A 1,033,205-nucleotide genomic window follows, 5' to 3' on the forward strand; every position below is an offset into this window, starting at 1 on the left:
TTATGAGGGGGGGGGGGGAGCTGTCTCAATAATAAATTTCATTTTCGTGGAGGCGCCTCTCTCTCTCTCCCCCTCGGAGCCGCGCGCGGCCGGGTGAGCCGCCAGAGAGGCCGGCAAGGAGCGCGAGGGAGAGGGAGAGGGAGAGGCGGCCGGCGGGCCAGGCGGCAGGGGGAGGCGGCGGGCGGGCTGGCGGGCGTCGGTGGGCGGCTTGGCCGGGCCAGGCCGGCGTGGCGGCTGCCTGCGGGGTGGGCGAGGCGAGAGCGCGGCTGCTTGGCCCGGGGCGGGAGGCGGGAGCGCTGCGGAGAGGGCTCGGGGCGGCTGCCCTGCGGGAGAGGCGGCTGCGCCCCTGAACTCGGCCGTGGGAAGAGAAGGCGGCTGGAACTGTAAGTGTGCCTCCTCTGACTTCGGGAGGGGGCGGGTGGGTGGGTCACCCCGCGGGGGGGGGGAGGGGAGGGGAGGGGAGGGGGGTTCCGCCAGGAGTCCCCTTCGGGAAGGCGGGCTTCCAACTTCCCACAAGTGCCTCCAAGGGACCTTTTCTCCGTGCCTGCTCTATCGATCGGGATGCGTGTATGGCGGGGGTGGGGGGGGGGTCTTTCTTGCTTTTTTTGATGGTTGGGTTTTTTGTTTTTAAGCCTGACTCTCCTGCCGCTTCACATAAACACACAGACACCCCCCACACCTAATCCCCCAGCGCAGCAGGACCGCCGAAGGGATGGGTGGCAGCGCAGAGTAGGAGGCGAGCTAGCTTTCCCAACTTGGGAGACCTTCCAAGTGAGAGTTGAACCCCGAGCCTCAACTACGGTTGTTTCATAGAGGGCAGAAAAACAGCAGAGGAGAACAACGTCGAATAAAGTGTCGCCTGCTTCCTGTTGACACCCGCTGCCTCCTCCTCCTCCGCCTCTGTCCCGGGTCATTTAAAAAAAAAAAGTTCACACGGGTCGACGCCGGCCTTTTTCGAGGGCAGGCTGATGAAGCCGAGAACATTCACACGTCCTTCCCGCGATTCATTTGGGGGAGGGGAGCGGGACAAGCGCGCTGCGATCCACTCTGAGGGATGCGCGAAAGGCGACGCGACCTCTTGGCCCGTGGAAATGATTTTTGACACACACAAACCCACCCCGCGAACTCCCAGGCCCCTGCGGTTGCAGTAGTCAAGGCAGGAGGAGGGCGCGCTTCTGAGCAAGGAGCCCGAGGGGCAGGGACTCCCCCTTTATCCGCTCGGCCAAAAGCTTCCCGAAGGCCCCAGCAGCGAAGGTTGCTCCCCGGGCCTCGGCAGGCGTGGCCCCTTCCGCTCCAACCGCCTCCTCTTCTTGGCCCAAGAAACCCTCGAAGGAGCTGGGGGAGGCGAGGAGGCTCTCGTGCGCCGGGGAGGTGGGTCGACAGGCATTGCCCAGAGCAAGGGAGCCGGGCACCTTTCCATCAGGAGAGAGGGAAGGGATCATCTGGCGCCTCGCAGAAACAGGTGTTTAAACGTGATAGCAGCTCCAGTCAATTAACCCATTATAAACCCGTTTGAGCGCATCGATTCCTGGGCAGGCTGCGCTGGAAAGGGGACGGGGGAGGGGCCCTCTTGAAAAGCCTCTTTGTTCAAAGGGCAAAGTGCTGTCCTGATACCTAAGCTAGGAAGGAGAGAGCGGAAGGAGGATAGGGAAGGAGAGGAAAGGAAAGAGGCAGGCACACAGGGCGGCTGCCTCCTCGGAAGCAAAGAGGAGGGGAAATGAAAGACCACTCGGATCAAAGGCCCTAACCAGAGTATGAGGACCAAGATTTTTTGCGCGGGAAGAGTCGCGAAGCTGCTTCTTTCTGGATAATTCCCACCCACCCAAATATCGCGAAATGCAGAATAAGTCAAGCGATACCGATGGTCCACCAATGGACGCGAGCTTTCTAGTTACACAGAGCTCTTGAAGGAGAAGAATTCGGGAAGAAGTGCTTTGCGTAGATGCCGGCTATTGATTTATAAATATTCCTTCCCATGACCCCCCTCCACGGTCATCCATTTTGCAGCTTCGAAGTCCCAGACAGGCAAATCGTAGCGAACCGATCGATGAAATCCTCACACGAAAGGTCGCATCTTGTGTTTCTTGCAGTTCAGGACCAGCGTTGCTAAGGCGCACTTCTTTGGGAGTCAGGCAGGTCCGTGGGAGGTGATGGGGCTTACCTGAGAGTACACCAGTACAGGGTCAAACTCTATACTTGATAAGCAAGCCTTCCCTTTGTCCTATGTACTGCGTCAGATGCTTCGGAAATTTACTCCATAATTTGCGAGATTAAAGGGGGGGGGCGGGTTTGAGAGCACATCATAGACTCTCACAAGCCATTCCCGCCCATTGCTAACTTCAGGTGTGAACGGTCTGTTAAACTGTGCCGCGGAGCCAACAAGCGCTCCGAAGCCACTCAGACTCTTTTAGAAACTGCACGTCTTCGGAAGTGAAGAATCCAAGAACACAAAACCAACACAAATCACTTGATCCACAGAGAGAGAGCCCAAGGGCTTCTCTGCATAGGGCAGCCTGCTCCGGAAAACGCGTCAGCCTTCGCAGAGCACGAGAAACTCGGCTTTAAAGACAGGCGTTTTTTAAAAAAATAAGTACAGCTGGGCATCTAAGTGCAACAGAGGGGGAACACTTTTTTGGGGGGGGGGAGGGAACTACAGAGCAGTATGGGCGCCTCCACTTTACCCCCCCTTCCCATCTGCTTCTTCCTAATCACTAGCACAGCCACCAGTGGTTTCGATTCTTATTGACAAGCATACCCGAGTTGGCCGCCCAACAAACCCCATATTCGATTTCTCGATTCACTCAGTTCAAGACTAGAAGAGAGTATCAGGCGAAAGTCTCATCGGAAACCACCGGGTCCTTGCTGGGGGCCATCTGCCGAATAAGCAGAAGGAAGACAAAACTGGAGAGGTTCTGAGCAGGGATTTTGGGGTGAAGGAGGGGGGGGGGCAGAGAGAGAGCTGGAAGTCACTGAAGTTTGATCTGGGGGTTTCCTCGGTGTGGAAAGGGTCTTTAGCAGGCCGTCCAGTCCCGTCCAGTCCCGGCTTCCCAACCCCCCCCCCCCCCCGTGTACCTTCTCCATAGACAAGGTGAAGACCCCCGGAGAGCAGAGAGACAGGCCGCACCGGAGCCAAAGGGGGTCCAGAGTTCTAGAAGGACCGCCACCTCTATAGAGGGCCGGCAGATCAGTTGTGCATAGCACGTGCCTCGTAGCCCAGTAAAACACACACACACACACACCACTCTGGGAAATATATTATCTGCCCGGAAGGAACTGGAGCAGAATAGAAGCTGGGGAGGGGGGCAAGTGGATGCCAAATGCCCGAATATGATCACCCTCCCAAATCGACAAATTTCAAAATGCTATGAGTGTTGTTATTATTAATATTATTAATAATAATTTCCAACAGTACTATTCAGCGTGCCCCACGTTTACTAGTAACATTTCAGCCTGAGTTAAAGAAAATCGCATTTGACTCTCTGAAACTGGTTTCCTTTTTGTCACTGGAGGGGTGAATGGCGTTAAACAGAGCAAATTGTATTATCCCTCGGCGAGCGTTATAAAACTTCCAGAAAACAGCATCTGGAAGATTAGTTAGATGTCTTGTTTGCTGTTTGCCCGAACTCAGCGCTGGATGCGGCTCGCAAAAAGGCTCGAAACCGTGTCAAAGTGATGTTTTCATCTCGTAGGGGGAGAAAGTGTATTAAAGGACAAGATGTAATTTATGGGCGATGCTTCGATGGAGAAGAGAGATTGGAGTGGCTGATGCTCCGCTCTCCCGTGAACCCCGTGTCAGGGCTATATTGAAGCCGGCGTGGTTAATCTCATTTGCAATAACAGGACCGGTCTGGAAGCGGGAGCGGCGGGTGCTGCGGCGGCGGGGCCGCGGAGGGGTGGGGGGTGGGCGCGGGAGACGTGGAGCAGCGCGCCCAGTTGGCTCCCCCGGCCCCTCATTTCCAGGCTTCTCTTATCAAGGCGTCCCGGCTAGTCTCCGGCTTTGACGGAGGGCTCTTCTGCTCTGCTCTGCGGGAGAAGAAACGCCTTTCAGGGCCTGCTAACGCCACGCGTCGCTTTGGCTTCCAAAAGACACCCTTTGAGATCTCAGCCTATTTTAAAATTAATAATAATAACAACGACGTCCTGATTTTATAATCACCGTTCCCTTCTCTCGGTACTTCTTCCTTGTCTTGGTTCCAGAGGCTGAATCTCACAAAAGAGGTCGCTGCAAATGGGATGGAGGGGAAGGGGCTCTATAAATCATAAGGCACATTATTCCACTGATTCATTTGGTCCTGAAGATGGGGTTTCTTTTTCTTGATCAACCAAGACTTGCGAAGACAGTATCTATCAAAAGGACAGGGGCGTGGGAGAGAGAGACAGTCAGAAAAGAGTTTCAGAGGGAAGCCGCGTTCCTCTGCATTAGAACAGGAAGATGCGAGTCTTCATGCATCTTCAAGACCAGCCAGGTTTCCGGGCGGGGGGAGGGGAGCTTTTGAGAGTCAAAAGATCCCCTTGGTCAGGATGCTACTACTGGACTCTAATCTAATCGGAAGACAGCCGCGCAAACCTCCTAGGCACGTCTGGGGATCTCCTATTATACGTGTCTCCCTTTCACAACACAAAGACTCAAAAATTACAACTCTTGAGAAATGGTTTTTTTTTTTAAAGGTGCATTCAGACTGTTAATTACAGGGGTTTGTGTCAATAGAACTTTATCAATGACCCGTTTAATTCTGCTGTAATTGCTGACAAAATAAGACAAGGATGGATCACAATAGAGAATATTTCTCTTTCAAAACAATATTGTGCTGAGGAGTCTAGTTAAGGCATAATATAAACAAACAGTTTAGAAAAGACTCTCGGTGACAAAGCGTGACTAACGGTTGTGCTCCAGCCTTCCTGGAGAAGCGGATTCCAGGACGCCCGTTGGAAGGTTCAAGCCCTAAATGCACGTGCTTGTGCATTTAGGGGCAACCCTCGAGGGTCTTTAAGGGGCAGGCCGACAGCCCGCATCTCTCTTTCCACAGGCGCCACTCCGGAAAGGGGGTTCCTAAGAACAGGGTCCGCGTTGGACCCTTGGAGATCCCTGCGCCGACGATCTCGCTGCAGGTTGCACACCTGGGGGTGGGCAGAATTTGCATCTGAAGAAAGAAGTTTAAGCGAGTCCACGAAAATTACGCTGGAATAAAAGGGATTTAAGTCTTGAGGGGTCCACAAGGCAAAATATATTATAGACTGTAAATTATAAATGCATATAATTCTAATGAGCAGAAACAACAAAAAATCGCACAATTGTTCACTCTTTCTCTCCCCGCCTCCCCCCCCCATTGAGAAATACCAATGGAGAACACTGAAAGCCAGAAGTTCTCTAAATCTGGCTAAAATGTTTGCCAAAAAAATCCTCTTTATCGATCAAATATATAATCTCACTGAAGAGCATCGAAACATCTGTGGTATTGGTTAGTGGAAAGAGGACAAAACCAGGGTCTAGAATGCATAAATCATGGTCGGAACCGTTAGCCAGCATCGCTTTCTCTAAACGGGTGGTGGCTTTTGTTTGTTTTGGGGTTTTTTTGCATAAACCCGTTTTATACTTAATTTGAAGTCAGTACAAGATTGTTTTAAGACCCATGCCAGGGAAGGCTGTATAGGGTAGAATCAGCGTTTCCTTGCCCCGTTTTTCTGCTGGAGGGGCGCAAGTATTTGGAGGGGGTGTTGAGTAGGTTTTGTTGGGGGGGGGGTAATCTGTTAACCGTTTACCTCGCATCTTGAAAATAAAGCTGGCAACGTTCAATCGAACGGATTCTCTCTTTTCTTTTCGAACTGCTCTGATCTTATGGGAGTGTGGCTTATTCGAACTCAGCCTTCCTGTTTCGTTTTTCCTTCCTTCTGATGCCCTTCAAGAATAAAACCGGAAACATTCTGCAAAGGCGGGGGGGGGGGATGATGAAGAAGAGAATTTCCGCCATGGGGGGGGCGGTGGGGGCAGGAATGCCAACTTCGCCTCAGCTGCGGCACGAAATCAACCCGTTTGTCTAGCCCTAATTGACAAAGCGCGGGGAGATTCTCTAAGAAGCCGCTCTCCGGAGCTCCTTGAAAGGCGCGTGGGATTTCGTTTCAGCCCCAATATGGGGAACAGATTCCCCCCCCCTCTAAAAAAATTAAATTTTACTAATTTCTTGATTCATGGAAAAAATGGATTGAGGGGGAGCTTAGAACAAATGTTACCTTTACGTGTCTCCATTTAGATTTAAGGAGCTTCAGGGGAGACTGTGGGAGGGGGGAAGATTGAAAGCGTTTCCTGTGCGGAGTTTTAGCCTTTCTCTCTCTCTCCCTCCCCCCCTCCATTCATAAACCTAGTGGTAGCTATAGACGCGGCTTGAATATTATTGACATCTCTTCCCTCAACTGCTCCCTCCGTTAACCCAATTACAGAATTCATCAAGAACTGTGTTGAATTATCTCTTTTCCATACAGTATCAGCATTAGCCTAATTAAAAGCTATAATGTCTGATATAATGATTAAATCGTTAGCTCTGCTGTAGGGAAGCAATATTTTGTTTTCCCTTCAATTAGAAGCTGATTGAGGTTTTTCAGAACAGGTCAGCTGTGAAATTTGAATTATATGTGTGAGCGCTGTTCACAGGGGTGAGTCCCTACTCGAAAGCTCCAGAGATTCTCCAAACGCTTTCACCCAGAGAGCGAGGAAGCTATAACAGTGACACACACACACACACACTCACAAAGTATAGTCGCTTTGCCAAGGGAGTAGGATCTCCAGAGAAACTGTCACAGAAAGAATGCTTTGTTAGGAGTGCAGAGAAAATAACTAATTCGGAGTTGTTGTTTTTAAAGGGGGGGGGGGGAGAAAAAAAAATCTCAAATCATAAGTTACTTCTCCCTACTTAGCATGAGGATCGCACTTCGCCTTTGGCCTGGTAGGCGGGCTCGCGGCCGCGCGCGCTCATGCACAGAAAAGAACTCTTTGAAGTATTCCAGAGGATGCTCCAGGCTGCAATTGAGGTGGGGGGGAGTCGCTTTGGATTCATTTGGAATGAGTTTGGGGAGTTTTGCCACTAGAAGAGGGAGGAGATGGCGCGCCCTTCTGGGAAGGACTGAAAAGGATGGTCGCTGTGGGAGCCCGGAGCCCTCCTTCCTTCCTACCTTCCTTCCTTCTCTCCTTCCCAGCCGACGTGGCAAGAGTAGCCACCAGACGGCGATCGCCGCTTGCTCTGAAGAGCCTACTAGCTCCCCTCCCCCTGCGCGCCCTGGCAGCAGCCCGGGGTTGGGCCGCCGCTCCTCTTCCAGAGGGGTCTCTCTTCCTTCCCCTTCCTGGGAGCTGAGGCAGGGCTCTCCGCCGAGCCTTGCCCAAAGTACGCAGCGCCGGCTTCTGGCTGGCCGAGAGAGGGCGGGCGGGAAGCATCCAGCCAGCCAGAGCCCTCCAGTTATCGCCCGAGAGGAGAGGATGTCTGGCAGAGGGAGGCCCCTCAGGCGCTGAGGAGGGACACCTGTAGCCTCGCTGCGCTGCTGGCAAAGCCACAACGCGCGGGCAGGCTGGAGGGAGTTGCCTTTCTGCATCCTCTTCCCGAGCTCTCAGGAGCCAAGAGTTCAAGATCTGGTTTCCCAAAGTATACCATCTCCCCCCCGCCCCCAGATCCTTTCTTTTTTCTGTCTTCCTCCCAGTCCTCCCCTGTGGTGAGTTCCTCCAGTGGTGCTCCGGCAGTTCCTAGCTCAGGCTTCTTCACTTTAGCTAATACTGACGCCTGTGATTGATTCACTCGTGCATGCTTAGTCCCTGGCCGGGCCAGAGCAACGTCCAGTGTTGACTTCACATGAGAATGAGTCAGGAGAGGTCAGATGACAGCAGAGACTGTACTTTCATATCATCTTCAGTGTGGATGATTTCCAGGTCATTTAGCCAACCGCCAAGTCACCCTTGAGAGAAGGGTCAAAACGCAGAGTGAACCAGACTGCTTTATAGAAATAATGTTAGCAACAGATCGTGCCCTTGACATTCACGGTCTTAGAAGAGTGCAACTCTGGTGAGGATGGCATTGGCAATCTTCCCACTCAAAGGCTGTGAGTCAAAACAGTTTCTAGAGCTCGCGGAGGGATTTCCAGAATTACACCACAAACCAATTTACCTCTTTGAACTCTACAATCCAAACCTCGTTTTTCCGAACTGAAATTCAAGGAACCAATAATATTTACTTCCGATTGAGCCCGTTTGTAAAAATTCCGAAATGCGTAGGAGCTACCCCAACAATAATCTCCAATTTGGTTCATGGCTAGGCCTGACTTGATCTGTGCCGGCCGAGGGACTATTGTTTTCCTCCAGGAATTTCAACAGATAGCTTCATACTCAATGTGTAACTCGCCCAATATACTCAGGAGTTAACAAGCGAAAAAACTCCCCATTGGCTACTCTGGGGATGCCTTCTGCTTGCTGGAACCACCGAGATTGTTTCGCGGGACTACTGAGGTAGGCCCCTCCGGCATGACATAGAGCACCTTGTTGTTTTTAATTATCCTGACCGCTGTTTAGTACTTCTGGTAGGACCGAGGAGAGCAAAATTACAATCCCCACCCCACCCCACCCCTGCTTCTAGCATGCTGGGCGAAGGCGACGGGAGAAAGAGGTTGCGAATCCAGTCTGGATTGGTGCCTTTCAGTTGTCCTGCCGCTCACCAGCGCCCTCTTGCAGGACATTTTAAGGGCCACGTAAATTCTTCTTAGGCGGAAGGGCATCTTTGTTTCTGTCAGTCCTTCCGCGGAACAAGGAGCTCCCCAGCTTCCTGGCATGGGTCTTGATCCTCTGAGCTTCCAAAGAACGGAGCAAGTCACTAGATTGTCTGGAACTGCAGTTCCACAGCCCTTTTCGTTCTAGGCTTGCTTTATTGTGTGTCCCACTGCTTATGAGAGCTTGTGCCCAGATAAGAGTACAGTGTGAGGATCGCAAAGCTGAAAGCAATAGGATTTGGGCATTAACCAGTGGATTGGGCGCCGTTTTTATTTTTATTTTTGTTAAGGAGTAGGTTCACGTGGCCCTCTTCGGCACGTAGTTCCCTCCAGTTTTACCAGCCTCCAATGTCCCCAAATCTCTTCGGGCTGGCCACCGCTGCTGTCTCTCTCCCAAGAAGCACTTTGTCCCTGGAGTATGGATAAATATGGTAGGTGACTCAGAGACCAGACTTTTCCTCCCCTTTTTGCCACTGTAGGCATCTTGGCGCTGGGTTGCTGCCTGAGTGACACACGAGTTGCAACAACTGTCAATTATCCGTCACTCGGCAACAAGAGTCACGCAGGAAGCTCAGACCTAGAGCCATCCACACCGAGCGCCACTGGCCTTGGCCCCAATTGAGGCGCATCCCCTCCCTCCAAGGTTTTTGCTGCCAGAATTTTAAAAAAAACAAACCTCGTTGCTCTGTGCGCGCTTTAACGCTAAAAGCTCCTCTTTAAATGGACTCAAAAGACAACCTGGTCTTTTCAAAGGGGGGGGGGGGTTAGAATATGCTGTCAAGGGGCTAAGTGCGGAACAAATGCTTGGAGATGAAAGACAGGACTAAGGTTCTACAACTTATGCACTTAAGCACTAGCTAAATAAGCTAGGGGCAGTGTTCCCTTTAAGCTGAGTTACTATGAGCTAGCTCACAGTTTTTTAGTTCCGGCTCACACATTTTCGTCTTAGCGCAGGAAAAATGGCCCCAGAGCAAACTTATTTATGCAGTAGCTCACAACTTTCATGCCAATAGCTCAGAGAGCGTATTGGCTAGGGGTCTGCGTGCGTGTGCGTGTCATTCAACCCAATGAAGGCGAGGAAAGACTGTGCTTGGAAGAGTGACCTGTATTCCAACCATCACACCGGACCGAAGCGCTTAGGAAAGGGAGGCAGCGATTTCGGCTGATCCTCTCCTCTCGGCGCAGAGTGGTGAGACCTCCGTTTTGTCCCTGACGCTGTTCCTTCGGGTGCGCTGAACAAAATGGGGGGGTGGGGGGAGTCAGATTCCTCTCCACAACGTCTGCAGATGGTCGATTGGATGCAGCCCTCTTTCACTGCACATCCGGACCCTCAGCCCACCTGCTCTGAATGTTGGCTCAGAAGAGGATTGAGACCCGTTTGGTCGCTGGGGCTTTTCCAAATACACGGGTCCAGGACGCTGGCCTTATTCGGAGCTGGGGGAGGGGGCAGAGAGAGAGAAAACGTGCTGGACTTGAACTGGGATTGTTTAATATTTATTTTAAAACATTTATGCCCTGCACGGCCTACCCCAAAAAAATCCATGCAGACTACAATTTTTTAAAAAATAATAACAGTCGTAAAAAAAAACCACTCTCGCTCAACCAAGAGCCCCTCACATTTCACCCCCCCCCCCTTGCCATGTGTAATTGAGGCCTGCCTCGCAGCCTTGATGTGAAGACAAAAAAGATTCCTCGCAAAAAAGAAAAAAACAACTCACAACACAACCCTCCCTTTGCTCGTTAAAGGCTATGCAAAAGTTTTATGAAAAGGAACAACAAAGTACGGTTGCCAAAGATAAAATATAAATGGAACGCATTCTTATTGTTCAGAATCTAACGGTCGGATTCTGTGCATGCTTACTGGGGAGTGAATCCAAGTATGCAGAATGCTGCCTTTCTAGTATATGATCCGGCACAGCTCTCTAGTGGCTGGCGCTCATGTAGTCGACTTTTATGTTATTGCACCAGAGGTCTGTAGAGCGGTGGGTAGATAAATCACCCCCTATCTGCGCCTGGACAGCATCTCTCTCTCTCTCTCTCTCTCTCTCTCTCTCTCTCTCTCTCTCTCTCTCTCTCTCACTCACTCACACACACACACAGTGTTCTAGAAGGGTTAAAAAGCAGTTTTGATTGCCCAGAGATAACAGTCTCCTACAGTGAATGCACTCCTAATTGACTCCCAAGTCAGCGGAAGTCAATGGGCTTAGAAGGAGGCAACTGGGTTTAGGATGGCGCCCATAGTGAGCAAAACGGCGGTGTCAGTCATTCAACAGGAGTTTTCTGCATTTAAGTGATATTATTACATAAGTTGAATCGAAACGCTTGCAACTTGCTGCGTAAACTCCAACATACATAAAATAATCTATCCTTTTTATTAACAAGTAAAACAGCTAAAACTTATAAAAGTGACACACACACACCCCGCTCAAGTCGGGCAGCAGCGGCATCGCAGGCCTGAGCACACCTACGTGAAGCCTTTCTCCTGACCCTTGTCCTGTATGATCAGGCTGAGAAGTGCCATTCTGGATAGTGGACCTTCATATGCGTATTTTGCAAGTTTGATAACCGAAAATCCTACCTTGAGGTCAGCAGAAACACCCCACTGCACTAAAAATGTCCTCGACTTGTGCGTAGAGCTTTTCAAATGTGTGTGAACGATCTGGGGACAAGTCTCCGGTTATCTGCTACACCTTCTCCTTGGTTCCCGCGCTTTGAGATCTAGAAGAAATTTAATTGTTATATTTAAAATAGTTCTCTATTGCTTTCGGAGTCGAAAGCACTCTTCCTTTGGACCGCCAAATACTTTAAAACGTCTCTACTAGATGATACTAGGCAATCTTTGAACCTACCAGCAGAGCCTTTTACGTGGTGGCATCCCAGATTCCCGAAGAAAGCTATGGATTTCCATCTCAAGTCTTGCCCTCCCGATCTTCTGCAAAGCTTTAATTCTTATATTTTTAAGTTTTCCTTAGTCCAATGCGCAGTTTGTGAGTCTATGTAAAGATATAATGCATGATTGAAAAGGTATTTGCGTCTTTGACTCTTGAATGTTGGCTGCTATTAATGGGATTTTCCTGTCTCACTGTTTTTTTCATATTTGTGTACAGTTTTGTTTTGATCTTGTTTTGATAGTTTTGAATTGTTGCTTTGTGTCGTGAACAGTCTTGATCAGTACAACAGGAAAGGTCTGCTGGGATACATATAGCAAAACCATTAGGAAAGCTAATGTTACTGAAAAGCAAACCAATATTGTGGAGTTGATTGGGGGGGGGCGCTTCGCATTTCCCCCACACTCACTGCAGAAGGTACTTTACTGTTGAGACAAATCCCTATGTACTACCGAGACAAGATTCCTATGACAGCAAGACAGAAAATATTGAGCTACCTGATAAGCATGGATGTCCAAGGGCGGAGACAAAGGGGAGCTTGCCCCACCTTGGGCTCCTAAATTTACTGATCAGGTGATCTGAAGTTACAGTGAATAGATCTATTATTTCTGCTGATCCCTTTCCTCTTGCATCTGGTAAGACAGATGTTTCCCGGGGAAAGCTAACCCAGCCAGGCTCCAGAAGCCATCCATAAGAACATAAGAGAAGCCATGTTAGATCAGGCCAATGGCCCATCCAGTCCAACACTCTGTGTCACACAGTGGCCAAATTATATATATACACACACACACACACACACACACACACATTGCGGCTAATAGCCACTGATGGACCTCTGCTCCATATTTTTATCTAATCCATGTTTGTGACAGGATTCACCAGTAAGAACTGGGAACCAACTTCAGCCTAGTCTTCGCCCTTACCAAGTTTATCTCTTTAGTGTTCAACGATTTGAAGTGCAGATGCCAGGAGAGGGAGCTTGAAGCTGTGGGCCAGCTGCTGCTCCCTGGTAGAATTGTTGCAGGAAGAGATGTAGCGGCGGGAGGTAATGCGCGGAGGTGGTAGGATCGCACCCTGTGTCTTGCGTCAACAGCGACTGGGATTAGGCTGTCTACGCAACAGTCTTTTTAGAAGGTGTCAGGGAGGCAGGTTACTCCATCACCTTGTTAGTGGCGATATGTTTATAAGTGGGTAAGAAGAACCAGGGTGCTGTACTTGGGGCTGCAATCCTATATACGGAAGCTTCTTTGACCACCTCGGGAATATCTTTGGGCTCCTGTATAAAGTCACTGTGATGTAGCTACGATTCTAAATAAACAATGATAAAGACATTGGATGTTATTGGGCATCTAATGTTATCCAGTGCTATCCGTGTCTATGAGTAAGTTTGACTGGTTGGAGCACCAGCCCATAAGTTCTCAAAAGTCACAGAAAGAAGAGCATAGTTTAAAACATCTGCGGGGTGTGGGTGTGTGGAGGAATAAATTCCCTAAATACATATACTTGAAGCTTTTGGGTGAGAATTTAAATATCCTTTATTGTAGAGCCTCAACAAGTAGCTGGATGGAGGAGAAGAACAAATTAATGTGGCAGAAATGTAGGCAGTTTTATTACTGATATCTTGTAATTCCATATTTCTGGCTGGGCAGTTGCATGCCGGATATTCCATGAAAGTCAGCCCCGCTATTTTAAACAGGATTTACGCCCACATTTAAGAAGAGCGGAGTTTTACTTTGAGGGACAATACGTACAACTAGTCATGGCTGGGCCTTCAAAGACTAGTGAAGTTTTGTGCAGTGCATTAGCTTCCCTGGGGACACACATTGACGCATAAATAAAGTCCTCTAAAAATCTAGGGGAAATACTTCCTTTCCAGATGATTTGTTTGGGTCCAGGTGACTGTCTTAACACTAACCTTTGAAGGATGGCCACAGCTGTGTAAGGGAAGTGGGGCAAGGTGATTCTGAAACTGCAACTCTAAGAGCACTTTCTTGGGAGTAAGCGCCGTTGAGAAGACTTGAGTGGGATTCTGAGTAAATCTGTTCTAAGTAAATCCCATACTTAAAAGGGTTAGAAATGAAACCTATTGATGGCACTAGCCTACGGTCAATAACTTAGGGTGAGGTCTTAGTCATCGTTACTGGGGGGTCAGGAGTGGAACAGTCAGGGTTTCCTCGGGATCGGGATCCAGCTATTAAAATCTAAAGTCCATAATTTCAGAGCTGCTTAAAACTGGAAAGAACCACTTCCAAATGCCAACATCAGATTTCAAAGAACGGTCGGGTAAGCGACTCCTAAAGCTATTACTTGGGAGTAATACGCCTTGACTTCAATAACAGTCTTCCCTTTACGATCAGTGGGGCATGATGATAATTATGGCCCAAAGGGGAGACATCCTTCTGAAGGCGCATTAAAATGTAGCCTCCCCGCAGCCTCCTTCCCAAAATATAAATGTGCTGCTGGCGCAGGCGCGCGCACCCACTGATGATACCCTTTGGCAGGAAGCCTGAAAAGGACGGGAAAGTTCCCGTCAGGAAGGAAGGGGAGAGAAACCAAGGGAAAAGTGCCAAAGTTTGGCTAACTCTGCAGCTTGGGAAACAACTGTTGTTGTTGTGTGGTCCCGGAGACCGTCCCGTCGCGTTCAGTTGCTGCCAGATCGTTCCTCGGCGCATAACAGAGTTGCCCACCCGCTCGCAGCGCCCAGGGCGCTTCCAGAAGGACGCGAAACCTCTGCGCGTGTTGCAGCCCTAAGCCCTCGATCGCGGACGGGGCTCCTGCTCTTTGTGCCGTTCGAGCTGGGAAAGGCGTCGCGGTCCGGGCATTAGATGGCGATTAACGCCTCGTTGGATGTTTTTGTTTAATGGTGGTCGTGACCCCTTCCCTAGCCCCTCCCCTCCGCACAGCGCGGCTCTCTCCCCCCCTCCCCTCCCCTCCCAGCCAGCTCCATCATAGTTTGTACTTCTCACCTCCGGACGTCACTCCTCAGTGCGCCATGCAAATCATCCCCCGCCGGCGCGCTCCCATTGGCCGAGGCGAACTCATTTAATCCCACTTCGGCGCGCGGCGTATGGCTGCTGCTGCTGCCGGGCTCTGCTTTCCCTCGCTGTGTCTCTCGGCTGCTCCTCCTTTCGCGAGTCCTCCCGGGCGAGAGGAGGGAAACCACCGAGAACAAATTACTGTGCAACTTCTGCTGCTGCCTGGCGGCGGGCTCTCGGCTGGCCCCCTCCCCTCCTCTCCTCTCCCCTCGCCGCTGCCCCCTCCTCCTCCTCCTCCTCGTCCTCGCTGCTTCCCCCCTCCCTCCTCCCTCACCCCCTCCCGCCCTCCGTGTTTTTTCCCCTCCGCTTGTCATTTAATTACTTTTTTTTTGGCGAGGGGTGGAGGTGGCCGAGGGGGAGGGGGATTTCCTGTCTCTTTTCCTCTGTTCACTTGGGACCAGCGGATGCGAGTCACACACGCTCACTCCCTCAACTCTCTCCCTGGCTGGCTCGCCGAGTGGAAGTTGGCCGAGGAGCTGGGCGGGGAGGGGGGCCGCGCATTAGATCGCTTCGGCCTCGGCGGGCAGGAGGGGAGCGCTCGCCTGCGGAGGAGAGGAGAGGAGAGGAGAGGAGAGGAGAGGAGAGGAGCCGGCCTCACGGAACTCGCTTTCCCGCCTCGGCGCCAAGGTGGAGCGGCGGCCCGAGACTTGCCCCCCGCCCGCCGTCCGCTTCGGCTTCGGCTTCGGCTGCTGCTGCTTCGCTCTCCGCCTCGCACCTGTTTGAGTGGCTCCGCCGAGGCAGCTCGCCGCCCGCCCGCCCGCCCGAGGGAGAAAGTTTTGCCGCCTGAGGAGGAGGTTTCCCGCGCGCGCGCGCCTCGGCTGTGCCCTGGCCGGCGAAGCCGCCTTCGGCCTTTGGCGCCCTTCAGCTGCTGCTTCCACGGCGGGGCCCCCTCGGCGGCGCCATCTCTCTCCCCGCCCGCCGCCCGGACTGGTCCCTGCCCGGCCCGCGGAGCTCCTCGTCGCCCGCTCTATGTTTTGACGCCGCGCAGCCTGCCGGCCCGCCGACACCTGCGCCCATGTACAGCATGATGATGGAGACGGACCTGCACTCCCCCGGGGGCGGCCCGGGGGCCCCCAGCCTGGCGGGCCAGACCGGCGCGGGGGGCGGCGGGGGCGGCGGCGGAGGAGGCGGCGGCGGCGGCGCCAAGGCCAACCAGGACCGGGTCAAGCGGCCCATGAACGCCTTCATGGTGTGGTCGCGCGGCCAGCGGCGGAAGATGGCCCAGGAGAACCCCAAGATGCACAACTCGGAGATCTCCAAGCGCCTGGGCGCCGAGTGGAAGGTCATGTCGGAGGCCGAGAAGCGGCCCTTCATCGACGAGGCCAAGCGGCTGCGGGCGCTGCACATGAAGGAGCACCCGGATTATAAGTACCGGCCCCGCCGCAAGACCAAGACGCTGCTCAAGAAGGACAAGTACTCGCTGGCCGGAGGGCTCCTGGGCGCCGGCGGCCCCGGGGGCGGCCCGCCCGTGCCCATGGGCGTCGGGGTCAGCCCGGGCGGCGTGGGCCAGCGCCTGGAGAGCCCCGGCGGGGGCGGCGGCGGCGGGGGCGGAGGAGGCGGCGGCGGCGGCGGGGGCTACCCGCACATGAACGGCTGGGCCAACGGCGCCTACCCGGGCTCGGTGGCGGCGGCGGCTGCGGCGGCGGCGATGATGCAGGAGGCGCAGCTCGCCTACAGCCAGCACCCGGGCGGCGGGGGGCACCCGCACGCCCACTCGCACCACCCGCACCCGCACAACCCGCAGCCCATGCACCGCTACGACATGGGCGCGCTCCAGTACAGCCCCATCTCCAACTCGCAGGGCTACATGAGCGCCTCGCCCTCGGCCTACGGCGGCATCTCCTACGGCGCCCAGCCCCACCAGAACTCGGCCGCGGCGGCGGCAGCGGCTGCGGCGGCGGCGGCGGCCGCCTCGTCCGGGGCGCTGGGCGCGCTCGGCTCCCTGGTCAAGTCCGAGCCCAGCGTCAGCCCGCCGGTCACCTCGGCCCACTCGCGGGCCCCCTGCCCCGGCGACCTGCGCGAGATGATCAGCATGTACTTGCCCGCCGGCGAGGGAGGGGACCCGGCGGCGGCGGCGGCAGCTGCTGCTGCGGCGGCCGCGGCTCAGAGCCGCCTGCACTCCTTGCCCCAGCACTACCAGGGCGCCAGCACGGCGGTCAACGGCACCGTGCCCTTGACGCACATCTGAGAGCGGACGCCCGACACCCCCCACCCCACGCCGGGCCCGCCAGCAGCCCTCCCTTTTCTACAGCACCGGGCCGCGGACAGACAGACCGAGGGAGGGAGGGAGGGAGGGAGAGGGGGAGGAGGGAGGACAGCCGGGCCGAAGAAGCCTCCTTCCGTAGGAACGAAAGCGCAGAAGGCGGGAGAGAAGGCGGCGGATGGCCCCGAAAGATACTCCTCGCTGCCCGCCCCACCCCCACCCCTGAGGACTAGTTTCTGATACTAGTGGGGGATTCTCTCCCCCCCCCTTCTGTTGATGTTGCGTTTTAGACGGACCGTCTGTGTTTTAACTAAAAAAAAATTTTTGTACAGTATTTATGGTTTACCCAGGAGGCACATAGCATTTTATTTGCTGGGGGGAGGGGGCTGGGAGGAGAGAGAAAGAACAAATGACTATAATTATTGAGAATACAAAGATCTAGGTGATGCCAACCTTTTTTCCCCCTTCCCCGCATAGAAGCATAACTTGGTCACGGCTTCTTGAGAAGACTTTCTATCAATTGCCTAAAAGAAACAAAGATAATGGGGGCAAGCTACTCGTTTGTTACACACCTACCAAGGATGCAAATCCAAAACCAAGCTTAAACTTTTTTTGTAGTTCTTATAACGAGGGGTTTGGTTTTTTTTGGGGGGGGGGATTTCTGTTTGTTTTATTTATAAAACTTTTTTTTGCGAGCAACCAGAATATTCTGAATTTTGTAAATGTCTGCATTTCTCTTTTGTTAACTTTTTTTGGTATTTTTTTTCTTGTAAATGCATTGTGGAATAATTTTAATTCAGTTTAGGCGCTGCAAGGGAATTCAAAAATGTGTATATAGTTTACTAAAAAAAAAGCATTTCAGCTAAAAAGGAAAGCAAATAAAAATCTAAAGATGAGTTCGATTCTGAATTAAATCAATTTCTAAGTGAAACTGGAACCAGTCAGTTCAAATGTACTAATTCATGGCATGCCTTAAAACTAGAGATTGGGAATTGATTATATGTATACATATAAGGTGGAACATTAATTATAATAAGGGAAAAATCCTTGGGTTTAGACATCTCACAGTTTCTATGAAGGAAAAATAAAAACCCGAAGGGAAGGAAGTTTTTTCCCCAAAAATATATATATATATATATGGTGTAGTTTTGGGATATTATTTTAATATCTGTTGAGTATTGTTAAGGAAGGCAACCTATTAAAATACTTTCCATAGCATTTATTGTATATTTTGTTTATTTACGGAACCCGAAGTGAGATTCTAGCTTACTATGTTTTCTGTCTTTAAGTAGCACGGGAGCTTTAAATAGGGCTGGATAATACCCTCTCCTCCTTCTCTCTTGAGCCAGATCAAATAACTTCACAATCACTAGGTTTGCCATGTGTAGGAGAGCTACAAGAATTTTGATGATGAATAATAACTGGAATTAAATATACCAGGGAATGGTTTTGGAACATTTCCCTCCCCAGTCTTTTGCCTGCACTGATCTTCCTTGTAACACCCGAAAATCTTGGCCGATCTTTTTCCTCTTTGATACACTGAAACCACGCATCTATTGTTGAGGATGTCCTAACCGTTCTGTAATGCTTTGAATTTTGATTTAAAGTGTCTCTTTACTTTGCCTAACTATAAAAGTAGAAACTGGTATGAAACTTCATTTGGGGGAGGGGGGAGAGTTAAGTTGAGTTTTAAAAATATGATTATTTAAAGGCTGAATGCATGGGAAGGAGAGGGGAGACGCCACACGAGAAACAGCAGATGGAGCAAATAACACTATTATTTTCTCCTCTATTAATTTCTTTATATAATCTGGCAGCAATTCCCGAAGTCATTTATCCTGAAGTAACCCTAAAGAGTCTATGGGAGGGCTTCAGTTTACTTCAGAGTAGAGCTACGTGGAGACACTCGTATATCTCTGTCTTTAAACCCATTGCTAAATCCCCTCGATTTCAAGAGATTTAATCCTATGGTAATGTGTTCAAGTCTGTACAACCGCGCAGATTCGGAAACTATTTTAGAAACTGTTTAATTGTTGTTTCTTAATCGAGCCACATTAAGCCTCTCACGACTTACTCTTGCAAGTGGTTGCAAACTTTAATTCTAAGAAATGTCTCTTGCTTTCTATCTAAGTAATAAAAATTCTTTCCCTTCCTCTCACCTCTGCTTTTTTTGAGCCCTTTGACTGCCTAGGCCCAGCAGCCGGTTTGGCCCCATTCTGTAGAAGAGTGCATGGCTTCCTGGATCTGGTCTCTGAATCCAATTCTATTGAGAGGAACCCGATTGATGTTAGGTTTATGTACATTATTTTTTTTTCGGTCATTGGTAGAGGGTTTTTTTTAACAGAGGGAGGGAAATCCAGCAGCTATACATTTTTTACTTCTTGTCCGATGCACTGTTGAATACATATTGCCTGCGCAAATGTGCATTATACCGATGATCAATCATAGATAAAGTCAAAATATCCTTTATGCTCTTTATTTAGTTTCCAGACAGTCAGCTGTGATTTTTTTTTTGGGGGGGGGGGGAGGAAGGATGTAAGAAACCTCTCAAATATGTGAGAGAGCCGCGAATTTTAATTTGCAGAGGAATAACGCAACTCACTTTACTGAGAAAGGAAAGTGTAGGGAGAAGGAAAAAGAAAAGGTGCGTTTCTACATATCCGCCTGCTGTTTGGGTAGAGATGTTCTTTGTGCTGTTTTTATTCCTGAGGTCCACCTGACAAGAATACCAGTTGGGGCACTTTCGACGTATAAAGGTTAACATCCGGCTCTCCGTCAACTGAAATGTATTTCAGCAACTTTTAAATTGCCTCAGCGTTTGTGATTTTTTTTTAAAGTAGAGATTCAGGCCAAGACGCATATTGAAGTCTCCGGGTTTCAGTGAGGGAAATTTCCGTCAAAATCAATGGGACAGAAAAGTGTTTCTTTTGGACAGGGTCCTGCCATGTCCTGCACCCTAGACTTGTCCTCTCATAAAGAAAAGAAGATTGTTACGTCATTTCGCTCTTATTGGCTATGCTCGCCTCGCAATGCTTTTATGAAGGAGCAGGTCAAATAACAACCTTCATAAAACCTTGAATAAACATAGTAAGATGTGTATGGTTTAAAAAAAAATAGAATTTTTTCTTCGACAAATATATAAGTAATTTCATCTGAAACAAATTAAATTACGTTTTAAATTATTACAGATGTTAAATACGTTGCAGCTTGAGATGAAGAATTGTTCATCTTGTAATGTGATTGACAAGGCAACACTCCGGGAACAAGCTGCGTGGAAGGAATATTTCCTTTCTTTTGTAAGAAGGCTGTTCCATCGGTGCTTGGCAAACTGTGGAGGATCGGGGTGGGAGTGGGGGTTTGGAGGTTAAGGGAAGTTTCTTGGTTGCCGCAGTTTGGGACTGCAGCTGAGAACTGCAGGGAAATATGCCTCAGTCGAGGACTTGAGGAAGGTCAAAAGACCAACCGAGGCCACAGCGCATAACCTGAGTCACTCAGAATGAAAATTGTCGTTGCTCTTTGATTCTCTGTGTTGTATAGGCAGTCTGTTATGAGAAATGGCAACATTTCTCCAAGGACAAGCCTTCTCTCTCTCTCTCTCTCTCTCTCTCTCTCTCTCTCTCTCTCTCTCTCTCTCTCTCTCTCTCAGCTGTCCTTTTCGCCATGGGGAGAAAGAGGAGGTCTGGAAGGACATGGGCCGCTGCCCATCCGAGGCACTCCCTGGCCCGCTAAGATCTTATCTTAGAAAAGTGGGAGGTGGGAACACTCTGAGATCTGCCTAGAGAACCGTGAAGAGCTAGCCCACGGCCTTGCGGGCCGCCACACTCGCACAATGGAGTCCCCAAGGCATGTCGCGGCAGTTGGGGAGCAGTGTTGTGGAGAGGGGCGGCCGGTGGATGTAGACCGATCTGTCCTTTCAGTCTTCTTTGTCAGCTACCAGTCAGGCCACGACAGACCCTCGAGATGGGGGCGGGGGGGGGGGAGGGAGCTGAAATCCGGGCGAAGTAAAAGTTGTATACTTCATTTCTCTGATCAGCAACTGCCAGGACCCGATCCTCCTTACTGTGGAGGAAAACTTTCGAGTACTGAAAGCGCCTCAGGGCATGGTGTGCTTTAGGCAGAGAGATGGTTTCCCATTCGATTATACCCCCAAAAGCGGGTTGCCACGTTGTTCCCACACCCAAATGAAGTAATACTTTCTAAAAATCGACCACCAACCCCCCCCCGCCGCCCCCCGCAAATAGCACAACACTCCTCCTGCCGTGTCCTTTTGGCCGGTGGTGGTAATCGATGGAATCGCCTGCTGTTTTGTCCTTCAGCGCTATTCCTTTGAGACGCCCCAAGCTTCGCTATTCCTCCCAACCGTGTCTCGCGCTCAGGACTCCCAGCGGCCATCTGTCGGCCCCGCACCACTCTTGCCTCTCAGCAGTTCTCCGGCCTCCCCGCTTCCCGCGCGTCCCCTCCCCTCCTCCTTGCTGCCTCCCACTCCGGAGTCTCTCCCTCTCTTTTCCTTCCGGCCCTCAGGATCCCTGCCACTCCACAGGCCTGCTTTTGCCCGGGAAAGAAAGAGAGAAAGAAAGAAAGAAAGAAAGAAAGAAAGAAAGAAAGAAAGAAAGAAAGAAAGAAAGAAAGAAAGAAAGAAAGAAAGAAAGAAAGAAAGAAAGAAAGAAAGAAAGAAAGAAAGAAAGAAAGAAAGAAAGAAAGAGGCACTCTGGGGCCCCTCAGAGGAGCCGGGTCTCCCGCTGCGCGTGCGTGTTAAAGCAGGCAAGCTCGACTGTGGAGGAAAAAGAGCCCTTGGCCACTCCGGTCTCTTTGGCATGGGCTCTTCTCTTGCCAGCTTCCCTTTGTCCCGCCAGAATCCTTCCTGCCCTCCTTCCTTCCATGCATCCATCGCTGCTCCTTCTCAAGGCCTGCCCCCTCCCCCACCCTTCCCTTTTTAAAACTGTCCAGCAACAGTGAGTCGTCAGCAGACCCCGTTTTAAGGAAGGGCGAAAAAATGGTCAACCTCCTTTTCGAACTGCTTTGCAGGGCGACTAACTTTGGACGGGATTCTGCCCAGTGTTGCGCGCGGAGCTTTCCACATAGGCGGCCAGCGTTTTCCCTTGTCTTTCGGGTTCTTCTCTGTCCGCAGATCCCTCTGTTCCCCACACCCCCTCCTCAGTGTTTTCGTTGGGGTCCCGCAGGGGCGGCCATGCTCATCGCCCTGGGGGAGGGGGGGCTCTCCTCCTCCCCCCCCCCACCCCAGTCCAGGGCTTCCCGCCTTTTCCAGAAGGGCGCCCCTCAGGGCCTCCAGGAACCCCTCGCTTCCCTTTCTCCACAGGAAAGCAGCGAACCAACTTTCCCTTTCGCTCGAACGGCGAAGCAGGCGCGCCCGGCCCGCGGCTCCCTGGAGCTCCCACCTGCTGGCTGGCGTGACCAGGCCGGGGCTGTTCCGGCTGCTGAGAGAGGGGAGCGCTTCCCTCCCATTGGGCGTCGCGGGAGCAGGGAGGAGGAGGAGGCGGGGAGGCTGTTTGGAGAGCGCGGGATTAAGCGTCCAGGAGAGCGCTGACCCGGGAGCAGCGCCTAGTCAAACCTGGTTACAATCAAGCCGCCACAGAAACGCCGCTGCCAGCGGCCTGCCGGGCAACAAGTGAAAGCGCGCGCGCCCAGGAGGACTGCACCAGCGCCGCCGGGAAGAGGCTTAGCCAAGCCGTGGGGTGGAGACAGCAATAATGATGACGAGGGAAACAACAACAACAACAACAACCACACGGTTTGGCTCTGGTGCAATCACAACAATCCACTTTCAATGCACTTTCCAACTGGATTTTACAGTGTGAACTGGCAAAATCCAGCTGGAAAGTGCATTGGAAGGCGTGCATTATTTAGTGTGTGTGATGGCAGCACATGTCTCTCGCTTTTCCCGGATCTCGTTGACATGTGCACGCTGGTCACAGGGTTTCAGCAGTCACCTTTTCTTTCAGATGCCAGGGCTGTCACCTCGGTTCACACGGGCTGTGATTCAGCTGGCCAAGGGAACTTCACCCTCTGGCCCCTAGGCGTTTCAGACGAGCGTCACAGACCCGAAAAAGCGGCCCCTGGTTCTAGACCCTTCGACGCGTGAGGGGCCCTCCTTAGGGACTGAGAGCGGAATAGTCTCTGGCAAGGAACAGGGTGCCTTTTGGTTCTGCGAGGCCCTCCCGGTCTGCCTTTAAGGCCGGTGCTTACACGAAAGACGGATGTGGGACAGCCCTGACAACAACCCCTTGCCCCCCCCCCCCCCGCCGAAGCTCTCCCCCTCAGTCGCCATTCTGTCGCCTCGGGATGGCCTCACTCTGCCTCATGTGAAGAGCCAGACGAAATAAGGCGAGAGGTGGAGAAGGAGAAGGGCATTTCCAGGAAGCGGCGGGCACTGTAGAGGGAAGTGGCGAAGACGACGACGAGGAGGACATCCATCTTTTGTCTCCCTTGTTTGGGGACAAGCGCCCACAAAGGAAAAGCTGTAGTCCAACTCTTGAATCCCCCAGTTTCGAAATGCCAAAAGAAAGAATGCGCTAAAATCAGGCAATGACCCCCCCCCCCCAAACTCTGTCACGCAGGGAAGCTTTCAGTGGCGCCAGAGGAAGATGTGTAGAGGCAAAAATCGGCTAGCCAAGAGGCCAAGGTCCCTTGGCTTGCTCTTCCCGCCATTTTCTGTCACCTGCCCTCAGCTGCCCTTCTCTTGCCTCAAACTCAGGCAACGCTGCTGGAAGTGCCATTTCCTTCAGCCCTTGCGGGTGTAGCAGAAAGGGTGGAGCAACTCCACTTTTTTCGTTTTAAACCCTGTGTGGCTAAGCGGTCCAAAACGATGTGATGTTCGCTTATTTGAGATGATTGAATAAAAATTAGGTCCGTTGGGCAAGGCTGACTTGTCCTCTCATTGATTCCACTTTTTGACACCTCCCACCGGCGTTTTAACTAGGTTGTCGATATAAACTGCAGGCAGCCCTCGCCCTAGGGCATGACTTTGATGGATGCGGGGAAAGGACCGCAAGCAACATCAGCTGAGCGCTGCTGGGGTGGGGTGGGGACAAGATGGGAATTCCCTTTGAAAAGGTGAAGGGATTCTCTGTTGTCTTCCAGCTGGGTGCTGTAGCGGGCACGGGGGACCAGGACACCAGGCTGTCTCCAGACTCCTGGATCTTCTGCCCATCCAAACAGATGGAGAAGAAGACGCAGCACGCTGAAGGGAAAACGGGAGCAGTCAAGATGATCTTCTAAGCAGACTTGGGGGGCAGTTAGGCTGTAGCCAGAAAGCTGCTTCTTAGTTCTAAGCATGTTCATCGAAGTGTTCTTGCTTAGAGAACCAGATGCTTTCAGAAAGAATGGAGATTCTAATCTAAACTCCTGGAAACGATCTCTGAGATCAAGAGAAGAGGACATGATTTGTCAACTAACTTGGTGTTGAATTCACACATTCGAGCTACTAGCCAATATCCCACATAGTTCATAGGTTGCAACGAACAAGGCACATTTAGAGGGGCTTCTATCTGTTGTTACAAAAGAGATAAGCTCTGAGTTCACTTTGTGAATGAAACCGGGGACCAGGACTTGGATAAACGTAGGCTTTGTATTGCACCTTCAGCTGTATATGCACTGCTGGTAACATCAGAAATTCAGAATTACTCGAGGCACATACAAAGAACAATCACTGTACATGGACTGTAGGTGCATTCACTGTAACAGAGCTACTTCCAGCACCCACCAAGAGATTATTGCCTATCCTCACCTATTTTCTCAGGGGGCATTTGCTGAAGACAAAAATCAGGTGGTAATTTCACACCTGCTTGTTTATCAAGATGTGACTGCAGGCATCTCAAGCAAACCTCCCCTGTGTGAACGAACCAAAACCTGCACAAAGTTTTCCTCTGGCTGGATGCGATCCCAGCAATTTTGTTGGTTTGTTGTGTTGAGACAATTCTTGTCTTTAGAGGAGAATCATGGACAACAAGCATGCACAGGTGAATTTCCCTTGAGTGTAAGCAGCCTCAGGAAATCCGGTCAGGAAACAGTAAGTGGCACTGACTGCGTGAATGACCTCCCATGAAAATCTAGGAAAAGAAAAGGCACAGAAGGGGCAAAGATAAAATGCTTTGGCTTCAGTATTTTGCTGCTCACCTTGGCAGCCTGCCACTCAAGATGATGGCTGACCAATGCAGTCATTTAAAAAGCTATAGGAGACATAAGGAGGGGGGGAGTCTTGTGAGAAAGGCATGGTGCCAATATTATAAGCAAACATCTTCCAGGCAGCAAGGGAAAGCATATTGGAAAAGCTATACATTTATCTGCTCTTATCCCAATCCTCACAGCCTCAGGATAATTCCCTCTTAGGGGGGGGGGGAGTCACACAGAGACCTTGAAGCCATAGAGAGGAAGAGTCCGTTTTGTCCCCAAAACATTTGGGAAGGGGCAGAGGTTGTTTGGTGTAATGCCAAAGCCACAGGTGAGTAATTATTGTGCTGTACTAGGGATATCTCATTAGCTTAGGTAAATATAAACTGGAGTATAAGAGATTTGGAAAGGATGTCTGTTGTGCGAGATACCAAAGAGCAATTTTGGAAGCTGTTGCTCCAACAAACCAGTGCCAATTTTTGGTAGTAAATATGTTCAACTTGGAAGTTCTGTGGGGGTGAGGAGAGACCCTCTGTGGAAGGAAAGCTGTACAGAGATGCCTTGCTGGAATCATCCCTTGGGTAGATTGCTACTGTCAATAGGTAATAGAAAACAGCTCCTTGTTTGGACTCAGCTGCTGCAAGCAAGGGAAAGGCTGGTAGGTAAAAATTGCTTCCCAGAATGTATGAGAAAACATTTAAGTTTGATGCTCTGAGACCAAAGTCTTCATTTGTGGTGCAAACTAACAAAGGTGCAGTTCTAAGAGGTGGGACAGAATGCGGTTTAGTCAGTTTAGTTAACTGAATGCCAATTCTCTGTATGTTTACTCTGAACATATGAACACATGAAGCTGCCTTAACTGGAGATGTCAGGGATCGAACCTGGAACCTTCCGCTTACCAAGCAGATACTCTACCATTGAGCCATGGCCTCTACATCTCCTGCTAGCCCAGCATCTGGCTACCACAGGGACAGTCTACTGTTTTGTGCACCCCTGAGGGAATATCCATTTGCCAACTGCTTGCCTTCTCCCCTCCTGGGGCTCTTTTTTAAAACAGTGTGTCCAAAACAGCAGGGAGTCTATGTGGTAAATCACACTAAGCTAGGTGGAGATTATTCCCAAATACATGAGCATCAAATTGCACTGTTTCAACTGAGTCCTAGGCCTGCCAGGCCAGCATATTGTTTATGTGTTTGCTTGTTATATTTATTTAGTGATTGAAAACCTTTTTCTCTCCAATGGGGATCCAAAGTGGTTTACAACATGGTTTCTCCTCCATTTTATTCTCACATACAGTGTGGGATAGGTTGGGCTGAGAGACAGTGACTGTCCCAAACTGAGTTGCCTCAACAGAGGGGTTTTCCCCATCACAAGCCTTCATCTCTAGTCTGACACTCTCATGCTCTATCCACTATGCCACTTTGGTTCATATACTGGTTATCAACACTGGCACAGTATGGGTTGTCCAGAAGAATCAGTCCAGAAGAAAAGATTCCAGCCCAAAAGAACTGAGGGCATGCCAACAAGACCAGAGCTCAAACCAATGCCATTGCTGGCCATCAATCATGGAGCAATGTGGCAACAATGACTATATGTTAGCCAAACATGGGAGGAGCCAGCCAACACACAGCAATGCCATTACACAATCATGGCATCACCGTATACTGCCCATAGAACAGAGCAAAGGAAGAAAGAAAAGTAATTAAATACCCTCAGCAGTATGGAGGACTGTGGTTTCCTCAGTAGGAGATGTGTGAATACTATGCTCTGGCATTCTCCCCAGATGAGGTTTTCTCTTCTATTCTGCAAACAATTGACAGGCAGAAACAAAAGGAATGGGCAGTCCAGAAATCTCACCCAGTCATTTTCACAGCTAACTTACGTGTGGATATCTGCTAGGAAAATTCATGGCTTCTTCTAGATGTCAAGGCTTCTGACCTTTGGAGGCGGGAGGAGAAATGCTCCTAAGTGAAGATTGAACTTTTTGAAAGGTAAAGGGAACAGGGACACAAGGCTCAGTGCACATAGAAAGACAGTTGCACATTCATTGAAGACAGCCTTGTCATTTCCCAGTTGCTCACCACTGTGGGAAATGGAAGCCAAGGATTCAAATCCACCCTCACCCCACTCTGAAGAAAGGCAGAAATAAAATAAAGCTCACTTTTCTGGCTATTAGCAAAACAGGTGGAAGAGGCAGGATTAGACTCCACATCTTATACACTACAGAGCACTCCTTTAAATTACACGGTAAACTAGGCACGGAGGTAAACAATACATTGTGGGGCACTGAAAATCCTCTGTTGGCCCCAATGATGGAATTAACCACATAGACCAAGTCTGGAAAAACTGTGGGGAAAGAACATGTCATATGAATTTCCATGTGTTTTAGCAGGCCTGAGGTCACCCATCAAAAACGCTATAAGGGGTCACACACACACAGTTATTTGTCAGACCCAAATATGAACATATGAAGCTGCCTTATACTGAAGCAGACCTTTGGTCCATCAAAGTCAGTATTGTCTTCTCAGACTGGCAGCAGCTCTCCAGGGTCTCAAGCTGAGGTTTTTCACACCTATTTGCCTGGACCCTTTTTTGGAGATGCCAGGGATTGAACCTGGGACCTCCTGCTTCCCAAGCAGATGCTCTACCACTGAGCCACCGTCCCTCCCCTAAATCACTGCAAATAGCCCAGCCTCCAGTAATTTTCCATAGCAGCTTCCCATCCAGACAGCCCTTTGGATGCATGAGGCTGATGACCACTGCCTCCTGCTCTCTTCCTGCGCCTCAGATCCATTTCACACAGGCTGTGCGGTTCATCACAGCAGCAGTAATCAGAGAGATCATTCCCCACCACCCACCACCACCTTGGTGGATTTTAACTGTCAGATGGTGGAGGACTCTCTGAACCTTCCCTCAGGGTGAATCCCATTCTGAAGAATGAACCCCATCAATACAAAGACACAGCTGTGAAACAATACAAATATTTATAAAACTACATCAGGAATAGAGTTCTGAATGTGGCTCCGAGAAATGGGGTGGTTCACTCCCTTGTTCCTGCTAGGCTCCTGTACTTTTCCAAAGCTGCACTGACAGCAGAATATCATGCAGAATTTTGCTGATCATTGCATGCCAGTTACAGTCAAAACATTTTTTCCTAGTCACTTCAACAGTGTACAGTGGTGGAGGAGCCCTGGTGAAACAAGAAAGCTTGCTTCCCCACAGCAGAGCTGTTAAGACGCACACTAGTCACTGCTACTGTTGGTTTTGCAGGTCTTGCTCATGGCTAGAACTGTGCTATGAGTCTTGTCTCTGCACCTTTTGGAAAACTGTCTGGAAAGAGCACAGAGAGACATCTGGGTCAGTAATAAGTAACATCCAGCAATTTTAACAATCTGGAGCACGCGGGTTCAGGCACTCTGTACTGGCGGCAAGTTGCAGATTAGGAGAGTAGCATCACCTAAGCTCTCTTCAAGATCCCATACTCCTCTCCTTGCCTTACTTTCAGGTTCACTGCCTGCCACTCTGCTTTTAGGTTTGTAGAATCCCTCCTCAGGAAGAAAACCAGTCTCTTCAGTGAACAGATGTAATAAGACGTTATAAGCAATGTAGTGCTTATAACAACAGTACAAGATCAAGCAAAAGTAAGGCTTATTATATTCTTCTTCTGAAGGCTGTGGAATCCCCGACAGTCCCCTTGAAATGTCACCCCACATGGCAAATGGCTGGTCATGCGTCTGTGCGGATTCAGACTCATGGCTTGCCTCGCTTTTTAAAAGTTGTGGAGGCCTAATTGCACACAAGTGCCAGCACCTGTTGGTGAGATGCTTTTCCCACAGACAAGCTGTTTACTGCCTTCAGCATTATCTTTAACTATGCACTAATTGGCTGGGAATTGGCAGGCCTGGAGCCTAGAATAGAGTGAAGGAGGGCACAGAGGGCACTCACAGGATTCTGTAAAGGTTCACTGTCTCCTCACCACACAATGGTCTTCTGCATGTAAATCCACCACACCCTTCCCTTCCTCCTTTGTGTGGAGGAGCTGGTGGCCATTTGCTGCTTCCTATGCTTCCTATGCCTGCACACAGAGTGTGATAACATGGCATCATCATCATGCTACAGTGGTACATCTTCAGATTCTACCCCCCACCCCCAATAATTTTTCTGTGCATTATGCATATATGCCCTGGCCTCCCTATGTGGGTGACTTTTCTATTAACAGTTGGTGGAGGAAGGGTTTTCCACCAATGTATTGTTAGAGATGACAGCTGATGGCTGACACCTGGTGGGAGATGGGGAGGCAGAGATGTGGGAGGTGCACCAACAGCATGCATGATGCGATGTTGCATCCAGGGAAACCTGGAAGTATTATCATGTCATTCTAGGAATCTAGGTTTCACCATAGAGTTCCTGGCCATTTCTAGAGCAATATGATGACACTTCTGGCTTTCTCCTAGAAGTGACATCAAGGGGTACACATTTCCGGCCATTTTTTCTTTAATGTTTCTTCTTCTGCCTGAAGGAGCAACCCTGTGTACTGTACATGTTGTGATGAGAGGAAAGGTTAGAAGGAGACAGGATAAATATTTGCAGAAAAACCAGTAGTATGGGTTCATAGTTAGGCAATACAAAAAGCAAAACTGTGATGTACAGGCTAACAGTGTTTAATAAAACTTATGAAAATATACTATATGCAAAGAGGTACAACTCTACAATATAGTCCATCTGGCTGAAAAGAAGTTTAGTGACTGGCTTGCCCTCATTATAAATATTAACACTTAAGTGGTGCTGAGAGGTAAGTTCTTGATAATATTTAAGAAATTTCCACTCCCATTCAGCTTTTTGTTGAATCTTATTATAATTACCATGGCTTAATTCCAGGACCAGAAGTTTTGAAGAAAGAATTGAAACAAGAAGCTGATAACCTTGGAGGAAATAGGAATACTCCAGATACTCCTGAGGAAGTCTTTGGACATGACTAAATGAGCTTATACCTGGGTGCTCATTGTGAATGGACTATGTTGTAGAGTTGTACCTCTTTGCATGTAGTATATTTACATGACTCTTAAAAGTTTTATTAAACACTGTTAGCTTGTACATCACAGGATAAATATTTGCAGCAATCTATCTTTGAGACCTGGAAACTTTCCTCTCCTGTCTTGCATTCTTCTTACATCTCAGATTAGAGGAGCGGAGCTGTCTATTTAGTGTTTGTGTCAGGATAGCATAACACTTGTGGGGGTCCTAAGAACATAAATGCCACAATATGTCATTAACATGGTGGTTATCAGCCCCAGCTGTTTGCACAAGTGACCCATTACCACTAGTCTTTACAGCTGTGTGTTCTAGATGTGCACAACATGAAGCCATAAGGCGCATTGCCAATGCACTGTAATTTATCATCTGATATATGGTTGTCCTGGCTGCAGGTCTGTTCCAAGGGCTTTCTACACTTTAGTCAAGCCAGGATGGCCCAGGCACTACCACCACCACAGATTGGTTCACTTGCCCACCAGTGCCACAGGAAACAGTGTGTATGTTTGGGAGAGGGAACTGCATCAAAACCCGTAAGTGATGCCACTTTTGCTGTAGGAATCTCAGAAACCTCTATGGTGAAGATCATAGAGATGGAGGATTCCTAGAGTGTCATCTAAAAGTAACATAATTTATAAGGTTTGATGCAATTCCCTCCCACTTTCTCTCCTTACATTGGTAGAGAAGTGAGACCTGAACTGCTGGCTGGGCAACCAGCTGTTTAGGGCAGATTGGGTATATCCTAAGCCACCAGTCAGGGCTGTGGCACTGGGGACAGGGCAACCCTTACACTCATTCTACCCTCTTGCATTCTAGGAGATATAGCCTAGGGCTGCCTAGTGAGCAGACCACCTTGCCTGCCTGGAGTTTTGCTTAGAATGATTGTGTAAATGTCACAGCTCCTTGACACCTCCCCTCCCCATTCTGAGCCCTATGCAGGTATCATTACACCAGTCTGAGGTGAAAATGGTGTACTATTGTACCACAGTCATGGTTGATGTTATGCTGGTGTACCACTATGCTAAGGCTTAGTTCCTGTCCTAAGCTTCTCTGATTTGCTCTTAGGACTGTACCCTTGCAGTACAAGCCTAAAGTAAGGAGGAAAAAAGGACTCTGGGGTGACATTGCTTTCACAATGTTTTCACAGCAGACTTTTTATGGGGTGGTATGCCATTGCCTTCCCCAGCCATCTACACTTTCCCCCCAGCAAGCTGGGTACTCACTTTACCAACCTCGGAAGGATGGAAGGCTGAGTCAACCTCGAGCTGGCTACCTGAAAACCCAGCTTCCACTGAGGATCGAACTCAGGTCGTGAGCAGAGCTTAGGAATGCAGTACTGCAGTAAGGAACACCTGTCTAATTCCACTGAAGTCAGTGGTCTTAGAGGGATACAACCCTTCTTACTCCTCTGAGCCTATAGATTAGTTAGGAACTAGTCCAATTAACTGATTCCTTTCTACAACAAATCATTAAAAATTAGGGTGGGCTGAGGGAGGTGAGAAGAATTTGGAAATCTTTCCCTTCATGATTCTCTAAACCCTGAAGGACTTGATTAGGCTGTTTTTCCCCAATCCCTTTTCTTTAGCTGAACTTAACATTACATGCTACTGGGCCCTATCCACTCCTAATCTAGCTGTTTTGGAGAGTTTTAAACCTCTTTTTGGTTAATTTACATATTTTTTTTCTTGCATACATGGGGAGTCTTCCAAATATATAGAGACTCCTACCTGGCTGTGTTGCTTTTGTGATGTGAATATTATTTAACCAACTATATATTTATTTAAACAACTATTACATATAGCAAGATGGCTGGTAAAAAGAGGTGTTATAAATTTGCTTAAGCATATATGTATGAATTCCATATAGCTACACGTGTGAATCTGCCATCATACATTAATCATTGCCGATAGCAATGCCTGCTCAAATAATATATTTCTTTTCAGTGGAGACAGTTTCACACATTTGGCTGAGACAGACTGCGTGTTGAACATGCATGTATAAAATAGCTTATTGTGACTGGCAGTATAATGTTTGAAGTAGCTCACTTTAAAAAAGAATTAAGGTGTTGTAAAGTGATGAATAGTATCTCATTCTCATAGGCAGGTACCAGAGTGGAATGGGATCATAACACATTCCAAGACCGAGCTGGTCTCAGGTTGTCTGCAATCTTCTTAACCTTTGCAAGTTGCCACTAACCAGGGGGCAGTGCTCCACATGAGCAAATGAAGCTTGGTCTATCAAGGTCAGTATCGTTTACTCTGATTGGCAGCAGCTTTTCAGGGTTCCAAGTAGAGGTCTTTCACATAACTTCTTGCCTGATCCTTTTAACTGGGGATTGAGAACCTGGGACCTTCTGCATGCAAAGCAGATGCTCTGCCACTGAGCTATAGCCACAACCCTGCTCCACCGTCAGTCTCACATAAAATATGTTGTCTGCAATCTCCCTTATTCTAGCAGGTGTTTATGGATATCTACTTCTTTACAAATACTGAATTCAGAGTGATAATTTCAGGTTGGTAGCCATGTGGATCTGAAGCAACAGAACAAAGTTTGAGTCCAGGGGGCACCACTAAGCCAACAATGTCTAATTCTGGCACACTTCCTCAGATACATTTAAACACTTTTCCTCAGATCTTACATATAGATAGAGGGGTGGGGTTAGTTGCCAGAAAAGATTGCCTCAACTTTGGCAATTTGAATAATTCATGAAGAGATATACATTATATATAATTATTCAACGTGACAACCAAGAACTGTATGTGAAAGTTTTGTATATGAAATTTGATCACTGCCACCCATTTACACAACCAAGTTGTGGTTCAGTTTGCAATTATCAATTAACTCAAAATTGGTCAGTGGACTTTTCAGTGAGGTAAAAAATGGAGGAATCTGTGGAAATACAAACGGCTTGGTCATACTTTGCCAAATCTAGCATGTGCTGCATCATGCAATTAAAAAAAAAAAAACAACCCTGACAAATTAATAACATTGTTTGGTCTGACAAATATATGAATTCCCTTCAATCATATGGAAAAATTGCTTCAAAAGCTGTTTTTTTTTCTATTAAAAGTATTTAATACCCTTCTCTTCCTAAGTGAGTTTCCCAATGCAGTTTAATTGAAATCAGCAATTTCATTTCCAAGACTGGCATTTTAGATCCATTTGCCAAACTGAGACAGAGAGGAAAACAATCCACCATAAAATTGTTCTACAGGAATCCAAGAGGAAATGTCCCCGCTCAGGCCATTCTGATGACCCCCATTTTTTGGTAATTGTAAATAACATTATGGTGGCTCTCTTGGATTTGAGGGTGTGACATCTATGGTAGTTCTCAAGAGTTCTGTTCTATTGATAGGAATATAATAGTTTCCTCACTTTACAGAAGTCTTCCTCAGGCTTCTTCATAATGTGCACCGACATCTATGTTCCATACAACCTGATCTTAAGCTATAGGCCCCACAATTCCATGGAGTTTGCTCTGAAATATGTATACGAATGCAGCTAAAAATGGTCTGTGGAAGGACTCCTGTTGTTGAGGAGGTAGTGTTTTGAAGACACATGGAGAGCACTAAATAATACATTTTTGATGCAACATTGGGTGCTTTCACATGGCAACTTCAAGTGGATTTTGCTATTCTTACACAGTAAGAATAGCAAAGTTGTGAAGCATGTTATTTAATGCATGTGAATGCACCCATTGTCCCTCCTTCCACTGAAAACATCTACCTTCACACTATGGAGGAAAATGGTCAGACTGCTAAAACAAGCAACCTATTTTCAAACAGAGGTGATGAAGGAAAAGGGATAAAGGCCAAAGAAGTAGATATTGAGTGGTTGTGACTTCATATTATTATTGTTCAAGCCCTTGGACCAACCAACATAGACCAGCCCATCCAAGACACAATTGTTCGAGAAAGTTAGTTCACCTGACCTTGTTCCTGTAATTGGCAACATGGGCCTGATTTATTTTGCTGCAAATCTTCCTCCAGGGAATGCAATGATTAGGTGATAAGACACCTTGGTCATTCAGCTTGTTCAGCCTCTTCATCAGCAAGAAAGTTCACATGTATTAAAATAACTATATACACACAAAATAACAAAATAAAATAACACAAAATAACTACACAAAATAACCACACACACACAAAATAACAATCATTGATGTATTGGTTGATTGGTCCTGTGAATCATATCTGTATGGCTTGAAGCTGGAGAAGGTTATTACAGAGAGTTATTAGAGAGAAGTCAAGTGGAGTTCAAGAGTGGCTGACAGTGAGTTAAATTTGTGATTGGATGTTTTCTTCTGAACTGGAATAAAAAATTGATCATTTGACCTGACACTTCCTAAAGCTTCTTCTTTTTAGGGAGAGACAGGTTATTCACACATGATCACCATCTTTCCTTCCTAATAAAATCAACTGGCTCTTTCCTGGCAGACAGGAACCAAAGTTATAAGCAAAATGTTTCTTCTTATGACCAGTGGCAGAGCCATCCTCTTTATGAACTACTGGACTCAATATTCCCTGATGAACAGGCATAGAATGGCAGTTGTAAAACTGGTCAGTCAGTTCAGTCAGACTCATCAAGCCCCCACCTCCCATCTCTTATTTCATTGACCTGTTATCACTTTCTTGTATTAACTTGTGGCAGAACAAAATAGGAGTCGATTGCACCTTTAAGACCAACTTAATTTTATTCAGAACGTACGCTTTCGTGTGCATGCACACTTTTTCAGATGAGGAATGAGGTACAGTAAGCAGAGCTACATATAACTGGTGGGGTTTGGAATGCCAAGTGGTACAAAGTTAAAAATCAATAGCAGAATAGTAAAATTAACAAATTCAGAAAACCTTTGATCTGGGTCGCCTTAGCATGGGAAACCATAAAACAGTATCATGTCAGAATGTGAGAATGCCTGTTAATTACTCTATTGCTAATAAACCTGGGTCACAAAGAAGGCATTTCTTTCCCAGAAGTTTTTCCTGTCCAACTAATTTACCTTTTAACATGTAACATAAATATATGCATCATTCTAGTTATTATTTTTGTATTAACTTCACAAATATACAATCCTGCTTCCTTGTAAAGCACAGGGGATGCTTGCTCTCGGGTAACATTTTGAGGCACCTGGTTTAAAACCACCTGACACCCTTAGTTAGCACTTAACTTCTTGTTTAGGCCAGCATTTGAATACTTCCTTAAAATCCAGCTGTGTAGATCATTCACATTACCAATGGTATTGAACGAAACCCATTCATGGCATGGGTATTTATTGCAAATTGACCGAGGTGAACTAAAACGGTTCATTTGGGTAGATTCACCCAACCTACTTTTATCAAGAGGAGATGGCCTTTTTAGAATGCAGTAGTAAATAAACCAGTATCCTGAACAGCCCTGAGTAGCCAGAGCAGGTCCTAGCTTGGCTGTTGGGATTGAGGGTTGGCCATGGGAGACCACCAAGGGAAACCAGGTTTTCTGTACAAAGAAAGGCAATGGCAAACCACCTCTACTCATCTCTTGTCTTGAAAATCCCATAAGAGGCCAATTTGACAGCACATAATTACTATTATTTATGAATGATCCCCCCCAGACCTTATGGAGAGGAAGCCAATGGATACACAAAGCTGAATTGTCTTTATGAATGGATTACTTTGATGTTTCCTGCCTGACAGAAGGGAGATATTTCATGCCAACAAATGCCATCCCCAGTCCCACTATGCCTGCGGCAGTGTTCTCTCTATGCTGAGTTAGTGTGAGCTAGCTCACAATTTTTTACTCTTCAACTCACACATTTTTGTCTTAGCTCAGCAAAAATGGCCCCAGAGCAAACTAATTTAGCTCACAACTTGAATGCTAGTAGCTCATGAAGTAGAAGTTTTGCTCACAAGACACCACAGATTAGAGGGAGTATTGGTCTGCAGCGAGGCACAATGCTTGACTCTCCCTCCATTGGCCAGAATTGCCTTAGAATGCCATCCTATAGAAGGTAGGTGGAGCTTAACATTAAGGGAGGAGCAACCTCAGCCTTAGACATCACGTTTCATTGCATGAGGAAAGGGGAACTGAGCACCAAGTAAGAACACAGTCCTTTCAAATGGCCAAGAATATCCCTAATCTGAAACTAACCCTTTGGTTGTCTGACCTCATTAACTGCACTTCTTCTGCACTTGTTTGTAGTGATGGAGAATGGCTACTAGAGACCACAGAAGTGCCCATCTGCCAAGCAGCTTGTGAAGGTTCCTTTGCTTCCTCAATTCACCATAGAGAGCAAAAGTTGACATGGCCCACATATCGTGTGATCATCAGAGAGACCCTAGAATGGATACTTGTTGGTTAATTAAAAATAAAGGGAGGCAACACCATGTGTATTTTAAACTTTATAATAACAACAAAACTTACTTTTGCTTATAAAACATGTTACTGGTATCTAACAGACTGCATGCTCTCAGTCAATTGGCAAAAGACATCAGTTAGAAATGGAATGTTAGAGGAATGCAAATGACTCACTTTAAAACAGCCAATAAAAACAGATTAAAGACTCCCTCATTATAATATCCCCACCAGCAGTCTCCTTGAGGCAGCTTGCATATCTTACCTACTTAGTTACAGCTTCTTAACATTTTACTTTGCTTTTACAAAACAATCCTTCAACTTTACAATTTCTACAGTATTGTTCACTTGTCATTTCTAACAATCCTCTCTCTTGTTCATGTGTACAATCAAAAATATTTTCTTCTCCTAAGGATTTCTTTCCAGCTGAATGCCAGGCATCCAAAACAACCAATCTTGTCAAGAAATGTGTGTATTTGCCATGACATGGAACCATGGTAGTGACCAACTAGAAGTCATGAAGACATCTCATTCTGCCAAAGATCTTGAATTTAGGCTAAGAACATAAAAGCTCCTCTGCTGAGCCAAACCAATGGTTCATATGGACGAGCTTCCTGTTTGCCACAGTGGCCAACGAGAGCAGGAGGAGGAGGAGCAGAGGTCCATCAGTGGCTATTAGCTACAGTGTGTATGTGTGTGTATGTATGTATATATATATATATATATATATATATATATATATATATATATATATATATATATATATATATATATATATATATATATATATATATATATATATATATATTTGGCCACTGTGTGACACAGAATGTTGGACTGGATGGGCCATTGGCCTGATCTAACATGGCTTCTCTTATGTTCTTATGAGGAGGAGGAAGAGATTGGATTTATATTCTGCCCTTCTCTCAGAGTCTCAGAGTGGCTTACAATCAACTTTCCTTCCTCTCCCCACAACAGTCACCCTGTGAGGCAGGTAGGGCTGAGAAAACTCTTGAGATAACAGCTCTGAGAGAACAGTGACTGACCCAAGGTCCCCCAGCAGCTGCATGTGGAGGAGTGGGGAATCAAACCCAATTCTCCAGATTACAGTTGCCAGCTCTTAAGCACCACACCAAACTCTCATACATGCTCTGCTGTTGACCTCCAGCAATATCTATTCAGAAGTACACCTCCTCTAAATGTGGATGTTTCATTTAGCCATTCTCTCTAGTACCCTTGGATTGAGCTATCTGCCATTAATTTGTTTAAGCCTCTCTTTTTTATATCTCTCCCTAATTTAATATCCATCATTATCTCCTGTGGCAGTAAGTTCCACAAGTTAATTGTGAGTTGTACCAGTTCTTTTGTGTGCCCTGAATCTCCTGCTTGGTTGGCTGCCTCTCCTCTCCAAGTGTTAGTATTTGGCGAGATCAGTGGGTCTGTCCACACAGATCCCGTTTGTTTAATCCTTGTGGAAAGTTTGGTGTTTCTTATCCTTTGGGGAGTTGTTTATACTTCATTTCAGATTCCACAGCAAACATGAATGGGGGTGGGGTGGCCTAGTCTCCAACTTCAAGGATGATCTGAAATTCCTTTCCTTCAAAACGATGGCAAAGCCTTCAACAACAACAACAACAACAACAACAACACAGCGACATTTAAAATAACATGGAGGTGAACGGGATTTGTTTTTAATTAAGGCCCGGGGGCCAAGCGCTTAAAACGCTCCTGTGAAATCAATGCCACTGGAAGAAAATCGTTTCGTCCTGCAGCCCTGGATAGAGGGGCCAAGCTGCCTGATGATGCCATGCAGTGAAATTTACCCCAGAGCTACCTCCCAAATCCCCTCGGTTTTAACCCATTCGCAACTTCTGTCCCTGAAGCTTAAATTCTCTCCAACCGTCCGCAAGATGGCAACTTCTGGGAGCTTTTCTAAACGTTAGGAGCAGAAATATTTCAAGAACTTAACCAGATTTGCAACTTATATCTAGGTTTTGTGGGTGGAAGAAAAGGTGTTTTGTTTTGTTTTAGAATTGGCATTGCTACTTAAAAGGAAAATGAAGGCTTGCCACACCTACATAAAAAAGAAAGGCAACCCCCCCCCCCCCTTTAAAATGCCCAGAGTGAATTTATAGCAAAGCAGAATACCGACGGCTGTTACTGAGGATGCAATCTACAGAACCAATAAAAAGGAGCGGGCCCCATTCATTGGCTGCCTTGGGATAGGCACGGGAGGAATTTCTTCTTGGTATCCAGTCGGTTTCTTTCAAATAGCAAAAAAGATTCACCTAAGCGATGCCAAATTAACCAAGATTTTTTTTTCTGTTTTATGAGCTTTGTCTTCGGGTATGGCGCAGAGGTGCTGGTATGTTATCCATTGGAAACAAACCGAAAAATATCAATAAAGCCTGAACATATCAATAGTGTTCAGGTCTTATTGTAAAAGCTCGATCCTACAGAGATAAACGCGCTTGTTAAAAAAAAGAAAAAAAAATGTAAAAGGAGCAGACGAAGGAAAGTAGGCAGCGCATTGCCTTTTCCAACCGTCGCCTTTCTCAAGTTGGGAAGTGTTTTGGAAAACGTACAACACAATTACTGCAAAGTACTAAGATCACTACTGCTAACCTCTCAACCATATAGCACAAATACTGCCAAACTGAATCCCAGTATTATTTCTCGCGGCCAAACTGACTTGTGGGAAAGGGGGGGGGGGGAGGATGGAGTTAATTCCCTAATTTAAATGTCCCCCTCCCTGAACTGGGGGTGGGGGAAGAGACACAGCTCCTTTTATTTCAAACGAAGAAAATGCCAGATCTCAGCCTGGAATTGGCTTCACAAACTCACCCAAATATTTATGGTTTCCTTAAAAAAAATAAATAATGGTAGCATTGCCACCCAGTAGCCAAGATTTGATATTTCCCCTCTTAAACTATCTGCTCTATCGTCGGCTTCACTCCGTCCCCCCCCCCCCATTAGATTATGATTACCTTACTGTCCTATATGCACAATTTAAAGGGAATTACCTATTACTTCAATTATTTGTTTCTTATCAACTGATGTTACACTACAAGGATTTGCATTGAAAGGACACAAAGAAAGAGCAAGTCATGGCGCATTGCCAAAGAAAAGAGTAATGTTCTGGTGAATTTAGCCTAAATAATTTACTGCTATATAAAAAGTGGGAAAGTGGAAGGTGAACCCTTTGACCAATAAATCTCTTCTGCATATGAAGCCCTTATCTTGTCCCCTCCAATATATTCCGCACTAGGAAGCCATCATCACTGGCTCTGGTTTGTTATTTGTAAACCGTGATCTTCTGCACTCGGTGTCCTAAATATGGATAATTAGCATCAGTTTATCACGCCTCTGCATATTTTCTCTTCTCTCCAAACATGCATGCTTCTATTGGCTGCCATTCTGTCACAGAAGATTATGGAGACAGATTGCAGAGAATGAATGTGCTAAACGAGATTAGGAAGGAATAGAAATAGCAACTTGGCCAATAAATTCCTCGTGAGAGCCTTATCATACAATTACACGTTGACTTGTTTCACACTCTCCCAGCCTCTTAATCCAACGCCCCCACCAAGAATAAAAATTTCACTAATTTCTGAATTACTGCATATCCTCCTGACTTGTCACTGAGAATGGTTGGAAGAAGCAACACGGTCGAAAATAGAACATCCCAACTTCCAAAAGAGGAGAGGAAAATAGAAACTTTGCTTGCAGGGAAATGAACGGTGGCTGGGAACGGTGAAGGGAACTGCAGATTTAGCTGTCGAGCATCCTCTCTCGCTCTCGTTCGCTGTTATTTCCAAACTTTAATACATGGTTTGTTTCAGTATTCTCAAAACCAGAACCAGAGAAGGTGTATGACTGTTGATGTCTTTTTTTAAAAAAAAATTGTAACCGACAGACAGGCACAAAAAACGAGATCCAAGAACAAGAGGCTGCCTCAGTGAAGCGCTCCTTGAATCCTGTCGATGCGAGGGGAGGGGGGAGGTATAAGCACGTGCTGGATGCACCATAGAAACTGATAAGACTGGTGTGGTCCGTTCAGGCGGATCTTCGACAGGTTTGCTCTGAAGTAAGTCTCATCAGGTTCAGTGGCGGTGTCTGTCGTGTAAGGATAACACAAAGCCGAAATGCTTTACTGTAGCTAGATCATGCCCTCCACCCGTCCTTCCGCATTTTTTACTGTTTTGAACAAACAGGATAGAAGTGAGTTTCGTGACGGTCCACTGGATTTTCTTCTCAGGAAGTGTGTTTAGGATTGGGCGTTAGACGGATTGTGGAGCAGGATGTCACCAGCAAGTTACCACTCTGACCAGTAACAATCACAATTTAGCGTGACTAATCTGCAACCCTCCTTACTCTCATATTAGTTTTAGTTTTTAGTCTTTTGGTTGGGCTCTTCACCATCTATGAAATCAATGTGCTGCTTAGGGAAACAAACTGCCAGACAAAACAAAGTTTGAGGCCAGTGGCACGAAGACCAACACAGTTTATACGCAGAATTCACTTTTGTTGGTCTTAAAGGTCCCCCCCCCCCCCCCCGGACTCAGATTTTGTTCTGTTCCTTCAGACCAACATGGCTACCCACCTGGCTCTAACCAAGAGACAATCCATCTGTTTATTTATTTACTTAATTAATCTCTCTCCACCCTCTCTCCTTCCCAATGGGGGCCCAAAGTGGCCTATGCTGTTCTCCTGCTCTCCATGTTGTCCTCACAACAAACTGGTAAAGTAGGTTAGGTTGAGAGTCCCTGACTGGGCCAAAGTCACCCCAACAATCTTTCAGAGCAGCGTGGGGATTTAAATCTGTGTTTCAAAGAGTCTACCCTAATGCTGTAACCACTGCACCACAGTGGCTAGACAGGCATCTCTCACCAGGCTTTGGGGCAAAAGAAGCAAGTTGATTTTAATGAAGAGTTATGAGAAACCCATGCGTTTTGAATTGCAGAATAGTGTGGAAGTGGATTGTAGAATGACGAATAAAACTTTGGGAAAATGTGGGAAATTAGCCATGAATACGCATGAAGCAGCCTTATCCTGAATAGACCCCGGGACTTTCTGCATGCAAAGCAGAGGCTCTTCCATTGAGCTATAGTCCCTCCACGCCCGACTGTGATGCCAAAATCAGCTATCCTACATTTGATGCCGATCAGTGGGTCTTGTTTACAAATCGCCATGAAGGAAGAACTCGTATTTCTACAACAGGAAGCTAGGGAATCCTGGAGCTAGCTAAGACCTGTCAGTCTGCTCCCTGCACCCATACTCATCTATTTCATTTTTTTCAGCCCTATACAGTTAAATCGAAACAAACGGATGCCGGTCCTATATAGACCAGTGTCTTGAACCGAATTGGTAAGCAGACTTTATGAGGCAGTAAATTCCATGGGATGAGATAGAAGGCCATAACCATTTGCTTGTGTGCTCCTCAAACATTTAATTACCCGTTATTGCTACAGGGCAGCAACCTACTTTTGAAACTAAAGAGTGTTTCAAAAGCAGTTTGAGAAGTAGCGCGAGGGCCAGCCATTCAAAGAAAATAAGTACAAAACAACCCCGGTAACGCTGAAGTAGTTCTTTGAATCGCCAGCGCGGAGTTCAACGGAAGGTTCTTCTAAGTAGGGATATAATTTCTATACATGTACTTAAGCACTGTTGGCCTAAGTGGAACTTGCGTCCCAATGAGCGTGCACTGAACCGGGCTAAAAGTGGGCATACAGCCCAATACAGCACTATGCTCACCCAAGAGCAAATACATTTTAATGCAATAGTAGGTCTATTCTGAACAAGAGCGTAGATGGCAGCCTCACAGTGGAACCCCATGGCGGGTTACTCGAGTCTTAGTCAATTTCAACCAACAGGTTTCGACTGGAGTGACGCGTAGGATTGCACAAATTAGCGTTGCCTTTTCAGGAGACCTCGGAGTCTTGAGTTTGTGGATTCTCATCTATCATTCATGGACAGCTCAGGCTGGAAGCTAAGCAGAGTCGGCCTTGGGGGGAAAACTTGGATGGGAAGTGACTAAGGAAGTCCAGGGTTGCTACGCAGAGGCCGCCAATAGCAGATCGCCTTTGTTCACCTCTTGCCTTGTAACAACCCTTAGCGGGGGTGTCGAATTCATTTGTTATGAGGGCCGGATCTGACATGAATGAGACCTTGTTGGGCCGGGCCATTTTGGTTTGGGCCATGTGCGTAACTATTTAAGATTAGGTAGCAGAGATATAAACTTTATAAAGGACACAGACAAACACAATTAAATATATATTAATATATATTTCTTTGTGTTTCTCACATGGGGTCTAGGGAAGTGGACACGGAAGCTCTGGCTCTTTCCTTCCTTCCCCAGGGGACTGGAGGGGAGCCTCAACCAATAGAAGGAAGAGAGACTTGGCTTAGTAGCTCTTCTGTGCTATTGAGAGAGCCTGGAAAAACAAGCTCTGCCTCCCCCATTCCTCCCCAAGGGAGCAGCCTCAACCAATGGAGAAAATTGAGGATTTGTTCTGTAGCTCTTGTGCAATTGATCAAGCCTTGCAATTGCAAAGCAAGCTGTTATGATATAGGGAGAAGGAAACAGATGACAGCCAGTTGCTCCAGGGCTTGATAGGAGCCCTCTGGGGATCTGATTGGGCTCCCGAACCACGTGTTTGACATCCCTGTCCTACAGGGTCGCTGTAAGCCGGTTGAGACTTGATGACACTTAACACTCACCTACACAGGTTTGTGGAAAGCAAAGTGGTCGTTTTAGGAATGGCTGAAGTTTTCTCTCTGCTATCAGCAGACAGCTAGGTCCAAACGCATCTAGGTCTCGAGATGGCTACTGGAGATGTGGGAGGGGGACGTTGTGGCAGTACTTGGGGTACACATGGAGACACCACCAGGAAAAGAGGCTACCACGTGCTCATTCTTAGTCATATGAGGAAATGGGTTGCCTTGATTCCGAAAAGTGCATAAACTTTGAATGAGGCCGGGCACGTATTTCAAGGAAGCTGGATTTCTCCCCCCCCCCCTTCCCAGGCCCCCACCCCACCCGAGATTTGCGCCTGCAACATTCCGCCCCCCCCCCCCAACCTGATAAGGAGAACTTTCCCGGGAGTCCCCTCTCTTCTTCCAGGTCGAGGAAGGCGGTCCTGCCCTGCCCTGCCATCAGATCCCGTCAGATCTCGGGAGCTAAGCAGGGCCTCAATCCGGGCTAGCATGTAGGTGGGAGACCTCCAAGGAATACCAGGTTCCTGGCACGGAGGCAGGCCATGGCGAAGCACCTCTGATGAACCTCTCTTGCCTCAACAACCCCACGAGCAGTGTTCCCTCTAAGCTGTGGAGTCTTGAGAGCAAAAATTCTCTTTTGTGAGCTGCTGGCATTATAGTTGTGAGCTACCGCATTAGTTTCCTGTGGGGCCATCCTTCCTGAGCTAAGACAAAAATGTGTGAGCCAGGGGCCAAAAAACTGCGAGCTAGCTCACACTAACTCAGCTTAGAGGAAACACTGTCTACAAGTGGTGCGCTGTAACTACTTGGGGGCACTTTCCACCGGCACGGCCTCCAGAGCAGGCAGGCCAGAGAGTCTCTGCGGGTCGCTCTCCCTAGGGGACCACCAGCCGCCCCGCTCTCAGCACCTCCTGCCCAGCCCTCCAAAGTCAGCCGCACCGGGCCACCCTGGCCCAAGGGAGAGCGCCCTCCCTCCCTTTTGCATCACCGTCCCAACCATCGGACTGAGCCGTCCTTTTGAGTGCTTCTGGGGGGTTCTGTGGTCGGTTCTTTCTTTGCCTCCCTGTGTTTGTTTGGATCTATTTCTCTTCTCCGGCTTCCCCTTCAGAGTCGAATCGGCCTCTCGCCCACCTGGGGGTCAGCCCCGCTGAAGAGAGCGGGGACTTACTTTCGAGGAGGCAGAGGTACCCAGAGCTGCCACCCACCCCGGCATTACCCGGGGAACTGGCGGTGGGTTTCATCTCTGCATTGGATACAGCTGTTTCCAAGGGGGCCCTCCTTGAGAGAGAGAGAGAGAGGGGTGGGGGTTCATCACAGTCAAACGGCAGAGTGGGAGATGAGCCCCCCGAGCGGCGTTGTCTCCGCTTCTCTCTAGAGCAGCGCCCCCCTCCCTCCCTCCCTCCCTCCCGCCTCCGATCTTTCCAAACAGCCCCCCGAGTTTCGCCATTAATCTGGGAACCAACCGCTCCCCTCGCTGGCTGGTATTTCTGGCTTTTCTTTTCTGCGGCCCCCCTCCCGCCGGGGGTGTGGGGAAAGCAGCAAAGCCTTGTGTGGAGCGATTGTGAGGGGCTCTGCTGGAATTTGGCAGCGCCAAAGCCTGGCCAGCAGCCCCACGCTGACTCCTATTCAGCGGGCCGGTCCTGGGCGAGCTTTGGAAGTTGCACTCAGCCGTGCAGCGCTCAATGGGCTCCACAAAGCTGATTACAGGCTTCAGCGCATTCCTGAAGGAGCCAAAAGCGACGCAGGTGCAAGCGAGCCGAGGGAGCCCCCTGATCCCGGCCACAGAATGGGGCGAGCTGGGAAAGGCGCGGACCACACAAATCCAAGGCTCACCAGGCAGCGGCCGGCCGGCCTTGGGAACGGGGGGTCATTAGCCGCTCCATTCAGCGGGGACCCCGCCGCCGCCCCACCGATCGGCCTGGGACGCAGCTCCCACTGCAGCAGGGGCGGTGGGGGGGGGGAGAGAAGCAAGGGGGCAGCTCTACAGCACCTGCAACACCTCACACCCCCCCCCCCCTTGGGCTCCGCAACTTCTCCGGGCCCTTGGCGGGACCCCGCATAGCTACTTCCACCCCCCACACCCACACACCCACACATTGCAGAGCTCGAAGAGCCCCACAGCAGAAGCGCGCGGGGAGTTGCGCATCCCGAGCTCCCTGCGATTTGGCCAGCAGCTGGCACAGGCAGGCGCACTTTCCTGGGCGCTCCAAGCAGGCATCTTCCCAGCGCGCATCCGCTTGCCAGCCTCGCACTGATCGGCCGCCTCCTGCCCTCTCTTCTCTGCAGACGGCCAAGAAACAGCCTCTCTCTCTCCTCTCCCCCCCCCCCCCCCCGCTTCTGGCCTCCGAGGCAACTTCTTCTCCAGGGACTCGAGACCTTCCTGCGCGAGATGCAATTCTGAGCTTGGTTTTGCGCTGAACTTCTTGGACTGCGATTGCGTTTAAAAGAGAAAATGGAGGAGGAGGGGAGGAGGAGAGGGGGACATTGGTGGCGAGAAACACTCTGCGCCTGAGTGAGTGAGTGTGTGTGTACGCGCCCCCCCCCCTTGCCCCCTCCTCCGCCTCCCACTCCCTTGAAGTCACACGAGCCGTCCAAGACTTCCCAGCGAACCGCGGCGGGGGGACTCAATGCCGGGGGATTGTTTGCTGACACAATGAGAGCGGCTCCCCCACAGGGCTTGCCCTTTCCCCTTCCCAGGGGGAGGGTGGGGGTGGACAGGAGCCCTGCAGGCATCCCAGAAAGAGGAGGAGAAGACGGTTCCTCGAAGGCTCCTCTCCTAGCTGGGCAAAACCGAGAAGTCAGGGACCGGAGAGGGCGGCGCTGGGAATCGTTTTTCTTCCCGAAACGCTCCTTTTTTCAAACCTCAGCTTGGCCCCCCCTCCCCTCCTCTGCAGGAGGGTCTCCTGAATGACGGCCTCCCCTCTCGTTATAGGATGGGGGGGGGGTCTCTCCTCTGGCTTCCCGGGGCGGCGCCTGTGCCCAAAGCAGCAGCAGGCCTCCTTCTGGCTCCTGCTGCCGCTCCCCCCGCCCCACTTCTTCCTTGGCCGAGTCCCTGGGGACAGAGCACCACACGATCTGCCTCTCGCCGCCTTCGAGGTTGCCAGTGGGCCACCGGCCACCTTTGGCCGCGCCTCTTTTTCCCTGCAGCGGCCCTGCGCCTCGCCCCGTGGGAACGGCCCGCTGCTGGCAGCAGAGCAGCAGCTCCCCCCCCCCCCAAGCCCTCCCCGCCAGTCCCCCCAGTCCTCCGAGGGCTTCCCCTTCCCTCCCGCGTCGCGCACCGCCACCAGCTCCCCCGGGCCTTGCTTCACGGTCGCCCTCCCGCGCGCGCTCCCGCCCGCCCGCCCCGCCCACCGTTGCCTTGGCAGAAAAGGTGCAGCTTTCTGATGTTCTTTTGTCTGATAACTAATTCAAGTTAATGCGATCTTTATGTAAAGCTAACAGCGGATAATTGTCTATTTTCTCGCCAACAATCTCCATCACAATCACTTATCTGGAAACCTGCGGTTGTATTAATCGTTATATATTCCCCGAGATAAGCGCCTCTCCAGCGCTCTGTAAACACTGGAGGGGAAATTAAACTCTAGAGCCACTTCGTTTCCCTCCCGCTCTCGAACCGCCGGCCCAGTCGGGAAGCCCCAGGAAGGAGCCCGGGGACTCTTGGGCCCGCACGGCAGCGGAGCCAAGGTGGTTCCAGCCGCTGGGAAGGCAGCCGCAGCACTGCGCAAAGCAGAAAGCCAAAGGATCGCTCGCAGCCTTCCAACGAGGGCCCCGCGGCGCGTTCCTAGTTCCACGCGGAGGGGGGTGGGTGTCTTGTGGCACCTGAAGCTCTATGCCGCCATCGCTTAGGCCGGAACCAGATGTGGCCAGGCTTCCAGATGTTCCAAGACAACAGGCCCTTGGCCTCTAGGGACACAGCATGGTCAGGTACCAGCGATGTTTGAACCCCAGTTCTCAGGCGTTCCGGAGAGGCTGAGATTTCCAAAAGGGATGGGAACCGAACTCGGGCCATAGAGTGAAATGTGGCCCGCCACGCAGCCAGACTCTGGGGGCCCTTGTTTTCCAGGATCTGGAACAGACAGTCCTTGTTTAAGCGGAGACATTTAAGATGGGAAACCTTGGCAGTTCCCCTGGCAGAGAGAGAGGGTGTTTGAACTTGCGTCTCCAAGGGGCGGTCCCCTGCCCTATCTCTCACACCACGCCACCTCTTCTTTGCACAGGCGGGACTGTGAAGCGGGATGCCCTCCCAAATGCGAAACACCTTTCCTTGAAAGGAAGCTCCACTTCTTGGCATGGGAAGAAGTAAACCTGGTCGGCTCCCCTCCTGGAGGTGTGAAGAAATGATGGCAAATTGTACGGGAGACGCCTCGGGGTGGGGTGGGAGGACGACCTCCCGGGATTGCGGGGAGTTTTGTCTGTTCTGCGTCAACATAAAAGTGTCAGGTAGAAGAACCCACCTGGAGAGGCTTGGGGCGGGGGGGGGGGCGGGGGCTGGACAGGGAGTGTTTCTCCGCGTGTCTGTCAGTCTAGAGAAGGTAAGGGCACCATTCAAAAACCCCGGGCAGAGATCGGGGGGAGCCGGCGCGCCAGGAGCTGGGTGCTTCCCGCCAGCTCAGCGAGCAAACCCACTCGGTAGCTCCCCAGAAATGAACCGGGAGAGGGGGCCAATTTTTCCCCAAAGAGCTGCCCTTGGGCCCAACGGCCGGGCAGAAGCGCTCGACGGCGGTCATGACTTAATCCGCGGCGTCCAGTTGCGGCGCAGGCGACAGGCAGCCAAATCGGTCCTTGCCTGACTACCCGAACTTGGCGCGTCCAGGGCGGCTCCGCAGAAGCGAAGAGCCGAGCGAGCGAGAGACCCTCGTCGCGGCCGAGGACGAACCCAACGCGAGGACGTGGTCGAGGCCGGGCCGGCCGCAGCCAAATGGCCTTCCCACCAAGGCCTTTGGGCCGTCGCCAAGCCCGCCAGACTCGCTGCTTTCCGAACAAGCCTTCCCTTGTCTGCCTCCCCTGACTGGGCGGAAACGACCGCCTTGAACTCGGTGGGCTCTCCGTTCGTTCGTGCCTGCCTACCTGCCTTCCGAGAAAACCTGGCTCGCATCGGCTAAAGGCGAAGCTCGGCTCTTGGAGGTGGGCAGAGCGCTCTGCTGAAAGCAGCGGCCTTTTCGTTCCGGGGGGCTTGTGGGGGGACCCTTCTGTCCGGTTCCTTTGGCCCTGAGTCCGCCCCGGCCAACGCTCCCTGGCTTGGTTTCCAAGGCAGAGGCATGATGAACCGCTTTCGGTTCAAGAGAGGATGCTGGCCTTTGAGTTTCAGATCTGCAAAACGAGATCCTAAGCATTTTATTTAGTAACTTAAAAAAAAAAATCTCACTGGAAGGAAAGATGGTGGGGGGGGGGGGTTGATCGGTCGCTTCCAACCTGCGGTGGCAAAGAAGGCCCCTCCAGTTCGAATGGCACCAGGTGGACTTAAGCAAGCCACTCTTTAGCTGGAAGAACAGTACTGTCCTACCTTGCCAGGATGTTGTAAGGGTCACTGCGATCCTGTATGCAAACTGTGTTTAGGCATTTTCAATGGCCAGATATTGGTGTTGTTGCACTTAACGCTGAGACACACATTGGTCCTTAGACGGAGCATAGACCGGGGCTAGGGATGGAGGGATGGGTTTATTTTCAGGGTACTTTTTTTGGGGGGGGGGGGGGTTCTTTTCGAAATGCTGATCCGCTCCGGGCTGCCGCCAGCCATTTCAGTCTCTCTCCTCCCCCCACTCCCCGGTCTCCCGGGCTTTGCCGGTGGCTTGGGCTTTGCGGGACTGGCGAATCCTCCCCACTTCATCTCTCACCTGAATCTTGTCATCTCTGCCATCGCGCAGTGATCTGGGAACAATGGTGGCTCCCTTGGCCGGCCCAAGCTGGTCAATCAGGCAGAACAGACTATGCAAATGGAATGGAAAAGCGAAGCGGGGGAGAACAGTGGCGCCCATTGTCTTGCGCATTTCAAAGCCAAGCCCAGCTGCAGCGGCGTTGTTGCCTCGGACCGGCGGTTGCTACACGAATGTCAGCACTGCAAAACATCATGGCCAGGAGAAAACACACCCAGACACCCGGAGAAAGAGCACCGGCCGCCAAGCTCAGTGCAGAGCTCCAGATCCCGATGGGTCAGAGGGGAAAAATCTCCTTGAAGGAGCAGTGCTCTGGGACTTAAACCAGCCAAAACTAACATTTGGTTCTATCTGTTTGGGATTCCAGCCAGGAGTTAGAAACTAAGATTAACCCCTAGAGTTCTCTGCAGTAATAGCCACAGATTACTCTTAGTAAGAAAGAATTTTGGATGGCTGGTTTGGCCTTGCCCCCCCCCCTCCCCCACCAGGTTACAGCCATTTTCAAAGTCAACAATCCCTTCCCCAGGGATTAGTGGAATATTCCTATAAATCCAGCATTGCCATCTATCTTAACCAACCTGTAGCCCTAAACCAGTTAATGGGTCTTGTTACAGGTGAGAGATCTGTTCAGTTCTATACTAAAATTAAAGAAGATACATTCTGTCTTCTGACTGGAGAATGACAAATGCTTTGTATTTTTAAAAGTCTGTGCTCTGCTGAAATTTGCTGACCTTGTTTCTCTCTCTCCCCCCCCCCCTTTCTTCTTTAGATGGGGCCTGGCTCTCCTCTTCTCCCGGCTTTGGATCTCAAGCAGCTGAGTTTGAAGGAGGCCTCTGGGCATAGAAGTGGCTCTTCTCTCCAAGATACCTCCCATTACAGATATTGAGGACTAATTTATAGGTTCTGGGGACATACCACTGTGCCATGCTGGTGACTTCTGAGAGGCATCTGGCTGAATACTGCAGGAGGCAGAATTCCTGACTGTTCTTTCAAGTAGGAAGGTCTTGAACCCCAGAAATTAGCTACTGGTTGATATTCACTGAACAGAACTTGCACTCCATTGCTTTTTACCAGATATAATCCTCTTCAGTGAAGATCTGGATTTGCATTGCCCTGCAAGAGTAAACAGGTTTTCAAAGAAGTCTCTTTCTTGCTGTTCCCCCCAAGTTAACTCTTTTCCTATTAAGGAGGTGGATGCTTTCCTTAATACAACAAATTAGGGAGAGAGGCTAAAGCCGATCATGTAGGATTAAATAAATCCTGTTAAAATTAATTAACCCTGTAATATTAAATTTGCTGATTTTCAGTATAAGGCATCTGCTCCTTAAGGAGGCAATAAATCAAGTCCGTAAACAAAACTACCAGACACAATTAAATGTGAATGAGCCACAGTTAATATTCAAGTATTTTGTTCTAAAATGAGAGCTGGCACAGTTTAAACTTGCCTAGAAGTCCATGCTTTTGGACCTGAGAACCCCACATACCAACCACAGTCCTGTGTGGCCTGGTTCTGTTTATTTATTTAGAAAATTTCTAGGCTGCCTCTTCAAAGAACCTGCCCAAGGTGGCTGTCAAAATACTCAGTTGTAAGAGTATTTGTCTCAAAAGCAAGATCCAAAGTTCTATGCTCGGAAACAGGGCTTTTTTTTTTTTTTTTTTTGAGCAGGAACGCACAGGAACGCAGCCCCAGCTGGCTTGGTGTCAGGGGGTGTGGCCTAATATTCAAATGACTTCATGCTGGGATTTTTCTACAAAAAAGGCCTGTGCAAAACAATTGTGATATCAGGGGTGTGGCCTAATATGCAAATGAGTTCCTGCTGGGCTTTTTGTACAAAAAGCCCTAATATCCAAAACTGTGTTTTAAAGATCATTCACTGTGATCATTTAATATCTGGCAGAGCACAACAGATATTACAGATACAGACAACAGATAACAGAGCCTGTTATCAGTACCTGAAAACAGGCATTTTAAAAATAAACCCAAAGCAATATGTGATTTTACCATGGAGACCAATACATACACCCATTTGATTTGTAACAACACAGAACCTGTCATTTGCACAGCAATGCGAGTTCTCCTCAGGAATAACCCCATTTGATGTGGGAGATGGACACCACTGTCTCTCCTGCCATTCCTGCCTGATCCTGCAGTTTGCACTTGCTGAGACAAAGACCTTTTTAAACAGCTCCATCTGAGTCCTGAAACATCTTCACCTTACTTTGGAGAGCCTTGCAGTCAGAAGATCCCCACTTTCTACTAAATCTTCCACCTCCCTGGTCTATTTTACCAGGATGGGCATGTGAATTTACATACACACCCATGCTGTTGAAACTTTTGCTCCATCCATGCATTTCTCCCAACCATGCCTCACATTGCAGGACCACTAGAGCATCTTTCTTTGGGAACTGACTCCCTTCCATATACTTCTTTCTCCAAGTATATGCTCATAGTCATGCCTCAAGATATGAAAATTAAACTTTGGGCAATGTAGTGGTATGACTCTTGCTTCTTGAACTCCAACATATAATTTGCCCCTATTGAAATGCAGTGTTTGTTTTCTGTATGCCCACCTGTCATTCTTGAACCTTAATCTTTTGGTCCCCTCTGTTTACACAACTGATAGGTTTTGTGTCCTTCACACCTTTTGCCATCTCCTGTCTGCAAACATCACCACTTCTCTCTCCTTTGACTCTACACAGTTCCTGTCCCTACACCCTTTCCAGGCTGAGGCAACAGAGCTCAAACAATCAAGGGATCATGAATCTCTCCCCCACTCCATTTCTACAATGCCTCTGAATTCAGGACACAGTCTTTCAAAATCTCTGAGCCAGGAATGTAATAGGACCATGTATTAGGACCATTGCTAATGATATTTCAAAAGCACACAAACTGGTGTCCTCTTAAAGGAAAAGAGCTTTATTTCTGCTTTGAAAGTTTTTTTAAAAAAACATGTAAATGAGTAGGTCTGCTGCATTTTCATTCTTCTGCAATTTGGCATAAGAATGCAATTTGCATTTGCTTTCAGTGCCATATCTGTTGGTAGACTGCAACTATAGGTTTAACTCCTTGAACACTCATTTTCAATATTTGGGGTTAGGGTTGTGTGCATCTGTTAAATGTTATTATGCAGGTTTACCTGATTAGAACTGCACATGTAAGGATGAGCTGAAATTAGCTATTTTATATGCAGAGAGATACAGTAGAATCAACTATGTTCTAAATAAAACCAACACATACCAGGAGGAGGAGTTGAACTGGCTGCACTAACTTTTTGTGTTCTGATTGTACTTGTACCTGACTACTGCATGTTTGTATTCCTTGAATAAACTCTGCATTACAGAAGTTATTAAATCACCTCTGCAGAAGTTCTTTGAGCATTTCAAATCGCTCCAACATTACAGACGTTTGTGTTCTTCAAAGGCAGTCCCTCAGAAGTTTTTAATTCCTCTGATATCAATGCGGGTTGCGCCAAGTTACAAGAATCTTTTATGTTGCTGTCATGCCATTGAGCCTTAAGTGTCATACCTGGCTATAGATTGTAGCTATAGCTTTTATCCATTTAATGCTTATTTTCAACATTTGGGCCTTGAAGTTTTATTGGGGTGTGTGTGTCTGCTACATGTCATTTACCATATTTATCTGATTGAAATTGTAACCATGTAAAGGGGAGATAAGCAGAAATCAGTTGTTTTATTTGCAGAAAATTACACAATTCAAACCATCACGTCTATTTATAGCTTGTGGCCTCTGCTCTCTTTTTACACAGAATTAATGCAAATAATATCCATATCTTGCCTTTCCTATAACGTCAAGAAGGACATGAAAACATAAGAGAAGTCATGTTGGAATAGGCCAGTGGCCCATCCATTCCAACACTGTGTCACACAGTTGCCAAAACCAGGTGCCATCAGGAGGTCTACCGGTGGGGATGGAACAGCCAAAACCCCTCCACTGTTGCCCCTCGAAGCACCAAGAATACAGAGCATCACTGTCCCAGATATAGGGTTCCATCTATAACTTGTAGCTAATAGCCAATGATAGACCTTTGTTCCATGTATTTACAGTTAGGATTTTTTGCTCCAATGTGCATCACTTTGTATGTGCTTATGTTGAACTGCATTTGCCATGTTGATGGCCACTAGTCCAGCCTCCACAGGTCCCTCCGGTTCTCACTGCCCTGAACAATTTAGTGTCATCTGCACACTTAGCCACTTCACTGCTTACTCCCAACTCCAAATCATTAGGGACGAGTTAAAAAGCATCGGACCTAGTACCGAGCCCTGCAGGCTAGAAACACCCCACTGCTTCCCACTTCCCACTGTAAAATGACATGAAGTAAAAGAGCCTGAAAGTAGGGAGGTTGGAAAAGCTATTTTCTCCTGGAAGTTGTCTTTAACATTTCAGTGCTCTTCAACCCTACAATATCCCGCAGACGTTTCCCTGGAAATAATCCCCAGTGGGTTCAGTGGAACTTAGCTGGGTACATATACATATGATTTCAGCCTATAGAAGGCATTAAAGGGAACAGCAAATTATAAGTTATAACTGCCTAGGTTCTTCCTCAGCATCTCTCTGCCAGTTTGCCATTTGTTTATCAATGGGTTTCCATTAAATCAGTCATCCCAGACACGGTGCCTGTGGTGAAGTGGTGCCCGGCCATCTTTTGTTTTTTCCACAAAGCATCCCTTCTCTCAAAGCACGAAGCCAGTCCTTGCTCTCCACATTATCGGAGCAGGAGGTAGCTTCAGAAGAGCACAGGAAGCACTACCTTGTTGTCTGCAAGGGCACCCTTGCAGAAACAGCTGCCTCTGTTGTCAGATGAAGCTGGGTTTCGAATCTCCCAACATTTAGTGGAATCATCCAACATTCTGTGATTGGCCCCCATGGGAGCTATTTTATGGGTGCACCCCACTATCCATTCTCAATCCATTACCCAATGCTCACAGGCCCAGCAAGGTGTTGAGATACAGCAGGATCTAAATTTCAGTCATTATAGGGTTAACACATTTGTTTTGATTGTAGCAGAGACCTGACCTAGAAGTAGCCCTGAGCCTGTCCTGTGGGAAGGGCAGGCTAGAAATAGAATAAAATAAATAAAAAAATAAAAAAAAATAAAATAAAATAAAGTACAACCTGGCTCAGAACCAATCCTGTGTGTTAATTGGTATGTTTGATAAACTGATAGGGTGATTTTAACTTATCTGTGTTTGGTTGGTGAATGAGTTAATTTCTTCCTGTCAAGGTTGTAGAAAAGAGGTGAATTGTCTATTAGCCTCATCTACCTGCCTGTTCTGTTGTGGTCACTGTCCTTGTTTTATGTAAGCCTACCTTCTAGAGTAAATATGTAGTTTTTAAGAGCTTTGTATTTTTTAGGGCTATTTTGTTTTTTTTCCTCTTCCTAATCGACTTTGATAAAGAGCTTCATTTTAAATAGCACTCCACTGCCTTTGTGCCTTATTTACCCAACCAAGGTTGGGAGACCCTTACATTAAATAAAAGCAAAGTACATATCTTCCAACCAATAACATCTGCCCAATAGATTTCAGTATACTTCAATGCTGACGAGTTACATCTAATGCATTTTAGATGAAATCACAGAGAAGGGTAGGTGATAATTGAATGAGTTATCTCTATAGATGTAAAATGGTCTTCATTCCTGGAGTTACCTTGACATTGACTATTTGAGCTAAGTATCCTTAAGTGAAGAGAGAGGACTCTAGTTCAGTGGTAGAGTATTTGGTTTGCATGCAGACAGTCCCCGGTTCAATCCCAGTATATCCAGTTGAAATTACCAGGGAATAGGTGGTGTGAAAGATCTCTGCTTGAGACCCCAGAGAGCTGCTGCTGGTGTGTGTAGACAATGCTAACCTTTATGGACCTATGGTCTGAGTCAGTATAAGGCAGTTTCATGTGTTCTGATCCCACACTTTGCATTGCAAAGGCAGATGGAGGTCACTGTCCTTCATGTTATAAGTTGTGTGTGAGGAACTGAATAAGATATCTTTGAAGGTAAAGATAGCTTGCTCCTCTGATTGTTGTCATTCAGGATCATGATCAGCTCTTTTTCAACCAGGAGAGTACAGATGATGATATACTAAAAATCACAACACAGTGTTTTATTGCATGGGGCACATTTAGAATGCTAGTTCACCAAACAAAAACTGTGCAGAAAAGTATACCAGGGTATGGGGCTGGTTAGGTTATATTTGTGGGCCACTTCAGATTTACATTTTTGAGTTTATCTATTTAAAATATTCCTTACCGCCTTACATCCAAAGTAGATAAGAAAGCCACAGCCAGCTGCAATTCAAACACAATGAAGCCAGCAGATCTTATCCACAAAGTATAAACTACACATCCAAATCTCCCAGGAACATTTTCCTCCTCTAGCAATTGGCCTTCGAAAGAAGACCATTTCACAACAAGCCTACCTGAATGCAGAAAGGGGAAGGCATGGCAACCTCGACGTCCACAGGTTAAACTCTTCCAAATGACTAGTCCTGGCACAGAAAAAGCCCACCACCTGACCATTGCCAAATGGACAGCCCTAAGAGAGGGCACCACAAGAAGAAGACCATCCAGCAAGCACATATAGTGAATGGGAACATACAGTGTGTACTGACTGTATGCCTAAATCCAACAAGTATATACCTAAGCTGCATTCCACTGAAACTGATCTCACCAATGTATTTTGTCACCCCATGCAAGGTACAATTTTGCCCCCTCCCCATGTTGCTTTCTAAAAAGCACAACAGGGGGTTTCTAGTAGTTTTAATTTCTTTAACAATGAATATATATTATTCCATTGCAAAGGATCGTTAACTCCAAAGCAGAATACATTTTAATGGGTGATATGACTGTTCTTCTTCTTTATAAATAAAAATATATGTTTTGTTGAACTTTAAAGATAACAGCATTATTTTTGAATTATAATGACAACAGCAGATCTAAAATCTAACTATATTAACTGGGGCTTAGACTGACAAAGCTGTGGTGAATGGTCATTCTTCTGACCTTTTACTTTTCAGTTTTGTGAAGAAATATCACAAAGTGTATTAATTATGTAATTTGCACAAGATATCACTAGTGCTCAGCCCCTGGGTTTGTTTACAGCACTGAATGATGGAACAAAAAGTACCTCTGTGCATGCACAGTGTGTCTTTCTATCACCCTGGAACAACTCCAGATTCCTGTCTCTTCACCCACTTAATAATTGAAGATTGTTTTAATCTTCAAAAGCATACCTAGGCATGATTTTCTAATATAAATGACCACATTGCTTTTTCCTTAGAAGAAAAAAAACTCATTGTGATTTTTCCTTCCCCACGCTATCTGCCATTTTCCATCCACTTAGATATATTCTAAACGACTTACTAGATCAGTGAAAATTATTTTTCAAATATTAGTTTTGATGCTTTCCCCATAAACATGTGTATAGATTTTTTTGAGAAAAACTTCTCCCCCAACTTTTTTTCTCCTCCATTTTCCATTCCCAGAAATATCTATTGTACCCCTTGATTGCCTTCTTCAATCTGTGCTGGGCTGCAGCTGAAAGTAGCTAATACGAAATGAAAGCAGCTAATATAAAATGCATCCATTTTGCATTTCACATAGAAGGAGGAAAGTTCAGAGAGGGGAAAGTCAGTCAATTCTGATAGAGGAATTTATTTTGTGTATGTTTTTTTTGTATGCCTTCATAACTAAAGGGACTGATAACTGTAAGGGGGGAGAGAGTTATAAGTATCAAAATTTCAGATGAAAAGGGTGATATACTGTTTCACTCGTTATTTGTGAGGCTCTTGACTGCAGCTTTAGCCATAACTAGGGATGGGCACGAATTGAACCACAAATTGCAATTTGTGCCTAAAATAGCCTAGTCATAGTTCATTACAAATTGGTTTGGGTACTCACACTATGCACAACTTGCAAAATGAAGTGGCTTTTTGGGGGGCAGTTTGTCTATGTCATTATCGGCAGGGGATCCTCCTCATGCACCACAATGTGCCGAGCATGATGACATCATCTGGAAGTGAAGTTATCATGCCAGGCATATTGCTGGGGGGATGCTCTATCACCTGGGGGAAACTCTGTGGTTATTATAGAGTTTTCCCAAAGTGATAGATCATCCCCCCCCGCCCCCAGTAATGTGCCCAGCACGATAACATCACCTCTGGATAGCATCATCATGCTGGGCATGTTGTGGCATGCAGGCGCTTTCCAGCCTTCTCGGGAAGTGTTCCACACCTTTCCGAACCAAATGAACCAACAACCTCAATTCATTAAAAAAAATGAATTGAAACGAACCACCAAATCAGGTAAACCAACGAACTACGAAATGAAATGAACCATTTTCAAATTCCATGCCCATCCCTAGCCATAAGCATAGAGGAGTCTTCCACTGCCTAGATGGGCTTAGATTGGCAGCTACCAGTTGGAAGGGAGCAGCTACAAAGACTGGGAGGACAGTTCTATCTGCTAGAGCAGCACTTCCATTGCCATGACATTCCGAGCAGGTGCTTGTGTCAACAGGGCAGTTAATCAGTCCTGCTTCCTTCCTAAATCAAATGATCTGCTTTGTCCCTATCCTCTGAACTTCTCTACTGGTTTTGACCACCCTCTTACATCCACATTTCCACATATCTGCTCTCAGCTATTTACTCATTCATTTAAGTGTTTCCACAGGGAAAAATTCTTCCTCTGCTTTCCCTGCACGGATCTGTCCCTGGCCGCCTTCCACTGTCTCTCTATGCACTGTTCTTTACAGACCTCATCCAATCACATGGGTGTCTAAATCACCAATTTGATGATTGTACCAAACTCTGCTTCTCTCCCCATAAACCTCTCCCATCCATTCATCCCCACTTCACTAATTGCCTGACGGATACAGAAAGACCTGGCACTAGGGTCTTGGGTGCCCCAGGCCAGCACCTCTCTCATGCCCCCACATCTGCATCTGCCTCGCTGCTGCACCCCCTCCCGTGGGGAGGGCAGGCACAGCAGTGTGGCAGGGGAGGGCTGGGTGGGCTCCAGGCAAGCTGTGCCTGTGCAGTGCACTCTCGGAAGCACTCCAAGACTGCCCTTCTTAGAAGGCCTCCAAGAGCACACCATCACAGCTCACTCAGCATCTCTGGCCTCCCATTGGCTGACTCCCCTGTCCCTGCCAACTGCAGGCCCAGAAATGTTAAAGAAACAACCAAAACAGTCTTATCTCAGAGACAACCATATCTCCAACTTTTCTCTGTGTCCTTTCTGACCCAGGTTTATTAGCAATAGAACAGGGGTCCTCAAACTTTTAAAATAGGGGGCCAGTTCACTGTCCCTCAGACTGTTGGAGGGCCGGACTGCCGTTACTGTACAAGGCCGCGGGCCATCAGTTCTCCGTCTTCTGCATCTCTCTCTCTCCCTTCCCCACACCACACACCCCAGCCTGGGAACTCACCTCACCTCGGTATCACCTCACACTCTGTCTCCGCCGCCTCAGCCCAGTGCCGGAAGTGTGCGTTGCTAACGCGAGTTTAGGTCAAACGTCACTTCCGGTCTGATTTTGCCATAACCCGGCGGGCCGCATAAACGTCCTCAGCGGGCCGCATCTGGCCCGCGGGCCGTAGTTTGAGGACCCCTGCAATTGAATAATTAACAGGCATTCTCACATTCTGACATGTTACTGTTTTATGGTTTCCCACGCTAATTCAACCCAGATCAAAGGTTTTCTGAATTTGTTAATTTTACTATTCTGCTATTGGTTTTTAACTTTGTACCACTTGACATTCCAAACCCCACCAGCTATATGTGGCTCTGCTTACTGTACTTCATTCCTCGTCTGAAGAAGTGTGCATGCACACGAAAGCTTACGTTCTGAATAAAACTAAGTTGGTCTTAAAGGTGAAATTGGCTCCTATTTTGTTCTACTACTTCAGACCGACATGGCTACCTATTTGGTTCTTTCTATTAACTGACCTCACAAAAAGTGTCGCTGGCAACAGACCTCTGCCACCCCATCAACAGCACACACAGATGGTCTCACAGCACATGCAGCTTCTTTCCTGTCACTTCCTCTTCCTCCTCCCCTCAGCCTTGCCCCTAGTCAGAGGCTGCTCCTAGCCTTCACTTGGGTGGGTGGGAAGACAGCAAGGGCACTCACCCAGAGCCTCTTACTAGAGCCCATTGTATTTTCCTCCACAATGGACCTTATTACTAGCCTTTAACAATTATACAGCCCTTATGCATTTCGTGTGCAGCTTTGTCAGGGAAAATCTAATGAAATGATAAAAAAATAAAATATATTTGATACATAATTTAAAAAAAAATGATAAAACACAGGACAATTTCACAGAGCATGTAAATATGCAGTATGTAATATATGTTACTGTTGGTTTGGTTATCTTAATATCAGCTAACTATGAATTGTGCTCTTGCTCTGTAAAATTGTCCTGTATTTTATCAATTTTTTAAAAAAAGTTTTGTATCTATTATGTCTTTTCCACCTGCCATCATGTACTGATACATTCCTGCCTGGGAGTTTCACTCTTCCACCTGTGCCATAGATTGAGAGTAAGCCTAAGCAGGAATCCTCAGAAGTAACCCCCACTTTATTCATTCATTGACTTCCAGGAAAGTGTTCTGACAATTGCAGGTTTAGCCATTCTAGTCTCCTGCTTCCTCAAATGACTCTTCCCTTTCTTCCTTTTAATTATATCAAGATGGGTAACCAGATTAGTCTGTCTATAGTAGAAAAGAGCAAGAGTTCAGTAGCACCTCCAAGACTAACAGATTTTGTAGCAGGGTGTGAGCTTCCAGGAGTCACTTGCTGACTTCTTCAGATACAGACCCTTTCTGCTTTTGTGTTTACTACAGCTCTCACCTCCCACCTCCATTGCTTTAAAAACCTGCTTCCATATTCACATGCACACTCACCTCACTCTCCATCAGATTTTTTAATTCCTTCTGCATCCTTTCCCCAGCATTCTGCTGTCATTCCTCTGTATCTCCGTAGTTTCCAAGAGTGGTTTTTCAGAGCAGTATTTCCCCACCCCCCTTTTAATTCGCTTCCAAGACTTTAAAAGTAGAAACATTTCCTTGGACTTTCCCCCTCCCCTGGCAGGCTAATTGGCCTGTTCTTATTGGTCAGTTTCACGCTATGCAAGTCTTTTGAAATAGGAGATTAGGAAAGTAATTTCTTAGATTAGATGCTGGGCTATTTTGTATTTTGTGGGGGGGGGGGAGTTTTCTTTTTAAAATTTACTCTGACCACAAACATTTTAAACGTGAGGATAATGCTGTAGAACTTACTTTGTGGTGGCAGCAGCCTTTTAAAAAAGTCTGTTCTATCTCAACATTTCCTTTTGTTAGCTCATTTCTAAATAACAGTGGGGGAACTCAGGCTGCAAAGCACTGATGTCTCTGCCTCATCTCCAGCCAAGTGGTCAGCATTGACTCTCACTACATTTTTAAAGTAGTGCCTGGCAGTGTTTTTTTTTTTTCCTCCAGCAAACTCCTTGACTGCTGATAAGGGGGGGGGGGGGGACACTAATAGCTACCCCACAGTAAATTCAGCTGGAAGAGAGGAGACTTTCAAAAGGCACACCCGGTGTGAAACGAACCAATCAGGAGAAACCAATCCCAGAACACTACCCAGCTTTTCTCATTGGTATGTAGAATATATACACCACAACTCTCAATAGAATTTGTAGAAAAAGAGAAAGATGTAGAATGCAGGCACAGCATTCGAAGTAAACCCAACTGACTCGACTTCAGTGAAAACCAGAAGTAAGCTGTCTATGCAGAATGGACCACAGTCTGAAGTAGTGAGCAGTGACTCACAAAAGCTCATACCATGCCACAAATTTTAAGCATTTAAGGTACTACTGATTAGAACAGCATCTCAGAACACTGGCACAATGCACTTCTTTAAAATCTCACCTAAAAACTCATCCTTCATGTTCAGTATTTGGCATAACCCCTCAGTTCTCATTCCATACTGAAACTAAGCATAAGTATGTCTGACTGAAATGGATGCATATTCTTCCCTTTTTCACCTGTACTTCCTCTGCCTCTCCCCATTTCTTTTGTCACTTAACTTATCTAGATTTTTAGACTGTGAGATCCCTGGGAGAGGGATCTTCTTGATAGTATTACATAAATGAATAAATTGGTGAGTGTGATCGTTCATGTGTCCTACAGGTTCCCTCGTTATAAAGCTATCATTAAATTGTAGCTCCTACGTGAGTCTGTAGTTGTTGTTCATTCGCAGTCGAGTCTGACTCTTTGCAACCCCATGGACAAAGTCACGCCAGGCCCTCCTGTCTTCCACTATCCTCCAAAGTCTGCTCAAATACATCAGTAACGCTGTCCAGTCATCTCATCTTTTGCTGTCCCCTTCTTCTTTTGCCTTCTGTCTTTCCTAGCATTAGAATCTTCTCCAAGAAGTGCTCCCTTCTCATTTGGTGGCAAAAGTATTTGCGCTTCAGCTTCAGCATCTGACCTTCCAGTGAACAGTCTGGGTTGATTTCCCTTAGGACTGAATGATTTGATCTTCTTGCAGTCCAAGGGACTTTCAAGAGTCTTCTCCAGCACCACATCTCAAAAGCATCTATTCTTCTGCGCTTGGCCTTCCTTATGGTCCAGCTCTCACAGCCATTCATTACTACTGGGAATATCATTGCTTTGACTATACGGACTTTTGTTGGCAGGGTGACGTCTCTACTTTTTATTATACTGCCCAGGTCCGCCATAGCTGTCCTCTCAAGGAGCAAATGTCTTTTAATTTCATGGCTACAGTCACCATCTGCAGTGAGACTTGGTGGCAAATCTGATTTGGTCTCTGTAGGTAGCATATGCCCTGGAACTTGTGGGGCAAATAGAAGGAAATGTATTACATCTAGTTTTGGTACAGATCTGAACATACCTCTATGTGTGAGATGACTCATGTACCCTCAGAAACAAGAGTTGTTCAGTTGACCCTACCGTATAGTTTGATCAAGCTGCTTCCACCTCATTAGTCAAATGAACCCTACTAAGAAAATTCACATTCCACCACCTACAATACCAGTAAATAAATTTAAAACTAGAATGGGAGTGGTGAAGTTACCTTAGAACCATTTAACAAATAGGCCAGTTCACCGAGGGGGGTGGGGAGGGCGGGGAGAGGACTAATTTCTGTGTAATTTATCCCTTCCCCGGGACAGCCATCAAGCTAAGGCATAAATAGGTTTAGGTTGTGGGAAGTTAACATGAGTCATGACTAATTAATCTACAGCATTGTTCTCACACGCACACAAAATTACCAACCTCCCCTAACATGTTTTAGCTGTTTTCTCTTTTCTGGGTATTTTTTTCTGTTTGATTGTGAAGAAAGTTTAACCAAAACAAAATAAGACTTCATAATAGTTGCAGATTTCGGAGACACAGTTGGTACTTTCACATAGCAACTATTTGCAAGTGGATTCTGCCATTCTTACACAGTAAAAATCCAGTTGCAAAGCATGTTATTTAGTGTGTGTGAACATACCCGGTGTGTCAGTCTGCCAATCTACTCTTCCTGGACTCCTTCAATGGCATGACCATGAGACATAAGTCCAGAAAGACGGGAGAGAAGGAAAGGTAACAGACTAAGTTTAAGGGATCAGTGATCTTTCACATGGAACACTGCCCTAGGAACAACAGTAAAGAAAAAGTTCAAAGGTTAAGTGATGTTGTGACACTAGTAGCCAGTGAACCAATCCTATGTCACCTTCACAGTTGCATATTTGAAAACTCCACTTTTGAGTAGAATAACTAAGTCATGCTCCAGATTCCATAACATTTGGTGGGTATCTCATTAATCACCCACTAATCATATCTACGTTCACCGATAAGAACCAGAGTTGAATGAATGCCTGCTCAAATCGTATGAGTTTTATTTAAGAAGGGACAAAACCTCTCTCCCCAGTTTCGGACAAAATGTAATCAGGCTTTAGGGGCCCTGGACTAATGTTAAGTTCTAAGGAATTAAGAGCTGCCACACTCTACTGAAAGATGAAATGGTCTTTAAACAACCTACAGCCTTGCTGTATGTCCTTCTCTGAGCAACAGTGGCTACAATCCACAGAACATTTTCCTAGGACTAAGCCTTGCTAAATAAAATGGAACTTATTTCCAAGTAGACCTGATTCGGTTTTCTTATGATGTCTCATACCCAGAACCTCATGTAAACATGGACATGTTAAAGATCATACTCCCAACACTTAAGTGTATTTATATGCCATGAACAGTGTAATGCACTATGAACATATTAAATACTAAACAACAACAATGATACAGTATAGGCAGCATTCTGCAAGTATTAATTCTATGATGCAGTCAGTATCTCCCTAATGGATTTTATAGCATGCCAATGAGACATGTACTAGAATATCCAGAATGAACCAGCCTTGTAGATTTCCTCCCACTGATTAGAATTTTTTCTTTCTGAGTTGCTCTGAGTTTCGTGGAAACAACACAAACTTGACTCTTAAAGAATGGAAATTCATCTTCATTAGAGCTTAAGGTTTCCTCTATCCCAGGCAACACTGTATTCTCTGCCATTGTTATCTCTGCTTATGCAGTGTCTCAATTTGTCATGTTTATTATCATTCAGTGCTGTATATGGCTATCACACACACAGGAAAGAAATCAGATCAGGAGAATGAAATGTGCAGAGTTGTTTCTTCCTTCTAGTGGATCAGTTTGGTGTTCTGTTTTAAATGAAGAAAAAAAATAACCTCATTAAAAAAAACTGGCCTCATGAAAAAATGATGGCCATCCATATAATCAAAAATTACAGTGAGATTCTGATAGCAGATAGATATCAGACATAAATTGCAGGTTCTCCTCAATTGCTGGGCATACAGTATCCAATTTTGATCAATTGTGGCTTCTGCCATCCCTCTGATGCAATTTTTTTTTACTTTGAAACAATAGTGATGGGTAGAAACCCATGAGTATCCCAGGAAACATTTCAGGTTGGGGTGATAGTCCAAAAAAGAAGGCTGAAGCTTCTTTTCCATGTGTGCACCTTAGTCTCAATCTAAATCAGATACTGCACATGCAGGATCTGAGGAGAACGTGCAACATACATGTGATTATGTTACTTCTGATGCAGGATTGGGACCCCAGACCTAACCTGTGTGCCCCATAATATGAGAAGAAGCATATTAGAACCTGACAATTAAGTACATTGCTCTGCTGATTCCAGGAGGAGAAACAAACACGTTCCCCATTGAAATCTATGCAACAAAAGTTGCTGATTTCGGTGGATGGTGCCCATTGGTAATAGACTCTTTTAAACATGCAGAGTTTTTCATAGCCTTGTCTCTGGTTCTTTCTTACATCTGTTTGTGAAAGAGGTCATGATTATTCCTGTTCTACATGAGTGACACAGATTGGGAAAGAAGCCAACCAGTAAGTCCTCAACCAACCGGGAATTGAAACAAATCTTCTAATGTCAGCTGTTTTCAGTCTTTAGCAGCCTGATAGCCACCATTTCAGTTAATGTTCTGGAAATATTTCCAAGCCTTCCTTTCATCCCTTACCAGCATGCACCACATGCCACACAGCCCCTTGTCAGTGCATGTCCTGTCACGTATGCCCTTTCATCCTCTTGCATTCTCTAAACAATATCAGAAGACCCTTATCAACCACACTTTAAAAGCAAGTTTAAGAAAAATGTTTTCATTGTCCATAAATGGCCTGCAAGGTCAGATCTCAAAGAGCGACCGATTCTATAGGACAACTCAGAAGGCTTTGACCCAGGTTCTGATCAATCTCACCCCTTGACTGAAAGGACTTTGTGCCAGAGACAGCAGGAAAATTCTTTATTGATCCAACCAGAAGTTATTAGAGACCTGTCAAATGGAATGGGAAAGGACCCGGAAAAAAATTTCAGAACTGCTCAAAGAAAGACAAAACCTGGACTTCTGGTATTCATCTGAAAACCATCATTGGCTCTTATTGTCTATGGATGTGGAGATGTCTCTCTTTCTCTATGTGCAGTCCTTTACACTGGAAAATGCAGAGTTCTTACAGTTAATTTATTAATTCCAAGTAAGCTACCACCATATTTTCTGCTACCTTGCTGTGCCTTCTGAGAGCCAAATTAGATGGTCACAGTTTTAAAGAGTTACGTCCACAAGGAAAAGCAAAAGCAGGGTCTCCCTCATATGTTGTTTTGGTGCTAAAAACGGTGGTGGTGGGGAGACAGAAACCCTTTCCCCCCCATCCCAGTATTCTGAGTCCAAACTAGCTCTGCTCTATTTTTAAATAGCCATTCCTTGCAGCTGCTGTGTGTCTGCAGCGAACCTAAGCAGTGTATGGGGAGCTTGGATTCAACTCTGTATAAAAGCAAACTTCTAGTTTGGCCCTGATGAACATGAAAATTGAGTCCTCTCCATTTTCTTTTGGTGGGTATTGTGTGTGTGCACGCACATGCATGCACACCTGGAAATCATGGTTGACTTCTGGTGACCCCTAGTGGGGCTTGGACATTTCAGAGAGGTGGCTTCCTATAGCCTGTCCCTGCATCCCAGCCCTGATATTCCTTGGAGATCTCCCTTCCAAGTACTTGCCAGGGTCAGCGCTGCTTAGCTTCTGGGATCTGATGAGATTGGGCTTGCCTGGGCTATCCAGGTCAGGGTGAGTCCTCTCCATTTTCATTTTAGTCAGATAGCATATCAAGGATTCACCCTCTGTCTTTCCAGAGGACTTGCAAACCCCCTGGAATACTGTTGAGGACCTTCCTGGGTCCCTGGATTTCAGTCTGAGCAATGCTGTCCTAGGCCTGAAGTCAGCACTCTAGCCAATGAGCCACTCCAGACATAATTCAATCCTCTTTCAGGCTTTGCAAGATCTGCAGCTCTTGATATACCAAAAGCAATAAGATTCTGCAATATGTTCAGTGCAAGCTGTAAACCAAAGCTAGCCAGCATAATTTCAAAGATAGGGTTACAACAGAAATATATAATCAAAGCGTCTTTCTTTAATGAGAATGCAGACTATATAACATTACCAGAAATGCTGAGAAAAAGAGGGGGGAAACCACAAAATGTATTGTATTGCTTGATTCATTTTCTTTCAATTTTTACCTTAATTCTGTCTAATTACTGTATTGTGATCTAAGTCAGCGATCTGAAATTAACTATCAACTAAACTTTTGAAGTACCCCTACAAATGCTAGATAATGATGAAATTTATATTACAGCAAGTTATTGTGTAATGTCTACACAGTGGAAAAGCAAACCTTCACATTTCTCAATGTACTTGTTCACATCTCATTAATGTTTTCTTCCTCCATTTAAACACTGGAAGAATCCAATCCCATAATATTATAACAGTGCAGCACAACCTGAGGGCCACCACATGCATCAATATGGCTAGATGGAAATCCACATGGATTTATAATCTGAGTACAAGCCTGGCCTGATCTCTCATCTCAGGATCAGCCTTAGTTGGTATTTGGATAGGAAACTTCCAAAGAATACCAGGCTCATGATGCGGAGCCAAGTAATGGCAAACTACCTTGTTAGTCTTTTACCTTGAAAACCCTACAGGGTTGCCATAAGTCAGCTGCAACTTGATGGTTTAAAAAAGAAAAAAAAGAGTAACTGGGAATGCTATTTCAGAGCAAGCACATTGCCAAAGTGCTGAGTCAATGCAGAAGCAACACTAGGGGATCAGTGAATGATTCTTCCACAGTTTTCTTAGGCTGAAGGAAGACACAAGAGAAGGAGAGAATCAGGGACAAGGCATCTGAGGAGGAGAATCTGACTCTTTCCTCTTGTGCCATTTTCACAAAGTAAATGTCCTCCAGAAATGCTTTTTGCCCCCAAAACATAGGCATAACATCTTTAGTGCCCAGCAATGTCCTATCCAATTTATGGGGCAGGCTAGTCAACAGATCAGGCAGAAATCACTGGGCTTCCCAAACCAAACTGGAAATCAAAGGTGTGTGTTACTCTAATATTTATCTCAGTTTGCTCATTTCCATAGTCTGCATCTTCAAAGCTGTCTTTCATTGGTGGTAGCCAAGACAGTAGATGTGTGAACACTACTACCACATCCTAAGGAAAGCCCTGTCCCCAGGAGCAGCATTTCTGTGGGCCTTTGGGGCCAGAGCAGACAAGGAAGGGAGACCGTCATGCTCCATGGAAATCCACCTGTGGAAACACACTGTTGGATCCAGTCCACTATATCCAGTTGTCAACCACTAACACAGCAGTCCTAAGAAGGTCTATTCAATTGAATTTATTTCCAAGGAAGTGTATATAGGAGTGCCCTACAAGGCAACAAATGCTAGAGGCCTTGAAGGATGATCTCCATAGTGAATTCCATCTCATTGTCACAATGGAGTGTGACTAGTAAAACAGAGCATAAAGTGCTTTGAAAATGAAGGATGCAGCTATACTGATTAGGGGGAAGCAAGCGCTGCCTTCAGTGGTTTCTATGTACTGAAATGTACAGATAACAATCTGGGACACTGCATACTGGACACTCACCAGTAGTTGAAACAAGTTATTTGAATCTCCAGTGAGGTCCAATTGCAGCCCATTTAATTTTCCCTATAAATGTCAATGTCATCCACTGGTTTATTTAGGGAAAAGTCAATGGGCTCTATAAGCAAGACCCATCTCTCACCCTGGCCTCTGGGATTGCTCAGAAGAAAGACAAAGGGAGGAACTTTAGGTCTCCTTTACTATCTCTGATATGAATGAATGGCTGCCATATACTCCACTATGAAAAAGTGGAATGTTGCTCTTGGTTACATATTTCAGTGATGGGGATGGTAGTAGGGAAACTAACTGGTCTCTTATTGCACCAAGTGTTCTGAAACCAAGAAATCTTCAGTGACAGGGAGTATAAGGGCCCCTGGTGATGCAAAGGGTCTCTTGGTGTGGCGTATATTGATTCATTGTGTGCCCCTGCAATTTGATACCCCTCCTCCCCAAAACTTACAGCATTTACCATTATGATAATGAATTTTCATAATCATACACACAAAAGCAAGCTCTTGGGATCCATTTCTAATACTCATAAATAATAGATTCCATGGTGATCTCAGTCTTCAGTGATTTCCATTGAGCTCTGTTTCATTGAGAGCCAGCGTGGTGTAGTGGTTAAGAGCAGTAGATTCTAATCTGGAGAACTAGGTCTGATTGCCCCACATGTCTGCACAAAACCTACTGGGTGACCTTGGGCCAGTCACAGTTCTCTCAGAACTCTCTCAGCCCACCTACCACACAAGGTGTCTGTTGTGGGAAGAAGGAGGAAAAAGGCAATTATAAATTGGTTTGAGATTCCTTAAGGTAGAAGAGAGAGAAGAGAAAGAAGAGAAAAAAGGGATTGGATTTATACCCTGCCCTCTACTTGGAGTCTCAGAGTGATTTACAATCTCTTTTCCCTTCCCCTCCCCCCTGTGAGGTAGGTGAGGCTGAGAAAGCTCTTCAAGAACTTGTGACGGACTCAAGGTCACTCCAGCAGCTTCATGTGGAGGAGTGGGGAATCAAACCCGGTTCTCCCAGATTAGAGTCTGTGCACTTAACTACTACACCAAACTGCCATAAACCTACTCTAAAAACCTACTCTTCTTCACAGTCAGAACAATCTTCCACCAGCTTTGCAGAACACCTGGAACCTTATTAATTTCAGCAAAAAAGGGAGATGGCTGAGAGAGAAAACAGAGGACTGAGGTACTAGCCAACAAAAGAACAAGCTAGGGCTGCAGAATGTCCTAATGAATGAATAATCTCCAGGTTGCAGCCGAACAATTCTAATTCCCACCCTCACTGTACACTCAGAGCGTAATGGCCTCAGATTTTGGAATCAGTTCTTCTCAACTCTCTCGCTGTAAAAGAGAATATTGTTAGTGCCCTACCTCACAGAGCTGTTGTAAAGGGTAAAAAACCCCTCAGATAAAGACTGCAGAACTCTTAGCATTCTGAAAGCATTATAGCTGTGACAAAATGAAAATAAATGCGTGACATAAAGTGGATTAGATATTCTATGGTCGCAGGGTTTGATTGCACCATTCTCCTTATGTTTCTGATTACGTGTGCTGCTTTTGCGGTACAAAGGATTTTATTTTGACTTGTGCATGTAATTACTTATTTCTGGCTAAAAAGCATTGCAATTTTCATTGGAATAACAAGGAATAAAAGGCGAAAGCCATTATAAAATCCAATGTATGACACTACTCTTTGGAAGAGGTAAAACAATTGAAATAATGGGCTGTTTAATAAATGCCAAAAAAAAAAAAAAGCAATCCTACACTTTTCCTTGATCAAGACCACTATGCAATGTGGGAGACAATGATGAAGGGAGGCATTTGATGCTGCAGTACAAAATGCCGGCAACCTCTGCTAAGCACATCATTAGGAATGCAGCAAGAAATTATCAAAGAGAGCCACAATTAAAACCTCAAGCCTCATTCATCTTTGTTTGATTATGTGTATGGAGAAGTGTTTATTTTTCATTGTGACTCATATTGGCTGTAATTAAACTTAATTTTAACTGTAGAACGAAAAAGGATATGCAGGAGGAACTTCGCTAATGACAGTCAGAAGAGAGGCATAACAAGGTTGTCGATTCAGCTCGCAAGATGAGCCAAGTTGCTGACCACAGAAGGACAGCTCTCTCCAGAACCAACTGCTTGACTTCATCTTCTTCTTCCCCACAATATTAGGCACCAAATGCATCAAGGAACACCTTAGGGCAGGGGTATCGAACTCATTTGTAATGAAGGCCAGATCTGACATAAGTGAGGCCTTGTTGGGCCGGACCATGTTGGGTTGGGCCGAGCCATGTCTTAAAGATGCTTTCTTTGTATTTTTCCCATGAGATCCAGGGAACTGGGCAAAGGAAGCTCTGGCTCTTTCCTTCCTTCCCCAGGGGACTGGGGGAGAGGAGCCTCAGCCAATAGAAGGAAGAGAGGCTTGGCTCAGTTGCTCTGTTGTGCAATTGAGAGAGCCTGGCAAAGCAAGCTATTCCTCCCCCCTTCCTTCCCAAGGGAGGAGCCTCAGCCAATGGAGAAAACAGAGGTTTTGCTCTGTAGCTTCTGTGCAATTGAGCAAGCCTTGCAACACAAGCCATTATACAGAAGGAAGCAAGATATAGCAAGCCATTATGAAGAAGAAAGAAGATGATGGCTAGTTGCTTGGGGGCCTGATAGGAGCCTTCCGAGGACCTGATTCGACCCCTGAACTGCATGTTTGACACCCCTGCCCTAGGGGGTAAGGTACAACTCTGTAGATTATTGTCATAAACAACCCCACCCCCCATGAATTATATCCCTTTGATTTCACTGGGATTTTTTGGGATCACAACATAGTTTAAAGTGTCATAATAGCTAACATCTGAGGTTGTGTCTGGGAGACCAATGGTGCATTCACACTACACTAAATAATGCATTTTACATCTGGATTTTTGCTATTCTTACAGCATAAAAATCCGAATGTAAAAGACATTATTAGTGTGAACACACCACAAGAGTCAAAGACACCTCTGCTACCAAGCTTGCCAGCTTCTCTCTCTCTCTCTCTCTCTCTCTCCTCCCTAGCCTACTGTATAGTTTTGCTGTGAGGGTAAAATGAAAAAGGGAGAATGATGTATGCTGCTCTGAGCTCCTTGGATGAAGGTCAGGATAAAAATGTGCTACATAGAGAAGTCCCCCTGAAGTTCGTTTTGAGTCTATGCAGAACAATGCTCCAGAGGCACCACCATAAATTTCAGTGGGGCACACGGAGCATAAAGTGGAGCAAAGAGAATTGGGGAGGGGTAGATGTTCAGAAAGGACCATTTGGTTTGTATTTAGGATTATATTTTAAGAGTATTTATGCAATTTTTTAAAAAGTCACATAATAAGCTGCAGCAACATTATTATTGTAAGTTTAACGGTTACCTTTCTCAAGAAAAGGGATTTTGTGCTTTTGAGGTGTCTTCCTAACATATCAGCCTATTTATAGGAAGAAGCACAGCTGATAAGAACAGGCAAAGTGTGTGGAAATTAGTTAGTTGGTCAGAGAAAAAAGTCCTTCTGAAGGATTATATTGAATAATGAATGGTGATCAAAACAATCAAGTATCACATATGATGAATTCAAGGCATAAGGGGGGAAATGAATAAGAGCAGAAGGCAAGGAGCACTCACAAGACACAGTTCTCAACATCCCATATTGGTATGAGAGATGCTTCTCTCATTCCCTCCATAATTGTTACATTCATTGACAGGGCTTTTTTTTTTAGCAGTTCTGGCTGGCTTGGCATCAGGGGGTGCGGCCTAATATGCAAATGAGTTCCTGCTGGGATTTTTCTACAAAAGAAGCTCTGCTTATTGACCAAAGTTGCAGTCTGACCCATCATTCTGTTATGACTAAGTGGATATCATCACATCATCATTCATTGCCTTCCTCACCTTCATCTTCTGCATTTTCCACCTGATCCTGTTTATTTCAGAGTCATTCTGGATGGTCTGAAGGCTCATGACACAGTTCCACTGCTGTGACTCTGCAGGTCTAGCGCTGTAAACTGCCAGGATGAGAAACTGTCTAGGAATCAAATGTGAGCTGTTTTCATAGAATCATGGAGTTGGAAGGGGCCATACAAGCCGTCTAGTCCAAGCCCCTGCTCAATGCAGGACCAGCCTAGAGCATCCCTGAAAAGTGTTCATCCAGATGCTGCTTAAAGACTGCGACCAATTTCCCACTAGCCTTATGCTGCCCTCACTCTTCTCAGCAGGGCTTCCATCAGATTTCACATCATCTGCCCCGGGGCTGCAATTCACTCCGCCTCTTTCACGCAGCAAACAAGATCCTCTAAAAACCAGTTTCTGTTTGCCGGGGGGGGGGGGGGAGCGAAGTTAGTTGCAGCTCCAGGGCAGATAGTGTGAAATTCAACAGAAGCCCCGCTGAGAAGAGGCACATGAGAGCGGCATAAGGCTAGTGGGAAATTGGTATGCCAGTTTTGAGCAATCAGAAGGAATAAGAACAAATAAGTAAGCTCTGTTAGCTTCCTTCCTGGTAAAAGAATACCTATGACTTGCCTCTGATGCATACTGTTTTTAACGAGCATCCACACATTGTTGGATATTGCACTATGCATTACAATAATCACTTGCACCTGGATTGTCTTGTCTACCCAGGCAAATGGTCTCATGGCACATGACTGCTATAGCTGCACGGGGGACCCCACTCTTGTTGCACTTTGGGCATTTTGGAAATTGTGAGTACAGCGTGTGGGCACTACAACAAGATGGCTACCATAGGACAGGGGAACCAGCCATGAAATAACTGCCATGGAGTCCTATCACAACATGTTGGAGGGGTTCTATAAAATGCTAGGACATTTCAAGCCAAACATCCTCCTATAATGAAGGAAGTTGCTTCAAAATGAATACTCCCGGCAGACCCAAAGATGCTGCTGGCTTGGCGTTTCTGAAGCGCCTCCAATGAAGTAGAAGAAAGGCAGGGTTCACACTCTGATTTGGGGAAGATGCACACAGGTACCAGGAAACACATCAGAAATTGGGCCCAGTGTTGGGACTCACTACTATGGCACAATGACAGTACCTTATCCAACAACGAACAGATGTAGCCCTAATTATGAAATCTCCTAGCAGCCCTGTGAGGTTGATTCTTATTTTCCTCATTTTGCAAATAAGGAGCTGACATTCAGGAAGGAAAAATTTGCCCAGGATGTGTAGAAATTCTGCAGCTGAGCACTGTATCCAGGTCCTACTGATCCAAATTGAAACATCCTGTCTATAAGGAATCAACATAAAACTCTGGATGGACAGCATTGATGGATGGATGTTGGAAGCCATTGTACTGCCTCACTGGTAAGAGCATATTCTAAATGTTGATTGATAGGAAAGGTTATGTTTTACAACCCACTATTTCATAGGGAAATCCCCCCTCCCTCAGTTGTAGACATATTTGAAAAAGAATGTAAGGCTTCTGCATTTTCAAATGTTTGGCCTTGAGTGAATCCAAGGTGTACTCCATTTGGCAAATGTTCTCGCAGAGCAAACATAATAGCTCTTTGTTACCTTCATTATGATGATTTGTCAGAGAAATTTTGTCTGCAACAAAATATTTTTTATTACTATATGCCTTTCATCAGTAGTTAATTTCTAAATGAGAGGTGATGAAGTTCAAGTCTTCAAGGTTGGTGGGAACTTGGTTCAAGGCTGTTGAGCCAGGATTGGGAAAACAGCACTCCACACATGCTCAAAGACTCTTTCCAATAGTACGTTTGATAGGCAGCCACAGCAAATCCTGGCTTCCAAAGGATGGTGTGTATGTGTACGAGCTCCGTGTTTTGCAAATACCAACTTTGTTCCCATTTGTTGTTCACACTTCATGTTTTCAAGTGGACACTTAACACATTCTTATACCTAAGCAAATATAATGTCATCAACTCCAATTAAGCGCCGCTTCTCAAGCAGATAAAACCAAAGGGAGGGGGAAAGGAAAGCCTTACCCCCAAATGAGTGACACACACACTTCATAGGAGGCAAGCTGAGTGCACATGTTTAGCCCACGGAAACAGTTCTGATGCCAAAGTGACACTCCTTTGAACATTTTCAAGGTTTCAAACAATAACAGATGTCACATTGCAACCAATTCTCCTATTTAATTTCTCAGAGTCTCTTGCTCACAAAGTGGCCGTCAGAACACATGATCCTGAATTAATCGCAAACTTTGTTTGCTGTTTTCCTACTGCTGTTCAGGCCATTGCAGGACAAAGGAGACGGCTGAAACTGATGAGTGAGCTTTCATTGTGCTAGGGCTGGTTTCTGGTTATCTATTTATTACTTTTTTCCCCTCGCTTCTTCTATTGTTTCTTTCTTTGCATAGGCTCCTGTGAGCTCTGATAAAATTCCCTATGACAATGTAAAAACATCTAAGGTTGTCTTCAAAAGGGCTGAGTTGAATGGCAACACAAAGAGGGGGGGTGGAGAATCCATCATAGCAGTCACCACCATTATACAGTTTATTTTCACAAGGAACTATTGAATTAGACACTTTACCAATGAGCAAATTATTCCATAACTTGATTGCTCAAGCCCTCCTTTCCTTCCACTGGCAAATGTGAACTTGAATCCACTCACCCTTGTAGGAATCCGATCATGATATTGGCTCACTTGGAGTTGCACGACAAAACAGGAATTTGAACCCAAGGGTGCTTCCACACACCCTAAATAATGCACTTTCAATCCACTTTGCAACTGGATTTTACTGTGCAAACTGGCAAAATCCAGTTGGAAAGTGCACTGAAAGTGGATTGAAAGTGCATTATTTAGCACATGCAAAAGTGCCCCAAGTCTCTCCATGACCACAAAATCCAGCACTTTGAATGCAGTACCAGACTGGCACTCAGTAAATGAGTCTATCCCCCACCTATTTTCATATCTTACTCAAGAATACATTAAAATATTAGCAGCAACATTCCATGGTTCCTGGAAGACAATGCTCTGTCCTTTTGGATCTTTTTTTGCATGTGAGGGAGTGGAAGTTCTTTTCTTTTTAATTTCTAAGTGGTGATTTGCTTTCATGTCTGTGGGTGCTCTTTTTTTGCAGTTTCACTCTCCTACTAACAAGAAATGATCCATCAAGGTAGCTCTGAGAAGGAGTGATATAAACATGCAAGCTCAGGTATTTGGAATGTCTTGATTTGAGCATGTGATCAGTCCCTAAAATGTGACATGAGATACTCAGAGAATAGAATCGTTGATTTTTTTTTCTGCTAAAAAGACCATGTTCTTGAAGTTGGTGGTACCTTTTATAGACCTTAATTCTGATTTACCAGCATCGACATAATTTTAGAATATTATTTACCTTTGCTGGCATCCTCCTTTCTTTCCTGACACATAGACTCCATCAGCAGAACTGAATATTACCCAATGAGTTTGCCCAAACGACTGTTACGTCTAGACTAATGGACATATCAGCCTCTGTTTTCAGTTTCAAAGACAGCTTGGACAATGGACTGGTACATACATGCATGTTCATCACCTGATGATTGCACTGATAATTTGTGCATGTGAATGAATGGTCACAGATCTAACACCACACACAGAAATTTTACATCAACTCATGACACTTTATTTTGGGACAGTCAAGGAAGCCAGCAGTCTCACACTTCATACCTTTAAACTCCATGTCATATAATCATCTGAATCACAGAATCACAGAGTTGGAAGGGACCTCCAGGGTCATCAACCGCCTGCACGATGCAGGCAATTCACAAATACCTCTCCCCCACACACACCCAGTGACCACTGCTCCATGCCCAGAAGATGGTGGGAAACCTCCAGGATCTCTGGCCAGGCTGCCTGATCCCAAAGCGGTGACCATCATTTCCCTGGACATGTAAGAAAGGGCCACAAAAACTAAGCACTGATGCAACCCTTTCTGTCCTCCTTTCTGTGATCTAAGTTCACAGAATCACCATTGCTGTCAGATGGCCATCTAGCCTATGTTTAAAAACCTCTAAAGAAGAAGATCCCAAGGAAGCCTGTTTCACTGAGGAACTGCTCTGTCAGGAAGTTATTCCTAATTTTTAGTCAAAAACTCTTTTGATTAAATTTCAATCCATTGGTTCTGGTCCAACCTTCTGGGGCAAAAGAAAACAATTTCACACCATCCTCTATATGACAGCCCTTCAAGTACTTGAAGATGATGATCATATCACCTCTCCAGGGGTCATTTTGCAGAAAAATAGGTGGTGGACTCATCCAGGGATTGTTATGCAGCTGCACCTACTATTCAATGGACAAAGAGGTGGAACTCTCAGGAGAAGGTGGAACATTCAGAAGGAGAAGGTGGAACTCTCATAAAGGTTCAGGAGCTGCACTCCTGAGAGGTCCCACTGAATCTGAGGCCTGCACCTCTCAATGGTTTCCTCTCCTGGCTAAAGAAACCCAGCTCCTTCAACCTTCAGGTCTCCAGACTTCTTGCCATCTTCGTTGCCCTCTTCTACTTTGAAAGTTCCCTCCATTTCAGATTGGGTTTGTCCTGTGCACATGTGATCTGAGAAATGCAAGCACATGGAAACAGTGTTGTTTTTTAAATCCTGGCTGCCTCTCTCACTGTGTGTGTGTGTGTGTGCGTGGTTGGGATCTGTCTTCCAACATCTCTCTTCTCCATCCTTTCCAATCCTTCCTGTATTTAGCCCCTGAAAATCGTGAAACTGCTGGAAGGCATAAGGATGAATGTCCTTCATGTTTTACGTTTATTTGCTATTTACATCGTTCATTGGGGTTTCAAGCCCTGGTACGGGAGGAAAGTGCCAGGGGAAGCAACACGAAAGGAGTGCAACTGGCAATCAAGTCAGAAGCAGCAGCAATTATGTGTGTGAAACAGCAGGTACCCCTCGGTGGCATTAATGCAGGCGAAGCAGCTATGACTTTACTCACTGCTAAGGGAAATGTGAGAATGCAACATAAACACATGAGGCTGCTGCAAGACCAGGGACACGAAGAATGGGCCTAAATAACTTTTGTAAGCAAACTTGCTATTTGCATTTGACTTCCGGAGGGGTGGGGGGAACTGTGAGTGCCCTTCGGTTTTTTGTTTCTTTAAAAATGCCTCTTGCATTTGGAATAAAGTTAGAGTTCAGTGGCACCTTTAAGACCAACAAAGTTTTATTCAAGACATGCGTTTTCGTGTGCACACGAAAGATATAATGAAGGAAAGCATTCAGATTTATAGACAGGGCTCGCATTTGGAGCGCTGGTAACGCTCTGTTATCAAGTGGTAGAAGCCCTTGCCTTGCAGCTTCCTTGTTTTGGTCGCCTCCCGAGTTGGTGGCATGTAAAATTCAACCGGGTCCCATTTGTAGTCAAGAGGATGGGGTGGGGGAGCTTCCCCCCTCCCCTTCCAAAACCCTCTTTCCATCTAATTGCAATCGCTGTGCACATGCATCGCTAGCACTGAAGCCTGAAAGAAGATTAGATTCCGCCCCGGCATGCTTTCTGCAGAAGCCCCACCTCGGAATTACATTACTCTCCGGACGGTTTGGCTGCCACCCAGGTCTTTCAGTCCCTTCCAATTAGCGCAGCCAGGCATTCTTTCCCAGCCCTGCAAACACCAAGACATATTTTTAACCTGACACTTTCCCTCCGTTGAGTTCTTGGAACCCCGCTGAGCCGATGGAGTCCCAATCAGCGGGCTGCTTCTGATGCGGCCCCTTCACCAGATTGCCTATGAAGGCAGAGCGGCGGCGGAGGGATCGCTAATGAGTGCCGTGAGACTCGAGACTGAAGCGAGTCCCTGCCTGAAAGGGAATCTCTTGATTAATCAATGGCTTATTGATTACTGGTTTTACATGCAAAACGAAGGCGCATTCGGCAGATTGACCACTGGGCGTTCGACAGTCCACTTTTAGTGTGCTTAGAGAATGGCTTTGTGGTCATTATTTGGGTTGGAGTTTTGGACGCGTTGTTTTTCTTCAGATACTTTTAAGACCTGCCATTCTTTGGAAAAGCAAATGCGGCAAAGGCATCTGGGCACCTAATAAGACACACACTCCCCTCCGAATTCAATTGAACAGAATCCCAAATTTAACATGCCGAAAATAGGTGGGTCATTTACCAAACAACACAAGCCCTTTCCCCCCACTTTAAATCACACTGCAAATCAGTTTGAAATGCGTTCTTATGATGAAAATCCAACCTGGTAAAATGGCAAATTGGAGAAATCAAGGGAATGTTTCGTGCAAAGATGGCCATGATAAAGGACAAAAATGGTAGGGACCTAACAGAAGCAGAAGAGATCAGGAAGAGGTGGCAAGAATACACAGAAGAATTATACAAGAAGCATCTCAATGTCCTGGACAACCATAACAGTGAAATCGATGACCTTGAGCCAGACATCCTGGAGTGTGAAGTCAAATGGGCTTTAGAAAGCATTACTAACAACAAAGCGAGTGGAGATGATGGTATCCCAGTTGAGCTATTCAAAGTCCTAAAAGATGATGTTACAGTGATGCACACATTATGTCAACAAATTTGGAAAATACAACAGTGGCCACAGGATTGGAAAAGATCAGTTTATATTCCAATTCCAAAGAAGGATAATGCCAAGGAATGTTCAAACTATCGCACCATTGCACTCATTTCACATGCCAACAAGGTCATGTTAAAGATCCTACAAGCTAGGCTTCAGCAGTATGTAGATCGGGAACTACCGGAAGTTCAAACTGGGTTTCGGAGAGGTAGAGGAAGTAGAGAACAAATTGCCAACATTTGCTAGATTATGAAGAAAGCATGGGAGTATCAGAAAAACGTCTATTTCTGCTTCATTGACTATGCTAAAGCCTTTGATTGTGTGGATCACAACAAACTGTGGCAAGTCCTTAAAGAGATGGGAGTACCAGACCACCTCACATGTCTCCTGAGAAACCTGTATAAGGGTCAAGAATCAACTGTTAGAACGGGATATAGAACAACTGATTGGTTTAGAATATGAAAAGTTCGACAAGGATGTATATTATCACCCTGCTTATTTAATTTATATGCAGAGTACATCATGCGGAATGCTGGCCTGGATGAAGCACAAGCCGGAATTAAGATTGCCGGGAAAAACATCAACAACCTCAGATATGCAGATGACATCACTCTAATGGCAGAAAGTGAAGAGGACCTAAAGAACTTCTTGTTGAGGGTGAAAAAGGCGAGCACAAAAGTAGGCTTGAAACTCAACATCAAAAAAACTAAGATCATGGCATCTGGCCCCATCACACCTTGGCAAATAGAAGGGAAAGACATGGAAGTAGTGACAGACTTCACATTTCTGGGATCCAAGATCACTGCAGATGGTGACTGTAGCCATGAAATTAAAATACGTTTTCTCCTTGGGAGGACAGCTATGGCAAACCTGGGCAGTATAATAAAAAGTAGAGACATCACCCTGCCAACAAAAGTCCGTATAGTCAAAGCAATGGTATTCCCAGTCAGTAGTAATGTATGGCTGTGAGAGCTGGACCATAAGGAAGGCCGAGCGCAGAAGAATAGATGCTTTTGAGATGTGGTGCTGGAGAAGACTCTTGAGAGTCCCTTGGACTGCAAGAAGATCCAATCAGTCAGTCCTAAGGGAAGTCAACCCAGACTGTTCACTGGACGGTCAGATGCTGAAGCTCAAATACTTTGGCCACCAAATGAGAAGGGAGCACTCCCTGGAGAAGATCCTGATGCTAGGAAAGACAGAAGGCAAAAGAAGAAGGGGACAGCAAAAGATGAGATGACTGGACAGTGTTACTGATGTAACAAACACGAATTTGAGCAGACTTCAGAGGATGGTGGAAGACAGGAGGGCCTGGCGTGACTTTGTCCATAGGGTTGCAAAGAGTCAAACTCGACTGTGTGAGTGAACAACAACAACAAAAATAGCATAAACTGTATCTAATCTCTGCTGTGGTCCTCCTTCACCAGCTCCCCAAGCATTTAATTGCACAACATTTGAGGCTTCTTAAACTTACTGTGCAATACCTTTGGAATTGTCTGCAGGCTCAGAAACAGCATCCCTTTTTATTTGACTTTGATTAAAACAAAAAAAGTCTTCCCTCTGATATTTACATAGATTTGTTGGTACCTTGCCTAGAACCAAGCAATCTGAAGTAAGGGAATGAAAAGGATCTGTTCTGGCTCAGAAAAAAGTGATTCTCTTTTACCCTATTGAAACTGGAATAGAATGCAGTGTAAAAACTATCATCAAATCTAGAATTCTATTCAGCAGATCTTAGTAAATAATCAGTTCATTCAATTGCATGCTGAATAAATGTGACATCAAATCATAATATATTACCACCTGATATTGTTATAATATGTTATCAGGCTTATCATCATGCCATTAAGTACCTCCACCCCCAAGAGACATCCATGTTCTTCACTGAATACCCAAAGGTGAAGTTGTGGGTTTAAAGGAGTTAACTGAAAGACAAATGCTCTGCCACTTTGGCTTCCTGTTCTTCAGCGTTTTCCTTCTTCATAACTTCAGTGTTTGAATGATATCCCCCCACACACACACCTGGTATGAGATAACCAATGGACGCCAACAGATTTTACAGAACCAGTGCCAGTTTGGTGTAGTGGTTAAGTGTGCGGACTCTTACCTGGGAGAACCGGGTTTGATTCCCCACTTACAGCTGCTGGAATGGCCTTGGGTTAGCCATAGCTCTCGCACAGCTGTCCTTGAAAGGGCAGCTGCTGTGAGAGCCCTCTCAGCCCCATCCACCTCACAGGGTGTCTGTTGTGGGGGGAGAAGATACAGGAGATTGTAAGCCACTCTGAGTCTCTGATTCAGAGAGAAGGGCAGGGTATAAATCTGCAGTCTTCTTCTATGTCTAAACAATAGCTAGATAAAAATACATGTGCAAACAAAATATGCAAACAGCAAGCAAATTAATAAATCTTGAAGCACAAAATATTGACATTTACAAGCCATTTTGTTAAAAGGCATCACATTTGAGTTACAATGCAGTCCAATGCATGTTTACTTGGAAGTAAACCCCCACTGAATTCAAGACAGGTAGCCATGTTAGTCTGTCTTTCGCAGCAGAAAAGAGTAAGAGTCCAGTAGCACCAGGGGATGAGCTTTCATGAGTCACTGCTCCAGGGGGTTTTTTTGTAGTAGGAACTCCTTTGCATATTAGGCCACACACCCCTGATGTAGCCAATCCTCCAAGAGCTTACAGGGCTCTTAATACAGGGCCTAGTGTAATCTCCAGAAGGATTGGCTACATCAGGAGTTTGTGGCCTAATATGCAAAGGAGTTCTTACTACAAAAAAAGCCCTGCACTGCTCAATTCTTCAGATAACTTGAAGTATCTGAAGAAGTGAGCAGTGACTCACAGAAGCTCATCCCCTGCCACGGATTTTGTTAGTCTTTAAGGTTTTACTGGCCTCTTACTGTTTTCCACCATTGAATTCAGTAGGGCTTACTCTGAAGGAAGTGTGCATATGACTGCAGTCTCAAAGGGCTTCAGAATGTAAGTCCAATATTTATTTTAGCGTTACATTTTTAAAACATCTCAAAAAATCCATTTACCTTATAACTAAATACTGTTGAGGGATTCTGTGGCATTTAGCACTCTAGCTCTGTGTGCACATAAAATTATCATCAGATATCCCACCATGAGGATCAAAACATCAGCAAGGAGAAGGCTGTGTGGTGTTGTGGTTAGTTTGTTGGACTAGGATCTGGGAGACCCAGGTTCAAATCCCCATTCTGCCAAGGAAACTCGCTGGGTGACCCTAGACCAGTTCCACGCTTAACTTACCTCACAAGGTTGCTGTCAAGTTAAAAAGGGAGGGGAGGAGAAAAATGTAAGCCACGTTGGGTCCTCATTGGGGGAAAAGGGTCCTCATTGGGGGGGTATAAATGAAATAAAGAAAGAAATAATGAATAATAATAGGTTCATTCTGAGTTTATTAATAAAATAGTCCATAAAACACAATAGCTTGTTGGTCTCACTCAGGGCACTAATGTTCAGTAACATGCAATGCACAGATGAATACAATTTAAAATCAAAATTTTTATATAATAGAAGGATACAACTAGTGTATTTTGAAATATTAGTGTAACATAAGCTAACTGTCAAGTTTGCAAAAAAAAAAATGTTAAACATGATTTTGATAAAAGAAAGCCCCTGACAAAACTAGAAATCCTGCTTAATCAGAGACATCAAGATAAAGGGCAACATCTTTGGTTTCCTCCGAGTTAGTCAAGGTGTCATGCAAAAATATGAAACAGAGACAAAAAGTTAGGTGACTGGCCTGATAATAGCAGAGGAATCTGGGCAACAAGGTGGATGGGCGAGCAAATGGGGGAAAGGGAGCACTGGGCAAAACAGGCAACTGGACAGCTGGACAAAGGAAGCGTAAAAGGCTTTTTGGGGTGGGTGGACAAGAAAGACATTTTGATGGGGGGTGGGGAAGAAGGGTAAACTGGAATCGCTGCAAGAGGGGTTGTAAACATTTGTTCCTTCCCTCACTAGTTCCTCGCTGGTTTCCCACTTGCTAGATTCTGTTCCTTGGAGTCCTGTTCTTCTCAACAGGGAAAACAAAGCTCAGCCATAATATCCCAAGTGCGGCTTCATCTGATTCAGATGGAAAGGAGAAAGGTGAGTCTCGTCAGTATATCAATGATACTTCAGGGCTCAGGTTAAAAGGAGACCAGGGGTGTGCAAACATCCTTCTTGTTGTGATGGACTCCCCCCTTGCTACTATTGTAGATGGGTGGGTGGGGTACAATTTGCCCCTTGTTCCTATTCAACTGACCCTCTGCATAGATCTCTCTACCATCTTTCTATGTGTCTGAGGAAGATAGTCTGGTTTCCAGCTCTGCATTTGCTTTGTTTACTCTATCCCATGTTATTACTCCAAGTAGGATCTCCTTTTAATCAGGTGACTGCCTACCTACTCTTCTCCTCCCTCCCCACGCACTGATTGGTGAGGTATTCTTGTCAATCAGAGTATCTTGCACCACTGCAAAAGACCCAGTTGCCTTAGAGCCTATTATGTATAAGGGCTGAATGACATTCCTCATGAATTGCTTTTAAAAATCCCCAAGTATCTGGAGCAATGTCAGGATGCAAAGAGTCACAAGATAAGCTGTGCACATATGTCTAACTGATCTCTGCTTTGGAAAGATCCAGAATGGGAAATGAAAACATTGAACAAACTTTACAAAATTCCTTTCCAGCATTAAGAGGACAGATATCTTCCAGCACAGAAAAAGACAAGGTTCCTATGAACATTATTTTGTGACACTGAAGTGGACTGTGGTAGAGATTTCACTGGCCAAGCAGAGTTCAGCCAGTGAAAGGAAAAATGCACAGTGCTTTCCAGTTAATACTCCCTCCTGGGGCAATTTCTGTTGAGTAAAACCAGCAGTGCGGGGGTGGAGGCGAGGGTGTCTCTTTCTGAAAATATAGTGAAAATAAAGAGGAAGTTGGTTATAGCTGCAGGTAAATGCCTCCCTGATTTTTCCATAGTAGCAGATATTCTCTATGAATAATGTGTAAGAACAGAGTTGTGGATGATTTATGTGGTAGGACTGAGGAAGGCAATAACAAACCACCTCATAAAAGGTCTGCTGTGAAAATGTTGTGGTGCAACGTCACCCCAGAGTTGGAAACGACTGGTGCTTGCACAGGGGACTACCTTTACTTTTTTTTACTGGGATTACAACTGAAGGGAGTCAGCGGATGTGGTTTGTAGATTTCATTAATGGCTCCCTGCCTTTCCCCTCACAATTCAAACACTGTGATACTTCTTAATAACTTCTAATGACCTCTCCTAAGGGTTTTATATAGACATTAAGCAGAATGGAGGAGAGAATTCAGCCCTCTGGAGCTCCATGACACAACTGCCACCAATACTCCCTCAGCCCTGCTTTTGGAAAATGTTTGACCAAATAGGATCAGGATTACAGAAGCACAGTGTCCTTGATACCAATCCCAGCCAGTTGATCTAGAAGGTTATCATGGTTGATGGTAGTGAAGGATGCTGAGGGGTCATGAAGAAGTAAAAATCCACTTCCTCTTGCCCCATTCTCATCAAAGCTCATCCATCATGGGAAACCATTGTGATTAAACATGTCTAAGTCTACTGTGGCAGACTATGCATTCTGCCTTTCCAGTACAGCAGTAGTCTTTGTACACAGAAATTGGTTTCAGCCCTGTCTTGTCCTGCTCAACTGAATCTCTGGTGCACTGAATGAATGAATGAATGAACAAACGAACGAACGAACGAACGAACGAACGAAATAAAACCTGCATGGCACATTTGGAAATGAAGTATGTTGCTCCTGTACCACGTATGAAGAAGAAGGTATCTGAAGAAGTGAGCAGTGGCTCAGATAAGCTCCTCCCCTGTCACAAATATTGTTAGTCTTTAAGGTTCTACTGGACTCTTCCATTTTTCTACTGCTACCGACAGACTAACACGGATATCCATGAAAATACTTGGTGGAGAGATTGCTTCCAGGCATCTTGCCCAAATAGTTTGCCATTGCTGTCAATGCTGACACACTGATCATCTGTTTGGTGGAGGAGTTCCTCTCAGAGTTCACAAAACCCCTGAATTAGGGCCTATGTGTTACAAGACTTAGCATCATGCAACATCTAAATAACAAAAGAATCTCGTTTCTGGGCCAGATCAATGTCCCCCTGATCTAATATCCTGTGTTGGATCCAACCAACTTTTCTGCTGGTGAAAATACATCCAAGGCTCTCCTTTCACCACCCAAAAATAATATGCCAGGGCTCATAGGACCTGCATGGTCAAAAGCAATGTAGGCTGGGAGCTGTAATAAGGAGAATTTGGTAAGCTTGAACTGAAGACTTGGATGGATCCAACGCTCTTAGGTCAGCCTGTGATGACTGACCCCTATAGTGGGCCCCCTCCACCTCTTCCAAATACTGCCCCCCAATGTTCTGTTTCGTTGTCATGACTAATATCTGAGGACAGGTTTAGGTGGGTAGTCACGTGTATCTGAAGCAGCAGAACATAAGAGAAGCCCTGTTGGATCAGGCCAATGGCCCATCCAGTCCAACACTCTGTGTCACACAGTGGCCAAAAAAACCAAACAAACCCAAGTGCCACCAGAAGGTTCACAAGTGGGTCTAGAAGCCCTTCTACCTTGCCTCCCCCCAAGCACCAAGAATACAGAGCATCACTGCCCCAGACAGTTCCAATAATATACTGTGGCTAATAGCCACTGATGGACCTCTGCTCCATATTTTTATCCAATCCCCTCTTGAAGCTGTCTATGCTTGTAGCCGCCACCACCTCCTGTGGCAGTGAATTCCATATGTTAATCACCCTTTGGGTGAAGAAGTACTTCCTTTTATCCGTTCTAAACCGACTGTTCAGCAAGTTCATTGAATGCCCACGAGTTCCTGTATTGTGAGAAAGGGAGAAAAATACTTCTTTCTCTACTTTCTCCATCCCATACATAATCTTATAACTGTCTACCGTGTCACCCCACAGTTGACATTTCTCCAACCTAAAGACTCCCAAGCGTTTTAACCTTTCTTCATAGGGAAAGTGTTCCAACCCTTTAATCATTCTAGTTGCCCTTTTCTGGACTTTTTCCACTGCTATAATATCCTTTTTGAGGTGTGGTAACCAAAATTGTACACAGTATTCCAAATGAGACTGCACCATCGATTTATACAGGGGCATTATGATACTGGCTGATTTGTTTTCAATTCCCTTCCTAATAATTCCCAGCATGGTGTTGGCCTTTTTTATTGCAACCACACACTGTCCTGACATTTTCAGTGAGTTACCTACCATGAACCCAAGATCTCTCTCTTGGTCAATCTCTGCCAGTTCACACCCCATCAACTTGTATTTGTAGCTGGGATTCTTGGCCCCAATGTGCATTACTTTGCACTTGGCCACATTGAATCTCATCTGCCATGTTGACGCCCACTCACCCAGCCTCAACAGATCCCTTTGGAGTGCCTCACAATGCTCTCTGGTTCTCACCACCCTGAACAATTTAGTGTCATCTGCAAACTTGGCCACTTCACTGCTTACTCCCAACTCCAAATCATTCATGAATAAGTTGAAGAGCATGGGACCCAGTACTGAGCCCTGCAGCACCCCACTGCTTACCGTCCTCTGCTGCGAAGATTGCCCATTTATACTCACTCTCTGCTTCCTATTAATTAGCCAGTTTTTGATCCACAAGAGGACCTGTCCTTTTATTCCATGACTCTCGAGCTTACTAAGGAGTCTTTGATGAGGAACTTTATCAAAAGCTTTCTGGAAGTCAAGGTAAACAACATCTATTGGGTCCCCTTTGTTCACATGTTTGTTCACCCCCTCAAAGAACTGTAACAGGTTAGTGAGGCAAGATCTTCCCTTACAGAACCCATGCTGAGTCTTCCTCAATAACCCGTGTTCATCAATGTGCCTACTCATTCTGTCCTTGATAATGCTTTCTACCAACTTTCCCGGTATTGAAGTCAGACTGACTGGCCTGTAGTTTCCCAGATCTCCTCTGGAACCCTTTTTAAAGATGGGGGTGACATTTGCTACCTTCCAGTCCTCAGGAACGGAGGCAGATTTCAATGAAAGATTACATATTTTTGTCAGGAGATCCAGAAGTTCACCTTTGAGTTCTTTCAGAACCCTTGGATGTATGCCATCTGGACTTGGTGACTTATTAGTTTTTAATTCATCTATCAGTTGTAGGACTTCCTCTCTTGTCACCTCAATCTGACTCAGGTCTTTAAGCACCCCTTCCAAAATTAGTGGTTCTGGAGCAGGCAAACATTTCTCATCTTCCACAGTGAAGACGGAGGCAAAAAATGCATTCAGCTTCTCAGTCATTTCCCTATCTTTCTTCAGTAATCCTTTTACCCCTTGGTCATCCAAGGGCCCCACTGCCTCCCTGGCTGGTTTCCTGCTTCTAATATATTTGAAGAAATTTTTATTGTTGGTCTTTATGTTTTTTGCAATATGCTCCTCATAGTCCCTTTTTGCCTGCCTGATCACAGTCTTGCATTTGATTTGCCACAGCCTGTGTTCTCTTTTATTAATCTCACTTGGACTAGCTTTCCACGCTTAAAGGAGTCCTTCTTACCTTTTTCAGCTTCCATTACTTTGATTGTTAACCATGCAGGCCTTTTCTTATACCTGTTTGTGCCTTTCCTAACTTGTGGTATATATTTTATCTGAGCTTCTAGGATTGTAGTTTTAAATAGCCTCCAAGCTTCCCCAAGGGTTTTGACTGTATTTACCTTTCCTTTCAGTTTCCTCTTCACATGCCTCCTCATCTCAGAGAATTTACCCCTTTTATAGTTAAACGTGGTTGTGCTGGTCTTTTGGGGCAACTCTCTATTTATACAAATGCTGAAATCGATAACGTTATGGTCACTGTTCCCAAGTGGTGCAATCACTTTTACATCTCTCACCAAGTCTTGGGAATTACAAATTACAAAGTTTGGTCCAGTGGCACCTTTCAGACCAGCATAGTTATACCTTGAATAAAAGTCTGTTGGTCTTACAGGTGCCACTGGACTCAAACTTTGTTCATCAGATCAGAGTTACCCTCCATGTTAAGACTTCCATATACATTCAGCTGTTTTTGTAATACTGGGCACAACCGTACAATTTTCCTTTTTCAATTATTCCTTTAAAAATCATTGTTGTTCTTTGTATCTTTATTGATAGCAAAACAGCAGATAGATTTTGAAGAAGCTAAATGTGGAGATGGAGGGATCAATTTAAGCTCAAGAAGCTTCCCCAGTCAACAAGTGTCAACACTCATGAAAACAAAGCGTGTCCTTGAGCCCAATTAATGGTCTGCTCTCAGGAGCACAGAATAATGTAATTTGTGAAGAAGAAGGTGGCACCAATGAGGCCATGAAATATAGTGTTCCAATTCCTCTGAGTTACAGATCACAATACCCTGTCGCCATGTAAGCAAGAAATGAGATGGCATACAATGACTTTTTAAAAGACAGGATTACAAAGTGGATTTTGTGCTGAAAACCAAAAATAGTACAAGTGAGGGCAATGACTACTCCTTTTGAAAAACAACCCTTTTCTCTCCCTTTGCTTTTGTGTTTTCCTTAAAGGCAAAGGAGAGTGGTTGGGAATCCAGATACATAAAATGATTCCAAATAGAGAGATGCCCTTAGAAATGCTTGGAGCTACCAGTTTAGAACCTGAGCTTGCATTTTATGAGAAGGCTAACTGCCAATAGTTGTTTTGCACCCAATAAAAATAATTAAATCAGTAAAAAAAAAGCTTCTAATTCTAAAATAGGAAATAATTCACATCTGATATCTTGAACAGAAGAATAAACTATAAGCTGGTCTATAATACCATCCTATGAAGGTTTATTCAGGTTGAACCCACTGTGTTCAGTGATTCTTGCTCTTAGGTTGGTTTCCATAGATTTGAATTGTTAATCTTGAAAATGTTTTATAATTTTTAACTAGTCAATTTTCAATGGATATTATGGGGCTCACGTGCTTGAGCCCCCAGACCCCACAAAGCCTGAAGACAGAAATGTGGGTGGATCACGCATTTGGCATATCAGCCTGAGCCGCCCACATTGTGTCTGAAAGGCTAAAAGGGCGCAGACATCTTACACTCATATTCTCGCTTCCTTTTGCTGACACATGTATTCTTGATAAATTGCTGGCTGTATCGAATCTTGGAGGCTATGAAGACATAACCTCATGCTTTTGAACAAATAGCTTCCTGTTTTCATTAACTGCCTGATTAGAGTCAGCTAGAGATGTGTAAATAAAACGAGGACTTGCAGAGAGCAAGCAAGCTTTCCTCACTTCCTCAATACACGTGTCGAGAGTCTTCAGTCCTACAGGAAATTACATGTGGAATCTAAACTTGTGCATGGGAAGGTTTTTTGTTTCTTTGCTTCATTTTCACTTTTAATTAGAAGAGAAACTGTTTTGCTATGGTTTTGTTTCCATAATTCTATTTCACTATTATTTCCCACTGGAAGAATTCCCCCACATTATTGGGTCTGTACATGATTTTCTATCCAGATTCAGAGGTACTGCAGCATTCCCATGGACATCCACACTGACAAATTTCAGACAAATAGAATAATGAGGTTTTGAAGCAAGCTAATATGCCTGTGTTTAACATTAAATTCTGTGAGAGAACTGATACAGGAATACAGGCAGCTGTTTGTGTTCCTGTTTGGAACAACCATTCTATTGATTCTTCCACAGACTTAATGTTAAACACAAGTCTATTAGATTGCTTGTGATGACATAATTTGTACTGTGGCCACTTAGCTTGAAGAACAGTAGCACAAGGAAGAGGCAGACTTTCAAGACAGAAGAATTTGCTGGCACAAGGAGGGCAAGTTATCTTGGCGGGCAGGCAGTAGAAGGAAGGTACATAATTTTTATTACTCAAGAGTGTGTGATTTATTTTTTATTTATTTTATGTTCTGTACTGAATTACAGTTGGAGCATTCGTACAACACAAGGCAGGCAACAATAACATTTTGGCAAAGAACACCAATTCAAATAAATCTCTACTTAATGTATTACCCTAAGAATTAAAACAGCTGTGGGAAGGCACTGTTAAGAAGAAAAAAAGGTTTTGTAGAAATAAAAGACAAGGACACACTGAGGCAATATGCAATCCACAGCAAGTCACACACTGAGACACTTCATAAAGAAGACTAACAAATAAAGTAAAAAAAATACTAAGGGGAATTAAACTTTAAAAGTTGCCATATCTCACAGACCATTTTATCAAACTTGATGAACACATTTTATATGCATGGAAATTGAGAATTTGGGAAATTACCAATGTATGGGATAGCCAATATGGTTTTGAAAATATGTATCCATATTTTAGAGTGTAATTTGAATGGATTGCTTTCATTTCAGAGATAGAAGTCAAGCTGCTGATATTATATGGCTTAAATATATGTAAACCACATCACCATCTATACTGTATGTATTGTACTTGTAGTAATATAGCTTTGGTCGTTTTCGCACTCACCTCCAGCCGGCGCGACCCCCTCTTCACCGCGCAGGATCTGTGCGGATTTCGCACTAAATGCTGCAGAGCAGCCTTTTGTGCCGGAAACTCCCGGCGCAAAAGCCGCTCAAACGTAAATCGCCAAAAAGCAGTTTGGCATTTGCACGGCTTTTGCGACGGGAGTTTCCGGCGCAAAAGGCTGCTCCGCGGCATTTAGTGCGAAATCCGCGCAGATCCTGCGCGGTGAAGAGCGGGGTCGCGCCGGCTGGAGGTGAGTGCGAAAACGACCTCTGTTTTTATGGTGGGGGGGGGGGTTAGAATTCTGTGATTCTTTTAAATCATTTAATTGTATTTTTACTTTGTGAGTAATTTTGAAGCCTCTGTAGATGTGGGATACATATTTTCCAACTAAATGGGTTGGATTTTATAACTCCATTCCTCTCAGTCTGCTCCTGGCTGTAGCCTTCTTAGGATGTCACTGCACAAAGTGCATTGAGTTGTCATATCCTCATATATATGTTGCAAAAGTACGTTGATAACCATTATTCAATTGCTGATGCCTAAATATTATTGTTAATTTATATAGAATTTCTAACATGTGAACTGCCTTGCAATCTTGCTGTGAGTTGGATCCAGCACTCTGCTCCTGCAGTGATCTCCCCTGCTTTGCTCCCTTCAACAATTCCTCCTCCCCTCCTAGAATGACAAATGGTGATGGGAGGGGGGCAGGACTTTTTTGAGCAGGTAACCACAGGAACACAGTTCTGGCTGGCAAGTCATCAGAGGGTGTGGCCTAATATGCAACTGAACTCCTGCTGGGCTTTTTCTACAAAAAAAGCCCTATTTGAAACAGTGGTGACATCATGGGGTGTGGCCTAGGATGCAAATGAGCTCTTGCTGGGCTTTTTCTACCAAAAAAGCCCAGGGGGGGAATCTCTTTTTTGTGTTAGCCTGCATCCCTGTTAATTTATTGCAGCAAAAATAAACAGCTGTCTTGTGGCACCTTATATGAATACGTTTTTTTTTAAAATGCATGCATGCAACAAACTTGGCTGCAGTCCACAGAAACATAAGCTAAAAACAAACACTTATTAATCTTTCAAGCGCAGAGAGACTCTTTTTTATTTTCACTGTACTGAAAAAAGCCATAGTTTTGTGCACTGTATAGATGTATCTCATGAATCCCCCCCCACACAAGTGTTAAAAATCCATTTTCTATGCATAGGGATTTTATAGCTTGGAAAATCCATCATAATTACAACAAAGCTTCATAAACTAAGATTCAGTATTAATGGTAGCAAATGGTTTGGGGTGTAGAAAGTAACCCCTGGATTTAGGTTATTAGTATAGTTCATTATTCTCTTTTTTCCCTTTGAATGAGTCACAACAATATTTATTATATATCAGCAGTCAAATTCTGTCAAAGGTATGGGAAAGCATTAGGATTACCTAAGATTTCTTTCTATCCAGATGACTTGGACAGTTTTCCTCCTCGTAAAAGAACAAAATAAAGCTTTGTTCTCTCTGGAGAGGAAAAAGGGGGGGGGGGAATGAATTTCTGCAACCCTCTATCTATTTGGTGATATTTTTAGAACACAGCCTAAAAGAACTGGGAAGGCTCAGCCCTGCTTTCCAGCACACATCAATTCATGCCCACATAGTGGATGGCAAGATTGAGCCCTAAGTGCAGACGATCATGACATGCTGCTGTGATAAAAGCTGTTTCTGTTTGCTTTAACATTCATGCTCAGAAGTGAATGCCACTGGTGACATAGCAAAGATAAGTATCACTTCCTTTGTGTCAGTCAAAGGCAACGTAGGATAAAAGTTATACTTAATTCTGAAACTCGTATCACTCCCTCTGATGAGATTGGTTAATTTACCCCCCGATATTAAGTAATGTTAAAGCAAAATAGTCTCCATTACAGAGATACAGGCATTTGACCACCACCACCGCCCCCCCCCCCCCCCGGCAAAAATGAATAAAGGAGATTGAATTTTATGGGTTTCAGGAAGTGGGGTCCATGCTATAATCATGCATAAGTTCTGATAGTATGGCAGTCTTTATTATTAATTACTTGTAAAGCTATTATTTTGACAAAGAACTAGTGAAATGCACATCATTAACATTTGGGGAATATAGGGAAGGAAGACATATATATTGCAATCACCCAGAGGAAGGGGGAGGCAGTGTGTCTTGGTGTACTCTGTAACTATAGTTCAGATATTTAATAAAGATGTATACTACACATTCTTTGCAACCACAGTGGCACACCAAAGCTATGTACAATGTACCCACAAAACTAATAGTAACAAAACAATTCAGTCCTTAAGCCATCACATACTTTAGCACTGTGCTTCTTAAACTGGGGCCCATAAATGTATTCGGGGGGGGGGGGGTTGTGAGTCCATTGTAAGAACAGAAGGTGAGCTTTTCTCATTCCATTTGGCTAATGTGAGAACAGAGCCCTTCCCATTTTCTAGGATTGGGAGTAGGGGCTCTCTTCTTCTTCTTCTTCTTCTTCTTCTTCTTCACATAAAAGAAGCCATGTTGGATCAGGCCAATGGCCCATCCCGTCCAACACTCCATCACACAATGACCAAAAAACCAGGAGCCATCAGGAGGTCCACCAGTGGGGCCAGGACACTAGAAGCCCTCCCACTGCCCCCCCATAAGAACCAAGAATACAGAGCATCACTGCCCCAGACAGAGAGTTCCATCAATATGCTGTGGCTAATAGCCACAGATGGACCTCTGTTCTGTATGTTTATCCAATCCCCTCTTGAAGCCATCTATGCCTATAGCTGCCACCACCTCCCATGGCAGTGAATTCCACTCTTTGGGTGAAAATGTACTTCCTTTTATCTGTTCTAACCCAACTGCTCAGCAATTTTATTGAGTGTCCATGAATTCTTGTATTGTGAGAAAGGGAGAAAAATACTTCTTTCTCTGTCTTCTCTATCCCATGCATAATCTTGTAAACCTCTATCATCCTCCTCCTCCCCCTCCTCCTCCTGCTTTGGAAGGGGACAGAATTGGCTTTCCCCTTTTTAGTCTAGAGCTGTTCAGCATGCCATGGAAAATCCAGAGAAGTAGAAAAAGAGATTTGTGGAAACCAGATAATGCGCTGATTGGTTGCTGAGAACCAGTACCTCAGCTATAGGAAACTCTAATTGGTTGGAGGGTACCACAGCTCATTATGGTTAGTTCTTGTATAAAATTGAATTGATTCTGTTTTTCATTACAGAAGATCAGCACACATACAGATATACACAGAGCACTGCATCCCTAGATAACAACAGCCAATAGTGGTTTGCAGTCGAACACCAGAAGGTCAAAGTTTATGGGATGCTGTTTTTTTGTATTTCTAAGATCAGGTCTGGAAGTTTTCCTTCCGACCCTTATTCATCTGTTCTCTTACTGACCAATAAGGAAGTTTCTTGCTATTTTCAGTGCAAAATCCTTCCAATCAAGAGATTGGTTAGAATGTGAGCCAAATCTTGTAAATTGTGGCCATGGGACCAACTACTCTCTGAGATCTGACTTTGCATGTCCTATAGACACAATAAAATATTCCTTGCAGATTTGGTTTTGAAGTGCAGCAGGTAAGGATCACACTATTTTTTTCAGGACAAAATAGGATGGATGCCACCTTGGCACATATGCAGCGTGCCGTGTGCACTTGAAAGGTGACTGTCATAAGAACATAAGAGAAGCCATGTTGGATCAGGCCAATGGCCCATCCAGTCCAACACTCTGTGTCACACAGTGGCCAAACACACACACACACACACACTGTGGCTAATAGCCACTGATGGACCTCTGCTCCATATTTTTATCCAATCTCCTCTTGAAGCTGGCTATGCTTATAGCCGCCGCCACCACCTCCTGTGGCAGTGAATTCCACATGTTAATCACCCTTTGGGTGAAGAAGTACTTCCTTTTATCCGTTTTAACCTGACTACTGTATGTACCTGTCCAGTATGTACCAGTGAGGGAGAGAGAACTGGAAGCCCATGAATGTTTAAAAATCAAATCCGAAGTTCTCCAGTTGCTGAAGTTTGAGAACACTGAATATATATAGGTGGTGTTCTATATATCTGTTGTTTCTTGGCCTAAAACCATGATCATCAACCCAATTCCAGTTCATGAATATCAAAGATGCCCAAGAGCAGTGTTTCCCAGCCAATGTGTCAGGATCCAGAATTGGTTTTGCAAAGCCTCTGAAAGTGAATTACAGGCCTGCTTTCCCTAATGGCAGCTCCCACTATTGGCATCTTCCTCATTCTCTCCTCTTGCTTGCCAGCTTCTCACATTCTTGCCTCCTTCCCACTTTTTGTGGCAATAGTGTGTGTGTGTGGGGGGGAACTGTCTGGCAACTAATAACTTTATGGTAGCAGCTAGAAGAAGAGGAAGAAGGTATAGGTGGGATCCGTTCAGCATGCCATGGAAAATCCAGAGAAGAAGAAAAAGAGATTTGTGGAAAGCAATTGTTGAATGCCATCTACCGTCTCATGCATGGTGGTTTTTACCCAGTGGTAAAAGAATGATGTCTTCTAAGGTTAGATGGAAACTAGAGGTCTTTCACAGCTTGTACCACGTTAAGTCCCTTGCTTTGTGCTGAGGTTGGAAATTGGGCCCTTTTTACATGATTTATCAGCATTGGTATTTCTGCTTTGTAAATAATATACGTATATGCTATCATAGAGCCCTGTGGTGCAGAGAGGTAAGCTGTAGTACTGCAGTTCAAGCTCTGTTCGTGACCTGAGTTTGATCCCGGTGAAAGCTGGTTTCAGGTAGCCAGCTCAAGGTTGACTCAGCCTTTCATCCTTCCAAGGTTGGTAAAATGAGTACCCAGCTTGCTGGAGGTAAAGTGTAGATGACTGGGGAAGGTAATGGCAAACCACCTTGTAAAAGTTTGCCAAGAAAATGTCCAGATGTGATGTCACCCCATGGGTTGGTAATGACCCAATGCTTGCACAGGGGAATGCAATCAGTTTTGCTATCTCAGATCATGACATTAGACTACAAATGGTACAGTATGTCTATACATACTTTCGTATAGCTTCTCGGTCTCTTGGTTAAGGTCAATTGTACATACCTTAACCTCTTGATTAAGGTCAAGTGTGTGTACATACTTTCCTATGTGGAATATTATCTCCGTGGGAAAATCATCATGTGTGAAGAACCAAATTCAGTGCTTACTTTGAGGCAAGTTGACCCAGGAAACAGTATCTTCCATAGTACATCAGCTGATATTTTTCCTCACTGTGTATGCATGTTGATCGATAAAGAATCAAGTAGTAAATCAAGTAAAATATGTTCTGATGGTTAGTAGAGTGAGTTTCTTAGAATCTTAGGGGGGATTAGAGGGAATCCTGTAGAACAAGTGTAATCAGATGTAACTTCTATATGCAATGTAATTGCTGAATTTAAAGGTTGTATACTTCAGAACACCTGTTGCTTCGGTGTCATAGTGGGGTCAGCTGTGTCCTTTCTATGATATTTGTTGGTTTATCAAAAACATCTGGTTGGCCACTATAGAAAATGGAATGTTAGATTAAACAAGGTCATAGTTTACCTAGGGTACCAAAAATACCTTTATAAGCCAATCCTGGATGAGTCAATGAAATAAATTTGGACTTGTGGGCCACCATACCCAAAAAAAAATTGGGATCCACTGCTCTAGAAAAGGTACTGGGATTCATTTGGTCTCTAATCTGAAGCAGGCCTCATGGTCAGGAGCCATGCAGCAATGGGGAAGATGATGCATAGAGAAACCAAAGCAGAATTTGGGGGGCGGGGAACAGGTATTTTGGGACAGTCTTACATCCTAGCAAATTTCAGATTTCTGAACTACTCTTTGGTAATGTAAGTTTCAGGCCCCATTACAGTTATTCATTCATACCATTCACTCTTGACCCTATGAGGGGAACTTTGTTCTCATAGACTGTAAGACAACCTATTTGGCATATCTGTACAGGTGTATTAACACCTGTAGCTCCACAAAATTACGATACCACAGATTTTTGAGATTGGGAAGATGGTTGAGTATTGAAACATCTTTTCTGAAATTTAAATTGATAAGATATTTAAGAGGTGAATAAAACCTAAAGGGCTTCTTGTACAAAAAGGAGCAGGGAGGGGTTTGATTTTTTTGTGCAGAGACATTTGAAAACTGAAAGCTGCTTGCAGTACAATTATCAGGTCTGTTGATTTGGCCTTTAGGAAAACAGGAGAACAGAAGGCAAACAACAGAATCTTAAGAATAGTCCTTTCCATTGGACAATAGTTATGCTCTAAGCAAGCTTGTGTTATGTGTATTTAATGTGGCAAGAATATCTATCTAGCTAACATTTATACAGACCTGTTTGCCAAACCAGAAGCAATTTGTGTAATTATACACATAATGTATTTTAACCAAGTACACAAAGAAGGTTTTAATAATGCCACTTATGATGTAGATTTAACTTACACTACTATTTAGTCTCTCTTCCTTAATAGGATACTAAAAAGGAATTTTATGACAACATTATCAGTAGCATTTTGTGATAATTAGAATAACAATAATAATACTGAGATATTTTTCAGTAATAATGGTGTTATTAATGAGATTTTTATGAAAGACAGACTTCTTTGGTATAATTATGAAAATTGATCTTTTGCATTTTAGTTATTCACTGAAATCAGATAAGTGGCTTAACTACATGTATTATTTCTAATAAATATTCAGAAGAATGCATTTAAACAAGGCTCCTCATTCTATTCTTGCTCATATTCCTTGCATTTAAATAAAAGTGTAATTGCTCTGCTTTTTTTAAACAGCTAGTTTGGATTAGCTGTCTAACCTGTACAGTGTAGCTGTTTGCTGTTTGCATGTTTAATAGCTTTATTACCATTTGGTGAAGCCTTAATTTCTGACTCCCTTGAAGAGTCCTGCCTTTAAGTCAGCACTACAATTTAACCAGCAATAATCTGTCAAGATAAGATAAAGACCTATACCAGATGAAATGCAGTATTTTTGTGTTGCATCCTGTCATTGTTAAAGGAAAGATCAAGAGCATGTCAAAATGAAGCACCTGAAAGTTTAATAAACTTTGCAGCATAATTTTACCATTTATAGTGGGGTTTTTTTTTTTAAAAAAAATGGGAGTGCCAGAACACAATCATTTTCTCAGAACTGAACATATGTATGTAAATATAAATATGTTTGGCTGGAAGGAGTGTTCAGTGCATTTAGAATATCAATAGGCCAGATTTAGAAAAAGTAACTGGATCCACTAGGTTCACCTTATGTCAGTTTCAGAGTCAGTTTGAGGCACTTGGCAATAGTAACTGGCAAAGCTGCCAGGGCCCACAGACTAGAAAGGGCATCACAGAATATGAGTCGTTAGCTTCTAAAATAACCACATTGTAAGTATATATCATGCATTTGTGTAAATACACATGCCACTTCAGCTATGTCAAAGGACTGAGAATGGCAACTACTGCACTACTATGACCTGTATAGTGTCACATATGGCTGGCAGGCAACTTCCTTGTCTGGGTTACTGGTTAGGTACACCTCAGGGTTTCTCATTCCATGCAGACTGCATCCCTAATCTACAGCCCAAATGGGCATTTCCTGCAGTGCGGCTCCTCTTTCTGGTAGGCAGGATTTTGAGAAAAGGGTATGAAGCAGTGCTCCCTCTAAGGTGAGTTAGTGTGAGCTGGCTCACAGGGGGTTTTTGTCTCCAGCACACACATTTTTGTCTTAGTTCAGGAAGGATAGCCCCAGAGAAAACTGATTTATGCAGTAGCTCACAACTTTAATCCCAGTAACTCATGAAGTAGAATTTTTGCTCACAAGACTTCAGTTTAGAGGGGGTTGTGTAAAGGTGTAAAGGGGGGGGGGGGAATCTATCACTGTCTTTTCAACCAGATATCTCCAAAACCTGGAAATGTCCTCAGGGATATGTGGTTGTGGGTTTTTTTGAGGTTTTCAAACTTTCTTTATTGAAATAACAATTAAGCTTACAAAAACCATATCCAATAGAGTGACATAAACTATTACAAATAAATGTAATTATACAATGATTAGCAACTGTTCATTCACATCAGTGTGCTTTCATGTATAAAGAAAGAGCATTTACATAGTAACAATAAATATTCTGTATCCTAAACTCTGATATAACTCTTACAATAACTATACATCAAATGAATTATTACCATTCCCACAAATGAGACCATTCATCTGATATAAATTTTTGATTTGCCAGATATTCTAGTACTGGATATCATTTTTCATCAAAATTTGAATTTTTAGGAAATTGCATTGCTCTGTTAACAAGATCTGTAATATTCTCCATAATGTATTGATCCCACAATCTACTGAATCAACAAGGATGGAACCTTTTGATTCTTCAACCTGGAAGCTATTGCTGTTCCAGCTGCTACTCTCTCTCTCTCTCTCTCGGCTTGACTTCACGAACAAAGATTTAAGAAGGGTGCAGTAGTCCACATCTGCTGCAGGCTCACTGGTGGCTGACAAGACCAATGCGGGACAGGCAGGTCCGGCCACAGTGGCTGCAGGGAAAAGTCTGATTTGGGGTTGCTGCTGTAGCAGTACGATTCTTCCTTAATCTCCTTTTGTCCTCAAGACCAGCTATGCGTGCGTTCTCAAAGGAAGAGACAGCCTGGTGGATGGTGTGCCTCCATGCTTTGCTATCTGAGGCTAGGTCAGACCACTGGTGATGGTTAATGCAACAGGTACCAAGAGATTTCTTCAAGGAGTCCTTGTACCTCTTCTTTGGTTCCCCTCTATTTCGATGGCCGGTGGAAAGTTCGCCATACAGGGCAATCTTGGGAAGGCGGTGGTTTTCCATCCTGGAGATATGCCCTGCCCAGTGCAGCTGTGTCTTCAACAGCAATGCCTCGATGCTTGTAACCTCCACCCACTTAATAGCTGCTACTATTAGCATGTTTATTAGCTCTTTATTTCTCAATGGACTTAAACCCAGTGGCCGCTAATTTAAGAGCAATGTTTCAGGACAAAAAGAACTTTACACCCTGTTATCTTTTTTTATGTGTGACAAGATTTTTTTCCAAAAAAATTATTATTTCACATGACCACCAACAGTGGGCACATGTTTCAGTTTCTAACATTGTGGACTATATTTTGAGGATATGTCCCCGGGAGATATTGGAGGATGCTTATTCATTTATATCTCCCAGGTAGATATCTGAGGATGTTCAAGCTTTCATTTATATCTCACCTTTCTCCCCAAATGCAGACCCAAAACAGTTCACAACAAACATTGAAATACAAAAACCTAACAGGAGAAGGAAAGGGGTAAGGCTTCTAAGTGCAGAACATCTCTCTCTCTCCCCCCCCCCCCGCCCCATTCTGTGATATGACCATAAGAGGCAAAGGTCAAGAACCCTTCTGGTCTCCCCCAGCAGCACAGGAAAGTATCTGCACAGGAAAGAGAAACACTCAAGCTAAATGTTTCCAGCCAGCAGCCATCTTCCCACAATTCCCCTTTCAGCTTCAGAGGAAGCAGAAGGAGTTTCAATAAGTGTGCCATAATTTCTTGGCACAAGGGGAAGCTGCTTACCCCTAAGTTGCTATTAAGTTCCTTGAAGTCAAAGCAAATTTGGAGAGCCTTGATGGAGCATAACATTGGAGGAATTCAGAAAGAAACAAAAAAATTCTCAGGGGGATTTGGCACTTTCCTGCTGTTCAGTTTTGTTTTATTAAATCTCTTATGTCTTCATAACACTTACTTGTAATATCAAGACAAATACGATGTTCAATCACTATGAAAGGCTAGGCACAACGTCAATATGGTGACACCTTTTACAGAAATGACAAGAGTTAGCTTTGAGGCTCACAGGATTCCTTTTAAGATAAAAGGTAATTTTCCCAACAGAGGCTGGTTCAACAAAAGATTTAAGTAGGCACTGCCGTTGCTGCGTAACTGCAATCCATTTCAATAGAGCTACTGTGGGAAAGTCAAAGTATCTCATCACATAAATTATTTGTGGGAATCGTTCCACGGTTTGGAAAATGCAGCTCTTTGAGAATCATCCCTCAAAAGACCTCAGCCACATCCTAATATGCTTTCTTGAATTCAGACCTCAAACTTTTGAAACTGGTAATTTTTTTAAAAAAAAATTCAAATTCTAGTCATATTTGTTTATAAGATTTTTGAATTTTTCATGAAAAAAGCAGTTTTACCCTGAGATTGGCTTTTCTGTTATACATCTTTTTGAGATTATGTGCTTCTCTTTTCCTTTGTAACCCATAAATATTCCACAATTTTTATGGGTCACCTTTCCCCACCCCTCAGCTAATGTATCACCAGAGCAAGTCAAGGGAACTTGCCTTAGGTGTACAAAGCTGAGGGGTGCAGAAGAAGTTTATCATGACTAAAATAACACTGGATTATTATCACTCTTATCATTTATTATATATTTACCTTTTAACCAAAATAACTACTATGAATGCATGGAGGGCCCAATTTTATATTCCTGCCTCAAGTGAAGAATGACCTTAGTTACAACCCTGTCTGCCTTCCTTGTGCCCCTAGTGGCTGCAGTGCAGAACTGCACCAGAAGTAAAATAAATCAAGATGCATCCGGAATGTAGTATGAAGCTGGCTTCAAGGCTATTCGGCTGGCTTGGATCCCAGGAATTTTGTTCCCCCCAAGTCTTTTGGTGGACCTGGCCCCAGTAATGGGGAATTTACTAGCTTACTCATTTCTACTACATGTATATCTCACCTAAAGAAAGTTCATACCTGTGCCACCACCCTCAGCAGTCACTAGGGATATGAAAACTGGCAAATGTCCAAATGTCACATAATAAATGCTTCTAAACATTATAGGCTAGGAGCAGATGCCTTTTAAGTGGTCTGTGGCAACCATACAGTGTCTGTTCTGCCCTTAATTCTTTTGATTTAGCTACACTGGCTCTTACAAGAGCATAATGTATGCAAATAATGAAGAATGGTGTGGGACTTTAAAGAAATTTTCACCTTTCAGGACATTCAGAACCTATTTAGGAGCAAATATTCTATCTAGATGTAATTTCTGTAAAATAATAGCCTCATCACTACCAAATCACATCTAGACATACTGAGAAGTAGATCCACAGTTTTCAATAGAATTTATTTCCAAGTAAGTATGTTTAAGAGCTGAGAATTAGCGCCTTGATAGGATTAGGTGTTTTAGTATGGAATACTGGATTTTTAAAAAACACATTTCCAGCCAAAGAACTACAACAGGGGTGGCCAAGGGTAGCTCTCCAGATGTTTTTTGCCTACAACTCCCATCAGCCCCAGCCATTGGCCATGCTGGCTGGGGCTGATGGGAGTTGTAGGCAAAAAAATCATCTGGAGAGCTACCCTTGGCCACCCCTGAACTACAAGATAACAGAACTGTTCATGGATCTATAACAAAATGATGAAGAATCTGTGACAAATGTAATGTAAAACATCTGTGATGACATATACTTATATAGCTATATTACTTGGCATTGGTTGGTAGCAGAAAAAAACATACATTGATGAGATTCTTCATGTTATTAACAATGGTACATTGGTCATAAGCCAAAACCTGACAAAAACCCAAGGTTGAAAAGTTTCTTTGAGTTTGTCTTCCTGGTATAATTATGGCAGGTTCAGAGAGGAACCAGATCTGGAGTGTTGTAAAACTGAACACAATGAACTTGACAGACAGCCAGATTTCTGTTTTCAGTCAGTTTAGGGTTACTATAATCTCATTATTATGCTTGAAAGACGACAAGTAATAGAATCTCAGGTAGCCGTTCTGTCTTTACTCAGCCGCATCTTCTCTTTTATGCCGATTTCCCTTGATTACCTGAACTAGTGGAGCTCAGTTTTCAACCACTTATCTTCCAGAAATAATCATCTGATCAGCCGTGCAAGGTTCTCACTGCACTCAGTGGTTTTAATGGGTCAAGCGTTAAATTAACCCTTTAACCATACCCCTGGAGAATACAAAACTTATTAAGAAGCAATTTACTTCTCAGTCATTGTGAACTCCACAAAAGAGAATGAGCTGGTTAGCCAGATCTGTTGTTCTCTTCTCTCTGAGAGTGTCCAGGCAGCATTTTTTACTGTGGAAAAAATTCTTTTAAAATGAGTTAATTTACAAATTTACCTCTTATGAAAGTTCTTGGCTGCTTTTCCAAAGCTAATTATTTTTTGGCACACCTTATATTCTTTCATATGTCTATAGTCTTGTACATATCTCTGTTCTTGTAGGTGTGCATATTTTACCACTCAGGAACGAGTTATTGATATTTATTTGAAAAAAAGGGGGGAAGGGTAGATGAGCAATTCCTGTCACATCTGTGTTTTGCACAGACATGCTGGAGGAAAGGGAGGTGGAGTAGGGAGGCAGCAGTGGCAGCAAGAAGCATAGAGGCAGAGCATGTGGATATTGTTCCTGCCTGTTCCCATGCCACTCACTGCTGCTGGCATGGCAGAGGAATGTTTTTGCAGTCCTGCCTTAGAGCAGCAAATCCTTACCCATCCTTTGTAGGGATATTATATAGCGGGTTCTATGCATTGATGAGTCGTAGTATAAGTGATAACAAGCTCTTTGTTTGGTACAGCATGGTATGGAGCTGCACGGTCAAGACTGGGAACTGGGCCAATGGGGCCAAACTTATATACATCTCTGGGTTCCCACGCAAGCACGTTATTGGGTCATTCAAACCGGCAGGGCTTGTGATTGGTCCAGGGCGGCAGAGATTTGGATCCTGCAGCCAATTGTTCCCAAGTCCCCAAGCTCAGTCCATATGGCTCCAATGAGCCAGGCAGGAACACCCAAAGTCTTCATTTGAGTCCACATACATAACAAGGGAATTGCATTGGATCTGCAGCTTCTGCTGGGGATACATTCCAGGGACATTCTAAGAGCGTGGCTAACAGTAGTGAGAACTGGAGTGAGTATTACGAATGTGTGTTCAAGTCACAATAGACTCATGGTGACCCCAACAAGGGACTTCCAATGCAGATGAGAAGCAGAGGTGGTTTGCCATTTCCTTCCTCTGCGGTCTCCATCAGTGGTTTGCCATCCTAGTAGCAGCCCTGCTTAGCTTCCAATATCTGAGAAGATTTATTTATTTATAGGCCACCTTTCTCTCTGGAACTCAAGGAGCTTTTCTGACCTCCTCAGGTGGGAACCACAATGGAGAGAACACATGTATAGGCAACTGGATTTAAACCATTTTCAGTCTGGCACCTGCAGAGTACTCTGTTCAGTTGAATGAAGCTGTCATGGGGGAGCACGGGGGAGGCAGTCATGCAGATACGAGGGACCAAGGTCATAAAGGGCTTTGTATGTAAGAGCCAGTACCTTAAACTGAGCCCAAGTACAGATGGGCAGCCAATGGAGTGTCTGCAGAATGAGAGTAATATGCATGTTCTTGTCTGTCTTTCACCACACCTACACAGTCGGGGTGCATCTAAAGATACCGATTAAGTATCAGGTTATATGATGCTGCCTTCACTCTGGAGTGGCTATTAGTCTCTGAGAAAAGTGGCCATCTTTCCTCTCCCCTCCTCTCACTTGCACATCAGGTTACAGTATTGTGACATTTTACCAATGTTTGTTTGTTTGTTTACATTATATTTATATCCCGCCCATTCTATGCAGACTCAAGGTGGGCTAACAGCATAAAATACACAATAAACAATAAGCAATATTAAAACAATCAAACAAACAATCAAAATAAATTGCAATGGTGCTACTTCATGTTGTGGTGTTGTCCAGTTAACATATCTAGGGGATATATCTAACATATATAGGGGAGGGACGGTGGCTCAGTGGTAGAGCATCTGCTTGGGAAGCAGAAGGTCCCAGGTTCAATCCCCGGCATCTCCAACTCAAAAGGGTCCAGGCAAATAGGTGTGAAAAACCTCAGCTTGAGACCCTAGAGAGCCGCTGCCAGTCTGAGTAGACAATACTGACTTTGATGGACCAAGGGGGGAGGGTCTGATTCAGTAGATGGCACCTTCATATGTTCATATCTCCAAGGGGTGGCCTTTCTGCACCATACATACATATCCTGTGCCCTGCCTGTGGAAAACACTGCTTGTGACTGTGGAGGGAGGAAAGGCTGTCAGTACATGCACAAGTTGCATGATGTAGGGTGGGTGGACAATTTGCAGCACTCTAAGCGTGAAGCAGGGGATCCCTCTCTGTTTTTTATCTGTATGAAGTGGCTTGCCCTGGCATCCCTGCTTGAGAGATGGAGGATCCTGTTTGTGTTCCAGGGCAGTAACAGCTGTGAGTGAGAGATACTTTGGTGTAGTGATTAAGTGCGTGGGCTCTAACCTGGGGGAACTGGGTTTGATTCTCCATTCCTGCACCTGCTGAGTGACCTTGGGTCAGCCACAGTTCTCTCAGAGCAGTTCTCTCTCCTCCTCCTCCTCTCTGTAACATTTGCTCTCTCTTTTGGCTGCTTTTGCAAAGCATTCCCTTTTTGTGCAAAGTGTCTCTTCTCTGGAGTTCTCAGTGCTTCCACATGTGTTCTGAATGTGTGATATGAGAGCAAAATGTATCCCTATGCCATATGCCCTACCTCTGAATTCACAAGTGTCCAGTTGGGGTTTATATAGTGCTTAGAAGAGCTGTGATTGGTTGCAGACTTAATCAGTATCTTCAGATGTACCCTGACTGTGTAGGCATGGGGGAAGACAGAGCATAGAGCATAAACTGCTGTTTATGCTTATGTCAGCATTTATTTATTTTTTATTTTACTAATGTAATATTATGCCAACCCTAAGGATGGGGCATAGATAGTGAGGACTTAGCATACCGACTCCCCCAACATACTGCAGACACTATCCATTTCTGGTTCCTTCATTGGCACAGTCAGGGCAGCACGGTTTGCACTGGCATAGCATTGGTCTTGTCAGCCACCAGCGAGCCTGCAGCAAACGTGGACTATTGCACCCTTCTTAAATCTTCATTCGCGAAGCCAAGCCGAGAGAGAGAGAGCATTGGCAAGCTCTATGCTGGGATCTCTCCACTTTGTGCTATGTGGGGTTTAGTCGGAAGGCCTTAGGCCTATGTCCCTCATTAACTAAGTTCATAAAGCATAATTTTCCTTTCCTGGGTGAGTGTTTAAACTGTATTTAGAAGTCTGTGGTTAATGAAGTCAGGGAAGGTAGCGATTCGATTCCATTTTGAAATGAAAATTATTGCTTGGTATGAGAGGAGTGCGGCCCGCCTGACGGTGATTGCCTGTCATTGTTGTTATTGTGATTGTTCACTAATAACTAGATGGACTCGCTGCTGTCAGTCTTTAGACACTAAGCAGAAAGAAGACTTGCTTTGTAAACGGTGCTTTTTTGTTTTTTAAAAGTGCTGGTATTCAGATATAAGGCTGCACCCATTTCTACCAATTCTTCCTTCAGGATTTGGGAGAGCCCCCCCTACCCCCAGTACTCAGCTCTGTGACTATTGTCACAAAAAAATCCTGTGCAGGGATGTGCCGTGGTGCTCATATAGCAGCTCCAGTTCTCAAAGCAGCTTTCTCTGGGCCTTGGAGTCCCTAATGCATGTTCACCCAGGTTTGTTTATTTACTACTTCATTTCTTGCCTGCCTTTCTTGTAGAGACACAGGATAGATTTTTTTAGGAACCACTGACAGCTTCACTTGTAAGAAAAGATGCAACCAGCCTCTGTGTGACTGTCCTAGAAATGTTGTTATACTGCTATTTTAGGTTCATTGTGAAAAGCCATACAACTACTGGCAATCTGCATCTTGAGGGGATTTTTCAGGGAAAAAATATTTGTTCTGAACAAAGCAATCCAAAGCAAAGATAGTGAGCTTAGAAGAGCAAAAATCTGTTTCAGGAGTGCACTGTCAGAGTGCTTTCACACATGCTGGATAATGCACTTCCAATGCACTTTAGCTATCATTTGCAACTGAATTTTCCTGAGTTAAACAGGAGAATCCACTTACAAATGATTGGAAGTGCACTGTCCAATATGTATGATACCGGCCTTATTCTCCTCAGCCAATGACTTCATGTCATTCATATGCATGTGTTCCATACCCCTGAGGAATTTATCTCTAAATAATCCAAATTTAACTATAAATCCCAATAATCCATGAAAGGACTGGGTCATTCACCTCAGGATTAGTCTGGACTACAGAGTGGCTCTGCAAATACAGAAGATGATCAAATACAGAAGATGGAATACTGTGTGCAATTCTGGTCACCACACCTCAAAAAGGATATTATAGCATTGGAAAAAGTCCAGAAAAGGGCAACTAGAATGATTAAAGGTTGGAACACTTTCCCTATGAAGAAAGGTTAAAACGCTTGGGGCTCTTTAGCTTGGAGAAACGTCGACTGCGGGGTGACACGATAGAGGTTTACAAGATTATGCATGGGATGGAGAAAGTAGAGAAAGAAGTTCTTTTCTCCCTTTCTCACAATACAAGAACTCGTGGGCATTCGATGAAATTGCTGAGCAGTCAGGTAAAAACAGATAAAAGGAAGTACTTCAACCAAAGGGTGATTAACATGTGGAATTCACTGCCACAGGAGGTGGTGGCAGCTACAAGCATAGACAGCTTCAAGAGGGGGTTAGATAAAAATATGGAGCAGAGGTCCATCAGTGGCTATTAGCCACAGTGTGTGTGTGTGTGTGTATTTTTGGCCACTGTGTGACACAGAGTGTTGGGCTGGGTGGGCCATTGGCCTGATCCAGCATGGCTTCTCTTATGTTCTTATGCCTTTTACCAAGGCTTTTTTGTAGCAGGAACTCCTTTGTCTATTAGGTCATACCCCCCTGATTTGCCAACCCTTCAAGAGCTTACAGGGCTCTTAGTACAGGGCCTACAATAAGCTCCAGGAGGATTGGCTTCATCAGGGTGTGTGGCCTAATATGCAAAGGAGTTCCTGCTAAAAATAAAAAGCCCTGCCTTTTACCCTAGTCTAGAAGAAATCGTAGCTAGTCCATGGTAAAGTCCAACTGACATGTTGACTGCATAGAGCTGTCTTATACTGTGTCAGACCCAGGTCACTGCCAGCAAAGAGGGGGGGGGGGGTGACAGGGGTGGTGCCCCCTATAGACCATTGGTCTAAATAGGTTCAGTATTGCCTATTTTGGTAGTAGCTGTCCAGGGTCTGAAGTGGAGATCTTTCACCTCAACTGATAAGTTTAAATTGGGTTTGTTGGGGATTAAACCAGGAACCTTTTGCATGCAAAACATATGTTCTTCCTCTGAGCTACAACCTCTCCTGGTAGTAAAATTAGAGGTGGGATTGCTAGTAGTTAAAAGGCCATTTTATGTTTCTTCTATATGCTTGCAATTGTTTTGACAAACAATTCTTGCTTGATCTTATTTGTTCTTACTGTTGCTCTCAGTGGTTCAAAGATGTAGCCAAAACTGATGGCATTGTCTCAATGCTCAAAACCATCTATGATAATACAAAAAGAGCAAGTAGTGGATTTGAAAGCCACCCGTAAACAGGTGCATACATGTTTCTATAAAGTCATATCTCCTTTCCAAACCTTCCTTCCTGCTGTGATGCGGGTTTCCCCAAAAAATTGTTTAGAGAACAATTCTGGAGCTTCAGACTCTGCAGAAGGATCTGTCAGATTAATTTTATTATCTCCACTTTGAAACCATTCCCGCCCCCCAACACCATGTGCATTTCAATGATACTGTGGCACAAATAATTAAGAACCATAGATTTTTAAACTTCACAATCAATACGTGGGATTATTTTAAAAAATTATCTATAAATTATCCTGGTTTTAAAAAAATTATTTATGAGAAAGTAAGCTGGCAATTGTCCCAGGTGCCTGTGACATTTGTTTGAAAGAACAAAAATAAACTAGACAACAGCAGAAGATGCAATGCTGATCCCTTGAGCTTAGCACATAAATTGTGGGTCTGTAATGAGGGCTCTTTCCGCAGCTGAATAACATAGTTGATATAAAATGTATCCCAGCATGAAGCATAGGCATCTTAAACACAGTTGTGAGGCAATGAAGAACAATGTTGGAATCATTACAAAATAATACTCCCAGCCAGGAGAAGGGCGAGCGGAAAGGATGGTGGTTGGCTGCAGGAATGCAATGCAAGTTCTCATCTTTCTATATTAATTTCGCATCATAACTACTGTATTTTGCAATCATTAATATTATGAACATAATATTCTATCAGAATAGACCATATAATTTCAAAAATCCTACAGTATGAACATTTTATCCTAGTGGTTTTTTACACACACTGCAGCATGCTCCCCCCTTTAAACTTTACATCAATAAAATAAATATTGATTATAAGAACAATGATAAGAAAACATCACAAATGTCATCATTTTTACTATATAATCTTTTAAATAAGTAGGAGAATGTCTCAGAAATAGAGCGTCTTGATGGCAGATCACTAAATAGCAAGTTTTTCAATAAGCTGGCATTGTCAGGCACCACTGGTGGTCTATAGCCCATTTTGCCACATATGGCAGGAGTAATCTTTTCCTTTGTATTCCCATTATTATCTGCCAAACCCTCTGGTATATGCTCAGCTGGACTTTTCAGACTTGGTAGAGGTTCCTCTTGAGCTGTGCCTGCAGGGGATTCACTGGTCACATCTCCCGGAATCCTAGACCGGAGAGTGACCCAGTTCCTCAACTGATGTTTACATCAACAACCAACCTCACATTCTGTTAAAGGAGCCCAGTGTGGTGTTGGGGCTAGAATGCTGAATGAAGACTAGATCAGACTGAGCTTAAATCACATATTTTCTGTGCCATTAAGTTCTCGGTGTTAGACATTCCATTAAGGCCAAAACACACATTATGTATGACACAATTCAGGTCATGGGAGCCCAGCCCAACTCTCAGTCACACATTCATACCTGCACTATTAGAAGCCCCTCCATCACTCCACAAGACTCCAGACACTGAGAGGGGAAAACTCAGGCTTCCCCTCTAAGCTGTTTGCTTCCACAGGCTCCATGTGCCTCCACATGGTGTTCAAGGAAGAAGTAAACAGGCCTCTCTCTCCCCCATTACCATTTTTGCAGGAAAAACAATGCAGGACAAAGCTTCTCTTTCCCCTTTTTAGTATTTGGACCCACAAAGAGTGATTGAGAAGTTTTTAAAGGTTAATTCCCATGTGAACATGCAACTGAGAGTCCCGTCAGGCACCCATGAGCCAACCTGTGTCACATATAACATATATTTTGGCCCTCAGCCTAATTGTTGTGAAGACAAAATCAAGGAAGCGAGAACTGTGAATTCCACCCTGAGCTTCTAGACAAAGAGTAAGTGAAAAATATGGCCTTGCTGTGAGATGACCGAGTGGCATACAGGTCTTATGACTTCCTGTTCAATAATAGGTAGCTGCTAGCCCTGTACACACTTTTTTCTTTAAAAAATAGCAAAAAAGTATGATTAAATCAATATTTATTATTGTTAAGAACATAAGCCATGCTGGATCAGATGGTGCATCTCGTTCAGAGACTGAAATCTTTTTTTTTTAAATGAGGGCTTACCCCTTCCCAATAGTAGAAGCAGCATCTGTAGCTTTAAGAAATCAAAGACCCCAGTAACTGTTGCTAGGCAACCAAAACAGTATTGCAGACTTCAAGGCTTAGTTTCTGTTAGTAAAAAACAGGGGCAAGGCCTTTTCCAGGATTCATTTGAACCAAGCCCAGCTGCAACCACCAGGTGATTTGCTACTGAGCAATTTTCATGAGTCACCAAGCCTAGCTCCTTGCTACTGTTCCTAACCACCCATGAAAGCCAGCATGTTGTAATAGTTATAGAGTTTCAAGTTAGATTTGAATCAGGGCTCTATGATAGAAGGCCACTTTGAGACAGTCACATATTTTCAACCTAACCTACCTCACCAGGTTATTATGAGAATAAAACAAAGAAGAGGATAATGATGTAAGCTGCCCCACTATGGAGAGCCAGTTTGGTGTAGTGGTTAAGTGTGCGGACTCTTATCTGGGAGAACCGGGTTTGATTCCCCACTCCTCCACTTGCACCTGCTGGAATGGCCTTGGGTCAGCCATAGCTCTGGCAGAGGTTGTCCTTGAACGGGCAGCTGCTGTGAGAGCCCTCTCCAGCCCCACCCACCTCACAGGGTGTCTGTTGTGGGGGAGGAAGGTAAAGGAGATTGTGAGCCGCACTCAGACTCTTCGGAGTGGAGGGCGGGATATAAATCCAATATCTTCATCATATATATATATATATAGCTGATGAGAGGGGAGCAGATAAAAGGCTGGTGGGTGGGTGAAAAGGAGACAAGGAAGCAGGGAAAGGTGAGGATATGGGAGTTGCCTGGAGGAAGGAGAGAGGAAATATTAGGGAAAGGAGATCCAGGGGGAAGTGAGATGCTTGCTGCAAGCCTTTTCAGGTTCCACAGTACACAACAGAAGAAGGAGAAGAAGAGACTGGATTTATATGCCATCCCTGTAAGACAAAATGCCCACAAAACGAGGATGGGGTATTGTCAGGTGGGCACCTGGCTTAATAAGGATCTTTTATCTGTGTATACAGGATCCACGTCCAGAAATTAATGCTTAAATTTATCAAGGACTCTAATTATTAAAACAATTAAAATTTATTCCAGAAAAATATAGGCATACATACAAGGCAATGTGCTCATGAAACATACATACAGTCCTAGGAAAAATAGAGAGAAAGATAGAGACAACACATGGATAGACAAACAGGGTGATAATTACCGATCATAGTCTTCAAGGAACGCTCCAATGGCAACGAAAGAGGATGGGGGAAATAGTACCCTCAACTGATCAGGAATCAGGGGTGGATCTATACAGCGGAGATAGGGTACTGCTAGATGCACACATGAGTGGAGTTGGGTCAGGGGTTAAATAGACTACCTTAAACCCTCACGGTATGGGGCGTACAGGGGTGGAAAAAGGGGAGGCTCTGCAGTGACCATTAGGGCTGGACTTCTGCAGTAGCCAATAGCAAGTTAATTGATGGCCCCCAATTGGGTACCCATAACTGACCAATGAACAAGCTTGGGTCCTGGTTACCTGATTGGATCTCCAGGTAACAATGGACCAAGGTGGGGATGCTCCAAGATGACCATTGGGGAGAAGAATGGGGGAAATTACTGGGTGGAGGGGTACTTAAGACGATTAAACTTATCTAAGAAGGTGACAATAAATGGCCAAATTAGTACCTAGGTAACACCCAGTTTATACAAAGAACTTGGCTCTGGTTGAAGATGGTCTTCCTTTTCTTCAGTGTTCTTCTTGACACTAGTCTTTGTCCTTAGTTCCGTTGGACAAAGGTTTAGGCGTTCCAGCAGGATCCATGCCTAAGCTTGATGGCCTCATGGATGGGTGACATCGGTTGAGTACATGAGCCTCCCGCTTCGCTGAAATGGAGTCTTGGCACTGCTGGAAGATAGCTGGTGTTGGCCTCCCAAAGTGGATTCTATGGTCAAGGCTGAAATAGTGGCGCACTTTCTTCCGCTCCAGTGATAGGAATGGTGTTCGCTCAGAGTGACTGGAAACCATCCTTTCTTTTTGCTAGCACTCCTCCAGAAACACGGAGTGCTGCTTTAGCGTTGTGGCTGTTAGTACTCATATATCCTTTCCAGTCTGGCAGCCAAACCCATGTTCTCCTAGCAGATGTGTGTGAGTTCAGTCTCCAGGCACCCTTGCAACCAGGCGAGTGACTACGATGTTCTGAATATTAGGGGTATTTTCTTACATCCCAGAGGAGTCTCAGAGTGGCTAACAACCTCATTTCCCTCCGCCTCCTCACAACAGACACCCTGTGAGGTAGGTGGAGCTGAGAAAGCTCTCCCAGAACTGCTCTTGAGACAATAGCTCTGAGAAAACTTGTGACTGACTCAAGGCCACATCAGCAGGTGTATGTGGAGAAGAAGGGAAACAAACCCAGTTCTCCCAGATAAGAGTCCACACAGCTAACCACTACACCACACTGGCTCTCTTAAACACTTAAAAACTGAAGAGCCAGTTTGGTGTAGTGGTGAAGTGTGTGGACTCTTATCTGGGAGAACCGGGTTTGATTCCCACTCCTCCACTTACACCTGTTAGCATGGCCTTGGGTCAGCCATAGCTCTGGCAGAGGTTGTCCTTGAAAGGGCAGCTGCTGTGAGAGCCCTCTCCAGCCCCGCCCACTTCACAGGGTGTCTGTTGTGGGGGAGGAAGGTAAAGGAGATTGTGAGCCGCTCTGAGACTCTTCGGAGTGGAGGGCGGGATATAAATCCAATATCTTCTTCATCTTCTTCTTCTATCTTCTTCTATCTTCTACATCACACAATTGCTACACCACATTGGGTGTGTCATAATTTTCCTCAGTAGAGGCTGCCAGGCAAAGGAAGGAGGGAGGGAAAGTTGAAGACAGAGTGGCAGATAAAGGTTGGTTGGCTGGTGGGTGGAAAAGAGAGAAGCAGGAAAGGGGAAGAAGTTACGGGCACTTTGGGGGAAGGAAAAGAGACAATAGTAGGGATGAGAAAATGAGATGCCCCCTGCCCTGAAAGTCCTTGCAGGTCCTCCTTTTGTCTATGTTATAATATTTGGGTTTACACCATATCCATCTTATGAAAGACTTGCTGCAAGTCAGCAGCAGGGAAGAAAGAAAGGTCCAGGTGAGGGGGGGGGAATGATCAACCTCAAGCACAGAATACTTCAATAGTTACAGGAACAAATGGTTCTGGCCATAGTGAGACAAAAAGTTTACCCTCTAAGACCTTCCTAAATTATTACAACTAAAGAACATTGACTGGGAAAGCCAAAAGACTAGAATGTATTTCCTTTCTTTTGAGACAGGAACATTGGGACTGTCCCCACAGGGGGATGGACTTCTTGAGGGAGATAGTAAATTCTCAGGACACAAGGGAGAAACCCTCTTATGCTGTGATCTCTTGGGCTCCTTGGTACACAAGACATGGATTAAGGGACACTGCTTAGGGAACTGACCACATGTTGTGGAACACAGAGAGAAATTCCAGCTTTGAGAACTAAGATAACCATGGACTTTTAAATACTGCAACCTCAAGAATTAATAGACTTAATTGAACATTGTTTAGGATAAGTATACCGTTTAAGATTTAGATGATTGCTTGTTCAGGATTAATAACATACTTAGAAGTCTGCCAGTTCTCCAGTATATATAGTATTTACTGTACAATTTGGAGTCTATATCCAACAAACTAATTGGGCAATAGCTTGGGGTGAGGTCTGTTTTACAGCCCTTTTAAAATACTACAACATTCTGTTTCTATCCTGAGGAGAAAATTCTGGTAGAATTAATCAGAGTGAATAACTTGGTCAAAATGGGCACCACTAGTCAGAAATGAACATCTCTGGGGGAATCAAATCTTCACTTGAGGACTTACCTGTAGGAAAGGAATTGATTAGACTACTAGACTAAGAGGCCATTGTGGTAAGGAGGACAAATTAAAGGATGGGATCTGCCCCAAAGATGTCCAAGACAAGAATGTTGAACACTTAGCTGTAATCTGCCAGCCAATCTCTTCCTGAAATCTGACTGTCCAAAATAGGAGGAAGCATACTTAAACTAAAGGATACAGGTTCCCAAAACTGAGATGCTTTCTTGTCATGGACAGCAAAGTCTAAGTCCTGCCATTGCAGTTTTGCATCAGAGCAATCGTTCAGTAATTCTTGGCAAAGTAACCAGATGCTTCCTTGAGCAAGACCACTATACAGCGATGAGGACCACTTAATTCCCTGTACACCCAGTTGAGACCCATCTGTAGATCATGTTCTGAAATGAGAAAAGCATTGTCATTGAAAACAAGTATTAGGCTTGAAGGGCAGTGGTCACTCTCAACAGAAAGTGATTAAAATGTGGAATTGGTTGCCAGAGAATATAGTAATCTCTCTCTCTCTCTCTCTCTCTCTCTCTCACACACACACACACACACACACATCAATTCTACCCAGAAAACTCTAAACTGGAGAACTGGGTTTGATTCCCCACTCCCCACATGTAGCTGCTGTTGTGACTTTGGGTCGGTGACAAGTTTTCTTAGAGCTGTTCTCTCAAGAACAGTTCTCTCAGAGCTCTTTCAGCCCCATCTACCACACAGGTTGTCTGTTGTGGGAAGAGGAAGGGAAGGAGATTGTAAACTGCTCTGAGACTCCAAGTGAAGGGGTAGGGTATAAATCTAACTCTCCTCCTCCTGCTACTGTTTACAACTTTACATAAGCCTTTTACCTTTTGCCCAAGGGTTCATGCCATTGGGCATGCTCAGAAGTAGAGGAAAATAGACTCAACGAGATCCTAATAAGCTGCTGCTAGCCCAGTAGCAGGCCAAGCTGAGCCCTTGAGGTGTTGGCAGCACAGTTAGAGCTCATCTTTCTTGCAACTGATAACACAGAAGAAATGTTTATACCCATTGTCCTCCCTACCCCTTACCATGACTAATCAGGATCAAAGCATGCCCCTGAGCTTCTGTCAGTTTGGTGTAGTGGTGAAGTGTGTGGACTCTTATCTGGGAGAACCGGGTTTGATTCCCCACTCCTCCACTTACACCTGCTGGATGGCCTTGGGTCAGCCATAGCTCTGGCAGAGGTTGTCCTTGAAAGGGCAGCTGCTGTGAGAGCCCTCTCCAGCCCCACCCACCTCACAGGGTGTCTGTTGTGGTGGAGGAAGGTAAAGGAGATTGTGATCCACTCTGAGACTCTTCGGAGTGGAGGGCGGGATATAAATCCAATATCTTCTTCTGTCAAAACTTGCACAGCTCAGTTTGCTCCCAGCCAGTGATGGGGCAGAAGGAGACTATGCGTGTGACTTGTAGCTGTCATTGCCTTTTGGGTCTTTCCACTAGCAATGAAGTCTAAGTAATTCCTGGCTGCATTGTGGTTTGATTTGCACTGCAGGAGGAGAAGATGATGGGGGCCTGCTTGGAGCCACAAAATAAGTTGAATTTACCTTACACTGCTCTCAGGTGTCATTGGTTCATTGGAGAGCTAAATAGGAGGCTTCACAATACTGCTTCTCAGTCTAGCCTCTTTTAAGCAGAATTTCAGATACTGAAGCCAATCTCCTTCATCTTCTGGGCAGATCTGAAATATTCTGTATTAATGGTATTGAGGACTAAATTCATAAAGGCTTCTACACAAATTGAAAATGTTGGGAGGTGACAGTATAGAGCAGGGGTGGCCAATGGTAGCTCTCCAGATTTTTTTTTGCCTACATCTCCCATCAGCCCCAGTCATTGGCCGTGCTGGCTGAGGTTGATGGGAGTTGTAGGCAAAAGACATCTGGAGAGCTACCATTGGCCACCCCTGGTATAGAGGGAAGTGCCCGGGGTAAAATATATAGATGATGATCAGAAAAATTCCACTGATTCCTAAAAGTTGCATGATGATATCGCAGCTTCACGTGACACTGTTTAAGCCAGATCCCCCTGACTCCTATTAGATGTCAGTGATTGGCTAGCAACCCAATGTGCCATAAGGAGTCAGGCAAAATTCACTTCATTAATAATAAGGTCTTTAGTTATGTGACTGCACAAGGGAAGTGCAGTCTCCAATGGCTGAAATGAAAACCAAAATGGCGCAGAATCATGCCACTTTCCCCATCCTTCACCCAGTTATTTGATACTATTTACCATAGTATTTTTAAAGAATGAATTGAGAGAGACACACACACACAAACACAGCAATCTCAAAATTCTAACAACACACCAACCATTTTCCTTAACCATAGTAGGGATTTTGCATTTTGCTGTATTTGACAAATTCTGGTATATTAACTACCTCCAAAGAGATTGTAAGGCTCTATGGCTGGGTCGGTGACCTTTCACCTTTAAAACTTAGGTTGCCATGGCAGCTAAAATCAGTCTCATTAACTGGATAAACTAAAGACAAATATAAGCTGTTGTTCTGCAGCTAATTAATCTTCTGAGTTGTAGGCCACAGTCCATTTTACAACCATGCAGAAATTTGTATGAAGCAATTTTTTATTTAAGCAAAAGGCTGATGTCAAAATCTGGGATGCTGAATATCAAATTCTGTTCTCATTTAAAAAAATTAAAATGCTGATTTGTGCTGCTCTGAATTCTATTAGGGAATGTGTTTTAGCAAAGCCTTCTTAGCGTGAGAATCTCACAAGCCTGCCTTGTATAACCTTGTATGCCTAATAATAACAACAATAAAATAATAACAATAATACTTTTATTTGGAGAATTTCACTCCCTTGATTGAAGAACAAAAATGAAAGATTTATGGATGCCTGTTTCTCATTGGGAAGAAGGAAAGTGATCTGTTTGCTGGAGATATATTTTCAGGCACTTTGCTGAGGCACCCCAACCCCCCTCGGTTCCTGACTGTAAAATAAGAAAACTATTACCCAGCTGGGGTAACAATAGGCTCCCACAGTGCTTTTCTGCTCAGACCGCAGCTGCCAGTGAAAGTGGAAACTACAGCAGCGGGATAACATTCTTTTCTTACAGCCTGTTTCTATGGCCAAGGGGCCCTCCCACTGACTCAGTGTATTTTCTATGCAAAACTGCAGAAGAAGTGACATTTTAAAAGTTTTGACCTTTGTTGTTTTTTTAAGGGGGTTTCTCTCTCTCTCTCTTTTTGCATGAACCAATATATACATTTTGAAATTTGACAGTGTGTCTGTTAAAAACAGCAATACCATTACAGCAAATAATAAACTGTTTCAAAATTTGAAAATTCTATATTGAGTCTAATGTTCAGATAACCTTTGTCTGGAAAGGGTAATTATGTGAAATTTGGAATTACCTCTGTTACTGTTGCAAGGGTGGAAAACAGGCTATAGGTGACAGACATCAGCCAACCCTGGAATCAGCATTATTACTAGTGTTTATTTGCTCCCATAGGATTTTTAAGTCAATAGTTTAAAATGCAGTTCTGAAGATGAAGTGCAGCATAATGTTCATCATGCTAGCAGTGAGCCTGTTGTGGAGGGTCACTCTCTGCATCTCCACTTGTACAGCCTTCTTTCAAAGATCAGACTAGGGAAGGAGGGAGCTATTTTAGTTTAGAAAAGAAATTGGATGTACCTAGCACTGATTAGTCAACTTATAACTCAGTCATAAACAGTGCCTCCCCTCACAGCTGGGCTTTCTGTAGTGTGAGTCATGAAGCTACCTTTCTTCTTGTATTAAAGCAGATCCCAAGGTTTATATAAGCAGTGAAAAGAATCTTTTGAAACATTAAGCGTCCTACAAAAACCAAGAGTGACCAAATAAACTGGGCACTTGGAGAGAACAAAATCCCAAGAGGGATTTTTCTAGTATGGACTCTGTTCCTCAATGCGTCTTCATCCATATGTGAAAAACTACAAATGTTTTGTGCATGCATTGCTGCACACAAAGCATCCATTGGTTCAACCTTTCAGTATTTATACTTCAGTTTCAAGAAGAGTTTAAAATGCTTCATCAACATAATCTGTATATCTAAATATAGTTTTTAGCAAGTTTTAAAATCTGATAATACGCAGATCATCAGCAACAATTTCAGTAATCCTTAATATGATTTGTTGTATTATGTTATTTTAGCTCTGTAATTAGTAATAGTCCCTCTATAAAAACATTCTGGAAGGAAAAGGGAAACTGTCCTTATTCCTCATCAGAATTGTCCTCTCATTGTCCTTATTCCTTGAATAAAACTTTGTTGGTCTTAAAGGTGTCACTGGACTCAAACTTTATTCTGCTGCTTCAGACCAACATGGCTGCCCACCTGTATCTATTGTCCAAACATTTTTATCATTGTTGACTACCTGTCCAGATTATAAAATATTCAACATAGATTATAACTGAAGCACAAAGTTGAGGGAAGAAACAATTCCATACTCTGATTAAATACATGTCATCATGGACTTTATATACATGAGGACAAACTCAGATATGTTTGTGTTTTGTGTGTATGCCTTTCTCTGTGTGTAATGGCCAAGAGCCCTTAAACTCTCATACCTCTGATGCTGCTCAGGCTAAGTACCTGTAAGGAGGGGAGAACAAACTCAGAATAGAATCATAGAGTTGGAAGGGTAATCTAGTCCAACCCCTTGCACAATGCAGGAAATTCATAAATATCTCCTCCTAAGTTATAGAATCATCAGCATTGGAAGGAACCTCCAGGGTCAAATAGAACTCATCTGCTCTTAGCTTGCTGCCACAAGTAACTGACTGCATCATGGATGGGTAACTGATGCACTATCACAATTCTCACAAGCTGGATAGCAAAGATTGCCACAGAGTTTCAGTGTCAATCAGTGGCATTGTGCTGATGTCACAAGGGTCAGTGTTGCCCTGCCAGTGACAGTCACCATCACCAGATGCTCCATGGCTTCCTTTCAAAAAGCAGCTGCATGCCACAGAAGCACTGTTGAGGAGAGAAGGCATGTGGCTGGAGTGTGACTGGAGGCGGCTCACCCACCTGTCAGCCCTGAAGTTATTTCAGGCACCATAGAGGCAGCTCTGCTCTCAGGAACCTATCTGCTTAATATTTGACAGCAATCTTTCAAAATGAGGCATCTCAGGCTCAAGCTGTGTGCTTGCACCAGCTGTTTAATGTGCCATCTGTTGAGGATAATCATGCAAGGAGTGGGGGGGCACATACTCTCCCTAGCATCCCATCTCTGGTCACTCTCTGCACTCTGCCTCTTGATTTCTTCTAGCGATACCATCTACCTCCCAAAACAGGTACAATCAAGGTCTTGCACCGACTGCGCTTAACTATTGTCTCATACCTTGTTTTTCACTATCAGAGACATTTTCTCCCCTCCATTTTTTGAATTTGCACCATTGTAGTATTGCTAAGAAGATGATTAAGGCAGTACTCCTAAGCAGGTCTTCTCAGAAGAAAACCCCACTGAGGTTAGTAGTATTCCCATGTCAGTGTGAATTGGACTGCAGCGTTTTTCTTATTCAGCACAGCATTTCTCAGCTTTCAGATAAAGTTTTTGGGCTGCAGCAAAAAGAAGAAGGTAAGAGTTATAATCTACTAGCACAGAAAAAGTGCCATGCTTCAGAATGTCAATTCTATTTACCTGGAGAGCCAGTTTGGTGTAATGGTTAAGTGTGCGGACTCTTATCTGGGAGAACCAGGTTTGATTCCCCACTCCTCCACTTGCACCTGCTAGCATGGCCTTGGGTCCGCCATAGCTCTGGCAGAGGTTGTCCTTGAAAGGGCAGCTGCTGTGAGAGCCCTCTCCAGCCCCACCCACCTCACAGAGTGTCTGTTGTGGGGGAGGAAGGTAAAGGAGATTGTGAGCCGCTCTGAGACTCTTCGGAGTGGAGGGCGGGATAGAAATCCAATATCTTCTTCATCTTCTTCTGTATGTCAACATTTGTTGTATGGTTGGGAGTAACCAGAGTCCACCACAGTTCTCTCGAATGCTGATTGATGTTCAGAATTTGACTCCATCTATGACTCTTCCCTAATAGAACAGGAAAGACCTTTATATGGGTGGGGATTTACTTTAATTCATACTTCTGATTTCCCCCCACCCCCGCAGTTCCTAGTGAATATTGGGAGGCTAAAAACTCTAAGCAGGGCAGAGCACTCAAGCCCTATATGGCCGAGGACCTGCCTACCTTAGGGACCACCTCTCTCCATATATCCCCCAGAGAGCACTTAGATCTAGTTCCCAAAATCTCTTAAAAATCCCTGGACCAAGGGAGGCCAAACTGAAAACAACGCGGGAGCAGGCCTTCTCAATAATGGCTCCCCATTGGTGGAACCAACTACCAGAGGAGTTGCGAGCCCTGCGGGACTATAATCAGTTCGGCAGGGCCTGTAAAACTGTCCTTTTTCAAATGGCCTATAAGATGGAATCCTGAAGTGACACCTAGCCATCTGATATATACATAAATACTGCGTTGTAATATAGCACATTTAACTGTTGTGGTTTTAATTAATTTATTTAAATGTATTTTATTGTATAATGTATTTATCATAATCATGGTACATTCCATGTCTTGTGAGCCGCTCTGAGCCTGCTTTGGCGGGGAGGGCGGGATATAAATAAAAGTTTATTATTATTATTATTATTATTATTATTAAGGACCAGTCGGGCCATGGTGTTACACTGGAGGGGTGTTTCTGGTCTCCTGCATTTTTTCTCAGGAGGATGTGACTCTACAGCAGGGGTGTCAAACATGCAGCCCGGGGGCTGAATCAGGCCCCCAGAGGGCTCCTATCAGGCCCCCAAGCAACTGGCTCTTGTCTGCTTCTTTCCCCCTCTCTCTTGCTTCCTTTTGCTTTTCAGCTTGCTTTACAAGGCTTGCTCAATCACACAGGAGCTGCAGAGAAAACCTCAATTTTCTCAATTGGTTGAGGCTTTTCTCCCTCCTGGTCCCCTGGGGAGGAAAAGAAAGAGCCAGAGCTTCCTTTGCCCAGTTTCCTGGATCCAATCGAAGAAATACAAAGAAAGCACCTTTAAGACGAACAAGTGCTAATGTTTTAAGCATGTTTTAATTGAAAAAAAGAGCTTTAGTCATGTTTGCCTGTGTCCTTTAAAAAGTTTATATCTCTGCTACCTAATCTTAAATAGGTACACACTTGGCCAAGCCCACCATAGCCTGGCCCGACAAGGTCTCATTTATGTCAGATCCGGCCCTCATAACAAATGAGTTTGACACCCCTGGGCTTTACAAGTTAACCATCACAGCAGACATGATGAGAATATCAAGCCCAATAGCACAAACCTAAATACACACAAACACAAAACCTGCATTTAAATAGCAAAAACAAAAGCCATATAATACATTTTATTAAGGCCAGTCAACACAACACAATATACAACCCTTAGGTTTCTCCAGAACTTTTCATCAGAATGTATGTTAAAAACAGAAGGGTGGTGGGGAGAAGGATCTTGCAAGTCATGCTCTTAAGGCCTTGTGTGCTTCCTGAATGGAATGCTCCACTGGCTTCAATGGATGCAGTGTTTGTCTAGAGTCAGCGTGAATCCTTGGCCTTCTGGGGAAATGTAGCCCAAGATGGAAGCCATCCAATCAAAAACATAAAAGCCAGATGCTGATAAAATATTTATCTAATGTCGAATGGAACACACATGTCCCTCTAAAGGCCAAGAGGAGAAGACAAATATGACAGCCCTTATGTGAACAATACTATAAATTAGTTTTAGTTGATGCATCAGCCTACATCCTTTGAGTAGTGATAAAGTATCAAGGTCAATTTAAGAAACATAAACAAATGTGTAGGAGTCACAACTTCCAAACAATTATTTAAATACATACATAATTGCATACAGTACTTAAACAATGTTTTCAGTAGCACATGGCATCTGGTGAAACAGCAGGAAAGTGTTGGGTCACTGTGAAAGAAACAGTGTCACAAATAGTACCCACAAACAACTGATGATACTTAAACAATCACAATCAGAATGATAAAGTGCATGGATGCATTTACCTGAATGATGCACTGCAATTTCCCAGGTGCGGCAGATAGCATCTTCATTAGAAAATTGACATCTCTACATTAAAAAAGCCCTGCCTAAGTAAGATACATGTGAATCTTAAGCTACAATTGGAAATAAATGCATATTGAGTTTACAATAAAATTATTACACAAGAAAGCCCAAAGAGACAGAAGTAGAAAGACTGGGGAAAATTGAAATTCATGTACTCTGGGAGAATAAATGAACTGTTCTTCAATATTGCATTAGGAGTAGGCAGAAGTCTAATTTTAACTTCGACCACCTACTCAGGTCTCGTAGCAACAACCCTGTGGCTTTCTTTCACAACACTTCAAAGGGACTGGTAAAATAGTTATCTTGCTTCCTTTGAGATGCACCTTTCCAAGCACAGGTTAAGTATATTCCAGGGAGGGGGGGGGCACACTTTTCCAAATCGGCACTTGGTTCATTTGGGCCACTATTTATTACAAGTAAATTTATATTATGGATTTGCCTATCAAGTGGGCAAGAGCTGAATTCTGGGTTTTGAGAGAAAAAATATTTTGCAAATAAGAGAAAGAAATAAAGAAAACATTTCGGTTGTGAAACTGAATTTGATGGGCTGAACTTTCAGAACATTTGATGTTTTATCTTTTCTTTTACCTGAAGTCTTCCAAAGCCAGCACTGTTAGTGATGAATGAAAGAAAAAAACAAGAAATAAGCATCCTGATTCAGTTAAATACTTGAGGAACAAAGCAAAAATATATCCTAGCAATTGTTAATGAAATCATCCTAGCTTGGAGGGACGGGGAGGGGAGGGGCAAAAAAGGTGGCCCAGTGCTTCAGGCGTACACTCCTAAATCTATAATTAAAACAAATATAAGTGCTTGATATAGCTGAGCCAGTTATATAAGAACTTATAAAACCTTCATGTTGTTTTCCAGTTTCAGCATTATGGCTGTTCTTTCTACATGAAGTTCATGCAAGGTCAGTTACAGTTGAGAGACATCAGGCTTTTTAGACTTCCAAAGAACAATCTGGTAGAAACATGCAGATGTGTACACTCATAGGAGAAAAAGAATTTGTGGCTCAGCTTGTAGGGCACAAGTCAACTCTGCAGTTTTAAGTTTCTCCCCAAATCCAGTCACAGCGAAAACCAGCTTGCAATGCCAGTCCTTCTATGTATTCCTGGGTGGGGGGGATGGTAGTGTGGATATATAGAAAACCAGCAGTCTGACAAGGTAGAGCAGGAATAAGTCAAACTGTTGTGAAACAATGGATATCATTATAAGAAAAGCTTAGCATCACACAGCATTTTCCTCTTAGACTGGGGTTTCCATGCATAGAATTCTGCCATTTACATTGCTGATTCCCAAATGCTCTCCTAGTTTGCAGAGTGAATGCTACAGTTTCCACATTTTTTTTTCTTTTACTGTCTGGCTACAGCTGACTTATGATGTAGGGTTTTCAAGGCAAGATACATTCAGTGGGAGTTTGCCACTGCCAGCCTCTGTGACACAACCCTGCTAGTTTGGTGTAGTGGTTAAGTGCATGTGCATGGGCTCTTATCTGGGAGAACTGGATTTGATTCCTCACTCCTCCACATGCACCTGTTGATGTGACCTTGAGTCAGTCACAAATTCTCACAGAGCTGTTCCTCTCAAAGCAGCTTCTGTCAGAGTTCTCTCAGCTCCCCCTACCTCACAGGGTGTCTGTTGTGGGGAGGGGAAGGGAAAGGAGATTACAAGCTGCTCTGAGACTCCTTTGGGTAGTGAAAGGTAGTAAAGTTTCTGTCAGTTTTCTCAGCTGCACCTCTAGCTTCTCAGTTCTCTCAGCTCCACCTACTTCACAGGGTGTCTGTTGTGGGGAGGGGAAGGGAAAGGAGATTGTAGGCTACTCTGAGACTCCTTTGGGTAGTGAAGGATGGGGTATAAATCCAATCTCTTCTTCTCTTCTTCTGTTCCTTGGAGGTCTCCCATCCAAATACTAGCCGGAGCCGACTCTGCTTAGTTTCCCAGATCTGACAAGATCAGGCTAACTGGGGTTTTGCAGGTCAGGATAAGGTTTCCACAATACCAGCTTGTAAAAGAAGAAGCACTTGCATAGGCTGGATCCAACAGAGCATTACTGCAGGGGCAGGGGCAGCAATTTTGGGTGATTCTCTCTTGCTGCACTCCCCTAGCAGCATGCATTTCAAGGGACATTTGGCTAGAAGGAAAGTGTGGAAGTCATGCTTCATGGAAGGAAACTCTTCTAGTGAACCCAAGCCACCCAGGGCATCATGTGAGAAGGAAATCCTTCTGTATCACAAAATAGCTCTGGGTATCCTACTATGCATGAGTTTCCCTGTCTGCCTGTAGAACAGGGGAGATCTATTTGTTTGTTTGTTTAAAATCCTCCATCCTGCCTTCTGCCTTACTTTGCTGTACTGGGCATTTGGCTAGTAGAATTTTTTTTTTATCCCAAAGAAAAAAAATTAGAATTCTTCCTCTTAGCTGCACAGAGAGATCATCTCCTTGGTCATCTCTCTGTGCAGATAGGAAAAATAATCCTAATTTTAGATATAATTAAAATTTTCATTGCCTTGACTTGGATGGCCCAGGCTAGACTGATCTTGTCAGATCCCAGAAGCTATGCAGGGTTGGCCTTTGTTAGTATTTGGCTGGGAGACCACCAAAGAAGTACAGGGTTCCAACACAGAAACAGGCAGTTTCAGACTTGGCACTTTCCGCTCCTACCACAATAACCCCTAAGAATATTATCTTAATTTGTTGAGGATTTTTTTTAAAAAAATTACAGACAAGAATGTGTGTTCCCATTTACACCAATGTAAACATCACCCAAATACAAGAAATAATCTGAACGCATGCCATAACAGTATCGCATGACATAACAGCATTAAAGAATCCCAACAAAACTGATAATGAACAAAATGAGCCCAGACCAAGCCTGAATAAACTTTCTATACACATACCTGCTTAGAAAAAAGTGCTGCAGTGGCTATTGATCCCTTTGAAATAACATTACAGCTCTGAGAGAAAAATAATACTTACATTGGGTAGAAAAGGTCATACTAAAATTAAATAGCCAATTCTGGGGCAAAATGATACTACTTAATAGTTAGCAATTATATAGTGATTTTTTAAAGTGCTCAGAGTGCTTCACGTACATTAAAACCCACATGGGCATCACTGGAATTTAAATGTACATGAGAGCAAAGTGTATTACAGTAATACATATTATGCTGCCCAGCTATGGAAATTATAGCATGAGTAGTTCCTCAAGAACTGTTCCTAATTGAAAGCTAGCCAGCTCACCTGTATTATTTAAATTCCTGAGATGGAATCTGAGCATCATTTTGCCCTAATTTCTGGGGGGAAATGTACCTGTGAACAGAGGTGGTCTTAGCCAATGAGCAACCTGGGTTGACTCAGGCCCCATGTTATAGGGGGCCCCAACCAGATGGGGGGCAGAGATTCTGGGTTTGCATTTTGGACTTTTTCCCAGGGCCCTTGACTCACTAAGACCACCCTTCCCCTTAAAGAAACTGATGTGCTAGTAAATGTGGAGGACAGGAGACAAAGATCTTACTTGGACAGAGATAATTGGAGCAAGACAGGCATCAGTGGTACTACTAGACTCTCAGGAATTCACCTTGGACTTGGCTGTTGGCAGTGCAGGTCTGGGAGGAAATAAACCATGCCTAGTGCTTTCTCTCACACCATTGGCCTGAGAAGTGGTGCTAAAGTGCTTTGGTTGCATGGGCAGAGATCTGGCTTTGGTGGCAAGAAAAATGGTCTGGTGTGCTGCAGTCAGCATGTTTACTGAGATTGCCTATCCCTGATTTGAACTGTCATCAGGCCACTGCTCTCAGCTTCTCTGCAAACCATAGCTTGATCCACCAAAACATTTATTGAAGATTGAGGATATTGGATTTATATCCTGCCCTATACTCTGAATCTCAGAGTCTCAGAGTGGTCACAATCTCCTTTAGAGAGCCAGTTTGGTGTAGTGGTTAAGTGTGTGGACTCTTATCTGGGAGAACCGGGTTTGATTCCCCACTCCTCCACTTGCACCTGCTGGAATGGCCTTGGGTTAGCCATAGCCCTGGCAGAAATTGTCCTTGAAAGGGCAGCTGCTGTAAGAGCTCTCTTAGCCCCACCCACCTCACAGGGTGTCTGTTGTGGGGGAGGAAGGTAAAGGAGATTGTGAGCCGCTCTGAGACTCTTCGGAGTGAAGGGCAGGATATAAATCCAAATCCAATCTTTACCTTCCCCCCACCCCCCACCACAACAGACACCCTATGAGGTAGGTGGAGCTGAGAGAGTTCTTACAGCAGCTGCCCTTTCAAGGATGACTCCTATGAGAGCTATGGCTGACCCAAGGCCATTCCAGCAGCTGCAAGTGGAGGAGTGGAGATTTAAACCTGGTTCTCTCAGATAAGAGTCCGCACGCTTAACCACTACACCAAACTGGAAGCATTTCCACCTGCAGAGCACAACTTTCTTGCCCTCCCACTGAAACACAAAATGAATTCCCTTAGGGTTAATGTTAATATTATGGTTATATTCAGTGTTAGACTAAGGGTTATGATTTGAGTTAGTATTAGGGTTAGGGTTATGTTCAATATTAGACAAGGGTAAGACTTAGGGTTATGGTTAGAGCTAGGGTTAGAGTTAGCAGTATCATAATAATAAGAATTGCAGATTTATACCCTGTCACTCTCTCTGAATCAGAGACTCAGAGCGGCTTACAATTTCCCATATCTTCTCCCCCCACAACAGACACCCTGTGAGACAGGTGGGGATGAGAGAGGTCTCTCACAGTGGCTTACAATTTCCCATATCTTCTCCCCCCACAACAGACACCCTGTGAGACAGGTGGGGATGAGAGAGGTCTCTCACAGCAAATGCCCTCTCAAGGATAAGCTCTGTGATAACTACGACCGACCCAAGGCTATTTCAGCAGGTGCAAGTGGAGGAATGGGGAATCAAACCCGGTTCTCCCAGATAAGAGCCCACACACTTAACCACTACACCAAACTGGCTCTAAGGGTTAGGGTTAGTGTTATATTCAGTGTTAGATCAAGGTTAGGATTCGGGTTAGGGTTAGGGTTAAAATTAGGGATAGTGCTAATGTTAGGGTTAGGGTAATGCTGGTTCTGGCAGTATTCCCACTATGGAAACAGCCCATTGGATGCAAGCTTATCCTTTACTTTGGAACTATATGTTAGTTCAACTGATAAGTTTACCTGTTAAGCTTTATGAGAGGATGAGAGCATTTTCACAGGAGAACTGGTGAGTAGAAGGAAGTGCTTCTCCCACCCACCAGTTCTGCCCTGCAACCTTTTGCTCCCCTACCGTGATGGATAGCTGCCAATTCAGCCATCCAGGTGTCACAGTAAATCCCTGTTCCCCCTGAATTTCCTCAAGTTTCCAGCCAATGAGAGTTTGTGGATCCTCAATGAGATAGAGGATTGCCAAGTTCCTCCATTGCTGCAGCAGGGGAAGGAAGACACAGGGGTTAAGTGGGTGCTCTGCCACCCCCAATAGACCCTTACCAGAGTGGTGGCAGCCAGTAGAAGACTCTTTCTGGTCCCCTGTAGTGTGACAGTAAGGATAGGACTAGGCAGGTTAATCTATTTTAGGGAGTGTGAGAAGGTGGGCTGGCACAAGTGGTACAAAGGGAAGGCTGTCCAACAATCCATGGCTGGTGAGTCATTGCATTGAAAATGCTGCAAGTCCACCCCCTTGGTAGGGTTGCCAAGCACCTCCAGCCATTGTCAGGAGATGGGGGGTAGGGTTGCCAAATCCAGGTTGGGAAACTCCTGGAGATTTGGAGATGGAACCTGGGGAGGACAGAGACTCAGTGGGGTACAATGCCATACAGTCCACCCTCCAAAGCATCCATTTTCTACAGGGAAACCAATCTCTCCAGTCTGGAGATAAGCTATATTTTGGGTGGAAGAATCACCAGGTCCCACCTGGAGGCTGGCATCCCTACTTCTCAGAGATGCCACCTAGTCCACCTCCAACCCCTGCAAAGTACTCAAATTGGGAGGGCAACTGTCAGGCCATTGAGGCATAACTTTGGTTTTTGGCCTGCCAGGGCTGGAAGCCCTCAGCACTGGCAGCTTTCCACCTACTTCTGCTGCCCTAAGGAAATATAAATACTCACTAAAGTAGAAATTACCCTCTTAACCCTCGCCTACCATCCATAAATCTACTATGAAATTTTAGCAAGATATCCAGCTTTGATTTAGCTTTTAACCACTCACCAATACCCTCTAGTAGTCAGTTACAGAGAGTTGTGATGGGTAGAAGTATTGAGACAGAATCCTAACCATCACACATACCTCTTCCCTTCTGGCTGGGTTATTATGAACATATCATGCTGCCTTATACTGAATCAGTCCACCACAGTCAATATTGTCTACTCAAACTGGCAGTTGCTCTCCAGATCCTCAGGCAGAGGTCTTTCACATCACCTCCTATGTGATCCTTTTAACTGGAGAAGCCAGAGATTGGACCTGGGACCTCCTGTATACCAAACAGATGCTCTATCACTGAGCCATAGCCACAGCCCCTCCCTCTTTGGGCCTTACTTCCTCTCCCCACTGCATTTGCTTTCACAGTTTCAGCACTGCTACTATCAAACAACTGTCCAATTAACTACCACAACCACCTACAATTTACCACAAATGTCACCAACGTGTTTCAGCCTATCATGGTCTATCTACTTCCCAGATTTCAGGGTTTGTGCTGTTTGTTCATGTGATTTCCATTGCATTCAGGATTCAATAATATAAAGTGCATTTTGTATCTAAAACTATATAGTTTCACACTGTTGCCACTGCAGCTAAAATGCCATTTCAGTCCTGGCAAGTAGAGCACAGCTTCAAGGCTATCTCAAAGAGGGGGCCATACAGACATCAAACAGTATAACGAGCCTGATGTTTTATTCATCTCAAGTGATATTGGGTCTAATCCTGTGAGCCCTTGCCCATGTGAACAATTCTAAGACTTTAGAAAGTCTATTATATCTTCAAGAGGTTTCATTCACAATAGAATCCAAAGTTTGGCAAGGATAAGCTGACTACATAGCACCAATGACCAATTAAGAAAACTTGAGATTTCTTCCTTTAAAATTCCAAGCATATTTGAAGAAGGTTAATAAGGATCAGAGGGTGCATCGCTATGGGACAAAAACTAGAAACTACTGGCTGAGAAGCACACATGAATTTATAATAGCTGATTGGGTATTTATTGACAAACTGAAGCCTTTAGTTCAACTATCCTGTTTGGTCTGCACATTCAAGCCTAGGTTCTGCATTTCAAAGCTAGATCCTTGCAGCAGTTCTCATGGCAGCCGTAAGAAAGAAAAGAAAACCAAATGCAAAAAAAGATTGTTAAAGTGGGATGAACATCAGGACAACATTCAGGACATCTTCCAGTACAACCCCAGCAACCTATTTTCACATAATCAAGGCAATGTTGAAAAGGTAACAACTGTGTTGAAAGCCAAGCACTGGAATCTTTGCATCTGTGTTTAAAGTGTGGTGTAGGGAAAATGAAAAAGGCAAATACAATGTGGTATTTTCCAGGAAGAGTAAAATGTCAGCAGACGAGCTGTTGTGAAACACCAGATTGACCCCAGCATTCATTTTTAAGGGGTCCAGAAAACATGTATCACATACTACGTGATATCTAGCCTTGAATACTGAGATAAAGTGATGGAACCTAATATTTGCATTTTCAGCCTAATCCATTGTCTAATTTCAGCGCTGGCAGGGCATGAAAAATGTGACACAACGGTATTAGATATATAACACTATGAACTGTTGCAAGTGTGTTTCCACCATTCTTCATTTGAACTCCAGCTTGATCCGCACAAAGCGAAAGAAAAGAAGGAAAATGCAAAATATTGTAATATAATATCTCCCTTCAAGACTGAGATACTGAAAAGAAAGTTAATGGACAACCTGTTTTCAAAAGAGCCATGAATGCCACGGATATTTCACTAGTGCAGTTGTATTCATTCATACTCTTAAAGTACAATCTTGTGGAGGTTTCCTCAGTAGTAAGTCCCAATGTATTCAGGGACATACTCCCAAATAAGTATGCACAGGATTGACCTGTTAGTCCAATAGTAACTCCTTGAATATATTGCAGTGATTGTACAGAAATGCTTTGTCGGGTTAAGAATGAAAAATGACTGTGCAGATAATTCACAAATATGTAGAGGAGAGCATTAGCCTTACGCTCTATGTCCATGCATTCAGTAGAATTCCTGCCACAAATCCTACATACATACAAGTGGTCTTCCACATGTCTGGGACCCTGGATTGTACTACATTCCTGATTGCATGGAAGAGCTTGTATGAGGCAGAACCAGCCCATGCTTTAGGCAAACCCAGGCAATTGCTTAGAGTACCAGAGACAGAGGGGCTCCAATGGGTGATCCAGCTAAGGGCTGCCGATGCACATGCAATGGCTAGCACCTACCTCACAAATCCTTCCTGCCCTCTTTGACGGAGGTGGGAGCTGCCAGCTTGCATGATAACAGTTGTCTCACAGCACTTCCTGTCTACCCTCCTTACAAGAGGCAGGGTCTTCCAGCTCACATGTGGTTGCAAAACAAAAATGAGCAATATGTGTAGATGCATAGCAATCAAAGGTACAACCCCTGTATAAAATCTCAGAAATAATACACAAATGAACACTGAAAATTTAACAAAATATTCAACCTATATTTACTAAACCTCAACAATCCTAATAATATAGTGTACAAAAAACAACAACAATGCAATCAGTCCATAAAGGCTCAAATGGAATGGAGTACCCAAAATTAATAGGTCCAAAATAAGATTTTCTTCAAAGGGAGTCTCAAGTGGGTCATATCTGATCCTGAAGAATGACCCAGGTTTGTGGTGATATGAAGCATGTAGCTTTTCCATTTCAAAATATAAATCCACTTGAAATTCTACCGCAGCAACTACCAGACCAATAATATAATTTTTCAATGATTAAGAGGTGTGATTTCAACAAAGTTCCAGCAAATTAATAAGTTGTAGTTCCAGCTGATACAGAGACCAGTGTAACACCACATTTCACTCCAGCTTTATCCAAGTTGGAACTAAATTCTGTTCAGATTTAGAATCATACTCTTACATTTCTTCATTACATTTTCATCTCTATGATTCCAAACACCAAGTTTACATTCAAAGACAATTCTCAGTGTAAAATCATCTTTGCAAATGTTCCATTTGAGCCTTTATGGACTGATTACATTGTTGGTTGTTCTTTGTATATTATAATATTAGAATAGTTAATTTCAGTAAACATAACTATTTTATTTAATTTTCAGTGTTCATTTGTGTATTATTTCTGAGATTTTATATGGGGGCTTACATGTGATGGCTAGTACCCCCTCTTGCAACAACTTGTGCATGCCCACCTAGCAGTGGGGGGCGGGGCTGCTGGTTTGGGACTATGGTGGCTTTATAATAGAATTATTTTAATATATAACCTATTTTGATAAAACATCCATCGGCTTTCTCCTCTCCCTGAAGGGAGATTCTTGTAAACAAAACATCTTGAAAATGTAGTCTTTCTGACCCTACCCCTAAGCCCTATATGGAGATGAAGAGAAGAGTTACTCCTTAATCCTTGCAGTTTTAAATCTGTTTTAAGGGAGAGAGGTAGGTTTTGTGTGCACACAAGAATCCTTCTAGTTTCTGGATGCCAGCAAGCATTCTACCAGGAATTTAAAAAGTAGAAATTATCTCATTTGAAGAACTAGAACAAGCTCCTGTGTGTGTGAATGTGACAGTGTGCAAGACACATTTTGTGTATTATTTTGCCTTTCACAAAAATAGAACAGCCACAAGACTTCATTACAATGTGTGTATAGGCCAATTTTGATTTATTTATTCAGGGCTATTATGTGCTGTAATGAAGCATCTTCTTTCTTTCCAGCCACACCTCCCTCTCTTGGTAATAGGATTAAAAGATGGTCGCTTCCTGTGTGAGAAGCCTTGGCCACAGCGCACTCTATTATAGCTCCTATAGGGTCAAAATGTAAACACTGTGATAAGAGAGGGAGGACTTCAAGACAGCCGTTTGTTAAGATGGCCCCCTCACAAATTTCAAATTCAGAGTGATAAACTTACAACTGTTGGCTGTTTTCATTCATTCTGGGGTGCTCTTTAATATAAGGGGAAAACCCCCCACAGAACTACATTTTCATCATAAAACACCATTATTTTTGATACAGCAAAGGCAAACAAATTTTAGGCCGATTGCACTTTTAATACCAGTAGAGTTTTATGGTGGGGAGGCTGCTGTCTCTTGGCCTTTCATTTACCCATTAAAGATTCTATTCCAGGAATCACACTGAATGACACAGTTTCTCCTTTCTGTGAAAGAAATTCCTCTCTTCTCTTTTGTCTGTCACCCTCCCTCTTGTCCTTCTCTCCCTTCCAGGCCCTCATCTTTACTACTTTATGCCCAATCGCTCCCATTCAGCACAGCCTCTTTTTTCTCCACCAACAGCCGCTCTCCCCATCCCCCTTCAGACCATGTTCAACTTACCACAAAACAGAACTTTCCAATATCTGAATCTTCCTCCAAGCACTTATTGAACTTCAAAGTAGGAAACTACAGAACAGTTCTTTCTCCTTTCAAAGGACTAAAAGCCTTTTCAGAAAGAAAATATGTTTTAACATTCACAGTTTTCAGCCTGATGCATCAGTTAGGAAACCTGTTTGATTTTTAGTACCGAGTAACTTATTTACTATGAGTTTCCCATGCCCCAAGAAAAAGAAAACACTTTGTTAGATCCCTCTGAGATCTTCTGAGACATCAACAGCTTTTTGAGGTCTTACAATTTTGTTTCTACCTATATGTCTAATTTTATTAACCATTATATCACAAGCAATTTCATATCACAGCCTTGAATACTTTTTAGATGTTTCACTTCTTCCTGAAGTAGCAGTGGTTGCTTAATCTTACACAGTGCCTCTCTCTACACTATCATGCATATTCAATGGGCCATATGTTTGATTTCAAATATCTGTAGGCATTATTGATCTCATTCAATCAGAAGTAGCTTATATATTCATGAACTTTTTTAAAAAAAAAGATGAACTTTTTTTAAAAAGATAAAAAGTAGAGAGGGCTGATTTTTTGTCAAAGGCTACTAAAGAGCTTTAGAGAAAGGAGTCCCAGAACTTACTAGCCCAAATCAGCCCGTACAGTGTTCCTTTTTACAACTGGTCCACATATTTCCATAGAGACACACACATGAATTAGGAAATTCTCACTATTCTTTAATTTAAAAACTTGTTTAGAGATCTCACAAGAGACTGAAGGAGAAACTTATTGACAAACAAAAAAGAGCCTCCCCACCAAGTATTTGGAGTGGGGGGCTCAAGTAACAAGATAGCTTATCATTAGGTCAAAGTGCATGACAAAGGCTGCCATCTATCCTAAAGATGGCACACCAACTGCTTCAAGGTGTAGCCAGATGCTGTGCTGGGAATTTCTACTTGACAGAGCAGCACATTGATTCTGCTTTGCAAAAGGGACTGGGAAAATCTGAAGCAAGCTGAAAAAACAGTGAGAGGACTACAGAAGGAACAGCTCATTTATGTCTCTTGCTAATACAGAGTGCACATATATCACTTACATGGACTATTCCAGAATTATTAAGAGAAGTGAATCTCTCTCTCTCTCTTTCACACACACACACACACACAAACAGGTGGCCCTGTTTATCTGCAGTAGAACAGCTAGATTCAACTCCAGTAGCATCTCAGAGACCAAAACATTTTCCAGCGTATGAGCTTTCAAGAGTCAAGCTTTCTTGGTAGAAGGAATGCCCATTCAATGGTGGTTATGTGGTCATTTTTTGCCTCTTTACTACCCTTCCCAATAGGCACAGGTGTAAAGCAAGGCTGTGTTCTCGCGCCAACTCTCTTTACGATCTTCTTTAGCATGATGCTTCAAAGAGCCGCAGTAGATCTAGATGATGACGATGGTGTCTACATCCGCTATCGCACCGATGGCAGCCTGTTCAACCTGAGGCGACTAAAGGCTCACTCCAAGACAATGGAAAAACTTATCCGAGAGCTACTGTTTGCTGATGATGCTGCACTCGTCTCCCACTCGGTATCAGCTCTGCAGCATATGATGTCCTGCTTTGCAGAGGCTGCCAAGCTATTCGGCCTAGAAGTTAGTCTGAAGAAGACAGAAGTTCTCCACCAGCCTGCACCCCAGGAAGATTATCACCCTCCCTGCATCACTGTGGGTGAATCAGTTCTGAAGACAGTCCAGCAGTTCAGCTACCTGGGGTGCATCATCTCCTCAGATGCCAAGATCGACAAGGAAATTGACAACAGGCTGGCAAAGGCAAACCGTGCATTTGGCCGACTGCACAAAAGAGTGTGGAGCAACAAGCATCTGAAAAAAGGCACAAAGATCAATGTTTACAAAGCGGTTGTGATGAAAACCCTCATCTACAGCTCCAAATCGTGGGTTTTATACCGTCATCACCTGTGACTCCTTGAGCGCTTTCATCAGCACTGCCTTCGCACCATCCTTAACATCCACTGGAGTGACTTTGTGACCAACACTGAAGTCCTCAAGAGGGCGGAGGTTACAAGCATCGAGGCACTGCTGTTGAAGACGCAGCTGTGCTGGGCAGGGCATATTTCTAGGATGGAAAACCACTGCCTTCCCAAGATTGCTCTGTATGGCGAACTTTCCACCAGCCATCGAAATAGAGTGGCACCAAAGAAGAGGTACAAGGACTCCTTGAAGAAATCCCTTGGCACCTGTCGCATCAACCATCACCAGTGGTCTGACCTAGCCTCAGATCGCAAAGCATGGAGGCACACCATCCACCAGGCTGTCTCTTCCTTTGAGAACGCACACATAGCTGATCTTGAGGACAAAAGGAGATTGAGGAAGAATCGCACTGCTACAGCACCAACCCCAAATCAGACTTTTCCCTGCAGCCACTGTGGCCGGATCTGCCTGTCCCGCATTGGTCTTGTCAGCCACCAGCGAGCCTGCAGCAGACGTGGACTACTGCACCCTTCTTAAATCTTTGTTCGCGAAGTCAAGCCGAGAGAGAGAGAGAGACTACTCTGACAGAATTTGCTCTTGCTCCCTTGGTAAAATAGATTAACTCTTTCATATTTTATTGGAATGTCCTCTATATTCTAATATAACATGTCATTTTATTCTACTGTGGATGGTGAATTTCAGTTGGTTTAATCCAAGCAGGGTGCTCTCCTTCCTACTCTTAGATCAAAATCCTAAAATAGCCTTGGATGTTGCAAATTTTTTTTATTTCTTTTGTCTTTTTGGGGGGAAAATAGTGATTATATATGAAATTCAGATTGTTATACTGCCTGAACATTGAGTTATAGAGTTATTGGGGAAAGAAAAGAAGGAAATAGAAAGGATAGCACAATTTCAAACAATGAAATAAAAAAAATAGTATTGTTGGGATTAACAACAAATAATGTCCCTGCTAAATAAAAAAACCATGATTTTAGTTTTAATTACAGCTGTCAAAATAATACTAATTAAAAGTAGGGGAAACAACAAGAAGAACTAAAGAATCCTAGCTTTTACAAATATGCAGGGCTTTTTTTGTAGCAGGAACTCCTTTGCCTATTAGGCCACACACCCATGACACAGCCAATCCTCCTGGAGCTTACAGTAGGCCCTGTAAACTCTTGGAAGATTGGCTATATCATGGGTGTGTGGCGTAATATGCAAAGAAGTTCCTGCTTCAAAAAAGTCCTGCAAGTATGGCAGATAGTTAGATTTTCTAAACTAATGGACACAATTCATCTGTAAAATGGGAGGTTATAGAATCCTGTTCCCCCCCCCCCCCCCAGTTACTTGAAACAATATATTTTAAAAAACTTCTGGACATGATGGTTATCTGTTGACTGGTATAATTGTGCAACCCTGTTATGAATTAAATAAATTAAAGATCATAAAGGGACTGGTGTGTTGTTATAAGCATCAATACATATGAAAATTGAGAACAGTATGGGTTATGCATTAGCATGGTGAATCTATTCAACATATGTTAAATGATATTAATTATAACATTATCTAGGTAATTCTACTAGATAGGGAAAAGTTATGCTAATATCAAAAATATTGTTATTGTTAGAAGCAATGTTTCCTCTAAGCTGCAGAGTCTTGTGAGCAAAACTTCTACTTTGTGAGCTACTGGTATTAAAGTTGTGAGCTACTGGCATTAAAGTTATGAACTACTGCATAAATTATTGTGCTCTGGGGCTATTTTTCCTGAGCTAAGGAAAAAATGTGCAAGCTGGAGGCTAAAAATCTGCGAGCTAGCTCACACTAACTCAGATTAGAGGGAACACTGGTTAGAAGTAAGCATTTTAAAAATATTTTATGACAAATTATATTTTTGTACATTATCCTCTTATCTTTAATAACAATCATGTTTATAAAAACTGTTACGATCTCATTTTTTATTTCATGATTCTGAAAAAGCTTTTGATAGAGTCGAATGGGGCTTTCCTTTTATTATACACCAAGGCTGCCCACCTTGATCTGAGATAATTGTTCCCCTGTCTCAACCCTGAGACCCTGGAAAAAGACATTCTGTTGATAACAACTGAGTTCACCCAGGGTTTGGACCAGTTAACTCACAGCAACAGACAGAGAAAGCTAAATAGGCTATTTTTATAAAGAAGGTTAAAAAAGGGTTTAAAATCAATATAGCTCCAGCGAAAGTTCAAGCACATAAAAACAGAAAAGCTGACTTCCTAGACATTCTTACTGAAGATTCTTACAGCATAGATCAGGGACGTCAAAATTATTTGCTAGGAGGGCCAGATCTGACATAAATGGGACTTTGTGGGGCCAAGTCATGCATGTCCTAAAATGTAAATGCCAGACAGCAGAAAAATAGACTTTATAGAGGATACAGGCCAACACAATTAAAGATATCATTTTTAACTTAAAATACAAACATGCTTAATACTCTTGCAACATTTTCTAAAAAACAGAAAGGAGTATAGTGGGGGACAGTAGGATTTTGCAATGCAATTTTAAAAATAAAACATCAAGAAAAAGCACAAGGATCACAGGAGAAACTTAAAAAAATGAAAAGCTCTCAGCCTTGGAAAACACTAATTGGCAAGGCATTGCAAGCTTCTCTTCCACCCCTCCTCCCCAAGTCTACTTAGATTAGTAATGGCTCTCCAGTGTGATATCCCTCTTTGGCTGTAGTTCCCGAGTTACAGTACTCACTAGGCATTCATTCTCACTCCATTGAGAATAGACAAAGCTGGCTCAAAGCATCAATGTTTGGTTTGCAACAACACAACTCCAGGAAGCATCAGCTGGCCATAGCAACGCTGGGAAGTTCCTCCCCAATGAAACACTTAGACAAAGTTGCAAGGAAAATGTGGAGTGGATTTTATGTTCACCTCTAATCTGCCCAGAAGCCTGAAAAGAAAATCCATTCTGCATTTTCTTTGCAATTTTACTTTCCATTTTAGCCTCTGCAAAGAGAAGGCAGAAGGTCATTGGCAGCCTCAGAGCTTCACAAGGTGAGGACAGGAGTGGGGGGGGGGGGAGAAGAGAGCCCTGTGGGCTTGATTGAAGCCTTGGGCAGGGCGGTTTGGCCCGTGGGCCACATGTTTGACACCCCTGACATAGATATTAAGTTCTTGGTGCAGTGGCAAATTCAATTCAAAGCAAGCAGTATAGTCAAAAATAGATGTAATGGCAAAATAATCCAGCAGAGAGAAATATGTCATGCAAATATGTCATGCAGAATAGTCTACTTTTATAGGAAATGATCTTCTGGCCTCCACAACCAATCAAGACACAGTTCTGGGACAGCTTTTAGGAAGATGAGTGAAGTTCCCCACCTCAACTCTCACAGCTGTGAACAGTGAGTTAATTAGTAGGACTCTGGAAACAACCTTGGGCTGGTAAGGGTTAGTGCAGGAAGGGCAGCTATCAACAACTGATGATACCTGATGCTCACTGAGCTGAGAGAGAAACATTCTAAACATGGAATTTTCCCCATGAAAACTCATTCCTTTGACTTTATTTGAGGGGGGGGGGGAGTTATGGAAATGAATTTATGATGCAGTTACAGGCAATATAAGTGAATCAAACAGCTAGATGGTTCAAAAACTTTAGAGGCAGGGGGCTTCTGGAGATAGAAGAGGATCTGAAGCTTCTTGATCTAGGGGCAGGTGCTACACCTCTGCCCCATCCCAGGAACAGAATCCCTATTTCAGACACAAAGTCCAGCTGGCCCATCACCACTGTTCCACTGCCAGTTTCAGGCAAATGTTGTAGGGTATGAGTAAGAAAGAGCTGGAAGAAGGCAAAGTAGGAGACATTTTGGGTGAGACACAGGAACAAGAAAAAGAAAAGCAGTTTTATAGATATATGCTATGCCATACATTACATTATATGCTATGCATTACATTTATGTTCTACATAAGGATACAATGAAGTGATTTGAGGAAGTATGCAGGAAGAAGTGAGAACTGAAATACACCTCAGAGACAGTAAAGAGGCTACAAATATGAAATAATTTCCAAATTCAATTACAGTATCCAAGATTACAGGCCCCATTTTATAACACAAGAGTCTAGTTAGGTCTGGAGTATAAAGGCAAGGGCCCAGTAGGTTTAAAGGCCTGGTGCATTCCTAATTAGTGACAAGCCTGCTGCCATTTTCTGTCTAACCATATGTTGGACCTCATGGAAGTGGTTCAGGAGGTGAAAGATGGTAGATGGTAATAGCAGGCTAGGAACCCTGCTGCATGCCTCAGGGCATGATACAAACTACAGAAGTCTCTGAGCCTCCATTTGTATACCATCTGTCATATATTCTAATTCTTCTCCCAACCTCTTCACTCTGTGGGGATAGTGAATGATGGGGAGAAATTGATCCATGCCAGTAATTGTCAGGACTAGAACTAGAAACCCACAGATCTCTGGAGCCACTAGAGCTATGAATTGTCTCTTTCCCTGTGCAAGTAAGGATTCCTAATCCAGCAGTCACTCTGCCACCCAGAGTCCCAGGCCCACTGAGAACACCCTGGGACATTGTTTGCATAACTGTATTCACTATGTCTCTTGCCTTCTGTCTTAAGGGTAAATGATTTTAACTGTTGATTGATATTTCTGATTTTCAGCCCAGCACTGACAGTGTGGCCCAGCCACACAGAATGAGTTCTGATCAGAAGCCAGACAGTTCTTTTCCTGTGATTCTGCAGATCCTAACTTGGTACAACTAATCCAGATGGTACAGTTGAAGACAGCCACACTGTTGAGCAGACACTGTAGGAACCCTGCTGCATGCCTCAGGGCATCTCAATACATCTCAATACATCTGCAATTCCAGTGATATTGGACCACTGGAAAATGGCAACTCTTACCTGCTTCTGATATTCTGCCCCAAAAGACTGATGGATACCATAAAAAGTTGTATAGGTCCCTTAACTAATATTAGTCACTACTTCAGTGTTTTCAAGCTTACTCAATGGGCTATAGTTGGATATGCCGCACAATTTGTCCATTTAGAGGCGATGCTGTGGCATGGGCACCCCATTGCCAGAAAGAAATAATTGACTGGGGGATTTGATGGAATTATGAAGAGCATTTTTAGGGTCCCAATCAGACACACTTGAAATGATTGTGCCTCTTGCTCTGTGGCTGCTTATATGATCCTGCATGGACAATCCATGTCAAAACCAACTTTGATATGTTTTGGTTTGCTTCTTTGTTTCCACACATTATTGTGAAAGTTTTCCCCTACCTATCTTCCTAGCTAGTTTTCTTATATTGCTTAGGGGGGTTTACTGCATATTTCCTGCATTTTATGCAATTGATATGCAAAATATACATATATTTTAATATTATTATTATCTGTTTATTTAAATTCTGACCATTCCCCATAGGGGCTCATGAATAATAAAATCACAATAAAATCAACATAACAATAAATAGAGTAACAGTAATGCAATTGATATGCAAAATATACATATATTTTAATATCAATTTTACTATTGAATTTTGGTTAAGAAGAAAACTGCAAGCACTCTGATCTTTTAATCCATCCAAGGTGGTTAAAATTTAGTTACATCGCAGCAACAAAAAGAGTATCGCTATATCTAATTCTCAACATGGCTCTATCTGTGGATACTTAAATCCAGAGAGTGATGTCATGAATGGACAAAACATACTTTATACAAATCTGAGAAAAGCCCTGTGTTTGCAGAAAAATCTGAAATCTAAAAAAACGTACATTTGGGGTTTAAAAAACCAACATAATAGATACACTACCCAAACCTTAAAAAACAAATGCCCTGTAAAGTTGCCATTGTGGGGGTTGCCAAGCAACCACAACAGTAGTGCAAGCCTTAAAGCCTTGCTTTCTGTCAGGAAAAGGCCTCTTTTGGCCTTTGAGGAAGAACACATTGGGAGCAACAACTGTCAGCAACCACTGGCAGGTGGAGGGAGATACAAGAGAAAGTGAGGTGCCCTCTCCAATTCTTTCAGGTCTAAGCTTGCGAGGTCCAGCTCAGGAAATACCTGGGGACTTTGGGGGTGAAGCCTGGAGACTTTGGGGACAGAACCTGGAGTCTTTCCCATTCCCCCAAAATGAATAAAAATACAGCAGTGCAGTTCCTTACATTCTTCAATTCCTCACTCTCTTTTTTGCTTTCAAAGTGTTCCTTAGCAGCTGCATTTCCACTAAATGAAAGTGAATTTTGCCATACCCCCACAAGTCCCTTGTCAAGCTTTGGTAGCATTTCTAAGCATGGCTTTATTAAGGGGCATACACATACTCTTGCAAAGCAGCCAAAATAAACAATCCTTTCCCAAACAGAGTTTGCAAGCCTATACTTTTGTAATGTCACTGGGGCAATGGTATAAATTGCTTTACTCACAGGAGTTGCTGAATGCAACAATCTGCTTCTTTTCAACCAACTTGTTCAGACTAACGCAGAAAATGAAAGTAAGAGAGCAGTCTAGAGGGTGGAGTTTTCTTCCATCCCATTATCAGGTTCTAGCTAACTCTTTACTATCCATTTTACTACATACACACAACTTCTGAAACAAATGCAAACAAACAGAGAGACTGTGCTCTCTTCCTCTTCCACACACTCACGAGGAAGAGCTATGTGGCTCATGCCTGCTCACTTCCCTCCCAAACAACTTTCTTCTGAGAGTTAAAGAAGTATGAAAAGGGAAGAGGCTATGGGGCTTTCAGGGAAGGAAAAGAGGAAACAGTGATGGAGGAGGAAACAAAAAGCCCTCCTCACAAGTCCTTGTGGGTCCCCCACTTGTAGCCATTAATTTTCAATGAATACTCAAGTGCCTTACCAGGGCATGTTGGAAATTTCAGCCTGAGCCAGGGGGCCAATCCATAATTAATCCAATTTTTCCAAGTTGAATTACATTAAGGAGTCAATCTATACATTACACTGAGGAGTCATTCCATTTCTATGCACACTGATCCTGTACATTTTCTGGTGTATCTTATAACTGTTTGGGCTATAAAAGTGAGATCAAACCAAACTGATATGATTTAACTTCCATGGCTTTTCCTTAGCAAATACAATTAACTTTTTTTTTAAAAAAAAATCAACTTTCTTACTTGAGAACTTTGAAAAGAAACTCTTGTATGATATTTACTCATTTCATTGCTTCTCATAGAGTTTAATTGAAGCCATTTGGTGCATTACAATGAAATCCCAAGCAATTGTAACCTTCTAAATCCATTGATCACAATGGGTTTAGAAGGGTGTTACTCTGTTTATGGTTTCACTGTTAAGCACTTATTCATTATCACTGGCTATTTGAAATTAGTCAGTTTCATTTCAGAAAGCATAGTCAGTAAATTAATAAGGCCCTGATCCTAAATGCTTGCTCAGGCAAGAACTGCTATACAACTGTTAGTGTCATAATTTCCAGGACCAAGTGTACTAGGCTTTATCTGTCTGTCTGTACGGTCGGAACAGGGAAATCAGTTCCACAAGTGCATGTTATTTGCTTTCTCCATGTCCAGTAATTCATAGTGAAATAGGTGCAATGTGTGCAGAGAAAATCATCATGTGTACCATTTTTTTTCTCTTCTGCAACTATCATTTCTTCTGCTTTTCAACATAATGAAATATCTATTGGCTCACTTGAAGCAGATGTACAAAAATCTTTGGTAAATACATATTTAAATACATACTTGAAGTGATTGCCCCATTAACAAAAATAATTGTTAGGTGGAATTATATTTGAAGACCCTGTCCATCAGCCACTATAAAGCAAACCTAATTATTTCTTAGAATGTATTTGGTATTTTCAAGGCAGACAAAAAATATTAAGTGCAATTGGAAGTAAAATGAAGAGTAAAAAAAGCTCTACATTATGAATATTTTTAAAATAAATAACCATATTGCTACATTTACTCTCTCACACGCACAATAATTGGTATAAAAGTGTGTTTATTGCCCTGCTTTTATTCATGTATTCTTAATTAGGCAACACTTGACGTGAATATTTTAAAGTTATTAGCTAACATTAATCCTGTCTCCCAATGGTGATCTAGCTTGGAACTGCAAACCTTCTAGACACAATGATGGGCAATTTGAATCTCTCTCTCTCTCTCATACTGAAATAATATGCCCCCTGCTTTCTCTTCTTTCTTCATTCCTTTAACTATATGCTTTCTCAAAATTTGGAGAATTTAACATTCATTTCCCTAAAACAATATACAATTGGCAAATAAGAAATCATAGCAACACAGGAGAAGTTTACTTTTAGCAGGTGGCTGCAATTAAACAAACTTTAAGGAACATTTCTCTTCCCCACCCCCCACCCACCCCTTTTTTTTGGTCCCTGGCCTGTGCTCCCTTCAATCTTGTCAGCTGTAAAATGGGTCTCTTTTTAACCCATAATGGATCAGCAAGATTAAAGGTGAAGTCATGAATTAGTCAAAGTGACAGCCCAGCACGATGGTCTGGCAGCAGGGGGTCTTCTTTTGTGTTCGTCCACTCTGACCTCCAATGCCACTCCACGTCTGTGGGAACCGGACAAGAAGAATGTTGGGGCGGAGTTTAAAGGCACATAAGTGGCAGATCCTGCTACTGGCCAGAGAGGAGTTGACATTCTTTTGCTGGAAATATTCTGACATCATCCCAGTCATACCTCCTCAACAGTCCATTCGTTAGTTCTTTCATGCTTGGCAAATGAAAAACAATAGATCCTGTTGCAAGGATGGAAAGGGAAATCTTTTACCCAGCTAGGTATTTTAGACAGTACTTACTAATTTATTGCAGTCTGCTTTTTAATAGTAGGAAATGGTAGGCAAAGCCTAAGTTTTCACGTCCTTAAAAAATACAGACATTTTGATAAACCCACTGCATATATTTTATTTGGTGCACTGCAATTATGGCTTGAATGGCTTTTTTAATTAAGGCCACTCTAGAAAATGTAGTCTGTATACAGTGTGGGGTTGACTGCATTACAACCAAAGTTCTTTATCAGTTTCCCAAGCACATTTCAAAATTCTTGCTTCTGGATCTGAAGTTGATAAGATCTTATTTACCTCAAAAAACAATCCTTTGGTTTGTTCAGTGATGATCTTTAGGGTGCCTGGAGAAACCCTCTCAATTTGATGGTGTTCTTCTAAGGTCAGATACAAAAATGAGGAGAACATTAAAATAGACTACCACCCTTGCTTTTAAATGATCTGTCTCTGACTGTCATCCAGGATTGGTTCTTTTCTTGAGGAAATGATCCAACCCATTGTACAGAAAGGAGATTCCTGAGGAAATGAACCCATTGTACAGAAAGGAGGTTTTATAACAGGGCTTTTCTGTTTTGAAACTACAAAATATGGGAATTAGATTCAAACAATGAAGGGCTATGACACAAAACATGTGGCTGAAAACTGAAACTATGTCCGTAGTCCCAAATCCCCCTCCAGAACATCTAGAAAAACTTGTCTCTTGTTATGATGTCATGGTATTCTATATTCTCTTGCTGCCAGCTGCTAGCCACTTCTCACTTCTCTCACCAGTGGAGGCCAATGTTGTGGAGCAACGACTGGAACATATAGAGATTTGTGAAACACTGATACAAGGTAAATTCTGCAAGATGCTACAGAAGGGAACAGACAGCTAGTCATATGGTTGATGTTCCCATTGTTCATTGTAACATCTAATGCGGTAACACACAATGCTCAGAAGAAGCATTGCTGCAGAGCAAATAGCCTACTCTATAAAGGCAGAACACCAAAAGCAGTGATATATGTTACCTTACTCCAGGGACAAATTACTTCTGTGTGGTGTATTGCCTTGCTTTGCTGTAACATCTATGGTGCTCTACAACTTTTGAACCAAAACCTTTCATTACAATGACAGGTTCCTTCCAGAGCAGCAGATGGGCAGCCAAAGATCAGGATGGAGGTTGGCACTTTGCCTATGTGGTGGCCAGTGATCTCATGCTGATGTAGCCAACAGCTGCAAAGAACATTGAGAAGAACATTGAGAAACCTGTGAATGTTCCAGGGGTTAAAATTCCCATGCAAATACCCAAGTCCTCAGAAAATAATGAGTGTTAGTTCTAATCAGCCTGCATTTTCTTATCTGGCTGTCCTTGACCAGACCCAGGGTTCAGACTCAGAGCCATTTAAACCCCTGCTTTCTGCTTCCTGCTGCTTAGCTGTTTTTCTTGAAAAGTAGAAAATGGGCTTAAATGGCTTAAAGCCATTTTAAACCCCTGCTTTCTGCTTTTCACAAGCCACCATTAACACAATGAATGGTGTTAAAATTCATGGAAGTTTGTGGCAGCTCTTCAGTTCTCAAACTTCAGTTTGTGGACCACAAGCTGGCCAAAATTCAACATGAACTTTCATTCAACTAGTTTGGTGTAGTAGTTAAGTTCATGGACTTTAATCTGGGAGAACTACATTTGATTCCCCACTCCTTCACATGCACCTGCTGAGGGACCCTGGGTCAGTCACAGTTCTTGAAAGAGCTGCTTTCTCAAGAGCAGTTCTGGAAAGAGCTCTCTCAGCCCCACCTACCTCACAGGGTGTCTGTTGTGGGGAAGGGAAAAGAAAGGCGATCATAAGCCATTCTGAGATCTGACTGAAAGGCGGGATATAAATCCAATCTCCCCCTCCTCTTCCTCCTCCCATGAGCCAGTTCATGCCCTTCACTAGTCAGACATTTATGACAAACAATTTCTACTTTCCACATAGATAATTACAACCTTAACCTAGCAGGTTCCCAAATAAGAGACCTTTAGGGAAGACAAAAATTACTCACTACAAATTCTTTAATCAAAGCTAGTGTCCCCTTTTAAAAATCTGATTGCGGGTGGTTGGGGCCTGAAGAATCAATAGGAGAGGCCTGAATGTTGCCTCAGAGCCCTCTGCCCTTCTTCCCTTATTGATGCCACAATGACAGTTCTTGTTTTCCTGACATCAGTGGCCTAGCTAGTTTTAGTCAGCTATTTGTTTTTAGTAGTATTAGCATTACACAATTAGTGCAGTTAACATATTAAGCAAAAGGCATACCTCTTGCTCCAATGAGCTTACATTTGTAACCCCTGGAATAACAGCCATTTAAAAGACATATATAACACGCTGGTATCCCCATTAAAAAGATACTTCTTGCCTCTAAATGAAATTGTCAAGGCTAAAGTCGGCATTAACATTTTGGTAAAAGAATGTCAGGCAAGAGAACATGACATGTGCCATGGTCAGCCTGCTATGCGATGCAATTTTGATTGGAACAGATCCCTCCCACCCCCTACACACTCAAAATATAAAATCTCGACACAAAAGTGTTTTCAACCAGTGCCTGTCATTTATATTCTGCAAGACTGATGCACATTTCCCAAGATTTGTCTCCAGCCAGGTCTGACACCTGTAAAGTCTCAAATGATAATGCTACATTGTGAAGACAAAAGGAAAGTGCATTGAAGATGCACCTGAATGGCAGGAGAAGAAGGATTCACATTACTAAGTGTCGCTTAGCAACATGATATGTGAGGAATATCTATGGGAACCTACCATGAGTCTGGACACTTCTGGGTTTTCATCTGAATATTGCACCATGATTCCTCCAATCTCAACTACAATTTACATTTTTAGAGAGGAGAGTGACTGCCAACATTCTGATTGTTTTGTTCTGGATGGATTAGTTTGGAGGGGAGGAGATGTTGTGATGGGATGAAAGAACCCTTTTCTTTTTCAAACAACATTTCAAAATTTCACTACTTGCAGGTGATTCCTGAGCCAATAAAATTGTTATAAATTTAAATTCATTTCTCTACCAACACATGTAAACTAGTTTCTCTATTGCATTTCTTCCTCCACATATTCCTTGGAGCTTGAACTTTGTGAAGGTATTTGTTATTCTGTATCTGAATTCTAATCCTATAGATATAAAATCATTTTGTCTTGGCAAAATGGAGCTCTCCCATTGGTTGGGGGTGCACTCCATCAAACTTTGGCCCGTCAAACCATCAATTAAGAATACTTGTGTGCCATTGGTTGAGTATGCTCCTCTCTTCTGCATGAGTGGCTGCTGCTAGCCAGCCAAGCTGCTTCTGTCAGTAAAAAGCAACCAACCTTGATTCTAGCAATTTCTGGATCTCCCTGCTCTCTCATTGCTTGAGCCACTTTTTGCCCTGCTTCACAGAGGAGAGAAAGAAAGCCTTCCCTCTCTGGCTGAGGGAAGGAGGCGGAGGTAAGAGTTATAGAGAAAGCCCTCCCTCAATTGGCTGAGGGAGGGAGGGCTTTCTCTATGGCCATTTTCCCACTTACCTTACCCCGGAGCGACGTCCCTCTTCACCGCGCTGCGTCTGTGCGGATTTTGCACAAACTGCTGCGCAGCACCAGGAAGAGACGCGTAGTCCCGGAGCTTTTGCGTCGCAAATGTAAACCGCCAAAAAGCAGGTTTACATTTGCGACGCAAAAGCCCCGGGACTACGCGGCTCTTCCTGGTGCTGCGCAGCAGTTTGTGCGAAATCCGCGCAGACGCAGCGCAGTGAAGAGGGACGTCGCTCCTGGGTAAGGTAAGTGGGGAAACGGCCTATAACTCTTACCTCCACCTCCCTCCCTCAGCCAGAGAGGGAAGGCTTTCTTTCTCAATTGGCTGAGGGAGGGAGGAGGAGGGAAAGAGTCAGAGAAAGCCTTTTCTTGATTGGCTGAGGGCTGCTCCCCCTCCTCCTCTGGAAGGGAAGTAGACAGAGAGACTTGAGAAATCATTGGGCCCAATCCTGACTAGGGCTGCAAGTTCCAGGTTGGTGAGAAATTCATGAAGCATTTCCTCACAGGCAATGGCACCTGCCTCTTCCCTATCATTCCTTCCCTCCCTCCTTCCCTCAGCCTGGGAAAGCTGCTAGCCTGAGGTTGTTGCTAGGTAACCAAAGTTGTTTCTGTCAGTAAAGTTGTTTCTGTCAGTTAGCTGAATAGAATGCTATTGAATTCACCCTCCAAAGCAGTTGTTTTCTCCAGGGAGAGAGAGATCTGTTGTCTGGAGTTTAGTTATGATCCCAGGAGATCTTCAGACTCCAACTGGAGGTTGGCTACCCTAAAACTGGCAGTACCCTCTTGGTGACTTGATGCCAGTCAATTGACATGACTTAACTAGACCTGACTGCTTGCTTCTGTTCAGCAGCAGCCCCCCATGACAACCAACGTGACTTACCAGTTGCCAACTCCAGGTTGGAAAATTCCTGGAGATTTAAAGGGTGGAGCCTGGAGAGAGTTTAAGGAGGGGTGAGACCTCAGACAGGTACAATGCCATAGACTCCACCCTCCAAATCAGCCATTTCCTCCTGGGGAACCACTGTTTCCAATCTCCAGGTGAGTGTTGGAGATCACTCAGAATGGTCATTCAGAAGTGTGTTCCAGATGGCAGAGATCAGCTCCCCTTGAGGTGGGGGTGAGTGAATGCCTTCACTTGGATGGGTGGGAAGACAGCAAGGGTTGGGGGCACTTTCCCAGAGTGTCTTTCTAGAGCCTATTGTATTTTTCTTCACAACAGGCCTTATTCCTAGTCTCTACATAAAACTAAAGCACTCAATAGAATTGGGGTGTGGGGAGCTATGATATCGGGCTTACAATCTAATCAAAGGCAAGCTACACTGTGAAGCAAAGGGGAGGTAAAGGAAAGCAGATCAGTTGGGAATGGTCAGAGTGAAAAGGTAATCCCAGGTGGTCAACAATTTTAGTCTATATGAAGCTGAAAAAAACAAAAGTCCAAGGATAAGCTTCTTCAGGTGCACTGAGGTATACATCCATCAGGCTACTTTATATATGCAATGGGGGGTATTACTAAGACATCAAAACAAAATGCAGTTCATAAAAGGTTCATTCAGAATAGGTGTGAGACACTCCCAACTGTTGTTAAACAGGGTAAAGCTAAGAAGGGTCAGGTGGTTAGTATTTAAGTCAGCTGCTTGATGGCACCTTCCACCATCACTAAGGGGTGGGATATACAAGATATCAGCACTTACGATGAGTTAGGAGTCCAAGGTTCTTGTCTTGAAGGACAGAAATTAGTTGTCAGCTGAAAAGCCGTTCCAGTGATAGAAAACTGAAAGGGAAAGGGGGGACAAAAGAATGTAATCTTAGGTGTAACTATGAGATAGGTACCCATAGAGTAAATGTTCCAAGAAGAAACATATCAAGATAGAAGAAGATATAGTTATAGAGTGAAATATTTGAAAATAAGTACAGAAACTTAAAAGTAAAGACCAGAAGACAAAGGAAGTCAATGAAGAGAGTGAACAGTAAACAAAATATCAGAGAGTTATCAGAATTTAAGACAGAGTAGGAAAATTTTAGAGGAGGAGGAGGAAAAAGGCATGAACATGGCTTTGGACATCCATTTCTAATTACCTTAGCCAACAAAACCAGTGCCAAAATTGTTTTAAATAGGACTTGAAATAGACCTTTGATGGTGATGAGGGTTACCTAGAAGACCAGTTTAGAAAGCACAACTACTATCAAATAGATAGCTACACATTTTTATCTTCTGAACAATTCTGAGTACCTGGAAAATATCCTACAAGTTCAGTCCAGTAACCAATATAAAGTATAAAGCATTTTAAAAAACGTCTGAATCACCAGTATTAAATGGAAAAAAAATCTTAAACTGATTTCAAAGGGGAAAAAATTTCAAGAGCTTTTTCTGCATTAAAAAAACCCTCAGCATGCACAAAGTGTGACACAATTGCTTTTGACCTGCAGGTGTATTAAAATGTAATTTGATAGACCATCAACTGATCCTTTCTTCCATTCAAGTTTACTTCAACAAATTTTAGAAACACCTTTGAACACACATGTATTGTAGTTATCCAGAACAATCAAGAACATCTGGAGTTAATCCCAATCCCATACTCAACTGCATTTGGAAATATTTGCAAGAACGCAAACTGAAAATAAGATCGACATGTATTGTATATCTAGTAACTACTCCATGCACAATTGATGTGTGAATCAGCCCTTAAATTAGACAAGTTTATAACTGAATATTCTTCCCACAATATACCATGCGAAATGTCATATATATAAATTTGTATTTACAAATCCTTTCTGAACTTCTCCTGCTTCTCATTGCTTGCTTGGTCACCTGCAACGTTGGATTCATTGGCTTATATCCTTCCTTACTCAGCCAGAGCTGAAGCCTTTCTCTATCCCAAAGAGACTTCCTCCGGTAAAAGGCTCTTCCATCAGAAGAAGGCTTTTCTGGTCAGAGGAAAGCTTTTAATTTCACTGAGAGAGGTGACAGGATTTATTTATTTATCAGATTTATATCCCACCCTCCCCTGACAGGCTCAGAGCGGCTAACAACAGTTTAAAAACATTAGCAATTTACAAACATATTAACATTAAGTATTAACATTAACATTTCCATACATATTAAAAATCCAAGATGGCAAGCTTCTGATTTCCATTATATTAGTTCAGTGAGATTGTCGGTGCTGAAGGTAATAGCCACCTCCCCCTCACCATTAAAGGCAAGCTTGAATAGTTCGGTCTTACAGGCCCTGCAGAACTGTGGCAGGTCCCTCAGGGCCCTGATGTTTTCAGGGAGGGCATTCCATAAAGTGGAGGCTATTACTGAGAACGCTCTGGCTCTAGTGCTGGTCAATCAAGCTTCTTTCAGTCCAGGGATCGTAAGGAGATTTTGAGACCCTGAACGTAGTGCTCTCTGGGGTGCGTATGGGGAAAGACGGTCCCGAAGGTAGACAGGTTCTAGGCCATATAGGGCTTTAAAGGTTATAACCAGCACCTTGAAATAAATCTGGAACGCCACAGGCAACCAGTGTAATGCTTTCAGCACAGGTTGAATGTGCTCCCCTACAGGTAGCTCCATTAACAACCTTGCTGCTGCGTTTTGCACCAGTTGCAGCCTCCGAAGTTGAGTCAAGGGCAGCCCCATGTAGAGGATGTTACTGTAGTCTATTCTTGAAGTGATTGTTGCATGGATCACTGTTGCCAAGTCGTCGTGCTCCAAGTATGGAACCATCTGCCTTATCCGCCTAAGATGGTAGAATGCGGATTTGGCAGTGGCTGCTACCTGGGCCTCCCAGTGAAGGCTCCAGGAGCACCCCCAAGTTCTTGACCCTCAATGCTGGTGCTAGTAGTGTCCCATCAAAGGCCAGCAAGGGGATTTCCCTACCCAGGCCGCTGCGACTCAGGCACAGGACCTCTGTCTTTGCTGGATTCAATTTCGATCGACTCTGCCTGAGCCATTTCACTATGGCTTGCAATGCCAGGTCCAGATCTTCCAGGGTGCAGCTGGACTGGCCTCCCAACAATAGATAGGATACAAGCCTTTGGTTTTGTGCTCTCACTGGGGACCAGTCTTGTCCCAATAAGTCTTACAACCAGGCCTTGAATTCAGCAGGAGCTCACAGGAGCACAGCTCCTGAACCTTTCTGACAGCCCCCCTCCTCTCCACCACCTACTTTGTCTATTGAATAGTAGGTGCAGCTACATAACAATCCCTGGACTGGGAGAGCGGGCAGCCAGCCAGCCACCAGGAGCTTTGCCACACCCCCAGCAGTCCTCATTAATCCCTGGAGAAGTCCACGCCATTACACATTCTGGTCAACTTCAGCTTTTCCTCCCTCTTATGCCCTCAGTGATGGCCTTACTACTAATAGCAAAGAACTGGAACCTATGTGCAGGGCTTTTTTTTTTTTTCCTGGAAAAAGAGGTGCCAGAACTCTCAAGAGGAAAATGAAGGATTTAATATTTTAACCAGTCGGGAAGCTGGTTGGATTCAGCTCAGTTTGTTGTGGGGAATGAGGATAATTTTGGAAAGTGGATAAGTGAAGAAGATATATGAATGAATACACAAGCACATGAAACTGCCTTGCACTGAACTCCCTTCAGTCCATTGAAGTAAGCATTGTCCACCAGCAACAGCTCTGGGGTCTTATACAGAGGTATTTTGCATCACCTACTGCCGGACACTTTATGCTATGGACTGAACACAGGCTTTCTGCAGATGCTTTACCACTGAGTCATACAGCCCCTCTTATTTGATGTCAAAGCAGCTGCAGAGGACTTAGACAGGGTTAGGAGCTAAGGTGGTTAGGCTGGCATATAAATGAATCTATTGAATTGAAATGAAAAGAAATGAATAAATTGAAATTTTGCTTTTATTGTTTTCAGGGCTTTTTTGAGCTGGAACACACCAGAACAGTGTTCTGGTTGGGTTTCTCTGCATTCCAGCTGAAGAAGACAGCCACAAGCTCACAGACCAGCAGTTCACGACCCACCCACCCCAAATCCTCGCATTTTGTACTTATGGAGGCATGACTGTGAGGTCAAGCAAACTTGCTTCTCAAGCCTAGGGGTTTTATAGGAAGCAGGGCTTGTTGCAGGGTGACATCAAGTGTAGCTATGTAAGGTCAGACAGTGCTACAGTTGCTGGTCTCACTGCACTTCCTGTCGCTCTGCAAGCACATGTGGTTGAAGCTCCCACCTCTCCCTGTGGAGTGCAGTCCTGGGGCCAGCTTCCTATTTTGCTGAGCTATCCGCTTGCAACCTCTGGCCAAGTGAGGTAAGAGCAGGGCTGGGAGAGGCTGTGTGGAGGTGTTGTTGTATAAAAAGCTCTGAGTCCTTACTGCTGTTCTGGTCACCAGCATTCCCCCTCCTCAGGCAGGGTAGCATGATTGCATGTCCCGAAGGGGAGTTGGGTGGGCAGACGAGAGAAATGAGCAGAACCTGTTTATCCAAGTGAAATGGCTTTGCTCCACCACCAGATCAGGGAAGGGTCAAGACCAGGGAAGCTCCCAGGTCAGGGAAGGGCCAAGCCCAACACGCGGCAGTCTCCTTTGTAGGGCTACCACTGGGCCCATCTGGGTCACTTGCCAGCAGGTGAGTTTGTGAGCTTGAGTGATGGGGAAAGGCCAAGCCTACTATGAGACTCTCACTTTGCATTGCACACCAGGCTAGCAATAGCATGAATCCAGAGTCGATCCATGCTGGCGGCCTCCCATCCAGAGCCAATCCATGCCAGCATCCTCCCATATCCTCTGATTTCTCTAGCCTCCTCCCCCCATGCCAGGGCTGGATCTAGGGGGGGGGCAGAGAAGGGTGCTTGCCCCAGGCGCCAATGGAGGGGGGGGTGCCAAATTGGGTATGGAGTTCATTGTATTCTATGGGACCATAAGATAGAATGCCCCATAAGGGGGCAACATTTTTGAATTTTGCCCCCCTTCAAAAAACATGTAGATCTGGTTCTGCCCCGTGCCCTCCTCCTCCTCCTCCTCCTCCTCCGTTTGGTTCAGGACCCAGGCAGTTTCTGCTAGGCGGGAGGGGTAGGAATTTGGTCCAAGTTGCCAAGAGGCATGGGGGGGTTGCATGAGAGAGTCTTTGCTGATCTTTGTTTGATTTTCTTGTGCCTGTGTCCTCTGTGTGCCTTTCTCAAGCCTTGGGACTGTGATTTTCTGGAAGTGCTTTAAAGGAACACATTGGATGTGTCCAGGTCCAGTGTGTGCAGGTTGTGCAGTGACCAAGTCTGGAAGGGGCAGCAGATTCTTTGTGAATTAGGGAAAGGAATATAGACTGCTTTGTTTGTGATAACATTTTATATATATATATATATATATATATATATATATATATATATATATATATATATATATATATATATATATATATATATTTATCTGCTGAATGTTGAGTAGTAAAGGAATTTACTACTCATGATATTGTCTTTGTGTGTCCCTGTATCTCTTCAGAGGCCCTTACCTTCATAGGCTCTTGCTGTACCTTTTTTTTTTTTTTTTTTTAAATACATGCTTGTAAAATACAGACCCAAAAATCTAGAATTTTTTTTGGTTTTCTCTCATTGCTCCATGTATATAGGTAAGAGAAGAAAAAATTTAATCTTTTGCCTTTGAATGTTAAACTTCTGACCTTGCTGTCGATGGCAGTTTTCCCTCCCCCCCACCATCTGTAGTGCTGTCAGTGCAGACATTCATATGCTGTCCTTGGTTGGATAACCACACTTCTGGTGATGTCAGAGGGTGTGGCCTAATATACTAATAAGTTTCTGACAACAGGGGTGTGGCCTGTTATGCTAATGAGTTCCTGCCGGGCTTCTTCTAAAAAATAAGCTGATTGTTTTTTAAAATGCAGACTGAAGGAACTGAAAGCACAGAAACAGCATGCCTGTCCCTGAAACAAATACTATGAAGACACACCTTCCACATCTCAAAGGTCCCACAGTAGTGGACCAAAGCAGCTACTCTTCTCGTAGTTAAGGAGAAAAGAGGCAAACAAAATTGCCCAAGTCACAAAGGAATGATATTTCCTAAGTGGTATAGTTCTTATTCCAGATCCAATGTCCTGTTGATGAATATGTCTGATTATCAGTGTGTTCTGCTGAAAGGTTCTAGAAATCCAGCCAATCTTGTGTCAGGTTTGAAAGGGGACAAACTCTTAGTAATCAACTATGTGATGAAGATAATGGTGGCAGTGATGGTTGGGATCCAATAAATCCAATCCACTAACAATGACACTTGCATCCCTCACAAGAAGATTCTCCCTGAAGATTCTCCCTTGCATCCCTCACAAGAAGAGGCTCTACACCAGGCGTGTCAGACTCATTTATTATGAGGTCCGGATCTGATATAAATGAGACCTTGTCAGGCTGGGCCATGTCAGGCCAGGCCATGTGTGTACCTATTTAAGATTAGGTAGCAGAAATATAAACTTTATAAAGGACATAGGCAAATGCAATTAAAGATTTTTTTAAAAAAAACCTTAGAATAAAACTTGCTTAAAACATTAGCACTCATTGGTCTTAAAGGTGCTTTCTTTGTATTTCTCCTATGGGATCCAAGGAACTGGGAAAAGGAAGCTTTCCTTCCTCCTCAGGTGACCAGGAGGGAAAGGAGTCTCAGCCAATAGAAGGAAGAGAGGCTTGGCTCAGTAGCTCTGTTGTGCAATTGAGAAAGCCTGGCAAAACAAACTCTGCCTCCCCCCTTCCTCTCCAAGGGATGTCTCAGCCAATGGAGAAAATAGAGGTTTTATTCTGTAGCTCCTGTGCGATTGAGCAAGCCTGGCAAACCAAACTGTGATGCAGAAGGAAGCAAGCAAGAGGGAGAAGGAAGCGGACAAAAGTCATTTGCTTGGGGGCCTGATAGGAGCCCTCCAGGAGCCTGATTCAGCCCCCAGGCTACATGTTTGACACCCCTGCTCTACACCTTTTGCATTAGAGGCAGGATCTCTGACTCGGAGGACAGTGCCTCCATTAGTGAGATAGATTTGCAGGATCCAGCTCACTGATAACTTTTTACTTAGCATCAATAATATACTTAATTATTTACAGGGGCATTTTATAAGCAATGTTCTCGCACCCATGAAGATCCCAGTCCAATATTACTTTCTCCACCAATCCAAGAGTTTGGTACATTGTCAATGGAAGTTTAAAATGGGTGTATTGATTGTTGTTCCAACACAATGGGTGTGATCACATGACAGATTTGATTTGCCATAGCCACCTCCCCCCACAGATTAAATGTGTGTGTTCACACATGCACATCTGCCCCCCACAGCCCACTCATCCTTACCTCATAATAGGATGGTCTGGGACCTGATTAAATCTATGAAGTGCATGAACAGTGTGTTTCCTGGCAATCTGAACAGCTGAAGTGTGGGATGCATGCACTGCACATACACAAGAGCAGTGTGAATGATTCTCTTGCATGTGTTCAGCCCGTGCCTCTCCCGGCAGCAGGTCAGGCTGGGGCTGTGTGATTGCTGCAACGCACCTCAAAGAGCATCAGCTTTTTCAAAGCCAGGAGACTGCCATGGCTCATTGATGCTCATCTGGCTCTGAATGTTCTTCCCAGGGCAATGTTCTCAAACAGCACAGCAGCAAAAGCTGCCACACTTGAAGATGTTCAGTGACTTTAAACTGGGTAGAAACAGGCCATGCCAGGGGAAACAGCTTGGGACAAGTAGTCTAAATAGAACCCTTTGGTCTATCCATTACCTTGACACAATCCTATATTTAGTTAAAAAAAAGAGAGTAAAGGTAGTCCCCTGTGCAAGCACCAGTCCTTTCCGACTCTGGGGTAACGTTGCTTTCACAACATTTTCATGGCAGACTTTTTACGAGGTGGTTAGCCATTACCTTCCCCAGTCGTCTACACTTTCCCCCCAGCAAGTTGGGTACTCATTTTACCAACCTCGGAAGGATGGAAGGCTGAGTCAACCTGGAGCCGGCTACCTGAACCCAGCTTCTGCCAAGATCAAACTCAGGTCGTGAGCAGAGCTTAGGACTGCAGCTTTACCACTCTGTGCCACGGGGCTCTTCATATTTGGTAGTAAAACATAATAATAGTAGATATTGCTATTGACATAAATATATTAAATGCGATTTGCTCCACTGATTTAGTACAGGATGCTGAGCAAACCACCCTATTCAGTGTTGTAAGTTTACACAGCCAATATTTTTTTATTTATCATGATGTAGGGATGGAAATGGCTTAATTCCTAGTCTTTCCCTAGATTAGATTGTGAGCTGGGCTATTTGTTAGTGCAGGCTATTGTTAAAACCTTTTCCAAACAATTAACATTTTGGGTAGTAGAACAAGGAAATGGAAATATTTGGTTAACTAGATTCATCCATGTTCATTTAAGAAGGCTGTCCATGCATAAGCAGCAAAGAGAAACATAGATGTTTAAATAGGTATATCAAACACAAGCAAGTGTTGATGCCAGAGACATTTTTCCAGGGCTCAAGTCAAAAATTTGAACAGTTTATCTCTCTCTGTCTCTCTCTCAAAAGAGTTTTACAGAGGGAACTTTCAGTGTCATCAGTAATAGCTGTTCATGCCAAGGACTACTTCCTTAAAGCTGCTTCTCAAATCTTGTGATTTGCAGCACACTTCTTATTACAGGATACATTATGCAGAAACTCTCTGCTCTGTGATGGGACACGGCAACCCTGCTGTGAGAATGCCGATCAGCACTTCTTTTAAGACCTTTTCTCAATTGTCAGCAAAGTATTTTTTAAGGTTAAAAGGTGTAAAATTATTCTGAAATGCTTTTCTGATCTGTCGCCTATCACGCTGCAAAGAGTAATCGTTCATTTCACACACACCCCAAATAGTTTTTAAATGGAAATATTATAAGAATAAATCTCATTAACAGAAATAAATTGAATTAGGAGCATAAATCCAGTTTCTGTGTTTTAGCTAGATAGATCTAACAGTAATTTTATGCACAGTGCATTACAACACTTTTAGCCCATTCTATTGATTTTCCAGGGTGCTAGTTTTGAAGTTTAATTAATAACAAAAACAACACTTTATAATCTCTCGTCGGTGTTTTGTTATGATATGATCCTATGACTACACAATACAGAAGTCAAATGGATCAGTCTTATGAAAAATAATGCCATTAATCAGAGGCTCAGTTTTCTTGGTATCTGTCATTCCACAAATGCTAGCTGTATTTTGATTGAAAGAAACCTGGATAGCAGCAGGAAAAGAAGCAGCCCTCTTCTGTTCCCAAGACTTGTGACTGGTCTTCACAGTTTCCCGATCTGCTTAGCTCTAGATTTCCCAGGCTACGTTAATCACTCAAGGTCAATGATCCTATAATTTTTAATCCTAAACCCTAGAGGTTACCATATCCCATTGTCTGTAGCTGAGGAATTTTAGTTGTAGCTCACTGTTTATACACTATCGTAATACTGAAAGATTCTGAAAATCACTTTAGATTAAGTTTCATTGAGCGTTCTATCACGTTGCATAATCAGCCCTATGTGAGACAACTCAGCCTTGTAGTAAAGATAGCTACCAGTGTATAACAAAAGTATCTGTCAGGCACCAAAGGCCTGATTGGCCCATTAAATGTATGGCATTTGCACAAAGAAGTTTGAGTAAAGCTCGAAAGAAACACACACAAAGAAATAAAGCTGGGGGTGGAAATAAGAGAAGATGGCAAAAGCAGAACTGGATACTTTCCTTGTGCATTGAAAAATGCAGCAGAGCTCGTCCACTGATAAAAGCTCACAGAAGAGGTGTCCTGGGAAGATGTGCCAAATTAAAAACAGAAGCTACTGTAAACATAGCAGTATGATGTAATTAAAGGGGGGGTGGGAATGAGCACAGAATTCTTTTTTGTGTGTCTTCTCTGCGATAGGGATAAATTAGAGATCTACAACTCTGTAATCCTGATACAAAACTCCAGGGGGTCACAAGTGGGGCTCCCAATCATATAAACATAAGGGAGAGTTTCATTTTATATATTTTAAATTGGCCTTTTATTGTTTTTACTGTTGATTGTTTTTATGATGTGACCTGCCCTGAGCCTGTCCTTCAGGAAGGGCAGGCTAAAATGGAATTAATTAATTAATTAATTAATTAATTAAATGCATACAGTAGAGATCTCTACAGGGAGGGGAGGCAGCATCCAATCCAATAAAAAAACTTAGATTCTTGACATCATCTCCTCTTAACCAAAAAGGATCTTATAATTTGTGGAAGAGGTTTGGTCACCAATACCAGCAAAATGGCTCTGTCCACAGCTTCCCCCCCAAGCATATTTTCAGATATTTCAAAAGATGCCATAATGTCCTCCATTAACCTGTAGTGTAAGCAAAACTTATTCAGTTCTTTCAGCTATTATTGAAGGCAGATACACAGGACAACCATACGAGGAGAGATTGTGTATTTGTGGGGACAAGAAACCGGAAGATAGGGAACGTGTATTATTCCAATGTAAATTATATCAGTGTATTAGGGCCGACTATATACTCCCGATCTGTTCCAGTGTCCCTGGGAGAAATATTAGATATCAGCTAGACAAATTATTGGCGGATAGGAATAAAAGAACCATTTTATGTGTGGCAAAATTTTCTTCACGAGCTATAGGTCTCCGGAAGCAATTCCTAAGGGAAATATCCAACTGAATGCCTTGGCTATGGAACCTAACTAGTGTTCTGGAGGGAAATTATATCATACTGTGTATGTTTTATTCTGATTATTGTTTTACCTGATTGTATTTTATTAAGTTATTTGTATTTAATTTGACTGGTCTATGACCGTATTAAACTTAACTTGACAGTTATTTCAGCATTTTTATTCATCCTTTTATTATCTTCATAGATCTCTACAGATTCATCTGCCTATGTGCTTCTATCCTACTGAAATGTAAGCAATATTGGACAATTTTTTTTTGTAAAATATCTAGGGGTGAGTTCAGATGCACCATTAGTGGCGACACAGCTCCATCTCACTGACAGATTAAATATGTTCATCCAGACATCCACATCTGGCAATCGAGCATCATCTGGGGTCATCCCGGCTAGCTCCTGATCAATGCCGCATTAATTTGATAGCACAGAAAATCCTACCCTTTTTCACAGAAGCAGCACACAATCAGTTTTTTCCTGTTTGGACAGCTCATTCGCGATACTGCCCCTTGGAATGTTTACCGCCCCTTTCACCTTTAAAAAAAAAAAGCCCCAGCAGACATGCGCATTGCCAGATCATCCAGGAATCTGAGGTGATGCTTCTGCTTCTCCAATCAACACAGGATTGGGCGGGGGGACGTTATCCCACTATTAAGAACAGGAAAAAAATCTTTTTTTCAATGTGGAGGATTTCCAGATATCATTGTCACTGCCAATTTCTAGGAAAGTAATTCATGGCAGTCCCCTGGTTTGAATCGGCAACATTAATTCTGGAAACTTCCCCCCTCCCCCCCCCCCCGCCTCTGAAGCAATGTTTGATTTCCCACCTCCAAACAGTTGGGCACATGTTCAATGGACCCCCCTTCCAGGAATCACCATCTGATCACACATGCTTCATGAAAAGAGCGTGATAGTATTTGATGTCTGATCGCTCAACAACAGGATGAGTCGCATTCTTGGATGCTCGTCTGATCGGCCCTGCATCGAATCAATATTCAGCAGTTCAAATTTGAGCACTACATGCCCACTTTTAATGTGATGTGTGACCGCACTCTAGGTGTCCTACACAGCCTCACCACTTCATGCATGAATCTCTTCCTTAATATTTCTAAGTAGGGAGATACTTCAATCCTAGCCTAAGATTTTCACCACAACAATCAGACATCAATACATGCAAATATCAACTGTGTGGTTTAGTATGCACTTGGTAAATTGATTATTTGCATTGTCCTCTGAAATTGTGAAAACGATTTTACCACTCTTTCTCTTTTCTTGAGATTTTTGAACAAATATGGAAATGTGGTAAAATTCTCCTTACAAAACAGGACAGAATCTATCACAAGACTTCTTGAGTAAATGCAAAATAAGCTTTTAATGAAGAATCAGGTAGCAAATACTTGTAGTATGTGCATGCAAGACTACTTGTCTTGCCAGACTGACAATAAGTAAGATGCAGTCCAGATATAGGTTACAGGCTCATCATTTCTCCTGCATAATTCTCTTCCACTCAAAAATCTTTGAATTAGTTCCCAGACCTTGGTGTTGCTTTTCTCCAGGGTCACATTCCAACTTTGCAGACATTTGAAATTGGTACCTATCTTCCACTTCCAGGGAGACAAGATTAGGCCCCTTCTTCCCACAATAAGTTGCCCTCAGTTATGATCTTATACGTTACCACTCCTAGTCTACATAAATTTAATGAATATGTTTAAAGATGAGTAAATATTGACACATTATAATACTGAAACAAATCCTTGTCAGGGACTTATACCTGAGACTTATAGCAGATAATGGTGTACAAAATGAGACACATGAAATATTGCTACACTTGGAAATATTATCCATCTAGGATGCTTATCTTATGTTACATAGTCCTTTCTATTAGATTGTGCTGGAGTTTCTGCCACATTGAGGTCTTATTTTGATACATATTTTCTGTTCAGCTAGCTAAGGTTACAACCAAGCTTCCATTAGCACTGAAAACAACTGTTGAAATGTGTTTACAGCCTTGTTTCAAAATGTTCAAGTGTTTCCTTCAAAGAGGATCTCATTTGGAATACTAAATGCCAGAAGTGTCAATAAATGTTAATTGGTGGTACAGAGTTCTGATCCCAGTCAACACAGATATATTTTTCCCATAATTCCATATGTTTTCTAATGCTCATAGACAGTTATAGAAATCTATGTGAAATTCTGAAAAATGACTGCATTTATAGTTTCTGGGCTGTGGATACAGTTTGCATATCAAATGCCACAAGTGAACCTGCTGTAAATATCAGCAACAGGGAAAGTATCTAATAATAATAATAATCCAACCTCTGCCTCTATACAGCAATAGCTACTATGCTTACCGCTCTTCTATTAAAATAAGGGTGTGAAGTGGCTTACCAATACTGCCTTATCACTGACCACCTCTTCTCTTCTTGACATAAGGGATTCCTGTGTAAAATTCTGGTGAATATCTTCCACAGAAGCCCCCTTCAAACAGCAAAAGGTATCTAGAAATCTACACATGTAGAAAAAGAGCACACTTGCACATGCTAGCCCTGCTCCCCTGCCTACCTGCAACCACCAGCTCCTGGTATCTGTGCTCACACAGCAGAGTGTACAGGTGCATGACTGGGGCCGCACTTCCTGGCAGGTTTTCCAGTCATTGGGAGGAATCTTATCCACACAGGTTACAGCTGCTAGCGCATTCATGGCCACTGCACCTCTACATGTGTTGGTTTCTTCATGTCTTGTGTCACTGGAAGAGGGCTAGATGGAAATAAAAACTGAGAAGTGATATGGCAGAGGATTCCCCTACCTAGAGACTGAAAATATAAAGTATAATGAATGAAAATTGTACATTTAATTTCCTTTTTTAAAAAATTGCTATTAAACCTAACATATTGAATACTTTTTCTTTTTATGAATAAGAACATAAGAGAAACCATGTTGGATCAGACCAATGGCCCATCCAGTCCAACACTCTGTCACACAGTGGCCAAAAAACTCCAGGTGCCATCAGGAGGTCCACTAGTGGGACCAGTGTGCCTGGGTGCCGAATGCTACAGCCAGAACACTAGAAGCCCTCCCACTGTTGCCCCCCACAGCACCAGAATACAGAGCATCACTGCCCCAGACAGAAAGTTCCATCTATACCCTGTGGCTAATAGCCACTGATGGACCTCTGCTTCATATGTGGATCCAGTCCCCTCATGAAGACATCTATGCTTATAGCTGCTACCACCTCCTGTGGCAGTGACTTCCATGTCTTAAAATCACTCTTTGGGTGAAGAAGTACTTCCTTTGATCCATTCTAACCTGACTGCTCAGCAATTTCATTGAGTGTCCATGAGTTCTTACGTTGTGAGAAAGAGAGAAAAGTACTTCTTTCTCTACCTTCTCTATCTCATGCATAATCTTGTAAACTTTTATCATGTCATCCCCTCAGTCAACATTTCTCCAAGCTAAAGAGCCCGAAGTGCTTTAACCTTTCTTCATAGGGAAAGTGTTCCAACTCTTTAATCCTTCTAGTTGCTCTTTTCTGGACTTTTTCCAGTGCTATAATATCTTTTTTGAGGTGTGGTGAACAAAATTGTATACAGTATCCAAATGAAACCACACCATCGATTTATACAGGGGCATTATGATACTGGATGATTTGTTTTTTTCACTTCCGTTCCTACTGCTTTGGCCACTAGTACTAAGTATCAGCCTATACCAGCTTACATTCACCCCTGCTTTAACCAATAAACTTCATCCAAGTATAAAAGCATGCTTATTTGCCTAATTTGAATAATATATTCCTACACAGAATTTGAATTTGGTAAGAGCTTAATCAGTCTGCGTGAATAGGGGAAGTTTTGAGAAATGCCTGTAACAATTTCCAACCTGTATATTTACAACAAACTAAACAAATACATTGCATATTTCCAATTGATGCTTACATATGATTTACTATTCCAGTCATCTCAAGATTCAGCTATTTTCTTGTCCTAATCTGTCACTGATAAAATAAAACTACTGAACTTGACTAACTTCTATGACCATAATAGCAGCAAACTCTGTTTAAGGGTGCCCATTTCTTGGTGTTCTTTTACCCTTGAAATATATTCTTAGCATAACTGCATTACTTTACCATTTCTAAAACATCCTATTAACAAACAAACAAACCTACTATCCATGCCAAAGGTAAACTATCTGATTTTGGTTTTTTCCTTTCTTTTTCTTTGCACTTTAAGTTGCCCATGATTCTTATGGGACCAAGCAAATAGCTGAACAAAACCAGAAGTACAGTATATGTCCAATGCAAAAGGACAGTGATTCAATAAAAATACTGGCGTGCAGGAAATGGGAAAAGATGAAAATTCAGTTCTGGTGGTTTTGGCAAGAGTGAATTTCTAAATCTGGCTGTGTTCTAGAATGCAATGCACTGGAAATTAAATGAGGTAACAGCACCCCCTTCTGAGAACAAACACTGAATCCTTGTGCTGCCCTAGCTTTCTAGAGCTCCTTTCTTTATGGCTATTTAACTCTCCAAATTCAGCTCATCATGTCCATTTAGCATCCTCATTATCCTCTTGCTCCTGTTCTGCTGAAAGGGCAGGCCATCTCTGCAGTACTTATTCATAGATGCACCCTGCTACCAGCATGTGCAGAATCGACATACGCTTGCTTGTTAACCATACATTGGAGGTGCAGGCTGAAGTTCTGACCACGCTTCCTAAGTAGTCCCATTGAGCTCAGTAGGAACTTTGTTCTGAGTAAACGGGTTTGGATTTGGAGTGACAGAGTCAAGATATGATCCATTACAATGAAGTTCATCCAAATCTAATATGCTGCACTATTGAAATAGCAGCTAGTGAAAGCCCCCTTGCTTTTGTGGATATGATCTGCTCAGGCCTGAACATTTTCTGCCACTGTTGTGCAACTAAGGAAAAGCTTCCCAGAAGGGTTAAGGGAGACACCTGTCTTTGGGACATGTCAGAAAGGCTGTCAGAGTTATTATAAAAAGTTCACAGGGCAGCTTGAAGGCTATAAAGTGCAATCCTAAACAGAATTATACCCTGCTAAGCCCATTAGGATTTAAGAGGGTGTAAATCTGCTTAGAACTGCATTGCCAATTAGTTGGGGTTTTTTGTTTGTTGGGGAGGTTGTCATCAAGTTACAGCTAACTTATAGCAACCCTGTGGGGTTTTAAAGGCAAGAGATGTTCAGAGGTGGCTTGGCATTGCCTGACTCTGCAGAGCAACACTGGTATTCCTTGGTCTCCCTTCCCCATACTAGCCTGCTTAGCTTCTGAGATCTGATGGGATCGGACTAGCCTGGGCTATCCAGGCCAGGGCTTTTAATTATCTTAGTAGATGGTTATTTTTGCATTGTATGCATCATTGCCCATTTTGCATACTGACTATCAAGAGAAAGGCGGGGTACATAAATTATCTGGATAACCCAAAATCTTCTGTATGGTTTTCCTCAAAATACTCAAGGCAATTCACAATAATAATAAAAACAAATAAAAATGAACAAATACATAACTTTTTTAAAAAGCCACATAACATAATACGAACAAAACAAATATAAAACCATAGTAACACAAGGAAAGAGCTAAGGTACTAAAAATGCAATGCATCTCAAAAGTTGCAGTGGAATGATTTTTTTTGTCTTAACATCAGGCTTATTAATCATTCCCAGGTATTCTTACATGAAAGAAAGACGAATTCAGTGGCTTATTTCTGGGTTGAAAGGTTAAGGTGTGGGTTTCCCTAAGAAGTGCACCCCACATTTGATGAACACTAAAACCAACCAAGGTCTCATCATATCCTTTGTGCGAGGAGCCCAGGAAGGCCACAAGCAACAAGAATATCTCTTCTGACCCTTACCAACCATCTAGTGCAGTGTGGGCGAACCTATGGCACGAGTGCCAGACAGGGCACTCAGAGCCCTCTCTGTGGGCATGTGCACCATCGCCCCAGCATGGACAGATCTTTTCCCCCCTTCAAGTAAGTTCAACCCCGCCCCGCATCAGACGAACCTCTGCCCAACCGCCCAGCCCGCAGAGTCTCCAGTGGCCACCAGGCGAGGGGTTGAAGCTGGCTGCTACTGTGCCTGCACCACCCTGAGCTCACACAAGGAGGACGCCTAGGGGTCGGGGCAGCCACATGCACACATAGGGTAGCAGCGACTGTGCAGTGAGAGAGCATGTGCTGCTTGCCTGTCTGCCTGCTGCCGTGCCTTCTGCCACCAGGATCACTGCTTCATTGGGCCCAGGTAAAGGGGAAGAGAGAAACCAGCAAGGAGGGAGGACTCAAGCCTGGCGCTAGGGGTAGCTGTGCCCCTAGGCTGAACCATTTGCATTGAGGGGTACTCTAGAGGAGCCCTCTGTGCAAACGCCCCTTCCCACTCTCAACCTAGTGCTGTGTTAGCACTTTGCAATAAATAAGTGGATTTGGGGTTGCAGTTTGGGCACTCAGTCTCTAAAAGGTTCACCATAACTGATATAGTGAAAAGATGTTTCCCCATGCTGCAAGAACCAGGAGAAGAAGAAGAGGAGGAGGAGAAAAAGAAAGAAGAAGAAGGAAAAAGAAAAGAAGAAAAGAAGAAAAAGAAACAGCAGCAGCTTATGAACAATCTTGGTAACTGACCTGGATGTCTGCTCTTCTGACTCTAACAGGAGCTTGATCTGCAAAGACCAGCCCATAGATCTCCCCTGCCCCCCCAGCACAGAGAATATCATCTAGTCATGTCTCCAGTTGAGATACTGACTATGATAAAGGTGAGATGAAAAGGAAGAGGTCAGCACCTGCGGAAGAACAGAACATACCCTTGTCTGACACTGCAGCCAAATTTTGACGATGCTTGCCAAGTGGGTGTAGCATAATGATCATCTCAAGTTACTTCTCAACCATACACATGATTCTGATCGAGGAGGAGTATTGAGAGAATTTAGAAATAACTCCATACTGATTCCTGTGGTTTTCAAGATTTTGAGTAAGTCAAAAATGGCTGAATGGCTTCTGTTAAGAACATAAGAGAAGCCATGTTGGATCAGGCCAATGGCCCATCCAGTCCAACACTCTGTGTCACACAGTGGCCACACACACTCATATACATACATACATATATACACATACACACACACACACACTCATATACATACACATATATATACTGTGGCTAATAGCCACTGATGGACCTCTGCTCCATAATTTTTTCCAATTCCCTCTTAAAGCCGGCTATGCTTGTAGCCACCACCACCTCCTGTGGCAGTGAATTCCACATGTTAATCACCCTTTGGGTGAAGAAGTACTTCCCTTTATCCGTTTTAACCTGACTGCTCAGCAATTTCATTGAATGCCCACGAGTTCTTGTATTGTGAGAAAGGGAGAAAAGTACTTCTTTCTCTCCCTTCCCAAGCTTACTAAGGAGCCTTTGATGAGGAACTTTATCAAAAGCTTTCTGGAAGTCATGAACAGCCATGATGAATCCTTGAACTTCAAATGAATATTATTCAGATGGATGGAACAATCACAGATGGCTCATGCCAATCTGCTGTCACACCCACAGTTAGTTGAGTTTGGCCCTCTTCACAACAGCATGAGTGACTGCAGAGCTTGGCCTAGCAAGGTCAGTTTTTGCTCTCACTTCATGAGCTGCCTTGTTGTTTGAACAGGCATCACAGCTCAGCATGGTGACACATCAGCAAGGCCAATAGAATGGATGTGAAGCAAAATGAGGTTACATGGATATAGGAAGAAAGGTAAAAATAGCCTTTGATTAAAATAAGAATAGTTTGAAATTAATCTGCTGTTATATTGTTACAATAAAATTATTACAGCATAGGCCTTTATCAAAAGGCATTTACTAAATGGTACAGATCAACAGTGTGCTTAAGTACCATGTTTTTCTTAACCAGGCAAAAGGATTTTACATCCTGAGCCAATGCACACGGCAGTCATGTTGAATTTGGTCACCTTCATTTTCCATCAATACACTCCAGTTGGCTACTGACATATGGGTGGATGGTGACGTATTGCATGATGGTTTGTTGGAACATTCAAGCAGAGTAATGAAGGCAGCCAGGGCTTTTTTTGAGCAGGAATGCACAGGAACGCAGTGACACCAGCTGGCTTGGTGTTGCGGGTGTGGCAAAAAAAACCCTGAAGGCAGCACATGTATTAGTTTAAGAAAAAAAAAATTACTATAAAAAAGGTTATATTTGGAAGTAAATTAATGAACATCCTGTCTAACTAGTTCTAAGTCTCACATTGACTGTTTGGTTGCTTGTGTGTGGGTGTGGGGGGGGGGGAGAGAGAATGAACAAAGGACAATACAGTTTTCCAAAAGTTCCCCCCACTTCCTGCAGATGGAACTAAGAGCAAATAACACCCCAATAAAACTGGTCAGCCGGTAGACATCTGGTGGGAGCTATGAGGAAAACCACTAAGCTAAGTAGCTGACATGACTGAAGAATGGACTTGCAAACTCCAACATTGTGCCTGTAATCCTCACTGCTTTCTACCTTATGGAATTCATTGATCACGCCAACTATACTTAGATAATTAAAGATTGGATTGACACTTGTACTGTATCACTTCTTTAATAGGCTCTAATCTCTGCAAGGTCATGAGAGAATTACAGTGCAATTGTAAACACAGTTATGTATTACTAATCCAATGGATTTGGTAGGATGTAACCGCTTTGGTGATGCTCTGTTTGTAGTTTCAAATGTTGTTTTTTTCCCCCAGAGGACAAGTTTGAAAATTAAGATTGTATTAAGACCCCCTTTATTTGTATGACGTCTGATTTAGTATTAATGGTCATACAGATAGGATAGAATACATTTTTTTCATATTTTACCAAAATCTCTTTGGCTTTCTTGAGTCACCTGTAACTTTGGCCCAGGCTGTCTTTTATCCATTACATATTCAGCCCATCCTTCCTAAAAGAGTTCAAATGGCTCCCTTCCCCCCACTTTAACTTTCATAACAACCATATAGGGTAGGGTAGGCTGAGAAAAAGTGGCCTAGATCATCCAGTAAGCTTCCTGGCCAAATGGGGATTTGAACACAGGCCATCCTAGTCTTAGTCTAACACTGTAGCCTGTACACTACCCTGACTCTCACACACTTCTTCCCTCTGCTTTTTTTTCCATTTAAGAACATAACAGAAACCACATTGGAACAGGCCAGGGGCCCATCTAGTCCAACACACTATGTCTCTCAGATGGCATCAGAAGGCCCACCAGAGGGGCCAGAACTCCAAAAGTTCTCTCACCGTTACCCCCCAAAGCACCAAGAATACAGAGTATCACTGCCCAAGACATAGTGTTCCATCTGTACTTTGTGGCTAATAGCCACTGATGGGCCTTCTGTATTTATATCCCACCTCTCCCACTTGGGGACCCAAAGAAGCTTACATCATTCTTCTCTGTGCCATTTTATCCTCACAACAACCCTGTGAGGTAGGTTAGGGTGACAGAATATGACTGCCCCAAGGTCACCCAGCCAGCTTCCATAGCATGAGTGGGTGTTCGAACCTGGGTCTTCCAGTTACTAGTCAGACATTCTTAATCACTACATCACGCTGGCTCTCTTTAGATGCCATAACTGGAAAGGGAAGAATTTTGAGTCGGGGGAGGGAGCTGCTTAAATCTTTTAATTCTTGCTATTTTCTACTCACAATCACTTCCCCAGCAGCTTTCCCATCTGGCGTGGTGATGCCCAGGGACATAGCAGCCCTCCTGCCTTTTCTTAACACAAGTGCAAGGGTTGCTGGGAGCAATTTTCAGCAGACAAACTTCAGAAAGGGTTAAATTATGAAGTTCTTACCCAAACACCCTTTTGCTCCCCTTTTGAACATTTCAATTTAATGGAATACCATCAGAGGAAATAAAGGCCACACTCCCTTCAGGCAGTCTCCCACAGAACATCATCACCCACAGTGACTAGTGTAGTCATCTTGGTCTCCCCAAACCCCCACCAGAAACTGAATTGAAATGTGTGAAATAATTGGTGTCCGAAGGAGACCTATTCTGCCTCAGTCTTCTTAACAACTTTGGCTAGAAAACAGTGCTGTTTCCTTTTTTAAAAAAGATGGGAAGGGGGATGGAGATCCATTCATGGATTTATGATGTCTTGCCTAATTTGGTCCTGATACAGTGACACAGGCAGCTAGAGTGAGGTTTCACCAATATGTAGTTCCTTGGAATTCATTTCTACATTTGCTTCCTGCGACATAGAAATGTAGAAACATTAGTACATACTATTCTCTTCATTTTTATAAATTTATCTGTAACATCAAGGTGCTAGATTCTATCTATCTATCTATCTATCTATCTATCTATCTATCTATCTATCTATCTATCTATCTATCAGGGAGGGAGGGGGAGAGAGAGAGTTTATAATGCACTGTCCATGCTTTTTTCTTCAGGGTAGATGAAAGAAAGAAAGAAAGAAAGAAAGAAAGAAAGAAAGAAAGAAAGAAAGAAAGAAAGAAAGAAAGAAAGAAAGAAAGAAAGAAAGAAAGAAAGAAAGAAAGAAAGAATTCAGCATCTGCAAGTTCTAGGAAAATATACTGGAATTACCCTTACAAAACAAATCAGAATTCAGAAACCTCATTATTTCATGCAGTGTGTAAAAGATTAGTATTTACTATGCTGATGCTGAGATTCCAGTGCCTTTTATTGAAGTTTTGTTAGTTTACTCCACATGGATGATCCGATGTATATTGTTAAAATCAAATTGCAAAGCTGTGGGGAGGAGATAAATGTGAACAACTTTGCTGCTAATGCTTAAATTCTCTCCAGTAGTTAAGATCAAGAAATAGAAAGCCCAGGTGTGCTTATTCTGAGCTCTTTAATGCTACAGGTAGCAAGAGTCTTCCAGCACCCCTCCTTCAATTTGTTTGGCTGGATCATGACAGCAGACTATTCAGCCAACATGCTTTTATTGATGAGTGAAGTTTCTGTTTGGTACTACTGCTTGATAAGATTCTTTTTTTAAAAAAAAATTAAGCAATCACTAATCTAACAAATATGTTAAATATTATAGGACAAAAAGACGGAACGCCCACTGTTTTATGCTCACATGTGCAGTGGACATAAATCTCAGGGGAAATTGCACAGATGAAATCTGTGTTGAACATTGAGAAGTGTCTGGCAGGTTGGAGCTCTGGAACCCTGAAGATAAGACTTGAAAAAAAGGACAGTCTGGCTGTCAATACCTCCAAAGAGCACACCCTTTTGAGCTTTAGAGATATATTACATCCCTTTTTCTCCCCCTACTTTTTTAGTGGCATCTCTAAACACACATGCACCTTCTTTACTTCTTGCTTATTTAGCAGGAACATCTTTTCAGGAAAGATTTTTTTAAAACCCAGCTCCTTTTTCTGAATTAATAGAGAAACGTTAACAACTGAAGGTGTTCTATGCAAACAGACTGATCAACTATCTCATCATGTATTTCTACTATAAATGTAGGGTGCCATCCATTTTGCTTTTTTTCTCTACCACCCCTGAGGTAGAGATGAACATGGGGACATCTCTCTTTTCCCTCCCACTGCCCAGTGATTCCTGACAGACTTGCCAGCCACTGTATTCATTGCATATTTCCCCTATTTACATGCAGCGTGTCTCCTCTCCTCCAAGGCACTGGTCCATAAGTTGTGCATCCCCCAAAGTAGGAGTAACACATGTGTGCAATGGGTCCTAGAAAGGAGATGGGCAGCTGAAAGCATATAGGAAAGGTGTGCATAGAAGCAGCTGGGAAGACAAAGAGGGTTCTATTGAGACCTCAGTGAGCACAAAGTGCTTCCTTCCTATGCATGCAGGTTTGCTGGTGAGTGAGAGATCATGCACAACGTTATATATTAGAAGTAGGAAACCAGCCAGGGAGGCAGTGGGGCCCTTGGATGACCATGGGGTAAAAGGATTACTGAAGGAGGATAGGGAAATGGCTGAGAAGCTGAATGAATTTTTTGCCTCTGTCTTCACTGTGGAAGATGAGAACTTTTTGCCCGCCCCAGAACCACTAATTTTGGAGGGGGTGTTGAAAGACCTGAGTCAGATTGAGGTGACAAAAGAGGAGGTCCTACAACTGATGGACGAATTAAAAACTAATAAGTCACCGGGTCCAGATGGCATACATCCGAGAATTCTGAAAGAACTTGTGGATCAACAAAAATCTGTAATCTTTCATTGAAATCTGCCTCCGTTCCTGAGGACTGGAAGGTAGCAAATGTCACCCCCATCTTTAAAAAGGGTTCCAGAGGAGATCCGGGAAATTACAGGCCAGTCAGTCTGACTTCAATACCGGGAAAGTTGGTAGAAACCATTATCAAGTACAGAATGAGTAGGCACATTGATGAACACGGGTTATTGAGGAAGACTCAGCATGGGTTCTGTAAGGGAAGATCTTGCCTCACTAACCTGTTACATTTCTTTGAGGGGGTGAATAAACATGTGGACAAAGGAGACCCAATAGATGTTGTTTACCTTGACTTCCAGAAAGCTTTTGATAAAGTTCCTCATCAAAGGCTCCTTAGAAAGCTTGAGAGTCATGGAGTAAAAGGACAGGTCCTCTTGTGGATCAAAAACTGGCTGAGTAATAGGAAGCAGAGAGTGAGTATAAATGGGCAGTCTTCGCAGTGGAGGACGGTAAGCAGTGGGGTGCCGCAGGGGTCGGTACTGGGTCCCATGCTCTTTAACTTGTTCATAAATGATTTAGAGTTGGGAGTGAGCAGTGAAGTGGCCAAGTTTGCGGATGACACTAAATTGTTCAGGGTGGTGAGAACCAGAGAGGATTGTGAGGAACTTCAAAGATTTATATATATATAAATTTTGCCACTGTGTGACACAGAGTGTTGGACTGGATGGGCCATTGGCCTGATCCAACATGGCTTCTCTTATGTTCTTAATGTTTATGATGATATAATTTCATTTTGATATTTATACTGAATGGATCCTGCAGTCCCAAATACCTCTGACTTCACGTCTTCCTATTAGCAGAGCTCCAGTTCCAGAGGAGCTATCTCTCACCCAACATTTTATCCTATCCCATCCTTTCTATATAGAGCCCAGAAACAAATTTATCACAATGCTTTTAATGGTCTTATTTTATTCTTCATACTTAGAGAAGCTGCTTATTCTTATTTCCACTGCTGATCCATGCTTCTCCTACAGAGTGTGTCACTCTTTGCTTTAGCAGCAAAGAAAATATGGGCTAGAGCTGTGTCTAAAGAGGGCAATGCTTTTATTTGATTTGTACTTTTGGGTTTAGATTGTTTTAATGCTGATGTTTGTATTATGCTATATGTTTCAGATTGTCACAGTCTTTGGCGATAGACAATAAACTTGGATCCTATCAGATTGGATCCTACCATAGACAATAAACTTTTATTAGATTGGATCCTGCAGTTCATCAGCAGAAGGCCATGTTGAGTAATAGCCATGTGGGTCAGGAGGATGCAGTGGGGAGGGGGAAGTAGGGTTGCCAACCTTGAGTTAGAAAATGGCTGAATCCTGAGGAGGGTGGGGTGTGGAGAAAGGAGGGCCTCAGTGAGAGTATAATGCTGTAGATTCCATTATCCAAAGCAGTCATTTCCTCTAGGGGAATTTGTCTCTGTAGTCTGAAGATCCCAGTTGTAATTCTGAGAGATTTCCAGCCCCACCAGGAGGTTGGTAACCAGGGGCAGAATTCTAGTAGGAGTCCCTTTGCATATTAGGCCACACCCCCTGATGTAGCCAATCCTCCAAGAACTAACAAGGCTCTTTTTTGTAAGCTCTTGGAGGATTGGCTACATCAAGGGGGCTCCTGCTAGAATTCCACCTCTGTTGGTAACCATAGCAGGAAAGGTGAAAAACCATTCTACCTCTTCCTTGAACATTGATTTAGCCCCCTCCCCATTGCAGCCTCTTGACCCATGTGACTATTATATATTATACCTTGTGGGTCCCGTGACCCTGGGGATGATATTTTCCAGGGTCAGAAATGGTTGCTGTTCAGCGGAGTTGGGAAGATTGGGGATCTCCACACATTCATTGCCCACCTACAGTAGGCAAGCTTCTACCCCTCACCTCCATCACCACACTCTTTATCATAGAGGGGACTCCTAGAGAGTCAGGGGCACTGTGACCCCTTCTGGGTATGGTTGCCAAACTCCGCACATGACCTGGAGATTTCCCAGAACTACATCTGATCTCCAGATTACAGAAGTTAGATTCCCTGGAGAAAATGGCTGCTTTGGAGGATGGACTTGATTTCATTATATCCACTGAAGTTCCTCCCCTCCCCCAAAACTGTACTTCCCATGCTCCACCCCAATCTCCAGGAATTTTCCAACCTGTAGCTGGCAAACCTATTTCCAAGGGATCACCCAGAAGTGACATCTGTGATACTTCCTGTTCTCAGGAGGGATGGTTTTCTGGGGAGGAATGGTGGCTCAGTGGTAGAGCATCTGCTTGGTAAGCAGAAGGTTCCAGGTTCAATCCCCAGTATCTTCAACTAAAAAAGGTCCAGGCAAATAGGCATGAAAAACCTTAGCTTGGGACCCTGGAGAGCCACTGCCAGTCTGAGTAGACAGTACTGACTTTGATGGACCAAAGAGGGTCTAATTCAGTATAAGACAGCTTCATATGTTCAGGCTCCACCCCCAAAAGCTGCCAGGACTGCCAGATGCAAGCATAGCAACCCTACTTCTTGTGTTTGATCCAGCCCACTGCTTCCTATGGCTTAATCACATATTTGTTTGTCAGGCTGCTCTAAAAGAGAGAGAGAGAGAGAGAGAGAGAGAGAGAGAGAGAGAGAGAGAGAGATACAAATGCCACACACACAAGTCTAAGGACCATTAACATTATAACAAAAATCTTTGCATTGAGCAAATACATTCATCAAGGCAAGGCTTCAAAGTCAATCTTAGCTTCCAGGTAAAGGTATGTGTTTACAAACAGGTTTTTTATTCTACACTCTATTTTGTATACACATAAAATATTTTATGGATTCTCTAGGAGAATATAATGTGCAAAGTGGCCTAACAACCCATCCTGTGAAAAGGATTCAAACCTTTTCCTCCACGTTTCACCCACCTCTGCTGTACACAGATCTCAAGACTCAAATCTCTCCACATCAGAGATACTTATTTTCAGCCATTTTCCAGTTGCTTTCTTGCATGGATGTTCAGAATGCAGATAAGAAAAAGGAATGCTGGAAGCAGCCCAAAGTAATTGAGCTTTGAAACAAAGTAGTTATGACAAGCCTTGTAGTAACCTGCACACCAGGAGGGACAACTCCTTGCATGCTTTCCCACTTATGTATCAGTGCAAGGGCATATCATAATCTGTCCCAAAAACTCTTATGGAGCATTTATCTCTCCTGAGTCTAATTACCCAACAAACCAATCGAGTAAACATCTCTCACAGCATGGGTCACTCTTTATGCAAAATTATAGGGTTCAGAATATTTACTAATTGAGCCAGCTGATTGGCTGCATATCTGTAAGTGTCTTCTAATATATTTAATTGCAATGTTTTTGAGTCTGTGTCGTCTAAGACCCTCTCAGAGTCAGCACTTAGTCCCTTTCACAATTATAAATGTCAGTAACAATATTGAGGCTTTCCTCATCTCCAAAGTGAAAGACATGAAAGATGAATATTGTCTAGAATGGGGAGAATAGAGCAATTAAGCTTTTTTTTAGTTCCATTATTTAAAATGATCAGATTGGGAGGGTAAGTATGTACATCAGCTCCTAGTTAAAGATCAAGAAGATGGTAGAGTTCAGAACTGTCTGGAATTACGGTAGCTCTGAAATGGTGGACCATGGAAGTCTGAGCAGATCTTGTGCCAGATTGTGATGATATTAGGTTGGTATGTTTTGAGATGAAATTAGCATTTGACTTCCTAGCAAAATTATGGGTGCGGACAGTGGTTTAGTTTTTCACAATAGTGTGATATCCTTATTTGAAGTGCTGGAGTGTGTGCATGGGGGGGGGGGAATCATATTTATTTTTCCTTGTCTAAAGAGAATCACAGTTGAAAGCTATTTTGGAAGCTGGGTGGGTTTCTCCAGGAGCAAGGAATGTGGGATGAAAGGGCAAAAATCAAAGGAGATCAGAAAGCAAGAAAGATTTGTTGAGATGTATTACCTCCATTTCACGCAGGTGCTCTGCACATCTGCAGGTTTGGCTGCTTACTTTGACTATGCAACATCTCATCAAAGCTGAAGAGACAAGAGCAAATGGAACCCTTTCATCACAGAAAGATCCATATGACACATCCATGAGATGGTGGTCTTTCAGAGATTAAACAGGGGCGCACTCATTGAATGCATATTTGAGTGGATAAATAAATATGTGCTTAAAATTCCATAAGCAATATAGTATCTTCTTAACCTGGGAGAAGGCATGGGAAGGACAGCTCCCTGGTCCACACTGTTCAGGAAGTACATTTTTCTCTGGTACCATGTTCTCTCCACAAGGCTGTTCACAAGGTTTCCTTTCCACATATCACTTCCTTCTGAGAAGGATCTGAGTGAAAGGGCAGAAGGGAAGACTGTACAAAGGGACAAAGTATGGAATTTTAGGTGAAATCCTAAACCGAGTTACATCTTTCTAAATTCTTTGACTTTAAGGGTGTTAGAGGGGCATAATTCTTCTGCAAATTTATAACTGAACCATGAACATTTGGCTGGATCCATACTCATGTTTGTGCCAATGGAAGGCATTCACCCTGAAGTAGCAGCTATCCAACTCATATCCTGTAATATTCTGGAGGTTTCCTGAACACTCAGAAATTACTTTTCTGGTGAGAGGAATCAATGCAACAGGAAGAGAGAATCACAGCAAACATACCTCCTCTTTTGGGTCTTTGGATCCTCCCCACTATTCCCACATTTTTCTGCATTTCAGACTCATGATAGTTAGATATGAACTGTTTGTCAAATGGTATTTGAACATTAATTACTTCAATTGACAAACTATTTCTAACTATTTTTTGTAGAAAAAGCCCAGCAGGAACTTATTTACATATTAGGTCACACACCCCTGATGTCACCATTGTTTCACACAGGGCTTTTCTTGTAGAAAAAGCTCAGCAGGAACTCGTTTGCATATTAGGCCACACACCCTGACACCAAGCCAGCTAGAACTGCGTTCCGGTACATTCTAGCTCAAAAAAAGTCCAGTTTGAACTTGATTTATACATGCATTCTCAGTAAAGTGGTTGTTTGTATTAGCCTGCCAAGAGGCAAGGAGAAGGCTACCATTTTTTATTAATGCTGGAATGTTGTAAAATTGCTGTCCATATTTTCACCATTTTTAAACATACATATGGCACATCTACATATGGAAAGTTCACACGATAATTAAATAAATGGAGAGTCAAGTGCCAGGGAAGACTCCAAATGCCATTTCCTTCTTAATCTCCCTGCACACACATTCCAGATTATTTTTTTATTAAAAAAAAAAAAGTATTAGTCCTAGAGCCTTTTAAAAATGCAAATCTCACACTGTATTTTTAAATGACACAAATAAAATGTGGTGTTTTTTGGGGGGGGAGTTTTAAGTTCTAGGAAACAGATTTATTTTCCCTGTTCCCAAATTAACTTGTCAGGAACATCCTCTGTGGCTGTATTAGTTCCTTCTTCTCTGCACTGCAGCATTTTCCCTTTCTTTCTTTCTTTTTCTTTTTTGGTAACGTGCCAAAGTCTGTCAATTAACAGTAAGCCTATCCCTTATGAACAGAAGCAGGGACTGTGATCATGTTCAACTAAGATCAAGGATTAGTAAATCAGCATGGCTCCAGATTGCAGACACTATTTAAATCCCACTGGCCTTACAAGCCAACACAGCATATTATGTTCTGGCTGGATGTGGAGAACAGAATCTCCTGGTTACAGGGGAGCTCCCTCCTTACCTTTCTAGGGCAGCCAATTACACAACAACTTAAAACGAGCACTGATTTTATCGCAACTGTGGCCTGATCAAATGCCGGCTAGCAGCCATCAGCATCCTTCCACTAATCATAGCTTATCAAGGACTCTCTATCAAATTAAACATATTTCATTACACCCCCAATAAATTATAGAAGAGTGCGTATATTTTAAAAAGCCTAAATATTGTGCTGGGATTAGCACCAAGGTTTCGATTCCACGTTTGATAAAAATGTAACAGTAGCTTTTTGCGCGGGTTGAAAGACTTTACCACTGTAGGAAATGCTACATCTGGTCCCATCTTTCAAAACATTTCCTTCTTTGCTTCCTGATGATATGCCTTATGAGGTGTATGTCCCCTATCATAGCCCTCAATATGTGCAGACTTTGCTCACACACTCATCGTTTGGAGGTCAGGTTACCTTTTACAACAGCCTGGACTGCTGAGAGACACCAGAGTCCCTGGGTCCCCTTCCCACACACAACTCAACTCAAACGTCTTCTGGAAGGAAATTACATGACTTGCCTCTTCCATGGACTCCCAGGGCCCCTGGAATCTTGTTCTCCTCCTGTCTTAGCAGCCCTGACAATAACACACAGGGCCAGGTGAAGCAGGAGTCATGGACAAAGAAAAGGACTCCCCTAAATCTCTTGAGCCAACCACAAAACGAAGCACACTGAGGAGTCTTTGTGCAGTTTTGGGTCTTCTTGGCTTGGAATACAGGTTCTGATCAGATGCTGGCTAGACTAATGGATGTATACATATTGTATATTTTAATACTTACCTCATTAAACTGTTTCCCACATCCATGTATTTGTAACTAGATCATGGTTGCTACCTAGGGAATGATTTATCAGCTCTTTACGTTACCACCCCACCTCCCAACAATGACCATTGCTTTGCCACAATATAATTAATACTTCTGGTATATGTGCAGACACTGCAGAGCTTGAGTCCAGCATTTAATTCAAAGCTGGGGGGGAAACAAACCTGGGTTCAGTCAGTTCCTAGCCCGCCTGCCTCATTAAAAATAGCTTCCACTGTCCTTCAATGTTACTTAGGAAAGTGCAGGTTTCTTTTCATCCCTGATCAAGTGACAATGCAGGGAGCCAAGATAGTTGCTGCCAGGTAGAATACAAAGTCAAACTGGTCTTGGGGGACTTCCCTCCATTGCCTGAGTGCCAGACCGAAAACAAATGATATTATCAGGAAACGATCACAGAAAGCAAAGCTCTCTGCTCAAACAGAATCAGCCTTTATTAACCTTTCTTTCAGACAACCTGAGAATGAAGTCAAACAACAAGGAGAGAGGTTGACCTGTGCCGCCATTTACCCTCTCTTGAATTCAATCAGGGATCAGGCGTCTTTGCTAGGACGTGTGTTGCTGTTCGCACAAGGAAATGTTGCAAATGTATCTCATCTTCTTTTTATAAAAAAAATAATAACAAGGGAAGTGATCCAGAGGAAGTTTAAGTACATGAAGGTCCCATTGATTTCAATTGGTAGAGTTAAGCGAGTACTTGAACCATTGAAATCAATGGGACTTAAAAGTGCTTAACTTTGACTAGAGGGTCCCTAAGCTTTTCCACGGTGACACAGAGTACCACTCAGCCTAAGGCAAGGATAAATAGAAGAATATCATTGCTGTTTTCTTGCATCTGCTCTTCACGCTATGTGACCTCTGATAAGCACTCCCCCTTTCAAAGAAAAGAAAGATGGAAACAAGTGCAGTGAATATTCAATGTTTCTGTGCATCAAGATCAGTGAGTGCAATTCAATATCTTTGGCAGAATCTGGCTTGTGATAATCTCAGCCTTTATATTTATGAAATTATGCATCTAGTCCTCATGACTTTAGATGCAGCTTCCAATGCAATGTGTCATCATACATGTTACCTACAGTTTCTTACCTCTCCCTATTATTTTTATTTCTCTGCTCATGTTGGACTGGCATACTACTGTCATTCCCCCCTGCCCCAACAATCATGTTCTTGCCATTTTTAGAAAAATCTAGGAAACTCCCAAGGATGATGAGAGGTTAAAACCTGTGATCAAGCTCATAGAATATAATCTATCCCATCATAACTTCTTTTGAATTTCTGTAACTGTTAGTTCCTAAAGTTAATGGTCCAAAATTCTATTGGTTTCCCCATGCACAGTCATGCAAGTGTGTGTGGGAGGCTTTTCCTATTCACCGGAATAGCAAGAAAGTAGCGCTTCTCGCACAGAGGTGTATTTAGAGGGTTGGATCCAGTACAGCATTTCTGGGCATGCAAGGATCTCCATGTGAAGAGTTCTCAGTCCCCCCCTTTTGTGGCAGCCCCAAATGCCCCCCAAAATCTAGTTCTTGACAGAAGGGGGATGTTGCATATGCATTAACACTCCCCCATGTTCTAAATTTGACAGTCATTTCTTTTATTATCTTTATTTTCTTTCTTCTTTGCTTTTGGCTTGGGACCGAACCACCCACTCATTTGTTACATGAAAATGAATATCAAAAAACTCAACGTTTCCTTCTCAGTAAAATTAAATTTGGGAAAGGATGATCTGGAACAGGGAAAGTTTTAGGGGGAGAAGCACATGAATTTGGAGCCCCACAGGGAGAAAAGCTCTTTGGGGAGGTGAAGCCGAAGGAGAAAAGCAGTGAGTGGAAGAAAGGGCTAAGCAGCCTCTACTGATCATCCCCAATATCTCTGCTTCAGCTCAAAGTGGTCTGGGCACAGTAAACCATATAGACTGAATATTAATTAGATTTACATCTGACTGTGACCTTCTCAAAGATCTCCATGCATACATATTTCTTATCTTAATAAATAAGATATCTTAATAAATAAGATCTTATCATAATAAATAAGATATCAAATAAGATATGACCGCCATCATAATAAAGAACAAATAGCAATAGCATTAGCACTTTTATAACTGTAATTAATTTTAAATCTATTAGAATTTTAATGTTGAATGTAACCTTGTTTTTATACAATGGAATGTTACTGTTACTGTTAGCCGCCCTGAGCCTGCCCCGGCGGGGAGGGCGGGATATAAATAAAATTATCTAATCTAATCTAATCTAATCTTGCAGTGCTATATATGTTTAGATGCATTTGTATTCCCTGGGACATAAACAGTGCAACTGATTTCAGTGCATGTAGAAGGGTGTAATTGTGTTCAGAATTGCACTGTAAAATGCATCAATGTGAACATGTTTACAGGTAAAAGTGGTATGTAACTCCCTTGAAATTCAAAACACACCCAAAACAAGTGTCCCCAAGTCTCCTTCAAACAGATTTCTTTGAAAGATTATTTCATTGTATGCCAGCATTCAACAAGAACTGTCTCTTCAAACCCTAATTCCTGTGATTCTGAGAAATAATGCATGGCCTTTTCAGGACGCAAAAGAAAAAATAATAAAGTCTGTAAAATAATTACCATATATCGTAGTAAGTGCATATTAAGTCCAAAGTTTTTATTTGTGTAATCAGCTAAATATGGTCTGACTGTAAAAGATAACATTTCAGCAAATGCAAGCAAGCATCTGTTTCTTCTACATTCTGTTTCTAATACTTATGGCACAACCATGTTCTCCCTCTCTCTGTGTATGTGTGTGTAACTGTAACTGTGCGGTTTAGCATACAGAATAATGTAATTACTCATTCTTGAATAGAAGGATAATTACTGTCACTGAAACCCACATAACATACAGATCTTTTTTGTTCTCTTTAAAAATGATAAATACAGCATTTTCCATCTTCGAGCAGGGAGCATCCTTTTCCTGGTATATTTCCTTCTTCTCCTCCCGATCTTGAATTACATACAATTTGGGAAGAATTACAAAGAATCACTAAGTCAATAGCAAGGGAAGCAACAAGACTATTTTGGATTTGCAAAAATTAAAGCTAGTTTAATGTATTTAGGTTATTACGATAAGTCACCGTTATTTAAAAAGAGTGACTTGGGGAGCAATCCTGAGCAAATCTGCTTCAAATTAAGCCCCATGTTTGTTTGTTTCATTTATACCCTGCCTTTTCTCCCCTAAGGGGAACCAAAGCGGTCTGTGCTCATGATAATCTTCACTACATCTACTGGCAATGAGTTCCGTGGTTCAAGTTAGGTACTTTCCTGTTGTCTGTCCTGAACCTGTTTCCCAACAACTTTATTAGATACCTGCAAGTTCTAGTATTGTGGAAGGGGGAGGGGGGAATTCTCTATTCACTTTCTTTACCCATACATAATTGTATAAACTTGTCGTTTCTCTCCTTAGACATCTTTTTTTAATAGACTCTCCAGCCTTTTCTCATAGGAAAGGTGCTCCAACCCTTCTTGATTGCCCTTTGTCATGGATCAGCTGGGACTCAGCAACAGTGAGAACTCCTTGAGGAGAAGGGACGCTGCATAGCGAGTCCAGAGTCAACAGAAGCCACCCACCAGGAAAATGAGAGGTAGGCTTGCCAGGACTTTACAGTCAAAAGCTGGTTCAGAATCACCTTCACCCTCAGGCTCTAATTCAGATGGTGAAGGTCAATTTGCTGCTCCCAGTCCACCAGAATCACCTGCACCTTTGGGATGCCGCAGAAGAAGGCTGAGAACAGAGTTACAGACTAGGAGGCAAAGTGCACATCTCTTGGCTTGGTGTCAGTTGCCTGTTTATAGTGAAGATGAGTTTTTATAGGACTGTTCCTGAGAAGCTGACTGTTTGCATGACATTTGGGCATGCAGCTATAAAATCTCCTGAAATATGCTTTTGGGTGTGTAACAATGAAACCTGATGCCAGAAACTGGCAGGCCAGTACCCCTTCCTTTGTACCTTCTCCAGTTTTTTTATATCCTCTTTGAAAACAGTGACCAACACGGCAAACAATATTCCAAATGAGGCAAAACATAGCTCTGAATGTATTGGCCTTATTGGCCTTCTTTTTTTTAAGTCCCTTTCTAATAATTCCTAGCATAGGGTTTTCGCTTTTCACTGCCACTGCACACACATTTTCATCAACACCAAGATCTCTTTTCAAACCCAAGATCTTATTCAGTCTCTGTTTCAGCCCATTCAGAACCTATCAGAATATAATTATAATTGGGACTTTTTGTTTCAGTATGCATCACTTTACATTTGCCCACTCATCTAATTTGCACACTCATCTAATTTCCACATTGAACTTCATTGCACACTCACTTAATTTGGAGATATACTCCTATAGTTCTTTAAAATTTGTCTTGGTTTTCACCATCCTATATAGCTTGTAACAAATCTGTTTAAAGCACCAAAGACTTTGGCAGAGAACCTGTCAGCTTGCAGTCAGAGGGAATCACTGACCCGATCTCTGTTTCATTGCCATGTCATCAATAACAAAAGTCAGATGGTGGTACTGCTGCTAACACTGTAGTGGAGATCAGGTGAACAATCAACCAAATCGGTATCACCAGGCCATACATACGTGCAGTCACATATCTGGCCTGGTAGCAACTTGTTCTTCAAGTATGGATGATGCCGTCACTAGTCCTGCCAATCTTAAAGAAAAGGCAGTTCCAGAGTTGCAAGGCCTTTGCTAAGAAACCTCTTATGTGTCCATGGCAACCAAATTTGAACTATTGAGAATACTGTTAAGAGGGCATACTGAATCAACTTGGGAATTGTAATGATACGCAAAGGAGGAGCAACCACTTAAATACGTTGGACTCAAGATGCTGAGTGTTTATTGTTCAAAACCTGCATCTTGAATTGTGCTGGGGGAAAGCAAAAAGTTGGGGTAGGCTAGAGACAGATATAATGTATTCCCTTGACACATGCCACCAGGAGCCAGGCTACATGCAACTAAAGCTTCCAAAAGGTTATCAAGGACAACCCCATGGAGATCATGTTATAGTGGTTTATCCCTGAGATTATGAGTACAGGAATCACAATTCTCATATCGTGGTTAGGTGCGCGGACTTTTATCTGGGAGAACCGGGTTTGGTTCCCCGCTCCTCCACATGCAACTGCTGCCATGACCTTGGGTCAGTCTTGGCAGAGCTAAGTAGGAGTCAAGTTGCACCTTTAAGACCAACGAAGTTTTGTTCAGAGTGTAAGCTTTCGTATGTATGTGTGCTTCTTCAGACGAGGTATGCCTGCATGCGAGGGCTTACATTCTGGGTGGAACTTTGTTGGTCTTAAAGGTGCAACTTCTACTTTGTTCTACTGCTTCAGACCAACACGGCTGCCCTCCTGGATAGAGCTGTTCTCTCAAGAGCAGTTCTCAACAGGCCCTCTCGGCCCCACCTACCTCACAGGGTGTCTGTTGTGGGGAGAAGAAGGGAAGGAGATTGGAAACCGCTCTTAGTGCAAGTAAAGAGCAGGGTATAGATCCAATCTTCTCCTCCCCCTCCTCCTCCTTCCATTGTACCCCCACACAAATTTTGAATGGCTGAGTGCATGCAAAAATGATGTTTCTCCAATTTTATGTATTTTTAGGTTTTTATGTATTTTATTGTATAATTATTAACGTATTTAAATTGATCTTTGTTAGCTTTTTTTCTGCTGTAAGCCGCCCTGAGCCCACCTCGGTGGGGAGGGCGGGATATAAATCGAATTAAATAAATAAATAAATAATATGAACCTTGTATGAAACTGCTTCTTGGTGGTAGTGTGTTCTACAGTTCCACTATGTAACTTATTTGATACACAAATATGTCATAGGTGAAGATACTACATTTTACAGCAGTAAAAACAGACAAGAACAACCATTCAAAAAGGAAAAAAATCGAAAATGACTATGTGGATTGAAAAATATGAGGAGAACAGCGAGTTACTTTTCTGTTGCAACAGTAATATAAGGCAAAATTAATACAAAGCTATCTTGACTGTTGATCTTTAAAGTGCCACTGAATTCAAAGTTTGTTCTACTACTTCAGACCAACACAGCTGCCCATCTGGATCAATAACTGATATGACGTTTCTGAGAGGAGAGCACAACTGAAAAAGAAACAGCATCTAGTACACATAAATTATCTTCCACTGTAATTCCATTCATTTATAAAGATGAATCAGTGAGCAAGCTGTGTGTTTTCATAGACCCAGGGCTTTTTTTGAGCAGGAACTCACAGGAACACAGTTCTGGCTGGCTTGGTGTCAGGAAGTGTGGCCTAATATGCAAATGTGGTCCTGTTGGTCTTTTTCTGCAAAAAAGCCCTGTGTGAAACAATGGTGATGCCAGGGGTTTTGGCCTAATATGCTGATGAGTTCCTGCTGAGCTTTTTCTACAAAAAAACCCCTGCATAGACCCCAGCAAACCAGACAGTCCTGGTGGTGGCAATGTCGGAAGTCTGATCCAGATTGAGGCCTCACAGCATTTTTTTAAAAGAACTGCTTCTACTATATTGTTTGTGGACTCGTGGCTGCTGTCACATTCTGCTTGGCTCAGAGCAGTAGCCAGACTAACTCCAGGCCTTCCTGGATTACTCACTTGTTCTAGACACCTTCAATCTGGCTTCAGGCTATTCTACGGGACAGAAGTTGGTTTGGTGGCTTTTGTTGATTTTCTCAGTCTGAATTTTTTATTTATTTTAGGCAATTTATAGTCCTTCCCCCCCGCCCCCCAACGCTTCCCTCTGATGTCACACAAGCCGCCAAGGATGGGCTCAGGGCGAATAACAACATTCTAAAAACAGTATAAAGTATGGATGATGCCATCACTAGTCCTGCCAATCTTAAAGAAAAGGCAGTTCCAGAGTTGCAGAGGATCTTGCTTGCCACGGGCAAAAGGTGGGCCAAGTTGCAGCCCCGCGGCAGCTTGTGTGAAATCAGAGGGAAGTGTTGGGGGGGGGGGAGGGAAGAGCTCTGACATTGGAACAAGCTTAGTGGGGAATCGGTCCAAGTTAATACAGCTGAAAAAAAAAGCATCCTTACAACTTCATTTGGCCCAGAGGATGGTCCGCTGTTTTCATTCAACTGATCTGGCCCTGATGGATCCATGTTATGGTCACCTCGAGGTTAGACTATTGTAAAGCACTCCATAAGGATCTGCCCTTTATGTCAACTTGGAAACTCCAAGTGACACAGAATGCTGCAGCCCAGCTACTATGAGGCATGAGACAGAACACACATCTCACAGCCATTCTGCAGTCACTCCACTGCTTACTGGCCTACAAAGCCCTTAATGATCTTGCATTGAAATGAAGTCAGCTCAGTATGCTTTTGGACACTTGCAAGTACTATGTGTCTCTTTGTAATGGAATCAGAATGTGTGGTTTTGTTAAATGTATTGTTGTTTTGCTGTTGTTAGCCGCCCTGAGCCTGCTTGGCGGGGGAGGGCGGGATATAAATAAAATTTTACTTACTTACTTACTTACTCTCCTTACTGAAGAGCTACACCTTTTGTTGTCTATGAGTACTCCAGCCTCTTCTTCTCTTCCTAATGTGTGTGAATCTCTCTGTACTTGTGGTGTTGAAAAAGCAAGATGCTCCCATGTTTTTCTCTTCTATAAGGGAATGGCCAGGCAAGCCCAGGTATGTCTGCCATCTCTCACTCACTCAACACACATAGCCACAGTCACTTGTGGAGAGGAAAAATATTCTTTACATTAGACATTTTTTTTAAGCAGGAAAGCACAGGAACGCAGTTTCGGCTGGCTTGGCATCATGCAGTGTGGCCTAATATGCAAATTAATTCATTCTGGGCTTTTTGTACAACCCCCCCCCCCCTGTGTGGAACAATGGTGCTTTCCAGGGTGGCCTAATATGCAAATGAGTTCCTGCTGTTTTTTTTCTACAAAAAAAGTCCTGACATTAGGTTTCGGTTTGCTTGTACTTTGATAGATGTGAACCTGCCTCAGTAAAGTTTTATTTTTTTTCCATTAACTTTGACTCATGTTTGTTGCACTTCCCACCAATGCTTCATTACCATACAATTTTGCTACATATAAATGATAATTCCAAAAACCTTGGACCCGCATATCTGCAGGACCATTTCTCTTGCTACGCTCTGCTATGCTCAGCTTCACTCACCTAAGTAAAACCTTCTGAAGGTACCACCCTATCTCTGGGTAAAATCAGCAATGGCTCTGCATTGTGCATTCCTTGTGGTGACTCACCTTGCGGAATGGCCTGCTTGAGTAGGTCAGGAAGTCTCCTGCGCTCCTGTCATTCCATAGGATCTGCTGAACAGAAATATTCAGGAGAGTAGTTTTTTTGAAGGGCTTAGAACTATAGCAGAATGGAACAGTCAAGGAAGGCACATTATAAGCCCCTAGCTGCAATGGAGCATGGTGGGGTAATGCCCCCTCACTCAAGAGCCTCAGTCCTGGATTATGCCAGACCCCCTCCCCCCACTTTTCCATATCTTCCTGCTGCTTTCTGCGTACTTTTAATTTTGGCAGGCACTTACAGAATCGTAATCTATGGCAATGATTATTGCAGATACTATCCTGCTATTAATGTATTGTAATTCCACTTACTATACTGTTATAGTATACCTTGTCTTAGGCAGTTTGTTGTTCATATTGTCATTTATTTCTATAGTATTGCATTGCTCATTGGATGTCATTGTTGTATGACTACAGGGCTAGCCCTAGACCAGGGTTTCCCAAACTTTTCTTTCCTGTGGCCCGGTTATTTTTACACTTCTCCTTCATGGCCCACTTAAAATTTGGGGGTGGAGCCAAGAGACTTTGGGGGTGGAGCCGGAAGACAGAAATTATGTCATTTCCTGTGGTGTCAAGGGTCAAGTGATGTCCGGGGCACACTAAACCAAAACTCCACCTTTTCCTGTGATAGCACTTCTAGGGCACTCCCCCAAACCTGCCTCTTCTTCTGAAGTAATTTCATTTTCAGAAAAATCTCTCTGAAACTCATGCTGAGCCAAAATGGGGGTGGAAAGTGGGCGGTCTTCTCTTTCCACTCCTGCATGCACCTTTCCACACCTGCATGCACCTATCTGTTTATGTGTTCTTCTCCAGCTTGCAAGTGCTCCTAATGCCCATGTTCAATTGCTTCCACCACCTACACACCCCTTCCACAACAGCACTGGTAAGTGTATGCAGTTGGGAGTGCTGTTGCCATTGCCATCAGGAATGACAGCACTCTGTATCACCCACACTGGGCCCTGGCAACTGCTCTACCTCAAAATATGCTGACACATTTAGTAGGCCCTTCCTTCAGCTGCTACTACTGGAACCCTGACTCAAGCTATAACCAAGCTTGCTTGGTTTCAAGAAAATCTTTCAACAGCTATTTTTCATACTTTTCTTTGGCTGAAACACTGGGACATTGCTGTGAAAGGTAGCAGAGAATTGTACTGCAATTAATGAATTAATTTCTAGTTATATAAAGTTCATACAAGCTTTTCTGTAGTTATCCCAAAAAGAATATTTATGAGGGGCCTGCAGCTTTTTACTGGCTGTGTTTCTTTTTAATATCTACAGGAGGAGTTTAATTTTGGTGTCAGACAGCTGTTAAAAGCAGGATCAGTAAAAAGTTCATAGTACCATCACTTCCAGTGCTGTTGAGATATACTGCAGTAATCTCCAATAATCTCTTTCTGCCCCACACCTCTCACTCTCACTCACTCACACAGAAATCTCATAGAAAGGCCATCTGGCTACAACTGGGGGTGCCAACTTTTCATTCATCCCATGTCTGCAACAATAGTATGATGAACAGAAAAGTTTCATCCAGTAAAAATGGAAGGAAAGAAAAAAAGGGAACGAACGAAATGGAAGGAGAGGAAAAGAAGACATGGAAAGAAAGAACATAAGAGGAGCTATGTTGGATCAGGCCAATGGACTATCCAGTCCAACATTCTCTCATATAATGCCCCAAAAGCACCAGAATGTCCACCAGTGGGGCCAGGGCACTAGAAGCCCTCCCACTGTTGCTTCCCCCCCTCCTAGCACCAAGAATACAGACAGAGCATCACTTGCAGGGAAAGAGAGAAAGAAGGGGGGAAGGGGAAAAAAGCCTTTCTCACCATCAGATGACCCCAGCCAGCAACAAATCTGCCCAGGGGTCGTTTGGTAGAAAAAAATAGCTACTGGAATGCCCACTCCCCGCCCCTCCCAGCTGAAAAAAAATACACACACCCTTCTTTGCCACCCAGGCCTCCTGGGGAAATCTCCCCAAAAGAACATACTGCAAGGCACATGAAAGAACACTTGAAGAACACTTCATGGGTCTAAAGTGCCAGCTTTTCTCTTAAACACTGGGAGTGGGGGAGAAGGAAGGAGAGGCAGCCCAGCTCCTCTCTGCACAACCTAGAGACGGGGGAAGGAAGGAAGCCGAACAGAGCTCAGGCTTTGCAGCCTGTGTCAATCTTCAAGGCTAGCTTTTTTCTGCACAACAGAAAGACAGGGGAAGGAAGGAAGCCAAATGGAGTGCAGGCTTTGCAGCCTGTGTCAGTCTTCAAGGCTAGCTTTTCTCTGCACAACAGAGAGACGGGGGAAGGAAGCAGAGCAGAGGTCATGCTTTGCTGGGGGCGGGGCTAGCTTTGCTAGGAATGGGGCTAGCTTTGGCTTTTCTTGTGACCTGGTAGTGAGGCTTCCATGGCCCGGTACCGGGTCACGACCCTGAAAATGGGAAACACTGACCTAGACTATAAGGCACCCTAGCCAAGGCTAATTTCTGGTGCCCCCCCCCCCACACTGATAATGTCACTGAGTCACATGGGGGGTCACCAATTTGGTGCCCCCGGCAATTGCCTAGTTTGCCTAGTGGCAGGGTCAGTCCTGTATGAGTCCATTGTTTTTATCCTGAAACTTGCCTTGAGACTCAGAGGGAAAGGGGGGGTACCAATTAAACAAACAAACAAATACAATGGCAGCAATCTAGCATATACTAAATGACTTGTTGCATTGCTTGCTCACTGGTTTCAAGAGGACTCCACGTGCTGGTGGCATTTATTGTGGGAAGCAGAACTCATAAAAGAGTAACTGCTAGACCATCTGCCTTGCCAAATCAAAGCAGTGAAAAGTGCTCCCAGTTACTGCCACAGCATGAAATGATTAGAAATAATTAATTTGCCTGTACCGAGTGTCTTACTTTAGAGGCAGAGCCAGCCATACTCTGCTTTTAGGTTTGCAGGATACCCAAGAAGAAAACAGATGGCTGATGTTATAAGCAAGGTGCTGGTTACATAGCAAAATCAAGTAAAGATAGGATTATTGTATCCCTCTTCTGAAAACTGGGGATCCCTGGCTGTCCTCTTGAGATCTTACTCCATGGTGCTAATTGGTGGTCACTGTGTCTGTGCAGTTTCCCATCAATCAGTGAGATCCAAAAACCTTGAGGCTTGCCTAGCTTTTTGAAAGTTGCTGCTGCCTAATTATATGCAAGCACATTGTCTCTAACTATGCACTAATGGGCTGAGAATTGGCAATGCAGGCCTGAAGACTGGGATAGAGTGGAAGAGGGTAAATAGAAGGAATTCATGGGGTTCTGGAAAGAACTATCTCTGCACCATGCAATGTTCTTCTTACACATGTAAATCTGCTATAGAGAGTGCTAGACACTTGGAGCAAACTCCTGATAAAGAAAAAGGGAATCATACCTTGGATAAAACAGAACAGAAAATGTGCAAACAAAAGCTCTTAACTGGTACTATATTTTTTTCATAGTAATCATCTGCTCTGAACTGCTGGTCAATGCAAGGAGATTGTCTGTAATACTGAATGAATCCAGATAGGGAGCTGCGCTGGGTTGTGACGTGATGGGGCAGGTTCTAATCTCTGAAGTTTAGCGCTGCCATTCCACAGGTGGGGGCAGGAGATCCCCAGTTTGGAAGCCCTCTCCCTACTTCAGGTTCAACAGAAATTGGGGTGGTGAGGGAAATGTCTGCTGGGCACTCCATTATTCTCTATGGAGACCAATTCCCATAGGGTATAATGGAAAATTGATCCATGGGTATCTGGGGCTCTGGGGGGGGCTGTTTTTTTAGGTAGAGACACACAATTTTCAGCATAGCATCCGGTGTCTCTCTTCAAAACACCCTCCAAGTTTCAAAAAGATTGGACCAGGAGGTCCAATTCTATGAGCCCCAAAATAAAGTGCCCCTATCCTTAATTATTTCCGATAGAGGGGAGGCATTTAAAAGGCGTGCGGTCCCTTTTAAATGTGATGGCTAGAACTCCCTTTGGAGTTCAATTATGCTTCTCACAACCTGGCTCCTGGCTCCACCCCAATGTGTGAGGAAAAGTCCCCTTTTTCCGAACATCGTAGTCACCAGTATGGTTGCCAGGGCGCCTGGAGAAGTGAGCTCACACACACGTCTGGCCAGAGAGTGTGGGCAAAACTATCCAGGAATATAAAGGGACTTATGTGTATAAGCAGCCACAAGTTATACAGGCATTCTAAACCGGTACAGAATGCTTGCTAACACAAATGGACGTTTCCCCGTCATCGCATGGGCCAGCCATGGAGCGGAAGGGACTGCGCCGCCACGGAGCTATCCAGGCAACCGGTTATGAAGCGCTGAACATGGAATCCACCGTGTAACGCTAACACCACTCGTAGCCATCTTCCCACCAGACTGGACTTCATTTCCTCATAGTGGAAGGCTCACGTACACACCCTATGTCACCTTTTAGCCCGCAAGCAACCCGTCTGCCCCATGAGTGGATTATCAACTCAAATGTCATCCCTGTTGTCTAGCAAAACCCTGGACAAAGACTCCTACCCAGGAGAAGATAGGAAAAGAGGAAGACCATCTCCTGCTACAGCCAAGTCTTTTGTCTAAACCAGGGGATACCTAGGTCAATATTTGATTCCCTATTATCACCTTCCCAGATAAGTCCGTCTAATCTTAAGTATTTCCACATCCAGTATCCACTTCCATTCTTATTCCCGACTGACACCCTGGAGCCGCCCCAGGGCCTGTTGCAATCTGGAAGATTCTTTCAGGTACACAGAGCCCAGGCAGAGTTCATTGGTCAAGAGCAGGTACCCAATTAGATGCCACCAAGGAACTCGCTATTGGCTCTGCAAGTATCCAGCCCTCATGGTCACTGCAGAGCCTCCCCTTTCTCCTCCCTCATACCTCCCATCCCCTGAGGGCTCAAGAGAGTCGTTATAACCTGTGGACTAGCTACCCACAGGTGTGCTTCTAGCAGTATCCCACTGCATAGATCCATCCCCGATTCCTGATCAGTTTCGGGTCCCTTACCCATTTCCTCTCTGTCGCCATTGGAGCCTTCCTCGAAGACTACGATAGGTAATATTACCCTGTGTGTCTACCCTTTTATGTTCCCCTATCGATCTATCTATTTTTTTCTAGCACTGTGTGTATGATTGTATGAATATTTTTATCTTGTATGGAAGACTATATTTTTCTCAATAAATTATAATTGGTTTTACTAAATTAGAGTTCCGTTATTTAAGCATCACTCTCTGGTTGGTTAATCTTGTATACATAGGTGAAAAGATCCCTAGTGAGCCAGGTGCCCATCTAACTAATTCCCCAACCTCGTTTTGAGGGCATTTTGGCTAACAAATGTCTCCCGGCTCCACCCCCCAAGTCCCCAGACATTTCTTGAATTGGACTTGGTAACCCTAAGCTGCTGTTTCCTCCAGGTGAATGGATCTCTGTGGTTAGGAGATCAGTCATAATTCCAGAAGAACCAAAGGCCCTTCCTGGAGATTGGCAACCTTGATACCAAATGATTAAAATATTTTCTGAGTCATGGAAGATTTGTCCCCCCACCCCACCCCAAAAAAATCCCAACCAGTTAGCCAACCTCTATTAAATCTTTTATTCTGACTAGACCATGGTTTTCCCACCCAGCGGATTGCTGATAGTTGTCCATAGAGAAACAGGGAAAAACAACAGCAGGAGGGAGAAACTTATTTTGCTCAGGATTTACATACTGATAAAATTGCTCTTGTTAAAGCATTTTTTTGGTGGTGCATATGGTGTGCATGCCTGCTGGAAGGAATGATATCATTTTCAGTAAAAGACACAGTGCTTTCTTCTGTCTGACAGATGTTCCATGTTGGGTGTGTTTTTTTCATTTTGTGACTCAACAACTGAAATGCATCATAAAAGCAGATGTGGGTTCAGATTCAAAGATGTATGCAGAAGATAATATCCTCTCACAGTTGGATTGTTTTTATACCTCACATAGGAAGGCTGAATAAAGCAAAACTAAATCCAAAGAGATTTTTCCCCTCCCCCCGCCCCCAAAGCAAGAGGTTACTTAAGGGGAAGCCTAAGAACCTGTCTGTTGTATGCTGGGCTATTTCTACCAAAAAAGCACTGGGAATACTTATACTTACTTACTTACTTATGCAAGAGTTGTGTTGCATTTTCATCCTGACTCTCCTTCAAAGCCCTTGTTCTCTTTCCTCATCCATTTTATCCTCACAAATGTATGAAATAGCCAAGGCTGAGCAACAATAACTGGTCCAAGATTTCAGTGGTTCAGTGGGAATTCAAATCCAAGTCTTCTCAGTCCCAGATTGCTATTTGCTTTATTGTATTTTATGGTTTTAGCTTGTAGTTTTTAGTTGTTTTATCTCTTGGTGTGATTCGCTCTGAGCCCACTTCTGAGAAAGGGTGGAATACAAATTAACAATAATGAATAAATAAATAAATAAACATTAGCTCTTAGAGTAGACTTTACAACATTGGCAACCATTAGTGAAACAGAACTAGCAGCACTCACTGTTCTTTACATTCAGGCTAATGTCTAAGATGTCGGTGGATCTTTAGGATTCAGAAATGGTTAGAAAATAAATCTATCCTTTCTCTTGTCCTCTTCACATGTTATGGTAAATACACATACAAGTCTGCATGTACCCCTGTTTGTAAGAAAGAGCCAGTGCACATTCACTTTATAAATGAAACTGGGAACCAGAATTTAGATAAATGTGGGGTTTCAACCACATGTTCAGTTGTACATATTCTGAAGTTAACATGAGAATTACTCAACACATTTACAAAGAAAAATCAACTGTACACTCTGTATGAATTGTACATGCATTCACATGCAAGAGCCAGTTTGATGTAGTGGTTAAGAGCAGTGTACTCTAATCTGCAGAATCAGGTTTGATCCCCTACTCCTTCATATGCAGCTAGCTGGGTGACTTTGAGTCAGTCACAGTTCTCTCAGAGCTCTCTTAGCCCCTCCTACCTCACATGATATCTATTGTGGGGAGAGGAAGGGAAGGCGATTGTAAGCAGCTCTGGGACTCAGAGTGAAGGGCGGCATACAAATCCAACTCGTAATCCCCCTCTTCTTCTTCTTCTGAACAGGATTTCTCCTCTGACCCCAAGTTGCTAACTCTTGGTTCAGAGGATCCTGAATATTTGGAGGCAAGGGAACTCAGCAGGGATGCGATGCAATAGATTTCTCCGTCTGAAGCTGCTGTTTGCTCTAGGAAACAAACAGTTCTGATCTTATGCTTCTCCCCCTGCCCAGAAAGTGGCCAGGCAGTCCAGAATCAGGATGAAATTTTTAGGGAAGTCATCCTGGACTTCTTTTTAACCTGGTCTTTTAAAACTTCTGATCTTGTTATATTGAATCTTTGCTGTGCCCCTAGGCCAAAGATCAGTTGTAATTCCAGGAAAATTCAAACACAAGTATTTTAATTTCTGTGTTCATCCCAGGTAATGGTGGTGTTTCATGGAAGAAATATCACTCTTCAGAACATGGAAACCTACCTGAATTTATTTCCTCCTGATCATCAAAATAAGCATACAAGATTGTCATGTTGTAAACATTTGTTTAAGGTGCAAAACGGAAATATTTTCTGAGCATAAAAATGTATTGGCATTTTTTTAATGTGCATTTCCTACATACATTTTAGAAGACAGTAAATTAAATACATTGTCTGCCTTTTATATATTTTGGATGATTGCTGGTCTATGACATTTTAACACTTCTTCAGAATAAATGCCTTTCACGAGAAGTTCATCTTACTGGTACAAATGGAAGATCATTGTCTGCGAGTTTTCATTTCGAAATTATTGCACTGCTTTTCTTTCTTTCTTTTTTTCATCATGCCACAAAATGTGCCATCCAAAATATTTATAGTTGTGATTGTCAATCTTGCCTTCGCAGAGATGTGTGTGTGAAGACAAAATAGACAACTCATTTTGTTGACTCAATAGAGGCATATTATCACAGCGAGATTATAATTCAGGTGTACAATACCTGCTTTTTCCAGAGTACAACAATGAAGATGCCTTGTGCTGCGTGTCACAGCAGGTAACTAATATCAACAAAGTACCAAAAAAAAAAAAAACCCTATGTGCAAATAACATAGTATTGGTCTAACTTCACACCACAAAAGCAAAGAAATTATAAAAGTAAAGCTTAACTTTGTATCCTTGCCCACTCAGCTGTGCTGATTCAACACATCAAAAATGACACTGCACTCTTAATCACAGCTGTGGAGATGGACATATTTTAATGTGATAAACTTAGCTAGGAACCAGGTGCAACTAACTTTCTTGCAAGTCCTGCACTATAATCATAGGCAGAGTTACACTCTTGAAACCCATTACCTTCAATGGATATAGAAGGGTGTAACTCTGTTTAGGACTGCACTATCAGTGGACAATGCTTTCCACATTATTACAGCATGGCATCTCTTTATGGTTCCGCTGAAAGTAAAACAGCAACAAAAATTGCCACTGATTGAAGTCACATGCCAACAAACTATGGGTTAAATTTAAAGATTTAAATTGTAATTTAGACTGGGCTCAGTGGACCCTAGTATTGCCAACTCCTACTTGGGAAATTCCTAGAGATTTGAGGATTGAACTGGGATAGTAGGGTTGCCAGCTCCATGTTGGGAAATAACTGGAGTTTGAGGGTGGAGCCTGAAGAGGGCATAGTTTGGAGCATAATGCCGGAGTCCAACTTCCAAAGCAGCCGTTTTCTCCAGGTAAACTGATCTCTGTCACCTGGAGATCTGTTGTAATAGTGGGAGCTCTCCAGCTACCACCTGGAGGCTGGCAACCCTAAACCAAGGGAGGTTGGGAACGAGGTATAAGGTCACTGAGTCTACCCTCCAAAGCCACCATTTTTTACTGGGGAGCTGATCTCAGTAGCCCAGAGATCAGTTGTAATTCCAGGGCCAACCTGGAGGTTAGCAACTTCAGGGCCAACCTGGAGGTTAGCAACTCTAATTAATTAGCATTAGTTCCTGGGTGGAGTGTTGCCTTTTAGGTCCCCTGATAGCCAGGAGCAGGCTAGTGCTGGCAGTGCCATGGGATGTGTGTTGCTTGGGCCTGGCTGATAGTTGTGCAGAATGAGGCAAGAGACCTGACTCTGTCTTTATTGTTACTCACCAGGTCAAAGACTCCTGTGAAATTTTCATGGCCCGATCTTCACCTGATCTAGGAACCATGTACGGATGAGTCACATACACACCTGCTGATTTCAGCATCTAAGTGAGTTAACTATATTGCTTTGTTAGGATATCTGGAATACAGTTTTAGATTAAATTCAAGGTTATTCAGAGCCAGTTTGGTGTTGTGGTTAAGTATGCAGACTCTTATTTCTCTCAAAATCCTTCTGCCTTGGTAAAATCCCACCTCAAAATCCTTGGAAAGAAGGACACACAACACAACTGCAATCAACAATCAACAGCTTCAAAAGTACCTCCTGCTATAAGAAGTAGTTCACCCATTAGGCTTCAAGGAACATGTGACCCATGCATTCAGCAGTGGTTTACAGAGTATAACAGTAGAACTGCTGGGTCCCCAACATGGTGTCCACGGGCAAGTGGGGCCTGCCAAACACTTTTTCTGGTGCCTGCCGAGCAGGGGTAGAATTCTAGCAGGAGCTCCTTTGCATATTAGGCCACTCACCCCTAATGTAGCCAATCCTTCAAGAGTTTACAGAAAAGAGCCTTGTAAGCTCTTGGAGGATTGGCTACATCAGGGGTGTGTGGCCTAATATGCAAAGGAGCTCCTGCTAGAATTCCATCCCTGCTGCCAAGTGTTTGTAAGAAGTAAGTGAGCACAAGTAGGGCTTTTGCCCAGCATGGCTTCTGATTACGGTAATTATTGGAGTTTAATGTATGACATATTTCAAAAAGCAAAAAAGAGAACAAATTTCCCAACTACTACTTCAAACAAGTGATCACTATGACAAATCTCATTTTAAATACCCCTACTATTTAAGATGAGATAATTGATACTAACTATCTAGTACTATTCCTAACCTTCTGTCCCAAAAAGAGGACATTTTAGTCAGTTTCGTTAAAGAGCCCAAAAGAGCCAGACACCCAAAAAAAAAAAAAAAAAAGGACATGTCTTCTAAAATGAGGCATCTGATAACTCTATGTGAGTGCAGCTTTGGTTGAGGTGTGCAACTATAGTTCATTTCACCACACTATCATGCCCAAATCTGCTCTGATCACCACGCATCACTGCTTTGCATGCATAGGCCCTAATCCTGATAGGAAAAAAACAGGCACTATTTTTTTAAAAAAATGAAAATGTAGAAATGAATAGCTATCACACCTCCTAGGAGTCTCTTTATATTCCCGAACGCAGAGCAACCACTCTTTAAAAAACCCCACTAGAGATAGCTTCAAAATTTACGACTCACATCCAAATTAGATTAGCTGCATTATCTTGTATCACAAGTTCTCCAAGCAGTACAATGAAAAGCCTACAAAAGCTGAATTTGCTACTTAGCGTGAAAAGAAATTGAGATTATATTTAAAATAAAATGTGGCCGTTTATTTCCTCAAGTATTATAGCTGCTGCTTCTGTTAAGAGAGATCACAGTCTTTTGTGCTTTTATTTTTGAACCCCTTTAGTGGCTGCTTAAGGAAAGAGATTAGTTCACTGCTAATTGTGTGGCTGCTTTTTTGTGATCCTATGAAAACCTCCTAAAAGTCTGCATGCAAAACCAATGAGGTAGAACATGTTTGACAAGCTTAGTTCCAACATGACCAATGTAGCAGGGGGGAAATTTAAAATCATTGCTCCTCTTTGGTAACAATAGTACATACAAGGGTTTACAAGAGGATTAAAAGCTACTTCCGTGAATTATGTTAAAGTTTTTTCCCCACCAAACAAGTTGTATTTTTAAAAAGAAATTAAGCAAGTCTTCTAAATCAATACTTTGATTTTTGGGAGATGCTAGTTATTTCATTTATTCTTATTGTGCTTCCCTGTTTAAAAGATGCAAGTTTGCTATAAAAATACTAACAGGGTTAACAATAAACGGTACCTATTAGCAACCTGCCCAATTATTTTTTTAAAACCCACAAACCCCTACACTCTACAAGCTACAAACCATAGCACCTGGTAATTAAAATTGCTAATCACCAGCAATTATCTGGCAGAGCTTTATAGCCAATTGAAACAGTTTGACCCTTTGCCCACTGAAAGAAGAATGTTTGCTGTCTATTGATAAGCGCTTAGGCAAAGCAGTGTTTGGCTCCTGCCCATTAAGTGGCTACTAATAGGAAGTAACAAAAGAAGCCTGACATCTGTGGTGAAGTGCTTCTACCAAGCCAGGTCTGAGAGCCCAGGTGCTTGGAGTGCTCCTTGCCAAAGGTCTACAGGAACAGGAAAAGTTTACTAAAAGCTGAAGTAGTTACCACCACACTTGGAGTAGCTCAACACTAATTGCAAATCAGATCCCAACTCATTGTTAATTCTGTCTAATCAAGATTACTATTTTTGGGAACAGTCGTTTGGATGGGAAGGCTCATTATATATATGTATGTTTTACAGAAATGTTTTACATATATATGTTTTACAGAAAACAGCAAGCCATGGAAGTAAATATTAAATGAAACTGTCAAGCATCTTTTCCACTCAAATAAATTTTCTGTCATTATTGCACACACAGAGATCTTTCAAATATTGCCTTGGTATTATCATATCATAGCAGTCAAAAAAGTAAAATAATAGAAGACTCTCCTCATGGGACACGATTAGATTTGTGGCCCATATTCCAAAGGAACAAGCTTGTCAAAGTGCCAAAAAAATGTTGACAGAAATTTGTCAAATTGCAGCGAACGAATCCAGTAAACCTCTGTAACTCCATTCTGAAGCAAATATGGCTCTTGTTCTTTTTTTTAAGTAAAACAGAAAATTGGCAAGTAAAGCTGCACCTCAATGTTAGGGAAACAGCATAAGTAGAACTCATTGGAGAAGGCAATCGAAAGAGCACTTTGGTTCAACATTGCAACATTTCAGCAAAGCCATTCAATGTCCAGGTCAGATGTTTGTTGTTGTTTGCTTGTTTCATAGTAATAGAAAATGATAGCCTGAAGAATGAAGTCACTCCTTTCCACAAACCTGAGCATTTGTTTTACAGTTTTACTTCTGTTTTGTGCTTTAGCTAATGTGCTGCTGTTGGCTCTAAATAATTCCAAATGCTCTTCCTGACTTCTAATGCCTCAAATGTCTGAGACAATGGGAACTCACAAACCATCTTATCCCATAAGAACTGGCCCATACATTGAGATCCAGGAAGTGCTCAGAGCTGGAAAGAAAAGGAAGAAGGAATGTTTCATTTCAGTTTAGCATACAGGTCCATTTGCCTTTCTTAGATATATAAACGGGACATAAGCAACCTTGAATTAGGTATTCATGTGCTGAAATCATTATAGCTATAGATCACCATCAAAAACGAAGTCACTTAGTCTCAAACAATCATGAATGTAACCTAACATTAGGCACTGCACACATTCCAAGGGTTTCCAGGTGTGTGTACCTCCATATTGTAAAGGCAGCGCAAGCTCAATAGACTGTAGCTTTGCTCAGTTTTCCTGGGGGCTTGTATCCCAGGTCTTGCATACAGTGCTTTCAAGGAAAGGAAAGGTCCCCTGTGCAAGCACCAGTCATTTCCGACTCTGGGATGACGTTGCTTTCACAATGTTTTCACGGCAGACTCTTTACGGGGTGGTTTGCCTTTGCCTTCCCCAGTCATCTATGCTTTCCCCCCAGTAAGCTGAGTACTCATTTTACCAGCCTTAGAAGGATGGAAGGCTGAGTCAATCTCGAGCCGGCTACCTGAAAACCCAGCTTCCACCGGGGATCGAACTCAGGTCGTGAGCAGAACTTAGGACTACAGTACTGCAGCTTTAACCCTCTGCACCATGGGGCTTTCAAACAGGTGTTTTTAACATGAGAGCTGAGCTTGGGAGTTTAGTGAGGGAGATTAAACGGGAGTAAGAGAGTACTCCTGAAATCAGAGTTTCCAAAACAAAAAAAGAACAAGACATACATGTTCTATATCATTAAGGTGAGCAGTGTACTGCATTATCCTTCCTACTGTGGAATTTGCCCAAATTAAGGTGAGTGCCCTATTTCAACCCCCAAAAAACATCTTTATACAACCAGATCAGTTTGGAAAGCAGAAAGTTAGCAGAGGAATGGGGGCTATCCAGTGTTTTGCAAAAGGTGCACATTTATGTGGGCTTCCCCTGGACTAAGAGAAAGCCTGCCAAAAATCAAAACTTTGGAACAGAACTTTCCTGAGAGAAGCACAGTGCAGGCGTAGTACCCAGTGTGTGGCCTGCACAGAGACCACAAAGATCAAATGTTCCCTTGAGGCTTTGGTTGCCAATGTGGAGAAGCTTTGTGGTTTTTGTGGACAAGACCTTCAGGGACCTCCTAGAAGAGTCCTTCTTGTGCTGACAGCTCCTTTGCTGTTGTAGAGGTTGATCTTGAGTTTGGAGAGCATCAGACTGAGGAGGAGGGACATAATGTGACCCCTTCTGCAGCTCAAGGACCAATATATTCTTGTATTGAGAACAGTTCTCTGCGATTGGAGGAGGTAGACTTTTGGTGCTGGGAGATTTGATTATTAGGAATATAGACAGCAGAGTTTGTGACAGAGTTTTTGACCACATGGTGATTTCCCTGCCTAGTGTGAAGGCTTCAGCCATCATGTGCTGCCTAGATCCCTTGATAGATAGTGCTAGGGAGGAGTCAGAAGTTGTGGTGCTTGTTGGCACCAATAACTTTAGGAAATGTAGTTGTGTAGTACTGAAGGAAAAAAAATAGATCACTAGGTGGAAAGTTAAAGGCCAGGACCTCAATGGTATCATTCTCAGAATGCCAGTTTGCTACCAGTTTCACGTGCAGGGCCAACTAGACAGGCACAAATTAGGGGTCTCAATGTGTGGATAAGAAAGTGGTGCTGGGAGGAAAGATTTAGATATTTTAGCACTGGGGGACTTTGGGGGAGAAGTCAAACCTGTACAAAAGAGACTGGTTTCACATGAACCAAAGACTGTGCACTGGAACAGTCAGTCACATAATCAGCCAGAGAAGCAGTAATCTTGTATTAGTTTCTGAAAGAGGTTTAAGACCTCGTGAGAGATGTATATATTGTTGCACCACTTGAGAACAGTAACCACAGTGCAATTAGGTTTGGCATTCATGTCAATGGAAAGTTATTCCTGAAGCCCAAAAGAATAACATTTTATTCGGAAAGAGGAAACATTACAAAAAATGTGGGAAATAGTTAGAAGGGAGACTGAAAGGGAGAATCAAGATAATCAAAAGAACTTGGATAAGAAACTTCTTGACCATATTTCAAAGTTTTCGAAGAGATAGGACATAGTGGTCATGGAAGACTCAGTTAACTAGATATCTGTTGGAAACCAAACTCCACTAAATGAAAGGTTTAATAAATTTCTGACTTATCTTGCTGACAACTTCATTTCCCAGAAAATGGAGAATAAATCAAGGGGGTCTGCTATCTTAGACCTCAACAGGGAAGAACCAGTTGATGAGGTGAAAGTAGTAGGCACCCTGAGTAGTATTGACCATGAAATTATGGAATTTAAGATCTTGGGAAAGGCAAAAACTATACATAGAGGTTGCACTTTGGAAAAGCTAATTTTAACAAACTTAAAGTTACATTGGATAGAATCCCATGGCCAGAAATATTTAAGGAGAAGGGAGTTCAGTAGATAGGGTTGCCAACTCCCCACTGGCTGCCAGCGGGGGACTTTTTTTGCATGCACACAGTGCTTGTAGTGTGATGATGTCGCCCAGAAGTGATGTATCACACTGGGAAAATTCTATGGTTTTGTGTGGGGCAGCTCTAGCAATTTTCGGGGAAACTATGGAAGTGATGTATCATGCCGGGGATGCTGGCGGGACGCTCTAGGAATTTGGGGGGGGGGGAATCAGGGGTGTGTGGCCTAATATGTAAAGGATTTCCTGCTACAAAAAAAAGCCCTGGGAGTAACTAATGTAATTTCAGAGCCTCTATCCATTATTTTTGAGAATTATTGGAAAGCAGGTGAGGTGCCAGAGAACTGAGGGGGAAATGAGGATCCAGGTAACTACTGACCCATGAGCTTGATGTCTATACCTGGGAAGGTTTTAAAATAAATCATCGAACAGTCAGTCCTTAAACATTTAGAAACAATGGCTGTGATTACTAAGAGCCAGGATGGGTTCCTCAAATAACAAGTTGTGTCAGGGTAACTTTATCTCCTTTTTTGAATGAGTTACTTATCTTGTTGGATCGGGGGATGCTGTGGACATAGTTTATCTTGATTTCAGTAAGGCTTTTAATAAGGTTCCACATTATATTCTTGTTAACAATTTGGTAAAATCTGTTCTGGATCCTATTACTCTTGGGTGGATGTGTAACTGATGGACAGATCATACTCAAAGAGTGCTTGTTAATGGTTCCTCATCCTCTTGAAGAGGAGTGGCAAGTGGAGTGTCTCAGGGATCTGTCCTAAGCCTTCTTCTGTTGTAAAGATGTTGTTATAACATCTTTATAAATGACTTGAATGAAGGAATAGAGGGGATGCTACAGTAGAAGACAGCATCAAGATACAGGATGATCATGACAGGCGGGAAAACTAGCAAAATGAATTTCAACAGAGTTAATGTAAAGTTCTTCATTTAGGTAGAAAAAAAATCAAATGCATAATTATAGGATGGGAAGATTTGTCTTGGCAGTAGCACTTCCAAAAAGGATCTAGGGGTTGTAATAGACCATACACTGGACATGAGTCAGCAGTGTGATGTGGTATTTAAAAAGGCAGATGCAATTTTAAGCCACATCAACAGAAGTATATTATCACTTTACTCTGCTCAGGTTACACCTCACTTGGAGTATTTGTGTTCCATTGGCATACCAAGAGTGTATGTTGGGTGGGGGTAGTCCGCCCCAGGAGCAGTTTGAAGAAGGTCCTTTAAGGAGGCCCTTGAAGCCAGCATCATGTTGTGTCCAAGCTGAACATCTTTTTCATGTTTAAAGTGCAGTTCTGGCTGCAGCCACAGGGGGAGTAAGGAAGTCTGAGCATAGCAAAAAGCTTAGGGAACAGCAGAACTTCCCTTTCTCCAAGACCAGGCCTTCTTTAAAAAGCAGGAACACACAGGAACGCAGTTCCAGCTGACTTGGCAGCAGGGGTGTGGCCTAATATGCAAATGAGTTCCTGCTGGGCTTTTTAAACAAAAAAGCCCTATGCAAAACAACAGTGATGTCAGGGGTGTGACCTAATATGCAAATGAGTTCCTGCTGGGCTTTTTCTACAAAAAAAGAAAGCCCTGTCCAAGACTGAAGTAAACATACTTAACAGATCTGCTGATAGCTGCTACAGTAATTGCTAGCCTGCAGGTCATTTTCTCCAATAATCTAGTCTTTCTTTCTTTCCTTGCACCCAGCTCAGGCAGATCTTGCAAAGCAGTAGTTAAGGTATAGCAGCAAAACACCCTTTCTCTCTCTTAATTTGTCTCCCCCTTTTCCACACATTTCTCATTTATTTCTGTCTCTCTTCACCTACTTTTTTTCTGTGCTCCCCTCTTATTTTCACTTCTTGTTCTCAAGACCTCATCCCTATGGTGACCAAATGTATTTAAGAGTAGTACAGTAGCAAACCGTTGTTAATATTATAAACAGAAGGCACTGGGTTTGCTGGGCACTGCACATTGCACTGGTTCTGCTGGGCTTCCAACTCCCCCCACCCCCGGCTTGGATTGTGATTCAGTGCTTGACATCAGCTGGCATTGCCAAAATGGCAGTGGGTTCTCCTCTGTGACTGCACTGGTATTTCTGGGTTCTCTGTACATTTCCCTGGTTCTGCTGGGCTTGCAAAAATGGCCCCCTCCTTCAGTTTCAATGCAGAGATTATCTGGTTCAACTTAAATCCTTTGGAAACAATGGAGAATGGGAGCATGTTCTTTGTGGGGAGGGGGATACTGTGCTTCATAACATCCAGTCTAGCGAAACTTGAGGCCACTGTTAGTGTTAGACAGTAAAAGTTAATACAAAGGCAGAGTCCTTGCTCTCAAAAATGCTTTGTAGATATTTGGGATGGTCAGCTCTTGGGCTTCAAAATGGAGAACAGAAGCCCTCCCAAGTGCCTGCTCAGAACACAAGTGTTAAATTTTTGCTGTCATGTCACAGCTGACTTTCAGTGACTCTGTCAGGTTTGCAAGGCAAGAGACGTTCAGAGGTGGTTTCCCTAGCCTGCCTCCACATCAGCCCTGCTTAGCTTCTGATATCAGATGATATCAGGCTATCCTAGGGCTATCGAGATCAGGGCTAGGCTGAGAGTAATGTGACTGGCCCAAGACCACTCAGCACCCTTCCATGGCACAAGTGGTGATTTGAACCTGGATTTTCCAGATCCAAGTTCAACACTTTAAACATTACATCATGTTGGAATTTGATTTTGATTTTTTTTTACTGGTGTGATTATATTTACAAAGTTAAAACAAATTTTTCACTGTCTGCATTTCTTTTCTAGCCATAAGTTTGGGTCCAGTGGCACCTTTAAGACCAAACTTTGTTCTGCTGCTTCAGACCAACATGGCTACCTACCTGAATTTATTTTCTGGCCATTATTAGTATTCATTTTATTTCATTATTATTACCAAGGCTTTTTTTGTAGAAAAAGCCCAACCGGAACTCATTTGCATATTAGGCCATACCCTCTGATGCCAAGCCAGCCAGAACTGTGTTTCTGTTAAAAGAAGAAGAAGAAGAAGCCCTGATTATATTATGTCATATAGAGGAAGGCCCTGACCAGAATAGCCTCAGCCTAGCCTGATCTTGTTAGATCCCAGAAGCCAAGCAGGGCTGATGTGAAGGCAGGCAATGGCAAACCACCTCTGAACATCTCTTGCCTTGAAAATCCTATGGACAGGGGTATTAAAAATAATAGAGGACAGGGGTATTAAAAATAATCCACCTTGGATGCCGAATAGGCCAGGTACACCACTGTTGTGTTCAGTTTGGAGCACCACAGTTTAAGAAGGTTATTGACAGGCTGGAATGTGCCCATAGGAGGGCAACAAAGATGGTGAAGAGTCTGAAGACCAAGTCATATGATGAAAGGTTGAAGGGGCTGGATAAGTTTAGCCTGGAGAGAAGACAACTAAGACATGATATGATAGTCACCTTCAAATATTTGCAGGGCTGTCATATAGAAGATGAAACAGAGTTGTTTTCTATTGCCCCAGAATTTCAGATCAAAACCAATTGATTGAAAGTAAATCAAAACAGCTTTTGGTTAGAAGAATGATCCTGACAGAGTGGTTTCTCAGTGGAAAAGACTTCCTCAGGAAGTGGTAGGCTTTCCTTCTTTGGAGGCTTTTAAGCAGAAACTAGGAAGTCATCTGACAGCAATGCTGATTGTTACATTAGGCAGTTCACAAGAGGAAGGACAGCAAGGCATAAGCCAGTGCTTGGCTCTCATGGCCTTTTCTTATTCCCAGGGTAATGCCAGTTGGCACTTTGGGGTCAGGAAGGAATTTTCCTCCAGGCCAGATTGGCCAGGGATCCCTGAAGTTTTCACCTCAAGGCGTTCTTACTCTGGGCTGCTTTTTAAAAAAAAAGCTTGGACATGACTTAGCTGTGACAGCTAAACTGAAACTTCCGCATTTAGCACTTTCCTCTCTTCTTGCAGGGCTCCTCATGGCGTTTCCCAGATTCTGCATTGGCATCTCTGGTGCCCTGCTTGGTCCCTGCTCCATGCAAACTTGAGAGCCGAGAACAAGACCAGGACAAAGGCTAATGCAGAACTGGTAGAGAAAGTAAGCTTTTGCATTTCAGATGCTCAGGAAAATTCTGAGGGAGGGCCTTTGTGTCTTTTCCACAAATGTCTTGGGCCATAGCTGAAAGCACAATGCTACATGTTTGTTCTGGTCCAGATGAGCTCTATTTATGCCCATATTATGCCACCATTGTATATCTTTGATACTATTTCTCTAGGAGGCATAAATTGGTTGCAGTTCTGAACTTCTGGAGCTCTTGTTAAGCCATAAAGAGAATATACAATGCAAGCAGCAATAAAGAATGTAAGAAATGGTGGGGGCGGGGAGTGAAAATTGTCTGAATAAGTGGAAAAGTACAGGGTTCCAAGAAAGAACCGTTGTCAAGAAAGAATAATGTTAATACAAATCTATTGGGCAAGAGCTCAGAATGTAAGTACCACGCAATGCAAGCAACCAGTAAATGTATATATAATAGAGGTAAGAATCTCAGAGGGTAGGTGAGTCTATCCTCTCTGAAGCATATAGAGCTGAACAAACAAAGTAACAAGCAATTTTATAGAATGCCAGCAATGAGGCAACAAATAGGTAAACTGTACTGTGCGACTGAACAACAACAAATTTTGGCCAGGCAGAGAGAAAGAGTCCAGTCACCTGCAAAAAAGGGAAGACAAAGATGATGTACAGTTACAGTCGTGCAATTCAGCTAAACTGATGCAAAAAGGCTCTATGTTGTGTTTTCAAGGATGCTTCCAGAATGGAATACTGGTAATGTCACAAAATCCAGTTAGCTAATAAAACTGACCCTGCAGATAGGTTTCCATCCAGTTCAAAAGGTAGGGAATCACTTTCTTTTGTTCAAGTACTTGCTAAAGCCATCGCTTTTATACTGGATAAATAATTACCAATCAGTTCATATCTGTTTATTATTTGCATGCACCTTGGTGACTCCACTGCATTCCAAAAATATTTAAAAATAAATCTGACTATGCAATTGGATATGGTGCAGCATCACAAATTCAAACACAAATTGCTTAAATCTGAATTGACTTGCTCAGGAGGAGAGTCCATCCCTTAAGTCCATGAACCAGAACACATATGGAAAGGTTTGAGTCTTTATATAATGAGCAGCTACCAAAGTGAACCCAGCCTGCTTAGTTTCACTTACAAACTCTTTCTGGAATAAATTTCTGAGATGTTCAGTCAGGATCAGATCAGACTACATCATCTCACTGCTCCTCTTGTAATTCAGAAATCTTGTTCTGAAGGGTGATAGGGATCAGCAAAGCAGCAGGGGTGGAAGGGGCTATCCGTTCACTCCACTGTTTCCCTATTCGATACACTAGCCTTCCTCAGGGGTTTTAATAGTTCGATATTTAAAAATAAATCTGATTATGTGATTGCCTATGTATTTCAGTAGCATAGGGAGTAACTGCACAGGATTGCACTGTAAATTTAGGAAAACATGCATTTAAATTTCCACAGGAAGGGAAGCTTTGGGGGGCGGAGGTGTAAGAGAAAATGTTAGGTGGGAAAAGAATTAAATGTCCTCTTCCCTGGTTCCTCTCTGTGATTTTTCAAGTTTCTAAAGGGAGAGGGAGGATATATTATTAATGTGTAATGCCAACTAACATTCTGACCAGAAAATGGCATTTATAGTACTTGTTTATATTACTTATTATGATCTGGTTCTCCAGATCCCTGATAGCTATGTGTTGCATTTCTCTGCTAAAGGCAATCATTTTATATTTATCCCCCTCTGCATACAGTTTTTTCTTGCTCTGTTTCTATCTGATTTCTGTTCCTAGCTGTTGTAGTTTGGACTACTAAACAGAGCTTAGATCTCTGTTTTTCATACACAGTAGCCTTCCATCTATGAATTGGGATCCTCATATAGTCACAGAGTGCCACTAGCTGGATTGCAAAAGCTTTTTGCTTTTTTGTTGTTGCTGTTGATCTGGAAGGACCTGCTGGTAATGCACTTGTGCAAAGAACAGGGCACCATGCTTCCTGCCACACTTTGCATGCACATCAAGTAGAACAGCAAGATGGAAAGGTGCATTCATTCAATGGCTTTGACCTTCAGGCTTTTCCTTATTATGGTACATCTCCTTGTGCTTCCCTTGTGTTTGCTCATCCCAGCTCTTTTGTACTGGCCTTGACACTAGGGAGACCATAAGTGCAGCTCCCCATCTTCTTCTTGTATGCATCTAATGACACACGATTGATGTTATGTGTTTGCAGGTCAATGGATTTCATGATTAGAGGGTTCCAGGTCTGGAAAATTTGAAGACCACTTCCTTGAGCCATTGCACCTATCCTTGTGATACATTTTTAATCTCATCCTTCATTCAAGGAGCTCAAGGCAGCACAAATTGTTCTGCCACCCTTCACTTTGATCTCACAACAACCCTGTGAGGTAGGTTGGATTGAGAGATAGGCTGTAACTGGCACAAGATTACCCAGTGAATTTTATTGCAGAGGAAGGATATCAATCCCAGGTTTCCTCCATCATATTCTGACACTATAACCACTGTTGCTCAATGGCTTATCCTGTTTTCATACTTCCTTATAGTTATGCTTGAATCACTTTTATACTACTAAGAGGTCATTTTAACCTTCAGACTTTACACCTTTTATGCATAAAGGGGGATATATTCCACCTCATTCTCTCAGAGAGACAAATGGACCCAGTTCTCCCACATCCAGCAGCACTAAAAGCAATATTTCTGGTATTATTTTCCAGGCATTCAAAGATCATCTGAACTTCTCTTAAAGAATGAGATGTTCAAAGCACATGCATTGTAGTAGAAGAAGGACAGGAGTTCCAGCACAGTTATATATCCTCCAGTCCCATGGAAACCAATGAGCCTTAAGTGCTGGTAACTGCTGAAATGTGGCTTTGGTCTATAAACATTTTCTTCTTTGCTGTTCCTTCGCAGTTAGACCTGTTTTGATGTTATGTAATCCTGTAGCTCATGTACTTGTTTATATACTTAATTATTTACCTGCACGCCTTTCTTGTTCTCTTGCATAAAGAAATTAACCTCTCTGAAGATCCTATGTCATAGATAAGTCAGACTGTTAGTGTAAAGTGAACCTTATTGTTATAGGTTATACATTCCTTTGCATTAATTATTCATACTTGCCGCACATTTGCATATGGCTCAAAGCCCCCCCCCCAAAAAAATAGTTTCAATAATTAGGTTTCATTTTGTGATAGTCTCACTGACTATATAATGTATATTCCTTGTGAATGCAAATATGAGCCTATGAAAGACATGGATCTAGACAGATACACATGCACACACATACTGTGTATTTTGTATCTTTATAACATAAGGGCATGCTAGATAATAAACAGATCTGTTCAAGCACCAGAGATGCCACAATTGTAAGAACTGTAAAAAGGGCTCAGTGACCTTGCTTAATTAGCCATGTAATGAAACAGAACTCTGAGAGCTTTTCCCACAAACCACTGCACAGCGTCACATCACCCCCTGCTTGTCAAAAATGACATGAGTAGGAAGTCAGGAGGTATGATTCAGAAAAGAACTCCTTATCCTTATAGGCTTTTTGAATGTATGCTGATGCTAATTTTACCTCTGTGCTAGCAAATAAAAGCTTGCCGGGGGGGGGGGGGGGAGAGCATGCTGACTGCTACATCAATGCAACATCATAAACTAGGAGTTTAATCCAGATCCTCTAAACTCTTAAGAGATTTTTCCTCTTTCAATGGAATGAGAAGGCTCTGGTCCATGATAATGCAGGTCTGGATGCAAAGCTGAGCAAACACTACAGGTAAATGCAAGCTGCACAAACACTGCAGGTCCAAACTAGGTTCTTTACAGCTTCATGAATTGCAGTGATTTCCATGATGGAGACATTCTAGAGGTGGTGGTGAAAACTTCTGATGCAGATATCCTAGAGGTGAGGGGAAAGGTGTAAAACTGAGTTCATAGCCCCATTTCTTTGCCAGTGATTCATAAAGAAAGTGCCTGCTTACGTTCCCACTGTCAAGTCCCACAGCAGGGCCATTCAAAGTCCTTATGAAATTGCCACTATTCCAAGAAGGACAAGGACAAGTAAGACCAGGGGTCCCCAACATGGTTCCTGCCAAGAGGTTTTTTTTAGAAAGCGAGTGGGGCAAGGTGGAACTTTTGCTCGGCAAGGCTTCCAGTGTCGGAGATCTCATTGACTGTGCAATTTTTTTAAAATAGCTTTTGGCAGCAGTTGTCATCACAGCACAAAGATCTTCACTACATGACTGAAGGTACATGCAAGAAAATATTTCTAAACAGTATGTTCATTCTCAAAGACAAACATAGCTTCTGTCTGAAATGTTGAAGAGTTACTTTTACCGTTATGCATGACCTCCTGCCTGACATTGCGTGGTTGAGAGCAGGGGCGTAGCTAGGGCTTTGTGGGCCTGGGGCCCAAGATTTATGTGGGCCCCCCTATGTGTGTGCACGCCGCCAGAAACAGGATATGATGTCACTTCTGGTGATGTCACTTCCGCAAGATGGCCACCACTTGTGGGGGGGGGGGACAGGAAGTGGTGTCACTTTGGGGGCGGCACGCCCCCCAAGATGGCACTGCTGGTGCAATCTAGGTCATGTGATTGATAACCTGATTACCCCACCACACCATGTGACAGGGAGAAATGCCACAAGAATGGGCCTCCTGCAACCTACACATGCCAAAAACACAGGGAACTTCATCCTGCTTCCAGCTCCTCTACAATCTCTCCAGATTGGGGACAGATTGCATTTCTCAATTAAAGACTCCCACCCCTCCTTCCCTCCTCCTTAGGCTCCACACAGAGGCAAAACAGTTCTTAGTGCTGCCCAGAGACACCAGCAGTTGCTACGCTTTGCAGAGGATTACTCTAACAGCAGTGATTCAGAGGGTGGGGAGGGGAAGCCCACAGTTGAAAACATTTCTGCATCCTCTCCAGTGACCTTTGTATGGCAGAGTGCCAAGTGTGCCACACTCATGTCCAGGGGGGTGCAAACCCCCAACACTTGTTCTCCCCCGTTCTTCACAGGCACTTTCAAAGGGTGCATCCAACTATATTGCCGCCAAAGGAAAGTGTGGCAGCCATCAAGAGGAAGAAAAGGTCTACTCCCTCTCAGCTAGAGAAAAAAGAAAGGCTCTCCACATTTGACCTACTGTGGGTGGGACATTAAGACCTCCAAGAGGTCAAAAGGGCTATATGGAGGGCCCAGGAAGAAGTCACTTTCTTTGTCAGCAAGATGACTGCTGTGGATGGCCAACCCTTCTCCCTTGTGGAGGGTGTAGCCTTTTGCCAGCTTGCAGTGGTGATGGGCAGGGCTCAGCTCTCTAGTGCAAGGCAGAACCGTGCAGTTCTTGTTAGACCTTTGGAGAAGCCAGCAGGACCGTCAGGGCACATCCAAGGCTCCAGGAGGGGACAGCCTGCCACTGGACTACAATTGGTTCTGCTCCATGTGCATGGGATGGATACAGACCACAAGGAGCAAAACATCATTGGCATGATACAGAGTAGCTTGAGGGAGTGGGTGGGCAGTGGCAACATCGTCCATGGCTATATGGTCACGGACACCAGCACCAACATGCTGGCCATGGTGAAGGCTATGTGCCTCAAGGGCATCATCTGCCTGGTCCACATGCTTCACCTGCTGGTGAAGGATGCTCTGGGGATAGGGAACACCATCAAGGTCACTTGGGATGCTGCCTCCCTCGGGATGTGGTTTCAAGAGGAGTAGAGCAGGGAAAGGCAGTTGCGCTTGTGAATGTTTTTGACGAGGAAGAAAATGTAGAAGAAAAATAGAACAAGCATAGGAGACAATGCAAGGGTTTTGCCCTACAGACTTAGAGTGATACTTTTCCTTTGAACATATGAACATATGAAGCTGCCTTATACTGAATCAGACCCTCGGTCCATCAAAGTCAGTATTGTCTTCTCAGACTGGCAGCGGCTCTCCAGGGTCTCAAGCTGAGGTTTTTCACACCTATTTGCCTGGACCCTTTTTTGGAGCTGAAAAGGCAATGTATGAAAATGCCAAATGACATGCATCATTTGTGTCCAGAGATTATTTTTTAAAAAGGCTGATTTAAGTGCCATGTGTGAAACTGACTCTAACACTCCTCATACTTGAGCACTAGGGTGCATTCCCGCTGAGAGCAAACAAGGGGAGGAGGGCGAGTGACTTTGCTTATTTGGTTACAGGTTATGCATAACAGCTAATACAAGTAGTGAACTGGGTTGCACACTCAAGTGAACGTATGTGGACTCTGAGCTATTTGCAGTGCTGTGACTGTCCCCAGAAGGTGTAATTTATTACCCACACCCTTGGGTCTAAGAAGATGACACGATTCAGGCTGAGCCCAATTCAACAAGTGTAAGGGACAGTTTTATCTAGAGTGAGCCCAGTTCGTTAGGCTGTGAAAAGACCGCCGCCTTTAGTGGAATCGGAGTAGGTGGGTTCTGGTGCAATGTTTGCCATCGACAGTTAAACAAAAAGAAAAGAAAAGGAAGTTAAAAACCTGGCAGGATCCCAGTTTGTTCTCCCGGGGGGTTGACATCCTCTCCCCCCCCCTGCACAAATGACTCCCTTGGGCGTCTCAGCTTTGCCTGCCTCAGATGGCTTCTTTTCCTTTATGCCCCCGTCTGGGCACCCATTCGATGCTTCAGCTCCCCACGAGGCTCTCCGGAGCTGGCTCCTCGGCGACAGCAGTTGTTGCTCTATTTCGGAACGAGGGTGGGAAGCAAGGGAAAGTGGGCGTGCGAACAGCTGAAGGGCTCGTTGCTCACAGGGGCCGCCGGCGCCTTTGGCACTGCAGCTCGACGAGCACAGCAGCTGCCCAAGTGCAACAGTCGGGCTGGGGGGGGGAGGGAAGAGGGGTGCGCGTGGAGGAGGGGTAGGCGGGGCTAAGGGCTGCAGATCACCGCACACATTAATCTCCCCCTTCTCTCTCTCACACACACGCGCGCGCGCCCCTCCTCTCTCTCCTGCCACCGCCTCCTAAGTCAAGCGTGCTCCTTCACGCCTCCCGCTAGCACGGAGAGGATTTTTCGTGTTATTTTTTTTTCGCCTTGGGAGCTTCGTTGTCGCTTGTCGGGACCCCCCTTGGCAATGCGGGAACCCCCTGGACCTGGGGCGACCCGCCCCCCACGCCCCCCCTCCCTACGCCACTGGTTGAGAGAGCCAGTTTGGTGCAGTGGTTAAGTGTGCAGACTCTTATCTGGGAGAACCGGTTTGATTCCCCACTCCTCCACTTGCACCTGCTGGAATGGCCTTGGGTCAGCCATAGCTCTGGCAGAGGTTGTCCTTGAAAGGACAGCTGCTGTGAGAATCCTCTCAGTCCCACCCACCTCACAGGGTGTCTGTTGTGGGAGAGGAAGATAAAGGAGATTGTGAGTCGCTCTGAGACTCTGAGATTTGCAGTGGAGGGTAGGATATAAATCCAATATCTTCTTCTTCTCTTGTGGCAGCCATTTTGTAGTTATGTCCATCACCCTGTTTCAGAATTCCAGTGGTGCTCACAAGGCTAAAAAGGTCAGCAAGGCCAGTGCCAGGGTTTCTGCGATGCAGCAGGGCCAGCAGCGACAAGGCCAGCTCCCTTCAGCTGACTGCCGCCATCTCCCCCTGCTCATCCCCCTGCACTGTGAGTCATGATGGGGGGGAGCCCAATTTGTTGCCCCAAGGACACCTTCCTAGGTGATGACCTAAGGTCATCTAGCAGGCACACCGGCCTGAAGATTGGGGACCCATGAATATGACCAAAGGGGTCTCTGCTATGGGTGCTAATCCACAACCAGATATAATTATTATTATATATTTATTTGTAATTTTGATTCATATACTGCCTTTCTCTGAATTCACAAAGCAGTTAACAAAATAAAGTATACAATTTAAAATCCAATTAAAATAGCTAAAAATGACATCAGAGTGGTGCCAAGGCAGTCATACAATATGTATTGCTGACTTGCTATATGTAGAAGAAAGGATAGGGGAGGAGAAGGGAGCACCAGTAAGATGGTACTCATTGCTGTCCTCAGGGTGCAGATGTTGCTTGGCAGAGTTCCACCAGGTAGGAGCCAAGGCTGAAAAAAACCTGGCTCTTCTCAAGGACAGCTGGACATCTTTAGGGCTAGGGCTCACAAGTAGGTTATCCTCAGCAGAGCATAAAGCTCTTCAGGGAACATAGAAGAGAGGCAGTCCCACAGATTAGTGGTTTCTAGGCTGCACATGGTAGGTGCAAGATAGGTGCAAGCTGAAATCCTTCGTCTACCCAATGCTAGGCGCTTCAAAATGACACAAGCGCTGACGAGCATTGGGCCCACTTTTGAACACAGGTGTTTTGTTTGAACGCTTTGCTGTCAGTGGTGAAAGACTGCGTCACATATAACTAAACTGCAAGATAGATCCAAACAGCTTTTCCTCTGGTGAAAATTATGAAGTCTCTCCCCCGCAAAAAAAAAAAAAAAAACGTTATGCAGGGATCATGGGATCTGCATGGACCAAATCTGTGTGTGATGGGGCTTGTCATAAGGAGGATAATTCAGTAAGATTGAGTAAAAAAGCCGGCTAGGTCCAACTCTAGAACCACATGATGCATCCCCAGCAGTCCTGGCAGCCTTTCCACTTTCTTACTTTCCTTCTCTTTCTCCTTCCTTCCTACCTTTTTCTGTTCCCCAATCTTCAGCTTTCCCTTCCATCTCTTCTCCAAAAAGCACCTCTCACCTAGAAAGGATTATGTAAGAAACATGTAGAACAACATGCAAAAATAATATACCAACAACTTGTCCGAGAGTCAACAGCTCTACTTTGTCTCTATTACAGTACCACAGGGAAAGAGAACTCTAAATAGATTCTTTTCTAGGTGATATAAACATTTAGTACCCTGTCTAGAATTCAGCAATATTATTTATAACATTTAACTTTATTAAGCCTGGGGGGTTTGACAACACATCTACATACCAATTTGTGGGATCAAAACCTTGTATTAGAGACCTTATAATATTGCATCCTTCGACACTCAACAAATTATTCTTTTAATGGCTTAATTTATTGCAGGACATATCCCTTCTACATAGACAGACACAAATATGAAAATATTTTTCCCCCTGCAAATCACATGGGACCAGAAGGAAAAAGGGAAAGTTTGGGAATGTCAGACACTTATTTATTTCCTCTTTTTTTTTTCTAGTCAGCTCTTCCAGTTTTTTTTTCCCCTCTGCTAAGGATGGAGGATGACGCCCTCCTCTGGCTAAGTATCCACTTTTCATCAATCATCAGACACAGTATAGAACTCCCTTTGAACACTGAGGCGGGGAGCTAGAGGCAATTACTTGTGATTGATAGCACTAAATATGAAACCACATGTACCTCATCCATGAAGCATGGAATCAGAGGCATATTGTTAGTGGGGGGAGATGAATGGAACTTGAGATAACCTTGGCAAATTAGGCATATGTTAGCATTAAGCTTTGTCAGTAAGCAGGCTATAAATTACAGACATATTGTAACTCCATAAACTCTTCTAATGAATTGAATGGCAGTAGTAATTTAATGGAGAATGTGATGGTTTAGCCTTTTTAGAGAAGTTAAAGCCTGAATTTCTATATTGTACAACAAGCCAAATTATATTAGAATGGTGAAAGTTGGGAGCGCAATATGCAGGAGGACACTATAGATTATAAATGCAAACAGATGACTTTGCACTTGCTTGTATATTTTAACAAGCAGTAGATACCTTAACTTGGAATTACAGTTCTGATGAGTTAATTAAAATTAATGGAAGAGTAGTAATGGGAAGTTCTTCTTGTGCATTCTCTTAGCTCCCCCCTCCCAACAGTATGATCAAGCTAAATATATTTAAGTAATAAGACACAGCATGTAGTGCATTTCTGGACTATTACTGAACACCTTGGGTGGCGATATGAGGCACAAGGCTAGAGGCTGTGTGACTTTAATCACAAGAGAAGTGCAGTAATCCCGTCAAAATGCATGGCCTGTGGTGTCTTATTGCTATTATGAAATGGAATTTATAAATAAAAATAAGAGGGGGAAAATCAGGCCTATGCATTTACTGTCTTGTTATTGACAGAATTATGACTCCTGTGACAGCTAAGCCAGATTTCGGGAGCTATTTTTTAATTTATTTTTTATTTCATTTGATTCCATTGGTGGGGGGGACCTGACAACTTCATGTGGTGTGAAGGGAGGACTTAAAATCTAAATAAGAAATTTAATATAAATATTTAAGTAATTAAAAATATTACTGAACATGTATTGATATAATGAAAAGTATTTCCATTTCATTTTTATCTTAGCATTTTAAATAAAAAGCAATTGGTCGAATTATTATTCTCTAGACAAACTTACTTGCATCAAATATTACAAAACTCTTTTTTTTTTTTAAAGTCACTTAATTTTAAGGTTGGTTTCCTTATGACAGGTGAGTTTTTAGTCATATGATGTATCATTATCTTTTTTATGAATGTACATGGCATCTGCTCAGTAATAAATGGTCAGCCAGATGTTGTAATTCTACAATGGCCCCCCAATGGTGGAATCAATTGCTGGAAGAGGTGCGGGCCCTACGGGATCTTAACCAGTTCCGTAGGGCCTGCAAAACTGCCCTTTTCCAGCTAGCTTTTTAAGACAGAACTCCTGATAAGATCAGTAATACCGAGCCATCTTATACGCCATTTGACTGTATTTTAATGTCATACTGTTTTATTGGTTTTATTCTTTAAATTATTAACTATATTATCTATTGTTTATCTGTATCATGGTTTTACCATGTCTTGTTAGCCGCCCTGAGCCTGCCTAGGTGGGGAGGGCAGGGTATAAATAAAAGTTTATTATTATTATTATTATCATTTCAATGTTCATTTAGAAGTATAATAGAAAATGTAGCACTTTCAGGACCTTCTAAAACAGCATTTGTTTCAGCTAAGCAAGATATCAAGCCCTGTGAGATACTCTCCCACCAGGAAGCCAAAGACTGGTGACAACAATGAATACAACCAAACAGGGAAGACATAATAGGAGATAATTGTTTCAACACTGTTCCTCTCCTGCCCTAATAGTCCTGTCAGCCTTTCCACTTTCTTACTTTCCGTCTCTTTCTCCTCCTTTCCACCTTTTTTCCCGCTTTCCAATTTTCAGCCTTCCCTTCCATCTCTCCTCCTGACAGCGCCTCTCATTCATCTGTTTTCCCCCATTCTTCTCTATGCCAGTCTTCAGCTTTACCTGCCATCTCTTTCTCTCCCCTTTCCTAGTTTTTTTCTCCCTTCTCTGCCTATCTCCCACCTTCACTCCTCTTTTACTTCTTAGGTCACTGCTCACACTCACCCATTGTCTGACACTAACCAAAGCAACCTTTGACAATGTTTTCTGGAGTTGCCAAGCAACCCCAAAATGGCTGCCAAGCTCTCATGATTACTATCATGACATTTCAGTTAACATTACTTTTTAAAGTTGCAAATTTGCAATGTCTACACTTGTATATATTTTGTTTCTACAATTTGGGCTTTTTAAAGTCTCACTTTTCTTCTTCTGGAAACCTGGACTTTCTACAGTTTTCAGACACACACACCCTTCTCTTTACTTGGTCGCATTGTCCAGATTTTTAGATTTGCACACTGTTTGTGGCAGGTTTTGAATCAGACAAGTGAGAGAAAGAGATAAATTTATGCTGGCAAAAGAGATTCTTTATTCAAATGAAATCTCCTTACATTGGCAGAAAACTTCTTCCAATAAAAGAGAGCTCCACTGTCAATGAAATGAAAGCTTGGATATAACCCATGTATTCCAAGCAAGTATTCTTAGAATTGTGATTTGTGCCACCCAGTTTAAATTCTATTAATTTCAGTGGGTTTAAGTTGCAATCAATATTTGATGTGTTGTTAGGGCTGCCAATCCCCAGGTGGGGGCAGGGGATCCCCCGGTTTGGAGACCCTCCCCCCACTTCAGGGTCATCAGAAAGCGGGGGGAGGGGAGGGAAATGTCTGCTGGGAACTCTATTCCCTATGGAGATTTATTCCCATAGAAAATCATGGAGAATTGATCCACGGGTATCTGGGGCTCTGGGGGGGGGCTATTTCTTGAGGTAGAGGCACCAAATTTTCAGTACAGCATCTAGTGCCTCTGCCCAAAATATCTGCCAAGTTTCAAAACAATTGGACCAGGGGGTCCAATTCTATAAGCCCCCAAAGAAGGTGCCCCTATCCTTCATGATTTCCTATGGAAGGAAGGCATTGAAAAGGTGTGCCGTCCCTGTAAATGTGATGGCCAGCGCTCCCTTTGGAGTTCAATTATGCTTGTCACAACCTTAAACTTGGCTCCACCCTAAAGTCTTCTGGCTCCACCCCCAACATCTCCTGGCTCCATCCCCAAAGTCCCCAGATATTTCTTAAATTGGACTTGGCAACCCTATGTGTTGTGTGCCCGGGGAGGCTGAAACTTCTCACTATATATGTAACTATTAATATTCCCATAGGCAACTACAGATATGTACCACAGCACACCTTAGGTAAGTTTTCAATGTACCACTTTTCTTACAAGTATACACATCCTGTATATTACAAACCCACTATCCAGTGTAGAAGAGATCATTTATCTACAGCTTTTTAAAATAGAAGCTCATTATTCCTAACTCGCTCAGCTAATTTGAAAATTACTTTAAAATAATAGAATGACATGTGAATTCCCAAAGCTTTGCATAAAAACATGACCTTTGAATAATATTCATTCCTGAGTTCTTATTTTCAAAAAAGATTATTATGACCTCTTCCTCTCCATTTTCTTAATGGCTTCTTCATGACAAAGGAAAAATTGAATGAGCATCACAGGCTACTGTAAGATTTGGAATTGTATTTTCCTAGAGAAAATCAATAAGAAATCAAAACTAAAAGCCTAGACTTTTTTTTCTTTTTGCAATAATCCATCTTCAGCTCCACTTTTATATTTAACCTTGGGAGTAAATGAATACATTATAACTAAGTAGGCTGATAAAGGCACACAGACATCTATATTTTGATGAGACAACACTGCTTTTATCAGCAATTGAAAGGAATGAGATATATTAAAACTTATATAAAGAAAGTACAGCAAATCAATCATAAATAGTAGACAAATCCCATTAGATAATATATAACAAACATAATTTACATGAAGACATGGCACATGGTCACTCAGATAATTTATTGCTGAAATTATGTACCAAAAAAAAAAGAGGTATTCTAAAATTTTCTGTGTGATGGATTTCCAGGGATCTAGGCACACACACGCTAGGATTTTTCTCTCTGTTTCCCACCCATCACACTGCACCAGAGTTCCCAGCAGGATTTTTTTTAAAGTACAAGATGATACAGACACAATCTGGGCATGAGTATAAATGCACTCGGCTTGATAACTTAAGTAAATTTACAGGCACAAGATTATTTACTTTTAAAACATTTATTTTAGGGGGGGCAAGCATGAACAACTATACAGGAGTTGTGTGATGTTAGGTTTTACACAATACATGCATCAAGAAAACTCTCACTCAGGCAGCTTTATAGCATGCCAGAACAGCTCTTTGCTGCAGCTGTGTTACACTGTGAGCCTGGCAAAACTTTCTGGCCTACTTTAACATTTCAGTGCGCTTTGTTCCCTCTACCAGAAACATAACCCAAAGATGTGGTATTTCTTCAGATCTGTAATTCACACTTCTGTTGGGTTAACCCTTCTTTCTCAACCCTCACAACCTAACTTCTAACAGCCTTTCTCTGTTGGATCTTAACTTTTCCAATATGCTACTCTTACTGGCTGATCCAAAACACAGCTTTTATTGGCTCCTGTGTCCCTGGACTACATTGCTCATATTTTGGATCATTCTGTCAAAGAGAGCAAATAATTTTCTTACATGTGCCAGATTTGAAAATGGGAAGCAATATTATGCCCATTTGAACATTATTACTGTAGAGGAAATAGATACATGTTTTGATTAAATAAATTCAGGTGGGTAGCCATGTTAGTCTGAAGCAGTAGAACAAAGTCTGAGTCCAATGGCACCCTTAGGACTAACAAAGATGTGAGCTTTTGCGTGCACACTTCTGCTTCTGAGGAAGTGTACATGCACATAAAAGCTCACACCTTGAATAAAACTTTGTCGGTCTTAAAGGTGCCACTGCACTCAAACTTTGTTTTAATAAACAATCTGCAGTGTGTTTACATAGGAATGAAACTCAGTTAAAAATACTATGGACATTACTTACCACCTGCAGTTCTATTTGTGTAGTCTGAAAACTAGATCTCAAAGCTTTGCTGACATTTTGATACTCTAATCCTTTTTAGGAAGGTGTGCTAATTTATTACATCCAACTAAGAAAAAGTATGGCTCTCAGGCTGCAGGGAAGTTTGTACAGTTTGAAGTTTATTATTTCATAACACCTTGGCAGAATATAATGGTTAGTCCATGGGAGCAGCATTTTTTATGATAAAACCTTTGTTTGTTTAAAACAAAACAAAACAAATCACCAGGGTCTAGGACCCAGACAAAGATTTAGGAAGTTCCTCTTCAGGAAAGGACCTTGAGGAGGCATCTCTTTCCTATTCCACTGAGAACAACCTTCACAGATTCTTGTATGCAAGGGGCACAGGAGTTTGTAATGGACAAGATGCTGTCCAGTCCCCAGCTGTGAAACAGGCAATCTCCTGAGAAGGTCTGAGCAGATTTGAAATCTGAATCTACATCCAGTTGGATTTCAGGCAGCTGATGGAATGATAAGGAGGAAGAAGAGGAGTGTCTATGAAGAGCAGATTAATTAGACAGAGATCAGTCATGAGGGTAGAATAGGTTGGATTAAAACTCCTGTATATAAGTGGGTCTAATCAGGTTTGTGTCTATTCTTCACAAAGAAGGAGGCTGGTTGTGACTGGTTTGTTAAGACTTTGGGGACTGAGAGAGATAAACTTCTTGTTGTTCAGTTGCACAGTCGAGTCCAACTCTTTGTGACCCATGGACAAAGTCACGCCATGCCCTCCTGTCTTCCACTATCCTTCGAAGTCTGTTCAAATTCGTGTTTGTTACATCAGTATATACATCAGATAAACTTACTCAGGGTGAAATTCAGGAATGACTCCAGACTGAAAAGTTACCATTCAGGGGCAAAATGATTTCTAAGTTATCTGAAAGCAATTGAGTCAATATGCTGTACCTGCAACCACTTAAAAATAATAACCATTTTTAGGAGAAAAACAATAAACCAAAAACTACTGTTCTTTTATAAATCTAGCTCCAGTGTTTAGTGCCCTTAAAAGAACTGTAAAAAGTTGTCTCACAATATTGAACTCACAGTTTAACAGCTATTGAAATAAAGCCCTAAGCACATCATTTTAGAATACCTCAGAGAGAGGGAGTGAAAGTGTATAGGGTCCATTACAGAGCAATCCCCAAGGATTCTACCTCACCCAACTCCTGAAATTGTCTCCTAGTATCCTCCAATGCCAGAGACTTCCTTTCAAACATTCCTTCCTTCCTCATACCCAGAGTCAGCAATGGACATGCAAAGATGATTTCAGATGTTTTTTGGGCTTCAGAAAATTCAGAAAAGAGAAAATTGCCATTTTTTGTGTGAAACCACAATTTAATAAATCTGACCATAGTTAACTGAACATGTGAAGTCTTATTCTGAAATCAAAACATTTGTCTGTTAAGGTCAATATTATCTATGCTGACTAGCAGTGGCTCCCTAGAGTCCCAGGCAGAGAGGTCTTTCATATCACCTTCTCCATGATCCTTTTAAATAGAGATGCCAAGGTGTAAGCCTGCATCCTTCTTCATGCTCTGTGACCTTTTGTGAATGATCATCTGAACTTACATCATTACAAGTATGGTAAGTTTGGGTCCCTCTGTAGCTGTTTTATTAACCACAGTCTGAGCCATGGTTTTACATTATGTACAAACATGGAACCCTAGCTTAATTCTGGCTAATCCCTGCCTTGCTTCCAACCAGTGCCCTGCCCTGCCTTGCCTTACAGAGTCACTTGGCAAGAGCTCCTCAAAAATGACCCTGCTTTCTACTAGTTCTCAGTAGCACTAAGCTTCTCTCTGCCCTCAGCTCTAAGTCAGTCTGGCAACCAATGTTCCCTCTAAGCTGCAGAGTCTTGTGAGCAAAAATTCTGCTTTGTGAGCTACTGGTATTAAAGTTGTGCACTACTGCATCAGTTTTTGTGCTCTGGGGTCCTCCTTCCTGAGCTAAGACAAAAAGGTGCAAGCTGGAGGCTAAAAATCTGTGCGCTAGCTCACACAAACAGCTTCGAGGGAACACTGCTGGCAACTCGCCTCTCTCCCTGCCTCCATCCTCTTAAAGGATCAGGCAATACGGCATACTTTTGCATGCATCCCAAGGGGGGGGGGACAACACTGATGGAGTACCTCATGGTATTTGCTTTATCTATTCAATATTTTTTTTAAAATATATACAACTCACCTATATGATTATTGACTGTGAGTGAGGACTTTGGCTGAGAATGTGAAACTGTGCTATAGAAATGTGGCTGTAGGGCATTTGCCATAGGGAGAGAGAATCCTGATCAGGCATATAAAGTAATGTCAGGGGTGCAGAGGAAGGAATATGATTTCTAATGCAAGGGTATTGCATTTTGGAGCAGAAACAGGATTCTTAGGAGGATGCTTGCTTTACTTGAAGGTGGAAAAACCAGAACTGGAAGAAGGTGGCATTTCCTCATGGTTTTGGGTATGGAAAGTGTTGACATGAGAGGCTGTAAGCTTCCTTTGCTAATTGGCAAGAGGGGCGCAGCAGCTTTTTAGGACTACAGCAACCCAAAATTGCAGAGCAGAACTACCTCTACCCTGCCATTGCCATCATGGAGAGGCAAGTGAATTTGTGCCATGGTAAGGCTTTGTGGTGAGCTGGGAATCATGGATTAACCTAGGAAGGATACCAGCCAGGTTGCTGGTGAGAAGGTGGGAGGAGCCTGATGGTGCTGAAATAGTTTTTACAATTTGCTTCAATTCTGTGAACTTTTTATGACGATTATTTAGGCTTCTAAGTAGTTCTGTTTGAGTGTTCAGGGGATTTAAAAAAATTATTCTTCAGCGCACACACAGTTCTTGATAAGATTTACAGTCATTCTGAGTCAACTTATCAAGGTTGCATGAGGTCATTCACACAACTGAGTCAGTAGCCCCTGCTGAGCAGGATCCATTTTGTTAATCAGAGCTGAACAACTGTGTATGTGTATATGAGGGCATTTTTTTGAGCAGGAACACACAGGAGCACAGTTCCGGCTGGCTTGGCATCAGGGGGTGTGGCCTAATATGCAAATGATTTCCTGATGGGTCTTTTCTACCAAAAAACCCTGTGTGGAACAATGGCAATGTCAGGGGTGTGGCCTAATGTGCAAATGAGTTGCTGCTGGGCTTTTTCTACAAAAAATCCCTGTGTATATGTGTGTATATCTTTGATAATAAAACCTGCTGCATGATTTATGTACTGTAAGTATTGTATACATCTCTGTCTTTCTCTTTGACAGATACAGCAAATTAAAGTGGAATGCCATACTACATTGTTATTACTACTTGTTCTGTTACAACTGACAGCTTAAAACCTGTGAGGGTATCAGTTGGGGACCCTTATTTAGTACACACAGAGTACTGACATGATCATTTTGATAGAAAGCAAAAAAAGAAAAATCACTGCATATGTACACAACGGTGATTTATTTATTTATTTAAAAAGCTCTTTTTAAAGGTGGAGAGGGATCTGGAGGACCATGCGCAAGAGCACCAAAAAGGATTTGAAAGACAGCTGTGCTCCGTAGGGGCTTCTGCACAGCTGTGGCATGGTGGAGGAAGGGTGAATAAAGGAGGCGGCAGGCTGACTGTCAACAGCCTGTTTTTGAAAAAATCAGCCTTTCTTTTCCTCTCTTGGAGGAGGAGGAGCCAGTAGAACAGAGGCAGTAAGCTAGGGTGGCTAAAGAACAATGAGGGGGAGAGCTCTTAGAAAGTGAGTGAGGAAAATGGAGGTCCAACTGTGTGTGTTACAGACTGAGGGCAGACAGAGTTGGCAGCTTGCAAGAGATTAAAACAGGAACTTTGGCTTAAAGGAAAGACAAACAGAGCTGTCTGGAGGAAAAATGGATTTTTCCCTTTATTCTACACAGAGACATGCTTTAAAATGTACATTTCTGTATGTCCTAGAAAGAATACATTCATGTACTATTATATTGCACAATGGAAGTAACTTCCCCCTTAGTGCTACCTCACCATGATAACCATAAACTATGGTGGTGGAATGAAGCCTTGTTGTAGGAAGAAGGGCAGCCTGCATGTGAGGAAGGCAGGAGAAATGTTTACTACTATCAGTAAAAGTTTCCTCTACCTTTACAGACAGGCTGCCTCCCCTCCCCCCGCCCATAGCAAGGCTTCAAGGTGGTGTACATCCCTTAAAATAAAAAAAAATACAGGAATGAGAACTTCACCCTGTTCTCCTGTTGGCAAGGTATGGCACTATTTATTTAACTGAAGGGCTGTTGGAATATGAACAAGAACCCTGACAATGCTTTTAAAACTTCTGAGGCAGTGAGACAGCATGCCAACACTGTGAGTTTTGCCTTGGGGTATTGTCCCCAAAAGAACAGAACTGGTAGCAACCCTTAACACTGAAAAAAAATATCCATGGAAGAAAATTTATCATATACCGTAACTGTGAGCAGGATTGAAGGTAGGAGTAATGTCAGTACCAGAGGCAGTGGATTGATGGGACTCCACCATCTTTAAGCTGCTTGGTTGGGGACATTATTTTGTTTATCAGCTTTTCACACAGTAAATGCTCTTCATAAATATGGATTGTTTGTGAAAAGTTGATTTCCAGTGTATTATGGCTGGATGTGAAAAGTCTGAGTCAGTGAAAAATGGATAACTGAAGATACTTAAAGCTGCAATGTAGAATATTTCCTAAACTAACATGAGCTGAGCTCCTCATTCAAACAAGTGTTCCACGAAAAATGTAAGAGGCTGCCATTTGTGCCAGGTAGGAGCTGAGCAGCTTCAAGTTCAGGAGAATGTTGTCAAAAGACACCAAGAAGAGCCATAAAAACTTGCTCCTGAGTATTCCTGTCACACATCTGGCATCAGGAAGACTAATTATATAGTATACAATGTACATATACAATGTACATGTAAGTAATCTATATGTCTCCTTTCTCACTCTTTTCTCCTGCTAAGAGCTATGATTTGCAGTCTACATCCATTTTGGAATGAAGTTAATCTTAGGCTACACAGCTATGTATAAAGCAAGTGACATCTTCAAATGGTGAGAAAAATGAGCCAAAAGACTCTGAGTCATTAAGCTCACATTAACTACATGTTGTCACATTAACTATAGGGTGTAGCACCAATTTTCTCTTCTTTGTCATGATCTAACACTATCCTCTTTTTGTGTACATGCTGCACACATCACACCATTCATGAGATAGGGTATCCTGCTCTCTGTTTTTACCCTTGCCCTTGATTCTCTCAGGATTTTTTTTGCCATGGCAATATTTTTTCTGACATAAGATTTGGAGTTCATGAAGAGAAATAATAATGCTTACAATTACACAGACATTTGCACTTGAATGTATTTCTGGTGGTAAAACAAATGCTCCAGCCTGCAAGTCTCTTGGGATTTTTCTTCAGTTGTTTAAGTAATAGTTTAGTGTTGATAAATAAGTTAGTTTAGTTGAGTGACTGCCTAAATCAGATGAAGAGGAGGAGGAGGAAGAGAAGGAGGAGTCTGAGAGTGGCTTACAATCTCCTTCCCTTCCTTTCCATACAACAGACACTCTGTGAGGTGGTGGGGCTGAGAGAGCTCTGAGACTACTGCCTTTGAGAGAACTGTTCTGAGAGAACCAAGGTCATGCAGCTGGCTGCATGTGGAAGAGTGGGGAAACAAACCCAGTTCTCCAAATTAGAGTCCACTGCTCTTAACAACTACACCAAACTGGGCCTCAGGGCTGCAGCTAAGAGCAATGGAATAAAAATAATTGTGTTCTGATGTAGCCACAAGTCCATGGCAATGGGAGATGAACTCAGGTCTTCAAGAGTCAAGTCTGCATATTTATCTACTACCCCAAAGATACTTTTTACTTTTTCTTCCAAAGGTACTTTTAACAAAAGTTTACCAGAATAATCACAAGATATGTAAATTACTGGTAGACATATAAATTGCTAGCACACAAACAGACTCATTTAGCTAGCCTGCTCAAATATAGTACAGTGTAGTACAGGAGAGGGCAAGCAAGATGATGAAGAGCTTGGAGCACCTTTACCATGAGAAAAGGCTAAAGAGTCCAGAACTTTTCAGTTTTGAAAAGATGAATAAAGGTGGAGGGGGGCATGATAGGGGTTTATAAAATTATTCATGAGGTAGAGAGATAAGATTTTCTCCCTCTTCCAAAATACTAGAATTTGGGGAGGGCACCCAATAAAGTTGATGGGAAACAGACTCTAGACAAAGAAATACTTCTTTATGCAATAAATGATTACACTGTAGAATTCTCTGCTGGTGTATATAATGAAGTGTGCCAATTAGACTTGTCATCTCAAGAGGTATGCTGTCTACCAGATACATGCATCCAGGACATGACAGAAAGGGTAGGAAGACTCATCAAGCCTATGTATTATTATCCTTTCTTACTGATCTATGATACTGCTCATCACAACAAGAATTCATAAAAAGAGACTATGTGGCTCTGGGTGAGAAGGTGAAGGACCTGGGAGCACAGATTATGTTTTTGGATGTAATTTCTCAGTCTCTGTGCATTGTTTTTGAGAATTCTTGGCGAACAGGTAAGGTGCTAAAAGACTGAAGGATCTTCAAGAAGGGGGAAAAGGAGGATCCAGATAAGTACCTGATCTCCTTTTATGAGAAAGTTATTACTTTGCTGTGTAAGCCAAAATGCATTCAAAACGAGGTTGGGGAATTGACAGGTGGGCACTTGACTTTAAAAGGGATAAGAGTCTGTGTATACAGGCTCCACGTCCAGAAACTATTGCTCAAATATGCCAGGGATACTAATCAAGTAAAAGCAATTTGAATTTATTTTAGAAAATATCTATATAAGATAAAATACTCATAAAATATCTATACAGGATAAAATACTCATAAAATCATACATACAGTCCTAAGAAAATTAGAGAGACATAGAGAAACACATGGGTAGATGAACAGGGTGATAATTACTGATCGTAGTCTTCAAGGAAGGCTCCAATGGCGACGAGCGAGGATGAGGGAAAGGGGACCCGAAACTTGGCCTTCGAATCGGGGATGGATCTAGACAGCGGAATTGGGATACTGCTAGAAGCACACCTGTAGATAGCTGATGGGAAATACATGTTAAATTCATAGGCTTGGAGTGGCAATAATTAGAGTCGAGGCTTAAGCTTATCAAAAGAAATAAAGTTTACTAGAAAACATCAGGATAGGGTACTTGGGATAAAACAGAAAAACAATTTAGCATATCAGCTACTCTAACTATGTCTGTCCTACATGGCTACAACCGCTTTGTCTAGCAGTTCTTCCCAAAGAGCATTTCGCCAGGAAGAAGAGCAATTCAGCTTTCATACAAGATCAAAGCATTTCACACCTAACATCCTTTCTGACCAATGTTGTGTTCACATCTTTCGCGGGTAAAGAAAGATTCAGCTTACAATTGAGTTTAGGTTACAATACATCACTTCCTCTCTCAGGTAAACAAACAGTTAACTCTATAATGGCTGGAATGTACATAGCTTGTATTCCAACAAACCCCTTCTCAAGTTATGCAACATTTCAGTCATTAGCAATTTCAATCAAGTTCATACTTTCACGTAGTCGTTCAAACTTGAGTCTGTCGAGCGGCTTCGTCATGATGTCAGCGATCATTTCTTCAGTAGGGCAGTATTGTAATTCAATCAGTCCTTTAATCATCTCTTGCACAAGTAAACACTCGATGACAATATGTTTGTTGTCTAGTTTTATGTTCTCAGCTTTGCATATGCTTATGCATGCTTGGTTATCTTCATACATGAGTACTGGTTTAGGTTCCTCTATTCCAAATTCCTTAAGAAGAAAAATAATCCATTCCAGTTCATCGAATGCCCTTTGAGCAGACACACATTCAACTTCAGCAGTAGATTGAGCTACAATCTTTTGTTTCTTAGTGTTCCAGTCAATCACACTATCTCCGTAGAAGAATACATTTCTACTTGTTGATTTTCCATCTCCTTCATTTCTCCCATAGTTGGCGTCCATGTAGACTACTAGTCTTGGGTTGTCACATGCTGAAATTCGTAATTTGAAATAAGCAGTTTTGGATAGGTATCTTGCCAGTCTCTTTATGGCATTCCAATCATGGTAATATAGTGAACTTGTCTTTCTACTCAAGATTCCAACAGCAGTAGAAGTATCTGGTCTCGAAATTCTGCTTAAGTACAGTAGTTTTCCAATTGCTTCTCTATATTCACGATTGTTTTCAAGAAATTTTCATTCTTTCAAAGTTAAGTATGCTGGATCAAGTGGTGTACTAATGTTTCCATGTTTCTTTATTCCCATGGATTCAATAAAGTCCATAATTTTGTGTTTTTGGTTCAGCACAAAACTTCCGTCTTCAGCTCTTTCAATTTGTATTCCAAGGTAATGTTTTATGTCTCCCAGTTGTTTGACTTCCACATCTTTATTTAGCTCATCAGCAATTTCTTTGATGCCCTCCTTGTTGTAGCAACATAAAATCAGATCGTCAACACGTCAATATGTGCTGCTTTTGTCCATTTTTTAGTCTTGTAAACAAACAGGGTTCTGATTTCCCTTGTTGAAATCCTTGCTTCTTTAGTAGTTCTGTCAGTTTATCTGACCAACCTCTTGCAGCTTGTTTTAATCCATAAATTCCCTTTTGAAGTTTACCCACAAGTTTTTCCTTTCCAACTTCTTCAAATCCTTCATGTTGTTCCATGTAGATTTCCTGTGTTAAGTCTCCATTGAGGAAAACTGTTTTAATGTCCACATGTTCAACTTGCATTCCTTTGGAGGCTGCAATTGTTAGAAGTATTCTGAACGCAACACAACTTATGACAGGTGCAAAAGTCTCTGTATAGTCAATTCCTTGTTCTTGCTTGTATCCTTTTGCTACTAAACATGCTCTGTATTGATCCACACTTCCATCAGGATTGTATTTTACTTTGAGTATCCATTTACAACCAATAGCTGTTCTCTCAGGAGGTAAGTTTGCAAGTGTCCAAGCTTGCTTGTCATGTAAAGACTTCATTTCATCATTCATTGCATCCATCCATTTCTTTCTTTCTGGATCGGGTAGTTGATTTATTTCTTTCCAAGTTGAGGGTTCTTTGACAGGTTGTACTGTTGCACAAATTCCAAGTCTTGGTGGTGGTACGCCTTTGTTGCTCCTTGCTGACTTTCTCACAATAACTGTGGTTGTCTCTGCTTCTCTTGGACTTCCTGCTTCCCCTTCTGATTTATTGCTTTCTTGTGAAGGTGGACCTGCCTGCTCACAGATGGTCTCTGCAGGTTGCCAAATAGCAAATTCACTGAAGGTAACATCCTCTATAGGATTCTGTACTGTGGATTCAGCTTGCATAGGAGCTTGCAAAACACTGTTGCCATCTATATATACCACATTACATTCTTTGACAGTAGGATCTAGGATTCTGTATCCTCTTCCACCATTAGCATAGCCTACAAGTATACCAAGTTCTGCTCTGGGGTCTAGTTTTCCCCTCTTCTCCTTAGGTACAAATGCGTATGCTTTGCAACCAAAAGTTCTTAAATGTTTCAAACCAGGTCATTTGCCATATCAAATCTCAAATGGCGATTTATTAGTCACTTTGGATGGAATTCTGTTATGCAAATAAACTGCAGTATTTACAACTTCACCCCACATATAATCTGGCAGTCCAGATTGCATTAGCATTGATCTGGCCATTTCCATAATTGTTCGGTTCAGTCTCTCAGCTGCACCATTCTGCTGTGGTGAATAGGGTGTAGTAGTTTTATGTTGAATGCCTTGTTGTTCCATAAACCTTTGGAGCTCACTGCTACTGTATTCAGTTCCATTGTCTGTGAACAATACTTCTGAAACTTTGCCAAATTTATTTCTCACAGCAGCAACATAGGATTTAAATTTGTCAAATACTTGATTTTTGCTTTTGATCAAGTAAACATAGACATATCTTGACTTAGCTTCTATAAATGTTAAAAAGTACCTTCTTGCACCAGCCGATTCTTTGATTGGCCCTCCAATATCTGAGAATACCATCTCTAGAAATTGTTCATTGTGTACAGTATTTTTGCCCATGTATCTTGGGGCGGTACCTTTTGCCTTTAAACATATATCACAACCAGATTGCATTTGATCACAATCAATAACATCAACATTACATTCTTTCAACAATTTTTGCACACTTTGCACACTGCGGTGCCCCATAGTTACCGTATGTGCCATTTAAGAAGACATGATTTATGCTTACATACAGATTGCATTGTATTATACACTGGCCCAACATTTGTTACATCAGAAATATTTTCAGCATCTTTTTCCACATCATCATCATCATCAACATTATCATCATCAAGTTTTAGATAATAAAGACCATCAACTACATCAAGCATAAGTTCAGTTCCAAATTCAGGATCAACAATATTTCCTTTTTCCTTTCTGAGTACAATCTCATGATTTCTTCTGATAATGCTCTTTGTTGAGACTAGGTTGCTGACTGCCTCAGGGGCATATGCACACTCTGTTAGTGTAACCTTTTTTAATTTCTTGACTTTCATCCATAACATTTAAGATTACAGTCCCACCTCCTTCAACTTTCAGTATTTGTCCATTGGCTTGCTCTAATTTAGGGCAGTTGTTCTCATTCAATTCCACAAATTATTTCTTATCTTTACAGACATGGAAATAAGTTCCAGAATCTATCATCCAATGATTCTCAAGATTTGCATTTGATTCAGTAATTGCATATATGGGATTCCTATCAGACACATTCTTAGCCTTGGTTGCTGGCTTTGCAGATTTAAAACCACGTTTTTGTTGGTTGCTATTCTCCACTTGCCCATTGGGTGTCGCTGCTCCAGTAGAAGCATTTGCATTTTGATTTTGTTTTAATTTCTTTCTACAAGAATATTGATAGTGTCCTCTCAAGCCACAAAAATGACATATAATTTCATTTTTCCCAGGATGCACTCTAAATACAGACATCTTATTCTCAGTTTCAAAAAGTTCCCTCCTTCTGGCCTCATCTTTCAAGTATTCCAGAATGTAGTCAAGTTCCTGTTTCTCTCTCATCCTCAACAAGGATGCAGTACTTTTATAGCTTTTAGGAAGAGATTTAAATAAAGCAGCTATTACTTCTTCATCTTCCACTGTGGCTCCCTTAATCTCTGAAACCACTTCCATTATCTGATTCAGATGGGTAGCCATTGAATCTGTATCATTCATCTTAAAACTGTACAGTTTTTCTCTGAGAAATATTTTCTAAGTCATAGACAGCTTAAATGATTGCTTTTCCAAGAATTTCCACATTTCAGCACTTGTGCCACAATCCAGGACTAGAATAGATTCCTGTTCTGATATGGCATTCAGAATTATTAATTTTGCATGATTATCTTTAATATCAAAATCTGGGATTTCATCCTTATTTTCATTGAAAACTGCTTCATAGCAATTTTTTTCACGAAGGAGCAGTTGCATTTTCATTGACCAGAATCTAAAATTGCTTGTATTTAAGCATGGAATTTTAACATTGATCACATCATTACTCACAACACGTGTCATTGCGTTTCCTTGGGCGCCGTTCCTTACAACAGCTGATGTTGAAGGATTTTCCTCTTGTGTGTCAGACATCCTTGAATTCAGGCTTCAGCAGATCAGCAGGAGAAAACGGCCCTTGAGGAATGCAGTGCTTCCAGCTTCTAATTGAAATGCAGATTCTCACTCAGCGGTGGCAATCAAGAGGATTAGGCTCCTGGTGGGTCCTTTGTTCCTCTCGATCTTTCCGATAGCGAAAAATACAGCCTTTTCAAACAGCTTCTGGTAACTTTAAAATACTTTTCACTGTCTGCCTGTTCTGACTTTAAAAAATCACTTTCCAATATGCCAAACTCCAATATAAACCATGCTCCATTGCTACCAAGTTGATGGGAAATATATGTTAAATTCAGAGGCTTGGAGTGGCAATAATTAGAGTCGAGGCTTAAGCTTATCAAAAGAAATAAAGTTTACTAGAAAACATCAGGATAGGGTACTTGGGATAAAACAGAAAAACAATTTAGCATACTAGCTAGTCTAACTATGTCTGTCCTACTGTAGCTAGTCCACAGGTTATAAGGACTACCTTGAGCTTTTAGGGGATGGGTGGTACGAGAGAAGAGGAAAGTGGTCAGATGGTGCATGACCTCAGAAAAAGGGGAGGCTCCGCAGTGACCATAAGGACTGGACTTGTGCGGTAACCAATGGCTGGCTTGGAGGGGACACTTAATTGGTTGCCTGCTCCTGGCCAATGAGGTCTTGGCACTAGTTACCTGATTGGACCTCCAGGTAACAATGGGCCAAGGTGGGATGCTCCAGGGTAGCTGTCAAGGGAAAGAAAAGGTGAAACTACTGGGGTGGAGGTACATGGGAGTGGTCAAACTCAACTGAGGTGGTGACAATAGATGGCCAAATTGCTGCCTAAGGTACCACCCAGTCTACACAAAGACACTTGGCTCAGGGTAGAGATGGTCTTTCTCTTCTTCAATCTTCTATTGGCACTAGTCTTTTGTCTAGAGTCTCACTGGACAAAGACAGTGGTGGTTGGACAGTTGTCCATGCCTGTGGTGAGCTGATTGCTATATGCAAAGGTGACATCTGGCGAGTACGTGAGCCGTTCGCTTGGCTGGAATGGAGTCTGGCATGGTAGGAAGATAGCTGTGTGTGGTGTTAGCCTCCCACGGTGGATTCCATGGTCAGTGCTGCAAACCGCTCGCCTGGATAGCTCCTGGCAGCGCAACTTCTTCCGCTCCACGGCTGAGATGGACGTCACACAGAAAGACGGGAAACCATCTGTTCTCCCGATTAACACTCTTTTACCGGTTTCGAGTGCTATAGTAGCATTATGGCTGCTAGTACTGTACAAGTCCCTTCCATGCCTGGTTAGGCAAACCCACACTCTCTGGCCAGACGTGTGTGAGTTACTTCTCCAGGCACTCTGGCAACCAAGCTGGTGACTACAATGTTCTGTAAGGGGGTTTTTCCTCACAGCTGGATCAGGGGAATGCTATAGAAATAGTTTATCGTGATTGCAGTAAGGCTTTTGATAAGATTCCACATACTATTCTTGTTGACAAGTTGGTACAATGTGGTTTGGATCTTCTTAGTGTTAGGTGGATCTGAGACTAGTTGAAAGATCTCACCCAAAGTGTATTTGTGAACGGTTCTTTATCCTCTTGGAGAGGAGTGACAACTGGAGGACCTCAAGGATCTGTCCTGGGACCTGTTTTGTTCAACATCTTTATAAATGATTAGGATGAAGGAATAGAGGGAATGCTTATGATACTAAATTGGAGGGGTAACAAGTACAGTAGAAGACAGAGACAGAAGATACAGGATGAACTTGACAGGCTGGAAAATTGGGCTAAAACAAAACAAAGTTTAACAGGAATAAATATAATGTTCTCCATGTAGGTAGGAAAAATCCAATGCATAATTAAAGGATGGGGGAGACTTGTCTTGGCAGTAGTATGTACAAAAAGAATCTAGGGGTCTTAATGGACCATACATTGAACGGTGTGATGTGGTGGCTAAAAAGGCAAATGCAATTTTGGGCTGTATCAACAGAAGTATAGTGTCCAGATCATGTGAAATGATGGTATTGCTTTACTCTGCTCTGGTTAGACCTCACCTGGTGTATTGTGTTCAGTTTTGGGTACCACAATTTAAGAAGGATATAGACAAGCCAGAAAATATCCAAAGGAGGGCAACAAAGATGGTGAGGGGTCTGGAGACCAAGTCCTATGAGGAAAGGTTGAAGGATACCTGGGTATGTTTAGCCTGGAGAGGAGACATCTGAGAGGTGAAATGATCACCATCTTCAAGTACTTAAAGGGCTGTCATATAGAGGATGGTGCGGAGTTGTTTTCTGTTGCACCAGGTGGCTGGACCAGAACCAACACATTGAAATTAAATCAGAGGAGTTTTTGACTAAACATGAGAAAGAACTCCCTGACAGTTAGAGTGGTTTCTCAGTGGAACAGGTTTCCTCAGGAGGTGGTGGGTTTTTCTTCTTTGGAAGTTTTTAAGCAGAGGCTAGATGGCCATCTGATAGTAATGCTGATTCTGTGAACTTAGGCTGATCACAGAAAGGAGGGCAGGCTTAGTTCTCGTGGCCTTTTCTTAGATGTCCAGGGAATGCTGATCATCACTTTGGGGTCAGGCAGCAATTTTTCTCGAGGCCAGATTGGATCAGGAACCCGGAGGTTTTTTGCCATATTCTGGGCATGAAGCAGGGGTCACTGGGGATGTATGTGAGTGGAGGGGGAGGGGAGATATTTGTGAATTTTCTGCATTGTGCATGGGGTTGGACTGGATGACCCTGGAGGTTCCTTCCAACTCTGATTCTATGATGGCCATAAGCACAGATGGCTTTTTAAAAGATTAGACAGATTTATGGAAGATAGGTTTATCAGTGGTGACTAAAGGGAACCCCCATAGTCAGAGGCTTGAGCAAACCTCTGAACACAAGTGGCTAGTTGGCAACATCTGTGGAAGGTTTTCACTTGGCTGTCTTGTTTGTTGGCCTCTAGTTGGCCACTGTGTGAAACAGAATGCTGGACAAAATGGGCCACTGGTCTTATTCAGCAAGTTTTTTCTTCTGTTCTTTTTTATGTCATGTTTTTATAGTAAAATGTCAGTGTGGTCCTATGTAGGTTTACTCCAGTCTATATTTCTCTCCATAGGATTGCCCTGTTTATAACTTTAGTTGTCACTGCTATTCTGGAAAAATCAAATTATACAGAAGAGAGCTTCATAGAGTCTCAGACTCTGAATAATATACAGATTAAATTATAGTGTTTACTGTGCTCTTTACATATAAATATTACTATAATCTAAAAAATATATACATTAATTCTAAGAATGTCTAGCCACAGTAAAAAATAAAAATAAAAATGGAAAACTGTTTCACCATTAGAAAAACTAACATTAAATAATTTCTGCTGGGGTGAGAAATATGATGGGGAAAATAGCTGGGAGCTAGGACCCCAAGGAAAAGGGAGTGTACTGGCTCAGTCTCCCAGGGAGCAAATGCTGGTATTCAGCAGGGCAGTCTAAAGGCAGAGATTACACAGAAAGAGCAACCAAAAATCAGTCAAAAATCAGGGATTCCAGAGAGTAGGTTAACAAAGATCAGGCTAGAGTCAAGCAGTCCAGGCAGCAAATTCAAGCCCAATCCAGGGTCAGGGGTTCCAGAAAAGCCAGTTGTCCATGTCCAGTTCAGGGTCCAAGGTTCCAGAGAACTGGTAACAGCAAGGTCAGTTGCAAAGTATGCTTGTTGCATCCACAAACTGCTGCTTCTCTTGCCTGCTTCTATAGTTAAGTCTTAATGAGCCACACTCACAGCCAATTACTTGGCAGTCATCCAACTACTCATCTGGTGGGAATGTGTTGAAATCCAAAATTTCTGGATTATGATACTAGGACAAATTAAAGAACATACAGGGTACAACATCCCAAAGTTACCAGGAGCAGTCCTTAATATCTCAGAAAACAGAATGATTCCAAAATCTCATATAGATCTCATCACGATGGTGCTGACTGCTGCCAAAGTGCTCAAAGCTTCATATTGGAAAAAGGATTCAATCCCTAGCAGACAACAATGGTGATCTGATTTGTTAGAATACTGTATGCTTGATAGGGTGTCCAGATCGTCCCGCCCAACCGGGAAAGACCCGCCCCTGCCCCCAAATTCCCACCTCACGGGTTGGCTAACCCGGGACCAATCAAATCCCGGGTTCGCCAAAATCCCGCTGGCTGGCTGGCTGGGGCCTGGGGTGGGAAGGGCGCGCTCGTTGGCGCTGAGGCCAGAGGGCAGGAGGGCGCTCCAGCGCAGGTAACCTCCCCTCTGTTGCGTGTCCTTGGCGCCCGGGGTCGCCCGCCTGCTCTGGGGGAGAGTGCTTGCAGCTGCCCCGCTGGGGGCCCTTGGCCGGATCGGGCCGGGGGGGCCGTGGGCTTGGCTTGAGGAGGCATACCAGCTCAGCCCTTCAGGTCGCGGGTTTCTTGAGAGCCAAACCCTTTGCACCCTCTGAGGGCCTCGGGGGCAGATTGCGCGCTGCTGCATAAAGGCGCCCGGGACAGCTGGCTGGCTGCCCCGCAAGGGAAGGGAGGGGGTCCATTTGCGCCCCTTACCCCTTTTCTTCCCGCAGATGTCACTTCCTGTTTCCGGCGGTGCGTGCTTCGCGCACGCACACACACATTCATTCCCCCCTCAAGGTGTCCCTGGCTGGCCTGCAGATATTATGGCCACCCTAATGCTTGACAAAATTACAAATACTATTCTTCAGCATGAGAACATCTCAATCCTAGCAGATCTAGTTAAGAAATGGCAACTAATATAAAAGATATGTTGTCAAAGGCTTTCACGACCAAGGTCCATTGGTTGTTGTAGATTTTCCAGGCTGTGTATGTAAGACCACAGCAACACAGCCTGGAAAATCTACAACAACCAATAATATCAAAGAAATTTTGGCCAGACTCATTGGAATTCATCTTGTTGATTTAAAGCAGGGGTGAAATTCTAGCAGGAGCTCCTTTGCATATTAGACAAATGCCCCTGATGTAGCCAATCTTCCAAGAGCTTACAAAAAAAGAGCCTTGTAAACTCTTGAAGGATTGGCTACATCAGGAGTGTGTGGCCTAATATTCAAAGGAGCTCCTACTAGAATTCCACCCCTGACATTGTTTCAGACATTGCAACCTTCTACTGTATCTCTGCTCAAAATAACATATCCTGTGACCATATCCTGTGGTTTATCTTCCTTCAACTATAACCTGTGTTTTTTAATTCTTATAAACAAAAATATATTTTTTTTAAATCTATCTAATCAGTTGACAGCTGACAACAGGCCAGGCACCATGCTCTCCTTGCCTGCAACTCCGCAAGCCACTAAGAGCACAGGTGCTGCGTGGGTGTGGGGGAGCCAGGTGAACTGAGAGTTACCTCTGAAGGCTTGTTTACTGATTTAGAGCTTGGCCACAGCTGTGGGCTGTGAGATGATCAGTTGGTAACTCAATCTCTTATTGTTCTTCTGCTGGCTCAGGACCAGCTACATGTGGCTCCTTGTCTGAGGAATCCTTGCTGTCACTGACCACAGGCTTACTTACAACAGGGAGAAATAAATCATAAGTACAGTAGCACCTTAGAGACCATCAAGATTTTCAGGGTATAAGCTTTTGCAAGTAAAAGTGCCCTTCGTATGAGACCCTGAAACTCTTGTACTTTTCTAAGGTGTTATTGGACTTGAATCTATTTGTACCACTGAAACTATGGCTGCCCCCTGAAACTATCATAATAGGAGGCAGAATGAGAAAGTACACCTTCTTCTGCCTCCCCCCCCCCCGCCCCCGGCAATGTGAATGGTGGTGCATTTTCAGCCCTCTGGTTCTAGGACGACAGAGTTTACAGCAGAGAAGTGGTAGAGGACAGCTACATCAGGGGTATTCAGGGGTGGAATTCTAGCAGGAGCTCCTTTGCATATTAGGCCACACCCTCCTGATGTAGCCAATCCTCCAAGAGCTTACAAGGCTATTTTTGTAAGCTCTTGGAGAATTGGTTACATCAGGGATGTGTGGCCCAATATGCAAAGGAGTTCCTGCTAGAATTCCTCCTCTGGATATGGATAACTCTTTCCTTACTTGCTCCTCCTACTCCAAATTGCCCCAAGTGGTCTCACCTTGGGATTGAAATTGTGTGTTTATGAGTTAAATGAAGATGAAAAAACAATTTGCTGCAGAGGAAAAAAATCTTTAATAATTGTACAACAATCCCTGCACATTTTGCATGCAGCTTCATCAGGGAGAATTTATGTACACATTCTTTTTAGTTCCATTCTCATACATACACTTAAACAGACTCTTTAAAAATTCTGAGTCATTGTTCTACAGTTACAACATCAATGTGTGATTGATTGGATGATTTCAAAAGAGTACTTACAAAAAGTATTTATTTTAGTTGCTTGCTTACAAAATTTGTATACTACTTTCTTCCCCAATCACGACCACCAAGATGGGTAACAATTAAAACATCATTAAAAGCAATTAAAACTGAAAGTATGTGTATATGTTATGATTGTCTCTCTCTCTCTCTGACTGATTCTGCACTAGCCTTTTCCTGGTCTCACACTCTTCTTCTCCGTGGGGCTTCCATCAGATTTCACACAAGCTGCCCCGGGGCTGCAACTTGCTCCACCTCTTTTGCACAGCAAGCAGTAACCGGTTTTTATTGCATATACGCACGCGCACGCACACAATCCCAACAACAAGAACACAGGGAGGAAGGAGAAGGGAATGCCAGACAAAACAAACAAAGTTGTTGACAACAGGTATACTATTTGAATATGTCAGCTGATCCAAGAGCCATAGCTTTGGAATTAATCATGCCCTTGTTTTTGCATTTACTGCCTGATCCTGTAAACTGCTATAACACCATAGCACAGGTTCAGATAAAAGATATACCACAAGATAGGAAAGGCACAAACAGGTATAAGAAAAGGCCTGCATGGTTAACAAACAAAGCAATGGAAGCTGTAAAAGGTAAGAAGGACTCCTTTAAGCAGTGGAAAACCAGTCCGAGTGAGATTAATAAAAGGGAACACAGGCTGTGGCAAATCAAATGCAAGACTGTGATCAGGCAGGCAAAAAGGGATTATGAGGAGCATATTGCAAAAGACATAAAGACCAACAATAAAAATTTCTTCAAATATATTAAAAGCAGGAAACTAGCCAGGGAGGCAGTGGGGCCTTTGGATGACCAAGGGTTAAAAGGATTACTGAAGGAGGATAGGGAAATGGCTGAGATGCTGAATGCATTTTTTGCCTCCGTCTTCACTGTGGAAGATGAGAAGTGTTCGCCCGCTCCAGAACCACTAATTTTGGAAGGGGTGTTGAAAGACCTGAGTCAGATTGAGGTGACAAAAGAGGAGGTCCTACAACTGATAGACGAATTAAAAACTAATAAGTCACCAGGTCTGGATGGCATACATCCAAGAGTTCTGAAAGAACTCCAAGTTGAACTTGTGAATCTTCTGACAAAAATATGTAATCTTTCATTGAAATCTGCCTCCGTTCCTGAGGTCTGGAAGGTAGCAAATGTCACCCCCATCTTTAAAAAGGGTTCCAGAGGAGATTCGGGAAATTACAGGCCAGTCAGTCTGACTTCAATACCGGGAAAGTTGGTAGAAACCATTATCAAGGACAGAATGAGTAGGCACATTGATGAACACGGGTTATTGAGGAAGACTCAGCATGGGTTCTGTAAGGGAAGATCTTGCCTCACTAACCTGTTACATTTCTTTGAGGGGGTGAATAAACATGTGGACAAAGGAGACCCAATAGATGTTGTTTACCTTGACTTCCAGAAAGCTTTTGATAAAGTTCTTCATCAAAGGCTCCTTAGAAAGCTCGAGAGTCATGCAGTAAAAGGACAGGTCCTCTTGTGGATTAAAAACTGGCTAATTAATAGGAAGCAGAGAGTGAGTATAAATGGGCAGTCTTCGCAGTGAAGGACAGTAAGCAGTGCAGTGCCACAGGGCTCAGTACTGGGTTCCATGCTCTTTAACTTGTTCATTAATGATCTGGAGTTGGGAGTAAGCAGTGAAGTGGCCAAGTTTGCAGATGACACTAAATTGTTCAGGGTGGTGAGAACCAGAGAGGATTGTGAGGCACTACAAAGGGATCTGTTGAGGCTGGGTAAGTGGGCGTCAACATGGCAGATGAGATTCAATGTGGCCAAGTGCAAAGTAATGCACATTGGGGCCAAGAATCCCAGCTACAAAAAGAAGTTGATGAGGTGTGAACTGGCAGAGACTGACCAAGGGAGAGATCTTGGGTTCGTGGTAGATAACTCACTAAAAATGTCAAGACAGTGTGCGATTGCAATAAAAAAGGCCAACGCCATGCTGGGAATTGATAACAAATCAGCCAGTATCATAATGCCCCTGTATAAATCGATGGTGCGGTCTCATTTGAAGTACTGTGTGCAGTTCTGGTCACTGCACCTCAAAAAGGATATTATAGCATTGGAGAAAGTCCAGAAAAGGGCAACTAGAATGATTAAAGGGTTGGAACACTTTCCCTGTGAAGAAAGGTTGAAATGCTTGGGGCTCTTTAGCTTGGAGAAACATCGCCTGCAGGGTGACATGATAGAGGTTTACAAGATAACGCATGGGATGGAGAAAGCAGAGAAAGAAGTACTTTTCTCCCTTTCTCACAATACAAGAACTTGTGGGCATTCGATGAAATTGCTGAGCAGTCAAGTTAAAACGGATAAAAGGAAGTACGTCTTCACCCAAAGGGTGATTAACATGTGGAATTAACTGCCACAGGAAGTGGTGGCGGCTACAAGCATAGCCAGCTTCAAGAGGGGCTTGGATAAAAATATGGAGCAGAGGTCCATCAATGGCTATTAGCCACAGTGCGTGTGTGTGTGTGTGTGTGTGTGTATAATTTGTTTTTAGCCACTGTGTGACACAGAGTGTTGCACTGGATGGGCCATTGGCCTGATCCAACATGACTTCTCTTATGTTCCTTTGGGTTTGACTCTTTTCCTTATTTTTTTAAAAATTAAATAAAATTAATTTGTCATCTGGAGGGAGAGAAATACACAACTTTTGGTATGGCTCATCTATCCTACTTCGCAGCAGTTTCTAAATGGAAAAAAAAGTTAAGGGGACAATTAAACGCAGACTATAGAGATTTTTTTTAAAGCCAACAACAATATATCACAAACAGCTCAGTAAATAATAGTGCAATTTTCTTAGCTAATAGAATGTTTTAACACCTGAATACATTCACATGCCTGATTAAACATTAACAACATAAACCCATAAAAGAAGATTATAAGTTACAATATCTCTTTTCAAGTAACACCATATTAACCACTGTTGTGTTCTTCTTCAAATACGTTCCTTTAATTTATTTATGTTGGGTAAAACGTAATATTTTAACACTATTTCTGTTTATAAAACAAACAATTATATGGCATATGTAGTTTATTTATTACCAAATGCAAGTCAGTATGTGTAGGTTCAAAATGATTCTCCATTCAAGGAAAATGGTAATGAATGCTTTCTTTAAAACTGTCCTACTTGTAAAATTATGTTTTTGCATATATTTATTAAAGAGTTCTTTCCACCATATGCTTATTTCCACACAACCTTTCCTGCTTCTTCCTCATCCCACTATCCAAGGCAAGGGTTGCCAATGATCAGGGTCATCATACAGCTCCCCTTGGTGTTGAGACTCAGTTGAAGTATTTCTTATTCCTTGAAACCTTCTCAAATATTTCTTATCTGATTCTTCTTCTTTTTTTGAGGCGGGGCATCCTAAAAATATCTGTTGCCTTTCTGGAATAAAACTGGAACTAAAAAGTGTACCCTAAATTGTTAAGTACTTTGATCCCCCCCCCCCAAAGAAACCTGGAATTTGGTTTATTCACTGATCACCAGAAATATCAGAAAAGAAAACTTTGATATATTTAGTCTTGTTGGTCCTACTATTTTCTCCCTAAAAATGACATTCCACTTTGTTGCCACGCTGAAGCTTGTTGTCCAGATCATCTTTCATTAGCATGATGAACGGAAACCTCTTATTAGCATAAGTTTACCTGGCTGGCTTTGCAGAAGCCTTTGCCTCTTGCCCTCATATTCAATATTGATTGGTCCATTTCTCCAGGAATAGGCAACCTTTGCTAATGCTGCATGGCTTAGAGAAGGGGCTCTTAGCCGTGTAGAATCTTTGAGCATTCTTGGAATTTTGAGAACAGACAGTGGATGCCACAACAAAATGGCTGCCATGGGGGATCAATTCAACCATAAAATACTAGTGACTCCTCAAATTATTAGACAGTTCCATACCAAGCATCGTCCTATCATTAAAGCAGCTATTTCCAAATGGTGTTCCACATAGACGCAAACATGATGCCTCCTGTGGTCTTCTGAAGCACCTCATACCCCAGTAAACTAAGGATTATTTCCTTGATAAGGAGATACTTGGGGAAGAATAAACTTTGGTGTTGTTAGTAAAATGAAAATGCTAATAAGAGACTGGAAGAAAGAATATGGTTAATGTTCCCTTTTTCAGTTTCCCAATTTATTTCCTATGACATTTTTCATTCTGGTCAAAATAAAAAAAAGTATGCAAAATGATGTTTCAGGAGAGGGTGCTCTTCTCTTGACAGAGAGGGAGAAGGAATGATTTGGCCCACTCCTCCCCATAATTGCAGCTTTTACCCTGCATAGCTGCTTGCCCAAGAGTCAACTTTCTAGCTGTTGTAAGGAACTGCTAGGAATCCATTCGTGTTTCTGAGTGAATTCCATGGAAATAATAAAATCTGCATCCTTGAAAAATTCAGAAGAGAATAAATTTTAGAAATCAACCACCGTCAAAGTCAACACAGAAATGTATTTTTGTTTTCAAGTATAGCACAACACACCATACGTTTTGAAACAGTCAGTGAAAAACACAGAGGGCACAATCTATTCTCCTTGGATAGCATTTGTGTTGCTTTCCTCATGCCCTTCATGAACATTAATACAGTAACCTTGCAACAGCTCTATAAGGTACACTAATTTTTGTTTGTTTGTTTAGTTTAAATCCTGCACCAAGGAATAGTAGGGACATGACATGGAGGCAGGCAATGGCAAACCACCTCTGAACATCTCTTGCCTTGAAAACCCTAAGGGGTTGCTAGAAGTCAGTTGTGACTTGATAGCAAAACACACACACACACCCTCTCTTCACAGGGAACACAGGGCACCCTACAACATTTAAAATACAACATTTAAAGGAATGATAAATACAAATAATATGATAAACAGAGTAAAACCAATTAAAATAATAAAATAATAAATCACTTGGAAAATTAAAACTACTGGCCATCTCCCCCATTCATAACATTAGCCAAAGGTTACACAAAACAAAGCAGCCTTACATGACTTATGGAATGTTAAAAGATCCCACAGGGCATTAATGTCCCTGGGGAGTTGATTCCAGAGAGAAGGGGCAACCACTGAAAATGCCCTTACCCTGGTGGTTGACAAGTGAGCAATTCACAGTCCAGGTACCTATAGAAGGCCATATGGTGATGATATAAGGAAACAAGGGGGGGTCATACTGGGAGAGGCAGTCTCACCAGTAGTATATACTGTAAATTGGAAAATGAGATTGATAGGCAAAGGCTCACCTAAGTCCACACTGACATTAATAGCACTCATAACCTGCTTTATTCAGAAGTAAGTTTTTCAATGGGGTTTGCTCCTAGGAACATGTTAGAATTTTGTCTTTTATTGCTGAGTTGAAATACAGTCCAGTGTCCTTCTGGATCACATCATGTTCTCTTAACCACTATGCTATATCAACACCCCTTAATTTTAAGAGCACAGTTTGTGGTAAAGACTTCCACAGGTATTTTCAGCTAAACAGAGGCTGATTCCACATTTGGCGTTTGCCTCCCTTTTCCTCCGAGGTTGTTCCATGCGAGTGTGATTTCCCAATTCCGCACTAAAGGATTTCTCCCAGATTCAATTCCCAATCTGTTCCGCATGTTCGGATTCCACATTATTGCTGCTCCCAGAGTTTCGCCCACAATCATAGCGATTTCCCCCTCCCTCATATGTTTCCCTTTTTTTTTAAACACACATGTGTGTTACAACGTAATTGTCTTTGTTTGCATTACAACGTAATGCCAAAGGCATAATACTGGCAAAGTCATGTGTTTTCCTTTCGCCCTGCCATTGGCAGGTTATCTAAGCCCCAGGAAATCTGAGTCGGCGATCCACCATTTTTATCCACACACACTGAATGTTAAGCACACAGTTTTCCATTAAAAGCTATAACAAATTACAAACAGATGCATGAAGGTTGGGGGGGGAGATTTATGCAGAGGGGTTAAGGGAGAAAGTTTCTCCAACCTATCAAAAATATAAACCTATAAACATAATCAAATTCCTGAACCCATTTGAGGCCATACCGGGGGGGATCGATAAAGGTGGCAATCACGCATCTTTAAAGTAGTTTGTGTAACATCGCTATTTATTTAGTTGCATTGTAATGATCTTAATTGAAAAAAAAATTATAATAGGAGTGATTTTTACTGGAAGGGGGAAGAAAGTAATCACAATGCAATGACACATTATCAAAATCATGTGGAATACCATAAAGAATGGGGGTGGGTGGAAGCAAGGGATGTATTCAGTAAAAGCAAATCGCATTACATCATTATATATTTTTCACATTGTAATGCGAAACATGAGTTGTTAAAAAAATTACTCTATTTCAGAAAAATATTGGATAATTTTCAAAGGGAGTAAAATTAAGGAAGTATGATGAAATAACTGGGCAGAATCATGGGTATGGAGTTATGTGGGTGTGTTCTACTGATGCGAGAAGTTTGACAGCGCATTGGCATGAGTTCCGCACATAAATTTCGAGCCCCGAAACCGCATCAAAAATAAATTTCTCGCATTTTGCCAATCTCCTAAATTCGGGGCGACACCGCTTTGGAGGTGGGTCAAATTGCTGCCTTGGGTCAAGATATGCGGAAACCAACATCTGCCCTGGGGGAAACACAGTGCCAGAGCAAAGGCTAATGCGGAATCAGCCAGAGTTAGAGCCCTAAGCTGATTAAGTGAATAAACTTAGAGGAATGTAACTCTGCTTAGGACTGTATTGCATAGCTTTTAATGGATTATATTCAACCAAGTATGTATATCATGTATATCAAATAAGTACATCCCTGAAACTATCTGGCACTAATTTAAAAATGATCTAGAAGAACCTGTTTTTAATATAATGGAGAGCTTGTTACAATCACACACATTTTAACTGGCATTTATTATGATTAACTTGCTGCATATAATTTTCTTTTCTTTGTAGCTAATTTAGAGTTGCCAGATGTTCATCCCTTATTTCAAAAGATTCATCCACTGCAACTCTACAAAGCACACCTGAGTTCCCCTGTTTTAATGATCTCATTCAATTATATCACAGGTCCGCTAGGCTTTTTTTTGAAATTTCATCCTGTGAACACTACATACATACATCATTGCCATATCTTGCTGTACTGCTTTCAAATGCAAGGTACACATTCAGCCCATTAATTTCATTGGGCAAATTAAGCTGAATTCTCCTACTGGGAAAAAAAAGTATTTAAAAATACTTAAATCTGGCTGGATCTCATTCCTCACATCACAAAATATTTAAATATAAACCCCACATAATACATTAGCTAAAACCAGCAAGTAAGAACTTGGTTAAAAGCAGTGCCAGCAGTAATAAAATACAATAAAAAGACCTCAGTGAAGCACAATAAAAGCACAGCAGTAATTTAAAATCTATATTGGCTTGGATCCTATGAGATAGTTTTTTGCACTGCCTCAGAGCAGTCTTCCTTTTCCACTAAAACACTTATTTGCATAACAAAAACTCCCAATCCTGCACATGTGAAAGTTTTAATGGAAGAAGAAGCAAGCTTTATTTACAGCAAAAACCACATACAACGCACTGAGCTCATTCATAGGATCCAGGCAATTACATTAACACCAAATATTAGTAACAACTATCTAGCAGAAAATCATCATTTCAAATGAATTCAGACAAACCAAAAGCCAACTGAAATTAAAATGCCTTGGCTTATCACAGGAATGACAACAGAGATTGTGCAGGTAGATGTCCCAGAGAATAGGGTTACATAATTTCATCAGCACTATTGAAAATGGTATTCTACCAGATCATCCAACACCTTTCAGTCAGTGGGGGCATCCAGAATAAGGGTTTGACGAATAGCCAAGGAAGAAGAAGGTTTGTATGGGGGCACATGATCCTTCTGATATCCTTGTCACAAATATTACGTCCTTTCAAGCAACTTGGGTTGCATCCACCAATAAACCAAAGAAGATCCTTCAGGATGGTTGTAATGTGCAGGATGTACCAGTGAATCCCCTAGCTGAAGCATTTTGAGCCAGCTGCAATTTCCAAGAGATTTTCAAGGACAGACAATAGGGTTGCCAAGTCCAATTAAAGAAAAATCTGGGGACTTTGGGGGCGGAGCCAGGAGACTTTGGGGGTGGAGCCAGGAACAAGGATGTGACAAGCATAATTGAACTCCAAGGGAGTTCTGGCCATCACATTTATAGGGACAGCACGCCTTTTTAAATGCCTTTCTTCCATAGGAAATAATTAAGGATGGGGCACCATCTTTTGGGGCTCATAGAATTGGACCCTCTGGTCCAATATTTTTGAAACTTGGGGAGTATTTTGGGGAGAGGCACTAGCTGCTATACTAAAAATCTGGTGCTTCTACCTCAAAAAATAGCCTCCCCAGAGCCCCCAATACCCATGGATCAATTCCCTATTATTCTCGATGGGAATCGTTCTCCATAGGGAATAATAGAGTGCCTAGTAGACAATTCCCTCCCTCCCCATGCTTTCTAAAGGGGGGAGGGCCTCCATACCAGGGAATCCCCCCTCCCTGCCCCCTCCCTCTCACACACACACACACACACAAATACCTACCATACTTGGTCTTCTTCCAGCAAAATTTGCTCGCTGTGAAAACGAAAGCAAGGCTGCACAGGAAAAGAAAGGGAGGGGCCGTTCCTGTTTCCTGTTTCCTGTGCAGCCTTAAAGGGACACATTTTAAAAATGGATCCCAAGCTGTAAAACAACATGATGCCTACAGGTATGTTCTCTCTCCCCCCGCCCCCAGATTTTTTAAGAGCGGGAGAGGAGGCTGACAATTCGGGGGTCCTCCGCCAGGGCGGGAGGGTTGGGAAGCCTAACAGACAACCCCACATAATGTATGTTGAAGGAATTAATAATTTTGTTGAAAGTACTTTTCCCTCAAGGGTTTCTATTCAACTATTCCTCTTTCTGCTGAGGGGTTTAACCTTATATAGTCCTCCCAATTTCTTTTCGCACCCATATGAAAGTTACATTGTTGTCTTCTATGTACAGTAAAACTCTATCTGGTATTCAGTCTGAAGTGAACAACACGGAGATGCATATATGAGAAATGGCCTTTCCTAAACACATTTTGTTTAGGCCTTCCCTAAAAACATTTTGTGTAATTCCTACAAAGAAGAGGTTTTAAAAATGGGCCAGCTAGATCATGTCTTGAGGATTTCTCTCTTCACTCTTTCAAGCAACATGTCCTTAAACCTGAAATAGTCAGTCTGTGACTGCTGCCTGCTAATTTTGGGCTCTGAGTCTGCCCAGCCAGTGGCACAGAGGGACGTTTCTCGGCCTTTTGGCTAAGATCAAGTGTGGTATTTGTTCTTATCAGTGGCACAGAGGGAGGCAGAAGACAACCACCCACCTTCCCTTCTTATTCATTCCTGGCCTTAACTGACAAACCGGCAAGTGAGTGAGGTCACAGAGGCAAGAGACTTTTTCCCTTCCCATCCCATGTGTTTTGGCAACAGAGTGACCAACCTGGGATAAAAGGACAGGTATCATCCAAGGAGCTTTCAGGTGCCAGCAGCTTTCCTTGGAGGTGCCAATACAGGAGATGGTGCTTGTCAACATGGCTACAGTATTCATTCTTCTCACTTTGGGATCTGGTCTAGGAGGCACTCAGACAGAGCCCCAGAGGGCACATAATCTTGGTAGCATAGGTTTGGGGTGAGCTCTGTGCAAACCAGTTTGGTGTAGTGGTTAAGTGTGCAGACTCTTATCTGGGAGAACCGGGTTTGATTCCCCACTCCTCCACTTGCACCTGCTGGAATGGCCTTGGGTCAGCCATAGCTCTGGCAGAGGTTGTCCTTGAAAGGGCAGCTGCTGTGAGAGTCCTCTCAGCTCCACCCACCTCTGGGTGTCTGTTGTGGGGGAGGAAGATAAAGGAGATTGTAAGCCGCTCTGAGACTCTGAAATTCGGAGTGGAGGGCAGGATATAAATCTAATATCATCATTATCATCATCATCATCATCATCATCATCATCATCATCAACTAGACACTCTGAAATAAGGATGTGATTTTTCTTGAACATTCCTGTCACCATTATTTTTATGTGATGCTTTTCATAATGTTTTTAAATATCATTTCTTATATTTGTATATAATATATACTGCACCCCAGGAAGATTATCACCCTCCCTGCATCACTGTGGGTGAATCAATTCTGAAGACAGTCCAGCAGTTCAGCTACCTGGGGTGCATCATCTCCTCAGATGCTAAGATCGACAAGGAGATTGACAACAGGCTGGCAAAGGCAAACCGTGCCTTTGGCCGACTGCACAAAAGAGTGTGGAGCAACAAGCATCTGAAAAAAGGCACAAAGATCAATGTTTACAAAGCGGTTGTGATGACAACCCTCATCTACGGCTCTGAATCGTGGGTTTTATACCGTCATCACCTGCGACTCCTTGAGCGCTTTCATCAGCTCTGCCTTCGCACCATCCTCAACATCCACTGGAGTGACTTTGTGACCAACACTGAAGTTCTCAAGCGGGCGGAGGTTACCAGCATCGAGGCACTGCTGTTGAAGACGCAGCTGCGCTGGGCAGGGCATATTTCTAGGATGGAAAACCACCGCCTTCCCAAGATTGCCCTGTATGGCGAACTCTCCACCGGCCATCGAAATAGAGGGGCACCAAAGAAGAGGTACAAGGACTCCTTGAAGAAATCCCTTGGCACCTGTCACCTCAACCATCACCAGTGGTCTGACCTAGCCTCAGATCGCAAAGCATGGAGGCACACCATCCACCAGGCTGTTTCTTCTTTTGAGAACGCACGCATAGCTGGTCTTGAGAACAAAAGGAGATTGAGGAAGAATCGCACTGCTACAGCACCAACCCTAAATCAGACTTTTCCCTGCAGCCACTGTGGCCGGACCTGCCTGTCCCGCATTGGTCTTGTCAGCCACCAGCGAGCCTGCAGCAGACGTGGACTATTGCACCCTTCTTAAATCTTCGTTCGCGAAGCCAAGCCGAGAGATATTTGTAGCCTGAATTTTGACTACAAATTCATTTTTCCCCCATTCTCTTTTACAACATATCTGTGAGGCAGGCTGATATTTGTCCAATTTTATAGATGGAAGGGAAGTCAGATTTTCTTAAGTAAACTGATTTAAGCTGTGGATCTGCTGGGATGAAGGTAACTTATAGTATATTCCTAAACAGCATTAAACCCTTTTCAGTATATTGAACTCAAAAGACTAAGAAGGGTGTATCTTTCCATTTGCTCCCACAAAAAGGTTTTGAATGCCACCCCCAAAGAATTGTTGATCATCCCATGAATCAGTGTTCTAATGTACATAAACTTCTTTAAGGGATGTTTGGAAGTTCTGTGGGGCAGTTTGGAGTCATTAAAGCTTTATTAGAAAATTTGTTGCTAAAGATAGCTCTGTCCAATATCCACAAATAGACACAAGTGACTCTACACTTCATGAAGCTTGCAAGGTGAGCATGGGCCAATCACTATTTCTCAGACAAAACTACCTCACAGAGCTGTTGTGGGGATAAAACGGAGGGGGGATAATGTACACTACCATAATCGAGGCTAGGTCAGAATGGCAGGTCACCCTGGTGGCTGGAAATTCCATTGTGGTGCCTAGCATTTTTGACAAATGCAAACGCCTTCATTTGTTATTGTTTCTTGGCAGCTGCTGCTGGTTCTGACAATCTTGTCCCCTTAGCCATGTGGTAGTAATGATTAAAAAATATAAAATTTTGTTAAAATACAAAACCTCAAAGGCTGAAAATGTGTCAAGGGCTACTGTAGATGTCCACTTTATGCAGACTTGCATAGTCCATAGAACTTTTGGCTGAATGTCCTCTACCAGCCATGTCTGGCAGCCTCAGCAGGGGCTTGGTGAACATACAAGTTTAGCTACTTGTCCAAGACTGCAAAAATGGACAAAAGCGGTGGGGGGAATCAGTATCAAACACATTGCTTCTTGTCTGATTTTTGCAAGGCCTATTCAGAAGAGACTGCCTAAACCATGGGAATCAGCCTTGAACTTCCATGACTTATCATTTCCATAGCAATTTTTAAATCTAGTTTTTATTCCCTTAGTGCTTTAAAAAAAAAACCTACAGGGAGGCAACCATCATTTTACCCAGAAAGGCAACCAACCATTTTTAAATTTTAGACTACTAATTTTAATCTTTTGTACAATCGATCGACAAGAAAAAATTGTACGCAATACAGGAAGGATGCAGACATTAGAAATTAAGTGAAATTTACTATAGTGGTGCAGTAGCGGCATATAATACTAATGACAGGTTCTGTGAATGAATAACAGCAGTTGGGAAAGTAATAAGTGAGCTGCATTTGACAATGTGTTGTTGAAAACCATATAGCTATTGCAAAAATATAAATATTTTACTTGCATTGGCTTCCTTGCTTCCTTCTACAGTGTTTTCTGTCATAATTATGGGACTGACACTGAATGTGAAAAGAATATTTTTAACCAAGTGTTCATATGATGCAGCTGTACTCATTCTTAATCACTCATTAATGTCTCGTCAAAAGAGTACTGTACTTTTTGTTTGTTTCATTTACCAAAGGTCAGCATACTTGGAAGCAATTGTCATGCACCATTACAGACCTCTTTACATATTTTTCTTGCATTGTTCTAAGCTATCATGTGCGCAAATGAGTCAATTGGTATGCAGATTGTCTGTCATTAAGACCATTTGAAAATCAGCTTTGTCATTGGTTTAGTGTTGGAACTTCAGATTCATATGTATACTTCTTGAATACGTTGTGGCATTCAGAGTGGGTCTGATGATGGGTGGTCATGCCAGAATCATAAGGGACACTTCTGCACCCAGTCAAACTAAAATGAACAGTGATATAATTCTTTACCACTTCCAAATGGAACTTTGGGCTGGAAACAGCCACTTGTTTCTAAGAGAATTAAATATGGAATGATAATGCAGTGAAAAAATGTCATGTTTATCATCATAGGTCCAAACAAAAAAAGGGTTCTTAAAACCCTAGAATGGCCTGCATACTGTCATTGTCTATCACATTACCTTTAAGGTTTCCAAAAGACTGTCCAAAAAAAATTATCAAACACCTGCTGGTTTATTTCACATCTTGTTTGCCAGTTACAAACAAAAACCTGATTTTTCAGTGATCATTTTGACAGCTGATCTGTTCATGGGTGTTTTACAAGTTGTTTTGCTGCGTTAATTACTAACCATGCAGTACAGCACAGTTTTTTCACAGGTATTCACAACCTTACACAACTTAATTGAGTTCTACCGCCCCGCCCATTCTTTGTCTGTAACTGCACCTCTCAGCAAGCAATTGTTTAAACGGGTCTCTTCAGGGCTTTTTTTGTAGAAAAAGCCCAGCAGGAACTAATTTGCATATTAGGCCACACCCCAGATATAAGCATTATTTCACATAGGGCTTTTTGTTGAAAAAGCCCAGCAGGAATTAATTTACATATTATGCCACACCCCCTGACACCAAGTCATCCAGAACCCTGGGTCACTTACAAATCACATAAGTCAGTCACCTTAACAAATGATGTTACAATAACACTGTGCCCTTTGGTCTTCATCTAAGTAGTCCTAAGTGATACTAATGACACTGATCAGTTTGAATAAGCAGCATCTTTATATGTATGCAGTTCTGAGAAGACACAATGCAAACCAGCTCACCAGGCATTCATAGCTTCTTGGCATGGACCAGACTGAGTGATTGACTCACATCTGATTGCCACCTTTGATCATGATAAGTTCACAGTAAAATTCACAACATTCCTAATGTGACACTATGGAAAGCAAGGCTGAAATTTGGAATAATGTTGGCTCTAAGGCCAGACTGAAAAGTTCCATAGGCAGCCATCCTGCGGATAAGCACCACTGGGGCAAGGTAGGACTTTCTTCAAAATACACAAGCAGAGAATTGGAACATTAATATAGCAATGGAATATGTGCTTATTCATTTGACCAAACTAATTTATGTCTAATATAAATGGACACTGGGTTAGATCCAACCATTTTTTTCTCAATTCCCTTTATTACTGGGCTCTTGGTTCCATGTGTTTTCCCCAAAACGTATCCCATGATACCCAGCATACCTTTTTGTGTGGTCAGAATGTACTTCTTCTCTCTCACCAGTAGAAAAACTAGTTGGATTGAATCTACAGCAATGGCTACTTGCTGAAATGGTGTGTCGCATTAACACTTTCAGTACTCAAGTCATATTTGCCATTGTTACTGGAAATGCTCAGAGTACCCATGAATACTCATTTCACAAGTGTTCTGTCAGACCTCCTAATCAAGGGATCTTTTGTCTATTCCTGAAACAAGCATAGGTCAGGCAATACTTTGTGGAGGGAGCTGAAATATGGAGACAGTGATGGCGACAGTACTGACATTCTACCAGTTAGTGAACATGTGAAAATAACAAAAGAAGACAGGAAAATGGAGACAGCAATATAAAATATCAAGTGTGGAGAATTACTGAACTGCTAGAAACTACATGGTATAAAAAAACACACCCATGTTTATGAAACAAGCAACAATGAGCAATTCCAATGATTCCTAGTTAAATCTCTCCCAGTTATACTAGATGTCTCCTCCCTTGTGCTAAAGTTGGAACCCACCCTTGTTGCTTATTATGACCAAGAAAAGGGTTCGGGAAATGTGAGCTTGAGGCTGAGTATTTAGACCATTTTTTCTCTTTGAGTAGCCTCCAGACTGGAGGAGGGGAAGAGAAAATTTCAGGGAGCAAGGAAGCTAGGACCTGGGCAGAAGGAGAGTAGATTAAAGAAGAAGAATAGAAAATTTCATATGTTGCTTGGTCCAGCAGTTCAACACAGGTGGAAAAGTCTCAAGAGATGAGAGGGAAGGTCCAAGTGAAGAAGAGGATCTCTGACCAGTGACTTCAGCAGTGGAGCAGCAGTTTTGGGGATCAGATGAGAACCTTTGCACCACTAAGCCTTGTCCTTTAGTAGCAGAAGAACAGTTTGCCCCAAGCCAGAATAACACCATTATTCTATTTATCCTAATTATTGAGGCCAAATCCTACTGGCGGCATTTGGGGATCCTTCCTGTCATTGGGGGAAAATCTCTGAATTCTACTGTGATTGTGTGTGGGGGGGGGGATATCAGGATCTTTGCTCTTATTGGGGAAGTCAAAATTCTAGATATAACTGTTGAATTTTAATATTGTAAAAGCAACAAAAGAAAAAAATGTCCAAAAAGATTGTAAGAAAGAAGAGGAGAATGTTAAGTACCAGTTGAGGCAATAAAGAGGTGAGATGAACCTGAGTGGGATGACTGAATTATCTGGATGGCAGACCAGATTAATGTCTGAACAAAAGCCCAGCAATGGCTTTGTTGTCTAACACATTATACTGGCGTTGCTTAGACTGGTGTTATACTTGGACAGGGTCCTCTCCACAGTAGCACCAAAATTTGTCTAACACATTATACTGGCGTTGCTTATGGTTCTGTTCCCAGAGAAGTCTGCATTGTAAGGCAGATTTTTATATGTCCCTAGAAGATAAAAGTCTTGCAAACCTTGATTATTAATCATGATCAGAATTTTGATAAGTCCTCAGAAAACCAAATAATAAGGCCATTGTCGGAGGAGAGTCTGGACCTACAGGAGAACCTGGCTACCTGGCCTTTGTAAACCAGTTCTTACCTGCAGCTTAATTTTAATTTTGCAATTTTAATATCAAACATGAAGTCACTTCCACAATTTCAGACACTGTAAAGTCTGAGAAGTCCTGGAGTGAGCTCAGAACATGTCTCCTGCCCCAGAACTTCTTTTGGGATAACACCATATTGTTACTGAATGCACTTTTTCAATGGCAATGTAAAATAAGTTTCAATTGTAGATCAGATAAGCACAAGAATAATTACAGCTACTGCATCATGAGCGGTATACTGCTTAGACTTTCATAACCCATTTCTACTGTAGTTGGTTCTTCCAGTGACTTCTGAAGTTGTGTTTCTCTAGGTTTAGGTTTTATTAAACTGAGCCTGCCCCGCAGGGAGGGCAGGGTATAAATTTAATAAAACCTAAAACCTTTATATATTATCAGTTAAGTCACTCTTAGTTGTAGCAATGTAACTGCTGGAAACTGGGGTAAGGGTCCAGTAGCACCTTAAAGACTAACAAAATCTGTGGTTGGATATGAGCTTTCGTGAATCACACTGCTTAACTTCTTCAGGTAAGCTACTGGACTGTTACTCTTTTCTACTCCTACAGACAGACTAACATGGTTACCCATCTTGATGAAGACTGGCAATTTTAAAAACAATTTAAATGTGTGGTTTTTCTTAGAATTTTCTATTTTTTTCAGATGTGTTTGTTTCTTCAGAACTTGTTTCTAAAAAACCTTAAGGAAATTATTGGATCACTAGGTAAGTAATACTTTCTTCAACATTATCTCCACTGTGCCTTATTCTAATTTGTCTAACACATTATACTTGAATGCTATCTTAAGAACTGCTAGTTCACATATGAGTTTGTCAGAATATTAAGATCCTCCCCATCTGATAATGATGGTTTCTTGGGACAGGGTCCTCTCCACAGTAGCACCAAAACTGTGGAACTTCTTCTGTGGGATTTCCACTCCTCAGCTCTATCATTAACAGGCCAAGCTAAATTGGCTTTATTTCAAAGAGTTTTTGGGATTTCTGGGGTATCTATGTTTCTATAGTTAGGGTTCTGACCTGACAGGCTATGCAGTTTTCTTTTGTTGTTTTATAAGATTTTAGCTCATATTTTGTATTTTAGTACACTTTTTGTAAACAGTCATGAAGATTTTAATCTGAAGGCAAAGCATAAGTATTTTAATAAATAAAAATGTTAGTTGTACAAGAGTAATGCACAACAATTTACATACCTCAGTGCAAACCTTTGCATTTCACAATAAGCTAGAATTCATCACAAAATAATAATCTGAAAAGCAACTTTAAAGTTTGAAAACCAGTCAAAATAATCTTTTAAAAGTTTGTGCATTTGAAGTGCTGTTAATAAGATGGTATCTATTCATCTGGAGGCGTATCTGTTGGGTGGGCAATTATTTACATGAGATATTCGTTTCTGCATGCTTGAGCATATAGCTGAGTTGTAAATGACAGTTCAATAATAAAATTCATTTGATCATAAATTTAGCTTTTGAAACTACCCTGTTTTAGAGAACACAGATCCATTTCATGATGAAAATAACTGATGTACAGGTATTTGGATTTACAATTTGATGGTGTTGAACACATGAAGCTGCTTTATACAGAGCCTTAGCCTTATACCCAGTCTTCTCTGTTCTAACTGGAAGCAGCTCTCCAGAATTTCAGGTAGAGGTATATCACTTGATCTTTTTAACTGGAGATGGCAGAGATATTTAACTGGGATGTTCTGCATGCAGAGCATATGCTCTGCTACTGAGCCATGGTGCCTCATGAATGCTGCAATTTATAAAATACAGTTCAATAATAACCATACTTAGAACTTTCTACATAATTCTGTTATCTCCATAATCCTTACAAGAAGTAAGGATGCCAGGCCCCTCTGGTGTTGGCAGGAGTCCTTCAGGTTCTGGCACTCCTCTCCTCCCCCCAGTTAGCCCCCAAAACAGTCAAGAAACCAGAAATAAATGGGATGTGCCTACATCACTCGATAGTTATGTAGGCAGCCCCAACGTTAGGAATTCTGCCGCTTGAGGCAGACCCCTGCTCCGTGCCCCCTGCAAGCTCCCTCTGTTGAAATCATTGTGTGCACACTTTGCACATGGGTGGCATGATAATGTCGTCATGCAGGCTGGGTGAGTGGGGGACGAGGCAGTGACAGGCGGCGCACAAAACTGCTGCCGTGCCACCACTTTCCCCTGCAGTGTGCTCTTCAAGGCTTGCTTGGATGTCTCTGAAGAGCACATTGTTTTAGCGGTGCCCAGCCACTTTGGGGTTGAAAGCGACTGAGCAGTGCCTTCCCATTGTACTGATGACTAATTTCAACCTGAAAGCAGCCAGTAACCACTAAAACAGTGCACTCTTTGGAGACTTTCAAGGAAGCCTCTGAAGAGCGTACTGCACTGTGTAGAGCTTCTCTGATCCTGTCTTCAAAGCTCTGCATGGGCAAGGGGGAGTAAGGGGTTGCCTGGGAGGGTAGTGCCCTAGGCAGCTGCTTATCCCACCTACTCCCATCCGCCAGCCCTGAGTGTAGGCACATTGGTAATGTCAGGGGCAACACTCTGTTTTTTGGGCAAAAGTATATGGTAGAAAAATTAGTTTCTACCATAGAGTTTTTGCACACAAACCAGAGTTTCACCTCCAGTGTCCCTGATATGCCTGCATCACTTCCAGGTGACATAGGTACATTGAGTTTATCTCCAGCTTCTTCCCTCCTGGCTCCCAATAAGTTCACCCCCATCTCCTACCAGCTGGTCCAATGGACCTGGCAACCCTTCCTGTAGGGTATGATTGTAAGGATGGGATGAGACACAGTGACTGGCATATAACCACTTGGTGAGTTTATTGTTCAAGTAAGACTTGAATAAGAATTTTCCTGGCTCAGACTTTTACCCATGCCTGTAACAATATATATATATATTTTTTTTTTGGGGGGGGGGGGGGAGGCGGCGGTTTGTGGTGGTATGTCTTAGCTATTGCCACATACATCCATACAGGTTATTTTATTTATATGTTATCAAAGCAAAGTTCTGCACACACAAAAGGGATTTGTCACATGACACAATTGCCAGAGAAACAAGAAAATTATTACCTGTCCATGTGAATGTACTAAAAGTAAAGTATTCCTTGCTGCTGGATATTGTGAGGACAAACTTTCCTATGGAGAAAAGTTGCATTTGTGCAATTGCTACAATGTAGTTGCTTAGAAACCTATCCCCTCCTCCTTCAGGACTGGACTGCCATTAGGTGCGTCTAGATAATTGCCTAGGGCAGGGGTGGCCAACGGTAGCTCTCCAGATGTTTTTTGCCTATAACTCCCATCAGTCCCAGCCAGCATGGCCAATGGCTGGGGCTGATGGGAGTTGTAGGCAAAAAACATCTGGAGAGCTACTGTTGGCCACCCCTGGCCTAGGGTGTTAGAAGTGGATGGGTGCTTAAACTAACCATGCTGCTACCCCACCTGACCATGGCATCAGGGTTTGCTGAAGCAACCCAGACCCAATGTTTAGCCTGCAGTGAGGCAGCTCCTTCGCTCCATCCATCAGAGGCAGGAATGGGCCCTCTTCCTCCTTCTCTCCCCCTCCTCCTCCATGAGGGAGGATCAGGCCCTTCTCCAAGGCCATTTTTGCCTCCTAATCGGATGCTCTTGGGAAGTGTGGCACCACAGCAAGCCGCAGCCCAAGTCACAGAGAGAAAGATGTACATGGTGGCTTCTTCCCTGTGCTTTGGGGGAGAGGAGGGAAGAGGCAGTAGGATCCCTGCCATGTGGGAAGGCAGCAAAGATATTTGCCAAGGGCACCAGATCCTTGAGCTTACCCTACCTCCCTTTTATGGGTCCAGCTTCCAAAGAAGTGGGCTTAAAATCAGTCTAAAGTAGATTCCCACCATGCACATTTTTGTACAATATATGCCATATACACAAACTTTTTGTTGTACTATTTTAGGAATTTTAAAAGGGGCTTGAAACTTGAAGGAGATGCCAAAACAGGTTCTTCTAGAAAAGCAACTTCTAGCAGCCCAATAACACAAGAAATCCCATGACCCACAAGCAATTAATTGCCAACTGGCAACAAAGTAAGCAAGTTTCCCCCAAATACGCAGGAGACCCACAAGGACTTGCAGGTGGCATCTCTTTTTCCATTCTCCCAGTATTCTCTCATTCCCTTCCCTGAAAGGCCCCATAGCCTTTTCCTGCTTCTGTCTCTCTGCTCCACCCGCAAGCCAACCTACATTTGCCCCCTGTCCTCAGATTTCCTTCCTTCCCACCCTCTGGCAGCCTCTATCCAGGTGCCAGTTACCAGGTGCCAGTTGCCAGGTCCAATTGCAAAGTGCCATCCAGGCCAGGCCCAGTTGTAGTGAGAACCTGGAAGGATTGGAAGGGGGGAATTCACTCTACCCTGCATCCCCCTCCACACACTATTTCTTTTTCCCATCCTTCTGGTACCCCTATATCCTCATCTTTCCCTACTTCCTTCTCTCCTTCTCATCCACCCACCAACAAACCAAACTTTCATCTTTTCCCAACTTCAGCTATATCGATTTTGTTTACTTCATTTAGCCCTGCCTTTCGCCTCAATGGAGAGACAAAGAAACTTACATCATAGCCAGGTATTTCTATTTTTAATTAGATTTTAATTGGTGGTTACCTTCTTTAAAAGGCAGGATCGGATCCTGGATCCAGACTCAATTTTCTACCAGCAGAAGAGAATTCTACACACACCCTCCCTCACCGTAGTCCATGGATCTCCATGAAATGCTGCTCCAGGGGATTAGGGGACCCTGACAAAATAAATGCAGGGTATCTACAACAGGAAGAGGGAATAATTAGAAACTGCCAGTTTAGTCTGGATCCAGCCCACTGTCTGGCAAGTACTAATATTAAGCACATATATAAATTCACAAATTCAGGGGCTCAAAGAACTTCATTTCTGTTATCTCAAGAATCCTTACAATAGGCTGGTAAGGCAAGCCAATAGTATTATCCTTAAGCTGCAGAACTAGGAGTGGGAAGTGCCATCAAATGCAAGTTCTCTAAGAGCTCCCTCAGCCCCACCTACCTCACAAGCAGTGTTCCCTCTAAGCTTAGTGTGAGCTAGCTCACAATTTTTTAGCCTCCAGCTCAGACGTTTTTGTCTTAGCTCAGGAAAATTGGCCCCAGAGCAAACTAATTTATGCAGTAGTGCACAACTTTAATGCCAGTAGGTCAAGTAGAATTTTTGCTAACAAGACTCCACAATTCAGAGAGAGTATTGCTCACAAGGTGCCTGTTATGGGGAAGGGAAGAGAAAAGAGCTTGTAAATTGCTCTGAGACGCTGAGTGAAGGGCGGGGTATAAATCCAATCCTCTTTTTCTCTCTTCTTCTAAAGCAACAAGTACTGCTTCTATCATTTTGGAGGGTTTTAACTCCTCAATGCATTTTTTTAAGATTTCAGATTTTTCTCAACCCTGGGGCTTTTCAAAGGTTTGTAGAAAGATATGTCTTCTCTGTCCATGGCTTCAATCTACACATTTAAGTATCCACAGAAGGGGCCATCTTAAAAATTGATTACTAATGTAGGAAATGAAAAGGGGAGAGACTGAATTGCCTGAAGCCATTCAGTCCATGGTCCAAATAAGGATTTGTTTCCTCTCTTTGAAATCCAAAGTCCAGTGTTCCATCTTCTCTAAAACCATCCTGTCTAGGGCTGCCAGCCTCTGGGTCAGGGGTGGCCAACGGTAACTCTCCAGATGTTTTTGCCTACAACTCCCATCAGCCCCAGTCATTGGCCATGCTGGCTGGGGCTGATGGGAGTTGTAGGTAAAAAACATCTGGAGAGCTACCGTTGGCCACCCCTGAATAAGCCATTGCAGGACTACCCCATGAATCCCCATGTTGGTGGTCAGTAGATATGTGGTCAACTGTGGTGAACACTGCTGTGAGATCTAGTAAGATCAGCAGCGCCAACCCACCTTGATCCAGCTGCTTGCAGAGATGATGATGATGATGATGATATTGGATTTATATCCCGCCCTCCACTCCGAAGAGTCTCAGAGCGGCTCACAATCTCCTTTACCTTCCTCCCCCACAACAGACACCCTGTGAGGTGGGTGGGGCTAAGAGAGCTCTTACAGCAGCTGCCCTTTCAAGGACAACCTCTGCCAGGGCTATGGCTAACCCAAGGCCATTCCAGCAGGTGCAAGTGGAGGAGTGGGGAATCAAACCCGGTTCTCCCAGATAAGAGTCCACACACTTAACCACTACACCAAACTGGCTCTCTGTGAGGGTGACTAGCATGGTCTGCATCCCATGACCAGGGCAGAAGCTGGATTGGAATGGGTCCAGCACTAATGTGTCATCCAGAAATTTCTGGAGCTGTTTGGCCACTGCTTGCCAAAAACAGAGCATATTCATACCTTTGGCAAAGTGTGTACATTGAATGCTTAATGAAGTGAGATTGCTGTCCCTGGGCTGCTTCATTACCACATGTACATAGTAAAGTGTCTTATCAGGTACTAATGCATACCCTCAATGTACACCTTATTCCCACCTTGTCCTGTGGATTCTGCAATTAAGGGTAGAAGAATTGCTCATATCAGTTCTATGGCAGTACTTGCTTATGTTTGATCTGCATGGTGGGGTGCCCAATCTCACTGTGTTCAGTATGCTCAATTATGAATAGGCTTCTGCAATCATGCAAAACATCACATACATAAACTCAAGCCTTGGTTCCATTTTTATTCCAGGAAGCGTTTGAGTTAATAGAACTAAAAAAATAAAATAAAATTCAGAACTGAAACACTATTGTGTTCCGAATGAAACATCCTGACTGTTAGTAACAAAGTATGCCTGACATATCACCACAGTTGATTCCACCTTTTCTGAAAGCTGCACTCTGTCAAGCTGATGGAGTTTATATTTTATTATGTAGTGTGTATTCCACCTCAGCATCTAGATGCTTGCCCAGGCCAAGTTACAGGTCCACAGGAGATATATTTCATCAGATCAAACCCTCAAGCCACACAGTGACACAGAAATACATGCTGGAGAGCTGGTAAAAATCTCTTTGTGTGCTGGTAAACTTTTTGAACTCATCTATACAGCTGGTGTCTCTCATTTGCCAAATCATTTTGCTCTCACAGAGAATGAATACACAGGAACCATAGAATGTCTTTGCTCAGAGCCACTCAGTGCAGCTTTTCATGTAGTGTTGGAAATAACCATAGCTGAATCCACAGGACAATTTTAGTCTGGTATTAGCTAGCAAAAGGACTCTGTACAGTAATAAGGCTCTGAATGAATTGTTAGAATTATAGGATGGTTTGTGTTTTATTTTAGATGTGCATGTCGATGCAATTCTAAGCAGGTCTGCTCAGAAGTAAGCCTCATTTTATTCCATAAGGCTTTCTCCCAGGAAAGTGTTCTTAGGATTACAACCTGAATTTCTGCATTCATTTGATCAAAGATACCTTAATGTGGCAGTTATGCCAGCACCAGCCATCCACCAGATCTTCAGTTCAACACAACCATCCCCACATGGAAAGATTTGGTGGAAATATCTGGTGTATGGATGTTACCACTAGGGGATCCTGACCTGCTGGCGAACAGGTGGGTTACACCTACTTCAGCCCCTGGAGTGATCTCCAGTGAATACATAACTTACTTTATGCTGACCTGAAAACTGCAGCTGGTCCAGAATGCAGCAGCACATGTCAACATCTGCTTGTGACCCCCAGTCCAAAGGATGTACACCTGGCCTCAACCAAAGCCAGAGCTTTTTCAACTCTGGCACCAGCTGAAATCTGGACCCCACAGGATTTAGTGCAGTTCTGCAGGTCCTGTAAAACTGAGATGTTTCACCAGGCCTATGGTTGAGGCAGTGTGTCATGAGCCCTGATGAGGGGGAACTGGAAGGGTTAACAGACCTGGAAGAGTTGCCAGCCAGTTCCTCAGCTGAACAAACAGCAGCTGGCCCATCAATCACTCTCCAGGCACCAGTGTCAGCTGTTGACGATTAATCTCCTCCAAGCTCTCCTCCTCCCATCTCAAGAGTTCGAAGCAGGCTCCGGAAAGAACTTTCAGAGCGAAGGCATGAGGCACGCTGATGCTTCAGATCTCTCAGCCCTGAGTTCTAGCAGAGTCACTGCCACCCAGGGAGCAGGCTGATTGAGACTCACATATAGCTCCCACCCAGGACCTGGTAACCTTGTGGAAGCAACAAGTCTATTCTCTGGCTTGCATCCATGTTCCTTCCTGATCGTGACCTGCTTGATTTCCTTGGCACCCTGACCTTTTGGACGTTGACTTCTGATTCCGGTTTGTGATTCTGCATTGATGACTTGGCTCCTGCTTGACATCCTGGACTTTGACCTTGGACTGGCTTTGGACTCCTGCCTGCCTGCACCCTGAGAACGTGACACAGTGGCAATTAATCTAAAATGGCCTCCCCTGCTCTGCCTTGTTCTGTTCCATCATGACTGACTTTCTCACCCACCCATATGCTTGGTACTGTTCCATCTATGGCTACCCACAATCAAAATCCCTTGAGACTTCAGTCACATAACAGACACCATCAATGTTGTGTAATGATTGATTAATTAATTTTATAGATTTTAAGGTTGCATAATATTCCAATTGTTATATGTTTTAACCATGTTGTAACCCACCCTTAGCCTCCTTACAGGAGGAGGGATAAAAACCAAATAAATTATAAATGCATATCCAGTAGTTAAATAAGTAAACTGGCCCGATCCATGCCAAGGTTAACAACAAACCAAGCTGAGAAACCATTGTTAAAACCAATATATATATAACTTAAATATAATCAAAAATTCATATATTTATTATTAAATAATTAAAAACTTTTAGGGGCCCAACATTAGCTTCATTATCAATTAAAATACATAAAACACAAGTGAAAACAATGTGACCCTATGTGTTTTGACACTCAAAGGGCCTTATTCAGAGGTCAGGCATATTGTATACATACAGGCAGATCAATTTGCATCTGCCTTTGATTATGACATAAGGCTGTACCACAAGAGCTCTCTCATCTTTCAGCCTTGTCCCATTCTATATTTTTTTTTTGGGGGGGGGACTCTTTTTTGGGACCAGTATTGATTTGTTAATAGTTGTATCATGGGCCTGTACATGTAAAATAAGCTTGACCTCTTTTGGGGCCAAAATGCATAGGGTTGCATTGTTTTCCATTTGTGCTTGATGTACTTTGATTTGTAGTCAAGTCAAGTTAGCCTTTATTGGCATAAAACTTTGATTTGTAATGAGGATAATGTTGGGCCCTGAAATGTTTTAAATTATTTTTGTATCCTAAGGCTGGCCTGCAATCCTGCCAAGGGTCTTATTTGGTCACTCAGGTTTTGGGCCACAGTGTCTATGCAGCGCATTGCAATTCTTGTGACTGCTGGCAGTTGCAGATAAACCACAAGGAAATAGTAGGAAGGCTACGTGAGTGCTCTTTGGCAGCCTAAGCCTCGTGTGCTAATAGATGGAAACCTACCCTGAATCTCAGAGGCTCCTGTCCCAGAACTCCCCAAGATGAACCTATACTTATCTTTGAACAGAGGACACAACTTCCCAAACACTTGCAGGCATCCCAGGGGTCCCCTCCCATTGGCCTGTCAGCACCTTGGCTGTACAATATCATTACCAACCTATTGGTGGCCTATTCCATCTGATGCTCCAATTTACAGAAGTATTGGGAGCAAGTTGCCAAGAAGACCACCAAGTTGATGCATCTTGGAATTACTTAAGCTTCTTGAAGTCCATGCTGGAAGTGCATTGACGGTACCAAACTCCAATGGCAGCAGCCATTTTTTGTAAACTACTGTTGTAACAGGTCACAATTGAGGGTCATTTTACCCATTTAAACTGAAATATTCTATGCATAAGACTGTTGAATCCCTTTCCCCGCATTAAATAAAACATGTAGTGTTGGGTTCAACCATGTCTTATCTGTCCGGTCAAATATTTAGTAAAAGGGGACTAAAACTTACCTCAAAAATGCATCCTATGTCATTTATAAAAATATCTAAAGAAGAGACCTGTGGGGACACACAGTTCACATGCTACCAACATTTCATCATAAACTTGTATCAACTGTTCTCATGAATGTGGGCATGATAATGGCTTGAGCCAAAGATACAGTTGCCTCAGAACTTCATCCTACTCAGTCTCCTCCCATAACCTATCAAGGCAACCTTTTAACATAAGGTAGGTTTACACAGTCAACAGTTGTTCTCCCTGCTCATCTCCCCACATCTTGAGCAAAAGCCAGTATTACCTAATACACCAGAGGTATAATTTCCGCTTTGTGGTCCTGTGTTTATTAACTTACAGTGGTGATAGCAGTAGTTTGCTATTTTTAAACACTTGATTTATGCCTTTCAGTTGGATCTGTTCTGTTAAGATGCATTTTGTGTGTATTCAGCTGAAAGAGAGCAAACATTTTTCTATGGCTGTGGCAATTTGCTTGCCTAGACCTCAATTACAAAATTAACAGGGCAGCTTTTTTGTTGTTGGGTTACTTAAGCCACAGTTTAAACCTCTAATAAAGTAAGACATGTAATTCAGAGCTGTAGACACCAACAAAAAGGTATAGCTTTGTTTATTCAGTTTTGTAAACCAGCTGCAGAGGTGTGGTTTCAAAATCCATCATGTGAGGCACAAGCAGACCATGTAAAGATATATAGTTTGAGCACTGAAATTCTGCTGTTTGCATCACTTTGTCAGTCAATGGAACTTGATTTCATAGATAAAAGAAACATTAAATGGAGCAATGTATTGATGTTCGAAAGGCTATTGAACAACACATGAGCAGCCCTGTCCACAACCCAGTTATGCCTCGAGTACGCAGATTAAGACGATTTAGTCTCAGCAGAAACATTTCATCTTTCTAGTCAGCCTCTAGTGAAAATAGAGATTTTTTAAATGGCATTAGTGGTTTTTATCATGAGGTAAAAGCTACAAACTCCCATGTAAATGCCAGCATTTGGAAGCCAGAGCACTACGGCTGCACCATTCAAAGGCTTAAGGGCTGCCAGGCTTAGAGCACTGCTCCTGCTTGCCAGCTCCAGTGGAATAGATGCCTAGCTATTGTGTGTGCTGATTTCTCTGGGCTTCTGTAGCTTGGGTCTGAAGCCAAATGAGTACTGGCAAGGTTTCCAGCTCCAAGATCAAGCTTGAGTCCCTTGGCTCTGCAGCAGTCAGGTCTGGAAGTGTGGTGGAGTCAGCACATGTAGTCTTTGGGGAAGAGCCACATAACTGTCTCAGTCCTAGAGACCCAAGAAGGATCCCAGGACTCTGGGAGAGGAAACATACTGTTTAAGCTTTTTTAAAAAATGAGATAAAAATGAATATAGTAAAAAGAAATTTCCTTTTTCTCTTTCATCCAGCCTGTTTTTTAAACACTGGAAGGCTAGTAGATGAGGAATTATTGTGAGGGAAAGAACACCTGGTTGGTTAGGGATAATACTGTTATCCAAATCAGTCCTCACTATGGGTCTGGCATATGTAGAACTTCCTTTACTGTTGTTATCTCTCTCTGTATGTATGTGTGTGTGTATATATATATATATATATATATATATATATATATATATATATATACACACACACACATATATACATAAACACACACACACTCCCCCTTTCCCCGTTTTTAAAATTAGTTACTGGATTTTGAGGTTTTCCCACGGTCTTATTCCCCCCCGTTTTTAAAAGAACATAATGTAAAACCATGTTCATGTTTCAGGACAAATACTTGAAACTCTTCAGACAATTGTACATACGGATCCCTATCTTGGCATGGAAAGAAGAGATAGAGAGAAACAAATAAAATGCTTGGTAACCTTTATTCTGCTATCAAGGTATAGACTGAAATACAAAACAGGAAGAAATGGCAAAGTATAAAATCCAAATATACCTTGTATATTTGAATAATCCTAATTATGTTCTTCTTCATGGTTTCTGCATCACACATATGAAATCTCAGGTATGCAGAGTCTATCTCAGAACCTATGAAAGCTATAATATTTTGAGCATTAGCTTCCTCAGCCACAACGGTTGCTCATTATGCATGCCTGGAGTGGGTGGAGCCATGCTCAGGCATCAGTTCTTCTTTAACTGCCACAGCTGCCTCTAGAGGAACCTTCTTGTTTTCAGTTTCTATTTAAATGCTATGAATGAAAGAGGCAAAGAAAACTTAACTCAGGTGTGGGTTGCACACAACATGGCACAGTGTTTGGCATTTAAGGATTGTTATATCTATAGGGGAAATATCCAATCCACAGATGGACATACACTTTATCTTATGTTTGGGTGAGGACAACTAATTGGACACTTCCCAGAATTGCATTATGTTTGCAAAACAAGTTATATACTTGTGATAAAAGACTGAAGATTCTGTACTGGGAGAAAGCTCTCGCCACAGAACAAATGGCTGCATCCTTGCCCACAGTCCTGAGGTTTCTAGCATTGACACCATCAGACTCCATGGAATTGAGCAATCTAAAACCACTTAATGATTCCCAATCTAATCAGCAGAATTAGAGCTCACATGCTGTGAACTTAAGGAACAGAAACAGAAGCTAAGCGCTACTAAATGTCATGTTTCATGAGAGAGCTGGCATGGCACAGTGGACAGAGTGCTGGACTAGGATCTTGAGACATCTGGGTTCAGATCCCCACTTCTATTATTTCTTTGTTTGTTTGTTTGGCTTAATGAATCACCTCATCCTGGCAAAGCCAGGCTCTGGGTGATGTACAACAACAGATAAAACAATAAATAAAACCCAAGTTTCAGATAAAAGCAATTTCAGTTTCAATGACATCTTATTCAATCACTGCAGGCCTAAATGTCAGATTTCAGAAGTTCAGTGGGTAACTTTGGGCCCATCACACAGTCTGGGCCTGGCCTGCCTCACAGGGGTTATGAGACAATAGAGGAGGGGTGAGCAATGTCCAAGGTTGCTTTGCATCCCAGCTAGGGAGAAAGGTGGGATATAAATAAATAAATGCTTCAGTGTAGTTAGGAAGTGACTATTAAAAAAGAAAAAGAAAAAGAAAGAACAATTGAAATATGGGGAGCCACCTGTACCTACCAGAGGAACCTCAAAAATCAGGGCCAATACAGAGAACACATTGTCACATCGGACTTGGAAGTTTAAAAAAAAAAGTCTTGGTAAGCAAGCAGTCATTAAGATCACATCAGCAATGTCCATTTCAGAGGGCCAGATTGAGGATACATCAGATGTGTCTGCAGACTGGGATGCAAAGCATCAGTCTCTGGAGCAGAAGAAAGCTGTGTCTCAGTACCAGGGAAAAAATTGATATCGTGGCATGCAATGAGGCAGCAGCTGCATCTCTTCTTAATATCAGGAGGACTCCCTAGTGAAGGACTTTACAGTCTGAAATCTGCAGTCATGGTTTTTATAAGCAGAGTTCCTGCAAAGAAATGTATGGAAGGTCTTATAGACCAAGGAGCCAGTGTCCCTATTATAATGAATATAAATTATATTGGATATAAATATATTGGAAGGATAGGGAGGGAAGAGTTGGTGGTGGAGTAGTTCTGTATGTCAGAGAGGGTATACAGTCCAGCAAAACTAAGAATCTAAGAGAAATAGATTTGCTTACAGAAATGCTATGGGTAAAAATAGTGGGCCCAAAAGGAAGCTTAACTCTGGGAGTTTGTTATCGCCCACCAGATCAAAGGTTAGAGGATGATTTAAAAACACCAAAGAACTAAGGAAAGTAGCTAGATGAAATAACTGTATTATAACAGGTGTTTTTGAAGAGAGAGATTGGGTTTCTAGATACTCTTAGTGACTATGCCATGGAGCAGATGGTCACAGAACTTACCAGAAAGGGGAGGAGGGGAGGCAATCCAGAACTTGGTCTTTAGTAATGCCCAAGACCTAGTGAGAAATGTAAGCATGATGGCACCAGTTGGGTGACCATAATGCTATTACGTTTAGCATTTATATAAACAGAGAGTTGCCCCAAAAGACCAACATAACCACATTTAACTGTAGAAGGGGTAATGTTCCTCAAATGAGGGGGCTTGTAAAGAAGAAAATGAAAGATCAAATTCCTTCAGGATCAAATTCCTTCTGGAAGCTTGGAGACTATTTAAAACTACAATACTGGAAGCTTAGATAAAATATATCGGGCACATTAGGAAAGGTACAAATGGATATTTTAAAAGGCCTGCATGGTTAACAAAAAAAGTAACAGAATCAGTAAAAGGTAAGAAGGACTCCTTTAAGTGTTGCAAGGCTAGTCCAAGTGAAGTAAATAAAAGAGAGCACAGGCTTTGACAAAAAAAAAACCCTTACTGAAGATGTCATTTCAGTTTGCGTCTGCAATTAAAAAAAAGGCAAATGCTATGGTAGGAAATATTAGGAAGAAGACTGAAAACAGAGTTGGGCCTCATGGTAAAAGCAGAGACATGCAAGTTAATAATGGGGTTAGGTTTGTAGAATCTTTCAGGCTCAAGTGCCGTGTTCTACTGGAGAAAGTTTTTCTTCCAGACGTTTCATTCTCGGCTGTGGAGAACATCCTCAGTGGCGTTGCAGCCGGAGCAGGCGCGCTGACCTTCTTGGCTGCTGTGCATTGAGTGAGGCCAGGGCTGCTGGAGAGCTGCTATTTCTAGGCTGGAGGGGGTGTGGTGAAAGGGCAATAGGTTTGTGGCTGTGCCCATTGTTTGGTGGGGCTTCCTGGAAGGGTAGTGATAAGGAAACTGGCTGTTGAATGTGACCATAGTTCTGTGTTAATTACTGGGAGGGTTGGAAGGGGTGTGAAGATAAGGAAGATGGTTGTTGACTGTGCTGATTGTTCAGTGGAATGTACTGGTTGTTCTGTGAATTTCTGCAATTTATAGTCTGCAGGGTGTTTTGCAGAGCTGGATATCAAGATTGGTGGATGGACATGCCTTCTTCCTTTCTGTTAAAGTTGTGCTGGTGTTTGTAAATCTCAATAGCTTCTCTGTTCAGGCGAGTATGATAATGTGAGGCCATAGAAAGGACTTCAGTTCTTTCAAAGTGGATGACGTGGTCTCCTTCTTGAAGTGCATGTTCAGCTACAGCTGATTTTTCTGGCTGAAACAAGCGACAGTGTCTCTTGTGTTCGGTGAGGCGGGTGTTGATACTGCGTTGGGTAGTGCCAATGTAGACTGCACCACAGGAGCAGGTTATTTTGTAGACTCCAGGGGTTGAAAGTAGTTCTCTCAAATCTTTGGCCAAGCGCAGCATGTGGCGGATCTGTTGTGTGGGTTTGAAGACTGTGTCAACATTGTGGCGTTTGAGAATTTTGCCAATGCGGTCGGTAACAGATTTTATGTAGGGCAGGAAGGCTGTACCTACATTTGTGTGTGGCTCCGGATTTGGTGTGGATGGTCTCTTGGGATGGAGGGCTCTTCTAATTTCTTATAGGGAGTATCCATTGGCCTGCAGTGACTGGTTGAGTGTCATGGGTGCTGGGGGCCCTGCAGAAGAAGCCGAGCCTGCAGAAAAAACTGTGCCCCTGCCACCTGCACCAGTGCCCCTGCCTCCTGCTGGAGAAGATCCAAGCCCCCCTGCCTCGCCCTCTCGGGTGGCTCGTGTGTGTGACCGCCTTCGTCAGGACCTCAGGGATCAGAGGAGGGCGGCACGCTCACGAGCAAGACGCTCCCTGAGCCCTGAGTTTTGAAAGGATTCTGGCCCTTCTAGGAGTGAGGGTGCTTGAGTCTCAGCAGGATCCTGGCTGCCCTCTGAGTCAGCAATTAGCCCAAATGGGCAACAGACAGCAGAGGGCTATATAGCTATGGGCTTTGAGAAAAGGCTTTGTGGAAGCAACTAGTCACTTACCTGACGTTCTAGCATCCACTTCGGCTTCTGGATCCCCTGACTCTGGCATTGACTTCTGGACCCCCTGACTTCGGCTTCTGAACCTCTGACCTATGATACCTGGACTGTGATTCGGTTTTGGCGCTTTGGACCCTCCTTGCTACCCAGCTACAGACCTTGGACTGCCCCTGGACTTCGCCTGACCTGGCCCCAGCCCGTGACAGATTGCTTCCACCACCACAAACACCCATTCCACAGGATGGATGCTGAAGCAAGTGGAACCGCAGAACTACTGGCTGCTCTCCAAGCCCAGGTACAGCAGCTGACACAGGCAGTAGTGCACTTGCCGCAACAACCTGCGGCCAGTGCTCCAGCCAAGTGCCCAGTTCCCCCACCTGACAGATTTGGGGGTGCTGTGGAAGAATTTCCTGCTTTCCTGGCGCAGTGTCGGCTGTACTTCGAGCTAAGAGCACGGGACTTTCCCAATGACAAAACAAAGGTGTGTTTCATCATTAGTCTGTTAAAGGGGCAGGCGGCCAAGTGGGCCACACCCCTACTGGTTGAGTCCTCTCCCCTGCTGACCGATTACCAGGGGTTTGAGGCCCACCTGTCTGCTGCCTTCTCAAACCCAGTCCAAGCAGCTACAGCCAACCGGAAAATCAGGGCCCTGAAACAAGGCAAATCCTCAGTGGCTCAGTACGCCACCGAATTCAAGCTCCTGGCCCAAGACTTGGCGTGGAATGAGGCTGCCCAGATAGACCAGTTTACCGAAGGGTTGGCGGAGGAAGTCCTGGATGAACTGGCCAGGGTGGAGCAGCCACCCACGCTCCAAGGACTTATCACCCTCTGCCTCCGCATCGATGGCCGCCTGGAAAGTCGCCGCCAAGCCAAGACCAGAGGGCGCCAGCTCCCTGCGCCGTGCCACTCGGCTCCTCTTCCATCCCCAGCTAGTACCAGAGACGAGGGTGAGCCTATGCAGCTTGGAGCTGCTCGACCCCGCCTGACTCCCAAAGAAAAGGCCACACGCAGAATCTGTGCCTCTACTGCGGCACGGCAGGCCACTATGCCTCTGGCTGCCCTGCTAAGCGTCGGATACCCGGACGTTCGTTGCCACCGCCGCCAAAAGGGCAGCCCCAGGCGTAAGTGGACCCTCCAGCCTGGGGCGACTAGCTGGGTCCTCCGAACAGCAGGCTGATACCCCGGGCCCGTTCCTGCATACAATTTGGTGCGCATACGGCCCGGAGATGAGTGGAAGACCACGTTTGGGACCCGATACGGGCAGTACGAGCACCTGGTGATGCCCTTCGGACTGACCAACGCCCCCGCTGTCTTCCAGAGGTTCATGAATGATGTATTCCGGGACCTGCTCGACCGCTTCGCAATCATATACCTAGATGACATCCTGATTTACTCCTGCAATCCTGCCCAGCACGCCGAGCACGTTCGCTAGGTCCTGCAGCGCCTAAGAGCCCACGGCCTCTACGCCAAGCTGGAAAAGTGCGAATTTGACCTGCGTTCCGTCGAGTTCCTTGGTCACATTGTGTCACCGCAGGGAATACTCATGGACCCCAGAAAAGTGGAAGCGGTCCTGACCTGGCAGGCTCCTCAGAATCGCAAGAACCTGCAGCGGTTCCTTGGTTTTGCCAACTACTATCGGCAATTCATTCCGGCCTATGCATCCCTGACCACGCCCCTGACTCAACTACTCCGCCCCAAAGAACCCTTCCACTGGTCCCCAGAGGCCGATAACGCCTTCTCCACCCTGAAGACCCGCTTCGCCACCGGGCCACTCCTGAGATACCCCGACCCCCAGCTTCCCTTTTCGGTGGAAGCTGATGCCTCCAACGTGGCCCTAGGAGCAGTGCTGTCCCAGCGCGAGGAGCCGTCCCAGCCACTCCAGCCCTGCGCCTATTACTCGCGCCAGCTCACTGCTGCAGAGAGGAACTATACCATCTGGGAGAGGGAGTTGCTCGTGATCAAGGCAGCTTTTGAGGTTTGGAGACATTACCTTGAAGGGGCTCGCCACCCTGTCCAAGTGCTCACCGACCACCGGAACTTGGAGCATCTCCAGACCACCCGCCGTCTCAACCAGCGCCAGATCTGGTGGTCCCTATTCTTCTCCCGCTTCGACTTCAGGATCACCTACATCCCCCATACCCAGAACCGGAAAGCCGATGCACTCTCGCGGAAACTGGAATACACCCCTGCTTCAACTGAGACCACGCCTGCTGCTCCCATCCTGCCGCCCTCAGTGTTTGCAGCCACCTCCACTTCACCAGCACTCGTGGAGGACATTCATGCTAGCCAGGCCAATGATCCCTGGGTCCAGCAACACCTCCAGACACTCCAAGATAGCTCAACAGGCGAGTTCACGACTCGAGGCAGCCTCTTGCTACACCGTGAACGCCTCTATGTGCCGCCCGGGCCCTTGTGGGCAGAAGTGCTACGCCTGACCCATGACGCGTTACCCGCTGGGCATTTTGGACAGCATAAGACCACCCACTTGCTGACACGGGAATTCTGGTGGCCACGAGTTCGCTCCGATGTTGCCCGTTATGTCAATTCCTGTGACGTCTGCCGACGGGCCAAAGACATCCCAGCCAAAGCTCCAGGATTGTTACAGCCCTTGCCCACACCCTCAGGACCCTGGGATACCATCTCGATGGACTTCATCACAGAACTCTTGCGATCCAAGGATCAGACTTGCATCTTAGTGGTCGTCGACCTGTTTAGAAAGATGGCCCACTTCATTCCGTGCCCGAAACTTCCCACAGCTCAGGAGACGGCCCAGCTCTACCTGCAACACATCTTTCGTCTGCACGGACTCCCAGCCCACCTAATCTCAGACCGGGGCCCCCAGTTCTCCTCTCGGTTCTGGCAAGCCCTCCATTCCAGCCTGGGTACTCGAGTGCACCTGTCCTCGGCCTACCACCCACAGACGGATGGTCAGATGGAGCACACCAATGCCACGCTAGAGCAATATCTCCGCTGTTACACCTGTCATCAGCAGGATGACTGGACCACCCTGTTGCCCCTAGCGGAGTTTGCGTACAACAACGCGGTCCATTCATCCACCCAAATGACCCCGTTTGCTGCAACCTACGGGTACCACCCTCGGTTCTTCCCAGCAATCCTGCCACCCACGAATGTCCCCGCCGTTGATGCCTACCTGCAAGAACTCTGTGCCAGCCAAGACTTGCTCCGAGAGCAGCTACAGCGGGCCAAGGAGGCATATAAACTGGCTGCGGACTGGAAGAGGGCCCTCCAGTGGCAAGAAGGCCCTCCAGAGGCAAGAGGGCCCTCCAGTGCAGCCGGGGGATCATGTGTGGCTCTCAACTCACTACCTGCGCCGGCCTGGTCGGTCCCACAAGCTGGATGCGCGGTTCATTGGACCCTACCCTGTCATGGAACAAGTAAACCCCGTCGCCTTCAGGCTCTAGTTGCCACCCCACCTCCGTATTCACCCTGTGTTCCATCGCTCCCTCCTTTTCCCGGCTGCACCCCCTGACCCAGCTCGGCCTCCTTCCCCACCGCCACCACCACCGGTGCTGGTGGATGATGAAGAAGAATATGAGGTGCGCCAAATCCTGGACTCCCGGTACCGTCGTGGAGGCCTCCAGTACCTTGTGGACTGGGAGGGATACGGCCTGGAAGACCGGTCTTGGGAGCCCGTGGACAACCTTCATGCCCCGGACTTGGTGCAGCAATTCCACACCGACCACCCCGACCTCGCAGGCCCTTCATCGGAGGGGGGCCCTGGGGGGGGATAGTGTCATGGGTGCTGAAGGCCCTGCAGAAGAAACTGTGCCCCTGCCACCTGCACCAGTGCCCCTGCCTCCTGCTGAAGATCCAAGCCCCCCTGCCTCGCCCTCTCGGGTGGCTCGTGTGCGTGACCGCCTTCGCCAGGACCTCAGGGATCGGAAGAGGGCGGCACGCTCACGAGCAAGACGCTCCCTGAGCCCTGAGTTTTGAAAGGATTCTGGCCCTTCTAGGAGTGAGGGTGCTTGAGTCTCAGCAGGATCCTGGCTGCCCTCTGAGTCAGCAATTAGCCCAAATGGGCAACAGACAGCAGAGGGCTATATAGCTGTGGGCTTTGAGGGAAGGCTTTGTGGAAGCAACTAGTCACTTACCTGACGTTCTAGCATCCACTTCAGCTTCTGACTTCGGCTTCTGGACCCCCTGACTCTGGCATTGACTTCTGGACCCCCTGACTTCGGCTTCTGAACCTCTGACCTACAATACCTGGACTGTGATTTGGTTTTGGCGCTTTGGACCCTCCTTGCTACCCAGCTACAGACCTTGGACTGCCCCTGGACTTCGCCTGACCACCGTGACATTGAGGTGGTGTAGTTCCTGCTGGAGTTGGCTTGGTTCACAGATGCGTGATGCTTGGTGGATGAGGGTTTTTACAACTGTACGTTTTTGGCAAGGATGATGATTGGAATTCTTATTTAGATAGCGGTCGGTGTGTGTGGTTTCCTGAATACAGTGTGGCTGAGTTTTCCGTCATCTTTCCTGGTAATGAGGACGTCAAGAAAGGCAAATTGACCATTGTTTTCTTTCTCCACGGTAAATTGGATATGAGGATGGACTGAATTCAGATGAAGGAGAAAGTTATTCAAAGCAGCCTCTCCATGACTCCAGATGGCAAAAACATCATCCACATACCAGAGCCAGCAACGCGGTTTTAGGAGGGCAGATCTTAGTGCTGTATCTTCGAAGGTTTCCATGTAAAAGTTAGCGATGACAGGGCTAAGGGGGCTTCCCATGGCAACTCCATCAATCTGTTCATAAAAGTTATTGTTCCATTGGAAGTAGGTAGTGCTGAGCACATGGTGGAATAGGGCAGTGATGTCATCAGGAAAGATGTGTTGTAGTTGAACAAGGGTTTCTTTGACGGGAACCATAGTGAACAACAAGACGACATCGAAGCTTACTAAAAGATCGCTGGGTTGGAGTTTTAGGGGTTTGATTTTTTCCAAAAAATGTGATGAGTCCCTGATGTAAGAGGTAGTGTTGCCCACAAGGGGTTGAATCACAAGGGGTTGAATCTTTAATAATGGGGTTGATAAATACATCTTTGCAGATAGTAATTCTGAAGTATTAGCAGGAACCACTGGACTCAGACACCATGCTTGACTAAGATGTCCAATGAGGTCAAAGCACATATTCAGGTCTTGCTTTTTCAAGTGGCAGGGTTAGTCAGTGAGAAAACTGATGATACACTGAAGAGAATTCAGAAGCTTCACTTCACAGCAAAGTAGATGGGCTTCTCTCAACCTTACACACAGTGCCCATGCAATAAGTTTAAGGGAAGTAATAATAATAATAATAATAAATTTTATTTATATCCCGCCCTCCCCACCTCGGCAGGCTCAGGGCAGCTAACAACATTTTATAAAAACATACAATAGTAGATAAAAACCTTTAGATTTAACAATATAAAACATTAAACTTAATAACATTAAAAAAGTATGTCAACTTCACCAATGGTAAGATCTTCAAGGAGAAGAATATACAGCTCATCTATGTAGAGGACCTTTTTGAAGGCTCAGGGTTCACAATGTACCAAGACCATGCCATTGTCTAAATGGGGTCTTTGACTCTGGAGCTGAGGAGAGATCTTGATCCCCACTCCTCAGGAAACATCTAAGTGGCTGGGAGCAAACTGCAAGTGATCACTGAGTGCTTAAAATAATCAAACTAGATTACGACATAGGATTTACAACTTGACCTGTCATCAGTGTTTTCAAAGTTAAAAGCCCATTGCCTGTTCTGCTTCAGAAGATAGAGGAGCTATTATTAAAAGACACGATATAATAGGTTTCACATTCTCAAGATACTTACTGGCCTGTATTCCAGGTATTCTGCCATTCCAAAAAGAATGAAGCATGGGACCTATCTTGGATCTGAGGGGGCCAAATGGTTTCATTGTAATAAAGAAATTCAGATTTTTTTCAATATATTCTGTCTTGCCTTTCCTAAATGCAGGGACGTTTTTCATCTCCATAGACTGAAGGATGTAGATTTTCATTTGTCATTTCATCCATAACACAGAAGGTATCTTTGTTTTGCCATAGGAAGCACAAAATACTAGTTTAAGGGTCTACCTTCTGACCTACTGACCGTCGCTCAGGTTTTTACCAAATGTATGGCAGTAGTGACAGTATATCTTCACAAGATATTCCTTATCTAGATGACTAGCTGCTAGTCTATGGCTTGGTCCAGACTGGCAGTTTAAGCAGACACAGGGACAAACGGATTAAAATATCAAGTCCAAATGCAAACAGATTAAAATATCAAGTTCAAATGTGCACATCTGCCTCCAATACTCACCCTATCCTCCAGCATCTCTGAGGCAGCTCAAGAAGCTACCATTTACAAAGTAATAGCAAATTATTTTGCTGCACACCATCCACTTTTCCTGGTGTCTAAATGCGGAAGCGCACAAATGAGACAGATTGCCCAGAGCGCATGAGCACGTGTGCTTGACCACTAAAATGTCTAGAAAAAAGAAACCCAAACTGCACCAAGGGGATGGTGTGCAACCACTCAAAAGCACCACCCGCGTGGGAAATGGGCTATTTGTGCGGGAGTGTCTGGTTGGGATTCAGCCACTCCATTTTGAACCGGCCTGATTTGAGACTGTTCTGGTATGCCCGAAGCTGCCAGTCTGGACCCAACCTATATGTCTGCGCTGATGCTGCTTCAGCATTGCAGTTGCCAGATTGGTTGGTGTTAATAGTGAATGCAAATAATTCACATTTCAACCCCTTGGAACATTTGCAATAGGAGCAGTGTTAGATTCAGCCATGGTGTGCATTCCTGCCATAGGACACAACAAATATTACCAGATCTCTCATGAGACTGGTTCTAGCTCAGCCAGAACAAAAGACAATTACAATTTAAAGTTTATTAGGACTTGTGGCAGCTTCCAGAGGTGTGATACTTCATGTGAGATTGAGACTGCTGTAAATTTAGTTTCAGAATGTGTTCAATTTGCAAACTGAGAATCTGTTAACTGTTCTGCATGTACCAAAGTTAGCACAATACTCCCTTGGCTTGGATTCTCAGGTTGTACATTTGTTGTGTTAAGCTTGCTACATTGTCCCATACTTCTGCTGGGATTTCATAGTTCTGTGTTGGTTTTTTGGGTTTGTTGATGCTGTCTCCTTTGAGAAGCTTTTGGTTGCTTTGCTTGTTCTTGCGTCTTTGACTACTCTTTGCCCTGGAGAAAGCATGGAATTTTCCCCACAGAGGAAACAATGGAGGATGGCTAGGAACACCTTGTTCAAGAATCCATAGATCTTGGTCCAATGCCCTTGAAACTTGAGGGATGGGCAGGAACCAGAAGTTCCATTGCAATTTGGGTTCCAACAGCCCCTTCAACCCTTTGGAAAGATTCCCCATAGAGAATGATGGAGCTGAAAATTATTGGAAACTCAGGGGTGGGGAATGGATCTGAATACCAAACCAGTATTTGGGACCAGAAAACTGGAAATACCAATATTTGTCATCTCCCTGATATCCAGATCAAAAAAATAGTGTTTTTTTCCCCCAAGATGCACATCCCTAATGGTCAAGCTACTCTTTGTGACCTGTGTTAAGTCCCTCTTCAATCTATGCAAACCAAAAGGAGCATATATGCAAGTCTTTACGCTAAGAATTCCCTTGAAACATTGGATTGCTGGTGGCAATACTTAGAAGCGGCAGGCTGGGCAGCAGACCTGACAAGGCTGAATAATTTCCTCACTTCCACATAGGCAGAAATGAGTGCTTAAGAGACCATTTCACCCCCTTAATCTCCTCCCAGGCTAAAAGATGTCATAAAGAGGAGGCAGCAATGGAGGGAAGTAGTGCGTATCTTCAAATGATCTCCAAGCCTGAAAGGGGTTCTGATTGAAAGGATTATTGCAACTTGGAGGAGTAGGATGACTCAGGAAAGGATTTTGGGGAAGATGGGTGATCAGAAGAGGATTGTGAACACCCTCAGGTTGGATTCTGTGCATCCCCTCAAAACATTTTGTGGTAGGTATGGTGGAAGATGATCTCCCCCAAGATTTTTTAGCTACATCCAAGCAGAATAGACTAGAAGAGCCAGTGGTGCATGAGAAGTCAACTGAATGGACCCAAATAACAGATATCTTCAGGTGGTGTTTGTTAAGTGACTTTAACAGCCAGTGCCAAAGTCATCCTGACTATCAGTTCTGAAAATAAACAACAATTCTTGGTGTGTTTATTGATGTTCAGACATTGCATCAGCAGAAGATGAGTCAGATGCTTGCTGCGTTGCTGCTGCCTCCACCACCAGGGTCTTAGGATGGGGCTCTTATTACCTAATTATGCCAGCCTCAGACCTGGGACTGGAGAGGCTCAGAGAGCAGAGTGTGTACCAGGTATGCCTCAACATACTGCGGCCATCTCCCACTGCTCTGCTGACATTCCAGTTACACCAGTGTGGTATCAGCACCATGCTTTGCAGGGCTGGACATCGGTATATCTCCAGGTGCACCACCTTTGGCAACTTACTCTATGAAGTAAGGGTGTGCATGCATTCTTCATCTGGGGTCAGCTTGCATTCTTCATCTGGGGTCTGAAAAACAAGACTGGAATCTAAATAATTTGAAATTACAGCAGCTAGAGGAAACAGACAAGAATGTTTGAAAGATAATCATGTTTATTCTCTACGCGTTTTACCTGTGAATATAACAAATGGTAATCGGCTATGACTTGATATATAGTGACTTCTTTACAAAAATGTTTCTCCTCAAAATCTGGACAGCAATATATAACTATGTACAATGGAAAAATAGGCAAGGAAAGAAAAATAAGTAGTCTTCATTATTTAAATTAATTTCTAATATACCAGATTTTGAACACAAAATACTTCATTCACATCTATTTATATTTACATGTTTCATTGCTTGAGTGTGCCAGAGCGCCAACTTCATTTTAAGGGTATGAGTTATGTTTCACTCCTGTTGTGTCTTTATTGTTTGTTTCTGTGTAGCAGTTTTTAAAATTTTTTGGAAAAATAAATTGTTTCGAAAATGTTAAATATTACTGAACATATTTTAAACTGACTTGTTTTAAGACACTGTCAAGTACATCACAACTCTGGAAAAAAAGGAATCAAATTTGCTTTACAAATATATTCACTGACCAGATCCTTTTCTGGTGGTTTTAAAACAAAAGTGGTTCCTGAATTGAAATGAGAAATTATAAACCTTTCTAAATGCTGCAAGTGAATATAAATTACCCGGAGACAAATATAAATTATGGCAGAATGTGCTTCAAAAGCACCACACAGAAAAATATAGTGATTTGTTAATGAGTTCATAAGCAAAACTGTAACGTTTTAAGCTCACTTAGTAATATCAAACATTACATAATATGAAACAAGCCTTTTTGCTTTCTGCACAATCACAAGACTGAAAAGTGAGTTGCTTGCAATAATGACAAGCGCCCCATTGCATGCCATTTGGTTTAAGTATGCTGATCCTGACTGCTACATCCAGCCAACAGGTAACCTTCAGCCATCCTGAGACATTCCTTGCAGAGAGGTTTATATGTGTGAAGTACGTCGCCCTCTAGTGCCTAAAGACATCCTAAGCCTGGGTTCCCTGGCTTTATAATGTTCATTGAAATCCAGCCTGAAGCTCAGGAACTGAAGACTTTCATCTGAACTGGTGGTCAGTAAGACCAAGAACTGCTGCACAATGCCCTGAAAGAAAAAACAAAAACAAGATTCACATAAATATGTACATGCTAATATTTTTTAATATAATGGAATCATTATGAGAGCTGACATGGCAGGTAGTGTGGTACCATGCTTACAGAGTCAGCCTAAGATCTGGAAGACCGGGGTTTGAATTGAATCCCCATTCTACCATGGAAACTTGCTGGGTGACTGTAACTGATGGGAAAATGGTCACCAATCCACTGTGTACCTGTTCAGCATGTACGTGCAGAGCAGCTAACAACCAATCCAGACCCACAGATGGCTGAGGAAGTCAGATGGAAGAGAAGAGAAAAAAACTGTTACACTGCCAGCTCAGATCAATCTGAACTGAGAACAAACAAGGTTTGCATCTCCAGTGTGCTAAAGTGGAGAGAACCTGTCTCAGGCGACTGTCTCAGAGTCTGACTTTTGCAGCAAAGAAGGCTAGCATAGTGAATGCTTGAGGGGAAAAATGAAGACTCAGAGTCCAGTTTCTGAGGGAAACTGGAAGATGATTTGTAGTTTCTGAGAAAAGCTCATATTTTTACTGTGAGAATTCTGAGGCTGAAGGAAAGACAATAATCACCTAAAAACTACAGGCTTGGCTGTTCTGTGCACATCTGTGCAACATCTGAAATATTGTAACTTAATGTGCCAACAAAAGCTGTGTATTATCTGTAAATAGTTTTAAGACTCATTACTGAGTCTCTTCATTTCTCCTACCTCGTAGTGAATTAAAGTTATTGATTTTTTAATCCAGTTTGCCTAATGGGTAAGAATTGCATTTAGAAGGCCACTTGGGTTCAGTCCCTTAGTGGAAGCCTGGATAAAGACCCCTCTGGTCGAACCACATGGAATGCTCACTACCTCTTCTTAAACAGCCTTCAGACCTCAACTGTCACAATGACCTTGTGTGTGGGGGGGCAGTTACTCTGAACCCAACTTGTTAGGAGAAAATAAGCTGTTTTGGGTCCCCATTGAGGAGAAAGGCAGAGTGTAAACCAAGAAAATGAAGAAATTTCAGCTGTGTTATTCTACAACAACTGTTACAAATCCCAAACAGAAACTAAGTACAGTGCTAGGGAGGCCACAGTGCCCCACCCACACACAAAAGCAGCTGGAAAGTTTACCTCAGATGGGAACCAGGATTTAAAGAAATGAAAGGACTTAAAAACCTACTCAAATTAGCAAAATGATGGTAATGAAATTTACTCCCACCAGAATGACTAATAGGGACAGACAGCATTCTAGCTTTTGCAGTCAAGCGGATCTCTTAAAAACACTGTAAAATCATTCCTTTTGTAGCTAAGTTTCTAACACCCTATTAATTTAAATGAGTGTTATGCTGTTTCCCAGAGGAAGCTGGGTTCAGGTAGCCAACTCAAGGTTGACTCAGCCCTCCATCCTTCCAAGGTCAGTAAAATGAGTATCCAGCTTGCTGGGGAAAAAGTGTAGATGACTGGGGAAGGCAATGGCAAACCACCCCATTAAAAAAAAGTCTGCAGTGAAAATGTCATGATGCGACGTCACCCCAGAATTGGAAATGACTGGTGCTTGACCAGGGGATTACCTTTTTTTATTCTGCTTTAGTATTTTGCTTTAGCAGGCTCATCTGTAAGCTATTCTATGACTGGGGAATATTATGTGGATTGATCGATCATTCCTCTATTAAGAAGGAATGTCACGCTTCCCAAAATATAACAATGGAACAGGTTACACTGTACCTTATTTGTACTGATCTTCTTCCAAGTCACATACTGTCCAAATAATGTTCCATTAAAAAAACATGTACTTTACAAAAAGGACAGCAAGCATATGCCATTCATAGATAATTTATATCAGTAAAAGTTTTTAAAATACCTGATAGAAATGGGTAAGAAGCCGCAGCTGCGAACACATTTTTGGAATTGAGTCTTGGAATTCTTTAATTCTCTTATTCTCTTCTTCCTCTTCTGAAGCTGTTACTCCCCATTCACCCTTCAGAATCGAAGTAAAAAATGATGTTTTGGGATTAGCAATCAAACGACACACATTCATGCAGCAGCATTTATTAACAAAGTGACATGTTGATTTTCTTAAAATACTAAGTATTATGAGGCTACAAGTGTCTTATTAGTTTGCAGATCTCTCGAGAAATTAATCAAAAGATATTCTTTGACAGTATCACAACTACAAATAGATGAATTTCTCTCATTTAAAGACTGGATGGCCACAAAATTATTTTAATAGAAAAAATAAGGTTTGACCTTCAAATTCATTTTCAATTATCAACTATTCAAAAACTAATATAGAAAGGGTTTCATTTGTTCCTACAAATACTTATTTACCCAACCTTTCTTGAGGGAAAGAGATTATATTAAGTACAGTGCTAGGATTAAAGGAGAGGAAGGGATATTAAGGAAGAATAAGGAAAACACATTCCCTCTGTCTCTTTCACAATGCCATTGAAGACAATCTGTACCTCAAGTTCTCGCTCTTTTTTTCTCTCTTCAAATTGCAATCGTAGCTGTAGTTCCTCCAAGGCAGATCTATACAGTGTATCTTGAGCATTTTGAAATTCAAGAATCTGATCAAAGACAGCTCGAAGCTGGTTGAGAAGCATCTACAAAAAGACAGTAATAAGATGAAACAACACAAGCAAGATACCTGAAAAAATGAGATGTTTAAGTAGAAACTAAGATTAGCAAACCTCTACAGACTTGCTGAAAAACTACTCTATTACTATATCCTTTTAAAGTTAACGAATACATAGAGAAGTTGATTACATGCACAGATATTCTGTAAGAATCACAAAATAGGACTAGATCACTAGGAAAGCCAGGTGAAAGAAAGCTGACGCGGAATGTTCTGATAAGAGATTTAAAATTATTACATAAAAGAAAGGGCTTACTCTTGAGTCAGTATCCAGCAAACAACGAGAAATAATTGTGTCCAAGAAAACTTCATGAGCAGCAATGATGTGATCCAAGTCCTGAGCTTGTTGAACTTTGTTCCACAGTTCATCCCAAGAACATTCAAGTACCTATGACACAAAGCCATCAGTGCTGAGATACATTTTCTTTTAGAGAGAATTTAAACAATTACTTTTCTGCTCCACACTTCTGTGACATAATTAGTATGATCTGTCAATAAAAACGTTCAACCTACTTAACAACAATAAAACAGATGGTTAAAGGGTACCTCAAATGTAATGTAATACTGCATTTGATGAATGAAATGGACCATTTCTGATGCCAGAACGTGACACTGATGCAGCACCCCAGAAAGCTCTGTAAGAAACCCAAAGAATTTGGATATTAAAATTAATACCAAAAAAAATCTAGCTAGATTGTTAGATATAGTTTTAAATTTTTCATTAACAAGTTGCAATATCAGCCTATTTCATTCATTAAGAGGAAGGACCTTAAGACAGGTCCTCATAAGAGGGTAGACATACACTACATTATGGTTTGATCCAGTCTTCCACAAATTGGAGAGAGTTCATGGAAACGGATCTTTCCCACTTTCTTGCAGCTCCCACTGCTTCCACCGTAAAGCCCCTGCTGACGATTAGGAGAACCTCCAGGACAACATACCATGTGGCACTGGGGGACACACCTCAAGATGGGAAGAAACTGGACAATGTCCAACCACACATAAACATGCTTGTGCAAGCTCTTCCACAAACCAAATCCATATGTTGGAATGAAGCTATCATTGTATTAATCCTACTGTATTACTACCACAATTGCTTATGCTCAGTACTGAATTAGGCTACAAATTTAAAATACACCACCCCCTACAAAAATTTAACTACGCTATCAAAGAAGATAGTAAGATCAAAGTTATATGTTACCAGCCCTGTGGAGCTTTTATATAATACAAAAGTACTTAAAAGATTGTGGAATACTTGTTTTACTACTAGGCAGACACAATCACTATACTGCATAGGTAAAAAAAATGGCTCCCCAGAATAATTCAAATTATCTATAGAATTACTATTGCTGCATAAAAATATCTCATTTCTCCTGAATTGTTTCAAAAACCAAGGGTCGGGCAATATGTCTCCCACTTTGGCACTGCTTAATTTTGTACTAGAAAGGACAACATCTAAGTGAAACAAGAAAATGAATAGGTTGAGATCTCCAAGAAACAAATGATGTGGAGTCAGAATAGCTAAGAGATCACACAGCTACCTATGAGAAATCCAAGATAATCCAATATATTTTAAGATTACACATTCTACCTATTATACAAAACTTCAATGTAGCAACATAACATTTTGGACTTAGAATTTCTTGTTCATAGACAGAACACTAATAAAAAAAATTATATGAGATCAATCCTCTTTGAACTCAGTGATTACTCACATGATGCATACTATTAACAGGTTGTATGATTCAGTCGACTGTGCAACTGAACAACAAATAGTTCAGTATTTTAAAGATATAGTTCCTGCACCAAACTTAAAAGAAAAGTGACTTTTGGGAAGAGGAGTAGCTGAATTTTAATGACTAATGTAATCTTTTGCTCTTTTCTGAGACACCTTATATACAACCTCACAGAAGCACCTCACTGGAGTGTTCTGATGTGTTATGCTGCCTCCTTGCCAACCTTAGAGTTTCCTACTTATTTTTGCTGCCAAAAAGCTCTGGCCTTAGAATTCAGGGATGTCAAACGTGCTGCCTGCGGGCCAGATCAGGCCCCCGAAGGGTTCCTATCAGACCTGCGAGCAAGTCTGCTTTCTTCTCCCTCTCACTTCCTTCCTTCTGTGTCACAGCTTGCTTTGCCAGGCTTGCTCAATTGCACAGGAGCTACAGAGCAATGCCTCTATTTTCTCCATTGGCTGAGGCTCCTCCCTTGGGGAGGAGGGAGAGCTTGCTTTGCCAGGCTCTCCCAATTGCACAGCAGAGCTACTGAGCCAAGCCTCTTTTCCTTCTATTGACTGAGGCTCTGCCTCCTCCTTATCCTTGGGGAGGGAGGAAAACAGCCAGAGTTGCCCAGTTCCTTCAGTCATACAGGAGAGATACAAAATCTTTGTTTGTCTGTGTCCTTTATAAAGTTTATATCTCTCCTACTTGGCATTACATTTTATGACATACATGGCCCATCCCGACAAGGTCTCATTTATGTCAGATCCGACCCTCATAACAAATGAGTTTGACACCCTTGGCTGAGTTATATCTGGTTAAATGACAGAATGGTTCGTGCGGAGGGGTGGCTGTGAGATAAAAGGGGATCTTTTCCTCTAAATAAAAACTATTGTCTCTTAAACGAAAATAGAGCTTGTTTAGAAGTATAGCACTGTAACAGTTTCAGTAAAGGCCATAAATGTAATGGTTTCAGATGGGTACAATTTTTCTTTCTCTGAAATTCCTTAAATAGATCTAGTCACAAAAGCTTATTTTCTCACTTGTGACTTAGGCTCATAGCTTCCACATAGAACACAGATTTTTCTCACACTTCACAGCATCTCACTCAACTCTCTTCCCACATACCCAGAACAATTTCTGAAATTTGCCTCCTACCAGCTACCAGCTCATCGTAACACACTTCAATCACCCATCCAGCTCCCCACTTTCTTACTCTAGAGGCCTCCCTTTTTAAACTAGAACAGCATACTTCTAAAAACCCACATTAAATCACAGAAATAGAGCACACACAATATTTACATATCAAAACGCCACAAGTGTGATTTTCTATATACAACAGCCTGTGGCTGACTATTTTGCAAATCATCTATGAAAGTGGAATGCCTTTCTGTGTGAAACCAACAACACTTTGAGTAGCTGTGATTGATTGGGGAACATAACCAGCTAAATGCTTTGCTACAGTTATACTCCATTTCTGGTTCCCTTCCAAAACAATATTTTGTTGTTGTTTGTTTTTAAGAAAAAGGCTTCCTGTTCCTGGTAACTGAGGCTATAATTGACTTCAAGTTCTGCAGTATAAGGTTAGCGACTTCTCCAAACTACCTTATGTCAATCTTTATCTATGCCTTATTCAGTACATTGTATCTCATCCTGCATCCTGTTTTTTCTGTTAAAACACACCATAAATTTTGAAAGCAATATTCCATGTCTTCAGAAAGAAAACCCTTTCGCTCAAGGCCACATAAATGGGTACAGTTGTTCAAGGAGTTTACATGTCCACATTCCATGTTCTACCCATTGACCAATTCTGTATTACATTAACAAAACAGAACTGTCATACTGGGTATCCTATCCAGAGATTTCTGAGTTCAACTTTGGGAGGCAGAGTCTCCCTTTCCAGAGCATGATCCCTCCAAGCTTTCAGTGCTCTTTTTGGTGAGCTTTGCTAAAATGCTTAGACTGAACTTTGTGGGGAAAGGAGATAAAGCATCGTCAGTCAAGCATACTCAAGTGTACAGCAAGCTTCAAGAGGAGATAAGGCCATGCCAAAGCTTCCCTGTTTGCGCTGCAGTTTTAAAAAACAACACCTGTATGCCACAGACTACTTATGAGAGAGAAAGGCCAAAGAACTGTTTGCTGTGTTTGATATTCCTGTACTCCCAGAGAAAAGCAGTGCAGACTTGAAAGGAACAAGTCAGAAAATAAGAGTATTAAAAACGATGTGGGATACAATATGCCAAACCAGGACAAGAGGAAAGAATCAGCAGTAGAACTATATTGTCAGTCTAAGAACAATCTGAGAACTGCTCAAGCACAGGCTTTTAGGCTTCATTTGAGTCTTGTTACCTTCTCCAACTAGTCTCATACTAAATATTTGAATTAAAGAGCAGTATTAAATCACAGAAAAACTTGGAAGCTTCTGACGAACAGAAGTTTTCTCATTAATACAGCTAGAAGCCTTGTTAAGCTCCTTGGGGGAGAGGTTCATGCAGCTACACCGCAAATTCGGTGCCTCTCTCTCAAACCCCCTCCTCCCGAGTGTCAACTTTCCCACCATGGGGAAATTGACACCTGCCGTAGGAAAATATGGGAAATGGGGGAACTCTCTTTGGGTGCCCCTAGAATTGGACCCCCTGGTCTAATCTTTTTGGATTTCGGGGATTCTATGGGAAAGAGGCTCCTGCAGCTGCCCTGCAACTTTGGTGCCTCTCCATTTTGGCAGCTATTCGGGACTGTTTTTTCTTTTAAAATACACCATAAATTTTGAAAGCAATATTCCATGTTTTCAGAAAGAAAACCCTTTTACTCAAGGCCACATAATGGGTACAGTTGTTTAAGGAGTTTACAAGTCCACAGTCAATGTTCTACCCATTGAGCCAGTCTGTATTACATTAGCAAAACCAAACAACTGTCATATTGGGTATCCTAGCTAGTGATTTCTGAATTCAACTTAGCTGTTCTTTGAATAAAAGTTTACATAGCATTGGCCAAAATTGGAAAATCAAGCCCCTGTGTTAGCAGCCAGACCCCCTCCTTAAGTTCAGAGCATCCTGGGGCAAGCATTACCAGGGCCTGGGCAGGCCAGGTCACTGTTCAAACATGGATGCCTGTTGCATAGCTCCATGGGAAAATGGGAGAAATATACTTTGACTAAATCAGAAGGTGGTCAGATGTCTTCCTCCCCTCCCTGCCCCCACCCTAAAGACATGCATAACTTAAGAAAATGGATTACTCAGGACTTATGAGAAACTTCTCCAGGGAAGACTTTGTTAGCAACTCAAGCAAGCAAATACTCTCAAAACTTCTTTTGCATACACAAAATCACTTTCCCCCCTTTGCTATCAAACTAAGTGAAGCTTAATCCCTTTATCTCAGTGTCACCTGCCCAGTCAAGCCTTCCAGGGTCATCAGTAGGGCCATCAAGCCATGCCCCAAACCTTTGTTTCACCAGTAAAGCAATCATCACAATTGTTCTCCAAAAGTTTCCCACTGGAAAGAATACACACCTTGCCTCAGGGCACAGTTGTCCTATAAGAGTAGCCTCCCAAAATCTGCTCAGTGTGTGTTGTGTGTTCTTGGTACCAACCACATCCACCCCATTCATGGGCTTCTCTTTCTCTCCTTCATGGAACAAAATGCTAGTAATTTCTCTACAGATCTGCTGCTTCTGTTGACCTCTCCATGGCTGATAAATATCACCTGATCCCTGAAACATTATTCCCCATTCCTCTCTGCATTTCCAGTAGCTCTTGAATGTTGTGTTTGTTTTGTCAAATGAACTTTTTTCTCATTTTCTTTGTTGATAAAAAGACTCTAATTTGAACAAATTGCCTATTTATTTCAGAGTTCTCAGAAGGACAATCACTGTAAACACTGATGTTTTGATTCAAGTTGCCCCCTCTCACACAGCCTCCTATGCTCATTCCCCACAACTAACTGGAGACTGCCTCTTCGGGTAACAGCTACACCTCCCAAACCACCAATGCCACAAATTCTTTCCTACCTTTTGACAGATATCAACTGAGAATATTATTATGTTGTAAATGAATAAACCAAGGGAGATGAAATGTGCGAGTGAATTCCCAGAGATAATTTGGACTCCCATACTTCTCCGATTAAAGCATTTGACCAGAAGCCACAACTTTATGCTTGAAAATGTGCCATAATAAATTTTGCAGATTTCCTTGAAAACTTTCCTCTCAGTGGTTATGTCATTTTTCTTGTTTACAATCCGTTTAAAAGCTATCCTTCAACAGGACCATATTTAGAACAGATTGAACTTCCTTCACTTGACTGAATCGGGCATCACCTATATGTCTGAAAAAGACTGTGCAGAAGAGGCATCTGCAACTCAAAAACTTCCTGACAGAGTTCATCTAATAAAAGATGGTATTTCAGTGTTCTGCCTTCCGTCTTCAGTGGTTAGATGTATAGGCAGAAATCCCATTCAAACAAGCAAGGAACGGTAAATAATTCTAGCTCTGTGAGCCTTTGTGCGCTAGAAATTCACTGGTCAGCAACCATCTGTAATGCTCTATTGCCCCCTCAAGGCAGTCTCAAAAATTTCACTATTTTTGTAGCTCCTCTGGGATTAAAGACTTCTCCAGGGAAACTCTTGTCATTTAAGAAAATACACTCCCTCTGTAACAGAACATTATTAGGAGGAATTCTCACACCTTTGGATGCAGCTCATCTACCCACACCACTCAGAACCATGCTTAAAAGCTGTCCTGTCATGAAATGAAGAAATAAAGAATTGTAATAAACCGACTGCATAAAAGGGAAGAGACTACAGCTGTTCTACCGGTCCAAAAAATGGGGACCAGCAATTATTGCGGAAACCTAACCATCGACTGCTGTTCTTCCTTCCAACATCTCACTTCCTATCCCCAGCTGCTGCTATCACCAAATAAATGGGCAACAAATTGTCCTTAAAAAGAGACTCTTGTCTCCCAAAAAAACACCAACATTCAACTGAAAGCCCTTCGAAAAAGGACTGTCACACAGACCAACAGAGACAGAGCCCAGCATGTGTCTCCTAGAAACTTCTTCCATTCCTGTGAGACAATGCTGAAGAGTGCATAGTTTCTAACAAAATTAGCCCTCTAATTCAGGCTAATATTGCTTGGGAGTTACTTGAGAGCAATACTCCATCTGTCCAAGAGCACACTGTGCTCAATCCATAATTAGCAAACCCCGACTTTTTATTTTATTTTTGATCTAGCATATTAAGTGGCTTGAACAAATTTTCCCTTGAAGTTACTCACCTACCTGGCATATTTTTTAGAAGTTTTGCATTGCACATGTGTCCCTTCCATATGTCTGTGAGAATATATTCCATCCGCTTTGCCCTCCACAGAAAGTTGAACACCCGTAGGTAGTGGCTCATGCACTCTCGTGTAAATACCTGCAAGTAAGATCAACATACAAACTTTCAATATGATCATCTTCTCTACTTGAGTTTGTCCATCTGTAATTGCTTCAAGTGTCTCTGTCAGCTGAAGCATCAATTCCAGTACATCAAGATGAACTGCAACAGAACTAACAGGCGTTTCCAACTGAGTTAAGAGATTTCAAACACAAAGGTTTAAGCGAGCACCAGGATAACAATATTAGAATTAATGATGAGTCACTGCATACACACAAGAATCTAGGCGAGGAAATGGAGCCTTTTCTCCAGACATATAACAAAAGAAGCATCACTAGTACAGAATATGCTTTGCATATATAAAGGCCAAATTCTCTAATATCCACCATTCAATTATTTCAGGAAGACAGAAAACCACTGCTAATGAGAATTGATGGGATTAGGCTAAAGGATCATTTATCTAACATTAGATAAAATAGCTTCTTACATACTTAGTGGGCAGAAGAGGGGGTATATTTTCAGAAAATAAAATAGAGATAGGTGGACATATTCCAAACAGATCCATTTAAGAAAAGGAAAAGGAAAGGTCCCCTGTGCAAGCACCAGTCATTTCCGACTCTGGGGTGACATTGCTTTCATAATGTTTTCACGGCAGACTTTTTACGGGGTGGTTTGTCATTGCCTTCCCCAGTCATCTACACTTTCCCCCCAGCAAGCTGGGTACTCATTTTACTGACCTCAGAAGGACAGAAGGCTGAGTCAACCTCAAGCCAGCTACCTGAAAACCCAGCTTCCACCAAGGATCGAACTCAGGTCGTGAGCAGCGCTTAGGACTGCAGTACTGCAGTTTTAACCCTCTGAGCCACTGGGCTCTTGATTTAAGAAAAAGGGCATGCCAAAATAAACTGGCTTATCACACTCAGGAACAAACAGGTCTAGAGCTCTCCCATTCTTTATCCAAATTTACCAAAGGGACAGCAAGGATCAGAGAGAGCTCCAGGCAGGATTAGTAGTTGTGGGGCTGCCCTGGCCTCAGAAATAGCTACCCATACTTACAAAATCTAAAGCCTACATATCCTGCTACTACAAACAGAAAAATCACTGAAATCCTCCACATGGACCCCCTCTTAGTAGTTGTCAGACAGGGAAGCTGGCAACAGGGAAAACTCCAAAAGGAAAGGACAGCCATAAGAAATCACTTAGGAGCAATCAGGCTCTTGAGGGCTCTGGATCCATTTCTAAACAGATAAGTGGAGGTAGAGACAAATCAATAGAATCTGGTGTTGGACACAGTTTTGGGTGCTAGACCATCACTTGTACGCAACTGCAGCTTTAGAACTAGAGAAGCCTTCAGATTATGGCAGCTGGCTTGAGATGTAACTGCCAGGATCAATCCCATTCTCAAGTACAGCAAGTACAGCAATGTCCCCCTTTCCCCTGATCATCACGACTCAAAACCCTACTGGAATGCAACTTTCCTCTTTATTAAATGTATTATTCAAATGACATCTACTCTCCTCTGAACAAATTTGTAAATTAAAGGCAAAACACTTGTTAGAATTAGCAGCACATTTGGGATTTGATCAGGCTCCATGCCAAATTCAATTGAGAGAAGGTTCTGAGTGTTACTGGATTTATTTTTCTTCCTTTCCCAAAAACCTAGTGATCAAGAATACCCAGGGCTTTCTTTGAGCAGGAACACACAGGAATGCAGTTCCAACTGGCTTGGCATCAGGGGATGTGGCCTACAAAAAAAGCCCTGTGCATACCTGTCTCCCATGACTTGCTTGTTAATTATTAGCACAGATTTCTCTTCCCAAAACCAACCATTCTGTATTTTCTTCATGACGAACCAAGCTCTTCCAGTAAATTTATTTAGATGTTTAAGCCCACTCTTCATTAAAACTCAAGAGAGTTTCCCACATCACATTTCCACAGGCCTGAAAGCTGTCCTTCCAGATGGGGAACTGAAGCAACATTCATACAACACAACCAGATGCATTTATATTCTAATCTATGACAAGCGTCATTTGTTGCTGTGCTTCAAACCCACCCACCTCCCCCTTGCTCTGCAACATGGAGTTGGATTGAGCATCTCCCAGGCACCACTTCACCACAATGTCTGAATGCAAGTGCTTCAGGGATGTGTTTATTCCACACAATGCCAATACACTAGAGCTTCTCCATCTGCGATGTCAGGACAACAAAATAGGGCTGGATCAAGCCACCCCCTGGAGGACAACAGAGGGGGCAGAAGCAAGGGCCACATGCAAACATGGCAACAAAGTGTGCTTGCACACAACAAAAAAATAATCACAGCTTTTTGTGACATCTGAATGATGCCTGAAGGAGCGACTTACCTCACACCACCCAATAAGTTTGTAACTATGCTGAAGATAGTGATCTGAATTTTGGGTAGGAATGACTAAAACTCACTAGTTCAATTTGTTTACTCTTTCACTACATTGAATTACTGCTACTCCTGTCATTAACTGGTTTTTGTTAAAAAGAGAGCAAGAGAGTTAATGTGTGTGCGTGCTTTAAATAACATGTTATTACATAAAACAACACTACTGTTTGAAACCACTTTCTTTACAGTTCCTTTCTATATCTTGTAACATGTAACCCATCCTGAACCCACCTGTGAAGAGGGCAGGATAAAAACAGAAGAAAATAAATAAATACCTCAAAAGCTTACTTTCAATATGAAACTATCAAATTGCTATTAATAATGCTACAAAGATGAAATATAAAGAAACTGGTTACCCAGCCCTGCAACTAGTTACAATTTACTGGAAGGAATGCAAAACATAAAAAATGGATTAACAAATTACCAACTGGAGATATTATCTTCCTTTCACCAAACTATACATAGCAATATCTTGCTGGTCAAAATCTCACTGCTGACATCTTGTTCAGAAAGCACTGCTATTCTTTACATATGGTAAAAGCATTTTGAACAATAGTGCTGCTATTTTCTCATCTGTTTTAATGAATACTACATATCAGATTTTATTTAAAGAATACAAATAGGTTCTCCTAAAATACATTCAACAGTTCTGGCAAATTATCCCAAATTAGTTGCTACAGTTGCAGAATAATGGAAGAAAATGAAAATCCATTTATTAAGTACTTTCTAAAATCTCTGACAGAACAAATGAATTATTTATTTCAAATAATGAAAGTCTTAAAATGTAGCATTTTAACACTCATTAATAATTTAGAAAATTAAGATTTTGGGCTGTGCTCTTAATACAAGGGGACCATCCAAGATGCCATACAGTCTCTTTAATCGCATACAAAAGTGCAAAGGCTATCTTAATAACAAAGTACTTAGTGAACTAAGCGACTGGTTGGGGGAAGGTTGAAATATATATATCCTTACCGTTGCAATTGGTCCATCAACATGATAGTCTAAGCTGAAAACATCCCAGCCTGTATCACCAGGAGACACCTTTTGGAGAAGGAAATAGGATTTATTCAGATCAACTGTATCCATGGTTATTTAGCTGTTTTCTAAAGTGAATCTATGATACCTCTATTAACTATGGCCCTTATTGAACACTACATAATTCAGTGTGAGTGGGAAATAGTCACATACTTTACTGGCATAAAATATGACCTTCAAAATATGAAATACCACTTTTGATAGCATGTAGTGTAAGAGAGAATCTGTGTATACTGGGTTTATCTCAACTATAGCATCACATCATTTATGAGGTAAACAGAGAGAACTGGGCTGAAGAGAGCAGTATCTGAACAAGCTTGTAAAAAGAACCTGTATATAAATACAGTTGAACTAAAATTTCAGGCCGTGTTCCAGAAAGTGAACCAGTGGCCTTAAATACACACAACTTAATTTCACTGTGGCTTTAACTTTTATTGTCACACATTAAGCTGAGTCAGAGCTAATTTTTCATGTGATGTAATCATTATATTATTATATGTACATAATTGTATTGAATTTATTAAAAATCTGGTTTTAAAAAATCTGGTTCTACATACAAAGGCAATATCATTTATGCTTAGAACTAATTCCATCCATTTTTACTTGAAATACTTAGATAAGCATTTTCCTAAGACATTGACATTGCTCAGAAGTACCTCCAGCAGTCTGACATCTAAGCGCTTGAGGATCTCAGGGTTATCAAACTGCGCATTAGTTGCTCTGACAGCCGTTTCAAGGATTCCTGTCAGATTATGCTGATACAAAGTCGTAGCTGGCCTGGCAAGCTCCGGCCTAAAATTAAAATCAAAACCAGACAGAGAGTATTAACGAATTAGAATTGCTATCAGGTGCTACTCCAGCAGAACAATACAATACACTTTCAGATCGCATGTTCGTGTGCTTTGAAAGTGACAAATGACCAACAATGTGTGTCTAATTAGAACTGGTAGCATCGAAGTCGTGGATTTCCACAAACAAAATTACCTAAGCGCCCAACAGTTCCATATCATGGCTCACAGCCAGGCTCAGCGTTTAAGCAACTTCCTACAACCACGTCATTTCCCATAGTCAGTGCTGTCTTACATAATACAACCAATCTGCTCAACTTTGTCACGCACACAAGATACAAGTTAATAGGTCTGGGAAGAACACTGAATCGTTGATGATTGTCTCCCTAGGTTTCCCAAATCATAATTCAGTGTGCTGGCAGCACCCCTGGTAATTTTCTGTTCCTGAAGTAAACTATGATTTTTCTTTCAGTAATACTCTTTTGGAAGGGGAATACATTCCTAGTTTAATTTTCTCTTGCACCCTAGTTTTTGGAGGATCTCAGATAATAAATGTGACTGTGGTTTGTGCAATTCTTTTACCCTCGCATGTGGGTGTGTGTATGGATGGTCTGATAACTATTGTAATGAGGGAGGAGGTGACTTCAAGCCCCGGACAGCTATACTTGCCTGTATATTTAAAAAACACTGTTTTAAGATCAAACACTGCAGTCAGATTTTCAAGATACTCTCAACAACCTCAAAGGTTAAAAACATCTTTTAAAAAAATTATAATAAAAGCAGAATCTCTTCTGGTAAGTGACCGGAGTGCCAGTTAAATTCCATCAACGAAGACTCGACAGACGTGCTTTTGCATTAGAAAAGCGATGGAAAGGTGTATAGGAATATTCTCAATAAACTTGAAACAGAAAATTAAAAATTCCATATCAAAAGGTATTTTATTCCACTAAAGCACGACTCTTCACTGTTTGATGCACCAAGTGTTGTGCCGATTCCATGGCTCCTCATTATTCTGTTGCACTTTAGTGCAGAGATGTTACATCCATTCAGTTCTTGGACAAGAAGAAGCTCCCTTTGATGTCTGGCAAGTAAGTGAAACCTTTTGTAATGAAAAATCTGCATTATGGAAGGGGAAGGCAAGAAACATGTGGGAAGCCTGCCCATTGTACTTTGGAAACTCCATCCTAAGGAAAAGCCCAAGATGCATTCAAAATCTGCTGGCCCCTAGGGAGGCAGATGAGGGCATGGAAGTTAAGCACAAGATCTGTGCATTTCAAAGCTGGAGATCTAAGTGCACATTTAAGATACAGATATTTTGATACATTCATCAAAGAGTAGTTTTCCCTTTCTATTGATCAAAATATTTTTCATGGCTACAGCTGCTCAATAGTTAACGCCAGAGCTTCTATGAATTTCTACATTCATCGTCTATATTAACCTAAATCCTAAACAAGAAAAAAAAATGAGATTTGAGGGCTAGTTTTGTACTGCAAAATGCATGGCGTCCATTTTAAATTTCAACTCTGCATTTCAATTATGTCAACCTTTATTCTCCCACTGACTCCAGAAGGGCACAATCTGCAATCCACCCCCACCCCCCACAGATAAGAGGAGTTTTAGGAGCCCCCTCCCTAAACAGATATTATTTGTTCTAAGCACACTGCAACACTTAGCTATTACTGTGAATGTTTGGCCTTTCCGTGCTAACTATGTGCAGATATTCTTGCCTATATGTAATAATATGGCAGGATGTCTGTCCGTTAGCCTGATCTCCACAATTCTAGTCTACAAGCATCAGTTCTAATTGAACAGTTGGGGACCACATCCGACCACCAGCCAACAAGTAGAGTTAACTTAGGCATGCAAAGGTGATAAGGTCTCTAGCCATAGTGACACATACACACACCCCTAATACAGTGCTGAAGATTCTTGGCCTACTGTGCTTCAGGACCCAAGTGCACATGCCACTTGGCATCCTGTATGTCCAGGTCCTAAAGAATAACAACATGCTATAGGAATTCTGGCAAACACCTGCTTGTCAGTTCACAATCTTGCACAGCAGCACACAAAATGGAAAACAAAGAGGAGAAAATCAATCAGGGAAAGGAGAAAGAAAGAGCAGCAGATTCTTTAAGATCAAAACCAAGGGTTCTAAAGAAGTGCGAAAAATGCTCAATTCAATCCACACCCATTTGTATACACACAAAATCGTGTTCTACAACGTATTTTAAATAATATCCAAGGTTTAAAATCAGGCAAATTGAATACTAAGAAATCAATATAACCAAGCAGTGTGAAAACAGTTTACATTGTCAACATCTGACAATTCCATTCCACTTAGTACATGAAATACCAGTTATTCATATTACTGTTTCTATAATAGGGCATCCAAAATAGCTCAATGTAAAACCTGAAAATTTAAAAATTCAGTGGCATCAAGCTGCAGCTGAATTATGGTGACCCCACAGGATTTCCAGACAAGCAATTAAGCAGAGATGGTCTGCCACTGCCTTCCTCTGCAAAGTCTTCCTTGGTGGTTCAAGTACTAACCACACTAAGCACCCAAGATCTGACAAGATCAGGCAATACATATTAATAGCAGCATTAAAGTACATTTGTATTGTAATAGCAAATGTTCCTGCTCGCCTGCACCAAAAGTCTATTTTAGATTGACATATTTCTCTCTTGTACAAACATTAGACATTGAATACAAATAAAGTTCAAGTCACTTACTTAAGCAGGTCCATTAAGTGCCTGATAAAATCTCCTTGACCAAGAAGTAAGTAGCGCCTCATTGCCTGCATGTGTTCCAGTAAATTGTACTTTTTATTAAGAACATCAAGCAAATATTTGCTGGTCTCAAAATATGCGGCATCTATTTTTCCCTGAAATGCATTTTCCAAATCTGTGAACATTTCAGCAGCTGTCAACAGAAAAATCACATGTCATCTAGACTGCCAACATGCATTTTTAAATATTTTCTCTTTTCAATAACTTTCACAACTCAAGACAAGACAAATTAGTGACTTAAATTCTATAAAACTAAATCACTACCTTCATCTTTGCTTGATGAGGAAAGGAAGGTGATCAATGTATTTAACTGGGGCTTCAATGAAGATTTTCAGAGCTAAATGTCTTACAAGGTCTTTAAATAAATACATTTTCCAATTATATAAGGGCTGTAATAACTAATTCGCATATTTGAACTGTCAGAATAAATATTTTTGTAATATTTATGAGGCTTTCACAAATATTCTCATGAAAAGCCTAAAAAAAAAAATAAAGCATATTTTTTAAAATCAGTGTAAGGGTCTGATTTAGTATAGACCAAAACCCACCCTGTACTAAAAGAATAAAATGTTGAACCTTAGTGTATTCTGCAGCATTACATACAAACAAACATCAGCAAAGGGGTGCTTATGCAATGCCCAATCCACTATTTTGGCACAACAGAGCAAGTAGAAAACAACCTTTATCAATACAGCCAGGATTCCTTTTTGATTGAATGCTGTGAAGAAAACTTTTCTATAAGCGAGGTGGTGGTTTTTTAAATGTAACTTTTCCCTGTAATGTGAGAGTGCCACAAAGTGATAGTCAAGAACACAACTACAGCAAAGTACCAACAACTTTTACCCATGGATTATAATAAGAGTAATTTTATTAACTTCCCTATTGTACCACCAAACTAATGCAGTTTAGGCAAGGCATTATTTTATTCTTCTTGATAGTAGGCTCTTAAAGCTTTGCTGACCAATTTCAGTGAATTATGTCACATTTTTTTAAATACATGGATCTGTGGCCCAGTCCAACAGATTTTATCAAGGTTTACAGCCAATGCTTATGAGTATGTTTGTTTTTCTATCAAGTACTGACAATATTCAGCAACTGAAAAGCAGAAATACTACACTACACAGTACTGAATTGTATGAAATTAGCACTGATTGTTTTATTTAATGTTTTCATTGCTCTTGTTTTATTATTACATGTTGTGAGATGCCCTGAGCCTGCTTGTCAGGGAGGGCGGGATATGTATTGGGGCGCATATTAGGAGGTTGAACTAGATGACCCTGGAGGTCCCTTCCAAGTCTATGATTCTATGGTTCAGTTCTCCAAAACTATTATGCAACCAAGCAGGACATCATAGAAAGTTCTTAACAAAGTGTGCTGAATGACAACCCAACACGAAGCTCCTATGGAGGGACCCAGAGACTTTATACCTCGTGGCAGCTCACACCCACCCCATGCAGAGCAAGGGCCACTCCACTTGGGGCTGAGGTGGATTTTTTCTGGTAGCCTTAATGGCCAATCTACCCATAACCACCATGCTCAGTGTTAAACCAAATAAAGCAGGTATTCTATTACAATGCATACTGTTATAGTAATCATATTCTATGTTCATACCATCTTTTGGTGATTCTGCAGATTTTGCCACAGCTATCGTCTTTGATGATGGAGTTTGGTCGTGACAAACCTGATGCAAGAAGTTTATGGATTTTCCTATCAGAAGAACCTAAACAGTATTTTAAAAAATTACCTTTTCAAGAAAATTAATTGGAGCAGCAGATTTTCAGCTATTTAAGAAAAGCCAAAATACAGCATACACCAGTTAGCCAACTTTCCCAATACCAAGCCAAAGCTAAAATACAACAGTCATATGTTATCCAAACCAATTGCTATACATTCCAAATATTTTTTTCAGACTTGCATCTTTGACGCATTCTGCCAGATGACTGACAGGTAAAAGGACATGCTCACAGATCAACAGTGTTGGTGCAGCCATGATAGGTATTCTCATCAGATACAGGAGCCACTCAAATTAATTGTTAGATTTCCCAAAAGAGAGAGAAAGAAGGCCACTCTCCTCTAAGCATGCATCTCAGATATGTTCACTTTTAAAAGAAAAGCTTCTTAGTCATACCTTTCTTGAGTGATCCATTGTAATAAAAGAAGGAATCATCGATTTTCTCAATGAGTATTTATCATGCCACAACCGATCTGTTTTTACGGTAGGATCTGAGGCTACAAAAAACTGCAGACAAAAGACTTAATATTTACCACTTTTTTAAAAAAAACATGTATATTCAAGCTATTATATACTTTACAAGACAAATAGACACAGTTATCTTGATAGCAATGTAAAATCACAAGGTAATTTCACTGCTGCTGTCTTTCAGCACAACATAACTGAAGGATAAAAGAAAGCAAATCAACTGCTTATGAACATTTTCAAACAAATAATATGTGAACTGGTTGCCCTTAGAACAGAAGGGTAGCAGGACTGTTCAAATATGACATTCAGGAGCCATTCACCCATATGTCCTCCTACATTCTCTTTGCTGCACACCAAACATTACATACAAACCAGAAGACACTATCCATGGATGTAAGCTCTCCCTGACCACACAAGCTACATGCTTAAATGAGTTAAGAAGATCCCACATCCACACAAGTGTTCAGGTGGTCTGCGTAATGAAGGCATATGCAAAATATGGACCTAGACTGTTTTCCATCATTGGAATGGGACTTTCCCACCTCTCCCCTGCAATTGCAGCTCATAGATCAGGGAACCCAGAGGAATGGCATGAGCGAGTTCTATAGCAGGATATGGGAATCAATGGAAATTGCCAATTAGGTCTGGCACCAACCACATATGCATAAGACCAGCTCCTGATCTCTGTGCCATGCAAAAATGCCTTGGAAGACAGGGTATTATCAGAGCAGATATAGTTTTCTAAAAGTATAGCAGCTGAACTGAATTGCAATATTAATTCATGAACAGGAGGAAAAAACTTACCCAGGAGAGTAGGTATAACATGGTTTTTTAAAAAAAATCAACAAAATCAGTCTCTGAAATTTATTACTGCAATTTCCCTTGGTAACTGGCATGGAGCCATAATTTGAGTATTAATGAGAAAAAATTAATTTTAAAATCCATCAGACAATTCAATCATCTTTGGGAGTTATAAAAGCCCTCATTTTATAACCAGGGCAAAGTAACATGCAATTAATGTATTTAGAAAACATCTAGTAAAAAAATACAAAGAGCGGGAAGAGCATTTTATAATTACTCCTGTTAAAAAAAGAGATCTTGGGAAGGGTGAAGCAAACCAAGGTCAGAACATAATTGCAATATAATTATTTTATCGATTCACTTTACCCATTCAAGGTTCTTTGGCTTTTATTATATCTAGTTAGAAAAGGCTGCCAGCGAGATGGGAAATCATGGCACAGTCTAAATGATGAACAAATGCCAAGGCCTTACGACCAACAGATAAAAAGGCAGATTTTCTCAAAATGAAATTTAAGAGGTTGTTTACAAAGCCAAGCAGTATCCCAAGGGATAACATGGGAAGAAAACCCACATATCCCACTGTATTAACCTCCCTTTTTGCCAAAGGTGCTATTTGTAGGGTTGCCAGGGCCAGTCAGTCAGCCAGTGGGAGACTTGGGGAGAGGGAGGAACATGGGGGAGCAGCCATCAGAGACATAACTACTGGGAAAACCCCAGAAATTACATCAGTCTTCTCCAGGAATTGCTAAAAACTCTATGGTTTTACTGCAGAGTTTCTAGTGATCTCTAGGGAGGATTTCCCCAGAAGTGATGACATACTACAGACCTGATGGCTGTTTCTTTAAATTTTGAGCAGTGGTGGGAAAGGTTGGAGGAAACTGTTAAATTTTGCTGCAGAGAATGTAGGATACAAACCTATATAGTTGCTGCTTCAGGCTATTGAAAGCTACTGGATCAGGCTACTGAAAGCTACTGGATCAGGCTATAGTTGCTGCTTTAGGCTATTGAAAGCTAGGATCAGGCTACTGAAAGCTACTGGGTTTTTCTGGATGGAAGAGGGTTTGAAATCCTGGGTTTCAGTTTGTTTCCCAGAGTGGCATAAGGGCCTGGTCTATGCCAAAACCCAGTACACCCAGATGCAGAACTAGTTACATTTGGTCTAAACAAAAGGGACACAAGAATTTCCATACACCCATCTACTTTCAATGTTAACGCCAATATTTCTTCTCATATCTCCTCTTAATTGTACAATTTTGAACAGTATAAAATGAACCCCACACTTTAAGATTTTCATTTGTCACTAAAATCAGAAATGGAGAGAGACCCTCAGATGAGAAAATATTTTATGCAACCTACTTCATGGTATGTGTCCTCCAGTTCCCCATCATAAATCCAGCGATAAAGGAAATTCAAGACAGGATGAGACACAAGGCCGAGAATGTGCTGCACCAGGGACCTCATGTATGGATCACCTGTTTTGCTGTAGGCATGCACAGCTGATGCTAGTTCACCCCCTTTTCTTCCTGCAGAAACAAGCATGACAAGAACCAGGATTTCAATCAAAATTAAATATACTTAGCTGAAGGCTAGCTAAGGTCATCTGCTGGTACAGTTATACAAAATTATATATACTGAGTGGAAGGCTAGCTATGGTCATTTTCTACATATAAAGGAAAATGTGTGTGTGTGCGCGCGCACAATGAAATTCTTCTTTGTTGTTTTTCGCGTGCACACACACACACACACATATATATGATGATGAACAAGGAAGCAGTTACCTGGTATTTTAAAACAAAACTCTTCATAAGGCACATGGCGATCTAACACTCTCTAATATTCTTTCAGTGTTCACTAAAATTGGCCTGGTACAGTAACTGTCACAAAACTGCCATTGCTATGAAGGACTTTACCAATAAAAACACATACAAGAAGCGGAGCAGCAGTAGCCATTTCACTGGATCATTCTTTGGTGTGGAAAAAGCTTGTTAATTATTCTGATCCACACCAATTTCTCAGGATTGCAGGGACTGGAAATCCAGTACTTCAGTGCATCATCCCTCCAGAGCTTCTGAATGCAGCAGCAGAAGAACTAACAATACAATCCTACAAAGAGATGTAGCTTTTCAAGCCCACTGATTTCAATAGCACACCCTTCTGGAGAGACATCCAGAAAAAACTGCTGGTTGCCTGAGGCCATGTTGCAAACACTGCTGTAAGGGTGACAGGAGAAGGGTGCTGCTGACCTTCTGGTGAGGCCTTAGAGTAGGTACTAACCTAGGATGCTGCTACCTGCTAATCTTTGAAAACAGAACAACTTTTTCAACTTTTTCATAAATGACCCAAACTTAGGGGTGTGTAGAGAAGTGGGCAAGTTTGCAGATGACACCAAATTAGTTTGGGTGGTTAAGACAAAAAAAAAAAAAAAGGATTGTGAAGTGCTCCAAAAGGATCTCTTCAAATTGGGGGAATAGGCATTAAAATGGCAAATGAGATTAAATGTGAGCAAGTCTAAAGTGATGCATATTGGGGCAAACAATCCCAAAAGTGATACATATTGGGGCAAACAATCTTCAAATATACACTGATGGAATCTGAGATGCAGCCAAGAAGAGGACCTTGGAGTAGGAGTTCTATGAAAATGCTGACAGTGAGAATAAAACTGTTGGTATCATATTGCCCTTATATAAATCTATGGTTAGACACACTTGGAATATTTTGTACAGATCTGCTCATTGAACCTGAAAAAAAGATCTCAAAAGGTGCAGAAAAGAGTAACCAAAATGATTAGGGCATTAGTCCTGTGAGGATCAATTATAATGCATAGGGCTGTTTATAGTAGAAAAAAGGTGACACAATAGAGGTTTAGAAAATTGTGTATGGCATGGAAAGAGCAGACAGGGAGAAACTTTTCTCCCCCTCCCCTACTACTGGAGCCCAGGGCTATCCACTGAAGCTGAAGCATGGGGGATTCAGACAGAGAAAAGGAAGTACGGTATTTCTTCACCTAGAGTTAATTTGTGGAACTCATTACCAATGGGTGCAGTCATAGCCACCAACCTGGAAGGCTTTAAAATGGGAGTGGACAAATTCATGGAGGGCTGGACTATCACTGACTACTAATCATGATGGATATCTACTCCCTACAGTACCAGAAGTAATATGCTTGTTTAAATCAGTTGCTGGGGAGCACAGGCAGAATGACACAGTTGCAGTCTTCCCCTTTGTGGGCTCCCTAGAGGTAGCTGGTTGGCCACTGTGTGAACCGAATGCTGGATCAGATGGGCCTTTGGTCTGAGCCAGCAGGGCTCTTTTTACATTCTTAGAAAGGTTAGCAAGGACTTCGACAGCAGCAACATTTTGACCTTGACAGGGACTACTGCAATGGACAAGTAAAACATTATCAATTTTTAAGTTCTTTATATCTACTCCATAAAATGGAATTTTAACTTATTTTCCAAGAAAAAAACCTATTTTGATCTATTAACACTATTAATATCACTAATTAATATCAACACTAATTTCAGGATTGGTACTATTGTACTATTGTACCAATCCTGAAATTAGAGCTGATGCAATATGGAACTCTGCAAATATAATCTAATATTTTTTCCATCAAGGACTAAAATTATACAATAACATTAAATTGTGGGAAAGTGTAATAACATTTTTTTCTTTTTGTCTCCTCATCTCTGCATTTATTTATTCAGACATGTGGCAATAGATTAACTTTTATAACATTTTTTTATATTAAGAGCTTTATCTGTAAAGTTTTCTTATGGAATATGTGGCAGTAGAATATTACACTTATCTTTTGTAATACTGGGAGTATTGCAATAGGGGGGTTTTTTCGTTGAACTTTAAAAAGGTGGAGAGAAGAATAGAAAAATGATAGAAAAATTAGATAACTGAAAAATAAAGATCACGGAAAGAGGAATTAAAAAATCAAGGTTAGAATATGAAGTACCAGAACTATTTTCATTTTCTTTAGCTAATGAGTAGCCTATTTCAGCAGATTTTAAATCACTTCAAGAGAAAATAGCACACAATTTTACAAATCGAAAGCAGAAATATATTAAACAATCAGGGGACCCACAAGGACTTGTAGGGCATCTTTTCCTCTCCCTTACTATCTCCTCTTTTCCTTTCCTGAAAGTTCACCTTTTCCTGTTCACTTCTGTCCTTTCTACCCACTTGCCAATCTACTTATATCTGTCCCCTTTCTTCAGCTTTTCCTCGATCCCACCCCTGGTGGCCTGTCCTTGGAAAACTCTGTGCATTACTAGCCAGGTCCAGGTACATAGAAGAGAACCCACAAGGAGTTGCAGGGGTAACCTCAATTTCCCCTATATTCTCTTCCCCGTAATATTTTTTCTTTCCCTCCTCCAAGCAGTCCCCATATCCCTCACTTTTTCTTAGTTCCTTCTTTCCTTCCCACCCACCAAAGAAGAGCCCTGCCAGCTCAGACCAAAGGCCCATCTCATCCAGCATTCAGTTCACACAGATCTTAAATGTTTCAGGAGACAGTGAAGCAAGATCATATTTCTAAAACAGTGGTTTAATGATGCTTTTATGAAATATCTATGCAAATAAAATGCAAGGAACTTTGAAAAATTATATCAATTATTAATACATTTTGAAGAGGGTGACATTGTGATAAGTGAGGATATGAACTCTGTGATGGATAATCAGAAACCAGTACAAGGATAAGGAAACATGACCAAAGTACACTGAAAAAGTTATTCAAAACATCCGGATGGCATTTTTAACTAGCTGATATTTGGATATCGTATTAAAACCAACACAATAAGAACAATATAAGGTAAAGGTAGTCCCCTGTGCAAGCAACGAGTCACTACTGACCTATGGGATGACGTCACATCACAACATTTTATTGGCAGACCTTTTGTTACGGGGTGGTTTGCCATTGTCTTCCCCAAAAACAACATAAAAACAAATATTAAATATTAAAATACGTGACAATCACTAAGCCACTATTAAAACAGGACAAAGATGTGATTACCCTCCAAAAGCCAACCTAAATAATTTATCTTTGCAGAAACTAAGCAAGTCTGGCAGGGCATGGATGTCATCCGAGAGAGCATTCCACAGGATAGGAGCCATAAGTGAGAAGGCCTATCCCCTGGTGACAGCTAACTGAGCTATCCTGTGGCCTCACACCTGCAAGAGACCCCTATGACTGAAGAGAGCGCAGGTGGTTATAACAGGAGAGGCGGTCCCGTAAGTAAGAGGGTCCCAGACCATTGAGGACATTAAAAGCTAACATCAGCACTTACATTAGACCTGGAGACTAATTGGTAGCTTAATATCCGGTGTGAGAAGACTGTCAGTCTGGAAGATAAGGATTTAGCAAATGGTTTGAAGTGCCACTGAAAGCCCCTAAACACGCCAAAAGCCCAGGTTATTGATCTTAAAGAGAAGATAATAATGATCCTGCCAGAGAAGAAGACTGCAGATTTATACCTTTTCTCTGCCCTTCTCTCTGAATCAGAGACTCAAAGCGGCTTACAATCTCCTATATCCTCCCCCCACAACAGACACCCTGTGAGGTGGGTGGGGCTGAGAGGGCTCTCACCGCACCTGCCATTTCAAGGACAACCTCTGCCAGAGCTATGGCTAACCCAAGGCCATTCCAGCAGCTGCAAGTGGAGGAGTGGGAAATCAAACCCGGTTCTCCCAGATAAGAGTCCACACACTTCACCACTACACCAAACTGGGTAGAAGAGGATCTAGTAGGAAAACTCTAGTCTTAAACAGAGGGTAAAGCTGAGTACATTCTCAAGACTGTATGATTAACCAGTGTGAAGTTCAGAAGGAAATGAGAATATCTGTTATGCTTTCAGAGACACAGCTTGAGAAAATACAAAACAAAAAAACCCTTAATAAGCTCATTTGAGAAGGCAAATATCCAAGAGTAAAAAATAAAGACATCACAGGAAATTGGCAGAACAGGGCATGTGGAATGCCAAATCTGGAGAAATATTTTACAATTGAGCAAAGAACATGATGACATAGAAGTGTTAGGAGCTGAGGCAAATTTTGTGCATAGCATACACATTTTGTGCATATACAAATTCCTTTTTGTGCATAGCATACAAAGTGAGAAAGAGAAAAGTATATAACAGAGATAATAGGATTATTAATTATTTTATAATGATATGGTCCAAAATCTATGCTAAATTAGCACCTTCTCCTTTAGCTCTGGCAATAAGAGACCACAACAAGAGATAGAGAAGCTACATGTCAGCCAACAAGTCAAAATTATATCTGGGAAATCAAGCCTGGTTCATTATAATGTGGTTTTTGGTTATGGTTTATGTTCTACTGCATGGCATGATAATTGAAGGGAACCCATTTCTAAGAGTATTTGCAAAAAAAGGAAAACTGTTTCAAGATGATGCATCAATAGTTATCTGTCACCATAAAGACTTTCAAAACTATATCAAAATTCATCTCAACAGTGTTGGTATTATCTTGATTTTTTAAAAAAGACTTTTTCATATGCGGAAGCTGGGGGAAAATACCCAGGCTTTTAAAAAGCCAAATTAAAAAAATGAATAAATTATATAGGGACAGTGCAAAATCTATGCCAGGAACCAGTGTTATATTTATTGAATGTTGCTAAAATGCTATAGGCTTGCTTTTGAAAATCTTGGTATGTTCCAAGGAAGAAAATGATTGGCTAATTATGTGGGAAATAACTCAAATGACAAAAATTACTTTATTTCAGCATACTAGAGAAATAAGAAATTGGGAAATGTTGGTGACCAGATGCTTCCACAGGAAAACTTGTGACAGGGAGCCAGGCAAGGCTGATAGGAAAATCTGAATTAGAATAAGGCTTATGCAAACCTGCATCTTGTTCCTAGTCTCTAGTGACTAAGAGCCGGAGTTTATGTACCCAATCACACATTAGGTATCTTTACAACTTTTGCCTATCACAAAACACTTGACTAACACACCTACCTTTTAGTCTAGAACAGGTGAATTGTCTTAACCCAATAATGTAAAGTGACATTTTAAATGCAATGAAACTCCAAATGTCAGTGGAACTCTATTTGCATTCTCAAAATAGTTAAACATCCTTGAAGATTATGCGAATAGTAACACAAAGTATGAAATGGTTTAAGCTAGAAAGATTTCTTTCAATTACAAGCTTTAAGAGCAGCTTGTTGAAACTCTGCATGCATAAGAACATAAAGAAGAGTTCTGCTGGATCAGACCATTCGCCTATACCTGAAGTTGTGATTTTTCATCCCCAATATGCATCACCATACGCTTACCAACATTGAACTACATTTGCCACACTGTCACACACTCACTCAGTTTGTGGAGGTCATCTTAAAGCTCTTCACAGTCAGCCTTGGTTTCACCATCCTGAATAATAACGTTTACACCAGCTAACAAAGCATGTGTATTCCAAGAACCATTTACACTGCTATCCCAAGAATGTTCCCCACTGAGTCAACTTCAGCAAGAATCTGAGAAGACCTGTTTAGCATTGTACTGTTAATTCTACTTTTTTCCCTCCACTGTTAATTCTACTTTTTTGCCTCCACAATCAACTTTTTAAATATAAGGAACTTTCTGTAATTTCCAAACTGTCTTGACACCCAGGTTTCACTTCATTCACAGCTGAAAAGGCAATTTAATTCACAGACCTTGACAGTGATCAACAAGTGCTGCAAGCGTTTTCAATCTTATCTTAGGATCATACGTCCAGACTAAGAGACGCCGAAGTGTTAAACTGCTCTCACTCCCCAGGTTTACACCTTGATCATCTTCCACCTGCAACTAGGAAGAAAGAGGAGTTTAAAAAATGGGCAAGATCTAGTAAAGAACTGGTATTCCTTTTAACCTCAAATATGCTCAATATATAGATATACACATACACACACACATATATTTTATATAAAATGCTTAGGTTGAACATTTTGCGAAGTCAGCAATCATGTAAATCAAAGGAAAAGCCATTAAAAGAGCCAAATTTTAAAAAGAAATTAGAAAGATTAAGAGACCATGAATGCATGGCATGAAACACTTCCAACACATTGCAACCTTAAATAAAGCTGCACCCTTCTAAGCCCACAGACTTCAATTTGGTGCAAAAGAACCATTATACCACTTGAAAGAATTCCGAATAAAATGTTTAACATCATAAGAACATAAGAGAAGCCATGTTAGACCAGACCAATGGCCCATCCAGTCCAACACTCTGTGTCACACAGTGGCAAAAATTTTATATATATATACACACACACTATGTGTCACAAAGTGACAAAAAAAATTACATACATATATATATATATATATATATATATATATATATATATATACACACACACATACACACACACACACACACACTGTGGCTAATAGCCACTGATGGACCTCTGCTCTTTCAGAGAAGCAATTTCTCTTATTGTACAGCTGGGTTGCAAGCAGCCTGCATAAGTTAATAATCCACCAACAGTTTTTGATATTTGCCCTTGCCCACATTTATCATAACACATTATTTGTGAAATCATCTACAACCTTAAGAGAACTTCCCTATAGATTCTTCCTTGAGTTCCATGACAGAAAAGGAGGATGTGACTGAAAAGCTTGACGTGGAAATCAATGTTCCCTCTGTGTTGTGAAGTCCTGTAAGCAAAAATTCTACCTCTTGAGCTACTGGCATTAAAGTTGTGAGCAAGCAATTTGGCTACTGCATAAAATAGTGTGCTCTGGGGCCATTCTTCCTGAGCTAAGATATGTGAGCCAGAGGCTAAGAAACTGTGAGCTAGCTCACACTAACTCAGCTTAGAGGGAACACTGGTGGGAATGGAAGTCAAATTAGCTATGAAAATATGCAGAGAATTTATAATGAAAACACAGGTCCTGGTCTCAAAGAGATTGAAATATTGTCTTCCCAGAAATCACCACACAGCCATATTTTTAAAATTTTGGAAGGTGAGGAAAAGGCAACTGGTGATGGGAGATCCACGATGACAAAGCCATCTGTGATGTTTGTTTGTTTATATCCTGCTATTCTCCCCAGGGGACACCCAAAGTGTTCTCACAGCAACAACTCTGTGAGGTAGGCGAGGCTGAGTGTGTGTTCCTGGCTCTTCCATAGCAGAGTGGAAGAGCCATGGCAGACTTGAGCCCTTGTTTCCCCAAATCCTAGCCTGACACTAAAGCCACCCCCTTCATCCAGTTTCTAAAAACTCTCTTGTCTGCAGGCAATTCTTGCCCATTACAGACCAATGCTTACTTGCAAGCCTATTATACAAGCTATTTGGCTAACTGGTAGAGATAACCAAGAAACAACCACATACTTGTTTATTTACCTGTGAGTGTAAAACAGATAGTAGTCTGTAATATTCTTTGAGTTCCTGGTTTAAAGCAGCACAAAAGCTCTGTAAAATTGAAGAAACAAAAAACAGAGACACAGTTTACACCTAAACACTCTCCACATGCCACTGATCTTGCAAATGCTTGTATGCATCCAACAGGACAAACGATTTTGCAGCGCCGAATACATTCACAGTAAGTCACTTTTTAAATTCAAGAGAACTTAAAAAAGCAGTCTGCTAAGCCATGAGCATGCCTCAGAGAAAGCTTCAAGACACAGCATACTAACTTGTCTCACAGAACTAACTCTGGATTATGACTATGAAGTAATTTTAAAATCTATATCTAAATAGGTATGCCAATGAAAGATTCTCAAGTTAATTCAGTTCAATTGTCTTCAAAAATGTATGTACAAATCACAGGTGACTTTACATAAAACAAAAATAGACAACAGATTGCAAAGTAATTCAGTTGAATCAACAGATCAACAATCAGAATATAATGAGAAAAAAATGGGTCACAAAAAGGACAGAAATTAATTTTTGAAATATTTTTAGACAACCTAATCTAAAATCTTATAAGGACCAGTCATTATAAACTGATAATTATTTCTGTTTTTCCTAGCATAGTTTTTTATCCTCACTTCTGCAGCTTTCCAACACAGCTAAAGGATTTTTACTCATTTCCCAATATTTTGAAATATCATTTAGAGACAATTCTTTGTCCTTCAGAAAAATAGATATAATAATAATAATAATAAAATTTTATTTATATCCCGCCCTCCCCGCCTAGGCAGGCTCAGGACGGCTAACAACATGTCCATACAATAATTATACAAAACTTTTAAAATCAGCATTAGTCTTAAAACCATTCTAATTTACAATTAACAACAAATTAAGATATATCTTCATATCACTCCAAAGTAATGGGAATTTTGAAAGAATGTCCTCATTTCTCTCCCAATATTCAACCACATCTTCCCAAAACTTGTCAGATACTCTTGAAGCCACTCACGTGCCTCCTCTTTCCTGAATCACCAATTTCAGGAATGATTAAAACCTCAGCAAGGCAAGGTCATCAACACAAAAGGATTTTGTACAGCTCTTACGGGCTTTTACGCCACACATATTTATTCGCAGAATCTTTTTCAGCAATGTCAAAATTAGTATGTAGGAATATAGAGATTGGTCTGTGTCAGTTACTTTGATCATGAGGAGGGTGGGGGGCGGTGTGGATAGCACACACTGCCTAAATTGGCCGGCAAGCCGTTTGGAAGAGAAGCCTGGGCCATGGTGCATGTTGGCACCAACCACATTGGGAACCACAGTTGTGTTATCCAAAATTAAACCCAAATGCTCCCTGTTCCACATACAAGGTCAGTTAGATAGAAAGAGACTAGGAAGTTCAACACATAGTAATAAAAGGGTTTAGGTTTCTTAGAGAATGAGTAATGTTTGGAGACAAGCTGATTTTATACAGAACAGATAGAGTACTCTTGAACTGAAAAGGAACAAGAATGGTGCTGCTTAATATATTAAAAAAGGTTATCGCGCCATTTTTAAACTAAACACTTGAGGAAAATCCAACAGGAACTAGGGGACATTAAGTTCAGGAGGATTAAGTTTAGATGAGGATAGTCTAGAACTCCAGTTCCACTGTGGGAAGCACCACAACTCTTTTCAAGGTTTTGTCCTTGGCTCCCAGCTAGCCTTTCTTCTTGAAGGATCTCGTTCAAAACCATGTTTTCTACAACTATCTATAGGGCAATGATACAGATATTACCCCTCAGTCCAGTTCTACATCTCTACCTGCCTGTCCAATATATCTACTTGAAAGGATCATTCACTTCCCTTTCAAACTCAACAGGTGCAAAACTAAACAATTTGTGTTTCCTCCCTAGCTGCCTTTCTCCACATTCACTCTCCATATCTAGCATAAATATCACCAGCTTTCCATCCTACTGACTAGATTTCAGCTTTAATTCTTCCTTCTTTGCTCTTCACAAGCAATGTTGCCAAGTCATGTCACTTTACTTGGTACCACCTTTAAAATCCTTCCTGAGAACCATCTTTTAAAGGAGTCCTTTATCCCCAACAGTACCTAAATTGAAGAAACTACCTTTAGGTACATGCATACCTTCCCACACTTACACCTCTCTGCCCACTATCTGCAACCTTCCCTGTTGTCTATTTTAGATCAAAGCTTCTTGGGGACAGCAACTTGTCTGCTATTTTGTTTTGTTTTTGCCCCATAGAACTGTGTGAGAATATTTGGCCTGGATGTGGCCAGACGCATGAGCTGAAATCAAATATGAGAAATGTGAGAATATTTGCCCTTGATTCTTGTGAGAAATGTGAGAATATTTGCCCTTGATTCTTAGCTCATGGGTCACAGTCTGAGATGTTGAATTGAGCTGGCCAATGGATCCAGGTCCCACCCAAGATTATTTATTTGTATGGCTCCATTTGTTTTTTTAAACTGCATTTTGTATGCTGCTTTGCGAAGCATTGGGAAGAAAAGTTAGCTAAAAGACTATAACAACAAAACAGATAAAGCACCACGCACAATGAAGGCCTGTATAAAAACAGTAAAAGTGTACCATATCAAAACCTATAAAAATTAACATTTTTGAGTTGGTAAATAGCCACTGATTAGCTCTATATATTAAAACAACAAATAATGTCCTCTCCTTTGAGTTTGGAGACCCCTCTGGCAGTAGGTCATGTGGCCCCAGATCTATATTCTTTGCAAATACCACAACAACACAGAGCTTTTCCCTTATATAGATTTAATTCCATGCTGCCTGTTTTATATGGCATATTTTAAAAAACAGCATACACAGCCAGACATTGTTCTTGTAACACCAGCTGTACTTGGACAATTTCACATGTTTTTCTCTATTGTTTTCACTATGTTTTAAATTTCTAAGCTCTATTCTAGCTAACACAATAGACCTCTCTGATTCCTACAAGGTTTACAGCCTTCTGGATGTTTTATCCTCTGATATAACTGAGAAGGTAGCAAAGTTATTGCAAGTTGCCATAAAGCTGCATCAGGAGAGGCTTCAGAAATAAATGATGACATTATCTAATTGTATTGTAACATATTCTTATTCCTTTTGTATCATTTTATCTTAATTCTTATATACCAGTGAAAGCTAACTGACTGACTGACTGACTGACAGAAATAATATCATCAAGATGAAAGCAAGTTCTCACCTTAACTTAAAGTTTCAGACAGCATAACATTTACAGTCTGCCTGAACACACCACAGTGCTATTTCTAAAATTTTATACCAGTAAAGCATTCCAAGTTAAGAAAAGGAGTGCTAGATATTGCCCATAAGTAACTACAACACCAATCTCTTAATTTCTATCAACAATTCTGAAATACCAGTAATAACTCAACAAATCTTTGACACCAAACACTTAGCTTTCACACAATTAGATACAGCAGATTTCTCTTCCTACTTTTTTAAAGGAAGGTGGGAATATGTCAAATTGTTTTGAAACCTACATACCTGGCCCACTAGTCCAAATGCACGATCCATGCTCCTCTGGTCTGTATATTTCCTTATTTTGTTATGCAACCACCCTAGTTCAGCAAGCCGACTTGTAGTATCTCTCAGTGACTTAGAAAGGCTCACCTAAATTATTAAACAAATGCTGATTAAAATATTTTTTATAAAAAAAAACTTAAGTTCATTGCAGTACATTAGTTCCCCCCAGACCTTCCTTTATCTGATAAACTCTTGATCATGCCCTGTACAGAATGTTCTTTAAAGCAGTTGTATCCAATGCAGAGCTAGCAGGGAAAGAAATCTGGTTTTTCAAAGATGGGTAAAATTAAGCATGGTACAAAAAAAACTGCATGGTGGAATTAAAACAGCGGGACAAAAACTGTTCTTCATCTTGATGGAGATGAAAAATGTTGCACTTCTCCATTAAGTATAGGTTGTGTTGGGTTTGCAAGAGTACCCCCCCCCCCCAAGCTTGATTTTGTTATGCTGAGATTCTCTGGTTTGACATTAGTTCTGTTGGGCTTGCCCCACTGGCCTTTGGTTCTGCATAGATTCCTGGGTTCTGCTTTAGTTCTTTTGGGCTTGTGTTTGTTCTTGGCATGGGAAGCATTGATCAGTGGTTGCTTCAGGTTTGTTTCTGCTTTTACCTAGAGTTGAGGGGAGGCTATTGATGGAAAAAATTGGGGGTTCTTCTGAGGAGAGGTACCAGTAGCTCCGCTGCAGGTGAGCTATGCAGGAACCCTCCAGCTGAGCAAGAATGAAGCACCTGAGGATGCTATCTGGCCATGCCAGCTGTCAGAAGCCCAGTAATGTCTGGTTGTCTGGCTGAAGAGACAGGAATGGGGCATACACAACTGAATGGATATGGTGGCTAAAGGGGAGACACGAGCTCTGGGTATGCTAATAAACTGAGATTTCTGAATAATTTAGTGTTGAATAAAAAAGTGTTTTACTATGTTTTCCCACCTAACCACCATTTCTCACCAGGCAATATCCTAACCACCATATCAGCCCAGCACATCAATGACAGGAATGAATTTTTACTCATCTCCTTTTCTATATGTTCACTCCAGTATTAGTAAACGTTTGGATCTTCTTTCTCTTTGTTATTTCCTGGAAGCATTATTGACTTCAGTGGGACAGGATTTGTGCTCTACTTTTGTTGTTGTTGCAATTTGGTGTAGTGGTTAGGAGCATGAACTCTAATCTGAGAGGACCAGGTTTGATTTCCCATTCCTCCCAAGCAGCTGTTGATGTGACCTTGAGTCAGTCACAAGTTCTTCCACAGCTGTTCTCTCAAGAGCAGTTCTCGAAAGAACTCTCTCAGCTCCACCTACCTCACAGGGTGTCTGTTGTGGGGAAGGGAAGGGAAAGGAGATTGTAAGCTGTTCTGAGACTCCAAGTGAAGGGTGGGGTATAAACCCAATCTCTTCTTCTTCTACCTATCTTAAAATGCCTATGCAGGTACATATCTGATTTAAAAATAATTACATGGAAGTGAATCTTCTGTTGCTTGTCTACATCTATGACTCCCAAAATCATTTCAGCTTTCTACCTTAGGCTGTTTGCAACTTACACACTGATATTGCTAGTGATGAATGATGCATGCTTATTTTAAAAGACATCCTGCATTTCTGGATAGCACAAATGCAGCATTCTGGAAGCAGTCTCTGCTGACTATCTATACAAAACAAGTATAAGATTACTGCCCAGTACCTTTGCATCTACTTTATAACAGTTTTCAGAGTTGACCATTTTTATGACTTTGCCATCTATTCCTTGGAAGACGTACAAAATGTCTCTCACAAGAAATGCTTCAGTTATTTCAACAGATCCTGAAAAGAGGAAAGGGAGTGTCACTTGCAGGTTTCTTTCAGAATCACACTTGTTATTTTAACACCTCACTAGTCAGTACTTTATAGTACTCCCACTTTGAGAAACACTCAAGGTATCTTACTGATCCAGAAAACACAAAGGGAATAATAATAATTACAATGAACATTCAAACACATCTAAAACAATACAACTCAAGTAAAAAATAAGTTAAAGCCAGGATAAGATCCTATCTTAGAAACAGCTTCTGAAACAATCTGTCAGCCCACCTGTAGCAAGGGAGTCACATATAATTCCTGGGCGGGGGGGGCAGGACAGTTCCAAGATTAAGTGCAGCTGCAAAGAAAAGCCACATACAGAGGGTCCCACCAAGTATCCCAGGATGCTTCAAGAGCCAGTTTGGTGTAGTGGTTAAGTGTGTGGACTCTTATCTGGGAGAACTGGGTTTGATTCCCCACTTCTCCACTTGCAGCTACTGGAATGGCCTTGAGTCAGCCATAGCTCTTGCAGAGCTGTCCTTGAAAGGGCAGCTGCTGTAAGTGCTCTCTCAGCCCCATACACCTCACAGGGTGTCTGTTGTGGGGGGAGAAGATATAGGAGATTGTGACCACTCTGAGATTCAGAGTATAGGGCGGGATATAAATCCAATATCTTCATCTCCAATATCTTCATGGGATGACCTCATATCCTCAGGAGGTATATGTAAGCCGCCCTGAGCCACTTGTGGGAAGGGCGGGGTATAAATCTTAAATAAATAAAAATAAATAAAATAAAAAAATAAGTGAAGGCAGTCCTTTAGGCATTTACAGATTTCAAAATTAAAAAGCAGTGTTTTCTTTGAGCCCGGAAACAAACTGGGAGCCAAAATAAATGCTTATTATGTTATATGCTTGTTACAGAAAGCCCATATGCATATTCTGCCTACCACATTTTGAGCCAGTTGTAGTTTGTGGGTAGTCTTCCACAACAGCCCCATGCAGGACATGTTAGAGCAATCTAGCCTTGATGTTACCAAGATACTATAACTGTGGTCAATTCATCTTCATGAAGAATGGCTGCAGCTTAAACAGACAAAAAGCATTTCCAGCTATCTCCATCATCCAGTTAGTAAGGAGTCTGGGATGGAACAACCCCAGATCTTGAGGTAGCTTTTTCAGAGGGAATACAACCTCATTTGCAGCAAACAGAACACCTATTCCTGGATTAGTTTTAACCACAATCCACAGTACCTGCATTTTGTCTGCATCATGTTTCAGTTTAATTTTTTCCTTTGAACAGCAGACCTCTGTGCCACATCATGGTCTGCTTTTGAAAATCCTGTCAGCTTCAAAAACTGTTCGGCAAGCCACAACTATTCAGAAAACTTGAGACCAAAGTCCCCTTGAGTGAAAAGTAGTGCTACCCGGATTGGATCCTGGCCAATGAGTTTTAAGGGGTGAGCCAAACAGAACACTTAACACTGAATTTGTCATATCACAACTGGCTTACACTCACTCTGAACAAAGTCCAGCTCACAGTATTAAAGCAATGCTGACACATAACTTCATGTTTTTTTCCCCCATTATTTTTGTTTTCAAAAAGAGCCTCAGAATGTGTAAGTTTAAGCCATGGAACAGAAGGCAGAAGGGACTTTTCATTGTCCCCTCCCTATCTATTCCACTCACTATTGCTCAATTTACCATGCAACATCCCAAGACTGCTTCTTATTTAATTTTTTAAAATGCCTATAAAGAATATTTCACTTATTTGGGGCCACAACGAATAGCTTTGGTATAAATTAGCTTGTTCTCATGCAAATGAGCAGATCTGTTTAAACAGAATGACTTCAGGTTTTCTAAGGAGAGGCAATGGGAGGGGAAGCTTCTAACCAGTGAAACATGTTTTGCTTACCACTTAGATCCCCTTCCCGCCTAGTCCGGGGCACATTACGGGAAGCCGCTGCTGAAGCACCTTTTGAAGAAGCGTTCTGTAAAGTGGGTTGGCCTGCAGTTAAGGTCCAAGCAAGCCGTGCCCCTAGCTGCTGGCGAAGACAATCGCCCACTCCACGTTGATAGGTTTGTCTGTGAAAAAAAAAATCACATAGTCCAACTACCGAGGTGCCTCTATGCACAAGGAATTAATTTATATTAACCTGAAAAGACCAAAGCATCAAGGGCAAACCACATTTCACCTCCATAAATACCAGAAATTCCAACAAGAACAACTATTTCTGAAAAAAAAATTAAACTGAACATTTTATAATTCTTGACAATTCTAGGGAAGAAACATGAATACTGGAATGCTGATACATCAAGAAAATACATGAAAACGTGTAAATCACTGATGCCCTAAATATTGCCTGAAATGCCTTCCATAATATAAACTATTCCATCTGATAGCAGTAGATAATTTAACTGCCACACCGATTCCCATTTTCCTTTTGCTATGATAAGCAACCGTCGTAACGGCAACTGAGATCTTGCCACATAGCATCACAGCATCTTGGGTTCTCCCCCAGCACACTGAGGTTTTGGGAATTGCTAGTAATCTCCTCATCTTTCCCCCTCATAGGCTCCCCTAGTTTGCAGAAAGATACCCCTCTTCTGTTCATTACCCCCATTGTGTTGATTTTTTTTATCCTCCTTCTAGAGCTATGTTCAGAAGTTGATACACAGATATAAAAAAAGCCACCTCTGGTGTACTAATGAGTTAACCAGGTCTGAAAGCTGAGAATCAACAGCCCTTTGTTTTAGGGAAGGCACATAAGCCTTGATTGGCTGACATCATTCCAAGTTCTAAAAACTTTTAGGTGGAAACCATAACCATCAGGAATACTACTACTACCACCACTAGTTTATTACGGTTTTCTGACCAGCATATAGTTCAAACAAACATAAAATACAATAGTAATACAATGATAAAACCATCAGGAATGATTTTTAGGTGTTGGCTCCTCTAATGGTATGTTGTAGCCACAACCTTAAACAGAGTTTACATCATAGAGGCAGTATGCCTTTTCAGGTCCCATGGAGAGATACAAGTGTGACTGTACAAAGAATGAACTGCCAATTTGCTATAAATGCACCCACGATCAGTTATTTGTTTATGTTCTGACCAAGAGTTTTGTCAGACTCTTGGCATAAACTTTTACCAACAGAATTTGTGACTTTAAAAGTCTTTCTGGTCTCTTACAGAGAACAGATTGGCACAGTGGATAAAGACACAGGATCATCTGGGAGCACCTTTCCCAGCACCTTCATGGAATCATTATGGGGTCTTAAAATGATTCAATAATAGTAACACCAACATCTCTTAGTAACAAATTTCTTAGCAACAAACATTCAACAAAGATCAGCAATTCTGATGGCAAGCACTCAGCTGACATGTATCCAACCACCCAGTTTCTCTGATGGAACACCATTTCCATTTGCCGACGAGAGAGCAGCGATGCCTGCCAATGCCTCCGTTCTACTGTAGACCCCCATTTTGTCCCCAGTGCTGCTCTTCAAAGTGTCCTAGCCGCCCAGGATCAACGTTTGGAGCTGGAGGAATGAGTGGACTGCAGCAAGAAAGAGAAGCGGAAGAATCTGGGGCCGCAGAGCCTCTGGATGGTTGGATACTATATTTATGGGAGCAGGACTTCTCCAAAGAATTATCTGCAAGATGATCAAGTCTCATTTACCCTGGAAGAAGTGATTGTGGAGTTGGAGTAGGCCCATTTGGGGCATACATGCCTATACTGCTGATTCCACTGCTCCCCATACTGCCAGAACTTTGGCCAGGCTGGACATTTCGGTCTTGATAATTCAACGGGAGGGTCTGAGGCCTGGCATAATAGTATGGAGTTGAATGAGCATCTCGTGGCAGTGCTTGAGCAAACAGTGTAGCAAAATTTGACACCTTGAAGGGAAAAAACAAGACACGTTTTAACATATTTCTTTCTCAGAGATTAAATAAGTCTGAATATCTTTCTTCCTACAACTAAGTTTAACAAAATACACATTTGACATTTCAAAACCATTCCTAATCTTTCTAAAGATATTTCAGATAGTATTACTAAGGTTTAGTATAGAGACAAACTCCTCACTTTCCAACTTTTCACTGGACCAATTCTGGGTTCTAGTAATCATTTAAGAGGCCAACAGAATGAATGACCTACCTTGCCTGATGGCTTACGTGGATCTTCACTGAGACTGAGCAGGAGGTAGAGGATTGACCATCTGTTTTTCAAGATGCCCTACCATAAGAAACTTGCATTAGAAAAGAGCAGTTAAGAGGCCAGCAGAACACATGATCAAAATCAATACACATTATCTTTAAAATAAATAGCAATTAGATAAGTTTAACACTTTTTTGCTGAGTGATATACTTCCTGCTAAAAGGAATTAAGCAAACTATATTCTTACAATGCTATTTTATTTTCATCCAATATACATTTACATATACAGTTCTGGAGAGTAGATATAATAAAGTAATAAAGGCAAATAGAACATGTAGATGTTCGTATGTCAAAGTAGAAACCATCGAGCATATGATTCTAAAGTGCCTTATATACAACAAGCTGAGAGTTAATTTAACCTTTACTTAAAAACACAGAAGTGCTCAATACGAGAGTCCAGGTCATGGAACTACTATTGGACAAAAACAATCTTGTCACCCTTTTGGTGGCAAAATTTATCCTTCCTGCTAAAAGTAATTAAGCAAACTATATTCTTATAACGCTATTTTATTTTTATCCAATATACATTTATATATAGTTTTAGAGGGTAGATATAATAAAGTAATAAAGGCAAACAGAACATGTAGATGTTCATATGACAAAGTAGAAACCATTGAACATTTGATTGTAGAGTGCTTTATATACAATGAGCTGACAGCTAATTTAATCTTTACGTAAAAACACAGAAGTGCTTAATACAAGAGCCCAGGTCATGTGGCTACTATTGGACAAAAACAATCTTGTCACCCTTTTGATGGCAAAATTTATAGGAGCAATAATTAAATACCAATTATTATTATTATTGGTAATAATTATAGGAGCAATAATTAAATACCAGGGAAATAACACAAAGTAATTTAATTTTTATTTTAATTTCTGCTTGAGGCAAAAACTGTATGAGCAGTGATAGATAGATAGTTTTTAATATTTTGCAAGTCAGCTGGGAACAAACCCAAAAACATTTCTAAAAAACTCATTCTAACAAAAATCACACTGCCCAATTCAGTTCATCCCAATTTAATCCTGTACCTGTGAGTAGAGTTTTCTATAAAGCTCTGAAAACAAAGCAGCACTTTCTTCCCTTCCTTGCCGCACAACTGTGAAGACAAAGGCACATTAGAACCACCATAAGCATATGGAATATTAAAATTGAAATCAAGTATTATGCTCAGTTTTGTCCTCTATCCTGCAGTGATGCGTTAGAATAGATGTAACAACTGTCTTCCATTTGACAAAAAAAAAACCCATCTCTTTGCTTAGAGGTTGGTTGGTCGCTAACTGGGCAGTTGTCATGGCGAGAGATTAGCTTATCAACATCTCCCCAAAGAGGAAGGAAAAGTTCTGCCACTTTAGGTGGTGGAAAGTATCCAATTGTTGCCTTAGCTTGGAGGAAACAGTAGTTGGTATTATCCTGTCAGTTAACTATTTCTACATCTCATTGCAGTAAGGTGAAATTTTCCAACACTCTTCGGCATCTTTTTTTTTTTTTTACATTGTGCAAAATGGAATTCAGCTAATGCCAAGGTCAGAGGCAAGTATGTACGATACTAGTGAATCAATGTTTCCAGCATCAGAATACAAAGGAAGCATGAGGGAAAAACTATTTCCAAAAGTGAAGAACTTTCAGTCACATTCCAAACTTCTGAGTAGAGAAAAACAGACAAAAATATAGCTTTGAATACACTAAAGAAAATGCTCTGAGTTCCTTAGTGATCAGCCCTCTCACACACACCCTATAATTGACAAAAAGCCAGAGTCCAGGAGGACTCCCCTTTCCACTGGCCCCTCAAAGCATCAACTGAATTTCCACAATGGCTTAACTGTAGCCCAGTTCACATTGAACTGTGAAATCATCTCTTAATAGCAAAATGCCCAAGTAAGGCTGAGAGCAATACAAGCAGAACTGAAATAAGGCAAGCCCCATTCAAAGCAGTTCACAGTGGTTTGCTCGATCTTGCCCAACAAGACTAGTTGGGGTACTGTCTACCATGCACCCTATCAACAGTCTTACCTGCTAAGCAGGCAGGACATTATTTGAAGTGGAAGGGAAAATATATATATATTTAATTCTGCCATCTCAGTTTTAAAGCCAGCCTGCCTCAGGATACACTCCCCCTCCCAAAACAACCAACAACTAATGCAAGTTTCCTTCAACTGTTTAACCAATCTCTGACCAACTTTCATTCCTGTTGCTCCAGTTTCTTTCCTCATTGTTTGCCACTGCTTGCAGTTATTTGCAGTGCAAACTGAAACAAAGTTACACCCATCTAAGTCCACTGTTTTCAATGGACTTAGAAGGGCATAACTCTGCTTATGTAATGTATGTAATGTAATGTAAAATTTTATTTATATCCCGCCCTCCCCCGCCGAAGCAGGCTCAGGGTTGTGTTCTACTGCTTAGCTCAACTAAACCTTCTTCTGTCACTCGGAACCCTCCTCTGGTTCAAGAGGGTCTTTATGCTGGAGAACATGCCCACATTTAGCCAAGCTAAGTGAAATACAACTCAGAAACTACAGCAGGGCTACTAGAACCTTGCTACAGGGTTTACCGTATTTCTTATATCCATACGCCCATGAGGACTAGAATCCTGGATCAGACAAAATATAATACCTACTTATTTGCTATTAAACTATTTCTTCTCCCCCTTTCCCTAAAAATTTTATCTGGTAAAGATAATGATGTTAGGAAAACATATAAAAGTGTGTGTATGTATGTGTGTGTATGGACGGATGTATATAAATTATACGTAATAATAAGAAACATAATATGTAGTAATTAGAATTATATTGTACCTGATCTATCCACAAGGGACCAAAAATTAGGTGACAAGGAACACAAAGAAAAAACTTACGCTCTTTTTTAATTTTTTCTGCTACTAGAAATTCATCTCTCTCAACAGTGGGGGCAAAGTTGCTTCCAATGACTCGCACTGCATACTGAAACTGTTGAGCTACATCAGCTGGAACAAAAACCACAATTAAATTTGACAATTAATAACAGACTATTTGTTTACAAGATTAATTTTTAACAAAGACAAATACACAGAATGTTGCATTTACAACAGGCCAGCATGAAAGTCGTAAGTGTATTCCTACACACAATAAAGATATTTTGCCCAATTCTTCCGTGTGGGTGTGTGCAATGGGTATACATTTGAGAAATATGTGCTGAATCACCTCAAAAGATAAACAAGAACTGCACAAGTTTCCATTCCCTCTATAGGTATTTGAATGATTGCTCCTACCTTAAATAAATGTGAAAGGAACGTACAGTTTGGGATATTTATCTGTCACTCGTAACTTAGCCAGTGAAATGAACCAGAACATACCAGATACCAGGTGGTAAATGCTAGTCCACAAGCACTGGTGGCAGCATAATCACTGGTATACCGTATGTACGCTATCAATCAGCACCATTAATAGCACAGATGATACAAGGGGGATGTCCCCATCTTCTGAGATTAGGCAGGTGGCAAAGCGAGAGAGGACCTACTCAGTCATGGCACCAAACTCTCTTTCCAGAGGATTCCTCTGTCCTCTTCTGTTGCCATCTTACGCCACTGGGTGAGGACTTTTTTTTGTTATATTTGGCATTCCCTCAATGATCCCTCTTTCCTTCTGCACCCCTCTGAGACACTTCTAAAACTCCCAGAGAATCCCTTCCAGCATCATTGCCCTGAAGCAGCCAAATCCAAGCCACAAAATCCTGACTCCAAACAACTGAAACCCATCCAAACAGTCACCTATACAAACAATGGTCCCCATTCTCAATACAGAAATAATGGAGGCTCCCGCCCCACACAGCCTTGCACTGGCTGGAACCAAGAACGAAATGGATCTGGAGGCAGCAGAAATGGGAAGGACTCAAATCAAAGTACTAGTTTCAGCAGCCCCCGCCAATCACCAGGGTGCTTCTGACAGTTTCCAGAACTCCAACACAGGGACTAATGTTCAAGCCAAACCATTCACTCATAGACAAGCACATGCCGACTTGGAACCAGGATTAGATGACTTTAGAAACAAGATTTGGTCTCAGCTTCTGAACACAGGGGCAGATATGTCTCAGTTTGATGAACAACCTACATCTGTGCTTGGAACAGCTCTTTTTGATGCACTTGACAATCAGAGGAATGCACCTAAGTCCAAGTCTGTTGCTTCCTTCAGAGAAACTCATTCCCTTCCCCCACATACCAAGGCAGTTGGTACAGTCTGATCATCAAAGTACAAGCGATACCAAAATCAGTTTTGTTGCCATTCTGCCCACCTGTGCATGATATTGGCTCTGCTTTGGCAACTGACAGCCAAGATTGTGGCACAACCAAGTGGGTGGCCTGCAGTGAACCTATTTCTTTCCTCCCTCTGCCTTTCTGCAGTTACAAGGGCCACCAAGGCAGCGAACAACTGAAAATGTACATAAGACTACATTTTAAAACCATTAAAATCAACCCCCAAGGTTATTAAAACAATTTTTAAAAACTGTTAAAAAACCAGAGTCAAAATACATACAAAACATTAAAACTAGAGACTGGAAATTTAAGCTAGGGGTGCCCAAGGTCCATGCTGCTTCCCCAAGGAATCATGGCCAAACTTATGCCTGACAACTGAAGAAGAATGATAGTAAAGCTAGGCGACGGGACTTCTGGGAATATAAAAGCCTGGATACATGGATACAATACTTCCACGTAGTATAGCAAAAAAAGGAGGTATACATCTCATTTCAGTTGGCCTTCCAGAAATCCACCTATTGCCCCAAACTGTGGACTGTTTTAGCAAAAAGAAAAAAGCTTTTATTTTAAATAATACTGCAATTATTGCTATAAATAGTAATCTGAATCTGAAGAAGTTTTGAAATAAGTTATCTAAATCTATTAATGCCACCCACTTGTGCTCTGGATTCCTGTCCTTCCTGATTGCTAAAATTGTGTAAGGACTTTGTCAAGAAGTCATTTATGACCATTGTAAATCAATCACTGACTTAGGGCACCTTCTCTTCAACACCCAAAGAAGCAGTTATCTGTATGTTACTTTAAAAAAAAATTCTCTACAGAATAGTAATGTGGCTGGTTATTACCCACTCCCTAATCTGCCTTTTCTGTGCAAGGTGATTGACAGAGAAGTGGCAGAATGGCTCCAGTCCTTCTTGGATAATTCATCTGTTGTAGATCTGTTGTTGGAACAGAGATGGCACTGGTGACTTTAGTTGATGATCTCCATCTAACAACAGCCATGCCTCTTTGCTGTTCCTTCTGGATAAATCTGCATTTGGTACAGTAAACCATGCTATTTTACTGAGAAATCTAGAGACATAGTAGGTACTCTACTCATTGTACTCTAGCTTGGTTTAAACAATTTTTTACAAACCAGACTCAAAGCATTGCCATTGAAGGCCAGTTATCTTCAACGTGGAATTATCCTGTGGGGTTCCAGAGTGCAATTTTAACCCCCATGGTTTTGACCTGTAAGTAAAGCCTTCAGGAGAAATAATTCATCATTCTGGAATTAGATGCCATCAGTATGCTGGCAACACCCAGCTCTGTAGCTCTCTATCCAAATCTACTAGTGATGTGGTAAAGATTTTGAGGTATTGTCTGTCCACTGTGGTAAATAGCTAAGAGCGAGCAAATTGATACTGATTGTTCACAAGATGGAGGTAATACTAATTAGAAAGACTGAGGTCATGAAGGACATGATGCTTCCTACTTTCAGTTAACTCTTACTGACTGGATTGAGAGCCTAGAGAGGAAAAGAGAAGGCTCATGGCAGGCCACCCACCACCTTGGCTGTCGCTTGCCACAGCAGACACAATACCATGTGCAGGTGAGTGAAACAGCAACAGAACTAGTTTTGGCACTGCCGGTACTTTGAAGTTTGATGATCAGACTGCACCCACTGCCTTGGTGTACCATGGGCAAGCCAACTCTGCTGTGACAGTATTCAGCTAAATGAAATAGAAGACCAGTGGCACCATAAATTCTAACAAAAAAATTAATGAGTATTAATAAGTCACAGCTCACTTCTTCAGATTTGTGGAGATCCTAATTAAGTAGAAAGTTTACAAGACAGGAAGAAGGAGTTAAGGCAGAGAGCAAATTTTGTCATGACTCTTTCAAGTGTAAATTTGTCTGAAATGGGACTAGAAATGTACATCCGAATCCAGCCATCAAACCTCAGAGCGTGAGCATTCTGTGAGTCTGAGACAGAATAGCAGCAGCTTATTGCAAATGGCCAAAGATTACTGCAATCTTAAATAAAACTGAGCATACCTAAAATGCAGGGGTTAGTAAGAAATAACAATAAAAACCAGTTTGATAAAAATGAAGAAAAACAAAGATGAAATTCCTTAGCTCCCAGAACAGAAACAACAGCTATAATAAACATTCAAACCAAGCTACAGCAAGCTGGGGCTTGAGCACAGCTCTAGGTTGAATTTTCATACCCATCAAAGCATACAATGAAACCATGCAGATAACACATGGATCTATACCAGAAAATAATTTTCTCCACCACTGAACTCATATCAAGGCTGTAAGAAATTTGGACTATGGCTCCATATAGAGAGCAGAACAAAACATAATGGAGGAGGTCTTCCAGTTCTAAGGCTCCACTGAGACATAGGTCTAAACATGGCTCTTGGCATACTCTGAAAATGAATAGAAGGAAAAGCAATTCTGAGTTTAAAGAAGGTGAAATTTAAAAGGCAGGGAGCTCCGTTATGGCTCCTTTTAACCAATCCAGACCACAGAACAAATTTGGAGCTGGATGAGACACTCCTGTTAAATGAGGCATCAAAGACTGAATGGTGATGGAAAGTGCTGTCAAGTTGCAGCCATCTTCTGACAATTCTTTAGGGTCTTCAAGACAAGAGATATTCAGAGGTGGTTTGCCATTGCCTGCCTCTGCTTAGCAACCCTGGCCTTCCTTCCCAGTACTAACCAGGGGCAACCTTGTTTTGCTTCTGCGATCTGAAGTGACTGGGCCATTCAGGCCAGGACTCTAAACTGAACACAAAGTCACAAGGTTTAGAGTTATGTGGAGGGAAACCCCAGGAATTAGCTGGTAAGGATGAAGCCCTGATAGTATGCAGCAGGGTAAGGCTTTGCCTTGAGAATTAGCTTGTTGAAGTATTCCTCTCCTTGTTCAAACCACTAATCAAAGCGACATGAATACAAGACCTGACAAAGGGGAGATCAAGCTCAGCCCTCCTCAGGGCCACTGCGGGATGAGACAGAAGTTGCAAATAATAGATAAGAGAGGTTCTTCACAAATGATAAGTTTAAGTGAAAATGTGCATATACAGGTATCCAGTTATAGTCTTGTAAAACGCATTAAGAACAACCAATCCAAATTTCTATAAAGCAGATCTTGTAGAACTATTAAAAATTGTAGTGTATACTATGACTGACTAGCATCTTATAATGGAATGACATTTGGTTCAATACCTGTCTATCAAAACTCTTCTGACCTCCTATGATTTAAACAGTATTATTACAACACTTATATTTTGGGTCAGAACAAAATGTAATCACTTTGTTTCAATCAAAAGCATGAGAAAAAACAGTATTTTTAAAAGCTATCTCCCTACAGGGAGGTAGCTGAGTAGCTGACCAGGCCTGTACTCACTATATACATAGAAACATGCAGTGTCTCCTTCCTTCCTGATCACAGATGTGGCACTTCTTCAGAAGTGTAATGGTACATGCTGTACCTGTTTATTTACATCATGTACAATTCCATTCAGTATGCAAGGCTGAGGTACCAGGACTTGCCCAACAAGGGTGGAGGGTTATCCTTTCAACCTGGAGTTTCCACACCCCCAGCTCCATAGTCAGATGAAGCTGCCTCTTAGTGAGACCAGACCTTGGGCCTATAAACAGTCTAGCAGACTGACAACTGCTGTGCAGGATCTCTGGGCAGTTATCTTTCACTACCTGCTCTTTTCAACTGGAGACTGCACCTAGATACCTTCGACATGCAACTGCTCCCCCACGGTTCCTCCCAACAGAGGATGACATTTGAGTGTTATTCTTTTGGGCACATCTTTTCACGAGGGCAGGAGAGAAGAGAACCCAACCCTACCTGCCCTCTCCCAATTTGTTCCCACTGCACAGGAACCAGGTAGGCAGGGTAGGTATGCCAGCCTCCAGGTGGGACCCGGAGATCCTCTGGAATTACAGACTATAGAAATCAGTTCCCCTGGAGAAAATGGATCCTTTGGAGGGTGGGTTCTAGGGCACTGTCCCTTACTGAGCTCCCTGTCCTTCCCAGGCCCATCCCCAAATCTCCAGCAGTTTCCCAACGCAGATCTGGCAACTCTACCCCCCACCCCACCCCCGCTCTTCCATCCTCTGCCGGTGGGGTGGGGCAAAGCCCGGCATGCCGAGCATGCATTGCTCCAAGAGGCGGAGAGTCTGACAGGAGTCGGTATCCCCTTTCCCTCGCCACCCCCGGAATGCAGAGAGAGGGAGAGAATGGGGGATCCGCCTGGCTGCCTTTCCCTCCCCACCTCCTTCCTCCCCGCGCTGGGTGACTTTGGGCAGGAGGAGCAGACACAAACAGGTTACCTTCGCCCTTGCCCAAGATGCGGCAGCACAGCGTCTGCAGCAGGACGTTGGGGGATTTCTGATCCGGACTCGCCATCGGCGCGAATGGGGCGGGGGGGGAGAAGGGAGAGCGAGGGAGGAATCCTCGCCGACGGCCACCCGGCCCTCCTGCGGGGTGGGCAGCGTCGCGCTTATTTCTCCGAGTCTTCCCGCCCGGCCCGTTAGTTAGGACACCATTTTTAACAGAACCCGCCGAAAAAGGGAGGAGGGTGGGAAAGAAGAAGGGGGGGGAGAGCGGCGGGTTTCAAACACGGCCCCCCATAATGCTCCGCAGCCCGGACAGCGCAACACTGAACACCTTCCCCGGAGCAACAACCGAAATGCAGTGAGACTGTTCCCGACTGCAGCAGAAGAGCCATGATTTTATTTGTCCTGTTTTGCGGACAAATGCATTTCGGAAAAGAACGAGGCTGCCTCGTGTCTTGTAGCAGTCGCTGGCTGCACATCTTTGAAACTGCTGCAGCATGTTTCTGACGGGCTTGGGTATTGATTTTCGGGAATTCAGATTTTTTTTGAGAGAGAGAGAGATGCTTCAGTTTGAGTTACATTTAGAAAGTGCCTTGCCTTGTGGATTTCAGGGAGGAAGTGGCCTGTAACGTTTGGAAGTGTGCAAAGATAATTTTCTGGTCGGAAACTCCCGGTTTTGCAGCCCTTGAAAGCAATACCGGATCTTCCTTCCAAGTTCTGATTGGCCTTCGAACTAACCTGGTATGGCCTAGTTTAGTTCTGATTTTAGTGTTATTCGAATTGTTGGCCGCGGAGTACTAATGCTTGAGCCGCCCAGTCTCCACTCCAGCTGGTGATGCTTAAGAAGAGAAGAAACTAGCCGAACTGAGTTGGTATAAAGAGATACACGTGCAACAAAATTAGATATGACGGACTATACCGTTTGAAACTGCTGGCAGTGGATTGCTCTCTTTTAAAAAAAATTTTGCAAATAATGAAGAGAGGTTCTAGCTCCTGTGTTTATTGTCCAAATTTTTCTAAAAGGTATTTCTGACTTCATGGCCCTCTGACACTGCATTGTATTTCTTGGTGATTATCATACACCCTCAGAAATAAGTACATTTAGAGAATACTGACTCTCCTGGGGAACCTGTCCAAGACTGCTTATAAAATAACACAAACATTAAAAAAACTACAAATTGAAACCCACCATTAAACTACCCTGGCCATAGAATCTTTTTAAAAATCATGGAGAGCCAGTTTGGTGTAGTGGTTAAGTGTGCGGACTCTTATCTGGGAGAACCGGGTTTGATTCCCCACTCCTCCACTTGCACCTGCTGGAATGGCCTTGGGTCAGCCATAGTTCTGGCAGAGGTTGTCCTTGAAAGGACAGCTGCTGTGAGAGCCCTCTCCAGCCCCACCCACCTCACAAGGTGTCTGTTGTGGGGGAGGAAGGTAAAGGAGATTGTGAGCTCTTCAGAGTGGAGGGCAGGATATAAATCCAATATCATCTTCTTCTTGAACAGCTTAAAATGAATTTAACAATTTTAATACTAAAAGCACACAGATCAGACTCAAAGAGTTGTTGTTAGTGATTGGCAACAATTTGGGAGTTGTCTTGTGAGGTTCCACAGGTTGCAGATTTATCCCCCCCCCCCCATGTTATTCAAGGTCATTAAAACCTTAATGAGAAACCATTTGCAGTTTTAGAACTGAATGTGATCTATATGCAGCAGACACCCAACTTTACACCTCTATCCAAATCACCTGGTGATGCAGTAGAGGTCTTATGCCGCTACATGACTGCTGGGTTGAATGGCTGAAAGCAAATAAACTGAGACTGAACCCAGGCAAAGCAGAAGTGATGCCAGATGGGAAGGTGAAAGTCTTGAAGGTCACAGAGCTTGCCACTTTGCTGAGGTTCAGCTGATCCTTTTTGACTCAGTTGAGAGCCTCAGTTGAGAGTTATACTGGACCCAACATTGTTACTGGAGGAACAAGCTGTTGCAGCTGCCAAAAAGAGCGCTTTCTTCCAACTGTGTTTAGCTCAGAAGATGGACCCCTACTTTGACTACATCAATCTGGAAATCTGGATCCATAACCATGGTAACCTCAAGACTAGACTATGCAATGCACTCTACATAGATTTCCCCTTGAAGTTAATTTGGAGACTCCAGTTGGTACAGAATGCTATGGCACAACTTTTATCAGAGCTAGGTGGCACACAGGCATCACTTCCATTCTGCAATCACTTCATTGGCTGCCCATAAGTTACCAGGTCCAATTCAAGGTTTAAGTCACATACAAAGCTGTAAGTCAGTTGAGATTAGATGGCACTTTCCACCACCATCTGGCATGGCTTGGTGATTTTGGTGATTGTCATGATTCACTCACTTTGAAATTAGATATATCTGGTATCAGATAAAGTGAGCTTTGGCTCAAGAAAGCATACATGTTGATCTTTAAAGTACTATGGACTTGAATTTTGTCTGCATTGTTAACACTAGGTGGCAGTGCAGAAACGATGGAAAAACAGCAAGTGAATTTTTAAGTACCTTAAACCAGGGGTGTCAAACATGCAGTTCGGGGGCCGAATCAGGCCCCCGGAGGGCTTCTATCAGGCCCCCAAGCATCTGGCTGTCACCAGCTTCCTTCTCCCTCTCTCTTGCTTCTGTATCAAAGCTTGGTTTGCAAGGCTTGCTCAATTGCACAGGAGCTACACAGCAAAACCTCTTATTTTTTTCTTTTGGTTGAGGCTCTTTCACCCCCACCCCCAGTCCCCTGGGGAAGGAAGGAAAGAGCCAGAGCTTCCTTTGCTCAGTTCTCTGGATCCCATGGGAAAAATATAAAGAAAGCATCCTTAAGACCGAGTGCTAACGTTTTAAGGGTTTGTTTTTTAAAAAAATACATTTCTGTTTGTCTCTGTTCTTTATCAAATTTATATCTCTGCTATCTAATCTTAAATAGGTACACACAAGGCCCAACCCAACATGCCCTGGCCTCTCAAAGTCTCATTTATGTCACATCCAGCCCTCTTTTAACAAATGAGTTCGACACCCCTGCCTTAAACTGAAAAATGTTCATATAACTTGTGCCTAGGTTACAACCTCTCCTCTTGTTTGAATCATACTGATATTGTGGGTTATTCATAATAAAATTGTTTATTCCAACACTCTGAGACTAGGGCAACTGAGCAATGTTAAATGCATTTGTCATATAGTGAAAAGTGGAATGATTTCAGATGCTGAATGACATTAGCAGGCAAATGATAACAGCAGGTGTGATTGGATTAGGTGTGATATGCAGAGGGATAGTAGGCAAGGAGAAAGCATGGAGATTGGTAATGAGACATGAAATCTAGGTCTCAAGTCCAGGTGGACAGTTGCAAGTCTCCAGCTGGCTCCCTATTTGTCTGTGTCAGAGCTTGCCATATTGATCCATGCAACGATTACCTCCAGACTGGACTATTGCAATTTGCTCTATGTAGGGCTACTCTTGAAAATGCTTCAAAAACTGCAGGTCATCCAGAATGCAGCTGCCAGGTTGCTGATCAGAACATCAGACTTCTTTTTAAAGCAAGAGATGGTTTGCCATTGCCTCCCTCTTGCCTAAAAAACAAATCTAGTTTGCCAACTAGTGGTGCATAATGGTAAAAAAACTAGGACTTCAGGCTACCAGACTATCTTAGAATCTCTTGACTATACTACACACAAGGCGATATTATTATTATTATTTATTATTATTCTGCAGCAGTTACACTGGCTACCAATTAGTCTGCAGATCCAATTCAAGGTGTTGGTGTTAACCTTTAAAGCCCCTAATGCAGGGGTGGGGAACCTTTTTTCTGCCAAGGGCCACTTAGAAACTTATAACTTCATTTGTGGGCCAGCAGGAACTAATTAGCATATTAGGCCACACCCCCTGATATTAGCATATCAGGCCCCGCCACCTGGGTTAATCAAGTGGATGTTGAATTGGTGGAAGCTGGCTGCCACCCCCCATCCCTGCCACCCCTCCTTTCCTCCCTTCATGCAGAAACTGCAGCTACTCCCACCAGACTCAAGGCACCCAAATATCCCACCAACCGTCCTTCACAACACCCACCACTCAGACTCCAGAGAGAGAGAGATAAAGGGAGATAAAGAAATGAGAGGGAAGAAATGGAAATAAAGGAAATAAAGAAAGGGGGGGTAAGAAATAGAAATAAAGGGGGAAAATTGCAGGGCGGGGGGAAGAAAAGAAAATAGCAGCCCGGCCCAGAGACCACCACCGGCTGGGTGGGGTGGCCGGCACACAGCCCACAGATAGCCACCGGCTGGGTCAGGAGGCAGGCGTGCAGCCCGGAAATCGCCACTGGATGGGCAGGGAGGCCGGCGCACAGCGATTTCCGGGCCGGGCTGCTATTTTCTTTTCTCCCCCCCCCCACAATTATTTCCCTTTATTTCCATTTCTTACCCCCCCCTTTCTTTATTTCCTTTAATTCCATTTCTTCCCTCTCATTTCTTTATCTCCCCTTTATCTCTCTCTCTCTCTCTGGAGTCTGAGTGGTGGGTGTTGTGAAGGATGGTTGGTGGGGTATTTTGGTGCCTTGAGTCTGGTGGGAGCAGCTGCAGTTTCTGCATGAAGGGAGGGAAGGAGGGGTGGCAGGGATGGGGGGTGGGAGCCAGCTTCCACCAATTCAACTTCCACTTGATTATCCCAGATGGCGGGGCCTGATATGCTAATATCAGGGGGTGTGGCCTAATATGCTAATTAGTTCCTGCTGGCTCACGAATGATAAGTACATTTATCCGGGTCAGGCTGCACGCCAGCGTCCCCACCTAGCCGGCAGCAATCTTCGGGCCAGGCCGTGCGCCAGCCTCCCTGTCCAGCCAGTGGCGATTTCCAGTCTGGTTCAAGACCCTCATACCTATGGGACGTTCAGGGCTGGAGTTCTAGCAGGAGCTCCTTTGCATATTAGGCCACAGCCCACAGATCACCACCGGCTGGGTGGGGAGGCAGGCATACAACCCGGAAATCACCACTGGCTGGCAGGGAGGCTGGCACGCAGCGATCTCCGGGCCGGGCTGCAAACCAGCCTCCCCACCGGCAGCGATCTCTGGGTCAGGCTGCACGCCAGTGTCCCCGCCCAGCCAGCGGCAATCTTCAGGCCGGGCTGCACGCCGGCCTCCCTGCCCAGCCAGTGGCAATTTCCGGTCTGGTTTGAGACCCTCATACCTATGGGACGTTCAGGGCTGGAGTTCTAGCAGGAGCTCCTTTGCATATTAGGCCACACACCCCTGATGTAGTCAGTCCTCCTGGAGCTTACAGTAGGCCCTGTAGTAAGAGCTCTTAGAGGATGGGCTACAGCAGGGGTGTGTGACCTAATATGCAAAGGAGCTCCTGCTAGAATACCACCCTGGGTATGTTGATAGTGACATATTTTAATAATTTAATATTTTAGTGTTAATATTTTATATTATTTTTTATGTTGTTTTACCTTATTGGTTTTAATGTTGTAAGTAGTTGCAAGACCCTTTGGGTGAACAGTGACTAAAAATCTAATAAATAATTAGCAGTTGGGAAAGTAACAAGTGAGCTGCATTTGACCATGTGTCACTGAAAACCATATCGTTCTTTTAAAACATGAGTATTTTACTGCATAGGTTTTTACAGTGTTTTCTATCATAATTATGGGAATGATACATAATCTGAAAATAATATTTTTAACCAAGTGTTCATGTGATGCATCTGTACTCATTCTTACATATTAAAGTTACGTGAAAAGAGCTCTGTAATTTCTGGTTCTGTTTGCCAAGTTTCTGCATCTATTTTGTTTGAATCAAAGCTTCATCAAACCAGATAACAAAAATTTGGCACTGATGCAGTTGTTTCAGTCGAAAATCAGAAAAGTGTCCTGCTAAGTCAAAAAGTATAACATGCATGGCTTTTCTTTTCCCAAGTTAAAGCTATTTGAATGAAAACAATTTATATTGTTGTAAGAGCTAAAGGACGTCTTCCTCACTAGTTTCAAACCCTACAGGCACTCTACTATTCTAACAGCAGGGCTTTTTTTGTAGCAGGAACTCCTTTGTATATTATGCCACACACCCCTGATGTAGCTAGTCCTCCAAGAGCTTACAGTAGGCTCTGTAATAAGAGCTCTGTAAACTCTTGGAGGATTGGCTACATGAGAGGGGTGTGGCCTAATATGCAGAGGAGTTTCTGCTACAAAAAAGCCCTAACAGTCTTTGATTACATCAGAAGCCATACTCCTTTGTGTGAACTCTGATAGGCTACTGTGTAATGGCAATAGAAACAAATTGCACCAAACCACAATGCAAAAAATATATTCTTAACAAAATAACAACAATATAAAACCAAAATTCAGAAATCACAATTACAATAGCCAAACTTCCAGGACTCTGTGTCAATGTCTCTTTAAATTTATGAGCTACAGAGCTCTTTCACAACTTTAATAAAGACGGTTCAAAGTCCACATCATGTTCTAGAGCTGTGCATTAAAAAAAAATTCACAGAAGCCCAAACTTGAGAGAGAAAGAGAACTCGTCCTTTCTGGAAATTCAAGACAGTTTTGATATTCTTCCTCTGCTCAATATCTGATTAGCAAACAGTCATTCCAGACGGAGCCACAGAGTACATATTTTCTTATATGGATCAACGTATATCCTTCAAAGTCTCTGGCAGCACATTCAACCATGCTAATATACCATGGCCTTCTATACCTTGGTATTGTCAACAGAAAACATCTTGGCATTTTAATCAGAGGAGGGATACCACTAGTAAGAGTATATGCAAAACGATACTTATAAGATGAAAAGACACAAGCAAGATACCTAAAAAATGAGATGTTTAAGTGTTACCCAACCTCCACAAAACTGCTGAAATATTGCTATATTACTGCCTCCTTTTAAAGCAAGAGGATGCATAGAAAAGTTGATTCTGTGCACAGATTATCTCTGACCCTCACAGAATAGAACTAGATCACTGAGAACACAGGTGAAAAAATGTTAGGAAATGTTATGTTAAGAGGATTATAAAAAAGAATATACAAATCATAATTACGTAAAAGAAAGGGCTTACTATTGAGTCAGTACCCAGCAAACAAAAACAATTGTGACCAAAAGAACTTTGTCAGCAGCAAGGATGTGATCAAGTCTTGAGCTTGTTGAACTTTGTTCCACAGTTCATCCCATGAAAATTCAAGTAACTATTTTATTTATTTATTTTTATTTACCTTATGTTTATATCCCGCCCTTTCTGCAAGCAGACTCAGGGCAGCTATGGGACAAAACCATCTGAAAACTTGGAGTTTTTCTCTGGTTGGAAGAAAGATCTGTTTTGTCTGTTCATGGCTTCAAAGTCTGGATTTATCCACCAGTGGGGCTTTGTTGAGAATTAAATATGCTATGATGACCTAGCCCATGTCTGCTCTGTCCAGAAGCCTGAAAAGAAAATCCATTCTGCATTTTCTTTGCAGCTTTTCTTTTTAGCCTCTGCAAAGAGAAGGCACAAGGAACTGGTTATGTCATCAGCAGCCTCGGAGCTTCACAAAATGAGGACAGGAGGAGGGAGGGGGAGAAGAATGCTCCACAGGCCTGCTTGAAGCTCTAGGTGGGCCAGTTTGGCCTGTGGACCACACATTTGACACCTCAGGCCTAGGCAATCATGTTAAAACACGATTTAAGTGATTTTTGACTTCCCAAAGAACTGTCTATACAGCACACTTTTAATTAAAACCTAAAGTCTGGTGAAAATCTTGATGCTCTCTATTTAGCTTAAATCCTAAGGCTTGATTCTCTGCTTGTACTGCAGCTTGTACTGTGTAAATAAAAAAAACCCTAAGAGAAACCATAAATTTTAAACAATGACAGTATAATGTAAAGGTCAGTGGTGTTCTGACAAAGCTTGCACATAGAACTTCAAATAGAAAACAGCATATAGCAAAAAAAAAAAAACATTAACAGAAGACAGCTCAAAAGCAGTCTTTCCAATCACAAAGGAGTGACAATATTCCAGTATTTAGTTCATGGAACTAAATGAAGCCCTTCCAAAGACATCTGTTCTAGATATCAAGACATTTCATCCATCTTTCTTCAGTTTGGAGGCTTATTTATCACTGGAACCAAATCTTTACAATACATTCACAGGAGACCAACAGGGTTCAAAACATGTCTGTAAGATTTCCAGGTTCTCCTGCCATGGATGCAATCCTCCACTGCAGAGCACATTCCTCTAGAGTCTTTCAATGAGCCGGAAAAGCACCTGGTGCCAGAAGAAAGTGGAGTGGAGAAATGCTTCCATTACAACCAAGAGGGCAAGCAAATGGAAGCAAGGTTTACAATCTAAGCTATTGTCACAACTTTAAAAGATGGCAAACATTGCATAATAAGGAATTAATCTTGCATACAGTCAGGTGGATCCAGCCACTCAGCAAAGTTTGAAGCCTTCCTGCAACTTAAGTGACTCCATCCCAGTAGAAATAGTCAGAATATGCATAAAGGCAGTCCTCAACAAACAACCACTAAATGAAGTCAACAAACACAAGCCAAACAATAAAGACATATACAAAGAAGGCACACTCATGATGAATAATAAAATGCTCTTTCCCAGCACTGAAACCTGAGCATTCTTATCTACTGCTTTTATTAGGTTTAATAAAGTGCAGCAACTGTAGCACAGGGTCTTCATCAAGAAATACAATACGAAAGGTGGTAGCTTTGGTTTACTTAATCCGTAGACTCAGTGCTCTGAAATCTGCCATAACAAATTTTGAGATTTTCTTTGAAAATTTTCATCTCAGTGGCTACTCCATTTTTCTGGTTTACACTCAGTTAAAAGCTTCCTTCAGCTAGATTGCATCAGTGTGTAGGCCTATATTCAGCATATTGTGCAGGCATATATTCCAAACTGCCATCTCTCTTCAAAGGTGAGGTATATGGACAAAAATACCCAAAAGGTAAACAATTCTAGCCACAGCAACACTGCAGCTGACCTAGTCTAAAGATTAATTCAGTTTTGTATCCCAAAAAGCAATTATGCAATTTGGTAAAACCAGACAACAAAACTAGGTTCTATTCCAAACACTGCTGTGAGCCTTTGAAAAATGCACTGGTCATCAACCATCTGTTAATGCTCTATTGCCCCCTCAAGGCTGTCTCAAAAATTTCACTATTCTTACATTCTTTTAACTCCTCTGGGGTTAAACAGACTTCCCAGTGAAATTTTTGTCATTTAAGAAAATACATTCCCTCTGTAACAGAACGTTATTAGGCGGAATTCTTACTTCTCGATGCAGCTCGCCTATCCACACCCCTCAGAACCACGCTTAAGAGCTGTCCTGCTGGAGAAAGAGGGAACAAAGAATTGTAATGAACCGACTGCCTAAAAGGGAAGAGACTGCAGCTGTTCTACCAGCCCTTGGCCCAGCAATTATTTGCAGAATCCTAGGCATGGACTGCCCTTCTTCCTCCCATCATCTCACTTCCTATCTCCAGCTGCTGCTATCAAAACATAAATTGTCCTCAATAACAGATTCTTATTTCCAACAAAGCTTCACCATTAACTGAAAGCCCTCTGAAACAGGACTGTCTTGCAAGCCAATAAAGACAGGGTCCGTCCAGCACATAACCCCTAGAAATTGAATTTGTTCTTATGGGACAATACTGAAGAGTGCCTAGTCCTAAAAGAGGAATGGAGGGAGGGGGAGATGTTGGGGGGGAATCACCTTCTAATTCAGGCAAGTATTATTCCCATAGTGCATAGGGTAGAGAAACTTTATTTATTCATTTAATACAGTTTTTATCCGAATAGTCCCCAAAAGCTCAGGTACCATACATGATTCTTCCCCCTCTCTGTTTTATCTTCACAGCAACCTGGAGAGGTAGGTTGGTTTGGAAAGAATAACTGCCCCAGTAAGTTTCATGACCAATTAGGATTTGAACCCAGTCCTAACACTCTAACCAGGGCTTTTTTTTTTTTTTTTAGCAGGAATGCACAGGAACACAGTTCCGGCTAGCTTGGCATCAGGGGGTTTGGCCTAATATGTAAATGAGTTACTGTTGGGCTTTTTCTACAAAAAAACCCTCCTGCCTCTAACCATTATGCCAGTTATATCAGGTAACAGCAGTTTTCTTAGCTCATAGCTGAGGACAGATTTGAACAGGATCATTGTAGTTCTTAGGCATAGTTTAGGCATATTGACAAATAATGGACCAACAAACCACAATGAGCTCCAGCTCCCTCTTCCATCACCCCTTGCACTCAGCTCAACACTTACTATATGACATAACAAACCCTAATAGTTGCTGCAAGAATGGACCTGGAGGAGATCCTCTGGTTCACCTGTTCCATCTCCCTTTCCTCTTCAACATATGGACACTGAAACTACAATTAACACTGAAACAACAATTTATAGTTTGCTTTCTTCCAACCTGATAAGGATACCAAACTCTGGTTTAATCCAGAGTTAAAGAAGAGAGCAAAACTTAATTTGCATTTAGATATAACTGCAAACTACAGTTTTCCATAAAAACAGATATTCTTAGTTCTCTACTCATGTGGAAAAGGAGAAAGAAAGGGAGAGGGAGCAAGTAAGCCCGTGGGTCTCCCAATTTCTTTCTTACTATGCTACAAGAACTCTATAGAACTGAAGTCAAACTGCCAGCCAAGATAGTATATGAAGGAAGACTTCCCATCCTCAACAACCAAGAAAATGTTCAAGGACTGCATCTTCTTCGTGGTCTCTGTGCATCACACTTGTGGGATTAGGCGCCTGCGCCGATCTCGATCGGTAAACTTCAAAGCTGTGGATTTTCGCGGGTCCGACCCAGCGCGCATGCCCAGGAGCCCCACTGCGCATGCCCACCGGGACGGCCGCGGACATCCCGCCAGTTCTCTTCTGACCGCCGCGCTGATCGGTTGATCTCTCTGCCACGGTCGGTGAACTTTGTCCTTTTCGGATTTGTATAGATAGCTGTATATAGTTAGTATAGTAGTTAGTTAGTTTAGATAGTGTAGGTTTTTTCCTTTGTTCTATCGAGAGAGCGGGCTTTCTTTCGTTTTCCCGCCCTTCGGGGTTGGGACACCCCCCCCTCTCTCTCTTCTTTTTCCCGCTGTCCTCCTTCGTATGGAAAGGAGGTGGGGATTTTTTCGCCGCTGCTCCAAGTGTGGGAGCAAGATTGCCCCACCAGACGGCCATTCGCTTTGTTTACTGTGCTTGGGGGAACGGCACAAGCCTGATTCCTGCCCCCATTGTGCAAAATTTTCGAAGCAGACGCGCAAGAACAGAGCGGCCCGTCTTGCAGCTGCCCTGATGGAGCGAGCGCTTTCCCCGCGAGCGGACCAGACTGAATCCGGGCCAGGCCAGACGGATCAGTCGTCATCGACCCCGGTCGATACCGAGCGGCCCGTCGTTACCGACCAACCTCGGAAGCGATCCGGTTCGGTAGCCGCTTCGGAGTCCTCGGTGCCGGCAAAGAGGCCCAAGGAGGACAAAGGGATGCCTTCGGAGAAAAAGAAACTTAAGAAGTCAAAGAAATCGGACTCTCAGTCCTCTCCAGCATCCCCGGTCGATCCGACCGCGCCGATTGTTCCACCGCTGAAGCTCTTCGCGTCACCAGTCAAGCGCCCGGGCTCTCAGCTGGCGTCGATGTCGACTCAACTGATCATCTCCGATTCGGAGTCGGAGATCGAATCGGCACAACGCATCGGTACCCGGCATAGTCCAGTTGAGGGATCGGTCTCGCAGCCCCGTGGTTCTCCTGCTCGACACCGATCTCCCCGTCGGGACCGCTCTCCGGTTCGACACCGATCTCCCCGTCGGGATAGCTCTCCTGCTCGGCACCGATCTCCTCGTCGGGACCGATCGTCCAGCAGCCGTTCGCCTCGCTGCAGAGATGACGATCGTTCACCACATCGTCTACTCACCAAGGTCCCCTGGGACCAGAGGCAGTGGCAGTACCTGTATGGGGCCTATTCCATGCAGCACCCATTTCCGTGGCTCCAACAACCACAGAGGGACTGGGACCAAGCCTCTGAGACCTCATATCGCTCTCGGATGTCTCATAGGACGCAACGCAACGAGCCATCGGCATCGACATCGAAGCCCCCCGATACCGACAGGCCAGGCCAGAGCGAACCCAAGCGTTCTCCACCAGCCAAGGAGTCGACACCGGTTCTCCAGGAGATTCCTTCCCGGCATCGATCGGAACCCTCAGACTCCCCCGACCCATCTTCCAGGTCAGTGGAGGACTCATCGGGAACCTCTGATGGTGAAGCCTCACCGCCTCCAAAGACTTCGGAGGAACAGCCGATATCTCCGTCTGAGGACCTCAAATCCTACGGTGATCTTATACGGAGAATGGCCCAGACCCTCTCCCTCACCACTGTTCAGCCTCAACCTACTGTGACCGACACGGTTTTTGATATTGTGCAGCAGGACACTTCGACGGCGATTGCCTTACCGCTCACGAATGTCATGTTGCAGAAGGCCAAGGCTTCTTGGGACAAACCCTCCTCTACACCTGTCTCCTCTCGCAGGTTGGATCATATGTATAGGATCCAGGAAGCGTCAGCGGAATTCCTTTATGTCCACCCTAGACCCAACTCGGTGGTAGTATCGTCGTCCTCCAAGGCGCGGAAGACGCACTCCACCCCGCCAGATAAAGAAGGCAGGAAATTGGACGCTATGGGGAGAAGATTATACTCTGCCGGCTCCCTGGGGGTTAAAATAGCCAACTACGCTGCATGCTATGGCCGTTACCAATATGCCCTCTGGGACCAAGTCTCCGCCATTATGGGATCCCTTCCTGAGCAGAGCCGCAACGCATTAAGGAAGTTGCAGAAGAAGGGTATGGCGCTGGCAAAGCAACAGCTTAACTCTGCCAGACACTCAGGTGACACGTGCGCAAAAGCCCTCACATCGGCTATCTCCCTGCGTAGGCATGCATGGCTGAGATCCACGGCTCTTCAACCTGATACACAGGCGTACGTCGAGGATCTCCCCTTTGATGGAGCAGGTTTGTTCAGCTCCACGACGGACTCGGTCCTCCAGGAGCTGGATAAAAGCATAAAAACATCCAGAAACCTGGGGGTGTCCGGGCAGCGCCCTCCATCCAAGCGTCAGTGGCCTAAGACTTGGCAAAAGAAGCCATATTCCAAATCACCCGACAGACAGTGGCGCTCAAAATCAGCCTCTTTCACTCGACCTTCCTTCCAGTCGAAACATAAGTACTCCCCATCCTCCACCCAACCGGCCCGCCAGAAGGCTGCCAAGCAGGGCAAGCAGGGCCTTTGACTTTCCTCCCGCGGTGGCTGGTCCACAGGACTTAGACTCTATCCGCCTTGCCAAATTTTTCCCTGCCTGGTCCCGTGTTACTTCGGACCGGTGGGTGTTGTCGATAATCAAACTGGGTTATTGCATAGAATTTTGCCACCACCCTTACACCCCGAGGTTTGTCTCCACGGCTCCTTCTCTGACCCTCTGCGAGGAAGTCAGGTCGCTCTGCCAGAAGCATGCCATCCAGAGGGTCCCCAGGGACCAGAAAGGTCAAGGGTTCTACTCCCGCTACTTTGCGATCCCCAAGCGGGATGGGGGCCTCCGACCAATCATGGACTTGCGGGCCCTGAATGCTTTTATAAGGTGCGACAAGTTCAGAATGACATCCCTGCCTTATATCCTCCCCCTCCTGAGCGAAGGAGACTGGATGGCGACTCTCGATCTGAAAGACGCATACTTCCACATCTCCATCCACCCTCGACATCGGAAGTATCTGCGCTTCACGGTCGGAGACGACCATTTCCAGTACAGAGCCCTACCATTCGGCCTTTGTACAGCTCCAAGGGTCTTCACCAAGACCATGGTGGTCATTGCTGCTCACCTACGGCTTCAAGGTGTGACACTTTTTCCATACATCGACGACTGGCTCCTGGTGGCGGTGTCGAGGGAGCAGTTGCTGCGGCACATTTCCATCACCTTGACCTTGGTGGACGAATTGGGGCTCCAAATAAATTTAAAGAAGTCTCGTCTAACGCCTTCTCAGAAAGTACAATTCATCGGGGCGATTCTGGACACGCGAGTATGCAGGGCGTTCCTCCCTTCAGACAGGGCGGACGCCATAGTGAAGCTTGTGTCCTCCCTCCATCTGAATCCGTCTGTTCCGGCCCGGACACTCCAAAGGCTTCTGGGACTTATGGCGGCGACAACCTCCGTCCTTGCGTACGCGAGGCTTCGGATGAGGCCCCTACAGCTCTGGTTTCTGAGGAGCTTCAGGTGCAACGTGGAGCACCCTTCCCGGTTGCTCACGGTTCCGCCGGAGATCCTGTCGTCCCTGTCCTGGTGGGGCTCGAAGAGTCGCCTGACGGAAGGGGCTCCCTTTCACAAGCCGGAGCCAACTTGCACGCTCACCACGGATGCCTCCCTGTGGGGTTGGGGTGCCCACATGGGGGGTATGTGTGTGGGGGACCGCTGGCCGGGCCACCATGCCAGTCAACACATAAACTTCCTCGAGTTGCTGGCCATATTTCACGCCCTTCGCTCCTTTCTACCGCTCCTGGAGGGCAGGTCAGTAGCAGTGATGACGGACAATACCACTGCCATGGCTTACATCAATCGGCAGGGGGGCACTGTGTCCAAGAGGCTTTGTCAGCTGGCTCTCCAGGTCTGGGAGCTCTGCATCTCTCGGGGAGTGTTTCTGCGGGCAACCCACCTCCCGGGAGATATGAACTCACAGGCGGACTTTCTGAGTCGGGGAGGAGCTCTACTGCACGAGTGGGAGCTCAATTGGGAGTTCCTACGCCCGGTCTTCCGCTGTTGGGGGACTCCGGAGGTGGACGTTTTTGCTACCAGGCAAAATGCAAAATGCGACCTGTTCTGCTGCAGGGGAGGGGCGGACCCCTTAGCACTGGGGGACGGGCTCCTGGTGCCATGGAGACATCACGTAATCTACCTGTTTCCTCCTATACCGCTCCTCACCAAGGTCGTTCAGAAGATCCTGAAGGAACGCCCGAGGGGGATTCTGGTGACTCCGTGGTGGCCCCGGCAGTCCTGGTTCCCGGTGGTCCTCCGTCTGTCGGGGGGGATGTACCATCGATTCCCTCAAGTGCGGGATCTCCTGCTCTCTCACCAAGGGCAGGTCCTGCATCACGATATTCCTCATCTGCGCCTCACGGCTTGGCGTCTGGACCCAGATTCTCAGACAGGGCCCAGTTTGTCATCATGAACTGCAGGAAATCTTCCACGAGACGATCTTATGCGGCCAAATGGGCTAGGTTTGCCGACTTTGCTGCAGACCGTTCCATGGTGCCTGATAGGGCGGACTTGTCATTGATACTGGACTTTCTAGTCTCGCTGTTGGACGGTGGCTTGGCGCCCTCCTCGGTAAGGGTCTACCTAGCCGCAATCTCCGCAAAGCATGGACCGATAGACGGCCATTCACCTTTCGCACACCCGGACACTAAATGGTTTCTGAAAGGCATGGCAAGACTGTACCCCACGGTTAGGGCCCCCGCGCCTGCCTGGGACCTTCCCCTGGTTCTTAAGGCTTTGACAGGGAAACCCTTCGAGCCGATGGCGACGTGCTCGTCCCATCTCCTGGCGTGGAAGACGGCCTTCCTTGTGGCAATCACTTCGGCGAGACGGGTTGGAGAACTGGCAGCACTTAGGTGCGACTCCCCCTACTTGGTGTTCTCGGCTGAAGGGGCCACGTTGCGTCCAGATGTCACCTTCCTCCCCAAGGTGGTGTCCTCATTTCATCTAAATTCTGATATTCACTTACCAGTCTACTTTCCCTCTCCAGCCAATGACTATGAGCGGGTGTTACACGCCTTTGACGTTAAGAGGGCGCTCTCCTTTTACTTGCATCGTACGGGCCCTTCTAGGAAAGACGTTCGGTTGTTCGTGTCATATGCGGAGCCCTCTCTGGGGCAACGCATTTCGTCTCAGCGTCTGTCCAAATGGATTACAGGGACAATTCGCTTGTGTTACCTTCTCCGGAAGCAGCCTCTTCCAGGTCCGCTCCGTGCGCACTCGACTAGAGCGGTTGCTACCTCTGAGGCTTTCATGAAGGGAGTTCCCCTGCAGGACATCTGTAGGGCAGCCACGTGGTCCTCGGCGCACACCTTCGTGACACACTACGCCCTGGATCTGCAACGCAGACAAGCTTCCTCGGTGGGCCGTGCAGTGTTGCAGTCTGTTTCAGTGTGATGGACCGGCTGGCCCTCCACCAGGTAGGCTTGAGCTTGCTAATCTCCCACAAGTGTGATGCACAGAGACCACGAAGAAGATAAACAGGTTTCCTACCTGTAACTGATGATCTTCGAGTGGTCATCTGTGCAGTCACACTACCCGCCCACCTTCCCCGCTGCAGCCGGTCCCGCCGTGGGGCTGATGCGGCGGTCAGAAGGAACTGGCGGGATGTCCGCGGCCGTCCCGGTGGGCATGCGCAGTGGGGCTCCTGGGCATGCGCGCTGGGTCGGACCCGCGGAAATCCACAGCTTTGAAGTTTACCGATCGAGATCGGCGCAGGCGCCTAATCCCACAAGTGTGACTGCACAGATGACCACTCGAAGATCATCAGTTACAGGTAGGAAACCTGTTTTTCATACACTATGCAATAGCAAGCACATGTTTAGCATCACACAATGGGAAATGATGCCATCATGCACATGCGTATGATGAATGTGAAAGGAAAAGTATTTGTTGAATGTACAATGACATTATGTTTTTATATTTGTAACTTAAAAAGACCATGCCGTAAATTCAATATAAGATGTGTCCCCACCAAGATTTGAGGTAGAAAAGACTTCTGTGTCCTACCCAGAATACAAAGACTGACACTGCAGCTTTCCAAAAGGATGGCATAGTGACACAGAAGTCCATTGCCATTTTACATTACAGTCACAAAAATATAACTTCCAAGATAGAGGGAGAAATACTTAGCATTAAGCAGATTATAACCAGTGTTCAAGAAAAAATATAGAAAAGCTGAAAACAATTCAGCAGAGAACTTCAAATAGTTATAAAAGGCAAAAGTATATAAATGAAAAATACAGAGAATTTGGTGCTCTTTAGCAAGGCAGAAGTTAGCATCCATTCCTTATATACAGATTATATCAGCACAGCACCATATGATAATAATAATATTACATGCTAGCCTTACTTAAGTTTCAATTTGCCTTAGTATGACAAACATTTGAACAGTAGCAGCTAAAATAGCTCATTGTGACATTTATGTACTGTTTTCCAGAAGACAATGCCTCCCAATACCTACATCTATCAAACATTAAAACAATTTTGATTTAATTGCCTTTCTCCCTGGCCAAGGTCAATCAATGGCAGTTCTGGCTGCCTCAGCCTCAGTACTGGAACCAGGACAAAGAGCAAGGACTTCCCTGAACCATGCAGACAGTCCGGGACAGATCAATATGGGAGTAGACCTGACATACACATTGTTCCATAGTTGGCTGGCCCGAAGGTAGTTAATGTGGGCAGAGAATCAGATGTAAGCCTCAAAGGAGGAGAGTGAACTGAACTATCCTCCTCCCTTGCCAATATCAATGATTGTCCTGGACTCAGTGGCGATCCTGGTGTGGCAAAAAGTAAGCCTTACCCTCAGTGTAAGGAAATGCCCCTAATTTCCAGAACATCGTAGTCACCTGTCTGGGTGCCAGAGTTCCTGGAGACAGAGCTCTCACACATCTGACAGAAGGACGTGGGTTTGCCTACCAGAATGGAAAGGACTTATGACTACTAACAGCCACAATGCTAAAGCAGCGTTCCGTGTTCCTGGAAGAGCGCCAGCAATGCCATCTCTATCGTGGAGCAGAAGAAAAGCGCACTGTTAGGAGCTATCCAGACCAAGCGGTTTTCAGCCTTGACCATAGACTCCACTTTGGGAGGCTAACACCAGCTATTTTCCAGCAGTACCAAGACTCCATTTTAGGACAGCGGGAGGCACACGTATGCAACAGATGTGAGCCACCCATGGAACCATCAAGCTTATCCAGGCATGGATCCTGCCAGACCACCCAAGCCTTTGTCCAACGAAACCCAGGACAAAGACTGGTAGCGAGGAGAAGACTGAAGAAGAGGAAGACCATTTTCAGCCAGAGCCAAGTTCCTTTGTGTAAACCGGGTGTTACCTAGGCAATAATTTGGATCTCTATTGTCACCCTTTTAGATAAGTTTAATAGTCTTAAGCATCTCCCCACCCAGTAATCTCCCCCATTCTTCTCCCCAACTGTCATTTTGGAGCCTCACCCTCGTCCATTGCAACCTGAAAGTCCAACCAGGTACCCCTGGACCAAGCTTGTTCATTGGTCAGTCATGGGCACCCAATTAGGTGCCACCAATTAACTTGCTATTGGCTACTGTAGAAGTCCAGCCCTTATGGTCACTGCAGAGCCTCCCCTTTCTCCTCCCTCGTACCTCCCATCCCCTAAGGGCTCAAGGTAGTCATAACCTGTGGACTAGCTACCCACAGGTGTGCATCTAGCAGTACCCTATCTCCGCTGTCTAGATCCATCCCCGATTCTAAGGCCAAGTTTCAGGTCCCCTCTCCCACTTCCTCGCTCATTGCCACTGGAGCCTTTCTTGAAGACTACGATTGGTAAATATCACCCTGTTCATCTACCCATGTGTTTCTCTCTCTCTCTCTCTCTATTTTTCTTAGGACTGTATGTATGATTTTATGAGTATTTTATCTTGTATGGAAGCCTATATTTTTCTGGAATAAATTTTAATTGTTTTACTTAATTAGAATCCCTAATATTTTTAAGCATTAATTTCCGGATATGGAATCCTGTATACACAGGTAAAAGATCCTGATTAAGCCAGGTGCCCACCTGACAATTCCCCATCCTCGTTTTGAGGGCATTTTGGCTTACATCAGCTTATAGTTCACAGATGTATTCCAAAAATCTTCAAAAGTAAGCCTTACTCTCAGTTTATATACTTCACAGCCAGGGCTTTTTTGAGCAGGAACGCAGTTCCAGCTGGCCTGGTGTCAGGGAGTGTGGTCTAATATGCAAATGAGTTCCTGCAGGCTTTTCCTACAAAAAAAGCCCTGTTCACAGCTATATACCAAAAATCTCTGGTGGTGTGCATAGACTCTAATCTGGGAGAACCAGGTTTGATGCCCCACTCTTCCACATGAACCTGCTGATGTGATCTTGAGTCAGTCACAAGTTCTCACAGAGCTGTTCCTCTTAAGTGCAGTTTCTGTTAGAGCTCCCTCAGCTCCACCTACCTCACAGGGTGTCTGTTGTGGGGAGAGGAAGGAGACTGTAAGCTGCTCTGATACGCCTTCGGGTAATGAAGGGCAAGGTATAAATCCAATCTCCTCCTCTGGTCAAAAACTTCCATATAACACATCCATTCAGAGAATTATAATCAGGATGCAGAAAGAAAAGGCAAGATTCTACAACACTATCCATAAAACATATTATAGTTCTTTCATTAAGTTATCTTCTCTTTCCTGAGTTACTAAAGGGTGACAGTTCATTTGCTGTAGAGCTATACCATGCTTAATGTTCAACTACCAAAACTTGATTTTTTTTTTGTCAAGCAAACAAGGGTCTGAACTAGGGTTGCCAAATCCAATTCAAGAAATATCTGGGGACTTTGGGGGTGGAGCCAGGAGACATTAGGGGTGGAGCCAAGATCAAGGCTGTGACAAAGCCAGACAACAGAGGCTTTGCCACACCCCCAGCAGCCCTCATTAACCCCTGGAGAAGCCCACACCACCCTTTCTCCACTTCTTATGTGATTTGGGGTGGTGGGTGGCTTACTGGCCTTTTGACTGGGGCGGGGCAGCCCAGGAGAGCCCAGGAGAGCGAGGCCTGCTTGGGCTAGCTCAATCGCTAGCCAGCCCAAGCAGGCCTTGCTTGCCCAGGGCTCTCCTTTCTTGCATCAGGTTGCTTCGGCTGGGGGTGGCGGCATATGCTAATGAGTTATGCTAATGAGCTCCACCACCTATTTTTCTACAAAACAATCCCTGGATAGTTGCATATGCTGACAGTATACAAAGCCTGTGTTCCCTGAGACTTTTCTTCAGGCCATGACTGGAATCTTAAACATGGCTTTCTCTCTTACCAGGTTTGAAAAAAGAAAAGGGGAGGAAAACTCCAGAATCAACCAGACTCTGGAGGGGTCTGGTTCCAATTCAAAACAGATGGATGAAGAGAGAAATCAACACAATTTGGTACAGGACACAGTTTTGGTACTAAAGGGGAGGGGCCATGGTTCAATGGCAGAGCATCTGCTTGACATGCAGACAGTCCCAGGTTCAGTCCCCGGAATATCCAGTGAAAAGGACTGGACAGATGGTGGTGTGAAAGATCCCCGCCTGAAGCCCAGGAGAGCTACTGCCATCTCAGTAGACAATACTGTCCTTGAAGGACCAAAAGTCTGATTCAGTATAAGGGAGCTTCATATGTTCACTATATCATCATTGCAAATAGCTTCATATGTTGATTCAGACACAGAATTCCTATATCTCAACAACCTTGATATAATTGTCACAGACTAGTTGTGTTGTAAAAATGAAACCTTTTTACCTCATGCCTACAGTAATAATGAAATTATCCCGACATGGAGCAGGTTTCACTTGAAATGGTACTCAGAAATGCCACAAATGGAATGCTGAAGAGCCACATACATGTGGCTTCCAAGCCACTTGGTATAACTGCTTTACATTATGGCAGATGCCCGAGATATAGCTTTTAAGATCATTCTCATTTACAAGTACAGTGATGTTCTCTTTTCCCTCAAAGTCATCAATGTTTTTGGATTATAACTTTCTCCATTATAGTACATTATTACTCTTCTTTGAATAACTGTAAATTAAAGACAAACACTTGTTAAAATTAGGTACATATTTGGGATGTAACCAATCTGAAGTGAGTGTTACTAAGTTGGTGAGTGCTACTAAAGTTTGTTTTCTTCTTTTCCTAAGAAGAATAGCTAGGAACAGAAAAATCCTATCCCATTACTTGCCTTTTTAATTGGTAGTTAAATCCTTCTTTCCAAAGCAATTATTATGTATTTTCTTAATGACTAACCAAGTTCAATCAGTAAATTATTTGGACATATGCCCATGCTTCACGCAATTTTTCACATCCCATTCATCCTTCCTACAGTCCTGACAAGTTTTTCCAGATAGGGAACTGAAGTGGCATTCAGTCAACACAACCAGATGAATTTATATTCTAATCTATGATAAACACCATTTGTTGCTCTGCTTCCAACACTCCCCCACCTCCCCCTTGTTCTACCACATGGAGTTGGACTGAGTATGTCCCAGACTCCACTTCTCCACAAGGTCCAAATGCAGGTGCTTCAGTGAAGTGGACCTTGTTTATTCCACACAATGCCAATACACGAGGTTCTCCATCTGAAATGTCAAAGGTGAGGAAGTGGAGCTGGATGGAGCCAGGAAGTGTTACGTCAAGTTCCACCTTCTGGAGAACCAGGAAGGGGGGCAGAAGCAAGGGCCACATGCAAGCATAGCAACAAAGTGTGCTCACACACCCAATCCACATTAAATCACAGCTTGTTGTGACATCTGAATGCTGCTTGAAGGTGTGACTTACCTAAGACAACCTTGTAAATCTGTAGCTATGCTGAAGACATTGACCTCTGGATAGGGAATGGCTGAGCCACACTAGTTCATTTTGTTTATCTTTTCACTTCAAGAACTACTGCTACTCCCTTCATTAATTGTGTTTTTATTCCAAAGATAGTGTAAGAGTGAACATATCTGTATGTATTAAAGAATACATTATTACATAAAACAGTTCCACTACTGTTGGAAATAACTTTCTCTATACTTCAAAAGTTTACTTTCAGTAGAAACTATTGAATCATTCTTAATAAAGAAACTGGTTACACAGCCCTGCAGCTAGTTACAATTTACTGGAAGGAATGCAAAACATGAAAAATAGATCAACAAATTAGCAAATGGAGATATTATCTCCCATTCGCCAAACTATATATAGCAATACCTTGCTGGTCAAAATCTCACTGTTGACATCTTGTTCAGAAAGCATTGCTATTCTTTATATAAGGTAAAAGCATTTTGAACAATAGTGCTGCTATTTTCTCATCTGTTTTAATGAATACTACATATCAGATTTTATTTAAAGAGTATAAATAGGTTCCCCTAAAATACATTTTACAGTTTCTGGCAGATTATCCCAAATTAGTTGCTACAGTTGCAGAATAATGGAAGAAAATGAAAATCCATTTATTAAGTACTTTCTAAAATTTCCGGCAGAACAAATGAATTATTTATTTCAAATAATGAAAGTCTTAAAATGTAGCATTTTAACACTCATTAATTATTTAGGGAAATTGAGATTTTGGCTGCACTCTTAATACAAAGGGGACCATCCAGGATGCCAGGCCGTCTCTTTAATCATGCACTCCCAAAAGTGCAAGGGCTATTTTAATAACAAAGTATTTAGTGAACAAGTGACTGACTGTGCACGGGGCTGGAAAATGACAACCTAAAATATATATCCTTGCCATTGCAATTGGTCCATCAACATCATAGCCTGGGCTTGAAACATCCCAGCCTGCATCATCAGGAGACACCTTTTTTGGTGGGGGGGGGGATAATTAATTCAGACCACTTGTATCCATTGTTATTTAGCTGTTTTCTGAAGTGAATCTGTGATCTATCCATTAGACATATCCCTTATAAAATGCTACTTAAATCTGTCATTCCCTATAATTCCTAATGAGAGTTAGTCATCCACATTTCTGACATAAAATGTGACCTTCCAGCTAGGAGACAGCACTTTTATCAGCATTCAATATACAGAAGATATTGCACATAGAATTCTGGATTTGCCTCCATTTCAATATTTAATTATTAGTGAGAGTAAAGAGGGAGAACAGATGAACCTCAAAAATCTTACTCTCTTTAAACACTGGCTGAAGAGAGCCGAACTATAATTTTAGACTGCTTTCCAACAATTGAACCAGTGGCCTTAAGCGCACATAACTAGTGATGGGCACAAACCGAAAAACCCAGTTCAGTTCAGGGCAGCCCCTGAACTGACTCCCAAACTGAGCAAAAGCCCCTCTCCCAAACTGAGCCAATCTGGTGAGTTCAGTTCCCCACGGCTTGCCATGCCCAGAAGAAAGGGAGGGATCACCCAGGAAGGGTTAATTACACTGGCAGCCAATTATTCTGACTGTTTTGCTTCCACCACTTTGAAGCCAGCGGAGGTGGGGGGGGAGTGAAACTGACTGGTTTAATGGCACACAGTGAGGCGGGTCTACCTATCAGCTCTTAGGTTGAAATGGCTGGCACCCATTGCACTGGTCCATGTCACTTCCCCTGTTTCCAAATGGCGGGAAGCAAAACTGACCAGTGAAATGGCTCACAACCAGCAAACCTAACATAGCTGATGGGTGGTCCCCGCACCTCCCAAGCTGTTAGGTTTAAATGTTCTGAAACAGACGGACAAAAGTTCACTAAATGTTCAGAGAAAGCACCTTCCTCGAACATCTGTTCAGGGGCTCGGAACCAGCCAAGTTCATGCCAAATTTTGGCTTGTGAGTCGTTTTGTGCTCATCTCTACACACAACTGAATTTCAGTATGGCTTTAAATTTTATCCTCACACAATAAACTATACATTGACTGAGTCAGAGCTCATTTTTATGTGATGTAATAATGATACTGAACTTTAAAAACTGGTTCTACATACAAAGACAAAATCATTTATACACAGAACTAATTTAATCCATTTTTGCTTGAAATACTCAGACAAGCGTTTTCCTAAGACATTGACATGGCTCAGAAGTATCTTCAACAGTCTGACATCAAAGCGCTTGAGGATCACAGGGTTTATCAAACTACGCATTAGTTGCTCTGACAGCCATTTCAAGGATTCCTGTCAGATTATGCTGCTACAAAGCGGTAGCTGGCCTGGCAAGCTCTAGCCTAAAATTAAGGTCAAAACTGGACAGATAGCATTAACCAGATACCATTGCCATCAGTAGAACAATGCAATATATTTTCAGATCACATATTAGAGTGCAAGTTATCCTTTGAAAATGATAAATTACCAGTCATGGTTATGTAATTAGAACTAGTATCAAAGATGAGTAATCCCACATACAAAAATGACCAAACAACAGTTCCATATCAGAACTCACAACCAGGGCTCAGCATTTAAGCAATTTCCTGTAGTAAGTGCCCTTTTCAATAATACAACCAATCTGCTCACCTTTGTCAGGCTCACAAAATACGGATTAACAGGTTTGTGAAAAACATCAAATCCTTGATGGGAGGGGGGACTTAATTGTCTCCCCCAATTTCCAAATCCTAATTCAGTGTGCCATCAACAAATACTTATTATTTTACATTCCTGAAGTACACCATGCTTCTTCATTCCATAATATCATTTTGGAGGGGAAATAAATTGATGGTATAATTTTTTTTCTTGCATCCCTGTTTTTGGAGGATCTCAGATTTAAAATGTGGCTGAGGTTTGTGAAATTCTTCTGTCCTAGTGTGTGTGTGTGCACATGCACACAGAGAATGTTGATAACTATTCTAATGAGAGAGGGAGTGGCTCCAAGTCCAGAACAGGCACACTTGCCTATATATGTAAAAAACCCTGTTTTAAGACCAAACACTGTAGTCACATTTTCAAGATACTCGTCTATCTTAAAGGTTAAATCATATATTTTTTAAATAAAATACAATTTCTTCTTGTAAGTTCCTGGAATGCTCCATCAACAAAGAGTAGGCAAACATGCTTTTACATTAAAAAAAAAGCAATGGACAGGTGTAAGATAATATTCTCAATAAACTTGGAATAAAAAAAATTAAAAATTCCACATCAAAAGGCATTTCATTCCATTCATCACTGTTTGATGAACCAAGTGCTGTACCGTTTCCATGCCTCTTCATTATTTTATTGCATTTTAATGCAGAGATGTTACATCTATTCAGTTCCTGGACAAGAAGAAGCTTCCTTTGATGTCTGGCAAGTAAATAGAATCTTTTGTAATGAAAAATCTGCATTATGGAAGGAGAAGGCAAGAAACATGTGGGAAGCCTGCCATTATACTTTGGAAACATCACCCTAAGGGTGAAAGCCCAAGATGCTTTCAAAATATGCTGGTACCTAAGAAGGCAGATGAGGATGTGGAAGTTAAGCACAGGATCTGTGCATTTCAAAGCTGGAGATATAAGTGCACATTTAAGATAAGGATATTTTGATTCATTCATTAAAGGGCAGTTTTCAATTGCTATAGATAAAAATATTATTAATTGAAGCAGCTGCTGAATAGTTAAAGCCAGAGTCTCGATGAATGTCTACAGATATCTTCTATAGAGCAAAGTTGGAGTCAAGTAGCACCTTTGAGACCAACAAAGTTTTATTCAGAATGTAAGCTTTCGTGTGCACGCACATTTTGTCAGACAATGCATGTACATGACAGCTTACATTCTGAATAAAACCTTGTTGGTCTTAAAGGTGCTACTGAACTTCAACTTTGTTCTATTGCTTCAAACCAACACAGCTGCCCACCTGGATCTATATATCTTCTGTGTAACTAACAGCCTAAAATAGGGGTGCCAAGTCCAATTCAAGAAATATCTAAGGACTTTGGGGGTGGAGCCAGGAGCAAGGTTGGGACAAGCATGACTAAACTCCAAAGGGAGTTCTGGCCATCACATTCAAAGGGGCTACACACCTTTTAAATGCCTTCCCTACATTGGAAATATTGAAGGGTAGGGGCACCTTCTTTTAGGGCTCATAGAATTGGACCCCTTGGTCCAATCTTTTGAAACTTGGAGGGTGTTTTGAGGAGAGGTACCAGATGCTATGCTGCAAATTTGGTGCCTCTGCCTCAAAAAACAGCCCCCTCCAGAGCCTCAGATACCAGCAAATCAATTATCCATTATACCCTGTAGGAATAGGTCTCCATAGGGAATAATGGAGCACCCAGCTGACATTTCCCTCCCCCCCCCCCCCAGCTTTCTGATGACCCTGAAGCAGGGGGAAGGCCTCCAAACTGGGGGATCCCCTGCCCCCACCTGCGGATTGGCAACCCTAGCCTAAAACCTAAATACAGGGAACAATTTGAGACTTGACCCTCCCCAACCACACAATTCCACAGATATCCAGCAGCCTGCTTTTCTTCAGGACCCAAGTGCACCAGCTCTAAAGAATAATAACAGCTATAGGAATTGCTTGCCAGTTTACAATCTCATGCAGGAAGAGAAGAAGAAAAATATAACTCAGAGAAAACATGACCAGTAGATTCTTAAAGGCTGAAACCAAGGGTTCTAATGATGGCTCCCAAAATTGTGCAAATTCAATCCATGGCCATTTGCATATATGCAAAACTTAGTCCTCTAGCATTCACAATGTATTTTAATAATGATCAAGAAGATTTATAAGCAGACCATATATTGAATACTAAGAGACCAATACAACCAAGGGGTGAGAGAACAGATTAGATTGTCAGCATCTGCCAATTCTGTTCTACTTAGTATGTGAAAGGCCCAACTATCCTCCATCCTAATACTTCTAAAATTGTGCATTTAAAATAGCTCAACAGAAACCTGAATGCATTAAATAGCTGCACTAAAGTACACTTGTGAAGAAGTGTGCATTTCTGAAGAAATATGCATGCACACTAAAGCTCATACCCAGAAATTTGTTGGTCTTAAAGGGGACAAACTTTGTACATTTGTATTGCAAGTTTTCCTGTTTGCTGGTTGTTTGGGGGGTTTTGCCTGGTTTTCAGTGCATCAAATTCTGACACTGATTTGAATATGTGCTTTATTTTATTTTTTAGACTTTTCATGAGAATATTTGCAATTTACGAATGCATCATAAGTGTTACAAAAGTACTTATTCTGAGAGTTGAATTGTGTGAATCAATTACTATTATACAGTTAGCAAATGTATCTACCTGAAGACTTGCAAACTAAATAAAAACACAACTAAGGAACACAAAATGCTCAATACTTGAAATTTTCCCACAAAGTCTCTCAACAGTCTTAAAAGAATAACAGCCTCTTCAAAGTAGACTTAGTGGAGACATGGGTGGAGTCTTTAATTACTTAGTGTTCCACTTGTGATGGTATGGAGAGAATAAGGAACTGCTTTTGAAAGGAGTCCTCGTGGTTTTGCAATGCTGCTAAACAACCAGCAGGACATTGTCAGAAGTGCACTGAATGAGACCCCACACTCAGGTACATATAGAAGGAAGCTTAGACTTAGCACTACACTGTATAGTTTCAGATTACTAAAATTAGTACCCAGAGGGTGCAATATTGTATTAAAAAGCAGGTATTCTATTACAATGTATACTGCTATAGCTATCTTACTCTAATTTCATAAAATAATTCTGGTGATTTGCAGATTTTTGCCACAGCTGTCATCTTTAATGCTAGACGTTGGTCATGACAAACACGATGCAAAGAAGTTTATGGATTTTCCTATCAAGAACCTAAACAGAGTATTTTTAGATACTATAGCCAAAGTCCCCAATACCAAGCCAAATACATATTAGGGTTTGTAGAATCTTTCGGGCTCAAGTGCCGTGTTCTACTGGAGAAAGTTTTCCTTCCAGACGTTTCGTGCAGAGAACATCCTCAGTGGCCTAATATACATAAATGTATGCTCTTCCCTGGCCGCATAATGTACATTCTTAAATAGGGTTGCCAGGTCCAACTCAAGAAATATCTGGGGACTTTCAGGGTGGAGCCAGGAGCAAAGTTGTGACAAGCACAACTTAACTCCAAAGGAAGTTCTGGCCTTCACATTTTAAGGGACCACACTCCTTTTAAATGCCTTCCCTTCATTGGAAATAATGGAGATGAGGCACCTTCTTTTGGGACTCATAAAATTGGACCTCCTGGTCCACTCTTTTTGAAAGATTGGGGCTGGCGGGGGGGGGGAGGTTGAGGAAAGGCACCAGCAGCTATGCTTGAAAATGCGGTGCCTCTACCTCAAAAAACACCACCACCTCCCGAGCCCCAGATACCCACAGTTAGAGTCTCTATTATACGCTATGGGGGACCAGTCTCCATCTATAGGCTATAATGGTGCATCCAGCATTCCAACCCCTCCCCCTGTGCTTTCTGATAACCCTAAAGCAGGAGGAGGGCCTCCAAACCATCCCCTGTCCCCAACTGGTATTGGCAAATTCAGGTGTGAAATTCTAGCAGGAGCTCCTTTGCATATTAGGCCACACACCCCTGATGTAGCCAATCCTCCGAGAGCTTTTTTGCAAGCTCTTGAAGGATTGGCTACATCAGGGGTGTGTGGCCTAATATGCAAAGGAGCTCCTGCTAGAATTCCACCCCTGGGCAAACCTATCTTAAATAGGAGATCTCACATTCAAAAAAAATGTTCAGGTGTGTCTGTAATGAAGGCATACATGCAAGACCTATCTAGACATTTTTTCTGTCAGTGAAATGGGACCTTCCTGCTTGTCTCCTCCAACTGCAGCTCACAGATTAGAGAATCCTGAGCAATGACATGAGGGAGACCTAAGCAGGATGGGGGCATCAATGGAAACCACCAACCCCATATGCTTAAAGCCATCTCTTGATCTCAATGCCAAGCAAAAATGCCCTGGAAGACAGGTTGTATAATTGGGACAGGCCCTAGACATGGTATTCTAAAAACATAGCAGCTGCAGTTTAATGCAATATTCATTCATTAATATAAAAGAAACTTATCCAGGAGAGTAGGTATACATGTTTCTTTTTAAATCAACAAATTCAGTTTCTGAAATGTATCAAAGCATTTCCCCTTGGTAACTGGCATGGAGCCATAACCTGAGTATTAATGAGAAAATTTTAATTTTAAAATCCATCATACAATTCAATCATCTTTGGGAGTTATAAAAGCCTTCATTTTATAACTGGGCTAAAGTAACATGCAATTAATGTACTTAGAAAACATTCAACAAAAATACAAAGCGCAGGAAGACCATTTTAAAATTACTCCTGCGAAGGGGGAGGGGAGGGAAGAGATCCAGGACAGAGTAAAACAAATCAAGGTCAAGCATAAACTGCAATATAATTATTTTATTGATTCACTTTACCCATTCAAGGTTCTTCAAATTTACTATTATATCTAGTTAGAAATAACTGTAGGAGAAATGGAAAATCGTGGTACATTCTAACAGATGAACAAATGCCAAGGTTTCCCAACAACAGATAAAGAAGGAGATTTTCTCAACAGTAATTAAGAGCTTATTTACAAAGCCAAGCAGTATCCTACAGGATAACTGCTAGAACATGGGGAGAAAACCCACATATTCATTTGTCCCACTGTAAATAAACCATCCTGTGGATGATTTTGTAGTCTCCAAGAACTGACTTAGTTTAGCTCTGTGTGGGTGTGCATACATGAGGTTGATTAGAGTTGTCAGCTCTGAGTTCAGAGATACCTGGAGATGTTGCGGGTGGAGCCTGAAGAGGGTGGGATTTGGGAAGGAGGGACTTAAATAGGATATGATTCCAGAGAAGCCACCTTCCCAAGTGGCCGTTTTCCCCAGGTGAGCTGACCTCTGTCACCTGAATAGCAGTTGTAATAGTGGGAGATCTCTAGCTACCACCTGGAGGCTACAACTAAGAGAGAATCATGGATGAGGTTGATTAGAGTTGTCAGCTCTGAGTTCAGAGATACCTGGAGATGTTGCGGGTGGAGCCTAAAGAGGGTGGGATTTGGGGAGGAGGGACTTAAATAGGATATGATGCCAGAGAAGCCACCTTCCCAAGTGGCCATTTTCCCCAGATGAGCTGACCTCTGTCACCTGAATAGCAGTTGTAATAGTGGGAGATCTCTAGCTACCACCTGGAGGCTACAACTAAGAGAGAATCATGGAAGTAGAACAAGTACAGAAAATAGCAGTAAATTGTAACTAAGTAGATATCAACAATGTATAATACTATGAGGTAATTAATAAGAATCACATCAAATTACAATTTAAAAAATTCATATCAGAAAATTGTGTTTTTAAAAAGTTCATAAAGTGCATCACTCTTTCCTCTTTCCAGGTACGTAGGAATTCCTCTTCGTTCCTGTGTTCTTCTCAAAAGTGCTTGTGCAGTCTCAAATCCTAAATAAGAAGAGCACTTCATAAAGAAGCTGGCCCAGAGGTGGCCAAACTTGCTTAACATAAGAGCCACATAGAATAAATGTCAGATGTTTCACAGCCACAAGACATAAATGTCTGATGTTTGAGAGCTGCAAAACAGGGAGGGCGGGAGGGAGGAAGGAAAACAGATGGGGATGGAGGAGAGAGAGGTGGACAGAAAGCAACTTTAACTTTGAATGCATTCCCCAATCTGCCAGCTGGCTTGGGTTAGAGAAGCGATTTAAAGAGAGAAATGCCTTCTCCAAGCCAACTGATGGGACAATGGGAGCTTCAAGAGCCACACAATATGTGTGAAAGAGCCACATGTGGCTCCCAAGCCACAGTTTGGCCACCCCTGAGCTGGTGGGCAGTCCTCCTTGGTATGTATGACTGTATATGAGACAGAAGAATAGATGATGTTTTTCGCCTCAAGCTCAGTTATATTGCTTTGGAATTAAGGCATTACTGGCTGGACATTCCACTTTTTAGGATAAAATCTTAAAAGGCACAGAGGGGCCAGAAGACATGAACAGCCCCTTGGGCTCATACCTCACAGAGCTTGAGCCTATTTTGCTCCTATCAAATATACTATCCAAGTGCCAGCAAGATTCCCGAGAGCCTGCATTCACTCAGCAGTGAACTCACTCCAAATCTCAGAGTGGCTCACAATCTCCTTTCACTTCCTTTCTCACAACAGACACTCTGTGAGGTGAGCAGGGTTGAGAGAGCTCTGACAGAAAATTCTCTTTCAAGGACAGGTCTGCAAGAGCTATGGCTGACCCAAGCCCATTCCAGGAGTTGCAAGTTCTCCCCATTCTCCCAGACAGAAGTCTGCACACTTAACCACCACACCAAAATAAAGTGCACAATTGCATCATCCCAAAACCATCTCACAAACACACCCTGCCGGTCCATGGAAAAATTGTCTTTCACAAAACCAGTCCCTGGTGCTCTAGTTCATGAAAAAGCAACTGAACTCACTCTAAATTATGCTTATTAAAGAAATACAAGAAAATCCAGATGACATTATTACAATCAGAGCATCATTAAAAACTTCCCAGGTTCATTCCATTCAAGTGTCTTCAGAAATGTACCATCACAAGTGGTTTAAGTAAAATAAAAAGGACAAACAATTATAAAGTTAAACCAAACAAAAAATAATCAACAGAACAATTATCATAGGTATAATGAGGAAAATGTAAAAGAACAGAAGTCAATTTCCTGAAATATTTTAAGAGGGCTAATCTAAAAGCTGAAGAACCAGTTATTACAAACGAATCATTTTTTGTTTTCCCTATCCTGCATTCTAGCAGAAAGTTTTGCCATCACAGCCATTTACCATCACTACTGCAGCTTTTCAATGGAGTGAAAGGCTAGGTTCAAGTGCAGTAGCAGCTTAGAGACCAAGGGCATCTTGGGGGTATAAACTTTCAAGAGTCAATGCTCCTTTCATCAGATGCAAGGCAGAATAGAGATCTTAGAGTCCCCAGTCAAAAGGTAGGACAGGAGCTGAAAAGTAGGAACTAAGTGAAAGGATTTTACTCATTTCCCCATTTTTTTGAAATTGCCATCTAAAGCAGTTCTTTGCCCTTCAAAGAAAGACAGAGCAGAAGACTGCACTCATTGCTCCTGATAGTCAAGAGCATCATCCCAAAATCTTTTGGGTGTTCTTACAGCCACACCACACAAGGCTTATCTTTCCTACCACATCCCTTCCATCCATTTTCAGAACCTCAATTATGGATTTGTTAAAGGCAAGGCAATGTCATCTATATATAATGGGATTTTACACATGGTTTTATTTATCATGAATATTGGAGTCACTGTGAAGGATGGGCAAAGGCCTTGCCCTTTCTGGGGGGACGTGAATCCCTCTTAGTCCTGTTTAGTGTGCAGACAGAGCAGCTAGCAGCCAATCAGGCTCCCTGGAAGGCCTGGGCCCAATGTGAGGGGTGGCGATGAGAGAAAGAAGAGATACTCTAAATTGTTAGTTAGATAGGTCTTGCTGCCCCTGAATGATAGGCTGCAGACTACATAACTACAAAAGTCTCAGAGCCTGTCTTTTGAGAGAGGACAGGGGAAAATAGTAAAGTGGTGAAGAAAGGATTTTACCTCTAGAGGAGAGGGCTGCAAGAAATCCTTTGCTAGGAGACCGTGGTGTCTTAAAGTGTAGTATCTGGGAAAACACAGCTGTTAACTGCTCCCATAAATTATTAATTGAAGCCTTATAAATGAATGGTCCCAGCAGGACTGTGGTATACCTATAAATAGTTCTACCCTCATTTCTGAACCCCCTTATTCCCATATCCTTAGGAGTAAATAAAACTAACTGAACTTTTCCTGTTTCCCTCATGAGTTCTGAACTGATTGCACTCAGAAGCCACTTGGGTTACATCTGTCAAGTCAAACGTTGGCATAGAGATCACACTGGTCAAGTTTCACAGCCTGTTAGTACTGTTTCAATGTCAATTAAAACCCCAGCCTCTAAACTGCATATTTTTATCTATAGTAGCAGACTCAGAACTTACAAATGTAGAGAGATAGATCTATGACTGTAATTTGACCCATGGAGTTTTATGGAGTAGGAGCCAGTGGTCATGGATCATGCTTATTTACTTCATTTATACCTCACCTTTCTCCTCAGAGGGGATTCAAAAAGGCTCACATCATTCTCCTCTCCTTCATTTTATCCTCACAACCGCATTAGTATGGCAGTTTTTAAAGTCAGTTACTGGGGGAAAGTCAACAGGAGCTAGACAACATCTGATACTGGATGATACATTGACAAGGGATGATGGGCTGACTAGTCTTGACAGCCTAGATGACAACAGCCTAGAACTTCAATGCCAGTATGTCAGCAAGTGATAGTCATCTAAGGAGACCCAAAAACCAAACGCTGAGGATGCTTGGCTAAGGAAGCAATGTATAGCTGTTTATAGCTTCAAATTTAAACTGGATGAGCTTAGTGCTAAACATGTGGCGAGGCTATTTTTGTAGGAAAAGCTCAGCAGGAACTCATTTGCATATTAGGCTACACCCTGACACCAAGCCAACCAGAACTGCATTCCTGTGTGTTCCTGCTCAAAAAAAGCCCTGCATAGTGGATATTTTAAAAAAAGAGAGAAGCTAGGATGTAAAAATTAGTGGGCTACAGGAAAGAGAGAGCCAGATGCTTTGGGGTGGGAGGGCTTGGGTGCCAGAGGTAGACAGCAATTAACTAGAAAACTGAAGACGCAGAATCTCTTTTATAGAAATGCTATGGCTGGAAATACCAGGCCTGAAAGGAAGTTTAATATTTGGTACCTGGCCTACATAACCAATGTCTGAAGATCAACCCAAAGTGGAGAAAAGTATGGAAAGCAACCAGATAATAATAGGCAACCAACTACCCTCATATTGACTGGATATTCAGGTCATAAGAGGTAAGATTTTTTTACCATATGTGTTGGTCACATGGAGCCATCCTTAAACTTGATTGATCTCTCTCTCACACACACACACACAGAACCCTGCCTGAAGGCAAAAATGCCACATAGCTGCAGGACTAGATGACTGTTCTCATGCTTATAACTTCTGTCAAATTATTTGTTCAATGTTTCCACTGTAGAAGGCTCCTTCTCAGCTTTCAACATTTTGTTCTTGGTCCCCAGCTAGCCTGTCTCCTTGGAAGATCTCATTAAATACATGGCTTCTACAAATAGCTAGAGGGCAATGATACATATCTATCTCTGGGTCCATTTCCACATCTCTACCTGCCCATCTGACACATCCACTTTCAAAGATATCCTCACTGCATCTCAAACTTAGCAAATGATTTGTTTCTGAAGTCCCACTGCCTTCTCCTCAGTCACTCTCCATACCTGGCATAGATGTCACCTTTTCACCCTGCTGACCAGACTTCACATTTAACTCCTCCTCCTTTTTCATTCCTGACATACAATGTTGCCAAGTCATGCTGCTTTGTCTGGTACAACACTGCAAAAGTCCAAATCTCTTCTTCTCCTCAGCTAAAATTCTGGTTCAAGCTACATCATTAATGCTACCTTCATTAATGCTACATCATTAAAGCTACCTTCATTAATGTAACCGCTTCTCAGGTCTTCCACAAACCATATTTGGCCACACTCTCAGCTCTATCATTCACCTCTCTCATTGTTCAGACCCCATGATCTCCCTTCCATCTACAGTAAACTTATGTTATCATTGCTTTTAAGGGTCTCAGCATCCTTGCCCCACTCCATCTTTCAACCTTCTTTACCAGTATCTCTCTGCTGAAGAACAATGCCTACTCCAAATGGCTTTGCGCTCTTATGAGATTCTGTATGCTCTTCCTTCTGCATCCATGCATAGACTCCCCCCAGTGAACACACAGATAGTGCTAACTTTCAAATTTTTCCTGAAAACCAATTGAAAGCCAACCCTTTTCATGAGTCCTTCAGATTTACATTTTAATCCTCATTCTCAACAGTAAACTCAGGAACCGCCTTTGGACACATTCATCCCCTCCTATCCTTACATCTCCCTTCATCTAAAGTAATTCAAGTGGCAACCCTAAAAAAGGCCTTCTTGGTAGTGGCATCAAAATCATGGAATTCCCTGCCTAGGGAAATGGTGGTGTGCTCCAGTGACCATGAACCAAATGAATCACCACAAAACCCACAGTGGCTTGCAGGCAGATCACAAACCAGACAGGTTCACAAACCGGACCAAACTGGCTCATGATGAACCCTGGTTTGTAATTCAGTTCATGCCCATCCCGAATTAAAACTGCTATCCAGTAGGGATTGAATAAGTAGATCCAATCTCTTTGTGTATTGGATGATACACAATTGATTCCCTGTGCACAAGAGAGAGAGAAGTGGTAATTGACCTCATGATTCTTGGAGTATATAGACACACTATCCTTGAGGACAAAATCTACAAGTCCATAACTGATTTGACTTGTCCAGTGGACTGAGAAATAGATTAACCCACCTCTGTTCATCATGGGGACTGATGATCAGCTGTGCATAGATTACTGGCATATTTCATATCTTCTAGCCATACTGCTTCTAAACTAAGCTGTAAATCACTTGCTTGTTGAGGTGATGCTGTGGTTTCAAGTGATGTTATCCTTTCTAACATTTACTTTTTCTGGTAGGGCATCTTAAAAAATAGATGGTCAGTCCTCTATGTCCTTCTCAGCCTCTGGGGAAATGACTGTCCTTCTCAATCATTACCTTCCATACTTCTGATTTGATTCCCTTCCCTTCTTGATCGCCCTTCCTATTTATTTAGTTGCAGTTAGTGCAGAATGCCGCGGCCCGGCTGTTATTGGGGCTCCCAAGATGGGAGCACATTCGGCCAGGGCTCCGGGCTCTGCACTGGCTGCCAATAACATACCGAGTCCGGTACAAGGTGCTGGTCATTACCTTTAAAGCCCTATATGGCCTAGGACCATGATGGCGAACCTATGACACGCGTGTCACTGGTGACACGTGAGGCAATTTGGCTGACACATCGGAAACCAAGGAGCATGGCGAGCCGCGAGTCCTTCGGAGGCTGCTGAGCCCGTCTCGGAGGAGCAGCAGCTGCTAAGGTGAAAGCGAGAAGAGGCAGCAGCAGCGCAGCGGGCCGCCGCCTCTTTCCCCGGCTCCAGGCCGGGGGTGGGGGTGGGAGGGAAAGTTGGCCGACGCTGCCAGCGCCTCGCCTTGACCTGGGGGTGGGAGGAGACAGCCTCCTGGCGCAACCCGTCCCCCACCCAAAGCAGAGGCAGCCAAACGCGCCTCCTCCTCCTCGCAGCAGGGCCGAGCTTTGCAACCCCCTTTTCCCACCCTCCCCGGGGCCTGAGGAAATATGTGGGTACAGCAAGAAAGAAAAAAAGAGCATTGCAAAAAAAGAGGCGGGGGGGGGAAGAAGTGCCCTCCTCGGCGGGTTGCGCCTTTGCAATGCCGGGGCTTTGCAAATGCAGGAGCAAGGCAGGCGTGTTTTTTTCCGTTTGTTTGCACGGAGCGGCTGGAGGGGGGAGGCAGAGATGGCATTGCAGCAGTGTGTGTGGGGTGCAATGCCCGAGGGGACGTCGCTCTTGGGCCTGTTGTGGGGCTGCCCCCCCCTCCTCCTCCTCCACCCGGTCCTGGTTTTTTTTTTTTTTTTTGCAACCAACATGATCTTTCTCACTTTGCTCTCTCGCTCTTTCTCATGGCCGCCTGCCGGAGGCGGGGTTTCAGATTTAAAGGACAAGCTGCCCTTTTCAGCTTGGAAGAGGAGGAAGGGGGTGGGCGATGGGGGCTGTGTGTGGGTTGCAAAAGAGCAAGGGGAGGGGAGCATTGGGTTGCCCCCCTTGGCTTCCCTTGGCAAGCGCTGGAGGAGAAAAGGCGGGAAGAAAAAAAGATACACCCTTTCCTGCAGGGTTACCAATCCCCAGGTGGGGGCAGGGGATCCCCCTCTCCCCAAAATACCCCCCCAAGTTTCAAAACGATTGGACCAGGGGGTCCAATTCTATGAGCCCCAAAAGATGGTGCCCCTATCCTTCATTATTTCCTATGGAAGAAAGGCATTTTAAAAGGTGTGCTGTCCCTTTAAATGTGATGGCCAGAACTCCCTTGGAGTTCAATTATGCTTGTCACACCCTTGTTCCTGGCTCCACCCCAATGTCTCCTGGCTCCACCCCCAAAGTCTCCTGGCTCCGCCCCCAAAGCCCCCAGATATTTCTTGAATTGGACTTGGCAACCCTAGTCTGACCTAGGCTGCAAATATCATCAAATTATTGATATTTCTTGAAGTGACACGGTGAAGTGACACGCAACCCGAGGAAGACTACACTTTTTCCCGATTTTCGACACACCAAGCTGAAAAGGTTAGCCATCACTGGCCTAGGACCTGCCTACCTGAGGGACCGTCTCTCCCCACAAGTTCCCCAGAGAGTGCTGAGATCAGGAACCCAAAATCTTCTTGTTATCCCTGGGCCAAAGGAAGCCTGCCTGAAATCTACCAGCGATAGGGCTTTCTCTGTAATGGCACCTTCCTGTTGGAACCAGCTGCCGGAGGAGGTGAGGGCCCTGCGGAACCTTGTTCAATTCCGCAGGGCCTGTAAGACAACCCTCTTCCAGCTGGCCTACAACTAACCGGCATAGAAAATTAAGTGTAGTTCTAATAGACTTCTGATGTTTTAATGCTTTTAATGTTTAAAATGTTTTTAACTGTGTAAAATGCCTAAAACTTAATATTGTTATGTTAGACTTCATGTGTTGTGAGCCGCCCTGAGCCACCTTGGTGGGAAGGGCGGGATATAAATCATAAATAAACATAAACATGTTTTTAGTTGTTTAAAGTTGGTATTTAATGTTTTTAAATGGTTTAACACCTTGAGAGCCCAAACTGGGCAAAAAGCAGGAAGTCTCACCTTATGCTTTGAAACAAAATTTAAATTTAAGCTGACGTTCTACTTCCCCTGCCCCCCACTTCTGACTTTAACTGAGGTGAATACACATGAACACATGCCTTGTTCTGAGTGGTGTATTGCATGTGAAAGCTCACTATCTTCAAAATGCCTGTTTGTGAAAGCAGAAATTGGAACCTTCAAAAGAACAAACTCATTTTTGTAACTGAAATCTATGTGATACATTGGCAGTCTTTAATTAGCAGTTTTCAACTGTCAGTCTTGTGACAGTGGAAGATTCTCTGAAGAAGAATTTGATGAATTTTGAAACATGGGAGCATACCCAGGAACCATGTAAATATTCATTTCAACAAAGAAAAGACTATCCCCATAGATGGTGGACTGCATCTTTCAGAAATTAGAAATGCCATAGAGATTGATTTCCTTTGATAGCAATATTTCATTGTTATTGAAGAATAATGTGGACTGCTTGCCTTGAAAGAACATTGTAAACTTTATTGGGAATGAATTGAAACAAAGCATATATTGGATGATACTTTGTCATACAAGTTGTTATATATGATACAATTAATATAACTATACATGTTGAATGATTCTCTATTGTGATATAAATCTATAGCTTTTTAACCTATTGGGAATTTGTGGATGTGGTTTAAATCACTGCCTAACATTTTTACTCTTTGTATGTTACTATGGTTTGCCTTAAACATATGTATTGAGTCGGATCACAGGTCCTTTTAATTGGAGATGTTGGGGATTGAACCTGGGGCCTTCTGCATGCCAAACACTGACCAGTGTTTCCTATAAGATGAGTGTGAGTTAGCTCATAGATTTTTAGCCTCTGGCTCACACATTTTTGTCTTAGCTCAGGAAAAATCACCCCAGAGCAAATTAATTTATGCAGTAGCTCACAACTGTAATGCCAGTAGTTCACTAAGTAGAGTTTTGGATCATGACTCCACAGCCTAGAGGGAACACTGCCACTGACTCATAACCTCTATCTAGTGGGGAGCTGGCTTCATGGTTCTGTTTCAAGGTGCAGCCCACCATAACCATGTGACAGAGCTTTAAAAGGCACACACATGCAAACTTTACTGTAAGAACTGGCTCATGATTTTCCAGTTAACAAGTGTGTTTTCAGAATCCTAAACTGCAATTACAAAAGAAAGAAAACCAAGATCACTTAAGACACCAACAGAATGCATGACCAATAAATCAATACACATTATCTTAAAAATAGACAGTGATGTTTAAGTTTAAATTTAAAAACACTTTTTTTGCTGATCCATATCCTTCCCATTAGAAGTAATTTAGGACACTATTCTCTAAAATAAATGCTTTTGATTTTTGTCAGAGATACACTTTAATATTTTGCAAGGAAGACAGGAACAAACTCAAACATAATACATTTCCAAAAATGTCATCCTAACAAAAACACAATACTCAATATTCAGTCCAAGTCACTTCAGAAAGCAACTCATCTCCAACTTAGTCCTAAACCTGTGAGCAGAGTCTTCTGTAAAGCTCTGAAACCAAAGCAGCACTTTCTTCCCTTCCTTGCTGCACAACTGTGAAGACAAATGTATACTAGAAGCACCATAAACCTACTGTATGAAATGTTAGTTTTGTCCACTATGCTGCATTTGTGCATTGGATGAGGTATAACTGTCCTCAATTTGCCAACAGAAATCTATTCACCATTTTGCTTAAAGAATGCTTAGTCACTGATTGGACAGTCATTGTGAAGAGAGATTAACTTACCAACATTTGCCATAAAGGAAGAAAGAGTTTTGCCACATTAAACCCGAGAAGCATCTGATAGTTTCCTTACCTTGGAGATACCTTGGAGAGATAACTGCAGCTTGTAATCATATCTCTGTCCTATTAAATTACAGTGACATTTCCCAATGTTCATAGGAATCTTTTTGACACTGAGTCAGAGCAAAGAACTGAACCCATGTTTTGGGGATCACTGTGGCTTGTTTTTAAACAGAAAGTAACAACAATTTTAAGGAGCACCTTATGCAATCCACCCTATCAACAGTCTTGGCAACTAAGCAGGTATATACTTATCCCGTATATTTAGCCAATCCCGTCTTGAAACTGTCTATGCTTGTAGTCACTGCCACTTCCTGCAGCAGTGAATTCCATGTGTTCATTAATCTTTGAAGAAGTTCTTTTGCTGATCAAGTACTTAAACCAAAGTCACAACGCGGTTCAGAGTACTGCCATGCCCAGTGGGTGGAAGTGATAGACAGAGCCCAAGTGGGCAGGGCTTCCACCAGGAGACAACAAACCAGAAGTGAAGGAGAACAGAAAAGGAGAGAGCAGTGGGAGGAGGAGGGGGATGTTAAAATTGATCCACTCCTGGTTTCAAATATGCTAGTTGTAATCAGTTCCCTTTGCTCAAAAGTGTGACAAAAATTCAGTTTCATTGTTGTTTTTGATAGTCTCAGTGCAGAGAGGTGGTTGAGCTGCTAAGAGGCCTGCACTCAGCAGGTACATCGAAACATTCAGTGCACCTCTCTTTACTGATCACAAATGCTGCATGATATGCAGAACTTCTTTAAAAGTGCTTGCTGTACCTTGTTTACTCGGAGCACCCACAACCCTATTTAGTACACAAGGCTGGGATATCACCATTAGCCCAGTAAGGAGCGGCAGGTATTTGAACCTGAGAGTTCCCATGCACTTCCAACTTCAAAAGAGAGCGAAGGCGCCTCTTACAGAGACAGAACTTCGGTCTAACAACCCTTCTCGTCCACACAGCCTGGCCTCGGGCGTCCAGGGTCTCCTACTACCTGCTCCTTTTAACTAGAGATTGAAGGTTAGTGCTCTCCCGTTACCCATGGCGGGGTGCCCCCTCTCCAGCAGGTCAGGGCACTTGGGTGTTGTTCTTTCGGCGAGAGTAAAGGAGGAAAGAGCCCAGCCCAACACCGCCCGCTCCCTCCCTCGCTCCCATCTTCTTCCAGCTGCATGGGAACCAGGCAAGCGTCCATTATAATTGGCAGGGGCGGGGGAAAGCCCGGCATGCCGAGCCTGTAGTGCTCCAAGCGGTGACAGTCTGCTAGGAATCGTTTAACCCTCTTCCCACCTACCCTCCCGGAATGAAGGAATCGGGAGAGAATGCAGAATCCGCCCGCCTTCTTTCCTGCCCCAAACTGGTAAATTGGGCAGGAGACACAAATAGCTTGGGTATTTCTGATCTGGACTCGCCGTCGGCGCGAGTGGAGAGGAAAAAGGAGGGCGAGGACCCTTCGCCGACCGCCCTCCGGCTTGGGGTGTTAATGCAGCACTTATATCTCCCCGCCTCCCGCCCGCCCGGTTATTTAAGGCATCGTTTTTAACAGAGCCAGCCGGAAGAGGAGAAAAGTGGATGAAAAGAGGGGGCAAAAATGGACAGGTTCCAAACACGGCCCCCAACTATGATCCGTAGCCCGGACAGTGCGACACTGAACACCTTCCCTCGAGCAACAACCAAGGCGCGGCGAGAGTTCCGGTATGCAAGCCAGAAATCAAGCAAGGTCAGGGTCTCTTTTCGTCACCTCCCTCCTTCTGCCGACCTTTCGGGAACAGAGCAGCCATGATTTTGTTTGAGAGTTCTTCTATCCGACCACACCGAGAAAGAAGAGTATCGTTTAGTGTCTTATAGGAGCTTTGACTCTCGAAAGCTTATATACCCTTGCGGAGCTCTAAGGCGCCACTGGGCTCCTGTACATCATTGGATGCACATCATTTTAAAATAATAGCAATAAATAAATAATTGAAGCGGCGACTACAACATGCCTCTGTTTTAGGCAGTGGGGCCTGGAGTTCTCGAGGACTGCATGTTATTTGCAACTAACATCCCAACTACAGATACATAGTTTCCCTGGAAGAAATGGCAACTGTATGACATCCCATCACCTTGAGTTTTCTACCCCCCTCCCAAATTCCACATTTCTCCTAAATCGGGAGGAATAATGTAAGGTAAAATTGGCAGCCCAATTCAGAGGCCAACTGCCTTGCCTCTCCGTTTTACTCTATTGCTTTTTGTGTCTTCAACTACTTTTTTGGGCAGCTTAAGTTTGAGTTAACATTTAGAAACTGACTCATGCATGTCATGTCAGGGGAAAGCAGCCTGTGAGGTTCGGAAATCTGCTATTTATTCTCCAGTAGGATATTTCTGGCCAAGTAGAATCTGGCAGCCTATGAAATCAATACTTGATCTTCTTTCTGAGCTCTGGTTGGCCGTCTTCAACATAACTTTATATGGTCCATCACAATTTAGTTTTGACTTGAGCATTTTTGGGGTTTAAGCTGTGGAGTAATATATTACAGCCAAAGGGTGGGGGGAGGGGTCTTCTAACACTTTTGGAGAATAGATAAATTGTGGTGGTATGAAGTTATCTGAACAAGACTCATGAGTTCTACAAAAACTTACATGAGAATGAGGTGCGGTGGATTGTACCCAGGCCTCAAATTCAGTGGGAGCTCACAGGAGCACCGCTTCTGAACCTTTCTGAGAGTTCCTCCTCCTCCTTCTGAGAGTTCCATCTCTTTGTCCATTGAATAATATGTGCAGCTGCATAACAATCCCTGGATGAGCTCCACCACCTATTTTTCTACAAAATGACCGCTAATTGTACCACTTAAGACTTCAGGTCTTCTAGCTATTTCATTATGTGCCTAAAGATACTTATTACTGCCTTCAGCTCTTGAGAGGAGCATTCTGAGGGCTGCTGCAGTGTTACAATCTGGGTGAAAGAGAGAAATGGGATGCATGGCAGGAACATCCTGCTAAACATTCCTGTAAACTGAAGAGAAAAAGACATGAAAGTACATTACCTTCATTGCAGCTCCTCTCACCAATCTCCATCTTTCCAAAAAGCAGTGTTGCTGGGATAGTCTCTTAGCAATCCTGAGACCTTGGGCAAAAGTCCAGGCTGTGGCCCCAGAATCACTGCCACACCCCACCAGGCTCAAGCAAGTGGCAGCCCTCACCTCATGTAAGATGGGTGAAAGCAGGAACTTTGGTTGCAGCAAGCGTAAGTGGCCACTGTTGAACCGGTTGGCCAAGCCCTGCATGGGACAGGTGCAAAGGACAGCAGTGGGATCCTACTCTTTTTCTTCTTTCCTCTGCGGATGGAGCTGTAGGAAGTCGGGGGGCTAACCCAGCATGGGTGTCAGGGCAACTGCTCCTATTGCCTAAGACCACCCCTGCAAGTAATGTCCAGTGTTACACACTATCATTTAAGAGTTAACCCATGCTTTTGAAATATGAAAAATACTTGAACTTGAGAAAGGGACTGGAAACATTAGAAGGTATAGCTATGGTGAAGCCTCATTTGGCATGGTAGTGGGAAGCGCCGTCAAGTCACAACTTAGTTGTGGCAAGCCCATGAAGTTTTCAAGGCAAGGGACATTCAGAGGTTGTTTGCAATTGCCTGTCTTTGCGTCACAATCTTAGTATTCCTGGGAGGAATCCTATTCAAATACTACTCAGGGCCAACCCTGCTTAGTTTCCAAGATCTAATGAGATCATGCAACCCTAGACTATCGAGGTCCTTTGGAACAGTGCGTATAATTGTGGTTGCCCTATCAAAAAGGATAGTCCAGGGCTGGAAAAAAATACAGAAGATGACAGACAGCAAACATGGTTAAAGGTTTGGAGCGCCTTTCCTATGAAGAAAGGCTGAAAAGTCTGGGACATGATAGAAGTTTATAAAATGGGGTGGAGAAAGTGGATAGAGCTTTTTAAAGGAAAGGCCTTGGTTGCTAAGTCATTTGTTGGCCCTCCAGGGTAACTGATTGGCTGTTGTGTGAATAGGGCTGCCAAGCCCTTGACAATGGTGTGGGATCCCACAGTTCCTGTTTCCTACCACACCATCCCTTCTGCAGCTGGCAGGGGGAAAATAATCTAGGGCAGTGGTGTGACATCACTTTTCAGGGAAACCAAGAAACACTTTTCAGGGAAACCAAGAAACGTCAGTCCTCTCTAGAAACCTCCAGGGATTCCTAGAATAGTGTGATGCCATTTTGGGGGGTTTTCTTGGAAACGATGTTACAGTCTCACCAACAGTGTGTCCCCCCGCCCCAGTCTCCTGCTGTTTGGTACATGTGAAACAATATAGTGGACTAGATGGACCACTGATCTCATTGAGCAGAGCTGTTCTTATGTTCTCATAATGATAGTAGAGAAGTGCAAATAGGAACAGGATTGCTACCAAGCAATTTTGAAATTGAACTAACTATAGGATTTTTATTCACCTTTCCTTAAGCCTTCTCCCTCTTCTTTTATAGACTTTCTTTACATTCAAGTACTTGAAAGCAACAGACTTATATATTCATATTCTTGGAAGGAAACCCCTATTTCAATAAATGAGATTTACCACCAAGTAAATTTGGGTAGGGTAGGTTTATAACATGCGTATGTGATTTTTAGTGTTTCTTATTTGGAAACCCATGAAAGAAGTATGTACAGTATGGAAGCAATGTACAGTAAGACTTGGTTTGAAAGGATTTCTAATCTATATATGAAAAGGTAAATGCAGACTTCTCATTCTACTCTTATGGGCTTCAGGAAGCAGACGGGGGAGTGGGATTTGTCCTAGTGTTTCCATAGGTACTAAAAGCTGTGTTGTTCAAAAATATACTAATAAAGACGATATATTTGACATTATTTCCTAGAGATTCTTTCCAAACAGATACCCAGAAATCATTGGAAACCACAAAAACTAGCAAAACCATGTTAATGGGACAATTATAGCATGGCTTCTCAAACCAGAATCCTTACTATCTAACAAAGATCCTTATAGTAATAGAAAGGCATATTGATCTAGGAAAGATCACGTCTTAAAGTGAAATAAGGCTTGTGGTGCATTTCCACTGTGTTAGAAAGATTACACCAGCAACAGTCCCTCATTGTTTATCTGTTTTTGAGAGAGAGAGTTTGGAGAACCCAAGGTGAAGGAAGAACTCAGTGAACAGAGCAATTACGTTTATGTTCTCTGGTGCTGGCAGAGAAATAATGGTGGAGCTTCCATTTAAAAGAGGACATAGAGCAAAGGATTTGTGTACATTTCTGTTATCTCTTGGCTGCTTTCTGTGCAGAATAAAATGAGAGTTTCACTGACATCAGAACCTTCCTTCAGTGCAAGGTGCCTTTTACCAACAGGATATACCTCTTCTGCCAGAGCAAGGCTCCTTGCATTAGAGGAAGGCTCTACCATTAGTGGAGCAGAACGCTTGGGACCAACCCAGTATCTGGGTTTGGCACTTTAGTCATTTGACCTCCAGTCTCTCAAAGCTTTATATGGGAATTGTCAGTCTAATGCATATCAAAGGGAGCAACCTATCATCCAGGATATAACATAATCTTCACTGCCTGAATGCAAAAAACAAAATTGCAGTAGATGGAAGAACAGAAGCAGGGTGGTTTGGTTACTTATCTATTTAGGTTTCATTAACAGAATTAGTTCATTCCCAGTGCAATCCTATGCAGTTGAAAACCATTGATCTCAAAGAACTTAGGCTGGAGCAATTTAGATTAAAATAACTCTACATAGGATTGCACAGCTGGAAAGTTTTCAGGAGTGTACAAGGCAAAACTGAGTTGAAAGTGCTACACTAGACAGAGTAAACATTCAGTTAATTACTTCTTCATAACTCAGCCACAGATTAAGATTCTCAACAGTATAGGGAGGAGATGTTGGGAGGTAACATAAACACAAGACCCACATGTGTCACTTTATCCATCAAGTGAGATACTGGCTATCATCACATGTTTGTTCCCAAGCTTTCAAAGGGCAAAATCAGGGATGGGAAGGCAGTGAAAGAGAGACAGAGAGACTGAAGGCTGTAGTTGTGGGGAAAGAAAGACTGACTAATTAGCTGAGGCAAGAGTGCCCAGAAGATCTTTGAAGAGGTCTGGCTTCAGCTTCCTTGTCCCTTTGATGCAGCCAGGCAACCAGTAGTGAGTGGCCTTCATATGTAGTGCTCCTTTCCCAGCAATCTTTATCAGAGAACTCAGGATAGGATCTGAAATCCTGCTTTGGAAGAAGAAAAGGATGCAAAGCAGGCTAACTGAGGTGGGGGTTTGTTATATTCATGTGCTAGACTGCAGTGGCCAAACTTAATGTAAGAGCCACATAGAATGAATGTCAGATGTGTCAGAGCTGCAAGACATGAACACAAGGAAGGAAGGAAGGAAGGAAGGAAGGAAGGAAGGAAGGAAGGAAGGAAATCGATGGGGAGAGGGAGGTAGAAAGAAAGCAACTTTAAATGTGTTCTCCAAGCCCTCCACATTGGCTTGCTTAGCTTGGAGAAGGAATTTAAAGAGACAAATATCTTCTCTAAGCTGGCCAACAGGGCAGCAGGAGCGTCAAGAGACGCACAATATAACCGATTTCGTGCTCAGCTTACCCCGTTGTCATGTTCCTCTTCTCCACGCAGCATTCTTCGGATTTCCCACTATCTGCTCCAGAGTTGCAGCAAACATCGCGGTTTTCGCAGGGCAAACGGAAACTGGTTTTTTGCGGTTTCTGTTTGCCATGCGAAAACCGCGATGTTTCCTGCAGCTCCGGAGCAGATAGTGGGAAATCCGAAGGATGCTGCGTGGAGAAGAGGAACGTGACAGCCGGGTAAGCTGAGTGTGAAATTGGTGTGAAAGAGCCGCAATGTGGCTCTCGAGCCACAGTTTGGCCACTCCTGTGCTAGACTAATCAGGTTTGAGGAACAAATTTCAGCTTACATAAATCACAGTTTACTATGACATGTGAGTACAGTCTAAATGTATTTAGGAACAGAGTTTATCTCCAAGAACTACTATATCCAAACAATGTAAGTACAATTAGGAGAACCAGGTGGTAACACCTCCGTCACAAACAAATTCACTCTGAAATATGTTTCATTTCAAAGAAGGGTACTTGAAAGTAACTTGCTTAAGTTCCAAAAGAGTAAACAATAGGCATACTGAACCATATGGTAAAATGCAGAGATCAGCAGAAGCAGAAAGAAGACAAAAGATCATATGGCACTTCTAAGGAATTAATTTACCAAAGTGTGTGTTTTCACAGCAACAGGCAGATACTTTTTAAGGCTCGCAAATTACTATATTCTTAAGGCTGCAATTGTCTATGGTCTCCTTTGTTCCAGAAGATTACTTTGGATCTTCTTCCAGATGAAGACGCTAAGTCATATACATTTACTGACAATGTTTCCTTCTAATAAAATGTAATGACAAACAATTCTCTTGAGTAATTTGGCATATGTTGTGCTGATATTTTATCCTGAGTCAAAACAACTAAATCCGTTCTCTTGATAGTCTGTGGTCCTCAAACTGACTTCAGATGTCAATAGAACTGTTCTGGAAGAAATTACATTGACTTCAGTGATCCTTCATAAAGACTAAATTAAAACATTAATCCAGAGGCCCCCAGCCTTTTTGATCCTGAGGGCACCTTTGAAATTCTGACACAGGGTGTTGAGAGTCAGCACAAAATGGCTGTTGCAAGAAGAAGAACTATGCACAAATGCTGAAAGCTCAAGTGCAGGGAAAAAGAGCACCTTAGCCAGGATGTTTTTGTTTCGGGGTGTTTAAATTTGGAGGGGACACTTAAATTAGAGTTAATCAAATTACCTGGAGAATAATGCACTCAAACACAGAAGTTATGTCAGTCCTCTCCAGAAACTGCTGATAATTCTGTGGCTTTCATCCTGACATCACTTATGGGTTACCAATGGCCCCCTCCCCAATGTGTCCATTCCACTGTTTGTTGGGCTGGGCCTGACAAAAGTACTTTATGATATTTAGGGTTGCTAGGTCTGTGTTGGAAAATACCTGGAGTCTTTGGAGGTGGATCTGGGAGACAGTAGGGTTTGGAGAGAGGAGTGGCTTCAGCATGGTACAATGCAATAAAGTCCACTCTTCAAAGCAACCATTTTCTCCAGGGGAACTGATCTCTGCCAGCAGGAGATCGGTTGTAAAACCGGTAGATCTCTAGGCCCCACCTGGAGAATGGCAACCTTATACCCTGCTGGGGTCCTTTCTATCACAAACCCTGCTGTTTCCATCCCCAAGTCTCCAGGAATTTTGGCAACCGTAATTGTGAAGAAGATGGAAAGAAGATATTGGATTTATATCCTGCCCTATACTCTGAATCCCAGAATCTCAGAGCGGTCACAATCTCCTTTACCTTCCCCACCCCCCACCCCCACAACAGACACCCTGTGAGGTAGGTGGGGCTGAGAGAGCTCTCACAACAGCTGCCCTTTCAAGGACAACTCTTGTGAGAGCTATAGCTGACCCAAGGCCATTCCAGCCACTGTGAGTGAAGGAATGGGGAATCAAACTCAGTTCTTCCAGATAAGAGTCCACACAATTAACCACTGCACCAAACTGGTATTACATCTAAAGAACATAATTTGTTAAAAATATTTTTAGAAATAAACACTATAATTACTAGGGATATTAGTGACTTTTTATAAGGTATGTGTGGTATTTTCTGGATTTTTCTAAAAGGAATGTGACTAGTGTTCAATCTAAGGCTGTCAGAGTAATAACATCTCTTCATCCACAAAATGTTTATGCAGCTATTACTAAACTTGGACATAAGTACAAACTGGAGACTTATGAGGAATTACAAATCTTCTCCTTTAGGAGTCTAGAAGCCCTCATAAATATGAATATGTGAATTTCTTCATCTCTCTCTTTTGTTATCTCTTTAACTGCCTTCAACTGCAGCCGCTGATTCTTGCCTCCTGAAATATATGCTCAGTCCTTCCCAGGGCTGCTTTAGAGTTTTCCTAATTTGATTATCAAGTTATATTTTCCTGTATTCTTGCACAATCCCTCAGATATTGATTCCCTTACCTGAAATGGCTTTGTAGATTGGGTGGCTTGCTTGAGCCCTTCTTTTCATAATTGGATAGATCTAGGTTCTGGCAAAATGTGTTTTGACTCATGAAAGCTGCCCCTTAAGGTACTACTGGACTCCAATTTTGCAGTGTATACTGTATTTCTATCCTATAAACACTGGGTGGCAATGCAGAAGCTCTAGAAAACAAGCAGGTTAAACAGTCCAGTAAACTGCAAATGTTGTTTATATAGCTTATACTGAAATTACTTCCTCTCCTGTTCTTTGAAGTGTACTGATATTGTGGTTTATTCACAATAAAATTGTTTTATTTCAGTGCTCCACAGCTAGTGACCTGAGCATCTGCAGTGTCACGTGCGGTACCAAACGCATGATGAACAAACCAACCAACACTAACAAACGATAGCATTATTTCAGATGACACCAGTTTGTTCCTCTGTAAATATGTATTTTCACATTATTTTTACATGCTCTTCATAATGTAAAACGTATTTTCACATGTATCCCTACGGATTTGGCTCTCTGTTGGAGTTGGAGGGAGGAGGTATTTTGCCCTGAAAGGAGGGTTCTGAGAAAAAAGAGTTCTAAGGAGAAAGGGAGACAGCAGAGAATGGTGAAGCCTGAGAAGGAGCTTCAAGAGAGCTGCAGCCTCCAGAGACCTACAAGTATCAAGAGCCCCATCAGCAGGCAGCAGCTAGGGTTGTCAGCCTCCAGTTGGGGCCTAGAGATCTCCCGCTTTTACAACTGATCTCCAGCTGGCAGAGATCAACTCCCCTGGAAAAAATGGCTGCTTTGAAGGGTGGACTCAAAGGTATTGTACCATGCTGAGGCCCCTCCCCTCTCCTCTCCTCTCCTCCCCAAACCCTGCCCTCTCTCATATCCACCCCCAAAGTTTCCAGGTATTTTCCAACACAGACCTGGCAACCGTATCAACAGCACCACCACAAAGGGCCAATCAGGTCTGAGTGAAAGAGACTTGCAGAAGGCCTTGGAGGGACAATAAAACTTTTATAATTTCTTTGCTGGCCTGCTGTAAATTTAGTTGCCTAAATCTGAGTTTTATATATGTGTGTCCTGTTTTGATTCCCCATCCTTCCTTGCTAAATTAAAGCCTACTTGTACTTTTAAGTTCTACTTGTGAACGGTTGGTTATATATGACTGGCATTGCTTTACTTCCTTTTTTAGCCTACTGGTAGGGTTGCCAGGTCCAAATCAAGAAATATCTGGGGACTTTGGGGGTGGAGCCAGGAGCCAGGTTGTGACAAGCATAACTGAATGCCAAAGGGAGTTCTGGCAATCACATTACCATAGCCCCGCATAGCCCAATGTACATATAATAAGCTATATGTAATGCTTAAAAGGGACTGCACACCTTTTAAATGCCTTCCCTCCACTGAAATAATGAAGGATAGTGGCACCTTCTTTTGGGGCTCATAGAATTGGACCCCTTGGTCCAATCTTTTTGAAATTTTGAGGGTGTTTTGAAAAGAGGTACCAAATCTTGTGCCTCTACCTCAAAAAACAGCCCCCCCCCCAGAGCCCCAGATACATGCAGATCAATTCTCCATTATATCCATAGGGAATAATGGAATGCGCAGCAGACATTTCTGATGAGCCTGAAGCAGGGGAGGGCCTCCGAACTGAGCGAATCCCCTGTTTCCACCTGGAGATTGACAACCCTACCTACTGGCCATATGCCCCCACCCCCATTAGGAAGTGGAGGTCAGTGGGCTGGAAGCTCCACTGCTTTCTAGCTTATCACTTTCCCCCTCTATTAACAACCCAGGACCAATAATTTCTGCACTCTCAACTAGGCTTCCCAATCCCCAGGTCCCAGCAGGGGATCCCCTGTTTTTACAGGCTTCCCCCCGCCCCCAGCCAGCTGGCCGACGGGGAAAGCCCCGTCCCCACAGTCACCATGAAGTTTTAGAGCTCCTGCAGGTTTAGAAACCTGCAAACAGGTCTGTGTGCCTTTAAGGCTGAGCAGGAAGCAGGAAACAGGAAGGGCTTCATGGGAAAGGGTCATTAACAGTTTCATAGGAGAACGGCCCCTTCCTTTCTTTTGCTTTCAGTTTTCAGAGCAAGTAAAGTTCTGCAGGAACAAGACCCAGTAAGTATTTGTGTGAAAGAGAGAGGGAGGGGACAGGGGATTCCCTGGTTTGGAGGCCCTCCCCCCACTTTAGAAAGCAGAGAGGGGGGAGGGAAATGTCTACTGGGCACTCTATTACTCCCTGTGGAGAATGATTCCCATAGGGAGTAATGGGGAATTGATCCACGGGTATTGGGGACTCTGGGGGGGGCTATTTTTTGAGGTAGAGGCACCACATTTTTAGTACAGCATCTAGCACCTCTGCCCAAAATACCCCCCAAGTTTCAAAACGATTGGATCAGGGGGTCCAATTCTATGAGCCCCCAAAGATGGTGCCCCTATCCATTATTTCCTATGAAAGAAAGGCATTTAAAAAGATGTGCTGTTCCTTTAAATGTGATGGCCAGAACTCCCTTGGAGTTCAATTATGCTTGTCACACCCTTGTTCTTGGCTCCACCCCCAAAGTCTCCTGGCTCTGCCCCCAAAGTCCCCAGATATTTCTTGAATTGGGCTTGGCAACCCTACTCTCAACTCTAGATGAGGGGGAAAACTGTGGTTATATACGGTAGCATTTATATTTGCCTTTTCCAATATGTGAGAAGGGACTGTAAATATCTTTACCTCACTCTTCCTGTAATTGTATATTTTAAAATAACCCAGTTATTTTTCTGGGGTTGCCAGTGGCAGCAAGAAATGCACTTGGTTTTACAGAATGCAAATTGCATTTATGTGTGCGTAAACAAAAAGTAACAAACTCAGAGGCAAGGGTTCAAAAATATGTTGCTATTATTTAGATATAGGGGAGTTTTGGGACTATTAGTGTTCACAAGGAAGGCAAAAAGCTGCACCATAGCAGCTCTGGATGCTGCAATAATATATGCTGAGTGGGTGGAGCTGGTTAAAAGTGAGAGGGAGTCTTTTGATAGGCATAACTGTGGTCTCTTTGGCTATGTCTTGCAGTTGCTACATGACACTGTATGCTCAAATTATTTTGTCAGCCACCTTGCCAGCACTGGGCTGGGAAATACCTAGAGATTTTGGGTGGTGGGTTATGGGGAGGGACCTCAGCAGAAAATAACGCCATAGAGTCCATCCTCCAAAGTCCACCATTTTCTCCATGAGAACTGATGGTGGTCACTTGAAGTTCAATTGTAATAACAAGAAATCTCCAGGCAGCACTGACAACCCTACAACCAACCTAATACTTGCTAATCCTTTGTCTCCTCTGGCATGCTAACATTTGCTAGTCCAGAAAGGCTGCTTACTACGCTTACTATAGATGTTTTTGGCCCAGTCAGCACCAACCCCAGATCAGACTTTTCCCTGCAGCCACTGTGGCCGGATCTGCCTGTCCCGCATTGGTCTTGTCAGCCACCAGCGAGCCTGCAGCAGACGTGGACTACTGCACCCTTCTTGGATCGTCGTTCACGAAGTCAAGCCGAGAAAAAAAAAGAAAAAGCCTCTGGCCTAGAAGGGATAGAAGAAGATTGCAAAGTTCAACACAGTTCTTGGACGTAAACAGGAATGAAATTGATGGGATTTCTGAGAAACACATTAAGGGTTAGAACAGTGATCCTAATGCCTGCATGACTAACTTGAAGCATTACTTTGGCTTTACGCAATGTACTATGCCATCACACAAATAGTAATATTACCATCAGAGCCCTGCATAGCCCAATGTACATATAATAAGCTATTTTTCTGAATATTTTATAATGTCCCTCATCAAATCATGCTTTAAATGTAATGCTAAAATGATCTTGTCCTAGAAACGGAAGTCGGAAATGCATATATTGTAGAGGGCTTTTGTTCTTTCACTTCAAGAAGTTAATGTTCAAGTAAAACAATTCTTATAAATATTTCAAGAAGACATCAGAAGCTTTATATAGAATTGCCTCAATTGACTCTTTAATTCAGTGAAATGGGAGAGGAATATTGGCAAGCTCAGTTAAATGAAACTATGCACATTTTTATTAATTTGACCGAATAAGAGCCTCTATGTTGTTTTAGTCCATTTGTCAGATTGAACACTGTGTGATCATTGTTTGCTGCTTAGCATTAAAATACAATGCATATTCCAAGAAATTCCATGCACTTAATATACATTCCTCTGAAGGGGCATTTTATTCAGGGGAAATACATCCAAAACACTAGCACAGAGCCAGAAAACCAGAATCAGAGAGGGCCACAGTAACATGGACAGATGTAGTGTTGATAACAAAGAAACAGACACAGAACAGATTTGTATGGAAATCATAAATTAAAGTTATTATATATTAAAAACTTTCCCACCCAGCCCTTCAATTCTAAAACATTGGGTTTCAGTACATGACATAAAGGTACATGATAAAACCTGTAAATGACAATCTGGCAGAAGTAATTTGGTTAGTCCTGATAAAGGTTAATTACATGTATTCTGTTCTTGTGTTTGGATTTACATGGACTAATATGGCTGTACATCTTTTCTATAATAAAAGCAGCCCTGAAGTTCCCAACATTAGTAAAGACAGTTACCACATTCTTAAAATCAGGGATTTTTTGGTGGGAAAAGGCCAGCAGGAACTCATTTGCATATTAGACCACACACCCTGATGTCACCATTGTTTCACACAGGATTTTTTGTAGAAAAAGCCCTGCAGGGACTTATTTGCATATTGTACCACAGCCCCTGATGCCAAGCCAGCAGCAATTGCATTCCTGTGAGTTCCTGCTTTTTTTAAAAAAGGCCTTGGTTAAAACATGTTAATCAACATCACAAAAGTTAACAGACCATAAAACCTGGATTTAACCAACATTCAGGATTACTAAAAATGACAAGTCTCTTTTAAGTCTTTATAATACAGGTGGAGCACCAACAGTGGCCAGGCTCCTCTTCCTTGGGGTGGGGGAAAGCATTGCAAGGAATCTCCTTCTCTGTTCCTCACCTCCATCATAATTTAAGTAGTTGGGGAACATGACTAAAGACCTGCAATAATGATTTCATCTCCCACACAGATCTACCTGGGAGATGCTGATTTTTGAGGAAGTGAGTTGAATCCAGTGGAAGATTTCCTCACGTACAGCCACTCATGTGAAAGCAGAAGCACAAAAATTACTCCTCAGTGCCTGTTAAATGAAAGCAACTGTGTCCCCTGCTGTCTTTTCTGTACATGCAAGGCATCGCACAATTTCAAACAAAATTGAATGAAGCCATGAGAACCATCTGTCAGGCTGGCATTCCATTGCTCCACATACAGACTGTTGTTTCCTTTTAAATTATATTTCTCTGTGTTGCGGTAGCCATTGGATAACTGCTTGTGCAAATGGAAAGAGCAGTGAGATTGAAATAGGCTGTAGACTGGATGACGGGACTTATTTTTTTAAAAGGGGGAACTCTTTTTTCATGTATTTTTTTTATCCTACTGCATTGTCACATCAAGAGACAAAGGCCAGGTTCCTAACACATCAGACGGTTCAGTCTTCATGGATGAGTATCCCTCTTTCCCAGCACAGGTGTGATGCATGTACTCAGTGTATATGCCTATCATGCAGACACCCACTGGAACAATCTCCCTCTTTGTTTGTTTTTTGCAGGGGAAGGAAGGAGCATGTCAGAGTCAAGGATTCCAATGGGGCATCGTGTTATATGTAAAATATGTTAGTGGAGGGGACATACTCACATGTCCACAGCATCACAAATAACATCTGTTTAATTTATGGATATGGCCATCCATATCTCTGCCTGCCACTGCAGCCCTAAATACCCCTCAAAATGCTGCTGTGCAGGATAAGGGACCCCCCAGGATCAACATAGTACGGTGTTGGTAGACTACTGGGAGGGGAATTGGGGGCACTGCTTTTGGTGGACACTAAACCATATGAAATCTAATATATTGCTGCATTTTACAATCTGGATTTGTTATTTAGAAGGCATAGGTTCAAATTTCTATTCAAGCTATGATCTCAGTGAATGCTGTTCAGCAAGTGGCTCATAGCATCCTCATCTGATAAATGATTATAATTATAAGGTTACTCATGGACAAAAACAAGGCTACAATTGAAGTTTCATATGAATAATTAAAAGAAACATGTTCTTGATATTTCTATTTTATAAGTGTTGCTACTTTACATTCAGGATAACTTCATTTTTAAATGGGAAGGTTAGATCGGCAAGTTCAATCATCAAAGTCTATGGCCAGGATTCAAAGACCTACCTCAAGAGGGTTTGGAATGTACATTTTCCAAACATTAGCTCCTCAAGCTACATGGGTAAATTGCTTTTGAAATGAGATGACTCTTTCAAAAGCTATTTGTGATTGAGTGTGAGAATCTGCTGTTGGAAAAAAAATAGCCAAACATTTCAATGAGTGTATGGAAACCTTCAAGGCTACATAAAGTAGTCCTTCAGTTCCTGGCTTAATACTACTCTCCTTTTAGGTAAATACTTCACTAATATTCTTATCTTAGTTTACATAATGAGGATGAGGTCAGAACTCAAAAGAACTGAGTTCTGATAGGTGATACTGAATGAGTGGCTTTCCAAAGGCTCTCTTCTCCTACTGCAAAATGTACTTACTCTGATAAATTTTTCTACATTTGTGATCAAAGTCAGAATATAATGTATATTGTAATTCTAACAGTGCCATCTTAAGCATGATTACACCTTTCAAAGCCTGTTAACTACAAGGGATTTAAAATGGTGTGACTCTGTTTAGGATTGCACTGCATGCATAATTAACAAAATATTACATGTATAAATAATCTGTAATATAATCACTACTACCTATATGAGAAATGGATTTAAAAAAGGTGGTTAAAAGAAGAGGAACACATTGATCAACACTGAAATAGATATTTAGTTAGCACCCATTGGCATCTGAACCAGAGTGGATGCATAACAGAACAAATCGGACAAGAATGATTTCCAGACAGTTAGCTGTGTTTGTGATGCTTTGACTCACACATGTAAACACTTCTACAAATTCACCAGTCTCTGAGGTACCATGACAGTCTTTGATGTTCTAGAAAGAGCAGTACCTGTGGTGTTCCACACAGTCATTAGATTTCATCGAATCTCATTACATGTGGGGAAAGCAGCTGTAATTAAACACCACTGACAATCCAAAATTTGTTTGCAGCCAGAAGAATGTTTTGCAAGTGGATGTACCTGCATGTGGATGTGGATTTCTCTCTCTACTACAGGAAGTTTAAAGTCAATTTTAAAGAAATATGATTTCCTATCTTTAGATTCCTAGACTTGAAATGTGTTTACAAACAAAAAGAAAATTGCTTCGAATGGAAGAATTTAAAAACAGTTGCAGGCAGCGGTCAGTAAGGTGATTTTAGACTTGGATCTTACTGGTCTTATTGCAGCCCCCATTAGATGGTAATGTAATATTCAGATGCAACAATTGGTGGTGGTGGTTGGGGGAGGGGAGCTCCTGGACCATGAACCATGGCCCTGAACTTCCATTCCAAAGTTCTCCTCCAGTTACAGGTGAATCAGATCATGTGAAAGAAGGAGACTTTGTAAGGAACAGACATAAATATAATTTTATTGCCTTCTCCAGTATGAACCTCCTTGCACCTTGAGATCTGCTTCAAAATGCCCGCTCAGGAGAGTAACTACCTTTTCAACAAAGGCACTGAATGTGAAACTCCTCCCTAAGAACAATTCTCTTTTCTTCCTGACTTTTATCCCTCAAGGGCTTTTTAAGGAAAGTTATGTGAACCCTCACTCACAGTTATCTGTTGTTGCTTTTTCGCTTCTTTGGATTGGCTTCTACCATTATTGACTGGCTATTTTGCTAATTTGTCTTGCTATGGTATAATTGGGATTATTTTGTCATGTGTATATTTTTTGCTAAGTATTATTTTGGTGGTTAGAATGAGCTTCCCGGAACCCTTCTCCTGCCAATTAGCTCCCTTCCCACTGAGAAAACAACTGGCACTATCAAGTAAAATTAGCATCCTTTGTCATCGGCCTTGATTGTTACTTGGTGTGCTCCTCCTGGACAAGCTATTGTGATAGACACACAATGTGATAGATTATGATAGACAGAGTCACAGTAACACAAATACCTTACAATACTATACATCAGCCAGAAGAACAAAGTTTGAGTCCAGTGATACTATTAAGACCAACAAAGTTTTATTCAAAGTATGAGCTTTCATGTACACACTTCCTCAGTTACACTGAAATGGAAGTTACCAGTCACATACATATAGGTAGAGGATGAACAGCTAATTAGCACACAACATAATGAAGATGTTTTAACAGATGCAAACAGGAATAGCAAGCTACGTTTATAAGGTCACCATTGTTTGGATTTAATTCCTGGGGAAAACTCTGAGGCCCATAAATATGTCAAAATTGGAGACAGATGAGATGTGTAAATGTATCCTTCTTAACTGTAGAGTGCCAAGAGTAATTAAGGAGCCCTGTGGCACAGAATGGTAAGCTGCAGTACTGCAGTCCAAGCTCTGCTCACAACCTGAGTTTGATCTGGGCAAAAGCTGGGTTCAAGTAGCCAGCTCAAGGTTGACTCAGCCTTCCATCCTTCCAAGGATGGTAAAATGAATACCCAACTTGCTGGGGTAGATGACTGGAGAAGGCAATGGCAAACCACCCTGTAAAAAGTCTGCCAAGAAAATGTCATGATGTGACATCACCCCATGAATTGGTAACAACTCAGTACTTGCAAAGGGAACTACCTTTACCTTTTTACCTTTTAAGAGTAATTAATCAAGATCCTCTCAAGCATGGAGGTAACTAACAGCATCTTTTTCTGATGTGAGGTTATTTGTAGTGCAGTGATATGTCTCCTCTGTTACCAAACCAGAGAAATACATTCCAATATACCATTTTAAATGACATTACATTCTAATAGACTTGATTGCGGGGTGCCTCAAGGGGCGGTGCTTTCCCCGATGTTATTTAACATCTATATGCGCCCCCTTGCCCAGATGGCCCGAGGGTATGGGCTGGGTTGCCATCAATATGCTGATGACACCCAGCTCTATCTGCTTATGGACGGCCGGCCCGCCTGCGCCCCAGAAAATCTGGACCGGGCGTTACAGGCAGTGGCTAGGTGGCTTAGGCTGAGCGGGCTGAAGCTGAACCCGGCGAAGACAGAGATCCTTTGCTTGGGTCGCTGCGGCCCGGGAAGGGAAATCCCCCTGCCAGTTTTTGACGGCGCTCCGCTAACAGCGTCGGGCAGGGTTAAGAGCCTGGGGGTGCTGTTGGAGCCTTCACTGACGATGGAGGCTCAGATAGCAGCCACTGCCAAGTCCGCTTTTTTTCATCTTAGGCGGGCGAGGCAGTTGGCCCCCTTCCTGGAACGTGACGACCTGGCAACAGTGATTCATGCTACGGTCACCTCGAGGCTGGACTACTGTAATGCCCTCTACATGGGGCTACCCTTGTGCCGGACCCGGAAACTGCAGTTAGTGCAGAACGCTGCTGCCCGGCTGCTATTAGGGCTCCCAAGACGGGAGCACATTTGGCCGGGGCTCCAGGGTCTGCACTGGCTGCCAGTAATATTCCGAGTCCGGTACAAGGTGTTGGTCATTACCTTTAAAGCCCTATATGGCCTAGGACCTGCCTACCTTAGGGACCGTCTCTCCCCACACGTTCCCCAGAGAGTACTACGCTCAGGTTCACAAAACCTGTTGGTAGTCCCCGGGCCAAAGGAGGCCCGTCTAAAATCCACCAGGGATCGGGCCTTCTCAATAACGGCACCTTATTGGTGGAACCAGCTGCCGGAAGAGGTGCAGGCCCTGCGGGATCTAGGGCAATTCCGCAGGGCCTGTAAGACAGCCCTCTTCCGGCAGGCCTATAACATTAACTGACAATGAAAATATCTTGGATGGAACAAAATGCATCTATAGACCGCCGGTTTTATTCTATCTTGTTTTTATTAATTTATGGTTTAATTGTATTTTAATTGTATTTTTAAATGTTTTAAACTGAAGTGTTTGAATTATTATGCTGTAAGCCGCCCTGAGACACTTGGGTGAGAGGGGCGGGGTATAAATCCTAATATAAATAAATAAATAAATAAATAATAGTAATTGCATTACATTACATTACATTAGCCAGTTACCACTTCAAGTATCCCTCCCAAATACCTTCCTCTCGTATCCAACAGCTTAATATCAATGGCTGCTGCTAAAGAATGGTATCTTCTATGAGCATGCAAAGAGGAATGACTGACAGCAAAATAACTTACTGAGATCCCTAAAAAAGAGAGAAAAATGCCTCTCACTTCATGTCTGTCAGAGCCGCACGCAGTTAGTTCACAGGCCTGTGTTATTCCAGATTATGAGTTGGCCAACTGGCACATATGGATAACCAGGGATGGAATTCTAGCAGGAGCTCCTTTGCACATACCTCTGATGTAGCCAATCCTCTAGGAGCTTACAAGGCTCTTTTTTGTAAACTCTTGGAGGATTGGCTACATCAGGGGTGTTTGGCCTAATATGCAAAGGAGCTCCTGCTAGAATTCCACACCTGTGGATGACCACTTTCACAAACAGGAAGCATAAGATTTTAAAAAGGCAATGTGTTCTTCCTCTATTCATTTGCGGTAACATGGTGGGCAATTTTCAGCAAGTTTATCATTAAGTTGATCATCTTTGTGTGTGCATATACACACGCCATGGGATAACATTCTCAGTTTGGTGTAGTAGTTAAGTGTGCAGATTCTTATCTGGGAGATCCAGGTTTGATTCCCCACTCCTCCATTTACAGCTGCTGGAATGGCCTTGGGTTAGCCGTAGCTCTGGCAGAGGTTGTCCTTGAAAGGGCACATGCTGTGAGAGACCTCTCAGCCCCACCCACCTCACAGGATGTTGTGGGGGGAGAAGATATAGGAGATTGTAAACTGCTCTGAGTCTCTGATTCAGAGAGAAGAAGGGAAAAGGAAAGGTCCCCTATGCAAGCACCAGTCGTTTCCGACTCTGGGGTGACGTTGCTTTCATGTTTTCACAGCAAACTTTTTACGGGGTGGTTTGCCATTGCCTTCCCCAGTCATCTACGCTTCCCACCCCCAGCAAGCTGGGTACTCATTTTACTGACCTTGAAAGGATGGAAGGGTGAGTCAACCTCGAGCCGGCTACCTGAAAACCCAGCTTCCACCGGGGATTGAACTCAGGTCGTGAGCAGAGCTTAGGACTGCAGTACTGCAGCTTTAACACTCTGTGCCATGGAGCTCTTCAGAGAGAAGGGTGGGGTATAAATCTACAATTCTTCTTGTGATTAATCTCAGGAACAAATTATAGTTCATAAACAAAACAGCTACAATATTCTTAAGCTTTTAAATATTTATGGTTTATTAAATTTAAATTATAAATTACATTATAAATTACATTACACCATACATTACATCATAATTCATAATCCATTACACACACACAAAACAGTAGTTAAATAAAATCAGAGAATGAAGGTAGTTACTTCACTTATAATAGCTACAATATTCTTAAAGTCAACAAAAGTAACTGAATTGTATCCACCCAATTCCAGTGGAAGATACTGACAACATTGTGTTTGCACTTTTCCTTCCCTTTTGACCTCAAAAAAATGATTCCTAGATAGGGTTGCCAAGTCCAATTCAAGAAATATCTGGGGACTTTGGGGGTGGAGCCAGGAGACACTGGGGGCGGAGCCAGGAACAAGGGTGTGACAAGCATAATTGAACTCCAAGAGAGTTCTGGCCATCACATTTAAAGGGACAGCACACCTTTTTAATGTCTTCCTTCCATAGGAAATAATGAAGGATAGGGGCACCTTCTTTTGGGGCTCATAGAATTGGACCCCCTGGTCCAATCGTTTTGAAACTTGGGGGGGTACTTTGGGGAGAGGATCTAGATACTATATTGAAAATTTGGTGCCTCTATCTCAAAAAACAGCTCCCCCAGAGCCCCCGAAACCTCCAGAACAATTCCCCATTATACCCTATGAGAATCGATCACATAGGGAATAATGAAGACGTTTCCCTCTCCCCCCCCACACACTTTTCTGGTGAGTCTGAAGCAGCGGATCGGCCTCTCTACTCACCATTTGCTGCCAGCTTCTTCACAGAAACACAGACACACCATCCTAAATTGAAGCCTTTCAAGTCAAGCCTCCGGAGGTGCAAAGGTACATGGTCCTTTGCGGGCGGGGCTCCCTCTCCCCCCCCTCGCCAGCCAGCTGATTGGAGGCGGGAAGCAGCCTGGGAAAACTGAAGAAAGGCTGCTGCGATCGGGGCTGGGTGGGAAGAGAAGGGCAAGGAGAAGCTGCTGGGATCGGGACTGGGTGGGAAGGGCCGCCATTCCCCCCCGCTTTCCGGATTTTTTGTGAGCGGGGGGAGAAGGCTCCAAATCGGGGGTCCCCAGCTAGGTGGGGGATTTGGGAAGCCTATTCCTAGAACCACAAAAAGGGCATACAAATTGGGAGGCTGCAGTGAGGAGGAGGAATATGGTGAAATCATCCCCTTCTCTCTGTTCTGTTCATGTAGTACCACTTGTGAAAAAGTTCATGGGATGGTGAAATCATCCCCTTCTCTCTGTTCTGTTCATGTAGTACCACTTGTGAAAAAGTTCATGGAGTTCCACTTGTGAAATTTCCCCTCCTCATTGAAGGTTCCCAGGTCCAAAGAGACTTCTGGAGAATAAAAATATGGGGGAAATCTCCCTGTACTGTACTTGGCAGGATACAGTCCACGGTTGTCTTTTCCCCCTCCATTTGTAAAAAAAAATATCATTTTAGAATTGAATATAATTATATGATATGTGGGGTGTGTACTTACTATTCTTCCAATGCAAAAAGGGTAGCGGTATTGTGCAAACTGGGCTTATGTACATACACAGATTTTAATGTGATTCAGCTTCAAACATTTTGCTATGATAAAGATATAGGATTTATATCCCACCCTCCACTCCGAAGAGTCTCAGAGCGGCTCACAATCTCCTTTACCTTCCTCCCCCACAACAAACACCCTGTGAGGTGGGTGGGGCTGGAGAGGGCTCTCACAGCAGCTGCCCTTTCAAGGACAACCTCTGCCAGAGCTATGGCTGACCCAAGGCCATGCTAGCAGGTGCAAGTGGAGGAGTGGGGAATCAAGCCCGGTTCTCCCAGATAAGAGTCCGCACACTTAACCACTACACCAAACTGGCTCTCTGTGTATGGCAGAGAGAGTTCAATCCTCTAGCAAGGGTTTGAATTAGAAATGTCCGGCCATAACAACAGATTCTGGGGGCAAAGAGTGGAACTACAGTGCAATGGGGCAATCAGCAAAAATCACCTTGACTCCCAGATGCTTTAACATCTGCCCTTCTGATCTAGGGTTACCAATCCTCATTTGGGGGCAGGTGATCCTTTGGTCCCCGTAGGGTAAAATGGAGAATCAATTTGTGGGTATCCGCTATCCGGGGACCTGGGGGCTGTTTTTTGAGGTAGATGCACCAAATTTTGAGCATAGCATCTGGTGCCTCTCCTAATACCCCCCCCCACAAGTTTCAATAAGATGAGACCAGGGGTCCAATTCTACAAGCCCCAAAAGAAGGTGCCCCCATCCTCCATTATTTCTAGTGAAGGGAAGGCATTTAAAAGGAGCATAGTCCCTTTAACTTGGATGGAAGACCACCGTGATGGCCAGAACTTCCTTTGGAGTTCAATCATGCTTGTCACAATCTTGGCCCTGGCTCCACCCCCAAAATCCCCAGAGATTTCTTGAGTTGGACCTGGCAGCCCTACTATTGTCACAAATAAGAAGCAGGATATAAACTCTCATATTTCCCTTTAGTATAATATACCTGCGCATCCAAACATGATCCTGACCTGGATGGCCCAGGTTAGCCTGATCTCATCAGATCTCTGAAGTTAAGCAGGATTAGTTCTGGTTAGTACTTGGATGGAAGACCACCGTGGAACTCTAAGGTCAATACGCAGCAGCAGGCAATGGCAAACCACCTCTGTTAGTCTCTTGCCTTGAAAACTCTATGGGGGTTGCCATGTGTTGGCTCTGACTTGATGACACTTTCCACCATCACCTAATATGACCATGCGGAACACCCAAGCAGAGCATTATAATCTTTAAAATCATAGCGTAAAGGAAAAGGTGTACTTTTATTTATTATTATTTATTATCTATATCCCACCCTTCCCAAACAGGCTCAGGGTGGGTATCATCAAAGGTAAAACAATACTAAAACAGCTAACTAAACATCCAGGTGATAATACCAATACAATTCAAATGCTGATGGCGACTATTTTCTACTAGTAGTGATCCCTGGCTGACAAATAGAGACAGATGATGGACACAGTCTATCAAAGCTCCAATAGGACTCATGGATGAACCTTTTTTCTTTTCTTGGGGAAAAGTTAATGGAATTAATACTTTTGAAAGAGGCTGATAAACAATCATTAGCATGGAAAGCCATTCAGCTGTGAAGTTTAAACTGAGCTACAGAAAACTTTCTTAACAAAGTACAGTTTTGATCTTCATAGTTGATTTCAGGGCTTTTTTTGTTGAAAAAGCCCAGCAGGAACTCATTTGCATGTTAGGTCACACCCACTGATGTCACCATTGTTTTACATAGGCTTTTTTGTAGAAAAGGCCCAACACGACCTTATTTGCATATTAGGCCACACCCCCTGGTGCCAAGCCAGCCAGAACTGCGTTCCTGCGCGTTCCTGCACAAAAAAAGCCCTGCTTGATTTTAAGTTTTCTTTACAAGATTCAACCACTTACAATAGATGTTGGGAAATCATTAATGGCAAAATGTTTGTGGATGAACCTTAATGGATTAATGACTACAGAGTTTAGTACCAGGAGATTTGTGGCTCCGATCACCTGGTTAGTACAGCCAAATGGCTGCAACTAATTGATTATTCTATTTTTAAGCTTCGCAAGAATTAGTCTTCCAAGGAAAATGAATCATAGTCTCTCATGGCCATTCCAAATGACATCTCAAAAAGCCATTACTTGTTTTAATGAATATGTTGGCATATTTATTTCCTGGCACACTAGGAATATAATACAACTGAGCAATGCATTTTTTATGTTGACTATACAGTGGGATGTTTGTTGTGGAAAGCTATCATCACAGCAAGTATTTTTGTTAAAAATTAGATTTAGTATTGCAGTACATAATAGTTTAAAATGAAATCTGGACTATCAAGAAGATAGTTACCTCTGGCTTTATTTGACACAGTATTCCAGTGATTCTACTCTTATCATGCAGGTTGTTTTACTGTGGTGATCATGGGGAACAACAATGCCATGGTATTTGTACTATGACATTCTGCATGGTGGTGGTGGGTGGAAAGTGCTGTCACAGCTGATTTATATTGAGTCCATAGAGTTTTCAAGGCAAGAGACATTCAGAGGTTGTTTGGAGGAATCTCACCTGTTGCAATTTGATTATCAGTTCACACATTATATCTTTTGCGGATGAGAATTTCCTTCCCTGGACTTATTTTACAGATAAAAGGCAACTTGTGTCACATGCCCTTTTGATAATTTATTTCAATTTTATCTTGAACTTTCCTTTCTTTACTTGTTTACATATAATTCCATTGCAATGGGTTTCACTGCAGACATTTTTTATCATTTTAATCTTGCTGCACGCTGCTTTGGGAACTAAGAAAACAAACACTGTCTGTCAAATCCCAGAATTCCATAAAAATCAGTACGTGGAGAATTTGGAACAGCTTATGCATTCGAGGAAATATAATGTAAGGGAAAAAAGCCTAACCCAGAGAAATGCTATATTGATAGTTTAGTGCAATGGTTACTGCACAGCTATGGAAAAACCAAATTAAAAGGAAAGGAAAAACCAAAGTCTTGTGGACTGATTGCATTCTTTATGGACACTGGGTGAAGACACCACAGGAATTCGTGGCATTTGTGAAAAATTTAATTTTATCATGCTATACTCCAGTATTGTGATAAATCATCATCAATAGAACCAGTGCAACATTTATTGTATTTATTTAATAAAATACTTCTACCCTGCCTTTCCCATAAGGCAGCTTATAGATTCAAATTTAAATCATACAGAACACAATAAAATTCTACACACACAGAGGACCCCTAAAATTGCCAGCAGACTGCACCCCATTAAAAGTCCTAACAAATACAGTATTTGATATAGTTGGGCTTAGGGATGGGGAATGGAAAGTTACAATTCATGCATGTCTATGAATGGGAGATGTTGCTTGTAGGCTCTTCTTACTAGGTTGTTGTAATTAAATATTGCAAGCTACTTACAGAAAGAATTACATGCAAATATAACAAATAAAATATATTGATAAGCAGCTCTTCAAACGTTATATTGCCTTAAGGCATGCACTTAAAAATTGGGCAGGGAAAGATTGGGGAGAAGATTGCTTTTTCATTATAACTCTTAATGCTTTGAAAACCAGGGTGTTAGGTGTGAAACAGAAGCAATAACTGTACAAATTAGTTTTTGAGTGGATTTCAACTACCTAAAGAAAGACAGATCAAATAGAAATGTTTACTGTTTCTGCTGAAGATATACAATACTGCTAAGCAGTATTAGGCTTCTGAGTTACCCACAGAAGGGTGCTTTCAAAAGTTTTATCCTACTTTCCTCCAAAAAGTTTGAGTGTCCAGATAGGGTTGCCAAGTCCAATTCAAGAAATATCTGGGGACTTTGGAGGTGGAGCCAGGAGACATTGGGCTGGAGCCAGGAGCAAGGGTGTGACAAGCATAACTGAATTCCAAAGAGAGCTCTGGCCAACACATTTAAAGGGATCACAACCCTTTTTAAATGCCTTCCTTCCATAGGAAATAATGAATGATAGGGGCACCTTCTTTGGGGGCTTATAGAATTGGACCCCCTGGACAGGAGAAGAATTACATCAGGATGGCATACATTAGTATCTGCTCCTCCATTTTATGCTCACAAGAACTCTTGTGAGATTGGGCTGATCCAGTGAACTTCACAGCACTATACCATAATCTCATTACCATTACCATTACTGAAAGTCTCTCTAGTTTTTCACATTCTTATCGACTTTACCTCATGATTCTGGACAATCATTCAGTGTTTCTTAAAAATTTTAATGGTTAATCCATTTTACTATGTGAAGATAACCTGACCAGCAATCTTCTGAACAATTTACATGCAGTACCAGAGGCAGTTTGGTATTATACCAATTTCTTTTCTTTAAGTCCCCAATAATATGATTTTGATTTTTCTTGACTTCTGGAAGAAATTGACAAAAACCAATGCTGACAGCATGAATTTACTGGGAAAAGGCTTTAATCTCTGCTTGTCAGTTTGGGGCACAAGCCACAGGAAATGCACAAGTACATCACAGTGCTTTTTCTGGGTAATGGGTGTTTACAGAATAACTTCAAAGTGGATTGTGTCCTTAATATGGAATGTGTAGGATTTAGGTCTTTTTTGAATCATGCACCAAAACAGTTTTAACAGGATGGACCAGAAGACTATCTATTCTTTCCCATCAAAAATTAAATGTATACTACAGACAAAACATTATTTTTCCATTAGAAAGGCTACAATTGCCAATAGGCCAGGATTAAAATGTCCTGTCCCTTTAATATATATTTAATCTATGGAAACAGGCAGTTGAAAGTTTACATGACCTGGAGGTAAATAACATCAACTGGTAAATTAACATTACCTCCCCCTAGAGCCTCGTGGCGCAGAGTGGTAAAGCTACAGTACTGCAGTCGGAGCCCTCTGCTCATGACCTGAGTTATCTCACATAGGATGACAACCTTTAGAAGCCACTAGTTTTAGTTTTATAGCTCCATGGCTATAAACGAACTGAGTTTGATCCTGGCGGAAGCTGGGTTCAAGTAGCCGACTCAAGGTTGACTTAGCCTTCCATCCTTCCCAGGTTGGTAAAATGAGTACCCAGCTTGCTGGAGGGAAAGTGTAGATGACTGGGGAAGGCAATGGCAAACCACCCTGTAAAAAGTCTGCGGTGAAAACACTGTGAAAGCAACGTCACCCCAGAGTCAAAAATGACTGGTGCTTGCACAGGAGTCTACCTTTACCTTTTTTATGCCTCTATTAAATGGGAAGGGTATTTTCTCCAGGCCTTTTGGCAACCTAGGAAAGGTACATGATTACCTTTTCTAATAGACACTGCAATCTACTTTAATTTGATTTAGGCTGAAGTTCTCTGGACATTTGGGAATAGTTCTCATTGAACTCAGTAGGACTGAGAAATTCTACATAAGATCAAGGGTTGCTAATGTCCAGGTAATATAAACAAGCTGTAAACCATGTTGGATAAGAACATAACAGCTGCATTATGTATAAAAAATAAAATAAAAGATAGCAAACATAGCAAGTAAATTGACAGCAAATTATGTAAGATGCCATAATCAATCAATTACGGAATTTAAAGAATATCAGCATAAAGAGTAATGTGGGCTATTACTAAAATTCTAAATACAGTCAAAACCCTTGGGGAAGCTTGGAGGCTATTTAAAACTACAATCCTAGAAGCTCAGATAAAATATATACCACAAGTTAGGAAAGGCACAAACAGGTATAAGAAAAGGCCTGCATGGTTAACAAACAAAGTAATGGAAGCTGTAAAAGGTAAGAAGGACTCCTTTAAGCGGTGGAAAGCTAGTCCAAGTGAGATTAATAAAAGGGAACACAGGCTGTGGCAAATCAAATGCAAGACTGTGATCAGGCAGGCAAAAAGGGACTATGAGGAGCATATTCCAAAAACATGAAGACAACAATAAAAATTACTTCAAATATATTAGAAGCAGGAAACCAGCCAGGGAGGCAGAGGGGCCCTTGGATGACCAAGGGGTAAAAGGATTATTAAAGGAGGAAAGGGAAATGGCTGAGAAGCTGAATTCATTTTTTGCCTCAGTCTTCACTGTGGAAGATGAGAAGTGTTTGCCCGCTCCAGAGCCACTTATTTTGGAAGGGGTGTTGAAAGACCTGAGTCAAATTGAGGTGGCAAGAGAGGAGGTCCTACAACTAATTGATGAATTAAAAACTAATAAGTCACCAGGTCCGGATGGCATACATCCAAGAGTTCGGAAAGAACGCAAAGTTGAACTTGTGGATCTCCTGACAAAAATATGTAATCTTTCATTGAAATCTGCCTCTGTTCCTGAGGACTGTAAGGTAGCAAATGTCACCCCCATCTTTAAAAAGAGTTCCAGAGGAGATCCGGGAAATTACAGGCCAGTCAGTCTGATTTCAATACCGGGAAAGTTGGTAGAAAGCATTATCAAGGACAGAATGAGTAGGCACATTGATGAACACAAGTTATTGAGGAAGACTCAGCATGGGTTCTATAAGGGAAGATCTTGCCTCACTAACCTGTTACATTTCTTTGAGGGGATGAACAAACATGTAGACAAAGGAGACCCAATAGATGTTGTTTACCTTGACTTCCAGAAAGCTTTTGATAAAGTTCCTCATCAAAGGCTCCTTAGTAAGCTCAAGAGTCATGGAGTAAAAGGACAGGTCCTCTTGTGGATCAAAAACTGGCTAATTAATAGGAAGCAGAGAGTGAGTATAAATGGGCAGTCTTCACAGTGGAGGACAGTAAGCAGTGCGGTGCCACAGGGCTCAGTACTGGGTTCCATGCTCTTTAACTTGTTCATTAATGATCTGGAGTTGGGAGTAAGCAGTGAAGTGATAAAACTGATAAAAGGAAGTACTTCTTCACCCAAAGGGTGATTAACATGTGGAATTCACTGCTACAGGAGGTGGTGGCGGCTACAAGCATAGCCAGCTTCAAGAGGGGGTTAGATAAAAATATGGAGCAGAGGTCCATCAGTGGCTATTACCCACAGTGTGTGTGTGTGTGTGTATTTTGGCCACAGTGTGACACAGAGTTTTGGACTGGATGGGCCATTGGCCTGATCCAACATGGCTTCTCTTATGTTCTTATGGATGGGGGTGGCACTAGCTGGGACCAATGCCCTTTTGGTTCCTCCCCTCCCACAACCACAATTCTTGTACACCCACTGCTTTGCCATTTTTTCTCAGCAGTTGTGAGCAGACAGTCAATTTTTCTTCCAGCTGGATAGCAAAGCAAATAAAATGGTGTGAGGAGTGGGGATTGAAACTTCGATAATAAGTGCGTGAGAATGAGCATGCACAAAACAATAGTAAGACATAGATTTACATAAACAACAAACAAATACTTTTGGGGGGAAGTATTTATTTATAATCACTGGCCAGATGACTGATTTGATTGCTCTTTATTTAAAATATTGGTTTCCAAGTAGCATGAAGCAATAACAGGTCTGTGGGAGGAAAGTGTATTTATGCAATGCTGCTTATTGCAGTGTTTTAATATGTGGAAGCTGTACTTTTTAAATATACAGGACTATCCATGACCTTGGAGGACTGTTGATTTCACCTCCGTTGCAGGTACAAAAGCAGCCATGAGTCAGAAGGAAGCAACACTCCATCACCGGAGCTGCACATAGCTGCAAAGCTATTTGGCAGCTGCTTGTCTGGATGGCAGGGAGGTGAGGAGATCTGAAGCTCAGCTCATGAATGATAAAAAACAGCATATTTGTTTGCTGAACGTGTTTACAGTGAAGGCTGAAGCAGGCCCAGGGTGGTTAGAATGTTGGACTAGGATCTGGAAGACCCAGGTTCAAATCTCCACTCTGCCATGAAAGCTTGCTGGATGATCTTGGGCCAGGAAAACATTCTCAGTCTAACCTACCTCACCGTGCTGTGGTGAAGATAAAATGGAGGACACTGTAAGTCCCTTTGTGTCCTCACTGGGGAGAAAGACAGGGTATAAATGAAACAAATAATAATACATTTCATAACATCATGAAAGAGTTGGTTGCATTTGCTTATTTTCCTCTCTCCTTTCCTATTTCCCCCTTTTTGTATTATGGCTCTTATTTCAAATTAAACACCTTGAGCATTTTCACAAAAGGGGCATATACAAACGTACCAGATTCAGATTCAAATATGTTATTTCATTGACTCAAATGCCATAGCAAAAAGTACAATTCCAACACAGTAAATAAATAAATACATATATACCTAAATCATAAATAAACATCTAAAAGATTAAATTAATAACGTAAGTTTCAAAACCCACTAAGAACATACTGCAGATTTAATTTAAAATGGTACTTTTAGAATGGTAAGGTTAACTGTGTATTTTATAAAGAAAAAAAAATCATCTCCAAATACATGTCATTATTACATTAATTGTACCTCTCTGGGTCATTTGATATTTGTCTTTATATGCCAACAATAATATTAGTTTATTCTGATCTGACCTTCTATAAAGTGAAGATAAAATGAACCTAAAGAGGACTTCACATTCCAGACCATATCTAAGGCACTGGAGTATCCCACAAACCAGATCTTCAAACTGCCTATATTCTCAAGGAATCCCAAATGTACTGAAGAAACCCAGATCTTTTTTCTGGAGAACAACTTTATGCCTACAAATCCATAGCAGCAGTTGAATAATGCTGCTGGCATTATACCTTCATTATAGCTTTTTTAAAATATATAGTCCCTTTTAAATCCTGTTTAACTTAACTTATTGGGAGCACAAGGAATCTGGGTTCCTGGTCCTTACAGAGCCCCCAGGCTAAGAGCCACAGGTCAAGAGCCCTTTAGCTCTCGCCCTTCGGCTCACGCCAAAGGCTTGCGCCTCTGACAAGGCGCAGCTTAATAATGCAAAGAGGGTGGGGAACACAGCCACTCCTAATCAATCAGCAACAATCACCTTCAATCACCTTCAGCCCACTGAAACCAAACAGACAGCAGTTCCCCAGCAACCACAAACTCAGAATTTTCAGCAATCACACAGTCACACAAACTCAGAAATTCTCAGCAACTTTCCCAGCTGCTTATCCAAACCTCACCCTTATATCACTTATTCTCTGCTCTCTCTCAGAGCTTTTCTGCTCTCTCTCAGAGCTCTCTGAAATGTGCGAAAGGATACCCACTCATCAACTGAAGAAGAGGTCCCTTCTGAGGATGTATTCCCCTTATCCTCAGCACGGTGCAGTTCCCTCTCGACCCTCATGCTCTCTGGCAGCAACGAGGATGCCACATTGAGTGGGGCTCATCTAATATGTCCCCAAGAGTCTCCTTGTTTCTTCTGATCATTCCAAACACCAGATAAAATGACCTTAAAGCTTGACAAGTTTCCCCCACCCCAGCTGCTGCTGTCTGTTTTTATTTAAAGCTATTATTTGTATCACAGTGTTGGCTGGGGAGTGGTGGCAGAGCTGGGAAGGATTTTAAATTTGCCTGTCAACAGGCCTTAAACCTGCACCTTCCAATTTCTCATATAGCATTGCTTCTCACTGACTGTGAGGAAAACACTCAGGCGCACACACACACACATACAAAATGTTATGAGTATTATTACGAGTATTATGGCATACATTTTCTTGGACAAGAGCCCCTTTTGTCCATGAAGCGTTATCCTGAGTTGAAATATATATATTTTCATGTATGTGAACAAGGAAAAATCCTAAATGGTGGAATAAAAAAATCATGAAATTCAAGAAAATTTCAAGCCTGTGAAATTTCCATGCAAATGTGCATAGTGAGCATTCACAATGCCAGTCATTGAAAACACACACACACAATCTTGCTATGCTAATTTAACACCTGCAGTGAAAGAAAGACCAGATCCTGAATGAATACTAAATAAATAAATCCTGTCTGTTTATTTATATAAACAAAACTTTTATCTTTGGACCAAAGCTTCGGAGGCAGTTTACAATCTAAAATTGGAGGAGAAATAAACAGTTAAAAAAAAAAACCTCTCAGACCATTGGTTGCTTTTTTTTCAGAAGGTGATGGTATGAATTCCCTGGGGTGTTTCTCTTGTCTAAGGGAAGTTTCTCCATGGAAGTTAGTACGTCTCAGCTGGTTTCTCTCTGATTCTAGTTCAGCACCCTGAAACATCCTTTTGAAGGTTTTTGTTTTGTTTTAAATAATGGCAACTGAGCAGCATCATGGCTGAGAAATTAAAAGGATCTTCTGATGTTTCCTGAATTCGACCACTTTTGATTTCAGATTTGTGTCCATTTATGATTCTCAATAGAATCATAACTGTTAGTACTCCATAAGCCAACCATCTCTCCTAAACTGAGAGAACAACCAAAGAAAAGACTTCATTGCCTTCTTTCTAAAACTTCTGTGACCATCCTCAAAGATAATGTTTGTGGAAACTGCACAGTCTCTATGGACTGTACCTTTTGTATATTTATTTTTCTTGAGCGATGGCTTCCATTCTTGTTGCAATGACATGGAGGGGAATATATAATACTGATTTGGGTTATGTCTGTCTTGTTAGGGCCATGGGATTAGATTTCTAATCTTCCATTCCTCACATGCTTTCAGACCATCTGATTAAATAATTGTGCTGATGAATCGTTGGGAAGCAGACGCTGTTATCTACTGAGTTAATGTGTATAATACCAACACTTCCATTTAAGTACCTTTTTGAGGCACTGAAAGGATTTACAGTTAATATACTATTATGTGTTAAAGCTTTCTTTTAAATTCTGTATTAAATAATACATCAGCACCCAAGTAGCCTTAAACATATGTGCCCTCAGCTCTCACACTTACAGAGTAAAACAGTAGGTGATATTACAGTTGTTTTAGGGCTGCAACGACCAGGGGTTTTTTTTGAGCAGGAATGCACAGCAGTTCTGGCAGGCCTGGTGTCAGGGGATGTGGCCTAATATGCAAATGAATTCCTGCTGGGGTTTTTCTACCAAAAAAAAGCCCTGGTAATGACCTGCTACCTGGAAGCCAATTTCCCCATTCGGCCAGCTGAAAATGCAACTCTGATGCCTCTACAACAGCTTCTGGCGGTGGCCAAGCTGTTTGCCATGTGCACCTTACTCCACAGCATCACCATGTGGCAGCACTTTCCACCTCTCCTTGGGAGGCATTGTGGGGGGGTCCCTGGACCATGGTACAGGATCCCACAGAGAGGACATATGGTGGAGTGTCGGCTCTACAGTTGGGGTGACCACACTGCCTCTTGGATTGGTGCTTGCATATGGGGGAAACACTCAGGAGTACTTTGCTTGTCTGTGGGCGGCTGCTCCTTGGGATTCTTGCAGAAGAGCTGGTGTATCTGTTGGAGCCAAAAGCTGGAAGAGGTCAGCCACAAAGCATGGACTTTTCTCTTCTTGTGATATGTTTCCACCAAGTGTTTATCCAGTGGTGCTAAGTACCCCGCCTGTGTTTTACCCGCCACTGAGGTGCATGTGCACTCATTCCCAATCCACACAGTAGGGAGCTATCTGACAACATTTCATGTTGCACACCCTACCTCTGGAGTTGTGGAACTATTTGTAGGGGAGGGGGAAGCAGAAGGGTGTTGCCAGTGCAGGGGAGAGTGCTGATTACATGCACACTTATGGTGCATTCGCACTACACTAAATAATGTGTTTTACACCCAGATTTTTGTTATTCTTACACAGTAAAAATCTGGATGTAAAACACATTATTTAGAGTAGTGTTAACGCACCATTAGTCAGTATCTTGAGTTGTTTGGGTTTCCATGAATGTGGCCACAGCTCTGTGGGTATGTGTGAATTTAGAGTTTCCATGGTTGCCAATTGGCTATGCTGCCATTGTTGCTGCTGCAACTTTGCACCCATTCTGGGGGTGTGTTCCCATGCTGTAAATACTTGGGGAACTAATTGGTGCCATGCTTGCCAGATGCCCATATTTACACCAGCACAGGGGTTTGCACCATCATTCCACTTATATGATGCTGAGGTGCAATTGCACCAGTGGAACAACACAGCACCACTCATGCCCTGCATTGGTATAAATGGCCAAGTCGGCATAATTCCAAATTATGCCAGTGCAGGGGTCAGTCAGCTCCCTGTGCCAATTCTGCTCCCTCCCCCCTCCCCCAGATTGCACTATAAGCACCTTTGATCAGGCATGCCATTGTCAGGTGAGGATTGACAAGGAGCCATTCTTCACCATGGTGAAGGGTTCTTTCTTTCTTGAGTTCTAAAGCAATTTCCAAAATGCATTCCTCAGAATAAAGCACTTCAAGTCCAGTCAAGTGCCTCTTTCATCTTTTCTGCTTTTCCTTACCTAAAGGCAAAATAGGATTGGATTCTCTCCTACACACCATATTTTAACTTAACTGTTAGTCCAGTTCACTCAGCCTCTGAAGAAATTAAATTTAACAATGCTTGTAGTTTTCTCTTACCAATTATACTACATGAACAGCAGGGCAAAAGATAAAGTCGGTGGGCCCTACATTCATACTGTCTAATTTCTCTGTGTAAAATACTGATCATTTTCAAGGCAAGAAGATGTTGTGGATGCCCTGAAAGGAGAATTCATTTTAAATGCCATTCCAAGAGGGGAAATGCTGTCCTTCTTTTCTCTTCACTCCCTCGATTGTCATATTTGGGGATCTGCTAGTACTGGTTTAAAAGCAGATGGCATAAAAGCCTAGAATATGTGTTTTGGAAATGTATTACATTACAGAGAATCAAGTCACTGTCTGATAAAGGTGACGTAATTGTTTTGAGCAGAAAGATGGAGTGGTGCTGCTTGCTGCCCCTAGTCCATGACAATTTTCACTAATTACAAGCTAGAGTATTAGGCTTCTGTGTGGAAGAGAAAGAACCCTTGATTTTGTTTAATAGCTGATTTCATTGCACTGAGCCTGATGGTGATATATACAACTTTCAATCAAACTGGTCTCTAAGACTGATCCTGAAGGATATTACATGTTCCCTTAATATGCTCTCAGATCCACTAAAACCAACAACAAATGTGCTTCATTGATTAATGGGAACAATGCAAGTTAGTGGCTAGAAACTTCACCAACAGCAGTGACTAATTTCAGCAGGGAAAAAGATAATAGGTATGAGTCAGGTCTATCTGGAAGCTCTCTGCCTTAACTGGAAAGCCTGTCCACAATTGCACACATGCACCAAGACCCACTCTCCATATTGTATCACATGTTCTTGGGTTGAAAAACTGCCCAGGGAGCAGTGGCAGAAATCAAGCCTGGGACAGGGGACCAAGTCAACCTATTTGTTGGCTGCCTTCATAGGAAGAGGGCATATGGTCAAAACTACGAGATTATGTGGCATTTGTGGGAGGAAGGGTGATGGGCCTGACCTGAATGTCCCAGGATAGCCTAACCTTGTCAGTTCTCAGAAGCCAAGCAGGGTCAGTCCTGGTTAGTTCTTGGATAGGAGTCCACCGAGGAAATCCAGAGTTGCTGTGCAGAAACTGGCAACAGCAAACCACCTCTGTTTGTCTCTTGCCTTGAAAACCCTGCGGACTGTCCCCATAACTCAACAGCAACTTGATGGCACTTCCCATTTCCATGACGAGAGTAAATTTCTGAGGGGTCCATGAAATGTATGGGAATGTTTAATGATTTTAGGAACACCCAGCAATCCCACCTATATTAAGCAGCCTACATTAAGTTGTACTCTAGGACTAATATCATTGTCCTGACTTCTGCTGCTCTGTAGAGCACAGTGTTAATCACAGAAATTATGTGATGTGATCTCTTCTGGCTAGAACTCTTAGCCTTCAGAAAAGGGCAGGCTTACCTCATTTTTAACTAGTCTGTCAACTATCCCTTTCACAGTTTGAGCTACAGCAATGAGCAGGTAATTGTGTGTGTGTGAGCGTGTGTGTGTTTTAAAGATAGAAGGTAAAGGTAGTCCCCTGTGCAAGCACTGAGTCATTACCAACCTATGGAATGATGTCACATCATTACGTTTTCATGGCAGACTTTTCATGGGGTGGTTTGCCATTGCCTTCCCCAGTCATTTACCTACCAGCAAGCTAAGTACTCATTTTACTGACCTTGGAAGGATGGTAAGCTGAATCAACCACATAACAAAAAGCTTCACTGGATGATTTCTGACTGTCTTAAAGACACAGATGCAAGCCTGACTAATTTTCTTAATGTCCAGTTGGTAACTGTAGGGAGAAAGAGCGCAAAACTTTAGATGTGTAGTTAAGTAACCTGGAAATATTCAAAGTCCAGCCGGAGACTCAAATCTTTTGCATATAATACAGAATACTTCACATGCAATAATATAATAATAACACAGTCTAACTATTTGCAACTACTATGGCCCCCTCAAAATCCCACCCCCATAGGGGTGGTATCTTAAACAGGGCAGTGATTGTGTATGAAATGTTCATGATACATTTTCCTGAAACCTTCTCTTTGGATGAACAGAGTAAATAAAACTCTGCTGCAGTGCTGACAGGTACACCTGTTTCTTTCAGGTAACAACCTATAACCATTTAAGATTCTGCATATTAAGACGACACCATTTTCAATATATTTTCACAGCATGAGCATTTAGCTTACAGAATACAAATGAATGGATCATCTCTTTGCTATATTTTCAAGCACACTTTGGTACATGAAGCTGCTCAAAGAACTGACAGAGCAATGTTAGAAATAATAGTCTGCAATGCCCCAGGCCCCCCCCCCACCAAAAAAAAAAAAAGCCACTTGATGTGTTACCTTGCCAATATGTGCAATGCATATTTTTCAGCATGGTTATGGTAGTAGGATCACCTTTTCCTCACACAACACATCTGATGAATTGCGCTCTGTCTCACAAAATGTTTGGAATAAATGTTTGGTATTCAAGATGCTACCAGATTCTTGCTGTTGCTAACATTTTACCCAACTGGAATTATTTTTCATTGTACATTACTGGTTTAGAGAGCAGAAAACATAGAGCCAGTGTTGTCTACTAGTCAGAATATCATATTAGAACCTGGAACAAATAAGATTCAATTAGGGTTGTTAACCTCCTGGTAGTGGCTGGAGAGCTCCTGCCATTACAACTGATCTCCAGCTGAAATAGATCAGTTCCCCTGGAGAAGATGGCTGCTTCAGAAGGTGAACTCTAGGGCACGATACCCCATTGAAGTCCCTCCCTCCTCTCCCCAGACTTCACACCCAAAATCTCCAGGTTTTTCCCAACCTGAAGCTAGCAACCCTAGTTTGAATCTTCACTCTGCCTTAGAAGCTTTGCCGGGTGTTCTTGGGCCAGAAATACACTATCAACCTAATCTACCTCACAGGGTTGTTATAAAGATAAAAATGGAAGCAAAGACTGTGATGTAAGCCACTTTGGGTTCCCATTGTGAAGAAAGGTCGGCATAAATGAAGCAAATAAATAAATAAAACAGGGTGACTTTCCATTCTCTGTATGGGCAGTAAAAAAGAAGGCATTCATTCCACTTTATACCTTTTCTGACATGAAGATCTGAAAAAAAAAAAAACACACACACACACATATACATTTGTCACTCAGCTCTTCTGTTTTGGTAAAGACATTTTTAGCTCCTAGTTTTCACCTGGCGAATTACAAGTTGCTTAAGATGTTCCCTCAACATTCTCCTTAGGCTTCTTTCACTTTGTCCTCCATGCAGTTTTGCCTTCTTCGGGGCATTCTCTCACACTCCCCTGGGCTTCACTGTTATGGCTTGCTGGCAGTTCATGACATTCCACCTGCTCGCAGCTGACAGCTGTGTTCTCTTGCTGCAGCCTTCAGTCCCACTGGGGGTTTCTTGTGAAGAAAACTGCATCTAACTGAGAAAAGGACCTTGAGAAATCATATTAACTGACATCATATGAAGTGCAGGCTTGCACATGGTATTAGCTGGGGTGTGCCACTGCACATAAAAGATAAATGCTGATTATGTTGGAGACTCTAGGCAGAGTTTATGTGGTAGTTCAGCTTAATCTACTTTAAATCTGCTTTAAATATGCAGACGGGGAGTAAGAGTATAAACAAAAGTTCAGTGCAGAACAGACAGGTATTCTTCTTAATACTGAATTCCAGTACCAATACATCTTACCTGGGACAATACGTGACTTTCAACTTGACAAGTGATCTTATACTCTAATTTTAGAAATTAAGACAACGTATTAAAAATACCTGCCTTTGTTCCACACTGAACTTCTCTAATTGGGACAGGATGATAGAGCTTGAATGGATGTGAGCCATTTGCTGTGTCACAGAAGGACAGTTCCATCTTCGTATCTTGTGCTGTATTTCCAGGAAAAAAACCAGTGATTTTATTCATGTGCAGAGCTGGTCCAAGGGGTTTTTTTGTGCCCTAGGTGAATTATGACTTAGCCCTCGCCCCACAGTGAAATGAGGTTTAGAATTAACTTTAACTTGTATTACCTAACATTTGAAATAAACAATGTAAATATAAAAATACATAGTTTATGATTTTTGGGTACTTTTCATTAACCCTAGAAATTCTGTTCTGCCTTATTTGGTGCCACTTACAGACTGACAAACTAGGTGATTGCCTATGTGGTTACCCTGGTCCTGTTCTTGTGCACATTACATGGATTGACACAAAAGTATGTAGAGGTGTGAAAGCATATCAGCATGAAGAGTTCATAGCATGGTTTCCCATTTAAAAGAAGTGACGCCCCTGTGTGAATAAAGCTGCCAGGTCTATGACCAAAGAGATGGCACCTATACTTGAAAACGTTTCCAGGCATAATCCTTCCTGCTCCTTTCCTTCACTAGTCTTCTCACTCATCATGTCCCCCCACCTATAGAGTCTAGCAGGTCCCTGATCTGGCAGAAACAGATTAAAGGAATATGTGCCTGAAGAAGCTGGCAAAGAACTGATTTCAGTCTGTGAGAAACAGCTAAGTTTACCTTTTGGCTTCCAAACCATTTCTGCTTGGAGCCAAAGTGGTGAGGCCAGGAAGAATCTTCCATTGTTCATCAGATGGTTAAGCCATAAATCCCAGTATTGATGTGAGGACCACTTCAGAAATTTGTTTTTCCCCTCATCAACTAGAAATAATTTTTAAAAACCCTGACGTAACATAATTTGCAAATATAGCAAAAGTTTATTTTGCCACAAATACATAAGCAAAGTTAAACTGAAAAATATACATAATATATGTCCGTAATTCCTCTCCCACACACTTGTTATTTCCCTGTCAGAGCTTATAAACAAAACAAAATAAAGCACCCTGAAAGGACTGGGTTTGACACATGATGCCTGAATTTTAGACAACTCATTTTATCCTAGTATAAAGAGAGGATTTCCCCCAAAATATCATCTTACCTTCATTCCTGAAGGAAATGACTAATAACCATTGACTTTCCCCTCCAAAACCGCCTTACCACAACTTTAAAATAAATGTCTTGTCAAAATTATTACAAAGAACAGTGGGAGAGAGCACAGCGATTGCATGTTCTTGACTCACTCACTACATAAATCCATTGCTTTCTGCTGGTTAATGTATTATGTATGTCTGAACTGAGGGTTGTTAAGAGCCACCAGACAAAAATGCCTTGGGCACCACGAGTTCTCTGGAGCATCAAGCGAAATGGAATCACTTGACCTTCCAAGCCCCATCTTCCCTCCAGGTGGATTGGAGCCCCCAGAACTGGCCCTCTCACAACAGCCCTGCCTGAATTTGGGATTAGAATGGCATCTTGTGATTCTGCCACATTTTAATCCCACCCTTTCTCCAAGGAGCTCAGAGCAGTGAATATAAGGCCTCTCCTCCACAATTTTATCCTCACAGCAACCCCCACAGCTCAGGGCTGGATTAATAATTAGGCCAAGCAGGCACAGGCCTATGGGCCCCCATGCCTTTGGGGCCCCAGGCCAGCTTCTCGCCCCGGTTTCCCCCTGCTTGCAGCCCTCCCAGCCTGCACACGCAACCAGCAACTGAACCACCCTTTGCCCTGACTTGCCTGGTGTGGCTGCTGCTGGTGTCATCACCAAGTTTGCCTCTCTCTGCCTTTTCCCCACAGCTTTGTCAAAGGGGCTTTTGAGAAGGTGCCTGCAGGCTGCAGCAAGGCTCACAGGCAGTGGGCTGGCCGCTCCAACTGAGATAATTTCCAAGAGGGCCCCAAAGATTCTGACTCCCTAGGGGCCTCCACAGGGTTTAATCCTGTCCTGTGAGAGCTTAGGCTGAGAGAGGGACAGCAACTTTCCCTAGAGCAGGGGTGGCCAACGGTAGCTCTCCAGATGTTTTTTTTGCCTACAACTCCCATCAGCCCTAGCCATTGGCTATGCTGGCTGGGGCTGATGGGAGTTGTAGGTAAAAAAATCTGGACAGCTACCGTTGGCCACCCATGCCCTAGGGGAACCTAGTAAACTTGAACCAGGTCTTCTTAGGGTGCTCTCCCTGTCATACTGGCTCAGTCTGAAATATCTAACACAATGCATTTGCAATTAATAACAAAAGTTCTTTCTCTCCAGCCAGGAATTGGCTATTTGGTGTAGTGCTGACTCTTATCTGGGAGAACTGGGTTTGATTCCCCACTCCTCCACTTACAGCTGCTGGAATAGCCTTGGCTTAGCCATAGCTATCTCAGGACTTGTCCTTGAAAAGGCAGCTGCTGTGAGAGCCCTCTCAGCCCCACCCACCTCACAGGGTGTCTGTTGTGGGGGGAGAAGATATCTGCAGTCTTCTATTTTGGCATTGTGGCCGATGAGGGAAGATGTGTAAATGAACAGTATACAAATTGTCACAGCAGCAGAAGTTGGTTAAACACATAGGTAAACAGAGCTTTCTCTTTATATCCCCCTCCTGCAACTAACGCGGCTTGCAACGCTAGTGTAGATTTCTTGGAACTGTATTTCGTAGCTTCCAGCAGACTCAGAAGCTTGCTAGCACTTCGATACTCCCCTCTGTCCCTCGGGCATTTATCCCTTCTGACGCTCCCTCCAGATGCATCCTAAGAGGCTTCAGCAAGCCAGAATCGCTGTAGTCAAGGAGCTGCAGAGGAGAAAAAGCGACGAATTCCCTCAAACACGCCAGACCCTTCCCTTGGTCTTTTTGCTGTGCCCAGGCATCGAACTAAGCCCCTCTGGTCGTGGGCTTCTCCCTTTTCAATCCCTGGATCTGGGCAGAAGTTGTGGCCAGCGTAGTACAATTCCTCGTTCACATACGTGAGTAGCCACCCCAACGAGAGACCTTGGAGACAACAGCAGTTTCGCGTCTTATTGGACAGACAGGTGCATCTGCGAGCCCCGACTGGCTCTTTCCAAATTATGGGACGGGGGGAGCCTACTCCTCCCCGCAGTGATTTCAAGAGCCCCTCGGACAAGCTAGCTCCCCCCTCCCGCAAAAAAGACTTGCTAGACGAGGGTAAAGTTGCTGTACAGTTGTCGAGTTTCCCCGTGGGGCCAAAGACTGAAAAACAAACGAAAACAAAACCCTCTCCGTTTCTAAGCACAAAGCACCCTCCTCTGCTCCCCCATCGCCATTGCACTCTCCCAACTTGAGTGGGTATCATGATGGACGGCTGGTTGTGAAATCGGTTCCCTCGTATGCAATCAAGCCCAGGCACAAGGCAATCAGCTCGCCGGCGAGAGCGCTGGGGTGCAACTGGGGGCTCGAGGGGTGTGTGTTGTTCCACAGGCGGAGAGGCTGGAGCGCGCATGCTCGCCCGCTCGGTATGACGTGAGCAGAGTGGCTAAGCAGGGGAAGATCAAAGCGCGAGCGGGGAGAGGCGAACCGGCTCGCGGGGAGCTTCTTTGCGCGGGAATCAGCCTGACAAAGGAAGGGGGGGAAGTTTTTCTGCTGAGGGCAAAGCCAACAGACTGCCCTGCCGCCCGAGTCTCTTCAGCCCGACGGTGTGCGTGTTTTCTGCCGCCGTTTTTTCTTCCCGAAGCGAGTAGTTGGGGCGCAGCAGGCAGGGACGACTGGCGGGGCATGGGGAGGCGACCCCGGACGCACGCATGAGTGGGCAGAAGCTAGAGAGGGAAGGCAAGGCGCCCGCCCGCCTAGAAGAAGCCCCCCGACGAGGCGCGGGATGGTGGCGCGGCGGCGATGAGGCAGAAACTTCGGCGTGGATGTAGGAAGTAGAAGTGTGACCGCGGCGAGGTAGGAAGAAGCCTCCCCCTGGCTGGAGCCTGCGCCCGGAGGAGAAGGAGCAGGCGGCGGCGGTGCAGGGGGAGGCTGAGCCGGAGCTGCCCTGCGCCTCGCCATGGATTGCAGCCGCCTCAGGACTCTTATTAATAGATATGTAAGTACCCTGCTGCGGCGCTTCACCCCTCGACCCGGGGTTGGCGCTGCCTTCCTCCGCCAGGCTGAGGTTTGCGCCCTGCTAGGTGTGCGCCGCGGCGCTGAGCTCCTGCCTGCCTCGCTTTCTCTGAACGTAGAAGCGGCCTCTGGCGTGAGTCTTGCCGCGCTGACCCCTCGTTTCCTAGCATCTCCAAGTCCCAATTCAAGTGCCGTAGGAGACCCTTTATTAAGCCCATGGAAATCACCGCAGCTCGGATCGCTTCCCTAGCTAGCGCTCCGGCCACTTCCTCATTCCATCGAATTCCCCAAGGAGGAAGGATTAAAGTTTGAGATGGAAGCGCTTTCCACCACAATGCTGCCTTTTCCCCGAGTACAGCTTTCTTTTAATAGGATCTAGAGAGTGAAAGTCTCTTTTAAGTTTCCATATAATTTATTTCCAAATACGTGGGTTTAAGAACTGCCTTTTCTACTCAAAACGCTAAAACATCAGGTGAATCGTACTTCGATGTTAAGTGCAGCAGTCTTCTTCATCTTTCCGTAGTCTTTACCCCCGCCCCCAGAAGTAGGGCCAGTTGTTGCATAAGATCACAACTGTGCAGCTCATTTCCTGCATATTTATTTGGAAGTTTGTCTCATTGTGTTCAGTGAGGCTTACGCCACAATAAATTGCATTGAGGTTCCTTGCTGCATAATATGAGTAAACAGCGTTTCTCTTCCGACTTCTTGATTTATTTTTCTTCCCACAGCTGACAGCAGGGCTCTCCTTTTGCAGTTTGAAGATGAAAAATATTTGGAACTAACCAAATAGCAGTGGGTGGCATTTTTAACTGGGAAGGCAATATGTGTGTGTGAGAGAGAGAGACTATGAATATTTAACTCAAGCATATAATTATACTTGTAATTTACTCTCATAACAGACTAGACGCTCATAACATTAACTTTCATTTCTGAAACTTTCCTAAATCCTTTTAAAAATGATTTTTAAAACACCTCAAAGGTTGTTCCTGAGTAGCAGCAACAGATAAATATCAGAGGAATAGTTTTACCATTATACCTGTGCTAAACCTGTTCCATTGCTGGAGCTTATTTCAAGGAAAATGTGTTCTGGATAAAGTTTGTTCTACTTTATATTTGGATTAGGGTATTCCTAGACATGTATTAATGGAAACAGGTGTTCTATTTCTCTTTTATAGTAAGTATAGGTTGCTGACCTGGATAGCCTCAGTCTAGTCCTGGCTCATCAGATCTCAGAAGCTAAACAGGGGTAATCCTGGCTAGTATTTAGATGGGAAATGACCAAGGAATACCAGTGTTGCTATGTACGGGAGAGACGTGCCAGTTTATATTTCATCCATCACTTGATTAAAAATATTGTGCTGTTATTCAGAGCTACTGAAAGGGAAAATTTTAATGTAGTAGTGTCTGATGTATATAAACTTTTATGTTGCATGCTACATAATAAGACTCTGGAGTCCATCTTTGTAGGTATAGTTTATATGCCACTCTTCTATCTGAAGCATACAGTAAGTGATCAGTCATGAGCTTGTTAGTCTCATGATTTGCACTGAGGTCAGAACAGAAGCTTTTGAGACATATTACACATTGTTGTCTGTAGCAGGCAGCAGTTGTTTAGCTGACTGTGTTTTCCTGAACACACTGATACATTGTGAGATTCCTTAATGAAAGTCAATGTATTCATTTAGTTTGAAAAGCAGCTAAAGTCAGGGCAATAATAATAGGGTAGGTAAACTTCTCTCGTAACTATTAAGTTGGGTTTAATTTCATGTTTTGGGAAAGGCCCTGAGCATATCGGTTTTCCCTCATGGCTCTGGCCTTTAGAATAAGAGCTGTGTGTACTCCAGACAAAAATAAGTTGAAATCTTCTGTAAAGAAAGGCTTCATTGTGAAGTCTGTGTGCAAATATGTGCCTGTTCTCTGGTTTTAAGCTATTCTGCCATTGTAACTATTGCACATGGGAACAATTTACTTTGTGATGCAGTGAAATTCTGCTCCTAAGCGCTGGCAATCTTGTTCAGTATCTCCTCTTTGAGACACCTGCAGGTATTGCTTACGTACTTGCAAATTATGCAGATGCTCTTAGGAGGTTGAGTAACATACTTAGTACTGTGTTCTTGAGGGTTTCCTGCACTCTAGTGGAACTGCAGTACACGCATAGTTCTAAATATGTTAATTAGCTTCTTGATTTACAGATCAGGTGAGATAAAATTGTTGGACTTAAGTGTATCACAGATCTTTTGTGTATTTGCCAAGTGTAGTGTATCACAGATCTTTTGTGTATTTGCCAAACAGTCAGTTCCACTGGCTTCTCTTGAGGCTTATTACAAAAAAATGTTGCTACTTTCATGTTTTTTGATTCTGATTCTGCATTTGGAATTTTATCCTAAGTACCTACTTATTAATGCACAAAACTTTGGGATGAGTCCCTTGACCTTAATCTAGGGAAAAAAAACTGGATTTGGGGGAGATTGGGCTGAACTGTTTTGTGGGCCATGGTGAGGGTTACAATTACCTCAAGTCCTTCCCATCCTGTCGTCGCTCCCACTGCATCCTTCCTTGGCGTCACCCACCAGACCTCCAGCTACATGTATTGCTGTGCCAATCAAAGCCCCTTCTGTCTGCCATGATAGCTACTATGGCCTTTGTGTCTAGAGATAGTATACTTTTGAATATCAGATATTGGGGAAACACTGTTGCTCTCGTGCCAGGCTTGCAGCTTTCTGGAGGCACTTGGCACAGAAACAAAATGCTAACTTACCTGGAGATAAATAACTTGCCTGAGGTCATAGAGTCCTAAATATTTCTTTGACCCTGTGTTTGTTGTTGCAGTCTCCATGTTACAGAATGCAGGTGTTGAGACTGAGATACAGGCTAATTGCCTAAGACCACAAACTGAATGAAAAGCCAGGCTAGGACAGGAACTGCAGACCTCAAGCTGCTTCCCCTACGGTTCATTTCCCCATAAAGCACTAATTCCCTGACTTCTCCAAAGGGGAGAGAAATTCCCATTTTTATTGGTTACCAATTCATGGGCCTGACCCGGATAGCTCAGGCTAGTCCGAACTCAGAAACTAAGCAGGGTTGGCCCTGGCTAGTATTTGGATAGGAGACCTCTGTGGAACACCAGGGTCATGACATGGAGGCAGGAAATGGCAAGCCACCTCTGAACATCTCTTCCCTAGAAAAGCCTGTGGAATTGCCGTAAGTCAGCTGTGACTTGATATCATTTTCCACCATCACCAGTTCATGCCCAAAATGTATGCAATTCACCCAGTCCTCTTCCCTAGCTGCAAGCTTCCAGTTTGAAGGAGTGGAGCCCGGAGATCACAGCAAGTGTAAACTTTAGAAGATTATGATATTGGATTTATGTCTCACCCTTCACTCTGAGTCTCAGAGCAGCTTACAGTCTCTTTTACCTTCCTCCCCCATAACAGAGCTATATATATGTGAGGTGGATGGGGCCGAGAGAGCTCTCACAGAACCTGCCTTTTCAAGGACAACTCTGTGAGAGCTATGGCTGACCCAAGACCTCCAAGTGGAGGAGTGGGGAATCAAACCTGGTTCTCCCAGATAAGAGTCCATGCACTTAATCACTACACCAAACTGGCTCTGCTCTCCAATCTGCAGCCAGTCAATGTGCAGCTTTCTTAGCTTACTTCCACTATAATGTCCCTCAAAGCTCTGTCTAAGAATCACTGAGGCACCAGTGCAGCACAGGCTGAATGGGAGACAGTAGGAATGAACCCTGTAAAACATCCTGCATTTTGTTGGGCCCTTGGTCTATCTAAAAAAAAAAACCCTGCCAAGCCATCATTTGATCAGAGACACAGAAATGTCAATTAAGTTATTGTTGTTCTGTTTTTGTCTTGCCTTAATGTGGTTAGATCAGCAAGCTGCGTTATGTGAGTGTTAATGGCCAGGCTACGTGCAGAGGATGGGGAAGGGAACAGATCTATGAATGCTGTGCTTTTAGCTGTTCATTTTCAAAGAGAAGTTGCATGCTGCTCAGCCACATTTTATCTATATCAGTTGGTGTATCTCATGATGTGTGGTGAGATTGTTTGTCATGTTCCTTTTCCATTCTTCTGCCAGAGAGTTCAGAGGAGCACACCTGGGGTTATTCCCATTTATCTTTCAAACAGCCCTGTGAGCTAGGTTGGGATAAGACAGTGATTGGCCCAAGTCACTGGATAAGCTTAACTGTTGAATGGAGAGTTGGAACTTGGTACACTTCAGCCACTGCACCTTACTGTCCACCATTCTAGGCGTTAAAGCCTCTGAGTCTCCTTTCATGCTTACTGTAAACAAGTGGTAGGCAGTAAGGAAAGCAGCCCCATGGCAAAGAGTAGTAAGCTGCAGTACTGCAGTCCAAGCTCTGCTCACAACCTAAGTTCAATCCCAGTGGAAGCTGAGTTCAGGTAGCCGGCTCAAGGTTGACTCGACCTTCCACCCTTCTGAGGTCTGTAAAATGAGTACCCACTTTGCTGGGGATAAAGTGTAGATGACTGGGGAAGACAGTGGCAAACCACCATGTAAAAAGTCTGCCAAAAAAATGCTGTGATGTGACATCATCCCATGGGTTGGTAACGACTCGGTGCTTGCACAGGGGACTACTTTTATCTTTAAGGAAAGCAAGATACCATGAAAATAAGTAAGAACTGCAGGGAAAGTTAGAGAATAACACTCTGGTGTATGTTTTGTTAGCTGAGCACTGTACACTGTACACATTTGCTAATCTTCAGTAAGTAGGATAATGAACAGCTTTTCAAAACACAATGGGCAGCTCTGCAAAAATGGATCCAGTAACAAGATCAGCCCTATGGATTTAACTAATAATTGAGCCTCTTCGATGGGTGGCAGATGTATTATGGTGGGCAGATCAGACGTATATAGCTTAATTTTCAGATGAATGGAAATGTAGAAGACTGTTTCATGTTACTGAAGTCCAGGCCTGTAGCTACAAGGGGGCCTTTGGGGGCACAGCCCCCGGACTGCTAGGCAGAGCCCCCTGACTTGGGGCCCCTAACCAGCCTCCAGTGCTTCGGCTGCATTCTTCTCCATTCTGCTGTTATCATACACAGTTGCTTCTGCTTGCTTAGGGGACGTGATCATACACAGTTGCTTCTGCTTGCTTAGGGGCTGGAAGAAATCTCTGACCCCTCAGCAAGCAGAAACAAGGGGGTGCTTTCAGCACCCAGGACTGAAAGTTAAGCTCCAAGTTGCTTTTGCTTGCTTAGGGGCTGGAAGAAATCTCTGACCCCTCAGCAAGCAGAAACAACAGGGCATTTTCAGCACCCAGGACTGAAAGTTAAGCTCCAAGTTGCTTTTGCTTGCTTAGGGGCTGGAAGAAATCTCTGACCCCCCAGCAAGCAGAAACAACGGGGCACTTTCAGTGCCCACGACTGAAAGTTAAGCTCCACGTTGGGCTAGAGGGTGCCTGCAAAAAGAGGCCATTCTGGCCCTCAGGTGGGGCGGCAGGGGTAGGGGGTGGATGGCTCCTTTGTAGACAGGGCAGGGTAGGCTGGCGCACACAAGTGGAGGTCCCGGCTGCAGTCCGGGGCTGGGGATCAGTGGAGAGGTGATGTTCGCCTGCAGGGGTTTTCTGGCCTGGTCTCACTGGCCACCCGAGCAAGGGTGGGAGCTGCGCTTGGGCAGCCTCGGCTCGCCCTCCAACAGGAAGAAATCTGGATTGGAGGTCTTGTAGCCCCAGAAGTCAGTTGCGACTTGGTGGCGCCTTCCACCCCCCCCTTTGTCTCGTCGGGCTTGCCTAGCTGGATCATGCTACAGGTAAGGGCAGGAGACCGTGCGGCATGTATCTAAATCTCTGAGTGGCTCCCCACCAGAGCTGCTGGAAGAGGGGTGGAAAGAGATCACCTTGGGGCAGCTGTGGGGAGGGGGGAGACTGTATGGCAGAAAGCTGGCAGCTTTCCTCCTCAGCGGTGGTAGGAGAGAAGGCCATGGAGGTTGGGGCCACTGTGTGCCCCCTGAAAAAAATCAGGGCCCCTCAATTCTTCAAATCCTGGCTACGGGGCTGCTGGAGTTGTGTATCCTTAAATAAAACTGTATGAACTGAGCTATACAAACATGAAGCCTTCTTCTGTGGCTGTGCTATGCACATGACCAAGAATTCAGCATTACAGTGTAGCCTTTGGAATGCAGAAACTTTGTAGCCCAGACTGTAAAGTAATGTTTCCAAATTCCACACTATATTCTTGTATTTAAGGCTGAAAATATCTCTGCATGAACCAGTTGTTACATTGTCTATTTTGGTTTGAATCCCTATGACAGTTCAGAAAATGTGTTGCGCATAACACCATTGGTAAGCACACAGGGAAATGTTCACAGCTTCTTGCCCCTACTTTGTGTGCATTTCGGATAAACTAGAAATGCACTTATTTAGCATGGTTTCTGGGTTCATGGAAACAGCCATCTGCGGAAGGAACTGACTTACGAGGTAGAAGATGATAATGATGAAGATGATACTGGATTTATATCCCACCTTCCACTCTGAATCTCATAGTCTCAGAGTGACTCACAATCTCCTTTATCTTCCTCCCCCACAACAGACATGATGTGAGGTGGTTGGGTCTGAGAGGATTCTCACAGCAGCTGCCCTTTCAAGGACAACCTCTGCCAGAGCTATGACTGACCCAAGGCCATTCCAGCAGCTGCAAGTGGAGGAATGGGGAAATCAAACCCGGTTCTCCCAGATAAGAGTCCACACACTTAACCACTACACCAAATGTGTAGGAGTGCACATGATTTACAAGCGGGACCTGCCCTAGGCTGTCTGGAACCCTAGGCAAGGCTATCTTCTGGTCCCCCACCCCCCCTGCACTGATAATATTACCAATTTACATGGAAGGGCGTCCAATTTGGTGCCTTCAGAAGGCTGACACCCTAGACAGTTGCCTAGTTTGCCTAGTGACAGAGCCAGCCCTGTTTACAAGGGCCTACCTTGTTCATGGGGACTGTGCATATAATAAAACAGAGTAGTATAATATCACATGAGGTATGTTAGTATTGTACTGCTATTGGTGTGTGCAGCATCCTAAAGGGCAGATTCCTACAATAACATTTTATAGCTGGGAAAGCAAACATTGCTTCAGAGACTTTGTTGTCGGTGGGTGAAGTGAGATCTTCTCCGAGGTAACATACATCCATGAAGTCATTGGGCAGGGGAAAGACTGTGTAGAAAGAAAGGAGCTAGTAGATAAAAATAGATTAAAATGTGGTGAATTTATCAAGCTGGGTTGTGAACAGACTTTCTGCTTTGTATTGTTATCAGGTAGTCTTAATAAAACCTCAGATTTCATGTACACGTAAGAGAAATGTATGGCAAAATCCAACACACACACACACACAAATGTTTTTCATTTGGTTAATTCTTTTCAGATCCCAAGTTTTCCAGTTGTTGATCTTAGCAGTAGATTAAGAGTTGCATACAGTAACTCTGAAAGTAAGTAGCCAGTCATCTAAAGATCCAAGTCTTTATTTTGTATGTTACAGCACAGCAGTATCAAGGTTGAATTTTAAGGATGCAAGTTCAAAAATCAAATAACCATGGGACTTCTGGGGGCTGGAAAATGGAGAGCTGAAGTGCCTCTCATAAGGTAGGCAGCTGGAACCTCTGTGTGGGGGGGGGGGGTAGAGAAGGCAATCTAATGCCTACTACCTACTTTTCTCATTCAGAGAATAGTCCAAGACACGCTTGGGAAACTTGGAGGAGATTTACTTTGGCGGAAAGGGAGCTCCGGAGGGGGCTCCTTTAAAGCTTTGAAGAGTCTCCGGCGACGAGTGCGTTACATCATCTGCAGAGGGTCTCCAAAGTCATTAAATTGACAAACTCACCAGGATCCAGCACCTCTATACTACAAATGACATCTGGATTACTATCAGGGCGGGGTCTACTTGGATAGCCACTGCAGAAGGTATTGATTTTTATCTTTCACTCCGGGACTAAAATAAGGATTTACAAAAATAATTAAAAGGTGGCAAAAAGACTATAGCATGCTCATATAAAGAAGAGGAGGAGGGGTGAATTTGGAATTATTTAATATTAAAGAACATGTTTAAAAGTGAAAAAAAGAGAATGTTTTGAATACTTGCGGTTTCTGAAAAACACCCCCATCGTCACAGCATTGCTGGTCAGTAGAATTTCACAGGAAGTGACGTTTTGTACCATCGTGTGATTTGACTACCAGCGAGAACGGGACTTGGAGGCAAGAAAAGCAGGAAGTAACCATTGGAAGAAGGTCAAATTGCAAGTCAGCCAGCCTACTCTAGGACTGAAAAAACATAGAAAAACATTGGCGGCCATTAAAAGAAGGGCAAAATAAAAAAAAAATTTAAAGTGCTTGGGACTTTAAAAATGAGTGGAACTGGTATATTTGGACATTATAAAGTTAATCCTACTGGACAGTACTGTTGAAAGCAACTATAGAGGCCTAAAAAGGAAGAATTTTTTTTGAAAAAAGGGGTTAGAAAAGTTGCGACCGCCATTTTAGATTTTTTTAAAAATTGAAATATTAATATCTCTGCTTGGGGGGCCCCTAGAGCAGCGATTTTAGGCTCATTGGAAAGAGCAAGTCTTGCTCTTTTAAATCTGATACATAGTTTTCAATTTGTTGAGATCAAATTTTCGAGCATTTTTTTAATGTCAGATCACAAGCCAATACATACAAGGGCCATCTCAATGGAAAAGATGCAGGAGCAGTTAGAGGCTATGGAAGCAAGGCTGATGAAAGGAATGAAGACGCTCAAGAAAGAAATTAAAAAGGACATTAAAGTTAGTACAGTAGCTCTAGAGAAAAAATTTGGAGACCTTAAAAATGAACTGTAGTAACATCAAAAAAGGGGATGAGGTGGAGAAAAAAGTAAAAGAATATGATTCCACCTTAAAAAGTGTGCAAGAGAAAGCTGTATTGCAGGACTGTAAATTGATGGAAAACCTGGTACGTCTGAGAGGGGTACCTGAAAATGAACATGATCTGAAGGACTATATAATAAAAATTATTGTGGATTTTTTGAAAGATGATTTAGAAACATCAAAATGCCAATATGACTATGTGTATAGAGTCAATTCCCTTTATGCCAAGAAGAATAAATTACCAAGAGACGTAGTAGTAAAATTTGTGACACAGGACATGGTGGGAAGAATTATAGCCAAAAGCCTTGGAAAAAACTTTGTGGTGGAAGGCAGCACAGTGAGGATAATGAGAGAGCTGCCAAAGATAGTACTGTCTGATAGAAAGACTTATAAAAAATTAACAAGAAAACTATGGGACAATGATATAAGGTATAGATGAATTTTACCAGAAGGTTTGAGTTTTGAACTCCAAGGCAGAAGGATTACAATTACAGGTGTACAAGAACTGAGAAGATTTTTGGAAGAACATAAAGAATTTGGCGACACAGCTTAAAGAAGAAAACATAATGGATTACAAATTACTATCTTGGAATGTAAATGGACTAAATTCACCTCAAAAAAGAAAAGCAACATTTCAGTGGATTACAAAACAAAAATGCAACATAATTTGTCTGCAAGAAGTTCACATTAAACAATTGGATTATAAATTTTTATGGAATAAGCAATTGGTTTTGAAATTTCATTCATTGGCTAAACAAAAAAAAGAAAGGTGTACTTTTTTATATTAAACAAGAATTGGAGCCAAAAGAATTTTTTAAAGACAATGATGGGAGATATTTAGCAGTGGAAGTAACATTAAATGCAAAAAAACTCACTGCTGCTGGAACTATATGCACCAAATGGTGCAAAAGACTCTTTCTTTAAACAAATAATGCAACAGCTTGACCAAGTTTCATATGAACAAATTATGATAATGGGAGATTTTAATGGTTCAATTAAAAATACATTGGATAGATCGGGGAAGAAAAAAAATAATAAGGAAGGGAAACTGCCAAAATCTTTCTTTGAATTAGTCAAACAAGAAAACTTGGAGGATTTTTGGGGGAAGTTCAACTCTGAGGTACGGGACTATACCTTTTTCTCAGCAAGACATAACACTTTTTCAAGAATTGATATGATATGGTGTACAAAAGACTTAGGACTTATAACTAAAACACCTAGGTGAGAAGGGCGGGGTATAAATCTTAATATAAATAAATAAATAAATAAATAAAAAAAATAGCGATTCTTCCTAAAGTAAGAACAGACCACAACCCATTAATGTGGTCAACAAAGTTGATTAAAAAAACCAGAAGGTGGAGGTTAAATGAAGATCTACTACAAAACAAAGAAATAGTGACATCTCTAGAAAAAGAAACTAAAGCTTTTTTTCAAATAAATGAAACTGAGGACATGGACTTTTTAACGGTATGGGAAGCATATAAAGCAATGATGAGAGATATTTTAATCACATTGAATAATAAAGATAAAAAAACCAAATGTTAGACATTCAAAATGAAATAAAGAAAAAGGAAATGGAATTAAGGAAAAGACCTGGGAAGCAAAAAATTATTAGGGAGATTACAATGCTACAGACACAATTGGGACATCTGTTAAACAAAGAAGTAGAGTGGAACTTGAAAAGACTGCAACAGAAATCTTTTGAAGGAGCAAATAAACCTGGTAAATATTTCGCTTGGCAATTTAAAAAAAAAGAAAAGAGTTAAAATTATAAGCAAAATAAAGGTTGGTGAAAAAGAAATTGTAGATCAAAAAGGAATAAAAAGGGATTTTTTAAAATACTACGCTAAATTGTTTAAAAAATCAAAAATAAGTAAAGAGAAGTTGGAGGTATATTTGCAAAGAATTAATGTGACTCCACTAACAGAAAACATGGGAAAAGTTTTAAATGATCCAATAGAAAAAAAGGAAATTAAAGCAGCAATAAATGTAATGAAAATAGGGAAAGCATCTGGTCCAGATGGATTTACAGCAAAATTTTATAAAGTCCTCAGAGAAGGTTAACACCCAAACTGCATAAATTGATGAATATTATAAGAATGGAGGGGAAAGTACAGAATACGTGGAAAGAAACGGTAATTTCTTTGATTCTAAAGGAAGGTAGAGATGTCACTGATGTAAAAAATTATAGACCAATTTCATTGCTAAATGTGGATTATAAAATATATACGAGAATACTAGCAGAAAGACTTAAACAATTTTTGATGAAGTTTATTAAAGAAGAGCAAGCAGGATTTCTTCCAAGGAGACAAATAAGAGATAATATTAGAACTGTTGTAAATATTGTAGAATATTATGAAAGACATCCTGAAAAAGAAGTGGCGCTATTCTTTGCAGATGCAGAGAAAGCTTTTGATAATTTAAATTGGGACTTTATGTTTGCGGTGATGGAAAAATTGAGATTGGGAGAGAATTTTATTAGAATGGTGAGAGCAATATATACTGAACAGTGGGCAAGACTTTGTATTAATACAGATTTAACAGAGTATATGATGATCAGCAAAGGAACAAGACAAGGTTGCCCTCTATCTCCGTTGTTGTTTATAATGACTTTAGAAATTTTGCTGATGCAAATACAGGAAGATAAAGAGATAGAGGGACTGAAATTGAAGGGATTTTCCTATAAATATAGAGCATTTGCTGATGTTATATTCATAAATGAAAACCCATTAAAAGTAATGCCACTGCTCTTGAGTAAAATACAAGAATATGGAGAATTGGCTGGATTTTATATAAATAAAGAGAAATCAAAAATTTTGTGTAAAAATATGAGAACTGAAAAACAGAATTGCAGAGCTCAAAGGAGTGTGAAGTTACGTCTAAAGTAAAATATCTAGGTGTGGAAATTACCATGAAAAATACTGACTTGTATAAAAATGCTTATGAAAAGTTATGGCACAAAGTGGAAGAAGATATATTAAAATGGAATAGACTCAATTTGTCGTTATTGAGAAGAATAGCCGCAATAAAAATGAATATTTTACCGAGAATAATGTACTTTTTTCAAACTATTCCGATTCTGAAGGATAATAAACAATTTAGTAAATGGCAAAGGAAGATTTCGGAATTTGTGTGGGCTGGGAAGAAACCAAGAATTAAAATGAAAGTGTTAAACAGATGCTAAAGAAAGAGGCGGATTTCAACTACCAGATTTAAAACTATATCATGAGGCGGTGTGTTTGGTGTGAAGAAAAGAATGGATAATGTTGTTAAATAAAAAACTTTTAGCATTAGAAGGACATGGAAACAAATTTAAGTGGCATGCATATATGTATTATGGTAAAAGTAAAATGGACGGCTTCTTCTCACACCATTATATAAAATATAAAAAATATGGAGATGGGAGAAAGTCGTTGTGGATAGTGCCAACGGAAGTAATAAGAATATATGCTGAAGGTGAAGGAAAGTGGCTATCATATGGTCAAATATTGAAAATCCAAGGTGCAGCGGCGTAAGGAGGGGGGCGGGGGGGCAGGTCGCCCCAGGTCTGGGCGTCTGGGGGGCCCCTTGGCAATGCCAAGGGGCCCCTCAGAAGCCGGCTGCCTAGCGTCCCCGCCGCCGCCACTCAAGTTGCCGGCGTCCCCGCCTCCGCCATCCGACCGCCTCCCGGCCCAGCCCGCCTCCGTTCTCTCCCCCCCCCGGCAAGCGCCAAAAGCGGCGCGCCCCCGGGCGCCGGCCCGAGATGCCTGCCGCCCGGAGCGACGATGCTGCACTGCAGCGAGGAAGCGGAGTGGCGGGGAGGGGAGGGACCCAGAGAGCCCAGCTGCCTCCTGCCGCCGCCTTCACGCTCCTCGGCCGGGGAGGAGCCGTGGCGGCAGCTGCGGCAGGAGCACATTGAGCGGGCGAGCCGGCGCAGGTACCGTATTCCCCCGCCACGACGCGCAGCCCCAAAGGGCGGGGGGGGGTCCCGAGCCGGGCGCTGCATCGTCCTGTATATGCAGCATCCTCCTGTATGTATTTCTGGCCCCACCAGCCTAATCTACCGGCAGTGACCTCCTTACAGCTTACAGAGGTGGTTTGCCATGGCCTGCTTCTGCATAACAACTCTGGGCTTCACTGGTGGTCTCCCATTCAAGCACAAAGCAGGGCAGAGCGTTTTAGCTTCTGAGATTTGACAAGACTGGGTTAGCTTCTCAACCAGCCAGGGCAGGCCAAACGTCTTGGGGTCCTCACTAATTAGCCCTTCCTTTCATGCAGTAGATCGCACTGTTCCTGCCAATCTTCTTAGATCATAAGTGGTCAGAATACCAGGACTTTCTATTATGATCCAGCTCCTCCTACTCATAACATGAAGCATGTGGGGGGAAAAGATCCCCCTTCTGGCCCGTTTGGAAGAAGACCCAAAAAATCTTACTTGGCCCTTAAAAGGCTGGATAGCCCAGGCTAGCCCACTCAAAACAGCTCTTGGAAGATAAGTGGGTAAGAAGCTAAACAGCTAAGTATCTATTGTCCAGTACTTCCCGGTGAGCGAAACCCCATCCCATCAGCTTCATTGATTTATTATTTTATTTAAATCACGTCTAGGCCATCTTTCCATCCAAACAGGGCCTTCAAGGCTTTTTAGCACCGCGCTAAGAAGATATTATTCTCCCAAGTTTTTCATGACTGTTGGTTTTTAAATTTATTTCTGATCTGCTTCATGCTCCTGCTGTCTCTTTGAAGGCTACTCATTGAATTTGTTGTAATTTTATGGATGATTAATGAGGGGTTTTTCTTAAAAAAACAAAAACATTAGTCTCGTTGGAGATCCTTTGAAAACTGGGATAGAGCCGGGCGCTGGGGAGGAGCCCTGCGGTGCCGCTTGCCAACTTTCCTGGGAGGGGAAGCCAGAAGTTCGAGTTTAGGAGGAGGGAGACGCGTGGCGCGGTGGGCGCTTCCGAGCCGGCGGCCGGGAGCGCCACCGGCGCTTCCCAGTGAGAGTTCCTGGGATCGAAGCCCCCAACTTGCTCAGAGCCCTTCATCGGATCCGACGCCGCAGTGAATCCGATTTCAGTGTCTGGGTTACTGGCAGGGTTTCCTCTAAGCCGGGGGTGGCTCTTTGACATGTCTTGGGTGGCTCTTGAAGCTCCCACTGCCTTGTTGGCCCGCTTGGAGAAGGCATTGCTCTCTTTCAATCACTTCTCCAAGCCAGTTGGTGGCTCGGAGAATGCGTCTAAAGTTAAAGTTGCTTTCTTTCCACCTCTCCCTCCTCCCATTTATTTGCCTGCCCGCCTTGTGTCTTGTGTTGCTCTCGGGCATTTGAACAGTTCTAGGTAGGAGGAGAAAAGGAGAGGCAGAGGCGGTTCCTTTTTTCCGGCTCTCCAACATCTGCTTCCCACTGGAAGATGATGAAGAAGATGAAGATATTGGATTTATATCCTGCCCTCCACTCCGAAGAGTCTCAAAGCGGCTCACAATCTCCTTTCCCTTCCTCCCCCACAACAGACACCCTGTGAGGTGCGTGGGGCTGAGAGGGCTCTCACAGCATCTGCCCTTTCAAGGACAACCTCTGCCAGGGCTATGGCTGACCCAAGGCCATTCCAGCAGGTGCAAGTGGAGGAGTGGGGAATCAAACCCGGTTCTCCCAGATAAGAGTCCGCACACTTAACCACTACACAAAACTGGCTCTCCAAACTGGAGCAAGGTGGTTTCCAATGCTGAGAAAATTGTGGGCTATCCGACCTCCAAGTCTTCTTTTATATTTGCAAAACAAAGCAGCGACACAAAAAAGTGATGCCTAGTTCTTGTTTTCTGTGTGTAGGCTATTTCATTATGTCACAGGAGGGACAAAAGGGGCTCAGTGGTGCCCAGAAGAGGAAACAAAAAAGGGAAGTTACATCACTTCCTGTTTCCAGCAGGGCTCCCTTGCAAGTGGTGGCCATCTTGCGGAAGTGACATCACCGGAAGTGACATCATATCCTGTTTCTGGAGGCGTGCACACACATAGGGGGGCCCACATAAATCTTGGGCCCCGGGCCCCCAAAGCCCTAGCTACGCCACTGCCAAGGTGGTAGAATCGAGTTAAAGATGGAAGAATTAAGTAACAAATATGATTGGTTTCAAATTCAACAAATTAAAAACTTGGTGGAAAGTGACATTAAAAGTGAAGGAATAAGAAAAGAGCAAATGAAATTGGAAAAGGTTCTACTTGGAGACAATGAAAAGTTGATTTCAAAACTATATAAACTATTACTGAAATGGTCTACTGAAGATGAAGTAGTAAAATCTCAAATGATGAAATGGGCAATTAATGTTAATAAAGAAATACAGATGGAAACATGGGAATATTTGTGGAAGAACTCTATGAAAATTTTGACATGTTATAGTATCAAAGAAAACTTATAAAATGATGTAGGTAGGTAGGTAGGTAATTTTATTTATATCCCGCCCTCCCCGCCGGAGCAGGCTCAGGGCGGCTAGCAACATCATTCAGTTATACAAAAAACAAAGTTACATTTAACATTAAAATTCTGATAAATTTAAAATTAATTAATTAATTAATAATAAAAGTGCTAATGCTGCTTGTTCTTTTTTATGATGGCGGTAATCATTAGCAACTACTTTCTTCGTCAGCGAAAGCCAGTCGAGGTGGTATGTCGAAAGCCAGTCGAAAGCCATGTACAGGTGGTATATGACTCCTAAAAAGCTAGCAAAGATGTACAATATGCCAGTTAGATGTTGGAAATATAAAGAGCATGAAGGTTCTTTCTACCATATGTGGTGGACTTGTGAAAAAGCGAAACAGTTTTGGCAAGAAATTTCTAGAATCTTGGGATATGAATTTAAGAGAACTCCAGAAACTTTCCTATTGGGATTACAAATGGAGAAATTTCCAAAAGAAGATAGAACTGTTATTTGGTACTTGCTTTCAGCTGCTAGGACATTATATGCGCAGTTATGGAAGCAAGATAAAATACGAGAAAAATGGGACTGGATTGTAAAAGTTATGTCATGGAGTGAAATGGACAAACTGACAAGAATCTTGAGAGACTATAAGTTAGAGGGATTTAAAAGGGATTGGGATAAATTTAGAAAGCACATAGAAAAAGAATGGAAAATAAAAGGACACTGGGTGATATTTGAGAATACCACTTACGTTTTCAGAAGAAGAAAGAAGATGAATTATAACAACTGGGTGGGACTTTATAAAGAATAAGAAATAGTGTTTTCTAATTTCTTTGCAAAATGATATATATATATATATTTCCTTTTTATTTCTTATTATTAAGATTCTTTTAAAGTTAAAGATACCTTTTGATATTAGAAGTTTAGGTAATTGACACCGGCGGAAGTCAAGATATGGGAGGAGGGGAGGAGGGAAAAGTGTAATGTATGGGGAAGGTAGTAAGTATTTTATTAGAACTGGAAATAATTACCATATATTACCAAATAAAATTGTGTTTAAGAAAAATCAAATAACCATTAATAGTAACAATAACTGGTGTGGCAGTCTTTTTTTTGTCATTGCACAATGATACTGTGATGCAGGTGTCAGCTTTTTTGGGGGGGCAAGCTAGGTGTTGTAAGCAGATGGGTCTAATGAACTCTGATAGCACTCTCTTCATTAAAAGCAACTTGAAGAGTGGATGATCTTGACTGGAAAATGCTTAATCCATTCATGGCTTGCTTGTTCCAGGTTGTCCTTACCTTTTACACTGTACATCCAAACTAAATGTGACAGAGTCCGTGTGGCCATCATAAAAATGCTGCTGCCATTTTAAAATGGCCCAAACAGACTTACAGTGATCCTAAACAGACTTGCAGTGAAACAGGCTGAGGTGCTTCTGTCCCCCCGCCATCTTTTCAAGTGCTGAAGTGGCCCCCACCTTTCTGTGGCAAAAATGCTGGGCTGCAGGCCTATCAGAATTGGGTCCCTTTGTCACATGGTGGTGGCATGCTTTTAATGGCTAAGCCATAACATGTAGTTTTATCTTCAGGTCTTTGTCTTCTTCTCAGAGGAAGGGAGCTGAGAAGAGTGAGGTTGTTTCCTATACATGCAGTTTGGCTTTTAGGAGCAGGTATGAGAAGAGTGTAAAGCCAGGGGCAGATAAATGTTGTATTAATAGCAGCAAATCAATACTTGCATTGCGATTCTGTTTAGGGGTGCTGTGTGAGCATGTCATCGTGTTGCTGAGACAAGAAATCAAAAGTTTCTTAGGACAGTTATTCCTGCAAACTCCATGCATTTCCAGTCTGCGTCTTTCCTTTGGTGACTAGGACATATGGAATCACCTTCTAAATCAGTTTGAGATAAATCAAGATGGGTAGCTGTGTTAAGTCTGTCTGTGGCAGGGTATGAGCTTTTCTGAGTCAGTGCTCACAAATTTGTTAATCTTTAAGGCATTACTGGACTCCTGCTCTTTTATTCTAAATCACTTTGGTTTCTACTGCCTAATTGTCCCCAGAGAGCTAGCAACAAGGCTGTTTGAAGGCTCAGGTGGGGACCTCTCTCATCTCTCCTCCCTACAAATTATGTAGTGGTGTTGAATTGAGGAACAGGAACAATTAGTGCTGTTTTATGGATTGCACATTGGGTGAGAAGAATCCATACCTCAATGACTTTTGGCCTTCCATTTCCAAGGCTGTTCATCACTTGCATCAGGAAGGGCTGTATTCTCAAGAAAAGTGGTGGTGATCATCTAACACATATTTTGGTGTGAATCTCTCCTAAGAGCTACAGGGTTAGTACATTATAGTGTCATTGCACTTGCTAAACTGTAAATAATAGAAATCAGACACAGTAGTTTTCTGTGAAGAAGAAGAGTTGTGTGGATTGATTTTATTGTATATTGTTTTCAATATTCTATGTGGTTTTTAACTGTTGTTAACTGCCCTGAGCCTGTTAGGGGAGGGTGGGATATAAATTTGATAAAATAAAGAGTTGGTTTTATATCCTGCCCTTCACAACCCAAATGAGTCTTGGAGTGCCTTACAATCATCTTCCCTTCCTCTCCCCATTACAAACACCCTGTAAAGTAGGTGGGGCTGAGAGAGCTCTGAGAGAGCTGTGACTGACCCAAGGTCACCCACCTTGCTGCATTTGGAGGACTGGGGAATCAAACCCATTTCTCCAGATTCATGTCCACTGCTCTTAAGCATCACACCACACTGGCTCATGAGAAATGTATGTGAGGTATGGGACTGGAATCCTCTCCAGATGATGTATCTTTGGCATCTGCTTGTTTGATTTTTATGGCTGCTTTTTAGCTTATGGATCCCAAGGACATGGACAAGATCCTTGGATATGTGAGACCTACCACCTGTTTTCTTATCCCTTGCCTTTCTTGGCTGATAAAAGCTGCCAGAGGGAAACTGGCTGAGTGAGTAAGGGGCATGGTAAATGCTTCCTTGAGAGTGGCACTTGTGCTGCCTGCACTTAAGGAGGCAGTGATAAGACCAGTTTGTTTGTTTTTGGGGGGGGGGGGAAGTACCTGTTAGAAAATTTCTGGTCAGTTGCCAATCTTCCATTCTTGGGTAATGTGCCAGAATGGGTTGTTGCTTTTCAGCTCCAAGAGTTCTTGGAAAAGAGTGATATTCTGGACCCATTTCAGTCTGGCTTCAGGCCAGGATTTAGAACAGACTGCTTTGGTCACCTTGGTTGATGACCTCTGTTGAGAAATAAACAGGGACTATGACCTAACTAGTTCCACTGGATCTCTCAGTGGTCATATCCTACTGAGCTGCCTCTCAACACTGGGGCTAAGGGGGTACCATATTACAGTGGTTAAAGTCCTATCTGGGGAGTCACTTTCAAGATTGTGTTGGAAGATTCGTGCTCTGCCTCATGGCCATTGGCCTACGGGGTGCTGCAGGGTTCCATCTTATCCCCCTGCTGCTTAATATCTGTATGATGCCAGTCATAAGGAGGTATAGGTTACAATGTCATTTGTGGATGATATCCAGTTCAACCTTGCTTTTCCGCCTAATTCCAATGATCCTTTGATGTTCTGAACTGGAGCTTGGAGTCAATATTAGGCTTGATGATGGTGAACAATCTGAAACTCTTATCGTGACAAGACAAAGGTTCTTTGGGTTAGAAGAAAGGCATACTAGGAACTTCAGATCTCCCCTGTCTTGGATGTAGTGTAATTATAATCCCCTTGAAAAGCCAGGTTCACAGCTTGGGAGTGCTGCTTGACACAGTGGTCACCTTAGAAAACTGGGGGGGGGAGGGGTTCTGCTGTGGCTTGGAGTGCATTTGCCCAGCTCCATCTGGAGAGTCAGCTGCATCCTTTCCTGGGCAGCCCGATCTAGCCATGGTGATTCATGCCTTAGTTACGTACATCTAGATTGAACTGTTGCAGTGTGCTCTACCTGGGGTTTCAAGAGTGATGGGAAGCGGCAGCTAGTGCAAAATGCTGCAGCTAGACTGCTGGTGGAGCCAGCTGTCAGGAGCATAAGTCTCCGATACTACAACAATTACACTGGCTACCAATCTGCCTCCAAGCCCAATTCAAGATGTTGGTTTTGTCCTTTAAAGCTCTACATGGCTTGCAACCAGGGTATCTGAAGGACTGTCTCTTCCCATACATTCCAGTTTGATGTAGTGGTTAAGTGTGTGGACTCTTATTTGGGAAAACTGGGTTTGATTCCCCACTCCCCCACTTGCAGCTGCTGGAATGGCCTTGGGTCAGCCATAGCTCTGGCAAAAGTTGTCCTTGAAAGGAGCAGCTGCTGTGAGAGCCCTCTCAGCCCCATCCACCTCACAGGGTGTCTGTTGTGGGGGAGGAAGATAAAGGAGATTGTAAACCACTCCGAGACTCTGAAATTCAGAGTGGAGGGCAGGATATAAATCCAATATCATCATCATTCCTGCCTGAGAATTAAGATCACGCGGAGGTGCCCATCTGACTGTTCCATCCCACCAATTAAAGATGCTCATTTGGTGGGTACATGAGAGAGGGCCTTTTCTGCAGCAGCCTCACAATTATGGAACAACCTGCCCAGGGAGTTTCCCCAGGCCCCTCTTTGTCTATCTTCAACAGACAGTTGAAGACAGTTTTACTTATGACTGCATTTTGAATTAATTTAACTTTTATTATTGATGGTCCTATTGAGTTTTTAGAACTATGACTTTTATGAGTTTTATATATATATTTTTAAATAACATTTGGTTTATAGCATAAGAAACCTTGATTCCTGCATGGGGAAAAAAGTGGCAAGTTTTTTTTTTAAAGAGTATCTGTACAACAGTGTTGTGCCAAGCTATGAAACTGATATGCAGCAAATTGTTTCAGAGCTAGGTTGCACAGACAGCAGTTTAAGTGGTTTTCATTAACAATATCATTGTAAAAGCCAGTGGCCTAGAAAAGTAATGTAATAATAAACATAAACAGTAGAATTTCACCTCTTGTGGGTGAAAGTAAAGGAGCTGCAGTTTGCCACATCACTGGAAGGATAGAAATCTTCAACCTCACCACTCAGATTCGTTAGTATTTGGGGTGGGAAGCAAGTTTGGCTTCAATTTTTGTGCATCCACTTTAGTTTCTCTCATAAAAGTGAAAGGCCCAGAATTATTTTTGTCCTTGAAGGTAAATCTGTGCCTTACAGGCTAGTCTTTTGCTAACCATTCATGACCAATACATGTTGTGAGTCTTGGGTCAATGTCTGCTTATTACAAACTTCTGGGACAATTCAACTTATTTGCATCAGTTTGTCATTAACCCCATGATTTACAACTTGTACAACATTTAAACTGATTCAAGTGCCAGCATGGTGTAGTGGTTAACAGTGGCAAACTCTGATCTGGAACAACATGGTTTGATTCCCCACTCCTCCACATGAAGGAGAAGAGAAGAGACTGGATTTATACCCAGCCCTTCACTGCCCAAAGGAGTCTCAGAGCAGTTTAAAATCTCTTTTCCCTTCCCCTCCCCACAACAGACATCCTGTGAGGTAGGTGGAGCTGAGAGAGCTCTAACAGAAATTACTCTTGAGAGGAACAGCTCTGTGAGAACTTGTGGCTGACTCAAGATCCATCAGCAGATGTATGCAGAAGAGTGGGGAATCAAACCTGGTTCTCCCAGATAAGAGTCCATGCACTTAACCACTACACCAAACTGGCTCTCACATGAGGCCTATTGGGTTACCTCACAGTTGCCTCACAAGGTGCCTATTGTGGGAAAAGAAAGGGAAGGAGATTGTTAGGTGGCTTTGAGATTCCTCAAGGCAGAGGAAAATGGGGTATAAAAATCAACTCTTCTTCCTTTTTCCTCCTCTAAGAATCTGTGTTCCAATGAAAGAATTGTTTTGAATGAAGCTCTTTTTAACTTAAAGATTTTTTCACCTCCTAGGCTGGAAAAAGATTCTGCCCTGCATCTGAGTGTGTGTATGGACGAGGGGGAGTGCTCAGCTTTCTCTTGCTGTAACTTCAGAGCAAATTAACTGTTTCCTGTTCCAAGTTAATCCATTATTGTTTTTAACAAATTCTGACAGTTCCTGAAACATTTGTATTTTAATATATTTAGTGGCAGTGAGCTAAACTGAGGGGGGAAGAATCCAGAAATAATCATGTGCTGCAAATACTGCTGATAGAAGAGTTTCACTACAAGTAAAATCAGTAAGAGAGTGTCTGATGTCTGGAATGTTCTTTGATTTTTCTACTTCCTCTATATCCTACTTTACTCCCAGTGGGAATTCATAGTGGTTTACAGAATTCTCTCTTTCTCTCTTTTATTCACACAGTAGTCCTGCTTAGGTTTGCCTGGTCTGGGTTGGAAAATACTTGGAGACGTTGAGGATGGATCTGGGAGAGGGTGGGGTTTGGGAAGGAGAGGGACCTCAGAATGTTACAATGCCATAGAATCCGTCCTTCTCCAGGAAAGCTGATCTCTGCTAGCTGTTGTAAAAGCAGGAGATCTCCAGGCCCCACCTGGAAGCTGGCAGTCCTACCTGAGATGTAGTTTAGGTTGAGAGAGTGGGTAGCCTAAGATCACCCAGCAATCTTTCATGGCAAAGTGGGGGTTTGAATCTAACCTATTACACTGAAAATGTAATATTTGACTCAGTTACTGTGTGTATTATCTTCTTTGTAGGCAGTCACATGGAGAATTCAGTTAAATCATAATAGTCTGCTTGTGTATGCATAATTGGGACAATGATCAGTGGGAATAATTACCTGTTTTTAAAATAATGTTTACAAAAGAAACACCTTGGGGAATTTAATTATGGCTAGATCAGTTTTGGGCTGTTTTTGTTTCAAAGTGATGCTCTGTTACATAATATAATAATTATATTTCACACTTATATAGCACTTTAATTTTTCTATGTGCTTCACAACCATTCGGTTGGATCCAGAACAGCATTTCTGTGAGAGCTAAGATTTTTGCCTGAAGAGGTTGGTTGTCTTGCTTGCTGCAGCCTCATATGCCCCTTGAAATGATGCTCCTACAACTGCTCTGGATTCAAACCATTATCTCGCAATCCTTATAGTGACTCTGTGAGGTCAAATGAAACAAAAGACCAGTGGCACCTTAAAGAATAACAACATTTCTGTATACATTACAGCTTGCTTTGTCAGTTCCTGAAAACTCATACAGAAAAGAATGCTATTGGTCTTTAAGATGCCTCTGGACTTCTGTTTTATTTTGCTACCGTTAAACCAACATAGTGACCCTTTGTGTTCACCTGCAAGGTAGGCAGTATTGGATTACCTGAGTGTTGCAGTTGTGGGAGACTGAGAGAAAATGGCTTTTTAAAAAGCCATCCAGAGAGTTTGTGGCAGAGGCAAAATTAAAATTGGGATTCTCCTCAGTCAGAGTTCTATACCACATAGCTACACCAGCTATAGCTTGCAAGAACGGAATCCCTCAAAGTGCTGAAGATTTTAGACAGAAATTCTTCTCATGCATTTAGAACTGCTTAAAGATTTCACACACAAAGCGAATGTGGCATGTGTGAATTCAGCTTGTAATTCAGCACACAAATTTTGTAACCTACATAGTTAATAGGATATAAAGTGTAGAAAACAAATGTTGTGTTCTTGTTGTATTGTGTTTTAACTAAAAATACATCAGTTGTGCTTCTGAATGATACCAGAGTCCTGGCCCGGATAGCCTAGACAAGCCTGATCTTGCCAGATCTTGGAAGCTAAGAAGTATTTGGAAACCATCATGGAAGTCCAGGGTCACTATGCAGAGGCTGGCAAGGGCAAACCACCTCTGAATGTCTCTTGTCTTGAAAACCATATGGGGTTGCCATAAGTTGGCTGCAACTTGATGTTGCCCCCCCCCCCCAAAAAAAGGACAACGGTATGTGAGAAATGTGTTACGAGACTTCAGTTGTTAACATCCTGAATCAGGTTAGAGTTATCTGTTTCCCTTTAAAAATAATTTTAATGTTCTGTTTGGGTCCTAGGCTTTAAATAGCAAAATAGTATGACTTGGTTTTCCCTGGAAGTATTGGCTATATATTGTTTGTTTCCTGAATTCTGTAAGTGATCTTATATTCTTATTACTTGATATTTTTGTTTTGTAAATGCATGAGTAGTAGTGAGATAAAACAGAAGTCCAGTTGTATTTTAAAGGCTAACATCTTTAATTCCAGCACAAGCTTTTGAATCAGAGCTCACATCTTCGGATGCTATGGAGAGGAAATCATATTGTTCATTTTTGTAGGAAGAAATTCTGAAGGGGATAGAAGAGGGAGGAGTTGGGGGCAGAGAGAAACTTGGTGTGAATACCATAATAAAACTTTCAAACATGATTATGTCTGTAAGAAATGGAACCAATTAGGTTGTTACACTAAATGGATGATGAGAGAGGTCAAGTGGGTTGGATCTGACCAATTTTCCACTGGTGAAAAAACAGGGAAGGGTCCCAGACCATATAAAAGGCTATATTTGAAATCACTTGACAAAAGCCATGTGGAATGGGGGCTGCTATAAGGAGGCAAATTGGGAGGCGAAGGATTGAATGAAAATGCTGATTGGATTCAACCCAAATTTTCCAGCCTCTCTCATGGGACACAGATAAACAAAAGTAGTGGCATGCACATTTTGTTCCTTCTGATTAGTCATTTCCACTTTAAATTTGGTCAACATTGTTTGGTTATTGAGTGTTCAGCATCAGAAATGCAGCTTTGGATTCTGTTTGGTTTTCAGATGTTGTAAGTGTAAACATTACAAACCTTTTCTTTGTTTTTCTGTTCTTTCATGGATTAGTATGAGAGTTTTTGAAGTCAGAAAGTTATTTGAATGCATTGCTTCAGTATTTAAAGAAATTGTACTTGATCAGCCTTGGAGATAAGAAAAATCTTACTGCCTTACCCCTTGTGTACTTGTGTGCTGGAGGTCAGCTGGTGAGATAGATATAGCAAACTAATCTTCTGGGGCATGTATCAATTCCTCCTGCACAGTTGACATTTAGAAAATGTGCAAAATTGGATGGACCTCTTTAAGAGCATTAGTATTGAACTAGTTCACTTACTTGCCAGAAGGCATTTCTTATTGAATGCTGTCTATAGCGTTTTGTCTGTAAAGTGGGATATTGTGCAAAGTATTGCTGAGTATAATGTGGATAGATCCAAGTAGGCAGCCGTGTTGGTCTGAAGTAGTAGAACAAAATAGGAGTCAATTGCACCTTTAAGACCAACTTAGTTTTATTCAGAACGTTCTGAATAAAACTAAGTTGGTCTTAAAAGCGCAATCGACTCCTATTGGGTATAATGTGGTCTCTTTAGTTTTTGTAAAGTTGTAACTGTTCCCTTGCGGTAATCAACTAATTGTTGTTCCACAGGAAAGACATACCGTACATGTTCTGACTAAAGTTAAAATATACATTCTTTTGACATGCTAATAAAGGTTGTACGTCAGTCTACATTCTGTTTTGCTTTGTTAAAATGTAAATTCCCCTTTCCCCTATAGATGATTGTGTATATATAATCTGTTAATGCACATAGTATGTTGGATGTGAAGCTGTATAAATAAGTTGTATGCTGTTTAGGCTTCTTGAAAACAGATCCCTTGCAGCGTGCTGTGAATCTACTATTAAACAGTTGTTTAATATTTTATAGCCAATGGCAGTTGCCTATTTTGTTTGACTAGGTCATCTGGTCCTGATCTGTTCAAAGTGACTGTTTTTTAAACTGTGCATTTGTAGGCTGTTCTCAAAAACAATGTGGTCTAGTGGTTGAACTAGGATCTGGGAGGAAAGGAAAGGTCCCCTGTGCAAGCACCAGTCGTTTCTGACTCTGGGGTGACGTTGCTTTCACAACGTTTTCATGGAAGACTTTTTACGGGGTGGTATGCCATTGCCTTCCTGAGTCATCTATGCTTCTCCCCCCCGCAGCTGGGTACTCATTTTACCGACCTCAGAAGGATGGAAGGCTGAGTCAACCTTGAGTTGGCTACCTGAAAACCCAGCTTCCACTGGGGATCAAACTCAGATTGTGAGCAGAGCTTAGGACTGCAGTAATGCAGCTTTAACGCTTTGCAGCGCGGGGCTCTTATTAGGATCTGGGAGACCCAGGTTCAAATCCCTACTCTGCCATGGAAGCTTTCTGGGTAATTCTGGGTCAGTCAATATTCTCAGCCAAGCCTATCTCACAGGGTTTTTGTGAAGGTAAGACAGAGAAGGAAAGAAGTTTGTAAGTGACTTTGGGTCCCCAGTAGAAGGAAAGCTGGAGTATAAATTAAGTAGATGGATACATTTTGAAGTGAACTACTACTCATGGCCATATAGTCTGCTAATGTAACTTGTATTTGCTCTTCCCATTACATGTGGGTCATGAATTTTATTCACCTGTCAGGCATGACTCTATTAGTAATGTATATTTGGACACTTGTTCCCCAGTTTTTAACACATTTTGCTTGTTTTAAGGAATGGATTGATCATTGAGGCTACTTGGAAGAGTGTTGTAGGGCTGATGGCCTGGGGAGGGGGGGGGCACCCTGTTTGGAAGTGAGGAGCAGGCACTAAGCAGAGGCTCAGGGAAATTGAGCTTGTTGAGGAAAGGGGTGTTCCTGCCTGGCTGTTCTGTTGCATGGGGCAAGATGGGCCCACCAAGTCTTACTTCAGCAGGCAAGAAATGGGCCCATGTGGTCTCAAACTGCCAAGTCTCCCATCATGGCTGGGCATCTCCTGCTTGGGGCCCTCCAGGCAGGTTCTCCTTCCTCTTTTATTTATTTATTATTATTTTTTTTTTTTAGGATTAGGGCCTTTTCCAGGGCCTCCCCCCTCCCCTCAATCCGCCCGTTTGTATTCTGTGACTTTCAATAACATTTACTTTCAAGTAGATTAAAACACACACATCTATACCCCTTGTTTCAATTATACGGACTTTCCAGTGTTTGACTGCTGAAGTACTTCATGGTTTTTGTAAAGGTCAGGCACCTAGAGGGCTTTTCAAGTATGCACTTAATTTTCCACTACAGGGGAAATGGCTTTCCTGGGCAGCTGTGAATGGGCAAGATTATAAGTATTGACATAATAATCCTTTCAAGTGAGAATGTACACGGAAAGTTGCTACACTCTTCACTTTTTAAACTGGAATAGTTAAATAATTACAAGTGTAGAGAACTGTTAAGGCTGATGGTATTTCCTGCGTATGTATAATTGCCACATGGTTGCTGTGTTCTGTTTCTTAAACAGAATTGGCACATTTGGTTTATTAGGTGCCTGGGAATCTTCAGTCTCTGGGATTGTGCATATTTGAGGATTGCCAAAGCTCATTCTTGTTGTAGCTTTGTTAGAATCTGGGAGGTTCTGTTTGGGTATTTCAGCTAATAGGTATTGATAACACTCTTCTCCATGAACTTTCTAATCCTCTTTTAATCCAGTGGCCATCACATTATCTTGTGGCAGCAAATTCTGTAACGTGTGCATTGTGTGAAGTACTCAGAGAAGATTCAAAGCGGATTACATAATTTTTTTTCCTGGTTAGGAGGACTAGATGTAGAACTATTACTTTGAATGATTCCAAAATGCATTATTTTGCAAAAGAGGCTATATTACACCATGTGTAAACCTATAACCTGGCCTTTCGCCTTCAGCTATAGGCTATAGCTTGTCATATAGGTTAAAAAATCCCAGATGACTAAGGGCATTTTGTGTTTGTTAGCATCTTTGCCAGCTCTGTCTTTCTTGAAGTAGGATCACTGGCCAGTCACTACCATTCTAGACCCCAAGAAGCTAAGGACTTTGTTGCCCATTCATGCTAGTTTGAAGAAATCTTTTTGGAGTACTTTCAGACTGCTTGGGTTTCATGTATAATCTAGTGATCTGCATACTTAACCATCTCCCTGCTCATACTTAATTCTGTATTGTCTCTAAATAAATCTCAATATTGTCTCTAAATAAAGCACCAATCCCAATACAAAACCTGTGAGGAATCCCACTACTTTCTTTTCTTTATTGGGAGAGCTGTATACTCATTCCTGCCTGCTGCTTCTTGTTCATCTAATCAGTCACCAGTCCATGAACTTTCCTTATTTCATGGCTGCTAAATTTATTGAGGAGCTTTTGATGAGGAAACATCACAAGGTTTTTTTGGAAGTTCAGATATATAATGTCTACCCAGTCACCTTTATGCTTCTTGACACTTTCAAAGGACTCCAGGTGACATTCTCTGCTGTCAACTGAAATTGTCTAATATTTTATAAAATGAGGGATGGGGGACGGGAGTGATGAGGAAAGATTCAGAAGAAGGTTCTTCAGTAACTTGTGAAGTTCCTTGCCCCTTTCAGTAGCTGCTGCTGCTCCCTCAGTTTTTTTGCTTTTCCTTCTTTTGTTGTAGACCATGTTGGGGTGGGGATCCATAATTTTACCTGGAATTCAGAAACAAAATGAATCATACAATAGATAAAATATAATTTTACTGAATTTAAATTGCTGAATGCAGAAGTATATTGTTGGGGGTGCAAAGCCCTTTGGTTATAGTTATAAATTTTAATAGCTGTTATTGAAGTTTTGCTCTGTTCTGTAAATCTGATACTAGAATTTATTGTTTAAATTCCTGGAGCACTTTGTCAGTATTTATTCATTTATTTTTTAAAAAAAATCTCTCCACTGCTTTTGTAATATAAACCATTCATTTTTCTTGCTTCATATTTTGTGTTAATTAGCATATGTAAGTTCCAAATTAAAAAGTAATCTCAGAGTAGCAGTTAGAGATTATTGAAAGAGTTCATGTTTAAGAAAACAAGCACAACAACAATTTGATGAATCCAGGCTAGATTCTGTATCATTGAAAGCTATATGTCTTGGAAATTGCATCTTTTCTGCCTACTGGAAGATCTGCTTACTAAGGAGAATTCATTGTATAGTACCAGTATAGAGTTTTTTCCTGTCATTTCCCTACCAGTGTTAAAATGTAGTGAACTAAATATTGGCATTTGTGTAGCCCTGCAGAATACTGTACTTCTGATAGTTAGATTTGGTATCCGTATCATTCTTTATTTAAACGTATTTGATTGGTGTGTCTACCTCAAAAAAGCCCTCTCCCCAAGCTCCAGATACTCCCAAATTGATTCTCCATTATAGCCTATGGAGACCATTGACTCTAGTGGTCCCCAAAGGTTATAATGGAGCTGAAAAAATTTGGTGTTCCTAAATATTTACCAGATCTGAATGCCATATCAGTATTGAGATTCAGGAATATCAGGAAATACTAATTTTTGGGGATATGTGTGTTTCAGTATACCCTGATCTGAAAAATACCATGTTGTTCTCCCCCCCACCCCTTCCCCAAGAGAATACAAAAAAGGATTTAGCAAAGGACTGGATGGATCATCCCTGAAGTGGTTATATTATGCCTTCATTTTACTTTCTGTTCCCTATTATTCTTATGCTAAAGCATGATGCCATACTGGGTTAACAGTCAAGCCTTACCTTATGGAATCCCATGAATGTCATGTAGCTTAAACAGGAAAAAAGAAACTGAATTGCTTCTCATGTATGTAAGTGCAAAGGACCTTCCCATAAGTCCCGTCACATTTTCTTTTTAAGTATGGCCTGAATCATACCTGTACTTGCAGTGGCAGTTCCCCACATGCCTTGAGAGATTTCAGTATGGTCTTAAACCACTATTTAGAGGACTGTAACTATGTATCTAAAAATAGCCGAAAAGAGAAGGCCACAGCTTCATGCAGGTAACTTTACACATAAAGGACTTGCCATCAGTTACTCTATTGCAGGCAGTATGTTTGAATCAGTCCTCCTGATACTGGTATAATGCCTGCCAGGTTTCTGGTCTGTTCCTCATGCAAGATCACACCTCAAGGGATAGCCCTGTTAGCATTCAAATTTGAATGTAAGGAGTCAGGATGAATGCTGAAAATTCTCACTAAACCAAAAGAATCTTATAAACTATGTTTTGTTATATGAATTTGGATCCAAAATACCTCTTTAGGTCATGGAAGAGCTTTTGGTCCAGCTTTATTGTCTTTCCAAATATCAGCTACGTTGTTCAGGTTATGTGTCATCATATTTGTTTTTGTTTCTTTATGTGATCATTTATGATTGTTCTATGTTTTGACTTCTGAAACCAGAGTTAGCTTGCATACCTTTTGATTGATTCCCCCCCCCTTTTCTAAAAAGAAGAACCCTTAAGTGTGCGTGTGTGTGTTAAGTTCTGCTTTGAATAAACAAGCTGATTTTGGACTGGCAGCTGCAGAAACTCTAGGTCTTGTTGGTTGCATTCTACAATCCTGTTGCTATTGGTTACAAAAATACTGCTCTGTTGCATATTGTATAAAATGTGCTGTGATGTTAAAACCTTTTTGACAGACAGTCAGATGCTTTCATTTTTCAGTTTGACATCATCCTTGCATGAATTCACCACAAATCTTTAAACCAAAACCAAGTATATTTACATTGATGTCTTATTAATAAAACAGGATCACATATAGGAAGACAAGGGTGAAGGATTTGTGGAAGAAAGCTTTTCTTGGGGAGAGTAGGACATACAATCTGTTTACTGTGCAATTAACTATAGCTGGAGGAAGAAAGCAGAAATATTTCTTAATTCTTGATTTATTAGATGTTTCTCCAAGTGTACACTGCACACACACCTAGCAGTGAAATGATCTTGGGCAGTGTTATCCATGTTTGGATTTGAGAGAGCATTTATCCTATCTTTGTAATACCTAATGTGTAGAGGCAAAGAGAGAAGAAGAGGAAGAAGAAATTGGATTTATACCCTGTCCTTTGCTTGGAGTCTCAGAGTGGCTTACGATCTCTTTTCCCTTCTGCTCTCCACAACAGATCCCTGTGAGATAGGTGGGGCTGAGAGCTCTCAGAGAACTGCTCTTGAGAGAACAACTCTGAGAGAACTTCGATTGATCCCAAGGTCCCTCAGCAGGTGCATATGGAGGAGTGGGGAATCAAGCCTTGTTCTCCCAGATTAGAGTCTGCATGCTTAACCATTACATCAAACTGGCTAGAAAGCAGCAGGCTTACTGTCTACAGTGGTTCCCAGAAAGAGAGATCCTGCTCCACAAGGTACCATTCCTAGAAGATGTCTGCCTTTATCAAATGTTTGTTTCCTTCTCACTTCTTCCTTTCCATTTCTATCTCTTGTCTGTTAGAATGGTACATCATTTCCAAGCTCTCATTCAGGAACAGAACCATCAGGAGTTAATCTAGGAACTGGGTCCCTCTGAAGAAACATCTGGTCATTTAAAAAGCTTTAATATTATCTTGTCCAAGCCCTCGTGAAACAAAATATTGATTAGCCACTCATAATGAGCAGAAGCATACAGAGATAGTTCAGATGTAAATGAATGATTTTGGGGACATGGGGGATTCTTCAACACATATTCTCCCTCCCCCATTTCCAGCAGATTTGGAATCTTAGTTTGAGGGGAAGAGATCAAACCATTAATTTATCATCACATCAAACCATAAAAGTTGGCTTGCCATAAAAGTATTTATCTGACCACATTGAGGAGCTCAACAATCCACCTAGGATTATTCACTGAAATGACAAATCATGGTTTAATCTTTTGTCTAGCAGCCACCATATAAGCCTCTGCAAATTAGTTCTGTACTTTTTGCTATTGCCTGTAGAAAAAAAAAGAGTGAGAATAGTCAGACAGAGATAGGTGTTAATTTATAATGAATTTATTGTTGCTAGATATTAGTTGAAATAATATTTCATTTACTGGTTCTATTGATCCTAAAGTACTGCTTTTTTGGGGAGTAAGTTCTCTTAAGTGATGCATAATTGCAGTATTGCTTGTTTTCCTATATCTGATCATGTAATATAATTTTTCTGGTGGTATAATTGTCAAACAAGGCTCATCTGAAATTTATTCTAAACAAGGCAGAGAAGCACTTTTGAATACTGTTATACTTCAAGCTGTAATTGCCATGGCAACAATTTCCAGTGGTTAAGGCAAATGTAAGATCTGATCTAGCAGCATCTCCTTGGAATGTTGTTAAAAAGCAAATGTTGGTGCATACTCGTTTTAAGACATGCATACACACATTTGGAAGATAGGATAAAATAGATGTTTTGACTTCTCTTGGTAATGCTGATAGAATTTTATCTTGCTTTAGCTATAAGACTGAATGTGGTGCTTGCTCTTGTATGTATTTTCATGCCAGTTGAAGTTTGTTTGGGATAGTTTTGGTATTGCATTACCGTGAAGCAGAGGCATTGATCTAAATCAGCATTCTTCAACTGATGGATTCATGGACCTCCACTGATTGGAGCATATGCCTGATGGACACACATTTTTAGCTCCTTTTTTCGGAAGGACCTGCTGCCTGTGTACATGTTTACAGAGCAAGGATGCCACACCTCCTGGCCTCCCCTTGTGTGCATACTGCAAAGATTCAAGACAGTAGAGCAAAATAATTCAGTGGTGGAGAGGATCTCTTTCTGGCATGGGCAAGTTCAGGGCCCCCATTCTCTGCAAAATTTTTCCTTGCCTTCTGTTTTCCCTGGTATCTCCTGTTTAATGGTCCTCTAATCTTCTACATGTGCTTGCAGTACAAAACCTGCCTTTCTGCTGGTGAAGTCAATTACTGGTACCCCCTCTTTCTGTTGAGAGACTTGCATATCATATGACTTCCTATTATGGGTTTGCAGCCCAGTGGATCCCATGCTACTGCATAGGTATTAAAAATAGGTCCTTAGTCTAGAAAATTTGAAGAACGTAAGTCTAAAGTTTGTAGTTTCTCTATTAAAGTGTGACCTAGAAATTTAATTTTGTTTCCCCCCCCCTTGTTTATTATGATGGTTTATCCAGATCTGTCACCAGTTAATTTGTGTCCCCCCACCAATATCTTCAAGAAGAGTTGAATAGTTACATTGCAAAGTAGTAGTGATACTGTTCCTGATGGCACTGGGTAATCTTCCTGCTTCAGTCAAAAGAGGATTTCATCTAACCTATTTTAAACAGAGGATTAAGGGCATTTAGGTTCTTCCACTGAATCGTTGCTAGGAGAAAACGTTTTGAAATACACATCTGCTAAGGCTTTAGCAGTGTTAGTAAAATTCAGTTTTTAAGTATTGCATGCAAAGAGGTCATATTAGGTACAGATTACACAGTCTTCGTAAATTTTCACACCATTAAAAACAGGTGTGTAACAGTGGCATAAATGTGAAAGGGGAGTGGTAGACCACAACCTTTTCATTTGGCAGCAAAGACAAAAGAAGAGCAAGAGAAGTATTTTTACAAGATAAACTGAAGGTTACTCAAGTTCAAATACAATGGACTTGGACCCCTTGAATTTTCTGCTAATTGAAAAGTCAGGAATGATTTTTGACTACTTCTGTTCTCCAGCTCCCCTACTTATGTTGCTCCCAGTGTGTGTGTATGTGTGTGTGATTCCATGTTTTCACAGAGAATATTTTCAGCTACAGCTAGAGGGGGAAGCAAGGAAAATCCAGGTTTATGACAGATATCTGTCAGAGGATATGATCTGTGAGATCCAAGTCAATACCTTGTACCTCTTAAAAGTATAGCTCCCAATATGTAAGAAATTTCTCTCTCTCTGTCTCTCTCTCAACAGGCTGGTCCTGGTATAATTCCTAGTTGAATCTTGGTGTATTGTGAATGACCCTCACATACTTCCTTCCTGTTCCTGAGCTTGCAAACTATAGTGACTGACCTCCAAACCTGATTTACAAAGTTTGGTTTGATTATTGTTTTTGGCCTTTGTTAAGGTAGAAAGGGCATAGTTAGCTAGTTCAAATGTAATGACAAATGCTTGTCTTTGCTATTTAGTTGTATGCTTATTTGCTGTACACCTATGTAGAGGCATATGCCTATATGTATGAAGCATTAGCTTCTGTTTCTATGTATCTGAAGAAGTGTGCATAGATATGAAAACTCATACCTTGAATAAACTTTTGTTGGTCTTAAAGAAGCCACTGGACTAAAAATCTGTTCTACTGCTTCAGACCAACATGGCTGCCCACCTGGATCTATGATAAATTATGTTTTTGCTTAAAAACACTGAGGGAGAAAAGTGCCAAGTATAATGCGGAGGAAGGAGTATGTGAGCGTGAATCTCAGCTCCAAACAGTTGTTCGGCATTGTATGTGTACCAAGCTAATGTCTTTTGCCTACAGTCAGTGTTGACAATCATGGTCTGATATTGTTCTTCCTTCAGTTCAAGATATCCTCCTTCTGTAGTGCAGAACTTTATGGAATCCTTATTTATAAAAGAAATAATCGTTATGTAAAAGTCAAGCAGCTACCTTGGAGGGACAATGCCAGTTGTAGCAGTATTAGGCCGTTTCCCCCATAACTAGAATGTTTTAATGCTCCAGAGCACACAAGTAGTTTTAGTTGCTCCATAGGTTGATGCATGAATGTCATACTAGTTAGAACTGTAAGAATCAGCCTAAAAAATGAATGACATTTTGTATAACAGAAAGAATGAGTAGCAGCGGTGGCTGTGTCTTGTATTCATGAGTAATTTTTGCAGATGGAAAATCATACTTCCATCAGTGAAGTATGACTGTCTTCCCTCCCCTTCTGCTGCAGCTCAAAATGCTGCTTCTGGGAGACAGGACACCTCCAGAGACAGCGTGGTGGTGGGAAGTCAGAGGTCTGTAGTGATATGAGGGAATCAGAAACTCCCCCTTCTGTTCACAAAAAATTTCTGCAAGATCCAAGCCTATGTCCTGATTTTCTCTACTCTTTCCATAGTTTGTTTCATATAGTACATGGTGGGGTTAAGTAATAAAAAAAGATTAAATCTGTCTAGCCTCACCACCAGATTAGAAAACATTTTTTCCTCTGTTGCATAGATGCCTAACAATATAAATATTTCAAAGAAGAAAATGCAAATGTATGTCTTTCCTGTTTTGATTTTAGATAATTGTGACAGCTATCCATAATAATGGCTCACTATGTATGCCTTTTTTGAAGGGGAATTTGAGTTAGATAAGAAATTACTTGCTATACTATTTTTTTCTTGCGGGATGTAGCTGCTATTTAGTGCTAGCACCATCTTGATTGTTCAATTGAGTTCGAAAAAGTGTACATTCATCTTGTAACAAGCTTCAATGGAAATGATAGTGTGTGCTGTTGCGTCTTTCTGATGAGGGAAAGTAGTAGGGTGGAAGGAAAATGAAAACACTGCCTTTATAAAAATCTAAAATTAGGTTAGTAATTAAAAAAATCTAAAATTAGGCTGATAATTTAAAAACCCCTATTTTATCAGTTATTCTGTCCTTGTTCTTACTTTCAGTGAAGCAGACCATTAGAACTCTCCAACATTCATTCAGTCTCAATTTGTAATATGTCCTTTAGGGGGGAAATGCTGTTATTGACATACAATACATAAATGGGAAGTGGAAGCTGCCAATCTGGGTTTTTAGAAGCTTAATTTAATTACTTTTAAGTAGTTTTCCAGGTTTTTTTCCTTTTGCATTGCAGTTAGCAGATTCTGACCAATTTTATTACTAGAGTAAAATATACAGTTATATAGATATTAAAGTATGAGCAAGTGGGGATGTATTAAAACGCAACTGTTTCTTTTCTTGTAATCAGGGCCGGATTCAGACTAACTGCCCATTGCCCCCCTCAACAGGGACACCCCTGGGCTGCCCCCTCCCCTTTTCTCTGTGGTGCTGTAACTTTGTGCCATGCTCCGCACCCCCTTGGTGCACTCAGAGGAGTAATGCCAGCCTCCTGCTTACCTGCTTCGGCGGGCATCTTGGTAGAGCGCACTGTCTTAATAGAGAGCACGAAGTGGCTTCACTCTCCCACTGAAGCAAGTAGGCAGGAGACTAGCGTCGCTCCTCTGAGTGTGCCGGGGGGTGGGGACAGCAGACAGGCCACTTCCCTCTCTCCCCGGCACGCTCAGAGGAGTGATGCTAGTCCTCTGCTTACCTGCTTCAGTGGGCATCGCATTCTCTTAATAGAGAGCAGGAAGAGGCTTCACTCATCCCTCCTCTCTGGAACAGGAAAGGAAGGGGAAGTGAAGCCTCTTCCTGCTCTCTATTAAGACAGTATGCTCTACCAAGATGCCCACCAAAGCGGGTAAGCAGAAGGCTGGCATCACTCCTCTGAGCACGCCTGGGGTGTGTGTGGCCTGCCCACTGCCGCTGCCTCATTTTCACCGCCTAATTGCCGCCACAAGTCAGCAACTGCAGCAAAGCAATTAGGCATTTGTCTTGGGTGCTGGGAGGAGGGGAGAGCCCAATTCAGTGCCCCCCTCCTGGCACCCTAGGCAAATGCCTAATTTGCCTAGTGGGCCAGCTGGCCCTGCTTGTAATGTTTCTGTATGCTTTGTAAGTGTTATTGTCAATGGCTGTTTAAAAGTAAATGTGAATTTTAAAAATGTTTTAAAAGCTCTGAGCTTATTAAATTGAAAATTGTATTCAAACATTAAAATTTCCACTCTAGATTCACCAGTGGGACACTGCCAGTTTTAGAAATGGCCTGAGTTTGCTGGCAGAGTTCAGTGCCTCTTGTTCTTGTTGTTGTCGTCCTTCTTTCTTTCTGTCTGTCTGTCTGTCTGTCTCTCTCTCTCTCTAATAGCTGGGAACACATTGAATACACTAAAAGCTGATTAGCAGTAGTCATCTAACAGCTGGACAAATTCAAAACACCAAGAGATAAAAAGGGTTGTGCTGCAGTATAAAGTACTTTTAAAAATCAATTTATTGGAATTCCTGTAAAATAGAGGGTGTTTGTGTTATATACTGACAGAATTCTTGTTTCTTATTTATGTCTACAGATTCTTTGTTGCATTGCATATCTTGTACTGTGTATACAGTTTAGCTGTTTGGGTAGTACACAGCTGTGGATGAGACACGAGTTCCATTTCCTGCTATTTCTCCTCTTTCCCCCTTCCCCTTTCTCTAGGTGCTCAGAAATTGAGTTAGTTCACCCTTGTATATGTCCTTTGCAGCCTTGTGAGGAGAGAAAAGCAGCTGATTTTGAGTTGGGGAACAACTGTGACCTCTTGAGTTTTCTTTTCATTTATAGATAAAGTCAGAGCTTCATTAGGTATAGTGCTTGTATTTGCCCTCCTGTGTGCACACAGACAGTGTGAATTAGTAGTAAATATGTAGCATATTATATGCGCTGTACAATCTACAGAAAGGGAAATGTTTCTACTCCTGCTTTTCTTTCTTCACATGAAGTAGACAGTTAAGTGCATACTGTACATTAGTGCAGGACAATGGTCAGCAATGTTTATAATGAGGGGAGTCTGTGAGAATGTAGGATAACACTCTAAAGCTGCACAAAGTTCTGAAGCTAGCCTGTCAGATATACAGTACACAACATTGTTAAAGGGATATGCAAATCAATTCATAAAAGTTACTGGCCTGTGAACATTATTAACTTGCTTGCCCGTTTGTTTCATTGGAAGTCACTAGTGGCACATGATCAGTCTTTTTTTTTTTTAAACACCCTTTCCCATCCAATTGACAGAAACTTTCCTATTTGCTTGCCCTGAAGAAAATTCATGACTGGCCTTGGAAAGCTACTGAGCTGACCACCTGTGCCTGTTAGTGAGTGCATTGTGTTTTGACTTTTGCTTACATGGAACACAAAGGGGCTATAATAAGTGTTTGTGTGTGTGTGTTAAAATTTTGTGAAGTCTGTCTTCTTGGTCTTAAAAATCTGTGGCCTTCAAGTAACAGGTGCAGCAGTAGTTCAAATTTGGGGAGAATGCATGGGTTCCGGTACACTTAGCAGTTCCTCATATGTACATTACAACGTGTTTCATTGGGAGGAAGGGATCTAGTTTACCATCACAGGAACTGTATTTCACTTTACAAAATAAGGTTAGGATCTCATAACTTTCCTGGATAGTGTCTAGGACTTTGAAAGAAAGAGATCTGTAGCTTATATGTTGGTGAAAAATGCAAGAGAAGCTAGCTATGTAGCATCTTTCATATTGCATACAAATTCCTGTCTAGCTTGCAGGCAAAGTGGCAATGAGGCTTGCTCAGTGCTCATCTTAAAATGAAATTGAACAATAAATCAGTTGTTTATGAAGCACACGGAAAAGCTACAGAGGAGTGAGACTCTAGAACAATTTGAGACCTATTCCGCATATGCCTTTTACAGTAATTTAGTATGGAAATGAAGCATATATAATAGAAATAATTGTCTTTGGACAAAAGTGTGTAATAATTTATGAAGTGGTTACTTACCATGGAGTATGCGTAACTGTATTGCTGGGCATTTAATTATAACCCTGTTTCCTCACATTTCTGATCAAGTATTGGAAGTGTGATTAGATTTTCATTGTTTGATAGGCTAATACAGATTATGGAACTACAAGTGGTTATATAGTTTGATGCCCCTTTGTCACTCATTGCACTAGCTGTAAATGCCTGAAAATATTTCAATGGAATCACAATGGGGCAAGGAAGGCAAACAATTCCTTGAGTCAACATACTGTATTTATTTCAGGAATATGTGTGAGTAGGTATTTCATGGATTTGGAACTGTGAATGTTCCTTTTCTCTTGTTCCTTGGCCTCCATTTCCCACCCCTGAGGAATTAATAAGCAGGAGAAAAAAGTGTCCTCCACATGATGTTCTAGGAACATAGCCTTGGTAGAAACAGTAGAGACTAGGGGAGGAGCATAGAACATATGTTAGGAAAAATGGTAGACACTAGGGCAGGCAGCGTAAAATGTCACCTGGAAGTGATATCACATCCTCTCCAAGCTCAAAAGTAAGGAAGGACACACATATTCATAATGATATTGCAGACACTTTTGTAGTTTGTTTAATGTTGGATGTCTTTATTGAAAGCTGGAATTACTTTCACTTGGTGTTTTCTGGTTGTTTTCTATCTGCCACCAGTTTACCATATACTTGTATTTTTTAGCATTCTATTTCTTTTAAAATATGTATAATATTATAAACTATAACACAACATAACACCCTTCATACTCCATAGTTTTTAGGATTTTAGTTCTAAAGTATAATGTCTGTATAGTGTATTTCTGCAAGGAAGCCTGAGCAACCATGTAGTAAATATTTAATAACAGTGGTAAAGACTTCTTGTTCTCAGCAGGCAAAGGTCCAGATCTAGAGAAAAGGAAACTGGCTTTTTAAATTATTAATAAATGCTGCTTGTAGCAAGATTTCTGACTTTATGATGTTCTCTTCATAATAACTAGATAGTAACATTTTATTTGGGAAATGAATTTTAAGCATAATTATTCTAGCTGTTCATTTGCAAAGCATATTGTTAATGAGACCATTTGACAGAGCTCCTGAGTCATGAGATACAAACCAGAACACCTCCCCACCCCAACTGACGGATAGAAGCTAAAACTCTACTGTGCCGTACTTGGTTGGCTTGTAGAATAATCATGTCTCCCCATGACACTTGCAAAGAATTAAGGTGGCCCCACACTTTACACCAGTAAGAGAAAATAAATAATAAAGCAAATCATATCAAAAAGACTAATGTGAATTATATTGTTGTGTGAACACATACTTAAAGACGTGCCATGAAACCAATCGTGGAATGACAAAGAAATTGGGAAATACACTAGTGCGAACACAACACATACATTCCAATGTTAAAGTTGGTCCAAAATGTTATGCTCAAACAGTCTCTCTGACAGATAACAAAAGTAACACAGATTAAAGAGTCTTCAAAGAGGCATCCAGAATGTCTCAAAACAGTTTCTCAAAAAGGCAACAAAAGAGAATACAGAGTCTTCAGAGAGATTATGTGGAAGATTCCAACTTCAGATGTGGCTGCTAGGTATCGCCAGCGTTTCATAAGCCTTTGTCTGATGAATTCCAATGCTAAGTATCAATCTAATGGTAAGACATTCTCACTCATAGTTTTTAGCCAGTTTGGTGTAGTGGTTAAGTGCACAGACTCTTATCTGGGAGAACTGGGTTGGATTCCCCAGTCCTCCACTTGAAGCTGCTGGAATGGCTTTGGGTCAGCCATAGCTTTCGCAGGAGTTGACCTTGAAAGGGCAGTTTCTGTGAGAGTTCTCTCAGCCCCACCCACCTCACAGGGGGTTTGTTGTGGGGGAAGAAGGTAAAGGAGATTGTGACCACTCTGAGATTCAGAATGAATGGCGGGATTTCATCTTCACTGGAGTGCCAATCAGTTTTTTGGGGTTTTTTACAAAGACCTCAGTTCAGTGATTTTCCAGTTGGCGTATTTGTTTGCACAACAATCATATATAATAATTCCTCTATGGTGGTGGCCAATAGGAGCTCTTCCATTGGCTCATCATACATCAGTCCACCTCTGGGTTCCCATTGACTGACTTTCCTGTCCCCTGCCCACTGCAGGCCTGGGGACACTGAACAAACCACCAAAACAGTCTTACCTCAAAGACAGACACATCTCCAACACTTCTCTGTGTCCTCTCCATCAACTGGCCTCACTAAGCATTGCCGTGGCAGCGACCTCTTTCCCATCACTCTCTCCCTCCCTCCTCCCTTCAGGACAGACAAGGATTGGGCCACTGGGGAACCTGCTAGCCAGAGGCTGTTGCTAGGCAGTAAAGAGAGAGCCCTCAGCTGAATATAATGCCATAGAGTCCAGCCTCCAAAGCAGTTATTTTTTCCAAGTGGGAGAGAGATCTGTTGTCTGGAGTTCCGTTGTGATCCCAGGAGGTATTCAGGCTCCACATGGAGGTTGGCTATCCTAGGCCTGGCAGCACTTTCTGGGTGACTTGATGCCACCTGACTGGCTTGACTTAACTAGGCCTGGCTGCATGCTCATGTTCAGCAGCAGCTAGTGTGACTTAGCAGTTGCCAACTCCAGCTTGGGAAATTCATGGAGATTTGAGGGGTAGAGCCTGGAGACGGTGAGTTTAAGGAGGGGTGGGACCTCAGGTACAATGCCATAGACTCCGCCCTCCACATTGGCCATTTCCTCCATGGGCCTTATTCCTAGTATAATGTAATTCACTTTAGTCGTTTTGATATCATTTGCTTTACTAAGTGCCTAGATCAGGGGTGGCCAACGGTAACTCTCCAGATGTTTTTGCTTACATCAGCCCCAACCATTGGCCATGCTGGCTGGGGCTGATGGGAGTTGTAGGCAAAAAACATCTGGAGAGCTACCGTTGGCCACCCTTGGCCTAGATTATTTTCTTTTATTGATATTATATTTCTGGGGCTCCACTTTTTGGAATCTTCCACATTTTACACAGCAGACACAGTTGCTATGGGTACAAAAGCACTGTCCAACTGCTAGTGTGAAATGTGGTTGAAATCCTACATCTTTTAAACACTTTTGCTAAAACTTCTGGAAACCCCCACTTCTTTGGGAGCCTAAAAATGTATGGAAATGTCTTAATCTCAGCAATTCACTTCAGAATTTTTAAAAGTTAATATTGAACATGGCTTTTTTATAGCAGGAATGCAGTTCCGGCTGGCTTGGCATCACGTATGTGGCCTAAAATGCAAATAAGTTCCTGCTGGGCTTTTTTTACAAAAAAGCCCTAATATTAAATGCTTTAAATCATGTATTAAAATAAAAGTTCCGAGTAAACGGTGCTTCAATGGGACTGGGAAATGACTTGCAAAATATTGTATTGTTGGAAAGTTAAATGTTTTTGTGAATAGTCTACAAATGATGAAAGCGAAGTAGAAATGAATCAGCTTTCTCAAGTACTTAAGGAACTTAGAACAAGTAATTTTATTTGGACAGAACTGTATGTTGCGACACATAAATGTACAAGTCCTTCCTTAAAGCTGACTTACTTTGATGATTGATAACTCAAAGGGAGTTGCAACACTTCCATGAGATGACTGGCCCTTCAGCTGTTTCATGTGTGGGACAGTATGGGACAGGAGGTGTTCAGTCCACATTCAGTAGAATACAGTGGGATATAAGAAGAAATGTAGGAAGAAGTTGGATCTGAACTATTCAAAGATTTTTTTAAAAAAAAATCTGCAGACTGAGCCCAGTGTTGTAGTTGGCCAGTAGAGCACTAGTATGATTATGTTCCTAATTATCCATCCCTCATGCTCTAAAGCTAATAAAGATTTTGGACCATCATAAAGCTCAAGCAATGTTAACTGCACTAGCCTTGATTATAAGTGAGCCAATCTACCTCTGCAGTAGTTAGTTTTCAGCAGATAGAAGTGATGAAAAGCTCTCCTGCTTCATGTCATGGCAGTGAATTTAGAATCATTTGAAGGCTAATGAGGCAACTATGTCTGTCTCAAAGTACCTGCTAATGAGTCTTGCTTCAGTATATAGAGGGCACCATGTTCCATTTCTTGACATGATTTCTGTTAGTGAATACTGTATGTTAGTTTGGTTGCTTTGTGGGCAATCCCCGGCATCTCCAACTAAAAGGGTGCAGGCAAATAGGTGTGAAAAACCTTAGCTTGAGACCCTGGAGAGCTGCTGCCAGTCTGAGTAGACAATACTGACTTTGATGGACCAAGAGTCTGATTCAGTATAAGGCAGCTTCATATGTTCATATATATATTCAATATAGGCTATAACTTGAAAAAGCAAAGAGATAAATTTTGAAAGAGAAACAAATATGTAGACCTCAGAATATAGATACCAGAGTGATATGAACCATCTCCCATATTGCTACCTGTATTTTCCTCTTTTGGAAAGAGGAGATCTGCTCCATAGAAATCTCTTGAATGCCAGCCTTTTTATAGACTTGATGTAAACAGCTTATCCATTTAGAAGGATTGTTAAATAGAAAATATCCAAGTGGGTAATCATGTTGGTCTGAAGCAGTAAAACAAAGTTTGAGTCCAAACAAAGAACAAAGCTTGAGAACCTGTGGTATCTGAGGAAGATATTGTGGCAGAAATGAGAAAGTAGATAAGCCCAAAAGATGCTATAATTATACGGTGTGCTGCATGAAGATCCTGTGAATTTAGGGGGAGGTGTTCCTTGCATTGTGCAGGGGGTTGGACTAGATGACCCTGGAGGTCCCTTCCAACTCTATGATTCTATGATCTAAATCTACAATGCAATTGGGTGTATTCTTGGAGGACATCTAAATGTAGAAAATAGGATTTTAAACATGTAGGTCTGAAGGCATATCCTGCATGTTGCCTCCCCTGCCTAAAGTGACTGTTGTGTGTTAAGTGCCATCAGGGCACTTCCAAATAATTAGAAAATAGTAAGAGTCCAGTAGCACCATAAAAACAAACAGAATTTGTGGTAGGGTATGAGTTTTTATGAGTCACTGTTCACTTCTACAGATATCCTCCATTCCCGAAGCCCCTTCAGATGCCTGGAAAGATCATTCCTAGGGCCATGGGGCCCCGTGTGGAAGAGTAGTTGCACAGATCAGGAAGGAGGAGAGAGAAGAGAATGAAATTGCTGCTCCACCCTTTTTCACAAGCACAACTTCAATGAGGGGATGAGGAGGTTCTTTGCCCCTCCTCATTGCAACCCCCCCCCCTTCTTAAGGAGTTCTGCAATCCCAGCCATAATCCTTCTGGTCATTTAGGAGCTGCAGGCATGGTGAGGAACATGAGAACTCCTTGTGCTTCATGCACAGATGACTGTGTACAAGCTACCATGGTGGTCCCAGGTCTCAACAACCGTGTATTTCTTCACATAGTATGAGCCTGTTAAAATTATGCTTTGTACTGGATTGCTGTCTGATACATGTGGGGCAGGCTTGCTGGGACTCCCATTACTCAGATGCTAGTTTGAAACTTGGTTTTGAATGCTTCCTGCATTTTAAAATAGAATGAGATGACATGCCAATTGAAAGCTAGTGTATTGGGGAAGAGCTCCATTTGGCTTATTGTCTGGTGTGCTAATTTTCTGTGTGCACAGAGACTGCTGAAGTTGGAATGCATTCAAAGGAACAATCCCCAGATCCACTAGTGGTACATTTTGTAATGCGTAGATTAGCTCCATTTTTGTTGGAAAAATTCTTGTTCCTCAGAGAGGTCATTAAGGGACATGAGACACTAGATTCATGTCTACTTTGAAGGTCACATAGCATTACCGTAAATGATACCATCTCATTCTCTTTTTTTAGTCTTCTTTTACAGAAATTATAGTCTTGATTTCCTGCTTTAATCCCTGTAGTCTCCAGGGACAATAGACATTGATTGCATTAAAAGGTATAATATAAAAAGTGTTGACTTGCACAGTTTCCTGCAGGTAGCATTGCATTTTTTTCCATTACAACATTTCTTGAAATTAATGGACCTTTATGTCTTAGGTCAGTATGAATATGGAGCTGAGCTGCTACTTGTGAATGTCTGCTGACTTAAAAATCAGAAGGGCTGTTTTATAAGAACCCAGGGCTCTTCTATAAGAACCCAATCACCCTTTTCTGGCTAAGAAGATCTGTGCACATGCCACTTGCTGGATTCTAATTTAAATACACTTTGGGATATGCACCTCAGTAGGAATATAGTCTGTCTCCATGGCGTTCATTCTGCTTATTCTATTAACAGTGCTATCAGAAGACATGAAATAGAAGAATAGTAAGGGATGGAGAATAGAAGAGTATCCAAGAATAGTGATGGACAGAGAGATTAGACACTAGCGCAGAGTGGTAAAACGCAGTATTGCAGTCCAAGTTCTGCTCACAACCTGAGTTCAATTCCAGTGGAAACTGGGTTCAGCTCAAAGTTGACTCAGCCTTCCATCCTTCCGAGGCTGGTAAAATGAGTACCCAGCTTGCTAGGGGGAAAGTGTAGATGATGACTGGGGAAGGCAGTGGCAAACCACCCTGTAAAAAGTAATACGATGTCACCCCAGAGTTGGAAATGACTGGTGCTTGTACAGGAGACTACCTTTACCTTTTTAAAAAGTGTGGTGGGCAGACAATCTCCTAAACAGAGTTGTACTCTTCTAAATCCACTTAAAGTCACTGCTTAGATAGTACTGCCATCTGTACCACACAATCCTTTTCCCCCGGCATGAGTCCTAGACTGATTCTAATTCTTTGAAAGGACTTGGAGGCATTCTTCCATGTGTGAAAGCTTTTGTTAAGCATTGTAGGAAATGAAATTTGTGGGGTCCCCCCCCTCTTTAGTTGACAGTTTAACTAGTGGAATTTAAGTGGCATGCATACAGCCTTGTGGAGTGTGTGTGGGGGGGGAGCATTTGCCTACATAATGCTAAGAACCTTACCATATCTCCATTTCTTCTCCACATTACAGTTCGTAATAGGCAGAAGAGATTATTTTTTTTCACACTGTGAGGACTGGAGTACAACATATGACTGACTCCTTTGGTAATTCATGTTGCACTTAATAAATTCTGTGTGGTGTTTGTGTTTAATCCTGGTGTCAGGATGATACAGACGCAGGGCAAAGGATGTCAGTCCTTTTTCCATCACTCTAATCAGCTTGCTTCAGCATCGACTCTGTATTTAGCTGAGCTGATATTCAGTAAAGTGACATCTGAGGATACTCTACATTTTACATGTTATAGTATTGAAACAAAACACTAATTTTTGGAGGACTAATCTGCAGATTTAAATAAAGAACTACTCTCATATAACCTGCAATTTACCTACATGTTAAGGCTCCATAATTCTACCAAACTGAATTATGGATGAATTATGCTAGTTTTTTTTTACCTAATCTGATTTATGGATAAATTATACTAGTTTTCTGATGAGCCATACACATCCCAAGCCGCTGAATTTGTTTGACAGTAATGGTTTTGGATATTCTGTCTCTTTTGTTAATACCCTTCAAGTTTTTCAGATGGAAGAGCTGTGTTAAATTTAAAGTACCTTCCCTACAGTTGAGAAGTATCAATTTTCAAGGAAATTGATCCTTGATAACTGATACGCCGCTAGAATGGTTTGTAGGTATCAGTGATGCCACCACCAAAACCAATTAACTAGGCCACAAGTCAGTTGAAGCTCTCTTACATTAGTGTGATCAGGTCTCTTTTTCTGGTCTCTAAGTGTGTTAGACTCGGGAATGTAACCCTTTGCTCTCACTGGTTTGGCAGGAAATTCCTGCAAGTCTAATCTTGAAGCCAGGAGCAGTGTATACTCCCCCAGGCTAGAATAAAATAACACATGGGGCTGGGCACATCTGGTTAAATGTAAATGTACCTTTCTGTGGAAGGGAGAATCCTTCCATTTGTGGAAATATTTCTTCCTGTGTAGAAGAGAAACTTTCTGCATCAGAAACATTGTGTTTAGATATGCAGATTCTGCATTAGTTAATCATAGAAATACGATTCTGACACTGTTATATTCTTGGAAATACTTGGGAGGCTATATGGCACAGTAATCTTGCTGAAACAGAGCAGGTTGAAGTTTAGTTGATGCTTGTGTGGGAGCCTTCTGAGGAATTCTATGTTAGCTGCTTTGGTTTCCACAAAGGAAACAGTGTGAGAGATGAGTAGTAGTGCAGTCAATGGTAGAACTACCTCAGACCAATATAAATATTCATATTGTGTCCTGGTTCTAGAAGTCTTCACTAGTAGATTTTTTGTCACGCTTGCGGTGATGTGATACAATGACATTTTTAAGCCTATCTGCATGGGCAACTCCAGTATGCACAAAAGCAAATAAAACTCCTAGAGCTCTAGTACCTGTTAGATTTCAGAAAGTTTAGGTTGCCACGCCCCACAACCACTGGTGGGGGATGGGGCAGGTAGGATTGTCAGATCCAGGTCGGGAAATGCCTGGAGTTTTGAGGATGGAGCCCTGGGGAGGATAGGGAGCTCAGTGGGGCGCAATGCCACATTCCACCCTCGAAAGCATACATTTTCTCCAGGGGAACTGATCTCTGTAGTCTGGAGATGAGCTGTAATTCTGGGAGATCCCCAGGTCCCACCAGAAGGTTGGCATCCTTAGATGATAGGAACATGAAATATATTCCAATGGAGATGCCATGTCTGCCAAACCTGTTTTGGTGGGAACCACGTTGCTGAAGTGATTTCTAATTTTATGTAACCTCAGTTAAGAGAAGAAAGTGTGGATTAGTTGAGAGAGAGAGAGAGGAGCTGTCTGCAGCCCAGTGGCTCCTTTTCCCAACTACGGTGGACTTACTAGTAGCCAAAAGAAAGAAAAATACAATTTCAAAACAGATCCCCAAGCCATCTTTTACTCTATGCAAATAGAACTGAAAATATGACCACAGTCTATTCAACAAGGAAGGGTGGTAAACCAAAATAGGATGCACATACGTAGTTACTCAAGCTTCAAGGCGTTTGAACCTGGAGGCGCAGAAGTGACAATGTTTACTTTTAGGCTACTTGAAAATTTCTCTCAGTCTTTCCAGCTGAGCTGGTGTGCTGCTAATGTAGCCAGATTTATGCACAAGCTATGGTAAGTGAAATTTGTGGCCTCCAAATAAAGAAAAAATCTGCTAAATTACCATTTTGGGGATAATTTTTCAGGGCCCCTTAAATTTTACATAATTTAAGGCTTCAGCATATCTTAATCTGGCCCTGGCAGCAGCTACTGCTGATGTTGTAGGTCTCCAGAGACTGCCTCTCTCTTTAGGTCATCATTAAAATGCACTGTTCTCAGCACAGAACGCTTATTCTCACATAACTTTTCTTCTCAGAAGTCTCTATTAGTCTGTTTCTTTTTCCTTGGGTGCCTCCTTCAACTCCGCCTTTAGTGTGAAAACGTGATTTCCCTCAAATCCCACTGGGGGCCTGACCTACAGGGTTACACTTGAAAAATCAGTCATCGCTTGTTACAACTGATATTTGGGCAGTTTTCCCCTGCCCCCTGCTGCTTCTAGTCAGTTGAAAGTGACCAGAGGCAGCAGGTTGCTGGCTTCCTTCTCGTCAGTTACACTCCCCTCCAAGCTTCCTGGGAGTGAAACTGACTAGAAGTGGCAGCTGTCTGGAAAAAGAATGAAACCACATGCCAAGAAAAAAAGCCAGTTTATTTTCCTGTTTGGGTGCAACATGATGAAATGAACCAGTTTTGAACAAACCACAGATCAGCCTGATTCATGCACGAATTGTGATTTGTGGTTTGGCTTGTGACCATGTCTATTGGAAAGTAAAGAAATTTCAGATGTGAAAGTACAACACAAATCTGGAGGAGGGACAGTAAAGGTATTGTTACAGGTATAACAGAAACATGAATTTATTTTTTTAAATTTTATTTTATTTATATCCCGCCCTCCCCACCAAAGGCAGGCTCAGGGCAGCTCAGGATGACACTACCATATACTGTACATTGGTCCCATTAGCCCAGTGTTGTTCTGACTGGCAGTGATTCACTGGCCTTAGGTAGTTTCCTGGCCTTAGGTAGTTTCTTGGCCTTCTGGAGATAACAGGAGCTGATATTGGCTCATTGCACATGGCAGAACATGTACTGAATTGTTATGACCCATCCAAAGAGATTATGTATCTCTGCTTTCTGTAAAATACCAAAATGGACAGTTTACTGAATGCTATGCTAGTATAAATCTCTTGTTCTGATATCTTTGTTCTAATCACATGGCCAGATTTTGTTATTCTTTTTTGGATACTCATAACATTTATCCTGTATGTGGAAAAGAAAAGCTTTGAAGTCAGTGGCCTTAGAATGGAGTTAGGATTGAGTAGTTAGGCATCGTACTGAAAATTACTGAAAATTTCTGTGACACATAGACTGTACTGAGGAAGGAAGAATGAATACCTTATGTATAATAGATTAATATTAAATATTGAAATGTCTGGATTAAAATGTTTGTGGCTGTTACATTATATATTGAACTACATATTTTCCCAGCTGGTTGATTTAAATGCTACATTTTATATCCACATGCTTTTATCAAGAACAGCTGTTTCTAAAGCAAGGGCAAAATACATTAGTGAACAGGGAACTTGAACAATTGAAATTTTTGACATGCTTTTTCAGGTGACTCCATTTATAAATCTGTTGGCCATGTTTTATTTATGTATTGCATTTTGTTACATTAAAACTGCAATTCTGTGCACACTTTCCTAGGGGAGTAAGCTTCATTAAACACAGTAGGACTTCTAAATGGGATATAGAACACAGAGTAACATCAGGAGCTGAGAAAAGCTGCAGTGTATTGAAGGCCTTCATTTATTCTTCTGCTAACAGGTGAAGTATTTATACAGATCTCTGGGGGCAAAGAGTTCTGAAGGTTGAGAATAGTTAAGAGGAAAAGACCTTATCCCCATTGCAACAAATCTAAGATTTCAAATGCATGCTTCCAGTCTAGAGGCTATAATGGATCTTTGGGATGGAATTTTCTCTTGGGTCAAACTGTGTAGAGCAGGGGTGTCGAACTTATTTGTTATGATGGCCGGATCTAACATAAATGAGATCTTGTCAGGCCGGGCCATGTGTGCCATAAAATGTAATGCCAGGTAGCAGAGATATGAAGTTTATAAAGGGCACAGACAAACACAAAGATTTTTTAAAAGCTTAAAATAAAAAAGTGCTTAAAACATTAGCACTCGGTCTTAAAGGTGCTGTCTTTGTATCTCTCCTGTGTGATCCAGGGAACTGGGTAAAGGAAGCTCTGGCTTTTTCTCCTTCCTTTCTCAGGGGACCAGGAGGGGGAAGAGCTTCAGCCAACAGAAGGAAGAGAGGCTTGGCTCAATAGCTCTGCTGTGCAATTGAGAGAGCCTGGCAAAGCAAGCTATTCTCCCCCCCCCCCAAGGGAGGAACCTCAGCCAATGGACAATATGCTTTGCTCTGTAGCTCCTGTGTAAGTGAGCAAGCCTGGCAAAGCAAGCTGTGATGCAGAAGGAAGCAAGAGAGATGAAGAAGGAAACAGATGACAGCTGGTTGCTCAGGGGTCTGATAGGAGCCCTCTGGGGACCTGATTCGGCCCCTGGAGCATATGTTTGACATCCCTGGATAGAGGTTTTGTGGAAGGAGAATGCATAGGAGCAATCCAACAGGCCTTTGATATCTAGTTGGGAAAGAACTGCCACCCCACATCATTATAGAGTTACTATGTGGTCACCATCAGAAAAGAAGAATTCTTATATTGCACTGGTACAGCAACACAAAATGGTTTTAAATTGTAACTGTGTTTTATTAGTTTTAACTTGTAAATATGAATGTTGTTAGCTGCCCTGAGTCTGCTTGCAGAGAGGGTGGGATAGAAATTTAAAGTAAATAAATTAAATAAAATAAATAGCTTAGGCTGTATTGGATCAGTTGTTCTGCTCGCCTATTGCAAAAGCTGCTTGATGTCACAGAAAGGTATGACTTTCCACAAACCAGGAAGTAGCTAGTTAACTACCATTCTCCAAACTCTATATGTACAGAATATACAGGAGACCTTTGCGAAAACCCACAAGCCCCATCCATAAACTTTAGAGGCTCCCCTGTTTTCACCATTGCACTTGCATGAAAGCATAGGAATAATTGTGGTTACACCAGAAAAACATCTCCAGCAGCTCAGAACTCCCCCTTACCCTCACTTTGCCTTTCCCTATTAATTTGCACTATAATTCCAGAGCAGGGCTGAGCAGGGAAAGGGTGGGGAAGCGTTAAAGGGTGTCCATACCAATTGTTCCTTGAAGTGCTGATGGAGCTAGTGTCCACAAGGATGCTCCCCTGTAACTATTTCACATATTTCCCTTTGAAAAGGGGAGTGGGGGAGAAAGTATTTTGTTTGGACTGTGTTGGTTTTACATTGTCTTGTACAGAGATGACCTTTATAATGTAAATTAATGAATGTACTAGTGGTCTATTTTGAAATTACAATACTACTAGTAGTAAGATTTATGCATTTATTCTCATGCATACTTATATTTGAAACTTCATTACGGTAATTCGTTGTCAGTGTGTTTTGACATAAGGGCACTTATTGACATAAAGGCAAATCAGAAAAATAGTTTCTCAAATATACATCTAAAATACTTACAAAGGTTATAAAACTTTGTTGAAAATCATTTGATGAAAAACACACATAAATGCATGAAGATGCTTTAATACTTAGAATGTTGGTCTGTCAGGGAGGTCTGCTTTAGAAGGAAGGTCTGCTGTCCATAGTCTGTATGTGAAAATCAGTATGTAGGTTTCTATAATCATATAACTAAGATTGTTTTATATCTGTCCAGTTGTGTGTATGTGGAGACAGAGTCATTTCTGTTGCTTATGGATAAGATTTTTGTCAGATTCATGGTTAGCCATTCATCTGATGGGGCTAGATTAGGGTGGTTTATCTTTTGGGGGATCTGATTCAGTTAATTAAAATACCAGTGTGTACCATAGGAACTCCCTTAACTTAACAAAAAAAAATCTAGACATTAGAGTGCTATATAACCAGTGCTCTGGACTCGCATGTCTGGTGAATTGCCTAGTGGTGCTGGTAGTTTGTAGATGTTCCACAGTGAAATAAATAATCTATAGACCTCTAATGCAAGGCCCTGAAGGGGACATAGTAAGAACTTGCGTGGATTGTCCACTCCAAGATCCACCAGAAGCCTGTCCATGATATTTAAGACATAATTGTGCTACAAGGATTTCTGTGCCTTTGCAGATATTTAAGATCTGAAACACATATTTGTTAAGAGTGTGAATGATAACTCCCTGGTTTGAATTTACTGGGTGTCTTTGGACAACTACTATCTCTCATGAACAGCAGCTTCAGCAGTTGTATTCTGTACCTATACAAGGCTGCTTCTTCTATAAAAGAGTGAGTGTGTTGTAAACCATCCCTCTCCATCACATAACCACTGACAGTAAATCAGAGCACGGTAATACATGCCACTTTGTGCACCATTTTTGCAGCTGAATAGAAATAGAAAGCCACGGTCTGAAAAGGTTAGACAACCTTTTAATGTATCACTGAACAACAGAGACATCTGGAAGTTGTGATTAAACCTATCTTCACACCCAGACACAACTAATACAAACTGCCCTTGGCATTTACAGTCAGAATCAATGCAATTCAGAATCCATTAATCCTAACATGAAGTATGTCTCCTTGCTTATTAATGCAAAAGAAAAAGAATTCCACAAGAGTACCTCTCCTCACCTAAGTTTAAGGATGTAGAGCAGGTTTTCCATTTTCAAATGTAGTTGAGACTGTTGTTTCCTGTCAGTCAAGGACGTGTTACTTTCACATGCCTAGTCCAAAGATGCCCCCGAGTTATAGTACTTTTAGATGTAGTTGACCATTACAGTTGCTGGCAGCACTGGGCTGTTCTAGTAGGTTTCTGTAAACTATGTTTAGGAATTTTCTTTCTGTTCTTGTTTCATTTTGTTTTCATACTCTTGTTATTTAGTTGTTTCAGTTCTGCCTCTGAGCCAGAGGATGTCTTGGTGGGTGATTCTCACTGTCCATTCAAGAAGCAGGAACAACTCCGCCCCCCCCCCCCCCCGCTTCCTGTCTCTGCTGTAGGAGTCACACCCCTTCTCAGTTCTTTTCCTGCCTTATCAGGGAGAGCAGCATTAGAATAGACTGTGCCACATCTACTTTCATTTTTCTTCCTTCTTTCAACCCTTCAGTCTTTATTTCTACTCTAATTTCATTCACTTCGTCCATCTCTCTCTCTCTCTCTTTTGAGTCTATGACCTCAAGGGAAGATGAGAGAAGAGCCAGAGAGTGGTGGCCATTTTCTATTTGGTGGCTTTTGGAGCATGTCTTTTCAGTGCAGAATGAAAAAGAATTGATGGCTGCCTTTCTGAGGAGGAATCAGAAGCTCCTCTCACCGCTGACACCAGGTAGACCACTGGCAGGACTAGCAAGAACTGCAGCAGGCTTGCCTCAGTGCCCTTAATCAAACTGATGCAGCTGAAGCTGCAAAAATGCACTAAAATGCTCCTTCTTTCCAGAGCATCTCCTGGACCTGTGGTCTCCTTGAGTCTATTGATTGCAAATGGGGAGTGACATTGGACAAGAAGCCAGTACAGTGTCAATGGACCAAGACAGCAACAAAATTACCGATCAGCCTCCTGGAACTTTGAGCCATCTACCTTGCTTTACTTCAATTCCATCCACAGGTAGCTTATTATCATCTCCTAATAAGAATGGACAACATATCAGCAAACACATATCTCAATAAACAAGGGGATCCAATCCACAGAGGTCCTCAAGGAGATGACCAGGATCTTAGCATGGCAGAGAAGAACCTAGCTTCAGTCAAAGCAGAAAAGATAAAGGGAACCACAAACATCCAAGATTGGTTTGAAGATTGGTTCAAAAGAGATAATGCAAGACGGAGAATGATCTCTCAAGAAGTATCTGTTCTAGCTAATCACTTCAGTTCCCCACTGGTAGATCTCTTCACATCACCAACAAACCACCAACTTGGCCAGTTCTTCACCAGGTTCTTCCATCCCAAAGTTGAAGCAACCAAAGCCCTAACATTGCACTGGTCAAAGGGCCTACTTTCACCTTAACTCTGATAACAATAGTTCCCAAAGTGATCTGGAAGATCAAGGAGCAGAAGTCATCTGATCCCGTTGACTGTGGGTTTCAGCCCTACAAGGAATGTTGACTGATCCACCCCTGAGACTTCCTGTATCACCAGATATCAAGGCCAGTGTGGTATCCACATCTGGAGTGGTTGCATTTGCCTGCCTGGAAATTGAAAGGAGCAATTTTTTTCGACTAGCTATGGTACAGAAGTCACGGATACTCTTTTGGTCTCTGGAAGGCAATTGACTAACAGGATTTACACTTCATGGAAAGCATTTAAGTGGTGCAGGAGAAAAGGAGTTGATCATTTAAATCTTCAACTCAAATCTGTTTTGACCTTCCTACAAGAAGGACTTGAGCAAAGTCTAAAGGCCCCCACTCTTAGATGCCAGGTTGCAGCATTATCCATGGTATTGCCTCAAGTCAAAGTCTTTAGTCTATTGAGACATCTCCATCTATGATGCCTTCTCAGGGGCACAACCTTGAAAGGTCCACTGCAGGTACATAGCTTCCCACATAGAAGCTACATACAGTATTCCTCCAAAAGACCACCCTTTGAACCAATTAGGGGAATCTCCCTAAAGTGGTTAAGGATGAAAACCATCTTCTTTGTAGCACATCTGCAAGAAGAGTATCGAAGCTAGGTGCACTCTCCATTAAGCCACAAAGACCAAAGTAGTTCTAAGATCTCAGGAAATCTGCCTTCCATTCTTCTGTCCAAACCCCAGTCATCTGAGGGAAAAGACATGGCACATGCTGGATGTGAGGAGAGCACTTAAGGCATACATATGTAGAACTGAGCATATTAGGAAAACAAACACCCTGTTCATATCCATCTCTCCACCAAATACAGGAAACAAAATGTCAAAGTCAACCATTCAGTAGCTCAGTTAAAACCTGTTTCATTGAGGCCTACAAATTAGAGATTCCACCTGGAATTATGGCTCACTCAAAGAGCCCCATGGCGCACAGTGTTAAAGCTGCAGTACTGCAGTCTTAAGCTCTGCTCACGACCTGAGTTCAATCCCCAGTGGAAGCTGGGTTTTCAGGTAGCCAGCTCGAGGTTGACTCAGCCTTCCATCCTTCTGAGGTCGGTAAAATGAGTACCCAGCTTGCTGGGGGGGAAAGCATAGATGACCAGGGAAGACAATGGCATACCACCTCGTAAAAACTCTGCCGTGAAAACGTGAAAGCAGCGTCACCCCAGAGTTGGAAACGACTGGTGCTTGCACAGGGGACCTTTCCTTTTCCTTTCCAGTGAGGCGTGCTGCCATCCATGTGGCTTTTGCCAGAAATACCACAGTAGAAGTAGTGTACAAGGCAGCAATTTGGTTATATCACTTTCATAAGATACTATAAGATAAATGCATATAACTTAGCTGATGTTGCCTTCAGCAGAAAAGTGCTCCAGCATATTCTAGATGCAGATGACAATGTTCCAGACATTGTTCTGGAAAGTCCCACCAAGATGCCGTTTACCTCAGAGGGAGAGCAGTCCACTGGATACTTACCATGAAGGGTCTTTCTCCTCTGAGGAAAGAAGGACATCTTGTCCTTTCCAAAGTTGTCATCGAACAAGCTATCAGCAAGATCACTTCCTGGCCCAACTGTTTTTACTTACCTGTTTCTCTCTTGTTTCATGTTGCTGTTCTGTCATGCTTTTTTCCACTTATAGAGTGAAGTGTACCTTAACTGCTTATCAGAGTTACCAGAACTGAGGGGGGGGGGGACTCCTGCAGCAGAGACAGGAAGGGGGGGAAGTTGTTTTTGCCTCCCTGAATGGACAGTGGAAATCATCCACCAAGATGTTCTCCTTTCCCCAGAGGGAGAAGTACCCTTCACGGTAACTATCCAATGTCCTATTTTTATATTTAAACAACTTAATAATGTGTTAAGAACACTGTTTCCCCCCCAGAGAATTGCATATAATTGCATACATGCCCCACGTGTAGAAGGTTTATTATTCAGAATTCCTGTTTCCCAGGTATATAATTTAGACTGTGTTTCTTCTTCGTCCTTTTACCAAGGGTAGTCATTGTTCTTTCTGAATTGTACGAGTCCCATACCAGCTCATGAAGCAAATCGGAATTTTAATGGGCTTCCAGTCTGTGTGTGATGAAATACTATGGTTCACAGAATCATAAGGTAGAATTGCTGTCAACTTTTAAATAAAATCCTGCCTAAGCATCTGCAATGAGACACTATTCTCTCCCTCAGTACTGTGGGGCAAGTACTTGCATAGTTTCCTCTTAAAAGCATTTAAGGAAAGCAGTTTTTACCTTACTTAATTAGCTGACTAGTTTCACAATTAAGAACCTTTCCTGAGATCTGTAGTGCCCTTCGTACAGGTTAAATTCATTGCTAGGCTTATTCTGTCTGAGTTTACTGGAATTTTGGAACAAATGTGATAAGTGCCCTGTTGCCTTACCAAACATGCTGTATCAACACAATACACAATACAATACATTTAGAAAAAGTTGAGGCAAAATTATAAAAAGCTGCTTTAAGTAACCCCCTAGTGAAAATGTGCTAAAGTCCAGATCACTGTAATACTTTAGTCAGAGTGCTTCAAGTTCTGTGACTCAACAGGTTCCAGTTGCTTCATTCATTATTATATTCTAACTGGCTAGGCTAGGATTATCAGCCTTCCCTTCAGATTAATATAGTGCTAAGATTGTTGGTGGATTAAGGTAGCAAAACTCTGAATTTAATTAATTTAAAGCATTTATTAGTGTCCTTTATGGAGCTGAAGATGGCTTACAACATAGATAGAACACTTAAAATACATTAAAACATAAAAACCTGAAATTTAAAATCACAACTCAGGATTACTAGTAAATTTAACCAAATGCAGTTCTAAATAAAACATATCTTCAACTGGATCTTAAAGATCAAACGGGAGGGGGCCAGGCACACCTCTCTGAGAAGGTATATATATATACATGACCCACATAAAGTATGCTGTTTTAGTAACTACTATGTTGGTGACTAAAAATAGATTTCAGGAGAAAAGGTACATAAATGTATATATTTGTGGTAATAATAACAAATCACAACATGTTCTAGACGAGCATGTATATGCTTGGAATGAAGCTTCACTGCTTTCAAGGCACATTTTCAGGTTAAATACATTGAAGATTGAAATATAACTTTTGTTGTCACACAAAACTAGCAAAATTTAGCAGCTATAATCAAAATTTTATTCTTTGTGGCAGTTAAGGGTCAACAGAAAAGGTGAAACATCAAAGCATCCACTTTATTTTGTATTTGATTTGAATAACAAGTTAGCATAAGCAATGTAATGCTGATAGCATCTTGCCTTCTAGTACCTCACCACTAAAACTCAGATACCATACCACTCTTTATCTAGAACAAATAGAAGCATTCACATTTATCTAAGATGCTATGTTGAAATAAATTGGTCAGGTTTGTTTTCCAGTAAAATCTGTTTCTTGATGGAGAACATGAGAACAGTAAAATCAAGTAATGTTTAAACATTATCAGAATAATGTACTCTTGTGTGTGTGGTCAAGGAAGTGAAAGCCCACATAGAAAATATGTTCCATTGTCAGAGGATGTGGTTTTTAGGATGCATACAGAAGCCAAAACACTTGTCCCTCCATAGACATAAAATCCTATAAATATATAGGCATAAAAACCTATAATAAAAACAAGTTTTCACATTTCTTGTTAGTGAAAACTATGCTTGTGGTTGGTCCACATATTTTATGCTATTTATTCACATAAGTTTCAAAATAATCTTTATGTTAGACATTTTGAAGGTAGAACATTAAATAATCAATAAAATAATCAGTATACTGGAACTTTGTACTATCTTTAGCTGTCCTTTGGTTGTAGTAGTTACAGAACGGTGGCATACTTTCAGTGGGTTGTTTTTTTTACAGGGGATACCAATTTATGCTTCTGAAAATACTTTTAAACATTCACTTTTTATGTTTGAACATCTGTATGACAATGTTTAGTTCCTTAGAATTCATCTTTTTTAATTGTAATACATTGTGATGGTTACTGCACTTAGGAAATAAGACTTCATAAATCCTCAAGTTTGGACCTTGTTGGAACTTGCTTCAAATTGACATTTATACCCTCTTGATGTGTATAGCCTCTGATGGGAAAATTGGTAGTTGTTTCAAATCCAGTCCAGTTCTCTGTTGTGCTTAAGCAGTCAAAGCATTGTGTCAGCATAAGGAATTTAGTACTGTGTCAAATCATTTTTAGAAGTGGTAACTCTGCTCATCTCTTACCTTGAACACCCCATGAGGTAGAAGTTCCCATGAGGGGTCACCATGTGTCAGTTGCAACTTGACAGCACACTTTGCCTTTATATTAGATTAGTTGTTGCCCTCCGTACGCATGTTCATTTTTTTCTTGCCTTTTCTTCTAGTTAAACAGGTTTCACGACTGTTCATAGCTGATTATAGCTATTCAAATGGTACCTTAGATAACTTAAATTGGTAGCTTTGGTTAATGTCTGTGACATCATTTTCTCCAGTCATGATGGACTGTTTACATGTATGAAGGGATAGGTGCTTATTTGCTTCTCCACCTGAGCTCCCATGTAACCCTATAAAGATGGTATGAAGTTGGCTATCCTTCCTCAGTGCAATTTCCTGCTATTTCAAGAATACCACTCCCCCATGGGGAAGTTAGAGCAAATAACCACACACACACCCTTTTGAAGCATGGTGCTGCAAGTAACAAGCGCCCTATTGGGCTTTCTGAACTAGTAGGATTATTTTCTCTTGCAAGAATTCCACCACTGTTTTGGCCAACAAGAGTGATGATTGACCTCTGACAAGAGTCCTTCTCAGGAAACGTCAGGCAGCCCTACTGGATATGTCACACTGTGTTTTAAAAGAAGGCCAGAGAAACAAGGGAAGGTGGAGTAGCTGCTCTGGAGGGGAGACAGAGGGATTTGTGGTCTCACTGTTAGCTAAGACAGTACTATGGTTACAGGTGAATGCCATAGTAGTGTGAAGCTAGGAAGCAGCTTCACATTACACTACAGGAATGGGCCTCAGTACACAGCCTCACAGGTGGATTCTTTAAGAAATTAATTTATGCTCCCAATAGCAGTTTGCATTGTAATAAAGCGGAAAACAGCAATCCATTGCAGACCAACTTAGTTTATTTTTTATTTAACATTTTATAAACAATACATATATTACATAATATTAACCGCACTAACACAAAATAATTCTATTTACAAATTATCAGAATAAGTTATCAAACACTAAATCTATAGAAACAAAGCAATTCCATGCATCCCATCTTATAAATAATGCACGATTATATTAAAATTAAAGATTTTAAATTCTTCAGAGCCACTTCAAGTTGCAACAGATACTCTAATGCAACGGACCAAACTTCAACAAAATCAGAACAAGCTGGATGAGATTCATATTGATTCACTTGATAAGTAATTTTGTCTACTATATGCATTTCCTTGTATACATTTTCCATAATTTTTGGTGCCACAAAGCAAGCATAGGTGCAACTGAACATTTCCAAGTTGTGGTTATTGATGTTTTGCTGCTATTAAAAGGATGGCAATCAGTCCTAATTTGAGGAACTGAATAATCTAACTAGTAATTTAAAAACAATACCTCAGATGACAAAGGCACAATTAAATCTACCTCATCCAGTACTAATTGCCAGAATGTTTTTATTTTCATGTATTGACAACAGCAATGTGCATATGTCCCTGTCTTTCCACACTTTCCCCAGCATTTCAATGAATATGTATGTGATAGCTTCTTTGATGTGTAATACTAATGAGTTAGTATTTTAAATGTTTGGACCCTTACACATATTATCCAAAAAGAAATGTTTGATCAGATTTGTGACCAGCTGTGATCCAACAGTGTCAAGTAACAATCTTGTTGCCACCATTTTTGATAGCACAATGGGCTTCTATCCCCTTTATATATTAAAAGTAAGTAAATTAGTTTATTTTTAGCCAGAATTTACCAGACCAGGGTGACTGGGAAATTTACAAAACGAAATACTCATGTTAAAAATCAATGTCAAGTACCTGTGCAAATTCAGCCTGAGCCTTCTCTGAAATGATCAGACATTACAAAACCTAAGAGTTGCTATAAATAGCCTGGAGGTACAAGCTATTTAACTTGGGTGAAACATGACTTTCATGGTTTCCATGGTTATGTGCATTTGCAGGCTAATCAGTGACCCAGTTAACTAAAGTACTCACTTTTAAGCATACTTAATTCCATGCAAGTCATTGAGAGTAAAGTTGGTGTAAATTGGAGTAATTTGGCTTCACTTAACTATGGAATGTGTTGCAAACAAAAATGTTGTATTTAAACTTTGCCCGCTTGGATCTATGTTTAAGAATGTATGCTTTGGACGAGTTGAGAAATGGCTGCCATTCCAGCCATGTAGCTCTACCGAAACTACAATCCTTTGCATTGAATAATCACAATGGCATTTATTTTCCAAGTAAACAGACTTAGGATCAGTCTGTAACCTGTACCAGTAAATAGGGTAATCTCCAACTCAATAACAGCAGTAATGCTTAAAAAAACAGCAGCAGTGATAATTGCAACTCTATACAGCTTCTCAAACCAATTTTATTGGCACCCATAGGCACTTCGCAGAGGAAGGAACCAGTTGCTATGCTGCGGTGTCATGACTGCACCATTATTAACCCACTGCTTACATTCTCTTGTGTCTAGTAATGAATAGCAGGGGCAGAAATAGCAGTCCAAAAGGCTTAAACATGGGTCATAGACTTGTTGTAAAACCACACTTCTCAGGCACATAGGAGGGGTATGATTTGGATCAGGACAGGGAAAAGAGGCCTAGAGTTCCCTTTATGTGCTGTTTTTTTTTACCGGAATTGACCGAGGAAGTTGTTATTTGTCACATGGAGGGTGCCACATATAGTAATATGGCTATATGGCGGTTTTCCTAAGAACAAATGCAGGCTTTCTGGGGCATTTCAAGTCAAGAAAATGGTGCACTGAGAATGTACAAGCCCTCACTTCCCACACACACACACACTGTTCCCAATTCAAATTGAGGTCTGCATGCCTGAGAAGTACAGAGGTCCTGGAATGCATCTGTGACCCACGCTGGGGATGTACCCAGGAAAAATGTTCCTTGTGCCTAGGCCCATACATCTCACAGGTTAGGAGAGATGCATGAGGAACTGGAAAGCATGAGTTTGAATACTGCTTCAGGTCCAGGAGATTGTACATGTTTATATCTTTCTCCTCAGCCCTAAACCCCATCTATATTTCTTGACATTCCAACAAGATTAAGAAACGGAATCAAGGATGGTGTTTTGCAGATGTGGGTATGGTCTGATTCTTAATAGTTTCAGTGTGGTGCATGTTTAGTCCTAACTCTAACATAAATGGATGGGATCACATTTAGTCCTTGGGAGAAAATCAAGCCCTGAGAGCACTGTAGCAGCGAGACCAAGATCTGTTATCCTCACTGATAGTCTGTGGCTCAGTTCCTATTGACAAGAGTGCACTGTGGCTTTATTTACAGGGCACATAGATGTTAGCTGTACAATGAAGGGTCCTTATGATGAACAAGCTGTGCTTCAGCAACCCTGTCACAAATGGGGAGAGTTTTGTGAGCTTTTTTTTTTTTTTTTTAATTAAAACATAGGTATCAACATAATTTTCAAGAAAGCATCTGCGTATCTTATCTAAGCTTCTATCTTACCACTCCACTCCACTTTCCTCCAGTTTAAGGGAAGGCTTCAGACTTTGCTTTATGGTAGAATAGAAGCCTAGGTATTATATGTATAATTAAAGGTAGTTCCCTGTGCAAGCACCAGTCGTTTTCGACCCTGGAGTGACGTTGCTTTCACAATGTTTTCATGGCAGACTTTTAACGGGGTGGTTTGCCATTTCCTTCCCCAGTCATCTACACTTTCCCCCCCAGCAAGCTGAGTATAATTACAAGTATATTTTCATCCCACCCTTCCTCCTGGGATCCCAGAGTGCTATACATTTTTCTGTGCTTCTCCATTTTATTTTCACAGTAACCCTACAAGGTAGAGTAGACATGCTAACAGGTGTTTGAAATTACTGTATAAAATATCAGGTAGAAACTTAATCTCTATCGCTATAGGATTCTATTCCCATGTCTGAATTTTAATTAGCCCTTCCTTGCTTTGCAGAGTCTAGTTTTCTTCAGCGCAGTATTCTAATACATAACCCAAATCAGTAAGATAGCTTCCAGGGAACACGCAGGCTTATTAAGCTAAAGAACTTTAATTCTTAAGCAAGAAATTATGACAATACTAAAGTGATGCATTTATAGTTTCAAACAATTTCCATCCAAAATAGGCAATACGTTTCTTTACTGACAGTTCCTCTTGACTTGATATGTATTTCAGTTCTGGGCATCCACAAAATACATGATATGTGCAACATTTAACATGCAGATTTTTTAAAGGAAATGTCTTAGGAAGAATTTGTTTCCCTTGTTAGGAGTTCAGAAGAAATAATTTCTTTACATAAACAAAGGTCTATTAACATTTCAAAAGTTTGCTATTGAAGATGAGATAGGGGCAAAATAGAATCCCAGCTTAAACTTTGCCATTTGGTCAGCTGTTAGGGTCATGACAGATCAGTTCCAATTTCCCTTCCTGGTGCTTCAAAAGCTCATCTCAAAACTTGTAAACTGCTTGTCAGAAAACAGACTGGAAGGAAAGGCATGTAAAAACATCCCAGGTGAATCCCCAGCATCTCCATTTAAAGTGTCAGGCAGTAGGTGATCTGAAAGACCTCAACCTGAAACACTGAAGAACCAATGCCAGTCTGATCAGACAAAACTGACTTTGATGGCCTGATTCATTATATGTCAGCTTCATGTGAGGCATAAAGTTATAATTAATTTAAAGAGCATTGGCAGATATTGCACCTGCCTTCTTTATTCTTACATATCTTTGCTTGGTGACTGTAAACTGACAAAGTATTTACAGCAGTGACTTCACTGTCAGGGGAAACAAACACAATATCTGGTTTGTTTCCAAAAGCATGCTGTTGTAGAAATGGAAGACCAGTAACATTGTGTTGAAAAATGAAAACATTCCTGTCTTCAGCTTTGTGAAGGTGATACTAATGGCATTGAAATATTGTGGGTTTGTTTTGCATGATTCTGCTATGGTGTTCTAATCTCTTTTAGTTCTAAGAGTCTCCCTCCCCTGATTTTAACCTTATTGTGGTACTCGGGATAGGGAGTGGGTGACCTTGGACCAGTCGCACACCCTCAAACGAACCTAATTCATAAGTTTGTAGTGAGGGTAAAATGAGGAAAAGGAGAATGTTGTAAAGCACTTTAGGGTCCCCATTGGTAATACAATTGGGATGAAAATAAAATAAATGTGGAAGACCCAAATCCCACAACTATCAAACTAAGGATAACCTCAAGCAATCTGGTCTCAGACTTTCCAAAACCTTGAGAATTATATGGGAAAGAAAAAACCGTATATTGTTTCAATACTAATGATGTCTTTATTAGACCTAAGGCCCCCTAGATTGCAAAGTTTTGTTTACATCTTTTTTCCATATCACTGGTTAGTTTTGTCACCCTCTAGTTTTGCCATAAAATATAGTCTATCGCTTATGTCTCAATGCTTTCATCATATGAATTATCATCAGTGGATGCTAAGAAAGTATTAGCTGAAGGGCTTTTTTTTTTTTTGAGCAGGAACACACAGGAACGTAGTTCTGACTGGCTTGGCGCCAGGAGGTGTGGCCTAATATGCAAATAAGTTCCTGCTGGGCTTTTAATAGAAAAGGCCCAGCAGTAACTTATTTGCATATTAGGCCACACCTCCTGTGTCAAACCAGCCGGAACTGCATTCCTGTTCGTTCCTGCTCAAAAAAAGCCCTGCAGTTAATACTTTCTTAGCATCCACTAATGATAATCCACTGTGTGAAACAATGGTGATGTCAGGAAGTGTGGCCTAATATGTAAATAAGTTCCTTTTTTTGTAGAGAAAGCCCTGTATAATATACTTCAGCAGGAGCATTTGTGTATAGCAGATTTCTTCTCCGTACTTCATCTGATCTCCTCGAGAGTCTAATTTTATTGAAGAAAGATTTTTGAATAATTTTTATATTAAGTTTTTAAAACTGATAACTATTAGCTAATTTAATTCATTTGCACTTCTCTGATTAGCTGCAGTGATTTATGTTTATTCCCAACAATGATTTTATATGCAAAGGAAATACAAAAAGTTCATAAACAAATATTGCCAGTTAATCCAGCCTTATTTATTTAGCAACACAGACTTCATTCTAAGCTACCATGGGAGGCCCAGTTCACCTGACCTGCTTCTCTGGACTTGATGCTCAACTGTATTTTCCTGAAGCACTCAACCACTGCATAAGCTTTGCAGTTCATAATCAACTTAAGTATGTCAGTCAGGGTAGCTGCACCGGATAAATAAATGAGGAGTTGTTATTTGAACATGACATCAAAATGCAGTTCTTAGTTCCCTGCTGTGAATTACAATCGCTTTGATGCATTGACTCTGTTTGCTTGAAGATTAGTATGATGAGAACAATATAGATCTTGGAGAGGCAGTCATACTACAGTGTTCGTAATAAGGGAAATATCTTGGCACTTATTCACATCATTGCATAAGTAGTACAGATTTAGTTGCTCTTATAGCAGAGGCTGCCAATCTAGTGGTGTGAAGTGACGGAACTACTGTTCTTCTAGTGTGATCGGGGGGGGGGGGGAACCAGTGATAATTGCTTCATCAAGGTCAAAGCCATGCTCCATTTTTTTTTAAAACAGAACTATCATGTCTATAGCCAAGTATAGTCTTTTAGAACATGCAGCATATTTTTGGGCAAGTGGTCACAAAAAGAGAGTTAGGAATTCATTGCTAGCCTAGACATGGCTGTCGGCTAGTAAACTAACTTTTTGTGCTTGTGTTTCCCCACTGGAAAAGTGCTCAGTAACATAATGTTGACAGAAGTCTTTATTTCTAGCATAGCCAGAGTGTGAGATAGAAAATCCCCAGGTCAGATCTTGCCTATGTTATGAACTCCTTGGATGGCTCTAAGCAAGGCTCAGTTTTAATCTGCTGCAATCAATGGATAATTAAGTTTGCATAGATCATATTTTCCTATGGTTTATGGGAGTAAAGTATATGAAGTTCTTATAGTACTTTCAGCCTTTATTGGCATATATCAGATTATAAATAAGGCAATAAAGAGATAAAGAAATAGCAAAATAAACCAGTCATACATTGGATAGTTGATTCTTGATTATCAGACTCAAGAATAAAGCAACTTTTTCAGTTATTTCAGATGACAAATCATTCAGAAGATGGCATACCTTTGCAGCATCTGAGCAACTGTCCTATTGAGCAAAATTGGGTCTAGAAACCTAAGGTGTATAGTATCATATTGGGAGCAATAAAGAATAATATGGGACAACGAATCAATTTGTTTTAAATTACATGTACAAAGTCTTAATGGGAGTCGGTTTTTTTAATATCTACCCTAGGTAACTGATGGGATAGTATTGCATGTGGCAAGAGTAAATGCTCTATGCCAGCCTTTCCCATTTGCAGAGTCGCAACCTGGCCCCAGGTCACGAATGTCTCAGTACCGAGTTGCAAGTAAGGGCTGCCATTGTTGGTCTCCCCACTAGGCAGGAAGACGGCAAAGGCAGTTCCTGGACTCCCCTCCCCATTTAAACACCCGACGGTTTCCTTGCATGGCAAAGAAACACCCAACACCCAGCGGGGTGTTTAAATGGGGGGGGGCAGATCACCTGCCTTTGATGTCTCCCCGCAAGGTGGGGAGGCAGCAAAGGCAGCTTCTGGGCATCCTTCCCCATTTAAACACCCCGGTCTGTCTCCCAGCTCCACCCCCAAAGTCTTGTAGCTCCATCCCCAAATTTTAGTGGGCCACGAAGGAGAAGTGTAAAAATAACGGGGCCATGGGGGATGAAAGTTTGGGAACCCTGTTCTACGCAATTGTGAAACAGGGAGAGTTGATAGATAAGAAGGCAGATGACCAATAATTGGGGAAATTCCAAAATTCAAAGGGGAGCAAGATGCATTTGCAGCACTGATTAGTTTTTGCAATTCAGTATCCAAAATTCTACGTTTAATTGGATAATATGCGTTTGTAAGAGGGAGCATGTAGAGAGAATCCATAGACAAACCTAAGGTGGATATTTTCTTCTCTACACAGGCAACCCATTTGGACAAGAAGGATTCAGACAGCATTTGGTATAAATAGCTCCCACAGTCAGCGGAATAGTGCAGTACTGTACTCCTAATGCACATAAATATGGGATCCTGTCTAAATCTTCTTTGGATGGAAGGAGGATGTGATTTTCGTCAATCTTCCATTCCACAGCAAACCTCTGACTCCCCTGTCCCAGATCCCCTGTTAGCAAAGGACAACATTTGAGGGTCATTTGGGGATGTAGCAGGAGTGGGGAGGCACAAAAGGTATGTTCTCCCTCTGAGTCGGAGACCATCTTGGGTGCTTTCCACCATCTTGTCAGGGAGGCAGGAAACAGAATAATTTTTCTTCCTCTCCTTTGACCCTGGAGCACCCAGATCTCCTCAGTTTCTTTCCTGCCTCTAAAGGGAGAGCAACTAGCTAGTTTAGCTCCAAAAAGATAGGAAGCAACTTACCTTTTTTTCTATTACCTAACTCTTCTTCCTTTAACCTTACTTCTTTTAACTATTTCCTGAACTTTAGTCCTCTAGCCCTGTCCTCCTTCTCACCTTATATTCCAACTCTTTCACTCACAATCTGTGAGGAGGCAGCAATACCGCAGTTAATTTTCAAAGCGGTTGATTTTTTTTTCGTTCTTCTCCACTGAGCGGTGCAAGCCGCAGCAATGGAAAGCTTCAGGGACGATTTCTTGGAGGACGCACCTTCCCTCGGCCCTCATTCTGATGCCTCAGGAAGGGACTCCGGGACCAGCATGTCTTTGCAGCTTGCTGCGGTTCCCGGCAGCGTGTCCCGCTCTAGTGACTCCGGTCACCACGGGCAGAAGCGTGTAGGCTCATCATCGGGTGCACTTGAGGCTCCTGCTTCTCAGAAGGGAGTGACTGATGGCAGCCATTTTGAAGATGCGGTTTTGGCATGCATTTCGCCCGATCGGCACCATGAGCCATCTACTGCACTACAGGGCATGGTTGCCAATCTCCAGCCGGGAGACTACCCAAGAGGCCAGCCCCTATCGGATCAAGCCTCCGTGATGGATCCAGACCTGATGTGCCAGAGTGGTAATGTACCCAACCCCAAATGGGCTTTTTTTCTAATAATTTTATGAGCATGATTCAGCAGACTATTAGGGCCGAATTATTCAATGCCTGTCAATCAGGGGCTATTAGCATGGTGTCAGTGGGATCCAGATCTCCTTCCCCTCCTCCTCCTCCTTCGCATCACACAGGTCAGCATTTGCCCAGACAGGACATTTGGTCAACTAAGGCGGCCAGAAAGCAGATGTCTGACTCTAGATTACTAGAGGATGATTCAGAGGAGACACAGTCAGAGGCGGAGTCTCAATCCAAAGATCAAGAAAATTTTATTTCAGATGAGGAGGTGGAGGATATCTGTGTTCCACCTCAGTCGGTTCGTTGTTTTAAAGCGGACGATTATCAGTATTTGTTAACCAGAGTTACGGCAGCCCTGGCACTCCAGGATCCATCCTCTGAGGAGGAGAATACCAGTGCTGACACTAATCCTAGCAACAAGACTACTGGGAATAGGGAGTTTTTTCCAGGCTCTCACACCAACTGCTAAGGTTTTCCCATTTCCACAGTTCTTTGAGAGGCAACTCAAATCTGAATGGGAAAAACCTAATTCCAATCGCCAATTTCCTGGGTTGGTGAAAAAGTTATATGATTTACCTGTTTTTGCAAATGAAATGTTACAGGTTCCAGTAGTGGACGCCCCAGTGACGGCACTTCAAAACTAGGGGTTAGTTTCAGAGGATGGTCATGGTGCCATCAGGGACAACTGGGACAAGAAAATAGATCTGGCATTAAAGAACATGGGTTTCTCATAAACCTATCCAAGAGTGTCCTAGAACCAACACAACAGTTGGAGCACCTGAGAATGATGATAGATACACGAAAAAATTCGCTTTTTCTGCCAAACGACAAGATCCTGAAAACTAAACAACTTGTGAACCATGTTATCCGGAGTATCCACGCCCCACTTGTGACTTTAGCCAAATTGATGGGGCTATTCATCTCGAACATGGATGCGGTTCAGTGGGGCAGACTACATACCAGACCCTCCGTCTCCACCAATACCAGATTATGGAAAAAACAGAATCTGCAGATCAAGATCTCCTTAGCGGTCAAACACTCTCTGAAATGGTGGTCCAGGGATGTCAACCTCTGACAAGGCAGAATCTACTACCTCCCCAGGGAGATATAGCTGTTCACAGATGCCAGCCTGCCAGGATGTGTTAGAATTACGGGCGATCCGTCTAGCTGAAGTTGTCGGTATTCCAGCAGATAGTTCAACAGATCGGGCAACTATCGTGGACTTGTTTGCTTCTCACAACAATTGTCAAGTACCAAGATATTACACCAGGTTCTTTCACCCCGCCGCAGCAGCAGTGGATGCTCTGACAGTGACTTGGCCCCAGGGTCTATTATATGCCTTCCCTCCGATTCCGGTGTTACCAAGATTTCTTCGTCAGGTGCAACACCAGAAGGCACGGGTTAGCTCCGTGGTGCTAGTAGCTCCGTGGTGCTAGTAGCTCCGTGGTGGCCACGACGCCCATGGTTCTCGTCTATTCAAAAACTGTCAACCACCCAGCCATACGTTTGGAGATATCTTCAGACATGCTGACACAGGGTCTAATTTGGCATCCACACCCAGAATGGCTGCAATTGACCATATGGAAATTGAACGGTCTACATTCTGAAAATTAGGATACTCATCAGCGGTTACTAACACACTACTGGCCTCAAGGAAGGAGTCCACCACCAGAATTTACAATACTACCTGGAAGGTCTTTCATAGGTGGTGCCACTAAATCCATCAATTCAATACATTTTGGAATTCTTACAAGATGGACTTCATTCTGGATTGAAACCAGCCACTTTACGTAGACAAGTAGCAGCTTTGTCATCGGTATTGGGACTGATACAGGGAAAAGATGTTTCCAGACACGCACATGTACAGAGGTTCTTGAAGGGGGCCACACTCAAATGCCCCCCACAGACTCACAGATTTCCAACGTGGCGGTTACACACTGTCTTGTGTGCGCTCACAAAATCACCTTTTGAACTGTTACAGGACATTTCTCTAAAATGGCTACATTTGAAAACCATATTTCTGATAGCGATCACATCAGCAAGAAGGGTCTCGGAAATTAATGCCTTATCGGTAAAGAAAGAACTCTGTATTTTCCACAAGGACAAGGTGGTTCTCCGTACAGATCGTACCTTTCAGCCCAAGATTGTATCTAAGTTTCACAATTCACAGGAACTGCATTTACCATCATTCTACCCAGATCCTAAACATCCAAGGGAGCGAATGTGGCACAACTTAGATGTTAGACGTTGTCTGAAGGCGTATCTAGTCAAAACTGAACCAATTATGAAGACAGATGACATGTTTATCAACGTTACACAACCTAGGTTGGGACAGAAGATGTCAACACCAGCCATCAGCTATGCTATTAAGCAATGCATCACTGAAGCATATAGGGCAATGAAATTAGAAGTACCCAGAGGGATTACAACACATTCAGCCAGAAGCACGGCAACTAATGCGGCCTTTAACAAATACACTTTGGTAGAAGAGGTGTGCAGGGCTGCAACATGCTCTTCTATTTCAACTTGTGTTCGTCACTACAAATTAAATGCTTACAGTTCAGCAGAAGCAGCATTTGGCAGAAAAGTACTTATTTTATTTATTATTTATTTATTACTTTACATTTATATCCCGCCCTCTCCGCAAGCGGACTCAGGGCGGCTTACAGTATCATAAAAACATGTGTTCCTAGAGGAGAGTGATACCCCACCCAATCATTAATCTACTGCTATAGAAGAACCCAAGATGGCCTCCGACTCAGAGGGAGAACGACACTGGGCTCTACATGGGGCTGCCCCTGTGCCGAACCCGGAAGTTGCAGCTAGTGCAGAATGTCGCTGCCCGGCTGTTGTTAGGGCTCCTTAGACGGGAGCACATTCAGCCGGGGCTTCGAGAACTGCACTGGCTGCCGATAACATACCGAGTTCGGTACAAGGTGCTGGTTATGACCTTTAAAGCCCTTTATGGTCTGGGACCTGCCTACCTTAGGGACCGTCTCTCCCCACATGTTCCCCAGAGAGTGCTGAGGTCGGGGTCTCAGAACCTCCTTACAATCCCTGGGCCAAAGGAGGCCCGTCTGAAAGCGACCAGAGACAGGGCCTTTTCGATTGCAGCTCCCTGTTGGTGGAATCAGCTCCCGGAGGAGGTGAGGGCCCTGCGGAACCTTGAACAGTTCCGCAGGGCCTGTAAAACAGCCCTCTTCCGGTTGGCATATAATTAATTGTGATCAGAATGCCTGAATATTAAATCTCAAATATCAGATTATCGAATACTGGAAAAATTTGAAGGATTGATTAAGGGAAAGGTAGCATAGTGCATATTGATGTGAGTTTTATGTATTTTTATGTATTTTATGTATTTTATTATATAATTATTAACGTATTTTAAACTGATCCTTGTTAGCTTTTTGTGTTGTGAGCCGCCCTGAGCCCACCTCGGTGGGGTAGGGCGGGATATAAATCGAATAAAATAAAATAAAAAATAAAAAAGTATCACTCATACTAGGGTCTGTTCTACCATATCTATATCTATTTCATTTTTTCTTGCTGCTTCACAGTTCTCTCTGTTATGCTTGTTGCATATTATCTGACTGTTATTACTGTCATTACTGTTTAATTCTTTTGAGTAAGGTTGATAATTTAGAAACTGCTTCTCAGAGTATCCCAACTGAGGAGATCTGGGTGCTCCAGGGTCAAAGGAGAGGAAGAAGAATTATTCTATTTCCTGCCTCCCTGACAAGATGATGGAAAGCACCCAAGATGTCCGCCTGTACTCAGAGGAGAATGAGCCCTCACGGTAAGTACCAGTGGTCGATCTCTATGGACAGAAATGTTCTGTCTGGAAACTTTAGGCAGGATTCAAGCCATTGTTACTACTGGTCTGGTTACCCTAAGAATAATACTGAACTGAAAAACTTCAATAAGCATATTTAAAACTTGGCTTACCACTGAAGATCTTGTTTAGAATAAAGAGAAAAGAGATTTTAAAAGGGAGTGTCCAGAATTTTCAGTAAAGTTTAGCATTTTGATTGCTTGTTCATCATTGTTTAGAAAAAAATTTCTAAACATTGTAATTTCAAGTTTTACATTGTTCATTCAGATGCACTGATAATTTTATTGAAAGGTTTGTGTTTCTAGAAATGTTGAATTATATGTTTGCAGCTTGTTATGCCAAAACTTCAATTTTCTTTGTAATGTTCAACATAGATTTGGCACCTGAAAAAGGTATGTCTCAATGAGCGATAGTTGCATAAATTTAAACTGTGTCATTTATTTATTTATTTATTTGACTTAATAATATGCCCCATCCCAGCTACAGTTACGCTCTGGGCAATGTACAACAATAGATAAAAATACATACAGTTGAAACCAATAAAACCAGTTAAATGAAAAAACAATTGTAAATCCTGATGGCATCCTAGTAAGATTCTTGTAGTCCAGGTTTCTGGATGCTGCATGGGAGAGACCTCATGGAGTGGAGGAAAGAGGTGCCAGCTCAGTCTCTGTCCTCAGTCAAAAGCCTGGCAGAACATCTCTGCCTTACAGGCCCTGTGGAACTGTAGAAGGTCTCGCAGAGACCTGGTGTCCTCTGGCAGAGGATTCCACTAGGTCAGGGCCAGGAGTGAAAATGCCCTGGCCCTCATAGAGGACAGCTGGACCTTTTTCCCTGCTGCTTGTGCACAGCATAAGCTGTGTGATACAGTTATAAGTAGTTTCAAGGATCTTTGCAAAACAATCTTTTAACCCCTTCTAAGGAGTGAAATAAGCTTAATTTGTAAATTGTGCCAGCCTCTTGGCTTATGTCTAGTTATAGGTTGGGCAAGGTTTCTTCCAAAAATTTTACCAAGACAGTATGGGAGGAGATAAGAACTCTCACAGTGGGTAGCCTGCAGAATCATTAAATACACATCCAAAGGTTATCTCACATATAACCAGGATGACAACCTTTAGAAGCTGCTAGTTTTAGTTTTAGAGCCCCGTGGCGCAGAGTGGTAAAGCTGCAGTACTGCAGTCCTAAGTTCTGCTCACGACCTGAGTTTGATCCCGGTGGAAGCTGGGTTCAGGTAGCCGACTCAAGGATGACTCAGCCTTCCATCCTTCCCAGGTTGGTAAAATGAGTATCCAGCTTGCTGGGCGGGAAGTGTAGATAACTGGGGAAGGCAATGGCAGACCACCCTGTAAAAAGTCTGGCATGAAAACGTTGTGAAAACAACATCACCCCAGAGTCGGAAACAACTGGTGCTTGCAAAGGGGACTAACTTTAATTTTTTAGTTTTAGTTAGAAAAAGGGCTAGCAGCAACATCAAATACACTCCTTCAGAGGTTTTTTTTTCCTGGAAAAAGAGGTACTGGACCTCTCAAGATGGAAATGAAGGAGAAACACAGGTGCCTCTCACGAACTTTAAAACATTATTTTTGAGAGTTTTGTTTCCATGAAGAGGTTTTGGAATGCCATTCCACCACATTCTCACAGAAAAAAAAGCCCTGAACTCCGTATCATACTATGCTACTTTTCCTCGCAGGAGCTCCTTTGCATATTAGGCCATGCCCCCTGATGTAGCCAATCCTCCAAGAGCTTAGAGGGCTCTTAGTACAGGGCCTACTGTAAGCTCCAGGAGGATTGGCTACATTGGGGTGTGTGACCTAATATGCAGAGGAGCTCCTGCTAGAAAAATAAAAAGATATAATTCCAAATCCCTAGCATTTGCACTTGTATACTGGACATAGGGCCTAGCAATGGGGTAAACATGTGCCTTCACATACTCTCCTTTAGCACAGTGCTAAATAAGGTCATACTTTTAGATAACTTTCCAGAGTCAATAGAATAAAAGCCACTTGTAGTATAATGGAACAAACAGCTGAGCCAGTGACTTATAAAGTAATAAGCTTATACTCTACTGCAGGGTTTCTCAAACTTTTCTTTCCCATGGTCCGGTTATTTTTACACTTCTCCTTCATGGCCCACTAAAATTTGGGGGTGGAGCCAGGAGACAGGAATTATGTCATCTCCTGTGGTGTCAAGGACCAAGTGATGTCACTTCCGGGACACACTGAACCAAAACTCCACCTTTTCCTCTGATGCCACTTCCAGGGCACTCCCCCAAACCTGCCTCTTCTTCGGAAGTAACTTCATTTTCAGAAAAATCTCTCTGAAACTCATGCTGAGCCAAAATGGGGATGGAAAGTAGGCGGTCCTCTTTTTTCACCCCGACACCTGCATGCACCTATCTGTTTGTGTATTCTTCTCCAGATTGCAAGCACTCCTAATGCCCATGTTCAGTTGCTTGCACCATCTACACATCCCTTCCTCAACAGCACTGGCCAGTGTATGCAATTGGGAATGCTGTTGCCATTGCCATCAGGAATGCCACTGTGTACCACCCACACTGGGCCCTGGCAGCTGCTCTACCTCAAAATATGCTGACACATTTAGTAGGTCCTTCCTTCAGCTACTGCTACTGGAACCCTGCCTCAAGCTACAAGAAAATCTTTTGACAGCTATTTTTCATACTTTTCTTTGGTTGAAACATGGGGAAATTGCTGTGAAAGGTAGTAGAGAATTGTATTGCAATTAATGAATTAATTTCAAGTTATATGAAGTTCATACAAGCTTTTCTGCAGTTATCCCAAAAAGGATATCTATGAGGGGCTTGCAGCTTTTTACTGGCTGTGTTTCCCATGCTTTTAAAAGCAACCTGCTGTGCAGATACTTAGTAGTGAACTACTTTCATCCTTTTTAATATCTACAGGAGGAGTTTAATTTTGGTGTCAGACAGCTGTTAAAAGCAGGACCAGTAAAATGGTGCCAAGTTCATAGTACCATCTCTTCCAGTGTGAGATATACTGCAGTAATCTCCAATAATCTCCTTCTGCCCCACACCTCTTACTCTCACTCACAGAGATCTCATAGAAGGCCACCTGACTACAACTGGGGGTGCCAACTTTTCATTGGCAGAGCTCCTATGTCTGCAACAACAGTATGATGAACAGAAAAGTTTCATCCATTAAAAATGGAAGGAGAGAAAGGGAAAGAATGAAATGGAAGGAAAGGAAAATGAAGACATGGAAAGGAAAAAAAAACTTAAGAGGAGCCATGTTGGATCAGGCCAGTCCAAAATTCCCTTATACAGTGCCCAAAGAGCACCAGAATGTCCACCAGTGGGGCCAGGGCACTAGAAGCCCTCCCACTGTTGTTTCCCCCCCTCCCAGCACCAAGAATATAGACAGAGCATCACTTGCAGGGAAAGAAAGAAAGAAGGAGGGGGGGAGGAAAGAAAAAAAAACCTTCCTCACCATCAGATGACCCTAGCCAGCAAAAATTCTGCCCAGGGGTCGTTTGGTTAAAAAAAATAGCTATTGGAATGCTCACTCCCCACCCCTCCTGGCTGAAAAAAACATACACACCCTTCTTTGCCACCCAGGCCTCCCGGGAAAATCTCTCCAAAAGAACATACTGCAAGGCACATGAAAGCTCATACCTTGAAGAACGTTTCATGGGTCTAAAGTGCCAGTGGATGCTAGCTTTTCTCTCAAACAGTGGGAGCAAGGGAGAAGGAAGGAGAAGCAGCCCATCTCCTCTCTGCATAACACAGACAGGGCGGGGCTAGCTTTGCTGGGGGTGGGGCTAGCTTTGGCTTTTCTTGTGACCCGGGAGTGAGGCTTCCGTGGGCCAGTACCGGGTCATGACCCTGCAAATGAGAAACACTGCTCTACTGCAATATTTACTCCTGCTGCTGCATTGTCTTCTACCTTTTCAACCCACTTAACCGCATAATGGCACTTGTCATGACTTAGACAGTTTTTAGTTTGTGTTTTGTTATTGTTTGAGTCCTACTGCATTGTTTATTGGAGGCCCTTGTTGTCTAATTGAATTGGATTTTTCTTATTTTGTAATTTGCCTTGAGTCTCTATAAAAGAAGGAGACTATAAACAAAGTAAATAAAATAAAATACTGTTTACGTGGTCCTGAAAGCCTTCATAACTTTAGTCATCTTTGTAGAGAGTTCAAAGGGGTTCAAAAGTCATGCAATACCTCCTTGAGAAGAGGGGTTGGTCAACCCAGCCTTGAAACAGGCCGTGGTGCATCCACTGCAGAGATGCTTACTTTCAGTAACCATTAACCAGTCTTCAATGTTCTATTCTTGAGTAAGATGACTGAATCAGTGGTGGCTTGGACACCTTTAAACATTCTTGGATGAGATGGATTGTTTGGGTCCTTTCTGATCTGGTTTCAGGCCTGACTATGAGACTGAAACAAACTGGTTTGCTCTGATGGATGACCTGTGCTGGGATATGGACAGAAGGAATGCAATTCTGTTGATTTCCCAGGACCTCTCAATGTTTTTTTGATACCATTGGTATCCTTTTGGACTGTTTTTCTGGGTTGGGACTTGGAGATTCCATTTTGCTGTGGTTCCAGTTCTGCTTGGAGGATAGGTTTCAGAAAGTAGTGTTGGGAGATTGTTTTCAGGTCTTTGGCCTGTGGGGTCCTGCAAGGCTCCATCTTGTCCCCTATGCTTTTCAGCAGTTAACCTCTGGCAGAGGTTATTCAGAGATTTGGGCTGGGTTGTCACTAGTGAGCAGAAAAAAATCTTGCCACTTTGGTACAGGCCTTAATTACATCTATATCAGCAAGTGGCCAAACTGTAGCTCAGGAACCAAATGTGGCTCTTCCACACTTATTGTGTGGTTCCCCATTGGCCAGCTTGAAGAAGGCATTTGTCTCTTTAAATCACTTCTCCAAGCAGAGCCAGCCAGCAGCTTGGAGAATACATTTGAAGTTAAAGTTACTTTCTTTCCACCTCTCCCTCCCTCCACCCATCTATCCTTCCTTCCTTCCGTCCATCTGTCTTGTGGCTCTAAAAAATCTGATGTTCATGTCTTACAGCTCTCAAACATCTGAAATTTATTCTCTGTGGCTCTTAAGTTAAGCAAGTTTGGCCACCCGTGATCTATATTATCACAGTGCACTCTATGTGGTACTGCCCTTGAACTGAAATGTTCAGAAACTTCATTTGGTTCAGAATAATGCAGCCACAGCATATTGACTGGGATGGGTTGTATGGACACTATCAGTTCAGTCTTGGCCTATCTGCATTGGCTTCTAATTTGTTTCTGGGTACAAATCAAGGTGCTTTAACATCTTATATGGCATGGGATCATCACACTTAAAGGCGCACCTGCTCTTTTTCATTAGGCTAAAATAATTCTCCATAGAATTGCACAGTAGTAGTACTCCAAAATTCTTTTATTTTAAACAGAAACACTGGGCATGAGCAAGTTAACCATTCACTGTGTTCCCCCGTTTCCAATCTAAGCTGTCATCATAGCTTCTGTTTATTCCACGCAGGAAAAAACTAGAATTGATTCCTTCTGTTTTTGTCTTCTTGAAAGAATGTTTCATGGTACTTTTGTCAAATAGACTAATGTGATCCAGTGGACAGAGTTCTGGAGATGGATGCAAAAACTAATCTTTGTGCATGCATCGAGCCAAGTCACTGAGTTCTCAAGCTGTAAAACAGCATTTTTTACTTTTGTAACAAGTTCATGTTTTACAGTTAATATCTTGGACGTAAGGCACTTTACATATGGAACTTTTTTTGTGATTTAAGCTTTTGTGGACTAGTTCGTGAAAGTTTGTGCTGCAATAAAATGGTTAGTATTTAGGTTTTTGCTATGCAGGGCCAACACAATAATCCATCTTCGATAATATTAATAAGAATTTTATTGATGGCTTCTCTTTTCTCAAGTTTCCTAAATCTGCCATTTACAAAAAAGATACCCTATAAATGCTTAAATCTTAACTAGCAAGCTGATAATGTTTCTGCACTGCTTTTGAACATTTACGTCTCCTCCTATTTTTAAGTTTTCTGTGATGCTAAACTTTCATGTCCTTAAACTGAGACACAAAGTCATATATAAATCGTTATTTCTTGACCATTCAATTTTGATGAAGATAAGATTCTTGAAGATGTCCTTTGTATGTGAAATAAAGACAGCTTAATGGATTTTTACAAGCTTGAGGATTCTATATTTTGCTGACAGTGCTGAAGCGAAAAGAGACCATAAGTAATGCTTCCTCATTGATAGTGCCAATGAAGCGGGGTTTCGGTACATCGAGCTTCAGGTTATTATTAGAAACTTATAATGCTTAGGTTTATTTATGGTTTCTTGGATGTACATTTAATGGACTTAAGTAATAGCGTAAAAAACATAGGATACACCTCACTGCTCCAGCCACTTCCTTACCTTTTTTTTTTTTGTAGAGTTGTCAGTGTCACTTTCTAAATGAAACAGTAGAGGTTAGATAGGGAAAATGGGCTGCTCTTTGTGTTGGGGAAAGTGATCTTTGGCATTAAGCTAAAGAGCCCATTGTTGTTCTACTACCAATGTATATATGTAGTTCCTTAATGAGAAGAGATGTTCTCTGTTGTAATAATGGTTTTTTAATAATGCATAGCCCAAATTCTGTTATGCTGGACAACTTTGGTTGAATATTGTTCTGCTTGCTGCCTTTATCCAGACAGGTAATGGCAATTATCTATGTATATGGGTGTTTTGTTTTGTGATGAACTGTGTAAAACATGGAAGGTGTTAGCAGATCTTTCAGATGGACTTACAGATCTGTTTTAACTCATACGAGAGAAAGGTCTTTATCAACAGCTAAATACTGAAATGCTTTGACTGTTAAATGCCAGGAATCGCAACTAGGACCTTTTAAATGTATAGCATGTGCTAGCTCATGGAATTGTAGCTCCTGTAGCATAAATATCTTACTATCTTTAAAGAGAAGTTTCTACCCCAGACTTGTGCTTCAGATTGAGAATGACTCTAGCTGAAAACTGCAAATTGTACATCTACATCTGTATCTACAAGTGCAGGGTGTAAAAGTCCTCATAAGAACATAAGAGAAGACATGTTTGATCAGGCCAATGGTCCATCCAGTCCAACACTCTGTGTCACACAGTGGCCAAACCCCGCCCCCCCCAAGTGCCATCAGGAGGTTCATAACTGGGGCTGGAAGCCCTTCCACTTTGTCTCCCCCCAAGCACCAAGAAAACAGAGCATCACTGCCCCAGACAGTTCCAATAATATGCTCCATATTTTTATCCAATCTCCTCTTGAAGCTGGCTATGCTTGTAGCCACCACCACCTCCTGTGGCAGTGAATTCCACATGTTAATCACCCTTTGGGTCAAGAAGTACTTCCTTTTATCCATTTTAACCTGACTGCTCAGCAATTTCATCGAATGCCCACGAATTCTTGTATTGTGAGAAAGGGAGAAAAGTACTTCTTTCTCTACTTTCTCCATCCCATGCATAATCTTGTAAACCTCTATCATGTCACCCCACAGTCTATGTTTCTCCAAGCTAAAGAGCCCCAAGTGTTTTAACTTTTCTTCATAGGGAAAGTGTTTCAAACCTTTAATCATTCTAGTTGCCCTTTCTGGACTTTTTCCAATGCTATAATATCCTTTTTGAGGTGCAGTGACCAGAATTGTACACAGTATTCCAAATGAGACCGCACCATCGATTTATACAGGGACATTATGATACTGGCTGATTTGTTTTCAGTTCCCTTCCTAATAATTCCCAGCATGGTGTTGGCCTTTTTTACTGCAACCACACACTGTTTTGACATTTTCAGTGAGTTATCTACCACAACTCCAAGATCTCTCTCATGGAGACATCTCTGTCCCATCCTCAAGATCTGGCCATTTTTTTCTCTTTCCTTCTCCCAGACAGTCTCCACGGCCTCCTTTCCCTGCTGCCTCCTCCCTTTCTCTCCTCCCTTTCTGTTTCCCCAACTCTTGTCTTCAGCTTTCCCTTAACTTGGTAGCCATCAAAGCCTTTCCGCTTTTCTTTTCTCTCTCCATACCACCCGCCTCTCCTTTCCTATTCCACCCTGGTTTGCCTTCCCTTTTTCTGCTTCCTTCCTTCCCTCCATATGCTTCTTCACCTTCTTCAGACTCTTCTCCAACCCCAGTGTCTGACACTAATCAGGGTATAGAAGCCTTGACAATGTCTAGAGTTGCTTAGAGATGGAAACCAGAGGGGAAGCTGAAATTAGGTGTACTTCAGATGTTGCATTTGCATCAAAAGAACAGGAGAAACACATTTCTTATATTTTCTTGCAGACTTAAATTTCAACATTTCTTTACAGTATATATCTAACCACTTCACTCTGTAAAGTTTGTAAATTTTGCTCAGATTTAAACCCACTATGAATCTGGGTCTGAATCCTAATTAACACTGTCCCATCCCTTTCCTTTAACAATTGTGGGGTTTTGGGGCATGTTAATATGTCTTCATATCAGGGTGAACTGCAGTCTACATATCTGGGAAAATGTATTTGCCATCAAGATTTAGATAAATGGATTATGCTTTTAAAAATGGAAGTAATGCAAAGACAAAGTATATTAAAACTTGTTTTAAAAGGTAAGTGATTTGAATTGTATGGGTTTGTCTTTATTGCTTTAGGGGCTTAGTGAAGGCTATTAGATGCAGGATTGTGACAGCTCACTCCTGTGTGTCACCTATGTATTCCTCAAGAAAAGATAAGTAGATACTTGGGAGATGAAATTTTGACAGCTATATGAGAATGAAGGTTGTATTGATGGTGAGAGATAGAACTAGCCTGTTCAGTGTATGACTCATATGTTCAGAACGACTGGGTGGACTGAAATGACACATTCTTTCTTTCACAGTGTGCTGGAGAAGAGAACTGGGTGGACAATAGGACGATATATATTGGGCATCGTGAACCCCCTCCAGGCACTGAAGCATACATTCCACAAAGGTATCCAGATAACAGAATAGTATCCTCAAAGGTAGTGTATTTTCCCCTGGTTTGCCTATTACATCTATTTTGTTATGTCAAATTTTAGTTTTCACTAACAGTGTATTTGTTGCTTCCAGAGCTTCTCTCTCTCTCTCTCTCTCTCTCTCTCTCTCTCTCTATATATATATATATATATATAGTTTTATTAGGCATATAAAAAGATAACAATAACAATTTTAGTTAGAATCCAGATCCATAAACACATATACAGAAAATTAGACCATCTTCCATATATACAGAAGAATTAAGAACAAAATCCATAAAACAAAATTCTCACATGTTGCAGCCTCAATATAGTTATGATATCATGTAAACATTGTGGTATGTGAGATCTTGTAATAGAACAATAGAATACAAATGGAAAGATGCCTTAAGGAATATAAACCACTTAGTCATAATGGATATGTTCCTCTAGGAGCTTTGTAATTCAGCCATACTATCAGCTATTTTATCCATAGCATAAATTTCCCAGATCTTGTTATACCAACTACTTAGAACTCTAGGAAGGAGAGCCGGTTTGGTGTAGTGGTTAAGTGTGCAGACTCTTATCTGGGAGAACCAGGTTTGATTCCCCACTCCTCCACTTGCACTTACTGGAATGGCCTTGGGTCAGCCATAGCTCTGGCAGAGGTTGTCCTTGAAAGGGCAGCTGCTGTGAGAGCCCTCTCCAGCCCCACCCACCTCACAGGGTGTCTGTTGTGGGGGAGGAAGGTAGAGGAGATTGTGAGCCGCTCTGAGACTCTTCGGAGTGGAGGGCGGGATATAAATCCAAAATCTTCTTCTTATCTTCAGAGGAATGGGGGTTTTCCACTCCCTTGCGATTACCATTTTAGCAACTGTTAACAAAGTAGAAATCAGGGTTTTTTTCTGTTTTGAGGGATCTTTACATTTTGCCAGAGGCCTAAAAGTAATAATTCCAGTCTTTTTGGTACATCACAATGAGTGGTTTTAAACAAAAAAAAAAGAGACAGTACTCCAGTCCAAAAGTCATTTACAACTTTACATTGCTACCACATGTGTGCCAATAGCACCACAAGCCTTCCAACAGTGGAGATTGGTTATTTGAAGTACGACTTAAGCGTACTGGGGTTAAGTACCAGCATAGAAGTAATTTCTGGCTTTGTAATTGAATGTTTAGGGATTTTGAAGTCAGACTAGGTGAAGACCAGATTTGGTGCCATAATTCCTCTGTTAGGGTTAGGAAGCTACTTTTTTTATCAACAGCTGTTCAGACATGTATTAAAATTAAAAACCACAACATTGATTTCTACCATTGAATTTACAAATAGTTGAACTGTCTCTGGCTTGTCTAAAAATTATGGTGCAAAAATAAAAACTGTACAAAAATAAAATGCCTCTGAAGACAGAGGCTTAGGCCTGTAGCCATGGGTGGGGGGGGGGAGGCTATGGTTATAGAAAGAGGAGGAGTCTTAGCAAGAAAAGTGAACTGTAAATAAGTACAAATTCAGTGCTCTCCTAAACAGACCATTTTGTGAAGAGCAGAGTCCAGCAGGGCCTGGAGATCTCCTGGAAATATTAGACAACAGAGATATGTTCTTTTGAGAAAATGGCTGCTCTGGAAAGTGGATTCTATGGCATTATACCCTGCTGAGATTCCTCCACCAAATCTCCCGGGAACTTCCCAATCCAAATTTCGCAACCCTAAAAGACCCATGAGAAATCATCCTAACCAGGGCTTTTTTTGTAGCAGGAACTCCTTTGCATATTATGCCACATACCCCTGATGTAGCCAATCCTCCATGAGCTTACAGTAGGCCCTGAAATAAGAGCCTTTCAAGCTCTTATAGAATTGGCTACATCAGGGGTGTGTGGCCTAATATGCAAAGGAGCTCCTGCTAGAATTCCACCCCTGATCCTAACCATGCCATGGTAGTCTACTCAGAGTAATAAAAACAATTAAACATAACAAGGAGGCCCTGAAAGTGGCCTTTCTAGTGTGTGTGTATACACACACACATATATATACACACACACCATATAGTTCTTATCTATATTATTTTTTATTCATTTTGTCTGAAAGAGTTTAATCTGAAAGGAAACCTGATAACAGATTCACTTTAGCTGCACATGGGCAGAAAATCATGTCAGAAGAGCTGTCTGATTGTGTTACTGACTTCACATGTAGTGGAAATGTTACTAGGAGGTCATATTAGAGTTCATTCGCTTAAAGGCATGTCAGTAATGCTAACTAGCTTGACATGGAATATTAATAATAGCTGTTAGGAATTTTGATGCATAAGATATTGGCAGTGATGCATAAGATATTGCCTTGGCACTATGGATCCAGCTTTTGGTTTCAAGTAGATAGAAACATCTTCAGTTGTCACTGAAAGCAGAATAAAGAGGCCAGGGAATGTCTAGCAGGTGGCTTGCCTGAGCTAGGTTGTGGCCTATTGAAAGCTTCCCTAATCACTTAGGCACACATTCTCAAAGTGGGGAAGGTGAGAGGCGGAACTCCATTCAGAGAGTAATCCTAAACAGATCTCAGAATCCTACTCAGATTTATTCAGGAGGGTTTACTCCCCAAAGAGGATTGCGCCGTCACCAGCACATCTGTACACAATAAGATTTCAGAGCCATAAAATAAGGCTGATGTCAATAGTGCAGACATAATTAATAAACAACATTTTAACCAGTTGCTTCCTTGTGGACCATACAGAGGCACAAATTTGGCCACCTTAAAAGTGGTTTTGTTGAAACAATCTGAGAGGAGGAGGGAAATACAAAATCCATTGAGTCTATGTGGATTATGTATGTCAGTTGTCTTGTAAGTTTCTAGCCATCTTAGATGGTCTCCCAGCTGTCTCTAGCTTCCTTCCTGATCTGGCCACCCATACCAAATCCTTCCTAGATTTAAAAAAAAAGACCTTTTCCTGGTATCTTCCTGCATGAGCTGGACACCCAGATAAATACCACACTCTTCCCAGATTTCCAAAAAATGACTTTTGTTTGTTGCTGGGACCTTGACATGCTCTGCACTGTCTCTTCTATCGCTGCAAGTAGCAATAATAATTTAGTTCCTTTCATTTCCTCAACCTGCAACTCAGTGCATTCCTTCTTCCAACGAATTCCTTCCAAATAAACATCACAGCCATACTCAGAAAGATGTATTCTATTTCCTGCTCTTCATAATACCACACTGCTTATCAGTACTGCCTTCTTGTCTCAGTGTATCAAATTTGCTTATGATCATTAGATTATTTTGCAGCTATGTTCTGTATTTACTCGTAGCAAGAAATTATTATACTGTGGTAATAATCCAGAGAAGGTTGGTCATGCTTAACTCCATTATAAACCAATATTTAGATCTGATTAATAATTTTCTCTGAACTAGCTGTTTTTCTTTTTTCATCATCAGTAATAAGTAAACTTGCTGCATCGTGTCTTTTTAAAAATAATGTATTGTCATAAGCCCTTATCTGTTTCTTCTAGTACACTTTTTGGAACTTTGTACCGAAGAATTTATTTGAGCAGTTCCGAAGAATAGCAAACTTTTATTTTCTTATAATTTTTCTTGTACAGGTAAGATATTTCATTTTGTTCAGTTTTTAATACAATATCCTTGTCCAGGGTTTTGGGGTTTTTTTGCTTAGTTCAATCTTGAGAAGAACTTTTTAAAATTAAAAGTTTTAGAGTATGTTAATTTTGATATGTCAGTTAATAGTTTGCAGAAAGCATTTCAGTTCTTTAGATGAAATTTTTGTCCCACAATAATCAATGACATTTTACATCTTATATTTTGAATCAGTTAGCAAGTATATTTAATGACATTTCCAAGTAAAGCTTCTAAGTGTGAGCCAAAATTGTTCAAGGATCGTAAATGAGCATCCAAACATATGAGACTGCTTTTTACAGAGTCATGCTGTTGGCCCATATAGTTCAGTATAGTTTAGTCCAATTGGCAGCCGCTTTTTAGGCTTTCAAACAGAAAAAAAAGTCTTGCCCAATACCTGTAACTAAAATGTGTCCTAAATGAATTCAGAGCTGTGAAGACTATGGAGCAGAAGGGTGTAGTTATACACTTAGATTGTCATATATATGGCGCTTCTTTTAGCAGTTGTGGCTGTTGTTTGCACTGCTATCACTGTAGAACTTCAAGACTCCTTCATGCATAATATTTTTAGGTGATTGCTTAAGCTAAGTTAAGTGAGAGCCAGTTTGGTGTAGAAGAGAGCCAGTTTGGTGTGGTGGTTAACTGCCCGCTCTAATCTGGAAGAACCAGGTTTGATTCCCCACCCCTCCACCTGCACCTTTTGGTATGACCGTGGGTCATTCGTAACTTTCTCAGTGCTGTTCCTCTCAAGATTGGTTCTGGGAGATCTCTCTCAGCCCCACCTTCCTCACAGGGTGTCTGTTGTGCAGAGGGTAAGGGAAAGGAGATTGTAAGCGGCACTGAGACTTCAAGTGAAGGGCAGGGTATAAATCCAATCTCTTCTTCTTCTAACTAAAAAATATAAAGTGTGATATTGACAAGCTTTTTATTTATTTATTTATTTATTTTGCAAATACCTTCATGTAGATATGCTTGTCATGGAACCATAATTGACTGCTGGACTCAGTTGAGAGTGCACATGGTGACAAAACTAGATTTTTTAAAATGTAAATTAGCCTTTTGGACTGTGGTTTTCTGGTCAGAGATCAACTTTGTAGAACTTTTCCCCCATGTTGCCAAAAGGTTTATGGGGTGTTTATTAGGTTGCAGCTTACTATTCTTGTTGTTTAATTACAGCCATTGCATAATACTTTGGCAAAATTTGGAACTTAAAAAAAAAAGCGTTGAACCAGATTTTTTAATTTAAAAAATCAGTTGAATTCACTGTATTTACTTTTCAATTTTTGTTCTGTAAAATGGTATAATAATTCTTTGTTTTGCAGTTAATTATTGATACACCAACTAGTCCCGTGACAAGTGGGCTTCCACTTTTCTTTGTCATCACTGTAACAGCTATAAAACAGGTAAGAGTCTTGCTTGTCCAAAGTGAATATATTATTAGTGCTGTGCAATTGTTCTCATCCATTAGGAGATACCAAGCAGCAGACGGATGTAATTCAGTGTGCATTTTCTAATTTCCTTCATTAATTCACTTACCAGGATGCTTTTTCTGGGGAACAGGAAGTTGGATCCTTCAAAGGCTGCTTAGGTAGTCTTTTATTAGAATACTCGTTTTTCATTACTAACAGTGCAATTGATGAGACTGTAGCTTAAGCCATTTGAAATCCATGCACTTAGACTGGGATAACTCTATATAGGATTGCACTATCAGTCTCTAATTACATTTGCCTCCTTGAACCCCATGGTGATCTTTTTCGTGGTCTCTGTGCTTCACACCCATGGGATGAAGCATCAGCGCTGATCCCCGATCGGTAGTACCCAAGACTGGGATTTTAATGTGCCAGCATCCCATGAGCATGCACAAAGCCCCCACCACACATGCTCCCGGGACAGCGCAGAGATCGCGCCAATTCCTTTTTGACCACCGAGTCGGACAGTCACGTTTCGGCTTCTCCAGTCGGTACTTACCTTTCTTGCCTTTAACCGGGTATTCTTAGTTATAGTTCTAGTTGTTGTTGTTGTTTTTTAAAAATAAACTAGTAGTTAGTTGGTTTTTCCGACCCTTTGCGGTCTCCCCCCCCCCCTTTTCCCTGTTTTGTCAATGGAAAAGCGCTGGGGATTCTTCAAGTGCTGTCATCAGTGCAGGAGTAAAATTCCTCCTCTGGACGGACATTCCCTTTGCCTACTGTGGATGGGAGAAGGACATAGGGTAGAGTCCTGCCACCAGTGCTCCAAGTTTTCAAGGCAGACCAGGAAGAACAGAGCGGCCAGACTTTCGGCAGCCCTGCTTAAGTCAGCCCTGACCCTGCAAATGGCAACTTCGACGTCAACAGCGACTACTGCCTCATTGATACCGACGTTGCCATCAATGACGAGTCAGCAGACTCAACTTTTTCACACCGACTGCCCCCCGCCAAGCGCGCGGACTTGGTGTCAGCTTCCGATTCTTCCACTCCAGCCAAGAAGGCTAAGGGAGAAGGGGAGCGCTCCTTGCAGGAGCCGAAAAAGCGGAAGGAGAAGCAACAGCATGTAGAACAACGCACTCCTTCTCTGCCGCTGAAGAAGCGCTTGGACCTGAAGATCATGCAGCCAATACCGTCAAAGCGAATCCTGGCCTCGCCGGCACGATCGAAAAGCCCCTTGGGACCGAGCAACCCACAGCCGGTTTCCCTCTCCGGCTCCGAACCAGAGATCGATCTAACACAACGATCGATCTCATCGAAGGCTATATCATATAGAGGCACGGACTCCACTTCGCCATCGGAGGTCAACACCCCACGATCGAGAGACATATCAACACCGGTCGCTAAACCTGATGAGCAGCAGGATAGGGGACGAGAGCAGCCTGATTCCTTTCGTTGCCCGATTCCACTACTGAACTGGGACCCACGGCCTTGGTTGTACCCCTTCGGAGGTTTTCCCTACCAGGCACCGTACTCTTGGTATTGCCCGCAGAACCCAGATTGGGACCAACGGTCGGAGGCTTCCCATCGCTCCAAGGTGTTGTATTGATCGGCCCTGAGCAAACCCTCAACCTCGACATCAATGCCGGAATTGTGACTGAGGGCCAGCACTTCCCAGCCTCACATGCCAGAACACACCCAAGAAGCGCCGCATTTGCCTGAATGCTTGGAGGGTAGTGACTCTTCTTCCCCATCGGCACTGGAGTCGGACGATGAACACCACTCAGAGCAATCTCTGGAGCAAAGGACAACTAAGGATCTTCCCATCTCTCCTTCGGAGGATTTAAACTCCTATGGGGAGCTTATAAAAAGACTGGCCCAAGCTCTCTCATTGTCTACGGTTCAGCCCCAGCCTGTGATAGACGACATGGTGTTTGATATTATTCAGAGAGACACATCTACACCCATAGCCCTACCTGTGACCAAGGTTATACAGCCGGCTATTAAAGAACCATGGGCGAAGCCGGCTTCAACCCCTATCTCCTCTAGGAGATTGGACCACATGTATAGAATTCAGGAACAAGGGGCGGAGTACTTATTCAGACATCCTCGCCCCAACTCAGTTGTCGTCGCATCTTCGTTCAAGGCCAAGAAAACTCATTCTACACCTCCCGATAAGGAGGGTAAGAGACTGGACAATTTTGGCAGGCACTTCTACTCCGCAGGTGCGTAGGCATAAAGATCTACAACTACTCTGCATGCATGGCCAGGTACCATTATTCCTTTTGGGAGCAGCTTACACCACTTCTGGCCTCCCTGCTGGACGAGAAACAAGCCTCTGCAAGGAAACTGCATTGCTTTTGTCAAAGTAGCAACTGACGGCGTCCAAACATATGGTCGATACTGCAGCTGAAACTTTGACATCAGCAGTAACCTTGAGACATCACTCCTGGCTTCGATCTATGGCACTGCACTTGGACACGAGATCGTGGGTTGAGGATCTTCTATTTGAGGGGGTAGGACTTTTTAGTTCTACCACAGATTCCGTCCTCCAAGAGATGGACAAGAGTATCAAGACATCTAGAAATCTTGGAGTTCCATCTACATCTCGTCCCAATCGACCTTGCCCAAACCCTAGACAATGGTTTAAGAAGCCATATCCTTCCAAGTCACCAGATAGGTCATGGAAACCTTGCACTCCACAACAGGACAACAAGAGCCCTTATTCAAGGGGCAAAACAAAATTTTCTTCACCACCCTCACACTCAGCTAAATCTAAGGGCTCTCAGAACCCTAAGCAGGGTCTTTGACTTTGGCCTCCGTACCATCCACCCTTCTCCCCCCCCCCTCTGGCCCTACACGCCTTCACAGTTTTCTACCAGCATGGAGGCTTATTACCACCGACAAATGGGTCTTGTGGATAATAGAGGAGGGCTACGTGATAGAATTTGTTCAGCTTCCCCCATGTTCAAAATTAGTGATTACTCACCCTACACCAGTCCTGTTGGAAGACGTTCAGAACCCCTTGGCCAAACAGGCAATAGAACTGGTTCCACCTCCTCTCAAAAGGCAGGGATTCGATTCGAGGTACTTTGCTATCCCCAAAAGGACGGTGGGCTCTGCCCAATTATGGACCTGAGGGACTTGAACATCTTCATATTCTATCAGAAATTTCGGATGCTGGACTTCTAGGCTCTGTCATATTAGCTTCAGAGGGCTCCACAGATCGTCCTCCTGTGGCACCTCTGAGTCTGGCTGTTGGAGGGGTGTCACAAAAGTGATGCCCCCATAGGAAAGTCCTGAAGGGTTTTTTTCTTTGGCATGGAACTTTTACGGGGAGTTAGGGGTACAGCGGCGGCTGCCCCTGTGTTTCCTGTATGTCCTGAGGCTCCACAACCATTAAAAGCTTGCGCACCAGCAGAAAAAGAATGCCCGACTGCTTTCTTGCTTTCGCTTTTCTCAGTACGCCTGATGTAGCGTTTTTCTACTCCTAATGTGACAATTCTACTTGTCAAGTAAGTGACTCCTCAACACCGCTGGCTAATGGGTCACTTTGCATAACAACGAGAGGCTAGCTCAAAGGAAGAGAAATGAGGCCTCGAAAAATTACGAGCAAGCTTAAGTATTGGATTGAATGCAACTACTAAAATCGACTCCTATTATAATTGGACATATACTAAAGAGATTATTATTAGGCTGCAATATGATCTGAACATAAAGGAGATAACATTTGAAATCTCAGCTGGAGCTGTCGTGGAATGTGGATTTAACAAGATCTTGAAGCTACTTTCCAATTTGGATTAAGAGATTGAGTTTGCTGTCAGAGAAAAATGGCACTGCCTAGCGAAATGTCTTATAAAAAGATATCAAATATTTCTCTGAGACAGGATCTTGGCTCATTTATGCAGCTTATTAAAGAGCAAATGGGTTGTTTTATGCTGAAAGCTAGCGAAATTGCAAACCTACAGGAGTTGAGTGCTAAAGAGATTCTGCTGACATCTGAGGAATTGGAATGGGAAAGTGATACGCTCCAAAACAAACAAAAAACCCCCCAAAATGGTCGCCTATGTCGCAGTATTAAAAGAAGACTAGAAATTAAGATCCAGTGAAATCATGCTGAGAGGAAAAACCCACTGTTGAAAACCCTGGGGGATGGTCTCCTGTTTCCGTGGGGGAGCAAGTTCCTCTATCTTTTCCCCCCATTGCTTCTCCTCACCAGAGTCCTCCACAAGCTGATGTGGGAGAGACCAGAGTGCATATTGATCGCTCCCTGGTGGCTCAGACAAAACTGGTTTCCGATCCTCCTAGCTTTCGGGGGGGGGGGGGATCAATACCACATGCTTCCTCCAGAACCAGACCTCTTACTAGCTCGGGGGAGGGTCCCTATTTCATCACAATGTGATCTGAAGTTGAGAGCTTGGAGGATCAGCTTCCAGCCTTCTCCGGCAGAATCAGACACGTCTTGCTGAATAGTAGGAAGCTTTCAACTCACCGCTGTTACAGCAGCAAGTGGTTGAGGTTTTCTAATTTTGTCAGAGAGCAGGGTGTGCCAGCTCAGAGTGCTGGACTTGAACAGGTTTTTGAGTTTCTTTTATCCCTGGTAGATGCTGGCCTTAATCACTCTTCTATTAGGGTTTATTTGGCTGCGATCTCAGCGCACCATGCCCAGGTGGAAGGAAAGTCTGTGTTCACACATGGGCACACTAAACATTTCCTGAAGGGCTTGCTTCGGTTATATCCACCTTCCAGAGTGCCTCCCTCTTCCTGCGACCTTCCATTGGTATTGGATAGGCTTACGGGGAAACCGTTTGAACCTCTAGCCACCTGCCCGTTGCATCTGTTATCATGGAAGACTGTTCTCCTAGTTGCTGTCACCTCAGGTAAATGAGCGGGTGAACTGGTAGCTTTGCGCTCTGACCCTCCTTACATCACCTTCCATGTTGACAGGGTGTCTTTGGCACCGGATGTTGCTTTCCTTCCTAAGGTAGTCTCAAGTTACCATCTGAACTTAGAGGTCACACTACCAATGTTCTATCCCGCGCTCTCCTCGGCTGAGGAGCAGAGGCTGCACTCGCTGGATGTCCTTCATTCTGTTCAGAACAAAATGTGAGTCGAGTCACACTTTAAAGACCAACAAAATTTTCCAGGGTATAAGCTTTTGTTAGTTCAAAGCTGATTTTGTTGTTCCAAGAACATCTGGATTTTGTTGTTCCAACAACTTTTATGTACTTATTTACAGTTATGACTTGCTCAGGTTTGAAACTTTGTAAAGGTTAACATTACCTGATGAAGGGTACTTTGATCCTTGAAAACTTACACTTCAAAAATTTTGTAGGTCTTTAAAGTGCTACCGGACTTGAGTTTAGCTCTTCAACTGCATACCGACATGGCTACCAATGTTGCCTCTAAGCTGAGTTAGTGTGAGCTAGTTTTCCAGCTCACACATTTTTGTTTTGGATTAGGAAGGATGGCCCCAGAACAAACTAATTTATGCAGTAGCCAAATCACTCACTCACAACTTTAATGACAGTAGCTCACGAAGTAGAATTTTTGCTAATGAGACTTCACAGTTTAGAGGGAGCATTGATGGCTACCTCTGAAACTATTGCGAATTAAAGCATTGAGAAAACACTCACTAACTTTATAATATGCAGTTTACACTACCTCAGCTTTAAGTCATGTGTCAGATTAAAATCACACAGGAATGGACAAATAATGAACTGAAATAATATTTCAGGCAAACCCCTGGAAGTCTTGTCCAGCTCTGGGCCAAGCATCCAGTTGCTGTCCAAAATAAACTTCATATGTGGCTGTAATGCACAGGCCATAACTTCTGATATAAACCGGTGACTTTGCTTAGAATGGTGGAAATCCATGTGGTAAGCAAGTTTGGACATTTACAACTGCTATGCAAAGTTTGTTTCAACAAAGGCCTCTATATAGAGGCAGCAACATATGACGGGCTTTTAGTGTTTTTTTTTTTATTTCACAAATGTACCATGGGAACTGTTTGAAAATGTATCTCCTGAGATCATTTTAAACGCACTGAAGATTCTTCGATTGCATTCCATATTTTGTTTCTTTCAGTGGTAATATTATCTGCATCAGTTTGTTGGCATAGGGCAAGAATATATTGAACAAATGAATGGGGGGGAAATGGTTTAGCCTATTCAGAAAATGTTGAAATAGTTTTTTTTTTATCCAACTCTGCAAAGTTAACTTGTGATCACTGCTTTTTTTATCCTAACTGTCTAGTTTGCAAGAAGAGCTTGTGTTAGCTACTTTTCGTTCATCAGCTGTAAAAGAAGAACAAGTGCTAGCATTTTTACACTTTTGCAATCAACAGCTGTGATCTGTAGTTGATTTCCACAAAAGTGATACCAGGTCTTTGTGACAAATACAATAATGAGCTAATTAAGTATGTCTTTTTTCCACCTGAAAATATAATCATTGGTACTAATCAAGAATTGGAGCTTAAGAGCTATCAAGAATGGGAATTTAAGAGCTATCAGATTGAATTAAGCCGTGCTATTCAATTGCCATTAAAGCCCTGGTTGTGCATTGGATTGGGGGGGTGGGGGTGGCTGCTCTGGCAGACAGAGGCAGGGACACTAGGGAAACCTGCCATGAGGAGCCCTGTTGTTGCTGTGCTATATCAGCAGCCACAGAAGCAATGGGGACACCACACAAACCTATCTTCATGTGGGAAACACCTCTGTACCTGCTATTCCTCCAAACCAAATGAATACCAAAAAGCTTTCAGTTGTGCTCTTTCTATTATGCCCTATTTTTGCTTGTGTGTTTCATATCCTAAGATTTGGGAGTAACAGAAACTTGATTTACCATTTAATGATCCCAGTTGCATTGATACGTTTCATAAATACATTAAATACTGGGGAATGATCACTAAGATTTGTTGTTCTTCTCTGAGGAGACTATTGGAAACTGGTACAAACCACATGTCTCTTGCAAATGTAATGTTACCTGGCTAGTTGCTAGTGTTAAGGGATTAGTATTGAGCTGGAGGATTAAACTGAAGCTATCTTGGAGCTTGTGTTAATAAAATGGGACAAAGAGACAGTGCTATATCTTTGCTAATGGTTACAGCAGTTGTGCAAGCTCACGATTGGGTTTAAGGTTCTTGCGAACACGAACCCTCACATTAAGGCTACCCAGATCACACCATAACAGGCTGCCTTGCCATGACTTGGCTGAAGTTCCACTAATCCTGTCATGAACCCAAATGCAGCATGACCCTGTGTAAACCAGATGTTCCTTGTGTCGGAAAGCATGGCCTGTGATTTCAGCACCCTCTCAGACATAGGAATAGGAATGAGGACTAACTGGAAACAAATGAACAAGTGAATTTCCCTTAATACAGGATACTTGATAAGTGGATTGAACTGGAATTATTCTGTTTTAAAGAAGTTGGCAGACATTCAGGATCATTTCAACTCCTGCTTTTTTACCCTTTCCTCACCATCACCAAATAATGGTAGAGTTTCTCCGCTTTTATGGTACAGATCCAATAGGCCAAATATTAAATGCTACTTTTTATTTGCTTGGAATGTTTAACTGATTATTTCTTTTAGGGCTATGAAGATTGGCTTCGTCATAAAGCTGACAATGCAATGAACCAATGTCCTGTTCATTTTATTCGACATGGCAAACTGGTTAGAAAACAGAGCCACAAGCTGAGGGTGAGTTCCATATGCCTTGAACAGGGCTTTCTTGGTTAGTTTGTATGTAGGGGATGCGTTCAAAAACATTGAAACAAATGTTGCTTTTAACAGCAGATTTTACATATTTTAATTACATTTCTAAATCTGTAGCTGCTCACAAATGTGTTTAACAATTTCTGTTCTTCAGATCACAGTAATAAATAAAAACCAAAAGGAACAGAACTTGCAATAATGTCTCATTGTAGCAAAAGTTTTCTTCTTTCAATCCTGATCCTGGAATGTTTCAGATTCTTACATTCTCAACTTCCAACTTTAACACTAGGAAACAAGATATGCTAAAACATATGTTGTGGGGGGGGGGGGGGGAATCTTTCCTTTAACCATTGTTTGCTATTATTTAGTAAGCTGTTCATGGCCTCCCTTGTCCCCAAAGAAATATCTCCTTTCATTTTAATCAGCAGCACCCTCAGAAGAAAAATCTGCTTCTTCACTGTCCTTTCTCACTAGAAAGGAGAGAGTGAAACCCAGCAAGATATTACTAGGCAGCTGCTGCTACTCTATGTGCTCTCCCAGTTCTTAACTAGAACAGGAAAGCTCTGCTCTAGTATTGCCAGCTTGAGGTTGAGAAATTCCTGGATTTTAGTGAATCGTCCTGTTGGTTCTGCTGTCAGCAGAACATTCAGTCTGCATAAAAAGCATGCCTGTGGCTTAGGGATTGTAAGAAGGGGTCATAGAGGGAGGGATCCCTAGTACAGAAGTGCAGCATACACACCTTGCCCGGATTAGTTAATCACTCTTGTCCTGATCAACTTCAATACTTCCGGATAATCCATATTTCTGAGCATTATGACAGAAAGTCAAGGAACTCAAGCCTATTATCAATGCACCTCTCCCAAGCACTTCTGAAATTGTCTTTCTTCAACAGGTGCAAACCCCACCCCCTTGGGCATTGAGTACTGAAAAAAAAATCCCTTCAGACTCAGATTAAAGGCAGCAATCGAAGCCCTGGACTCAAGTACAAACTACCTCTTAACAATAGTTCTTTCAAGTGCAAAACAGCTAGACACTCCTGTCATCCTGCACAGAAACTAAAGATGTGTATAATCCAGAGACTCAGAATTTCCATTTATCTAAATGCCTGCCCCAAACAAGGCCTGATAAATTATTTTAGAATTTAAAGCCTTAATAACTGCAGGTACTTGCTGACCTCCACTTAAATAAAACAACGGTTAAAAGAGTGCTCATAATCGTCCTAGCAATTTGAGTAACGGAGTGAACGTGACTATCCAGGTGAGATTATGGCTGAACATAACTCCCACATATTTAAAGTGGGCCACCTGCTCTATTTCCCCCATTGATAGCCCAGATCTTCTGCTAGCACAGGGTCTTTTTGTATCAATAAATGCATTTATGCCTTACAAAGATCAGCTTCTGATCTAGATGGTAGCACTGTGTCATCTGCAAATGATGACTTTCATGGCCAGCCAGTATACAGGGCCAGCATGCCCACTGGTGCCCCCCCCCATCTGACTCACAGGGGTGGGGTCAGAGGTTGTCAATGCCCAACATGGCGGCCACTGTGGCAAGAGGAAGCGTGTGCCCGCACTCAGGATGGCCAGTGATTATAAGGCGAGTGGGTGGGCAGGAAGGGAGCTCAACCCTGCCTCTCAGAAGCTGCCAGTTGTGACCCACTGCAAGAGCCACCACTGTGTCCCCTCAGGAAGGAAGGAGGCCCCACCTTGGTGAGGCTGGCTGGGCACCCATGAGTGAAATAGACATGGAGGTGGGAACACGCGCAGATGGCTGGCTGATGGGGAACCTCATGTTCAGTGGATCTGTCTGTCGAGAGTTGCTGCTGAGCTTGGCCTTCCTACCTCCCTTCAGGTCCATTCAGCTGGTTCTCAGCATGTGGAGGGGAACAGTGGGGCCCCAGCCTGGCTTTGTCCACAAGTGTGGGGGGGCAGATGGGTATGGCCTGGCAGGCAGGCGGGACAGCAGGGCAGGCGGGGGCAGGGGTCTGTCAATGGAGGGGGAGGCCATTGGGGTGGGGTGGAGGGGCCTTGCCTATGGTACCAAAAAGCCTGGCACTGGCCCTGCCAGTATAGGTATTAAGTTCTAATTTGTGAAAGCATCTTGTCATTCACATAAAGATTAAAAAGTAGAGGGGCTAGTAAACATTTAACACCTTGTGAAAGGGCAATAGGACCCTCTGGTCCATAGCAAATTTGTGCCATTGGATTTTCATGCAAATTAAAAATTAGCCAGAGAAGCCTTTTATCTATTGATATTTTAGCCAGTTTAGCCCATATATGACATCTTGGGGCTGAATTGAAAGCTGCCCTAAGATCCATAAAAATAGCTTCCTGGGAGAGAAGAATATTTGCCAGCTAAATGATACAGTATGAGACAATGATCATGGGCTGAAGCACCCCTCATAAATCCTGCTTGTTCAAGATTCAATATAGATTCTGATTCTACCCAGTTCAGAAGCTTGGGACAAAGTAAGGCTTCATATACCTTGCCTATTGTTGACAGCTAATCGTTGACAGTTAATAGGCTGATAATTTGTAGGATCATTGTTGGCCCCACTTTTTTGTATATTGGAATTACTGTTATTATTGCTTATTTCCTAGCTACTGGAATAATTCCTGAGACTTTAATCTTGATTAAAACAATTTTATTGGTAACATATGGTAATAAATCTATATCTTACATCTTTTTTAAAAAAGCTTCTTTTATCTACCCCATATATTACTTTCTACCCACCCCTCCCCCGTTACTTGACCCCCGCCAGTGTTATTTACTTAAAATGCAAATATTTAAAGGTACCCTTAAGTATTAAAACAAAAATGTATATTCTTCTTCTTTTTAAAACTTAATCATTATCAAAGATTGTCCAATGTCCTTTTATTTTCCATTCTTTTTCTACATATCTTCTAAACTTTTTCCATTCCATCTTAAAAACTTCTAAATCGTAGTCTCTTAATATTCTTGTTAATTTGTCCATTTCACTCCATGTCATAACTTTTATAATCCAATCCCATTTCTCTGGTATTTTTTCTTGCTTCCACAACTGCGCATACAATGTCGTGGCAGCTGAGAGCAAGTACCAGATTAAAGTTCTATCTTCTTTTCAAAATTTTTCCATTTGTAGTCCCAACAGAAAAGTCTCTGCAACTTTGTTAAACTCATATCCCAAAATCTTAGAAATCTCTTGCTGAATCATCTGCCAAAACATTTTAGCTCTTTCACAAGTCCACCACATGTGGTAGAAAGAACCTTCATGCTTTTTACATTTCCAACATCTGTCTGGCATCTTATTATTCATCTTTGCCAATTTTTTAGGAGTTATATACCATCTATACATCATCTTAAAACAGTTTTCTTTAATACTTTGACATGTTGAAAGTTTAATAGAGTTCTTCCACAATAATTCCTTAGACTTTAATTTGGGTGAAATGGTGGGCCAGCAGGTTGCTCCACCATAGCAGATTGGCTTTCAAAAGATTGATTGGTATTAAATTAGAGAGCCTGTTGTCTCTGCGAGAACCGGGTGCCATAAGTCAGTCTCAGGGGACTCAACCAGAACCCATCCTGAGTCATATCCTGGGGCCTATGCAAAGATAGAAGTAAAATGATGTTTCCAGGTCCTAGGAGCAGTACATGATGGAGTACTGGACACTACAGAAGGGCTATTAACCATGTTCCCGAAAGTCTGTGTCTCGTTATTAGTGATAGCAGAGATAAGAATCTTCCATCCTTTACATAAAGGATGTATAAAGCCACTTTTTATACTTCTAAAAGGATACTTCAATGATACGAGATCTGATAAATGAGCATGTTGGTTAGTGCATTTTAAAAGACAAAATTTAGCTCTAATCCTTCTGATATATTATTTGCATCCATCATAAAACCAAGTATTTCTTTGCGCAGTCCTAGAGGTCACTGACAATTTTGTACAAATTGGCTTGGCCTCTTTGATTTTCATTAAGTACATTAGACTTTCTGCTCTTTAGCACACAGGCAAAAACTTATTTATTATCTTTTCTTCCTGCCCCTTTCTGGGCAAGGAATAATAGATAAGTGTTTGTAGCTTTACAAATAGACCTTTAAAATATGTTCAGGCAAATTTGGAGGTTTTATGTGTTCTTTTTTTTTTTTTAAGTAGCCTCACGTAGCAGAAGGTCTATGATGAGCCCAGTTTGAACCCTGTTATGAAGTTGGATGAAGGCAGTGCATCAAGATGTAATTAACTGAGCAGAAGATATTGGACCTTAGCATCGCTTTAAAAAAGACTGCCCTGATTGAGTGGTTCATACACCTGCGCCCTTGTATTGGTTTCTATATTGCAGAGTTACGGCCTTGAAGTCAGTTGGCTTCAAAGGGTGTAACACTACTAAAGGCAGCCCTGATAAGGAAGTACACAGAGGTCTGCCCTAAATGTCATTTAAACATCCAGTAGTGGAAAGGGAATTGTCTAAAACTGACATTACAGTATACAAAGAGTGCCATCATAGACTTGCCATTTCTCCTTGAACACCACAGCTTAGGGGTGTGATTTAGGTCTACTCAAGTCAAAAATATATCCAAAAAATAATTTGTCAGTATTTTTCAGGTATATTTAGACTTCCTGAATGTATCCAGGTTTTCTCAGGAAAACAACCAAAAAAAAAACCTATGAGAAAATCCCAGAGATATACAGGAATTTCAGCTGAAATCAATCTGTGCCCACCCCTTAGTTGTTTGTTGGGCAGGTTTATGTAGGCTTATGCTCAGAACTCCCCACCACCTTGGCTGTAGCAAGCTTTTCTTACCAGGCTGCCAGAGAAGCCAGCCCAAGATCAGTTGGATTGGTGGGGAGTTGAGAGCTCCCAACCGGCACAGCTGTGTGCTGCCTTCTCTTGCCACCTAGTTTGAACTAGACAGCAGGAGAGGGCACCAGCTCAGCTAGGATGAATATGCCTGTTTGGAGCCCATTGCTCCTTGCAGGCACCACTCAGTGCTGCCTTCTCCTGCCACCTGGTTTACCGATGGTCCCCATAGGGCCTCACATTTTTTCAGCTCTATGTTTTCCCATAGAGCTGAAAAAAATTAGGTTTTCCAAACATTTCCTGAATCTGAATACCATGCCTGTATTGGGATTTGGAAATATTAGGAAATACTGATATTTTTCAGGTTCAGTATATCTGAAGCACAAAGATACTGGGGGGGTGGGGGGGTTAGTGCCCAATATGAAATGAAGGTAAACTGTAATAATAAACTAAATATTTGGGAGTTGCTGCTCTTTAATGGTGCTTCAAAAGCTGCTGTCTGAAACAGACTGTTTTATTCTGTCCAAGGGAAGGGTTGGTCCAGAGTACAGTTTGTTTAACCATGGCAAGAAACCTTCTGTACAAAATATTGTACCAGTGCCCTTTAGCTGAATCTACTTTGGGTACATTCCACTGTTCTCTCAATTACAATTTAAAAATTTGTAAAAAGAAAACAGGGAATGAGGTAGTTGACAAGGAAGAGTAGGAGTGAGGGCAGACTCAATAAGGATCATATTCTTGTGGGCAATCTTACCATCTCCTGAGGATACTGGACCAATATTTTCTTCAGAGTTATATGTGTTCCCTGGAAAAGGTGATCTAACTCAGGGCTCTCTGTCTCATTTTAATGATTCTCTGTCACGTCAAGTTCTTGTGGCTTTATGATATCTCTGTAATGGGGCTTCTCGTCTAGGACTGTGGTAGTTTGAATACTAATCTATATAGACAGAGAACTCCTGTGAGGTCTTGTATATTGCAAGAAGAAATCTTTGTATATTTTTTTCTTCTGGTCTAGGGCCAGGTTTGAAAAGCAGAAAAACACAAAGGGCCAATATTAGAAAAGAAAAGATGCTAAGTGGTACCACAGTTTTCAACTGCAAAAAATCACCATGCTTTGATATTGGTATCCATATTGGGACTTAGGCAACAGGCCACCAAGGTGTTGCAATCCTATGCATACCTACCTGGGAGGAAGCTCCATTGACCACAATAGAATTTACTTTGAGTATACACACAATAGAATTGTGCTTCAAGATATGCAAGAGATTGCTCTTTTTATGGAAGAAGTTTCTTGAATTCTCTGAAGTATGTTCTTTCAAAGCTGGTTCCTAGGTTGTTCTTCCTACTTGTGGTTGGTTGGATACGTAGGAGACAAAAAGCATTGTCAGGAGTGATTATCACAAATGTTGTCATAAGGAACTAGAAGAGTTCCTGATGATGGCCTGAGTATTCCATAAAGCAACACTGGAACAGTTATAGTCCAAAAATGCATTGCCCTATCCCCTGTCTCTGCATGACTGGATTGTCTGCAGAGGACAACTCTGCACACACCCCAACCCCATGATCAGCAGTGCAGTGTAGCATCACTATTCTGGAGTGGGTGGGAATGTATGCATGGCTGCTTCCTTTGTGTGGTCAAACTCTGCAGTTGACCAGGCAGTTATGTGGAGGCAAGGAGCAGAATCATCATATTGGTGCCCACTCTCCCTCCCCATGTGGAAGGGAGGTATCTGTCCCAGGCTAATATAATTAAGGGAACAAGTAATTTACTTTTTAATTTCCTTCTTGGTCTTTAAAAGTTTTTCTGTGGTATTGCTTCTGTTTAAAACTATTAGGGACAGCACACATATCATGTTGTTGCATGGAGACTATTTCAATTTACTGCTTGCAGTGATAGACACCATGAGGCAAGCCCTTCAGAGACATAGAAGAGATAGCTAGATCTAGAACAGAGAAAAACGCTGAAGGAAACAGCTGCCTTGTCTAGGTAGCAAATTCACTTCCCTCAAAGTACTCACCATTGTAAAGAACGTCAACATGCGGAATGGTTTGGAGTTGATGAGAAGTTCTTAATGTTTTGCTGTCTATTAGTACAGGATATTCTTTAGCTCTCCTAAAGCAGGATTATTTTTTTAAAAAACATATATATACACACACAAATCCTTTGCCAAAGAAAATTCTATTAGGGAAAGAACTTTAGGGAAAGTTGCCCTCAGGAAGTTAACAAGCATTGCATGGTGAAGACAGTGGCCTTCTCTTGAAGTTTATCCACATTACTTAGTGTTCAGAGCTGTACTACCTCTGAACATGGATACTCTTAGCTGTGCAGACTAGGAATGTTTGAGTGTAAGTTTCATTGTAAGCTGTTTTATTTACATTTATTTATAGAGGTTGTTTTACTGGCCAAGTAGGTCATTGAAAAGCAAGAGCTTGCCAGATCATTCTTATTCCTCCAGAGAGAGTTTTGCATATTCCTTTTTATTCCACAGCAACATGAAAAATGACTGTATTTTTGTAGAAATGTGTTCACATTCTTCATTCTGTTCTAATTTAAACAGAGCAAAAATAAACCAGTATCTAGAAGGGCATTTTTTCCAGAGAGTATTTAAGGATAATAGTTTTCATGTAGTGGAGATGCTAACATTGCAGTCCCATTTTCCTGGGAGTAAGCCCCATTGAATAGAGTTGAGTAGGCTTCTGAGTAGACTGGCTTTACCTGGCACTGTAACGGAGTTGCACCTTCTAGAAGGATGTAATTAGGGGTATGCAGCTTTTAAAATTTGATATCTTTTTGTTTGGGTCTATTGGACCTGAGAAAAAATTGTATTTCCAAAAAATCCCAGATCCCAATGCTGGTATAGTAGTTCTGGGATTTTTCAGGAATCCCAGTTGGGGGGGAGGGGCATGGGTCCAACAGACCTGAAAAGAAAAATACCAGATTTTTTTTTTTAAAAAAAGAGCCAGCCTGATCCTGGGGCTGGTTTGGCTTTCCCTGCAGCCTGTTTTAAACCACGCTGCTGGAGAAGCCAGCTTCAGGATCTGGGCTTCTCCTGCAGCCCAGTTTAAACTTTAAACCATGCTGCAGAATGAGCCAGGCCCAGGATCTGCGTGCTTGAGTAGATCACACTCTGAGGCACACAGGTCCTGGCTGGGACAGCCTGGTTTAAACTGGGCTGCACAAAAAGCCTACCCCAAGTTGAGCTGGTGGGAACAGTTTGCTTCCCCCGGTACAGTCAGTCCTATCCTAAGGTTGTCTTCTGCAGTGCCTTTAAACTTTAAAATCCCTTAAGGGGACTGCAGTGGAAGTGCAACAAATGGCGGATTACTCCACCCTGTTCTCTGTTTTTTATCTACTGATAATTCCCAAACATATCTAGGATTTTTGGGAGGGTTTTTTTTTCTTCAGTTTTCCCAAGAAACCCCAGATACATCTGGGAAGCCAAAATATTCCTCAGAAATACTGGTAAGGTGTTTCTCTGGTATATTTTCAGTTCAAGTAAACCCAAATGCAACCCCTAGATGCAACTTAGTGTTATATCTGGTTTTGGATTCCATTTAACCAAGTCCAAGTCAAGTGCAGCCTCCCTCTAATGCCTTTTCTTTCATGGAATTGTGGCAAAATATAAAGTAACCTCACATTTCTTTGTAAGTGGCAAACTCTTAGGGAGAAAATGGTAAAGAAAAGGTGGAAGAGAATATCAAAACAGATGATGAGAGAAATATCTCTTCCTAGCCTTAAAATAAAGCAGCATTTCTCCATATTTAAGCGTAGGCAGCTTTCATCCTATTAGCACTGACCTGGAGCAGAGTTATATCTCAGTTCAAGGCTTGCTCTAGAAAGACTCTAGTTGGCAAATGAAAGGGAAAAGCGCCTGACTGGAGCAGCTGAGAGGAAGATTAAAACATTGCTTCCAAATTCCTCACAGATTTTTCTTTTTGCTCTTAAAGGATTCTGAAAAAATGTAGTCTGCAACCAACCACCCTCCCCAGTTCTGCAAACAGTGGTTAGAGGCTTTATTGTTTAAAAGTGTTGATCAGTCTATACCCAAGCATATTTACCCGGAATTAACTTTCCTTGAAATGATAGGTGTCTGTGCATGGATCAAAATGGCTACAATGGGCTGACAAACTATAACTTGGAAAAATACTATTACCATTTCATGTTACTGTTCATTCGTAACTCTCTGGAGAAAGCAAACATTTGTAATGGTTGTTAAGTGATGCTGTTGATTACTATATAGTATATATACCTATAGTTTGGATATCTGTATTTGTTGGATTTGCAGTTTAAAGTTGTTACTCTAACACTCAGTTTCCCCCTTCTTTCTGAGGTTGGAGATATTGTAATGGTAAAAGAAGATGAAACATTTCCTTGTGACCTAATACTTTTGTCAAGTAGCCGGGCAGATGGAACATGTTTTGTTACAACAGCAAGTTTGGATGGGGAGTCCAGTCATAAGGTAGCTACTTTGCTGAAACTTGATTATAAGAACAGATTGAATGCTTTGGTAGCCTTGCACAACCCACACCTTGTGTGTGGAGGTATATGTTACTCTTAAGCTTAAACTTAACCTGACAGTGCTTTTATATTCTTTTATTTCCTTTCCTTTTACCGTATAAAAGCTCTGCAATACATTGGTCTTGAGCAGTTAATAGTTATTAATCACTTATCACCCAATAGACAAAAGGCGTAGAAAGTTTTTTGTGATTGCTACAGTTCTTTTTGGAACCCTGTCAGCAAGTAAAAAGGTAACTAGGTCATCAGAATATATATCAGAATGAACCTGTAACCATGGTGAAATATAACACCTCCTGAGAGTAGAATACAGAGGACACTCCAGAAGGATATGTGCTATCGTGTCAGTCTTACCTAAGGGGCAGGAGGAAATTCATTTTGAATAAGGTAAAATGCTTGAACCTACTCCTCATAACTGCTGAGGAGTGAGTATTTAGCCGGAATGAACACCCTTAATCGGCTTTGGGAAGACAACCAATAGGTGTAGGAGTGAAGATATTTTGGAGGTGGAATATAAAAAAAATGGGATGAACAGGTGCAGCATGCTCAAAAGCAGAGGTTTAGTGATCAATTGAATTTACACAATTGGTTCCCAAAGCAAAATGCTGCATGAAAGCTCAGGGTCTGGATAGTATCCTGGTTAACATGGAGACCCAACAGTTTCTCAAAATAGACTTAAACCACATATGAATCTTCTTTCAGGAGTGTCAGGTAGCCTTTGCTGCTCAAGTCTGACTAAATGTTTGTAACTAAGCCCTTGCCTCAAGGGAAAGTTATCCCAGTTCTGAATGGTGAGCCACACAGCCAAGAATGCTTAATAATTTTTGTAGAAAATATTTTAAAAGATGGTCAGTGTTCTCATTTACTGAGCTCAAAGCCCAAGAAAGTATAATCCCAATTCTTCAGTGGCCATTCAGAATTACTAAATTCCTTTGGATAGCAAAAGTGGCCAGCTTCAGGTTACTGGCATTTATAGCAGCATCTTTTGATGACCAACAAAACCACCAGGGACTAAGAAAATTTGCTTTTAGTTGTATTGAATATTTCATTCAACAAGACCCAGTTCTTGTTCAATTCATGTGCAGATGCAGATTATATATATATATATATATATACACACACACACAGTGAAACAATTATAGAAGGGATCCCAGTGATCCTCTTTGTGGTCTCTGTGCATCACAATGTTGGGATAGACAAAGCCTATTCTGACTCTGACAGTGATTATAAAGCTCCAATCAAGGATTTTCACAGTCAGCCACTGAGCATGCCCAGGAACTCCATTGTCTATCCTAACAGTATGACTGCACAGATGACCACTTGAAGATCATCAGTTACAGGTAAGTAACCTGTCTATATTTATGTGTGTACTTTGCAAAACCATCTTAAGACTTGACAGTCTTAGTTTTAATACAAGAGAGCAATTTTATTTAGTTTACAAAGTTGGAACTTTTCTGTGGTACTAAAAAAATCCAGCAATTATTTAGAATTGAAGAATTTTGCAAGTTAAAAATAATTGACTGCTTGTTATATCCTGAGAGAAGGCAATATTTTTCTGGTTTGAAGCTCTCATTTTAGTTTTAGAAGTACTTTGACTAATGAACATGAGATTTACCTGTACCTTTTCTGTCCATTCCAGACATATTATGCTGTTCAAGATACAAAGTCCTTTCAAAGTGAACAAGATATTGACACTTTGCATGCTACTATTGAATGTGAACAACCTCAGCCTGATCTATATAAGTAAGAATATTCTCCTTTTGTTTATGGTGGCTTTACTAAAATAATTGTTCATACTAGGTTGCAGGTGTGCACATTGATTTCTCTCAGTGGTACAAGCAAATATTCTTGCCAGAAGAACTGAGCAGCTTCCACACGTTGCTAGCTGTTTGGTCTCCTCTCCTCTCCCTCTCCCCTTCCAACCTCATGTCTCATTGGTCCAACATGGTAAATAGTAGAGCTAGAGTACTTGTAATAGGAGTTTCTTTGTCTGGTTTTATGTGTCTGTTCTTGATCTGAGAATAAAATAGCATCTGGAACAACTCAAGCATCCTGTTGGTTAGTCTTATATCTTTACCAGCTCAAGGTTTTTTGCATGTTTGCTGAACTGCCATTAAGGAGTTTTAGCTTTTCATTGGTACTGTTTTCTGACCATGATATTTCGTGGGATGGGGTGGTTTGATATCTTAGTTAAACATCTTTTGCATTACATATTTTATTCTTGGTTCCTGCCCACTCACTGCCATTAGTGCTTGGAATTGTTTTGGATACATGTTGTTTAGAGTACTTCTGAAAATTACCTTCAGTTAGATGTAATGCCATGTTTTATGCCTACCCTGCCAATCTTGAGTTGTGGGAATGGGGCCAAGCAGCTTCAGTTTCTGTTGGCTCTTCTTTCATTCCCTACTGTCTGATCATGCTTAGAATTCTAACTTGGAAAGGTGCGTGAACAAAGCTAAGTAACAGCTGACTGCTAACTCTGTGCCAGCATTCATTCATGAGTTTGATATGGAGTCTTGATGCCATGTATGTTGACTGTATTTAGATATGGTTTTTATTCCTAATATATGCTGTAAGAGTTCAAAAGTGCAGCAGTGGTCATGTGTTTTGGCAAAGTAAAAAAGTGGCGCAATTAAGACTAACCCAAGTTTTTTCTGGCATAAGCTTTCAGTATGCACGCTTCACGTGAATCTGAAGATGTGAGGTCTGACTCACAAAAACTTATACTGGAACAAACTTGGCAGTTTATTTATATAAAATGTTTCTATGCCACCACGTGGCAAACATTAAAAACAGCATTTAGAATTATTAAATAATTTGATAAAAACACATCAACATATATGTTTAGTCTTAAAGGTACCATTTAGTCTCCGTTTTACTTGTCAAAATTTAGTTGGGAATACTTCAGTTTACATGGATTTAGGCTGTGATCCTAGGCATACCTATTTGAAAGTGGCATTGTATATTAAATTTATTTCTAAGAAGTGCACGTACAGTTGAGTTACATGTTTGTTCAGCTTCAAATGGGATTTTTTTTTTGTCAAGTGTGGAGAGCTGTTTCTGCCATACTCACTTCAGTGGTGCTAAAGCAGTTCCATGTTTTATTTATTTATTTATTTATTTATTTTTCGTATTTATATCCTGCTCTCCCCACCGAAGCAGGCTTTGGGCGGCTAACAACATTGTAATATCAACAATAAAACAGTAAAAACAATCACAATAACAATCAGTTAAAAATTAAAACAGTTTACAATTTAAAATTATTAATACAATTTTAAAACAACAGTTTTGGTGCTAAATTCCATGCCATACATTCGATGGTGTTGGGCATCTATGTACTTTGGTTAAAGGTCATTCGAAATAATGTTGTTTTGCAGGCCTCACAGAACTGGGCAAAGTCCCACAAGGTTCTAACATCGTCTGGGAGCTGGTTCCACCAGTGGGGGGCCGCAATGGAGAAGGCTTTCTTTAGTAGCCTTCAATCTCACCTCCCTCGGCCCGGGGATTATTAATAGGTTTTGTGATCCAGATCTGAGTACTCTCTGTGGAATATATGGGGAGAGACGGTCCCTAAGGTAGGCAGGTCCTCGGCCATATAGGGCTTGTAGCGAATCCGGAATACTATTGGCAGCCAGTGCAGTCTCCGCAGCCCCGGCTGTATATGGTCCCGAATAGGACCCCAATTGACTGATGCAGGCAACACCAGCCGCAGGATCAATTTGGAAACTGTGGAGTATCTCTGCCAAGCTAGATCGAACTTCTTGAGAAGCAGTTGTGTTAGTTGGAGCAACCATAAACAGGAGTATTGTGATGCTCTAAGACTCTAAAGATTTTGTTCTACGATACGATTTCATGATCAAATTATTTATAGAGGCAATTTGTTAGTTATGCTAAGCTAGTTAACTGGCGGAAAGTTGAAGGTTTTTCAAAAATAACTGTAATGCATAAGAGCACCCAAGCCTTTCTTCAAAGGGAGAGGGGAGGCAGCATCAAATCCATTGAAGAATTCCAGTTCAGCAGTTTCCTTTAAGTTCTTTTATTGAAGAATTGTGACTTTTGGGTCAGAAACTGTCCAATGGTTTGGGAATACTGTGATTTTAAATGTCAGATTTATATTCTTTTATGTAGGGGACAAATTCATTTGTCCTATGCAGAGAGCCCGAAAGGCATTCTTGAAGCATGATGGCATACATCACATTGGAGGATATGCACATGAATGGGCTCACAATGGTAGAACTGACATTATTAGGTCCTGCAATAGTATATATGGATTCCTTAATATATATAGATTCCAGAGGCACCAAATGAAGGCAAGCAGAAATTCAAAACCACAGAGTACCCTATATGCTCTTCTCATGAAGATGACACTATCTTCTAGGTGCAGAAATAATTTTTGAAGTAAAATTTTTGTATATGTGTGCAGATCACGTAGGGATGATCATTACCTAATGCTGTAAATGCACTATTAAAAATGTGCCACTTGCAACAGGGCAAAAAGCATCTCCTGGGGTGCGGTCACACGTACCATTAGTGACGACACAGCTCCATCTGGCTGATGGATTAAATGTGTTCGTTCAGACATCCACATCTGGCAATCGAGCATAATCCAGGGTCATCCAGGCTTGCTACGCCTGAATGGCACATTAATTTGACAGCACAGAAAGTCCGGCCCTTTTTCAAAACAGTGGCACAAGATCGGTTTTTTGTTGTTTGGAAAGCTCATGCGCGATACTGCCTCCCACTTTAAAAAAAAAAAAAAAGCCCCAGCAGACATGCGCATTGCCAGATCATCCGGGAATCTGAGGTGACGCTTCTGCTTCTCCAATCACACAGGATCGGAGGGGGGGGGGAATGTTATCCCACTATTCAGAACAGGAAAAAAATATTTTTTTCAATGTGGAGGATATCAAGATATCATTGTCACTGCCAATTTCTAGGAAAGTAATTCCTGGCAGTTCCTTGGTTTGGATCGGCAACATTAATTCCGGAAACTTTCCGCCTTCCCCCCTGCCTCTGAAGCAATGTTTGATTCCTATCTCCAAACAGTTGACTGCATGTTCAATGGACCCCCCCCCCCCCAAATCACCATCTGATTACGCATGCTCCAAGAAAAGAGTGTGATAGTATTGGATGTCTGATCGCGCAACAACAGAATGAATCGCATTCTTGGATGCTCATCTGAACTGCCGTGTATCGAATCAATATTCAGCGGTTCAGATTTGAGCGCTACACACCCGCTTTTAATGGTACGTGTGACCGCACCCCTGGGGTACTTTTGCCTCAGGAAAGCATTGTTTGTAGGGTAGGATGGAGCCTTACTTCCTTTGGTGCTATGGTCCAAATTCAAATTGGTCCTTGCAGCACTTGGGTAAGCAAGTTCCCTGTAGCTGCCATATGGCTTCCAGGACGTTGTATGAAAACTCCTCATGTAGTGTGGCTATAGATCTGCACAGGGCTTTTTTTTGTAGAAAAAGCCCAGCAGAAACTCATTAGTATGCGAGGCCAAACCTCTGACATCACCATCATTTGCATACTAGACCACGCCTCTGACATAACCTCATTTGCATATTAGAGCACACCCCTGATATCACCATCATTTGCATACTAGGCCACACCCAGGGCCGGCCATAGACTATCTGGCGCCCTAGTCAAGGCTAACTTCTGGTGTCCCCCTTCCCCTGAGCTGATAACCAACTATAATATTGTATTATATTTGGATCTGGGGTTTATTGGAATTTCAGTGCAAACAAACTGGCTGAGCACCTTGCCAGAGTGATAATAAATAAATATTTTTTCAAGGTATGAGTTCTCATATGCATGCACTCAAAAGCTCATACTTTGAATAAAACTTGTTTGTCAACGTGCCACGGATTCTATGCTTATTTCTGATTAAACCTGCTTGGGAGCCAGTTGCTTTTGAAAGGTGATGCGAATGAAGGAGCCTGCTCCTAAGCCTCTTAACACAGAATTATGCCCTTAAGGTGCCATCCTGTACATACTTTCTAGGGCCACTGACTGAAGACAGAGGGAGAAGGGCTTTTATGGTGGAAGAGGCAGCCTCCAGTAGAATTATGTGCAACCAGCCCCTCCTCCATTAAAAGCACCAAGATAGGCAAAAGATAGGAAAAGCCTGGGCTATCCAAGTCAGGGCACATGAACATGTGAGATTCGCACACCAGAGTCTAACCCTCTGTGAGGTATAATGCCATAGATTCCACCCTCCAAAGCAGCCACTTGCTCATCTAGAGATCAGTTATAATTCTGGGAGATCTCCAGTCCCAACCAGGAGAATGGCAACCCTATTTGACTCAATTCATATTTAGCACATCAGTTGGGATCCTGTGAAAGAGCTCCACTGTTGGAAGGGGTTGATTTTGATGAAGTCTCTTCTGGTACTGTGGTTCCTCCTGTCCTCTAGGGAGTGGCATATCAGGACATTTTGGGCTGCTGTGGGAAGGGGTGAGATGAGAAAGTCAAGCTCTACAGAAATGTTTCACAAGATCCAACCTGTTCATTTTAATAAGCTAGGTACAAGTAATTCTGAATTCTGTGTAATTATTATAGCTGAAATAGTTCAATTTTAGATACTTTGGTGTGGAAATGAAACACACACAAAATGAGATATAATTCCAAATAAGGTCCAGACTTTTTTTAAAATAGGTATAATTGCAGAAAAAAATCTGCTGAGTACTAGGATCATAGATAGGAAGGACATGAACAATCTCAATGGCAGTTCATCACATACATTCATGCTAATTATGCAATCCCACCCATACCAAAAAACTGTATGCTGGGGCCTCTGGAACTCTGCCTTTCATGGCCATCCCAAGAAATCATGCCCAGCTTCATGCCACAGAGCAGTCTTGCAAGTCAAACCTCTGTTGAAAGGCTCAGGAGATAGCTATTCCTGTTTTTTTTCCTTGGGCAGTTCGCAACACTTTTCCCCATGATGCCTTCTTCTCCATTCCCTCAGTGATAATGGAGTGTCTGGCTGGCCCTTGCCTTCCTGCCCTGGCTGGCTGACCCAGCCATCTCCCTGCACCAGCACCCCAGGCTTTCTGGCAGGTTCTCCCACACAGTCCAGAACCAGGAAGGAAAACAACATAAGTTAAACTACACTGTTTACTCTTTTTCTCGTTTTTCTTTTACTTGAAATTCTCTCCCCTCTGCTCTGCTTGGCCTCAGCAGCTGTATTCAAAGGGTACTTCTGCTGGCCCTTCTCTGGAAAAAGGGAAGGGGCGACCAGCCAGCCAGCACACTCACACAGGGCTTCCATGGCCCTGCAAACGAGAATCTAGCCTGGCTGGCACCAGACCAGAGGAGACCACAACCTACCACCAGCTAACTCATGTTCTTCCCTTATCCTCACACCTACCTGCCTGCCCATCCATGAGGTCCACTCTCTAGCCCAAGCCCCCAGGGACAGCCACTACCAGGGAAAGAGAGAAAGATGATGGGACTGGAAGGAATCAGTGTGCTTAGGAGAAGGGGGCAGGGAAGCAACAGAGGCGGGGAGAGAGCCCAGAAAGGTGGCAGGAAAGCGCCAGAGACACGGAGAGAGTGCAGAAAGGCAGCGCGGAAGCGCGGAAGCGACAGAGCCGGGAAGAGAGTGAAGAAAGGCAACGGGGAAGCAACAGAGCCGGGAAGAGAGTGCAGAAAGGCAGCGGGAAAGCGACAGAGCTGGGAAGGGAGTGGAGAAAGGCAACAGGGAAGCAACAGAGCCGGGAAGAGAGTGCAGAAAGGCAGCGGGAAAGCGACAGAGCTGGGAAGAGAGTGGAGAAAGGCAGCAGGGAAGTGACAGAGCCCAGAAGAGAGTGCAGAAAGGCAGCGGGGAAGCAACAGAGCCTAGAAGAGAGTGGAGAAAGGTAGCGGGGAAGAGACAGAGCCGGGAAGAGAAAGAAAAGAGAGAAATAAACGGGATGGGAAGGAGCAAGGAGCTTCAACAAACTTACCTAAACAGCAATGCTGACTCAGAGAACCCCAGACAGCAACAATCCCGCCTCCAAAACAGGATCCGAAAGCCTCCTAGCCAGCCAGCAGGGAGCACCGCACAAGCATGGTTGGGCCCCCTGCCTTCGGCCGGCTGCTAGGGCCGAGGCGGAATGCTGACGCAGGCAGCTGGAACGCTACCTGAGCCAGCCTGAACGGCGTTCCAGTGTGTTCCGGCTCAAAAAAAGCCCTGGATCTGCAGAAAGACAAGATAGTCAGTTTTTAGATAGTAATGAGAGTTTAGCTAGTAATGGGAGCTTGTTCGTTGTCATTTCAGTCCAGGAATGGGCAGCTAAAGATATACAGCCTTTAGGAAAATGAGGAAATGTATGGTGTTTAAGATACATTTGTGGTTCATCTTTCTAGGAATGGAAAGGTCCCCTGTGCAAGCACCAGTCGTTTCCGACTCTGGGGTGATGTTGCTTTCACAACGTTTTCACGGCAGATTTTTTACGGGGTGGTTTGCCATTGCCTTCCCCAGTCAACTACACTTTCCCCCCAGCAAGCTGGGTACTCATTTTACTGACCTCAGAAGGACAGAATGCTGAGTCAACATTGGGCCGGCTACCTGAATCCAGCTTCCGCCGGAATCGAACTCAGGTTGTGAGCAGAAAGTTCAGATCACAGTACTGTAGTACTGCTGCTTTACCACTCTGCGCCATGGGGCCGCTCATCTTTCTAGAGGAAAAAGCAAAAACTAGCATGCAGGTTTATACAATTACATTGTATGTTTTTCTAGGCACACAGATTTCCTAATATGCTTTTCTGTTGCAGATTTGTTGGCCGAATAAATGTTTACCATGACCAAAGTGAGCCTACTGCAAGGTAAGTCAATGACTTTTTAAAAAGTACATGTATATGCACTGTTTAGGTTATTTACACCTCACTCTGAGCAAATATTTAGGAATTATCTTGATTCCTTTGATTTAGGATTCAAAACACAGATTTCAGCTGCATACAGTAAACTGGTGTTTTTTTTAAGTTGAGGCAATTAAATCTTGTTCAGATTTAACAATGGAAATTAGTGCTTCACAAAAGAGGGGAAAATCCAGTCATAGTCCCATTTCCTAAACATGAGCTGCAATCCTAAACAGGTGTATTCAGTATCTTACTGGTCTACTCTGTGGGGATTACTCCGTGGAAAGTGCACTGTAAGAAATTAAAAATTGCACTGTAAGAAATTAAGCAGTTGGAAATGTTACATTTATATTAGCTATGTGATGTGTATTTTTAATCTGAATAGTGAACTGAAAGTACATCTAATTCACTTGGTTCCAGTAAAATAAATATTATGTTTATATTCAGATATATATTCTATCCTCTATTTTTCATTCATACAGAAATACTGGGAGAAGTTAAATTCAACTTAATATATCAGGAATGGGGGGCTCCTCATATTCATGAATTCTAGGGGTTTGATATCACCATTTAAGCATTCAGAAAAATGATTTGAGAGCACAGATGAATGGCAAAAGACTTCGGTGAATTTCGCCTTCTCACTGAAGCTTGAGGAGTTTCTCAAAATGCAGCCCTTGGGGTTTGGAATACCTTCAGGGCCCAGTGTGGCACAGCATGGCATATAGAATGGGAAGGGGGCATTGCCAGAATTCCCCCACGTCTGAGCAGAAATCTACCTTGCTTGCAGAAGAGAGGTTTGGACTCACCCCCAGAGACGACTTCTTACCAGCAGGCTGTAGTTTTCTTAGGATTGAACAGACATAACTTGATTTAAATCTGAAAAGGGATAAACTTCGTTTCAGAATTACACTATTGCCTGGTCTACAGTCTACATGTGCAACAGAAGAAGGTGGTAGAATGCTGAGATCGTGGAATGGATTTCAGTGAAGAATTGGTTTTTTAAAAGAGTTCTCCATTATTAATAATCTCTTGTTAGTGGAAAACAAACAGCATACAAAGATAGATCCCAGTAGGCAGCCGTGTTGGTCTGACTGAAGCAGTAGAATAAAGCAGTAGACAAGGGCATCTTTAAGACCAAACTTAGTTTGTCTTAAAAGTGCACTTGTCTACTGCTTTGTTCTATAGCATGCAAAGAATTAGGCTAAACGTTCTGCCTGATGTTCTAAAGTTTTATTTGCAGAGAGTGTTTAGATGGATAAGCATTAAAAATGTGAGGTTTTCCACCTGTTGTCTGAAATGGTACAACCCATTCTGCCAACTTAGAATTCTACCACCAGCTTTAAGATTGCAGGGATTTTGTCTGCCTTGGAGTATTGTCTCCATTTTAGATTTTGCGTTGTTCATGGCATCTTTTAAAACTCTCACGTGGTTGAAAAATTAAATTGGATAAACTCATAGTAAATGTTTGAAAAACAGTACTTTAGGCTTTAAATTTACCATTGTGATCAGCTGCTTCCTTGTGTGATCTATTTTTGACTCTATCTGTTGCAGCAAACTTTTGTGCAGGAAAATGAAAGTGTACAAACAAAGAGTTTGTGTGAATATTGTAAAGGGCATATGTATTTATTTTTATCTTGGCAAGGGAATTCCATGGTCTTGAAGGGTCTTGTTTACCTTTTTGGTTCCAGGTCTTTAATTTATGGGGGGTTTTGATTTCTGACTATGGGGAAGGAATCAATATATGTGTCCCTGGCACTTGAGATACTAGATTGCATATGGCTGGGTTAAATTTCATGAGAAAATTCCAGATGACTTCTGTTGGTAGCTAAAAACAAGGTAGAATATTTACTGATAAAGAACTGTGTCCCAATTTTGCCTGAAATACATTATGTCATAACATATTCTTATCCCATCCTCCCAAGTGCATACAGCCATACAAAGATGTGTATAATTTAAGCAGCATTCTGTTTTTCTCAGAATATAATGAGTCCTTTTTAGAACATAATCAGTTACCTCTGTATCCGGCAAAACCGCTTTTTGTAAAACTCTAATTTGAAAGCACTAATGCTCTTAAGATCTTCTGTTAAGATCATTCATGCTTATTCATAATCTGTGTTGAGATACTGAAGAAAGATTTGTGTTGTCCATATGTAGTCCAAATGGTGTTTCCTTTTAATATATTAAGGATTTTTCATCCTGGTTTTATATCCTGTTTTGTATTTTATTGTATATGTGCATTTTGCATGTGACCTTGGGCAATTTTTATTTTTAAAAGATGAGCAGTTATATGCCTATAAATAAATATTTCCCCTGCCTTAAGTATTCATAAGTAAAGCTGTTCTTACATTTAATCAATCTTTAACCAGAAAGACCATTCAGCAAGCAGTTTCAGGTTTGTACCAACTGCAGAACTTGCTTGTTAAAGTGTAAAAGTGACCATATAGCTGAATGTCAGGGAGAAAACCAACTCAGCAGGAGGCCAGATAACGAAATTGGATGTAGCTTAAATACAAAGGGTGGTTAATTCCATGTAAGAATGGAAATTGACTGGGTTGTTTTGAAGAGGAGTTTGGAAGAATAGAAAGAGGTGCACCACAATGGCAGTATAGGAAAATAAATAGAATTATTTGAAACAATGGAGATTTTGGAGAACTTGAGAGCTGAATAGTTGCAAGCATGATGGTTACTTACTGATGAGAAGAAAGAAGCGGGAGTGCTGAGCCGAGTAGTCCAGACTAGCCTGAACTCATCAGATCTTTGAAGCTATGCAAGGTCAGGATGGGAGACCACCAAGGAAGTCTGTGGTTTCTACATATAGCGAGCAATAATAAACTACCTCTGAATATCTGTTGCCCTGAAACCCCTACTGGATCACCATGTCAGCTATGGCTTGACCAGGGCGGGAGGGGAGGGGACAGAGCTGGAGTCAACCAGTTGGGAGTTTATAAGTAGAGCCAAAAAATTTGTGCAGGATATAGGATGGAAGAGGAAGGATATTGCACATGAATCTATTCAGCAAGATAGTTGCATGATTTTGTTGGCAGAGTTTAGGACAGAGTTGAGAGGACAGAGGTGTGAAAAAGGAAAGCTAGCAAGAAAAGGGCAGTATAATTTAGGATATTTTTAGGAGAGAGCGTTTGGGAAGGGATGAAGAAAGAAAGAAAACATACATAAAGCTTATTAGTGTGGCTGTTAGGCTTACAAGGTTGACACATGTGAGTATGGAATATGTGTGATGTGATTTACTTGTATGGTTTACATCAGGGGTGGCCAAATTGGCTCTTTCACGCATATTGTGTGACTCTTGAAGTCCCCACCATCCTGTCAGCTGGCTTGGAGAGGGAATTTGTTTCTTTAAATCACTTCTCCGGGCCAAACCAACAAGCAGCTTAGAGAATGCATTTAAAGTTAAAGTTGCTTTCTTTCTGCATCCCCCTCCCCCAGCTATTTGCCTGCCTGCTCGCTCCCTCCCTCCCTTCCTTCCTTCCTTCCTTCCTTCCTTCCTTCCTTCCTTCCTTCCTTCCTTCCTTCCTTCCTTCCTTCCTTCCTTCCTTCCTTCCTTCCTTCCTTCCTTCCTTCCTTCCTTCCTTCCTTCCTTCCTCCCTCCCTCCCTCCCTCCCTCCCTCCCTCCCTCCCTCACTGATATTCATGTCTTGTGGCTCTCAAAATCTGTTTATTCTATGTGGCTCTTGTATTAAGCAAGTTTAGCCACTTCTGGTTTACATGTTTTCTAACGAAAAACAACAGTATTAATGACAGCATCCTAACTATAATGTGCATCTATACAGCTCTGCACGTTGCTTGCTCATAAAGCGGGCCCTGCTTTTTCAGACACATGGCAGCTCGCATGACAGGTCATACTTTAAGATCTGCTAATGCATGTCTACCACGTCTATATTACTTTTTATCATCTTTCTTTGCAGTCCATGGTTGTATACATATCAGTTTGCTTCCAGCGTATATAGCAAACACTAATCTGTTTGTACATGTGCTCACATCAGTGTGGAATAAAAATGGACAATGTGTTGTATTCCAATTAAAATATTTGAAACACGTGACAGTACACTTACTCAAGCTAAGCAAAACTTAAGTCTTGCTAAAGCAAATTTCTGATCTTAGGCTCTGGATGATATAATGCACAGGTGACTCTGGTGGCGGTCTCAGTAATTGCAAAGTAGCTAAGGTTGCAATGCTATGGTCTCTTGATTGAGAGTAAGCCCTATTAAACGCAGTGAGGTTTTCTTTCATGTAAGAATTCATAGAATTTGGTTGCATGGTTTGCCTGCAAACACACACATTTTATTTGGGAATAAGTCCCATAGAGATACTAACTAACCTAGGTCTTATACTACACACACACACACACACATATATATATACACAACTCTAGGGTTGCCAGCCTCCAGGTGGGACATTGTACCATGCCCTTCCTTTCCCCAAACCCCACCCTCTCCCCACAGTCGCCAGGTATTTTCCAACACAGACATGGCAACCCTAACACACACATGCCCCTATGGCTAGGACCTGTTTCAGGATATTTGGGTGGCAGTCTCAGTCTATGTATTGGAACTTTTGGAAAAGGTATTCTAAGACATTTTTAAAAATTGGGCTGCTGATCTAGAGGTGTGCTTAAGGGTTTAAGAGATAGGTTTGCATTTTCAAATTAAAATTAAAATCAAACATACAAACAAAACAAATATCTTATAAAACAAAGGGTTATAATTTAACAAAACTGAGAAACTTGTTTAAAAAAATCTGATCCTCACCTTGTTCATTCCATGTTTTATGTGAATTTTAAAGCTACTACTCTCAACCCTGTGGAGATAACTTTCAAATATTTGCCAATTTTACCTTTGCAGGCCACTGGGATCTGAAAATCTGCTTCTTAGAGGAGCTACTTTAAAGAACACAGAGAAAATCTTTGGTAAATATTGTAATTACACTAATAATATAAAAACAATAAAAGCCCCAGTGTACATGAAAAGATTTACACAATAAGTTTCAGGTATGTCTTCTGATCTAGTAGAAAGGATTTCCTATTCAAAACAAAGTAGACAAGCTCTACTGAATAGGACTGTTCAAATGTTTGCTTAAAAATGAGATAGAAGTAGAATTTCAGTGTGTGCCAACATGTTCCTGAAAAAAGCTATAATTACGTATGTAAATTTTGGTTCTTTTCATTGTCATTATCTCTGCTGCTATTTGGGTGCCATTTTTAGCATCACGTTCTTCCTGGAATTGGTTATATAGGTCATCCAAGTCAGTTAGGGATAACATAGCAAATGTAGGCATGTCATGAAATTAGCCAGATTTTTCTGCATATTGATGTTACTGATCAAGAGCTAGGGCAATACTTCTTGGGTCAATACCACCCTTATTCTGGATGGGTGAATACTTCTGAAGCACTTTGGAACAGCCCAATTTTTTTTTTTATAAAGAGGTATTTTTTCAGTGAAGAGGAAGAGTAGATTTTTATCCCACACTTTTCTCCACCTTAAGGGGCCTGCTTCGGCGGGGAGGGCAGGATACAAATAAAATAAAATAAAGTGGCCTACAATCTCATTCCCTTCTCATTCCCCCACAACAGGCACCTGGAGAGGTAGGTGGGGCTGAGGGAATTCTGAGAGAACTATGACTGGCCCCAGGTCACTCAGCAGGCTTCGTGTAGAGGAGCGGGGGATCAAACCTGGTTCTCCAGATTAGAGTCTGCTGTTCTTACCCACTACACTACACTGTCTCCCAAAACTTACATAGAAAATTTCATTTCAGCCCTTTTTGGTAAACACATGCAGTTCTCATTAATGGGCTCCCTGGAACTAAGCCCACAATGGTGATTGATTAACATTTATATTGCCTTGGTTAATGTTTGTATACTTGTGAACACACTTTAAAATGAATCAGTGTTGGTTTGTTTTGTTTCAGGTGTTGCTATATACACTGGCATGGAAACCAAAATGGCATTGAACTACCAGTCAAAATCTCAGAAACGATCTGCTGTAGAAAAGTAAAGCTGCTTTTAAATATATTCTTAAATATGGTTGAGTTGCTTAGGAAGGGATGACTCCACTTCAGTTGACTTGTGAAAAACAAGATGAAATAAAGTTTATATTAAGTTTTTGTTAACAACAGTTGTATGCATCGCCAGCCCGATATGAGTTTTTAGCTTTTGTTATTTATTTTTTAAGAATTTGGGTATAGTAGTTCATTTCAGTTTCTAGCTTATACCCAAGAATTTGGGTATAGTAGTTCATTTCAGTTTCTAGCTTTAACAAATTCAGATTAGATTCTTGTTGTCTTGATCTTTACACAAACATATGTTTGTGTTATAAATAATGCAGGTTCACTATTGAACAGAAAGCTGTGTTTGATCAAAAAACTCTGTCAGGTGTACCTGCATGATGCATGAGTTTGCAGACATGGTTGTTTTACACTTTATCTCTTTAGGAGTACATCTGTTAGAATGTAATGGTTAATTGCCTGCTGTGTTCCTAAATAGATACAATAAAGAATTTAGAATTTGTCATCCATAACCATTTAGCAAGGACCATTTCCTGATATTACACAGTTTTTACTAAAATGTGTATGTCTGGTCAAAATTCTCTTTGCCATGTGGACAGCTGCTACAGATGTTTGGCTGCCCATGTGGTTATATGGTCACTGTAGTATAAGTCACCACTTCATAAATAATCAAGTCTGGTCCATCAGCTGCCTATACAATATTCCCCTTAATAGAGTGGGGAAATAATTCCAGGGTGCATACCTCCCACTAATAAGTCTGGAGCTCCTCTTTCATCCCTTTGTGGAGTATAATGGCAGGGAAATAGATTATAATAACAGTGGAAGAAGGAGTTATTCTTGTTTCAGATTGTGCATTTAAAAACATAGACCCAGCAGCCAGAGAACATTAAAGCTAGAGACTGATTAAGCTTTTTAGAAGAGTTCGAGGTTGTCTGAATGAGAATTTCCCAGTGGTGTGTATGCAGTGTGTTGTTTATCTAGAGTGAGAATGCAAAGAGTGTACTGCTAATATTAAGTCTCTTTTCAGACTACCTTCAGCTCTCTAAATACTAAACAATAGTCTAGGAGGCATAGTTCTTTACCAGCGCCAGGTGATCCTGTAGGAAGAAACTAACAGTATTCTATTCATACAAAACGTTATTTCTGGTGAAACTTCAGACATGTGCTGTTTCACTTCCAAAACCATGGCTTTTTATTTAACACACCATTGAAAGAAGAGCTTGCAGCTTACTCTTTCACTGTTGAGTTGCTGGAAGTATCAAAATGCAAATGTTTTGCAAATCAGGAAAACATAAGATCACATTTCTGTTCAGTCATGAAGCTTATAGGGTGTGGTGGAGCCAGTTCTTCCCACTTAGTCCAATCTACAAGGGTTTTGTGAGGTTAAAATGGGAGGATCTCAAACTTCACAGATGTCAGTTGTAATGAACCTTCATTTTAAATGCATGTATGTATGAGACAGAACTGTATACAAACAGTACAGTTTTGGACATGGTAAGTGGCTAGCCAGTGCTTACCCTGTCATCTCAGATGTATCAACTGGTTACATCATTAAACCAATGATATGTAAATCAGTATTCACTCCACAGCTCGCAATTTCCATCAATCGAAACAGCCACATCTACTTCCATCCCTAGCATGATGCCTGCACCTCAGAAAGGTTCACAGCTTACTAATTTCTCCAATGGTGGCTGTTTCAAAGTGGAATCCACCTGCCACAGTGGAATCCACCAGGCAAGGGACTTGCCCACTTTGCTAAAACATGGGGCAAGTTCCACTTTGGGTAACAAAGTTCCATGCCTGTCCATCTGTTGGACACAAATGCAAGCTGATCACTGTTCATCCCTTGTACTGACAACCTGTGCCAGCAGTCCTTTCTCCTATATCCTGTTAATATTGCTAATGAGTCTCTCAAAAAGATATTTTATTGCATTTATTTAATAATAATAATATTTTTTTATTTATACCCCGCCCTCCCCACCGAAGCAGGCTCAGGGTGGCTTACAGGACATGTGGGTCACACCATGATGTAACAATAAATACAACATAACCATTAAAATACATGTCTTAAACCAGCAATTAGATTAAAATTTAAATTACAGTATAAATTAATGGTGCTACATTCTTAATATACATGTAAACATAGCTTATTGATGCGATGGTTCCATCTTAATATGCCAGCTGGAAAAGGACGGTTTTGCAAGCCCTACGGAACTGATTAAGGTCCCGCAGGGCCTGCACCTCCTCTGGCAGCTGGTTCCACCATTGGGGTGCTGTTATCGAGAAGGCCCGCTCCCTTGTTACTTTCAGTTTGGCCTCCTTTGGCCCAGGGATTTTCAGTAGATTTTGTGAACTAGATCTCAGTTCTCTCTGGGGAACATATGGAGAGAAATGGTGTATTTGATTTGCACTGGAAAAAAATCAGGGTCTGAGAAGCACAATGTCATAAAGCTTTCTTTCTTGGCTAAACTTGAAACTGTCTGATTTGTTTCAGATCCATGAATGTATTTCTTATCGTATATCTCTGCATTCTGATCAGTAAATCACTAATAAATACCGTCCTGAAGTATGTTTGGCAAAGTGAACCATTTCGTGATGAGCCGTGGTATAATCAGAAAACTGAACTGGAAAGGAAAAGAAATGTGGTATAAAGAATAACTTCAGTTTTAATAAAAGACAGTATTCATTGCTTGGCAGTTTATTCTAGAGTTTATTCTTTCTCTTTTCCCACTCTTTGGGCTGTACACACTCATCTAGTTTGTGTGAGATTCTAATCCAGCAAGAGAATCTACACAACAGAGTCATTTTCTCTATATGTACCTCCTGTGCTGGATTGGGGCATTGTTTTATTTATTTACTTATTTATTTTGCTGTGTTAATAGTATGTCTTTCTCAGTGAGACTCAAGATGGATTACAGGATTTTAAAAAACATCAGTTCTAGGTACTGCTGTTTATCTGTGAATTAAAATCAATATCATTCATGTACAATAAAATATAATAGTATACTTCTACACAACTAAAATATCAGCAGGTAAAGAAAAAAAGAATCATTACAAATAAAGTTTACCCACCAATGCATTATTATAAGCTTCCTTTATATAGTTTCAAACCAAGGGGTACAAGCACAAACAAAAAAGTATCTTGGTACAGCCCTGACCTGGATAGCCTAGGTAAGCTCAATCTTGTCAGATCTCCGAAGCTAAGGGTTTGCTCTGGCAAGTACTTGGATGGGAGACCTCCTTGAAATACCAAGAGTCAGGAGGACTGGGGCAGGCTTTATTCAGCCACTTCTCTGAATATTCTCCAGGCCCCCAGTAGGGATCAGTCACCAGAAGTTGTCATGACTTCCAGGTGCAGACACACACGCACACACACACATTACCCCCCCCCCCAAAAAAAGTATCTTAGTACTTATACAAACACTGCCCATTTTTCAATAAATTAGAAAAAAATGGAAGCTGATTCTGACTCTTGTGTAAAAAGTTCAAGTCAAGTTTAAGTTCAAGACCTTTTATGCCATAATATAATAACAAGTTATTGTAGAAAACATTCTGGCTCTTCTGTAATAAGTTATTTTAGAAAACAATGAAAAATGTTGCAGATCCTTTTTACCTGTCCTTTATACCTACATGCTGCTGTAATTATTTGAACATATGAACATATGAAGCTGCCTTATACTGAATCAGACCCTTGGTCCATCAAAGTCAGTATTGTCTTCTCAGACTGGCAGCGGCTCTCTAGGGTCTCAAGCTGAGGTTTTTCACACCTATTTGCCTGGACCCTTTTTTGGAGATGCCAGGGATTGAACCTGAGACCTTCTGCTTCCCAAGCAGATGCTCTACCACTGAGCCACCATCCCTCCCAAAAGAAGAAGTAACACAGTAATTGTTAACATACTGAGCTCTAACAGTTAAATGTGACAATAATCAAAGTAGATGGATTTTATGGATTAAATAATAATGATTAGATAGGGGGTTTTGTATGTTATAAACATCTAAAATATAGCATGCCATATCCTAATCCATTTTTGGGCTTTGTTTTCCTCCCTTTGTCAGTTTATTACAGCATTTACAGATTTTCTTGCCTTCATGGTTCTTTTCAACTACATCATTCCTGTATCCATGTATGTCACAGTAGAAATGCAGAAGTTTCTTGGTTCTTATTTTCTCACTTGGGATGAAGAAATGTTTGATGAAGAAACAGGTGAAGGACCTCTTGTGAATACTTCTGACCTTAATGAAGAGTTAGGGCAGGTAATTATCATGTGGATGTTGTCATACAAATTTAGAAACTTGCTCTTGAGATAGAAACGTTTTCATTGTTAACTGATGTGAGATTTGTGTATTATATTGGTGAGGGGTAAAGTAACAGGAAGTTACTTTACAAGTTAGTTCAAAAAGTGCGGTAGATTTAGACGTTATTTAAAGAATTTGAGAACCATTGTTCTCTTTACAAGCCATAAACTAAAATTAGCAATATTCTTGTTCCTGTGGGCTCCGGTGCAGCTGTTTTGGTACTTTAAAAGATGTGTGTTGGGGGGAGCAAGAGTAGCATGCTGTAGGCCAGGGTGGTGTCCTTGCAGCATTTTAAAATGACAGTGTTGTCCTTGTGGTTGCATTTAGCTTAGCCTTAGTCATACAGAAAGATGACTTGTTATTTTAAGATCTGTCACTGTTATTTCAATCATTTGTTATTTGTTCCTCAGGTTGAATATGTCTTCACAGATAAAACTGGGACATTAACGGAGAACAATATGGAGTTCATTGAATGCTGTATTGAGGGACATGTTTACATTCCTCACGTCATCTGCAATGGCCAAATCCTCAATGATTGTTCTGGAATTGATATGATTGATTCCTCCCCAGGAGGAAGTAGCAAAGTAGGAAGCCTTGTATTCTTAAATTAAATGATTATTTTATCATATTGATGGTGGTAGAGTTATTGAACACACAGGGATTTGCAGTTTTTAGTCAAAGTGGCTTTTAAGTTTTGAGCAGGAATGTATTTCTGGCTGTTCTTGTATTAAGGACATTCCTGCTCTGAGGATGTGAGAACTGAGCTTCTCATATTTAGTGATATAGTTCACACAAACAGTCTGGTGTCTAAACCAGCTCTTAAAGAAAAACCAGTTCTTGTGATATAAAACTTAATTTGCCAAAGCTTATGTTATCCTTCCCATTCTCACTGTAGCTTCTGAGATTTCATTATTTTCCCAACATTGTCTTTTTCCAATGATCTGTCAGATGGCATATCAGGTTGGAACTGAAAACTAGGCTTGTTTATTGGCTAGGCATACTCAGTGAGAGCAGGGTGCTTAGGGAACTTGGGGGGAGGGTATACCAGTATCTAGCATCCCCAGAGTCTGTGTGAGCTTTTATTTAAAAACACAAACAAACAAAAAAGCATTTTGTGGAATAGCTGTGGCAGTGAAGCAACTGGTAAACTTGGAAACTCTGACCTGTTGGTACATATTTATATGTTTATATGTATATGATGGTTCTTTCCCTTGTCTTTCTTTTCACACTGTTAACATTTCCATTCTATTTTTGGGAGCTCAGAGCAGTGTACGGCTGGCAGATCAGGTTGGGGGAAGGGATTGCTTCTACATTTTGCACTGAGCCCAGCAAATTCTATTGTGGCCTTTTTCTCCCCTGCTACTGCATGAAAGCAAAGAGCTCTTTGTTCACTTTCAATCTTTAGATGGCTCTCTGTGTACACAATGGAAGGTGCACACAGAGCTGTCCCCAACATGAGAGAGTCCCTCCATCCACTCGCACAGGAGGATCTGTCTGTGCTGCTGAGCTTCTGGAAAAGAACTGATAAATAGGTTCATAAGGAAGCCATTTTCAGAGATGCCCAGCTTTGCAACAAAAGCATATTTTATCTTTTGATAGCTGGGTAGAAAAAGGAATTTCAGCATGTGGAGCTTGTCCTGTCCCAGTGCATCAGGGGTTTGAAAGACTGGTGTCTGCCAATTTTTTCTCATTATTAATAAAAGTATAGGATGGTAATGCTGGAATATTTCAGCTGACTTCCTTTAATTTTTACTCAAGCACCTTAGGTCTGCATAAAGCACCACCCTTATTACATTCAGCTTTGTTGTGGTTTCCAAGATAGACCCAGGAGGGCTAGCAAAGATGCAAAACAAACGGGAAAGGAGCCTATGCCAACATAGAAAACTGAGAAGTGAACCTCAAACTTGTGCTCATTGGGAAAAGTATTAAGTTGAATAAACATGGGGAGTTATATTCAACATAATAAATTCTCTATTTAGCTCAAGTTTTAAGATTCACTTCTCTGCTGTCTTATAAGCAAGCATTTATCAAGTAAACAGAAACTTGGAGCTTGGATATCACTATATCTGTTTTTCCAGCTACACACACAAGAGAACAAGCTGTGTGTTAAAGAATACTGTCAGTGTAGCTGGCACAGCTTACATACTCAGTTAACAATGTGCATTACCATGTACACCTGTAAGCATTAAATAAAAGGGACAGGGGGCGGAATCTACCTCTGTCTGTCTGGTTGGATTGAGGCTTTTAAGACATAACTAATCAATTTTCACAAGTCTGAGTCCTAAGTATGGCAATAAGCACCAGCCCAAGAGCTAATAAAAAGAGTGTGTGTGTGTATAAAATAGTAAGGTTTTAGCCTGTTTGGAAGCCATACCTTGAGGCACAGAAGCCCTAGGAGGAAGCAGAGGCTTACTCTTGTTCCTTGACCTAGGCTTGAAGGAATTTTTCTTGTTGCTCCGACTTTAAAGCTGTGTTATAGGGCTATATCATGATGAATCCTAAATGAAATGGTGTCCTGAATGCAGATATAGAAGACACATTGAAAACAAATAAGTTCTGATTTTTAAAATTCTTCAGATATATCTAATAATTGTGCACGTTACAACATTATATTACTTTATTATTAGAGGTGTGTGCCCTTTAAAAATTCAAGCTAATCTCTTACAATTAATCATCTTCCTCTCCCTCAGAGAAACTGCATCTGTTCCAAATAGAAAATATTTACTATTGGTGCTTAGAACTGAAACATTTGTACCAGCATTGTTCCTCTTTAATTTATTAGGAGAGGGAAGAGCTCTTTTTCCGGGCACTATGTCTTTGTCACACTGTTCAAGTGAAGGAGGATGACAATGTGGACGGATTAAAGAAAGCTCAGCTCTCAGGAAGATCTTCAGTGTATATATCCTCATCCCCTGATGAAGTTGCTTTAGTTGAAGGGATTCAGAGGTATGTATTATGCTGGTATCCAGGACCGACCCTGCCACTGGGCAAACTAGGCAATTGCCTAGGGTGCCAGCCTTCTGGGGTACTGAATGGAGTGCTCCCATGAGACTTGGTGATGTTATCGTGGGGGGGGGGGGGGTGGCGCCAGAAGTTAGCCTTGCCTAGGGGGCCAGTCAGTCTAGGGCTGGCCCTGCTGGTATCTTACTGTTTTAGCCTGTATCAAAGTAGAGTCTGGTACTGTGTATCCAAGAACAACCACTGAGGGGTATGTTTATTAAGAGAGCTGTAATGTCAGGGAGATATTGAGAGGGAAGATAGAGGAAAACAGAGAGGAAGTTGGAGAGGGAGGCTGAGAGTCAGGTTCTGTGAGAGGCAAGGCTCTGAAGACAGTAGCTTTAGTGGTGGAAGAGTATACATTTTTGTTGATAAATATTTTCCTGTTATGCTTTCATAACTCTGTTTGCAGCACTCAAATATGCTTTCCCCAGATTTCTGAATCTGGGGGTTTCAGATGAGACTTGAAATCTTTTCTCTAATGTTTGTAATTTATGCAAACACTAAGAAAAAACCCTGTTATAGGGAACCTCATTTGGACTGCTCGTGGAAACTTTGAGCTGAAGAGCAGTCCTGTGGGGAAGACCTAAATTTCAAATGGAGAAATTCACCATAATTGAATTTTGTTATCATTCCTGCTTTTTGGATAGGTGAAACATTAGAACTGAAATATGGAGCAATTAGGCTTGTTTCAAGTGTCTTTGACTCTATCTGAACCAGATGGATTTCATGAAAGGATTTTTCTGCATCTTTTTTTTAAAAAAGAAACTTTAATTTTTGAGCAGATGGTGAAGGAATTTGAGTGATGGTTCTATAGGTGAGCCTTCAGGGATGTATTCATTATGTTGAGGAGTAAGCAATACATCTGTGGTGGATAGAAGTATAATAGGAAGAAAGATCTTTTTGAAGTAAAACTGATTTGAGAAAGCTTATATGGGATGGTCATTCTCAAAAAGACAAGAAAAAAGGAAAGTCCTGAAAGCTTGAGCAAATAATATTTTTGTATCATTCAAATGAAATAAAAAGGTTATTTCTGATATACACAGTCAATAACACAATTCAGAATGTTGCATATATTAGCTTTTATAACCTCTGATATATATCTATCATTTTTCAGACTTGGTTACACATACTTAAGGCTGAAGGACAATTTTATGGAGATCTTAAATCGAGAAAATGATGTTGAAAAGTGAGTAATTGCTTCCATATGAGGAGTTTACTAAAAGCACACCACAAAAAAACCCCAGTTCTTAGTTTTTGATGTCTGCAATTTTTGTTTGCAAAAAATACTTAATTATATAGTATAATGTGCTGATGATCTATAATTTTGCCATGTTTGGATTTAAAATTTCAATACGAGCAAATTTTACTTCTCATAAAGGTTATCTGAGAATGGATTGCAGTATACCTTTAACAGGATATTATACACATGAAACTTTTTTTGTTCTTTTTTTCCCCTTCAGGTTTGAATTGCTGGAGGTCCTTAGTTTTGATTCAGTGAGGAGACGGATGAGTGTAATTGTTAAATCAACAAAAGGTAGGTTTTAAAAGGCCTTTTGAATTGTTCTGAAATTCAACTCACATCACTGTTTCTTGCCTCTTGTTATCTCTGGTTTTTCTTTTGATATTTTAAATATTCTGAGTTTCATGCCATATATCAGTAAGTGAAAGAGAGCTTGAAAAGCTGCAGTTGAATGGGGGGAATCAATTGATTTTCCCATGTCCATACGCCCTTGCATGAGTTCTTGCAGAAGACTTCACACAAATGAGGGAGCAGTTTTCACCAGTTTCTTCATTCTCACTACAGCTTTCTGTGCTGTGTCCCATGCTATTTCCAAGAGCCTCTGACCTTCAGGAGCACTCAGGTGGCATAAGGGAATAGAGAATAAAGATAGCTGACATCCCTTCTGTGAAATTTCCTTAGCTTACGAGGTTAGGGTACAACCCTATGCTTGGAATTTGACTGATGTTTTTAAAATAGGTGAATGGATATTTAGGAAAATTTCTTTATTGAGCAGAGAATAATTGTATATTTAAAATTTGCCCTGTATTTAATTTTTGTTTTGTTTATGTTTTCAGGTGAAATATTGCTATTTTGTAAAGGAGCAGATTCTTCTATATTTCCTAGAGTTACAGAAGGCAAAATAGAACAGATTCGATCAAGAGTTGAACGAAATGCTGTGGTAAGATGCATTGTTTGGCCAGCATTACCGTGCTTTTTCCACTGAAGGCTAAAAATGGCAAAAGTTGTTAGTACATGCCTACGAAGGAGTGTGCAAATCAGGCAACAGGCATTGTGTTGATTCCATTCCCCTCCATCATGTTGAGGAAGTTCCATGTACTTAGTATTAGGAACATGTCAAAAGCAATGTTCCCTCTAAGCTGCAGAGTCTTGTGAGCAAACATTCTACTTTGTGAGCCACTGCATAAATTATTGTGAGGTCATCCTTCCTGATATAAGACAAAAATGTGCGAGCTGGAGAATCTGTGAGCTAGCTCACACTAACTCAGCTTAGAGGAAACACTGGTCAGAAGTAACTTTTTCAAAGTAGGAATTTGTAACTCCCTTCAATTCTGACTCTAAAACTTTTTCAGAAGCAGTATTACCATGCTTAGGGTAGGTAATAAACTTGCTTCCTGGTCTAAAGTCAGGCCAGTAGACAAGATGTCACTATTAACTGTAATCAGCATAAACTGATTTTACTCACATTTTTATCCCACAGTTTCTCAAAGGTATGGTGTGTATGGTTCTGTACCCCATTTTATCCACATACCAACCCTGTGAGGTAGATCATAATGGAATATCATGGCATGTATACAACTATCTGGGATTTCACTGAGCTTGACTTTCCTGATTCTTTCTCCAGCTGCACCCCAGTAGCTCTCTGAAAATTTGTCCTTAGGGTTAACGAACCTTCAAGAACATGGGGAGGCAAGGAGTCTGCAGTGGGAGGGGCAGAAGTCTGTGTCTTCTGCAAATAACGGTGTGCTCCACTGAGGAGCCATGTGGCTGTGTACATGGAAATGTTGAACCAAGGTAACCCAGCAGGTCATGGCAGAGTCGGAATTTCAACAATGGTTTGAATCATGCTTGCTCTTCAAATATCTATGGGGGGCGTGGAATCAGTAAACACATTCTTGTTCTTTTTTTTTTTTTAATCATTCTTGTTCTTCTAAAACAATTTTCTTTAGGAGGGTCTGCGGACATTGTGTGTTGCTTATAAAAAGTTCACCTATGAAGAATATGAGAGCGTGCAGAACTTTCTGCAGGAAGCAAAGCTGGCTCTGAGGGACAGGGAAAAGAAACTTGCAGAAGCTTATGAGCAGATAGAAAAAGGTCTTATCCTGCTTGGTGCCACAGCAGTGGAAGACCGGTTAGTACCCTTCTTTTGTTTTGTCCAGTACTGTATAGTGATGTTTTAAGCTTCATCATCAGACTCACTGGCTGCTTACCATGTGATAAATTTATTACTTGATAAACTCCTCAATTTTCAGGAACTACTTCATGTTAGGAAAAAGCTCTTCACAACAGCTGATCATGTAGTAGCCCCACCCACCTCACAGGGTGTTTGTTGTGGGGGAGGAAGATAAAGGAGATTGTGAGTCGCTCTGAGACTCTTCGGAGTGGAGGGCGGGATATAAATCCAATATCATCATCATCATCATCATTGTAGCCAAGGTTATTTTTGTTTTGTTTATATTTAAATGTATGTGCTGCTTTTCTGCTTCTGAGAAAGTGATTTCTCCCTGGTCAAAAAAGCATCTTACAGACAAAACAGAGTAATATAAAAGGATTTATATTTTTATATAAAATATAAGGAACATATTAAAAGAATTTAAAACTAACATAACAGTTAGTAGTGGCTAAACAGAATTAAATCAAGTTGTTCAGTGACTGCAGAAAGCCTGTAGAAAGGGAGGTTGTTTTATATAATCACTGACGATTCTCAACAGAATGAGTGTGGCAGATTTATCTGGTGTAAGTACTGGCACACATATTGGTGACACCTGGAATACTAGCTGATTTTAATTAATATACAGCAATTGAGTGTAGTGGGTTACTAAGTTTACAAGACCATGGTTGGATCTGTTTTCTCCAGAACAACCCTGAATCATCACACAATCAAGAACTCCTGGCTATAACTGACACCTGAGGGTCTAAAGCAAATCCACATCTGGGATTTCATGTCAGGCCCAAACCTAGGTGTTGTTTGTAACATCTGATATCCACAAGGACTTGCAGCCAAAGAGCAGCTGTGAGTTCCCAGTGGGACCTCAATTCTGAAGCACCACAGGGCCCAGGGCGGGGGGAGAGGTACCCTGCCTGAATTGGGTCCCCTGCAGCACTTTTTAATAAATCTTATTTTGTGCTTCTTCAATTGAACTGTCTGACCCTTTAAGAAATAACAGTAAGATTTTGAACAATCTGATATATACAGAGAGAGAGAGAGGTCTTCTTGTTCCCTGCCTGTATCATTTAATGGTATTGAGTGCTGCTTATGGAGTAAGAGTTTTACAATTTGTTGGTATATTATAAACATTCTAGTAAGTCCCCTACATTTTTTGCTTCTCATCTGCCAATACGTGTTTTCAACTGGTATCTCTCAGTCTACAGGAGAAAGCTGCTGATACCATTGACGCCCTACAAAAAGCCGGCATTAAGGTGTGGGTTTTGACGGGAGACAAAATGGAGACTGCCGCTGCAACATGCTATGCCTGTAAACTGTTCAGAAGGAACACTCAAATTCTTGAACTGACTACAAAGAAAATAGAAGAACAGAGTTTGCACGATGTATTGTTTGAGTTAAGCAAAACTGTCCTAAGACACAGCGGCAGCTTAACGAGAGATACTTTCTCAGGGTATGTGGAAAGCATGTTATCACTGATTTGGTGGTAAATTAGAAAACAAGTTTTTAAAAATTAGTTTATTTATCCAGGTTCTGTAGTCAGAAGTTATAGCTCTCTGAACTTTATGTTTATGCAGTTTTATTAAGTCATCACATTATCTTGCAAATGTTGTTATTACTGACCAGTGGTGTCAACATGCAGTGTGTTTTGTGAGCTTCCTATTCATTTCCCCAAATATCTTTTTACCTTTCCATACATTGAGCAGTACTTGCAGTTAAGATCAGCTAATTCCACTGTATGCATACAATCGTCAGTGCTGAACATTCTAGCAGTAATGACTTATTGGGAGATTTTGGGAGAAGGCAAGAAATATCTGCTTCTACAAATGTCCTTCAATTGCAAGAGCTTGAATTCAACCCATGATTTCCAAAAAAAGCTTTTAAGATATAGAATAATTTGCATTTTATATAATTCAGTATATAACCTTTGCATGATTTTCTATCCTGTGGAAGCTTCAGTTAATCAAGTCTGCTTCCCTGAAGGCTCAGCTGAAGGTCCAGCTCCTGAATCCCCTTGACAAGGATTCTACACTTTGTGTACACAGTTGCCCTTCCTCACTCTTGGTTGGATTTGTTAGACCACTCCATGGAGGCCCATCACACAAATTCAGCATGGTAGTCATGCTAACAAACTGCTGGTCACCCAGAAGCTCAAAAGCCCCTTCTTTCCCTGCATTTTTGTGAGAAATCTCCAACCAGATGGTCATTTCAAAGTAGTTCTTTGCTTTGCCTTTTGCCTTTTCTTTGACCCTCATTCCATGTCATATAATGTCAAAAGATTAACAAATATTTTAGGGCGGGGGTGGCCAAACTTGTTTAATGTAAGAGCTGCAAGACATGAATGTCATAGGGGAGGTAGAAAGAAAGCAACTTTACATGCCTTCTCCAAGCCCGCTGATGGGGTGAAGGGGGGGGGGGGCTTTGAGAGCCACACAATATGTGTGAAAGAGTCACATGTGACTCCCAAGCTGCAGTTTAGGCATTCCTGCTTTAAGGTCTGTGAAATAAGTGAAAATTGATGTTTTGCCTTTTGAAGGTAACCCACAAAGTTGAGGAATGTTGCCTTAGTGGTAAAGTTCTCTTCCCATTGTAATAGTAGGAAGCAGAAATGACATTGCTGTTGAGCTACTTTTCATGTCTGTTTTGATATTTGAAGTATCTAATCATTCTGTTAATTTCATGTACTTTTTAAAGTAGCTATGTAAAATCGGAACTGGTTAAATTGCAAAACAAAGTTTCATTTTATGCATGTTTTTGTCACTCACCAGGCTTTCAGCTGAGATGCAAGATTATGGTTTAATTATTGATGGAGCAGCATTATCATTAATAATGAAGCCACGGGAAGATGGGAGCTCTGGTAACTACAGAGAGCTCTTCCTTGAAATATGTAGGAACTGTAGTGCAGTTTTATGCTGTCGTATGGCTCCTCTGCAGAAAGCACAGGTTTGTGTTTCATTTCTTTAATTATCTGATAAATGTATATTTGTACAAATATTGAAAATCATTATATAACATGTTGTAGTCATAATGAAAAGTATGAAACATCCAAATTTCCATGATTGGTAATGAAAGGAAAAAATTAAAAATAAGAGAGAAATAATTTCTGTAAGAGAGCAATTAGTTAATGGTACATTAAAATGGTATCCTGCTGTTCCACTGATATATGCAGATTTTAAACTAGTGCTAGGATTGATGCAATACTGAAAAATGAGCATACTTTCACTAAAGGAAAGTGCTGTACTTTCAGCAGATAATTGATTGAGAATCTGAACAGTAATTTCATATGGAAACTTGTATTTCTTAAAAACAAAAATAGATGACTTGATATATAGTAAAAAACTTTTAATTTTTTTCCCTGACTGATTAGGGATATATTAGGTTGTGGCGGCCTGGGTAGAGAGATCCCTCTGCTGGCCTTGGATGCGGTGCCATTGGTGCCTGCTTTTAAGGTCAAGAGCTTAGGGGTGCTCCCGGAGCCGTTGCTGGTAATGGAGGCCCAGGTAACAGCCACTGCCAAACCCACATTTTATCATCTTAGATGGATAAGGCAGCTGGCTTCATACCTAGAGCAACAGTGATCCTTGAGACAGTCACCTCGAGGATTGACTATTGTAACTCCCTCTACATGGGGCTGCCCTTGACTCAAATTCGGAGGCTGCAGTTGGTGCAAAATGCAACAGCCAGGTTGTTAATGGAGCTGCTTGTACAGGTGCACATTCAACCTGTGCTGGAAACTTGCACTGGTTGCTTGTGGCCTTCCAGATTCAAATGGCATATTGAGGAAAATAACAAATGGCATATTGAGGAAAATAACACAAGTTAGAAAGAACAAAGATTACTTAAAAATAAGACTGGTGTGGTATTTTCTCTCCTTCCAGATTGTAAAATTAATTAAATGGTCAAAAGAGCACCCCATCACATTAGCAATTGGTGATGGAGCAAATGATGTCAGTATGATCTTAGAAGCACACGTGGGCATAGGTAAGTGGATTTGGGGCTCAAGTAAGTAAAAGGCAAACTTTATTTTAAAGTAGCAATGTTGTATTGCTGGTCAGGTGAGTTCTTTCCATTAGAAGGGACTGCGTACTTTTGATGAAAAGGGAGATGGACTCCATCTGCTGGGCAGTGATTATATTACCTTCTTTTCCAGAAAGGGTGGAAGATAGTGCAGCTGGTATCCTCCTCATATATTAGTGACAAATTAAGCAATAGTCCTCAATACTCAGGTCAAAGCAGGTAGAAAGCATTAAATATATATTTACATATCCCCAAGGGACTGAATGACAGTTGCAACTCAAATGCATAAAAATTCTAGATCAGGCTGTTTTGTAGTAGAAGAAAGCTGAAGTCCAGTAGCACCTTTAAAACCAATAAAGTTTTATTCACAATGTAAGCTTTCATCTGATAAAGCATGCATGCACACAAAAGCTTATATTCTGAATAAAACTTTGTTGGTGTTAAAGGTGCTACTGAACTCCAACTTTGTTCTTTTGCTTCAGACCAACACAGCTGCCACCTGGATCTACCAAGTGGTAGTATATTGAATACATGATAGGTTGGATCTAGTAAAAAGTTTCTGCTGACAAGAATGGATTTCCATTACCAGAACATAACTCCCTGCCCAACCCCCTGTTGCAGCTCAAAATGGTGCTCCTGGGACAAGGGACCCCGGAAACATTTGAATGAGGGGGGAGTCAGGTCTGCAGCAGGAGGGATCAGTGAAAATCACCTACCCACTCCCATCCAACCTGGTGTTAGCATGGAATTGTGTACAGATCAAGATGACAAGAGCTCAGCCTTCGTGCAGCAGGCAGCTGGGACTTGACTGGTTATAATTTAGTATAAATAAATCCAGAGAGCCAGGTGTAGTGGTTAAGAGCTTTGGGCTTTTAAGGTGGAGAATGGAATTTGATTCCCCACTCCTTCACATGAAGCCAGCTTAGTGACCTTATGCCAGTCACAGTTTCTCTCAGAACTCTTTCAGCGCCACCTACTTCACAAAGGAACTATTGTGGGGAGAGGAAAGGAAGGTGATTTTAAGTGGCTTTGAGACTCCTTAGGGTAGAGAAAAACAGGGTAAGCCAGCTCTTCTTGTTCTCAGGGGTGTTTTTAATTCAAAACACATAACACATAATCTGGTAAAACAACGGAAAAATCTAATTATCTATAATCCACAATTCAGTTTGACTGAATCGTTTCATGTTCCTTCACCAGTATTTACGAATTATATTTTCCCTAGGCGTTATTGGAAAAGAAGGCCGTCAAGCTGCAAGAAATAGTGACTATGCAATACCCAAATTTAAACATTTGAAAAAAATGTTGCTTGTTCATGGGCATTTTTATTATGTCAGGATATCTGAACTTGTGCAATACTTCTTTTATAAGGTAAGCTGGCCCCTTTTTTGTCTTTGTAGTTGATGAAAGCACTACATTGCCTTAACTAATATGAAATCTGTAGTTTCATAAGTAATTGTAGTAACTGTAGTTTCATAAGTAATTGTAGTATTCTGATATTTTAGAGGCTTATTAAATACAGGGGCTTCTATCGTAAGATCACCTCTGTTGTGCAGAGTGGGTATCTTTAAGCCTTGGAGCCAGTTCCTTACGGGTACAGTGTCTTAAGGTGTGTGGGGAGGGAAGGGACAGGAATTATAAATTCTCCTTGTGTGATGATACATTAGAATCTCTTGATCCAAGTCACAGCAACTAGAATAATCATTTACAAGTTCTTCATCCTTTTTCCAAAGTTTTGTTGTTATCATACTCATAAACATTCCTTTTGTCTGCTTTCTAACTTTGGCTTTGGGGGAAGATTCTTAAAGTTCACTTTTTTTTTCCAGCCCTAAAGATTATTCTGGTTTATGTGTCTGCAGCATTTGTGACCTGATATTCTGAAGCAGATGGTATTACATATTGTCCGCATTGATTTGCTAGCACAGCAAACTCAGGATTGGGTCACAGAAAAACCTGCCTTCCAAAAACCACTTACTTATAGAATATTCAGTAATACACTAAATAAAAGAGTAAGCAATTTGACCATTGCAACACAAATCAGCTCCTAATTTCAGTTGACGAAGCTGGATGGAAGAGATTGTTTGTTTTTATGTCTGCACTGATAGGCCAGATCATATTAGTGATAACTTTTAGTGGTATTATGCTTGCAGTAACAAGAGTCCCTAGTCTTGTAAACCTGCATTTTAAATTTCCAACTTCAGGGTATTTTATAACACTATATCAGCACATTAAATAAATGGTTTTGTTTCCATGTTGAGAACTGCATATCTTGATATCACAGTTATCTTCAGCAAAACGACTTCTAAATGAGTAATTTTTTTTTCATTAATTTGATATGGTAGTTTGTTTTATTTAAAATATTTATATTCTGCCGTATCTTCTTACACTAAACAAGGCTAACAAAACAAGTTGCAAAGCACAAACAAAAACCAATATAATAGTTAGTCGACAAGCTAAAAACAAACAAGACAGAACTACCAAAACAATTTATCTTCACCAAATGTTGTCTGAAATAGAACCAGCTGACAGCTTCCTGAATACAGAAAGTGAAGGTGCCAAAAAAAAAATTCAGATTCATAAACTTAGAGGACATTTTTGACGTTGTGTTGTTTATATTTCCATGCTGCCATACCACTAAAAATATCTTCTATCACTGTTTCAGCATCTCCTGATCTTTTAAATCTCTTAAACAGCTCATTCTTCTCCCTAGACTGCATCTTCTACTATGCATGTCTCAGTATTTCCATCTGCATTTCCTTTGTATGTGCATGAGAAAAAATATTTTTTTTCATTGGTCTCTTCTTGTTTTTACAAATAGGACTTCCACCTTGATGATTCTACATAGTACTGAAATTTTTCTTTTAAAAATGTTTTCATGTTAATTTTATTCTTTCTTATGTTACTGAAATCTAAATATTATGTTCAGTTCAACTTTAATATATGCTCGATTCCATGTAGATACTATCTTCAGTTTTATCATATTTTAATGATAACACACATTCTCTTTCAGAATGTCTGCTTCATTTTTCCTCAGTTTTTATACCAATTCTTCTGTGGGTTTTCACAGCAGGTATGTCAGAACATGTTTTTCCCCTTGTTATTGAACTGTTACTGTTTTGTAATACATTTTATCAGGCCAGAAGTATATTTCTTGCTTAAGGCAGAGTTGAATTGATTAGGGGTCCCCAAATAGCTATAGCACCCATTGGCACCTTTCCTAATGCCTGTCAAATGTTTATAGAAAGTAGGCAGGGTGAAATGAGGCTTTTGGCCAGCAGGGCTCTGATTGAATGGTGGAGATCTAATTGGGTGTATAGATTTTAAAATACATTCCTTTGGGGACAACTGCCACCACAGCACAAGGATCTTAAACAATATGCCTGTTATTAGTATTGTTAATTTTAAATTGATATGATGTGGATTTTAGTTTTTAACTTGTTGTATAACCTTGTGCTGTGAACTGCCCTGAGCCTGTTTTGGCGAGAAGGGAAAGATATAAATTGATTGATTGAATGCATGAATGAATGAATGTTGAAGAGTTACTATTAGAGTTGTGCATTATCTCACGTGTGCACATTTTGTGGTTAGCTTCACCTCCCATGGCAACCATTATGTGCTGTTAGAATTCCAAAAACTCAAAACGTTTGGAGACCCTGTTGTAGATATTGTGGCCATACCACAGAATTAGAGTCAACTACTGGTCAGCCGAAATTGTTATGTAAGACTTACAGGTAACCAAAAGCAGTGTAATTTAGAATCATAGATGATAGCTGTCCTTGAAACAATTGGGGTTTTGAGTTTTTAGGTCAGGGGACTAGTGCTTTTGAATAAATGTTGCTGTTCTTCCCTCCATAGTAAAGGGAAGACTTGCTAGATTGAAATTTTGTCTCTAGAATGTTTAAAAAAAAACCCACAGCCCTGCAGCTCACTCCTCTGCCTGTTTTTAATTCATAATGTATTGTTATACAACCAATATGAGGTTCGTTACTTCAAGCATGCAATATTTCGGTGTGAACAAGTAGTATGGTTTTAGAATACTTACTGTTCCTTGTCTTTAAGGCTGTTAGCTGTGTTAGCCAAGAGCACCTGAGAATATAGTTCTTCTTTGCCATCCCATTAGATGATAATGGCCACTGCCTTATGTTGCTGTAATTATCTGAAGTGACAGCAATCTGCTAAGAACTGAATTACATTGAACGTTATCAAGTAATAAAAGCAATTGCTACACAATATAACTTGGGAGGTTGTTCACCCCCCACTCCTGATTGCAATATTAGCTCTTTAATGTCCCAGTGATTGTAATAGGAAAGTGAAACATCTGCTTGCGTATTATGAGTGCCAGCGTAGTACAGTGGTTAAGAGACCCAACCCTTGACATCCAGCATGTTATAGTTGTTAAAAATGGGGGAAATGTAGGTTTGTCCTGGTTCATGGTTCATGAGGTCCCACAAACCAGGACAAACCCCACACACACTTTGTGAACCAATTTGGGTTCATGAGATTTCTGGATCTTCCTCCTTTCTGCTGGGAACAACTTCCCAACCCAGTTGGGAGCTCTCTTTCCCCTTTTCCCAGTTCCTCCCTTTTCCACTTGTGTGCCTCCTGCCACCAAACACAATGCCTGGGGTGTATCCCCTTGAGTGGACTCCTTCTCCTGGCTTCCTTCTATTTGTCCCATTGGCTGGGCCCTTAGGATTCCAACCCCCAACCACAATTGGGACTCTCTTTCCCCTTTTGAACTGTGGCCTGCTGCTGCCAGACAGAATGCTTTAGCTCACCCACTTGAGTGGGTTCCTTCTACTGACTCCATGGGTTGGTTCTCCCCACCTACCCCCGCTTCCATGAAAAGGTGTGCTCCTTCCCTTTTTCCTTGTGGCCCATAACTTATGGGCGTCCTGAGCTGTTGGCACCTGTCTGCTGGTCTCCTGGCCACCTTCCATTTCCTCCCTAGCCTACTCTACCTCTACTGCCCTCAGTTCCCACTTCAGAGCATCCAAATGCCTGAAAAAATGATCCACCATTCACCTTCTCTCTGCAATTTCCAATGCAAACTCTTGGCGGCACCTCACAAAGCCTCTTTTTCCTTGCCACCACCTCTCCATCTCCTTTTCAGGGTCTTCAATACCCTCCTTCTCCTTTCAGATAGCTACCTCTTGGGTCTCCAAGCTGTTTCCACAACAAGATCTTGGAAACTTTCCTATTAAATGGCTCTTGCTAGCTGCTCTGTGAATGAGTGAAGTCCCAGTAGCAAATAAATCCAGAAGTGGGTTTGTTTGTTGTTTGGACTTCACTTTTGCAAGCCATGTTGGTGCCAGCATGTCTGCCATATGAACTGCTCCTATGAACCTCTGTAAAAAACACGACAGATTGTGGGTGGTTTGCAAACAATGCAATTGCACAAACTGAGACTTGCAAACCACAAACCGGGCCTGGTTCATGATGAAATTCAGTTTGTAAATAAATTTATGTCCAGCCCTAGTTAAGAGTGGCAGCCTCCAATTTGGAGAACTGGGCTTGATTTCCAATTGCTCCACATGAAGGCTGCTGGATGACCTTGAGCCAGTTACAGTTCTCTCAGAACTCTTAGCCCCACCTGTCTCATAAGGTGACTCTTGTGAGGAGAGGAAAAGAAAATGTTAAGTCCCTTTGAGATTCCTTAGGATAGAGAACAGCAGAACATTAGAAACCATATCTTCTATTACTCCCTAAATTAGATAGTACATGGAATTACTATACATTTGGTTGGCTAGTGCTCATTTCAAATATACAAGGTACCAAGGGTCATTTTGTAGAAAAATAGGTGGTGAAGCTCATCCAGGGATTATTATGCAGCTGCAGTACTATTCAATGTACAAGGAGGTGGAACTCAGGAGGAGGTGGAACTCTTAGAAAGGTTCAGGAGCTGTGCTTCTGTGAGCTCCCACTGAATCTGAGGCCTGCGAGGTACTAATTTATTCCAATTTGCTAATCAGATGTTTGACAACCAGGAATTCTGTTTAGTTTAGGGTTAAATCATTAAAGGCAGGAGCATAGTGAATTTGGAGAATTAGGAGTTTGATATTGGTAATGGTTTTGGAAGATCTTCCAACATTGCGTCATCACTTTCTCTTTTTAAATCTTTACCACTACAGTATTTTAGAATTACATTATGTTTGGTTAATATGGTCCATTTTCCATCCTACAGCCTTTGTATGATACTGCGTATCTTACCCTGTACAATATCAGCTTCACTTCCCTTCCTATCCTGTTGTACAGTCTAATGGAACAGCATGTCAGTTCAGAAACACTCAAGAGAGACCCTTCACTGTACAGGTAGAGTTAATTAAAACGTTTGGATGGTTGCTTGAGACAAGCTAGTGGAACCTACAAGATAGCTATCAAATGCATGTGTGTTTCTAAGTATAAAAATGTGCACCATATCAGATTAAAATAAGCAACAAACATAATAGAGAACTGGAAAAACAATAGCACCATCAGATTTGAAGATGTTCTGTTCCCACAAAACTGAAAGTTGACACCTAACAATCACTGGACAAAAAGTAAAGGGAACCTTGCAGGGGGAGGGTTTCCATCATCTGAATCTCATCACAGAGAAGGCTCTGGTGTGCACAGTACTTCAGATAATGAGAGGACATGCAAATTAGTGATTATGAGGATGTCTTGATTATGAGAGTAGTTGCATACAAAACATGATCATTGCATCCTTTTAGTAGTCAAAATGAGTCCTAGCCGCATAGTTCTTGGAAATATAACCAACAAAGAATCCTTGTTTATGCTGCATTCATTTGCATATGGATGAAACAATAGAAGTCATTCCATCATAGCCCTTTGTTAAACAAAAGGTTTCCCACAATTTTAGTGCAATACTTACCCTGATGAACATGTATTTGGTTTTTAAAAATGTTTTTAAAATTCCATTCCACATTAAATGCCATTTGTAAGAGAGAGGCTCAAAAGTGAGGTTTGTCTAATGTATTTATATCAGTAAATAGAAGTTGGTAATCTGCTCCCATTTATTTCTTTTTCTGTTTTGCTACTGTGTTTTCCATTTGACTGGTATTAGAATGTCCCAAATGCTTGTGTTAGCATACTGAACTATTGCATTTCTCAGGGCTTATGAAAAATAAATTGAGCTCAGCTTTCTTGTGACTAAATAAAACATTCTAATAATGTTCTTAAAATGTAATCCAGAATCACTTTCTCTGAAGCCAACTAGATCACTGGTGGTAAATTATCTTAATAGGATTGATATATATAATATTCTGTTTATAGAATTTAGTATTTTATAGAAGTTATTGCACCTTATGAAGAGCTTGAAGGATTGTCATATAGAGGATGGTGCAGAATTGTTTTCTGTTTGCCCTAGAAGGTCAGACCAGAACCAGCGGGTTGAAATTAAATCAAAAAAAGTTTCTGACTAAAAATTAGGAAGAACTTCCTGATAGAGCGGTTTCTCAGTGGAATAGGCTTCCTCGGGAGGTGGTGGGCTCTGTTTAAACAGAGGCTAGATGGCCATTCAACAGCAATGCTGATTCTGTGAATTAGGTAGATCATGAGAAGGAGGGCAGCAATGGTTACATCAGTGTTTAGTTCTCATGGCCCTTTTTTCCATGCCCAGGGAAATACTGATTGCCACTTTGGGGTCAGTCAGCAGTTTTTCTCCAATTTTGCAAGGGATCCTGGAGGTTTTTTGCCATCTTCTGGGCAGCAGCACCTTAGAGACCAACAAGAGTTCCAGGTTATGAGCTTTCAAAGAGCAGAAATAGAGATCTGAGTCCCAGAAGGTGGGAGAGGTGTTGTAAAGAATGCTTGTAAAGGATACATTGTGCCTTAGTTGGTATAACACCTGGCACAATAGAGTAAGTGTACTGTATGCATACAGAACTGGACATCAAGGAAGGAATACAAAAATACACATTCTGGCCCTGACATTAATAGGTCAGGCAAGCCAGATCGTGGAAGCTAAGTAGGGTCAACTTTGGAAAATACTTGGATGGGAGACCTCCTTGGAATACCAGAGCCTGGCGGCAGGGGCAGGCTTTATTCAGCCATCTCTCTAAATATCATCCATGCTCCCAGTAGGGGTCAGTCACCAGAGGATGCCATGACTTCCAGGTGTGCACGCGCACAAACACACAGCCACATAAAAATTTTAAAAATACATATTCTGGATAAAAACATAGGACCTTTCCATTACTCAAGAAAACAGTTTCTCATTCCTTTGTTTAAGCATGGTAAACATGTCAGAATTATTATCTGTGTCACTCTCCAGGGATGTTGCCAAGAATGCCCTGCTGCGCTGGCGTGTATTTATTTACTGGACATTCTTGGGAGTATTTGATGCTGTGGTCTTTTTCTTTGGTGCCTATTTCTTGTTTGACAACACAACCGTGACCACCAATGGACAGGTTAGTATCCAGCAGGTTTAAAGCTGCCCTGGAAAAAAATCCAGTGAAAAAATCCTAATATTAAACTTCCGTCAATCTTTGCCTTCATTCAGTGTAATCCATTGTTTCATAATTTATTTCAAGCTCACATCATTATTTGTAAACAGAAAATGCTGGTATTTTTGTAGGGCCCGGGAGGGAGTGGCAAAGCTTAGATGTTTGTGGATGAGGGTTTAGCAAGCAGAGGCAATACCATTTAGGAAAAACCCATGTCTAATAGGTACTATATATTTTTAATGTGGCTCACTTTGCCAGTAAATGCATACTTTGTTTTTTCAATTGTTTGACTTATTCATAACTTCCTTTTAAAGAAACAGGCACTCAAATATAGCAATAAGCATCATTGTTAATTTGGACAGAGTACATAATCCATTCAGAGTGGTTCTATTTGTTATTGAATGGCACTGGATTAGAACCAAGGCTTCTGCTCCCCACAGATTGTTGGGATGATTTCAAAGACTTTTCCTCCTGCTGGAGCCCCCATGTGCTCCAATGCCATACTGTTCTGGAGGGTCTCTGACTCTCAGCAGCTGGTTTGGAAGGCTGTGGGAAAGCAGACACTGAAAAATCTCTTATGCAGATATTCTCTAAAACCTTGTATCCAATCCACCACATATAATTTTAAGGTCCTTCTGCTTTTTATTTGCATGTTAACATTTATGTGGTCTATTTTATTTGTGTCTTGCTTTTTTTCCTTTTTTGCTACTTGCTTCTCTTCCTATCCTCAGCTAATGACAGCCAACACTCACATGGTAAGACTACTGTGGTTTTGTCATGATGTGTGTTTTCCACTTTTCCTATTGAATTGCAGAACAGATCAGATTCAGGTTTCTGGGAAGTGTTTTTTTCTGTCCTGCTGTGCTGAAATAATGGCTGTGACCTCTCTTAGTTTGCTGTTTCAAAGCAGCAATGTGGATTATTTAAAAATATGTGTATGTTATACTTGCTACTTTTCAGTTAGTTTTTTCTTCTTATTTAATTAACTGTACGATTTTAGTTTATATTGTCTTGCTCAAATTAAAATAATTCACTGTTGCATTTTAATCTAATATTTAATAAGAGACCAAATGTGCTACTTAAGTGGTCAGTTTTGGAAAGGAATCCAGAGGACAGAGGTAGTTAAAGGAGGAAATTAAAATGACTAAATCTATTTATAAGACAACATTCATAAAACAAGAATGTGGAACACTTGAAAGAAGTGTACTAAAAATGCATGAGCAGAAATAAAATATTTGCAATCCATGATCTAAATAAATGATGGCTAGCTTCTGAAGACATGTACTTTTGGATGTCATGCCTAATATATGAGATAACACCAACTCAGTATTATATGCCTTGGTTCAATTTTCCTTCTAGTTTATTACTAACCAAGAGAACAAGACGTAGTATAGCATTAGGCACACCTTTCTAAGTGTGCAGTTACAATACCTGAGTCACAAAGTGGAATAAGGAGATGGCATCTTCTAAGAAAAAATAATGATGAATTTATTGTGCTGGGAACATTGAATTCATAATTATGTTTGTTACCTTCATTTTTAGTAGGTTAGATTCTCTCTAAACTTGTCCTAGCTGGAAGGAAAACCCAGTACCATCTCTTAGACTGCTACATTTTGTTCTGTTATTTTCCTTAGGAGATGGACTCCCTTTCTTATGGCACCTAAGAAAAATGGCCTAAACCTTTCTATTGTGAAGACGGGGGAGGGGGGTTGAATAAAATATACTTGCTAAATAATAATATTGGCTTGCTATACAGCCCCTCACTAATCATCTGTTGTGCTATTGTAATGGACGATTGTAGCAGCAATTCTCCTGATAGCAAATCTCATGAGGAGAGAATCTGCAGGAAAACAAAATAATCAGCACCTATGCAGGGGCTAGTTTGTTTGCAGTGATATGATTAGCAGCCAGGATTCCAGCTTTTTAGATGCTCTGTCCTGAAATACACTTGCCTATTTAAAGGTTATGCTTAATTTCAAAGTTGTGTTGTTCTGCTGTTATCATTTATAAAAGAACTATCAGCTTCTTAAAGCTTTTTAATAGTGAACTGTCTTATTTCCCTGAATAAGAGAATAAGAGATTAGTTTGTCAGTTAAAATTAAACAAACTACAACAGCTCCATGAAGGTTGCTGTTTGAGGATCCTGTGGGAATGGAACTATTTGCCTTCAATGACACATAATTTGATAAACCAAAACTCCTAAGCATTGCTACAAGTAATGACTATTGTGAAAAATTTTTGTTAATCAAATATGGGATTATAGCATAATTAACTGTTCCCTGTTTGAGTAACACCTCAGATCTAAAAAGGCTTTAATGATAAATTCAAATTCTATTGGTATTATTTAGTTATTAATGTTAGAAGAAAAGCCTTAGAGGCCTTGCAACAGAAGACAGTAGTAAGACAGTCCTTACATTTCTTTTTTTTAAAATCACATTATAGTTCAGGAAGAAGAACTTGTGTATGGTTTTTGCCTTTCATAGTAACAGACCCTTAAGAATAATTTGTCCAAGTGTTTTTTTTTAAATCAGCTATCAATTGGATTATCACAAATCGACTGGGAGCTAAATTGTGAGGTGCACATAGAATAGCATTATTATTTGACTAAAGCTTGCAGTTGTTGTTTATAAATTGTATTACAGATAATGTGATTCTGACATTGGATGTATTTATAGTAGCGTGCCCACAACATTTTGAAGTGTCTTTTTAGATGTTTCAGAAGCTATTCGTTATCTATGGTGGCATAATTTTGGTTAGCAGCAATGAGTTTCAGAAAGCAAACTGATTTTCATTTTAACACACATCAGATATGAATAATTAATTTTTATGGCAAGCCATTTGGTGGGCATATGTTTGGAAGTAACGTATTGTAAAGCTGCAGAATTTTGCTTCAGTCCTCAAAAATATTTTACAGCTTTTATAAACTAATTTAAAATGGTATCTTTACCTTCCTTCAAGGAGCTCAGAATGGTATGGGTTTGGTCTCCCTCAGAGATATATTTCTCTACCCATTGACATCATACATTTGACTGTGACCAGAGCCCTAACATCCTTATGAAAGAATGACATTGCAGAGACATTATCTTTTTCCCCTATTGTTCTCTCCTTTTCTTGTCCTAGAGATGTCAAGTAGTACAGTTCAATCTGGCAGCATTTCTCTCAGAGTCTTCCATGCCTGCTCTGCTCTTTTCCCATCAAAAAGTCTAGGATTGTCAGGGCATAAAGAAAGAGTAGGCAGAACCTCAGGATTTAAGACAGCTTCACTTCTGACTATAATTGTCTGTACCAGGAACTTGCTATATCAAGTGACGTTACAGATTCTGCAGAAACTCTGTAAGGCAGGCTGATATTTTTATTCCCTCATTTTGAGTTAACTTTAAAGATAGTGCCACCGTGCCAGAATCAAATAATTAAATGACCTTGAGAAGTGTGGGGTGAGTGGATCTTTCATTACCCAATATAGAAAATTGCTCTTAAAAGGTGTGTTAGACATTAACCCATATTAATTTAAGATTTGTATAATACCTGCAAATTGACAGAGGACAAGCCAGTTAAATACTAATCCTCTGATTCCACCAAGTACTATATTCCACATAGAAGTGAAATTTATGAAGGAAATTTGGCTTAATGGAGTCTCAATTATCCATTTGCATTATTAAAGGTATTATGCAAGCCCGTTTGTCAGAAATGTTACAATTACACAAATAGTAGTATACTTATACCTTTTGTAACCTTTTATATCTTTAGAAAATACAGTTTCTTCTGATTTAGATATTAGAAAGTGCTTGATAACTCTTATTATTATTATTCATTGTCACACAGTCCCAACTCTCACAACTTTATAAAGACATGAAAATAAGCAGATGTTCTTTTATTGAGGGGAAGGGAACTTCTCTGTCCATAGTAGTCACTAGCCTGTAATTTCCAGATCAATTAAATCAGTAGTCACTGAATTTCAGTACCGATACTGTTTAGCAGTATATCTTTGCTGAACTGGTAACCTGAAATTTCCAGAAATGTATTTGGGTTTCCATTCAGTAGAAAGATGGAGTATAGATAAGCAAATAAGTCTTGCATCCTTGTTCATTTGTCAGTTTATAATTTTTACATTTTAAAAATAATAGCAAAGCCTCCACTTTGCATTTTAACAGAGAACAGAAGTATACCTCAGTCCATCTTCTTACAAAAGTTAGTAATATCATACAAAAGCTAATGGGTCTAGACAAAAAGGATGATCTAGCTTTCCTTTTCTCCCCCCCACCCTCCTCCCAATCAGGCGGGGAGCAGAGAGTTGGGGGTGTTAATTTCTAGAGAGGCTTGAGGAAAGAGCCTTTGGAGACAACAGAAAGAGCTTCCTTGACCTGGGCTGACCATGTCAAGTGGGAGGGAAGAGATGATAAATCCCCTTGCAACAGGAAGGCACTGCCTTTCTTTGGAATGATGCATCTAAGGGGAACTCTGATCTGAGGTCTGCAAGCAAGCAGCCATTTTGACCATGTGCTTACCTGGAGAACTGAAGGGAGCTTCAAGGTAATACGTTTCTTAAAGCTAAAGAGCCTGTTTTATATTTTAAAAGCTGATAGGGCATGTATAGAGAAAAGGACAGAGGATTTGTGCTTCATCGATTTCTTTTGTATCCCTTGCTGGGCTAAAAGTATGCTTATAAACATTTTCTTTTTAATGAATACTTTATAACTTTTGATGCTGGAAGCAATTCTCTGCACTGCATAGACCTCTACTGTCTCAAACCTGAAGAAGGGAGGCAGGCAGTTAGCAAGGTTGCTCAAGGCATTAATCTGTCCCCAGTGCTGGGCAGCAGGAGACACTGAGGCAAGACCTTTCAACTTGGAAGGGAAGCTGGGAGTCTGATCCTCCCAGTTGGAAATCCCACCATTGATCAGGTAGTGATGGCGGACTACCCTGAGAGTAGAAGAAAAGCCCCTTCAGGGAGTTGGGAATCCCCAATAGGAATGGAGCCTGCAGGCCAGAGCAGGCCAGTTGCATTACAATTAATATGAAGAAGTCCTGGAATCGGCAGAGAGTATCAGATGCCAAATGCAAAGTAAAGGTTTTATAGACTAAATAGCATCTGTTCTGTTTCTTTATTCTCAATCTCAACAAAGTCTATAGGATTTTTCTTTTGAAAGAGTGGCATAGTGATTTTAGAGTCTTGGTCTTGGATTGCAGCTGGCAAGACCTAGATTCAGTTTCCTGCTTCAACATGAAATTCATTGGGTGCCCTTGTGTCAGTCCCTTTTAGCCTAACCTATTTCGCAGAATAAATGAAGGAGATGAAAACCATGCGTGCTTCTCTGAGCTCTTCAAAGGAAGGGAAGAATTCAAAATGTAACAGATAGTTTCAAAGTGCCTTTGAAGGGCACTCTGAATGCAGTGAGGGTGTGAAGGGGCACACCATGGCTTCATGTTCTATGAAAGATGGCCTGCAAGCTTTATATCAACTCTTCCAGTAGCAGTAGCTGATGCTCCCATTAAAACCTTTTAAGTGTGTGGACTCAATTTGCTATATGAAAACACATTACTTGGGCCTTCTTCAGTGAGTATGTCATTTTTCCCTCATAGATGTTTGGAAACTGGACATTTGGGACACTGGTGTTCACTGTACTAGTATTTACAGTTACCCTGAAGGTAAGATCATCTATGCAGTTAGCATCTATACAATCCCAGCTAGTATCACTTCCCATTATGTTATTTCTCAAAGATATTGACTGATTTCGCACTAGGGCTTGTTCCGAGTGGAGAGCTCTGTTGATCCCAGCTCTTCTCTCAGTTTTCGCACAAGTTGCCCCAGAGCTGTGAGTTGGCATGCTATTCTCCCACGGCAAGCAGAAACCGCTTGGAAGAGGATCCTGCTCGCTGCAGAAGAGTGCCGCACCAACTCACAGCTCTATGGAAACTTGTGTGAAAATGGAGAGAAGCCCTGGAAGCAAAAGGGCTCTCCACCCGGAACAAGCCTCATGTGAAATCGGTCATTCTTTCTTCACAAAGAACCTTGATAAAATATTTCTCTGTGCCAATCACTTGTCATGTACCTTTTTAAGAGCTGTTGATTAAAGAACTAGCAATATGACTTCTCGTTCCTATTAAATGAACAATGGTATTTCTGTCACTTAAAGGGGGTGCCTCTTAAAACAACAAAGTCCAAAATAAGATGGAGACCCCACTAACCAAGGGGGTCTTGGCTGGAGGAAGGGGTTGGGCCTTACAACAACTTTCAATTCTGCTGGTTGATTGGTGTTCCTGTCACAGCTTATCTGCTGACTCACTCACCCTATCAGAGTACAACAGCAAGGCAACAGAACATCAAAGAATAAAGTCCTTTTCTAATTATTTTAAAAAGTGGTTGATTTTTAATTCAGAGTCTGTATAGTAACTGTAATAAAGAACAGGGTGTATTTGGTTTGGTGTTTGATTAGTTGCCTTCTGGTTACACATCTCTTTCACATAACTTTCAGCACTTTCATATTTTTCTCTTAGATGTCTTTTTAAAAAAAATATTTTATTGGTATAAAGATGAAATTACGATTGGTTTGTTTTTAGAAATACAAAGAATAGGAAAAAAATATGCAGTTCCAAACTGAAATGTATAAACTAATCTAAAAAATATATGCTTAAGCATATTCAGCCTTAAATCTTGCTATTTATAGTAAATCTTGGATTTCTTTCATGCAGCTTGCACTGGATACACATCACTGGACATGGATCAATCACTTTGTGATCTGGGGATCACTACTGTTCTATGTTGTATTTTCCCTCCTCTGGGGAGGGATTATATGGTAAGAAATTGTGATTCTCTATATCTCACACAATGCAAATTTCTATAGCTAGGAGAAGTTACACTTTAGGTTACATCATGGCTAGTCACAAAAATGGAACCTGTATTGCCTATAGGGAAAATTATACAAGTTACGTATTTGAGGTTACATCATGGCTAGCCACAGCTGTAGTCTGGGAGAGTTTCTGCCAGTAAGAGGTGATAAGACATCTGATCTTCCCTTTTAAATTGAAAACCAGATCAGTGTGGTTTGAAGTGACTGTTTTGAGAATTCTGTGGTGTAAAATTTACTAGGGTTATGTCAAAAGTGACATTTCACCCACTTCAGGGAGAAACCAAATTAGACTGGAAAAGGTACCTTGTCCTGTACTTGAGGGAGGACATACAGATGAGGTCACTGTGATTCAGCTTCAGTTCTTGCCAGACTTTTTGTTCTCCTGCTGTGTAGCTCTTTCTCAGCTTCTATTTCATGGTTTCTCATAAGGCAATATATGCTAGTAGGGCCAGCATTTCCACAACCCATGTGTGGTTCTGCTTTGAGTTTTTTTATGCTGCGAGGTCTGATTCAAGACATACCAGAAAATAATAGGCCCATAACGTGCGAACATTTTGGGGGAAAGGCAGCTTTGGTGGGGCAGAAAGCAAATTTTGCATGGAGATGGTTCTTAGCCCAGCTAGGAGTGGCAGCTGGAAGGTAGGCTCGGCTGTTCACTGGTCCAGGAGGCTCGGGCAGGCTACTGGAATAGCTCAGCCTGTATTGAATGTCATACTTCTCAGAATGAGGAGCCTAGCTGCAGTCAGCAGTTATGTATGGCCAGATGAGAGCTTATTGGTTTCTCAGGTCATCTGATCCTGTAGAGCTGGAAAGCTTTAGGAGACTTTCTTGGTCATCAGCAAGGCAGTGCTGTAGAGATCAGCAGTATCTCATTCCTGCCAATTGTTGTGAATGGAGTAAAGCAATCTGGACCCCACTGTCAGTCCCCATTTCTAGACTCCTGTCACCTTGCAAGAGCGGTCTTGAGACCCAAAGGAGCCACTACCAAGTCAGAGCATGCAACACTGGACTAGATTTGACTCATTTCAGAAAACAAATTCTTGCTTTATATGGCTCGCCAATATAAAGCCCCCAATTCATGTCTGCTGATCATACTTCATTGTTGTTTGTTAAGCTTCAGTTCAGCTTGGAGATAACCACTGTGAATTTCATCTTAGAATTAATCACTATGAATTTTAATTCTTAGTTTTGGGGAAAGAAAAGAAAAATGTCTTCCTTTCTAATAAACTGAGACTTGCTTAGAATTCTTTCAGGCCTCTAGGAAGACCAGCTATGAAATTCTACAATTGATTTATTTCCTTTTTGTAGATTGTAGGTTGAATTGATTGGGAAACACATTTTCTGCTTGTATTATACGAATTAATGAATTTGACATACAAGGTGATACAGAGGTGCTATCCATACATTCACGGGGGTTTTTATGTTGGAATACAAAGAGAAAATTCTGTGAAATAATGCTTTGCACCTTACGCACACTGAAATCATCAATGTCAAAAGTTCTTTTTTTTCCTTTCACCCATTAGGCCTTTTCTCAATTATCAGAGGATGTACTACGTGTTCATTCAAATGCTGTCTAGTGGTCCTGCGTGGCTAGGTATTATAATGCTCGTAACAGTAAGCCTTCTTCCAGATGTATTGAAGAAAGTTCTTTGCAGGCATTTATGGCCCACAGCAACAGAAAGAATCCAGGTAACAATACTGTGTCCTTATTTTGTTTTATGTGCTTATAGGAATTCATTAAGAGCCCCACTGAAAGCCAGTCTGGTGTAGTGGTTAAGAGTGGAGGACTCTAATCTGGAGAACTAGGTTTGATTCCCCACTGCTTCACATGCACCTGCTAGGTGACCTTAAGTCAGTTATAGTTCTCTCAGAGCAGTTCTCTCAGAGCTCTCTCAGCCCCACCTAACACACAAAGTATGTGTTGTGGGAAGAGGTGTTCTAAGATGCCGAGTGAAGGGCAGGGTATAAATCCAATCTCTTCTTCTATTTAGAAGAATTACAAGCCAACCAGACTTTTCTGTTCAGAGGACTTGAGGTCAAGTGCATTTAGGTTTACATTCTAAAGATTTCATAAACTACATCCATTAGATTACTTAATGCAGGCTATTTATATGTATTTTTCCTCTCCTGAGTTTCCCCATGTACTTGTTTGCTTGGCCAGACATTAATGTATGAACCAGTGATAGATGTGGACTGCGGTGTCCCATAATTATAGGAGCTGGACAAAGTGCAATTGTGATTATGTTTCCACGTAGCCACATCTGATTGATTATATAGTGTGGTGAATGTGATGTCATCAGTCTGGCTGTGTGATACCTGGTTGGCAAGAAAACATGATGTTTGGGGGAGGAAAATACAGTTACCTAAGAAGCAGCTGGTTGTGGCTGCAAATCAACTGTGAAAAGTAGCTAAAATGGAAGAGTGAGGGGGATTTGAGGAACATGCAACAGACATTGAAAGGCGTGTTTTTGCACTGGAAATATTAGCTATGAAAATTAGTAGCACTTACCAGGTACGTCTGTGATTTCTCAGAGTGCCTTGCCTTTGACAGTCCCCACTTTCTTTCTGAGAGATTTATCAATTTTAGGCCATTATAACAGAAAAAATACCACTTTTATGCATAATTCTAGTTTCATGAATTAATCTGATTGGTTTACTTTGTAAAATGTGATCAGACTGTAAGAAGAACCAGAAGTTCAAAGCAAGTCACTAAGTAGATACTAAATAATACAATCCTTCATCACTGTTCAGAGAGTTATTTTGACAGCTGCTAATATAATTTAGTTATTGCCTCCATAATCTGACTCTTTGCCCTTGGTGACTTTAGCAAGATACCTAAAGCAATGTGGTAAAATAGTAATGCTGTGAAAAGTCGTCTAGTGTAGCATTTTTCAGTAGTATGGTCCCTTAGATAAATTCAGAACCTTCTTAAATGTGTATTTCCAAAGCTTAGCATTACTAATGTTACTTAGTTATATGCACTAGAAAGCTTTTAGCTTTTAATCCTTTTTATCCCTTGTGTTTCTTCTCTTCCCTCTGTGTTCCTCTCTCTCAACCTTCTTTTCCTAAATAACTGCTACCTTGCTTTAAACTGTAAATGATGTTCACGGGTACTTGCTTCAATCTTCTGGGGAGATCAGACTAAACATCAGTGCCTTTCTGTTGAGCAGTCCACCATCTTTATGCTTTCTCAGACTTCAAGCAGTCTAACTTTCTAATGGAGCAAAAGGTGATTTTTTTTCCCTGCCTTTCTGCATGCTTGGCCATCTTGTTCAGAGGACTTTAGGAAGTGCATTCATGGTCACAAGCTGTTTGTGGTACTTGGTGTCCCCAGCTGTCCTTTCAACATGTCTGTAGTTAAACTGTTTACAGGCTTTCCTCTTTCTGTTTCCAAGCGTGCCTACGTCCTATGAGTCTTTATTTGCATCATCTTTCTCACAACAGAGCATTTCCATCTGAAGGTCCATTATCTTTAAGTGCTGGTGATTTTCATAGATGAATGCACACAGTGTTTGCATTGCAGTCACCTAAGTAGATTGGTCACCACACAAAGATGTGATGGAAGTTCCTGAGCACAGTGATTCATATTTTTGCTTTTTCCAGCTTGGTGCTTAATGGCATTTTCTTTTAATATGGGCCAACACAATTTTTGCCACTGCTGCTTCGTTTTTTATATGAAGGATTTCTCCCCACCCCCCTTTGAATTGCACTTCTCTATACAATATGATGTTTTTGAAAGGATTCAAGAAATTCTGTTTGGCAATATTCAGTGAATAAAATATAAATAGTAACAGATAGCATTTGTTATTTTTAATTTTAATTTTTAAATGGTTTAGTAATTTGAAATTAGGAAACATAGGTCAGGGAAGGATGTAAAGCTGACCAACATGTAGCTGATGTTTGAGATTACTTCAGCCTATTTTTTTAATTAGAGATTATTCCTGAGCTTTTCTTTTTTAGTTTTGAAAGTTCAAATTGGATGTTTTCCCTGATTCATTTCTTACCATATGTATGCATTTAGGGGTGGTGGGGTGGGAGAGTGAGTTCAGCTGTCATTTCTGTGTGTGGTGAGCAAGCACGTGTATTCTCATGACATTTGTGGGGGAGAGTGAGTTTCATTCTCTGTTTCCAGAAGGGTTAAAAAGTGTGCAAACTGCTTTTCTTTGTACTATAGTAATCATTCATTCTGCAAAAGCTTTGGAGGAATCTGTATCTTTTGGTAAATCACAAACCATATCCTGTTTCCTTTGCTGATTCAAGAATGTTTGGTGATGCTAATCAATTTTTCTCATTTTGATCTTTAGCAGGGAATTTATGCATTATAGTCTCTTTCTCATTTATGCCAACCATATATAATTATATAATTTTAATCATATATAATTATCCATTTTAATTACAAATTTGTACTAACATGTCTTCATTTCAACTTAACATCATTATTCCTGTTTCTAACAGTGAGACTCATAGCATAAATGTATCAGTTGTTCAACTTCAAAACTTACATCCTTTTCCTGATTTTGATTTTTCAGTTTGAAATGCCAAACACTATATCTGAAAACAATGAAAGTCACTGTTTCACTTGGTTTGATTTCAGCCATGTGACCTCTTTGCTCTTTTCTTATAGATATCAGAAATCACTGTTTTGGGAAGGAATTTTCATGATTGCTAAGTTCAATTCATTAACCAATGCACTGTAAAGGGATTTTAGGGTTGAGGGAACTGGCAGGTTCCTTCTGAGAATGAGGTGATTTTTTTCCCCTCAGAATATTTTGTTACAACAGAATTTAAATCACATGGCGGAGTAGTATGTGTAACCATTTCTCTGTGTGTAGTGCATATTAATTTTATGAGTGATCTTCATTTACCCTTTCAATGGACTGGCAGAAACAATCCTGCAGTTTTTCCTGCAACAGGTATTACTGCATGTGAATCAGATACACATCTGTAGAGTTTACTCAGATGGAAGAATAGGGAGTAGTGAGGAGCAAGATGGTACATGAAAGTGCAGTAGAGAGGATATGTTCTAATTTTGAAATCCAGGAGAGAATCCAGCACTGATGAAAGAGATCCACACGCTGTCGCTAGTGAGGCCAAAAGAAAGAACCATGTATCATGTGCCAAACAGGTCAGCTGGAGCAACTCACAGTGCATGGGTAGCCTCTGAGAGGCAGACCAAAGCACATAGACTTTAAGTAAGGATGAAATCCAGTTATAGGGCAAACAAGTTTTGTTCCTTCCTGGAAACAGCAAAAAAAAAAAAAGATTGGCTAGATTGTATCATACTTGGGGCAAGTTGGCTGCTGATAGGATGGACAGAAAGGAGGTAGATTCTTTGGGCAAACTGATCAAGGTAGTACTTGGTAGGCTGGATGGGTTAGTTTTGGTATAAAGACAAAAAGGCACTCTTATGAAGATTAGATGGCTTCATCCAAAATGTTACCAAACTCTTGCCAGTCATGACACAGAGATAAATTTAAATTTAAAATTACTTGATGTCCTTAATTGTCATCAGGTAATCTTCTGGTAAGGCATTGCTGAATGCTTTTTTGAGCTTCTCTGTTTCCTTGCTTACTTTCATCTTCTGCCTTTATTCTCTGTAGGCCAGAGTTTTCTTGTTCCATCTTGATCCATATCTAAGATGCATTGGGGAGAAGTAGGCCTCAGCATCTGAACTGGAACTATGAAAAGTTCAGGATAACACATGTTCTTTACAAAAAGAGAATGTGGGGGTTAATTTGTAATGGAACAATCAGTTTTCAGTAGTTCTTTCAGAACCCTGCACTGCAGCCTTATGTAGATGACAGCATACCACAAGAGACTAATATGGGCTAGTTTCAGCTACAGATGTGAATGTCAAGCTTTGAAAGAATAGAAAGTTATTAGTACTCAGCAATTATAAATAACAGTGTCTTCTTTATTGTACCTTAAACCTGTTAGCTTTTCATTGTCAGTACTGACAGTTTGGTATAGTTTTAACCATCCTAGTGTCACCATTTACATTTTCCTCACTAATTCCTTGAGATGTTCATATTAAGCTCTAGTCTCAGTATTTTTCCTCATCGTTGCAGAAGATTATGAAACATAAAACAACTCTAAATGCATTGGCGAACAGCGATGGGCCACTTCTTGAAGGAACCCTTTCGGCTTCTGAGGCATAATTAAATCATTGATAGGTAACAGTACTGCACGTGTTACCATTTTGGTAATTTCTATTGGTGTGCTGTGATGCTTTCAAAGAAAACTTTCCTCCAGAGTTTTTGCTGTGCTTTACAGGGTTTTATAATTTTCCAGGGTTTTGATGTTATAGTTGTATTCTGTGTTTTCCAAAATACAGGTAAGTTGTGTGATAGAACTTAATAATTGTTTTGAAAGGTTGATTTAATAAACAATGGATTTTGTTTGGATTTGGATGCTGATTTTTATAGGTTTTATGTGCATGGTTGCTGTCTTAATGCAATATGGATGTCTGTTTGCTATTGGTCACCGTTCTTGAGCTTCAAATGAGAATTGGTGGCAGGCCTCACATCTAGGCATAAGCTACTTTTGAGAAGTAACCTGTACAATTTATATTAGATTAGATTAGATTAGATAATTTTATTTATATCCCGCCCTCCCCGCCGGGGCAGGCTCAGGGCGGCTAACAGTAACAGTAACATTCCATTGTATAAAAACAAGGTTACATTCAACATTAAAATTCTAATAGATTTAAAATTAATTACAGTTATAAAAGTGCTAATGCTATTGCTATTTGTTCTTTATTATGATGGCGGTATCATTAGTACTTAATTTTCTACATCATCGAAAGCCAGTCGGAAGAGGAAAGTCTTGCAGGCCCTGCGGAATTGTTCAAGATCCCGCAGGGCCCGCATTTCCTCTGGAAGTTGGTTCCATAAGCTCGGGGCCACAGAGGAGAAGGCCCGATTGCGGGTGCATTGCAACTTCACCTCTCTTGGTCCGGGGATAGTCAGCAAGTTTTTTCCAGCTGACCTCAGTGCTCTCTGGGGTTCATATAGGGAGAGACGGTCCCTGAGGTAGACAGGTCCTCGACCATATAGGGCTTTAAAGGTAATGACCAGCACTTTGTAACGAACCCGGTATATAACTGGCAGCCAGTGCAGCTCGCGCAGCCCAGGCTGTATGTGCTCCCATTTAGGGAGCCCCAACAGTAGCCTGGCCGCTGCGTTCTGCACCAGCTGCAGCTTCCGGGTTCGGTACAGAGGCAGCCCCATGTAGAGGGCATTACAGTAATCCAGTCTCGAGGTGACCGTTGCGTGAAGTACCGTTGCCAGATCTTGGCGCTCTAGGAAGGGAGCCAACTGCCTTGCCCGCCTCAGGTGGAAGAAGGCTGACTTGGCAGTGGCTGCAATCTGGGCCTCCATTGATAATGAAGGCTCCAGTAAAACTCCCAGACTCCTAACCCGGTGCGCCGCTTTCAGCGGCGCCCCGTCGAAGACCGGAAGAGGTGTTTCCCCTTCCCGGGCGCCCCGACCCAGACAAAGGACTTCTGTCTTCGCTGGGTTCAATTTCAGCCCGCTCCTCCTCAACCACATTGCCATATCCTGCAGGGCAATTGAATTGGTGATTGAATTGAATTGGTGATTTTAACACTGAAATAAGCGCAAAGTACCTTTTCTTCTCAAAGTTCTATGGTATAATTTCCATAGGTTATTAATGGCACAGATCTTGTCTTCTAATTGCCCTGCCTTACTGCACTGTGCTACACTGAAGCAAAATTAACATATTCAGGGTAAATCACTTGTTTTCTTAAGCACCTATGCAGGATGAAAACACAGACTTTAAGGAAAGATATAGTTAGGGCCAATTTGAAATTTAAATGATGCTAAAAAAAACCCAGGTATGGAAGTGTGCACTCATCTTTAGCCTTTGTGCCTCTCATCAGTAAATGTACACAAGTCCCTTGTTTGCACATCACAAGAAGAAGAAAATACGTTTACAGATTTGATCTTTAAAAATTAAATGTAAAGCAGCAGTCAAAAAGGTAGACATTTTTTCTTCCAAATGATTCGAAAGCTCAAATGATCAAGGTTAATAGTGTATTCCACATAAGGTGCAGCATGGTGGATTATACCAGTGGTCTATCAAGTCCAGCATCATTTTTCGTGCGGTAGATATCCAGTTACCCTCGAGGACCAAACATATAGGGAATAGTAGCCAAGACCTTCTTTGATAAGAACATAAGAGAAGCCATGTTGGATCAGGCCAATGGCCCATCCAGTCCAACACTCTGTATCACACAGTGGCCAAAAATTTATACACACATATATATACACACTGTGGCTAATAGCCACTGATGGACCTCTGCTCCATATTTTTATCTAACCCCCTCTTGAAGCTGGCTATACTTGTAGCCGCCGCCACCTCCTGTGGCAGTGAATTCCACTTGTTAATCACCCTTTGGGTGATGTTTCCTCCTAGCTTTGGTATGGTTTACTGCCTCTGTATGTGGAGGTTTCTTATTGTAATCTTAACTAGTAGGCATTACTGTCCTCCATAAATCTATCTAATTCCCTTTTAAAACTATCTATACTAGTAGGCGTCACTGCATTCACTTGCAGTGAACACATCAACTTGCTTCATGTAGGTTTGGAAAAATGTGTTCCAACATACCATTCACACATTCTGTTGCATTTACAGCTGGAGATACAGCCTCGAATGGTGCTTCTCTAATACTACTCTTCAAGTATGTGGTATGATCATTGAATGCATTCAGAGTTACAAGTTAAGGGCATGAAAACAACACTGTAGAACATGCAACTTTATTAATCAATTTATCTAATTCTCAACATGGCTGAATTTGTAGATAATTAAATTTGGAGACTAGAGCCATGAATAGACAAGACAGATCTTTCTACAAACCTGAAAAAAGCCATAGATTTACAGAAAAATTTGAAATCTTAAAAAAAAATTACGTTTGGGGGTTTACCCTCCCAAAAAATAATTTTAGTATCACTTGTAACCTGAAGAAATTAATGCCCTCTCATTCACCTTTGTTGGGGTTGCTAGGGAACAACAACACTATTGCCAGATTTCAGGCTTTTTTTTCTGCTAGTAAAAGATGGGACATAGTAAAAGACCTGTTTTGGCCATGGAGGGAGAACTCATTGGGGCCAAACCTACCAACAATCACTGGCAGGCCTGGCTGCTTGCCACTGTTCAAAACACAAATAAAGCAGAACACAGTAGAAGATTCCAAACAAAACATTAAAGCAACTGTGTAGCCAAAACAAATCAGTTAGTATCTTAAACAAGTTTACTTGAAAAACTTTCTATATAAAAGTATCCTATGGAGTCTAAAGTGCTCAATTGCACAGAAGCTACAGAGCAAAGCCTCTATTTTCTTCTTTGGCTGAGCAGCACATGAAGTAACATACACAAAAGCTCTTAATGCCCAGCCACTTCATGTTTTCCCCTGGGTTTAAGGCTCAAAGCATTAACCATGAGATTTCTGTAGTTAATGTCAGTAAATCAAAAGTAGGTTTGCAACTTATTTATTTATTTATTTATTTATCTGGGATTTACAGATGCATACCTGAACAACGTCTTAACAGCATACTCAAGATTGCTACAGCACAGACATTGTCTCCAGATTTTGAGGCAATAATTCAGAGCGAGAGATGTCCGTTATCAGAAACTGTAAAATAAACAACATATTGCAAGAATGCTAATCTTTAAAACATATTTTATTTTTGTTGGAGCAAGAATCTACATAAACCCAGTCTGACAGCTACAGTATGACAGCTGGTGATCTAGCTGCCAGGCTAGGTCACAGTGACCTGATCAGCAGACCGGCTTGAGCCGGCAGAAGCCAAGTGATGCAATCTGCTGAGTCAGCATGGCCAGGATTGGCTGCTTGGACTATATATGATCTGTGTGTGCATCACACAGGTCTCTCCCTGTGAGATGGTGGTTAGGCGAAGCACTTTGTCCGTGGAGGTGATATTGTATAGACTGCACAAGGGAGCACTTGTTGTGTATATATGTTAATACACCTTTTGGCACTAGTTGCACGTGTCTGCCTGATTTTCTTTCCTGAAGCCCTGTGACGGGCAAGTCATCTCCCTCACTCTGCTACTCCCGCTCCGACAGGGTTATGGGCCCAGCACGCTTCCGCTGCGCGGAGGAGAGAGTTGAGCTGACTGTGAGTTTGGAAAGAGCCGGAGGCGAGGAACGCCGGTGAAGGACACAGAAGCACCACCGTTCTCTGTTTGAGAGCCAGAGGGACGTCGGCAGCCAGCTGTGAGGAGGAGTCGGCACGATGGCTCAGCAACAGCTTGGAGTAGCCGTTGAGAAGCTCACCTCAGCCAACTACGCGGTGTGGAGCCTGAGAATGCAACACTACCTCAAGCGTGAAGGGCAATGGCTGTTCGTGAGTAACCCCCCTGCTGACTTATCTCCTGCCGAGACTGTGTTATCGGATAAGGCACTGGCCAACATAGTGCTGTCTATAGGAGATGACCAGCTGGTTTATGTGCGAGGGAAGGACACTCCCAAGGCTGCCTGGGACGCGTTGAGTGCGGTGCATGTTAGCACCACTGCTGGTTCCCTCATGGCCTTGACAAGGAGGATGTTCCGCACCGTTATGCCGGCTGGAGGGTGTGTGAAAGATCACATCAAACGGCTAACGGACTGTTTCGTTGAGCTGGAGGCAAGAGGCAAGACTGTAGCTCCAGACGACAGAGTGTACATTTTGCTGTCGTCGTTGCCACCTGAGTACACTCCCCTGATAACTTCTCTGGAGACGGTGGACGTAGCGACCCTGACCATGGAATACGTCTGTGCCCACCTGCTTGACTTCCAAGAGAGAATTGCGGCCGTGAGCTGTCCGGGGGTGTCGGCCGGGCAGCGTGCTGTTATCGGTGTGTCCGGTAAGACAGCCAAGAATGAGCCAGCTTTTGCTGCTGGCAGGCGTCCGAAGGTGGAGGAAGTGGAGCCGACTGCGTTTGCAGTCCGTCGCTGCTATGGATGCGGGTCGTCGCAGCACCTGCTCCGAGCTTGCCCTGAGAGGGAGAAGAGGCGGGGGCGTGTGCGGCGAGAGCGGAGGACCGCCAGCCCGTGTGAGGAAGCAACCCGGCTGGTCACGTCTGCAGTAGAGAGCACAGGGTCTGCTTGGATTTTAGACTCCGGGGCAACGAGCCATCTCTGCTGCGAGAAGGAGTTGTTGAAAAACATTGACAGTCCTGAGCATAAGTATGTGAGATTGGCTGATGGGACCACTGCCAATTCTGTTTGCTCAGGCAATGTGGAATTTCCTGCACTGAAATGTATGTTGCAAAATGTGTTGTATGTACCCTCACTGCAGTCTAACCTGTTGAGTGTTAGCACACTGTTTGACCAGGGATACCAGGTGAGATTTGAGAAAACCTGCTGCAAAATCCTGGGAGGTGGGGGAAAGTTGCTTGTGACAGGAAAGAGGGAAGGTAAACTGTATGTGGTCCAGAGTGATTGTGCCCAGGTGGCTCAGGTGTCGAATGAGCCTGTGCACAATAATTGTATACATTTGCTCCATAGGAGACTTGGGCACTGCGGATTTAGGGCGTTAAAGAAAACCCTGGAGCTTGTGCCTAGTTTGAAAGTAAATCCCTGCAAATGTTACTTGGATTGCCAGGTCTGCAAGAAGACCAAAAGCAAGGCGTGTGCTGTTGCTAAAGAAAGCTCAAGGGAAAGCACACGAGCCCTGGAACTAGTCCATTTAGACGTTATTGGCCCATTGCCAAAGAGTCTGTCGGGGAGGAGATACTGCTTGGTGGCCACCGACGACCACACGAGGTACGCGTGGGTTTTCACCATGGTGCATAAGTCTGAGGTGTATAAGACATTCACCAAGTGGGTCAAAGCAGTGGAGAGACAATTAGGGGTTAATCTCCTGGCTGTACAAACCGACAGAGGGGGGGAATTCTTATCTAACCAGATGAAACGTTGGCTGGAGAACAAGGGCATTGCCCACCGTCTGACGAACCCAGCAACGCCCCAAGAACATGGGCTATCCGAGCGAACAGGCGCCGTGTTACAAACATTAATGCACAGCATGCTCGAGGATGCAAAGCTGCCAATTCGTTATTGGGCGGAAGCGATGCATTGCTCGGCATACGTACATAATAGGGTTTGGTGTAAGCCTGTAAATGATTTGCCTTATAAGCGGCTATATAACCACTGCCCAGATTTGAGCTTTCTGAGGGTATTTGGAACCCAAGCCTGGGTGAATATTCCTCTGAAACATAGAAGGAAAGGAGGTGACCGGGCAGTGAGCCTAACCTTTCTGGGCTACCAGCCAGAAACCAAATCATATCGCTTTTGTGATAAGCGGGCGAAGCTAACCTTTAGTAGGTCCGCTGGATTTAGTGAGTCCAGCTGGGCAAGATTGCACTCTACGGAAAGAGACCTGGGAATGCTGCCAAGTACTGATAAGAATGTTGGAGCGCAGCCCAGAAGCCCAGCCCAGGAGGTGGCACCCAGTGGGGCTGGAGAAGGTGAGCCGAATGCTGGCACAGAGCCTGACGAGCAGAGTCAGGAGGCAGAGCCTCAAATGCAGGAACTGGAGGTAAAGTGTGAGAGTCAGGAGGTTCAACACCCAATTACAGGGGCAGAGCAACCAGCCCAGGAGGTGGGAACAGAGCAACCCGAAGAAGACAAAGCTGGTCCAAGCACAGGGCCACGGGTGTCTGCCAGGTCCACCAAAGGCCAACGTCCCGCTAGGTACAAGTGTCCCTATGTCACTCTGACTGTCAATCCAGACCCACCCGGATTTGAGGAAATGTTAAAAGAAAAGGCTAAGAAATGGAAAGCCTGGGTGGCAGAGTGCGAGGCAAGGGAGAAGGAGGCTGAAGCCAAGCGTCTGAAAGAGCTGGCTGAACAGGAACACGATGATGTGTTTTACAATCATGATGAGTTCCTGAACGAATTCCGGAAAGGGTTCCGAGCTACGTAAATATGAACTGTAATGTTGCTGGTGGACATGTATGTAAACTGTGTAAAGTGTTTTGGTGCACTGGGTTTAAATAGATTAGGAGGTGTGTTGGAGCAAGAATCTACATAAACCCAGTCTGACAGCTACAGTATGACAGCTGGTGATCTAGCTGCCAGGCTAGGTCACAGTGACCTGATCAGCAGACCGGCTTGAGCCGGCAGAAGCCAAGTGATGCAATCTGCTGAGTCAGCATGGCCAGGATTGGCTGCTTGGACTATATATGATCTGTGTGTGCATCACACAGGTCTCTCCCTGTGAGATGGTGGTTAGGCGAAGCACTTTGTCCGTGGAGGTGATATTGTATAGACTGCACAAGGGAGCACTTGTTGTGTATATATGTTAATACACCTTTTGGCACTAGTTGCACGTGTCTGCCTGATTTTCTTTCCTGAAGCCCTGTGACGGGCAAGTCATCTCCCTCACTCTGCTACTCCCGCTCCGACAATTTTAAGGGTTGTTTTTTTAAAAAAAAACTTTAATAGTGTTTGTGTCCTTTAAAAAATTTACATCTCCGCTCCCTGTCATTACATTTTATAACACACATGGCCTGGCCCAACAAGGTCTCTTTTATGTCAGATCTGGCTCTCATAACAAATGAGTTCCATACCCCTGACTTACTTCATAGGATTGTTGTAAAGTAAAATGGAGGAGAGAAGAAGAATGTAATCCGCTTTAGGTTCCCATTGTGGAGAAAGGCAGGGGATAAATGACGTAAATAAATAATCAAAATAATGGCAGATAAAAGGTTGGTTGGTGAGTGGGTGGGTGGGAAGAAGAGAAGGAAGCAAGAAAAGATGAGGATGTGGAGGATGCCAAAAAGAGGACAGAGGAAATAGTGTGGGGAGGGGAGATACAAGGAAGTAAGGGACCCACAAGTACTTGCAGGTACTGCACCATGCAGTTTCCTTAGGTTTGATTCTAGTTTGTTATATGTCACTTTTTTAAGGGCCCGTGGGAGGGAGCTGGGATTTCACCCCTAGAGTGGCATGAACAGGAGAAAACAATTATCCTTTGCTGGACTGACAGAAAATTGTGAGAAAAGACTGCCTAAAATCATGAAGTCTTTTCCTGTTTCACCCTCCAAATTTTGAATGCTGACCCAAGATTTGTAAATTGCACACACACACACACACACACACAGCCCCATGGGAGCTGTATGGTCCCTGCTGAAAATCAGCAGCTTAGAGTTTTCTGATTCATGTTGAGGACACTAGAGAACATATAGCTGTGATCTCTCAAATTTAAAATAATCTACATGATTACACCCTTTGGATAGGCTTGACAAAATGTCAAGGATGTGAGTCATCCAACAGTGAAGATATTATCAGTTATCCAAAGTGCAGAATAATAAGCATCTCTTAACACTTCACATTCTTGACAAACACACATTTTTAAAAACACCACAAAAGCATTACAATGTATGGTTTTTAAAAATATTCAATTCCTTTTCTGTAAAAAGTTTGTTAAAATTAATTTAAATTGCTCCTCTCTTCAGATTATGTTTTAATTTTAAAGGGGATATCTGTCCTTTATTGGTATACATCCATTGCCGTAAAGCCCCTCTGAAGTAATAGATACTGTAATGAAAACTTCTAGTTAATAAATGCTTAATATGTTATTTATTTTCTTGGCAGAATGCAACAAGCTACGGTCAGAACCATTTTTCAGAATTCACACCTCTTGCCTCTCTAAAGGGTACAAGATACAGGAGCAGTGACTGCAAGAATTCCCAAGCAAGAAGGTCTAGTTCTCGTTCTAAAAAAACAATGTTTACGCATTGGAGAAACAATGATTATTCAATACTCCCATCTATCTTTAGCTATTCCAATAAACGCTGCAATGCTGGTGTGAGGTACTACCAAAGGGGTTCAGGTTTGGAAACATCTCTGTGACAGATCACCAACTCAAGCCTTTAAGAACTACAGCTATTCCCCACTCTCCTGAGCCTAGCAAAGAACCATTTAATAGCATTGATTGAGATGTTGTTGGGTTTTACTGACTGGTGTAATAACCTGGCAGATTGGATTAAGAGTGCTGAATATAAACCCTCCCAGGAATATTGGCCTTTTAATGTTTTAAACTGCTGAAACTATGGATTCACCTACACAGTCTGGCACTGTGAGAATCGACAGAACGAGAATTTCACTCCATTCTGTCAAAACGTCTGTGTGTGTATTGCTTCTGTCATCCCTTGTCCTTTATTGTTTGAAGTGTGTTGCTTCAGTCAGTTATCCACTTCAGAAATCAATGGTTGAACATTTCCAGTCACTAGCACTGATCAGAGAGCATAGTATCAGGTGCTGTTTCTGACTTGTCTTTGTCCTTTCTTTGTTCTTTCTGTAGAACAAACTGGTGTTTCCATTGTGCAAATCTGCTTTCAAGAAACACACTCTAATATCCATTTTATTGTAAGTCGCCAAGTAGAACTATATGCTATTAGGATTGTTTTCCCCAGTAGACCAATACATTTCTACTTAGAGTCTGTACATCAAGAAGTCAAGCTGGCTATCAAACGGGTGAAGTAGGCTGCTGCTGGGTATATTGAAAATACTGAATTTAAGAATTCATCCTAAGATGGTTCTTAAGACGTTGTCAACAGTAAATGAACCAGTGTTCTACCGTTTTGCTACCTCTGAAATGGAGAGTGTGTGTGAATGTTTGGGAAGTGTTTTACTACCCTAAGGTTGTTGTTTTTTTCCTGTTGAAGCAAGGAATCCTTAATAATTTTATAGAAGGAAACTATTTTAGATACTGACTTTTTTTGGGGGGGGAGAATGTGAGGAAACAGGCTAACAGAAGCACTGCTGAATTATGAAGGCACAGCTGACTAACTACTGCTTCTTGTTAAATAACCACTAGATGGCATTTCTCTCTTTTCAAGTGGAGACTCAGCTGTGCTTCACTGGAGGGGGGGGGGGATGTGTATAATTACACAAATGCTGTGATTGCACAAAAGCTGCACCAATAATTTAAAATCATTATAGCCAGCTTGTACTTCAGTCCTCCATCTGTGGCTCTTGTTTTGCTTCATACTGGTTTTGATCATAGCAGACTCATACCAGTCTTGTTCATCCCACCCACCCATCCCCAGTGTTTTATTTAGGATGTCAAAAATCTGAAGGATTACTTCTGAAGAATTAAAGTTCTGGATAAAAAATATGGAACTCCCCTTTCACCTTCCATGAGCAGAAATAGGGGGAGTGGTAGAATATAACATTTTAAGAGACAAATAGTGAAAACTTCCGTTTACCAAAGAAGACAGAGACAAAAAGGAATGGGCAATAGCTTTCATAATTTCTCCCTCTCCCTGCCATGGTATCAAGAGTTCTGTGGTTAAATTGAAGCACTTTAAAGTATCATTGTTAGTATAAAGTTATAGTAATATAATAAAGTAAATATTATTTGTCATGATATATTTGAGCATCTGGTACATATGACCCCTACATAAAACACTGGTTACATAAATATATGTGCGTGTGTATATATTTTTTAAAAACCAACTTGATATGGGTATTCATTTTATACCTGCAGTAGTGACAAATCTCCTGTTTGGGTGTAGTTAACAAAATTATTTTTAATGCGTTTTTTAAAAGAAAATCTTAAAATTGCCTTTGCACTGAAATATTTTTCAATACTGTAGCTATTTATAGATCTGTTTTACGCAACATTTGTTAACACACCATTTCTATTTTTTTAAGCGTATGTCTTAGAGAGTTGTTTTATACTTATGAGTTATGGATCTAAAAATGTAGCTTATAGTGGAATTGTGATTGAATGTTGAAATTCTGATGAATGTTAAAATTAGGAGTAGGTTATACTGGCAGATTCATCCAAAGCCACTGATGCTTTTTCCCTCTTTTTTCCCATGCTGTTGCTAGGGATAGTAGCTTTTGATGCAATACTTCTGCTTATAACCAATTGCTGCTGCTATTCCTGTATTTATGTTCTGTAAAGCTTATCCTGGTTTTTTTCTGTTTTTTTCATTGCCATCCTTTAGCCTTAAATAAGAAGACTCTTGCTTGTGGTTCTGAAAATGCTGCATTCTGCTTTACGTACTAGCTAAAGGGTTTATTGCAATCTTCTTACATTTCAACTATTCCCTAAACAGTGAATAATTGTTAACAGGCTGGGATCTTTAATGGTAGCTGTTGATATTTTTAAAGCCTTGTTTCTTTGTATTACTTCAGGGGAAGAGAAAGAAATAGAATTTGGCATTGAAAGGGGTATAGTGGTTAAGAGTGTTGGACTCTTATCTGAAAGACACAGGTTTGAATACCCATTTGTGCCATGAAAGCTTACTGGGTGACCTTGAGTCAATCATGCATACTCAGTCTAACCTACCTCACAGAGTTATTGTGAGGATGAAATGGAAGAGTGGAGAATAAGGCTGCTTTGGGTCTTCCCTGGGAGAAAGGTGGGATACAAATGAAATAAATATACCTAATTCCATAAACAATTGGAACTTTAAAAATGTCCCCTGTAAATGAAAAGAAAAGCTATATAGGTTTATATAACCTCTTCACTCCGATCTTTCCTTTGTCCCCTTTCCATTACAGATTACATTCAAGTGCAATCTGTTGTAGTAGAAGTTGGACTTTAACCCAGAGATCATCATATGCAGTGGTAGAGTACACACATTTTACTGTATACAGGCATCTTCACTGCCAAACAAATGACTGATACTGCAGATTGGTCAGATGGCAATGATGGTGCATTATAATCTGGATTTATTTGCCCACATTCAAACAAGTGATTGAGGGTCTGAGCGGATAAAACTGATAAGTAATGGGTTTGTGGTGCACTGATGTGGTAGAAGTGGAGAATTTTTCCTGCTTTTGTAGGGACTGGGTGTGAGGAGGGGAATAACTCCAGAACAGTGATCTGTGCTCAATAACCCATTTCTCTACAAAGGCTGTTCTTGCGCAGGGCAATGAATGGATAGGTTCAACAACTGACTAGGAATCAAAGGGTTATAATAAGAATTTTTTTAATCCAACAAAAATTGATAAAGGCATTTATATGGAGAAAAATTGAAACCTGTGTAACTTAAATTGGCATGTTTGAAAGGTTAAACCTTTAACAACAAAATTTCTTAGATGCATTAATAGATTTGTTGAAACTTATGGGTATCAACCAAATGATCATGAAGACTAAAAATGTACTGTTCATGCTTACATCTTCTCGAAGAGTGGTTAGTAGTAAGATTCCATTATTTTAATTTGGGGGAGGTCTTGACTGATCATTATTTTCTTCAGCTACTTAATGTAAGAAGCCTACCATTTATCCTCCAGCTTGCATCAGTCTATCTATCCCACTATATTGCAAGTATCAAAGGAAGAAAACAGCACTAGTTTGTGAAATTAATGGGATCATGTTTAAAAAGCTTTACTGAAAATCTGTCAAGGTATTACAAGAGAGAAAAGTATACTTGATTGTATTTGACACAACTGCACACATCAGCTTACATAGCTTTACCTTTGTCAAAATTATACTAAATTTTAATTGTACATGGTGTCTAAAAATTCTGTCATGTGCTCTGTCATTCTCAGTACTCCTTTATTCTATAATGTAAAGTAGAATCAGCAAAAATGCTTTTGGAAAATGGTGGGACATAGTTATCAGTGCATTAACCATTCAAAGTATCTGTAGTCATCAGCACTAAATACCAACGTATTTTTAAATGGTACAATGATAGGTGCACTTATCTGATAATTCAGCCTTCAGATCTACTGTTTAGACTAATCTATTACACTTCAGTAAATGGATCAAAGCAGTCTCAATAAGTATATGTACACTTGTGCATTAATGTAAAGTTTATTTTCAGTGCTGTTTTTAAACTTTTGTTTCTGTAGATACCTGAACAAGAATTCTTTATATTCATATTTTGGACCTTTCTGTAGATTGTATAAAGGGGTAGATGTTCAAATCTGCTTGCAATAAAATAAAATTTACATATTTCTTTCTGATTTTGATTTCAGTAAGCAACAATAGGCATTTAAAGGGTTTTTAATGCATTAGAAGATATAAAATTCTGTAAATATTTCAGCCTCCAGTGTCTGTTTATATCTGCACACATTTTTGGCATCTGAATTGAGCTTTTTACAAGAAATCTGGCTACTTCCATCTGGTTAATTTAAATCACTATCTGTCTAGAATGGGTGAAGCATTGGGCCATTTGTGTACATGTAAACAGTTAATAGCTGATATAGCTTATCCCTTTGGAGGGCAGACTTTATTACTTATACATCATTGCACAATTTAAATTATGCAATAATGTATTATATAATATTTATGCAAAATCAGCCTTGGAATTAAGCTTAGCAAGTTTATTTCTCTTTTTCTATGTGAAAATGAGTGATGAGCCAATTCAAGGAAAGCACTTTGTGTAGTCAATCTTATACATTCACTTTCTCCCTAAGATTGTACTTCAGCACTGCCCCTTGGGTCCTGCCCAAATATTGCTATTGTTATTATTTAAATTTATCTTCCAATCTCTGGTACTGCAGGGCTCTGGGTGATGTACAACATATAGTAAAAACATCAGTTCATAAAAACAATATACAAATAGAATTAATACAAAAACTCTTAAAAGTCAGATGGTGAATTTTAAATTATCTCCCATTCCGGAGTGCCGACCTCACAGGTGGGGAGAAGAGGAACAGGTAGGTTCTGGAGAGTAGGGGAGGGTACCACCCAGTTTGAAAACTGTTGCTGCCTTCAACCGAAAGTTTGGCAGAATATCTCTGCCTTACAGGTCCTGTGGAATTGCATAAGGTCCCACTGGGCCCTGATGGTATTTGGCAGAGAGTCCCACCAGGTTTTCTTCAACTATTTCTCTACCACACCTTTTTGCTGTAATTAAGGATTGCAGGGTATGATTATTCAGGCATGAAGAGTGGTGCTTATTTATAAAATACAACAGGCATGGAAGTATTCCAGGATTCTGCCTGACACTATATTTGTACTATGCATAGAGTGAGTACTGATCTCTAAACTATAAAACATATAAATGCTGCCCATAAATTTCCAAAAGTGAAAATGTGAGACTTAAGAACTACCTTTAAACACAGCACCAACTTAAATCACAGCCACTAAAAGATGGCCTCTAGAAGATGCTTATCCTTTATGGACTCTCTGGCAGGAGTTAATTGTGTCATGTAGAATGGATGCTATCATCCTATCGATTTCATATGATAATGACAGAACATATAGAGAAGCAGAGATCTCAATATTTGTTTTGTTTGATGTCCCATTTTTCAAGGATCTCAGAATGTCTTGTATGGACTTCTCATCTTATCCTACTAATCTTTGCAATTTTAGGATATTCACTAACACTGTAGAGTTGATTAAGAAATAAGCTGTGTGACGGTAGGTCCTCTAAACAAGGGGTCCCCACCAGCATGATGCCCACCAAGAACTTTTGCAATGTGGGTCATGCCAGACGGAGCTTTTGCCCAGCAGAGTTTCTGACTGGCCATTGGAGATCTGATCATATGTATGGATTTTTTTTTTAAAGTACTGCTTTAGCAGCAGATGCTACCACAGCACAAGGATCTTTAGTGTATGACTGAAAGTTAGCTGTTGGTTTGCAAAAAAATATTTTTTTAACAATGTGTTCATTTCAAAAGGCATCCTACTAAACAGAGCTTCTTCCTGAAATGTTGAAGAGTTGCTATAGAGCAGGAGTGGCCAACGGTAGCTCTCCAGATTTTTTTTTTGCCTACAACTCCCATCATCCCCAGCCATTGGTCATGCTGGCTAGGGTTGATGGGAGTTGTAGGCAAAAAACAACTGGAGAGCTACTGTTGGCCACCCCTGCTATAGAGTTAAGCATATGGTGGCCATTTTGTGATTGTCTCTGCCTCCCATGGCAGCCAGTTTATACTTGTACCCACCACCTTGTGTCAGAATTCCAAAGGTGTTCACACGCTCAGAAAACTTGGAGGGGCTGCTCTAAATTTTAGCAGGTTTCCTAAATCCCTGCAGCATGGAACTGACAGTGTATTAGATTTATATACTATTTGACAGCTCATGTCTTGAATAAAAATTTATTTTTTTCTTAATAAAATCTACACATCTTTAATTTTTAATATTGCTTTGCATGATGTAAAAATTCTCAATAAACATTCTTCACCATATTTGTTAAGATGACTTTCATTATTGCTGCATGAGCAACTAGTTCTTTTCCACTGTTAAGTCTCATGCGTGATTTTGTAAGGTTTTGTTGGTATATTGTTCAGATTGATTGTCATGAGGCCTCCTGTTACACTGATATAAAAATATATATATAAACAGTAACTGGAAACAAGAATCCCAAACCATTTGCTATTCATTTTTAAAGTGTCTCATGAGATTTCCTTAGCAAAGAGGTAAGTATTGTATAAGGTTCTGATTTAAAGATTCTCCATAGAGTCCTTCCCTCCTTTTTCAGCAGTTTTCTAAAGCCATAATCCAAATCCTATAATTCTGGCACAGGCATAAACTGTACAGCCATGAGCACAATGTTTGAGATTGCACTAAACATGCAACTGACAACCCAACCATAGGAAATGACTACCCAGATAAAGTTCCATCTCTTCATTGTTGTGAGGATCACACAGAGGAGAGAATGTAAGCTGCTTTGGATTCCCCAGTGGGGAGAAAGGTATATTATAAATGTAGTAAATAAATACATCAGTTTTTTTCCTGGCTCATTATTAAGGACATGGCAGAATCTTCCACTAGAAGAACTTTATACCTTAATACCATTCTATCCCTTATACAGATGACAATTGCATAAGCTGGTTATGGATCTTATTGGGCTGAAGTCTGTGTTCATGTTGCATGCAGGGCCTATAGTTACAATACTGAGTAGCTTTCCTGGTGCAGTTGTCCAGTACATTCTCCAACTACCCTAAAACAAAAGAGCAACCTAAAAGTATCTTAAGAAGGAAAGCATCAAGTGAGTCCAGGCAGTGAAGAATAGTGACCTATCTTGGGTGACTGTAAAGGGGTAGCCATGTTAGTCTATTGTAGCAAAATAAAAATCCACAGGCAACTTGAAATAACATTAAAGTATACGTTTTTATGTATCAGCTTCAACTTATATGGGGATCTTCACATATCTGAAAAAGTGAGGTGTGACTAATGAAAGTTCATGTTTCAGTAAATGTAATTTACTAAAAATTCAGTCTTTAAGATGCTACCAAGCATTTGTTCCATCTTATGTGACCAGCTCAGAATTACGGGTTTTCCCACCCCCTCACGAGTATTTTTCACATTGGTCACTATCAGCCCAATATTTTTAAAAGTCATTCTACCATTAAATAGTATTTGGGAGATGAGAGAGATGGGCTTTCCATGACTGAACACATGTTCAGTTCCAACATCTCCAGTTAAATTGGGTTTCAAGTATCATAGGCTAGCATGACCCATCTCTGGCTAACAACAGGTTGCTGCCAGTCACAATACTGAGCTGGATGGACTGACTCAGTACAAGCAGATTGTTAAAAGTGGTATGGAAATTATAAAGTGGAGTAATAATCCAATACGTTAATCAAGACTCAGTTCAAAGAGGAATGACGGACTCAAGAACTTAGCCTGAGAGCTGGGGAACAGGCTTGCATCTATTGGCTGGAACGTTGCCCTAGCAACGAAAAAGTAAAAATATGAGGTTTGCTTTGTAGTAAAACACCTCAGGATTTGAGTCTTCGAGTTAGGTCTTCAGAGAAGGAGTCTGAAGGGAAGACTGGGCTTAGGCCGGTCAGTTGTAAAGGCAACTGGACAAGGGGGCTGAGAGCAGCCTGAGAGGCTGGGCTCCTTGTGGGAGACAGAGCTAGGTAGTTTCTGTCTGAAAGAGAGAGTTTACAGGCAGTTTGAAACTCTCTGAGAGAGATTTGCCAGCACATCAGGCAATCTCTGTGTACAAACTAGATCACACAAAGACACACTGAAGGGAGAACTGGATTCTGGTGGTCAGCAGGATTACCCAACTCAGACCAGTAGACTAGCTGTGGGGCTGAGACACATCAGTATTGAGGGGTGCGAGTCCTGGAAGTTAGCTAGTGGAGTGTCTGTGAGGGAGAATATACTGGCAACTCCTGACTGGCACATGTGTGTGTGAGGAGTGATTGTAGTTATTTTTATGATTTAAATAGCCAGAGAACAGGGCTATTACAACTGAACTAACAGCATTCTAAACACCCAGAAGACACAGCCTGCCTGAAGTAGAATTCAGTTATTTGTTATATTTTACCTCAGCCTGATAAAATCTCTACTTTCAGTAATTGATTATTTGCCAACATTCTACTGCCAACTGATTCTTTGTTATTGATTAATTTTAATCAATATTATTTTATCCCTCTTCCTTGCCTTTTGTTATCTAATAAATATTCTTGTGGTTTTGAATTTTAAAACCATCTGGTGTCTATTATTTTGGGAGTCTGACAGGATTTCAGTGAGTGTGACTAAGGGACTGAGGGAAGGTGACTGGGGGGGAATTTATTGTGGTCACCCTTCCAACTAGGCTCTGACCGGCTCCCTCACAGAGACTAACAGGCCTCCATCTTAAAATTCCAACTCTGATGCAGATCATGTAACAAAAGGTGAGGAGGGTCGGATATGAGTCCCTGACTCTTCAGGTAGTCTAACACCCTGCACTCGAGTTATTAGTCTGCCAATATCTAAACACAAAGCTGTTTTTTTACATTAAAAGCTACAAGAGATTCAAAAAGGGCTTGCTACAGGTTTGCATTTAAGTGTAAATCTTTCAGCCTATTAAATGGATGTGTGAGCAAGCCTCACTGTTCCTCCTGACACCAGTGAATTATTAAAGTTACAAAATGATCAAAGCTAGTTTTTTAGCTGAGCAGAGAGAGCTGGCTGAAATACTCTTGGTCTCTTAGATAAGAAAAAGACATGGGTTGGCCCCTCAAATTTCTCAGAGGGTCACTTCTCTGGAGGGATGCCACTGCCATGTTGCCCTGCCTGTCATCAAGGAAGGAGATGGCTGCTACAGATACATATACTCATTCTTGAACTATGCTCTAAAGGGAGGTAGTCCAGGGACAAGCACAATACTGCTGGAAGGGGAGGTTTAGAAGTAGCTATACACTCATGGCTAGGCGACCATGTTCATGAGGAGAGGGCAGTAGCTTAAGAGGTAGGCACAGGGTCCACAATAAGATTGCCAGGTCATCCCAGATCCAGGTTGGGAAATTCCCTCTGGAGATTTGGGAATGGAGCCTGGGGAAGACATGGACCTCTGTGAGGTACAATGGCACAGAGTCAACCCTCCAAAGCATCCATTTTTTTTCTAGTTCGGAGATGAGCAATAATTTCAGGGGATCCCCAGATCCCACCTGGAGTCTGGAATCTCTACTCCTTACTTCAGCAAGCACTGTCTCATTGGCCCATTTCTTAGCCACCACAGTTGGCCCAGCACATTTACAAAGCCAGGCCAAAAGAGAGCAAAGCCTTTAACATGGACTATTTTATGGCTCTGGCCATTTTAACTTTTTGATCTGCTCTGAGACAAAGGATTAGGAATGGGTGTAGGAATCAATCATGCTGTTTTTTGATATTGCACCTTTATACACCAATGTCTAGTAGCATTAGAATTCCTGCATTTCTGATGAAAAGCTGGTTTTCGAGTGATTCTTGCAGCCTCATTTAAATAGGTTTGAAATAGAGTCCCTTAAGGTATAATTGCCAAAACATTTTCTAATAGTTTAGTGGATTTACTTCTGAGTAAATGTGTAAAGATCATGCTGTTAAATCACTGTTTATTTTGTGCAGCAGATTCTATGTAGAATTAAATGGGTCTTGCAGTTTTGAAAGCAGTGGTCTTAGATACACCTACCTCTGCATGGGACTGCAGATTGAACATTAAATCATTGTGTGCTCTCCACAGGGTAGCTGCTTTATGAATATCAAGTGCCATCTGTTCTGGGTACTTTGTGGCAGCTGAGTTACCTCTGTTTTGAAATTTTCTGCATGCTGTTGCTGACAATAGAACAAGATGGCTTTTTAAAAAAAAAATAAAAGTTTTAACTTCACATTTAAAATGGAAACACACTGTCACAAGTTATGGTCGTACAAAAAAGTGCCACTTTCAACTGATATACTCATCTTAAATTCCTTTTTTCCTTCTTGGATTTCCTACTGCCATGTGAAACTGCACACCACAAAGAAAAAGTGTCTTCTCACATCTAGGTTGTGCAGTATGGTGGCTGTGACCACCTGCAGCACATGTTGTGAACATTAACTTTTGATACTACACGTGCATTCCCAAACAAAAGAACCTGATCATTTGTAGATCTGTGAAAGGGAAGGAATCTCTGACAACACATTCTGCAATTATATCTCTTTCGGTAAAGTGATTTAACTATAGTACATTAGGCAACTCCTTTGATTGCTCTAATTATTTTTCTTCAGACTCCGGGACTTTTTCAAAACCTGTTCTATGATTAATTTTTGGTCATGCTGAAACTCTTGCCTTATCATTTATTTACTTTATATACTGCCTTTCTATGAGTCTCAGGGCATGTTACAGAATAAAAATAATGTACTCCTACAGCAAAGAAAATGAACAGAGCAGTAGTACAGAATTAAAAGATAATGTGAACAACAAAACTGCTTAATGCAAGGTACAAATATAGAGGAAAGGAAAGGTCCCCTGTGCAAGCACCAGTCGTTTCTGACTCTGGGGTGACATTGCTTTCACGTTTTCACGGCAGACTTTTTACGGGGTGGTTTGCTATTGCCTTCTCCAGTCATCTACACTTTCTCCCCAGCAAGCTGGGTCCTCATTTTACCGACCTCGGAAGGATGGAAGGCTGAGTCAACCTCAAGTTGACTACCTGAACCCAGCTTCCGCTGGGATCGAACTGAGGTTGTGAGCAGAGCTTAGGACTGCAACACTGCAGCTTTAACACAATGCACCATGGGGCAATGTACTAATGGAAGTTACAAGAAAATGTGGAAAAGGAGGATAGTACCTATTATAATTATTGCAGTGGACTACAAAGCACTTCCATGTTCTTGGACCCACATACCTGCAGGACTGCCTCTCTTGCTATAGCCCATGGTGACAGCTTCACTCATCTGAGCAAAGCCTTCTAAAGGTGCCACCCTGCCACTGGGTAAGATGATGTTGCCCATTCACAAACAGTATTACTGATAGTTCCCCCCCCTTGTAGAACGACCTGTCCACACTTCTATCATTCCACAGAATGGGCAAAACAGTAACAGCATTCTTTGAGATTAGAACTGTAGTAGAATGGAATAGCCCAGGAGATCACAATTATGATGAAACTAAGAATAAGGATTGTTGAAGGGAAAAATACAACAGGTTCTAGAAAGAGGGTCTGGGCAAGTGCCCCCCCCCCCGCTGTCTTCCCACCCAAGTGAAGGCATTCATTCCCCACCTCCCCACCACAAGGGGAGCTGATCTCTGCCATCTGGAGAGCAGTTGTAATTCTGAGTGATCACCAGCCCTCACCTAGAGATTGGCAACAGTGGTTCCTGAGGGAAAAATGGCTGGTTTGGAGGGTGCAGTGTATTGGAATTGTACCTATCTGAGGTCCCACCCCTCCTCAAACTCCACCTTCCCCAGGCTCCACCCCTTAAATATCTAGGAATTTCCTAACCTGGAGATTTCCTAACATATCTCTTTCCCTTTGTCTGCCCCTCTGACTTCAGCTTTCCATTGCCTCCCCCGTCTTTGCAACCTCCACCTAGGGAAAGGACAGTCTGTCTCCACAGTGGTGGGGACCAATGCACCTTACATCATTCTCCTCTCCCCCCCCCCCCCACTTTGATCTAACCTTGTGAGGCAGGTTAGGCTGAAAGTCTGTGACTGGTCTGAAATCACCCAGCCAGCTTCCATAGCAAGAACTTTGGTCTGGCAGAAGCCCTAACTCCTATGCCCTCCCCAAATTCCACCACAGAATCTCCAGGAACTTCCCACCAACTTGGAACTGGCAGCCATAGTTAGGACTGGCCCCAATGAGTTCTTTAGAGACCTTAAGTGATACCTTTCAGACCAACACATTCACTCTGATAATATTATTCATCTTAAGCACAGGACTTCAATCTGCCTCTGTCTCTCGCTTTCCCTCCCTCTCTCTCTGTATTTGGCCTGCTGCTACAGGACACCATCCCACCCCCCCTCTGTCTGTTTCCCTTCCAGAGGAGGATGGAGAGGAGTCCTCAGTCAATCAAGGGTGTTCTCAGCCAATCAAAATAAAGCTTTCCCTCCCCCCCCCCCTCAGCCAATTGTGAGAAGGCTTTCTCTATAGCTTTTTCTCTCCCCCTCTTTCCCTCAGCCAATTGAGGGAAGGTTTTCTTTCTCTCCTATGCAAAGCAAAGCTACTGGCAGCTTAGCCAATGGGAGAGAAGGGAGAGCCATAAATTGCCAGTACCAAGGTTGGTTGCCTTTGACTGACAGAAACAGCTTGGCTGGCTAGCAACAGGCACTTGGGCAGGAGAGAGGAGCAGAATCAACCAACGAGTTCTCTCCCAAAGGCCAAAATAGGACTTTTACAAAGAACCAGTCTTGGTTGCTTTTTATTGAGAGAAGCAAGGTTAGTTGCCTACCAGCAGCCACGGCCTAACAAGGGGGTGTCAAACTCATTTGTTATGAGGGCTGGATCCAACATAAATAAAATCTTGTCAGGCCACATCATGTGTGTCAAAATGCAATGCCAGGTAGTGAAGATATAAACTTTATAAAGGACACAGACAAACACAAAGATTTTGTATCTCTACGATGTGATCAAGGGAACTGGACAAAGGAAGCTCTGGCTCTTTCCCTCCTTCCCCAGGGAATAGGAAGGGAGAAGCCACAGCCAATAGACGGAAAAGAGGCTCAGCTCAGTAGCTCTGTTGTGTGATTGAGAGAGTCTGGCAAAGCAAGCTCTCCCTCTTCCCCTTCCTCCCCAAGGGAGGAGCCTCAACCAATGTATAAAATTGAGGCTTTGCTCTGTAGCTCCTGTGCAATTGAGCAAGCCTGGTAAATAATAATAATAATAAATTTTATTTATATCCCGCCCTCCCCACCTCGGCAGGCTCAGGGCGGCTAACAACATTTTATAAAAACATACAATAGTAGATAAAACCTTTAAATTTAACATTATAAAACATTAAACTTAATAACATTAAAACCAATCCAATAAGTACAGTTATTCAGCGGTATAGGTCTTCAAACCGCATTGGCGGATCTTTAGTTACCGATCTTCTTAGCAGTCCAAGTGTGCAAGTTTAAAAAGGGTGGTCTTGCAGGCCCTGCAGAACTGATCAAGGTTCCGCAGGGCCCGCACCTCCTCGGGGAGTCAGTTCCATAGGGTAAGGGCCGCGATTGAAAATGCCCGTGCTCTAGTATTCTGGTATTTAATCTCCTTCGGCCCAGGGATGGTCATTAGGTTTTTCCCGGCTGACCTCAGTGCTCTCTGGGGTTCATATGGGGAAAGACGGTCCCTCAGGTAGGCAGGTCCTCGGCCATATAAGGCTTTAAAGGTAATGACCAACACTTTGTACTGGACCCGGTATATAATCGGCAGCCAGTGCAGTTCACGTAGCCCCGGCCGTATATGTTCCCGTTTTGGGAGTCCCAACAACAGCCTGGCCGCCGCGTTCTGCACTAGCTGCAGTCTCCGAGTCCGGCACAGAGGTAGCCCCAAGTAGAGGGCGTTACAGTAGTCTAGTCTTGAGGTGACCATTGCATGAATCACTGTTGCGAGGTCCCGGCGCTCAAGGAAAGGGGCCAACTGCCTTGCCCGCTTCAGATGGAAGAATGCTGACTTGGCAGTGGCTGCTATCTGGGCCTCCATCGATAATGAAGGCTCCAGTAAAACACCCAGGCTCTTTACCTGGTGCGCTGCTTTCAATAGCGCACCATCGAAGGCCAGGAGAGCTATTTCCATTCCCAGAGCGCCGCGACCCACGCAAAGGACCTCTGTCTTCGCTGGGTTCAGCTTCAACCCACTCAGCCTGAGCCATGTCGCAACAGCCTGTAGGGCCTGGTCGAGATTCCCTGGAGCGGGGTCGGGCCAGGCGTCCATTAGTAGATAGAGCTGGGTGTCATCTGCATATTGATGGCAACCCAGCCCAAACCGCCGGGCAATCTGGGCAAGGGTCTGTAGATGTCAAACAACATCAGGGAGAGCACTGCTCCCTGAGGCACCCCACAATCCAGTGTGCGCCTCCGGGACCGCTCACCCCCAGTAGCCACCCTCTGTCAGCGACCCAGGAGAAAGGAGGAAAGCCATTGCAAGGCCGACCCCTCAACCCCAATGTCGGCGAGGCGGCGCGTCAGTAGCCGATGGTCGACTGTATCAAATGCAGCCGACAGGTCTAACAGCATCAGCACCGCAACGCCGCCTCGATCCAGTTGACGTTGGAGGTCATCTACCAAGGCGACCAACACCGTCTCCGTCCCATGGCCCGGCTGGAAGCCAGACTGACATGGGTCTAGGACAGAAGCGTCATCCAGAAACCTCTGTAGCTGCAACGCCACGTAAAGCAAGCTGTGACATAGAAGGAGGCAAGAGAGAGGGAGAAGAAAGCAAACTTGCTCGTGGGCCTGATAGGAACCCTCGGGGGGGCCTGATCTGGCCCCAGGACTGCATGTTTCATACCCCTGCTAGCAGTTTCCCCAAAGAGCCACTCCTTGTCTGTCCTGGGGCCAGCAGTGGGTGAGTGAGAGCAGAGTCAGCCAATGTGACGCAAGAGTAGTTGATTGATGGCTTGACAGGCCAAAGGTTGATCCACCAAAGTCCCACCCAGTCCCAACCAATGAGGGAGCAGATCTGCCAAGACAAAACAGCTTTTATATCTATAGGTAATCCATCTGTTGTATTATTGGTTATAATGTACCTTGCTTTGGATAGTTTACTGCTTGCATTGCTTCCTAATTTTGTAATCCTTGTCCTGTTGTTCATTGCTGTCTTCCTACACTGTTTTTGTTTAGATAGATCCAAGAGGGCAGCTGTGTTGGTCTGAAGCAGCTGAACAAAGCAGGAGTCAAGTTTCACCTTTAAGACCAACTAAGTTTTGTTGAGAACATAAGCTTTTGTGTGCTTTGAAGTGTGCTTGGAGAGCACACGAAGGCTTACATTCTCAATAAAACTTGGTTGGTCTTAAAGGTGCAACTTGACTTCTGCTTTGTTCAACTGTTTTTCTTTGTTTGTTTATCCTGGAGCCTTGACTCTCAGTGAGAATGGTGAGCTACAAACAAAATAAATAATAAACATTATGCATCCTATCCCATTATAAAAGTGTCCTCCTGAACTCTTTCATTCTGCTATACTTCTAATCATTCCAAATAAATGCCCGTCTGGGCAGTTTGCCAATTCTGTGGAAAGAGAGGTATATGGCAATCTCCTCAGGTAGGTTGTTCCACAAATATGAAAGAATCATGATGATTTAAAAAATGTTTGTATATGCAGGCCAGGGTATCCCAGTAGGCCAGGCAGGCAACCGCCTAGAGCACTACCTAGCCTCTGGGGCAACTGGCAGGCACCCACTCCCTGTGCACACCCCAACTCCCCCAGTGCCCCTTCCCCGCTGCTACCACACTCACCCTTGCCACCTGCTTCTCCACCGCTCTCCTTCACCTCACCACCTACCTGCGGGTGGACAGGCGGCAGTGGCGGGAAAGGGGCACTAGCAGCAGCACAGTGGTGGGTGCGCTTGGAGGCACTTGGAGCCAGGGTCCAGGCACATGAACCACCCAGCAGACCCCGCTCAATTGAGAGGGAGCAATGCAGCAGTAGGTGCACGCAGTGCCACCTGCCACAGCCGTGTTCACCCTTACCGCCACAGGCATGGGGGGGGCAGGGGCCTAGGGCACCAGAAGTCCTGGCGCCAGTCCTGTGTATATGTAAACAAAACCAGAAAAACATACATATCATTCACTATTCCATCATCCAACCTCTTTAAGCTTCAAAGGTAAAATACAATATCTGAGATTCTCACCAAAACACTTTCAAAATATCAGACAGTCTCACACAATCCATGTCCCAGAGATTTAGCTGTGTTTTGGGTGTGGCTATCTGATATAGGTTCAGTTACATGAAACTCACATGAGCCTATAAGTTTACCTCCTCAATACATATGATGCAAGCAAGCATTTCTGAGCTTAACTTTCCTATAGCAGTACTGCAAACCAAACTTCACAATGCAATATTTATTTCTGGGCAAGTTCCCAATTATTCACAGTAATCTTTCCAGGGATGTGACCCAAGAACTTTGCTGAAATGGTAAAAATAAGTTCTCAGGCCTGCTTTGTTGAGCCACTTACAATCAGGATCTTCAACACTTATGTGTGTATGCTAATATAATGGGACATAATTTCTCACAGTAACATCGGGGTCTTGTAACAGAACTTCCTGTTACCCTATTGTCTCAAATTTTAGTACTTTGCACAGTAGAAGCTTCTTTTAGCTAATATATCACCCTTAGCAGTTCACCCCTTTGGAAATCACTCATCTTTTAAAACCATGAGCTCAATATGAATTTCTTAGCAATCCTGAGCAATTTAGAAGAAAATGATTCTGTCGCGTTTAATTTTGAAACATTATTTTATGGGCTACTTCCTGTCTAAACATTTTGCTCTTAGTCCCCATTCATCAGGATCATCAGTCTGCAGTTTCTGCCAAACTTACTTAAAAGCTTTCCAGGTGATTTCTAAAGATAATTTCAAAACATCTGCCTCGCTAGGTAAGTAACCAAGTTATTTTCAGTTCAGAATTCTTGTTTCTTACCATGCCCAGAATAATGCCTCTGTGACAAATCCCCAAGAAGAGAATGATGACAAGAAACCTCCCTTGTTTGTTCCTGGTAATGATTTGTTCAGCCACCTTACTTCTTAGTAGCAGCAACCGAAGAACCAGGTCCATAGGGGAGTGACAGCTCCCAGAGGAGAGAAGGAAGCAGTCCATGCTTTGCAATAATCAGCCACTAAGTGGCCCAAGAGGAATTGTTCTCTAGTTTACCAAAAGACTTGTCCGCTTTTTGGCCATTTGTTTTAAATTATTTCCCAATGCCACTGTCTAGATGCTTGTACTTATTCAAATTCATCCTCAAATATTGCCGTTTTATTTAAGCTTTTCTTTTAAACCTTTTAGTCATTTTCTAATGTGAAATAAACCTAATATATGCCGGTAGCTTTTTTTGAGCAGGAACACAGTTCCAGCTGACTTGGTGCCAGGGGGTGTGGCCTAATATGCCAAGGAGTTCCTGCTGGGCTTTTTCTACAGAAAAGCCCTGTGTGAAACAATTGTGATATCAGGAGGTGTGGCCTAATATATAAATAAGTCCCTGCTGGGCTTTTTCTACAAAAAAAGTCCTGAATATATGCATGTAGTTTTATAATTATCCTTGTTTCACTTATGTGGTTTTCTTACATTTGCAAGTTTTTTCCCCCTCTTCTCCTCCCTCTTTCTTATTGTCTTCCTTCTATCAAAATTTAGACTGTACGTTTCCTGGGGCAAGGCTTGTGTTTATTGCTGTTCTGCACAATAGCAACACATAATTGTTAGAATTATGTGCTACTACTTTAAAGTGCTACTAGACTTTTGCTCTCTTCTGCTGTGGTAGACAGACTAGCACAGCTGTCCATCTTGATCTGTAGAATAGCATGTGTATTTCTTACTCTAAATAAACTGTTATCTTCTATTTGCATGTAAGAATCCAAGAGCTACAATGTGATTCCCATCACAATCCCTTATACAGGCATTTCTTTCCATCCATCCATCCGTATCCACGCTATCTTAAAAAAAGTCCCCCAAGTTGGAGGGTCATAAACCACACCACTTACACCCTCCTCTTCTAAGGATCCATGTTCAGCATATGAGGCAAAGTGGATTTCTTTTATTTTTCCTTTTTCTTTACATGGGATCCCTTAATCCTTAAAACAGAAAACAGCAGATACTAGTCAGAACAACGTTTCTGTGGATTCTGTAGTTTGTCATGGGTTATATGGGCTGATGAGAACACAGCGGTCACAAGTAACAAACATACTTAAGTTTATTAAATATGTAAGCATGACATTTAATGCCTTAATGCTCTAGTATGGTAGATGTCAAGGTACCAGAGCTGAGAGGTGCTCAGTGCTTAGTGGTCATGAAGTATGACCTCTAATAGGCTGAAACTTGGCAGGGGGGAGGGGGGATGACCAGACAAGCCTTAACACTTCACTGTGTTTTTAATAGGAACAACACCCAAGCCCTAAATTGCACTCTAAAGTTCTTATTGGACTCTCTGCCTATTCCAGGATATCATCTATCCAAACCCAACTCTTATTTTTTCAGTTAGTTATTGAATGTTAAACAGTCTCAGATTGTTTTTTCCTACACCAACATTTCCATTCAGCATTTCAAATCCGATTGTACCAAGCTAAATGGGGAAGAAAAGAGGGAAGAATCTTCTCCTGTCCATGACCTCCCACTTCCCCACCCAACTCATATTAATGTTAGTTTCTCCTCTCCAGCCACACACATTGTGTGAATTGAACTGCTAAAAAAGTCATTCATAAACAATGTCTCTGATTATGTGTACACCCTGAGGCTTACTTTCAGAAAAGTTAGGCCCAGGATTGAATCAAGAGCCTATTTTCAGAGCCTGGCCTAGGAACATTTGAAACTACAGGCAGCGAAAAGGTGAGTGTTGCTGGTGATGTGCAGAGTTCCCATACATAGATGTGATCTATGATTTCTGCAGGAAGTTCTGCATGTGAAATAAAATATACACAAAATGGCATGTACCCCCATCCATTTATGCATGCCCTGAATTCCCTCAGCAGATATATTTATCTCTTGATCTAGAGACTTTCCATCCAGACCTAGAAACATAAGAACATAAGAGAAGCCATGTTGGATCAGGCCAACGGCCCATCAAGTCCAACACTCTGTGTCACACAGTGGCAAAAAATGTTATATACACACATACACTGTGGCTAATAGCCACTGATGGACCTGAGCTCCATATTTTTATCTAAACCCCTCTTGAAGGTGGCTATACTTGTGGCCGCCACCACCTCCTGTGGCAGTGAATTCCACATGTTAATCACCCTTTGGGTGAAGAAGTACTTCCTTTTATCCGTCTTAACCTGTCTGCTCAGCAATTTCATCGAATGCCCACGAGTTCTTGTATTGTGAGAAAGGGAGAAAAGTACTTCTTTCTCTACTTTCTCCATTCCATGCATTATCTTGTAAACCTCTATCATGTCACCCCGCAGTCGACGTTTCTCCAAGCTAAAGAGTCCCAAGCGTTTCAACCTTTCTTCATAGGGAAAGTGCTCCAGCCCTTTAATCATTCTAGTTGCCCTTCTCTGCACCTTCTCTAAAGCTATAATATCCTTTTTGAGGTGCGGCGACCAGAACTGCACACAGTACTCCAAATGAGACCGCACCATCGATTTATACAGGGGCATTATGATACTGGCTGATTTGTTTTCAATTCCCTTCCTAATAATTCCCAGCATGGCATTGGCCTTTTTTATTGCAAACGCACACTGTCTTGACACTTTCAGTGAGTTATCTATCATGACCCCAAGATCTCTCTCTTGATCAGTCTCTGCCAGTTCACACCCCATCAACTTGTATTTGTAGCTGGGATTCTTAGCCCCAATGTGCATTACTTTGCACTTGGCCACATTGAACCGCATCTGCCACGTTGACGCCCACTCACCCAGCCTCAACAGATCCCTTTGGAGCTCCTCACAATCCTCTCTGGTTCTCACCACCCTGAACAATTTAGTGTCATCCGCAAACTTGGCCACTTCACTGCTCACTCCCAACTCTAAATCATTTATGAACAAGTTAAAGAGCATGGGACCCAGTACCGAGCCCTGCGGCACCCCACTGCTTACCGTCCTCCACTGCGAAGACTGCCCATTTATACTCACTCTCTGCTTCCTATTACTCAGCCAGTTTTTGATCCACAAGAGGACCTGTCCTTTTACTCCATGATTCTCAAGCTTTCTAAGGAGCCTTTGATGAGGAACTTTATCAAAAGCTTTCTGGAAGTCAAGGTAAACAACATCTATCGGGTCTCCTTTGTCCACATGTTTGTTCACCCCCTCAAAGAAATGCAACAGGTTAGTGAGGCAAGATCTTCCCTTGCAGAACCCATGCTGAGTCTTCCTCAATAACCCGTGTTCATCAATGTGCCTACTCATTCTGTCCTTGATAATGGTTTCTACCAACTTTCCCGGTATTGAAGTCAGACTGACTGGCCTGTACATCTGGCCAGAAACATCTGCTTTTTGTGACACTTACAACTGGAAAAAATCAGTGCAATTAATTCAGGGTATTTTAATATCCACAAGTGGTCTCCTTATCAAAGGATTGGAAAGTAACACACTTTAAATCTAGTATTTAAAAATGATTCAAAGGTGATCAAGTAATCTATGCCAGCTATCTATGAAATCTATAGTTATAGAAAGTAGGGTTGCCAAGTCCAACCCCAGAAATATCTGGGAACTTTGGGGGTGGAGCCAGGAGACACTGGGATGGAGCTAGGGGGGAGGGGGGAAACGGTGCCAGGGAGCGTGGCGAGCCACCCCGTCTCAGAGCGGGCGACGCTGCTGCGCAGCTGCTGCCTCTTCTCTGCTCACCGTGACTGCTCCTCCGAGATGGGCTCAGCCTGAGCCCATCTCGGAGGAGCAGCCACGGCAAGCGGAGAAGAGGCAGCAGCGGCAGCCTCGCCCGCTCCGCCTCTGGGGTGGAATTGGAGGGGGGGTGGAGGCGGGCCGGGGGCGTGGCGAGCCACTAGTCTGGGTCCTAGAAGGGCCTAGATTCGCGGCTCGCCATGCTCCTGGCCTGCCTCCGCCCTCCCCTTCTCTGGTTTTGCCTGCGTTGCTGCCACCTCTTGGCTGCTCCTCCGAGATGGGCTCAGCCTGGGCCCATCTCGGAGGAGCAGCTGCGGTGAGTGGGGAGGGGGCGGCAGCGGCGTGGCGGCCTCGCCCGCTCCGGGATGGGGCAGTTTGCCATGCTCCCCGGTGCCGTTTCCCCCCTCCCCCTGCTTCCATTTTTTGGGGAAGTGGGGGAACAGAGTGGAAATCCTGGGGTCCCCCACCAGGGCGGGAGGGTTGGGAAGCCTAATAGAAAGTTATGCATTCCTCTAGTCTGGTAACAGAGGAGACATTACACTACACTGCAAATCACCCCATATAAAAGAAAAAGTTGCTATTAGTTATCTACATGCTTGAGAGGAGACGGATGGAGCATAACAACAAGGTTAGTCAATTACTCTTAGCACTCCACAATTAAGAAGGATACTTTTACTACACCTCTATCTCCAATTTTGACATATTGGCCTCACTGTTTGTTCCCAGAATTAAATCCAAATAATGATGACCTTAGCTTATTATTCCTGTCTGCATCTGTTAAAATGAACAAAACGGGGGGGGGGGGGGGACTCAACCCAAATATAATCAGTGTGATAGAGGGTTAAGCTACAATTCACAAAAATGGGTTAAGCTACAATTCACACAATTCACAAAAATGTATAACATTTATTATAGAGTTTATACAAAAATGAATTAAAAACATTATGTCTGAATTTCAGACTGCATAAAATTTGCAAACAAACTACAATTTCACATATACATTTGATTTCCAATAACCACAATACCCATACATGTTTCAGCCCCTAAGGGCTTTCCTCAGCAGTCAATATATAAAATGGTACAAAGACACACATCCGGAAGAAAAATTATAATAGGCTAGGTGTTGCTTCTTATATGATGTGTGGTTACTTTAAATTATATAAAGCAAATGTTAAATACTGGGTTCCATACAGGAAGAGGCTCATAGCATAGTGATCACAGCTCTTTATTAGTTATTACAGGATTGCACTGGAAACTAAGACTGAGTAACTGGGCCAACAGGGCCAGCTTATATATGGTTCCAGTTCCCACGCTAAGACGCTATTGAGTCATTTGAACCACCAGGGGCCTATTGATTGGTCCTGGGAAGCAAGGATTTGGATCCTGCTTCCCATTGTTTCAGTGTCCCCAAGCTCAGTCCTCATGGCTCCAATGAGCCAGCCAGGAACGAACAACTCATAGTTCCACATACATAACAGTAAGCCATAGCTGGATTATCATGAAAACTTTACACACACATCAGAGTATTCACCTTTATGGTTCTGTGGTGCAGAGTGTCTAATATCACTGGATGTGACGTAACATCATCAAAAGTGGAGAAAAGGGAATAAACATATATTAAGTTTTGTTATAATTAAAAAGGTAAAGGTAGTCCCCTGTGCAAGCACCATTTGTTCCCGACTCTGGGGTGATGTTGCTTTCACAACATTTTCATAGCAGACTTTTTACGGGGTGATTTGCCACTGCCTTCCCCAGTCATCTTCACTTTCACCCCAGCAAGCTGGGTACCCATTTTACTGACCTCGGAAGGATGGAAGGCTGAGTCAACCTGAAGCCAGCTACCTGAACACAGCTTCCACGGGGATCGAACTCAGGTCGTGAGCAGGAAGCTCAGACTGCAGTACTGCAGTTTTACCACTCTGCACCACAGGGCTCTTACTTTTTATTTTTGTTATATATATTTTTAATATAATTTTGTTATAATTACTCAAGTACAAAATATATGGGCAGTTTTACTAACACAAACACTGAAGATATTCTTATTCAGTATACAAAAATGCAAGAAGAGTAGTTTAGCAAATACATGATGTGGCATGATTGATAGACAGACAGACAGACAGGCTATTTTTAATGGCTAACTGTAGTGGATTATGTGCTCCTAAACCCAGGGAAGTTGAATAGGAATCTGAGGTAATTTTAATTACTTTTACCTTCCTTTCTCCCTCACTGATTCACACAAACACATTCCTTTCACAACACAAAAGGATAAATTAATTGTCCCTTCTTTAGAAGGATACAGTGCTTAGTGGTTAGTGCATAAGACAAGGAACATTAAAAGTTACTGATTGTTTACAGCAAGGATCAGCAAAGCTCTGCTTTAAAGCAGTTGCAATTTCACATACACACAACTTCACTGCCCTGTCAGGTGATTTGTTAGAGTGAGAATGAAAGAATTATTTCATTGGGAGCTTTCCTTTAAACTCAAGAATCTCAACCTATTGAAACAGGGTTAGCATTTCTTGAATATTTCCCTCGGCCCACTCACAAATTCTTAACCTACTTCTTCTGTAAGGTAACACAGAATACCTGCTCTATTCATGCCCCTTGAGTCCTAGGTATACCTATATTACAGGCATCTGAATTCTTTTCCTTCATTGGGTGTGGGTGAAACGTAATTAATCTTCTGGTCACTTTCCATTTATCTGTTGCTCTCCCAAGCCCTTTCTGAGGGGATGCCAAACGTTTCCTTCACTTATCTCTCCTTCCCCCTCTCAGAGGTTCCACAACCTCTCATTGCTGTTTAGTATCTGCCACCTTCTCCTCCTCCTCTTGTAGACAGGGATTTGCTGAGGGGCTTGGGGAGTGTAACTAGAGGCCATCTGCCACAAAGGGTAACCAAATGGCAAACAAAATGAAACAGGAGTCCCCTGGCATCTTAAAGACTTATAAAATTTATTCCAGCATCTGTTAGAACTTACTGCATCACATGCATAATGACAAAAAATAGTCAATAGATATGAAGTGATACAGAGTGTGTGGGGGAACCCCAAAAACAGATGTTCTGAACTGAACATTTGTAATCAGAAAAAAGATCTTGTATTGTGGTATCCAGATCAGTGGATACCATTGATTTAGCATCTGTGTACAAGCAAAACGGTAGAGAGGGGCGTCGGAAAGCACCTGTGAGCTTTGCCCAAGTCCATTCTGCCAAACATCAGCACAGTTTCTGTATGTGCAGAGCAGCATTCTCAGTTGCATGGATTAACATATACTGTTTGTTCAGACACAGTCTCTGTGTCTTCAAAGAACTACACCGGCAATTCTTTCCTTATTTCAAAAATAAAAGCTCTGTACAAGACCAATCAATTGGAACTCTGTGTCAGGCTGGATATTAAATAGAAAAAAGAAAAATGATTCGGGGGTGGGGGTGGAGAAAAAATGATGTTATGTCATGAACCTTCTTTTAAATACCCAGTCTGATCAAGAGTTCTGGAGAACTCAAACGCTTGCACGTTGGCTTGTTGTGCAAAAAAGCATGACATGGCTTTTGTTTCTGACTTTTAATTTGTAGTTAAAGTAGTTAATGGTGCAATCCTCCTAAACGCATCCTTCAAAATCCATCAAAGTTAATAGGCTAACATTTAGGATTTCATATTGTGGAATGTTGATGGATGTCGCAATGGCCTTAACAGAGATGACTTAAAAGGGCACCGTTGTCGGGGACAAAGGATAGCAATCGGCGAGAAGACCTGTCTGCATCACTCACTAGAGTGGTGTGCCGCAGGGAGCTATTCTCTCGCCGATGATGTTTTTTTTTGTTTTGTTTTTTTAACTTTAAACATTTTATTAAGGCATAAAAGTAGCTTACAATCCATAGCGCAAGAAGTTTACCGTTAAGATTAACAGAAATAACATCGTAAGCTTAATAGACAGAATACAGAGCAAAAATAACCTTTAAAAACAAAATACAAACTGAAGGTAATAGTAATTATAATTATAATAACACAGTATTTGAAAATAAAATAAGATCAGGGAAAGGAAAAAGGAAGATATAATACACTTTAAATAACTTGAAATTAACTTGTTAAGAGAATTTTATAGCAAAAGGAAATCCTTATACATTTTATTTTTAGAATAAGAGTTAGCATAAAATGGATCGGTGTCAAGCTTTTCTAGAATGGGAAGCCAAGTTGCCAGATATTTAGCGTAGGCTTGGTATGGGTCTTTGTGGTCTATGGCTGCCTGAATTTTATCCATTACAATGTGTTCCCAGACTTTAAGTAGCCAGTTGTCAAGTGTCAAATTCAATGAGTTTTTCCAGGACTGCGCAATCGTGGTTTTAGCAGCTGTCAGGAGTTTAACTATCAAGGATTTTTTAGAAGATGAAAGACGGGTATCGGACCAATGATTGAGAAGTATCCTTGTTGGTTCATCTGGGATCAAGACCCCAGTTAGGGAGGAGAGATGGGCACAAATTGAGGTCCAGAATGGTCTGATTTTGGGGCAGTCCCACCAGCAGTGAAAATAAGAGGCTTTGAGCCCACAGTTTCTCCAGCAGTCTGAAGAGCCTAACTGGGTCATATGGGAGAACTGGTTAGGAGTAAGGTACCAACGTGCTATCAATTTAAAGTTTTGTTGAGATATATTTATAATGGTAGATTGTAGGGCATCACTAGCCCATATAGAGTCCCATTGGTCGGGAGAAAGGATGATGCCACAGTCTTTATGCCATTGGGTGGTGTAAGAGGGTAAGGTTGCTTCGAGTTTAGACAATAAGATTCGATACAGCCGTGAAATGAGACTTTTAGGCGTTCTCTCTTCGTGAAAATGAAGAACCAGATGTTCGTAGTCAGATGAAGGGCGAGAAAATGAAGAGATCACTTTAGGGTCCTGAAGAAAGTGCCTGATTTGAAAGTATTCAAACCAAGGTGCTGGCTTAGTCAAAACTTGGTCTAGATCATTTTTAGGTAGAAGTTGTTTAGAAGATGAAAGAAGATTAAAGAAAAAAACTTTTGAGGAGTCTCTCCAGACCTTGAAAGAAAAGGGTAGTTGGGCAGGAAGGAAATATTTTTGTCCTATAAAAGATGAGACAGTAGAGAGTCCTGGAGCCAGAAAATGACGCTCCGAATCCCATACTGACAAGAGCGCCCTGAGGAATGGGTTCATGAATTGCCACGGTGGGCATTCATTTTTCTTGAGCCATAATAGTTCGTAGTATTTCAGTGGGGTAAAGTGAGCTTCCTCTATGGGCGTCCACGGTGGCGGGGGATGTTGGTACAATATTTTGGTCATCTGGGATAAAATAGTAGCTTTATAATACTTTGCAATGTCGGGAACTGCTAGGCCACCTTTTTGTCTTGATCGACATAAAGTTGAAACTTTGATTCTAGGCTTTTTATATTTCCAGATAAAGGAGGTCAGTATTTGTTGCCAGGATTTTAAAGTAGGCTGAGAGATCTCAATAGGAAGAGCCCGAAAAAGATATAAAAACTTGGGAAAAATAAAGGATTTAATTACATGGATTCTTTCCATCCAGGATAGTTGCAACTTATCCCATTGCTTGAGCGTGGTAGTAATCTCAGAAGCCGTGGCCGTGTAGTTAGTTTTTAATAGGCCAGCTATATTTAAGGGGATTTTCAGCCCCAAATAGGACCAGGAATCAGAGACCCAATGAAAGGGGTAGTTTGCAACTATGTCTTTTTTAGAAGTATCGGAAATTTTAATCGGGTAGAGAATTGATTTCGAGTGGTTAACTGAAAGACCTGGAAGTTTACTATAATCAGACAGGAGAGAGGAAACGGCTTTAATAGACTGTAGTGGATTTGTAATATATAAGACTATATCGTCGGCAAATAAACTTATTTTAAAAGTAGAATTTTGGACAGAGATACCAGAGATCTCTGAAGAAAGCCGTATCAAATTTGCAAAGGGCTCGTTTCATTATTTTTTTTTAGTTCTAATTGCAAGGGGGTAATAGCTTTGCTGATCTTCTCCCCCATTGTGACCCCTATTGAGTCCTCCAAGCGTGAAATCGCCGCTTGAAATGTTTGAGTTGTTAAATAAAGAGCCCTCTTCCTGAGCAGGGCCGGGGGAAGGGCTGGACGCCATTTCAGAGAGAGGTAAGGGCCCGGGGCTCGTTGGAAGAAAGTTTAGTACCTGCTGCGTCGGTGTGGCTTTCGCAGGAGTTTTCTTGGCTGCCTTGGTGTTCCCTGCAGTTCGTTTGCCCATGCCAGGTGAAAGAAATAGTTGGGAACGGGAGCGGGAGAAGCGGGAAGGGACTGTGAGCCGGGAGCTGCCGCTTCAAGCGTCCGCCATCTTCCGCGTCGCCCTCTACTCGCCGATGATGTTTAACATCTATGTGCGCCCCTTTGCCAGATTGCCAGAGGTTTTGGGCTGGGATGTCACCAGTATGCAGATGACACCCAGCTCTATCTGCTGATGGATGGTCACCCAGACTCTGCCCCAGATCATCTAACCAGGGCGCTGGAAGCAGTGGCCAATTGGCTGCAATTGAGCTGGCTGAAACTTAAACCAACTAAGATGGAGACCCTGTACCTGGATCGGGGGGGGGGGGCGGGGAGACCAAGATCAGGGATCCGGCTTCCCACCCTGGATGGTGCATCTCTTGTGCCAACCCAGAAGGTGAGGAGCTTGGGTGTGATACTGGATGCCACCCTCTCTATAGAGGCCCAGGTCACAGCTGTTGCACGATCTGCTTTTTATCATCTCCGGCAGGCCAAACAACTAGCACCCTATCTGGTCCCTTGGGACTTGGCTACAGTGATCCACGCAACAGTCACTTCCAGACTAGACTACTGTAACTCCCTCTATGCAGGCTTACCCTTGAGGCTGATCCGGAAGCTATAGCTGGTGCAGAATGTGGCAGCACGATTACTGTCTGAATTGCCTGTACGGGCGAGCAGTCGGCTGATGCTGCACAGTCTGCACTAGCTACCAACTGAGCACTGGATTCACTTTAAGGTTTTAATGTTGACATTCAAAGCCTTGCGCGGCCTGGGACCAGCATACCTGCGGGACCGACTCTCCCCATATGAGCCCTGAAGGTCGCTACGATCAGCTGGCCAACACTTTCTGACCATCCCTGGCCCAAAGGATGTCCGTCTTGCTTCAACCTGGTGGAATCAGTTCCTGGTGGAGGTTTGGGCCCACCAGGATTTGTTATCATTCCAGAGGGTCTGTAAGATGGAGCTGTTGCATCAGGCTTATGGCTGAGGCAGATGGGTGTCCTATCATTTAAACGCCCCCCCCCCTGCACTGTACTGATTTTTTGAAACCAAGATAGCCGGGATTTGAACATCTAGGTTGGGACAAGCAAACTGAATCGATCAGTTAATACTATCTTTGCCACCCTACCTAATTGTGAGCTATGACATAATTGTTTTAATTTTAAACTGTTTTAATTGTTTTAAATTGATTTGATTGTTTTAACGTGTTGGAAGCTGCCCTGAGCCCACTATGGGAAAGGGCGACCTATAAATATACGAAAATAAATAAATAAATAACAGATTCACAGAGCATAGGATTTAGGGTTGCCATCTCCAGGTTGGGAAATACTTGGATATTTGGGGAGAGGACTGGAGACTAGGCAGAGCAAGGCTTGGAGATAGGGGCAAGATCTCTGCAGGGTATTTGCTCCAACAAAAACAGAGTCTGGAGATTGTAATTCTCTAGGTCCAACCTGGAGGTTGGCAACAAAGGGCAGGTCCATCAAAAGCTAGCGTATGAGCCATAACAACTAAAGGAAACTTCCAGGTAGTAAGCCTCTGGACACCTGTGGTAGGAGGCCACCTCCATCCAGAGGCCCTCTAGGGCGACTACGTCTCCTACTGGACTAGATGGACTGATTAGATCCAGCAGGGCGACCGGCAGCGTCTGCCTTTTTTTTCTCAACGTCGCGCATCCTCCACTCCCCAGAACAACAAAGGAAGCTCGCTCGGATTCTCCTTTGCTGAGCCGCGTTCCCGCCTAGAATAACGGGGGACTGGGATGGGCGGTGCTCAAGTGCAGCTGGCCGAGGGAAGGTGAGACGCGCCGGCCCCTCTGTCCTCCTTTCTCCTGCCTTCTCTGGGAAACTTATGGGGCAGCCGCCCCCCGGAGAAGCGAGGAAGGCAGCTTCCTTCGTAACCGCAGGGAGGCGGCCAAGGCCCCCAGGGGACGTTGCAAGCGGCGTGCAGGGAGGGAACATTTTGGTCAGCCGGAGGGAACACCTTGCGGGAGCAGCGAGGCCACCTTGGGGTGAGTCATGTGCTTTGTGCCTTTTCTTGGCCGGGCAGCCCCTCCTCTTCTCTGCGATTGAGACGGAGAAGGGCTCGGTCTGGCGTCCCTTCCCAGCTTCCCTAGTCCTCACTGAAGGCGACGGGGGGCGGTTGTTCTGGGGGTGGGGAACTTTGTATCGCTTGGTCCTCGTGGGCTGGCAGAATCACAAGGGGCTCTGCCGCCTCGCGGACCTCGACCATTCAGTGGCCAGGCGAGGGCTGCCGGAGAGGCGCAAACTCAGTGAAACCCTCCAAAGTCTCTGCTGTTCATTTGTCTATGGGCGCCACGGCTAGCCTCTTTTAAAAATAAATGTATAGACTCTCTCGGGTAGTCGCCCCCTCTTTTGTCTCTGGGGCTAGATTCCACACGCGCTTGCTTGCAAGCCCCACTGAGCCCACGACTTACTCCAGAGAAAACTTACGTGGACTTTATACCCAAATGAAGGGCTCTAAGGTAAACCAAAACTACAGTCCTATGCCCATTTAATTAGTAGACTGCTCCATCGTATCGAGTCCTGTGTGGTTATGGTTACGGTTGGCAAAAAGGCCACAAAGTTCTACAAGTATTGTGAGTTTTAAGAGACAGAAGCGGACATAGCTTAAGCGGTAACCTGAAGTGTGTGCTGCTTAAAAGTTTTGTAAATGCTTCTCAGAATCCTTCCCTTTCATAATGTATTAACCGTTAGTTTGGGATTTTGTATGGCCCTCCCTCAACTCAGGCATGGTGGCTGCGGTGTGTGTCCCTGAGTCAGAAACCCTCACAAAATGATGCAAACAATTATGTTGTCGGTATTTTTGTTCTCTTCCTTCTCTTGATCACAAACCACCAGACTTCATTTTGTTTACATTTTTGTTCTGCACCTTACCAGGATAGTTAAGAGTTGAAATTCTCAAGCAGGTAAACATTGCAGTCTGGCTGGCTTGGCTTGGAGAAGTGATTTAAAGAGAGAAATGCCTTCTACTGCATCCTGCACTACTGACTGTAACTTTAAGTGTTGCACACAAGAGGGAATGTGAGCAGGTGTCTTTTGTCAAGTCAGAGTACAAGCTGCAGGAGTGAGATAAACTTGGACCTGCTGAAATTCCTTCTTTTTTGCCACAGATACAGCACAGACAGTTTTGGTGTCAGGTAGGCAGCCATTCTGCAATTGTGTTGTCACTTAAACCCCAGGATGGAACTGTTCACGTTAAACACAGGTGGATAGTTTACAGCATACTTCATGGATGAGTGGAAGTCACTGGAATTTCACAACCTTTTAAAATTACAATTTATTTTTTTTCTTCACATATTTTTACAGATTCAGTGGGTTTGAAAACTGGATAACTAGAACCTTGCCTTGAAAACCAGTGACACTACCATACTTCTTAGGTTTATTAAATCCCAGAGTAAGGAGCTCAGATATAAGAGAGTTCTTTTGCAGTATATCTAGACAGAAGATGTACTATCTAAGCTTGTAGTCGAAATAGGAAATAAAAATTGTGAACGTAAAGTGCAATCCTTCTAAATCCACTGACGTCAGTGGATGTGACTGCATAGGATGGCACTATTAATTCTATGAGCTCTCTGCTCAGGTATGTAGTTCTTCAGGTGCTGGAGTGGAAATGCCTCTTTTGGTCATTATTAGTATTTTCTGGCATCTTCACATGTGTGGTTTCATATATAAGCCCCTCTCAGTTTTCTGTTGTCCTCAAGAAAATGGCTGTTCTATTGTTTAGGAATTGTGTGTGCCAGTGAACATTCACATAGTATTTCTTGGCTAAACTCTGTGGGGGGAATAAAATATTCCTATTTCAGTGTTGAACTACATGTTAGAATAACTCTTCAGGTGCCTTAAACAAAGTTATCATCTTAATATGTATATTGTGGCAAAAGAATAGTAAGTTCATTGGAGATAAGTGCTGTTTTCTTGGCAGGCTAATCACATGGTGCTTCATGGAACTTATTCCCAGTAAGGGTTCAGCACAAGGCTGCAATGAAGATGCATTTGGGATTGTTCTCCATTAAAACACAGTGAGAATTGCATCTGAGTAACTATAGTTAAGAATTCAATTGTGAACTCAGCTTGTAGATTCTGTGTTCTGCATTTCAGAAATAGGTCCAATCTGTTCTTGCAAATAAATATCACAAAGAGCAAAAGCAACAGGCAAGAATAACGGAAGTTGTTTCGTGGTAATCACTTCCACATTAATCGTGCTATTTATCTGCTTGGAAGCTTTAATTTTCAATTGCACTGTAATTGCCGCTACTCACTGTTTGCTTGTGTGATTGCACTGGAAGTGTTTGCAGTTTTCTTTTAAAGCAAGTGAATGATTAGCCATGAGAACCAGAGCATACAGCTGATAACTAATGGTTTCTACAAAGAGAAAACAAACCTTGAAATTGAAATAATGAAGGATTTGTTGCACATATGAACACATAAAGTTCTCCAGCTTTAATGCCCAATTTTAAATGGGAACAAATGGTATAGGATAAAACAATATATTTATGAATTATAATGTATTTATATTTATACAGTCAGGAAGCATCATAGGAGAGAGAATGCTTTGGATGATAAGCTTACTTCTGTTCATGCTGTACCCTTTTCCATGGCAGAGAGGTTTCTCTTTATACAACAGAGTAAGCCAAAAAGGACCCAGAAATATAGTGTAAGCACTACACAGGGGAGGACCACTGCAGACAAAGAGTAGTACAAATGAGTGCAAGGCTTAGGATCCAGTCCTAAGTGTTGATCACTTATGACATTTTAGTGGGATGGCTAAGTCACATGGTTCCACAAAAGCATCAGGCTGGCCCAGATCTCAGAAGCTAGCCCTAGTTAGTATGTGAGGCCATCAAGGAAGTCACGGTTGCTGGCAAGAGGCAGGCAATTGCAAACCATCTCTGAACATCTCTTGCCTTGAAAACCCCACAGGACTGCCATAAGTCAGCTATAGCAGATGAAGCTATTCTGAGTAAACTTTAAAATTAAAATTTGCCCTTCCAAAATCTGCTGGAGTAAAAAAAAAATGTATTTTATTGGTTCAGCAAATTAGCCAAGCTGTAATAGTAAATAGTGCTGACCTGCTGAGATTTCTTAATGAGAATGTCACCACTGAAAAGGCCCTGCATAATATATGGGATTTTACATGGTTAAAAACAGATGGAAAATGTTAATATAGTCAAAATTCATCTCTGTAACATGTGTGTAATATGCCTTTGAACAATGGTACTCACTCTGTGACTTGCTGAGACAACGTCCACAATCAAAAGAGCCACACTTCTCCCTCAGGCACAAAACCTAAATCTCAACAAGGCTTCAAGCTTACCTAGTCTCTAGGGGTGGCAGTTTCAAGGCCTGCCAACCGCAGTCCCTCTGGGGAAGGGTCTTCCCCAGTTTCCTGAAATATGAGGCAGGGTAATGGTGCTCAAAAGAGCCTCAAGTGGCACTGAGGGAGCATCACTGCTTTAGAGTCTTGAAACTGTGGTCTCTAAAATTGTCCTAAGTGGTACAGATGGCTGAATTACTAGGATGTCTGGTTTCTTTATAGGCTTGTTGATATTTTTCAGAATTATACCTTTGGTAGCATCTATGTGATGGTGAAAGATCTGTAAACCACAAATCAAAATAATTTCAAGAATGTTTCTTGTGTGAGGATAGCCCAGGCAAGCCGGATCTTGTCAGATCTCGGAAGCTAAGCAAGGTCGACTCTGGCAAGTATTTGGATGGGAGACTTCCTTGGAATACCAGAGGTGGGAGGCAGGGGCAGGCTTTATTCAGCCATTTCTCTGAATATTCTCCAGGCCGCCAGTAGGAGTCAGTCACCAGGGGCTGCCATGACTTCCAGTTGAACGTGTGCACATGCGCACATATCAAAATACAAAAATAAAGAATGTTTCTTGTGAATTCTAGTGATTTCTCTTCAAATGATTTTGAAAGGTTAGGCCTGGTAGTCTGATACTTCCTAGTAGGCTGTAAATTCTGTTTGTTTTCTTTTATTCAAAGAATGGTACAGTACATCACAAAGTGCCAAATTACCAGCAGTATTTGTCTAAAAATATTTGTATCAAATATATAAATAGGACAGATCAGAACATGCCCTTCCACATCCAGAAGGTGTCTTCAGCTGACAGAACTGTTTTGCACATAATGCACTAGAAATGTGTTAATAAAATCAAAAATGTGCTTTGGCTCACGCAAAAGGCTTAGCAACAGCACCTCTTGTTCTAGCAGAAGCATAAAACTCCAGAACAGGGGTGGCCAAACTTGCTTAACATAAGAGCCACATAGAATAAATGTCAGGTGTTTGAGAGCCAAAAGGCATGAACGTCAGATGTTTGAGAGCAGAAAGGAAAAGAAAGGAAAATAAAGGGGAAGGGGGAAAGAAAGCAACTTTAACTTTAAATGCATTCTCCAAACCACTGGCTGGCTTGGCTTGGATAAGTGATTTAAAGAGAGAAATGCCTTCTACAAGCTGGCTGGCAGGGCAGTGGGAGCTTCGAGAGCCGCACAATATGTGTGAAAGAGCCACAGTTTGGCCACCCCTGCTCCAGAACAACTTAAAGTAGCACTATGTGAAGTGTGTAAGTATTTATGGAAGGAAAGTAGGAACTGTTTTTCTTGTTCGTTATTCTTTGGATTCTACCCATTATAATCTGCTAGAGATGTATAACATACATTCCTCCAGTTCTTGGTACAGTCCTTTACCTGTCCCATTTCCTATTGTTGTAAAACACAAAAACCTAAGAATATTAGCATGCCCCAAATGAGTAGTCACTATATCACTTGCAGAAGAACCTTACCTATTTTTTCCCCTCTTGTTAAATTGCAGAAGTCTGTATAAGACATTTTCATGTCTGATTACTGGAGGTTTATCTTGTGCAAAGAAACTGGGAGTTGCAATTGCTTTGCAAATGAAAGCCAGTCTAATGAAGGGAAAGAAGACACAGACCATCGTGTTGTGGTGTCGGACATCATTCGGCTTGTTCAAGATAAGGAGAGAGAGCTGGCAATACAGCCAGGTATGGTAATATCTGCTAAATTCGACATCTTGGGAACCTGACTATCATCTTACTGTAAAATAACTGTTTGGGAGTGGCATTTAAGGTTAGATAGTTCTTTAGTTTAAGGTGGGATGGCTAAGTCACATGTACAAAAAATTGTCATTAAAATGGAAAACAGTGTCCATGACCAAGCTAGTTGGATTTGAATGATCGGTCATGATTGATTAGCCACCTGCAATCGGTTGTATTCTTGACACTGAGGAACTTCATAATCCTGAGCATTTGTTTTTACCCCTGAACTTTGTAGGAATCTAATAGATTTCTGACACGAATTACATATATTTTATTATTTATTTTATTTTTATTTATTTTTATATTTATATTCTTCTCTTCCCCACAATCATAGGGCTCAGAACAGATTACAACATAAATAAGCAGTTTAAAAACAATTAAAATCATACACACAATTCAGCGATTGACCAGATGGTGTATGACTATATCACAGATTCCTGCAGAGAGAGAGGGGGGTTGTGGGTGGGTATTTATAATGAAATATCCAAAACCACCTTAAAAATTTGACTGGATCCTGCATGTAGTTTTTTACTTTTTATCTTTTGGTCTTCTGACTTTTTCTAAAGATACTGCCACAGGATGGGCTTTCACTTTAAACTTGGCACTGAAAACAGTTCAGCATATGTTTGGGTAATGTGCAAATAATGAGTTCAGCAATCATTATTTACCATGAGATTGTGAAAAGAGTTTGTTAAAGGCTTTTGTGGGGTCTGAGACTATTCCTTCAAAAGCAATATATGTGTCATTTTAGAAAGACACCGATGTTTGCAGATCTTCCTAATGTTGGTAGGGGGTAGAATACCTACCCACCATTTAAATAGCTCTTGTTCCTTTTCTAAACTTTCACACACACTAACTAATGTGTTTTCAATCCACTTTCAGTGCATTTTAGTGACCATTTGAAAGTGATTTTTCCATTTCACACACTAATATGCAGTTGCCAAGTGCATTGAAAGTTCTTTATTCAACATGTGTGAAAGTCTTTCTCTCTTTGTCACATTCTGCCATGCACTGTAACTTTGCAATGTGACTTAAAGTATGATTATTTTGTGCTTACAGCCCACACTGAGTGTTCAAGGGAAGTAGAAACAATTACAAAACTTGATTTCCAGTTTTCAAATGGCCCCCACATCCTATACAAAGTCATGAAGAGACAAACATAGAAGGAAACACGGTCCCTTTTCCTCTTATGCCTTTGACCCTGCTGACTCCCATATCCACTCTCTGTTCCTTGTATTCATAGAGAAGTGCTGGGCAGGATGGGGGGGTGGGGTGGGGAACACTAAGGACAGAGTGTTGTAAAGATAGAATGGAGGTAATGCTATCTACTGTGTGATGTTCTGCCAACAAATTTTCAAATGTCATATAATATTCTCTCTGTCACTCACCTCTGTGCCTGTGATCGGCACATCTATTTCCTGCTTCTGCGAAATGTAGGAAAAGATAATTTAGCAAGCCTCCTGTTTTGTGTCCACTCAGCTTCATCTCTTATAGATATATTTGTTTCTTTCTCCAGGTCACTTAAGGACTATAATTTGCTTTCAGCTTGATTATCCAGCTAACTTTTGATCCTCAGCTGGCCCGATAAGGTTAGGTTTAGCAGCTGATCAAAGTATTCCTGAAACTTCTGGGAAAGTAATTAGAATTCAGTCAAAACTGTCTTTTGTTGGTTTCTCTCTTTCTTTTGCCAAGTGGTATCTCAGTTCAGGGCAAACAGGCTGTCTGGCTTGTTCAACAGAATGTACAATGGAATACTGAATGAAATTACACTATTCTAAGTCTAGTAAAGTTATAAGTGCATAACTGCTGTTGATTGAGCTACAGTGGGTCTTGGATATCCCTGTTGGTTTTCTACCCAACATTTACCAGAATTAAAGTAAATGTAGAGTTGATATCTGGACACAGTTGGTCACACAATTAAGGTATAAACCCAGCAGTTAAGTATAGTAGGGAGAAAAATCTCGAGTAATAATAATAAAGATGGCACATTAAATTTATGAAGTCCCTCACATGGATAACTTTTGTTAGTCCATTAATAAAAATGTGTCAGAATGCAGAACTGAAATACCATGGGAAGGTGGATTCCATGGCACTGAAATCTCCCCCCCCATCCTACCTTCTTTAGGCTCCACCTCCAAAATCTCCAGGTATTTTTCAATCTGGAGTTGGCAACCCTATCAAGTCTAGACAGTGTGTGTATGCAACGGGTTGATACTGGGCAGGAATGGATGGATATAGGCTACTGGTAAAGATTACAAGAGTAAGAGCCCCATGGCGCAGAGTGGTAAAGCTGCAGTCCTGCATTCGGAGTCCTCTGCTCATGACCTGAGTTCGATCCCAGCGGAAGCTGGTTCAGGTATCCGGCTGCAGGTTGACTCAGCCTTCCATCCTTCCGAGGTCGGTAAAACGAGTACCCATCTTGCTTGGGGGAAAGTGTAGATGACTGGGGAAGGCAATGGCAAACCACCCTGTAAAAAGTCTGCCGTGAAAACGTTGTGAAAGCAACGTCACCCCAGAGTTGAAAATGACTGGTGCTTGCACAGGGGACTAGCTTTATCTTTCTTTTTTTTTTAAAGATTACAAAGTTATAGGAAACATCCCTATCCTGGAGAGTCCAGGGTAGCTTGAACTTGTCAAATCTCGAAAGCTAAGCAGGATCAGCCCTTATCAGTATTTGGATGGATACCACCAAGGAAGTCCAGGGTCACTATGCAAAGGCAAACCACTTATGAATGTCTCTTGCCTTGAAAACCCTACAGGGTTGCCATAAATTGGCTGTGACTGGATGGTCTTTTCCACCATAAGGGAAGAAATCCATCAGTTCACTGTACTGAAAAAGAACTATGATAACAATTGCAACTGCATTATTGATTTACAAAAGTAAAAATCAGCTAGGTTAAATTGATAATATGTTTCCAGGTTAGGAAGCATGCCAGTTTAAAAATGATGACATATTTAATAATAGTAGATTTTTATGCTGAAAAAGCATGACAATAAATGAGCATGTGGCTCAGTTGTACAGCTGCTCAGTTTGTTGGAAATGCTGCATATTATCAATTTAAGTATTTTGTAAATCTTAACGCACAACTGTTACTTTCACATGTCCATAGTTATTGTCTACATTTTATGGGGAAGTAGAGTGACATCCTCCGTTCAGACAAGATGTCAGAATGGGAATTTTACCCGGATGCAACATCCAACAGATTTTTCTTCAGTTGTATGTTGCTGGGAACTGTTAGTTTAAAATAAGTTTGGAACAGATTCAGCTGGGCTTATTACCAAGATAATAGTCATTTTAATAATATGGAAATTCAAATAAGAAAGGAAATAACACACCCCAGGCAAGAGTCTATTAAATACTGTAAATCTTGCTAAATCCATTTACTCAGTACAGACTTGAATAATTAATCCCATACACTGTCACTTGAAAAATCAAAATATGTGCAGAACTATGCAAGCGTTTTTAAAAAACTGAATGTCTGACATAAGATACTTCTAATATTCATTATTCAGGATATGATTTCTATTTCTAACAGGATAAAGTAGTAGGTAGCTTGGATGAAAAATTCTCATTCCATTCAGCAAGCTCTTGAAAAGCATCTCTGAATGCTATCAGTAAATGGCTTAAATAATTATAAGAATTTTAATACTATGATATGTGTAAATTTAAATTGAATTTTTAAGCTACAAGTGATATATGTAATAAATCTGTGATAGAAACACTGGAAGCCCTGTTTGGGCAGAACTGCGGGGTATACATTTTGTAAATAGTCTTCAAAATATTTGGGGTTTTGTTGCCAAGTTACATTAAGCAAAGCGGTTTTCTTAGAGCTGACAGTAATTCCCTTGAGCTAATGTGCTGTATTTAATTCCACTTTGGAATTAACCTTGGTTTTATTTACTGTCACTAAATTCGAAGGGGCCATTCAATATAATTTTCAGAAAAGCAAGTCAGATATATCACTCTCAAAGTGTTCATGTATTTTTATATATAAATAAAGTTAAGTGTATAGAGCATTGTTTGAAATACAGGACAGTGTTTCAGTAAAAGTACATTTTTATTAGCTTCTGGGCCGGTCTGAGGGCATATGGCGCCCCAGGCAGACTTGCTGCTGGGCTGTCCGCCACTCCTGCCACCCCTCCCTTCCCCTCCTTCACAGCACTGCAATGAGGTGCAGTGCGCCTCCCCCCCAAGTACACTCAGAGGACCACCACTAGGTTCAGCTCTCTCTGCTTCAACACAGCCCGGTCTGGGGCATCTGAGTGTTCTCCCTGAAGAAAGCACTGGAGGAGGCTTTGCTTCTCTCTCCTTTCTGGAACCAGAAGGGATGGGGAGTGAAGCTTCCTCCAGTGCTCTCTTCAGAGAGAATGCTCAGATGCCCAAGCCATGTTGCAGCAGGGAGAACTGAGCCTAGCAGTGCTCCTCTGAGTGCGTGCAGGGACGGAGCGCTGCGCTGCAGGATGGAGGCGGGGTGGGGGAAGGAAAAATTAGGTATTATCTTGGGTACCAGGGGAGGGGGAGAGCCCAATTTGGTGCCCCTCTCCCAGCGCCCTCAACAAATGCCTAATTAGCTCTAATTAGGCCCTGATTAGCTCCTATAGGCACATTTTCAGATCTTTTAATTTTTAAATACTTTAATGACACTGGGATGATTTGGTGAAGGTGTTCACATGTTCTATGGCCAGAGGTTTCAGTTATGGCTGAAATGAGTTCTTCCTCTACCTTATTCTCTTCCACATTCTTTTGTCTTGGGATAGAACACGACACTAGTAGCTGAATTTGTTTATCAACCAAGCCTTTCCTATATGTTCTAAACTAGGGTATAATGTAGGTAGCAGTCTGCATTAATGATAGTGTGTCTTGCTATGGATGCTCACCAGCAGACAATGCATTGTTACATTTCAACCTGATGCTACATTCTAGGCCTAGCTTTTCTTTTAATAACTTCCAAATTCTCCAAAGGGTTTTTAACAACTGCACACTCTAATTCTAGGTTTTACCTCTCTCCCCTTGGCGCAGAGTGTTAAAGCTGCAGTAATGCAGTCCTAAGTTCGATTCCCAGCGGAAGTTGGGTTTTCATGTAGCCAACTTGAGGTTGACTCAGCCTTCCATCCTTCTGAGGTCGGTATAATGAGTACCCAGCTTGCTGGGGGGAAAGTGTAGATGACTGGGGAAGGCAATGGCAAACCACCCTGTAAAAAGTCTGCCATGAAAACGTGAAAGCAACGTCACCCCAGAGTCGGAAATGACTGGTGCTTGCACAGGGGATCTTTCCTTTTCTTTCCTTCAAAATATTTAGAAAATAAAATGGACTGTACAGTTGCCTGGGAGTTTCCCAATATGTTTTAGAATTTTTTTTTTTAATCAGTTGCCTTGGCCAAGCTGAAGATGAGCTCCAGTCTGGCCAATGTTGTTGATTACTTCATCCTCACCTGACTTTATTGAAGTGGAATGTGTCTGTTAATTGATTATCATTGGGTTTATGTGAAAGATGAAGCACTTGTTCTTGTATAATAAAATAAGGACATAAGTAGAGACTGCATAATGAGTAAATGATGAATATAGTTGATAGTATGGAATGAACATGAGGAATGAAGGTATGAATCTAATAATTTCATTTGTAAAAGCCTTTTGCTTCTAATTTTTATTGCATAGAATTTAATTTGATCTTGCAGACTGTTCCATCCAGTTTAGCATAAACTGTTGTTTCAAAAGATGCTTTTGTATTAGTTTAGCTAATAAGGCGATTGACCAAATGCTGCTGATTGCAGGAAATTATGTCAGGCCGTTGACCACTTGAAGCCATGAAACACCAGGTAGATCTGAGCAAGCATTTGTCACCTCCATCTGGTACATTGAACCTGACTAAGGCAAAACAGAGGCAAAGAGTACAGTAATCCAGATGGTCATTTTGTAGCTCCCAGCAGGTTCCCATAAAATAATCTGTGACACCATCTGTACATGGGCACCAGTTAGACTAAACTGCAAACTGTATTGTTTTCTGTTTGATATCTCCTGTAACTATGTTAATAATAGCATATTATGTGATACTAGGAATAAGGCCTTTTGTTGGGGAAAAGACAGCAGGCTTCAGAAAGAGGCTCTGGGCATGGGCCCCCCACCCTTGGTGTCTTCCAACCCCCTCAACCACCTCTTCCTCTCAACTACCCCTGCACCCTTGGTACTCCACTACTTCTCCCTCCTGTGACATTCACTCACCCCCATCCTATCATAGAATCATAGAGATGGAAGGGACCTCCAGGGTCATCTAGTCCAACCCCCTGCACAATGCAAGGAAACTCACAAATACTTCTCCCTAAATTCACAGGATCTTTATTGATGTCAGATGGCCATCTAGCCACTGTTTAAAAACCTCCCAGGAAAGAGAGCCCACCACCTTCTGAGGCAGCCTGTTCCACTAGGGACTGCTCTAACAGTCAGGAAGTTCTACCTAATGTTGAGCTGGAAACTCTTTTGATTTAATGTCATATCAACCCTTGGTTCTGGTCCTATCTTCTGGGACCACAGAAAACAATTCCACACCATCCTCTGTATGATGAGTCGGTAGTAACTCAGATCCTCCTCAGTGGAACAGGCTTCCTCAGGAGATGGTGGGCTCTCCTTCCTTGAAGGTTTTTAAACAGAGGCTAGATGGTCATTTGACAGCAGTGCAGATCCTATGGATTTAGGGGGAGATACATTTGAATTTTCTGCATTGTGCAGTGGGTTGGACTAAATGACCATGAAGGTCCCTTCCAACTCTATGATTCTATGACTCGATGGAACACTGATCTAGATGGAAGAAGTAAATATAAATTATTAGAATCACTAGAGTGCATATGGTAAATCAAGTAGGTAAATTACAGGCTTGCAAGATTGCCCTGTTAGAACGTTCTAGAACTAAGACTTCAGGCAGCAAGTCCACCCATCGGTGGGTGGTTAGCATACATACTTAGAAGGATAGCACTTTACTTGTCTGGTAGGTACTTTCATCTACTGCAGCAGCAGAACTCTTAGGAATTGTCTCCTCCTTAAATTATCAGAGCTATCAACATTTCTTTGTCTCTTCAGTTTTCATTCTTGGGGGCATATATTTCATCCCTCCCACAAGCCTGTGAGTACATGAAACAGCAGACCTTTTAAATAGTGTTTGAAGTATGATGGCAAATTGTGCAAGTATATCAAAAGGAATTCACCAGACATGAATGTCATAACATTCATCTGCTTTGGAGTGGCTCTTCAGGAGCAGACCTTATCAGATCCATATTACAGGCACACATTAGCACACTCTTTCTGCTGCAAGGGAGAAGTTGTGATGCCTGAATAGTCTTTTTAACTTAACTGAAGCTGATTTTCAATTGGTAGAGGTTGCCAGAGATAGGTGTATATACCTCTCCAGTCAAGAAAAAGAGAAGACCTTGTAGGGGTCAGCAAGAAGACAGTTAGGAGTGAGGTCAGCAGCACCTTCTCTCCTGTTGAGTGTCATTCCTTGTGTCCAGATTGCTGCTCTTAGGGCAATTTTCTCCTTCTTCTTGGAAGTTCCACACTTAGTCTTATCCTCTCTCTCAGTGAGAGATGTAGTTGGAACCAGAGATGGCCCAAGGACACGTGGCGCCCCAGGCAGACTCACTGTCTGCCACCCCTGAAGCACGGAGATGCCAGGGCCACATCTAAAAGGGTAGAGGTGATTCTAGCGGCACTCCTCTGAGCGCTTTTTTGGGGGGGGGCAGTGGCAGAGTGCAGTGCCGCAGAAGGGGAGGGGGAGGGAGGAGGAGGCGGCACAGTGATGGCAGTGTGGGGGGGGGGAAGCAAAATAGGCATTTGTCTTGGGAGCGGGAGAGAGCTCAATTTGGCACCCCCCCCTCCCAGCGCTCTAGGCAAATGCCTAGTTAGCCTAGTGGGCGAGGTGGCCCTGGTTAGAACCCTATCTCTGTCTCTCCTCTTTACTATCAATTATATTAGTTCCTAAATAAACCTTTATCTGCACTTTTATCAGGTTGTTCACCTTTGCTGTGTTAATTACTCTGCCAGCATTAACTGAGCCTACGTGGCTTCAACAAGGTTGCTGTACCATGTCCAGAGCTCCATACCCATCAGTTTAGAGAGTATATATGTTTAGAAGCATAACAGAGAGACCTAGTTTCGCAAATGGCAGTGGTAGTCTCTTAATACAAGCAAAAGTTTCTATATAAAGAAATATACACTGTCAGGCAATAAGTATTTATTTATTTATTACATTTCTTGGCACCTTTCTACTTAATGAAACTCAATATTACAATAAAATATTACAGCTTACAATATTAATAAAATAATAAACAAAACAAAACAAGAACTCCATCCCCAGGCCACAATTTCAATTAGGTCTGCCAATAAATAAGAACAAAATTGGTCAAACACAATCCTAACGCCCTCTCTCTCTTTGTCTGTTTTCTGTGCACAGGGAATTTTTGTTGGGGATGGGGAACAGGCAGTTAATCCATGCAAGTCTCCTGCAGTCTGCAGCAATACAGCTCAGAAATAATTTGCTTACCTGATCTGTTTGTAAAAACTAGGCCTGCAATATATGCTTCTAAGCCTGGTTGTATAAATGTTTTTGCAGTGAAAATAATACTTTGGTTGTATAAGGAAGCTGATCTTTACACACCTTTCCATTCATCTGAGTGGAGTATGTTCTGATATCAGTGTTTAATTCGAGATAGTAGGTGGCAAGCGGTACCCTACTCATGGTAATGTTGTGGCGGTAGAAAGTGTTTTCAGGCTGCAGCTGACTTGTGACTATTTAGGAATTTCAAAGCAAGAAACAAACAGAGGTGGTTTGTCATTGCCTGCCTCTAAATTGCTCCCCTGGACTTCCATAGTGGTCTTCCTGTTACCCAAATTGACAAACTCCTAATTAGATGGGGGAATTTAGCTTTAATCGGAGACAGTGATAGGAGGGTAACTGGGGATCTCCACCTTTATATACCAGGATATTTCCTTAGAGAACTCTGAAAATAAACCAGCCTGAAGTTCAACCAGAAAGGTGGTTCTCCCCCTGCCCTAGAAAAAAAACAACACAGTCTTTATTATGAAAAGCTATAGATACAATAAAAAAGAGCAAAATGCAATTAGCAAAATTGTATCATACCATTACAGAGTTTAAAATACTCAAGAAATACACTGCAAATAATACCATGCGGAAGAGGAAGTATATCCACATATGTGTCAACAGTAGATACCACTCAGAGATGGGCCTTTCAGATCTTATATAAATTTAAACAAATACATTTTAACCAAGAGTGATAGGAACAATTAGAGGGAAGGATGTTTTGTGGAAAGGTGTTTTATTATAAAAGAATAAGAGCAAAACATAGATACAAAACACACAAAGTGGCTAAGAAGAAAATAAGGGAAGAGCAGGGAGAGAGATTTTGGGGAGGTGATATTTACCAATCCAGAAGAATACGGTCCGTAGAGGTCAGCAAAATGGCTTGTGCTTCATGAAGGAAGGGGAGACCCAAACACAAGTTGGGGTGTATATATTGTTGCACACACCATCTGTGCTGAGAGTTGAGTCCCTCCAGCCCAAATTAAGAGACTCAACAGGCAGAGTTCCAAGTGAGTTGATCCAGAGATTTGTCTTGGGAGCAGGAGAGAGCCAAGCTTGTACTCCACACCAGGGTTCCAGAGAAGGCCTAAGCGTGCCCAATCAGGGGAAGGATTGAAACATAAGTAGCCAATCAACATCTAGGCTCATACTGTACCCTGATAGGCCCTTAGGCCTCTGTAAATAGCCAATCCATGTACATAGTTAAGGTCCAATCAGAAGGGGGCAAGAATTGTATAAAGGAGCGGGAGGTTTGAATAGAGCTCAGTCTGTGTTGGTGTTCCTGAAGTAAAGCTTGCTGAAATCGCTCTCCGACTCTGGTCTCTTACTGCGTCGACCCCAGTACTTTACATGTCCATTGTTCCAGACCACTGCAGACCTGGGATAGAGATAAAGCACTATGTACTTTTAAAGCAAGCCCTGCAAGTATAATACTTTGAAGGTAACAGCTCAAATAGTTCAACGGTAGTGCAAAGTAGGTTAGAGCAAATAAGTTCTGTGATCTGGAATAGTGCAGTTCTATTTGGCACTCTGTCCATGCTCTAATGCAAACCTGAATCTGTGTCCTACAGCTCCCCCCTTTTTGATTTGAAAGCCAAACACACACACACTATGGAGCAGAGTGCTGGCAGTTACAGGAAAAATTCTCCCTGGGGCTTACCTGTTTGCCCCTAAAACAATACCTTGATTGGCTTTTCAGAGGTAGATAAAAGACCTTGTGAAACTTCTGAAAGGTTTACCTGACAAGAGTATAGTCATTAATATTGCTTGATGACCTTTGAGTAAAGGATGGGAAAAACTACCCTGTTGTATGAATAGTGCTAATTGGGGTGAATGGATAAGAGGAAGGTGTGACTGGGTGGACAAAGCTAAGTCAAGGCAATGTAATCTTTTCTTGGGAAACCCATTGTTTAATTATGTGTTTCTTTTAGGGTGGGAAGGAGTGTCATTCACTGGCCAGCCTTTCTGTCTCACCTGCCAAGATGTGTCTGGACTTGTCTCTGACTGACACCCATGTTCTGTTTCAGGTCATCTTCATTTTGTTTGTATTTCTAGGCCAGGCAGTGTAGTTCATATATGATTTTGGGGTGATATTAAAGAGGGACATTTCTTTCTCTCTAAGCACCAAATTGCCCATCTGCAGGAAGGGACTGACTGCTAACATCCCACCCACATACTAATCAGGGCCAACCCTTCTTTGCTTTAGAGAAGTGAGGAGAACAGGCTAGCCTGGGCCATCCAATCAAATCTATAGCTGCTTTAACTGCTATAGCTGCTAAAAAGCTTGAGCAGTGAATCAAGGAGTCTTCAGTTTGAATGCTGTCTCTGCAATGGACATGCATTGATTATTATTCTTTGATTATTTTCTGCACATCATCAGCAATACTGGTATACTGATATAGTATTTCCACGGAGATTGTGATAATCGCAACTATGAAAAACAAGCACTTTGAATATTTAAAAATACCATACAGTATTTTTTTTCCTAATTTGTTGAGGCTTGAATTATTAGCTCCAACATTTATTTAATTGTCCAGGCTGCTTTTGTTGTGGGATGTGTGTTCATTGCTGTCAAGTTGTTTTTGATTTATGGTGACCCTATGAATTAATGACTTCCAAAACATCCTGTTCTTAACAGACTTCCCTGGGTCCTGCAAAGTGAGGCCTGTGGCTTCCTTAATTGTGTCAATCCATCTCCAGTCGGGTCTTCCTCTTTCCCTGCTGCCTTCAACTTCTCCTAGTGTTATTGTGTTTTCCAGTGACTCTTGTCTTCTCATGATGTGACCAAAGGATGATAGCATCAGTTTAGTCATTTTATATTCTTGCAACAATTCAGATTTGATTTGATCTAGAACCCAGTTATTTGTCTTTTTGGCAGTCCATGGGATCTATAAATCCCTCCGCCAACACCATGTTTCAAATGACTGGTTATGGTATATACTACAAAATTGTTAATGTATTTATAATAGACAAAGGGGTTTTTGGTAGAAAAAGCCCAGCAGGGACTCATTTACATATTAGGCCACACCCCCATCCTCTCACACAAGGCTTTTTTGTAGAAAAAGCCCAACAGGGACTCATTTGCATATTAGGCCACACACCCCTGATGCCAAGCCAGTCGGAACTACATTCCTGTGCGTTCCTGCTCAAAAAAACCCCCTCCTGATAATAGCGACTCATTCAGATTGTTAGAAAGGTAGCAGCTAGTTGCTAATTCTGAAAACAAGTTATCTCTCAAAATAGGCTTTAGCACCTGTTTGGCCTCAACCCCTACCCTGATAATTTTTTTTTTGGGGGGGGGGGGGTTATCCTATATCCACTGACGTGTTTTGTTTGCCATCAAGGAACAGCTGATTTACAGCAACTCTGTCTCCCATCCAAATAGTAACCACAGCCAACCCTGCTTATCTTCTGAGTTCTAGTGAGAGTAAGCTATCCTGGGCTATGCATGTCAGAGCACTGACACATTAGGCCCCCTTTTCAATGGCTGAGATGAGGTTTGAAGACTCCTGTACACACCACTATTGTCCAGCAGGTGCTGCTGTTGAATCATTATGCATTGCTTGGCAATGGAGGTGATTTTGGTATTTTTCAAGTTGTTGGAGGAAAACTGCTTCATTATCCCTTGGCAGAGACAGGCTGTTTGTGGGTAACATGTACAAGAACATTCTGTAGAAATTGTGGTGAGTGAACCTGCTCACTTTTAAATCTTCCTTCTTACCCAGTTGGTTAACCTGATTTCTGTGGAGCAGAAAATGTGTGCACATTCAATATGCAGCTCTTAGCTTAACACAGAATTGGACCAGCAGCAATTCTAAACAATGTGGACCCTTCTTCTAGAATTAGATAAAAGATGTTTGGATTATGTGCCTAATAAATCTCTTCTGAGTAAGCGAGGATCTTTCTGCAGAAATGCCTTTCCCCATGGTAAACCCATGTGACCATTCAGTTTCCAAGGAAACCAGCTCTCTGCAAAGGACTGTATTAAGCTGAATCTGTCAGTTATACGGAAGTTGATTGTGTGGTTGTTGATCTGAGATCTAATGTTTTCGGTCTGGCTGTTTTTCTCTCTCCTCAAATGGTACTGAAACATAAAACTTTTAAAAACTGAATATATGGGGGAAATAGGATTGGAATTTTGAAGAATTCTACAATAAAGGTTTGTATAAATAAAAAAATGTAATCAACTAGATCAAAGTTGGTAATACACCAGGATTATTTTCCCTTAGAGTGACAAATGAAATTTTACTATTAATATACTGATTTGTTTGGGGGAATTTCTTTGAGAGTTCATACATTAATCCATGAATGTTGACAGTGTTGTTCATGCAGAAGCATAAATTGCAGTAAAGTTTCAGAACATGTATTCTGAAAGAACAGATTATATTAAAGTTTATGTTGATTTAAATTTCTTCATCTGTGCTTGCTAATATAAGTTATAAGGATTAATGTTCTAAGAACCACCAAAAAATATCTGTACAGAGGTAATGGCAAAGGGGAAGGTTCTAATTTAAGCTTTATTAGTATTGATACAGTGTGGTCAGGAGTTTTGTAAATAAACATATCCTGGTCTCGAAGGAGATTACAATCTAAAATCAACACCAAGACAGGCAGCAGAGTTGGAAGGAGAAGGAGGACAGGGTAAGGTATGAGGGCCGAATATAGGCAAACTATTTAGAAATCCTTATAGTTGGGAGTGAAGTAATATACATATAATCACCTATGTGTATCTTAATGTGTTACCTTGGGTTCAGAAATTTATATTTATTTACATTTTAGTAAACTTTAAGAAAAAATAAAACGTTTCTGTAAAAAAAAAGTTGCATTTAAAAAAAAAATGAAGTAAGGAGAGCAGTTTTTCTAAGGGAATTGATGGTGGGCTCTGTTGAAGGGATAATTGAGATTTGTTCCATTCATTACGATTTTGCAAAATAGCGATTAAACTCTGTGAACATAGACTTTGAAAGAAGACTACTCTGAAGGGTAATTCCTCTCTGAGATGAACCTGCAGGCCATGCTAGGCATGATCATCTATTTATTTACTTAGGAGATTTCTGTGTTGCCTCTTCGGAGTTGGCTTGAGGCAGCTTACAGTGCCTGTGGACAGCAATGGTATAAAACCATCCATAAAACAGTCCTCAAGTCAGAAACAGAACATTAAAAAGTTAGACATACAAAACCCCTTAACTTAAAACTTTAGGTTAAATGTATGTTTTGGCCTGAAGCCTATAAGATAGAAAAGTAGGTGCCAGGTGAACATCAAGGGGGAGAATGTTCCAAGGTGAGGGGCCACCACAGAAAATGCCATCTCACTACTCACCTGCCTCACTTCTTAAAGGAGGAGCAGAGAGAGCAGGGTTTGAGAAGTCAATCTTATCTGGTATGCTGGACAGTGTGAGAGAATATGGTCCTTTAGGTGCCCTGGCCCCCAAGCCATTCAGAGCCTGAAAGGTAACAGCCAACACTTCAAATTGTACCTGTAGACTGGGTTGCCAATGCAGAACTTTCAGCACAGGGGTGATAACAATCACTGTAATTAATCCTGACTTTGAACCAATTGAAGTTTTCTTACTGTTTCAAAGACAGCTCCATGATTTTTGTCCCGTATGGGCTCCCAACCACAGGTGAGAGTGGCAGGATCAGGGGCATCCACTTATATGAATTCTGCTGGATTAAGGGTCTAGCAACCCCTTATGTGGTGGTGGCGGGGAAAGTGCTGTCAAGTTGCAGTTGCCTTCCACAGCTGACTCAAGACAAGAGGTAAACAGAGTTGGTTGCCTGTCTCTGGGTAGCAACCCTGGACTTCCTTGGTAGACTAACCCTGCTTGGCTTCCACAATTGGACCATTCTGGGTCTTCCAGGTCAGGGCAAAACCCTGTGTACCCAGGGCCAAATAGCAATGGTAAGATATGAGTGCAAAGATCATCTTATGTCTGTCCTCTTTACTTCCTTGTATGCGGCCCACTCCCTCCTTCCATCAGCCAACAGCAGCTGTGCTTCTGAGTTGAGGCCAGTGGGGCAGGCCCAGCAGAACCACAGACTTATCCCCATATTTCCATTCCAGACATGATACATGGGGAACTGTCACATGCAGGGTGATGATGGAACCATCACAAAGGTTGGAAGCCAGTCAGTGAAGCAGCTGTTTTCTCTCCAATAATAAGGGAGGATCTTGGCTGAACTAGCTGTGATGTAGTCGAAGGGTTTGTTCCAAGACTGAAAATTCCTGCATTCAGTTCCCTTGTTTTCTCCAGTCTTGTTACTAAGGGAGTAAATGACACAGGCCTGTGTGTCTTGCATACTGCCTCCCTCATGAGGAAATAGTTGATGTGATGACATCAGCTCACACATTCCCTTTCTAATTGTTATTTGCATAGAAAGAAAACTTTTTGGTGACAATTCCGTTACAAGTGTCTTGTCTGTTTTTGTCCTGAAGCACAGAATGAAATGCTCTGAGAATGTCCATTTAGCTGTTGGTTTTTCTTTGTTCTTGTATGTTTCAAAATATTTAAAGTTTTATAGGTTTTTTAATTGATATATTTTAAAATGTTTCTCACCAATTTTTAGTTGTTGTTGTTGGAAGAGGGTGTTTAAGGTCCTTTGCTTTCTGCTTTTTCTGGTTGCCTTAGTACAGTTATATAATCTTCCCTAGAACATATATATTTAAATAAAACTTCCCTGCTCATTGAGGTATGAGCAGTTTTCATTTTGGCATTCATCATCTGAACAAACGGTAGAACTCTTTCTATAGTACATTCATTCACCAGTCATTTTAGAATTCTGTGAAGCTATGAGTTGGACCCTTTCTTAGCAAAGGATTTTTTTCCAACTGGTCTCTACATTGAAGAACTCCAGCTTCTTTCCAAGTATTCCTGGGGAACTCCTGTCCCCTCAGAGCAGCATTTCAGGGGGCTTTTTGAGCTGTAGCAGGAGGCAGAAGCTGTGCTCAATGCATGGAAATCCATTTGTGGATATATTAGGTGGGATACAAATTTACATTCGTTGAACAAGTTTAAAGACATGGTGTTTTTGTATGCAAAAACCCTGTGTTAAGATGTTCAACAAATATGACTTGCTCCTCTTATTTATAACATCCCTGTTAGGGTAGGATGCTATATACATGTAAAAAACAGGAGACTTATTATTAGTATCATGCTGTATAGTTTTTATGGGAGGAAGAGAATGCATAATAACACATACTGACATTTATAAATAATGCCTACATATTATAGGGGTCTGCATAATCAGAAAACCTCATTTTTTGGTGCTCCAAAGAGTCGTACCTATATATAGTAGTATGTGCATCTTCTCCCCTACCCCCAAGGAATTTGAATTATGTCTGGTTAGAGAATAGCATCCCTGGAGACATAAAATGGGTCCATGGTGGTAGGTGAGAATTTCATTAGAATCTGGCAGACCTGAGTTCAACAATATGCATTGGTAGCCCTTACCTGGATAACCCAGGCAAGCTCGATCTCATCAGATCTTGGAAGCTCAATAGGGTTAACTCTGGCCAGCACTTGGATGGGAGACCTCCTTGAAAGACAAGAGGCAGGAAGTGGGGTCAGGCTTTATTCTGAATATCCTCCAGGCCCTCAGTAGGGGTCAGTCACCAGAGGTCACCATGACTTCCAGGTGCACACACACACATACAAAAATACCACAACCAAACAAAAAACACAATATGCATTGGCTACCACTGGCTCTTGTCACAGCTTGTGTTAAAATATCTATAAATACATCCCACAGTGTCTGCAGTGGCATAAACATATTACATTATAGCAAAACTGCATAACAACAAAGAAAATGAGAAGCAAGCTATTTAAAAAAAATGAAATTATAATTTGGGAAAAAATGGATTTAATGGTAATCTATCTAAACCCTTGACATCAGGTAACGGTACTATAAAGGTAATGTAAAATTTTGATGTAGATCTGTAAACATTTTAGTGAAGTAGAAAAATACAGCTCTTGTTTGGTAGTCCATTTTTTTCTTGTGCATGATGTAACCAGTCAGTTTGTATCTCAAGGGTAAGTTCTCCCTTTCTTTGATATGTATTCAAACGGACATGGTACCGTTATGTCCTCTTGTTCTGTTCTGAAATTCCTTTAGAATTAATGTTACATGTAATAGTTGGACGTGACGTTTTATTAAACAGCTATTTGCTGCATTTGTTTAAATTATCCTGACCTCTTCTTAAGTTCAAGTCTCTGTGCTGTTGACAGTGTGTTATTTACAGTGCCTTTCTAAGCACTAAAATGTTGAAGTCACTGGGTGATGACCCTATTCATGTCGTTACCTGGGAATCTTACTGCAGGCAACTCTCATGACAGCTTTATTTCTATAAAAGTTACTTAAAATATTCATTATTCCAACTAGTTTCCTAATTAAAAAAACACTTATAACAAACTATCACATGGGATTAATCTAGAGGTTAAAAAACTTGTCTGCTGTTAAATGTCTAGGGCTGATCTGCCTTCATATTTATTATAAACAAAATTTCATTATCTCATGCATTTTAAATAGTGTGCACTAAACGTTATGGTTGCTGGAATGTTTCATTCAGACACTTTATCCATTTTGAGTTTCATTGGGATTTAGAAACAAATAATTATTTTTACTTGGGTATTGTTAACCCTTCTAGGTGTTCGCAACCTCTGCTTTTCAAAAGAAATACTTTCTACAATATAAGCATCTTTAACAGTTGTAGGAGTACAGTTGCTGTAAATATCAGTTAGTTATTGACCATAGGCCTTCAAACCGTGTTCCAAGAATTCCCAAGAATTTATTTATATCCTGAAACTTAAATAATTTTCCTGTCCTGCTCTTTAACCTTCACAACACTTCTGTGAGGTACGGTAGACTAAGGTAACCCAGCAAGCTTCCATGGTAGAGTGAAGATTTAAACCTGGAGTTTCAGATCCTAATCTGATACTCCAACCACTACTCTACACAGGCTCTCAAGAAGGTTACTTGGGCTTCCTTAACAGACAATTACAAATACAGGACAAGTTTCCTTAAATAAAAGCTTGCCCAAAGACTACTGCTCTTCCTCCATTTGCTGCTTCAGAACTTTGGTTAGTGTTCTCAGCTGTACTCAGTTTAATAAGTGTGAAAATAAGGGCAAGCTGGTTATATACTTTCGATTTCAAAACATTTGGAGGCTAAGTCCAGAAAAGTTTTGGGCTAAATTAGACTTCTGACAGTCTAATCCTAAACAGAGCTGGACTCAACTAAGTCATTAAAGTGAATTGGTTACAAAGGTGTAACCTTGTTCAAGATTGCACTGTGATTCAGTTGAACTAATTATGGTTATTGTGTAAAGATGTAAAATTTCTGGAAATTTTCAAGCCACATGAATAAAAATTGTGTTGCTGTGTTTTTCCCCCGGGGGGGAAATAAATTTTGGGGAAATAGAAATATATGCGATACTTACTTTCCTATCAAACTGAAACTACTTTTACTGATTTAACTGCATCATCTATATCTTAGCATAAAAATATTATTATTTGGTATATTTATGGAATTTGAAAGTATGAATGTATTTTTATAAGAAAATAATAAAGAAAATATTTCATACAAGTTTTATTTTTTTAGTGTTCCCCTAAATTCCCTATATATCTGTTGAGAAGATTTTTAAAAGGTCTAGGAGAAGGGAAAGTTTTGGGGGGTTTTATTCTGATTTCTTCTGGTGTATCCTTCTCTTCATGAGATCATCTAAATTCAGGCCAGTACGCTATTAGTTAGGATAGACCTAACCACAGTTTGAAGCTCTGGTTTGAAGCTGGTTTTTAACCACCGTTAGTCTTAACATTGATTTTGCATGATGTAAATCCTGGGTTATTCCCTAGTGCTGCCCTCACTGCATTGAAGCCCAGAATATCAGCCTGGTCTCTGCAAGGGAAAGAGCAACGGTGATGAAGCCAGCATTTGTCAGCACAAAACAGGATTTTAAGTATTGTTTGTGGTACAAATCCCTGTTGAACTGTGAAGATAACCATAACCTACCTTACAGGGTTGTTGTGAAGAGAAAATTAAATTGTTGGAAGAAGCTTGAGATGAAAGGATAAGCATGTATCCTACACTTTGCAAACTTTGCAGGATAGGACTTTGCTTGTGCCCCTCTTATTCTACAGCTTACATGCCACAGCTCACAGAGCCGCCAGATATTTTGTTGCCGATGGGGTATGCCTGTGTGTCAGTGGACTTTCAGGAACAATATGGGAATGACAGTGGAGGGTCTTAGGATATGGGAACCGCAGTGAGAGGGAGAGTTGCCAGAAATCACTGTCACTTCTGTAAAGATTTGTTCCATTAAGTCTTCAGTGATTATGTATATGTCAGTATAGTTATCCATTTGCATTACTGTGTGATTTGACCTTGTTTCTTTGGCAGAGAAAAATGAGTCTGGAGCAGACACACTGTTACCCTCCCTCCTGAACAGCCAACTGGAACCTTTCAAAAGGAGTGCACAGAGCCAAGCCAGCATGGTGTAGTAGTTAAAATGTCAGTATAGGATCTGGGAAATCCAGGTTTTCAATTGTGCCGTGGAAGCCTTCTGGGTGATCTTGGGCCAGTCACACGCTCATAGCCTAACCTACCTCACAGGGTTGTTGTGAGGATAGAATGGAAAGGAGAATTATCTAAACAGCTTTGCGTCCCCATTGGGGTGAAAGGCAGGATATAAATAAAGTCAATAAATGTAGCCTCAACTACAGGATTGGAGAGGAAGAACTGTTTGTACAGGTCCCATTTTATACTTCTAGTCCTTATCTAGATATCTGAGGGTACATTTGTGAAAGCCCAGTGCCCCACATGTCCTGCGATGAATGAGCCTGGCAATGCTATCAATGGGACCATTTCCATAGCTGTGAAATCTCCCACAGTAATGTTTTTAAAACTGCACATTAAGTGACATTTTATGCAGTAGATTTTCCTTATCAGGTGCAGACCTGAAGTTTTCGCCTTCTGACCACACATTGTTGGAACTCACTAAAACTGGGGGTTCTGAAAACATGATGTAAGAGAGAGAAACTTCAGGTTTGCACCTGGCGAAGAAAAATTTCCTGCAGAAAATTTCACACAATGCACAGTTTTTAAAACATCAATGCGGGGAATTTTACTACTGTGGAAATGGGGAGGGTGTTGTTCTGTTCAGGTGGTGAACTAATTACTAAAATTTGCTTCATAAAATTTAATAGACTGTGAAGTTTAGTATCTGGATCTAGGTGCAAAGGTGAAAATTCATAATTTAGTCTGTGCAGAAGCTTGTATCATTCCAAGCTAGATTTTGCATTAAATAAAATAGGTAGAGCAAGATGAGCGACGGATTGCAGCAGTTTGTGTGACTTGTTTTTCTTTAGCATGGTGAATTTAAAAATGGTCGGCTTGGTGTATCTTTAATTCCTGCTTTTTCCAAGGTGCTGTGATATGGGAATGAATGAGCTGACAACAGGTATTTTTAATGTACGCTAGATAGACGCAAGGAAATTGAAAGGTTATTTGCTGTACACCACATAATGCTTTGCAGTTTGGGATTCATTCCCTTGCCTAGGTGTTTGTACTTTCCTGCCATTGTGACATAATAATATTGCTGATGTTTCAGTGACATTGTTTATTTTTATGGGCTCTTGAATACTGTAGGAAATCTGCAACATTAGACAGGCTCCCTGTAGCTAAATCTGACTCTGTAAGACTTTAAGAAGCTATAGATCATAATTGTAGCTGCCTTTTGGGTTATGATCCAAGCAGGACTGCTTGTAAATGCTGCAAGTGTTTAAATCATCAGCTGATTGTTTGTCATGTCTTTTGTGAAGTGAACAGCAAGCCCTGAATACCAAGTGGAGTCTGCTTTTTTCCTAGTTCTATTTTCACTTCATTAGATGGCTTTTTAATTTTGCTATTATGGCTCCTCTTTAAAGCATTATTAAAAATTCTTGTGACTTAGATAGTTGTAGATATTTTTTTTTAAATTTAAACGAAGTAACTAGTCAGCTACTGGTTTTAGGGTAAAATATGTGTTGCAACCAGATTAGCAGGAAATGGCACTGGAGGAATTGGCCAATTTTAATATAAAATTCTTATTTTGAATGAAGAGTTCACAGCTTGAAAACTGTAGAGTTCTGGGACTGGTTTTTATTTAGGCATCTTTGTTTTGTGGCTGTACTTAGAAAGAGAAAGTGTGGCTTGTGGTATTGGTGGTTTCCTGATGAGAAAATGGCCTTCATGAAGACTTTATTATTCTCTTCTGAAGAACACATCCGTTATAGGAAGTACTTGGTCCTACTGTAGGAACCCAGATTAACATATCCATGTAAGCCCCAACAACAACAACAAATCCATTCAAGTCTGCAATTATCTTCCTTATTTTATTGGAGGTTCAGGGATCAGGTTGCATCTGTGTGGGCTAGTCCTCATCAGAGGTGGCCAGTGGCAAGGAAACAAGCTGCCTCAGCCTTCCTGCATCCATGTACTTGTGCTCCACATTCATCCTGAAATGGATTGACTGAATATGTTCATGATGAATATGTTCCTAACCATGTTTACACTTCCATGCAAGGATCCTAAAGATACTGAAATGTGATGGCTCTTGCTCCCAGTGACTGCTCTCTTCTTCAGCAGACCCACCATTATATTATCCATGTTAGATTTGCATTAGCATTCTTGTCTGTCTGTCTGTCTGTCTATCTATCATCTAATTTCTATTCCATCCTTTCCAAAGGGCTCAGAATGAACTACAACAATAACACAATAATTGGATATAAAAAGATAATACAATCAGACACTGGTCATTCATAAATAATAAGTAAAATATAAAGAAGTGAATGGGTGGATGAGTTCCAGAAGAGCCATCAGAACAAGAACAAGAGAAGGCCTCCTTGAACAAGACTGACTTGCCAGCCCTGTGAAAGCGTGGAAGGTCCTGTAGGGCACGAGCCTTATCCAGCAAAGCATTCCATCAGGATAGGGTCAAGGTGCAAAAAGCCCTTGTCCTGGTGGTTGCCCAGATGACCTCTTGGGGGCCCAACACCACCAACAAGTTGTGCAGCATATGAAGGGGATTATAGTGAGAGAGTCAGTCCCTCGGATATGACAGTTCCAGAGGGTCCTAACCAGGCGTCGTTTTGTAGAAAAATAGGTGGTGGAGCTCATCCAGGGATTGTTATGCAGCTGCACCTACTATTCAAGGGACAAGGTGGTGGGGAGGGGGAACCTTCGAAAAGGTTCAGGAGCTGTGCTCCTGTGAGCTCCTGCTGAATCCGAGACCTGGTCCTAACCATGCTGACACTTTCATGCAAGGATCCTAAAGATACTGAGATGTTGTGGCTAAATTTTTTTGTGTTGATTTCAGGTGCAGTTGTGTGGGAATTAAGATTGATCTGCTAATGATATATGTTTGAGGAAGGAGGCCACTTCTCCCCCTGCCCAGGATTCTGGTTTTCAAACTTGTCATGTCTTATCTGTTGAGCAGTGCTCTGTCTAAGCTGTGGAGTCTTGTGAGCAAAAATTCTACTTCATGAGCCACTAGCGTTAAAGTTGTGAGCTACTGCATAATTTGGCTACTGCGTAATTTAGTTTGCTCTGGGGCCATCCTTCCTAAGCTAAGACAAAAACGTATGAGCTGGAAGCTAAAAATCCATGAGCTAGCTCAGCTTAAAGGGAACACTGCTGTTGAGGTTCCCATGTTTATCTGTCATGGAACCCCTGAATCCTCCGGTGAATTATCAGGCAACTTCCATCTAACAGAAAGTATTCCCTAGACCATACTCAGTATTGTTCAGTGGAGGATACTGTTCCAGGTAAAGATCACTGGTGATAGGTAAGCTGTCTTTCAGAGAGGCTTGTCCAGTGTTACAAATTTCCCTGAGGACACATACCCCTATAAGACTTCTGACTGAGGCATGGCTGTAGGTTGCTGAAAGATGTATCAGTCAAAATAATGCTGTTTGGAAAATAATTAGTGTGAGTAATAGCTACATTTCAGTCAGCCTCCTTCCTTTTCCTTGCACAAAAAGCATTGCCTGTGTTCTCTCTTACCAGATGTCAATCTGATGGGAAACCAAGTTCTGCTGGAACTGTGAAATAACAACAGAGTAGAAATGAGGGTACCTGCTTGTGAAAAATGTAATGTCTTTGCAAACCACCTTACACCTTGCATGTATGTGTGGCAAATTTGTACATATTTTGAATGCATCTCTGTAAGTAAAGTATCACATATAAAATATCTGCAGCCTGTATGATGATGTAAGTAACCTTTTTGAAGGAGCACATTAAGTCATTATTTCTCCAGGGTGGAGAGTAATGGAAATATCTTCTTTTAGGGTGGGTAGACTCATGAGAGTAAGCATGATCAAACTGCATCTCTGGAGCTGCATGCAGTACCTAATTAGTTCCAGAATATATGCAGATGAAGACTGTGTGAATCTCAAAACACTTGGGCTATGTGAGCACTACCATAAATAAACCAGAACAATCATAACAAAAAATATCACCTCTTTTGGATATGAACGTTGAAAGATATCTACATTTTAGTAAAATAATCAATTATATAATTTGAAGGAAACTGTGAGTTGAGAGGACATTTATTGCTGTCCTAGCTGTTGATACCAAATGAAATTAATTGTGGGTGACAGCAGTGTAATTATGTTGTTTCTTGGTGTGTTCAGAGCTTGTCTGTCTGGTTATCACAGATACAGTACTTGATCCCTCAGTAGATCTTGATTTGGCAGTGTGAGGAATGTCAGGTGTAGATGCAACCTATGTGCCACCTACCATTCAGCTCTGGCTGAAGGAAAGAACTACAAGATCATTCACATCTTCTGTATACCAGTTTGCCAGAGTGAGTAATGTGGTTTTCTTTGGCACTTATAAGGCTTGCTTGGCAGTCTGAGAAACTTTAGAGGCATTGTTCCTTGCTGGCTGTGGATTGCTGTTCCCTTGTCTGGCCTGAAGAAAAAAGAGGGAAGAGCAAAAGCTACTTCAAGATTGAGATTGTTCCACAGGAGGAACAGTAGTCTTGAGGGGGGGTGGGATTAAGAATCAGGCCTATCAGCATATACAGAAGAAGGTGCACCAATTGGAAGGAATATTAGAAACAGTGAAATATAAATATCAAATTGTGATTCCTGGCTAAACTATTACTGTTTTTCAGGGGCAGGGGGTTGGGGTTGTTTTTGTATTTTTTGTATTTGTGTGTGTCTGTACCTGGAAGTCATGGTGATCACTGTTGATTGCCCCCTACTAGAGGCCTGGAGGATATTCAAGAGGTGGCCGAATAAAGGCTGCCCCGTTCTCCCAATTGCTGGTATTTCAAGGAGGTCTCCCATCCAAGTACTTGCCAGAGTACTTGGATGTACTGCCAAGTACTTGCCAGTACTGCCAAGTATTTGCCAGTACTGCTTATTATGAGATCTGATGAGATCAGGCTTGCCTGGGCTATCCAGGTCAGGGCTTTTTCTGTGTTATTTTTGAACCTCAGTGAATGTAGCCAAAGTACAGCATTAATACAGAACTTTTAAGAGTATATTTAGTAGGGTTGCCTGGTGCCTCCTGGGCAGCAGCAGGTGATGGTGGGTAGAGTTTCCAGAGTATGCTGGGAAACTCCTGGAGATTTTGGGAAGGAGTCTGAAGAAAATAGAGACCACAGTTGGGTACAATGCCATAGAGTCCATCCTCCAGAACATCCTTTTTCTCCACAGGAGCTGACCCCTGGAGATGATCTGGGGATCCCCAGGTACCACCTGGAGACTGGCATCCCTAATAGTGGTCTTCTGTATTCTTCTATTCTTCATCTGCTCATTCTTCTTCTAGATCAAGGAGGCTGGGAGCATGTTAGAAAGCTTAGAGAAAGACATTTTCTTTATTACTCTTTTAGCTATTCATTGCTCTCAAAATGATGACTGGGTGTCTCTAGTTAGTCCTGAGTTGAAACAGCTCATCTATGTAGTTTTTGTCTAAATCATAATATAGCTCTATCTGTCTCTGGTTCTTTTCCCCTTTCATTTTTACCTATACCTGTTCAAGCTTCCCTTAAGCAACTCTGCTGTCTGAGGAAAGATAAATGTATATTTGAGCCAGTGTGCTATACTGGTAAGTTTGTCTGACTAGGATGTGGGAGACCCAGGCTTGAATTCTACTCTGCCATGGAAGCTCACTGGGTGACCTTGGGAGAGTCACACACACTCAGCCTTCCCTACCTCACAGGGTTGTTGTGAGGATTAAATGGTAGACAGGAGAACAGTGTAAGCTACTGAGTTCCCATTGGTGGGAAAAGTGGAGGTGTAAATGAAATAAATAAAATAAATTTTCCAATCCTTGAGAAGAAGAAATTGGGCAATTTTTGAACTCACCAGATCAGTCAGGAACCCATGAAAATTCAACTTTACCCTAATTTTAGGCCACAGACTATCCACTCATTACAACCCATGGAAAAATATGGCCAATGCCACATCTGATTCACCCACCATTTCCTTTGAACTTGGTAACCTAATGTTCCGCCTCAGCTGGGTGGACTTGAGAGGAGAGTTTTTCAACAACTGAACAAATAAAATGAGAATTAAAGTCTTAAGGATCCAAATAGTTAAATCCTTTGCACTACTAGATTTCATGTTTATTCATATTTTTTTCCTATTTCTTTAAAAAGTTTGTATTTATTCAGGCATACATATAAAACAGATATATAAAACGTTTTATCTCATACAGATTTACATACATGCTTCAGACTGATAACATTGTACAGCCCCAGGGTTTAAAATGAGGTTTAGAATATATTAAGGAAGATTGCTTGAGAAAGAAACTGCAGTGTTTCACTTTGATTTTGGAATGAAAGTACTCTTTTGGTTAAAATGTGTATTGGCTTTAAGGAGAAGCAGGCAGCCCTGGTATGTAAGTGCTGCTGAAGCCATACAACCCTGGGAAGGGCTTGCTTTTAATCTTCCAGAGACAGAGAGAATTGGCTAATAAAGGTTTCACAGTAATTCTGACATGTAATAGCGATTCAGCAGAAAATACCCCCTTTGCGGAGGAGGGAGAACTTTTTAAAGCGATATTGATGTAATTATCATTCGTGGCTCTGAACAGCATCCCTCCTGCATGTGCATTGCAGGAGGAGAATGCTGGCCACACTTAACATTTCCTTTTGTGTAGATACTGAGGGATCTGTGTGGAGCAATTGAAATGCAGTGCTATGAAGCAGCAGTGTAGCTTCAACACTGCTACTTCTAACATTGATGATGGGCAGAGAATGCTACCTAGGGATCGTCTTTGTTAAGAGTCAAGGATGAGACGGTGACTGAAAATCGAAGAAATGGCTTTGGAAGAAATGGTGTGGCGATTGTATGCGGTTTCCCAGCACACTGGTAGGAGGAGCTGCTGGTCTTAAATTATGTTGTTGAATATGACACTTTGTAGTTTTAACAGGATTTTTAAAAACCTAATTGTTGCATATGTCTGTGCTCTGCACTGATAGAAAAGGAAATTATTTGGTTTTATTCCGTGACTAATTTTAACTGGTACTGGGACCTTATTCTGTCTTTAATAGTCTTTGTTAGTGGAAATAGAGGGATCAGTTAACAGAATCAAATAGAAAACAGGCACTTGTTCATACACGCCTCCTGTCTTAGAAAGCAAGTATAAATCAGTTATGTGCTTGTCCTTCAAGGTCACTTTGAAGGAGTGAAACGATTTAACAGAGAGACTTTACAAGCTAATTTTAGTTGGCTTTCAGATTGGTCTCTAAATTGCAAGAAATTTTGAGTGTGGAGGCAACAAATTATAGTATGAATTGGAAATAAATACATGCAGCTTTTATGTGTACTTGATATTTAAATGTTGTATAATTATCAGACTCTTGGTTTGCATTGTGTTGTCCAAGTATAGGAGAAGTTCCTATATCTATTATATGGAACGATGTATGTTGAAAAAGTACTACAATATACAGCACAAGCAGTTTCTAATGACAGTCATAACTGAAAATTGGGTGTGTGTTTTTAAGGGCTCATCTGTCACAGATGTGAAATTTTACTCTTCTTTTGTAGAAACAAACTATTGATGTGTTGTACAAAATTTCCAAATTGTTCTTTGTTCCCTATGTTCCAAATTGCAACCAAACAGGCATGCTTATTAGGAAATAAATCCTGTTTATTTTGGTGAGCTCACAGGACTGCATTAGAGGATGGAGGAAGAAGGAAAGTTCTGTTCTACTTGCTGAAGTGCATCATGTAGGCAAAAGAGACAACCTAGGAATTAAATCCCTAATGTTCAAAGTGCTTTACAGTTATTATCCAGACAACTCTGTGAAGTAGACAACACACTATATTTATATTTTATATGGGAGTGACCAGGGCTAAGCAGTTGCTTGTCTAAAAGAACCTGTAGACTTCATGGCTGGGCTGAAATTTTGAACTAGGATCTTTGCAGTTTGTGTTCCTAATAATTATGCTTCACCATTATCACAAGCAAAAGATGCATGTCAGAAGGGGCATGCTCCCTTTCTGTTGCAGTGGTTCTGGAACATGTTCCTCGCCTGTATCATTATATCTAGGTTGTGTTTTGCTATTAATCCTTCCTTTAGTACTTTCTGGAGCATAAGGTAGGAGTCCCATCATCCAGAAAATAGTTTAAATGCCATACAGACTTTACCCCTTCCTGTCTATGGAATTTAAAATGGGTGCTGTATCACTCAGAGAAAGACCCTGTGTACTCAGTGAAGGCATTTGTTGCCTCCCACCAAAGCAGATGGAGGTTTTAACATGCTAACATTTGTTCATTGCTGCTATTAGTATTACTTTATCCCTACCTGCCTTTCAAACTGTCCTTTCTTATTTTTCTGTTTGATTATGGGGGATATTTAACAAGGAAGATGGTGGACTGCAGCTGTTAGTAAGGGGCAGAACAAATATGACTGAGTCTTCCAGATGACTTTTTAAGCTCCATTACAGCTGTGTGTAGTCTTGTTTTGAATTAGATTTGTAGGGAAAGGATGTAGGTGCGCACCATTTGATCCATTTATGGTTTTCACAAACTGAAACTGAGCCCTTTGTGCTGAAGAAACTGAGCCCACCCTTTCAAGAAAAAATACAGGCACTCTCGCTCCCTAATAGCGCAGGGCCCAAATTTTGGTTAGCAAAGCTATGCACAGTTGGAAGGGTTATGCCACTCATTGCGTAGCTGCCTTCTGAACCAAAGCCTCATCTGGGAAGGGGCTGTGGTCAGTGAAAGAGCACCTGTTTGCATGCAGAAGGTTCCTGGTTCAGTCTTCTGAAGTACACCTATGGGTCTTTGTTTTCTGGTTTTTAGCTTGCCATCTTTGTTAGTTAGTTTCTAGGTTTTAAATTCTGATTTTATATAGAACTGGTTTTTTATCCGAGCCCGCTTGTAGGGGAGGACAGGATAGAAATCTCAAGTAATAAACAAACAACAATAATAAATCTACATTTAAAAGAACCAGGCAGCAGGTGATGTGAAAGACCTCTACTGAGACCCAGGAGTGTTGCTGCCAATTGGAGTAGACAATACTGACCATGATGAACCGATGGCCTGATTCATAGAATCCTAGAATCATAGAGTTGAAAGGGACCTCCAGGGTCAAGAATAAGGCAGCTTCATGTGTTCACCTGGGCTGTCTTTTAAAGATTAATAGAGATCCATGACATCTGTCATGTCTAGTTTGACCCAAAAGATGGGTTTTAAAATGTATTAGGAATGGATAATCTGAAGCAGGGGTGGCTGAAATGTGGCTTGGGAGCCACATGTGGCTCTTTTACTCATATTGTGTGATTCTTAGCCAGTTTGGTGTAGTGGTTAAGTGTGTGGACTCCTATCTGGGAGAACTGGGTTTGATTCCCCACTCCTCCACTTGCACCTGCTAGCATGGCCTTGGGTCAGCCATAGCTCTGGCAGAGGTTGTCCTTGAAAGGGCAACTGCTGTGAGAGCCCTCTCCAGCCCCACCCACATCACAGGGTGTTTGTTGTGGGGGAGGAAGGTAAAGGAGATTGTGAGCCGCTCTGAGACTCTTCGGAGTGGAGGGCGGGATATAAATCCAATATCATCTCTTTAAAGCCCCCACTACCCTGTCAACTGGCTTGGAGAAGACATTTAAAGTTAAGTTGTTATCTTTCCATCTCTCCCTCCCTCATCTATTTGCCTTCCTGCCTTTCTGTCTGCCTTCCTTCCTTCCTGTCTTGTGGCTCTGAAACATCTGACATTTATTCAATGTGGCTCTCACGTTAAGCAAGTTTGGCCATCCCTGATCTGAATTATTAATCCCTGAGTTCTCACACACTATCATCATTGGATGGCACTAGGTATGTGCGGAGTGGTATAACATAACAATAACAGTTGTGTGCTGTCAAGTCATAGCTAACCTGTGGTGACCACAGGGCCATGGGTTTTCAAGTCATGACAGGAGCAGAGGTGGTTTGCCAGTTTAATGGTGACTGACCTTGTTTATCTTCTAAGCTCTGACAAGACTAGGCTTGTCAATGCTGTTTGGGCTGCTGATTGTGACATAGGAGAGTTCAAAATAGAGCCATCAAAATAGAGAAAACAAACCATTCATTCTTTTAAAGTCTTTTTTTTGCTATGGACTTTTTTTAGACATGTTTAGTCAAAAATACACACTATTCAGAAATACTGAAGACTCAGAAGGTGTAACGGTGGTCTAGAATTCACGACCAGAACACGTTTTACATAAATACACAATTTGAATATTAAATATAATAAAATAACTCTGGCTTGCATTGCTCAGTCATGCAGACTTAGTGCTGCTGGCAGAGTTGAAATTTTGGTTTGTTCCAGATGTTTCTCATTTTAAACTCATTTCATATAATCTTTTAAGTCATATGCATTTGACTTTTATTTTTAAATTTGTCTTACCAGGGTTTCCACACACACCCCTCCTCAAAGATCAATTGGAAGAGGAGAGTGTTAGGAGAATTAGACTCTTTTACTGCAGCAGTAGAATTAGGCTGGAGGGCACATTCAAGGTCAAGAGTTCTGTTTTTTTCCTCTTTAAGAAAGTGTGCTACTTGAAGATTGCCGTTAGCCACTGTGTGAAAATGTCAAGTGCAGCTGCCATACCAAAGGGAAGATCAGACTAATTAATACAATGTATGTATTCCTATAAAGTTCGGAAACATGGAATAATTTAATAAAATAGAGTCTTGGGAATTTTTGTGAGAATGAGTTTCAGAAAAGATTGTGCTTCTTTTCTGTCTTCTAAATCGTAATTTAAGCTTGTTCCAATTCAAATGTCCATACCTGGAATTAAGCCTTCTTGGTTTCAGTGAAACCCAGTAGAGTGTAATAGATAGAGGATCTTATCTGTACTGTGAAGACAGAAAGGAGAAAGTTCCCACATTATCCAGAAGAAAGAAATAGCCTAAGCAAGCGAAAAACATAAATTAAGTCCCATAAAGTAATCCAGTACAAAACATATCAGAAGGGCTAAGCAAAAACCTGATCCAAGCCAAGAGCACTCAGATCCAGTGATGTTGGAGAGGTAGAAACACAGAGCAAAAAACAGCTGCAACAGCCTTACATCTGGAAGCTTTGATCTAGCCAAGGCTTTGTCTGATTGACATGTGTTTATTTAGTTTGCTTCATTTTACTTTCTCCCAGTGGGGACACAAAGTGGCTTACACTATTCTCCTCTTGTCCATTTTACCATCATAACAACCCTGTGATACATGTTAGGCTGAAAGGGTGTGACTGGTCCAAGTTCAGATACAGCTAAGCTATAGCTAGGAATGACACCTAAAAAGAGGTAATATAATAAAACTTATTAGATGAGGACAGAATATTCCATAGTGATAGAAAAGGTTTGGCTGGATCTTTAAAATTAGTTTCAACTTGACTTAGCCAGTTTAGGCTTTACTAAGGCAGAAACCTCTCATCCCTCCTCACATCAGTTGGGACAGCATGTGCTCCATTTTGTATCTTTCTAGACAATGAAACATGGATTAGGGGTTAGGTGTGGGTTGACCTGGCTTTACATTTACAGCAAGATTCAGATTTGCATGCTCTTTATGATTAATGAACTTCAGCTATCAGTACCATTGTTCACTGAAAGGAAGTAGTTCTGTCCTTTTGCATGAAACGTGATTACTCCTCTTAGGTACATACAATTAGCATTTCATGTTGTATAGCATTGGAGGCAAATTGGGTATATTGTTCTTCATAGTGTGAAGTCATAGCTGTGATGTTGCTTAAGGTGATTGCAGTACAATAATTATTTAGCAGTTATTTATCAAAATGGCTGCTTTGTTTGAGAAACTGTGCAGCTGTCTTAATCTTGACATGCTTTGAACCAAACAACAACAAAAAATTGTTACCAAGTCACTTTTTATATTCCCTAGCCTAATACCCTCCACCACATGGTGAAGAAAAACTTGCTACTTCTTTTGTCTGATGCCGTTTTTAGACATGTTAATGCTATTTTAAACCTTTAATATCATGTATATTGATTTTATTTAAAATAAATTGCTTTTTAAATTATAGATCTGTTCCTGGTGTCCTTCATAGTGAACTCTGCTTACCCAGCTTTGGCTCACACCTACCAGTGCTCCCCAGATAATATTGGCATTCTTTTGCTCCTTTAATAGAAAGGTTGTAATGTGGGGTGTTAAGTATATTTTATTTTATCAATTTATAGAGCATTTTCAGGTTTTGTTGCAAAAGGCATTCTGTTCACAGTGATAACATCATAAATGCAAATGTGTTAATGAATTCTAGAAATGTACTTAGAGTTGTCAGTTCTGGGTTGGGAAACTCTTTTGAGATTTGGATGATAAGATTTGGGGACAGTAGGGTATAATGCTATAGAGTCTCCAAGCATCCATTGTCTCAGTGCTTCAGGTGCTATGCAGGAGAAATCACATTCCACACTTTATAGGGGAAATTACAGAAGGGGAAAGGGGAGGAGTTGGTGGCAGAGAGAGAATTGGTGTGAATCCAGTCATAAATCTTTCAGGAATGAAATGCATTAGCAAAGTCACACCCTGCTTAGACTTAGAAGGATACAGCTCTGTTTCGGATGGCACTTTAAGGTGTTCTTAACCTATTTTGACAGATTCCCATCTGGATCAGTTGAAGATTAATTTTGCAGGAAGGACAAACATTTGAATCAGATTGATCATTGAGAAATGCATATGATGTTTTTTGCCATCAGGTATTGTATTTCTGTAACCGCTGAAACTAGAGGCTTGATTTTTTTTACATTACAGGAAGTCAGGGAATAATTTGATCCTAATTAATACAATGCAAAAGGGCTTTAAGGATATGGGTCCTAAATGCCCCTGGTTGTCCACTCTCACTGTATCCCAACTCTGTGTTTAGACAGAGATAAAAACAGATGGCTTCTTGCTCCTGACTGCACCTAAATAAGACAGGAACTAGTGCCGGATGTTCCAACCATGCATGAATCTATAAACAGAGACTTCAGTTAATTATGTTTATAATACTGTGGTTGGAAGGGTCCTGTAAGTAGTAACAACACACTTAAGCTCACTGAAATGTGGTATGGACACAGGCAAAGAACAACAGGCCAGTCCGCAACTAAGCTTTAAAAAATATTAATTAATTTTATTAAACTTCAAGAATGAGGCAAGATAAATTATATTTAAAAAAACTCCATTAAAAACAAGCTTTGATGTAAGTACAACTATTGACAAGCATCCTCCTCAAGAGCAGATACAATAGCCAGGGATCACGAAGAAGGGAAGTACTAGGAAAGTAGACTCAACCTTTCAAAGTCCCACTTTGTTTTGTTTAGAACACAATTTGAGTTCAGCTGTAGGAGCTTTAGTGTGCATGCACTTCCTCAGATGCAATGAAATGGAAGTTACCAGTCCATACATATAGGTAGAGAGTGAGCAGTAAATTAGCATACTGTATAATGAAGATGTTTAACAGATTCAAGTACCAAACAGGAATAAAAAGCTTAGTTTTATATGGTTACCATTTGTTTGGGTTTAATTTGGAGGGGGGGCAGGGCATAGTGAAGGAAATAGATACATCAGCATTGGAGATTGATGGACAGATGTATCCTTAATTGTGGAATGCTGAGATTAATTAACTGAGACCCTGCCATTACTATCCATCTGGAGGCGACCTTACAGCTAGTTAGTAAAGTCATGAACGTTGGTAAAGTGAAGGGCTAGCAAAGCTGTCTCTGCTATTTCTTGCCTTTTCTGGGATCAAAGGCAATTTGAAGGTATTGTGTCCTTATGCTGGCTAGAACAGGCATATTAAGGTTTTCTAGATCAGGTTGCAAGAGTCATGAATAGTGATGTGTTTTTTATCTCTTTTGAATGGATGTTATGTGAAAGTACCCATTGTATCACTTTTAAGGCGCAGAACAGGAGAGCCTAAAGGACAAATGTGCAGATTTAAAACTGTAAAGAAGGCTACCCAAAGTTTAGCATAACTGTACTTCTTTCTGTGTGGGGCAGGGCCGGATCAGGGTGGGGGGTAGAGGGGGTGTTCTGCCCCCGGCGCTGTCAAAGGGCGGGCACCAAATTGGGTGCCTCCCCCCCCCCCGGAAGGGGGAAGAAAGATCGGCTTCTTTTGCACCACCACCTGGCCGCTGGAATCCCTTCCCTTGCCTCACCCGCAGCAATACAGAAATGCAATAATTGCTCCCTTCTGGCTGCTTTTCTTCTCTCCCCCCCCCCTCGCCACCCCAGCCCCTTCCCATTGGCGCCTGGTCGTACACACCTCCCCGACAGCGTAACAGGTTGTGTGTGTTGGGGTGGGAGGGAGAGAGGGAAGCATCTCAAGGGTATCTCCTCCCCCCCTTCAGAAGTGCTTTCATCTCGCCCCCCCTAAAAAAAACACAGCCTCTGCTCTGCATGAAAAAACTCTTTGCCAGCAGTTTGACAATTGCAGTTCATTCCTGCAGTTCATCAAAGTAAAGCAGGTGAGAAAAAAATCCAGGCTGACCATTTGCTGCTACTGAAACAGAATAAAAAAAAGAGTCGCTTTCTCTATTTCACCTCTGGAATTCTTCTGTAAACAAGACCCACTCGCTCTCTCCAAGACCCCCACCACCTGTCCCTCCACCCTTTCCAGACATAGAGCCAACAAGCAGGAAGGGAAGATCATGGACATGCTGGTATGAGAGTCTCAAAGAAGTCAGTGATTGACTTGCTTTGGAGTAAGTTTTTAGGGAAAAAGGTAAAAGTCAGATCTACAGGGATCTTCATGAATTCATATGATTTTTACATTGAGATGAAATCAAACCACTATTATTCTGTAGATCCTGTCTTAGACTATAGGCAGGACCACAAAAATCATGCTTCCACGGATTCGTGGCGCCTCACCAGTGCAAAAACAGGGTTCCAAAGCATAGATCCTCATGAATTCATATGATTTTCATGGTGAAATGAAATCAAACCACTATTATTCTGTCGATCCTGTCTTAGACTATAGGCAGCACCAGAAAAATCATGCCTCCATGAAACTGTGGCACCACAACAGTGGAAAAACATGTTTCCAAACCACAGATCCTCATGGATCCTCATGATTTTTGCTTCGGATCCCCCCAAGCTCACCATCAATTCTTATATAATCTCCATGGGCAGAGTTTGCAACAGAAATCGTGGATCCATGGCTTTGTGGCAGCAACATGGACCAAAACTTGGTTTTGAACCACAGATCCTCATGGATCCTCATGATTTTTGCTTTGGATCCCCCCAAGCTCACTATCCAATCACTTATTATTTCCATGGGCAGAGTTTGCACCCTAGAAACCATGGATCCACGATTTCTATGGTACAAATATTGCCTATGGACATGATATAAGAACTGATGGTGAGCTTTGGGGGATCCAAAGCAAAAATCATGGGGATCCATGAGGATTCGTGGTTCAAAACCAAGTTTTTGCTCTAGGGTGCTGCCAAGAAGCCGTGGATCCATGATTTCTGTGGTGCAAACTCTGCCCATGGACCTGATATAAGAAGTGATGGTGAGCTTGGGGGGATCCAAAGCAAAAATCATGAGGATCTATTATTTGGAAACATGTTTTTCCACTGTTGTGGCACCACAGATTCATGGAGGCATGATTTTTCTGGTGCTGTCTATAGTCTAAGACAGGAGCTACAGCATGATGGTGGTTTCATTTCACCATGAAAATCATGGTTCCGTGCTTTGGAACCCTGTTTTTGCACTGGTGAGGTGCCACGAATCTGTGGAAACATGATTTTTGTGCTTCTGCCTATAGTCTAAGACAGGATGGACAGAATAATAGTGGTTTGATTTCATTTCAATGTAAAAATCATATGAATTCATGAAGATCTGTGTAGATCCGACTTTTACCCAGACCCAGTTTTTAGAGTACCCAGTTGCAAACACTTGCATTTTCGCTTACTTGTCCCTTGTAATCCTTAGCTCTTCCCCCTTTCTCCCTCTTTGCCAAAATGCAAGCTGTGACCTCCTCGGTTGGGGCAGAGACTTGCCTGTACAGCACCCTATACAGGAACAAAACTATGAATATTACCAGTTCTCCTTTTTCAAGGTGAGAAGCTCTCTAAATTTTATACTGGCTTGTAAGAAAGTCCCACTGAATTTAATGAGACTAGAGGAGAGGGGACCTAAAATTGCAGCTGAGAGTCCTGAACCTTTACTCAGAAGTAAGTTCCACGTAGCTCAGCATTTAGTATCGAGTATGTATGCTTGGCCTTTTTTGCTGCAGATCCCAAACAGTTTATGCACTTAAAGAAATTCTAACAGCCGTCAGATCCATGGAAAGAAATGCATGCCATATTGAGAAGGGAAAACCAACCTGGGTTTTTCTCTTACTGTTCAGGTGAAGATCCTGTGAATTTAGGGGAGATATTGAGTTTCCTGCATTGTGCAGGGAGTTGGACTAGATGACCCTGGAGGTCCCTTCCAACTTTATGATTCTAAGTTCCTATCCTTTTGCCACTGCTGCACAACTCTAGAGAAGGGAATTTAAACTTTAAACCCCTTATCTGGTGTGGCGCTGCAGAGGGGCGCACAAAGTTAGTTTTGGCTAGGGCTCAAAATGCTCTAGGACCAGCTCTGCTGAGGCTTCCCTTCCCCATACAAACACCCGATGGGGTGTTTAAATGTGTGTGTCAGATTGCCCACGGGTCCTTTCATTTTTTGAGTTGGGGCGGCATTATTTGGTTTTGCACCTTCTCAAAAAATATCCGGCCCTGGTATGGAGGTAGGGGGAAGCATTTGAGATTAAGTAAGCCACAATTTTGTTAAAAAGAAGCAAAGTTCTAACAGATGGACAGAAAGAGTTCTTTATTTTTTGTATTTTTGTTGCTGAATAAGCCTGCCTCCCCTCCTAACTGGGTATTCCAAAGAAAGTCTCTCATCCAAGTACTAATCACAGTCGACCCCGCTCAGCTTCCAAGAACTGATGGGATCAGGATTCCCTGAGCTATCCAAGTCAGGGCAAGAATTCTAACTTTCGATACACATCCATAGGTCCATCCTTCTATGAATATCAGTGTGAATATCAGTGTTTCAGTTAACCAGGAGACAAAATAATGAAGATAATTAAAACTGTAGTCCTTTCTGATTTTTGCTTGCATTTGAGAAGGGATGTTGCTTGCAGCTCTAGATTGAACCTGTTGCTATAGTCTCTGACCTTGAATGGCCTGATGCAATTGAAAGTCACTTTGGCTTCCCTTTGGGATTGTAAATATGATGGGTAACTTGAGTAAAAACCCATTCCTTTAATCTGTGTAGACACAATGTCTGGTTCTCACACAATCAGGACTCCCATCTATTTTTAGACTCCTTTCTCACCAACAGGTTTACACTTCTGTTAGGGATCTTTCCTCTGAGGAAACAATTTCTATATCCTCCTCCTTTGTCAAGGCATTCATTGTTTGAACTATCAAGTTTAAACGAATGTAAGCTTCACCAATGTTACTTGCTTAAAACTTGCTAACTGGTATAAACTTTTGCTTTTACTATCAAAGTGTTTATACTGCTTCAAAGCCATATGTTAGAGATGACTACATTACTAGTTGCCTACACAACTTAGATGGATATTGTGTTGGCATTTAGTGTGTAGCATCAGAAGTCACTGGAAGGAGATAATGAACAGCTTTTTAAAAAAAGACAAATGCTTAGCTGTGGAAAAATATTGCAGAGCATGTGTATGGAGAAGGAGGAGGAGGAGTAATTAGATTTATATCACACCCTCCACTCCAAATCTCAAAGTGGCTTATCTTCCTTCCCCACAACAGATACCCTGTGAGGTCGGTGGGGCTGAACTCTCACAGAAACTGCCCTTTCAAGGACAACTCTGAGAGAGCTATGGCTAATCCAAGGCCATTCCAGCAGCTGCAAGCGGAGGAGTGGGGAATCAAACCCGGCTCTCCCAGATAAGAGTCTGCACACTTAACCAATACACTAACTTTTTCATTTTGCTCAGATTGGTTTCCATTAATAATCCATAAAACATCACTCTATAAAATATCTGTGTGCATATATTACTGAAATTTCCAAAGATGAATATATGACCTAGCAAGGTCAAACTATATTAACCAAAAGCTGTGCACAATTTTATCTTACGCATCCTACTGGACACTGCAGAGATGTCACCTCCTTTAAAACCTTGGTACAGCTCCAAAATGTTTCAGAGCAGGAACTCTACAGGCTTCAATCATACATGCAGTTAATCAATGTACCAGATACTTGGTTGGGTCCAAAGCAGCATTTCCACATGCCCAGTATTTCCACATTTAGGATATGACTTTAGTTGCTCTATCTTCCCACACCATCCAGAAATGCCACCAAAATTCTCTCTTGGAGGTCTGGGATCTTTTTAAGGAGAGAGGACTGCAAAATTTGCACTCTGCAGATGCAGATGTTGTGCTTGGTCTAATCCAGTGTGCTGAAATGGTAGTGAAAAATAAACCTGCTCCTACAAATGGTGGTGTAAAATAAACCTGTTCCTACATCTCATCTGCAACCACTAACTGAGCAAACATCACATGTAAAGTGTATGCTGATTTGGGTCTTATTAAGTTCCATGATATTCCTATACTTAGTTATCTGACAAAAAGTAAATGCTTTTCTGAAACTGTAATACTTTAAATGCCATTTTGCAGGGACTCTTTTGGAGAAACTCAGATGTGTTTTTCCAGAAGAATTTGTTCCTGCACTACATGCTAAATGCTTTGAGAATAGTGTAGGAATATATCTGAAAAGAGTTTTCAGTACTTTTTCATGTCACTGAAATACCAACAGTTTAGGAATGGGACTTTCTGCCTTTCTTCATATGATGTTTTGTGTTAAATAATGATTCTGTTATTTCTTTTACATAAAAGAAATTTTCAATGGCAGGTATGAAGGGTGTCATCTGTTATCAAAGATTTCAGGTTTTCACGGCTGGTAACATCATTAGGGTTTGTAGAATCTTTCGGGCTCAAGTACCGTGTTCTACTGGAGAAAGTTTTCCTTCCAGACGTTTCGTTCTCAGCTGCGTCATCTGTAGTTGTACAAATCCTTTAAATTGAAAAATAATGTGTTAGATTTTTTTGAAGCCCGATTGATTTGTAAAACTTCGTATAGATAAATGTGAGTTTTACAGCTCAATTCTAGAATATTCAGAGGTAAGTCTTTGTGGATTCAGCAAGCTTACTTCCAAGCCAGTGTTAGTAAATGTAGCCTTTAACATCCATAGCACTGCTCTTTCCCAACACTACTAAAACTATTTATTTATTTCATCCCTGTGCCACTGATTCTAACACTAAATAGGTTCATTTATCTCAAGCTATTTTTATAATCTGAAGCTATAAGTAAGGAAATTGATGAAATGTGCTCATGATTTCACTGTTACAAGTGTTGTGACCATTGAATTTGCCTTAAGTTGAATAAATTGTATTTATTTTAATATATATTAATTTCATTGCCTTAGTAGACTTCATATTATACTTAGAGAGACTAGCTGGTAGGGAGATGAAACCTTTTTGAAGAAAAGTTAGTAACACCTCCCATGAGATTCTATGAGAAACAATTAAGGTTTTCAGTTCAGAGAAAAACTTGCTTTTGCTGAAAAACTCCATACATCCTTTGCTCAGGACTTGGTGTCGGAATGAGTTATGTCATTCTCTGTATGATGCAGTGACTTAATTGTTGTAGCCTTTATATTAATTTTCTAAATTGATTTTTCTCTCTCAGAAGATTTTCTGGTTTTGTTTTTCTAATGAACATAAGAGAAGCCATGCTGGATCAGGCCAATGGCCATCCAGTCCAACACTCTCTGTCACACAGTGGCCAAAAATTATATATATATATATATATATATATATATATATATATATATATATATATATATACACACACACACACACACACACACACACACTGTGGCTAATAGTCACTGATGGACCTCTGCTCCATATTTTTATCTAACCCCCTCTTGAAGCTGGCTATGCTTGTAGCTGCTACCACCTCCTGTGGCAGTGAATTCCACATGTTAATCACCCTTTGGGTGAAGAAGTACCTCCTTTTATCTGTTCTAACCTGACTGCTCAGCAATTTCATCAAATGCCGAGTTCTTGTATTGTGAGAAAGGGAGAAAAGTACTTCTTTCTCTACCTTCTCCAACCCATGCATAATCTTGTAAACCTCTATGATGTCACCCCGCAGTCGACGTTTCTCCAAGCTAAAGAGCCCCAAGCATTTTAACCTTTCTTCGTAGGGAAAGTGTTCCAACCCTTTAATCATTCTAGTTGTCCTTTTCTGGACTTTTCCCAATGCTATAATATCCTTTTTGAGGTGCGGTGACCAGAATTGCACACAGTTCTCCAAATGAGACTGCACCATAGATTTATACAGGTGCATTATGATACTGGCTGATTTGTTTTCAATTCCCTTCCTAATAATTCCCAGCATGGCGTTGGCCTTTTTTATTGCAATTGCACACTGTCTTGGCATTTTCAGTGAGTTATCTGTCACGACCCCAAGATCCCTCTCTTGGTCAGTCTCTGCCAGTTCACACCCCATCAACTTGTATTTGTAGCTGGGATTCTTGGCCCCAATGTGCAGTACTTTGCACTTGGCCACATTGAACCTCATCTGCCACCTTGACGCCCACTCACCCAGCCTCAACAGATCCCTTTGGAGTGCCTCACAATCCTCTCTGGTTCTCACCACCCTGAACAATTTAATGTAATCTGCAAACTTGGCCACTTCACTGCTTACTCTCAATTCCAAATCATTTGTGAACAAGTTAAAGAGCATGGGACCCAGTACTGAGCCCTGCGGCACTCCACTGCTTGCCGTCCTCCACTGCGAAGACTGCCCATTTATACTCACTCTCTGCTTCCTATTAATTAGCCAGTTTTTGATCCACAAGAGGACCTGTCCTTTTACTCCATGACTCTCGAGCTTACTAAGGAGCCTTTGATGAGGAACTTTATCAAAAGCTTTCTGGAAGTCAAGGTAAACAATATCTATCAGGTCTCCTTTGTCCACATGTTTGTTCACCCCCTCAAAGAAATGTAACAGGTTAGTGAGGCAAGATCTTCCCTTACAGAACCCATGCTGAGTCTTCCTCAGTAACTCGTGTTCATCAATGTGCCTACTCATTCTGTCCTTGATAATGCTTTCTACCAACTTTCCCGGTATTGAAGTCAGACTGACTGGTCTGTAGTTTCCCGGATCTCCTCTGGAACCCTTTTTAAAGATTGGGGTTACATTTGCTACCTTCCAGTCCTCAGGAACGGAGGCAGATTTCAATAAAAGATTACATATTTTTGTCAGAAGATCCACAAGTTCAACTTTGAGTTCTTTCAGAACTTTTGGATGTATGCCATCCGGACCTGGTGACTTATTAGTTTTTAATTCGTCTATCAGGTGTAGGACCTCCTCTCTTGTCAGCTCAATCTGACTCAGGTCTTTCAACACCCCTTCCAATATAAGTGGTTCTGGAGCAGGCAAACACTTCTCATCTTCTACAGTGAAGATGGAGGCAAAAAATGCATTCAGCTTCTCAGCCATTTCCCTATCCTCCTTCAGTAATCCTTTGACCCCTTGGTCATCCAAGGGCCCCACTGCCTCCTTGGCTGGTTTCCTGCTTCTAATATATTTGAAGAAATTTTTATTGTTGGTCTTTATGGGTTTTTTTGCAATATGCTCCTCATAGTCCCTTTTTGCCTGCCTGATCACAGTTTTGCATTTGATTTGCCACATCCTGTGTTCCCTTTTATTAATCTCATTTGGACTCAGAGAATTTACCCCTTTTAAAGTTAAACGTGGTTGTGCTGGTCTTTTGGGGCAACTCTCTATTTATACAAATGGTGAAATCAATAACGTTATGGTCACTGCTCCCAAGCAGTGCGATCACTTTTACATCTCTCACCAAGTCTTGGGCATTACTTAGGACCAAATCCAGGATCGCCCCACCCCTGGTAGGTTCAGAGACCATCTGCTCCATAGCACAGTCATTGAGAGCATCTAGAAACTCAATCTGTTTCTCTCAACCAGAACACATATTGACCCAATCAATCTGCGGGTAGTTAAAATCACCTATGACGACACAGTTTTTACGTCTAGCCACTATCTTTAAGCCTTCCATCATATTATAGTTGTCCTCTATTTTTTGATTTGGTGGGCGATAACAAACTCCCATAGTTAAATTTCCTTTTGGGCCCTTTACTTCAACCCAAAGCATTTCTAGAAGGGAATCTAATTCTCTGACCTCAGTCTTATTGGACCGTATGCCCTCTCTGACATACAGAGCCACCCATCTCCAACCCTTCCCTCCCTATCCTTCCGATATAACTTATATCCAGGAATCACCGTGTCCCACTGATTCTCCTCATTCCACCAAGTTTCTGAAATTCCCACAATGTCTATGTTTTCTCCCAACACTAAACATTCCAACTCACCAATTTTACTTTGAACACTTCTAGCATTTGTGTAATTTCCCAGGCAAGCTAGGCCCGCCACCTTCCTCCTGCCACCTCGAGACTCTGGCAGGCAGTCCATACTGTTTGTCACCATCTCAGTGGACAACTCTGATCCATTACCCGGTAGAAAAGTAACAGCTAACCCTTCATCTCTTTGAGATGAGTCCTCCCGAACCAGAGACATTTCATCTCCTGTCAGCTTTCACCCAAGATTTAGTTTAAAAACTGCTCTGTCAGCTTTTTGATTTTAAGCGCCAGCAGCCTGGTTCCATCTGGGGGTCTGTGTCTGAAATGGCAGAAACCATACTTATCTCTGTTCACAAAAAATGCTATATTGTGCCTTCTCTTTGCAGTGTTAATTCAAACTTTTGTTGTTGTTGTCTACAAGTGGGGACCCATGAAAAACCTCCTGTATGCTCCCCTTCCTGGAAGTGACCATTTTGGAGGGGAGATTAAATGGTGTATTTGTATTGCTCCCTAACCTGGATGACCCAGGCTAGCTCAGATCTCAGAAGGTAAGGGAGGTCAGCCTTGGTTAGTGTTTGAATGGGAGGCTACTGAGGAGGTTCAGGGTCTCTATGGAGAGGTGGGCAATGGCAAACCACCTCTGAACATTGTTTGCCTTGAAAACTCAATGGGGTTGGTGCAACTTGATGGCACTTCGCATACACAAACACACTTACACTACAGCTTGTTTCTTAAAATTCCCTGTTGGTTTAAGTACCCAAGGCATTCATCTCTTTTGGAAAAAGATCAGGTGCAATTTATTCTGTATTTCCAATTAACGCTGTAGGATATTCCTGGGGTGTTTTTTAGCTGCTGATTAGCCTATTGGCAGTTGTTAGGCAGAGACCAAAAAAATAAATCCTGTTTGCGTATGTTTTTTGCACATCACAGAACAACAGCCAGAAAAATATTTAGATCTTTTTTCCTGATGTTGTCACACCATCTGTTTCCTTCTGATTGTGACCAGCTACAATAATTGTTGTGATGAATTTCTTTGTTGTTAGAAGTTCTGAATGCATGGAATAAAATGTACTGCCAGTTGTATCACATTGAACCCCCCCTTCAAATATGCTGAGAATGGCCAGTTGTGCTGTGGTTCTGTAGTGATCTTTTACTTTTTATTCTCTGGGATTTTAAATAATAAATAATTGTGCCATGCACAGAGAGCTAGTTCCTTACTGTTCTTATCAGCTTCAATTATTTTCTAGGATCAATCAAGAAGTAGTGCTACTGGTATAGAACGAGTGCTTTCACTGTTGTATGCTGTTGTGGGAAAGTACTGATTATCTGAATACATCCCCAGTTAGAGAATACTTAGTGCCAAGAAAAGCAGCGTAGTTTCCTCTCTCTCTCTTTGCTGTGTTGAATAAGATGAGGAGAGCAGACAGTGTGGAACTTCCTGGTGTGGTTTAAGACAGCCATGATCCATACCCCTCCCTTCCTTCCCGCTGTAATGTATTTTAGGCTTGGATTTTCCTTGGGGGTATTTTCTTAGATATTTCTGTTTTGAACACTTTGGGGACAGTCATTCTGACTCTAAAGAGCTCAGCTGCTCACCGTTCTTTCTGTTTGTTAGGGATGCAGTAGCACTTGTTTTGGAAAGTGTGCATAATTTTTTGCAGTGCGTTATTACTGTTGCTTTTATTCTACCTTGTTGGAATCAGCTACATGATGAGTTCTGACCTCCTAATGACGAGTAGCTGATGATGCAGATGGAACACCAATTATAGCAGTTGCCAGCGAAAACTTCTGTGTTTGTAACCACTGATCTGTGAAACACGAGGACTTCCAAATGCCACTCTGCAGTGGAAGAGGAAAATAGTGCTTGGCAATTACAGAAAGTGTTCTGCAATAAGAAGAAGGTTGCAGATATGCAAAGAATGGTAGATTTCAAGATGAAGGAAAAATTCCACAGTATCATGGGAAAGTATTTGCTGACAGGGTACTCTGTAAAAATTGGATGGAAATTCCTCTGTGAAACCAACTGAGATTCTTGCTTAAAACCTGGTTCCAGAGATGTGCTAGCTTTGTCTCTTTGTGTGTGATTGTGTAGCCAGTTTCAACTGCTACTGAAGAGTGAGCCTTTTTTTTAGGTTCATCAAAGACTTTGTCACTCTTTATATTTAATAAATCATTATTATGAACTGAAGAACTGGCTTCAGATCCTCCAAGTGCCTTTTTGTGTTTGAATGGAAGAGAAATATAAGTAACTATTCGTTATCTCCCAGTTTTATAACTTCCTGAATCCTTTTTCACTGACACTGTGGCATCCTGAGCGATGTAGGCAACAAGAGGAAGATCTGAGGTGCCATTACTAGGGAAAAAACTGGAAAAGACACAAAATGTCACAACATGGATCTTTAAGAGAAGGACAAGAAAATAATTACCGGATTTTGCGCAGAGTAATCAACATTCTCCACAATGCCTCCACAGCAACGTTACGATCTCTGTCGAAGAGGCACGGGCGGCACCCACGTCGCACCTTGTCTGGTGAGAATTATGTTTCAGAATAAATATTCATAATCCATTTTTAAAGTGTGCCGATCTGATCATATTATTTGTTTTCCATGAAGGAATGTAGTAATGTGTGAAACTATCCTGAATCCTGCATGTGCTGGACTCTGCAGGCAACAAGTTCAATCAGGATCCCACTATTGCAAGCATCATGAGCCTTTGTGGGAAAATTTGAATCTCATTCAGTTCCACAGGGTGTGTAGAACAGAGATGTTCTGCCAGGCCTACAATTGAGGACAGCAACAGCCCACATAGTGGCGTTCACCACGGCCTCCTCCATGACTGGTCCCTCATCTGCCTGGGGGAGGGAGTGAAGCACTTTTTAAGCCATCAGTTAATGCTGTTGATTTTATTTATTGTATATTTTAACCTGTTTTAACCTCACTTGAGCCCTTCAGGGAAGGGTGGTCTATAAATTTAATAAATAATAATATTTTTAATGCAGCAGCCAAGATACTTGTTGCTTGTATGTCAGCCTCTTTCAAACTTGATGGTGAAAATTTGGCATTTTCAGTTTTGTTGAAGTCTGCCTTTTGACTGTTTCTAACAGAACACTGCCTCCCCTCAGATATTTGCATGTGTGCAACCCTCCCATAGCCATTTTTGTACAGTCCCAGAGTACCTCCCAGAGCCATTTTTTGTACAGCCTAAAAAATAAAAGTATTGTGTTTTGTTTTGTTTGTTGGAAGAAGTTATTGCCCTAATATCTTCTCTAGAAATACAGGTTTTTATGAAAGTGGCTCTTCCATCCTATATAGAATTCCTTAGTGCAACAAAACCAAAAACTTGTTTATCAGGTGTTTTTTCCTGTACATCTGTCAGTAAATTACAAGAAGTAAGTTAATGACAGAACCGGGTGCTTAGTGGCCACCCCCACACTATTAATCTGTAATAGGCTTCTGACAACACCTGTTTATCTTGCTCAGGGCATGAATTAAGCTGAAGTATTGATTAAAAGCTACCAGCTGCTGCTTTTACTTCACTTTCAGAGTGAGAGATGAGGTTCAAAGGCCACAGTGTGGCTTTGTAGGGTTATGTGAGGTATCAGATTCAAGTGGCCTCTTCTGTTAGCTTTGAAGATAATATCCTTGTTTCACCTGCCCATTACAAATTATCAGAATTCAAGAGTGTACAAATCATAAATGGGTCTCTGTCAAAGCTAAAGAACAGGCTTATTGGAAGAACAGAATTGGTTTGCACTCCATGAATTTAGTTAGGATATACAAGGGCATAATAAAAGACAAATGTATTGCCTATTAGTTACAATGTGGCTAGTTCATGTTTAATAGGGACAACTCAGCTATTGATTTCAGAAAAGGTTGCTGTGATGCGGACTTCTCAGAGATCTGGCAGAAACTCTGGAGGCTGGGCAGTGAATTTTTCTTTGTTGTTAAATAAGGACCAAACTAAAGAGTTTTGACCATTTAAAAGTGTTGTGAGAGCCCAACCCTTTTCAAGTGCTGAAGAAATTTTTTTGGGGGGAGGGAATAAGATGACCTGCCTCCCACTAGGGTTGCCAAGTCCAATTCAAGAAATATCTGGGGACTTTGGGGGTGGAGCCAGGAGACATTAGGGGTGGAGCCAAGATCAAGGCTGTGACAAGCATAATTGAACTCCAAAGGGAGTTCTGGCCATCACATTTAAAGGGACAGCACACCTTTTTAAATGCCTTCCTTCCATAGGAACTCATGAAGGATAGGGGCACCTTCTTTGGCGGCTCATAGAATTGGACCCTCTGGTCCAATCTTTTTGAAACTTGGGGGGTATTTTGGGAAGAGACACTATATCCTATACTGAAAATTTGGTGCCTCTACCCCAAAAAACACCCCCCCCAGAGCCCCAGATACCCACAGATCAATTCTCCATGATTTTCTATGGGAATAAATCTCCATAAGGAATAATGGAGTTCCCAGCAGACATTTCCCTCCCCTCCCCCCGCTTTCTGATGACCCTGAAGCGGGGGGAGGGTCTCCAAACCGGGGGATCCCCTGCCCCCACCTGGGGATTGGGAACCCTACCTCCCACCCAACAAATCCAATTTGTGAGGTCAGGCCCTCACATCTTTTTTTTTAACATGATAAAATTCATGTAAAATGGTGTCAGCAGTCACAGGTTAAACCCATGGCTAGCCTAACATGTAGTTTGACCTTGAGAACTAGTGATTAGAGTGTTGAGCTAGGAATGAGGAAAGCTGGGTTCCTATCTGTCTGCTACCATGAAGCTGATCAGATGTCTTTGGGCCCAGTTCTCTCTCAGCCCTACCCCTTCTAGTGGTGATTTGGACAGATGAACTGAAAGGTGAGAGAATTATGTATGCTGTCCTGAGCACCTTGGAGAATAAAAATGTAGAAATAAAATAAAGCATATGTCTGCCTGTAAGTGATATTTATTTGTTTTATAAGATAAGGATCTTAGGATAGCACATGTGGAAAATATATCAGAAAAGGTTCCAGTGCAGGGTGGGGTGTTTCGATGTGCTTAGAGACTGCTATGATACAGAGAACAAAGTAACACAATAGTTCTAAGTCAAATATTTAAGCTGGCAGTGGCTGACCCAAAGCACCATAGCAGAAAAGGGCCAGCTCTGAAAGTGAGTCATACGGAGCAAGACTTTGGCTAAAGATTGCAATTGCAGTCTTATATGTGATTTGATGTTTCTTTAGATACCATGATTCCAGACATTTAATAGGTTTAATGGCAAGAAGTAGTACTCTGGATTGAGCTCCAAAGCATTATTGGTAATTATAGAAGCTGGTAATTGGGCCCTGTTGCCTGTGTATTGGTAGCTACATCTTGTACCAAATGAAGTTTCTAAACAGTCTTATCAGAAGGTACTACAGTAGTCTAACCCAGGGTGGCCAACGGTAGGTCTCCAGATGTTTTTTGCCTACAACTCCCATCAGCCCCAGCCATTGGCCATGCTGGCTGGGGCTGATGGGAGTTGTAGGCAAAAAACATCTGGAGAGCTACCATTGGCCACCCCTGGTCTAACCTACTAGCACTGCATGGAAAAACTGTTACCCAAATTGGTCACTGCGCCAGGCTTGCCATGTGCAAAACATCCTCAGTGTGTTTAGAATTATATGTCTGCTTTGGAGTAGTTATTTATGATCATATTAGTGTATTGTCTAGAGCAATACTCTTAGAAAGATGAGATGGAGAATAATTTTTTTAAAAAATCTTTATTCCTCTAACAACATACAAAGATAGAAAAATGAAGGGAAAAGCAAAAGCATAAAACATTGCAGTACAGGAATGCAATCCTATCAACGCTGTCCTTAGTTGTTGCCTAATTGGAGTGTAAATGGGGAGTCTAGGGGAAAATAGCAGCACCGTGGTGCAAAGTGGTAAAGCTGCAGTAAAGGTAAAGGTAGTCCCCTGTGCAAGCACCAGTCGTTTTCGACTCTGGGGTGATGTTGCTTTCACAACATTTTCATGGCAGACTTTTTACGAATTGGTTTGCCATTGCCTTCCTCAGTCATCTACACTTTCCCCCCAGCGAGCTGGGTACTCATTTTACTGACCTCGGAAGGATGGAAGGCTGAGTCAATCTGAGCTGGCTACCTGAACCCAGCTTCCGCTGGGATTGAACTCAGGTCATGAGCAGAGGGCTCCGACTGCAGTACTGCAGCTTTACCACTCTGTGCCACGGGGCTCTAAAGTACTGCAGTCCTAAGCTCTGCTCACGACCGGCGGAAGCTGGGTTCTGGTAGCCGGCTCAAGGTTGACTCAGCCTTCCATCCTTCTGAGGTCGGTAAAATGAGTACCCAGCTTGCTGGGGGGGAAGTGTAGATGACTGGGGAAGGCAATGGCAAACCACCCTGTAAAAAAATCTGCCTTGAACACATTGAGAAAGCATCGTCATCCCAGAGTCTGAAACAACTGGTGCTTGCACAGGGGACTAGCTTTACCTTTTAGGGGAAAATAAATGGAGAAAATGAAATCCTATGTTGCCTGTCATGAAGTGGTGAACTGTGGTCTGGTGCTGGAGAAGGAAAACTGACACCAAAACCAAACATGAATCTGAGGGTCCCAGTGAGGTCAGAAGACAGGGTGCAGGTCAGAAGACAGGGTGCAGCAGGACAACCAGGGTGGGCCAAGGTTTGACAAAGGCTGAGTAGTAGCTTTGTGACATTCCACATGTACACACATGAAGTTGCCTTATACTGAACCAGCCCATTGGTCCATCAGACTGGCAGTAGCTCTCCAGGGTCTCAGGGTCTTTCACATCACCTATTACCTGATCTTTTTACCTGAAGATGCTGAGGATTGAACTTGGAACCTTTTGCATGCAAAGCAGAGGTTCTTCTGCTGAGCCACAATCAATCCCCTAGATGTTAAACTGGGTTATTTTATCCAGGCCTTTGGCAGCTACATAAAATGGTCCTTGAGGATTAGCAAATATGGAAGGGTGCAGCCTTGTCTGCAACAAAATTCAGTCAGAATATCTTTTCAGTAGAGAACTGCAAGATATTACCTGCTAGAAATGAAATTTAATAGTGCCCTTGAGCTTTTGGGGGGGCATAGCCTCATCCATTGTGGGTTGAAGGCTAGCTCCTTGATTTGCACTATTAACTCAGCCCTTTTACTGCCATCCAGCCAATTATCACTCCTAGTAACCTGTTTCTTATGTCTCCTGATTCTGCTGGAAAGAAGTAGGGCTATGGCATTTAACTGAGCTGCTGTGACTGACCTGTCCCAGCAACTTTGTGTACTTGTTTTTGAAAAGTATGAGGGACAAGACAGCGACAAAGTGCAAATACTGTGGCATCAAACAGTAGTCTTCCAGCATCACCTTCTGGAATCAGGATCCTCCAAGTAGGATCAGAACACAGTACATTCCTATACCAGTCAAGGAGGATACTGTGGTCAACCTGGATAGTCCAGGTAAGCTTGATCTTGTCAGATCTCAGAAGCTAAGCCGGGTCAATTTTGACAAATACTTGGATGGGGAGGCTTCATTCAGACACCTCTCTGAATATCTTCCAGGCCTCTAGTAGGGGTACCAGGACTTCCAGATGCATACACACACACACACACATATATAAAAACACAAACCCCCCTCCCCCCCCCCCCGAAAAGGAGTGCAATACTGTGGTCCATGATACTGAAAGATCTGGAAGAATTAATAGCTTTGAACCTGCCTTGATCCCCTGTTGCTGAAAGTCATCTATTATGGCAGTTTAGGATGGCACAAAAATAATAGTCTAGGATTAGACAAAAAAAGATTTTATATTTTAGACATGTTTGTAAAATAAGTTTAAAGAAAAAAGAAACGCCCATCTTAATGAAAAGCCGGGAGATGCATCCATGGGCTTTTCAGAGAGGACACTTGATAGCCTTGTGCCCTCCCAGCATTTCATAGATGCAAGATGTTTTTTCTGGGAAGAAGGTGTGCCTTCTTGGGAAAAGCTATTTCTCACTTTGAAAAAATTTGTTCAACTTGACAAATTACTTTCTGACATTGAGAGCATATGTTCTTCTAGATCATGTGCATTCTGTTGAGAACCTGATCTTGTTAAAAGTTGATGCCAGGCAGTCGAGACCCAAGTGCAGTACCCTAAAAAAAACTGGTATCCTGTACCTAAGTTCAGATCTGCTGCCTTTCCCAAATCCTGAATGTGTTTGGTTTTATAACACGCCAGCTGTTTGGTACACCTACTTTATGCAAACATTCTGAGAGGCTGTTGACAATTTTATAACTGAAGAGAGAATAATGAAGCGCAATGGAATCATGGGAGGGAATAACATTTATAAAGTATGACTGATTTTAAAGGAGCAAAGTTCACTGCACAAGAAAAGTAGGACCCAGACCAAGTAAGCCTGCTTTTAGTTTTAGTAGAAGGTAAAGGTGTAAATTTCACTTACTCTGTGAAGATGGGTTGCGCTGGAATTTCAATAGAAGAAATGCAAAGCTATTGTCTTTTTTCCTGCTGCAGCTCCTGGCTAGTTTCTATGGCTCAAGGTAAACAGAAATTTCTGATCTTGTGTCAGAATGGGAGGATTCAAATGGGCCTTTGCACCACAGTGGCTGCTTGGGCTTACTTATATGGCAGTGGTCTGTAGGTTCTGGCACATGATCAACTGAATCTCACCATGCCTTTGTTTCCTGTGTATCCGTTGCAGAGATGTCATAACAGGGCAGTGAAGGCTGCTGATCACCAAATTTTCAGATGGCCCCAAAGCCAAATGATGTGTGATACTGGAATCCCATAAGTGGAACTCTAGCCCATAAAGTAGCTATGATTGTGGATCAGGGTGGTTGTGCTGGGGAATGATGTTAACAGTTCCTCTGGAACATTTCCTCCCTTCTAGGCTTTGTTAAGTCTCAGTAAGAAAAATCAGTTATCCATATGGTTTCTGGATGTTTTGTTTTCTCACATGGAATTCACTGCCACAGGAGGTGGTGGCAGCTACAAGCATAGACAGCTTAAAGAGAGGACTGGATAAACATATGGAGCAGCAGTCCATCAGTGGCTATTAACCACAGCATATTGTTGGAACTCTCTGTCTGGGGCAGTGATGCTCTGTATTCTTGTGCTTGGGTGGGGGCAACAGTGGGAGGGCTTCTAGAGTCTTGGCCCCACTGATGGACCTCCTGATAGCACCTGGTTTTTTTGGCCACTGTGTGACACAGAGTGTTGGACTGGATGGACCATTGGTCTGATGCAACACGACTTCTCTTGTGTTCATTTGTTCTCTCTACTGGGTCCTAAATCAGTCAGGGAAACAACTTCCCATGTGGGGGGGGGGGGAGGTGAAAGATGAGGTTTAAAGCTCTGTTTCTCCAGCAGTATTATAATATTCTAGGCCAGGACTTCAGTAGATTTTTTTTTATAACCAATAATATGTCTGAAGATTATGTCTTGGACCTCCAGACTGGAGTGTTACGATGGATAGGAAACAATAATGTACAAAGCGCTAATTAAAAAAATCCTTGCTGTAATTAAATGTCTTAAAACAGATTAGAAAGAGAATTGAGCTGCAGAGGCTAGTACTGTCAAAATAAAAACCAAGAGCTAGTGATTTCAAGATAAGTATAACTAAGAACTTTATATTGTATAGGAAATGTTGAAAAGCAAGTGATTGGGTGTTCTGGTTTATTGCTGGGTAGTAAAGGGGAAGTCCTGTGTGGTAAAGTGTGTGGTAAAGCAGAAATTCTGAGATTTTGCTTTAAATACAAAGAGTGAGTTTAAAATAGGAATGAATCTTGTGGGAACTCTTTGGTCAGGAAGTCCTTTATCTCCAGTTTAATAAACAAATGGATTTAGAATCATTATTCATATTCTTGCAATATTCAACACTATCAGTAGATTTTAACATTGACTTTAACATAAAAATACTGAAGTGAGTGTTTTTAGTGGTGGTTTATGATTATCATAAACTCAGTATTAGTCATAGATAAAATTAGCTATATTTTAAATGAGAATGCTCTTCATATCATATTGCACATGTCTATAGAACAGGGATGTCCAACTCATTTGTTATGAGAGCCGGATCTAACATAAATGGGACTTTGTTGGGCCAGACTGTGTTAGGCCAGGACATGTATGTACCTATTTAAGATTTAGTGGCAGAGATATAAACTTTTTAAAGGACACAGACAAAGATTTAAAAAAAAAAACTTAAAATAAAACATGCTTAAACATTAGCACTTGTTGGTCTGGAGGGTGTTTTCTTTGTATTTCTCCCCTGGGATTCAGGGAACTGGGAAAAGGAAGCTCTGGTTGTTTCCCTCCCTCCCCAGGGGCCAGGAGGGGGAGGAGCTTCAACCAATGGAGAAAATCAAGGCTCTGTAGCTCCTGTGCAATTCAGCAAGCCTTGCAAAGCAAGCTGAGATGCAGAAGGAAGCAAGAGAGAGGGAGAGGGAAGCAGAGGACAGCCAGTCGCTTGGGAGCCTGATAGGAGCCCTCTGGGGGCCTGATTCCACCCCCAGGCCGCATGTTTGACACCCTGCTATAGAGTATATGGTAGTTGCATTATTACATCTTTGAGTTTGTGTAAAGTTCTTTAGAATTTTTAGCATTTTATGTAAAAATGCTTTAAAAATCCTAAAGAGAAAACATTTTTCTTGTTGGAAAACTACCTAATTAGATGGGGAAAAGAGAACTCTGTTTAACTGTTTTCTTATTTTTTTTATTTCAAGTATGAGAAATGCTTTGCTGGCACATTCTGGAAGAAGACAGGAAGACATAGTTTTCCCACACCTTACCCTATTCCCCCTCCCTCTTGCAATTAGACACTTTCAGTCAAAGTTGAAGATTTGGTTTATATCTTCTGCAAGATGTTAGGGTGAACATGTCACAGTGGTGTAGGCGTTAGGCAGCCCTTCATGATCTGTGAAAACCCTGTAAAGGGACTTCTGGAATGACTGAACTCTGGAATATGCAATATATACCTGCGCTGGAAAAAAGCAAAATAATCTTTCTGGACAAGATTGTTTCCTGTTCCTTGTTGGGGGGGTTTATGTGTGTGTATTAAGCAAATAATACCAACCATACCCACTAATAAACCATGCAAACAACAGTTCCACAAATAAACCTTGCTTAGATGCATGTTGGGACTAGACAGGAAGCTCCATAGGAAACTGAAAAGGAAAGAAAATGATCAGTGTTTTAAACAGAAGACTTGAAGAATAAGTGTGTTTCTTTGAGGTAAGTTTGTGCTTCCTTTTTGGCTTGCAAAGCAGGCATGCATACCGTAGGGGTGATTGTGTTTCCTCGTAGTTATGACAACAAAACTGTTAAAACTTGTAAGCTTTTGTTTTGTAACTTTATGGACCAGTCTGTGATCCAACTTACCTTTCTTAGAGAATTTAATTAAGACAGTAATAGTTCTATTATTAGGACAGTTACATGCCAAATATTCATCAAATGTATTTTAAATATCATTTTCAGTTATGTAGCTGATGTTATGTAGTGTGTGGGGCTAGGTTTTTAATTCATAATTTGACAGAAGGGCTTTTGTTTGTTCCCCCCCCCCTTCCCGTTTCCTAGAATGTAGAGTTATATTGGCATTTATTCTTCCTTCTTTAGGAAATAAATCTGGTTACTATGTACACTGAGTCTTTTTGTGTCTCCTAATCCATAATGAAGAGCAAGGATGGACTTATTTTTCTCTTGCTGCTGTTCTTGTTTCTTTTCTTTTTTTACAAGTCCTTTTTTTTTTTTACAAGTCCTTATTAAAACCTTTTGCTTCAGAAGTGCCCTGTCGAGTCCCATGACAAACTCACAAACCAACAGGCACTGAACTATGGAACCAGTTCCACTGTGGACCATGATCTGTCTTCTTCTCCCCTTTGCTTCAGAGGGGAAACCCTGCCTCATAGAAGAAAAATTCTAAGAATAGCTTGAGTAGCATATACACCAGGATGTTCTATTCTGTACTACTGTTGTGTGTTTAGAGATTCTATGTACCTGCTAAGGAAGGTAAGGAATCTGCCCAGGCTATATAGGTGCTATATCACTTGTGGGAAGCAGGTGTATTAAATAGCACCAGAGACTCATAATGACTGTAGCAATCCGGAGATAGGTGTGAAAACTATATCTTCCACCCACAGAGTAATAAAATATTTTCCACTGAAGCCCCCCTCCTACTGTGAAGGGTGTGGACTTCTTATTTTATGCTGCAGACAGATTTGCATTCAAGGATCTTATAGGTGTTTGAGAAATGTCACATCATTAAAGTTCTAGCCTTATGTGTCTTTGAACAAAAACTGCAGGAAGCAGTTCAGTGAATGACAACTTGCTTTGTAAATATCTGTCATAGTTTGCTAGAGGATCAAGTATGTTTACAGAAGATCAGCATGAGAAGAGGAGGAAGGGATCACAGCAAGGCTACAGTCATCCTTTACTCGTTTTAATATTGGTTCAAAGAGCTAAGGAGAGGGAAGCCTCCAGTGCTAACCTGCTCTTAAACTATCTGGGTTGTATAAATCTGGGCAACAGACTGTGCTCTTTTAGTGCTGATATTCCTTTACATTGTGAACATCACCTAAACAGTAAAGGATTAGGGGAATGAGCAGTTTGGCAGTTTAAACTGGGGAAGCTTGCCCTGAGGATTACCTTTAGGGTCTTTGCCAAGGACAAATCCCCATCATCTTGAGCTATGGAAGTGGTAGCAGCTGCCCTAGAAGCTAGAAAAAAATTAGCACCAGGAAGGAAAGGAAAGGAAAGGTCCCCTGTGCAACCAGCAGTCGTTTCTGACTCTGGGGTGACATTGCTTTCACAACGTTTTCACAGCAGATTTTTTATGGGGTGGTTTGCCACTGCCTTCCCCAGTCATCTACACTTTCCCCCCAGCAATCTGGGTACTCATCTTACCGATTTCAGAAGGATGGAAGGCTGAGTCAATCTGAGCTGGCTACCTGAACCCAGCTTCCGCTGGGATTGAACTCAGGTCATGAGCAGAGGGCTCCGACTGCAGTACTGCAGCTTTAACACTCTGTGCCACGGGGCTCTTAAGTACTAGGAAACAGGGTACCAATAAAAGTAACAATAAAAATGTTATTGCATAAAATCATTGGCTATTGCAGTTTCAATTACAGCAACATACAGATTAAAAGCAGTCAAGGACTCCAAGATGAATATATTGGATTATTCAAAATCTTATTTAAATATAGCAACCCCGTGATTCCATAGTCAGGCTCTAATAGTCCGGTTAACAACATCATTTTACTTTTTGCAGGAAATTGCCTTTGCCCTGATTTTACTAGCAGCCAGAGCAAAAAGTGCTACCTTATAAGAAACTGTGGTGTCAGTATCTGATAATAGAAATCTTAGCTTATCCATATCAGAAGCCATATACAATTAATTTGTTATTTCAGTCAGAAACTTGTGTCTAGTGGGCAAACCATAACATAATGGAAGAGTTCTTCCACAGAAGTTTTGCAAATACATATATGCTGTTCCTGAGGTGTTTTAGAGTATTGCCCCAGGAGGTATTCTGTTGGCATGGTCTGAAACCACAGAGCTGTAAATGCTGATCTGTAATATTTGTCAGATATGCGGCTCTTAGGTGGTGGGTACCAATAACATATGATGATATGCAGGGCTTTTTTTGTAGCAGGAACTCCTTTACATATTAGGCCACACCTCCCCGGTGTAGCTAATCTTCCTGGAGCTTACAGTAGGCCCTGTAATAAGAGCCCTGGAAGCTCTTGGAGGATTGGCTACATAACAGGGATGTGGCCTAATATGCAAAGGAGTTCCTGCTACAAAAAAAGCCCTGGTGATATGTATAAGTTCGTGGTGATAGAAACCTTGATGAAACAGTTCTTCTGCCCTTTCTATAGAATAGCTTTTGAAGAGAAGTTCTGTTAGTAAAGAGGAAAAAGGCCTACTTTCCAAAGAAATGTTCAAGAATACCTGGGGCGGGGGGGGGGGGGGGTGAACCCAAGGAGAACTAATGCCATTGGTAAGATTCATGAGGACAGCACCTGTTGGCAGGAGATGGACTCAGCCAGGTGTACAAATACCATGTGCAAGTATAAGGAAGTCTGTTGGAAGTCTTCAGCTGTTGACCATCTGTACATGGAAACAAAGAGTCAAAGTTCATGAATTTGCAAGTATTAGGGTAAAAAGAAACCGTTGTAGTCACAAATATGTAAACACAACTGAAATTCAAGTTTTGACTTTTCCATATTGCTTCTGCAGGTGTGTTGCATAACCAGTGGCAAAATTTTTAATGTGTAATTTTGATTGAAATTGAGACCTTGGGAGAATATTTTCCGTTCACCTTAGAAGTTTGTGACACACTATGAACTGTTCTATAACAATGAAAGCAAAGGCTAGAGTTGCCAGTTAGTCTGACAGGGGTGGAATCTGTCTTTTAATAGAAATGTACTGTGTGAAAATGGGCCATTGAAGCTGGTCATGTCATGGAGATAAGTAACATTTCATAAGGCCGCTATTAAATGAAGATTTTTTTCTCCAGGACAGTTGATAACACTAGTGAACACAGATATAATATGAAACAATAACTCAGTTGATTCCTACTAATTTTGCAGCTAAATTAATATGGTTCTTTGTCATTCCCCTCAGCACCACCCATGAGGCAAGCAAACTGCTTCCCCTCTCCTATCTTAACCACTTCTAACACTTCTTCCAGCAGGAGGTTGAGCACCCTGAAAGTACAAAAAATAGAGGGTCACCTGGTCACCATTTCCTGAAGGAGAGGGATATTTGGCAGACCATTTCCTCTCATTTTGTCAGGGTCTCCAGAGGAAAGGAAATAACTTTACCTTGTCTGAGGTACCCAGACAAAGTAAGAGGAAAATGGCTGTGAAACACTCTTCCCAGCCATAGGAGGTTGAGACAGTAGAAGTGGAAGCAGATGAGCTGATACCCCCTCAGCAGGCAGTCCATCTGAAGTGTGTATATGTTTGAGAAGTCTGACCACTGAACAGGTGTTGAGTTCATCAATATGTACATCTGTCAGTCCAGTTTCAAAGCTGTGGTTGCTTCACTGCTGAGGAACCTACTGTGAGTTCTCTTGTTACATTTGTCATCAGTGTAAAGTGGTTACATGGGTGGCACTGGTGGAATATGTGAATGTATGCAGATTTTAAGGGCAACAAATTTTAAAATATATTAGAAGGTATTAGGATTGGTTCACATGGTCATTCTACATTTGGTTGAAATGTGCAGAGGGACTCTACTGAAAAGTTTTTGAGGTGATATAAAAGCTTGGTCCCTGGTAACACCCGTGATGGCCATTCTCTCATTCTGATTGTCATTTGATATTTTCATCAAGTAATATGAATAAATCCACTCACATATTTCTTTTTAAAAATCAAAATTTTCTCTCAGGTCATTATTTCCACATCTGCAGAAAGGCAGAGTAACAAGATTTCTTTTTGTGTAATATTATCTGTATCAAAGCAGGTTTCTCATCTGCAGTTTGTTCTGTATATTGCAAGTCTATTTAATATTTCAGGTAGATCTAAGTTATGGAATACTATGAAAATAAATAGCATTTTGTTCAATTACTTTAGTTAAAAGAATTTATTTGTAACATAGTTGCAACTGCATACCCAAAATCCATTGATAAACCTGGAGAATTAGGTACATAACAGATTACTTTCCCACGTGTGAGGGTTCAGGGAAGAAAGAATTTGTTGTCCTGAGTTATAGCTTTATGTGAATACGTGTAATTGCTAACACATGATTTATTGACCATGGTTTTATTCCTGACCCTTTTTTGTAACTCTGAGGAAAGGAAATGTTTTCTCTAAGAGAAGACAGACACTGCTTTTTCTTTGGGTTCTTTAACAGTTGCTTCTGTCATTCACATTTACTACCTTATCTTGCTTATCGGTTTTACTGAGATTGCTAACAAGTAATTGGTCCCTAATTAACTTCTAATCTGTCCCACAACAATTACTTAAAAGGATCAAGTAAAGTAAGACTTCACTTAATGTGAGTGGGAGAAAGTTTTATCCTTTTAAAAGTTATGTTATACATGTCACTGAAAGGCAAGGTAGGGGAAAAAGTATATTCTATGTTATTCCATCTTTTGTAATCCTCAGTATCTGAATCGGTTACAGAGTTTTATGACTTGCTGCGGGGTGGGGGTGGGAAGGGAATGAATCCAGCCAGCTTTTCCACTAGTGAAAAAGGGAAAACAGAACACCTTTGACCACTCAGCATAGCTAAGTATCATGGTATCTGAACTGATCAAAGCCATTTGGGACAGGAGATAATAATAAGGAGAACTAGAGAAGATGGATTGAAAAAGCTGGCTGGATCCAACCCAGGCTGTTTTCTACACAATTACTGAAAACATGTAGCTGCTATTTGTTAATTTAAATAAATAAACTCTCTAGATACATACTCTTGCACAGGAGTTGGCCAATCTGCTCCAAAGAATGAGAGAACTTAAAATGCAGCAGTATTAGTGGATGTTCATCAGATGAACACTAACATTCCTCACAGAAATAAAAATTGCAACAAAAACACTATCCAAAGGACCGCTTTTTCAACATATATAATACTGGCCTCTCCAAAGTATAATATATTTGCTACCTTAGGAGAAAACATGGGAAAGTCTGTGGCTCAGTAGCAGAGCATCTGCTTGGCATGTAGAAGGTCCCAAGTTCAGTTCCCAGAATTTCCAGTTGAAAGATTCAGGTAGTAGGTAGTGTGAAAGATTTTTGTATGAGACCCTGGAAAGCTATTGCTTGTTTAAGTAGACATACTGGCAGGACCAGATCTACATGTTTTTTGAGGGGGGGCAAAATTAAAAATGACGCCCCCTTATGGGCCCATTCTATTTTATGGGCCTGTATAATACAATAGACTCCATACCCAATTTGGCGCCCAGGGCAAGCACCCCCCTCTGCTCCCCCTAGATCTGGCCCTGATTACTGGCCGTGAAGGACCAGTGGTCTGTTTCATTATAAGACAGCTTCATGTCTTCAAAAAATAAGAAATATGCATTTATTGCTGAAGAAAAAAAAGTGGGAAGGCCTCAAGAGACCTATCTTTGGTTTTGAATTACCTGCCTTTTATGACTTTTTCTTTTGTTATTTTAACTGCATACAAATTCTGTGAAGCATGAAGTTAAAGCACAGCGATCATTCAGTTTAGTCATGCTTTTTTATCTATGCCTTTCAACATTGTGTGCTGCTTAGGGAAAATTTGTTAACACTAGCTAATGTGAAGCTTCCCATTTTAATTTAAGGAACTGTCTCATTAGAAGGCTCCTTCAGAGAGGCACCTGTCAGCTGATCAGTATTGTTCCTTTCAGGCTTAAAAGAGATGGCTGCACTTGATAGGTTACCATTTGTTAAAACGAGGGCTCTTTTAGGGGGGTCTTTGACATACCACTGGAGGAGAGATTTAGGATTAATTTATTTAAACATAGGTTCTTGTTCTTGGCAGAATTTACTCAGTCATTATGTTCACACTGAGTAAGTAAATATAGTTTTAATGCTTGTGAGCTCTTTATACAACAAAAGAGAAACTGAGAAGGTGCTACTTAATGGCTAACCCTTTGGTGGACCTCTGATCCTGTTGAAAGACACACTTGCTTCACATGTAACTTGAAGAAAGGTATTGTGTCCTGTTTAGCTCAGCTTTTGCTGTGAAAGATGAAGTTTTAAGCGTCCTTTGTGTTCCAAGGGAAGGTTTAGAGATAAAATTGGGAGCTATCTAACAGGACTATTTGTCACTACATTGATTTGTGGCAATATGACCTTAAGTCTGATCTCTTTGCTATACAACGATATTGCAGAACTGTGGTACCTACTGAAGAAAAGCACAGGTGTGTCTTAAGTTTTTGTTTTCTTTCCTTGTTCCTCCTTCTAGTGGTTTCACTGCATTCAAGTAACATATGTGATCTAGAGTTGTTAAAATTTTTCTCTATTCTATTAAAGTATGAGCCAAAGTGGAGAAAAATAGATCTTTCAAACTTTTACTTCTTTCAAACTTCTGTAGTTTTCATTTGTATTTTTTGTTTTTTTAAAAGCAAAGCTTGTATGTTTTTGGATTTTCACACAGTACCATGTAAATAATCATCTGAGTTTAACATAATGTTTGTAAAAGGTATTTAGTGAAGGATCACAGAAAATAGGGCTACTTCCTTTTTTATGTACAGGTTGCTGCTGTAGAAACTCTTTTCTTTGTCGTAGGATAACTGATCTTGATGTTTGTAGTTCTCAATCTGAAGCATTTTGTTGGCATTTGTGAGAAAACTCATTGGAATGGGAGAGGGGAAATAATTGCTTTTAAAGGCTTTTCACTGCACTCTGTACCAAATTAATTAGCACGAAGTTCAGACTGTGTATCTTTTCTTGCGTTTCATCGGTTGAAGCTTTCCACAGAAATCTTGTTTTCAGTAGAGCATGAATGAAGGACTGAAGGCCGTCTTTGCTCTAAATAGTGAAACTATAGTCCAATGTGAAACTGAGAGCTTCTTTTTAGTGGAAATTGGGGGGAGGGGAAGAGGGAAGAATCAAAATACTGCTGATTCAGTTCACGTTGCCAGTCTTGAGTTCTGCTTGATATGCATGACTGTTACGGAAGAATACAAGATGAAAAGCCATGACATGTCAGGTGGGTGATTGCTGCTCCGTTTGTTCAGAATGCTATGTTTTTGTAAAAATAATTTTTAATAGTAATGTGAAGGTCTAGGAGGCATTTTTGTAGTGTTAGGAGTGTCATTCCATGTAGAACACAATCTTCAGTAGTCTGAATGAGCCTGTAGCATTACTTTGTGTTCCAGTTAATGTTTTTGTGCTTGAACATGAGAAACGATACAAACCTAAGATTAGTAAGAACTTGAGGAACTGGAAAGAGGAAGCTACAAGGAAATAAGTTTTTAATTCTTTTTGTGCTCATTCTGTGTAGTAAAGGGTTACCTTGACTGAAAGCTCATTTTTACAGAAGCTGGTGGTAAGCTGAAAATCTATGTGGTTATCCCAAGTACCTAGCTCCCTTAGTAAGAATTGTGTTAGAAATGTTGCCTAACTTAGCTGAGAATAAGAAAAAGAGTGCTGGTATTTTCTGGGTCTCTGCTAGCTCAATTATATTACAGTTAACTGAAAGTGCAGCAGGGCTGGGGAGGGAGAGATGGATTGCCCTATTAGTATAACTCCAAAAGCTACACATGTCTGCAGATCAAACTGCTGTTTAACAGCATTAGAACAGAGATACGTAAGTTTTAAATCAAGTTCTGAGACAACAAATTTTAGTCTCAATGACTTCTAGAACCTGAAGTTCTGCCATGGTGCCATAAACAACAGGCATGGTATTGTAAGGGGGGGGGCATGCTGGCAGAGACACAGAAACTCTTATCTTTAGTAGCTATAAGAAACCAAATAAGAAGAGGAACTGAGTGTGGCTTGAAGTGGGAACAGTGAGTGAACTTGCATTTCAGTTCCGTTCTTTAGTATGTGTGATTAAGACTGCTGGTTTTTATGTAGTAACCACCTCCTTATTCTCCTCTGCCCCCTATTGTAGTGTTCAATATTTTACATGATCTAAATATTGACCTAAAGTGAAAGGCATTCAGAATTCTGAGATGAATTTAAAGTGAGGTATGAGCTCTGATCATTGAATATACTGGAAGCTTCTTACCTGTATGCTCATTTGTTGTGTTATATCATGTGAGAGAAGTTGTAAAGGTCAGCTTGTTCAAGCTAGAATTGCTTGTGCCACCAGGCCAGGTTTTCCCTAGTCCCTCATAGTAATATATGCAAGTTGAAAACCCAAGTTTAAGCATTACTATATGTATTCTGTAGGAACCTGCCATTTTTAGTGTGTGAGAAATTCTCACATGCCTTAAAGCCTGGTCAGGTGCCAACACCAATATGATGCAACACTAGCACAAGAAATGTGGAGGAATGCAGAATGCATGTGAAACTGATGGGAATGAATGAATGTAGCAGTCCAAATGAATATGTATAATTGTGAATAAACCAAAAATGAATCAAATTTTTAAAGCTAAATTTGCACGCATCTGCAAAGTATTTCTGTATATTTCTTCTGTTTCTAACTGAATGTTAAAAATAACATTTAACTGACATCTAGTTAAGAAATTACAGGGGACAGCGTTAATTAGTTAACAGTGGCAGTGGCATCTATCTTCCTTATAAAGATTCCTACACATTATTTTTTGCGTGCGTGTGTGTGTGTAATTCCAGTATCTTTATCTTCCTCCCACATGAACAGTTCTATAAGTAAAACCCCAAATGGGATGCAGGATTAAATATGTGCCTCAGGGCTGCAATTTCCACTTGTACATGATGAATAGGATGCTTTTAAGTAGTTATATGTTGGTTGTAAAATGAAGGATCTCTTTTACAGGCTATTACAATGTATTCATTTGTGTTTTGTGAGCAGCAGTTCATTTCCTAGATCTAACGTCCTATTTTCTATTTTATATGACTGAAATAGAACATTTATAACTGAGACACTTCATGGTGAATATCCATATTTATACTTTTTAAGAGTGATTAAATTTGACACTGCTAAAATATTAAAAAGGAAATTGTCTGCTATGAATTGTCTTTTCTATAAAGATACTATCATTTTGCTGCAAATCAGTGCAGTAACTCAAAATAATAATATTGCAAGAAGTAGTGATTTCCTCTTCTTCAGAGAGAGGAATTCCAACGTTAGTGGGGAAATCCATGACTGCTTTAAAAAGTAAAAAGTTCACTGATGACAGAATATTTGTGCATTAAAAGGATGGCGTTTTAATGTGATTAGTTAGGTTGATCATTTGGTTACATAATTTGAAAATAATTATCTGTTCCATCTGGGAATATCTGTGGAATAAAAAATCCAAGCAAAGAAGAATAGCAATGTAATACTGAGTTCTTTGTTTTCTGTTTCTATGAGATGAACAAGAACTTTACCTCGGGGGCTGAGATGATAACTTGATATCAACGACATAGACTGTTAACTTCATTTTTACAGTTGATTGGCCATTGACTGATGACTACGAAGTATATTGTGAATGCCACAGTGCTTGTAAGGTCAAGGTCCTATTCAGACAAACACCTGGAGGTCATTCAGACATTGTTTAACAAAGGATTATTTGTCGTGACATGAACTGGCCATGGGTCAGTGATAGAGCATCTGCTTAGCATACAGAAGGTCCAAGCTTCTCCAGTTGAAAGGATCAGGTGATAGATAATGAGAAAGCTCTCAATCTGTGACCCTGGAGAGCTGCTGCCAGTCTGAGTAGATAATACCAATCTTGATGGACTGATGGTCTGATTCAATAGAAGATAACTTCATGTGAATTAATTTCAGATTTTTCAGACTCATGTGAGTCCTCCCTGCTACTTATGCACAGAGGCTTAATAACTCAATAACAGGAAGTCTTCCATTTTTGCTGTGCAGGAAAGAGGAGAGTGTATGTGTATTAATCAGGTGTGGGGATTATCATGAAAGTTATGGAGTTTGTTCATGATGTATGGATGGACTATAGATACCCCCCCTTTATTTACAAACATTCCTTTATAGATATGTGTCATTGCAGGATATCATACATATTCTGATGGATAATGTCATACATGACTAGCGTTCATAGTTTTTGCTGTGTGTACCTGTACAGAAAGCCCTGAGAGGAAACAAAGCTTGTACTGTGTACATCTGGTGATGCGATTGTCAGGTGTGACAGTGTACACATGAGGATATATTACTTTCCATATGAAATTAATAGCCTCGTAGGAAAAACAAATAGGAAAATGGTGGCCGCAATGGTGCTGTCCATGGTACACTACTAGGAATCCCAGCAAAAAAGAAAAGTGAATTCATGCCCTCTGTCTTGACTCTGCTAAAAATTTTTGAGAAAAACGCAGGGTCCGATACTGAATATTTATTGTCTACTAGTAAAACTAGTTTACAATGTATAATCTCTTAGCTGCATTTATTTCCAATTTAATTATACTGGATCAGGCAAGTTTTGTAATCTCATGTATAGTTTGAGATCATTGGTGACTAGTCTGAAGTCTATATTTTTATTAAGGGGGAATGGGGAGTGCCAGTGCACCCATTTTTTTGTCATACAAACTGTCTTGTGAGTAATTATTTTCGATATATAGATGTCGAGATGAGACCGTTGCATTTCATAGCTGTTGGTGTCAAGCCAGCCTGGGTTTGTCAGTTGTATCCAGGAACTAATAGGTGGGAGGGTATAGTTCTGACTGCCTTAAAAGAAGTTTCCATTTGACCACTCCTGAAGAAAGCAACCCTGGGCCTCACAAACCTGAACAACTGATGCCTGTTGGCCAGCATTCCATTTTTAATCAAGGTACTTGAATGGGTGGTTGGCCTGCTGCATCAGATGTTCTTGGATGAGATGGACTGTCTAGATCCATTTCAATCCAGATTCAGGCCTGGGTTTGAGATCCAGAGTACATAAAGGACTGCCTCGTCCCATACTATCCAGCCTGCCAGTTAAGATCTGCCTCCCAAGCCCTGTTGACTTTAGAGGTGAGGTGGATGGTGACCAGAGACAGGGTTTTTCGATAGTGGAACCTTCCTTATAAAATGATCTTCCCATTGAGGCTTGCTTTTGGTACCTTTGTGCATCTCTCTGCTTCCTTTTTAGATAGCAGGACAAATTGTTTCTGTTTGCTCAAGCTTTTAATTAAATTGAGCCGTCATATACACAGACACACTGTCAGCGAGCAGTTTTTTGGGGTGAGAGGGCAACGTAGAACCAAACTAGATTTGATTTATATTCAGCAAGCATACTGGAAAGAAATAGTGTGCTAGGAAGGTAAATAGAAAGGCATTATATTATACCTCAATCAGTAAATTACATAAATGTAAGTCACATAAATTGGAAAATCACCAAGCAATTTGCACAGTTCTTATGAAAGCCATTACATCTTAGCTAGATGTAACATCCCATGGCTAGTCTATCAAATGAACCCAGCAGTGTTGTAATGTATATACATTGTGCCCAGGAAAGAGAGGAGTGGGGAGGCTTTGGAGTGGAAGGAAGCAGGGTGTTATGGATGAGGAGGGAGAGGCAGCCTCTGTGAGGAAACCCCAGAGCTTAGAGAGCAATGGGAGTAAAGGACTTCAGAAAAATTTGGGTGGAGGCTGGAGGAGCAAGAGAGAATAAAGCACTTCCAAGCTCTAGTAACCGTCTCATCTATCAGACTACAGTGGGAAGGCACTAAATGTCACAGTTAACTGATCAAACAAGCTTCGACCCATATAACTCACTCTATAGGATGCAGGGAAAAGGGATCCTGGTTTGTAACTGTCTGTCTGGTTCAAGATTAAGGAATCCAGTATTTTTAAAAAAGAAACACTAATAAAAGAAATCCAATTTGCCTCATTCACCTAAAACTGACAGTGGGCCTGGTAGTGTAAAAAGAAAAATGTAGGTCGTGAGGAGATTCACAACTCTTGAGCCTGAGAGTCTCATTATTGTAAAGTGGTATAAAATGATAAGAGAAGGCCTGGATCAGTAAGTAGCCTCTTTGTTGCTCCTACAATATACTGTCTTCATTACAGTGGATCATGCCATGTCTAATTGAAACATTTGGAGACAGAAGGTTTCAGGGGATGGTTTGAACTAGAAGAAATTGTTTCTTCTAGACTGGTTTCAAAGAGTTGCTACTGGAGACCCATTGTCCTCTTTGTGGGACTGGTTTTGTGGGGTTCCACAGGACAGTCTTATCTCACTTTACTATTCAACTTCTATATAAAGTCCTTAGGAGAAATTATTCATAGTTTTGGAATTGGGTTTCATCAGGGCTTTTTTTTAAAAAAAAAAAAGCCCTGGGCCTCACCAATCAATATTCTGATGACCACCAGCTCTGTATCTCGCCATGCAGATCTCCTAGCACAACTTTAGAAGTCTGGGACCACTGATTGACCACTTAAATGGCTAAGAGAGAATAGATTGAATCCTGATAAAATGAAAGTCATGCTAGTTGGGAAGGCATAATCCTTGAAGGACATTGCGTTTCTCACCTTTGATGGAGTTCAGTTGACCCTTGCTGACTCTGTTAAGAGGCTTAAGGGTTATACTGAATCCAGTGTTGCTGCTGAACAAGCAACTTAACACTTTCTCCAACTTTGTCAAGTCTGGAACGTGGTCTCCTATGAATTCAGTCAATTTAGCCAGCTGGATCCATGCCATCAAAACATCAAGATTAGACTAGCGTAATGCATGCTACATGAGTTTGCCTTTGAAGTCAACCCGGAGATTCCAGTTAGTACAGAATGCTGTAGCTTGACTGTTATCAGGACCTAGAGGGGGCATGTACATCCATTGTGCAGCTTGACTGTTATCAGCTGGGCCTTGGACCCTTACATCTATAAGACCACCTGTCCTCTTATGTTCCACCACGACAGCTCCATTTTATTTGTCCAGGGCTTTTTGTAAGCAGGCAAAATCAACAACTGCCCATACATGTGCTTTCTTTACTGTGGCCCCAACCTGATGAAATGTCCTATAGAAGTCAGGAAGGCTCCCATGCTGTGTTATTTCACAAGTTAGATAAAACAGAGTTGTTGAGAAGTAATAGGGCTATATTGTAACAAAATATTTCAGGAAGGCACTTTATAAAGAGAAAAGGACTTTGGGTTATACCTCAGTGTATTACCATTTGCCTGGACTTGAATAGCCCAGGCTAGTCTGATATTGTCAGATCTTGGAAGCTAAGCAGGGTTGGTCCTGGTAAGTATTTGGGAGAGAAGCCACCAAGGAAATCCAGGGCTACATTGCAGAGGCAAAACCCCATAAGTTGGCTGCGACTTGATGGCAACTTTCCACTATTATCATTTGCTACACATATCACACTGTTGTTGTTTCATTCTTTTCTAATGATATAATACCATTTTTCTTTATTGTATTCACAATCTGTATCATGCCTAATATGCTACTTAGTTTAGGTAATTGCTTATTCAGTATCTCCTGATAATTTATCAACCTACATTGTTCAGATGTATCTTTGTACACACTGTTGCCGATTTACATCGTATAATCTTTGAGTCTCAGTGAGAAAGGTGGACTGTAAATACAGTAAATAAATAAATCGTACCAGAGTTTTGGAGTGGTGAGAGAATTATCCAGGTGAAGAAAGTGTCCTAGAGTGGTGGAGGGATATCCTGGAGGCAAGGCTGAACCTAAAATGCTGGTTTGGATGAGTTGTTTAAATACTGACAGGGATGGGAAATTCAAATGAGATCTGTGTAGGTCAGGAGTGTCAAATGTGGACTAGGGGGCTCCTATCAGGCCCCTGAGCAACTGGCTGTTGTCTGCTTCCTTCTCCCTCTCTCTTGCTTTATTCTGCATCACAGCTTGCTTTGCCAGGCTTGCTCAATCACACAGGAGCTTCAGAGCAAAGCCTCAATTTTCCACATTTGCTGAGGCTTCTCCCTTGGGGAGGAAGGAGGTGAGGGATAGTTTGCTTTGGCAGGCTCTCTCAATCGCACAGCAGAGCTACTGAGCCAAGTCTCTCTCTCTTCTGTTGGCTGAGGCTCCTCCCCCTTCTGGTCCTCTGGGGAAGAAAGAAAAGAACTAGCGTTTCCTTTGCCCAATCCCCTGGATCCCATGGAAGAGATACAAAAAAAGCACCATTAAGATCAACAAGTGCTAATGTTTTAAGCATGTTTTATTTTAATTTTGTTTAAATCTTTAATTGTGTTTGTCTGTGCTCTTTATAAAGTTGATATCTCTGCTTCCTGGCGTTATATTTTATGACACACATGGCCTGTCCAGGTCACATTTATGTCAGATCTGGCCCTCATAACAAATGAGTTTGACACCCCTGGACTGTAGGTAATGCTAATAAGGTGGGTGTTGAAGTTACTGGCCTGAGAAGTGGCCTGATAGGAGCACATTAATTCTACATAGGCCTCATCATGATTCTCTGCCTTGATACATGGTAGAGCTTTTCAGTATTTGTGGCTTTGGGACTTTAGGAATGTTTTGGTTCTTGGGGGAGGGAGAAAGCCCTCAGGAGGTAACAATGTACTCAGGAAAATGAGTTGTGAATACTGTCCAGTATTAACGAGCAACAGCTTCTTCCACATAGAAAGTTAGTAAAGTGAGGTGGGGGACATCTGCAACTGATATTATAGTTGTCTTTTTACAAAGTATTTTACATGAGGGAATAATTTAAAAATCAGCAGGGACCCCAAAGTCTTCCAAAGGTATCTCATTTTCCCTTCTCCCACTATGTCCTCTTTCTCCTCCCTGAAAGCCCCATAACTTTTCACCTTTTCCTGCTTTTCTCTCTTTCCCACCCACCAGCTTCTCACCTAGTCTCTCTTCCCATCTTTAGTTTTTCCCCCTTCCCTACCTGACAGCCTCATCCCAAGAAAAGCTGGGCTGAGTTGCATAGTGCTAGCCAGGGCCAGTTGTGCAGTGGAGAACCTGCAAATGCTTGTGAAGGCTACCTCAATTTCATCCCTCTCCCAGCACTATTTGGTCTTTGCCTTTTCCTGGTAGCCCCCATATCCTCACTCTCTCCTTCTTCCCACTCACCAACCATGCAATGTACCTACTTTTTACCTGCCCCTATCTTTGGTTATATTTATTTACTACATCCAGCATTCTCCACAATGTGGACTCAAAGCAGCTTACCGGTACGTTATTTTAATTAGGCTGAGAGTATGTGACAGTTCCAAGGTCACCCAGTAAGTTTCCCAGGTAATGATCTCACATCCTAGTGTGACGTTCTTACTACACCACCACATTGACTTTTGCAAGGTGGCTGTGGTTGAACAGTAGTGAGCAGATTGCATGGTATCAAGTCACTTAAATGTATGCTGGCAGGCCTGGCCCCAATGAGTTCTCCCCCAAATGCCAAAACAGCCCTGGAAAAGACCCACATTTACAGACCCACATTTACAGACAGAAACCAAGTCTTCAAAAGGCAATACTGTTGTGGTTGCCTAACAGTGGCCACAGAGAGCATGTATTTCTTAAATCCTCAAGCTCTGCTTCTATTATAATATTCTATATTATTCTACATCTCCAATGTGTTTATTTTAAAGATATCAGAATTTTCTCCAAACCTGGAGCTTTTCTCGGTTTTGTATAAAGATCTATCTTGTCTGTTCATGGCTCCGGTCCCTGGATTTAAGTATGCAAAAATGTGACCTTGTTAAGAATGATATAGAGCAGGGGTGGCCAATGGTAGCTCTCCAGATGTTTTTTGCCTACAATTCCATCAGCCCCAGCCATTGACCATGCTGGTTGGGGCTGATGGGAGTTGTAGGCAAAAAACACCTGGAGAGCTACCGTTGGCCACACCCTGATATAGAGAACAGTCCCTTGTCTGAGCAATCTATTTTTCGGTGGCTGTTTAGGCCTGTCCTAAGTGCATGGTCCTGTTTCCTACTGCAAACTTTTTTTGGGTCTTGAAGTTTTGTTCAGAGAAATGAAACTAGGTTTCCTTCTCCAAAACTACTGTACATTTCTTGTCATATGAGAGGATCCACAGAAAATTAGCTTTCCTTTAGTTTTATTTCCCCCTTGATTTCCATAGTGTTATCACATTGCAAACTTGTGACATATTCCTGCTGTTTACAATCAGTTATTTTTGTAGGGGGGGTTGGCAACTAAATTTCAGTTTCTGTTCTTCACTTTCTCATTTCATTTACTGCACAGTTCAGTTTCTAGTGGTGAACCAAATACTGAGGAATGGATGAAAAATGATTAGTTTGGTGAAATCATGCCTACTGACAGTATTCCTCTAAAGCACAGCTGTTTGGATTTGCGAATTTTATTACAAGTTTTAATAGTATTCGATTATTTTATTTTGGAGTATTTCTATGATTTTTAAATGACTATAAGGAACTGATCATGGTAATATTGTTGTTATTTGTTGTGAAGAAACCAGAAAGAGTAAGAATTGTTAGCATGATGTATTTGGCAGTTCAGTTGAGGGAGTTCTTCTCCATCTTTGTTCTGTCTGTCAACAGGGAGTCCTTCTTCCTGGGACTTGAGCTACTATTGCCAGCTCCTCTCCTACCTCAATCCCTTGCCTTTTTATACTTCCTGGATACATTGCTTCCTGTTGCTATAGGTCATTGATAGGTGGAAAAAGCCCAGCAGGAACTCATTTGCATATTTTAGGCCACACCCCCTGTCACCAAGCCAGCCAGAATTGTGTTCCTGCTCAAAAAAAGCCCTGGGTGGAGTACATTCTGCATGGTCACTTTCAGCACAAATATTAAAAGTTTCCATGAAGTAGCTTTACTTGGGGGTGGGATCAATAGCACTGTGCAGACACAGTGACTTTTTAGCTTTCTCCTTGCAGTACCATCCATTCTCTCTGACAATCCACTCTTGAAGTTTGAGAATACTGAAAGTTGCACCTTTGGAATGCTAGTGGTTGCTCCAGAAATAAAAGTTGGCCCCACATATCCATGAGAATCTAGAAGTGGTTTGCATAGGCTAAGAAGTTTCTCTGGATTGCAGACTGAATGAATTGAAATCTCATGCTTAATTGTATATTCAAATCATAGTGTTTCTTTATGCATATTTTTCAAGATAAATAATGGGTAACATGATGTTGGAACTGAAGTTTAATACCAAATATGCAATAATTCACCTGATAGCTTTTATTTGTTTATTTAGTATAGTTATAGCCTTCCCTTCCCTTTACAATAGGACTCGGAGCAGATAACATTCATAAATTACGTCTGTTAAAACAACTCTTAGGCTGAGGTCAGATGTGCTATTTAATCTGATGTTGCTGTTATCCTGAGGATTTAAAAATCACATTAAAAGAGCAGCATCAGTATCCCATTTTCCAGTCATCACCCCCTACCCTGGTCTCACCCCTTCTTGATTGTGAATTTTCCAACATCAGGGGAAGTCTAGGGTTCACCCTGTACTTCCAGATGTCTGAGCTCTCCCATTGTGAAGTCAAGCTGTTTGGAAAGTCTGAACCTTCCCTTCCTGCTCACCCCCCATTTTTTAAAAAAGTGATGTGCATATCATTGGATCATTCAAGAGGTTTTAATAATTGCTTGCATGATCCTTTGCAGCAATATTTTGTTGTGATTGGGAGCCCACAGAAGGGTTGTTTTGGAGCAACAAATTCAAGAAAAATACCCATTCTGCCATTTGGGGGGGGGGGGATGGTGCTGGAAATAATCACTGTTTAGGCTCCCATAATGGCAGCCAGGATTCTGCCCCCAGAACTTTACTCCAAGCCACTTCATAATATTGCTCTGGTGGGAAAGTTCTATGGGGATAGAAAAAGGTTCAAGTTGCTCATGGAAAGTGCCACAGAAATATATAGAATTCTATGAAATGTGGGAAAGGAAGTAAGATCAGGTGGGAAAGAGTGATTTCTGGTGGAGAAATACAGTATTTGGAAGAGGGATTGCAGAGCTGTCAAAAAAGTGAGCTGGTGCTTCAGATATGTGCTTATGCACATGCACGAGAGACAAACTAAAACAGGATGCCACCTGACCAGCCAGTCCGTGGTTACCATGCAGCAATAATCTGAATGGTCAACCACAGAGTGAGCGTGGAGAGTAGCAGGTTAAGAGTGGATGTTTTGTCAGAATTCTCCAGCACAAAAAAATAATGATCAAATTAGAGACATAGCCAAACTGTCATCTGACCGCAGCCTTATAATAGTGTTTCAATCAATACAATGGCACATAACAGTATTTGCCACTCTTCCCTATGTTTGGACTTCAGTAACAATAAACAAACAAACTATTTGCCACTAGAAGACAAAAATGTGCATCAAAAGATTGTCTTTTTGCCCTTATAATTTTAAAAAATTGATTACCTAGGTGCAACTTTTAATTAAGGGTAGCACATTGTGAGCACTTTTGGACATTTGAAAATTCTTCTTTGAGAACAGAGATTTAATTTACAGATTAGCATAGTGCATTGGATCGAGTGGGAAAATTCCACTACAGAAGGTAAGGCTGACTTGACCCTTTCCCACTTCCAATTCCTATTATTCTACCTCATTCACAGGAATGACTTTTTGGGGCTGCAGGAAAATGAGGAAGGCCTATTCCCCTTCAAACAGCTGGAATTTTCAACTAGAGCTATCCCTTTTGTTGTGTATTTCTTTTATAGTATAGCCTTTTCTGTTTAATGTCAATAGTGTTGGAGTCTACTTGTAGTTGTCTCTATGAAATTGTTTTGAATTGTTAATGTAAACAGTTGTGGAAAGGAAGCATATTCATGGGGGATGAAAATAAAATGAATGTAAGAATCTGGCATCTACGTAAGTTTATAAAGTGTGTATTGGGGTTTGTTTCAGATGAAATCATGCATCAAGATGTTGTCCCCCTATGTGCAACAGATATTGAGGATCAGCTAAGGAAGAAGTTCGCCTATCTATCCGGTAAGGGCAGCTCTTCATATTAAAGTGTTTAAATAACAAGGGTTGAATTTATATTTATGTAGTATTTCTTTTTCAATTGTTGATTTTTTTCTCATTAATACTTCCAACTATATTACTATGGAATTGTGCTAAATGCATATTTGTCACATGGGGAACGCAAATAGTTTATATTATATGGCAAATAGTTTAATATTTTCAACCACATCAGCTCCAGACAGCACAGGTTGGATGTCTGCTTTTTACGCAAAGGTCAGTAGCTCTGACCAGAGATCAAGTGAAAATGAAATACCCTGTTGAGTATCAGTTTCACAACTTTAAACAAGAGTCTTGTGTGGAGGTGTAACATTCCTGGCAGTTCTGAAGCCATGGACAAATTTAGTTTATTTTCTAGTTTTAATTTAAAAATTAGAAAGAAATGTTAGGGAAAACTGAAATATACAAAGTACTTCCTTATCAAATGTAAGGTTTATTTTCTGTCCTAACAACATAAAATATATCATATATAACTTGTTTAGCATGTAAAATTAATTGCTTTGTTATAGTTCTAACACGTAAAAAGCATGTAAAATTGATTGCTTTATCAGATTTATAAAATGTAAATGTATAAATGACTTGGGTTTCTATAGTAAAAATTGCAGGTATGCACGGTACTAGAGAGAGAATGCATATCTGCTCCAGCATTCACAATATGTTACAGCATATCTGGATATTTATTTAATTAGAAAATTGTTGTGCCACCTTTCTGGGAACCCAGCCGAGCATAAAACTATGAACCATAAAAACAGACCATTGAAAGCTTAAAACAAGTTTCCAGACTAATGTTGGTTTAAAAAAACAAAACAAAACTATCCCTTAATTAAAAGTCTGGGTGAACAGAAATGTTTTAGCCTGGCACCTAAAGAAAGTAACATAGATACCAGGTAAACCTCAGGGGGAACGGCATTCCACAAGCAAGGTGCTACTACTGAAAAAGCCCTGTTCTTGGTTGTCATATTCCTAACCTTTGAAAGTGAGGGCACAGAAAACATGGCTTGTTGTGGGGCAACTCTTAAATGGCAGGCTGAATAGCATGGGAGGAGGCAGTCCTTCAAGTAGCCTGGCCACAGGCCATTTAGAGTTGTAGAGGTAAGAACAAGCTCTGTGAATTGTGTTTGAAAACAAATGTGCATCAGATTTTTTGCACCAGGGTGATTATGATCCCTGTGAATAGCTTGTCTGCTGCAATCTGAACACATTGAGTTTCTGGTCTGTTTTCAAAGGCAGCCTTGTGTCGAGTGAATTATGGTAATCTAAGTTGGATATGACTAGATCATACATTTTGAGGAATGGCCTTAGCTGAAGCTGATAAAAGGCGCTACTAGATTGAGCTAAACTTTATAACATTGAAAACGGCAAGCTCATCAGTAGTGTATTATTGCCATATACATTATAGCTTATTGTATACACATTTAGTTACCTTAGACACATTTAAATTACCCTTTAAACTTAAAAACCTCGTCTCATTTAACTTTGAAAATGCATTTAACATGTCTACAATGTACTTAGGAGCTCTGAATATTTTATATTGATGACCACCACACCTCTTTGGACATTCAACTGAGGAAATGAGGGTATAATAAGGTCATGAGAATTGAGATATGAGGTCAGGAAGTGATGAAGAGGATTCATCCATTGGTTTGTTCCTCACTGGGGATGGTCTCCTAATTTTTGGCAGGTTCCCTTGGTCTGCTTCTTACAGGCCCAGCCATGATTCCATTGAGGTCATAATTCTGATTCCCACACTTCCTGTCATGTAATTTCATATACTTCTTTTTTTATGCTCAGAGTGTTCTGTGCCATCATCTGGAAGTTAAGGTGACTCCTCCTGAGTCTGGAAAGGTTGAACTGTAGACTGCCTTTCATAAACAGGAATCTTGCTTTCAAATGCATTTCACTTATTCTGAAAGAGAAAATGCTTTGTGGGAATTTTTTTTTTTTAGTCCTCCCATGCATTTCCTATATTTCCACTGGAGCGGGGGGAGGAATTCAGAGAAAGCCCTCAGAGAAAACACCCTATTTTCTGAATTTCTCCAGGGTATTTTCCAGGCCTTTGCTTCTCTAGTGCTGTAGTACTTTAAAGACTAACAGATTTTTATCAGAACATAAGCTGTTATGAACTGGAGCCCACTTATTTGGATGTATGCACAAAGACTCTAGTTCATGAAAAATTATGGTACAGTTAAAAACTTGTTAGTCTTTATAAAGTGCAACAAGACTGCTATACATTCTTGTTACAATAAACTACTCTGCACATTTGTAAATGCATCCATCTGCAAACATAATTGTTATTTGGTTACATCCACTGTGCATCGATGCTGAACAGAAATGATCCTAATTCCATGGATTTGTAGTTAACCCTTTGATCCTGCACCAACAGGCTTGCTATTTTACAGGTGGTGGTACATAAGAGAACTTTGTTCCAGCAGTATTACACTTTCATCACAATTTACTGCTCCAAGGTTACTTCTCTCTGAAGCCCATAGACCCTGGGCTTTGTAGCATGTTACCAGTTAATTTCAAGGATCTTGTTTGAAGTGTGTCCTTGCAACATCAGAACCATATTTATTATTTTGCCATTGATGTAGCAAATTACTTGCATGTGTGATTCTGCTACTGTGCCAGGATTAGTGTCATTTTCTCCCTCTTGATAAAGTTTACAGGAATTGTAGTTCAAACATAAATTATGCAGTTACCTTGGTTTGGTTTAATACAGTTCTGTTGCTAAGTAACTTTTGTTCTAATCAGAAGGTAATCTTTATTGATTTGAAACATTTATATCTCCCCTTCTCTGCTTAGACTCAAAGTGATTAACAATGTAGCAACAAATTTCAAGAACACAAAGTTCTTAAAGATATTGGAGGCTACTTTTCCAGGGTTCCAATGATAGAATAAAGAAATGACCATATCAGTAGTACAACGTGAATGGGCTACCATTACGGGTCTGTTTGTGTTCCCTATCATTTACTCTGAAGTTTAGAGGACAGCAGTTTCCTAAAGTTGCCTTTTTTTGCCTTCTTGAATTATAGCCATACCGGTAATCCTCCTCCAGGAATTTATCTAATGCAAGAGTACATGTTTTTTTAGAAGTGACTCTACCTGTGAGAGGAGAGCCTTGTTTCTCTTTGGTATATTTTTATGTCCTTCTTCATTCTGCAGCCACTTGTTAATCATCTAGAGTTGAGTTTCCTACTCTAGCACTGAAAGACTGTGCTGTGAGAAGCTTGGACGCACATTAAGAAAGTAGTGAAGCTTAGAAAGAGGAGTTACCTAGGCCTTTCAGACAGCCTCACACATGGAAGGAAAAACCTCTCTCCTGCCTTTATCTTAGCTACCTTGGGAGCAGGCACCAGTCTTCATTGTCTCCTGAACAGAAGCATATGAAGAAGTGTGCATGCACATGAAATTATACCGAGAATAAAACTTTGTTAGTCTTAAAGCTACCACTGGACTCAAACCTTGATTTATAAACATGGGGCACATCACTGACTAGGTTGCTCTTCTCTATGATGATTTCTTCAGAAGTGTGGTTGTTGTTGTGGCTCTCAGTGCTGTACAGTGGTAATGAGGCTTCCAGAAGGTGGATTATTTCCCCTTATCCAGTCCCCATGGTGGCCATTTGCCCCTTCCGCACTGAGGGGGGTGGGGGCAGCTTTTCATTATTTTTTAAATAATTGTCATAGTAGAATATTGTTACATACATACCAAACCTTTAATGGCATAACAGCTACAAATAAAAATACACAGAATATAAAAATTTAAACATTGGAGATAAAATCAAAATGAAACGGAGCTTACAGATACATTTATACATGGTCAGATTTAAATTTAAGGATGTCAGCCAAAATTTTTGCCACAGCCTCGCTAACCTCCCCCTCAGTATCATTCAATAAATAATAACAGGGTGACAGAATAGACAAATCTGGGGAGAAAGAAAGCTTACAAAATAAATCTTTACGGAGATTACGATAAAAGGAACAATCAAGCAATATATGCTGAATTGAGTCGGAAATATTCGCTCCACAGGAACAGAGTCTGTTGCCTAAAGGGACTCGATGATATCTCCCTTGTAAAACTTTGGAGGGAAACGCATTTAGTCTAGCCAACATAAATGCCCTGCGATGACTTGGAATGGTTAAGTCTGATAGATAATGGGGCATTTTGCCGCAGAAAGCATAAAGACCTAAGGAAGCTGGGGAGCAAATATAAGTGTCTGTTGGCCGTAGTTTCATTTCCTCCAACTCCCACAGTCTCAGTTTAATACTTCTGAAGATATATGACTCATCAGAAGTAAAAAAAATAATTAACCTCTATCCCCAACTGGTTAAGTTTGGACATAAGCACTGCTGTCCAGGATGAAATATATGGGTTTCTTTTCATACAATCAAGAAGGCTGTTAGGATCTGTTCTAAAGTGAATTTTGAGCCAGAATTTAAACACTGCAATCCAGGCTTTTGTCTCCACCAAAGACTGACCCACTTCAGAGCAGAGAGCAAAGTAGGACACACATTTTGGCTTACCAAGAATTTGTCTAAAGAATGAGGCTTGAATGCCTCCACTTTCCTGGTAAATGCTGAGATCCATATAGGGATACCATAGAGAATTTGGGCTAGTGTTTTGGCTTTGAACACCTTAATTGCTGTTGGAACTAATTGGTTGCCCCTTGCAAAGAAAAACTTTAATTTGAGCAGCCGAACATTTAGCCAAGTTGACGGTGTTGTTACGGTGTGAAACCCAGCTTAACTTGTGATTAAAAGTGATCCCCAAGTATTTAAAAAATTTTGTTTGCTCAATTGTTGAGTTGCCAATAAACCATCTCTGTGGGCTCCAGCAATTTGAAAAGACAACTACTTTAGATTTGGCATAATTGATAGAGAGTGAATTACAGTCGTTATAGAAGGCATTCAAATACCTTTGCAGGCCCACACTTGTGCAAGAGAGGATGGTAGTATCATGGGCATAAAGTAATAAGGGGACCGCTCGGCCTGCTAGTTTAGGCAGATGACCATTAATAGGGTTCAAAAATTGTGCCAAGTCAGTTAAAAATAAATTTAAAAGATGTGGGGCCAGCACGCAACCTTGTTTAACCCCCTTTAACTCTGGGATTTTGCTAGTCAAGTCACCCCTAGAAGAAAATTTCACTTGGCAAAAAGTATTAGAATGAAGTTTCCTCAAGAGAAACAGCAGACGAGGGTCCATTCCCAGGTAATTTAGCTTAATCCATAGTTGGGCTCTATCTATTGAATCAAAAGCGCCCTTCAAATCGATGAAGGCAGCATATAATTTTTTTGTCCCGGTATGCATATATATTTCAGCAAGGAAGGCCAGAGTGCAGCAATGGTCCATAGCAGATTTGCCTTTGGAGAAGCCAATCTGTTCAGGACCTATGATGTTGCCTAGGCGCATCCAGTTGCTCTTCTCTGTGTTGATTTCTTCAGAAGCGTGGTTGTTGTTGTGGCTCTCAGTGCTGCACAGTGGTAATGAGGCTTCCAGAAGGTGGATTGTTTCCCCTTATCCGGTCCCCATGGTGGCCATTTGCCCCTTCCGCACTGGGGGGAGGGGCAGCTTTTCATTATTTTTTAAATAATTGTCATACTAGAATATTGTTATATCAATATACCAGTTGACAAATAGGTATATTTAAATGACAATTAAAAAAAATCTCTCAGAAAAGCTCAATGGTTCCATGAAGGGTGGCAGGGAATAGCTGCCTTGGGGACAGGGAAAATAGCTGCTTTGTAAGTGGGACTGGGAAAATCCATATCTTCTTGCACACAGAGCTACTAACCTGGCTTTGCTACAGGCCGTCTCAAAACATTGCAGCCAAGGAGGTTTGGGGAAGATCTCTGAGAAGTCCTGAGAAATCCTGTTCCCCAAAAGCATTTAATCCATGGCAAATCGCCAGTGTGGAAATGGCCATTGTTACTGCATCATACAGTAGGCATGAAGTTTTGACTTTTATTACCTTCAGAAACCTACAGCATTTTGTCTATAATACTACCAACGTTGGACCTTTTGTTACTGATCTGACTACAAACAAAAATAATTGAATTAATGCAATTTTCTGATGTCAAAATCAATTTGTTCTCATGTTAATGCTCTGAAATTGAGTGGCTTGTAAGTGAATAAATTTTGTTTTTATTGTTAGGTGGGCGAGGGAAAGATGGCTGCCCCGTCATTACTTTTCCAGAATATTCAGCTTTCAGCGAAATTCCAGAAAAGGATTTTCAGAGTGTTCTGACATACCTCACTAATATCCCCAGGTAAGGTCTGTGCACAAGCAAAAGAGTATTTATCCAATAAGAACATAAGAAAAGTCATGTTGGATCAGACCAGCGACCCATCCAGACCAATGTTTTTGTGTCTCACAGTGGCCAAAACCCAGGTGCCATCAAGTGGTCCACTGGTGGGGCTAGAACTCCAGAAGCCCTCCCACTGTTGCCCCCCTCCAAGCACCAAGAATACTGAGCATCACTGCCCAAGACATGTTTAATCTATACCTTGTGACTTAATAGTAACAGATGGACCTTTACTCCATATGTTTATCCAATCCCCTCTTGAAGCTGTCTATGCCTATGGCCACCAACACTTCCTGTGCCAGTGAATTCCATGTGTTAATTACTCTTTTGGTGAAGAAGTACTTCCTTTTATCTGTTCTAAGCTTACTGCTCACTGATTTCTTTGAGTACCCACAAGTTCTTGTATTGTGAGAAAGGAAGAAAAATACTACTTTCTCTGCCTTCTCTGTTCCATACACTATTTTGTAAACTTCTATCATTTCACCCCTCAGTCATAGTTTCTCTAAGCTAAAGACCCCCTTAACCATTTTAGTTGCCCCAGCAATTAGGAACCTGGAGTTCAGGGTCTCTGTTATCATCACCTTTCTAAAAAAATAAAGCAAGACAAGTTTAACCTCTGCATCTTGGGAGGAAAAGCTGGGAGAGCATGGGATTCAGTAGTGCCTTGGCAGAAAGCAACATTCCCCTTGTAGGAATTACTGTAGTGCCACAAAGAAAATGGAATTGGGATTAGATGTTAGATTAGAGGAGCACAGTAACATTCCTGCTGCAGCAAGTAAATTGGTAATTGGAGCAAATGTTTTTATTCCTCCAGCATAAAGGGTAACTCTCTGAGTGTTTACTATGACACATAATGCATATTTTATTTATGCCACAGTATTTATGAGTCAGTTTCATGCAAAAGAAAAAGAAAAAAGGTACCTATGTAGTATTCAGGCAGTTCAGTTTAGTAGCTGGCAGGTTGCAGACCACAGTAAGATAATAACGCAGCACTCTATGAAATGGATGCATTGTTGAGTGATGACGGGGCATCATTTTAATATTTTGAGAAAAGATTATCCTAGTGAAGGCATTGGTGGGTATAGTGATGTGAATGTTACGTGTATACATCGCTCAGTTTGTTTTTCGGTAGGCATCTGTCTGTGTGAGGGTGATATGACAGAGTTTGCTTTGGCACATCAAAGGGAAGTTTGTTTGAATTGCTTAGCAATATCCTGTATCATGTACTATAAAGGCCTATTTTTTAAAAAATAAAAACGTTTATGGTTTGGTACACTCAATTGTCATACTATATGTGAGTATCTTATGTAGTCCCAGCCCTCAGCAAACAAGATCATAAATTACACACAGTGGAAATTGTTATGCTTCCAGTAAGTAACCCAAGTCCATTTCTTCAATAATCCCATAGCAGCACGATTTAAAATCAAACCAAAATTAAAGAGTAAGTATAGAGCTAAATCCATTTAATGCGAACTGATTTCTTAGCACCACAAAGCTGCGGTTAGCACAAAAGGTTCCCAGATTGCTGTTCACACAGATAACTTCCCACAAACAAGTCAGGTTCTGGGTGCTCAAAATGACTAGGTTGTACAAAGGATAGGTCAAAGTCCTCCTGCCTATTTCCTGAAAACTTCAATCCCCTTTGAACATGGTTGGAATGCCTATAAAATGTTTCTTTAACCAAAAGTAAAGAAGCTACAACCAGGGTACCAAATGCATTCAAAAGGGCTCTGTTTCATTTTGCTCACTTTTCTCACTGCTTTCCCAAAAATTAATAAGCACAGGTTAATAAAAAGGCTATTTTCCATCAGACTACAAAATGACTGAAAGAAATTTGCAAATTGGAAAAGACTGAGGATCTGGTTCATTTGTCAAATCTTTTGGGACATGAACTTTGGCACATTTCTGTGGGAAGTAGACATCATAAAACACAAAGTATCCTAATTTCTGTTGCATCCCCATCACTCACAAAAAACCCCACTTTTTTAAAAAGGCTGGTTACAAAGTAGATAATACAGCCTTCAACCGTTGTTTTTATATAGGACAAGAAATAAGAGAACAACCCAGAGTGTTACTTGTATTTTATATTGTGAATGATCACCCCAGGAAGCTTCCAAAAAATCTTCCATTCAGTACAGAATCTTCCCTAAAAACCAAGAGCCCCCCCCACCCCACCCCATTTAGTCTAGTTCTATACACACACATATAGCTTTCTTATTTTTAATTCCAGAATTTCCAAAAAAAACCACACCCATTGTTGGAATGTTCACTGAGCTGGTAAAAGCCAGTCAGGGCTCATGGAACCTTGACAGATGAGTATGCAGCTCTTATTGGACTTTCAGAGTTGAAGAAAGTAAACTGGACAGGTGGTTGTCCTATTCTAAACTACTATGTTTGTTTTGAATTGGGATTCAGTAATCCTGAGTCCAGCCATTCATAATTTGCTCTCAATGCAAATTGCCTGTTACTTGATCAGTATCCTCAGAATACCTTTTTATTATTAAGATATAATGTCATTATATCTGACGCTGACAACTACAATTGCAAATATTTTCAAGCGTCAAGGTGGGTAATAAACAATAAAATAATAAATCATAGTTGCCAATAAAACTCATATTATGCTGCCTATATATCTCTAATGCCTCTCACAGCTTGAGACAGAGGGAATAAAAGTGGGTAATGGAGCAAAACAGGGAAAGGGAATGTTGTAATCCACTCCTAGGAGTAATTCACATTCTCCATGGGCTTATTTTACTGTCCCAGATGGACAAAGCCAGGCTGTGCTTAATAAAAAATATGAATTGAATGGTTCACTTAGCACAGTCGCACAGCAAAACATCTTTGCTATAGCAATTAAGTGAAGCTGCTACAAACATATTATATGGTACTCCAAAAAGTTTGATTGGTGGTCAGCTTCAGTGGCACAGAACAAAGTAAAGTGGAGTTTTGTCGAGAATAGTAAAGCAGAATCCAATCCTTGGTGTGTCTGGCTCTGCTCATGCTGTATTGGAGAGTGAATTGAGTACTTTGCCGTAGGACAGACATTTTGGTTCCCCCACCCCACCCCACCCACTGCTTTTTCTGATAATGTGTAGTTCCATCTTTACTTCCAAGTTTATTGCATTTTGAAATCAGTTTTTGCATGCACCACTAGAGGCTGCTGTTGGATGTGGAATGCCAATATTCTTTTTGTGCTACACCTTCTGCATCATCACCTTGCATTAAAAGGAAATGGGAGCCAGCTGTGAAATGAGGAGGTTTGCTTGTTTCAGGAAGGGAACATTAACAAAAAAATGGGAGAAAATATGCTTCATGCTTTTATGTCTGACGTTAGTTAATGCATTTGATAATTTCCTTAGCATTAACTTTACATTATTTCCTGTTTACTCATGTTTTCATATTTTAGAAGTGTTGAGAAAAACGATGAAATTTTTATTAATCCTAAAGGGCAAAATAGAAGTGCATTTAACAGTGTTTGGCTTGTTTTGGTATTGGGAAATGGATTATAAGAGGTCATTGTATCATAGGAGTGATAGCAGCTAGGCTTTATTTTGCAGTGCAAATATGGCAGCCAAGATACATTACTCTAGAGGTCCTTTCCTGGCAGTGATAGCTGCTACAGTCATCCAGGCATATGATAAATACAGTGGTTGCATCTGAACATGCCATTTGAAGGATGGTAACTGCCAGATAAGCTGTTTTCATTCAGCAGGCATCCCAAAAAATTCACACAAGAAACTGAAGTTGCAGAAAGAATCATAAGCAGCCATTTTCTAATTTTGTGCTAATTCTATTAATTGTAACATCTTGAATCAACACATACTTCTTTATTTGTCTTGATTGTCACATTTTGTCTGTTATATCTAAACATTTTTTTTAAATGCACACATATGAGCAAGACTGAACTTAGCAATTCAGATGACGTTTGCAGGTTCAAAGTCACTCACTAGATTTGAACACCTCTTATCCTCTAATGAAGCATTTTTTTCTGGGAGAATGCAGCAGAATGGAGTTCTGGAACTTCTTCATGGAAACAAAATTTGTGGAAACAATTTTTTTTTTAAGTTTTAAAGTTCATGAGGAGGACTCATGTGTTTCTCCTTCATTTCCCTCTTGAGCGTTCTCGCCCCTCTTTTTCCAGGAAAAAAAAGCCCTGAATATGTGCTATGTAATGGATTGTGAAGGGTTAATGCCTCAGAGCCAGAGATCTTGAGTGAAACTGTTACTCTTCTAGCAAAAATATGACTCATCACAAATATTTGCCCCTATAGTGGAGGATTAGAAGGTAGTGAGCATCATGGTGGGGGGAACTGTATATTAGGCTGGATGAAATAACTTTGCTTTCCCAAGCATCTGCCTCCTTGTCACTTCCACCCCATCTCCAAAGAGGGTTGTAGTCTGTTCTGGGCATGGGAGGTGGTGACATTAGTTCTTCATTCTGAGTTTACCTCATGACTCCAAGAAAAAGCCCAGAAGGAACTAATTTGTATTTTAGGCCATACATCCTGATATCACCATTGCTTCACACAGGGCTTTTTTGTAGAAAAAGCCCAGCAGGAACTCATGTGCATATTAGGCCACACCCCCTGATACCAAGCCAGCCAGAACGGCATTCCTGTGTGTTCCTACTTAGGCCTTTGTGGGGGGGGGAAATCAGATTTTGCTATCTGTCCAGCATCTTATTCAGTGAAGACTGACTTTTAAAAAAAGGTTTCTTCACAGTCTTCCTATCCTCTTCCTGTCTTGCCTTTGTCTAGTGGTCTATCCATCTTCCTGACTGGCTTCCTTCTTCTGATGTACTTAAATAAATGTTTCTTTATATTTTGAGCAATACATTCCTTGCTTTGTTTCTTTGATTTCATGGTTCTTGATATTTAGGTGATACTTATGTGTTTTAAAGAATGTCTTAAAGCCTTTTATAACTTGAATTTTATGATCTTGAATTTTTCTTTAAAGTTTGAGCAATTTCAAATTATATGCATTTTCAAATTAAAAGCTTGTTTTAGCCATTGAGCATAATATTAATTGTATTTACTAAAATAGCATTAAACTAATATTCCAGTGTAGAATATCATATCATATACTAAAATGTCACATATTCATATACATTAAATTATATGGCATGTTATTGTGATAGTCTAATACAATGGAGAGCATTTGATGAAATATTAACTTTCCATTATGAAGTCAATTAAGTACAGAGCACTATTGTTGCAACATTTATTCCTTGGGTGCCTACCTGATTGTTCTTCAGCTCAAGGTCACCATTGGTCTTAGACCGTGGTTGTAGTAGTGTGTCGTCAGCATTATTTTCTTTTTTCAGTCAGGTATTTCTACCCACAGTGATTCTATGAAGGTGTTTTACTTCTTGTTTATTGAAATGTGCTTGTGTTAAGAGCTGTGCCACTTCATTTCACTTTTTCCTGGTGTTTCTTGTTCAGTAGTCTATTAATTAACTATGGGGCTTTTTTTGAGCAGGAATGCACAGGAACGCAGTTCTGGCTGACTTGGCATCAGGGAGTGTGACCTAATATGCAAATAAGTTCCTGCTGGGCTTTTTCTACAAAAAAAAAGCCCTGTGTGAAACAATGATGATGTCAAGGGGTGTGGCCTAATATGCAAATGAGTTCCTGCTGGGCTTTTTCTGAAAAAAAAACCCCGATTAACTAATAACCAAGTCATTAAATGAATACTTATAAAATATTGATATTCATTTGCACGCTTTATTCAGCTATACAGGATACCCTGTTAATGTCATTTTTCTGTCAAAATGGCTGGATAATACAGCTCCCTTCCACTAAGTAGCCTTGCTCTGAAAAAAAAAGACTCCTCCAGCTAAATAAAAGGTGGTTATAGGATCTTCCGCAGTATAATTTGGAACCAGTATGTGCAGCAATGAGATAATGTCATGAAAAAAGTGTGGTGTCACGGGCTGGGGCCAGGCCAGGCGAAGTCCAGGGGCAGTCCAAGGTCTGTAGCTGGGTAGCAAGGAGGGTCCAAAGCGCCAAAACCGAATCACCGTCCAGGTATCGTAGGTCAGAGGTTCAGAAGCCGAAGTCAGGGGGTCCAGAAGTCAATGCCAGAGTCAGGGGGTCCAGAAGCCAAAGTCAGAAGCCGAAGTGGATGCTAGAACATCAGGTAAGTGACTAGTTGCTTCCACAAAGCCTCCTCCCAAAGCCCACAGTTATATAGCCCTCTGCTGCGTGTTGCTTATTTGGGCTAATTGCTGGCTCAGAGAGGCAGCCAGGATCCTGCTGAGACTCAAGCATCCTCACTCCTAGAAGGGCCAGAATCCTTTTAAAACTCAGGGCTCAGGGAGCGTCTTGCTTGTGAGCATGCCGCCCTCCTTCGATCCCTGAGGTCCTGATGAAGGCGGTCACACACACGAGCCACCCAAGAGGGCGAGGCAGGGGGGCTTGACTCTTCTCCAGCAGGAGGCAGGGGCACTGGTGCAGGTGGCAGGGGCACAGTTTCTTCCACAGGCTCGGCTTCTTCCGCAGGGTCCCCAGCACCCATGACATGTGGAGAAGATGGCCATATATAGTGTTTCCTCCCAAATGTTATGTTTCAATAATTTATTACACTGTGCAGTGCTCTGAGCCTGGTTTTGCTGGGAAAGGGCAAAAAACCAAATAAATAAATAAGCCATTTTATTTTATATATTTTGTCACAACCATTATGAACAACTATGCTTCACAAACATGCGACTCTTCAGCTGACCTTACTGAAAATAGCACAACAGCTGGAATATGGCTCCAAGCTATTGTTGTTCTCTGGCTAAATAGTTGTTCACGGTATTTTTATACCAAGATGACAGTGATGATTGTTATAAAAGAGCGACTCACGTTGCTTGCTTTTGGGCTATGAAATACTGAGTTTAATGTGAACTGAAGTTCTAAAATACAATATACCAGTATAGTTATCAGTGGTCATATGAGGTTATCTCTGCCACAAATTCAGAATAAACCGATCAGGATATTGGTGTCGTGGCATCAAAGAAAAATGATAACATTTTAAAATCGGGACTATACAATCTGAGGCTCAGCCCTCAGTGTCAATATAGTCATATTGTTTTGCTCTCCCAAGTACAGTTTACAATGTGGTTTACCTCAGGATTATTCTTCTTAGAGTAGCAAAGTTTTTCCAGTTAGATATTTTAATTTTTTTGAACTTTTAGCAGTGTCTTTTAGTTAATAGCAAGCTTTTAAATTTTAGCCTTTTAAAAAAAATCCTGTACCTTTCCCCTTGGCAAATAAGCCTTCAAGTTATTGCTGAATTGATAATTCAGAACCATGTATGCCAAAGCACCCCTGCGGTAATATTTCAGGAAGAAATATTCAACATCTAGTACTACATTTACCACCACCCATACCTTGGAGAGTGTAATGATCTTTTTCTACATGACCTAACAATTGCTTCTACATGACCTTTGGAGAAAGTTCCTTTCTAAAAATCTCAGGCTTTATAAATTCCCACCCTTTCCCTTAAGTACATGAGGTCATATGTCAATCTTAAAAGTAAAAGGCTGAATAAATGATTTCATTGTAACCTAAAACTGAAAAATCTGATAGATGAAAATCTCAGCAGTTGCTCTGCTCTATGTAAGAGGTGTCCTGAAGCAGTTGGGAAAGAGGAGAGAAGGCTTATTCTAATACCTTGCCTTACTGCTGAAGGGGGTTGCTGCTGGGTATATTTGAATATTTGCAGAGTCTGTATATTACCTATTCTGTTTTTCCAACTTGTTCTTTGTGTCTGATTTACCTTTGTTGCTTTATTTATTGAAGCTGTATAGCATTGCAAGGCAAGACCTATTGAAACTCACTTAGCCAAATCATTATTGTTGTCCTTCATTTGTATATGTGTGTATTTCTAACTTGATATGCTTTGAGTTCTCAACTTCCTGTTGAACCATAGGCAGGAACTGCAGCTAATAACCATTCTTCAGGCTAGAAAACTGTGCAGCTTACTATACACTAGAATAATTTAATTTATACAAATGATGTGAGCCTTGATTGAACTAATAGAGAGAGCCAGTTTGGTGTAGTGGTTAAATGCACGGACTCTTATCTGGGAGAACCGGGTTTGATTCCCCACTCTTCCATTTGCAGGTGCTGGGTCAGCCATAGCTGTCACAGAACTTGTCCTTGAAAGGGCAACTTCTGTGAGAGCTCTCTCAGCCCCACCTACTTCACTGGGTGTTTATTGTGGGGGAGGAAAGTAAAGGAGCTCGTGAGCCGCTCTGAGATTCGGAGTGGATGGTGCTTCTTCTTCTAAAATGGACTTGATTGAAGTTTGATATTGTTCCGCATCTACAAAATTTATACTAGAAAGTAACCCTGGTGCATTGTTACCATGGTAAAAGGAAAGGAAGAACAGGATTGATAGGATATTGGCAAGCAATAGGATACTGACAATAAACGGAACCACCCAAGGCATTCAGGTTGTTTTGTAGTGCTGATTGAATGTGTATAAGGAGGGACATTGTTTCTCTGAAATTCATATATTGAATAACTAGCATTCAAGTGTGTCCTCATTAAGGGTTTTCATATCTGAGAGAGTAGTTCAAGCTTTCTTAGTTAGATGTCTGTTTTTCCCACAGTGTGACATGTGAGGTATTTCAGCTTCTCTGTGATGTGTTCATCATCTAAATTATATATATTTGAATCTCTGTAATGTGACAGATTGACTCAATAAAAGTTAGGATTAGGTGCAAGTATTTGTTTTTTTGGTGTAGCATGCTCGTTATTTAGAATTTGATTATTTTTACTGTGGAAATAAACTGAACACAGTGCTTTGGTACAGAAGTTATATATGTAAAGAAAATTGTGTGTTGCCCTAAATTGCTGCACAAAAAATAAGTCTAAGGTAGGTGATGATAGATCTTCCAGTCTGTCTTGATTTGGGATTTGAAGCCCCTATTGCCTGATTTAGACAGCTGCATGGGTAGGAAGGAGTACCTTATACAATTTGCAGTGGCAAAGTTGATATAGTTAGATGGATTTTTACAATTCAGCCAGTTAATGCAGATTGCAGTCAGGTATTTTATTTGAAAGGCAGCATGCTTGGACGTTTTGTTTTATGTGAAAATGAAGAAAAATAGAAAGTTTCTTTTAGAAAAGATGATTTCTACTCAGCAGAAAATACATAAACACTATTGCATGTAAGCTGTTGCTAATATTATTGTGAGAAAATTATAGTTACTGTGTCTGAAAGTGGATCCCAAAAGAATTACAGTGGTTAGGGAACCTTAGAACTCTGTCTTCTGAAAAGGGATGGTACATGTGTAGAATTCAAGTACGTACAACATGCTACACACAAACACATACACACACAAAGAATCTTAAGAATGCACAGCGACTTGTGTATGAATTGTTATTTGTCATGCTTAATGGAAATTCCAATCAAGTTTTTTTCATTTTTTCCTTTGAAATAATATATGCCAGGGGTGGCCAACGGTAGCTCTCCAGATGTTTTTTGCCTACAACTCCCATCAGCCCCAGCCAGCATGGCCAATGGCTGGGGCTGATGGGAGTTGTAGGCAAAAAAACATCTGGAGAGCTACCGTTGGCCACCCATGATATATGCCTTTAAAGTATTAAATGCTATTACTATCAATATTTCAAGCTGCACTAAAAGATGGTTTAGAAAGTGTTCACACTATTGAGTGAAAGAGTGTAGAAAAACAGGTGCAAGATGGAAAATATTCTTGTGGATCCCTACAGTGACATAAACATCAGCATCTTGGTTCCCTAGCAACCTGCAGCAGAGTCATATATATTAATGCTTTATAGCTGCATGCTCTGTAGCAGAGCATACTATGTACAGCTAAAATGTACCTTAGGTACAATGACCTGCTCAGGTTCATGGGGTGAGTATTTGTTTCATAAATGCGAGGCTGAATTAGCTCATTATATTAATAACATTGCTGGGCAGTGCATCAATGATATGGAGGTTAGTTCCCCAGTGCCACAATAGTGAAGACATTGGTGTTCTATACTCCTATAACTGAGACACACTGAGTATGCATTTATCTCAAAATGGAGAAGCAATAGCCTTGTCATCAGTTGAAAGAGCTTGTAGTTGAGCAGTAGGCAGAACTGAGCACAAAACACCATGCAGCTTTCAGTATTTAACAGAGGAAATATTATGGCTTAGGAATAGTGAAATAGTACTTCAGAATATGGTTTAACAAGAACACATGAAGCTGTCTTATCGGACCATTGGTAAATCAAGGTCAGTATTAGAGGTGTGCAGTCTGTATAAACTTAACAAAAAAAAACCCCATGATAAATATTGGGTTACTGATTCAGCTATCTGAAAATGGCCACCCACAAAAAATCCCAAGAATATTTGGAATTTTTTGGGACCGCCAGATAGCCACAGTTAAAGGGCATTTAAAGGGCTCTCAGTCCCTTTTAAATGTATTTGGAGTGGACTCTCAGCTTGGAGAAGGCATTTAAGGGGATGATGAGCCCTTTAAATGCCTTCCTCCTCCTCCATGCTCTTGTACTCTTAGTCTTCTGACAATCACAGCTCATTCCTAACTCATGGAAGATGGATCTGGAATTGTAGTTAATCAGATGGCTTCTACATTGTGACATAATAATATAACCAGGAAATGCTAACCCTCACCCCATATGAGCCTTGAAGACTGCTGTGATCAGCCAATCAGCACCTTCTGGCCATCCCCGGCCCAAGGGACGTCTGGCTTGCCTCAACCATGGCCAGGGCTATTTCATCCCTGGCCCTGGCCTGGTGAAATCAGCTCCCTGTGGAGATCCGGGCCCTACCAGATTTGCTTCTGTTCTGTAGGGCCTGCAAGATGGAGCTGTTTTGCTGTGCCTTTGCTTGATGCAAATAGATGTCCTCTCATTCTACTGTCTGTACCATCTATTGCCCTCCCCCACAATGGGCTGAAAAGCTACAATGAGCCAAAAAATTATGCTTTCACCTGAAATATGTGCCTGCCCGCCTGTGTATATTTCTGAGTTTTTGAGTTATGTTTTATTCATATATTATTAACTTACGTTGTATTTTAACTGTTTTACCATGACTGTGATCCGCCCTGAGCCCATATGGGAAAGGACGGAATATAAATCAACCAAATAAATGAATAAAAATAAGAGTAGTCTCGCTCAATCAGCCCGCATATCCAGGTAGCATCCTGCTTCTTATACTGGTCAACTAGATACATCTGGAAAGTCTGTAAGAAAATCAGAAAAGCATAGTCTTCCCTGCTTTTACAGGCCCCACTAGTTGATCCTCAGACATGAGCTTCTTTTGAGAATGGAAACTCTCTCAGCCATCATGGCTGTTGATGGGCATTCTTCATGAATGCTTATTACATAAGCATCCCAAAAACCTTAAATACTAGTGAACAATAGTCAAAATTGTCATTTTGCCCCTCCCCTCCCTTTCTTCATTGATCAGTGTTTGGGTTGCTATCTGGAAATTTGTATCTTATGCTCTTGTTTCTAGTATTCAGGGGCAAATTAACCACTAGAGGCCAATAGGAAAATTCCTGAGGGGACAATGGCCTTGGGGAACTTCCCCCTCCATTGGGCAACCCTGGCCCCAGATGTGAAGATAACATTTTCATAATTAATAAAGCAACATAATAAAAACCCTTAGTCACCTTATGAAATGACTTAAGCAAAAAAGAAAGCATCTGTCTGTCAGTACAAGCAGACAGAAATCTTTACACAGTGGTTGTGTTCCTCTTTGGGAGGGAGGGTTTGCATAATCCATTAGATTGGCCACAATATAAAAACAAAATTGACATGATCTGTTTAAATAGACTCAAAAACAGAGATTCCGTTGTCATTCTAGATCATGCTTGCCAGTCAGTTCCATTACGTTACAATTGGCTAGCAGTCAGCTGCTGGCATTACACAATTGGTTTGTATGCAAAATTATAACATTGGAATAGATCTCTTTATTTGTACTGTGCGTTTGTAGCACACACAGCTGAACAGAGCAAGGAAACAAAGATCCAGTTAGGGTGCTTTCACAGATTTCTATTTCAGGAAAACCGTCTTTTCCTTCACCTTTGCTATATATACGATTTACAGGATTCCTGCCTTGATTTATGCAGACCTTGGAAAAACAGTTCTTGAAAATGCAGAAGACCAGAGCAATCTCAGTGATGCATGGAACCAGGAAATGCTAAGAGCTTGCATTTCAGGGAATTGAAAAAATATTGATGAGATAAAACTGGCATGTCAGTAAGAATAGGTTAAATAAAGAAGAAAGGGAAATGTTTTTTTTATTCTGAAATGGATATTAACAACCCTGATATAAATAATGGATTATAATTGTATCAGAAAAAGCAGCAACAGAAATCCTGAACCGGAAGCATATTTGTATACCTGATTCATAAAACCTGGTTGCCTTTGGAGAGTGGCAATGGATGTTTTGACTATCTGAAGTTGGAATTCTTTATAATGCCTCCACCCTTCCATTTGAAGTTGGAATTCTTTATCAGGGCATATATTTCATTTTATTGGCATACTTGGTGACTTTTAAAAGGATCTTTTCTCATTGGAATAATACTACTTGAGTTTTGAAACCAACAGTATAATTTTCATATCTGTCTACCTTTCTATCTGCTCCCCTTCCTTTAGTGCTCAAGATGCTGGAATTGGATTTATACTTGTTATAGACCGCAGGCAAGACAAATGGACCTCAGTGCAAGCCTCTATACTACGAATTGCGGTGAGCTGTTATGCAATTAAGGCTTTTTGAATCCCCTGACAAACCATCCTGACTTGTTCAGCATATAAATTGTATTAGAAACAGAAACCCAGCTTTCTGAGAAGCTTGGGTGTTTCCATTTTCCGTTAAAAAAAAATCCACCCTTTTATATAATAATTAATTCTAAACTAAATTTAACAGTACCTATTAGAACATGCTGGAGTTATTAATATTATGCATAGCATCATACACATGATCAAAGCAATAGTAATCCATAATAATATAGTTTGCATTTTTTTAAAAATCAGAAGTTTGTGGAAAGTGCTGCATGTTCAATGAGTGCAAGTGAATCTTACCTTCAAGGATTGTGTGATTTTGTAAACCTGGGCTTCAAATCATACCACAATGGATGAGTATTTACTTGTTCTGTCTCTGAAAACTATAACAAAACTCAAAATCTATTTCAGTATAAGGCAAATTATCTGGTCGAAGTTGAAGCATAAATTGGCATTTTAGAAGAAAAACTTTAAAATGCTTGCTATGGTAACATGTTAGAGTTCTTGTATTTAGTAGTACAGGTAAGTTTGCATACTTTCTAATTATACTGAATAATACAAAACAGTAATTATATCACTAAAGATTCCTTTCATGTTACATAATCAGCAAATAAGAAGCTTTAGTTTTCTGTAACAATGCAAAAGAAAGGGGGAGTGTTACTGCTCAAGTAGTACACTGGCCATATTTTTTACATTTTGTTCCTTGTTTACTTTTGTCCTTTGTTTTCAGGTTCTTTTTTATTATTTAGTAGTAGATGCAAAACTGCAACCAGTTTGTAGGTATAAGTCTATGTAATTTCTTTTTTAATACCTGAAAGATATTAACACCATAAAATCACTTGTCACTTTGGCATTGAATTCCCTCCTCCTAGGGCTTCCTTGTTTTAGAATCAAAAAGTCTCTATTTTCCTTTCTTTACCTTAGAGAAGTTTTTAGAAACCTCTGTTCAGAGAGAATGCTAGATCCAGAATTTAGAATATAAGCAGTAAAATAAATCCTGAGTTCTAGGCTTAGTTTTATTATGATACAAGAAAAATAGGGCTAGTGAAATAACATTTGATTGTTATCTGCTGGTAGTTGAAAGAAAATATTAATTTTGGAGGAGTGGCCCTGAAATGTGAATCTGTATTGATTCAGTATCATAATCCAAACTATAGTTTGGGAGACTGGCAACTTGGTCTTTGTTTCCCACCCACTCCTTGGTCACCCCCATGCCCCAGTTTGTTCCAGACACAGAATAAGAATAGTTGTCTTGGTGTCAGGATTGCCTCTGAATGGTTGCACCCAACAACTCCCTTCTGCTAAGTAAAGAGGTCACCTTTTGCCAGAGCAAGGCTTGGTTTTTGGAAGGGAGTTGTTGGATCCAACCACATGGCTTGAAATTATGGTTAGGATGAAATTTCTGATCACAATAACCATATCTTGCTTGATTCAGATATCACAGAAAGCTTTAAAAAACAGGAAAGGGAACCAATATTTGAGGCAGGAGGGAGGTGGAAAATGGTCCTTACCTCCAAACCATGGTTTGCTGCATCAGGGACAATATGTCTGAACAGAGCTAGTAGAGTTTAGCCTAGGATCTGAGAGCCCCTCGTTTGAATCCCTGGTCTCCCATGGAAGCTTGGAGGGTGACCTTGGGCCCATCACACACTTTCATCCCACCCAACCTCACAAAGCTGTTGTAAGGATAAAAAGGAGAGGAGAACAGTGGGGAGAAAGGTAAGATATAAATGAAGTAAATAATATGCTATTATAAAGGGCAATTTAATTTAGGCATTGCATAGTGCTTTTCTGCTTGGCATTTTCTTAGCTGGGCCTCAGCTGGAATTTTGTTTCCATTTGAGGCATTTCAGATGTTAAATAAGTTAGCTGGCCATCATCATAGAAGAGCAGTACTGATGACTGGAGTGAAGATGTTTAATATTATATGGAAGGGTTTGACTAGGTCTGGCATAAATACAGGTGATAAAAGAAGCAATGTGATTGCATATAAATATTTTAAGTTGTACTGGTTGGGATACATGACACAGTACTAGGCCTTGGAGCCTTTACTTAAGAATTATTTTTTGTGTCCTGTGCCATTACTACACACTTTCTGCCATTAAAGATAGTTGTTAGGCTTGAACTTTTGCAGTGATTCAGGCTTAGAACTTAACCTAATTTTTTTAGATTTAATTTAAAAGATCATTGTAGATACAATTCCAGAGTTTTCCCCACCAGCTACATAGACTCACTGCACACACACATAATAAACATTCTTCCTCCTGTGGTACATATTTCCATTTATACTTACAGTTCTTATCCAGCCACCAGTGTGATCTGGCTCCTTCCCTCCCTTGATTAGTAACTAATAAATAGCTTTACGGGATTTTTTTTTAAAGAGACTCTAGTTACCTTTGTTGCCTCCTTAATAAGAGATAGGAGCTTATATTTGGTTTATTTCTCACACAATCCTTTTACTTTGTCCAGATTATCTTTGTCATTGTTATCTTTGAAGAAGCTACTGCTTGCAAAAGGGAAGAGGGTTGTTAAACCCTCACATCTTTGTTACTGCTCTGTTGAATACTCTATGGCCAGTAGTGATCCATTGCCATACATATCCAGTTCTTTAAAGGAGTACTTCCAGAATGTGTACAGGGGTGTCTTTGGGATTGTAGTGGTCCAGCTTTCCTTCCTTGGTGACTTTTGATCATGTATGGTTTTGGATGTACCTGATAGGGTTTTTTTAAATTTCCTTTTACCCTTCCAGCTATAGTCCATTGACTTCTAAAACTTTAGGAGACAGCAGATGTAATATAGCACAGGAATTCTTCAGTGAAATATGACTTGATAAACCTTGAATGATATAGCTGTGGGAGAAATGGAAATTTGCCCTCCCAGACAACAATATATTCATTTTGAAACTAATCAACCCAGGAATCTGATTATGGTGTGATAAATTCCATAGCATACATTGAAGCATAACAGTTTTATCAATAATCACAGAAAGCCCCAGACTTTCTCACTAACCACTAGAAGGTTAAAAACATATACTCTATTAGGAAATCTATGGTTAACTTCACACAAGGACAGGTATAATCAGGTTTGCATAATGCTTACTGTCTGAAATATTTTTAAGTTGCTGAATTTGTTTATATATGTGAGATTTTTAGAATTGTTTGGTCTGCAATCCTAAATATGCCTGTACAATATTCTTGGCTAGTTTCCACAACTGTTCTTTTTTTGTGAGCTGATTTTTTTTCTTGTTTATTTTCCATTGCTTTCTGAGAGATCTGCATCCACATGTTGAATAGATTTGCCTGGAATATGTTGTATCTTTTCAGCATTCAATTGCCAATGCAACAGCAATGATGTCAGATAGTCCTAATATTTCTAGACATGGAAAAAAACTGAGAAACTGATAGTCAAGCCAAAATGGAATGGGGAGGGGCTGATTTATTTTCCTGTGTTTTAAAAGTCTTATGACACAAGGACCCTGGGGAAAAATTAAAAGAAGCTCTGAAAAGGAAAATAAGAAAGATGATAGTTTCTACTCATTTGCCTGGGACAATGTAGGCTAACTGGTCTGCAGGTTCATGATTCCTCTTTGGTCTTGTCCATAAAAATTGGTGTAATGTTTGCTACTCTGGTGGGAAGGGAGGTAGGAACTCTCCATTCTGCCATATGAAAAATTAGCCATAGATGTAGTGCTGTAATGCTGTTTTAAATCTTTTTCTACTTGGGCCAATATTAAGTCTGTCTGAATATTTAATTCTTAATATGAAACATACTAGAATACTATTGATTTCTAATGAAATCACTAAATAAGTGTTTCTAAGATAATATAATGTAATTTCAATGGTTTTGCAGGCATCATTTCCAGGGAACTTGCAGCTAGTTCTGGTATTGCGCCCAACAGGATTCTTACACAAAACTCTACTGGATATTGCATTCCGATTCCATAGAGATGAGTATAAGATGAAGGTACCAATATTTTATTGAAAAACATAAGTGAATGCAGATGACTGCTTATCAAGTGGTTAATTCTATTAATGATAATACAGCAGTTTATGGAATGGGTGTTTTGTAATATTGGACATTATTATTATTATCATCATCATTGTATGGTATTGTGTGTAGTATATCCAGGAGATCCCATTATTGTCTGGTAGCCAGAAGTTCTAGCTCTTTTAGCTCTATGCACCACCAGGTGACAAGCTAGACTTGTTTTTAAGGCTAGAAATGTTTCAGAGGTGGTGTGGTTTGCCATTGCCTACTTCTGCATCATGATCCTGGTATTCTTTGAAGGTTGTTCTTCCAAATACTAGCCAAGGGCAACCCTACTTAGGTTCTGAGATCTGACAAGATCATGCAGTTTTCTAAGTATGTATAGATCCTATCAGGGCTTTTTTTGTAGCAGGAACTCCATTGTATATTAGACCACACACCCCTGATGTAGCCAATACTCTAAAAGCTTAGAGAGTTTTTAGTACAGGGCCTACTGTAAGCTCCATGAGGATTGGCTACATCAGGGGTGTGTGGCCTAATATGCAAAGGAATTCCTGCTACAAAAAAAAGCCATGGATCTCATTAAAATTATCTTAGCTGTCATATGATGCCATGATACCGTTGTTGCCTTGTAACTAGTCATCTGTTTCCACCCAGTGTCACTGTCTATTTTTCATATCAACAGAGATTATTTTTATTTGTGTGTGTTTTATGATACATAGATGTGAAGCCAGTTATAGATGAAATAGAGGGTTTGGAATACTGGGTGAGGCTGTAAGAAAGAGTTTGTAAAAAGTATAGAAAACAATCTGAAGCAGCCTTACAAGCCCTAAGCATGCACATTGCCCTTCTGGAGGAACCACATAATGCTGAACATCTACCTTTGGGGAAATGGGGGGAAGTGACATACCCCTGAACAACATATAGCAACTGAAATTATTCCAGCTAGTATAAACTGTTAAAGTTCTCAACTGTTTTGACACTAATGATCTTCACTGCAGGCTGGGATGGATTTAGATTTATTAGAATTGGAAAAAAAGTTTTCAAGACAAGACAAGATTAAGCCCAATGCCATCTTTTAGCAGCTTTTAAACTGCAAATAGGACAGTGCCCCCAGTTTGTAATATACTGGAATGAGGGTTAAAATTAGGATTAACAGATACAAGCATGTATATTTCCAAAGTCAGTTTCTCTGCTTGCAAAGTCTCCCAAGCAGCAAGTAGAAGTTTAAATAAAAATATGCTCTTCCTATATTGTGTTCAATCCAAACAACCATTTATGGGGAGTAATCCACATCAGATTACATAAAATTTATTTCTGAGCAGACCTGCTTTGTTATGCTGTTATGGGAGAAGAATTTTCTTAAATGTGTATTTCCTATCCTATTTGACCTTCATTTAAAGTCTAAATTTCTCTTTGCTGTTTGTCATAACTGCTGATAGCTAAATCTCTCTCCACTCGGTTGCACAGTCTGATGTGAAATAGGTAGCTACCTTTGTCGTCACAGCTATGAGACTATTTTTTTTAATGTAATTTTATATGAGATGAAAGTTGTGTTTTTAGAATGTGGATTTAAGATTTTGAGTTTAGGAACATACAGTTCAGCTTGTTAAACTAATGTTTCAGAAATTCTAAACTTCCATTTGTCTTGCTGTTCTATTGGATATCATATTTGGAATATGGCTATATAAGAGCAAACAGTAATCAAAAGATAAATTAGGAATATGGTATATTTTAACAAGTGTTCCATCTGTATTCAAACTTATGCATGTTAAGATATTTGCATGTTAGAGACCAATAGGCTTGGACCAATAGGCTCATTCTAGAATGAGCAGGACGCCTTTGTGTTCACTTGGAGGAAGGGGTGGGGAGTATGTGACTCTGGTTCCTGGTGGTCATCCTAGTATTAAATCCCAAATGCAACACTGAATGCCAATCCAGAAGGTTCCTTGCCTTTCTGAAGCATTCTTGTTTGGGAAGAGATGGATCACGGAGATGCAACAGAAAAGCAAAGGCAAGCAGACATTTACTCACAGATTTTGAGTTCCAGGCTATTCAGTGCCACCATTTTAATCTTGGTAGGTGATTGGGTAGGGTGGGTAGGGTCTGCATAGTTCTCAAGTGCTGTTACTGAATAGCCGCTAGGAAGACATGAGGGCCTGGTATGCCTGGTACAGTTTCTTTGACTGCACATTGATTTACAACAGTTTATACCAGGACTGACCAAACTTGCTTAACCTAAGAGCCACACAGAATAAACATCAGATATTTGAGAACTGCAAAACATGAACAAATATTACACACACGTCTTTATGAAAACTCTTAATACTTTCTTTTCACAGAAAGATAAAATACATATGTATGCACTATATAACATGACCATGTTAGAAGATTTTTTTAAAGAACAAAGGCTGGGAATAACAGTCCCATAAGACCAGCATAGGGAAGATTTGAGAGTAAGTCTACATTAAGTTCCTCTTTGACCTCTGGGAGCTGCATAATATGTGTGAAAGAGCCACATGTGGCTCCTGAGCCACAGTTTGACCACCCCTGGTTTATACAGACATGAAATAATGGTATTAACCAGGTCCTTACTACAGCTGATTGCACACACATATTTCTCATGGCTTCTGCAAAGTCTCAGTGGCTACACTTGATGAATGTTGCTGTCTCCCATCTTCTGTTACTGCTTAGTGACAATACTATGCAAAGTAGCCTTGACTGGTTCTGCCATGTGCAGAATGATCGTAAAATATTCATATTAAATATCTACTGCTCTGTTAATAAAGCAATTCAACTTCATTGTAGCCATGCCTTCTGCTGCCATATGACTGAAACCCAGTGAGGAAAAATTGCAGATTTTGTCACTCTTGAAAGTAGTACCTCAATTTTTCATCTGTTTCACAATGATATTTCTGTGTCATTAGATCATAATGCTGAGCTCACTAGCAGAATTAAATAGCTACATTGACAGAACACAGCTCACAGAGGATCTTGGTGGGACGCTGGATTATTGCCACAACAGGTGGCTGTCTCATCGCACTGTAAGTAATTCTTTTTCTAACTACTCTGGATCAATGGGCCCCTCTGTTGCTAACCCTTTGGACAGATGAATGTAAATTGAAATAGTATGTATGAGAAAATGTCTCAGAGGAACTTAGTCATCTCAGAAAATCATCATGAGTAATGAATCTGGGAGTGGTGATTTCAGAGCTTAGATATCTACAGTATGTTATTAATCGGCTTTTTTGTGATGTCTCTTGAGAGAGAGAATACAACAGCTGGGCTGTGTATTTTTAAAAAACGTTTTATATTAAAAGTAGTGAAAGTATTTTTACTTACACATTCACTTTAAAGCAGCCTGCTTTTTTAGTCTTGTATGCCATGTTTGTAAAATGTATTTTCAAGACATGTATGTATTTAAGTTCATTTGATTATGAGTCTGAAGTGAATTTTTCATATTCCAAAAGGCTATAGAAAACTTTGCTCTAATGGTTAAGCAAACAGCTCAAGCACTTCGATCCTTTGGAACTGAGCTGGCTGAAACAGAGCTACCAAATGATGTCCAGTCAACCAGTTCCCTCCTTGCAGTGCACACTGAAAGAAAGGACAAAATGAAGGTATGCTAGTTATGCTGTATATGAAGTAGCCGTAGTTAGCAGTTTACATCAGAGTATTGAGATGGTCCCTTGGCAAAATATTAGCTTATGGACAAAACTCTGTCTGAATTCAGGCATCCCAGCGAACAGAGCTTTGTCCACAACTAGCATTAACATAGCTTGTTGCCATGCCTGCACCCTGGCCTCACTCCATTTGCATGTACAGTGTGATTGAAAGGGGTCTTGAGGTGATGATCCATGGTGTCCAAAAGAGATTATGATATCTCAAACCACTTCAGGTCTGGAATCTCTAAAGACCCCTGATGTGTGCAGTGGCACCAGTGGTGGTAACTGCAACTCAGACTCTTCCTATTCAGACCCACTCGTAAAGATGGCTAGTGGGTGCAAGGCAGAGATTAAGCTCTCCATTCCTTTATTAAACTGTGATTTCCCCTATTCCTTTATTAAACTGTGATTTCCCCTATTCCTTTATTAAACCGTGATTTCCATGACTTAGAAAACACTTTCAGGATTTCCATGACCTTGAACATACTGCCATGAACTACTCTTCTCTAATCTCATATTTTACAGAATAGTTAAATCCTAATCAAGATACAACTTAACCATGGCCTTTTACATTTTCTACAGGAGGATCTCAGGATAGCGTTAATACAAGGCAATGACATTCTCAAAAGTATTAAAAAACCAGTTCTTGAAAACCCAGAATACAAAATGAATCCAGATCAACTTGAAAATCAAATCACTGTGGAAAGGTGAGGTAAATCTACTATTCACAACACAGATCATACTGTATACTTTCCCCTAAGGCTAACATGTACCCAGAAGATGAGCTAGTATATTCCCATGTTGGAGCCCTCTGGAAAGTTTCATTCATTTATCCTCAGTGTTTCCCTCTAAGCAAAACAAGCAAAATTCTAGGTCTGCACTATACACATAATGATGTACGGTTAAGGGAACACATAGGAATGACAATGAATAGTATAAGAGTACTGATACCAATACCTTGACAACATCTGCACTAGTTGTTGAGGAAAGTCTTGTAGCTCCTTCATTTAACTGTGCAAAATGTCCCTGATGTGGATCAGCTTGCATGCCATGAGCACTGAATATTTTTACCAGTCTATTACATTCTTTACCTATAGACCAGTCCTCACAGCTGTTTGTGAACCCAGAGCCGAAGGGGGAGACAAATAAACTGCAGATATATTGCTGGAGTTGAAATGGCCACAGTTTTGTTGGCTACAACCTTGGCACAGCATAGGGCACAGAATCCAAGCATTGGTTGACGCACCTGCCAGCCAGTGGACATCCAACACCCTCAGTCCACCTTTTGGTGTAAATTTCAGAATGATAGGATGTGGGACTCTACATGGGCCCAAGTCACCGTGTCATTTTCCTGGTCACTTGAGAGTGAGGCTGCCTGACAACTCCTGAGCTTAGTGTGTCCTCAGGAAGCCCTCACCCCAAAATCCTTTAAAAAGCTCCCCAAAGGTGAGGAAAACAGGCATGCAAGCTGTTCTCTCCCCAGTGGATTTGGCCTAATGCTGACACTGTCAAAACACAGTTGTGACAATGCAAGCAAAGATACTTCATTTGAAAAATTGATATTTGATCTGACAGATAAAGGCATTATCTCAAAACTGTAAAACCATTAATAAGAATAGGGTAACAGTTATGAAACATGAGAAAAAGATATTCGGGTTTCCTTAATAGAAAATGACTGGCATGAGGTCACCTCAGAGACCTTAAATCAGGGGTGTCAAACTCATTTGTTAGGAGGGCCAGATCCGGCATAAATGGGACTTTGTAGGGCCGGGCCATGAGTGCCATAAAATATGCCAGGTAGTGGAGATATAAACTTTATAATGAACCCAGACAAACCCAATTAAAGATATTTTTTCAAACTTAAAATACAAACATACTTAAAACTCTTCCAGTGGTTTAAGTTGGAAAGGTGTGGAACTAGTGAAATTTGGCAATGCTATTTTTAAAATAAAACATCAAGAAAAAGCACAAGGCTCTGACTCTGTGGAAACAATGAAATGGCATTGTAAACTTCTCCCCACCATTAAAGTTCCCACATTGAAGTACTGACTAGGTTAGGCCCATTCAGGAGAGATAAGCTGGCTGAAAGCATCAACCCTTGTTTAAGAGGACACAACTCCAGGAAGCATGAGTTTCAGCTAGCTATAGCAAAGCTGAAAATGTAAGCATTTTCACTTCATTTGAGACCATTGCAGAGAACAGACAAAGCTGCAAGGAAAATGTGTAATGGGTCTTAAAATCCACCCTCCGTTTTCCTTGCAGCAGCCAGCAAAGAAAGGCAGGAAGAAACTGGGACTCAGCCTGCAAGCTTCAAAGGGTGCTTCAAAGGCTGAAACTGAAAGAGTCTCAACCTGGAAGCTTCAAAGAGCTTGGAGGCTATAGGAGTCTGGGAGCTTCAAAGGGTAAGGACAGGAGGAGAGGGGAGAAAAGGGCTCCATGGGCCTGAGCAAAGCCTTGGGTGGGCTGGATCCGGCCTGCGGTCTGGGTGTTTGACATCCCTGCCTTAAATATTCAAACTTACTTTTCAAAATTTAGTCAAGATGGTATTTGCATCATTTCTGTAGAAAGATTCCAAATGTCTGTTGGATAAAATATAAATGTTGGGATCTTTCTATCATTGTCAACTAAATGAACCTATGTATGCTGTAAACAGAGGAGTGTGGTGGGGAAATGCTGGAAGCCAGTAATGGCCAGTGGCATGGTAGGGCATCTCTTATCCTGGCCAGGTGGACCAGAGGGAAGACTCTCTATCCAAGGCTCCTGAACCACAACTCAACCATGGGCCCACAAGAAGGGCCTCAGGTAAATCTGGAGCTGTTGCTTAGATCACGCCAGTCATACTTGAACACACATGAATGCCTGAAGCTGTCTTACAGTGAGCCTGACCAGTGCTCTCTCCAGGTTCATATTGTCTACTTTGATTGGTGGTGTCTCTCCAGGGTCTCAGCTAGAGGTCTTTCACATCACCTACTACTACCTCACACTTTTAATCAGTAATCCTAGGTCCAAACTTGGCACCTTCTTTATGTTCTGTCCCCTCTCCAAACCGAAGGCTACTTTGAAATGTCCTCTAAAGTACTACTAAGTAAAGAAGTTACCTTAGCATGGTCAAACAATTAGTCCTGTTGTCATGTTCTTTGTCTTAAGCTGGCCAAATATTAAACTTAAATTAAAATGATCTGCCATGTACTGAGTTAGATCATCTAGCCCAACATAGTCCATTTAGCTCAACATAGTCTAGTATTTTATGGTCACTATTAGCACAGAGGCATTGCCCTTTCTTCTACTTCCAACTGCAAATAGGTATGTTAGAAATAATATTTTACAGAATGTTTGTTGCATTAAAAAAAGTTACAATTAATAATACCATGTAATAATAATCACTTTTTTCCCTTCAAGTCACATTTATTTCCAATTAAATTATAAGTTTGATTCCAAAATGAAGAAAGCAGTACATTTTACATACAGTGTGTTGGATATGTTTTTGTCTTATATATATATTCTCTTTTTTTAGGCTTCTAGCTCAGCTAGATGAAACAGAAACAGCCTTTGATGATTTTTGGTCTAAACACCAACAGAAGCTTGAGCAATGCTTACAACTTAGGCATTTTGAATTGCATTACAAGGAGGTGATCTTTTAAATATATATATATATATATGTATGATCCTTTAGTCTTGTTAACTTCAGCACACACATTGCTTGTATTTCTTGCTCCTTTGCCTTTCTCCCATTCAATTTTAATTCACTTAGCCTTATGTAGTATTGTGAAAAAAGAATTTATTAGTTATGGAATGAATCCAAAGGTTTCTTTTTGTCTGCAGAAGAGAGCAATTTTTGCTTATTAATCCCTCTACAGCACCCCCCACCCCTGCTTAATGCTGAAAGTTTACTGTTCTCTAGGAACAGCAATTTGGATACTTCAGTGAGTTGCAACAGGAAAGGAGGAATGCTGCTCCAGACTGAGTTTCACTGACAGAGAATGACCTATGGATTCAACCCCATGTTTGTGGTCTTATAAACTATGTACGCCAAAGGAATAAATCACAATGAATAACAAGTCAAAATGTATAGTGCATAAAATTAATGAAAATATAATGGATATGTTGCAATAAGAAGAGTAAGTAACTGGTGAAATACAATCTGAAATATTCAAATAAAATCTTGATATTTAAAGACTGCTGGAATAATCCTTTCCAGAACTAGCTGAGCTGAATCACTTCTCAAAGGTTCAGAAGACACATCCTGGGCTGGTGTTCTGTTTTATTAACTATGAAAGTTATATAAGAAAATTTATTCTGTGGGCACGTCTTTATTGTTTTTATTTAGAAAACTGAGAACACTGCCTCCGTAGAAAGCTGCTCAAATCCACTCGTAAAATAAAATTGTATAACTGTGGCATAAAACTAGCATAAAAACAGCAAGTGCCTAGAAACAATATCAGCTGCTTAAAATAGGAAGTTTTCAGCAAGAAGCAGACCATAAAAATTGTTTTAAATACTAAAAAAACCCTGGGTAAAAATGAATGCTTTGGCCTGGCGCCTAAAGGAAAGCACGATTGGCACCAGTTTCTATAATTAAGGTAGATGTAAGAAAGGAGAAACTTTTGTTTGTCTCTCTTGCACCTGGGGTGTGCTCTTGCCTACCTCTAAGAGTCAGTGACTGTGAGGAATAACATGGAATGCATTGTAGAGGACTGCAGCTGAAAGGGAGGAATTGTCCAGATTCTTGCACCATTTCTTTCTCCGTTCACACAGAAGATTTGAAACTGGTTGCCTCCAAGGCTAGTTCGCCCACTAGGCAAATTAGGCAGTTGCCTAGGGCACTGACAGGACAGGGGCGTCAAATTCAGCCTCTCCCCCCTAGGCAAACACCTAGTTTGCCTGCTCCCCAGCCTCCCCTCCCTTCCCCCACCCCATGTTGATTTCAGTGTCGGAACAGACTCTAGCGGCGCACCCCCCTCCACCAATCAGCTGATCAGTAGGTAAAACTGCCCATGCAGCCGCACTTACTGTCTGTCAGGACCAGCATCCTGAAAGGGCAGCTCCACTGCTGCTGACTCCTCTCCAGGACCAGATCTTCATGTTTTTTGAGGGGGGACAAAATTAAAAAATGGTGCCCCCTTATGGGCCATTTTATCTTATGGTCCCATAGAATACAATGGACTCCATACCCAATTTGGCGCCCCCCCCCTCCATCAGCACCTGGGGCAAGCACCCCCCTCTGCCCCCCCTAGATCTGGCCCTGCTCCTCTCCCATCCAAGAAGTGGGGAGGGGAGGAGTCAGTGGCAGCAGGGCCGCCCTTTCAGGATGCTATTCCTGACAAACAGTTAGTGCATCCGCACTGTACAGTTTTATCCGCCGATCAATTGAGCGGCAAGGGGGGCACCCTTTAGATAGCTGGGAACATGGCGCTAGAGCCCCATTCCGACATTGAAATTGACATAGGGTGGGGAAGGGAGGGGTAAGGAGGAGGTGGGGAGGGGGAGTCATTGAGGGCACTGTGAGGGGGGCACCAGGCAGTGAGTCTGCCTAGGGCGCCACGGGGCATTGGGTTGGCACTGGTTGCCTCTTTGACCCTCCCGCTGCATCCTCTTGCCATTCCTGATGATCGTAGTAACTTTTTGGTGGGTTCTTCTGGGAGGAGAGGAGGGGAGATAGTTATGATTTCTTCTGTTCTGTATTGTGTTCACAATTCTTAGGATCAGTTTTTGAGGAGTCTGCTGGATCTGGTTTATTGACTAACAGTAATAGGATCTTCTTCAGTTGATTCATGAATCTTCTGTTCTGCCATAACTGTGTTTTCTCAGGCTTTTATTTATATGTACCTGTCTTTCATTTTAGGTTAAAGCAGCACTAAATATTGCATCTGAGAGGCTATCTAGTTTCACAGAAGTGGGAAATAGCTGTTCACATGTGGAACACATTCTAAAAGAACTTTCCCATTTTGAAGAAAAGCTGCATGTAAGGATTATAAACTTCTGTTTAGTGCATATTTTTCACTGAGCTGAATTTATTTTAAAAATTGTCACAATTTATACTTTCCTGTCTTACCAATCATCAATGACGTCATTTCTTTTAGGAAGTTTTAGAAAAGGCGAATATGCTAATTTCTGAAGGTGGAGATTTAATACAAAACAATCATTATGCTGTGGACTCTATTTTCCCAAAGTGCAATGAACTTCAACAGCACTGTGAAATGCTTACTGTTGAAAGGAACAACAAAAGTGCTCTCCTGAACCAGTCATATGATTTACATAGCCAGTTGGAAAAGGTAAATCTAGTCATACTGTTTCTTCTTTTATTTGGTAATAACATTGTAGATGTGTATGCATACCTGAAACTTCAGATGTGTACCTGAAACTATCACTGTTGCTTATTTTCAGGCGGGTAGCCATGTTGGTATGAAGCAGTAGAAGAAAGTTTGAGTCCAGTGGCACCTTTAAAACCAAGTTTAATTTTGGGTATAAGCGTTTGTATGCAAGCACACTTAATCAGACTGCCTGCTGTTGATTACTGTTAGGGAATGAAACCATAAGAATGGGCTGAGAAATCTAACTAAAAAATAAGAAAAAATTATTGGTCAGAGAGACAGGCCAAGATTATTCAGTTCTCAGAAGGCTGTCCAGTCAGACAAGGCATATGTGGAGAAAGGAGCAGAAATCAGGACAGTATGGCCAAGAAATCAGGAAAGCGATTTTGAATCAAGGAGGGTCAATGACGATCAGAATCAGTTTCTGCCTATTCTGCCTTTCCAATCCTTTCTGCCATTTCGGAATTCTTAGTGTTGTTTGAGAAGGACACAAGAACTTCTTCTGGTCAGGCTCATAAATAAATACAAATGACAAAAACCCTTGTTTTAATATGCTGCTAAATCTCTTCATTTAAGGGCATGTGCTGTTTTTGGGTAGGGGCCATGGCTCAGTGTTAGAGCTTCTGCTTGGCATGCAGAAGGTTGCAGGTTCAGTCCCTGGCATTTCCAGTTAAAAGGACCAGGCAACAGGCAGAGTGAAAGATCTCTGCCTGAGACCCTGGAGAGCTGCTTCCAGTCTGAGTGGACAATAATATCGACGGCCTGATAAAGACATCTTCATGCATTTTCTTTCTTCCTCCTTTTTACATCTGTAGTCCATGAAGTGGTGTGATGAAGGAATTTACCTACTGGCTTCACAACTTGTAGATAAATGCCAGTCCCAAGATGGAGCAGAATCAGCTCTACAGGAGATAGAGAATTTTTTGGACGCTGGTGCAGGCAATAAGCTCAAAGAGTTGAACTACTTGTACAAAGAATATGAAGCCATCTTTAACCAAGAATTAATGGTAATATTAGTGTATTGATACCATAGTTTAATATTGGGATTTTATTCTATGAAATACTGGCATTTCAAATTAGAGAAAGTGTGTATTTTTAAAGCTGGGTATGCTCTTTCTCTGGGACATTTTTGTGTTTGAAGAATGCTTTTGTCCTGTATGCATAAATAGACATGCTACTGAAAAATTTTAAAGTAAACAAATGGATTCATGGCATATGTTGACAGTTTTTTTAATGATAGAACTTTGGGTTCTTTCTACAGGAGCATGTGCAAAAAGTATTTCAGAAGCAGGAGAGCATGGAAGAAATGTTTCAAAAAAGACAAGTCAGTCTTAAGAAACTGGCTGCTAAGCAAATGCGTCCAGTGCAACCAGTGGCACCTAGGCCAGAGGTCTTTGTAAAATCACAGTGTACGTCTCCAGGTAAGAAAGTGCAGTGGACTTACAAACTGGGTTTATCTAACAGCAAATAAGATAATTCGGCTTGTGACTTTGGCTGTAAATGTGACCTAAAACCCATTCCAGTTTCAGCTGTTGTGTTCTATTTCATATGCTAGGCCTTCAAAGAGAATCTGAAGAGTCATCTAGCCCCGAAAATCATATGATCCGGAGAGTAAACTACAGAAGAGCCAAAGTATGTGGTTGATTATTATTGTTCTTACTTTCTAGTTGTCCTTTGCTGTTGGTTTTGTTTTTTTTAAATATATGCTTATGGAAATAGGACTGATTTTATTTTGTATGGATTTTGGAGCATGTATGTTTTAGATCTATACTTTGAAGTTTCTACACCTAACAAATTCATTATGATTCAAATTCAACAAAATATATTGCTAGCTTTTATAACTCTGATGTATGACTTCTGCCCATGAGGCAACAAGATTACACCTTTGTCTCTTCAAACATTAGCAGTATTCAGTATCATTGACCAGGGTACTCTTCTGTTCTATCTGGATGGGTTGAGATTGGATACCTCTGTTTTATAGCAATTGTGAGATTACTGCCCCACCCTTTGGTTTATCACATGTTACAGGAATCCACTTTGTCATCAGTGTTGTTTAATACATACAAAAAACTTCTGGTTGATATTGCCCAGAGATATTATGATTTCACTGATATGCAGCTGACATCAATTTTCCCCACTTCTGTCCTGGAGAAGCAGTGGTAGATCTGAATTATCATCTAAAGTCAGTAATGAGCTGGACTGGGGCAAGCAAAATGAATTTTTGACTCAGGCAAGCAAAATGAATCTGAGATCAGGAGTAGAGCTAACCTTTTTTCCTCTCTTCAGAGTGAAATGAATGATATCCATCAAACCAGAGGTGGATCAGTGATGGATGATGATGAAAATCTAGCTGTGTTACGGAAGTGAGTACAGCTTCTTATGCAAAATACAATTATACTGTAGAGTTTATCACACTAAAAATTCTACAGCAATTACATTTACGTTATGTAAGCATTTAGTACCGAACAAATTATTTTTCTCCCATTAAAAAGTTGAATCATTTGTCAATACAAAACTCAAATGTGTTATATAGCAGGAAATGACCATAAAATCTTCCTGCCCTTTGTGACTTGTGGCAAGAAATGCAAATTTAAAAGTGCATTATTTGGTGTCACTGTTATGTTTGATAAAATATGACTCAATATGTTTTAATATGAATAATTCTTGAAGACATGGCACAGTTTCTTAGTACACAGTAGTCTTTATCAATGTTCAGCTGTCTAAAAGTTGCACTTATTTATTCCTTATATTCACAGACATGTAATTAATGAACTTATTGAAACTGAAAGAGCTTATGTTGAAGAACTTCTGTGTGTTCTTGAAGTAGGTATTTGATTCTGTAGCCTTGGTATATCAAAGTTAATATTTTTTTAATTAGTCCAGCAGAAAGTTCAAATATGTGTTTGTGAGATAGAGTGCATATGTGCATGCTCATTAGGTGGTAGTTATAAAACTTTTGTTCATTCAGCCATTTCAGTGTTGCTTTTTTCCCTAAAGTGGCTTACAAAAACTTCCATCATACAAAGCAACCAATTTTAATGCAATAAAGAAAATTGAGTCATTTTGGGCAAGTCTTGGTTCTCTGAGCTGGCTACCAGAGATTCTAGGTCACACACCAGGAATCAAGAGTTTGTTCTCTGGCCATGCCCAGGCTAAGTTCCTGTAGACAGAGGATGGAAAAACAGCCCTACTGGTATTAAGCTTCTGCTAGTAAGATCTTCCAAACATCCATATATTGAGCTTCTAAGGGTTTAAGTATATGCTACCTTTGCCAAGGAGATACTATTGAAAGCAGCCTTCCCATGAAGAGACACACACTCATGCAGTCCTCTTGCCACAAAATTTGCAGTTACTTGTTAAGACAGGGGTCCCTAGCCTTTTTCAACCTGTGGACATATTTGGAATCCTTGACACAGCATGGGGTGGGCACAGCAACAAAATGGCTGTTGCAGGAGGCAGAGCCAGCCATAAAATGGCTGCCACAACATACCTTCAGTCACACAGTGAAGATCCTTGTGCTGTGATGGCCATATGTTGCCAAAGCAACATCTCAAAAAATCTTTACAGACAATCAAATTTCCAGTAGTCAATCAGAAGACTTGCTGGGTGGAAGACATACCTGGCCCTGCCCACTTCCTTAAAACACTTGGTGGGTACCAGAAAAGGTGTCAGTGGGCACAATGGCACCCACAGATGCCACACTGGGGAACCCTGCTTTCAGGAGATTGGGGCACTGTATCGTATGTCTCTGCTCCACATTTCTGATAGTGAACTTTATGAAGACTTTGAAACATAATGGTCCTGATCAGTGTAAATAGTGTTGCTGGTCCTGATGATGACAATTAAAATGTGCTCCAACCCTGAACTATCTCCTCCAAGAAGAGGGGAAATTAGAAATTGCCTGAAATGATTTTGGTATTGTTTCCCTTCCAAAGTCAGATATTCTGTATGAAGCAGCCAAACTGAAAATCTTCTTTAATTGTGCCTAATGAAGAACACTAGTTTGGAAAGCTGATTAAAACTATGCCTTTCTTGCTGTCTGGAGATGCTAAAGAATAGGCCCTGGTTTTGCTGCTTCCAACAGATGTCATAAACAGGAACTTGTGCCAGGAAGGAAGAAGCAAGAACAATTGTCTTGAAAGGTCATGATATGAGGTTCTGAAGTAATTGTAGCCAACTTTGGAATTATCAGCTGTGTGAGTGGTTTATAAATACCTACAACCAGCAGTCATTTTGTAGAAAAATAGGTGGTGGAGCTCATCTAGGGATTGTTATACAGCTGCAATACTATTCAATTGACAAGGAGGTGGAACTCTCAGAAGGAGGAGGTGGAACTCTCAGAAAGGTTCAGAAGCTGTGCTCCTGTGAGCTCCCACTGAATCCGAGGCCTGGCTACAACATGTATGTGGATAAATAGTTCAGAAACATACTTGATTTCAAAAGCTTCCTTTCTTTAACTGGAATATGTTGTTTGCAAGCAATAGATATGTTTGTACAGAGTTGGGCTGGTTAGAAGGGATAACTGGTGCTCTAGATTTTTATTGCTGATGCTGGGATACTGCTCTGTGCTTATCAGCTTGGAGCAGACTAGTCTTGCTGAAAGAGAGAGTGATGCTGTAGATGAGCATGAGCAATAAATTTGCTTCCCTTTTTGTATCACAGGGGTATGCTGCAGAAATGGACAACCCCTTAATGGCACATCTTATTTCACCAGGGCTGCAGAATAAGAAAGATGTTTTGTTTGGAAATATGGAAGAAATCTATCACTTTCACAACAGGTTAGCATTTGTGCTCCCCCTTTCCACTGGCAGAAATTGACCTTTTCAAATCTATTATTGTTAATCGTCATCTCAATCCATGTTGTATGTGAAAGACCATTGCTGTGAAAAGTGGCTTGCGTCAGTTCACTCTCATGAGTTCATAGCTGATGTGATATTTAAGTGAGAAGATTCTAATTTAAAATTCATGCTTTACAGCCACCATGGCACAAAAATATTTATGGTATGATCCAACCAAAGATAAGCAGTTTCACTGTGCTTTGACTCATCTTTCTTCCATTGGAACCATTTGGGGGGGTGGTGAAGTTTAAATTCTGTCTGAATTGTTCCCTTAGCATTTACATTGTTTGTGTTTTTAAAAAATCTCACAAACTTCTGTAAAGTACTAACATCGTGGCCATATTCAGTGATCACTTCTAAGCAGGGCTTTTTTTGTAGCAGGAATTCTTTTGCATACTAGGCTACCCCCCCTCCCAATGTAGCCAATCCTCTGAAAGTTTACAGGGCCTACTGTAAGCTCTTGGAGGATTGGCTACATTAGGAGTGTGTGGCCTAATATGCAAAGGAATTCTTGCTACAAAAAAAATCCCTGCTTCTGAGCAATATTAACATAAACATTAACATAATCAGGGTAGATTAACATGGATGGTTGCCATGTTTACTCCCTCCTCCCTTCTCTCATGGAAAACGTTGGTTAGAAAGTAATTCTAGATACCCATCATATGTACTGTCTCAGTTGAGTTAGTTTACCCTAGACTTATGACCTGGGATGGTTTGGGATTCTAATTTGGGGTAGGAGGGGAAACCAGCTCCAGTTCACATTCATCTGTCATAGGTGACTGGGATTAGTTTCTAAATGGGATTTTGTGTGAGAAGGGAGTGCACCTGATTCCATACAAAAGCCTGGTAATAGATGGTGCTTTTGCAGATCCTGGCTTACTATAAGTTGAAAGTCTGAACGCAGCCCAAAAGCGAGGTGTTTCTGTCCAGTGGCCACTGCATGAAATATGTAGTTTGTTTGGAAAATAGAAAAGGCAATAGAAAGCTGTGTTGAAGTCAATGCTTTTTAAGCGTATTTGTTTGGTTTTTTTATTTATGTATATTACAGCTCCCTGCTTCTTGAAATTTTAGAAGATACATTCTTATGGGTTCATTTTGTTGATGTTTTAGGCTACTTCATTATATTTTCAAATACAATAATTTTCTTTATAGAATATTCTTGAGAGAACTAGAAAACTACGTAGAATATCCAGAATTGGTAGGAAGGTGTTTCCTTGAAAGGGTGAGTAGTACAAAGAAAAGGGAATGCTATTAAATACTAAATTATATTTGTGTTTGAGCTTTTACTGGAAGACGGGTTTCTTTGTGGTAGCCTCACTTCTAGCAAAAGTGATATCCTGGTTAAAAGCTTCGATAAATCTAAAATAAGCTTTGTTCATTCTTAACTGGTTTATACAATTTGAATAGCTCCTGCAATAGAATCCATTTGTGTACATGATTAATTTTAGTAAAACAGAGTGGAACTGTTTTACTAAATTCTATCCCCTAAAAATTCTAGTCCCAAGAGAGTAATGTATATCTGTATTGCACATTTCTAGACTCCCACACTAATAAAAACATTTCTGTTGGTTCCAATAGGATGTGTAAAAATGGATTTAAAATGTATATACAATACTGTGCTAGTCATATAAATTGCTGTATTTGTTGTATGTTATGCCAATAAAGGTTGAGCTTGCTTATATGAAATGAGCTTGCTTATATGAAATGCCTTATAACAGATCAGCTACAGGGGACAGAATTTTCTTCCCTTAACTTCAGAAATATCTGTGTCAGCCGGTGTAAACTGGCTTTAACAGTGTTGAACTTTTATAACTTGTCAGACATTGATATTTATTTGGTGAATCTCATAAATTAGAATTTAAAGGTGGTGGAAAGTGCCTTGATTTATGGCATGGGATTTTCAAGACAATAAACGTTTCAGAAGTGGTTCGCCATTGCCTGCCTTCTCATCATGACCCATCCAAATACTAGCCAGGGCCAATCCTGCTTAGCTTCCAACATCTGATGAGGTCGGTCTAGCCTGGGCTATCCAGGGCAGGGCAGAATTTAAAAAGCTGATGAGCTATTACAGTTGTAGTGTAGGAGTTCCAAGCATGGTGTCCCATGGGCACCATAGCGACTGCCAACACCTTTCCTAGTACTGCTAAGTAAGGGTTTTTTTAGAAAGTGGGTAGGGCCAAATGCAGCTTTTGTCCAGCTGTGCTCCTGATTGGCCATTGGAGATTGGCTGGTTTTAATGGTTTTTGGCAGCATCTGCCACCACAGCACAAGGCTAAAGGTTAGCTATGTTGTTCATTTTAAATGGCATTCTGTTAAGCAGATCTTCTGCCTGTGGTTGACTACCTCCTGTGGCAGCCATATTGTGCTTGTGCTTACCACCCTCTGTCAGAATTCCAAAAGTACCCACAGGTCCAAAAAGGCTGGAGAAGGACAGTAGAGAATGTATCCAGCTGAATTTCATTTTTGTTGAGATGCATTTCACAGCTAATATTGTTCTGTAGTAGCTGTTTCAAATATTTTTCCTAAGAGAAGCACAGTGCTAGAGGAACAAGCACAGAGAGCTTTGATCAGTTAGTTTGATTCCTGTTGTAGTTTAAAAAAAACCCCACCAGTAATTAACTACTGTTTTTATTCAAATGAAAGACTAGGGGTTTTTAAAGGTGTACCATTAAAGAAGGGTGTATAATCTTGTATTTGCATATAAGTAACAGTAATATCAAGTAATAAAAAGTATATAATATCTAAGGGGTGTGGTCTTACATTCATAATTATCTTCCTTTTAAGTAAATATGGTAAATCTTAAAAAGCAAAGACTCCTGGACTTACAGTTATTTTCTTTCCAATTCAGATGGAAGACTTTCAGGTTTATGAAAAATATTGTCAAAATAAGCCTCGATCTGAAAGTCTGTGGAGACAGTATTCAGACTGTGTTTTCTTTCAGGTATTCTTTATTTTGTTTGCATTAGTTTGCTTCTCAGTACATCTCACAGAAGAAATATTGTCAGTTGTTTATCCATGTTTGTTTCTTCATAGGAGTGTCAGAGAAAACTTGACCATAAACTGAGTTTGGACTCCTATTTACTGAAACCTGTTCAAAGAATAACCAAGTATCAGCTGTTGCTAAAGGTGGGAACAGCACAATTTTTATCATGCTCTTAGTTAATTTCTGCCCTAATGTTTAATAATGTAGAGGAAATTACGTTAATTTTTCACCATGAATAAAAGATTATGGATGATATCTGCAATTTATATCTCAGATAACATTTGTAATTTGCTATGTTGTTTACACTCTTGGTCATGTTTAAAGCGCACCAGTTTAAATTTTTTTCCCTTTTGCCACTCAGGAATTGAGCACAGGATAGAGTGCAAGGAAAAGATAGTCACTGAACCAAAGTCATTCTTTGAAAATTGTAAACACCTTCTGTAGCTCAGCCCATATCTCTACCCTTGTTTTCTATAGCAACATTCTTGTTACTTACCTTTTTGAAAATGGTTTTCTGAAGGAACTTCATGTGATTGTGTATATTGTTCTTTCACAGGAAATGCTGAAATACAGCAAAAATTGTGAAGGGGCTGAAGATCTGCAAGAGGCATTAATGTCAATCCTGGGAATTCTTAAGGCCGTTAATGATTCCATGCACCAGATTGCTATCACTGGCTATGATGTAAGTGATAACATCCTAAAATACCATAGTTTAGAGAAACATTCTTATTTATTTATTTATTTATTTATGGGCAGGGTACAACATAGGAATAACACATATAAGAATTAATACAATTCAGACAAAAATCTAAAACCCAGTTTTTAAACTACAAGATGGTAACAACAACAACCTTTATTGGCATTGTACACTAAGAAGTATACAGGAGATAAGGAGTACTTAATACAATTAATGCAAATCACGCCTTTTTGAAGCCAGATACAAAACATTTGCCACCATTTCAATAGTTACAGCGTTTTACTGCAAGATGGTAACAAATAGACCATAGGAGATAATAATTAGGCTTAGCCCCCATCCAATAATATAAGTTGGTATACTAGTTAACATGACTAGATGGAGGGGGGTGCCTGGAAGGAGAAGGGAGGCCAGATATGGCAAGGCACTGACCTCCTCAACCAAGGGGGGGAAAGGAAAGGTCCCCATGCAAGCACCAGTTGTTTCCGACTCTGGGGTGACATTGCGTTCACAACATTTTCACGGCAGACTTTTTATGGGGTGGTTTGCCATTGCCTTCCCCAGTCATCTACACTTTCCCCCCAGCAAGCTGGGTACTCATTTTACCGACCTCGGAAGGATGAAAGGCTGAGTCAGCCTTGAGCCGGCTACCTGAAAAACCAGCTACCGCCAGGGATCGAACTCAGGTTGTGAGATATGGGACATAATTTCATTATTTCTACATAACTTATAATTTTTTTAGTAGGTGAATGGATGGAGTTATGCTCCTGATCTAAACTTGCAGCAGACTGACGTCAAAAAGGCCTGACATGGTAGAAGATAATCTTCTCTTATGCCAAAAAAACCCCTCCCCAACCCCCCCCCCCCCCCAAAAAAGCACAGCTGGCTAGAAAGTTTATTCCTGCTGTCTAGTTTGTTGTCTTTGTTTTGTTTTTTTACCTGCATGGAATTTTGTATATGGAGAAACAGTAAAAACTCCAATCTTCTAGTTGTAATTTTAATAGTGTGGTTAAACTCTGCCTTTCAGGATTCTACCAACCTATTCTGCTGCCTGACTAGACCAGGCCTATGTCAGTTATCCCTTTCTTTGCACAATTTGTATCTTGAGGGAGAAGGGCATGCTTTTAGTAAAATTATTTGGGCTTTATATGTAACTTCTCCCTAATGACGGATATTTACAAGCAGGGGTAAAATCTAGCATACTCAACGTTGTTCTGAGATCATTATTTGCTAAAGAAGTTCAGTTGAATTACACTCAACTTTTTGTCATCATTTTTCAGCAACAGAAAAATCAGCAGCCTTTCATTTTTTTTTTAGTATACTGTTATATAAGTTGATGAAGTGTGATTTTCTTAATGTCAACATAAGGTGGTGTATTTGCCATAGTTCCCTCACTGGGCATGGATTAGGTTAGTGTGCACAAAGTATTACTCATTTCTTGAGCCATCTTGTAACTTTTAGGATATACAAACAAAATCAGTTTAGCATAATTTGGCATTCTTACATTTCATACTACTTGGGCAACTCTTTTGGTGATTCAAATACTGGGTTTTCCACTTCTGTGACTACAGGCAGCCATCCGTGCAACCCTAGAACTACAAAATAGATTGATTTCCATGAGCCTTTTAAAAGACTCTTCTTGTTTCCAAATGCAGCCAATAAGGGCTGCTTTTTTAAGAAGGATAAAAGTGCAGGGAAAGGGTTTTCAACTTTTTCCTCCAGTGCCACTTCCCATTATTTTTATCCCGGCTGGCTGTCCAAGAACCAAAATTCTACTGTTGAACAGGAATACAGATTTAGAGTTCTGTTTGACTGTAGGATGAGCTTTTCTAGGCCAAAATGAAAGGATGATTAAGACTATTTATTATTAATTAACATTTCTACTGTGTTTTTTAAAGGGAAACTTAAATGACCTAGGAAAGCTTTTAATGCAAGGATCCTTTAGTGTGTGGACTGACCATAAGAAGGGTCACTCAAAAGTGAAAGATCTGGCACGGTTCAAGCCAATGCAAAGGCACCTCTTTCTCCATGAGAAGGCCATCTTATTCTGTAAGAAGAGAGAAGAAAATGGAGAAGGATATGAAAAAGCACCATCATACAGCTATAAGCATTCTTTAGATGTAAGATTTTTTGAATGTTCTAACAAGTGGAGTGAAATTTATGATTTGGCTGTAGTAGCACAATATGATCCCTTACATTATTGAAAATGAATCTCTTTATCTGCAAGAAAATTTTAATGCAGCTGTGTAGGTCTGGAATGTTGAAATCCACAGGGTTAACTGTTTGTTATGGCAATTTCAGTTTTTGTCCAATTTGATTTACACTGCATTCTTACTTTCTTTCCCAAAATGGGCCAAAATTCAGCAAAATAATGGTTGTAAATCACCATTTAAATTACTAAAGCTTAGTTTCTATCATATTGATTAATGGTTACCTCAGTGGTGTGGAAGCCACAACAGCTGTGACACTGAGATAACATGGAAAGCTCCAGACCATGTATGAGAGTCTGCACTGCATCTCCTCCCATGCTAGTATTAAACCTCAGAAAACTACATTAATACTGTGTGCTCCCAGGCTTCTAATGCTGTCCAGCTGCATGAGAAGAAGTGGCACTGCAGCGGTTCCAGTGCCACTGGAATAGAAATACAGATGTATGTGAAGCTCTCTAGAGAACATAGGTTAACGGTTAGGTTATTTATCTAGATTTTCTTAAGTACCAATTTCTACTTTTTTCTTTGTAACTGCGTAAAACAATCCACAGAATTATTACAATCTATAAAATTATTGATTAACTGGCAGCATTAGTGGTGCATCATTCAAAGGTGAACACAAACTTACTCGAGAGCCTGTAATCCCAGCTGGCCTTTTTTCCTCTTTATCCTTCTTCGTGGCCTTATGACCCATCTTTATTTATTTTATTTATTTATTTCATTCGATTTATATCCCACCCTACCCCATCAAAGCGGGCTCAGGGCGGCTTACAACATAAAACTCTAACAATAAATCAGCTTAAAATACATTAATAATTAATACAGTAAAATACATAAAAACACATTTATCACACATGGATCTTCTTGGTCCAGATTCCCAATTTAAGTACCACCAGTGTATGATGATATCAATTTGTTTGACAGTGTAATGTAACTCCAAGGATCTTTTCAAAGGGAAACCAGTAAGCCCAGATCTAGGCTTTACTCGGAATTAACTATGTACTAAACCACGTTTCTTCATTATGGAAATGACTCTTGGAAATCCTCAGCAATTCACTCCCTGTCTTGTCTCCCATTATGCACAGCTCTCAGACTGGTGATTCCACATTCCCAACAAACTATAAGTGATCGTGTTGTCCAAAGTGGACAGAACAAGAAATTAGAATTTGTTCTGTTTCCTCCAAACCAGGATTAATATCTGCTTTGGAATCCTGGCTTGTAGACAAGAGAACAAACCAAAGACTACACAACTAGAAATGGAAGTTTTCACCATACTTTGAGTCACTTATATCAACTCCACTACCTTGGATAAGTAGTTTTTCTGTTCTCCGCCATTATTATGCTTCTTTTGGTCAGCTGACAGTACAAGCTCATAGGGAGGGGCAATGTTAAAATAAGGACCAAAACCCACAGTGGTAGGTTCTGGATGAAAACAATGATGGTTTTGCTTAGCAAGAATATCAGTCAGAATGCTTGCTTGTGTGTGCTGTGTTTTCTAGATGACCGCAGTTGGAATAACAGAGAATGTTAAAGGTGATGCTAAAAAATTTGAAATCTGGTATAATGCAAGGGAAGAAGTTTACATAATTCAGGTAAGCAATATCATTTTTATGCTGTTTTTACTGAAATTGTGAAGTAGTGCATTTTTGTTCTCTTTCCATCCCATGTACAGATGACATTATGTTCCTTTTTAGTGAAGGAAAAGGAAAAAAGGAAAGGTTCTCTGTGCAAGTACCAGTCGTTTCTGACTCCGGGGTGACGCTGCTTTCACAACGTTTTCATGGCAGACTTTTTACGGGGTGGTTTGCCATTGCCTTCCCCAGTCTTTTACACTCCCCCCCCCCCCTCCACAGCAAGCTAGGTACTCATTTTACCGACTTCGGAAGGATGGAAGACTGAGTCAATCTTGGGCCGGCTACCTGAATCCAGCTTCCGCCAGAATCGAACTCAGGTCTTGTGAGCCGAGAGTTCAGACCAAAGTACTACAGTACTGCTGCTTTACCACTCTGCACCACGGGGCCGCTATCCTTTTTAGTGAAAGTAGAGGCAAATCATATGCTTTCTGCACTGTTTTAACACAAGCTATATCCTGCATCTACAGTTGATACAGTTACAAATGTAATTAAAATAATAAATGCAGGAATCTTCTACATGGAGGTTTTTCTCCAGTTTGGCATAAAATTGGAAACGGTTTGTTCCCCAGGCACCCACAATGATGTCCCTACCTGACCGCTTAACTGGTGTCCCTGCTTTGCTCTGATCTTTGATATGATCTTTGGGGAAAGACTGCTGTCAAAATATGGTTATACACTGTGTGGATAGGAAGTTGTGCATTCTTACAAGTCCTGCCCACATCAGTGACATTTTCCTTGCCTCAGCCCATTGTGGCCACCATTCCCCCCCATTGTGCATACCTTTGAGAGACTTTTAAAAGAAGGTAATTGTTATAGCACAATCAAGAGAAACATTTTCAGACTTTTAGAAAGCCTGAAAAAGCAGTCTGGTTGCAGGCAGGCAAGTTCAGGGAGCTGAAGCAAAGTAAGTAGAGGGGGGAAATGCTCCCTCTAAGCTGTGGAGTCTAGTGAGCAAATTCTGCTTCATGAGCTACTGGCATTAAAGTTTTGAGGTAGCGACTTGGCTACTGCATAAATTAGTTTGCTCTGGGGCCATCTTTCCTGAGCTAAGACAAAAATGTGTGAGCCGGAGACTAAAAAACTGTGAGCCAGCTCACACTAATCAACTTAAAGGGAACACTGGAAACTAACCAGTATATCCTCTATTGCTACTGTGGATGTTTCTGCATTAGCCACACAGAGAATTGTTACTATGTGGTTTTGTTAAAAGACATAATTTCATAATGATGCCACAAGGGGGCAGTACCGAGTAATCTATAGAAAACATTGCAAATGCAAACAGCTCAAAGGTGACCAAATATAATGGCAAAAGCTGTCTAGATATTGTATATGATTTATCTGCCTCTCATTCCTCAAATCAATTTCAGGCTTAAGTCTTGTTTTTAACAGGAAACTATGAATTAAAAACCCATGCACAGCTGCTAGCCCTGTAACAATGTTTAAACATCAAAACTGCAGTGTCTTTCAGAACAATAAGACACAGCGATTGCAGAGACACAATTTGTACTTCATTCTAGCCAAAATAACACCTCTTTTTTCATATCCCAGGATACTGGTGGTTCTTCTGATTGCTTTCCTTTGGATGGCTTAATTTGTCAGGTGTTTGACAGGATTATTTTTCTCCTTTGAGGTAGGCTCAAACTCCTGGCATTAAAGCCACCTGGGTAAATGAAATAAGAAAAGTATTGACCAGTCAACTTCAGGCATGCAGACGTAAGTCTTGTTTTTCAACCTGTAATAATAGCAAAGTGATTTGGGATCAATTTATACAAAAGTTGTTATGCTTCATTAACTTTGTGTTAATGTTACTGTTAGTTACTGTTCACAGTGTGAATGACATCATTCTGTCCAGCATAACAGCAGCACACGTGGATTATTGTGGTATTAATTTGCCAGCTGTACAGAAGAAAGGGAGGGTTGAGGTCACTAATGACTCTATCCAACTGCTTCCTTTCAGCTCCTCTATTGCTTCTCTATTAGCCTTACCTGCATAGACTCCTCCAGTGTCCTTCCCTAAAAGTATCCTTCCCTTTTTCTTGGAGTGGGTTACTCTACATCTCCAATTAAGTGTTTCCATCTCACCAGGAAGAGGACAAGCTTGCTATCTCAATCACATCCCACCCACCCACCCCCGCCCCACATACAGTTAGTTACTGAAACTATCTGGGAATATTCTCTCCCCTCCTAATCTAGCCCAAGTACATGTGTTTGGGGGGTGGAGAGTCAGGAGATTATGAAAGGGAGGACACTAAACAGTGAAATGGTTTTGTGGCAGCTACCTGGCAGTAACCTGCCTGGTGGACCCACCCCTGGACCCAGCAGCAAGACTCACCTGGGTGGAGCAGGATCAGAAGGGGTGCAGCCCAGGTAGCCTCAGAAACAGGAAACAGCCTTGGCAATCTGTAATAGGGAAGATCAAATTGTACAGATGCAGTGCGCAAGCCTGGATAGGGAAACAATGGCTGCCTGAGCCCAAGTGTTTTAAGGCAAGGTGTGGCTACCTACATCAAGGAACAGAGATGAGAAGGGTGGAGCTCAGTTCAGGTATAAAAACAGAGGATGAGGCATGTGACTGCAGGAAGTGTAGACAAGGTGGGCAGCAGCATGGGAGATCTAAATACATAAATAGTAGCTGCTCCATTTCCAAAAGGGTGAGTAAGGAAAGGCCTATATGAAAAAAGAAGTGAATGTGAAGCAGCAGGCTTGCTATGAAACATATTGGTGCATATGTGATTCCCAGGAATGGGAAGTATAAGCGACATCAGATGCATCCATCCAAAATGCATTACCACATTTATGAGATATCTTTGGGAGAATGTTACCAAAGGTGCGAAAGTTAGCAGAGTGAGCTTGGTGACTTGCCCGACACAGGGCTCCAGGAAAGAAATCAGCCAGACACCTGCAACTAGTGCCAAAATAGTGTATTTACAGATATATACAATAAGTGCTCACTAGTGCAGTCCAATATCTTACTCTAACAGACAAAATGCTCCGCCTACACACCAACTCTCAAAGAGAGACCTGTGTGTTCCACACACAGTCTTCTTATAGTTCCACCAGCCAATCCTGGCTGTGCACTGTCATGCTGACTCAGCAGGTTTCTTCTCTTGGCTTCTGCCGGCTCAAACCGGCCTGCTGATAAGGTCATTGTGACCTAGCATGCCTGCTAGATCACCAGCTGTCAAAGCATAGCTGTCAGACTGGGTTTATATAGATTCATTTCACCAACACAACTGTGGTAGACTGCTTCACTTCAAAGCAGGACAGCAACCCCTTAGACTTGCAGAAAGGTTCTCAAATAGATTTCCCTTGACATGTGACAGGTGGCATTTGTTCTCTCCTGTAGATATGAATGCCTTCTGTGCAAGAATGAAGGTACTGCAACTTAGGACATTGCTCCAGTGTGAATAAAACTTGCCATTGACAACTGGGGTCATTAGCGTTTGGAGCAAGTTTTGCTTCTACTTTATTAATGTCACCAGTTGCAGACCCTTTTGTTTCTCTTGTAGAAAAATGGGAGAAAGTAAAAAAGAACTGCATTCAAAACATGCCACTTTAAGTTGTATAAACTGAAAGGAGATTTTTGGTGAGTGGACTAGATTGAGAACACTGGGTCTCCTTAGAACAGGGGTGGGGAACATCCAGTCCAAAGGCCATTTATGGCCCTCGAGATCACTTCGTCTGGCCCTTGGGGGTTGCTGGGCCAAGCCACATGGCAACCTCCCTGGGGCCCGACTGGCCAGCAAGGTTTGCTGGACCAAGCCAAGCCACATGGCGGCCACCCTGGGGCCTGGCTGGCCGGCCAGGATTACTGCGGGGCCTGGAAAAGTCATTGTTACAGTCCAGGTAAGTCTCCCCCGTCACATCTTGGGGTGCAGGGAGAAGGGAGTCTAAAGCCAGTACGAAGTCAAAGTTCAAGGAGTCAGTCAGGAGCCAAGTCACCACAGCAAAATCACAAACCAGAAGGAGAAGTCAGTGTCCAAAGCCAAAAGGTCAGGATGCCAAGGAATTCAAACCGGTCAGGAACTGGAATCAGGAAGAAGCGTGGATGCAAGCCAGGGAATCGACTTGTTTCTTTCATGAGGTTGCCAAGTCCCGGGCATGAGTTATATGGGCACATCAATCAGCCTACTTCCCGGGTGGCCATAGTTCCTCTAGTAATCAGGGCTAAGAGATCTGAAGCATTGGCATATGGTGCGTCTGTTTTCTGTCAGTGTCTTTTGAAGACACTCGTGCATTCTTGAGATGGGAGGGGGAGAGTTTGGAGGAGACTGATTGTCAACAGCCGGAGTGGATGCCCGGAATGTGGAGGGTGTGATTGATGGCCTGGTCTGTTAACCCTTCCAGCTCCCCCTCCTCAGGGCTCATTACACCCCCTCATTTTTTTATTTCCCTTTTTTTTCTATTTCTTCCCCCCATTTCTTTGTTTCCCTTAATTCCCCTTTCTTTCCCCCATTTCTTTATTTCTATTTCTCCTGCCTTTCTTTATTTTGCTTTCTTCCCCCCATTTTTTGTTCCTTTATTCCTTCCATTTCATTTTCCTTTCTTCCCCCTTTTCTTTATTTCCTTTTCTCCCCCCTTTCTCCCTTCCTTCCTCTGTCTCTCTGTGAAGCCTGAGTAGTGGGCATTGTGAAGGGCTGCTGCTGGGGTATGTGGGAGCCTTTAAAGGTCTGCTGGGAGCAGCTGCAGTTTCTGCATAAAGGGAGGTAGGGAGGGTGGGAGCCAGCTACCACAAGTTCAATTTGCACTTGATTATCCCAGATGGTGTGGCCTAATATGCTAATGTTTGTGACCTAATATGCTTATATAAGAGGTCTAATATGCTAATGAGTTCCTGCTGGGCTTTTCTACCAAAAAAGCCCTGGACTTTTGCCTTTGTAAGCATTTGCCTACATAATACTGAGATCTCATAGTTACTATGAAAACAGTTTGTTCTAGTCTGAAACCATATCATTTGACCTGTTTTCTGTCTGTAGTGATTCTACAAGCTTGTTCTAAAAGAGAATCAAAGGTTTGTAGTATGGCTAAAGTTCTTTAGAGTGTCTCCTGGATGACGCTTCCATCCTAGACCCTTGCCAGTCCGGCTTTCGCCCGGGTCATGGGACGGAGACAGTACTGGTCGCCCTGGTAGATGATCTCCAACGGCATCTGGATCGGGGCGGTGTGGCGGTGCTGATGCTGTTAGATCTGTCGGCCGCGTTCGACACCGGCTACTGACCCGCCGCCTCGCCGATATAGGGGTGAGGGGGTCTGCCTTACAATGGCTCTCCTCCTTCCTCGAGGATCGGGGACAAAGGGTGGCAATTGGTGGCGAGCGGTCCCGGAGGCGCACACTGGATTGTGGAGTGCCTCAAGGGGCAGTTCTCTCACCAATATTATTCAATATCTATATGCGCCCTCTTGCCCAGATTGCCAGGAGATATGGACTTGGGTGCCACCAATATGCAGATGACACCCAACTCTATCTGCTGATGGACGGCCGGCCTGGCTGCGTCCCTGAAAATTTAGACCGGGCCTTGCAGGATATGGCAATGTGGTTGAGGGGGAGCGGGCTGAAATTGAATCCAGCGAAGACAGAAGTCCTTTGTCTGGGTCGGGGCGCCCGGGAAGGGGAAATACCTCTCCCGGTCTTCGACGGGGCGCCGCTGAAAGCGACGCACCGGGTTAGGAGTCTGGGAGTTTTACTGGAGCCTTCTTTATCAATGGAGGCCCAGATTGCAGCCACTTCCAAGTCAGCCTTTTTTCACCTGAGGCGGGCAAGGCAGTTGGCTCCCTTCCTAGAGCGCCAAGACCTGGCAACGGTACTTCACGCAACGGTCACCTCGAGACTGGATTACTGTAATGCCCTCTACATGGGGCTGCCTCTGTACCGAACCCGGAAGCTGCAGCTGGTGCAGAACGCAGCGGCCAGACTGTTGTTGGGGCTCCCTAAATGGGAGCACATACAGCCTGGGCTGCGCGAGCTGCACTGGCTGCCAGTTACATACCGGATTCGTTACAAAGTGCTGGTCATTACCTTTAAAGCCCTATATGGCCGAGGACCTGTCTACCTTAGGGACCGTCTCTCCCCATACGAACCCCAGAGAGCACTGAGGTCAGCTGGAAAAAACTTGTTGACCACCCCCGGACCGAAAGAGGTGAAGCTGCAATGCACCCGTAACCGGGCCTTCTCCTCTGCAGCCCCGAACCTATGGAACCAACTTCCAGAGGAAATGCGGGCCCTGCGGGACCTTGAACAATTCCGCAGGGCCTGCAAGACCTTCCTCTTCCGACTGGCTTTCGCTGACGAAGAAAGAAATTGCTAATGATTACCGCCATTATAAAAGCACAATTAGCATTAGCACTTTTATCAACTTAATTAAGTGATTTTAAACTTATCAGAATTTTTAATGTTTAATGTTAATGTAACCTTGTCTTTTGTATAAGGGAAATTGAATGATGTTGTTAGCCGCCCTGAGCCTGCTCCGGCGGGGAGGGCGGGATATAAATAAAATTATCTATCTATCTAATTATCTATCCTTTCCTTCCTTACAGAAGCCAGCCAGCACAGAGTTCTTGAACATACACACAGTTTACCTCTGCCTGCATCATCGAATGCAAGGTGAGTTACTGTCTGTTCTCATATTATTTAGAACAGAGGTGTTAAACATGCAGCCCGGTGGCTGAATCAGGCCCCTGGAAGGCTCCTATCAGGCCCCCATGCAACTGGCTGTCATCTGCTTCCCTCTCCTCTCTCTTGCATCGTTCTGCATCACAGCTTGCTTTGCAAGGCTTACTCAACTGCACAGGAGCTACAGGTCAAAGGCTTTATTTTCTCCATTGGCCGAGGCTCTTCCCTTGGAAAGGAAGTGGGGAGGCAGAGTTCAAGTTGCACAACTGAGCTACTGAGCCAAGCCTCTGTTCCTTCTATTGGCTGAGGCTCCTCCTCCCAGTCGCCTGGGGAAGGAAGGAAAGAACCAGAACTTCCTTTGCCCAGTTCCCTTGATCCCATGAGAGAAATACAAAGACAACAACTTTAAGAAAGAGTGCTGTTTTAAACATGCTTTAGGTTTTTTTTAAAAAAAAATCTTTGTGTTTGTCTGTGACCTTTATAAAGTTTATATCTCTGCTATCTAATCTTAAATAGATACACACATAACCTGGCCCGACATGACTTGGCCCAACAAAGTCTAATTTATGTTGGATCCAGGCATCATAACAAATGAGTTCAACACCCCAATTTATAAAATATAAAAAGGTAAAGGTAGTTCCCTGTACAAGCACCAGTCGTTTCCAACTCTGGGGTGACGTTGCTTTCACAACGTTTCACGGCAGACTTTTTACGGGGTGGTTTGCTATTGCCTTCCCCAGCCATCTACACTTCCCCCCCCCCCTGCAAGCTGGGTACTCATTTGACCGACCTCGGAAGGATGGAAGGCTGAGTCAACCTGGAGCCGGCTACCTGAACCAACTTCTACTGGAATCGAACTCAGGTTGTGAGCAGAGGGCTTCGACTGCAGTACTGCAGCTTTACCACTCTGTGCCATGGGGCTCTTATATATATAGTCTGAGATATACTTAGGGTAGCACCCTGGGAGCATTGAAGGCAAGGGGAGAAAATGATGTTACGCAATGTGTCAGCATCACAATTCCCAGGTAAAAACTGAGATGTTACGTTAGTGCATTTTCCACATTTCTCCTGCCAGTTCAGACACAAGAGCAGGTGGGAGGGCCAAGCCACCAAGAGATTGCCCACCCCAAGTAGGCAAATTGTAAGCCTAGATATACTCAGTGTTACTGGATTTTGCTTTAATGTTGTTCTTTAATGTACTGTTTTACTTCTTTTGTAAACAGTCCTTCAAGAAATCAAGGAAGGAGTATCAAAAGACAGGAAGAAAGAAATGCTGATCCTGTAAGTTCTGATGGTTGCATCACCTCATCATCACCAAAATATCCTGAAAGGGCAAAAGGTATGTTTGAAATATATTTTAGTTATCCCTGGGCATTAAGTAATGCGAAGTGTCGGAAATTGTGGTATCATGAAATGAAAGTATCTTATTTTGCAGTATCAGTTTCTGTGGAAGATAAAACCAGCAGTATTTTAAAAATTCCTTTTTGTGTGTTTATGTTATTATATGTATAACTAACATTATCTAGTGGTGCTGTTTAATACCTGCTAAAAATTGCCCCAATTCTATATGAAAATGACCTGGATTTTGTGGTTTTCATTTCTAGTTTTCAAGCCCATTTTTAAATGCAAAATATTTCAGAAGGTATTAAACTGGTTAGATTGTTCCGTTAATTTGATCAAATTTAAGTTATTATTTCATCATATAAAAATCCCCACCCTTCTTTTGTTGTGATGTTGGATAACTTCTGTTTACCTTTGTTTTGTGCATTCTTCCTTTCTTCTCCCATCTTCTCCTTTTTTCTAGAAAATATAACTAGTCCTCAGATTGCTCATCTTTCACACACAAAATAACACTTCACATTGCAAAGCTTTCCTAACCCCAAAACTCATAAAGGTAAATCTTAGAAATCTGAACTAATTATTGTCTAGTCTAGATGGTAGTTGTCACTCACTGTGTGTATATGTAAACGATTGGAGAGATACCAGAATTTCCAAAGTATAAATTGGTTCTTGCTGTCTCAAAGCCTTCTGTAGACATCTTAGATGTAGAAGAATCAGACATGCTCTGAATACTGCTAAAAGGCAGAAATCACCCTTGAACTATGAGTTTATTCTGACCTCTATCGTGACTTTCCAAAAGATTATGTCTACCACGCTCTTGTTATTATTCTCCCCCCACCCCCAAAGTGTCCTCTTGTTAATGTTTTGACATGGAAACCTCCACAGAAGTTTAGACATTTGTGCCACATCTACCAGAAGTGCTTCTCTTCATTGTGTTTAATGTTCAAAATTAATTTGTGAATGGGAATAGTAACACAGAGTTCTAGAAAAAGGTTGTGAGGAGACATAGAGAAGAAGAGTCTCCATGAGTGAGACCTCAAGCTATTGAAGGCACCATTGGTCATTTACTGGCATCTTGATTTTTTCACAGGCTTGATCTATCTAGATATCACTGATTCATGTGACCCCTGTGAATATTCTCCACCGCTCATTTTTTCCTTTTCCAATTCAAGTGGTTAGATACTTTAGAAACTAAAGAATCTTCAATGAATAGTGGATGTAAGGTTGCCAGATCCTTCTTGACAACTGGCAGAGGATGGGGGGGGGGGGCAGGGCTGGATCTAGAGGGGGGCAGCGTGGGGTGCTTGCCCCGGGTGCCGACAGAGGGTCTATTGTAGTCTATGGGAGTCTATTGAGTCTATTGTAGTCTATGGGACCATAAGTCAGAATGGCCCAAAAGGGGGTGTCATTTTTTAATTTTGCCCCCCCTCAAAAAACATGTAGATCCGGTCCTGTGGGGGGGACTTTCCTGGAGAAAGAGGAAGGCCGAAGCCAGCATCACATAGAAAGTGACATCATCACACTGCAATGTCTGCAATTTCCTGATATTTCAGCAAAAACCAGGGATTGTTTTGTAGAAAAATAGATTGTGGAGCTCATCTAGGGATTGTTATGCAGCTGCACCTACTATTCAATGGACAAGGTAGGTAGGTGGGGGAGCATCAGAAAGATTCAGGAGTTGTGCTCCTGTGAGCTCCTGCTTAATTTAAGGCCTGGCAACAGCTATATGGAAAAAATGACTTCTACCATAGAATTTTTGCCCAAATATGAGAGCATTGCCTGACTGTCACTAGTGTGATGGTGTCACTTCCTGTGTGATGCCAGAAACATGGTCTGGGCCTTCCTCTTCCCCTGCTAGCCAGCTGATTGGCAGTGAGGGCCAGGGTCTGATGGCAGGGGACCCCCAACTCCACCAGGATGGCTGTAAACCTTAAAAGGATACCATTCTGTTCCATTCTTGTCCTTGCTTCTACCTTGAATGCAGCTGTTTATTTCCAGAAAGCATTTTCAAAGTTTTAAGTGTTTGTTTGTTACACTGATTTATTAAAAAAATCCTAGCCATAAAATTCGATCTTCCTAAACGCTAAGGTGGAGAGAATTCTTGTTTTCTAAAACATGGCTGAGTTTTGCTCTGAAAAGTGAAAGCTGTTTTTTTTTTAAATTCATTTTCCTTGTCTACAACTATATAAGAATGCATTTTAATGTATATCACCACTCTGATATGCTTTAAAATATGCTTTTAAAATGTTTTTCATTGCATGTTACCAGTTCTGCTGTTACTGTGCTTTGCAATCCATTTCCCTGTATGGTACCATGTTCATCGGTCGTATAAATTGTACAGTATTATGCAAATATGAGGTTTCATTCATAGAGAATAAGAAAGATGCATTTGAAGTAATCCATTCACAATCTTGGAGCCATCATAAGATGGGAAGTGATCACCACTACAATATATGCATCAGCTTCCCTGTGCACATTTGTGCCTATTTCTATAATACGTCTTTTAAACAACCTTGATTACTTTTAAAGGCTTGTGGGGCAGGGGTGGGGGGGTTCCTGGACTAACCGCAGATTGATGCAGTGAGATATTTAGCTTCACATAGAATAAGTGCTGATATTCCATGCCTGACTTGACAGAAACAGAGTCCCCTGCAGCTAAAAGCTATACTTAGTCAGTAATCTTCTTCAGAACCAGGTATTGATTATAGGGTTCAATTTTGTATGAATATATTTTGAGCGTAGATGAAGGGTGAGGTATAAGTATTTAAATTAAATAGAACATGCTTTTGTTCTTTTTCTGTTTCTGTTTTCCAGTACACACCCAAGCATGACTTGCATGCTCTCCACCTGTTCTTTCTCTTTCTGATTCTCCAACCTCTCTTTTTCTGTCTTTTTGCCTGTTCATCCTATTGCAGCTTCTCCTGCCACTAAACGACATGAAGTAAAGAGTGATCCAACTCCTTTGGGTTTGAAAGGTAGAGTGGAACCCACTTTTCATATTCCATACATATTAGGGCCTTCTTGTAATGTATTGACTGTATCACCAAACTCTTTTTTCCTTTCCAAATATTCTTACTACTGCTACTGTGTGGACGTTTAACACCCCTTTATAATCTGTCTCTGAGTAAACTGAAAATCACTATGGATTACTCTTTCAAAGAAACAGTCCTGCCTTCATCTAACTATCCATTACAGTTGCCCCACAGTAGCCTCTGGAAACAACAGCTGTCTTAATATGGAAAAGATCTTACCAGACCTCTGACAAATAGCATGAAGAATTCTACTGTCATGGGTAGATTTGGATATTCTCATTGAAGCTGGCAGTCCTAATACTTCCCTCCCCCCTTAATGTGATATGCCACCTCCAACTTATTCTTGAAACATGTCCTAAAAATGTTGTTATCAGAATGACCATCACTTCATTTTGTTGTGCCAGTATCCACTGAGATCTTCTAGTGAACTGGTTCCACTAAGCAATTGTATGCATTCTTCCTAATTGATACTAGAATTCCACATTGTTGAAGAATGTAGGCCACAGAATAACATCTGACCTTAGTTTCCCACACCTTTTCTTAAAAGATCTGTATCAAATAAGGAGTGTTACTTAGAAAAAGTATAAACTTTAAGGGCTACATGAGTATCATGTTATTTTCAGTGTATATTTGTTAAAATTAAGATTTTCAGAGGGACAGTTGTAGATTTCACTGCAACCAACTACATTTAAATCCTATAAGAGCAGAGCTTTTAAACAGAAAGCACTTTACAAATGATGAGCAAGCACTGGGCTCTATATGAAGCAGAAAAAAGATCTGTGTGTAGATATCAGCATGAGACCGGGGATTTTTCAGGCCACCTGTCAGTATTAAAACTGAATAATAAGCCTTTGAAAAAAGCTTCTGCATTTGTCTATGCTTTCATGGAAATATAACTGGTCAGGCTATGTGAAGCCAGTGTGGTGTGGATTATACAAACAGACAGGCATGTTTGAGGATTAGGAGCTGACGTGAGGAAAAGAAATGGAGGGAAGGAATCATTCTCCTTTGCTTTTGTGTGAGTTCTGCAAACTTGCTCTCTGCTGTGCTCACACAAGAAGGGTGGAATGATTCTTCTTTGCTGCAGTCTCCAGTGCTCTGTGGCACTTTGTAGACAGGGTGCTGCTGAAAGTGAGGGAGGTAGGGAAGATGTAGATGCGCGATGCTCTTTCCATTCAAAGTACCTAACCGAAGGGTGTTAGCATCCACAAGGCATGGTGTTGACAGCAAGTATAAACCGATAGCAAAGGCATAATAAAATTAAACACAAATTTATTATAAAATGAAAATTAGGATTATCGTTAAGCAAAGATCTTAAAAGGGCAAACGATGTGAGGACAAAATACAATATTGTAAACATTTACTTCTGAGCTCCTTCAGAACTTGCATTTTAATCTTTGTTCAAGCCATTGTTAAAAGAAAGACAGGTGCATGTTTGAGAAAGAAACAGCCAACAAGTTCCTCAGGTACTGATCTTCGCAATGGTACACCTGAAGAGCTCCAAAGGACTGGCTGGTGAGAGCCTCTGAATGAAAGAGCCAAGGCTTATTTAAGCCTTTTGAAGATGGTGAAAAAGCCTCAATTAGGACTGAATGGGAAAGTTGGCCTTTTAGTTAGTAGGACAAAAAATTGTAGTCCCACCAATCGCAACACAGAGGGATGCTGAAGAAGGTAACTTTAAATCAAGCACCTGACAATTAGTTCAATCCATGGAGAGTGCAAAGTGGCCTGGTATAGGAAAGTCCACCTAAAATATTTTACAGACTCTAGGACAATTTGTAAATAAGAATGGCAGCCTACATTGTAAGATGACAAGCACATAGGAAGATCACATACTAGTGAACAGATGTTAGATAAAATTATTCAAAGTAAAAAAAAATAAGTAACTAGAAGTATAATTTTTGTTCAGTGCGTCCTACACGGGATGGGAGAACTTTGGCAGATAGACAAATATCCAGTCATGGTCAGTCTTCAGCCAAGAGAGATAGGTTTATGATTCCCATATGGTTGATAACATCTAATGTGTTATACTTTTGTATTCCATGAAAAAACTTTTGTATTCCATGAAAAAGGCTCATCTGACAAGGTTGTGAATATTCCTTTATTATCCACTTCTTTAATTAATTTGAAAGTGATGTTTGGGGGGGGCATGTTTTGCTGATGTGGAAATTGTTCCATATTTGCCTTTGCAAAAAAACCTTTAATTTCATAACACAGTAGTCTGATCTGCTTGTGCAAGAGATTTGTGCAATTCTGAAGATCCTTCTTTTTTTGGCAGCTTCTGTGAAAGGTTATGTAAAAACCAATCTGTAACAAGAAGTATTGCAGTGTATAAGTAGCAAATATTATGAGAAAAAAGGGAGAAAACATAATGTCCTGTGTTTAGTAAGCAGTGCTGGACAGCTTCTTTTGTATTTCACTTTAACTATGATGGTGCTCCCAATTTCAGTCTCAGAACAAGGGCAACATCACAGCTACAGTGTAATGCACTGGGGATTTATTATTCAGTTCTTCCACAGATGCCAGTTCTGTTTTAACATGGAACAGGGCCAAGTGGGTCAGCACTACTTACCTTATGCTAGCTGCACAACGCAGACACGGTAACGTATCTCTTCTGGGCCACATGGAGTTTTGCATGGTGTGGTGTGCTTTGCTGTGAATTGTGACAGCTTAAGGAGGTTCCTTTTGACTTTTTCTTGGCATCTGTTAGTCTGACCTGACAGGCAATAATAATGCTTCCTTGGTTGGACTAGTGAGATGAAATAAAAACCTAGTCTTATTGTTACATTTTAGATTTTTATAGCTACAATTTCCCCACTTCATACATTTTGTTATACCTGCAACACAGGGTTCCTCTTTGAACCTTTCCTTTCTTATTAATTTGTGTCATATTTTGTCAGATTGTGCACAATCTGTGAGGTAAATTATAGAAAGAGGAGAGTTGTCTGAGCACCTGCATGGCAGTGCAGGGCCATCAAATCCAACAATAGCTTGTCTGTGTATCTTAGGTCATACTAGCAAAATGCCTATCAGTATGATGGAAGTGGACAACAAGGGGTTGTATGTTGCAAGGACTGTGAGTAGGGACGAATTCACAAATAGGGATGTATATGAACCAGCTGATGTTGGGCATTTTGTGGTTCACAAGGTAATGTTCATGTGATTTTGATTTTGACACAAATTTTGATGCAGTTCATGGTGGTTAGTGAAGAGCAGAAAGCAGGCATTGAACCCTTGCTTTCTGCTCTTCACAAAAAACAGCTCCCTGTCGCTCAGCTTCAGGGAGCAGAAAGCCATGGGAGAGTAGAAAGCAAGGGTTTAACTGGCTCCCAGCCATTTCACTCCGTGCTTTCTGCTCACTGCTGCAGGGGCCATCTAAGCCAAACAGTTGAGTGGTGGCAAACGGGGCTGAAATGGCTGGGAGCCAGTTAAACCCCTGCTTTCATAGGGTGCAGAAAGCAGTGCTTTAAATGTCCCCCAGCTTTCTGCTCCCCACTGCTTTTCATGGGGAGCAGAAAGCAAGGGTTTAAACAGCTTACAAACTGATAAGAACCAGATCATCTTGCAAATCAACCTTCTGGTTCATCTGTTTTTTTGGTTCAGTTTGTGGTTGAGCTGTGAACTGAACCACAAAAATGTGGTTCATGTTCATGCCTACTGTTCAAGTCATCTGTTCATGCCTACTGTTCAAGTCATCAAAAGAAGCCAGGCTATGCGCAACAAGATCTAGGGCCTTCTCGGTGGCAGCACCAGAACTCTGGAACACCCTCCCAGAAGCTATAAGGGCCCTGCGGGATTTGTCGACGTTCCGCAGGGCCTGTAAGACCGAACTGTTTAGACAGGCTTTTCTGGTTGACTGAAAATGGGCTGCCACCGGACATCCTACAGAAGCTGGTGGTCATAGTCAGAACCCAATACCGCCAGACTGGATTGAGATAGCGTAATAGTTTTAAACTGATAAATGTATTATGGTTTTATATGTTTTATGGAATTGATTGTTTTTATGATACTGTAAGCCGCCCTGAGTCCGCTTGCGGAGAGGGCGGGATATAAATGCAAAGTAATAAATAAATAAATAAATAAATAAATAAATAAAAAATAAATCTGAAGATTCTCTTCAGTCAAAACTGGACCATCCAATATCAGTGGTGAGGGTGGCAGAAATTGCCTTCACCATGACACTGTTCCCAAATGCAGTAATGGTAGATATTAATACTTTATGTGAAAGAACAAAAAATATGCATGAATTAACACCATGAGGTGGAGCCAAGTTTGATGCAAAAAAGGAGGCTATGTCCCTCTTGGAATAGTCTTGGCAACAGCAACCTCTCTTTTTTTGCTCCAACCAAACCGTTTCTTATCTGTGTACTTTAGGTAAGGTTGACTCTCAAGATGGTGCCAAAAAGCATTTATGATTGTCACAACATTGATTCACGTTCAGTATAGTTAAATTAATCCAGGTATCATTACAATTGGCTTAAAAGGCATCTAACAGCTGGTCTAAGGACTCAATTGCATGCAGAAATGGACTCAAGTTTATGCACTTGTTGCACATTTAAGTGCCAGCAACTTTTAACATGAGTTTATAGTGTTTCAAAATACATATGTGTATAGTGTTCAAAACCTTCATATGTACTATGAAGATATAGTCTGATGCATTGCCTAACCATGGTTTGATGCTGTGTGTTGTGGTTTGTGGGTAAGGCAAAAGGCTCAGTGCTAGTAAGTCACAGAAGGACCCCTGGCATCTGGGTATGGTGGACATTCCCAACTGTAGTCAAGTCCCAGGCAGGAGGTCAAGGGACCAATGTCAGGAATTAATGCAGGCTGAGTTCCAAGAGGCATAGTCAGGTCCGGTTCAAAGGTCATAGCACAAAGAGTCAGGATACAGGAGAAGTCCATGGAGCACAGTGAAGTCCAGAACAAAGCACAAGAAGCCAGGATATAAAGCAAGTCCAAGAAGCACAGTCAGGTCTGGAATGAAGGTCAAAGCACAAGCAGTCAGAAAGCAAGGCTGATACAGAGAGTCCCTGGAAAAAGGGCAATGGAATGAAAGTAGTTACTAGAAAAGAACTAGCTGTAATATCTCAGAATTTATGGGACTGCAGCAGCCCCTCTCCATCTAGGTGTTAAAAGGAGCCAGCAATTCCTCCAGGTTTAAGCACTTACCGCTGCATTCTGCTCTGCCTTTGCCTCTTTTCCCTTTGATGTTCTAGCAGCATAGATGGGGAGATTCCATCCTCCTCAGAGGTGGGTTATTCCTGGGAATTCCTGTGAAGAGTTCGTATGAGTGAACCCCAAATGAGCCTTGGATCTTGCTTTCCAACTTTCTTGACTGGCAATTCCCATCTGCTTCTCAGCCAACCAGGTTCACTGTGATGCATGAGCCAGGCAAGCTGTAGTTTATCAAAACCATCAGTAGCCCAGGAACCATAAATACAAACCTGCAGCTCATTTCTCGTGTCCATTGTTCAAGTTTCCTCAGCAGATACTTAGAATATAAGTATCATTTGTTTTGGTTGTATGTCTGAAACAAGTTATTTTGGAAGAAATTTGTGCTTGCTTGTTAATAATGGTGGGCAATTGTTTATTAAGGCTGGTCTAAAACTTCTCAGTCCCTTGATGCTTCTGAAGAAAACGATGGCTGGTCTAGTGCCGAGGACCCACTTAATTCTTCAGATGCAGAGGAAGAAGGAAGAGGAGAGAAAAAACTGGTAACTGTTATTTTTTCCTCTGGCACCTGGCTTTGTATTTTTAATTGTTTACTGTTGGCTAGTTGATGTGGTGTGTTTGCTGTTTTATTTATTACAAAACCATATCCAATTTGTAAATCGCTTCAGGCTGTGGATGTGTGGAGTATGTATTTTTAAAGTAAATTATTGTTTTTACACTGCATGCACCTCCTAGATCCCCAGTGGCAGATGGAAATTAATTTGTTTAGTAGGAGAGGTCATAAACTAGATTTTTTAAAAAAAAAAAATAAGCTAATAGTGTATTGCAGTGATATTTCCCAAAGTTCATACATGCATATACTCTAGTACCCATCATTAATAGGCAGTGGAGTGGGTGAAGCGGAGACATAACTTATACCTTGGTGGAACAACAGAGTTTTGAATATTACTGCATTTTTGTGGGAAGCTGACCTACCCAATGACAGGGAGATTTATCAGATTTTGTTCCCATCAGAAAGTTGTACTCAGATCTACCTATTTACTTGTCAATGGCAGTCCTTCACTTGTATGTCAGAAAGTAAAGGAATAACCCAGAAGGAGGACTAATCCTCCAGCCTATAGCTCACAGGTTCAATGTATTTATTCTGTACTACGGAACACTTTTAAAAGCTGCTTAAAACTTCTCAGCTTCCTCCTGGGCTTTCTTAATCATACTAAAGTATAACAGAATCATAGGAAATGGCATTTGTGTATGTTCTGTGGGCATAATTAAGATTCGACCCCTTGCCCAGATTGCTCGAAGGTATGGGCTGGGTTGTCACCAGTATGCTGATGACACCCAGCTCTATCTACTTATGGACGGCTGACCAGCCTCCGCCCCAGAAAATCTAGACCGGGCATTACAGGAAGTGGCTGGGTGGCTCAGACTGAGCGGGCTGAGGCTAAATCCAGCAAAGACAGAGGTCCTTTGCTTGGGTCGTCAGGGCCTGGGGAGGGAAATCCCCCTACCAGCTTTTGAGGGTGCGCCGCTGATAGCGGCGGACAAGGTCAAAAGCCTGGGGGTACTATTGGAGTCCTCCTTATCGATGGAGGCTCAGATAGCAGCCACTGCCAAGTCCGCATTTTTTCATCTTAGGCGGGCAAGGCAGTTGGCCCCCTTCCTGGAACATGACGATCTAGCAACAGTGATCCATGCCACGGTCACCTCGAGGTTGGACTACTGCAATGCTCTCTACATGGGGCTTCCTTTGTGTCGAATCCGAAAGCTGCAGCTAGTGCAGAATGCTGCGGCCCGGCTGCTGTTAGGGCTCCCAAGAAGGGAGCACATCCGGCCGGGGCTCCGGGACCTGCACTGGCTGCCGATAGCTTACCGAGTCCGGTACAAGGTGCTGGTTATTACCTTTAAAGCCCTATATGGCCTAGGACCTGCCTACCTGAAGGACCGTCTCTCCCCGCATGTTCCCCAGAGAGTACTGAGATCAGGAACACAAAATCTCCTAGTTGTCCCCGGCCAAAGGAAGCCCGCTTAAAATCGACAAGGGACCGGGCCTTTTCTATTATGGCCCCCTCCTGGTGGAACCAGCTGCCGGAAGAGGTGAGGGCCCTGCGGGACTTAGCCCAGTTCCGCAGGGCCTGTAAGACAACCCTCTTCCGGCTGGCCTATGACTAGCTGGTACAAGAAACTGAGTGTAGCTATACTGGATGTCCGCTGCCCCAATGTTTTAAATGTTTTAAATGCCAAATGTTTTAAATGTTTTAATGTCTTTAATGGTTTAATACTTAAATCTAAATGTTTTATCTTTAACTTCTATTTATGTTATATTCTTGTGTTGTAAGCCGCCCTGAGCCACTTGTTGGGAAGGGCGGGATAGAAGTCGTAAAATAAATAAATAAATAAATAAATTCCCATCCATGAAGCAGTTTCCATGTCTGGGTTTTAAGGATAAATACTTCACATTTAAGAAAACCCATGCACACTCAGAATATGTGTCTTCACAGGGGAGAACAGGAATCCCTAAGCATGTAGAAGAAAGGCTTAAGTTGTTCCCTGTTTTAGTAGTTAATGTGATCATTGGTTCTTCTGTGCCTGGTAGAATTCAATCACAGTAAAAATAACAATTCATTAATCAGTCCACTGGGCACTGTGTTGGTCTAAAACAATAGAATAAAGTAGCACCTTTAAGACCAGCAAAGTTTTATTCAAAATGTTAGCTTTCAAGTACTAAAAGCACACTTCATCAGAAAATAGTATAGAATGGAACTAGGAGTCCTACATATATAGAGAGTGAGCAGTGAATTAGTATGCAAAATAGTGAAAATGTTTTTAAGGGATTGAAGAAATAACAAGGTAAGGTCTGGTGATTGTAGTTCTTTGTCCAGCTGGGGGTGGGGGAAACAGCAAAGACAATAAACATGTCAGAATTGGAGACTGGTGTTATGCCATTAGGTTTCTTAATTGCGAAGAATAATAAATTTAGAGTTCGTTGTAATGTTCCATTGATCACTTCTAAAGCCTGGATTAAAATAACATTTTTCTGTGGAATGAAGTCTACTCTGTGCAAGTACTAAAACAAAAATATAATATAGTGAAAAAAAATATATATAGTGAATGTATATCTTTTAAATATGGGTTAAACTAACAACATTTTTTTCTGCCGGAGAGATTTCTACTCATGACATATTGCATAATATCACAGACATTATTCTGATACATTATTTCAAACAAGAAAAACATTGGAATATAGTGACTGTATAGCTCCACTTGGTGAGAATGGGTTTAGCACATGTGATGAGATAAGCAACCAATATCCCTGTTTAGTCCTGGGGAGGTGTTTCTTCCAAGTTTCATAATAACTTGTGATTCAACAAGTTCCCTTTCCATTCTGAAGCTCTTTTGTAGTTAAATAGCTACTTTGAGGTCACACATTGAATGTCCTAGGAGACTGACCAATATAACATTGCAACAGACTCTAAATATTAAGAAACCTAATGACATAGACATCAATCTTCAATTCCGACATGTTTGTGCCTTTGCTTCTTTTTTTCCTCTAGCTGGTCATAGACCAACAACTACCAGACCTGATCTTGTTATTCCTTTAATCAGTTGTTTTTGTTTTAAACAATTGTGGTTTCCCGCTCTCCCATGTATTTAGGCTCCTGGCAGGTACACTGTTATAGCGGATTATGACAAAGGAGGTTCTGAAGACCTGATGCTGAAAAGTGGAGACTTGGTTCAACTGATCCATGAAGGAGATGATGGACTTTGGTATGAAGAAGTATCCTTCCTCTGATCCCTAACAGTTGTTAAAAGTGGGGTAGGATGTTGTACTCCTTTCTCAGTAGTAACCAGCTAGTTTGCAAATTATGTTTAAGGATAGAGACAGTATAATTCTTAACCATGGTGTTGTAAAAAATATTTTTTTTTCATAAGAAAGGGGTACTGTGTGGAAGAAGCAGATGATTTCATTCTCCCAGAGGTGAGGCTGCCACCATATCTTTAGGGAGAACTGGAGAACTGAAGTCCTTTTTGTTCAAAAGGACTGACTGGTGCCTTCTGCTGCATTTTCATTGAGTCCTTGTGTTGTTTCAAAATTTCTGTGAACAATCCAGTGGGGAAAGACGACAAGATAGGTCTGGAATGCCTTATACCAGGAGTGGCCAACGGTAACTCTCCAGATGTTTTTTTGCCTACAACTCCCATCAGCCCCAGCCAGCATGGCCAATGGCTGGGGCTGATGGGAACTGTAGGCAAAACACATCTGGAGAGCTACCGTTGGCCACCCCTGCCCTATACAAATCTCAAAATTTTGTTAAAAGACCTGGTTGAAGTCCATACTGGACTTTGATTGTTGATTTAAAACATTATCCATCTCTAAAGACTGCAGTAACTTCTAAGTGAGTGGAGGTATGCATAATACTTTAATCGTGTTTTGCAGCGTACAATTTAAAAGCAAATTATTTGTTTCTTAGGTATATTAAAAATCTGAGCAGAAGTAAAGAAGGTTGGTTCCCAGTTAATAGTCTTTTGATGCTTCTTGGCAATTCAAAATCTGCTGTGTCTCTGAGCAGCTCAGGTAAGTTATAAATAATTTAGGCTGTTTCCACTTGGAGGTTTTGTTGCAGTTTGGCATCCAAACCAGAGCAGATTTTTTGATGTTGTTTGGTGGGAGGGAAGAATTCGCAAGATGATATTCCCAATCATCCACTTTATTTTGTCCCCACCTTGTTGCATGTTTTTCAAAACCTGGTTTGATACGATCTTTTAGGAAAGAATGCTTGTTTGTCATGTGAATGAGAAGGTGTGCATTTTTGCAGGTCCTGGCAATATCAACACCAGTTTCCTTGCCCTTTGCTCATTTTGCCATTTTTCCCCTACCACTAGATGGCTTTTTCAGGCTTCTTTTTTTTTAAATGACAACATCTTATATGTCATTATAGCAATACATCTACTAGCTCCTGTGAGCCCCAAATTTTCATCTTTTTTTTTTTAAGTATCCCTTTTTGAGCCCCAAATTTTCATCTTTTTTTTTTTTAAGTATCCCTTTTTATTGTGAAGATATAAGGGTAAAGATACCCCACACATCAAAAATCCCTGAGACAGCTTTTTTATGAAGCTGGGAATTTAGAGGACTTAGTAGATATATTTTTATAACATCATCACACTATAAAAATATGCCATTTTTTAGAAAAAGACCAAGAACATATCCTCTGATAGTGGTGGTAGGGAATGGTAATGACAAAAAGCTGAGGCAAGAGTGGGGTGGGGAAGCTGCTGGGTGGATGCTCTGCAGTAGCAAGGTAAAGCACACTGAGAATTGTCACCATGTAGGGAACAGCCTTTGATTAGCTCGTGAAAGAGTCCAAAGAACTGCAGTTCAAAAATTACAGGTAAATATATTCCGTTGTAGTTTTTTAATGCATTTCTGATCTCCTATCTAGAATCTGCAGCTGGTTCAAGTACACTGAGCTCATCTTCAAGCTACAGTGAAAGTTGCAACGTTAGTAGTACCAGCTACTCGGACATTAAGGCGTAACATCAAAGCTCCATCAAGACTCTTGTGAAGTTATCATCTGGTAATGCAGATATTGGACAGTACATGAAATACAGAAACATCTACATGAAATACAGAAACATACAGTACATGAAATGCAGAAACATCTACTTCTGTTTCTTTTGGTTTCTTTCTGTGTTTAAATGGTAGTTTACAAAAGTATTCTTAAAGAGACCCAAATAAACATCTACAGAATCCATCAAGAGCATGGAGCAATAGGAAGGATTGTTGGAAAAAAAGTCTTCTGGAAGTTGCATGTCGTAAATCTATCATTTTGTTAGAATTTAATACACCTTGCTGTAGGTGGTGTGGGAAAATACTGTGAAGAAACCAGATTGTATTTGTTGGTGTAAATCTGTACAGTAAAACAGGTATGAGGGTTAATGTGCATGGTGGGCAGACAAAAAGAAATGTGATCTTTAAGCAAAAGTCTCAAGTGGTAGATAAATAATGTATGGAAAATCTTATACCATCAGGGGTTTCAGTTTAGATCTGGCTATTCTTTCTGACTTTTTTTAACCACTGTGCTTTACATTGCCCTAGGCTCTGTCACAAACAAATCTATGGAGAAAAAATGAACAATTCCACTTTTAACAGAGACAATACTTTAAAGAAAATAGTCTGTATCAATGGCCTTTTTGAGAGGGTTTTTTAAATCACTAAACCAAATTCTATAACAAGGATAAGTGTTTACAGAATGCTGACAATTTGATAAAGTCTTTGATAAAAACAAATCCTATTTTTTTAATTACAAAGAAAACCACTGAAACATGTTTTATATTAGTTAAAGTATTTCTCAACATTATCTAATATCATGCACTTGTCATCAGCACATAAAAGATAGCCCCAAACTAATAAATGAAACTTTTCTATTAGCCCTGTGAACTAAACTCCTTCCTGCGGTTAAAGATTAAGAACTATGTTTAAAAAGAAACCTTTTATGAACAGGGTTTTAATAAAAACTAAGGAAAGCCATAAACATGCTGTTTTCATCATGTGAAATAATGTAATGTGGTATAAATTACTCTCTCTCAAATCCATCTTACAAATGTAAGCAGTTTATCAATTCATTTATATCAAGATGGATTCTCCCATATTTCACATACTTCTGAATTCACATAGAAGTCATGCCGTTTCTTCCTCATTCATATGTTATATAATGAAATGCCACTTGGGAATGGGTGCTGGGCTTTCAGCACTTAGGGCAGTCGTGGTATGGCAAGAAACAGTTAATTTGACCTTTTGCTTTCTGAAGTATAAATGAAGTCTTCAGGAGTTAGCTTATGGCTCCGAACTCCAGAAGTAAATCGGAGCTCACAATTTACAATCAAGCTACAACTATCCCCGGTCATCAAAAATTTTTATATGTTATCTGTCCGTTTATATGTCTGTGTGTATGTATCAATGTAAAAAGATGTATTTATACTCTTCAGGCTGCTAAAGATGCCGTTATGTAATTAGAATCCTCTGAAAGGCAGCACTGTGGACGCTGTCCATGGCTTTACTTTTAAACCCCATTTCTGGCACAAGACGATGCATCTCTTTGAATAATGTTACGCAAGCAAGACTGTGCCAGTCAAGGCACAATCTGTTCTGTTGTGGTAATTAAAACAGCAATAGTCTTTGTAACTTATTTTGTAAATATGAAACTATTCATCTATGTTGCTTCAAAACTTGTCCCGCAATGAAACACTGGAGGCAGCCCTGAGGGCACGTGGGGCTTTGTTCATATTCTTGCCATTCCATGTAGAGAGCCTGACAAACAATAAGCTACTCTTTTATAGAATTTTTTTTAAGCAGGTTATTAATTCTCGGTCTCATGTGAAGGAGAAGTCCTGGGGGAGGAGGACTAGGGAGAAGGCCCTTGTTCCAAGTCCTGTGCCTTTTCACCTAGCTCCTGACAATATCTTCTCCTGTTAATCACAGGAATCATGTATCATTGCACTTTAATACAGCCGACATTTCAATTTTCTACTGGTGTTGTAAATTACTATTGTAGAATACAATGTCTTTAATGTATGTATGGAACTTTGAATAAATTTCAGCATTTCTTGCTGGGGCCTATTATGCATGGGTGTTTTCCCTTGCTGTCACCATGCATGTCCATTGGGATTTCTTTGTCTTTCTGCACTGATTTTCTTCCCTTCAGCACTCAGGTCACTTTCTGGTCACTGTCTCCCCAGGTTTTCTGAAAGTATTTTTGTGCTGATTTTCCCCTTGTTTTACTTCTAAGCTGAAGGTAATTCAAGAGCATACAGATTTCCCTCACACACCATTTTGCCACCCCTCAAAGGTCACTCCCCCACTTACATCAAGGTTGTCCTCCTACTCTACACCTTCTTCCATCCTGCTCCCTTCATCAGGGTACAAGCTCCATTGATTATCTTTTCCCTCATTGTTTTAATTCTTTTTCTTAACAAGCAGCATGAGTCTAGCGATATGAGACTATTGCTAGTCTTGGATCTCTAAATTTAAAAAAAATGACATAGGGAAAAGATTTAAAAAGAGCTGCACGAGGTTTAGTTTCCTGATGGTATTGACTTGAAGGGGAGATCAGAGAGGAGGCAACTGGTAGCATTCCCAGTGAGAGGAGGAGGACGAAGAAGAAGAAGAAAGAATTCAGTTCTGCATGCAAACAAAGGGAGAAAGTCATCAACATGGAATGAAATTGACATGAGATCTAAAGAGAGAGAGAGCCAGTGGGATGGGAAGCCTAAATGTTTTTCCTTTTAATGCTTTAGTGAACAAAGTTGGAGGGAGGGACCATTTTGGCCATCTCTGCAAACCTAATATTAAAATGGTGCCTCAGCCATATGGACTTTCTGTAAAGCACCATACTTAAGAATCGTTTGAAATCAATCCATTTGGAGAAAAAAGTGCAATAAGCACAGGAGAGGCTTTAAAAAACTGCCAAGATCATGACCAGCATGAAGGATCAAATTAGAGAATCAGAAAGAGAAAACCATGCAAATTTTCAAGGAAGAACAGGAAATTAGCATTAGTGTGCAACTGCACTAGGGCATCAGCAAGAAGCCTAAAACTTTTTATTTCACTTTAGTGACACAAGAGTAAAAAAGCTCTCTAGTGCTTCTGCCAGAGGACTGCTCCTCTATACAAACTGCAGCCCTGTGCAAAGCATGGTGGACTTGCAGCCAACTTTGCACAGGCATTCTCACACAGAGACCCATGTTGCCAATGATCAAAGCTCGCAGTGCCAGTGTCTGTGAATTCTACCATGTATTTACACTCAACATGTTCTCACTTATGAGATCGTGTGACTCCCATTTTTCACAGTGGCTGGTAACACAGCAGAGAGTCCCCTAGTGCTTGACAATATGGAAAACACGGCTTTGCATCCGCTTGTCAAATTTCAAGAAAAAGTCTTGTCAATTTGGCTTCTATTGTAAAGTTTTTGCCCAACTTTTCGATCATATTGCCCAAATACCAGAGCATCACCCGACGTGATGATATCACTTCTGAAGCATATGGACAGTGACATAGGCACATTGCTACACATCAGCAGGGTCTCCCTCTTTTAGGGTAAGTTCCCTCTACCAACCTGCTGAGCGGTGGAGCCTAGCAGTGGGGGACCCCCACCTCCACTGAAGGGTCTAACAACCCTAAACCACAATGGTAGTTGGCTTGCTTTTTTTTTTAACTTGTGATTTTAAAGTCATTTAAAAATGCTGTGCAGGCCCAGTTCTGATGACAGTGCTGTTTTCTCCCTACCCCCATGCCTTTTCAAATACCAGAACAGTCATGAAAGCAGCCTTAAGGCCACAATCCTAAAAACGCTTTTTTGGGGTGTAAACTCCAGTGACTAAAATAGGACTTAGTAGACCTGCTTAAAATTCCTCCCTAAGCCTGGCACCCTAAATCCAGCACAATCTTATATCACATTGGCTATTAACAATATTGGATGTTACATTTTTCCATGCTTTGTCCTCTAGTGTCTCAGCACCCCTCCTCCAACAAAAGTCAGTGAAGCAAAGAACTTTGGTCACAAAGGTCTTGCTGAAATATCAGCTCACTGTTTGGACACCGGGTCAGTTTCATCATGGTTTCCTATCATCACAGCATTCTGTTTTTCTTCTTTTTCCTGGTATATCCGCTTTTGCTGACTGCAGGTATGATTTAAAAGATGATCAAAATTTACATTTTAAAAAAGGTATAGTGGTTCATTTTTTTTATAAAAGGCTCTCTGAACAAAAAAATTATTACACACTATTTCCCAAACTTGAAACTATTTTGTTTGATAGTGACGTTTATTTCTTTATCTCATGATCAAAACAGAGAAGCCTGTTAGCTATAAAAGTAATATTTTTTTTTAATCTAGTGTCTCACTGTTACCTCGATTTTTCAGGTTCCAAACTATGGGATTAAAACATGAGCAAATTTGATCTTCCTACATGTTTTTTAAAATAACACCAGTTATTTAATGCATTCAAATATAAGCATGTTTGTGCCTGTTGCAGCTATAGGGAAAGCTGTAAAGAAAAGCAACCTACATATCTATGTATTTAAATATCCACAAGTTCATTTCAAAATTGCTTACCATGATTGTAAGAGATTTGGGAGAGTGGACAGGCTTAATTATTTAGATTCAGTTTGAGTACAGATGTACAAGTTGAATGGGGAATGTATATACATAATAGCAGCTTTTAATATCCAATAAATTAATAGTGGGCAAGGCTGTACATCAAAAGAATTTTTCACAAAAGATCCTCACTATAGTTTGATCATTTCATTTTACAATCTCTCCCTAATGCAGGATGGATTATTCAGAGCAAATAATTTTAAACTATTGTTTAAAGTTACATTTTTTCTAGAGAGAAATTGAAAAAAGGGTTGTCTACCAGCAAGAGCTTTAATTTAACTCCAAAACACAGTTCAGTAACTAAACAGAGCAAAGACGAGTTGGAAGGGTCACCTAGTCCAACCCCCTGCACAGTGCATTAGTTGTTTGTTGCAACCTTTCATAGTAGTCATTCTAAATTTACTGAATGAATTAAACTGTAGAAATAAAAATATATCATCTGAAATAGAGACATGCATTGCCTGTAATGCTGCTGCTTTAATCCTGCTGCTCTTACAATCAAGAAGGTAAAACAGAAACAACCTAGTTAGTATATCAGATCATGCAGACAACATAGATTATGCCATTCTGTGCACATAGCCCACCTGGATATTTTGTTCATGTAGAAAAAAAGGACAAATTATGGACCCATTCCAACACACACACAAACAGATGCAGCTGGCAACTCTAATCTGAGCCCAGAGATCTTCATTCAAAATCCATTCCGCATTGCAATTTTTTGTGCTGCAATATATTTCAATTGAGCCCAAGTCAATTGGCATGTCTGCTCCCATTATATCCAATGCGCTTTCAATGCTTCCTCCCAAGCACACAGGAACAAAACACTATGCAGACAGCAGACTGCAGTGGAAAAGCTGGGGGGAAGGGAGGCAGGGAGAGTGAGTGGGCCCACTGTGTCACGGCTGGATCTGGGTCAGGCAAAGTCCAGGGGCAGGCCGAGGTCTGTAGCCGGTAGGCAAGAGGGTCCGAGGCACCAAATCCGAATCACCGTCCAGGTAACGCAGGTCAGAGGTTCAGAAGCCGAAGTCAGGGAGTCCAGAAGTCAAAGCCGGAGTGGATGCTAGAACGTCAGGTAGATAACTAGTTGCTTCCACAAAGCCTCCTCCCAAAGCCCACAGCTATATAGCCCTCTGCTGGCTGTTGCCCATTTGGGCTAATTGCTGGCTCAGAGAGGCAGCCAGGATCCTGCTACAACTCAAGCATCCTTGCCCTTAGAAAGGCCAGAATCCTTTCAAAACTCAGGGCTCAGGGAGCGTCTTGCTTGTGAGCGTGCCGCCCTCCTCCGATCCCTGAGGTCCTGACGAAGGTGGTCACGCACACGAGCCACCCAAGAGGGCGAGGCAGGGGGGCTGGGATCTTCTCCAGCTGGAGGCAGGGGCACTGGTGCAGGTGGCAGGGGCACAGTTTCCTCTGCAGGCTCCGCTCCTTCTGCAGAGTCCCCAGCACCCATGACACACTGGTCAGTTGGTGCCCACCTAAGTTCAACCATGATGCTTGACATATCTGGAAGCACACAACGAGATTCATGCACTCAGAAAGGATGGTGTTGCCATGCTGCAAGGTATATTGCTCTTGAATCTGATAGAAAGCTGCCTGTTGCTCAAAGAAAGAAAAAACATTGGTAGAGAGCATGAAGGATTTTGGATCCCAACCATTTATTTCATGCCTGATGACCAATGATAAAACAGAACAATGCCTAAAACGTCCTATAGGGAAAGAAAAGGAAATACTATTTTACATAGAAAGTTATTAGAATTAACTGCTGGCAGATGTAAGGATGGCCCTAGGAATAGACAGCTTTAAAAGGGGGTTAGATAAATTCATGGAGCATAGATCTATCAGTGGCTACAAGCCATGGTGACTGAAGAGAACCATCACAATCAGACAGTCAACCTCTGAATCTGAGTGCCAGGAGACAACATCAGGTAAGGTGTCGGCCATCCTGAGGAATGTGTGAGACAAGATCCTGGAAGAAGAAGAGGAAGATGACTGCAGATTTATACCCTGCCCTTCCCTCTGAATCAGAGACTCAGAGCGGCTTACAATCTCCTATATCTTCCTCCCCCACAACAGACAGCCCTGGAGGTGGATGGGGCTGAGAGGGATCTCACAGCAGCTGCCTTTTCAAGGACAACTCCTGCGAGAGCTATGGCTAACCCAAGGCCATTCCAGCAGGTGCAATGGAGGAGTGGGGAATCAAATCCGGTTCTCCCAGATAAGAGTCCGTGCACTTAACCACTACACCAAACTGGCTCTCCAAACTGGACTAGATAGATTACTGGTTTGATCCAGCAGAGCTCTTCTTATGTTCTTATGACATGCCATGACAAATCAATCACTCTAATATTTCAATATGGCCAAATCTCTGAATACTTAAATCAAGAGACTGGAGTCATGAACAGACCAGACTGATCTTTCTGCAACCATGACAAACACCCCAGATTTTCAGAAGAATTTTTTTTTGGGGGGGGGGGAATTAATGGGAGGGTTAACCTGTCACCTCCCCACCCCTGATTTAATAGTGCCTGCAATATTAAAAAAAATGGGCAGCCAACATAGCCATTGCTAGGTAATCACAATAGGATTGCCAGTCTTTCAAACTTTGGTTTCTGTCAGAAAAAGGGCGGGGGCACTTTCAAGGCCTATTTTGGCCTTTGAGAGGAGAGCTTATTGGGGCCAGGCCTCGCATCAGCCACTGGGCGACTTAATACCATGTGACTGTTCAAAGGCAGCCACACCTTTTAAACCAATGCAGTATGGTAGTTAGAGAATCAGTTGATCTGGTAGACCCTGGTTTGAGTCCCCACCCTGCCATGGAAGTTCATTTGGTGATCACGGGCTAGTCACCTCCCAGCCTAACCTACCTCACAGGATTGTTGTGAGGATAAAATGGGGGAGAATTGTGTAAGCTGATTTGAGTCTCCTTTGAGAGGAAAGGTGGGGTACAAATTAAGTAAATTAGAAATACACAGGGCTTTTTTTGATCAGGAACACACAGGAATGCAGTTCCTGCTGACTTGGTGTCAGGGTGTGTGGCTTTATATGCAGATGAGTTCCTGATGACTCTTTTCTACAAAAACCCATGTGAAATGATGTCAGGGGTGTGACCTAAAATGCAAATGAGTTCCTGCTGGGCTTTTTCTACCAAAAAAGCCCCGGTATTACATATAGCTGAAGATAGAGAAGGCTGAGGGGTAGGAGAGAAGGAAGCATGGAGGAAATGTGAGGATATAGGGGCTACCAGGAAGAGGGTAAGAGGAGATAGTGTGGGGAGGGAAGATACAGGGGAGAATGATGTGCCAGGCTGCAGGGCCATGGTTTAGTGGCAGACCTTCTACTTGGCATGCAAAAGGTCCCAGGATTAATCCCTGGCACCTCTAGTTAAAGAATCTGACAGTAGGATATATGAAAGATCTCTCCCTAAGACTCTGGAGAGCAACTATCAGTCTGAATAGACAATGGTGGACTAAGAGTCTAATTCACTATAAGGCAACTTCATGCGTGTTCCCTGCCAAGCAACAGGGCCTGGCCAACATCATCATCCAGAGTGAATTCAGCCAGCCAATAATTTCTTTTTAAAGTCTTCTTAAATCATGAGGAAGCTAGCAGTATGCTACAAAGGAAAAAGCGAGCCAATTCCTTCCTGGAAGAGCTGAAGGCGGGATCTTTGGAGCGAGAATGCTTAGAAGAGCAATGCTCACAAGAGGAAGCTAGAGAAATCTTCCAGGATGACAAAAGGACTGTAAGTAATGTAGCAACTGAAAGAGGTGTCTTCAATTGTCCTGGGGTTTTAAATGCATCTTCCAGTTTTAAGGACAAAGTGACTTGGAATTTAGGAGTAAAAATGGATAACAAGGTGGTGGTGTAGCAAGTAAGGAGGTGCCAGGATTCCCTGGGAACAAGGGGGTTAATTTTAGCTGATGCTGCTCTTCCAAATCCCAAATATCTTGAGACACAGAGATCAACAAAAATTGCCTTCCCTTGCATATGTGGAAATCTATACAGGATCCAAGCTAGTTGATTTTACAAGGAAGTAAAATTCAGGTTAATCTCTATTATGTTTAGATTATTATGTTTCCGATAAGAAGCCCCTTGGCAAAGTGGCATAAGGAATAGCAAGCATATTTACCACTGACACAGAATCTTGGTGGCTTTCAACGAGAGGTCTGTCTCATCTGGCAACAATACTTTGGGAACTTTTGCCAAAAGCAGTGATCCCACATTTCCTCTTTTTTTTTTTTTCTGGCCTTGTGCACTGAACAGGGAATGGAAATTCTGTAAACAATGATGTCAAGTCACTCATGTTCTGTTACTGCCCTTTATCAGGGGAAGAAGGAAAAAGAAACACAGGGTTGCTGCTTTGAGTGACAGCCATGCTTCCCTTATGTTATCTGGTCTGTTTGAAGACAAGAAGTTGAGTTAGATTATTTACTTAACTTTTTTTCTAACCTGTGACCTTGTGAGTCTGTCATTGATTCTTAAATCCCACAAGCTGAAACATCTTTCAAGCAGTGACATCCTGGTTCTCTGACATTTGTGCAGCTTGGAACTGACACTGGTGTATCAAAATTGTAGGCTTTGTAGTGCATATGCATGTTAATGCATACATATGTTCATGCATATGTGCATGAACACCAGTGCAATATGTACTATGCAGTTTTCTATTCCATATGATTCAGTGTTTCTTTTTTAAAAATTGTAATCCTTGTAAAGTAGGCCAGAACACAATCCATGCAATACTTTTTATGAGGACCAACTCAATAGTACATAATTGCTTCCTGCTTTTGTGGCTCTGGCCAGCGGCAATCTGGAGCTTCTTTGCCTGACAGAAGTTCTATCGTATCCTAGCATTAAAAGGCCTTAAGATCATGATGACCTGCAAAAAAAAATTCTGCTTTATTTCTGTCTTTTTAAAATTCTGTGCCATTGTCAAGACAGAATTCATCATAAAGAAATCTTTTAGTCTGTTCCAGCTGAAGCTACACAATTTCCCAAACTGGCTCCATTGTTTCACCCAGTTCCTTGATATACTGCAGGTGCTAGTCATCTCCTACACTGGCAGATATTTGGCAAGGTATCCACCCAAGCCTGTTAATTAGGCTCATTTAGTTCAGCTGTGAATCTGGTGGGAGGGGGATTCACTCTCACATGGATTGGTTGAGGAGGTCAGGAGGCTATAGCCTGCAGTTTTCTATGAAATGTTGTAAGGGTATGATAGGCTTTCTTTAGTTGTTAGGCTGAAGGTACCTGTTGTAGTTATGAAAAGAATAGGTACTAACATATGCATGATTTCTTCTTTCTCCCACATCCTACCCCATTCTGCATAGAGAGAATTCTGGGAGTCCTATATAGGTAAGCCAATTCATACAAACATCATTCTACAATGCTTCCTTCTGTTTTTTTTCCAAATGTTTTGCTGACCCCAAATACTTTTACAGCTCTCCAAAATTGCAAGTCCAACCCTTGCCAGAATGGTGGGACATGTTCGGGCCATTACAAGACATATATGTGCCTGTGTCCTGTGGGGTATGAAGGCAGAAACTGTGAAACAGGTCAGATGATGATAATTTCCGTAAATAGCTTTTAAATTTTATTTAGAATTCAAGTCCCAGGCATTTCATTCATATATATATGGTTTGTGCCTTTGAGATATCTAGGAAACGATTGTGTGAGTTGAAGGAAAAGGTTTTGTTCTGCTTTAATTACAAGCACTTTCCAAATGGGTCTGGGAGGCAAGTATAAGATTTGTGCAAACATAAGGCTTTTTTCCACATTACAAAGTACACAGATTGGAGTCCAAGATCCCTGCATTGTGTCCCAGTCACACTTCAGTTCCTGCCCAGTTAGGTTGCAACTGCAATGTGTGTGTGTAGAGAATGGCCTTCAGCTTCCTGTTCTCACCATTTTCCTGATCTGAAATTGTCCCAACCCCTTGGGAAAATATTGCAGTGGAAAAGACTGAAGTCTGCATGCACCACCAAATGAAACATCATTGCACACTGAGGAACCAACATCACTGTTACAACTAACATAACTGTTACATAGCGTAGGGCCTCAGATCCAGCCTATGTATAACATAATCTATGTAGGTGTCTGTGATACCAGTAATATTATAATTTCCATTGCAAATACATGCACAAGTTATGCTAATTGGTGAAAGAATCACAGTTTTCCAGCAATTATGCTCTACGCGAGGTCATGGCTCAGTGGCTGAGCATCTGCTTGACATGCAGAAAGTGCCAGGTACAATCCTCAGCATCTTCAGTTAAAGTATCTGGCAGTAAGTAATGTGAAAGACCTCTGCCTGAGACACTTGATAGACACAGTTTGGTGTAATCTAATCTGGGAGACCCTTTGGGGTAGTCTAATCTGGGAGAACCAGGTTTGATTCCCCACTCATCCACATGCAGCCAGCTGGGTGACCTTGGGTCAGCCACAGTTCTCTCAGAGCTGTTGTCTCAACACCAGACCCTTGCACATCGTCAACTTCAAAGTCTGAAACCATAAGTGCCTGCACAGAAGATATTTAATGAACAACAGTCACAGATAAGTGCTCCATTATACCCTATGGGGACAGGCTCCATAGGTTATAATGGAATTCAGAAGGCATTTAAACTTTTATCTTCTGAGTTCACTTGCCAAGTTGTGCCACCACCACAGCATGACTTGGTGAGTTCAGAAGGAATGTAAACTTTAAATGCTTTCTAGTCATGCCCAAATAAATGCCAAATAATATCTGCTTTTATTTGGGCACAGTTACATAAGTAGCCAAATCAGAGTCTCTAATCTGATTTGGCTGAATAAATACCCAATAATACTGATAAGGTAGTTTGATGGTAATTAATCAGTGCATACCCCTAGTCAAAACCCTAATTCTGGTACTCCAAGGTAACCACCCAGATTCACACACTCCCTTGACCTAGATGTAGATAGACCAGAACCTCCATTATTGTATTAAAATTATTTATTCTTCCCTTCAAAAATTGTATGCTATCTGGAAAGTTATGATACTCAGTGTCTCTCTCTCTCTCTCTCAAATCCACTGTTACATTGTGTTTACTATATTTTTAGATGTCAGGAGCTCTGCTTCAAAGTAAACTGAATAAATGCTTCTGCTTCATTCAGGATCATTCTCAGGGTAATGCTAAGGTGTCTCTCATCTATACTGTCGTCAAGGTTTATTAAATTTATATCCTTCCGTCCTCGCCAAAGTAGGCTCAGGGCGGCTTACAACCAATATAGTCAATACTAAAACAGTTCATAATATTAATTACATCATAATTAAAATCACAGTTAAAACAATCTGGTGCTAATATCATTGATGTTATTTTGTTTCTGATGGCGTCAGTATTTATTAGATGTCATTCCCTACTACTGTATCGGCCATTCAAAGTCAATTGAAGGCCAGCTGGAAGAGTGTCGTCTTGCAGGACTTGCGGAACTGGGCAAGGTCCTGCAAGGCCCTAGCCTCCTCAGGCAGCTGATTCCACCAGTAGCGGGCAGCAATCAAGAAGGCTCTGTCTCTGGTGGACTTTAAACTTGCCTCCCTCCGCCCGGGGATCGCTAACAGATATTGGGTTTCAGATCTAAGTACCCTCTGAGGAACGTATGGGGAGAGACGATCCCTAAGGTAAGCAGGTCCTCGACCATATAGGGCTTTAAAGGTCATAACCTGCGCCTTGTAGCAAATCCGGTATACTATTGGCAGCCAGTGCAACTCCCACAGCCCCTGCTATATGTGCTCCCACCTGGGGAGCCCCAAGAACAGCCTGGCCACTGCATTCTGCACTAGCTGAAGTTTCCGGATTCGAGACAGGGGCAGTCCCATGTACAGGGCATTACAGTAGACCAATTCTCAAGGTGACCGTTGCATGGATCACAGTTGCCAGGTCGCCTCACCCACCTGAGATGGAAAAAGGCGGATTTAGCAGTGGCTGCTATCTGGGCCTCCATTGTCAAGAAAGGCTCCAGAAGCACCCCCAAACTTTTGACCCTGTGCGCCATTGTCAATGGCGCACCATCAAAAGCTGGTAGGGGAATTTTCCCACCCAGACCTCCATGGCTCAGGCCAAGGACCTCTGTCTTCGTGGGATTCAGTTTCAGTTGGCTCAGCCTAAGCCATCCCACCACAGCTTGCAACACCAGGTCCAGATTTTTTGGAACACAGCCAGGCTGTCCATCCAACAGTAGATAGAGCTGGGTGTCATCAGCATACTGGTGACAACCCAGCCCAAATCTCCGAGCAATCTGAGCAAAGGGGCACATATAGATGTTAAACACCACAATTAAGCATATGTCTCCGGGACAACTGTCCTGCGATTGCCACTCTTTGTCCCCAACCATAAAGGAAAGAGAAAAGCCATTGCAAGGCCAACCTCTGAATCCCTGCATTGGCGAGGCGATGGGTCAGCAACTGATGGTAGACCATACTGAAGACAGCCGATAGGTCTAACAGCATCAGTACTGCCAAACCACCTCAATCCAGATGCCACTGGAGGTCATCCACCAGGACGACCAGTACTGTCTCCGTCCCGTGACCTGGGTGGAAGCTGGACTGATGGGGATCTAGGATAGAAGAGTCCTCCAGAAAACACTGTAACTGTAGTGCTACTGCCCTCTCAATGATTTTACCCAGAAAGGGTAAATTCGAGACCAGCCAGTAATGTGCCAATTCAGCCAGATCCAGTGTGTTTTTTTTCAAGAGAGGGCAGACCACTGCCTCTTTAAGAGGTGTTGGAAAAAGCCCTTCGGAGAGGGATCTATTCACAATATCCCGTATAGGATATCTAAGCTCCCCCTGGCAAGCTTTAATTAGCCAGGAAGGGCAAGGGTCGAGATCACACATTGTTGGGTGCACAGTGGAGAGGATTCTGTCAACTTCCTCCAGGCTGAGTATTTCAAAGCGATTTAAAGCTGGTCCAGAAGACAGGCACAGGGCCTCAAGTTCACATACTGTTTCAAGTGTGGCGGGGAGGTCATAACGGAGCAACGAGATCTTATCTGCGAAAAGGAAACTTCAACACTATGTCTTTAATGGATATAAAAAAGTGCACAGAAGTAGAGCTGTGATCACAATATAAGAATGATTGCCAAAAAAACACCTAAAAGAACTTAGAATCATAATTTTCCAGATATCGAGGGGCTACAGAGAACAACAAACAGTAGTATTATGATAGAAGTACTGGTCCAAAGTGTACACCTAGGACAAATGAATGTAGTGAATACGGGTAGTTGAGTGCCAGAGCCAGTGTCTGGAGCAGGTTACAGTCTTAGGAATCTGGTGATATGTGATTCAGTGGTCCAGAGATTATTTTGGGGTACAGATTGCCCCAGTTTCTGAATGTGTTGTATTGGTGCAGAGCTTTTAAAGTATCCTCAATATTTGTAGCTGAGATTTGTGAATAAGGAACTAAGAAGTGTCAATAAGGAACTGCAAACCAACTTCAGCCTCTTGTCCCTGGGGACTGTGCCAGTTCAGTAGCAGATCATCCATATGGCTATACAAAGCCTATCAAGATTAATACAGGGGATGCAGCCCAAAATAGTGATCACACAAAATGCTAAGTGCATTCCTCTTCCCTGAAATCCTTGCCCAGCAACTTTTGGCATAAAACCAAATGAAATTGCTGTATAGAAATACCACGAAAACCCATGAATATTACCTCTTTGTCTCTATTTCTTCCCTAAAGTTAGTTCTAGCTACATTGCTATTCTGATATTCTTCTGAAGTTTTTCTCTAGCTTCACCCTTGCTCAAGAACTTATTGGGAACCAAATTTGGTTCATTTATGTTGTCTTCTCAATTTATTAGCGGAAATAGAAAAACTGAAGTGCATTTATGACAATGGCAATTGTCACCATTACTGCAGAGATACCCCAACTACAGAACGGGAGTGTTTTTGTGCCAAAGGATACAGGCTAGCCAGTGATGAAATATCTTGCATCCCAGAAGGTAAGGAACATTTAATGTCACAACAACGTATGGTACATCGCGTCCATTTCCAGATAGATGACAGACAAGACAACAGATAGAACATTTTTTTAATGATCAAGCTGAGATCTAATTTTGATTCATTCATTAATTATAAATATTTATACCATGTCTTTTCTCTTAGCTCGAGGCTAATCTTAGCATGAATGATTGCCTAACATGATAGAACAAAGTAGGAGTCAAGTTGTACCTTTGAGACCAACAAAGTTTTATTCAGAATATCATCTTTCGTGCTCTCTAAGCACACTTCACCAGATGAGGAATCAGGTAGCTCTGCTACATGATGTTTGCATTGTCAGTAGCAGATCTGCAACTCCTACAGTGGCAGCTTTATAAGTGGATGATACAAATTCTGGAGTTGGATCTTCTGACTCTGAAACAAGAGTCTTCCCTTAGCGAAAACAAGTCATAGAATCCAACTCATTGGCTAAATAGTGAATTTAAAAAAATCAGTTTCAGTCCAACAATTCGTAGAGGTGACATTTGTTGGGCTACACATAACTTTAACCAACCCATTGGGAATGAAATGAAAATGAATTGCATGCCATATTTAGGTAACCATGGCAATTTAGTGAGTGTGATGGAGGGACTAAATCTGGGGTGTCAAATGTACACCGGAGGGTTCCGATCAGGCCCACAAGCAACTGGCTGTCTGCTTTCTTCTCCCTCTCTCTTGCTTCCTTCTATGTCACAACTTGCTTTGCCAGGCTTGCTCAACCATACAGGAGCTACAGAGTGAAGCCTCTGTTTTCTCCATTGGCTGAGGCTCCTCCCTTGGGGAGGAAGGGGGGAGGGAGAGCTTGCTTTGCCAGTCTCTCTCAACCGCACAGCAAAGCTACTGAGCCGTCTGTTTTCCTTCTACTGACTGAGGCTTCACCCCCTCTTGATCCCCTAGGGAGGAAGAGCCAGAGCTTCCTTTGCCCAGCTCCCGCAATCACATGGGAGAGATACAAAATCTTTCATTGTGTTTGTCTGTGTCCTTTATAAAGTTTATATCTCCATTACTTGACATTACATTTTATGACACACATGGACTGGCCCGACAAGGTCTCATTTATGTCAGTTTTGGCCCTCAGGACAAATGAGTTTGACACCCCTGGACTAAATGATACAAACTAGGCACCTGAGGCTTTTGAGAAGTTCTGTAGGGGTTAAGATGTTGACTAGGATCTGGGAAATTCAGGTTCAAATCCCCACATTGCCATGGAAGGTTGCTGGGTGACCTTGGACCAGTCACACAAACCGAAGTGCATGCTTATCTCACAGGAGAACAATAAAACCACTTTGGGTTCTCACTGGGGAGAAAAGTGGAGTATAAATAAAGGAAATAAATCATAGAATCACAGAGTTGGACAGGATCATATAGTCCATTACCCTGTTCAATGGTCAATTATAAAGGAAGACTGCGTAATTATGGTCCAGACCAGGGGTGACCAAATTTGCTTAACATAAGAGCCATATAGAATAAACATCAGATGACTGAGAGCCACAAGAAATTAAGTCAGATGATGGATGGAAGGAAGGAAGGAAGGAAGGAAGGAAGGAAGGAAGGAAGGAAGGAAGGAAGGAAGGAAGGAAGGAAGGAAGGAAGGAAGGAAGGAAGATGGGAAGAGGAAGGTAGAAAGAAAGCTCCAAACTGCCCAGTGGCTTGTCATGGAAAAGTGATTTAAAGAGAGAAATGCCTTCTCCAAGCCAGCCAATGGTGTGGTAGGAGCTTTGAGAGCCACACAATATGTGTGGAAGAGCCACATGTGGCTCCTGAGCCACCCCTAGTCCAGACAGTCATCTGTGCTTTTCAAAATATTATTTACTGCTATTCAGTATTAAACCAGCCTAAAATGGCTTATATCACAAGTTTTGTACATAATGAGCTATGTTAATCCTTTTACAGATGATTATCCATGTGGGAAAATACCCATTTTGGCCCAAAGAAATGAGAGTCAGGGAGGAAGAATTGTAGGTGGTCATGTCTGTCCTCCAGGTGAATGCCCATGGCAAGTAAGTCTTTACTGAATTTAACTACAATTTTCTCTTAACATTTTCATATCCCTGGTGGCTGGCATAGGACTCTGTAATCATGCAAAGCATGGTGCCCTGAGGTGATTAAAAAAAAAACTGTGGGGAGGGAAAGAAGTCTGGTTGCTGTTTTTTAGCCGAGCTAACTGAACATTGCTACATTCATATTGGTATAGAGCAAATGGTCCACAGGGTCCACAGTAGTGTGAACTTCAAGTTCACAAAATTATACCGTTAATGGGTCACACACACATACAAAAATTATACAAAAACATTTTTACAAAGAAATTGAAACAGTGATTAATTATTAACACATTTTTCACGGGAGGGGGGGGCCCTCAAATATTCCTCTTCTTCCCCCAACAGATGGTACAGCCTTGAGGAAGAATTCTGACAAAGGGAGCTTTGACAAGAGCCAGTTTGGTGTAGTGGTTAAGAATGTGGACTCTAATCTGGGGGAACCAGGTTTGATTCTCCACTCCTCCACATGCAGTTGCTGGTGTGACCTTCAGTCAGTCACAAATTCTCTCAGAGCTGTTCTCTCAAGAGCAGTTCTCGAAAAAGCTCTCTCAGCCCCACCTACCTCACAGGGTGTCTGTTGTGGGGAAAGGAAGGGAAGGAGATTGTAAGCTACTCTGGAACTCCAAGTGAAGGGCAGGGTGTAAATCCAATCTCTTCTTCTTCTTCAAACCTCATACCCAGAAAGTCTCGTTCTCTAGAGTGCTACCGAACTCAAATCTAACTGTTCTATTGCAGATCAATATGGCTACCCTCTGAAACTGTCCTCCTCAATGCAGCAGCATCAAACATGCATCACTGCAGATAGACCCAAGTAGGCAGCCATGTTGATCTGAAGCACTAGAATAGATTTTAAGACCAACAAAGTTTATTCAAGGTATGATCTTTCATGTGCACATGTAAGTTCATACCTTGAATAATTTTTTTGTTGATCTTAAAGGTGCTGCTGGACTCAAAATCTGTATCACTGTAATGAAATTACTGAACTGTGAATGGCTGCTCCCATCTCCCTGTATTTCAGAAATAGCTGTACCAGTCTGTAACCAGACTGTATAAAATGCCTAGAAGGTAGCCCTTCTTTGAGACTTCAGATGCACAATGTCATTAGACTGGCTACTGTCAGCTTTCTGGTATTGCAAGAGAAACAAGGGGGCAATCTTGTCCAATTCCTCCCTCATTTCAGCCCCATCCCTTGTGGGTAGTTTTTTGTCAACCTGCATCATGTAATTCCAACATAATCCTTTTGGGAGGTCAAAAGGAAAACCTAATTCCTCTTGTTTCAGCAGAAAAGCTGGTGGGATCCAACCTGTTTTAAAGTGTTCTTAAGCTCACATACTTCCTTCCATGCTAGACGGCTTGACACTTGAGCAAATGACCTGTGTAAATCCTTGCATATAGTGACCATGGTGATATTTGCAGGTACTCTTAATTGATGGAGTAAAACAAAAATGTGGAGGTGTTCTACTTGCTCCATCATGGGTAGTTACTGCAGCTCACTGCTTGGACCATACGCATCCCAGAGTACTCAGGATAAAATTGGGTAAGTGAAATCGTCATCGCTTTTGGAAGGATTGTCGGAAAACTAAATGGGAGGAATGTTAATTAAAACATGAAACTAAAGAGGACCTTATTAAATAGTAGGTTCAATGCATGAGGAGGCTTAGTTGCAGTTGATCACAGCTCCTTATTCATGATTACAGCATGGTAATACGCAGACTAAGACTACTTACTGAACAGGGCCAACTATATACAATCCAAAGTTCCCGCGCTAGGACGCCATTGGGTCATTTGAACCAGCAGGGAGCCAGTGATTGAATTGGGGAAGCAGGGATTTGGATCCTGCTTCCCATTGTTCCCAAGTCCCCAAGCTCAGTCCTAAAGGTTCCAATGAGCCAGGCAGGAACTCCCAAATACTATGAAACATAAAGTTACACATACACAACAGACCTGCAGCTAACTGTGCAGGCAGCTCTCTCCTCCTCTTTGCTGATTCCACATGGCCTTGTCCCCTTCTTGTCCCTTGACCCTATTTCCTCCTTACCTTGGTTTTCTTACCTCATTATTTTCCTCATCTGCTTTCCCCTTGGGCTTCTAATCTTTGATACTTGAAAGATATCCTCATATACAGCAAGTACTTCCTGGTGGGTACATGCATTCCCTTGTATGCTACGAAGCTTACCCTGGTCTACCTTCTCTCTTGTGGGTTCCTTCTTCTCCATACTGTCCTAGGTCTCCCTCCCTCTTTCTCTTGATCCCCTTGCGTTTATGTACTTCAGAATGCAGGAAAGGCTATTGCAGATATTTGTTGTAGAAGTAGTACATAGTTTATTGTCTGTGGCCAAAGGCCATTACAATCTAGTACATATAACAGTTGGGCATATAAATGATTACAAATATCAACTAATCTAGCCAAAATATGCTAGTCAAATAAAAACCACTATCCTGTTTAGATCCTTATTTTATTATCTGCTAGAGCAAAGAGTAAAACTCTGTAGGAAACAGATCCACATCTGAAAGAAGAAAAAGCAGCTTCTCTGAGCCAAAGTTTAAGTCCACTAAAAGTGCTGTTAAGAATCTGGTTCTGGGCTCTATATAAAGAAGAAATAATGCAGTAGGTCTTCTGGAACTGGATATCCGCAAATGTAGTGATGCAAAGCTAGTGGTATTTGGGAGTAGCATTCAGATAACAAACTCTTTATCAGCTAGCCCTCCAAAGTATTTTTAAAAAGGTAAAGGTAGTTCCCTGTGCAAGCACCAGCTGTTTCCGACTCTGGGGTGACGTTATATCACAGCGTTTTCATGGCAGACTTTTTATGGGATGGTTTGCCATTGCCATCCTCAGTCATCTACACTTTCACCCCAGCAAGCTAAGTCCTCATTTTACCGACCTCGGAAGGATGGAAGGCTGAGTCAACCTTGAGCCAGCTACCTGAACCCAGCTTCCACTGGGATTGAACTCAGGTCATGAGCAGAGAGTTTGGACTGCAGTACTGCAGCTTTACCACTAAATGAGCTTTTGTAGATTTGACAGCTGCCTTTGATTCAGTTGACAGAAACTATCTCTGAATTATGTTGGCTGGCACAAATATAGATAAACATTTACTGTTTCTTCTACAGCTGCTTGTTGTATATATATATGTTAGAGGACAAGACAATGGTCCTTGAGTAATTGTAATTACCCTTTTTTATTTCAAGTGCATCCCCAATCTCATATTTAGGAGGATATAAATAGCAAGTACTTAGTATGCAGAGCTTTTATGATAGACAAGGCTGGAAATATGACCTAATGTGTTTGATTTTGATAGGAAACTAATATAACTACTTCTCAGCCATATGCAGTTACACTGCAAATAAATATGGTAACCGTTTTTGTATTTCTTCCTTATTTTATTTAGTTATCATATTTGTATTTGGTTTTATTCCAAGTAGTTTAATGGGTAGCTAGACCATTTTGTTTCGAGCTGATAAGCAGCAACTTTATAGTGCCAACTAGTTAGATTTAATGACTGATTATGATCCAATGGAAATAAGGACCAGAAAAATGTAATAAACAAAAGTTCGCTATTGTTTACTATTGTATCTTGAGCCGCAGAAGAAAATGGAATTGAAAACAGCCCTACTATGGAATTGAAAACAGCCCCACTAAATCTGATGCATCTAGTTTAGCATCCTGTTTCTCACAGAGACCAACTAGACGTCCATAGGGAATCCCACAAGGAGAAAAATAGCCCTCCTGCACTGTTGCCTCCTGGCAACTGATAATAAGGGGCATATTGCCTATAGAGGACTGGAAGAAATGTGCTTTAAAAAGTTGTGACCGAGTTCACACATTTAGAGACAGCAGAGTACCATGCAGGTAGCAACTTGTAACACAACCATGTGGGTTCACCATGTGGGAAGCTCTTTGTGTAAAGTGGAATTCTACAGGGCTCAACGTGAATGCTAAGTTTACTCAGGAATCTTTGGTGAGGTACCTGTCAAAAGCCTTTTGAACATCCAGGTATATAATGTCTATCAGGTCATGGGATAAGAGTTGTCTACATGTTTGTTGATTTTCTTAAGGAACTCCCAAAGACTGGTGATGTAGGACTTTCCTTTGCAGAAGCCATGCTGATTTTCCCTCAGCAATCAGCAGACTTTGTCCCTCTATGTGCCTAAAAAGTCTACCTTTGATTACAGTTTCTATTAATTTGTCTGGGATAAATGTTAGGCTGGCTGGCTGTAATTTCCTGGTTCCCTTATGGATCCCTTTTAAAAAATTGGTTTCACATTTGCTTCTGTCCAGGCTTCTGGTACTAAAGCTGAATTTAGTGGTAAGTCACATATAGATCAATGATCTTACATCTGAGTACCTTAAAAACTCAAGGATGTATACTATCAGGACCTGGAAGTTTATGGGTTTTTAATTTCCCCAGTAGGTCTAGAACCTCATCTCTGGTCACCTGACTTCAGACTCTCTTCCTGAAAATAGGGTCTGTGGCATGGGTATGTGTCCCATACTTTTCACAGTGAACACAGAAGCAAAAAGTAATTGAGCTTCTCTGCCATCTCCCCATCTTCTTTTAGTAATCCCTTTATACCTTTTGTCATCCAAAGGCCCCATTGCTTCTCTGGCTGGTTCCCCGCTCCATATATATATATTTTTAAATGTTTGTCTTGATGCTTTCAGCACTCCTCAAAATCTCTTTTTGCATGCCTAATTATTGACTTGCATTCTGATGTTGCAAATAGATTAAATTATAGACTCCATGTAAGACGGAGAGCAAGACTGCTATGTTAAGAAATGGCTAATTGATGTTAACATTATAAGTCTAAAGAGAAAGATCTACTCTGTACTTGTGGCTTGTAGGAATTTGATATCTGCATTCTCAACATGTTTATTGCTTATCCAGGTGAATATGACAGAGATTATGAAGAAGAGGCTGAACAGGAAAGGAGAGTTGCTGAAATTATAATCCATGAGCAATATATCCCAAAAAAGACTGACAATGACATTGCCTTACTACGATTAGACAAGCCAGTAAACTTTACTGATTATGTGATACCCATATGCTTGCCTGAGCAACAGTTTGCTGCGACTGTCCTGTCCTCCATTAAATTTTCTACAGTGAGTGGATGGGGGCGATTAATAGAAGGTGGGGCTACTTCCTCTCTCCTTTTACGAGTGAATCTTCCTCAGATAAAGACTAAAGAATGCATTCAGCACACTAACTTCAATATTACAAGGAACATGTTTTGTGCCGGGTATTTGACAGGGACTAAAGATGCATGTGAAGGTGACAGTGGGGGTCCCCATGCCACCCAGTACAAGAATACTTGGTTTCTTACAGGAATTGTGAGCTGGGGAAAGGGGTGTGCAGCTGAAGGCACATACGGAGTTTACACAAAAGTATCACGGTACATTGAATGGTTGAACAATCACATGTCTCACTAAATCAGACAGTTTCTACATTATATGCTGCTGTATATCTAGCTATTTTTGACATTTCTCTCTTCAGTAGTTTTAACCACCTTCAATAAATTAAAGATCCAACTAATGCTTAATTGTATTTTTTGTGTATTTATATTTTTACATTATTTTACTCATCCATAGCTCCAGGTTCGGTGGGGGGGGGGGAGTATCGTCTCTGATAACACACTCCCAATCCTGCCCTCTCATTTTTGCAGACAGAAACAAGGAACAGAAGCTATTGGTAGAAATACAGTTAGGATGCCAGCCTCCTGGTGGGACCTGGGGATCCCCTGGAATTCTAGCTCATCTCCAGACTACAGAGATCTGTTCTCCTGGAGAAAACAAATGCTTTGGAAGGTGGACTCTATGCCATTGTGCTCAACAGAAGTCCCTGTCCTCTCCAGACTCCACTTCCCAATCTTCAGGAGTTTCCCAACCCACGTCTGGCAACCCCACACCCCCATCCACTGCTGGTGGCCACAGGGGATCTGGGAACCCTAGAATACAGGCAGAAGAAATTCTTCAATAATTAATATTTTTTTAGGTGGAAACACTTATCACTGGAGGAGAGATAAGCAGTTTTAACACTTGGGGAAGACAGAAAACAGTTTGAGGAAAATGAAAAGGTATAGGGAAAGGAGCTTTTAAAAGTCTTCAGTGGAACAACTGCTGCCTATGGGATGTTGGGAGCATGCTCTGGACATGGTTGCCAGCCTCCAGGTGGGGCCTGGAGATTTCCCACTTTTACAACTGATCTCCAGCTGGCAAAGGAAAGTTCCCCTGGAGAAAGTGTGGACTCTATGGCATTGTACCATGCTGTGGCTCCTCCCCTCTTCAAACTTCACGCTCTCCCAGATCCAGTCCCAAAGTCTCCAGGTACGTTCTAACACAGACTTGGCAACCCTAGCTCCAAAGGCTAAATAACTGGGGGGGGGGTAGGGTAGCCAGGTCCAATTCAAGAAATATCTGGCGACTCTGGGGTGAAGCCAGAAGATTCTGGGGGTGGAGCCAGGAGCAAGGTTGTGACATTACATTTAAAGGGACCGCACACCTTTTAAATGCCTTCCCTCCATTGGAAATAATGAAGGAAAGGGGCACCTTCTTTTGGGGTTCATAGAATTGGACCCCCTGGTCCAATCTTTTTGAAACTTGGAGGTTATTTAGAGGAGAGGTGCCAGGTGCTATGCTGAAAATATGGTGCCTCTTAACTCAAAACCAGCCCCCCCTCCTGAGCCCCAGATACCCATGGATCAATTCTTAATTATACCCTATGGGAATCGGTCTCCATAGGGATTAATGGAGTGCCCAGCACACATTTCCCTCCCTCCCCCCACTTTCTGATGACCCTGAAGCGGGGGGAGGACCTCCAAACTGGGGAATCCCCTGTCCCCACCTGGGGATTGGCAACCCTAGTGGGGGAGGACGGGGGGAGTGCACTCTCTTCCACCAAAAACTTGCCATGTGGAAGATTATTCCAGTAAATAAATGCAACTAGCTTTTGACCTTCTGGGCAAAGAGTAGGAAACTCTTCTGAGGCAACAAAACCAAAACATATTGTTTATCTACAAAGGCTCTATGACCTTACTTGGAAAAGTCCAGGATGTCCAAGCAGTCAGCACAACAATTTTAAGAATACACTGTCAAAAGAAAAGCGTTTTGGTTGTATATGATAAGAGCTAGAGCACAGTTACAGGAAGTGTGCTGTTTGAACCTTGCTCATCGCTGGCCCTGAAGTGAAACACGCTGCTGTTGTTCTTAGACTAGCACTATGGCTAACCAGCTGTTTGTCATTCTGCTGTTTGCTTTTTTGCCAAGACTCCAGGAGGCAGAAATAAATGGTAAGACCCTTTGATTTCTTTTTTTCTCTCTACGTAATTGTTTTAACTGGTTTTTAATATGAGGCATTTAACTTTTGTTGTCAGGATGAGAAAGGATCACATATGAGGAGAAATATTCTCCAACGGCATGGTCTTGTTATAAATAACATTGTCTGAGTTTAGTGCCTACACACCATGTGTGAAATCGGATTCTTTCCTGTTAAAATAAAAAAGGGTGCACCATAGCATTTGATTTGTGGAAGGGAAGACCAGCAGCGATGCAGTATAATTGCAGGGAGACAACACTTCTCTCAGAAATATTTCTTCTTCAGTCAGAAGGGAGAAAAATTTGATCTAGTTATATAATGTTGTATTGTATGGGATTCATCATAAGCAGAAAATTAATTAATGTGATGATTTATTAAAATTCAAGATAGTGTGGTACAAAACCAAATAATCATGAAGGAACAGAGGAGAAGAAAAGGAAGACAAATACTTCTGTGTCGAAAGGAAAAATACTTGGTTTCAGAGATCAGCAAAGCATAGTAGAACATAACAGCTTTACTAGTGCCCTGGAATGATAATCCTAGGTGACTTGCTTCTAGGTTTTAGAAGTCTTTTATGGGAGCAGAAGAGGAAGAGCTAGCATTCAATGACAGAATGAAGTACAGAGAACAGCATCATGATGCTCTGTTCAGGTCTTTGTGCAGGAACCCCAATATCTAAGTTTTAATATAAAATTCTATCAAGATAGGCTAAATTAAAAGAGTTTGACTAGTAAGGAGGGCAAATAGTTAATAATAGCTTTAGATACCAACATTGTGTTACTTCTCAGGGTTGTAGCTGCTCAAACCACTCAGGTGTAGCTAATTTTAATTTTTAAACAGGCCCAGAGATTCTTTACTAGTTTTACTGCAGTACAGGAAGGGTTAAACCAGAGGGTCAAACAAAGGATTAAAACTCAGGTCACAAGGCTTTCTTAAACTCTAACATCACTTTACTACACCTATAGATTAAAGCACTACTACCAGACACTAGAGATAGTGAGTTCACAGATAAGGCTAAACCTTAATCAGGTTTTGTAGCAGAAAAAGGAAAGCAGATTTTAAAAAATCTGTAGCTAGGGTTTAAATACAGCTAGGACTTAAAAACCCAACGGGGCCCAATATTAAACTGAATGTTAAGCATTCTTTAAAGAAGGGTTTTTTTCCCCTCCTACAAGAGAACAAGCAGTTACTGTTGTAACTGCTGAAGCTATTTAGCTAGAGTCCCCTTTAATCCAAGCCTAGAAGGGCTAAATTAACATTTGAAATTAAACTAGCATTTGAAGTTAAAGGCAGTCTGAGAAGGAAAGAAGGTCTGAGCACTTCCGCTTTCAGCAAGACCAATTGTTAATCAACCAGAGGTTGACTCACTCATTTTCCTTTATTGATTAGCTTCCAATCAGAGTGATGGGCTCCAGTGGTGGGGTGGAGTTTTTGACCTAACAAGTTCCTTAGAGTTCCTACAAGCAGGCCCAGCTCTGCAAGGCCATGCTCCAGTGCTGAAGTGTTTCAGCTCCAGTGTCTGGAATGAAGGAATAAACAGGAAAGTTTAGCAGACATGCAAGTTCAGCAACAGGGTGAAGAAGCCAGGGCATGGTGCAATGCCATAGAATCCACCCTTCAAAGCAGCCATTTTCTCCGGGGCAGCTGATCTCTGCCAACTGGAGATCAATTGTAAAGGCTGGAGATCTCCAGGCCCCTCCTGGAGGCTGGCAACCTGAGTTGGAGGCTATCCAGTGTATTGCACTGAGTGTAATATGTACGATTATCTGTTCACTGGACATAAGTTATGGGTATGTGCTTGGTAGGCTTTCCAATCCCCAGGTCCCAGCGGGGGATCCCCTGGTTTTACAGGCTTCCCCCCTCCCCCAGCCAGCTGGCCGGCGGGGGAAGCTCCACCCCCATAGCCATTATGCACCTTCAGGAACGATTCCCATAGGGAATGATGGGGAATTGATCCGCGGCTGTCAGGGGCTCTGGGGGGGGCTGTTTTTTGAGGTAGAGGCACCAAATTTTCAGTATAGCATCTAGTGCCTCTCCCCAAAATACCTCCCAAGTTTCAAAAAGATTGGACCAGGGGGTCCAATTCTATGGGCCCCAAAAGAAGGTGCCCCTATCCTTCATTATTTTCTATGGAAGGAAGGCATTCTAAAAGGTGTGCTGTCCCTTTAAATGTGATGGGCAGAACTCCCTTGGAGTTCAATTACGCTTGTCACACCCTTGCTCCTGGCTCCACCCCCAAAGTCTCCTGGCTCCGCCCCCAAAGTCCCCAGATATTTCTTGAATTGGACTTGGCAACCCTAGTGCTTGGTGCAAGTAGCTCATGGTTCTCAGGGAACAAGTTTGCACCCTTGAGGCCAAGATGTCTGACCCGGAGAAGTAGAGACAGACACATGGATAAGACTCTTGGGGGTTTGTTAGATGTGTCCCACTCTGAGAATGGCAGCCTTACCACTATTAGGGAGCATGAGGGTCAAGGGAAAATGACACTCTGCTGATGATAAGGGGAATGTTCCCTCAGAAGGCAACCCTTCTGCAGTTGGTGAACAGGTATCCTGTTACACCAAGGAACCATCGCTGGGCAGGGAGGGAGGGGGTGGTCTTGGTAGTTGGTGATTCGATCTTTAGGCATGAAGATGGATGGATTGCGAACCTGTATCCTGGCTACGTGGTTACTTGCCTGCCTGGTGAAAAGGTAGTGAACATTACACATTTTCTAGATAAGCCATGGAATTCATTGCCACATAATGGAATTAACTGGTGCAGAAAGTGATGGCTGCTACAAACATAGCCAGCTTCAATAGTGGATTGGATAAACATACAGAGTTGAGGTCCATCTGTGTCGTCTGGGGCAGAGATGCTCTGTATCTTTGTTGTTTTGGGGGGCATTGTGAGAGGATTCTGGATTCCTGGCTCCACTGGTGGACCTCCTGATGACACCTGGGTTTTGGGCATTGAGCGATACACAGTGTTGGACTGGATGGACCATTGGCCTGATCCAACACAGCCTCTCTTATGTTCTTAACCTGCCATGCAGACTTCTGCTGACCTTGCGCTTCTCTAAATCAGAGCAATCACCAATAAAGATATGAAAGAGAATTGAGCATTATTAACTCATTTAAAAATAAAATTTATGCATGGATATAACTCTACCAGCACCTACTCAAAGGATGCAGAATGAGAAAAAACCTTTTAATTGCAAGGTTAAATTTCTAGCCCATTCAGCAAATAATCTTCATGCAGCCTTTCTGTGTTTTTAATGAAAAAGACTGTACAAATACCCCAAGAAGGAAGAAAGATAAAAGTGTGGTTAGCGAATTTAAATATCTTCAGGGGAAAATAGACATTGCAAAACAGTATGCAGTTTAAATAGTCACTTCCTGGGTAATCCCACAGATGGAGAAGGACACATAATCAGAAAACCATTTAGTTTAAAAAAACAACACAAGCAGGCGTTCTCAAACTTTTTGAAGGAAGACCTACTTCTAAACTTATTAAATCTTGGGACTCATTTGCAAAGTAACTTCACACAACTTCCTTCCTCCTCTCCAGCATAAAGCATTCATATAGTACTTTTCATGTTTTAGGCTTGCCAGCCTCCATGTGGGGCCTGGAGATTTCCTGTTTTTACAGCTGATTGTCATCTGGGGGAGATCAGCTCCCCTAGAGAAAAATGACTGCTTTGAAGGGTGGACTCTATGGCATTGTACCCTGCTGAGGCCCCTCCCCTCCCTAAATCCCACCCTCTCCCGGATCCACCCCTGAAGTGCCCATGTATTTTCCAACACAGACCCGGCAACCCTATGTTTCATATTTGCAAATATATCACATTACTGAACAACAAGTTATGTTTTATGGCCATTCCACAGAAACAAATCCAAATTTGCCATACACCATCCTCTTTTATCTCACTCTGTTTCTTCTCTTCCTCCCTCCTGGTCTCACAACCCACTTTTGTTCCTAACTCACAATTTAAAAACCATTGATTTAAGGCAACCCAGTTTCTCTCATCCTTGCTTGTAGTAATCAACAAACTAAAGTTAGGTCGCATATACATGACTAAAGCTATTTCCTCATGAGTTGTTTGCGCTAGGTGTGATGCTGTTGCAAAGTGGGAGGTTTTCCTGCTTTCCCATAATAACATGGCATATTCATCCACCATGCTCTATTGTAAAAATTGTTACGTAAGTGGCTACATGTAAATTCCACAACAGAGTCAATAGTGGCTTCATGGGACAGTTTAGGTTTATTTCATAGCGTTTTTAAGAATTCTCTTTGATAGCTGAGGTATCTGCATTTAATCTGTGCTGATCTTTTTTGTAGGATGTTAATACAACATTTTGTTCTTAAAAGGAATTTTGATTGCACTGTACTATGCCAACTCACATAGTCGTTTGGAGATGCTCATGTACATCCATCTTACTATAACTCAAGGCACTAGAAGGATTTTGGGAAGCAGAGGATTCAGGGATACCTTGAGTGGCGGTAGCCCATGGTGTAGAAGGGACACCCCAATGCTCAGGGCAAGGATTTGGGCAGGGTTTCCCTAAAGGGGTAGGGATTCCTTACAGTCATGTGTCCCAGGAAACCAAGGGGTCTCTGCTGCTCACTGAGTTAAGTGATAGGGGTGAGGGAGAAGGAACCCAGAGTGATCCTGATACTGATGACTAGAAAACTTACTCATTGGTAAACCTAGTGCCCATCTTAAGCAGCCAAAGAGAGAAATGATAAAGAGATCCAAGCAGAGCAGCCACAAGTCTCATTTGAAGGGAAGACGGTGTGGCTGAATCATATTCCTTCTGGAACCTTCTGAAATAATGGCTAAGGTGTGGCCAGTCACAAAAGAACCCTTCTGTAATTCAACTACTAGTAAAGAGAGTAACATGTAGAATGTAAGTAACAGAGATTTAAATGATAAACTAAATCAACAAAAACATGTGAAGACTTTTTAAAAATTAAACCTGCAAATTCAGATAAACTAATTTTTGCTATTTTGCATACTAGTTCTCTGCCCACTCTCTCTATATGTAAGACTGGTCTGCTAATTTCATTCCATACTGTTGTCTGATGAAGTGTGCTTTTAGCACACAAAAGCTTACATTGTGAATAAAACTTCATTGGTCTTAAAGGTGCTACTGGCTGGCAGTGGAAAGGAGCCTGAAAAACCAGGGGATCCAGGACCTGGGGACTGGCAAGCCTACTGCCTTGTAACTGTTTTTGGGACCAGCAGCCATTACAAACTTTGGCTGGTTTCTGTCCATGTGGCAGGCAAGCATCTGATCCAAGGCCGATAAGCGACTTGCTTTTGTAGCATGGATACCAGGACCGGCCCTCCCGCTAGGTAAACTAGGCGGCTGCCAAGGGTGCCAGGAGGGTGGGGGTGAAAAATTGGGCTCCCCACCCCCCCTCCTGGTGCCCCAGGCAAGCACCTAGTTTGCCTTTCACCCCCCGCCATTACCACCGCCACCGCCCCTCTACTCCCTTTGCCTCCCCCCCTGCGCCTCCCCGCCGTGCCTCCTCCTCCCTCCCTTCAGACCCTTTCCCACCCACGCCATGCCAATTTCAATGCCATAACTGGCTCTAGCGCTGCATTTTGGCTCTCTAAAGCCCCCCCCTCCCCAGCTGAACATGCGAATCGCAGGTTAAACCGCACTGCGGGGCCGGGCTGTGCTCACCATCTCTCAGGAACAGCATCCTGAAAGGGTGACTCCTGCTGCCTCCTCTCCCATCCAGGAAGTGGGGAAGGAGGAGTTCAGTGGGTGTCGCCCATTCAGGACACTGTTCCTGAGAGACAGTGGGTGCAGTCACACCTACCATTAAAAGCGGGTGTATAGCGCTCAAATCTGAACTGCTGAATATTGAATGGATGCAGGGCAGTTCAGACGAGCATCCAATAATAGGATTTATTCTGTTGTGCGCGATCAGACATCCAATACTATCACACTCCTTTCTTGGAGCATGCGTAATCAGATGGTGATTTCTGGGAGGGGAGGGGGTCCATTGAACATGCGCCCAACTGTTTGGAGCTGGGAAATCAAAACTTTCTTCAGAGGCAAGGGGGAAGGGCGAAAGTTTCCAGAATTAACATTGCCGATCCAAACCACGGAACTGCCAGGAATTATTTTCCTAGAAATTGGCAGTGACAATGATATCTTGAAATCCTCCACATTGAAAAAAAAGAATTTTTTCCTGTTCTGAATAGTGGGATAACGTCCCCCCCCCCTCCGATCCTGTGTTGATTGGAGAAGCAGAAGCGTCACCTCAGATTTCCGGATGATCTGGCAATGCGCATGTCTGCTGGGGCTTTCTTTAAAAAAAAAAAAAAAGGTGAGAGGCAGTATCGCGCGTGAGCTGTCCAAACAACAAAAAGCCAATCTTGTGCCACTGTTTTAAAAAAGGGCCAGACTTTATGTACTGTCAAATTAATGCACCATTCATGTGTAGCAAGCCTGGATGACGATCGATTGCCAGATGTGACTGTTTGAACGAACACATTTAATCCGTCAGCCAGACGGAGCTAATGGTACGTGTGACCGCACCCAGTGAGTGTAGTGCAGCCACGCGGCGTGGTTTTACCTGCGATTTGAGTGTTTGGTCGGGGGGGGGGGCTTTAGAGAGCCGGAATGCGGCGCTAGAGCCAGTTCCAGTGTTGAAATTGTCACAGGGTGGGTGGGAAAGGGTCTGAAGGGAGGGGGAAAGGAGGGGGCACGGAGGGGCACGGAGCTGCAGCGAGGAGGGGGGAGGCGCAGGGGCACTTGGGGGGCACCAGGCAGCGAGTCTGCCTAGGACGCCATGGGGCGTCAGGTCGCCACTGATGGATACTGTCATGAATCTGCTGCTTACCCACCTAGTGATATGCTTACCCACCATTACATGCATCTACATTCTTCACATGAAATTAGAGCCATTCTAATCACGCTTTTCTATTCACCTTATTTAGATGTTTTTAATAGACAGAGGAGCTTGCCTGTGAAGCAACAATGTTTTTTTTACTTTCTTTCTTTCTTTGCTTAGTATTCTTAGAAGACAAAACTGCCAACAGATTTCTGAGCAGAACTAGGCGTGCCAATTCAGCATTTGAGGAGTTCAAGAAAGGAAATATTGAAAGAGAGTGTTATGAGGAGAGATGCTCGAAAGAAGAAGCCAGAGAGGCCTTTGAAGATCAAGCGCTAACAGTAAGGACAAACTGGTTCCTGGATTTGTGTTGGTTGTATAGTTTATTTCTGGTTTATCCTAGTTGGTTAGTAACACTGAACACATGATATATCTGTTCCAGGGCCAGTGTCTGAGAAGGGGGAGTGAGTGTGCTGGCCTTGTCACCTTCATTATTGCCATAGGTGTGCCCTTGTAGAAGAAGCGCAATGAGTCTGCCCACATCACTGGGAATGTTAGAAAAACAGCGTTTCTGATAAGGTTACCACGCTAGATCAAAAGAAGTGGACTCTGGTGCACAAAAGCTTATGCTGGAATAAAATCTAATTAGTATTTAAACTGCCACTAGATTTCTATTTATTTTTGCTACAATTAACGTGAAAAGTTAAATTCCATGTTACACATAACTAGAATAACTGAACACCATGATCCTAAGAATCTGAGAAATTATTTTGTTCAGGTTATGCATTATAGTGTTACAGTTTGCCACAGTTTGTTCCTTTTATTTTCTTTTTAATTATTTTTTGTTTTATCATATTTATATCCCGCCCTCCCCTGACAGGCTCAGGGCGGCTGATTAGTATATAGTTATTAAATATATCTAATTCATTTTTACAAGGACCAGAGAGATTACATTAAACTGAAAAAACGTGTAAGTGACAAGTTCTTGCCAATGTACTGTTTGGCAAGCTAGTTCTGGGTAGGGTTGCCAGGGCTGTGTTGGAAAATACCTGGAGACTTTGGGGATGGATCCAGGAGAGGGCGGGGTTTGGGGAGGGGAGGGGCCTCAGCATGGTACAATGCCATAGAGTCCACCCTTCAAATCAGCCATTTTTTCCAGGGGAGCTGATCTCTGCCAGCTGGAGATCAGTTGTAAAAGCGGGAGATCACATTGAAGTGTTGCAAGTAACATTACAGGTTTTTGGCATTCTTATCCTGTATCTGAAATTGACTATGTGAAGGAATAAGCAATGGCTTAGAAGATAAAGTTTACAGCGAAATGGAAAAATAGCCCGGTTTTGCCTGTCAGCTTTACTCCCTTGTGGGAAATTTATCTCTGATATTGAAGAATTTTTATACCCTTGTGGTTGTTGTTCACCATCTGAATTAATTAATAAATATTTTTGGACATAATTTCAATTTTTTTTAATTGGTTTGTCAAGGGTTAACTCTGCTACAGGAGTGAGTGGTACATGGTGCCTATGCTTGCTCTTCAGTTCCACATCCCGTGTGACTCTTTTTTTGGTTGTCTAACCTCCAGGGGTTGGCTGAAGCTTGCCTGGTCTTACAACTGATCTCCAAGTGATAGAGATCAGTCCATCGGGAAAACATGGCTGCTTTGGAAGGTGGTCTCTATGGCACTGTACCCCATCGAAGTCCTTCTCTTTCTCAGACCCCACCTTCTTCAGGCTCCACCCCTCCATATCGTCAGGTATTTTCCAATCTAGAGTTGGCAACCCTAATCCTAGGCAAAGAGGGCCGTCAGCCTGGAAAGGATGTAAGCTGCCGTGTTAGAGAGAATACCATGATAGGAGGTGGTAGAACTCCACAGAACTTGTCATAGAACAGCCATCATGTATCTTCTGTGATCTCAGCAGATCTCAGGAGCTTAGGGGGGTCAGTCCTGGTTAGTACTTGGATGGGAGACAACCAAGGAAGACGTGGGTTGCTATGCAGAGGAAGGTGATGTCAAACTGCTCATCTGATCTGCTTATCTCTTGCCTTGAAAACATTATGTGGTGGGCACCATAAATTGGCTGCAACTTGATGGCACTCACCACCACTACCAATGAAGTGTTATCAGGGCAATGTCCAGGGCTTTTTTTGATCAGGAACACAGTTCCAGTGGGCTTGGCATAAGGGGGTGTGGCCTAATATGCAAATGAGTTCCTGCTGGGGGTTTTCTACAAAAAAGCCCTGGCAATGTCCATAAAGTATATTGTTCACTGAGGGGAGGGGATAGTAAAGTTATGACAAGGGAAAAGGTTCACCATTTGGTAAAAGGAAACAAAAGTGGGGGATATTTATAGAAGCGCAATCAGCTCTATAATTGGTTCTTAAAGGATTGTATTAGGTCAGTCTTAATCTTTGAATCAGTTTTCTCTAATTTGTGTGATGGACATTTTAACATTCTAGCTAACTAATTTATTAACATGCTATGTTTTTCTCATTAGGAGGCATTCTGGAATAAATATTTCGGTAAGAGATATTTTAAAGTTTTTTGTACTAAAACACTTATTGAAGATACTGAAAATGTATACTTGGTAAAGACATTTGCTGTTTCAACATAATTAAAATGTCATACCAAATCACACTCTCACATCATTGACTTACTGGCCCAACAGCTTGCAGCTATGATGGATGGATATATCCATGTACCTTTACAAATGTGACTCATAATCCTTTCTTACCTGTACCTTTCTTACACATTTGCTGGCTGAACAGTGGTATCAAAATGATCCACCCCATAGTCTGACATTGTGAGTATATTCACATTCTAGTTTCTAGTTGCACCAGGCTAGTGTTGGCCAATCTGACAACAAAGGAACTACATCCTTATTCTGTATTACCTCAAACAGGTTTGGATCAAGCCATCTCTTCTGAAGGTGAAAAAAGGTGGAAGAGTCTCCTTTAATCACCCAAAAAGGCTATGCAGGAGATCATAAGACCTATATGGATACAGCCATGTGGAATGGGACTGTAGTAAGGAGAATTATTTGGTGAGCTTTAGCAAATAAGCTGGCTGGAGCACACCTACTCTCTCTATATATAGATCCTGTAAAAAGCCTGTCCAGGGGTGCTGCCAGACGTACCATTAGTGGCGACACAGCTCCATCTCGCTGACGGATTAAATGTGTTCGTTCAGACATCCACATCTGGCAATCAAGTGTCATCCAGGGTCATCCCGGCTTGCTACGCCTCAATGGAGCATTAATTTGACAGCACAAAGTCCGGTTCTTTTTCAAAAAAGCTGCACAAGATCGGCTTTTTCCTGTTTGGACAGCTCACGTGCGATACTGCCTCTCACCTTTTTTTTTTTTTAAAGCCCCAGCAGACATGCACATTGCCAGATCATTTGGGAATCTAAGGTGATGCTTCTGCTTCTCCAATCAACACAGGATCGGAGGGGGGGAAACGTTATCCCACTATTTAGAACAGGAAAAAAAATCTATTTTTTTCAATGTGGAGGATTTCTGGAAACTCCCCCCCCCCCGAAGTAATGTTTGATTTCCCACCTCCAAACAGTTGGGCGCATGTTCAATGGACCTCCCCCCTCCCAGAAATCACCACCTGATCACGCATGCTCCAAGAAAAGAGCATGATAGTATTGGATGTCTGAACGCTCAACAACAGAATGAGTCACATTCTTGGATGCTCGTCTGAATGGCCCTGCATCGAATCAATATTCAGCTGTTCAAATTTGAGTTTTACACACACGCTTTTAATGTGATGTGTGACCGCACCCCAGAAGAACTAAATTGTGTGGATCCCCTTAGTGATCATATATTAGTGAAGATGGATTCCAGATTAGATCACTTTGAGATCTTCCATGTACACAACTGTTCTTGTGCAAGCAGAAGAGACTCCTCGATGTCTTTGCTTAGGTCTAAGCCATTTTATCCCCCACTATATTTTCCATTTAAAACCAAAGTAAATAATTAATTGTTTAGGAAAATATTATGGCACAGGTAGGAAAGTATTGTGAGCCACATTTGTAAAGATACACGTATACATCCATCCATAGCTGCAAGCTGTTGGGCCAGTAAATCAACAAACATTTTAGATGTAAAAGTTAAACCCTCAGTTCCATAGCTCTGAGTGTAAATGTTACATGGTTATTGTATTCCTTAATAACTCAAGCCCATAGCATAAAAGCATGTTGGTTCAATTTTGATGGGACATAAAACCCAAACACATTTCCTGGCTTAACAATGGTATCAAAATGATCCACCCCGTAGCCTGACATTCACATTCATTCTATGACCTGATCTGGATGATTTTGGGGGGACTGAACGCTGCCATAACATAGAATTAAACTTAGTTACCTGTGCTTATTTTATTTTTATTTTTAAGAGCCCAACAGCATATTGGACACTTAGCATATGAATACCAAGCAGATTCTACAGTCAGCAAATGGGATTCTATATTTGCTTCAGGTTCACAGTGAATGTTTGTACCAGTGATTGCTGCACTTAATCCAGAAAACACCATGCATCCTGAAAAGAGACTTCTAACACCATCATATTTGTGTGTGTATTAGCCTCTTCGATTATTCTTTCCCCACTCTAGACGGTGACCAATGTGAGCCTAACCCTTGCCATTATGGTGGAACATGCAAAGATGGAATTGGTAAATACACCTGCTCGTGTTTAGATGGTTATCACGGCCAAAACTGTGAATCGGGTAAGTTTGCCTTCTAATCATCTGAGTGGTGACTTAGGCTGAAATAACAGAGTACAGTGTTCCTAGGTGAACACTGGGTCGGTAGAGATAGGGCTGGTTGAGACACTGCAGTGAGGTGAAGCCTGATAAATGTAGCTGCCTACTGGGAAATAATTGGCTGGCCTGAACATATGCATGTATGGATATGTACCATTTTCCTGATTTCTGCTATTCCTGAACCTCCAAAGAAGGGGAGGGGGAGGAAAACAGAAATTTAGCATACTTCTATGTATGTCCGTAAATATATATGCGCACTTTGTGGCATGCTGTGGCAACAGGAGCACATCCCAAGTCTTCCCACCATGTGTGGGATCACCAACATTTCAACCAGCTCTTAGCACTGGGATTTAGTTAAGAACACCAAGATAAAAGACCTCATCTGAAACTGAAGCCACATCCTCCAGCACATTAACCAAAACGATGTCAAGTATTAAATGTTTATAATTATAGAATTGTTTCTTTGCAGCAACTATGAAAGTAAAGAATGTATAAGATTTAAGACAAATGAATAAAAATAACTTGACACTTCTATTCAAATGCCTTAAAGAAGCTTTGGATATTTTGGGTGGGTGGGTGGGTGGTTTGGGGTGAAGCAAAAAGCACAAATGACCCATTATTCCACTTCTCCATGCCTCTCTGTAACATCTGAGACAGAATTTTTGCATAACCTTCCCAATGCAAAGAGACTTTGTGAACCTAGTTGCAGAAGAGATATACAAGTTCTGCTTCACACACAAACTGACCCACTCAGGGTTCCCTGACATATTATGTGAGCATTTAAATGCATGTAGGATTTATGGGAATCCCCAGGTTTGCTGTGTAAACTATGGAGCTGCCTTCAGTCAACTGATCCAGAACTTCGGTATCACCTCTGTGTATACAACAGAGACATGTCACATGATCCCTGACAATGGGGTGAGTACACAAGTCCTTTCCAGCACAGGAGCTGGTATGCACGCAAAGAAGCCTTTAAGGCAACTTCAGTCACCAGGCAGTACCACAGCTAGTGGTTTGCATCTTACCTTAGGCTACAAGAAATTCTTTTAGCCCAGTGAACTTCCTTCTAAATTATATGACCCTTCTATAGGTTGAAGAGCCTCTCAGGTTGGAAAAAGGCTTCACATAAGCGGACACGTAGGATACAGACCCTTAGGCATTGTTTTCAACATCATTTTTTCAGGCGATCACATTGGAAAAGAAAAACAGAAATTGAGCATACTTCCATGTGTCCATTTAAATCTATCTGCAAGTACCTTGATGGGGAAAGTTCCCTCTAGTTGCTATCTTCTTGGTCTCCCAAAATTTTCCCCATTAATCTATGTAAACCGAAAACAGTACAGGATGCATAAAGGAATATGCTTGATGAGCAAGAGAATTACTTAGGGCCAAAATTACCTCAAGAGGTATCAATTTATCTCTCTTCATTTATTATTTGTCTATTGCATTTTATCTGTCATTCTACCAAGGAACTTGGGGCAGCATACATAGCAACAAGCATTTGATCCTCACAATTGTGTTCTGAGGTAAGTTAGGATTAAAGATGATAGCTTGGATCCAGCAGAGCATTTCCATAGGTAGAAAAGTTTCCATTTGTGCAGCAGAACTTTCTAATTTTCCCTTCCTGCTGCAGGCCAGAATTCCCAGGGAATTTTGTGATTCAGTAGGAGAGGAAAGATGGCAAAGTTGCAGTCTATGGGTGTTTTTAAATTCAGTTTGATCCAGAGTTTTAGAGTCTTAAAATCGCCTACCAGTGTTCCGCTTTAATTATTTTCCTTTTACATTCAAGCATTTCAATTTTTTTTTGGGGGGGGGGGTGTCTCTGATCAGAGGGCAGCCGGAATACCAGTGCTTAGTTAAATGTATACGATTGCTTGGAAATCATGTCAACACTGAAAAAACAATACAAATTTAAATCACTAGATGAGGCAAGCAATGATATGTAAAAATTTCAAATGCTGTCAGTTCTCATGCAAATTACTGCACCTTGTGGTGGCTTTTGGAGGAGTCTTTTAAAACACAGGAAAACTTTTACAATATAAATTTGCAATGCCCGTAGAGAAAAGACCAGACCAAAACTAGTCTCGATAAAAATGCTTTTGTGGTGTCGTCGAAACCCATCTCACTGAAATAAACGTAAACGCCTTGGGAAGCAATGATGCGAAACAATGATGGGAATGTTATGTAATGTAAAAGGTGAGTTTACAATGCGGAGATAGAGAGTCGCAAACTGGCCCACCAGTAGGCCATCCAGAGCACGGATTTGTATATGGGTCTTTCTGGAAGAGTACAGCCTGACACAGACTCCGTTGGCTCTAGAGGAATATGTTCTAGATTCCTGTTAGTTAGTTAGTTAGTTTTGGTCTTTATCTGCAGAACATTGATTTATTCCCTTTTGGCGTCTGTATTTACTTATCTTTTATGCAGTCATCCAAAAGTATTGCAAACTCAACAATGGTGGCTGTCACCACTTTTGCACCCTCGTAGAAAACACTGTTGTGTGCTCTTGTGCTGATGGATATATTCTGGCGGAAGATGGAACATCCTGTGTTGCTACAGGTATAGTCATGTAATGAGTTAAGGTTATTAATGAAGTTTTATCACTTTTAATCAAGCTCTATTATATTATTAGTGTAGTATTAACCCTGATAATATGTGGTTTTGACTGGCAGGTTGGGTTCTACTTCTCCCTAAAAGCGATCAATGAGAGATGATGGAATGTTAGAGAGCTAATTGGAAAGCAGCAGTTTAGACAGCAGTTGGGAGTTGGCAGCTAGGAGGTAGAGAGGAAAAAGAGTTTGAAACTGTATGAGAGCAAGTTTGATGCAGTGATTGTGTGGACTCTTATCTGGGAAAACTGGGTTTGATTTCCTACTCAGCCACTTGCAGCTGCTGGAATGACCTTGGGTCAGCCATAGCTCTCACACAGCTGTCCTTGAAAGGGCAGCTGCTGTGGGAGCTCCCTCAGCCCCACCTATCTCACAGGGTGTCTTTTGTGGGGAAGGAAGGTAAAGGAGATTGTAAGCCGCTCTGATACTCTGAGATTCAGAGTGAAAGGTGGGGTATAAATCAATATCTTCCTCGTTGAGATGAGCTGTTTAGAGCTGGCTGAAAAGAATAATTTTGTAACAAAGGATCCCAGTTGTGGGAATAAGAAAGCAGTTCAGAAGTTAGGTTGGAAATAAACATTGTAAAATCTACCTTACTTTCTTCAATGTTATGTTCAAACCATAATAGTTAATGTTTGTTTAAATCTGTGGGCTGTGTACCTTAGGGAAAGAAACACACACACACAAAGATCTGAGGGGAGAGAGAGAGAAAGAGAGAGAGAGAGAGAGAGAGAGAGAGAGAGAAATGGTGGCAGCATGTAAATAGATAGTGTATGAGCTCCAACCTCTAACATTTCTTATTTATCCAGATATTGTAAAGTATTTGTCATAAAATTCTGCTCCTCAATTATTACCTTTGGTAGAAATGAAATTGAAAACCCCCAAGTTTTCAAAATAGTTAGCCTGTCAGACCATGCAAGCATAATTGTATGGCATAATTTAATAGGCTTGGTCGTTTCTTTTTTGGGTACATATTTGCTTGTTTGTGTCAATACATTTAAAATGCTGTTAATGTTTTTGTAGGAAGTTTTCCCTGTGGTCAAATTACAGTGAAAAAGGAAGCATCAAAGAAAAAGAGGGAAGCAAGTTCAATGTATAGTTTCCAAGACTATGTTGAAACAGAGTTGACTTATGATGATTCATTGAGTGACCAGAATTTCACCAGTGACCAGAATTCCACCACTCAAAGCTCTTCCCTACACTCCCAGGGTGAAGTCTTGCTCAACGCTGCACAGAACAACTCTAATTCAAAAACTGAGATTGACCCTGGTATGAGAGTGGTTGGCGGCCATGACTGTAAGCCAGGTGAATGTCCATGGCAGGTAAATGAATGTGCTATGTACCTTGTAGTTCCAGCTGATTAGCTCTTTTAACTGAAGCATTGTTTAACAAATAGTTTATAATTTTAAATCAATCATTTTGGTTTTGCCATATATAAAAACTCACATAAGAGCACATCTGCCTTCTGACAAATCTATTTATTTACTACCCTCCTTGTTCTTGAGTATTTTAGGTGAGTAATGACAATAAAGATCAACTGATATAAAACAGATATACAGTGCATTAAAACTGCAATTAGCACCAATATAGAAACACATATTACCCCTGGGAGGATATTCCCCCTTTGCCCAGTCTGTCGGTATCTGTGGTCGTGGCAACTGTGCAGATTGGGCAAATATGTTCAGTCAAGTTTCACACTTGAGAAAAGTGGGCTTCTCTTGTATCTCCTCAGCTGTATTTAATTTGGAAGCCTGAGCCAGGGCCCGTCTTGTTTTTTTCCAGTTTATAACACCTAACTTTTTGTAGGTACTCTAGTAAAAAGGGAAATAAATAAATATTAATACAGTAATAATAAAATAAAAACTATGATAAAAGTGTTTAAGTCTTCAAATTCTGTTTTTCTGTGTTTTCCCCCCCTTTTCAGGCACTTTTAATAAATGAAGGTGGTGACGGGTTTTGCGGAGGAACAGTACTGAACCAGTTTTATGTGCTTACTGCAGCTCATTGTATAAACCAAACAAAATCAATTCGAGTTATTTTAGGTAGGTCCTCATAATCATTTGTCTTCTTTTTAAGGAAAGACTTTTCAAAGAAACTTAATTAAACACTTCTATAAGCTGGATGCCCTAACAGAATCCATACAGACGGGGAACCATTTGAAAGTTCTGCCACACTTTTCAAAATCTCCTCCTCTATTTATTTAAATTTTTTATATCCCACCTTAATGCTTTCAATGCAAAATGGCTAACAATAAAACAACAGGCAGATACAGGGCTTTGGTAGCATTTCCCTACACCTCATGTTCCCAATATTCTTTGTTTCTGGAACATATCCTGTCCTCATCAGTTAATTTTAGAATTATTTTCCGTTTTGTTAATTGATTAATTGACGAGTGTAGTGGCATTTCCATATTGTCCCCCTCCATGACTCCTTGCCAGGTTCCCAGCTTGTAAACACTATATTTCTGCCTGGATAGGGAGTCCCTCCATCTTGTTTTCGGGTGGCCCCATTATGTGGCTTTTGCTATCCTCACAAGGAATAGCCAGCCAGCTTACTATTATATATACTGAATATATGAGTGATATAGGGAATTATAAGAAATAACATTTTCTTTTTTTCTTCCTAAAGTTTTTTTTTAAATCTAGAATAATATACAATCTCACTGTCCCATGCTCATTTAAAACAAACTGTATCAATGTGGACACCTAATCTAAAAATAAGTACTGAGTGCCTTCTTTAAGATCTATATGTGCATTTAATTCCTGGGGTCCTCAGTGTGCATTCTTTCAGAATAATATTTTTAATCTGTGTTACTGTTGGGCACAAATGTGCCATATAAGAAAAATGCCAGCATGGGATTCACCCGATATCACATCATCCCTGTTTGTTTCTAACATTAACTGCTGAAGCAGGAAAGTTCCTGCTCAGATATGCCTTTGTTTAAACTACACTTTGCTTGCAGGTGGAACAGGAAGTTTTGTATGTCTTTGACTCATTCACTCCCTTCTCTCATGCACATACACTTTTACTGAAAAGCTAATTAAGCAATTTCAAGACCAAAATACTAGCATGTCATAATAACTCTGCTGCATTGACTTCACACAGGGGAAGTGGACACAGCAGCAAGTGAAAGAACTGGAAGTATGTTCGCTGTAGAAAAAATATTTGTGCATCACAGATTTGTGCTGAAAACATATGACTATGATATAGCCCTGATTAAGCTGAAGAGACCTATCCAGTTCTCTGAAAATGTTACGGCTGCATGCCTTCCCACTCCGGACTTTGCAAATCAAATCCTAATGGCTCAAGAATCAGGCACTGTTAGCGGTTTTGGGCGCATCCATGAAAAAGGTCGGCAGCCCACCAAGCTTCAAGTTGTTAATCTCCCCTATGTTGACAGGAATACCTGCAAGCTGTCAAGCAATTTTGCTATCACTGAAAATATGTTCTGTGCTGGCTATGATGCAATTGCACAAGATGCTTGTCAGGGTGACAGTGGAGGCCCTCATGTAACTGCATACAGGGGCACTTATTTTGTTACTGGTATTGTCAGTTGGGGAGAAGGGTGTGCAAGAAAAGGAAAATATGGAGTTTATACAAAAGTGTCAAAATTCATATTTTGGATAAAGAAAATCATGGCTCGTACCATGCAAAACAATGTTTAATGAACAGGACAGCTGTTACCGATTTGGTGGATTTAGGGGAATTGAGCAGTGAATTCTGTTTAGAACTACCAAACTATTTCCAAGGCTTCCTTTTAAAACCACTGCCATTGGCGTGTTTTTCACATAGCTTGCTTCTTCCCTTGCTGTAGCGGATCTCCCACATGTTTATACCAGGGTTTTTTGAAAATTTATTTATTTAAATTCTTACATCTTTTCCACGTTTTAATTGCTTCCTACTAAACTTCTTAATGGGAACTTGGCTGATCCAAAAGTAAGAACAGGGTCACAATGACACAATTCCATTTTCAAAATGATTGGATGCTGATAGTATTCAACAGTTAATGGATTCAGTATGCTCTTTTTTTAAAAAAGGATATTACAATAGAACCAAGCATTTTTATATCAGAAAATATGTTTGAAAAGTTCATAAACTTTTCAGATTATTCAGTTCAGCTAAAGGTTGTTAAAAATACCCACGTTTGAATTAGCACCTGGATGAACAGCTGCAAATTTTGAATTCACTTGTCCAGTGTGTCAGTGTGATATTTATAATTAATATTTCAGTATTTTTAACCTCTCAAATAGGATCCCTAATTTACAACTTTGTTTCATGCCATTGTAATTAATTATATTAACATTTCATGGAAAAATTAGCCAGTGTTAAACACTAGGGATAGGCATGGACAGGCTCATGAGCCAAAATTTGACACAAACTTGAGCTGGTGCAGAGCCTTCAAACTGATATCCAAGGAAGGTGCCTTTCCAAAATGTTCACAGGACTTTTGTCTGGTTCAGTTCAGCTGTTCAGGCCATTGAAACCTAACAGCTAAGCAGTTATTAGGTTTAAATGGCTGTGAGCAATTTCTCTGGTTGGTTTCACTTTCTCCTGCTCCGAAGTGGGCCAGTAAAATGGCTGTTGGTGAAATGGCTGCCTTCCATTTCATGTAATGTGTTTAATGCTGTAGTTAGATGGTGAGTGTCATAAAATTCACCTCCACCCGATCTGATATTTTAAAGGTTAGCTAGGAGACACTGGACTGCAAACTTCATGTCTCAGAGCACTCAAAGTTACTGTGCTCATGATCAACAACTTATTCTCCTTAACAGTTAAGGTAGTGGGCCTAACTCTTGTCTTCCAAAATGGTCAGCCAATGAAAGCAAAGAAGAGTGACCACCATATAACCACCACAAAGGTTACACCACTTGGATGACAGTTTAGGTCAAACTTGGTGATTATACATATATATTTTATGGCTTATATTTTACAAATATTTTCCTTGATTCAATATTCTTCTGTTGTTCTGTATGCAATAATAAAACAGTATTTTAAAGATTATTTGTGGGAAATGCTGTCTTATTACACATCGTCATTCACATATGGACTGATGATAAATACAGTATGTTTTGCAAAAGGAATGTGCTTGTTACAGTGAAGTCATTATTGGGGTCTTTGGTTAATATATGAGAGTTTGCAAGTCATAGAAACATGATATTGAGTGCAGTAAATTAATTTCCCAAGAAGGAAGCAGAAGGGGTGAGAGAGAGAGAGAGAGGGAAACACTTGTCTTCATATCTCTCCGTCATGAAGCAGGAAGAAGCCATGGAGCTCTATGTGTGCCTGTGTGAGAAAGAGAGGGGAAGGAAAGCAAGAGGCAGGAAACAGGAAATAGGAAGCAAAGAGTCATTGAGAGAGCTGGGGAAAAGCAAGCTACAGTGCAGCAGTAGCAGCAGGGGAAAGGAATCAGTAGAAGCAGGGCTTTTTTTGAGCAGGAATGCACAGGAACGCAGTTCCAGCTGGCTTGGTGTCAGGGTGTGTGACTTAATATGCAAATGAGTTCCTGCTGTGCTTTTTCTACAAAAAAAAACCCTGAGGAAAAGGAAGTTGTTTGAGAACCAGATTTGAGCTCTGCACAGGCCAGTTCCATCCCACGGGCTTTGAGTCTGAGACTCCTGCCTTAGATGTTTTTTCATATGTAGGGTGGCCAGACCGTCCGGGCGCCCGGGAATGTCCCGGTTCTGGCCCCCTATTCCCGCCTCCCGGGCTGGCTATACCGGGACCATTTAGAGGTCCCGGTTTAGACAGCCCCAGAGGCGGTGGGCCGCGGGCGCCGGCGGGGAAGGCGGCGAGTGAGGGAGGGAGAGTGCCTGCGCGTGCGCAGGGCCCCTGCACACGCGCAGGGACGCTCCCTCCCTCACTCGCCGCCTTCCCCGCCCGCACGCAGGGCCCGGCGGCGGTGGCGGAGGCCTCTCCGCGGCCTCCGCTGGTCGCTGGAAGCCCTCCAGACACTCTGGAGGGCCTCCAACGACCAGCGGAAGCCGCGGAGAGGCCGCGGAGCAGCCGGCGCTGGTCCCGGAAGGCCTTCCAGAGACTCTGGAGGGCCTTCCGGGACCAGCGCCGACCAGCGAAGGCCTCTCCGCGGCCTCCGCTGGTCGCTGGAGGCCCTCCAGAGACTCTGGAGGGCCTCCAGCGACCAGCGGAGGCCGCGGAGAGGCCGCGGAGCAGCCGGCGCTGGTCCCGGAAGGCCTTCCAGAGACTCTGGGGGGCCTTCCGGGACCAGCGCCGACCAGCGAAGGCCTCTCCGCGGCCTCCGCTGGTCGCTGGAGGCCCTCCAGAGACTCTGGAGGGCCTCCAGCGACCAGCGGAGGCCGCGGAGAGGCCGCGGAGCAGCCGGCGCTGGTCCCGGAAGGCCTTCCAGAGACTCTGGAGGGCCTTCCGGGACCAGCGCCGACCAGCGAAGGCCTCTCCGCGGCCTCCGCTGGTCGCTGGAGGCCCTCCAGAGACTCTGGAGGGCCTCCAGCGACCAGCGGAGGCCGCGGAGCAGCCGGCGCTGGTCCCGGAAGGCCTTCCAGAGACTCTGGAGGGCCTTCCGGGACCAGCGCCGACCAGCGAAGGCCTCTCCGCGGCCTCCGCTGATCGCTGGAGGCCCTCCAGAGACTCTGGAGCGCCTCCAGTGACCAGTGGAGGCCGCGGAGAGGCCGCAGAGCAGCGGGCGCTGGTCCCGGAAGGCCTTCCAGAGACTCTGGAGGGCCTTCCGGGACCAGCGCCGACCAGCGAAGGCCTCTCCGCGGCCTCCGCTGGTCGCTGGAGGCCTTCCAGAGACTCTGGAGGGCCTCCAGCGACCAGCGGAGGCCGCGGAGAGGCCGCGCAGCAGCCGGTGCTGGTCCCGGAAGGCCTTCCAGAGACTCTGGAGGGCCTCCAGCGACCAGCGCCGACCCGCGGAGGCCGCGGAGAGGCCGGCACTGGTCGCTGGAGGTCCTCCAGAGACCAGCGGAGGCCCTCCCCGGCCTCCGCAGCCGCCGCCAGCCTCGCCAGCAGCACCAGCCGCCGGGAGGAGAGGCCGTCACCCGCCCTGGAAGAAGGTAAGCAGGGAGGCTGGGGGCCGAAAGCGGGGGGGGGGGGGCTGGCGGGAGGGGGCGGTCTTCCTTCCCTCACCCCTTCCTTCCTTTCTTCCTTTCTTCTTTCCTTCCCTCCCTTCCTTCCCTCCCTCCTCCCTTCCTTCCTTTCCTCCCTCCTCCCTTCCTTCCTTCCTTCCCTCCCTCCTCCCTCCCTTCCTTTCCTTCCTTCCCTCCCTCCTCCCTTCCTTCCTTCCTTCCTTCCTTCCTTTCTTCCTTCCCTCCCTCCTTCCTTCCTTCCTTCCTTCCTTCCTTCCCTCGCTCCCTCCCTCCTTATGTTCTTATGTGACACAGAGTGTTGGACTGAATGGGCCACTGGCCTGATCCAACAGGGCTTCTCTTATGTTCTTATGTGACGCAGAGTGTTGGACTGGATGGGCCACTGGCCTGATCCAACAGGGCTTCTCTTATGTTCTTATGTGATGCAGAGTGTTGGACTGGATGGGCCACTGGCCTGATCCAACAGGGCTTCTGTTATGTTCTTATGTGACGCAGAGTGTTGGACTGGATGGGCCACTGGCCTGATCCAATAGGGCTTCTCTTATGTTCTTATGTGACGCAGAGTGTTGGAGTGACGCAGAGTGTTGTAGGGCCCAGGGGGCCGGCGCAGCGGCCCGCTGAAGCAGCCTGTCGGTCACTTCCGGGTTCCTGTCCTGCATCTCGACCTGTGTTATTAGTGACAGGCTGCTTCGGCGGGCCGCTGCGCCGGCCCCCTGGGTCCCACAATGATGGGACTGATGCCACAGGGACGGGCTCGAAACACTCTATAACCCCTCAAAAGAACAGCAGTCTAGCTCGCTTCCCCCGAGCCCTGCCACCATAAGCCTCAAGGGGGCTCATTTTGCGGCATCTCCCGGCGGATGAAATATCAAATGAAAGAGGGGGCGCAGGGCTATCAGAAACAGCCGGCAGAGGGAGTCGGGAGACCACCCCACTGGGGGATCCACACCCCGAAAGTGATGAAGGTGGCGCAGATAGAGCCAACAGAGCAAACAGGACAAAATAAATAGGCTGCATTATGCAGCACAGTTGAGAAAGTGCCTTATCGCATATACTGATGAAGTATATACAGGATTTGAGAACAAAATTGTTTCCGGCGGTGATATTTGGGGGATTTTTGGGGACGTCACAGGAAGTGCTGTGAAGTCACTTCCTGTTTCCGGAAGTGGCATTTGGGGGAAATGATGTCATTTGGGGGAAGTGATGTCACAGGAAGTGATGTCACTTCCCGTTTCCGGCAGGTGACGCGGGGGAAATGATGTCACAGGAAGTGGTGTCACTTCCTGTTTCCGGCGGTGGCATGACGTCACCGGAAGTGATGTCACTTCCTGTTTCCGGCGGCGCGCGCGCTGAACGCGCGCGCCCCTGCCTCCCCCCCCCCAAGGTGTCCCTGGCTGGCCTTCAGACATTATGGTCACCCATATGTAACTGAGGCATGGGTACCACATGTTATTAAAGTCAGTGCTGTTAGGCTACATTTCACAGTGTGCATTGGAGGACAGTCTGGGAGAGATACTGGCCAACTGCCTGGGGAGATGGGGAAAGGAAATAGCCCATGGTTGCCCAGTCCCTGCCCAGATTATTTATTTATTTATTTACATTTATATCCCACCCTCTCCACAAGCGGACTCAGGGTGGCTAACAGTCAATTATATAAAACAATTTAAAGCCAATAAAATACATTTAAAACATTTTGTGGTGCTGTACACTTGATATGGCGGGATCTTTCTTTTTTTCTGTTAATGATCCCATGATATTCGTAGCTCCTCAGCGGTGAGTGGTGAAGCTCCAAAACTTGTCAGTCATGAACAATAATTGGGAATAATAAAAATCAGCAAGTAAGGGTCTAAAACAATTTTAAACAAACACAAAAAGTGCATTTCCTTAATTTTGATCTCTCAGAATGGATTACCTTTTGCTTTTAAAATGGCAGTCTGTTGACATCACCCAGCATTTGTGACAAGCTGAGCCAGGAGAAAGGAATAAAATACAACAATTTAATTACCACGTTCAGAATAGCAAATTAAAATATTGTTTTAACTAGTGCCATCTTGTGGTACATTTCTAAAACTAACAAAACACACATGATTCTACCAATATCCCATTGGGTGTAGAGGAAAATAATAGACCTGCTCCAAATCTAGCACAGAAAGAAAACCGCACACTACAATATCTTGGCATCCACTGAATCAGTAACAAACAAGAAGAATCATGGTAAAGTGATATGACTTAGACTAAAGAAACCATTCCTATATGTTAATTATACAACTACTCACGATAAAAATTCATAAATCATTCATTGCCAATAAATGATATATGGATTTTTATTGTGTGTAGTTGTATAATTAGTGTATAGGAACAGTTCCTTTGGTCTAAGTTATAGCCACTGAATCAGAACTTAGTATAAATCCTTCCAAAAATGAAATACTAGATTGGTTTTATTCAAAAGGCATGTTGCTAATCAATATGAAAAGGGGCAATCATGACCACATAGACAAATACCCCGCAATGAGGTCAACCCCACTGGAATCAAATGAGGAGAAGCCTTTTGTGGCAGAGCATCCACTTTGTGTGCAGAAGCTCCCAGGTTCTGTCCCAGCATCTCCAGCTAAAAGGATCAGGTGATGTGAGAAGCCTCTTTCTCAGAACTGCAGAGTCACTACCAGTCAAAGTAGACAATACTGTCGTTGAGAGACTGTGGGTATGATGTGTGTGTGTGTGTGCATGTGACCCTTGCTTCTGTCATTGCCCTTCTGTTTTCTTATGAATTCTTGAACTTTAAACTTTACTCATTGACCCTCTTTACCAAAAAGCCACTGCTATGCGCCAAAAGAACACAGCTAACAAATCTAGAGGCACAAAATGGGAACTCAGCTTTGGATGTTATGTTCTGTTTTGTTTGTCCTCTGTTTTCGCGAGGCAGAACTAAGAGGTATGGTTTTTATGCACTATAGTACTAAGATGCTGCATTTCCAAAGCCAAGGGGTAAAAAATGGAGGGTAGTAATTTATTATTATTAGCCTATTAACATTTTATTATTACTAAATTAATCTCATTAACCTGAGAATTTGAGAACTGCCAAATTTTATATCTTTAGTTAATGTTGAAAACTGTTCCACAAAGGCAGGTTCTGCAGTTTACATATAATGGATTTCTTTAATTTGAGCATTAGAGCCAAAAATAACTCAGAAGAAAGCTATATATTCATTAATGTAATTTATAAATTATTACCATTTATGCTGAAAACTCATTTGGCAGGAATGCAGTTTTTAAAGTTTAAAATAGACTGTACTGCATCAAAACAAAAGAAAATAAAAAAGAGCACAAGGTTAATGCAAATAAAACATATAAAAACAATACAATTTCTTTATAAAGGACTAACCCCCCCCCCAAAAAAAAAAAAAACAAAATGCATGTTGCTGCAAGTTGCAATCAGGTAATACAAGGAAAAGAGCACTGGCATACATCAGTGTATCAGATGCGATCTATTTGAAAATATATAGCCCCAGTTTTAGTTAGTTGTAGGAAATGGTCTCATATTTTCCAGCATATATTTTATTTTATTTAAATAAGGTTGAACTAAGAAAATCCATGTAGGTTAGAAAATACTTTTTTGGACCAGATATATCTGAGTGCATATCTTTAGTTTTCCCTTTTCCCCTCCAACATTGATCAACGCATTGGATTACACTGGAAATTATCTTAAAAGTTTTCTGTGTTAACCAACTGTATTTTAAATAGGTATCTAAATGATTATTATTAGAGGTTTGTTAGGTTGCTTCACTCAGCTGTTTCATCAGACGAAATAAAAGGCATGCTGCTGGCCTCCATTTCATAGCTAGATCTTTCAGAGCGCTGCCTCAGGTCTGGTCTCTGTCTGCCTGGAAAGACCTTCTGGTTCTGTGCTTGCCTGCTGGACATCTTCACAACTGGTTTTCTGGTTGGTTTTTAAAATATTATTTCAAGTTTTTCTGTGCTTTTTGTTTTCCTTGTAGTTGAGGAAGAAGGGTTCCCCCCCTTTTCTGGCACTTTAAAAAATAGTTTTTCTCGGTTTAATTTTGCACTGTTTTGTGTTGTTTTCTTGACTTGTTTTAGAATTGCTTTGCATTTTCTCTGTTTCTAAATAGTTTTTAACTTTTAAAGGGTTTGTGCTTTGGGAGAAAGGAGATTTGCCCTTTCTCAAGTTGGTAACGTTTTTTAAAAGTTTAAAAAGTTGTTACTATTTTAAGTTAATCTTTTTTATATTTTTGGGTCTTGTTTCATAGTGGTTCTTTTAAAGTTGTTTTAGGGTTGCCAGATCCAGACTGGGAAACTCCTGGAGATTTGTAGATGGAACTTGGGGAGGACAGGGACTTCAGTGGAATACAATATCATAGACTGAATCTACCCCTCAAAGCATCCACCATTTTCTCCAAAGGAATTGATCTTTGTAGTCTGGAGATTAGCTGTAATTCCAGGGGATCTCCAGGTCCCACCTGAAGGCTAGCATACCTAGCTGGGCAGTGGTTTTGAGAATATTATGAAGTATTACTTTTTAAAAAATATAATTGTTGTAGCAAATTCTGAAGAAGAATGGAATCTATGAAATTCCAGAATCTAGGTGGGAAAAAACATACCTAAGTCCCAAAACTATATTGGGGGACCCAAATGTCCCTGTATTTATGCCCTTCCAAACATCTCATACTCCCTTTCTTTTGAAGTGTCGTTGCTATTCTCACAATTCCATGCAACTCAGCATTGTTGCCTCTTTATGCTCTTTCCTACTGTCTGCTGTGGCAAAGTCAGGAACTTCCCTGATGTTACAGGAGCCTAGTGGAATTCTCCCACCACCCTCATACCTTAGGCTGCCGCCTTCGACTTGGCCAGAACTTTCAGGATGGGACCTTGGGCAGCAGGTTCTTCAACAACAACTTCCCTCATGGGCCCCAGAGTTTCCAGTGTCTACTGCTGATGTCATCTCCCTGCATCAGATGATGCTGAGGAACAGCACGACTCAGAAGCCTTGGGGCCAGCCAGCCATCAGAAGCCCAACTGTGATGGCCTATGAGGTTCCTGTAAGGAGCCCAGCCATTCAACAACCAAGCAGGGAAGGCCAGGCTGAAGGCCTTCCAGGAACCAGCCAGTAAGAGAACCGGCCAAGACACAGGGAGAAGTGCTTTTCCAACCCCTGGCTCAGATGATGACTCAGTTTGGAGGAGTGGAGCTGGGGATGATTGATGTGGGTGCAGAGGAAGCATAAATGGTGGCTGTGGAGGAGTAGAAAAGAGATGTCTGCTAAACCTTGTATACTATAGTGGGTTCAACGCATTGAGGAAACTCCGTTGCAATTATCATAGCTCTCTTTATTAGTTTCAGCATGGTAACTGGTAAAATAGAAGACTACTCAACTGGGCCAACAGGGCCAACTTTATACAGTTCAAGGTTCCCGCACTTGGACACCATTGGGTCATTTGAACCAGCAGGGAGCCTGGGATTGAACGAGGGCAGCAGGGATTGCCCATTGTTCCTGAGTCCCCAAGCTCAGTCCTAAAGGCTCCAATGAGCCAGGCAGGAACATTAGTAATATCAACATAAATCCTCATACAAACACCTTGGAAGAACACTGCTTGAGGAAAGAGAGGTAGGAGGACTGGGTGGTGCAACCATGTGCTTCCTCTTCCTATTCTGAGGCGCAGGGAGGCCCCCAGGAAGTAAAACAGCACAATGGCCAATGGCCTGGAGCAGTGCTGGTGAGGAAAGAGCCTCACACTTATGAACCAATGCCTCTAGGGTTTGGTGAGGCTTTCCCAAGAACCTTTGTCTTTGTCTTCCAACCACTCCTCCCACTTACCCCCTTAGCGTTCAGTCACAGTATTAGTCCTCAGCACACTTCTGCTCACTGCATCCTTCCTTCAGCCACTCTCTGGATTAATTTATCCATATTCAGAATCTTCTTCAGATTCAATTTATAATTCCTTGATGTCCCTGAGTCTGGCAGCTATTCCTAACAACAGTTTCTCCTGATCCAATCAGGAACAAATTGTTCCAAAGTTTCTCAGTGTTGAAAGAGTCTGGTGCAACATCCTTGTGTCTCAGACCTCCAGAAGCAAGTGACTGCAGAGTAGGCAGGCAGACCAGCAAACACAACACATCTTCCTTTTGCTCTCTGCTGTCTGTCACAGTCTCCCTTTGAAGTGCAGATCAACACTCTTTAGGGAAAAGCACTTCCTTCCATTCTCTCTCTCTCTCTTACATAAAATGGGGCTTCAGGATGCTCCTCTCTGCATCCATCTCCATCTGCCAGGTATTATCTGCATCCATCTCCATCTGCCAGGTAGGATCTGTCTTTCTTTACTCTGCACTATCTGGCATGTATTTCTAGAATAAAGTAGATATTATTTTGTTTCAACTTGAAACAGTGGTTCTGCATAACTCTGTAACTTTGCAACCACATGTTCAGGTCTTAACATGAGCACTGCTGCATTAAAGCTTTGTGCACGCTACTAATTAAAGAAGGATCTGGACCACCATAACCAGCACCCTTCCCAGCACGCAAAAGCCAAGCTGACGTTTCACTTCCCTCATAAAAGTTGTCCTGTTTGTCAGCTTTGTACAAGTTACCTTTCTTCCTCAAAAATCTGAAAGGTTGTGAATTTACTGTAATATCACACCAGCTCACAACTGTCACAGACTTGCAGGTGACAGACCTCCTCTTCCAGTGCAAGTTAGATGAGCCAGACCTAATGTGGGACACATTGTTCACACTGAAGAGAGAACATGGCTTGGGTCTGGGTTGGTCATGCCAAGTATGTTTGAAGAAGGAAATAAAATTGTTCACAGCCTCTTTTTGTCTTGCTTTTTAGTGTTTCTATCAGGTCAAGAAGCAAATAACATAATTACTAGATCAAAACGTGCCGGTTTCATTATTCTTGAGGAAATTCTCCAAGGTAATCTGGAAAGAGAATGTCTTGAAGAAAGATGTTCATATGAAGAAGCAAGAGAAGTATTTGAAGACACAGAAAAAACAGTATGTATTCCTATTGTATGTTTTGTACTTTCACATAAAGCAACCCACTGGGCTGACACCAAAATCAGTTTATAGCCTAATCAGAAGACTTGCTGAACCAGTAATAAATGCTCAAGATGCGTGGCAATGAATGTCTCCTACTCTAGTGCAGAATCATAAAATATGGAATTATCCCTGCATCCAGGGATGTTACTCAAGTTTTACAAGCAGATGCAACTGGTAAGTGTGCTAAACAAATTTGCAAAGCTACAGTTGTTTATATATTTTAAGGTGGTCTACACCCTACCCTTGAACATAGTATACATAGTGAGTATAATACACTTTTATTGAGGCTCCATATATTCTATGAATAGGCTGTTATTTTCATTTAAGACATCCAGATTTTATTTCTGCTGGTTAATTGCCTCCAAAATTTCATCACCAAGGTAGGGAAAGGGAAGGGAAAAGCCACCAAGACTGGAAGGTCAAAACTGGGGGAGGAGAGAGTCAGCTGGAGGGCCCTGTCAAGCATGCGGTTTCAATGATGAGTCGAAGTTGATACAAAACTACGTTTATTGATAATCCAATACTTTCAGTGTAACAGATTCTTGAGAGTGATGCTGCAAATACATTGATACAATACTTTTAAGGCGCACTTCAAAAGGATTCCAATAGATGGGGGCGAGGGGTAGCTCTCACACATAAACTATCATAAATGTCTACATTCTCATAGCGTTATCAGGACTCTGTCCTTGCTTTCCCCAGATGTGTCACACTCCCTAGCAGGAATGTATGGGAAGGTGCTGATTACTTCTTCTCAAGTTAGTTTCACTACTTCTACTTTGCAAGCAATAAAGCGGGAAGGGGGAAGGGAAAGAATAACAAAGCTAACAAACCTTGGTTCTCCATGATACTTCACAGACCAGTGTTAGGAAGGACCCTAAACCCATCAATTACCAATGGAATTTCACCATGCTTGACAGGCCCTTGAAGCCAGCATCATCCTGTATCAATGGAATGCATTTAATCCCCCCCCCCCCCTTTTTGACTGCAGACACTAGAAAGAGTTAACAAAAGGCAGAGAAAAACAATAAAAGGTTTTTTTTGGGGGGTTTATAGTGATACATGAGCTAACAGGAGTGCCTCTTTGCAAGATCTGGCTATGCAGGAACTAAAGGAAAAAAGAAACCATAGACGGCTGGAGATAATGACTTGTTCAGAGGCTTTATCCTGTCATCTACTGTAACTTGTCCTGGCTGGCTTGGCTCGCACCATGCTGCTTTGGCTGGTGGGTGGGTTTAACAGTATTGGAGAAGCAAGAGTTCCCCTCAGCCTTGTAGTAAATTTTTCAGAATGGCTAAACTCTTTACCAGGGTTTGCCAAACTGTGGCTCAGGAGCCACATGGGGCTCTTCCACACATATTGTATGGCTCTCAAAGCCCCCACTACCCCATTGGTTGGCTTGGAGAAGGCATTTCTCTCTTTAAATCACTTCTCCAAGCCACCTGTTACACTGTTGGAGAATGCATTTAAAGATAGTTGCTTTTTTTCAATCTTTCCCTCCCACTTCCCTTCCCTCCATCTATTTTCCTTCCTTCCTTCCTTCCTTCCTTCCTTCCTTCCTTCCTTCCTTCCTTCCTTCCTTCCTTCCTTCCTTCCTTCCTTCCTTCCTTCCTTCCTTCCTTCCTTCCTTCCTTCCTTCCTTCCTTCCTGCAGTGGCTCTTACTTTAAGCAAGTTTGTTTGTTTGTTTGTTTATTTATATCCCAACTTTCTTCCAAATAGAGAACACAAACAGTTAACATCATTCTCCTCTCCTCCATTTCACCCTAATGACAACCCTATGAGGTAGGTTAGGCTGAGAGCATAAGTCCAGGGTCACCTAGCAAGCATCTATAGCAGAGTGGGGATTTGAACCTGGGATTCCTAGATCTTAGTCTGATGCTACACAAGCTTAGGTTCTATTGCAAATAGCATGGATGGAGTCTGGGGATAACCTGGGCCAGAATATTCCAATTCCTTTCATTTTTGGCCCTGAAACTCTGTGATCATCCTGAAGCTGGTGGCCAATTTTGAGATTCCTATTTTCTTATTTTCTGATCAGTTTTGCCTGCCACAAATGGACAGACAGATAGATGGGCTGATCCTTTTATTATTATAGACAGGCTTTTTTGTAGCAGGAACTCATTTGCTTATTAGGCCACACCCCTCTAATGTAGCCAATCCTCCTGGAGCTTACCGTAGGCCCTGTACTAAAAGCCCTGTAAGCTCTTGGAGGATTGGCTACATCAGTGGTGTGTGGTCTAATATGCTAAGGAGTTGCTGCTACCAAAAAAGCCCTGATTATAGATTGTGTGGTAATGATATTTGGTTTGGATCAGGGTAATATGGAATGTTTTTACAGGGGCCCATGATGGCTCTCAGCAGCCCTGAAGCAGGTTCCTTGTCATTTGTGTTCCCATCACTAATGTACATCCATCCTACCCCCTACTGCGTCCATTCTAACATCCTTTCTGTTAACCCAGCACAAACTTTCCTCTGCTCAGGCTCCTTCCTTTCCTCTGTCCTACCAGACCCTGTACAATTTGTGTGGCTATCTCTTCCTCATTGTATTCATCATTGTCTCTGAACGTCTCCTCAAGTACATTTGGGGGCAGGGGCAAGCGAACACACTGTTACAAGTACAAGATGGATAGCCGTGTTAGTTTGTCTGTAGCAGTAGAAAAGAGCAAGAGTCCAGTAGTATGCCTACTACCCCTCTACACATCACACCTAATCCAATCAAGCCTGCTGTTATCATTTATCTGCTATTGTCATTTGCCAGCTATTGTCATTCAACATATGAAATCACCCCATTCTCCAAGATGTAATGACAAACAGACTCACATTCTACCTATATCTGAAGTGAGAAGTACGTAACTCACGAAAGCTCATACCCTGCCACAAGTTTTGGGTTTTTGCTGTTTTCTACTGTAACAAGTATGTAAAGTTAGAGAGTAAAAAATGAGTAAGTAGCGAAAATAAACAAATACATTGGTAAAATACGTGAATGAGAATGATATGATAATAGGGATCCCAAACACTGTTGAACCTTATGGGCTCGTTTGGAATATTGATAAGATAGTGGAGTACCACAACAATATGGCCACTGCAGGGCTCAGGGATAGGGCAAGTCACAAAGTGGCTGCCACTGATACTAGATCCAACTGTAGGAAGTTCAACAAAATATTAAGAGAATCCAAACAAAGCATCTTACTTTATGGCCTGCTAGAGCACAACAAAGAGTTGAAGAGACAATGCTTCTCTTAATCTTTTAATCTGATTAAAGCTCAATACTTCAATAAAGGAAAGAATACTAACTGGATTGAAAATGTTGGTTATGGTCTTATCTTATCTGTTATAATTTTTAAGGTCTGTGATGGTGTTGAATATTGTATGTACAGTTAATCTTTATTTTATGGGGAAAGAAAGCATTTTGGTCTACTATTTTAAGACAGTCCTTAAAGATTGCCTTCAATGCAACCAGTCCTCTTTGTTTTAATACTCCAGTGGTCTTCTGGAAAAACCAATTAATTCTTATTCAGAAGGAACTAATAGATTCCAATATCAGTATAGTCTCATTAAAATATCTTTTTTTTCAGGACAAATTTTGGAATAGTTATTTTGGTAAGTAGATATTACAATGATTCTTTTGAGAACGCTGTTGATATTTATATTATATATATTAAGGGACACAGAATTGACTATTTAATTAAAGGAAATTATCTACCTTTAAAGGATATTTGCGGCCATTCAGGCAGCCCTTTGGACCATCTACATGAGGAGGTCTCCTTCTTACTTGTGTTTATAAATATTGAGCAATTAGTGCATGAATATTGATGGACAGAAAAATTTAGCACTTTTTGCCATTTCAGAGACTGAATTATTGGAGTCCTGTCCTCTTTTGGAATTTATCTTGACTATGCGGTATTGATGATTTGGTTGTTAGTTTGTACAAAAATATTTTAAGATAATAGAGAAAGAATCTGTGACACTTATATGTGTTTGTGTTGTGCAGTTGTTTATTTCACTATTATTGTTGACTGTGCTGCCACTTAGTTTTGCTTGCTTGCTTGCCTTGGACCCTGAGCAGCATCAGGGTACTCTGAGCAGCCCAGCCAAAAAGAATATGGCTGGGATGGAGGGGATGGCAGGATGGTGTTGGAAGGGTGAGGCCCACTCTGGCAGACAGCACCAGCAAAAAAGGGTCAAACCAAGGCTAGAGTGCAGGTGGCAGCATGGAGCCGAGACTCTGAGGTTGAAGAAGCTGGGCTCAGCTAACAAGAAAGGCAGATGGAGGGAGACTGCAGAGGATGGCCATTACATTCCCAACAAACCTTGGGAGAAGGGGTGACAGATCTACAACCCCCAAGGTGGTGGCATCCTACCGAGAGAACAAAAGAGAGGGGACAAGAATTGGCTTTCTGCTCCAGCATCCTGACTGGGTTGCAAGCAGGCAGGGGAAGTCTGGGAAGCTATTTTTGTAGGGAAAGCCCAGCAGGAACTCATTTGAATGTAAGGTTACACTGCTTGACACCAAGCCAGCAAGAACTGTTCCTGAGCGTTCCTGCTAAAAAAAAACCCTGCCGAGAAGAAAGTACCCTTACATTTACATGCTGTGGCACCACATGGGGGAGTATAAGCTATTTAATTTAATGCTGTTGCTTTTGAGGAAACATGCATAAGATGGGTCTGTAAGGTGCAAAAGGAGCTCCAAATCAGTTTTCTTTTCTAAGTAAAAGGTGTGTGATTCAGATCCTTGATCCAGATCGGGGGTATGGTGTGGGGGGGCATAAGCCATCCTCTTGCTCAGTTTTCTGTATAGTTGCATTTGGCCTGGGGCAAACTGGCAAACATAAAGAGTGCCCAGTGAAGTAGATAGCTGCTCAGATTAAAGAAACAGCAAGAGGAATGAGTTACTGTCCCCTCCTCCCAGGGTCATAGACTTTTCAATTTCCCGGGAGGGGGGATGCTGGGGCCCTGACAGAGACATTTGATCCAATGACATCATAGGGAGGAGCCAGTGACATCACAGGGAGGGGCCTCCATTATCACAACCTATGAATTTATGGAGAAACTCCCTCCCCATAAATTTAGAGAACACCTCCCCCCCCAAAAAAGTAATGCCCATGGACTGGGCCAAACCCAAGAAAAGGTGGGAGTTGGCCAGTGGAATAACACAATGGGTAAGATGTGTAAATCACAGTAAATTGGTATACAGATAATAAAGCAGTCAACATATGTGAGAACTGAGTTGGAGCCCAGTGGCACCTTTAACACCAACAAAGTGGTGTCGAAAGCCCCTTCACTGCCTTCTTATATTTTTTCAGACACTAGCATTTCTGTGGTTGCACACACACACACAAATATTTCTCTGACATGAGGCATGGATGTTTTTTGCTAGGGGGTAGGATGGGGTATAAATTGAGATAAGGAGGAAGAAGGAGAAGGATATTATTATTATTGGATTTATATCTCACCCTATACTCTGAATCTCAGAGTGGTCACAATCTCTTTTAGTCCCCCCTCCCCCCAACAGACACCCTGTGAGGTAGGTGGGACTCAGAGAGCTCTTACAGCAGCTGCCCTTTCAAGGACAACTCCTACGAAAGCGATGACTGACCCAAGGCCATTCCAGCAGCTGCAAGTGCAGTAGTGAGAAATCAAACCCAGTTCTCCCAGATAAGAGTCTGTGCACTTAACTACTGCACCAAACTGGTTGTCACCAACTACATGTTTGGTTCAGCATATGCTACAGTTTATCAGGGAAGTTGTTGATACCTAAATCATTCAGTTTTCACTTATACTCAGAAATCAAACTTTCATTTCATGTATTCAACATATCCGACTCTACCCACAAAATGGGCTCAGGATGGCTCACGTCATAAAACCAACAGCAGCAAAACAATAAATAAGATCAATGATTAATAGCAAAAAAAAGGGTCATATCAGATAAAATAAGTGTTTGTGTAATCTAAATGAAACAGTGTACATGTACACAAAAGCTGATGCCCAGAATAAAACTTGGTTGGTTCTTAAAGGTGCCACTGACTTCAAATTTTGTTCTGCTGTTTCATATGTGCTGGATATCAATACTTTAGTAATTAATCTAGAGAATCCAAAGATACAACTGAAAACTTTTGCAGATCTCAATTACCTTACAATATCAAGAGTCCTTCAACACTCTAGATCAGCCGGATGGATGAAAAAAAATAGTCACTTTTCCTAGATCTCAGAGAAGTCTGTATCTCATGTGTGCTGCAAGAGCTATGCCAGGAAAGAAAGTTACCAGATCTCCCCACCCCCTTGATCCAGGTCTGCCAATGTATTGATTTACCCAATTAGAGCTTACCAACACTGGTTAATATGCATATTGACACCTAGCCTCTGGTGGGAAAAGTTTCTCCATCTCTCTATCTCAGGGCTAGCCAATGGTAGCTCTCCAGATGTTTTTTGCCTACAACTCCCATCAGCCCCAGCCAGCATGGCCAATGTCTGGGGCTGATGGGAGTTGTAGGCAAAAAAACATCTGGAGAGCTACTGTTGGCCACCCCTGCTCTATCTAATCCATTTGTGTCTGTTTTAGCTCAATTAGCATTTCTAAGAAGCTGAGGTTGTAAAGTCATTACATCACTGACTTTGCAGCTCAGAGGGAAAATCACACATAGACTTTATCACCCCATTCATGCCTTTGAAGCCCCAAGTCCTGTGTTGGTTGCCCGGAGGGGGCTCAGCCGGGCGGGGGTGGGCTCGAGTCCCCACGTATGCCTCCTCCCATACCATGATCCAAATCAGTACTCCTTATGCCTGTTGGGAGCTTTTAGACTACCCTTGAGGAAAACGTGCTATTGAATAGTAAACCAGTAAGCTGGAGCTGCATGTAAAGGACACAATAATAAACTCTTGTTAAGAAAATTCTAAGTGGACCTACTTGTATTTTTCCTCCTTCAGGTGGTCAACAGTGCTCTTCAAATCCTTGCTTGCACAATGGTGTGTGCAATGACAACATTCGTAGTTACACATGCACTTGTGGTGACGGCTATGAAGGAAGCAACTGTGCCTTTGGTAAAAGTCAACATTTTCTTTGTGAATAAGCATATATCAAAGGATCTCTTAGAAGACTGTGCAGAAAAATCTCACTTTGGAGCATGTGGGACTATGTTGCAGTAGATCAGTTTAGTCCACTTCTTTTAGTTTTCTATCTTCCAGTGATAGCCAGACAGAAGACACAGGAAGAATCATTTGCAGGATTTGATAGTAGTAGATATTGCCTTGGTTTCCCCCCCCCCACCCAAGGTATCTTGCCTCCATCTGTTTTTTGTTTTAGCCCTCTAAAGAAATTCCCACCAATTCTCCTCTCCCACGGCAGAGCTACAACTCCCCCTCAAAGTGTTCCGGGGGTCCCCCATCATGCAAAAGCATCCTTTCAAAAAGTACTTGGTGCTGCTGCTGAAGGAGGGGGGTAGTGAAATAGTCCCATTATGCTGACAGAAATTCCTTCTGTCAGTAGAGATTCAACCTATAACTTGTTTAACCATTACAGAGACTCTAATTTCCCACAGCTACCAGAACATACTTAACTGGGTTGTCAGTTTCCAGGGGACACCTGGAAATCTCCTGAAAGCATAACTAACCTCCAAAGATCAGTTCCCCTGGATAAAACAGCTGCTTTTGAGGTTGGACTCTGTGGCATTATACTCTGCTGAAGTCCTTCCCTTCCCCAAACTCTGCCCTCTCCAGGCTTCATTCCAAAAATCTCCAGGAATTTCCCAACCCACAGCTGGCACCGCTAACAGTAACTTTCCCCTATGTCTATGGAAACTTCCTGTCTTTTTGAGAAGATATATTAAAAATCCATAACATATAAGTCTGTTTCTAACTATCTTTCTCCTTCTCCTTCCAGCGGAACTTCTCTAGTTTATAATTTCCTAATCGTTCCAGCCCCACAGAATTTGAATCCTACTGGTTTAGGCAGTTATGAATAAGTTACAATGCCTTCCTGATGTATATTGCTGTTTCGGGTCACAGTGTGATGAGTGGGCACAGCAGTTTGGAACAATACAACTGCCATTTATGGCTGATTTCATTTTGAAGCTTTTCCTCTCATTTAAAAATGTGTCACATTTTATTTAGCCAAAAATGAGTGCCTCCATGAAATGAATGAGGGTTGCCATCACTTTTGCTATCCAGAAGCGAAGTCCTACCGCTGCTCATGTGCACAAGGCTACAGACTTATGGAAGGCAAAACCTGCGTTCCCCTAGGCAAGTATGGAAAATTGGGACAATAAAAACATTCTGTTGAAAAACAAAACACTAGTTTGGCTGGAACATAGTGTAGTGTATAATGGTTAAAGTGAAAATGAAGAAAACAGTTCAATGCTTGTTTTAGTGATCAATTTTATTTCTGGCTTTTGGCAAACTCCTCTGTCTTTCCCAGCCTCATCCTTCCTCATCCATAAAATGAGGATTATACTAGTGTTAAAGGATGGTCATAAAGATCACAGGCATAATTTGTGAGTGGGCACTTAGAAAAAAGCGCTATACCGACAGTAAATATCATTGCCTACAATTATGAAGGTGGTGGTGTGAGAAAGATCTACAGCATCCATTTTGTAGGGATTTCTTGGTTATGCTTCTGAATATGCAATGCACACAGAAAACATTACAGCCCCAAGGAGAGCCTGTGAATTTAGGGGGAGGTATTTGTGAGTTTTCTGCATTGTGCAAAGGATTGGACTAGATGACCCTGGAGTTCCCTTCCAACTCTATGATTCTATGATCCTCACTGGTGGAGGCTGAACCACTGACCATTAGGACCAATAGGCAAGTTTTGTTTCCATTACAACACTGACACAAGGGGCGTTTTCGCACTGACCTTCAAGTGGCGCGACCACCCTCTTCACACCGGAGGATCTGCCCGGATTTCGCACAAGAAGTGCCGGCGCACCCAAAAGAGCCGGCGACTTCCGTCGCGAAACCCGCTCAAACGTTTTCCTGCTTCTTGGCGGTTTCCGTTTGAGCGGGTTTCGCGACGGAAGTCGCCGGCTCTTTTGGGTGCGCCGGCGCTTCTTGTGCGAAATCCGGGCAGATCCTCCGGTGTGAAGAGGGTGGTCGCGCCACTTGAAGGTCAGTGCGAAAACGCCCAAGGTGTAGCACTTTTGTATCTCCTAGGAGCAAATGTTACTTATATACTTAGAAGGAACACAGATATGCTCAGAGACATTGATTAAGCTGAAGTAAAACCTGTTCCTAGCACCAAGCCAGTTACCATGGGCACAGCTCCATACCTTCATCTGCATATCTCCATTATGGGTTTCTTGGTGCAATTTTAGATGAGCATGAGGTAACCCAGGCAAGTGACTAATGTATATTGATTAGTGAAAAGATATTCAATTATACTGTAACTATTGGAAGCCATTTTACCCTTCCAGCTCCCATTGCACTGTGCCAAGAATAAGAGAAAGTTCACTAAAGAAGCAACACCAGTAATACCGGTGTAGAGGCCACAGTGCTATTGGCATTTTCCCATCAGAGTAGCATTACCTCAAGTCTTGTAGTTATGAGGCAGCAAAGAAGTAACTTCCATCTTTCTCTGAGCCCTGCTTGGCAGAGAATGGAATGGGATAGAAGTCTAATTAAATAATAAATGAGATGCTTTGAACAAACAGAAAAAAACAGCAACCCAGTGATATTCTTCAAACATGAACTGAAAGTTCTGAAAATTGTTCTGAAGTGAACACACCATTTTAAAATTCCCTTGTTGTGCATTTTTAAAGACCTAGGTCTTTTGAAATGCAGACTTATGAAAGAATGGATACAGAGTAGGCTCTTGCCATTCACGAGAGTTCCATTCTTGGGATAAACAGTAAATGGCAAACTCCATAAATATAGGAAGGGGTTAGCTGCTTCCAAGGGCCTACTGAAAATATGGCCCTGGAGGGGGCTCTACCCTCTCATGGAGGGAGACTAGGCTTGGGCATGTCACATGTGTTGCCTGGCTTGCCTGCAGCATTGGCCAGACAGGTGAAATGAGCACTGAGGATTAACCCAGAGTGTGCCCTTTCTCACTGCATAGACACGGTTCTGAGAAGCCAATGTTCATGCAGAGGCAGGATATGAGATCCGCACACTCTTTCCAGCTTTCCTACTTCCAACTTGCAGAGGGATCAGATGCTCAGGGCTATTAGCATCATGGGGTTGGACCATGGTCCGTGCATTAGTGAAATCATGAGCTGCAAATATGCAAATAGAGACAGTCTCTTGCACTTAATTGCAAAGATGCTGCAAGATTGTTGAACTCGGTGAGACAACTGCAACAAAATCAGAAGCCATCATCACTATATAGCTGTGGAATTTTTAGCCCAAGGATTCAAGATGGTTTCCGTCTCCCCATTTGTCAGTACAAGCCTCTTGAGGTAGGTTAAACTGAGATAAGTGTGATTTAGTAACCTCTATGGCCTTCTTAAGATGCTACTACTTATCCATCAGACAAGGATCTCCCTTAATTTTGACATTTTTAAAGGCACATTCATGTTAATGAAAACTAACATTTATGGGACTTGCCACTAGAATCTGAAGTATATGTTTTTCATTGCCAGATCAGTGTGCATGTGGCAGATTTAAAGGAAACATGGAAACAAAGCTAACTGCAGCTGAGAACATCAGCAGAGGATTCCCTTGGCAGGTATTTAGCAAGAGCCGGGCTGTAAAAATTTGACATAATTCTGGTACCACTGATACAAATAGGACTTCTGGAGTCACAGTAAGAATTGGCTGTAACAGTTCACTGCTCATAGGAATTGCAAACAAGTTATGTGCTTGCTTTCTAAAACGCCAGTGCACCAGAGAACTAATTTGTTTATTTACATTGCTTTTCTCCACAACTGATGCACAGAATTGTTTTCTATTGCATCTTCACAACAACCCTGTGGGGTAAGTTAGCCTGTGTATGTGTGTGATTGTCACCAGGTCACCCAGCAAGCTTTTGTGGCAGTTAGTCCCCCCAGTCTGCTGCTCTAACCACACTATTGTAGACATTTGGGTTCTCCCTCCCCACTGTAGTGGTGCTTAAGGGCTAACAACTTGGGTAGCTAAAATTGCTAAAGGTACTATTCATACCTGCTGCCTACTTGTTGTTGGGAACAGAGAGTCTTGTATTCTGTGTTCCATCATTATCAGTTCAAGGCAGAGTTGAGGTTTATGGATATTTTCCAACTATAGCTCCAATAAGTAGGATCAGCAGGGTTTTTTTAAGCAGGAACATACCGGAACGCAGTTCCTGCTGGCTTGGCATTGGGGGTGTGGTCTAATATGCAAACCAGTTCCTGCTGGGCTTTTGCTACAAAAAAGTTGAGTGAAACAATGACGATGTCAGGGGGTGTGGCCTAATATGCAAATAAGTTCCTCCTGAGCTTTTTTCTGCAACACCCCCCCCCCCAAAAAAAAGCCCTGAGTAGGATTATGAGAACATGTTCAGGAAAACCATGACATCACCCTTCAAGATTTATCTACACATGCCATGTTCTGGGCTAAAAGACATCACCTGATCGGAAAGCCATAAAAACTGTACTGGGACAGTTGACTGAAGAGAGGGCACTATTTGGCTTTTGTGCCTTAAGGATCAATATGTAAGCATCTTGCTTTGTATGCTAAAACTCTACTTCTTTGTCCTGGATTCCTTTTTGATGTTTGTAAGTGCCTACTTTGCAACTGAGAAATCTTCAGCTGTTTGCAGTCACTTCTGGATGTATGTAGTTTGTTTATTTATTTAGTCATTCAATTTCTCTTCCGCCCCCGCCCGCAAGCAAATTTAGGGCAGGTTACAGAGTCACATACAAATTGTGACTAAATAACAATAAATAGAATTTAACAATAGAATTAACATTTAAATCAACCATGAAACAATCCCGAGCAAGCTTGCCTTGATACCAAGTTTGGATGAAGATGTTTCAGAGTGGCACTGCTTGCAAGATTTAAAGGAGCAGCAATATCAGCAGAGGGAGGTCAAGATGGGCTTGGACATCCAATATCTCAACCAAAAGCACAGTGGAGCAGCTCTGTTTTACAGGCCTTGTGGAATTCTAACAGGTCCCGCAGGGCCCTGATCTCAAATGGAAGTTTCACTTAGCTTTGTTGTTTCTCTTCCATACTGAAGTCTGAAAAACTGTAGTATTTTTTTTTAAAATTCGTTCTCTTCTTGTATTTTAACTCACATGGTTCACTTGTAGTACAATAGCATCCTGGATCCTATGTGTTTTCTGGCAGGCTTACGAGGGTGTTAGCAGCACTTGTATTGTTTGCTCAGTTTGAGGCAGTGCAACCACCTGGGGGGTAGCAGCTGCTTTCCAGAGAACAGTTTGGACCTTAATGGCCTTGGGATTTATTACAACCATGCTGGCTCCCTCTATATTTATTTTGGTTTTCTTCTGGCCCACATTGTCAGGCCTATGGTAATGTTTTGCCTCAGTTGTGTACTTTGCATAGATTCCACAATTATCTGTCTGCTATTGGGAAGCCATCTCTCCTCTTACTCCCCCATTTCCCCTGCAAAGCTGATCACTCCTAGCTGTCCATCTTCTTTCCTTGCAATGTATTTTTAATCAAATCTGAAGGATATCCAAAACACTCTTGATTGTAGTTTATACCCAAAGTAATGGGGTCATTCTTCGGTATAAGCACATTCCGTGAGCTGATCCTCGGAGCATGAACAGGGAGCGCGATATCTCATTATCAAATAAGGACAAAATATATTGTTCATTTTGCTTTTAAGGTCCTGCTCTTAAGCTCTGAGGGAGAAAGATTGTGCGGAGGTGTTCTACTGAAAACAAACTTCATACTGACTACAGCTGACTGTGCAGTGCTGTCTCCAATCAGTGCTGTGATTGGTAGGTCACCAAGTTGCCTCAAGTTCAGCATTTTTAAAAGTTCAGACATTAAATTTTTGTGAGGGGGGGGGGGGACATATGAAGCAGCCTTATACTGAATCAGACCCTCAGTCCATCAAAGTCAGTATTGTCTACTCAGACTGGCAGAGGCTCTCCAGGGTCTCAAGCTGAGGTTTCTCATGCCTATTTGCCTGGACCCTTTTTAGATGGAGATGCTGGGGATTGAACCTGGGACTTTCTACTTACCAAGCGGATGCTCTACCACTGAGCCACCATCCCTCAGGATGGACAGATGCTGGATGTGTATGTTTCCCTGCTGATGACTTAGCGAGTAGTACTACTTGACCCACGCAGTTTGCCTCATATACTACTTTGAGGTGCATAGGGCTTCTGTGGGCTGAACCCAAAGTACTGTTATTACTATATGGAAATTAGTAATTAATGGAGCTATAGTGGAACAATTCCAAGTGTGCTTCACTTAATTTCATTTCAGGCACTTGGTGCAGATAACATATTCTACTGTGAAGCTCTGCCTGGCACTTTCATATGAACATATATGAACATATGAAGCTGCCTTATCAGACCCTCAGTCCATCAAAGTCAGTATTGTCTACTCAGACAGGCAGCGGCTCTCCGGGGTCTCAAGTTGAGTTTTTTCATGCCTATTTGCCTGGACCCTTTTTAGTTGGAGATGCCAGGGATTGAACTTGGGACCTCCTGCTTATTAAGCAGATGCTCTACCACTGAGCCATCGTCCCTTCCTTTCCAGCATGCAGGTGATGTCCAAAACATTTCTCTTACACCAATAAACATTTACACAATAATGTTGTGTTCCTAGGAGGATTTGGGTTAAACAGCAGATGCCCAGCCTTCCCTAGTTATTCTATAGCTGAAAGAACTGCACAGAGGCTTCTAGCTCCATTAGCCCTACAGGCCAACCCACATCCACAGGACTTTTTGTGTGAATAACAGAGCTAGGTTCTGCTCAACAGTAAAGTTCCAGCTTACCTGTGTGCATATGCACAACTCAGATAACATTTATTTAGATGTCAAGACTATGTAGACATGGATTACTAACCTGGATACTTTACCTATCACTAAATTCAGCTAACCCACATATGTAACCAGGGCTTTTTTGTAGCAGGAACTCCTTTGCATATTAGGCCACACACCCTTGTTGTGGCCAATCCTCCAAGAGCTTACAGTAGGCCCTGCACTATGAGCCCCGTAAGCTCTTGGAGGATTGGCTACATCAGGGGTGTGTGGCCTAATATGCAAAGGAGTTCCTGCTACAAAAAAAGCCCTGTATATAATCTATCACTAAACTCGGCTGCTGTACCAAAAAACTGTAGAGTAGCAAATGTGATGCCAGTTTCTGAAAAGCGATCCAGGGGAGAACCAGGAAAGTACAGGACAGTCAGCCTAACATCTATCCCAGGCAAATTAGTATTAACTATAATCAAAGACAGAATTGTTAGGCACATAGAGGGACAAAGCTTGCTGAGGGAACTGGCTTCTACAAAGGGAAGTCCTGCCACACCAATCTTTGGGAGTTCTTTGAGAAAGTGAATAAGCATGCATACAACAGTGACCTGGTAGGCATTATATACCTGGACTTTCAAATGACTTCTGACAAGGTACTTCACCAAAAACTCCTGAGTGAACATAGCAGTCATGGGATAAGATGATGGTTTCACTTATGGATCAAAACTGTTTAAATGACAGGAAGCAAAAAGTAGGGATCAATGGACAGTTCTCCCAATGGAGAGAAGTAAGCAGTGGGATCGCTAGGATCAGTATTGGGCTGGTACTATTTAATTTATTCATCAGTGGTCTGGAACTGGGGATGAATAGTGTAGTGGCCAAACGTGCAGATGACACCAAATTATTCAGGATGGTGAAAACTAAGACTGACTGAGAAGAGCGCCAAGACCTCCACAAATTGCTTGAGCGGGCAACAATGTGGCAAATTGAGTTTACTGTTGGTAAGTGTATGGTGATGCAGACTGGGACAAAAAACCCCAACTTTAAGTATAGGCTAATGGGATCTGAATTTGCTGAGACTGAGAAGGAAAAAGATCTTGGGCTTGTAGTGGATAACTAAGTGACAGTGTCAACCTAGTGTGCTGCAGCAGTGAGAACTTTATGTTAGGATTAGGAAAGAGATTAAGAATAAAACAGCTGATATTGTAATACCCCTGTACAGATTGATGGTGCGGCCTTGTGTGAGAAACACAGCAGAGCTGGAAAAAGTGTAGAGGGCAATCAAGATGATTAGGAGACTGGAGCACCTTCCCTATGAGGAAAGACTGAAGAGTTTGGGACTTTTCAGTTTAGAAAAGAGACTACTGGAGGGGGGGCATGATAGAGGTTTACAAAATTATGCATCGGGTGGAGAGAGTTCTCAAAGAAATTTTCCTCCCTCTCCTAAAATACCAGAACTTGAGGGTATCTAATGAAACTGATAGACAGTAGGTTCAGGACAGACAAAAGGAAATACTACTTTACACAGAGAATGATTAAAATGTTGAATTCTGCCACAGGATGTAGTGATAGCCACAGGAATAAACAATTTTAAAATGGGATTAGATAGGTTCGTGGAGGATAAATCCATCAGTGGCTCTTAGCCATGGTGACTGAGGGAAGCCTCCACATTCAGAGGCGTTAATTCCCAGAACCCGTGTCAAGAGGCAACATTAGGGGAAGGCCTTGGCCTTTGTGGTTAGCCATCCAAAGGAACCGGTTGGCCACTGGATGAGATAGGATGCTGGAGTAGATGGACCATTTGTCTGGTCCAGCAGGGCTCTTATGTTATTTGTTGTTGTTGGGATGTGCTGTCAAGTTGCAGCTAAATTATGGTGACCCCATAGGGTTTTCAAGGAAAGAGATGTTCAGAGTTGTTTTTTCACAGCACCCCTGGGCTTCCTTGGTGGTCTCCCATGCAAGTACTAAGCAAGGCCAGCCCTACCTAGACCTGATGAGTTCATGCTGGTCAACACCATCCAGGTCAAAGCAGATTACTTGTTACTTTCTAGATTAAAAAGTACATTCAGTGTGTATAGGAAATGCTTCACATGTGAATAACCCTTGATAGCTTGCTTGTAGAGCTATTTCACAAATTACAAGGACTAGTGTAGGAACTAATTACGAACCAGCCTACCATTCTGCTGAGCAAAGTGTATTTATTTAAATTTTTGTCTCTCTCCTTTCCTTTTGACTCAAGTGTGAAACCTTCGGCCAAGCTAAGGAGCCTTCCTCCAGGTGAAATTATGAAACAAGTCTAGCTTGTCACCTAGTGGTGCATAATGCTAAAAGAGCTAGAACTTCCAGCTGCCAGATAGTCTTAAGATCTCCTGGCTATACTACATATAAGGTTGTATGATAATTAATGGTTTTTCCATTGGGGAAAGTGCCACATAAGTTGGAGAAAGGCTACCTGGAGTACTGTTGGCTCTGCCCCTTTATGTAATAGAGCCTGTTCCACAGTCCACCTAAAACACAAGCCTTTTCCTTTAGTGTTCCTTCCTTCTGCCTTACCAAAAATAGATCCTGGAGTAAAAGACAGTGGCCACACCAATGGCTTCATCTTCCCAGCAACAAAGAAGTATCCAGATGGGTGTGGGAATAAGGAATATGTTTCAATTTTATTTACAGTAACTAGCAGGCATTTGAGTCTCAATGAAAAATTTCCCCCTCTCAGTCTGTTCTATAATGTAGGTGGAATTGTTTGTGCAATGATTACCATGCTCAATGAACACACACCATGATCTCCACAGGAAATGACAGACGGCAAGCAGCCAGACAATTAATGTATGTGAAACAGGTAAACATACATCCCCGTTATGACAACACCACCAGCAAGAACAACTTGGCATTGCTACAACTTGGAACTCCTAGTGCCTGCAATGGCTCCCAGTTACCCATATGCCTTCCAGAGAAGGACTTTGCAGAGCATGTATTGATTTCAGAACAGGCAGCCACTCTCAGCGGGTGGAAAATGGAGGGAGACGATGCAACTGATTCACTAGCTGAATTTACAGTTCTGTTTCTCCATGAAAATGAATGCACACAAACACTCAACAGAACTCTGATAACCAGGGAATTCTGTGGATACACTTCTGTGACAACAAAAGAACAACTGGCTGGTGGGAGTTTCAGTTCTGTTAACTATAAAGGCACCTGGTTTCTGACGGGCATATTAGAATCACAAGCAACAGAAGCAAGTAAGTGGGAAACATTTGTATTCACCAAGATTTCAAGATACATGATGTGGTTCAAACAGATAATGGAGTAATCAAAGGCAGCAACCAAGGAGTACATAAATTGGCAAGATTCAGTATTTATACAGGTTGCTGCTGAAAATGTGTATGCTTACCAATTAAAATAAGAAAAATGGTCCTCATCTCTGTTCTTGGTTAAAATCACTGGTTTTTCTACATGGGGTTCTATAATACACAGGCCCTTTTCACATTACTGTTCTAAGTTGGATGTTATTCATTGTTGGCCCAATTCTGAGTAAAGCAATTGAGGTTCGGGGGGTTTCGTACAGCAAATTTCCTTCTGTTAATGAGCCATCTTTGAAGTTCTATGGTCATTTCAAACAATGCTGTTTCCCTGCCACTCTTTTTTACAGCATGATCTTCCTTGGACTTTTTTTTAACATTCTAAGTTGAGCATTATAGTGCTAAAGCATTATAGCACTTCAGTGCTATAGCAAAACCACTGAGATTCTTTGACTCCCTTGAGTCTAGGTATCTCAGTGTTGCCACTATAACACTGAAGTGCTATACTGGTTCGCACTATAGTGCTCATCTTAGAATGTTAAAAAAGGGATAGGCCAGGCAAGCCTGATCTCATCAGATCTCAGAAGCTAAGCAGGGCCAACCCTGGCAAATACTTGGAAGGGAGACCTCCAAAGGAATACCAGACCTGGGACATAGAAGCAGGCACATCAAGCCACCTCTCTTAAAATGTCCCAGCCCCACTAGGATCACCAGAAGTCACTGTGACTTCCAGGTACGCAAGCACAAATACACACACTTTTTGAAAAATGTCTGAGGAAGTCCAGGTGGCAAAAAAGGCAGGGGAAAAGGCAACATTGAAGGAAGTGCTATGGATATTTTAAACAGCATACCATAGCTGTTTATACTCTCAGTGAGTATAGCTATACATCCACAGTATTCCAATGTGTTTCTCTTTTAGAATTGTGTATCAGTATAATTATTTGTATTGACATACTCAAAATAGGGATATTGGCTGTATATCTCATTACATATACTTTACCCATTTTCACTATATTTTATTGTATTCCTTTTTCCTATGGGAAACCAGAATGATGTTTACATGTTAAAAAGTAAATTAGGCGAACAAGAACAGAACCAGAATGATGTTTACATGTTAAAAAGTAAATTAGGCGAACAAGAACATCACTATCCAATGTATTTCTCTTTTAGCTGTATCGACACACTCAAACAGGGACTTTGGTTGCTTATCCCATTACATATTATATTGAACCCATCTCCCATCGTCATTGACAGACAATCTCACATTTTGACATACTACTGTTTTGTTGCTTTTGCATGCTCATGCTACTCAGATCAAAGGTTTGCTCAATTTGTTAATTTTACTGCATACTGTTTTGTTGCTTTTGCATGCTCATGCTACTCAGATCAAAGGTTTGCTCAATTTGTTAATTTTACTGTTCTGTCATTGTACCATTTTACATTCTAAACCACTGCCTACCAGATAATTTTACTTCACTGTCATGGGTTCTTAAATCTGTACCATGTTGCATTCTGGGCCACTGCCTACCAGCTATGTATGGCTCTGCTCAGCTATGTACGGCTTTGCTCACTGTGCTGGATTCCTCGTCTGATGAAGTGTGCTTAAGAGCACACGAAAGCTTACGTTCTAAATAAAAACTGGTTGGTCTTAAAGGTGCAACTTGACTCCTGCTTTGTTCAACTGCTTCAGACCAACACGGCTGCCTGCTTGGATCTAGCATACCATAGCAATTCAGAAACACAACCAAGGGGTAAGAAATGAAAGAAAGCCATTCCCTCAAAAACAGCTCAACCATGCTTTGCTAACCTGATGCAAGGAGGTTTGTATGACCAGGTAAATAAATTCCACTAACAGCCAGTTACTAAAGCAGGTTTGTCTGAAATGACAGGAAAAATATCCACCAACAACCAGTTACTAAAATGGAATACAAAGGCAGTTTGAAAAGGGCCACAGAGAGCCAGTTCATTTTAGCAAAATATAACTGAAATGCCCCCCTCTTCCAGTGAAATTGCTCCGTAACGCAAACACTGTAGTCAAGGAGCAGTAATATACAAGTGGCATATCAAGGGTGGAGCGGTGCAAGCAATAAGGGAGTGCATTGTCTGTAGAGAATTTAAAAACCACCACCACAATAATAATAATATTTACTTTAGCTTCCCATCCCCCCTGCTTAAAAGAACATGGTTTATTAGGATAATTACTACTGAGCATGGAATGTTCAGAAAGGCTGGGGTTGCTGTTGCCTGTATGAACCAGGAGACAGCACCTCCATCTTGGGGACCTTCAGTGGTGATTCAATGGCTGGGAGCTAGGAGCCATGGGGCACTGCTGAGCTGGCAGAAATGATGAACAGAGCCAAGTGGGCAGCGTTTCTACCAGGAGGTGACAAACCATGAGTGAAGTAGTAGACTAGAATACTAGGTGTGAGGTGGTAAAGAATTATCTGCTCTGGATGTCAGATATGCTAGGTAAACCATTGGTATACAGCAGGGGTGGCTGAACGTGCTTAATACCAGAGCCACATAGAATCAACATCAGATGTTTGAAAGCCACAGGACATGAACATCAGATGTTTGAACCGGAAAGAAGAAGGCAAACAAGGAAATATATGGGGAGAGAGAGAGAGGTGGAAAGGAAGAAGCTTTAAATGCATTCTCCAAGCTGCTGGCTTGCTTGGCTAGGAGAAGTGATTTAAAGAGAGAAATGCCTTCTTCAAGTTAGCCAAGGGGGCAGTGGGGGCTTTGAGAACCACACAATATGTGTGAAAGAGCCACATGTTGCTTCCAAGCTGCAGTCTGGCCACCCCGGGTATACCGTATTAATCATTAAATGCTGCACAGCTAAATTCCTGTAATGGCTGAGTCCCTTCAATTTGCAAATGTGTTTACATGGGTATAAGAAGCGAGGAGGTTGTGACCATCTGATGGGACATCTTCTACTTGTCTCCTTTGTGATGTCTAAACGCTGGGCGTCAATACAAGTGTATCAGTAGACCAAACACAGGCATGTGGGTCTATAAGACTGGGTACTAAACCTTATACTTTCAAATGCCTGACAAAAATATTCTCACCAAGAGAGGGATCCAAAAGTAATTAATGGAAAGGAAATACTATATTTATTCTTGCAACCGTAGGGGAAGACTAGAGGAGCTCAACTACTCAGTGGACCCAATGGTAACCATTTGTTCAAGTTCAAGGCTGTTTGTATTTTGTAAAATCAAAGTATTGCAACCAATGGTTTCAACAGATGCTGAACTGAGATCCCAAATTTTTCCTATACAGAAAACTGAATTTACATACAACTTGCAAGTATGGGGATTTCCCCCCCGCCCCAGTTACCAGAACTAAAAAACCAAAACAAAATCCCAATTTTAGATAGATTTGTATTGAATATTATTTTCTGTCCCATGCATAAAAGTTTTAACATCTAGATACTCCTACATAATGTATTTGTGTGTGGTAGTATAAATATATAGCAATTGCAAATAATACCAAAGAACTCATCTCTATGAAATTCAGCAAAAGAGAATCAAGAGAAGGTAAAACTTTAAATTCATTTACAAAGTTCATACTGTTCTGTAAGGAGCTGTTATGCATCGTACTGCACATTCTGATAGATTGAGGCTAACGACACAGCCAGTTCCGACCTTTGAAAACAGCCACTGCAAGTAAGGGCAATCCATGTGTGCGATGTTGTTCTCCATCTGGATCACACTGGACTCAACAGACAGTTGAGAGTGGAGGAAATGGGTTTTGCTTGCTGACAACAAGCTTCTGATGCTGGTGCGATATATAACCTTTAATGTGGCCCTGACACAGACAGAAAAGAAATGCACATTGGGATTATAAATCTAGTCACTTACAGTAATCAGCTAGATTTAGATGTAGTGTAAAATGTAGTGATGCCAGTGGGCATCATACATTTTTAAAAAGCCTAATCTCTCAAGTGTGCAGTTGCCTGTTCAAGGATGGAGCAGACAAAACCCAACATAGGGCTAAGTTGGAGGGTGCAGTTTTATACCCAGCTGTGGATACCTCCTGCATCCGTTAAAACTCAAAAATGCAATTGTGCATGTGTGTGTGTTGAATCTTGCCCAGCTTGAAAGACTCAACAACTTTGCACTATCTGGGTGAAAAGAGCAGACAGCTTTACTATTGCCCTTCTTTGAGTAGGGTGTCAGGAAGAGCTAAGAATATAACAGCATCATAACTCTTTTCTGTCTTTAGTACTATTGTTCCCACTTTATAGGCCAGAAAAGAAAGGCTAAGCAAAGGTGTATTTGTGGGCTGTACTGGAGCAGATATTTGAACCAACTTCAGCCAACCAAGTCCTCAGTGGATTGTAGCACACTGTTTCACAGTCCACTTTCACTAAATATTACGTTTGTTTCCTTGAAACAGTTGAATACAGAAACAGAGTGTTAATATCCAGTAATGGAAATCTAGAGTTAGTCATCTTATACTGAGAAGAGTCAACTACATGCACCCGAAAGTCATATTGTTACAGACTGCATTTAGCTATCTCTTAGTAACAGAACTTCAATGCATACCATGTATATAAGGTTAGCTAGAATGCACTGGACTTCATCAATATCAACATCATGGACTTTCATGAATTTCAGAGCAACCAGAAAGGCATCTAGAGAAAGCTGGTGAGTTTTGAGTAACAAATACCTAAAAGAAGAAAAAGTATACACAGCTCAGTTCCTGTAAGACACAGTTGCTCAAATCCATCTTAAATTAAATATGCCTATCTTCTCTAAAGCAGTTTTACTTCCCAAGGAAGCATCTTTGGCCAAAAGTCGGGTTGATCCAGGTTCCAGAATTTGGCATGACTATCAGCAGACAGCTCAAATACTTTGGCCACCAAATGAGAAGGGAGCACTCACTGGAGAAGATCCTGATGCTAGGAAAGACAGAAGGCAAAAGAAGACAGGGACGGCAAAAGATGAGATGGCTGGACAGCGTTATTGATGTAACAAACACGAATTTGAGCAGACTTCGGAGGATGGTGGAAGACAAAAGGGCCTGGCGTGACTTTGTCCATGGCATCGCAAAGAGTCTGACTCGACTGTGCAACTGAACAACAACAAATCAGCAGACAGACCTACCTGCCAGGATCCTGAAACAGATAAGCGGTACATTTCAGGAACTTTCCTTTGCCAGCAATATCAGAAGTAGAGCTCAGAAAGCAAGCCAGCATCTTCTCAGGTAACACAGGGGAAAGATGAGAAGCGGAGAGAACCTTTTCCCTCTGGTCATTAGACTGAACTTGGCATGTCATACTAGTATCAGGTTGGGACATCAAAGCTCTTCCATCACTTTAAATAATTGCTTCCCAGGCACCTCATACATGTGTGTTTAAAGAGCGAAACATGGCTAGGAAAATAATCAGCAGGGTCTTCCAGCTGGGAACATGACCTGATCCTTTAGGTTCGGATGAGGTGACTCATTTAGTCAATCGTTAGAAATCTACTTTTTTCAGAGTTTGCAACATTCCTTACAGGAAGAGAATAAGAGGTAACTCATCAACCCAGCCAGGATTGTTTTCTCTTTCCATCAGCACCAATTATAAATGCCCTTTCTTTTCAAAACCAGCAAATCCTATTCTGCTTACACTTTCTTGAAGAGATTCCTGTAGGTGATGATCTTCAACTTCTCGAGGATGAGGAAGATGCCGCACCGGATGAAGAATGTCTCATGTTTTGCCAGAGCATCATTCAGTAAAAGAAGGTTACCTTCGCTAGAGGAATTAAAAATTGAGAAGCAATGTGACATGGTGTTTCCAAGGAAATCACAGTGCATCCTTCCACACAGGGGAAAGAAAGAACTGTGCTGAATTCTCTGCAGTGTGCTAGTTTTCTATGTTCTGGTAAAATGTTCTGCATGGGAGAAACATTCATATGCTCAGTCTCTCCCACCGCAGCATAAAGTAACACAATTCAGCAAGAGAAGTGATCCTGTGAATTTTACACCTACACTTTAACATGGTGGTGGACAGCATTGTCGAAGTGCAGTTGACTCATAATGACCTCATAGGTGGGGTTCTCAAGGCAAGAGATGAACAGGGGTGGTTTTGCCATTACCTTGCCCTGCGTAGTGGCCTTGGTAGTCTCCTATCCAAGTACTACAAATTATATCTTAATTTATATTGACAATATAGTATTTAATAATGCTTCGTTGTAATGACTTTGTAATAATTTTATTGTAATAATTCAACATTGTTGTCTTATTGTTTTACTTGTTGTTAGCCGCCCTGAGCCCAACTGGGGAGGGCAGGGTATAAATGCAAATAATGAATAACACTAACCAGGGCTGACCCTGCTTTGCTTCTGAGACGCAATGAGATTGGCCTAGCTTGGGTTATCCACTCTAACACAGAACAGCACTAACCACAATTCCTATATTCAGTCCCGTGTTCTGGCCTCTTTGTTTTGAGTAGTTTGGGAGTCCAATTCCATCCTCCCCTTTTCTTGGCCCAGCCTTCTTAAGCCTAAAGACAAAACCAGATCATTTTATTTATTTACTTCATTTATACCTCATCTTTCTCCCCAATGGGAACTCAAAGAACAGTGCATTGTGAGAGTGAGAGAGAGACAGGTCATCCAGCAAACTTCCATGGCAAAATAGGGATTCAAACATGTATCTTCCATATCCTAGGCAGACACTGTAAGCCAGTACAGCACACTGACCCTCTTACTGAATTTTCACATTTGAACTTAGCAGATAGCTGTATTTTTCAAAACCAGATTAGTGTTAATGCCTGATCAACATCCTTAACAAAGTAGCAGAATTACAGCTATGTAGGTTAGCTCTCGACCTCGTCAGATCTTGGAAGCAAAGCAGGATCAGCTCTGGTCAGTAGTTGGATGGGAGACCACCAAGGAAGTCCAGGGTTGCTATGCAGAGACAGGCAAACCACCTCTGAACGTCTCTTGTCTTGAAAACCCTAGTGGGTCGGCATAACGTGGCTACTACTGAATGGGGGAGGTTCAATAAGTGAAACTTACCTGACAGCCTTTGTTACTTCTGCAAACTGCATAAGGTCATATTTGTTTAAAAGTTGGATCATTGGCATATGTCCCTGGAAACAAGGCACAGTTATAAGTATTTCAAATATGGAATCAAGTAACTCAACATTCTGTAAAAATGTTACAGCTATCAGATAGCTAACTGCTTTATAGACCCCGAGAATATAAACCATTAAGACATGTGGTTCACTAATGCTGTGATCTTAATTACATTATATGAAGATGTCAGGTAGCCGGCTCAAGGTTGACTCAGCCTTCCATCTTTCTGAGGTCGGTAAAATGAGTACCCAGCTTGCTGGGGGGAAAGTGTAGATGACTGAGGAAGGCAATGGCAAACCACGCCGTAAATAGTCTGCCGTGAAAATGTCGTGATGCAACGTCACCCCAGAGTTGGAAACGACTGGTGCTTGCACAGGGGACTACCTTTACCTTTTTATGAAGATGTACTCTGTATATTTGTCTTTAGTTTCATTTATTTAGATTTGTTTGCTGCTTATTTCTAACATACATCCAAAATAAGGCCACCTTAAACCTACTAAAAAAATTAATAAAACTACAGAATAAAGCAGCAACGTAAATACATGAAAAGCTAAATCATCAAAGTAGTTAAAAACGCAGTTTTGGCATGAACCATACAAAAATAACAATATTAACTTAAAACGTCTGGGCAAATAAAAAATATTTTTACCTGATGCCTAAAAGTTGAGAGATAACACCAGCTGAAACTCTATGGGATGGGCTTTCCCTCACCACAGAAAAAAACTTTTTAGCCTGTGGTCACCGCCTGCTTCATTTCAGAACAAGGTTTTCAATATTCTGGATGATAACCAGTGGTGGGAAGACAGGAGACTGATCCTGAGCTGCATCCCTGCATGAAATTCAACTAATACCTTTCTAGTTCCTTGAGGAGGAAGGAATTCCATCCCATAGAACCTGATGTGGGCAGCAATACCACATGGGCTATGAGTACAGCAGTCAGCAGGTGCTGTGGGTAGAAGGCAACGGACTCACTGAAGTTCACAGCAGGGGATCTTTCCATGCTGAGAAGCCTAATTCTGTTCCTGACTAGTTCTCAGCAGTCAAGTATTGCAGTATTTATTTTTAAATCACTTACTATATCCCAAGCCTTCACAGAGTGCCCACCCACCTGCAGCCAACCTTTAGCCCCTCACCAAATGCTCATGTGGCATCCTTATATAAATATACTACACACGGAGGTTCCATTCTATACATTACAAAGTGCTGTGGTCTGAAATCAGGCTTGGTATGTTCAAGTGTCACCTACTAGTAACATTTTCACTGGCAGCAAATAAATCAAAATCATCCTTTTATTTTTCTGGCTTGAGCGATGACAGTGCTCAAAGGCAAAAGACAGATACTCTTCAGCTGCAGACATGGAAAGAAGGAGAGAAAACAATTGGTCGCAGACACCAACAGCAAATACAGCATTACAGCAAAAGGCATTTAATGCCACCACATCAAAGCTGCCTTTCAAAAAAAGAAGGTGATCCATATTTAATAGTTTCACAAGTATTAATATGAAATTAAATCAGCCAAATCTCATACTCCACATATATGACAAAGAAAATTGATTTGACTGAAGAACAGTTTCACAGATACATAAGTTCAAAAGTTCTGTTTAAAAAAAAAAAAGCTCTGGCCCCTCAAAAAAACAACAAAGCAAAACACAATAAATAAAAAATATACCACCCCCTCCCTCAGAGTGGAGCAGAGCCACAACACTACTCTTAACCAAACCTGGCTGTGGACTCTCACAGCACCAATCTCTAACACAGTAAATACCTTGCTTAAAATCACTATCAAACATGGCCTTCCGTCCAACGTAATATTTATACGTAACCCTTTGTGCTTTGCTGTATTCATCTTTGAGATTTGAGCTGTCAATGGCTCTTATCAGGGGTTTGCACAGATGAAGCTTGTTGATCTGAAAACAACAGCTGATGTTAGCAGAGGGAAAATTTGCATGCAACAATAACTCTTGATTGGAAGTATGAAATTAAAAAAAGCCTTACAGGACTTGGGTCATACCTTAAAATAAATTTTAAATAGCTGGTTCACCAAAAACAACATGCCCCATTTTTTGGAATCATCAATGCTGGCACGACTGTAACAAAAGCAAATATTAAGCATGTATCAATATCAAAATGCCACTTTAGAAGGGAGGAAAAAACCCCTTTTAATCGTTTTTTTCAAAATTAAAATTATTTGATCCACAATTTCAAACAAGTGCTTCTGCAAATAAATGAATTCTACATAAACTCAACAAAGCCTAATCCACACTTAAATGAACCAACGCCACAAGCCATTTAATTGTATATGTACTAGTTTACAGTAAAAAGCTGCTCAACTGTGTTAAGCACTTGAAAATTATGAATTGGAACAAAAAGTTATTTTCTGCTCAAGGATGGAGTTGATAATTTTTGCTGATCCTCCTTCTCACTGAAGACCCCCAAATCACCCTTCACGATGCCCTTGAGAGTCCTCTATCCTCAAGAAGCAGCATTTTGTAGATTTCAGTGGAGGAATGAAACAGGAAACTTTCATTCAGCTGGCAGAAGTACCTTCCATTGGTGGACAACTAGCTTTGGATTGAACCTTATTCACACAGTTGTCTCTATTGGAATATTTCTGAATACTGATAAATGGCAACTAGCTATTATTTAATTTAGTATCATATTTCACATCTGTGGGAAGGCACCACGTTACTCAGGCAGCTAAGTACCACAGGCTGTCTGTCAGCTTGCACAGCAACATTCCATCCAAACATAAAATTCTTTCTCTCTTCTCTCTTGCTGTTTTAACTTTCTGCCATTGGCTTTAAACTTGGGAGCGCAGAACTACTATGCTAAGCCCACCAAATGTAAAGAAATGTTATTTAGTCCAGTAACAGGAATGGCAACTCTAGAATGTACCATGTTCAGTAGAAGCATCAGCCAATTTTAGTTATAAAAACATGTTTTTCTACTCAATTCAACAAGTCAAGACTGAACAAACTCTTTCTCTTGATTTCCATCCTTGTCTTGAAGGATGCTTATCAGTCTGTCTAATGAAACATGGAGAACTTTCTAGAATGCCTATATTAGAAGGAATAAACGGTCTCACCATCTCCTTCCATGTGTGAATACATATGCATTTACAAACACCCCCCCAAACGTTGATAAAGGAAATTATATCATCACATTTTACAAACTGGAAAACATTATTTATTTCAAGAAAAACAGTCACTCACGTGTCACTGGCACAGACTCGAAAACAGCTCATCAGGAGTTCTGCTGCTTTTTCCAACATGTCACCAACTCTGCCTTTCCCTTTCTTTGCCAGCTGTTGGTCAGCCTATCATGATAGGGAACAACCAAGAGAGATTAAACATACCCCATTTTATGAGCATGTTGTCTTCCAATCAGTGTTGTATTAAGTGGATACCACACAGGCCAAACTCTGACAGTTTAAACAGGATCCTGGCTATTCAAATCAGAGGGGTGGTATACTTCAAGAGCAGCTGGCACTTTTATACTGCTTGAACACATTCTAGTCCACCCAAATAAATGCAGCTTTACTTCCATTCAGAATGACACTTTGTGGAAAACACAAATGATTATTTGTTTTGCAGAAGCAATACATGCTTGCAAATGGGACTTAGACATCTCTGAAAATAATTTATTATTGGTTATCGCTATCTGTTATTAAGAATTCATTTTCTCAAATGAAACCTCAGGATTTTCTTGTGTGTTTAGAAGAGCTCAGTATGCTGACTCAAAATTACAACAATTGATCCTCTATTGACTTTAGACCTCTTTCTTCCTAGACAAGCCTCTGGTAAGTATCAAGGGTGTTGTAATGTTGCCTAACTTAAGGGGAGGGACGGTGGCTCAGTGGTAGAGCATCTGCTTGGTAAGCAGAAGGTCCCAGGTTCAATCCCTGGCATCTCCAAAAAAGGGTCCAGGCAAATAGGTGGCCGAGGACCTACCTACCTAAGGGACCGTCTCTCCCCATATGAGCCCCAGAGGGCACTGAGGTCATCTGGGAAAAACCAGTTGAATATCCCTGGGCCAAGGGAGGCCAGACTGAAGGCCACCCGGGACCGGGCCTTCTCTATTACCGCTCCATTACTGTGGAATCAACTCCCTGAGGAGGTGAGGGCCCTACGATGTTTAGATGGATTCCGTAGGGCCTGCAAGACCCACCTCTTCAAGATGGCCTTCAACTAGTGGAAAACTAGTGACAAACTAGGTATGCTGCTGGAAATGCTTTTATTCTTGAAATGCTTTTACTCTCGGAAATTTACTGAAACCTGTTTATAACGCCATATTGTTAAGTTAATTTTAATAATTTGTAATTGTTTTAACCATGTTTTATAAGTATAATTGATGTAATGTGTGTTTTCTGTTGTGAGCCGCCCTGAGCCTGCTCCGGCGGGGAGGGCGGGATAGAAATAAAAAATTATTATTATTATTATTATTATTATTATTATTATTATTATTATTATTATTATTATTATATTATTATTATTATTATTATAAAAACCTCAGCTTGAGACCCTGGAGAGCCGCTGCCAGTCTGAGTAGACAATACTGACTTTGATGGACCAAAAGTCTGATTCAGTATAAGGCACCTTCATATGTCCATATGTCCAAGTGATAGACTTTCTAAAAAGCTGATAATTTAAAGAAAAAACAATGCATGAATGCTCTGTTGGATCAGACCAGTGGTCCATCTAGTACAGAAAACTGTTTCACACAGCAGGCAACAGTTACTCCAAAAAGTGAAACAAACAAGGCAGAGAGGCCGAGCCTTTCCTCTGATGTTGCCTCCTTACATTGGTATTCAGAGCTTGCAGTCTCTGAATATGGACATTCCTTTTAGTCATGATGGCTAGCAAGCCATTCAGCAAAGACTATATAAAGTAACAGAACAGATCACTCCAAACATGAAACCTCAGTCCAGTAGTTATCACTCACACTGTAGTATTTGGCAAGTATTTCATTTATCATTCCTACAACAAGCTATATTTGTGTATAAATCATGCACGGAACACTTCAGGGATAGTGATCTAGGGATTTCCCAAGATGAAGCAAGTCTCAGGACAAGCACAAAAAACCCCCTATAAGTTTACCTAACCCCATTCAGGCAATCCCCACACAATCCTTGGCACCCACTGGCTTGACTTTTTCAGATATTACTTACATTATTAGCAAAAATTCGAAGATCAAGAGCTACTGCATACATAATTGGTAAAGCCCTAGAAAAAAAAACCAAAATGCCTCCTGTAGTTATCCATGTAAGCAACAGAATCTGAATTTCACGATCTGTTATAAAAAGATATATCCATAAATACTATTGGACAGTTGAGAAGTTCAGCTGAAAAGTTGCACAATCGACTGTCAATAATGCCCAGAGGTTTGGAAACAGAAGGGTCAACTTAACAGCCCAAATTTACCAAGCTTAAGGAAGGTTCCATGAGCCCTTCAAACCTCTTCTTGGCCCATATTTATTAGGGATGCCTTAAGACTACATACAGTGATTCGACAGATACTAAGTTTGTACATTGCAAAGCCTTGCCTTAAACAACTGAATCTAGCTTGCATTTTCTCTTTGCATCCTTCTTAGCAGTCTGTGTGATTCTCAATACAAAAGATTTACCACCATCGAAATAACTCCTTATTTAAATTCTTCCTCAACTCTTACTTGTACCTTAAGGCTAAGATCTTCTCAATGTCCTTTCTGAATGTCATTTGATAAAAGAGCCACCCCTAACTTTCATTATCACACTTTCTCTTTCACCCTCTTTAAGCTATGTCCTTTCTATTCTTCACAAGTTGCCTGGATGAGGCTACATAAACTTTGCTTTGGTCAGTATGCTTTTGGCTGAAAATGCAAGTTATGTGGCAACACCTAGATATACTTGAAGTGTATTTTGGGATCTAGAGTCGACAGGTGGCATTTATTTAATTACAGGTAAAATATTCATCTCCATGAAGCATTCATATGTCTCCATAACTTCACTAGAACAATTCATTTGTTTATATAATTATGTTTGCCTGGTACTTACCAGTTGTCTTCTTTGTGGGCTTGAAAGGCTCTTAAGAAAGATGTGTTAAGCTCAGGGAAATGTAATACACTGTGATTTAAAGGATGCACACTATTTAGTAGCCTAGCCATCCATCCTAACCAACAACTACCCTGAAAGCAGTCAGGAGGACAACAAGAAAGTACAGGTTTCCTCTCTCAACAATATGGAAATAAATCAGCAGGTAAGATGGTACCCAAATGTTAACTGTGTGTTAAGTGCTATCAAATTCCCTCCTACTTATGATGACCCTATGAATTAATGACTTCCAAAACATCCCATCATTAACAGCATTGTTCAAGTCTTGCGAACTGAGGGCCATGGCTTCTTTGATTGAGTCAATCCTTCTCATGTTTTTCCTGCTGCCTTCAACTTTTCCTAGCATTATTGTCTTTTCTAGGGACTCTTGTCTTCTCATAAACAATATCCAAATATTGCAGTGGCTTACAACTTTGATTTATTCACTTCATTTATCGTCTGCCTTTCTCACTGAGACTCAAGATGGATAATGAAATAGAAAAGAAATCAATTCAAACAACAGCACAGACCTTCAATGAACAATGTATAGGGCTAAGGTTATAAAACTGGAAAAGAATGCAAACAGAACTGCATAAGCCAATAAAAGTTGTCTAGGGCACAACATAATGTAATACAGAAAACAGGTTACAAAAGTAAAAGACAATGTAGTAGAGGAAGCTGGTACACAGACTGCAATACTATTCTCCTATAAGAGACCTCCAGCTATCTTACAAACAGGTAGACTGAAGATGCTACCTTGCAAATGGGTAACTTTGGCAGTACGCAATCATTTTCTGTGGTTGTCTACACCTGGTGACATAACTGATCTGAAAAGATCAGGAAGGTTTCTGAACTTACTTTCCAGCAGAATATGTAGAACTTTTTAGAAAGGCATTATTATGAAGGGGACTGAATTGTAGTTGTTAATATGGTTTGAATGCCTGTAAATGTTTAAAATTGTATTTATTTTTTGTTTATAATCTGCCCTGCATCTCTGTGAGAAAAACAAGACTATCAAGTAAATCAATAAACATCACTTGCCTTCATGTTATTTGACAGCCACCTCTGGACACCCTTGTGACTTTTATGGATTCAGAGGAAAAGAAATAAGCACATTCTGCTTGCTAAGTAATTTAGGGGGAGCTGGAGTTTTCAGACATCTGCAACCCTTTCCTCCATATCTTGCAAACTGTCCAAGTGGGGATGACAAATGGCTATTGGGGCACTCTCAGTTCTATTTGACAAGACTCCAGGCCATCAAGACAACTGGTTAAATGTAACTGTTAGAGTGCCCCAATAGCTAAAATAATAGCTAAAATTCTCTTTCCCAGATAACACAACTTTCAACCCTCCCAAATTGCAACACAACTGCTTATTCCTCATATGCTCAAATTACTATCTGAATCCCATGGCAGACACTAATCGTTGTCAATAATAAAGGATATTGTACTATAACAGTCTGACATTTGTAAGCTTCTACAAAGTCATGGTTGGCAACCGCATATGTACATCTATAAAAACAGGAGAGACATATGTATTAAGAATCATGAGATACAATCCTTTAATTAGATTAGAATTAAAGACTACAGTTCCTGAATATCAACAAATGATATTCAAATTATAACTGAAGAAATGACAAAGTTGGGTATATTTCTGGATTACAACCTTTAGTTTACAGTACTATATACACTTACCTGGGAATAAGCACAATACATTATAGTGGGACCTTAAAGTAAAGGTCCTCTGTGCAAGCACCAGTCGTTTCTGACTCTGGGGTGACATTGCTTTCACAATGTTTTCATGGCAGACTTTTTACAGGGTGGTTTGCCATTGCCTTCCCTAGTCATCTACACTTTCCCCCCAGCAAGCTGGGTACTCATTTTACCGACCTCAGGAAGGATGGAAGGCTGAGTCAACCCTGAGCCAGCTACCAGAACCCAGCTTCTGCTGGGATCAAACTTAGGTCATGAGCAGAGCTTAGGACTGCAGTACTGCAGCTTTACCACTCTGTGCCATGAGGCTCTCTTTCAAATAAACATTTTTAGGCCTGCAAGTTACTTACATATAACAAAACAGTTGTTTAATATGATCAAAAAATTTTTTTAAAAAAATGTTTCCATTTTGAATGTAATTTTCACATAGCTGCTCACAATATTCATAGTGTCACCGGCCATTTTATGCACCGCTCCAACAACTATAGGATAGAGTTAATTTCTTTCTTGCCCAGTATACGTTTGAGAGCATTATGTGTGCTTTTTGTTTTGTTTCTACACTCATAAATCATAAATCCACAAAGACAGTTATTACTTAAATTATTTCTTTGAAATCCTTCAAAACAATTGGAGACAGTTCTCTGAATTGAATCAACTGAACCCTTTGTCACATCGATTTTTACCTTAAGTGGGCAGCAAACATTTCATCATAGGGTGGCTCCAGGACTTGTTGACATTTTTCTTCTGGTGATGAAAGCTAGTTATAAAACAAGCTCAGTGAGATGCTTGGTGCTTTGTTGCAAAGAAGTGTGACATATATTGTACAATACATTGGGTTGAATCCACTAACAGAAGGGCTGAGTGACATTTACCATTTCTGACTTCCTAATGCAGATCTCCAAACACTTCCCACAAGGAATGCTATTTGCATATGTGTGTTTGGGGAGGAGGGGGAGCTTTTCGTGGCCAGTGGCACTTTGGGAAGTATTTTGAGCTGCAGGGAAAGGCATGGGTGGAAACTAGCCAAAGGGTCAAAATTACTGATTTTACTGACCAAAATTAAAAAAAAACTGGTCAAAAACTGACCAAAAACCCTGACAAATTACTAAACAATTTAATTTCAGCACATCAATAAAATGAGGGTTTTAAAATAAAAATAGGAACTTCATTAAAAATTATTATAATCTGGTCTCCACCATTCTCAGCCAGCCACTGCACACCTTTTTATTTTAAAAAAATATGTGTTAAATGAAGATAGGACAATGTTTTTATTTTGTACAAAATTTAAGGCAGAAAAAGATTCTCTTTTAAATATAATTGCATACTGCAGACAATAAAACAGCAACACTTATTAAAAATCATACATTAAAAAATTCTGTCTTTTCACTTGGAAGTCATCACGTTTCCCCCCAAATGCAGTAACAAAAACAAAACCCTCCACAAATTGCATTCATGAAAACAAGGAAATATTGATGTTACTGCCCATTTAAAAAAAACAAAACCTGACAAATTACCGTATTTTTCGCACCATAAGATGCACTTCCCCCCCCCCCCAAAAAAAAGTGGGGGGGAAAGTGTGTGTGTCTTATGGAGCGAATACTAAAAGACGAGGGGGCGAGGGGCCTGCAGCCCCCGGGAGACAAGCGGCGAGATCGCTCCCTGCGAAGTGCTGGGTTTGCGATGGGAGCGGAGGGAGCGATCTTGCCGCTTGTCTCCGAGCCAGGCAAGAAGGCGCGGGGGAAGCACGCCGGCGCTTGCGTGCCTGGCTGCGAGACAAGCGGCGAGATCGCTCCCTTCGCCCCCATCGCAAACCCAGCACTTCACAGGGAGCAATCTCACCACTTGTCTTCCCGGCCAGGCACGCAGGCGTGGGGGAAGCACGCCGGCGCCTGCGTGCCTGGCTGGGAGACAAGCGGCGAGATCACTCCCTCCGCCCCCACCGCAAACCCAGCACTTCGCAGGGAGTGATCTCGCCACTTGTCTCCCAGCCAGGCACGCAGGCACCGGCGTGCTTCCCCCGCGCCTGCGTGCCTGGCTGGGAGATAAGCGGCGAGATTGCTCCCTGAGAAGTGCTGGGTTTGCGGTGGGGGCGGAGGGAGCGATCTCGCTGCTTGTCTCCCAGCCAGGCACCTGCATCTAATGGTCCGGAGCATCTAATGGACTGAAAAATACGGTAATTACCAAAACAGAAAAACTTTTACTGATTTTACTGATCATTTTCTAACCACTGAAAGAAATCCTCTTCAACCTCTTATTTTTTTAACCCTCCCAAGGAATCAGGTATTGTTGACCCTGGAGTCATGGGGAAAACTTGGTTTACCCATTTAAAGCTTTCTACAGGCGCCAACCTCCTGTGATGCCTTCTCCTCAGTAAACTGCCCTGCCCTGAAGTCACTCTCTCCACTCCCTATTGCCTTTCTTTTTTAATTTTGAGTTTCATCAAGAGGGAAAATGGGGTCAATCTGGTCAAGCTGATCAACTTGGCTTGAAAATGAAAGCACTATGCATAATCATAATTTGGGGTTCTATTGACCCCCAAAAATATTGAAAAATGATTTTAGCACTGTTCCCACATATAAATAGATGGACCAACAGCTAATATCTACATTTTATAGAATAGTGGAGTGAAAACAATTTTCCCCTGTCATAATTTATATCTATAGACTTTTTTTGGCTTTGAAGCTTTATAACACTTTTGGAATTGGGGGGTTGCAATGACCTGAAGGAAAAGTAGTCTTTGTAACCTGAATTGTTGAATATATAGTAGAAGCGGGTAAAAGCCCTGTATTTGTGTTCTGTCAAAGCTTCCCTCATGCCCACAGCCTCATGGAAAAGCTCAAATGGAACTGTACTTCAGTTTCGGAAATAGGGTCGTTCTATCCCTCAGCAAGATAACCCTGGATATATTTGAATGCATCCTTTGAACCTCACATTTCCAGACCTGAAAGAGCCATGAAGCCTGGAACTCTAGATGACCCCTGACCACCTGTTTTTTGTGCTAATTGCTTCTCTTTGCCCTTAAAATTTTGCAAACCTCAGAGTGATCTCAACTTTAGATATTTGTGGGGGGAGGGAAGTACTCTATCCCAGTCACTTGTGCATTGAGCTGATTGGTTCCCTTTGTCCTTCAAATTTTCCAAACCTTTGATTTGATCATCTCAACTTTACAGGGGGAAGTTAATCTAGATGACCCATAATCACCTGTGCACTGAACTTGTTCACCTTCACATTTTCAAAACCTCTGAGTCACCTTCTCAACTTTTCATACTTGGGGCAGGCTGACTGTGTGTGGAAAGTTACAATGATTGCTTTCTTTAAAATAAACTGTTTTATAGATTCCCAACTGTGTCTTCTTCTTTAAAAATGGAATGGTCAATTTGACCCTATTTACATTTTTATTGAGTTTTGACATTTTCAATGAGGGGTATTACTAACCCCAATTCCAAATTTTACTCTCCATTTCTGGACATTATTCTTTAGGCCTGATTTTTTTCTTAGTAGCTAATGCCATGACTGAGAGCATTATTTTCCATTGCTTTTTGCTGTAATGTGGGGTCAAAGTGAATATGCCAAAATAGTATAGTTATTTTTTTCCTTGGAAGGGTTAGGTTCTAGTTACTGAACAAGTGACTTCTTTCCTTATAGACACAAATGAAGGCAAATGCAGAAGCTATCTTAAAATGCTGAAAAATTATATACACTGAAGATTCCATACCATATTTTCATAGCTTGTAGAACTTTTATGTTTTTCTAGTTTTGAGGTATTTTTTAAATGAACAGAAAAATCCAGGAAGAGCTTTTCCAGTCAAGTAAAAGGGGCTTAAAAAGGCACAAACAAAATGGAAAACAAAAGGCAAAGAAGATTTTTTAAAAACAAACAAACAAGCAGAGCTCTCCAATTTAAGGAAAATCTTCACATGAAGACAAAGATATTAAAAAGTTATCTTCAAAACCTAACCCAGAGAAACACCATGTATTCATGCACCTGATCAGTGGACTCTTCTCATGATTAAATGGTAAGTGCTTAACATGGCTTGGGACTCTTGATTCATATCTGCAGAAGAGTGAGGTGGCAGAGACTTGTACTGGCATAATGGGATGTTGTAAGGATGGAATGGAGAAGAATGAAAGAAGTCACTTTAGGTCTTCAAAGTGGGAGAAAGGTGGTGGAAAAATAAATTTCACCACTTCAGGTTGCAGGTGAAGGATTATAGAATACTTCCCAGATGTTAAGAATGTCAGCATATAAAAATGTTCAGTAAGGCATGAGGCAAGTGACTAGCATGGGAGCATGCTGATCTGACAGTCAGTGTCAAAACAGATGACATCAGTGTTCCAGCAAGGCTCAACCAAACTAGTTCTAACCAGAATAGGGTAATGAGTGCAGAGACTGTGAAACCAGTGCAAAATGACTCAGCACTTATAGCCCATTGGTACAAAGACTATGTAAATTGTATATAAGCAATGCTGTGCTGTGCTGGATGAATGTATATATTGTAAATAAACCTGGATATAGTTAAGCACACAGAGTGTCGTTATACTGTTGCTTACTATATTGACTCACCTAAGAGGACCAGTGGTGCCAGGACTAGCATAACTACATAAATAACGACAAAGAATGCCCAGCAAACATAACGCCAGCAGAACAAGCAATAAAAGGAAACATAACTGTTTTCTCAGCCAGACTAATTTTTGTTCAGAACCTATTTAGTGAAGGAGCATTCAAAGCTGGAAAATAAGAGTTTCAAGAGACGCAGTCCAGCCTACCAGCTCATTGTTCCTTCATTCTTTGGAATATGTAAACCAAAGCTTATGTTTTTACAGAGCTTAGCCCTTTGTGGTGAAATGGTCTGTAGAGCCACACTCTGCATTTTCTGTTTTGTCTAATCTTTTGACAATCACAACGTAACTACTCCATCTCTCTGACCTAATTCTCCATCTCTCTCTTCTCTTCAGTAATAACTTAGTGCACTCTCCAAGATTCTAAAAGGGGTCTCCCAAACTGGGTTCGGGGCTATACATTCAACCAATCATAGTCCAGTTCTTTTCCAACCAACTGACATTGCTTACAAGTTCAACAGACCTTAATCCCTAAATTAAACTAAAGCTAACACTGTGAGACAAATCTTCTAAGTCTCTAAGGTCCTACTGGACTCTATGTGACAAAGTCATTTCATCCCAACCTTCCACAAGTTACTATGCACCTGTGGGATGTCTATCAAGGGCTAAGTTGATTTTGAGAATTTAAAAACAGAAACTGACAAAAATGGTAACTCCATAGGATGTATTTATAAATCAATGTATTTTAAGATCAAGGTGTCAGTATGCTTAACAACAGTTCAGCCATATGTATGCTTATTTGGGAGTATGCCCTATTGAATACAGTGGAACTTACTTCTAAATAAACCTGCTCTGCAGGTCTCTTTACCTGAAGTCTTGGATTTGCAACATGAGGATGTTTAAATGACACTAATTCTGCACAAAATGATCCCTCTCTGTTGTCAATGGATTCCAGTACCTATGAATGGAAATAAACAAACATATCATTGAACAAATCTTTACATTTAGTTCTGAAGCTGGCTCATGGAGCATGGATCCAAAGATGCACACAGTTGGGCCAGGTACTGATCAGGGTCAATTTCGCTACATACCTAAGGAAACCCACCCAGATCTGCAGAAAAATCCAAAACTTAGGGGAGGTAGTAACAAGAACCCCCAAATCAAAGAAGCAGTGCTCTTGAAGTGCAGACAGTATAAAGGATCTGGGCCAGTGTAGGTGGGGATGAAGGCCACCAGTGAGGTGGGGAGATAGAGGAAGCTGGGAAGGCAAGGAAAGAGGGTGGACAGGCAAGGCTGCCTGAGAAGAAAGAAGGCAGAAGGTGGCAGGAGCTGTTGCAAGCCAGGGAAAAATCTAGTTGGGCAGCAAGGCAATAGCAGCTGCAGAGAGGCATTTCTGCACCCTCCTTCCTTTCCCAGGAGTTTATCTCCATTCCCATCAGGGAAAGAAAGTGGACAAACAGCAGTGGCTGGGAGAAGGTGCTACTGTTTCTTCTCTCTGCTTCCTTCCTTTTCCAACTCCTATCCCAGCACAAATGAAGACAAAAATGAATAAACAAAAGAGTGGACAAATAATTGCTGAAATTCAGCTTTCACTTACCTGCTGCAAATATTGGTTTATAGTGATGTGTGCCATTGAAAGCAAGCAAACATTTTATTCTGAAAAAAACAAGACACACAACACACTGAATTAATCACAGTAATGTCAACTTGTTTTTCCATTAGCTTCAATATGAATGGATGTGCCAAGAGCAGATATTCAGGGTTGCAAATGGCATACCAACCCTCCTTGTCACTGGCCCAACTTGCAGAATTAGTTGCACTTTTAGGCATGTTATGGTGGCTGTTTGAAAACCCCTGGATAGTGCAGTGATCAAAAAGTCAATGTAAAAAGAATTGTGTGTGTTTACTTAGCATGGCAGACAGAAGTCATAGAAGGGGTGATGGTTCAGTTGCAGAGCATCTGCTTGGAATGGAGAAGGTCCCAGGTTCAATTTCCAGAATCTCCAACTAGAAGGATCAGGTGGATGGTAAGGTAAAAGACACTACCCAAGCCTGGAGAGCCACTGCCAGTATGAACAGACAGAATACTAAGCTTGATGGACCAAAGGTCGGTTTCAGTATAAGGCTGTTCTGAGTATGTATGCACACACTTATAGTTGCTGTTTTAGGGAGGGACTGTGGTTTGGTGATATAACATCTAGTCTGGCATGTATAAAGGCCCAAGGTTCAATCCATGGCATCCCCAGTTAAGGCTCAGGTAGTAGGTGATATTAACAATCTCTGCCTGAAATCTTGGAGAGCTGCTGCCAGGGTTAATAGACTTGGGTAGACCAAAGGTCTGATTCAGTTTAGGGCAGCTTTGTGTTTGTGTGTATGTTCATTGTGGGTTTGGGTCTGCAACAAGCTACTGCGGGAATCTGTTTCAAATAGGGTAGAAAGCCACATTAGAAATAAGAGGAGCAATGCAAATATGTGCTATTGAGACACATCTTAACAAATATCAGGGACTAAAACCCCCCACAAAGGATTTGTCTGAGACTGCTCTAATCCTGCCAGATTTATGTCAGCATACCATAAATGCCTGAATGGGGAACATTTGCACACGGATAGTATAAGAGACAAACCTTCATACTATGCATCAGGAACATTAAATGTCACAACACAAGCTCTCTTTTCCACTGTACCTCCTTGGCATAGGCTAACAAGTCTTAAGTTATTTGCCTGTGGAAGTTTATTAACCCCAGAATTTAGAAATGCATGAAGGTATTTCTGCATCTCCATAAATAAAATCGGTGAAATACTAGCCAGATACAGGCAATCAACTGCCCTTCAATTCAAAAGCCGTTAGCTTAAATGCACAAAAAGGAAGTGCCATGAACAAGATCTTCCTGAATTTCAGTATCATTCTATTCTGCTAGCGCTGATACATGCCTAACAGGAAACAACTACTCTGTAATAAGTGAGAACTAAACTCTGCACATGTTCAGAAATATTTGGGGTTTTTTTAATCTTGTCTAGTAATACCTTAAAAAGCTTTATAGACAGTAACTTTGAAGAGGGGGAGAACTGTTAGTGTTTCAGGGTCGTCTAAGGCTGTACCTGAAGTGTATCAAAAGATCGCTCTTCCAAGTACACCGGCCATGCACACAACACCCGTCCGATGCTCCACTGCTTTCCCTCTTTGAACCTCCCCACTCCTAGCCCCAAACACGCCACTTGCAGAGGGGCTGCCCAGCCTACAGGAAACTCCAGGACCAGATAGGCGGAACCATTTCAAAAACTAGGAGGGACTTCCTTTCTGTTGACAGCAATCTCTTCGCGGATTGGTTCCTCATGATCCTGCAGCTCGTATTATTCGCCTCACCACGTGGAGCATCTTTCGCCGGTCTGATTGACCTATCCGAGCGCGACTGAGAAGGGTTGGCGTTCGAAAAGGGCGGGCCTGTTGACCTCCAGAACGTCGAAGGCATTTTAGAACGCGAGTGCTTCAGTCAAGGGCTCCGCGCGGAGAGTTTCTACCCGAGCTGTCGTGTTAAGCGGCTTACCTGCTACGCTTTGTGTAGGGGGAATTAATAAACTATAATACGAGGACCAAATACGGTGCTGCTATTTCGGATTCACTACCAAAGGATATAATGAGTTCGGCTGGATTTCCTCGCGAGGGGTTATAGCCAGATTTCTAAGCACTGCACTCTTACCCAGAGTGTAAACTTTGCAGAGGAACTGCATTGCAACTTGCAGGTTTTGAATGTTTCACAGAGGCTTAAAGTCCAGATAAGTAAAAGCACCACAGAATGAAGCTGTGAAGAAAAAAAAACATCTTGTGGCTATCCAGTTATTCCAGTAGTTAACGAAAATGCAGAGGATCCGCGCAACGCGTATTCTAATGTACGCTTTTCGTGGAGATGGGCAGCGAAAGCTTATCCTAGAATTAAAGAGGTCTTGAAACCGCGCCACGTTGAGTTCCTGTTTTTATTTCTGCTGCAACCATCTATCCCTTTGGAATTATTAAATAGGAAATAAATTTATGAGTTTGGGCTCCGATCTTTACTAAAGTCTGCTGGATGCAAGCCTTCATTTCGATGTCAGGCAAGAGGCAACCACTTTAAAAGGGTTGGGGGTGTAAACAGGGGGTCGGTAATGGCTGTGACTCCCCATGAGCACGAGCTGCCTCTTCCCGCCGCCTACTATGTGCAAAGATTTCCAAGAATTTCGGAGCTCTTCAGCGCGCGCAGAGGCTTGGGCTGCAACCGTGCCGCCGCCTGAGCTCGTCCTTTCCATGTCGGTATTTCACCTTTTCGTGCCCCGTGACAGGAGGCAGGGCTTGTTCCTGGACCGGGGGGAGGGAGGCTTCTGTTCCGCCTAGGTCCTGCTGGGGCTTGTGTTCTCCAGGCTGTCCGGTGCGGTGCTGGAGCTGCTCCAGCCTTGGAAAAGCCGGACGGACACGAAGGAGCCATTTTGTGAGGCGTCGTTGTCCAAGAGGCGGGGAGGGGGAAGCACCGGCTCCTGCGTTCCTGGCTCTGAGCCCAGCTCTGCTTTCCCACTCTTTCACGCCACTTCTCGTCCTCGCAGCTCCCTCAGCTGGACAGTCTTCATGGAGTTCCCTCAGCCGTCGGGAAATCGCGGGGACGAGGAGCTGCTGCGGCCGCTCTCTCCGCTCACAGCACAGTCTCCTTTTTGAGAAACGTTTCCTTCCTTTCACCCCCATGCAAGCGTCTCGGGGGACGTGAGGGTAGAAAACGACGGATTTCTGCCCCAGTTATTGGTCAAACATGGCCGGCGAGTCCCAGAAGAAGCAGCACCTGTCGGCTTTGGTGGGGCACACCAACGGGCTCACCAAGCCCCCCTTCTTGGCAGCTGCTGCCCGGGGCCGAAGTGGGATGGCCAGCGGTGCTGCTGCTGGTGGTGGTGGAGGGGCCACTTCCAAGAAGTTAGTGATCAAGAATTTCAGAGGTGGGTGTGGAGCACTGTTTCCTCTAGCTAGCTCACACTTTTTAGCCTCCGGCTCACACATTTTTGTCTTAGTTCAACTTCAGGAAAAATGCCCCAGAGTAAACTAATTTATGCAGTGGCTCACGAATTTAATGCCAGTAGTTTACGAAGTAGAATTTTTGGTCACAAGACTCCACAGCTTAGCGGTAGCATTGGTGTGGTGGAGTGCTGGGGTGAGTGAACTAGGCTAGATTAACAGTGCATAGTGACTCCAGTAAAACCTATTGAAAACAAGTTCCTGGCAGGTTTAGTTTTATAAGCGAATGTGTTGGACTTTAGAAATATTTATTCGCAGTGTCCCTTGTTAATGGGCCGTTTGGATCCATTTCAGATAGATGTCTTATTTTCCTTGGATATGAAAGTAGGTGTGTGTCTGAATGCCTAGCAGGAGTGCTTTTCGTGTGGCAAGAGCAAATTTTTGACGGGGGCATCTTTTCCCATGACAAGTGATAGATGCCTGCCAATTTTCCCCCTTCTGTATTACTTTTAAATAGATAGGTATACCAGCCTGCATACACCTGTTGTTATCTAGACTGTGTTGATTAGTTACTCCTTAACACCATTGGACATGTAGTTGTTCAGAGTAATCCAAGTAAGTAGTAACTAGTAACTCTGAGAGGATCAACTGGTGCATGCACCATTCCACTTCCTTACAGTATTCTGTATGGATTATTCTGAATCAAACAAGATGTTATTTTGTGGATCCTATCCACTTCACTTCGTGGATGACACTAAAAAGTGCCTCTCAGTTATTCAGTTTTGGTCAGTGGTGAGACACTAAGAAAGAAACAGGCCACTTTTCAAGCTCAATGCAGGACTTATTTTTTGCATTCCTGAATCTGTACCTTAAATGTACATTCTAAAACATAACTCCTGGATTGAGTTTGAAAAGTGGTCTGTTCCTTTCTTGGTTTGCGTCTGCATTCTGAAAGTTCAGAGTTTCCCCTGATATTTTATTTTCCTCACAATAATTCCAGACATATTCCTTTGTTTTATGAAATACTCAACTGGCATCTAAATATATGTAGTGCTGCTTCCAAGCGTGTCTGTTACAGGACACAGATGCTGTCATCTTGGCTGGGTCGTGTGCCTTTGTGGCTCCATGGCACGTAGATGAAGGACTTTGTCTAACTTCTCATCTGACATACAGAAATGGAAGAAAAAAGCCTTGGCACTATGCCTAGGTCAGATCAGCAGCTGACAGCCAATAGGGATACAGGATTGTCTGGCTGTGTTGACATGTGACAATCACTGCCCTTTCCTCACCTTAGTGTCCACAGGGCCTTGCTACAGCTGTCTTGGAGAGATTACTCTGCTGCTGTTAGAGAACTGGGGTGGACCTCATCAGGTGTTTGGCCCTCATCAGTTAGCTCATCAGTTATTTTGTATCTCGCTGAATCTCTTGTTGTTCAGCCATAACTACCACCTTCTGTTTCTGCTGCTTTTAAATATTAACACATTAGAATCCCCAGACAACAGCTGTAAATGCAGAGCAGGTAAAAACTGCAACAAAGTAACAAATCTATTTACTGGAATATTTACTGCATGTTTCCAGTTCATGCAAGTTGATTTTTTTCTATATTGGCTTTTCTGTGTTGACATAATTGGTTTTTTAAAACCCTGTTAACATCCCTAGATTTTACAGGCCCCCCCCCACACCAAAGGAGGATCTTAAATAACCATGGCTGTTAAACAATAAGCTTCATTGTCTCATGTAATTAAAGAACTTTTGCTGTGTGATTGGGAGAAAATGTTCATAAGAGTCTGCAAAGGAAGGAGCTGGAATTTGAGAATGAGAAACATGTTTTGTACAAAATTTGCTATGGGGAGATTAGTACCTTCTTTGATGAAATACGGACTATGGTTTTACTTTAATCATAACCAAGCAAATGATAGAAAAGAGAATAAATTCTAAACAGCTATTAGCAGTTGCACAACAACCTTGTGAGGTAGGTTGGGCTGAGAGTGTGTGGCTGGCCCAACATCATCCAGCACATCTGGGATTTGAACATGGGTCTCCAAGATCCTATTCCACCATTCTAACCGCAAAACCAATCATGCAGATTAGGTTTTAACCACAAAACTATGAAACAGAGTAGTTTTAGAGCACACATAAAAAAGGAAATGTCTCTTCTTTTGCTGCCTAAAAGTAAAGATAGTCCTCTATAGATAGATCCCAGTAGGCAGCCATGGTGGTCTGATCCCAGTAGCCAGCTGGTGTTCCTGCTCAGATGCTATGTTGAGGAGTGAGGAGTTGTTTGACAGACAAACATACCTGCCTGCCTTCAGCTACCATCCCAAACATACCAAACGATCCATTATATATAGCCAGGCTCTACGCTACAGCCACATTTGCTCCAATCCTACTGACAGAGATTCTCACCTGAGGGATCTACAACAAACCTTTTTGGAACTAAAGTACCCACCTGATGAAGTCAAGAAACAGACTAACAGAGCCAGAATGATACCCAGAGAAAACCTGTTACAAGACAGACCCCGAAGAGACAATAACAAAACACCACTAGTGGTCACACACAACTCTCAACTGAAAACAGTTCAATGTATCATCAATTGCTTACAACCTCTATTGGACAGTGACAGCTCTTTCAAAAGTACTGGGGGGGTAAACCTTTCCTTGCACACAGCTCCCCAATCTCAAACAACTCCTCACCCATAACAATACAATGCATCTGAGCAGGAACACCGGTTCCAGAGCTTGCACTAAACCCAAGTGCCAACTTTGCTGCCATGTGCACCCAGACAACACAGTCACTGGGCCTAACAGCATTAGCTATACCATCTCAGGCTCATTCACTTGTTCATCTTCCAACATTATATATGCCATTAAATGCCAGCAATGCCCTTCAGTTCTCTACATAGGACAAACCCTACACCAAAAGATAAATGGACACAAATCTGACATCAGGAATTACAGAACTGAGAATCCTGTTGGAGAACACTTTAACCTTCCTGAGCATTCAATGGGTGATCTCAAAGTAGCTGTTTTACTGCAAAGGAACTTCAAGAACAGAATGGAGAGAGAAATTGCTGAATTACAAATTATCATGAAACTTGGAACAAACACCTCCCCAGGACTGAACAGGGATATTGGTTTTTTATCTCAGTGTTCCAATGTATTTCTCTTGGTGTATCAGAATGGTTTTTGTGTGTGTGTGTTGACATGCTCAAATGAAGGATGTGGGCTGTTTGTCTCATTACATATACTAACCCACCTGCCACTATACCTTAATGCACCCTGTTTTTCTAATGGCTAACTTATATTCTTTCTCTTTTAGAATACTATGTCAGAATATTTGGTTTTTTTGTATTGACATACTCAAATGGGGGATATTGGCTGTTTGTCTTATTGCATATACTAACCCATCCTCCACTGTATTTTAATGTTTTCCTTTTTTTCTAATGGTAAACTGTAATGGATGTTATAACCTCTTGAGAAACCATGCCCTCTATTTAAACTAACAAAGTCAGAATGTTACCTAGATTTATTACACTTCGCACCTACAACATCAGTCTGCTTTTTAACACCCTCCAGTGTTGTTTCAGCCCTGCTTTGTTCCAACACTAACAAACACAGATCCCTATTTGTGATTCTTTTAATCTGTTAAAAACATTCCCATGATTATGTATACCAACTCACTGCCCACTTATATTAAGAACTGCTGCTTGGCATTCCCATTTTGTCTGATGATAAATATATTGCTGTTTATTTGCTGATATTGTTACACTTGGCACTTTACAAAATGCATATATGTGGTCACCTCATATGCCTTCCCATCCAGTGCATTGAATGTCCTTACCAACAAGAGACCAGAAGGTCTTAGTTTATACTTAAAAGAGCAACACAAAGTCATGTGGAATTAATATATATATTTTAAAAATGGAATAAAAACCAATAAGGAAAAGTTTTCAACTGAGAGGGGGAAATCTGCCTTAGGTCTCTGCAAGAAAGGCACACAATAAATACATTTAAACAGGGCTTTTTTTGAGCAGGAATGCAGTTCTGGCTGGCTTGGTGGCAGGAGGTGTGGCCTAATGTGCAAATGAGTTTCTGCTGGGCTTTTTCTACAAAAAAGTCATGTGTGAAGCAATGGTGCTGTCAGGGTGTGTGGTCTAATATGCAAATAAGTTCCTGCTGGGCTTTTTCTACATAAAAGCCCTGTATTTAAATAAGCAAACAAAAAGAATACAATGGATACCTGCTGGCTTTTCGTAAACTATTGGTTAATATCATTAACAAATATTCAAAAAGAGAACAAATGAAAGTCTTAGTTGCTACCATTCTGTCATAACCTCTGAGTCTTACAAAGCCTTTTTTGAAATAAAAAAGGTAAGGGAATACCATTCTAAGCATTATTTTCAAAGATTGTTTAGCCATTTTGAAACAGCAGGCCTACATTTCCTCTAATATTTAATAATCACAGTTCTTTTGGAATGTATGTGTGGCATGTATTTCACCAGTTCTGTGTCTTTTTAATGCAGCGAGACCAGCATTGCCTGATAGCTACACTCAGGACACTTGGAAGAAGCTTCATGAAGCAGTCAAAGCAATTCAAAGTAGTACGTCCATTAAATATAATCTAGAAGAGCTCTACCAAGTAAGATATGTAATTAAAAAAAAATAACTATCTGAGCAGGACTTATACCTAAATAAATGTGTAGAGAGCTACTTTTGGGATGGTTTGCACAAACATGATAAGACTGTTCCTTCACTGTGCCGGTTCTGATAGCGGTGAAGGAAGGGGGAAAAGCAGGGAGGGATTATATGTTTACAGATGAATAACTAGCATGTTTGGCCAAGATTTAGCTAATCCTCCCTGACTCTAGATTTCCTTGTTCAGGAAGGTTTTCTATAGGGGAGCATTCAGTCATGCTTTTCCCCATCTCCAGTGTTCTGTACAGAACAGTCCAAAAACATTTTACAGTTTGTGTAGTTTTGTGTAGCTTTAAGGTATACAAAAATGATTTGTAACCTCTTTTTAGTGGCATAGGTATTGTATTCATACATGTATGTTATACATTTTTTATTTTAAGAGTATATGTGGTACTCATTAGTGTAGTGTGCTGGGTGGAAGTGGTCTTCCTGCCTTGTCTCTCTCCTGGCAGCCCTCTCTGAACCTTGAAAAGGTGACATTGAAGGCTGGGGGATTCCTGTGGAGAAAAAAAAACTATGAGATACAGATGACTGCAGTGAAGAAGGGATGTGGGTGAAATTGTCCCTTTCTGCTTTGTACCAGGAGATTGTCTTGCTGTAGGAGAGGAGTGCTGTTGGTAGAAGGGGAAGAAAAAATTATTCTGACCCATTCTCTCCTTTTGAGGCAGCCACACATGCTTTCTGCCTTTTTCAGTGTTCTTGGGGCTGTTAGGGAATGTGGGGAAATCCACACCTTACACTGGTGTTGCATAGGATCCAACCCAAACTTTAGTGAATGGCAGGCGAAAAGGTTTAACTCCAAATTAAAAAGCTGCAGCTGCTTTTCAGTGCTTGTTCTGGAGTTTGTCTCTTTGCTTGCTTAACTTTTTTTTGTCCTGCTGCAACATCAGTTTACACACTCTTCTTATTTTTAGTTTTTCATGTAGGTATCATGGGAACATTTTTGGATTGCACTTTTTAAAAGTTTCATGCCTTGCAATTGGTTTTTTTTTTTTTAATTTCTTCAGTATTTTTGCCCACTTTCCACTCTTCCTTTTTGTTCTGCTATCTGCGGTAAATTGTATTTAAAATCAAGGTAGATACTTGCTGAGCCTACCTTTGTATGAAGTTGTTCCACTGATATTTTAAAATGTTCAAAGTATTTGTTAACATTTACTGATTTTTATTTGAATATTAATGAAAGATGCTGGATTCTGACATGGAAGCTATATGTAGACGTTTAGAATTCCTTTTTTTTGCATTTTAATGGATACAGTTGGTTTTTATTCTGATTTTTTTAACATTTTATTTTACAGGCTGTAGAAAATGTCTGTTCTTACAATGCATCACCTACACTGTACAAACAACTGCGACAAGTCTGTGAAGATCATGTGAAAGCACAAATACTGCAGCTTAAAGAATATCCTTTTAATGTTAAAAATTAACCACCATAATAATGTTAATTGTACTAAAGACTACATTGGGATCTCACCATAAAGTAGCTTTATGCAGTTAGTGCATTTATTGTCTGTACTCATTGGCAATGGCTTTCCAGGACTAAAATAGAGAGAAATCCTTCTGAACACACGCTAAAATATGCTTTTACTATCTGACTAGGGTTCCTCTGGAATGTGTGTTCGCTGCTTCCAACTGTACATCCTTGAAACCTGTAATTTCAAGGTCTGATCAACTTATTTAATTTAATATTGTCATGGTACTGAAAAGTGTGAAATTCCTTTTTAGAATTCAAGTTTTTAGGACATAATTCTCTTATCATTGTGAATGTGGAATAGTATTGATTTCTACTGTTATAAAATATCTATTGTTTAAAGAGGCTATCTTCTACATAAAATATCAGATTTCTACTGTGGTTTTAACAGCGCTTCGCTTAGCTTTCTTTAGGTTGTTTTTTAGGATGGAAAAACTGCTGTTGTCAGTTCTAGAAGAACTGTGGTGCGGTTAAAATATTCCCTTATGCATTAGTTCCCATTAACTGTCTAAGGCCATCCTGAGAAATTTGTTTTATTAACGAGTGAATTAGTGTTGTAATTGCTAGTGGATTTGTTCATCTAGACTAATACTAATCTAGACTAATATTAAATTATTAAATTTGCAGATGATACTAAATTGGGGGGGTAGCAAATACAGTAAAAATCAGTCAGGATACAGGATGATCTGACAGGCTGGAAAAACTGGGCTAAGAAAAATTGAACAAAGTGAACCAAAACAAATAAAATTAATTTTAACAGCAATAAATGTTAAGTTCTGCATTTAGGTAGGAAAAATCAAATGCATAATTATAGGATGGGGGAGACTTGTCTTGGCAGTAGTATATGTGAAAAGGATCTAAGAGTCTTAGTGGACCAAACACTAAATATAAGTCAGCTGCATAATGTGGTAGCTAAAAAGGCAAATGTGTTTTTGGGCTGTATCAACAGAAATGTAGTGTCTAGATCGCACAAAGTGATGGTACTGCTTTACTCTGCTCTGGTTAGACTTCACCTAGAGAATTGTGTTCAGTTTTTGGCACCACAATTGAAGAAGGATATAGACAAGCTGGAACGTGTCCAGAGGAGGGCAATGAAGATGGTGAGGGGTCTAGAGACCAAGTCCTATGAGGAAAGGCTGAAGGAGCTGGCTATGTTTAGCCTGGAGAGGAAATGATTGAGAGGTGATATGAAGATTGTGTAGAGTTGTTTTCTGTTGCCGCAGAAGGTTGGAAAAAAACCATTGGTTGAAATTAAAATAGTTTTTGGCTAAACATTAGGAAGAAGGAGCCTTTCCTCCTGACAGAGCAGTTCCTCAGCAGAACAGGCTTCCTTGCAAGATGGCAGGCTCTCCTTCTTTGGAGATTTTTAAACAGAGGCTAGGTGGCCATTTGACAACAATGCTGATTTTGTGATCTTGGGCAGTTCATGAGGAGAGCCAGTTTGATGTAGTGGTTAAGTGTGCAGACTCTTATCTGGGAGAACCCAGTTTGATTCCCCACTCCTCCACATGCAACAGCTAGAGTGACCTTGGGTCAGTCATAACACTCTCAGAGCTGTTCTGCTCAAGGGCAGTTCTTGGAGAGCTCTCTCAGCCCCACCTACCTCACAGGATGTCTGTTGTCAGTAGGAGAAGGGAAAGGAGATGGTAAGTCACTCTGAGATGCCTTCAGGTAGTGAAAGGTAGGGTAGAAATCCAATCTCATCATCATCAACATTTATTTATTTGTATGTTTATTAAAACATTTTATACCCCAAGTCTCACTTTGACTCAAGTTAGAGGACTTTCTTCAATTTAAGTGGCTCTTCCTTCAAGTTGGAGGAGGCTGGAGGAAGGCTACTTGGGTAGTGGTTAGATCTAGCCCAGTGAGTCTTCCTCATTAGCTAACTATAAGGACCTTTGTTGAATTTTATAGTAGCTTCAACAGATGATGAAAATACAAAGCAGCACAGGTCTAAGACCTGATACTTTTCAGTATTTCCAAACCAGTAGACATTTCATAATCTATTTGGTAGATTATGGTTATGAACTCATATCTTTGGTATCATTTCTGTAATGTTTGATGTTAGAATCTTGGTTACTATGTGTTACTGTATGATATGTGTAATTATATAGCATTGCTTTGTGTCCTACGACATTGTTCTCTGACTCATTGTTGTATTCAGCTATCTTTTTTAGGATTAAAAGTGGAGTTCATTTTAGGGCAGTGGCTGAAGCGTGGATGAGGCCTTTGCAGACAGCCTAATAGCAGTGGTCAGCAGTGGGAAGCCATTTCTTTGTTGGCTCTGAATTTTTGCTGAATTTATGTTTCATGTTTGTATGAAGATTTTCTTTAGAAAACTGTGAATGTTAGCAGTGGTAGCCTGCTGAATGTTCCTCTTTGGAATGTGAGAAAACATAGCTCAACCTATGATCTTCCATTGTGATTTTTGTTTTCTGAACAAATGTAATCATTGATAGATATGAATGTATTTAGCGAGTTTTCCTTAAGTTTTGCTGCACAGATTCTCTTGACAGTCTCTTATATTTAAAGAAAATAAATAAATGCTGGCAAGATCACTGCAGACAAATGGTAAGTCAGATGTAGTTCCTGATACATATTCAAGAGAAATAAATAAGCATGGAAAGGCTGATGGTCTCTCCCTGAGAAGACTTAATAAACAAGCATGAATGCAGATTTTTTGATGTAGCTCTTGGGATAAATTAGAAACTCAATCTGAAAAAAATAATATGAAAAAAGTAAACCAGAAACTGAAGCCAGCTCTGCTCTTGTAAGATATAAATAAGTAATTGACAAACTGTTGTAGCTCTCTGAAGACCTACTGGCTATCTCTTAATTCAGTTATACTACAAATATTGCTACATCAATTAGTATTAGAAACCAAACAGTTTGTGAAAAACAACATGTGGTGTAATTGGATAGATAAAGTTCTTTGAGTTATGCAGACGTAATGGCTGTGGTTTAGTTCCTTCATTTCATTCATATTGTCACTAAATTAGCCAACTACAAGATCCTGAAACTTTGCTTGCTCACTTTCCTAGGTACATCTTTTTTCTTTTTAAATTAAACGCTTTAGCTGTTTGTACTTTTCACAAGTACAAGTTTCATAATGCTGTGGTGAAGATTCCAGCAGGCTGCTTCAAATTGAACCGCAAATTTCTATAGCTCATTAGGAACCAGTCTTTTGACTACGGGAAACTTTCCTTAAGCCACTGAATTATATAAAATTGCTGTTAATACTCAGGCAACAGTTCTTTTAAAAGCTTGCATGAAAGCTTGTGTGGGACAGGATGTTGTGTCTGTGGATTAATTCATTACCTTTTAATAACGATTAGTTAATAACAATTTACATGAATTGTAATGTGACATGTGCATATGCCATAAGCAATATTTCTGCAGGCAGAGAGTATTTATTTTATCATTATTTTATGTTTGCAGATCATGATTAGAAGCATTTTTTTGTTTTTGGATCGTACTTATGTACTCCAGAATTCAACGATACCTTCTATATGGTACGTATAGTACCTGAGTCTCTCTTGGCAATGCATGAATCTGTTGTTTTCATTTTAGTGTTAACATCTCTAGTGCTGTATACACTGTAAAATGGCTAGTAAAATGCATATTGCAGGATACAACTGAGGAGCTTTGAATAGTAATTTTGAGTCCTATGAGAAGTGCCCTGGTCAGAAGGAGCATCTTGGCTAGGGCAGAGAATGGACTAGGCTGAATAAATACGCAAGAAGAGTTCAGTATCCACGCTTGCTTTGTATTTATTTACTTTGTAAGGCTCAGGGCCTCATGTAAAACCATTTCGATTTATATTGCTTCAAGAGGGCTGATGCACAAACTACTCTGAAATTTCAGGAATGATAAATATCTAAGTATTTAAATTAGCAATTTGTTTTTAATCTGTTAAATTGTAATTTGTTTGAGACATTAACCAAAGATGGTTTCAATTCATTCTGACATTCTAAGACAATACAATTATGTGAATAAAATTCTTGTTTAGAGTTGTTTATAATTCAAAAGTGCTTGTTTTGGTGCTGAGTACTATATTGTTTGGATTCCAGCCCTAAGGTTTAAGAATGCCGAGGTGTTTTGAAAAGCATTATTAAGGGGGAAACCACTGTCACAGATCAGCATAAATCAAATTGCAAATAGTGCAACCTTCAGGGATCTATCTCATATGTATTAGTCTTAAACTAGTCTTAAACTTAAATCAGATGCAAATATAGTTAGGGTTCCTCTGCATTTGTGCAGAAGACCTTCTAGCTGATGACTTTCTCATACCTGAATGAACATCTGTACCAATTTATGTGAACAGTGCACCTTCTCTTTGAAGAGGCTGTCCTCTGCAGCTGGCAAACCTAAAAAGGTCATTATTCTGATTCCTTGTGCTGTTGGAAAAGTGTTTATTTTTGTTGTTGTTATTTATAGACCACCCTTTCCTGAAGGGCTAGGGTGGTGCACAACAGGTTAAAATAAACAAAATAATTAATTGCAGTTTACAATTAAAAACAACAGGATTTAATGATGGCGTAAAATTGCACTTTGCTCCCTCTCTCTCTTGGGCGGAGCAGGGGCCAGTCACGGAGGAGGCTATAATGAGAGCTGCCATGTGAGCTGTTGCTGTCCTCAACTGCAGGCCTGTTTTACATGCTCTGCAGAATTGAGCAAGGTTCCACAGTGCATGGATTTCACCAGGTAGATGTTACACTAGGCTGGCACCAGGGCCGAAAAGGCCCGGGCTCTAGTTGGATTCAGCTGGACATCTTTTGAGGTAGGGATCACCAGCAGGTTTTGATCTTCTGAGTGCAAGACTCTTCAGGGGATGTAGCGGGAGAGGTGGTCCTGGAGGTATGCTGGTGCCAGACCTTGAAGTGGATCCGATACTCAGCTTGCAGCCAGTACAGCTGGTGAAGCACAGGCTGAAGGCGCATTGACATTGGTGTATCTTTAAGTACCTTTGCTGTTGCGTTCTGCATTCTGGACAAGTGATTTAAATTTTAGAGGAAATGCATAAAGGACTAGGCACTTGCTAAGGTAACTGTGGAACTGATTTATTAAATGTTGTTTCTGCTACAAACTTGCTACATGGCCCCTTAGGCAACTCCTCTCTCAGCCTTCATCTGAAATTTAGGGATGGACATGAACCAACTGATGAACTAATGTTTGTCACAAATTTTGTCCAGTTCGTGGTTTGTGAAGCAATCTTTGGGAACTGAAGAACCACCATGAACTTTCACCAGTTTTGATGCAGTTCATGGTAGTTTGAGAAGAGCAGAAACCAGGAGTTTATACCCCTTTAATCTCTTCCCAAAAAACACCTGAGTGGCAGGGAGCTCAGCTGTTTGGTTCTTTCCATCTTCTGACTGGGATATAGGGGCTCTTGGATCTCCATTTGTACTTGTATCTGAGGTTGGGAGATTCTCAAAAGTTTATACCTCAAATATCAGTGTTGTGCCACTGGATGCGAATCCAGCTGTGAAAACACTATGAATTTGTTAAGTAGTAATATTCTATTTCCAAGCCAGGTAGCCTCTGTTGATGAAATAAATCACTTCAAATCACCCTGGACAGCCCAATGTGTACTGTGACAGTGCAAGCATAATGGGTAATGTTTGACAGTGTAAAAGGGAGTGACTTTTGAAAGGGAAGTTTCTAAACCATGTCATTGAATACCAAAATGAAATTCCAATGCTCTTTCATATTTTTGCAGGGATATGGGGCTAGAACTTTTTCGAAACCACGTTATTAGTGATATATTAGTTCAAAGAAAAACTATTGCTGGAATCCTACTGTTGATTGAACAAGAACGAAATGGTGAAGCTGTGGATAGAAGCTTGTTACGAAGTTTATTAAGCATGCTGTCTGATCTACAAGTAAGTTTGGCAGCCATATAAATAAAATGGCAGGAGCAGGCAACAAATTGACATTCTATTATCATTCTACTTTTCTGGATGAACATTTTAAAAATGAAGCCTTCTTTCTTTTTTGAAGTGCTCAACAAATGGCTGATGTTGAGTGAAATTTTCTTGTAATGCCAAGCCTTAGCAAGTTATCACATGGCATGTTGAGTGAAGGGTTTACATTCCATCATAGCCTTCCATAAGGAGGGTTCTGGAAGAGGAACGATCTTTCACAATATTCTTTATTAATATTTTTGCTGAAGCAGCACAGTCTTTCCTCTAGTCACAACATTTAGCAATGACTAGTGAGTAAAAGTTGGAATTTTTTTTTTCAACCAGTTTGTATAAATATTGCCAAAGTTGTTTGCAGTTTGATGCAAGAAAAGCACTGCAATATGTGCTGAGTGAAAGCAATTATTTTGTGTTTAGACCCTTTGCTTGTGCTGCCAAGTATGCTTATTTGGAAATGTCTGTGCGCTCGATCGTGCTTATTTCCAAGGAGGTGTGCATATAAGATTGCAGATTCAGTATTGATAGATTTGTTGGTAACCTTTGTTCAATGTTAGTTCCCTGCTTATAAATAGGAATATTTTCTATTTCACAGTTTTTAGCAAGAGTAAGAATAAGTTTACTATTTGAACCTTTAAAAAGGTTATAGTAATTAAGACCTCAACATTTAATGTTTAGTCATAAATTAACTGTATGAACATTAATATCTTTCTCAAATAGGTTTACAAGGACTCATTTGAACAAAGGTTTTTAGAAGATACAAACCGTTTATACACTGCAGAAGGCCAAAGGTTAATGCAGGAAAGAGAGGTATGAAGCTGAGTTTCTCCTGGTGGAAAAATTTCCAAGAAGACTAAATTCCTATTAAATAGAAACTGCTCTAAGATGTGAACTCCATGTGTTTGAATGGGAGTTGTACTGCATCTGGCAGAATTATTTAAATATCTTTACATATATGAATTAAAGGAAGGTAATCCAATTATCTTTTGGTATTGATAGGAATGTGAAAAAAAAATAAGCAGTATGTTTTTGGTTCAAATATGTTGACACCCCCCCCCCCCCCAAAAAAAACCCAACCAAAACGCAGTATTTTCTGATCTTCCCAAATCCCAATACTGGCATGTTATTCAGATTCAGGATTTTTTAAAAAAATCCCTACCCCCCAACTCCATTATACCCTAGGGTGACCAATATAGTCAATGGTCCCCGTAGGGTACAATGGGCAATCAATCCAGGGGTCTGGGGGGGGGGTCTGTTTTTTGAGGCAGAGGCACCAAATTTTTAGCATAGCTGCTGGTACCTCTCCTCAAAAACTTCCACAAGTTTCATAAATATTGGACTAGGGGGGCCAATTCTATGGGCTCTTCAATAAGGTGCCCCCATTCTCCATTAGTTTCAATGGAAGGAGGGAAAGGCATTTAAAGGGAATGTGGTCCCTTTAAATGCCTTTTGCAATCCATTTAAACATCCTTTAACTTTAGCTATTCAGCAGTACCAAAAAATCCTGAATATTTTCAGGATATTTGGGACTCAGTTATTTTGGATAGCTGGAAAAAATACTGAGCTCTATATTTGGCTGAAAGAATAGCCAGAAAATATTTTCCAGGGTGGTTTTTTTTTGGGGGGGGGGGGGGGGTTGGCTCGGATATAAGAAGAATGCACACCCCCTAGTGCCATTGCCGCGGAAAAACTGTAAGATGTGTAACATTGAGATTTTAGTACCAAACCAATTTAGATGGTTTTAATGTATGATTTATAATATATATGGATGATTTATAATATGCATTGTTTTAATTGTGGAAGTGTTTTTATGTTGTGAGCTGCCCTGAGCCTGCTTCGGCAGGGACGGTGGGATATAAATTAAATATTATTATTATATTATTGGTGATTGTTCTATTGAATATCTCTACAATTTTTTTGTTTGTCTTATGCAACCGTACTTTGTTTCACTGGATTAAAGAGTTTTCCCACTTCCAAAAGTGTCTAAGGTTGCCTTGACATTAACTGTTTTCTGTTGTGAATTTATTGCCACTGCAAATCCAGAGCCATTGGCGGCACCAATGAAGCATCCTCATGTGAGCTTCTGGTTCACTTTCCCTGGTCTTGTGAACTTGTGCCACTCCCTCCATCCCTGCTGAGTCATCAAAGATGTTTCTGTTGGCTTTTAAAAAGATGAGTACTTGCTATATTACTGAAGTGATACAACTCTGCCTCCTCTCTGGTGGCACCCCAGGGAAATGATATGTGCAGAAGAGGATGACAGCATTAAATGGTGCTGATATTGGTGGGAGATTTGGAAATGGTGTTCAGATGTTATGCTGTGCTCAAGTGAGCCAGTTTGGGCAAGTAAAGAGCAGAGCAAAGCAGAACCTGGAATGTGGGCAATAAGAGGATGACCTTGTTTGGATGCTCCAGCATGGAAACCAGGCTTGAGCAAAATGTCATGTCGATGTGTACAAAGATCGGGGTCTCTCATACCTTTTGAAGTGGGACCCACTTCTAAACTTACTTTAGTTTTTGAGAGCCACTTGCAAAGTAGCTCACACTAACACCCCGCCAAAAAACATAAAATGTAAGAATCTTGCATCACGTACCCCATTTTTATACATATTTTTTCTTGTTTATGAATGTATAGCATTACTGAACAAGACTGCATTTCCCATTGCATTCAACCTGCAAACCCAGATTTTCTATTAAACTTCTTAAAGGCACCTCTCTCAATTGACCCTGTTCCCATTTCTCATTCTCAGCCTCACAGCTCACCTGAGAGAGAGAGAGAGAGTGTCACAACCTGGTTTAGGGTCCTAACCCACAGTCTAAAAAATACTGGCCTATGTTGAACTCAGTGGTTGTTCTGACTAATCAGCCCAACTGCTCTCACAAGTTTTGTATGTCTTCACCGTCAGGTTCCAGCGGACTCAGATTTAAAGTGTATTCGGAAACATTCCACTATGGTAATTCTCAGCTTTATGAAAAAAAGACAAAATAAAATCACAAATGGTAGTAAAGCACTTAATTTAATTAATATAGCCGTCAATGCCCACTCTCTCCACACTTGTGCCAGGTAAGATCAGGCATATGTGGCTTTGCTATGCAGTAGTTTTAAGTTGATTTTGCACCCCTCATTCAGTGTACCTGTCATCGTCAAATATATATATATATATATATATGTTTATTTTTGATAGGTCCCAGAATATCTTCACCATGTTAACAAACGCTTAGAAGAAGAAGCAGATAGAGTAGTAACTTATTTAGACCACAGCACACAGTAAGTACCTCTTACTCCCCCCACTAAAAAAAATGCAGGATTACTTTTGTTTTGAAGAGGTCACTCTGTATTCTTGATATTCAAGCAGAATAATGGTAGCAAAAGTACCTTTGGCCAGTCTGTTCTTGAAATGCTTTTTGTTTAAACTACAATAAAGAAATGGTAATAAAAGACAGTTGGGAAACATTGCACTTTCAGGTTTCGGAAAGGTATGACTATTACTTAACACTGTTGAGATCATCAGTGCATGAATAGTTAATTTTAATGATAACTTCTATAACTATAACTTTAGTTCCTCTGAGAGATGTTGTAGCCACTGTGGTAGTTAGAGTGCTGGACTAGATCTGGAAGACCCAGTTTCAAATCTGCTTCGGAAGCCACTACATATACTTGGGGCAGTCTCTTTTCATTTGACATATGCTTCAGGGTGGATTGCTGTTGTCAGGATAAAATGGAGGGGAGAAGACCAATGTGATAAGCTAGTTTGAGTGTCAGTGGGGAGAAAAGCAGGCTATATATATCTAAGTAAATAAATATGGCAGGAGCTTTTGTTTACCATCACTACCTGCTAGAATGCTGCTCCCAAGAATTTCTGTCACGAGATGACTTTTCCTAAGATCTTAATGAATTCTCATTTCACTGAACTGGAGCTATGTATGTAGTGGCATTTCTGGTATACCATAATTAGTTGCACCATATATATTTCTTATAAAGAGAAAGCCATTCTTCATTTTGAGCAGGAACAAAGCCCTTTCTTCTTATTGCTGGCCAGCTTGCAACTTGAGAGCATCATGCCAATATTAAAAAATTGAAGGTTTGGAACCAAATAAAATAGGCTTGCTCTTTATAGAAAAGTACATTGCAACAATGGGTGATTCCTTCAGGAAGCCTCAGTGCTTGCATGGGAAGTGTTTGGCCAGCAATGAATTGGAAGGCTTTGTACCTGCTTTGAGTAAAAGAACCTGGCTTACTCCATCATATACAGTTTAACAAGACAAGGATGTTTATAATACTGATGAAGTGGCAACACAAAACGCATCTATTGTAACTAGTTACTTGTATGCTGTACCACTAAAATTCCTATGGCCTCTGTTGAAATTGGTTTAATTGTCTCTTATGGTTGTAACTGTGGATTTTTGTATCGAAGTTCAAAAGTAGCTTTATATTTTTTTTAAAAATATGTAAATCCTTAAGTAATTATATATATAAAAAGCATGGTAGCCTATTTACATCACATTTTGTTGTTTGTTTCTTAATGTATCTTCACTGTGGTCCCATTGTTGATTATTGTTCTTCCTATCTGGACAGATATTATTGGTAGCAGCAGCTGCAGTGATTAAAACATTTATGATACTAGCTTTTCTCAGGGATATTATGTAGCTGAGAAATGGGTTAGGTGGGGACATAGAAGGATTGATACGAGGGAAATCCTGGAGACAAATTATACCCATGCTATCCTGCAGTACCTTCAACCATTATGGAGCTGCTATATCAGCAGTGGGCAGCCCCCAGTGTGAGTGCCAACAATAGCACAGCAGACCATTTTGCTTGGCACCTCTGAGAAGAAAACAAAGGGCTCCACCCATTGGAGCAAAGAAAAAACAATGGTGCAGTGGGAAGAAAATTTTATTCCAAGATATAAATAACTCCTATGTGTTTCTGTGGACTATAAATGAATCAATGCTCCCAATAAACCAGCTTTTTTCTTTGTCTCTTGGCACCTATGGCCAGATCTGTGCCCCGGCAACCAAGGCATTGGCAGCAGAGGGGGGAAAGGCAACAAGCATGGCTTACAGCCATATTTACCTCCCAGACCCCCCTCAACCAGCAGCCAAAGCAAATGCCTGAGATTATGGTAGCATCATTAGGGTTGGCATGTTCCAAGTGTGTCTTGCCAAGTGCAGGTCTCATCTTCCCTTCCCCTGCTGTCTGCCATTTTGTTTGCAGGCACAACATCTTCACAGGTACATGCAGCATTTTTTTGGCACTTAGATAAAAAAAAGATAGTCTAACATCTGTGTTATATCATTACATTCTAGTACTGACCCATTTATATTTTTAATAATACTTTACATTATAGTGAAAAAATTGCTCCGTAGTTAACCCAATCATAGTTCTGTATATTATTATGTGATAATAGTCAGTGAACTTCTCTCTCATGTACTTAAGTTTTATTTTTAATTGTGTACAAGCTTGACTGAAATTAATGGCAATTCCATTTCACTAGTGGCTGGACTGTTTTCTTAATACTTTTAGTCTGTGTTGTTGCTCAGTACTATAGTGCAATCCAGTGCAGAGTTGCTGTGGTCTATAGTGCAATCCTGTGCAGAGTTACTGCAGTCTAAGCCTATTAATTTCACTATAGGATTGCACTGTTAGTTGACTAGTTGCGATAGAGGTGATATACTACAAATATTGGACTGACTTATTTATTTATTTATTTATTTATATTAAGATTTATACCCCGCCCTTCTCACCTAGGTGTCTCAGGGCGGCTTACAACACAATAATTAAAACAATTTCAGTTTAAACAATTAAAATACCATGACTTAAAATTCCAGTGTATCTTTTCTTCTTCTATGTAAGAGAATGCACATACTAGGGTGTGTGTAGATTTACTCTCTCAGGTTGCACTGGTATTTATAGTTTTTTTTTCTTGCCTTAAACAGGAAGCTACTCATTTCTTGTGTGGAGAGGCAGCTGTTAGGAGAGCACTTAACAGCTATTTTGCAAAAAGGTACTTTTTTTTCTAAGTAGTTTTTGTAGCCAGCAGCTGCGTCATCATCTGCTCATGTTTTATGGGAAGTTGGACACTCATTGTACAGCTACCCCTTTAACCTTAGTTATAAAAGACTAATCTATATTATTATGTGTTATGCAGACTCCTTGTATGAGAGAAGATTTCAGTGCTGTCTAATTCTGATTTTTGTTTCCCCTTTGTGGATAGTCTGTGCTTCACTTAGTGGAATGTTTACCTTTCTTCCCCCTTCAAGTGGTAGAAATAGTTACACTCGCACACCCCAGCCATGTCATATTATAGATTGCTCTTTGAAACTGCATCTCAGTTTCAAAAACAGTTTGTCTTGCAGTGCAAGAGACTGGTGTTTCTCTAACAGCAGTTGAATACACCCCTTTAACATTTGTATTTTAAAGGTCTGTTATCCATATAATAAATCACTAGAACTAATTGCACAGTTTTTAAAAATCCATAGGCCTTACACTTTACTCAGAGTTCTGTGTAACATCTCCCTGTCCATTTTTAAAAAATGAAAACAAGGCATTGGAGACTGCAAATAGAAATAGAGGAAGGGTAGGTGAGGAAAAGGGGCTTAGATTTCTCTGCTACCTGCTTTGCTTCTCAAAATCATCGCCTCCCGAATTATTTCTGATGATGTTGGTGCTAAATATATAGGGAGTAATAATAATAGTTTGGTCATCTTTTTCTTCTTCTTTGTGATTGTTGTACCCTGTTAAAATGCCTGTGTTTCATTTATAAGTTTGTTGCTTTCTCATTCTCTGCCACAGTCTGAAATCTCTTGCTCTGACTCATGTTCTGCTGCATTGTCTTGGCTTCTCTGTTGTGATAGGGACTTGAACTGGCATTAATCTCATCATACCATTATCTCCTCTTCCAAATCTTATAAATATGTAAATGGCATCAAATAAGTTTGTGTAGTGGATGTTTATTTAAAACACGCTTCCGGAGGGTTTTGTCCTGAAGGTGTATGAATGGATGATGGATATGAAGGCAATGAGGAAAGCGAAGGGGATGTCACCGTGTGGATGCTGAAGTCCCACTGCAAACGTCTCTGCATTTGTGGTCTTCTTGAGTGCAATATGGAGAGGTGTCATCATGTGGCTGCAACCTATGTATTCTTGAAGTGGCTTTGAGAGTCTCAGTGTAATTAGAATTCAACAACTGAACTTAGGAAAATGCTTATATTTTAATATTTGATCAGTTGTGACCATATATTATGCCAAAGTCAGGTTGGGAGAGGAGTGAATGGTGCATGAAGAGAAGAAACAGAACTCTTGTACAGTCCTGCAGCTCACTTCTGAAACCCTTGTGCTGGAGGAGGGTTCATTCTGCTTCCATCTGCTAAACTACTGTTGCCCAGTCTACCTCTTGCTCAAAATTTGAAGTTTCTGCATGTTAGCTGATTCTTGTTGAAATTCTGTCCCACTTCTTGAGGCTTTATTTTGATTGTTACAGATACGAAGTCGAATCCAAAGATCCATGAGCTTGAGGAAAATAACTACTAGTTATAGCTGCTGGCCCCTAGTCCAGGTTGGGCTGTAGTAACCAGATTCTTTTGCAGTTCTTAGGCTTTTATAAGAGGACTTGTGAATTCTTGTGCAAGCAAAAGAACATTGGCGGGGGGCTTAGTTGCATTTTTCTTGCACAGTATTGTAGTGCAAAATGTGTAGCAATCCTTCTCTGAGAAGAAGTTGCTTGCATTTGGAAGGACACTTTTGGATCCAACCCATAAAAGGCCTTGTGAACACATTCTTAAAGTGTTGTATCCGTTGATATATATGAAATGATTTCTGCTTTTCACAATCTGTATCTCAAATTAATGACATGAAATAAAGCAGTAAACTTTGCATGTACTGATTTACATAATCTCTTGCGTTCATTTGATCCAGGGCACATTGTAAACCACTTAAAACAGCCTAGTGTGCAGTGCAAGTAGAAGACGACACTGCTTTTGTAGGGTTTATTCCTTAGGAGAAGGCATGTGATGTAGTCAGTTTGATAATGGAAAATAAAAGCTTGCACATTTCAGGGTATGTATGGAAACAATTTTTTTCTTGTCTTATTACAAATGCCACTAAGAGATGTTTGCATTTTTTTTCTTTTTCTTTTCAAACCAAACAGTTTATTAGGCCGCTGTGATATTCTGGTCTTGTGCAAGTTTTTTATATTGGGGAAACCTCTGGGGCTTCCCCCTACCCCCGCCCAGTTCCTTCACTGTTAAATCCTGAGTCTGGTCAATTGGGCCAGAAAATAAGAATGCTTATTTAGTTAGCCTAAATTATATATAAGTGGAATATACTCCTATTTACATTTTTCTTTCCATATCTGACACAAATCAACATTTGTAAAAAGATCACCATCTATCTATTTTAGGTAGTTTCCTGGAGGCTACTGCTAATTATAGACTGAAATACAATTGTACACACTTACCAGAGAGTAGGCCCTCATTGAAGATCATGGGACTTCTGAGGAAGCATGTATAATTCTGTATACACTTAGGCTACTTCCACATGGAGATGATTCTCTGTGCAGCTTTAATACTCCTCTGTGGCAACAATTTCTGCTTTCCTCCACTAGAGGGTTTTATACTGCCATGCTCTGCTAGTTCCCAGTTTTTATTTATTTAAACAGGAGCTTAGCCCCTTTTAAGTAGTTTATTCATGAGTTGTTTGCCTTGGCTTGGATGCTATTGAGAAGCAGATTCCCCACCCCCTTCTCCACATGGTGCTTTGGTGCACTTCTAGGGTTTTCTCCATCTTTCTTGTGATTTTTCTCAAATCTGTTTTGCTATTATGTTTTGGGAAACGTTGCAGCAAAGCTAAAATGGCTGTTATACGGATGGGAAGGCCTGGATATTCCATTTCCTTGCCCAACCCATATCAGTGCCATTTTCTCTGTCCCAGTCCTTCTGTCAGCTGTTCTTCCCCATGCCATTGGGGTTGGAAACTTTTGGAGTGGTTTAAAAATTGACATAGTAATACATATATTGTCATGTCGATTACATTTAACAAAGCTTCACAACTCCATACTGGAAAAAACCTAGTAACTTATCTTTAAAAAGAAAACTGTGAACTAGTAGATTATGGCAATATATCATTATAATGCTATTACCATCTGAAATTCCCAGTTAATTTTTTTGAAAGCCAGACAAACCTTCTGGGGTGTGTATGTATGCTGAATGAATGGTGGCCAAGGGAAGAAAATGGTGCTGATGTGATTGGAATGTGCAAAAACATGCATCTTCCTGGCTGCATAGTATCAAAAGGTGTTTTGACTGCTGTCTTCCCAAGAAGATTGTATCAAACTAGGTTTGGAAATTATTGCAGCACAGCAGGGGAGAGGGGGGCATGGAAGCCAGATGAATAGAGGATGCTGGTCACTGTATCTCAAAAATATCATTGCAGAGCTGAAAAAGGTACTGAAGAGGGTGTTGTTTAGGGGGTTGGAGCACCTTCCCTGTGAGGAACGACTGAAGATTCCCCACTCTTTAGTCATCTTTTTTTCTAAACTGAAGAGTCTGGAACTGTTCAGTTCAGAAAAGAGATGACTAAAGGGTGAGTCATGATGCAGGTTTATACAATTATGCATGGGGTGGAGAGAGCTGATGAAGAGAAATTTTTCTCTCCCCAAATACTAGCACTTGAGGGCATCCAATGAAGCTGATGGGCAGTAGCTTCAGAACAAACAAAAATAAATACTTCTTTACACAGTGAGTGATTAAAATGTGGAATTCACTGCCAGATGTGGTGATGGCCACAGGAATAAACAGCTTTAAAAGTAGATTAGATAGATTCATGGAGGAGAGGTCTACCAATGGCGACTAGCCACTGTGATGGAGGGGAACCTCCATATTCAGAGACACTAAACCTTTGAGCCCCAGAGCCAGTAGGCAACATCAGAAGGCCTTGGTCCAGAGAAACTGGTCGGGCACAGAATGCTGGACTAGATGGACCATTGGTCTGATCCAGAGTGACTCTTCTTATGCTCTTTGGTTGCTGCTCATTAAAATGATGCATTGATAACATGTTGCTTCCTTACAGGGAACATTAATGCTGGGGGCATATTAGTGCTTAATGGTGTTTTAAAGTTTGTGATAATTTACTTAATTTCAATTTGTGGTAGAAAAGAACATTTAGACGTTAGTAGCCCATGGGGTCACCATAAGTCAGCTGATTTAATTCTTTGTTATTTTAATTGCTGTTAGCCACCCTGAGCCCATCAGGGGAGGGTGGGATATAAGTGTAATAAAATGAATAAATAAATAAAATAATTCCCATCAACAATACTCTCTTTGTCAGCCTTGCTCAGAAAATGTTAAATGAATCAATCCTGATAATGGATGAAAGCTTTCAAAGTTCCAGTATGATGTTAATAACCCAAATCTAATTTTAAAAAGATAGAGCATTATTTTTGTGTTTAAAATGTTTTGTGTCAGTTTTCTTCTTTGAGACAAAATACTAAGCGTTATCAATCATACATTTATTATTCTTTACTGAAAAGCCTACATGTTTTCAGAGGCCATAGGGTCTAGATGGTGTCAATATAAATTTGTAGGATCCCTTCTGTTTTCTTAGAATAAGAAGTTTTATTTTCATTTTAGGACTCGATAATCTGCTTAATGAAAACAGAATAACAGATCTTACTCTGCTGTGCCAGCTGTTTAGCCGGGTAAAAGGTGGACAACAACTCCTCCTGCATAGCTGGGGTGAATATATCAAGGTATTTTAAAATGTGCTGTTTTCCTTGCAGAGGTAAAAGCTCATCAATTGTGAGTCAAGATCTGATAGAATTAGGTATTACATTAAAATCTGAGCAACTTCATAACTACAAAGTTGTTCAGTTGTCAAGAGAAACTGTGCATGACTAAAAATGGTAAAGGGATGACTATACTTGGTAAAGTGTTCGAAGTCTTACACATTTTTATTATCTTCCATTTCTCTCTTAAGCAACCATCAAGTCTGTCACATGTAAAAATAATGTTTGAGATTAATGTGTCATTTATCTTGGAATGTAAATGGATTAAATTCACCACAAAAAAAGAAAAGCAACATTTCATTGGATTAAAAAATAAAATTGTAACATAATTTGTTTACAGGAAGTTCATATACAACAAAAGGATTACAAATTTTTATGGAATAAACAATTAGGACTGGAATTTTTTTCATTGGCTGAACACAAGAAAAGGGGCGTGGTTTTTTATATTAATCAACAATTAGAGCCAAAATTGGTATTTAAAGACAAAGATGGAAGATATATAGCAGTAAAGATAATGATTAATGGGGAAAAAACGTTATTAGGACTGTATGCAACAAATGGTGCAAAAGATGCTTTTTTTAAAGACATTATCAGACAACTGGATGAAGTGACTTATGACCAGATCTTGATGATGGGAGATTTTAATGGAACAATACAGAATAAAATAGATAGATCTGGCCAAAAGAAGTAATAATAAGGAAGGAAAATTGCCAAAATCGTTTTTTGAATTGGTTAAACAAGAAAAGTTGGAAGATATTTGGAGAAAATTTAACCCTGAAGTAAGAGACTATACTTTCTTTTCAGCAAGACACAATACTTCTTCCAGAATTGACATGTTATGGGGTACTAAGGATTTGGCCTCATAACTAAAAAAGTAGAGATTCTTCCAAAGATAAGTGCGGATCATAATCCAATATTATAGGCTACAAAATTGCAAAGAAAAACAAGAAGATGGAGAATAAATGAAGATTTGCTACAAAATAAAGAAATTGTAACATTTTTAGAAAATGAAACTAAAGCTTTTTTCCAAATAAATGACAAAGATGATATAGAGTTCCAGATGGTATGGGATGCTTACAAAGCTGTAATGAGAGGAATATTGATTACATTAAACAATAAGGATAAAAGAGCAAAAGAAAAACAGAGATTGGACATTCAAAATGAGATAAAGAAAAAAGAAGGGGAACTGAAAAAAAGACCAGGGAAAAATAAAATTATAAGGGAGATTACTATATTACAAACCCAAATGAGACATTTGTTGAATAAAGAAGTAGAATGGAATTTGAAAAAACTGCAACAGAAATCTTTTGAGGGTGCGAATAAACCTGGAAAGTATTTAGCCTGGCAATTGAAGAAGAAGAGAAAGTAAAATTATTAATAAAATTGTGGCTGATGGAAGAGAGATAGTAGATCAAGAAGGAATAAAAAGACAATTTTTAAAGTATTATGCTAATTTATTTAAGGGTGTGAAGATAAAAAAAGAAAAGATTGAAGCGTATTTGCAAAATATTAAAATAGCACCCTTAACTGAATATATGAAGAAAATTTTGAATGATCCAATTGAAAAAATTGAAATTGAAGCAGCAATTAATGCAATGAAAATGGAAAAGGCACCTGGGCCAGATGGCTATATTTTTCAAAAGCTTTAAAGAAGAATTAGTACCAAAACTGCAAAAATTGATGAATATGATAAGAATAAAAGGAAAAATACCAAACACTTGGAAAGAAGCTGTAGTTTTGTTGATCCCCAAGGAAGATAGAGATATTACAAACGTACAGAACTACAGACCAATTTCATTACTAAATAATGATTATAAGATATACACAAGAATCTTGGCAGAACGACTTAAACAATATTTGATTAACTTCATAAAGGAAGATCAAGCAGGATTTCTCCCTAAAAGACAAATAAGAGACAATATAAGAACAGTTGTAAATATTGTAGAATACTATGAAAAACATCCAGAAAAGGAAGTCGCATTATTTTTTTGCAGATGCAGAGAAAGCCTTTGATAAAAAGAGGTTAATGTGTCATTGCCTGCCTTTGTCCTGCACTCCATTTTGAAAATAGCATCACTTCTATGAAGGTGTTCTTGTTTCTCTGTAATGCCCTGGAAATGCTTCTTCTGTGCATGCTTTTTAATTTGCTTACCATTTTCAAATATGCAAAAGGCTTCCTGGAAAGAAGAGAAGAAAGGTCTGTTCACATTATCAACTGCACTTGGATGATTTTTGCTTTTACGGAATCCAAGAATGGGATCCATATAACATAGAAAGCTTCCCAACCAATGATTTATTCATTCCTTTTCCAAGGGACTGCTTGTGGTTGTTGCAGAGACATGAAAACCAAATGTCATGGAGAAATTAATGTGGCTTGAGATGGCACTCCCAAAGTGGGCTGAATACAAATAGCATTCTGGGCCCAGAAGAACATGTTAGCAGACAGATAACATCATTTAAGATATGAAGCAGTGAGTTTAAATTTTCAGAAAGGTTGATTTGAATTGGACATTAGAAACATTCTTCCTAGATAACAATTTGTGTATGGCATCAACTTTCAAAACCAGATTTGAAACTCAAATTTTGAAGCTTCAAAGAAGGACTTAGACTGCTGTCAGTGCTTTAGGATAGTGGAGGATATGTTCTTTTAAGACTGAATGAAACAGTCACATTAACAAATGACTGCCAGGGGAACTTGCAACCAGCCAGAACCCATTTTGGATATGCTGTAAAAGCCTGACTTGGATTGGGATTGCTGCATGGGTGAGGAGTAGCTTCAGTCCTCCCCCCCACCCTGAGCCATTTCTCTAATCTTGTGGCCATGAGGGGCCGTATTTGCCCCACTGGATGGGCTGCATGTGCAGCCCCACCAAGAGGGAGACAGTTTCATTCATGCCAATTTCATTGAGGAATTGAGTTCCCAGTAGGAAAACAGAGCTATATCCATTATATGTTCTAGTTAATGTCTAGTAGTATGTCATGGAATCAGATTAAGAGTTAGATCCAAGCAATCTATTTGTGCAAGAATTGTGGACCGTAGTGCAAGTATCTCAGATCTTCCTTGTTTTTCCTTACCCCATTTCTGACCCTGGGAAAGTTGTTCCCAAGATCTTGGAGCCCTGTACAGTGATAGATTTACAGTCGGTTGATGGGCTGCAGTGAGGAGGGGAAAAGGGGGGAGACAAGACACAGGAAGGGCTAGTTCAAATGATCTGGTTGCCTCAAGCAGGTTCTGATACAATTTTGAATTGGGAAAACTATGTAAGAGGAATGCTAAAACAAGCCCCGTGCCACCTCTCCTTCCTTAATTCCCTCCACTTTTCATCTTGTACCTTTTTCCAGCTCCTTCTCATCCCCCTCTCCTATCGGCTGACACTACCTGTGGCATAGAAACTTTCACAGTATTGTTTGGAGAGCCACCAAATTCTTATAATACAGGATTATGGGCTCAATAAACATTATTTTCTTAAAGCTGCAGACATTGCTTCTATGATTCTGGGATTTTTGAGCCCCTTCTAGGTCAACCAATGGAATCTAAATGCATGTATTTAGATTCAAGATTTTTCTGCAAACCTTGGGCTTCCATCCCAGAAATATCAGAAGTTTTTGTACATGGCCCCATTGTGCAGATTTTTGATCCACATTTTGGGGGGCAAGCTCAAAATTACATGTATTGATTCAGTATTTGCTGTGCTGCATCCATTGCAATGGGTTGAAATTTTATTTTGAAATATAATATTTCATTGCTTTTTTTAAGACTTTACTTGCATTAGTGCAGCTATGATTAACTGATTTTTAAGTTATTGAAATTCTCTGTAGGCATGTATGAGTAGGTGGGGAATATTAAGAGGTGAGAAAGATTTAGTAACAATGTATTTGATTATTAAAAGTATTTGTTTTGCAGAACTTTGGAACAGCAATAGTGATAAATCCTGAAAAGGACAAGGATATGGTACAAGAGCTGCTAGATTTTAAAGACAAAATGGATCATGTCATAGAACTATGTTTTCAGAAAAATGAGAAATTCATAAACTTGATGAAGGAATCATTTGAAACATTTATCAACAAGAGACCAAATAAACCAGCAGAACTGATAGGTATAAATCTCTTTCTACAAATATTCTTTCTAAACTCTGTAGTAATGGTATAGAGTTGTGAAGTAAACCAAAATGCAGTATGGTTGCTTTAGTGTGTGCTCTGATAAGTACACTGTCTGCCCACAGCAGTATATATAGGAAAGAGGAATTACCACTTCAAAATTTTTACTAAGCAACAATAGATGGTAGAAGTTGTGGTGTCCTTCTGATTCTATGTGTGTATCTCCTGGGATTGCACAAATTCTCATATCTGCAGGAGTGCTGGTTTCACCTAAAATTTGCATCTGTTGCTTCTAACAACTTTTTTAGAACATTTTTTGGGCTCCTGTTGTAGTATCTGTCAGCTCCTTGCTTAATGAGAGATCTTTCCTTGCATACTTAAAAACTCCTTAACAGGGATCTTTGAAAGACTCTTTACCAGTGAAATCGTATGGTTTGTTACTCCAGTCCAGGGGGGTTTTTTGTAGCAGGAACTCCTTTGTAGTAGGAACTCCTACATTGCCTTCATGTAGCCAATCCTCCAAGAGCTTACAGGGCTCTTCTTACAGCGCCTACTGTAAATTCTTAGAGGATTGGCTACATCAGGGGGGGTGTAGCCTAATATGCAAAGGAGTTCCTGCTACAAAAAAAGCCCTGTTCCAGTTTAAGTTCATTGATTTAGGATTGTGCTGTAAGTGTGCTAAGGCATTATGCGCAGGGTCTATTCAGGGCTAAAATTAAAAAATGTTGTGTTTAATATATAGCTGTTTACAGAAAAGTATATTAGGCTTTTTAGGGGTGTCAAACGTGCAGCTTGAGGGCCATATCAGGCCCCCAGAGGGCTCTTATCATGCCCATGAGTAACTCACTGTCATCTGCTTCTTTCTCCCTCTCTTGCTTCCTTATGCATCACAGCGTGCTTTGCCAGGCTTGCTCAATTGAGGGGAAAAAAGAGCTCCAATGATGGAATAAACCTAGTGGGGAATTGGTGCAAGTCTTTACACTAGAATTATGTGACTTATGTGGTTACAAGCTGTATTTAAACAGAGATAGCTCTGATAAACAAAAAGCAATAAGTAGGATAGAGCAAAGTATTATAAAATATAAAATTATAAGAGTATACTATAAAAAGGATCAGGGGTCGTTTTGTAGAAATAGGTGGTGGAGCTCATCCAGAGATTGTTATGCAGCTACACATACTATTCAATGGACAAGGAGGTGGAACTCTCAGAAGGAGAAGGTGGAACTCTCAGAAAGGTTCAGGAACTGCTCTGAACATAAATTTGTTGCATATAGCATAGCCTTATAAGCAAGTTAAAACTTAAACAGGCTAGAGCCTGGTGGGCAAGCCTGGACAGCAAACCAACAAGCTAAATATAGAGATGTTACTTTAGTACACTACTAGCAAAGACAAGAGATAGTTTATATAAATAAGATAGGAAAATAGAAGAATACAAACAGAAAAATTTAAAGATAAAATGGAGTGCAGCAACAAGACTTCCCTTTGCCTCAGTGTGGAGCTGGAAGTCCTCACTACTCAAATTGACACTCTTTTTTTTCCTTCTATCAAGACTTCTTTAAACATTCTTCTAAAAAGATCAAATCCTTTTTTTCTGCCTGTCTGTATTATTGTTGTGCTGCCACAGAAGTTTATCGTATTTTCTGCTGTTATCCTCTGTTGCTTTTCATCAGTTTATCGTCTCTGTTTGCCACTGTCGGTTGTCTGCTGATTCTTCTTTCTTTCCTGCTTCACGTTCAAAATTTCTGATTTCGGTTCCAAATGCTGGGTTGTGTATTACAGTTTTTGCTTGCTTCTGTGGTAATGGCATGCTTTTCCATTGTTACCTTCATTGGCAAGTCTTATGCCTGTTTCAGACATTTTTATGTTTCAAAATATTTATATTAGAATTCCCATCAAGTGTCAGTGAGGTACATGTATTAAAAAGGAAGAAGATAAATAAACATTTAAAAATTAATTTTCTACCACCAACACTGTCCCCTCACATCTTCTCTTTATGCTTTTCTTATGACTTCGTCTCTTATCTATCTCAGAATACTTTGCCCTTCTCTCCTGTCTTGCTTTCTTCAAGGATCAAAACCCTCTTTTACTTTTTGGTTCCCCCCTCCCGCGGTGAATGCTGTTTCCTTTAAAAAAAATCAGATGTTGCAGTCCTGCTTACAGTGGGTTGGATTGAACAGTGTCTTCTGCTCAGCATAAATCCCATTTGCCTTAATGGATTTTAAGTAGCCTATGCTTGTGCAAAGAGTCAGACTCGACAACAACAACAACAACAATCCTTATGCAGAATTCAGGCAGAAAAAATAGCTGTTGCTTAATTAAGGTTTTACATCTGCAGAATTATACACACCGTGGAGTAAGTCAAATTGTATAAAATGAATCACATCTCAATGTGCCTAGGATTTTGCTGTTCATCTTTCACCTGTGATAAGTTCCTATTGCTTGCAATTTGCTCTTCCTTTTCCTGTTTCCTTTCTTTTTCCAGATTTGTTGGAATCTTTGTCACAGATTTGGTTTCCTTATATTATCTGTAAAGTGACCAGTATGGTTTTGTATGCCTTATAAATAGTTCATATAGGAGCACCATGTGATTGAATATTACTTTTAAATTTCTTAAAACTTTTTTTTAAAGCGAAACATGTAGATTCAAAGCTAAGAGCTGGCAATAAAGAAGCAACAGATGAAGAACTGGAAAGAATTCTGGACAAAATTATGATAATATTCAGATTTATTCATGGTATGAAAAGTTATTTTTTAAGCATTCTTGAAAGCAAACCACATGTTGCTTGACTACTGAATTTTAAACCAGTATATTGCATGCAGGCCCTGAGACATATGGCTGGTAGAAATTGCTTCATTATGTGCATGCCAAGAGCTTGTGGGAAACCATTGAGAGAGAGACGAGTTCTGACTTTACAGAATTTTTGTGGTTTGGGTTTCTGCCACATCTACTTTGTTATGCAGAATAGTCTCCGCAATACAGGAAGCCCAACAAACTGCATAAATTTTTCATGACAGGCACTGGGGAACAGCCAAGTGCCTTCCCTCCAGTGACCATTTAGACAAGAGAAAAAGGAAGCACTTGAATTTACATAAGAAGTAGCAGGCCGTGATTTGTTCCTCCTGGTCACCTGACTCCCTGGTTAGATTCTTCATGTTTAATGTTTTCCCTTCTAACAGCACCATAAGGAGATAGTATGTGATAACGTCTTGCATCTTGAGCCTTGTGGTTCCTAGCACCTATGAAAATGCACCATCTGTCTGGGGACTGTTGAAAACAAACTGTGTCTGACCAGAGTAGAACATCCCTTCTCTTTAGAGAAAGGGTTATATCCAGAGAATTGAGAGAAGAGTTCTGCTTTTCAGAAAAGCAGTTCCTGAAATTTGAGGGACCCTCCTAAGTGACATTCAAAACAGCATAGGGAGTTTCAGATAAGATAAAGATTGAGCTGAAATCTGAGAGCCCCCTCCCCTCATGCTAGATGCTCTGGAAATAGGTCAAAGTGACACTTGTTGCAGGCATCCAACCTCTAACCTAGCTGGCAAACTTCTTAAGGTCTGAGTTGGCGGTTGTTTTTTTCAATAAACTGAAACAATAAAAGTATGGGTGGTTTTCCTCAAAGCATCTGTCTGTTACTTGAAAAAAATATTAAAAACAACACTCAAATTTCACTTGGTGTGCTCCCTTCTCCCTATTACTCATACAGGTAAAGATGTTTTTGAAGCATTTTATAAAAAAGATTTGGCCAAAAGACTTCTGGTTGGGAAAAGTGCGTCAGTAGATGCTGAGAAATCAATGTTGTCTAAGCTTAAGCATGGTATGTAATAGCAGTTTGTTCTTTATCCTGTATATTTGAACACATATCTTTAGAAAATGGTTGCAGTGAGATTTTTCAAAGTGTTTTCTGTGATCCTAAACAAATGCCCCTGTCAAATAAATAAGTAAATGCTGGGTCTCCTGAAAACATTGAGCATTAATCATGTGCTTAAATGGCAGTGGGAATTGCTGTAAACACAGTATATCTGTTTTATTTATGTAACAGAATGTGGTGGTGCTTTCACCAGTAAACTGGAAGGAATGTTCAAGGATATGGAACTTTCAAAGGATATTATGGTTCACTTTAAACAGGTACATTTAATTTCAGTTTGGTTTTAGACTCCGCTCAGTATCTAGCTCGTGGTCTTCCATTTGTGCTTTTTAATCAGAATAGTCAAGCATAACGTAAGAGCCCTGCTGAACTAGACCAAGGGTCTATATCTAGTATAGCATCCCAATAGTGATCAGCCAGATGTTTCAGGGAAGCTGATAAATTAGACACAAAAGCAACCGTTCTCTCCCATCGCTTGCTCCTCGCAACTGGCATCCAGTGTTCATATGGCCTCTGAGAAGAGAGATCTCATGTAGTTATCATGGCTAGTAGTCACTGATACATTAAATTGATCCTCCAGGAACTGATCTACTTTGAAAGATCTGTAAGCCTGTGGCCATTACCATGTCATGTGGCAGTGAATCCATTACTTTGTATAGTAGGAAGAAGTACTTCCTTCCTCCTGAATCTATAACACTGATCTTACTTGGCACAAGGATTTTGCAGTATTTCAAATTCTAAAGTTTTATATAAATCCTTGTAAACATATTTGAAAATGAAAGAATATGAATTCAGTTATATTTGAAAGAAAGTTCCTGAGTCAAGATTAGTTCAGAATTATTGGATATTTCCCAGTACAGTCGAGGGCTTGGATCCCACCTGGGATTTCCATAGTGGGTGATTCCCACAGGAGACCTCTGATTCCCCCAACTATTCCTAGGGGTTCCCCAGCCCCCAGGAATAACATTTTGGGAATGGTTGGGGGCCGTTCCAGGAAAGAATCAGTGAAAATTGCTCTCTCCACATCTGTGCATGGAAATTTTAGGCAGAATTCAAGGGGTGGCACCCTGGTGCCACCTGTAAACGTTTATAAGAATTAGCATAAATTTTTGAACTATGCTAACTTGAGAAATGACATATTACCTTTCTAATTTTAACTGTAGATAACAAATTTCTAATATGTTATTGAGTTGCCATATATTAATTTGTTTGTTGTATTTAATAATTAAAATTGGTTGATTGAACAAAGTTCATCTCTTAATGTATAGAACAGCAATTAGCAGCCATTTGCTTTTAACTCTACATAGTAGTATGATTTCACTTTCTTTATTTCATTTTTTAAAAATCATAGTACATGCAGAATCAAAGTGGCCCAAGCAATATAGATTTAACAGTAAATATACTTACTATGGGATACTGGCCAACTTACACGCCGATGGATGTCCTTTTACCTCCAGAGGTAAGTCTTCAACTAAATTATAGTTGTTTGTCATGGTCTGTGCTATACCACATCTAGTAACTTTGAAAATACACAGATCAGAGTGCAAAATCTTCCAGAAGTTTTCAGTTCTCTTTCATCTATTTAGACCAGAGCGCAATACTTGCATGTGTGAACTTCCCATTCACTTCTCCTGGATCATGTAATTCTTTCTGGAACTGTAGAACTTCTGACTGTAGGTGGAGGTTGCATTGTTCAAATTTCATCCCATTTCAGAAGCTTCTTGTATGTGGAAATCTGTTGACTCAAACAGAACAGTTTTGGGCTGTCCTTCCCACTGGAGTGATATTTTCTCATGCTGGAATCTGTTGTGCATCTAATGGAAGAACATACAAATCTGTTTGTCTTGGTATTCTTCCATTGGGTTGTTTTCCTCCTTTTCAGTGTACTTAATCCACATCTGCTTATCTGAGGGCTGGTGTTGCCTAGTGGTTAGCGTGTCGGACCAGGACCTGAGACACCAGAGTTTGAATTCTTGCTCTGCTGTAGAAGAATGGTGGGAGATCTTGGGCCTGTCACAGTCTCTCAGCCTAACCTGCCCTTCCAAGATTGTTGATGTGAGGATTAAATGGACGAGGGGAGATCAACATGAAAAGCCAATCTGAGTCCCCACTGTGTGTGTGTGGGGAGGAATTTTCAGCTGCTTCCACACATGTTGAATAATTCACTGTCAGTACACTTTAGTGACTTTGCAAGCGGATTTTTCTTTTCACATTGGAAAATCCAGTTGCAACTGATCACTGAAGTGCATTATCCAGTTTGTGTGAAAGCAGCCTGCATCTTCTAGATTCCATTCAGAACTGATTTCACATTGTTTGGGGACCAGTGCAAGATCTTGCATTCCCTATATCAGAGGTGTCAAACATACATTGCACAGCCTGGCATGGCCCGGCCCAACAAGGTCTCATTTATGTCAGATCCGGCCCTCATAACAAATGAGTTTGACACCCCTGCTCTGTATGTTTAAACATAGTATGTCTGTAGCTTTTTCCAAACAAGAGAAAGGCTTTAGATGCAGTTACATTAATGGGATAGTCAAGCAAAGGAAATATTGACTTCTGTGCACAAGCACGAATTCTGTAATTAGAGCTAGTCATACAAATTGTTCAGCTCTGGATTCTCTTTCCTGGTTTTAAATAAAGTATTTTTTGAAAAACTCTGGTTTTATGTACCGTATTTTTCGCACCATAAGACGCACTTTTTCCCCCACAAAAAGGGGGGGGAAGTGTGTGCGTCTTATGGAGCGAAGGTACGTATGTACCTTCCTCTGGGGAGGGGCGCGATCCGCTGCCTCCGCCTCTGATCCCAGCGCTTCCCCCGCGCCTGCCTGGCTCCAGCTCTGATGCTTACAGCAAGCGCCAGGATCGCTCCCTCCGCCCTCTGATCCCAGCGCTTGCTTTAAGCATCAGAGCTGAAGCCAGGCAGACAGGCACGGAGAAAGCACGATGCCCCCTCCGCAGCCGGCGCTCGCAAAGCGCTGGGTTTGCGGAGGGGGCGGGTGCTTCCTCCGTGCCTCTCTGCCTGGCTTCAGCTGCTGCTTATAGCAAGCGCTGGGATCGGAGGGTGGAGGGAGCGATCCTGGCGCTTGCTGTAAGCAGCAGCTGAAGCCAGGCAGGCAGGCACGGGGAAAGCACGCTGCCCCCTCCACAGCCGGCGCTCGCGAAGCGCTGGGTTTGCGGAGGGGGCAGCATGCTTCCCCCGCGCCTGCGTGCCTGGCTGGGAGACAAGTGGCAAGATCTCTCCCTCCACCCCATCGCAAACCCAGCACTTCGCAGGGAGCGATCTCGCCGCTTGTCTCCCAGCCAGGCACCTGCGTCTAATGGTCCGGAGCGTCTAATGGACCGAAAAATACGGTAAATTAATACTTGTATGATGCTAGTTACCCACATCTATGGAGCCATTTATTTATGAATTTTAGTGCAGAAGTGCTGCCAAGAGTCTATGCCTTGGAATGGAGTGTGTCCATATGCATGTATTTATTGCTCCCTTCTCTTTTGTACTATTATAGATGGTTAAGCTTCAAGAAGTATTTAAGGCTTTTTATCTTGGAAAGCACAGTGGTCGAAAACTTCAGTGGCAAACTAGTTTAGGACATGCTGTCCTCAAAGCAGACTTTAAAGAGGTTTGTGAGTGATGTTTCCTGCCTTTAGGCCATGATTCTTAATAACGCAGATTGGTTAATTGGTTGTCAGACAGTTTTTCTTTTAGCCAGAAATTGTTTCAGGTTAACAGTTAAAATACAACATGAAACAATAACATAAGAAACTTGTACTCGTGAACTCCAGGGCACAACAGTTGGTATTAAGGCAGTAGAATCTAAATTTCCTAGACTTAAGAAAGTTAACTAGCATTGTATCTAGATGTGGGCACCTTGTATATAGCAAATGACATTCTGGTGTAGCACAAGAGAAAGTCTTAACAAGTCTGTTATTTTTTTAAAAAATATTCACCACTATTTGATCCAATAATACTCAAGGCAATTTAAAGACAACAAATTAAATATATGAAACAAAACAACCCTATTCCAGCTACTAATTATGTATATAATTTTCTTTAGGGGAAGAAGGAATTCCAAGTATCACTCTTCCAAACGTTAGTGCTTTTAATGTTCAATGAAGGAGATGAATTTGGTATTGAAGATATTAAAATGGCCACTGGTATCGGTATGTAATTGAGCAAGCATCTTGACTGTGATCTAATTAAAGTTCGGCAGTCTTGAAATCTCTTAGAAAATTGTAGTAGCTGGTATATAAATGCCAGTAAGTAAGTATCTACTTTATAAAGTTGTCACTAATAATGTTTCAGAATAGATAAAATGTATGACTGCAGATTGTAACTCCTCTTGTTGGCTGTGTGTCATGTCCAGTATGTAGTAGAGCCCTGGGATTTTAATTTACAGTAGACACTGTATGTGGAGAAGTCATTAAAGGCACATTTCCTACATTTACTGAAGGTGATGAGAGAATCCAACATGAATATGTCTAGCTTGTCGTTCTAAGCCCTAGGTATATGGGTGAGAATGTGTTAGTCTCCATCCTATGGTCTTAAAACACAGAAATGTATCTTGGTAGCAGAAGGAGCAGATGGAACAGAGTGGTTTGGATATTTGTGCCTCATCCATGGCATTGTTTGCCTTTTTAAGCAAGTGGCAAATTGCATGACTGAACAATATCCAGGCTGCTTCCTACCTAATTTCATGTCTAACATAGCATTTCCAGCTTGCTTTCTCTTTGGCCTGCATGATTACATCAGCAGCATGGGATGGTAGTTAGAATGTCAACAGGGCTGGCCCTAGGGTGTGCAGTGCCCTAGGCAGGCCCCCCCCCCGCCCCCTGCTGTTCCCCTCCGCTGCCTGGCTGCTCGCACAGCAAGGGAAGAGAGATGGAGGCAGGGAAGGCAGCAGGAGAATGGGGAAGCTGGTGCGAGAGTAGGGAAGGAGACGCAAGAGCAGGGAAGGTGGCTGGAGAGTGAGTAAACCAGCACCAGACCGGGGAAGCTGGCATGAGAGTGAGAAAGCTGGCACAAGAGCAGGGAAGGTGGTGAAAGAGCAAGAAAGGTAGCATGAGAGCGAAAAAGGCAGCACAAAAGCAGGAAAGGTGGCGTGAGAGTGGGGAAGGCCTCAATGAGCCTAATATGCCTTGTGGAACAGCCAGCCCTGAATGTCAAACTAGGATGCAGGAGGGTTTGAATTACTAGGCTGCTATGGAAGCTTGCTCTCTAAGCCTAATCCACTTCACAGGGTGGTTGTTAAGGAGAAATGAGAAAACAAAGCAGGGGGGAATGATATTGCAAGCCTCCTAGGTCCTCATTGGTGAGAAATAGATAATTATATAAATAAAAATAGATAAACAAATAGGTAAATTGTTTTATGACTTTTAATTATTGCGGTATGAACCAATTTTCTTTGTTTTTGCTCGTTAAACTTGTATTACAGAGGACAGTGAATTGAGAAGAACCTTGCAGTCTCTGGCCTGTGGTAAAGCACGAGTATTGAATAAAAGTCCAAAGGGCAAGGACATAGAAGATGGAGACAAATTCACCTTCAATGATGATTTCAAGCATAAATTGTTCAGAATAAAAATCAATCAAATCCAGATGAAAGAAACTGTACGTATTAAACATTGGCACACCTTTGACACAATCCTCTGTTTTGATGTTGATTTTCCAACTCATTCAGGACACAACTGTGATATCACACTATATGTGTTTTCAAGCATTTCTTCCTTCCTTAAACTACAAGATTGAGATTAACATAATTATTCTTAGCAACCTTCTAGAAGAGTACGTTTCAGAGACTGCAAGGCTTAGAAGTTATGAAGAAATTCTGAGATTAAAATGAAGAAATTCTTAGATCAAAACAGTATTTATGCCTGCGGGCTCCGTGTTTTCTAAAACGTGTCAATTTCGGTACATTTCATCATATTGGACACACATTGAAGTAATGAGATGTTACCACACAAATTGTTTGTTTAAAACATGGTACATAAAATTGGAAACTGGTCTTGTCAGTGAGGATGAAATTACAACACAGATGAAATCTCACTACTATTGTACCTTGAATTGTTCTTAAAATATAATTTTTATTTCTGTAATACTCTGCAGTGACTTTTCCATGTGATTTTCGCCTTAGAGAAGCTGCTTTTGTCTGTGCAGTTCTTTGTTAGAGATTTCTATGTAGTCATAAAAATTAGCTGAAGGTAAGACACCTAAGGTAATTGGAATTCTAAGCAGGAGTGCAGTCACAATACAGTCTTCACCTTTTGTTTGCATCATGTAAATTTATGTAAATAAAGCCACATCTGTAAATTTTCACGTTAAACTTGGGGAAAGGGTGCGAAAACTCTATTTGTGCTTTTGTATGTTGACTCCTTGGACAAATTACTGGATTTACTTAACATCTTTCATCCCAGTGATTAGTTCCTCTAAATAAATACCCCCTCCTGGGGAAAAAACAAACAAACAAACCTATGCTTGTACTGTACTATTTGAAAAGCTACATTGCAAAAAAATTAATTAGAGCATTGCCTTTGGCTGTATTTGCATGTATTTGATGCCCTCTTCATGCTGCCTGTATATAAAAACTAACCAAAGGCAAAGGTGTGACACTGTCTGAATGAGAGACACTGATGAAAATCTTACTGTTTAGGTTGAGGAACAAGTCAGCACAACTGAAAGGGTGTTTCAAGACAGGCAGTATCAGATTGATGCTGCTATTGTACGAATAATGAAGATGAGGAAGACACTTAGTCACAATCTTCTTGTTTCAGAGTTGTATAATCAGCTAAAATTTCCAGTGAAGGTGAGTGAACTTTTAAACTTCTCACCCAATACAACCCACATTTTCCATGAAGACTTTGGAACTGTTCTGTAGCTCACACTCCTCTATCAAAGGAAAGGAAATGAACATCTGTTCTTCCTTTTTTTATCCTGGCCTCAATCACCTTCCCTTGCAGATTCCCCTGTTGCAAGGTTCTTCAATCAGGGACCTGTAATTCTGTACTTGATAAAATGCCATGGACATTGAGGAGTAATATAAAAGCCAAACCTAATAAATACAGACTTGCATAATCAGGGTGAGGTTCCTGTTATTGAAATAATTATACTACCAAAATAGAAGGTTGCCTATATGTATCTTTACAGTGGTAAACTTGAACACCCATCTGTTCTCTTGTTACAGCCTGGAGACCTGAAAAAGCGGGTTGAATCTCTCATAGACAGAGACTACATGGAGAGAGAGAAAGATAATCCTAATCAGTACCACTATGTTGCATGATGAAAAAGAAAGACTATTTTTATAAAACAAAAGAACACTGACTTCCCAGTAATGGATACCTGTGCTGTTCCTGGACTTTACTTTTAACAGATCTGGAAATTTTGTTTGTCTAGTCAGTCAGTTGCATGTACTGCTGATACTTGAAACCTCCTTGCCTAGAGTCCATGGTAGCATTCAGTTATTTTTAGACCTGCCTCTTACATTTTTTTGAGGTGTCTGTTTGAATTGGGGGGAGGAGATGACTTGGAGTAAAGATTATATATGTAGCAATTCTTCAACATATGTATCTGCGTGGCTTAAATTTGTTATTGATTTACTCCTAATACTATTGGCTTCGGGGGATTATTTGGTTTCTGTTTAAAATTCCATTGAAGAATGTCAGTTATCTCAGAGTACACTGAATTTTTAAGTATGCACAGAAAATTCAAATAGTTCTATTTGATTTTTTAAAATCTCACATCTTTCTAAACTGTATCCTAGTTTAGCTAAGTCAAGTGCCAAGAAGATGACAGCTTTAAAAGCATATATGTTTGAGTTTTCTGTTTAGCTGAAGATAGTCACTGGTAAAATACTCTAACCTCCCCCCCCCCCGGTCCATATTAGAATGTTTCTAATAAGCACTCTAATTTCAGGATAATTGTTAATAACAATTATTCCTGTAAAAAATGGGACAACTTTGTTTGCTTTTAACAGTAGCACACAGTATTTACTATTCAGTGTATTCTTAGCCAGACATTGCACAGTCCTGTTGTGAAAATTTGGGGGACAGTCCCTCTACAGATCCATACCTCTATATCTGCAGGAAAGTGCACATGAGAGAGGATTCCTGTATCAGTGGCTCTCCTCCCACACATTACTGTGTGCAGTGGAGGGAATGGATTTCTCTTATAGTTTGTCTACAAAGACTTTATAGTAGGTATGCAAATATGGAAGTTAACTGAAGTTCAGAGAATTAAAGAGATGTAAACTGATAAAAACATAACTGCCGGTTCTACAGGATACACATATTAACATGTTAAAAGCTACCAAAAGCGTTTTGACGTACCTGTCATGAATGCTACCAATGCCTTCATGCACTTGTTTTGCGCAAAATTAGCACTATGGTTTATTATATAAATACAATCCCATGGACCATTTTGACTTTTGCAAATTAAAATTCTCCTTTTGTCACATATATTGCTGTTGATGGAGTTGCATTCACAGAATGTTCCTCTAAAAAAACAAAACAAAACACATACACATTGATGCCAATACTATTTAATGTACATTAACATTTTTAAGATCTGAATTTCAGTTTAAGGCAAATCTTTTGGTAATTATTTTGGTAATAATTATTAACTTCTTAGTCACAATCAATTTTGTATCTGCAATGAAGTCTAAAATGGTGTATCAGAATACTAATTATCCATCTTGTTTTGTCTTAGGAAATATTATAAAACTGTCTCTATATTCCTTTATTTTATATGCATAAAAACTTTCCAGAGGTTTTCTAGTGGGTAAACTGGTTTTTAAAAGTACATCCTTGTTTTTTCACTGTTACTATGTTACCTGCAACAAAAAGGGGGTTTCCCTTTTATGTTTGCAGAGGTTTCTAACCTGCAAGACAATATCTGAGCTGAATAAATGTAGTCTCAAAACCATGTAAATAATAAAAAAGTGTAACTAGCCACCACAAAGTGCAGCAGAAATCAGAGGCATACTTTAGATGTTTTATAAACTAATTTAACTGCTTTGCTTCTAACTTAAAAATTAGTTTCTTATTAAAATCCTAAATTTCTCAACCATTACATTTCTCAAACAAAAAGCCCCACAGCAATTAGAAAAGAAAGTGGCAGTTGCTGGAAAAAGCAGCTTGTCTACAACAGTGTGAGAATTTTTACATCAAGGAAGTTATGAACTCGCAAAGAGTTCCTTGTGGAGGTGGTATTCAGGCCATAGAAATGATACTTCCTTGTTGCCTTTGGCATAGAGAGAAGCTGAGTATTTTAGTGCCAGAATTCCATATTAACATATTGTGGAGACAATGTATAATTTACTACAGCTTTATAACATGAACCAAAGTTATGTTTAATAACTTGTTAGTAGTGTGTCATGATTATTTACTTATCATGATACAATTAAAACATTTAAAAAGAATCAACACAATGAATTCATGAAGAAAAGCATTCAACAGCTGTTAAGTTGTCAGATATTTATGCTAAATCATTTGCCTTACATGCGCTCTTAAACATGTATGCATAGTGCTTTGGATAGTCCATAAGAATATTTGCACCATTTTAGTGTTAATTTAATAATTTCCAAACAGTTGTTCACATAACAGTGATGATATTAAAGGAGGTGGGGGAGGGAATTATTGTCCTGACTTACTTCATTTTATAAGGTCTTGTTATCTAGAAACTATTATAACAGCAAGCAGCTGGAAGATTGGCTAATTATAAACTAGTGTCAAAGCCATGCCATGGAATAGTCAAAATAAAAATAGTTTTGTGGAAACTCCAGGGACTATGCAATAGACACACATCTGCAAAGTGGACACCAGCAATCCATTTATCACCAGAACATAGTAATTAGTTTTGTAACTGTTAAAAATGGAAGAGTACAGATGTAAAAGAAACCAACCTAGAGGTTAAAAGATGATGCATGTAAAGTGTTTTTAATTCAGTAAAGTGCTTTTAAAAGTCATGGCGATCAAAAGCATGCAGTATGCATTGTAAATAAGCAGGGAGCAAATGTAGACTTGAATAACCTGACAAGTGAATGTTAAATGTTTCTCACTATATTCTCCCCCATCCTGGATCCGTATTCTCCTTTCTTACTGGGAAGAAACTGAAATGCTTGTACTTTTTAAACAAAAACTAAACATATTTTATTGCTGAAATTCTCTTGTGGCTGCAACCTGACAATCCTACTTGGATCTGAACTTTGAGGGGAGGCCGTGTCTTTGACTCAAGGAGACTCAGAATTAGGACACCCAGGGCTTTTTTGTGCAGGAATGCAGTTCTGACTGGCTTAGTGTCAGGGGTGTGCAGACAGGTTAAAACGGATAAAAGGAAGTACTTCTTCACCCAAAGGGTGATTAACAGTGGAATTCACTGCCACAGGAGGTGGTGGCAGCCACAAGTATAGCCACCTTCAAGAGGGGTTTAGATAAAAATATGGAGCACAGGTCCATCAGTGTTTGTGTGTGTGTATATATAAAAAAATTTTGTCACTGTGTGACACAGAGTGTTGGACTGGATGGGCCGTTGGCCTGATCCAACATGGCTTCTCTTATGTTCTTATGTGACCTAATATGCAAATGAGTTTCTGCTCAGCTTTTTCTACATCTTTCACATGTAGAATATTTTCAACCTCGTGTTATACTACCAAGCTAAGAGAGTTTGTGGATCTTCCAGTTAGGTGCAGTAAAAACCCTACAAGCGATCCACCTAAGTATTATTCACGAATAGGGAGAGAACATAATGTTCTGTACAGAAATGAATTTGTTTTTCACAAGAAGCCAGTGTTCAGTTGCCTTTGGCATGCTGCTTTGCCAATAAATACAATGCATGGGGTTTTGACAATGATGATACTAGACTGTCTCTCTAGAGCAGGAGTGGACAAATTGTGGCTCGGGAACATATATGGCTCTTTCACATATATTGTGTGGCTCTTGAAGCCCCCACCACCCCATTGGCTGGCTCGGAGAAGGCATTTCTCTCTTTAAATCACTTCTCCAAGCCACACCAGCCAAATTTAAAGTTAAAGTTGCTTTCTTCCCACCTCTCTCTTCCTCCTCCCTCCTCATCCATCTTCCTTTCTTCCTGGCTCTCAAACATCTGGTTTATTATATGTGGCTCTTACATTAAGTAAGTCTAGCCACCCCTGCCCTAGAGTGTTGTGAAAATAAATCCATTGTTCATCTGAAGATGCCTATAGAAATTATTTCTTCTGATTTGAATAATGTGCAAACTAACACAGCTCCTACTAAAACATCATATAACTTGAGAGCAAATAATGAAAACCCCCATTTATTTAAGTCAATCTTCAAAGCTCACAGAGCCACCCACTGCCCAAATGGAAGACTAAATATTAATTCACTTCAACAACCTCAGCTGCAATGACTGGCTTTTTTTGGTCAGTGAGGCCCTGTCTTTTCTCTGGAAGATGGCATCCTTCAGAGCTACTGCTTCAGCCTTAGGTGGAATTTAGAATAATTATCAGTAATTGCATGTTGCATCACTTACATCGAACTTTACATCTTTCTAATGAGAACTCCACAAGGGTAGCTTATCACAGTAAATCAGAAACCCAGGTGCACCTTACAAACTAATTATTCCAGCACAAGTTTTCATGAGTACGAGATGTAGGTTCCATTTTATTAAACTGGCCTTATCCCCCCCCCCCATCCTAGAAGCGTTTTAGGACTGCAGCCTACTCCTTTTTATTATTGGATCTTGCTTTTTATTGGATCTTTTGTAGCATTTTGTCCCCCAGTCAATGCTTCTTTTCTGTTACAAATATAAAAGCAGTTAAAGAGATGTAGAACAAAGTTTGAGTCCAGTGCTACCTTTAAGACCAAAGAAGATGCATACTTCAGATATACTGAAACATAAGTCACCAACCTCACATATAGGTTGCTGGTGATGAAGGTGTTGCCAATTAAAATGCTAAGTAACTGAGCAGTAAATTTCGCTAAAACGGGATGAAGGCAAGTGCTAAGACCTGTGAATAGCAGCAAATTACCATACCGCATAATAAAGGAGTTTGCAACTTATGTGAGATCTTAGCATGTATATTTTTAGATAAGAAACCAATATCTCTTAAGCCCTGGGTGTGCCATTGTTCTGAGTGTTGTAACTCAGCAATCGCCCGTTCTAGTCTGCTTCGGAGTCTTCTTTGCAATAAAACAGCTACTCTGAGGTCCCCCACTGAATGTCCTGGAAGACTGAAGTGTTCTAGAAGTTTCTTAGTTTTGTGATTATTTCAGACTGGTGTCCATTTATGCTTCGGCGTAGGGTTTTGACCCGTTAAAGACACGAAGACGCCAATGCATCTGAGAAAGTGAACTTTGAATCACGATGAAGGCTATATGGGAATGAAAGTGGCTAGTTTTGAAAGCTACACAAGATAGACTCTTGTATCACTTTATTACTACATTGTGCTGTTTTCCTGCGTGTACACACACACACGGTCCTTCAAGTGTTCCCTCCCACGTTTGCACCGCTGGGCAACTCATAAAAAGCCGACTGATTACAAAGGAGCACTTCCCATAGTCTTGACGGCAGAGTGGGCGTGCGTCAGAGAAAGGCCTGAAATTGAAACTGAACGGCGACGCGGAGGCTACGGGAAGGGCAGGACCTGCGTCTGACCTTTGCCTCTCGGCGTTCTCGTGGCTTCTCGCGAGATAAAGGGCCACCGCTACCCGGTTTGTCTCACCGTTCTGGGCTTAGGGAGTTGATTCTCTCCCCCCCCCCCTCTTCCTCCACCGCGCGAGGCCCCGCGTCCTTTCGATCAGGTGACCCAGAGGTAGGGTTAGAAAAGGAGGCGGAGGCGGGAAGACGGGGAGGATTGACGTCTTTCGCTCACGTGACCGCGCCTACTGGTGTTCTTCGAGGCTGCCGGATCTTGGCTTTCGAGGCTCGGAGCTCCGCTGCTGCGCGCACCCCCTGCTCGACTCCATCGTCCTGTCATGGCGGCTCCAGGCGGCCGGGGGCTGCTGCTGTTGACGGCTGTTTTGCTGGGTGAGTCGGGCCGGGGGGAGGGCTTGGCAGCTTGGGGAAGGGCCGGGGGGGGGGAGGACAGACTGGCTTCCTTCTTCCCCTCCCTCCCTCCCCGCCCGCCCTTAGGCCGCTCCGCGTTGCTTTCCCTCCCGGGCGCTGTGACGCGGTTGGTGCTCCTGCTTCTTACCTGGACCGTGCACTTTCCTGCCCCCCTCCCCTCCTCCGTTTTCTGCCCCCCCCTTCACGCCAGCCTCCCCGGAGTCCTGCCCTGGGCTGCAGTACTCTCTATAGGCTTCCTTAAGCCCCATTGGGCGTAGCGAGGCTTGCTGAGTAGCAGCCTCCGGATTCTGCTCCGGGCACAGAAGCGTTTTCAAGGGAGGCGGCGGGTCGGCGTCTCTGGCTCCGCCAGTCCTACCAACACCTGTCTGCTGGGCCTTGGCCTGGCTTTCCCGGTTCTCGTGAGCGAGGAGGAAGGCCTGGCACTCCGTCGCACACGGGAGTCAGCAGAGGCGAGGAAGCCGAACGTATCTCCTGGGCAGTCTTTCCGCTCTGCTCCTGCCTGCACCCGTGTGGAGGAGATGAGCTACTTAGACCAGGACTTCTCGTTTGCCTGCCCTGCTGCTGGGAATAGGATCCTCAGCTCCGTGTTCTCGTTTAGATAGCGGCACTCTTCTCCCCACCCCGGTTACTTGATCCCTTCGTTAGACAAAGCAGCTGTGAACAATAAAGAGTGTCTGCTAAAAATTTCAAGCGTGTGGCTTTCACTTGCTTCCCTTACAGTTTCGGGAAGTTCCCTTGTAACTTTTTCTGTACATAGTAGTAAAATCTGCTCCGTTGTTTTGTTCCCCTTTCCTGTTTGATTACTCACTCCAGTTTAGAACTTTCTTTCTAAATCCGTGCGGGTGTTTTTCTCTGGAGCCAGACTGAAAAAAAAAGGAAGTGCTTGGCTGCTTTTTATTGCTGTTTTCCTGATTTTGCCAGTACATCGGAATTGTTTCCTTTGTAGTTCTGTCGCAGTCTGTGTGTAAAGTGGCACCTCAGGGTGTGGGCAGCTTTGTAACCTAAACCTTTAGACCTGGTTTCGGTATTGTCGGTGCTGCACTTATTGTCCTTTTTACGAGTGCCCTGACTGTGCTTTCCCTGGCAGTTCTGAAAATAGCTTCTGTGCATATTTGTTAGCATTTGCTTCATAGCAACTACAGGTATGAGTAAATACTCACGCCTGGTTTCCTGTATTGGAAACCATGTGCTGTGTATTGGTTGCAGTAATTAAAGTTACTAAACATGTAAGTTAAAGTGCCTATGTCATAGTTGATAATTCCTAAACAGTGGTTTAGCACAAAATGTCCTGTTGTATAGGTCTTGAGTATTCAGAGGGAACTTTTTACCTGTCATGGGATCGGTCCCTTGAGGAAACACCACTAAAGCTGCAAATGTCTAAAATGGTGATTCTCATTTCTCCTCTTTCCTTGTATTTCTGTTATATTTTGAGTGTGGTTATGTGAAAGGAGATAGTAGATAGAAGGTCCAGTGGCTAGTAGCTGTAACTTCATTCTTGAGTGAGACTTCCTCACCTCAAAGCTTTCACTATTTCAGCTTTCCTCTTGCTATGCTTCTTGAGTATTTTAGCAATGGCAGTAATCTCACTACACTTCCAAAGCCCCTTTGAGGCAGAGCTAAATAAATAAATTTGGCCCTTGAATGCTGCATCCTCTTTGTGATTGCACAAATGAAACTTATAATATTTTTAACAAGGCATCTCCAGCACTGCAGGAACTTAATATAATGCTCTGTGTAAGTAAGCATTGAATGCAATAGGGCTTAGTTATTAGTTGTGATCATAACTCATTAATCCATCCTGTGAGTAGCCACATGGTGATTTTGAATTGTTTTTATATCTGCTTGTGTAACAAGTCCTCAGTCCTCTGCAGACTTGAGCTGAATTTGGTGGGGCTACTTTCAGAATGAACATGCATAAGATTGTTAGCCTAATTCCAGTAGCAGTATTAAGATACGCGAATGGGATAAATGAGAGGAGTCTTGCAGGTACCACTGTGAAGGCTGGAACATAGAAATAAACATGGGGAGGGGCCCAGGTCTCAATGGAAGAGCATTGGTATGGCATGCAGAAGGTCTCAGGTCCAGTCTCCAGTTAAAGGATCAGGTAGTATGTAATGTAAGAGATCTCTACCTAATGCCCTGGAGAGTCCCTGCCAGTCTCACTAGACAACACAGAAATTGGTGAACCAGTGGTTGGGTTCAATGAAAAACAGCTTCATGTGTTTTTCTCGCTCAGATTTCTAGAGTTCTATGCTGACTTAACCTGGTCTGATAGAGATCTTCATTTGAGTGAACTGTGGATGCTTTCTTGATACTTATGTGCTTCTTTCCAGAGGAGACTGCTTTTGTCAAGGTGAAAGAAAATCCAATGTCATTAGAAGTCAGCCTTGTCAAATTAGGCTGTAGTGTTTTGTGTCTTTTACAAACAAAGCAAGGGTGTGTTATCTTTGAAAAGCTATAGCTGATGTGAATCCATGAGTAGTTTGGTTAACAATGTTATTTTATTGAAATACAGATTAGGAGGATGCAAGGACAGAACATTGTGAGGCGAGGCCAAGTGATCAGTAACCTTCAAACTCCACCCCCCCCCCCCAAATCTCCAGCTGACAACCCTAAGGAAATCCCATGGATTTGGCTACAGTTGTTCAGATTTACATTAAAAAAATGTGTGAATTTGTATCTATCTCCTTAAACCAGGGTTCCCCAACAGTGGTGCTCATGGGCACCATGGCACCTGACAGTACTTCTGGTGCCTGCTGAGCTTAAGTAGACAGACATTGTAAGGCAGGGTGTGTTGCTGCCTGCCTCCATGCAAATTAAAGAGGCTTCCACAGCTGCAGTAGCATCCATAGCTGCTGGAAGATCATGAAGACTGGTAAACTCCTGGGATTGTGGTTCCATTTGCCCTTCAGACTTCAATTTCCCCTTCTTTTTCCTCCATTTCATTCCCCCCACTGTGATTCCTTTGTGGAAGCCATTTTGGGTTTGCCTCCACCTCCTGTGGCAGCCATTTTAGGACTCAGCATCCACTCTCAAAAGTCCGGAGTTGCCTGCAGGCTCAAGAAGGTCAGGGACCCCTGTTTTAGACAAAGGGGCTGCCTATGGATGGGGGGGAGCATGGTTGAAGGAAGTCTGTGTATGGTGAAGGATTGAAGATACATGAGCAACTTCCCTATAAGGAAAGTCTGAAGAATCTGGGAATTTTCAATTTAGAAAAGAGACAATTAAGGGGGAACATGATAGAGGTTTGTAAAATGGGAAGGAGAGAGTTGGCAAAGAGAATTCTTCTCTCTCCCCCCCAAAAATATTATAATTTAAGGGCGTCTAATAAAGCTGATAGGCAATAGGTTCAGGACAGACAAAAGAAAATACTACTTTACACATTGAGTGATTAAAATGTAGAATTTACTGCCAGAGGATGTAGTGATGGCCACAGAAATAACAGCTTTAAAAGGATTAGAGAAGTTCATGGAGGATAAGTCTATCAGTGGCTCCTAGGCCATGCTGACTGAGAGTAACCAACACATTCAGAAGCACTAATCCTCTGAATCCTAAAGCCAGGAGCAACATGAGAGGAAGTCCTCAACCTCTGCCCCATTGTTGGCTGTCCAGAGCAACTGCTTGACCACTGTATGAGACAGGATGCTTGACTAGGTGGACCATTGATCTGATCCAGCAAGGCTCTTTTTATGTTCTCATTCAGGGGTGGCCAAACTTGCTTAATGTAAGAGCCACATAGAATAAATGTCAGATGTTTGAGAGCTGCAAGATATGAAGCCCGCCTTGGCGGGGAGGGCAGGGGTATAAATCAAATTAAACAAATAAATAAACAAACATCAGATGTTGGAGAGCCCCAAGACAGGAAAGGCAGCCAAGGAAATAAATGGGGGGAGAGAGAGGTGGAAAGAAAGCAACTTTCAGTACAGTCTTCAAGCCACCAACTGACTTGGCTTGGAGAAGTTATTTAAAGAGAGAAATGCCTTCTCCATGCAGGTCAACAGGTCTTTGGGGGTTCAAGAGCCACACAATATATGTCAAAGAGCCACATGTGGCTCCCGAGCCACAGTTTGGCCACCCTTGTTCTAAGTGTTTCTCCCCTTATTCCTGTCTATATGAGGCAAAGATGAAGGCTCCTTTTTTAGTTCACTAATTACATGTGCTTTTTAAAAAGGGAATTTTGAACCTGTATCTTGCATAGAAAAGAGCTTAACCACTCTGGGTGTGGTACTTGCTTCTACTAGAAATTCCACTTTCCCCTGTCTATATGATACTTAAGTTCCTTCCTTTGCTTCTGTACTCAAACAAAAGAAGTTTGGCTCTTAACGAGCAACATTCTCTTTTCAGGTGCATTATTGCCTCTCAAATAGAAGTCCCATAAACATTAATCTTGCACTTACGATGCACTTGTAACCATCCTAGCAAACACTGCCAGTTTGAGCTCTCACTTTGCATGTTTAGTAGTATCCAACAAAGCATACTGCTTCTGATCTTTCTGTTGAAGAGCTCTGTGCCTTAGCTCTGTACTCTGGCAAAGTACAGGGAGCTCACTGATTTGAAACAGGCAGGTATTTTGTTTTGCTGGCTGTCTAGGTTTACCCAAATTGGTTTTTGTCATTCCAGAGTCTGACTTTCAACCCACACCTGGAGTATTCTGGTGGCAAAATCAGAGAGCCAATTTGTAAGAAGCCTAACCCATCATATTTTGTCTTATTTCTTTATAAAGATGGTGGTGCAGGTTGTAATGTCTGAGTACTGATTGCAAGGCCATAAGCCACCTTGAGTTTTGATAAACATAGAATTTTAGCAAAAAAAATCCTTAGCAAAATATTTGTTGTGCTTGCAAACAACTTGCTCAGCAGACTGAGTGTAGTTCCCATAAAGAAATAAACCAAATGTTAGAAACACAAAGACAAAATCCAATAAGTTGTCGTTCTTGTGATAACAATACTTGGAATGTGTTTATTAACAGTAAAGTCAACAGCTGGAAAAGTCTGTGCACAAAAATGACATAGAAGCAGAGTGACATTCATTTTTATTAATGCAAATCAATAGATAAGCTATTATATAAAATATATAGATGCCCTATATTGTGAGTTACTGCTCAGAAGATAACTTTCCCCCTAGTTGTGTTTAATGTTCCTGGCCCAGCAGATGGAAATAACCAACATGAAGTTGTTAGGGCTTGAGACAGCACTGCAGTATTACATGATTTGCTTCATTGGTTGGCAGTACAGATAATTTAAAGCTGATGGTCTGACTTGGTAAATCACTACATAACTTGAGGCCAGAATACCTGAAGATTCACTATCTGGATTTTGCTGCCTTTAACCTGGGATTGTGTGTTGATTTTTTTTGTGTTTTGCTGGAATTGGCCTCAAATATATTTTTACAGAGTTTGTTGTTTTTCAGTCGCACAGTCAAGTCTGATTCTTTGCAACCCCATGGACAAAGTCACGCCAGGCCCTCCTGTCTTCTACCATTCTCCAAAGTCTGCTCAAATTCCTGTTAGTTACATCAGTAATGCTGTCCATCCATGTTGTCTTTTGCTGACCCCTTCTTCTTTTGCCTTCTATCTTTCCCAGCATCAGGGTCTTTTTACCGAGTACATATTGCTTATTTGACTAACAGTGGCTCTCCAGGCTTTAGGGCAGGAAAAAACCCTTTTCCTGAGATTTTTTATTTTTTAATTGGAGAAACTAGGAATTGAACCTGGGATCTTCTGCTTGCAAAGCATGGGTTCTGGCACTGACACGGTGGATTCCTTGTAAGTACGCTGTACTCTGGTTCTGGCCATCTTGTCCTGTACTGCAAAGAAAAATGTATATTTGGAGAAGGAAGCAGGAACATCTTTGTCATTAGCAGGGGTGGTAGCAGAGCAATATTTAGAAGACTGTTGACTAGATAACTAATTGACTAAAACAAAGGCATTATATCTGTGCAGTAGTCAAGACTTGGAGGCTATAAATAATGTTTTTGGGCAATAAGAGGACCACAGCCCTTTTAGGATCCAGTTTGAAGGTCCTAGATGTGTAGACTTTTTCTCTGTGGTGGGCTTGCTAAGAAGCATGTTTTTCTTTGGCATAGGAAACGACAGGTGTTGTACTATACAATTAGACATATTAGTTCAGATCTGGGAAGTACTATCTTCAGAAAACTCAATATCAGATCTGAATTTTTGTCAATGCTGTTATTTCTATGAAAATACAAACTAGCACAGTGTAGCTTTTCAGACTTTACTTTATTGCACTATTTACAAATACATGGCCTTTACTGTCTTGCTCGAAGGACTCATTTACAAGGGCAAATCTGAGCTGAAAAGTAGTGGTAAGTTTGAGAAAAGTAAAGGGATGCATGTTCTTTAAGTGATAAACGGACATATCTTTAATTGCCCTTTGGTTATGGGGAAACAAATATGGAAACTGCTTAATGTAAATGCTGGGTTCAGTTTCATTTTCCCAGATTTTTTCAGAACATTTGAACTATGAATTATGGACACTTCCCGTCTCCCTCTCCCATTTTTAATATAGGTCTTACAGATTACTATTGAACTTTACTTGGATCCTAGTGTGGCTTCTGTTTATCCACAGACCAGAACTGGCAGCTCAGGAGGAGCTGATCCAACACGAAATTTTGGCTGAAGCAGCTGTTTGGCAGGAAAATGCAATGCATTCCTTGTGTATGGTTTTCCAAGTTACGGAGTCTTCAGTTCCCATGATACATACTTCAGTGATGTTCTTGACTCTGAGCCTAGCCTGACAGGAATCCATTACTTGTTGGAAGTGGAGTCCCTAGTGTGATCTGTTTTGTCCTGTAGCTTATCTTCACTCAGTTGACAAGGGATCCACAAACTGACTGAGCTGGGTAGCCAAGATATTTACAGCTTTGTCAGTCAAGGGCCTGAGCACACCCATGTAATGCCTTTACTACGACTAAATGATACATTTGTGCCAGCTTTAAAGTTCACCAGAACTCTTCATCAGGCGCTATATATTACAAAAGGAGAAAAAAGGCATTTTTTTTTGTCTTTAAGACCCCTGGCCTGGCTGCAGTTTAAAACCAGATGCTGGCCTGACAATGTGTTAAAATCATTTCCTGAAAAGTGTGCCTTTGCCCTTTTATATTTTGTAACATCTGGCCTAATGAGGAGTTCTAGTGAACCCAAGAAGCTGTTATGCTGGTCCTAATAAGAGGTATTCAAATTAATTGTGCTCTGGGTAGCCATGATTTTCTTCCAGTCACCTGTGAAGGCCAATCCCACCATAATATTTTTGTAACAAGAAAATAATTCCCAGATTAATCAGACCCTGTCAGCATCGTGTGTAGTGGTGGTCAGGGCTGGATTAACAATTAGGCACTGGCCTGTCTCCCTCCCCGCCCCCCACCCCATGGTTATCCCCCTGCTTGTAGCCCTCCTAGTCTGTACGCGCAGCCAACAACTAAGCTTCTCTTTGCCCAGCTTGCCTGGTGTGACTGCTGCTGGCGTTGTTGCCAAGTTTGCCTCTCTCTGCCTCTCCCCTACAGCTTTGTTAAAGGGGCTGCTGAGAAGGTACCTACAGGCTGCAGCGGGGGCCATGGGTGGTGGGGTGGGCACTCAGACTATGAGATAATTTGCAAGGGGCCCCCCAAGATTTTGACTGTTTAGGAGCCTCCATAGGGTTTAATCTGGCACTGGTGGTGGTAGCTTAAACACAAGTTACCAAAAATAATGATTCTATAAAAGATAATCTCTGTGTGTCCCTCCGTTTTTTAACGTACACCTGAAAAATATCAAGTAGCACTGCCTTGTGTTGATCCTACACTTCATATACAATATTCATACAGTGAATACTGGAAAACAAGTTTGGATACCATGGCACTGAAACTTGGTTGCCCTGGTCTACCAGTTCAGTGATATAAAACTATATGTTTCTCAAGTTTGGAAAGCTAGAACGATGAATGCGTGGTTCAAGTCAGATGATTGATCTTTTTATATCAAAAAGTAGCCACTGGCCACATGTAACAACAGTCTGTGGCTTGTTGCATGTGAACCTTAGCTTTTTAGCACCTGTAGTTCTCATTAAGCTTGTTCCAGGTTCAGGTTTATGTCTTAATGGTAGTTATGTGTAAGCAATTCAAAGTTCAGTGTCAGTGGTCTGCCATTTTAGAAAAGCCTGTTGGAATAAGTTGGGTGAAGGGTCGGATTTGGATTTTTAAAAACATCATCTAGTTTCAATAAAAATTGTCACACAACAGTTTATAACCAGCCTTTCTGCAAAGCAAAGGCAAGCAAAACCCCACAGTGGACTTTGTCCCCATATCCACATAAGTGTGCCAGTGTGCTCTTACAGTGATCTTGGATAACTGCCACTAGCTGATGCCGCAATCAACAAAAACAGTGGCAGGTATCTGATCTGGGACTTGTGAGTCATAGCAGTCCTGGTGTCTAAAACAAGGCATGTTTTAACTTGCTGGTTCTTACTGTCCATTAATTAACACCAGAGTGGATAAAAATCAATGATTTTTTTTAAAATGGGTTTTTAAAATTTAAATTGGATTTTTTATTTAAATTGGATTTTTTAAATAAAATGCTTTTTGAGGAAAATATATTATCATCCAAAGATTATTCCATCATGAAATAAGGATTAGTTTTTAATTCTGAAGCATAAGGTTGTATATTCATGTAATGTTTACATTTTTTGGTAATAAATTCTATTAATCCATTCACAATGTCATGCTCTTCCAGAGGTTTCTGTAAGATTACTGGGCAGTTTCTCTGTCTACAAGATATCACAGAACACAGATCCTTGGTTTTGCAGTTCTCAAAACTAATTTGTGTCTGCAGAAATCACATTCCTTTTCTACACAGCAAAAGTGTTATAAAATCAACGGAGTTGAGAAAAAGACCTTAATCTCATTGTTTTACAAACCTATGTACACAGAATCAATCCCTTTAAGTGCTAAGTTTCAAAAAGTTCAATGAATAGAAAAAGATTGCTTGAGTGGAACAGATCTGCACAAGAAGAAACTTAAGTGTAAGGAGGGAGGGGCAAGCAGTAAAAATGAAAGTAAAACTTTGAGCAGAATACTCAACAAGGTGGGAAACTACTAAGGAAGTCTAGGGTTTGCAACATGCCCAGGCATCTATCTGTGTTTCTAATAGTATTAAAAATCAATATTTTTATATAACTGTAAAACTAATATGAACAGTTGTTATTCTGAAAATGAACTCTTCATCTAATTGTGAATATTAAGGTTATACCAGCAAAAATGAGTCTTTATGTAGAAAACTGTGATTTAAATCAAGTCTTACTGACTAGTGATTTAAATCGTGATTATCACAAATCCAAAGCAGGTGTACTGAATTGGGGGTCTCAGCTTTCTTTCTGTCTCAAAATAACCTTCCTTGATCATTACCTCACAGACCACTTTAAGAGATCAACCACCCGAGATTGATTGGTCTACCAGTTCACTGGAATTAAGGTGACCAGTGAACGATGTTTTGTTGGAATTTTTTTTAGCAACTAACTTTTTAAAAAATGTATATGCTTTGGGACCTCAGCAAAGGACAGTAATAGCTGCAAATCCCACACTTCGTGAATTACAGTAGAAGTGAGGGTATGTGAAGTGCAAATCCCTGATAGTCTAGGAGAAGATCCAGTGTCATAAACTACCTCTTATTTCACAATTGAGCCTGTATGTATGTTCTCAAGTAACAGAACCCCTGGGGAAAACAGATATGTTCTCCTGCTTTAGCACAGAGTGGAGAGCCTTGGCAGAGTCGGAGAGCCTTTCCAGACTGTATACTTGCTGGTGTCTTAACCTTGCCGTAGTTGATTGCAGACTTGTGGCTGCTAAATACCATTCAGTTAAATTTTCGGTTGCCTCTCTCTGGGAGTGTATTAACTAGAGAGACTCCCTACAACTTTTTTTTGTTCTCTGCTGAGCGGAGTAGACCTCAATTGGGGGGAGGGGGGGGTCTAACAGACTAATTGAAGCTGCGGGGGGGGGGGGGGGAGTCCGTTTAATCCCAGCCTACTTTTTAGAATGCTTTAAGAGGTAACATTTTACTCACTCAATTTAAAGTATGTCAGTTGTCTTACAAAAAAAAAAATCATAGCATTGTATGATTCTTACAGACAAAACACTTTTGGGATGTCTGTTTAAATGTGACTAATTTTGTCCAGATTAATACACAACCTGTGCAACATGTGGAAAGCAATAGAAGTGTTTGTTTTTAGTGTTATAAAAGTTAACTTTGTATCCAAATACTGCTGGTGACTATATGAGACCCTGCCATCCAAATATTCTTTCTGTTACTATTTTCAACTTATTTTTTGCCTACTCTAGGTGGAAAAAATTAAAAACTTACTGTGGTGCCAGAGGGTATAGCAGTTAGCATGCTTTCTCTAGTATTGATCATTTGTATTTCTGCTTAGAAAAATACTATTTATACTTTTAATAAATATACGAAGTAAGTACAGTTTATGTCCTAAATTGTTGCTTATTACTTATAAATTAGAAAATGTCTATGCCACTTTTCCAGAATGCCTGTTTGAGAAGGCTTAAACTGAAAGTAACATTATTTTAAAAATTCTGTAGTATCAGTCTTTAATCTTACTGCTTGACAACCTAAAATGTAAGAGTTGTACGTATTCCCAGATGTCTGCAACAAGTTTTTCCCATGACTCAGGATTTGTACATCACTACACTTCCCCCATCCCCTACACACACACAAATCCTCGCTTGGAATAACCCTGGCAGTGTAGAACTGTGATTCAGAGGAGGGACACACGTGACATTTGGGGGAGGGGGAATGCCCATTACTGTTGTGGTAGCTGCCTCGTGGTGATTCAGCCCCAGCCTAATTTTTAAATGCAGAGACTTGAAAAATAAATGTTCCTTTGTACACCTGACAGTGCATTGATAAACCCATAGTAAATGATTAGCTTCTGTAGGTGGTAATCTGGACAACTTGCTTTTTGCAGCAGTGCGTACTGTAACTAGAACCTTTTAAATTGAAAAAAAATGGATATTTGTGATGAACTCAGGCCTTTCTGCTTGCTTTCACAAATGCTGACCTATGCCAGAGGCTCAGATATGTTGAAACTGTGCTGTACCCTTTATTCATGCTGTAACTCTCAGAGAATGAGAAATACTTAAGTAATGTTTAAGCATCCATCATAGTCCATAATGTCCAGTTCAGCTGCTACAATATGGTCTTATGTGTCAGAATATTGGTACAAAAACATTGAACAGATGTATTGGTAGGTTCTCTGTTGCTTATTCTGCCTTTTCTCCCAAAAGAGTTTCTGCAATATAATGATGTCAGTGTAATTGTGTGTTCATGTGATGACTTTAAGCAAGCATGTTTGGAAGTTTTGTAACATGGTACCCTGATACTCTGTTATGCTGTCCAGAGGTCCAAATACAAATAAGAGAGGTACTGAAGGAAATATTTAGTGTACAAGAAGACTAGACTTCTGGTTGATCTGTGCAAGATGGTTAGTCTTATCTGATTCTCTTGGTTGCCTGTGAGGAATCTTTTTGGGTATTCTTGTACAATCAGAAGAATAAATTCATGTAACAGTCACTCAAATACTGCAGGTTTTAACCAGGCCATGATCTGTGATGATGATGATATTGGATTTATATCCCGCCCTCCGCTCCGAAGAGTCTCAGAGCGGCTCACAATCTCCTTTCCCTTCCTCCCCCACAACAGACACCCTGTGAGGTGGGTGGGGCTGGAGAGGGCTCTCACAGCAGCTGCCCTTTCAAGGACAACCTCTGCCAGAGCTATGGCTGACCCAAGGCCATTCCAGCAGCTGCAAGTGGAGGAGTGGGGAATCAAACCCGGTTCTCCCAGATAAGAGTCCGCACACTTAACCACTACACCAAACTGTCTGTACAATATAATATTAAAAGAACTAATTACTTAGTGGCTTTCTAAAGCCACTTATCTTGTACTCCCACAGATGTCTTCTGTTTTATATATTTTATCCAGTTATACTTGATGTACTTGCTTGTTTTCTTTTCACAGGATTTTTACAAGCATCTTCAACATTTGACGTTAGAGATGGTGACAGAACCTGCATATTAGCTAATTTCTCTGTAAAATTCACAGTTGAATATGACACAAAGAGTCAAAAACAGGTGAGAGAGGCTCTTGGAGTTCATGTGAACACTGCTACCTACCTGCCAAGACAACTAACTTAAATCATTTTGGCTAGCTTTCTGTGTCATTCTGTAGCTAAAACCAGCATGATGTTGAGTTGAATCCAAAGTAGCTTGAGTGGAGAGTTGCTTATGGAAGGGATCTTGGCCACTTGTCATTCAGTAGCCCTCTGTGTCCCTGCAACCGCTACTTGGGGGTGAGGGGAACATATGGTGTGCAGTACAGGGGACTTAAGCACAAGCAGGAACTTTTAAAGTCCCCCCACTACCAATCCTTCTATGAACTCTGCTCCACTTGCAGTAGTCCAGATCCAACTCACCGTTGTTGGAGTGGAAGCTATTTTATTCACATTTGGATTTGCAGCAACAGCATTGGATTTGCACTTGTCTACTGCAGTGTAGCATGAAGGTTCAGCCAGAACTAGCTCTGATGCAAATGCTTAAGTGTGGCTGTGTGGGTGAGTCTTGCTCAAAATTTAGATGTGCACTTCTAGCATGAAATGTATGCATTGGCCAAAGCGACTAGAACATTTTGGGTAGCCTGCTGAACTGAATAAATGCATTTGATACCTCTGAGGGTCTGTTTGCAGCTAGATGTTTTTATTACACCACTGTAGGTTTAATTATATTCAGTTTGATCCAGACTACTGTAAAACCAGTTGCTAGCTGGGCTGTATTTACTTATTAAAAAAAACTGCTCCCTTGCCCAAGGCTTGGGGTAAGTGATAGTGCTATAAAACAAACAGTGAGCTAAACTGTTCCAGCTTGGCTTAATGAGCCATCAGGTGTCCTTTTTGCTTGCAAAAGATGTTTTACGGTTTAAGGGAAGGCAGAATCTGAACAGCTGCCAGGGTATCATCTCACAGGGCTGTTAACTCCACCTTTACAGTTCTCATGTCTGACAATCATGGTCACTAAGTAACTGCTGCCTGGTGTAAAGTGCACCTGTCTGGTTTAGGAACAGTCTGAAAGTCAGTATGATGTTCTTTGAGTTCAGCACAACCTAGGTTGGGTCATGATATATACGTGGGGCGGATCTGCTTGAAACTGGTTTCCCTGGCAGGTGTTAATACTTGTTATAAATACATAAAAGCCCCGTTAAAAATAATTTTTCTTTAAACGTGGTAGTGGGAAAGAAGGGTTTAGCACTCTGCCAAGCTGTGCTTTTAGTTCCTGCTTTTATTGTAGCAGCTTGGTAGCAATGACACTTTAAACGGAGGACACACTTAGTAGCAATCTGACTGTGATGTATCAGTCTGCCACCATCATATTTATTGTGGCCTGAGGAAAATCATATGTTGGCTTGTCATTTGAGGTGTATTCTGGAATAATTTGCCTAATGAGAAAGCAGCACAGCTATTTCTCTAACTCTTACCTTGGGTCTTGCCAGGTTGGCACATAACCCTACTTTTAAAAGTAACTGCAACACACAAAGAATTCTGTTAGCCTTAATAAAAGAAATGGTTGGTTTTAACACTTGCATCCTGCTTTTGCTTTGCAAATTAAGAGTGGCCTACTTGGGACTTCCAGGCACCAGCTGCACAGAGACTTGCCTACCCTGTAATGACTCAACAGTATCCTCCAACCATTCTTTAGTTTCTCCAGAAAACCAGTGTTTTACTACCTTGTTGGCCTACTTTGTCAAACTTAACTGCCTGATACGTTTTAGGGCAACTGTTTTCATTAAAGGTATTACAACTGACAGATGTTCTAGTACAAATATAAGTAGGTTCACAGTAGTTTTTGCTGCAAAAGTAAATGAGTGACTCACTCTTACCCAGGGGTGGTTTTGTAGAAAAATAAGTGGTGGAGCTCATCAAGGGATTGTTATGCAGCTGCACCTACTATTCAATGGGCAAGGAGGTGGAACTCTCAGAAAGGTTCAGGAGCTCCCACTGAATTCAAGGCCTGCTCTTACCTTTGAATCATAAAGCTAGCAACGAATCTTTGTCTGAAGTTATGGGAAGGAAGGGTCCTTGTTCTTTCCTCACCCTCATCTTCAGCTTTGCTGTAGTTGCAAATTATTCCCTCCCACAACAAGTCCAGGAAGACAGTGGTGGCCAATGGTAGCTTTCCAAATGTTTTTTGCCTACAACTCACATCAGCCCCAGCCATTGGCCATGCTGGCTGGGTTGATGGGAGTTGTAGGCAAAAACATCTGAAGAGCTACCGTTGGCCACCCCTGCAGGAACACAATTTTTAGATTTTCCTTAGATTAGAATTAAGAGGCTCTTAGGTATGATCTGATATCATGTTTGCCAGCTAGATCACTTCTGAAATGCTGTCGCTGGAGGTATTATGCTAGTGATACTGACCACCTCTTGTTCTGTCAGAAGCACAGGGACCATGCAGTTGTACTGGGAGCAGCTTCATGTCAGTAGATGAAATATCACTGACTTAACTAATGTAGGGGGAGGTATGGTACAACTGAAATGGTGCACCCCTGCACCATCATATTGGCCACACCAAATGGACCATGCTTGGAGCATATTGCTCTGAAAATATTAGTGCAGCTGCTGGGTAGAGCAGTAGAAAACTTTTGCCAACCTAGTTGACTAGTTGGCTACCTCTGAACAAAAGTTAGTAACTTAGGGCAGGGGTGTTGAACTCATTTGTTAGGTGGGCTTTGTAAATGGGACTTTGTGGGGCTGGGCCATGTGTGTCATAAAATGTAATGCCAGGTAGCAGAGATACAAACTTTATAAAGGACACAGACAAACACGGTTAAATATATTATTTTTTAACTTGAAATACAAACATGCTTAAAACTCTTGTAATATTTTGTTTAAAATGGAAAGGTGGGGGAATAGTGGAATTTGGCAATGCAATTTTAAAAATAAAACATCAAGAAAAAGAACAAGGATCACAGCATAAACTAAAAATATAAAATGCTCTGAGCCTGGGAGAACATGAAATGGCTGAACATTGAAAGCTCCCCCCCCCCCCCCAGGTCTACTCAGATTGGCAACTGCTTTCCAGTGTAATATTCCCTTTTGGCTTAGGTTCTCAGAGTACTCACTAGGCACCAGTTCTCAGGTCCATTTAGCGGAGACAAAGCTGGCTTTCAAAGCATCAACATTTTATTTGCAAGACCACAACTTAAGGAAGCATGAGCTTCAGCTGGCCATAGGAACACTGGAAAGCGAAACTGAGTGCCACTCCATTGAAACACATTGCAGACAGACAGAGTGGCAAGGAAAATGCTGAATGGATTTTCCATTAAGGTCTCTTTGTGGTTTTGGTTTCTGCTGCAGCTAGCAAAGACAAGGCAGAAAGAGCAGGGAACTTCCACAGTTTCAGAGCTTCAAAGGGTGAGGACAGGAGGGGAGAGAAAAAAGCCCCACAGATCTGATTGAATCCTTGGGTGGGCTGGTTCTGGCCTATGGGCCAGATGTTTGACACCACTTACTTAGAGTAACCATCATGGAATCTTTGAGGAATGAAAAGAAAGAAATGTATGCTGTTCCAGTCGAAAGTCTTGCTGGCTCTGAGCAACCACTTTTGAAGGCTTGTGTAGAGTGCAAGGAGATCCTAATGATAATTAAAAAGGAATTGTGCTGTAGCTAAGTTATTCTATTTTCTAAACTTGATGCTCTGAAAATATTTTGGCAAGATGAACCATATGTAACTTTCAGTAAAGATGCCTAGTAAGGGCATTTTTAAGGCCAAAGAAGACAACACTGCAAATCGACACATACCAGCACCTGACTACAAAAGAATTGGAAGTGGGGAGGAAGGGCACAAAGCATAGTTGTATGCGTTGTCTAATATTTGCAACAGTTCTGATGCATACTGTAACTGTCTTAATACTGTTGTTCAGTCACACAGAAATTAGAATAATCTGATACCATACATATTTTTAGAAATGATTTGGAAAATATTTGAACATCTTGTCTCGAAATATTTTATTCATCATGTTAAATAAAACGTTCCATAATCAATTTTTTTCTCTTTTTTTTAATTTTTCCAATTTTGGGGGGAAAAAACAAGGCTTTTTTCTGGGCCTTCACATCTCTATTTAATACTAATGCCTACTATAATTGTCTTAATACCTCTTTTAGAATGCCAGCTTTGACCTTCCACAGAATGCTGCAGTGCTGAATAACAGTAGGTGTGGTAACAAAGATAAAAGTCCAGTACTTGTAGTTGGATTTGGCAAAGGACATTCATTAACCTTGGATTTTGGGAAGACTCCAGATTCCTACAGTGTCAAAAATCTTACATTGAAATACAACATGTCAGACGATGCCATTTTCCCTAATTCAACAGGAAAAGGTGAGTGGTGTTTGATCTATTGTTTGAGGCTGGGATAATTGTGTGCAGTTAACTTGTGTAAGATTTTGTGAAGTCGCCCTACCCCTTACACAACGGCAAATTTTCTGCTTTAGAAATGAAAGAAGCAGCTTCAGATCCTGATATGCACGCGGGCTTGAATACTACATACACATGTGTACACAGCCACAGAATAACGATGCCAAATGTGACTGCTCTTTTCAAGAATGTTACACTTGAAGCGTACCTTGCAAGCAACAACTACAGTCATAAACGTAAGTTTTATCCTCAGCAATTCTGGCAAGTAGAATCTTTGAATGGCATGAACTGCATCTAAGAGATTTATATTTGTTGCAGATTTGGGCTTGAGTTAAAAATGCCCTTAAGGCAATTTTGAGGAGAATGTCTAACAAGAGAGAATTGGTAAAGTGCTAGATTTCATTGTAAACCTAAAAAGGATTAAGGAGCCAGTCACTGTTGGAACAAATCCTTGTTAGACCAGGTAGCTCAAGTCCAGCTGGGAAAGCCAAAAGGACCAAAAGAAAACTATAGACTTTTCTATTTTTGCAGCTACTAAGACCTCATTCTTCCATGTTTATTCACCTTTCATTCAAGCAGCTGCAAGGAGGGAGAAATATAATCATGGACATAATACCCTAGTTGAACAAGAGGTTGCTGAAATGTAATGGGATACAGTCAGTGAAGTGGCACTCTAGCAGAAAATAATCCCTTCTCTCCTGATACTAGAAGAGGAAAGTTTTTCCAATTTGGCAAGATAGCCATCAAAATTATTACTTTGAATTTTTTTGCTTTCAAAATAGAGAAGGGGTAAGAGCACAAAACTGCAAAAAGGACAGTGAAATAGTAAAATACATACACATACAAGTGTACCAGTAGGTGTAGATCAGGTCTGCTTCCCCACTTAATGGAATGGAGCTGGGGTGGGCATATTAATTAATAATCCTAGTATTTGAGTGAGTTTGGGTTTAGGAGGCTTTCCAGTTCCACTGATAACTTTGCTGCTTTCCTTTCTTTCAGAGACTTCGTGTAAGGAAGATCAAACACCCACAACTCCTTCCACTCCTACAACCACCCATGTACCTACAACTACTAGTCTTGCGCCCACCCCACCTTCTAAAAAACCAGATAAGGGACAATATAATGTAACTGGTCACAATGGTACCTGTTTACTTGCTTCAATGGGTCTGCAACTGAATGTTACTTACAATACAAAAAATAAGGTACACTTTACTTACTATCCCCAGTCATTTGTAGAATGAATGTACTTCAGAGTGGGCTTGTGTGTGTGTATATTTAAAAGAAGCAAAGTTCTCCCATCCGCCCCCTACTAAGTGCATCACATGAAAGAGAGGTACTGATTAATTATGTTAAAATACATTGTAGGGTGAGGGTGACAGTTCTACCCACTGGGTCCTAAGCATGGCTGAAGTGTAGAAGAGCTAATCTCTCCCAGTTCATCCCTCTAGTTGTAATAAACTGTGTTCCCAAAGGCTTGTTGCTTTGCTAACTTCAGTTTCTATAGCTTGTATGACTGATTCAGCCTGGGAGTGCAATCTCATATCAGAGTAATCCCCGTTTATCCAGCTGTTGCCCATTTAAGCATGCTGCTGTTTCAGACCTCCAACAGGAAGGAAATCTAAATGTTCTGTCTCCGTGACTTATTTTTCTGTTTTGAAGACAAAATCGGATTTGTTGATGAATATTCCATTAAATACTACTTACTCTGGGACCTGTGACAACGGCTCAGTTATGCTGTACTTGTTTCTTGAGAGTGCCAGGCTTACTTTCCATTTTGTGCAGGTAAGCATAATTAAAACAAGGCCTTTGTAAAGGCTTAGGTTGGATCAAAAAGCTGTTTTCACTCTTGTAGTGAAATTGGGCCTTATCGGGGGGGTGGGGGGGCGGGGCATGATAGTTGTTCTTTTTAAAATCCAAATTCAATGCTATGAAATGCCTGAAATCCTTGATTTGATTACATTTAAGCATATTTGCATGCATAACTGCTTCTTATAGTACATAAAGAGGCAAGGAATCATACAAGGCACAGAATCCTTGTTGCTGGTCCCTAGAAATTCTTCTGGGCTCTTCCTCAGATTTAAAATATCACCAACTTTGAGGTCTGTCTTAAAAAGGCTAAAACGCCTGCTTTGGACAGGAGGAAGGACAGTTTTGCATGATCACGCACACACACACCCATGTGGGTCTTATCACTTTGAGAGAAGGGGAACATGGACAGGAAAAAGCATTGTATATTTAGCCCTAGTGGTTAAGCAGGTACTATCCAATTCTGCTGGGCATAACTGATAGATCTGCGTAACTGGTAATGAAGAAGCTTTGTTCCATTAAATTTCCATATCACAAAACTACAATTGAATAAGCTAGTAAGTGCTCCTCTCTCAGGTCAGGTAATAATTGGTACCTTCCAATTAAATCAGATGACACTGGTTAATGTCAAAGTGGTTGTCTCAGCAGGTGCCAGATCACTATCAGTTCTATGGTACTTCTGAGCACAAGCTTTCCTAACCTGTTAAGGATATACTGTGTGTATATATGGTCAGGGGGGAATTTAAGCTTCATGCTTGCAGAAGTGGAAAGGAGCTAGCTTTTTGCAAATAGCTATGGAGTTTTAGTTTTCAGATTGCAAAACATATTTTTTAAAGCCTAAAGCTATAAAAAAATTAAATTTTTCAGTGGTTGTGCATGGATCTCTCAACCTCCCTTTTCCTCTTCAGAGCTTTCTCCTTCCTGTATGGTTTCCTCTTAAGTTGAGAACTGTAGAATATTTTTACAGTGAAGTGGTACGTTTGTGGTACAAACATGCAGGGTGTTTTTACAAAACACAGCCAAGCAAGCTTAAGCATTAAGTGTAGTGACTAAACAACAATTCTCTTTTTAAGAATGCAAGTATTGAGAAGTACTTCCTGCAAGGCATCAATATAAATATCGCTCTTCCTTCTGAAGCTACAGGTAAGAACTTCATTTTTTTAATTATCAAAGGATAAAATTAATACTCTGAATGATAAAGAAATGCAGACCTTTGTGAATCGCCTTAAGTTGCTCTTAAAGCTTACTGCTTTTAATAGTCTGTTGTGAGCCTTACTTGTACTTCTTAACTAGTGAGCCAAGGGTCAGTGGTGCATGAGCTTATATAGCCAGCCCCTTCATAGGGTTCCTGCTATATGTAGAGCCCCCAAGCCAGGAAGTGCATGGCCTTCTAGCACTGTTCTATAACAGTCAAATCAGTATCAGGAAGGGGCTGGGGACTGACTGTGCTGCCTCCCTCCCCTTGGTCATCTAGCATCAAAACTTGTGCCTCTAAACAGTCTGTACCTGTGTTCATAGTCCCCCCCCCCTTTTTTTTTTTTGCAGAAATGAGGTATAATGTAACCAACAACAGCCTGAGTGAACTAAAAGCTACTGTTGGAAAATCTTTCAAGTGTGTTGCAGAGGAGACTATCTGGGTCTCAGACAGAGCTGCTGTCAATGTATTTGATGTTCAGATTCAGGCTTTCAAGTTTGAAGGAGACAAATTTGGAGCAGGTGAGCTCTTTGGATATACACTAAAAAAGTTTGTTTTAATTATTTGAGGTAGTAGGAGTTAATGTGACTTGGTAGCTTAGTCATAGTCTGTTGTGTTGATGTTGTGTGTTCCAGTTAAATCTCCAGCTTAAGAATTATCAAGGTGGTTGAGGATGCTATTTTATCCGCCACTAGGAATAAGGCACGTTGTGGAGAAAAATACAATGACGTCTAGAAAGAGGCTCTGGGCGAGCACTTCCCACCCGCCTAAGTGAAGGCATTCACTCCCCCTCTCACCTCAAGGGGAACTGATCTCTGCCATCTGGAGAACAGTTGTAATTCTGAGTGATCTCCATCCCTCACCTGGAGATTGGCAATAATGGTTCCTCAGGAGGAAATGGCTGGTTTGGAGGGTGGAGTCTATTGTGTCTTCTAAGGCTGGTTTGGAGGGTGGTGGCATTGTGTCTTCTAAGGTCCCACTCTTCCTCAAACCCCACCCTCTTCAGGCTTCACCCCTCAAATGTCCAGGAGTTTCCCAGTCTGGAGTTAGCAACTGCTGTCATGGGGGGGGGGGGGCTGCTGCTAAACAGGAGCAAGAAACCAGGCCTAGTTAAGTCACACCAGTCAGCTGGCATCAAGTCACCCATAGGGTGCTGCCAGGCCTAAGGTAGTCAACCTCTAGCTGGAGCCTGAAGGTCTTCTGGGATCACAACTGAACTCCAAACAATTGATCTCTCTCCCCATCCTGGAGGAAATAACTGCTTTGGAGGGTGACCTCTATGGCATTCTATTCAGCTGAGGACTCTCCCTTTATTGGTTGCCTAGCAACAGCCTCTGGCTAGCAGCTTCCCCAGTGGGCCTCATCTGTCCTGAGGTGAGGCTGAGGGGAGGAGGGAGGGAGAGAGTGACAGGAAAGAGGCAGCTGACATGGACACAGTAGAATGGCAGCCCTTTCTGAGGCCAGTTAATGAAGTGGACACAGAGAAGCATCAAAGATGTGTCTGTCTCTGAAGCAAAACTGTTTTGACAGTTTGTTCAGTGTTCCTGGGCCTGCAGTGGGCGAGGGACAGGGAAGTCAGCCAGTGGGAACCCAGAGATGGTGACTGATGCATGATGGGCTGGTGGTTTGAGTGCAACCGTCAGCCAATGGGAACACTCTGTTTGGCCACCACCACCAGGAAATTATTATCTATAATTACAGGAGCGCAGCAAAAACTTAAATACCTTTAGTATTGCTGCTGTTAGTGTAGGCAGTTCATCAGTGAGTGCATTTTGTTTAAAAAATAAAAATAAAACTAAGGCTGATGAAGAGCTTTTGATGAACGCTAAGTATTATCAATATAGCAGCATCCATGTGTCTGAATCAAGAGCTACTGTGATACTCTTTGTGATACTCCTAAATACTTGTTCTTATTAAATATTGTGCCTAATTCTGTCCTCAGCCCTATTGATAAAGAATCAATATGGGATTGCTGGATGCCAAACTGCAGCTGTTTGGCCCAGTTCTTCTGCTTGTTTGCATAGTGTCTGAATTACGTGATTTCACTGAGTGGGAGAGGATGGAAGAACTGAAAAATCGGCCTGAGTTTTAGGCCATCTAAGTGGCTTTTCTGAGTACATATGAAGCTGTCTTGCAGTCAGATCAGAAGCCTCTCCAGGTTTTTCACATCAGCTACTGCTTGGCCCATTTTTTCTTTTTAAGACTGGACCTTCTGCATACAAAGCAGATGCTCTGCCACAGAGCCACAGTCCTTCTCCTAATAGAACCTTTTGTTGTAACAATTTTGGCTGGTTGTCTATAAAAAAGCAAGAATTGCCTTGAGGCAACTCACTAATTGATGAGGGTGTTGTGAAGTAGAATGATGATCACCCATGTGAATATCTTCTCATTTCTGACCTGATCTGTGGCTTTTTTGCTGTTGTACGCTAACAGGATCCACCTGTCTAACAGAAGGTCTTTTTTTTCCCCCTTCTCCCAGCGGAAGAATGTCTGGTGGATGAAAACAACATGTTGATCCCCATCATAGTGGGTGCAGCTCTTGCTGGGCTTGTCCTCATAGTGTTGATTGCATATTTAATTGGCAGAAAACGTAGCCATGCTGGTTATCAAACAATCTAATGATTTGCACTTAATGAAACCAGTGTGGAAGAACAGCAGTTGCAAGAAGCAGAGACACCTCGTCTCTCCACCCCGCCCCCCTCTCAAAAAACAGATAATGAGGGAGCACAATCTCTTCCCTTGCCAACTGCTTCTTGCAGTGTCTGCTTTTACTAAATGTGAAATCCATCTTGTGGCATTTAACTATGCACCAAGGATAATTTCTATAATTCTGTTTAATTTTGCTAATGGGTTAAATATTTACCCACCTAGAAACAGGCTGAAGTTTAAGAATGCTCTTCTGAATTGGCATGGTTTTTAATGTCAACTACTTAAATGGGTGTGATGTAGTTTTCACATTCGTTCACTTAAATTCAGATTAATTATATCTAACAAAGGGAAACTTCCACTTTCTGGTACTACCATCCTGTGCTGAATTTAGTTGCTGCACTTCTGCAGTTAAATGTAATGACTGACCAATCAAACTTAAAATTATTCCCACTTTGTCTTACCTGGGTGTATATCATTAATAAGCTTTAAATGCTAAGCCTGGTATATGCAAGGTATGAAGATAAATTGGCCAACTCCAAGATATTTTGATCTGTCAGCTTCCTGGGAGCTGGCCCTTTTTTTACATAAAATGGGTGTTACTTTATTTTTTGTAAGTGAATTTCAGTCTCTTCTGTTCAAAGTTCAAAGATCCTCCTCCTGCACATGTGTACAATAGACTTTCAATCTTGCTAATTCTTGCTTTGACCTTGGCTGGGATTGTACACTACAAGGATCAGTTATGGATGCATTGCCTGTAACAATGCTAATAAAGACTTTTCTGTACATGTTTTGTCACTGTTCTCTTGAGTATTAATACAAGGTTCTTTTCACAGCTACCTTTTTGGAAGTTTGCATTACACATAACTTGTATTGCTGTACTAAAACTTAGCTGAAATGCTTCAGGCTGTTTCCAGCTTTCTGGTTGCAGAGTTTAGCATACTTTCTAGTCAGCCTTCAGGAGAACTTGTACCTTTTAAAGTTTCAGGCAAACTTCGCTTTAACTGCTATACTCAACATCGTGAAAACTAGATAATCATAACAAAGATTTTGACAGACATTGGATGAGTAATATTTAAACAAGTATGGTGGTAGGTGCTAGCTTTTGTATGAGATGGAAGGGAAGATAACTTACAAACTACAGGTAACAGATTTCATCAACACAATTTGAAGTGAATGATTCTTTGTGTTTGCAGGAGCCAGACGTACTGAGTAGAGGTACACTAAGATTTATTCATGTAGGCAGTTTTTATGCTGCCTTTGCAGAGTCCTGCTTTAGGTAGCTTACAATTAAAAACTGCAATATAAACCTGTTAACAAGCCATTAGACATAAGTAGCATAAAAACTGTCCATAAAATGGAAGCAGGCCATTAGAAAGCTAAGATCTCCAATTAGATGCCTGGGTAAGAAGATGTTTTAGCCTGGTGTCTAAAAGAGGTAAAGTAGGTGCCAGCTGAGTATGTTCCAAAGGTTACCATCCCCAAAAAATTCACTTCTGAAGGTTGTGTCATAACAGAGATCGTGGCTTGAAAGGCAGGTCTTAACTTGCTGGTTGACTAGTACAGGAGATGATCCTTCATTGTATCCTGGACCATTACTTAGGCCCTTAAAGGTAAGAACCTTTAAGAACTTTGAAATTGTTTAAGGAAACAGGTAACCAGCGGAGCTCTTCCAGTACAGGGATTGTACAATCCCTGTAACCAGCTCTTTGACAGTAGCTTGGCCTGTGTGTTCCTTTTCAAAGGAAGTTGCATGTGGTGTGCGTTTATCAGCCATAGCTGATAAAGGCCTGGAGGGGGTTTCCTAGCTTGTAATTGAAAGCCCAGTAGCACCTCCAAGCTACAAATCTACTCCTTCAGGTGGAGTACAGTCCCTTCCAGGACAGGTTGACTCTGCAATCTCCATTGACAGGATGGAGATTCAGTTTTTCAGCCCATTACCTTCTCTAGGCACCTGAGGATTTCCACAGACACACCTGGCTTAATTATTCAGCCACAGAACTGGGTATATTCTCCCCAGATGGCCTGTAACAGCAGTTTCATGTAGATGTTAAATAGCATGAGGAATAAGATGGAACTCTGTGGGATCCCACGAAAATAAAGCAAGGCTGAGCTGCAGTCCCCTAGCAACTTCAAAAGCAGGGCTTGCCCGATACCATTGACCAAAAGGGGGTGAGACTGGACAAGTTGGATTACACACTTTGAAGCACCCTGTCCATTCCGTCAGGCTTCACCAACTGAAAATCCTACATACGACTAAGACCAGACTGTACTCCAGTAACATGCTTTAGACTGAGCCAGTCCAGCTGTGGTGTCTTAAGACATTGTGAATGTAATTTTTATCTGCAGAATGCGTTACAAAGGCAGCATCAAGCAGCCTTGTTTTCCAAATCCCCATCCTCCGCAGCGTGAGATAGAGCTTTTCCAGCTTGTGAAAGGGATTTTATCAAATAGAATTGTGCAGATGCAATTGGTGGCAGAAAATGGGCTCACATCCCTGCCACAAAGCAGGCATGACAATATGTTTTCACCTCTAGTCACATTTCCTTTTGAGTTTTTATAAGTCTTCTCAATAGTTTCATTATCTGAAACTCCTCAGTAAACCGCAGGGTGTTCCAGACTCCATGGAAGGTGGTGAAAATCAGGTGTGTGTACTCCTGTACACACAGGTAACAATGTTCTGGAGAAGTCCCACAGTTGTCATAGCAGCCATGAAGTCTGGAACTCCTCTTATGGCAGCCTCAGCATGAACCTTGAAGTCTCCAAGGACAACAAACCTTAGGATGCTCTGCACTGTCAACTCAAGCTAGGGAAACTGTTAGCAGTAGGTACACCAACAGGATACCAAAGACATGCCTTTGTTTCAAAAAGGCTGCTCAAAATAGTACTACATAAAAAAGCACTGGTTAACCTAGAATGATGCTCTCACTGATATTTTAAGAACTTTGTGGATGTCACCAGGTGTAGTTAACATGCCCCTCACTTGCAGAGTGTAATCAAGAGATCAACCAGCTCCAGTCTTTTGGGGGGGGGGCAGGTTAAAGAACTGAGTAAAACACTGCTCCCACTCCACCCCCTAACCTTGGATTTTTGACGTAAGAAAAATTAAGCTGCCCAGATGCTAGTATTAGGATGACCTAAGTAATTGGTGTGCTGTTCCCCAACCAAGGAATGCTTAATTCAATCTAGACTAAAGCTTAATGCTGGGTTTCTGGTACTAGTGATGAACACGTAGGGTTTGGAGTGATGTCTGGATGTGTTTACTTACTTCATTTGTACCCTTTTTTCTCTCCAGTGAGGACAGGGAAGCTGGCATTGTTAATTTCTCCTCAGTTTTATCTTCACAATAACCCTGTGAGGTATGTTAGGCTGAATGTGTATGAGACTAGTCAAAGGTTACCCAACAAGCTTCTATAGTAGAGTGGGGGATTGAACCTGGGCTTTTCCAGATCCTAACTTGGCACTCTTAACTACTTCAACATATTGGCTCTGTTTGACCAAAAAAACACCTCATATTTGAGAACCTTACAACCTGGAGCTGGGTCTCTGATTCTTGCAGATCTTGGCAAGATTCTGCTTCTCTCTGTCCTATCCCCATCTAAATATAACCACGGAAAGCTCAGACAGTATGGTGTCTATGACCTCACTAGCTTTGCAGGAAGCTCTGAAAGGGAAGAGAATGTTAAAAAAATGATGGTCAATATAATATTCACTGAGGCCATCCCCAACAACCATATCCATAAAGAAACTTGGACAAATTATTAGTGACTGTGGTCTATACTACTGTGTTTAGTTTGATGTAAGTTGGATCCTAGCTTGCATCATTTAATGTGTTATGTTAACACGATTCACTTTAGTTCTTTTTTTAAAAAAAGATTTCTGGTTAGTTCTACAACTCAAATTCTATTTCATTGTTTATTGAATGTCCCATCCTGTCGATTGTACTGATTTGCTCTGTGTAATCTGCCTTGAGTCCACGTGACAAAGGTGGACTATAAATAAATAAATACATTTAAAACCTTGTGTACAGAGTATGCTAAAGTCTAGTCACTAGAACTGTTCTGATACCTAGCACATGATGCTTGGTGAAAGCAGCAAACATTTCTGGAAATAAGCCAGGAGGGCTCAGCGGTATTGTGGGGAAGAATAGGGATCCCTTCTCTGCCTGCTCTTGTTCTTATTGAATTCAAAGATGGCTGATTTTCCATGCAGGGAAGCCACCAACCAGCCTTGCTCCCTCAGGTATCCATACATCAACCAGTTTTCATAGGACTTAGGCTTATACCACTCAGTATACATAAACCAACAGCTATCTGACTTTGTATACAGGCCCAAACATGAACTTTGAATGAACCTTCTGTTAAATTTAAATCCAATGCATCTCACCTTTCAGAGATCAAATTGGAAGTGCAGGAACAAAAGTCTCACATCAGCACTGGTTTTTATCTAAATGCACATAACCCTCAAATCTAGACGCATCTGTTGCCTGCAGTTATACTTCTGAACATATGGCTGGTTACTAGTCTGCTACAGCAATGGTAGTAATATAGTAATCTCTATGTACAGTCATATAAAGAAAACTTCAGCAGAAAACCACTGCCACCTGGTAATCTCAAAGGAGGCAACTGTTTTAAAATACAGGTCATAAAGAGGGGGCAGGCTCTTATATGTAATATGCCACGAAGGTAGCTTCTTTTTAACTGCCATTATGTGATGGATTTCTGCTTTTCGTCAAAGCAGAATCACATTACCTTGTACTAATACACAAGAAACATCTGTGTTGTGCTTTAAACCAACTGCTGGAAGATGAAACAGGATCAATTCCATTACAGAATAATACTAGCTCAACCATTTGCCATGAGGATTACAAAGCAACCAAAAGGGAATTTTGCAAATAAATAGAATTTTTATTTTGTACCTTCATAATTAATGTAAATATTTATAAACCTATTTATTCACTTAAACATTACACAAAAATTTTCCCTCAAATAGTGACTTTGACCCCTCCCGAAGAATTTAACACCACACTGATCACATTTTATTTATACAGTAATTTTTTAAAAAATGATTAAGTTATCCAGTTCACAAGACTTACTTGAAAGACTGGAAATAATTGGTCAAATGCCAGTCAATACTCCCTTGGACTGTGGAAACTGAGCATGATTCAGTGCAATGAAGTGAAGGAATGTACCTACATTCGCAGTAGGTCATTTTTAAATATTGTCCCATTTATCTCTGAGCAATCAACTTTTCTCTACAAGTTTCCCGAAGTTTGTTTATGGTAGCCATCCGCAGACTTCCAGGATCTGTAAATATTTTCTAGAATTGAGAATTAAACACTTGTAAGTATAAATCTGGGAAATGAGTAGGGGTGGGAACATAAAATAGCAGAGGTCAGCGTCTTTCTGGGGATAGATGGGGAGTCTCTGGAGACGCTGGGATCCCCTGCTTGGGAAAGTTTTACTCAGCCACCACATAATTAAGGATTACCAGCAAATTCTCACTGCCCCCCTTCGATTTCCTCATCTGTAAAATGGGATACCTCACTGGTACACCACTGTCAATTTTGATCTAACCATCCGCTATTGTGTCACACCCACACTCCCAACAGTCAGAATTGTAGTTACATTTATGTAATCTGTTCCACTGCAACCCAGTGTTTCCTTTAAGATGAGTTAGTCACAGTTTTTTAGCCTCTGGCTCACACATTTTTGTCTTAGCTCAGGAAAAATGGCCACAGAGCCAAACTAATTTATGCAGTAGCTCACAACTTTAATGTCAGGAGCTGACAAAGTAGAATTTTTGCTCACAAGACTCCACAGCTTATAAGGGAGTATTGTTGTAACCCATATTTTTGAACATCAGAAGAAAATTTGAGTCCAGTGGCATCTTTAAGTCCAACTAAGTTTAATTCTGGGTATAAGCCTTTGTGTGCACAAACATGCACATGAAAGCTTCTATCCAGAATTAAATTTTGTTGGTCTTAACGGTGCCAATGGACTCAAACGTTGTTCTGTTGTTTCAGACCAACATAGCTGCCCACCTGCATCCATCCCTGAATGTTATTCTTTTACACTTCAGCCTTTTTTAAACCTAGGGTACGCTAGAGGAGGCAGCAGCACAGAGAGAATATATCAGTACTCAGAACATCTCTCTCTGCTTCACCTGCAAAACCACTGTGAAAAGACATCTTTCCCCAATTTCAAGGACAACACACAGTACAAAATCATATAATTACAACTATTTTTTCAAAAAAAACTTTACATGTGCCCAAATGCAATACCCATATCCTATGGATACAAATAGTGGGGGGGGGGGGAGGCGACATGTATAACATACTGCTGTGGCTCAGGAGCCACGTACAGTTCTTCCACGCATATTGTGCAGCTCCCAGAGGCCAAGGAGGAGCTTAATGCAGGCTTACTCTCAAGTAAACGGGTTTAGCATCAGGACCTCAGTCAGCTTCTGAGTGGTGACCCATTTGTAGGAGACTATTTCTGCCCTGTGTGAAGCACGGAAGGAGAGGGAAAGGCAGACGTGCAAGGTCTTCTCTTCCACCACAGGGGTCACACGGAGACACAGAGTAGATAAAGAGCTGAGGGAGCCACTAGAAGGAGGGACTGAATTAAAGAGGGAGGTGCAGAGTTCTCCCTAAGTTTCATAGTTCTTGTAGGACAGGGGTGGGGAACCTCCGTCCTGAGGGCCGTATGCGGCCCTCGAGGTCACTTGGTGTGGCCCTCGGGGATTGCTGGGCCAAACCAAGCCATATGGCAGCTCCTCTGGGGCCTGGCTGGCAAGCGAGGATCGTGAGGCCCAGCTGTGCTGTGCGGCAGCCTCCCCAGGGTCAGGCAAGGACCACAGGGCTCAAATGTACTGTGCAGCAGCCTCCCTGGGGCCTGGCTGGCCAGCCAGATTGCTGCAGCGCCTGGAAAAGTTACTGTCACAGTTCAATTTGCACTTGATTATTCCAGATGGTGTGGCCTAATATGCTAATGAGTGTGCGACCTAATATGCTAATATTAGGGGATGTGGTCTAATATGCTACTGAATTCCTGCTGGGCTTTTTCTACAAAAAAGTCCTGGACCTATGCATTTGCCTAGGGTGATGGACTGGGGGTGTGTGCGCCAGATTAGGCTCTCTCCACATGACTTCAAATAGAAAAACAATTATTTGCATTAATTTTGCTGGCTTGACTTGTTCTCCCTTGGTGGAGCACTGTTTTTTAAGTTAATAATTTTTTATGGCCCACGAATGACATTATAAATATCCATATGGCCCTTGGCAGAAAATAGTTTCTCCACCGCTGTTGTAGGAGTTGTATTTACCAACCTTGGTGTCAAGGCAAAGTGAGATGCATAATAATGCAAATAGTGTTCAGTAATTTATATGGTACATGTGTGTTTCCTTCTCCCACTGGTGCAAAAAAATAATTCCCTAACCATTCCCTATGCTGGTCTTAAGGGGACTGTTATTCCCAGCTTTTGTTTTTTAAAAGAGTCTCCTTCTAGCACGCTCATGTTGTAAAGTGCATACATATGTATTTTATCTTTCTATGCAAAGAAAGTATTAGGCGTTTCAATAAAGATGTGTGTGTAAATATCTGTTCATTTCTTGCAGCTCTCAAACATCTGACATTTATTCTGGCCACCTCTGTATAGTCTGATCTCATAAGATCTCTGAAGCTAGGCAGGGTTGGTACTTTGAAGGGAGACCATCAGGGAAGCCTCTGCAGAGGAAGGAGATGGCAAACCATATTTGCTTCTCACATGCTTTGAAAGCCCCTTGCTGGGGTCTTCACAAACTGGCTGCGACTTGACAGTACAAAGATACAAATATATTGCAAGAACTGCACATTCTTGCAACTGATTCCAAAAGGAGATTTGTTTCCATTTCCGCTGTTCTTCATTAACAACATATGGAATATCTGCAGAGCGCATAAGTTGAAAGTAGTGACTTCCAGTAAGTTGATTTTAAAGGATTATACAGCTTTCTGGAAGAGAGGACTGTCAATGGCTATTAGCTGTGATAGTTACAGAAGATCTTCATATTCAGAAGGAAAATAACCTGAATTCAAGTCTGGGGAACAGAGGGGCCTGCTTACGCCCAGGGCTGGATTAACAATTAGGTCATGTAGGCACTGGCCTATGGGCCTCCATGCCTTTAGGGGCCCTGGGCTGGCTTCCCCAGTTTTCCTCCCTGCTTGCAGCCCCTCTTAGCCTGCATGTGCAGCCAGCAACTGAGCTGCTCTTTGCCCGACTTCCCTGGTGCGGCTGCTGCTGACATTGTTGCCAAGTTTGCCTCTCTCTGCCTCTCCCCCACAGCTTTGTCAAAGGGGCTTTTAAGGAGGCGCCTGCAGGCTGCAGCAAGGACCATGGGTGGTGAGGCAGGCACTCGGACAATTTGTGAGGGGCCCTCAAGATTTCGACTGCCTAGAGGCCTCCACAGGGTTTAATCTGGCACTGCTTATGTCACAGGCAGGTTTTAAGCCTGACTATCGATTCTGACAGGCAAATGTCAGAAGCAACGTTCCCTCTAAGCTGCAGAGTCTTGTGAGCAAAAATTCTACTTTGTGAACTACTGGCATAAAAAGTTGTGAGCTACTGCATAAATTAGTGTTCTCTGGGGCCATTTTTCCTGAGCTGAGAAAAAAATGTGTGAGCTGGAGGCTAAAAATCTGTGAGCTAGCTCACACTAACTCAGCATAGAGGGAACACTGGTCAGAAGCAATACGTACTTCAACATGGACTCTTGCTCCGAATCAACATTTGCCTCAGCTTCCTGGGAAAATCTTTTGCAAGCTTGAAGTTATCAACAAACTACATAGAACAGTATTAGTGCACGATAATGAACTGAGGGGCACTAACATCTAATCACTTCCACCAACTGCTACTCCAAGACAATGAGGGTTTTCTGCACATCCACAAATCTCTCAATCATTTGTGCTGAATGTCTTCTGAAACAGATCCCATAATGCTCAAAAGCACTATATTAAAACTCCATTGAATCAATACACTGATGAGTTTAGAAAGATTTCTGTACCACAGCATTCCAGGAAGGGTTACACAAATATAATTTTTTAAAAAAAAAAATACGCACCTGCATGAAAGTATGACACTCTGTTACAAATGGACCTTGGGTGATCTGCTTAAATTTATCACAGATGTCCGGGAAGTTGTTGGCTTCCAAAATGAAAGCTTGGTGTTGCTTAATTAATGTTAAAGCCACTCGAAAGATTATTTTGGACCCCTCATAGAACAAGCAGTCCCAAATTCGAAGTACAGTCTGTGGGGCAAACAAGGGAATTTTTTTAAAGACCACAACAGGGTATGCAGTCAGAGAATTAGAAGTTGGATGTTATCTAAAAACAGCAATAACCCCTACAAGGCTAAAAATAACATCAAGCTTTATCTCTTGCCTCTACGGGAAGAATGTCAATGAACAAGCAGATAAACCAACGGGATACCACCAACGTCCACATAACTCCATGTCTGTCCATTAATTCTGCAATGGCTGGTATTTTCATTCTTACAAGTTCTCCCAGGACTTCTTGATCCATTTTCAAGCCCATCATTTCTGGACTATAATAATCTTATAAAAGGGGGGAAAGGAAAGAAATAATCAACAAACAGGAGTCACACAATATACTATTTCATGCAATACCAACAAGTTGTTTCGTCTGTCTCTTTCCTATATACGTGATTTCATGATGTTGCTCTCCCTCATCTTGATTTGAAATTCTGATTCCACGATAGGGATCATGTTTGGAGCTACATGACTTAACGCACAAATGCTACCACACCCTAGAGACTAAGTGGATTGGTCTGACATGATGCTGACATCATCAGGCACAGTAAAGGGCTAGGTATGCAGTATGCGCACACAACGGCCACTCAATCACATAACAGCATTTCCATTTCGCATATTTTTGAAAGGAATACAGACCAGTTAACCAGCTTCCTCAGAGTGGCCACAAGAGGGCACCCTATGACTGGGCTTTGGTCACAAAGCGCTGGGAGCTTTAACATTCTTGTGACCATTTGATCTGTGGCAAAGGAACAGCAGTTGCTGCTTTCACTCTCTCCAAGGCTAAAACAGAAGGCAAATGCCAAAAGGTCTTATTAAAAATGGTAAGGCACCATTTCAAGCTGCTAGAAATACTAGACTTGAGGTCAGAGGCACCATGCTTAAAACCATCCTACTTTAAGGATCCAAAACCAGTCTTATTAAAAAATTAATTTTTAAAAAGTCTTATTTCAGGATCCAAACTAGTCAGAGAAAACCTGTTTTGAATTTAAAAGATGAAATATTAACTTCCAAAACACAGAATAAAAACAAGAGGAAGGTATGTTCTGAGCAAATAAGACAGTAGAGAGATGAAATCAATCAGCAAAAGTATTTATTGACACAGACATTGATGGGATCAATACATGCAGCATGCGGTTGTGGTAGACAGCCTAAAAGGCTCCTTCCAAAACAGTGACCATGATTTCATGTTTAAACCACAACAGCCAACATGCTAGGCCTGTGTTGAAATAACACCTCATCCTACAGGTCACTTGTGTGGGAAAAGAAATGTTTTAAGTTTCACTCTCTTAAATGTTCAGAAGAAAGACTAAAATAGCCTTCCCAGGTAGTAAAAGCCACTCATCCAAATTGGGCTTCCTGAATTCTCATGAGGCACAACAGTCTCCTGTACTGTATTCAGAGACACATGAAGAACAACAAAGGAATGACCAGCATGGTATAGCGGTTAAGAGGCATCCGTCTCTACCCTGGAGAACCAGGTTTGATTCCCCACTCCTCTACATGAAGCCTACTGGGTGACTTTGGGCCAGTCACAGTTCTCTCAGAACTCTCTCAGCCCCACAAACCTTACAAAGCGCCTGCTGTGGGGACAGGAAGAGAAGGTGATTGTAAACCACTTTAAAACACCTTATGGTAGAGAAAAGCAGCAGACAAAAGCAGTTCTTCAATATCTACTCCCAGCTCCCAGATGGCAAAGAGAGAGGGTAGCTGATTATCTTTAGTGGCACCTTTAGCTACAACTAACTGATTAATTCACACAAAAACCAAATTCTACCAGTTTGTTTGTTTGTTTGTTTGTTTAAAAAACAAGTCTGCAGTGAGGAGAACATATGCATCTGCACTTGCGGTTCATCCCAGTGGGTAGGAGTTATGGGGAAAAACCCAACAAAAGAATAACCACAGTTTGTGCCACTCTTACAAATTGTTTTTGACTGGTTAAGTGCAACTGGCACATGGGAGAGTCAAAACCAGATCCTGCCAACTATCCAGTGTAAAAGAAAGGTAATCCCCTGTGCAAGCACCAGTCGTTTTCAACTCTGGGGTGACGCTGCTTTCACAATGTTTTCACGGCAGACTTTTTACGGGGTGGTTTGCCATTGCCTTTGCCAGACATCTACACTTTCCCCCCAGCAAGCTGGGCACTCATTTTACCGACCTCGGAAGGATGAAAGGCTGAGTCAACCTTAAGCCAGCTACCTGAACCCAACTTCTGCTGAGATTGAACTCAGGTCGTGAGCAGAGGGCTCCAACTGTATTATCCAGCATACAAGGGCTTAATTATATGGGGTTAATATGCAACAGAGTTTTTGCTAGTAGTCTTTTTTCCTAGGAATCTAGTAAAGTACATGGGTTTTTTCATTACTACAAAGAACAATAATGTTTCCATGCCATTGCCTTCCAGAACATTTTTAGAACAATAGAATGGCTGCCCAGTCAGAGAGACTGCAGGATCATCTGCAATTGTAAGCTTTAGTGATGACTCTTCCAAGTACCTGATGGCATGGCAAAGATTTGTTCTCTGCGGTAACTGAAGGCAGCAAATGGGCACAGGGGAAAGCTCCCACATGAATACCAGTTTACCACATGCTATGGCTTTCTACCATATGGTTGCTTGGTCTTATATATTCCTGCAAATGTACTGTAACTCTTGGGGGGCTACGCATTCTTATGCATCTGTACAAACCAGTAGGTCTTCCCATTATCTATTCCAAGTGTGGCCAAACTGTGGCTCTGGAGCTACATGTGGTTCTTTCACACATATTGTGTGGCTCTCGAAGCCTCCACCACCCTGTCAGCAAGCTTGAGAAGGCATTTGTCTCTTTAAATCATTTCTCCAAGCCAACCCAGCTGGTTATTTCCATCCCCCCTCCTCCTCTATTTGCCTTCCTTCCTGCTCTCAAACATCTGATATTCATGTCTCACAGCTCTCAAACACCTGCTGTTTATTCTATGTGTCTCTTATAAGTAAGTTTGGCCACTAATCTACTTCAATAACCTGCTTACTTTAGGAAATTGAAAGCTATAGCATTTGTGACAGCTGCCTGCACTTGAAGACTTGGGTGAATGCAGGCTTCTCCTACCCCTCCTTGCTTTTTCCAATGTTGAATGCTCTCTTTTCCCTCATATTCAACTGAAATTTACCTTCCCATAACCTGAGCCTTCTGTTGCAGCAGAGAACAAGTACCTAAAGAGCAATCACTAAATATGCCCAGTTCCTTCAATCTTTCCTCAGAGGGCTTATTCTGTAGACTCCAAAACCTTCTGTGTTGTTTTCCTCTGAACTCATTTCAATTGGTCTATGCTTCCTCAAAGTCTGTTCTATCCAGAACTACTAGACACAGTACTTCTGATGAGGTTTGATCATCATGATGTTTTCTATCCCTCGGCATGCTTAAAAAGAAGAGAGTTTAACATACCTGGTAATATTTGGCCAATGAGAGCATCTAACAACCAAAAAGACTCTTCCTCATTTCTTGTAATAAGAATCAAGTATCCAGCTATGAAGTTCATGCCCTGAAATACAAAGGAAAAGCCTGCTTACTTTTTTTCATTCCATGTTGACAAGTGTTCCTTGTAAAACCCAAAAGAATACAGTGAGAAAAGCCATCTCCATTCTACTCAAAGTCAATTTTAAAAGAGAATCCCAATCAATTTCTCACATTTGGTTATAAATACATGACCTGTAGATTAATACATGTTGATAGTTTAAAAGTCAAGATAGAGAAAAATTTCTGGTTAATATTCCCCCAAAAGAATGATATACTCTGCATGAGGTTATTAAGAAATGTTCTTTGAACATAAATGTAAGGGAGAGTATACTGAAGATAATGTCTAGAAGATGGTACTTAACCATTGGTCAGGATTACAAAGGATGTTGGTGTAAAAGTGGAAAGGGATCCTTTTTTAGACATATGATGATCTAGTTGCCAAAATATATTGGCAAGAGGTCTTCAAGGTATTAGGAGACATACTAATGCTAAAACTACCAAATAATCCCAAATGTGACCTTATTCCTAGATGGTGGAAAGCAGAAACAAAGATATTACTGGGAAATTCATTACTGGCAGCTAGTAACTGGAAAAAAAGATACACTTCCAAAATCGATAGTCTGGTTACAACCTGGATTAACATAAATGATATATAAAATATCAGTAATTAAGCAGATCTGAGGAGGAAAAAGGGGAAAAGGAAGATTTTACTAAAACCCGGCAACTATTTTAACTGGAACATAATTAAGCCAGAAATTTTGAAATGTGTATGATTTGAAGAAGAAGAAGATATTGGATTTATATCCCACCCTCCACTCCGAAGAGTCTCAGAGAGGCTCACAATCTCCTTTACCTTCCTCCCCCACAACAGACACCCTGTGAGGTGGGTGGGGCTGGAGAGGGCTCTCAGAGCAGCTGCCCTTTCAAGGACAACCTCTGCCAGAGCTATGGCTGACCCAAGGCCATGCTAGCAGGTGGAAGTGCAGGAGTGGGGAATCAAACCCGGTTCTCCCAGATAAGAGTCCGCTCACTTAACCACTACACCAAACTGGCTCTCCGAGTAGGAGAACTAAGTATATAATTAGAGTTTATCTGCTTATATAAATTACATATTCTTGAACCGGTAATAAGTTGGTCACAATTAATTCTATGCTATGGTAAGATGTAAATTAGGTATAGAATGGTATGTTAGGAATATGTAGATATTAATAAGTTTATTTTTAAGAAATTCAAAAGCCTCTTATCTATAGATTTGTGCAGTCTATAAAACACAGCCTTGACAGTTAAGTTTCTGGTAATTTTTCAACTACAATACAAAACTGAACTCACACAATCTGACTTACTAATGTGACATGATGAACACACAAATTAAAAACAGCATTATCTGTACTCAGAGAAATATGAATCTTTAATGCACAACTTTCCACTTAATAAGTCATCTTCCTAAGAAATGTAGGCCTTTGATTTGAGCCAGTGATGATATACAACTTCCTGGAGGGTCATCCCCTTAATAGTGTTTTGACATGACACAGGAATTCCACAACTGGATCTGCAGATTCATTTCAGGTAGCTAACGTGTGAACAGAAATATGCTTCGCATAAATTAACAGTAAAGGTACAGCTACTGGATTATTTTTAAGCTTGACAAAATATATTTCATGGCATTATTTCTGCAAAAGTTCTTCCCAGGACCAAAAGCTTCATTATGCCAAGTCAGACTACTGGTCCTTGAATCCAGAATAAGAAAAGAGCTTTCCTCCAACACCTGTGATCCAAAAACCTTCCCCTCCCCACCCGAGGAGGAGGAGACTGGATTTATACCCCACCCTTGACTACCTGAAGGAGCATCAGAGCGGTTTTCAATCTCCTTTCCTTTCCCCTCCCCACAACAGACACAACAGAGGTAGATGGGGCTAAGAGAGTTCACCCAGAAACTGCTCTTGAGAGGAACTGATTCTGACAGTTATGACTGACCCAAGGTCACTCCAGCTGTTGCATGTGGAGGCAGGGCCAGTGTGTGGGGTTCTGCCGTCTGAGGCAAAACCCCGATGCGCATCCACCCCTCTCCCACGGGGGAAATTTTCTGCACATGTGGCATGATGACATCACCAAGAGATGACATCATCATGTCAGTCCCTGAAGCACCATTGTTTCTGGGCACTGAGGGGCAGGGAGATTTTTACATAAAAATCTTAAAAGAAAAAAATGGGGGGAGGAGTTAATTTCCAAAGCATTTTTTGAGCAAGCACACACAATGTATTCTTACCTCTTCCGCCCCCGTGTACACACACACACACACACACATATATTGGCCACTGTGTGACACAGAATGTTGGACTGGATGGGCCATTGGCCTCATCCAACATGGCTTCTCTTATGTTCTTATGAGAAGAGAGTTGAGTGGGTGAAGAGATTGAGTAAGGTGCTGGGGAGTTTGAGAGAAATCTGTATTCTTTATGGAAATTATTAAGTGGCATGTGAGAAAATAACCCTTTGTAACTAAGCCTAGTTAAGAAATGTTAGAGAAAGAAGAACCATATCTATCTGAAACTGCTACACTTATGAACTATATTGAAACAATTATGCTGTTATACAAGTTCTAAATAAAAAGGTAAAGATAGTCCTCTGTGCAAGCACCAGTCGTTTCTGACTCTGGAGTGACGTCGCATCACGACGTTTTCACGGCAGATTTTTTATGGGGTGGTTTGCCATTGCCTTCCCCAGTCATCTGGGTACTCATTTTACCGACCTCGGAACGATGGAAAACTGAGTCAATTTTGAGCCAGCTACCTGAACCCAGCTGCCACCAGGATTGAACTCAGGTTGTGAGCAGAGAGCTTGGACTGCAGTACTGCGGCTTACTACTCTGCGCCACAGGGCTCCATATACTTCAAAATACATTCTGTTTAAGTGGAAAGAACAATTTTATTAAGAGTAAAGGATCTCCTTTTACCTCAGAGCCACCCCCACATGCTGACTGTTCTGTCATTCTAACAAATATAACTAAGTCATCCTGTTCCTTGGGTTCAACTAAGAAGTCTAAGGCAAGTGCCTTTAGTGGCAAAGAAATAAGAAATGCCAAGAAAGACAACAAGGCACACCACACACCTATCTCAGAACACTACAGACAGAGGCCAACACAGGAGTTAAATATAAGGGGATTCAGAAAATAAGTCAAACGGTACAATTTCAATCAGTAACATCAACAACATGGAGTATGCATGTATTTTTTTCTATGCGGTCAGGTGGAAATAAACATACGTAGCTTTTTATCTAATATGGCTAATCTGGCATAGAGAAAAAAGAGCAGGTGAAATATAGAAACATTTAAATGCTTTTTTTTGGGGGGGGGAGGCATTATACATTTTCCAAAGTCACCCTGTTCTGGTAATATTAATCAGTTTACAGTTTTAATCAAGCTGATTTGTTTTTAAAGACCTTTTTGCAAAAACTGAGCATTTGGCCACATACGCATCAACTGCTGTTTTAAATGTTTAAACTAATCAAAAGAGCATCTTCAAATATTAATGAACAGTGATATCAGCTGTACTCTGTCAGACTTACAGTGCCATTCTTAGCCATGTTATATCCTTTTAAGTCTATGGCAGCCAATGAGGTTAGAAAGGCATAACTCTGTTTAGGATCGCCCTACTAGCTTCTCCAGTTTCTTTTTTATTCTTCCCTGCTCTCTCCCGTCATTAAGAGTTCTTCATTTTCCTAGTAACCTCTACCATGGCAGAACAGATTAATACTTTCTCTCATAAAGGAGGCCAGTTTTGATTCAAGGTGGAAGAAAAGCCCAATACCCCAAGTACTTGGGAAAACAGAAGTTCTTTCTGCAGCAAAGATTCAATTAATTCAAAGAGAAGCCATTTTTCTTTTCAGACAATAAGAGACTGTAACCATCTGCTCCCATCTGATGGGGAGTGTTCAAAAAGGTTAGTTTCCAGTACCTCCATCCTCACCCCTCTAGCCTATAAATCTGTAAAAAGCCTACAGCTGGTGTAAAAATGGTTCAATTTTGCTGGAGTATCTGCCCGCCAATTGTGAGAGTGTATTTAATTCTTTATCCTACCAGTTTGCTTGACAATTGCAACCATGGAGACAGCAGACTATTTGGCACTTGAACTGCGGTGGTGGCAGCAGCAAACGGCTGTCCCCAAGAAGACATTCAGAGAAAAAATATTCCCCAATTGTAAATGCTGGCATAAAAGCTTTATCAGTACTAAGACATACAATAGTAAAGTAACTGTGATGTTTCTTAACAGATGATACCCAGCAGACACGTTTGTGTTACTGTACTGAAAAGCATTGGGAAAGTTATAAAAAAACAAAGAGGCAGAGGTTTATGCACCATTCCAGTAGACATTAGAAAGAACTCCCTATGATGTAATCTGGCACTCTCTGTTATCTAATCCAAAAACATTTGATCTCCCTTTTTGAGTGCTCAATTTAAAACCAAGCTCCTGACAGACAATCTTACAATAATTTGGTGTGTGTTGCCCCACACAGCAAGAAGTTCCAGGAACAGCACCACCAGGCTTTGTTTATTTTAGAAACAGTGGAGGCCTATGATGGGTTTATAGAAATAAATATGCACTCCTACAAGGCTATATTACCAGGCCCGTAGCTATGAGGGGGCCTGTGGGGACACAGCCTGACTTAGGGCACAGCCTGACTTAGGGCCCCTAACCAACCTCGCGTGCCTCGGCTGCGTCCTTCTCCATTCTGCTGTCATCATACACCGTTGCTTCTGCTTGCTTAGGGGAGGTGATCATACACCGTTGCTTCTGCTTGCTTAGGGGCCGGAAGAATTCTCTGACCCCTCAGCAAGCAGAAACAGCAGGGCACTTTCAGCGCCCAGGACTGAAAGTTAAGCTCCACCTTGCTTCTGCTTGCTTAGAGGCTGGAAGAAATCTCTGACCCCCCCCAGGCAAGCAGAAACAATGGAGCACTTTCAATGCCCAGGGCTGAAACTTAAGCTCCGAGTTGCTTCTGCTTGCTTAGGGGCTGGAAGAAATCTCTGACCCCTCAGCAAGCATAAACAACGGGGCACTTTCAGTGCCCAGAACTGAAAGTTAACTTCCACGTTGGGCTGACGTTGAGCTAGAGGGCGCCTGCAAGAAGAGGCCATTCTGCCCCTCAAGTGGAGCAGCAGGGGTAGGGGGCGGATGGCTCCATTGCAGACAGGGCAGGGTAGGGTAGGCTGGCGCACACAAGTGGAGGTTCCTGCTGCAGTCCTGGGCTGGGGATCAGTGGAGAGGTGATGTTCGCCTGCAGGGGTTTCTGGCCTGGTCTCGCTGGCTACCCGAGCAAGGGTGGGAGCTGCGCTTGGGCAGCCTCAGCTCGCCCTCCGACAGGAAAAAAAATCCGAATTGGAGGTCTTGTAGCCCCAGAAGTCCGTTGCAACTTGGTGGTGCCTTCCACCCCTCCCTTGTCTCGCCGGGCTTGCCTAGCTGGATCATGCTACAGGTAAGGGCAGGAGACCATGCGGCATGTATGTAAACCTCTGAGTGGCTCCCCACCAGAGCTGCTGGAAGAGGGGTGGAAAGGGATCACCTTGGGGCAGCTGTGGGGAGGGGGGAAGCTGTATGGCAGCGAGCTGGCAGCTTTCCTCTTCAGTGGTGGTAGGAGAGAAGGCCATGGAGGTTGGGGCCACTATGCGCCCCCTGAAAAAAATCAGGGCCCCCCAATTCTTCAAATCCTGGCTACGGGGCTGTATATTACCCACTATCACAGATTAGAGGGTCCACAGAGGAATCTGAAAATTACAGAGAAACAAAGTCTGCTGAGAGAAAATCAGCATGGCTTCTGCAAAAGAGAAATCCTGCCTCAGAAACCTCTTGGAATTGTTTGAGAACGTGAACAAGCATGTAGTTAACAGTGACCCAGCAGACATGATATAACTGGACTTTCAAAGGCTTTTGACAAGGTGCCTCACCAAAGACTCCCAAGTAAACACAGCAGTCACGGGATAAGAGGTGGGGTCCTCTTATGAATTAAAAATTGGTTACAAGACAGGAAGCAAAGAGTAGGAATAAATAGATGGTTCTCACAATGGAGGGAAGTAAGCAGTGGGATCCCAAAAGGATTGGTATTGGAGGTGGTACTATTTAATTTGTTCATAAATGATCTGGAATTGCAAGTCTGCAGATGACACAAGTTTGCAGATGACACAGATGGTAAAACCAGGGTCGACTAAAGAGCTTCAGAAGGAACTCCACAAATTGGGTGCATAGGTAACAATGTGGCAAATGGTAAATATCAGGTCATGGACATTTGAATTAAAAAAGAAATCTCAACTTTGAATACATACTAACGGGATCAGAACTTGCTGAGACTGAGAGGAGAAGAGACCTTGAAGTCATAATGGAGAGCCAGTTTGGTGTAGTGGTTAAGTGTGCGGACTCTTATCTGGGAGAACGAGGTTTGATTCCCCACTCCTCCACTTGCACCTGCTGGAATGGCATAGGGACAGCCATAGCTATCACAGAGCTTGTCCTTGACAGGGCAGCTTCTGGGAGAGCTATCTCAGACCCACCCACCTCACAGAGTGTTTGTTGTGGGGGAGGAAGATAAAGGAGATTGTGAGCCACTCTGAGACTCTTTAATGGAGGACAGAATATAAATCCGATGTCTTCTTCAATTAAAGAGTCAACACAGTGTGCCACAGCAGTTAAAAAGCCAAACTATGCTGGGGCTCATTAGGAAAGGGATTGAAATTAAAATGTCCATTATTATAATGGCCCTGTACAGGTCTATGGTGCAGGCTTGTTTGGAATATGGTGTACAATTACCGTATTTCAAAAATAACATTGAGGAGTGGGGAAAGCAACCATAAGAAAGCAACCAATGATTAGGGGCTTGGAGCATCTTCCCCAAAAGGAGTCTGGGACTTTTCAGTTTAGAAAAGGTTTTATGCATGTGGTAGAGAGATATGACAAATAACTTTTTCTCTCTCTTCCAAAATACTAGAACTTAAGGGCATCCAATTAAGCTGATGGATAGACAAAAGGAATACGTCCTTACACAATTAAGTGATTAAAATGTGGAATCTGCTTCCAGAAGATTAAGTTCTGGTCACAGGCAATGTTCCCTCTAAGCTGCAGTCTTGTGAGCAAAAATTCTGCTTTGTGAGCTACTGGTATTAAAGTTGTGAGCCACTGAATAAATTATTGTGCTCTGGGATCACCCTTCCTGAGCTAAAACAAAAATCTGTGAGCTGGAGGCTAAAAATCTGTGAGCTAGATCACACTTACTCAGCTTAGACGGAACACTGGTCACAGGCATAGACAGCTTTAAAAGGGGATTACACAGATTCATGGACAGTAGGTCTATCAGTGGCTATTACCCATGACAACTAAATGGAATCTCCAAATCCAGGAGTTGTAGACCTCCGAACACCAGTGCCAGAAGACAACATCAGGGGAAGGCCTCAGCCTTCATGCTCTGTTATTGGCCCCCCAGAGGAGTTGGCCACTGTGTGAGGCCAAGGTGTTGGATTAGATGTACCACCACTCTGATCCAGAGGCTCTTCATACTTATCAGTCACATCCTAAATACCAAGGTGCATTGCCTTCAACCAGCTCACAACTCATTCTTTTCCAAACAGCTGACTGTCATTCCTATAGAAGCATGACTTCTATTCAGCTAGAATGGATGAATGTTATCTATTCTAAACTTCAGTAACAAACTAATCTCCTACCAATTAACTCTCACTGATGAAACCTAAGTGGTTTTAGAGTATCAGAAGCAATCTTCCAGAACAATCCTCCATTTTGAAAAGCACTGGTAGCTTACTTCATAACTATGGCTATTGTCTAATGGGACTACTCCTAGATAAAGCTGATGTTTCCTCTAGTTCTTGCACTGGAATAAAAAATAAGGGCTGACCTTATATACTGCACCAGCAGAGCAGACCCTAAATCAAGTACAAGGATTCCATGAAAGGCCACATGGGTCCTGTACTGGTATTGTGACCAGTGGTGGAATTCTAGCGGGAGCTCCTTTGCATATTAGGCCACACACTCCTGATGTAGCCAGTCCTCCAAGAGCTTACAAGGCTCCTTTTTGTAAGCTCTTGGAGGATTGGTTACATCAGGGGTGTGTGGCCAAAAATGCAAAGGAGCTTCTGCTAGAATTTCACCCCTGACTGTGACCATGATTGGGCCAACAGCTGTCACCACTGCTCCATGCACAGTACACCCACGTATCACTAGATAAACCAAGAGGCCTCCAAGTTAACGCTTGCTGCTGCAAATGAATTCTGAAACAAGAAATCACTCAGATTGCTTGCTATGAGCAAGTGGGGCAGAAATGAGATGATTCTGCATCTCTGCCATTAGAAATGTGTCTCAAGTAAATCCTTGGGACCAGGGCTGTGTGGCTTGTAATTTCAAACTTGCTTATTTTGCAGCATGTTTCTTTGAAATCAGATATAACTGATTCCAAGACAGCAAGCTTAGTAGTTATATGTCAAAAAGTGACAAATGTAGGTGCAGCCACACACACAATCTTTGCCCCATAAGCAAAAAAGGCAGACCTTCTCAAGGTTTAATGGACCTTCTGAAGATCAAATGTTGACCAAAGGAACAAAGTGCAATGGGAGCAATATGCTCCCTCCAGACCTTTGGGGAGGGACGGTGGCTCAGTGGTAGAGCATCTGCTTGGGAAGCAGAAGGTCCCAGGTTCAATCCCTGGCATCTCCAAAAAAGGGTCCAGGCAAATAGGTGTGAAAAAGCCTCAGCTTGAGACCCTGGAGAGCCGCTGCCAGTCTGAGAAGACAATACTGACTTTGATGGACCAAAGGTCTGATTCAGTATAAGGCAGCTTCATATGTTCATATATGCCATTTGCAGTGCATCAGCCTTAGGACTCAAGTACATTAAACAAAGACTGTGCATCTCAATCCATCCATAAAATACAAGTTGAAGGCTTGAGCAGCATCATTGTGCCTTAGGGCAAAACAAGGAAGGGAGAAGGGGTATAATACAACATCCACTGGGATCTGCTCTGTGAAACCAGCTCCTCTGTCTAATCAATTAGCAATTTAAAGGAGCACAGCACTTTAAAGGACTTTTTAAAACTTTAAAAACTGTTGAAAGCAGAATCAGAGAGCCAGTTTCCAATGGCAAAACTGACTGAAGGTAAAAGAATTAAATAACTTCTTTATCTGCATGGCCCAGAGACAAACTGAGGCTACACAAGCATCTTGCATTTTATGAAAAAGAGTAATCGGTTGAGCCCTCAGAATCTGTTCTGAACAGAGCAAAGAAGCTACAAATGAACAAAACAAACCAGAATGGCTGATGTGTGAACTATTAAACATGGCTAAAATGCATGATATAAAATTAGTAAAATACATGAACCAGAAATGAAATGTGAGAAACTGAATTTGTGCTTCTATTGCTATAAAAGCTGTAAAAACATTTCTACTTCTAAAACAGCATGTTCTTATATTTTTAAACTTACATACCTGACAGTATCCCACAGATTTATTATGGTGCCCATATGCCACTAATACATTGTAGAGTGTCTTCTGTAAACAGGGATCAGCAGTTTTGCGAAACCGAATGTTATCCGGAAATGTTCTGTTCATATCTAAAAGAGAGAGAGGGAGGGAAAACAATTTAAAGATATGTCCCTAGACATTCATTTACTGCCATTAAAGAAACCAATTTTACTAAATGCAGGCTATCTTTAAGGAAAGCTTCAAGGTCTTTTACTTGAAGAATCCATAAACTTTGCTCAACAAGCATCATAAAATCTAAGCTTCTCATTACAGTTTAAGCCTGGAGTCTGGCCCACAATCATGGCACTCTGGAGGTATCTGAAACACAGCAAAGAAGTCAGCACAATTGTTAGGAAGTCTGCCACTGAAAGTGAAAGAAATAAGGATGTTTCAGACTCAAATAAATACAAAAGCATTTGACTGTATCCTTGTACTTTGGTCTGAAGCAAGTTTATTTAAAAAAAATTCCCAGGCCTTTTTCATGACTCCACAAGGTCTATGGACTGAACACTCATTTTACTTCTCTCTGCCCTGAGCATATATGTTCACTGGCGCTTCTTGAAATATAGATGCCAGCAATGCCCTTCAATTCTTTACATAGGGCAAACAGGACAAACTCTATGATAAAGGATAAATGGACACAAATCTGACATCAGGAATCACAAAACTGAGAAACCAATAGGAGAACATTTTAACCTTCCAAAACATTCAATGGGTGACCTCAAAGTTGCTGTTTTGTTGCAAAGGAACTTCAAGAACAGAATGGAGAGGGAAATTGCTGAATTACAAATTATTACGAAACTTGGAACAAACGCCTCCCCGGGACTGAACAGGGATATTGGTTTTTTATCTCATTACATATGCTAAACCCATTCTCACTGAGAATGTACTATATATCCACAGTATTCCAATGTATCTCACTTTTAGATTAGTGTATCAGAAAAATGTTTTTTTAATTGATATGCTCAAATAAGGGATATTGGCTGTTTATCTCATTACATATACTAACCCATCTTCCACTATTTTAATATATCTTTTTATAATGGCAAACTAGAATTATGTTTTTATATGTGTGTTACATGTTTAAATTAAGCATCTGAGAACCCTATGCCCTCCTTTTAACCCAGAGCAGACTTATTTATTGCAAGATACTTAATGAACATAAATCTGATATTCTGACGTTTATTACTGTTTTTGTTGTTTTAGCCCAGTGGACACAGGCTTGCAGTCGCTAGGCCCCGCTTATGATTCTTTTAATCTGCTAAGGGACATTTCACAAAACTGAGAAACCAAATTATCACAAAACTGAGAAACCAAACTTATCACAAAACTGAGAAACCAAATTATCAGGCCCATTCAGGAAACTAAACTATGTCAGCTCACACCTCACTTACTCTTCTGTATTTCACAGACCTAAGCTGTAGCTTTCAGTCAGAAAAGGGGTAGTTTTTCTAACAATGATCAATGGATTTGTCTGTTTTCAGTGGAATTTTAGAACTGTATTGGAAGTTGAAGAAAAATCATCATTCAGAGGGTAAGTACTTAGGGAAATGCTGGTCGACACCACTACAAGCAAGATGCAATTCAGCCAAAAGCAACCGAAATTAATTGTGGAATGATCTTTCGGCCCAGTCATGTGACTGCCCTCAGCAAAGGCAAAGACAGAGAGGACGGAACACTGTTCTTGTTGCTGGTCTTAGGGTTATATTTTCACTGACCCATGTTACTGCCTTAGGTCTGATCATGCCAAACACTGACGTACATTGCACCGTTTGTCAACTAGAACTGGCCACTATTATGCACGCCTCAGTAACATCAAGATTCAACAACGATAAATGTAGTCTATGGGTGGCTGCTTGAAAAAAATCAATTGCCACACAATGCAGCTGCCAGCATTTTAACTGTTCAGGATTATAGTTCCATACTGTTATATCTTTACAAATCACCAGTTTAAGTTTCGGCCCCAATTCAGAGCACTGCTTTTGAAAATCACAGATGATCTGGGATTAAGATATCTCATTTATTCATTTATGAACCTCTGAGGCCCTCTTTCAACCCTCTCTGTTCTTCATATGGAGCTTGTAGGGATTTATGTAATTGCTTCATTTATATTTGGCCTCTGCCCCAGTGTGCACCCAAAGCAGCTTTACATCATTCTCTTCTTCTCTGTTTTATCCTCACAATAACCCTGTCAAGTAGGTTAGTCTCAGTATGACTGGCCTAAAGTCACCTAGCAAGTTTCCATGACAAAGTGGGAATTTAACTTTGGTCTCCTAGATTCTAGTCTGACATTCAAACTACTAAACCAAACCTAGACTCTGGAATGCAATTCTTAACTCTTTTTGCTTTTCAGTTTACTGAAGATCTTAGTTCTTCTGGAAGACATTAAGTGTAGGCTGATTTTTGGCTCCTCTCTTGATGGGCTGGTCCTTGTGATCTGGCTTTCTCCTTTTCTCTGCTTCTTCTTTTTTTAAAAAAATATACTCTTATATGGGTTTTATCATAGGTCTGGAGAGGGGACAACTGAGAGGTTATATGATAATCATTTCAAGTACTTGAAGGGTTGTCATATAGAGAAAGAAGCGGAGTTATTTCTGTTGCCTCAGAAGTTCAGACCAGACCAATGGGTTGAAACTGACAGAGCGGTTCTTCAGTGGAACAGGCTTCCTTGGGAAGTGGTGGGCTCTCCTTTTTTGGAGGTTTTTGAACAGAGGCTAGATGGCTGTCTAACAGCAATGAAGATCCTGTGAACTTAGGGGGAGGCATTTGTGAATTTCCTGCATTGTGCAGGGGGTTGGATTAGATTACCCTGGGGGTCCCTCCCAACTTTATGATTCTTTGATTCTATGATAAAGCAACAGTAGGGTCTTTGGCAGAAAGGCATGAAAAAGTTCTTCAATAAATATTGATGTGGGCACCTCTTTGTCTGTGGCCAGGAATTTCCCCTTTGTTCCTAAATAGTTTGGTAATTCCTTATGAAGCTCATGGCACTCGCTTCCTGGTAAGTAACTAAAGCCTTAATAATACTGATTACCCCTTATGAAGTTCAAAAGAATAGCACATACACAGGATATAGTCATCTACAGTGAAAGTTACAGTGCATTACTAGTTCTGGGAAAGGATGTGTACCTACAACAAGCTAATGTATATTTTGAGGGACAAAGCCATGCTCAGCTCAACTCAACTCACTTATATGGTTCTACAGCTACTTACAACCTCATAGATGTGGAATCATCCTCCTTATCAGCTTTCTTTAAAAAGTCTCTAGCTTGCTATGTGCTCTACAAGATATTACTGCAACTCCTCCCCATGCAGTTGTAAAACCTACTTCATGCAAGCAAATGTCATAAAGTCCAGAAATTTTTTTAACACACACTTCTATTCTGTTTTTTGTTTACACCCATGTCTGTCTGTGGTAAAGCCAAATGTCAAAGGCTATTCCTTCATAAGCATATAATTCCAAATTTAACCTCAATCAGGGGTCCCCAACAATGTTCCCTCTAAGCTCCGTCGTCTTGTGAGCAAAAATTCTATTTTGTGAGCTACTGGCATTAAAGTTGTGAGCTACTGCATAAATTAATGTGCTCTAGGGTCATCCTTCCTGAGCTAAGACAAAAATCCGTGAGCTAGCTCATGCTAACTCAGCTTAGAGGAAACACTGGTCCCCAACCTTTTTCAGCTTCTGGGCACCTTTGGAATTTTGACATAGGGCGTTTTCGCACTCACCTTCAGCCGGCGCGACCCCCCTCTTCACCGCGCAGGATCTGCGCGGATTTCGCACTAAACGCCGCGGAGCAGCCTTTTGCGCCGGAAACTCCCGACGCAAAAGCCGCTCAAACGGAAACTGCTTTTTGGCGGTTTCCGTTTGAGCGGCTTTTGCGCCGGGAGTTTCCGGCGCAAAAGGCTGCTCCGCGGCTTTTAGTGCGAAATCCGCGCAGATCCTGCGCGGTGAAGAGGGGGGTCGCGCCGGCTGAAGGTGAGTGCGAAAACGCCCATAGTGTGTGATGTGATCAGGCACAAAATGGCTGCCACAAAACAGATGCAAAACAAAAATGCGTGCTGCAGGTTACCTTCAGTCACACAGTGAAGAGCCATTGCTGTAGTGACAGCTACTGTCCAAGCAACATTTTTAAAAATCTGTACAGCCAATTAAATCTCCAGTGGCCATTCAGAAACCTTTTCAGGCAAAAGCCCTTTCTGCCTCTGCCCACTTTCTAAAAACACTTGGTGGGCACCAGGAAAGATGTTGGCAGGCACCACAATGCCCTTGGACACCACACTGGGGACCCCTGACCTAAATGTTATGATAGGGGAGGGGTGAAAAGGGGGGTCTAGTTTTTTTTATCTAACAGACAGGTCTTAAACAAGGAATTTCTTCTGCAGTTTAAAAATGTTATTTACTGAGTTTCTATAGTGCTAGAGTAATTTTATATTAAGATTATTCAATGAACTATATTACATTAAAAAAACCAAACCACTCACTTTAAAACAATTAATTAACTATGTACAGATGCTGTTAAGGAACAAATGTGCTTTAGTTAACATCATTACAATCAACTATTTCCACTTGAAATAAGAACATCATTATTATGTCTAAAAGGGATTGGAATGATTTTTCTTAAACACATTAGTCTAAACATGCTGGGCCCAGTCCAAAGATCATTCTGATCAAAGTTCTAGCGGTGTTTTGGTTTTGATAGCAGCAGTGCATTTTGTAGGGAGTGCAAACAAGATTCATTTCCTTCATATCCTCTCTTTTACAAGAGCTAATTAAATACTGAGTGCTGAAAGAATTCACCATACAGTCAATACTGTGTTTGCAGTCCCACCTGACAAATGAGAACAAGACTTCCATTCTGGGTGGACATATTCAAACAAGGTTCCCACTACTCCATCAAGGACAGTCATCCAGACACACACACACACAGCGATTGTAGTAAAGTTAGTTTGTTTCAATGGACTCCCACGCACTGGCCATGATTCAGTGTTTGTGCACATAACTGGTTCCCACCTGTCATACTTGGCAACAGAAGCCCCATACAAAGAAGGGAAGGAGAAACATAGATTACAGTGGAAGTTTTCAGCATGTACCATAAAAAAACTATAAATTGTTGCAAACAGTTAAATATGGCTAAATGCCAGTGATTTTAGGACTACAGCTCATATAAGATCAGCCACAAAATTTCACAAATGGAGGGAAAGAAGAGAAGGATATTCCTTTCTCTGCTCAACCATTTTGCCATATTTTTGAAGAGATAGAGAAGAAGGGCCTTCTTCCTGCTCTTCATTCTTTGAGGGGGAGTCAAGCAAAGAGAGATGGTACTCATCTACTCTTTATCCTTTAGCCAACTGCCCTTAGCCCAACTGTCTTAGAAGAGCCATTAACCTGGACAGTGAAAGCATGTATGAAGAGCCTAGCTGCCATTTCCAGTGATACAGTGTCTACAAAAGATGCTTCCATAATTATACAAATAAATGCTTGGAAGCCAAGCCAACAATTCGGTGGACTTGGATCATAAGAAATGATCTTGCAAGCTAATGCAACCACTGGGAGCAGAGATGGAACTTTTTACAACGTGAACAGTTCTGGGGGTACAAGAAACCCATTTTTGTTCTTCTTGCTTAGCCTCCAGTCAAGGTTGCATGTTTCATGTTTCAAAATCTGCTCTCAAAGTTTCAAGAAATATTAGAACTGACATTGAAACAGTTATTTCTCTCCAGAAACATGAGCAAAATGCTCTGTGTAGGTATATGGAAAAAGCTTGATGTAAATAACTTTGTGTTTAATTCCTAAGGGTTATAGAATGTTTCAACCAAATTTGTGAAAGTCCTATTTTATTTTTATAAATCATTTGGGTGCTTTTGGGTGCCCTCTCACCTTCTTGGCTAGTTTCCTACATTATTTCAAGGTATCTAAAAAGCAGGACATTTTAAAACTGGAACACTTACCATTCTAGTTTGTAAAGAGTAGTTAGAATTGCTTAACTATTTCAAATGTTTTTTGTGCACTGCCTTGGGGACCCTGACTGGATGGAAAGGCTGTATAATTTTTACAACATAAATAAGAAGATGTAGAATAGTACATCAACTTTGATTTAATTCCTTTCCCAAGTCACTACTCTAACCTTATTAGAACTTTCATAAATTTACTAGTTTCACCTTTAGTCCCATTTCCAGCCTAAAACCCCCATAAACTAATGCATCTTATAAGGACTCTTTCTCCCGCAATGCTCAGGAGTTTATGTATTATATAGTGCTCTATGGCTTGTACAATTTGCAGGAACCCAAGAACATACTTGAGAACTACACATTATACACATGGTACCTGATGTGCAGCAAAATACCTGTTAATCTAGAGCACATTTAGTCAGTGAAAGGAAGCATATATTAAAAAGTACAAAGAGTTCACCTAAAGCAGCTTCCTACAGTAGCAACAAAGAGCAAGAATCTGTCTAAGAGGGACCTACTGATGAGCCATTCATGTGTTTCCATGGCACAAAACTCCTAGATATGCAAAAGAATATAATACATATATGCATACAAGTGGGTCAGATCCAAGCAATACATTTCCAATAATGGAAGGCATTTCCATAGACAGAACAAAATTTCCGTCCCTGCCTTTTCCTGTTGCTTCCCTTTGATCTCCCAAAAATTCTGTTCCTGGAGGACAGAAGATAAGAGAATGTGGAGAAAACAAAGGTTTGAAGAGCAAAGGGGGGAACTGATGGATATTGCTGTGCCTTCCATTAGTGGAAGGTAGTGTTGGGAATCCAATGCTGAACCTAGAAACTAACCTGTCTTAATTGTTTCCACCAACTTGTCATTTTTCTCTCCTTCAAGTAATTTCTGGTAGTATCCAGGGTTTTGTTCCATGTGGGCCTGCGCGCCACTCACAACCATCCAGACTAGCGCGCGATGCTCATTCGGAATGCCTTTTCTGATGTAGCGTTTCACTGCAAATAAAGCAAAAATTATATTCTTTAATGCAATTTTTTTTAAAAAAAAGAAAAATGAAAAAAGAGGGCAGAAAAGAATCCAAGAAGTTAAGAAGCTTGACAAATCACAGGTCATTAACATGCAGAATCTCCTGGAATAATGCATTAATTAACTCTTGAAATGAAGAATGAACTCTTGAAATAATGTCCTGAGAAGTCAAGTTGCTTTCTATCTGTCACATAACTGCCAATGTAGTATAGCAATTATCGTATTAGACTACGAGACCCAGGTTGAATCTGCACTTATGCCATGGAAACTCACTGAGTGACCAGGGGCCAGTAATTCTCTCTCAGCCTAAACTATCTTACAGGGTTGTTGTGAGGATAAAATGGAAAGAGAGGAGAATTATGTAAACTACTTTGGATCGTGATTGGGGAGAAAGGTAGATCATAAATGAGATAAACAATTATAACAAGCCACCTGTGCTGCAGAAAGGAATAGCCATGTTTTCTGAGAATGGCCTATTTTAGTTAAACATCAAGGATGTGAACCTATCTTAAAAGCTTCCTTTAGAAGTCTGAAACCATAGTATAGAAGTCTGAAGCATAGTATAAGAATTAACATGACACACTAAGTGATGCAAAAATATATATTACAGGATCCTGCTTATTCTTTGTCAGGCACACTCTTTCCCACACTCTTATTGTAAACTCACTTGAACTAGGCTGCAAATACACACACTAAGAGGTTTGCTATGAGGTTTGCTATGAAAGCAGAGACAGATATTTTGCCCCTTGGACTTTTCAATATCTACTGGTGCTGGGTGAGGTCATACGGGACTTAAGGTGTTACACATTCCAGATGGGGTTGTACTATCCCTGAACAAACAGGCCTGTAATTTGGAGGTGCTCTTGGATCCAGGCCTACTGCTGAATAAGCAAGAGACAGCTTATTTAGCAGAGTGCCTTTACAGCTTTGACCAATTAACCAGCAGTGGCCTTTCCTGGGCAGAAATGATATGTCCACAGTGGTGCATACCCTGATTACAACTAGATTAAATTATTGCAATGTACTCTATGTGGGGAAGCCCTTGGAAAAAGTTTGGCACCACATGAAGTTTCCAAACTCTGTAACCAGGGAGTTGACTAGAATAGGACATAGAGACCCCATCATTGCAGTCCTGATGCATTTACACTGACTCCCAATCTGTTTCCAGGTAAGTTATTGGTGTTGACCTTTAAAACCCTATATGGCTTGAGTTCAGCACAGCCAGTTTGGTGTAGTGGTTAAGTGTGTGGACTCTTATCTGGGAGAACTGGGCTTGATTCGGTACTTATCCACTTGTAGCTGCTAAAATGGTCCAGAGTCAGCCATAGCTCTAGCAGAGCTTGTCCTTGAAAAGGGCAGTTTCTGTGAGAGCTCTCTCAGCCCCACACAGGGTGTCTGTTGTGGGGGAAGAAGATAAAAGAGATTGTAAGCCACTCTGAGATTCAGAGCGAAGGGCAGGTTATAAATCTAATATCATCATCATCATTTTCTTTTGAAAGGCAGCCTATTCCATTTCAAAATTACTGGACCACTAAAATAATCTTCTGAGGCCCTTCTTCAGATACCTTAACCATCTAAGATAACACAGATGGCAACCTGAGAGGGGGCCTTCTCAGTTGTGGCACCAAATCTCTGGAAATCTCTCCTATATCTTTCTTTTGTTTTCTTCTAGCAGGTGAAAAACTTTCTTTGTTTTATCTGGCATTCCCTCATTCATCCGTCCTCTCTGCCCTGTTTTAATCACTGTTTTTATGTATGTGTATTTTACTGTATTGCATGTGCATTTTAGTTTGATTTTTATTTATATGTTTTTGCTTTAATCGTGTTAAAGATGTATTTTTATAATGTTTTAATTAATTAATTAATCTCCAATTAATTGGAGGCCCTGATGAGAGCAGGAAGGTGGGGTATAAATTTTGTAAACAAATACTAAGAAATCACAATTTGGTCAGTTTTCATTAGACATAAGAACATAAGAGAAGCCATGTTGGATCAGGCCAATGGCCCATCCAGTCCAACACTCTGTTTATATATATATATATATATACAAACATACACATACATATATATACACACTGTGGCTAATAGCCACTGATGGACCTCTGCTCCATGTTTTTATCTAACCCCCTCTTGAAGCTGTCTATTTTTGTAGCTGCCACCACCTCCTTTGGCAGTGAATTCCACATGTTAATCACCCTTTGGGTGAAAAAGTATTTCCTTTTATCCGTTTTAACCTGTCTGCTCAGCAATTTCATTGAATGCCCACGAGTTCTTGTATTGTGAGAAAGGGAGAAAAGTACTTCTTTCTCTACTTTCTCCATCCCATGCATTATCTTGTAAACCTCTATCATGTCACCCCACAGTCGACATTTCTCCAAGCTAAAGAGCCCCAAGCGTTTTAGCCTTTCTTCATAGGGAAAGTGTTCTAACCCTTTAATCATTCTAATTGCCCTTTTCTGGATTTTTTCCAATGCTATAATATCCTTTTTGAGGTGTGGTGACCAGAACTGCACACAGTATTCCAAATGAGACCGCACCATCAATTTACACGAGGGCATTATGATGCTGGCTGATTTGAGTTCTTTCCGAACTCCTATCAGTTATAGGACCTCCTTTCTTGACACCTCAATCTGACTCAGGTCTTTCAACAGCCCTTCCAAAATTAGTGGTTCTGGAGCGGGCAAACACTTCTCATCTTCCACAGTGAAGACGGAAGAAAAAAATGCATTCAGCTTCTCAGCCATTTCCCTTTCCTCCTTCAGTAATCCTTTGACCCCTTGGTCATCCAAGGGCCCCACTGCCTCCCTGGCTGGCTTCCTGCTTCTAATACATTTGAAGAACTTTTTATTGTTGGTCTTTATGGTTTTTTTGCAATGTGCTCCTCATAGTCCCTTTTTGCCTGCCTGATCACAGTCTTGCATTTGATTTGCCACAGCCTGTGTTCCCTTTTATTAATCTCATTTGGACTAGCTTTCCACCGCTTAAAGGAGTCCTTCTTACCTTTTACAGCTTCCATTACTTTGTTTGCTAACCATGCAGGCCTTTTCTTATACCTGCTTGTGCCTTTCCTAACTTGTGGTATATATCTTATCTGAGCTTCTAGGATTGTAGTTTTGAATAGCCTCCAAACTTCCCCAAGGGTTTTGACTGTATTTACCTTTCCTTTCAGTTTCCTCTTCACATGCCTCCTCATCTCAGAGAATTTACCCCTTTTAAAGTTAAACATGGTTGTGCTGGTCTTTTGGGTCAACTCTCTATTTATACAAATGGTGAAATCAATAACGTTATGGTCACTGCTCCCAAGCTGTGCGATCACTTTTACCTCTTACCAAGTCTTGGGCATTACTTAGGACCAAATCCAGGATCACCCACCCCTGGTAGGTTCTGAGACCATCTGCTCCATAGCACAGTCATTGAGAACATCAAGAAACTCAATCTCTTTCTCTCAACCAGAACACATATTGACCCAATCAATCTGCAGGTAGTTAAAATCACCTATTACGACACAGTTTTTATGTTTAGCCACTATCTTTAATCCTTCCATCATATTATAATCGTCCTCTATCTTTTGATTTGGTGGGCGATAACAAACTCCCATAGTTAAATTTCCTTTTGGGCCCTCTATTTCAACCCAAAGCATTTCTAGAAGGGAATCTAATTCTCTGACCTCAGTCTTACTGGACCATATATTGTATTACTGTATTTCAGAGAGGGTCCATCTTACTGGACCCTCTCTGAAATACAGAGCCACCCCACCTCCAACCCTTCCCTCCCTATCCTTCTGACATAACTTATATCCAGGAATCACCGTGTCCCACCGATTCTCCTCATTCCATCAAGTTTCTGAAATTCCCACGTCTGTGTTTTCTCCCAACACTAAACATTCCAACTCACCAATTTTACTTCGAACACTTCTAGCATTTGCATACAAACATCTATAATTTCCCAAGCAAGCTAGGCCCACAACCTTCCTCCTGCTGCCTCAAGACTTTGGAAGACAGTCCATACTGTTTGTCACCATCTCAGTGGACAACTCTGATCCATTACCCTGTAGAAAAGTAACAGCTAACCCTTCATCTTTTTGAGATGAGTCCTCCCAAACCAGAGACATTTCATCTCCTGTCGGCTTTCCCCCAAGATTTAGTTTAAAAACTGCTCTGCCAGCTTTTTGATTTTAAGCGCCAGCAGCCTGGTTCCATCTGGGGACAAGTGGGGACCATCTCTTTTGTACAGCTCCCACGTGTTCCAGAAAGCATCCCAGTGCCTAACAAACTTAAACCCTTCCTCCTTACACCATCATCTCATCCACACATTGAGACTTTCCCTATGAAGAAAGGTTGAAACGCTTGGGACTCTTTAGCTTGGAGAAACATCGACTGCAGGGTGACATGATAGAGGTTTACAAGATAATGCATGGGATGGAGAAAGTAGAGAAAGAGGTACTTTTCTCCCTTTCTCAGAATACAAGAACTCGTCGGCATTCGATGAAATTGCTGAGCAGACAGGTTAAAACGGATAAAAGGAAGTACTTCTTCACCCAAAGGGTGATTAACATGTAGAATTCACTGCCACAGGAGGTGGTGGCGGCCACAAGCATGGCCACCTTCAAGAGGGATTTAGATAAAAATATGGAGCAGAGGTCCATCAGTGGCTATTAGCCACAGTTTGTGTATGTATGTATATATATATAAAAATTTTTGCCACTGTGTGACACAGAGTTTTGGACTGGATAGGCCATTGGCCTGATCCAACATGGCTTCTCTTATGTTCTTACTTCTAATTTGTGCCTGTCTGTCCTGCCCTACATGTGTAACAGGTAGCACTTCTGAGAAGGCTACCTTGGAGGTCCTGGCCTTAAGTCTCCCACCTAGCAGCCTAAATTTTTCCTCCAGGACCTCATGACTGCATTTCCCCCACATTGTTGGTGCTAACATGCACCACAACCACTGGCTCCTCCCCAGCACTGTCTATCAGCCTATCTACTACACACGTAATGTCTGCTACCTTCGCACCAGGCAGGCAAGTCACCATACGGTCAGTACGCAGTTTTGCCACCTAGCTGTCTACTTGCCTAAGGATCGAATCACCAACTACCAAGACCACCCGCCTCTCTCCCTGCCCAGGTATGGCTCCTTGGCACAAAAGGATTCACACTCACCAACTGAAGAAGAGGTCCCTTCTGAGGGCGCATTCCCCTTATCCTCAGCACAGTGCCCTGTTCCCTCTCGACTCTCATGCTCCCTGGCAGCAACGGGGCTGCCATGTTCAGAGCAGGGCTCATCTAATACGCCCCCGAGAGTCTTCCCCAAGTGCCTAACTGACTGTCTCTGCTTCTCCAGGTCAGTCACCTTGGCCTCAATGAACTCGTTCCCTGAGGACCAGGAGCTCCTTGCATCGAGCACACACCCAAGACTTCTGTCCTGTGGGCAGATAGACTTCCATTGGGGCCAGCTTTGGTGTCAATATCTGTCAAGTCTAGGGATGCCAGACCCCCCCAGTGGGGGGGACAAGTGAGTGCATGTGTAAAAGAGAGCAGCGTAGCCCTGTAGTTTCCAGACCTCATTGTGGAGGTACCAGAGACAGTTAAGCGTGTGTGTGAGTGAGAGAGAGAAAGCAGGGGGAGGGAACTCTATTATTCCCTATGGAGACTTATTCTCATAGGAAATAATGAAGAATTGATCTGCGGGTATCTGGGGCTCTGGGGGGACTGTTTTTTGAGGTAGAGGCACCAAATCTGCAGCATAGCATCCAATACCTCTCCCCAAAATACCCTCCAAATTTCAAAAAAGTTGGACCAGGGGGTCCAATTCTATGAGCCCCCAAAGAAGGTGCCCCTGTCCTTCATTATTTTTTATGGAGGGAAGTGATTTAAAAGATTTGCAGTCCCTTTAAATGTGATGGCCAGAATTCCCTTGAAGTTCAATTATGCTTGCTCCTGGCTCTGCCCCCAATGTCTCCTGGCTCCACCCCCAAAGTCCCCAGATAGTTCTTGAATTGGACTTGGCAACCCTAGCTGGCTGCTGGTGGCGGGGACTTGCTGCAAATGAAAGGGGGTCTCACCCAACATTTTACTAATGTTCCTGACATGACTACAACATTACCTGGAAGTGATGCAGGCATAACAGGGTGATACTCTGGTTTTGGGACAAAAGCTCTATGGTAGAAGCAAATCCTACTGTAGAGTTTTTGCCCAGAGCATTACCCTGACATCCCTGACATGCCCACATCACTTTCGGGTCACATTGGAAGTATCCTTGAAATAATCGGGTGAGACTCCCTGATCTCAGTAAGCCCACTCCCCATCCCCCAACAGCTGCCCAGGGGGACCTGGCAACCCTAGGTGCTTCACGATTCCAAAACCAATTAAAAATAGTTATAGATTTACTGCAGATATTTCTTCAAGCATTTAATAACATGAGTGTGCATCTGTTAAGAGTATACATTTCCCCCCAGATGTTATCTGGATATGAATAGCTAAGAAAAACACCACATCACATTTGATTTTTGTCTCCATGATGTCTCTCTTGGCTTTGCAGGTGACCCCATCACAACTATTGATTCTGAAAGTAAAGCCAGCATGAAACACAGTTAACTCATGCTGCCAGCAGAAACTGTCTGATGACTTTGGTGGCACAGCCCTGCAGCTTAAAACATACTCATTATTTCTCCACTGTGCTGTCCTTATGACAGAGAACAGCCACAAGCCTCCAGCAAAGAAAAGAAAAATTAAGTTGTGGAGATCATGCATCTATTTCCAGATACCACCAAGAACAGAGAAATTCCTAAGGCATAACTCCACAGTGACTGAACCATTTGGTGCATGTTCTGTCTCAATCTAAAGGAATAACGGCATATAATTCAAGGGTGGCCAACAGTAGTTCTCCAGACGTTTTTTTGTCTACAATTCCCATCAGCCCCAGCCAGCATGGCCAATGGCTGGGGCTGATGCGAGTTGTAGGCAAAAAAACATCTGGAGAGCTACAGCTGGCCACCCCTGGCATATATCAAATGAAGTTCATTTTTCTTTTTCCATCACCATGCAGAGTAAGTCTCCCAGAATTTACAATGAAAACTGCAGCCATCCACCAGACGCATTCAAGTTTAAACTCTTATCATCAAGAACACTGGCTAACTGAACACAAGAAAGAGTTTGCGTTTTCAGTTTAGACAACAGCTAGCATGATAAGACTATCACAGTGCTGGGAAAATCCTATGCATTTTGGTGCCCATGATGTTTTTGTGGCATTTAGAAAGCTGAGACATTTATTCAGACCTTTTAAAAAGACGGATACAGATACCAAAGACTCTTTGAATGTTTGTATCAGGCATAGCTCAGCAGTTCCTGGTTTGGGCTCCCACTTCTAGGTTATTGCCTCCTGATAAACAACCAACCATCTACAATTATTGTTTCCCTAATCAGTTTCACATGTACACCATACTTCAGGACTGGCTGTCATTAATATTCAAGCATTAGGCAGAAATAGCTGGACAAGAGAGAGAGGTGAACTTGCTTGTCTTCACTGACAAACTTTTCTGTTTCTCATTCAACCCCATATGAAGACAAACAGGGATGGAAACAGGTCCTTTAATTTGATTTTAAGACTGAATCTTTGTCCAACAAAAAATTAAGAACTGTGAATAAACTTAAAGCTATGATGCAGAAGCACGGGACACATTTGAACCAGATGTACTCCAGGAAGTAAAGCTTTGCTTTGAGCAACTTGTGTGCCAAACCCTCAGACTTTTATAAATTCACAGGATATGGGGGGTGGGGGTGAAAGAAGCTGCGTCAATGGGAACTTGGAAAGCTACTGGTGGATTGCCACCACAGCTGATATCAATCCTTCCAACCACAAAAAAATAAGGAGACATACTAAAACATGATTTAAGATCGGGTATGAAGGATGTTTGGGGTGGGGGGGAATATATATCTCCTCAACTAAAAACCAGGGTGGTCTTACAGATTCTGAGGCACTAGGCAAAAGTCAAGAATGCCCCACCCTACCCCTTTATCCCCACTCTGATGAAGAATAAAGCACTGAACTTTCATGATGCACATCCCCTCAAAACTGCATCACTTGGAGTTCCAACTTTGGTCTATTTTCCACCATTGTTTTCTATCATTCCCACCAGCCATAGGGGCAGGCCCATAGCCAGGATTTTAGGGGGCAGTGAAGTCAAGTTAATCAAAGCTAATCAAATTAAACTAAAGTTACTTAATGCCAGCCAGCATTAGCCCAGCCCTGAATAACCCTCAGTCTGTGCAGGTCTGTGTGGCCATAAGTATGGACACTGATTTGGAGTAGACAGCAAAAAGAAGCTGTAGCTCATGGTCTACAGCCTAGCATACCAACAAAAGCAATGAAACTTAAGTCCTAAATCAGCCAGTGCTAAAAACAAATATGCCCTCTATGCTAGAAACACGCATGTGGAATTTCAATTGTGTCCATAACTGCATATAATATATATGCAGTTATGGACACATAATATATATATTATTATATTATTTATATATATATATATATATAAAAAAATAAAAATATTGTCCAATTTGTTTTGCATCACTCTGCCTGTTCATTGGTTGCCTACTTAGCCAATGCAAGCCCAGCATAACTACATATGTAGTTGTAGAACAATGTTTGAGTCCAGTGGCAAGATAAGACCAACAAAAGTTTAATTTGGGGCATAAGCTTTCATGTGCATGAACACCTTATCCAACACAATGGAACAGTTTTCCTCAAGCCTTACATATAAGTACACAGAGGGTAGAGGGGAGGGTTGGCTGCCAGGAAGGGCTAGTTAAGAGTCAAGACACATAAGTAACTGGGTAATAAGTACTGCTGAGATTGAATTAGTAACTGTAGTAGGGCATGGGAAAAGAGAGAATCTTTCCTTCTACGTGTGCTTCTTATACCAATACTTGGGCGGGGGGGATGGTGGAGACCATTCATTCTCTCCCTTCCCCCTTTATGTAACCCAGTCAAACAGAAAGGGTTTGGCTAGTAAGCTCTTATAACCTCTAGAAAGCTCTAATGCCTTTCATGAAAAGCACAAATCATGCAGTTCTAGTCTTCATGTTTGGTTCTATATGATTCTACAAATTCATAGGAAGTGCTCTGGCTCAGTGTGGGTAGGGCTTTCCATGCAGAAGGTCCCGCTGTCAATCTCTTTAAAGGAAGGTACTGAGAAAGACCTAGCTCTTCTCTAGAGGGATACTGCAAGAAGGAGTAGACAGTACTGAGATGGATGGACCAATGGTTTGATCAGTTATAAGGCAGCTTCAAATGTTAATGTGGGATACCAAACACATGTGCATTAGGGATAGGTCAGGTGCAGCAGAGGAGGTGGAGCTGATGAATGGCTTTCTTTTTTCTGAACAAGGTTTGAGTCCAGTGGCACTTTTAAGACCAACAAAGTAAGCTTACACCCTGAATAAAACTTTGATGGTCTTAAAGGTGCCACTGGACTCAAACTTTGTTCTGCTGCTTCCAGGGTCGGCCCTAGGGCAAGTGGTGCCCCAGGAAGACTAACTGCCCCCTGCCCTCCTCCGCAGGGGTAACCCCAGGCCACCCCTTCCCCTCTTCTCTGTGGTGCTGCAACTTGGCGCCACGCTCCATACACACACACACCCTCCCCGGTGCACTCAGCCTCCTGCTTACCTGCTTTGGCAGGCATCTTGGTAGAGCGTACTGTCTTAATAGAGACCAGGAAGAGGCTTCACTCCCCCTTCCTTCTGGAACAAGAAGGGAGGGGTAAGCAAAGCCTCTTCATGTTCTCTATTAAGAGAATGCAATTCCTGCCAAAGCAGGTACAAGAACAAGAAACAAAGTGGCTACACAGTTAATAGATCAAAGCAAGGCCACTGTGCAAACACAAAATAAATCAACAATATTAGAATAAAGTGTCCAAATAATTTATAAAGATACCCCAAATTCACAAGAAGTATATTTCATGAGGGATAGATTCCACAACAATTTTCAAGAAGATTCCACGGAGAATGCAAAAGGTCCATTCAAAAGGCTTCCCCTGGAAATTCAATCACAGCCAATTTCACAAGATGTGGTTGATCCATCCAGTCTCACAAAATATAGGCTCCAAAGGTACAAAGTTCCTTCCTTAACGTGTTTGTTGACTTGATATACCACGTTTGCAAACAAGCTTCATCCAAGAGCCATCCTATAAACTCACAATGACATCAAACTAAGACTTATTCAGTTTCCAAAAGGCACAAGCTCAAGGGGGGAGAGGGGAGCAAAGCCTCTTCCTGTTCTCTATTAAAACTGTACACTCTACCGAGATGCCCACTGAAGCTAGTAGGCAGGAGGCTGGCATCATTCCTCTGAGTATGCCCGAGGGGGTGGCCTGCCCACCGTTGCTGCCTAATTTTCACCGCCTAATTGCCACTGTGAGCTGGCAACTGCAGCAAAGCAATTAGGCATTTGTCTTGGGTGATGGGAGTGGGGAGGGGGAGAGCCCAATTCAGCGACCCCCTTCCTGGCACCCTAGGCAAATGCCTAATTTGCCTAGTGGGTGAGCCAGCCCTGGCTGCTTCAGACCAACAAAGCTACTCACCTGAAGCTTTCTTTTCCCCCTTCTGCATTGGGTCAAATGTGTGTAGTTATAACAACTTGAAAAACAGGCTACTATAATATGACTTCTCAATTAGGTCCTGGTGAAGGAATCAAACATTGACTTCTAGAGCCACTCCTACATGTGAGACACAGAATCTTTTGTACATTTATTATGTACACTATCTTATATAAGAGTGATCTGGTATGGTTTTGGTTCAGCAGCTGAATTGCCAAGCAAATTTTATCAGAAAGTTTCCTTTTAATCAGTAAGGTACTTCCTTAAAGAGTTCAAACTATCTTCCTACTTCAACTTCGGCTTCATCATACTCAGTTTAAGAAACAATTAGGGAGCAATGCTAAGCAGAACTACTCAGAAGTAAGTCCAATTTTCTTAAATAGTGCTTACTCCCTGGAAGGTGTTCTTAGTGCAGTATTGTGTATCTAACAGTGCAATTCTAAGAACACTTTCCTGAGAATGAGCCCTACTGACTAGACTTCAGTAAGAGTCTGAGTAGACCTGCTTTGGATTGCTTTTTCATTCAGTCGACATTCTTCTTTCTAATGATTTGCATTGTACCTCACTGATGATCTAATGATCTGCATTGTGAGAAACTAGGTTTCCAAGTGGGGCAAGTTTCAGGAAGCAAACAGAGACTTCCTACTCACTGTATTGTACAGGTTTTGCAACAAACAGCAGCAAACAAATTAAATTAGTTCCCTACAAGGACACTACGCAGGAATGAAACAAAGTAATCTATGGTCACTGCCAAATTCACCATAACTCTTCATCACTAGTTTAGTCAGATTTCATCATTAGTTTAGTCAGATTTCTTCATTATTAGTTTAGTCAGATTTCTGGCAGGAGAAAATGATGACTATGCTTATACACAGATATATGTATTATAGGACTGGGGTTTTTTTGCTGATAAACTGATACTCCCAGTAAAGTTTATGCCTAATTTCCTTTTATCTGGACAGAACTGGAACTCAAATAAACCAAGCTGTTTTTATTAAAGTACTGCTAGTTTCAAAAGCAGCTAAAAAAAATAGTAAGCTATCTTAGAGTCCTCAACTTTTACAAGACTAAACACCAGCCACTCACTCACCTGGACAGAGAGGCCATAACTACTACTACAGAGAGTAATGGAATGCCATTTCAGTTTTTCACTTTAAGTAAAAAAAGTGAAAGTCTGCGGTTGATTGACAGAATCATCCCATCTTGTGGCCACATTATAAGAAAAATGGGCAGTGTTGTGGAAATAATGGAAAAGGGGAAAAATGAAGCAGAAAGGAAAATTCCAGTGTAACTGACATAGGAAAATTATCAAACACTTGAAGAAACTGCTTGACATACATTTGTACAGAGTATTAAAATGTTATCCTTCATCAGTAGCCATACAAAGTGTGGACATATAGATACAGAGTGACAAAGGGGGCACATTCTGATTTGCCATCAACCATCAATACAGTATGCACTAATCGCAGAAGCTCCCTAAAAAATCTTTTTATGCTCCAACAGATCTATATGATAACAAAATAGTTCCAAAAGATGTTGCAATAAGGGGCAGAGAACTGTGAACTACACGTGTGTACAGGACATACTATTTGTGGCTAGATGCATTATCCTGCTATGTAATTTCTGCACCTAACTTGTACATAATTATGCTTGTTTCAGATTGATGGGAGTACCAGACCACCTCACATGTCTCCTGAGAAACCTGTATAAGGTTCAAGAAGCAACTGTCAGAACAGGATATGGAACAACTGATTGCTTTAAAATAGGAAAAGGAGTTCGACAAGGATGTATATTGTCACTCTGCTTATTTAATTTATATGCAGAGTACATCATGCAGAATGCTGGCCTGGATGAAGCACAAGCCGGAATTAAGATTGCGAGGAAAAACATCAACAGCCTCAGATATGCAGATGACACTACTCTAATGGCAGGAAGTGAGGAGGACCTAAAGAACCTCTTGTTGAGGATGAAAGAGGAGAGCACAAAAGTAGGCTTGAAACTCAACATCAAAAAAACTAAGATCATGGCATCTGGCCCCATCACACCTTGTCAAATACAAGGGGAAGACATGGAAGTAGTGACAGACTTCACATTTCTGGGATCCAAGATCACTGCAGATGGTGACTGTAGCCATGAAATTAAAAGACATTTGCTCCTTGGGAGGACAGCTATGGCGAACCTGGGCAGTATAATAAAAAGTAGAGACATCACCCTGCCAACAAAAGTCCATATAGTCAAAGTGATGGTATTCCCAGTAGTAATGTATGACTGTGAGAGCTGGACCATAAGGAAGGCCGAATGCAGAAGAATAGATGCTTTTGAGATGTGGTGCTGGAGAAGACTCTTGAGAGTCCCTTGGACTGCAAGAAGATCCAATCAGTCAGTCTTAAAGGAAATCAACCCAGACTGTTCACTGGAAGGTCAGATGCTGAAGCTGAAGCTCAACTACTTCGGCCACCTAATGAGAAGGGAGCACTCCCTGGGGACGATCCTGATGCTAGGAAAGACAGAAGGCAAAAGAAGAAGAGGACGGCAAAAGATGAGATGGCTGGACAGTGTTACTGATGTAACAAACACGAATTTGAGCAGACTTCAGCGGATGCTGGAAGACAGGAGGGCCTGGCGTGACTTTGTCCATGGGGATGCCAAGAGCCGGACTCGACTGTGCGACTGAACAACAACAACAATTCTATTACACTGTTTACTGAGTATCTCATTCTGTTGACTGCATTGACTGACACTGTGTAATCAGCTTTGTTTCAGGGAGAAAAGTGGACTATAAATAATGAAAATAAACAAATAAAACATCATAATTCATACAAATGACCCTTACCTTTTAAACTTTTTGGTAAACCATTATTTCCCTTTAAAAGCTTGGACCACTGAATTGCTCTTCTGGTGAGAACCACTAGATACCCAGAAAAAAATTCTTCGTACGTTGTATAGTCAAAGTTTGATGGCCTTTCAAACCCATATGGATCCACCCTACAAATAGAAGCAGAATGATTTCCCAGTTACTGCATGTACCTAACCTTATGTTACTTTTTCAGAAATGAAGGTTGGAGTAAAATGCTGCACATAAAAGGGTAAAGTACACCAAATGATGACAGTTAGCATTAGTTTGACCCCACAATACTTTAAAATAAGCATATAGATGAGAGTGGAATAAGAGAGTCATCAATCAGCAACAATATTTTCTAATATTTGTGTATTAACAAATGATAGCATTGTGAAACCTAGTATTAGAGGCAGTATCACATGAAAGCTTGTGGCTAACAGAATAAGCTGAGATACCATCTCATATAAGCCACTGGCTCATTAGATGGGCTTAAGTAAGTCATGTTTTATGCTTGGCCATCTCAGGTTGCAAGAGCTACCTTCATGTGAACCTCTAGGAATGCTCATTAAGATGCTAGATGAATACTAAGTATCGTTATATAATTGGGATGTTAATAGCCCATTTATACTGTGTCCTCTTCAGGGCTCCAATTCGGTGGGAGTTCACAGGAGCACAGCTCCTGAACCTTTCTGAGATTCCTCCTCCTCCTTCTGAGAGTTCCACCTCCTTGTCCATTGAATAGTAGGTGCAGCTGCATAACAATCCCTGGATGAGCTCCACCACCTATTTTTCTACAAAACGACCCCTGGTCCTCTTTACATTCTCTGTGATTTTAATCCCAAAATAATTTTCTTACATCCAAATTTGTTACACATCAGAACCATGAAACATTTCCAGACATTGTTACATCAAGTTGCCCATGTTATTCATTCACACAATAAATTCCTGAGTATTTTGGTACCCTCACTTACTAGGAGGCTCTTATGACACCACTGTGGATTTTCTGTTAAGTTCTGAACTCCATCCATCTCTATATAGTAATACTTGTTTGCATTTTTGCATGTTGCCACTAAAAAGGCAATGGATCAATGAGAAACACACTTCCCTTTTAGTTGCTGCTGCTTTGCTCTTTGAACATGCAGGCAAACCAGAAAATGGAAAATCATAGTCTGTGTCATTTCAAAGGCACTTCTCTTTAATATTGTACTGTTCTCTACAGTACACAAGAGCAAATGCTTAAATGCCTCTGGTTGCAACTGAACCAAAGCACACACAAACTGTGCAGGGGATTTCTGAAGTGCTGGGCTATAGGCACATTAGGATTGACAGGCTAATAAAAACAAAACCAAAGCTGTACAGTGTGCATGTATATGAACTATATGCTTGGTATCCTGGAGGAAGCATCAGACTACAAAACAGTTTTTTTCTAGAAGTACACCCAGAGTAAAAACAATTCAGTCCAACTGACACACGGCAATGCTAAAAAACCCTCCCCTGGTCTGTGCAATTTTAGGCTGCAAACAGGGCTTGTATGTTTCAGTATTGATACATGGGTAGGGGGACTCCACACAAACAGAAAAATAATATTTCAAGGAGAGAGAGGCTTCTTCCTGACATCTACCTTTTGGGAAAGAATGGAAGGGATATGGGGGAAGGCAAGCAGCATTCATGAGCACCAACCTCCACAAGTAGCCTGAAATGGTTCTACTCAGGAAAAACTCTAACACTTGCATGAGTGGGATGCCTGTTTTGCTGCATATGTAAAGTGAGCCCCATTACCTAGTGATATACACTCAGGGCCAGCCCTGCCACTAGGCAAACTAGGCAATTGCCTAGGGTGCTGGCCTTCTGAGGGTGCTGAATTGGGTGCCCCCCACATGACTTGGTGACATTATCAGTGCAGGGGGGGCACAGAAGTTAGTCTTGCCTAACTAGAGCCTGTCTAGCACTGGCCTTATATACACTAAAAAAGAATAGAGGATTAGCTATTGCCTGGTTATGAAGATGGAAATAAATACTAAGTCTGCATCTTTGATGTCTTATTATTTGTCATCTGTCTGTACAGATTATACCAATGACTCTTTGGAATTTATAAACAATCCCTAACTTCTGTCTAGACAACATCCAATCTCTTCATGACCTCTCATCAATTCTGGCTTTTATATATGTTTCATTTGTCTGTATGTATAAAGTTTACCTATTTATACAAGACCATGCAAGAAGTTGGAATACAGTCAGTTAATGAATTCTTTTGCACGTGTTAAGACAAATCTCTTTCTAAATAAGTGACTCATATGTTTGTAAATCTTTCTTTTCAAGGATGCGCCCTAAACACACCTAACACTCTAAAGTGAATGGATTAAGTCTTGTGCAGGTGCTCCTAAAGCAGTTAATTGGTCACAGGAGGAAAACAATTACTGAAGAGTTCCATTATAAAAAAGTATTTCAACATTTCCAATAATACTGGAACTCCGACACATCAGAAGTTCTGTTTTACTAAGCTAAGGAAACAATCAAGAGAAAAATGTAACAACTGAACTAAGTGACTTTATGAGTCTAAAATAAGAATGTTTCGCCACTTTTAATGGAACTTAAATTTAAGTGTGTGTTTGATTGCATGCTATTAATTACATGTGGCAATCGCCCGTGCAATGAAAAAAAATCACACCCGTTAAATAAAGGGTAGGAGACAAAATCTGAAAAGCGATCTATAATGAGTCTAGAAAAGTTAATCTGTTTTGTCAGTGTTTATTCAGTAGAGTTATCTAGTGGAATAAAAATGCCCAAACAAGCGACATGGTTTACAGAGCTGTGCACATTAATTCGCAATGCCATCAGAAGACCTGAGAGCCATGCGCTGGGATGATGCTGATGGCCCAGTTGTCAATTAAAAGGGATTGAATTTCCAGCGCGTGCCAAAGTGCCCATCAGAAGCCACACGAGTGCAGCCTTCCCGTGACGAAGCGGCGCCGTGACCGCCTTCCGGAGAATTGACCCGGCGGGTCGACTGGGGCGCACCGACTTTTCCCTCCTCGCCTCATTCCAGCCCTCCTTTCTCGGCGCCTGCCGGTTGCCGGAGCGAATGAGGGCGCCCCCGGGCGGGCCAGCCCCAGAGGAAGGCGGTCGCTCGGCGCTTGCAAAGAGCCACCTGCGCGAGAGGAAGAGCCGAGCCGGGGTTGCCCCCCCCCCCCGCCTCCCCGGCACCACCACGTACCTGTGGACGTCGCTGGCGCGCGCTTCTTGCCGAGCGCGCCGCTCCTCCTCCTCGGTCTCCATGGGAAAGGAGTCCCCGGGATTCCTCCAGCACAGAATGGTCGACCCCGCGGCGGGCCTCTCGGCTACCTCCAGGGAGCTCCTTCGCTCCCCTTCCTCCGCAGCCGCTCTCCTTCACGGCTCCGAAGAAGGGAAAGTGCGCCCGCCGCCACACTTCCACGCTGGACAGGGGAGCCAACCCCAACCCAGGCTCCGAAGTTCAGCGGTGTTGCCCTGGGGGAGCTGCTGCTCCCGGTTGCCGGCAGGCGCAGGAGGCGAGGAGAAGGAGGCGGCGGCGGCGCTGGGCTTGCCAGGGTGGCGTCCTTCTTCCCATGCCAGGCGTCCTTCACGCGGCTCCCTGGCGACCCCGCCCAACGCTGCCTTGGGGGGTCCGCCGCGCCACAGCTGCCTTGCCTTGCCTTCCTGCCTCCCTCCCGCCGGGAGCCCGGCACCCCGGTGCGCCTCCTGAAGGAGAGCCGGCCGCCGCAAACTTCTCGCCACGCAGGACAACTTGGGAGAGTAGGGAGCCTCCGCCCGCCCGCCTCTTCCCAAGACAACCTGCTGCTGCTCCCTCCCCTCCCCTCCGCGTGCCTTCCCCGACCCGGCGCCTGGGAGTCCTGCGCGCGCACTTCGCCAGCCGGCTTAGGCAAAGGCCAGAGAGGGAGCCTCCTCGCGTCCCTCCACTTAAGCTGCCCGCGGGGAAGGAAGGCGCTGGGGAGGGGGGTTGCGGGAGCCCCTCCGCTCTTGCACGGGCGGAATGAGGATTTTCTTGAAGGAGCGAGCCATGGAGCATGCGTGGCCAGGGAGGTTGGAGTGTTGGCCTGGGACTTTGGAGACGCAGGTTCGAAGAGCCCCGCTCTTACGTGGAGCCAGCCGCCGGCTCTTTGTGGGACAAGGAGACTGCTGTGCGTTGCCCTGAGCTCTTTAGAGGAGACGCAAAATGCCCTTCCCCTCTGTGCACGCCGGAGTCCCTCCCAGCCACCAACGACCCTGATCATAATTTGACGGGTTTACGTATATTCTTGTGCGCTTTAAAAAGGGCCGGTTCATTAAGCAATTGACACATGAATATAGTTCATTAAGGGCCGGTTCTATTAAGCAATTGACACATGAATATTCCTACCGACTGGTGTAATACTGGAGAAAGGGCAGTTGAAGAACAATGTGTAACTACATCCGGAGTATTCTCCACTGATTTTTATTACATAATTAATGTAGCTAATATAGTTGCCAAACAACAAAAAGGAAAAAAATAGGCAGTTGCTAGAAAACTAAGGGTTGATCTGTTTCCCTACCAAAACTTAACTTTCAGAAAAACTGTTACATCTCAGTAAACAGGTAGTTTTTTACTTGAATTTCATTCCTGAGACCTGCCACAAAGTGTTATGCTGTGCTTCTATAGGCCTACCTGTATCCCCTAGGGTTCATTACTCCCTGATCTGCCCAAACCAGATGGATTCTAGGGCACTCCTTGGTCTGCTTTAGGCTCCATTTTTTTTGACCAGGCTCTGCCTCTAGCCCATACTCAAATACCATCCCGCCCCATTTCCAGACTTGGTACCTCTAGCTGCTAAAATGCACAACTTATCCCAAATCCCTTGAGCTTTAGCTCATAGAAGTATTTTTACTTATACATGGGAATAAGATAGCATTTAAATTTATTGGGATAACTCCAGTACTGCTGCTGATCTCTTCCTTTTTCTTCTAGGAAATTCAGAAATTACTTCCTGTTCTCTTGATGATGGCCCATCCTTTCTCAGTATTTATGAATGAGTTATAAATTGACAGTTCTTTGTGTGGAAAAGAAATGAAGTCCTAAATATAGGGGTTTTTTTTATGTAGCCAGCCAAATTCATGGATTTTAATTTTTTGTTATTATTGTAATAACACAATTATGAAATAATACTGCAAACCGAAATTTAAAAATAAGCAGTGGCTATGTCTGTCTACAAGATGACTGTTTAATTCTTAAGCCCAATGACTTTGAAGAGTGTAGCTCTGTTTAGGATTGTTCTGTAAATCTCCCAGTCCATCAGACAACAATACCAAGATACAGGAAGTGTAAAACCATCCTCTGCTGTAGAATGTGTCAAATGTTTCTGTGCAATTGCACATAAACATGCTGTCCAAGAAGTCAGGTCCTGTATTTTCTCCCAAATTGATGGGATTAAATTCACTGGGAGTATCCAAGGTCACTGAGAACCAAGATCGTGTTTTAAGTAGCTTAAGAATTCTCCTGTCTCTGAAATAGATGACCTCTGAATAACAACATTTCACTGATGCTAAAAGCAGAGTTCCTAAGCTATGGGGGTAAATTAAGGACCCTTGGCTTGCTGTAGGCATTGAGTTCACATGCAAAGACATGTATATGTTGCAGCACAAGATAAATCTAATGCTTTAAGAAAAAACACAAGCAGTTGATATTCTTATATATCAATTACATGCTTTTATTTGTCATACTGAAAATATCTGCAAGGATGGGATTTTAAAATCCTATTTTCTGCTTTGAATCTATATTATCTTTGATCTAAACATACTCTTGGAAATTGCATTGCATTTGACAGTACAGGGTGTATGGATGACAGACTAGCATTTCTCATTCAAAACCCATGAGCTTTCAAAAGCTTTTATGAAGAACTGTTCTACATGAAATGCTTCTACTCTGTAAAACTAAAACACAACCTGAAAACACAATAAACTTCCAGATATTTCAGAGGGAGAGTTAAGTACATGCATAGGTACCTTCCACAGACTAGCAGTGAAATATTATGCAGAGTTGCTACAGTCTAAGCCTGTTGGTGTAATTCCGAATACAATTGCACTTTAAAGGGCTTAGTTCTAGACTAAAACATGCCCTGCATTAGCAAGATATTTAGGACAAAACTAGATGTTACTTTTTATTGCACCCCTTCTCCCCCCATGCCACAGTCCCAATCAGAATCAGGCTTCTGTGGTGCTTAGGAAAATCAGCTGTCAGCCATCTGTGCAGCATGTGAGTTGTGCCAGGAGAGCCCAGACCCAGTTAAAAAAAAAGTAATACTTTGTTTGGCCTTGACCTGGACAGCCCCAGCTATCCCAATATTATTACATCTCAGAAGCTAACCAGAGTCAATTCTGGTCAGTATTTGGATGGGAGACCAGTCAGGAATACCAGGGTCATGACATGGAAGTAGGCAATGACAAACCAGATTAGTACATCTCTTGCCTTGGAAAACCCTGTGGGGTCACCACAAGTCAGTTGCAACTTGACAGCAAAAAAAAAAAATCTAGTTCGCCTTGTTGCTGCAGTTGACCAAGGTTGGAGAATGAGGACAGACTTATTTATTTGTTGTGGCACAGCCAGGCCTCCGATTCAGTGGGAGCTCACAGGAGTGCAGCTCCTGAACCTTTCTGAGAATTCCACCTCCTTGTCCATTGAATAGTATGTGGAGTTGCATAACAATCCCTGGATGAGCTCCACCACCTATTTTTCTACAAAATGACCTCTGGGCACAGCCATGTTAGAAGGAGATAAATGATAAAATGTCAAGTCTAGAATTTTTAACTAATGTTTTGAATGGCAAATGCTTAATAACAGTATGAGGTTTTTTTTCCTTCAAAAATGATGTTTCAAATGGCTAAAATTGTCCAGTAAGATTTATGGGGTCATGTTGACCTTGATTTTTTTTGTTAGCTCTGCTTATTCCTTAAGGAGCTTAGTGAAAACATTTTGTTTCACCAAGATCACTTATTAGTACATAGTTACATTTGATTTATTTATTTATTTATTTTGCTGCCAAGTCACAGCTCACATAGGCAAGAGACATTCAGAGGTTGTTTGCCATTGCCTGCCTCGTGAACCTGGTCTTCCTTGGTGGTCTCCAAATACTCATCAGAGCCAACCATGCTTAGCTGCCAAAATCTGATGAGATCAGGTGCAATCGCTTCAGTTCAAAAACCATGTATATATTTGCTGTTGATTGTAATAGATGATTCTTCTAACTTGTTCATTTTGCATATTTTACGCAAGTGGTCTTCAGCCTTTCCCCGACCTGAGTGGCCCCCCTTTAGTCCCCTAAGCAGCAAGCTCATGATCAGAAGTTACAATACATTTTGTTCATATGACGTAACTCATATGACTGGAAATGGAGTCTTGCTGTTCTAAAAATGACTCCTGTCCGTCACCTTGCCATTCTGCTGTTCCCTCTAAGCATGTGTTCAAAGAAAAGTATGTCCCAACATCTCCCTTGTTCTCTACACATATTCAGAAGCAGCACCTGGCACTACATCCCGTGCCATTTTCCCATGCCCAGAATCATCTCCATCCATGTGGAAGCAACCTGAGTGCTCAGCCTTAAAACACCTTGAACTTTCTTGGATAATCTAATCAAATATTGTTGTAATAATTATTGGTGCTCCAATCAACCCATTTATGATTGGGTTTTGTGTTCATTTTTCAAGGTGATGATGATGCCGCCCAATCAGTAAATGGGGAAAGAACCCAAAAGTTAAATGATCTTGTGTTCTTGCTGAAAGAATAGCAGATTTGTTTATTGGGGGAGGGGGAGAAGGAAGAGATTCTTTAAATGTTTTTTTTTTTTTTTTTTTTTAAGTTTTATCATTTTATTTTCGTTTATACAAAAACATCATACATCAATATCTTATACAGATTGGGGTTGCTTGTGGCATATACAAACATAAGCATTTCTTATTTAATTATCTGATATTATTGTTATTTCCACTAGCTTTATTATCTTAAATTAATAAATCTTCCCTCCGTTATCTCACTTATTAAGCCAAACATAGAATTTTCTCCATTTTTCAGTTGCATCTACTTTATTTAGACCTCTTATCATATTGGACAGAATATCCATTTCTGCGACGTTGAAAATTTTTTGTACTAAGTCATCCCTTTGAGGTGTATCTTTCTGTCTCCAGACCTTTGCAAATAAAATTCTGGCAGCTGTTAAAATATAGACAGTGATATATTCATCTTTTCGTGGAACATTATCTTTAACCAAAGATAAAAGCATTAACTCTGCTTTGAAGTGTATATTCACCTTTAAGATTTCCTTCAATAAATTATAAACCATCACCCAGTATTTTTGTGCTAAGTCACATGTCCACCAGCAATGAAAAAATGTACCCGTCTTCACTTCACATTTCCAACACTTCGGTGATATCTTAGAGTTAAATTTACTTAACCGTGATGGCGTAAGATACCATCTGTGGAACATTTTGAAATAATTCTCTCTAAAACTCACCGGTTTGATTGTTTTATAGTTATTTTTCCATAGGGTTTCCCATTGATCTATCATAATATTTTTCTCCAAGTTTTTCGCCCACCATGTCATGGTCTCTTTAACCGCTTCGTCTTCTAACTCCATTTGTAAGATATAGTTATATACCCTCTTAATTGATTTATATGGACCAGAGAGCATTAGCTTATCGAAGTCAAAATTCTGCCTTGTAAACCCTGCAATTTTATCTTTGTTATACTTTGCCAGGATCAGCACCATTGTCCACCACTCTATCCTTATTCCCCGAGTATCTAACTCCTGCTTGTTTTTTAATTTATCCGTTTCGTCAAGTAAATCGCTGTATCTAATTGGATTAGTAGACTCCCATAATTGAGGCTGCACAGAGGCTTCCTCCGGTGAGATCCATCTGGGAGTCTTTTCCCCGTAAATCTTATTCCTCAAGCTAAGCCAACCTGTCAAAAGGGACTTCCGGATCAAATGGTTTTTGAAATACATCTGAGGCTTCCTTAAATACCAGAGGTTGGCATGCCATCCGGCTTGAAGGTCAAAACCTTCTATCGCTAATATGCGCTTGTTCTCTAAATGTATCCATTCCTTTAGCCATAATGTCACACAAGCTAAATGATATATTTCTATATCTGGAAGGGCCAAACCTCCATTTAACTTCTTATCCAATAAGATTTTCCACTTAATTCTGGGTTTCCTGCCCTGCCATATAAAAGATCTCAGCTGTTGATTCATTTTAACAAAAAACGGTTTTCTAACGGCAAAACATACCATTTGTAGTAAAAATAAAATCTTGGGTAATATACACATCTTGATCAGGGCTGCCCTTCCCATAAAGGATAATCCTAAGTTCTTCCAGTTTTTAAACAATATTTCCACCTCTTTTAATAACGGTATGAAGTTGTTTTCATAAATATTACTACATCTATTTGATAAGATTACACCTAAGTATTTTATTTTTTGTTCTAATTTGCAGCCCATCTTGTTCTCCAGTTCACGGGATGCTAAATCAGACATATTTTTCGTCAAAATTTTTGATTTCTGTTTATTTACTTTTAATCCTGCTACCTCACCATATTCAGTTAGTTCTTTTAAAGCCTCCTCAGCTGATTCTAGAGGGTCTTGTAGGATTAAGGCCATATCATCAGCATATGTTAAAATTTTGTATTCCTCTCCTTTTGCTTTAACTCCTTTGATTTTAGCGTTTGCCCTAATTGAGTTATTCAGAACTTCCAAAGATAATATAAATAAAAGGGGAGATAACGGGCAACCCTGTCTCGTCCCCTTCTCAAGTATTATCTCCTCTGTAAGGTCTCCATTGACCACTATCCTAGCTGACTGTTTATCATAGATCGCCTGTATATTTTTTACAAAATCTCCTCCGCAACCCAATTTCTTAAAAATTTCAAACAGAAAATTCCAATCAAGATTATCAAACGCTTTTTCAGCGTCAATGAAGAAAAAGGCAGCCTGTTTATCCCTGCATAAATCCAAGTACTCCAAGATATTAGCCAAGATACGAATATTTGTTCGCATAAATCTGGATGGTAAGAAACCCGTTTGATCTGGGTGGATTATACTATTTAAGATCTTTTTCAACCTATTTGCCAAAATTAGTGAGTAGACTTTATAATCCACGTTCAATAAAGATATTGGTCGGTAACATCTGATGTCATTCGTTTGTCCATCCGTTTTGGGTATAAGTGTCACAGTACTGTATCTCCAAGAATCCGGTAATTTTGCAGAATACCAAACCTCCTGAATTAGATTTTTAAAATGCGTAATTAACAAATCTTTAAAAGTGATATAGTATTCTGCAGGAATGCCATCAGGGCCTGCCGCTTTGTTCTTCTTTAACTTAGACCAGGCTTCTTCAATTTCATACATAGCAATTGGTTCATTTAGAATTTTTATTTTATCTTCCGGTATCTTCATCAAAAATTTTCTATTCAAATAAGCCTCCTGATCTTCTTTACATATATTGGCCTTTTTATATAAGTCTAGATAAAAATCCTTTACTATTATCTTTAGATCTTCCAGACGGGATTTAAGTTTTCCTTCTTTATCCTTTAATACTTTAATTATTTTTTTTTCTTTTTCCTTCCTAATTCTATAAGCTAGCCACTTTCCTGGCTTGTTTGCATTGTCAAAGTATTGTTGCTTGGAATAAGCTATTTTCCTTTCCATTTCTTCCAACATAACTAAATGAAGTTTATGTTTTAGAATCCGCACTTCCTCTTTAATTGCCTTTTGTAGGGGGTTTATCTTTAATTGAGCTTCTTTATTTTTAATTAGATCAGTTAGCTCTATCCTTGCTCTAGCATCTTCTCGTCTCTTATTTGCTAAAAAATTTATAACCAATCCTCTAAAATAGGCCTTGCTTGTTTCCCACACTGTTGTGTGCGACAGCTCTTCCTGTGTGTTTATATGAAAAAAGAAAGTCATTTCTTTCTGTATAAATTCAACAAACTTCTTGTTTTGGTCAAGTTATGATACATTCTCCATCCCGATTTTCTCTCATTAACTTTCAGTTCACACATTACCGGACAGTGGTCCGCAATCGTTGAGGGGAGAATTTCTGCCTCCTGCACTGTTTTGACCATACCCACTGAGAGCCACATCATGTCAATCCTTGACCAGGAATTATGCCTGTTCGAAAAATAGGTATAATCCCGTCTACTTGGATTTAAAATGCGCCAGATATCTACCAGACCGTAATCTTCAACCAGTTTAACAAAGTTATAAGGAAAGATACTACTCCCTTTCCTTTTGATTTTCTTTTTGCCGTCATTCCCAGAACTTCTATCCAGTTGTGGGTCACTTACTGCATTAAAGTCCCCTGTTATACATATATTTTCATGTTCACAGCTTCTCACCTTCTGACATAATTCTCTATAAAATGTACCCTGTGCGTCATTAGGTGCGTAAACATTTATTAACAGAAATTTTTCATGCTGTTTAACAATTTCTATACCCTGAATACGAGCATCTTTCCCTTCAAAAATTAGTTCCGCTTGGCAATCACCTCGAATATATGTCACCAATCCTCTTTTTTTTTTCCCCTCCTCCGAGGTACATATAGCTTTCCCCAACCCTTTACTGATTAGTAAATGTTCATCCTTCCTTTTTATATGTGTTTCTTGTAGGCAAATAATGTCTGCCCCAAATTTTTTAAGTTGGTGAAAGACACGTTTCCTTTTCTGGGGTGAATTAAGACCGTTTACGTTTACTGAAATAATCTTCATTTTGTTTATTGTATATTATTTCTGTATTCTATTCACTATTCACTCAGACCACTGAGATTTTTTCTTTTTCTGTAACCTGGTTTCTCTATAAGAACTTTCTTCTTCTTGTCCTACTTCTCCTTCCTCACGTTCCTTTAAATATGAAGCCGCTTCTTTCTGTGTGAATCTCTCCTTCAATTCTTTGGGATTTGGGGGCCACACCTTTCTTTGCCAATCTTTCGTATATTTATTAATAAATTCCTCTGCCTTGAAAATGGAGTCTATTCTAAATCTAGAATTGGCATAGGTAAATAACACTCCTTCCGGAGTTAGCCATCTATACATTATGCCTTTCCCCTGAAGTAGCTCGGTTAGTTTTAAATAGTCTTTTCTTCTACTCCGTATTGACCAGGGCACTTCTTTCATGATTTTAATTTTGACTCCTTTTATCATCAACTGCCGATCTTTAACTTCCTTCCAGATCTTTTCCTTAATCACCTTTCGAGCAAACCTCACATGTATTTCCCTTGAGAGATCATTCTTTTTCGCATATAATGTGTTTACTCTATAAATGCTGTCAATCTCCTTCTCCACTTCATCACTCTCTACTCCTATAATCTCCGTAAGTGCTTCTGCCATTATTTTCAATAGACATTCATTTTTTTCCTCTGGTACGTTTAAGAATCTGAGCACGTACTCAGCTTGTCCCATTTCCATCTGGGCTATTTTATTATTTAATTCTACCTGTTTTTGCTCAAGATCTCCCATTTTACCTTCAGTCTGTTTCAGTTTATATTCTATTGATTTAGTTATCTTCACCACTTCTAGAACATCTTTTTTAGTTTCACTAAATTTGTTATCTAACCCATCAAATTTTTCACCCAGTCTTTCTATTTGTTTAGAGAGAGAATCCTGTAATTGATTAAGTGCCTCAGCAAAATTTTGCTGTATTTCTTTAATTGACTCCTGTGCAATTGCAGCACCAACTGCCTTAGGCTGCCCTGGGGAAGCCTTAAATTTTCCCTGTTGAGACATCTTGTCAACCTATATTCACACTCAATCCTTAACCTACTGAAGGGTTTATTTCTCTGCACCTTACTGTTTTCTTACTCTAGTTATTATCAACAATATGTACCCTATCAGATTCTCAAATGTTAATTCAGTTATCTTATGTTATATATATATTCAATAGCTAGCAGTCAAAACACTATGAGATGGGACTCAAGAAAGAGTATAACCTAAACATAGAAAACTTCACAATCTAGGCAAATAGTAGACAAAGTCTTTCTTCTAAATACTTCCACATAAAAGAAACAAAAAACAAAACAAAAAAAAAACCTTTAGTATAGTCCCCAGTCCGTCGTTATCGTCGTTATCGTCTTTAATCTATTGTATCCCACGTTGCTTATTAGTTCTGATTTCCTTTCTTCTACGAGTCCACTACATCAGCTACTTGTGTTGCTCCTTAAAGTGACAGCTCCTAGGTAGCCCCGACCAGTTGCTGTACCTTCTGAGTTCGTAAGTTGCAAATTTGCCTCTTCTGAGCCACCGTCGTCTCCTCACACCAGCCTCCGCCCTCCGACAACGCCCCAGAGTCCAGAGTCAATCCACCGAGAGACCCGAAAGCCAAAATAGCCACCTTTTCACTTCACAAGTAGTCCAACGCCTTTAGCAGTCTCCCCCACCAGAGACAACGAAGAAGAAATCCTCAACTTATTCGTGGTGTGGGCGCCTTCCCTCCCGTCGCCACCGACCAGCATTGACGTGCCAATCACACGCCAATCACACGCCTCCTCCCTCTGCTCACTCACTCACTCACAGTCAGGACAGGGAAGACTCTTTAGCCAACTTTTGGGATGAAATACGCCTTCGCTTAGAATCCTCTAGACCAGCACCGTCCCAGTGCACGAGCAGGAGAAAAATTAGAACTTCGTATCTCTTGCCCCCGACCTCCACACAGCACCTCCGTGAACCGGTGGCTGGAGCTTGTTCGTCTTCCGACGCCTTCGGTCTTCGGGAAAGTAAGGTAGGGGGATTACCGGAGAGCCGGCCTGGCTCTTCCTCTCCCCTCGCCCCTTCTATATACTTTCGCCCTCCAACAGGGTAAGTACGGACCTCAGAAAGGCCCCCCTAGAAGACTGATACTCGGCAGGCTTCGGAGCCCGTCCGAAACGCTGCCGCTTCGCTCCGCCGTCAAACCGGAAGTCGAGATTCTTTAAATGTTAAGCCAGATCATAATTGACCCAGGGGTGGTTATATTTCCCTCTCTTTTCTGTCACACTATGGTTCCAGTCCAAATTGGGCCCATGCAGACCTGGTTTTAAGTTCCCAGAACAGAACTTGCAATATGCATTGGGTCACATGGACCAAGTGAATAACATAGTGTGCTATTAGGCTCAAAAGGTTTGGTTGCAGTGATATAACATGCTCCCTTGGATCACTGATCCAGCACAGGAGCTAACAGGACAGAAAAGGTCACTTAAATGATTTCCCAGAGCACAGGGGAGGGCAGACGTGTGTAGATTTCTTCACTCTTGTACACCTCTGATCTTAAGATCTTGATGGTTGAAATGTGAATGTCCAAAAGCAGACATCTGGCATTATTACTGTCAGTTTTGTCAAATTATGTTTTAAGTTGTATTCTACTGCTTGTTTCAATGGAGATGTTACCTCTTTAACATAGATGTATTTTTCTGTTATGTTTAATAACACCACAGAATAGACTCACCAGTCACAGGAGCTTTTGTCCCAAACAGTATGCTATGGCCTCCTCTCTGCTGCTGAAATTGTCCACCCAAAATATACTTCCAATGTGTCTTCCCTTTGCCTTTTCCCTAGTAACTGGGAGGAAGGTATGTTGGGGGTGGGATTTTTTTTATTGTTATTATCTGTTTATTGATATTCTGCCGGTTCTCCATAGGGGCTCAAAGCAGACCACAACATGAATAATAAAATCACAATAAAACAGCATAACAATTTCAATTTACAGTCCAACAGAATAGTTCAGCAGTTCCAGATGGCATAACAATACGATTCAGCAAAACAGCACAGTAGGATAGTACAGTAGGGGAGAACAACTGATCAAATGAATAGATGCCCACCGCCTCACCCAAAAATCTGGCAGGGTAAAAAAAAAATGTTGACCCTAGTTTACAGTTCCTGATCCCTAGCAAATATATATTGGTTCTACTGTCCTATTCAAAGAGCACTCCAAAAAGGAAAAACAAAAAAGCTACTAGAGTTCTCAGACTTGTTCTCTGAAGTGATAGATATCTACATGTCTAAATGTTTTACATTTCTCCTATGCGGGGCTCTTTTGGTAGAAAAAACCCAGCAAGAACTCATTTGCATATTAGGCCACACCATTGTTTCACACAGGGCCTTTTCTAGAAAAAGTCCTGCTGGAACTCATTTACATATTAGGCCACACACCCTGACACCAAGCCAGTCAGAACTGAATTCCTGTGCGTTCTTGCTCAAAAAAAGCCTTGCTCATATGTATGGTAAAAATGTGAACACTTTAAAAGCTGCTTTAGAAGAATTCTAGAAAAAGGAAACTTAAAAAGGAGAGAAACTTGAATTTTGTGTCCAGATTTTCTTAGAGTATGTGGCTTTGTGCTTAATAATTTAACCCCTATATGACATTTTTTCATATATCGTTCCAGTCAAAAATTCATGAATCTTAGAAGAAAGGAGTTTGAATATCAAATATTAGTGTAATGTGATAGTTAAATTCCTTCTATCCAATCACCTTTTTTTGTGTGGAGTGCATGCAATTGATCAAAACAAATATGTCAGACATAATAGCTTGAAGATGTTCTGTGCATTTAATTTATTTAACACAGAGCCATTTTGGGAGAGATGGTGCCAGCAGAATGACACTGCTTTGGGAACTGTATTGACCGACTTTGGCAACAACTTCTCAGGCAGAAGGGGTTATTCAATATTTTTTCACATGAGCTTGGAATTCATGAAGGGGACCATTGTTTGTTTGCAAAATGTTTCTACAAGACATATAAAAGGATTTCCTGTTCACTGCATCAACTCTGAATAAAAATTTTAGACCTTTTCATTCCCCTTGATGACAATATAGGGTACTGGTATCTTTTACAGTATCTTTTTCTGTACATTGATGGCTACTCTTCTTTAGAGATATGACAATGAAAAGAGATAAGCAGGAGTGCCATCTGTATTAAAACACATCTTTCCAGTTGGTTAGACATTTGAACCAGGAACTGGAAGATCCAGGTTCAGACCCCCACTCTGCCATGGAATGTTGCTGGGCCAATCACACACACTCAGTCTAACCTACCTTACAGGTTTGTTGTGTGGATAAAGTGGAGAACATTAGGGAGGAATCTAGGATATAAGTGAAATGAATGACTGTATAATAAACATAATATCAACCAGGGCTTTTTTGCAGAAAAAGCCCAGTGGGAGCTCATTTGCATATTAGGCCACACCCTCAGATGTCACTATTGTTTTGCGCAGGGCTTTTTGTGCAAAAAGCCCAGCAGGAACGCATTTGCATATTGGGTCACACCCCCTGGCACCAAGCCAACCAAAACTGTGTTCCTGTGTATTCATGCTCAAAAAAGCCCCTGATGTCAACACTGCAGCTTCATTGGTAAGGCAACCTGATTCGTATTTTCTATTATTACATGAACTGGTTTTCAGTGGAACTGGTACTCTGGGCTAATCCATTAAGACATGTTGGATCAAGAATTGCCTTTGTCCTGCCTGGCAAAAGGAATCTTCTATAAATGGCTTTCTGCAGAAAGGCGCCTCTGGATTAATCTTGGTTGAGATTTGCACTATATGGCAGACCACTGACTAATGCAACTGGATTTCTAGGCCAGCATTCACATTTTTGGCCACGCTCACCACCACCAGAAGTTTCTTTATTCATCAGATATGCCTTCCCCCTTGGTGGTTCACTTTTTACTCACTAGCAGCAAGGCGGCATTTTGAACCCAAGCCTGCATTGTGACTACACAAAAACAGTTCCATATGAACAAAAACAGAGAGCAGTCCCTACCAATTACTCCCTCCCTATAGCAACCTCCACACAATATTTCAAGCAGGTCTCTCTAAGCTTTAGCACTGACTTTCAGAGTATGCTGGCAACTGTAATGTGAACAGGAAATCAACAAAACTCTATTGTGCTTTCAAAATTCCACTTGGTATCTAGCCCAGTAACTAGGACAAAGTCACCCAGTGGGTATCACAGCAGGATTTTGGATGTGGATTTTCTACATAGAACTCACCACTCTAGTTGTTATATATACCATGTTGGCACTCTAGAAGAGAAGCTGCAGTGCCAGAAGTGGTGGTCATGATCTGGGAGAACCAGGTTTAAATCTATCATGGATGACATGATTGGGTGACCTTGGACCAGTTGGTTAAGAATGGTGAAAGCTATACATAGAAATTAAAAGCTATCAGTTAAAAATGTCTCATGATTATATGTTATCAGGGCTTTTTTTGAGCAAGAACACACAGGAACGCTGTTCCGGCTGGCTTGGTGCCAGGGGGTGTGGCCAAATGAGTTCCTGTTGGGCTTCTTCTACAAAGAAACCTGTGTGATACAATGGTGATGTCAGGGGGCATGGCCTAATCAGCAAAGGAGTTCCTACTGGGCTTTTTCTACAAAAAAAGCCCTGCATGTTATGGTAAAATATCAATGTGACTTGTAGGTTTAGGAATAAAAATGTCCTAATGCACTGCTGAAAAAGACATAATATTGCTTAAGAAATGTAGGATGGCTTTATGCATCAATTTTATCCTACTAATTCTAAAAAAGTCCCTTTTTATAGCTGGGACTATAAGCAGGAAGCAAAAGATTGTCACAATTTTACGCTTCCTTCATATTATCCAAGATATGGTAATCAGAATTGCTACTTTCATTGTGATATTAGATACTTTCATGTCAGATTGGGAGCAGCATCTACAGAAGAAAAATAGTAAATTGTTAAACGTTGTTGGAAATAAGTAAAAGCTACAATCCTAAATGTACTTTCTAGGGATCTGTTTCGGACAATCCTAAACATACTTTTAGATCTGTTTGAGGCAAACCAGAGTTCTTTTCTGGTCAGTCACCATAAAACGTAGAATTGCCAGGTCTGTGTTGGAAAATATCTGAAGATTTTGGGGATGGATCGAGGAGAGGGTGGGGTTTGGGAAGGGGAGGGGCCTCAGCATGGTACAACGCCATAGAGTCCACCCTTCAAAGCAGCCATTTTCTCCAGGGGTTAGTGTTATTTAATTTATACGACCACAACCATTCCTCTTTGATTTTCCATTTTGCCAGCCTGGGGGTTTTGTGTGTGTTTCTTGCTTACTTATTTATGTAATTAATATACCCAGCTTACATTGTTCTCCTCTACTGAGAGAGGGTGACCGTCACCCAGCAAAGGCAGAGTGGGGATTTAAACCTGCATCTCCGAGATTCATCTGACACTCTGGCCACTACACCACACTGGCTATTGTGTCATTAGGCCTACTAGGGAAAAAGCACAATTTGGATCCAAAAGAGCATTTCTGTGGGCAGAAGGATTTATGTCTATGAAGCATGACTTCCTTGCCTCCCTCTTCCTACAGAACAAAGTGTCCCCAAAATGCTGCTCTGCGGAACCTTATCCCAACTAGATCCATCCCCATATATTTTACGTATTCTGTACACTGGTCTTAGAATATACTTCAAATGCATATAGGTCACTGCCTAGATGGGAGACCTCTTAAGAAAACTATGGTAAGCTGCCTAACAAATACATTTTACATATTTCTATGTAAATAAATACATGTACAATAAACACCACATGTTTTTGATGGCTTCAGATTATTTTTAACTACCCCTACCTGAGTTTTGCTTAAAAGGCTAGGATTAAATACAACAATTCTTATTAGTGGGTTTTCCTCATGTAGGTTTTATAGGGTTTGGGTTAAGGCTATATCAATGAAATGGTCATGTTATTCCTATCATTCATAATCATATCATGTTATTTCCACAGTTGATCATCTTCCTCATCCTATCTCCATTTTGCCTCCTCTCTTTTCCCCATCACAGCCCTACAAATAGTTCTTTCTATTCTTCCCATCTACCTGTGTCATTCCCCCATCTGCTACTTTCCCTCTCTATGTCCTTCATTCCCCTTGCAGCTTTTCTGTTTTTCCTGTTTTCTTGAATCCCTCCAGTCTTCATGCTCTTCTTTTGCTCAATTTTCTTTCCTTCCTTGCCTCCCTGCCCACTCCTTCTTTCCCCAGTTCACCTTTATTGGTAAAGTTAAGCTTTGGCATCCATGATGGATTATCAAAGTTGCCTAGACAATTCAAAATGGCTACCAGCATCTTGTGAGAAAATCCTGTGAGATCCCTGCATTAAAAAAAAATCCATCATTTAAGATTTTTCTACAAAGCTGGAGTTTCATCCAGTATGTATACAGGTCTCTCTTCTGATCATGGCCCTAATCTGTGGATTTAATGATCTACACCTTGGGGCATGTTCAGAATTAGATACATGATTAAAAGAAAATAAGCTATTAGAAAAGAACATCACAACATCTTTTAAATGTTTTATATTTAGAAAGGCTCAGCCTGAGAAGTTTAAATGAGTTTTAACATCTGCTGGTAGAAAGAACCATTGAAAGGACTTTGATTATATTAATACACCACTTTGATTCACCTGCAAGGGAAGCAACTGAATCATTATTCTCTTTTAATTTTCTTTGACCTAGAGATGAGAACCTTGGATTGTTTCTGAATGAGCCAATATCCTAAGTCATACCTGTGTACCAATACAAACATTTAAATTAATTGCAGGTATGACCAAGAAGGGCTTAATCATATCCTTTCCTAAGATAATTAATTCTTACCAATTGATCTATATCATTCCTGGAATAAAGCTATGTTTTCATAGACTGCAATCACACACATTAAATAATGCACTTTCAATGCCCTTTCCAACTGGATTTTGCCTGTTTAAACAGTAAAATCCCTTTGGAAAGGGCATTGAAAGTGGGTTGAAGAAAGTGCATTATGAAGAAAGTGTGATTGCAGCCATAGTTTTGCTTCTATCTGTTTTTGCTTTCACGTGCAGATATAGTGCAAGCACATCGACACACCTTTCAACTGGTGCTTTTAGGATGGAACCAACAGTTGCAGCTTTAAACTACCAAAATGCAGGAGATGTCTCTGTGGCAGCTTTTTCTGCCCTATATGCTCTGCACAGAAGTAAGCTGTGGCTCTGTGTAAGAACATCTGCTTGGCATGCAGGAAGTCCTAGATTCATTCCTTAGCATTTACAGTTCAAAGGATCAGTTAGTAGGGGATAGGAAGTACCTTTACCTGAGACCCTGGAGAGCCAGTGTCCATCTGAGTAGACAATACTGACCTTGATGGACTATTGGTCTGATTCATTATAAGGCAGCTTCATGTGTTTATATAGGCACTTGAAAATTGACAAAAGACTAGAGGGCTGGATAGGAGTTAAAGGACAGAATGCTTTTATTTTGATAATAACTACATAGAAACAACTGTGAAAGCACAACTGAAATGTTTCTGAATGCAAGTAACCTACACTTGAAACAAACATTTTTTGGAACCCACAGTTCTGTCTATGCAATGATGCAGAAAAGTGAAATCAAAGTGAGCTATTTGGATCAAATCCCTCACCGCATATAGGTGAGTTTGCAAATCCACCACATGTTATCAGGGAGATACTTAGAAATGACCTCTCCTTTCCTAAGGCAGTAGAATATATTAAGATCCCAGGGATAAAGCTAGCAATCAGCAAATAAAAAGATTAATCGGTTGCAGTGTTCTAAGAAAAACTAAAGAAAAACATTTTAAAGAAGTCTAAGTGTTTTAGTGAAATCCTTAAAAAAAACAACAACCAGGATGTCATAAATGACAGGAGGAAGTGTTAGCATATGGCCCATGATAGATGCAATTGTGTTTATGTCTTGGATATCCAGGAAGATGAGTTGTGTATGTACAGCAAGCATATTCAGTGAATATGTTTTGTGTGTTAGCTTGCAACCACCAGAGATTTTCATAGGTGGAAATGATATCAGTCATGTCCTGCCACTGTCACACCTGGGAGAAAACGAACTGCCAGAATGCTTAGGGGGGGGGGGAGAATCTGAAAATGCCCTAATTCAAACTGTGGGACTCTGAATGGGATCTGTATGTTTTGCTTATGGGCTAGGCTAGATGGAATTCATCATTCTATTCTAGATGCTGTCACCTAAAACAGTGGTTCTCAGCTGGTGGTACACAGAAGTATTCTATGTTGGACTCAGGAGTTTTATAACAATCACTAAGGACTTGTTCTCTCTCAGACCCCAATTTCACCAGCTATTGTGATATGCTGTTCCTTGCCAGTTCTGTCATGGATTATGCATCTATGAACTTTTGGCATTATACTAGTAATAACTGAATGTGTAAAATATATAAATGTCTTTCTCAGAAAACAAACCTGGGCCTTTTATTTTTATCATGGTAGGACCCAGATTCCTTGCCGGAGTAATTGGTGAAATGTAAGGTATGAAACATTGAGAACAACAGGACTAAATAATAGTGGCATAAATCTACAAATTTGTCTGAAAAGTTTTTTGGAAAGATGGAGTTGTTGCTTCCTACTTACGCTCTATTTAAAAATCAATACTTTACATTTTGTTTTTCAGCATAGTTATAAGCACACCTGTAATCTCTTGTTGCTTAAAGGTACAGGGTTTTTCTTTTTCTTTTTTTTGCATTGCAAAGTTACTATTAGCATAAAGGCAAAGCACCTGCTCATGTTCAAATAAAACTGTATTTACCTCACTGGTGTGGTAACATACTGTATTTGTTCAAATACAAAACCAGTGTTTTTTCCAAGTATACTGTCAACAAGAAGGAAGGAAGGAAGGGCTTACATTTGTATATAACAGAGGTGGCCAACGGAAGCTCTTCAGATGTTTTTTGCCTACAACTCCCATCAGCCACAGCCATTGGCCATGCTGACTGGGGCTGATGGGAGTTGTAGGCAAAAAACATCTGGAGAGCTACCGTTGGCCACCCTTGGTATATAAGTTACAGTTGTGTCCAGTAATCTTTTTGTGTGTGTTCATCTTTTGTAAAAAGGCAAGAGGTTTATGCAACCTGAAGAGACACCAGAGTATGTCATCTTTGTTTTGAATCAATACTGTAAAAGCATGATAACAAAGGAAATGCAATCCGGTTTTTGTTTTATATGACGGAGGTCGTGTTAGTTCATGTAAAAAGGAACGTATAGAACTTTCAGCTGTACAGCTACAGAACTACACTGGTCTCTCTTTCTCTGAGACCACTGTAGTAATGTTGTGAAATACAGTAAGGGCTTCCATACTTTCAGCATTTGTTTTCTGGAATTTGAAAGGAGACTGGGGAGTAAGAGTTTTCACATTTTTAATATTTAATATAACAGGGGAAAAGAGATCCTCTGGTGTCTGTAACAAGGAGATGGAGGGGGGGGGCCTTACTGCTTGAAATAAAGAACCTGGAATAAATAAGAACTGAATATAAGTTGTCCTCTCTGATCCCCCCCCCCCAGTCATTTAATCAAGTTTCATTAATTAGCAAAAGCTGCCATAAAAATACCAGTGTCTCAGGCAAGGAATGCCAGACCTCTAACTAGAGTTTTTTTTACTGGAGATGCTGCCATTTTTATCCTCTCCAATCCCCCTTCTAAGCCAATACCAGGAGAGAACTAAACACCGTGCAGCTCCTTTTAAACTTCCCATTGTTTTGATCTTTTTATTCAGCAGTCTGACACTAGCAATAGTCTCATATTGTTAGACTCATGTTGCTTGACAGAAAATTAAAAACAAGTGAGAAATGGCGCTTCTACACCAATGAAGGAGGGAAGATGGTGGAAGGTACAAAGGGGGTACAAAGGGGATTCCAGTGCTCCTGGGGAGGGGAAGATATGACGGTGGGACGAGGCAGAATTATAAGGGAAGGAGGTTGAGACATAATAGTGCTCGACCCCCTTCCAGCCTTCGCCCCATCCCGAAGGTGACAGGTAGCGGGGCCAGGTTGAATCACCCGCCTCCGTCACTGGTGTTATGCAATGCCAGGTCCATTAATAATAAGACCTCTGTCCTACAGGAGTTCCTGACCGAACAGGACATGGACCTGGCTTGCGTGACCGAGACCTGGGTGCGTGAAGGGGAGACGGTAGCTCTCTCTCAGACCGCCCCCCCAGGATACTCGGTCTTTCATCAGTCACGGACTAGCGGGCGGGGGGGTGGGGTGGCACTTTTCATACGAGAGGCTTACTCCTTTAGGGCTCTTCCGGCTCCAGAGATTCCGGGCGTTGAATGTGTTGGCCTGATGTGGGATGTTGGGGAGGGGTTGGCGATCTGGCTGGTGTACCGACCGCCTAACGCACCGGCCGGCGCCTTACCATCCCTGGTGGAGGCCGCGGCGGGCTGGGCGCTGGAGCACCCAAGGCTTTTGGTCTTGGGTGACTTCAATGTCCATGCCGACGACGCGGCGTCCAGCCAGGCGATGGACCTGGTGTCATCCATGGCGACACTAGGACTCTCCCAGGTTGTTACAACACCCACTCATCAGGCGGGACACATGTTAGACCTGGTCTTTGTGGCCGGAATATCAGTGACTGATATTGCAACGGAAGCAGTGCCATGGTCAGATCACTTTGCCCTTAAGGCCCGTATGGAGGTGTCACCCAAAACCTGTTTAGGCGGAGAGCGTATTTTAGCTCACCCGCGGAGCCTGATGGACCCGGAACGGTTCCTAACGGCTCTACGGGATACCTGGCCCGCTGGCGATTCCCTGGATGATCTGGTAGAGTCCTGGAACGATGGGCTCTCCAGGGCCATTGAGGAGATCGCACCCAGGCGCCCTCTGCGCCCCCGCCCGAAACCGTCGCCCTGGTTTAACCGGGAGCTGCGGCAACAAAAGCGGGAGCTCAGACGACTAGAGAGGCAATGGCGGCGTACTCGAGACGAAGTGACCCGAACATCTTATAGAGAGAGTTTGAAGGCCTATGAGATGGCAATCAAATCCGCAAAGAGAGTATTCTTTGCGGCTAAGATTGCGTCCGCAACTTCGCGCCCGGCACAATTATTTGATATAATTAGAGGACTTACAACGCTGCCACAAGGCAGGTTAAATTCTATTGAATTGGAAATCGGCTGTGAGGCTTTTGCGAAATTTTTTGCGGATAAAATCGCGTCACTCCGCCCCGACCCCCCTGCCAGTTTGGAGACAGTTAGCGAACCTGAGGCCCCGAGCCTGTCTTCGGATTATACTCTGGATGGCTTTAGACCCCTCAGCCTGGAGGAAGTTGACAGGATTCTCTTATTGGCTCGCCCAACAACTTGTAAATTGGACCCATGCCCTTCCTGGCTTATTAAATCTTGCCAGGGGGATCTTAGATATCCTGTGCGGGATATCATAAATAGATCCCTAACGGAAGGGCACTTTCCAACGCCACTCAAAGAGGCTGTGGTCCGTCCCCTCCTAAAAAAACCATCTTTAGATCCGGCCCAATTGGCACATTATCGGCCGGTTTCTAATTTGCCCTTTTTGGGTAAACTTATTGAGAGGGCAGTGGCGATGCAATTACAGAATTTCCTGGAGGACGCTTCCATCCTCGACCCATTTCAGTCCGGCTTCCGCCCGGGACACGGGATGGAGACAGTGTTGGTCGCCCTAGTAGATGACCTTTAACGGCATCTGGATCGGGGTGGCTCGGCGGTGCTGATGCTGTTAGACCTGTCGGCGGCGTTCGACACGGTTGACCATCGGCTACTGACGTGCCGCCTCGCCGACGCGGGGATTCAGGGGTTGGCCTTACAGTGGCTTTCCTCTTTCCTGGAAGGTCGGGGACAAAAGGTCGCAGTAGGGGGGGAGCTATCCCAGAGGCGCACACTTGATTGTGGTGTGCCCCAGGGGGCGGTTCTCTCCCCGATGTTATTCAATATCTATATGCGGCCTCTTGCCCAGATAGCCCGAAGGTATGGGCTGGGGTGCCACCAGTATGCTGATGACACCCAGCTCTATCTACTGATGGACGGCCGGCCGGTCTGCGCCCCGGAAAATCTGGACCGGGCATTACAGGCCGTGGCTGAGTGGCTCAGACTGAGTGGGCTGAAGCTAAATCCTACGAAGACAGAGGTCCTTTGCTTGGGTCGCCGCGGCCCGGGGGGGGGGATCCCCCTGCCAGCTTTTGACGGTGCGCCGCTGATGGCGGCGGACAGAGTCAGGAGCTTGGGGGTGCTGTTGGAGCCTTCCTTAAAGATGGAGGCTCAGATAGCAGCCGCTGCCAAGTCCGCATTTTTTCATCTTAGGCGGGCAAGGCAGCTGGCCCCCTTCCTGGAGCGCGACGACCTAGCAACAGTGATCCATGCTACGGTCACCTCGAGGTTGGACTACTGCAATGCCCTCTACATGGGGCTGCCCCTGTCCCGGACTCGAAAGCTGCAGCTGGTGCAGAATGCCGCGGCCCGGCTGTTATTGGGTCTCCCAAAGTGGGGACACATTCGGCCGGGTCTTCGGACTCTGCACTGGCTTCCAGTGATGTATCGAGTCCGGTACAAGGTGCTGGTTATTACCTTTAAAGCCCTATATGGCCTGGGACCTGCCTACCTGAGGGACCGTCTCTCCCCATACGTTCCCCAGAGAGCACTGAGGTCAGGAACACAAAATCTCCTCTCTATCCCCGGGCCAAAAGAAGCCCGCCTGAAAGTCACTCGAGATAGGGCTTTTTCCGTTATGGCCCCCACTTGGTGGAATCAGCTGCCGGAAGAGGTGAGGGCCCTGCGGGACATGGCTCAATTCCGCAGGGCCTGTAAGACGACCCTCTTCCGGCTAGCTTACACCTAGCCGGGATGGAACTTGACGTAACTGGCCTGCCATCTGTTTATATAAAATGATAGGTTATTGGTTTTAAGCTGCATTGTTTTTATGAATTGAAATGTATTGGTTTTAATGTTTAAATGTGAAGTATTTAATTGTTTATATTTAAATTGTTAAATTGTTATTGTTGGAAGCCGCCCTGAGCCACTCCTGGGAAGGGCGGGATACAAATCCCGAATAAATAAATAAATAAATAAATAAATAAATAAAGTGGGCAGAATGACCTTGATGTGGGCAGGGGAGTGACCTTCATGGGGTAGCAAAAGGGCAGGGGGGAAATTATACACTTTTGAATTACCTTCAGCTTGAAAGCAAAACAAAGGGGAAACTGGCACAAAAGCACTCTCAGAAAACCTGAGGAAACTGTAACCAGAAAGTGAACTGAGCACTGAAGGGAGAAAAATCAGTGCAGAATGACAACGAAAACATAATGGACATGCACAAAAGTGAAGGGAAACACCTGTGCATTGTAGGTAATAGTTTACTAAAGTTCTTTCAGCATCCAGCATCTAGTCTCAATAGCTATATATATTTTGAAAGCCACACATTCTATACTATGTATATTCCCCATTAAATAAAAAGGATTAGAGATTATTCCAGGGCTTTTTTTACCTTGGCCAACAGTGGAGCAATAACTTCATCTACAGCCCCTTCATAGTGACTACAAAATAACAACACACAGGCAGTCTCTTATGTCACCCCTGACAGTATGGAGCATTTGAAGGAATTTGCTTGTAACGACCCTCAAGGATTTGCAGTGGCAAAACATTATAACACGCTGATGTAGAGTAACATAGCATCTTCCTAAAGCACATGCATTCATCAGAGCAGCATTTCAATACCAGTCTAATTAATACTTGGGAGTTACTTTTTTACACAGCTCGGCATGGAAGGGAAAGATCATGGAGAAAAGCATTGCATTCTTATACCATGTCCAGCCTCTAGGCTCTTGCGAGAGTGAGTAATACTGGTTATTCCAGTCTACTGGCACTTGAAAACATTCAACAGAAGATTAATGACAAGTTGGAAGGAGGCAAAGGAGAAGTCAAGCAGGAAGGTCTACTCTGTAAGGGATAATTACGCAAGAATCCACTACTGCATTTAGGTATTAGGGTGCTACATATGCCTTTAGTACCGGCCCTTGATATCTGGCATTTGCATATCTTACTACGTATCATGTGCTCTAACATGTTTAGCCATTTATCATTTGCATGTACTAGACACATGACATTCCATTCTGAGATATACTTGGTATTTCCTGCTTTTTAAAAGGTAGGCATCTATTATTTGTGCAATGTAAAAATAAAATCAAACAGTAAGCAGGGGCAATAACTTTTACATGAATGTGATGCTGGGCCCAGAATTTGTGGGAGGGAATTTATATAGTCTGGGATATGGAGAATGCTTCAGGACAGGAGATTTCTGAAATACCTATTTACAGCTTTCCAACTGTTTGTTCCTCTTACCCATTTGTTCACTATGATAGAATGCAATGATATTCTTCTGATGTGCCTGATTTCTATTCAGTCATGCATGAGAATTAGCCAAAGGATTGCCTCTTCACTCTGTTATGTTTGATCATCCATGCAGGACCTGCTGAAGAGCTCCTCTCACATACAAGTGCAATCTGTAATAGCCCGTGTTTGGGCCCCATCAGTTGCAACTTTTACCAGTGGAAGCTTCCACCCTTATACAGACTATTCATCCAAACCCAAAAGGGAAATTACCCTGAATTGAAGAAAATTCTTAGTTTCAAAGGTTACTGTCCATAACATTCTTCATCAAAGGCTCCTAAGTAAACTCAGCAATCATGGGATAAGAGGAAAAGTCTCCTTGCGGATTAAAAACCAGTTAACTAACAGGAAACAGAGACTGAGCATAAATGGGCAGTTTTCACAGTGGAAGGTGATAAGCAGTGGAGTTGAGAATAAACAGTGAAGTGGCTAAATTTTCAGATTACACTAAATTGTTCAGGGCAGTTAAAACCAGGGGGGGGGGGGGACTGTGAAGTGCTCCAGAGGGATCTGTCGAGGCTGGACAAAGTGGGCATCAATGTGGCAAATGAGATTCAATATGGGTAAATACAAAGTACTGCACATTGGAGCCAAAAATCCTAACTAAAAACATTTGTTGAGAGGATCTAAATTGGCAATAACAGGCCAGGAGAAAGATCATGAAGTCATGGAAGATAACTTACTGCAAATGTTGACTTACTGCAATAAGTAGAGAAGTTAGAGAAACAAATATTTCTCTCCCTTTCTCAAAATACAAGAACTTGCGGTACTCAAATTAATGAGCAGTAAGCTTAGAACAGATAAAAGGAAGTACTTCTTCACTCAAAGAGTAATTAACACATGGAATTCACTGCCACAAGAAATGGTGGTGGCTACAAGTATAAACAGCTTCAAGAGGAAACTGGATAAACATTTGGAGCAGAGGTCCATCAGTCGCTATTAGCCACAAGGTTTAGATGGAACATGATGTCTAGCTCCACTCCAGGCTTCCGTTTCTCCCTAGAGCAAGCTAAAAAACAGGTTTATACTGCGGCGTGGCAAATTGTGGGTTACCCTGGTGCAAAATGGTGGTGTGGAGCCGCTGGTGCGAAATCACTAGTTTGCTCCAGAGAGAAATGGAAGCCTGGCGCGGAGCAATGTTAGTGCAGAATCAGCCAGAGTGTTGGACTGGATGGGCTATTGGCCTGATCCTACAAGGCTTCTCTTATGTTCTTAAAGTCATATGTTTTATGCAAATTTAAGATGCCCCCAGTAGTCTTCCTGTCAGGTAAGTAGGATATGTAAGTAGGGCTGCCCAATCTGGTACGGGATATTCACGGAGATTTGAGGGCAAGGTTTGTGGAGGGGAGGAATTTCAGCAGGGTACCATACCATAGAGACTATTTCCAGCAAACGCAAGGTTACCCCTGTGGGTTCCCTGGGCAAGAACCAGACTGTTATTTAATTAAAAAATAAGTTTATTCAACAAATACTAATAGAACAAAATTACTGTCAACACATTACTCTAAAACAATACAGAACAGAAAATAACAAAGCTAGTTTAAACTAAGAAGAGTGCTTGCACACAAAAGCTTATAGCTTTAATAAAACTTCGTTGATCTTAAAAGTGCCACTGGACTGTATTCTGTTACTTCAGATCAACATTACTACCCACTTGAATCTACTTGTAAGAATTGCATAAGGTGGCACAAACTTTAAGTTTGAATGGAAGGCTTCAACCCTATGTTGCCTATGCTTCTAGCAATTACCAATCATAATCTTGGCCCATAGTCTGTGAAAATCTCAGCTAAGTTCTAGTCTCCCAGGCCATAGTTCAATTATAATTTTGGCCCAACACATGATGACAACATCCAGTTACACATGTCTCCAGGAGAACTTCCTAGATTACCTCATACTCTTAAGTAGGGTTGCTAGGTCAAACTCAGAAAATATCTGGAGACTTTGGAAGTGGACCTGGGAGATTTTGGGGGTGCAGCCAGGAGACTTTCCCATTCCCTAAAATAAATAAATAAATAAAAATACAGCAGTGTGGTTCCCCTGAATACAGTCTTCATTTCCTCATTCCTCAGCAGCTGCACTTACACTAAATGAAAGTGAACACACACACACACACTCACAAAAGAGCCAAAATAAACACAATTAGCATGCACACATTTTTGTGATTTCACTGGGGCAATTTACTCATGGGAGTTGCTGAGTGTAACCATCGGTTGTATTTCCACAACTTCTTCAGATTAACAGGAAAACGAAAGCAGATTAGCCTAGGGAGTGGAGTTTTCATTCAAACAAACAGAGGGATACTGCTTGCTTCTCTTCCTTTCTCACATGCTTCACATTCATTGGGAAGATCCCTGTGGCTCTGCCTACTCACCCCACCCATTCAGCTTTCCCAGCTCCTAGCTTAAACTACTGGCCTTAGAAACCATGAACTGGAGATCTTCAACCTAGATATAAATACAGCTGTTTATTGCTCCTCACTCTGAGTTAGTTATATTTGCATCTACTAACAACAAGTTCTTGCATTATCATCATGGCAATCCAATGGTTCAGAGCAATTTTATTTTGTAAATTGTAACTTGGGGAGGGCTGTGGCTCAATGGCAGAGCATCTGCTTGGCATGCAGAAAGTCTGAGGTTCAGTCTCCACGGACCAGACAGTAATTGATGTGAAAGGTCTCTGCCTTAGATCCTGGATAGCTCCTGCCAGGCTGAGTAGATAATATTGACTTTGATGAATCATAGAATCATAGAGTTGGAAGGGACTTCCAGGTTCATGTTGTCCAACTCCTGCACAATGCAGGAAACTCACAAATACTTCCCCCTAAATTCACAGGATCTTCATTGCTGTCAGATGGCCATCTAGCCTCTGTTTAAAAACCTCCAAGGAAGGAGAGCCCACCACCTCCTGAGGAAGCCTGTTCCACTGAGAAACCATTCTAACTGTCAGGAAGTTCTTCCTAATGTTGAGCCGGAAACTCTTTTGATTTAATTTCAACCCATTCATTCTAGTCCTACCCTCTGGGACCACAGAAAATAATTCCACCTCATCCTCTATATGACAGCCCTTCAAGTATTTGAAGATGGTGATCATATCACCTCTCAGCTGTCTCCTCTCCAAGCTAAACATCCCCAGCTCCTCCAAGGGTCTGATTCAGTGTAAGACAGCTTCACGTGCTCATGCATTGCTAGTCTAAAAATCAGATGTTTCCCAAAGCTAAAAGGATCAGCGAATGTATTTTTGACTACCATAACATCTAGATGATGATAGTATCTGTCAACTGTATGTTATGGGTCAGAGACCACAGATCGCATCTTTTCAGAGGAAGCGGCGAGGCTAAATAATTGAATCAATATTCCACAGGCTATATACATAATAAGGTTATTTTTAGAGGCTGGGTCTAATCATCTGAAGAGATAACAGAGATGTGACAGCATTACAGCATTATGGTCTTGTGCCAGCTTATTCTGAGACTTGCCAAGAGTGGGGGTCATTTGCTAGCTTCCTTTACAGTCCTTTACAGAACTTTTCCTAGTTTGCAACGTCTGCTTCTTCTGCCTTTGCATTATGATAATTAACATAAAGCAAAAGAACTTGGCATTTGAAAAATCAAAACTGTATAGTCCATAATGCAAAAATGCACACAAAGTATTTTTTCTTTTTCTGGTGTGGGGGACTCCTTTTCTCGGGAGCATCCTCAGGTTTAGTATTAGCTTCTTTGATGGTATGGAGGTCTGTTTAAAAAAAAGAGGGTGCTCAGATTCTCACTGTGCATATTGAGTCCACAACATAGGCGCAAATGATATTAATGTACTGCATTTCTATTCCATCCCTTCTGCAAGAAGCTTGGAGTAATATGCTACATGGTAGGTCCCCATTTTAGGACCACAACAGTCCTATTGAGGTGAACTAGGCTGTGACTGGTTGAAGGTGGCCCAGTGCCTTGGGGTGGAAGGAAAAGAGGAAGAGGAGCAGAAGAAGGAAGAGGAAAAGGGAGGAGTTGCATTTATACCCTGGCCTTCACTCACAATCTCACAGCAGTTTACCACTCTTTTGCCACAGAGTTTTCCCCAAAAACGATGTATTGATGCTGCCAATGCCATGCCTGCCATGTCCCCACATTAATTCCTTCCACAAACCTGTCTACTAATAGTATACACCTATAATACTTCAACTATATTGTTAAAATGCAGTATGATGTAATGATTAAAGAGTAAGACAAGGATCTTGGAAATCCAGAAAATACATGACCTTTGGCCCGTTACCCTTTCTTAGCCTAAACCACCTCACAGGATTATTGTGAGGATAAAATGGGGGAGGGAAGAACAACATACATCTTCCCTGAGCTCCTTGAATGAAAAGCAGGATAAAAAGTAACAAATAGAATTCCTATTATATTACATATTATATTAACATGTCCGCATATTAAAATGTGTGTTATTATTACATGCAGACTACATATAGAATATCTAAACACTCATATTTAACCTCGTACCATTTGCTCATACAAATTACGTCCCTCATCACCCTCGGTAGCCTAGGTCACAGTGCTCTAAGCCTCGCCTCATGGCATCATCCAGTCTCACATGTTATGCTGTTGTCATAAACCAAGTACTCTTAACAAATACATTCATCCACAGCTTTTCTCTCAGCTTAAAGAGCTGCAAAATGGAAAATGCACCATCTCGAGGCCAAGAACAGTACTGCAAAAAAGAGTTCAAAGAAAGTCGCTTAGCAGGTATACTCAGCATCCTACTCAGGTCTATTCAGTGAGGCTTCCTCCCAAGAAAGTGCTTTGGATTGCATTGTTACAATGCCATGATAAGCTGAGTAATATCCTTCTAAGTTCACTCAAGTCAACAGGCTTAGAAGGTTGTGACTCTGCTTGGGACAACACTGTCAAGGTACCAGGGTTATCAGTAAAAAAATTTTTTTAAGTGTGTTTAATTTGTAAGGTTTTCAATCTTCAGGTGGTAGCTGGAGCTCTCCCACTACTACAACTGATCTCCAGGTGACAGAGATCAATTCACCTGGATAAAATGGCCACTTTAGAAGGTTGACTCTATGGCAGGGATCTCAAAAGTCTGGTCCACAGGCCAGAACCGGCCTTCCCAGGGCTTTAATCAGCCCCCCCCCCCCGCTCTTTACTCTCCCTCCTGCCCTTATCCTTTGAAGCTTCCAGATTGCTGAAGTTACCTGCTCTTTCTGCCTTGTTTGGCTGTAGCATGAAACAAAGCTAGAAAGAAAATGCAGAGTGGACTTTCCATTAAGGTCTCTATGCCAGATAGATAGGACCTGAAAGACTAACAAAATTTGTGGCAAGGTAGGAGTTTTCATGAGTCGCTGCTCACTTCTTCAGAAAGGAAAAAAGTTAATGGTGAAGGTTAACAGCTGCCGGCAGGAGTGGAATTCTAGTAGGAGCTCCTTTGCATATTAGGGCACACATCCTTGATGTAGTCAATCCTCCAAGAGCTTACAAGGCTCTTATTTGTAAGCTCTTGGAGGACTGGCTACATCAGGAGTGTGTGGTCTAATATGCAAAGGAGCTCCTGCTAGAATTCCACCGCTGGCTGCTGATGATCCAAGTTTGAACTATGTATGGATTTATGCTGTGTAACTAAAACAACTGCACACAGTGCTCCTGCATCACTTTCCATGCATCCCACTTCCTAATAAAGGACTTGTAACAATTGGTGTCTTGGGTTGCAGAACTTTATGGCAGCTAGTTTTGAGTCCAGTAATCCCTTAGAACCCAACAAGATTTTGGGGGTATAAACTTTTGAGAGTTAAAGCTCCCTTCATCCAGGCTCTCATTCTCAAAAGTTTATAGCCAACCAATCTTGCTGGTTTCTAAGGTGCTGCTGGACTTGAATCTTCATGACCACACTCTGAAATAAATGCAGGACTTTTTTGTAGAAAAAGCCCAGCAGGAACTCATTTGCATATTAGGCCACTCCCCCAACACCAGCCAACCGAAACTGTGTTTCTGTACATTCCTGCTCAAAAAAAGCCCTGAATAAATGTATAGATTATCAATGTCATTCACCAAGTCCTGTAAAACTGCATATTTCCAGTGATGCTGCATATGTGCATTCTTATACTGGCTCGTCGTTCATCTCTTGCTCAGAATTATAAAAGATTGCTGACCCTTTTGGTTTCCACAAAATCCACTGTTGTTCTATTAAACTACCTTTCACAATATAGAAAGCGCCACAAGGTGGAGCTTTTTGCCGACCAATAGTTCCATTACTTAATACAAGGTAGAAACTAGGGGCCTTAAGGTTTCTGTTGAACAAATAAAAGAGTGAACCTGTAAAGTTCCAACAAAGCAACTTCAGTACAGGAATCAGCAGGGCTTTCTTTTAATAGAAAAAGCCCAGTAGGAACTCATTTGTGTATTAGATCACACCCCTGACATCACCATTGTTTCACATAGGGCTTTTCTGTATGAAAAGCCCACCAGGGCCTCATTTGCTTATTAGGCCACACACCCCGACACCAAGCCAGCCGGAACTGCGTTCCTGTTTTAAAAAAAAGCCCTGGGAATCAGCAACAGCATGCTACAGGGTGTTGTCCTTAAACCAGGAGTTTTGGGTTACATCCTTTCTCAGTCTTGGAATGCACTTGGTAGCACTGATCAAATGTTGTAGCCTTGTGAGAATAAAATGGGGGGGGGGGGGTGGAAATCCCATTGGAACTTTTTGGATATTGCTTTCCTTATAAACATTTGATAAGAAAACATTTCATTATACAGTTATCCTGCTATGAGCTATGTATACTAAGATAATACCTACAAATTTTTCTTAAAAGGAAAGGGACTCAAAGATAACAAAGGACAGGATCAACAGTGGGAGGGCTTCTAGTGTCCTGACCCCCTGGTACAACATATTTGAAACTTGGGGGATATTTTGGAGAGAAGCACTAGATGCTGTACTGAAAATTTGGTGTCTCTACCTCAAAAAACAGCCCCCCCACAGAGCCCCAGATACCCACGGCTCAATTCTCCATGATTTTCTATGGGAATAAATCTCCATAGGGAATAACAGAGTTTCCAGCAAACATTTCCCTCCCCTCCCCCCGCTTTCTGACGACCCTGAAGTGGGGGGGGGCTCCAAACCGGGGGATCCCCTGCCCCCACCTGGGGATTGGCAGCCCTAGAAATACCTGGATATTTTGGGCAGGGCCAGATTAACAATTAGGTCAAGTAGCACTAGCCTATGGGCCCCCATACTTTTAGGGGCCCTGGACCGGCTTTTCCCTCTGGTTTTCCTCCTGCTTGCAGCCCTCACAGCCTGCACATGCAGCCAGCAACTGAGATGCTCTGTGCCCGACTTGCCTGGTGCAGCTGCTGCTGGCGTTGTTGCTAAGTTTGCCTCTCCCTGCCTTTCCCCTGCAGCTTTGTCAAAGGGGCTTTTGAGATGGTGCCTGCAGGCCGCAGTGGGGGTCGCAGGTGGTGGGGAGGGTGCTCCAACTCTGAGATAATTTGCTAGGGGGCTCCACAATCCAGCACTGATTTTGGGGGTGGTGGACTTGGGGATGGGAAAGGCTTCAGCTGGATATAATGCCAAAGAGTTCACACTCCAAAGCAGCCATTTTCTCCAGGGTAATCTTGGTGATTTTGGTAATCTAGAGATCAACTGTAGTAGTGGAAGATCTCCAGGTATCATCTGGAGGTTGGCAACTATATTTGTTGTATACAAGCCCGCTGCATGCGGCCCCCTCCATCCATTCCACCTCACAGTACCTTTTGAAAAGTCAGGAAACTACTTGGAAATGAGGTGCTGGTAAAAATGCATCACTTCTTTCTGGTGGGATGTACATGATTATTTTTGACCTGTGTTTGGTGGTTTGCAAATCTTGGAATGTTAATCAACAGGCAAATTATGGTGGGAAGTTTAATACTGTGAGCTTTTTAAATTGAGATTTTGCTTCCTTAACTCAGTTTTACATATATTCTAGTAAAAATATAATCTTCTAAATGCAGTTGATTTATATTTCATTGTATTTCATTGATATGTTGACAAGCACAAGAACCCTTACAGGAATCTTGTGGCATCTTCAAGATCTTTGTCCAGCTAAAGATATGCTTCTTGCTTTACAGCACATGTTGTCCATAGCTGGAATGCAGTACTTGACTTTTGTGGGAAAGCTTATCAGATGCTCAAAACTATCCCATTGCAATCAGTGGAATTTAATAATACTCAGATTAGCTGGATCATGCCCTACTGTCTGTTTGAAAACACATTCAGAGCCTCTCAGATTTGCTGTTATTGCTTGCTCAGCACAATAGGTACAAAAGGAGCAATAATTGTTTCACATCCTTATTTCTGTCTTTAATCATCCAGGGGGTTTTTTAAAGTGAGTTTTGCAAATTTATCTTCACGGTGACCACAAGGTTTGTTTTTGTCGTAACAGGATTATGTAGCTTTTTTTAAAAAGGAAGAAATCATTGAAAACTCCAGCTTTCTTTTTATTAGTTTATACTGCCAGGACTTTTTTTGTAGCAGGAACTCCTTTGCATATTAGGCCACACACCCCTGACATAGCCAATCCTCCTGGAGTTTACAGTAGGCCCTGTATTAAGAGCCCTGTAAGCTCTTGGAGGATTGGCTACATAAAGGGGTGTGTGACCTAATATGCAAATGAGTTCCTGCTACAAAAAAGCCCTGCATACTGCTATAGAATATTTCTGGTGACTCCATTCTGCTGAAGGAGTTTTCCACTTGCATGGAGACTCTTCCATTGACAGAAAGCTCCTTTTGCAAGATGAGGACTCTGCATAAGTCTCTGGATGCAATTCAGTGTGGTTTCGATTCACTTGTGATTTTAAGGGAAATTCTCCCTGGAATAGTAGGAGGGGTCATTTCAGACTGATATGGGAGCAGGAAGCTGAGAAAGTTGCACTCTGCAGGCAGAAATCCTTGCACTTGCAGACATATTCTGGTGGATCCAAGCCTATATCTTTTCTCTCCTGAGAAATTTCATTTTTATACTACTTCAGTTCCCATTAAATTCCTATGAGCTGCATTCATCTTCATATTTATATCCTGCATTTCCATTAAGCCCAAGGTGGCTTACAAAATAATGTACCTAACTGGTTATGATTACTTTGTATTAAAGGGAGAAGCACAACCTCAGAAGCATTACCAATCTAACGCACAAAGCCAGATATTCCCCACAGTATTACCTTTGGATTCTAGGCTCCAGTGCTGGTGTTTGAAACCAATTCCAGAATCTGGCATTGGTGAACTTTGATTGAAAGTCAGCAGTTAATTTTCCTATAGTCATGGCTATGCTAAATGAATTAGACCTGGAGTATATATTGCATTTCCCTGGGAAGGAGCCACTTGTAGAGCTGGTATGTATATATCTATGAATTTATCCCTGTGAAACTGAAGTAGCAGCATCTGGAGTAGGTGACAGGAATGACTTCTTCATGGCTAGAGGCTCTGGCACTAACTAGCAGACACAGTTTTCCCACACAGCACTACCTTCAGGGCTGGCCTGTCACTAGGCAAACTAGGCGATTGCCTAGGTCACCAGCCTTCAAGGGGTGCCCAATTGGGGTTTTCATTTTTCACACAATTCATTTTTGAGAATTGGTTATCAGTGGGGGTGGGGGTGCCGTAAGTTAGCCTTGCCTAGGGTGCCAGACAATCTGGGGTCAGCCCTGACTACCTCGCTGTGAAATATCACCTATTCATTTGTTATCGATACAGAGCTGACAGCTGCAAGAAAGGAACCATAAGTCAATGGCATCTGCTTTTGTGTTCAGAAAACACCAGGTTCAACCCCTAGCAACTCTCATTAAAAGGGTCATGGAGCTGCAGATGTGAAGGATTGTGGGAGAGTCATAGCCAGTCACAGAAGACAGTACCAATAGACCAGTGGCCTGTCTTATTACAAGGCAGCTTCATGTGTCCATGTGGCAACATGTGGCTGTTGGGTGTTTGCTGAGAGCTTCAGCACATGTACTTTGTATGCAACCAGCCTGAGTAAATGTTTATTACAAATGTTTGTAGAGCCTGTATTAGTGTTCCTGAGAAAGAATCCTATGTGGTCTGAAACAAAGAGGGCTGTGAATGTCCCGCTCCATTTATTCTTTTAATTAAATGCTCAGTGCTGGTGTCATGAAAGTGATTGTGACACAGTGTGGGAAATTGCCTTAACATGCTGCTTCATGGGTTTCAGGACTGTTATCTTGGCACTGCATCCGATTCCCAAGGCTGCCCTGATGAGCTTTGACTCTGATTAAGCCCATGTTTATGAGATACAGATTGGTGAGTATGGAAGACACTTTTATCCTCCTAGATGGTTTCCGATATGAGTAGGGCTTGCTAATCCTGTGTCTTCACAAAAGAATGTGAAACTGACACCTTCTTTAATGTCCCAGGAACAACATGTTCCATGTGATAGCTTCAATTCAGTGTTCATGCTCTGTTTGGCCCAAGCTCTCATAGACGTAGCTGCCATTTCTGCTCTTTAATGAAGGGGGATTCTTCTCTTTCTTCTGACAGTGATCCTGAAGAGAGTGTAGTCTTGGTCATTTTGAACAAACAAACTGAACACTTTTTGTACTTGAAATAAATCTCTCTCTCTCAATATATCCAGTTCTACAGAAGTATATGTTTAAAACTTTCATTCATACTTATAAAACAAGGAAGAGGAGAAGGCAACAATCTTTCCCCATAGGAATGATCAGCAAGCCATGCTTTTGAAAGATATTAATGATTTCCTTGCCAAATGTGGGATACATGATGGGGTATATCCAGCAAGCAGGGGGATTTTTTTGTAGCAGGAACTCCTTTGCATATTAGGCCACACACCCCTTAGGTAGCCAATTCTCCAAGAGCTTACAGTAGCCCCTGTAATAAGAGTCCTGTAAGCTCTTGGAGGATTGGCTACATAAGAAAGGTGTGGCCTAATATGCAAAGGAGTTTCTGCTACAAAAAAAGCCCTGGCAGCAAGTATAGCCCAATAGACACAGCAGTGGGCTCGGAGATAACTTGGAGATACTTTTATTATATTTATTTTAAACACTGATATCCTGAATTTCTACAAGTGAAGGTGGCTTACAAAAGTAATGATGTTTTCAGTAAAAAGGTAAAGGTAGTCAGTCCCCTGTGCAAGCACTGGGTCGTTACTGACTCATGGGGAACCAAGTACTACAAATATTTGAAGGCTGTACAGTCACTCAGACATAACATTTTAGAGTATATGTGATGATGGGGCCTTCCTGGATTCATTTTCTCCTTCAGTTGAATGTATTTTCTTTACTGAGAGAAAAAAAAATGCAACCTAAAAATTACAAAATTGACCTTCTATCACAAAAGCCAAAGCTATGTCCATAAATAAATGTAAAGCACCATATCTTTTATAAACTGTGAGGTGTTCTCACAAATATCCCCAAAACCTTTAAAAGTATCTAAATCTTGCAGTCTGTTGACTCTCCTTCTGCATCAGTGCAAGCTTGAGATATAAATTTCATTTAAAATGAATGTATGTCAGATCTAAATCAGAGCATTCTTCTCTCCATCTTTCTTGTCACTTATTTGGAATCACTTTACGATGGCTCCATCCTCTTCCCTCCATTTGTCTGTTCCCTTCTGTGACTGAACCACCCACATAATTTGTCTTCTTCTTTAGCTAAGAAGTCTGGCTGTCCCACCATTTGATGGTTCAGTATTTTGGCTTTTTGGCGCAGCCCAGGAACATGGGGCTGGACCTAGAATGTTTGGCACCCTAGGCAAAGCCAGCTTCTTGCACTCCCCTCCACCCCCCGATAACCAATTCTATCCTATGGGCCCATAGAATAGAATGAAGAGACCAGACCGCTGCTGTAGCACAACCCCAGACAGGGGTGTAAAAGCAGGAAGAAAGTCCCACTGCCCTTGCCTCTAGGAGACTCTGAGAGGCACAGAGGGGAGATCTTTTTCCTGGTATTGCACCCCAGAGTGCAAAAGCCGGAAGAAATCCCTGCCAATCCAGTTGTGTGTGTGTCCAATTCTGCACTCCTGGATCAATGACACCCTAGACAATCACCTAAGTCACCTAGCAGGAAGTTCAGCCCTGCAGAAATAACTGACTAGGGAATACTTCTTCTTTTTGCCTGGATGGGAGTCTCTGTACACTTCCCAAACATCCTAGCCCCCTTTCCTTAGTTCTCTTGTCTGAGTTAAACCACTCTCAGCTAAGGCCGAAATCAGACTCTCTCAGTCAAGGCCAAATTCTGACTTTCTCCAGTCAAGGTCTAAATCTGACTAATTCTCCTCAGCATCCAGTTCTCTCAAAACGGTGTCTGCTGAGTTGATGCTATCCAATTGCTCAGAGCAGCCTGTCACTCAAGGCTCTCTGGCTCTGTGAAGAATTACCATAACCCTTCATATGCTTTTACTGTTTGTACAGTACATTGAGGTTTTTAAAAAGGCACAGTCTATCACACACTCATTTTTGCTAATCTGAGAATATCAATGGTTATCAAAGAGGTATAACATTCAAGAAACAATAAAAGATAAATCATATTACAACTTGTAGGACAAATTACAAAGAATTCAAATGTATCACATTCAAATATGCAACTTGTATAAAAAATACTTCATTAATGAATGATCACATTACACAAATCCTGACATACGGAAGGATTTCAAAGTTCTCTGTAATGTTCACATTAAAATCTGTTTCCAGATGATTGTTGTGTGGTTGAGTAGAGCCATGAAGAAATCCACTGCCAGCAAAAAGTTTCTCCATTTCATGCAATGGCTGAGGCCAAATTCACATATGCTTTTTTAGCCTCTATCCAACAGTTAGTGTGCTATACAAAAACCAAAAAGGTCTTTTCAAATGTGCTTGATCCAAGTTTCTGGCCTTTAGGGCCAGTTCCAGATTGGGGTGGGGGTGGGGCTGGGCGCACAGTTTCCTGGAATCCATGTTCCACCCACTCACTTATTACCTTCCTGTGCATCCCCCTACTTGCCTTGCTCACAAGTCTCCTTGCTGCCCATGCTTACAGTAATCTGCATTGTACTGCCCTGCCCACAGCCCTTTCCCTGATGGCAGTGGGCAGTGTATGCCTCTGGACCCATGGATGGCAAAGCACTCACGTGAGCAGGCAGGAAAATGGCATGTTGCAGCGATTGGCTTCAGGGGACCCTGCCCGAAGCCCTGGGCATGGCAGCTGCCCCACCTGAGGGTGTGCTGACACTGGCTATGATGACACCACCGTCTTCCCTCCCTCACTCCCTCAGATACAATATTCGCCTCCCCCCAGGATTTCTCTTCCTTTCTGACCAAGCAGACCCTTTTTATATTTTTTTTCTTTCCTGAAGATCTATTGCTGTTCCACCCTCTCACACCACTGTATTTTTATGATGGCTCAGCCCAGGACTTTGAGGGAAGAGACAAGATCACCCTTTTCACTTAAACTTATGAAATGGCACACAAGAAGCTTTATAACATTCAAAAATATAATATTTTATTCAACATAGAGGGGGAAAGGTCAGATGAAATCAGGGGTAAATTGTATGAGGTAAATCAATAACAACTCTGAGGTAATATTTTCACAAACTACTGTTCATATGTTTCCAGCAATTTAGGTTTAAAACTTTTCACACAGTCTTAGAATCTTTATGATGAGAGACTTCTGTTTCAGTGTTTCCTAAACACTCCAGTATACTTTCTTAACTGATTCTTCTGGTTTCAGAAGGCAGGGATATACTAGCAAACACCCATGTTCCTTCTCTGAGCTCACCAGGGATCTTTAGAGCTACCTCCTTTCAACTGAGCAGCAAATCACTTCTCTAACTAGAAGATCTATCCCTTTTTCTGGCCAAAATGAAGGTCTTCACTAATCCTTCCTCTCCTCGCCAGTCTTCCCAGTATTCTGTTAGTGTTAAACTATTCTCAGTCAGTGCTAAATTCTCCTCAGTCAGGGCTAAAACTGATTTCTCTATAGCAGTCAGTAGGATTGCCAAGCTCCCACTGGGGGTGGGGGATCCCCTGGCTGGGAGGGCCCCAACACACCAGAAGGGAGCAGGCTGCCGGGGAATCCTCAGCCCCAAAGAGTCCCATTGGCGTGCACCATCCCCGGCACAATGACATCACCCGAAGTGATATCATTGTGTTGGGAACATTGCACGGGAATACTCTAGGACTCGCGCTTAAAACGTGAATCCTAGAGCGTTTCTGGTGTGACGCTTTAGGATTTGTGTGAGTTTTTAGCATGAGTCCTAAAGCATCCCTGTGCAATGTCCCCGGCATGATTACGTCACTTCCGTATGACATTATTGTGTTGCGTGCACTTTGATCCCCTTGAGCAGCCTGTCACTCAAGAGTCTCTGGCTTTGTGAGGCATTAACCCTTCATTGTCCTTCACATGTTTACTCAGCATTTAAGTGCAGTCCAGCCCCGTTATCTACTGTTATCTACTGTCACACCAGCCCTGTTATCTACTGTTGCATTTTAACCTTCTGGCGCATGTGAACTCAGCTTCACTCATCAGGATTCAGTGAAGGGGTGTGGTTTCTATATATGTAATATTAAATAATAATAAACAGCTAAGTTTCCAAATGGTTCCTCAAACACCCTGAAAATGCCTTCCTGTCTCCCGTATAGCTTTCTTCAGCTTTGGGCCTGGCTGTGCTTTATGAGGGGCTGAACAAAGTTAAGAGTCCAGCACCATGGAAGTTTATCCATATAAACTTAACTTGTTATTGCTGTTTGACCTTTGCCTATGTCAAAACATCTTCATTAAGTTGTATGCTAATTTGCTGTTCACCTATGTAAAGGGATCTATCTATGTATATGAACTGTTAACTTTCGTTTCAATGTACCTGAGGAAGTGTCCATGAGCACAAAAGCTCAAAACCCTTGAATAAAACTTTGTTGGTCTTAAAGGTGCCATTGGACCAACACAGCTGTCCACCTGTAATGTTATAAAATGTTTCACTGTAATTTTGTAAAAAGCTTCACTGCACAGATACCCACAAAAATATCAGAGCCAATTACTATCATGTGCAATGCTGGCATGGAGACACCCATATGATCAATTGCACGGGTACAATATTTTAGCTCCTGAACTGCCAGATAGAATCATTTTCACTGGCTTTCATAAGTGGTTATGAATTATAGGCAGGGCTTTTTTTGTAGCAGGAATTCCTTTGCATATTAGGCCACAGACCCCTGATGTAGCCAATCCTCCTAGAGCTTACAGTAGGCCCTGAACTAAGAGCTCTGTAAGCTCTTGGGGAGTTGGCTACATCAGGGGTGTGAGACCTAATATGCAAAGGAGTTCCTGCTACAAAAAAAGCCGTGATTATAGGTAATTCTGGCAATTAATAAGAACACCATAACTGCAAATTCATCTCCACTTGAGAGACAATGAAATAAGATGACTGCCCTAGCACACAAGTGAGGCTGAATAAACATTAAAAAGTGGTGATAGTAGTAGTGAGTACTGCACTTGGCTCAACAGGTCTCTGACTAATGCTACCATGCTAAACTTACTTGAGTCTCACTGCGTTTCAGAAGGTAGCCGTGTAGGTCTGCAGTAGAACAGTTAGACATGAGTCCAGTGGCACCTTAGAGAATAACAAAATTTGTGGCAGGCGAGGAGCTTCCATGAAGAGGTGATCAGCGACTTATAAAAGCTCATCCCCTGTCACAAATGTTGTTAGTCTTTCTGGTGCTACTGGACTCTTGCTCTTTTATGCTGCTACAAGCAGACTATAATGTGGCTGCCCGTCTTGCAATAGAACAGTCAGATTAGTGTCCAGGTGCACCTTATTGACCAAAAAGAGTTCCAGGGTATAAGCTTAGAAATCAGCAAGAGTTCCAGGGTATATGCTTCTGAGAATCAACGCCCCCTTTGTCAGGCACAGTAGGGTAGAAGTGGAGATCTGAGTTCTTTTATCCCAGTTAGAACGTTAGAGAGGTTTACTAAAGAACACTTGAAAAGGATGCAAAGGTACAATATATATTGTAATCACCTTGATTAGAGCAGAGGGGAAATGTTGGGGCAGAAAATTAGCATCTGTAGTTAGATAAAAACCATGTGTCTCTATTCAGCTGTTTTCTTTCGGGGGTGGGGGGGAGAATCCATTGTTTTGAACTCACTTGCTGAACTGCAGCTAATTCAGACATTCAGAATAATGTCCCCCCACCCAGAGCTGAACAGGGACACAGGATTTTTATCTCACTGCAAATAGTAATAATTTCTGCCCCCAAGCATTTCCATCTGCCCTAATCAAACTGATTGCAATGTGCATTGTACTGATCCTTTGCAAGCAATCTTTACAATACCCTTCTTGATTTGAATTGTGCTTTGAAGTAATAGCAGCACTGGATTATCACCACACTGACTGAGGCAAGCATTGTTGTAACATACACATCCAAGCATTATTAACTTTCCAAAGTAGATCTAATGACCATAATAATCTTTTATGTAATTCCTTATGGTATGAGGAAATATAAGGAAGATCCAGCTGATGTTAAGCATTTTTAGGTTTCCATTAATTGTAATGGGATTTTAAGTACACATGCAGCGGTCTCCCATTAAAATTACAGAGAACTGAAATTGCTTAATGGATTTTGGATGGTGCCCTGTATTTGGCAGCTTTATAAATAAATGGGATATAAAATGTTTTCATATAGTTTATGTGATGAACAGAGGAAATATGTGTGGATGTTGTCCTTTGAGATGCTTAATCATCTCTGTGGAATAACTGATAGCATTAAATTTTCTTGCAAAAGTTTTTAAAGGGGAAATGCATGTTTTTAGTATCTAAAAAAAAGGAAAGTGCATAAAATACTTGAACTATTTAAATGATCGAAGCGGTAAACATTTAACTTGAAGGACCAAATCAAACAAAATCCATCTTCTAAACCTCACCAAACGTGTTTCAGACAAACTTTGTCCAGAGGTTGTATCCGTACTTGACATTCTGAAAGTCACCTTCCTTCAGAGCAGTTAAAAAACTTGGGCATCAAGTTTCATTTCACAGTACAAAATTCTGTTACTGTGGTCTTGACCTTAATGTGAGCCCTGCCTTACATCCTTCTGGTGTGTTCACATTACAGAAGTGCTTACAGCAAACTGCGCTACTTTTGGCTCCTAAGTCAGTCTCACTTTCTTTTAGCCAAAAATACTGGAGGAAGAGAGACAGATATCCTCCTGAGATACACCCTAGTATATGGGTGGCCAAACTGTGGCTCAGGAGCCACATGTGGTTCTTTCACACATATTGTGTGGCTCTTGAAGCCCCCACCACTCCATTGGCCAGCTTGAAGAAGGCATGTGTCTCTTTAAAGGGCAGCTGCTGTGAGAGTCCTCTCAGCCCCACTCACCTCACAGGGTATCTGTTGTGGGGGAGGAAGATAAAGGAGATTGTGAGCCGCTCTGAGATTCGGAGTGGAGGGCGGGCTATAAATCCAATATCTTCTTATTCTTTAAATCACTTCTCCAAGCCAAAGCGGATGTCGGCTTGGAAAATGCATTTAAAATTAAAATTGGTTTTTTTTCCATCTCTCCATCTCTCTCCATCTATTTTCCTTCCTTCCTCCCAGCTCTGAAACATCTGATGCTCATGTCTTGTGGCTCTCAAACATCTAATGTTTATTCTATGTGGCTTTTACATTAAGCAAGTTTGGCCACCCCTGCCTAGTAGTCTTGCCTAGGGTTTCCCTCTCGAGAGTTACAATCAATCTTCAGACTATAGACAGGAGAAAATGGCTCTAGATTGGAGAAAAAGGGTGGACTCTATGACATTATGTCCCACTGAGATCTCTGCCCTCTCCAAACCATCTTCTCCCCCAGGCTCTACACTCAAATCTCCAGGAATTTTCCAACTCAGAGACGGCAATCCTACTTTGTTCTATGTTTAGATGCTGGACACCATTCCCATAGTTCTGTTCTTCTCCCATGTGCACCTTCAGTAGCTGAAGGCCTAGTTCTGCTAATTCCAGGCAATTCCATGATCTGGCACTGCTGTACTTACCACACCAATAATAATAGGCTACAAACAAAATGATAAGCCTCTACAGGCAAGCAAATTAAAGCAATACACATGGAAAATTGGTACCTTAGCAGCAGATTTCATCACCAAAATTTACACATCCAGTTGCATATTTTTAAAGTAATGCATGCTCATTCAGGATGCTACTGTATCTTTTTTTTACAATAAGATTCTCATAACTGAAACTATGGAATTCCCTTTTGAAGTAAAATAACCAGTTATATTCAGTTATATATGTTCTTTTGAAGTAATTGTTATATTCCCCAATATAATTTTAAGAGCCCTGAAATATTTTGTTAGAGGTAAACTTATTCATTTATTTAAGCACTTATATCCTGCTTTTCTGCCTGTCTTTGGCAAGATAGAGCAGGAGTATTAAACTGTAAGAAGGTAAAAACTACTGCTTCCTGTCTCCCAAAGTTTATCTTGCCACATTCTGTTTTCTCAAAAACAAAGCACCAAACGCCCCTAAGGACGCTCACTAGCATGGCATCAAAGCAATAATAATGGGGACAGCAAGGTGGGTTTTTTTTAAGTAATCACTTTAATTTAAAGTGAAATCTGTAACTGACTGGGCAAGAATATTTTAAGTGTTGGCCCTGTCCATATAAAATGGGCTAACAGAGCAAGTAAAGATTGCTGCTTTGCTCATCCAATCCAGGCAGTAATCGAAAGCTGTACTATTTAGCCTAGCTTTTCCTTGAATTGTTTTAATGATGTTCCTGTGGGTTACTGTTTTTAATATGTCAGTTTTAAAAATTGGTTGTAATTAACTTGTTTTATTGTAAATTGCTTTGAACAAGGAAAACTGCTATACAAATAAATAAGCAAAACTTCATTAGGATCAGTCTTAGTGGTTTTGGGGCCCCAGGCAAAACTTCAGAGTGGGGCCCAAGAATCACCAGGCTGCAGCAGCACTACCTTGAGCCCCCCCACCCTTCCCTTTCTTCCCAGCTCATTGACAGGAATCAGGTCTTTTTTTCTGGGGGAGCGCAGTTGAACAGAGTTTCAGAACCTCTTTGTAAAAACAAAATTATCCAAATAATATTTAAAAGTTTGTGAGGGGCACCCATGTGTTTCTCCTTCATTTCCCTCTTGAGATTTCTGGCACCTCTTTTTACAGGAAAAAAAAAAAGCCCTGCCAGCAAATGAACCAACAGGAGCTTAACGGAAGATAGGAGGGGAAGCAGAGGGCTCCCCAACCAGATCACTGATTGTCAGGCAGCAATGGTGGTGGCAATGGCATAATTGGGGAGCCCTCTGCTTCCCACTCCACCTCCTGTTGAGCTTATGTTGGCTGCCTTCCTGTCAGGCAGCACTGGCAGTGACAGACAGTATGTCAGCATGAGCTGAGCACGAGGAGGCAGGGCCCTTCCCACCCTTCCCACCATCCCACAGAGTTGTGGGAGAAGCCCCATCTCACTGCCCTACAGCTGACTGACTGCTGTTGTGAGCCCCTTGCTATCCATGTCTACTGTGGAAGGCTGGCAGCAGGGGGTGGGTTGGGGCTGCCAAACAAAGCTCTATACAAAGCTCAGTGCTCATGCTTTGGATGGTGGACTGTATGGTATTATATGCTGCTGAGGTCCCTCCCTTCCCCAAATCACCAGGAATTTACAAATCTGGAGTTGACAGCCCTAAGGATGCCACCCTCCAGTGTGAAGCCAGAGCTGCTGCTCCAGTTGCCTCATGGCTTAAGACCACCTCTGAACCTCAATAATGAATTGTCTAACCCTTGTTTTAAAAAGTGAAATGCAATTAACTCTCCCTTTAAGGTCAACAGGACCTAACAATACTTAACTTAGGCTGTATTGTTGTCCTAACTATTACATATAAGAGTTGCCGTTCTTGAATCAATGATTTACAATTACTGTCATAGAAAATGATCATTTGAGTTCAGTGGCTCCCCACCTGAATCTATTTCAGATACATGTAATAGATTTGAGGTTTTAGCTGACGCTAGCTGTCACGATAGATAAAATCCATAACTGAACACTGGGGAGCAACTATTCTGGCGTGATTTATGTTATGGTTTCATCTCTGAAGTGAAACACTGGCTGAAGAGTTAGACACTTAGGGCTTTTATATCAGCTGTTCAAGCTGTTTTAGTTGTCAAGCTTAATTGTATCAATTGCTCGAACCACCACAGGTTTAAAAGACAGCATTAATGGTCCTTCACTGTAGCTCTCTGCTATGTATTTTTCCAAACCTACTAATCTTTTTCTCTCATTCCCTGCACTAGTGTGACATTTTTGAGTTTCACTACTTTCGGGATCAGATACATGATCTGATGATAGTATCTGGTACTTGCCAGAACAATACTGTGTGTTTCTCTGATCAGAAGGAGAACTCTTGTTCATTGGGTCTGTGTCATTTATGTGTTCAACATCCTTCTTCTGTAATACACTATCGTGACTCTGAAGTGGTACTGTGCCTTTCTCAAAATTACTCAACGAGCCCTTCTTTCCAGAAGCATTCTTTTTATGCAAGTCCAATGCCTCTGAGGAGGGCGAACTGCACTTCTCAGAATTAGGATGTGTGTGCTTTTTGTCTATAACACTAGTTTGAGGCTTGACATAATCCTTTGAAGGTTGTGGTTGCTGCTGCTGCTGCTGCTTCTCCAGTCTGACATCCGATGAGGGCAGCTGGAAGTTCTTAGAATGCCACAAAGTCTGTTTGTCATCCTTAGCAATAGCCTTGGCATTTCCAGAGTCACTTAAGGCTTGTTTTTGCTGCTTCTTTGCTGCAGAGTTTAGTTGCTTAAACTTCACTTCATTTGATGGAATTTCATCTTTCGTAGGGTTACCCAGAGCATTCCAATCTCTCCCAGTGTTTTTTGGAAGTCCCTTTTTAAAAGAAAACTGGTTTTGCCTCAAATTGCTGCTGCTTTCTCCATTCTTCTTTGTTTTATTTTCAGATGATGGTGTTGTCTCATTAGTAAGTTTATTCTGACCATTTTTTCTTTCATATTTCATTGGTCCCTTGGGAGGTGGTTCTCGATGTTTTCCAGTGTTTTCATCTCCTGTGGTAGCACATCCATGTTTCACTGGTTCACTTGGTGGTATTTGGCATTTTAAGTTACCTGGGGAATGTATAAGTCCTTCATCAGTAGCTTTATGCTTTGACAAAGGTAAATGTTGTAGTTCAAAACTTAGAGAGAGTTTTCTGTCTGTTGCATCATCAGCATCCTTTGTAGATTGCTGATGCAACGCAGAGTAAGGCACTGTCTTCTTATCCCCTTCCACCCATTTCTTGTCTCTTGTTCTCTCATCTTCTTGCTCTTTTCTGTCAGCAGATGAGGGAATGAGATGCTGGACTATTTTCTGCAGATCTCTTCTCCCTGCAGCACCATTGTGTGAATGCTGCATAACTATTTCATTTTGAGAGGGAAGACTCCTTTTCTCTGATTTTTCTTCCACTTCCATCAGATTTCTTTCTTGCTTCCCATTTTCTTTTTCCCATTGGGTGCTTCTCTTTCTTTTCCCCATTGGGTGCTTCTCTGTATTGTGCAAGGGATTTGCTTCCCTTGCAGCATTGTTTTCAGGCTTTCTAAACTCCCTTGAAGAAGGTGGTTGGTATTTTAGAGTCTGGTCCTTGGTATCTTTGCCTTCTGCTGCATTATTTTCAGTCTTGTTCAAATCCTTATATGGTGCCTGGTTACATGTTGTTTTGTTTTCACTTCCAGCAATGCCATGAGGCTTTAGCAGTTTGTTAGAAGAAGATGAGTGGTGATTGTCAGTATTCTGGCTTGGCACCTTATCCTCTCCAATAGAGATTTCATTCATTGTTGGCTCATTTGATGAGGGTGTTTGGAGGTTCTCAGCACTGCACCAAAATCTATTGATTTCTGCAATATTGCATCCAGGCCTTGCTGAATGGTCTAATAAGGGGGGATAAAAATTTTCAGAATCAGGCCAGGGATTTTGCTCTGGAATGTGAATTTCATTAGCAATTAGTTCTTCTAAAAGCATTTGAGAGGAATCTATTTGGCTCAAACTGCTCCTTTCATTATTGTTTTCAGAGTCTGTCATTTTGTTAACTGAGCATGCTTTGGTATTGCCAATATTTTCTTCCGCTGTAGCAGAGTTGTGTTTCACAAAATCACTAGACAAAGGGGAATGAGGCTTTTCAGAGTCATTGCAAATATCATTTCCTGCATTATCTGTGAAGCTTCTGTTTGGGACAGAGGCTTGATTCACCTGACTTGTGTTCTGGACTAGAACTATTGGACTAGAATTTGGGCTAGAATTATTGAAGTTGTTTTGGTGACTGATCAAGGGATGGATTTGTGGCTTCTGGGGCAACTGCTCACTTTCTACTTGGCTATCAGGGATCTTGCCTCGGTATCCCTCCAGACCTTTCTCTTCCTGTTTTGTTTTGGTTATCTGTTCAGTTGTTGGAACTGTACTGTTGGGAAATATTTTTTCTTTCCTAGACAGTTTTTCTTTTTTTTGAACCACGCCGTAAAATTTGCTCCTAGCATCTTGTACATTCTTCTGACTTAGTTTTAGGGGAGGCGTTTTGTCAACCGCTGCTGGTTCAACATTTAACGGTAGGTCATCGATTGGAGACTCTGTGTTACAAGATGCCTGAGCTACAGGAGGGCAAGATGGTGGAATATTTTCCAGTACTTTCTGTTCAGGGAAACATTTTTGGCTGGCAAAGGGGTAATCTTTTATAGGCTCTGTTAATTCTATTTCTGTCTCCTGTGGACTGAACATGCCCTCTGGTATGCCAGGAATCCCATCTCCCTTAATATCCTGGTGACTGTGTCTATCACTAGGCCTTTCTGTTGAATTAGAAGAGTCACAGGTAGGAGATAAGTTTTCTTTGTTAACCATTTGTCCTACATTTTTATCCCCGGAGCCAGAAAATGCATTAGACACCACTGGCATGACACTCTTTTTGTAGCCTACACTGTCTTTAGATATGGTAGGGGGAATGCTCTCTGTGAGGAGTTCATTTTTGCATGAAGGTGGACAGCTGTCCAAACTAGGACCTGGGCTTGCTGACATTATGTACATCGCAACTATGCCCTTTCTATCATTCACAACCTTGGGCATATCATGATGCTTGTTTTGCAACTGTCCTTTCTGTTGTCCATGTGTCAAGCCTTCTGGTATCCCAATCTCATCAGGATAGACGTCAGTTGTGTTCTGGGAATCCCTTGTTCCCCTCACTTCAGTGCTATGATCACAAGGCTGAATAATGCACTTGGCATTGGCAGTCCAACTCCAAGGGTGACTAATTTCAGTAGCAACATGGAATTTAGGCAAGGGGATGGTTGTACATACCAAATGTTGATGTTCAAGGCTGTCGATACTTGGAGCTGTTGTCAGGTCTGTCTGTAGCCCTCTGATTTCTGCTTTGTGAATGGCTTTTGTCTTACGGGCCTTTTTGTTCTTTTTCTTCCCATTACATGGCAGCAATGCTTTCACCTCAATCGCTGAACAAATATTACTGGTTTGTTCAAACTTTTCTTTCAGTTTGGACATGACAATATTTCTGTTGATTATTTTAGGCAGAGAACTGTCTGGTGTGTTCTTTTTTGGGATCATCTGTTTCTCCTTAGCTTCTTTTTCCTCAGCAGCTAGAAATTTCTTCAGAATATTCTTCACTGTATTTTTCCCACATTTGACTTTCTCTTGAGGAGTTATTTTGGGGCTTTCTTTTGTTAAGGAGCTTCTGTCTAGCTTGCTTACATTGGAATTGAGACCATTTCTGTTGGCAGGTTGCTTTTCTTTAATGATAAGTTTGCCAACCTCCCTTGTCCGCTTTCTGTAAGGTTCACGGTTGCTGTTCATAAACCTTGACTGCAAAAGTTGAAATTTTGTAGGGCGAATGCCATTGGTTACACCTTGGCATTTACGCTTCGAATTCATCTTACTTTCTATGTCTTCTAGCCACTTCACCTTCTTACTCTGAACCTGTGAGTGGTTGGATATGAGATCTGTGAGGTATAGCAGTAGGCTGCTGAGGACGGCAAATGCACCTAGTTCAGTCGACATCTTACTGATCTTCTTCTTCAGTGTTATGGGATCGATCAACACATTATCACTGCAAAACCTGGTACCTTTTCTGCTTCTGTATAAAAGAGAAATGCCTGTTTTGAAGCCATCAGCATTGTTTTTACTTCCTTACTTTTTATGTATATACTTTACAGTGACACACTGGTATGAATACTTGTTCAGTGCAAAAGGAAGATAAACATAGCAATCACATTGGAGGTCATCATCAACTAATGGTTTCTGGTACTTGGCCAGAATTATCCACTATCCATGTTAAGTACATACAGTATAGGCATGGTGCATATGTAGTTTAAAAAAAAAAACCCTGTGAAAAGAACGCACCCCTGTAGAATTTTTCCAGAGGCTTAGTTCCTTAGCATCGTACTGCTGAGCTAATAGGAAGCTGTACCAGAATGGGAAGCAAACCACGTGGCTTTGATTCTTTGAACCGCAAGCAGAAATCACTTGTGGTTGCAGATATTCTCCACCTCCCACTGCCCTCAGGAATTTCCTGTGACTGTGAAAAGCTGATCCTGAAGGCCATATGAACCTCATGGACAAAATGCCAAAGGACATGGAAGTCTGCTCTGAGGAGGATAATGTGTACCCTGCCCCCCCCCCCCCCAAAAAAAAATTTGATGGTGGAAAGCTAGTTCTGCCATGCATATTTTCAGAAGTCACAAGGAGCTGCTAGAGGAAGGGGAACTAGAAAGAATCTGCAACCATTCATAGATTCAAAGTGAGCAGGAACAGTAAGGTACAGGACACTGGCAAAATATTGTGGAGTCCCAGCAAAAATTTTGCATAGGCGTAGTGGGTTTTAATTTTCCCCCCTCTTTCAGTAGAGCATAAACTGTTTTTGAAGCTCCTAAACAAATCTGCCACTTTTTTACATACAAGCACAGTTATATCCACGCTACAATTGCAAAAGGTTGCTGCTAAAGGAAAGGGGAAAGTAGGCTACGCTGCACAGTTCTTTGGCTTCTCTCAACCAATTTCATTTTGTTGCAATATACTTACATGAGTTGAGGATCTAATTGGGGGTGAAAGTTTGCAACACAAACCAAGCCAGTATACTTTTGCCCAATGTAACACAACCCATTCTGGGCCAAATGAAAATAAAATCTGACATCCGACTAATTATTCAGGGACGTGTTCTCTTAAAATCTCTTTCCCCAAAGGATCATCATCCCAATGAGACTGCAGGAGTAAAAACATTTTATATCCGCAACAATATCAATTGACCTCTGTCTTTCCCTTCAGTTATTACGGTGGAGTTGCAGTCTTGGCATGGCTTTAACTACAGTTTGAAGAATTAGGCCTACAGGCAGCTGGGGATTTAGGAAGTGCTTTAACTGGTGAAGATCAGTTGCTAAATAAAATAGTGAACTCAGTGCGAAAGCTGCAGAGTGAAGTCAACAGACAATAGCCTAGAGGGAGTAAACACACACTAGAGGATTCAACTTTCTAGTGCCGAAAAAAAAAAATTGAAAGATTAATTCATGGAGTAATAGAACAGCTTCAGTTAACATACCAGGAAGGTATTACCGTTTTATACCTCTTCATATACAAACAGAAATAAGGCAACAATTCATGTTGGGATGAAATCCTGGCTCTGGTGAATACAAGGAAGACCAAATGTAACTTTTGTCTTTTGGAGCTCAGCATTTGATCCCAACTGCATAGCAATAAGGTACCCAGACCATCGAAAAGTGCTTCCCAGATTTCAAGTATCAGCATAAGCTGCTGCATTCAGATAGATTCTGCCATCCATCGCATTGTGAGTCAGCCAGTCCACCTTGCTCTAGGTGGCTACCCTCAGCAGGATGACTGAGGTGTGCTGGTGATCAGCCATCTTTGTGGTCATGACCTATAAGCAGTCTGAGTGGGGAAAGGTCATAAGAGTACTTGGGTGGGTGAGGGGAAACAATTCAGCATCACAGAGGTCTGTTTTTTTTTAATCTATTCAAATTAAGCAGTGTGCTTTAAGAGCATTTCTTGTGGTTTTCATTTTTAACACCCTACAGCAACCAGAAATGTAGATGTTCCAAAGAAACAGTAATATGGGGCTGATTGCCCTCACCATCCTTTCTAAATGTTACCCTTGGTTTGTAAATAAAGATGGCAGAATCTATTCCTTGGAGCTTTTACTCACTACAGATAAACATTACATACAAGAATATTAAAATAAAGCAGTTCTGAAAATTATTTATGAAGACCATAACAGTTTTTTAAAAAATACTATGGGGGGACTTTAATAGGCTGCAACAAGTAGTATGTACCACTGTACAAAGAAGAGTAATTAGATCTCATTCTAAGACAGAAAGTCCTCCCCCCACCTGTGAATAACACATGTGGTAATGCATTTATAAAAAGCACCATTTCGCTGAAGCTGTGCCATGACATGTACATGGAAGAATGGATGAAGTCACTGCTTTGAGAATTGCATTTATTATGTCTGGTTGTTGTCCCTTAAGAGAAACAGATTATAGAAGTCTTCAAATTAGAGAGAAATGGAAATATTTCCATTCAAATATGGATTAGAATGCATTTTTAGTTCTATATATGGGAATGGAGGGTTTTTTAGTTTGTTTGTTTCCCACTGCTTATCTCTACAAGAGTGGCATAGCTGTTTAAAAGGACAACAATGGATCTATTTATAATTTGCAAAAACCCAACAACAGTGTGTGCATATATAATTGTATATTACCAGAGAGTAAACCTCATGGGGCTCAGTGGGACTTACTTCCGAGCAACATATTCTATTCTATTCAACAGATTCTGTGGGTTGTACTGTACATCCAATTTATTTCAGTGGGACAGTTAAACATACTTTGTCTTATGCTGAAGTCACTGGGACTTTAGTGCATCACTTCATCAGAAAGCAAGATTTAAAAACATATTTACATCTAAAAGTATTGCCCAATACATGGTTTTAAAGAAAATATTATAAAAGAGAGGATCAGCTCCAAATAATTGCCTTTCATGTTGTATCTTGCTGCATTTGCCTGAAAGCCACTGAATAGTCCAAGAACTGAGAGTGTTGTATATATCGGAAGAGGACATACAGTGGGAAGAAGAAATCAACAGAAAACACTCACCTCCTTTGTGCAAATAAAAACACCCCTCTGCATGCAATACAGAAGTTCAGATTCAGCCCAAATAGACTGCTTCATTTTCTTCCCACAGTTTGAAGGATTGTGTTTTTTTCAGTAGCATTACCTACTTCCCTGATCACCTATAAGTATATTAGGATTCCTCCCTGTATTGTATAAGTGTGTTTTAAAAGGAAGAGAGACCAGAGCTGAACTCATTTTAAGATATCAAGATTTTGACTTGCATATTCCCAGAGGAAGTGAAGGAAATTACACTAGTGAAGACTTGTCCTGAGAAGGAGAGGCAGGTTGCCTCTATGTGTGAAATGGATAGAGCCACTTTAGCTTCTCTAATTGTTTCCTTTTCTCCATCTGGGCTGGGCTTGGACCATTCAAGGATCATAGGCAAGGCTTCTCTGAACAACAGCCATAGCTGTCTGGCTTAATCCCAGCATACACCTATTCCCTGCCTGCCTTAGACCACTCTGGAGCCTATCAGAACCAAGGACCAAATAACACAGGAGATCAGCAATGAGAAGATATCAAGAGGAAAGAGTGAGGTGAGTGGAATAGGGAAAATTAGGGAATTCAGCTCCTGCCCTTCCTTGTCCTAAGGGCAGATCATTAGCTCTCAACGTATAATATTTAATGATGATCTTCAGTTTCTGGGATAGGGTGAGCAGAAGAATTAAAAATAGATGTGATAATTTTCACATTGTCTAATGTGGAGTTTTGACATTTTTGACTGGATTTAATTCTCTTTCTATGCCTTCATCTTTTATGCTTCCTTCCTGTCTCAGAACCTGATCTCTCAGACTTCTTAATGGGACAAATTTTTGCTTACACAAAGTTCATCCTAATCTTAACCAACAGTGACCTGCTAACAAGAGCAAGCAAGAATTCCAGCAATGACACAGTCACATGCAATAAGCGCCGTGGTGAAAATAAAGAAAGATGCTTATGAAGAGGCATAAGATTAATTTATTTACAAGTATTTTAGTCACCCAAATCTTTAAAAAAATTGTCTAGGGTTTTTTAAAAAACACACACCAAAAATTTATAAATGATTTGCAGTATGTATTGGCATATTTCTTTGCATCTGTTTGTACACTGCCATACCTTGGACAACTTCCTGGTGCTGGCTGTAATTTCAGACTGCAGTTTTAAGAAAAGAACACCATTAAGTGAATTTGTGAGTTAGGTAGTGCCAAAGAGGTGTTAAGATTAAGGAATTGAGAGGAAAACAGAAAAGACTTCATTGTAAATATTACAAGGGGGAAGAGAATCTCAGAAATATTTCCTTAGAAGAATGATCAAATTAGTTTGGCTTAAATAAGTGTGCAAACAGCATTCATTTTGCATGTAAAGTCCTTTACAGTCATTACGTCCATGGGGGTGAGGGGGAGAACTCAACCATGCATACCATGCAGACTACCCACAATCCTGATATGCAGGGGGTTTTTGGAACAGGAATGCACAGGAACACAGTTCCAGCTGGTTTGGTGTAAGGGTGTGTGGCCTAATATGCAAATGAATTCCTATTGGGCATTTCCTACAAAGAACCCTGTGCAAAACAATGGTGACACCAGGGGTGTGGCATAATATGCAAATGAGTTCTTGCTGGGCTTTTTCTACAAAAAAGCCCTGCTCTGCCCTATTCAGATTAAATAGTAACCATGCATATCAAGCAGACTATGAGTTGTGTATGTTCTCGGTATGCACAACTGGACACCTTCCCTCAATGTAATGACTGAAAAGAGTTATAACTAAAGTGCAATCCTAAACAGAATTAAGCTAATAATGTCAACAGACTGACAAGCTACAGCACTGTTTAGGATTACACTGTTATTGACATAAATAATCAATAGGGATAGGATTACAAATCAGACTTAATTTCATAAACAAACAGGAAGTTGGAAGGTTCCATTTTCAAGTTATAGGGACTATACTTCAAATAGCAGGTGAACACTACATTCTCTAAAATATCCAAGGCTGATTGTGTTTAAGTATTCTTGATCTAAATTATACCTGTACAGTAGTTTCTGCAATAATGTTGTTATAATTAAATTTAAGGACCTTTCTACGCTACATGACTGTAAATCCTGTTTTATAACCAAGGACATATTTAATAGGTAGCAGAAGCCAATTCTGAATGTTCCTATATGATTTCCATAGACTGGTAACTGATCATTCACCTATTAAATTTTTAAGTGTATGCTTTAATGTGCACACTCACACGTTAAAGGCTGTGTGTGAAGTGTCTCTTAGGTTTGAATAATTAAACCAGAATTTGATGTGAAGTAGGGTTACAAATACGTTTAGGGCCTGGTTCTTATGAATTGGGCTTTAGGGTGTGTTATAATACTTATAAAAAGAAGACAATATGCCACAAAAAGTCTTTACTTTTCCTCGGTAGTCAGTCCGTAAATAGCCTCTCCCAAGTGTTCTAGCTTTTCCCTTTGTTCAAGTTCCTGATACAAGCTTTTGGGAACCTTGTTGAGGCCATAAAGCAATCCATACAAACAGCCAGCAATAGTTCCAGTGGCTGCACTTTCACCTGTAAAATCAAGCACAAACGTACACACCCAGGTCCATTAGCATGTATAGAACAGAATTACAGAATCACAGAGTTGGACGGGGCAATACAGGCCATCTAGTTCAACTCCCTGCTCAATGCAGGATCAGCCTAGAGTCGAACTCATTTGTTAGGAGGACCAGATCTGACTTAAATGGGACTTTGTGGGGCTGGGCCATGTATGACATGAAATGTAATGCCAGGTAGTGGAAATATAACCTTTATAAAGGACACAGTTAAACACAATTAAAGATATTATTTTCAACTTAAAATACAAACATGCTTAAAACTCTTGCAATGTTTTGTTTAAAATGGAAAGGTGGGGGAATAGTGGGATTTGCCAACACAATTTTAAAAATAAAACATCAAGAAAAAGCACAAGGATCAAAGCAAAAACTAAAATATAAAATGCTCTCAGCCTGGGAAAACATGAAATAGCTGGGCATTGAAAGCTTCTCCCTTCTCCCCCTGGGTCTACTCAGACTGGCAATGGTTCTCCAGTGTAATGTCCCACTTTGGCTGTGGGTACCCACTTGGCACCAGTTCTCAGGTTCATTTAGCAGAGACAAAGCTGGCTCAAAATATCAACCCTTAATTTGCAAGGTCACACAACTCCAGCAAGAAACAGCTTCTAACTGGCCATAGCAATGCTGGGAAGTGAAACTGAGTTCCACTCCATTGAAACACATTGCAGCACAGACATAGTTGCAAAGAAAACGTGGAATGGATTTTCTTTGCAGCTCTGCCTCTTGCTGCAGCCAGCAAAAACAACAGAAAGAGCAGGGAACTTTGGCAGCCTCTGAGCTTCAAAGGGTGAGGACAGGAAGGGGGAGGGAAGGAGAAAAGAGCCCTGTGGGCCTGATTAAAGGCCTGGGTGGGCCAGTTCTGTCCTGCAAGATGGACATTTGACACCCTTTGCCTAAAGCAGAGGTGACCAAACTTTCTTAATGTAAGAGCCACATTGAATAAATGTGAGATGTTTGAGAACCGTGATACATGAATGTCAGATGTTTGAGACCTGCAGGAAGGAAGGAAGGAAGGAAAGCAACTTTAAATGCATTCTCTGGCTGACTTGGCTTGGAGAAATGATTTAAAGAGAGAAATACCTTCTCCAAGTCAGCCAATGGGGTGGGAGAGGGGGCTTCAAGAGCCACACAATATGTGTTAAAGAGCCACATGTGGCTCCTGAGCCACAGTTTGGCCACCCCTGGCCTAGAGCATCCCAGACAAGTGTATAGAATCACAGAAAGGAAATCAGGTGTCTTTCATCTGTTTGTGGGAAAGCAGAACAGTATGTTCTGTTTGCAAGAAAGAGGCAAATGTCTTCCAGCATTTCTGCTTGTATATCAGAAATGACCCAAGGAAACCTTAACATTTCCATCAAGTACTTAAGTTGAATTTCTACCATTCAGCCTCACCAGGACTGTGAGTAAAGCCCAACCCCCAATGCAAGACAGCCTTCCCGGACCCACCGCTTTAATTATCCAGGCCTACTAGGAATTACAGGACAATATGGTAACAACATTTTGCAACTTTAAATAATAAAACGCAATAAAGTACAAATGGCAACTCTTTCCTATACTTTACCCACAGCCTCTCAGCCACACAAAGAGATGAAGGTGAGGTTTCCAGGTCTCTCCTGGTCACCAGTGGGGGATGGAGAGCAGGGTTGCCAGCTCCAGGTTGGGAAAGTCCTGGAGATTTGGGACAGGAGCCTGGGGAGGCAGGGACCTCAGTGGGGTATAATGCCATAGAGTTCACCCTCCAGCACATCCATTTTTTTCCAGGGAAAATGATTTTGTACTATATTGTAATTCTGGGGCATTCCCAGGTCCCACCTGGAGGCTGACAACCTTAAAGGTATGATACCCCCTGAATACCAGCTATTTCAAGAAATGGGCCACTAGTACTTTCTGCTCTCATACTATCCTGCTGCATGAGATCAGTTGTGTGATTTAGCTCACAAAGAAGTCTATGTAGCAGTGAAATCAGGGGAATGGTCTTTATGACAATACTTCTGAGCATCTATGTGACAGTACAAAATATCAGGCATAAGGACTTTTTCAAAGAGCATTCTCTCTGCTGTCCATCAGGAAGTTCTGTTACTAGGAATAAGGCCTGTTGTGAAGAAAAATACAACGAGCTCTAGAAAGAGGCTCTGGGTGAGTACCTCCCCACCCTTGCTGTCTTTCCATCTACCCCCAGCTTCCCACCCTAAATTTCTGTACGATGGGACCTAAATTTCTTTACAATGAAAGAATTACTAGGTTACTCACCACCATGGAACATGGCCCGGTTGCAAAGCTCAGCCCAATCACCACCACATCCCAAGAGAGCATCATAGGCAATCATGGGAGCATCGTGACCTCTCCTTCCACCTCGACCTTCAGAACTCCATCTCCTGTAAGTCTGAATGGATAATTAATACTCTTGGTGTGGTGCTTTTGATGGAAAGAAGAACATACAGAAATAAACATGCATAGTTTTTAACACAGTGGTGGAGAAGCTTGAAGTAAGTGACAGGTATTTTTAACATCTTTTGCAAGTTCACTTAAAAATGCTTTTAGCTACAACCTGACCTATTATAACCCAATCTTTGGGTATGCAGTCTGGCTGGGCTTTGCCTTATATCATTTTGGAAATATTAAAGTGGGAAACAAGGTGGATGCACTTGTGCTTTACTTGCCGGCAGATGCAGTAGAAAGGTCATCTTCACTAAATCATGTCATCACATTTTTAATGTGTTTAGTGGAGCCTCTGTTCAAATAACAACTCTATATTGCCTTGAGCTGCTTCTCCAAGATTATGGAGACTATTTGCAACATGCCTAACTGTTGTCAAGGCTGCAGCTATTTGTCTGTCATTAGTCACTTAGGTCTGTATGTGATTCTACAAGGCTGCTTCCTTGGCTATCTCTGAGCGGGTACTGCATGGTACTACTTCTGCTGTTCTTGGCAACCCTTTATTTAATTCACTGGCTGCTGAACACTATGTAAAGAGGCAGATAAATGAAGAGAGAGTGATTATGACCCTGTAGACAGAAGCTTGGACTTGTAGTTGGCTTCCTCCCATCTGATGTAGACTGATCTCTCTTTCCTTCCTTCCTTCCTTCCTTCCTTCCTTCCTTCCTTCCTTCCTTCCTTCCTTCCTTCCTTCCTTCCTTCCTTCCTTCCTTCCTTTCTTTCTCTATCATATTATGCCAAACACACACACGTCTATTTGACCACATTTACATGAGATGGCCACCACTGGCCAACATGTTTAATGCAATAATTTTCACAGTACAACAAACAGATGTGGAAACCAGGGGAACTCCAAACTGGAAATCATTTCAAAACCAAGTTAATCTGACCCAATTGAAGAACATTAAACAAACAAATGTTCAGTTTGTTTATAAGAATGGAGTAGAATTCAAAACATCTTAATTAACTGTATATTTTGAGTGCTTTTATTCTTTGGAATTCTCAGTAATAATTTTTGTAACGTGTATGGGTTTTTAAAACTGTATTTTTAGACTGCTTTTTAGACAAAGATTGATCCCCAGTAATCAATTAACAAGTCCTGAGAGGGGCTGTAAATTGGTGCAACATTATATACAAGTACTGGCACCCTTTCAAAAAATAAACAAAGCACTGGTTTTTTTTACCAAGCCCCACCACTTGTCTCAGCACCATTCAAATGACCAAAGAAGCCAGTGGAGCTCCTCTTTGGCCTGTCATCTCTGGACCACACCAGACTGAGCTCTTGCTCTCCAACAGGGCTTGTTTTGTAGAAAAAGTCCAGCAGGAACTCATTCTCATATTAGGCCACACCCCCTGGCACAACTATTGTTTCACAGAGGGCTTTTTTTGTAGAAAAAGCCCAGCAGAAACTCATTTGCATATTAGGCCACACCTCCTGACACCAAGTCAGCTGGAGCTGTATTTCTCTGCGGTGTTGCTAAAAAAAAAAGTCCTGCTCTCCAGCCTTCCCCATATTGACACTTTGCCTGCCTTAGGATTTCACGTGTTCCCATTACATGCCTTCTCTGATAGTCTTTGGTTTTCTTAGATTACAGTAACTGGAATTTGAAGCCTTCATTATTATGGTGACACAGCCATGTTACTCCTGTTATAATTGCACACAAAATCAATTATTTTGATCACCCCCGCCTTCTCAAAACTTTCCTTCAAAAAAATCACCGTGCTATATGCAAATTAGATGCATTCACCTTTGGCAACTTCCAACACTAGCTGCATCCAAGGTTGAGGAAGCCAGTGATCTTTCATAACATTTGTGATTCCTGGTTAATACAATTCTATTTATTATTAAGTTCTAGTTCACCAAATTATGTATTCAGCATTTATCTATGCTACTTTAAATCTGTCAGTCTTTAAGATGTCACAATCCTCCTGTTTATAAGCAAGGAGAACACTTGTAAAACCAATACATTCTGTCACAAACTTAGGATCCCTTTCAATGAATTAAAAAGTATTAGATATTTAATAATATGTTTAATGTTACATAAATCAAAATAAAACAATATCTGAAGGTTATTTTCTATGAACTCTCATACTACTGGTACTTCATGAACTCCCATAGTAGGGTTGCCAGGTCCGACTCAGGAAATATCTGGGGACTTTGGGGGTGGGGCCAGGAGCAAGATTGTGACAAGCATGAATGAACTCCAAAGGGAGTTCTGGCTGTCACATTTTAAAAGGATTACACTCCTTTTAAATGACTTCTTTCCACTTGAAATAATGGAGGATGGGACACTTTCTCTAGGGGCTCTTAGAAATGGGCCCCTGTTCCAATCTTTCTGAAATTTGGGGGGGGGCGGGTGGTTTAGGAGAGGCACTGGATGCTACGTGAAAAAATTGGTATCTCTACCTCAAAAAACAGCCCCTCCAGAGTCCCAGATAACCACATATCAATTCTCCATTATACTCTATGGAGATGTCTCCATAGGAAATAATGGAGTGCCTAGCAGACTATACTCTATGGAGATCAGTCTCCATAGGAAATAATGGAGTGCCTAGCAGACATTTCCCTTCCCCCCACTTTCTGATAACCCTGAAGCGGGGGGGGGAGGGCCTCCAAACCAGGGGAACCCCTGCCCTGAACTGGAGATTGGCACCCCTATCCCATACTAGGAACTAATGGGGGAAGGGGAAATAAATTGTGCCTTGCTTGGGGTGTCAAAACACCTTGAGCCAACACTAGGGTGGCTAGTTCTCCTGCTACCCACCCTAGACCCTGCCACTGCTACTGCTCAGGGAAAAATGAGGGAGATGATTTGGCATCATGCCAATGCTGTCACATCATTTCTGATATGAACTAAAAATACCACCATCACATTGATGTGACGCTCTAAGTTTAGCCATAGAGTTTTTGTTGACTCCTAGAGAGCATTGCACTAATGCAGTGAGTGACATAGCAGTAGTATGGCAGACATAGCATAGTAGTTCTCCTAGATTGCCAATCCCCAGGTGGGGGCAGGGGATCCCCCGGTTTGGAGACCCTCCCCCCGCTTCAGGGTCGTCAGAAAGTGGGGGGAGGGGAGGGAAATATCTGCTGGGAACTCTATTATTCCCTATGGAGACTTATTCCCATAGGAAAGAATGAAGAATTGATCCACGGGTATCTGGAGCTCTGGTGGGGGGGGGGGCTGTATTTTGAAGTAGAGGCACCAAGCCTTCAGTATAGCATCCAGTGCCTCTCCCCAAATTACCCACCAAGTTTCAAAAAGTTTGGACCAGGGGGTCCAATTCTATGAGCCCCAAAAGAAGGTGCCCCTTTCCTTCATTATTTCCTATGGAAGGAAGGCATTGAATGAATGAATGAACTTTTTATTACGGTCATAGACCAATATAAAAATTATAACACATCATGTAAAACCCCTCCTAAAATACATAAAATACATAAAATACAATAAAATACTTAAAACTTTTCCGCACCTATACAGGTCGGGGATAACTAAAATATAATTTAACCAATTTTAAAATCCAGAATCAGTTCAAATTAATATAAAATCCTTTAAATCTGAATATATAAAATCGTTTATAACCTAAAATTCAAACAGATCATACAAAACCTACCATTTCTTGTTTCTTAGTATGGAACTTCACCAGGTAATGGCAGAATTTAGCTATCTGTCTAGAGACAGATGGACTTGCATCCACCAAAAGTTTCTCCAAACACGCCCTGTCCGCATCTACTATTGGTTTGACTACAACGGGGAAACAAACCTGTCCCTATATGCTTGGTGGAATGGGCATCGAAAAAACATATGAATCATCGACTCCACCTCTCCATAGCACAAGAACAGCGTCGATCTTCATATGGAACTTTTCTATATTTCCCTTCTAACACTTTGAGGGCATGACTGCGCATCGAGCCAATGTAAAGGCTCTTCTGTGAGCTGGTACCTCCAAATAAGAAAAAGGTGTGCGGTCCCTTTAAATGTGATGGCTAAAACTCCCTTTGGAGTTCAATTATGCTTGCCACAGCCTTGATCTTGGCTCCACCACCAAAGTCCCCAGATATTTCTTAAATTGGACTTGGCAACCCTAAGGTCTCCCCAAGCCAAGGCCATGGGGTTCTTTTGACCCTGTTTCTACTTAGGATCTGATCCCCAGAAAACCATAATTAAGTGTGGAATACAGTTAAAACCACCTGAATTGATATAATATTTCACACAAACTGTTTGTCAAGGCATGTCTTACACCATTTGGCCAAAGGCCAATAGCATCCAGTCCACTGTTACTGCCAGCAAGCTGTAGTGGTGGTGGGCCATAATTATTTCCCAGTAAAATTACATAAGCAAAGTAGATTTAAAACCTGAAAGTTAATTACCAAGTCAAAATGAGGCTGTATAATTATGAGGCTGCATACTTTTACAACATAATTTCTACTACTTTCAGATAGATACCTAATGGCGGTACACATCTTTTAAAAAATACATTCAGATGTTTTACTTGAAGAGTTTACCTTTTCTCTCTCCTCAGCATCATAATTTTCAGGAAATACAGGTTTATTCTGATTCTCTTCATTGATTTCTCTTTCCTCCAAATAAAACTGCCATTTTGCTTCAAAATAAAACCAGTGTTCCTGATATTCTGAATACAAAACACACTTATTATGGCATGTTTATTCTGGGAATGCTCCTTTGGCTGCATTTGAATAATCTTTGGTTTAATATTATGGTTTATAGAAAAATTATCTTAACAGTATACACGTGACATCAAGATAAGATTCAAGAATAAAATATAATTATTTCTTGGCATAATTTAAATTAACAGTAGAAAATCAAATAAATTAAAAGGAAAACTAACATATATAACAAAGCTTTGGATAAGGACCTTTTCCACATTAAGATCTTGAACAATGACAATGCTACAGACAATTACAGTAGTTTCTAAAACATTTAACAACAAAAATTATGTAGAGAATCACCAGATACCTCAAGATTGTGGCAGAATAGGCCTGCTTCATCCTGCAGGCCCTATTCCATCCTGCCCTCCAAGGTTTTTGCAACACCTGGAGAGGTTTTACTCTCTCTTTGGTAACCTGCCACCACCACCTGATCTTTGTCGGACTTGCCCGCTGGGAGAGACATGAGAACTCCCAGCTTCCCTTCCAAGTTTTGAGGCCTTGCTTCTCTGTCTCCTGCTGCCCAGGGTCTGGTCACCATGAGGATCTTTTACTGCCTTGTGTGCCCCTGGAGGAATAGCCACTTGCCAACTGCTAGCCTTCCTCCTGGTGTTCCTTTTAAAATAGCGTGTCCAAGACAGTGGAGGTCTATGTGGTACAGAGAACCACTAGCAGCAACAGAAGTTATAAAGAATTTATTAAAAAGAAAATGTACACTAGCATACGTTTAGCAGAGCCCCAGATAGAGCAAGGGATTAAAAGCAAATGGTTAAAATGCAAATCCTCTGTCCCTCTCTCTATACATGTCCTATCCAGTGTTTCCTCTAAGCTGAGTTAATGTGAGCTAGCTCACACTTTTTTTAGCCTCCAGCTCACACATTTTTGTCTTAGCTCAGGAAAAATGGCCCCAGAGCAAACTAATTTCTGCAGTAGCTCACAACTTTAATGCCAGTAGCTCACGAAGTGGAACTTTTGCTCAGAAGACTCCACAGTTTAGAGAGAGTATTGGTCCTATCAAATGTTAAAACATAGGAAAGGCTCCTAAGACTCAGTAAGTTATAGATCTCTAGAGTTCCAATTATCTTGAACTCTTCTGTAGCTCTCTGGGTCAATGGCCAGCTCCTCCAGACCTCTGTTAAGAGTTCTATCTGCTCTGATGGACTCAGCACCAAAGAGAGTTTCCTCCTTGCTCCCCTGAGTTTTATCATTTCTCTTTTCCCCCACCCACTGATAAAGTCAGCAAAGCTTTTCCTGATGTCTCCAGAATTTTCCTTCCTGAAGTCTCTAGTATCTAATTCTTCCAAATCTCTGTTCCCTACTTGAAGAAGGGGGAGAGCTTCACCCAACCATTATCTCCCTTCTTAGATCTATTAGCATTTGTATGAAGGTGGGCTGAGCTACATCCAGCCTGCTCTTAGTGTGAAGGTTTTGTTCATTCCAAACCAGTGAATGAAAATGCATTTCTTCAGAAATATAAATAGGATTGTGCTAGCCAAATTTAAAGAGGCAGCAGGTAGTATTTGTTAGGAAAAAGGTCATAATATTTTCAGATATCAGAAAGAATTTCCATACCAGTATTCTGGATTATTCAGATATCCACTATCATATTAGAACCCAGATTTTTTTTTCAGAATTCCTACATGTTTGGGGTCCATTATTGCCCATGGAAGACTTTTTCCAGTGGGGCAGAGTAGCTGTTTCAAGCAAATGACACCAAATTGCAGAGAAATTAGTACTTCCTGTTCACTAAAGACAAGCAAATTGGATCATGGGTTCCAGCTCTACGAGCCCCTGTACAAGGTGCCTTCTACTTGTCTCCATTGTTTCCACTGGGTGGAAAATTGCTTGCTTTCTCTGAGGCAAAGAAACCAAAGCCCAATAGAACCAATGTCAAACTAGAGAATTCCAGTGGAACCATGAGCCAGCCCACCCCAACCAATGTCAAACCAGAGTATTCAAGCCAAATTGACTTAAGCAGGAGGCACTTTTTCAAGCCCAGCAGAATCAATGTCAGACCACAGAAGCCAAGCAGAACCCTGGGCCAATGTGGCAAAGCGCAGTGGAACCAATACCCAAACCCTACAAAACCCAAGCCAAACCAATTTAAGTACACAATTGCAAGCCCAACCAAACCTAAGAACATAAGAGAAGCCATGCTGGATTAGGCCAATGGCCCATCCAGTCCAACACGTTGTGTCACACAGTGGCCAAAAAACCCAGGTGCCATCAGGAGGTCCATCAGTGGGGCAAGGACACTAGAAGCCGCTTACTGTGCCCCCCACCTCCCAAGCACCAAGAATACAGAGCATCACTGTTTCTGTTGGAACAGAAAGTTTCAACAATAAGCTGTGGCTAATAGCCACTGATGGACCTCTTCTCCATAGCTCCTCTTGAAGCTGGAAGACTGAAGAAAAACAGGCCTGGAAGTGTTAAAATGCCAGCCTTGAGTATCTTTATGGGTACATGGATATAACTGAAAAACACCATTATGGTTTTTATTGATAAATATTTGAACCATAAATATCTGGGTGCATATCCTTAGTATTCGTTATCAGCAATATTTTCACATCAGACTCATGTATGAGACACTTACAGGCAATCCTCTGCGGAGTTATTACAGTCTAAACCTACTGAATCAATGGGTTCAGATAGGAATAACTCTGCACAGGATTGCACTGCTAGTGTGTGATAGATATTAAACAGGTAATGGTGAAAGATATGTAATCTTAAACTGATGGTGCTATACATATCATTTTTATGGCATGAAGTAATCTTTGTACACTATCACTTGCAGAGTATTTCCTTGCGAAGTATTTACTTTAACAGAAGCATACAGATCAGGACACTGATAAGCAGAAATGGTTTTCTACCCACTGCTCTTATAAATAAATATATGTACCATACTTTGTGAGTGTGTTGCATCCTTTCTTCATGTTTTGGAAACAGTTATCAGTGATGTAGAAATATATACTCTTTACCTGTACCCCTTTCGATACTTATTTTCTCTCTGTGCTTCTCATTTGCACAAACGTTTTTATGATGACAACAAAAATTGAAGGCTTTTATTCCCCTGCATGTAACCTTTAATAATCACCCTGTTCTCACATTGCAAAAAGATTACAAGGATACAGCAAGTATATTTTGGCACCCTAGCCTTTTGACTCTTCCAATCTGGAAATTTTTGGTGTGCTGGACACTCTGCATCCAGCTACAAAGTTTTTTCTTCAGTCGGGAACTTTGCAAAGCTTATTCCCTCTCAATCCCACTTCTAAATCAGGAAGCTGCCCCCATGTTCTCACCTACCGCCTCACATCTGATACAAATTCACTAAAAACACAGGTCTTATTAGAGCTGCCAACTCCATATTGGAAAATTCCTGGAGATTTGAAACTGGCCGAAACTGAGGAAGGCAGAGTTTGGAGAAGGGTGGGATATTCAGGTGATGCGATGCCACAGAGTCCACCCTCTGAAGGTGTCATTTTCTCCCCAGGAATTTATGTCTGTAGTCCGTAGTCTGGAGGTTAGTTGTAATCCCAGGAGAACTCCAGCCACACACCTGGAGCTCGGCAACCTTATGTCTTATACATAGCCTTGTGGGTCTACTCTCCTTTCAATCCCCCTTCTTCTGAATACAGCTTCCTTTACTGCATTAGGACTACTGCACTACTGCATACATTTTCTGAGCAGCAGGAGCAAGTGTGTCAAGAAAGCTCTTGCAAAGGTTTGCTGATGGATGCTGCAAAGACCCTAATCTCCCCCCCCCCCCCTGCAACTGCCAGCACAGGCATTCATTCATTAAAGGTGTCTAGTGCTGAGAATAAGCAGGTAGACAAACAGGAGCTTGTAATGCTTTTCTTCCTGAAGAAACAGAAACACACACACACACCCTAGAGAAAAAGGACCCAATCCTGTTGCAAGCAGAGTTTTCTTCTTTAAAATAGCCCTAAGCATCACAATGTTGGTATGACAAGTGCATGCTTCAGGAGACTGACATATTTTGTTCAGCAGTGGTTTTGCTCTCATGGAGAGATAACAGCTTCCTACTGTCAAAGGCAGACCTGTACTCCTTAATCCTGCACACCTCGCCTAGTCTAAAAAAACCCAGTGTAGCTAAAAATTTTAGAACTTCTGTGAAGGGAGATTGCACCTGAAGCCCATTGCTAGTTCCATCAGACCTTTGCTCCAATAAGAGTTTGCTCTTCGAATTACATGTGTGTGCATAGATATATCTTAAAACAGGTGGGCAAAGTCATAGCTTCCTGGTCTTGGAATAACACCACTCAGTCCCAAATTAAAGAGGAAACCTCTGAAGCCGCAGGAGTGGAAATTAAGCAATAAACTAAAAATGGCTGAGAAGAAAACCTGAATCTCCTTGCAGCTGAATTTTGAAATTGTACGTATCTAAGCGATAGTACCTGCCATATGTCGAATGGTCTTCTTGCAGTATTCTTCAGCCATTGGTACAATCTTCATCATTTCTCTTCCCCACTGCACAAGTGGCTTGCCTTGTATAGCATAGGACACAAACAGAGCTGTGCACAGTGATCCTAAAAAACCTAAAATAAGCATATAAAAGTAATTATTATGGGGGAGGGGGTCTGCATTCCACAAACTAGCACAGAGAGTGGGAAAACCAGTTCCTTGGGTACAAGAGATAGCAAATTAATTACGTTTATTTATTTAATTTGTTTGTACCCCACTTTTCTCCCCAGTGGGCACCTAAAGCAGTTTACACTATTCTATCTTCCATTTTATCCTCACATCAACTCTGTGAGGTAAAGTAGACAGAGTGTGCATGACCAGCACAAAGGTCATACAGCCAGCTTCCATGGCAGAGTGGGGATTTGAACCTGGGTCTTCCAGATACTGGGCTGATATACTAGTCTTAATCACTAGTCTGACACTAGTCTTAATCACTATACTGCACTGGCTCTCGCTGGCTTAAAGATACCCAGCATCCACATCTGAAGCTGCAGTCTCTTTCAGGGATATGTCCAAGCGGGCAGCCGTGTTGGTCTGAAACAGCTGAACAAAGCAGGAGTCAAGTTGCACCTTTAAGACCAACCAATTTTTATTTAGAATGTAAGCTTTCGTGTGCTCTTAAGCACACTTCATCAGATGAGGAATCCAGCACAGTGAGCAAAGCTGGATTCCTTGTCTGATGAAGTGGTTGGTATTAAAGGTGCAACTTGACTCTTTCAGGGATACGTTTGCACCAATAGAAAAACAAGATTAAAACAACAGATTGGGAACATTGCACTAACATACTAGTCTTGGGGGATGGCGTTGGTTGATTTTTTAAAAAAAAACTGTTCTCCAAGCAGTCAACCAAAGAACTACTGTATCTGTAGCTAAGTTTCTGTTCTCTGCAATGAAAATGAGGGCTGAGATAACATCCTCTGTATAATTTACTCAGACTTTTACAGCTCAATCCAGACATAAGTGGTGGCTGGCCACGGCTTAGCCGCTGCGCTGCTAGTAGACTTCCTGAGGACTTTGGCACGCTGGAGTGTGAGGAGGGGAGAGGCGTAGCTTGCCATGAGGGAGACGGTTGCCATGGCAACACTGCTGGTGGAGGCACAAGGGAGGATGAGGCAGCCAGAAGGGAGGGCTAGCCCACCCCCACCCCCCCATTGGCCAGTCCTGGCGCATGAGCCGCGGCTCATGACTGTCAGGGATGGGGAGAGGCAGCCCCAGAGAGGCTGATAGCCATCCCCAACCCGCCCCCAAACAGAGAACAGAGCCAATGATGGGCAGACCATCACAGGCAAAGGAGAGAAATCCCACCAACATGGGGAGGGAACAGGAGTGAGGCTGGGCATGCGCGCATGAGAAGCCTGGCGAAGCAGAGGTGGGGACGAGACAGGCCTGCACAAGACCACAGAGAAGCCGTCAATTCCCTCACACCCTTCTGCTGTCAGAGACTCCGCCAATGGACGGCAGACAAGAAGGAAGTACCAAGTGCAGGAGTTCACTGTCATGGACAGTGGCTGGAATGTGTGTCTGGGCGTGAGCAGCCCAGCAGCAGACACCCCCCCACCCAGAGACCCCCTGTGTTGCCCTGATGCCCCCTGCCATGTGCATGGAACACCTCCCCCAGGGGCTGCGGAACTCAGAGTGCGAGTGCATTAGCCGCAGAACTCTGAGTCCACCTCATCAGCCCCCACTTAGTGCCCAGTGCACTGTGGGGTCGGGTAGGCTGTCAGCTCAGGCAGGCTGAAGGGCGGCATACCCCTCCCCTGTCCTCGCATGCAGAGCCTCCAGGAGCCCAGAACCTGTGGAGACCTGGAAACAAGAGCAGGTAGCCCCAGGGGAGAGACCTCTCTCTCCCCCTTGCAAGTCAAAGATACTGTCAAAGCAACCGCCCAGTGCATAACCCATCACCAATGTGCCTGCCTGTTCCTCACTCTAAGTCTGTGTGGCCGGGAGCTCGCCGGCAGAGCTTCCCGCCACGCACTTCTTCCCTAACAACTGAGTTGTGCGAGGCCAGAGCAGAAGTATTTCTAGGAGGGGGGAGACCACGATTGGGTGCTGGGGAGGGGGCTCGTCAGCCTGAGGCGCGAGGGGATTGGCGAGGCAATCACACTGCTCCCTAAGGGGTTTGCAAGCTTCTGCTGCGGTGGAGGCGACCTTTGTTTTTGGTTTCAACGAGTGCCTATGGGCCATGCAGCCATGGACCAAACTGCTCAGGAAGCTGCCTAAGCCTGGCCGTGCCCCCAACTCCACCCCCTCCTCCACCTGAACGCTGCGCTCCGCCTCACTTCCACCCACATTCGGGCGCAGCCCTCAGGTGCCACTGCCCTCAGGTGGAGCGGCGCTCGGGTGGCCCGCCGCCCACATAACTCCCCCCCGCTGTGGCGACACCAGTCGTACATCGGTGCAAACCCTTCTTGTGCCACGTAGCGGCTCGTATGGGGGGTAGAGCCTGAGAAGGTGGGGTTTGGGGATAGGAGTGACCTCAGAGGGCTACAGTGCCACAGAGTTCACCCTCCAAAGCAGCCATTTTCTTCAGGTGAACTGATCTGTTTAGTCTGCAGATCAGTTGTAATTTTGGGAGAACTCCAGCCTCCACTTGGAGGTTGGCAGTCTATCTACAGCAAAAGCTGTGCTTGTTGAATGTAAAACTTTACAATGACCTGGTTTATTTCCCAGGCTGTTACCTGTAGGGTGATTGTGAGTCATCCGTCCAACTTCAATGCTGACTTCAATTAGTGTTTCCAGCCTCTCCGGCTTCCAGTATCTCATCCCTAAGCACATCGCTTTTGTAGCTGCACCGAACCCTGAACCTATGAGAACAAAGATTACTATAGACCTTTTAAGAAAGGGAAAATAAGTCTGATGTTGAGGTGAACATGGAAATAGAATGAAAGGGAATCTTTTATGGGTCCATTTTCTGCAAACAAGCAGGCCATAGTTATTTATGAAAAATGAGGAGTAGGTTATTTTTTCTCTGTATGCTGTTAAAGAAATATTAGGACTGTCTTGAATTCACATAGAACCTGCAAGTATGTTCAGTAATTTAAATTGTTTCATTTATAACATTTTTAGGCAGGTTGTCTTATAACCACAGTTGCCTTCCTTTGGCTAACTAATAATAATAGTATTTTATTTATGTTATTTATAGTCTGTCTTTCTCATGGGGACTTATGGTGGATTACCCAGGGTGAGTCAATACAGGCAACAAAATGGAACATTCAATAAAAAAAAGCATTAGGATTGTACAAGTCTGGAGCCAACCAGAAAGAACTGAAGAATAGCATAAGTATTAACATGACACTTTAAAACTGGGTACAGACAGGCAGCTTCAGGCGCCCTGGAGGTGTTCCAAACTGTGCCGCCCCAAACTGGAGCAGCCAAATTGTGATTAGACGCTCCCACACAGTGCACTGTATATCATGCAGGCGGTGCTTCAGTGTGTTTACACAGTTGTTGCATGCCACACCCTTAGCACAGTTTGGGTTTCTTTTTCCCCTTACATTTTTAGTGGCCATATGCTCATGCACACGTATGTTCACACCACCAATCTGCCTTGCTTGCACGCTCCCACGGTCAGATGTCTGGAAAGATGGATGGAGTGTAGCAGAAGAATTTGCTACCACTTCCCAAATGGTAGCTATTTGATCCGTCTCAGAGACAATGGAGGATGGGGTAAGTGCAGGAGGGATGGCGGCAGCTGTGCCTGTTTGAGCTTGGTTTTTACATCTGCCTGGGGGTGTGCCTATGTTGGCTCAAATTGGCTGCCTGAATTTAGCCAAAGCAGTGCAAAAATTACATAAATAGGATCTTACTTACAGTAAGCTATACACAGCAGTGTAGACCACAGTCCCTAATCATTTATTCAAGTAACTTCGTCACCCATTTTATACAGTTCAACCCTATTACCTGTGCGGAAAAGCCTCTTGAATAATTCAGTTTTGCATAATTTATAGAAAGCCAGAAGACCAGGGATCTTCCTGAACTCCTCAGCCTGGCCATTCTGTAACATGAGAGCCACAATGGAGAAAGCACAGTACCATAGAGTTTTTAACCTGAATCCTAGGGCACCCCTGCATGATGTGCCTGGCTTTATGACATCATTTCCAGGTGACGTCATTGAACCATGAGAGAGAGAGGACTCCCCTGCTGAGTCCAAGGTAAGACTTGGTAACCGTATTGAAGACAGAGATGGTTCCATCCTGGCAATCCCATCCACTCTCTCCAGTAAGATAGTGGCACTACTGGCTTTTGTACCATCTTCTGCTACACTTACTTGTTTTTAAGTTATGTATGTTTTATTACTGTGTTGTACATTGCTCTGAGCCCAGCTTGCCAGGGGAGGGCAGTTGAAAAAATCTAAATAAATAAACCTTCACTCACACTGATCTTCTTAAGTATACATAGTGGCACAGCTTGAAAAGAGAAGGAGAAGTTTTAAAACATATTTGAGGATGCTGCATTTTCCCATACATTACACTTTTGGTGGTGTTATCCTTTAATTCAGAGAAGGTAAGCAGATGGGGGAAGAGTAGACAACTGAAGTAGTATTGTCCCTAGCACTCCCATTGTGCCACCTGAGCAGATCTTGCTACTGGATCATTTATGAATCCCATTCTCCATGAAAATCAGGGAAACAGGAAGAGCTCACTGTCTCCCTTTTCTGTTTTAAAGCAGCATATGAACTGTCTCTCTGCAAGAACAAAGACGAAGCAGATCCCACTGATAGGTTGGCAACCTAATGTGCTGGCCATTTTGTGTATTTAATTTGAATGTCAGGACAACACTCACATGGGGTTCAATTCCCTGGAATGCAAAAAAATGTGTGGAGCTGCTTTGCACATGTGGCAGCCCATTTTAAATGAGTGAAGTTTCACTGGTAAGTGCTTTTTCCCTATCAGGCCTCAATCTAAAAAACCTGGTACATGGCCAGATGAAGTATAATAACAAACAAGTTGGAAGTTGCCATGTTCTATTTTTTTTTAACCTTTTCTTTCCAGTAGCTGTCTTGAAGAATCAAAGCAGGGAGGGGAGCTGTTTTGCCAGACCTGACTGACTGCACTAATAATAACAAATAATCACAATATTGTGTTGCAATGTTTATGCACTGATGTTGCATCAATATAGGATATTACAGTTGCGTAGTTCCATATCACAGAGACAAAGTTGTATGGACTTGATGTGGACTTTGTACTAGCCATGTGAGGTCATGATGTGATGTCACTCAGGGCTTTTTTTTCTGCCGGAGCCCACAGGAGCGGAGCTCCACCTGGGCTGGCCAGGGCTCTGGCTGGCCCAACCCACCATGTGGCAGCCATGTCCTCCCAGGCCAGGCAGTGTGGCCTAATATGCAAATAAGCTCCTGCTGGGCTTTTTCTACAAAAAAAAAAGCACTGAAAGAAGTGGCACAACAAGGGTTGCCAACTCCAGGTTGGAAAATTCCTGGAAATTTGCAGATGGAGCCTGGAGACGGTGGGATTTTAAGAGGTGAGGGGCCTCTGCAGGGAACAATTCTCCAAAACTGCCATTTTCTATGGGGGGGACTGATATTTGTTGTCTGGAGATCCCTTACAATTCAGTGTTCTCCAGGCCATTCCTGTACAACTTATATTCTAAATTGGCAGTATTAAAGAGCTTAAATTGGCTGTTGCAGAATGCAAAAATTATTCTGTAGAAGCATACACTCAAAGCTAAGCTGTAAAAGGTAAGTGACAAGTAAGTATCTACAGAGCATTCTACTTCAGCAGTTAAGAGACTGTGCACATACCTAGTTTTGCACTCTCAGCAAACTGATTTCAGTAGATGACTTTCATGCTGGCAAAGTTTGGTAAGTACAGGCTCTTAAATGAAACATGACAGACTGTATTCCTGAAAATAAATGCACAATTCCAGGATGAAAAATCTGGACTGGGAGGCATAATGCCAAGAACAAAGACTCTTTAAATAGACATTAAGCTGGGCAGAGCTGATTTCTAAAAGGACGCAGTGACCTATCAATGGAATTCCTGGCAGTTCACTTGTCATCTCAGGGCAAGGACTATTGTGAGGCTCCCTCCGACAACTATACAATAGGAATGATCTTTCTGTTTGAGAGCAAGTTAACAAAAATGTTAATTCCCTTTTTAATCCTGTGTTGGAAAAGTTGCCTCATTGGAAAAATGATCTTCTAAATATATGATCTTTAACAAATCTTCAGAAAACCATGTTCATGTCAAGTTTGGTGCAGGGTTCCCACTCCAGAATCATGTTTTGCAGGGTGACCTTGGCTAGACAACCCCCCCCCCCCCAATCTGCCTAACCTACTTTAGGGGGACTGTTTTCACAGGGTGATTTTTTTCCCCCAAGCGAACACAGCATGCCCTTGCTTTATCCAAGAGTCTACACATGAAGTCACATTCTTTCTTAGCATGACTTGTGAGGTTCCTGTGGTCTTCCCTTTTAAGGCAGAGCCAGTAGTGGCAGGCAGAGCTTCTATGTGAAAGCTCCCTTTCTGGATGGGGATCATCTTCAAAATGGCAGAGCTAGCTCCCTTTTCTCTCTTTTAAATCTTTAACGGGGTACTAGAAGGGAGCAGTGAAGGACAGCAGTGTGTAAAGCTGTCCTTGACTAGAGTCAGGGCATCTTCTGCCCTGGCTCCAACCTGGTGGAAGTCTCTGCCAAATAACGTCTCTGCCCCATGCCCCATTGATGAGGTGGAAACAAAGGAATAGATTCTTATTCGTTGTCCCCTCTATAAGGAAGTTAGGGACAAGACAATTCTCTCTTTTTTGGAATAGTCTAAGGTGCTAATGGATCTCTGGGGAAATTGTTGGTTGATGAAATACCAGCAATCGCTAGAGTGACAGCTAGGTTTTGCGCCCAAGTGATCAAACAGAATAATAGTTTTAAACAATAGCAGCTTTTTCTTTTGGTGAAGACTTTGTGGAGCTATTATAAATGACTACTGCTATGTACTAAAATTTTATCTACATGTTAATATTACTGTATTATATGGACATGTATTTTAGTAGTATACCTTTGACCAATTTTTACTTTTTATTTCTGATAGATTTGTGCTTTTTATCTGGTCTATGACTGTTATAATAAAACTCAACTCATCTGTGTCCTGCAGGACCTGTTACAGTTCTGCAAGGCTTGCCAAGCAGAGATGTTCCACTAGGTGTTTGGTCGAGGACAGCAACGGCTCCATCTTGGCACTCCCACACCTTCCCCTACCGTGAGATAGCTGTGTGATTGAGATGTTTAGTGCCATCTTCAATTAAATTATTGTGTTTTATTGTTTTTTAACCTGTTTTAGTGATGTTTTTATGATTATATTGTACACCGTCCTGAGCCCAGTTCTCTGGAGGAGGGCAGTTAGAAAAATCTGAATAAATAAAGGCTGTCCATGGCCACCTCTGATTCATCTACTGCTACTTCCAATGTGGAAGTGAAAGTTTACATCTCTGTGTTGAACTAGCTGGCGTTGTTTGAGGGATAAAATGTTGGAGATTGCCTAGGGTGCCGTCCTTGGGGGGCACCGAATTGGGTGCTCCATGTGATTTATTCTTTATTTATACTGTGCCTTTCTCTCCAGCAGGGAGAAAGGTACAGTAGAAATAAAGAATAAATAGATAGATTATGGATAAATATATGTTCTTTTCAAACAGTAGAACCAGAAATAATATTTGGCTGGTATTACAATATTACCAGTTTCTTCAATACTTTTAGTTTTGGGCTTCCGGTTTGAGCTGAAGACAAAGCTGCAGCACTCTGAATAAGGGGGATTTTCCCCCCTTTGTTTAGGGCAGAAAAGACCCTCTTGGGGGTCCCTGCCCACTAATCTCAGTCAGAGATTAGCCAAAGATGATGTCAAAATTAATTTTCATTATGAAATGAATATGCAAGAAAGCCTGAAATGAATTATGAATTATGAAATGAATATGCAAGAAAGTCTGAGCATTTCTCCCCACCTTGAATATCACCACCCAGAAAGGGTGAGTTTAGGATTTTTTTTTTTTTAAACCTGTGTGCCAGCAATGAAACATTTCGGCACTGGAAGGCGCCTGCATTGAAACAAGCAGTCATTTGCACTGGGGACACCATCCTCATTGCTCTGCCTTCTAAGCTTGGGCATGTCTGGCCTGCTGTCCTCTCTCCCTTCCTCTCCAGCCTGAGAAAGCCTGGAGCTCACTTGCTACTACTTCCTTCCTACAGAGATTTTTTTTTTTTTGGGGGGGGGGGGAGAAGTCTGCAACCCCAGTTCCTGAAGCCAGTGAGACTCTTATAAGGGGATCGCACCCTGGCTATGTGTTCCAAAGAAGATAGGTAGACTCAGGAGACTGCTGAAATGATTCAGTGCATATGCAAAACAAAATCTGGAACAGATGGAACTGTGATGAGAAGTCTGAACTGATCCCGCTGATAGCAGTCATCAGAATTGGCACAACATGGGTGAAAATGTGAAAGGTGGTTGCAGACTAGAAAATGTCTAAGAGATAAGTAGGGAATTTATGTTTCTAACAGTGAAAATGAATGCTGGTTGAGCGGTTAAATCCCCTTATTCTTTCTTGTATGCCTTGAGGCAAACTAAGGCTACACAAGCCTTCTACTTTATGGATGGGTTTGAGCCAACTACACAATGAGATGCTAAACTGTTGGAGTGTCAAGTTGATCAGAGTGATTCTTTGTTATTATATTGTGACATTATTTTGTAAGGCAATATAGGTATGTACAATAAATTATGGTAAGTGTTATCTTGTTGATCACCATATTGACAAAAGGCAGGCATTACAAGTAGAAGAAATCAAACAACATATAATAAGATGGACTTGGCGCAGTTCCGCAGGGCCTGTAAGACGACCCTCTTCCGGCTAGCCTATACCTAACTGGCCAGCCATCTGTTTACAGGAAACTGACTTACTCTGTTTTTAATGTTTTAATCTGTTTAAATATTTAATTGTTTTATATTTGAAATTGTTTAAATTTTATGTTGATTAACTGTTGGAAGCCGCCCTGAGCCATTTGTGGGAAGGGCGGGATATAAATCCCAAACAAATAAATAAATAAATAAATAAAGATATGACTTACCTTCTACTACTTCTGGGCTATGTGAAAGTCTGAAAGACTTCGTGATGAACAATGACTTAAAACATCTAAGTTCTAATTGTGACCATCTTAACATTGGTTAGAAATGAGACAGTATGTGGATTCCTACCTGAGGTTGGAAGAAGGCTTCATAAATTGCTTAGCAGAGTGGCAAGATATAAGCGAATAGCATGGTGGAAAACTTACATTCAAAAGGAAATGTACTGGTATTGATAATCATGGGAATTGTTTATCTATCATTGGAATACAAACAGACCAGTTTCTGTTAAGCTTTTAATGGTCATTGAAATTACTTTGAATTACTTTAATGAACAATGGCATAGGTCATAGCCTAGGATAGTTTCAACTTAGAAAAAGGGGGAAAGCATTCCTACCTTTCTCATTAAATGGTGTGTGCCATGCTAGGAGGTAGTTGTCTGGTTTCAGTTGTGAGCAGCCCTCAATAGTAGCAGGATCTGACCATTTTTCAGGAAGTTTCTCAACCACATCAACATAACGTTTTACGAGTTCCCGATATAGATCTTCTAAACACCAGTAATCTGTTGAGAAAAGATCAATATAGCTCATTTTCGACATCACCAAATCTGTGGATACTTAAATCTGAAGCCGTGGACAGACAAGATAGAGCCTTCTGAACACCAGGCTTGAAGAAATACCAGAAATCCTCCAAAGTAACGGAAGCAGCACTTGTAGTTTTATGAAATTAATGCGCTATGTGGACTTTGCTTGGCAATTACAGAGTATTGCCAGACTTCCAGCCTTGGTTACTGTTAGTAAAAAGCAGAGAAAGGAGCAGGACTTATCCAGGGCTGCTTTTGCCTTCCTTTAAGGAAGGAGTCATGAGAGCCAGGCCTGGCAGCAACCACTGAGTGACTTGAGACCATGTGACCTAGCACTGCCAGCCTCCAGGTGGGGCCTGGAGATCTTCCACTTTTACAACTGATCTCCAGCTGGCAGAGATCAGCTCCCCTGGAGAAAATGGCTGCTTTAAAGGGTGCTCTCTATGGCATTTTGCCTTGCAGAGGCCCATCCTCTGCTCAAACTCCACCCTTTCCTAGATCCACCCCCAAAGTCTCCAGGCATTTGCAACACAGATCTGGCAACCATATCTGACATGGACCTGGCTGTTTACTACTATTTAATAGCAGCCACCCTGTGGAAGCCATTAGTGTGTAGTGGTTACAATTTCAAGCAAAGATCTAGGTGACAGATGTTCAGATCTCTCTTCTGCCGTGAAAGCTGGCTGTGTGACCTTAGGATAGTCATGTACACTCATCTCCACCTACCTCACTGAGTTGTTTTGAGGATAAAATGGAGGAGAAGAAAGTGATGCAAGCTGCTTTGAGTCCCATAATGGAGAAATGTGGGGCATAAAGAATAAATATAGCTGGATGGGGGGCAGGAGCAGATAAAGACAGGTTGGTTGGTGAGTGGGAAAGAGAGAAGGGAGCAGAGAAAAATGAAGACATTGCCAGGAAAGAGAAAGAGGAGATTGTGTGGAGAAGGGGACATAGGAGAAAATAAGGTGTCTTTTGCAGGTCTTTGTTGGTTACCCATCATGCAACTAGGCCTGGCCTGGCCTGGCCACCAGTACTGCACAACTCAAGGTTCCAGGGTGAGAGAAGGAAAGAAAGATGGGAGACAGATAAAGGTAGGTTGGCTCCTTGGTGGTTGGGAAAGAGAGAAGGAATCAGAGAAAGGGGAGAGGTGATGGGGACCGTCAGGAAAGGGAGATACTGGGGATGGGGGAAAATGGAGGTCCTCCAAGTCCTTGTGGGGTCCTTGAATTGTAATTGTATAATCAAATAAAGGCAGTAGGGAATATTAACATGGTAATAAGAAATCACCCATTCAATTGTCTCCTTCTCCCATCAGTCATTTAAATGGATTGTATACTCTTTAATAGCCTTGAAAAATGATAAAAGATATTTTTAAAAAAACTTTTCTTTATTATTAATTTTACATAAAGCGCTGACTCTTGGAATTAATCACAATGGGACGTATTTCTGAATAAACCCATCTAGGACAGAGCCCTAGGTGATTGTGAGGACAAAATAATAGATGTTAGGTGTTCCAGGTGTTCCAGGTAAATTAGCACTAAAAAACTAAATAATTATAAAGAAAAAGCCCCCTGTTTAATCATAACTCCCCTTATTTTTCTGTTTTACTTCCGTGTAATTGACCATGTGACACATCTTAAAGATACGGGGTTCTCCTCAGGGTTCTAATCTTCCATGTGCTTGGAGGTTCTTCCCTGGCAGAATTTCCTACTTTACTTTTCATACTATATCAGCTGGCAACTGTTTTCTTTACCTGCACAGGTATCCAATTGTGTGTGTTGTAAGAAACAACATTAATATTGACTATTCAAGAACCAACTTTGTTTGCAAAGTCAGGCTGACTAAAGCCAAAAGTTAAGCTTTCCAACTGAAGGAATAGTCTCTTTATCTATTATCTATTTATCTTGCCTAGTTTGTGGAAAAATCATAAAACCATTCATAACTGACCCTTTGAATCCTTATTCTATTTTATTTCATTGTTTCTTTTCAGGCAAAAACTGTGTGTTCAGGTACTTCCCCTTTCTCAGCTGTGATTCAAGTAAATTGTGATTCTACATCTTAGCCCACTGTGAAAAATAATCATAATTATTTTGTATTGGTTCAAAAATCGCCTCATTTGTAAGACTACTAGCTATAGCTGATATAAAAAATTGTCTTTTAGAAAGGATGATTTCCCCTTTAGCAGCTGGAATGTGGCATATTACTTTTATGGATTCCAACTTTCTAGATGCTGCAAGGCAAGGAATCTTGTCTTGCTCTTTGAGTATGGGCCATTTCACACATTCGCCATAATCTCTACAAGTGTAGACTGACAAAATCTATCTTGTCATGATGAAACATTATGCAAGAAGCACAAAAGACGTAAGACTTTATTGCATGTTTATGTGAAGAGTCACCACGAGAATTATGTACCACTGGCAAAGGAACTCTCTGTCTGATCAGGCCAGAATATACAATAGGATTACAAAATAAGAATACTGGTTGTGGAATTTAACAAAAAACAAAACAATGCATCCTGGACAAAAAGTGCTAAAATAAAACAGGTTTACAGGAGTTATAACTGTGCCATGCACCTTGAACACCTGAATAGATATATCCAGAGCTCCCAGTGTTTTTAGAAGTCTCTTTCCAGGCATGTGGGAAGCCAGTTTAATTGAACACAAGGCTAGAGATTTCTAGTGGGCATGGCTTTTTTTGTAGCAGGAACTCCTTTGCATATTAGGCCACACGCTCCTGATGTAACCAATCCTACAAGAACTTACAGGGCCTACTGTAAGCTCCAGGAGGATTGACTACACCAGGGGTGTGTGGCATCATATGTGCAAAGAAAAAAAGCTACAAAAAAGTCCTACTAGTGGGGACTGTTGCATATGAAGTGGTTTGAGAGTAACAATTTCCACATGTCAATAAAGTCTCAAGAGTTACATCAACTAACAACAATTTCCATCTCAGGCTAAGTTTTTAAAGCTCAGTGACTATTCTTCTTGTTTGACTGATTTTACATGTTATTTAAAAAACAACTCCTTTTAAAATCTCTAGGATTATTCATTTCCACCTGCGACATTAAAAAAAAAAATCCTAGACTGCTGAAGAGCTAAATTTCTGAAGGCTAAATTTCTCAAAAGATGTTTAAAAGTTCAAGTTGGACCCCACCCAGACTTTCAGGTGGAAGGCAGATTTAATGATCCGAGAATCAGATTTAAAGATGGCCATGGTTAGGAGTTGGGTAGAGGGTAGTGAGGACAACATGGGATCTGGTCTAGGTGGAAACTCAGGGCATGCAGCTAGGTGAGGGAACCAGGTGGCTGCTTGCAGGGAAGTGAAGTAACTCCCTTGCATGGGACCATCTGACAGTGCCTTATTGATTAATTAAAGCATATTGAAGACTTACCAGTGTAAGCATGACTTCTGGCAAGGGAAATGGAGGGTCAGCTCCTTTCCAGCCTGCTAAAACCCCCAACCCCGACTGCTCCCCCTGCCAGGGCTGGCCTGTAATGTAAACTGACAGCTACAGTCCTCTTTTTATTTCTTTACACCAGTCAGATGGTAGTTAAAGATGCACATGTGGGGCTGGTAAAAAAAAGCTGTCACTCTAGTAATTAGAACATGAAGGGAATATATAGTATAAGAAGACGGGGAGTAGAAATAGAGAGGGCTAACCTCAGGCCTAGGTAGGGTTTCAAAGTTAGGCAGCATGAATGCAGGTGACAGATTGTGCAATAACTGTTGTAGTAACTTAATTTGACATGTATGGGTTGCCAGCTGGCCACAGAAACCACAGCCTGGCCTGCAGCAGCTTAATGTGCAAGAATTAGCAGGCAAAGCTATTCAAAGCATAGATAGAGATAAACCCCTGCTAATATCTGCATGTCAGATAGGGTTGCCAATCTTCAGTTGGGGGCAGGGGATTCACTGGTTTGGAGGCTCTCCCCGACTTCAGGGTTATCAGAAAGTGGTGGTGGTGGTGTTTGAATGTCCACTGGGAACTCCATTATATTCTAAGGAGATTGGTCCCCATAGCATATAATAGGGAATTAATCTGTAGGTATCTGGGGCTTGGGGGGGCCCTGGTAGAGGCACCAAATTTTCAGGATAGCATATGGCTACTCTCCTTGAAAAAAAACCCCAAGTTTCAAAAAGATGAGACAAGAGGGTCCAATTCTATGAGCCCCAAAAGAAGGTACCCCATCCTCCATTATTTCCAATGAAGGGAAGGCATTTAAAAGAAGTGTGGTCCTTTTAAATGTGATAGCCATAACTCCCTTCAAAGTTCAATCGTGCTTATCAGAACCTTGGTTCTGGCTCCATCCCCAAAGTTTCCTGGCTCCACCCCTAAAGTCCCCAGATATTTCCTGAGTCGGACCTGGCAACCGTAGTGTCAGACTACCAATAAATGAATAACGATAAGGGTCAGGTTAAAAAGATAGTAACCAAGTGACATGAAAAATAAAAAAATAAAATAAAAGGGCTGACTTAGCTATTATACAAAAATCCAGCCCCAAATGTATCTAATGAACCATAGAACATCAAATGTGATATATAGTATGTACATTAAGTATTTTGTTCCTCAACTTGGATCATTTAGAAATTTATCAGTAACAGATGCAGTAACACGTGTTGCCTTGGGGCTTTTTTGTATCCCTCAGCTCTGTACGTGTCCAACCTGATCTTGCTCTAAAACAGGCTCGTTATCTTAGTTTATTGTTATTGTGGTCCTTGGACCAAATATTCAAAAGGAGAATACAAACATACAAAGTTTCCAGGATTTTAAAATATTGTCTTAGAAGCTACAGTTTGCTAAAAGACTGCCTTTACCTTGGCAGCTAGCCCTTTGTCTGCCCTATATGGAAAGGGCAGCCATCAAGATGGAGCTCAGGTGTGAAAGTTCTTTATTCCAGATTTAATCTGCCAGAATGGAACTGCAAAATGCCACCTCTTCCTTTGTGCCAAGGGATTTTATCTCTTGTGTTTCCCCCAGGGCTATTTTTGTAGCAGGAACTCCTTTGTCTAATAGGCCACGCACCCCTGATGTAGCCATTCCTCCAAGAGTTTACAGGGCTGTTAGTACAGGGTCTACTGTAAACTTCAGGAGGATTGGCTACATCAGGGGTGTGTGGCCTAATAGGCAAAGGAGTTCCTGCTACAAAAAAAGCCCTGGTTTTCCCACCACTTGTGGGTCAAAAATCCCTTTCCTGATGTCTCCAGGAAGATGTAATCTCACCTTCACATCCTCAAGTCTCTGTATGAACAGAGAATTCCGGCTAAGATATCAGCTATTTATTTCAGGATCCTCAGCCAGATGACAATTCGCATTTTCAAAGCTTTGATGATTGGTACTTGGGCAATACTTGGAAACAAGTGACTTCCCCCTACCTGCCTATTTACTGCTAGGAAAGAGAAAAACCTTAAAAACTAAACATTTTTTAAAATAATGCATTTCTCCTCAGTTTGGGTTGTAATTAAGGTTGCCAAGTCCAATTCAAGAAATACCTGGGGACTTTGGGGGTGCAGCCAGGACACTTTGGGGGTGGAGCCAGGATCAAGGGTGTGTCAAGCATAATTGAACTCCAAGGCCATTACATTTAAAGGGACCACACACCTTTTAAAATGCCTTCCTTCCATAGGAAATAATGAAGGATAGGGCACTTTCTTTTGGGGCTCATAGAATTGCACTCCCTGGTCCAAACTTTTTAAAACTTGGTGGATAATTTGGGGAGAGGCACTGGATGCTATACGAAAGGCTTGGTGCCTCTACTTCAAAACACAGTCCCCCCCCCCCCCCAACCAGAGCCCCAGATACCCGTGGATCAATTCTTCATTCTTTCCTATTGGAATAAGTCTCCATAGGGAATGATATGGAATATTCCATAGGGAATATTCCCTATGTGCATAATTGAAGCTCCACAGCACTTCAAAAGAGCCATAGCTAGGATGTACCGCCCCCCCGCCCCAGATCAGTGATAATAAAATATTGTTTCCACCTCTGAAGCAGAGAACTATACAACATCGAAGTAGTATGCAGGAGTCAGGTCATGAAATCAATAAGGATGTTTCTACAGTAGTTCAACAATTCACTCCGGATGTGCGTCTATGAGTCAGAAATGAAAGTACATTTGTTTTAAAGTTGTTGAATGCTGAGTAACATTATGGAATATCAAATGTTTGGTACCCAGGAAATGCTATGGATTCAATAATACTGGAAATCAGGCCTTGAATTCAGCAGAAGCTCACAGGAGCACAGCTCCTGAACCTTTCTGACAGCCCCCCTTCCTCTTCCCCACCTACCTATCTTGTCCATTGAATAGTCAGATGCAGCTGCATAACAATCCCTGGATGAGCTCCACCACCTATTTTTCTACAAAATGACCCCTGCTGGAAATGTTAGCAGTTAACTATCAGATCTCTCTTTAGCGAAAGGAATCCTAAGAATCTCTAAACCAGGGTAAGTAGCCCTGGGCTCCTCTGTGCGGAACAGCAGTAAACCAGACTATTTTGCTCAGCCCAGCAGCTTCCTTGCCCCACCCCCCAGAAAAAAAAAGAACAGGCCTGGATTCAAGATGTAATGGAACCAGTTCTCAGCTGAGAGGTGGAATGGCATTTTGGTTGCTAGGAGAATGTGAAAGAGGTAGAGCAACAAATGTTCAAAATTAGAATTTTAAGTGTGGTCATTTTGAAACTGATGGCTTTGAGTATAATATCCCCCACTGCTTCTCTTGTGCACCACTAAGATCCTTTTCACAAAAGCATCCTTTAGTACTGGACACCATACAGGGATTATTTTCATCAACTGTAATCACATTTCTAAATGTTTGCATCAAAGCAAAGCCTTCATTCTTGTATTTCTACAGCAGTCTTTGAATTTGTAAGTTTCCTTAAAAAAAAGAAAGTCTCTACACAACATAGACCAAAGTTTCCCATACATACATCCTTTTGCCTGTCAACAGTTTCATGGATGTCTTGCTTTTTAAAAGAAAAAAATTGGTACAAAAATGCTGCCTACCCTGATCATCACCACAACTCCTGTGCATGAAAAATAGTTTGGCTGGTGGGGTTTGCGTTGGCTTGGCAGTTTAAGCAACAGGCATTTCACACATTAAATTATCTAAAACACAGAGTGGCTTCTTGCTAGTTTTAACCAGAATTTGGAAAACACTGCAACTTAGAAGACCTGGATTTTTACTCTGTTCCCAGTTAAGTATTGGCAAATTATTACTTTGAGTCTCAGGTTCCTACTGAACAAGCTTCCAGTTAAGGTTCATTTTGTTGAAGTTCACTGACTCCTAGAAGAACAGAAGGTGTCTGTGGACTGTTTTTAAAATATTGTTTTGGAATTGTTCATCCTCCCTCTTCCTTACCTCCAATCCAACCTTTAATCATGGATACAATAAACCAAAACATTGGCAGCTAATGTTCTAGTTTTATATTCTTTTTTTAGATCTTACAAAACATAATCAAAGGTTTCCCAAAGTCCAAAAAGGGGATGCTTTAAATTACAAGTTTTCCTTGTTGTATATTATCAAATACAAGCGCTGCGCGGAAGGAATCTTAGTTTCCCCTATTTCTTCTGTTCTTTCCTTGAAAGCCTCCATAGCCTCTCCCTTTTTCCTGCTTCATTCTCTTCTTCTGACCCACCAGCAAAGCTACCTTTATCTGTCCCTCTCTTCAGCTTTCCCTCCTCACCTCCCGCTGACAGTCTTTCCCTGGAAAAAAGTCTGTTATGTGGTGCCAGCTGCCTGTCTGGGCTGGGACATGGTGTGTAGTAGGAAAACCACAAGGACTTGCAGGGGATATGTCACTTTCCACTGTATCCCTACACTATTTTCTCTTTCCCTCCTCCTGAAGCCTCCATATCAACACCTTTCCTTGGTTCCTACTCTGTTTCCCATCTGCAAACCAACCTGCCTTTTATCTGTCTCCCATCTTCAACTATATACCCTGCTTTTCTCCACAACTGGTACCCAAAGCGACTTCTATCATTCTCCATTCCCCCAGTTTATTCTCACAACAATCCTGGGAGGTGGGTCAAGCTAAGTGTAGGTACCCAGTGAGTTTTCATGGCAATGAGGGGATTGAAGTCACCCAGATCCTAATCTAACTGCTCTACCACACTGGTGTTTGAGGCATGGCTGAACAGGAGCAAGCATCCAGGCTAAATGAGTCATGCAAGTCAAGTGGTAGCAAATTGCCCAATGGTTACTGCCAGGCCTGGCCCCAATGTGTCTTTCCTTAAAGGCCAAAAATAACCCTGGAAAGAGTCCTACCCCCTCCTACTTACTGACAAAAACCAAGGCTTGAATGCTGGCTATACTGTAATGGTTGCCTAGCAACAGCCACAAAACATATTCGTTTTTTAAAGCTACTGTTTCTATTATTGCATGTGTGTGGGGATTAATCACTCAATTAAAAAAATAATATTTTCCTGCAAACTTGAGACTTTTTTTAGGTCTGTAAAAAGATCTGTCTTGCCTATTCATGGCTTCATGGTTTTAAGTGTCCTCAGGTTTGGCCACTTTGAGAATTAGTAGATATATAGATATTAGCTTATTCTGATCTACCCTTGCTTGTGTGTGTTACCAAAATCAATATATCCAGGTTTTTTTATGCAATTAACATATGAACATGTTCACAGTTAACTCACAGTCCTCTACATACACAATTTTCCTGAATCAATTTATCAATAAAATTATATAAATGTAGGACCGCTAGACACAAGTCCAGGAGAGCAACAAGACTTTTGGGGTGGAAGCTTTCAAGAGTCAAAGCTCCCTTTGTAAGACAAGTATTCTGTCCCACAAGAGAAACTCGACTTATGTGTCACCAAATACAACAGCAGTAATAATAATAATAATAATAATAATAATAATAATAATAATAATAATAATAATAATAATAATAATAAATAACCTTGAAATACCAGAAAGCAAATTCTGTATTTCTTTGGGTGGTATAAGATTATCTACAACAAACTTCTAAGAACCAAGAAAAGCCAATTTCATTCTGCCTACTAGAAGCTGTCTGCAGAAATACCTACATTAAAGTATCTTACAGCATTCTCAACTGCATGTTCACACCCGGGGCTTTTTTCCAGGAAAAAGAAGTGCTGGAACTCTCATGAGGGAAATGAAGGAGAAACACACAGGGTGCCCCTCATGGATTTTTAAACATTTTTTGAGAATTTTGTTTCCACAAAGACGTTCCAGCACTGCGTTCCCCCAGGGAAAAAACCTGTCCCCTGGATGATTAAGAACTCCCTTTGAACAATCAAGATCAAAAGCATTTCCCACTCACATAGAAGGCTCTATGCTTTTAATTCCACAGAAAACATTCCAAATGAAATAGTATGATTAAGAACACACTTGAGCATTTCAGAGTTTAGACCAGGGGTGGCCAAGCTTAATTTAAGAGACACATATTGTATGGCTCTCAAAACCCCCACCACCTGGCTTAGAGAAGGCATTTTTCTCTTTAAATTACTTCTCTAAACCAAGCCAGCTTGTGACTTGGAGAATGTATTTAAAGTTAAAGTTACTTTCTTTCCACTTGTCTCTTTTCCTTCCTTCCTTCCTTCCTTCCTTCCTTCCTTCCTTCCTTCCTTCCTTCCTTCCTTCCTTCCTTCCTTCCTTCCTTCCTTCCTTCCTTCCTTCCTTCCTTCCTTCCTTCCTTCCTTCCTTCCTTCCTTCATGTCTTGCAGCTCTCAAACATCTGATGTTTATTCTATGTGTCTCTTACATTAAGCAAGTTTGGCCAACCCTGCTTTAGACAGTTATGGTTCTAATGGTAACATATGTACAGTTCAATCCTTCTGTATGCATATTCAGAAATCCCAATGAATGTCCAATTAACATTGCTGCCAAGTAACTCATTTTAGTGGGATATCCATTTTCATGTCCATTGTTGCAAACACAGTGTTGCTATTATAATGATGCACATGTGAATAAAGGAATCCTCAATGTTGTTCCAGGGCTAAGCGTATTTTCACACAGCAGCTGCCCTGCTATCTACAATAGACAGAGGTATAATCACTTGCTATTCTTTGGCTGGCATAACTAAAAATGGTTGCAAACCCCTCTTGATAAGTCACTTGCAGATAACATTTATGCTCCTACAGAGGTCAAGAGTAGGAAACATGTGATGTGCATTTAATCACAGACTATATTCAGAAGTATGTTAGTCATCCCTTCCCTTGATAGGCTGACTTCTTGCCATTATCTTTAGGGTATTAGCTCCCCCTCACATCATTGGCTAACCAGCAGCTAGACATGAAATATCCAAGATTCTCTTCAACAGACCTCTGCCAGCTAAATTTAGTACCTCTCAGCAGCAGTCAGATAAGAGCTGAACATGAGTGAAAACTGCATTGACAGTTTTGATTTTAGAAAAAGAAAATTGGGAGCAAAAGAGAAATGCTATGCATGGTTTTGACATATGCATTTGTTCTTATCAAAAGACACTGATGTTTTGTTCTGCAATGTCAACTTAATATTTGTCAAATAGTGCACAGAAATTGCATTGTAAGATACAATGATATGAATATGATGACTTTCAGATCCATTTTTATTCAGATGAAAATCTCCTTTTTTACTATACAGAAACTAATAATTCCCTTCCCGTATCCATTTTTCATTAAAGGCAAGTTCACAGCAATTCATCCCGTATATGAGAATGTGTATCATATTGCATGTTTAGAGGAGAAAGCTCATAAATAAAGGGGAAAACTCATAAATCCGGTCACATTATTAATTGTGAATGGCAATATACATAAAAACCGAAGACATCTTGAGGTTCAAAGTGTTTCACATAATGTTATCTCTGTAATGGGGTGTATGGCCTAATATACAATGGAGCTCCTGCTAGAATTCTACCCCTGCTTACAACAATCATATAAAGTTGACCAATGTTATCTTCCCTGCATTAAATGTTGGGGAGCTAATCATGGCTTATATGAGGCCACCTAGTACTTTTATGGACCCTCTGAAACAGGGGCTTCCTGCCTCACAGTGAGCGCTTTCAGCCACCATACCAATTTCACTAAAGAGAAAAATGCAAAGCATCCTATAGAGCACAGATGTTCAATCAACATTACAGCACAAGCTCACTGTTCAGCTAGCAGGGCACTGGGATTATAGCTGTTCTCCAGCTGTTTCCCTCCATCCAAACATGCACCAGGACTATTTAGTTTTTCCTACCTGTAACGAGAGCTTCAGCTGTAGCCATGTGCATAATAGTATTGTCACTCATGGGCCACTTGTCAGAGGACAGCACTAGGTTCTCGAGTCCTCCAATTTCCTTCAGTTCCTCTTTGATCTTTGCACCTAAAGCATTGTTTTCCCGGGTGAAGTTTCGATAACCCAGAGCATCCCCAACTTCTGCCAGCAACAGACCAGCCTTAAATTTCTCCATTGCAAGATGACTTGGATGCCTTTTCAATATTCTTTGGTCTCAAAAACAGCCACTTGGTGTTTCTTTGTTCTGTTGCTTTCAAATACTGGGTCAAGCAACACTTTATACTGGGGCCATTGTGTCAGGGCACAGAGCTGTCTCTACAAGGCGGACCTTTCCTTTTCTGGCTTTGGAGATGCTGGCTCTTGTCTGCCATCCAATGAAGGGATAAAAATTCTTAGTGCAAGTATTTTCTAACTTATTTTTAAGTTGCAAGTGCATGAAGTGCGCAACACACAAGTCCATGTACGTAGCAAAAATCAAAAGCCCTCCTATAATCCAGGACAAAGCAAGCCAAGAAATATTTTGGCTGCCCAGTTTAAGTAACTCTACACCTAGGAAAACATACGCTGCAATCAGGAGGTTTATTTTTAAGACTGTGCAAATGAGCATGTTTTTCTTTGATTTTCATACTACTGTAAGTCATCACTCTTTCTGAGTGGGGGGTGGGTGGGGAGTGCAAATAAACAAGAGATGAGAGAAACTGATTTGTTTGGACGACATAGCAGCTGGAAGAACAGGAAGTTGTAGAGGTCGTCAGCAGTTACAAGAACACCCTGGAAAGCCTCTGCCAGCTTGATTCCTAAATTAAACTACATTTGAATTTGCCTGTTTTCCAGATAACTGAGAAATGCTCTGATGTGAATCAATCATTCACCAAATGGCAGCCTCTTCTTGTGCTCCTGGATTAGCATCACATTTTTGTTTGTACATAAAAATGGGTTATTCTGAGGGAGCTAGGCATGGGATGTTGAACGCACTGGTTTCAGGTTTCCCTAATGGTCTTTTATTCTCCCTGCTTGTTGCAAGTCTCTGGCAAGAATCACAGTTGATAAATTTAAGTAGTGATCACAACCTACTACTTCTGCACTTCCTCACGATTAAAGTGAAGCAGGATTATCAACTTCTAAAAACTTGATTAAGATGTGAATAAATTCACATCATGCAAAATTCCAAATATTTCAGACTCCCAGTGAGGCAGTTTTGTAAGGTAAACTGCAAATTAACCCAAATTAGCACTCATTACTAGAGTGAAAGGACATCTTTGGTATTTTCTGTATATTGCATTTGGGGATGTGAAATGTTTCTTATTGCAGTAATACAAACATTGCTTTATAAATCAAATAAGCTAAAAGTATATGAGTAATTTGGAGGGGAAGGTCCAACTTCAAAAGTTTTCTTCCTGCTTTAATTCCCTGCAATTTCTGTTGTTGCCGTCAAGTCATAGCTGACTTTTACTTATGGCAACCCCACAGTGTTTTCAAGGCAAGAGACATTCAGAGGTGATTTGCCATTGTCTGCCTCTGTGTCATGACTGGTATTCCTTAGTGGGCTCCCATCCAAATACTAGGCAGGACCAACCCTGTTTAGCTTCTGAGGTCTGGCAAGATTAGACTAGCCTGAGTTATCAAGGTCAGGGCAATCGTTAAAAATGAAAACAAGGCAGTATGAAAAAATCATACTTTACTTTTTCTGGGTTGATGTCCATATGCTTGTAATTAGTGCACAGATTTCAGACATAGCCATCTTTCTGTTTCACAGAACACAGCACCCAAACCAAACTTTGCCAATGTTGATTAAATGCAGCGCCCCCCCCCCATCACCCAACCAGGCAGAATATACTTATATTGCTGTTGAGGTTGCTGCATAATGTGGTTAACTGGAGAGCCAGTTTGGTGTAGTGGTTAAGTGCGTGGACTCTTATCTGGGAGAACTGGGTTTGATTCCCCACTCCTCCACTTGCACCTGCTAGCATGGCCTTGGGTCAACCATAGCTCAGGCAGAGGTTGTCCTTGAAAGGGCAGCTGCTGTGAGAGCCCTCTCCAGCCCCACCCACCTCACAGGGTGTCTGTTGTGGGGGAGGAAGGTAAAGGAGATTGTGAGCCGCTCTGAGACTCTTCGGAGTGGAGGGCGGGATATAAACCCAATATCTTCTTCTTCTTAAGAGACAGTCACTGATAATCCCAGTAACACCACTGATAAAAGTGAGCTAGACTTGCCTTGAGAACCTGAGCAGGTTATTCTTACCCAGACTTACACAAAACAGAAATATCTGTGATTTGTGATAAAGAGAAAAGTGCCACAGATGGCACACATACAACATGCGCTGCACCAGCTACACTGGCTTCCAGCTGAGTACCGAGTCAGATTCAAGGTTTTGGTTATGACCTTTAAGGCCTTGAGCAGCCTGAGGCTGATGCATCTATGGGACCACCTCCTCTGCTATGTTCCTGGAAGGGCATTATGCTCTGCTGATTGGGACTTGAGGGTGATCCCTGGTCCTAGAGAGGTCCAGCTGTCCTCTACAAGGGTCAGGACTTTTTCAATCTTGGCCCCAGCCTGGTGGAATGCTCTGCCTGAAGATACAAGGGCCCTGTGAGATCTCTTATAATTTCTCCGCCAGGCTTCAACCTAAGGACAGTGATGGTTGCCATCAGTACCCTTTCCTCAGTACCCTTTCAAGGGTCCCCCCACCCCAATGTAGCATCTGATATCTGAAATTTAGACCTGCAGTGATTGA

The 1,033,205-nt window shown here is 41.8% G+C and overlaps 12 protein-coding genes and 1 non-coding gene across 29 annotated transcripts; 8 read left to right on the forward strand and 5 right to left on the reverse strand.

The window, feature by feature from the left end:
* Window positions 1-15,600: 15,600 nt before the first annotated feature.
* Window positions 15,601-16,853, forward strand: SOX1 (SRY-box transcription factor 1). Its single transcript, XM_060233710.1, has one exon. It carries the CDS (start codon window positions 15,678-15,680, stop codon window positions 16,848-16,850), a length of 1,173 nt encoding a protein of 390 aa, XP_060089693.1. The 5' UTR covers window positions 15,601-15,677; the 3' UTR covers window positions 16,851-16,853.
* A 258,685-nt stretch (window positions 16,854-275,538) lies between these two features.
* On the reverse strand, window positions 275,539-324,164 carry TUBGCP3 (tubulin gamma complex component 3). Its single transcript, XM_060233711.1, has 22 exons — window positions 323,814-324,164; window positions 318,105-318,212; window positions 316,282-316,349; window positions 315,193-315,270; window positions 314,716-314,933; window positions 312,945-313,114; window positions 310,938-311,056; window positions 309,222-309,347; window positions 305,698-305,766; window positions 304,027-304,159; window positions 297,704-297,870; window positions 295,475-295,585; window positions 294,958-295,066; window positions 293,290-293,479; window positions 290,425-290,560; window positions 289,706-289,774; window positions 286,224-286,359; window positions 279,781-279,869; window positions 279,491-279,622; window positions 279,062-279,202; window positions 278,461-278,577; window positions 275,539-276,603 (listed from the first exon to the last, which is right to left on the reverse strand). The coding sequence occupies exons 1-22, from the start codon at window positions 323,887-323,889 to the stop codon at window positions 276,445-276,447; spliced, it is 2,721 nt and encodes a 906-aa protein (XP_060089694.1). The 5' UTR covers window positions 323,890-324,164; the 3' UTR covers window positions 275,539-276,444.
* An 80,822-nt stretch (window positions 324,165-404,986) lies between these two features.
* On the forward strand, window positions 404,987-679,155 carry ATP11A (ATPase phospholipid transporting 11A). 11 transcript variants are annotated; one of them, XM_060233726.1, is made up of 32 exons: window positions 404,987-405,258; window positions 483,903-484,025; window positions 487,490-487,579; window positions 488,933-489,013; window positions 496,606-496,713; window positions 505,838-505,966; window positions 507,662-507,765; window positions 514,786-514,836; window positions 519,729-519,793; window positions 520,792-520,873; window positions 523,382-523,532; window positions 524,944-525,141; window positions 525,594-525,767; window positions 527,966-528,129; window positions 529,298-529,369; window positions 529,644-529,717; window positions 530,260-530,363; window positions 531,373-531,554; window positions 532,789-533,040; window positions 534,356-534,530; window positions 535,466-535,568; window positions 536,827-536,972; window positions 538,612-538,671; window positions 541,786-541,913; window positions 543,874-544,009; window positions 544,777-544,800; window positions 549,626-549,691; window positions 550,736-550,839; window positions 552,417-552,582; window positions 565,513-565,619; window positions 566,222-566,286; window positions 567,876-569,833. In XM_060233726.1, the coding sequence occupies exons 1-31, from the start codon at window positions 405,220-405,222 to the stop codon at window positions 566,271-566,273; spliced, it is 3,510 nt and encodes a 1,169-aa protein (XP_060089709.1). In that variant the 5' UTR covers window positions 404,987-405,219; the 3' UTR covers window positions 566,274-566,286; window positions 567,876-569,833. The 11 variants fall into 11 exon arrangements, 9 of the variants coding, with proteins under 9 accessions (XP_060089709.1, XP_060089710.1, XP_060089712.1 ...); XR_009555173.1 differs by lacking the exons at window positions 566,222-566,286; window positions 567,876-569,833 and adding an exon at window positions 679,140-679,155 and having other exon boundaries at window positions 565,513-566,044; XR_009555172.1 differs by having other exon boundaries at window positions 565,513-566,286.
* Window positions 594,782-740,794, forward strand: MCF2L (MCF.2 cell line derived transforming sequence like). 6 transcript variants are annotated; one of them, XM_060233734.1, is made up of 31 exons: window positions 594,782-595,199; window positions 599,555-599,744; window positions 671,532-671,615; window positions 677,800-677,914; window positions 690,574-690,664; window positions 694,549-694,662; window positions 697,614-697,730; window positions 698,157-698,306; window positions 698,934-699,058; window positions 701,866-701,980; window positions 704,194-704,313; window positions 704,432-704,623; window positions 705,478-705,669; window positions 705,924-706,083; window positions 706,218-706,294; window positions 706,949-707,025; window positions 707,419-707,485; window positions 709,325-709,440; window positions 710,653-710,722; window positions 712,349-712,441; window positions 712,534-712,626; window positions 713,040-713,165; window positions 715,076-715,297; window positions 716,887-716,979; window positions 718,656-718,734; window positions 723,556-723,622; window positions 724,855-724,970; window positions 733,600-733,718; window positions 736,829-736,941; window positions 737,646-737,749; window positions 738,615-740,794. In XM_060233734.1, the coding sequence occupies exons 2-31, from the start codon at window positions 599,576-599,578 to the stop codon at window positions 738,707-738,709; spliced, it is 3,471 nt and encodes a 1,156-aa protein (XP_060089717.1). In that variant the 5' UTR covers window positions 594,782-595,199; window positions 599,555-599,575; the 3' UTR covers window positions 738,710-740,794. The 6 variants fall into 6 exon arrangements, with proteins under 6 accessions (XP_060089717.1, XP_060089722.1, XP_060089720.1 ...); XM_060233739.1 differs by lacking the exons at window positions 594,782-595,199; window positions 599,555-599,744 and adding an exon at window positions 612,521-612,545; XM_060233737.1 differs by lacking the exons at window positions 594,782-595,199; window positions 599,555-599,744 and adding an exon at window positions 625,347-625,743.
* A 1,935-nt stretch (window positions 740,795-742,729) lies between these two features.
* F7 (coagulation factor VII) lies at window positions 742,730-760,885 on the forward strand. 2 transcript variants are annotated; one of them, XM_060233743.1, is made up of 8 exons: window positions 742,730-742,854; window positions 746,906-747,066; window positions 748,652-748,676; window positions 748,763-748,876; window positions 753,135-753,275; window positions 755,206-755,312; window positions 756,768-756,888; window positions 760,241-760,885. In XM_060233743.1, exons 1-8 carry the CDS (start codon window positions 742,785-742,787, stop codon window positions 760,780-760,782), a joined length of 1,281 nt encoding a protein of 426 aa, XP_060089726.1. In that variant the 5' UTR covers window positions 742,730-742,784; the 3' UTR covers window positions 760,783-760,885. The 2 variants fall into 2 exon arrangements, with proteins under 2 accessions (XP_060089726.1, XP_060089724.1); XM_060233741.1 differs by lacking the exon at window positions 748,652-748,676 and having other exon boundaries at window positions 742,754-742,854; window positions 746,906-747,091.
* A 1,459-nt stretch (window positions 760,886-762,344) lies between these two features.
* Window positions 762,345-781,863, forward strand: F10 (coagulation factor X). Its single transcript, XM_060233740.1, has 8 exons — window positions 762,345-762,638; window positions 769,676-769,836; window positions 771,988-772,012; window positions 774,104-774,217; window positions 776,681-776,812; window positions 777,886-778,184; window positions 778,787-778,904; window positions 779,968-781,863. The coding sequence occupies exons 1-8, from the start codon at window positions 762,569-762,571 to the stop codon at window positions 780,525-780,527; spliced, it is 1,479 nt and encodes a 492-aa protein (XP_060089723.1). The 5' UTR covers window positions 762,345-762,568; the 3' UTR covers window positions 780,528-781,863.
* Window positions 781,864-786,723: 4,860 nt separating this feature from the next.
* Window positions 786,724-809,766, forward strand: PROZ (protein Z, vitamin K dependent plasma glycoprotein). The gene is made up of 9 exons (XM_060233712.1): window positions 786,724-786,852; window positions 790,763-790,926; window positions 794,545-794,569; window positions 797,894-798,007; window positions 799,076-799,204; window positions 801,541-801,626; window positions 803,712-803,826; window positions 807,603-809,179; window positions 809,232-809,766. Exons 1-8 carry the CDS (start codon window positions 786,783-786,785, stop codon window positions 808,118-808,120), a joined length of 1,221 nt encoding a protein of 406 aa, XP_060089695.1. The 5' UTR covers window positions 786,724-786,782; the 3' UTR covers window positions 808,121-809,179; window positions 809,232-809,766.
* On the reverse strand, window positions 804,513-804,583 carry TRNAI-AAU (transfer RNA isoleucine (anticodon AAU)). Its single transcript has one exon. It is a non-coding gene; the product is annotated as a tRNA-Ile (tRNA).
* A 1,709-nt stretch (window positions 809,767-811,475) lies between the features above and the next one.
* Window positions 811,476-830,843, reverse strand: PCID2 (PCI domain containing 2). Its single transcript, XM_060233747.1, has 15 exons — window positions 830,618-830,843; window positions 829,116-829,174; window positions 828,387-828,476; window positions 823,642-823,715; window positions 822,692-822,757; window positions 821,211-821,252; window positions 820,346-820,400; window positions 818,391-818,494; window positions 817,190-817,265; window positions 816,944-817,085; window positions 816,426-816,526; window positions 815,120-815,193; window positions 813,727-813,852; window positions 812,660-812,783; window positions 811,476-811,919 (listed from the first exon to the last, which is right to left on the reverse strand). The coding sequence occupies exons 2-15, from the start codon at window positions 829,149-829,151 to the stop codon at window positions 811,830-811,832; spliced, it is 1,200 nt and encodes a 399-aa protein (XP_060089730.1). The 5' UTR covers window positions 829,152-829,174; window positions 830,618-830,843; the 3' UTR covers window positions 811,476-811,829.
* Window positions 830,844-832,287: 1,444 nt separating this feature from the next.
* On the forward strand, window positions 832,288-871,760 carry CUL4A (cullin 4A). Its single transcript, XM_060233746.1, has 20 exons — window positions 832,288-832,471; window positions 837,011-837,126; window positions 838,478-838,581; window positions 841,152-841,221; window positions 842,089-842,162; window positions 844,370-844,532; window positions 845,289-845,378; window positions 847,754-847,836; window positions 850,506-850,573; window positions 855,195-855,313; window positions 859,254-859,446; window positions 862,077-862,181; window positions 863,152-863,262; window positions 863,488-863,573; window positions 864,665-864,772; window positions 866,820-866,933; window positions 867,369-867,474; window positions 868,746-868,918; window positions 869,958-870,110; window positions 870,489-871,760. Exons 1-20 carry the CDS (start codon window positions 832,291-832,293, stop codon window positions 870,582-870,584), a joined length of 2,313 nt encoding a protein of 770 aa, XP_060089729.1. The 5' UTR covers window positions 832,288-832,290; the 3' UTR covers window positions 870,585-871,760.
* Window positions 871,761-875,828: 4,068 nt separating this feature from the next.
* Window positions 875,829-899,240, forward strand: LAMP1 (lysosomal associated membrane protein 1). The gene is made up of 9 exons (XM_060233744.1): window positions 875,829-876,307; window positions 888,363-888,475; window positions 892,558-892,771; window positions 892,885-893,043; window positions 893,807-894,009; window positions 894,467-894,589; window positions 895,687-895,756; window positions 896,159-896,329; window positions 898,288-899,240. The coding sequence occupies exons 1-9, from the start codon at window positions 876,256-876,258 to the stop codon at window positions 898,425-898,427; spliced, it is 1,245 nt and encodes a 414-aa protein (XP_060089727.1). The 5' UTR covers window positions 875,829-876,255; the 3' UTR covers window positions 898,428-899,240.
* Window positions 899,241-903,340: 4,100 nt separating this feature from the next.
* On the reverse strand, window positions 903,341-945,077 carry GRTP1 (growth hormone regulated TBC protein 1). The gene is made up of 8 exons (XM_060233745.1): window positions 944,385-945,077; window positions 941,165-941,316; window positions 927,555-927,713; window positions 920,725-920,849; window positions 911,178-911,274; window positions 907,871-908,043; window positions 907,552-907,737; window positions 903,341-903,773 (listed from the first exon to the last, which is right to left on the reverse strand). The coding sequence occupies exons 1-8, from the start codon at window positions 944,444-944,446 to the stop codon at window positions 903,684-903,686; spliced, it is 1,044 nt and encodes a 347-aa protein (XP_060089728.1). The 5' UTR covers window positions 944,447-945,077; the 3' UTR covers window positions 903,341-903,683.
* A 52,497-nt stretch (window positions 945,078-997,574) lies between these two features.
* Window positions 997,575-1,030,917, reverse strand: ADPRHL1 (ADP-ribosylhydrolase like 1). The gene is made up of 7 exons (XM_060233713.1): window positions 1,030,432-1,030,917; window positions 1,019,060-1,019,224; window positions 1,012,286-1,012,411; window positions 1,009,541-1,009,681; window positions 1,004,964-1,005,091; window positions 1,000,271-1,000,403; window positions 997,575-997,976 (listed from the first exon to the last, which is right to left on the reverse strand). Exons 1-7 carry the CDS (start codon window positions 1,030,643-1,030,645, stop codon window positions 997,819-997,821), a joined length of 1,065 nt encoding a protein of 354 aa, XP_060089696.1. The 5' UTR covers window positions 1,030,646-1,030,917; the 3' UTR covers window positions 997,575-997,818.
* Window positions 1,030,918-1,033,205: the final 2,288 nt, after the last annotated feature.

This window comes from Heteronotia binoei, chromosome 3 (assembly GCF_032191835.1).
Source record: "Heteronotia binoei isolate CCM8104 ecotype False Entrance Well chromosome 3, APGP_CSIRO_Hbin_v1, whole genome shotgun sequence".
Lineage (NCBI taxonomy): Eukaryota > Metazoa > Chordata > Lepidosauria > Squamata > Gekkonidae > Heteronotia > Heteronotia binoei.

Bases quoted from the DNA above. Each gene is read 5' to 3' on its own strand.
- SOX1 (XM_060233710.1), top strand. From the start codon at position 15,678: ATGTACAGCATGATGATGGAGACGGACCTGCACTCCCCCGGGGGCGGC.
- TUBGCP3 (XM_060233711.1), bottom strand. From the start codon at position 323,889: ATGGCGAGTCCGGATCAGAAATCCCCCAACGTCCTGCTGCAGACGCTG. The intron at 318,213-323,813 runs GTAACCTGTTTG...TTTTTGTTCCAG, and splicing joins CATCTTGGGCAAGGGCGAAG to CTGATGTAGCTCAACAGTTT. The intron at 278,578-279,061 runs GTACAGATTGTC...TCGATTCTGAAG, and splicing joins AAAAAGAGCGAGAACTTGAG to GGTGAATGGGGAGTAACAGC.
- ATP11A (XM_060233724.1), top strand. From the start codon at position 405,220: ATGGATTGCAGCCGCCTCAGGACTCTTATTAATAGATAT. The intron at 487,580-488,932 runs GTAAGATATTTC...TTTGTTTTGCAG, and splicing joins TTATAATTTTTCTTGTACAG to TTAATTATTGATACACCAAC. The intron at 533,041-534,355 runs GTATGTGGAAAG...GTCACTCACCAG, and splicing joins ACGAGAGATACTTTCTCAGG to GCTTTCAGCTGAGATGCAAG.
- MCF2L (XM_060233734.1), top strand. From the start codon at position 599,576: ATGTCTGATTACTGGAGGTTTATCTTGTGCAAAGAAACTGGGAGTTGC. The intron at 677,915-690,573 runs GTAAGGTCTGTG...CCCTTCCTTTAG, and splicing joins TACCTCACTAATATCCCCAG to TGCTCAAGATGCTGGAATTG. The intron at 713,166-715,075 runs GTAAGTGATAAC...TGTTTTTTAAAG, and splicing joins TTGCTATCACTGGCTATGAT to GGAAACTTAAATGACCTAGG.
- F7 (XM_060233743.1), top strand. From the start codon at position 742,785: ATGGTTTCCTATCATCACAGCATTCTGTTTTTCTTCTTTTTCCTGGTA. The intron at 748,877-753,134 runs GTCAGATGATGA...TCAATTTATTAG, and splicing joins AGGCAGAAACTGTGAAACAG to CGGAAATAGAAAAACTGAAG. The intron at 753,276-755,205 runs GTAAGGAACATT...ATCCTTTTACAG, and splicing joins AATATCTTGCATCCCAGAAG to ATGATTATCCATGTGGGAAA.
- F10 (XM_060233740.1), top strand. From the start codon at position 762,569: ATGGCTAACCAGCTGTTTGTCATTCTGCTGTTTGCTTTTTTGCCAAGA. The intron at 774,218-776,680 runs GTAAGTTTGCCT...TCTTTTATGCAG, and splicing joins CGGCCAAAACTGTGAATCGG to TCATCCAAAAGTATTGCAAA. The intron at 778,185-778,786 runs GTAAATGAATGT...CCCCCTTTTCAG, and splicing joins CAGGTGAATGTCCATGGCAG to GCACTTTTAATAAATGAAGG.
- PROZ (XM_060233712.1), top strand. From the start codon at position 786,783: ATGGGAACTCAGCTTTGGATGTTATGTTCTGTTTTGTTTGTCCTCTGT. The intron at 794,570-797,893 runs GTAAGTAGATAT...TTCCTCCTTCAG, and splicing joins ATTTTGGAATAGTTATTTTG to GTGGTCAACAGTGCTCTTCA. The intron at 799,205-801,540 runs GCAAGTATGGAA...TTTCATTGCCAG, and splicing joins CAAAACCTGCGTTCCCCTAG to ATCAGTGTGCATGTGGCAGA.
- PCID2 (XM_060233747.1), bottom strand. From the start codon at position 829,151: ATGGCACACATCACTATAAACCAATATTTGCAGCAG. The intron at 820,401-821,210 runs GTAAGTACCAGG...TTTTTTTTCTAG, and splicing joins GCCCACAAAGAAGACAACTG to GGCTTTACCAATTATGTATG. The intron at 818,495-820,345 runs GTAAGTAATATC...CTATCATGATAG, and splicing joins TTCGAATTTTTGCTAATAAT to GCTGACCAACAGCTGGCAAA.
- CUL4A (XM_060233746.1), top strand. From the start codon at position 832,291: ATGGCCGGCGAGTCCCAGAAGAAGCAGCACCTGTCGGCTTTGGTGGGG. The intron at 832,472-837,010 runs GTGGGTGTGGAG...TTTTTAATGCAG, and splicing joins AGTGATCAAGAATTTCAGAG to CGAGACCAGCATTGCCTGAT. The intron at 866,934-867,368 runs GTTTGTGAGTGA...AATTTTCTTTAG, and splicing joins TCAAAGCAGACTTTAAAGAG to GGGAAGAAGGAATTCCAAGT.
- LAMP1 (XM_060233744.1), top strand. From the start codon at position 876,256: ATGGCGGCTCCAGGCGGCCGGGGGCTGCTGCTGTTGACGGCTGTTTTG. The intron at 892,772-892,884 runs GTGAGTGGTGTT...TTTCTGCTTTAG, and splicing joins CCCTAATTCAACAGGAAAAG to AAATGAAAGAAGCAGCTTCA. The intron at 894,590-895,686 runs GTAAGCATAATT...TCTCTTTTTAAG, and splicing joins TTACTTTCCATTTTGTGCAG to AATGCAAGTATTGAGAAGTA.
- GRTP1 (XM_060233745.1), bottom strand. From the start codon at position 944,446: ATGGAGACCGAGGAGGAGGAGCGGCGCGCTCGGCAAGAAGCGCGCGCC. The intron at 920,850-927,554 runs GTTAGTTTCTAG...TCTCTCTTTTAG, and splicing joins GGTGGAAACAATTAAGACAG to ATATGAACAGAACATTTCCG. The intron at 903,774-907,551 runs GTGCGTATTTTT...TCTCAATTCTAG, and splicing joins AGTGTCATACTTTCATGCAG to AAAATATTTACAGATCCTGG.
- ADPRHL1 (XM_060233713.1), bottom strand. From the start codon at position 1,030,645: ATGGAGAAATTTAAGGCTGGTCTGTTGCTGGCAGAAGTTGGGGATGCT. The intron at 1,012,412-1,019,059 runs GTAGGAATGCTT...TTGTTCTCATAG, and splicing joins CACACCATTTAATGAGAAAG to GTTCAGGGTTCGGTGCAGCT. The intron at 1,005,092-1,009,540 runs GTACTATCGCTT...TTTTGTATTCAG, and splicing joins GACCATTCGACATATGGCAG to AATATCAGGAACACTGGTTT.